This window comes from Phasianus colchicus, chromosome 2, assembly GCF_987193195.1.
Source record: "Phasianus colchicus chromosome 2, bPhaCol1.hap1.1, whole genome shotgun sequence".
NCBI lineage: Eukaryota > Metazoa > Chordata > Aves > Galliformes > Phasianidae > Phasianus > Phasianus colchicus.
The window spans coordinates 58,296,411-59,449,843 of NC_143437.1; the positions used below are offsets into that span (position 1 = coordinate 58,296,411).

The following is a 1,153,433-nucleotide window of genomic DNA, read 5'->3' on the forward strand; positions in this document are numbered from 1 at the left end:
ATAAAATCTGTTTTCTTATTCTGTGCTACACAGTGAGTTTAAAGGTAACAGGGCAGCTGAGTTAGCAGAGAATGATGGACAATTCAAATGTCATCTTTTTATAAACCAAAATGTAAAAATCAGTTATGATTATATTCAACTATAAATGAATATAATTTCTAATCATTCTCTGGGGTGATCTACTACATATTTTAAATAGCTCACCTATTTATATATATATATATTTTTTTTTTTCAAATGATGCTTTTAAGAGCATGATTCCTGTAATTGCATTTCCTTCCTTTTCTATGAGAGTATCTGTAAAGACATTTGGCATGTCATCAGCAAGAACAGCAGATGGAGAAAGGCCTTCCTACATACTCTGTCAAGGGAATTGCAAGTTTAGGTAGGGTTTTAATAGACATCAGGGATTTAGTGACATGCCAAAGATTGCATGCCTGCACCATACCTATTATTTATGCCTTTCTCTTTTAATAGAAATGAAAACAATTACTGTGCAGAAAAAATTTAGCTTTTCTTTGTGAGTACTATACCATATGGCACGGGGGATGTATAGCTGACAAAGTGAATGTAAAAAGAAGACTTCAGATGATGTTAGTTGAACTAAATATGTTTCAAATTTTAACTGAACTGATAGAAAAGTTTACAAATACAAAAATACTTCCTATGCTAATATCAGTTCAATTAAGACATAAAAATACTTGTTACTGAGCATGGCTTTATATAAAAACGGCCTTGGGGTCCAAAAAAATTCAACAGAGACAACTATGTAAAGCATTCTAATTATAAAAATAAATAAATAATAAAAAAAGAGATTTTCCTAATAACAGTCTTGTTATCACATGATAGGACATGAAACTGCAAATAGAAGGAATACTTTTCTCAGCTATTAAGAAAAGGGGTTTTCCCAATAGGACATGATTTTCGTAATAAGGCACAAAGACATCTGCACTGGTTACTCGTGGAGTAAAACATCTTTTGATGGGAGAGAAAACTTGTACCCTTCATCTTACGTATTTTTCATTAAGAAAAGTTGTATCTGATGAGTTAGAGCCTCAGCACACTTACAAAAAGACCCAAACATGTATACATGTAAACATATGTTTTATATACATATATAAAAACAAACCAAACAACAATAAAGAAGAAAAACCCATAAAACCCAGCTGCACCGAATATGCGTTCTTTTATGAATAAGTAAATGCCCTTCCAGAAATCTCCTTAGCATTCTCAAAATCCTACTGCACTTGAAAGCAGCATTGAAATTCTCCATCAGGCATATATGTGAAAAAATCAGGTTTGTGCAGATTTTAGAGCCAGATGGTAAAATTTGTAAAGAACCTTTTGATGTCCCAAACTCTTTCGGCCTTTCAGGCATGAATTTCCTTCATTTTTCAGAGGACAGAAGACAGTTGATGTCATGCTCTAGAACTCAGCACAAGGTACAGAAGTAAGAGAGCTCACAATTAGGTAGGCCTTCATCTAGACAGAGGGAATATTCACACTTCTGTGATAATTTTTGTAGGAAAGAAAAAAAAAAAAAGAAAAGAAAAAAAAAAAAGAAAAAAGAAATGAGATTTGGGAACTCCAGGATGAAAATAGCATTGAAATATTAGTTACTGTGTTATAAAGCACAGGGGATTTGTACCAAGAACACTGCAACTGCAGTAAGATCACTTGAATCAGGTTTCAGACAGCGTAGTATCTGGATGCACAGGGGAGAAACACAAGTTATTAATTGCAATATTAATCATATATTGCCACTGTAGTAGTGTCAGGTTGCACTTCACAGCATGTCTGTGAAGACCAAATGTCCTTTCAGTAATCTCCTCTACTGTTGAATTCCTTTTAACAGGCTTGTACATAACCATGTTTTGAGAAAGAAAAAGAGGCTATTTCACTTGGGCTGACTGAGCAGATCCATGACCAAAATCTATCATGGTCATGCAGTCTGTAACTCGTGTTCTTCATACTGTGGTATGGCTAAAGCTAAGTGCAAGACATAGGACATGTAGAAGGATCTTAAGGAATTTCTTTGGTCGTCTTTATCCTTCATATTTTTTCCTGTCTTTTCTTTCACTTTGATAACAAGAGCATTCCTACCTTGCTCTCATCCTCTCCCTCACCAATGCCTGATCTCCTGAGACAGCTATATACCCAGCCACTCTGTCAACCCAGCATAGAATACCTGCTAATGTTTACTTCCTTGAAACAGGGATGTGCCAAAAACCAACCAATAAATATATCTGTTAATTGACATCTCCAGTGTAGCTTTTCCCAAAATGGTACTAAAATATTTTACGACCTACAATCCTCTTAAAATGCATCTGTGAAGACCTCTTATAATGTTGTTGTGAAGGGTTGTGGAAACAACCACTCATTCACTATGTTAGTCATTGTCATGTGCTCACTCGTATTCCCTCTGAAGTCACTGAACTTTATAGCCATGCAAGAAGACTCAGAAAAAAAAACAAAAACAAAAACATCAAGGCATATCCCTACCAGCTTCAGACAGGCACCGAGGCACCGGAATGGAGGCAATCAGCCCCACGTATCATCAGGCAAGATCCCTTTTGCCGGTCCAACAAATGTAAAACATAGCTTCTCTTTATTTCCTTTCAAACAAGTGACATTGAAAGTAGCTAGAAGGCTCGGATGATTGGAAACAAGACATTAAGGCATTCATTTATAAAATGCAGTTCAAATTCAGACCAGACCAGACTGGTCTTAAATGAAAGTCACTAGCATGTGATGACTATTCAATTAAAGCTCATGTTCTCAGACATCCACATCACGGAAACAGTTATCACAGTGGTGGGCAGCTTCTGCAAAGACAAAGGATTGCACAGCCTGGATGACTACAATAACTCCTAGTGTCCTGAACGCTTTTTTGTCTCAGTAGATCAGGGCTGAAATACATTGGCAGAGTAGCTCATGGAGAGTTGCTTTTTTTGCTAGTCGTGTTGTATCCATGCTGGGGATAAACACAGGGCTTTCAGTCTCCCAGGGCTGTCAATCTGTCATCTTTCACGTACACAGAGAACAGGCTTTGCCTTTTAAAAGAAAGAACACTGTGAACAGAAACTGATCATTAATCAAGGCTTATTTCTCCACATAGAAAAAAAATTAAAAAAAAATCAGAAGTAAGTCACCATCTCCACATTTGGAACCCTATTCCACTTCACAAGCTATTAGTATATGAATATAAGTAAAAAAGCTATGAATTTAAAGTAAAATCAGAAAGTTTGTCCTTAGAGGAAGGAAAAAGAAGCACTGAGGTCTCTGTCAGGGATATAATGGCCTATGGAAGCTGAATAAGCTGGTACAGTACACAATGCTATGACTCAGTGCTGGATAGAAGATCTATGTATGCTATCCATCAAACATTCACTTCAAGACAAACCTTAAAACTTTGAACACAGGAGGATTAGAAGATCACGTCCCTTTCTGCAATCTGTGGATGCTGCCAGGCAATCTACTTGCCTTATAGCAACCATGTTTATAAAAAAAGACCTTCATATGTTAACCTGAAATAAATTAATTAAATTGCTTGTGATTTGTAACTGGATAAGTAAAGTTTTTCTTTGTTTCAATAACATGTTGGAATACAATAGCGTAATCAATAGAATAACCCAACTTCCCCAGGTGTTAGAAACACAAATTTCATTGTAAATCCTGCATGACTCATACCCCTGACAGTTTATGATTTAAAAAAAAAAAAAATACAGTAAAAATAATTTTAACTTAAGTGCTTGCTAACAACATATTTTTAATCATTTATTACTGACAACCCCCTCTGAGATCTATAGTACTTGGATAAAACGATAATTAGTGTGGGCAAAAGTAAAGACAAATTTAGAGAGACATTGTCAAGAGCAATTTTTGGAACTTAAATCCTGACACATTTTCAAAATTAAGTTGACTAGTCATTGAAAACCATTCTGAAGCATAGAGTCAGTTAAAGACAGACTCTTCAAAAATAAAAACTGAATGACTTTTCAGGCATTGGATTTAGTCAGCACTAATGTTGTCACTTAAAATGAGGTATTCTTGCATGATACTGTCTGGCCTGTGTTACACAGAAACCCAACAAACGATCCTTTTCATGGGCTTAAAAACTAAATCTTTAAAAATTGTCAGTTTTAATAGGCATTTTGTGTTTTTACCAGTTTACATGTTTTAACATACATACATTTTTCTTCCAAATGCTCTGTAAAAGGCACTCAGAATATGTTGGGAGAAGTTATAAGATATGGCCCCATCTTGCAAGCCATTATCATCAGTTAAAATGAATAAGGCCCTGATGTACCTTATGGTACTATATAAAGAAAACAATGAGGTGACTGGACCTAAAATGCTATCCAATTCATTGTATGAGTAGTGTTCTCCCTATTGAAAAATAGGAAGAACAAACTCTCTCTGATCTTTCATGTACAGTAATATCTAGATGTTACTTATAACCAGAAATGCAAAAGTGTAGGCAGAAATGAGATTTTAAGCAAACTATACTCCTTATTAAATGAAATGTTTAGCAATTTAGAATTAACAATTCTAATCATAAATGCCAGACAACCACTTCTGATCTGCTACCATAGCTAATTACTCCAGTGGGAAAGGGAACAGGGAAAGGGCACTTCAGCTATGCAAGGACAGGTTTTCTCTGAATCTATATTTTGTCCAAATAAAAACGGTAGATAGATGGACTTCAGGTGAATCTTAACCCTTCCTTTGCAGGAGCAGAAGGGTTTCTGATAACTGTTGTCGTTTTCTTCTTAAAGAATAAACTAGTGATTTCCTCTAAGACTAACATCATTTATATTTATATTTTTCTTCTTTTGTTCTATTGTTGATCTCTTTTGGGAAAATGATTTAATGATATTTTTGTTTTAGTGATGCTATCTCTAGTGCTATCATTACAGTGGTGCCACACAGCCAGCAATCATTAAGTTTCAGCACATAAGTAGGCACTGTAAAAGGTATAAACCTCTAGATGGGATGCCAAAAACAACACAAAGCTTTCAAATTATTGGGAACATGGCCTAAAAAGTAGTTCGGAACTTCTTGGAAACTAAATTCCTGCCAAGTTTGCAAGCCTCAAGATCAGATCCCCTGAAATTTACAGTAATATACTTTTGGAGTCAGATTCATTTTTAGACATCTCTTGAATGTATCTCAGCCTAGAAGAGAATCCTGCCCTTCCTCTCTGAAGAATAAGCAGCCAAGAAAGGGGAGGAATATACTGGAACATGGAGAAAGACAAGCTGAGGCCCTATAGATTGTCCTAGGTCTCCAGCAACATTTGTAGTTTACAAAGCTAATAAGCTACATGGTCCCAAGTTTGAGGTGAAAAATGGTCAGCTCTTAGTCAGGAAGACCACTTTGCAAACTGTATCAATGCTACTGTGCTATCAGCCCTACAAAAATGCAGGGTTCCTGGGTTCCTGTTTGAATTGAAAATTGCAGCTCAGGAACAGGATGGGACAGTGGAAATTACAACAGTAAGATGTATTGATGCAGTCATCGTACCAGGAGAAACTACCCTCCTGTAGGCTAAAGGAAGTTTATATGTCCATAAACACATTTCAATTTGCAAGTAAACATTGCTGAGGACCTGAGAACCATGACCTGTTTGAGGGAAGTGGCATCTGGAAGGAGTTAGGCAGAGCAAAGTTTGTATGAAGGGCTTATTTGAAGCACATAAAAGGATCGCAGTATAATATGATATATTTTTCATAGTTCATGGAGGATTGCATTGCATTTGGCGTAAGTATTAAAAGGCTGTTCTTCAGTACCCTAACCTGTTGAGATAAAACAGACAGTAATATGAATCAGCTGAGCGGATGATAGCCATGATAATGTTAGTACAGAAACAGAAAGAAAAAAAAAAGCTGCCAAGTTCATTATAAAACCGCCAGAATATTTTACATAAAATGTACTGACATCTCCCCTGGATCTGACATTAAATTGAAAAGAATTTCAGAATCCAGTGGAAATATATTTTTAAAACTGAAAAGTACAGCAATGACAGGTAAAATATTTTTTTAATACAAAAGTCTTTGTGAACTCTCTTGCCAGAAGACAATGCATTTTGTAATGAATAACAAGTTTCCAGGTAAGCCCCAAAAATTCCACTCCACAGTCTCTATTTTTCAACAGTGACTCTAGTAAAATTATTATTAAATTTATTACAGTGTTCCTTCTCTGATTGCATTGTCTTTCACAATGCTGCATTCTCCAACTTTTCTGATATATTTCCTACATTTTTTTTCTAGAGAAATAAGAAATACTCTAGGTATTGCACAATTTAAGATGGATTTAGGAAATGCAAGTTTGAAATTTAAAATGCAGGAAAGAAAAGAAAAAAAAAGGAAGATAATAACTTTAAACATGACTCCAACATCCTGACATAAAGTAATTCAGAGTAATTCAGTAATTCAGAGTCACTTGCCATACAGCAAAGACAAAGTAGAGTAATTCAACTGCCAATATACTCTTATAGTGGAAGTTAACCTACTTTGGATAAGATATATACACACTATTCTTGGAGTCAGTAGCCTTTTCCATTTTAGGAGCTTATTTTAAAAACTGGGAAATTGAAGAGAATAGTTCAGGTCTGAAATGAAGGAAAATAAAAGTGGAGACCTAGGGCTTTATGGTAGATATCTGAAAGTCACGCTGAAATCCTGGAGTTAAATTGCACAGCACTGAGGCAGTAATATTCTAGGAGCAAGCAGAAAAAAAAAGCTGTTGGACCTCAGAGACAAAGCCTTTATGAGACTGTGAGATTTATCTGATGAGACTTTCTTCTTTGGAAGAAAAGATTAGTGGAGAGTTAAAAAATGATGTTTTAAAAGAGAAAGCTTTTGTGTAATGACATGAGCAATCACTGTACAATACGTCAGTTAGGACTTGTGAGTCTTCTGAGTGTATATTAATGTGAGTTGATTAATTTCCCTTGAGGATAAAATCTGACTAAAACTGTAGATAAAATGGCACCCATGAATTTTTAGCAATTGTTTCTGCAAAAGTATCTTCAGAGCATTAAAAATTGCTTGGTTTTATTGAGGTGAAGAAAGAATTCAGTGTATCTATCTATTCCACTGCTGTTTGAGAAGCCATATATCCCAATCTCAATGGATAAATTTACAAGGTAGACTGAAGAAGAGAGGGCTGTGTTTTGTTTAGCATCTTTCCTTCCCTTGCTGCAAGTAATGCCTGAAAACTGATGCCAGGTGTGACCTTTCTTTTTCAGGTGAGCTGTCACTAGTTGGTATTACAGCTACAGGTATGAAGCAAACATACCTGGGCTGCAGTTTTGTTTTCAGCTGGTAGTCAGTGAGGTTGCAAAATAAACGTGAGCATAGTGTTGGGCTTGAAATGACTTTAATCATATTCTTGTTCTCTTGAGTATGGACTGATTGAAGATTCCAATTTTCATTCCTGGCTATCATTAAAATGAGTAAAGGTAGATTTGAATCATATACTGGGCTTCCTGAGCTCCTTTCTCATTCAAATCATAGCCATCTCTTGGTTAACAGCAAGAATTGGAATACATTCCTTTTAATGGATAAATGTGCCAGAGGAACACTTTTTTTTTTTCTTTTTCTTCTTTTTTCTTCTTTCTGTCTTTTTTTTTTTTTTAATTGTCACTTACTCCTGCTTGTTTATGTTCAAGGTTCTTTTCTTTAGATCATTTTGTATTCAGGCAGACTCCTCAGCTACCCTCAAATGTATCAATTTCCAATTAACATGAAGAGGTGGAAATGCGTAAGAATTTGGATCTCATACAAGAGTTTTGAATGCATCACTGTAACACCAACAATTATTACAGGGAGAGTAATTGCTCTCCTCTGAGCCAAGTCTAGCCTTTTTTTCATTTCAGCAACAGGTTTTAAAGTAATCTATATTGGACATTTATGCATGGGTAAGCCAAAGTCACTGACAGTCCCAGTAGACTTGCTAAGCACACCATGTTTCTTAAAAGTAATTTCTGATATATAAGCTTTATTTGTTCAATTTCAAGATTTTCTCAAACAGACCTTCCTTCAGATAAGAGTTCAGCAACATCTGGTACTGAGAATCTAATGGTAATCTCAAGAATGCTAGTTCCATTAGGGGAAGGACAACTGAATTCTCAATATATTGTACAGTTAAATAATTAATTTGCCTCCAAGACCCCTTCATAAACTGATCCCTGGATGCAGCACAACTGGACGTAACAGCATTGTAAAAGGTCTTGAGGCTACGGCCATCTTGCATGTTATTACTCTCTCTCTAGATGAATCACAGCATTTGAATGAAGTTTTCGAATTTTCAGTTGGTAATGGGACCAGAGGTTGACGACTACAAATGCATTTCTGATGTCTGTTTTGTATGAGATGTCTCCTTTGTGACCTTTGAATCACTCAAACCTTGTAAAAAAGAGCCAATGAAAGAGATTTAAGTGTTTCCAGGCCTACTACTTGACAACACTCACTAACTGTAAACTCTTTTAAGGTTCTCAAGAGGAAATTACTCAGGTCTGCTTTTCTCTTTATGTAAAAAAGTACAAAATATTGCAGTGTTGCTTGTGTAATCACAACATGCTAAGACCAGATAAAAGCTGGATAAATCACAGAATCACAGAATCACAGAATCACAGAATGGCCAGGGTTGGAAGGGACCACAAGGATCATGAATCTCCAACCCCCCTGCCACATGCAGGGCCACCAACCTCCCCATTCAATACTAGACCAGGCTGCCCAGGGCCCCATCCAATCTGGCCTTGAACACCTCCAGGGATGGGGCATCCACAACCTCTCTGGGCAGCCTGTTCCAGCACCTCACCACTCTCTCTGTAAAGAACTTAAAGTTACATTTCTTTTGCTTTAATTTTGTTTCTTTCATTCATTAACTTTTTATAAGCATGCTACTCTCTGAATATTAAATGTGAATTTTTACACAGTTAAGCACAAATGTATGCAGATTTACCTAATAAGGGAACAGAAGCAATAGGCTGTGATTTATACTACTGAACACAACCATTTAGCCTAAAAAGATGCAGCCAAAATGATCTTTCTAGATGGTCCATCTCTAAATTATCCCTTTCATTTTTTTTCTATCAGCTTCTGGATCTCATACATCAGATTAACACCTCCAAAACCTCATACAACTCAACTGTTCACTACTGTTGGATCTCTTTGCCTTTTGTATTTCAGTGGCAACGCATGCCTTAAGGCCATCTATCTATTTTTCTCCCATGTTCTTACAAATCATTGAAGGGCATATGGAGTGCCTTTTTGGAGCTCTTCCAAAGGCTGAATGACTGCCTTCAACTGAGTTCAAGCTCAGTTTTAGAATTGTGGACTTCAAAGCTCTACATGCTTTGAAATGACTGCAAGTAGCAGGTACAGATGTGCCAAGCTAAAAAATAATTGATTAATCAGTACAGAAATGTAATTTACCTCTGCAAGTCCTCAGAAGCTTCTGCAGTCTTGTTGGCATCTTATCCAGCAGCACAAAATGAATTTTTTTCCTATGATTCTGAAGAGGAATACCAGCATGAAACTGTGATGAAAGGTATGGGGGTAGAAGCCTACTAAAAGTCCTCTAAATAATATGGAAAGACGTATTTGCTTAAACCCACATACACAGGAAACATATGTGAGAGTTTGTTTGAAAGTAAGAAGTTTAAAGGAGTTTCATGCATTCATAACCACTGATGGATACTGTCCTTCACCCATTATGTTTCCCAAAGACTAGCTCTCAATGGCCCTTCCATTAACTCACTAGTGTCTTACAGAACAAGACTCTACTGCAACACAGCCTCTGACAGAACAGCACCTTTGATGTTTTGACAAACTCAGAGACCAGTTTTTTTTCTGGGCTGCACTTTGACAGAAGAAATGCACTTACAATGCAATTTTGAAGGGATAGAATTCAGTGAAACAATTTATTTCAGAACAGGGCCATGCCTCACTCCTTCTCGAGAGCTATTCTCATGCTATATTTCAGTTGTCAACTATTTTGTCTGCTCAAAGAAAAAATAAGAAAGCATTTGGTCAATAATAGGGAATGTGCTCTTTAAAAAAACCTCGCGGGCCATTTTATCAAAACTGCAGAAATGACAAGCAGAACAAGATGATATCTAGTCTTTGGGTAAAGAATGAAAAATTCTAACCCAGGAGAGCATTGCTGAGAAAGGTGGTCAAGTGAGAACAGGAGGCTTGGGATGGGAAATGTAATCACAAGAACTTGTCACTAAATCAGGAATGGGGGGCTGAAGAATGTATGCAAGAGCTGCAGGAGAGTTTCTGGCTACCAAGAGTCAAAGGACAATTCCTGTTTCATGCTCTATTCCCACCATGAATTGCAGGTAGGCAGGTGAACATGGAGTGCTCCCTGTGTAAGCCATCATTTTCATCTGTACATACATAATACACAGCAGTGAATTCCTGGCCTTATTAGGCCTTCCACATACCCCACTTCACATCCCAAAAGGAGCTTTGTGTCAGGAGGCTATTCAAAGGCATCAGTAAGACACTTAGTATTGTTTCCTTCTCTCTAGTGATGGTTTGTTATGACAAGAGTATTGGCTGCTGGAATTAGTTTGCTCTGAAAAAGCCTTCATGAGTACCAGGCAATAAAATAATATATTTAACTGGAATCTGAAGTGCATCTTACTGAGATAACTTTTTCACAAGCGGGAACAAAACAAAGACTCCAGTATTGGTATTGCTGATTAACATCAAGAAAGCTTGGGCCTGTACAACACTCATTTTTCCCAAAGACCTCCAACCTTGAAAAGCCAAATTTCCAGGAGGCCTTGGTTCTTGTTAGGGCTCATCAAGCTCCTAGGCTTCCGCAAAGGAAGCAAAAATGCAGAAGGCTGGAAAGATGGGTGGGAGCCGCAGGAGAATGAGCATCATGGTTATCTGATCATTTGGCTAGAAGAAGTTTATTTAAATGTCTCAATAGCCACTCACACTTCAGGAGAACATTTGACTGTTCCTGAGTAAGAAGAGGAAGAAAGAAATATTTTTGCTGGTTAGGAATACGTATTTTAGTATAACATATTTTACATACCATGAAAATACCATGGGAAAATTCCATGCTAGATTGTAACAGGCTGCCCAGGGAAGTAGTAGAGGCGTTTAAGAAATGTGTGGATGTGGCACTGAGGGGCATGGTCAGTGGGCACGATGAACATGGGTCAATGGTTGGACCAGACAATGTTAGTGACCTTTTCCAACCTTAATGATTCTATGATTATTACTGATAATTCATGGTGTTTTTCTGTGAGATAGTACATTATGGTAGACATTTGTCAGTCTACAATAGGAACCAAACTCAGTGACGAACTGTTTTGAGAATTATGTTGTGATGAGCCTAGCAGGACCCAAAAACTATAATGAGGAAGTTTTAACAGGGAATGCAGAGAAGATACAGGCATCTAGCAGAGTTTCTGAAACAAATTTGCTTGTTATTGAGCACTTTAATTAGAGATCATAATTGACAAGATAAAGTCTCTACCTTCCTTAATTTCCAAATCATTTTTGCACTGAAGAGAAAGGCATTTCTGTGGAGTGCCTGCATCATTTTTCTGCTGCTACATTTGGCACATGCAGTGTTAGCTTGGATCATTTTTAAAAGTCATGCAAGAGATAATATAAGAATGCTTTGCTCTTAATTGAAACTGTAAACGACAGTGAAACATTTAGAGCTCTAAAAACATAAAAGATGGGAAAAAATAAATCCATTCATGTTGTGTAAGATAAAAATAATCTCTAACCTGATATGTAAGTTAAAGTATTTGTCAGGGTGTAAAGCACATTAGAAGGATGTAAAGAGTGAATTGCAGTGCATAACATCTCAACAGAGATGTACCTGGAAGAAAAGTGGGGTCAAGTGTGCACCTTAGCTGAACCTCTCAAGCTTGAACTCTCCAGTCAAGGAAAGAATAGTAATCAAAATCCTCTTTGCTGCTTTTTAATAGGAATGTGAGCAATGGAAGAGGCCAAAATCCCAGGAGACTCCCTCTGGCAGACACGGAAGTTATCTGGTTAAAGAACAAGCAAATGTGCTTCAGTGGGGCACAGAACTGCAGGCCAGGGAAATGGAGCAGAGGTAGTGCTGCATGTCCACCCACCTCTGCTACCCTTGTCACCCTCTGGATGTGGCAACCTGCGCTGCAAGTAATTGGAGAATCACTGAATAAGTTGAGCTGGAAGAGATCTTAGAGCCCATCCAATTCTAACCCCCACTCCCTCCATGGGCTGGGCTGCCCCCACAAGCTCAGACTGCCCAGAGCCCATCCAACCTGGCCTTGAGCATCTCCAAGGAGGAAGCAACCACAGCTTTGCCACCCTCTGAGTAAACAATATCTTCCTAAATATTTATTTCACTCTACTTTCCCTCACCTTGCCCAGAACTTCCCATATTACTTGCAGTCAGCATTTGGCCCATCCTTCCTGAAACGCCGGATGTCAGGAGGTCTGCCTCGTGCAACTCCCATCTTCTCTAGGACTGAACAAAGAGCCTGTGTTCACTGAAGCATGTCATTTGTATTTTGTGGTAAGCATGCAAGTTGGGTTTTGACCACTCCACCCAAATGAAGCACAGAGGTTTCCAGTTGTACAGGTATTTCCTTTCTCTCTCTCTCTCTCTCTTTTTTTTTTTTTTTTTTTTTTATTATTATTATTATTTTTTCTGTGAAAACATGAGTCTCTGGGGTTTTGAGGCAAACCGATCAATTGCCACACATTGGCTAGAAAGGATTTTGAATCACAGCAAACCTTTGCTGACCCTGGGTTGAATTTCCAGTTTGCAATAAAATCCGTGCGTTTCCACTGGCTTCGGGTTCTGTTGTGAACATTATATAGCATCTCTAATTACAAGCTGCTGCCTCAAAACAAACGAACAAACAAACAAACAAAAAAGTAATAAAAAAATTAGTTAAAAAAAATTTGGAGGCAATTGTACTTAATCAAACAAAAAAAATCCCAGCACTGGCCCTTGTATATGTTATTCCAAATGCTTTTGAGGGTCCTAAGGTCCAAAAGCATGCAGACTCGTGCTGCTTTCACGGAATGCAGTCCTTGCTGCATGGCACATCTCAGGTCTGGGGCTACCCAGGTCCTACGCGGTGCTCGCCGTCCTGTATCTGCACACAGAGCTGGCGAAAAGGTCAGGTTTTATTACATGCAGAAATAATGGTGCAAATGACAACAATACTGTTTATTACAATTTCAATTCCGATCAATGAGACTTCACCGGCACCACGAGCTTGACGAGTGTTGCCAAAGAGAAAGGAGGGGAAAAAAAAAAATCCCGTCTCGAAGACACAGCCCGCGCGGGGCACGGCCAGAGCGCAGCGCTCGCAGCCCGATCCACGACGCGGTTTTAGAACCAGGAGCACCGAACGAAGCACAACCTGCTCTGCCGGACTTTCCCTTTGCAAACAGTGCCCGGGACCTCCCAGACACGCCGCCCCTACCCCGGTCCCCACGCCCCGCCAGCTCCTGCCTTCCCCCGAAGCTGTGCCCGCCAGGGGGGCTGCCAGAGCGGTGCCCAGAAGCGCCGTGCCGAGAGGAGCCGAGCTGAGCCGCGTCGAGCTGCTCGGAAACACGCAGAGCCAGGCAGTGCCGTACCGAGCCTGGCAGCGCCTCGCTGAGCCGTGCCGTGCTTAGTCGTGCCGAGGCGAGCCAGGCAGTGCCGTGCCGTGCCGAGGCGAGCCGGCGCTGCCTCCACGCCTGCAGCAGGAGGCGCTGCCGGGCGCCGCTACGCCCGCGCCGGGGCCGCGGGCCGGAGTCCCACATTCCCTGTGCCAAGTGCCGGGGAGCGGGGGTTGGACGCGCGCTCGGCTCCTCCCTCCCGCCCTGCTCTCCCGGCAGCAAAGTAACTCCGGAGGACGAGAGGAGCCGGTGCTGCCGCGGTGCTGCGCCCGTCGCGCCGCAGACGGCTGCCCCGGCGGGCGGGCGGCCCTGGGCGCGGGGCTTTCCCGGGCGGGAGGGCTGGGCGAGGCGAGCTCCGCCCGCCGCCGCGGGCCGGGGCAGCCCCGGCCTCTTTGGGAAACTTCTCGGCAAGTCGGCATGGGCAGGGGGGCCGGCGCCGCGGCCTCACTGCCGCTGCTGGCGGCGCTCGCCCTGCTGCTGGCCGGAGGCTCGCCCGCTCTGCCGGGAGCGGCCCGCGCTCAGCTCTCCGCAGGTGAGTGAGCGAGCGAGCGAGCGGGGCCAGGTGAGGGCGGGACGGGGCGGCGGCCGCGGACGTCTGCCGGACCCGGGGTGCGGGGTGCCCGTTTCGTCTCCTGTTCCCGGGTTCCGCGGGTTTCGCGGCGGGCGCGGGCGCCTCGCGGAGTCCCCTTCTTCCTCTCCGCCTCCCGCCGCCGCGGCCGCCTCCCTCGCTCCTTCCCTCCCTCCCAGGTGGCGTCGGTGCTCGCGGAGCGCCGCTTCCCCGCCGAAACTTTTCCCGGCGCTTCGCAGCGCCCCGCGTCGCTGCCGCCCGCTGCCCCCTTCCTATAAAAAGAAAAAAAAAAAAAAAAGAAAAGAGCAAGAAGGGGGAGGGAAGGCAGCACGCGGGGCCGGCGTCTGTTTTGTTTAAAGCCGCCAACGTTTCGCCCTTTTCTCTCATCCGCCGCGGGGCTTTGCGGGAGAAAAGCCGCCGGGAGCGGGCGGTGGGCGCTCGAGGGGGGGGCGGAGGGTCGTGCTCTGAGCAATGCTTCCTAGCTGTGCTCCGAGCCCCTCCGCTGCCGTTGGGTGGGTTCCTCGGTTCGCTCCGGATGGAGCTGTGGTGCGACCGTGGGTTTTGTTCGTGGTGCGAAGTGCGGCGGTCTGGATGAACTCCGCGTTTCGTTATTATTTTTCACAGTACTTGCACCGGGTGTATCAGTTAACCAAGTATCAGAAACCTGTTAATGCAGGACACTGAATTGAAAACTTGAGCTCGAAAGCTGCCACTAATAAAAATAAATGCGCTCCTGAGGCTTGAAGTGCAGCTTTTGTAAGGGTTTTTTTTTTTTTTTTTTTTTTTTCCCCCCCCCCGGTGCTATCAATTAATTTTTAATTGAGAAGTTTGAGATGTGTCATTGTCAATTAAGAACAGTGCTAAAGCACTAAGATAAGTGATGCTGCTGCAAACAGATTACATCCCTCCTGCGTGGCTGCCTTGGGTGCCCATAATTTAATGTCTGCGTATCAGAACTGTACGGTTACGTAAGCACCTACAGAGCCTTCTGCCACAGAAGGGAGCTTCACCGTCTGTGGGACCACTGTGTTTTAGGAACGGCTAAACTGAAAGATGTCGAGATATACAACATCTCTTCATTCAAAATACTCTGCTGTACTGTAATTTGTGACACTGGTGTTAATTCTTACATGAAGATTTTCCTACAAGCTTCTTGAGTGGCAGAAGAAGAGTGGGAAGTTCTGATAACTTACGTGCTCTTATGCAGAGAATGTAGCATGTATAGCCTTTATTGGAGCCGAGAGTACAAGAAAGCAGCTTTGTACCTTGGGGTATGCATTAAGTAAGCTGAGAGGAATGCTTGGAGTTGCTCTGACCAGAGTAGGTGAAGCTTGTCAAAGAGTTGGACAATCGTATCTAGGAAACATGAGATACAGTTTTTGTGCAGCTTGTCAGCAGCTACAGACTGGTTTCTATTGGCAAGCATCAAAAATACTGATGTGTTGTGCTGTCAGAGGGTTATTAATTCCAGACTAGGTCAGACTTCCTTGAAGGTTTGGAGAAGTGGCTTTGTCAGGAGTCGATGCTTGCACTGTGTTCAGTTGAAGTGAGGTGTGATGCTCTGACACTGATTAGATACATTCAGTGTCCTCATGTAGAGCTGTGCTCTGCTGAATGCTTACTTATGATTATTCTTTGTTTGAAGGCTCTGGATCTAATAATCACGACCAAGATAGTTTTTGTTTTATGTTTTAACCAAGTCCCTGAAGCACTTTGTTCATTTTGTTTTGTTATTTTTGACTGTTGGTTAGACATCATCACCCCCCCCCGCTGTCAGTGGATGCAGGACACAAAGGTTGGGGTTTGTGTGTCCGTTTCAGTGAGGGCCCCGCTGCAGCCTATAAAGATTCCTACACACAGAGCATAGGAGTGTCTGTTTCTCTTGTAGTGATCTGTCTTTTAGCAGGAGTGATGCACCTTCCTTCCACTGTCTCCCTGCTTTCCCACCTTAACGTAACAGCATCTGGATTTCCATGTCTGCTGACCTTGTCTCACTTTCAGCTTCCTTTGTATTAGTATTCTTACTATCCGAATTGCAACAATTTAAAATGGTGCTAATTTTTCATGTTAATTAATGAAGGTATTAATTCTGTCTGGACCTTTCACAGATTTTTCTCTCACTGTCATTTGACTTTTATTTCCATTTTATGATGCTTTGCACCACTGTTGAATGGTGAACGTCAGCCAGATCCGGAATTCCTTGTATAAATTGGTGTATTTATTCAGGGTCTGATCAAATGCCAGAGAACAAAGTTGGCCTTCAGGAGCGTGCGCATGCTGGAGGTTGGTTAGCTGCTCTCCCTCCTAACAGATTCCATGAAAGCAAAGCAGAAGGCGAGAGGAGGAGCGGTGGCAAGTTAGGAGAAGGAACAAGATGCATCTTGCAATTTTTGAGACAGCAACAAATTACACTTGTGTGCTACCTCCACCCCCTTTGCACGGAGTTGAAACACCATCTTTCCTCCCGGGGTTCAAAAGGGAAAAGCAGACAGCTTCCCTCTGCCCCTCACTCCCCCCCAGAGCCTGACCATAACCCACAGTGTTGTATTTTCCTGCTTTCTGTATATTGTTGCTTTACACTGCTTCTTTCCTGACCCCTCAACTTGGTTGTGTGCCTGTCAGAATCTAGGCCAAAATGTTTTGGCAGCGTGCACTTTGTTGAAGTCTGGCTATTCCTTATATAGCACCTTCTTTCATCTGTGACTCCTACAGTTCGATAAAGAACAAGTTCAGCTTGTTTTCACAACTTGAGAATTTTGAACTTTTTTTTTTTAATAGTATTTTTAGCTATTTGAGTGTTTTCAATTTTGGGAGGGGAAATATATTTTCAGCTTTTTTTTTTTTCTTAAATGCTGCCTGCTTGTCAGTGCATTGCATTGCTTCAGACAGTATCTGTGAAAGTGTGTGGGTTTATTTTTAATATTAAACAAAAGATCCAAGGATAGAAGTTCTAAAAAAGAGTCAGCCTACCTGGAGTTATCTAAATGTCGTGTTTCAGACCATAGGGGTAATGAAGGATAAAAAAGAGGTTTGTATGTTTTGTAAGTTCAAGCCCTTGATTTAAGTAGTTGTTCTTCATATTTCCTCATTCAGAGTACTAACAAATGAACAGACAAGTGTAAATATTTCTCAATTAGTAATACACACTTTTTTTTTCCCACTGATATTGTAGACTATTTCTCGCAAAGACAGAACATAACTAAGTTCAGAATTTGATATTATGAAGCAGAAAATATTATTTTTTATAAGGATTTTGTGGTTTAATATATTTACACACAGAAACATGCATACCAAATCACAGTAAGTGCATCTATTTTTTTATATTTGTAATCATGTAGAATAAGAAATTAAAGATGCATTATAATTGTTTAAAAATTCTTAAGTGGTTAAACTCAAATTAACCTTTTGCTGCCAGAACAACAAAAGTCACTTCAGTCATGCTTTATTTTTTGGATGTGCTACAATTTGCATATGATACACAGGACACACTCATGCAGGGGGACGTGTATGTGTAAGAGACTTCTTAGTGGCTTTTTTTCCACCAAGCTGTTGAAATGTATTGACAAATTACATAGACGATGAGTGGAATTAAAAGTGATTTTCTCACTTCCACCCCCTCCTCCCCAAATTTTTTACTTTCATTTGCGTGTTCATCTCTCTTCCATGAGGGACCACTTTCTCACCTCTATTACAAATACAAAGTGTATATTAATTTTTGAAGTTGGAACTTTCATGGGAAAATGGGCTTGAAAGCATCTAGAAGACACAGCTGTACAAGTCCTGCTTAGTCTATTTTCTCTGAGAAAATTGTGGCAAGGCATGATTAGTTAGTGTAAACAGTCAATCAAAAGTACTTAGTATTTACACTAGGTATTAAAAAGAGGTGAGGGGAAAGATGAAGCAACCTGTAGAGGTCAGCATCCAGTCTCTGATAGTGGGCACTCTGAAGAGTGATATGAGCAAGGTGAGTGGCTTTGTCTGGTTGCTGTCTGTCCACAGAGACAATGTGTTGGTATTTAATGTCATTATGTGGTTTCTCACAACCATAAATCTTCAATCTGTATCACTGAGCATTTACAATATGTGGATTACGTTCTGTGTGGAAAAAGCTGCAGTCCTTTGTTTATTTTGAACTCAGTAGTTTTGTTTAACGTCTTCAATCTCTTATATTGAAAAAGATGGTTAATAATTGCTCCCAATTTATTTTCATGCCACACAGGATTCTGTAGTGTTCTACACTCTGTCAACTATTCATTTTCTAGTGTGAAAAGTGCAGTTGTAGCTCTTTATTAAAAAGGTACTGTTCCACCTAATTTTTCATCCCTTATCAGTTTTCTGTTTCTTTTCTAGTTCTACTAAGTTCCTTACAGTATCTGAGGCACAGCTGCCCAATGGATTTATTTAGTGCTTTATAATGATTTCTGGCCTTAGCCATATCACAGTCACTCCCGGCACGTGCTTTGCCTTCTTGAAAATTTGTACTACTACTGTACTTGTGAGCTGAGAGTTTCATGCAACTATCTAGTTTGCTGCTGAATAGCTGAGATTTCGTAGTTTAATGATGGTCTGTGAGGTGGCTATGGCAGTCCCAGCAGGTGCTCTGGAAAAGGGGACAGCCTCTTTGAGGAAGAGAACTTCTAAACAAAGCTCTTGAAGGACCTCTCTTGTTGGTGTTTGGGAGAGTTAACCCCCCTAACGGTGTGGATTGTTCTCCTCTTTTTGGAATGCTTGCAATACAGATGAGATAAAAGGAGTTTATCCTCTTATGTGAAAGTGTTGGCAATATTTTGATTGAAATACAAAGATGTTGAATGGTGTTGTCTGGGTATTTTCTGTTCTGGGTGTCTGTCTATAACCTCCTTAGCTGGAAAACCTTTGGGTCATCTCATCTCTCAGGAGTTGCGTACATCACTAAGTATCAGCTCTGCCTCACATTAGCATCTGTTTGGGGGAAATCTCTACTCTTCCTTTTGCAGCATAGATTGCACTGAATGCGTAATAGGAAGCCTTCGGAACAATTACTTTAGCAGTGATAACCTAGTGAATCAGGACAGGGCTCGTGTTTTCATGTGCTAATAGGATGTTGGCTGTCATCGTTTATTATTGTCATGGAAAGAGGCCTTTGTAGTGCTGCTCCCAGAAGTGTGCACTCAGATGTGGAGCTTCATTTACCATCCTCAATCCCATTAAACCAATTTAAGTTACTGCTGCCGCAGAGAGGGGAGAATTTTCATCACTTTAATAGCTCTTGGGTCTTTGTGCTGGATCTGGCCTCAATACGCCTGCATGTGAGTTCATTTAGCTTTACGTGCAAGTTCTTGGAGGAAAGGTGAGGTTAGTTACCTTTCCATGAGTGAGTTTAGCTTACTTGCAGTCGTGCAGCCTCATAAATCTGATGCATGGGAGAATGAGGTGGGGTGGTGTGAAGCGAACCTTCATGCCTTCATTCATATTGACTCTAGGCTGTGCCTACTGTGTGACACTTCATTCACCCAAGCAAGTGGAAGGAGGAGGCAAAAGAGCATAGGCTGCCATGTACTCCTTCTGAAGTTCCAGGAGTTAGGCTGGATGAGGGCAGCTGGGACTCTGTCTCTTTCCTTGACACGTACATCTCTGACATCTTTGAATAAACAGGGTGGAATATGTACAAGACTTAGGGGAGATGACACCTAGATGATACTAACCTAGAATTAGAAAATGTTGTGACGCCCAGTTTAGTGTGCAGCAGGAACTGTTTTAAAGCCTGGTTCTGCAGTCTCACCTTTTTTCCTCTGTAATCTGTCCTTCTCTTTCCCTGTATGGGCTCTCGTATGGACCTGCTGTGGCAGCAAGGGGCAGTGCCTATCCTTTCACGAATCCTCTGACTGCATGGGGCTGTGCATCATTTGAAACAGAAGTTCACATTACACATGTAGATGTCGGTGGAAGAGGGAAAATAGTCATGATTTCTGCAGGCCGAGTGGGACTGTTAGAAGAATGATAGATGATATCAAAAGGAATTTTGTCAGAGCTTATTGCAGAACTCAGGTGCTGCAGTGTCCTGCTGCACCTGATTTTGTAAATTAGAAAATCATAGAATCACAGACTAGTTTGGAATGGAAGGGACCCTAAAGATCATTTAATTCCCTTGAATGCCTCCAAGGATGGAGCATCTACAACTTCTTTGAGCAACGCGTTCCAGCACCTCACCATCGTCCAAGTGAAGTATTTCTTCCTACTGTCTAACCTGAACCTACTTTCTGTAAGTTCAAAGCTGATATCACTTGTTCTGTCATTAGAATTCCTGACAGAGAGTCCCTCCCCATCTTTCTTTTTCCTGTAGGCTTCCTTTAACACTGGAAGACTGCTGTAAGGTCTCCCTAGAACTTTCTCTTCTCCAGGCTGAACAACACCAATTCTATTACTTTGTGCTTCTTCCTGGTGAGCGTTGACTATAGTTGACTTTAAACTCCATAGTTTAGAGCTGTGAAAAATATCTTTTTGAAGTCATCTGTAGTCTCTGCTTGTGCTTGTGGCGTGAAAAACTGTTTTTAATCTGCTTTGGCCTTCTGAATGCTAAGCTGCTCAATAGCCGTTAAAGTTATGGAAATAATCTTGCAATAATCCATTTTAAAGAATACTTGCACCTTCAAGGAGCTTCTTTTGGTTGACTGTGTATCTTATATATTCATTTGTAACAGAGCTGCATTTGCTTGTTCACAGATACGGTAGTCATGGCGTAAGAGCTAAGTAACATTCAGTGAATTCGAAACAACAGAAGTTTTTAGGTTTGCTTTCTGTACCGATGTTTCATCTCCACTAAAGTTGGAATTTTTAATTAACAATCTTTCCATGTATTTCACTCAGGAATCATTTATTCAATCTAATCGAATCTCTTTTGTGATTGCTGTCACAGCCAAATCTTAGACTGACAATGCTTGCACTGTCTTATTTTAAACAGTTTAAAAATATTGGGACTAATATATTAGCTTAATATGAAAACAATGAACTAATGGAACAGAGCTGTGGTGTGTTTTATCCGAAGAACTGTAAATAAAAAGTTCTGCAAAGTTTTTGATCAAAGTAATTTCTGTTGTTGATACATAAATTGTATAAATTGGCTGCAGAATTGAGTCTCTGAAGGTGACCTTAAAGCACTGTGTGAATGTCCAGAAATTTGAATTGCTCTATTTGTTGAAACACCTGTAAGATATAACTACATATATTCTGGAGTAAGAGCATAGCATGATGGTGGTTGGAACTAGATGGTCTTTAAGGTCCTTTCCAACCCAAAACACTCTGCAATTTGACTCCATGAGAATATAGCAGTGAGAAGTGCTATGAGGTAATAACATGACACACAAATGATGCAGTAGTCTCCAGTTAACAAAAATCTGAGTTAGTTTATATAGGAGCAATAAGTGTTGGCTACTGCTGAAGGGAAGGAGGGCCTCCCGAAATGGCAGCCAACAATGTGGTGACCTTGTACTGCTGTCAAGCAGAATAAACTATAATGGTAAACTTGTTTTCCTGCAAGCTTAAAATTTAGGACTACATTAGGATTTTTTGAGGTGTTGTTAATATGTTTGTGTGTGTTCTTCCGTAGGAAGGCACGCAAAACAAAAATAAAATCAACATCAAACCAAGAGGTATTAGGTATTTTAGGTATGGATGAAGCCTTAAGAACATTTTCTTTTCTAATAGTCCGGAAAAAAGAAAAAAAAAAAGTAGTATTTCTCCAGCAACACACATTTTAAATTGTAAAGGCATGTTTTAAGGCAGGAAGTACTGTGTGTTTGTGCATTGACATGTTGGACATTTCTTCTAAGAAAATGACACACATTTGGAATTGTTTGATGATTACAGTAATGTACAAAGTATATGCTTCAATAAGAGATTTCAAGAAAGAACTTGGGAAATTAATTTCTTGACGGTTGGTGCCATGAAGATTGAGTTCTGTATTCCATGCAATGAATAATGTGAGGTTATTTTTGTTAGCCAGTGTGTGAAAGATTGCACCCTTCAGTTTGCCAGAATGTCATTTGCTTCTGCTACCATTTACAAAAAAGATGTGATTACATACATTAATTGGGAGGCAAAGGAAGCTGTTTCTCAACTACCATGTCAGATTTTTAATTCAGCTGAGTTATGAGGCGATGTTGTATGCTTCAAAACCGAGTTTTGATGCAATTCTGGCTTGTTCATTCTAATTATTACACACTGGCTACTATATTTGTAGATGTATGTGTTCTTTTATGTATAAACATTTGTTCTGTACCAGTAAAAGCAACTGATGAATATTAACTAGAAGAAAAAAGTGTCATGAGGAACAAATGTTGATACAGTTTAAGTAAATGCTAAATAGCTCAGAATGAAAATTTTGAGTGGATAAGTAACTTCTTTAAATCTTGCTTCTTTTGTTCTATTTTCTTTTCTGTATTTCCAAATACAACGTGTCTTTGTCTTTATTTGTGAATCCTATCCTTGAGTGCTTTAGGATACCTGTTGCTAGTTAAGGAAGACTATGTTGAAAATCTGAATCTGTTTTTATCTTAGCTAAAGTGAAAAATTAAAGGCCTGTCTGAGACTTGCCCTGTAGATACTAGTTAGAATAATACTCCAACTTGCTACTTTATCTTTTCATTGTATCTGTATCGGTTCTAATTGTGTATTAGGCTGGAGTAAGATCAAAATGTGTCAATCTTGGTTCTTCTTGTGTTACCCATTTGCCTGTTCTTTGTGTGTGCGAAGGCGCTTATCAAACATGAAAACACTGAAGAAATTTAGCAGAGTTCATGGCTTCATAAAGCAGAGATAAGTTATCAGTGCTGACTGCCGTCACAGTACTTAAAATGCACAAATTGCTAAAACCTACTAATCCAAAATACTGAAGGCAGTTTTATATTTTGTTCAACTTCTCGTTCCTTTGAAGACATGTTTTTTATATTTGCGAAGAGATTTCTTCCGTTCTCTCTCAGATAAGTATGCTGAAATCCAAATGTTGTGTGTATTTTAGGTAGACAATGAGTAAACAGATCAAGTCACTGGTGTATTAACTTCTCTGCTTTTCATTTGATGTTTTACAGAGGAGATGATAATGTTGGTATAAAGAATAATAAACAAACAAAAAATCAAAACCAGTAATCCCATAACCTTTTCTCCACCTTCCTGAAAAAAAAGTATTGGATTCTTCTGTTCCCACTGCTCTTCTACCCCCTCTCCCCCCCCTTTTTTTTCTTCCCCCCCCCCCCCTTTTTTTTTTAGTATCCTTGACTTTCCTTGCTTTTTGCTGGAGACTTGTGTGTTTTTGTGCTATAATTGAAGGGAGATGAGGTGTATGCAATTCCTTACTGCAAATTGATTAACGAGTATAAATATCCTTAGATGTTTCAGCATGCTTGTATATGCTCCACCTTTTAGCTGTTTCTCTGTGTCTTTCTGTTCACATGACAGTGTATTCTTGCTTTCTGTTTTTCAGGCTTGAAAAGTCCCAGTGAGAGACTTTCTTCTTTTCATAACAAAAATGTCATAAAGTGCACTTTTCAGTCTTTGCCTTATTCAATTCAAAAAAGCCCCACAAATTTTCTTTTTGCAGTCAGTTTTTACTAGCAATCCATCCTGACCTAACTTTGAAAGTACTGAAAATTGCCAGCTTATTCCACAGGCTTGCTAGCTCTTCGGCATATGAATGCTTAGTGTGTGTGGCCTTGCTTAGTGCAAAGGTCTATTTACATTAAGTTTCTTGCATTTGTAAGTCTCTGTGGGCTGGCTCTCTTTTTCCTTAGTACCTCCTCTTTCAAATAAAATGACACGTTAGTAACATATCTCGAGCTTTAGTATCCCTGCTCCACACAGACATAAATATAAACTATGCATGCATATATAAATGTACAATAAGGACAGCCTATTTCCAGGTGAGGGTGAAACCTTCAGTATGTAATGCTGGATTTCTATATCAGTTGAAACAAAGCTAGATAATGAAAGAGAACATAATTTCTCTGGTAAACACAGGCTGAATGGGTGGATGTAATATGTAATCCAGCATTAAGATGATTTTTCTGCTTGTGAGTCAGCTGAAACCTGGCAGTGAGGAGTTGTCAAAATACTTTTTCTTTTTTTTTTTTTTTAACATTAACTTAATATTTTAAAAACAGTTCTGTCACCAGTTACTGAGTTAGAATGCTGTTTAGCCTTTGCTTTTTCTTTTGATAAAGGTAGTTTTCATTCTTTGATACGTTTTGCATGGGTAATAAGAGGTTGCATTCTTAGGTGGTGTGTTATTCTAAGTACTTTTTTTTCCCCCCCTGTTTGCATTGAAATGTTCCTTTGAAATCCCCCTGTACTGGTTTGGTTAAGTACTACAGGGTAGGCTAACAGCTCTGTCTGAGTCATGTTGATGGCATGACGTGCTTCCAGGTCTGCAGTCCTTTCCAGGGATGAGTGAGCTTGTCTCCTGCATGTATCCTCTGCCTGTGCAGCAGAAGTTGGCTGTCAGGCTCAGTTTATGGGTTGTTCTAAACATGCTGAATTTAGCTGTACTAAACAGCTTTTTGGGAGGATATAGGTTGTTCCCTTTGGCTCACTTATCTGAATTTCTTTGAGTTTATGCTTCAAATGTGCAACTCTTATGTTGATTTATTGGCGTTTCTGTCAACTGTTGAACAAGGAGTTGCGTGAAGTGATCAGCATTTGGGAAGGGCAAGATAATGTTCTCACTGAGCAAGGCTGCACAGATGTTCTTTATGAGCATCCAGAATAGAGCAGTCTGTATACTACTTTCAAATTGACAGAAACCATGTATTTGAAAGTCTTTGGCCTTTTTTTTTATGGACTACACGATGAGGCTGTGAACCTGAAAGAGTAGCATTTGTGATTAATAATGACATTTGCAGACCTTCAAAATACCGGAGTAATCTGTTGGATAGTTTTGCGTAGTGATGGTATCCAGATGCGAGCTATAAACACTTCTGTCTGCTTTCTTGAACACAGAAATGGGAATAAAAATGGGTATTAGTTTGAGTTTCATGAAACTATTTTGGCCATATATCTCTTAAAACACACATTCTTCACTTGCCACCATGTGAAATAATTCTTAATTAATCTACTATTATTATTATACAGTCTTATTTTGTGATGCTAAGAGAATTAGAAAAAAAATTATCTGTTTAATGGAAGTGAATATGTGATTAAAAATAAAAAATCTGCATTTGGATGTGAAGCATTTATACTGTTAGCCTAAGCCTGAAAACATTAGGCAACTAGGAAATGAAGTAAATGTCAAAGAAAATGCTCAAATTTAATTAGTTTGTGTATTAGTCCCTGGAGGCTACAGGAACAAGTGAATGAAGCTGGTAAATGTTTAGTTGTTTCCAAAACGAAGTCAAAATTTGATTTGCCTTTGAGGTGTGACTGCAGTGCTGGTGTTGATGCATAATGGACATTTTAAGTTTTTGCTGAATGCTGTTCTCTTGGCACTGCATGGGTAGTGCTTGTAACAGAACTGTAGTGAAAAATAAGTTTTTACAACTTCATGGCCTGAATAGCACTTTCAAAAAATCTTTGCTTTAAGGAGAAGTATAAATACATTACTTTTTTACATCAAAATGTCATAACAAAAATAATTATTTTTAGTCGGCTTCAACCTAAGGAAGAGCAACTACTCTATTTGGAGGGGAAAAAATAAAGGTTCCATCACTGCTGTTTAAAAAATAAAAAAAAAAATAAAAATCTTAAGCCATCCTCTTCTGTATTCTTCTGAATTATAGCAGTGATTACCTCGCAGTTGAGGAAGGAGTCCTGAGCTGGTAGCAGCCTTGTAACTGTGGTAGTAAAGTGAAAGGTTTGAAGAAGGAAGTGCATTCTTAAAAGTGGCAGAGAGGGCTGCAAATCTGTTGCAAAAGTCAAAGTTTTGGAGTTTCTTCAGCATTGTTATGTAGAAGGTGGACTGAGAACTAAAGGAATTCAAATCCATGTTACTCTCTCTTGTTTTTGATTCTCTAGGAATAACTCATGTTTTATCTGTAAAAGGAAAATTGCAAACCTTTCTGGTCATGCTATGTGTTGATTCTATTGCCGGGTTAAACAGAACAGAAAAACAAATCAATGTGGTTGCACGTAGGACTATACTTTTTTACCCAAGACCTCATTTTGCAGGCTTCGAGCTGCAAGTCAGGGGGCCTTTGGTAATGTTCTTGGAAATTTTCCCTGTTCTTCCTTTCTTCTGCTCAGCTTTTATTTCCTTGGTGCTTTTTTAAACTCCCAAATTTCAGTATCCTTGTCCTCCAGTTTACTGTATTAAAAAGAGCTTGTTAGGGAGGTATGCAGATAAAACTGACTCCTGTTCACTTTCTGAGTCTTTTCTGAGAATTTCTTTATCAGAGACAACTGTCCTTATCACCAGACCATAGGCATTTCTTTTCCATCTTTTCTCATCTATTTGTTTACAATGTCCCAAATACAGTAATCAAGCATCTGATTGAAGTTACATTTGTTTGTGTTTCTATTGAAGAATTAAGAAAGAAAAACAAGTGTGTGGACTGACTGTTCAAGCAAAATGGGGCCTTTTTATATAAAAGATTACTTTGGCTATGTTTAGGCCCAAGGAAGTTGATATTTTCTATTTCTTTACACTTTTGAGGTTCAGAACCTCTTTTTTTAAAAATGTTTTTAATAACAACATTAAGAATGTTAACATTGTAATGAACCAGTTGTACAAACTGAAAATTTCTGTCTAAGGTAATTAAACCTTTTGCCTTTAACAGTGTGTAAGATAAACTACAAATGATTGTATTTTCTGTGTAAATGTTTAGTAATTGATGTATGGTTCATAAATGGAACCAGTGACTGTTGGAGGAATGTGTTTATAGCTGTTAAAATATATAAATACTCTGAGCCTCCTGGGAGTACTATGGTTTCTTTTATATAAGATTGATCAGTTCATGGAAGACAGAGAGTAGTTTGTTCTCAGACACTGTTTACAGATTCTGATACAATGAAAGGCTACAACACCAGGAGATGAAGTGCAATAGGAAAAGAAGATACTGTTAACGGAGGACTTGTTTAGTGTTTGAAAACTGGCTAATGTATAACAAAAGATAGTAGCCTAGCAGATAGTCAGAAGATCAGTGTACAAGAAAGCAAGTGCATGGTATATTTAAGTGGATGTCAAAACTTGGATAAAAGTTGTGAAGTGTAATACAACTTGAGTTGCTAAAAGTTTTGAATGTAAGACTCTCAAAACCCACACATTTGGGTAAGTGGGTAAATTCCTTTTTTAAATTTAAGCTTTTAACTTGATTGCTTGTGAATAGAAACATTTTTGAAAAGGTTTTCCAAAGGCAGAACAAGGTTGTTTGAATAGGGTTGTCTGCATGCTTGTTTGCAGTGCCTTTTTTCTCTTGATCCTTTACAAGCTGCTATGGAAAGAAAATAGAAGGGTCTTGGCAGTTTTATCTGTGATAGAATTTGTCAGGGCAGTTTTGATGCTTCGTAGAAAGATGGACTGGATCTGCCCTGGCTACTAATTTGGTGCAGTAGATACTGGTTATGAAGCTGACAATGCTGGGAGACAGAAGGACCTCAGAATTGTTTTGTGTGCAAGTTATTTCAGGTTAGATAGTTTTTTTCTATGTGTGGAAGAGATCTGCTTTGCACTTGAAGTTTTGTGGGGGCAAAAATGTGTTCCTAGGGTCCTCATTGTGTATAGTTCATTAACTCCAATTGACTTTCCCCATGAAGTGTCAGTGGACTTCAGAAGCAGAGCTTTTGTCTTTCGAACGTAGGGGACTTGTTCATGTGTGCAAGAACTGCTTTGAGAAACTGATGCTTAGTAAATGAAGGCAATTCACTTTTTCCTGCTGTTTTGATCTGGATTGCTAGCATAGGTATAGCTTATTAACGATGATTAGATAGGACATTAGGAAGACTTCCTGCAAGAGAGTACATAAAAATCAGTGGGACAAAAAAGTATTGGAGAGGAACATGCTCTTAAAGAGCAGTGGCAGTTCTGAAATAATGTCTCTTGCCTTCTCTACAACCATGCATCCATATATGTTTTGATTTTAACCATTTTGCTGGTGGGTTTTTCAAGTGGTGATCAAAGGAGAGTTAGTGATGCATATGTATTAATTGGGGAAAATGGAAATGCTGATCTGTTCAAGGCTGAGGAGCAAACCTTGCAGGGAAAATTGGAAGTTCATTTAGATAGTGAAATTAAATACTTGTGCAGTGCTCTGTATTCAGTGGGAAGAATGAGGAGATAAGGTCTTAAAATGTTTGAGGCCAGACATAACTCAGCCTTCAGATCTCTGGTTCTGTTTTTCTCCCTTGTGATTCTCCTTTCACTTATGCGACTAGAGTTTGAGAGGCCTGAAATACTTCAGCCTCACACTGGCTACGTGAGGTATGCTTGTACTGCAGCCCTTGTTTTGCAGAGGTAAGACTGCATGCCCAGAGACTTCACTGTTTATGAGAAAGTGCATGATAAGGCATTATATTTTCATTTCATGTGTTCTAACTTCTGATCTGTTACCTGACTGTGTGGCTATCCTGTCCTGGAACAGGTGAGTGAAAATTTGTATGAGGAAAACTGCACAAAACGAAGGCCTGATGAGAAAACTAATCCCTAATAAGGCAAGCATTAGCAGTATGTCTGCAAATAGGTGTTACTGCCGTCAACACAATCTGTACTGCAAGAATTTTGAGGGAAATGATTGCTGAAAGGGACAAAATCAGTAGTTTTCCTGTGAAAATCTCTGCAAAGAAGTGGAGGAGGAAGAGGGACTTGTTAAGAAAAGTGAAATAGAATATATTAAACTTGAAAGAGGAATATAAATTGCAGGAAATTAGAATGAAAATAAGAATTGACCGGAAGAGGGGGAGCTGTATGCCAGGGCCAGCTGAGATGTCTGCCCCTATAGAGATTAATATCTCACTATGCATGAAGACTCTGATCTGGAAATGAGATTAAAACAAGAATTGACCAGAACTGGGAGATGAACCATTGCACCTTCACGGAGGTGTCCACCCCCATGGAGATTAATATCACACAGAATAAGGAAAATCTGATTTGGAAAGAAGATGAACAGGCATTCTCCATACAGAGTATGTGATCTTATACCACTTGCATAGTAAATAGCCTTGACTTTCAGAGTCTAATGCTCTGTTGTCAGATAGATTCTTCAGAGGTCATTTGTCCATTTCACTTCAGCAGATCTTACACGTAACTTAGCACCAGAGCTATCAAACATTTTGTTAATGTTGCAAAGCAAAATACGGCATGTTCATTCTCCTCCTATTTAATCCTGTTTCTTACAAAGTAAGTAGTAGGCATATCAGGTTTCTGCTTAAACAGAGAAAGATGGTTGTCATTATTGACATATGAAACAGTTCTTTCTGCCTTTGTCATTTTGACAGCTTCTGGAAACAGGAAGTTTGAGAAGTTAGATCTCTCTTGGGGAGGAGGCAAGTGAAAACTTTCTGTAGTCTCTGTTCTCTGATGAAAAAATGTATAATACAATTTATGCTTATTGCTAACGAGTTTTTATCATTAAAGGGAGATGTGTGCTTATATTTAGTTTTCCTTAAAACTCATTCTAATTCATTAGGAAGAACATGTTCCTTTGACACTTTGCGTGCAGAACACCTTCAGAAATTGACTTCAAGCTAGTTTTTATTCAACATTTTATTATTTTTGTTCATATATGAGAATCCGGTTAGAAAAACGTATGAACTGAAAACTGGTGCTTTTTATTTTTTTTTAATTGCCTTTTGAAGTTCTCCTGGTGGCATGTAAATTTATCATTTGCTGCTGGTATTTGTGATCTTAAAGAACAGTTGTAGGTGAGACACTTAGTTGCACTTCGGGGATATGTGAAAATAGGGACACCCCCACCCTTTCATTCTCAATGCCAGTTTTGTAATGGAGGACGACCAGTGCTGCTTTTTCTGATAGGGATTGACCATTATTGAAATGTCAGGATTCACCAAGGGAGCTGTGATGACTCTTCTTCTTAGTAGGAGGAATAACTTGTGTCTGGATATAGGCTGAATAGTCATTGACTGGCAGCCCTGACAAAAAGTGCTGTCTGAGATAGGTACCTGATAAAGATAAAGAGAGGGATGAGCTTAATGATGATTAATTAATGAGGGATGATTGACCTTAAAAAAACAACAACAAAAAAAAAAAAACTTCAAAGGGCAGTTAAGAAAATGGCAGAGGTGAACTGTTTTGATAGCAGCAACCAATACAGCAAGGGTCAGCTGCCAGAAATGTTAATTTGCAAGATCTTGTGGAGGGTGATAGTGTAGAGCATGCTTCCCCAGGGATTTCTGTGCTTGGAGAATTTCAACTTTTAGATGAAGCCAAATCACTGATGTGATGGTGACAACCCTGCTTTGGGAAAGTGTTTAGCCTGGATGGCCTCTAGAGGTGGCTTACAAACACATCCTTGATTCTGGTAGAGTTGTAGTCTGCAATTTCATGGGTGTGGGAACAGACTGACACAGGTTGAAAACTCTACACCTTGGCAAAATGGCTTATTGGTCTTTGCTCCAAGAAGAGAGATTTTTTTCATAATCTTTGTAACCTTTACTCTTCTTCTGAACAGTCAAACAGGATTTTTTTTTTTTTTTAGATAAAGAGATACAACTCTTGCTAGCATGTTGTTAAAGAGATTTCAGGAAATTTTTGCTGCAGAAGGGGAATGGATAGTCAGAACTATTTCCTTTTTTAAATTCTATTTCAATTTACTTTGTTTTTCTTAAAACTGTTAATTGGGCAGTCATTCACAAACTTGTTGCTCTGCAAGCTGAGCATGAAGACACCTGGAGTTCAAAGTCAAACTGCTTGCTTCTGTTCTTTAGCAAGCTAGGAAGAGGATATCCATTCACGAGTATTTCCATATGATTTCCACTGTTCCACAAAAAAAAAGTGTCTTTCACTTGTATTCAATAACGTTGAGGTGAAAGCTGTAACACCTGTTTAATCCTTGGTTTATTCAGGAGGTGAGAAGCTGCCTTTCCAGCAGTCTTCTTCCTGGTGCAGCAGTGTCTGAAGAGACACCCCATCTTGTCAGATCCAGCTTCTGTATTTGATGTGGCCGTTTTTCAAAGCATGGGTGAAGGTCACTTGTCTGTGTTTAACAATAAGGGTAACTAATTCAAATTAAAAAATGAATTTAAAGCAGTTTAGTTAAATCGTGTTAAACTTATGTGTGGGTTACTTTCATTCAGTATTAAAATGATGTTAAAATTCAGTTTAGTATAATTCACCTTAGGATGGATTAGCTAAATTGGATTAAAAAGTGGCTACACAAGTTTTTTCAAAGTGAAATAAATGTCTTTAGAGTTGATTCGACTAATTTTCATTGTGTCCAGTGTGTCATCCTAGGGCACACACAATACATTTTGCTGAGATGTTAATCTATGTGAAAGCACATACATCCAGCAAAGCAGGGAAGGGCTGGATCTTAAACCTCAAGTCAGTGTTTAAACTGAGCTCCTGTTTTGTCCTTGTCTGTTGGGAAGCGTCTGAAAGCACTGTTGGAACTTCCTACTCAGTTGATCACGAAGGTACAATTTTAGCATAATCTGACTACCTTACATCAGAAGAGGAATGAACTTGATGCTTTTTGCTTATTCATGTTGAGCTGTGTAGGCTGTACAGCTTTCAGAACAAGGCTGCTCTTCAGGATATCTAGGAACTGTGTATGAAGGTGCATACTCAACAAAGCAGCACTTGTTTAACTAAAGGTATGGATTCAGCTGTATCATCAGCAGTACCTCATGTGCAATTTGAGAAGTTACCATCCTTGACTGCCTGCTCTGATGAGCCGCAGCAGAGCTTGACCCTGAAGTGTGGATCTCAGAGAGGAAGCTTGTCTTCCACTTCAGTTTGAAGCCTGACTTCTGTTGCAGATGGTCCCAGGTAGTGTGCTGGGCTGTGACCTCCCCCCATCCTCATTTTTCCTGCTAAGGGGTGGAATTAACTCCTTTGGCTGCTTTAACCATTTCCAGTGGGAGTTGGAGCACTGAGTGCATTGTGTCAGCGGATTCTGGAAGAGATTAGCATGTCCCCTTGAAGCTCTGCTCTGAAGTTGTTATAGGAAACCTTCTCTCAGTAATAAATAATAAAATCAAGAAATGTATTGCTGCTTTCCAAAGAAAACGTTCCCCCTCTCTCAATCCCTTAAAAGCAAAATAGCAAGTTGTGCATTTTATTTGATGTATATTAACATGCAGAAAAAAAAAAAAAACAAACTTCATGTTGTCAAAGCTTTAGGGGTTAATATATTAAAAAACATGTAGTAATTGGAATACAAATCAACTTGTTTTTATTGGCTTTAATTTATGCTAAATTGAGTGATTTTTGCAATGTTAGAGTTAACAACAAGCAGTTCTGTTCCACAAATATGGTCTATGTATTTGGATGTACTTTTTTAATATAAAGGAAACCCCTTTCATTCTCATAACTTAACCATGGATTTGGTATATTATAGGGTAGTAATGTCTTGCTTAGCTGCCTGGTGGCTTCATTCACTAGCTCATTACCCTTTTCTAAATGGAATCATAGCTAAGACTAGTAATTATTTCACAATGCTTTTTTTTTTTTTCCTTTTTTTTTTTTCCCCAGTGGAAGCATTCAGCTTGTCTGTTCTGCGATCCTAAAAATACTGTCCCTGTAGCAAAACAGTGAGCTGTTCCTAGAGCAATTGAAACTTCAGCATTTCAGATGTGATCAGTACAGAACTTTGCACCATATAGACAATTTGCTATGGATTCAATGTAAAGTTTTAATCTGCAGATAAGTAATTTTCACTGCTTAATGTGTTGCTTGGTGCTTAACTGGAAGATGAAGCAAAGAAGTAGTCTTAATCCTTTATATAAGTGGTACAAAATTCCTTTGTGGTATTTATTAAGATGCTTTTTGAAATGGGATGCTTGGTGCATGGGAAGATCACTATTGATGTTTTGAAGACTGCAAATAATTACTGTATTTATTATATTTGCCATATTTGAAGGAATAGTTCTCCATCTAAAATGCATTCAGTCCTGGGTTGCATAGGTTTGATCTTTGAGGGCTTTGTCATTGCAGAGATTAGGAAAGAATGAGAAGCCCAAGAACAACCGAAGCACCAAAGCAAGGAGATTTCTCTTTAAAATTAATTAAATAAATAAAAACAGCATTTGTTTGCATAGAGCTTTGAATCCCATTTTCAAGTACTGGCAGTGATGCATCTTGTTGAGCATACTTGAAACTCCTACAGTTCTCTGGAATTTCTGGGAAAATGCTTCAGCTGTAGAGGGTATTCCTTGCTTATTCCTTTTTCGTGGCTTGTGTTTAGAAATGTTAAACTCTGTTCAGAGAACACTTCAGGATGACCCAAAGCAGTTAGAATAATTTCTGTGGTTTCCAGTTAAAGCTTCTCATTTTTGGTTAACTATTTTGAATGAAACAAAAATTCTCAAGCTTTGGAGACTGTGTATAATGTCTTTGAATACAGTGTATAGGCTTCCAAGTTGCTAGTGGAAACTGGTTTGTTTAGAAGAATGTCGGAACTAATTAAATTAAATTATGTGTGGTTTCGTATATTTGAGAGTGCTTTGTGCAGGAGCTGGAGCTTTTTCCTTGGATTCTGCAATGGTGATATGTGCTGCTTGAATGAGTTGATTAACACTGCTGGCGTTTCAAGTAGGAAGAAAAACCTGAGGAGAAATTATGTTCAAGTGGGTAGTTGGATGCAATATGATACCAGTCTTTAAATTCCCAGAGTCAGATTAGTATGATCTGGTTTATTCTTACAAATATGGGCCTTGGGGCTTTCTTCATTGTCAAGTGGTACGCTGTAGTCACAGTTCACTGCGGAGCCATATGTGCTATGGATATTGTGTACTCCTAACTGAAGGAGGAGGGGGAAAATGAGAAGTGTGAATATGTCTGTTTTCAGGCAAGATTGGTGCAAGGTTGGTGTAAGCTCCTAATATGGGAAATGGCAGTTTTATAGATAGTTTGCCACTGCTAGATTAAATATTAAATAAAATCCTCTTAACTTGAGGAAGAGTGGTGCTATATTTTCCCCCTTTCTGATTCTTGGAATGCCTTAATTAAATGAGAAATCTTCCAGACATTGCCTAAGTGATGCTACAAGAGGTTATTACATCCATTTTCACTGAAGCTATACTTTCCTCTTTCTTTAGAGAGTTTGTGAATTAAACGTGTCTTCTCTCTTTTACATGAGACAGGCGTTACTTTAAAAGCCAACAATAAAGTACATGTATGTATCCCCATATAAAATTTTTACTTGTTTTCTGCATATTTTATTACTTGGAAAAAAAAAACCCACATAATTTCCTAATTCTTGGGCACTTATTCTAATTACTTTTGCAAATGCAAACAAAAATGAAAGTAGAAGATAAAGCACAAGTAAACAAAGTGTTGCTTTTCATGCTAGTGAGCTGAAATCCTTTTATTCAGGGTCTACATTGCTGCATATTTCTGGGATAATCAGCTGCAAATTAGACTCTGTCACGTGGTTATAGATAATGTATAATTTGGAGCTGTTTTTATAGCACTTTTTGAGGACTCATGGAAGGGTAACTCACAGCTTGGTTGAAGCTTTCCAGCACCTGGAGATAGGTGCTTGGAGTCTTGGAAATGTGGCGGTAATGAGACTGTCCTGGGACAAGGAATTTGTGCTTTTTTTCCTGCTCTTTTGCAGTGTTTCTGTGACGTGCTTGCTCTGAGGATGGTAGCCAACTTCCTTGGGAAGATTACAAAGCATAAAGTGGGTCTTCAGACTAGCTGAAGAGTGTCTGAGCTGTGAAAGGCAGTATTACTCACAGTAGCTTTAGGCTGTCATGGGATGTAGTTTGGGCTGAACTTTACATGTAAGTTTAGTGCTCTGGAAAGTAGGTGTTTATAGTAATCGCATCTCCAAGCCTACTTTCACACTATGAATGGAATGTGGAAGTAAGGTTAGTTTTTACTTTTCTTTATGCCTTAGCAGACTCTGACGATTACCTCAGTAACTTCAAAATGTTAATAACATGTTTGGTTTGAAACAGAACACAGACTTTCTTTTCCGGGTTTTCAGTGAGGTGAGGTTAGAAGCTGGTTCCTTGCCAGCTGATCTGAATTGGCGTTTCCCTGGTCCCTCTATTCTTCTCTCCCTAGCAGGAACCTGCCTGGTCTGGATCTGCCAGTCCAGCCTGATCATCCAGTAAGGAAACTATTCCCTGAGGTGCCAGAGAGGTGAAGTGTGGGGGGAGGCTGGGCTGGCTGCTTCTGGGGTGAGGTGAGCCTGGGAAGGTGGGCTTGAGTTCAGATCTTGGTGAGCTCTAGGATCATGACTTTGGTTCAGGTGGGTGTGGGTGGTGACATGAAGGTAGGAAGCCAAAATTTGTGTGGCCACTGAGTAAGGGTGACTAATATCAAATCATACCCCTGGGATTTCTCTTCATCTTCCCTTTTATTTACTGACAGCTCTTTAATTTTTTTATTCCCATCAGATGTTACTAGGTAGCTTTGTAGGGCTGTAGTTAAAGGCCTTGTGCATCACTCTGCTGTTGGTTAGCAAAGGGTAAGGTGCCTACCTGGTGTTCCTGGACTTCCCCTCACTTGCTGCAGCTAGAAGATTGGAAATCTTCCCAAATCCTCCCTTGGCTCCTGAGGAAGGGATGCAGTTATTTCATCCTGAAATACCTGGGAGCATTCCCTGCTAGATAGATGTGCACCAAGAGTTTGTGCATATCTGTATTCAGCCGCATGCCAATTTGACCAATGCAAATGCCAGTATCCTCTGTAAGTTTGCACTTTTAAAACATCTTCAAGTTTCTGTCTTTCGTCTTCCTTCCTTTATACTGCATTAATATCTGTTTTGAACTGCACAAAAAGGCTGTAACACTACCTTAAAGGGTTTTTACATGCTTGTAGTTATGACATTATTTTTCTCCTGTGATTTCAAGTGATAAAAGGTCAGAACTGGTAATCAAATCTGTGTCACTTTCTGGATCCAACTCAAAGGCCTGCTTCCCATATTATAAATTATTTAACAGTAGTCAGGCTGTTTGTAACTTCATTTGAGTAGCATGTGGAAACATTATAAACATGAGCATGCTATACTTAGTATGCCAGCACACTGGATGCGTATTTTCTGTTGCAACTTTTCTTCTCCTAAGCAGTCCTCCTTGAGTGTTACGCAAATAGGGAGGCAATCTGTTATCGATGTTACTAATTTCATGCTGGGAGACTTGAAAAGGGCAGGTTAATGAAAGAGTTGAAGTGAAACTATATATATATATATATATATATATATATATATATATATTTATTCAGGGTAACTTTGAAAACCCTCTGAATAGTGTTAGCCCCATCTGAAGGTTGTCACAGTGATTTTGCTGCAGGAATTTGAAACCAGGAGTATATTTCTGTAAAAGCGGATCTGGAGGTTGCCACTGTAGGTTAGCACCTTCTTTTTCACGAAAGACTGAAAGTGCTACCTGTTCTAGATAATAATGATATCTTTCTGTGTAATTACATGTGTAGAATTATTGGGTGGCATTAAATATACAAATGATCAACGTCTATTGTCTGCAGGTCATTCTTTCCTTTGTGGTTCCAACGGTCTGTTTTCTGAATTACTGGTTCTGTCAGTGGTGTGTTGGAGATACAGTCTGCTTCTTCCAGCCACAGCTGAATTTTGTGAGTTCTGTGCATGTTTTGATGGAGATACAAACCAGATTGTAACTATAACACTTGGAACAGATCTGTATTTTTCTCGGAGAGATTGAGGAGGGGTAGCATTATGTGATTAAAGCCCCAGAGCTTATTAACTGCATGGCACAAAAAGTGTGACTCTAGCTGCAGAACTTGAAAGATTCTGAAGCAGACAAGAGATACTAATTATAGTTATCTTGGTAGTCCTGTTAACAGGAATACATGGTTAGGGAATGCTCTGTACTGCCTTTTTGTGTTACCAGCAGTGGTCTTATGTGTTAGCATGCTATCACATTTGTATTTACTAGAGCTATGGGTTTTCTGTATTTATATTTTATTTAAATTAAAAATCCATTTGTCAGGGACTCCTGTAACCTTTAAACTTTGCTTGGTAGAAGATTAGTCAGGAAGTAGCCTGGGTCATATTCAGCACTGACCTTGGGAAAATAAATACATTCCAATATTGGATTTTGCCAAGTCACACCTGGATTTTTGTAATTTATTTTTTGTTTCCCCTCCCTGGCTTAATTACTTGAATCTTACTATTGTATGTTTATATGCCTAAACTAAACATTGGACTTTGGGCTTCAAGGGCATCTTGAAAAGATGCTTACTTAGAAGTTAACAAATAACCTCATTGTTAATGAGGTGTGGCGAAGATACAGATTTGAATCCTTTTTTTTTTTCTTTTTTTTTTTTTAAGCTTTGGCTGTATTTAGAACAATAGAAAGGTGTTGTGATCGTTCTGTATCTGAGTGGTGTTGACTTATTCTTATGTTTTAGTCATTCACCTTCGATTTGCAGTTCTGGGAAATAAAGAGGTTCTCTAGGAGGAGGTGAGTGTAGCTTGGAGAGGTTTATATGCTTGCAAGTACAGTCTGGATTTTGGATATCTTGACTGGGAGGACAAGGAATCACACTGTTCTGTGTCTGAGAGAGGATTGGAGAGAGATTAGTTGAGTCTATTTTACCTTGTAAATAGTATATCGATATGATGCTAAATAGAGTTTTGCCCGTAGTTGTGTAAATTCACAACTTCTTGATGCTGTTCAGTGTTTATAATTCATACGGAAGACTAACTCCAAGTTACTATCAAGTCTCTCTTAACTGAAACATTCCACTCTTCTACAAGTGAGACTTCTAAAAAAAAAAAAAATAGGATCTCTGTCAAGAGACTTGATAAGTATCTTGCAAGATGTTTGCAAAAGGGCTGTGAAAAAGGTGAGGTCAGTGTCTGTGTAGACAGTGGCAAGCATTTTAAACATGATATTCTTAACTGTTGCAACAGCTAAAATTAAAGATTAAAAAAAAAATTAAATTAAATTTTAGAGCTAAAATTTTAGATTGTCCTCAACCTTGAATCTCACTGAAAGATCAAATAATTCTATATCTTCTAAGAGTTGAATTTTGCAGTAATTGTGTACTGCTATTATTACTTTATTTCTTCTGGAAGATCTTAAAATAGGTGCCTGCATATTGTCACTCTTCCTATCTGTTTTTGTTGATCATTAAATCTGTGTAGACTTTGCTTAAGTCATGGAAGGAGGAAAAGATGAGCAGCATTTATTTAAATTACTTGGAGTATTCCTGTGGCAGCCTGTGTGAATGCTTTATGAAAGCTAAGAAATTTTGTTATAACTTTCCTGTTTTTAAATGAAGTTTGAGGAATTTAATAAATTCTTTTGGAGCATATGGGCAAATCAGTAACAGTGCACATCGCGGGAAGATGGGGAAGGGGTGAGAGTCTCACTCACGAATCTGATTGTTTTGTAATCTTAGATGTTACAAACGCAAAACCTCCCTGTTGCGATAGAAGACGGGAATTCCGGGTGCTTAAAAGCTGTTGTTACAATCTTTTGGAATTTAGAGGACTAGGTGATCTTTGTTGAAATGTAGTCACTTTAAACTACTTAATTCTGATTAATGGTCTGGTACTTAGTTTCATAGCAGACAGACTTACTCTCTGGTTCTGCAGTGGGACAGTTTCTGGCTGAGACCAGTAAAGAAAATATCTACTTCTTTACTGACTGCTACAGAATCTCTGTGGAAGAAACCCAATGAAAAAAATGTTCCTTATGTTCTTTGATTTTTATATCTTATTAACTGATCTTCTGTTCTTGCAAATAATAGAGTAAAATTTTCAAGTAACCAAGATTTCTAATTTCTATGCTGTAATAGTGTGGGGTTTTCATAGTCTGCCCTACTTTGAGCAATACTGATAGAGAAGACAAAAAGTAAACATAAAGTGCATTACTAAATTTTGGAACAGATTAGAACTTTAATTATAACTTTAAAAAAATTTATAGCAGTTTGTCAGGAAACCTGCACGTGTGCTATTTGCAACTGTAAAAGACTTCTGTTGTGTAGAAAAGTCAATTTTCCTCTAAAAAGCTTATGATCTGAAACATAAAGAAGCTGTGGATCAGTAGCTCAAACCAAGGAAATAAAAGTGTGAGTAGGGAAAAAAAGTCAATCTTCATCTGAGTTGATGTAAAGTTCCAGATTTTATTTTCAGTGTTTGTTTGTTTTTTAAATTAAACTTGTCAGAAAACTTCTACCTGCTCTTTGGAAGTAGCAGTTTTTACAACAAATATAGAAGTTGCAGATAGAGCAGGTTATGAGCCCGTAATTTATGATCCAATGTGCAAGCATGGATGGATGGAATATGGTAAGTTACTAGGAGAAGATAGAGGTGCCATTTTTCACAGAGATTGGGTGTAGAGGAAAGAATTAACTTTATAAACATTTTATTGAAGGTCTGTGTTAGCCAAGCAGTCATTTATAAGAAATGGTATAATTCTTTGGTAAATGCTGGAGGTTTAACTTCCATCGAACTGGATTATTGCTTGTTTCTTCAACTCCCTCCTCTCCTCCCCCTTCCCCCCCCCCCCAAGCATTCCAAAGATAGCCCAGAAATACTCTTGGGTAAAATCAACTTGATGGCTCTGGAGCGCTTGTTGTAAGGAAGAGATTAGATTTGTTTGGACAGGATTGCAGAGTTGAGTTGCTCATAGCATGGTGTCACGCAAGTGCATGTAAGTTGTTCTAATAAACAAAGTTGGTCGCATTTTGTTTTACATGCAATGTTGTTGTAAAATCTGTTTATATAAGCCGCCTATATTGGAGATGGCAGAAAACATTGTTCATTTTTAGATGCTTAAGAGCTGTATTTATACATTCCACAACTGTTTTTTAAAAGTACCAGTTTTTTTTTTAAGAAAAAAAATATTCTATGTAATTATTATTAACTAATTATAATGCAATGTTGACTCAGAATGTAACCACAAAAACGATTTTTGCCAGATGTTTAAATGGTGTGATTTCACCTGTGTTAAACATACAAGTTATATATCCTTTTTGTGGACGTAGAGCCTTGAGTGGTAGTCTTAAGTACAGCTAGTTACAATAAAAAGAAAGGTAGCACAAAAATGCCATGTTCTTGGTTTTTGTGTATAGTGCATGCAACTTCCTGCATTAATTTTCTGACTCAGAGCTTTAATTTCTCATGGAACTCAAATAGTCAAATATGCAGTAGCTTGCTATAAAACAGTATTCACTTTGTTTACAGAAGCATATATATCCCTTTTGTCAATAATCAGTGGCCAAGTGCAAGGAAATAATATGATTAAGAAGTGTTAGAAAAGAGGCTGTAAGAGAAGGCTTTAAGCCAGTGCTTCGTTCTCCCCACCTTTTCTTCTCTAGTCAGTGGAGGGCAAACCTGAAGTGCCTTGTGGTCTTGTCTCTAGGTTGTCTTTTTCTGACAGGATGGTGGGAGGGGGTAGACTTTGCCTACTACATACTACAGCGAGATCTAATATTCCTGTCATGGGGTTAACCCATGTAGCCAAGGAATTGACTGAAAGCCATTGACTTGTCACTACGTGACCGTCATGTGTCTCCTCCTGATAACACAGCTCATGTAGGTCTTGTCTTGGGGCCCTCTTGGAGCCGTCAAGGTGAATGGCAAGAAGCCTGCAGGTGAGCTCTCCAAGGCTCTTAGTCTAGTCATGGAGCAGGATTGCTGTAGGGACTGACTGACTGACATGGATGAGAAGCTGCTTTATCCTTCACTGTTTCAATAGAAACCAATGTAGTCTAGGGGAAACCCTTGTGGTCTTCTGCTTTGTTTTCTTGCCACATCATTGGGACCTTCTGGCATCAGCTTAGCAACTTCAGCCCTCAGTCTCTGCGTCTCTGCATGGCCTCAGTGCTATGGTTTGCGTCCTGTTTTATTATAGCCTTTTTTCCCCCTTTGCAAAAGAAGCTTGAGAAATATACTAAAGCTTTACAAAAAAAAAAGATATTTTCTTCTGCTGTCAGCTTTTTCAAGACCATCTTTAATTTCCCTTCCTCTCTTCGATTTTTGCCTCCATAGTGGAAGAACTACAACAAATAAAAAACTAAACAACCAAAAAAAAAACCACAACAAACAAACAAACAAAAACCCTAAAAATTATTTCAGACGAAGGCATCGTGGACGCCGGCCCCAGCTGTGGCCAGCAGGTGGCAGTGGGAAACACGCGGAGCCGGGAGTTCTATTTAAATTCTTTTCTGAACTCTTTACCTCTCACTTGCAAAATTGGAATCTTTGGGGTTTGATTTTACCAGGCCTCGTTTCTTTCCCACAGGTTTCTAGGTATTCATGAGTTCGAGGTTTGAAGTTTGAGAAATGTTTAAAGATAGGAAAACCTTATTAGCTTTATTGTAAAGCTGGTGCAGCTGGAGCTGTTGGGAATTTGGAGGTTGAACCATTGGCAGTAACCCCATCCCTCCCACTCCTAAAGCTGTCTTAAAGTTGGCATGAAAACATATGTTTTATTTGACCAATTTACAAGCCTGTAAACTAATTTGCAGTGTGTATGAGTAATAGTTTTTGCATTCTGTCTCTACCAAGCCCACAGCAGGCTTGGCGGGGCTATCTTGCATGCAGTTGTACCTGTGAGTGTTGACATTCCTTTGTCAGTGAGCTAAAGGTGTGTCTGGCCTGTGCTTAGGGCTCCCCATTACAGTGTGCCTGCTGCAGATGGGAGGGAGCATTAAATTCCAACTTCTGCCCTTTGCAAAACTTCAAAACCTTCCAGTATCACCGTTTATCATCTCTGTTACAAAGTGCTGTGTGAACATCTGCTCACTGAGAGAATGCTTGCCCTGTGGAACTGTGATTAGCAAATTCTCCCAATCTGTGAATGGGCACGAGAAAAAAAGACTTCTGTGGTGCATGAGTGCTGCCTGTATTATTGTGATGCATCCACACTGTTTCAAATGTCCCATGCCTTACATGCATGCTACTGCACAGGGAGACCTCTCCTGTGCCTTTGGTGGATGAACTGCAGCCAGTGGCTCTGGTGGGGAAGGGTCCCTGGGAGGAAGATGTAGTTTGCAGGTTGCTGCCATATGTGGAAGATATGACGGTGAGAGGGCAAAGCTGGTTGTATGTGCTGGGACTACACACATACAGTAAAAAGTAGTTTTGTGTGTGAGGTGACAAGATTCAGCCATTTACAGTCACTTCGAGAATACTATCTACTAACACAGGCACCAGTGCTGCCTTGCATGAAAAGTTTGGTGTGTATTTTGAACAGTGTGCTGGTTTATACCCTGGGACTTGGGAAATTATTCAAGCTCATAATTAACATAAGTCATTATAAATTAATAACTTCAATATCTTAAATTAGTCTGTCATCTGTACCTAGCACTGAATCATTTATCTAGAGAAGAGCAAAGCAATTCAAGTTCTCATAGTTCCCATTTCCTGCCTCTTTCCCTCCATTTTGAAGTTCTAAATGCTCTATAAAAAGCTCTTCTGGAAAATCAATTCACTGTTTGTATTGGTTTAATACTTAACACTTGCTGTGTGTCCTTTGTCCAGGCAGCTGTGGAATGTTTCGCTCTAGCTGAAATTGTGTGTTTGCTGACATGCTAAATACAGTGAAAAACTTTATTACAAGAGGAAGGGATTTAGGTTTGTTTTCAGTATTTACGTTTCTTCTGAAAGAATAATATGTCAAGAGTAACATTTCAGTAGTTCTGTGCATGAGTACTTTGTACAATGCTTCCAAAGTTGCACTTAGCCATTTTTATATTACATTTAATAAACTCACAACCATTTCAAAAGATTTTAAAGGAGAGGTGCTACTGATTTTTAATTGCTGCTGGTTCTTGAGTTGCAGGGGAAAGCTGAGGTAGAAAGTCATTTAAGTTGTAGCATGTTAAAATTTAGGCAATATATTTTGCTTTCTTGACAGTTCTTTTTGTTGTTTGTTTTCCACACTCTATAGAACAGTGAATTATCTTCCTGAAAATATATTAATACTTTTGTAGTTAATATGGTACAGCAGGGCTGACAGCCCACTTATTGAGCTTGCTGTATGTATTTTCAGGAGAACTGGTGATGTAGGTTATGTTTCTTTGTCAGAAAGCAAAAAGGTACTTGGAATATTCCATGGTTATCTTGAGCTGTAATGATTTGAAGGGAAAAAAAAATCTGCAAATTTTTTTTGGGTGGTATTATTAATATAATTTGGCATGAAACTTGTTTCAGGAAACAAGAAAACCATTTAGCAACATTTCTTCTTCTTTTTTAATTAATTTGCATAGTTACCAGAACCTTCCAAATAGGAATCTTTCAAGTGATTTCAGGACCTGTGACTATTCTGAAGTAGTTATTGTCCTTTTTGTATTTAAGGTACATGATAGAATTGCATTGGACAGAGAGTCTCCTGAGTGTTCCTAGGACAGATAGAATTAACGTGGTAGAAGCAAAGACCATAAAGATGCAGATGTTTACCAGTAAAGTAAGTTTTTGATGAGCTAAAGGCCATCATCAGTGGCTGTTAACAATTAAAAAAAAAAAAAGAGTTCTCCAAGTGTGTATTTGAGATGTGATGGGTGGCTACTGTAGGCAAAATGAGCAATTCCTGAAGTGTGGTTTTCCTTAATGCAGGTAATGAGTGATGTTTACAAATGTTGTATTGGGAGTGGATTTCGTCCTGTGCATATGAGAGATCATATGGTATAAACAGAACAAATGCATGACACTGGTATGTGGATATGCGTGTTAATGAGGACAAGCTTGGATGCTGAAGAGCTGTTTTTCTGACTTTTGCTGTGCCTGGAGGGAGACAGAGAAGGGTTACTACTGAAGTGTTTCTGAAATAGTTGGGTCTGTGGGATGGTACCTCTTAAAGCTGGAATGAGCCTGTCAGGATGTTTCAGTTCTCAGCCTTCTTGTCAGCATTGACTAGTGAGATCTGGTGCTAGGAGGAAAGTGTGTTTTGGCTGAGAGCAATTATAATGTAGGTAATGAGGAGGGTGCAGTTTAAAATCAGCAAAGTTTGTTGGAAGAGATGAGATAAACAAATATCCTCTTGATAGAGGCATTCATGTCAGTCAACTGAATAAGGTACTTACCATGATGAACAGCTCCTTCTACAGAATGTTTTCAAAGACAAATGAAGAAGTTGAACACTGTGGTGAAGAGTAATGCTGTACTGCTGTTTAAGGGTGTGATTGTTTCCTTAAGATACTATCAACTTTCCTTGTGGAGTCAGGTGGTAGACAAAACAGTGTTTAAACCAAGGGTGGTTAGCTTAGCTTAGCAATATTCATCATATCCATACTCCTTGGAGCGTGAAGATGAGAGCTGTGTATCGACTGTGGACTGATAGCTAGCTTGTCCTGAAGGCATACTGTGTAAAATGTAAGGAGTAAATATTTAGCAGGTTTTTGTTTATTATGTTTTGGAATATGCTCAGAAACATTTTGATAACAGTAGGAGGGGAGGTAAATGCTCCTTCAGTATTTCATTATTTTTGTAAGAATTCAGTTTATCTTTCTGTATGCAATTACTACAATTTTTTTGCATTAGATGAATAATACAGCAATTTTTTTTAAGGTTTTGTGGTATAGTATGAGTTTTGCTTCACATAAAACATGAATTGCCATTGCCTGTTTTTGCTATGAGATGATTTTCAGCTTCACAGCTGAAGAAGAGAAAACTTTGTTTCCCATAAACCTGGAGTAATTCTGAAATCAACTCTGCAAAGCCTAGCAGGAAAGTGACTAATATTGAATAGAAAAGCCATGAAAGTCTTCTAACCATGGTTAGAGAAAAGTCTTTTTGGCAGTATTTATGATGCTTGTGCTAGTCTATTCATTGTAATCAGCACTATCTTCATGGCTTATGAAAACATGTCACACAAATTTTATTGAGATGATAAATTAAATGAGGCAGTTGTTACACCTGAAATCAGTTGTGGAGGCCCTGTAGACCAGTGTCTTAGCTCCTAGAAAATGAAGTTTACAGTAGTTGTAGAGCACTATTTTCCTGTGGTGCCCAGAGCCACAGAAGTCAAAAGAATCAAGTTTTAGATTTGTAAATTAATTATTATTGCAGGTCCTTTTTACTGTTAGTAATTCAGCTGTTTGGAGGAGGAAGAAAAAAGTAAGCAATTTGTGGTGGTGTCAGGTGGTGTTGATCAGGGGAGCAATGACTGAGCACTTCTGGGGAAAAGGGCACAAAGAGGGATGTTGCAGTGGAAACCTTGAGAGAAACCTTAGGATGTTCGTGTCTGTCATTTCACAGTGGGGAAAAATAAAGCCAGTGTTTATGTATTTTCAATACATCTATAAAATTATTGCCACCAGAATGACTTTAAGTTTAAGCCTTGGGTACCTAAACTGGGTTTCATTTTTGGGGTTACTAACTATTCTATTTGGTCAAGATATGGAAAACATACCTTTACACTGATGGTTCAGTTAGACAAATTACTTTGTTCTGTAACTGAGTATGTATTCATCTTTGATTGTGACAGTGACAATGTACGTCGTCCCAGCTACTTGATTCTCTTTGAAGGAAAAGGAATTACTGGAGTTAGGAGGGCATTCATAACAGCATTCAGAAAAAACTTACCATAGTCAATTTAAAATATTTTATTTTCCAAGTGCTTATTGTATGCAGTAGGGCATATAAACAGAATGGATTACCAGGATTACTTCAGTGATAGCTGGTAGCATGCCTTAGTGTAAGAATGAATTTTTGAAATTCCTCTGCTAGTCACTGTGGAAAATATGAAAAAAATATGGTGCTTAATAGCCAGGCAACATAAAGTTGACATCCTGTATTTTTTACTTTGATCTACTATATAAACAACTTGATTGTGATAGGAAATGAAATAAAGGTGATTAAGACTTAGTCCCAGGGAGACTGTATGTTCCACAGACAGTTTCTAAGAATTGTCATCAGTGTTAGTTTTCCTCAGCTTAAAGAGGAGGATGTAATGACTCAGCTGAAAATGGCACATCTTTTCTGTGATCACTTATGTCTCAGACCCTGGAGGGTCTGAGAGGTTTGGGATAGCGTTACTATCCTGACAGAAAGGAGTGAATTAGCTACTTAATTTTTTAAAGCTTAGCCTAAAGTAATTTGAACTTGAGCCAATAATAAAATGTAGTTAACAGTATAATACTTAAGAGATGACTCCGTGTGGAAATGGTTGGAAAACATGAATGACTATTTGTTTTCTGTAAATAAGAATGCAATATACTGCATAGTATGGAAAAGCCTGCTTTACAGTGGTCAAGGTGTGATTGTGAGTTACAGCATAGAGCTGCTTTTGTTAGTTTTTAGTGCTTAGGGCTTTCGAGTCATACTCATCTTTCTTGGACTTATGCAAAGCGTTTAACACTGTCCTGTGTGACATCCTTGTTGCCAAATTGGCGAAAAATGGTTTTGATGGATGGATCACTCACTGGATAAGGAATTGGCTGGATGGTAGCACGCAGAATCACAGAATGACAAGGGTTGGAAGGGACCTCAAGGATCATGAATCTCCAACCCCCCTGCCACATGCAGGGCCACCAACCTCCTCATTTAATGCTAGACCAGGCTGTCCAGGGCCCCATCCAACCTGGCCTTAAACACTTCCAGGGACGGGGCATCCACAACCTCTCTGCGCAGCCTGTTCCAGCACCTCACTACTCTCATGGTAAAGAACTTCCCCCTGACATCCAACCTAAATCTTCCCTCCCTCAACTTCAAACCTTTTCCCCTTGTCCTGCAGTTATCTACCCTTTCAAAGAGTTGATTCCCCTCCTGTTTGTAGACTCCCTTTAGATAATGAAAGGCTGCAATGAGGTCACCCTGCAGCCTTCTTTTCTCCAGGCTGAACAAGCACAGCTCCCTCAGCCTGTCTTTGAAGGGGAGGTGCTCCAGCCCCAGATCATCCTTGTGGCTCTCCTCTGGACCCTCTCCAACAGCTCTCTGTCTTTCTTGTAGTGGGGGCTCCAGACCTGGACACAGTACTCCAGATGGGGCCTCACAAGAGCAGAGTAGAAGGGGACAATCACCTCCCTGTCCCTGCTGGCCACCCCTCTTCTGATGGAAGAGAGTTGCAGTCAACAGCTTCATGTCCAAATGCATACTGGTGACAAGTGGCATTCCTCAAGTCACTTCCTCATGGATCAGTACTGGTTCTATTTAACATCTTTCTATGCGACACGGACAGTGGGATTGAGTGCCCCATCAGCAAGTTTGCAGATGTCACCAAGCTGAGTGGTGCAGTTGACACGCTAACAGGGGAAGGGTGCCATCCAGAGGAATCTGGGCCCTTGCCAACCTCATGAAGTTAAAGAAGGCCAAGTGCAAGGTCCTGCACCTGGCTTGTGGCAATCCCATGCACAAGTACAGGTTGGACAGAGAATGGCTTGAGAACAGCCCTGAGGAGAAGGGTTTGCGGGTGTCAGTTGATGAAAGACTTAACATGAGCCAGCAGCGTGCGCTGGCAGCCCAGAAGGCCATCTGTGCCCTGGGTTGCATGAAGAGAAGTGTGACCAGCAGGTCAAGGGAGGTGATTTGGCTCCTCTACTCTGCTCACATGAGGCCCCACCTGTAGTACTGCATCCAGTTCTGGGGTCCCTGACTTAAGAATGACATGAAGCTTTTGGAGCAGGTCCAGAGGACAGCCACAAAGATGATCAGAAGGTTAGAGATAAAGTTTGGGCTCTTCAGCCTGGAGAAAGGAAGCCTCTGGGGATACCTTACAGTGGCTTTTCAGTACCTGGAGGGGGGCCTACAGGAAAGCTTTTCTGCTTCTTGTATAACTTTTTGGAAGGGCGTGTAGTGACAGGATGTGGGGAAATGGCTTTAAACTGGAGAAGGGTAGATTTAGGCTAGATATTAGGAAGAAATTCTTTACTATGAGGAACTCTTCACTGGAATGGGTTGCCCAGAAAGATTGTGGATGCTCACTCCCTGGAGGTATTCAAGGTCAGACTGGACATGGCTTCAAGCAACTTGGTCTAGTAGGAGCTGTCCCTGTCTACAGCTGGGGAGTTGGAAGTAGATGATCTGAAAGGTCCCTTCCAACCCACACCATTCAATGATTCTACTCTAGTAAGCTGCATGCTTGTATCCTGTGACTGAAGAGCTGTTTTTAGAGAGCCCAGATAGCAGATGCTATTGTATTTGATAAAAGAGTCTTCCAAAAAGGAAATGAGTTGTAATTGGTAGGAAAATAAAATGATTAAATACTACTTTTTACCATTATTGTGTGTTAATATTATGCAGTCTTGCATGATCAATTTATTATTTGCATACTGCAACACAGTACATAAAGATTGCTTGTGTTGAGAGGTAAAACAAGTAATTAAATCAAAATGCAATTGGTTTGCCATTTTGTATTTTCACGGTAAAATAGGAGGGGAGATAGCTCATCGTTAAATTCAATTGGCTTTGATATAACTGGTGTCATAATTTGATTGCAGTGAAGAACAAACCTCTTCTGACCTCATTCAGTTACTTCCTTTGAAGGCTTTTTTTTTCTTATGTAGCTCTAGGTATGGATTTTCAGGGTGATATTGTAAGACCCATTAACAAGTTCATGCAGCCTTTGAAAATTGTATCTTGAGAAATAGCTTTATGCTCTTTATTTAGATTCTAGCTTTTAATTTATCATGTCCTTTTCCACCTTGAATTTATCAGTCAAATGTATTAATGTAAATTCCTTGGAACAGACTACAGCAATTTTTAACCTATATAAAGATTAAGGGCTAGCTTTGCATCTTGAATTAAATTGCATTTCTTAACAGTTTTTTATTAAGGCAAACAAGTCTTGGATAAATTGAAATGTATCAACAGTTATGCTTATCACTGTAGACTATACATCTTTACCAGCATTAAATATATAGGTGGTAGCCTTAAAATAGTGTTTCCATGGTACCTCCATGAAGAATGACACTTGTATTTTTCCTTATGATATTCCCCCCACCCCTCACTTAAAATGATTGGTCTCCTAGCCATTATGCTAATCTGTAAAAGTAATCACTGCATGCAAATCTGCAGACAGTATTCTTCCCTTGAGGAAGTAGTGGATGTTCTTCACCAATGGGCATCTGAAAAGAAACACTTTCAGATTCAAGTCAGCTTCAAACTGGGCTGAAGTATTAAACTACTTGCTCTGAGTTTTATTTATATTAATTGAGGAATGGCTGACGAATAGTTAACTTGTAAGCTATCTTAATGTCTATTCTATAATAGCTAAGGGCTAACATAACAGTTAGCTTTTTGATTTCTTTTTTTTTTTTTTTCCCCTCAAAACTGTCTCGTACTAATAAAAGATGTTATCTTTTACCTGTGCACCTTGCTTCTCTTGCGTATGGCTAGTCCCCCTGACTGGAGATGCTAACAGAGAGTAAAGTGTTTCCTACCAGTTAGTAGTGATATATTTGTTTTATGAAATGTGTTTCAAGCTATGTTTATCTTTCCTCTATTTTTGGAAGCAGTCTTTTGAATGTTTTAAATAATCCTAGAACCACTTTTCTTCCCTCCACATTGTGTAATTCAACCCTTTAAAATTAGCGGAGTATTTTCCAGAATATTTTCCAGTAAAGTTGAAATAACCACAGTGGTTGCCCTCTGTGTGTGCACATGCATGCATAGTATGCATATGCTTATTTCCCACTATCTACTAAAGATTAGTATGTAGGTTTAAAAAATAATTATAAATATATACACACATACTTCTATATAATATGCCCATGGTCAACATGCATGTTATAAAAAAGGAGAAAGCATAAAGTGATAAATGTTGTCGTGTTGAATATTTGATTTCCTTTCTGTTCCTTAGCCTTTCATTAGCTTTTTGTTTGGTAAATAAGATTCCCTTTCTCTGCTTAAGCTAAAAGCTTTGGAGCTTGAAAAATAATGTGTGTGCTATTAATGGGCTCGTCCTTTCTATGGATACTTTAAAAATGCGGTGTTAAAATTCATGGAATCTTTTAACACAGCATCTCTACTTTTCCTGGCTGCTGCTAACTGAGCAGCTCAAACTTAAAGCACTTAGTCACTGTTGCAGCTAAGCCTTTTGCTATTTGGCTTATCTCAGCAAGGAAGTTGTCTGATTCCATTTGTAAAATAGCCGTGACTAAATGTGGTCTTTTAGGGAAAGGTTAAAGTTCTTTTGCATTAGGAAGTGTTATACCTTTCCACACGTGTAATATTTGCTTAAAGGAATTAATATTTGCTTCTAGTGGAATCCTCAGTTGAGCTGAAGTCTGCTTGTTCTCATGGTGGATTAAGACAGGTAGGCTAATCATCTGCTGCCCATCACAGTTGGGTGATTACAGTCTCCAGCTGTTAGTTTTACCTTTCAGCTCTCAAATCCTCTGGTTTCACCTGGCTGCTCTTACATTAAGTCTGTGAAATACAGATTTATTAAAAAAAAAAAAAAAAAAGAAGAAGAAGAAAAAAAAGGTACTCTTTATTTTCTCTTTATTTTTAAAAGAAGGCAATCTGGCATAGAAAATGCATATATTTCTTTGTTCCTGTTGTTTAGATTAAGAAATGAGGAAATGTAAGATAAATGACTTAGTAGCAGTAGCAGTCAGGAAAGGGAAAGTGATGGGGACGGTGTGCAGATTGCTTGTGATAGTCTGCAGTTCAAGCCCAGAGCTTTCTGAAGTGTTTTCTGAAGTCCTCACTAACTCTGTGTGATGATGTTTGCCTTCTGTGATTGTCTTCTGGGTGGTTATGCTGATCTATACTAGCTTGTTTGGGACTCATGTTCTCCCCTTAATGAAGGGCATGAATGAGCTTGCATGGCCACAAAAGGAAAGATTTATGTGCTATGTAAGCAGATCCTTCCTCTTTATGACAACAACAAACCCCTTTATTTCATATAGTAGTAGGAAGTTTTATGGGAGTAGGAAATTTACTAGGGACATGGTGGTACTTGTGGAGAAGATGCCTGAATAATCTGTTCTTACTGGGCTGTAAAAACTTGTTTGCACATACTGCGTGTTGCTGCCAGAACCGGAAGTTGTTTCTGTCTTCCTCATTTGTATTTTCTTGGTGATGCTAGCGGAAGGAAGAATGGCTGAAAAGGGTACACCTTGTCAAGAATTGTTTCTGCTTGTTGGCATTAGCAGAATGGGTCTTGCATCAGTAGATGTGCCGTTAGGACAGATTTGATGGGTTAGAATGCCTGTTGGTGGTGTTTTCCTTTTATTCAAGTTCGGCAACTAATGCACTGGAAGGTATGCTGGCAGACCACTTAAATGAGAGTTATTTATTTGTGTGGTTAAAAAGATAATGATCTAGGATGTACTGGACAGATTGGAGTAGACCTCCAGTGGAGAGATGCCATTACCAGTGGTTTATATTTGTGAGAGTATATAGGCACACTTCAGATCAGTGAGGGTTTAAGCTGTGATCTCACTCAGGAACTAAAGGGAAGAGTTCTGGTATTTTCCAGAGTTCAACTAGCCTGCATTATTTCCATTAGGGAGTTTTGTCCTCAGGATGACTAACTATTGCAGACTGGGATTTGCAAGTGTCCAATGGGGGTTATAATAACGTCACTTAAAGTTTGCATGTACACAGAACCATATATAGATTTATTAGATTGCATTTCTGTTTGACATGTTCAGTGAAACTGAGGAGCTTCTTAAGGAATGAGTAATGTGTGAAAATGCTTTTGGAGGCTAAGCATTCTCTTGGTATAGACAGCAGGTATTTCGGTTTTACCATGTAGTTTGAAAGGATCCTGGTAAGAACACATTGAAAGAACGTAGGTAAATATGAAGAATTATATTGCTTCAGCTTTTGTCAGCTATTTCAGCAATTAGTTTTTATAGCAATCCTGGTTGTAGGATTACAGGTAGAGGCTGTAGGAAGTTAGCTTGTATAAATGTGTAACTTATTTTTAGTGAACAAAAAACAAGTTGAGATAAACTATTGTGTATTTCTGTGAAATTTGTTTCCTATGGCACAGCTAATGACATTTGGGTCTTTTCTTTCTGAGATCACAGCTGCTTATGTGGTTCTGGTTGAGTCCTTCAAAAGGACTTATGGAAGTAAAGTAATACAAAATGCTTGTATGATTAATCCAGATTCATGTTCAACTGTAGAGGAATGAAAGAAGAAATGCAAAGAGATTGAATTATCCTCTTGGTTTTGCACAATTTTTCTCCTCGTGGCAGCTGTAGCATCAAGATCACACACAGCTTTTTTCACCTAGTTCCCATATTGGTTTAGTCCTTTAGGAATAGAAGAACGAATCTCATTGCCAGTTTCATGACTGGAATTGTTAAATAATAATTAAAAATACTGCTCACATAAACAGAATTGGTTTAGACCTTGGTAGATAATGCTGCGTTCAACCTTAAAGTAAATTTCTAACAGAATTAAAGCAGTATTGTTCAAATCCACGTAAGTTGTTCATGTAGGATCTACCACAAACTATTAAAAACTATATTATTTTCCTCCAGATTTTCCTTTCAAGTTTGAGGAAGGATCAATTAGTGGTCATATGCTGTTTAAAAAAAATTCAAGGCAGAATGCAGTTATGAAACAGCCTTCTGTGAAGATACTCAGAGTGAAGGGGTACTAGCGTTGACTCACAGATTGCATAATTGAGTCACATATAGCATAATTTACCTTTCATTTTTTTCATTCCCCAGGGCCTCACAAAATTGTTTTCTATCTTGAAATATGTTTAATGGAGCTATTAATAAGCAGTAATCTTATGTTTAGGAGCCACACTTGTATCATGGGATACTACCAAATGAATCAAAATCACTGAGATCAGAGTCTCATTCTAAATATTTAAAAACAGTTTTCAGGAGCATCACTTTTACTCATTTTATTGAGAAGATTTAATATGCTGAAAAGCTTAATTGGGCCACAGTGTAACTTTGAGATTCCATGGATAAGTACAGGCTTTTCGAATCACAGTTGTAAGCACTGTTCCATTTTGTTTTGTTGTTTTTGTTTGTTTTTCCCAAATTTTCCAGTATTCTGGCTAGTGTCACAGCTGAAATAATACTTAGGCAGAGTTGTTACAAGAGAACAGACCTCATCAATTGCACAGGTAGGACCAGATTCAGTGTTCCTTCATTTTGATGTTGTTTTGGAATAGGAAGAAGCCAATTCAAATGGAAATTAGGAATATTTACATATTCATACTAAAAACAAACAAAAAAAACACAGAAAAAAGTTCAAGAAGTTAGTATGAAATGATTGTTTGTTGATATTGCATGTGATTGTTGAGTGTTTTTCTAGCAGTTACTGAATATGATTAGATTAGGTTGGGCCTGAGCTGTTTCCAGGTGCATGGTAATTTATGTTTTGGAGGGTTCTGATTCTGATTCTGTAATGGATGTTTTTGGTAACTCTTGTTGTGTATCAGACCAACTAGAGAAAGGAAAATGAATTGTAAATCATGGTTTGTTTGTTTTTTTTTAGTCTCTCTTTTTCTTAGTAGCACTTCTTTTCCTACAGCTTCTCTGTAGCTAAAGGTGTAGGTATTTGAACAAGTTGTCACAGGATAACATAGGGCATGAACTCCTAGCATGCCAAGGATTGTAGCAACTGTGTACTCAATGTATATTATGGTACCTGTGGAGACAACCTAGTTTATAGTAGATTATGTTGAAAGAGGATTTAATGAATAGCCAAGGAGGCAGGAACAGAACAGACAGAACAGAAGCAACCAGATTGGTCTGTGGTGGTGGTTTTTTTTTTTTTTTTTTTTTTGTTGCAATGTAGCACAGAGTTGAAGAGGATGTACTGAGAAGCAGCAGCAGAAAGAGATGAGAAGAAGGGCTGGGACTGTACTTTCTGCCTATGATCATGTGTAGGAGGTGGTAGCAATACCCCTTGTTATTTCTGCTGCAAAAACAACAGTTTAAAATAGTTCTACACTTCCAGAATCAAATTCAAAATGTCACTACCTTTGTAGTTTTCTAGTGAAGTTGTTTGAGAAGATCTATAAGACCGAAGCTAATCTTTGTAATGCAATTTTAAGTTTTGCGATGTTTTGAAAAAAATAGAGAAAAATGAGATAATGTGAGTTTATGTGTAAAATTTACAAGTGTAGGATTATGAAATGACGCTTGTAGAAAGACTTGAGGCTGTCCTCTTGAACCCAACATAGTCAGACACGGGATTTTTTTTTTTATCTTTTTAGAGTAGAAGTAGTGTTTTTTTGTTTGCATTTAGAAAGTGATCATGAACGTGATTTCTGGATACCTGTCATGTCTTTCTTGTTTATTGTGTATTGATAGCTTTACAGGAGCTCTACAAGTACTGCTTCCTCGTGTTAGAAAATGCATGGAATGAAGTAAGAGAAGAGGTGGTGACGATAATAGGAGAAGGTGTATAATAATAATAATTATATATATATATATAATATAATATATATATAATATTTATATATATATAATATAATATATATATATAATATTTATATATATATAATATATATATAATATATAATTATATAATTATATAATAATAATTTAAAAAGTCTCATGAACAACCTATAATATGTATGAAAAATTCAGTGTTAAAAGTCTTGATGCAGCTACATCTGTGATGTAAATTCAGACTTTTCCAAAGGTAATTTAAAGCAGCCTTGTATCAGGACAGTGTTCCATGTGTGAATTTGCGTTTGGAGTGCAAATTCACATGTTTTTGTTACATCTTGTCTTATTTTCCACCAGGTTACTGGAGGATGATTTCAACTGTGTTTTGCTTCTAGAAAGAGCGTATCTTCTGCTTAGCTGTTATGATTTTATCGTAGTTTATTTATTTATTTCCTACTGTCAGCTAAAACTTCCAGAGTAGTTAAAGGCAGCTTTTTCTGGGGACCTTTTTGAGCCAGGAAGCATTGCTCAGATCAGACCCAACTCTCCTCAGGTTGCCAAACTATTTTGCCAGGATGCGGAAATTTCACTTCATGATGTACTAAAGGTTTTTGTTGTGTGTTTTTTTTTCTTTTTTTTTTTTTATCCAGGAGTTCTTGTAATACTTAGGAGTTATCAGTAGGAAGAGTTTAGAGAGCTTTCTTTACATGGAGAAACCTGACCTGTGAGAAAAATAGCAAATGGGATTTCTGTCTGCATTGTCATTAATTACAGAAGTCTTTCCTGTCTCTAGCCCTCCCCACTCAATTTTATGATACCTCTGCTAAGCAACTGTCTCCTGTTCGTTTTAGCTAACTCTTTACCAAAGAGTTTACCAAAGCTGTCTCTTAGCTCACATGATTGTTAGGGTTTTCCAGACAGTTTAAGAGGATCCTGTTTCTTTAGGGTAATGGGTGTTTGAATCCTGCTAGGGGCTTCTGGAATTAAGGAAGTGTTCTCCTGTGTTTTGTCTTGAACCCCAGAATATTACTGCACCCTTGGTGAAAGGAACTTTCTCAGAAGACTCGTTGATGTGGCAGCAGACATACACAGAGTGAGAATTCACTACTGAAGTGGTCAAACTTTGACTTTACGTGGAGAATATTGGAAAACATCAAGATTTGTACTACTTAGACTGCAGTATATATTTCTCCCATTTTCTGTTTTTTGAGTTTAGAGAGAGGCTTTTAGTTTACTGTCTTAGTTTACAGCCTTCACATGCAGCTAAAATATTTCATCTGCATTTAGGAATTTTGTTTTAAATCCTTTCAAATTGTAATAGACGCTTGCTTTCAGAATTAAGCACAAGATAAAGCATAGTATCTGATACAAGGCCACTATTTGCCAAGGAGATATTGAAATTCTAAACAGTATACATGGAATGCTAAGTGCCTTACTTAATCTGACTGTATGACTGCCAAATGTTTCAAAGGAGTCATCTTTCATAAGTCTGATTCCTCTAGCAAGCTTTTGGAGAGAGTGCATCAGGCTATGCAGTTAACTTTTGGTGATATGTATTACACTTGATGTAACTTACTAAGGTAATTAAGTTATTTACAGTGCATTTTTGAGTGGCAGATGTGTGCCACCTGGAAACAAAACCCTTCTCTTTGAGCATGTGGACTGTTTCTTTGCATGCTAGCACAAGAGTGGCAATGCACAATGCTATGCTGTCTGTAGGGGCTTGGGGAAATCCTGAAGGGTGCATGCCAGTATTTTTCTACACTTGGTCAACAGGAGGTAAATAACAGTTAGAAGGAAGAGTGGTTTTATAGGCATAAAAAGCAGTGGTGGTAGTTTTCATTCTATGTGTAACAGAAGGAGTTTAATTAGATTGTGAGTTTGCACTGGGGTTTTTGGCAATTTGTTTCTCATCAAGCCATAAATCCCTTTCTTCATGCAAAACTAAAGCTTGTTTTGTTTGTACTTTAATGAGCTACAGTTTATGGGAAAACAGAGCTGCCTTCTTTCATTTATATCTGAATGACAGTGTTCTCGGGAGGGAATTGTGCTTTTTCTCTCTTTCTTTCTTTCTTTTATTTTATTTTATTTTATTTATTTATTTATTTATTTTTTATTTTTTAGAATTGCCAGTGTGGAGATTGTTAGTTTAAACTGAATATATATTGTGGTACAGGAATTCTTTGTGGACTCTTTCTTTGAACAAATTGGTGGTACATATTGCCTTTAAAGCAAGTAGGAATGTTGTTTTACTTGTAAAAATATAAATGTTTTGTTTACATTCACATGTAAAGTGTTACAGGTATATGTTATAAAGTGAGGTAAGAGACATTACTAGGCTGATTGAATGTACTTGTTTTCAGAGCAGTCATTTAGGGGTCATCTGGAAAACTTTAAAAACTTAATGTATCAAGCCAACTTTGAAAATAGAAAAATTAAGCTGAACACCTCATCAGTGTTGCTAACTGCAGATTATGTGCTTTCAGTCTTCCAGCTGAAGTTAATGGATTACCTAGTTAATAAAAGTTACCTAATGACTTACCCTGAACTTGCTGTTGACCGTGGCTGGGAAAAAGATCATGTTAGATGACAGCAGTGGCTGAGGGAGGTCCTTCTCTCAGCAAGGCTGGTGTTGGGGTTTGGTACTTTTCCATTAGCTGGAAGGCAGATACAGCTGTCATGGCACTGGATGCTTTGTCTTACATTTTTATTTCAGTGATAGGAAAGTGCCTCAGAGAATAGAAGCAAGTACAGTGCCACATGAAGTGTGACTTACACAGTGTATACCCTGACCTTACTGATGGCAAGGCCCTGAATCTGAGCCAGCCCACTCCTCCAGCAATTTCACAGAGCTGTGACTGTATTAAATGTTGTTATGCATAGGCGAGGTTTGTATAGAGCACTACTAAATCATGGGATGCACTCTAGATAGTTTTTTTTATCTAAGCATTTAACTTTTCTTTACTTGCAAATACCTGATTGAAATAATTTACTACTTTGATTTTTTTTTTAAATTCTTTTCTTGCTTCCCTTTTGAATAGTTTAATCACTGAAAAGGTCAGATACATTGATGGAAACACTCTTAACTTCTGTATACTGCATGAAAAATAGCTGCATATTTTATTTCTGGATTTGAAATAATAAGCTAAGAAAGAAGCATAATAATCTAGTAAGAAATTCATGTAATTGTTTCTATTCCCCCCTACCCCCCACATCCCATTCACCACTCATGTTGTTAACTTTCTATGGAAGTAAGGGCAGAGATGCTGAACCGAACTGAGCTCAATTCACCTTTGCCTTTTCCCCACTTTTATGTATTCAAGTGTTCATACTGGCTGTTCCCTGTATTTTCTGCTCTATAGATGAATGTTAATGTTCTCTTGAGCAATCTAAGATGAAGTATTTGCTTAGTTCTGGCTCTCCCCTTTCCAGCCTCCCCAAGCTGCTTTTTTTTCTTCTTTGAAACTGTGACACATAGCAGAAGCGGGAAGCTATAAATAACACTGAGCAATGTGATGTTAAATGTCTACAGATTTTCCTTTCACCTTTGGAATAATCTTAGAGGTTATCAGTCACAAGCAGTATAATCCAGTGAAAACAATTTCTAAACTGGAATGTGTCTCTGTAAATGGTGGTGGTGTAGTCCTGCATTACAAATGTGGGAATACTTTTGCCAGGAAATGAAAGGGAGAGAAGGATGAAGAATCCCAGTTGCCTTCAGTTAGCTACAAGTTTTCTAACTTTAGAGCTGAGGCAGAAATTCTTGCAAGTTGCAAGGATGCAAACAGGCCTTCCCTCCTTGCTGAAGCTTCTCTGCTTGAAGAGTCTGTTGCATGTGGCTGCTGCCTTGCCACAAGCCCACTTGTCTGAATTAGATGGGCTAACAGCTTCCTATGCAATTTAATCAGTGAGAAGACAGGTTAAATGGCCTTGTTCCCAGTGGATCTGCAAGGGAGTGAAGAGTGGTGGCCTCCCACCCCAAAGGGCAAACCCTTGAGCAAACTCAGGCTGCTGATGATTGAACAACAATAATGAAGGGCCTAAATGAACTGTGCTGTGGAGGGGAGGAAGGATCTTGTGAACTTCTCTCCCAGTATGTTAGCCTATGACACTTGCTGAGTGGTGCCTTTGGGAAAAATTGTGCTTTGTGGGCTCCGTCTGGCACAGGTGGATGGACCCTGATGTGCCTCAGAGAGGCAGAAGGCTGTGAGGTGTCCTTTTCTCCCAGAGTTAAAGAAATACTGCTGCTTAATGTAAGGGTGGATGCCTCTGATGTCCTGGTTGGCTTGGCCTTGAAATTCAGCACTCTCTGACCACTGAGGAAAGACAGCTTGCTTGATGTGACAAGCAGTGCAGGCTTGCCCAGGCTCTTCCTCCTCCTTTGTGTGTGTGTGTGCGAGTGATTGATGTTTTTCATTGCCAGTCGTGACAACTCGCACTATTGTACTGAGGTGAGCTAGAAAGAAACTGTCAGGTTGCTTAAATCCCTGTGAAGTCTGGCAGCAGAGCTGCAGTGGAGGAAGAAGAAATCCAAGTAACGCGAGGTTGCTTTTTCTTTTCCTCTGCTCAGCCCATGTCTTTGAGAGCATGAGGGCAGTGCCAGGCACTGCCATGTGGGAAAGTTAAGGAGTTAATGTGCTATGTCTTAGTGTTGCTGCACTGGGGCTAAACAGATGGTGTAATTAGCCTACAGCAGCGAACAGCTCTTTTTCTGATAAGATAAAAGGAAGTAGTTGTGGGTGGTAGAAGTAGTCTTTTAAATTGGCAGGGCTTGCAGTGTGTTTACACAAATGCATGAAGTGTATGGTTATAATAGTTCATTTCCAATTGCTGTCCTCTTTTCTTTATATTTTTGTTTATCAAGTAGCTCATAAGGAAAAAAAAATATTTTGTCGAATTATTCTTCAACATTTTTGCCAATCTCATCTGGGAAAATGAGGGAATCAAAAATAGAAAATGCCTTTCTTGGCAGACAGCAACTGTATCTTCTTAGAGTTATAGGGAAAGAGAGCTCTAATGTGTCCTTCCTCCTCAGAGTATGTGCTGGAAGTGGTCAGGGATTTGAGAAGTCCAGGTCATGACAGACCCCACATTTTCTAGTTTTGAAGCCCATTCTCTTCTCATTTCTGCATCTGCCCCCCTTGAGCTTATCTCAGTTGGGATATTTTAAAATGAACAGGAGTCATTACAAATAAAGTTGCAAGCAATAGATTAGTTTAGATTTTCCAAGCTACTTATATGGGTTTGGGTTGAAAAAGACAACTTGATGTGAATGAAAACTGGAGAAAAATGAATAGCAACAGAAGGGGGAGGGGGAAGGGTTGAATTGGAAGGAGACAAAACTACTATTGGATCAAGGTTCAGATTTTGTTTCTAAGTCCTTTGCGTTTCTTTTGCATACTTATGGACAGATATCTAAGTGTTCTAGCTTTTCTAGTGCAGCTATTCATGTTTTGAATCCAGGTCATTAGTTACCTGTTGTAGTAGAAATGCTAAATCATGGCTTGGAGCAGTGATTGAGCACCTGGTGGGAAGGCAGGGCCAACCCAGGGGAGCTCAGGTGTATGCAATGCCAGGATCCACACCTTCCCAGACCTCATTTAAGGGTTGGCAGTAGTGGCAAGTGTATCTTCCTGGAGATCCCTGTGTATCTGAGGCCTTCTAAAGGTGAGCAGCTTCTCTCCTTTATTTCTTTTTCCCCAGCTATTGCTCACTTGCAGATCCTCACTTGCTGTAGCCTAGGACCTTGCTACTCTGCTGTCATTGCTGTGCTTTCCATTGTGTCTGGTTTGGATTAGAAATGGCTTGTCCAGTACTTTTTTATTATAAAATTTGTAGCAGTAGTAGGTGAATACAATATGCAGTAAAAGTGCTTTTCAGATCTTTCAGTAATGGGTTTATGTTCTTTTTTCAATCAAGTATTTAGGTTTGCTACATTAGTTTTATTTTCTTATGCTCATAGAGGCTTTCTGTTGTGCTGCTATAGCTTCTTCTTGGTTTCGAAGGATTTAGTTTCTTCTGTTTTGTTGCAGGAATCTGTATCCTCCTTTATCAACTTATAACAAAATATACAGAGTCTCAATATGTTAGGTTTTATTCATGGCAACAACAACCAAAAAAAAAAAAACCCACCAACTTTCTGATCTAAATGTAAGTCTTACTTTGCAAGTCTCCTTTTTGCCCTTGTCCTGTGAGAAGAGGTGGGTGAGAAAGGCTATGGTTTGGTAGTAGCCAGTTTTAAGCCTTCAGTTCTTTTTTCTGATTGTAACCTGACTGTCTACAAAATGTTTTTAAACTCTGTCATCGGAAAAATGTAAACTATGTTTTTATTTGCATAGAAGCAACAAAGTGAGGGGATAAAAATATTAAAGGAGTTTAGAAGATTTTTATTCTAATCAAGATTTAATTGCCAATAAGATAATTGCCCTTTAGTGGCTCATTAGGGCAGCAGTTTTTTTTTTTTTCTTTGGGGGGCCGGGGGAGAGGGGTGTAGCTTTAAAAATAATAATAATAATAATTAAAAAAAAAAATAGGCTTTCCATTAAAAGTGTCTGAGTAAACATGATTTCTTCATGAAGTCAAGGTATGTTTTTGTCACCACAACTTGAATGTCAGTCAGTTTGGCAAAGCATATGTTAAATGTGCAATAGTGTATTTCTGCCAATGACCGGTGTTGCAGAACTTGTGGCTCTTCTATAATCTGGTTCACTCTTGGGAAATGGATGCACGAAAGTGTATGCAGCCAACCTCTTGGCATCGGTTCCTAAGCAATTTTCTTCTAATTTTGAGTGATCAACACGAAGCAGAGGCTCTGAAAGATGTGAGCACTAGCCAAAGTGGCCTGTGACACCTGGGCAGATGGGGCAAGTCAAAGGGCTTGAGGGTGAAAAGAGAAGATCTTAAAATTTTCTTTATCACTACTTCAGGAGGGACTGAAAATTAAATAAGAAGAAAATAAATAAAAGAAAAATAAGAAGTGGAAAAAAGAATAGGAATGCATTTTTTTTTCTTATCTGAAGTGTTTTGTTTTCAGGATATTGCATAGAATAGAAAATGTTACGGATATTTTTGAAAGTTCACTTAATTCCTACTTTGGAGAAGACTTTAACGCTGTAGTTGACATTTAGGTACCTCATTTTAATAAATGAGAAAGAAGGTTGGATTTAGGTTAAATATCATTCCAAATCAGCTCTTGTTTCAGTTGAAAGAAGTTTGTGGACATGTATTAAAAATGTATTTAATAAAAGCAGATGAGAGAAGACGTATGCTTCTTCCTAGCTTGCTTTCTTTTTTTTTTTTTTGAAGATTGAAACTTGAGAACTAGTGATGACAAACTTCTTTCAAATAAAAATGAATTGGAAGATTTCTACAGATGTTTACTGCATTTTTTTTTCTGGTATCAGGAAGAATTAAATGTTGAGGTATTGGAGTGTCCTCCTGCTACTTATCGTGTCCAAATAGTTCTCTTGGCAAGTGTTCTTGTGCTGCATGTTACAGTGAGTTTCTCTGCTGCTATCTGTGCTGTTACTGTTCAGCTCTTACTGCTGAGCCTCCAGCTCTTAAACTCCAGGACAAACTCAGAGTGGGTATTTTTTTTTCTGAGGTCTGCATAATATTATGTGAAAACTGGTGTGCTCTTGCTTCAGCTGTAGGGTTGTATTTTCTATGAGCTTAGTGTGCAATTTGTTTTTAAATGAAAACTTTCATTCACAAAAAGGTAGTGGTTTTCTCTTCTCTCTGTTGCAATTTCCATGGAAATAAATAGGAGGCATTACTTTTGGAGTAACTTGCACATTCTGATTGAAAAATCTATATTTTTTTGGTCCCAAGTACTCTTTCTAATGGACTCTATTTGTAAGAGAATTCAGTGTTTGTATTTTAGTTTTCTTCTACTAAGAAGTACTTAAGACAAGGCTAAGAAAAGCTATGTCTCCAATATCTCTCTGGAAGTGATCTAATTCCATTTTCTTCTATCTTAAAACTCTCCACGCTTAACAAAATCTCCATGAAATCATTGTCAAGAGTTAGAAAATGTAAATCTTAGATTGATATAATAAAAAGAAAGGAATAGGAAAGTTTATTGATTAAATGCATCTTTTAAACTTACCTGGAAGTAATAATGTCCCTTGATTTTAATATTATATAGCTGTTCCCCTTTCTTTCAAATTCTGTCAAATGAGTCAAATACCTGCTATGAAAGACTGAGAAATAAATAAAATAAAAATTAGTAGTACTTGTAGTCGTCTGTTGTCTGGCTTGCCACTGTGACTTGCTCCTCTTGTGCATAGGAATATGAAGCACTGTGTTGTCACTGTTTCCTGGGAGACTGGGGACAGGTAAAAGAGTTGATGCAAGAAAATTTGGAAAAGCCATCTAGCTGTGATAGTGGACAAAGGTTGAGCAGAAACTCTGTGATCCAAATGGCTTGATCCATTTGTACTGTGCTGTTTTTTTTTTAAAAAAAAAAACAAAAAACAAAAAACAAAAAAAAAACCAAAACTTGATACGTTTCAAAATATTTTTTGCCCTTTTTTGCATGTTTTATAAGTAAAACCACCCTCTCCACACTCACTTTAAGTACTCAGAAAAAAGAAGACAACATAGCTGGTCCTAAATTTGTATAATGAAAGTGTCAATTTCAAGGATGAAAGCTTTGTCATCAACATAACCTTTCAACTCAACTTCTGTCCTGTTTTTAAAAAAAAAAAAAAAAAACCATGATGGACCCGCTTTTTTATTATTATTATTTCAAAGGTTTCACTGCATGCACTGAAAGCCATTGGTAGGGAGGTCTTTATTAGGCTGGGAACTGTTCCTTTCTCCCCCTGTGGCTTTGTGATTAGTGTGTGGAGCAGCACGGTTTGGGGAGTGTGTTGAAGCAAATGGTTGTGCCAGCAGAGTACATCTTTATGTTTCAACCTTTCATTCTAATGAGACTTTGTGTCAATAAAATGAGTTGTATAAATAAAAAACTACTGATGGTGGTAGGGAGTGTCTTTAGGTAAGGGAATGAGGATGTTCTGTTTCAGCCAGAATTGCAGAACTGTGGATGTTTGAAGCAACAGAATTTTATAGGAGAGTGAGAAATAAAAAGAGGATGATTCATAGGTGAGATTGTCTGAAACAGTGAAGGAAAAAGCTGAATTGGAAGGAAAAATAAAGGTGAAAATAAGCTTCAGAATGAATGTGAATGGGATTATAAGGAAGTTCAGACTGAGAAAGAAAAGAAATATTGCAACAGAGCCAAGAAGATAGCATTGTCTTTACCAACAGAAACTAGGAAAGAATGCTGCCTTACAAGTGCTCAAGTAACACATCACCTGTCTTTGTAATACAGAAAAGTGTTCCCTTCCTCCCCAGCTCTGTACTCCTGTTGTCCTTGGGGATCATGCACCTGGCTTCTGGTCATGGCCAGGATGTCAGAATTTCCTTAGGAGCTTCAGTAGTGATTTCATAGCATCTTGTAAGTGGATATACCTATCTCTGGAAATTTTAAAACATTTCATGGCTTGTCAAAGGGAAGCTTGTCATCTTAGTTTATGTGCATTAGCTTCAGACTGAACAAACAGTAAAGTGCTTTAACCTTCTGTGTTCTCATTTGATCCTAAAAGGCTTTCTTGCACTTAATATAGACAAGTGTTTAACTAAGGGCACTTAAAACCTGTGGAAGCATCTGTATGGGTTTAATTTATGTAGGATTTATGTTTAATGGATAGATGGAGAATAGTAATCTTAGTTTGAATGGCTGTAGTTTGCAGTGATGCTCTTACTATTTTTGGCTGAAGGCAGATTTCTGTAAGACTGGCTTAAAAGCACAGCATTGCACATGTTCACATTTTGAATGCTGTTTGCGTTTTTCATATTCTTTTTATATCATGTTCTATCATGCAAAACCAAATGCTTTCTCTCTTTTTCAGAGAATACAGAAAAATTATTTTTAAAATTTCTTTTCCATCTGTTGGTTTCTCTTATTAATGAAAGCAAGACAGGGAGATAGAAAGAAAGAGAACAGTGTGTATAATACTTAATTGAACTCAATAAATAAGAGAATTTTTAATTATTTTTATTTTTTGCTTTGTTCAAAAGTTTCTTTAACAAAAGAGAAGAACCTAGATACAATGGTGGACAACAGGTTGACCATGGGGCCAGCAGTATGTCCTAGTGGCCAATGGTATCCTGAGGTGCATTAAAAAGAGTGTGGCCAGCAGGTTGAGGGAGGTGATCCTTCTTTACTATGTCCTGGTAAAGCCACGTCTGGAATACTGTGTCCAGTTCTGGGCTCCTCAATTTGAGAAAGACAGGTCTTCTAGAAAGAGTCCAGCAGAGATGAGCTGGAACAGCCCCCTTATGAGGAAAGGCTGAGCAATATAGGATTGTTCAGCCTGGAAAAGAGAAGACTGAGGAGGGAATCTTATCAATGCTTATAAATATCTGAAGTACAGATGTCAAGTGGATGTAGCCAAACTCTTTTTAGTGGTGCCCAGGACAAGTGGCAGTGTGCACAAACAAAGGTCACAGGAAGTTTTGTTCAAACATGAGAAAGAACTTATTTACTTTAAAGGTTACAGAGCACTGGAACAGGCTGTGCAGAGAGGCTGTAGCCTCCTCTGGAGATAGTAAAGACCCGCTTCGATGCTTTCCTGTGCAACCTACAGTAGAGAATTTGCTCTGGGGAGTTTTGGACTTGATGATCTCCAAAGGTCCCACCCAACCTCTATGCTGTGATTGTGAAAAAATTCCCTTCTGTTTTAGAGATAACTAACATTGACAAAGTGAGTAGTTGTATTAGTGGTTGTTAAAATAAAAGGTGAGGTGTCCCCTACTAGTGATTCTTTTTCTTCGTTCTCTAGGGGGAAAGTGGAAACGAAAGTGTTCCTAATTCTCCAGATTTCTTCTTTATTAAAAGGACTTTTAAAAGTCAATATTTCAGTATATCTTAAACTGAGTTAATAGCAAGCATGCTGAAAGTTTGCCTGTAGGTATTTTCTGGCAGAATTTTAGAACATTTAAAAAGTGGTTCTAAAAGAACCAGGGGAAGTCACTAAATCTTTCTAACTAAAATTGGCTTATATTGATTTCTCTACAACTTAAACTAGTATGTTGTATGTACACAAGGAAGAAGCAGTGTTTGTGGTTTTGCTAATTCTGCGTAGAGTTGAAATTCATTAAATGACTTGAATTTGAGTGAGTTGTCTATTAACCACTTGAGCTTTGTTTTAAATTTGAGTTAGCAATGGAAAAAGTAATTGCATGCTTGCTGATGTATGGTAGTTTTTCCAGTGGCCTGTCACAGCTTTAACTCTAGTGTTCTGATTTTGCTTGCCTAAGGGAAGAAATAAGTGGGATATCTGATCACCACAGTTATCTGGAATACCTGCAGGTTAGCGTGTTTGGGAACTTACAGTACATTCCTAAAGACACTTAAATGACGTAGAATTTTTGACTTGCATTGTGTATATGTTGTGACACTGGAAAGAGAAGTGTGTTAAATTGTGAAGATGTTACATGTCTTCCTGATCTTTTTATTTTTAACCAACCAGTTTTTGTTTATTTTTCTTACATGCTTTTGAAATATGAATCCTAAAAAAACAAAAAACAAAAAAACAAAACAAAACAAAAAAACAGAAAACCTGCAGAGTACTCATGGAATGGTAATATATAGGATATGTGCGATGACTTATTTCAGATCAGGTTGCACGAGATGGATTATAGGAGTAGAATGAAACTAAACAAGCCTGCTTTCACAAACTTTGAGTTAGCACTACATAATTATAAGTGAGCATGAGGTCAAGCCCTTCATTTAGAGTACAGCAGGTTTCTGCACGGAATCTTCTGTTAACAGGGAGAACAAGCTGAGTGAGAGATGAAGATGAAGGTTGTGAAACCTCTGTTTTTGTCTGCTTGTCCTTTTGATGCTCGTGTGGCCTGATCTTTCTTTGTTGAACACGCTAAGATAGCATTTACAGAACTTTGTCTTGCAAGCATTTACATGACGGAGACTCCCTTTTATGAGATGAGTACACCTGAAATAACACTTCATGTGATATTGATTGTAGAAGATGAGATTTATGAATATAGCTTTGTTAGATCACTTGGAACTTTTCTTGTTGCTGTTGGAATGTAGAATGGGTTCCTGTTTAAGGAAAACAAGACTTCTCTTAAATATCTTTTTTTGAATTTGTGTTCTTGGTTTGCAATTCATTATTTATGAGTTGAGCTAGATATTAAACATGAGGGGGAGAAGGAAATTAGTAGTTTCGGGGTCATGTAACATGGCTAATTTCAAGGCTTGTAATTTAGTTTAAATTGAAATCTAAATACACTTAAATAGATGGGCTGCCAGTTAATCTTGTAGCCCAGACATACCAGCCTTCTGATACTTGCTGTCTGCATGAAAGCCTTCTCAGTGCTTGAGACCAGCACAGTGCAAGGCTTTGGTTGCAAATCTTGCTACTGTGTTAAGTAGTATATTCGGTAATTTAGAAGTTGGATTCTGTAGAATTAGTAGCTAATAAATAAATTCAGGCCTGCACATGTTTAGATGATCACATTTTATGGAGGGACAGCCCTTTGTAAGTGATAAGGAAAGGTGGTGGCTGGGCAGAATGGCTGCAGAGAGGCTGAAGGCAAGTGGATGCGATAGACCTCCAGCTGTGCTCCTGGCACCAAAGGATTTAGAGGGCCTTTGGGATCTCCAGATTGCAAACTGGTGCTCTAGATACCGTTGAGATCTTATGAGCAATTCCTGGGTAGTTCGGAAGGGTGGATTCACCTGCTTGGATCAAGCCCAGTCTATTCAGACAGTGTGACTTTGTAGACCCTGCAGTTGTGACAGTGTTTCTCCTATGGTTTTTGTGGGTACAGCTTAAGCCATTGAAATCTAAATGTGGATCAGCGTTTCTCCTGCTGTGGTGTAGTTATTTATGTATGGGCGTATATATTTAAAAAGGCAAGTGGCCACTATATGTTGCTGCTTGCTGCCAGGAGAGCTTTAGACTTGATGAAAAGTCTAAAATGCTAAGGCGGATGGTGTTTATTTTCAAGAAAGTGGTGGTAATTGAAAGAAGAGGCTCATCACTATGAGAAACAGTTTTCCTAATCCCTGTTGCAGAACTGCATCTTCCCTTATGTTTACTGCATAAAGGCAAGTAGATGGCACTTTCCAAAGTGAACAAACAAAGGTGATTAAATGAAGAAATGTTTTCAGATTATTTTAGAAAAAAATAATTTTTAATGTTCCTCAAGAACATTTTCCTCTTGCAGCTTGTGAGAACTTATTTTGTCTAGTTGATTTTGGCTTAAAAATATATGTTCAAGTACATTAAAAAACAGAATGGAAAAGAATTCTGATGCCTGCTATCTGAATATTAAGTCTGCTTTGTGGTGTGAACTATCAGCATGCAGTGTCCTAACTTATAGCTCACCATAGATTTAAGTCTGTTAAAATAGTTTTAAGTGACCAAGCTTCTTCTAAAATATTTTCTGGCATGAATTTATGCTGATAATGATTGCTGTCAATGTTGTTTCTTCCCATGCAGTAATAAGGATGCCTTACCTAGATTTAGCCTGTGAGATATATTAATTTGGTTTTTGTAATTGAATGCTTTAAAGTAGTCTTGAACTAAAACCTACCCCATTATATTAACTAAAATTCTTTGTTATCTCATATATCCCATTCTTCCTTCTTTTTTCCATGTTGGCAGTATATGGCTATGTTATGTCCTTTGTGACAGAGTCTTTTTAGTACTTTGTACTCCTTGCCTGCATTTCCTCTCATTGTCTCCCAACTTGAATCATTTTTGTGCTGTACTACTTTGGCAAATTTCTGCTTCTATTTTCTAGTCCTGTACTGTTGTCACTATAGTAACTTCTAGTACTTTTTGTCTCGTTAAAAAATAGTAATAATATATACTTAACTATAGTTGTTTAAATTGAATTAAAATATTTTTTTCATATTAAGGAAAAATATTCCAGGGAGATTTCCTCTTACTGAACAGGGAATGATAATGCTCTTGTATGCACTCATTTACAGTTTATGACTCGAACCTTTTGACTTGAAAGACAGCCTTAAGTTTAGTAATAGGTATTGGCATAGGCCCTTGATTAATGAATAACACATTTTTACGCTTAGTGTGAATACAACAGATTTTAACTAGTTCACTTAGTTTGCTGTTCTGTGATCTACGTTCTGGAGTATAGAAAACTGATACATTGTTAGCCAAGTCTGGTTGGAGTTTGGAATATCAATCTACGCTTCTTTCTGATTCTTAAAGATAGGAGTCTGCTTCAGAGAAATGTGAACTTAGCTGTTTAACTGGAAAAGGTGGTCTGTTAAATTGAAGATAAGTCTTTTCTCTTTTACCAGTGAGTTAAGTGTAATGCTCTTCTACATATGCTTCTAGTTGTGCTTTGCCTTTTAGCATCAGGGAACTATCACTTTTCTTTCCTCTGCTAGTTAAAAACTTATTGTATTTAGTTGAGAATTATGTAACTTCAGTAAGCAAAGCAGCAATTATTAAGCCTTCTTTTTCCTCCAATAATGCATTCTCCCCATAATAATTTTTCTTTTTTGAATTTTTTCTTAGTTATATACTGGCTGGAGTCCTTTGACTGGGCTTTCTTTCTAGCCTGGTAAAAAGTAATGATCTAATCTTCAAGACCATGATCGTATTGAAAAAGCTGGCGATGTTTCCATGCTCTTGAGGTAGTGTGAGGTAGATTTTTGAATGACATTTTACCAGACAACAGTTAAATTGTTTATGGGCTGGTATAAATGTACCTTTGTTTACCTGGATTACCTTCCAAAGCAAAATGTAAAAGTTGAATGTGGATTATACAGCTTCAGGAACTGGCAGCACGGTCTAGTGGCTTCCAGGTGAAGTTGTCATTGTCTGGGTTACATGGGCATGTGAAGAGATGGTGCACAATAGCTTTTGAAATAGACTGTTCCATGATGCCAATATCCCAATATGGTGCTGCTGTTATTAAGATACCAAAATCCCTGCTGGATGAGGAGGCAGCAGGAATGTGTTGGGATGAGTGACACTGCAGACATAATCGCTGTGAGCCTATGCATGGCAGTGCTGTTACACATCAGTGCTTTTTGCAATTAGGTGCATAAAACGTGTTCCTCATCCACAGCCTGTGCCTTCCTTTGGGCCTGACAGAATTGCTGTGATAGTTCCATGGGATTGGAGGGGTCACCAGTTCTTGCTGTCCTTTCTCTTCTGACTCATGCTGTTATGGTGGTATTGATGTATAATCACCCCTAACATGGGAAATGATGTTAATGCTTATTGGCTTTGTTTTTACTCAATTTGTTCATGCCAATTCTCATCTGTAATACAGCAAGCATAAAGACATAAAAATGCGTAATGAATACCAAACATCTGTATGGTGTGCTTTGAGCACTTCTTTGGTAAGACTTGGAAATGCAAGTTGGCTATTTAAAATACCCGCATTGTCTGGCAGTGTTTTATAAAACTTGTCTCAAATATTTAAAGATTGCTGCAGTTTTGCAAAACAGCTTTATATTAGTGCAACTTTTAGGTTTGAAATGTCGTTTGTGCTTCTTTTATAGGTAGAAAGCATGTGTGTGAGATTAAAAAAAAAAAAAAAAGCTGAAATGATTATATACTAAAATGTATGTGATTATACCTTGAATATGTAGCATGTTAGTACATTTCCTGTTCATGATGATTTGAATTTGAATGCCTTCCATAATTTTTTTTTTCCAAATTAGCCATTAGGGTTATGGATCATTATCTAATGGATAGTGTATTAATGGACTTCCTACCCTAATTACCAAAATGAGTGCCTCACAAATGCAATAGTCAATCAATGGATGAATGGGTGTGCTGGCTCGAACTCCTCTTTGTCACTGGGCTGACCCAGCTGCTTAAACTGAGATACGCTGTGCACCTATCTTATGAATTTTAGCCACACCTCAATGATATGTAGGGATACTAGTTGTTAGTATTTTTTTTCAATTAAATCAGTATGGTTTTTCAGGTGTTACTATTGTTCTTTTAAAATTCTATTATTCATGTTAAATTGTGAGTTAGATATATGTGTGCTTGTACTAATTTTGATGGATATATATAAAGCACAGGCTTCTTTCAGTGTCCTTTGGGGTTCTTACTTTAATACGTGCAGGTTCTTGAATGCTCTTTTGGCATGCTGGCTCATTTTTGCAACTACTGGTTGTAGATGTTATATTGCGTTTGTGTAAAATCATTACTTTAAACTTGCTGAAGATTCACCTCCTTGCAGTAATGGATTGTTTATATCAATCTGCCAGCTGCAGGGTAGTTAAGATCTTTAAACTACTTTCTTAAAACCAATCAAAAGATGCATGGTAGAAGCAGTAGTGATGAGATCAGGGCTATTGTTTCAGAAATGGAATAGAATTGAAAGCCTGAGGATGTGGTTTTGCTGTCTATTGTGGTTTTGCAATCTTTTCTGTTGCTTTCATTTTAGCAAACTTAGTGGTCAGCTGCTTTTGCTTTTGATATGATCAGCTCTTGCCACTGTGGGATTGGGTCTTTTCTCCCAAAAATTATGGCTTGTAAAACCTGTTATTTTATACGTTCTTAAGAATTTTGCAGCATTGTGAGACCACAGAATAATAAATAGTAGCTTATTTACAATCCACTTGTTTGTTTTTACTGTTTTGCTGCCATTTGTAGTCAGTGAATTATGCTGAAATCTTTCATATTTTTGGATCTGGAACCAGGAAAGCAGATGTTTGCTGTGAAGGACTCAAAATTCAACATGAGTCTTACTATCATGGCTTGTAAACAGCAGAAAGCATGTTGCTCAAGCATTCTGTGCCATTTTGGATTTTGCATGCAAAATTGTTTTTTTCTATATGAATGCTTTTGGTGCATCCCAGGCTGGATCTTATGTGTTCATCGCCTGTAGAGAGCCTATTCAACTTACTAGCCTTTTGACTGGAAAATTGCAGAATTCTGAACTGAAGCAGAGGAATGGGTCTATTTTAAGTTGAAATCACTCAGTGATTATAACACTGTGAATGTAATCAACTTCTTCTTGATGATAGTATTGGAGATAGTAAAGCTTTGTTTTAATCTGAGTTCTCACAGCTGAACCAGTGGCTATACACATCGCTAAAGAGGTGTGGGGATTTTGGCAGATGTGTAAAATACTGGATACTTGTCGTCTTTTTAATTTGTTGATTGGTTTTGTTTGTTCCTCCGTAATTGCTAGGAATAGTTTGAATCATTGCCACGAGTTGCAGAAGAACAAAACCGAAAACCTACCCCCAGCAAGTTTGGGTCAAACTGACTTGAAAAAGATTGTTAGCTGTGTGAAAATCAGGATCTAAAGTGACTCAGTAAGGCGGTGTAGTCCTAGCTTTCAGAAGACATCCATTTTCTTCCTTTTTTGCATGAATGATTCTAAATGTGTTGAAGAGCTTCTTAATGTCATAGGTTGTAACCTAGCCTGTGCTGCATGTGCAGCCCTCTTTGCTCCCTTTGGCCAGTTAATCAAAGAGCTGATGTGATGTGGTTCTTTCAACATAGCTTCCAGTCAATTATTTTGAAGTCTTAGAGACAGCCAATATCAAGAGATGCAGATAAGAGTGTAGGCTTTGCAGAAAAGCTAATGGCTGATAGGATGCATCTGTAGCCCTTCAGCAACCTGTCTTCTTGAACCACTGCAGTCCCTAGCAACTAGGAAGGAAGGAACGACCTTCATCGTTTTAATAAGTGTTTGCTGAAGTTTTTACAATTGGCTTTCTAGCCAAGCTTTTGAAGTTAGAACAAATAGGCATGCTGTTGTTTAAAAAACAAGCTTCAAAGCCTGAGTTGATTTCAGAAATTGTTTCCAGTGATTGGATTTTCATGTGCTTTGAGTCTTTTTCTTGTTTGAGTCTTTTCTTTAAAATGAATATTTCTGCCATGGCTCAACTGTAGCTGTTGGACACATACATCAACAACCACTTGATTTTTTTTTAATTTTTTTTTTCCCAAAGAAGACATTAATGTCTAAATATTTGTTCTGAAGTTGACTTCAGAACATGAGTATCTACTAATAGTACTGGAGACAGTAATTGATATCTAAGAAGCTGCATCTTTGTATTCTGATAGAAACTTTGGCTTCAATAGGTTTGTGAGAAAAGATAAAATGCATGTTAAGTTTACATAACAAAGAGGATGCATATAGCTATATGCTCCTAAAAATGTGAAATAAGAGTCAATGTTTTTGTAGCTGTGTTTATGAAATGAGCATATCTGTGCTGAGGAGTGGAAACTGTTGTAAAAGCTATTCATTTGTTTGGAAATTTGTTCAGGAAAACTCATAGTAAGTCAGACTCTTGTACTTCATGTAAGTGGAAAAATAACATTCCCATGATTTGAAATATTGATATAAAGTTGTAAAACATTTATGCATATATGTAAAGCAGACAGGTTTATTGAGAGGAAAAATAAATATGGAAGAAGGTTAACTTTTGATGTGAAATATCAATGATGCCAGGATGAGGCAGTTTGGCGGGGCTGTAATAAAAATCTGTTATCACTCTAGGTGGGCATTTCCATTTGTGAGCCTTTTAGCATGGCTGATGACTTCTACAGAAATGAATGTTCCTCAGATTCTAGGCATGTGTTATAGGCAATACAGTTGTATAATCATTTAATTGTCTTCTCTATCTGCTTTTGGAAATAGTTTGTGTGAGATAAGGTAGTCTTGTATGCCAACAGCAATAGACCAGATGTTAAAAAACCCAAAGTGTGCACAGTTACATTCTAAAGACTTGGAATGCTAAGGTGATTATCATTTTAGACTGTTATTTAACCTCTGTGGGCTACCTTTTATAGTCTTTCTTTCATGACTTAATCTTAATCTTTATCTGAATCTTTCATTTACATGAAATATTTTCAGTTTACTCACAGATGGAAATGGCAGGGGAGGTCTCATTAATCCAAGAAGCTCAGAGCATCCTAGTGGAAGGAAATGTAGTTATATAGAACGTGACTAAATCTTCTCAAATACAACTATGAAGACATAGTGGAACCTTATTATAGGTTCTTAGGTGCTGTGGTTCTATGAAAAATAGCTAAGAAATACTAGAATTACTGTGGAAAGACAGGTTTTTTTTGTTTGTTTTTAAATCATGGTGAAATCTGGGAATTACACTTTTTTTTTTCCCTCTGTTTTCAGCAGGGAATTATTAATCTTTAAATCAAATTCTTTCATGTAAAGAGCTGTCAATCATGCGTAGGGCTATTCCCCTAGCCTTTGGAGAGAATAAATGGTTACTTTGATGTGTGGAAGTTATATTTCCTATTTCTTTCTTTTTTTTCCTTTTAATTATTTAATTAAAATACTTCTTTAAGGCACTTTGGTACAGTTTTATTTTTCTATGTATTCATTACAATTTCATCAGTGTTTCACTCTGTTTTTCTGAATTGTACTACTAGGGCTGGATTTGAGAATCTCTGTCTGATACAGGTAGAAGCAACTTGAACTTCACTACTTAATTTCTTCCCGGGGCATTTAAGATGGATTATTTTGCCTTTGGGGCTGTACACACTGAACATTTTCTTACCAGTCTTAAAACTGGTTGGAGCAGTACTGTCGAATCATTTGTGCTTTTTTTTTTTTTTAATTTGTATGGGTTTGTCTGACCTGCTTACTATTGAAATAGTTCAGCAAATTCCCCTAGACTATTTGGTTAATACCCTGCTTACTGCTCTCCATAAACTGTAGGAATTTCTTGTTCTTCAAAGACCATATATAACTCTACAATTAAAATCACTTTGCATTTATTTCTTCCTTTTTCAGTACAGTATGTTGTTGTCAAGCATGCTTTTTTAAAGGTCAAAATGAATTGCAGGTGTGAGCACAATTTTTCAGAAAGGGAATTTGGAAAACGTGTGTAGAAGATGTTTATTTGGTGTATTTATCTGCTACTAAATTTAGTTCTATTTGACTTCAATTGTGTACAAATTTAGGTCAGATCTGAAAAAAATGTTCTGTCAAATGTTCTGTCATAAATCTGGTGCTTAACTGATAATGAAGTATCCCGGATGGGAGGTCAGGGTTCACTTCCCTCCACTGTCGTTATCGCTAATTTAGAGATGGAGTCTGTTTTTTTTGTGTTCTGTTGGCCTTCTGCTGTGGTGAGACTCATGTCTTTGAAGTGATAGACTGCTTAAGAATGTTCTGTGACTTTGAGGAGAATGTTTTTTAGTTTTTATGCCTTTTGCTAGAAGGGAAAGAACGGTTATCCTGTCTCCATGGATTAGAAGCATCACAGTGTGGTTTTTCTTCTCAACTCTATTATAAAGAAAGCCCTCAGTATCCATGACTGAAAACTTTTTTGTCTAGGCTCTGATACAAAATGATTGTTTACTGGCTTTATGGTTTCATATTAGGCACTCAATGATGCCCAGTTTTGCAAGGAATGTTTAACATACCATGTACCAGCAGCTCTATTTTCTAGTGAGCCATTATGCCATTTTTCAGAATTGCTGACAGCACTCAGGTGCCATTTCTTCTATGTAGTCAATTCTGGGTATTCCCATACAGTATTTTGCAGCAAACCTGAAAGGGCATGCACTAAGCCTGAGGGACATCAAGTCAGCTCATTCAGGAGTTGTAGTGGAGTGAACTCCAGTGCCCAAGAGGTGCATTTGGTGGGTCTGGCAAATGGCTGTCTTGCCATAAACCACTGCACTGTTGCTGCAACACACGGCATAGCCCAGGGGGAGAGCCCTTTGCTGAAGTCAGAGGGATCAAACCATGGCCTAGACAATTCTTAAAAAGAATGTCATTCCTAAAAAACAGTTCATTTTCAGAGTATTACTGGGAATGCAGTCAGTAAAATGCTTAAGTGGCAACGGGAAGTTTATTGTGTTAGAAAATGGAATCTTTTTGGTTTATAATTGTTGGAGAAAGATTTTTCCCTGGATTTACCATTGTTCTTTGGAAAAAGATTCTAGATTTTTTGTAATTTGTGGAATTTGAACATAAATATGAAGTAGACAGCTTATAGATAATGGTGACAAACCTTCATCTGAATTTACGTTTAATTTGTAAAAGGCATAATTAGATTCATTGTTCTGTACTCCAAATTCTAGCTTCATAAACCAAAATCGCAGAGCTCCTTAAACGGTCTTTCATAAAACACTGATTGGCAAAGAGAAGATATTAGTACACAGCAAATTGCAGCTATTATTCTTGTCTTGGACTCTTATTCTTGTGGCTTTTGGATCTTTATAGATATAAATTCTAATTCTAGAATTAGAATTCTAATTTATTTTTCTGGCAAATTTTCAATCCCCAGCCCTAAAAAGCCAACCAAAAAACTTTAAAATGACACTTTCCTAAATTCCTAAAGTTTTTGAACTTTTACATTTCAAAAAGTATTAAGGTGGTGATGCTGAGGTATTGAATTTGCTTTTCATCACACAACAAAGCACAAAAATCTCTTCTGAAGTGATGAATATCTATAAACACTTTTGTAATTCACAGAAAATCTTGTGTAGGTAAGATCTCATTTGTCAAATGTGACAAATGTTTATTGCTTGTGGCTATTTAATAGCAGTAGGTCATGTATCTTTTAGTTTTTGGTTGAATCTATACTCTCCTTTTAATCAAGAGCTAATGCCAGCTGCAAATATCCTTTGGAATGAGAAATGACTTCTGGATGCATGTTTAATTTGTAGGACAAAATAAACGCACATACTCTCTTGTATGTTTGTATGTTTGTTTCTCATTCACTTTTTAAAGAGTGAATTATAAAAAGGAAATTATAATTCTTAGTAAATAGACTGATGAGATGAAAGATAATTATAAATGCTACATTTGAAAGAAAAAGTCAGACTGCAGAAATCTTTAAGAGGTAGGTGTTTGCTTTCAGAGCTCTGGTCCCTGGATGACTTGCATATAATAGAGATTCTGAAGCTGTAATTAAAAAATGATGGTTACCTCCTCTTACATCTAAATTTTTGCTTTCTTTCTCTGCTTAGTAAGAAAGAAAGATTTTGGGGAGAAAGAATGTTGGGTAAATTGAGTTTGAGTCCCTTAATGACAGGTTAATTCCTTTGATTTGCCTCCTAGGAACATGGATTGTAAAGAAGTTGATTATACTGATGTTTATATATGTAGAGGAAACTTCATGTTCTCTATTTCTTTTGAGAAGTTCTTATACTTGCACCATGATAGCTGAGCATCCCAAGCTTCTAGAATATATATTAATTTTATATGCATCTATAAAAGTAAAAATAATGAAAGCGGGCCCCATTTTTTTGGTACCAATTCAAAGCTGACTGTCTGCTGCTCTTTTCTCAGCTAACAAATTGTGAAACTGTCATAAATGACTGATGCATAGCTGAAAGCATGACAGTGACCATCAGTGGAAATTTTATGTTCTGATGCACCGGAAAACCTGATTAGTAATAGCAGTGGCCCAACAAGTATCTGCTGCAACAGTTGAAGTCAGCGAACCTTATCACATTTCATGGGTTCAGAGATGAACAGTGTGACAAGTCTCAGATTGTTTATGAATTGTTAATCTGTCCTGTCGAATAGCTTCCTTAGAAAGCAGGCTTTGCGTACCTATCTCTTGGGAGGGATTTTGAAAACAAATGAGCCTGTAAGAATAACTTTCATTTTAAGCACAGTGCTATGTTATTGAAGAGTGACAACTTATGGTGTATGTAGTACTAATAAAACTTGGGACTGTTTTAGTTTTCACTGCACTTGAATTTGATGAAAAATACAATGGAATGGAAGGAATTGAAAGGGAGTACTTCAAACAAGATGGGTGAAATTTTCCAGGCCTTTTTCAGTGAAGCCCCAAAAGGAGCATATTGCCATATCACGCTGAGGCAGTAGCTACTCCAGTCCAATCCCCAGCCCTCTGAGTAGCAGAGGCAAAGGAGTGAAGGGACAGAGCAGGGACATCTACCAAGGTTGTGGAAAGTGCCATATTGTCAGAGCTCCTGGGCATGTTGTATCTTTTTGAGTATATTAGTGTACTTTATATTACTTCTATTAATTCTAATAGTAAATATTTGGTTAACAAAAGAAATACAGACATTTCACAGCTATTTGATCCCTTATTTATATTAGCATGTTAATTTAAGTATTTTTTTCTGCAGAATATTACTTGAAGACTTTGTGTAAAGTAGTTGGCCTAAACTTGACTGAAGCTGTTTATTACTGCTGTAATTGGTATATTTTGGTACTGAATGATTTGAGAGTTGCTTCTTTAAATTGGAAGTTTGACATTGTAACTTGATAATTGATCATGAAGTCATTAGTGACAGTGACAACTGCAAAATATTTTTTTAAAAATATTTGTGTTGATTTATATAAAAATACATTCTATATTATTTTTTTTAATTTTGCTTAGAAAAAAAGCACTCAAACTAATGTAATATCTAATGCACATTTAATGGTATATTTCTCTTTCATATTAAATAATTCATTTTTCATTTTTCTTCATTTCCTTTTTTTCATTCCTTGTATTAATTTAAGATGCTTTTGATAGAGGAGAGACCTCTGCTCCTACCCATTTCCTTCTATTTTTAGCAGCTTGGGTTGTAGAAGGTTGCTGCATTAGAAACATTAGTATATATGAATAGCCCATGTACACATAACATCTCAGCTCAAAGAAAATCTCCAAAAGTTATTGAAAACTTATCATCAATCTGGACTACTCCTACTGTATTTAGTCCTGAGTAACAACTAAACTTATTTGACATCAACTTTTTTCACAGCTGCTCTGAAAGTAATGCCTCTTATTGTATTATTTTGGCCCACAAAATCAGAGGCAGATACTGCTGGTATGGCAGTAAGGCTGAACCTTCCTACCAACCATATTTTGCTGCTTTGTGACAGATGGCAGCAAAGGGGCAGTCTGACATGGAAGTGTGTAAGATGTAAAGTTGTGTCATTGAATTCCTCTATGAAGAAAAAATGGCACCCGTTCACATTCATTAAAGCTTGCTGAATGTTAATGGAGAACAAACAGTGAATGTGACCACAGTAAGGCAGTGGGTGGTGCATTTTATCAGTAGTGACAGTGGATTGCCTCTTCTGGTGATGATTTTTACGAGCGTGGCTTGCAGGTTCTTATTTATTGCTGGAAAAAATGCATAGCTAATGGTTGTGTCTATGCTGGAAAGTAGTATTTTGTAGTTGAGAATTTGCACTATCAAATAATGTTATCATGCTTTTTGTATTTCTTGTAGCTTTGCTGGAAATAAAGAGTGACCTACGTACATCTTACAACTAATGATGATGAGTGAAGTCTATGGCAGAACTCCCTCCTAAAGGAAAAAAAAATTGTATTCATCTTATTTCTCTTCTTCAACTGATGCTTTCTCCTTGAGTTCTCTGCATCAGCAGCTATGTTCAGTAGTCCCTCTGACAGGCAAAGTCAAATATTTGTCCATATTTGTGATGAACCTTTTCTTTCAGCTAGATATTACAGTGCTGATATTTGCATCTTGGAGAGATGTAGTATAATTTGTTTTTCATTATGAAATAATGTTGTGTAATGGCATCAGGTAGAAAGTTTAAAGCAAAGGTATTCTTGGGGTTACTTCAGAATGTGACCAATGACGTGTTGATTCACTGACGAGTTTTGGGACTGCGTAAGGTCAAAGTTTGGGAGCTACAAGCTCACTGTCCAAATGAAATAATTTATCTGCTAATTATGATGATTTCATCTGCAGAGCCTAAATGTTAGGCTCTTTAATAGATTTATGTTTTTAATAGATATGTCTTCCTAGATTTTGGGTATTTGTCTTTATATTATCTTTATCTAATGTTTAGAAGTACTTAAAAGTATAAACTGGCCGTAACTTTATAAACTGCGACTTGTGGCTTGAATAGAAAAAATATTTTTTTTTACCTGAAATTCAGAACACTATTAGTCTGCTGAATACCATTTTAAGACTTTAAATGAAAAAACAAGTAAGTCCTTCCATCTTCTACTCTTCAGGGCCTACAGTTGCAAATATAAATTATCTCTTCAGAGGAAAGAAAGATGCAACTGAAGCAATTAGTCTAGCATATGAATCAGTAGCAGGAGATTTAAAGGTGACCTGAAAATGTTGATTGAATAAACATAATCCTAATTCACTTACAGCTGTGTAATTTAAAACTCAAATTAGATCCTCCTGTGCTTACTTTCTTAAATTGGAATTGTGAGTTTCTGTTTTGTTAGATCTAAAGCTAGCAAAGTAAATGACTGTATCAAGGGATAAAGATGTCCAGTTGTTCCTGGGGGCAAAACTAAACTAAACCCAGAACTTTGAACCCTGATACAGTGGCATTGATAATTAAAATCAAAATTATTTGATCTAAGGAAAAAAGTACATAGCTTTGCTTGATTTTTTTTTTAATTATGTTAACTGTTTCTAATTGTCTTTCAATATTTTTATGACGTATGATTGGTTTTGGTGATGTAGAGTTAATATAAAAGTCTATATTTCCTCTGTGCTACGTCCCAATATAACAATGACAGGGATTGCCTCACACTTCTTATTTTTAATCTCTTTTTTTGTAAAACCCACTGTATCTTAGTATTGCTATTCCTACCGTGACAAAGTATTTTTGAGGATTAGATGAGATCCTAACTTTCAGCAGTTGTCTTTGTTGTTTGACTGGGTGTTAGTTAATACTAAAAAACAATGAGAATCTTATTAATTGCATAATATAGTGTGATAGAAATATTTGTCTTGCTTAACATTTTGTTTACAAAGTATCATGATGGATTGTGATTTTTCTTTTTTTTTTTTCTGAACTTTTATCTGAATGCTAGAAGAGCTAAAATATACTCTGGCAGTTCTCTCTCTCTCTTTTTTTTTTTTTTGTTCCCTGTTAATTAATTAACATATATAGGCTTTTTATATTTCTAGCAATTTTTTTTTCTTATGGAATTTTGTATTTTCTTGATTAATTCTTTAAATACAGTAATATTGAATTAATTGAAGTACATGGACTAGTGAAATATTTCTGGTAAGTAAGTTTCAAATTTCATTACTGCTGTTACTAAAACCAACTTATAGCAATTCTGGAAATTAAATTTCTTGCATTAGCTCCTGACCTCTGGTTTGAAGCCTGTCTATTGGGAGGCTGGCTGCTTGCTGGAACTGCATGCAGATGTGCCAGTTTTTCTTTACAGCTGGAATCCAGCTGGGACCAGCACTTCATCCCTGCAGCTAGGGTGCATTTTATGGTCACATAAGTGGTTAAGGGACATCTTGAGGTAGTAAGGGAGAGAAGGACCTGGTTGCTGAATGCTATTTTAATTCTCTTCAAGCATGTCCCATCATTTCTTCTAGTGAGTTATCTCTGACAAACAGCAACGTGACAAAGCTGTTGGTGAGAAAAATGTGAGGTTTGATACCAAAACAGATCTGGGTACAATAAGTCAGATGAGCTTTCAATCTTTGCAACTATTTTTGCAAATATGTATTCAAAGTGAACAAATGGCAGAGCAGTATGACTCAGCAATGGAGGCTGGAGTAGAGTTGCCATCTGTAGTCTGAAATGATGCTCACAGTAGTGTGGAGTTACATGACAGCTAACTGCGTGTAGGGTAGGTGGGTCCAGAGTGATACATGATATTCAGGCTGTGGAGTAGCAGTGCTCAAGAGCAGATGTCCAGAGAATGAGTGATCCCTGAGCAGACCCAATATTGCTAGTGTGTAGACTATTATCATGGTTTTGGGTTTTCAGGGAGGGGATTGCATCCAATTATATCAGATGGCCATGGTAAGTCAGAGTTCTACTGAGAGTGATGCTGAGAGGGAACAGATGTGGATTGTTTTGGTGGAGCTCTTTTTTTTTTTTTTGGAAGTGCTCTGCTACCGAGTCACAGAAGCGTTACTAGAGGTGGAAAGTATGCCAACTGCATTAAGAGTCTGCTGTAGCTGCTGACTTGTAACTCTTGGTTCCCTCAGGATAAGAAAAGGATTAAGATTATGTACCTAGGCAGGTGTCATCATCATAGATAACTGTATTGCAAAGGGTAGTATTGATAAGAGCTTTGAATCTTTGAAGCATTAACATTCATGCAGACTCTTCTGGTTTGTTTATTACAGCTGTTTCTATAGACACTGAAAAGGGTGGCTAGTTGCAGGGGCATTAAACAGTGGAAACAAATTGCTTGGGGTTATTCTAGATAGCCTTTTTAGTAGACTCAGCATACCTTCTAAACAGAACAACCCAGCATCAATCATCTGCATTTTCCACTGTGAGGTGGGATGTCCTACTGAGACGTTCAGTACAAAGCCAGTTCTATCTTGTTGACTAGTCCATGAGATTGATTTTTAGAGTGCCTTTCAGCAATTCTGAGCAGTGATTTAGTTCTGCAAAATATAAATGATTTCTATCTTGACTTAAGGGTGATTCTTTTTGTCACCAAATGGTGCTTATTTACCTTTGAGAAGTTTGTGGACAAGCAAAAGGCTGGGCTGATGGGACAAAAATAGTGTTGATATGGTTTAACTTTCCCTTGCCCCACAGCGAACACGTTTCTTCCTGGTTTGCAGTACCTTTGCAGATGCATTTAAAACTACTGTGTTATGGAAGAAAGCTTATAAGCAGAAGAGGAACTGATCCTATGTAGAGATTGTAATAATAGAACAAGGGGGAATGATTTAAACTAAAAGAGGGGAGATCTAGATTAGATGTTAGAAAGAAATTCTTTACTCAGAGTGGAGTGAGACAATGGCTCAGGCAGCCCAAAGAAGCTGTGGGTGCCCCATCATTTGAGGCTCTCAATGATGGGTTGGATGGGACCCTGGGCAGCCTGAGCTCGGGGGTGGCAGCCCTGCCCATGGCCTGGGTGGGCTTTCAAGTCCCTTCCAACCTAAGCCATTCCATGACTGAATAGTCTTCAAAACAGTTGTAAAATGTCTTTCAGAACTTGCATGTATAATGCTGAGTTTGCTAAATGACTATAGGGGAAATTAACTTGGCCTGGAAGATCAGGAGAGTTTTCTGTGAAACTGGATTGTGTAATGAACAGTGCACAGGTGTAACAGTGCATGGGTGTCACGTGCACAGCTAGGCAGAAGATTCCACTTGCTATCTAAAGACAAACTGATCGTTATTGTACTTTTCCTGAAATCTTATATGTGAGCATTTAACACATGTAAACATTGTGAGAACTTTTCTCATACTAAAAAAGTACTGACAATCTTTTTTTTTTTTTTTTTTATCTCCAGATGATGAAAAATACGTGTTGGCAAGCATGCTATTGTTTGCTACTGTTTGCACTGTAACTGGTAGGAGATGGAAGCAGTGCAAGACTGTTGAACAACATTGTTGGCTCTTGGTTTGGCTTTACCAGCATTGAGATTTACTCAATCCCAGAGACAGTGCAGCTGTAGTTGCTTAAAATCTCTCTTTTAAGAGCAATGATTTTGTTATTTGGCAGTACTCAGAAGGTGGTGAGGCATTGGCACAGGTTGCCCAGAGAAGTTGTGGATGCCCCATCCCTGGAGATGTTCAAAGCCAGGTTGGATGGGGCTTTGGGCAGCTGATCTAGTGGGTGGCAACCCTGCCCATGGCAGGGGGTTGGAACTGGATGATTTTTAAGGTTCCTTCCAACCCAAATTGTTCTGTGACTCTTTGTTTCTATGCTCATTTTGCCAGATGAGACAATCTGACTTAAAGTGAACGATATTGGCAACTCAGCAAGGTGAGACTCTGTGAATTGGAGACCTGTTGTAACTGTAAGCAGGAAACCTAGCCAGGCGCATGGTTTATTGCCCATACTCAACACTTGGTGTGCTCTGGCCTCCCTCTATATGCCTTATTTCTCAGTCCTAACAACAGGATTATGTCATTTCCTTTTTCTGGTACCTCATTCCCCCTCCTCCTTTGCCATCCAGTTTTGTTGTTCTTATTGTTTGTTTGTTTTTTTTAACGGATTAAAGCAGGGGAAAAATAAATCCAATAAAAAAAAATGGGAATAATTTCTTTGCAGTTGCTGCAACTAGTTCTGTTGAGATGAATTGACTGGCTTTCTGTAAGTGGGCATAAACAGTGAAAGGCTACAAAATTAAGTTTCTTTCTGTTAAAATGGAGAGAGGAAGTGAAAGTGGAATACAGCCAAGTGACAGGCTTAAAGAATCTTCAGCAGTACTGTGAATAGAATAAGAGTAGGAGAAGATGTATTTGTCAAGGATATAGAGGAGATGCTGAAGTGATTGGGTTAAGGGGAGATGAAAGCTGGAAGAGTTACAGAGAAAGTGTCTGGGAGAAGTTTTATGTACCCTTCAAAAATGAGGCATAGCTCGAGAGTACATAGGAAGAGGTTCAAATGCAGATGTGAATGATGGATGGTAGTGTCTATAACACTTGAGAGGAGAGGTGCTTACCTGAGTTCAGGGTGGGAGGAAAGGAGCAAAAGGACTGTTGTACCGATGTTGTGCTGCTCATGATAGCTAGACGTTATCAGGAATTGCCTGAGATATTGTTTAGGCAGAAGGAGAAAGCTTTGGGTCAGGGGCATATTGGAGTCAGCTGCATAGAGAAAATGTTTGCAGATCTTTTGTAAAAGAGTATAGCCAAAGAAAAATGCAGATGAGAAGACCTGGAGTCCATCTTTGTCCTTTTGAAGTGTATGCAACTCTTCAGAACTGTGCGAATCAAAAGGGGACAGAATCTCATAGTGCCAATGGGTGATACAAATTTCTGTTTGAATTTAACCCAGCAATTTCAGTAGTCTAAAAGTAGTCTAAATCTGATGCTTCTTGTTCCCTATGGAAATGTGAATGTCCTACTGTGGTGGTAAAACAAAACATTTTTTTCTATTGCTTCCTGCTTGTTGGGAGGGGTAGGGAAGGGTGTTATGGCATAAGAGAAGGGGGGGGGAAAGATATTGGTCACACCTTAAGGCTGGCTTTTTTATTTTTTTTAATGACAAATTATGTAGGTTCCTGTGGGACTGCAGTGTTGCAATTTGAAACCAGAAAATTTTTATTATGCTTGTTACTTTATTCATTGCATCTGGATTATGTGTTGGTTATTAAATATTGATTTTTATATTGTATTAAACATTTTTATGCTTTTCTTGCGTTCTACTCTTCATGAAATATTTTCTTCTGACTGTATAGCTCAGCATTATGACCTGTACTTTAACTTTAAATGATATCTTGGTAGTGCAGAGCCAACTTTTAGCTTTATTTATGTTATAGTATTGAAAAATTCAAAAAATTGTCAAAGGAATATATATTTTTTGTGGAGTGATTTCATTTATTTGCTTTTAATATATCTATTGACATGTAATGCAGGCTGCAGGACACATACGGCCCACTGAAATTATTTACAGTTATTCTGTGAGGTTTAAAAAACTCTTCAGATATTTTCTCCTTCCACAAAGATTACATTGTCAGATGACATGTAGAAATTTTAACTCATTCTTGGTCATCTGCTACTTTTTTAGAAAGTAGCTGCATCTCTTCCCATTCGCTACCAAACTGCCTCATTTTAGTCAGTGATGTACTAAGAAGTGAATATTTTGTGATGTACACATTTTTATGACTACACTACCAAGAAGTGACTGAAAAGATGTGAAATTATAGGCATGTAATATTTCTACAAATTCTTGTTGGTTTTTAAATGCCTTGTCCAGTGGGCTCTTGTGAGGCCCCATCTGGAGTACTGTGTCCAGGTCTGGAGCCCCCACTACAAGAAAGACAGAGAGCTGTTGAAGAGGGTCCAGAGGAGAGCCACAAGGATGATCTGGGGCTGGAGCACCTCCCCTACAAAGACAGGCTGAGGGAGCTGGGCTTGTTCAGCCTGGAGAAAAGAAGGCTGCAGGGTGACCTCACTGCAGCCTTTCAGTACCTAAAGGGAGCCTACAAACAGGAGGGGAATCAACTCTTTGAAAGAGTAGATAACTGCAGGACAAGGGGAAATGGTTTGAAGTTGATGGAGGGAAGATTTAGGTTGGATGTCAGGGGGAAGTTCTTTACCATGAGAGTAGTGAGGTGCTGGAACAGGCTGCGCAGAGAGGTTGTGGATGCCCCGTCCCTGGAGGTGTTCAAGGCCAGGTTGGATGGGACCCTGGACAGCCTGGTTTAGTATTAAATGGGGAGGTTGGTGACCCTGCAGTGGCAGGGAGGTAGGAGCTTAATGATCCGTGAGGTCCCTTCCAACCTGGGCCATTCTGTGATTCTGTATGAAAAACAGAAAGTAGTAAGAAGAGCTAATTTTAAGACCTCCCCCTGCTCTCCCTCCCTCCTTCCCATTATTATAAAATAGGCACTTGGAGTAAAGAACATACTTAAGTACTCTGAAGAGTGAATCATATGGAAAGCATAAAATGTAACATCCTTTCCAGAGTTTAATTAGTTCTATGACTGCAGGTTCAGTTACCAAGTTCTCAAGTAGGAAAAGAAAGCTAAAGGGCTGTGAATATACAGATACGATAACAGTTGCTGAGGAAGGTACCACGTGTATACCTTTTAACTTTATTTTGTCACACTAGGTCTACATCTACATTGTGAACCCCTTCTTAGAACTGTACCACAGAAATTTTCTTGCAGAGGCCCATATATGCTGCCCAGCATCGAAGCCTGCTGATGATTGCTTGTGGCAAGATAGAACAATAGGAAATATATATACAATATATATACAACAATAGGACCAGCAGACACCTTCAAATACTAGATAGATTTCTTATAACAATGTGCATACAAGACATGACTGCATGTGAATCCTTTACTACTTGTTGTGATTCTACTGTTACTCTGTAACATCTTCCTGCATGATGTTCTTAATACTACTTTTAAACATTGCCATTATTGGTTGTTCTCTAAGCCTTATTCATTTGCACTGTAATCTTCAGGAGCTTACAAAAACAGAGCAAGAGGTAATTTCTGAATGAGGCAGCTCTATGGGAGTTACAATGCTGGGAAGAAACATTCTGAAGACTTGTCTAATTACTTCTTACCTGCTATTTAGAATCAAACAGATATTTTCATTAAAACATCTAATTCAGCTGTAAAAGACTGAATAGTAGTTGTCTGCTCAGAGCCTGTGGTTGGCAGCCTAACAGTACTTACAAAGACAAACCAATGTTTTTGTTCTAGACTTGTGTTCAATACATAAAGTAAGTGGAGACATTTTTACTTGTGCTGAAATCATAAGATTGTATGGGTCATGTTTCTGTGTTCATTCTTCTCTAATGCTTTTGGCTTTCTGATGTGGACAGATGATTGGTTCAAAAATGCTACAACTTCATTAAACAGTCTAGCACAGGATTCATCTAACCTTTGGACTTAACCTATATGCTGTTTCACAAATTCACCCTATTGGGAATATTTCTGCATTTAAGAGGTGGAGGGATTAAATACAATTTGAGTCTGCTTCATTAATATTATAATCCGTTTAAGCATTCTTGTAGAACTTATTTCTGTTGAAACTATGATGCAGATTTGGAGATGAAATAAAGTTCCTTGCAATAAAGTTCATGGGGAGTCATAGAATAACTTTCTCTTTGGTTAAATTGCAGTAGATATACAGTTCTGATTGTAAAATTTCTACCTTATAATAGTGATTTCTTGCTAGAGTTTTATGTGCATATTGCAGTTTTTCTGGAGAGTATAATTTTTATTGCATGAATTAAGTTTGATAGCTTACTGGTAAGCTTTGCCCAAAATAGTCAGAGGTCTTGTTGAAGACTAATTGTAATGATGTTGAGTGAAGAGAGATATGTTATATGGTTACATGCAGAGTTTGTAATAAGTCAGTCTATAGCATTAGGAACTAATTTGCCTACAAATTCTGACCCAATGTAAAGGAAGAAAGTTGTTAGCATCCATTTTTTGTGTTGAGAGTGTTTTCTAGTTTTGCTACCAGAGGACTCTTTACTAATCAAATCTACCTCAGATATTATCCTGATAGTCTGTGAAATATTTTGATAAATGTTACTTTGAAGAATGAAATAACAACTAATACATAGAATAGCTTGTGAAATGAATCATCAGTTTCACATTTGTTTTATTCTGTAGTGTGCCTTTGAAGAATGACTTAAATTTGTGAGGCTAAAGAGGAAGGGTAGAAGATAAAGACAAATCTCTATTTCTTTGTGTTTACTTCTTTCAGCTGATTTAATATGAAAAGTTTTTGTTTTATCTCATTTTTTTCTCCGGTACTTGGGTGGATAGTGATAGGACAGGGGGGAATGGTTTTAAACTGAGAAAGAGGAGGTTTAGGTTAGATATTAGGAGGAAGTTTTTCACACAGAGAGGGTGATGACACACTGGAGTAAGTTATCTAAGGAAGTTGTAGATGTCCCAGTCCTAGAGGCATTCAAGGCCAAGCTGGATGTGTCTCTGGGCAGCCTCATCTAGGGGTTGGCACACTGCACACAGCAGGGGGGTTGAAACTAGGTGATCATTGTGGTCCTTTTCAACCCAGGTCATTTTATGATATGATATGATGTACTTTATAGCCTATGTTTAAGCATGGTAGTGTAGTGGACTATACTGCCAATGTGGTTGAGTAATATATGTTAAAACTAGTAAGGCTGTTCAGAGCTTCATCTTGCTGTCAGCAAAAACATGAAGTATTAGTGAGAGAAATGTAAGAGGAGATTGTGTTTTTAAGCAACAGTAGGTTGGGCAGGTAGCAAGACTGAGGGAAGTGCCAGCTGTTCAGCCTCGCTTTGATTTCTGCGAAGGTGATGGGACAACTAATCTTGAGAACCTTTTCCAGTCACAGGACGGGCAGTTCCAAAAATCTGGTCTAGCTGGAAGCCAGTAACAAGCAGTGTACCCAAGAGGTCTCTACAGGGTCTGTTGAACATTTTCATTAATCATTTAGATGATGGGGCAGAGTATACCCTCAGCAAGTCCCCTGAAGGGTTTATGCTGGGGGCTGCCTGGATGTGGTCCTGGGCCATCCTTCTTTGAGTGGCTCTGCTTGAAGGGAAGTTGAAGCAGTTGTTGAACCAGAAGTCCCTCACACGTCAGCCGTGTTCTGTAGACAGGGGATCTGTATTCCTGAAATCTGTCTAAATTTGGAGACTTAGTTATTTGCTATGGATATAGGAATCTTATCTGTGTTTTCAGAAAACATTTTACGTTTTTCTTCTTCCTGGCCTTTTTTTCATGGTAATCTTGGTGGAGGTTTGAAGTGCCAGATATTGATTAAAAAGACTGTTTTCTTATTATAAAATGGGAAACTAGAACATTAACTGTAAAAGGGACAGGCATTTGTAATGCAAGAAATATTTGACTTTTAGTAGTGCCTTTGTGCTAGAAAATGCATTGGAACTCAATATTACACTTTACCCCTCTCATTCGTTTGCCTGACTTCTGTGATTCATTGCTAGTATAATTTGTCTTGTATCTTCATGTTTTATCTTCAAAGATCTTCTCGGAGATATTCTTGTTATCCTTTCCTCCTATGACTCTGAATTTATACTGTGGCTGAATTCTTCAATCTCTCAAGCTTCTTCAGTGGCTTCAGAAATGACCTTTTGTAACAGATTGTTATTTTTAACATCAGAGCTTTTTTCCATTTTCTTGCATTTAATTTGATCTTCCTTTTTGCTTGACCACTTTTATTCACAATCTCATCTAATCAGAGGTCTTCAATGTTATTAAAAACACTACATGTCTCCTAAGATCTCAGAGCATAAATTGAGTTTTCCAGTAGCATCTTTTAATTGTCACCACTCTCCACCTCAGTTCATAGCAAAATTTTGATACCTGTATTTGCTCAAGATAGATGATTTTAGTGCAAATTTTAATTAAACTATTTTTCCTTTATCACTTTATTTTATAAGTAACCTCTCAATATTTTAAGAGAGCAACAGATGTTCATATTAGGCCTGCTTTTTTTGGTTGAACTTCTAACTTGTTCAGCAGAGTTAAAAGTTTAGCTGTAAACTTTTTCCTTCCTCCTTTCAGCTTTTTATCTTGGAGAGCAGGCTACAAAATAGCTTAGTGCTCTGAATCTATAGAAAACTTTGTGATTTAATGTAATGAATGTTAGGCTGTCTTCATTCAGCACTCCTACTGAGTTTAATCGCATTCTTATCCATTCACTTTTAGCAGCAAATTGTGAGAACACTTAGGAGAAATGTCAGAGACTGTGATATCTACATAAGATTTTCTATAAATAAGCACTAATAATGCTTTGAAAAAAGGTGTTATTTTCAGAAGTAGCATCGTAATATCATATGTCCATAAAAAGTCAAAGTTTTTATTTGGAGCTCTCAATTTTCTTTGACGTCATGCAGTTTACTTACTGGCATTTTTATGATTATTGGTGGAGTCATAAAAATATGACATGATTTTCCCTTACCCTGTCCCCAGTCATTTGTATTCAAATAGTGTAACTCCTTGTCACCAGTGCAATTGGTCCGAAGTCTGTTCAGTGCACAAGGGGAATACTAAAGCTTGTAGCCTCTGAGCGGAAATAACAAACATCTTTGGTGTTTTGTGGACGTTAACACTTCTGTGTTAATGAAGATCTTTTAATAATTTCACAAAACCATTAAAATCTCTTAATAGTTTTAGAAATACCTGAAATCACTTAAATGATCTCTAGATGTATGACCATTTGCTCTCTATTACCTTGCTTATGGCAGATAAGGATGAAAGAATCACAAGAAACAGACAACTGTCTTTCCACAGCTAGCTGTTGTTGCCTCTACAGTAAACAACAGATTAATAGAATCATAGAATGGCCTGGTTGTAAAGGACCACAGTGATCATCTAGTTTCAACCCCCCTGCCATGGGCAGGGTTGCCAGCCACTAGACCAGGCTACCCAGAGACACATCCAGCCTGGCTTTGAATGCCTCCAGGGATGGAGCATCCACAATCTCCTTGGGCAACCTGTTTCAGTGTGTCACCTCCCTCTGTGTGAAAAACTTCCTCCTTATATCTAACCTAAGCCTCTTCTGTCTCAGTTTAAAGCCATTCCCCTTTGTCCTATCACTATTCAACCTTGTAAACAGTAGTTCCCCCTCCTGTTTACACACTCCCTTCAAGTATTGTAAGGCCACAATGAGGTCTCCCTGGAGCCTTCTCTTCTCCAAGCTAAACAGCCCAGTTCCCTCAACCTTTCCTCATAGGAGAGATGCTCCAGCCCTCTGATCACCTTAGTGGCCCCTCTCTGGACCTGCTCCAAGAGCTCCACGTTCTTTCTGTACTAGGGGCCCCTGGTCTGGATGCAGTACTCCAGATGGGGCCTCACAAGAGCTGAGTAGAGGGGGACAATCATCTCCCTCTCCCTGCTTGCCACCCCTTTTTTAATAAAGCCCAGACCATAGTTGGCCTTCCAGGCTGCAAGAAAAAGCTTCTCTTCCCTGGAGAACAGAAGGAAATTTAAAGGCACTGTTGTTCAGGTTAGGTTTTGCCTAACTTAGAAACTGAAAGACAAATTGTGTAATAGACACTGATTTTCCACTTTTTGTCTCTTTCCTTTTTTTCCATTGTGTTCACTTCTGGTAAAGCATGGAAAAATTTCCTGCAGATTCTGTGTTGTATCTTTTAAAATCAGAAGCAAAGATAGCTTTTCCAGACTTGGTATAGTGGGAAATAATTTAATAGAAGGTATCTAATAAATGGCATGGACAGGTAGGCACATCTAACTGAATGTCTTCATACTCTCCTAGAATTTGAGGTTAGAATAAGTGTTGCAATTAACAGTGAAGCATTCTCCTGAAGGTGGTAGGAAAGGATATCTGCTTGAGGCTATCTGCATACTGTATTGTATCTAATACTTCTGAAATTCCTATCTTTTTGTTTCTAAAATAAGCTACTACATGTTATTAATAAGGAATATGGAAGGCAGATTTAAAATGGAAAAAAGTATAGGTGGGACCTCTTTAGGTTTATTGGTTTGCTTTTATTAGTTATGGTACTACTTTATGGCTGTTGAGGGTAGGGCTGGTTTTTAGTATCAGGGTGATTCATATAATGTGAATTTTGTGAATTTTCTGAAATATTGCAGTGATGTTTTAGATTACTTAGACTGTTGTTACAAAAAAAAAAGTCTAGTGATAAAAATAAAATAACTCTAACTGGGAATAATTGAGCATCCTATTAAGCTATTGGCATTTGTTTTCCGCTAGTGCTTCCAGATGAGACCTAGAGTTCCATGTTCAAATTAAGAGGGTGATTAAAACATACTGGTAATAGAAACAAAGCTAGAAAATCATAAAAGGTGTTTGCAGGTAATTGAGTTTCCTGGGTTGTTATTGCTCTTAAATGTAATCAGTCATGTTTTGTGTAATGAAATAAGATATTGTTGTGGAAAAGATAAATATTGTGAGTACTTGGTCTGTCTTCTTTCTGTAGTGAAGAACTTCTCATTTTCTTCAAGAGCTACTGTTTCCATTGTAATTTTTTTAAAATCAAATAACTTATCTGACATTTTATATTTTTAGATGTCATAGGTTAATTAGGGTTATTTCAGCTGTTTCAGTAGGTAATACTGAGCGTGAACATAAGTCCTTAAATGCTTATTCTGAAATTGCTTAATAGTAATTCCTAGTATATTCCTAACAGGTATATGAATACTCAGCATTTGGCATGCTCTAGAACACTTGTAATAGTAGTAAAGTATTGCCTTGAGAATATGATAACTTCCAGTGTGTTGAGGTATACCATGATAGAAACAGGTAGATGGGTGAACTTTTTTTTTTTTAAAAGCAATACCTGCTCCTGTATATATGACTGACGAGCGACCTGTTGCAGTGCATCTTTTCTCCTCAAGCACTGAATTCACCAATCAATGTGAGCAAAAAAATTAAATTTTCACAGGACTCTTATCTGACATGCCAGATAAACATAATTTTCTACTGAGTCCTTACAATGGAGCTATCTACTTCAGTAGATTCAGAGCTAGTCATTATGCTTTTACAGCAGGTGGTAGAGAAAAATAAAAGCATACTATTGAATAAAAGGAGCATTTTGTTCCAAATAGTCATTTGAACTGTATGAGAAAGAAGTATTTCATTCCTGGTATGACACCTTCATACATGAGTCTCAAAGAAACTATTGGTAACAGATCCATATGTAAAGCAAAAGCCGTGATGAAAAAATCTCGTTGTGTGCCTGTAGTACTGCTATTCTTTCATACTGTTTTTTTTTCCCCGTTTTCTCTTAGTCATCTGCTTGGTTTTGGCAGATGAACTTCTGGCATTATAGCTAGTCCTTCAAAACTGAGGAATGTGACATTTTAGATGTTACTAGTAGGTTTTGCATAACACCAGAAATAGTCACATGCATAAACAAATCTCAGAAGTAAACTGTAAACTTGGGTTCTTTCAGCTGTTCTATACACGTCATTTTGTGGCAGAAAAAATCCTTTGCAATGCTGATAGGTAGTGAAGACTAATTAAAAAAAAAAGCAAAACATAAAAATCCGTTAGCTTTAGAGACCAAATCAGGTACACTGATTTCCCATCTCTTTATCTCAATGCCACAACTAGAAGGTGCATTAGTCTTTCATGGCTTTATGACTAGTTTCAGAAACTTAGTGCCAGGTTTAGCAAGTATGTACTTGAGACTTCCAGTGCTTCAGTACTGTTACTGAAGGAGGCTTCAAAGTTCCTCTTGTTATATATAATATATCCTTTAAAAATATACATACATATATCTAAATGGGATGACTTAAGAAAAAAAAAAAAAAATTCTTTGTTGGATTAGAAATGTTAAGGCCAGACATACGCTCCCTCCTCCTACTCCCAGTTCTTAAAGGTCTTTTTTTTTAAAGATGGTATGAAGTATGGCCAGTAAATATTGTTATTCTTCATCAGCTAGTCTTATCAGTTCATATAACTTGAACATTTTGGATGGATATATATATATTTGTATGGCTTTTCTGAGTATATTTTAAAGGGTACTGGAGTTGTTAATGCCTAATTAAATACAAAAACTGGCAAACAGAATTTTAAGCTGGTATGTGGGAGTAGTTTTGTTCATCCAGAAGTCATTAGATCTCCACTATAGTAATCTTACAGTGGTGTTTCTAATAACTTTTATAAATTAACATTAAATTTCTTGGAATTTTGATGTACAGGTCATGTGCAACTGACTGTTTCTGTTCTAAACACTAGAAGTTATGTGATATCTAAGGACTGCAGTGACAACACTTGATTTGTTAAAGGCAATTATTTCAATGTCTGAATCACTTTTCTGACATCACCTGGTGACTTGGAAGGCCACAGGAGAGTTGTATCGGAGATCCATTTATTTATGGGAGTTACTGACACATTCTTGTCTTTAGTCTTTTTCCTGGTGAGGAAAAAAATGATTTGACTCATCTTTTCTGGGCTGATATGAAAAGGCATAGGAGAAATCAGAATTGGAGCAGTGCCAGCACTAAGGATTGCTTCTAAAGAAATATTTCAGTGATACTTTAAAAATGTTTTAAATTTGTCTTTAAATTCAAGTGTCTTTAAATATTTTTAAAGATGATGTTTAAACCTGAATAATATGATTTATATTAAGTTTAAGTTAATCTTAGGGATTTTAAGATTAAATTTAGGTTAATCTTAATGACCTTGTTATTTAGTGGAGCTTTACTTCTTCTAGAATTTAGCGTGAGATATGAATATCTGTTGTTTTTTTTTTTTATAATGAACATACAAGTTCGGTTATCTTTTATAAATGAAAACGGGCATGTAGTCAGGAAATTTTTATTCCTGGCTGGCATGATTTATCACTTCTGTTTTTGAAGGATGTTGGCAAGGAAAGTGTGAGAGTTCTAGGTGTGTTTAACTTGAAGTTCATGACATAGTGAAGGTTAGAGGAAAAAGTGACGGGAATGGTGAATTGTTGGCTTGCTTTGCCTCTGTGGAATGTAAACCTCCTCAACAACTTAAAAAATTAAATTAACCTAACATAATGTCATGGTTTATAGTTTTCTCATCCATAGATCCGAGTTTGACAATATAGCCACCCAGCTTTAACATTTCTTCTGTTTTCTATGCTTCTGGTCCTATCAATGCTGTTGACTGACTGTCTCTCTGCTGGACTGCTTGATTTGCTTTATGCTGAATTCATTGTTGATGCCACTGCTGTGACTGGAGATGCGGCAGGTCATGGCCTCTGCTTCTCTGGGGCCTAGTCTGCAGCTGCCCCTCAGAAAGCCTGTTTGGCCTTTCTGGACCATGCCCACAGCTAACAGGAGCATTGTTTACAGGAGGAGCTGCTACCTGCTTTCATGCCAGTCCCCAAGCCCACACCAAGCAGTTGAGATAGAACTGATCATTTGTATTGCTTTGAATACTGTGCTGCCTTTTCCTTCAGCATGATGTTAGAATTGTAAAGTAAATCTGGATTTAGGCACTGCAAGCTCCAAGGGTGTTTGAATGTCAGCGCTTTGTACTTCCTGCTGGGATATTGAGCAGGGGTGCACAAATCAATGTTTGCAGCGTGCTGCGTGTGCTGATAGGTATGCACACATTTCAGTAGCAGGGTAGTGTTGGAGATAAATTGTAGCTACGTCAGCTGTAGCTAAAAGAAGGTGGTGGTGATATGTAACTGAAAAGTGGTTGGTAGTGCAGTGTCTTTTTATTGAGTTTTAGGGGAAGTTGCAGTTGCCTGAGCTGAAGATTTCTAGCTTGTCACTGGGAGAATATCAGCAGACTGCAGAACGTTGAGATATTAGTGTATATTTGATCTCAGCTGCTGATCCTCGTTGGAAGGTACTGAACGTTCATCAAGTTGATCCGCTTTGTGGTATGAGAAGGGCTGGTACATTATTGTGAATAGTGGCTTGAGAGGTGAGTTAGGGTACTAAGAAATCCTGGTCTATGGAGTATTTCTGTCAGATGTGGTTTTAAGTTTGAGTGGTTAAAGATAGCTTTTAAACGTATGTTGTGAACAGAGTGTATATTATTACTACAGGTTTCATCTGCCCATCATTTCTTCTCCTTGTGTTTTCCATGCAACATGTTCCATGAACTTTATTGCTTAATACCAAGAGTTGCTCAAATAGCATGCAGGCAATGGGCAGTCAAGACAGAGGAGATCCAAAAGTTATTTATGTAATAAAAAACATGTGCAAATGTTTAAAATGCCTTGCCCTGTTATGCTGAATAAATAGCTACAGCAGTGGCTTTTACTTGACATTTGTAGGTAAGTGAAGTTGTTGGTAATAGGAGGAGATGTACCCCCACGAGGGGAAGCCTCTGGTTTAGGCAGTTGTTATACAGGGTGCATTTTGCAGCTGGTCAGTAATCCATCGTGATAAACTTTGTCGGTGTGTATGCAATAAATGAACACTTACTTGTTTAGTTGGTGTAGCAGTGGTATCCTGCACATGAGGAGCTTCTCATTGCTTGCTGCCTAAAAAAACAGGCTCATTGTTATTGCTAATCAGAGTCCTGATAACTGAAATTAATAGTGGGCACAAAGATGAGCAATTAAGAACATTCATCTTCCAAATGAGTCTACAAGATTCATTGGTAGTTTAAATTTATATACGGAGGGCACTTCAACCATTAAAAAGGGTAATGTGTGCCCTGAAGGCATGTGCTTCAAAGCCATATGTCATTTTGGTGCTGGGGTGGCAGACAGTGATAACTTCCCTTTAAGGGAAACTACTATTCATTTATCAATTAAATGCCAAAGGAAATGTACATTTTTTTTTTTGCTGTAAAGTGATCATAACACTGTATTGTAAGTTAAATCAAAGAACAAGATTTATATTCTAAACCTTTCTGGCTTTATCATGACAGATGTTAATTAGAAAAGTCTCTTAGTGATAATAGGGCATTAGAGTTGGAACTTTTAAAGGCATAAATGTTACTCTGATGCATAAATATTTCTTCTTTTGCACTTGGCACTGACAGTGATACTGATGTAGTAATCAACCTAGTGTGGAAAGTGACATGTGGGTTTGGTTTTTGTTGTTGTGTTTATGTTGTCACAGTGTAACATTTGAGAAAGTTTTGCTGAAATGGAGTTGAATTGTAAGCTCTAAGGTTTCACGATACAAGGTTAGCAGGAATTTTTCTACAACATGGAGATTTCTTTGCCCTCCTGGTGTCCTCAAGCAACCGTACATTGGTTAACAAGTGCGCAAAGGGGTGTCCTCGGTGATTTTGGAGGAAGGAGTAGCATTAGCTAAACCTTAGGCTGTTTTGTCATTTTGAATATATGACATGTTCTGAATGAATTTCAGAACTGTGGGAATTGAAACTCACTCTCAGTGAAGATGAAATATAATCTCATTTTGGAACATGATCAGGATTTGTTGATGAAATTTAGTATAATGCAAATTCCCTGAGACGATCACTTTGATTTTTGCAAACTCTGTGCCTCTCATGTGAAAGTTAAATACTCCTTTGTGATTAGGTAAAAATATTTTAAGCTCAATTTGATGAAATGCATGCCCAGTTCTCCTCTCCTTGTTTTCCGGCCAGTCCTTGTTCCAGGCTGTTGGTGTGTTGTACAGAAGGCAGCAATGACTATAGCTCCTAATTGCCATCCTCCCCGTTTCCCATCTGCATCATGTTTTCTTCTGGGCTGTAGTGTGGGCTGAGAGCATTTACCAGGAGTGCAGGTGCCTCATCTTACTGTGAAACTGGTATTTACCATAACGTTTTATTGTTTGTTCTTGAGAGCTATTGTATTTGTCCCATTTTGTTTTAAAGTCAAATGAGCTATGAAATAAGAAATACTCTTTTATTCTTAAGGTGTATCTTCTGGCTTAAGCCAGAAGAAGGAGCAAATTTTGTTGCAAGAATAGCTGTTAATGGGATTGATATAACCAACTACTGAGCACAGGGAGGAGAGGATGCATGAAATTTCTCCTCTGATTTCCAGGTGTTTATCCCTTGAGTTTTTAAATAACTCTTCCTGGATTTCAAAATATTGTCTAAATAAAGATAAATGCCCTTTTCTCTTTCACTGTTTCAATCTCTCCTGCTTTTTCTGCGCAGAAGTTGCGCGCTCAAGGGCTGCTTACTGTGAATGGGAATAACAGATGCTTCAAAGTTGCATGCCTGACAGGTGTACTTTTGTTTATACTCCACTTTTTCTTCAGCTGTGTTCTTTTGATTCCTTTGTTTCTTTTGTCTCAAATGTTGATCTCTTCCTCTTATCCTCACATTTTCTTCTCTCTTTTTCCCACTCAATTGCTCTCAGTAAAGAATGCAGTAAGAAAAAACTTACAGATTGAGGTAGAATGGATGTTATTCTGTTACATAAGTTTTGGGTTTTTTCCCTTCTCCACCTTTTGTATTCCTTTCCTCCTTTTTTCTTCCTGTCACTTGTCCTCATAACTTCCTATATGACTTCCTTCAGTCATTCCTCATAATTTTAGTTGTAGAGTTTTCATACTTTTTGTTAGTGTAACTCTGAATCACAGAATAGCTCAGTTTGGAAAAGACCTTAAAGATCATAAAGTCCAACCGTAACCTAAACATTCTACCCTAACTCTAACAACCCACTGCTAAGTCATGTCCCTGAGTACTACATCCAAATGGTTTTTAAACACATGCAGGGATGGTGACTCAACCACCTCCCTGGGGAGCCTGTTCCTGGGGAGCTTAACAACCCTTTCTATAAAGAAGTTTTTTCCTGATATCCAACCTAAACCTCCCCTGGTGCAACTTGAGGCAACCCCTCGTCCTGTCACCTATTGCCAGCGAGAAGAGACCAACCCCACTCTCAAGCACCTTTCAGATATTGGAAGAGAGCAATTAGTCTCCCCTCAGCCTCCTCTTCCCCAAACTGAACAGACCCAGTTCCTTCAGTCATTCCTCATTTGGCACATTCTCCAAGCCCTTGTCAAACCTTGTTGCCCTTCTTTGGACTTGCTCCAGCACTTCAATGTTCTTTCTGAGGTGCCCAAAACTGAACACAGTACTCAAGGTGAGGCCTCACCAATGCTGAGTACAGGGGCAGGATGACTTCCCTACTCGTGCTCACCACACCATTCCTGATACAAGCCAGGATGCCATTGGTGGTCTTGGCCACCTGGGCATGCTGCTCACTCATATTCAGCTGACTGTCCATCAGTACACCAAGGTCCCTCTCCATCCACCCACTCTTCCCCAAGCCTGTAGGGTTGCCTGGGGTTGTTGTGACCAGAATGCAGGACCAGACACTTGGCCCTATTGAGACTCGTATGGTTTATTTGGCCTATCAATCCAGGTCCCTCTGTAGTGCCCTTCTCCACTCAACACTCCCTCCCAGCTTGTGTTTTAAAGGCATTGAAAAAGTGCCTTTAATTTGCATTCTGTTACACTAGGTTGATTTAATAAAACAATATTACCAAATACATTCTGCAGTAGTTATTTCATTTCTAGGTAACTTTAATTGTGCTGACTGCCTTTGTTTTGAGCACAGTACTTATTTACTCGTAGTTGGTGTTTGGACTGTTTATGCTTTCAGTCCATCAAGTTTGTTGACTTGAACTGTTACTTTTCTAGCCTAATATGTTGCTTTGCTTTTGCCCTGATCTGAACAGCCTGTTGCTCTCTGTCCTGAGGACATAGCCTGTTTCACCTGGGCTCAGCCTGTGATTTCCTGTTGTGATGGGAGATGCTCTTGGGGAAAATAGTCTGCATGAATCAGAGATATCTTATAAAGAGAGGAATATTGATGGATGAGCTGCTTGCAGATTTTAGCTATGTGCAGACAACTTTGAAAGTTGTGTTACTAAATGTGTAGGCTCCTTAGTTGTGCACCCAGGGCTAATGCCTCAGCAAAAATCTTGGAGGATCTCTACTTTTAAATAAGTATAGCATTTATAATAACAACATTTTTCTTTCCTAGGGGGATGTACCTTTGATGATGGTCCAGGGCCCTGTGACTACCATCAAGATTTGTATGATGACTTCGACTGGGTACATGTCAGTGCTCAAGAGCCTCACTATTTGCCACCTGAGATGCCTCAAGGTGAGAAATCACAATGATACATGATAGAATATTTAAAACATTGGTTTTCACTGAATGTGGTCTTAAGGCTGTGCTCTGTGATCTCCACTTTAAATTTGTTCCTGGTAGTAATAACAGAAACAGAAACAACAGATATAGCAATAAATCTTGGGAACTGAGAGGCTTTCTTAGATGTAATTCCCCTTTTAAAGTGGGAGCGTGGGGTATGTAGCGTGGGGAACATAGAAAAGGGAGAAAGGAAGTTAAAACTTTTTTGTTGTTGTTGTTCTGCATGGAATTCCAGTTGACTTGCAGTGAAATTTGTCTTAAATAACAGCTAATATATTGATTGAATAATTCAGGCATGGAATAGAACAAGTGGTGGAAAAAAAAAAAAAAATGCAAAAACTCATTCTGCCCCCTCCCTTCCCCCCAATCTGATCATCATCTGAAGGTAATCAGAAAAGCTTTGATTTATGGAAATATTGCTGTTGTTAATTACTATTTAGGACAGGTAATGAATAACTGAAGAGGTACAGCCTACATGACCTTGCCTGTTCACCTTTGATGAACAGCTTAATCGGTGCTTCTCTGATAGCATGATATGCTGAGAAAATGAAAGCATTTGAAATTCAGCTACATTTTCCAATTAATAGTACATTAAGTAATTAATCATGCAGAGGAGGAAAAAAGGTCATGGCTATTTTATTTGTATCTAAAAGGTTTTGTGAAGTGGGGTATGTGTGGAGGAGGAGTGGGAAATGTTGCCACACAGGCGTGACTTAACCACTTAATCATTTCTTTCTTTCTTTTAATGCATTATTTTGGATTATTAATAGATGTTAGTGTATATAATTTTGCTTTTTAACTACTAAATATCTGGATTTCCCCTACTGTGAAGTCACTGACATAATGCCTGTTACCATGACCCACATGTTACATAAAAGGTTAATGTATTAATCAAGCTCCATTCTATACTTAATGGACTGTTTGATGGTCCATGTTGGTGCAAACTTAAGCCCTGAAGCATCAGTGATCCTGACGCTGTTAGTCCTGTATCAACAAATTCAAAATATCTCCCTTAAGAAGGGAGAAACTAGTCACTTTCCAGTTTATATTTTTCGGAGTTTATGCATTCTGTTAAGATGATGTGGGTATTTTAATTGCAGTGCATTTTGTAAAAAATATAAATCTGGTACTCTCAGACTTCAGGTATATACTGTATGGAAAGAACAGCAATTTGAGGAATTTTATTTTGAATGAATCTAAATGACAAGATAGCTTCTTCTTGCATCTCCCTAACACTATAGGCTGTCATCTTTAGACAGGCTTCAGAGTGAAGTGACACAGTGCTCTCTGAATCTGGCAACTGATTTCTGTTTAGTTCTGCTACAGAACCATTTCCTATGAATGTAGCATGCAGATTCTTCTGGTTTCTTTTACCATTGTATGTGAAATTGTGGCTACTTGATTTAAAAAAAAAAAAAAAAAAAAACAACAAAAAACAGAACAATTGGATGTTTTGGAACTGATCAAAAACAGATGCAGAAGAGGCTCTGATTTTTATTAAAATTCAACACTTCTTGGATCACTGTTTAAAAATTTTAATGCTTTGTAGTTGAGATCCAGATTACAAGTGAGTCTAATCTGATTACGTCGTGCCGAAATTCGGTCTTCGGACTGAAGAGTTCTGCTCTGTCGCTATACTGAAGTTAATTTTTGTTTGTCTGAACAATGTGCTATTCCAATCTTCAATTTTACATTAAGTCTAAGAAGGTAGCACAGTTCTAAAATGTGTTGATTTCCTTTGTTGGGCTTGCGGAAAGTGGAGCAGCAGGAGGTTAGGAAGTTCGAGCAAAGACAGAAGGGAAATAACTGCATGTAATAATTTTCCACACAGGTGTTTCTGTTTTTTGTTTTGTTTTGTTTTTTAGCATGGCTGACCTTGCCACTTACCTGATTACTGTTGAAATTGTAGGTTAGAAAACACCACTCATTAAATAGTTTTCCAAGTAAAGAATGATATGGTAATGATGGTACAGGTAAAACTGAGCTGCTGCTGCTTTCACTTCTGCAAAATGTTTTGGTTTTTTTCAATCTTTTAGTACAACCAGGAATCTCCTAGGGACCAGAGTAAGCCCACTCTTTTCCTGTGCGATCTGAGAATGAAAAAAGAGTTTCTCTGAGCAGCGGAGAAACAGAGGTGTTCAGGTAGGGACTGTTGTCCCTACATCTCTTCTAAGTTGTGTAATTCTTCTGATGGTCACAAAGCTCCTTAATACACATACTGAAGTCCTCTTCAGTACTGTGTGGAGTCCTCGTCTCTTTGATCTCTTGGGAAACCAGTACATCTTAGCTTTGTCTTTAGCAGGAGAAATATGTATTCCTTTGTCTCATAAGGAGTGCTGTTGTAATAGTGTCAGATTCACTCAGAATCATTATAGTTGTAAAACATTATATTCAATTTTCAAATGTCAATTTTTAGTTTTCAGTAGCTTCAAAATGTCTTACTTTAACCTGTCCTTTTTGTCGCTTTTTTCTTTGCTTTGTTTCTTTTTCAGTTTTTAAATGGGAAGTGGGAGAGTTTGGGGATTTAATTTTATTCTATTTCTTTTGACTTAAGGGAAAAGTTTAATTCAGTATTTTGCTTTGGAGAAGGACAAATAGGAAATTTCAGATCTAATTGTGCATGTTTTGGAAGACTTTGAAAATGTGAAAGCATTTCATAATGGAAAGCATAGTAATCATTATTGGCAAGACTAGTGTAATTATGTCTGAGTAATTAATGCAACTTCAGATTATTATTATTTTTTTTTTTTTGTAATGATCTACATTGCATTTCCCAAATTATCAGTGAAGGCAAAAGCCACTTGACTTCTGTTATGGGAAAAGTGCAGTATATGATAATTAATTTAGAAATAAAATAAATGTGTAGAGCAGGTGGTTGTGTACAGCTGCAAAGAACAACTTCTAAATTGTTAGAACTGCTGCTTAAATGCTAAAAACCTTTGGATTACCTGCTAAAGCCTTGGAAAACTCCTGTTGTCCATGATATAAAATGTGTGTGATATAAAAGTGACTGTGCTAGATTAAGCCAAAGATTGGCTGGTTTTGAGGGAGCCTGTTAGTAGATGCCTAAAAAAGGCTATAGAAGAAGGACAAGTGTGTGATAAGTCCTCAGCATGTTCTCTCTGTTTCCCACTGCTTTGCATTAAGGAATTTTTTCAAACAGAAACTCTCTGTTCCTAATGTTCTCAATGAGTTAATGTTTTTCCCTTCTCGCCTTTGCTTTACTCTCGGTGGGCTCCTATACAGCTTACAGTGGGCTCCTATAACAGTGCCAGTGTTTGCTACAGATTATGAGAAGAATAATCTCTTTTTAATTGTTTTACATGCTGTTTCTGTTTGATGTGTGTTAGTGTCTTATACTTAATAGGAAGTGAGCCAAGGTGATTTCTAATCTCCTTTTCCATGCCATTCCATTGTAGTTGTTTTTTTGCTCCTTAATGCTTTTACTATAATGCATATGCCCTTCTCCAACATCATTTTTCCTAAGTTGAATAACCCTAGTCCATTTAGTTGTTTCTTTTGTAGAAACAATCCACAACATGAAACTTGCATTTTGTGTAAGGTGAGATTGGTGTCTGAGTGCTGTTTTTTTGTAGATGCAGTGATGAAAATGAAGTTGAAATACCTCGCTAATTGTCTTTGAACCTCTTAGGGAGACAGACACATTCTGTATGTTGTAACGAGTCCTTTAGAGCAGGCCTGTGTTTTCAGATGTATGAATTTTATACATTGTACAGGGCAAGATAGAAATTACAGAATGCTATTAAGATGAAATCCAATTTTGGATATGGATTTTTTTTCCACATGTATTAGGGGACTATTCATTAAGTGAGGATAACTTCATTTTGTAGAAGAAAACACAAATAAATGCGCATTCTTATGTCACTGGAGATTTGTGAGGGGGTGGTTTTATCTGTGTTAATAATATATTTACAGATGTTTCTACCCTTAGAGGTGATAGTTTATTTACCTTGTTTGGTTTGCCTGTTAAAAGCAGAATTACTCTGAGGCTATGCAGGATCAGGGCATGAAAGCCTGTAATGGCCTGCATGATGGGGAACCATTTAATGAAGATCTTTTTTAATGTAAGGGCTATTACCCTCCTGGATACAAATGCAGTTTGAAGAATGCCTAAATTATAGCTGACAATAGCAATGTCCTGAGATGGACATTTTGTTTCTGATCTTTCAGACAGATAGATAATGTGCCTGGATTGGATATATAGTAATTTTGTGAGTCATTCTTCTATAAATCCACAGTAAGTACATTAATAGTAGTGGGAAAGGTCCCTGGTTGCACTTGTTGTCTAGCGTGACTAAAGGAAAACAGATTACATCTCTGACGATGTGCTTCAGTATTAAATCGTTTCACAAATGAAACGTTTATTTCTTTACAGTGAATAATATCGAAGGAATTAATTCTCACTTTGCAGAAATGACTTATGACCTTGGATGTTGCCCTGTATTAAAGAATAAAACTAAATTCTGTGTTCTTCAGAAAATAAATAAATAAAAACCCAGTCCTGAACAATAAAACATTGAATTCAGGCTTAGGCTGATATTTTGGGCTCCCTAGTGGAAGACTGCTTGGTTAACTCAGAATGGAGACCATAGGCTATGAAGGGCAATGCGAATGACAAGTGTGTTGACAAGTAATCTGAAGCCACACTTTCATGGTAATTGCTTTTGCATGGATTTTAGGCAGAATGTCTGTGGCTGCTGTGTCCATATCCCGTCATTCCCAGATGCATTCTCATGTTGCTGCATACTCCAAGTTGCTCTGACATGCATGTGGTTGTGCAGCAAATTGGGTCAGGGAACAAGTATGGATTTAAAATAATAACTTGTGGGGAAAAAAAACATTTGGCATTTGTCAGTTTATTGATCCAGCTTTATGTGTGGATGTAAAAAAAAAAAAAAAAAAAAAAAGTTGTTCTGGTGTAGCTGATGAAGGAGATGTGTAAGATGGCGGTGTGTATGGACATGGAGGTTAGATAAACCTCTGGGGTGCCTGAAAGAAATACAAAAATTACATGCTTAAATTTGCGTGCAACTTTAATTTTCCTGTATGAATTAGAGCTGAGATATTTGTTGTGATCTGGAAGGTTAGCTGTGTGCCACTGAAGTTCTGTCTTCTGCAGAACTGAAATAGCTTTTATGTCACCCGCATGACCCAAAATAAATTTCTGTGCAGGGACCAGCATGTTCATGATGTGTGTAAATGAGAGAGAAGAGCCAGAAGGTCATGAAATTTGTTATAATACAGATTTTTTTTTGTATGAACATGGCTTAGGAAGGAAAGCTGTAATGTGTAGGTCAGATAGCATAGATGAGACTTTTGGTCTTTTACTTCACTTTAACTTGGACTTTCTCTTGTAGAAATGAAACCACCAACCCACGAATAAATTTAAATCGTGTTTTTATGTATGTGTGCTGTAAAACAAATGTGAACTGGGTAGTAGTGCTTGATGAAGCTGGGTGCTTCTGAGGCTATTGAAGGAAGACTGCTTTTCAATTATGTATGGAATGTGGAGCCCACTCCCTACCAGCAATCCCCTGCTCTTCCTGGAAACGTTAATTAACACTTTTTATTTTGCAAGTTCAATCAGACAGAATGCTTTCCAGGTCTCCAAGTTTTAGCAGACAAACTAGTAAAGTTTACCAGCCCACAGAGAAGCTGACTACTGACTTTAAGGTTTTGCAGCTGTATGGATTGCATTGCCAGTATAAAGGTAGTAGACAAGAGAAACTATGCACAAGGGAATTTGTTTATTGATCCATGTATTGACAAAGGCAATTCGGGAAGTTAGTGGTTTGAAGTTTGGTCACTGAAAGCTTATTTGAGTCATTACATATGTGATAAATTTTAAAAGCTTGGATCTGCGTGTGGGGCTAGTAAGAATTTTTGATTGTTTCCTTTCATATTTCTTTATGTAATGAGGTAGATGAGCTTTACTTAAACTTTTTTTCTTTGTAGACTCCTTGGCCCTAAAAGTTAACTGGTATTTTTTTTTTCCATTTAACTTGTCAGTATGTTACAGAGCTGAATCAGTTTGATGTACTCACTTTATCAGAGCCTATTTGACTGCTTTTCTTACTCAGTAACCTTTATGGTTGGCTTCTTGTCTGAATTATTTTGTAAATTGCATCTTTAATGGAAAGATACCTATCTTGTTTGTGCAATGCAATTAATGTCTACCAAAAGAACACCTGTAAACATCCTGATCCTGTTTGGCTTGCTCAGTACAGTGCATTAATCAATCTATTGACCAATTCCAAGGGTTCCCTGTTGTTCTCAAGAATATTTAGCTTGGTATAAAGTGAAGAAGAGCGCAGAGAAGGCTTAACAGATAATGTACTGTGTAGCTGTGCTCTTTTACTTTTAGATAACCCAGTTTTTTAATCAGGAAATTTAGACACAGGGTTAGGGTAAGAAAAGTGTTTGCCTTTAAAGTTATAAGATTATATTTTGTTTCATCATAGTATTTCTTCCATGCAATATTGATTTCTAAAAAGCTCATAACTTTATGAGTAACTTGTTATTGCTTGTACTCCTCAAATTAATGTATTTTACTGCTCTCACTTGTTTTTAAGAACCTGTCAGATATTTTGAGCAGAGTGTAACCAAACTCCAGTGGAAGGTGTATAAAATAATAGCTTCTGAAAAACTGTTCCTTCATTTTTTCCTTCTTCTTTCTTTGTGTAATATGTTAAGTACATTAGTTCATTTCTTTCTCTGGATTAATTAATAAGTGAGCTGAAAAATAAGCTTGCTTTGGGTAGACATACAAAGAAGTAGGTTAAACTTGGCCAAATCTACCTCTATTGTGCTGGTACCAAAAGTTACACTGCCATATGCTGGTGTTGTCCCAGCATTCAAAAGTGTTCTTGTCCATTGTGCAGCTCTTTAGCTTTGTGTCTCAGCATCATGGAAATTTCAGATAGCACTGGTCATCACAGCTCCAATTGGAAATGTACTGCTCCAAGTGGAAATGTAGTATTGGCTTACATGCAGTAAGTTACTGCCTGGGGGAACTGTTGGTAAGAGGCATTACCTGAAGTTGCTATCTTGATAGCATTGCAAAGGGAGCACAAAAGGCAAAATGGTACTGTACTATCCTTTCAGTGTTAAGGGCAAAGAGCCTGAATAGATGTTGTCACTTTGGAAAATGCTGCAGTTTATTTGAGACATTTAGAGTTCAGAATGTGCAAGGCTGGAAGCCGGAAGTATAGATTCTCCCTGCTTGCCTTCATAACAAGGAGAAAGCCAGTCCACCTTTCAATTGCTATGAATACTGTGTCTGCTGGCTGTTGTGCCCTTGTACTGCCATTGATTTCTTTTTGATTCTTCTCTGAGACTGACTGATCTTTTATTATTATTATTTTTTGGTGTGGAGGGGGTAGATTGTATTTTATTTTGTATGTTTTTTTTCTTAAAAAAAAAATATATATAAGGATATATATATATATCCTTCCAAAGATAACAGTTGTCCTGTTTTCAGGATTTTTGGCTATCTTGGAGCATAGTGAGGGGCCAAGCCTGAGTTAACGTAGTTCTGTTTCTCTTACATGGCCATGCATGGCCACATTTGGCTCAGAGCATGGGCACATCTCTCTTGTTCCTGTCCACAGTACATGGCATGGTGCAAGCATATCTAGTGATTTTGTTCCTTTGGTTTGGTACTGTTTAGCTGAACTCTTTCACTGACAAGATGAGGACAAATACTGCATGTGTACTTCTTTTGTTCCTATCTCCTGCAAGTCCGGGTGGCCTTTCTACTGCTGCTCACATGTTTCTGGCTGCTCCTTTCTGCAATGTTGGCATTTCTGTAAATTGACCTGATTGGAAACCTTATTCCTCATTTTTCCCTCCCACTCACCTGTGTGTAATTTTTAATAGTCTAATGAATGCCAGATTGAAGTTGTAATGTAACTGCAGGCTGCTCAATAGGAGATGTATAAGAAACCATATTAGCTGTATGGAAAATAAATACCTTTACTATAAGAGAGAAAATAGAAACGATATGGGAACTATTTGGGAGAAGCACTGAAGTAATAACACCATCATGGATGAAGAATAATAATAACGTTAAGTCAAGATGAGGTGGAAAAAAAACTGTAGTAGAATGAGTAATTTACAGTGGTTGCTAATATAGATTATTGTTAAGGAATAATCTCCAGAAATGGGGCAGGCAGAGGGCAAGGTGTTATAGTAATTCTTTGTGGATGGGTAACTTTTCACTTGTGTCACAGGGGAGATGAAGCATCTTGGAAGCGTAAGTGAAGCTGTGGGCCGCTTTGATTTCAGTGCAATGCAAGAGTGTTCACAATCCCTCTTGTTGTAAAGGACGTTGTACAACTGTAAATACCTATATTACCTGTGTACTGATAACCAAAGCACTGGTAACACAAACAGAAAAAGAGATGATGTCTCTAGAACCAATGACAACAAAAAACTTAAGAAGAGGTAAATTTCAGGAAGCCATAAAAGAAAGAGGAGTGTTCCTCTACATTTTTCCATGCATAGTATCTGAAATCTTCCTGTCTGCTTTAATATTGATTTCTGAGTTCTGAGCATTTTGCTGTTCAGTATGTAATTTATGTTCTTTGTTGTGCTTTTGCCTCAAGTCTATGCTGATGCAGCAATCATTGGTGTTTGCTAATGGTGACTAAGGCAGTGGTAAGAATAAAAGTATATTATTCTACAGAACAGATTCTGACTGAACTGAGATTAAACTTTTTTCTTAAGTCATGGTAAACAAATGAGACAACTGCTCAGGAAACATTGAGATTTTTTTATTTGGGCGCATCACAGGGGTAGGGGCTGGAAGGGACCACAGAGATTGAGTCCAGCCTCCCTGCAAAGCAGCCCCCCTATAGCAAGCTGCACAGGTAGGTATCCAGACGGGTCTTGAATATCTCCTGAGAAGGAGAATCCACAACCTCCCTGGGCAGCCTATTCCAGTGCTCTGTCACCCTCACTGTGAAGAAGTTAAGTTCTAAGTTTCTATCAGTACTTGTACAGATACATGCTCACGTTGCTGTTCTCAGGATCATTATGTGCGGACTAAAGCTTGTTTCCCTCTTTCAGAGGCAGGGGCATCCTGGCGGGACTTTTTTTGTTTCATTTCCCAGCATTCTATGTAGATACATTGAAAAGTCAAGTCCTTTGTGTTGGGGGTAACACTAACATCACTTGCAAGTATGATCTGTGAAGAGGCAGTTACTTTAGTGGATTTATTAGAGAAGGAGCAGGTCTGTGAGCATATGTGAGGTACGAAAACAGATGCTTTGTCTTGTGAGTGGTTTGTGTTTACTTCTGAATGTTTTTTGGGTGATGTTGCTGTCTCAGATACAGTGACATGAAGTTCTCTTCTTGCTTCCAATCTCCCCCAGAACCTGAAAGTGTAATTTCATTTAAAATTGTTTTAGTATTGATTATATGGTAGTATTCAGAAATTAAATTCATGAAAAAACATGAAAGCACTACGACAAGAAAAAACTAAACAACCTTTTAAAATGCAGAGCAATTTTTGTTCAAAAATGTGTTGCTTCTGTCTAAAGATGGGTGGATTGTAGTCAGATTTAACCTTTAGTTAAACCTAGCAAGTAAGAAAACTTGAATTAAATCATGCGTTTTTACCTTCAATTTGCATTTTACATAGTGTCTATTTTCAAAAGGAAAAAAGAAGCTCACTTTTCTAGATACACTTGCAGTACACAATGCAGGGCTGTCAGAGGTATACCAGCTAACTTCATATTTCTGAGTAGCAGAGGAGGCTCAGCTTTCCACCTGTTACCAAGCTGGCCCTGGGACAGTGTGGCACATAATTGGGAGAATGTGCTTATTTTCATAAATCTAATATGTTGTGTGGAACGTGTATGCATCAAAATGCTGATTAGAAAGGGATTCTTGAGTACTTTGTCACTGCTTCATCATCTTATTGTTTAAAAAAAAAAAGCAAAACCAAATGAAAAGTTCCTCTTCTTTTGTCTTTCTGAAAGAGGTAGTTATCGGTATGTAACAGCTATTTACTGTATCTTGGATCAAACCTTTTTTTAACTCCCTTGATGAAGAGAATGTAGCCATGTATAAACACAAATCAGACACGCTGTACTATTTTAGAGAAAGTCAACAAACAATATGGACTAAGCATTTCTGTCATGCTCTTGGATTCTCTTAGCTAATTCCCATGAATGATGGATCAGCAAGCTCAACACATTCATGCAGAAGAAACTGTTCTTCTCATTAATTTTTCTTCTGTCTGCTATTCCAGCCTTTGCATTCTATCCGCTCACACCTCCCACTGTGCATGTGTTAGTGATAAACTTATGGATTACTATGATATCTCTGAACTCATGGACTTTGGTAAAAGAGAGAGAAATTACAACAGAGTGAAATCTGCAGTTCCAGAAGTGAGTGCCCTTGTGCAGGCACTAGATGGCTTTGCCTGGGCAATTTGTATCTGTTTTATGTTGTTGTTGTTTGTTTGCTTTTTTGTTTTGGTGACTTAAGAGCAGGGTACTTTGGCTTTGGGCTTTGTGGGTGGGCTCTTGTGACTTTCCTTCTTACTGGCAGTAACAGCTCTGCTTTCTAATTAGGCTACAGTTGCAGGTAGACTTAAAGCTGATATAGGCTTCCAACCAATTAGGCTGCAGCTTCACAGGTTGCAGCGAGACAGCCTAATACCTTACTATTGCTAAAAAGAGATTATTTTGCTTCTCTTTACTCCCTCTCTTCCCCACCTTCATGCTTCAGCTAGCTTCTCTAGCTAACTTTACACATCAGAGCTTACTGAGAGCTGATATAACTCATTATCCCAGAGAAAATGTTGCTGTTTTCCTGAATTCAGCTGGCTTTGTGAATTGAGTTGACTCATGAAAGGTCTAACTAGCATCAGAACCAGAAGCATTAGAGAAGGAGCTAGAAGGAGTTGCATAAAAATGAGAGGCTGGCAGAGTGTTATTAGGTCATGCCACCTGTTTGTGAGCAGCAGCTTGTCTTTCTTGATTAATGCCATCTAATTTCCACCCTGTCAGCCCCAAGTTTTTCATTGTATGGTCCTGCCAAATGCCCTTGGTTGGACCCTGTGTGAAATTAAGAGATGAGTCCATTCATGCCAGTAATCATACAATGGGTATATGGGTTCATGCTTAAGTCCCCTGACAAGATGTGGAGAAACTGTTAAGTACCTTTTTTTGTAGATTTCTGTCAGGTAGATAGTCCAAAAAGTTCTCAATTGTGTTGACAACATTTTGTTGTCATATGTTCATGTTTATTAAATGGATTTGGAACATGATGGTATCATCAGTTAGATAGTGATAGTTACCTGGAAGCAAGTGACTATACGAAGAAAACTGCTGAGTCTGGCAAATGCAGCCTACTCAATAAAAAGCCTTATATGCCATAGCTTAAAGGAATAATCATCCCATGTGTACCAGGAATTTTTTATACATAAAAGCAGATGATTCCCTCAAGAATAAATAAATTTTGTGATCCTGTCAGCTGATCTAATATGGAAAGAAAAAAAACCATTAAAATTACTATGTAAATTTGCTTACATTTATATAAAATTCGTTTTACTGATATTTATGAAATTTAATTTACATGTATAATTTATATAAATATGAATTTACATTCATTTAATGTTCATGTAGAATTTATGTAAAGGTTTTGATTAAGGAGGGTGAAAGAAGTGAAACTACGAAACAGTAGATTGCTTGTGGGTATGGATCAGAGGACAGATCAACACCAGTGATGTTATGTTTATTGGGTGTCTGCTACAGCTCATCTATCAAGAACAGAAGGTAGATAAAATTTTCTTTATGTGGCAGATGAAAGTGACGCCATCACAGACCTAGGGGGGATGCTGCCCTCACAAATGAGGAAGAGCTACTGGATGATAGTTGAGGACAGCCTGAGCTTGAACAACTGTGTGACCATGTGACTTGAGTTTACAATCTTGAGAGAAGTGACTAAGCTGAGCAGCAGAATTCATGTCTAGTGCTCTTGAAAAGCAGATTTGGACCTGTTCAGGGACCTGCTTGGCGAGGAGGTGCCTGGAAGGGCAAAGGGGCCCAGTAGAGCTTGTTGATCAAAGGGAGCCTCTCAGAGCATAAAGGATGGGTTGTTGCTGTGTGTAGAGTGCTGAACAAGCATGACAGAAAGCTGTCTTAGATGAAATTGTTGCTCCTCACTGAGTCTGAGTACAAAAAGTATACACACAAAGGGAGGTGCAGGGACTAGCTAGCTGGGGGACGATACAGAGACATTGCTTGCTTATGCAAGGATGAAGTCAGGGAAGCTAAAATTAAGATGGAGTTGAAGCTAGTAAGAGATGTGAATAGAAACAAGGAAAGTTTCCGTAGCTACATTGACAACAAGAGGAAGGCTAAGAAAAGGGTAGGCCCACTGCTCAGTGAGGTTAGGGGGACCTAGTGAAAAGTGGATATATTTGATGGGTTTTTTTTTGCTCAGTTTTAATGAGTATGACTTGTGCCCAAGGCACAGTTTACATGTAGGGCATGAGGACAGAGTTAGGGATCACTGAATCACTTAGAAATGCACAAGTCTGTAGGAGCAGCTGGGATGCATATGAGAGTTCTGGAGGAGCTGTCTGACATGATTTTGGGGCTGATCTTTGACATCTTCAGAGGGAAGCTCCTCAGAACTGGGAAAAAGTAACATCATACCCATCCTTAAGATGGGCAATAAGGAGGTTGCAGGGAACTGCAGTCTGCTCAGGGGAGGTGATGGAGCAGATCATTTTAGAAACCATTTCTGAACATGTGAATAACAAGAATGGCAGACAATATTATTTGATCTAATATAAATTTGCATAAGATTAGTCATAAGCAGAAAGCCTTAGCGCTTTAGGCCTTTGACATAGTCTCCTATAAGTATACAGCTAGTATAGTGATGTGACTAGTTTAGTGATGTCAAAGTGGATAACATTAATAGAAAATTGGCTGGAGTCAGAGCTGCGATCAGAGTACAAAATCCTTCTGGTGGTCAGGAAATACTGGGATGGATCCCTCAAGCGATACTACTGGGGAAAATACAGTTCACTAACTTCATTGTGCTGGAGTACTTGATTGTATTTGGAGGGACCTGGACAGGTGGTAGAAACAAGTTACAGAAATTGACTGACAGGAATTTCATGAAGGCCCTTCTCCTCTTTTCAATTTTGATGTGATGCATCTAGAGTTCTCTGTCCATTTCTGGGCTTCCTTATTAGAATAGAGAAGGGGTATGGACATGGAGTACTGAATCCAGCAAAAGGCTACTGAGCTGGTTGAGGACTGGGGCACAGAATGCCCAAGGGAAGCTGAGTGAACTAGGCCTGTTCAGCCTGGAGAAGAGAGATGGAGAGACCTTTTTTCTTTTCTAGAATGACCTGATCAGAGGATAAACAAGAAGAGGAGACGCTCTTCTCTCCTGATGATATAATGGGAGAAGGTAGACACAAGTTAGAATGGGGGAAATTATGATTAGATACTTTGAAAAAAAAAAAAAAAAAAAGAAAGTTATTGTGAGTGTTGTAGTGACAAACACTGGAGCAGATGCCAAAAGAGGCAAGATCTCCATCCTGTAGGTGTTAGGACCAGCTAGCCCATCTTTTGATTTCATCTTGATTTGTGGACGAGGGTGAGGTAAAATGACCGTTGATTAAATGTATTTGTGGCACTGTGACTTGAAAAGCAGTGACTTGTTAAGTTCTTGGGGGTGACAGGCAGTCTTACAGCCAAGCATGGATATGATTAGTAGTTGGATTGTAAAACTTTTGGTAGGCTGTTATAATTTTATCTGCAGTGAACATTTACCTTTGTAATCTTGTCCATTTCAAAACCAGATGCTGACAGATTGGAAAGAACAGAGGCAGGTTAGAGATTCAAATGGGTGCCTCTTAGGCTAAAGAATAATGATCTCTCCAGTCGATGTTAAAGACATTTCAGTTCTTCTGGTGATGACCAGAATGTGGCTGCACAAGGAAAGAGCTGAATTAGTGATGATAGCTCTTAAGTCCAACCAATGACAACATTGTAATATTTAGTAGTTATAAGAAGTAGTGATGTATATTCTTCTCAACCCTATTTTAATATATTTTTCCTCAATAAGCAAAATTAACATTAAAACAATGTTAGTTAGTTTAGATTGTTTGCCACTTATCGGTGATTAATCTGGCCTACCTCAGATATTGGTTTCACCTACATATTTATATTTCCACATATACAATCTGAAAGTTTTTTCCTCAGAGAGATCAGTGCAATTTGAAATGGAAAATTAATTTGGTGTGCATGAGCTGTGCAGGTACAAAATGAGTAGTGAGGTGGAATGCAAAATCCTAAGGGCAGCTAGGCCTTACCTTGTCTGTTTAGAGAAGATACAATTTCACATATATTTTCAGGAAGTTGCTTGGTGGAAAGACTTTTATTTTAGTTATTTAGAAGAGGGTAGCATTTCAAAACCTGTATTTGGGTGGCCTAAACCTTCTGATTTGAGATTTGGGAAATCATGATGTGATGTGGTTGACTTCAGCAGTATCTCCATGTCAGGATGATTCCTCAGTACTCCCTTTTGCTGTGATTATCCTCAAACTTAGCTGCTCCATCCTTCACTGAGACATATTTCCCTTCACTTCAAGCTTTGTCCAGTTCTTAGATCCCAAAAGATGAACTCACACTCTCCATTACGTGCATCAACAATCAGTCCTAAGAGTGGAGTCAAGTCCTGACACTACAGCTGTGATCATGCTTAGAACACTTTATAGCACTTCACCTCTTTCCTTTTCCTTGGTCTAGTTGGCTGTTAAAATGTGAGAGGTCACAGCAGTGCTGTAGACAGAGGCATGTGACTCCTTCAGGGATCTGCCACCCAGAATGGGACTTAATCCTGCTTTCTGTCAGGATGGATATTTCTCTGTCTTATGAAGCAGAGTTGACATCTTGAGAGGGGCTGCAATGGGCAATAAGACACAGCGCTGCTGCTCCGGGTATTATATATGAATATTTAAGCAGTACTTTTTATAAGGTTTTAATAAGGAAACAGCATATAAAGCAGCATATCAAATTGTCTGAAGTTATACTAGCATTACCACTAGCTTCCTCATTCTGGGGTTTCATGTGTGATAGTCTGTGTTAGAATACTTGGGAATTTCAACCATTTTGTGAATATCTTCTGACAATAGTCAGAGGATAATTTTTTTTTGCCATTTTGACACTGTAGCTGATGTGTACTTTGACCAGACCTTCATTGAATCGGGCATTTGAACAGAGACTGCTCAAATATCAGTTAACAGGCTACAAGAAGGCAAATGAAAATCATAGGTAATGGTTAGTGAGGGATTTTTTATTTTTTTTCCATGTATAAATCAGAAGTAGTAGGTTTGTTAGGAGAACAGATAAGCAGTACTATACAGATCTTTGCTAGGTGTTTCCTATTCACTTCTGAAAAAACAACTGGGGAAAATCTTTGCTTTTTAAGAGTTGTGTGCTGACCAGTACCAGATTGCATGGAGACATTAAATGACTTCCCTGCTGGGAGAGACTTTCAAATACATCTGACTTAAGTAGATGAACATTTATCTTCCGTGTACTTTCATAGCTTTTCTTAACATGCTTCCTGTTAACAAAAGTGTTTGCATTTAATCGTCTCTTGCATCCCGTCTGTTCCATCTCTTTGATCCCTAACTGAAATCTTAATTATAATAGCATTCGTGATTGTGTCACTTTTGTTCCTCAAGTAAACTGTGATATCACTCATCAGGATCTACTATCACTACAGAAGCACATGAAAAGATAAATTTGAAATTTTACTTAAATTTTAAATCTTAATTTGAATTTAATTTTAATTTTTCTGAGGGCTGCTTCAAAAGTAACGCCTCCTATTTTATTATTTTGGCTCACAGTATCAGAGGTGGGTGTTGGTGGTATGGCAGTAGAGACTGAACCTTCCCATCAATATTCTGTTACATGTTGACGCCATTCAATAGATGGCAGCAGAGGGACAGTCTGACAGAATGGTGTTTGAGGTGGGAGTGCACATGAAGCAAAGGTGTGCCACTTAATTCCTCCAAGGGGAAGAAATGGCACCTACTGACACTTTTCAACACTTGCTGAATTTTGTTGGACTCCAAACAATGGACGTGAACACAGTGAGGCAATGTGTGGTGCTTCTTCAGCAGCAGTGGCAGTAGGCTCTGCAGGTGCAGATTTTTACAAGCACAGTAGACAGGTTCTTATCTCTGGCACAAATGTATAGCTAATGATTGTGACTGCTGAAAAGTAGTGTTTTGCATCTGAGATCTTAGAATGGAAATGAAAAGAATTAGTTATAAAAACAGTGAAGAAACTCTTTGTTTCCTACAGAGAAAAAATCACAGAATTGTTTTGAGTTGAAAGGGGACCTTAAAGGTCATCTAGTTCAACTACCCTGCAATGAACAGGGATACCTATGGCCAGCTCTGGGTGCTCAGAGCCCCTCCAGCCTAATCTTGAATATCTCCAGGGGAGGGGCATCCACTATTTTTCTGGGGAACCTGTTCCAAGTGCTTTACTACCTTTACTGTAAAGGAAGACTTTTTTCATATATCCAATCTAAATCACTCCTCATTTTGTCCGAACCCATTTCTCTTTGTCCTATCAGAACAGACTCTCCAAAAGTGTCTGTCCCCTTCTTTCTTACAGCCCCCTTTAGATACTGAAAGGCCACTATCAGGTCTCCTCAGAGTCTTCTCTATGCTGAACAGCCCCATCTCTTTCAGCCTGTCCTCAAAGGGAGGTGTTCCATCCCTTTGATCATTTCAATAGCCCCCCCCTTTGGATGTGCTTCAACAGGTCCATATCTTTCCACTACTGAGGACTTCACAACTGGATGCTTAGAATGATGAAAATCAGAATCTTGTGGAACTAAAATTTATGATACTTTAGAATTAGCACGTTATAAGAAGTAGTCATATAGCTTTTAAATGTAATTTTCTGTACATTCTTCCATCTGTCCTTCTGTTTGACCTTCTGCTTTTGCCTTTACTTCAAATGTAAAATGTAAATTTGGGATTAAAACTTTGTGGTCTGGTGAGTAACTTCTCTAAAAATTCTGAACTAGTTGAACAGCTAAATTTAGAAAATCTACAATTAATTCAAACTGAAAAATAGAAGTGAAGGAATTCTATTGACAAAATTACAAGATCTGAAGCTGGCGGACTGGATGTTTAAATTGTTTGGCTGGTTTCATAAATATTTTATAATTCTGTTTAAAAAATTGTAATTTTATAATAAAATTTAAGACAGAAAAAAGGAATGGTCCAGTTTGAAAATAAAGGTCTTATTTTCTTTTTAATTTTTGACAATAAAGATTTTATATTTTCCATTACTGAATTGAGGTCCTGTATGTTCTGTCCTCAGATCATTTCCAAGAATATTAGAGAATACTTTATGCTAAGCATTAAACAAAAGTTAGTTTTAATTCATCAATTATCACAACAAAGCCTTTATTCTTGATGATGAGCATATTAGTAATGTCATGAGCATATTAGTTTTTCTGTAAGATCTGAAATGCTATAGATCTGAAGAAAACAAACTTTGATCAAAAAGCTGAGCTTAAGTTGTATACTAATTCTTTCCATGTTTGGAATGGATAGGAAAGGGAATATTTTTTACATGATATAAGCAAGTGAGTTTAATATTTTTTAAAAGCTTACGTTAATCTGCATGCTTTTCTAATGCCTCTGTACTTGATGGAAATTTATAATAGGAAGAAAAATTACATGTAATGATGTTTTTCTTTGACCTCCTGTGTTAATTAAAATGGTAACTATCTTTAGTTTTATTTCATCACCTAAATGATGAAAAACACTGATTTTGTATGTTGTGATTTCTTAGCAACCTCTTCTCCTTTTTTTCTCTGACTCTTTCACCCATGTCTTCCACTCTTCTGTAATATTTTAAACTGTCCTTATGCATATAGGAACAAGGTCATACAATAAAAGAGCATCCAAAGCTGCAGCAAGATGGCTTCAGTTCTTGCAATCAGTTTGTTTGCTTAAATTAATCTATATCTTAAGGATGGAACTATCTACTTCATGTTACTCCCTCCCCAGCACGTTTGTGTGCTTACAAAGTAATGCGCTAAGGAAGTCTGAAGTAACAGAAGAGGCAAGCATTTTCATATGTATTTGACTGCTAATATTAAAAACAGAACAAACAATACCAAGTTTTAATCATGAAATCATGAATCCTTAATTGATCTTTGAAATATCATAAAGGTATTCACCAAATGAATTTCATAGAAAGCAGTCCTGAAGATCAGTGTCTCCACTGAGTAGGTGGACGTGCTGGAGCACAATGTACAATGATGTGGAATTTGTACAATGATTTGTTTGCTCTTTATTTTACAGTAGGTTGACTTAACATCTTATTTTATTGCTCTATAAGCCAGAGAATAAATGGAATAAATATTACTGTCATATATGGCAGCATTTTAGGTTGATTATGTCTGATTTGGATTCTATGGCCCTATCATAAAGAGGGAGAAAAGAGACTATTCAGCTTTCTGGCCTGGATTTTGCTCTGGTAAAAAAAATAAAAAATAAAATAAAAAATGATGCAGTGATAAATATGCATAACTGAAGAAGTGAAGATCTCTTATTGTTTTGATTTTCATAATGTCGTGGCCTGTCTTTTACTTTTGAATGAAATAAAAGACTAGATCGCTAACTAAGCCATTAGATGCTTTTACCAAGAATGGGTGTTTTTAGTTTTAGAAAAGTATGTCTAGCCAAGAGGTCTTTCTTGACTTTTGGGTTAGATACAGAGTCATTACATGATACTTTACTTTCAGTCATGGTCTTTCTTTGATCTGGTAGGTTCCATGCCTATCGCTAGTACCATGTTACTTTAAATGTGCCCAAATTCTTTATGTGGTTTAGGAAGTTTTATCAGTGATTTAGGAAGTTGGGGGATCTCACCAATGTGTATAAATTCCTGAAGGGAGAGTGCAAAGAGGATGGATCCAGGCTTTTTTCACCAGTGACCAGTATCCGGACAAGAGACAAAGGGCACAAACTGGAACACAAGAGGTTCCACCTGAACATCAGGAAAAGCATTTTTCTATTTTCTATTTCTAATTGAGTGAATGACAGAACATTGGCGCAGGTTGCCCAGAGTAGCTATAGAGTTACTACCCTAAAGATCTTCAAAAGCCCCTTGGATATAGTCCTGGGCACCTTGCTCTGGATGTTCCTGCTTGAACAGAAGACCCTGCCAACGTAAGCCATTCTATGATTTTGTGAAATTTTTAAATCTATTTTTCTTATTTTCTTTAAGAATGAAATATGTCTTAAAGTTTCTTGCTTCTGAGCAGTGCTACGAAAGAGCTTTCTGGTTTGTGGTCCTAATATATGAAAGCGGGTTTGTCTTTGCCAGGATCTCACTTGAAAGTGAGACTGGGAGATCCCTCAAAAAATCATTTTCTGAAGCGTTACACAGCTGTTATGAATCTTTTGTTACTTTTCTGTTGCAGGCCCTGTTGCTCACAGTTAGTGTAACTAATGTCTGCATCTTATGCCACTTTTTTTATAATCACAATTTTAGCATGATTTTTTCTGATAAATTTCTCATGTTGGTACAGTTAATTTATATAGAGTTTCCTGGGGCAATGTAGACAGTTTTATTATTATGGCTTTTCATTATAATGAGAATTCTACAAATAAGTAGCATGCATGACAACACTGGAGATTTATGAGAGAGAGTGAGAGGAGGTAAAGAGCAACTTTGTTCAGATTTTCTTCCATCTTTGCCTATGTTTTTAATTTAAATGCAGTTGTAAAATAAATCATTTTCAGGGATTTGATGTACTCTGAGATAGTACAACTTTGTAAAATTGTAGAAAGCAGATACAATTTCATTTTAGTGTTTTTAAAGTTTGAAGTTTATGACTTGCCGTATAGTAATAAGTGTCTGCACAAATAACAGTGCATTGTGCTGTTAACTGGCATGATATAGTAATTTCACGTCTTAAAGCACTTTATTAAGGAATGAAAAATTTGGAATTTTTTTGCTTTCCAAGAGAAGAGAACATAATTAAAGGTGGTGCAAACCCACATTTATAAGATATGTGGCGCATCTGGCAGCTTCTGTGTTGATAATATGTTTGTTTAGCTGTGGTTATGCCTGCAATTGTATCTGCCAGTCTGACACAGTAGGAATTCAGTTAATGAGGTTGCCTAGCAAAAAGTGCATCAGGAGGAAGACAGGGTTAAAAATAAGCATACATATGAAGAGAGAGAAAAAGATTTATAGTGGATGCAGAACTGTTCCAAGTTGTTATGGCAACTAACATTTTAGTCCCATAATTACATAATAACAATGCTGCCAACTCTAAATAAAATTGCATTATTGTTACGGTTTTTCTTCAGAGTATGTATTTCTTTAAAGTTGAAATATTTTCCAAAATATTCAGCATTTGAAATAGTCTTTAAACGATTATGTAACATCAATATATTTTCACTTTTGTACAACTACAGTGAACAACAAGCTAAAACTTAGTCGGATAAATCTGAAAAATAAAACACAGGAAAACTATACATGATTTTGATACCGAAGCAATTTGTTCTCACTTAAACTTGTTAAACAGATGTAAAAATGGAAAGCCTAGGATATTTGTTAGCTTTGCTTTATTTCATGAATTTTCCTGACTTTGAAATCAAGCAAATCATACTGTTTCCCACAAATTGTCTCAGGAGACTAAAGCCTTTGAAAATGTACAAAAATAATAACCTGAATGCATAGTGTAGGTATTTGCTCTAATTGTCCCTAAAGGGAGAGCAAACATGTATTCTTCCAGGCGCCTCCAGAAGCCAATTTTTTGTTTGAATCTTTGTATAATAAATGCTGAGAGAGATAAAATAGATTTACAGATGCTGTTCTACCAATCCATTTTAGGATTTTGTGTATAGGTTACTACTGTTTGATCTAATCACTATAAAAGTAACACTAAAATATGGATTTAATGTTCAGAAGCCATCCTAAAGTGGTCATGATGTGACGTCAGTGTAATCTACCTCGAGCCTGTTCTTATTCTATGCTTATTTTCTTTTTGAAGAAATTATAATTCTACCTTGTTTTGCCTTATGGCATTTAGAGGTCTTTTTGCATCATCTGTGCAAGGAAAAGACAAATAAGGGACGGTAGTTCCTCTAGTTTGGAATTTACCAATTATTTAATGCAGTAGACTGAAGCTAGGTAGTACCTCAGTTATTTGAAAAGAGTATGAAGCTGTTGGAGACAAAGAAAGGAAAATAAACTTCTTCAAAGATATGCTTAGGTACAGTCCTCTGAATTTCTTCTAGGAGGAACTCTGGTAAGGCACCAGAGATTTTAGCTGAGGTGGTGTTCTGCCCATTTCAAAAATCATGAAATTGTCACTCCAGCTTAGTTAAGTATGCTTGGAGAACTGGTTCCTGGCTGACAAGTTTTTCCTGATTAATAAACAAGCAGAGCAGGTGTACTTAATTCTTCCAGCTCATGTTACTCACAATGTAGAGTCTTCAGTTCTTTAGCTCTTAGTTCTTCCCAGGTGTGCTAGAACTGTTTGCCTAGAAAATCAGTAGAACTGAAGTGATCAAGTCTTGCTTAAAATTCTTGTAGTGCTGGAGAAGACTGGGTTATGTTTTTCCATGATTTGTGAATATCATTACTGATGTCAAAATTGTTGAATTTGTATTCCTGTTATGGCAAGAATAAGCAATTGCTTGATATTCCTAAATCCAGATTTGTGTTACTTAAAATAATATAGTCGAAAACAAATCTACCCTCCCATTTTTTTCTAATAAGAGCATGTTTTAGAATAAGATAAAGATCATTACTGTTCGTAAATGTGATCTTTAATGTAAATAATGGATATATGGGAACAAAATGGTAACATTAGTTTTCTGCTGATTTGAAAAGTAGAGAGTTAAGCTGAAAGAAAGCTGAAAGCCTGACAGAGAGGGTTTGAGCTGTGAATTTGAGCTTTGTTAGCATTAATTGAAGAATGAGGTTTCTGGTGATGCTCAAGGTCATATTTTTAAAAAATATATTAGAAGTGTAAATCATGTATCAATGAGAGGAGTCTGGAAGAGGGTACAAACCCTGGAACATTAAATGTAACATTGCAATCAGGCTCTGCAAGACAGAATTTTAGTAGGAACTTGCTACAAGCATAGAAATTAATTAAAATCTCAACTTGTTGAGAGCTGTGAGGAATTGAGGGCTTGGAAGATACAAATACTGATGAATTAAAAAGAATATTCTGGATATTATTACAGGAAAGCTGGTTTTGCTGTTTGAATCTGTACGTGTGACAGAAAAAGGTTCTTCACCAGAGGGTGGTCAGGCAGTGGAACGGGCTCCCCAAGGCAGTGGTCACAGCCCCAAGTGCCAGTGTTTTAGGAAATTTGGACAGTGTTCTCAGGCATAGGGTTGGAATTCTAGGTGAATGTGTGGAATCAGGGGTTTAACTCAGTGGTCTTTGGTCACTTCCAATTCTGGATATTCTGTGATTCTTCAATAGGGGATTTTTTTTTTTTTTTTTAATTTGAGAAAATCTATGGCTATATTTATAAGAAGTGCCTATAACAAGTACTGTCAATTTCACAAAATCACTAATGGCAGCAGCAAGTGATTTTTCCAAGGATTTGAAAGACAATTTGATTTGAACCTGTGTTAGTAACAGCTGGTGTGCTGACCATTTCTGACATTGCAAGGTGACAAGTCTGGTGTCAGCCTTCAAAAAGGGCAAGAGCAGAAAGCAGGAAAAATAGTCTGTCTTCACAATGGGAAAAATTATCAGCAGAATTTCCAAAATACAATTTGTGTGACATCTGTTTTTCCACATAAGAAACGTTTTGTGAAATGGCACTAAAAATATTTCTGTGTGAACTAGAGGTAGTTAGGATGATTAAATTTGTTGTTTGCTCCAGGAAGTTGCAGAGGGCTCTCACTGAGTGGCCGAATGATTTTAAACTAAATATTGAAGTGCATAAAGGACAGAGCGCTCATTTGCTTGGGTATAAATCTTAGTTTGCTGTAAAAAGTCATTAGCAAATACTGATTCAAATATTACATTACCGTCAAAGTCAAGTGGGAAAACAAAGCGTTTGTCGTCTACAAGAAGATTATAGCCTTGCACTGTGGACCTTGCCCACTTCAGGATAGAGACAATAGAAAGAGATGGGTCTTACTAGTGTTTCTTTAACCGAATGAGAGGAAAAATGACAGTTGTTGGCACTCCCATGTCTTAGGCAATTTAGGTAACATTAACATGCATGTCAATTTGCAACAGGCTGCAGGAAGAGCCAGCTGTGATGGTTAGTTGACCCTTTCTTCAGGTGGTATAATCTTCCGGTTCAATTCAATTTTTCTAGAATTGCCTTTGTAGGTGTACAGCTTGTATGCTGCTGTTACATACCTGTTAAAATACTGCTTTTTGGAAGAACCTTAGGTTTGCAATATATTATAAACCCCTTTTCATAATGTTTACTTTTGCTTTTTTGCCCTGCTATTCTGAACACGCAAGAAATGTGTTATGTGGCTAAGGAGAGCATGGTTGGGTGATGGCAGTGAGCTTGGGTTGACAATTTTCTTTACCAAGATGTCTATATAAATCAATAGTACTTTCATCTTTTCACATGATCAGAACTGTATTATTATCTGAAAGGATACATCATGTCTGAAGAGATAACAAAGCAGAATAAAAAGTGATAACTCTGTTCCTGACTGTTGGTGATGGATTTTGAAGTGCACTGAGTACTCAAGGGCAACTTGGACAATAGAAGTGAGAGCACGTGTATTTTCTTTCATGGTTTTACAATCTCCAGCATACATAGGAATACAGAAAAATTTACTTCAATTATTGCAGAACAACTGTTCTTTGAATAGCAGAAGTAGACAAGGAAATCAAGCAGTGCATCACAATGTATGTATACATGTTTGCACATAATGTTTTGACAGATGAAAATGCAGCTGGATTAAAACTAGTGCTGGATAAACTAGTGAATGATAGGACTGTGAGCACCAGGGTTCGGTTACAAATTGTGCTTCATGAAGTTCTTGATCTGCTTGCTGAAATAATGGATCTAGGAGAAGATTGGTCCTTTTCCTCTGTTATTTCTTAAACACATCAAGTGATTAATGTCACAGTTATTGTGATATGCTTTCAAAAGTGTCCACTTCTTTCTCCAAACCTATCCAGTCACAACCAGGAGGAAGAGCTGCTGTTAGAACTAATGGTTTTGCAGTTGTGGCTGATTCTAAACTACCTTTGGGAAGTGCAGTTGTTGGCATGCTAGTTCAATACTCCGTTTTTGATTTTACCAGAAGTTGGGTATGTTGTGGAGTGCAAATAGCCCAATGGATAGTAAAAATGGATTTTAAAAGATTTGTGAAGCTGCCCTATCTAGGTAGCTTTTCTTAAGTTATGCAGTTTTCCAATCAATACGGAAATTACTCTGAGACTATAACTGTTTCTTTTGGAGACAGTAACAGGATCTGAAAAGTCACAGTTCTGTGCTGCATGGGTTAGAGGAGCTGCAGTGGGAGCTGGAAGAGGCACAGTGGGAGCTACCTTGTGGTCACTGATATTGGTTAAACAACCAACCTTCTTGTTAAGCATGGAAAAATGACTTCAGATGTGCTCCTTTAAATAATCCAACTTGGATTATTGCCAAACTACTGTTATTTGGATATATCTTCTGAACGGTGTTGGGCCTTTTTTGAATTTAGTGGCCATTAACTTACATAACTCCTTAAGCAGCTTGGATTAGGGATTCTTGAAGCTGAAGAAACTCAGAAGGGAACTGCAAGGTTGCGTTCACTTTATGGAGCAATCTGTTACTTATTTTCTGAGTTGTAAATTACATAGATCTGCGATGCCTTCACATTTGTAGAAATGTTGAGTAATCCAGTGTGAATTCCTATTTAGTTTCTTCATATAGTCAAGAGTACTGTTTTCTGTCTAAAACAGATTAAAAATATATTTTTGTTGGTAACATGATGTAATTGAAACAAAACAATTTTTAAAGTGCATTCAAGGTAATTGTCTTTTTACCATTTCTTTCGTTCCAATTTATATGTAAAAGAATAATCTCTTATGCTATTTCCTTCTCTTTATTTCTCCCACCCCTGGAAAGAAAGAAAGCAAGTCACATCCAGCATTGCTTTTCATTCATTTAAAGTGTGAATTTTGATTCAGTTAAAAATATTCTGTTAAAAAAATGCAAGCAGAAGCGTTGACAGGTTGCCTAGCTGCAAACGGACAGGCATGTTTTTACATCCCTTTCTTCTTCACAGAAGATTTGATTTGATAGTCTCACAAAGAGTTTATGGGAAAAACTCTTCTGTTTTTCTGCCAATGAGCTCTCCTCTGCCTTGTTGGGAGATTTAGGCAGCAGCAGACAGGTGCTGCTGTCAGCAGTGCTGGGGAGATATCTTCTGTCTCAGCACTGTCAGCATGAGAGGGCTAATGGGGAAAGGTCTTGGTAGCCAGCTGGCTCATCTACGTATCTTAGGCTTGTTTCCAGTAGGTTTTCAAAAGTGGTGAAGTTTTTACATATGTACCACTGTACCACTGATTTCAGTGGAAACAGCATTGGTAGCTCACTGATGTTGCTGAGTGATGGGAGCACACCTGAAACTTTATGGTGTGGCAGCAGGGGCTGGGCAGGGCCAGCACAGGTGCCTGAATTAGGCCAGGAGCTGTTTCATACCAGGTCACACCACGTGGAGGCTACAAAGCTGCAGGCAAGTGGTTGGGATGACCTATGCCTGAGGTCTGTGGGGTGCTGGTTGGTGGGGATGAGACTTTGTGGTGCTGTGGGGCATTTTGTTGTGTTGCGCTTGTGCCTCAGGTGGCAAATGACTGCAGCCATATATATTATTCAAGCATTTTTGTTTCTGGTTTCCTCTTCTGTCTTAGTAAAGAATTTCTGTCTCAACCTGTGAGTCCTACTTTGTTTCCAATTCCCTCCCTCATCCCTCCTGAGGCAGTGGGGGAATGGCTGTGTGGTACGAGCTGCTTCTGGGTTACACCACAACAACCACCCATTCCTTTGCACTGAAAAAGTAAACAAGCAGACATAAAATAGTCTATTGCCACTACTAAGTATAAAGTCTTTCCAAGGAATGTTTTTATCCCTTTGCTTTGGTGCATATTTTTTCCCATTACTATTTTTCTCTCTAAATGTATTTCCTTGTTGAGAAACAAGCCTGTGTGCAGAAGTAGGAGCTCCTTGGTTTTAGGTTATTTGCATAGGTGTTTTGAATATTCATTTTGCTATCAAAATGTATTGATTGGTCAATTGGAAGTACTAAACTGTAAGAAGTAGTAATAAGAAGTAATAAAAAGTAGAATATAGTAATGGGTTTTTGCATTCTGTGAGCACTAACCTTCCCTGGCACTAGCCTGACTCCCTGGAGCAGTCTAGAGGGTTTTTCTGCTAGTAGGCATTGTTTTTTGTAAGTATTAATGGCATAAGTTCTTAGTTTAGCTGTTTTTGCAAGAAGAAATTAACCTGTAATAAAATTAAGTTATAATCAGTTATTCAATTAGATGAAGGGTTTTTGTTTAGATTTGCTCAATGGGGAGTTTCATGAAATACATGTTGAAATTACTTTAGGTGCATTATTGACAGTCCTTGTTTATGTTGTGTTGTCCCCCTTCCCAGGAGGCAGTTACCAAAAGTACAAGCTCTTAGATATTTTTCAGCAGTTGAAATTCAATAGGGAGTCCAGGGTTGGCAAAACAGCTGGAGGTTTCATATGAGTAAGTCTTTCATGTATTATATAACTGCCATGGCATATGAACTAATATTTGTCTAATTACCTCTGAAATACATCTTTTCAGAGATATTAATAATTTGATTTATTTAAAGTTAATACATATAGGACCCGGTTCAATCCATGTGACTTCACAAGAAAAACATTGTATATTGAGCAGCCTGTATGAGGGAAGCAGTTTACATGGATAAAATCTTTTTGTAGGAGACCTCGTGTGATCTGTGTGAACCAGAAAGGAGCTGTTGCAGGCAAGCAGTGTGGCAAAACATTGCTTGGCCAAAATGGCAGCATGACTTATGGACTGAAGAGCAATAAGAAGATGGAAAATGGAAATTATATTTTGGAAGTGGCAGAAGATATCTTAACTTCATCTCACAAAAAGGGAATCTAAGAATAAGTGGAAAAGATGGCCTATTAGTTGAAGGTCTGGCACATAATAGAACTAGAGGGTCAGGGCTGTCCATTGTCCATTTCTTTAAGTGCAGATTTCCAGTCAGACTCATTGTGCTGTTCTCATAGTTGCCAACATTTCTTTCTTGGTGGAAAGCAAATGATAACATTTGGTAGTGTTTCAGGATTTTTTATTGATGCAGACTGTCTGCATTAGTCTCAGCATGAGCTTTCTTTGTCCTTTCAGTTTTCTCTTGGGGAAGATTGAGAAGGGCCCAGTGTGGGGCTTGTTTGGGTGCTTTAAGGTTATTTTCATTGCTCATGAAATGATTGAAGTTTTTCATAATCCAGAGATTTAATTATGTAGCTCTCCATAGAGGAGGACTGAAAGCTGTTCCAATGCAGGGTTCTTTGTGTTGCTTGTGCAACTACTTATGTAGAACAAAAACCCTTAAGTACTTTGTTTTTATTGCTTATTCACTTAATGGCTTCTCTACTGAAATTAAAGTAGTAGACAGCGTTTGTGTGATACAGATACTGGCCTTAAGTGTATTGAAGTCACTGAATTGATGCTATCTACCAAATGTTATATTGTCAAAGACTTAACTACTTGTTGCCACAGCTATCATGTTCTTGAATTGGAAGCCTAAAAGTGAGAAGTTTTGCTTTCTAAATAAAGAAGTTGTGTCCAAAGATGCATGTTGAGAAAGATGCTTCCTCAGACTTCTGAACAGAGTTATTTTGCACATGAGAACTATATGTTAAGAGAGCTTTAGTGTCTTGTATTTTATATTTGTTAATTTTTTTTTTAAACTCACACTTATCAGAGTATAATTGATTCACAGTCAGTTATCAAATCCTGGGCATGAATGACACTGCTGCTGTCTGTGCCTTCCTCTGCAGATGTCCTCCATCATTCTTGTAGCTGTCTGAAGGTTTCATTCAATCTTGTATGGCCCACTTGATTTCAGTGGACTCTTTGTGTCACAGAAGCTGTCCAGTAATTATAGCAGTGCTTTTAATGTGATTTCTGGAGGGAAGTCTGTGATGATTTCTTCCAAGTAGTAAACTTCAATTTGTTTATAAGCAGAAAACTATAACAGAGGACAGATCTTCTTTTTTGTAGATGGCTGTATAAACCATACATAACCTGTAATTGGACTTGCTGATGTTTTATGCTACTTAGAACTTGTCCATCTTTCTTGAACCCCTCTTTTCCTTCTTCTTCCTCTTTTGAGTTGTTGGAGTTATTTGATGCTTCTCAATTCTGGCCTTATGTTTTATAACCTGTTTCACCTGTTACTCTCTTTTGACAGCCCTTCTTTGTATATACTGCTGTAGTTTTCCATTTCTTTGAAATATCTCGAGAGCTGTATCATAAGCAATTTCACAAGATGTTACTGCTTTTTGTCTTCTGATAAGTATGGTCTATTCTGGAGCTGCTTCTGCAAAAATGTGTTGTTAACCTAATAGCCCTTTTAAAAAAAAAGCTTGTTTTTTAAATGTAACATAACTTATTATTACAGTAATTTTCATCTCTGCTATTCCATTTGGTTTTGTAGTACTTTTTTTTTTTCTCCAGTGTATCTAATGTGATTTTTGTGAAGTATTTAAGGAGGATGAAAAACATATTTATAAATTGTCTTTAATGAATTGACTATTTTTTTCCTCTTCTATTTATTCTATTCTGTACAGTAACCTTGCTGTAGAACAGTCCAAAATAGGGCTGAGACATGAAGGATTTTTTTTTTCCATACTTGTAGTGATGAATAGTGTTGAGTTGAAACTAATAAAGCTGTTAGAGAATTGTGCAATATTACATTTGTCTATTAAATTGGCTAACTTTCAGAAATAATTAAGAGCAATACTGAATTGTCTGCCGATGTAATTGTGTGTAGGTATGCATATTATTGTCTTGTTCCTACTTTGGTTTGATTATACAGTGCCCAAAACAATTCATAAAAAGTGAACATGATTTCGGTTGTATCTGAGGGTACAACTATGTCTTTGGAGGTGACTCAGGATGACCACACTCATTTCATTACTTTGGGTACATCTGGTTGGTTTGTGTTGAGTTTGAAATGAAAGAATAAGAGCATTGCTATATGACTCACTGTTAAACCAAGTGACATTTTGTCTAATTTTAAAGTGTATCTCTGCCTTTCTGGCAGTGTGGCACTTTCAGTAATGTATGGAGTCTTATCCTACCAAAGTGATGCCTTTATCAGTCTGGAGAAAATAATCAAATTTTTAAGGCTTTTACTTGGAAGGGAAATTGTAACTTCTACTGCTCTGAAAGCAGGAACAATTTTTTTAATTGCTAGAGATGATAAATAGCTTTCTGAATAATTGTACCTTATAAGAACAGTAAGACACTGATTACTCAGAGTAGCAAATGTGCTTGCTGACCTTTGAATTAAAGGAGAAAATGTGGCAGATATTAAAAATTATGGCCTGTTGGTCACTTGCATCCCTAAAAGTTGCACCTCTCCAAATTTGAACTTTGGAATAGCATGGCTTAGGTAGCATTAAAAGTTCTTTTACTATGGAAAATATTGATTGAACTTGGGTACTGTATAATATGAAAGCTTTAGTGTTCCCAGGCAAATGCTAATTTGTCAAAAATTAATACATTTTCTCTATTTAAATTACATAAATAAATTATGACAATTGATTAGTTGCTATGAGACAGAGAACTGAGTATGTTCTGGCAAAAGAGAAGCATAAAATTATGGATTGAGTTTGAAGTAATTGTTCTAGATAGTCCACAGGCATCTGGCATTAGATAGGTGTAGATATTATGTTTATTAGATACATGCTTTTATTTGCTTCTCTTGGCTTTAGCCTCCCATGTTCTTGTACTCCCACAATCTCTGAAGGTGCCTTTTGTATAAAACTCACGAGCCTTGCAGGAAAGAGGCATTTCTCTTGATAATTCTAGCAATATGCATCAATTTATATTCTGATTATATCGCATATTGTTCAAATTGGCTCATTAAAATTAAACATCACTGAATACCTCCATAACCACCTGCACTGCCCTAATTCCTATTTTGCTACATTTCTGAGCTATTAGACTTGCTGTAAATCTTGCTTCTTCCTTATGTTGCACATTACAAAAGTGCATGATTATAATAAAGAAAAAAAAAAGTATTTGCTTTGAAATTATCTCTTGCATCTCTGTTTTATTTGGATAAGTTTTCTGGTAGATTTACAAATAATATTGTAATTAGTACCTGACATTGAATGAAATGAACAGATTTTTATTAGCTGTGTAGACTTCTATAATTATTTTTAGCTTCTGAAGGTATTTAAGGTTTGTTTTGCTCTTAGTTCAGACAAAGCAGTTTTAACAGCTCAGTCTCTACAGCGTAATTGTTCCTCTGGGTCCGTGGGCTTATTTTTTTTCCTCATTTATTTATGTTTCAAGTAATGAGAACACTGGAAAAGAGGATGGAGGGAATTGAGATTGTGAAGGTATAGAGTTGAAATGGCTTTTTGTGTTTATATTCAGTGGAATCCTTTTCTGCCTCACCTCTTCTTCATCTGCAATCAGTTACTAGCCACTCCTCAAAAACACAATAATTTCTGTTGTTAATATCCAAATTTTACTTCATGAATTAACACTCAGTAAAAATACCTATGTCACAGTAAAAATTTTTATTGGGGGCCAATGTTTTCCAGAGCCGTAGATTTGTTTTATTTACATGCCATAGTTCCATAGTTTGATAAGATGTACTTGATGAAGATTGCTGACCTTATATGCTGCTGGTTCACCTACTGGACAGGTGTTATGAAACTGCTGCATCCTGGTGACAGTGGGACCAGGGAACTATGTGGGTCGTAGAACCATAGAATGACTTGAGTTGGAAAGGACCTCAGAGATCATCTTGTTCCAATTCCCCTGTGATAGGCAGTGTTGCCACCCACTGGATCAGGTGCCCAGGGCCCCATCCAGCTTGGCATTGAATGCTTCAAGAGAACATTTGGCATCTCTGGTCAACCTGCTTTAGTGCCTTACCAACTTTTCAGTGAAGTTTTCCACCTAATATCTAATGTAAATCTCCCCTCTTTTAGTTTAAAACCATTCCTTTTTGTCCTGTCACTATCAGACTGTGTAAAAAGTCATTCTTCCTCCTGTTTATAAGCTCCTTTTAGATACTGGAATGTCACAGTGAGATCTTCCTGGAGCCTTCTCTTCTCCAAGCTGAACAAGCCCAGCTCCTTCAGCCCATCTTCAGTAGGAGAGATGCTCTAGCCTTCTGGTCACCTTTGTAGCCCTCCTCTAGACCCCCTTCAAAAGCTCTGTGTCTTTCCTGAGCTGGAGGCACCAGGCCTGGTTGCAATGTTCCAGATGGGGACTAATGAGGGCAGAACAGAGGGGGACAGCTGCCTCCCTCTCTCTGCTGCCACCCCTCTTCTGATGCAGCGAAGAATGCAGTTGGCCCTCCAGGCTTCAAGTGCACACTGCTGGCTCTTGTCCAGAAGCAGGGCTTCTGTCAGTAAGTTCTCTCAGTCTGTAGATGTATCTGGGATTACCCCAACCAATTTTCCTGAGAGTCCTCCTCAGCTAAAACCAGACACAGTTCTACTTTTGGCTGGCAGAGGATGCTGGGCTTCTTCTGTTTATGGTAAACTCTGCCCACCAGTGTTTCAGTATGTCCTGTCCTCTCAGGAAGAGGAAGCATACTGCAGTAGCCTTGGCAGCGTTCTGTAAAAGCTGCTGAAAAGGAACCCTTTAGACCCCCTCTGTTTTGAACTTAAGAAGCACCAGGAAGCAAGCAGGAAGGCTGTTGTGTTAGAGCTACTAGGAAGGTCATGGGGGACAAGTGAACCAAAAGGCTCCTGTCAGGTCTGGGTAGTGAGTCCTGTGGGCTACTGCTGGCTTGATCACATAATGACAGGCATTGGAACAAGGCATCCTCTGTCCAGTGGGGGAGGTGATTGTTTTCTCTTTAAGCACCCAGTGATATATGTTAAATGCAGTAGTGAGTGAAGGTAGATGTGAGAGAGCATGGAGAAAGCTGGAAATTCTGTAATATTTGTACTAATTTACTTTTTAAAATATATAAGGAGAAGAGAGTTGAAGCAGTAGATACCACGTCTTAACCTGTGGAACTTATTCAAGCTTAGGGTATAGAAGTGCCTTGATGAAACTAAACTTTACACTAGGTGAAAATCTGCATGGAAAACTCTAGTGTCTGACCATTCTTAATGTTTTCATTTGTGCAGTGGATGATGGAATAACAAGTACTCTTTGTGATTGCTGAGTATATCCAGGTTACGAACCTGCAAGCTTATTGAAGGGTAGTTTGGTGTACAAAGTGTTCATGACAGGTTGTGGTACTCATCAAGAGGAAGTGAAAAACAGTGCAAATGAAACTATTCTGTGAAACTCAGTAGCTCCCCCACTAAGGCTGGGTGGAATAATCAGCAGAATGAATACAAGAAATAGTAAAGCTGCACAGATGGTTTTTTGTGATTGTGAATTACTGTTAAATGTGAGTCAGTGTTTTGATGCTGTTCTGGAAAAAGGTAGCCTTTGTGATTAATTTCTATAGGCTATTTTATATGAAAATATATAAAATAATCCTTATTGCTATGGTTGGAAGACTAGATACTTGCATTCAGTTAGGAGCATGCAAGAATTCCAAGGCTAGAAAAGCTCATAGGAAAGGTGCAGAAATGACAGGGTTAGACAGCATATTCCTTATGGAAAGACTGAAGGAATTAGAATTGCTTTTTCTACTGGAGAGAAAAAGGAAATAGAAATTTTCAAAAAATAAAATGTTACTGCAGAAGAGAAGGTGGTAACCTTATTTGTCAACTGTTGACATGTTAAGAAGTAATAATTTTAAATAACATTCAGGTTGGAGATTAGCTAAAATGTTAATTAAATTCTGGAATTGAGTGCTTAGTAGTTGTCTCTTATGTGAGCATTAAGTGTTCTGCTATCTACTGTTGCAGTTCTTTTTTTATTCCCTGAAATGTGTCTGTTTATTAAAAAAAAAAAAAAAAAAAACAGGAAAAGTGTCTTTACTATGCAAGAAAAAAACCTGTCAGCTAACGGTACACAGACTTTGTGGCCTATTTGTTTTATCTATTTTTGTTGGAAAGAGCCTAAATTACTTTTTCTTTCTCCATTCACTGTGTATTCCATTACATACTGGAAAGACTTTTGATAGCTCTTGATCAATCTTATGAGGACTGATAGGTATAGAGGAAGAAACTACATCATCTTTTTTTATTTAGAAATTACTTTTCTTGATAAATGGTTGTGTGGTTGTGCTTGTGTTATAAATTAATTTGATATTCACTTCATAGAATTTTTTTTTTAAGATTAATATTAAAAGGCAATATGCTTTATCTTCGTTTTCTGAGTTGTATTTTATTTAGACATCCAGAAAGTGTTAAAGCAGTGTGAGAATTTACAGTTATTAACTTTGGAGTTATTTTATGTTTTCAGCAATTCTTACTGTGAAGGAAAAGTTTTCGAGACGAAGATTGTACTCTGTTCATTGGTATGCCCTCTTAGTCCAGTAAAAATTACACATTCTCTAAGAAGTACAACTGCAAAAACTTCATTTAAAAGCTTAATTACATTGTAAGAAAGAAACAAAAAGAGGTCATTGGATGACTTGATACCTGGTATTCTGTCATTGCGGAAACCAGAATGGGAAATGATCACAAAATAAATTTGCCTGAAATTTACATTTGGATGTTTAAAGATCACAAACTGCCTGAAACTGAGACTAGGTTCTTATTTAAGTAGATTTCTCTTTTTTTTTCCCCTTCTTTTTAGAGCTTTAGGTTAGTAATACATTAGTTAGTGCCAGGTGTTAGCTGGTAGCCTTGTGCAGGTGGAACAGTGCTTTAACAGCTCAGATGAGTATGCTTAGTATATTTTGTTGACATGTGAGCTTTCAATATTCAAAATAAAGGGGGATTTAAATAGCATTAGCATACATAAAATAGCTACTTGGAAAGAAAAAACTGGTTTCAAATTTTAATTGGAAAGCCAAGTGTCAAGAGGAAAGACGTTGATCTCCATAAACTGATTTTTTTCTGAGAATAAAATCCCCAAACAATAACAAAAAAAAAAAAAGCACAAAAACCATTAATAGCTGTGAACTTGTAAGTTTTATCTATTAGTTTTTATGCCCTTTTTCTCCTTGCTATTCTTCTCATTGTTGAACACAGAGCCCAATTATTTCTTTGAAAACAGTTTCAAAAAATGCTGGTGTTTTAGCTTGAGTGATTTTTATAATAGATAGGGTTGTTTCCATCCATCTCAAAAGTATTTCCCTCTAGAAGAAAGATGGTGTGTACTAGAGTGTAAAACCAATTGAGCTACTAATATTATTTGAGAAGCAAGGGATTATAGGGGAAGTTTATTTATTTATTTTTTATATTTATTTTAAAGCAACTGATTCGGATGGAAAATATGATGATCTCTCAGGCATGCTAGCCTCTGTAACGTCAGATGGAGTTGCAACAAACATCGAACTAAGTACAGGGTATTGCTATTACTGTACATATAATGTATTAATGCTAATCGGTGAAAGTAATTGGGAAAGTAGGGTAGTTTTGTCTGTAGAAAGGGGAGCTGTTAGTAAGAGGTGAAGCATAAGGAGAGTTGTCATATACTGTAAAACTCTAGTGAGCTACAGTCATCTAGGAGTGCTAGGAATTCTGATTTTTTTTTAACTTTTTAATGTATTTTATAGGTCTCCCATGAGTATAAAGACAGATGTTTCAACTATGTTTTGGATTTTCTGTCTATTTTTATCATTTTTTCTGCCTGTATGAATTCATTCTTATACACAGTGGATGTTTAGTTTTTCAAATCTTTTTTTGTTTGTTTAAATTAATGTGATGGATTATGTATTCTCTTATACTTGGATATCATTCCTCACTGCATTTTTTTTTTAATATGTATGATCTGTGAATTTTCAGTGCTCTTTTTAGATGGCATAGAGGAATTTATTATGGTTATAATGCAGATGCATTGTAAGACTGCTTGCAATGCAAAATCAACATGGCAGTCAGTAATGGGAAAAGCAATAGAAATTGAAGGAGTAGCTTTTTGTAGACTTCTTTTCTAGCTTTTTCTCAAAGTTACAGAATGGTTGAGATTGAAATGGATGTCTGGAGGTCATTTAGTCCAATCACCAGCTCAAGCATCTGCTCTGGTACCTTTTCCATCTTTGTTAGAATTCAGAGCTTTCAGTGGGCATTCTTGTTAAATTGCTTAAGGTTTTATTTTAACAAATATATATGGCTGCATGCAGCTCATAGGCTGGAGACACTTCCTTGGAAATGAGGAACAACCCAGCTGTTCACTGACTCCCCTAGGTGAGATCGAAAGGAGAACCAGGAAGGTGTGAGAAAACTCGTGGGCTGAGATATGAATGGCTTAATTGGTGGAGCAAATGCTGCTCATGGAAGCAATGAGAAATGCTGCTCATTGGCTGACACATGTTCAGCTACCTCCAGGAGGAAAGCAGGGCTGTCAGGCCTGGAAATTAATGGGAAAGACAGATGCAATCACTCTGAGCATCGCTCCTTCCTCCTTCTTTCCCCCAGCTTTTCTTGCTGTGCTTGATGTCACATGGCAGGGAGTGTCCCTTTGGTCAGTTGGGGTCAACTGTCATGGGTATGTCACCTCCCCACTGCTCACTCACGCAGTGCAGTGAGAAGCTCTCTGTAAGCACTTCTCAGAAACAACTAAACCATCAGTATATTACCAACATTACTCTTATTACATATAAAAATCACAGCACCATAGAAATATAATGAAGAAAGCTAATCTATCTCAGCAAAACCCAAGACAACCTGTAAAAGGGAGAAGAAGAAGAAAAAAAAAAGGATGATTCTCCAGTTAGTTGTTGCATGAAGTGATTTTCTGAGGAAAATTTTTTTTGTAGGAGGAAAAATTACGATTTGGTGCCAGGAAATGATCTAAAATAAAGGAATCATTCTTTTAGTTAAAAAGGTCATATGAAGCTATTTTATAAGCCTTCCATGTTTTAAGTAAGTTCTTACACTACTGTCAAGAAATACAGAACATTTCATTTTCTCTTCTGAAAGGTCTGTTATAACATTTGAAATCTTCTGTTCCATCTGGTAATGATTAAGGCTTTTGAGCTTTTATTTAACTCTTTGAGATTTTGGGTGATTCTTGGGAGTTGTACCCTCAGCAGATTGTTGTTGTCATATGCTTATCATTCAAGGAAGGACCAGTTTAATTTCTATTTTCAGTTTCCATGCCTTAAGCTTGTAGGAATGAGTATCTTTTCATTACAATTTAAATGCTGTTTCTTCCATAAGGATGATGAATGTGAAAGGCAATCTGAATGTGAATGCTGCTTCAAAAATCATATTTTCTCATTCAGATAAAATCTAAACACCACTTATTACTACAAGGGAAAAATACATACAAAATTTGCACAATTTTTTTTTGTAATCTGTGATGAAGAGAAGATATTTCTAAAGCTACTTGTTGAGTTCTCTTTCCAGAAATGCTTTCTGACTAGTTGAACAATTTTTAACTAAATTCAAATTTTTGTCTGGAAAGAAAAAAATAATCTTACCTATATAAGTATAGGAGCTTCAGCCTCCTCTCATATCTTGAATTGGCTCTGGTGCTTGTTGGGCCATCCCAGGAGTGGCTTTGTTTCAATTGCCAGTAAAGAAACAAATCAATATTCGACATCACCTTTCCTCGGGACAGGAGATCTGAGTTGTCTCCTGCTGGATCGGGGTGTTGGTTTGGCTCATGCAAGGGTCTGATAAGCATGGATTGAGAGGAAGTATACTTGTGTATTGTTCTAGTAGCAGGGAGGTTTTGGTTTGCCTTGGCTGACTTGATGTATTCTGCATGAAAGTACATGCTGCAGCAAATGCATGGTACACCAAGGACCTACACAAATGCTCAGCACTCTTTATTTCAATATCATAGTCTATTCTGGGATACTTATAATTCTTTTATGCTTCTTTTTAATTTCTTTTCAAATAAGGAATACCAAACAGGAACTGGTTAACTTGAACTCTGTTCATAATTTTCTCAGTAAGGAAAACTGTGACTCTTTAATCTTCATGAGAATCTGAATTATCCCTGGGCCTGAGGATCTGTTTAGGTGTATAGCTTATGTTCAGTAATGGTGATTATAACTTGACGTCGTAGCACCTGAAGGTAGATGCAACATAGCTAACACCTGTCTTTCATCATTGAAACTCCATGACAGAAACACATAGAACAAAACTGTGCATTATTATTGATCGTATCCAGCCAATTAAAAACAGAACAATTGATAGTAATGGCAAAGCAAAATGCATTTCAACTTCTTTGCATGCATGTATTTCATACTAGGAAGTCATAGCAATTGTTTGTTGTCTTCATTGCATCTTCACATTACATCTTTCTTGTTATTGCGTATCTTCTTGGCTGTAGGCTAAGAAGGCATGCATGATACCTATTTACTTGACATCCCAATCAGAGGTCTTTGCACTGAATTGGAGTTGGAAGATTCTTACTGTTCACACTTAGAAAATACATTTTTTTTGCACACCAATAGCTGGGGCCAATATATTGCTTCTTGCACTCGGCTCCTAGGTGACAGAGCATCATATGGTCACTGTCCCTTGCAGAGATATTGTCATTTTCATATTCCATTCATGATTGCTGATGTTTCAAATTTATAACAAAGCACCTTGCTTAATTCCCAAATAAATATTAAAGTATTCCTTGTGCCTTTCAGTTAACTGAATGCAACTTACTGCTCAGTAACACTGTGCTTTTGTAAGTTTGCTTGATGTACTGTATCAAATTTGTTTTTCTGAATGCTTTGTTGGAAGAAGCTGTTTGGAGGAGCATGTCTTAACGTAAATGTTCTTTTGTGCAGACACTGCAAGCTTTCATCAAATTTCAGTTGCTGACATTTTTTTATCTCAGATTTTGGAGTACTGAGAGCCTGTGTATTTGCTAACGATCCATCACAAGGAAAAGCAAGGTGAAAAGACTTAAGGTATCATACTTCAAAAACTGATATTGTGTTTTCTTTCTCAGTATGAGTACAAACAAATCCACAGGCTGCTGGTTCTCATATGAGAAAACTAGGAATTTAAACACTTCAAAAGTGTTTATGTTTAATGTATATTCACATATAAATGTTAAGGGGAACAGAACTCTTGAACTGCTTATAGCCTGAGGAATGACTGTCAGTCAAAACTTGTTCAAAAACTTTCTCAAAAGAGATTCTGGTAAATACTGCTATACCTTAGAAGTAATTGTTGTTTTGGTTTTATTTTCTTTTGATAAGTGAAAATATTCTTCTTGTTATTAAGTGGGCAAGTGATGAATGATAATAGCATCATGTCACAAGTTATTAGATGTTAATAACCTTCAAGTGTTGTGACATACACGATACTAACCTTGTGATTAGCATGGTGCTGCTCTGATTTACCTTGGCTGAGTCTGTCTCACCCTGGGTGAGCATGTCTGTCTATCTTCTGGGTGCTTTCCCCCTGTGGGTGAAGAAATTAGGGGAATCCAAGTTATACGAGCTTGTTGTAAAGCTATGCTTTTTGCATGATCGTGTACTGAATGGAAGGAAAGATACCTGTTCATGTTTAAGTGAAATTGCAGTGTCTGTGCAAAATTGTTGAGCTATTAGTGTCCACTAAGCTAAGTTTTTCTTCTTAAATAAGTGAACACATAGAATCAGAATCATAGAATCATAGAATCACAAGGTTGGAAACGACCTATAAGATCTAGTCCAACCGTCTTCACACTACCTCTGCTACCACAAGCTACTAAACCATATCTCGCAGCTCCTTGTCCAGATGCCTCTTGAACACTGCCAGAGATGGCGACTCCACCACCTCCCTGGGCAGGCCATTCCAGTGCCTGACCACTCTCCGAGAGAAAAAGTTCTTCCTTAAGTCTAACCTAAACCTCCTCTGGTACAACTTTCAGACGTTTCCCCGGGTCCTGTTTGTTGCCTGGGAGAAGAGGCCAAACCCCTCTTCACCACAACCTCCCTCCAGGAAGTTGTAGAGTGCAATGAGGTCTCCCCTGAGCCTCCTCTTCTCCAGACTAAACAATCCCAGCAGCTCCCGCAGCCGCTCCTCATAAGACTTGTGCTCCAGACCCCTCACCAGTTTTTGTTGCTCTTCTCTGGACACGCTCCAGGGCCTCAATGTCTTTCCTTTAGTGAGGGGCCCAAAACTGAACACAGTACTTGAGGTGCGGCCTCACCAGTGCTGAGTACAGGGGGATAATTACCTCCTTGCTCCTGCTGGCCACACCATTTCTAATGCAGGCCAGGATGGCGCTGGCCCTTTTGGACACCTGGGCACGCTGTTGATTCATGTTCAGCCGAGCATCAACCAACACCCCCAGGTCCCTTTCCTCTTCACAATGCCTATACACTGCATAGTTTAGTGACCTCTTTCAGCTTGGTTATTTTAAAAATTCTCCCTATCTTTGGAAAATAGAAGAAAAAAAAAAAGTGTTGGATTCTCTGTCAATCTGTATTCCTTAGTGGGCTTTTTTTCCTTTGTTTTTCTGTTCTTTTTTCTTTAAATCTTTACAGTAACTTCAGTTTTGCCTTGACTTGCATATAAGCTGTGGCATGTTGGCAGTGAGCTATGCGGTAAAGCTGAAATTGGCAATCCTGACTTTTTCCCTTTCATTTTTGACAATCTTAAGCCTTCAATAACTGTGACTTATGTAGGGGGTAATACTTGCAAGCAAGTGAAGTGTGTAGATGGTGGTTTTATGGTTCAAATACACCTGGACCATAAAAATTAAAGGCATTTTAAAGACCTCTTGTGTTATTTCAATAATATTATTTTTGTGTAAACTTTATAATGATATCATCTGATTGACAGTCAAATCAAGATGTGAAGACGTAGTGTTTTGCACATGCATGTAGTAGTGTGCTCGAAGTGAGATTATATTGCTTTTACATTCTTTCTACATATGCTCCTTGAGGCATGCAAGCATGAAATTGATCATATGGGGAAGGACGTGAAAATTCAAGAATTTAATCAGTATTGTCTTAATTTTTTAATTTCCTATGTCTTGGAGTGTTAGGTATTCACTAAATATTGGGAAGTGGAAGATGAAAGGAGAAGAAGAGACTATAATTGAAACTTTTTTAAAAAACCCAAGCGGATGGGATTTACCTGGAGAACATTCTGTGTTTTTTTTGTTTGTTTTTTGTTTTTTGTTTTTTTAACTTTTTTTAATCTTTTAAAAGAAATGTTATTCCTGCAAAGAGAAAAAGTTAATAGCGTTTAAGGGTTTATATTTTTTCTTGCAAATTACAGAAGTATACGGAAGTATACGGTGTTGTTAAATAGTTACATAGATTATGCTTTGAAGAATAAAATGCATAAACAGTTATGCATGGGAAATGTACATTTTATGTGAATTTATATAAAAGATTCTGAACTTTTCCTGTTTGCAGTCTATTCTGAGTTGAAAAGCTATTTCCATATCATCTCATTGCCTAGTATTGCTCATAAAGACTGCCTGATACTTAAATGGGAGTTATAAAGTTAAGCGGTCAGTATTAAAAATAAGAGAGAGAGATCACATGGGTCCTGAGCTTTAGAATAATGCACTTAATTGCATGACTTTTCACCTTACGTCATTGATGATGATACGAAGTAAAGACAGACTCTTCTTTTGACTTTGTGGAAGATTTCAGATCTAATCTTACATAAATCTATTAAGTGTTTTCATATTACACCTTAATGCTGAGTATATACTTTCCTTCCTCCCTTCCCCCCCCCCCCCCCCCATTAACAAACTGTGAAGTTGAATGCACTTTTCTATCCATAAATCTGGCTGCATATGAAATTCAGAATTTCCTAATTGTTATGTTCACTTGGAGGTGCGTATTGGTTCTGGCAGGGATAGAGCTGTTTTTTTTTCCTAGTAGCTGATATGCTGCTATATTGTGGATTTATATGAGTGTAACATTGATAACACATTGATGTTTTAGTTGTTTAGCAGTGCTTGCTCTGAGTCAATGACATTTCAGCTCCTTGTACTGTCCTCTCAGCAAGGAGGTGGGAGGGGGAATAGAACCAGAAGAGCTGACCTAGACAAAATTGGATGTCCCATTTTGTATGGCATCATGCAGAACTATGAATCTGGGGGAGTTGGCCAGTGAGGGGGCTGTTGCGACTCAGGAATTGGCTGGGAGTTGGTCAGCAGGTGGTAAGAAATTGAGTTGTGCATCACTTATTTCATATATTTTTGTTAATATTATTATTATTTCCCCTTTTCTATTCTATTAAACAGTCTATATCTCAACTTGCAAGTTTTACTTATATCTGATTCTCTTCCTCTATTCCACTGGTGATGGATGGGTGAGTGAAGAGTCGTGGGGCTGAGCTGCCAGCCAGGTTAAACCACAACAAGGTGATGCAGTAATGTCACAAAAATTGAAGGAGCACAATAGAAGACAGAAGTTACCGCTATGTACCGTCTAAATGGAGATTGGTTAATACCTGTTTGAAGGGAAGAGGATTTATAGGAGTCAAAGACCAGACTGCTGAAAATTACAAGTTTCACGCTTCAAGTAGAAGCCCATTTTTCAGGGAGCAAGGATGTGGAAGAAAATAATTTTATTGGGAAACTCATCTGCTCCATTGTTAAATTATAGCAAATGTATTTTACTTAAGGATTCTATTTATGTGTGATTTCTTAATTTACAAATTACTAGATGCTAAGAAAGCTTTGCTTTCAGTAGGGGATAAAACTAAACTATTTCCCAAACTATTAGTTATGACATGAATTTATTCTGAATTGATCTGTCCTTGCTGCTGAGGTAGATAACCAAGTTCAGTCATTATCAAAGTAAACAAAACACAAAGCAAACTAAAATACATAGTGGATGGTATGGCTAAGAAAAGATCTCACGTCCCTGGTTACATATCTGTGTAGGTGCCTTTCAGAGAGTCTCTGTGTAAACATCAAAAACCTCCTGGAATGTAGATCTTAAAGATGAATTCTTGACATGAGGTCATAGCAACTTTGGGGAGCAGTGTTATTCAGCTGTTTCATGCTCTGTTGATGCTTCTGTTCAGTGTAGGTGGGAATTGTGTTGGCCTTGTTGTTATATCATGGATAATATTAGGAGCTATTAACTGGCAAATAAATTAGAGGGACTTCATAGGAAAAGCAAAAATGAAGAGTGGAGTTTGGGAGAAATATAAATGATGTATAAGAAGGAAAAATAGCACCTGGTATGGTGGGAGAAAGAGAATGTTGTTTATGCATTTTAAAGATTGCAAACTTGCAGTGATGGGTAAGACTTTTGGGAATTACTGAAAGGAAGATGAAGCAACATAAAAGTCAAGCTCAAGAAGAATGTAGCTCATGAGTTATGATGTGTTTTGTAACAGTCCTCCTGCCAGAGTTACTAAAGTCTTTTCACGTAGACATAGTGAAAAATGGTCAGTGAATGGAGCAGTTAAGAACAATGACTCTTTGTCCAAAAGTAAATGATGATTTTGGATACTCTTCACCTCTGACTTCTTACAGAATAACCAAAGGTGATGTTATCTTTTTCTGTCTTGTAACAAAAAAAGCTTCCTTTTCCATCTTATTAAAAAAGAAAAAAGAAAAAAAAAATTTGGTACTGTTTTGTTTTGGTTGTTAGGAGAGCAACTCACTTTCAATGACTTCTTTCTTGTAAAAACCTGTGCTCTGTTTCTAGTAGGGTACTTTTTTTCTTTTCCTTTTCTTTATTGTCTACAATGAAAATAGGTTTATATAATGTTTTACTTCTACCTACGTTTGATCTCTTAGACCAGTGTAATGGTAAAAGTCAGAGGCTTCACTGGGATTTAGTAAAATAGCTAGTTGTGCTGTATCTAACTGCCTATCTGGATGCTTTCTGCCCTCTCCTTATCAGAACAGGGAGAGATAAGAAAATGAAAAATCTTATGACTTGAGGTAAATACAGGGACCTCACTTAAAAATTACTGTCATGAGCGAAACAGACTTGACTTGAGGAAAAATTTAATTTATTACCACTTAAGTATGAATTGGATGATGAGCAAAAAACTGAAATGTGGGGTATGGAGATTGTAATCTGTACACACCACTGGATCTGTGCCCTATTCCCCTGCTCCAGCATGGGACATCTCTCTGAGTATTTGGCTCTAATAGTCTATACTCTTGACTGAAAATGTTAATTGAGGGTTTAGTTAATCTTAGGGTTTGTTAACATTTCTTTTGCTTATACTTTGCATTTCTGCCAAACTTAATAATATATTACTGTATGACTTGTGATCTCCTGTCCTACTTTCCTCTTTTAGCATTAAATATTTGGGTAATTGTTCCCTGTTACTTGAAGTGGTTTGCTGAAGTTTACTTCCCATCACTTGCTTTTGTACCCTGCCAATATTACCACTAATAATAATCCAAGACATTGATTAGCTAAGCGGTCTCTTGTCATTCCTTTATTAATGCACCTATTTAATTAAAAGTTTTTGACTTGGTAATAATGCAGTATTTTAGACTTGTTTCTCTATGTTGTTATTATTGTTATTTTATATGGAGTTATACATATCACTTATAACATTTTATACGGAGCCTACATGTAATTGTTTGTATAGCAATGTGTATGTTATCTGCCCATTTGCATAGTCAGCTGACCACCACATTTACTGTGCATGAGACTAGATAAATATTTTGCTCCCTGTCCAGGGTTTCTGTACTCTGCTATCTGAATGCATACTTGGGTGGATGTTGTCATAGAATCATAGAGTGGTTTAGGTTGGAAGGGACCTTTAAGATCATCTAATTCTAACCCCCTGCAATAGGCAGGGGCACCTCCCACTAGACCAGGTTGCTCAGAGCCCCATCCAGCCTGCCGCTGAATGCCTCCAGAGTGCAAGCATCCACAACCTCTTAGGGCAACCTGATCCAGCATCTCCTCACCCTTGCAGTAAAGATTTCTTCCTAACATTTAGTCTAAATCTACCCTCTCCCATTTTAAAGTAATTTCCCCTCTTCCTGTCATTACATAGCCTTATAAAATGTCTCTCCCTTGGCACTGAAGGTGTTTGTTTTATTTTTAATACTTGTACCTACATGATATTTATCATAAATCTTATGCTCTGTTGGATAGCTGCTGTTTAAAATATGAAGGGAAATATTGTTGTACTGATGCTATTTAACCCTTTTACTTCATTTCTAGTGATGTTTTTCAAGCACACCACTTATTTTGGAAAGTGACAGGAGACTGGTGTCGATTCTGTGAATGATTATAGGGATACATTTACACTGTGATCATTCTTCCAATGGGCATTGCTTTGTGTTTCCTTAATCCATATTTTTGAGGTTTTCAAACTTTATTAATGCTGTGCTATCTCAGTTTTTGCTGGACTTATGGTTCTAAATCTTTTGTTTGTAACAATGTTCTTTCTTTAGTTTCTAGTCACGTTTATTTGACCTTATGTATTTTATAATTCATTGCAGAGCAATATTTTTTTTACTTATATATTACTACTACACTTAACCTTTAATAACATTTTGACTTAAGGTATTGCAAGCATGTATAGAAAAGAAAATCTTTCAATCTTGCTTCCAAACATAGCTTTTTTTTAAATAAAGAATGCCTTTCTTATCAAAGATGTAAGGAAATATTTACTGAGTTTTTCAGAAATAAAAATTTGAGGTCTAGCTGACTTTGGCATTGGCTTCTAATTTTCATGGACTTAGTAGATGACAGAGGAAAGAGCAAGTCTGTATATGTTCACGGAGGTAGCCTGGTAAGAAGCTGGAAAAGGAGAGGAAAGGGGAAGTAGTTTGCAAGATGCTGAACAGATGCTTTGGCTTTGTGACAAATGGTTTTGTGAATGCTGTCTGGAGCATTTCATGAAATGTTATGGGACTAAAACGTGTGTGTGTGTGTGTGTGTGTGTGTATATATATATATATATATACACGCATGCAAAATTAGTATTTTTAAATGACAGAATATGAGGTTGAGTAAGTAGAGTACTATAAAATGTGTGTATATGCTGAAAACTGTATAGTGTTGCTTCTAAAGACCATTGTAGATTAACTTAGTATAGAAACAAGGTCTTGGACTATTTCTAGTTTGATTTTGATCTTCATTTCCACCTCATAGTTCTATCTTTATCTTTAGACAAATTGAAAAAAATATTTCAAAAATTTTGCAAACTTCATTTCTTATATTCTGTTCCTTCATTCCCTCCCTCAGATTCCCTTCAGGGGGAAAAAAAAAAATAAAAAAGTTGGAGAGCGTATCTGCTCCTTTCTTTTAGCTTTAGAAATAAAGAAAATATTTTTTAGGAGAAAAATAATTTGTTTTTTGTCTACTTAAATACATTTGCAGGATGGATGTAACAAAGGCTAAGAGGCAATGAAGAGAGTCTGTGCTTAATGCTGTGGAAAGCAGTTTTTGTAACTTTTTTCTTATCCTTTTTGCTTTTCTAACTCATGTAGGAAGAACATCCCACAATTGCTGACATAACCTTCCCCTGCCAAATGCATAGTTTTTGCTCCCAAATTTGCAAAATAATATCCTGTATTTTATCATTCATGAACAATCTGGTGCTTAGAAGACAGTATGCATTAAGACAGAGATTACAAACAGTTTTTCTCTAAATAAGTTTGTTCTAGAGACAGGAGGCATAATAACTGCCCACCGGTGATCATAGTATAGCAACACTTCTTGGAAGAGCTTGTGTGAAATTTTTTGATTGATTCTAAACCATAATCATTGGAGTTCTCTAATAGCAAACCTACGTAGTGTAATGCAATTCTTTGTGCCTGTAAAAGTGGCTATTAATGATAACAAGATAGCAATTAACTGATAGTCTGTCAATTCTCTTTTAAAAGTTAATCAACCAAAGGTTCTATGTGTAATTCTAAATACTAACTAGATGCTTATTATGTGATGTTGTTTTTATTTTGAAGAGGAGTATTTAAAAAATTCCTGAACTATGCTATAAAAAGAGCTGATTTCTGCTGTATTGCTGCCTTTTTTGTTACAAACTTTTTAGCACAAAATTGACTTATAAGGTAGTAAGTTACTATCTCACAATGATGATTTAATCAACATGCATAAGTTTTCATCATCTTCTGATGAACTGCATGCCAACAGTTTCCAGAATGGTAGGTACATTTGTTTAGAACATCTTCGAACACAGTATTTCCTGGTTGGATAAAAATCAAAAGACAAAACTTCATGTGCATAAATGTAATTGTTTACAGAAGTGTATGCTTAAGAGAAGGTTTTCAATCAATAATATTCACATACATACTCAGGACTACTCATTTTGGGCAAGTGCTTGTAATTGTAAAAATTTTTTAAATTTAGTCTAATTTTGTAAGTTTGAGTTTTATCTGAGTGTTCAGAAAGAATGGTTCTTTATAATGGTTCTCTTAAGTAAAGCAGAAGCAAAATCTATCAATATAAATGTTCTGCAACCATTAAGTAAGACTATGGCAGGGATTCAGGTTCTATACTGAGCTGGCTTTTTCCACCTCGCTGCAAAGTTTTACACACTTGAAACATGGAGTATCTCAGAAGGCTTGTTGTGTTGGATTAATTTGCTAGGTAGCGCACTGACATAGAGTCATTGCTCTTGAAGGAATGAGGATGCTGTAAGGCTGGGGTACAGTAAAATAGACTGGCAGCCATGTCTTTACTGTTCATTGTGCAGAGCACGTGGACAAACTATTTCACTATTTATGTCCTGTATCACCTTGTTAAACATCTGTTTTCTGCTTTCTGCCTCTGTAGCTAGACAGGCTCAACTTGTTCTATCTTCTGTGTACTTGTAAAATAAATTTATAGGATGGGCTCCCTTCCAGGAATAGAAGCCTTCGTGTTCATTTCAAACCCATTTGGCAAATGAGCAACAAATGTGGCTTGTCCTAAGTGATCTAGTTCTGTTGCCAGTATATCTAAAATTCAAGCCTCTTCCTGGGTGGAGGAAGATTTGGTAAAGCAGCACTAAGGAATGTGGGCCTTATTATTCCATATTTTTCATTTTCAGGAAACCAGTTGAGCAAATTGAGAGAATTTTGGCCCCAATGACTTCAAAAATAATGACGATCCTTTGTTCTTCTCGTTATTTTTGAGCACTGTGATCCTACTTCCAATTATCTGATCTTAAAGCAGGGGAGAGAAATGTTTCTAGTTGGAATCATCTACAGAGGTCTTTAGAGATATGTTATATCTTCTGTAGATGCTACTTCAGTGGCATTTCTAGGCATTTTATAGCTAGCTAGATTTCATGTGTGAATTTTGAGTTTTTGTGATATGAAAATGTATGCATTTCATTTTTTTTTTTTTTTTTACTGTGAACAATCATCTTCTTGGCATTTATCTTTACTTACTATTTTTTTTTCTTCTTATTTCCCCTTTCCCATTCCCATGTTCTTTAGGGTCATATATGATAGTGATTTCATCGGACCATGACCCTGGAGAAAAGACTCGACTTCAGCTTCCAACAATGAAAGAAAATGATACTCACTGTATCGATTTCAGTTATCTTCTGTATAGCAAGAGTGGAGCAAACCCAGGAACTCTGAACATCTTGGTTAGGGTGAACAAAGGGCCGCTGGCTAATCCCATCTGGAATGTCACTGGCTCCACTGGCAAAGACTGGCTTCGAGCAGAGCTGGCTGTCAGCACCTTCTGGCCCAATGAGTATCAGGTAGGCTTGAAACAAGTTCTCACCTCTGTATAATGTTTACAGCTAGATCCTATGTGGTTTGCATTAATTTTGATCTGTTCTTTTATTTTCTCGGTGCCCTTATTTTTCTGTTTGATTTCAAATAAATATTTGGGGATATAAGTTTTTTTAATAGGAATTGATTAGTCAAGATTATCTGTTATTGTATAATGAGAAAAAAATTAACAGGAAAGAAGCCTCTTTAAATGAAATGATGAGGTCCAAGTTCAGAGGCATCAAAAATGATAAACTCCCAGAAATAAATTGCCTGTGCAACTGTAATTTGTACCTGTCTTCCTTCCTCTTTTGGATATGCCTGTGTTACTGTGTCTAATTACATGACTGTAAATGTGTTTTTTTCCACATGACATTTGTTTCATTTGCTGTTCAGGCAGAATGGTGCTCACCTAATGAGCAGCTGCTCAGGACATGTTTTTTTCCTCTTGCTTGGGACAAAACCACCTGCAGCGTAGGCCTCTTGTTTTAAGAGAAAAATTGTCGTCTTATTACTAGATGCTGTTCTTTGATTTGTTTGATTAACCTCAGCAAGTACCTGCAGCTGTTTCACTCAGTGGGTATTTGATGTGAAGTATGAATCTTGTACAAAGGCATTTTTGTCCTGGCACAAGGAAGGGGAAGGAGTGGTACTAGGCATGCTCCTCTGAGCTGTTACCACACAGTGTAAGTTCACAATGTGTGTAGTGCTTACAGGCCATTATCTGAGGATGCTCTGGTTCACTGGTGCTCTTGCAAACAGGTTAGGTATCTGGACTAGTTATCAAATGAAGAAAAATGGCCTCTGTATTGATGGTCGTCTTGACAAGAGGTACTGTGGAAACGTTTCTTAAAAGACATTGCTATTACCCATCATTAAAATCATCTCCGTAAGAAACAAACATCAGTGCGATTGCTAGTAACTGTACTTAGAAGGTGAAACTGATGTTTATTTATTAGCATTTTTTTTTCCTTTTGTTTCCTTGGTTTTCTTATTCGTGAAATAATTTGATCTATCCATGACATTGAAATGATGTGGAATTTGATTTCAAGGTCTGAAAACTGGTTTTGTAAAGTCTGGTTTCTGAGGAGGTGTTTTATTAACTCTTTTACATTGCTAGAAAGTAGCTTTTGGTATGCTTAAAAAAACGAGGAGCCTTTTATATCAGTATAGTAGTAATCAAGTATAGCAGCACTATATGCAGTAAATCAGGTTTCTGTTGACAGATGGCCAGGCTTGACAATGAGATTGGTGGCTGGGGCTTTATCTTAGAAGCATGGCCATTTTTCACTTACGTTACAGCTTTCACATTATCTCACGTTAGACTCTGTTAAAATTCATTCTTTCCTTGCTTGGTCATCCAGCAAAATATTGAAATCATGTATGACACAGTTGATTTTTAAATTAAAAATTAATCTGGGGGAGAACTGGAAAATTGTTAATGCAGTGAGTTGTAAAGCACAATTATTTCAATTATTTTATGAACAGGAGGGGAAATGTTCACACTGCTGATGCTTGCCTGCTTGTTCACACAAATGGGCTGGTATTTTTATGAGCTTAAGTAGTCCTTTGAGGCCATAGTCATATTGCTCTTCATGGATGTGTGCGAGTTTTTGTTTTTTGTTTAGTGTCAGTTTTGAGTTGAGTTATTCATCAGCATGGAAGTCTTTTTTCATGTCTCATAGGACTTCTTTGTCGTAGAGCTCTAGCTCATGATTTTATCTAAAGGAAACTTGACTTGGAACCACAAATCTCTGTCTTGCTAAGAATTAATTATTTGGTTTCTTTTTGAATCCTTAAAACTTCATTTTGCAGTAATGGTGCTCTATAGGTTAAAAATAGACTAGCTGAGGTACCTGTTTGATAAGGGTGATGATTACACTTAGAAATGTAACTAGCAAACTAAAAATACTGAAATGTCGATATTCTTTTATCAGCTAAGAAATAATAATGATACAGAACCACTTAGAAGGAGAACTCTAGAGAGACTAATCATTTTATTTTTTTCTGACCTGTCCTAATTTGGACAATGGATGTGTTCTTTATTTTAGTTTTGATGATTTAATGATTATAAATGTTTCAGTAGCTCAAAGATCTTTAAATGTTATTTTCTCTTAAGATTGCTTCAAGATCTTGAAACAATGATAGAATTGATAGATAATGGGAGAGTGGCAGATTGACTGAAAATTAACTAATGGCACATGCATTCAGGTCATATGCTAGATAAGGTTTCTCATGAAATAGGAAAACTTGCTGTCTGTTTGGATATGAAATCAGTTTATTCTAAATAAGCAGAGATGTGAGATTGTTAGTGTACTTGTGGGGAAAAGATTAGGAAGGCAGGAAGTGAATGTTGTTGCTTCCTTTCAGCATTATCAACTAAAGCAAACAAGTGAAATGCTAGTAGAAAGTGCAATAGTACATAAAGCGTTTGTGAACTGCGTAGAACCAAGTTACAGGCCGGGTTGAGAAGAAACCCAACCCCCCTTAACTCCCACTTCCTATTTCTAAGATAAATCTTCTTAATTCTGTACAGTTGTTAACTTTGAAGTGAAAAGCAGAATCAGGAAAATTCAAAGAAGCAGTTATTGAGAAGAACAGACTGATATCAGAGGACTGGTATTTTCAAAGGATTTCATTTAAACTGGAATACAGAAAGTGACTTAAAATAATATCAGAGGTATGTTGAGTTAATAAAACTTACAAATAGTGTGATTTTGTTAACTACATAAGAATTAAATATAGGAATAGTATTTAAGCTTTTTAAGAAACACACTTATAAATAGTTATGAAGGTCATGTTAAAACCTGCTGCAAGTCTTGAATGTTGGGTTGTGAAACAGTGTGAGCTTTGTGGAAATCCCAGCATGAGGATTTAATGCCAGCAGAGCAGTGTTGTAGGCATGCAGGAGTGAAATGCTCAGAAAGCTAAGTTTCTTTTGCCTGGAAAAAGGTGCAGTCGAGTGGAGTACGATTAACAGCTGCAAAACCAGGACTGGCAAGAAGAGAAATCCTTTCTACTTCTACAATTACTAGACTTAAGGGCCTTTTCAGTCTCTTTGGTGAACCAGACTGAAAAGAAAGAAAAAGCGGTTCAGACAGCAGACTGTAGACTGTTGGAAGTCTGCGTCGGGTGGAGCTGGAGCTGTTGTAGATGTCAGATGTGAGCTTAAGGAGACGAGGCAAGTTCTGTGTAAATGGATGTGCATTTAATTTGTTTCTCTATTCCTAGGCAGATCAAATGTAAATTTTACATTCTTTGGTTAAAAGAATATGACTGGACTGATTTAGATAAAAGTTAGATAAAAATACAGGTATAGAAAACAATAAGGGAAATATCTGAGCTTTGGTGATGTAAGAGAGGAATCCTCTTAAGACACTAAGCTGAACTGGCCCCTTCTGAGCTTCCAGGAGAAGAGAAGGCCAAGGTATCTATGTGAGAAGAAAGATGCTTTATTCATAAATATACCTAATATTGTTCTGTGCATACTATGAAAAGTTTTTCCAATCTCTTAAGAATTCTCAGAAACAAAACATGAATTACAACTTCAGTTTGAGGGAATTACTAGATTTTTTTTTATAGCAGAGATTTAAGGATTGCTTAGTAAAATGTGCTAGAAAAGGCTGACTAAATCTATAATTATAGAAAAAAGCCAGTTAATTTTTCTTTAAGTTTTTTTTTTTTCTTAAAACCTTCAAGAGGCTGTGTTTGGTAGGTGCTGAAAGTTGCAATCAGATTGCCTTGACATCTAGTATTAAGTGTGGAGGTTGGCGGCCCTGCCTGCAGCAGGGGAGTTGGAGCCTGATGATTCTTGGCGTCCCTTCCAACCCAAGCCGTTCAGCGACTCCATGAAAGTTACTGAAATGCTTCTCCTGTGTAGGTTCATTGTTTTTCTCTTTGTGAAATGCCTTTGGGAATACTTAGTGGCTCCTCAGAATTTAGAATGACTGTCCGTTAGCTGTTTCATTCCTAGTTTATTAATACACAATGAAATATTTTTTGTCTGTTTCCATCTTTCTGATTTTTTTCTTTGATAAAAACACTTCTACCACTTTATCATTATCACTAATGATGAAAAATTGAGCCCGTTTGGAAATATAATTAAATATGAATAATGTTGCTTTCATGTCAGAAACACTTTGTAAACTGCTGAATGTTCTCTGCTGCTGGTAGATAGCAATTAAACAAAAGACTTTTTTGTTGTTTTTGTGGTTTTGTTGTTTTTTAAATACAGTTTGTTGAAAAGTTACTCTGAAAAATGCTTTTTGGTAATGAACTTTCTGCTTCTCAAAGGCTTGTCAATACAAATATATATTTTTAATTGTTAGGATAAACATGAAACAGGTGTAAGCATATCCATCATATCTCTACCCATTTCTTGTGAGATATTTATCAATTTGGTGAGGACAAAATAAAAATCAAGTTCTAGCAAAGTGATTACTGGCAAGACTTTAATAATTTAGTTGTGTAAATCACAATGCACTTATAGCTCTCAAAGGAATTCTCCAATTCCAGTCATCAAGCTGGGAAATTATAGCATACAAAATGAATGTTGCCTCAACAAGTCCCATCATGGCTAAAATGTTCCACCATGATTACTGGAGATTTTCCTGATTCTCTTGCACTTTTCTTACAAATGAGAGTGCTAGCTTCAACCCTTCTGTGGTGTATTTTCAGTCGTGTATGTTCTGCCATAAATGGCTAGCTGTAATTGTGGTATTTTTCTTCAATCTGGAAATTACGTGTGAGCATAGCACTGGCTGAGTGATAGGAAGATGGTGGTGGGAAAGAAAGTGAATGTTTAAGATATATATTATATGTGTGTCCCTAATTTTTTCTTTTTAGGCATAGAACTCAAGACCTACAAAACTGAAATACTTCTAAATTGTCATTTGAAAACTTATATAATTACTAGCTTGATGGATTTAATTTTGTTAGTCAATTTGGGACATAATTTTGGGGGGCATGTTAAAAGGAGAAAAAATAATAAATTAGTATCAAATTTTATAAATAAAAATAGCTGATATTATTGTTTATCAAATAAAATTTGTCAGCCTAATCTAAATTGGTGACTGCAGGGTACTTCTCCATTGCAAGCAGAGAGCACTCTGCAGAAGCTGCCTTTTTAGCAGCCAGGAGAAGGAAAGACTTTGTCCACCTTGATTTTAACAAGCTACAGGACTGGGGAGCCTGAACAGTACTTGAAGTTGCCCTCCCTTAGTCTTCTACTGAATAAAGTCACAGAATTTTGTCTCTAAAGCTTTTGTACATCTAAAAAGCAAATTTTAGCAATAAGCTAGCACTTAACAAAATAACATAATTCTTTTAGTTTGCCCCTTCCCTTTTTACTTTTCTGTTTAAATTTTTTGAAGTTTTCCACTGTTTCACCGCCTTATGTTACATTCTGTGAGCAGCTTTTTGTTTTTACTGTGCTCTGTGTTTAGCTTTACTAAGTATGCTAAGTATACAAAGTATTATGTACTTTACTAAGTATGATCTAAACTTATTAAAACTAATGTGGAAATGTACTTTTAGCAATGCATTATTACAGTGAACTGTATGTACATATAAGATGAAGAACTTTTTTTTCCCCACTGAATAACCCTATTTCTAGGAAGTTGATGAGTATTTTGACTTTTTTTATCGTTCTCTGCAAGACAGAAGCTATCTTCAGGGTAAGGTGATGAAAATTTAGCAGATGCTTGGCATTTCCAAAAGCCATGAAAGAATGTGGAGGTTAATGTGCTGTATGAGTTCATGCTATAAATTTCCTTTAATTGCATTTAAGTCTCGGGTGGAAAACTAGCTGTCTATAAATTCATGAAGACTTTCTTTGAGATAAATATATAATATTTTTCAGACAGTTCTTAATTTCTCATGAAAAGTTTCTGACTAACCTCATTGCTTTTTTTTTTTTTTGGAAACATTCTACTCATCAGCAAGGTGGTATGCAAATTTTTTATTATCCTTATTACCAAGATTATGAAAAGCTGGTAGCGTTCCCCTCCTGTCATACAGCAAGGTTTGTCATCCAGTGAAGTTTAAAACACACTATTGCTAATCAGCTACCTTAGAGTGCCTGATTCAACTTGTCAGAGTTACAAAATTGACTTAAATTGTGGTGTATAAATAAAGCTCTGGATGGTTCTTTTTGTCAAGATTTTTCTTTTTTAGGGTTTTAGTCTATACTTGGACGGCATAAGTACTCCTTACATAAGCAGCTGAAGTTTTGTCATCCTTTTAACAGTTTTTGCAAGATCCTACGAAAAGAGTCTAAGAAAAATTGTGAATATCACAGTACCAGGCAGCCAGCAATGGTACACTCTCCCACTCTGCTCATAAAAGATGTTTTTATTTTCAGGCAAAGTGAAATGAATGAAAGAGATTATGGCAAAAATCAATGATAGACACTTGAAGTAGGTCACTAGAAGAAAGTAGGAACTGGTAATACTCTGAAATTCATTATGCAGATTCTGAAAAGATTCAGAGTAATTAATTGCACAGTGCAAGGGGTTTCCAGACTACAAGTAAGTGAAAATAAAAGAAAAAGGATAATAAGGCAGCGTTGAATCAGTATCAGAACTTCACTAAAATCTCTGATATTCAAAAGCTGGAACCAAACCACTTTCTAAACAGCTTTCCCTTTAACAGTCAGGGACTTTGATTTAAAAGTCTGAACTCGTTGCTGCACTGGAAAGATGCAGTGTTGCTAGGTATTTTTGCTGGACGTTGTACACTTCCTGGATTATTATTTTTTTCCCTAATAATGCTAGTGTTGAAAAAAAAGTGCTGAGAATTATGCAGCCACCTATCTTTTTGTCCTTTTTTTGACTTCTATTATTTAGGGCATGATGAAATGCTCTAGAGGAAAGTTGTTTTGAGTTTGTAGCATGGTGTGCACAATGTGTTATAGGGGTTTTTGTTCTTTTTTTTTTTTTAAATATATTTTTGTTAATGTTTTCTTTTCTTTCTTTTTTTTTTTTTTTAATGCTAAGTGGTGAACAAGCCTGAGGCTTAGAGCGAAGTCCAAAGGTTTTCTTCATCCACAGAAGTGTCTGATAGGAATCCTTTGTTGACTGGTGATATGACCTTCTCATAGGGAAGTAAATGTCTCGTATCTTTCAAATTCTCTCCATCTGGTACATAGTTCTGTTCTTTTGTTTAGACTCTGAGGTGACATTGACAAACTAACTGAGGTGGTTGTTAGGAAGGAAAAAAATATTCATAATTCCAAAATGGGAAAGTAAAGTGTCTCAGTTTCTTTGCACTGGAATCACTCTCCAATTATTCAAGTTCTGTGTTAAACAGCACTGTTGATTCTGAACTTCTTCACGGTGAGAGTGATGGAGCACTGGAACAGGCTGCCCAGGGAGCTTGTGGATTCTCCTTCTCTGGAGATATTCAAGACGTGCCTGGACACCTACCTATGCAGCCTGCTGTAGGGGCCTGCTTTGCAGGGGGTGTTGGACTTGGTGACCTCTGGATGTCCCTTCCAACCCCTACAATTCTGTGGTTCTGTGATTTTTTTCACTTTGTCCAAAAGGTACTGTGAAGAATTTAAAGATCACTCCTTTCCCCTTCTTTCCCCATTGTCCTTGCCTCTTCCTGCCAGTGAGGTAAATAGTAGCCCTGTTCTGGCTATTCTGAAACACCAGAGAACAATTTTCTTGCTATGGGGTAGTGATGGGAAACTTGCAGACTAATCAGTGCCCTGTGGGATGTCAAACAATGGTGCCGTCAGGTGGAGAGTGCTCTGGGCTCCAAGCCAGGAGCTACTGCTATGCAGCCTTTGCTGACATTATTTCAGTCTTTGAAAGATCTCTCTCTGTCAGTCGTGCAGCTCCTTCACTATTTTCTAAATGTCTTTATGTACATCTCCCAGAAGGTTTAAAGAATTGGTACAAAACTGTTTGGAATGGATTACTTCCACAAAGCACTGTGGCTGCTGAGAAGCAGCCCTGTGCAGTCTTGTAAGCCTGTCTAGTTTTCTGCATGGCTTTGTGTATCATAATGTCATAGAATTACAGAAGGCTTAGGTTGGAAGGGACCTCAAAGCCCACCCAGCACCAACCTGGCACCATGGGCAGGGCTGCCCCCCACCAGCTCAGGCTGCCCAGGTCCACACCCAACCTGGCCTTGAGCACCTCCAGGGATGGGGCATCCACAGCTTCTTTGGATAGCCTGTGCCACTGCCTCACCACCCTCTCGGTAAAGAATTACCTCCTAACCTAATCAAAATCTTCCCTTTAGTTTTAAACTGGGACTTCAAGGTCTGCTAATGTCTTTTGCATATGGTCTACTAGACCTTTTTTATGTCCTTTGTGTACTTTTTTTTTCTTCTGGATTAGGGCTCTGTAACTGAAAATGTTTTGGGTAGACAGCTCTGTTTTTGCAGCTACCTGTGCCTGAATAGCCCCTCAACCAAATAGCAGGGTGGAAACCCAACCCATGGCTCTGCCTCCGTGTGGGGCTGCAACAACATTGGTGCATGACATCTTCAAGGCAGTGCTGGGGAGCATCAATTTGCCCCCAGGAGAGCATGAGTGGAGTGGGCACCCTGCTGTGGGGTTTTGGCTGTGTCACTTCCCTGCCCTGCTGCAGGATAGCTGTTCTTGCCTTTACTGGGGGTGATGTTATGTGGCTGTTCTGTACCCATGTAAGTTAGCTTCAGAAGTTTTCTAACATCAGATTTTTGTGTTGAGTGATTGAGCTCTTGCTTGGATAAGAAAATTAACAATTAGAGCAAAATGTAGACTTAGCATGCTGTGCCAAGCAATGAATTTATCTCTTGGACTGTGCATTCTTCTCTAGGTGTTATCTGCGAAAAGACAAAGTTTTTTGTCTATTCTCTTTTGTTGAATGGTGCAAAATACTATTTTTTTATTGTGCTATATACACAATGGTATGTTTAGGGACTAAAATTTCAACGCTGCAGGTTTTTAGCTCTTCAAATATGAGATATAAGTTTGTCACCTTGGAGGCAGTAGAATTTTTCTGCTCTTTAAAGAGCAAAATCATTTACAAGGAAGAAAAGTATATTTGTTCAATCGGAATGATTTTGAGATAAGCCTTTAAAAAAAAAATCCTTTAATGCCAGCCTTCCCAGTGTAATTTTGAAGCACTGGAAGAAAAATCAAATGTTAAGGATTTTATGGTGGCATTCTAATGGTGTTCTTGAACTATAAGACAGAACTAAAAAGTTTCGTAACGCAGCAGTTGTGTTGGTTTCTGGTGACATTCTACTGGCTTTTGCAGAAGTCAGAAGAAACAAAGATTGCACCACATTCAGTAGCAGGTGTACAAACTGCCTGCTGGAACATCTCTAGTTTGCTTTGCCAACAACAGAAGAGAAGAAATGAGTGTATTGTATCTTCCAGCTGATAAGCTACAGCAGCAAAATGCTTTATATCCAGCATATATACGTGGCAATATGTGAGGCTGCCCTTTAAGTATGTGTTATGCTCACATCCTGTAGCTTTGGTAGGTTTTAGTATTAGTAGATTTGTTAGGATCAGTTTATCTTCAAAATTTACTGATTAACTTAAATTGATTTCATCTGAAAATAAAGAAGAAAGTCTCTAACTTTGTGGACTTTAAGGCAGGAAAGGAAGCAGGTAATCTTTCCTCTGCTCTTTTTTTTCTTCTTGTGATTTTATAGGTGCACATACTCATGTATCTCACACAAAACCCCACTTCTCTCCCGTGTCATCTTGATTGTGGTTAGATGATTATAGTAAAACCTTCACAAAATGAGCAAAGAAACAATTGCAGTGTTCACAAGTATGCCTCTTTGTGGTTTTTTTTGTTTTTTTTTTTTTTGAGTTGCATTACATTTGCATCAATGAGAAGAGCACTTTTTTCTGGCTGTGCTGCAGGTTGATTTGCTAACAGGGTGGGCAGCAATATGGTGGTATTGGCTTCCCTCTTCTCCTTCACCCACAGTTTTGGACAAGGGAATCATGACACTGGTTCTTTCTGTACCACTATTCCATTCCATGTTTTCCCAATTACCGCCCTTGGAAGGGGCCTCAGAGAGATCAATGTCGGTGTTGCCTTCCTTCCCCCCCTTCTCACTACACTGTCACACGTCCCTTCCTTGCTTTATAATCACACACTTCCAGTATGATATTTGATTTTTTCTATTGGCAGAACAAATATATGCTGTCCTTCATGCTATGCTTGTACTTTTGCAGAATAAACAAACCAAAACAACAACAGATTTCTTAAAAAAAAAAAAAAAAGAAAAAAACCTGCCACACTGAATAGGAATTTGTGCTATGTGGATGGAATTGGTAAACAATTTTGTAATATGCCAAAACTTGTGATAAGCTGTCAGTGTGGTGGTGTCTGTTGTTGTTGTTGTTACAAATTAAAAATACCAAGCAACTTACAAAGCATTGTAGTCAAATTTCTATGCTACCAAAGAATATTTTCTCAATAATAGACCTTGAGAGAAGACCAATTGGTATCTGTGTCATGGAGGTGCATGTATACATGAACACGGCTATCCCAGTGCCTAGTTTTTTTCTGCTTTCATTTTTATAAGGGTAAAAATAACCTTGAAGTGAAATGTTATTTTTGGTCCTGGACTCAGTTATGGAACCACATGTATTTGAACAATGAAAGAGAACTTAACGGCGGCTGTGTAGTGTTCCATAAAGAGCTGCAACATCAGATATTCTTGGTAGTGTTGAATTTGCTTTGAATTACATTGCCCAAGCGTCGATTTATTACTAAATTGTTCAAAGGATAACATGTAGCATCATCGGTATCTTTCACAAAGCTGTGCAACTGGTTTCAGTTTTATCTCTCTCTTGATTCAGAAATTTAAGTGAAATAGAACGTGGCATGCATCTAAATATATTACTTGTTTACAGGTGTTAGATAAATATTGCATTGAAATTGAAAAATGTGCTAAGTGAGTATTTTGTCACAACAAAGCAGTTAAACTACACACGTACATTGTCTTTGGCTGCAGCTTTATGGACCTAATTTAGCTTCTGCATATTTGACTGAAGAACTGCCCCCCAAATTAGTTTTTTCCTTTTTCAAAACTGTGCAACAGTAGATATTTCCTTTTCCAGTGTGCATGAACATTGCTTGTATACGTATATACATTTTTTTCCTTTTCAAGAGTATCATGTGTGATAAAGCAACATTGTGAAAAGTGTGCTTGTTTCAGTATCTGGTTGACTGCAATCAGAGGACAGAGAAATCTGCTGAAATGCAGATAGATGTCTTCATGTTTCTACTCCTAAAGCTAGTGAGCATTTTACTTTCAGCATATATATGTTTTGCTTGCTCTCAAAATGGAGTAGCAGTATCAATACAGGCAGTAATGTTCATGTCTTTTTCTGTGAATCTGAAAAACATCAGTGTAATCCAGTTACAGATACTTTTAATAATTACATGCAAGGTTATAATGTTACTCAAAAGTGAAGTCATCCTTTTCTCCAGTTTAATTAGGTTGTTAATTAAAATGGGAAAACTGGTTTTTCATTTTAAAATCCATGCAGATTTAGCTACTGTGGGCCAACTGTGGGATTAAAACTGGTTCTAGAACTGTGCATGGCCAAGACTGCAAAGCTTTTTTTGTGCTAAGAACACTTGAAATACAAGCACATTGGTTGCTTTATTTACCAGGCACTGTTTGGCTAATGCATTTGAATTCCTTGTACTTTCACAATGACCGTTCCTGATAAGTTTGTGGAAAATAGTTAGGGTTGGGCTTGGATGGAGGCAAAGTGTACAACACAACTGTGTTTGTTGTTGTTGTTGTGCTGGTTTGCAAATACTTTTTTGGTGACGTTTCCTGCATAGGCAATTTCTGATACCATTTGCCTGTTTCTGGTTTCTTCTAACTTGGTGCTTCTCTCTACATTTTTGGCAGGGAAGGAGCTTGTGGAGTTTTGAAGTGAACAGTGAAGAATAGATCTAGTTGAGAAATAGCTTTTGTGGTGTTTGTTTGTTTGTTTGTTTTCTTTTCGTTATTTGGTTGGGTTTTCTTTGTTTTTGTTTTTTTCTTCCATTTTTCCTCTTTTCCAGTGATACCAGCTGACTGGCACAGTACACGTGTAAGGCTGTAGCCTTGCTGTGGTTCATGGCTGCCTGTGCAGGCAAAACCAGAGCTGCTTCCTTTGATTTGGATGAGTCCTGGAGGCAGTGTGTTGACCTGATATTTGCTGCTCTTCCCCTGGCTTTCTCCTTCAGCAGGTTCTTGCCATGACAGGAAAACAAAATAGCTGATAGTAATAAAATAATAAATTGCAAACTGCCAAAATAAAACCCAGCTCAACCAAGCAGAAAAAAGATGGTTGATACATGAGGTTAGTGGGTTTAGTATGTCTGCTGAGAAGTGCGATGACTCCCCAAATGTGGGGAGCAGGGCAGGGCTTTGTAGCTGGGATGGGATTGTGATGAGACAGCCTGGCCTCTGTGTAGCCAGTAGGTCAGCTCTGCTCTACCTTCAGTGCTGTGACCAGACTTGATGAAGCAGGGCTACAGGAGAGCAAGCTGGAACTCAGACCTCCCTTTGATTACACTGCAACAAAACTAGTTAAGATCTGGGAGATTATTTTCTCAGCAATGGTTGGTAGCTCTAGCTTGTTCTAGAGCTGTTCAGAGACAAGTCTGCATTATGCAGGTGCCCAGTGTTCATGCTTGGGAGTGGAATTTTCCAAACATGTAACAGATGCCATCTGCTGCAAGGTCTTTTTCTTGGAAATCTTTAGCGTGATAAATTACAGGAAAGGCTCTGTGAGTGCAAGCAGTGCACAACCTGCCCAGCTTTGTCAGGTTAACCCCAAGTTCCATAGCAGATCTCATGGTCATGGATTCCTCTCACCTGTGACAAAAGCACGCCCTGGAGAAAGTGAAACCATTGGCTATGGCAGGGGCCACTGAATCACTGAATAGATTGGTGGGGACCTCTGGGTTTCATGTGGCCCAATTCCAGCATGAGCAGAGCACTGAGAACCATGCTCAGGAGGCTTTGAAGATCCCCAGGAAGGAGACCTTACAGGCTCTGAGCAACTGTGCCATGCTTGGTTACCTGAACAGTACAGAAGTGCTTACTGATGCTCCAGTGGAACCTTTTCTGTTTGAATTTGAGCCCATGGTCTTTTGTCTGGGTGCTGCTGAAAGGAGTCTGGCTCTGTCCTCTGCACCCCCTCCCCCCTTCAGTATTTGTAGAACCTCAGCCTTTCCACATAGGAAAGATGCTCCATCATCATCTCTATGGCGTTTTGTTGGTGGTTTCTGGCTGCATTGGGACATGTGCTGAGAAGTTGGCCTGAGATACAGCTAAGCATCTGAATACTTATAAGGACTGCAAGAGGAGAGGGTTATTAGCAGGGATTCTTAGTGGCTGGAGTACTAAAAACCAGAAGGTGAAAGCAGGCAAAAAACAATGGGAAGCTGTAACTTTGGCTCCCACTTCTCAATGCTGGGACGTTAATAATGGGCAGCAAATCCTTCCAGAGGCATTATTTACTGCGTAGTTAAATTGCCTCTGGAGTGCTGATAGCTACAAGTGCATGCAGGAGTATTTCTGAGGCACGCTTTATTCTTTGCAATAATAGTTGATGACATTTGCTTTCGGAAAATAGATATCAATTGAAAATGAGAGTAAGATCTGCTTTAAGTGTAGTCAGTGTGTTCAGGATGTTTTTGTCTAAAATCTGAATTTGGGATTAATGTTAATCATTTAAAAATCGGAACAAAAAAAATCAAAAACTTTTTCATGAAAAGGAAAAAAAAGGGTCAAAGCATATAAATTGGAAAGTTTAATAACTTGAACATTTTTTTGTTAGATTCTGTGTATTCAAGAGAAAGGAGGGAGAGATACTTAACATATATGAAAGTCACATAGGGAAATTCCTGTAAGAGTTAGATGAATATCTGAAATGTTATCCAAGAAAAATTACCAGATGTTAAAGGTGGATTTACAGTTTTTGCACTGATATGTCTTGTAGTTTAAAATCATAATAGTTTATTAAAGGAAAAAACAATTTGCGTTTAAGTTAAAATACAGTTTCGTTTCACTGCTTTGCTTTTATTATTTCAATTACAGTAATTTTAAATGTAGTAAATTTTCATAGTGTGCGGAGGAGCCTTACAGGAGTTCTTAATTGCTTTTCTAAATGCTTAGACTTTGTATAAATATTTTGATTCAAGTTGATATATAATTTTTAACAATGTTATTTAATGTTGAGGGTTTTTTTGCAGGTGTTTCCTCTTGTAGTTTCACAGTGATGATATTTAAGATAAAGTGTACAATTTAGAGCTGTTGAAACTGTTTTACCTCTGTTTCAATCTAGTTACAATTGAAGCTGACTGCTTAGAGAATAAGAATAAAAATGTTTTGCAAAGCTAAAACAGATTTCCTACCTCCAGATACTATGTATTCAGGAAGAAAAGTTTTGTAGATCTATTTTTTTTTGGCACAATATTTTCAAATCATGTGGAAAAGGTGCTTAATGAGTCTCTATTGAGAAAAATATTCTTGAGTAATGTTTTTTTTCAGGAAAAGATTGGTATTTTCCTGGCATTCTCCACAGAGAATTTTTTCTCATCCTATTTAAAGTAAGGTTGAGTTCTGCAGATTTTATTAGTAAATTTGTATGTGGTTATTTGTGGGCTTTAATATGCTTTCAGTGATTGCTAGATCACGTATTCAAGCTTTGATTTTCTTTGAGTTAGGAAAACGCATCAAGTGGCTGCCACTTAATGCAAGTTCCCATGTAGCAGTGGGAATAGTGTTTCATATTCTCTTATTTTTATTCCAGTGGCAGGTAGCAGTAATTAAAGGCAACATTAAGGATAGTGTTTTGGTTTCACTTTCAAGATTTCTGTCCCAAGCCAATTAAAATGAAAAATACCCCCATCTCTTTGCCTCCTGATAGTGAGTTGTGCTATCTCTTCTCCACTGTACTTGGTAGCTCCGTGTGCAGTGTAAGACACCACCTCTGTCAATTTATGCAGAGTTCAAACTTCTGGCAGCCACATTCTGCCTTGTTTCTTTCTTTATCTTTTGCCTAATTTCCAAATTCGTCACCTGTACTAAGCTTTCAGTTTTTTAGTACTACAAATGAACCTGTGTTATTTTTCTCAGCTGAATAATTTCTTGCTTCAGACTTGTTTTCTTCCCTTCAAATGAGCTGTTCCCGTTGTGCTGTTTTAGGCTCTTTTCTAAGAATGATTGATATTGAGCTGGTACGCTGCTGCTAGTGTAGACTGAAGAGAACAATGGTCCTGAAAACAAGTAGCAACAACTCAGTCTGAGCAGCAATTGCTCTGTCTCTTCTGGTTAGCTGCAGCATCTCAGGATGTACATTTCCCAAAGTGAAATATAAACTGTTTTTAAGAACTGGTCCCAGATAGCCGATTTAGATGTTCTGTACTCTGTTAATCCTTGTCATGTCATATATACAGGTATATATGCTTCACTGAACTCAGCCTGCTAGAGCATTTGGTAATGTAGATTCTATATCTACATGCACCATTGCAGCAGCTCCGTGTTGTCAGTGTTGCAGAGAAAAGATGATAAAATCTGTTGTGTGAGGAGTGTGCTATAAAGTTGAAGATGACTGGGGGTGTGTTAAAAGTGGTCCATCAATACCTTACCAGTGAAATAAAATCAGACTTAAGTATGTAAACCCAAGTCAGGAATAAAATATAGTACGGTGTAGCTGCTGACAGCTACATCCATACATTGAAACTGCAAGTTCAGCAGGTCCCCCAAGTACACTGTGCTTTGTTTAGCCTCTGTTGTTCAATTTCGTAATGCACTGAGCAGTTCAGATTTGCTTAACATGACAAGGGAGGTGGATACATCATCCCTGCTATGTGTCTTAGTCCACTGGAGGACTCAAATACACGTATGCTAAGCTCAGTGCAGCTGGAGAATAATTATTTGTAACACTGATGCAACCTTCAGCATGGTGAAGGTATTTGATAAGAGATGTATATTACTTAGCATACATTTTCATACAGCAAACAATGAAAATAACAAAGCGCGCTTATTTTGTATGTTCAGCTGCTATATGGGACTGGAGCCCATGGAAAAAAAAAAAATAATACTGCAATACACAGTGTCAGTTAGCAGCTGTGAGACCTAGCATTTTTAGGGTTCTGCAGTGGTTACTGCTATTTCCAGAATTTGGAGTGTCAGAAGGAGATATTTGTTTATATTAATCTGCTGCTGTAATCTCACCAGTTCACAGCAGAGACAAATTTAATTCTCATTTAACAGCTATATGCTTCTAATTGCTATGTGCACTGGTACTTTTGCATGCTTTTTGAACATTACATCTGGTAAAAGTAGTTAGCCTCCTAGCCTAGGTAGTTTTTTCCTGGGCTGCTTTCAGGAAAATCTCTTCATGCATCAGGGCACCATTGGCTCTCTGTTATGACCTGGAGGCTTGCTTCTGCTTTGAATGAATTCACCCCATTTGTGTCCTGTGTGTTGTATTTATTACTTGCTGAGTAGCAAGTTCAGAATAAAACTGAAAAATTCTCACAAAGATGCAATTGACACTTTTCATCTGAAAATATTTTCCACCAGGAAAAAAAAAAATAAATCCTTATTCCAGGTGTGTATTTACAAATGGCATCCAATCGTGTCATTTTAGTTCAGATTATTTTCACTCATTCAAGAGGCCAAGCCAGGAAGGATCAAAGATGACAGTTCTACTAATCTGAGCTGCAAGAGTTTTGCAGTTTGTCTGCCAAAGAGACAGCTGAAATATAGTGAAAAAGCAATTACTTTTCTCAAGAAAATGAGACAGAGATGTGATTTTTTTTTTTTTCAGTATGTTTAAGCCAACTTCCCAAATTAATATGAAACAAAACAGTAAAAAGATCCTATTATGGCTATGCATGTCTGTCCACATAGCCACATTTGTTAGACATGTAATTTCTTTTCTCTCTGATTTCTGAAGGGCAAGGTCATACTGGCAAATTTTGCATTGTGTAGCAGGTCGTGAGTATGTATGTAAAACCTGTTACAATGAATGATGTGGGTTGATTTATATTTAGTTATTCAACAGCACCTACTATTGAATGCTTTTTCATTTTGTGTATTTTTATTCCCAAATATATTTCTATGCACTTCTAACCACTGGTTCAGTAAGAATGCCCTCAACTTGGACCTGTTTGTGATCAGCTGTACTAGATAACTACATGTAGACAAGATACTAACATTTCCTCATGAGTATAAATACATATTTATTCAAGTAGCTGAAGCTGTTAACAGATGGCAGATGGAAGTAAAAATATAATATATGTGATGCTCCTTCTTTCTGCATTCTTCCCTTTTCCTTTATTTGGGGAAAGCAGAGAGAATTAATGTGTGTTTTTGAAAAGTGGATGTAACTGCTCTGCCAATGAGCTTTCAAACAATGTACTTCCAACAAAAGTGTTTTAATGTTCTCATATGTTTGCAGGGTTGGAAGATGTTAAATAACAGTTCCGAGAAAAACGTTATAGCAACTCTTTGTCATTTATTAGAGAAGAACAGAGATGGTTGCAAGACGGAATGTCAATCAGGACGTGAAGTGAATTTTTTTATTCATTTGAATAGAGAAGTACTTCATTCTGCTTGTTACAGGGATGTTGAAATACTTAACATGCTGTAGAGAACAATGCTTGCTAAACAATTTTGAGGAACTTATGAAATCTTAACCCCCTAACTTTTTATAAGGAGTTGATGGAAAACCTTTCCTTGAAGCACATGAAGCAGTACACTTCTTCATCAGTCACTGTGCCTGAAAGGTCATTTGGTCATTGTTCTGTACACTGCAGCTACTTAATCATCTACAATTTTGATCCTTCATTTGAGGTGATTTTAATTTTAAAGTTTATTTAAGGCCATTGATCATTTGAACATGCAAATACTTCTTTTTTTTTTTTTTTAAAGGAAACATTTGAGATGGATTGAGCATGACAGTAACTTGAAAATATTTGATATGGATTGCTATCTCCTTAAGTTTGTGGGAGCTGCGGTTACTCTTAAGCAACTTGCATAGGATTAGTTGTCAGAGATGAATTTTGGGAACCCTGTGGCTTCTGCAGAGATTTAATTTTTCAGTTTCACTGGGTATTTTGTATTTTTTCTTTTCTCTGAATTTTTTTTTTTTCCTTTTGAAGGTAGAGTTAGCAATAGGTTTAGTATATGGAATTGGATAAAAGTAGTTCAGTGATTTCTTTACTTCTTGCCTGGGTCAGAGCACATCTTCTTAGAACTGAAACAATTTTCTACCATGAGAAGACTTCAGTCGTTCAGTTGCCTCATCATAAAGAACAGGAGACCTTGTGGGTAGGATTTACAGGAAGAGATCAACAGACAAGTTAAAACTGCCTGAAGACTGACATCTGGAAATTCCAGGATTTGTAGTTCAAACTGGAGATGGGAAAGAGCCTTCACTTATTGAAGGAGTAGGAGCGCTGCTGGAATACTGTCATACAAAGACACATCCAAGTGTACTGATGGCTTTTTTTGTTTTATGGACATGTTCCCTTCTATTCTCCAGGTCAGCCAGGGGCTCCTCAGCCCCAGCCAGCCTCCCAGTGTTTCATAGGGAAAACACTACCTAATCATGGGAAAGCATGAAGCTGTTTCATCTTTGATTCCAGTTTTGTTGTTGCCCTGAAAAGGCGGCCTTGCTACTGTTTGTATTTGTTTAAAGTAGTAGTTTCCTTTGTGTGTATTGTGTGAGCGTTCAAGGAAATCGGTACTGGAGGAATAGTGAGGGTAGTTTCTGCCAACCTACTACTCTTTCCCTCAATGTACAACTCCTTTCTTTGTGCTCACTTTTGCACTCTTCAGAGCAGCCTGCTGGTTTTAACTCATTTACCTAGTAAAAAAATGAAATAAAATAAAATACCTAAGCTTGTTATCCAAGTTGTCAGAGCAGGCTTCCGGAAGGATCTGGTAAGCTTCGATGCTGGCAGAAGACAGGACATGGGCTATCCAGGCAGAATCAGCCAAATTAAGAGGGAAATCGAAATCTGCCCTTGCTGATGGGAAACTGTTAGTAGCTAAGCTACTTGCTACAGGTTTGCCAAAGCCAACCAAGTTTTTGAGAAGTAATTTGTATTTTTAGTTTGTGTGCTATAATTAATTAGCCCATTTAAAACATTTATTTTTTACCTAGCTACGCATCCCAAGTGTTTCTTAACGTGTATGTTCAAAAGCTGAAAATGAGAAATTGCAATACTGAGACTTGTTAAAAAACATATATAAAGGTTCTGAAAATACTCCTGTGAAATAGTGTCTGTGTTTTCTAGTATTTCTTTATAGTGTTTTTGGGATGGGTAGATATCTCCTATTGGGTTTCCTAAAGAACACTAAATGATGTTTCATGGTCTTACATATTAAAAACAGAGCACTGTCCTATTTTTTATGATGTGTGCTGTGTCATATAGGGATTCTTTAATCAATCAGTATCAGTCATCCTAGATTCTTTAAGTGCTCTCTTTCAGAACCTCACCAACCTTTTAAATGGACTTCACAATGTAGTTTACTGCTTACTCAAGTAATTTAACAGAAGACATTTAAAACTGCTGTGTCAAAGTAACATCAAACTGTATATTTTGGTCTGGAAAAAATAAGTTTTGCTGTGTGTCATATCATTGTCTCTAAACGTAGTCTATGGTTCCCACTTTTTTAAGGCTTTAACACTCAAACTGTTATCCTTGAGTTACTATTACTCTCTATAACTACCCTAATAGTAGCTACTGCTATCCAAAGAATTATTTTTAAAAAGCCTGAAAACCTCAAAAAGCACTTAGAAAAGCACTCATTGAGTAGTAAAGATGGGAAAGCTGATAATGGAATAAACTCTAATGAAGAGCTTTTTAAATGAGTTTTCAAAAGACACTTTTAAATGTGTTTTTCATATTAGAATGTGAAGAGAGACAACTCATGACGATGAAGACAATTTGTTAAATAGGGGGAAGTTGCAGTCCTATTCTTTGAATAATACTGTAGAACTAAAAATTGGAATTTTGCATTAGAGAGGAGTTTTATCTTAGTTATGGCAGATGAGATATCAAGTCCATGGTTTTAGTTTAATTTTCAGTTGTGATTTCAAGGAATGTTATAGAATACAGTAACTAAAAAAACCTCCTGGGGACCTTTCAGAGAAGTTAATTATTATCAGCCACAGTATTGAATGACCTTTTATCATTGTGTCCTGTTACGATACCTTTTCCAATGCATAGCAGCATTTACTTGGCTTCCAACCATATTAATTACAATCATCTTTGTCATAGCAACCAAGTCTTATAATGTTTGGCTGTAAAGGGTTTTGTTAAAAAGAAGATAAAGTACACTTAATTGGAGGGTTTTTTTTTAATGAAGGTAGAGTATATTTAATTGGGGATTTTTTAATTAGTGTGACTTTACATGTGAGTTTTTCTTTTGAGTCGTCTTCTGACAAGTTCAGAATCTTTTATTCTGCTGAATCTGTAGGTTCATTTCTACTTTTTGTGTTCTTTATTAAAATTTAGATAAAGAGCAATAAATGCAGAACAAAAAAAACATTCTAAACTCCTGAAGAAATAGTAACATTATTGTCAGAAGAATCTTTTACTCCTAAATAAATATTTCATTGAAGGTATATAATTAATTAAATTAGTGCAGGGATTCTGCACTACTTTGTTCACAGGGTACTATCAGCTCTCAATCAGCCCTTTAAAAACTTTGAAATTGTGATTTTTCAGAAAAGCCCCCTCAAAACATACAAGATATTGAAACTTTTTAGGATAGGACTATACTCCTGCCTACATCAGGATGCTGCTATCAATGGCATATACTAAGCTCGTAAGACTAATAAGTGGGGTAACCATTAAGTTGCAACACGACGAGTAAAGTTTTAGTAATGAGATTTATGCCCATGAATGAGGCAATTCCTTGAAGTATTTAGGGAACCCACAAGTGAGAAAACTGTGTCAACAAAGGAAAGTAAAGAGTTATGTTTATCTTAATGGCTATTCTGCGAGAATGATCCTCTCACAAGATTTGCATTTCAGCTCATCAATATAGTAAGAGTGAGTATTTTCTGCAATTACAGGAAAAAAGCATTCATTGAAAAAAGGAGCTGAAAATTTGGAGCTATTGCAGGTAACATGAAACAACCTTTCTCTGTAAGTAGGGTCAAACAGAGAAAATGATGACCAATAATACACCAGTACCACCACCACTAAACTCAAAAAGTGTGTGATTATAAGGCCAGAGTGAAAGTGACTATTACAAGAAAGAGGGTAAGAGGACATCTTTTAAACAGCCGAAGTCATATTGTAATGAAAGTAATACTAAAAACAAGTGAGATTTGACAAATTGAATATAAAACAGCAGTAGTACCTTAGATTTGTATTAATAGATGGAAATGAAAATAATCATCATACACTTCCTTTTTTCACCATATCTATCAGAAGTGGAAAGTGCAAGGCCAACAGGGTATTTAGGTACAGTAAGAGTTCTTAGGAAAGGCAAAAAGGTTAAGGTTTTGCTTGTTATTTGTTGTAGAGTAGCTTTGCAGTGCATCCATTTTGGGCATGTTTTTCATGCAAGGAAGAAAGAAACGCTGGAATTTAAATTTAAATCTGTTAGAAAAAGTTGTAAAATGAATACTGAGTTGCTAGGGCCGAGTAGAGTTCATTGTGAGAAATTCTGGTAACACATTATTGAAATGAAGTGTTTAAAACCAACTTCAGCATCGGAGGAATTGAAAGTATCACATGTAATACTTGTCTCTCAACAGGACTTCCTTGAAGACTGAAAAATTGATAGAGCAGTTAAGAAATGAATCAAATGTACAAAACCAGAGCATACTGAAGACTTCATCCACTTTATAGAAAGATTTTATTCCTAATAGGACTTTGAGTTCCTTGAAAGGAGTCATGTGAGGAAATGTGTAAAGATGATTCAGTTTATGTTTCTGAGGATTTAATATGAGGATAAGTAATAAAATGGTGGTTCCCATCATGTAGTATCTTGTAAATAATCACACTGAAAATGAAAAAAAATGTGGATTTAATCAACTTTTATTCTTGCTCATATTTGTTGACAATATTTTCTGGCTATGAAAACATAGATCTCATTAACTACAAGACAGAAACAACTGAACTGCTACTTAAAGGGCAAACATTATTAAAAAATTAGTATCACTTGGGATCTTTCCTCCTGAATGATATGAAATAAATGAATGTCAGTCTCCCACCTTTTCTTTCCCCTTCCCTTTTTTTCCCCCTATCCATGAATAGAATTAAACTGTGACTCTCTTTAGTTTTAGTGATTGGCTTTCAGAAAGTATTTATGTATGTGGATAGACATAGATGTATAGTATACTTTCTAAAGCATGTGAAAAAAGCTGCAAGCTGAATGGATACACCTATCTAAAGTTCCTAATGTTGACCTTGAATCCACAAAGCTATATCCTTATGAGAGGTGCACAGTAAGAGGATAAGATGTAGAGCTATGAATCTCAACATGAGGAATTGACTGGTTATAGGGAAAAATAAATAGTTAAGCACCAGAGCGAGTTGCCTGAAGAGGTAGTGGAATCTCCATCCCTAGTGATTTTCCGGACTTGACTGGATAATTAGGTTGTTATTGATCTTAACATTTGAAGTTGGTTTGCTTTGAGCAGGTAGTAGAACTGGATCTCCAGAGGGTCTCTTCCACCCCAAGTTATTCACTGAATCTATAGAAAAAAAAACTTACATTGAAATAAGTTTACTTACAGTACCTTCATCTGTCTGACTTTATTTCTTAAAGGAAGAGGCAATTATGTACCCCAAATGCAATCATTAGAGCATTCTTAATTAAGGTCTTGAGTATTCAAAAGTAATTACAATTTAGATTTGCAAAGTTTCAAGAAGATGTTGCCGCAGTATTGTGCTATTGTGGATGGAATCACAACTCTTTCTATTGTCCCAGCATTCCTCAGCATTCCTCAGAGCCTCAGGCACTGCTACTGGACCAGCCAAATTTTGACAGTTCAGTTTTGGGTCAGCTGCAAAGAAGCAGCTTATGTTGTGTTTCATAGATGGAAGAAGTAGAGAAAATCTTTGTGAAACGATTATGTAAAGAAATCTATGCTATACTATACTTAAGTATACTTTTTTTCATTTTTGCATTCTGTATGTAAAGCACAGTAGCTGACTCTTGAAAGCAGTAGTTTACAACAAGCATGTTAGAATTGAACACTGTATGAGATTGCAGAGTCTAATCTGTTTATGATCTTCACGGGTGGGCTGAAAAACAGAAATAGTAGGCAGTGCTCTTTGCAGTCATTGACATGTGATTTCTCTTTGATTTGTGTTAGACAGATTTATATTTTATAGATTCATAGCAAGCATGTTGTTGTAACAGCGAGAAACTTATTTACAAAGGGAAAATATGCAATGGAAATGACAGTGAATCAGAAAGCCATTACAGAAAAGCGAGCAGTTTGGTATTTTAAGTAAAGACTGAAACAAACAAAACAATGACAGTAAAATAAACACTAATTTGTTTGCTTACAGTGTGTTCAACAGCTTATGCATTGGGCATTCTTTGATTAAAGAGGAGTAATTCTGGGTAGATGGTACTCCAGATAGATTACAAATTATTCATAAGTAATATAAATCTTTTATCTAATGCCAAGAGCATACCTAACAACTGAATAGACTTAAGTCACTTAACTGGTGGTGTAATCATTAGTATGCATAAGTATATTTATAGCACTACAAGAGCTATATTGCTTATAGCTAAATGGTACTTGAGAAGATACTTGCTCTCTTTCATAGAGGCTTTATGATACGCTGTATTTTCAGGGCCAACTGTCTGCCTCTGGTAACTGACTAGGTGTATCAGCTATTTTTTTTTTTTTTAAGAATTTTACTTGGGCTGCACTTTTGAATGACTTGGTATCAAATTGATTGCTTTTCATTACTTCATTGTTTCCAGCTATTATTTTTTTAATACCACGATAGTGGTTGTTATCAAGTTCTGTTAGACTTTTCAGACTGTACAGTTTTACTCATAAAGAGTAGTCAAAACTCATAAAGAGTAGCCAAAGTCTGTAACTCCAGCAACTTGGTTTTCGTCTTCAGTGAGACAAATTTAGCACTTCTTGAGTTCTTTGCTGATACGGTTACACCATTTGATTATTTTTATCCCTGCTTTTTTTTCATTTTATTTTCATTTTGTATGTAGAAGTCTTCAAATAACTACGTAATCGTTGTTAATATCACAGCTAAGTTCACGTTCAACTCAGGTTGGCAAAATGTTGACTGAGAAAGTAGTTTCCTTGCCTGTAATGTCATACTTATTTTTAGGCACAGACTGAAATGTGTTTTTTAAGAATTGCTCATTTGTGCTTCTAAATATAATGTTAGCAACTGATATAAATGTGAGATAATAGGTTTAATTAATACGTGTATTAAAAATGCTTTTTTTCCCTGACTTATAGGTGGAATAGTTCAGGAGATGAAAGTCTTTTCTCCTTAAAACTTTTTACTTAGATCTAGCATGAGTAAGGATTAGAAAAGGAGAAAGGAAGGCTTCACTGTACAGTATTTAATTAATCTTTTGCTTCCAAGAACAGATCATGTACATGCATGTCTGTTGCAAAACAGTGGATCTAACGTGAGCAAATCCTGTCCCATCTATCTACAACAGTGTACTGGAGTGTATTTTCAAGTCTTAGCCTGACAGAGTGCTCGCTACTCTGCTGGGAAAGTAAGAGTTCAAACCTGTTATCATTCCTGGTGAATATGAGTATAGAAAAAAAAAAAAAAAGAACAAGAGGAAAGGCTAACGGAAAACCTGTGTGTGCTCAAAGGCATGTAGTTCAGGAAGATTAGAGTAGAATCAGTGATGGGTGCAAATATTTTAAAGTCACGAGCAAAGGATACAAATATTTGACTGTAAATGATGGTATTGAATAAATACGTGAGCTGTGCTACACTGAGGCAGAGGTGCAGTGGAAAAAAGTTGGTCTTTGTGTCATGTCAGCATGTGATGCCCAATAGGCAGTGCAGAAGGGCAAATGCTATGTAAAATCTTTTGAGAGTTTGCTCAAGTTTGTTATGTTTGGCAAGGTGCTTTTACTAACAGCGCAGTGAGACCTGGTTGCCTGCTGTTCAGATATGTTGTGTGCATGTGGCTTTTTTTTTTGGTGTGGTAATTACGAAATAACTCTTTTTGCATCTTCTATGCATTTCTATTACAGTCAAATAATATTCTATATATGCTGTTATCTGTACTAACTGCCTTATAAGTTTGTTCAGATTGTATCTTTCACCAAGATCAAAAATAGCCTTTTAACATATGTTCAGCTTATCTACTTCTCTGTTTCTTTAATTCATGATAGAGGCAGAGTGCTATCTGAGGCATATTGACATATGCATATTGAGAGATGCTGATACACCTCTTTAGTTTTTTGCTGTTTGTAGAAGTTTTTTAAAGCTCTAGAACATCTTAATGACTTCTTTGGCATTAACTCTGTAACTACATAAGTCTTAGTTTCAGATGCTCATAGTAAGTTCATTTAGTTCTGCAGTGTAAAGCTTTTTTGTTTGCTGAACTAAGAAACTCAGACAATGACCAATTACTAATACATTTCACTTGAATGTTGCATACTACCTGTTGATGTTTCCTTATATTTGGAAAGTTAACTGTGATGAAAACAGTTTGCTTTCTTTTGTCCTCTGAAATTTGATATAGTGTGTAGGTGAAGTTGTTAGAATCAGTATGAAAATCTTTCTTGAGACTCTGTTAAAATGTCTTGCAGTCTTCAGTGGCCAGAAATGGTGGCATTAAACAAGTAGAAAAAATTGTGTATGCACACGTGTGTTAAGACCCGAAGACATACATAACAAATTAATGAGTTACAATGAAAACATTTTTTCTCAGAAGTTCATCCTGGATATAAAAACTGAGGCACTGAACAATTTACAGTAAAGTAGTAAATAAAAGATAAAGAGGAAGGAGGAAAAGAAGTCATGACTGTTAGTAAGGGATTGTTCTACATACCTTTCAGGCTCAAGACGAATGGTGCCTGAGTTGCCTAGATATTCTGACATCCACTAAATTTATTGTTCTGCAAATACCTTGAGTTTTTTCACATCCAAAGACTTGTTTACAGCACAGAGATGGATCACAGAGTTTTTTCTTCTTTTAGTGGTGTTGTCCTTTTTCATCACTTAGTTTTGTCAAGTGTGTGATGTTTGGCTTTGTTTTTGTGCACAAAATTGACTAAACTTAAGCCAAGGATAGCTGGATGTGCCAAAGGACAAAGTGCCTATTACTCAACATGTCATGATCACCATTATTAAACAGTAATTGCTGTAAGTGAGGGGAATAGAAATGCTTCGAGTGGCCCTATTCTGTCACGGCTTGCCATGATTAGAGTGAATGTCATCTTCTGCCAAGTTATGTTGGTTATTTCATACTTGAAGTATAGAGGAAAAACTATCCTTTGAGGTATCACTGGGTTATAGTTATCAGCAAATGCTGATCTGTTTATGTTTTGTGATATTTTGGGGTGTTAGTCTTAGCTAATAAAACATTTTCTCTTTACCACCTGTAAAGGAGACGACTGTAAAAGTTGTTGGGTCATGGTTCTCTAGGCAAGGTGTGCAAAAATAATTTTAGCAAATGTTATGAAATAAATTTAAAAAGGTTATTTGTGTGATGTTTGTTTTAAAAGAAATCTGAATAAGTACTCAAATATCAGAAATTGAGGTACAAAGCAAAGCTGGGTGAAGAGGTAAATGCGCTGCTCAGGTTTACAGTTGTAGATTGCTTTTCAGAATTAATAAAGTCTTGCTGCTTTAGCTGACAGATGACTGAGTGGATCTCTCTAGAGCATTACACCACTCTGAGACAGGAGATTTAATCACACAAGTTTTCTTAAATCTTTCAAGTGCTTCTTATTTAATACTTTATGAGAGGATGATTATTCTTCATCCTATTTGGTAAACGCTCTTAGTAAAAATATAACTTAACTGAGTAATTAAATGCAAAGTATAATGGTTGACATTTCAGGTCAGAATAACTGAGGAAAAGGTGCAGTGCATGAGCCGACATGTTTTGCACGTGTGTCTGTTCTGGTATCTTGTTTCAAAGTCTGATAATACATGGATTTTCTTGGCCTTTTGCCATGAGCATTTCTCGGGCCCTGGTTTGTGATAGGATGGGAATTGCAAGAACAGAGCTGACAGACTCCTCTGAGAGAAGATAATTGTTGCACTATAAACAGCTCGGGGAGATAAGACTTGTTGGCATCTCTGGGTTCCAAATAGCTGGGGAATGTAACTGGAAATCTGTGGAACCTTGGGCTGAGGATTGGGTGACAAGGTCTGCATATTTGGTCTCACGTGTTTGCAGTTGCAGGGAGAGAGGGTCTGAAATACATGCTGAAGTAACTGGAAGCAAAGGGAAGTCCTGTTTATCAGATGTTTATTACAGGACTCTACTCTGATGTGTGAAGTTGTTGCATTTCAGCCTGTTCCTCTGAACTGAAAGTTGAAGTTACCTTCTTTGTATACAATATGAAATGTGTATGTAAGGCTGAATTCCAATTTTGTCCGTGTGTAGAAAAGAAATGTGCAGAGCAACTTAGGAAAGTACTGATCTCAGAAAATTAGAGAAAGTATCAGAGAAGCAGCAGCAAAGAAAAGTGCAACTTTGATTTCTAAGCTAATTAGAGACAGACTAATAAAAGGAAATCAGAAGAATATGAACTGGGCAGATAACTGGTGAATTTTTTGGCTGTTGTCTTTCCAAAGCTCTCTAAGTACTGACCGCTGCATTAGTGGCTGTTTTAGGAGCTATATGAAACCTTGGACTATCTGAGGAGTTTTCTAGGGGCACTGTGTGTTGTTTTTTTTTTTCTGTCCAAAATGACAATTCCCAATTCTGTGTATGATTTTATGAGACACAGTAGACCACTTGAAGTTTGAGATTAGTGCTAATTGCATCATACTTAGGTGACTTTGTTGCCCTGTAATGTCTCAATATTGCTTACCAGCCTCATTGTTCTGTTAAATTCATCCATACCATGGCCTTTGCCTTTTGATTTCACTGATCTGCTAGAAAAGATTGCTTATTCCAAGTTTCCCTCACTATTCCAGCTTTCTACTTCAAAAATAGTATAAATCTGTTTATTTTACTGTCTGATGGTATCAGTACTATAATGGTTGCTGTGGTTGTCTCACTGACTGTTCTCAGTGGTGTGGTCTGATTTATAGAGCAGAGTGCTGCAATGAAGGACTGGCAGCTATGGAGTTCTGCACTTTGGCCTAGTTTGCCACTTTCTCCTCAGAGGATGTAGCAAATGGCTTTCAGTCAGTGTGTACTGACAAAGAGCTAATATTTTCTGTACTTATTTCTGGGACTCATTGCCATATCAGAATGGTCCATTAGAGGTAAGAAATTGAGAGAATGTTAGAAGAAGCAAGCTGTGCTGCAGCTTCCTGGGTTATATGCATCTCATGTGGGGTGCTCCATCTTCAGCTCTGCTAGTGCTGAGCTCTATCTTACAGCTACACTTAGAGGCAAGAAATATGATTTGTTCCCACTTAAATACTTTAGGAGCTTGTACTGTTTCATGTAGTAAATATAAAAATGGAAAAAAAAAGAATTGATTCCATTGTCGAGCTGGAGGAGAATGCAAAAAGAAAAAAAAAAAAAAGAAAAAACAAGAACAAAAGCAAACAAACAAGAAAAAACAGTATTATGGAAGCGAAGAGCAGGAAATTTTTAGGACAGTAAGATGACATGACAGGTGGAGATTGAAATGGATCTTAGTTTGTCTGGAAATAGGTTTAGGTGATGGTAATTTTGCTAGGATTCATGGAGTGAAAAATGAACCAGAGAAATGGAGAAAGGGAATTCTGACTTCAAAGAGAACTTCATTGCACTGTATTTAAAAGAAAGGATTAAGATAGATGGAGCTGTAGTTGGATGAAACCTTATTTTCACATGGGCACTTGTCTCTTGGGAAAGAGTGGGAAAAATGGTATGGGTGATGTAGCAAGTAAAGGGAGATGAGAAAATAGGAAAACGAAGAAGCTCTCAAGAAATACCTCTTAGAGGAGAATGTTTTGAAAAGGTAAAGAATAGTGAGAAGAAATGAAGTTTGTATTAGGAGAAGGTTACACATTAATAACACTTTAATTTCTTTTTCCTGAAGTGCTCGTATTTTTCTTTCCATGGAAGGCTATTGGGAAGTCTGACATTGAAAAAAGATACAAGGGAACTCTTAAAGAATGCATTAATATGAGGCATGCATTGAAAGTTACGTTAGGGATTTCCATGTTCATTTTGGTAGGATACTGTGTAGATTTACCTTGAGTTAAGTGAGTGTTTCTTTTGTAGAGTGTAAGAGATCACTCAGTGCTCTAAGACAGATTCAAGTATAAAAACATCAGTAGTAATTAATGTGAAGCAACAAGAAAGCATGGGTAGGAGAGCATAAAGTTAGAAAAGATGCAGAGAGAAACTGGATTTGTTGTAACTGAGGGAGAAGAGAAAGGAAACTGATACTTCCACGTAGATCAGTTGAGCAATTAAAGAAAGCTAGATTTTGACACTCCTTCACAAAAGACTTGTATGCAATTCAGGTTACTTGCTCCAACTATTTGATTGCTGAGTATGTAAGAGAATAACTGAAGTTTCTTACTAACTGAAAATAGTATCCAACAATCCCACAAATTTTCAACGTTCATTTGATAAGCATAGCTAATGTTCTCTAGGATGCAATATCCTGTTCCTTGTGCGTGATAAGTTACTAATGTTGGAGATGTTTTACCATGCTAGAATAAAATGCCTCGTTCTACTCTGTATAGATCTTGTGTGTATGTTTTTATTTATACATAAATATATAATTATGTATTATATGTCTCATTGAACTTTGCATTACAGCTAGCATTTCAACTTTCTTCCAAAGTTTTGTGTCCAGAACAAGTTCTCTAAGCAGATGAAGGCCTGTAGATTCTCATACGGAGATGAATTTTGAGAAAATTTTGTAGTTCCTCAGAATTGTGAAAATTAAGGATAATTAAATATGAATAACAAAATGTGTATTGCATAGTGATTTTTACTATTTTATTTTTACATGTGTGTTTTAATAGGAAGCAGTATAGACTTCATTGCATAGACACTAGTACTGCCTTTACTACCTGTTCTGGTGGAACAGTGTCCCAAGCTTTTCCTTGCATTTCATCTGTAGTTGTTCAGGCTGTGTTTTGATGTTGGAAATTTCAGTTTAGGCCTGCAGGGAACCTTAGTGAACTGAATGTGATAATAATTGTCCGCGACTGCAGAAACTTGAGTCTAGTGACTAAGGAATCACCATTTCAATCTAAATTCCTAATTTATTCCTGCTTAGGAATTATCTTTGTTTTATATCAAGTGAAAAGCAACTATGTTGAATGTAATGCAAGAGTCTATGAAATAAATATAATGGGATTTATTTGTGAGACCTTTATAGCAGCATTCCAGTACTGAAAGAGGAGCCTGTAGGAAAGCTGCGAAGAGGAACTCTTCAACAGGGAGGTTAGTGATAGGACAAGGGGTAATGGCTTTAAACTGAAAGAAATCTAGCAGATTTAGGGTTAGATACTATGAAGAAATCTTTACTCAGAGGGCAGTGAAGTATGGGAACAGGCTGCCCAGACAGGCGGTGGTTGCCCCATCTCTGGAGGCGTTCAGGACCAGGTTGAATGGGATCTTGGACAGCCTGATCTAATGGGTGGCAAATCTGCCCATGGCAGGGATTTGGAACTGGAAGATTTTTAAGGTTCTTCCCAACTTAAACCATCCTGAAATTTGATGACAGGGTCCCACTGCCTACCATTTGAGAAGAAGGGCAGCTTAAATACAGGAATTGACTTCTCTTTTAATTACTGATGACACATAATAACTTACAATGCCTTACAATAATGCAAGATGAACCTTGAGAGCAGAGATTGTAGCATGTTTATTTTGGGGTAGAAGTTTATCTCCAGAAGGTTGCTAGTAAGGACATCCGTCTCCCTTATCTGCTCCTTGTAGATAAAAGTTGTCATTTTATGAGGGGAAAGGTTCATATTCATCTATGCAATCTTCTTCTGCCATTTCATAATCTATTAGGAGAAGATTTCACAGGAACAATAAAAATATATCACAAACTACAGACAAAGAAGAAATCACGAACAAGAAACTAGAGTAGATTTGTTCTGTTGGCTAAAAAACTTAAGCTTCATAAAGAATAGTTATTACTTGATGCTTCATAGCTATTTTTCTGAACAGTATTTTAAAATAAATAGGTATTTTATAAAAAGAAAAGAAAAATTGATCCCTTGTCCTAAAAAGAAGTCTGAAGATGGTCTGTATGAATGGTGTTTAGTTATTTCTGTCTTTCAAGAGGCAATTCATTCTGGTTGTGAGGATTTTGCCTTCCGTTTTTTTTTTTTCCTATGGAGAAAGAGATAAATTCATGGACAGTGCTAGAGATCATGAGCATTACTCATTTTGACAGACTAAAACCACTGAAATAGTAGCTTATGAGGTATACGTATAAAGAAAGTTAAGAATGTCTACTTAGTATTAATCTTCAATGCTTTGAAAAATGAAAAGTTTTCTTTCAGAATGAAGGAGAGACCTTTTCTCTTAAATTTAGGATTCATCATTCCTTTGTTTGATTTTTCATTTTAGTTTATTTGCTCAGAGGCAAGTTGACTTAGCAAATGTCTTTGCAGATTGATTGATAGAGGAAAGATAGAAGAGAGAAGGTCTGATAAGATTTTAGTTGGTGTGTTCAAGGTAAGGATTTTATGGGATACAGAAAAGGTTCTTTTGCCCCAAGTGTCTGTCTTGTTGATAGTTATCTTCCTGTGATGTGCCTGGATTGACTTGTCAGTAAATTGTCTTCCCTGCTCTGATCCACTTCCATTTGTTCAGCTTCTTAATAACATCTAGCTTTTAATACTTCTTGCAAACAGGTATAAAACAAATAGCTGTAGCTTTCTGTTCTAAATGAGTAGAAGAAACTATGAAGATTCTGTATTTAATTCTCCTATTATTAATGATATAATGCCTAACATACCTAAAATAATTCCAGAATACATCTGAAAAATCCCTTCCAAATTAATATAGGAAGTTGCCCTTAGCCACTGGTGGGGTGAACAGCATCTGTATTATTTCTGACTAATGTCCCTCTTCCTGATTTTGCAGACCTTTCTTGACAGATTTTACAACTATCACTTTTGTTGCTTTAACATCTTTACCACAAATGTTTGATTTAAAACTACTTTGAAAAAGAATTATTTCACTGTCCCCACCTCAAATAGAAATTTCTGCTTTAACTAGTGAGTTAGGAAATTAATCCAACTTGTCTAGTTTCATTAATCAAGGCATGTTATAGTGCACATTACTGTTAAAAGTGACAGTTTAAGTGGTTTCAGTGTTACTGGTCAAATATGTTGAGAAAATGTAATTTCTAAAGAGATTTATTCCAATGAAATGTGAGCAGCTGGAGGTCTAGCACACCTGGTTTACCTAGGAGCCTTTTCAAGGTCTTTCTCTTTGATCACATTGGTAGCCTTGCTAAAGGCAAACCCTGGGAGATCTTGCTGTCCACCAGATCTCCCAGGTTCTTTCCTAGAAAGCTGCTTTCTGCAGATGGTCCTAAGGCGCTTATGCCATTCAAATGTCATTGAGAGTTGCCTTGCAAAACCATCAAAACTTGGTCCCAAGTATATAAATTTAAAATACAATAGTGGGAAACACAGAATCACAGAATGGCCAGGGTTGGAAGGGACCTCAAGGATCATGAATCTCCAACCCCCCTGCCACATGCAGGGCCACCAACCTCCTCATTTAATGCTAGACCAGGCTGCCCAGGGCCCCATCCAATCTGGCCTTGAACACTTCCAGTGACAGGGCATCCACAACCTCTCTGGGCAGCCTGTTCCAGTACCTCACCACTCTCTGTAAAGAATTTCCCCATGATGTCCAACCTAAATCTTCCCTCCCTCAACTTAAAACCATTTCCCCTCATCCTGCAGTTATCTACCCTTTCAAAGAGTTGATTGCCCTCCTGTTTGTAGGCTCCCTTTAGGTGTTGAAATGCTGCAATGAGGTCACCCTGCAGCCTTCTTTTCTCCAGGCTGAACAATCCCAGCTCCCTCAGCCTGTCTTTGTAGTGGAGGTGCTCCAGTCCCCTGATCATCTTTGTGGCCCTCCTCTGGACCCTCTCCAACAGCTCCCTGTCTTTTTTGTACTAGGGGTGTGCCACACTTGGATGCAGTACTCCAGATGGGGCCTTACAAGAGCAGGGTAGAGGGGAACAATCACCTCCGTGTCCCTGCTGGCCACCCCTCTTTTGATGGAGCCCAGGATGCCATTTGCCTTCCGAGCCTCAAGGGCACACTGCTGGGTCTTATTAAGTTTTTCATCTACCAAGACCCCCAGGTCCTTCTCCACATGGCTGCTCTCAGGGACCACTCCTTCTGGTCTGTATGGATGCCTGGGATTTCTCCCGCCCAAGTGCAAAACTCTGCACTTTGCTGTGTTGAACCTCATCAGGTTCACTCGGGCCCACCTTTCTAGGCTTTCGAGGTCCCTCTGAATGGCATCCCTTCCTTCAACTGTGTCGACCCCACTACTCAGCTTGTTGTCATCAGCAAACTTGCTGAGGGTGCACTCGATGCATATTCGTTATTAACAGGGATATTAGTTGATGTAGACAGAAATATAAGTTGGTTTATGCTCTTTCTTCTCGTTTTTTGAATACGTCACGCTCTAGAGACAGAGCAGGTTACCCAGGACCTTGTCCAGGCATGGTTTTGAAGATCTCCAGGGAGGAGACTCCACAGTCCCTCTGTGCAGCTTGTTCTAGCATTTGATCACCTGCACAGCACATAAGTATTTCCTGGTTTTCAGAGGGAACTTCCTGTGTTCTAGTTTTTCCCTGTTACCTGTTGTCCTGACAGCAGATATGAATGAATGAATGAATCCTCTTTGCACCTTCCCTTTAGTTATTTATACACATTGATTAGATCCTCCTAGGGACTTCCATAGGCTGGGCAGTTCCAGCCGTCTCAGACTTTCCTCATATGAGAGGTGTTAGAGGTGTTCCAGTCCCATCATCTTGAGTGTCCCTTGCTAAGCTCTCTCCTGTATGTCTGTATCTCTTGTACTGCACAGCCGAAAACTAGACCCAGCACTCTTGACGTGCCCTCACCAGTGCTTTCTGCAGTTGGTTTCCAGCAAATGGTCTTCAGTCACTTCTGCCATTCAAACGTAATTGAGAGTTGCCTTGCAATGATGCTATCCTCAGCACTCATGTGCATCCTGTGAATGTTCATGGGCTCATATATTTCTTTTTTTTTTTTTTTGGGGGGGGGGGAAGGGGGGCGGTATTCCATGACTTGATCCTCTTTCACCTGGGTTCTTCCTTGCTCTGTACTTTCTCTCTTGATCTCAGGGTCTTTGGATTTCTGAAGGCCAGTCTTACTATCCTTGCTCCTCGGACATCAGAGCCATTGTCACATTCAGCAGCATGCTTACATTTTCCCTAGTCTAACTTGTGCTCCTTATATACCTACAGAAGTCCATCTTCTTGCCCTTGATATCCATTGTCACATTCAGTTCAGCTTAGTGGATATTGTGCAAAACTGAGAGAAACAAAGTGCCAGTGTCATCCCTTCTGTGTCTTCAGGCATAAGCTGTTTGTACAGATGGCTGTCTTCTGTGTTTGTCCAGCATCAATTAGTGCAAATATATAGAAGATTAAATAAGATTACATACAAAATTAGGGGTTTAAATATTGTGCTTGTATCTTTAAGTATTTTTTTTGGAGAGAACATCAGTGTAATTTCTTCTCCTGAAACTAGCACTCTTTGTATTATATTATATATATTATATATATAATATATATTATATATATTATATATATTAATGTATTATAGGCTGCTGGTAATGCAATGAGTATTTCCACAGTACAGTTCAATATAAACCGTCCATTATTTTGGGTGAATTACTTTTTTTAATTGAGTTTCTTTTCTTGGTGCTATTTGTTCTACATTTATTATATATATGTTTAACTGTACCTAATAGATAGGCCTCCACTTGTGTTAGAATGCATTTTGGTGCTAGCTTTCCTGCTGTAAGGCGTTTTGTCATTATCCAACCCTCTGTTCATTATGACCCAGAGTAGCATAGGGAGTAGAATAGTCTTTCCTCTTCTTTGTTTCCATCATGTTAGCAACTGTTGTAATTTAGGACAGTTTTGCTTGCAGTTGTTCTCTCTTCTGATATCTGCAAAAACTTATGATCAAGCCTCTTTTTTTTCCTGAACATTTGTCTGTGAAATAAGCTAGATACTATTTTTATTCCATTCTTTCTGAAAAACGTTTATATTCACCTGCACTCTGCTGTGAATTGTCCTCTTGCAAGAGTGACCTCATTCTAAAACATACCTTTTCAGTGTGCATTTCTACACTTTAATTTCCTTTTGGGCAGGCTCTTCTTCAAATAGGCTGAGTATGAACACTTTTGGAGAAAGTGAAAGAGACTGATAGCTTCAGTTGTAGTTCATTTGAGTTTTATTATAGAGGAGTGGGAAAGGAAAGGAAGGTATGTACCAATCAGCACATTGATTGGTGGTTGCTGGAATTGGAAAGTAGTTTTGAACAGCATCTTTGTCCGAAGCAAGCAAATGCATGGATATGGATTTCATGCTCTGCATAGGTGCTTCAAATTGTTTTCATAGCTATTCTGAAAATAAGCAATTTTAGCTTTTTTTGTTGTTGATGTTTGATATGTAGTGGAAAAGTTTTTTTAGAAAGCAATATATGGGATGCAACACAAACCAATGAATTTTATCTGCTGATTTAATTCTGTCATGCTGTCGTCTTTTGTGTTGTTCATCAAAGAGTAACTCCAAGACGCTGTCATTTTATTTTAATTGAATAGGGAAAACATCTCATGGTTTAGAAACTGGGAATTTTAATGATCTATATGATACGCATATTGCTTCAAGGTGTAATGGTTCTCATTACTGAGTTGAGTGTATTCAAATGTATCTTTATTTTGGCTAGGGGTATGTATGATCTAAGAGCATATTAGTGATAAATGTATGTGTATGTATATGTGCATATGTACACATGTATACAAATTAACAAATATTTACATTTAAATATGTAAACAATCTGTTTTACTTTTGCCCCACATGATAGGACGTTACCACTGGTCAGTGAAATGCAAAAGGACTGATTTATCCAGTCTCAGCAAAGAACAGTGGCATTATGCTGGACTTGTACTACTGCATTTCTGTTGTAGTAAGGATTGCTGCTGTCCTGATGGAAAGTGTTTTCTTAAAGTTTAGGTTTATCATAATAATAAATATTCAATAATTCATATCAGTTCTTAACTAGTGTCTGTTACTGTGGCTGTCACAATTTTAGCATGTAAATGTTATGATTTGCAGTACTATCACAGGTTTTGTTTCCTATGGCTAAACAGTCAAAATGTTCTGCATCATTATCAGTGTGTTTAAACCTAATCATTAAGAACTTGACAGCTTACCTGTGGTTCTCACTTATGTATAAAGAGACCTTTTCAGGGCTGTTTCTAGGATTGAGTATAGTAGCTAGCTCATTTATGATTAACAAATTCTGAAGGATTACCCAGTGACACTCCTGACAGTGGGTTTCTCACCAGATGGAATTTTGAAAGTGTAGGCTTCTCAGTGTTTCCTGGACCTTAAATATGTGATTGGGGATTAGAGGAGTTGGCTGTCCCTGTGGATGACTCTGAGATGGCTGAAGAATCCGTAAGCATGCTGGTAAGGTTGCTAGGGAGAAGATAGCCTTAACTTCTTCTTCCTTTGATTTTAGAAGGTTTGATATTGAGAACAAAAAAACAAAAATAACAACCAAAAAAATCCAACCAACAATAGGATGCTAGCTGACTTATCACAATTTAGATCCCAAGATTTTCACTTGTTTGAGTTACAGTGCTGGAAATTCTCCTGGGCCCTGTCAGCAGCCAAGGCTGCCTCACAGCATTACTTAAGCATTCAAATGGAAGTAATTATGTTTTCATGATTTCTAAATTAGTTCAGCAAAATTATCTATAACTTTCACAAGGGAAATGCTTTTTATTATGTCAACATAATTTTGGTTATGTCAAGTAAAAAATTATTTTGCTGTCTTCTTATTTTCAGCTGGCCTTCATTACGTATTTCTTTTGCAATGTGATACTATTTTTTTTTTTTAAGTGAAGTCCCCACTTTAGCTTTTTAATGTCTTTTGAATTGCAAATCATTAGAATCTTTTAAACAAATAGGGTTTGTTGTTTTTTTTTTTTATCATTTTGTGTATATATTTTCTTTCTCTTCACAGTTTTCATCTGTGGAAAGCTATTTTAGTATAAAACAAAATAGTATTGTTTAATCTTAACCAGTTATAATATAAATATTAAGTTACATTATAGTTGAAGTCACTTTTGTGCTTGTTCAAAAATTAAGATTAAACAAAGAAGAAGAGTATATACAAGAAAAATTGTTGAATTTTCTGCATTTGATATGCTTATGAGAGACTGACTTTATAATTCTACTGTTCAATTTCATTCTAACTCATTTCTTCATTTGTTTTACTCAAACTTCAATAGAAAAGATGTGAGAGGTTCCAAAAATATGTCAACATGAATACTATCAGGATTGTGCATGCTGGAGTATTGTGGAAAAAGCACAAATATTCAAGTCGTGTACTATATTTGAAGATCACTGGCTCATTATTTTTGTTGTTGGTTGATTTGTTTTGTACTGCTATCACAGACAATACCTCTCTAATGCGGCTTGCTACCAAGCATTGGAATTAATCTATTTACAAGTGTAATTTCAGGTAATTTACTTAATAGAAAGGCTTTCTATGGCTGAATTAAAAATGTATTGCAAACTGAATGCACTTTGGAAATTGCAAGATCTAAATTTTTTTGTCTATTTCAATCTTAAATTATTCTTAAGATCATTTTAAGGGGCTAAGGAGGAAAAAATAGCCAATGAATGGCTGACTTTCTATTTTAACTTAGATGTTTTTAAGGCTGACTTTATCTAATTGATGTGTGATGTTTGTTCCTTTTTTATGATAAGATTGCCTTAAATCCTTTGAGACATTCAAGCATTCATCAGTATCAGAAGTACGGAATAAGTATAGTATATCGTATAGTGTAAGTGATCAGAAATAGTCATGGAGAAGGGACAAGGCAAGTCTCAAACTGCAGAAGTACTCTGAAGATGTTTCTGGTTTACATCAAGAAAACAGCTTTTACAAAACCTAGTTGTTTTATCTGATGACTATCTTTAGAATACAAAAAAATGGAATATTAAAATGCTGAACCCAAGTATTGGAAAATTAGTTCTGAATGTTTTCTGATATATAAGTATGTAAGCCAAGAAGTAGAGAGAGAATGGCTACTTAGTTATTTTTACATATTTGTTTGTTTATTTGTTTGTTCATTTATTTACTATTACAAAATAGCCCAAGAGGCAATGGGCTTTCTAGGGAATGGAACAAGTATTTTCTGCTTTCCTGGTAGATGGAAATGGGCTGAGCTACACATGCAAATAGGAGCACATTCCAACTGAGCTGTGTGCAAGTGTCAGATTTTTTTTTTAATGGAAATCTTTCGTTCCATCCTGTTTTTCTCACAAATATGTTTGATGTAAACATGCACTGGAGAGAAACTTTCCTATATTCTTTTTAAGCTTTGGTCTATGGAGTTCTTCCTATTTCCTGGCTACCTTTTGTACATAGTTCACTAGATATACTTTGAGAACGTGTATTTGTATCAGTGCATTAAATGAGCTAATAGTGAGGATACCTAAATTAATCATGCTAAGAGTTAAAAATCTGGCAAGTCCATTCCTTATAACACTTAGTGTATTCCAGCAAATGCAAGCTTATAGCATGCAGTGTTAGGGCCGTGTAGGAGTGCAGTATTTGTATAGTCCTTAGGCATTCAACTTCAGCAACTAGATTCCACCCCCTCCCCCCACCTTTGGGAGTCACAGCTACAGAAGTTACTGCTTCCTGCATTGTGTTCAAATACTGCTGACCATTTAAGTCTTTCTGAAATGTGTGTTTCTGGATTAAAACTAGATGAAGGGTGGTTGCCAAATCAGTGTTTTAGAACTGGGATGTGAAAGTGAACTATGTGATATTTTGTAGTACCTGACATGAAACAACTAGAATCTATCTAAAAGCTATTCTATGAAAGTAAAGATAATTTCATAAATAGACAATTGTGTAAAAGAGAAAAAAATACATAAATTGTCCATGTCCTCAGAAGAAGCTACTGCAGGGGAATCCTACAGAGATTTGTTTCTTTCAATGCATTTATAAGTGACCAGGATAGAGAGACAACAGAGACAAGACAGAAGTTTGCATATGAAAGCTTCTTTGGAATAGCAAGTACAATGTCTAATTGTGAGGGCCTGCAGGATGACCATCTCAAAATCACCAGCTGTGAGTAACTGGGAAATTAAATGGCAGGCACATTTTAATGTAGATTAAGAGAGAGAAAATAATGCACGCTGCATAAAATCTGAATTTCATGAATGGAATGATAGATTCTATGTTTATCATTAGCAATCTGCAGCAAGATCCTGATGTTCACAGTAACATCAACTTTAAGCCCAGTGATGCTCAAAGGCGGCAGATGAAGTTTTAGGAATGGTTAAGAAAGAAGTTCATTATAAATTAGGTAATTCTGTTATGGATGATTCATGGATTTATACGTCTTGATTACTGTGTGCAATCTCTGTTCTCATTATCTTCAAAGACTATAGTACTATTAGAAAGAGGTTCAAAGAAGGATGACAAGGGCTATCAAAGAAAAGGTAATGGTTTCTATACAGGATTGACTGAATAATCTGGGACTCATCAAAGTTAAAACAAAATTTACTAGGAGCATATAATAGAGGTCTTTAAAGTTGTGCATAATATAGCAGGATGTTTGGGTTCAATTTGTCACTGATTTGGTCATTAAAGGAAGTCAAGTACGAAACAGGCTAGTCGATTTTTTTTTTTCTTAATGCTGTCAGTAGTAAACTTATAGATTTTCCTAGATTATACTGTGTATGTTGAAAGTTTGTGATTTTAGGAGCAGAATGGACAAATATATGGACAAAAAGTGCATTGGGGATGGTTAAAGACATAGGAACGTGCCCAGTTCAGGGAATTTTGACATTTCATTTGTTTAATTCATTTTTATCTAAATTCAAGTACTTTGTAACCAAGAGTGTGCAATTTTATTTGGAGAAGTAACCATTTGAGCACTACATAGGAACTATACAAAAGAATCTAAGATGAAATGTAATTCCCCTGAGCATTTGAATTACCTGAGCTATTCAGGATTTCCTGTTGTTTTTCATTGCATTCACTCCTGTAAAAACGAGACAGGATAACTGTCTCCAGAACGATTTTGTGCAAGCCTGATTCATCCCCCAGGAAACTCTGTCCTCTCCATTAAGGGAAGCAAGTGTGTCTCAGAAATGCAGTAGATGAACGTGCAATTAAACTGTGGTAAGTGAAAGGACATCTGTAGTTGTGCAGTCAACTAAGGATTTTTGGCTAGATTGATAGTCTGAATTACTTTTCAGCTAACTACAGGTGTTTAAGACATTCCTTCTAGGATTATAAACTAAAAAGTCATTGAAGTAAAATGCAGGATTCACTCTGAATGCAACGGTGTTTTATTAGGATAAACTTTATCTGGTGAAAGGAATAGCTGAGCAGTCGGTTTTTTCTCATGTATTGTGTGTATGTGAGAGAAAAGCTCTGTTTCTGGTCCAGTTTCTCAGTGTTTTAAAGACTTGCTGTCTTTATCTATATAATCAATTCTTTTTTCATTTCCCTTTTCAAATGTGAACAGATGTTATCAAATTAAAGCTCAGTGAGACTTTTATAACTGTCCTGCACCTTTTACTATATATAGCTACAGAAAAAAAAAAAAGCAAAAGAAAGAAAAAAACAAACGTAAATTCCCACCTGTATCCCAAGTAAGGAAAATTCTTTCTCTCTGGCCCCCAAGAAGCTATCAATTTACAGAGGAGGGATGCACATGAGGGCAAGCTTCTCTGGTAGCTGAGTCAAAACTGTTTTCAAATGAATAACAGCCTGGTTTGAAGTTCTATGTAAATTTAGGCCACTGGATTTAACACCAGTTGTCAAAGTTCTCAACTTAAATTTGGGAAACAAGTTTGTTTACGTATGTGATAGAATTGTATTGCAATGTAAAAAAAAAAAATTGGTCATTTGGAAGGGCTTTAAATATAACATTATTTCTTACTGAGATGTCTGATTGTCTTCACACCACATAACCTTTTAAAACAACAGCAAAAAGACAAATTGATCAAGATGTAAGGATTTTTTTCATTCCCTAACAACTACAAATGACAAGTGCCAGCTCCCTGAAGAAAGCCAGAGGAGCTGCAAGGTGCTGTCAAATAGAGCTCTAATTGAAATCTTTAAGAAAGGTCCTTGATGGGTCTTGTATTCCCCCCCCCCCCCACCTACCTGGGACGTATGGTTGTCAGTCTTTCTCCCTTGCATTGTCTCAGAGAACAAGGGATGGAATTCACTGACACTTCTTGAATGTTTATGTGAATGTGAACACAGTGAGGCAGTAGGTGGCACATTTGAGCAGTAAAGAAAGCAATGCGAGAGACAAATGACGTTCTGGATGGCCATGCACAACTGTCACACCATGAACTGGAAGGCATCTAAATCAACTCATCTTCAGATAACAACCAGGGTACTGTGTATGGAGCTGAATACTGACTGCAATGCATTGGAATCAATGATGGCAACATTGGAATATTGCAGAGTTTGTGCCAGGTGGGTTCCATAAATGCTCACACAGGAACAGAAAGAACCCTGTATACGAGTTTGTAAGGATCTACTGAACCAATACAAGACTGAAAGTGACATTTTCTTGGATTGCATCATTACCAGTGATGGGACCACATGTCATCACTATGAGCCAGAGTCAAAATGGCAGTTCGTGGAGCAGTGACGTGAATTCCCTATCAGAGAAAAAGGTCAAGATGCAGCTCTCTGTGGGTAAAGGAGTGTGTACTGTCTTTTGGGATAAGATAGTGGTGATCCTTCTGGATTTTCTGGAACAGGGATAAACCATCAACTCTGGACGCTGCATTGCTGACAGTGACTAAGCTGAAGACTCAAACTTTCAGTGCAGAGGTGAAGACAGCCTTTCTCTTGCAGTACAGTAATGGCAGGTCCCATACTGGTTTGAAGACCATGAAGCACATTGCCAATCTTGACTAGACTGTCCTACCGTACCCACTGTATAGTCTGGATTTCTGACTTCCATCTGTTCTGGCCAATGAAAGATGGACTTCATGAGCAACATTTTTCTAGCAATGACACCATAATAGCAGCTGTGAAACAGTTGTTCACCTCTACTGGTGCAGATTTCTACGAGTGCAGCATGCAGGCTCTTGTTCATTGGTGGTGAAAATGCAAAGTTAGTAGGTGGTAACTATGTCGAAAAATAGTGTTTGGTAGCTGAAAATTTGCTTGATCAGACAGTGTGTTTGTGCTCCTTGTAGCTCTTGTTGTTTCCATGGAAATAAATAGAAGGCATTACTTTTGGAACAACGCACCTAGTTTAGGCATTCTTGCTTCATACTTATTTTTCATTTCTATATTCTTTCCTTTTCATTATCCTCTACTTTTCTGCCAGTTTGTTAGTTTATTCTGGACTGTGTGATGTTATGTTGGTACATCTGTAGGAGACAGCTCTCTCCTCAAATGTTCTGAGAACAATTTTTCCTTGTTACTTCATGTTTGAAGTGGGACAAGAAGTTGGATGTGAAGACATTGTTGCATTTTTGTTTCGTGCCCAGCAATTTCTCAATTGTCTTGAAAAAAATAAAGAATGTAGTGACTACTGCATAAATCTCCTACAGCTGTTCTTTTCATTGCCACTGGGCAGTGCCACTTTATTTCTGTGCTGCTGCTGCATATTTTCCGGTACAATTACACTACACGCTACACGTTGCATGAGAATGTGGGCTACAGCAAGACCACTGATGGGAATACAAATGTTAAAATTCTTATTCAATTGTATGCTGTGATGTTGAACCTGTCTGAAAGTAATAGTGTTTTTTTCAGGATTGAATCATGTTTATGCATTTAGTGAATTGAAAACAGTATGCCGCTAATTGAGATAATAAACTTGCTTTTCTGTTGTGCTATAAGCAGCGAATCCAAAGCAAGTGATGTATATGAAAAGAATGGAACTGCAATCCATTAGGTAATAAATATTCCATTCAGTCATCAAGCCTTGTAGGAACCTCAGCTAAATGAAAAAGGCAATGTGTCTTATATCAACACGCCTGCTACTGTGGGAATTCTGCAGAAATGAATGTTGTAAACATTTTTTCTTTCATTTTGACAGGTAATATTTGAAGCCGAAGTCTCAGATGGGAGAAATGGCTACATTGCCATTGATGACATCCAGGTTCTGAGTTACCCTTGTGGTAAGTAATGATTAAGAGCTGCATTTTTCTCTGTCTTTTCAGGACATATTTGATATTGCTGTGGCCTGCTGAGTTTTCATCACTTCATCACTGATGTTCTTTGTTCTTTCAATAGCATTTGTGTTGTAGCTTCCAGGGCAAAATGTAGTGTTGCAAGTGATTTACCTGGGTGAAATCTTTGTCTACCAGAAGTATTGCATGAATATAAAAGCAGAAATGCTTCAGTGTCTTAAGCTGTCTTTTGTTAATATGTATGTTCACTATATCCACTACAGATACAGATTACAGAATTATGGCTTTCCAGATTTCGTGCCCTTTTTTTGTTGTTGTTTTTTGTTTTTATAAATGGCTTCTAGCTATTGAACTATTGAAGGGAGGTCCCTTGCTATGGTTTATTTTGTGAACAGAATTCAGGCATTTATATTTGCCTCTTTCTGCCTAACTCTGGGTAAAACTGTACACTTCAAACACAAATTGTGTTAATTCAGGTGTCGTACAAGTAAACATTGTGAGGAAGAAATTATTACTGTGCATTTCTGACACCACTCTTAGTTGTGTTTTTTTTGTTGTTGTTGTTACTTCTATTTCATTTTTCTGATCTTCCTCTAGACGCTCCCTTTCTCAAAATTAAATTCACTGTAGTGCACCTCATGGCTGTTAATTTAATTACTTTTTGAAAAGACCACATCACAACAATCTTCCTCCAAAATTTTTAAAAGATGGTTGCAGTGGCAACCTCACATCTTGTTTTCTTCCACCCACAACTCTGTTATGACTCTTATAGGTTACCAAGCATAAAGGGGTATTTGTGTAATATACCTCTTTATATTTCTGCCAGCCAGGCTGTCTGATCTCAGTAGTCAGCAAAACTCTCTGCGGCTCCAGTATCTGGCTTTGTATTGTCCCTTGCTTCTTTCTTTTTCTTCTTTTTCTTTTTTCTTTTTATTTATTTTCTAATTGCTAAAAGGCACTTTGGTGCAGCCATGACAGAAGATAATCAAAATCTTATACTTTTCAGATAAGCTGTTTTCTGTACCGATCTTTAAACATTTTTTCATTCTGATTTGCTGGCCTTTTTTCCTGAGAGGTTTTCCGGTGTTTTTTAGTTCTTTTTTTAACTAAGCACAAAGAAATTACAGCTCAGCTATTGTTGTAATTGGTGGCTCTTGAGAAAGGAATGGGTGAGAGCTGTGTAATATACCCATTCCTCAAATACGTCTGTCAGATTTCTTATGTCTAATAAATCCTTCAGGTGGTTGTGCCACAGAGCTGTCCTAGGGGCTTTGTCAGAGAAGGAAATAATTTGCCTGAATATTGAAATATTATGCTGAACAGCAAAAATGATTTCATTTAGTAAAAGTATGGAGCTCAAAGTTATGTTGCAAATTATCTAGATAATACCTATTTTTTTTCACTTGAGCAGTATCCTTTTAATTGGCTTTTTCCCAGTATGACAGACTTCATACAATTTAAATTGGCACGGATAATTTTTGTAATGTGCTACTGACATTCTAGCATTTGATCTTCTTTTCTGGGCTTTGATTCTTAAAATACTTTATTAGAACTCATGTAGAATAAAAAGGAGAGAAGGGAAAGGACTGAAAACGTTCTTCTGGAGCTGAGATGAAACAAATCATTTTCTTTGTTTGTGTTTTCCAGCAGAAGGTTTTTGTAATATGCGTCTTTGCAGAGATGATGCAATGGCACCTTTTGTAGCAATAAGCATTATTTGTAATTTTTTTTTTCCAAATCTGCAGATAAATCTCCACATTTCTTGAGGCTGGGGGATGTAGAGGTCAATGCAGGGCAGAATGCTACATTTCAGTGCATTGCTACAGGGAGAGATGCAGTGAATAACAAGTTATGGCTCCAGGTAAGGCCAACTCATCTAAGTCTATTTGCCTAGAGAACAAAATGCTTTCTGGAAGGGAAATATTTAAATTCTTAAGTCTTTTTTCTTTTGCATGTGAAACATTTAATTTAAAGAAGATGCTATATTGTTTAAATGGTGAAACTGTAATCAATTTTGTAGTGTTAAAAAGCTTGGATTGGGACCTTTTTTTTTTTTTAATGGCCAGTAGAGGAAGGTTGTTCTTTAAGGCATTTTGATCTTCTGTACTTTTAAATCAGCTCCATTTATTACCATGAAGTACATATAAGTACATATTCTCAATTTTAAAATGAAAACTTTTCTCTGTGGTTTGTGTGAATGGTCTTGAAAGACTTAAAATTAAGACCGCCAAGTAGAAAGATTGCAAAGGTTCACACTTATTTCTTTAAAAACTGAATTTTGCCACATAATACCCGTATGTGTATGCTTAAACCTTAAGCACTGACATTACTTTAGAATCATTTCTTAATATGTGTTTTACAACTCATTTTCTTAAAAATAGGGAATTTTTATACACTTTCAGAACTTCAAAGTTTTTGGCAATGATTGGACTTTGAAATTAACTATAATCAGAACTTTAATGTATGTATTTTTTTTTGTAAAGTGTTGTGCTCTTGAAATGAACTGTAATCAGTTACTTCAATCTGTTTGATTTTCTTTTAATAGAGTGTAGGATGACAACCCCTCAGTAGCAGTTGCATATAGGCATGTGTTAAACTTCAAATGTAAAAGAGAATATTTTTAATAGAAATATGAGATTATAAAAATCTGATACACTGAATGTATTGCCAGACTAATATGCTGCAACATTTTAAAATGTGACACAAATCTAGCAGTAAGTGTGTTACATTTATCGAATTGCTATCTTATCAGTCGGAATGATGTGGTATTCCATGTCTTTGGATAGTAACTTGTTTAAACTGAGCACATATAAAATTTCTTCACTGGGGAAGTGGAGTACAGTTTCAGAGGCTTGCCAGATAGATTGCATAAAGCACACAAACTGAAATTGAGCTTGGTTACTATACCAAAGACAGGAATATAACAAAAGGTGCAAGCAAGAACAAATGTGAGGCACTGTCTTCAGTGGGTAATTGGTCAGAAAGGGCTGACAGGGACTGCCAGCTGGTAAGCTTCCTCATCACTTGGTCCTCTGGGTCAGATAACTGACAGATTATACTTGCTAACTTGCACTCCCTTGAGAAGGCCAGTTATCCGCCAGACAACTCAGAAAACATGTATTTTGTCCCTTCAAGTACTTTATGGGTGGTTTTTTGTGGGGGATCACAGATGTGCTATTTTTCTCGCAGTGTAAAAGATAAGGTGTCTTTGACATTCAAATAACTCTGCTTGTGTTTGTGAAGTGCTTTGATATTCTTCAAGACACTTTGCTACTAAATTCATATGCTGGGTCTTACATTTCCCTTCTTGTTTTCCCTTAAGTAATCCCAATTTTTCACTAGCTTAAAGGTGACCCATATTTTCTTCCTCCTCTCTCATTATTCCAACACTTCATCTTACCTTCCTGACATAAGTGCAAGTCATGAACTTTCCTACCTCTGAATTTATCCTTAAACAGATGTTACAGCTGTTTTGCTCAGCTAATAGTGAATTGACTCCTCATCCTTAAAACACTAGGTGAATATATATGGGGGCCTCATAAGACTAAAGTGTATGACTTGAAAGAGGCTAAAACATTAGCCTTTGACCAAACCAGAGATTCATAAAGGGTGAATAGCAAGCAAGGAAGAGCAAGCAGATCAAATCAAATGCCTAAGTAATTGTTTTTGAGAGCCCTGAGCTGAAACATTCCAAGAATGTATTTTTCTCGTAAGAACAAAAACTGATGTGGGGAGGAAGAAAAAAAGAAAGAAAGAAAGAAAAGAAAAAAAGACCACTGCGGGGGAGAAGAAAAAAACACTTCTCATGTACGCTCTATTGGAAAAAATAGCTTTTGGTCATGTCCTTATTGAAAGAGAAAAGATATTTCCTTAGTAAAGGGAAAAACAAACAAACAAAACCAAGAAAAAGTAGCATACAGGTTGCTATTAAAACAATCTTTGATAAGTAAAGATCTAAGGTACAATCTGGGACTTTTTGTATCTGAAATGATCTAAGATAACATTTGCTTGCATTGAAGTAATAAAGTTGTACAGGCACAAATTCCATTACAGAATCTTACTACTGCTCTCTGGCTTTCCCAGCCCTCTGCAGCCAAGGGCTGAAGGAAATTCAGGAGTGAGACAGAGCTGGGGGAAGCAGCCACCCTGCTTTCTTTTCTGTAGTGCTGCCTCTGAGTGCAATCCAGCTGCACTGAGCTGCAGCAATCTCAGCTTCTCCCTCCTAAACTCTTCTGTAGTATGGAGCTTTTACTCACCTTTCCATTGAATTAGTTGAGGAAACTGATCTGGCAGAAAAAAAATTTTGTCCCCAGATGTAAATTATTGCTACTGTTATTGAGAGCAAGAGGGATTTTTGGTTTTGGTTTGTAAGGGTGATGGTGCTGTGTGCACGTTTTGTTTTGGTTCATTTTTAGCTTGATTCATGTCTGAATTACCTAAGTATATAAACTGTGCCAGCAGATGGGATGTTTGGCTGGGAGCAAGGAAGAGAGAAGGATTCTAACAACAGAGTAGATCTCATTGTAGATTGTCTCATTGTTAATGACCTGTATAAACTTTAATATTCCAGTGGGGAAAAACCACTGATGTTACACAAATTATTTGTGCGCATGCACATTTCCTTGTTTTTCTTTGTAACTATAAATGAAGTGCACATATCTTTATGTGACTGAAAATAAAAATAGATTAAAATAGACATGTTTCAATGCATTGTTTTTTGAGTGTTTATAACTGTCTTTTCATCATCTTCATTTTCTATAAGAGCGTAACTGTAAGAATTTCAGATGAATATGAATTAACATTGAAATTTTTTTGTGACTTTCACTAATGTAGATTTTGCTGGTTTGTTTATTTTTAGATTATATCTTGTCTCCTGACCTCTTTCACAACCCTATCCACCAACCCCTACATTTTGCAGCCCCACTGGACCAAAGCTGGGGACAGGCAGGGCTCTGGCATTGAAAGATAGACCGTAAAGATAACACAAGTCTTTAAAAATTTCAACTTTGTTAATGTAAAACAAATATTTGAGCAGGTAAAGAGATTTAACTGGTTGAACAAGATGATCTAAAACATACCTTTCCTGACAAAGTAAATACTGGGTGTGAGAGCAGGACAGAAGTGTAGTGCTTAGTGTTTTTCACCTTTTCATCTAGTATCCAGTCTGTTATGGCTACGAGCTGAAGTATTTTCTTTAAAACCTACAATTATTGACAAATTCTGAAAGAATTTCAAAGTCCTTTCTTTTTTTCTTTTTTTTCTTTTTTTTCTTTTTTTTCTTTTTTTTATTTTTTTTATTTTCTTTTTTTTTTTAATTTTCTTTCTGGAATGCATTTGGTCTTAGTGTGTTATGTTTTTGCTTACTATCAACTTCTGAATGTAGTACTGTGTTTTGTTTTTTTTTTTTTCTCGATTTGTTTATTTATTTTACCTTCTCTTACAATTTCCAGTGTAGTAAGTCATGCACAAACAACTTCAGGATGGTACCACTGAAAACACTGAAGCATTTGGATTGTCGGATGAATCCCCAAACCCAGCGCAGTAACATGGCATTCCTGCCTGTTACGCTTTGGTGTGCTTTGTTATATAAGGAGTTAGCAGTAGTACTTGTTGAAAATTTCCTGCGAGAAGAGAACATAAATATGTGTGCGTGTGTCAGCTGAAAAGATGCAATAGAACAAGTAATAGACTGATCAGTTGTTGCGTGCTTCTGCTGATCTTCTATTTTTTTAAGTATATGAATTGTCTTTTATGAGAAAGACTCTTGAAGAATGATTGTTTCTTTTGCTAACTTTGGATGCACTTTGCTGCTTTATCCATATTCATTTGTTGAATTTGTATCAATATTGCTATAAATATGGCTGCTTTATTTTTTTTTTTTTTGGTGTATGTTAAATGCCATGCATTCCAGTGGAGCTAGGTTGGAAAACAAGAGTCATTTTTACACATGGATACTGTTTTTAGGATGGATACGTGTTAAGCATTAAATATATGTGAAAGCGGCACACAGAGAACAATACAAACATTAAAATAGAGACATTGAAGAGGGTCTTCTTACCCATATGATTTTTTAATATGAGGAAAGCTTCCATGATTTTAAGCCTTGTTCTTTTACTGAGAAAGTACAGAAATAGAATTGTCAAATTGTCTGAACAGTGTAAATAACGCTTTGGGACACAAAAAATAGAAAGCAGCATACATATTGTTCAGCATTTGCTGTGTGGATCTGATTGGGATATCAGAGCAATAGGGTTTTTTGCATAATCAAGCTGTATTTAACTGCTTCCTGAGCTGGGAACAATTGTGATTCTCATAAGCCCAGTATGATTTTCAGTGTCTTATCGATGTCCAGTTTAACTGGACACTTGCACAGTACAGAGATTTGAGCTTTTTGCTTGAACATCTGTTAAACCATATGTCTTGGCACCTGGTTCAGATGGTGATAACAGCGGCACTAATGAGTCCATCCATCATCGCTGAGCTCTGCATTAACATAGCATTGGATTAGGGAAAGCGGATTCTTCTGGCTTTGCAGACGGATGTATTTTGCCACGGTCTTCAGTGATACCATTTGCTCTGGTGAATCTGAAATTCAGAGGGGTAGTGCACATGTTTAAAAGTTTAATGTGTGCCCGATAATCCTGTGCAGATTGTCATTGGAGCCGTGGCGAGTGGGCCAATCTGTCAGCAGGGGCTGTGGGTGCTGGCAAGAGGCCACCCCACTTGGGCTGCCAGGGCTGGCAAGGCAATCCTGCTTTTGCCCCTGAAGAGACTCGTCAGCATGAACGGATCTGATCCAGACCCTCTCACCACCAGAGAAGTATGTCGTTCCTTGAGGAATAACAGATAATTAAAGCAATTGCCTGAAAGTAATAACTGAAAATGTGAAATTAGGAAGCATTATGGAAAATAAAATGCAAATTGCTGGAACAACAATGGCATGGGGCTGACCTCCCAGCAATACCAACTGTTACTGGATGATGAAAGACCATCTGCATGGCTGTTCAGCACTGCCGCATCATGGTCCTGTTCTTGAGGAAGCTGCCATAGCCTATAATGCCATTTTTGCTGGGTTCTTGGGTTGCGGTGCTCATTGCCACAGAGTATGATTTGATGTTTAGCGTTTGTCTGTCTTTCAGGCATTTTCACTGTTAGATAATGTATGTGTGGGCACTTAAAAGCAAATTTGGACTGAGCACGTGCAGATGGTATCCTCTGATGATGCCTTAAGGCCATTCATTCTGTAGAACCAATGCAGCACGGCAGGATTTTAAACTGGATAGTGTATGTGCAAACCTGTGTCTTTAGCAGAGGGCTGAGGGGATGCAGCATTGATGACTATTGTGTTTTATGAAAGGACAGTAATTCCTGTCAGGAAGGGATCTGTGCTATGTAGTTCCTTTAATCTCGTGGTGTCCAGAAATTGAAGGCATGGTTCATTACCCAGCGGTAGGGTTTTGAGAGTGGGCCTTGGTCCTTGGGCATAAAACATTTAGCTGTAGTTGAGTGTTTGGGGGCTTTGCTCCCTGTTTTTATGATGTTGGAAGAATGCTTTTTGTTGGTTCTCACAAATTTTACAACCCCTGAAAGTTAAGGGAAGCTGAGTAAGCTCTAAATGATCAAGAAACTTTGTTTTGCTTTTTCTTTGACGTGGCCTAAGGGAAACTGGGAAAAAGTGTTTTCTGGATGCTTTTTTAGTACCATAGGGTTTCAGCTATGGAACTGTGATGGAGACTTTTGGTCTCACTTTTGTTCTTAGTCAACTGTCATGTTTGACAATTCTGCTGTTGAACTTAAGTCTGTGGGTCAGGCCTGCTGGCCCTGCAGAGCAGCTGAAGCCAGGGTGTCTTGCTGGGACCACAGGAGGGGCAGAGGCTTGCTGGGATACTGCTGTGAGGCTGCCCCAGCCTCTGGCCTGCGGGGAAGCAACTGACTTCAGAGCATCAGCATCTGCCTGCAACACAGGTGAATTTGTGACAGTAAATATTACTGATTCTGTTCTTCTCAGCTAGTAAAATGCTAGTAAAATTTGTCATCTTTCCTGTGTCTTGATTACTAACATCAGCCAGATAGCATACAAGTTCCTTTTGTCTTGCACAGAAATTTCATTTTACTCATTATTGGTTGCTTTTACTTACAGAAAAGATGATTTTGACAGCGAGCAATGGAAGAAGGAAACACAGAAGACAGGCTTCACCTTTCACAGGGGCTTGTCTATTTTACCTATACGTTTGCTTTAGTGTGTTTAAGTTTTCTTATGATCCTAGTTTTCCAAACATTTTTCAAGGAAATATGAAAAGCTGCCTTAAAGTGATAACATCAAGGTACTTCCAGATGACTTGACTAGTAATGTAACCTGTCCTGCACTTTGCTGAGTCTGACATGATTATAAAGAATAATAACAAATGAAAATTACAGTATTAATAACTTATTTTATATTCTCTTTCAAATTTGTTTCAGAAAAGTATTTTAGGGTCATTTAACCCTGGATGAAATGTTTTTCGTCTCTTCATCGGGTTTGTTAGCCTCTTGGCTAAATATGGCAGTAGAGTCTACCCTAGTCATCTTAATTTTCAGCAACACCAAATCCTGTAATCCTCCTGGTTTTAATTTAATTTTGCCCCCAGTTAACTAATTCCTCCAGCCTGCACAGCTATAAGTCATATTATTTACACTGCAGCCTTTGAGACTGCTGTCCCTGTAGGTCCTCACTAAGGATGCCACTGCTTTCATCAAGGCCAGAGCACCAGGTGCTTGGGAGCTGTGCTGCTTTTGCATCCCTATGGTGGAACTGGTGGGCATTTCTAGGAAGGAATTTACTGACATTTCCTTGACCTGGTCCTGTGAGCTTTGTTCCTTAATCCATGCATTTAGATCCTCTCCTCTGAGGTGCGAAGTGCAATAGGTACCTTTGTGCTCCAAGCAACAGTTTGCTCAAATAGCTATGAGATTTATAGAACGATAAACTTGTCCTTTCATAAAATGCTGATGAATGTGTGAATATATATATACACACACTTTTATATACAACATTTTTATGTATGTATGCGAGTGTGCATGTATATATATATATAAATACTGGTATACTTATTTCCTTTTGGAAAAGGGTAAAATCATCTGCTAAGAAGCATGTGAGGAGGTAGCCTGTCTTATTTTGGTCTTGGTAGTGTGTGGTTTTTCTTTTCCTTTTTAATTTTGCAAAATCAGGTTGTTTTTTTTTTTTTTTAGATCTGCAGGTTGAACGCTGCAGTTAGGTGTGCTCTGCTCAAGATGCTATTGATCTTTAGTCATTGTGCCCAGATTTGGTGTTTTTGTGATTAAAAAAAAAAAAAAAAGTACTGTAGTTCTGCAACTAGAGTACTGTAGCTTTCTGAAAAGCATTGTTTTTAAAATGTATTTTTTTGTGGCATGTGTTAGATAAATTCAAAATAAGGGGTGTTAAAAGCAGGTATGGTTTTCATTTCTATATTTGGATGGCCGGGTTCACTGTAGAATGTATTTTGCTTGTTCCTTCTCTGGTAGATTTTATTAAAGGCTAGGATTCCCACTTCTGAAGATACCAGATGGTTCTCATTTAGACTATTTCTTGCTAACAGTTGGTTTCTTCCATAGGAGTTTCAGTGCAGTGGGAGGGAAGTTAAGCTACCTCTAAGTGGACAAGTTTGCTTAACAGAAGTATATGCAACTAAAATATGTGAAGTAATTTTGTATTCTTCTAAGTGGCACTGCAATGTAGAATTCGACTCTGCACTTTCCTCAAAATTGTTAGAATATATGTGCATGGGAAAAGATTTTGAAATGCATGTGTAGTGCATGGGAAGCTCTTTTAGTCTGTTTTATCATACATTTGGGGAGACCAGCCAGCTTAAAGTTTGTTACGTTCGTTTCCTACTTAAAGGGGAAGAAAAAGAAACAACCCGTAACCGCTTGCTTTCTTTGAAAAGCAAACTGACAGAAAAGAAAAAGCTGCTGCCTGACAAACTGCACATAAGTAAATTTTTAAAGTATGGTAATTTAGGTTAGTTTTTTCCCCCCTTATGTTATTTAATTTTTACCAAAATGTTTTTTGACATCATCTGTTCTTGCTACATTGAAGCTATTTTCATTCAACCTTTTTTTCCTCTTGCAAAACAAACAAAAAAACCCACTGCAAGATATTTTTGCCTGTACACAGTGGGTAAAAGCACACAAGAAAAGAGAAGTGTAATGACACTACGTACTTTACAAATTCCCTTTTTCTCTAGGCATCTCAGTGTAACTCCCCTGGTATAACTCCCCTGGTGCTGGGGGAATTCTTCTCTGGTGAAGTTCTAATTTCTCATTTGGGGACAGAGTTGCTTGAGCTCTCCTCTTGCACCCTGACAGATCCTGCCTGCTCCCCATGGCCACACAGTGAATTAGATCATGGATTCCTTGATGATGATAAGATGGGAGACGATGTATTTTCAAGGATGGATTTTTATTTTTATTTTTTTTCCATGAAGTTAGGAGTACTGGCAAGGAAGGGTGAGTGAGTGTGCTGTGGTAGGCACTGCTGCTGAAGCAATGTGTGTGTCACTGCAGCCGTGGTGTTGACATCTTCTGATCTCTGGAGGCATACCAGGGTCCATCCGAAAGCCTGAGAAAGCAAACAGGATTGACTGTAGATGTTAGCAGTGTAGTGGACTTATGTTAAGATATTTACACTGAGAAAGGGACCGAGATGTGTAAGGTCGAGCTGTCCAGGCTGATAAAAATCAGTGTTATGAAAAACAGAGTTCAAGAGAATTCAGAGGAAACTTCAGCACAGAAATGTATGATATCTTCTCAGTGTTTAAAAGCAAAACACACACACAACCCCCCCCCCCCAAAAAAAAAAAAAGAACAAGAAGACTTAATCTTATCTCTCAAGTTAAAAAGTGAAGTAAGTTTTAAGTCTGTATTAGAAAATTTAGTGATGTACTCAATAGGTACAATTCAGGTATGATGTTAAGGTTAGGATGTTTCTCGTCCCATTCTGGAAGACTCAATAGAATATCATTTCATATTAATTAAACACTTACATTCTTTCATGAGGAAGAAGTGAGAAATTTTAAGGTCTCTCCTAATTGTTGTTTTGCCCTCGACTGTTTTTAAGCTGCATACCCTTCATTGTTAATTTTTTTTTTAAATAAATATATGCTCTCATTTCATTACTTGAGAATAATTTAAAAAAAAATGTTACTATCAAATTAAAAATAAGTGTGAAGTTATAGGGTCTAATTTAACATAATAGATTTAAAAGTCTGGAATGCTGGAGGGAAGGAGACTTTTTCACCTGCTTATGTTTCATTTTATTCAAGTGTTTGTAGACTGTAGTTCTTGGTGAGGCCCAGAGTTATTTCCAGCAAAGGAGAAGAGCTGACTGCTGCTGACCTCTCCTAAATGAACAATTCAGGGTTATCAAATCAGACAGCAAGGGGCTGGAGGAACGGAGAATCACACAGGGTACAGCCATTACCTATTAGTATAACTCCACATTAATTTTAAATTGAATTTTTAAAACCTAATTGAGCAGTGTTTTCAAGCTCTGTGCAGTATGAGCAGGACATAAATTGAAACAGTATGTACCAGAAGCCCTCTAATAAGCGGAGAGTGCTGCTGCCTTTCTTTCCTCTCCTTTAAAATCAGTGATATTGCTCTGACATTAAAAAGAAGAATTTAATTAAGAGATCGTGGCAGTGCATCTGAACTCTGACTGGTTAATGGTTTGCTGGTGTAAGGGACACGCACGGGAAATAAATGCAAGTATTTTCTTTAACATTTGTTTTCAAGTGAGAACTCTCTACTGTTTGAACTTCTCATGGTTTTAATGACTGAAAAACATTTTAATGGGTAAGCTGTACATGAAAATTGACTTTGAAGATGTAATTGTACCATTGAATTCCCAAGAAACAAATCCTAATACAGAGCAATTTGAGCAAGTACTCTGAGTCTTGTAAGATTAAGTAGTCAGAAATCACTGATGTAAATGAAAAAAATAAATCCTAGGTTCTGTTGTTGGAGCAGAACTGCAAAGCTCATTAAATATCATTTTGATTAATTGCTCTAAAATTAACTTTAAATAGTAGCCCTGTTCACTTTTACTTCTTTAACATGAAGCATGCAGGGCTAGCTGAAGTAAGCAAGTTTGGAGCTTTGGAGGGTAGATAATTTTATGCATTAACCTTTGTGATGGGCTTCTCTGCTGCAGGCTGCGTGTGGCATTGAAATTGAAAGCACTGGACTTATTGCAGGGAGTCCTTAATTTTAGAAAACTGTCTCTGATGTTCATTTATCCCTTTACAAGAGAACAAGAATTATTGCATTACATGGGTTACTGTCAACTCTACTATCACATCATATTTAACAATAAGATAAGCCTTCTGTTCATTATATCCTGCTTGATCATTTTAACAATTGCATGGCTGGTCTGTGTTTTCCAGGATAGCCTGGTATCCCCTGGCTTGCTGCCCACATGCTGCACTGGGGAAAGCATGCACTGTGGGGGGCACAGCTGAGCATGAGAGGAAACAGTGCTATGAGTTTGCTTATTATAGTTGTTTCAACTATAACATTTCATAACAGATCAACATTTGCAGAGAGTTTGAGTTGTGGCTTCTTTAAGCCTCTACTCAAAACTGAGGGAGAAAAATTAGAAGAAAATCTTGCTTTACAGTATGGCTTTCCTACTGGAAAATGCCAGCTCCACGGAGTGAGAAGTGCATCTCCTGCAAAATGGTTTTGCTGTAGCTTAAGTAGAGCTCAAATCAAGCCTTTAACGTTACCCTTTGTTTGCTTGATATTGGAATTTAATAACTTCTTTGATTCTTGAGGTTCAGCAAGGCCTTTCTGACAGGAAGACAGGAGTCCTTGTGAGCCTCAGCAGACTTCCTTCATCCTTCTCACAGGAAGCAGATGCCTTGTGAACAGTCCTTCTGGCAGCATCCATGTATTAATCAGAGTCTGGAAGGTTACAGGACAAGGGACTTTGACTAAGGCAGGAGCTGTGTGAGAGCCGTTCAGGAGCATCTCATGCTCCATCTCCCTGTGGAGATCAGTGTGCACGTTTTGTGTCTTGCTGAGCCTGGTCCTGCCCCACTGGCTTACCATGACCCGGACTGGGCCAAACGCTGTGGTGGCTGCTGGCCCCTTCTGGCCTAACAGAAGAGAGAGTGGTGTGGTGAGCTGGCAGGGGTTCCTCTCCTGATGAACTGAGGAAGAGTCACCCCAATAAACCTGCTGTTGATGCAGGTGACAGCACAGTTGCTTCTGGCAGAATACCAGTGACTAAACTATTCATGTAAACGTTTTAATACAAGGCCTGCATTGAAGCAGGGGATGGATCCTTTGTGTCTGCTACAAGAAAGGTGACAGAGCCTAATGAGGATCTTTTTGAAATATACTACTACTGAAAGTAAATACTTGTTAGCTGGTTTGATGCAGTGCTGAACCTCTGGCTAATCTGCAGCAAAGCTATGTAGGGAGTGACTAACTCATGCTAAGATCACAAGTGGTAGATGTGAAATGAAGTGTCCAAGAGTTACAAAGAACTCCTGTCTGTGACAGAGGCGGGTGTGTATACATGAGCAGTATTAGCTTGTTTCCTATTTTTCCCTTTTGCATTTTGCCACGGGCTGTTGGGTTATTAAACTCTGTTGCTCAGCAGTCTTGCTTCTTGCATTAGACAGCAAGCTCAGAGTTTAAGACCACACTGAAGATTCTCATTCCAGGAGTCAATTAGAGCTAAAAACATGAGCAGAGGTCTCATTTTGTTGTGCATTGGACAAAGCAGGCCGTGTAGCTACAAAGGGAATTACGATGTCTTTCTGGTGACTGAGCAAAGCTGTGCCTTCAGAAAATGCGTCCTGAGCTGGAAATCCATTCAGTTGATCCATGGTAGAGTGAAGGGATGTTGTTTATTTGGTTGGTGTGAGTTTCTGTTAGTGTTTTCCTTTTTTTTTTTCCTTTTTTTTTTTTTTTTCAAATGCTTGCTTTTCATAGAGGATCTGTTTTTTGATTAAAATAGTATTTTGTGTGAGTGGAGATAAGAGCAACTGTTCACGAGCTGAAACTAATTCTACTTTCTGACTTGTCCTTCCCACAGCTCCAGACAGATTAATTTTTTTCAGTGACTTGTGGTAGCTATAATTTTTTTCTTAATAACTGCTTTTAAAATAGATATACATCTTCCCATTTAAGAGTTTGCTTCTCTTCTCTTTTTATTTCAACTAGTTCTAGGTAGGTAGGTGGTGCTTAGTGTAACAGAAGTACAATTTTAGAAGGTATTGAATTTGGGCAGATAAAAGCTAGCATTAGAAAGGAAATGTTGGCTACTTGTTGAAAAATAGCTATTGAAAACCAGTAAAAATCCTTAATGCTGGATGTTGTTTAAATTATTATTATTTACAATAAATCCAGCATATCTATTATAATTTCTTTTTAAGTTGAATGATTTTTATTGGGAATGCAGCTGCTCCTGGACTGTCCTTTGGGGATCCCACCTATGAAGTAGTGGCAGTTGTGTATGGCACAGTCAGTCTTGTGTCACTGCAAAACCTGACCGTGTTTTTAACCCCCAAATTTGATTCTGAGTTCTTGTATCACAAAAATCATGCATAGGGTGAACACATTTCTTATTGTGGGTTTTTTTAATGTACTTATTGTATGATGACAATGATAAATGCTTATTATATTCTTACAATATCTTTCTGCTTTGGTTTCTCTTTTTTTATTTCAGAGAAGAAATGGGGAAGATATACCAGTTGCTCAGACTAAAAATATAAATCACAGAAGATTTGCTGCTACCTTTAAGTTGCAAGAGGTGACAAAAACTGACCAGGATTTATACCGTTGTGTAACTCAATCAGAGAGAGGTTCTGGAGTGTCAAATTTCGCTCAACTTATTGTTCGAGGTAAGGTTTGGGTCATTTTATCTGCTTAAATGCTTTGAGTACCAGTGTTTTCTGCTTACATCTTTTATTTAGTCTACAGATGCCTTGATCTGAAGTGCTTATACAAACGTAGCCCTCCTGTGAGGCTTCTGGAATTGTCATAAAGCAAAAATTCTTGTACTTTCTATTGAACACATCTGTGTAAAGTCCCTGATTTTGCAACGTGTGCAGTATCCTGTATGCTTTTTCTGTAGATTGTTGGATTTAAGGTGAAAAACTGCCTAACGTTTCATAAATGTTTTCCAAGAAATGAGAAAGTCCACTCTACTTAGTTAACTCTGCCTTTCTAATCTGCTGTCTTGAACAGGCTGACAGTTCAGTAAAATAATACATTTCTCTTCTGGGAGACAGGTGTAGAAAATCAGTTTTAAACTTTACGTATCCAGGGACTGAAAATATTATGGAGATGTTCTACAGTGATTTCCAACTTGTGGAGTAGGAAGAAATGCTTTTCTGTTGCAGTTCATTCAGAAGTCTATTGGAACAAAACCATAAATTAAGTGTAGGAATGCTGAGTTGGTGCTTTATTACTTCTTTTTGTGTTCTGGTATTATGTCATCCTACTGGTAAAAGACACGATTGAATATAGAATTTCAGGTTCTGATTCTCAAATTCACTTGCTGCTTGTCCTGGAGTAAATTATCAAAATTCTCCTTGCCTGCCTGTGCCACCTGTGCAATTGCCTGTTTTGCCTGACTCTTACATTTGCTCTGAGACTTAGCATTTTGAAGTGTGGACTAAGTTATATGGGCATACAAAAGCCTGTCTGTGATGCCTAGTGTGGGGGTGATTTGGGCCAGGTATGCTAGAGTTGGGCACAAGAAGGACTCCTGCTTGACTCATTGCTTCAGCCATAGGAGGTTTGGTCAGTTGTCATCTGAGATCAACCATTGGGTCTGGAACTAGGGCAAGGAAAGCCAGTTCATTCTCAGCTTATAGAAATAAAGATAGCCAAGTAAATGCTCTAAGATATTTGATATCTGGCATTTTCTGGCAGAGGTCTTGTTCCTGGGAGACCAGGAGATTGAGGTCAGCTAGGTTTTATTATCTTCTATATAACATCAATAAAAACAGACTCCATGGAACATATGAGGATTTAGACAATATGTTAACAGCTTTTTTTTGTTCTATTGATGTACCCTTTCTTCTACCAAAGTGCAAAAGTCTTCATCCTAATACAATGTTATCAGGAAAACAGGACAAATAGCTATATTTATGTAGTAAATGAAGTTTTCCTTTTTTTCTCCTGTTATAACAGAGCAATAAAATAGTGTTTAAACCTCTATTTCCCTCTGAAAAAATATGAGGTAACAGTATCAAACTTCATATTATTTTTGTTTTAAATGCAGTATGTTGTCCTGAATAGCTTGGGTCATTTGATTGAGAATGTGATCGTTATGCCTTGAAACAAAACTTGATAGCTATGTACACGACATCTATAAAGTCTTGATATTTTAAGATGAACATTATATGTATATATTATGTTTAACAATAATAATTGTTAACAAGATAAACAATATATATATGATATACATATTATATACGTAATTTTAAAAATTGAGAAAATTATCTAAAACATTTTTATTTCTTTGACATCATGATAAAGAACAGGGATTTATATTTTATAGTAGGATTTATTGCTTGCTGTTGTATTTGAAAAGCAATATACAGTAATATATTTTCTTGTTTGTCTAGATAACCACTAAATAAATCTTGTTAGCCAAAAAGCATACCCTAAGGGATTGGCTACCCTGGTGTTAAAACTGTACTGAAAATTAACCAAAATGACAGGTCCTATATCTCAGTGGCACTTTAAAGCTGACATCCTGCTACATGGATACAAAAGATGATAATTTTAAAGGAAATTTTTGGGCCACTGATACGAATTGCCTTTAATAAGAGCTGGCATAGTATTGCCCATTGTCAAAGATGACCCAGGGGTAAGAGTTTATTAGTGCATTTCCTTCTAAACTGAAAGTGACAGGGCATGCTTGGGGCCTTTTTGTTGCTGTTTGTAACAAATGAAAATTTCACTGCAGAATTCTCATGCTGAAGTGTATTGATCTGTGTGTTCTCACAGCCAGAGGAGGAAAAAAAAAAATAATAATACAATGAAACACAATTTACTTTGTCATGGCTTTAGTATTGCTTCCAGATCATTTTGGGTAATGGTAAGGTCTTTGGTCTACCGAAGCCAAACTTCATTGACGGCACTGGTTACTCAAAATTGAGAAATGAGGAACAGCCCTTGCTGCTCTGCAGCTCAGAATCTGGGAGTTACATGACTGAAATCTTTTCGAGTTCCATGTCTGTGCAGATGTGTGGCACTGCAATATAGAAGCATCTGATACTTTTCTGATGAGCCTTTCATAAGCCAGTCTTGGTAATAAAAGTGTCCAGTTATATAGCATCCATCATAGTGAAACATCTTTATTTCATGGTGAGCTTTATCAGTAGAATAGCTTTCAGTTGAGTTCTAAAAATTTCTTTAAAATGAAGTTACCTGAGAGGGATGGCATATGTTTAAAGATTCTGAAAAGGACAACTCAATTACTCTGAATCATTTTTTTGGAAGAAAAATCAGACTAGCATAGGATTTGTAATTCAATTGCATCATTTTACCAAGCTAAGTTCCAGTCAGTAATTAAATGTCTCACCTTTGTTTAGAGCTGGTCTTCAGCTTCCAGCTCAGTGACTGTCTTGTATAGATATATTTATTATTATTATTATTATTTTAGATAGCATCTATGGCATTGCTGTTGTTCTCAGATATGTGTGGAATAAACTCTCCCCTTCCTTTTACGGGAAGCTTGGCATTATCAATACAGTTAGCTGACTTGTATTCTTGAACGGGCTCATGAGATTTTCTATTTATATTTTCCTTGGATAACTGGTAAATTGGCAATTTCTGGAAAGGTAATTTCTTGAGGTCTTCAGGACTGGGAGTAGCAGTAAGATGTGATGTGTAAGTAGGAGTGAAGAAGAAGAAACTAGGTTTTTCTTTTTATTTACTTCAGAGAGAACTGCACTGTGCTCTCAGTCTTTCTCCTTTTAATACTCAGTATACAACTGAAGAAGTGGCATCATTGTTCAGAACTGTTATAAAACAAAACAAAGCAAACTACTGGAGTATTTGTTAAAGTTGGTGGTATTTATCAGAAAAAAAGGGTCTTCTACATCAAGACGAAAGCCAGTTTTCATTGTGGTAGTTATGATATAGTTCTTAGTGGTTGATGTGTGTTAAAAGTGGCTATCAGTCAGGAGGAGATGAAACTAATGCTCTGTTCATACATGGTTTGTTAGCAGACTTGCTAGAATAATCCCAATTTAATTTGTCAGACATTCCTGGAGGGACCATGTGAATGAAACCACTGGTTTATTTGGCTACAGTGTGCCTAAAAGATCCAGATGGGTATGATCTTTGCTTCTGTCTGTTTTGCTTTCACGATACAGCTGCGTGTTTCTATGACTGTCAAGAAGAGCAACAACAAAACCCCTAAAAACTGTCCCTTCCCCCCCCCCCCAATGGTAGAATAATGAATTGAATTTTTTGTAGTGTTTGTACTTTTTCCTGAGCGTATTTCCTTTGAAATAGCTTCATACTGTTAGCAGACTAATTGTACTTATATACTATTATACTATTAAATACTGCAAAATCAGCAGGAAATATACTGCACATTATTTTGTGTAGTGTATCTTTATTAGTTTCTATTAGTTTCTTCTGTAATATCTATTGGAAGAAACTGTAGACTAATATTAAATTAAAAAAAAAAGACAAAAAACTATTGATATGCATCAACTGTAATGTTTTTTAATTATCTGTGAATATCTTCACTGTATGTCTGGTTCTACTTGCTATATTTGTAACTTTTATTGAAGTTATAACAAATATTGATGTTTTCACTGGGTAAATGTAGGTTTTCTATTAATCATTTCTTCCAAATCAAACAACAGTTCTGTGGTGGAGTCAAAGCAAGGAGGCCTGTGTGTTGATTTATAGCGTTTCAGTTGGGAATTGTCTTCATGTCTCTAGAGAATCCAAAATAACAGTAGGAAAAAAAAGAGATGGTTTCCTCTACTGCCTTCTGAATGTTGTTCTAGAAGCCACAAGCTGTGATACACTTGACTACATGCATGATTTTTTTTTTATATATATATGAAAATTTGTGCATTTGTTTCTTGTTCTTGCCTGACTTCACATATATGGTTTGCAAGTGGTTTCTCTTCTAAGTCCTTTGGTTTGAGTATTGGTGGGGGGTTTGTGATGATAATTGTCTTTGTTCCCTTTGCTGGAATTGTTTGCCATCAGGAGCAGTTCTTGTGGAAATAATTCTGGCACTGATACATCTGCCTTTCTCATCTGAAATCCCTTTAGGGATATTACATAAGAAAACCAGCAATTTGGCTGATGCCAGAATGCTTCAAAGATGGAGTTTGCCCCTGGCAAATATTTCTCATGAGAACATTGTTTATTATTATTATTTATTTATTTACAGGGAAAACTGAGGTCTTTGCAGTTGAGAAAATTGAAATTCACTTTCCAGATTTCAGTGTTGCTGAAATTTCAGCATGAAAGAACATGTTGCTGATGTGTGTCCTGAATTTTGCTACCTGGTTTACTTATTCAGTATGTTAGGTGGACATAAAACTCCTGTTTGATGACAGGAGAGCGCTAGGTGTCAGATTAAGGAAAATAATGTTGTCTGAATGTTCATAGACTGCCTGCTTGCAAACAGGTTAACTCTTCTTGTACCAGTTTTGCAAAATGATCCTTATCTCTGTCCTCCAGTATTAAGATGTCTGGCTGAATGATAGATTTTACTTCCCCTCTGGTTGTATCTCCCACCATCAGCTCCATAAATGCAAGAAAAATCAGATTTTTAGTGATATATTGCAATATGTTGAGATACAATCTCCATGAGACAGTGGTGATATGTAACAGGGCTTTGGGTGTATGCTTGTCTGCATTCACTCCATTTCAGAGCAGAGGAGAAAATAGAGAGTGAGATTCTACATTGCATTGCTGGCCATTGTTATATTGGCTTAATGTTCCTTTGGAGCATTGCCAAGCTTCTGGAGGAGTATGCAGACTTTCTAGTGGTTGTGAGTTGGAAAAAACTGTGTAGCTGCTACAAGGTACATTCCTGGAATACATATATTAATATTGTTGCTGTTTTGGACCCTTAACCCTTCTTCAAAGCTACTTTATATCCCAAGCTTTACTTAGTATACCAAGCTTAATTCTCTTTCAGCTGTATCCTTACAGGAGAAGCAGAGGATAATGTTCAGATGACTTTACAGCAGTAGAAAAAATAATGCAATGATTTTGTCAAGTTCTTCCAAACTTCACTAATAAAACACAAAGTGTATTTTGGGGTGTATATTTAGGTTGTAGGAAAAGATACAATTAACTTGCTCATTTTGTGACAGCTTCTGCTTTTAAGTTCTCTGCCGTGTTAAGATTTTTTACCCTCTTTAAACAGAGAAATTTCTTACTGTCAGTCCTGTTTCTGGTAGCAGATGTGCTGTCACTGTGAAGGCGAATACCTTCTTTAGATATGAAGAATGCAGCAAATACATAGGAAAATACCTCAGTAATTCCTCTAAGTGTTCATAATTAATAGACTGAGCCAGAAAGGTGTCATAATCTTTTCATATGTAGATCAACCATACCAGAAAGGGTTACAGCCTCACTTTCTCATGAAGCAAGTTTTATGGGCAGCAGGCTCTGCTCATCTCCTCCTCTAAGGCAACATTTCTCTCCAGTTATGTAATTATTAAGTGTATTGCCCACCTTCTTTAGAAAGTTGCAGGGAAATCACTTTTTGTGAAGAAACAAAAGAAAATCGTTTTAACTGGATTTAAAAAACAAGCTAAAGAGGTGTAGATTTTCAGGAGCTGGCAGAAATGCACAGTATATGGAACAGGCTCAAGTTCTGTGTTGATCCTGGCTGTGCAGGGCTATATTTGAAATATAAAAGTGCTTTACAGCAGTCAGTTTTGTAGCAGCAAGTCTTGCTTTTTTTTTTTTCTTTCTTTTTTTTTTTTTTTTTTTGAGGCATATGTTCTTGTTCTGAAGTCTTTCCATGTGTGTATTTTTTTTTTTTAAAGTTTCTTTTGCACGATCAGAAAAAGCACAACCTTGCATTTTTTGACTAAGATTTGTTTGTAATGTTTGCTGTCCTGGACACTGCCCATCTAATTGCTTCATCGCAGTGTTTGACTTAGTTTGGGTGGAGAGTGCTTCTGTCTCTTCATAATCCTCCTGAAATTCTTTTAATGTGCATTGTTGCTTTATTGTAGTTCTCTGATTTGGTCTTTGTAGATCTGAAACATATAAGATACAATACAGGTTTTGCTTTTATCTCAAGAGACAAATTTTATACTACTTGACATAGAATAACATTCTTGTTAGGCCTCTTTTGGGCTGTTACATGTCGTCTTATTGCGTTCTGTGAACTTTAAGGTGACCAATCTGGCTCAGAGCCCTGTAGTCCCATGTCCTGCCCATTGCTGGGAGCAGTGTCAGACAAAAGCAGATGTAGAGACATGACTTGCTGTCATAGGATTTTCCTTTCAGGATTCTCTGGTTCAGATGTCTTCTGTTTCAGCAAGGGATGGTGCCCTCTCAGCTTGGTTATGAGTGTCATGCCTTAGTTTCTCACTTATGGGGAAATTGATGGGGATAAAGGACAGAGGCAGGGGGAGAACACACAAAATACCAAATGAATGGCTGAATCAAATAGCAGTGCCTATACAAATTGATTAAACTGATACTATTTTTTATCATTGTTTTTACTAGATCATCTCCTAACCAAACTCAAAACAAATTTGAAACAAATCTGTTGCATTTTTGCTGTGCTCACCTTGTGCATTCTGTAAACTATTTGATTTATTGTTTCCAACTGCAGTCAGTCAGTTTCTCTCCTGTTGGACAATCTTTCTACTGCAAACAGAATATAAAGAGAATGCAAAAGTGTAACAAAAAAATATCCCAAGCCCCCACAAATCTCATTTTCCTCCCAGACAAGCTCTCACAAGGAGAAAACATTCCTGGGAGATTAAATCTACTTAATTAGCTTTGTACAAGGGATATTGTCTATATGGTTTTCATTGCCTGCTTTTTCTCAGTCTCTGTGGTGGGCACTAATGCTGTGTGGCACTTACTTTTGCCAGTCCAAGGAGCTAGCAGTTGTTCTCCCTTTTCATACATTCTTCGCCCAGTCTCTACGAAGAGCACATGGGTATCCAACCCTGTGGAAGTCCTTTCATATTTTCTCTCTTCCACACACTCCTCAGTGGTAACTGTGATGAGAACTCTTCTCCCACATATCTCTGAACAGAAACCAGCAGGGCAAAGTGAGAAAGAGAAGGAAGACTAGGGATGCTGATTGTGAGCCAAATTGATGTTTACCAGTCATGGTTGTTTTTCCTGATTTATTGAGTCTTATACAAATTTGAAGCAAATGCATTTCTAGCTGTCTAGTCTCTTTTATAACTAAAAATAGTTGTTTGGGTTTCTTTTTTTCTGTACGTTTATTAGGTATAAAACTTCTTTGTGCTATTAAGTCACATCTTGCTTTCATAATGAATCATGTAGTGTGCCTGATTGGTTTCCAAAGGTCGTCTTTGGCTATGTACATAAACACTTAAACAACAATGTATTTACAAAGTGAATCTCTGAATTGTCCATGAGCTTCCTTCTACAGTTCACAGAATCAGGCAGCAGGTTCTTACAGTACTGTTGATGCCATTGATGTCTTTCTTATGTATCGCAGAATAACTGAGGTGGGAAGGTACCTCTGGAGGTCATGCAGTCCAGCACTCAGGCAGGGTAGCTTGACCAAGTTGCCCTTGAATGTGACTAGCTGTGTTCTGAATATCTTGGAGGACAGACTCCACAGCCTCTCTAGGCAGCCTGTTTCTGTGTTCAACAACTCTCATGGTGGGGAATAAATAAATTAAAAATAAGTCTTGTGTTCAGACAGGATTATTATTTTTTATTATTTTGATTTGTGTCAGCATATTATAAATAACTTGTAAGAAATAGGGGAATGCTAAGGGGAATTGCCAACGTGAAACAGGGCAACTGGAACTTGACTGTGATATTTCTGATTCCAATTTTATTTTATAAGCTCTGAACTGAATTGAATTACATGTCTGGTTTTTAAAAAAATATTTCATGCTGATTTCATAAAACTATGATGCAATTTGTGAATTCTCATCTGTTTTAGTTTAGATTCCAGCCTGCTAGGCAGGGGAATCATTTCAAGAATATATCTTAAACATGTAATAACAGTTCACCAGGCATTTCTTGAAAAAATTCTCAGATACCAGACATAGATTTACATTAAAGTGTTCTGCTGCTGCTGAAAGAAACACTTCCATCTGTTCCTCCCCTCTGCCCTTGTTTTGTGCGCCAGTGCAGAGAGGCATTTCTGAAGCAGTGAAGTGAGTTGGGCAGCCGGGCTAAGACTTGCCCAGAGGAAGCACTTTTAAAGTTAGGTTTGTAGTTCTGCATAGGCTGGTTCAATGAGAAAACAAGCAAGAAACTGCTGGCTGTGCTACCTCTCTGTGCTATGAGTGAGTTGTACTGGCACACAGAGGTGTCTGAGCAATGGTGGTTGTGAATGGCGGGCACTGAGCTGTTACTCCTGTTGGATCTTGTGGAAACCTTACTATAATTTGGCAGTCAAATAAACACAGCTTTACGGGTCCGTACTGCTCAGTAAAAATTGCTGAAGGCCAATAATGTGAAATACTGAGCTGAGAGCTTGGCCAGCAGACCACAGTTGCAGAAAAGTGAGCTCTGTGCCAGTAGGCTTAGTGCTGGCTGCAGGTAGTGTTCAGCTGGGGCTTTCTGCCTGTGTGACAGATCAGGTACTATCAGTTCTCTTATAGGCAGCATCAGCTGTGCATTGCATGCTCTGCATAATCCATCAAAAGCAAGATAGGATGTGGTCTTGTTCAGCCCATGTGAAAACTGTGTTGCCAGTGATAACAGAGAGGTGATTTTAATGGTTCCTAAGAGTTGTCTTGCTTTGTGGATGTTATCCTATCCATCTGTGATTTTGTCATATGCCTCCTTACTGAAGAAGCAGGTGAATCCAAGCAGCTAAGAAAATATTTGAAAAGTTAAAAATTTGCAGGGGTGAGAACCCTAGTTATCTTTGGACTGTGGAGGAGCCAGTGTGAAAGAAAGAAGGAGATGAGGAAAAAGCTGTCAGCCAGTGTGGCTTCAGGGAGGAAATGAGAGGTTTGGGTTTTTTCTTCATATCTGCAATTGTATTCAAGTGCAATGATGAAGATCATCTGCAGGTAATGTGATTTTTTCTCAACTTAATTAAAATGACTCCAGACTGCCCTACACATCAGTGCTGTATTTCACTTTGTTAATTCTACTTCCAGCAGCTGCCCTGTCTGTCCATTTATTTAAATCAAAACTTTCATCTGAATGCTGCAGCTCAGGTTGGTCTGTCTCAGTTTAAATGCCACTGATGTTAACGGGAGGTTAAGAAAATATTTACTTAATGGAAGACAAAGTTCCCTTACCTGCCATCTTTTTGCAGTCTGGGGAAAGGGAAAGCCCCTCTAGGTTTGACATCTCTGTGTTTTTTGCAGGGCTGTTAAACAGTGTGCCGATGAGTAGATGCATGGTAATGATGAAAAGGAGTACATTTGGAATTCAACATAGATGGCAGAAAATGCAGGATGTCAGAGAAGCCATATATTAAAGGGAATTTGAATTGGAAACTGAATCCCAACCTGCCACCGGGGGCATTTTGATCATTTTGATTTATTAAACTTTTATAACAGCATTCAGATGAAGCTGAATTAAAACGCTTAGTCTTGGGTGGTTTATGGTACACAAGTCGTCATGCTAGTGATGTCTTGCCATGATCAATGTAGAATTAATCTAAGTTCCTTTTTGAAGGCAGCCACACCTGTGTGCTTTAGTACATATTTAAAAATCTAATAGTGTTCTTATATGGAATCAGTTAACAAAAATAAAAAGTGAAGCCGCCACTGACATTAATTTTCATCTGTATTTGAGGCAATCTTGCTATTAAATTTCAGCTGAACTGTGGGAACACAAATTGCATACATATCCGTATACCAATTTTATATATTGGTAAATTTATATGCAGTATAAAATAGCTGCCTATGAAATTATAGCAATACTTCATTGAAAATAGGTCATATTGCTGAAAGACAGAGAATGCCTGTAGTGCACTGCTGTTCTGACCATCTTCTGGCTTCTGCTACCGTCTGTGGTCTCACTCAGCACTGTCTCTGCAATAAAAGGAAATCAATTACTATTAGAGTGGCACTGCAGGTTAAAGGCATTACAGGTTCACACTCAGTTTTGCAGCAGGGAGATGATACTCGGACACAAATGGGGAATGATGCAAAAGATGGATGAGACTGAGTCCAAGGAGAGGTAATGTGAGGGTCCAGTGCTATCATTCCAAGCTGTCTCACAGACATGATGGATGGCTCGGTGGCAAGAAGCAGTAATGCCATATGATGAAAGATCCTGAGCCTGCTGCATGCTCTCTACCTGTTGATGTTCTAGCGGCGTAATGATTCCTGATGTGTTATGAGGAGCTAAATTACTGTACTTAAGCAACTAAACTGGTATGTTGAATTTAGTAACCTGTATTTTTTGGCAGTTACTAGAAAGACAAGTAACATATCAGATGCTCCTGCACATTGTAAATTTAATTACCTCATATTTATGCATAGTACTTGTTGACAGAACCTTGTAAGCTATGCTAATATGGTAGATAATTTGTTACCTACAGAAATCGCTTTCCATGTGCCTTCAGATCATTATCATGAAACATGATAAATGATCTAGCCCATGAGGTGTAAATGAAAATGAAATGGATAATTGGATCCTATGTCTAAATTGTGGCTGGAATCATTTTTGCAATTATAATGGAATTTATCTCATAAAAATGTGCTTTGCAATGTACTAGTGACCTTTGATCATCTTGGTGGGAGAGCTATTGGAGGGTAATTTTGAAGAGATTACAAAAAGTTTACTCAGAATAGTTAGATAGGAGTTTATTTCTTTCCTAAATAGTTTCAAATATCTGTCTCCTTAATAATTCATAGCTGGAATTGGAACAGGGTTATCCTGCACTGTTAAGTGCTAGAAGGCATGTTTGCAGAATTATATAGAAAATGGTGGGAAATCTATTCGCCTTTCCTGATGAAGAGGGATGTGTTGATACATGCAGAAAGACAGATTTCTTCCTACTGAGATATCGAATTGAATTTGGAGGTGCTGGTTTGCTAGAGAGCTTGTCATTGAGAGTTCTCATTGTCCTCTGTAGTACACAGTTCTTAAAGAAGTTTTACGGAGTGCTCCAAGGAAAATACATGTGTTTCTCTCCCCTCCTCACCAGGTGTGTGCGTGTTCTTGTGTATATGTTTGTGTCATTGTTCTTGGCAGAGTGCGTGTTCTTCCCACCTCTCCCTACAGGAGGGGTGGCACTGTGTGAAAACTAAAGTTTGAATTTTCAGCTTTTCCCTTATCGTTCTGCAGTAATTTTTGGAAAACTGTTTTTTATCTTGGACCATATCTGTAACATTTACTGTATTTGTTCCTGTCCTCATTTACTTGTGTATTTGTACTGCCAAACGCTTTGAATTTTTCATTCCAGTTGATGCCATTACTTAGTAGTAATTGACTTTTTTTTTTTTTTCTGGATTCTTTACTAGCAGGGTAAAGAGAAAATTCCCTATAATGGGCTTGTGAACTAAACTGAGACAAATTTCCATGAATCAAGTTAAAGTGAAAGTACATTTTTTCAATTCAAAATTGCTTAGAAGTGCCTAAGAGTGTAGTAAAAATGATGAAGAGTGATGTAGAGTAGAAATCTCTCAAAAATCAACTTTATACATTACCTTTATCATTTGAAAAAGCAGGACTCAAATACAGAATAAGCTCCTAACCAATATCCTCTCATAGGCTTAGACTTTGATTCAAGGCTCATAAAATAGGAGCTATGTCCAATGGGGGGGCATAATGTTGACTGATCATGCTAACTTTGTTTGAATTACTTAAAATAAATGAATAACACAAAAAATATTTTTAATTCTCACAGGTTGTTTTTTTTTAATTTTTCCCCAAATAAGTGGATTACAACATAATCAAATTTAAATCTTAAATGAAATTACCAAGCATATTAGAAATTTTGTAATGTAGCAGGATGTATCATTTAAATGTTTGAGTGTTGTATTATCTTTTTGTTCCTTTTGTTGTGGTAGTTCCCACGAACCATATGGAGCTGTGTTTGATTGTGTACACAAAGAAGGGTACTGCAAAGTGTCAATGCTATGCATGTTTTTTGTAAAGCTGTCTATAGACCAGATTACTTATTTCCTGAGTAAGTCAGGGCTGGTGTACTATATTGATTATCTGCTCTATTTTATTAGCTAATGTGAATTAACTCTTAAATGTGTTGGGTTTTTTCCCCACAATGCATGTGAAAATCTCAGTTTTATTTTTACATTGATATCCTCATGGTAATATAAATTGTTTGTTTGCGGTGTTGTTTTTTAAAATGTATTTGAAAAGGCAGCTGCTTTTGAAGGGAGATATGAATAAACCAAGAACTTTCCTTTGACTTAAAAATTAAGGCTGCAGTCTCGTCATCTTTAATGCTTTCTTTGAACTTCACTCTGACTCTGTGTTGACAGCAGGTAGAAATGTCTTGACTAGCAATTTATTCCTTGGCTTTCCACTTATCTTGGACTAGTTGCTTTGCTTGTCTTATATAAAAGAAGACATGCTAACTGATCAAGCTGGCAATAACTTAGTTGCACCACCAGGACATGATGATATTTTTCCCTTTATTGTGGATAGAAAGGAGCAGCTGTTTGGCAGTGTGTAGAGCAGTAATTCATGATGGCCACCAGGTACTGTCAGAGAAGTGGGTACAGTAGCAGTGGGTTTTGCTTTGTTAGTTTTTTTTTCTGTAGATGGAGTGGTGGCACAGTCCTTCCTTTGAATATATGCAACTTCTGTCTGCATTAAGTCACAGAGGAGGAGAAATCTCACGTGTTATTTCATTTGAAGGTTTGCATCTTTCTACAGTATATGGTATTCCTCTTGAAAACCAGCCAGGAACCTCTCCTGTATTTTTATGTCTTTTTGACACTTTCTAGATAACTTTCCTTCCCTCAGTCAGGGAAAGCAAGAGAGGGGTGTACAGGGAGAAGAGAAGCAAGTCATCTTCCAGTGTTCTCAAACTAACTCTTGTGATTTCTGCTGTGTGTAAATATAAAGATTCTAGAAAATAAGCACAGTTCTTGAATCCAGGTAACTTGGATGACATTTATGGAACTCTGCATTTTAACATAAGCCAGAGTCCTTGTCTATGATGTTTATCTCTATTTTGCTTTTTCTTAGGTGAAACCTTGCGTGTACTCTAAGAAGCTGATAAAGTAGACAATTCTGGAAAAGAAAATGAAATTAAAAAATAAAAAAGCAACAAAAAATCTTGTGCACAAACTTCCTTCAGTGTTTCTGCAAAGATATTTTTCTTCTAGTTGTTCCAATAGCAGCATTAACCTATTATTAGAAGTAAGGTGATCAAACCTCAGTTCTTGAGCTCCTTAACTGCTGCCTGTGAAGTCCCATCATTCATGCTCTGAAAGCATGCCATTTGACTTGTGTTCCAGAAAATATGACTGAGTCAGCATTGCTTTGCAGTAAGGCAGTACTGAAGATGTGCATCTCTCAGGCTGTGCAGGGGAGAGTCTCACAAGCTTTTCCACGTCTCTCAACTCTACTGGCTATCTAAAAGCAATGTAACTCACGCGCCTTGCAGTTAACTCATTTCTCTGACTGCTGCAGTCCTCAGTTTATTTATTTATTTATTTATTTATTTTGCTTTGTTTTGCACCAAAGGTACCTATTAGAATTTCTGCAGTGTGATTTAACTTACCTAACTTTTGTTTACTACCTGCTGGTTGTTACTTTTGTCCGTGAAGCAGAGAAAAAGCTGTCAGGTTGCACGTGTCAATAAAGCTGGTAAAAAAGTCTATTTTCTTAGAAACAATGGCTCTTTTTTTCTGAAGGATTTGATAAAGGAAATATAATTGGACTCTTCAAGTAAAAGGTTGGGCAGTGTCAACTTTTTGGCTGACTGTAGACATGGTTAAGATATTTGGATTTTAGATTTACAGACTTTTCATTCTTTCCTGAGGTTTTTCTTTGCTCTATGTGAGAACCTGCTCACACCTTTTCCACTTTCTTTTTACTGTTTGCTTTCATTCGCTTCAAATATTTCTTAATGCCATTCCAGGAATGTCTTTGACCTTTCTCTCATATTTTCATCCAACGTGGTTGCCTAAAGTAATATATCACAAGTTTTGTTTTTCCTAGGAATACCTCAAATACTTTACCTCTAAGTATGTGAACTTTGCAACAGAAAGAATTATACCCTGGTGACGCCTTTTATTTCTTTATTACCCTTGTTATCAGTGACACTTTTACAATAAAAAAAACAGAGTGATCTACTGACATTGAAAGAGTTGATTGAGGAAGCACAGGTTGGTTTCATTCTGGCCATTCAGGCTATTCTGAGAAGTTCACCAAATATCATTTTGGAGTAACAGATGAGAGAGGCTTACGTCATGTTTAGGTTTGGTCATATTCTGGTGCAATTGTACTAAAGATAAATGAATAAGTAGAAATGTAATAGCATATTGATATCCTCTTCTCCAGAATAAACAATCCCAGCAGCTCCCTCAGCTGTTCCTCATAAGACTTGTGCTCCAGACCCCTCACCAGTTTTGTTGCCCTTCTCTGTACACGCTCCAGGGTCTCAATGTCTTTCCTTTAGTGAGGGGCCCAAAACTGAACACAGTACTCGAGGTGCGGCCTCACCAGTGCTGAGTACAGGGGGATAATTACCTCCTTGCTCCTGCTGGCTACACTATTTCTAATGCAGGCCAGGATGCTGTTGGCCCTCTTGGCCACCTGGGCACACTGTTGATTCATGTTCAGCTGAGCATCAACCAACATCCCCAGGTCCCTTTTCTCTTAACAAATCGTCCAGCCACTCGTCAATAAGCCTATAGTGCTGCATGGGATTGTTGTGGCCAAAGTACAGGACCCGGCACTTGGCCTTGTTGAACCTCATCCCAGCAATCCAGCTTATCTAAATCCCTCTGAAGGGCCTCCCTACCCTCAGGCAGATCCACACCACCTCCCAACTTGATGTCATCTGCAAACTTACTGAGGGTACACTCTATCCCCTTGTCTAGGTCATCAATAAAGATATTAAACAAGATGGGCCCCAGTACCGACCCCTGGGGGACACCACTTGAAACAGGTCGCCAGCTGGACTTTACTCCATTAACCACTACCCGTTGGGCATGGCCCTCTAGTCAGTTTCTTCCTCAAAGGAGTGTGTACCTGTCCAGGCTACAGGCAGCCAGTTTTCCCCAGAAGAAGCAGGTGAGAGACCGTGTCAAAGGCTTTGCTGAAGTCTAGGTAGACTACATCAACAGCCCTTCCCTCATCTACCAGTCTGGTCACCTAGTCATAGAAGGAGATGAGGTTGGTCAAGCATGATCTCCTTTAATGAATCCGTGCTGGCTGGGCCTGATCCCCTGCACACCACGCACATGCCGTGAGATCGCACCCAAGATGATTTGCTCCATTACTTTCCCCAGTTCCGAAGTCAGGCTAACAGGCTTATAGTTCCACAGATCCTCCTTACGGCCCTTCTTGAAGATGGGAGTCACATCAGCAAGCCTCCAATCCTCTGGGACCTCTCCAGTTAATCAGGAGTGCTGATAGATGGCCAAGAGTGACTCGGCAATCACCCCCGCCAGCTCCCTCAGCACCCGAGGGTGTAGGCCATCTGGTCCCATGGACCGGTGTTAAAACATGCTTCATGAAAGGAGGAGTGTTTGTTCCTTAAGGTGAACACTTTGTACAGCTACTATTGCTGTAGAAGAAAAAAAAAGAGGAAACAGTGCATGTGCAAAACAATATGTGGTAGGTGCAGACTGTCACCTTATTGAAGAAACTCTGCTCCCTAAGACATTTGCACCATTAGGACTTCTAATAATCAAGATGAACTATTTTTCAGAAAAAAAGACAGCTTTCTAGTCAACTGACTAAGCAGATGCCCAGTGAAAGCAAGCGATGAAGCTCAGCTGAGCTCTCAGGCAATTAACAAAAATTAATGGACCAGGTACCTATAATCTGTTTCCTGCACGTGTCAATTTGGTGTCTTTGTACTTCCTGCGCTTCCAGCTCTCCAAACTTTCAGGGCTTTGGCAACTGAGGTTTATTTACTGAAAGTTGGTAGGATTCATCACATGCCTAGAAGAACTCATGGAATTACTCTGAAGCATTAAAAATTCAAAGAATTATGGAATTCCAAGCACTCGAGGGAATCATTGATGTGGTCCTCTAATGGCAAGAAGTTGGACTCCAACTTTGCAGTGCAGAGGAGGCCTAATGCACATGTGTCAGTAATCTGATGTTGCAGCAGGAACACCAAGAGACATGATCATACTTCTCTTTTCCCTCTCCCATTCCCAGTGTGCTATTCCTGGAAAAGATGGAAGGATCAGGAAAGATATGGTTCATTCCCCTGATGATGGTTTTTTTTTTGTTTTGTTTTGTTTTTTTGCGTATCTATAATGTGAAAGAATGACTATAGTCTGTTTTGCAAATGGATTACACTAAGCCACAAGTATCTTTGTGCCTATTGAGAATGGTTCTTGAGATAATTGCTGTTGTCTTGGTATTTTTGTTTTCTTACATTTTTTTTCTCCAACAGAGAGGGGCTGACAGGGTAAACTAATATGTTCCATCAAGCTGACATTATCTTCTGGAAGAGGAGATAACCAAGTACCAGAATGGATCAGCCTTAAAGTAAAAATTCTGAATAGAAAAACACACTCATGTGAAGTAGGAAGGAATCTATCAGAAAAGAAGCACAAAAACAGTGAAATCAAAGTTCAAGGAAAGGAAGTAGTAATGTTTTCTTTAAACTGAATGTTCGATTCAAGTTCCAAACGACAATCAGTAAAATTGAAGTGTGCAAAAGCAAGCATACTGAGTAGTTGTTAAGCCACACTTTTAATTATCTGTGTAACAAGATAGCTGTGGGCACATCATTGCACTTCTGTAAAGTGTACTTGAAATTTTCATCTGCAGTAAACCTGAAAAAAGAAGATAAGATGGGGAGAAATTGCATTCTTCTTGATTGATTTGTTGAATCTGAAATAAAATATCCTCCTATTGAAGAAAAAGTGACTGTGATATTAGAAGTGGTACAAGTTGCTTGAGAAGGCTGAAATTCAAAAGGGGGAAGGCAACCAGAGAGCATTTTTAAAGTGTTCATAATTCAGAAAGGAAGAGAGAAGGCAGTACAAAGGCAAAAGTATTATATTGAAGAGCAAAGGATTATGAACCTGGATGAGATGACAGCAAGACTAATGACAATTAAGTAGAATTGGTTTGATTTTGTTTTTCAGTGAGTTAATGTATGGTATAAATTACATAGGGCATGAACAGGAATGCTCTATTAAATAACTTAAGAAAAACTAGATGACATGTCAAAGACGAAATCTCCAGGTTGGTTTAATGTTTTCAAGGGGTACTTTGAGCTTCAATGATGTTACTGGCCCCTTTGCATTACACATTTTTACTTTTATGTGTTGCAGAGAAAGGAATGATAAATAATTCAAGCCAATGAAAATCTGAACACCACAGGGTTAGAATACTTACCAGTGGGGGAACTGTTTATACTGACTGTGAAACAAAGGATGACAGCAGGACAAAACATTTTGCCTTGGCAGGAGAGACTGTGTAGACAAGTGGTAATTTTATCTTCTTTTCAAGTACTTAACAATTCTGAGCTTCAACAGTAGTTACGGATCGGTCTGCAGTGGGAAGAAAAGTTAGGTTCATGCAAGCTATTTTATGTACTGACTTTGTTTACCTTTGCTGATTATTTTTACTCCAATTCTAAAGAGATTATAGGATAAGGGAAGTTTTTTGTATTTATTATGTATGTGGTATGACTTAGTGTAGGTGCAATCTCTGTATTAACCATTCAGGGATGTAAATTGGCAGAAAATCAATTTCTCTTTTTTCTTATATGTTTGTCTTATAGTTCTTTAGCTCTGCAAAAAAAGCTTTTCTTTTAAACTAAAGCTTTCAATTCAAGTGTTAGAGGAAAGGAAACTTCATCATTTGTAATAAAATGGGAGGAAAATGTATCCATGTAGCAATGCACCGTTCACACTCTAAAAGGAGAGGAGAAATTGGAACATTTGTAGTTTTATAGAGGGAACAAGTTACCAAACATTGGTGTGCTGAAGTCCATGCTCATATGTCATTGTCCAGAGTTTAATTTGTTGCTTAACCATTACTCTTCACCCCCCCCCCATAAGAATAGCATAACAAGAAAATACTAGTAGTGGGCCTCAAAATATACTTTAGTAGATTAGCACAGGGGAAGATGCAAGAATGGGAGAGGCACACAGTGAGTGATACACAGTGAGTGATCAGATGCTATAACAGGCTGTCCAGGAGGTGATTGAGTTACCTGGTGGTGTTCAAGAAATGTTTAGATGTTGTACTAAGGAACATAGTTAACTGGGGAAATATTGCTAGTAGGTGGATGGTTGGACTAGATGATCATGGAGGTGATTCTATAATTCTATGATACACTCCTCTGTTTGTATGTTGTCAAGGCATTTAGCAAACTACAACTTAACACTTCTTAAGGTAGAGTATTTGTGCGGTAGTATCTTTGATGATCCTTCTAGGAATTTGTCAAATGATTTTTTTAAATTGTTGTGTTGCCTGTTGTCTTGCAGAAATATGAATTCCCACAGTTAACTTAAGTTTTAGATGGAAGAAAGTGTTTTCCTTTCATGAGAAAGCTACAGGCCGCTCTTTTGTTAAATTGTTGTACACCATCATTTTTCACTGCAAAATAGCAAGTCATTCCATATTCTTTTTTTTTTTTTAATGACATTTATTTCGTAAACCTTTAGCATGTATTCCTTCAATCACCATTCTTCCATCTCGAATAATCCAAATTTATTTACTATTTCTTCACTTTTACTGTTCCTGTAGTTGTCCTAGGATTCTTAGTACTTCTCTTTGACCTCTTCTGTCTCATCTTCTGTCTTCTAGGAGATAGAAAGACCAGATTTGTGTCTTTTGTTAAAGACGTGGAAACAGCAAGAGTTCATGCAGTGGTATAAGCTGTTAGGCTTTCTATTGTGTGCTTTTCCTAATAATCACTGGTATTTTACCTGACTTGTTGTCCAGCATGGAGAATTGAGATGATATGGTTATGAAATTCCCAATACGGATGTTATTCTTGTCTGTTTTATTCCTGTTTGTTTATACTGATATAGAGTGTATGAGAGATTCTTCTCATCGCATGTTCTCCTTTGTATTTGTCAACTTTAGCTTCATTTGCCATTTTATTTCCTAATTCTTTAGTATTTTAAGGAGAAATATGTATCTAGTCACAAATTATTGCAACTATGATGAAGTAATTGCTGAAGTAATTGGAGCCATGATTAAAAACCTGACCTTCCAGGAAGACACGTAGCTTCATGAGTGTTGCAGGAAATGGTTCAACTTCAGAAAGGAGAGATGTAGAGTCTCTTCCAAAAATCATTGAGCACATAGGTTAAGACACAGTCCTGGGAAATAGGAAGAACTTGCTCAAGTTCTTGCTCCAATTCAGTCAAGAGGAATGGATGTGGAACTTCCTTATTCTGTTTTGTTTGTTGTTAATTATTTTTTTAAAAAGGTTCTTCTCTAGAGACAGAATTTAGAGTTGTGAATTACCTTCTGAGTGCTCACGTTGTCTAATGTCTCACATGAAACTGAACTAAAAAGCAAAAACAAAAATCGTTGTTTGAAAATGCAGATGTAAATATTTTTATTTCTGTTATTTGCTGAATTTTGATGCATTTTCCAATTTCTTTTCTTGTTAATTTTTTGAGTATTTTGCTTCATTCCTACTCCGTCCCATCCACTCCCTAACAAATAATCCAGCACAAATCTCAGCCTATCTAGCCCATTTTGATTCCCGAAGAGAAGGAAGATTTTTGTATGTGGAATTATTCTGTTGTCAATTTCTAAGCCTCTGCACTTAAGAAGATAGAAAATAAGTGTGAGATTGGTTTGTGGAGCTTCTATAATCTTGACTGTAACCAAAGTGAACTATGAAATGGGTTTCCTCACTTGCGCAGCCTAGAGAAAAGTACTTGGAGATTATTTGAGGAACAGAGAAAAAGCCAGAACCGGCTTTGTGCTTGGGGTTATTTAGCCTCTGGATTTTGACAGGCTGGATGTGAGTATCAAACAGAAGTATGTGCACTGTGAGGATGTGCCTCACAAGTCAGGAAAAGAGGCTGTGGCAGTGTGCCAGCACAAAAGGCTCAGAGATGTACATCTGTCTGAGGGATGGCTTTTCAGTTCAGCAGCCAAACCGTTTAACTTCTTGAGTCAAGATGAAGCAAACTTTGGAAGTTAATGCTATTTTAAATAAGAAGGGAAAAGTTTAGGGGATCTTTTTAAGTGTCAAAATGCTGTGTTGTGGCTTGTTACAATTGAAAAAAGAAATTGTGTGCATGTGTTCAAAATGTTTTTGTAAACCTCATTTGGCTTTCCTGTGACATGGTTAGGAGTGTGAATACTACACAGAGGCTTTCTTGAAGCAGGCGAGCCTTACTAGCTCTAGTCCTCAGGCTGAGTTCACAGAACTACTTTTTCTGAAACAATACTTATAAGAAGGGTAGAAAGTCATATGAGAGAAGTTTTCTGGTGCTTTCAGTTACTAAACAAACAAACCTGAGAAGAACACTCAAGCACCCTTGCACCAAGGTAAGTTTAGGTTGGATATCAGGAAAAGCTTCTTTAGGAAAGGGTTGATAAGCACTGGAATAGGCTCCCCAGGGAGGTGGTTGAGTTACCATCCCTGGATGTGATTAAAAACCATTTGTATGTGGTGCTCAGAGACACGATTTAGCAAAGGGTTGCTAGAATTAAGGTAGTATGGTTAGGTTGTGGTTGGACTCAATGATTTTTAAGGTCTTTTCCAACCTGAGCGATTCTATGATTCTATCAGAAGCTTGAAACAGGATTTTGGTCTCTGTCAGGAATAGTTATGACTACCTTGTCTTCATGAAAAAGAAGTACTTTAAAATACCTGAAAAAGTAGCTAGCTTTGTGTAATGTGACCAAACAGAGCTCACTGATAAAAATTTTGCAACATCTTTTCCTATGACTACATGCATTCATTTCTAAAACTTAGGTAAAATTAAGGGCTTTTCAAAGGTACTGTTTCCATTTGTCTAGCTGGTAATACTGTGGTATCCGATTTGTTTTTGTCTCCAAGTACTACTATAATGTGTTCTTAGCAGCTTGGTTCAACATGCAGAACCAACTGTATGCAATCTTAGACAAAATGTCTATATGCACAGGCAATCTGAATTTAATAAATAATATAGTTTAGTTATGCAATCTTTGAAGGTAGCAATCTCCCTAATAGTGTATATTATTACAAACTACATTATTAACAGCAGATGTTTTGTTTGAAGGGGAAAACTATACCATCCAATTTCTGCTCTAGTAAATTTTTTCCTCCCCATTATTTTTGTAGTGTGGTTGATTTTGTTTGTATTTGAATACAGCAGCCCAGTTACTGAACTTTTGATGTGCTGGCTCAGGCTGAATGAAGGTATGTTGATTAGCGTCATATTCAAGAATTAAAAGATGTGACAGAAGAAGAAGAAGCTGTTAGGTTTCTCAGGTTTACCTTTAAAATAAGATAATGTGGAGTGATAAAAATATGATAGCAGAATTTCTTTTGATTAGACCATTAGGTATATTTTATTTCAGGTGTTAAAGCTGTGATTCATACTCTGTTGTGTGAATTAGAGCAGCATATAGAAAAGATTGTTTTCTCTCCCTGTATTTTATAACCTTCTCTTCAGTTTAGTCATTCAATATCAAAATTCTGTCCTGACAAACTCTGGATTTAAACGAATTTAAATAACAGAACGTGGGAACACAACAAGGCATAGTCTTAATGGGTCCATCTAAGGACCCAAGTAAATTGGATTTCCTTCTCAAGAAATGGCCAGAAGAGGACTTCTAGGGAGAACAATCTGCATAATGATACATTGTGGTACCCTTGAGATGCTCTCAGCATCTGATTCCTTTCAGCAGTGATGAGTTCCTCAGTATGTTCTGCTTTGTCTAGTCGGGAAGGGGTAACTTTAGGTTATTTGCAGAGCTGTTTGGAAATGGGGCTGCTAGGCTAAGACTAGCGATCCAGGTAATTACAGGCCAGTCAGCCTCACCTCTGTCCCTGGAAAGGTAATGGAACAGCTTGTGCTGGATGCCAGCCATCTCCAGACAACTGGAAGAAAAGGTTATCAGGATCAGTCAGCATGGGTTCACCAGGGGGAGGTCATGCTTGACCAACCTGGTAGCCTTCCACGATGTTGTCACTGGCTAAGGGGATGGGGGGAGGTCAGTGGATGTAGTCTACCTTGATTTCATCAAGGCCTTTGATACTGTCTCCCACAACATCCTTATAACAAAGCTGGGGAAGTGTGGGATAGATGAGTGGACAGTGAGGTGGGTTGAGAACTGGCTGGCTGGCAGAGCACAGAGGGTCGTCATTGGCGGTGTAGAGTCTGGTTGGAGACCTGTAACCAGCGGTGTTCCTCAGAGGTTGGTGGTGGGTCCGGTCTTGTTCAGCATCTTCATCAATGATCTTGATGAGGGGATAGTGGCCACCCTTAGCAAGTTTGCTGATGATACGAAGTTGGGAGGATCACATGCCTGAAACCTGTGTTGCCATTCAGCGAGACCTGGACAGGCTGGAGAGCTGGGCAGTAAGAAACCAGATGAGGTTTAACAAAAGCAAGTGTAGAGTCTTGCATCTAGGGAGGAATAATTGCATGCACCGGTACAGGTTGGGGGATGACCTTATGGAGAGGAGCTCTGCAGAGAGGGACCTGGGTGTCCTGGTGGACAACAAGTTGGCCATGAGCCAGCAGTGTGCCCTTGTGGCCAAAAAGGCCAATGGCATTCTGGGGTGCATTAAAAAGAGCGTGGCCAGCAGGTCGATGGAGGTGATCCTCTCCCTCTACTCTGCCCCATCTGGAGTACTGTGTTCAGTTCTGGGCTCCCCAATATGAAAAAGACAGGGATCTCTTAGAAAGAGTCCAGTGAAGGGCCACAAAGATGGTGAAGGGCCTGGAGCATCTCCCCTATGAAGAAAGGCTGAGTGAACTGGATCTGTTTAGCCTTGAGAAGAGAAGACTGAGAGGGGACCTGATCCAGGTCTATAAATATCTAAGGTGTGGGGGGCAGAGTGGCGAGGCCAGACTCTTTTCAGCAGTGTGTGGAGACAGGACAAGGGGAAACAGCCAGAAACTGCAGCATAGGAAGATCTGCACAAATGTGCGCAAGAACTTCTTTACAGTGAGGGTGACGGAGCACTGGAACAGGCTGCCCAGGGAGGTTGTGGAGTCTCCTTCTCTGGAGACATTCAAGACCTGCCTGGACAAGTAGGTACTTGTGCGACCTGGTGTAGGGAACCTGCTTTGGTATGGGGGTTGGACTCAATGATCTCTGGAGGTCCCTTCCAACCCCTATGATTCTGTGATTCTGTGACTCTTCTCTTTATTATTGAGTTTGTCTGAACTCCAGGGCCAAGCTTACTCCATGCTCTGCTGTCATGTTACTCATTTGTTCAGAGGAAGTAGTTCTGCAGACTCTTATGCTAAAGGTTACACCTCTCATTTAAGAGGTGTCTAGATGGTATTTAAAACCACTTCCCATGCAGTGCTGTTGGAAGGCAGTCTTGCTGAGGTATGAGTGCAGTGGCATGGCAGTGCTGTAGTGGAGCCATGATGTGATGTTCTGCAACATTTTTATTCCTAAAGCATCTCCAACTTTATATGAAATGCTACAAGGAGGTGACAAAAACAGGCATAGTTTTTTCCTAAGACCTTCATGTAAACAGCTATTACCTGGGCATTTGGGATCTCATATTATTATCTAACTGTATTATAATTTTGTTACAGAAATGAAATGCTCTCCCTTCTCCATTAAATCTTACAAAATCTTGCAAATTGTTAAGTGCAACTTCACAGCTACTTTTGTTCAGTTTCTCTATAATCTTTTGTGACAGTTAGATATAAAATATAAGCAATGTGTGTGTATATGCACATAAGTTGTTTGCAAATCATATCTTAAGGTACAGGCATCTCTTAGTTGTTTATGAATGTACATCTAGTATTATGAATTAGTTGTGTTGTAGATTTACAGGCATTTGAGCTGACTCTTATTCAGTGTCCAATTATGCTGAGATTGAGTGAATTATTTCACAAAAAGAAGGAAGGTGTATAGTGATTTTCTAGTCATTTTTTTTCCCAACTATTAGTCCATACAAATAAGGTGCAAAATATAGATTCTGTTACTATATTCTCAAAGAGTTGTTCTTCCAGAGTAAACGGTTGTTAATGTTTTGCTATATTGCTTATCTGCATTGTTGTTGCAGCAAGATGAAGATAAACAAGATTTTTTCAACCAAGGAAAGCTTTGAAAAGGCAATACTTTAAACATGTCTTCATAATCCAAATCATCTAATGCACATGCTCACTTTAAAGCTTGTGCTTTCTTGGAGTGAATTTGGTGTTCTGCTCAATGAGTATCAGTTTAATTAGAAGGATGTCCTCTTCACAGGAACACTGGCACACGTGGCAGTATATACTTTTTCAAACTTCATTGCTGGAACAGCACAGTCTGAAAAGTAGATTATGAAAATGCCCCAGTACAACCAATCTAAATACTTTCCAGGTCAAAAGACTGCTATTTTGGTTAATCTAGTATGTTACTTTCTTTTACAAAGGCAAATATTCACTGTTTTTGTTGCATCAGCAAGAAAAGATCCCACAGCCTTGCTTAACCTCTCAGGAGTGAAGTTGTTCTCATGAAATAAGTAGGATGCTCACCTCTTTCTCTTAATTCTAAATAAGAGTTTTATCACAAACTTAATTCTTCCTTCTTTACAACACCACATTATCAAAACTCTTAATAAATCAGTACACTACTTTCATTCCTTTAATGAAACATATATCACAATGTGTTTCTTGTTAGCATGCAGAAACGGCAAGGATTTTAATTCTGTTCTGTTTCTCTAGGAATCTCTTCCAAGCTTTTAATCACAGTCAAAATTCATTTGGCAAAGGGGATATGTGCAGCTGTGTTCTTATCTATACCCTTTGTTTTGTAGGTATTTCTTCCCATCTGTCTAAGTACTGCAGAAAGGATGGTTCCGTTTGCCTGTCCCTTCCCCCCTTTCTGAAGGAGGCTTTCATGATTAAGCAGAGCAGATCTAATGGCTAGCACCTGCTGAAAATGTGGTCTATATCTGCACTGTCCTTTTCCTCCCTTCCAAGCACCTGGACTTGTGCTGCAGCTGCTGCTTCTTTGCTGTCTGGCTCTTGTGTGGATCCACTGGAAGCTTCTGCAGGGACTTAAAAAGGCAGGATATCTCTCTGTACCCTCCCTGCCCACAGAATATCAGCTTTAAATGTAAACTGCTGTAAAATAGGTGAATGGCACTGCAAGTGATGCTGGTGGTGGGAAGCAGAGGAGTATGGTTGCCCTTTCTTGTAGGCTTCAAATAGTATGCAATTTGCATCTACATAAGGCTCACCTTTGGTTTCTACTGGCTTGTTTCAAAGATTGAGGTAGGGGTCTCAGTGCCTCCTATTACTATCTCCCTTCTCTGTCATTCTGATGCCTTCTGGCATTTTTGGTGATAAATATTTGGACATGCTGGAATAAGAAATGTGAATACATTGTGGTGGGAACATCTAAATGTGTCTTGGAAAAAGTTATGAATAGAAGTAGAGGAATTTGAGCAAGGATACAGTCCTTAAAAAATGTTTTTTTCAGAACTGATGGGCTCTTTTTTTTTCTTTTGACTTGAATAGTCTGAGCACAGAAAGTCTCTAGGTCATTAATGTGTATCCCATATACTAAACTCTATTAATTTTCACTTTGATGATAGTACAGAAGTGCTGTCGTAAAGCTTTTAAGGCCTAAGAAATGGGATCCCTGAGGAAGAACTTTGGAGAAGGGAGATGCTGTTTATCTCGTTTTGTAGATATAGGTGCCCTACTAGTCTGAAGTGGCAGTTCTCAAGTTCATCTTTGTCACCTGAACACTTTTAAGGGTCTTAGTGTACCTTGCTTTCATATTATGGTTAATGTGCTGCTTTTCTTACTTCCTCCTCCTATCTCCACATGTCAAGGTCCAAGTTGGAGTTAATGCTTATGATAAAATTGTTCCACAAAGCGCATTTGGTGGGTGAAATAGCCAGCAGTAGAAAGATTTAAAGACAGTGATGTAGGAAATGGGGCTGTGTGGGTGGCCTCAAAGTGTTGCTAGGCATGTGGGGTCAGGTGCCTGCAGGCAGTTCAATGCCATATATAAATCCTGAACAAAGTGGCACTGAACAATTCTAAGGATACTCCTGGTATTTCAGGTGCCAGGTGAGCTGTTCTATTACAGAAGATGGAGAGGATTAGAAAGATCAGAAGTGCATGGCTCATCTTTTATGTGATTGAAGGTTCTGTAATCACTATTAAATAAAACTATAAATGCTTGGAAGCCTCACCCATGTCAGCTATTCCTCTCAACTGCAGGCTTTTTGTATTTCAGTTTACTTCTGGTGCAATGATGTATACAGCTCATTACACTTAAAGGCCATGATACAGTTTTGAATTCTGCCTGACCGTCGTGTTACTCCAACATGTGAAATGTTTTTCTCTGTCATTTAAAAGGCACACAGGAAAGCTGATAAAAATTTGGATTAGCTCTGCCCAGATGTAATGTATCTTCCAAAGTGAAATGCACTGGACTCTTTAATGGCAAGCAAACATGCACTATGAAGGATGAGTGAGTGATTAGGGCAGGGCATGTCCTTGGGGGTTGATTTGTGTCACCAGCTGTGCCCAGAGTGCTCACCATTAGAAAGGGAAGTGCTGCCTCATATCAGAAGTACAGCTAGGCTGCATGTGGGTGATTTCTATTAGTGAGCATTAATCTCATGCTGTTGAGTGGATAGCTTTCACTGAGTTCCAGGAATTCTAGGTGGTGGCTTTTTTTTTATTATTATTTTAGATTTGCTAAAAGCATAGAGCTATTAAGTTGCAACTCCCTGATAGTTTGTTGGTTTTTGTGTTGTTGTGGGGTTTTTGTTTGTTTGTTTTTGTTTTACCACTGAATTTGACTGAAATGCTCCACTTTGTTCACAGCACGTGATTGTGCATGCAGAATGCAGTATTGACAAATATCCTGTTCTAAAGCTTTCTAGAGCTGAAAACAGTTCTTGCTTGGGAGGTACCAATTTTTGAAGAAGTTCTTCAATTTTGTTCTTAACCTCCTGGTTCTTGACAATGAAGTAGATAAAATATTTCTTTCCAACAATAATGACAATGCTGAGATCTCAAGGGAATTAGTGGTACTTGTGGATATGTGATCAGAGATTTGCTATAGCTGACTTACAGAGTGAATTATTTATTTACTTATTTTAGATTCTAATGTCTTCTTGCAGGCACTACTTTTTTTTTTTTTTTCTTACATGTATTCATTTTTCTTGCAGTGTATTTTATGAATATCTTCAGTGCAATGCAGTCTCTTTGACAAAATATGTCACACTGTTCTAATTGATTCCTAGAGTATCATAGCCTACTGTCCTTCAATAAATAGGCACGTGTTCTGTACAAAAGTTGTGTAGAGGGATGACATGCTCCAGTTTTTAGAAGGACTTTTTTTATGTGTAAGCTGAGCATGACTTAACCTTGTTTACAGTTTCTGCTGACAGTGCTAAAGCTGCAACTGTTCCTTTTATTTAAAGGAGGATAATAAAATGAATGCAGTGGTGTTTCAAATCAAGGTGAATAAAATGGCACAGTGATGCATGGGATATGAAATCACTATGCAGAAGTTAGCAGTTTTCACTGTTGAAATAATTCTTGTTTCAGCACTTCAGGTGGTCAGTAACTGCTGCATTAAATACATTTCAGCCATATGAAGTTGCAGACTTTGTGGTACTTAATACATAAACATGATATATTAGGCAGGTGCTCAAAGATAAATCAGCAGTTTGAGGCAAACACATGACGTAGTATCCCCATTTGCAGACTCAAAATTAGAAATGATGTTGCAGTGAAATATGTCAATATCCTCACTAACCTAGAGCTTGCTACTTAGTTTTCTGTTTGTGGTTGTTTCTTTCTGACTGATTCTTTATGTAACAGCCAAAACCTACAGTGTTATAGATATTTATTTTGAATGTTTGTTTAGAATGGATTCTTCTCAGTTTTTCTACTCCAAGTAATAAGATACAATTAAAATGGTCATACAAGACTCTCATAGGTGAGTTGGATAAATCACTTGATACAGCCTTGTCACTAAGCTATTGCTTAGAATGAGTTCTTTTGTTCCTGACAAATAACTTTTAATTAAATACCAACTTTCTTTAGCTATTGTGTATCAACCTTGGGGCAAGCAACAGGTGCTAGGTACTGAACAGTTGTGATAAATTGAGTTTTAAAGTTACATAGGGAATATTTCTGGAGTCATAGACATTGCATCTATGTAAGTATCATTCAGAAAAAAAAAACTGAAAAAAGGCCTTTCTTGCAGAATTGTAAACTATTTGTCTTCACATTGTTAGCAACACTTACAGTCACAGGATAGTTAACTGTTAGGTTAGATGGGGCCCCAGGCAATGTTACCTAGTACTTGATCTAGCAGCTGGCAACCCTACCTGTGGCAGGGAGTTGGAGCTTGATGATGCTTGAGGTCCCTTCCAACCCAAGCCATTCTACGATTCTACATTCATGACAGCAGCGAACTTTGAATGAGCTTTTGATTATTTTTCAGAAAAATGTAAAGGGGGACGTGGATGTTTGGGATACTTCTCTGTAAGAATCTAAACATTTCTACAAAATTTTATTGTATTGCTGTTGTTGCAGTATGTTAAAGCCCCTTATCTGCCATCAAGGTTTTTTTTTTCTGGCTCTTCTTCAGTGTGCTTTGCGAGAGATGTTGCTAACCTGCATAAACAGCAGGAACCCACCGTAACTGCTTTCTCCAAGTTGTCTGCAGAACACCAAGATTATGCAATAGAAACTATTTGATAAGGGAGGAGAAAAATGCAAAGGAAAAAAAAAAAAAAAAGTAGTAGAAGAAGAAAAACCGGCTGATAAAATTAGCTAACCTTGATATAGAAGGAAGTTTATGACCACTGGAAAAACGCAGTTGCAAAGGCAAAATAACACCTGAATGTGTTATTCTGATAGTTTGAGGTGGTTGCACCTGCAGCCTGTACAGTGTGCTGCCTACCTCTCACTTGCAGCTGACCTCTTGCTTCTAGAGCTGCCTGTGTGCCTGGAAAGGTGAGGCAATATGGCTGTGGTGGAAGCTGGTGCCACTGTAGCTGGGCATCCTTTGGGATGAGGCAGGACCAAAGCACAGGCCGGGCAGTGGCAGGGTGCACTGCCCAGGGCACCTGATTTACAGTTTAAGCCAGAAACATAGCCCCTGAGGGAAAGAAAGTGTGACAGCTGCCTTTCACTTCAACTCCTCCAAAATCCAGGAAGAGCACTAGAGCAGCTGAAGACTTAATTGTGCACCTGCTCAGTTATTCTGACATTTTTCAGACATGTCATATCTCAGCTCACTAGAGTACTTAGCTTCCATTAATGAGCTGTCCTCATTGTGCTGGGCAGTCTCACTCTTAGGTAGGTTTTTGAGCCTTTTTGTGTCTTCTGTGTGAGATAACAATACCAGTAAGGACCTAACTACTTACAGCTAAGTGTAAGTACAAAATAATTTTTTCTTACATTCTGACATTTTTTTTAGCAGAGCTGTACTTCCTAACCATTTTGGAAAGTTGAATGAAAATATTTCTCTTTCATATTAAATAAATATATGCCAAACATAGAATGATTTTTATAAAAAGAAATGCAATGAAACATTGCAGAGATTTTCCATGGTTGTTTCTTTTTTTCTCGTAGCTTGTTTTGTGACTCCTTAACAAGCACATAATTTCATTCAATTGCATGTCTTTGGAGCCTTATGTATTGTTATTGTCTTCTGTTTTTTCTTCTAGCATGTGCTTTATTAGAAGGCATCCAGCCTCCACTGAAAACACTTATAGACTGCAGCATTTCCTACAATATTACTGGTTATTATTACTAGTTATGGGTTGCTATTCTCACTGTTAAATTTAGGGTTTAATACCATATTTGAATTTAAGTGTTCTGTTACTGCTTACTGTTAAAAGGCTGTATTGTTGATTTTTCTTTGCTGTTTTTTTTTTTTTTTTTTTCCTGTTAGATTAACCAGCTTTTAAGATGGATAATTTTATTTCCCTGCAAACATTTGACTGCCTTAATGCTTTCTGCTAAATCATACATTTTCTCCAAAGTTTAAACAAATGTTCCTGGCACTTCATTTTTCCAGTATTATTTAAAATGTTCAAATCCTAAAACCATGTGTAAGTTTTCAGTACAGGAAGAGTATCAGAACAGTGTTGCCATTGTAGGGAGATGGCAGCCTGTTTCCACACTCTCTTGACTGGTTCTGGGTCTCCTGGTCCAGCTTTGTTGCAGCACCCAGAGCTGTTGCAAAGAATGGCTCCTGCCAGGCAGGGATCTCCACTGGGCCCAAGTTCTGCCTCTTTTAGGAAACCTTGGAGTGACTTGGACTGTGCTCCTTGGGGTCCCTGGGTCTCTTGGAGTTTGTGTACAGTGTCATGTTCTGAATATATGTAGTCAGTATAAGTAAAAAACTGAACCAGTACAAAAAATAATAATAATTGGTGTACTTCCAAAAGTATGCATCCATATTCAACTAGCTTTGTGAGAAATTCCCCTAGAAGACGGTCAGAAGTGTTTGATATAGGTAGTAGCTGAGTTACTCTGGAGTCATTTGTGGAAGTATCTCCACTGTACTCCCTTGTGAGTTCAGTTTTAACTGTATTTCTGTAGGTTTTCTGAATTTGATTTATTTGTTAATTTCTCTGAATTGTGACAAATTTTGAAAGAAATTTTGGTTCTTGGCAGTTTATTATATACTAAGATATACTGATTTTAATTTCAGGAGAGATGATGAATGGTAAAAGAATGGTTTGTTCTAACAGTAAAAATCAAGCTTTTTATGTTTATAATCCCTGTTATGTATTGGGTTAAGTGTTGATATCCGTAGTCTTGAAACTGCATAGCTTTGTGTAAGGTATTTGTCAAAGAAGACTGGACATGCCGTCATCAGAGCATAGGCACACTCATCACATAGAATGATAGAATCAGGTTGGAAAAGACTTCAGAGATCATCTAGACCAACCATCCACTTATCACCAATTCTACCCACTAAATCATGTCCATTAGTACCACAATTATACTTTCCTTCATCACCTCTAGGGATGGTGACTACACCACCTCCCTGGGCAGCCTTTCTCAATGCCCAGCCACTCTGAGAAGAAATTCTTCCTAGTATCTAATGTGAGATCCAACATGAGCAAGGGAAGCTTGCAGGATATTCATGTGTGGGGGTGAAGGGGATGTAGAGTTGCAGTAACAAAATCAGCAACATGAATGGGCTGCATGATTCTCAGCCTATCTCCAAAACCTGCTGCTATGAATAAGGAAACGGTCTCCTGTGACTGAAGCATAACCTCATATAAATAAAAAACATTTTATCAAACATGCATCCAGTGCAGTTTTTTTTTCTTTTTTTTTCTTTTTTTTTTTTTTCCTAAAGTGAAATAACAGTAGGATTTTGCTTGGACTCTTTTTTTTTTTTTTTTTTTTTTTTTCCTGCTGTGAACTGATTATTAACAGTATATATTCTAACTCAAATGCTAATGAAACTCCCTTTGATTTCAATTTAGGAGATATTTGGTCTTGAAAGGCTAGTTAGTAAGGCTATTGTTCCCTACACTGGGTAAATAATATTAAACAAAGTAGTATGCACATGTTATTTGTATATTGGTTAATACACTAACAACACTAGTGATTTTGGGGGTTATTTTTTCTGTCAATAATTATGTAATTACTTGCATACTTTTTTTTTTTTTTTATTAAGAATATGACACAACTGTTTAACTGTAGGAGGACTTAAAGCTGGAGTTGATGCTGCATGCTCATTCTAGTCATTGGTGCCTAAATATCACAGTACGCTTAATATATAATGTCATACATACTGATGTGAGCATAATGTACTGCTAGTAGCTCAGCAGAATGGGAACTTCGTACTGATGAAATGTCAGTCTTAATTTCTGATTAACTTCGCTGTGGGCATTTCATGTCAAAACCAGAACTGTCCAAATACTGCAAAATGCTGTGCATATAAATCCTTTCATTTCTTTCACATGTTGTAGATGCACAAGTGTTCTTTCTTTATAGTCTTTCAGAGATGTTAGGGGGCAGACATTGTGAAAGGGATTTCACCATTTTTACTCCCTTTAAGCAGTGGCTAAAAATATTGTCATTAAGTAAGACTGTAGTTAAACTGGTCACACTGGAAAAGGGATTCTGAAGTTGGGGTTTAGCAAAGGGAGAAATGAAACACGCTGGTTGGGGTCATTGTTAAACTATTCAGCATTTGCCTTTTAAATACATATTGAAACAGTGATTCTACTGACACCTCACCATCTTTGTTACCCTTCTCTGAACATGCTCCAGACTCTCAATGTCTTTCTTGTAGTGAGGGGCCCCAAACTGAACACAGTACTCAAAGTGTAGCCTCATCAGAGCTGAGAGGGACGATCACCTTCCTAGCTCTGCTGGCTACACTATTTGTGATACAAGCCAGGATGCCATTGGCCTTCTTTGGCCACCTGGGCACACTGCTGGCTCATGGTTAGCCAAGTGTTGATCAACACTCTCAGGTCCATTTCTTTCACACAGTCTTCCAGCCACTTTGCCCCCAAGCCCATAGTGTTGCCTGGGGTTGTTGTGACCAGAGGACCTGGCACTTCGTTATGGCAGTTGGATGCTGCTTTCTGTCCCATCACTTCCCATCTCTATATGAGTTCTGACACCTGCACACAGCTGGGAGAACTGCAGGAGTTTTCTTACCCCTGTAATACACCATATTTTAGGGGCTGAAGGGGCAGTGAGCCTGGGCAGGACTTCAGAGTTATGATTAGTGGGCAGTATTGGTCATAGGTAGATGGATGGACTGGGTCATCTTGGAGGTCTTTTCCAGCCTTGGTGATTCTATGATTCTGTAAGTTAATAAGTCATCCATGGGTTAAATTGTGGTTTTGGATAAGGTTGTTTAGAAACTTTAAAACTGCTCAGAGAAAGTTTATGGCCAGAAAAAGCAGAACTGTATTTAGTGGAAACTGCTTATAAGAAATTCTCTGTGCCTTACATGTCAAGATAACTTGAAAGTCTGCTCAAAATAACTGGAAGAGTTGTGTGTTTTTTTTTTTTTGACAGAAATAAAGAGTCTTATTCTCTGGTTTGATTGCCTTGGCCAGGGCAGAGAGAGCCCACCAGGATGCCTGAACTTGCTGCCAGGATGGGTGGCTGAAAGCCACCAAATGCATTTTCCATGTGGCCATCTGTTGCCTGCCAGCTTAGAGCAAGGCAGGGCAGACTCTGGCACAGTGGTGAGCTGTTAGTTCTTAGATTCCTGCAACATTACGAGTGATCCAAACTTTTCACTTGTTATGGCTGAAGCTAAGATTGTAGGTTGTTTGGAAACCAGACCAAAGTTCTGAGAGTGTGATTTTTCTTGGGGTTCTCTCTCATGCATCTCTTCTTTTTTTTTCTTTTTCTTTCATTCCTCATATAAAAGATTTTTCATTTTTGACAGGATGTCTTCTTAAGACACTCTGAAACTGTGTTGTATATTCCTAGATGGACCTAAATTGTTTGAGTGAAAAGCCTGCAACATTACTTGGATGCGAGGATGTGTGTTGTATTTAAAATCCCATGAATAGAGTAACATTGTATATATGTGATGGTTGCTTTGGAAATGGTAACCAAAATGTTAATAATAGCTTTGTTCATTCTTTTAGTTGTTAATGATAATTTTCTAAGCCATAAAAGTTTCAGGTTACTGTATATTAGAAAGGAAATTATATAATTTGAAATTATAATTGGGAAACGTTTGATGGATCTGGTTATAGAATAACAAATGAGAACAATTAATAGAAAGTTAATTGGGTAACATCAGAAAAGTTTATCTACTATATTGGGATTGCATGCTTCAGTTGATACTTAGTGTACTTTTGGGATTTCTGGTTGCACCACACCTCTGGTTCTGATAGTATATTGTATTATGAAGAATATTAATAATGCTGCAGAACAATTACTTGTTCATTTGCTAACTGATTAAAGTTCATGCATAATTTATTGGAACAGGGAGAGACTTTATAAATAAGTCTCCTTGTCCTCAAGAGCTTAAAAACAAAATGCATATGCTAATATAAGAATACACTTTACCTCTTAACATAAAAATTTAATATGCAATGGTATATTAGTTTCATTAATATGAGGTTTTATTTGTAATAATCATGCTCTTAATCAAAATATATACTTCTAAGCATAGCTTTATGTTTTAGAGGTTTATAACTTGGAGCTGGTAGTGTTTCATGCTCATCAACATTTATGTTTTCTACTGTAATATACTCTGACCTTAGAATTCATTAGTTTGACATTTAATGTGTTAGTTTCACAGCAAATAAACTGCCCTCATTAAGCCCAGTTGCATTTCTGAGCCTTGATGCAGTTAGGGATTTGAATTAGTTCATATGCACTCTTCTTGCCAAAACAGAGTAAAACATATAAATAATTAATTGTGATACTTACTAGGGTTTTGTATATCCTGAAGCTGGAATTTAGATACCTTGGAAGATGCACCTTTTCACTCTGAGAGGATAAAAGGATCTCTGCTTGTGACCATTATAGTGTATTCACAGGTTCCCTGTCTCCAAAATGTGGCAAAATGTGGTGAAGCCAGTTAATTGCAGAGTTAGTAAATACACTGTCATGTCTTGAAGGAAATCTTCAGTACTGGACCTAGAGAACTTGGGAGTTCCAGCTTGACCTTCACCATACAGTGAGGGTGGGATGGAAAAGGAAGGCTTGGAGACCTTCTGCAAGTTCTTCTCAATCATCACTCTTCACATGCTCTCTAAGTGACATTGGTAAGGTTGTTCCTGGGAGGCAGAATATATGCAATACTTCCACATTAACCTCTCTTGTTTGGAGAGGTGAGGGACAATGATAGTGAGAAGGGCCAAGACCTAGGAAAAGGTCTTAACTTTGGTCCAAAACTTTGGATCTGGGGCTCTTTTTTCTAATATACGGCCATGAGATCCTTTACCTGCTCAGAGTTGCTTCTGCGTCGCTGCTGTGTGAAACCCCTGTGTGCATTAAATTCAGTATTGTTGCCTAATTAACTGAAACAAATTAGTTAAAATATGAGCCATCTGGATGAAGATGAACCTTCCATGTTTATCAGTGGATTCATTTTAATAGAGAAATAGATGTTGCGGGTGACTGTTTTTTTTTTTAAATCATTCTTAGGCAATGTCCTACTTTACGTATACATTTCTCAGGGTAAGGGAGATTTCACTCTCCATTTGGTCTGTTGCTATCTTCTCACATAGCAGCTGTCTAAATTTTGGGGTGGAAAGTGCTTCAATGAGAGGAAAACAAAAGCCAGTGTACGTTTTATTGTTTGAATTCCTAAATCAGCAATAAGTTATCTTGGAGTAAAATAATGAAATAACGTGGTTGCAGTTTTGCTCAGCTCTGAACATTCTGAAAGCCAGTAATAGGTAGTTGTATCTTTCACCATAACTGCATCTGGCAGACTTTAGATAAATTGCAGTGATGGTGAGTTAGTGTATGTATTATAACCGTTTCTTTAACGGAAGTATGCATGTGGTTTCTGCTAATAAAAGAATAGCAGTTATTTTTTAAAAAACTCAAATTATTGCTGTAGGAAACAATATGAATAATCTGAGACTTCTAACTGGAAAACATAATGTTGGTCAGATACTGGTGGTGTGCCACTAGCCTCTAAGAGCTGAAATCCTCTTCAGCTCTTCTTCACTTGATGTTGGCTTGATTTTGCTTTCAGCTTTTAAATCTTTGCAGACCAAGACCCGGAAGCTTTTCAGTGGAAGGAGACCTCCTCTTAATGTTTCATCGCTGATTTTTTTTTTTTTTTTTTTAATTGTCTCCCACACAGAGCCTCCTCGACCAATAGCACCTCCACAGTTGCTGGGCGTTGGACCAACTTATTTGCTAATTCAGCTCAATGCAAATTCAATTATTGGTGATGGACCCATTATTCTGAAAGAAGTGGAATATCGAATGACATCTGGGACCTGGACTGAAACCCATGCCGTCAATGCCCCAACCTACAAACTCTGGCACTTGGATCCGGACACTGAATATGAGATTCGGGTGTTGCTTACCAGACCAGGTGAAGGTGGCACCGGGCAGCCAGGACCACCGCTCATCACCAGAACCAAGTGTGCAGGTGAGTGCTGCTCAGAAAAAAATAAACCAAAAATCTCTGTTTAATTGTTTTACGGGTCTGTTAGTTTCTAATTAACTTGTAGCAGAAATTAAGGATTCTTTAGCATGGAGAGGATCCTAAACTTTCCAGGAATCCAAATTTTGTCTGAATATGGGCGTGCTGCATCCACTGCTTTACTTGGCCGCTGTCTCTCTTGATGAGCGCTAACTGTGGGAGGCAGGTTAGCAGGTGGGATGATAGAAAGCTAAGAAAACTTCTCTTCATGGAAGAAAAGAGACCTCATCATTTCTGGAAAGGACAATCAACCTCCTTTTTCACCCTTCACTTGCGTTGTAAATCAACTTTAACATAAAGGAACTTGCATAAAAATATTATCTGTTAAACAAATAGGATTTTACAAAAAAGGTAGTGTCCTGCACTATCCTTTTTCCAAACAGATATGCAAGGTCTGCCAGAATCTCTAACAGTTTCTAAAGTACACGTGCAAATATCACTAGGAATGCCTTCTCCATTTTTTACCTACTACCACCAAAAACATGTGTTGCTGTCTTTCAGTCTGCTTCTGTGTTTTTTTCTGAGTGCCTCTGTATGGCCAGCGCCAAGAAGATTAAGCACTGCCAACTTGTGTTATATGCTCTTCCTTACAAAGCTACTTAGAGTTATTTTAATCTCAATTTTCATAAAAAAAAGATAATGCCTACCTCTCATAGTTGCAGAGGAGAAAAATTAGAGGTTTGAACATCAGACTGGGAAGTAAATAAAAGGAAACTTAAATTGTGGGGTTTTTCTTCTAATCTTAAGATTTATAGGGTCTGACTTACAGATTTTAAAAATTTACACTTTAGTAGCTTTAGTGAAGGTGCTGATAACCATCTATTCAAAACTGTTAAAATAGCAAGAAATAGGAGCTTCGGTGGCAGATTTCCAACTGTCATATATACATAGGCATATGTAAGATAAAATGTTTTTTTCATAGTTTGCTCACAGACCTCAGATGGACAGCTATTCAAATTCGCATTTAATCACTTATGACCATTCATTTATCTTATTTGAAGAAGAGAGTCAATGTCTAGATCACAAGCTAATACTTCAAGTCAACTAGGTCAGTAAGTATGAATCCCTTGAAAATTAGACAGTCTGTTTTGAAACTGGGCAAAATCTTGTCAGAAGCTGAGGCACACTGTTCATTTAACCCTAACCAATAAGCTTGCAGCTGGAGCAAGATGAAACTGAAGGCGTTTTTGAATTTTTTTGATCTTATTTATAATTTAATCTCTCTTTCCTGTGAAGTGAAAAGATATTTTTGTCTATCCCAGTTAAGATGACAGTTGTTGAGATCTAAGTAAAGTTAGGCATTGATTTATGGTACTGAATTGTTTTAGACAGTCTTCTGAAACAGTAGAAATTTGAAAACATCTTCTATTTTAAAGAGTTTGAGCCAAAATGAACAAATCCCAAATGTTTGGATTCCTTTTTCCCAGCACTTGAAAAATATTTCATTTACCCGGTGAGTGACAGACAAGAGCTTTTAAATGAGAAAGGAAAAGAAAGGAGATCATGATTTGCATGAGACTTGACATATTTTTAGAAGCAACTAAGGGGAAACTTTATTGTGGAGTCTGTAAATTAAAAACCTGCATGTAAGACACCAACATCTAGTCTGACTTGAGACAAATTTTCAACTCAATTTAATCCTCTCTGAAATGTATCACATTAAGAAAAAAAAAAAAAAAAAAAAAGCCACCATTAAAAAGTGTGAACTTTCATGGTAACATTGTTTTAGTAACAGTAAGATTTTGCACTGTTTACCTTGAAGTAAGATGGGTTCTTCTTATTCCAGGAAAGCAAAAATGAATAAATATCACTATTAACTAGTTTCATTTAGAGGGTGAGTCAGCAGGGATTTGTGGAGGCAGGAGCACTGAGCCCAGCACCACAGGACAACTCACACAAGGCATCAGGTTGGACATTGGGTCACCCTGCTGCCTTCTCTCCTGGCTGGAATACGCGGGCAGGCGTTCCTTTTCCACAGTGCTCTCCCAAGACTTTTGTAGATAATTGCAAACCCAAACTGATATAAATTTTATTTTTAAGAGTTTGTTCTTAAAAGGCAAATGGTAAAAGTCTTTTCTGAAGAGAAGATTTTTAAGAAAAGATAAAGCTAAGAATTGAATAACTAACACTGCAATCTCTTCTGATTTTGTACTTGTGACTGGCAGGTGATTTACTGTAATATATTAGATGACATTCTCTGTGGCAATGTCTTCTTTCTGGAGATTCTTCAATTATTCCTAATCCTTGTTTCTGACAAGATCATTTATTTTTCAAACAAATACTTTTTTTCTCTGTGTTCTTTGTCAGTTTTGTATTTCTACAAGTTGTGTAGGTATTAGTTCAAATTCTGAAACAAATTATAATTGATTATCTGATCAGTGTCAAGTGAGGTAGAGAGAAATAAATGAATTTTCAACATGAAGTTTGACTGCTCTCTATGCAGATTAAAAGGCACACATTAGTGAACATTGATCTGATGAGTTGTTAGTGTTCATGTTCCAAGTACCGGTAACAGCTAACTCACTGACACATCAATAGGAATAGGTTAGTATTCTGCTTCTGTTTATTTAATACCTAAGTAAATATTAGCGTTATTTTTGAATGAAGATTGAAAATGATTTTCCACAGAATTCATTTAGTTTTTATAATTTCGGGACATTTGGTAACAACATATTATTGATTAGTTAGCTTGTGGTTTGCTGGAGATGTATCCTACTTCTAAACAATTTAAGCAATGACTGTTTGTATCCTTGTATCAGACATGCACGTTTATTATTAAGTATTTTCATCACTCTCCATCTTCCTCATGGCAAGAACAGTGTCTAGTGACTTAGTGAACGTTTCCAGTAATACCAAACAAAATGGTTTTCTAATGAAGGGATAATTCTTTCAATAGTTAAGTCTTCCAGAAGCCTATTAATCTAACTGCAATTTCCGAAGTAATATTTCTTTATGCTGAAGCTACATGGCTGTGTTTTGCTAGATAACTTGCACGCTGTTTTGTCAGTTTGCAGTCCTATATCCACAATTAAAGATAGTGCTGAGCAATGAAATGTACAAAACAATAGAGTGTCCTTAAAGGATTGAAGTGAGCTTAAAACATGTTAAACAAACCATCATTCTCCTCCTTAAGAGCCAGGTATAGTCTTTGTTCTTCCATATTTTTGAGCACAGACAAAATTTGTGCTGAGCACAGCATTGTGTGCCCGCGTGTGCTGTTTAAAAATAATCAGGAGCTGCTGATGCTGGAGTCTACATCCTTCCAGTTGCATCTCGTGGTGCACCCAAGCTGGCAACGATGCCTGCACCTCTTGCCTGCTGTTGTTCCTGTAATTATTCACTTCTTAAGCATTCTAAAACCAAAGGCAAGGGTAGCATTTTCTTTGCAAGTAATTCTAAGGTAGTTTTCTGTGGCTACTTTGTTTTGAGAGTGGTTGGATTTTTTGTTATTTATTTATTTATTGAGTAGTATGTCTGAGTTGTGATTGCATACCCTGCCTTTCCTTTGGGGAGCTGTAGAAAATATGTTGTAATCTAAAATTGTCCGCTTAGGCTGCTTTATCAACTGTAAGTTATAAGTTATTCTGTTACATTTGCTACTGCTTCTGAGTAACAGCTAACAGCTTTATGATTAACCGATGTTTTAGTAGCAAAGGAGGTCAATAGTTCAGCCTGTCCAGAGCTTAATATATGTACACAGCAGAATTACTCGCTCTTGCTCTACAGAAGTTTAGTGCAAGGCTGTGATTTTCAGTAAAATGTGAAGAATTGTAGAGCCGTTGGGGGAAAGTCCTGTTTTTGTTGTGCTGCTTTTTTTTTTTTTTTTTCTCTCCCAAATGGTTTGTTTATAATAAACTGTTACATGTATTAGTTTTAAATAATAATAGATGGACAGGAAGCTTTACACTCAAGATGATTACAGCTTAATCAGAGCTGCAAATGGAATAGATATTGATGCTTATTATTATTATACTATTGTTCACAGTAGCTAGCAGTCACATAGCCCTGGCTATCATTAGCAGTCAGCCCACAGACACAGGGGCACAATATATGTTCCTGAGACCCATCTGCAGGTAAATGCTGGGGAGCTGGGCTGCGCTCTGTCCCCCTGCTTCAAGTGCAAACGGCTCATCTGCAAATGTGGGCAAACACTGAAAAACAAAAGTAAGCTTAAGGGGTTGCTTTTTATTTTCTTAGGTTGTTGGGGTTTTTTGTTGTTTGTTTTGGTTTTTTTTTCCCCAACAGTAAGACCCCTGCAATGTTGACACTGATAAACTGACTTTTCATGGCCATCTGGAGAATTAAAATGTTGTTCTGGTTCCATGCAAATTCAGTATGATTTTTGGAATGAGGGGAGTGAAAGGTGCGTGGCAGAATAAAATTCACTTGTGCTGATATGGGATGTATGCAGTGCTGCTTAGGTTTGGGCTGTTTGCCTTCTGCACTTTTAGAATGAAGGTGGAGAGTTCAAGGCAGGAAACTTGATTTATAGCCTTTGCTGTGTGCTGTGCTTGAGAGCTCAGTGTAGTGGTATGGGAGGCAGTGGACTTGGGAAACCAGATACAGTCAGCATCAGAGATGGGTTCTGAGCATGTAAGATGGGCTGTTCATTTGTGTCTTGAAGCAGTTCATCTTAAATTCTTATTTTAGTCTTTCAAAGCTAATAAAAGTACAGAAAGATGTGTAATTCCCAATAATTTATTTAAAAACTAAGAAATTAAGTGAACAGAGAGAATATTTACCTTTACAGCAGAACAGTTATCTTAAGGTTTCAGACAAAACCTTACTTTTTTAACCTCACAATTGATATTATTAGAGATTTACAATACAGCTGAGAGTAGAGTCTAAATACAGAGTGCTTAAGTTATATATTTTTATTATTCATATTTCTGTTGTTTACAAGCTGAACATTCTTCTAAAATGTGATACTTTAAAAAAATATATTTTTCATTTGTCACTGCAGAAGTGACCACATTACACCAATATTTATAAGTTGCTGTTGTTTTTAAAAATGTATTTGGCACTTATGACTGTTTCTGGGCTTTTGGCCAACTAGTAATTGGAAACACTGAAGATCTCACTAGCAGATTCCAAATGCACCAGTCTCCTGCTCTTTAAAGGTTTACCAGTTTCCTATGATGTAGGATGGAATAATTAAAAAAAAAAAAAAAAAAAAAAGTATTTAAAGTTTGGAGTAAAGAAACTAAATCTTATTCCTTTTGGAATTGAAATGAAGAATTGCATGCTTGTTGTTCAGAGAGCATCCTGTAGAACAGCTATCTGATTTGGGCCATCAGCTGGCATGTTCAACCTGTACTCTGTTTATTGTGCTGATTGCCACATATAGAATTCTAATGATGCTTATATCCATAAGAAAGGGCTATTGCACAGCTGAGTTACCTAGCAGGAGACTAGGCAGAGTGCCTAGCCAAGCTCCTGTCAGATTGTGCGAATTAAGCATGGTATCCGCTTTTTCAAAGGATTGCAATGCTGATGACTCAGTTGAATTGGCATTAAACTGAAAGTTCAGACACTGACCTCTACTAAATTAGTTTTCAGCTTTTTGTGTTTGCTATATTCAGTGTTGCTTAGTATCTCTTTTTTGGTATTTGCAGCTGCAAGCTCTCTGTACTAAGGGAAAGATTTCTTCCAGGATTGTGCAATGAGATGCCGTTTTGTTGAATTCTCCCCAAATTTCTTCTGGGGGGTGACTTTTGTTCATGGCTGGTTCTTTATAGGATGTATTCAGCAGTAGATCACTTTATATCTCTTTACCTGTGATTAGAGGTAGCAGACCTCAGTTGGGGGGCTCTTGTAACTTGGCCACCCAGTTCTCAAAGCCACTGTTTGGTGCAGCGCCCTCTCTTGCCTGCTTTCTGAGGTTCCCACCAGCAGGCAGTACCAGTCAAGGGCCTGCTGCAAGAGGTGATGCTGGTCCTGGGCAAGTCACAGCCTGTGCATTCTGGTATTGATAACCAATCTCATTCACTGACTGAAGCCCATCAACCATATGATGAAGCAGACTGCTTCCCCTTGGCTGAGCAGGAAGGGATCAATTATCGCCTCTGCCAGAGCTGCCTTCTCTTACCTGTGTTTATGCCATCCCTGGTTTCACCTCAGGCTGTTCAGCTCTTTATGGAGCAGAGTGCTGCGACATGGAGGCTAGCAATTTATCCAAAGTGCAAGTAACAAGTCAATAGATCACGCTTTGTAGAGGAGCACTGTCTGTGGCAAGAAAATGTATTGCAGTGCATTAATCCATGGCATCAATTGCAGCTGTAAAAGAGTGGATGTGGATAATAATTCATATTGCAGCACTTGAAAATGCTATGGGTGCACCCAGACTAGATAACCATTAAAACTTCTCTGAACTTTGGGGATTAATGTTCACAGATTTTTGGTCTGTGCTCATTCCCAAAGAGCATGACTGCAGGTTAATTTAATCTTCCCCAGTAAGTTTCTATTAACTGTAGAACTGTAACTGAAACTTCTGTTTTTAATTTCAACGGGAAAAAAAATTAGCATCTTTTTGGAATATGATTAATTAATGTGCTTGATACTTTAGTTTGCTTTCATAATTAGGGTCTTTACATTTTTAAAGTGTAGTATTAATTTTATGATGCTTGAGAATTTTCAAGTACCCTAATATAATACATTTTTTTTTTTATGCTCAGTTTTATAGGACCACCTTTTTTTTTTTTTTTTTTTTTTTTGTGCTTTCATTTATCAATCTATTAAAAATTAAGCAGAAAAAAATTACTGAATTCTCAGGAGTTACTCTGGTCAGTGCAGTACTTAAATGTGCTGTTTTGGAAGCCTACTATTTCTCAGTGCTATTTTGATACTATTTTAGCAGAATAATTTGAAGTATGTAGGAAGGGCTGTGAGTAACAAGGGTTGTAGCTTGGAAGGGCTGAAAAGTAGTACCAGCAGTCTGTGTTGGGGGAAGGGATGCTGATGAGATTTCCCAGATGCATAGATTGTTCTTTCCCTCTCCCCATAGGTCTTTCTTTTTGAAAATTATGGGGCAATATCATGTTATTCATGCTACTGTGAGATCTGGATCAAGTTCAGGTTAGCATCCTCCTTAAGGCTAGAACAGACTTCCCAAAAGCCCTTCCTAATGCCATTGATTTTTTGAGCTTTATTTGCTAGATGAATCTTTATTTTGCATTTAATTCCTGTTAAGTCTTTGGGGTTTCTTTTTTCTTTCTTTTTTTTTTTTTTTTGGAATTTTGTTTCACTAAGTGTAGGCAGCATAATTGTTTCCTCCTAATTGGAGGCTAGGTTATGTGAGGTAGAATTGAGTGAATTTCATTTTCTTAATTTTATTTCTCAGTTAATCTTCCTGCTGGCACTGTGAGGGAGACTGGACCAGGTGATGCTTTTGTATAAAATGATAATGAAATAGCTTTCATTTTAATAATCAGTTGAGAGCACATTATGCAGTAGATGATGTCAAGTTGCACTTCAGATGATCAGTAGGTCCAGAATCCTAAAATGGCTTGTCAGGGCTCTACCTGACAACTACCTGGTTTTGCTTGGTGTTTAAAACAATAAATAAATGTGGAGCAGTCCTGGAAAGTTCCCCATGACTTGAAAAGTAACACTAAACAAACTGACATAAAGGATCAGGATCACCCAATTAATTAAAACCTTGTCATCCTTAATTCTAAACAGAATAATGGAACTGCCAATACAAGGGCTGATTAATGAAGAATTAAGAATGTAATATAGTTAGAGATAGTCAACAGGTTTATGGAATACTGATCTTGTCAGCATAACTTGATTTGTTTTAAAATTAGATTACAGATTTGGTTAATAAAGGCAATATTGTTCTTCTGTAATTTGATAAAAAACATTTTGATTAAGAAATCAAAACAAAATCAACTCAAATGGAGAAGAACTAGCTGTTGTATCTAAAACCATTTTTATGGATTAATTGAATAAGCATTTCTATTCATATCAGGAACAGTTCTACATAACTTACAAAGATAAGCTGGCAAATGGAAAGAAAGACTGTATAAGTGGTTAAAAACAAAGAAAGAACACAATATTAGGTTACTGATTTGAAGTGCTGTTATTCTATATTTCAGGTAGGTGAGTTGTAATATATCAAGAATATAGTGGACCATAATGTCAGAGTAGGAGAAGTAGAGCTCAGTCACTGCATAGCAGATGATGTGATTTGGGAATCACTGAGCATTGGGCTCTTGCCTGGGCATGGATAATGAAAGAGTTCATCCAGTCCTCGGCTGTGCAAACCAGAGGAAAAAATCTCACCCTTTCCATAATATTGGAAAATATTTTAAAGTTTTTGAAGTTACACATCTAAAATTACTTTCAAATTTACTACTTCACTAGTTTCCTTTTAACCCATATTTTCCATGTCTATCCCCCCCAATCTGTGCAATGCCCTGTTTTATAGAATCAGATTACAGTGTTACACAAGAGCTTATTGTTAGGAGAACTGGGAAACCAAAAGAAAACAATTCTGGCAGAAAATTGGATTCCTGAAAGAAAATCTTGTTGTTAAAGAGGTGTGATGTGACCAGAATTAATACTTTTTTTTTTTTTTTAATTTTTAATTAATATTATCATTAGAATTAATATGGTCAGTCTTGAGGTTGAAATCTGTACTCAAGTTTTCTCTGTTTGATATCTCCAACCCCAGTGAATAAACTGCATACAATTTCATTTGTATATTAGTGTGTTTCATCTCTTTATCTTTTCAAACTATTTCATTTTATACCTTTTGTTTTTCTGGTCAATATTAATTGCTGAAAACTATTTAATTTCTCTTGGAAATGGCAAAATGTATTCAGATAATTAAACATTTCAAATACTCAGTAAAACAGTATCTTCAGTTTATTACCTTCATTTTATAGAATTATGTTCAACATGAGGGATTGGTAGAAATACACCTGACATAATGCGCTTTTTTGTGTATCAAATGAATTCTACCAATTAGGCTGAAATGTCAGAATATGAGCACCCACTGAAAATACGATATGCTGCATTCCCCGTTTACAACTTGTAGCACTTCAAATGATTACAAACAAGTAAACTATTTCAGTTGCAGCACATTTCCTTAAAAGTAACAACCTTAGAAGATAGCTCTGGACTGTAATTCTAGAAATGTGCTTTCTGTTTGTGGCTATTTTGTCACTTTTGACATTGTGTCTCAGTGCTGTTTGGAAAGTGGGCTCAATAGGAATGTTTCACCAGCAATTTCTGTTAAGTTCATTTACCTAGTTCATTACCCGTTAAGTTCATTTTTTCAGAGCAAATACTTCTCTTAATTTTATTGTGTTTGTTGTAGTGACACCTAGGCTTTCCACAGATAAGTAATGTAATCAGATTTTAGTATAACAGAGGTTAATAATATGGAGAATAAATACTTGTTCATTCAGTGAAATTTTTTCTTACTGATGCAATTTTCTGGTCTTGTGGAGGGAGAGAACTTCCATGACAATAAAGAGCTCTACATTTTGTTCTTAATGTAACCAACATTTCTGTGTCTGTCCATGCCCAATCCACTCTTGATTTTCACTGAATACATTATGGGGTGCAGTGGGGAGTGGGAAAAGTGGAACAATAATATTGTATAGAAATAAGTAGAGATCAATTTATTCCTGAAATATATATATATATATATATATTTGGCAGTTATATCATTTCCATGTTACTCTCTGAATGGCTGTAATTAAGCATCCTGCTAGCTGAGAATGTTCCTTATGTTTATGTGTGTGTGTGCCTTTTCACCTCTAAGACATCCTAGCTTACCATTGCCATGTTTTCTTTCTGTATCTCTCAACTTTTGGAAACCCTCCCAGGCCTTCTCTTCAGCTTTGAAGCAGATTTTAAAGTTGGAAGTAAAATCACCAATGCTTCTGTCTTAAGGAATGGATGAGAGAATGAATAATATGTCCTAGAAGTTTTTTCCCATAGTGTTATGTGCTTGTAAGAAAGCTTATAGATCATCCAGTGTGTAAGAATCTATGCAGAAAAGAAATGAGAAAAAAGATTTTCAGATATAACAAATAGTGTGTAGGGAAAGATAGCCTGTGTATTTGAAAGACAAGTTCAGATGGTAGACATTTTTCATTGTCACTTCACTGCTGGGCATATTCAGAGCAGATACCCGTTGTTTATAGAATGAGGGAAAAAAATGTTCACAACAGTAATACTATAGAGAAATCAACAAACATACATACCCATGATCTTTATGTGTTACTGTGAATTATTTAGTCCTGAATTTACTAGTTATAGCATACTTTAAATAAAGTCACTTCTCTAACTTACTGTTTTTCCCCTGTGATAATTTGATCTGGTTCCCACAGCAGGCACAGAAGTGCTACCACGCTTCAATATTGCCCTCACAAATCAGCTTACTGCCTCAGTGTTTAAGAAGGGATTTGCAAGTTTAAGGTGAGAGTTCCAAGTCTCACTCTGAGTGATTTAAAGATGTCTTGAAAATACATTTGCTTTTGATTCCAAGGTGTGGAGTTCCAGCTAAGCTACTGCAGCACACACCAATCAGGTGCTGTGATGGAAGCCGTTCACTCTGTTGGATTCAGTCTGAAAATCTGCCTTATGGACAGGAATAAATCAGAAAATGTCAGGAGCTCCCGTTACATGCTTCATTCACCTGCATTAATCTATTGTAGATTCCATCTGTTCTCTCAGTGTAAATACGTGTACCCATGTGTATGCTTTTTCAGCCTCTGAAAAGCAGCCATCCTGCACTTGTAGCCCTGTTGAACAGCTCTCAGGTACTGGGCATGCTTCCTTTGGCCTGTGCTAGATCATTACCCAGGGTTAGAAACAAATTTGCACCGTTGTAATAAGGAACAACTATGAAAACAAGCAAACAACAGAAAGCACTTACTGCCTTTACAATATTGTGTTTCAAGCTTGGATACAGAAAATATGTTTTTGAATCACTCCTGTTACCCCCGCCATCCTTCTTTCGGTGTTTCATGCTTTGCCTTACTCAGTCTTATATGGGCTTGTAGTGAGGTTATGTATAGCTCTGCTAGCTCCTGGAAGAAACTCTTTTGTCTCTGGTGTTGAAGGTCTGCAATTTGCTGAGTTGTCTTCTGCACAGAATAACTGTTGGTGAGAAAAAATGAGATACTCAAAGCAGAGCATCTTCTGTAATATTAAGTTCCTCATGGTCAAAATGATGATATTTAAAAGTCTGTGAAGGTTATTAGATATTCTTCTGCTTGTTTGTTTAAAATTTTAATATATTAACCCACCCTTTTGAATTTAACCTTTCCAGGCGTAGTCTTTATGAGGAATAAAAGCATGAAGTAGGCCACAAAGAAGGGCTGCTAGGTGAGAGACTCTTGGATGGAGCATTCCTGTGCAGGTGGCAGTGTGAGGAAGCACAGCACTAGCACAGTGCTTGCCCTGTAATGTTTTAATTTCTGCAAGAAAAGTGTAACTTTCTGTGCTTTGTAAAGTGAGTGTCTAGCTATTTAGCAAGGGACAAAGCATAATGTCATCGTTTGAGAGATGTATTGTCAACTTGGACAGGTGATATTTAAGGAGCCTGAAGAGAGAAATGACCTGGCAGTGTAACAAGACATATCACAAGTGACTGTCTCAGAAAGAATGAGAACAAGACAGACAATTTCCATTACTTTTCAATGCTAAGGTGCTAGCATTATCCCCTAAACAACCACATGCTCCAAGCAATAATCATGCACTGTCTTCTTCTGTACTAATATGAAAGTGGAATTCAATCTCTTTGACACATATTGCTTCAGCTTCTGACTTGTCAAGTTGTTTCTCTGTTGGAGCTCAGCTAATATATACTGAATGGGCTTTGTATACTGACTGAAAAGGGTGAAGTACTTATCCATTTTTCTTTGAAGCTGGCTGCAGAGGTGTCTAGAATATGCTAGGGAAGAGAAGCTTTGTTTTTGGTAACGTTATTGTAGAACAGGAAAAAGTCGAGCCCTTCTTCAAGCTGGCTGCTCTTTCAAAGTCTGCTCTTCAACCTGAACTGAGGAGCCCAATAGCTACTTGGTAATTCCCAGAATCATTTGGAGAGAAGCAGTCCTTGTTCTTATCATCCCAGCGGTGCCTGTGTGCTCTGGTTTTTATGGCAGAATTTCATGTTTTTTCTTTTTTAAACTTCTCAGTGGGAACATTTTTGCAATACCTGATAGAGTCTCAACATTTTCTGTATCAGTCAAATCCTACCCTTCAGCTGCAGTATTCGCTGTTGTTACGATATTCTGCCTGCTGATGAAGTGCATTTTATAGTAAACTTGCATTAATTATGAAGTATTAAATGTTATGGTTGCAACCATTAGATTTCTCTATATGTAAGGAGAAATAAAATTAGTAATCAAGATAATCTGTGAAAAATGAGGAATTACTTTTCTTTGCAGTATATAAAAGAGAAAAAAAACCACAAACTAACAATGGCCCTCCAGTGATAATGCCCTACAGCAGCTTGTTGCTTTTTCTTAACCTACAGCCTAGTAGAACAAACTATATTTGAAGGATCTGAAAATTCAAAATACTTGGTCTGAGACAAATGTAAGCAAAATTTTAAAACATCGGATTCTTATCCTGAAACACTTTTGTCTTTGGAGTATGCATGTTTCTGTGTTTTTGTTCTCTTCATTTTAAATCAGCAATATAATATCTTAGTACAATTAAATGATCACTTTATTAAAGATAACTGTTTATTAAGGATAACTGTAGCGGTTTTTTCTTTGGTGACTGCTTTTCTTTTTCTTTTTTTTTTTTTTTTCTTTCTTTTATGCTTTTTTTTTCCTCTAGACCTGCAGCAGCTTAGGTATACTTCCTCTGTACTATGACCGCAGTAGTACAGAAAATGGGTAGATAAGCTACCCTAGCAAGTACTGAATTGAACAAAGTTCTGAAGCTGCTGTTGTGACAAACGTCAGTAGCTTCCTGCCCAGGCAAACCTTTCAGGACTGTTTTCTGATAAATGTCTTGTGTATCATGGTATTCTCTGTACAAAATGTGTGTGAGGACTCATGCAGTAAGACACTTTTTTTTTTTTTTTTTTTCCTGTAGCTATCAGTAATGTGTGTTTCCTGATAGGTCTTCGCCACCTAGTTTGAATATTAAAAAGCTGTGCAAAAGGATCGCAGGAAAGACTCATATAGAGTTGTATTTCTTGTTTTATTCAGCCTGTGCTGCATAGATTTTCCGTGCTCTCTTATGGAAAGTCATGTGTTTAAACATACTGCAAAGCGTATGCGTAAGGAAATTGAATTAAGCTTGTTTCTTTTATCTCAAAAGTGACTTTTTTCAACTTTAGAATAAACATTCAAAGGTTTTGCTCTTTTACTATAACGTAGCATTTGTGCATATAATTTGCTAAAAGCAACAATAATAGATGAGAAACTCCTTGAAATTCTTTGTCTTGAAAGTTTCTGCTGTCAGATAGAGAAAAAGAAAATTAATCAAAAATGCATTTTGACATTTAAAAGAGAATTATTTGTCTTAAAACGCATCAAACATGCAAAAACGAAAATTGGTTGAGTTTGCATATTTTAGAGCATTACTCTGTGACTGATGCTTATTAGATAAGCTAAAGCATGTGTAGTGTGCTTTGTGTGTAGCAGCCTTCACCTTTGTTTAGTAAGCTAAATCGCTTTAGGACAAGTAGCCTTTCCAACTCTGAAGAGGCTGTGGAAATTTTCTTATCAATGACGCTTCTTTCCTGTCTCTTCGTAGGTCTTGCATGTAAAGGCAGACATTATTGAGGTTGTTTCCTGTGAATTCTTGTCTTTTGAGTTTGCATAGATAATTCCCACCTTGTCAGTCCCTACCACTTTTGTTGTTGCTGTTTTTGTGATATTCTTGGAGTGATATTCTTAAAGTCACTTTATTTCTAGCAATTAGCAGCATCTGCATTTGTGTTGATAACAGTGTTGTGTATGTACTAGTTTACAGAATGCATCCTCTGTGGCTGCTGGCCTTTTGCTTTGTCTGCTCCCTTGACAGTTACATAGTGACAGAAGTTGTCTCAGAAGTGGTGAGGCCAGCAGTTGCTTACTAAAACCCTTCCTCCACATCCTTTTTTATATTCACATCTTTTATACTCACATCATCTGAAGTCCTTATGCAAGAGGATACTGTTCTTCTGTTAAAAATAGAAATACAGAGAAAGTGCAAGCAGTCTTCAAATGCTCACCAATGTCTTCTAGGTTTTCTTCGGAATGAGCTAGTTGATAGATTGTAAACTCGCGTAACTCCTAAAGCTCCCCTCTACTAGCTGCTTCTAGCTGCTTCCAGACAGCTCATGTTGTCTGGCACAGTGATGGACTCTGCTACTTTCTGTATGAGGTCATTGATGTGGAGAGGCAGGTCCTTCACGATGTGCAAGGTAAAGACTTGTAGGCTGAAAGGAACAGAGGAGATAAAGGTGGGGAGACCCAGATACAGTGGCTAACATTATATTGGAAAGCTGGGGAAGAGGCAGGGAGTGAAGGCACTGCAGGATGTGAGAATCAGCCTTCAAGTTGTTGTTATAGCGCAGCTGGAGGTCTGACAGGCACTGCTGTAACTGAGTAGAGCAGGCATAGCCAGGAAGCAGTTTGCCTTTGAAGTCTTGGTGAGGAAACTACAGAGTGGCAGAATATCTTCTCATCTGCTTTCTGTGTGGAAGTTGTTGTCTGAGGCATAAATGGAAGGACCAACAGGAACACTTCCTGTAGGAGTCTTAGTGAAATACATGTTTCAAAATCGATTATTTTTGCCTAATTCCTTTTTAAAATCAATCAATAAATAAAAAGCAGGCAGGCCACTATCCTCTGATGTCTTCAAGGGCAGGAGATGATCTAACTTTGGACTTGAACACTGAATTGAAATCTTGCAGTCCCTGATAGCTTTCAGCATTTGCTTGTACATGTCCATTCATGCCATATGGAGTTGTTACTGGGAAAGTTTTCTGCAAAAAGATGTGAAAGAGAGGAATTTTTGTTTTGATATTGAAACCTGTGTATATGTACAGAAATGCCTAGGTTTGGGTGTGTTTATAAAGAAATTTGTATCAATTTCAATAAAAATATTCTGATAGCATTATAAAAATCAAATAAAATTTGTTTCAACTCACTGGAACATTTTCTGTTAATAATATGATTAGTAACCAGAGAGGTGGTTAGAACCATTTTCTCTCCCCAGTGTATTACAATAGATATGACAGAAAAAAAATATCCATATCTGCAGTATTGTTGAAGTTGGAAGAACAGTTTTGTCTTTGTTATTGCCAAGTATAATTTGCAAGGATGCAGCAATTTATATTCCATGCATTTTCCAAATGATCATTTGTGTATATTGGTCTTAATCAATCCTGAGTGTATAGTACATAAATACTTAAGGCAGCCTGAATTTACCCTAGTATTTAGAACCATTGCATCATAAGGTTACATTGTAGTGAGAGAAAAAGTGATAAATTTTAACAATTGTTTCAAGAGAATTACATGACAAGCAAGTCATGTTAAATATAAAAATAGTTTTTGTGTTGATTAAAATCTAGTTTAGAAGTTAGAAAGTAGTTTTTAAGAGTCAGAGAAGAAAAATTTGAGATTTGTTTTCCATTTAAAGATTGGGAAGAAAGAAACCTACTACTTTTGTCTTTTAAAAGGTCTTATAAAAGTTTATGGGGGGATTTTGGAGAAAACTTGAGAGAATTGCTAGAAATGGGAAAATATGCTTGTGATATGAGTGTTAGGCTATCCCAGTTGCTGATATTGAAGAGATCAGATTTCCTTGTGTTATACGCATGCTGTATAATCCTTCGTGTCAGTATTTCTGCTGATCTCTACTGGGGCCAAGAGTGACTGCCATTTCTCCTCCATCTCATCAGCCTCATTTCGCTTTTAGGTGCTTTGGTCTTATGTACGTGATGTCAGTTTTCTGTTCCCATCTGGCATCTTTGGGATCGAACCAATGCCCAGATGTATGGTCAGAAGGTCAAACTTATATTATGAGGAAACTTCTATATTCCATAGGCATATCTGGTAGCTTGTGAACACTTACAGAATGGTATTTGCTTCTGTCTAGAGGGTAAATGAGTCGAGGCAGGCTAGCTGAGTTTTTCAGTTATTGATATTGCAAGTAATTTCAGTTTTCCAAGTACGTGTTTAATGATGTTTCCCTTGTGAGCAGTGTTTAGCGATCTCCTTGAAACCAAGCTCCCTCTGAGGCATGGCCAGTGAAACCTGACCTTGAAATGATAGTGCAAGCCATGCTGAAAATTAATTGCTGGTAACATTCTCTCTGCTATTTGATTTTTAATGAATAAAGAGTTCTTGCACGTTCCAAAGTTTTATAGACAGGATACAATTTTATTTTTTTTTATAAGTTGATGGTTTAGTTGTTCTTGATGCAAGTTATTGAGAACATCTTTTAAAAAATAATTTCATGTTTATTTTAACTAAAAAATAGGAAAGTATGATAGTTTAATATCATTCAGACACACTGATGTACTTCATCAGTTAAGTGTTATACTTGCAAAGCACATTAACACAATACTGTTTTTGCATTATGTTAAATTTAACTAAAAAATAATTTTTAAAACAATTGTTCTAGTCCAATTTATGTTGACAAAGACACTACAAAAATATTTTGTAATAAGCTAGGCACTAATCTGGCACACAATTTCATGTTGTATTTTGTATAATTAAGTAAAGTGCTAACTTTGAGCTATTTCTTATGACAGCTCATAAAGCTGTGTTTTTTGCATTCTTGCAGTTAGTGCTTAAGTTGAAGAACACATTTAATTTTAAAAGGTTTGCTACTAAGTATGCTAATATAATTGGTACTGAAGTAATTTAGCTTTATATACTAGGCATTTTATTATTAATAGAAGTAATTCTGTTGTTTTAATTTCAATATTGGGAATATTCCATATGTGAAATGTAGCTTAACTTTCACTGGTCCAAACTGAGGACATACAAGATAAAAACCTGTACTCTTTCATCCTATATTCCACAAGCATTTGCATTACCACGTGGCCTTTTTCTTCTATGCAGTACTGCTTTCTTTCAGATACCTTCCCTTTTCTTTTAAAAAGTATATTTTCACTTTAAAAATTCAGCTTACAGTTTTAGAAGAGTTATGGGAAAAATGTCTTTGGAATGTTCTTATACTGAGCTCCCAGTCCTTTATCCCTTTTTTTTTTCTCTGGAAAAGTGAAAGTTTTTTTATTAGGTGCTTGGTTATTTGTGGATTTCTGGTATTTTCATTTTGTTTGTGGATGTTTTTCATGTGTTTGGTGTGGTATTTGTTTGGGTTTTTTTGGGAGGGGGTAGTAGGAGTGGGGAGGTTGGTGCTTGTTTCAAAAATGTAGAGGAAGACAGAGAATGCAAAGCTATTGTACTTTTTCTTCTTTTCAACCATTTTCCTTTAACACTGATGACAATGAATTGTATATTCTTTAGCACTTCACATTTCTCTCATCTACCTATCCAACCCTTCGTTATTTACTTTTCACCTTTCTGTTGTATCTGGATTTCAATTTCCAGTTAAGTATCTGATCTTGAATGTGAAAATGGAATTGCATCTTTGGATGTGGGCTACTTTGAATTAAAGGAAGTTTGTGGTTCTATCCTACCAGTATCAGTATTTGCTCTTACATCTCTTGTATTTATTCTTCTTTGTTACTGCTGTCCCAAAATGACTTAGCAATTCATGCAATTTTTAAGTTGTGTTTTTCTTTGTTTTATGTAGTTTTATCCTCTGATAACATAGCAGGAGAAACACTGCTATTAAAGGGAGGTGGTGGTATAGGATAAGGGAGGTGGGGACATTACTCCTCCTTGTCTTGTGGATCAACTTCTGATGCAAAAGAAGCAACAAAATTAATGTACTCAAAATAAACCCACTTAAAATAGCACCTATCGATTGACTGCATCAGTTTGACTCAATTAGACAATTTAAGTTGTGTATGGTTTTTAAAGGATGTGTTCAATACTTTTTGAAAATAAGAAGAAGAGACTTCCAAGTAATAACTTCCGTGTTTTTGGTAATGTGATTTTTATGATTCTTATTCTTTGATTTAAGCTAGGCATAAACAGAATGCCAACATATGGTTGGCTTAAAATCTGACATAAGCCTTGTGCTTTTCAGTGGCCATAGAATCCTAGGAGTAGCCAAACCTTCAGCTTGTAGGGTGTGACATCAGTGAGTAGCACCAGGTCTGATCCATTTGTTTTGAAATTTTATTTGAAAATATTGTCTTACTATAGAGAAAACTATAGTATTTGGAGAATGTTACATTTCTTTGGCAGAATTTTCAGTTGATGCTGAAAATTGCTAACTATTATTAATATTCAAAAGTGTTTGACAATTCATCTTTCACATGCAAACCTTGGGTCATGAATTCTTCAGGAAATTACATGCATTCTCAAAGTAGAGACTGCATTACTGTCATTGTTCTTTAGAGGGTGTTATACTTTGATTCCTTTTAGGAAAAATATAATGGTTTGAACTTCTGCTTTGTTTGTACGTGTACATAACAAAGAACTTTGCTTCAGCATACTTCTGAAAAACCATTGGTTTTGCTAGTTATGATAGTAAAATCTTTGTGTCAAGTTGATAAGTTCCAAAAAGCCATTTCTTGCCTTTCTGAATAGCTCAGTTCAGGCAGCTGAAGGAAAATCATAAAGATAACCAGTTTGTTTTTCCGAAAATTCCTATTGCTGCAGTGTATTTTGCAGAGGAAAAAAAAAAAACAAACAAACTGGAACAAAGTTATAGAAGAACATTTATGTTCAGTTATCTCAAGGAACTAACTATGTGGGTTGATTGAAAAAGAGTAGATTGAATTACTGCAATGTGACACAGGTAATAAATGAGTGCAGTGATTTCTGTATGAGATGCTTGCATTTTGAAAGATGGAGTTCGATCATAATACTGAAATGTGAGAATATAAAAAATAAAGTAACACCTGAGATTTATTGCCTTTTTTAAAACATGAAGTTTTATCCAGTGTCATAATAAGTTGGAAAAAATAAAATGTAGTTGGAATAATCATCTTCCAAGTTATTACTGCTATGAAGCAACAAGTAATGTTAGTGTTTGATGCCTGGAAAATCAGCAGTAATGTACTATATGATATGAAAAAATGTTGCACTAACATGTCTGATATCTGAGAATTTCAAATGCTCTTATATTTTGAATTTCTATGAAAAAGAATTTTTATATTGTTTGTTTCGGTGCTAGAGTGCTTAGAAAACTTTCTGACAGCAGTGTGATCTATGTCACCTAAAAAGGTCCCTGAGTTTTGTAATGCGGGAAGTAATGTGGGATTAGCCACCTGAGCACTTGAGATAGCCTAACTCAGAAAAGCAAGGAAATAAAATCAATCAAGGTGCCTCCTGGGTTTTATTTTTCAGAAGTGCAGAGAACATCCGTTGTATGGATATAATTAGAATCACATTTCTTAAGGCTTCCAAAAATACCATTGTGTTCCTGTATGCATTTTTATGTTGTAATATTTTTCCTTGAGTACTGGTGAGTTCTTTCCTTGAAAGCAAACAAAGTTTAAATTATTTCTAGCAGTTTTACCTTACTTTATTGCTATGTATTGACTACAAACTTTACTTTAAATATAGTTGGCTTGGAGGATTCATGTTTTTCATCTTTATTTTGCATATCCCTGGAATAGTATTCCCTCACCTTCCTGAACCTTCCCTTTAACAGGGAGAGCAGAAAAGATCACGAGGCCTCTTTGCCAATTGTGAAGCAAAGTCATCCATACACACTAACTTGAATCCCCCTTGTTTGCTGACTTAATCATAGTTGCATGACTGTACTGTAGAAAATGAGACCTGCTCATTGCACTGACTGAGATTTTGGGGCAGGGAATCGCCCGTTGATAGGCTTAACTAGCTTCCAAAGTGCTAATACTTTCAGGGGCAGTATCAGGGTTTTGATTAGCTCTCTCTCCTTATCTTCAAGATCTATCTCTAAAAGTATATTCTGCATAGAAGCTCAAATGTGCCTATTTTTAAATTATGTAACAAAAGATGGCATATGGAATGATACTAAAATTACTTGTGATGAAACTGCCTAGAGCGAGCAATACAGGCCAACTGCCGTGAACAGTACAACTGGAACTGTACATCAGGTTTCTAGTTTTCAGCTTCATGCTGAACCCACCAGTAAATACAGTGGAATTATTTTTCATATAAAGCAATAGGTAAAATTCTTTCATAGCCATTAACTGTTATGTTGGGAGTTGAATATATTCTAAATGTTGTGATGATGCCAACTCTCCTATCTTAAGGTGAAAGAGAAGGTTCCCAAGGGAGATAGCATATTTTGATGTGCGCTGCAAAAAGCAGAAAATAGTCGGGCTGGGTAAAGAAATGTCATGATTGTTTAATAGGATTGGTTGTCTGAGCTGCAGACATTAAGCTCTTACCAGCCCATCTGATTTAGTCTGTAAGCCAACCATTGCCCTCAAACTGTTCTAAGTTGATTATTGTTTGTAATTGTTTTACTGCTAGTTTAAAAATGAGCATGCACTGCTTAGAAACATTTAGCTGTTTGATACCAAGCTTTATTACTTTCATTTCTATAGCATGTAGGATATGATTTGGCTTTTTCTTGAGCTGAATTATGTCATGTCATAAAGGACTATAGCAGTACTAATTTGCTTGAAATGTGGTTGGATTTATCACAGCCAGCACAGTGTGTATGTTTTCTCTTTCTAATTTCACAAACTCAGAAGACAATAAAAATTACTTTCTCCCTCTGTTCTCACCACTGCTCCGAAACCTATATGAAAAGAAGTCTTGCAGAATACAGTCAAAATATACATTAGTAATATAACTTAATCTGCATATTTATTCTTACATACACTATGCCAAAAAAGTGAAGGTGTGTGGGTGTCTTTTTTTATTTTATTTACCTGCAAGAGAAGCTGTAAAAGCTTTCTCTCAGATCTTCCACATTTTATACAAAGTATTATACAAAGAGTATAGATGAAAGGGAGCCTCCTCAATGTCTATTTGAGCAGTCTGACAGCTACTGTTGTTCAGCCATCTAAACCACTTCCCCTTCTCACTGCAGACATTAACCTTATAAACCCTAAGTATTTAGAAGTTAATGGCCTGTTATACAAATCTAAGTGTTCACAGTGATGGGATATTAAGTTATTAAATGTACTTTGCTGTGTAACTAAACCTCAAGTTGTGCTCATAAATAACTGCACAATTTGTTAGCTTAAATTGAGTGCATCTATTTTTCTGCCTCTGCAGTCCTTGTTATATTGGGAATAGTATTGAAATGTGAATCTGGTAAACATCAGCATAAATCTCTTACCTTCACCAAGGAACAGTAAGAAGCGTGTATCATCAGTTTTCTCTCCTGAAAACAGGAATTTCAAAATTAACAGATTAAAGAAGGTAAATTCAATAACAGTGTATTTTGTCATGACCCTTGCACATCCTTGTCAAGCCTCAGTGAATTTCATTCTATGTTTTGAAATTTTTAAAGAGTTAAATGTGAATTGAAGCTAATGTTACTGACAAGAGGAAAATAGAAGCAATTGGTTTGCACTAAACAAGTTTAAATGGTTGTTAATGTGAATGACTTTCAGGCAGTGAATGTCAGAGAACAGTAGATTACTTTCTTTACCTCGGGCATTTTAAACCATCTCCTGTGGTAGGCCTGACATTATTTTTTTCTCTTGAACACGGGAAGCAAAGTAATTGGAGTCTGGTAATTTCAGCCCATGGCTGATGAAGATAAATCATAACGAGCTACTGGAATACACACTGACAATCCACATAGGGCTACTAGCACATGAACTCTCACTAATGCATTATTCAAATTTTGTATCCTTCTGATTCATATTCTAGAAGGTCTTTTAAACTGTTAATTATGAAGCCAACCAATATTTGTTATTCTGAAGAAATTTCATACCGTAAACCAAATGCTTCAAAATGCCTCAGCTTTGTTTTCCAAACTCCAGCACACAAATGCAATATTTATTGACTGTGCCCTGGCACAGGTGAGGTTCAATTGTCTTGAGGGAAAGAACAATGGCTCATTTTGTTGCTTCTGAGTGAGGTGCCCTCTCTATGAAATAGGTAACTGCTCCTCTTGGCAGACACTCAGATTGTTCCATTCCTGAGTTCCTTTTCATTAAGGTGGGGCTGAATGCCTGTGGAAATGCATGCCAACTGGTGTCACTGGCAGTGGTTCAGTTGAAAGCCAGCCTTGAAGCCCCATGAGCTTCTAGCTGGCTCCTTGTCTTTCCTTTCTTTGAACTATAGATGATAGCTCTGTGTCCTCTGGGAGTGACAAGCAGATAGATCCCAAACAGCTTTTGCATAAAACAATCTGGGGCCTCTTTCAGCTTATAAAAGGAGATACCTGTAGTGACACTGCATCATCAGGTGGAGGGGAGACGGAGACCATGGGAAGCGTCATTTTCTCTTTGGCTACACCATCTCTTGTCCTTGAATTTAAGCAACAATGTTGTTTTCATCCCACATCAAATTACCTAGCGGGCAGATTGACTCATTTCTGTGGTCTCAATTGCACTCATAGTAGTGCTTGATGAACTTGTTTATGCAAATAGTGTATTAACTGAAAGGCACAGTGTTGTATTGATCAAAGCTATTTTCTTGTTTTGATGCAATTCATCCAGTAGTTTCAGCTGAGAAAAAATATTGAGAACCTAAATATTTAATTTCAATGGTTTCAAAATGAAATAGCTCCACTTCTTTGATTTTGAAACAATGTTTTGTTTTGAAATTGAGCTAAGTTTGTTGTTGTTGTTGTTGTTTTTTTAAGTCTAAAAACTACCTGGCAATAAACATGTTGTGTGACATATGGAGCAAAACTTCTGGTTTTTTTGAAACTAGTTTTCTTTTTTTTCTTTCCCCAACCTACTCCCTCTTTTTTTTCCCGTTTTTGGTGGGGTTTTTTTGTTTTCTTTTTTTTTTACATTTGAAGTGAAAACACTTCGAAGCCCTGTTTATGAGCATTCCTTGGGGTTGTGCACAGAACTGTTTCATTATACATCTCAGTACCATGTTACTTTCCAATTTGTTTCACAGACAGGAAGTAGCTCACTGCCATTCATAATTTTCAGGGGACCTGAAAACAGAGAATGAGTGCTTTTGTCCAGGGGAAAGCCTTCTCTGATTGAGGACCAAGCCTTTCTGTGTATCTGATTGAATATTTCCACTGCCACCTGCTATCAAAAGCCCTAAATATATTCATAGAGAATGTTTGTGTGAACAAATCCTTGACAATGAAACCTTTTCTTTTGAAAGGAAAGGGAGAAATCACCTATCATGTTTTGCAAAAATACAAGAGAAAAGATTCACAAGTCTGCAGGCTTCTCCAGCCTGCACCACAACATTCAGTGTTTCACTGGTGCCTAGTTAATTTTGTTGTAAGACCTGTGGGGTTTATACTCCCTAAGGAAACATGCTGAGGAGGAAGAACATCTCTCCTGGTTTGTTGACACTCTCTAACACCCCTGTTTTATGATGAGGAAGTCGTAGTTTGGCTTTGAACTCTTGAACTTGTCTGAAAAAAATGATACAAAAATAATAAGTATTTGCTGCTTCTGTGGCTGTTAGATTCAGAGGACTGTTTGCATGTGCACAAACCTGGATGTTGAGGCTCGTTGTTCTAAGAAGCAGTAGTTAATGTAGCAGCAAGGGAATTTTTAAGGTTCTAATGTTTAACAGGCCATTCTGTGCCAGAGGTTGTCATGTCCCCGGGGAAAAGTGCATGCAGACTTAAGCATCCAGGGAAATCACCTGGAAAATGGGCTTATTTTTCTCACAGCTCTACATATGAAAGCCTTATTTCAGTTCTAGAGATGGTATGCAGGCTAGCTCAGTGAAGGTGATCCAGCAGTCATTTCTGACAACCAAAACAGTGTTTTTCTGATAGTATAAAGTTGGTGCTAGCAGTATGGTTAGTATCGTTTTATGACTGGCAATGAACTGGCAGCTTTATCTGATATACCTCTGAGGATATTTTATTATTCCAGAATGTACAGCCTGGCCAGTTTGATAAGAGACTTGTCGAAGTCAAACATTTTAATGCTTAAGAACAATATGACAGTGAAAACAACAACAAACAAACAGTGAAACAAGAAAAGAAAACAGCATTTAATAAGCAAGTCATGTCTCCTGTCAATTCAATAAGTAATGGGTCAACTTTTTAATGGTTGATACTAACCTAAATATAATACATCCCAGTAAACAATTAGGATATGTTATCATTTCAAAGAAACATTGAAATAGAATATTTTAAATTGCTTCCTGCTATTATCATAAAACATTTAATATCTAGTAGTTAAATTTTGAAAAGTGGTGTTACTGAAAATCGAATAATTGTTTGCACTTGTGTACAAACTGGGGATGCTACAAGCTAGTACTTCTTATACCAATTGTCAGTCTTCAAAAGACACTATTACTCTAAGACCTACTGTTCACATGCAAAAGGAATCTCAGTTTGATTAGATTTCTGTAATCTTTGATTTCTATCCTGTTATTCCAAAATATTATATCTGAATAAGGGAACTGCATAAGGGAGTTCTTTCTTTTTGTTTTGAGTAACCTGCTCTCCTTTACTGTATAAATTTAGCAGTGAAGTGAAAATCTTTGTTTGATCTCTCAATCTATTGCCATGGAAATGAAGGGTATTCCAGAAATTCTTGCTTTCTGCATTTGTTGACTGATTCAGAAGGGAGAAAAGGTGAAAAATAAACACTTTGCTTCTTGCTCTGTCTTTGATAAAGCAGAGGAAAAAGAAAAGAGACTGCTGGAAGCATTATATTTGAATAACTACTTTATAGGCTTAAAAGCATTACTGCATTTAAATTACACAACTATGTTTAGTATATGAAATGCCAATTCTAACAATTTGAATTATGTTTTAATGTGATCAAATAGTATAATTTCATTGCTAATTGTGCATTCATTTGCTACTTTAATACGTGATTAACCACTCTGCTAGTGCGTAAGTCAACATTTGTTTTACCAAAAATATTAATGATTTATAGTAATGCTTGTCTTTTAAGATAACTAGTTACAGCTAGTCATGTTGTATGATATCTTACATTAGATAGGGATTCAATTAAACTTCGGCATTAAAGAAAATGTATTTCTCCCCAGTTCTCTGACTCTGAGAAATTTCTGAATAGAATGGTAAATCATTAAGTCATTCATTCAACATTAGGAATAGAAGGATTCAGATCTTAAAAGCCCAGCACACAGGAAAGCAAATAGAAATGGGGATAACTAAGAGAGGATTCAAGGCACTTCATTCTAACTGTAGCAAAGAGCAACTGTAAGAGAGCAATTGTTAAGGAAGCTATGGAATTATGGTTGGAAACCACATTATAGAAATGTGAAGTAACTGTACTCACACAGGACGTGATCTCCAAAGAAGAATTCGATACTTATGGTAAAAGAATGGAGAATTTGACTATACTCGCCTGTCTACATGATTTTTTTTCTTGAGTATAGAGGACTGTTACAGGATGGAGAAGAGTTCTGACTAGAGACCACAGACCGTGGTCAAAATTAATCTAAATTACTGAGGTGAATTGTTAGCTCCGAATAAAGCATCAAGCATATCAAATAAAATATCATACTGCAAGCAGACCAAAACTTATGAAGAATAAACTCATTGTGAGTAAAAGAGAAAATCTGAATCTGAAAATTCTTTATAAAGCCAGATAAAACCCGTAAATACAGTGCCCAGAAATAGCAAGGATGGTGGTGTATGAAATGCATTACCTGCAAATGCAATAATAAACTGTTGTTTCAAAACCATTCTGAAACATTTGTCCAATGTATCTTCAGAGCACTGGTAGAATACTTCACAGAGTCCTCTAGATATTAAAAATAAAACAAAAGAATGAGAGAAATGAGAGAGAAATGAGGCCATACATACATGTTTGCTGCCTTGTGCATGGGCTAGGAAACAAGAAAATAAAAGTAAAGGAGAGTAATAAAAGTAGCATAGGTTAGTCTATTTTGCATTTGGGAATAAGCAGGAATCTCAGCAGCACCAATATGCAAAGCACTCTGTCCTCTATCTCCTCCCTATAAGAGTTTAAGGATTCTTCAGGTAATTTAATTGAAATCCTCTGTTCTTAGTCTCAAGCATTTGATGAATAAAATTGAAGCTTGAATCTAAATGAAATAAAGAAAAACAGCTGCTATCGAAATAAATTTTGAAAGTGGTAGGCAAAGCTCCATTTCCCTAAAATACTTGCCAATCGTTCACTCAAGCCATGTCACCATTTAGGAATTTCCAGGGTAATCCATTGTGGTAACCTGCTCATGGAGTAATGGCTTCACAAGATTTCTCTTGGAACTAAATTCTACTATATGAATGGATAAATACTGCATAGTTACCTTCACTGTGACATTAACAGTATGTGGAAGAAATCTGGGAGATGATTTCCTGGCAGCACCTGTTCTTGAGCAAGCGGTCTCTGGCATTCCCAAGCAGACTTCCTTCAGTAAGCAGCTTCATTCCTAAGTAATGCCTGACTTACACTGTTTATGCAGTTTCTTTCTCTTCCTTTTCTTTTTGTCACAGTATGTATCTTTTGCTAATCCAGCCAGGGAATTGCTGAGAATAAAGGGTCATAAGAGAAGAGAACCTGTGTGCTCTGCCCACAAGAGATGCTCAGTCTAAATAAAGAGAGATAATGGAAAACTACCATCTGTCCGGAGAAGTTAATATGAATGACTCATGAGTGAAAGCACAACTGGTACTGAAAAGAAAATTTTGTGACAGTGACTAATCTTCTTTTCTTTGTAGAAAGGCATAGATGCTATAACAGAATACTGAGGCACTCTCAGGTTCTTTTTTTCTCATTTAGATCTAAAAGTGAGGAGGACTGGAGCATAATCCTTCTGTAAACTGTCATTATTATACTCTAAGAACTATTTTTGATGATGTTATCACTTCTGTCTGACAGTGAACACATTGTGTTTCAGAGCCCTACCCTTTCTGTCTGCTCTGAGAAATCAGAAATACATGGGGAACTTGCAAGGTCAAGGGTTGTACAGTATGGAAGTCTGCTTGTTTTGTTTCTTAATCCCTTGTATGTATTTCCTGACCCTTTCCTTATTCAGTGAAGATATGCAAAGGCTAAATGCAGTGGGAACTGAGCTTAGAGCAGGTTTCTGGAAGAAAAAAAAAGGTGTTTATAATAGAATTTAGCAAGAGAACATTATCTTTCATCCAGAGATCACAATCTGCTCTGTGTGCTTCTAAGACTACAACTGAGCCTGTCTGGACTGTGGGATTCATAGCTCTTGTCTGTCTTCTCTCTTCGTGAAAGAGTTCTCATCATTTGGATTACTTTTGACTAACATAGACATGTCCAAACTTTCACTTTCTTACAGGAAAAAGATCACTCAGATGAAGGTTAATGACTACATTACTTGTATTTTAGCAAGGGGGGGAAAAAAAAAAGGAAGGAAATGAATTTCATTTGCTGCAATGCCCATAAATCAGCTAGACATAGAATCCACTTTGTTTTCCTAGTCCTGTCAACATGAGGCACCTTGTATGCTTCATGTGAAGCATGTGCGTTCACAGGTGAAAATTTTTTTTTTTCGTGCAGTAATAGAAAACTGCAGTTTTTACACCATTTAAAAATGAAATACCACTGTTAGAACTGCTTGAGAGCTAGCAGGACATTGCATTGTCTGCAAAACATCAGTTATATCGATCTGTGTAAGTCACATTGAAGAACGGGGAGCTTTCTTTTTTCTAGCTTTACATTGTTGGTTCTGAGGTTCGCTTGTGAAATTGAGAAGTTTATTAATAAGTAGCACAGCATATGCGGCATGTATCTTTCTGTTTTAAAGACTATCAATTGAATTGAGCAAAGAAGTACTTGTGGTGAGTTTCTGGCTCACATATAACATTTTCCGAAGAGGTGTATCTCTAGATAGAGATTTTCTGTGTATGGTCTGTAAGGCTTCCCCTTCCTCTGTAGGTGCTCCAGAAATCTTTATCGTTAAGCATGGAGGAGGAAAAGAACAACTTGGCCTGTGACCAGATCAAAGGCAGGGCAGCAACTCAAGGCCATGCGCACCTGTCCAAGCAGAACTGCCCTGCTTTTGAGATCTGCCAGATCTTGTCCCTACTTGGAGGGAGAGCAGGGACTGCCTGTGCTATGTTTTTTTTTTTTTTTTTTCTGGCAGATAGTTACTTTGGTGAAACTGCATTGTGTTTGTTAGCATGTAATGGGACTAAGTATAGTAGGGCTAAGAATTAATTTTTTCAAGTTGTTATTGTTATATTCTCAATAGAGAACTTTGTGGTACTCACGGCTATATATTTTATAGGAATGCTGTTCCTGGTAACGGAGGTCAGACTTCAGAGATACCCGTACACACTGTATATTGCTGTAAATTGCTGAAAAAATCACCAGAAGAAAATTACATCTGTTATGATATATTGCAGTTACATCTTAAATTATTGTTCCCTGGCACAGTGATCCAGACGTTTTCTGATGCGTCTGCAAAATTTTGATGACATTGTGTTTTTCATGAGGAAACATTTCTCAGACTAAGAATTTAGGGGCCAACCCATGATTGAAATACCAGCTGGCAACCTATGTAAGTGCTGTTTATTCCTAGAGTCTTTTCAGCCCATGTTGTGCAATACTGGTAACGCAGGCTGTGACATGATTGAGTGCCACGGTAATTCCTGCATGTGTAGTCCATGAGGCACACTAGTATGGAGCCTTTTTGCAAAATCTGTTAGAATTGTGAGCCATTATTTCTCTTAGACAATGGCCATGAAGCATTTCTTTAAGTCTGCAACCTATTCTGGAAACAGTAGGTAAATTCTGCTGAGGATGGTGTTGTGGTGAAGAGTAAAACACCAGGAATAGAACAACTAGGAAGGAAGCAAAATTGGTGTTGCTTTCAGACCCTGACAGTATTAATGCAAATTTCTGCCCATGAGCACTGAAGCCCTGAGTCCATTCTCATAACTCTACATTCCAAGACCAAATTAAGCCCTGGGATTTCCCTGTAGTATATGCAAAGTTTTGAGGAGCTGTAAGTCAATAGAGAGGTCTTTTTAGTGAAAAAATAGCCAGGCGGTTTTTCAGATGCTGATTTCTCTGTTTGTGTTGGCTGCTGTATTTTAAGAAGACTATCACCTAGTGCAGGAGCAGCAGGGGAAAGAATGCTTTGATGCTTTTGACTGAACTGTGATGAAATGTAACCTCCACACATGATTGCTTTAGCAGGGAGAGATAGAAGTGAAGATCTACCAGATTGGATAGGTATTGTGCTGGATTGTTGAGGGATTTGAACAGGACATACGTTGCTCTCTTCGGAATCTTATCTTGGATGCTCATAAATTGGAAAGCACAAAAATCATCTTTGTGTTTAGTAGTTGCACACATGAACAAAAGTTAATTGAAGGACCAGTGCACAGAAAGCTGCCTGGCAGTGGAGCTTCATAGCAAAGTGTTTGGTGTCGATTCCATTTAAGGCATTACTGAAGCTTTGCTTCTCTGTGTACATGAGTTTCACTTTCCACAGTTCAGCATAACTAGAAGTGATACTCCACAACTCACATCCTGGGATATTCTGGTGTAAATACATGAAATCTGTGCTTGCTGCACTTTGAAAGCTGTATGAGTTCCTTGACCAGGTTTGTATACATGGTCATGTTGGTACCCCTGCACAGCGATTCCTGAAATGCAGGAGCCTTTGTGGTTGGTGGCAATGGGCAGGTGGGATCTCCTCAGTCTTGTGTCAGGTTGAGGGCCCTGGCAGCATTTTCCCCTCAGTGTGGAGAAACGGAACATTTGCATTTTCTGTTTCATTTTGTTCAGAGTTCCCTTATTCTGAGAAGAATGTAAGAATATATGTTCAAATGTTATTGCAGTATTACTGGTACTTGATCTTGATCTGCTTGGAAATTACTTTGCTTCAGGAGCATACCAGGGCTGTGGAAGCTTACAACTAAATTGTAAAATACAGAGAAATAACTTGCAGTGGAATATAAATTGGTTGAGTTATAATAAACAATTGATGCTCACTTGTAACAAATGAAACTCCGGGGCATATTCCAGAACACATTCTGAAAAGAAAATGTCTTGCTGTTGTTTTCATTGTTTCTGCTGTACCTGTGGAGAAAACATTGTCTTTTTTTCCTGTGCACAGCATGGTAGGCTGGCCGTCTGCTGGTAGGCGAATCACAAAACAGTTACAGGATGGGACAGAGTGCTTCTCGACCATAAAAACACGTCAGTACGTGTTTAGTGAATGCTAAGGTTTACTTTCATCGTAATAATACCTAGCTTTAGCATAAAGATTACTGGAATCTCAGCAGAGAAGGATTTGCCTTTTGGATACTCTTCAAAATTACCCTTGACTTATGCAACAGAAGTAATTAAGGGTTTATAGGATATGATTGGACATAGCTTTATACAACCCTACAGCAGAGTGAATGGATATTATGCAAGCTTCATGTAGCAGTTAGAAAGCTGTACAAACTGTGATAAGTAACAAGTAAACCATGGGTGTTTTGGCTTTTTTTGTTGTTGTTTTTACTGAAATCCACAGTGTTTTCTGATTGCTCAGGAACTAATACCCAGTATGTGTTATTGCTTAATTGTGTCCTCTTGGGTGCCATGCAGTACACGCAATCTGATCCTGGGAACAATGAACTTTGAAAATTATAACATGTTCCTAATCCTTATTAAATTGTTGAATTTATTGGAATGTAAGCCTGGACGGCTTTCACTCTCCAGTTTACCCTTGTAAAAATGAAAAATTTATTTGAAGTTTTAGTGGAAGATCTTCAGGTTTTCATGAAACCCTAAAAATCTCTGAACAAATTTATTTGCAAATCTTTCTTGTAACTGTTCATTTCCAATATGCTTGTGTTGCATTTCCATCTGTAACTTTATTTAGGTGACTGCCATGTCATTTCTTGGTTTTAGCCCCCTCTCTCATTGAGCAGTCAAACTCTCAGAGGTGCAAAACACCGTAACCCCTTCTCTGCTAAATCTTCTGAGGAGACTGCAAAAGTAAAATATGTAACATTAAAGCCAAATACCCAAAACAGGTCCTGGTTAAAAAAAAAAAATTAAAGAAAATAATAATAATGGAGTATATCAGGCTTTAGTAGGATTTTTAGTAGGAATTAATAGCTTTGTAGTCATTTATTTGGACCTTGTACAGTACTTCCAATACTGCCAAAAGTGTGGTTTGACTGTTCCCTAATGGTAGAAAAACATAATTAGGCTAACTCATGCATTCCACCGGCTATTTTCCTTAATGATTCTTGCTTATGAGCAGTTACCTTGAGTGGGCTGTGTTTTTGACAACCTTCTGAAAAATATTGCAAAGAAGTCATTCAAAAACCTCTATATGACTGTGGTGCAGACTACAGGGATGTGACATCTCTTTTGTGTTATTTATTATGAATATCTCAGCTTTCACTAACTTATTCTGTTTTTCATGGCACAGGCAATTTTGATGTGGTCTTTGTCATCTAAAACAAAAGTATAGAATTGAATACAAAAGCTGTAGGGTTACTGTCTCTGAAGCTCCAAGTATCTGAACTGGTTTTGAAACTTCCTTCACACATTTGTCAGAATTTCTCTAGTGTTGTCTGTGATCATTCTAAAAATTCAGGTGGTGTTATCCTTAGAAATCAGCCCTGCAAATGAAAATGTCTGTAACTATTCGTTTGAGTAGTCCCATCAGAATTACAGCAATTCAGCTGAACTCTGTTTGTATGCAAGGTGAAGACCAAACATTGCTAGCTTTGTTGAATGGTTGGGATATTTTACAGACCTGGAAATGAACTCCAAAAGACTAGACCTTTGTTCATGATCCTGTCAGATCTGCCTGGATGGCAGCATGGACGAAGAAAGAAACATGGTTAACAAAAAAGAGCATGCTTAACAAAGCAAGGCTAAAGAAGAAAAAGTAGATACCATTTATTTTAACTTCCACTGGGTCCTTTCCAACATGAGTAGAGAGACAATGATAAAAGGATAAACTCCTACAATAAAATAGCAAGGAATGTCTATGGCTAAAGGGCTAGTTATTAGTATGGAGGTATGGACATCTCCACATATCAGAATCTGAATGTGTATGTTTAGTTCATTACAGAAATGGTAAGAAATGATAATGCATATAATTTGCGTGTTCTGCTTTTAAAAGCAACTCTTTCAGCTGAAATCTTCACAATGAGGACTGCTTTGTATTTAGCATTAAGTAATCACTATGAAACAGAGTGCAATTCATGCTTATTTTCTTCAGTGGGCAGAATAGTTGAAAGGAGTCCTGCTTTCTAAGTTGTGCTGATTCACTTCCTTGGCCATTCTACCATGTGAGTTAGTTTTGCTTTGTGCTTGAAACAGTGACTAAAGTTATCTAAAATGGTGACTAATCAGTAACTTCTTGCATAGGAACAAGTCTATATTTTGTTACATGACTTTCTTAAAATATTCCACCAGCCTTTATTTCTTAAAGGCAATGGTTGGCATCTAAAAGACCAGAAAGAACATGCACAGTCTTCTGTGCATCAGGAAGCCCACAGAATTTTCTCATTCCTTTCCCTCCTGTACCATGGAAGACAAAATCTATATTGAGATTTTCATGGTAAAAGGAGGTGGGTGGTCTTCAGTGGATATGCCAATATTTTCATGGTTTGTTTTTCATTTCATTTTCATGGTATTTCTGCATTTTCTGTAAACCCTCAAAGGAGCAAAACAGTTGTGAAGAAAGTTGTGAAGAAAAAATAGGAAAATGAGAATTAAAACAGTAATATGCTAGTCGTCAGAATTGAACACCTGGACTATACTTACCTCTCTCCCTTTTGTCCACCACTTCAAGTTGCTTTAAATCACTGTTGTTTTAAATGTCTTTTGAACTATTGTTCCTGACTTGATTTCAGTAGCCCGGGTAGACTCTGTGACCCTTTGGGTCTACCATGGAAACCCAGCATCCCTTACACAGCATCCATTGTCCTCTCTGCTGAATGTTGGAAAAAGCCATGCTGCAGGGCTGCTGCTAGCACCATGAAGCATGCATTGCTGCTTCATAGTGCCCTTGGCTTTTTTCATATTTTTGAAGCCTGCTTTTCAGATCCAGCTGGTTAATAGGCTAATGAGCATGTGAAGTGAAAGAATAATGAGAACAAGCAAGCTGCTTCTGCTGTGGCAAGAAAGAAGGAAATAAGACCCAAAGGAAGGCTGAGCTTCCTGTGCTGGATTCATGCCTGACTTGGATTACATGTTTTACTTTAACAGTCCTGTAGATCGGGCTTAATGTTTAGCAGGCTTGGTAGTTTCTGGTCCAGTAGAGTTCAAAAACAGAATGAAATTTTTTGTTACAGAGGTTGAGTGATCCATAGATGAGAGAATTATAGTTTTCCATACATAAATACTTAACAACCTCGTTAATAAATACAGTTGTTACTGAGTATGGTATATGAGTAAATGAGTATGGTATATAAGTAAATTCAAATACCACTGAGCACAGAAAAAAAGGCATGTATAGGTTTTTAAGATTGATTTGCATTGAGTGTTCCAATTGGTTTGCTTAAAGAGTAAAAAGAATGAAAAAAGAAAAAAATAATATCAATATATATTTAGGCTATTTAACCTATTTTGTTGGTTGACTACTGAGAATTTTCTGTTGTAACCATATCTGTAATATGGCCTCTCCTTTCCTACACTTATTTTGGAATACGGATTATGGTCATGCTTTGGACTGTCTACTTGGAAAGAGGTCTTCAGAGGGAAATCGTGCATAGTCTCTGTTCAGAAGTGCTGACAGATTTCATGATGATCACTGCAACTCCAGAAGGGTCTGACAGAGGATTGGTTTTCTTTTTTCCCTCATTATTCACTGCAAAATTTACTGTTTACACTTCAGGCTTTGCCAACTCCCTCTTCTATTTTGTTAAATTTTTAGCATTTGAGGATCCACTGAATTGTTTCATGTTGCTTAGCACTCTTCCTTTTTACATGTTCTAAGTAACAGCTTTCTAAATTATCATATAGAATGGCTTGAGTTGGAAGGAACCTTAAAGATCATGTAGTTCCCTGCTGTGGGCAGGGTTGCCACCCACTAGATCAGGCTGCCCAGGGCCCCATCCAACCTGACCTTGATCACCTTCAGGGATGGGGCATCCACAACTTCTCTGGGCAACCTATGCCAGTGCCACAACATCCTCTAAGTAAAAATATTTCCTCCCGAGGTTGTTTTACTGTATAGCTGTACATAACTAACCCTGGCCAGTTATGCTTTGCAGTTCAGGCCAGCATCTAGACCTACTTTGACCATGCCTCCGTGGTCTGAAGCTATTGGCAGTCTGTAGTTGTTGGCCAACACAGGTTTCTACTCTTGTTTATCTCTGAATTACCGATGTCTTATTTAATCAGCACAGCCAGAGTTGGTACTTAAATTTTCAGTTTTTGTGAATTGCTTCAGGTTATCAGCACCATCTCTGTGTCATTTTGAATACAGGTACCTGACAAGGTACAGAATTACAGGTACCAGGCAAGTAATTTTCTTTGCTAAAGGGAATGCTCTTAATGATTGAGCTGCAGAGGCTGTACTCACCATGGCTAGAGCTGTTAGCAATACCAAAGTTCTGTGTGAAAAACTATATCAGAACATCTATATCATTGGGAGAAAAAGAGAAAAAAGTAGCTGGGTTTTAGATATTAGTATATGCTACCACCAAACACACCATATTTCAAAGTAACTTAAGAAAGCTTAAAGGCTTGACAGTGCTTGGAACTATTGGCATTTAAGAAAAGAGAAGTTTTTAACTTTTGTATTGAATGGACTGTAACATTCAAAAATGATTGTTTTACTTTGCTTTGGTTAAGTAATATGTATTTCATATGATAGCCAGGGGATTTCTCTCCAATTTCCTGTGGGGCTACGTCTGTCTGACAGAAATACGCAGACTTACTGAAACTTGCAAAAAGCTGGGCAGGCTTTAAAATAGTCTCTGAGTGCACTGCTTGGCATGTTGGTAAAGAAGTAGTAAGGTTTGCTGAAGAACCTGCATAGGTACTGGGACAAACTCAAAGGCTCCCTGCCTGCAATTGAGCTCAGGACTGCCTCATTTCTGTTCCTGCACAAGTACCTGCACTGCTAGTGTAAAAATAGGATATAGTCCAACAACATTACATGTTTTATGGTGGCGTGGACATCACCTGACATTTCAAATAAAAATATGGGGTTATAAATGATTTATGTGAAAAGAAATGAGATAGTTTGGGGCCCTAGAAGAAGTTTCAGATCTTAATCTGTCATCCACTATTTCAAATCCTGAAAATGTCTTTCCTATCATACTCATGAACATCTGTCTTCCAGCCTAAGAACTACCTTGGAGTTTTTTACTCCAGTTATTTTTATATATTTGCAACTGCTTGGCCATTCTGAATTTCAAAATCAGCATACCACTGTCCTTTAAGTTTTTTTTAATGTTAAAACAGGTATTTTTAGATATTGCCAATACCTTTCTCATAAATTATGTCTTAGTTGGAGTGAGAAAGGTTAACTGATTAGGGGAATGATCCTTGTGAGTATATGCTAAAGTAGAATTCCTTCAGAGCTGAGAATCTGAAAGCCAAATCTGCTCTTTCAGTGAACTTCTGGCATGTTTGCTCATTTGTATGCAAGAGTTAAAATTCAGCTTAGATTGAAGAATATAGAAGCTATATCTCAAAAGACAACAATGGTACTAAGCTAAAGTAAATGATTTGCTAATTATAACAAAACAGAATGTTTCCATTTTACCCCTCTGGTGGTTGTTTTCTAGGTTGGTTATTTGTATTGAAAAATATTCACAGTTGAAACAATTGTGTACTGCTTGTAGATTTTGCAAACAAGATATGAAACTAGTTTCACTGCTAAAGAAAGAATATTAAAGTATTAATTCTACAACTTGTCATTGCTCTTGTGCACATTTGCAAATACAGCAGGAAGAAAACACTAGCTTTCTGAGAATTTGCTCATATGTAGTAATCCCAAGAAAACAATTTTTATGGAATAGAATTATAGTCAATATTAACTTACATTCCAGCTCACTTATATATAACTTTTTCTGAAATGCTAGTCCTATGCTTTAGAGTATTTGCTAATATCCTGTGAATTGTTGCTTTGAACAACATTCATATTTATTTCAGCTAATTATGCCAGTGTGGGACTGGTCTTCATTTTTAGCTCCACTTCCAATGTTCAGAGATGCAGATGTTCATTCACGTTGCAGAAAATCATCAGTTGTCCTCTGAAATTGGATAGGACTCCTCTCTGCTGTACCCAATAGAAATGTGAGGAAAGAAATTCAGCTATTGCTGTAAATAATTTGGAAGCTAAAATTAAAACAAGAGACTGACATAGGTAGAAGTGAAATGTATAATGTTATTGGCTTATCTACTTTAGCTTGATGGTTGTCTTTTTATTTTTTTTATTTTTTTTGACTCTGTGATCAAGAAATACTTTGAGTAAAGAGGCTTGTATTTCTTCATGGGGTACTGGACCAAAACCAGCAGGGGAAAGCACACTGGAACTTGGAATACTTTTATTACCGACTTCACAGCTGTGGTTGTGCTGGAAATGGAATGTTACGTGAAATATAGTGTGTGATAACCTTGAATGTGCACATAAGTTGCAATAAATAAACATTTAATCAAACAGAACAAGCTGGAGTATCTTATTTAAAGTTAATTTTTGTCCTTGAAGAGGAGGTACAGACCATCGAGTGCCAAGATCAGGCTTCTGCTGTGACAGTGCAACTGTCACGGCAGCATTCTCCAGCTTTCTTGACCCCCTCCAACCTTCAGCAACAGTGACAGCAGCTTCACTACTTTCATTGGTCCTCAAATACCTTTCTCCCTACTGTTGTATACTTCCTAGTCCCCATCAGACATGGTGGCGCATTTGAAGGGGGTGGCGGTAGCTGGTTACATGTACGGTGTAGGCTGCTATTAGCTACATGGTAGGTATGAGCCAGCTGCCTTTGAGCTGAAGGGTGAGATGAGAAAAATAGGAGAGATGTGAAGGCAAATATGCTTTCATAAAACACTCATCTGACAGCAAGTCCAAAGCTCTTGCAGTTTGGCTTTGGTATAATCAATGTTCAGCGCACAATGCAGCACCATTACGTGGTGTAACTTTTGTGAACTCACCTCAGTTTTGTGGCAGAGGAGAGGTTTTGGATTTTCTGTTTTCTTTTCTGTTTGATGGCATGTAAGTATGCATTCATTGATTCCACTGCATTTCAGTCTGTTAACAGCTTGCTGTAGTACGTTTCCCTTCGATGCTGATCTGATTAAAGACAACTGCAGCAAGTATTGCAAAATATATATAGGATAGTTCTCATGCTAGAGAAATTTGGATTTGTTAATATGTAATCTTTTTGCTACAACAAATGAAAAAAGAAAAAAAAGTTTATTACCATATCTGGTGACTCAATGTAAGAAGTTCTTCATTAAAGCTATCATTTTTGTCTTGAAAAATAGCATGCAAGATGGCATTCTTTGGTTAGGCTTTGATAGTGCTGGTAACAACCTGTAATATGCTCTTAACATTACTTTATGAATAAGAATTCCTCCAGAAATCATTTTTCAGGTAAATATGAACATCAACAATTCTAGAGGAATCCACTGCTTTAAAATAAATAAGGACTTATCTTGGGGACAGGAAAGTTAAATGCTGTGCAGAAGCATGTTATATATGAGTGCTTAGTATTACATTTGGTCAGCTAACAGATATTTTGTTTAATATATATATATCACCTTTTATCCTTTTATTTTTTTCTTTAAATTTTTTTTTTTGAGAATTGTAACAGTTCATGTTCCTCAGTTTACCTCCTTTTGAAATGTTCTTTTTTTTTTTTTTTTTTTTTTCTTTTTTTTGCTCCTGGTTACTGTTTGTTAACTCAACAGAACAAACAGAAAGAAAAAATCTTCCTTTCTGCTTAATATTCTTTCTCTTAAAAATATAATGTGTAACATAGAGCTATGTTTTGCTCAGAAATCTAAGGCACATTCTTGTAAATGTAATGTTTATATACTTGAGATATTTATATTCACAACTCTGGCTGCTTTTTTGTGCTTTGTTTTGCTTGCATGAATAAGAGTTGTGATGGATTCATTCACCCTAGATGATATTTATTCCTTTTACTTCATTACACATAATCCACCTGTGCTCGATCTTAAGGTTGGTGTATACTTTATACTCTATTAGAGGGCTTATCAGTGTCTCTGCAGGCAGCTCAATTTGAATTTTGAAACTGAAAATGAATGAATTTGTGCTGCTTTTTGAGCTTGTGCACTGAACTACTGTTGCACCTTCCTATTGGTGTGATAACTGAAGGATATCATATTTTCAGGTTGTTGCTGATTTTGACTGAAGGGTTTATGATTTCATTTTGATCAGAAACTACTTTAGTATTGTTTTTTCTGCCCACCTCCACCTCTTTTTCTTTTGGAGAAAGTCTGAGATCTGTTGGCTAGAATGAAGACATTGGGAAGAAGAAAAGTAATTGGTAATTCTAATTAGAATTATTATATAATATAATTATAAATAGATATAAATATAAATACAATTATAAATAATAATAACAGTAGAGTCATGGGCCAGGCCCAACTGTCTGAGTTATAAACAATGTTCATGTAAACCCATCATTTCGTTGTCCTCTAAGATAAATGTTAACATACATGTAAGCTCTTGGCTTACAAGTCAAGTAGATAGTTAAGAAGCTGCTGAACAGTATTGGAATGTATTATTAGTACTCTTGAATTTCTTCACCTTCTTTGTGAGGTATGTCCGAGATCACAAGAACAGCGGGTTATGAATAGAAAGTCAAATTCAACCTGTGAATGCATTTAATTTCTAACTTTATCAGTATACCATGGTATACTAAAGATAATCAGCAGGTTTCAGGGACTAAGAGACTCTTAGAAAGTGATGGGTAGATAGTAAAATAATAATAATAATAATAAATAAATAAATAAATAAATAAATAAAAGAGGACAGTGTGAGAGTGAATGTCAATAGTTAGCATCCATGTAAATTGGCTGTGACATGGGCTGCAGGGAAGGTGTCTCAGAGTTTCAGGGTTTTTTTTCTAGGCTGAAGTGGAATATTAAGTGCTGGCAGCATTTAAGTGAAATCCTGAGAAAAATTTTTGGGCATACAAAATGATTAGAGAGAGCAATGACCAATAGTCCTACGTTGGATTAACTAGTGATACATGGCAGTTGCTAGCAGATATATATCATCAGCACTGCCATGACATCTAAGAACCCTGATCATAAGTTGTTTACCTTTCTGCTTCCTGTACAAGCATGAGTACAATGCCATGCATATTCTTGGAAAGTAAAGAGTCTGAGTTTGACTTCTGCTCCTCCAATTGCATGTACATTTATTCTATAAGTGTGTTACACATTTTTACTGAAGAAAGAAAATGTCCTTACTTGGTAGATACTTGAATGAAAGGGATTCTTTTTGGTAGCTGCTAAGGATTAATGAGATGTTGATATGATGGCTCTGGAAATGGACCAATGGCATTAGTTTTTTTCCAAATCCTAGAAGTTATCTAGATTTTGGAGTTGACCTTGTGATGAGCCAATTTTACATCAAAAGAGTTCTTTCTGTTTTGTGAGTAGTGGAAAGAGGCAAGATAGTAATGTATTGCTTTTTCTTTGTATTATGTTTTTGTAAATAAATAAATAAATGTATTTGTACCATTTTCTAAAATGATCTTTGAAAGTATCATTTCTCTTTCTCAATATGTAGTAAAGCTATATAGTCTATTGATGGTTTTTTGTCTACAAGAAAAGCTGCACAGGTACTTCAAATGTCACATGCTACACTTGCCTCTTAAAAGGTAGGCTAAGGAAGGAGAGTCACATCTTAACCATCTTAACTTTTATTCACAGACCTTTGTTTAATGTCACTGTTTCCTCACTGTTACTGTAGCAGTGAGGTAATTTTTTATCTGATTGGTGGGATTCCAAGATGGAAAATCAAATTGTTCTTTTCAAAACTGCTTTTTTTCTTTCTTTTTTCTTTTTTTTTTTCCTTCTTCTTCTTCTTAAGAACATTAAGATAATGAAGTAAAAGAAAGTCTGCTTTGGTCAGAATTACAAATTTGTATACATTTGTATATATCTGTCAACCTAAGCTCATTGTACTTATGCTGGAAATATCAGTAAAGACCTTTTCAGTTATTTCTTTTTGTACTCATTTGACTGTGACTGCAGCTGGTTATAGAATTGTTTTTTCTCTATTAGTCATGCAATGACACTGAAAATAAATCTAAAACTTAAAACTTAGAGCGGTCCGGTGTCAAACATTAACTTTCAGGAAAACAGTTTAAACTTTATGTGAGATAAAATATTAACCAGCAATCTACTCTGTTGTTTTTGTCGTTTTTTTTTTTTTTTTTTCCATTTATTCTTTCTTTTTTTTTTCATTTGTTTTTTTACCTCTACTTGAAATTATACAGTTTGAATTCATTTTTCCTCCATTTTTCAAGTTCTATAGAAAAACATAGAACTATTAAAAATACAACTTAATACCATAGGATTTTGAATGGAATATTCCTGCAACTGTGTGCAATTTGTTGTGTCTTTTTGTTTTGTCTTAAATTAGTTTGTAAATTACAATAACAGAAGTGCTTTATCATTTTTGAATGAGGAAAAACCCTGTTTTTAATCTTTTATGCTTATGCATTTTCTTTAATGAGCCTCATTTATTTAAATGTTTTCCATGCATAGGGTAACTCTATACTTTAGGGGAAAGTATGATTGAATGAAAAGGAAGAACTAATACCACCACTTACAACTTCTGAATCCTATTAGGAGATGTTGCTGCATTAGTTACCCCCTAATTTGACATGGGTAGGTATGTGGGCTGATCTGAAAGTAATGCCTCCTATTTTATTTTGTTGGCCCACAGTGTCAGAGGCAGATGTTCGTGATATGGAGTACAAGTTCAACCTTCCTACCAATATTTCATTGCATTTTATTACCATACAACAGATGGCAGCAGAGGGCCAGTCTGACAAAATGGAATCTGGCATGGAAATGCGTGTGAGGCAAAGATGTGTCATTGAATTCCTCCATGCAGAAAAAAAATGGTCCCCCTGACATTTGTCAATGCATGCTGAGCTTCTATGGAGACCAACCACTGTAGCTAAGAATTTGTTCTATCAAATAATGTTATTGTACTCTTTCTATCTTTTGTCATTTCCATGGAAATAAATAGGAAACATTAATTTCAGAGCAAACTATGTAAATGTTATATGTGTTTAAATGGTTAAGTATGCTTTGTTTGTAAAACAAGAGAAAGGAAATGATCTCCTTCTTACAAAACTCAGTTACTTTTATATATATTGCTTGTGTGGAGATTTTTATCACAAAATTGTGCTGTAGCACCTGAGGGATGACCACTTTTCCTCTCCTAAATAACTGCAAGCTCTTCAACTAAAACTTCAATGTGATAAGAGTGCTGTCATCTACTACAGAGGTTAATGCTGAGGTAGTCTGTCAGGAGAAAAGCAGAGTTTCAGAAATGACACCAATTAATTATTTGCATCCATCTTTTACACAGGCAGAGTGTAGCACATATACAAACAGCCAAATTTTCTCATTGATCTTTGTTAGGTCAGCTTTCCCTTCAAACCCCCACTGTTAATAAATAGTTCATGTTTAGTCACCAAGGAAAGAAGTTATTCCTGTCAGACACGTCTCCTATTTGGAAAACTGCCATAATTACAAACACTTGCTTGTCTTCTAATGCTTGAAATAAAGCCAGAGTTAGAACTGCTTTTAATTAGACAAAGGCTGCTGTGATTACTTGATCTTTTGCATAACATGCCCACTGTAGATTTCTTCTTTAAAATAGTAGAATTCTCCTTTAAAATAGTAGATTTCTCCATTAGAGAGAAAGGAGAACTTACTGATCACTGTATTTTATAATTTATCTATGTAACAATCTGTCATTAACTTTACGCATTTAATTTAGGATTGTATTTGGTTCTGCCTATGATTGATCAGTATTATAGATCTTGACTGAACTTTAAAATAAATAAAACCCTACTAAAGAAACTTGTTTCTTTAGTAAGGGTAGGACTGAAGAAGCATGCTGGAACTATTAGGTAGATTTGGCTGTGTATGCCAAGATGAATGGCACTTCCCTTAGTTACAGAAGTGTTTATTGTTTGTCCTGCTCTTAGTCCTTAGTCACATATAACATTGGATTGAAATTTTCAGTGTTAGATGTTCCTTTTTTTTTTTTTTTTTTTTTAATACTGTATTTCCCAGTGGAAAAGTCAGCAAAAAGATTATAGAAATTTGTCAAGAAAGATAAATAAGGAATATGTGTTTTGTCTGGACCAGAAATACGAAAGTAATATGATGTCCTTGGGCTTTCAAGAGAAGTCTTGGCTCATAGCAGGGAATTTCCATCAAGGGAATGACTTTTTCTATTCCTGTGAGAATCCTGTCTGCAAAGACTTACTGAGAACTCATGTCTGATTTCTTGTATATTCTGCCTATGGTAGCACAATGCTGACCAGTACTGCGGGGAGTCAAGAAGATCTTTCTTATTGTCATTCTGGACTGCTAACAGCAGTTTGCATCTAGACAGTGAAACAGAGTAGGACACATATGTCCCTATGTTCTTCATAGTCTGGCAGTTTCCTGGCATCGTGAGAAAGGAGTCAAAAGAAAAAAGAGATGAACCTGCAAAACTGGGGGGAAAAATAAAAAGGGGGAGTGAGGGGCGGGGTGAGGGGAAGAAGCTGTAGGTCTGTAAGAGAAACTGAAGAACTGAGACTGAAGGTCAGTTAAATAGAGCATAAGGTGAATGAGATTGACCAGTAAAGAGGAACTAAAGACAGGGAATGGAAATATCTGTGCAAGACACAAGGAAAGTGGATTCTGAGAGAGCAAAAATGTTAGAAGCTGGGACAGACAACAAATATGGGACTAGAAAGGGGAAGCCAGCGGGATGACTGGACATGAGGACTCAAGCGTCTGTCATATGAGGAGAAGCTGAGAGAGTTGTAGTGTTCTGCTTGTACAAGAGAAAGTTTCTCCATGTGTATGAGTTGAATTAGATTCTCTTTGATGATATGCAGTCAAAGCAGAAGTGGCAGTGGGCGCAAATTGCAACACAATTTACAGTTAGAGTTAAAATCAGAAATTTTTACTGTGAATGTGATTGAACACTGGATTGAGTTACCCAGAGAGACTATGATCTGCACTTTTGGAGATGCCCAACACCTGATTGGACAGAGCCTTGAGCAGCCTGCACTGGTTGACCACACTTGGAGCCAGAAGGTAGGTCTTGACAATCTCGAGTTGCCATTCTGCAATTCTGTGACTGGAGCAGACTGGAAAACAAGCACTGTGATGACAAGCCTGGAGTCAAAACAAAAGAGTCTATGTGAGAGAACTAAAACTGGAAACAGGAGTGAAGTCAGGTTAAAATTAAATGTGGGTCATGGACAGCCTAGAGGATAGAGAAGAAAGGATTAGATTTAGAGAAAAGTGAGAAGTGAGCCCAAAACATAGTCCAAGATCATTGTGTGTTTTAAATGGCAACATAACGCTACAGAACTTGTGACAGCCAAGTGTGTCATCACATCAAGGTGATGATTCATGCATCTACACAAGATCATCAGTCTCTATTACCCCTTCACCTCAAAGACTCACATGTCTCTGCCTCAAGAGAACTGATGGCTCAAAGCTATTGATGATTCTGGAGGATATTTCTTCACTGCACAAATTGTAATGGTAAAAATGTTGCACACGGGTGTCGAAGTTAAGCTTTTCTATTTGTTAGACAATGCCTGATTTTAACAATCTCATATGTGTTTATCTTCAGGATTATTTTAAGTTTACGTGGCAAGGTTTAGACAGAGAGGGTCTCTGGCCTCTGTGAGTAGAGCTCAACACTGCCCCATGTCAGATCAGAGCCATCTCCAGCTGCCCCAAAAGGGACCTGCCACTGCCAGAGTTGAGCTATAAGAGATGCTGGGTGTGCTCCTGAGAGAGGAGATTGAAGAAACGGAAAAACTGCTGCACAACGGGAGCTGAGAGAGGGGAGTGAAAAATGTGAGAGAAAGCGCTGCAGCCAAGGTCAGTGTACAAGGAGGGCAGGAGGTGCTCCAGGCTGGAGCAGTGGTTCTTTGCAGCTGAAGAGAGGCCCCTGGTGGAGCAGACTGTCTCTCTGTAGCCCATGGGCACCATGCTGAGCAGATCTCCACATGCGAATCTCCACATGCAGCTGTGAAGGAGCACAGTAGTGGATGAGACTTGAAGGATGCACAGCCCATGGAGAGCCCCCAGAGGAGCAGAGCCTGGGCCAGAGCTGCAGCCCATGGAGAGCAGCTGTTGGTGGGGCAGGAGATGTGGGGGATCTGCTGTCCATGGGGACCTGTGCTGGAGCAGTCCTCTTCTGAAGGATGCTGGTATGGAGCTGTGTTATAGCAGTGTTTGAAGAGCTGCAGCCTGTGGGAAGCCCACATGAGATCAGTTTAGGAAGGACAGCATCCCATGGAAGGGACCCCACACTGGAGTAGAGGCAGAGAGTGACCAGGAAGGAGCAGGAGAGAGTTATGGAGCATTAAGCATTATGGACTGACTGCAGTCCCCATTTCCCTATGCTGCTCAGAGAGAGAAGACAGAAGAGGGTGAATGAAGGGGTCTTTTTATTTTTGCTTTTTAGTTCTCACTGTGCTAGTCTGTTGTCTGTAGGCAGTAAATTACATTAATCTCCCAAGCTCTGTCTGTTTTACCCATGACAGTAATTGTTGAGTGATCTCCCTGTCTTTATCTCAGCCATTTTATCATATTTTCTCCTCATTTTTGTGAGTGAGAGAGCAGCATGGTGGTGCTTAGCTGCCCTTCTGTGTGAAAGCACCACAAGGGTGTGCTCCAAGATAATTGTCTTGTTAGCAGTAATCTTTAGCTCATTCATGGAAGAAGATGGTGCTCTAGGGTGTCTAGCAAAGAGTCAGTTGTTTAATTAAGGGGTCTCATGGTAGTAGGACACTTACTGTATTTGTCAACAAACAAGGCATAAGTCTCGAGGAAGAGAAATACTGCCTTTTTTCATAAATGAAATGGAGCTCTGCTGTCAAAAAATAAAAAATAAAATAAAAAATAAAAAGGATTCTCCACGGATTTTCATGGCCAGGTTGGATGGGGCCCTGGGCAACCATATTGAGTGCCTGACTTAGTGGTTGGCAACCCTGCCCATGGCAGGGGGTCAGAACTTGATGATCATTAAGGTCTCTTCCAGCCCAAGCTATTCTATGATATGATTTTATGAGTCTTTGGAAATTTTGGAGTCATTCTAAATAGGCCTTTCTTAAACCAGATATTTCAAAAGAGGTCACTGATAGATTTTAATCTGGGCTCCTGCACAGAGTTCTGGGGAGTGTCCTACAGGAGTGCTCATTTTTCTCCACCACAACTGTTCTCAGTGGAAACTTTACACTGCCTGTATGGAAAACTGTGAAATATTTAGTAGTGGCACTGTTGTATTTGTGATGGCCAGTGGTATAGGGAGATAGCTTTATGGGGAAAAATGATAAAATTTATTAGGCCCAGTGGTCTACCTGAAGAAAAGCAAACAAGGCTTACAGCATGCAAGACCTTCTTCAGAATGAAGGGCTGCCTGCAGAACTGCCCAGGCAGATCTGCGGGCCCTGAGGGAGAGAACCTGAAATACTTGTGCATACAGAGACTCATGCAGCAGGGCTGAGGAATGGAAGAGGCATGTTCTGGGGGAAAAACAGCTCTCGACTTAGAAAATTAATAATGTTGCTGTAGCATTTTAAATACACTTGATATGGTTAGTTACATACCTGCATGGCATGCAAATGTGAAAATAATGCATAGTTATCTGCTTTGGCATATGGAAGGAAATAATAGGAACTAAGTAGTTTAGCATCACAGTCTTCCACTAATTACCAAGATGTCTAAGAGAGAATGTGATTCAGTTCTAAGCCTGATAACTTAAGCCTGAATTCATCTACACTTTTATTGTCTTTAACGATGCGAAAAATTCCTGTGGTGATGGGCAATGAAAACTTGTCTGCTTTTCCTTGAGCTACTTCAGTGTATTGTAAGTGCATTTAAAAGGATTCTTTGACTGTCCATTGGCACACTGAGTTTTCCCAATTTCTCTAGTGAATCTCTAGTTTCAGGCTAGTTTTCTCTTTTTCAGACTGTTGCCTTTTTCTCTCTCAGCTGCCTCTGAGCATTCAGTTCTTGGCAGAGTGCCCATCAGTGCTTGTTCTCACCAAATTCAATTCACATGCTTTTAAAGTGACACTTGCTTGAGAAAAAAGGAAAAACTAGTATCAAAATAAATGGTAAGATCAATACAGGCATAGCTGGAATGTTAGATTTTGAGCTCACAGCTCTTTGTGATGTATTTGTGATACCCAATGAAATCCTCTTAATTTTTTAAATCCTTGCTGAAAAATCACAGTGTGTGGCTTCAATTTATTTCTCTTCATTTCTTCAGAGAAGGTTTGATGTTAGAGCAAATTGTAATCTGAGCAATGGGGAGAGACAGTTTTGGTCTAGGGCTTTGTCTGTGTAGTTAGGCATCTTTTAACCATATTTTAAGCTACTTGCTGACCTCTTTCCTAATTGCATCATTAGAGTTTATCGTAATTGTTTAAAATAAAATGTGCTTAATCTTTTCCCAGTTTGTGTGGAGACATTACTTGCATATCTAAGGATGTTTCTGAGGGTATCTGAAGTCCGTGTGGTGGGCACAGAAAGAGTGGATCTGTGTATGTGGAGAGTGCTGAGCCCTGCCCAACTGCCTGCAGGAGCCCCCACAACATGCTGCAATGACCACTGCTGGCATTTTCATGACTTTTTTCAGTGATAGACACCTCTCGCCCTGTTTTTTTCTAGTCCCTAGATGGGCACTTTTTATAGACATGTGGCTCCAAACTTGTATGCTCCCTTTCTGTCTTCTGCTTAGCTGCGTTTGGGATATAGCTTGCACTGGAATATAACCACTACACTGGGTTGAAAATGTCCCAGCTATTTGGATGTGATCAGTAACAGGGTTCAACTGTGAGCTCTGGTTTAATATCCAAGCAGCAGTGGAAATTTTTAGGTAAGTTTAGGAAAGATCAGCAGATTTAAGCAGTGTGGAATTTAACCAGCTGTGAGGGTGGAAACACAAAATGGGACCCACTTATTGTACCAGTTTATCAAGTGTTTCTCTGAGTTAACAGCTATTCTCATGCTCATGAACTTGAATTTATGTTTTTTACCTACCTTTAGTTTCAATGATGTACTGATACAAAAGGTTTTGTTTTGTTTTTTTTTTTTTAAGTTTCCCTTAATTCAAGTTCATTTTTTTCCTTAAAAATAGAATGAAATGGGAATCTGTTAAAATAGTGATTTAAATGTGCAAGTGATAAGAATCTGAACTAAACTTTACTTTTCAATTTTTTCCTTCTCTTTCATTTTTAACTTGGGCACCCTTTTTCCCGCAGTGCTGTGGTTTGTATTGTAATAGCTCTGCATTTGTAGTAGAAAGTCAGAGAGCTAATCTTAGAGATGCTGAAATTTGCATCAGAAGTTTCAGGGTAATTTAGGTTGTATACCTCTAAAATATGTAAGCACAGTACCATTTCTTCCTGTCCTGTTAGTAAAGCAATTTTCAGAAAGACTGTACTACATGTTCTAGTAAATTCTTTAATTTTCCCCATTTCACTTTTCCTAGGCTGAATATAGTTGAACACACTTTTCTAGCAACATGGTGGCTGCAGTTAGTGTCAGAGTAGGAAGCCATGTAAGATGTCTGGAAAACAGTGTGATTATGGATTTTACTGTCTTCTTGCCCGTCTCTGCTTCTGTTGTGACCCAACGCTGAGAGCATGAGTTGTGTCCGTGAGGGGAACGCTGACTTATCTCCAGCCCCCTCCTTCTTAGCCAAGGGGAGACAAGTCGTGGTCTGCTTTTCCTTTCTACCACCTTCTTAATGCATTCAGTGCCACAGGGATGCGGCAAAAGTTAGAAGGGACTTAGTTTGAGCTGGGATGCATCTGTCAAGTCAAAATAGTATAGAAGACGTAGAGGGTAGAGTTCAGATCTCATATCCATGATCCCTTCCACTACTTTATCCCTTACTGAAATATTAAAGGGTCTTCTCAGTGTGACTCAGTGTCACATCCTGAGAACTTGTCCTGTCACTGCCTCATAACTGAATTTTGCTGTCACCAACAGTGAGGGCAACGCAAGTTGTGTCCTCTCTTATCCTTGGAGAAGCGTAGAATTCAATTTGTGCCAGCAGTTCTGCAAGATATTAAAGTAACCTCAGCTGAGCAACACTGGAGAGGATAAAAAGAGCTCAGTAGCAAAGCTGCAGTATGATTAGTAATCTACAGATGTACCATGGAACTTTCTGCATGGATTCCTTCATTGTTCTGAAAAAGAAACCGTTTACCTGAAACACACATGAGCAGTCTTCTTAATTCTGATTTTCCCTCCTCATCCCAACCCATCAGCATCCTCCCTTCTCCTCTGTGTTTCCACACAAGCTTTCCCATTGCTGTGGAGCTGTGCCCATGCCACTGCTGGCAACTCCCTGCCTGCCCCTGGCTGGCTCCCAGCACATGCAGGCAGGTGGTAAGCGCTAAGTGCCATCTTGTCTCAGTGAGCCACTGCGCAGCCCGGCCTCGTAAGGAGCCACAGTGTTTCTGGGGGCATATGGCAGTGCCTTTGTTCTGCCTCACTGCCAGGACAGCGTTTGTGGAAGCTATTAAAAAGTTTGTGGATGTCAAGTAAATGTATATGATTAAATAAGTGATTCAACTAGTGTAATTAACAGATGGCAGGAACAATTATATATTCATATTTCAGGCCAACAACATTTGGTAGATATAATTACTTTACAGGTGCTAACTGCCCTTGTATCATGAAATGAGATGTCCCCAAGCACTAGAGGGAATCTGCAAAGTGACTCGTGGTTATAAACTTACAAGGAGGTTAACAGCTCTCCCTTTGCATGTGGTGTTGGAAAACTAAATACAGCTCCTTGCTCAGTCTGATACCAAATCCAAGAAAGTCAAGTGAAAGAGATGAGCAGGTGTTATATAATCTCTATAGTGATTTTTGGAAAAAGCCACCGAACATTACAACGTGTTTAAAATTCGCTTTGACGTTTGAGAGATGCAAAGTCCAAATAGGCAGCCACTCAGGGAGAAAGAGACAGCTGGTATGAAGAATTCCTTTGATTTTTTTTTTTTTTAAAATTAATTTTTTTTCATATGTATAAGAATAAATTGAATGTAATTTGGATTGGATTCCAGTACAGATTGTGATGATTTGTGGCCAGAAGAGAAAAAATGAATAAACAAATTGTAAGTTTATGCTCATTTTGTAACTACTTTTTTTTTTTAATAGAACCAACCAATATTAAATCACTGTGAGTTTTATGTAATAAAGTTTGCAACAGATAAGTTGCTTATAGGGAACACTCACAGAAGCAACAAACTCTTTTTTTGAAGGTTCTTTGTTTTATGTCTTACATTTAGTGTTTGCCTTCAACAAAAAGAACTGAGAGAAAACATGAAAAATCTAATACTTTTCTTTGGCATGTAAATAAGAAGTAAAATTTTGCTATTTCCATAGCTGGAGGAGACAGGATATAGGATCGAGAGCAAGGGTTGATCTTTAACGGAGCGTAAGAACTTCTGATATAAACTGAAGTAGATGAGAATGGGAAATCATAATGTCTGTAGACACCACTACTGAACACTGTAGCAGAGGTTGTATGTATTTGTGTGGTACAAAAGGTTGTTCTGCTACTGACAAGAGTTGGCAGGCCTGGGTGGTGTGCAGCATTTCATACAGTTGGTTCACTCTCTGTGCTGGGAACAAGAGTGCGTTGCATGACCGGAGTCTCTCGTGTCCATCTCAATGGGCACTTGAATCCCAAGAGTTGGAGGCTAAAGAAGCCTTCCTGGTCATTGAAATGTTTATCTTTTTCGTAAGTTTTCCTGTAGTAAAATTGTCACATGCATTATTCTTATTATGCAAAATCATAGGAAGTGGCAAAAGGTCAACAATAGCTGTCAAGATTATCAGCAAATAATAGTAGCAGTTTCCTGGCATTTTGAACGTAAAGGCTTCTATTTAGTAGCAGTTACTATGGATGGCTGGGAAATAAATACCAAATGCAAAACACATGCTATGTGCAAGGAATGTACCAGGCTGTAGTTTATTTTTTTCGTTCTGTGGGTTTGTTGCTCTTGTTAACTCAATCATTTTGAATCTCTCTATTGCCACAACAGATGTTTCATCTCTTCTATCTCTGATTATCTCTGGCAGTTTTGAAATATCTGAACATGTGAGAGGATTATATCTTAATTTCTTTCTTTTATACCCTGAAATATATATTTTTTTAATTTATTTTTATTCTGGCTAGCAAAAAGAAAAAAAAAATTAGCATTTCAGCAAAAAAAGTGAAGTGGCTTTATAATGTGACATGCTCCAAAAGTGAAAGGCTATCCTGAGCATACAGAATTGGATCTCTTTTAAACAGTTTTGACAAATAGTGTTTGACTCACCAGTCGTGCGTTAGAGGCAGAGTTGTTGATGGTGCACTGTTATCTTGCAAGAGCACCATAATAAAATAAAATAATGCTGAGGATTTGATCCATTATGATTGAGAGAAGGGAAAGAATTATTTCTGTACTATAAAGCCTGAAAGCGTAGAGCAATAGGAAATAGAAGGAAAGAATTAAATATACTAAATGCATTCCACATTCCAAGAAGAAACAAAAACATGCAAGTTTTTCTGTTTAGTATGAAACTAAATGTTTGCATTGCTTCTTTTTAATTATTTGTTCGTTTGTTCTTCATGAATGATAACGCAATTGTTGAGGTTGGCTACTTTATTATGCAGTGGGTACACAGTAAAACTAATTAAAGCTTGGTTTAAGCAACTCACATTACTTTCTGAATTAGTGCTAAGGGAAAATTGTTTCCTACTTTTATAGCATTAAGTAGGTCTACTGAACCCATTTTCGGGGTTAGGAAGTGCTTACTGTGTATCTTGAACTGGAATATTTGTCTTATATGGTTTGTAGTTTTACTTCTTAAGTAATTCCACCAGTTATTAAAAAACGACGACAAAAACCTAAGAACTCCAGCTTGCACTGCCCGTAGGACTACAATATAGACTTCTGACATGGTTTTCTTAGCTTTTTTAGTAAAATCATTGCAATGTTTCATAGGGAATAAATGTAGAGTATGCCGCTGTGAATGTGTGTTGGGACTCTGTTCACGAACAGAATGTATATCATCTGAAAAGATGTCAGCTATTGTCTCCGTAAAGATTATTTTCAGTCCAAAGTATCATTTTTCCTTCTGCTGCTTTGTGGTTATTGGGCTGGCATTCAGACACAGAAATGGCTCACACGATATAATCTGCTTTAGAAACACAGTATCAGGACTTTAGTAGTGATTTATTAGTTCTGGCTCTATTCCAGGGAATTAATGAATAGTCTGTGTAGATTATTTAATGTGAGTTAATACATCTATGCTGTATTCTGTACTCTTACCAAATTTTTTAGCCAGCTTTCACAAGCAAAAAAAGCCCTCTTTTTCCTATTAAGATTCCTATGAAATATTATTTTACTTCTACTCCTACCCCAACATTTTGCAAAGTATTATTTTGTTCTGCATGTTTGGGGTAAAAAAAATGAAGTGATTTCAATGTTTTCCTTCTATTCACAGTTACCCTGTGGGTAGTACACCTGTGAAGGAAGCTAACAGCAATATTTGTACACAAAACTGGTGTTTGATATTGCTAATGACACATACAAGAATGTGTCAGAGGAGGCTTTCCAGGAAATTCAGTTACTATGACATGAGACATGATATCTGTTAAGCAGCTGAAAGATGCAGATGGAAATGCAGACCTTCAAATGGCAATAAGTTGATTCTGAAATGTGATAATTAATAAGTGTTCAGTACACATACTGACTGCTGGAGGAGGTGAATAAGCAGGTTGGCTGAATTTACAGCTGGAATAATTGCTTCATTTAGTAGAGTAAAAACACTCAGAGGAATTCTAAAAGCCGCTTTTTAAAGGTTAGTTGGTTATCAAAGCATCAACAAATGAAGTTCAGTGAGGAGCGTTGAGACATAAAACACAAAGAATAGTTAGAAGTATTTTGTATACTATCTTATAAATTAGCCATAAATATATATATTTCCATGAAAGAAAGTTTGTAATGTGCCATTACTACATATTTAGTCATGCCTTATCTGGACTTCAACTCCCAGTGTAGAAGAGAGTGAAAACTTGGAGAATTTCTTCACTGTATTAATTCAGACTTTGGCATTTCCTCTGATGGAATCCTGTTTTGTTTAAGGCTTACTTAGTTCAGCATCTAAAATCTCGATTAAATATATACAAACATATTTAAATTGAAGAGGTTGTTTATTGATATACTCATTTTTAAGATTAAAGTAGAATGGATGAGGAAACAATTCACTGGTTTGTACAACTTAAGCCAAAGGCAGCCAGTACCTCAGCTGTTTCCTCTCTGCTGCTATGTCTCATTTTGGTAGGGAAAGTAGGTGGGCAGAGGTGCATGGAACAATACAATTCCAGTCTCAAAAATGGGTAGTGTTATGTCCCATCTTGTTTTGTTCATCTGAGACAAGAACTCTTCTGAGATGCCCTTTTTGGGCTGAACTCTATAAACACGGGGTAGGCAGGAGAGGCCCAGGCACCAAAGAAAAGAAGGTAGTGGAAAGTTTCGTGTTTGTTAATCCTAACTTTTAAGATGCTTTTCTGGTTGTTCTGAAGAATATAAACGTATGTTTATGTCCATAGTGAGTGCTTCAGTTCTGTAACTTTTGTTTGTGAGTAATAAAATGCAAAATACTTCAGATTTTTTTGCATTGATCTGTCAGCCAAGTGTCTGAAATTGCTATATCTGTGTCTGGCATTTCTGACAATTTTCTTAGATCAAGCTCTTAAAGCTGGATTATTATTTTTTTTTTCCAGCAGCTGTGTCAGTAGAGTCCAACACACCTGAGCCTTTAACATGTTTCTGGGATATGTGGATTAAGGGAGCCAGGTGGGATAAGGGGAGAGGTGTGTTTAAGGAGAAAATGAAGAGAGAGCGTGTGTAGGGTCTGCCCAAGACCACTACGAGTTATAGGATACTTCCAGAAAGACTAGGCAGTTTTTGTCTTGTGACATGCAAAGAATGGAGAAAGGGTACTCTGAATGAAAACCTGCTGGTTTTACCCAGGTTACTTTTAAATGCTTGCCTACCTCTAATTACTTCCTGCTTTAATTTTTCTGTAGAGCTAATTTCTGAACAATGTTGTCTGGTTCTCATTGGGAAGTGGAGTTAATAGAGGTGCACTTTGAGGCTCAGCCTTTATCTGGAAAGGCACAGTACATGTTCTTAAGGTAACTCCATGCCTGGACAGTAGTTAGTGGTTCATCTCAGGAATATGGTGGAAAAACAAGCAAATAGGATTAAAATCTCCCTTTTGTATAAACTCACAGCAGTAACATTTAAATTTTAATTGATTTTTTCTCTTCTAAATGCTGTTGCTGTTATGGCATTAGCCAGAAGAGATTGTATTTTGGAAGGGAAAAAAATCTAAGCTAGTGTGGAGTAGCAAAAGGGGAAGATTAACTGAACCCATCTGTTTTTATTTTAGTTGTGTTGATACTTGTTCGGATATTTGAGTTATTTGGCTTTGAAAACACTAAAGAAAAACAAGCAAAACTGCCAGTGGAATCCCAGTGGTGTGTTTTCCTGATCAGAAACTGCAGGAGTATTTTAAATGGACAAGGGGATTAGGTTTCAGAGAGGTGTCTTTATGTTTGGCCTCTGATTCTAATTCAAGTTGTCCTTGGGGAAGCTTCAGTGACTTTCAGTGAGACACTAGTCTTTTAAGAAAAAAATTGTATGATTGTTTTTTGCAGTCAGGCATGACTTCTTTTTTGTGGTGTTTATGTAGGGAGACAGCGTGACCCACTTTCCTGCTGCATTGGTATTCTTTTCTCTTCTTGTTTTGTTTTTCTCTGCAGTTGATAATATGACATAATTGTGGTGTTCAAAATCACACAGACCTGTATATGCATATTCTTACTTTTGAGCGATGAGCAAAATATACTTGTGAAAATATTTGCAGATTAGATTTTCTGCCCTTCCCTTTAGCCTGTTGTTTTTAACTGAAACTTTTAACATCATAATACTGTGGTTGCATTTTGAGCTACAAAGTGAGAATCTGCAAAGACAAGATAGCTCACTACTTAAGTTTAGGATGTTACAGTTGCCAGAATTTTGTTACTTGTTAATATGACTTGAGAGTTAAGTTTGTTTACTGATTGTTGCCTTTTTTTTCCATTCCAATAGTTCAAGGTAGAGATACTAGATACTGGGGCTTACTATCTACATACAAATATAAATAAATGTATTTGGAAGAAGTAGTACAGAAACCTGAAAAGAATTTTAGGTGGACGCAGATAAGCAGTTAACAATAGTTCTTAGTATAGTGCTATGACAAAAGGTGAGAAAGAAAACTGACTTTGTGGGTATGATCAATAGTGATACGCTCTCTGCATGTACATCCTGTATCCATTCTTTCAGTGGGGAGATGAATATTTGGGAGGAATGGAGAAGAGTGCCAGAACAGAAGTTAGTGCTTAGCATGTAGTCTTAGAGTAACTGACGTAAAGATGATAATTTTAGTCCATCAGAGTGAAGGTGAGGCCTGCAGCATATACCTATATCTTGAATAATGTATGGGGGGGAAATAATACCAGGTTATAATACAAAAGGCTTATTTACTGTAAAGGAGGAAAAGCATCTAATGGCTGCATGCTGACGCCAGACTTGTTCAAATTAGAATGAAGGCACACTTATTTATCTTTAACAGTGAGGCTATTAATCATTGGAACAAATTACTGAGAAAAGTGGTGGAAACAGACTATTGCCATAAATTATAACTCCCAAAGGAATTATCACTGGATTCAGTTATTGGTTTCACCATAGAGGCATATTATGGAATCCAAATGCATTATCTGAAGGAAATTGAACTGAAGCAGTAGCACAAACCACATAATGCTAGATTATCATCTGTGCAGTACCAAAGTGCAGTCCTAATTATGAGCATAGCTACAGTTCAGCCATTTGTTTTTACTTGTTAACAGCATTGCTGAAAAGATTTATCCTCTTTTTTCAAGGAGTGTCGGGGAAATGAAACTTTCATGATTTTCATGCTCACGTGGAGGTGACAGTCAAGCAAGCTTTACAACTTTACATACCTTTCCAAATAATCTGTGTTATTCTGTTCTCAACATACTTTGGCATCTTTTGGCTTTACTACTTGACCTTCTCAACTACCAAATTCTGGTTGTTACAGTGTGGCTTTTTAACTGCTGCGTAAACAGCAGGCAGTGTAAAACTGTTCCCATCAGTTTTGTTAAAGCCAAGCTACTATTTTGTAGACTACTTAATTGAAATTATTTCTTAAGTCTATGGATAGCTTCTTCTTCAGATATTTTATATTTACATAAATTTGAATTGGTGTAGGAGCTATTAACCCTAATAAAAATAATTATACATGAAAATAATTAATACCAACTCTGCATTTTGGACACTTTATATGGTAGATGGCATTTTTCCTGGCACTTTCCTCAGTCCTGGACTGTTCAAGATAGCTATGCAAGTGTTCAGAGCCAGCAGCAACAAAGACAGCAACCAGAAATTTCAAATAAATTTCCCTAAGGATTTTTCTCTCTAGAAAAAACACATATGAATTTAAATGGAGAGTAGTTTTAAGAGCCTCAACAAATGCAGGAGACGTCTTGAAGGACACTTATTCCTTGGGGGAAAAAAAAAATCCTACAAGAAGAGCATGGATTACAGTCTTTGCTGTTGTGACCTTTTTTCTGGGAGTTAGGCTTGAAATACAACCTGTGCTCTCTCCTTTCAGAGTACATACCTCCCATTCTTGCAGACTGTCTGTCACGTGGATAACCCAGTCTTGAAGCCCTATTGTAGCCTGGCAGAAATATCTGATGATAGACCTAATTATTAAATAAGCTAGTTCTTCCTGTCAGTTACTGGCTTCATTTAAATACTTAGATGTGAAACTCACATATTGTATCAGCCTCTTCAACCTTTGCTCACAAGCAGTTAACACAGATTGCTTATTTTTTGCAGAATAGAGCACTGCGCTGCTGTGGTAGTATACCAGTTAAAAGCAGACTAGAAGCATAAATTCTAATAATTGCAGTGGCAGAAAAGATCAGAAAAGTGTAAGAATATTAGCTAGACTCTGACATGAATGATGGTGTCAAGATACTTGACCAAGCACTTAGTTTGCTCTTTTTCATCACTGAACACTTGTGATGATCGAGTTCTGTTCTTAAATTCTGTTACAAAGTCCATTAGAAGTTAAAAACATCCCAGCTGATTTTGTTTCAATAGTTACCCCTTGTCAAACTTCTCTAAATTATGATGGAAAGTATGCAGACTAGATCACAGGGAGTTCATCAGTTCTGTTCTCAACCATCAGGCAGTATAGAAAGATGAGAGCTAAATTCTTCTGTTCAGCATTTAACTTAAATACTGCAATAAAAATAAAAATAAAAAAAAAAAAAAAAACAGCAAAGTTGTATGTCAGACAAAGTAAAATGCTTGCAGTCTTGCAAGAGACTATCAGAGGCTAATGCTGGAATGAAGGGAGATTCAAAAAAATGTCAGGTTTTGTAGGGAACTGTGCAATTCTTTGCTCCTTTGGAGTCTTGTTCCTGAACAACACTAAGTAATTAGAAATCAGCTCAAGCTTTGAGGTTGCTTCTGGAACTTCTGTATCTTCCATGCATGTAGTCCTGGGAAGATGTAGAACATGAGTGTCCAAACTTTTGGCTTGCCTGGGCTGTGCTGAGTGAAGAGCAATCATCTTGGGCAGCTTATATATATAGAGAGAGAGAGAGATAGGCTGCTCTGAAAGTAATGCCTCCTATTTATTTTCATGAAAATTTTTACAGATCCAATGAGCACAGTAACTGTTTCATAGAACAAATTCTCAGCTACACAATGCTGTTTTTCAGTATAGTCACCAACATTACCCGTGCATTTTCACCATCAATGAACAAGAACCTGAATGTGCTGTGCTTGTCAAAACCCGCACAAGCAGAGGTGACCCGCTGTTGACACTGCTGAAATGCACCACCCAAAACTCACATCCTCTGTTTGTGTTTGTGCTCACATCCTCTGTTTGGTCTCCATAAATGTTCAGCAAACATTGATAAAGTTCAGTGACTGCAATCTTTTCTGCTTGGAATTTTGTTCCACACTTTGTTTCACAGACACTTGCATATCAGATGCCATGTTGTCAGAGAGCCCCTCTGCTGCCATCTGTCAGATGGCAACAAAGAGTAATGGAAAAATACCAATGTATTGGTGAGTATGGGCTGCCATACCACCAACACCCGCCTCTGGTGTCATGGGCCAACTTCATAAAAGGAGGCATTACATTCAGATCAACTCTCATTAAATATATAAGTAACAAAACTTGTTTTAACTGTTAATATTTATATTAGAATATTTAAAAAAAAAAAAAAAATCAGGAGAGAGCAACAAAACCATAAAACAAGTGGAATATTTGACCTTGTTTTTGTGAAATTAACCTACCAGTCTGATTTGATGGCAGTGGTTACCATTCTTATTGAGTTCTCAAGCTGCTTGTCAGAGATTTTTGATGAAATTTTACTATTCCCGTGTTTCATTCTTCAAAATAGTTGTTCATAAATGTACATACTGCAAACTGGCATGAAAAAGTCATGACTGTGAAGCAAGGGACATTTCTCTCTGGTAAGATGGGTCTTAGAAAAGTCTAGTAAAGAGACATGATCATATTTTTGTTTGAGTAAAGTACATGATTGCAGCTCAGTACATACAGTTTGAAAATTTGCAGGTAATGTATTAATGTCAACTGAAAACAAAAACACAAATATACCAAAAAATTGATAATATTTTCAGCAATCTTGAAACCTATTTTCAAATTAATTTATCCGAATAGAAAGCACAACTGTTTATTTTTTGTTGTTGTTGTTCACAGAACCGTGTTTGGCCAGTGTATCAAAGTGCATACCATTATTTGCCATCACTTGAGCTGGCACTGCACTACATCCTCCTCATGCTCTGGTTTCAGCCCAAATGGGGTTAATAGTGCCAATGAGCACTGGATGCACTCCTGGGTGTTTGGTAAGCAGAGCTGCTACTGCCTTTATAGCGAGGGGTGAGGGGTGGCCATATTGCAAGCTATGCCAGGTCATGGCTTGGACATGCCTAATAAAGAATCTTCCTCCTTGTTGATATTCATAAATAGGCTGGACAAGCTCTTGAGTGACCTGATATACTTTCTTAGAGCAGAAGCTTAGGTTATACAACCATCAGAGGTCCTTTCCAAATAGAATTTTTCTATCATACTATGATTCAGTCTCTCTTCTAAATATGTGAGTCAACAGGAACAGGTGAAGGGACAGGTGAAGGTAAACAACCATTTGGTGGTTGTTATTGTTTTCTTATTATCACTCATATTCACTGAAATTATGGCATCTCAAGTTACTATGTATTATAATTTTGCCTTAATGAATGTGGGGAGTCAGCAGTTGCCGTAACTGCAAGGGTCAATTCAAGGAGAAAATGAGAAGATAGTTATGGAGAACTTAGCCAGTAGCAGAAGATTAAGATGAGTAATTGCTAGATAGTCTTAATAGGTATTAATATGAACATGCTACAGAAGGGTGTGCAAAAGCTATCATGAATCAGATATATTTGAAGTGGGAAGCAGAAAAATTTTTGAAAAATCTTAAGTCTTCAAACTATTTCTGAGGAATTTTGTATTCGTGTATTGGAGACATTGTACAACAGATTTTTAATCTAGCAGATTATCATGGTTCTCAGTTATGAGCTGGTGGGTTGATTTTAGCAACAAGAGGTAACAGTAGTAGATTGCATGTGTGCTTATTATGGCAAGTCCCCTAAAGCTTAAGAGTTATAAGAGATTAAAAAAAAAATTACAGCAGAGAGAAGCTAGCTCTAAAATTACTAAGAGACACTCAGCAGAATTTTTAAGCATTTTAGTAATACATTGGAATGGTGAAGATTGTTCTTTTTATTCTTAAGCATTTACTGCATTCATCAATAAATCTGTTTTGTGACATTATAGTGGTGTCCAGCAATTAGCCCACACTTCCAAATTATAGTCTGTCTGCCTGTGTGGCCTTGACTTGACTAATTGGCTGCTTTTCTTTTTTGTATTCTGTTGTGATTTTATGATGACAGTGATTCAGCATGTACAACACAGGCATAAAAAAATAATTTAATGCTCCACTTACTCAGCAAGCATGATTGACACTCTCTTGGGTGACTGTTAGAGTAGTGCTGGTCTCACTATCACATCAGCAGTTGCTCTGCTGTAACTATGCAGCCAAGACAACTGTGCTACTACAATATCTTTTTGAAAGTCAAAATGTTGTAAAATTATTTAATAGGATTGACAGTTGGACTAGATAGATACCTAGAATAAGAAAAGACATAGTACAGAGTGGTGACTTCTTTTGCAAGTGAGGAACTAATCCTTTACATTTTCATGTGAATGAAAACTAGGTTTGTTGGTTTTACATCTAACAACACCATCTGTTCTGTATAAAGCAAGATCAATCGCTCATTAAATAATCACATTCTATACAAAACATCTAATTTCAAAAGGATTATAAATTACTATCAACAGCATCTAAAATATTTTCCTTTTGCTGCATCCAGTAAATGTCTGGTTTTGCCACTTTTCTTGTACTATCACCTACCCAGTTTTATTGTTGTCTGCAAACATTCTTAAACCATTTTTCAGTAGCATTTTCATGTCCTGGAACCATGGAATAAAACAGAAGTGCTCACAGGAAGTATGCAGAAAAATTGTTTCTAAAACAAATTATCTTAGTTTATTGTAGTTATCTGTTCCAAGTTTCCAAGTGTCTGTTTAGCCAGAAAACAATAGCTCAGAGAAACACTAGCTGGTGAATGAGAAGCAGTAGGGCAAGTTTCTTTCAGAGTCTTCAATACAGTTAAATATTAAATGGAAATATATTATTTAGATTACACAGCATATTTTAGAAAGCACTTTTACAGCTTGCCTGTGCTTCCTTCTGTGAGTGAGTCTTTTTCTTTACTTTTACATTCTTTGTCACAAGGCCTCTGTTCCATTACATGGAAAAAATAGCTCAAGAGCTCTTCTCTGCAGACTTGGATTTATTCTCAGTATTAATGTCCAAAGGAACTAAGCTTCTGCAGTACCTGGTCTGGGTCCAGGCTCCCAAAATGGCCTTACAAACCTTGGGGTAGCCAGATAGTTGTAGGAAAGAGAATGGGTACCATATTGAATCAGCTTCGATCATCAAGCAATAATTTAAGAAGCTTTTTAGTTGCATTATTCAAGTTTTTACAGGTTGGTAATTCACTTATGTCCCAGTGTTTCATCAGAATTCAAGGGTGATGAGTTTCATGATAGTTGGGTACCCAGATATAAAAAGAATTTTCCTGTTTGGCACTTTTCCAGCATTTCAGAGTTCTAGGCATCTTTGAAACTTGTTTCTGTTTTCTTCAAGACTTCAGTGTTAGAGGAATTCTTTTTTGCCCACCTATTTTATTTTTGTCTGCATTTATGAAAAAAAGCAATCATTCTTCTCTTTTCAAAATATAATCCTGGCTTTGACTGAATCTATGAGAAAAATGAAGTCAATTTACTAAATAAATGTCCAAGTACTTGAGGAATACTTTTCTCTCCAGCAGAAGCCAAGTTTTGCCATTTGGAGTGAAAAAAGGATTAATGCCAGTATTTTTTCATGGGCAAGACAGAAAGTAGACAACAGGCATTATATAATACAGTGATATATATAATACATAGATTTATGAACATTCTTTTGACGTTAAATGTTCTAATTTTCATTGATCCTGTATATATTTTAATATAATCTTCCTGATTTAATTCATAAAACATTTACAGGGAGCTCACTGGTATTTTTTTTATTTTAACCATTTGAATCTCTAACAGCAAGTTTATACCTTAATGTAGTTTTACAGTCCTTCAGTAATTTATCTCAAGCATATACACTTTTTTACAGAAAAATAATTTTTAAAATGCAACTTTCTGCCTGAATTTTTTAAATCTGGTTTTTATTCATTCTCCCCTGCAGTAAAGCTTAAGTAGATCAGAATCTCAGTCTCATAACTTTATAGTGGTGTGGTACCAGCCACTGCTGAACATATGCTGTTCATCTAAAATTTAAATGAGAGCCATAACAGCAACAAATGAGTTGTATTCCAGGAGGAAAAGACTGAGATTTGCTGTAGACAGGTTATCATTTACAGGTGGTAAAGGACATTCATACATCCTTTCTTATTCTGATTTACTGTGAAATAGACAGATATGATGTACACACAGTAGAAACTCAGTAATGATTTAACAAGTGATATTACTGATAATGCTGTGTTTCATTTATGGTATATGTTTTAAGCCACTTGATGAATTTTTGTTTCACCTAGGTTTCATCATACATTAGATGACAGATATATACTCCAAATATTTGTAATTCTGTATATCATAGAATGACTTTACTTGGAAGGAACATCAAGGATCATCCAGTTTCAACCCCCCTGCTATGAGCAGGATTGCCAGCCAGTAAATCAAGTATTAGATCAGATGGTATATATAATGATAAATAGAGATATAATGGAATATGTTGGTTTGGTGAAAGTAAAAGACACAGAGCATGCCGTGATAGCTGTTGCTAGGTGTTACCCTATAAGCACAGCATCGGAAGGACAAAGTTGCAGGCAATTTGCAATTCTTAGTCATCAGAGGTGAATGTGACAATAGTTTGATTCCTGAATCTTTCTTCTGTGTTTTCTATTTATTTACTATTGACTGCATTCCACATTTGGCCATTTTATTTCATATGGTAGTATTTACATTTCCTGACTTGGAAAACTGAAGCTTTTATACTCCAGAGGAAGGAACTGAAACTTTTATGATATCCGTAGAAAACTCTTGTATTGCTTATTTACATTCCTCCAACTTAGGTATTTTGCATCAATACTTATAACATCTTAAGCATCCAAATAGGCTGGCTGTAAACAAAGCCATAAAGTAATGTTTATGATCAGAGAGAAGTGAAAAATGTATCATCTTAGCGAACTGGTGATTTGCATTCAAGTAAGTGTTTGTAAACGCTTTCTTCATAGCGTTAAGTGGTTAGGTTCACTGAGTTGGTAAGTTAAGTGTTTGTGTACGTGCATAAATGTCTATTCTTTTTTGTTGTTGTTTAGATGATGATTTAACATAGCCCTTCCTGTAATTTGTTTTTTTACTAAGTAAAAAGTTTATTTATTTCCATCACTGTTAATTTTGTAATTGACTTGTGACAATCTCCACCATTGCAGTCCTGGACAGTTTTCCTAGGAATTTTAAAATGTCTGGCTTCACTGTGTTTTCTCTTGCAGCTTGATGCTTGCTGACACTCTGATTCATGTTTTACAACACTTGATAAGTTTTGTACATCTGGAAAAATGAGTTTAAAGAGGTCATGTCAGCTTTTCCTCTCTCCTCCTAGACTATATATCTCCTTTTAATTTAAACTCACAGAATAAATAAATAATAAAAAAAAAAAATTAAAGTGGGATTCCTGCAGCTAAACTAAACTGGAGCAATCAATGGAATTTATTATCAGGGGATGTTTAATCTCTAAAGCTAATACAAAGCTTCACCGATATTGATTACACATGAAGGATACACAAACAGTTAATCATGCATGGAGGGAAAAGAATAAACATCCTATCAAGAGGGAATGGGCAAATAGTTGTCAGTCGTGAAGTTATATTTCATTGTTTACTATATCTCTGAAGGAGGGACAGCTGTATTTTTGCATCCAAAAAGATATCTCCTTAACTATATTGAATATCACCTTGTTGTTACTGGAACTAGTGTATTACAGTAATCAGCTATACAGTAATATAGCTGATTATCTATGTAATAATTTAGATGTTTTCTTCAGCTCCCTGAGGTATGTGGTCAATAAGAAATTTCTAAACTGGCTTAATAAGTCAGTTGCTGACTGAAATGAAAGGGGAAAAATCTCATAGATTTTCATGCAATAGTGTTATAACCTTCACTAGCAACAAAATAAATCTGTATTGCTAGTACAGTATAAATGCTATTGCTTTATTTATTCTGGGTGCATATTTCGCGTAAGAAATAAGTGAACATGCTGAAGTACACGAAGTGAGTTCCTTTTGTGTTTGTATCCATATTTATGTTGTATTCTGTATATGTTGTGCATCTGAAAAAGGGGATGTTCAATAAGTCTGTTTTTGTTGTGAGAATACATACCTGTTAATTTTTCATTTTGTGTCTGACTGCTGAAATTACCTCAAATTGTATGATTTCTTTCAACTTCATTTGAATTACCTTTCTTTGATGTTCACTATTTCTTTATGCTTCTAAATTTAAAAAGATTAAAGGCCCAAGTTTTCAGATTTGGTTGACAAAACTCACTGAACAAGATTTGAGGAAATAGGAGAAAAGAATAATACTTTAGTTAGACTTTCCTACCTGTATTTATGTACGTGACTGATGTCCTGCTTATGTGTGCTTTGAAAATGAGTGATTGCACATACTTTAAAAGTGGAGTACCTGAGTTATGAAGCTATTATTCCAGTAATATATGAAAAGTCTGTTTTGGTCCAATTAGTAATATAATTTGGTGTGGTTTTGGCTAGGGATGCACAGAAGTTGGCAGTCCGTGACTCTAGATAAACAATTAATGAACTATCATTAAATAGTTATTAAAAGATGAAGCCAGTGCTGTTAATTGATTTTGCATTTAGTCAAAAATCTGCCAGAGAGGAAAAGGAAACAAGAACTATTCTTTCATTTAAAAAAGAAAAAAAAAAAACAAAAAACACCAGAACTGTTCAAGGAAATTAGACTGAAATGCATGACATTCTTGTGATGTCTGAATAAATTGGATCTTCCTCTATTATCATATTGTTGTTTAACATATATTCTTATATCAATTTAGTTTTAAGATCTGTTTTCCCTAGGCGATCCTAAAGAAATATGCGTTGCTCTTAGATATTTCATAGCTGTTACATTTCTCCAGCACTAGAGCCATATTTAGACAGATTAAACTCTGCCAAGAGCAATATCCAATTCCAGATTACATTTGTAGGTAATCTTCTGGCAAGCATGACCCTTAGGCATCCACAGTCATAACTCAGTAGGATCCAGGTTTTCCATGCAATACTTGCAGTGTAATTTAACCATTTAGAGTATAATTTGTGTTCTTTAGGGGCTTCATATACCTCAGTTCTTTTTGATTTGTAGATCCTTGAAACACTGGGCTTTCATTATGTATATTCTAGAACATATAACCTTAGCTAGGATTTTCTTTGTTCGTAACATAATTTATTTATAGGATCCTCTAGTTCAAGTAAGTTGGCCTGGATTTTTCTAATGGAGACTGAGAGACAATCTGTTAGTGATTTAGCTTTGGTAAAGGAACGCACTCCTGATGGAAATTTCATGACTGTCCCCAACACATACACTTTCTTTTTTATCATGGAGTTGTCACAGAATGTGCAAACCAGATTTCTTTGAAATTGAACTGGAAAATAGGTTTCTGTGATGCATGTCCAGCCACTGAAGGACAGCTGATTCAAGAGTCCAAAATACAGTTAGTAAAACCATGCAACATGTTTACAGTGTGGATGTCAAATCTCAAGCCCCAGTGCTTTTGTTCTACGCACAGTGCATGTTGCTGATGTAGACGCAGCCTTTAGGAAAGTCATCAGACCTGCTCTAGATATCTGTAGATATCCACTACTGTCATGGGTTGCGTTCTTAATGAGAGAATGATCAAGTACTTTTGAGGCACAATTTCTCTCCTCCTAAATTTCTTCAGCTGGTCATTTCTCTCCTCCTAAATTTCTTCAACTGGTCATGTTGTATGTATGCTTGGTTTTTAATCCTTCTAACCTAATAATAAATGGAATTTAGATAACTAACTTAAAAGCACATGCTTACATACTAGAAGCTTAAAGTTAAGCAACCAAAAAGGCAAATAGGATGCTGACAGATAGCAGATCACTCAGAGAAATGCAGAAGTGATCAGAGTTTATGTTCTCTTGTGCTCAGACTTTGGTTGTCTGTTGAAAATTGTGAAAAATCCAGTACAGTCCTGTTCAGTCAGTGATACGCTTTTCATATACATCAATCTGAACTGAGTTTAGGATGAGAGGGAACTTAGTGTCTATATAAAATATTTCTCTAAAATTCATTGTTCACTAATAATGGAAGTAATAATTGACAGTAAAGCAGCTGAAATAAGCAAATGAGAAAGATTGTTTTCTTACTACACATTTCACAGCTGTTCTGGTTTTGGTTGTTCCTCCAGTTTTGTTTTGTTTTGTTTTTTTTTTTGCTCATGCCATTCCAATGTGCTCTTTTTAGTGGTCTTTTTAGAGAAATTCTTTACAGCAGTCTGACAGTAATATTTTTGTGAGTTTGGGGAACATTTTGTTTTTGTAGGACCTTGCATGAACCGAGGAAGCAGCAGGATCCACAGTGACATCTAAGAATAATTCCTTTTTATTTCCCACATGCCAAGGAGAGACCCTTCCTGGAAAGGTCAGGAGAAGCCACAGGACAGAGAGGCTCATGTTCTCATAAAGAAAAGTCTGGGGAATTCCAGTGGGTGTTCAGACTGAGAATATTAGCAGAAAAAATTGTCTTTTTTATTTTTAAATGTCAGGGCAGGATAATTAAAGGAGGCTCGGCCATAAACAATGCATTTCAAATTACAGGGTAGCTGTCTTAAATCCACTAATCCTTTAGTAATTGTCATACATTTACTTCTGTATGTAGGAGCTTTTATTGGATATAAGCACCACATTGCTCAAAACTTACAGAATCATAGAATCACCAAGGTTGGAAAAGACCTCCAAGATCATCTAGTTGAACCATCCACATACCACCAATATTCCCCCAGTAAACTATGCCCTTTAGTACAACATCTAAACATTTCTTGAACACCTCCAGGCACAGTCTGTTCCAGTGCCTGACCACTCTTTTGGAGAAGACATTTTTCCTGATACCCAGTCTGAGTCTCCCTTTTTGCAACTTGAGGCCATTCCCTCTAGTCCTATCATTAGTCACCTGGGAGAAAAGACTGATCTCCACCTCGTTTCAACCTCCTTTCAGACAGTTGTAGTGAGGGATAAGGTCTCCTCTGAGCCTCCTCTTCTCCAGACTAAACAATCCCAGTCCCTTCAGCTGCCTCATAAGATTTGTGCTCCAGACTCATTACCAGCTTTGTTGCCCTTCTCTTGACACACTCCAGAGCCTTGATGTCTTTCTTGTAGTGAGTGGCATTGTGGATTTATGCACAATTTTGCATAATGCAAAAGCTTAAGATTCCTTTTTTTTTTTTTTCTGTATCATTAATGGGAGTGAATGGATACTCTTAAACTTGGTAAGAATTTCAGTCAGTGCAGGTAAAGTAGAGATTTGAAGTCAGCCCCGCAGTCTTTTACCGTACCAGAAAGAGTACGAGGAGGCAAGGAGGGCAAAAAAATGTATAAATCAGAAAGCCAACTCCAATTAAAAATTGCGTGTTCTGGCAGGATGCATTGGATGACAGCATATGGTGTTATTCAAGAAGCACTATATTTATCTTAACTGTCTGTGCTTTAAAATTTGGTAATTTTCCACTTCATACAAACAAAAGAATGTTTTACCTGTTGGTCAGAAAATCTAATCCTCTTTCCCTTGCATGTAACTGTGTATTGCAAACAAAGTTTAGTATTTCGATGAAAGGCAGGAAACCAAAAAGAATTATCATGCTTCATTAATCTTATTTGATGGGATAGTTTTAATTTAGGTAATAAGTTTTATCATTAAAAATTGGTTCTGAGGAAATGCATGATATCACCTTGTTCCTTCTGTAACTGAAGTCTTTTCTTTTCACTGCCATTTCTGTATAAGTGAAGATAATCTCTACAAAGAGGCTCTGATATTGACCTGTCATATCACGTGTTGCTTATCAAGTACTAAAGAAATTGAATTTCATTTTATCTGTTATCTGGAGCTTCTTATTAAATCATCCTGCAGTTCAGAGATGGTATGAGGTCAGCAGGTTCTGTCTCTTTTGCCAGCTATCCCTGGATTATTAACCTTTGGAGAATTTCTGAAGCTGTTCTTTATTTTATCCCATAACATTGAGTTAAATCTTTTTGATCCATAAATTGTTGCAAGTGAATACCATGTGCATGTAATTCTCTTACTTAATGCTGTTTCTGAATAAGGAATGAGGACTTAGTAGTCTGCATAAATGTAGAATTCTCTTTTACTATACAGGTTGGTTTTTTTGTTGTTGTTGTTGTTTTTTTCCTGTTCTTTTTATATTCTTTCAGTGCTTCTGTTTTTAATTGGTAAGTGTAACAGCAGTCAGACTGGGTGATGGATCTGAATCTGAGAGCGAATAGTAGTATTTGTTAGACAAGACATGCAATTAGGGTGAGGAAGAAGATAGTGGAGTTCAGGTGCAGCAAAAGGCAGGCAGTAAATAGCAGTAAGAAATGCATGGAGGTAATAGCAGTGGCTGTGGACAAGGTGGGTCTGGTAGAGGGAAGCATGTTCCCTGGAGAGGGGCTTGGGAGGATACGTCAGTAGATTTAGTGGAGGAAACGATGCAGACTGAAGGGCATTCTGAGGCAAAATAGTACAAATTGTGCCCTGCAGTCCTCAGTTAACATTCAGATTGAACCAATCCTTTCCTCAGCTTCTCATAGGAAGAACAAATTACATATTTTCACTGATTTAAAAATTTGCACTGCAACACCATCACCAAACCCTCCATATGTCTCATGGCTGTGTTTCTTTTGGAGGATGTGACTCTGCCAGTCAGGATGTTCATGCTTAAGAGCTTGAGACAGTCTTAGGATATTGAATTTCTCACAACAACAGGAGGCCAAAGTGTTTTATGCCATCACCACAAGGAACCGTCTTCTGTTTTAAATGTGTTTTCCACTGTAGAGAAAGTCGTGAAAAATATTTTAATTTTAATTTTGTTTTTATTTTAGTTTTGAAAACAGAATTAGTTATAAAACAAAGGAAGTATTGCTTCACTCAATTTCTAAACTCAAAAAAATCTTTCAAAATCCTCCCCCTCACTGAAACTAGGTGATAGGTCTAGAATATTATCTTGGAAATGAGTAAGCTACTGTTACGCTTTCAAATTTGTTCTGGAAAAAATGGCATGAACCCTTCTAAAAAGGAGCTACAGATTAGGAGTGTGCAGTGAATTTTGTATTTCTGTGTTGGCAGTGGAAGGTTGAGTGTAAATGAGGTCTCTGAAGGGCTGCCACTGTGAGCCACTGCTACCTGGAAGCTGGAGCACAGGTGAACTGGAAGCTGAGGACTGCTCAGTTTTCTTCTGCAGGCACTTAAATGACCTTGGAGTTTTGAACAAGTTATTAACCTTTTAGTGTCTTTTTCTCCTTGCAGAATTAGCATAAACACTTATTTGTCTCACAAGGCTAATTGGTAAATTAATGTTTGGAAAATAGTAAAGACTTTCTGCTGTCATTAAATATTATTGAAAGTCCAGCTGATAGGTAAAGAATTGAATAGATTTTGAGACTCATATTTCTTCCCTCTTCAGCAGAGTATGCCATTTTGAGATTACTAAGTCATCAAAGAAGCAAGACATTATGGACTTGAATACCCAGGCATTTCGAATAAAAGTTCTAGATATGGCTGAAAAGGAAAAGGTGGGGAAACAACAACCTTCCCCACAAAGGTGGGGAAGTCAGGGTAAAAGTGAATTCACTAGGTTTGGTGGTACAGAAACAATATCCTGAGATCCGAAGAGAATGCATAAATTCAAATTAAACCACGGTAGGATAAAGAAAATATTTCAGTAAACTCAAGTCCTCTTAAGATAGGGAAAGGGAAAAGTGGCAGATGAGCAGTCTCTTTTGCTCCTATCTAGAATAGAATTATTCTTAATGAGATGCTGGGATTTTGGGGAAGCCTGCTCAAAAATTCAGTAATGTTTTATCTGAGAAAAATAATTATTGGGAGATTGCTTTCTAGTGAGGTGTTACAGATGGAGGCTTTGTGATGTGGTCGTATAAAACAATTGGTCTTTACCTCTAGAGATCCTTGAGATAAATGTTGCCTGGAGGCAGGAGTAAAATTGTTGTTTCAGAGCATCGTTTTAGAAGCAGTGGGACTGTTGGCAGAGTTTACCAAAGCTGTTGAGAGACTCGGCAGATTTTAATTACCATCTCAATATTGCAGAAGTTGTTTAATTTCTGACAAAGAAGGGAATAGTTGTGAGAAAGTGAGATCACACTCTGTCTTTCATTCTTTCCTGTTTGACTGTGGAATAAAGGATTCTTTTCAATATCTCTTCTGATGCTGTGACACATTTGTAAAATTTGCATAAATTGTAATTTTTTTTTTTAAGATTAACAAAACTTTTTTTTTCTTCTCTTTTTCAAGTTCTATATTGCACAGTATGAATGCATTGTACGGCTTGTCAAGAAAGAAGCAAGATGAAAATATAGTGCTTTTTTTTGCTACTGATTAGTCTGCTTCAAACAGTACTGTTCTCAGTCTTCATGGCCAAATGGCTTGTACCATGTTATAATTCTTTTAGCAGTTCTAATAAACTTTAAATTCAGGTTCTTCTGGTGTGGTGGATGGAAGCATTGCCCGGATTAGTAGAATAAAGACAGAATTACTAATAGGAGAAGAACCAATCCATTTTAAAAGGAAAAATAAGCCTACAGTTCAAAACAATATTTACTCTTTTAGACCTCAAAATATATCAGAGAATGTGTAACTTTTTTGTCATTTGTGTGTGTAAAAAGGTTAACAATTATTACTTCCATTTTAGAGATACTTTTTTTTTTTTTTTTTTTTTTTTCCCTAAGCAATGCCTGAATATGTGTTGGTTTTTTTCTGAGTACTTAGAGTAGCCAAAGAAATACTTGTTTTTTGAAGACTCTTACCAGGTCCTTCAGTAGATTGCTGTGTTGCTTCTTTGTTTACAACTGCCTCTCACCTGTTGGTACTTGGTGAAGAGCCATTGTTTATTCTATAAAAAACTTTTTTTCCTCCTTCTCTTCATGTCTCTTATCTTTCGAGGACCTTTTCAGTGGTATCTTTCAGCTTCACATCTCTATTGTGGCATTATACAATATGTTGAGAAGGCTACTGCCCAGCACGTCTATTTTTGCACTTGTATTTTTTCCCATATATGTGATAAATTGGTACCTAAAAGCAAAAGGAACACATTTTTTCAAAACCCAGAAGGAGAGAGATCATAGAAGCAAGTAGGAACAATTTTTGTTCCTTCAGACTAAAAGATTTGTAGAATATCCTGAGCTGGAAAGGACTCACAAGGATCATTGATTCATAGGGGTTGGAAGTGACACCCAAGGATCAACTCCAACCACTGGCTCCACAAAAGATCGTCCAAAATCCAAATCCTATCTCTGAGAGCATTGTTCAGACACTTGAACTCCAGCAGCTCAGTGCCATGATGACTGCCCTGGCAGGCCTGTTCCATGCCCCCCAGGTCTCAGGTGAAGAACGGCCAACCTAACCCTTCCCTGACGCAGCTCAGCTCCATGACATTCCCTTGCGTCCTGTTGCTGTGACCAGAGAGCAAAGCTCACTGCTCCCCACCTGTTGCCCTTGTGAGGAGCTCTGGGCTGCCATGAGGCTTCCCCTCAGCGTCTTCTGCTCTGGGATGAACAGACCGAAGGACCTCAGCTACCCTTCATACATCTTGCCCTCCAGACCCTTCATCATCTTTATAGCCCTCCCTTGGATGCTCTCTAATAGTTTTCTATCCTTCTTATGTTGTGGCAACCAAACTGCACCCAGTGCTTGAGCTGAGATTGCACAGTGCAGAGCAGAGTGGGACAATCCCTCCCCTTGCTCAGTGGCAGTGCTGGGCCTGATATTCCCCAGGGTACTGGTGTCCTTTTGGGCTGCCAGGGCACACTGCTGGCTCAGAATCAACTTGCTGTCAAACCAGAACCCTCAGATCCCTTTCCACAGGGCTGCTCTCCTGCCTCTCCCCCAGTCTGTACATATACCCAGGGCTGCCTCATCCCAGGTCCAGAATCCAGCACTTGCTCTTGTTAAACTTCTTGCGCCTGATAATTGTTCAGTCAAGATTTCTCTACCCTCGACAAAGTCAACAGCTCCTCCCATTTTATTGTCATCTTTCTTAAGAAATTGCTTTATGTTACATTTAGAATTCGTTTGTTCTGGTGTTTGAAACTAAAATTCTGTGGTTTGCCCTGAAAACTTTGTCTAAATAGATTATACTGATTGATATTTCCTTATTTCAATATACCATCCATGCTTTTGGCTTACTGTTACCATGGTTGGAATTCTCATTTCATAAGTGCAAATTACACAGGATACTTAAGTCCAGAAAGAGAAGTGCTGTGTTTCAATTTCTTGGATGATTTCAATGGTTTTGACCTTACACCAACAAGGACACAAGGCTGCAGCTGTACCTACAGCAGGCTCTATTTTCTGTAGTGAAGAAGTATGTGTTAGCAAGATATAAAAATCCCCTTGGTATATTTCTAGAAACCCTAGTGTATATGTAGTCATGGCCATGATTTTCATTGTGTAATCATTTTAATTAAGTTCAACAATAAAAGTTAGTCTTGCATGAGGAATGAATGCGTTAGAGAGATGATGAAGGATTGATGACAGCTTGGGGAGTGTCACGTCCTCTGCTGTTGAATTTGCTTGGTGGGGGGAGAGCAAGTGAACTTAGGTCATAGATCAGAGATTACCAGTTCAGAGCAGTGGCCAAAGTTTTAGGGATCTGAAAGAAGAGGGATAAAATAGGAATATCCAAAAGGTTTTTTTACAGTATTTCTCAGGAGTTTTGTTTGAATGGATAGCCTCATTATTAAAATTAATAAACATCAGTTAATTTCTGCATCATTTTTTGTAATTGCTGGCTTAGTAAGGTGATTAGCTAATTAGCATACAGCATTGCTTTGTGGCATGATAAATCATAGTACAGTGAATGTTGACTCTTCATCACTATGATATATTATCTAATTTTTCCAGGTAAAAATAAAAATGGGAGGAAAGGGTGAAAATTAAGGAGGAAAGCCAGTGGTGACAACTGGGTGGCATTTTGGACAGTTTTACATCTGCTGTCTGTATTCTCAGTTGCTTTGAATCGTTACACTATTAATAACAATTCTTCACTGTTAATATGTCTTAATCACTGAATGAAAGTTGCAAAGAGACCCTGAAGAGGAAATAAAAACATGGAAACTGTGGCAGTTTTTTGCATTCAGGCACCTGCACAAAGGATGGTACTTCTTCCAATAATACATCTGTGTGCATCTCCTTTGTTTTCACATTCCTGTAGTAAGATTCCAGAATCTTACTATTCTGTGCAAGAGTGAACATCGTTAACATTTTTCTTTTATTTACTCTGTTTTCTAGAACCTATGAGAACACCTAAAACTTTGAAGATTGCTGAGATTCAGGCCAGACACATTGCAGTGGATTGGGAATCTCTGGGTTACAATATCACTCGTTGCCACACTTTCAATGTCACAATATGCTACCATTACTTCTGTGGACGCAACGAGAGCAAAGCAGACTGCTTGGACATGGACCCCAAAGCACCCCAGCATGTTGTGGATCATCTGCCTCCGTACACAAATGTCAGCCTCAAAATGATCTTAACCAACCCAGAAGGGAGGAAGGAAAGCGAGGAGACCATTATCCAGACAGACGAAGATGGTATGCACAAATGTTATTACAGAAATTATGTCCAAGTCTGGTCTAGACAGGTGGAAGGAATTGACTTTTTGTGCTACAGTATATAGCCTGAAAGACCAAGGTTCCTTTCTTTAAATGTATTAATTAGCCCTAAAAAAAACAGCTTTAAAAATACTATAGAGGTCAACTTGCATACATAGCCAGAACTGTCCCTGCAGCTTAAGTGAAACTGAATTTCTGTCTTGCAAGAAAAAAAAGGGTTGTTTCCCAATCATTGCAAAAATGTGTTAATGCAGGTGACAAGAAACACATGGTGGTAAAGGCTTCTTCATTGTCATTTTAGGCATGCTATTTGAAAAAGAATGTAATCTGTACATGGTATTTAAATATGCAGTTTGATGGTTTAAGACTATTGAAGATTTGCAGAAGACGAGTCTTCTATTTGAGCAATAATTTATTTATGTTCTAGGTTACAGTGTAGTGTATTTAACAGTTTTAAAACACCTACCAGATTAAAGTAATATTTCAGCAACTCCTTTTTAAAATGCTCTGGATGAAATTTCATTGACACAAGGCAGTTTAACTTACCACAGTCAGGGAGAAATAAAGAATAGACGTAGACAGTGATGCTGACATTCAGTGATTCTTCTAAGAATACTGGCATTAAAGAAATTAAAATAGATACTTTCTCTAATAAGGTTACAACTGTGGAGACAACGAGCAATTTGAGTTTCCTTCTGTTTAGATTTTATTGAAATATTGTCAACAACAAAACGAAAATAGATATTTCTGTAGGAGTTAAAAAAAAGTAAAATGATTATTTGGGGTAATGTATGAGCATAGCTACATAAAAAGAGAAAATTTTGAGCATGATTTCTTGCCTATAAAATAAACGAGAACAATGTATGACTGTATTTATGGATAGCAAGGTTAGAATCTGGTAGCACTTTTTTGCGATATATTTTTAGTTTTACAAGAAATGGAAGAAGAATATGTTTACTGTTGCAATAAAGAAAGAAAAACAGCTGATTAAAATTGTCAGAGTATGAGGATCTGTAGAAAACTATGGTGATAGAAATGCATCACATGAAGATTTATTGACAAGTTCAAAATTAAAATGTTTCATGCAATTCAAATTTTAATATTACTTTATTTAAAATTAATTATAAATATAAATCATGATGAATTATTTCTTTATCTGGACTTACGATGTAAGTATTTATGGTTGCTATTTTCCTTGAGGTTAAAAAAAATGAAAAAAGTAGTAGCAATATTGCAATGTCCATGGAAAAATGGCTTTCTTTTTCTTTTTAATTAAATTTTCAAGAAGGGTTATGATTTCTGATGGTCTTTATGTAGTTGGGTATACAGTGATGGTAGTTGCTCATCACAGAAGTGATTGTGAAGAGCAGAGTCAGTTGCATATATTTTGTCTTCTGTCTTCTGTTTTTGTTGTGGGATACTCATCAAAAATTATACACATCAGGCAGTCTTTTGGACTAGCATGCAGGCAGGGAACAGAGTTTGCTAAAGTACACTACTTCAAGCAAGTGCTATTTTCAGAGAAGAATTAATGCACTTTGAAGGGTATATTCAGACACAGTGGTGATGGTTATGCTTGTAACCTGGAAATATCCTCTTGTGAGGCCAAGTCAGTGATTCTGTTGGGAGTAAAATGCACATTTTTTATTATGCACTATTGATTAACTTGGAAGTGTGTGTCCACTTAGTCATATATTTCAAAATACGTGACATGTAAGCAAGATGCAATCCTAAGGGCTGTTAGCCATCATAGAGGATCAGAGATATTCACACCTGCATGGTTCTTTGAGATCTTACAGCAGTAATAAACTAATTTCTGTAGTTAACTGTATTTGTGTAGGGTGTGAGTTCAGTCTAATATCTGAGTGATCAAGTTTCCATCTAAACTGTGTGAAAAGACAGTTTGCTGCCTAAAGCAGGATTCAAACTAAAAGCATGAGAGCTACAGTGAAATGCATAGTTCTGTGCCCCACATATTTCATATACGGTCAGAAGTAGCCTCATTGTAATCATGCTTTTTGTAGGTTTTGTAGAATTACGTGATTTTCATTACAATCTGGGGCCATGACCACTTTCTGGAATCTGTAAATTCTTGAAATTGAAGATACCTGACCCAATGGTTTCCTCTCTTCCTCTTTCCCATTTTGACCTCATCTTCTGTTGCTCTACTCATTTTCCCCATGCTTCCATGTCTTTTTCCCTTCTTTTTTTTTTTTTTTTTCATCTCTTCTTCTGTCACTCTGCCAGAAACTTTATACATTTTTGAAAATCTAGGATTCTTTAAATTCAGAGGATGTTGGACTTATATGGATCTTTGGTATCACAAAAGCCAGAGCACTGAGTGATAACTGAGCAGCATATCATGCCAGGAGCAAAATTAATTCAGAAAATGCTTAGTAGAAGGGTAGGGTAGTTTCAGAAGCTCTTCAGACCTTTTGAGCCATGACTGACGAGTGAAGAAGCTGTTAGTAGCTTATTATTCAAAACCTGGATGAAAGCAAAGCCAAGAGTATCAGACAGCCCCAAAATAGCCCTTTTTCTGACTAGAGCTGGATCTGAATACTTGTTGACTTCAGTATTTCAGTTTAACTGGAGTTGGTAAAAATTAATTTTTAATGTAGTAATTTGTGCAGAGCTGAATTCCATAGAAATATGAAGTACCAGCAATATACTGTTAGTCTGTACAAAAAGAATAAGAAAACAAGGAAATATTTGACTAGTTTACAGCTGAATAACCATCTTTCACTGGGAGAGACCACTAAGATTTTGAACAAATCATGAAGATTTGGAACAAGCTCTTGCTGTGTAGCTGGGAATGGAATGTGTTTGAAAGACTCAATACAGGGAAGAAAAAAAAAAAAAAAAGAGGTTTACCCGTGCAGCCTACTGTAGGAAGCCTTCTTTGCAGGGGAGTTGGACTCGATGATCTTTAGAGGTCCCTTTCAACACCTACAATTCTGTGATTCTTTGAAATTTGGGGATGCATGCATGCAGGACAAAGACATTTTGAACAAAGTACAAAAACTATCCGTGACTTTATCACTTTACATAAATCAGCAATCTATGCACATTTGGAGTTGCATGACATAGGTGCTGCAAACTCAAAGTAGCCCTTTTTAAAAGCAATGTATGGTGGATGGGATTAATGAATATAGAAGTTCCCTTAATTTTTAGTTGGAAACAGATGCAGAAGATGGTGAATTAGCAGTAGTAGTGACAGTCATTTGGAGAGAACAACTATAGAAAAAGTAAATCATGAAACTCAAAGTATTTGATGATTTTGTACTTAGTGAAGGAATGTCAACTAATACCAAAGAACAACTAGTTGAAAAAGGTCATATGTCATAGGATAATTACCCTTTTAGGAGTTTAAAGTGTATGAAAGTTTTGGTCTTGGCCAAAGGGCACACTCATTGGAAACAAGTGAGGCGCCCTGATCTTTTGGAGGGTATAATTCATTAAGCTCAGAGATGCATAGCACTTCAGCACAGGGTTATGACACCCAGTATCCAACTCTACCACTATTCTCTCTTCTTGGAAAATTTCATCTGGCTCACCATTTGGAGAAACAGCTGTCTAAGAGGGAAATGTTATAGAGACAGGAGCAAAAAAAGGAAAAAAAAGAAAAGAAAAAATAAAATATTTTGTATATTATCATAATACAAAATATGAAATACATTCCTCCAACTGCAAGAGAGAGGAATTTATAGTTGACATCTAGTATTTTTCCATTTTTGTTAGTAGACTGAAAGTTGCCTTTAGAAATACATATATATACTTCTGTCTTTTTTTTTTTCCCCACGTTCAGCATTTGTTATAAGAGGGATTGTTTCCTTTGTGCTTTTTCAAGCTGTTCTGGCACCCCAGGAAAATATTGGGAGAAAAAAAAAAAAAGAGGAGATATGTGTCTCGATCAAAGGAAACAAAAAATGCTTCAAGGAGCTTTGGAAGAACATAGATATAAAACCCTGCTTGTAACATAGTTCAAGTAACAAAAATAGCACACCTGGGAGAAAAGTTAATGCAGCAAGATGAACAGGCAAGATGAGTAAGCCTGATGCAGCAAAGGAAGGTTGCAAAGACTACTTGAAATAGCAAACTATCTTGAAAAAAAGTGTAACTTAGCTGAGTGACACACACAGATATCAAGTGAACACCAAATACTAATCTTACTGCAAATTGGCAAGTAGTTACAGTTAATAAAGCAAAACTCATGATGAAATGATAAAGAATTTGATGTAAAGTTATCCATGTATGCCCTCACTAAAGGCATTGACTTCAGTCCTTGACCAAAAAGGGAGATAAATGCACTACATGTCTTGTGTCGTGGCAAAACTTAGTGTTGATATAATCAAATAGGAAGGAAGTTTTACATCTTGAGCAGCAGCAAACGGAAACTGGTTATAAATGCTCCACTGCCCTTCATAAAAGGAGCCTGGAATGACCTGTTTGTCCTTCAGCTCCTGAAAATAACCCCAATCATTTTTTCAGATGATAGGTAGGATTTGCTAACAGCATGTAATTGAGAGAGAGAAAAGTGATGGTAGAAAGGCATGTGAGCACTTTTTATTTAAAACATCAGAAAACTTGATTTGTGAGAAAGAAAGAAAAATATTGAAATTATTGACTATTTAGGTCAGATTTATTTTAGGCTTACAGTGAATGAACAGCAAGTGAAATAAGTTGTTTAAAGCTATTGCAGGGAGTAGAAATACAAGCTAGGTTTTATATTAATACCTCAGGAAAAATTGGCGCTGGAACACAGAATTATTTACACTGGCTGAAACAACTTTCTACTTTCATTTCCTTTAGTTACCTATATTAGAAGCTTTATAGCTGAAAAAGTGATATGCAATATGAGGTGCTTTTTGGCAATGGTGTGTTTGACATAATTACACCTGAAAGCAGGCCAGGATTAACAGTTATTGAAGCTGTCTGCAATGGGGCGAGGAATGATGTGTAGGCCTTATAATTGCCTTCATTGACAGCCCATGTGCTACTTGAATCTGGCATCAAAGTACTGATTTGCATGGTTTTAGTAAGTTGTGCAGTTGCCATTTTGTCAGTATGTAAGGTTATTTTTACCCTAAAACGGACAAATGTTTCCAAATCCCAGAGCTGAGAAGTGCTGAAGTCCATATTTGAGACAAAAGGGCTTTAGACAGCAAAACGCGCTGGATGCCTGCGCCCAATGCCCGTAGCTCAGCAGGTTCAGCCCTGCGTGACATTTGTGTCCATATCTATGGCAAATGCTGCCACTGCTGAGACTGAAGAGCCACTGCCAGTTGGCATAGCAAATAGCTTGATCATAAGCATTTATATTTGTTGTGTTTGTATTTTTATATCATGGGGAAGTTACGTGGGCCTGGAGGTGGCAACTGCAGGTGTGAGCCATTTGGAAGCATAAAGCTAATATGATAAATCCTAGCTTTTTTCCCTCAGAGCAAATGTAAAGGTTGGCCATTTTAATTGCTTATAACATGTAAATGGTAGAAGAGATTCTCTTTCACCATCTCCTGGAAACAGAATGTCTGCCTTCTGAGAATGGCTATAAGCTTTGTTGCTGGTATACTTTACTTCAAAGTAAACCCTTTATTACAAAGGAATTTTTCCTATACCTGTGCATATATCTACACACAGCTTTTACTGTATTGCATAATAATACTCTGCATGACTTTCACAGAGCATGGTAATAAAAATACTCTGTTTACGTGCACTTTCCTTATTATGTAGCAGGAAAACAGAAGCAATATAAATTCAATTTTATAGAGGCTGGTGTCAGTTAGTACATTGTTCTTCCAGTAATAAAGTATTATAAATTTCCTGTTAAGTTAGTGTACAACAAGGTTTAAGTGACACTATTTGTGAACAAAAATTTATTTGTGTCTGTGACATAGTTTAATGCAAATATATTGCTCAAAAATGAATTGGTTTTATGTCAGATTGACAGCTTGTAATTTTATTCTGCATAGTTTTTACAGAAGTCCACCACATTGTATTTGTAGAACAAAAAATTATCAGCTGTGCACTATACAAATACACACAGTACACATTCTGGAGGTTCGTAAAAGGGCTCTGGAAATGCATCTAAATCCTGAAAGATGAACTTGTAACATTTCCCCTATACAAACATCGCTAAAATTTAAATTTGTTTTATGTTCCTTTTTTTTTTTTTTTTTTTTTGTACATGTCATATTTTTTACATTTGTATCCTTTTTTTTTTTTTTTTTAAATAGAAAAATAGTTTAAGGTTTTGTTTTGTGAGGACTTTTTTGTTTGTTTTTGCTTAAGATCATAATCTTTTAGAGTCATAGAATCATAGAATCGTCTTAGTTGGAAGGGACCCTTAAAGGTCATTTAGTCCAACTCCCCTGAAATGAACAGGAACATGCACAGCTAGATCAGGGTGAGTGTTCAGTGTCCCATCCAGCCTGGCCTTGAATGTCTCCAGGGACGGGGATTCCACCACCTCTCTGGGCAACCTGTTCCAGTGCTCACCACCCTTATTGTAAAAGGTTTTTCTGTAAACCATATGGTTTAACCCTCCTAAATAATTTATTTTCCTCTGCTTACTGTAAATCTGGACCTGCTGGAAGCTTGACCTAGAATAATGTATATAAGAGTGTTTGCTATTGTCACTCAGAGATGGTGGGTTCACACTTCACAAGGTCAGCAAATGGAAAGAAAATCAATGGGACCAGAATCTTTTTAAAGAGAGGGTGCAGAGGCTAAAATGTTAGAGCACAACTCCTTTGATAGCTACATACACTATTTGAATTATTCAGATACTTGGCCATTGACATGGAATCTTAAGTAATGTACTTCTCTTAAATATACACTTGTAGTAGTCATGGGTGATTTGATTTAGGGCAGGCTATCTATAAAGACAAGAAGAAGAGCTTGCTTAAAAAGGAGATGGGAGCTGACAAGTAGCCTCGATGCCCAAAAGTGAGCTATGGAACTTTTAGAGATGCACACACATGCCCATAGGGAGTCTATCTTTTGGGCTCCTTGTGTGGTGGCTTCTGAAAGATGCTGCCAACAGAAAGATGATGTTTACCTGAATGTTTTTCACTTGAGTGCTTCTTAAAGATTGTATAAAAGAGTGGGAGGCTCTGAATACTGCTTTTCAAAAGGCAAAGCTTGAGGTGTTTCTTAAGACCTTTGCAGTCCTTTTGGAAGTTGGAGGGAATAGATAGTAATGGCTACCCAAATGGAAGAGTGCAGTTTGGGTCTTCACTGTAGTGTTATCATCTGGTCATATTGCTGTTGGTCTTTTGTTGTTGATGGCAAGTTTTTGTTTGTGGTGTTCAGGGCTTTTTTTTATGACTTTCTCCTTTTTTTTTTTTTTTTTCTTTCTTTTTTTAATTTTTGTGTGTAACTAATACTAGCCTGAGGACAAAGACATGACAATACAAACATGGAAGATAAGATATTATTTTGACTAATGAGATGAATGGAATATGTGTGCTTGCTCAGAGCGTGTTTTTTAAGCAAATACTTTTCTTCTGCTTCACATCTTCCTCACTTTCCTTTAGTAAACCTATGCAAATAATATGTTTTTACAGTGGTTTAACTGAAAAAATGGAAGGGAAGAAGCAGCTTCAAACCCACCAAAATGTGTCCTTCAAACTAAAACTAATTTTCTGTTCCTTTTTCTAAGCATTTCAACTTATATTTCTTTCTTTGCTTTAACTCTAGCTGAGCTCTCAAATAATTGAAGTTGTTCACAAGCTTCATTTTTGGTGAATTTATGGGATGGCTGAGGTACATGGGAATTATTGCTCTCTTTCTCTAGATACTTTCTCTCCTTTGCTTTCTGACCTTGTTTTTACTGAGATTCTCAGCAAGCTGCTCATCATTATCCTAGCTTCTGTTCTCCTGGACTTCTCTTGCCAGTAGGAAGAGAAGCATGCAAATAACTGGGATGATGATATTCCTGTCAGTTTAACACTGCTGCTGCCACAAGCAAATAATTTTATAGTGCAGAAGAGGAAAACAGGGCCATACAATGTAATGAGCTCAGAGGTTTCTCCCACTTGGCAGGAGTCTTTATGCAAGCCTGAAACTTGGAGGTCTGTACCCAGATTCAATTAAATGTGAAGCATATTCTTTAAAAGCACCACAGAAAAAAAGTATTTTACAGGGTTTTGAGTAATTATGTCTGTTATTTTTTAATGTTGTATGCTTTATTGTCAAATTTCATATTTTGTGTGTATGCCCTGGTGCATTTGTATGGTCTGTCTTAAACACAGACGTGTGCATATAGACACACATGCGCATCTTCTAGGAAAAATCAGAGTATATTCATACCTCATTTCAGATGTAGAGACAAAAAAGTGAAGCATTCCTGTGCAAAACAAAGCATTGCCTACAGCAAATCTGTGAATGCCACAAACAGCGCAAAGGGGCTGTCATGGCATATCAGCCTTTATTCAGTCCCCAGTCCATATCAGTACACTGAAGCAAAACAGCAGTGTGTGATTTTAGTTAACTTCTCCCAAGTCTTAGCTTGACAGATGGGTAAACAGTTTCTGTGAAGCTCTCCTCTGTTTACTGCTGGCTTCTCTGACTCCATGAATTTATTATTAATGTAGTAAACGATGTTGCTTGTACCAAGGGTCAGATTACCATTTACAACTTCCTTGCAGACTGAAATGAAACATGTTACTGGGACACACCACACACACCATGGTAATGCTAGCATAGTGCCTTGCACCTCCTTTGATCCAGTGATTATTAATTTATTTTTACTCTTCGTAAAATGTGAATATGCTTTGCTTTGAAAATTAATACTCAGGAAATGTCATGCATTAGGCACACTGGATGTTGCACCGAAAAGGACAAGCTAATTAAGAAGGGGGGGAGGGGGGGAATATATGTCAACATACTGGTAGCTTGAAAGACTGAAGATTTTGACAATTTGGCTTTTTTTTTTTTTTTTTTTTTTTTTTTTTTTGAGGGAGCAGGGTGTTTCTTTGGTTTTAGGGTTTCTTCAGGTAGTCTTATCCTTATTCCTTCAGCATGTATGCCTGCAAACATAGGTGAGCTGCTGTGGTTAAAAAGGAACCATGTGTATGAGCAAAAATATTTTGTGAGCTGGAAGGGGAGATAACTAAGCACTCCCACCTGGCATTGATAGGATTACCAAGCACTGCGAATCACTCAGGCAAAGAGGCCTGAGATGGCACTTCAGACTTTTTATTACAGCAAGGATATTGGTTCCATTTAAAATAAGAAAGTAGGGTCATCTTAGTGCGGTTCAGTTCAAAGCTTTGAAAATATCTTTTATTTGACAGATTTGAAGTAAGCGGTTTTGATCTTTCTGCAGTGGGAGCACTGTAGCTGTTGAAAGCAGTGGCAGCTGAACTGCTGTTTTCTTATGCCCAGCCCCCTTTTAAGACAACAAATCACAAGAAGGGGTGACTGAAAATTATTTTGTAAGCATTTCTCTCATTTGAAGCATGTTATATATATAGGCTTTCTTTCCTTTGATTTTTTCTTTTTAAAAGGATTTTAAAACCATGTAGTCCTTGTCCTGTGATATGCATATTACAGAGTTCCCTGAACACCTGAAGTAATAATCTAACCTGAACCACTTCCCCTGGCTATATTACAAGAGAATTTGACTTTGCATTAAGTTTTGAAAACCGTATGTGGGGATAACATTTCAACTTCATGCTCTCTCTTCATTGTGAATGACAAAATATGCTTTGAAGTGCTTTTCGTACTCTCTACCACTATCTTTTGCATGTGAATGAATGCTAATAAAAATAGACCTGTGCTGACTTTCAATTTTAATAGGATGTTCTGCCATCTCTTTCATTTGTCTGTCTCCTGAATTTAAGTTTTATTTTGTTTGTAGTTCCAGGACCTATACCTGCCAAGTCAGTGAAAGGAACTCCTTTTGAAGATAAAATCTTCCTCAACTGGAAGGAACCTGTGGACCCAAATGGCATCATCACTCAGTATGAGGTAATCATCAAACAGCTGACAAGCATACAGGATGGGACTAGGAAAATGTTGGAGAGAGGTGGTTGGTGGTGGTTTTTTCTTCTCTGAAGGCAGGCTGTTCAATTAGACACTGCCTTCCCTTAAAGAATACTGGAATAGATGCTCAAAATTTGTATGTGGTGTATGCATTGTTGCCTGAGTGGCCCTGTCCAATATCTTCAGCAAGTGAATGTAACAGTGTTAGAAACCCCATGGCAAGTGCTAATTTTAAAAATCTTGTATCGTTACTATTCATCCTTCCAAGGCCGTGATAAACATGACCTGTGAAATCTTATTTGTTGGAAGAGAAGGTTACTTGAAAGGTAAGAAGATTATTAAATTTGGAAGCACCTTTTTTAACTTTGTGAGATCTTTGGATATCACCCTTCAGAGAAACCTGCATATATATTCAATTTAGAATGTGTTTAATACATGAGCCCTCTTCCGCAGAAGACTGGTAGGAAACTTTTCTAAAAATGAACCATCCTCTCCATCAGCCTTTATAAGGAACAAAGGTTACAATTTTGCATAGTAATAATTTTTAGGAGCCAGAGAAACCAAAAACAAACCCCCCTTGAATAAGTGTTGTGGTTTGACACTGGTGGGCAGCCAAGCACCATCCAACCTCTCGCTCACTCTTCCCAATGGGAATGGAAGGGAAAATTGGAAAGGCAAAAGTGAGAAAAAGCATAGGTTGAGATAAAGACAGTTTACTAAGTAAAGTAAAGCTGCATAGACAAGCAAAGCAAAACAAAGAGCTCGTTCACTTTGTCTCATAGACAGGCAAATGTTCAGCCATTTCCAAGAAATCAAGGCTTTATCACATCTATATAGGAAGACAGACGTTGCCACTGTGAGAAATGCAGCACATACATATGCTCTTTCAAATGAAGCAGACTGGACAACAATACACATCAAGTACACATGGTATCTCTGAGAAAACTGAGTAGTTAGATGAATATATGATTTTTGTTTCATTTCTATCCAAGCTAGCTTAATCCCCTTGTAATGAAACTGCAACAAAATTTTGGAAATAATCTTTTTTTCCAGGTGAGCTACAGCAGTATACGGTCATTTGATCCTGCTGTTCCAGTGGCAGGACCTCCACAAACTGTGTCAAAACTGTGGAACAGCACACACCACGTCTTTTCACATTTACATCCTGGGACTACTTACCAGTTCTTTTTACGTGCAAGCACTATCAAGGGGTTTGGGCCAGCAACCACAATCAATGTAACAACCAACATTTCAGGTAAAAAATAATAATAATAATAATAAAAATTAAAAATTGAGTGGGGCAAGAGTGGGCAGTGTTCACTGTTTTTAAAAGTTGGGTGTTTTGTTTTGTTTTGTTTTTTTTCTGGGACTTGAATAATCAGGAAATCAAAAACAAAACATTCCTATCATATTCTGAAAGAAGCTTTAATATTAATGAAAATGCTTTTGACTGTACTTCCTGAGCAATAGCACAAGTTCAGGGAAATTTTACAACTGTAGTTATGAAATGTTTAATTTTGTTTAATATTTTACTTTCATCTATAGATTTTTTAAGTGCTTTACAAACTTCAACTAATTAAGCCTTGCATCACTCGATAAGTTACTATGTACAATTTAGTTGTTTTGAAGATTAGTAAAGTCAGATTCAGAAAATTAACTGACTTACTCAAGGTGCCACATTTACCAACATACAACTGTAACAGAACTGGGGAAGTTAACACTAAGTGTGCATTTCTTCTGCCAGCTTCAAATAGTTCTGCTTTTAATTTGTGCCTTTTTTCACTTACTGCAATGTGCTAAGAATGACTGTTCATCTTAATAATGCACTGAAAACTCTAGAATAAAAGCAGTGTCAAATTGAATGCTTTAATATTTTGATTTCCTTAAATTTTAATATAATTCTCAAAACATAAGATAGCTTATGCAGTTGACAAGCAGAAAATGAGTCAATGCTATATCCATAGAGACTGTTGATTTTAAGGTATGATAACTTCACAGCTTAGCAGGTTGCAAAAAAGTCAGTCACTTAAAAATGTAAGCAGCACAAAGCAAGCTATTTCCCTTATTATCTGCCAAAATGAAACTTAAATCCTTCTGTAAAGGGGTGTTAATAATGTATTGAAATGCACGTACCATTTCTTTGGAAAACTATTTACCAACTCTTCTCACCCAGTTTCCTAAAACATGCACGTGAATTAAAATGTGAGAAAATTCAAGGCAGAACTCCTTGAAATCTGTAGTAAGTTAAATGCTGTATTTGTAGTTAACTTTAACAATTTGTTGAATTCCATCCCAGAACATAAGTACTCGCATTCATTATTCTCCAGCCCCTTCCAAAAGCAAAACAGACAAAAACAAATGCTATGTTCTGTTCATCTAGCCTATGAGGTTGTTTTGCGGTCTGATGTTTTACTCCGATTCTTTGAAGTCTTTGTGTTACTTTACAACAAATTCCAGGTCATAAACATTCAGAGATGATGGACATGTGGCAAGTACATACCTCTCTTCTAATTGTGAAAATTAGGGGAAAAAAAGTTATAACAGCATGCCTGTGTCCCAGCCATTTTGCCATTTTAAGAAGCATCTCAAAACGTCTGAGTAATTTAGGACTATGATGTATTCAGACTTCTTCAGATTTATCTTCTTTCCATTCAAAAATATTGAGAATTTTGTCCAGAATCCACTGAGCCACAACTAATTGGACACAGTATGGATATGTGTTAGTTAATACTTGGAAAATACTTGTTTAATACTAGAAAAGCTTAGAAGTAAACTGTGACACCCTTTTATCTGAATTTCAGAGTTGTTTACACCTACTGAATATGGTGTAAAGAGTAATTCCTAGATGAACCTTCAACAAACATTATTTCTTTGAAACAATAATATTTTCTGAAATGAACAACATTTTAATGTGCATTTAGGATCTGAGACTAATGAAGTATAGCTTTTAGTCTTTCTTTGCTCTTCCATCTATTGATGTATTATCTTAAAATTATTAATTAAATTTAATTAAAATTATTGTGATTTAAATGATTTACGTCCTGCTAGAAAACAACTTTTTGTGACAATTAATTTTGAAACACAAAGGCATCATTAAAAATTTTATAAAGGTAAACCTACATGCTAAAAAAAAAAAGGAGATCAACAGGAAAAATCACACAAATATGAAGATAGTTTTCAAGTTGTTAGAGTTTACTATCTAATGGATATGCATTTTTTTCTGAAACACAGAAGATCCTGTATCTTTCCTTGCACTAGAGCTGTTGAGAACAACAGTATAATTAGTCAGTGCTATGACAGGTTTGTGACGGCAGACCAAAGTAGCATAGCTAAACTGGATGACTGAATTGTTGGAGAAGGTAGAGAGGTCGTGGATGTAGGTCTTCAAGATTGCAAATATACTTTTTTGAAAGAAAGGGAGAATAGATTTTGTGTTCTTGGGGTTTCTTAGCAGTCAAATCCTCCCTCACTTGAGGGAGGGAGACCCAATGGGGAGCAGGATTATCAGTTGTTGCTCTAATAAAAAGTAGTGCTTGACTCAAATAATTAAAAAAGGGTCACGTAGCTGATGAATATCATGCCTTTTTATTGTATTATGAACAGCCACGAAACTCAAAACCTTTTCGCTGATTTGTTTCTTATTGTTTTCCTTCCCACTGAACATTAATCAGCTCCCACTTTACCGGACTATGAAGGAGTTGATGCGTCTCTCAATGAAACTGCTACTACAATAACTGTGCTCTTGAGACCAGCACAGGCCAAAGGTGCTCCTATCAGGTAAAAAAAATAAAAATAAAAATAATAAAAAAAAAATACACACCAAAAAAACACAAAAAGTGAAGAAATCAAAAGAGGTTCTTTAGCTGATCTTTAACTGATTATATGCTGTCTTGAAGCTGATAAAGCTATTCATTTTTAAGTGATATTCATTTGACGTTACTGTTGTGTTTCTTAGTGAAATTGTGTTTGCCAATAGACCTGTAATTAATGAGTGATATTTTTTTTTGTCCCAAAAGATAGTCATGACCTTAATCATCCAGCTGTCCATCTTGTTTGATTTAGGGTCCTTAGGACTATCTCCTATCCATTATCATTTCATTTCACTTCCTCTCGGTGTCTGCGAAATATGAGGTTGAAAGGTGTTTGTCAGAAAATGGATTTGAAAATAACACTTCCTCTCCAGTGCTTCAAATCATCAGTTCTGTAGCACATATGTATGATTGGAAAATTGAAAGCTCAGAGGAAATGGGAGAAAAATACTGATGAATACAAACTATTTGACCTTTTTTTTTCCCTCAGAGTGCTTCATAGTAGAAATCATGTAGCAAGCTGTTAAATTTTATTTGGCATGTCCCATAATCATATTAAAATATGTCATTTATGTTAATTTCAGGGGTCTTTCCCTTTCTGCTCTCTATTGAGAGATAATTCAATTCTGGTTGCAAAGATAGTCCACATCCCACTTTTTTCTTTTGCTTGTTAGTGCAAAATTTTTGGTTTTTGTATTTATTTTTTTTTGTTTTTGTATTATTTGGTTCCATTTGTGTTTTGCTGATACGACTGCATCAGGAAGATTCAGGGACAGAGCCGAGTAATTGCGGGTTAATTAGCTACTGAGCATCAAAACCTTTTCACGCTCTTACCCTTGTGACATCTGAAGAAATATGGGCTGATGCATTTTGTTCTGTGTTGCATTGTCAATTACTGTGGTTCAGCTGGTGTCCAGCAATGTGCCTGAGCCCTATGAATCTGTTTCTATTAAGAGGAATGTTTGTTTTACTTGGATATTGTGTGGGTGAGTCACATGCCTACAAGCATTTTTATATCCTTATCACACAGTCATCCTTATGATCAATATAATTCAGTTATTTATTTGTGTCATAGAAGATCATCCAAATTAGTTTCCTCTGAAGGAGATATTGATGTAAATAAAATTGTAACCTTATGCATCTGGAGTTTCTGAAAGATTGCCCTGAAGCAAACCTAGGATTTTTGTGCAGAGTGGAGAATGATAAGATGTACAGGACATAGTTGCTAAGGCAGGGTTTGTGTCAAATTGATACAGTGGAAACCAGACCTGAGATCTGAAAACACTCCCAAGATACACAAGTGCTTAAACTCACTATGCACCTCTGTATGTGCTTTTTAAAACCTTCCTGGTTTCTTGCTGCTGACCATGTGCAAAGCTTTCCCTCTTTAGAAACATGATAGCTCTCTCTATGCAGTACCAAATCTTTCCAGTCTTGCACCCGGTTCCTAGAGGAACCAATGAGTAGTTTTGCCCAGAGCATATCTAACAGCACAACTGGGAGCCGCTGATTGTGATGATGCCCATCTTTTCTACACAGACTGTTCTGCATCTGTGCACACAGCAGGGGGCTCCCACATTTAGTCCCATTGCTTACACTCAGGAAGGTCAGTATTTCATCCCAGGGTTCTCTCTTGGAGATTTTCTTTCATAACCTGGTAGCATGATGGGATGTGGCTAGAGGATTATATGCACTCAGAGTGCTCTGCCTCTCTGTACTGTACTTGCAGGCAAGTAAGTCACTGTCAAGGAAACCTTCACCACAATGCCTCTGACTTGTTCTGTCAATTTACCTTACAGCATCCTCAGTCCATTGGCTTGAGGTTGTCATTCTGGCCTATGAGAGGGATGCAAAGGATCTGTGTATTAAAAGTTAATCAAAAGTTTGATAGAGATGGCTGAATAGAGTATTAGTAATTATTATTTGAGTATATTCTCAAAAAAGAGTGTGTCTTTCTTCCAGTCTCCCATCTTCACTCTCAACTTTAATTGATTTTGAATACCTAGGAAATTACATTGAATTTCTAATATCAGGAAACACAAAATAAATCCTCCTCTGTAACCAGGAAGCTGAGCTTTATTCTTAAAATAGGTGTTTTATTTTTTGTTCTGAATGAGGAATGTTCTCCAGGAAAATGCATAAGACATTGTTCCTTCCCTGTATATTGCAATCAGTTTTTTTCATCAGCTTCTTAAAAGGAGAGAGAAATGTAATACACAAATTCAGAACTGATTTCACTCAAGATTTTGACCAGTTTTACTGAAGCTTCGTTCCATCCACACTGCAGTTGCTTTTCTACTATAAGCCTGTCTTGCTATCATAATGAGTGTTACCAGGTAGATGGCAAAAATGTATCACCATGCCTGAAGCTGTGATTGAGTAGAGCAGGGACTGTAATGCTGCTCTTCAGCCTGACACTGAAGAATACGACTGGTTTTTTTTAAAGGTTTTGTTTGCACCCAGCTCTCTAATCCCTGGAGCTGCAGGCTGTCAAATGATCAATTTATTTAATAGCAGTAGGCCCATGTTAAATAATAATAATAAATGCATGAATGAATAAAATTATAGAGAAAGAAAAGCTTACAGTCTGGTACTCTTTTACCAAATGAATTATACTATGTTCATGTTCTGTTGTACCTCTGCTTCTCTATCAGCACAGCCCCCATGAAACATGTTCCTTAACCCAATTGAAATTTCCAGGTGGCTGTCAGTCATTTTTTTAAGATACTACGTGCCATAGTCATTGCAATTGTAAATGTGACTCTAATCATATCTTCCTCTTCAAGTGTTATCATTTAATCTATTCTAACTTGTTTTATGATCTTCTGAAGTTTTAAATCAAATTGCAAACTAGAAATCCAAAAGTAAAAGGACTTTTTGGGCTTGTGCTCTCTGTGAAGAATACTGTTTTGCCATCAGTCTGGTGGATTAGATCCCAGTCAGTAGCATCAGCAGTGCTTCAGTAATTCATTTGAAGACATGATTTACCACTGTAGTTTTTCTAAAGGATCATTCTGACTGACCATCAGCAAAACAATCTCCTGTACATCCTTCTTTCAAATCCTGCTTCAAATGAGGTTTAGAGAGAGCATAGATCAGAATCAGTGTAGACAACTTTTTAATGATGAGATTTATTTTCTGTGATTTGGGAGCATGTTCCCAATACCTCTATATGCAGAATTAGGTTGTTTTCATTACGCAACAAAATTGAGCAAGTGGGCCACTACAGGAAACAGCTAAAACATAGCTGTCAATCAAACTAGGCACAGGTTGTAACTTGGGCTATTGTTCAGTCTGGCACTTGTCTAAGCAAAGGATGCTGTGTCTCCACTAGAGGCACAGAAAGAATTTTCTAGCTGATACTAATGCCTATGAAATACAGACAGCACGTCTACCACTGCAATATCTATTTGAGCCGGGGTTTTAAGGGAGAGGTAAAAAGAAAGGTCTGTTGGCAGGGGCAATTTAATTTGCACTTTATCAGGTTGGTTGATAGAGAGGGACTGCACAGGTTTTCTTTAGTAAATAAAAAGGTTTTTGATCTGAAAAGTAATCTCTTCATGCAAAATGTCGGCTGGGGGGCTCCTCACCTATTTAGGACTAGTAATATATGTAAAAAACAAAAAACAAAAAACAAAAAACAAAACAAAACAAAACAAAAAAAAAAAAAAAAACAGGGACAAGCAAACTGCATTACCTTTAAACTGTCATTTAAACCTTGATCCCTTGCAGTCTTTGCAGCCAGCACACACTTCACTTTTCATTATGCAAATTTAGCTCTGGCTTCTTTCTTTGCATCTTACAGTGGAGTGTCCTTTCTGTTATGAGTATGCAGAGTAACATATCATACATAGAATGTTGCTTTGGAACCACCAGAGTGTTAGTAAATGGGTTTTAACAGATGGCATCACCAAGGGCCCAGAGGTAAATGGTTATATTCCTGTGTGTCTTGTTAGCCTACAATGTTGCAGGAAAATACTGCCAGAAACTCTTTCCAAAGAGGATAGCTCTTTGGACTAGTTTCTTATTTTTTCTCTCTCATTTATTCCATTCTCCAGTATCACACTTCATCTCTGCCACTACAGTTATTAGGTTTTCTGGGCACTGGTAGCAGAGAAAATTGACAAAATAATTTAATGTTGCCCCATAAGTTCTGAAAAAATGAGGATTGTCTTGCCTTTGTCTTTGCCTTTTGGAGTCCCTGCAGCAATGCAGCAAAGTTTCCAGAACTCTCCTTGATTTCAGTTTTTCTGTTTTGAAATCTTAAAAACAAAACCAAATCAGAAAATTATATTCATTTAGCTGAAATGCTTCAGTCTTATCTGTGTTCTTAGACATATTTATTTTATTAATCTTGATAACGAGGTGAGTGTTTGTAAGAAGGTCTTTCATGTATCCTCTCATGTATCTACATGCAGATGAGAGTTTAACTGTGTCTATATATATGTATTTTATACATACATATATACTTGTTCATACAGTTCTTAGAATGCAAACAGCTAGGTTTTTTTCTTTCTTATAAACTGAAGAATTGCTTCCTGTTCTCAGTACACAACTTCTGTGTACCAACCTCTGCTTCTGCAGAGCAGGGAGAGATGATAATGACTTGGTAGCATACTGCAGTTAGGTAGTTCCCCTGAAGGAGAGAGAAGAATTATCATTACCTGTTCTATTTTGAGAAGGTGATTTTGAAAAGTGACCAACCCACAGACCATTTCAAGATAGGTACTGGGGGGCTGGGATGGTGATTTAATAGGCCGAATGCCATCTGCTTCAGCAGTTTCTAACATTTTATCATTGACAACTGTAGAGGAATGAGGCAGTCTATCTTGGTGGAATGGACAGATTTCTGTCCATCTGTGCCTGCATTATGGCATGTCACTTGTACTTTAGATCTGCATAGCTCTGAGCCAAGATAGAAGCCACAGCAAGGTCAAGAGGTGGAGAAGCCTGTCAGCACATTCTGTCTCTAATGATATGACAACTGCAAATTGGTGTTTCAAGCACAGCCTGGAGGCAGTCATTATGTTGGGCCTTGAAGCTGAGCTTTCTCTAATATCATTGCAAAGGAAAATGCTAACTTCAGATGTTTCTGATTATCAGATAAAGAGTTTAATCTAGTTTAAAGTCAGATTAATTCCTGTGTTTATTGTTTATTCAACAGTTAAAAAAACAAAAACAAAAAACAAAAAAAAAAACATTGTTAGGGAATTGCATAGATATATTTGTATTGTTGTTGTTCCTGGAAGGATAGATGCTGCTTCTTTTCAGTGGCTGAATTAGACAGCTTTGCAATCTAATCTTTGTATCTTTGTGTCTTCTCTGTATCCATGCATCCACTGTCTTTTTTTCTTTTTTTTCTAGTGCCTACCAGATCGTTGTTGAGGAGCTGCACCCGCACCGAACGAAACGAGAGACAGGTGCCATGGAATGCTACCAAATCCCCATCACCTACCAGACGGCTCTCAGTGGGGGATCGCCATATTACTTTGCTGCTGAGCTGCCCCCTGGAAACCTGCCGGAGCCTGCCCCTTTCACTGTGGGTGACAACAGGACCTACCAGGGTTTCTGGAATCCACCACTGGCTCCTCGGAAAGGCTACAACATCTATTTCCAGGCCATGAGCAGCGTTGAGAAGGTGAGTGCCAACCACACCTTGCTCCTGGAAGAGTCAAAGATGTCCCCCTGTGACCATGAGAGCATCCAAGCTGGGCTTGTTGGAAGTAGCACCCTTCGTTTCCATGCTATGACAGTATGGCAGCCTGCCATTCACATTTCACGCTATCCTTGTGTCACAGTAAATGTTACTAGTTGCAAGTTTAATACCTCTCATATTATAATACAAGTTATTATAAAAATTAATATTTATACCAAGTATATTAGTATAATATAATAAAATAAATATTACTAACTTGTATATTAGTAACATATATTTTATATGTAACATAATGATATACTAATAGTATATAGTATATATTGTATGCTATATATTTATGTACTTTATATAATATAGTAGATATAATAATATAAGCAGCAATATTACTAATATGCATATTTGTAATATGTAATATATATTTTATTTATAACATATATACTACTATATAGTATATATACTATAAATTTATATACTGGCATCCCCTGATGTTTCCCCAACTCTCCCAACTGGGACTCTTATTACTGCAGGATAAACAGAATCAGGCTGCTCAGCAGGCTAACGAAAACTTGTAAACTTATGGAGAGTCTCACCCGAACCTCAAAAAGTAAAAAAATTGGCTTGAGCTAAAGTAACTCCATGCCCATGGTGTGTTTCTGAGAGCCTTTATAGCAAAGTCTGCTTCAGGATTGTTCAACTGCTGTGCAGCATTCAAAGTGTGGCTGTCACTCACCTTCATTACCTCCCCAGTGCTTCCTTTTTAGCCCTGTTGCTGAGCACTGTGGCTGGCTCTGTGCATATGAAAGAGAAAAAAGCGGCAGGAAGTTAAACATCACAGTGCACTCCAGGTGGGAGGAACACCATGGCTCTGCAGGCCCCATGCTCTTGCTCCTGAATTGTTTTTCTCTTGCAAAGGAAAGTAAGGGTAAAGGTGGTAGGCACAGAAACTTCAAATAATTAAAAATTTAGATTTTCAGTCTTTAGTTTAGAAAACTGGAGGACATTGCTGTAAGACTCTCCACAAGAGGTATCCAGGCAACCCAGGAAGGAGCTGCCTGATAGCAAGATTGACAGCAGCTGGTGCTCACCAGGACCAGGAAGGGAGAGGAGTCATGTGTGTTCTTTTGGGGTCTCTGCTGTGATCAAATAAACCATCGTTAGAAAAGGGGCATTGCTTTGGTGCCTTTTGAAGACAATCTCGCTTTCTACCTCTGGTTATGAAAACCACTTGCATCAAATCAGGATGAGGAAAAAGCAGAAACTGTTTATTAGAGCTGTTTGCAAACTGAAAGCTTTTTCTGATGGAAGCGCCTGTTCTGTCTGATTTTCATCTGTAAAACTCTAGGAAGCAAACAATGCAAAATGAAGAGCAACTGCTAGTTACACGTTTCTATGTCCCTTACTTTCTATGTGTAATTCCCTTTGTTGTTGTTGGCTTCCAGCAGACTAAATCATGGGGAAATTCATTTAATTTCCCCTAGAAATAACTGCAAGAAAGAACAAAAAATATTAAATATATAAATAAGACTTTGTGTTTACAATTTGACAGACAGTGGAAGATAAGGGAAAAACAAATTACATTTTACTTGAAAATCAAACTTCAGTTTGTGAGAGGGTTTAATACTAAAATGGTTTTCTCTGGTATGATTTAAGACTTAGGATCAGATTTCTGTTTCTAGAGAGATTTGAAGAGGTGTTTTAGAAGCTGGGGCTGCACTGCATTCTTCCTGGACGCAGATCTAGTGGTTGAAACACAACCTCTGGGCTACAGAATATTTAAATATTTAAACAGATGTTTTACTGTAAACCAGGAGGATCACCAAAATAGTCAACAGAAAGTATAGTGTGCTCTGAAATAAACTGTGGGAGTGGGATGAGGGTGATGTTATTAGATGTTTTAAACAAGGGTAAGCCAGTAAATCCAGTCATTGGGAACAATACTGATTAGGTAAAATTTGTTGATAACCTTCTTGGAGCTTTCATTTAGATTGAAAAGTTGTTTTTGTGGAGCACCCTCACCTCATGACTTGGCTCATTCTTTACATACTGTTTTCAAAAGTTACTCTTGGATCTTCAGGAGAAAGAGCCCAGAGGATCCACTGAGGAGGCAGTGCTGGTGGTGGCAGGACTACATGGAGCGCATGTCATAAAATGAAGTTGTCATTAAGATATTTTCTAATTATATAATAATACCATTTAGGATGATATAACATAGCAACAGCTGCATCCTGTCACTCAACCTTACGCTATTTCAGTGTCTTTGCCTTTAAAATTACTACACATTTTGCAAAAGGATCAGAAAACATCTTTATGGATGACTCTTATTTGTTCAAGTTGTCTGAAGTGTGCTTTCCTAAGTCATGTTTAATTGTTTCAGTTGCTGACCAAATTTCTGAAGGAAAAAATGTAATAATCAAACTACATAAAAATTATCTTTGCATATCCCTGTCAAATCACTGTCTTTTCTGGACAGAACATATAGGTTGTAGTTCAAGTATGTCATATGTGAACAGATATCTGGGCTGCCTCCCTGCTAATTCCACCCTCAGAAGCATGAAGGATATGACAGTATGGTTCAGGTGTCTCTGAGCATGCCTGTATGCAGCAAGACAATTTAGTTTGGGCACAGTGCTGAACAAATGTACCTTATTGCTGTATTTCTGTGCCATGAAATAATTACGAGCAACAATTCTCTCCTTTTTTCCACTATAATCTCACACTGGATTCTCATGGCGTGATTTCAATTTTATTTAAATAATTTTGCTACATCTTCTCTCCCCATCGTTATCATGGACAGTGCAGTTCAGTGCCTAGGCAGGTTTTATCCATCTTGCTCCTTCTGTAAAGGCAAAATGACTCAGCCTTCTCCCCTGCTAAGACCAAAGCCCTGAGCTTCCTGATTCAGTGTCCTCAGCTGATCGGCAGGTCTAGGACTAATTTATGGAATGGGGAAGGCAAGAAAAAGAAACCTGTTCTGACTTTTTTCTTTAATTTTCCCTTCTCAACAGGAAACCAAAACTCAGTGTGTTCGAATAGCTACCAAAGGTAAGAAGTTTGTCCCCCCAAGCAAAATAACTTTTTAATGAAATGTGGAGTTTTTGTTAAATGATTGAACCAAAGCCAGTACCATCCCTGTATTTTGAACCACTTGCCTTTCTTAAAATGTAATAGGTTACCGCTTTCTGTTCTTTGGTATTGCATCAAGAGGGTGCTGTTCTAGCAATACTCAGAAGTTAGACAAATTCAGGGCACCTTTTTTTTTTTCTTTCTTTTTTTTTTTTCCTCCTTCCATCTGTGGTTTTCAAGATCTACTTTTAGGCAGCTGGAGCATTGCAGGCAGCAGATAGGTGGGCTGGGCAGAAGAATAGTAAGAACACTTAGTTAAACCATCCATTATGCTAACAATTATTTCCAACCAGTGGCAATGGAGATTTTTTCCTTCATTTAAATGAAGGACACAGTAGTTAATTTTCATAAGGAAATCACAGCGTTAGATAGGCTTAGGGGAGGCTGATTTGAGGAAAGCTTGTATGCTTAATAACAAGAGTGGCCCAAGGCTTGAACTGACTGCATAGCTCTTAGAATAAATCTTATTGACCTCAAATACAGCAGGTTAATCACATACTACTCACTCAAAAATACAGTTTCATCTTCAAACGAGGACTTAGTCGTTCTGCTTATTGTTATCTTTTGCTTTGACTGTATTTATGTAGCTATCTATTGTGGTTGCTTGATTGAAACAACATGAGAGTTGTTTGAAAGACTCCAGTAGCATGAACAAGAGAGGACCTAACAAATGCTGTAGTGCACTACTCTGCAAAGGCCCAGCAATGCTTGCACTGTCTCTTAATAATTGCATATTGATAATCACTGTAAAAGCACATTTAAATGTAAGCAGGCAGGCATTTAAAGTACTGCTGTTGCACGTCAGTACCATCTTTTCTATTGCTTCTTTCAATTTAATACTTCTTCCAATTAAAAGCTTATGGCTCTAATGAGTTGGTTGTAACAAAGTGTTTTTCTGAGAAACTGAAAATTAAAATGTACCTCTCAAAAATTTGTTCAAACCTTTTTAATGCATAAAAGGTTTTGCACATATCATTCCCAAGATTTACCTTCTACTTCTGTGGACTGATTAAATAGTTTATTTACTGGTGTCAAACTGATGAAAGTCAGCACATTTAAACTGAAGTTCTCATGCTTTTTCAATCTGTGTATTGCAGGTGCGTTGCTCTTATACATTTCTGATAACAAAATGTACTAAAGTGTGAGCTTGTCTAAAAGATGTTGCCAAATCATTACTAAAATATTTTGCTGCTTTTGGCATGTCTTGAAAAAATATTTTTAGAATAAGTTGAAAGGCTTACTAGTGTCTGGAGTATTAAAACACTGAGTTAATTTTTTTTTGGAAGAAAATATTGAAACAGCAACAGTTTGAAAAGTTTTCTCCAGAGCATTTCCTAATTTAGTATTATATGGGATTTCCTGGGCAACTGTTTTCACAAAGCTTCTAAGAATTTGATGATTTTGTGACTTTTACCCTTTTGCAGATTGGACTGAACTGACGAAGAGAATCTTAAGTTAATAGATGTGGTGAGAGGGAATGAAAGCTTTGATTCTTAAGGAAATCATGTTAAAAACCACTCCTTGTGGTGCAGATGTTGGGTGTAACATATTTAAATCTCCATTTCCATTACAAGGATGGCCCAGAAAATGAACTTGGATACTTTTAGCAAATAGAGATTAAGGTAGCAAATAATAGAGATTAAGGTAATAGGTCAGATGTTTATTAAGAGATGAGGAATGTTGCATTGCTCAGCTAAAAGGTAATGCATTTAATTTCCAATATAAAGTTCTCAAACTTAATGAAACTAATTTGGTTAGACAGAGTTCAACTTGTATGCTCATGCCTCAATAAATGAATATATGGTAACCGGACCTGTCTGACCAAACTGCTGCTGTAGGAATGAATGCAAGATGCACCATTTGCATGACAGGCACTTGAGAGTAACACATCATGTTGAAGACTGATCAGTATTATTTTAGAGCTGAGTTTAGACATGTAAAAATTTGAATAGGTTTCCACCAGCACATTACATTGGATTTTACAATCTAAAATTTTATCAACTGCTAACAGAATGAAACTAGACTAACATGGTCATAGAACAGTGACACTTCAAATTATTTAGCATGTAAATAGACATTTAAATGGACAGAGGGTCAGCAGAACTGTTATTAAGCAGAGGAAATATGAAGTCAACATTTCTGACAGCTTTTAGGCTGCCAAGTTTGAGGCTAACACTGATTTACATGTATTAGTTTGTTTTGAAGACTAGAGAAAAGAAAATAATTAGAAGAAATCTACCGTAGTAGAAGTGGTGGAATTGGCAGCTGTATTCCAAAGTATTTAGGAGTGATAAATGTAGACCAAGTTTTATTGCTCTGCATTTAAAACATGAACTTCATCACCTCCAAAATTCTTTTCCCTTTTGGTTTTCATTTGTATTACTAGTTCAGGCAGCATAGAAACTCTCCATCTCTCAGCACATTTGGTTCATACAGATGGATGAAAATGCTATTTGAGATGATGCGCATCTGGAAGTAATTGTGAAATAGCAGAAAATTACTTTTTAATCTGATTTGAGAAATAAAAAGGTCTGGGTGGTAACATTTCGACTACAAGTGTGCATTTAGTTCACCCTCATTATTGCTCTGAATTAATTTCCATAGCAGTTGGGGATTGATCCAAAGACCACTGATGTCAATGGGAGTCTTTTGCTGACATTAATGTGCTTTGGATTAGGTCTTCAGAAGTCATAAGTCTGTCTAGACCATAATTATTTTCTTGAAATTGTTCCTGATGATGTTTCTGCTCGCAGGGAAATTTGTGAAAGTCAAATCACCTCCTGTAGTGAAATGTTTGTATATGTATGTTTTACTGATTAATGCTCAAATGAGGGTGATCAGATGTTAAATGTATATGAAATGAAGCTCCTGTCTGTGCTGTTTGTATATTTGGATCAATGCCTGTAAAATGACTTTTGGCTGTACCATCTTAATAAGTTCTAAGACATTAGTGACAATATAAATCTAGGAAATAATGCAGATGTTGCCAAAGTCACATCCTTCCTTTCACTCATTCATAGTAGAAACATCAATGTGATTAAACTTTGGTGATCCTTTCCATAATTTTTGTCTCACAAAGAGATTTTTACTTGCTTGCTGAATTTTTCAAAGATGAAATCAGTTTTAGCAGTCAACTGAGGAGCACCTCCAGGTTTCCAGACACAAAACCTATAATACGATTATATTTGTGTACAATCAACTTCATTAGTTTGTCCCTGAACTAAAGCTAAGCCATATATTCTACCTCTGGGAGTAATTATGAACAGAAGTAATATTTAGTTTCTGTCCTGTTTCCTAAGTATTCAAGACTTTGGTTTTATTCCTATGTTTTGAAAGACCTGTTGACAGCTTTTGGTGAGAAAAAAGTAGAATAAATATAATGAATAAATCTAACAGCTTTCCTAGATACCATTTTTGTTTTTTTAAGATACATTGCATAGGGAACCTGTTTATTGCATACAAAGATTCCTGTATTCATTTAATTAGTCTTTGAACATTTTGGTTTTTAATTAGTAACTTTGTAAGAGGAAATAGACTATTGTGGTACGTTAAAAATCATAATCAGCATGAGAGAATTTTAAGCCCAAAGATATAATAAATTCCATGATTTCAAGATGTTACATTATTGTTTTTGTCAGATGCTTAACAAATTGCTTTGTGTGGTTACTATAAGCAGATTGAATCTTAAAAACCTTGAAGGAACCAAAGTATAAGCATTTCAAATGTAAGACCTCAGATGTTTCTAGTTAACATTCAAATATTAGAAAATGGTTGATATATCATTTGCTGCTCTAAGTGAAAGAGGAGCATCTAAGCGTATATGCTTTTTAGTGATTTCCTGGTTTCTTTGGTCTCTTTAGCTATAATGAATATTGCTTCATTATTAATCATATTGGGAGCAGTCGATGTTTTGCATCCATTGTTGAAGAATATGTAGAAATTTACTGTTCCTACAAAAATTATTAAAATCCTAACTTCAATAGAAAATCTTTAATTTCTCTTATAATGCATATACCATTAAAATGACCCTTTAAAATAACTATTTGCCAGGGCTGCAGTGTTTTTTATCTTCCCTTTTTTCTGTTCTTTCATCATTTCTTACTTGTCTCTTCTTATGTCTCTATCTTTGTGTCATGCTTAAGGTGAATTTGGACGTAATTTTGCAAGTGTTTAGAGAGGGCGAACTATCATCTTTTGATAGGACTTGTTTCATTGTCCCCATTTTGCCTGTACACCTGTACAAGACGAAATACTTTTGAGCAGTGAAACTGCTTACAGTGCATCTGGACAGGAAGTACAAGCAGGTCTTTTCCTTACAAAAGAGGATAGAACTCCAGCAACATCTAGATTAGAAGTGTGTCACTGATATTTGTGAAAGCCGTTTATGGGCCTAAAATCAGTTATCACTATGTTTCTCTTTATCTATTCAAACACCTTTAACTAAATGAAATGTAATTCCACGTTGTTGACAGGAGCATTACAACAGTTTATTAAACTATTTGCTTGTCATCTCTGACAGAGTGCTAAATGAAGATCCACAGTCAGCCACCTAGAAACAAGGAGCAGCATTGCCAAGAGTAGTAGCACTTCCTGAACACTGTCAAATGTGTTGCAGAGCAGCTTGGTATGGTTGATTGGAACTTCTGCCAAATTACTCAAATACGGAGATTGAGGCTTTGTCAGCTGTGTAAGAAGATGATTGCTCTTGAGTTCAGGAGCATGAGCTGCTTTCCTCTCTGATGGGCAGCTGTATGATAACCAGGCTATTTCTAGAAAAATCCTGACCAGAAGGATATGCAGATGGACTTTGCAGGAGGGAATATCTTTCTAGAAACAGTTTGCTTCCTGCCCATCAGAGCAGAGAGCAGCTACAGGCATTGTGTTTTTTTGTAGCCAGGTAAATACAAAGTGTAAGTGGTTTGGAAGCACCTAGGGGTTTTGGACTTCCATAACCCTTCACTGTCAAAGTCACAAAACAGATTGCATCCTTCACCACTTCTGATTAACATTTGTTGAGTCAACAGGAAAGGTATCCACATTCAATATCATATAGATGACAGAATATTTAACCTGAACATTAAATCAAAGGTCACATATCTGCTGACATTTGTTACTTGCTCTTTGCTGGTGACTGAATATTGGTTATTCACATATATGTAAGTGGACAACATATTATTGACTATTCCACCCCTTCTGCCAAGTGATTTGGTCAGGCCATTAGCATAGAGAAAAAAAAGATCCTGCTCTAACCTTGCTGTGGTGGAAAATATCCTTAGGCAATAGTCTACACTGACAATACACTACAGAAATTTGTGCGAACAGCTCTGCTACTTCAGCAGCGTACTTTTAAAAACAGCACAGTTGAGAGCAAAGTCATGCAGGGAGTAGCAAAAGCCTGTGAAGTATTTAAGACATTAAAGCAGAGTGTCTGAAATGGGAGACATTTGGCTTCAAACAAAACTAAACATCTATTAGGTGCTAGTTGTTGCCACTCTTTATATGGCTACAAAGCTCAGACCAGTTATAGTCTCCACATCAAGCATCCAGACCATTTCAGTGCACTGCTTTCAGGTCCTTGCTACCATAAAACTTCAGTATGTTACCTCGGATGCTGTGCTCTTAAACTGCTTTCAAACTGTTGATGCTGAAGCTAGATTATGGTAGGTCTAGTTATTCCAGACCCAGCTAGTTCTCATGTTGGGCAACAACTTGCCCAAAGCCATTTTCTATGGGCAGTTAAAATGAAGGGAAACCTCAGAGGTAGCATAACGAAGTGGTAAATGGGTAAGTTTAAGGCAAATGCGCACTTATTTGTCGGCAGTATCGTAGTGTGGGAGATTACATCTGAACATTTTCTGCTCTGACAGAGAATAGATACCTACACCATCATATCATGCAAGTAAAATCAAAATGGTGCTGTGTGGCATAAGTGAATATGGTGAGAAAGAGATTACATCTGTACACTCTGCAGTATCATGAAAGCGAGTCTCTTTCTGTGATAATAAAGCCAAATCCTTATGTTTTGATGGGAAACAAGCGTCGTAATCACAGCCTTTGCATCGCTAGTGCTATTGTATTTCTGACTCTGTCATTTAAAAGGAACACATACAGAAGATGTAAATTATATATTTTTTTAAATCTGATATGAAGATGCATTTTTTAAATGTTTTCTGTTTGTACATTTTAGTGTTTGAACCATTAGGCAATGACAGGACAAGCAGATCATTGAGGGCCTGGAGGAACTGTTGAAGGAGCTTTTACTACTATGAGTATGTTCTTAACAAAAGTTAAAGGATGATTTTTTCTATGTGAGAGGAGGAAAATGAATTCTACAGTTAGCATAATTGACACTAAAATTGCCTCAACATATGGAAGGCAGTTATTTGCACAAGTGCAGGCATTGTTTTAACATGATCCCTAATTTTTATTTATACCATCAAGATTATCTAAAATATTTTCCTGTTTCATTGACTTTTTGTAGTAGAAAACACACAGTCGAGCAAACCTCAGATTAATCCTTAATATGTTTTTGCAGATTGTGCTAAATTAGGACTGTCTTACCTGTTTTGAATCTACACTGCTGCATTCCCTAGAGTTTTCTAACAAATTTTATCAGGACTGGTAATTTAACATGCTGTCGTAATTTTCTGGAGGTACAAAGGTGTTTACTCACAGTTGTTCAGCGTTACTCACTTGTGGTAGTTTTTAAAGATTTAATCCTGAATGTCTTACTATTTGATGTTATTTCAAAATTTAGAAAGGCTGTCAGCTAGTTTTCATTCTACTTGAAGTCAATGAACCTCAGTGTTTATGTAGGTACTTATGTTTATGTGTTCATCTCCCTTAATTCTCCCTTTTATACATCCAAAGGAAAGGGTTACCATTCCTTATCCTGGTGTAAAACTTGCTAAAACACTGGACCACGAATCCTAGACACTGGTGGCTTCATCATCTGCTCAGTGGCATATGTGCAAGGAGTCTCTCTCCTCTATATCTTGCACGTGATCAAGGATGATTTCTACTCACATTTTTACAGAAAATTGTGTTATAGATTTCAGATAGGAAAGCTGATTTTTCAGATTACTCTTTTGAGGAATTTATTAATTAGTAGCCATCAGATATTAACTGTCAGTGTTAGATCACATTTTTGGTTTGTCACTTGACCTGTGAAACAGATATGTAAAAAGTGGATGATTCCAATGCTGCTACCAGCCATTTATGTTTTTCAGCCTAGATCATGCCACACACTAAGATGGGAATGTATAGTGGCTATCTGCAGCAGGCACAACCTATTTAAAAATCAATGAATTTTCTTTAGCTTTTTGACGAGATTTAGGAATACTCATTCAACATAAGTAGCTGACAGTTTAGGGACTGAGAGGGCAAATTGAATCTCATTATATGCTTGTCCAAATATGAAAGCTGGTAATCTGGTTGCCTTTGTATAAAAAAAAATATTGCTTGCTCTGTATAAGCTCTGAACCATGATGCTGTTTAGCTAAATCAAATAGTTTTGCTAGCTAATACAAATTGAATTCAAACTGAACATTTTTCTCAGACTCAGAAAGTGAAATCAATTTGTGTATGCAGAGAATAAAGCTACACAAATTGCTGTTTCCTCCATGTCCCTTTTTGAGTAGTAGGGGTGAAATATAGACAATGAAATTTTATAGGAGAGATGGGAGTACAAATCTTTTATACTTTTTTTTTTTTAGTAACTCATTCAATGGATGTTTTCAGGCAAATACAAGAAATACAAGCAATTGTTTACATAAAATGATTTGGTTTGCTGGAGGAGGAAGTCTGCGGTGCTTGGGTGGATCCTTAATCTAATGTCTTAGGCACACAGTGCTGCAATGTTTGGAGCACCTTTGGCTGACCTGTTGAAGTTCAGCTGCAGGAAGGCTGATTCAATTTTTACACCAGACTTTCCAGACCATCTTCCATCAGGACTAGAAAAGCTCAGTAGAGCCCTCAGTCTTTAGAGAAACCATAGTTGGATGGCACTTTGAGTACAGTGTGAGAGCGTTGATCTTGTAGATTTGATGACTGACTGCTGACCCAGCTATTAGAACCTATTAGGCTAATCTGAATCATAGAATGACTCAAGATGAAAAAGACCTTAAACACCATCAAGTCCAACTGCAAGCTAACCATAGTACCATAACTCTAACAACCCACCACTAACTCATGTCCCTGAGCACCACATCTGGATGGTTTTAAATACATTCAGGAAAACAGGAACAGCAGTAGCAATAAGCATTTGAATTACTTGTTTTCTCAACAGTATTTTGGTAAGATAAATCGGGTCTGTGTCCACACTCCAATTCCAAATGGTTCATAGACATTAACTTTAGAGATATCAGCTAATGGAAATGATACTGATCCAATTTTTCTGCAAACCCTACTTAATAGTCGTTGAGTGTGTAATTTCCTATGAAATGTATGTGGAGTTAAGAAGGTAACACACTTGTCATTGCCCATTTGTTAGGCTAAAAAGCAAATTAAAAAATGCAGGATAATTTTTCTATTGCTTCTCGCAGTGTAGCTGTTCCCCCTTTGGATGTAGTTGGAACCAATTTATGCTATAGCATGAGTGTTTTAAGACAAGAATGTACATGAAAATTCCCTAAACCAGACATTACATACAGATTTAAGATAATTTATTTTTTCCACTTTGAAACTGACTGCTGTCTTAGATTGTAATTTTTTTTTTAATGAGAAGAGGTATACTTTTAGCCATTTTTCTACTTGTCTTTGTGTATCATTAATTTTTAGAACTATGTGGTCTGTCTCCTGAATAAAAATCTAACCAGATGTTCTACAACAAAGTGAGAAAACATACCATCATCATAAACACACATACACAAAAAAGCTGTATCTTGTAAGCATGAGGCGGCTAACTTGTGATATTTACAGTTCTGCAATGTGTTTTTTATCCACGGATGATAACTTTCTGGTTCAAGTATTGGACAAGAGGTGAAGTGCTGCTGGATCTTGTACACACCAGTGCAGAAGAGATCATTAAAGACATTAAGGTTAGAGGTAGTCTAGGCTGCAGCAACCATGCCCTGGTTGAGTTTGCGATCTCGAGGAATGTGGGCCTAGAAAAGGAGTGGGTCAGAACCCTGAACTTTGGGAGAATGAGCTTTGGGCTGTTTAAGGAATTGTTTGATGAGATATCCTGGGAAGCTGTCCTTAGAGACAAAGAAGTGTAAGAAAGCTGGCTAGTCTTTAAGGATGCCTTTCTGAGAGCACAGGAGCTCTCCATCCGTTAGAATAAGAAAGTGGACAGGGGAGGCAGGAAACCAGTATGACTTGGCAAGGACCTACTAGTCAGACTGAGGGAAAAGAAGGGATTTGTGCAGTAGAAACAAAGACATGTCACATGGGAACATTACAGGGATGCTGTACAAGGCAGAGAGGGCATTAGGAAAGCAAGGGCACAGGTGGAAATGAAGTTGGCGGGGGATGTTAAAAAGAGGAAGAAGGGATTCTATAGGTACATTGTGTAGAAGAGATGGCTAAAGAGAGTGTACCTCCTTTGGTAAATGAGAAAGGAAAACAGGCTATGACAGATATGGAGAAGGCCGAGGTACTAAAAGAGTTTATTGACTTGCTCTTCACTGGCAGTCAGGATTCTCATCTTTCTCATGTCCTTGAAGCTCACATCCTTGAGCCTCTAGACGGGAACTAGGGGAGTAAAATTCCCCACCGCTGTAGGATCAGAGCAAGTCCAGGACCACCTCATAAGGCTGAATGCATACAAGTCTATGGGGCCAGATGACATGCATCCCAGGGTCCTAAAGGAGCTGGCTGATGTGGTTGCTGAGCCACACTCCATCATATTTGAAAAGTCTTGTCTGTCAGGAGAAGTCCCCAGGGACTGGAAAAAGGAAACGTCACTCCCATTTACAAGAAAGGGAGGAAGGATGATCCAGGAATATACAGGCTTGTGAGCCTCACTTTGTGCCTGAGAAGATGATGGAACTGATGCTCTCGGAAGACGTTTTAAGGCACTTGAGGGATGAGCAGGTGATCCGAGACAGACAGCATGGCTTTACCAAGGAAATGTTGTGCCTGACAAACTGATGACCTTTGATAATGGAGTGGCAATATCAGTGGACAAAGGGAAGGAGACTGCTGTCATCTGCCTGGATTTGTGCAAGGTTTTTAACGTGGTCCCCCACCACATCCTTTTCTCTAAATTGGATGGGTGGACTATTCAATAGATAAGGAACTGATTGGAATGCCATAGATAGAGTTGTAGTGAATGGACCTATGTCCAGGTGGAGGCTGGTGACAAGTGGTGTTCCACAGAGGTCTGTCTTGGGACCGACACTCTTCAACATCTTTATCAGTTATATCGATAATGGGCTCTAGTGCACCTTCAGCAAGTTTGCCAATGACACCAAGCTGAGTGTTGCAGTTGACACGTTAGAAGGAAGGAATACTATCCAGAAGGACCTCAACAAACTTTAAAGATGGGCCCTATGTGAAAATAATGAGGTTCAACATAGCAAAGTGCAAGATTTTGCACCTGGGTCAGAGTAACCCCAGATACATATACAGATTGGGAGAAGAACTCCTGGAGAGTAGCCCTGTGGAAAAGGATCTGGGGGTCCTGGTAAATAAAAAATTGAACGTAAGCCAACAATGTGTTCTTGCAGCTCAAAAGAGGGACAGCCAGCAGGGACAGGGAAGTGATTGTCACTCTCTACTCTGTCCTTGTGAGGTCCCATCTGGAGTACTGTGTCCAGGTCGTGGGTCCCCTATACAGGAAGATGTGGAGCAGTTCGAGAGGGTCCAGAGGAGGGACATGACGGTGGTCAGAGATCTGGAGCACCTTCCTTGTGAAGACAGGCTGAGGGAGCTGGGCTTGTTCAGCCTGGAGAAGAGAAGGCTATAAGGAGATTGCAGCCTTCCAGTATTTAAAAGGAGATTATAAAAAGGAGGGGAATCAACTTTTTACAAGGGTAGACAGTGATAGGACAATGGGGATTGGTTTTAAGCTCAAGGAAGGAAGGTTTAGATCGGATGTCAGGGGGAAATTCTTTACCAAGAGAATGGTGAAGTGCTGAAACAGGCTGCCCATAGAGTATGTGGATGCTCCATTTCTGGAGGTGTTCAAGATGAGGTTGGATGGGACCCTGGGCAGCCTGGTCTAGTATCAGATTTGGAGGTTGTTGGCCCTGCCTGTGGCAGTAAGGTTGGAACTTGATGATTCTTGGTGTCCCTTCCAACCCAAGCAATTCTGCGATTCTATGATTTTTTTAACTTGGTTAAACATCCTTGAAAACTTGTCTCTATTTTGGATTAAGGCAGGTGAAATATGAATCTATGCTCTCATGTTTGTGCTGAGGCTTTTTCACTGTGTCTTCCAAAATGACTGTGTTCTTTGTGAACATATTTTGTTATTATTAGTGTTTCATTTAATAGGATATATTTCGACTTTTTTATTGGGAGTTACGTATTAAACAGAAACGTTCTGTTTCCATTGACACACAGCATTGCTCTTCTTAACTGCGTCTGTGTTCTCTGCACACTGTGTCAGATATCCTCTTCTGTAAGCAAAATTTCTTTTAACAGCATGCTCCTATAGAAATTAGTATTCTAACTTAATTTTCAGCAATAGCAAATTAAAAAGCATTGGAAGCAAAAGAGAATGTATGCTCCTGTATCTGAATGATTCAGTCTGTTTCTTGAGATATGTTTGAATTTGAGGCTGAACAGTTGGGACTACTTCAGCTCACTGTCTAGCTGTAGATTTCTCCCTTGGACCTGGACATCTCACTAGGATCAGAGTGTGAGACCGTTGTTGGAGAGTTACTCCCTTCTGTTTTTTTCTGTTTTGTTTTGTCTTGTCTCGTTTTGTTTTGTTTTAAATTAAGAGGAAAGGGAGAAAAATGCCAATACGTTGTCCTTGTGTAAGTAAGCATAGTTATTGCAGTTGTTGAATATGTTGAACAGGAATTTGCAAATAACCAAATGTTCTTTTTATGCTCTGAGGACTTTATTTCTTTTTAATGTCTGTCTTTTATTCCACATACCTAGTTTGTCCTGTTTTTACCAATGTGATTATTAGTAAATTCCCATGGGTGGTATTTTAAAAAGATGCTGTCTTAGGGATATTCTAAGTTTTTCCAAGACAAAAAGGAATTATTATTGATTTGCAGTCACCATAAAGTACATACACATCACAATAAAGGTTAAGTGCCTAAGAGAATGCAAAAGAGCAGAGTATTCAAGTTTAAGTAAAAAATATCCAGATTAAAAAGAAATCAGACTAAAGTAAATACAGTGATTTACTTTCCAATGAGTAAGTCTGGAACAGTTACTTGATTTCATCACAGCCAATGGGATGCTTATTTTTTGTTTTTCTTCTTAATGCAAATATGACATGTCAACGTTCATCTTGACCACAAGTAGTACTGAATTTAACCCCAACTGTATTTCAGACTTTATATGTTTTTATCATGATTATACAAATTTATAAATCCTTAAAGCCCTTAATGCCACCCATATGTTGTGCTGAAATCCTCACATATCTGTAGAAATAACAATTGAGAAGATAGTTATGGGCTCCGAAAGCTGAAAACAGACCTAAGCCAGTCTAACAGCTAAAGATTTGTCAACTGGATCCTAATACTCCTAAACCTTTGGCATAACAAATGTTGCCTTTGAGAACTTAGCCCATTCTGTCTGGGCATCTTAAATCATTTTAAAGAAATAATATAAAATAAATGAAATTTTCTACTTCTAAATAGGAGGCATGTTCCTGACATCTGTGCTTCTCCCCCAAGTGCTATCCTTCTGTGCCACAATCAGCATGAGCTTTTCTTAGATTCATGCTTGTGGGCATATGGACAAATGGAAGTCACTTGGAGATGCCAGTTGTCCTCTTTTTTTTTTTTTCATATGTCCTTATCAACTGCCAGTTGCTAAGGATGGTACTAGTTTTACTGCTAAGCAGTATGTAGTCAGATTGCACCATGCACGTTTTAGAACTGCAGAAGCAGAAGGCAAGAGAAGCCCTTGCAAGAATTAGGATGTGTGCATATTCAGGTATTTTCCCCCAACAGAAGTTGTTCCTATCTGATTCCTCAGTCTGTTCTAATGCTTTGTCTCAGATTTGTATACATGCTTGCCAAGTACCTGGAAAAGGCTAGTCAACTGGAAGCAATCTGATGCTCCTATCTTTCTGTGCCCATTTGAAACCCAAGGCCTTTAAAAGATACAGATCATTATTAGTTTGGAGGCTACTGTGCCAGTGGGACTAAGAATTTCTGCTAGTGATTCTGTCTTTTGTTGCTAGTCTTTTGTTAGGCAACAATAGCTTTCTTCCTTTCACACCAACTATTCATATTGCTGGGTTTTATTTTCCCATCCAGTCAGAGTAAACTGATGCACAAGCTCAGCATTATAATGAATTTCTATTTGGTTAGGCAGAAGTTGGATTGTCATGAGTAATCGAATTACTCCTCTGGAGACAGGTTTTCTAAGTAAAGTGATGAGGTGAAGCGATTACAACTGTAACCCTTACAAGCATAAAAAGATGTGTTATGCTAATCCTTTGTGAATGGATTGAATTGAAAGCAAGGGGAATAAAAAAGCATGCTCTTGGAAAAAGAAGGGGTATGAAAAGGACTACTGTGTCATTTATTCCCTTTTCATTCATCCTCTGTTGCTCTAGAAAAAAAAGTAGTGGCACACTGGAGTGCTTTACCTTTCAAGTCTGTCATTCAAGTCATTTAATCTTAAGCTGATTGAAATACTGCATTAAAAAAAAAAAAAAAATCAAGGGAGAAAAGGAGGTGGAAGATTGGGTGTAGCAAAAAGAAAAGTGTGAAGAACTGCCAATAAATCTAGGTTGCTTTTTTTAGGTTGGTAGCCTGGTAAGAACTTACATTACCTTGGTGTAAAGTGGCAGAGTATGGATGTGTTGGTCTAGAGTGGAAACAGTGGGCATATTGGAAAAGTGTAGGTTAAACTAAACACTACCTTTATTTGCTAATATTTTTAGCCCAAGAGTGAGAACCTTGTTACCTCAGGCTTGTTTATTTCTGTTCCAGTTTTTTTCAGCTGTTAAATAGGAGTGCTCTGTCTCAATTTAATACCTGAAAAGTCTTTTAAAGATTCAGCAAGAAGCTGGCATGTGAATTATAGTGTAGTAACCGGCTGAATAGAGCAGTATAAATAGCTTTTTGTTAATTAGAGAAGAGATAACTTCTTATTTTTAGATGACCAACCTGACTATGAATGGCCAGTGGCATAAATTGTATTTCTTTGATGCTTTTCAAAAATTTGAAACTATTTTCATAGTTCTTCATTCCTGTCATCTGTCTGCTTTTCTGTGGTGAGTTGACCCTAGCCAGCAACAGAGCTGCTCGCTCATTCCCCTGCCAGCAGAATTGAGGCGGTTACTTGAGGAAGATGAAACTCCTAGGTTTTGTTGCCAGGCTCTACTTCATATAACATGTGATATCCCTTTGGTCAGTTTAGGTCAGCTGTCCTGGCTTGTCTCCTCCCCACCTCTGGCCTATTCCCAGTGTCCTTGCTGGGAGCAGGCTTGATCCTGTGCAAGCACTGCTCAGCCATGACTAAAACATTGGTGTGCTATCAACATTGCTTTAGTCACACATCCAAAACACAGCATCTTACAGTGCTTGTTTTAATCTTGGCAGTGATTTCAAAACCATTTCTGTGCATTACATCTTGGCTGGAATGACCCCTTGTGTACAAGGAGCCCTGTCTTCAAAGGAGGGGATAGCCCTTGTCTGAACCTAATTCACTCCCAGCTCATCTGGAATTTTCTTTCATCTAATCTTAAAAACAGCAGTGAAATTCAAGCTGCTTTCTGTTTCATTTATAGAGCATTTGATGGGTCAAACACAGGAGAGATCTGTGCTTGGCACTGAGCGTGAGCCTCTGGTCAGTTGTTAGTGGTGGCATTACTTGGGGAAAAGGACATTTGCTTTTAATGATGTAGTATCAAGTACAAGTGTATCATAGGATTACAGCAGATAACAGCTTTTTCAGGGTACAGCTTACAGGGAAGGCTGCTCAGCCCTAGGGCAGCTTATGAAGGCCTGCTTTGCTCCTGGCAGGCCTCTTCTCACATCTCACATGTAGAGACTTGGAAAAACACATTAAACTGTTTTAGTCATTCTTACACCAGTCTTGACTTCCAATGGAAATTTTTTGAGGATACACGCCTCTATTAAAAAAAAAAAAAAAAAAAAAAACTAGGAAAATTTGGCTCCTGAAAAATAGGGTTTGTGTTTGGCTGTTGCTGTCACTGAATTTTCAGTCAGCGACTGTAATTAAAGTTTCTTAAAAATCACTGGTGCTTTTAACTTTGCCAGAATTTAAGACTGGCATAAGACAGTTCAGTGGAATGAATCCTATTTTGAACTCAGGTTCCCAAAGTAAATGTTAAGTCATTGAGCTGAGTAAGAGTGAAATTTAGTTAGCGTGTTGCAATGCAGTAAAACATTTCATATATTTTACTTTCTTGAAAAAGGTTTTACAAGCTCTCAGTTAACAGGTAGAAAATTGAAACATAAAAATCTTCTGGTGATCAAACAGATTAAATAATTACTTGCAATGTCTGTGAAATTTTAATACAGTATTTTTTATTACTATAAGTACATTCTGCTGTAAATAAATGAAAATAAGATATTTTTTTCTGCATGATTCTGCTAAGAGCATATAGCCAATATATCTAACAAATTATTAAGCAGTTTTGCAGTAGGTATTGCTTTTATGTGAACTGAAAGCATTTAAGTTGGCATCTTTATTTACTACATGTGATGAAGCAGAATACAAAGATATAAAGTATTCCTTTTATTAGTTTGATTTCTTTTAAGAGTGGTTGAACCACTACTCTTTTTTTCCACGCTGGCATAACCTCACAGATTTCACTTGAAGGACGGCTCTTAGAATGTAATATGTATGTGTAATTGTTTGATTTCCCAGATCTCAAGAGAGTAGACAAATGCAGAAGATAACTAAGGTGAATTGGAACACTTCGAATTTAAAAAACTGTTTATACTTACAGCAAATGAACAAACTTTTCTGTGCTTAGAATGCATGCAACAAAAAAAAAATCAGACAGTTCAATTTGGTCAGTGATTAATATTTTGAGAAATAATTTCTTTATGCTTAGGAAAAAACGCAGGTTTAAAAAGCACTATGAAAAGCAGTAAAGGTAAAAGCAGTTTTGTTCTGAACTGCTAAGAAAGAGAAAGGAGTATACTTCAAAAAAACTGAAGTTGAGGAATTAGTAGCTGTGACCACAGGTAATAAATACCAGACAGAGGTTGGTCTGTAAATCACTACACACAGATCTTACAGTGCATTTCAACCATGGTTTGAAATGCTATTTATGTTCTTGTTCTGCCTATCTCAAAAAAATACAATTTATGTGGAATTACGTGGTGACTTTGTGTTGTGGGAGCATATATGGTATCATCTTGAGTTCTCACTGCTAACCAGCACAGAGAATAACTGCTTCGGAGTCCACAAATTTAGCATTTCTAACAGGTCTGGGATTGTAACTTTTGACAGCAGGAAAGAAAGAAGTCTGCTCTTTTCCTCACTGAGATCTCACAATTAGTTTTGCTTCTGTTTTCATTGGCATCTCCACCGTACTACTTTCTCTCAGATTCATGTAGTAACAGAATACAAATAAGTACAATTTAAATTGACATACACAATTAAAAATCATTGATTTAGTCAAAAAACCAGTTATTTTTATCACTCCAAAGAATTTGTAATATTTTCTAACTAATTTTTTTTTCATCTTCTTTTCCTCATTCCACATATCTGTTTTTCAGACATTTTTTCTTTTTGTTTCTGATTTCCTTTGCCATTAAATGTATCATGTCTCTGCATTTTAACTCTCTTGTCAGACCTAGGGCAGCTCCTTTAACCACAAGCTGTCTTTCTCCTGTTAAACCCTGAATCACCACTCTTTTATCTCCCTACTCTTTCTTAAGGCAGGGTTTTTCCATCCCTGGGAAGCCCCTAAGGAGAGGTCCACAAGGAAATGAGGACAGCATTCCAGGGAGGAAAGTAATCAAGTGCTGCAGGCAGTAAATTTTTTTGGCTGATATGTGGCCGTATTATCAGCAGCCTAAAAGGATGCTTTTTATCCTGTTCTCCAGTTAATGAAACCTCAGCTGATCAAGATGTTCTGGAAAGCAAAAACTAATTCAGCCATTTTCTCTTCTCCATTGGCTTTCTGCACTTCTTTGAATGTAAAGCTAGGACATGAGAGAGCAGTATTCATCCCTGTAGGCCATCAGTGGCCACTGAGAATCTTTTACAAAGCCCGAACAGGAGTGTTTTGTTAAGTACTTGGGGCCAGATGCTTAAAGCTGCAGTCAACTTTAAGAAGTGTGTGCTCTCATTGAACCTTAGATGACTACTTTTTAAATTGTGAGAACACTGAAAAGCCTCAAATGTGAATCTAAGTGAAATAATGAAACTGGGAGAAATACAAAGATAAAGCTGCCATCTGTGCATTTCAGGGAAATACTGCTTTGCATATTTATTTATGAAAACAAATTAATAATGACTGCTTAGACAATAAGAGAAACAGTCTCAGTTTGTGTATTCATGTATAAGTTAGGAGTCTTGAAATAATTCAGATTGGAGGTCTTCCAATCCAATCTCTGCTGAAAGCAGATTCAGTTTGTGAATCCAACTTTTAAGTTATCAATCTAACTTTTAAGTTTCATCAAGTTGCTTGGGGCCTTGTCAATTTGAGCTTTGAATGTCTGCTAAGAACAGGGATTCCACAGCCTCTGTGGTTCCCTCTCACTGTGTTTGACCATCCTCACTGTGTCATGTTGGCTTCTTTTTTATGCTGTCTGCTTGGGATTTTTCCTTGTTAAGTCTGTTGCCTCTAATGCTTTTCCAGTGCATCTATCAAAGCACCTGCAAGTCTCTCATTGTTAAGTCTGTGTTCATCCTCTTATGAGGCAGCTGAAGATATACAACAGGATCCATTCCCTCCTTTCTCTGGGCCTCCCTCAAAGCAGTTTTTGCCCAAGTCTTTGTCGGTGAAAGAAGTTAGAATTATTTTCCCCTAGAAGGTCACTTGTAGCTAAGTGCAAATATAAGTGTTCTGGTTCAAGTTTAGGAGCGCTGAATGTCACATTTATCTTTATCAGATACACTGAGTGAAATTTTTATCTGAATCTACAGAAATGAAAGGTTACTATTTCTTTTCTCGGTGCTGTAATGATAAATGTATTTACTTCTAAATAAGTCAACTTTGCTTAAATACTATAGATTTTCTACTATTTGAACTTTTTTTTTGCAGTAAAAATAATGTAGCATTACATAATAATTTAGATCAAAACTTACATTTTCATTTCTTCCTTTTTCTTCTCATCATTTTGTCCTGTTGAAAATAACTGTTCTTTAAATACTTCCAAAGTGCTCCAGTGATCAAAAACTGTTTTTTTTATTTTTCTTGTTAGGAAATTTGATGTAGTTCCACCAAGTTGTTTAGTGTTGGATTCTTAAACATTTTATTACTTCTTATTTCTTGAATACTTGAGGTACGCTAACATTGTTATATTTAATTTTACTTTTCAGATATTTTGTAAATAGAGACATAATCATAGAGAATAGCAGTGTATTTTAATGTAATACTTATTAGTCTAGTTATTACAACATAGACAGGAAGTGTTGTTTGTAGATAGTATCATTGCAGTGTTGTTGGCTAATGTTTCCCCAGGCGTATGTTTCTCTGTTAATTTTTGAATGTGGGTATTTCAAACATGACTATAGAGTTGATTCTTTAGACTTTCTCAAGCTGTTTGAAAACATCTCTTGTGTTGGCCTGAGTGTGACAAGGTGACTTCCTCTATACAAGCTTGAAAATTTTGGCCAGTTGTCTCTAAGAAAACTGATAGATAACACTGCTTAGTATTTAGGGAAAAACTGCTGTAGTGAGTCATTCATTATAGTAATATCAAGTCAGTCACTGAATAAAGCCATTTTTCACTTCTTTCAAGAAAAGAAGGCTGTATCTACCATGGATGGTCAGGAATGCCTGCTTATAAATAGGAGCTCACGCTGGAGTGGGCTGTGTTTTGAATTGCAAGTCACATTATGCCTAAGGGGCAATTTAAATGAGCTACATATAGGTGTGTCTTAGCCTCTGTCTCTGAATACTAGAGCACATTGTTTTCATGCCAATCCTAGTTTAATTCAATTTCAACAATTATTTTAAAATACAGATTTATTTTTGCTCATTTTTCTCAAAACTCAGTGCCTCAATGTAGATATTTTTTGCTACCTCATCTGTGAGAGTTCTTGGCACTCCTTTAGTTTAAGGTGATTTTCTCCTCCAAATCAGTCACATTTTAATCAGATCACAACTGTCTGAAAACCCCTAAAACCAGATTTAAAACATAAATACCAGTAATCTTCTTTGCCAGCAACCCATTACATAAATCATAATACAATATTTGTGTGTTATAGTTGGCTTCATTTATTTTGACTTCCTTGTGGATTTGAAGCTTTTGCGAGATATATTCTTTTTTCTTTGTTACGGTTGTATTTTCCCAGAGAAGCTAGCTGGGAAAGCAACAGCCCAAGGCATATCCGATACAGAGCAGCTAATTTCATCCTCTGGATAAAAACAACTAAATGCTCCACTACCCACCAAACATGCAGCCAAGGGAACCACAAATCCACTTTCAAACTGATATCTTTTAGTTCTGCATACTGCACAATATAGTACGATTTTTCATACAGCCTGACTGCCTCCTGCCAGAGTAAGCTTTGTGCAATTAAAAACTGACTCTGTACTTTTTATGAAGCAGTGTAGTACTAGATATGAAAAATTTGTCTGACTTCAATCATCAAGGCTTTTTATTACATCTGGTTCTCCCATCTCAGTGTTGTGTATTTTCTTGAATAATGGAAATGACAAAATGTCTCATTTCTTTCAGAAAAGAGAAATTGATTGGAGTTTAAGGTTTGAAGGCAACTAGACTTATGTGTAAAAAGGAAAAATGTGAAAAAATAAAGCCAGAGATTCAGAAAGTGGCAACACACATGAACAGTCTATGTTCTTTCAAGAGCATGTGTTCTGTCCTCTAGTCTGTCCAACTGCCACCTCTTCTTCCAGCTTGAAAGTTTCTTTGAAATGTTAGTGATATAGGGAGATGCTACTGTGAAAAGAGAGACAATGGCACAGTACAAAATGCTTTTAATGTCATTACAGGCCCTGATCTGAACTCGCTACTCAATGGCAATCAACCTACATCTAGGAACATCAGTGTTTTTTCATAGTCATCATTGCATTAGCTGAATGCTTTCACTGTGCTTATGGCTCCATTTCTAGATGTCAAATGCAGTAAACAAGCCTATAAACAGGCTTGTGACTCCTTACACAGGGTTTAAAGGCTTGGGTTCATGTTTGTTTTGCAAATGGTTGATGTAGCTGAAAAAGTCAAAGCTTTCAATCTGCTAAATGTTGCCCCCACGTCAGAGCTGGTAGACAAGCGTGTATAAGCACTGCCTCTTGAATATTTTGGTGCAAAATCAGGTGGCTCAGCTTAAACTGCTGGCAAATGAGCTTTCAGATGCATTTGGATAAGTAGATTTGGGGACAACTGCATAATTAGAGTAATGGTTGAGACAGTACTTGCATCCCACTGCACCATGATGTGCAGCAGCATAACATCCTGTTGGTTTGGAAAAGGATATTTGCCTTTCCCTTGCTTTTGTAGGCCTCCAGTTGTTTTAACACCTATTAGTGGTAAAGAGTTCAGAAGAACCTCTCTAATGTTTTTAGCAGTGTGACTTTCTGAGAATGAGCGCTCTTCAAATGGGAAGATTTTAAAGAGAAGTAAGGCATTGCATTCCATAGCATCCTGTGATGTTCGTAGTTATCCTAGTGAACTCCTATGGACACTGAGTCATGTGAGGAAAGTGTTGTATAACTAAAAAAGCTGCAAACAAATTTTCTAGGTAGAAGAATAGAATGAATGTGAACGAAAGTGTCATTATTATTATTTCAGGGTGCATATAATTACCTTTAATGTTCTTTGGAAAATGTACCACATTTTACAGGAAAAAAAATCCTGAAGGTTGGCAGTTGTGACAATAAAAATCTGGAATATTAATGGATAGTGGCTATTAAATAGTAATATAGCATGGTATCAACTTTATGTTGTTTTGGAAAAGAAGGGGGACACCCACAAAGGAAAAATTTGTTTTCTTGGAGAGGACTTTTTTCTCTCCTTGCACCATTTATGTTGGTCAGGAGTCAGATGCTTTTTTTTTGAAAGGATGAAGGAACCATCCTAATTCTGTTCCTCCTTATTAGCTGTCACAGTTAGGCTTGGTTTCCATGATGAGAAGGTGAAAGGACCCATGGATACACACCCCAGGAAGGGGTGGGGGGAAGGGAAAAGGAAGGAAGATGGGCCTAGACAAGGGAAACAGCAGCAACAAGCTAATGGAAAAAAAAAACTTTACTCAATATAATAGTGCAGTGTGAGATAATACAATATAATACAATATGATTGAAATTGAAGCTACTAAATAAAATGCAAGAGAGTTTCTGAAACTGAAGTCCTAACTATTGCTGTAGAAGAAGTGGCCAGGGAGCAAAAAGAGAAGTCTCATGACTCCCAGTCTGTTTTATCTTTCCCTCCAAACGGAAAACGGAAATGGAAAAATGATGCCTTCTGGGAGTTGTAGTTCATTCTTCTCTTCTGAGACCAAGAGACTAGAACTCATGAAGTATATAGACAATCTGCAGAACTGCAGCATTAGCTCTTTATCTCCCAGTGCACTGCACGATGTTATGATTTGGAATGCTGATGAAAAGCCATGAAACCGTGACATTGCCTTAATTGTTCACAGGAAGTAGTCGCATTGACGTGACGTAATGGTAGCAGTCCATCCAAGTGATTATTAAGTGGCTGCAAACAAGTGGATCAGTGTCAAAGGACTTTCTTTATCAACATCTTTTTCCAGGCAATCAGGGGAAAATGCCATTTTAGACTCCATTGTGTCATTTTGATATTTTACAGCATTCATGTCAGTCTTTAGCTCTCTTCAGTATGGTCTACTGAAAGAATTACATCAACTGACTCAAGGAAGTCTTGTTCTAAAAACTGATTTTGTATTCCAAGACAGAAAATTAACCTGAATTTGATATAAGAGAAGTACCTAATACATTTTTCTTTGAATTTCTCCAGCATTTCTTGCATCTGTTATGGAATGAGACCTGCTGCTTTGAAGCAAGCATTTACTATTCCCAAGGAAACCCTATGGCTGCATTCTGGCACAAATTAATATTTTTTTGGTGTTGGTTGCAATTTTGAATTTAAAATCAGAGTGGACTCCAAAGACTGAAAAAATAATATCAGAGTCGCAAAATATGTTCTGGTTCTTATTGATCTTCAGATTTCTCCTAAAGATTTATTCTCATTTGTTTAGAAGGTAAGGTAGGATAGAATAGGAGGGAAGAGGTGAAAATTGTCTGTCTCCTGGATTCTAAGATGTCAGACAGACTAATAAATAGACTCTGATTCCTTCACAGAAGAATCAGATTTCCATTGCAGAGACCCAGCTGCAGTTTAGTATCGCTTGTGTACGTTTTGGAAATGATGTGCTTCCAAACAAAAATGCATCTCTGCCAGGACTTAGTGGTGTGCCACAATCAGGAGGAGTCTCCCATCTCTTTGGTAGTGCTACAACACACCAAGAACTTATGCTCATCTGCCTTGTTCCAGCATGCTTTTGAAAGGGGGCATTTCAGAAGCCTTAGCTCACTTCTTTTGCCTGTTGTCTTGTCCTGGTTAAAACAACAGAGTGTAATTCTACTTTATAGCCCTGTGTAAATTACGTTGTCATGGTTGACATTTGCTTTCACCCAGAGGTTTTTGTGTCCTGAGAATATTGCTGCATTTGTTAACCAGCTCATTTAAAGCTAGCTTAGTTGTGTCTGCACAAACTGCTGTCTCTTGCGTTAGAGTAACAGCTTACAAACCAAAAACTGTACAACCTGTAAATTTCAAGATGCACCACATATCTTCGTTTGATATACCTAAATCCTGCCTTTGCAGTATTATGAAAGATAATAAAGTGTCTACAAAGCACATGCACAAGTAGGATGTCTTAGTGGCAGATGTAGCAGAAATATTGAAGGCACGAATCTGTTCTTTAATGTGACCTATGGACAGCAGGGCGTAGAGTGTGTTGCTGAAACATTGTCTTCTCAGCATTGTTCCTACTTAGGCTCTATTCATCTGCAGGTGTCCAGGGTTTCACGGTTAGCATGGCAAACAGATTCAGCACTTTTTCACTTGATCCTTCTGAATCTTTTAAGGTCAACTCTTTCATAACTGGTTATAAATTCATAGACATTGCTGTTTTCAAAGTAGTCACTGTGAACTTTAAGTTCCTCAATCTCTTTGGGTACCTTCCAATCCCTGCAATTCCATGATTCTGTGATTAATTTTAGTATCACTCCCTAGTAGCAGAAAACAGTTCATCGAACTCTGTTTTCCTTGTAGATTCCTAACAAAGTTCTAGTTATCAGTGGACTGATTTGAAAGTCCCAGAGAGTGGAAAAGGAAAGATTGTTGTTTGTTTGTTTGTTTGTTTTCATTATGTGTGATTCATCAAAATAATGTATGTCTTTTATATATAACTCTATATAATATATTGTAATTTCCAACTAGCATTCTCACTATTATATGGCAAGATATGATGTGCTGGTTTGCTTAATTGATTAAAAATGCATATAAGTATTTATGAGTTGCATAATTTAAAAAAAACATTTAGTAACATGAGTTCAAGCTATTTTTCTGCGTTATCTGGAAGCAGACTGTGTAAGCAGATGTTCACCTGTTTACATGATACTGCATTTACATGCAGAGCCACCTGTGACAATTTTTGTGCTTAACTTCTATGACATTTTATACCATTCCAGATCTGACTAGAGGCTAGCTTGAAGCTGTAATTCTTTCCACCTTTTAAGAGGGATCACAAAGCTCTTTCAGTATAGGTCGATGAAATTTCTGCAGCAATGACTTTTACATGGAGAATGGTGGCATCTAATTTTTTTTTTTTGTCCATACAAGGGCTAAAATTACAGTATCACAAAGCTTTAAGTTCTGGAAGCCCCCTCTGCTAGACCCAACTTGTAGCTTCTGTAGCTGTAGCAAGGGATGCATAGGAGGGGAAGAACAGGTGCTGGATTTGTAGAACAAAGTGAGGTGGTGGCAGCAGATTTCATCTCAGCATCACCTTATTCCCATCTTCCTTGAGTATGAGCGTGATCCAGGAGGCTGGTGGTGCAGGCCATCTCCCTTTCCACAAGCAGAGCTTGTTAAACTCTTCTCCTTGGGACAAATGTAGTCCCTTGTTACCTTGGTGATGTCTGACACTTCACAGCATAACTGAGGGAATCATATTTCCAGTTCTTTATCAAATACAATTTTTCTTTTTAGTAGTTTTACTCTAAAAAGCTGTAATTTAGAGTTCTGAAAACAGCAGCTTAGATGTATTCAAACTCTGATGAATTCTTGGCATGACTTTATCTCCCAGAAGCGAGACTCTGAAAAAGAAGCTCTTTGGAAGAAGTAGAGAGGGGAGAATTGTAGGGGTTTGCTTCCATCAGTATCTTCGATTTATGGCTTGGAGAAAAGCCTTTCCCAAAAGAAGCCAGCAGTATGCTAAACTGTGTGTGATGGTTGCTGGAACAAGGTGTATAGCTCATCTCCCTGATCCCTACAAAAGCATGTCGTAAGGTTTTCAACACATAAAATCAGCTGAGACTTTTTTTTTTTTTCTTTTTTTAAAGTAATTAAGCTAACAGGGGTTATGAATCTCCTCTCTCTGAACTTGAATTTATTAATTAACTTTCAGACTTCTAAAAATTTTCTTAATTAGACAGTGATTATCATTTTAGCAGAGCAACAGCAGAACACAACTGATAGAGACAGAATGGTCTTTCTGGGCTGATGATTATAATGCAAGGCAGACCAATCTAAAAGAAAATATTTATCAGAAAATCTCACATAGTTTCTCGAAAACCACTTTTCTCAGGTGGTAGACTGACATTTTGCCAGAGCTGGATGGAGCACCAATTTCATTCGATGTTATTTGATGTTATCCTGATGTTACCTTATTGAACTCATTCAGACGTCATTCCCATTTTTAATTAAAAGTTTTTGAGTGCTACATAACAAAGATGCAGACCAGATTATCTTGAACAGTTACTTTGAATATCAAACTATGCAGCAATAACACTAGTTGTGAGAATTCAAAGACCTGCCACAAACAGAAATTAACATTCAAAGAAAATACAGTATATTCAAATAGAAGGTTTAACCATGCATAAAACAGAGTTTTTTCTCTAACTCACAGAAAAGAAACACAGTATAAAATGCTGTGAATGTTAAGAGAGTCAAACAGTACATTAAGAAGGTTACATATAAAATCGTGTTCAAAACCTCTGATTTAAAAGCTGTCTTTTCGAAGGCTGGCTATTCTCCAAGTGGGACCATACAAGCAGCCCTGTGAAATTCTACCAGAGTTTTCTGCCTGAATAATTTCATTTGGATGATGGAGTAGAATAGCATTATATTTATTCCAACACCATCTCCTTAGGAAGGTGTAGGTGAATAGATTTTGTGCTGAGTCTCATAAATTTTCTGACAATTTTCCAAGGCTGTTTGTAAATTCTGAGCCACAGAAGGAAGGAGAAGACGGGAAAGCAATATGTGCCATGACTTAATTCCTCATGCCACACTTTAAGAGTTAGATATGAATATTAGCCAGTTTTAGAAGTAAGTGTTGGAATTTCACTGTAAGAAATTTTAGAGGAATTGAATAAACAGAAATTTATGAGAATGGGATGGACTCTATCTAACCAATTTTACTGTATTTGAGAATGTTACCAGTCCTAATCTCCATTTACAATTTAGATTCATGTTATTGTTCTTGGAAGTCACCTGATTGCCCAGTCTTTGAGTATCTATAAAAAAATGAGGAAAGCTACTACTTATTTGGTGACAATTATTAGTAATGTACAGAGCCAAAATCACTTGATGAAATATTTTACAAATTTTGTGAATAGGTCCGTGGAATATGATTACTGTTACTGTTCATTAGGTCATATGAAAGTCAAACTGGTAAGAGGAAAAATCAAGTGCTCCCCTCTCAATTCTGCTGGTAAATCTGTGTAGCTAGCTGTTCTTGTGGGGGAGAATATAGTTACTCCCTATGTCAAATCAAAAAATCTTCCTGCAAATTTTATGTGAGATGGGTAAAGACTTGTAGGGTCAAATTGTATAAAAGACAGTAATACACAAATGTGAGATGATACTGTAAAATGTAATACTTATTTAAATGCCTTTTAGAGTAAGATTGGCCAAAGGAATTAAAAGCTGAGCCCATTTTCCTATGATCACTGTTACTATTGTGTTGTTATGCTCGAGTTTTGTTTTTTTTTAACTAATAAATTGTCTTTTAATCCAGTCTGCTGTTCAAGGTATCAGAAGGGACTGTAGGACTAGATTGCTAAAAAAGAAGAACACTAAGAATTAGTACAGCAAGATTTTTTATAACTTTAATAATTTTTACAGTTCTTGCCCTACTTAGAAATATATAGTAATTGAAAATTTTATTATTTTTATGTTCACAATTCACCAGAAGAAAAACTGTGAAATAATGTTATCTAGTCTTATGCAGAAAATATGTTAACAGTAACGTAGGGAAGTCCTTTTCTAGGAAGAAATGGATAAAAGTAGAAAAATGAAAAAAATAATGGTTAGTGTTAGATGAAAAAGAAATAGAAAATCGTAAAGAATATGGCTAAGATGACTGTCTCGATAACTTGTCTTCCCAACATATACTTAGAAACCTACTACAGTCATCTACTGCACTGCAGTATCAGAAATGGGAAGAAAAAACGTTAGATTTTAAACTGAACGCACTAAGAATAACATGTACTCAGGTGGGAACTAATGCATAAAAAGTTAGCCCAAAAGCTGCTGTGTTCCTGCTGTAGTTGAGTTGTTTCATTTAGCAAAAACAACTGAGCCTGTATAACAGCTGCTTAAGAGAAAGAGAATTCCTTGCAGTCCTGTAGTCTAGAAGGCTTAGAGAGCAAATTCTGAGTAAATGTCAGGAGTTTCTCTTCCCACGTTGTTCTTGAGCAATTAAAAACCAGAAGGCACAATCTTGTAGTGGGGGGTTAAACAGGCACAAGGTTTCTGTGTTTTCTTCCTTTGTGTTTATGTGTGTAAGTTCACAGAAGTCACTGCAATTTTGCAGTGCACTCATATGGTTCTTTGTCTCTGGCAAGGCTGCATTGTTATGGCAAGTCTGTGTATGCTCTTAGTTCATCAAAATGTGCAGGCTTACCGCAGTTACAGGAACATTGCTGCTTCAGCATCTCCTAATTAACACAGTTATATGTACAGAATTTTTAAAATTCCCTGTGTATTTTTATTTCCTTTCGTATTCCTCTTACATATGTCTGACTGCTCATACAATTGCTTTCTTATAGCAGAGGCAATGGAAGGCATAAATCAATAAAATATCAAAATTAAAAATAACATGTAAAACTTTCAAATTTCTGAATGTCATTAAAGGATACTATGCTACATTCAATGGCTTTCTCAGGGTACTAAAAAAATGTGCACACAGTGCAAATACATGTAATATATTGCAGAAATTTATATCTGTAATTGCTTTCATATAACCTCTAAACTTATCATTAGTTAGAGAATGTATATACTATCTGTGGCTAGAAACTTACATGTAATAATCCTGGCTTCATTTACATCAAAAGGAATTTCACTGTTGATGCAAGAGAGAAGGATAGCATTTTGCCAGTGAATTTCAATGTTTTGGGTATATGGCACTCAACCATTGTGTATGCATGTCTAGCCTAGGACTATTCAGTATAATTTTTCTCCCCTAATTTAGGACTCTTTGGTATGTTTCCAGCAGGCAGCAGCTTTGTCTTCTAAACAGTATTAAAGTTAACAGAATGAGTTAATGTCTCTTATTTCAAACCCATTCATGTAAAGAAACCAGAATAAGTGGACAAGCAGTTGATATCCTCCTGATTCTCTGTCATTATTCCAAATACATGGACAGAAAACTATGTTTGGAACAGTTACTGACTATCCAGATTCAACTGTCATATCTTTCTACAGAGAAACTGAGATAGGTCTCTTAATTTCTTCCCTTTACTCTCTCATCTCTCATTAATACTGCTGTGGAAATATCACTATCCTCATGTGGTTCAAAGTGTGCTTTGGATAGATCTTTGAGTCTTTGGCTTTCAAAGTGCACGTTCAGGTCACATCCAGTTCTTGTGATTTGTGTTTTGAAATGTCTCAGAGATGGAGCCTCAAATCTCCATCCATCCACACAATGAAATCTCTTGTGCAGGCTATTCTTGTTCTGCAACTTGAGCAGCATTTCTCATTGTGTGCTCAGTGCTTCTCAGCTGTACTCCTTTGGTACTCATGGTGACTCCAAACCTCACAGCTACTGCTGTGCTCCAGTATTCTCACTGTCCACCCTTCCCATGTCCTTGTTTCTCAGAATTCCATACATCGAACAAAGTTTTTTTCCATTCCTAAATAAAGCCATTTATAGTTCAGCTTTCACTGATGTTTTGACCCTACTGATTCATTATTTGACTCTGCTGCTTACCAAATGTTCATTCGTGTTCACTGTATCCAACTCAGTAGATCACAAGTTGGTGGGTTATAAGTCTTCAGAATTTTGGACACCTTCTTTCAATTCCATACTAAAAATTATCTCTAGCATGTTCTTTTAGATGGCATCTTATGGTTATATGGCACTAGTTCTAGCCTGTGTGTGTGTGTTGTGTGTATGCAGCTACACACATCACTTTCCTTACCCTGATACTTCAACAACATTTAATACAAACAAAATAGCCAGTAGTGAGTCCACTGGGAATATGGACATCTATTTATGACATGTATTTATGCCAAGGGGAAGGGTCACAACAACCCTATGCATCACTACAGGCTTGAGTCAGAGTAGCAGGAAAACTGCAGAGAGGGAAGACGTCTGTATGTGTTGATAGATGCTTAGCAGAAATTAAGCCAGCAGTGAGTGTACCCAGGGGGCCAAGAAAGCCAATGGCATCCTAGTTTGTATCAGAAACAGTGCAATCAGCAAGAACAGAGAAGTGATTGTCCCCATGTACTCAGTTGTAATGAGGATGCACCTTGAGTGCTGTGTTGAGTTTTGGGCCCATCACTACAAGAAAGACACAGGCCCTGGAGCTTGTTCAGAGAAGGGCAACAAAGTTGATGAGGGTCTGGAGCACAAGCTTTATGAGGAACAACTGAGGGAAATGGGATTGTTTAGTTTGGAGAAGAGAAGGCTTAGTGGAGACCTTATCACTCTCTACAACTACCTGAAAGGAAATTGTGGTGAGGTGGGGATCAGCCACTTCTCCCAGGTAACAGTGATAGAACAAGAGGGAATGGCTTCAAATTGCACCAAGAGGGGTTCAGATTGGATGTGAGGATGAATCCCTTTTCAGAAAGATTGGTTGGACATTGGAGCATGTTTTCTGGGGAACTGGTGGAGTCATCATCCCTGCAGGTGTTTAAGGAAAAGGAAATACTCAGGTCTAGTGGGCAGTATTGGTGGTAAGTGGATGTTTGGACTAGATGATCTTAGAGGTCTTTTCCAACCTTAATGATTCTATGATGTATTTCATATGTCTCAGTGGACAGAGTTCAAGCTGTACGAGAGAAAGATTATTATGGTGATGGAATCTTAAGCTCTATGATTAAAGCACTACCAGGTTTCTCGCTGTCTGCCCAGCTTCTGCAGGGGTGTCTGGAAGTCAGCATGTGCCTATCTGAGAATAAGGTGTTAGTGAGTGATTCAGATACTTCTGAGATGCAGGTACATAAGCAAGTAATAAAGAATGATTTTTTTTTTAATACTACCCTATCCTTCCTTCTCCTCCTAAAATGTCTTCCTGCACAGGAAATCCAAATCGAAGTGTTGTGAGTAATGTGGCTAAAATCAGAAAGTATTGCGTGTTATCCCAGATTTCAACTCCAGAGATTTTCTGAGAGAAACTTGGGGCCAGTTCTCGAGAGAATGATAGTCTTTCTCTGGTGGGGCTTTACCTAGTTTATCATTCTTTTTGGTTTTGTTCATTTCCTGAGAAGCATTTCAGTTCCAACATAAAGGGTATTTTGTGTGTAACGATGTACACATGATGTTACCAGTGACTTGTAAATGCCTCACATGCAACTGCTGTGAGAGGGGAGAGGTTAAGTGGCATCTCCTGCGCGTGTGCCATTTGGAGAAGGAGAGGGAACTGATCAGAGGGAGAGAGAGCGAGCTCACATTCACTCTGGGAGCAGGGAAAAGACAAAGCATTAACCCCACAGAGTTAGAAAGAAGGAACCAGGAAACTGAGGAGCTATTTGCTGTTTTACGAATAAACACCTCATGGGATTTTACCCCCAGCTGAAACTTATTTATGCTTTTTGATATTTCCACCAAGCTGAAAAATCCCATGTTCCTGATCCTTTGTACACTAGACTGCAGTGCAGAAAGGTGTAGACCGAATAGCTGTGCACATTGAAATATTCTGCTTTCCTCTCTGCTGTAACCTGTGGCCTCAGCCTGCTCAGCTGAATTGCAGAATGGCTTCATCTCTGTGTGTAGAACAGTGATTTTTTTTTCTTTATACACAGAAATAAAACTGCTGCTGAATCTAGGCTTGGATTTGTGGATGGCTTTATGAGGAGAATCAAAACTTCAAGTCACACTTACAATAAAATGGATTTATGGTATAGAATGCAGATCTCAGACTAGGTGCTCCTTGGAGAATTATTCAGCAAAGGTGAACTGAAACTGTGTGTAAGAGAAAAGGACTATACTGTGTAGGGTTCTGGCAGCAGGTTGATTTACTCTTTGGAAGTTGCATAATCTTGCTATTTCGTGTTAAATATTCCATATTTAGTATCTGTAAAACTAACAGTGAAGGTGATAAGTGTGATTCAGTTGATAGATTGTCTCTGTAAAAATGTACTTCTGCTTTGTAAACCCAGATGTGTACAACACTTCTGCACATGCAAAATTACATATACACACCTGTATACAAACATATAGTCACATATAGACTTACAGATTTGTATGGCATATAGATTAAAGTACATAAATCTCTATATATGTATATGTAGGTGTATAAACACAATACATGTGTCTGTATTTTGGTTTCTATATGAGCACACATTTGGAGATTATAATAAACATTAATTTTCATGTCTCTAGTACTTACCAATTTAAGCAACTTATTTTTTTATTAATTTAGCAGCAGCAACAGAAGAACCTGAGGTGATTCCAGATCCAGCAAAGCAGACAGATCGGGTGGTGAAAATAGCAGGAATAAGTGCTGGAATTCTGGTATTCATCCTGCTTCTCCTTGTTGTCGTATTAATCGTAAAAAAAAGGTAAGAAAATGATTTGTGACAATGTGCTTTTTCCTCTATATCAAACAACAATAACTAAAAGGAATTTTTTTACAGGTCTTTAGATAAATAAATAAATAAGTAGTCTAGGGTTCTGTAGCTTTTGGATGAGTTCATTGTATTTCCCATTGGATTATTTGGTTTTTGTTTTTGTTTTTGTTTTTCCTGTGGTTCTTGTGATGGATTTAAAGAGTGTTTTATTTGATACTTGGGATCTGATAACTGCACATTTTCTCAAACCTACTCATTTCTGTGTAGTTTTAAGTTGCACTTGGATGAATGTACAGAATATTAGAATGGGTGGAATTGAAATTAATGGGTCTTATTTATGAAGAAGAAAAATAAAAAGAGTAACTTAGAGCACTTTTTATGTTGTAATCACCTAATGAATTTGTTTTGCCATATGCAGCTCTAATGAGTTGTTTGTATCCTCATATTATCCAACTTGCAAAATAATGTAATTTTATACCTCTGTTTATGCTCTTGTAAACCTAGTTTTTTCTTAAAAGTCATACCACATCACTGTAAAATTATCTAGTGACTCCTTAGTGCATGAAATTGTTTAAAAGTGTATTAATCTGAATGAATTTTAATTTTTTAGTGCTTTCTTAGACAATAAGCAATAGCGCCATCTGCGGGAACTTACTGCTGCTGAGTGTGAGCTGCTGCTCCGGCGCTGCTCGGGCGCTTTTAAAGAGTGTTCGCTCCCCAGTAGTTGCAACTCTTTTAACCTGACATAAAAGTTCATAATGTGGCTCTGTAAATCTGTAGTCGTAGCACCGTAGCTCCCAATAGAAATTCCTCCTCTCTGTTTGCCCTTTCCCCAGCCTGTCCCCTTCCCGGTGCGCAGATCGCTCCTGCATAGAATGAGACCTTTGTCTTCCAGGTGTTTGTGCGCTGCCTTCCCTTTCCCTCGTTAGAATCCTTGATGAAGGGTATATTTGTGAATGCTTGAAATGTTCCTCTGAAATACAGCTTTCTATTATTTTTAAAGAGTAAGAAAAAATTACAATTGTGCCTAAGATCATTCTATATGTTGTAATCACTGGTTTCCATTAGATTTTTTTAATTTATTGCCTCTTTACAATTATCCCTGGAGATATATAACTTGGAGAAGAAACGTCTGCATTAGAAACATTAGGTATGCTTACAGTGTTCTGTGTTAGTTAGCTACATACGTGATTTTTCCCAAAAGTGCTTTTACTTTTCTCTGTTGTTTACTCTGTGGTTGAGAATTAACACATATGCAAAAGATCCAACTCATCACTACCAAAAAAGAAGACACACAGTCAGGCAATTTCCTTTATTTACACAACTTTTGAAGAACAAAACCAACAAGAAGTTGTTTTTCAGCTTTCAGGAATAAATCTCTTATCTTTTATCATCATTGTGAGAGATGTGCTGGGGAATATCAGCTCCTGGCTGTGTGCTGCAGTGCTTCCCTTGTGTTTAATAGGTGCCTGTGTGTGTGCGTGTGTGAGACTGTCTGTTACTCTGTACTGTCAGTCACTTCCACATGGGTTTGGCTAGTTTTACAGGTAACAAAAGAAATAGCTCCTGTACTATTCTGTACTGTATTAAAAATAGGTGAGAAATAAGCTTGTTTAATAAATCTTTAGTGTATGGTAATTTTTCTTCATGATAGTTTAATTGGTTGCCTGTCATATATTTTGTAGGAGTGTCAGTCCCCCATCTCCCCCCTTTAGGAAAAGTGGACCACTGTTTTAATCTCAGCTTTAGCCAAGGTCTCAGGCTGCATACCTGAGTGAATTCAGTCCACCTAGTGAGCCAGGGCCATCCGTATAACAAAGCCAGGAGCAGCGGTACCAACACTGACACGTTCACACATACATAAGCACATATCAGTTAGAGTGTGGGACTGAAAACTGATCAGTTTTATTCATCTGCTGTAGTGTACATATTCGCTGATCCATTATGTAGTATCCCTTTTGGTACCTGAATTGACCTCAACTTATTTCACAGAAACATCGATAAAACAATGGTTTCTGCATTTTCATTGCTTTATTAAGCCTCGTGCCCTGCCATAGCTATCTAAATCGGATTAAATGCAGCATTACATTTTATAGAAAAATAGAGTACTAAGCAGTTTTGTTCATGGGCTTCGCCTGATCATTTTGTACAAATTGGTTTGAAGTTTTACTGAATTAAGCTCTTAAGAGCTCGTACAGAGTTTTACTGGAGTCATCAAACCAACTAAGAAAAGGGATACTGCATCTTTAACAAGCAATGCCATTTTTTTGTTTTTTTGTTTTTTTGTTTTTTGTTTTTTGTTTTTTTTTTCAAATCACTGTTGGACTATCTCCAAACGTTCTTCATTTCCTTCCATTTGTTTCCCTTCCATATTCTTAATGCTTAGCATGAATACATCAGCATTTTCAATTATAAGATATTAAAATAAGACACATGTTTGCATCCAGGAAATGTGTGGTATATATGTCAGTACACACATATCACATATCTGTACATTCTCTATTATGTGTGTACTCATATAGCTACATATAATATGTATGCAAACATATATATCTACACCTGTGTACCAATAACGATGTCAAATTGAATGACATGAAACTTGTTTTCTGCTTAAATGTATTTATTAATGCCATCTTTATTTTTGTAACTGAAAAGTAAAACACATACTTCCTGCACAAGATTTGTACACAGCTGTTCATTTGTCATGACATTTAGGTGGTAATCATTATATTATGCTGAACTGCATGTTGAAAGTACACAATCCATTTAATTTTCAAATTTTTTGGCAATAAATGAAACCTCAGCATGTAATTTTCTCAAGTGATCTTTCTAAAAAAACAATCATTTTTATATGCTAGTGTATTTTTTTTTTTAATTGCATGGCAAAGTAAGGCTAATTTGTGCATGAGCAAGTTGAAATGCTAACCAAAGAAACATGAATTTTTCGATTTTTTTTTAAACGCACATTTCTCTGCTTTATTGAATGTGACAGAGTCACGCTTTTCATTCACCATTGCTTCTCTTTTTCCACTGTCTGTGATTTGCTTGCCAGGAGGAGCTACTATTCTTACTCCTACTATCTGTAAGTAGAATACGGGTGACTTACTATTTTACATGTTTTAATGATGCAGTATCCCTTTTTAAAAAAAGAAAAAGTCTTTATAATTTTCCTAAACTTTTATTGATAGTGATTTCACCTTATTCTCAGGCTTGAAAATGTGCTTTCTTTGTTTCTGTTACTCCCTGTTTTTGTTTTTTTTTAAAGGGATATTGTATTTCTAACTGTATATTGACACATTGGTTTTTGCTAGTTTTTCCCATGAGTGTCATTTTAGTTTATTGTAATCATAATTTAATTTGCATTATGATTCACAGTGATGGATCACACTAAGAAAAAAAATCTCCTTTCCCATTTCCTAGATAGAGTCCTGTGCTTGTAGATCACAAATTGTTCTTTCGTAACATACCAGGTCAGAAGTGGTCCTATGCACTTCTCAGTCATATATGCATGGATGCCAGCCCTTTATAAACAAGTCAGTGCCCTACCCTTGGGAGAGCAGCACCTCTGTCCCAATGCTATGAACACTGGAGATTTTTATTAATCTTTTTTACAGAAATATGTTTTTGTGATGAAGCCTGTGCCTGTTGGCTTATCAAGAGCTTTACAGGCAGATTTTAAAGTGTGGATCTTACTGTATGACAAAGGTTTGAATGAGATTTTGCTTCATTGAAGCAAAATTGACATTTTTCTATGTGGAGTTGACCTAGCGAGTTTTTCTGAGGGCTGCAACGGTTTTGACTGTGACCAAGAAAATGCATTCTTATTTTTGAAGTTATGCAGAAAGCCCTTGATTTCAGAGAAGGATCAAAGAGTGCACTTCAGTCCTCTGATGACTGCGGTGTCCGATAGTGATGCTCTTCCATATTTTTAAGCAGATTAGTTGACTTCTTTTAAACAAACTTGATATTTAAAAGCTAAGCTTGCTTTAGCTAACTGCCATTCTCTGGTATATTGTGATGAATTCTAATTTCCCTGTTAAATAACAATTGCTTCAGCTAGAGATAATTAACTGTGCTGTTCCACACCAGGATTGAGCACTTTTCCCTTCAAGCTTCCATTCACCAACACCTGCACAGGTTCAGGCCGTGGGATCTCCAGCATGTAATGAGAATCACTTGCAGTTCTGCCAGCCTCCAGTGCTGCATAGAGATTTGCTTAACTATCATCAAGCATAGATTGCATATGGAAGAGGGGGAAAAAAAAATCAAGCCACAGGGAATTAGGAGCTGTTAAACAATAAAACTGTCCTACATTGAGCAGCAATACTAGAACACAATAGGCCTTTTTAGAAGTCAAAGCAGAGCATAAGAATTATAAACCTTGCTTCTGTAATAAGCTAATAACTTGAAAGCTTAATAGCTGTTGATTTGTTTAGCATAGCTAGCAAGTTTTGTTACAAAGTGATTCTTCAAAGGAGAGCTTAATGCAGTCAACAGACAAGACGTAATAGTCTTTTTGTTCCATTCCTGAGGTAGCTTTAGAAAAATGTGATCTTCAGTGTATGGAGAATATCTGAAAGGCTTTGAAACTTTAAAAATAAATAAATAAATAAGTAAAAAGTCTGATCTAGAAATGCCAGTTTTGCAAAAGCTTTGATAGCATTGGGAACCAGTTATAGAGCTCAAATAGTTTCACACCTGGAAGTTCTGATGCGCTTAAAACATTTGTTCAACCAGAGTATTGTTTAAACCAGCTTTTTTTAAGTAAACATGAATGTCTGGAGAAAAGATAAAATAAGGTGTCTAGCTGTCACTGTTTCAGTTTTCTGGGTTTTTTTTTTTTGCTTGTTTGTTTTGGTTTGTTTTTGGTTTTTTGTTTTTTTTTTTTACTTTTCACCGAACAACTAAAATAAACAGAACTCTCATGTACACCACAAGGTGAAAAATGATATATTTAGAGCCCATCTTTGGGATTCTGATAGTAATTAACCAACTAGACAAATAGTGAAGGAGGGGGAAAAAAAGAAAAAAGGAAAAAGATCTAAGATAAGTCTGATTAATGAAGGAACTTGGTTACTCTGAGGTGTGCTTTGTCTGTGTGTAGTCTACTTTGTGTAGCCCCTTACCTGCAAACTAAGACTATTAGCTTGGAAAGCAGTCTTCTGACACTGAGGAAGAAAGTATATGAGACATGAAGTGCTCCTTTCCCTAGAGAATGGTGTAGGACATTTCTGGTGGGTTTTCCCAGGGCTTAAGATGTACATGAATTGATAATTTCCACTGATGTCCTCTTATTTAGAGAAATATAAAATAAGCATTGTACAAACACTTACCAGGATATCTCATATTATTGTTTGTAGAAAAAAAAAACTCAGGAAATTATGCTGTGCTTTAAATATATATTCCTTTGAGAGTGTGATATTTTCACTGATGATTGTGTTTCTCCCATGTAGCATCAGATTCATGCAAAGAAGCAGGTTGGCTTTCTGTTATATTGCTATGACAGCTTCGGTTGAAAACAGGAAGAAAATATTAAGATTATAGAACAGTTCAATGTATGTTACAGATTCCTAAAGATCCAATGTACACTTCATGCTGTTTCACAGACTTTGTGCTGCTCTATTAAGAGTAGTCTTAAAGTGATAATTAAAATGTAGCATCTATTTCCATCTGTCTCGGAGGACTTCTGAGTGGATATTCCTTTCAGGTCTTCATCCAAAGGAGAAAATGTCACTTTACAGATACTACCTGTTAATTTTGGAGGGTTAGTTTTACAGGTTAGGTTGCTAACAGCTTTGCTGTGGTACAGGGTAAGGCTGTTAATATAAAATGTGAGATACTCCCAAACTTCATGTAGAATGATGAGACTGGAGGACTTTTTGTTTTTTAAAGAACAAAATTTTGGTGTCAAGAGCAAAGATGGTGGTATCATGTTGTGTCTTATATACTGAATGAGAGGAACAACTTCTAGCATAAAAGGTAATATGAATTGATCTTGAATAATTGTGTTTTTCTTTTTATTTCTTAGTGTGGTTTTTTGACTAACAGAGTCTTTTAAAATGATAAATGATTTCTTCCTAACATGGAAAGCAAGAGGAATTAATTATCCATTTATAAAATCAAAACACAGATTTAAATGGAGATGGTTGATAAAACTGCATGCACAGATGCTTCTTATTTATCATTTCAGTTAAAATGTAATTATATTCTCTAATTTGTTTATATTAGTGTAATTACTCTGCAGGAAAAAAATATGATCAGGGTACAGAAGTTAGAACTTTAATTACAGCATTTGTGTGTGTATCTAAAACATGCCATCATAACTCTTTTATAGCAAGGTACGTAGTTTTATCAATTTCATGCTGGCAAAGGTTTATATAGGAAAACCAGTCAAACTCCTCTGTCATTGGATTATAGATAATTATTGTTGTAGATATCAGTATTCATCAAATATTAAGGTGGCATGGGTGTTTTTTTTTGGCTGGGCAGCAAACTTGCAAAGAAGCGCAAGGATGCCATGGGAACCACCCGTCAGGAGATGACACACATGGTGAATGCGATGGATAGAAGTTACGCTGACCAGAGCACCTTGCATGCAGAGGATCCCCTTTCAATCACATTTATGGACTCTCATAACTTCAGCCCCAGATGTAAGTAATTTGATTTTCTTCTATGGATATTCTATTTTTTTTTTAGGAAAATTATTCTAAGCTCTAGGATTTCTAGGAGGACCAGTAAATGCAAAGGGATGTTGAGTAGGGGCATTCACATGTTATCCTTAGGTGATGTATGGCCAATTGTTTAAATATTTACATGCAATTTCAGATACTGATTCTGGGGAAAAATTACATTCCTGAAATGTCTCAATTAAATTCAGAAATAGTTTTCCTTTGTGAGGATATTTTATACTAAGATGTTAAATATTAGTGCGTAACACCATGTCTATAATGAATAATAACACTAGGTCCAAAAAATATTCTTTCTTTTGGCAGTAAGGACATTATAACAGAAGGAAACATTGACAAATTTCATGGCTGTTTGTGAAGTTTAGGAACAAGCATGTTAATATACCAGCAGATTTGCTCTATATTTGTATTTCTTTGTTGTAGACTTGCCAGATGCTTTATTTTGACAAAATTTGGCAGTTTCGGCTTCTGACTGTTTAAACATCTGGGTTGTAGTTACCACTGAAAGTCCAGCCTTGCCTGCCTTCCAGCATCTGCAGCATGGCACGCACAAAAGCAAGACACTCCACTAACTTTGTCTCTAAACTAGTTCTGCCTTGGAGCTGGCAGGAATCGGACTCCATAGCACCATGAATTTGGCTTTAAACAGACCTGAAGTTTGAGCTGCTTCTGAATTTTCTGTCATTTGGGCATAGCACCCCTTCTCCCACCTCCCATACTGCTTTTCATGCTTCAGCAAAATGCTCCCTTAAGGCTGTTAATTTTTTTCCTGATTGTTTTAAGGGAAATGGAGTTTGGAAAAGGATCATTGCTTAGTTTATTGAGGCTTACCAAACTACAAAACTGCAGAGTGCTAACATTTAAGGTGTCTCATAACCAATTATAATAGTATCAGCCTGTGAGGTTTTGTGCTGTTTTGGCTAGAACTGTTTGAAAATACTCCAAAGTTTGATGTCCTAATGGCATTGAAATTCGTGTAGACAGCTTTACGAAGACAGTTCAATTTGGTCTGTTATTGTAGATCCTAGACAAAGTATCCACCAGGTACCTATGTGGTTCATATTGAGCCAGGGCTGCCAGGCACTTGGGCAGCCTTCTGGATAGGCTGACCTGAAGCCATGAGTCCACAAGGCCCAGCCACAATAGCTGTCCTAGTTGTCTGGCATAGGAGTCTGAGATAACACTTTTGCAGCATCCTAGATTTTGGGGATGTTGGAGGATTCCGTTCTCCTAATCATTATATGTTCTGAGGTTAAAAATACAAACAAATAAAAAAGCAACCTTTCAGGTTTCTGGGCTTTCAGTTATAGGACACACTGTTAGGCAATTTGCTTCAGAATTGGAGCTCCATTTTGTTACAGAGCTATGGATGCTTTAATTTTTTGTTCCAGACTGGAACAAAATCAATTCTGGATTCTGCCATTCCCACCCAAAACAGTGTATTTGTCTCTGCACAGTTCTAGTTGTAAGAATGAATGGTAAAATTCTGTGAATTTTGTACAAGCAGTTAAATCTGTGTATCTGGTTTAAACTCATTAAAAGCAGTATCTTTATTATTTTGCATTAAAAAAAGCTAGTAGCTTGTAAATATGCATGTAATTCTTTTAAATTACTTCTAAGATTTTTGAAGGAATACCATTTTATTTTGAGACAAGCTATTCAAGTATTACATGAGAGAATGAATTTAAAAGGAAAAGACCTGGGTATATGAATATGAACCTTTATTGTGAAGAAAAAGAACAATAGTGAAAGAGGAGACCTTTCAAAAACTAAATTGCACGTAATACCTTCTTTATTTCATATCAGTAAGAATCTCTTTGTCATTACATTTCTGAAACCAAAATCACCACCTTTCACTTCTCTTTTATTCAGGATGCATTCTGTAACTGTGTATTCATTCTTTTTTCCTGTTGTAAAAAATTAATAGGATTTAGTTACCACTTGGACATTTTATTCTTAAAGTATATTGTTTTTATTCTTAAAAATACACAATTTGAAGGTAATGTATTTCTTCATGAGCTTTGTTTTTCTGCAGTGCCCAATGATCCACTTGTGCCGACAGCTGTGTTAGGTGAGGACCCTAGTCCTTCATTATCCATTCTTGCATGAGTTTCATCTCCTTGCATGGTTGAACGTTGAAACAGCTTGTTTTATGTAAAAGATAGCTATGCTGTTATCACAAAATTACTCCTAGTCAGTGCTATCTGAAGAATAAATAAATAGGTAAATTGAAAGTTCTAAAACATTTTTTCCCAAAGCATTCAAATTGAGTTGAGATGAACTAATGTGTGAGAGTAAAATTCTCTAAAAAGACACGTAAAAAAATCAGATCCGTATCAGTGTTACTTGGCACCTAAAGCTGAGTTTTCTAACTGAGTAACAAGAAGGAAAAGAAAAATATTAAAGGGAAAAGTTTCTGTAGTATCCAAGCAGAAAGCTTTGTTTGTTCATTCTATACAAATATCCCCATAAATGTCTCAGTTAACCTTAATTAGTAAGCTTCTCAACTTCATAATTGCCTTAAAAAGAACAACAGATGCTGGGAGTGGCCAACCCGTTTATTTCTACCATTTCCAATGCTGAAAGCTCTTCTTTTAAGAGTTAGATTTAAATCTAAAATGCAAAGACAATTTAATCCCTCTTCTATCTTGAGATGGATTTGTGTACTTTCTAGACTGATCTAGATTGTTTCTGGCTATAGATTGTCTTACTTTTTCTAAAAATTTTCAACCAAAGCTCAGTTTTCTCACCAAATACTACTTACGTCCTAACTGGTCATTAGGAAATACTACTTCTCTGAAAGAGTGGTCAGGCACTGGAATGGGCTGCCCTGGGAGATGGTGGAGTCACTGACCCTGTAGGTGTTCAAGGAACATTTAGATATTGTTTTGAGGGATACAGTTTAGTGAGAGCTATTGGTGATAGGTGGACGGTTGGACTGGGTGATCCTGTGGGTCTTTTCCAACCTTGGAGATTCTATGATTCTATGATTATTAACAGACTGTTACAACTGAGTGTCATTACTACTCACTCCAAGTTTTCCTAACTAGACTTGTCTAGACTGAATCTTCATTGCTGGAGATTGAATAATTTCCTTTTGAGAGACTCGTAGAAAATATGGAGAACTGGCACACTCTTGTCCTTGTAAAACAGTCATTTACACAATACATTGTTCCTATGTTCTCTATTGTCTCTCTTCCAGTTGGACTAAACCCAGTTCTTTCACTCATTATTTCATAGTTAATGTTTTCTAAAGTTTTTCTCTCTTCTTCTCTGAACACTTTCCAACTGATAGATCAAATTTTTGAATTGTGGTGCCCAAAATCAGTTAAAAGTTTTTAGGGGCTGTCTCAATGTGGAGTTGGCTAGAATAGGTACCCACATGCCCTACTCACAGTGGTCCTGCTACCTGAACCATATTTTGTCCTTTTTTTCTGTGCTCGTGTTGCTGACTTGTACTCAATTATCTGCTAAAATCTCAACTATCATTACCCAATCCACGAGTCCATTTTGTAGCGATATATTTTACTTCTTTTTCCTAGCTGTTACATTCTTTGTTTAATTCACTGTGTTAATTTATGCATGTCCCAAATAATCAAAATAACTTTGACATCAAATCCAATATAATCAAGGTATTTTTTATCCCACTATGCAAGTTGTACATAAAAATATTGATAGAGCGTTTGCAGATCTTCATTTAAATTGTCTTCTGAGACTGACAGCAAATCGTTATCTGCTACTTTGTGAGAGCTCTCTCATCTTTGTCAAGAAGGTGTCTACTCACAATGTAGAAGATTTACAAGCCATATTCTGCTTCCTTTTGAAAATGTTGCAAATGACATTTTCATAACTATAATAACAATCAAGCATGATAATGCCTAGGAAGATTTATAATCATCAGGGCCATAATATGCTTTCCGTTTTAGACCTAAGGAAATGTAACCACGTGATTTAAGATGTTTGTGAGGAGAGGTGAAATATCACAGTTTCCTGAGAGACCGAGGGGTTAGACATAGTGATTCTAAATACTTAAAATTCATTTAATAATGAGCCTTTTCTTGAACTTCTTGTATGACTTTTCATATTCTTCAGCTTTATGTCAGGCTCACACTATTTACATAGGTATTCTTCAGTGATACAAGGCAAACTATCCCTAATAGCTTATTTGGGCTGTGAGCACATTGCAATAGTCAGTCCACTGTCACTGCCTTGGGGCAGACACAGACACAGCAAGGACAAGGCATGAACAGAAGAACATTTTAACAGTTCCTGTTCAAATTTCTATCTCCTGGTAATGGTGTTTGGGGCATGATAGTCTCCTAGCACAAGCACAACAGTGCTAGTTGGAAGTGTTAATATTTTCCATTACTGAGACTGACGGTGAAGAGAGATAGGCAACCTTCTGGGCACACCGTGTGGAAGGGGTTGGATAGCTGAGATGATCTGGCCTGCTCCTTCTCCATATAACCTTTCCTTGGCTTGACAAAACAGCGTCACAATTACATCTGCTTTATTTAGAGATGAACAAAATTGTATGGGTTCTGAATTAGAGGCAGATTTATTTTGTGTGAAGCTGTTATTAGTAGCTGTACTAGATTTCTTTTTCTTCGCCTATGACTTATTAACACCACACTCCATTCTGTGTACATTAGCCCAAACTTAGTATGACAATTTCGCTTTTTTTTCAAATCCCTATCATTACATTGATTGCATAATGTAGCCCTTATATTTTTAAAACTGCTTTCATTTGTGAAGGTTTAACAACTTTTAATGTCATTTTATTCTAGTCATTTTCTAATATAATCCTGAAATACATTTCTTATGTTCTGTTCACTTGTTGTTTTTTGCTGCTTCAATGGGTTAAAGTGCCTATTACTGGTAAGTATATAGCATGGAATGGGAAAAACTGAAAATTCTGAATTGTTTTGAATTGTATATAATTTAATATGATTGACTGCTGCATGTCACTCACATTATTAAGCAATGTAGTGAGGCATTAATGCACTGAAATTAGCAACTCGTGTGACAGTTCAAGGGAATCAGGTTTCTTACTAGGATATCTCATTCTAGAAGGCATTAACAGGTTTTGCATTTTGGCAGAATTGAAGTAAATCCAACCCTTGGAGTGTCTGTTTTTTTTTTCCTGATTTTTACTTCTTAATCTGGATTCTTTGCAAGGAAACTTGTAGACTGATTGCAAAGAAATAAATGAATGTAGGATCAGGTCAGCTATTCCCTGCTCATTTCCATAGTTACTTTCCAAAAAGATTTCAATTGGAACCTTCGTTCCTCTGTATTGCCAATTTACAATATTTCACAGAAGAAATTGGCTAAATGTGATCATTTCACCCAGTTTTAATGTTTGGTTTTGATAAAAGGATTAGTGTGATATAGGGCATTGAAGGAGATTTCTATATTTGTGCAGAGTAAAAATGGCAGCTAAAATCAACGTACTCAGCAGTTTTATTTTTCTACTAAAGATTTGACTTAAAATAAGCACTCTGAACTCTTGATTCTTCTCCTCAGACAGAGCTGGTCTTCTGAAGCTATGGCAGAATTTCTTCAGTGTTTTAGTTGGTTTTCTCAGTTTGCTGTTTGTTGGCTTTAGAAAAATGATGTGCTGATAACTCTACATGGCTATTAAAATTTATTGTTTAAGGTGTAAAATTACTGATGATACATATTAACCATTAAAAAGTTACTTTGGATTATAGAGGCTGGAATTCACAAGTACGTTAATGTCATAAAGTTTTGTAGCTTCAAATAGAATGCCCTTCAGACTTCTGTAGGGTTGCAAACTTTTGAATGTGTTTGAAGTTAAATTATTTTATGTCCTTCCCAAGATCTATATGTTGGAGAGTAAGTACTTTACATTCACATAAATTAGACATATTTTTGAAGGAAGAGGCTGAAAAATAGATACTGATACGTCTGACAGCAAATATTGCTCCATGGGTACCTAATGTGTTGATTTCTTTTGATCACAGATGAAAATCACAGCGCAACAGCAGAGTCCAGTCGCCTCCTGGATGTCCCCCGTTACCTATGTGAAGGCACAGAGTCCCCCTACCAGACCGGGCAGCTGCACCCTGCCATCAGAGTGGCTGATCTACTGCAGCACATTAACCTGATGAAGACTTCTGACAGCTATGGATTTAAAGAGGAGTATGAGGTGAGATCTTTAGTGGTTTAACTTGCAAAATATTTTCCTAGCAAAAAAATTATTTTTGAAAGCTGCAGCCCTTAGTTTGCACTCCATTACAAAAGGATGCAGCTAAATGTCATTGGACTACGTGAAAATAAAATAAAAATAAGCAGGCAGAAGATTCCTTGGTATGTAACCCAAAAGTGAAATAGTGATTGGAGAGCAGTGGTTTGAGCTGTTACAAGTGCCTGGAAAAAACACTGTGTGTTTTCTTGTGGGTATGAGAAAACATGCCCTGCTGAATGTTTTTGATATATTGTAAGAATTTGCCACCTCTTCTCTGCTTCTTAATTGAAATTCTGTAATCAGTTATGTGAGTTTTCCTAGCCATCTTCAATTCAGATCTAGATTAGGTTAAAGTGATGATTTAACCTGGCTGGTTTTGCCAGAAGCACAGACTGGAAGCACTACTTTGATTTATTTAGACATCTCAGTAGGGCAGTACTGGGGCTAAACTCCATCTGAGAAGCAGTAAAGAAGTTCTGAGGGTTGTGACTTCGTGAGGTCCTTATTAGATCTGCCTGAGCATGTCCACTTGCAACTTTAATTTAAAAAGGAAAACCCAAAATTTTCAGCACTGGGGGCAGAAGATGAGTACAGATTCGTTTCATTTCCGATTGCTAAACCTTTTTTGTGATTCTTTGGGATTAGAACATCAGGCACAAGGTAAAGATGGGAATGATACTGCCAAGGTCGCATGCAATACAGCTAGGTTTAAAATGACTTTTCTCTGAGTAAGCAATCTCTTCTGACTCAGTTTTCAACCTTCTCTCCTTTCTGCAGCTGTCTCTACTGTAACATAAGAACTGGACTAAATAAATGTGTGGTTTTTAAAAGAATATTATTCTCTTTTCCTCTCTTTTACTTAAATACACTTCGTTACACTCTGCCTACCTTCAGTGTCAAGGACTGCTTGGGGAGGGTTGTCCCTGATCCCGTATCAGGTGTTGTCCTGCTTACTACTTTCTCTACTGCCATACGTGACATCTTTGCCCTGGCTTGTGCTTCTGCATGTGCATTAAAGTTTTGTTTCCGTGGCTGCTGTGTACTTTCTGGAGCTAACTTGTCCAGCTCAGGATAAGAGAACATCTGGAAGGAGGCAGTAGTATAGACCTGCAACAGCTGTAAAATATCTACAGGCTATGAAGAAAAATCCCAGGAGGAGCAAAGTCTACATCTATCACTACTGAGAGATCAGACTCTTAAGAAGAGATCAAAAATTCTAAATAATTTTGCTATTGGCTAGAGGGAGGGACATGAGTAAAAACAGCATGAACAATAAACACTGACAGAGGAGGCTTTCTGATGGCTCTGTAGAAAGAAAAGCCATTGCACAAAACTGTATGAGGAAAGCAATGTAATGTAAACAGGTTACGTATTACGACATTCTGTAAGAAGGGTGATCTATCTACCTGTGTTTTCTCAACTTGCAGTGGTTCATCTGTAATAAGGGTGTGTGTGCATGTTTAGCCTTCCAGCAGAATTTGAGATTTGGATTCCCTCAGTGACTTACTCATTGACCCATATCAGTCACAGGGAGGAAGAGCCTTCCTCCCTCTTTAGACTGCAGTGCCGTCTGGCTGACCAGAGCAGACAAGCAGAGCCAACTTACTTTATGGTAGGGAAGTTCTTTTAAATGGTTATTTTTGGAGGTAAATTAATGGTCGGAATGTTTTCTTTCGGAACATTTTTATTTATAGAGTTTCTTTGAGGGGCAGTCAGCTTCTTGGGATGTCGCTAAGAAGGATCAAAACAGAGCAAAGAATCGCTATGGAAACATTATAGCATGTGAGTATCAGTGTGCATGGTTTTAGTGATAGACATATTCCTGTAGTACTTGTTTCATGTTCTCTCCTTAAAAAGTCCCTGGTGGCATATCTACTAATTATCCCAATCAGGGAAGGATGGCAGTGCCTTTTTTGGGACTTTTTTTTGTCCTTCACAGTTCCACTTACTTTTTCTTTGCCTCTCTGTTGTACAAGCTGTGGTAAGCATATAACAGTGACAAGCTAACACTCATTGGGGTGGTAATTCTGAAGTAATTTTCTACAGTCATAATTTATTTCAGGTAATGCTAACAGCTTCGAAACTTATCTGGTTTATGTTATTTGTCGTTGGTACATCTGAATTGCAGTTGTTTAAAGCTGATTATTAAAAATAACATGATTAAAATCAGAGAGTTCTGTCTCTTGTCTTTAGGCATAAAGTTTCAATAGTTTAGATTCATCATCTGGGATAATGCAATTTGTTATTGTTTTACAAAAGCGATTGAATGTACAGGAAAGAAGCTACTGGAGAGGCCCCTGAACTGGTAGGGTTATCTTCATCAAATCCAAAGTGTGTTGCTCATGGCTACTTTGTGACTTTCTTATTTTCTTTGAAATGTCAGTATGAACTTGAAACAGACTGGGGCTGGAAATAAGGGAACAGTAATCGTTATTTCTGGATTTCTAGATGCCCATCAGTGGATCTGGTTTTGAAAGGGATTTTGAGCAAGTAACCTGGGTTCTTTGTGTCCTTTTACTGCATGTAACACTGTGATGCATTTCAGCTACACTTAATTAAATTTAATGGATGTTTTTCAAGTAATTGGAGATCACAGACAAAATGACTCTTAGTAGTTCTTTGTAAACACTTATATTTAAGGGCTAAAAATTGTATTGTGCTTGTGTCAGCAGATTTTGGTTTTCTAGTGGACTTACCATAATATTTTAGTTTAAAATCACACTTCAAAAAGGCACCATAACCACTTGGTTTTTACAGATGACCACTCCAGGGTGATTTTGCAACCTGTTGAAGATGATCCATCTTCAGATTACATTAATGCCAACTACATAGATGTGAGTGGATTGCACAGCTTTCTCTCTCTCAATCTAATACCTTCTCTATGTGAAAATATTGCATGTTATGCCTACAAATTTATTGAAAGCTTTCTTTTATTAAGAACAAAATGTACACTTTCCTTGTTCTACGTCCTAGTACTCACTGACATTGTTGTGCTTTCTTTCACATCTGACTTTGGTTTGGGCTGTAGATTTGGCTGTACAGGGATGTAAGTACCACTATATGTGAATAACGACATCCTATTGTAAATATTTAATATAGATATTGTTATTAATTAGTTTGCTCTTCTATTTTTGTCGTAAGATTACTGTGCATGCCTCATCTAATTTATATCATCTCTTTCTTTAAAAAATTTCCTTTGGTGTGAATATGTTTTGTACATGTTTTGAAAAGTTAATTTAGACTTGTAATGTAGCACTGAATATTGTTTGATAATTCGGGTGAATCTGTCTGTTAAAGAAAACTTAGTGTACGCTTCTTTCTTTTCTTTTTTTTCCTTTTTTTTCGTTTTTCTTTTTTTTTTCTTTTTTTTTTCTTTTTTCAATGATGATGATAATAATTTCACCCACTAGCTTTTATTTTCTCCTTCCCATTTATATGTGAGAAACTGGATAGTATACTGTTCTGTAGTCATTTGAATATGTGCCTGTGAAGTAGTTGTAATATCTGTTTGGCAAACAGGAAGTGATGATGGCCTTTGTGGGTTTTGTTAGCTTCTTTGTTTTCAACAACAATATAGACAAAATGAATATTTAGCTGATATTTTTTGTAAGGTACTAATTTAGATATTATAAAGTATATACACAAACATACATATAGATACATACATTTAATGTAGTAGAAATTTCTTCACCTGCAGAAAAAAAGTCCTAAGATTGAAATTCAATACTTTGATTAAAATATAAATTAAAAAAAGCTGTTATGAATAGGAAATTTGAACTATTTCTGCCATGTGTTCTGGTTAATAAAATAAAACTTTAACACATGAGGAACAAAAGACTTGTGGCATTCATAGCAATTCAAATGAATATGAAATGGCTATTAAGAGTGTTTTTAAAATACATGGGTTTGATTTCTTTGTAATTGCATATTACTCATTTTTCTTGTCCACTGTTAGTCGATGAATTGTTTAAAACTGTCTGAGCTTCCATGGATAAAAAGATTTAGCTCCAGGTATACCGCTGTCTTTTTATTTTCGTACGTTATATGGCAATCTCTCTGAAGTGTTAGGCCTTTGATATTTTGCCTGGGGCTTTAAACAACAAAATTCTCCCAATTCTGTAGTAATTCCAGTTCCCTTAGGACATTGTTTTTCTTATTTAGAAGTAAATAGGATCTCATTATAACCAAACAGGAAGGCTACAAGTTAAAACTAGCATTCTGTAATTTTAAAGTGACACTTTTACCTTCTGGAAAGAATCACCAAATGTTAAAGAGGGTAGCACTTGTTGCAATTTAATAATTTGAAGTTGGGGTTCGATCTTATGGACTCCAGGAGAATATTTTTTTCAATATTTTGATGTAGTCTTGTCCTCATGTGAAGTCAAGAGTAGGATGCTCAAAAGTCATTTCATAAGCCCTAAAGGAAAGTGTTTTCCATCTAGACAAAATAATGAAGCAGTCCATAGGAAAGGATATAAACTCCTTGGGTACACTGAAATCCTTCAGTTTAGTAGCTAGAATTGTGTATTGGGAATCCAAGGACTCCTGAAGCCCTATAATACAATACTTGATTCAAGTCACTTAATAAATCCATAACTTAGGAAATAATTGGAGTTACTCCTTTCCTTGCATGTAGTGAAATTTTGTATTGTCTTCTTACCAATAATGCATATTTCCTTCATCTTTGTATATCATCTTTATATATAATGTTGCTGGCACTGATCAAAATAGTCTCATTGGCTTCCTCAAGAGCAGAATCTGTTTGTCCTGTAGTTTTTATACAAACAATTGCTGTTTAATGCCATACAATATAGTTAGTATTGGCATATAGTATATATTGGCAGTATAGTTAGCGTTGACCCAGCTAATTGGAAAAGCTTGATTATTGTGCAAAGTTGTATATCTGTATTCGTATGTAAATATAAATATGTATGTGTATATACTCATGCATATCATGTCTAGTTCAGTACATGCACACTTTGTGCAGTAGTGTAAAATTCTGCAGCTAATTCCCCAGCAGTATGACCTTGATTCTGTGTGCACGCAGCACACTGTCCAGCTCTGCCATGGGAAATATTTTATTTATAGATTGAGTATAAACCTCTTTGTGCCTTATAGTAACTCTATGAGAAGGCAAAATTATGTTTTTATGATTTTTGGTTTTTATTTGTTTTGTCTTTTTGTAATGTTGAAAGAGTTGAGTACACTGACCAACTATTGAGATAATCTGATGACAAAGACAGTTTTTACTAAATTTTAAATAAAAGCCTCATTGTATTCGGCTGGAAAGATAATGTCAAGAGAGGACTAGTTTTTAGGTCCAGTGTCTATTTAAGTCAGATGTTATTTCCATTTTATTTGTTGTCATTCAAACCTTTTCAGGATTAACAGCTTTTTTAGGGTTTGAGCTTCATGCTGTTCTTAAATATTGGTTTATTCTGAAAAGGTTGTCTAGACACAAGAATTCTGTAGTACATCATGCTTTATTTTCTCCTCCCCAATAGTAATATGATACTCAAACCTACCCGTATTATTCTTTTAGGGATATCAGAGACCAAGTCACTACATTGCAACCCAAGGTAAGAATCTGTCAGTATTAATCCAACCTAATATGTGCTCTTTGCAATATCCAGGGACATTTTTCTAAAATGAAAGTAGATTAAATTAAAGTGTATCCAATATTGAGTGTTGTTATCTTGTGTTATGGTAAATTAACATAGCATGTTTAGGAGGAATGTGAATAAATGCAAAAAATGCTCTTATTTGTCATGTTAATTATATATTGAGCAATTCTTTCAGTGATAAATTCAGCTGATAAAGTCACTACCTACTACCGTGATTTCCAATTATGAAGATGAATAGAGAGCGGAAGTATGTGGACAGGGAATGGTTTCAACCTGTCTTAAGGCATTTTTTTTCCCACACTGCAATGTTTTATTTTACTGTTATGGATTTAGTCCAGGATGGAGATGGAAAGATAAGTTTAGCACTATCTCAGCAAATCTGGGTAATGCAAGCCCCAAGATGGACAAAGCATCTCTGTAGAAGGAAAGGAGGAAAATTGTTATAGTATAACATACTGCTAAATAAAAAGGGGAGTAAGAGGAAAAAATTGAATTTCTATGGAGATTATTCATTTTGTATTTCTGATAAAACTCCTCACAGTGAGGAAAAATGAATAGATTAGACTAAAATTGCAATGAAATGCCAGGAGCTATGAATTAAAATAAAAATAATTAGATTTAGAAGTGTCATTATTTCATCTGGGAGTATAATCAGATAGCTGGCTGGAAATATCTTCTTATTAGTGCCCTTGGTTGATTGTAAGTCTACACAAAAAGGGGCAAACTAGATGCTTGTTTTAAAGCAGGATGTGTATATTTCTGTCCACACTTTTTTATTTATGTGCAAGTGCTATTTAAGCTGGTATCTCTATGGTTAAGTCTACATTTGCATTTTATTTTTGTTTTACTGTGTAAATTGTAGCACACTGTATTGTGTACAGGTACAAAAATTGGTTGCTGCTTTAGTGTGCACATTGTTTTAGTTTCAGCTGGGATGGAATTGGTTTTCTTCAAGGTGCCTGGTATGATGCTATGTTTTGGTTTTAGGAGAAGAACAATGTTAATAACACACTGATGTTTCTAGTTGCTGCAAAGCAGTGTGGTACAGAGCCAAGGCCATTCCAGCTTCTCAACTCCTGCTAGCAAAGGGCTGGGGGGAGCCCAGGAAGCTGGGAGGGGACAGAATCAGGACAACTGACTTAAACTGGCCAAAGTGGTATTTCATATTATGTTCCATATTGTATGACATTGTTTGGAAAGAGAGCACTGAAAGGAGTGGGCATTCATTTCCCTCCCTTCTGCTGTCTGGGGGGCTGGGTGGGCATCAGTCAGGGGTTGGAGAGCAATTGCTTGTGCAATTTGTCACAATTTGTATACATTGATATATACATATATAGTCACAGATATTATACTTTTCTTTATCTTAGTAAGTAATTTTATCTCAACCTTCAAGTTCTACTTCATTGTGTTAGTTTTTTTTTAATTTTCTTCCCATCCCACTGGGAAGGGGGAGAGTGAGCGAACAACTGCGTAGTCCTGAGCCACCTGCTGGGTTAAACCACAACATACATGAAGGATCAAGTTTGGTGCATGTCATGCGCAGCAGTGCTACAGTACTGCTATACTGTGGTAGAGTGCTGTTTCTGAGATAGGTGTAACGTGGCAAAAGCCACTGTCACTCAATCAAATGCATCTGATCCCTGCAGCAGAGCAGGAGGCAAAACTTAAACAAGTGTTCCTTGTTTTCTTTTTAGAAGTATACTTAAATAAGTTTAAATGCCTTTGTGCTTCAGCATCTGTTGATGGCTGCTCTCTTTGCTGGCATTGAGATGGCAGTGAATGCAGTCTATGGCCTCTCCCACTGCCGGTATTACTACCAGTTGTTGAACATCCAAAGAAATTCATACTCAACATGTTATTTAAAAAATGTAAAGCAAACATAGTATAGATTTAGTTACGTGTTGTTATATCCTTGTAGTTTTCAAGCCACTTCCAGTGATTCATTTATTTCATGTGGTAATTCAGTTAAACTGAGAAAACTGAGCACTAGTTAGCAATAACAATGTAGGCCGGAAACTGCTGTGAAGGTGTGATAATGTGGTTTCATGAAGCTTTCATCTTTGAGCAAGTGCATTCATGCATGCCATCTCTGTAAAGAAATGGATTTTATTTTTAGCATTCACTTTGTCTGTTATTTTGCTGCATGTGTCACCTGGCATTTTTCTTACAGGTCCAGTTCATGAGACTGTGTATGATTTTTGGAGAATGATATGGCAGGAGCAATCGGCTTGTGTTGTGATGGTCACAAACTTAGTGGAAGTTGGAAGAGTAAGTTTTTGTTTCTTCTGATACTGCAGGCCTAAAGAAAAACCTGCTGACAAAACGTGTCACTAGCAGAATGTAGGCAAGTCTTGTGAAGGAGAGGAGAGAAGAGAAAAGGGGAGAATTGACAGTCCACACATCAGTGCAGATTACAGTATTGTGTGAGAACAAAGCTAACTGCCGCTATGTTGGTTTTGTTGAGTGAAAAATCATCTGAAGACAAAATTCATTTCTGCATATTAGGTAACTGAAATGAGTACAGTAAGTGGAGTACTGATTAAATGTACTTCTATATCAGTGAATAGAAATCAGCAAATTGTTTACAGTATATCAGTAACTATCCCTCAGGGAATAATATATCTGAGATTACTTGCAATGGTTTGATTACTGATATGAAATGCATCCCAGTTTAACATAAGTGGAAATGTATCCCATAGTTTGACTCTAAAATTTTTAAAAAGCTAATTTAGAAATGAATTTGGTATGTTACTGCAGCTATATAAAGCAGCATAAACTCTCTGTAACTAGTACTTGACCTGACAGAAAAACGATTAGCTGTGACAAGTCACATGAGTTTGTGGTCATTTTGGAAAAGTATGGTGTAACGTAGTACGTGCAGTAACATATCTTCAAGGTTTTATTTTTCTTGGATGTAAAGTGGTTCCTCATTTTATATTTAGGTCAAGTGTTACAAATATTGGCCTGACGACACAGAAGTTTATGGTGACTTCAAGGTGACTTGTGTAGAGATGGAGCCCCTGGCAGAGTACGTGGTCAGGACCTTCACTCTTGGAAGGGTGAGCACATTTTGAAAGGGTTCAGAAAAATACTATTCCCTGATGGCAAGAAGTAAGTTGGGGACTGTGCTTCCATGTGTTCAGGTGGGATACCAAATCCCTCTGTTTGGTTAAGTCCACAGCATAGGCAGCCATGGAACCAGGTCTTTCCACTCATGTCACTCTGGATTTCAGTTTCCCCAGAAATGTTGACTGCTACCATCCCCTTTCTTACATTCACCTTTTCTCTGTAGCCAGACTTCTGAGCTGAGCTCAAGTACTCTGTTAGGAATCATGCCATTCATTTCCTTTCGCTCTGCCCTGAATGCAGCTGAGTCAATCTCAGTTAATCAAAGAACAAACTCTGTGAATGCAAGATATATGATACAGCTGTGGTCCTCTGATACATTATTATACTTGCCTGTGGATGTTGAGAACTTACTGTCAATGAGCAGAAGTTCTGAAAATTGATGCAAATTACATCTAAGTATAGAAAAACTATCTAATGAGGCAAAACTAGCATACTATAATAGCAAAAGAATGATGAACTTCAAAATGGAAATTAAAATACAATAATGTCTTTACACTTTATATGTTCTTTGCTTTAAATAATTGGGGAAATGATGAAAATAGCATGTAGGTTCTATCACTGATGCCATTATTTGAGTCAAAGGATATCTTATCTGTGAAATACTTTGAAATTCATAACCTTTTTTTTGCCTTTTACAGAGAGGCTACAATGAAATCCGTGAAGTCAAACAGTTTCATTTCACTGGCTGGCCAGATCATGGAGTTCCTTACAATGCTACAGGCCTGCTTTCATTTATACGAAGAGTCAAATTATCTAATCCTCCTAGTGCAGGACCTATTGTCGTCCACTGCAGGTGTGTGCAGATGTGGTACACTGATTTTTTCCACAGCTGTGTATGTGAGAATTTGTAATAGTTTCTTGTGAAGCATTCATCATTTTGAAGTGTTTTGGGTTTTGTTTTTTTCATTTTGAATTACCTGATTCAAACTGCAGTAGGATTTAGTTGTCTACAGCAACATTTGAAAATAGCTGAATTCTAATACTGCTTTCCTAACTGGTATGGCCAAAGATTTGCTTTTTCCTGCAGGAACTGAACCAGCTAAAGTAATTTTATATTCCTGGCTACCATTAGGTAACCTACTGTCTGATTTTGTGACAGGATTCAAGAAGTGTAGATAAAGCTGTGTGATAATCTAGCATTATATATAATGTTGGAACAGATTATTAATTAAATCTATGTAAACAAGTAGATGAACGAAGATAGAATGAGGTTAGTGGCAACAGGTACAGGCTGTTGTTTCCTGTGCAAGTTTTGCAAGGGTTGTATTGTTAAGACACAGTCTTTTGATGATTTCCTTTCAGCTTGTCAAATGTTCAATTACATACTACAGATAAAGTTACTAACTCTTTACAGATTTTAAAATGTTAAGATTCTCTATGCAAAAATTGTCATTAGCTTTATATAAAATTGAAATAAATCAAGCAAGAATCTGTGGGACACTGCAGCCTAAACCAGTTTAGTGCTTGGCTGATAAAATGAACACTTTAATTTCTGACTGTAAGATATCACTTAGAAATCATCCCTAATCTTTTATTAAATAAAGACAAGATCTGTCATATTTTGAAGTGCATGAGCTTAATAATCTTCCAAATTTAATTTCAAGTAACTTCTTTTTTACTCTATGCATTGATTTAGGTGATAAAAAGAGAAAAACAGATGCTTTTTGCTATTACTCAGTTAATCAAATCTGATTAAAAAAGGTTGTTTGGGGCACACCAAAAGTTTTTAAAAAGACATTATGAAGGAGAGAAAATTAATATTTGGTAGTGGTTGTGATGAAAAAAGAACTGAATGGTTTTACAAATAATGCTCACAGCAGCGAGTTTATAAATTTTATAGGTGTTTTCATGGGGCTATTTCTAACAGTGTTTACTGCTCCTCTTCAGTGCTGGTGCTGGACGCACAGGTTGCTATATTGTGATTGATATCATGCTAGACATGGCAGAAAGAGAAGGCGTTGTGGATATCTACAACTGTGTCAAAGCATTACGGTCCCGTCGCATCAACATGGTACAGACAGAGGTAAAGTAGTTTTCCTTCAAAGCACCTGATGCTTTCTGAAATATGCCTGATTAGAATTTCAGTGTTACTAGCCAAAGAGCAGACAGTGGACAAGAGCTGGGGGATAGTTGCCTCCATTGGGAGGCACTGCTGTGTGCCAAGGTCATGCAACAAACCTGTCAGCTCTTTCTGTCATCATACAAGTGAGTACTTGCCTGACTTTGTAACAAAGGGAAAGCCAGAAAAATAATGGGAAGAAATGCTTCCTATAGAGACACACTTGATTTTACAATCAACCTAGCTACTAGGTAATTGGTGTACTAGCTCGCATACACACACACAAGGAGAACACAGCATGCCAAATAATTGCTAATCACAGGTAGTGCTTGAAGCAATTTACACTTTCTGCTAGTACTGTAAGAAAAACTGTTTTTGAAAAATAAAATGAAAAAAGACAGCAAGTCCCTGGCATATATACAGAAACCCACAAGCACCACTAGAAAAATGAGCCCCTCAAATAATTTGCTGTGTCTGTGCTTTTAAGTTTTACTAACTTAAAATTGGTTCCCGATTATGACAAGAGTGTTTGTACTAAAGCAGTATTTAATGGATTGATGGACAGTACCTTGTTTGAGTTTTACAGTGTGCAGATCTATTTTTCTGAAAAGAAGGAAAGATTGGTTGTTTTTAAATGACAATAATTCTTGTTTCTTTGTGTAATTTGGTAGGAGCAGTACATCTTTATTCATGATGCCATTCTAGAAGCTTGCCTGTGTGGGGAAACTGCCATTCCTGTCTGTGAATTCAAAGCTGCTTATTTTGATATGATTAGAATAGACTCTCAGACAAACTCTTCACATCTCAAAGATGAGTTTCAGGTATTCACAGCTTTTACTAACTCTTCACCTGTCAACTTTTTTTTTTTTTTTTTTTTTTTTTGCCTGTAGATACATTTAATTTATTTTAAGGGAAAGAATTTTCATATCATATTTATAGCATTTTATCTCTTACTTGTATTCCACAAAATAAAGTATCCATGTTTACATGCTTTGCAGAGTTACTTTAAATATGAAATACCACTCTTTGAATAACATTTCAGTAAGTATCTGTCTGGAATAAAGAGCACTGGCTGAGAACCAGAGAGAGTTTCGGCTTGTGTGGAAAGGATCCTCTTTGCTTTATTCCTTTCAAAGGGGATGGTGTCTGGTGGAAGCCATTCAGTGATACTTGGAGCATCTTTAATGCCCTCAAAAAGCCTTAGTGTCCTTATCATACAGATTGGAGCTCTTATTTGAAATGTATTTTTATTCTCATCAAAACATATAAGATTTTTTTGCTAATGCTTTATGTTTTCTCACATTGCAATATTTTAAATTAATAACTTAGTGAATCTTGAGAATGTTGTCTGTAATGCTGGTGTATTAAAGTAAGTCTCCTCTTTTTCTTAGACCCTGAATTCTGTTACCCCTCGCCTGCAAGCCGAGGACTGCAGCATAGCTTGCTTGCCAAGGAACCATGACAAGAACCGCTTCATGGATATGCTGCCACCTGACAGATGTCTGCCCTTCTTAATTACTATTGATGGGGAGAGCAGCAACTACATCAATGCAGCTCTTATGGATGTAAGAGACTGTCTTCTTTGTCTACATACTGTGCCATGGAAAGCTGTGTAATATGAGAGAAGACAATTACTAGTATAAGAAAGAGTAGTTCTTTCTTAGCATAGTGCCCAGTCTTAAGAAAGAAAGGTGGTGAATGGGAAGGAAAGCCCACCAGCTTGTGTTGCTGGTTCAGAAGGTTTGGTATCTTCAGTCTTTTGCATATTTATGTGACCCACTGGAAAGCTCTCCATTTCAACACCGTTACATAAAGGTTTAGTTTCCAGACCTGAAAATCACAGCAGGATCTCAAAAATCTTATGCTTATCTGGAAGTAAATATTACCAACCTAAGGATGAGGTTACTATCTGTTTTAGGAAAAAAATCTATGTATGTTGAAGTAGAAGAGATAGGGGGAGAGGAAGCAAAATGTTTCTTTGGTATGCTTTGGGGATAGCGTGGGGTTTTTCTGTTGTTTGTATTTTGACTTGTAGCTCTCATATAAAGATTTTTAATCTTTGATGTTTGAGTGGCAGAAGTACTCTCGGGGGAAAAAAGTGAAGTAATGGAAAGAATGGAGGTGAACCTACTTATAAATGTCTTGTTGATAAAGAGGCTCATCAGACATGCTGTCAGATACCTGCCTGTGCCTTCCATTAACACTGCCAAAGTTAGGCCTCTAAAGCCTCTTTTTACTGTAAATACTTCAATAAGTGGCCTGATTTTCAGAACATCTCACTTTCCTCAAAAATGTATTTCTGTCAGAAACTGCAGTGTCAAGAAGAGATTCTGGAATAAAATGGTAAATAGCATCAAAAGTCATCAGGACTGAATGGTATTTGTCCCAGAGCTCTGCGTGAGCTAGTGCAGGAAACGTTTGAACTGCTAGCAAAATACAGTTCCTAATCTCACAATTAGCTATTGTGCCAGAAAAATAGAGTAGCATGTGTGAGACTAATCCATTACAGAGTCATAGAGGCTGAATGGATGAATTAGAGTAGTGAGTAGAATTTTGGTAGCAACCAAAATTGTTTAGAATTGCAGCTAAAATTACATGAAGCACCTGGATAAAATTGATGTGACAGAGACCAACCAGCACATCTATGTGAAGGAGTGTTTGGGGAAAAAGGAAAACAATAGAAACTAAAGGTGGTATGGCAGAAGCAATCTGAGGCAGCAGGCAGAGAGAGAAAGCAAGCAGTGTGTTAATGGAGGCAAGTTTGTACAGACTGAAATGATAGTAATAATGGGAAAGAAAGCAGCAGAAAGCATTATATTATAAAGAAGACATATAACAAAGCTGTCTGTACAGAGTTAAAAATTTGGTTAATGAAAGGGGGGGTTTTTTTGCTCTTTTTTTTTGTGTGATTTTTTTAGTACTGATTTAGTCAGAGAAGAGAATCTCATTGCCGGGAAAAGAGAGTTTCAGTAGCAAAACAGAAATAGAAACTTTCCTATTTCCACAGTGTATTTGTTCCTGTGTTCCCACAAAAAGGTGTCTGCTTCCCAGTGTGACAGCAGATACCCTGCCTGCTCTTTTTGAAGGTCTGATCATCTTAATCTCAGTATGAGTTTTTGTCTCAGGAGAAACCAGAAATGATGGGAAAAGGGCTAGGAAAGCATCAGCTAGTACATGTTTCATTTCTTAAAAATATAAGGGAAGAATTGACAGCTGATGTTCCTCTTTGCTGCTGAGTAGATGGAGGAAGCAGGACACAGGCTGCACCTCAGTATACTTCACACAATGGGGAAAGATAGCAAACTATAGGATAAAAACTATCCTCTTCCTTATTTTATTTTCAAATAGATGCTAAAGGTATTAGTTTGCTATCTTCACAATTTACAGTCAGTAGAAAGGGAAAAAGTATTTTTTCCTTCCTGGACTCAAACTGTGCTCTCTGAGGACATATTAATATATTGCATGTGAAGTTCCCTCATGCCAATCTGCAAGCAAAGTGTTAGAGCTGCCCTGCCAGGTCCCTCTTCTAGGCTAATGTAATCTACTTATTTCAATAAAAAGCATCTAAAATGCTTTTGTATCAGTAGAAGTGCTAAGTACTTAGTGTGGGGGTTCCTGCATTGTGAACAGAAGTCCCAGAATTTTGACTTCAAACTCAACACTTAGGTTCCCATAAGCCTAACAAGGGTATCACCTCCTTACTCTTTTTCTCAGATGAAGCTGTCAGTGCTTTCTTGCCAGTTCCCTTGTTGCAGAATTCTGCCATGCGTAATTGCAGATTGTCTGCATAAAACTTCCATTCTTTTTTCTTCTGATTGCTGCTAGCAAGTCACATCCTAAAGAGACTTAACCCCTCTGCTATTAGTTGTATCTGAGGCAACTTATGCTGGGCTGAAAAACCCTTTGTATTTGTGCATAACTCAGCAACAGAATCTTCTGTCCTGACAGAAAATAGTATTTTGCTGTTTATCCTCTGCTTGTCATGGAAATCAGTTCAGTAATTCTAATGACCAGGACTGAAGTCTAGTAAAAACTGACATCAGCTTGGGATTGCACCTCAGTATACTGTCAGGGATGAGCTTTGTTTGCATCTTAGTTACAGAACTTGTATGTGTCCTGGTGTGTGCAGGGTGACTAGCTGAGACTTTTACACTTCTCTGTGCAGAATAGAAACAGGTTGTCTGCTGAGTCTCCCTGGCACAGTGCCTGAAATGGTACGGCCCTGAGCCTCAGCTTCTGAGCAGAGCCCTTCAGAGCCACTGCTGTGCCATCTGTGCATTTGAACTGTGGTACACAGCCCATCACTGGAGGTCACAGACCTGAGCACAGCAGCGTCCTTGTTCTTACTTGATGCAGTGATGTATTTTTAACATCAGCTTCAGTGAAATCTGCTGTAATTGATGTTACAGCTTTGTTCTATTTATAGTTTATTTTTGTTGTGGAGTTTGAGTGGAAGTTAAGAAGTACTTCCTCTACCAATTGCTAATAAATTTGTTTGCCTTTGCAGAGCTACAGGCAGCCGGCAGCTTTTATTGTCACGCAACATCCTTTACCAAACACTGTGAAAGATTTCTGGAGATTAGTGTATGACTATGGCTGTACTTCTCTTGTGATGTTAAATGAGGTCGACTTAGCACAGGTTAGTTTGGGGCTTGAGTTTTCCATTTACTGTCACCTGTTTTAATATCTCTGCACCCACTATGTGATCAGAATGTTGGGCAGTGCAGCTGTTTTACAGTTATTTTGTTGCTCTTCTTTACAGCAACTAATTAATACAAGTAAAGGCCAGGTGTGGTGTCTACAGTGTTGCAACACAATGCTCCCATTGTAACTTAACATTTATTTATACCCATTTTGCTCTGGCCCAGGGCTGCCCACAATACTGGCCAGAAGAAGGAATACTGCGTTACGGTCCCATTCAAGTGGAATGCGTGTCTTGTTCAATGGACTGTGATGTGATAAACCGAATTTTCAGGATATGCAATCTAACAAGAGTAAGCATTATCATAACAACATGTAACAGTTTTTAACACTCTCTTGGCTATTCTGGTTTTTAATTTTGAATAGTAGTAAATGTTCTTAAGACAGAAAAATTAAAATACCAAAATCTAATGCTAGCTTCCAGGGCTTTACTAGACCTGCCCATTAGGTAGAGAGAACAGTGAGATGAGTGACTGTTCTATAGTATTCTCTATGATAAGCAAAAGTTGTATGAGAAGGATTCTGTTTAGTCAGTGTATGCAGAAAGGAATATCCACGTAAAGAGCATGTGGTGACAGGCATTTTGTTTGCAGCTTCCATGAGGTGTTTCCCATCCTACATCGGGAACTGCAGAACTCAAAGTAGTTGTGCAACCAGCACCTTCTCAGTTTTAGCTCCAAGAACTACACATCCTATAAAGTGGGGTGTGAAAAAACTCTGGAAGTTCCTCTGAAAGACTCTGCACCACTGTGCCTTAACCTACTTTTGTCTCCTTTTCTTGACTTCAGAACCAATGCCAGTCTTGCAGTCTTGTCAGTTCTTTCGCACGTTGCATTGTCTTGTCTCTTTGCTGTTCCAAACTGTTTCACATTGTCACAGCATCTTATCAAACCCTGTTTGCAACACAGTGTCTCTTCTTCTTGCTCACCTCTATAAATCACTTATTTATGTTGCCTACAGGTAAAAAGATACAGATGCATCTGTGTAGTTAACCAGCCAACCTGGTTGACGTACTGTATCATTCAGCTAATACTGATCAGGCCACCATCTAATATTAGATATTGGCCACCAACTGTGGTTTGTAGTATAATTGTAACTTTCTTAATGTTGAACAATTGTTGTGACAAACTTCAAAAGCAATGCCTCCTATGTTATTATGTTGACTCACAACATCAGAGGCAGATGTTGGTGGTATGGCAGTAGAGTTTGAACCTTCCTGCCAATATTCTATTACATTTTGTTGCTGTATGACAGATGGCAGCAGAGGGGAAGTCTGATAGAATGGTGTCTGACATGGAAGTGCACATGAAGCACAAGGGTGTCATTGAATTTCTCCATGCAGAAAAAATTGTACCCACTGACATTCATTGATGCTTGCTGAACATTGATGGAGACCAAACAGTGGATGTGAGCACAGTGAGGCAGTGGCTGGTGTGTTTCAACAGTGGTGACAGTGACATGAAAGACAAGACATGTTGAGGATGGCCATTCACAGCTGTCACACTGCAAAAAGAAGAGTGTTTCAATGACCTCACTGACGCAAATTGGCTAATAGGGGTGTCTGAGTCTAAAAACACTGTTTTGTAGCTGAGAATTTGCTCCATCAAACAGTATTATTACGCTCTTTGTATCTGTTGTAGTGCCCATGGAAATAAATAGGAGGTATTACTTTTGGAGCAACCAAAGTATATACAAAGCGTTTTCTTTTTTAACTAATATTTTGGTCACACTTTGATTTTTTCCAAGTATAAAGAGCAGTCTGTGTGTGACTAGCTTCTTCTGTAAATTGTACTTTGCTTACATTCAGAGTTGAGGGGAAAAAAAAAAAATCATCTCTTCATGCCCTGTTTGGAAACTACAGGAAGCAGAGGAGTGGGGACAGTGGTAAATATTATGCTACAACACTTTTTTGTTGGTGTATGTTTAATTTCCTTTTCTTTTTTTTTTCTTTTTTTTTTTTTTTCCAGTTCATTTCTTATTCACTTTTTCCTGTTTTGATTTTCTAATTCTCTATTTCTCTTCATTTTCTGTGCATTTTTCCTTAACGTCTTTTTTTTCTAAATATTTCTGTGCACTGTTCTCCCTATTACAAAATGCATATTTCTTTTACTTTTCACCTGCCTCCACTCCAAGAAGCTGAACAGGCTTTTTCCCAGTAGCTGAGACTTCTCTTGTCATCTTAATTCAATTCTAAAGGATCTACCATGTGGAAAGCTCAAACTGGCAACAAGGCCCTCGTGATGTAATACTCTGACAGAAAGGGAAGACATTATTTAAGGAAAAAGATCCCTGAGTATTACTTGCTTATTTGTAATGGGGTCAGTTCATGCATGGGAAGGTTTAAAATGAAGCTAAAGGCGTGTCTCTGCATTTCTCTAGGTCTGGGAATTCAACAGTGATGGTTCTGAAGCTAAGAATGAAACTCCTTAATACACTGACTCCTGAGAATTTTGCCTTTTAGAAGTCAGGATAGGTTGCAATACTGACTGATAAGCATTGACTTTGTCTTGAAAATATTTACAATTTTTTTCCTTTTTATATCTGTTTTGAGCCCAAGAAGTATTAACTAAGTAGAGACCTATGGTATGCAAAGTATACATGTTGTAATCTGTCAATAATATAAACACTTCTGTACCATATTAGTTTTATATATGGGTTTTCTCAACCTAGATGTAAGGATGCCATATTGACCTAAGCCTCTTTGATTTCCTTCAGCCACAAGAGGGCTATCTAATGGTGCAGCAGTTCCAGTATTTGGGATGGGCTTCTCACAGAGATGTACCAGCTTCCAAGAGATCCTTCTTGAAATTAATCCTCCAAGTTGAAAAATGGCAGGAGGAATGTGAAGAAGGGGAGGGCCGGACCATTATTCATTGTCTGTGAGTGAATTTGAAAACTCAGTAATGGCTCTTCAAACAAATACATATAAATTACTCCTTTTTTTTTTTTTTCATGTTCAAGTGGTATTCTTATGGCTATAATCTTATGCATATCTTTGTCACTTAAAAAAAAAAAAAAAAAAAGAAAAGAAAAAAAGAAAAAGAAAGAAAATGTACCCCTGGTACTGCAGGCCAACCTTTGGTCAACTTTCAGGTTTGTTTCAGATCAAAGTACCCTAGGTTTTTTTTTTTTTTTTTTTTTTTTAATGATCCTACAGTGATACTGTGTGTCGTCTTCTGTACCCAATAGCATGTTTTTCAAGTGCAAAATACGTACAGATGAATTTCTGCAGTTTGGTCTAAGTTTTGACAATAACATAGTATTTTATACTGAGTGACAAAGATCATGTTTTTTGTGTACCTGTGGCTTGTCTTGTGTTTTTTTTATTCCAGAAGGCCTACATCTAGAAAAAATTCTACAGTATGATCCTAAAAATGTTGTTAATACTGACATCATCTCTGACATAAAAAAAAAAAAAAAAAAAAAAAAAAACTTGCTCTGCTCATTAAAAGTATTAGCAATAAAAATTCCTGTAAGAAAGAATCTAGTTTGGACATTTAAAAAACACAGTATCTTTTTTCTTTTCTCCCAATCTCTTTCCTTTATATGTATCTTTAAGTAAAAAGTTTAAACCTTAAAAGTAAATCACAGATTTCTCCTTTACAAGGAAAAAAAACATTCTGCATAAATGTTTGGAATTACCTTGTGGCCACTTTCCACCCACTCATTTTTGTATCCATGGAACATTGTGGCTTATTTATACTTGGCAAGAAAAAGACCTATCTGACTTTCTTTAAACTGAAGATTAACATAGTTCAGAAGTATCCACAAAGGTCAACAAAATACCGAATCAGTGGTGCCTTGGCATTGCTCTAGCTGGATAATCCTCATATTCTAAAATAATTCAAATGAGAAATTTTCCAGAACAAAACAGAAAGTATTGTACTTGCCATTGAATTTGCTTTTTAATTTGTAATGCCTATGCAAACTGAGCTATAACATAGCTGGATGGTATGGTGGTCTGCAAAGGGAGAGTTCAAAAGAAGTTATTGAGAGCAAGGTCAGAAACACAGAATGTCTCAGACCAAACCAAAGTCATTGGAGCTGCAAGATGCAAAACCTTGTCTCTTTGCGGGAGTCACAAGTCACTCATGCTTACAGGAGTATGCACTGGGTGCCCTGTTACGCTATAGTGACATTTAATCAGCTCTTTTCCTTATGTACAGAAACGGTGGTGGCCGGAGTGGGATGTTCTGTGCCATCGGCATTGTGGTTGAGATGGTAAAAAGGCAGAATGTGGTTGATGTTTTCCATGCTGTGAAGACTTTGAGGAACAGTAAGCCCAACATGGTAGAAACTCCGGTAAGCAAAAAAAAAAAAAAAAAACCATCAGAATTACTACAGATGGCCAGGGAGACTTGTCTTCTGTGAGCTGCATGCAGTATTGTGTCCATAAATCAAAGCAACCTATGTGGGACTTCAGCTAAGAGAAGAAGGTGTCCTGTCTTTACACCCCCTTATTGTAGTACATTTGAGCAGAGACTGATCTGATTCTTAGTGTGAGCATAAAGTTCAGAAACATTATAACTTATGGTGGAAATTTATTGTGTGTACACATTAGTCAGCATCACGAGAGGCCAGGCTAAGTTTTTGTGCTACTTGTCTTGTAGTGATACTGTTACTTTCACAGGACATTCTCATTTAACAGCTGATCTTTAATTTCTCAAAAGAACCTGGACTATTAGAGTAGGAGTTGTGGCACATTGTGCTCACAGAAGCCATCCTGAAATTTCACAGAGCAAGGCATTTCTTCTTGGTAGGAAGAAGCTGTAAAGGAGATCCGTATATTTTACCTCTTTATAATAACTGCTGTTTTGGAAGCTATCTTGAATAATGCTAGTGTTTGTTACTCTACCCTTAGTAGTCAAAAATGATACCTCAGCACTTAAAAATCAAAGACTATTGGATCTAGTATGAAAATACATAAACAACATAAGCCTGAATTAGCAAAGCCACAAGATGAAACAAAGTATTTGTATGTACATTGGCAGAACTCAAAATGACCTTCACTCTTCTGGTGAATGTGTGTGTATACATGAATGCATATCTGTCTGTCTAATCACTTCAGTCACCAAAACTGAACGTCATGGAAAGTGCTTAAAAATTCCTCTGTCTCCCAAATGCATTTTTTTTTCCTCCTTGTAGCTGAATGTGAAAGCAGGTTAGACAGTGCTTTGGTGCTTCTGCCATTTGACTCTCACACTGCCAGAAGCCAGTGTCACTTTCCAGCCAGATGGCTGCCTACAGCATAAAATTCAGGGATGCCAATTGGAATTAAAAATGTTTTGCAGTTTATACATCCTGAAAATTGCTTCTGACCTTGTGAACTTGCATATTGAGCAAAATGGCTGTAGCTGTCTTTTCCTACACTGCCCTTTTTCCAGGTGTCAGTGCTTGTTTAGTATCAAGTAGCTTCTGTGGCACGTTTTGCTTAATTAATGTGTATCACTTCCATCCATTGCTCCTGCATAAATTAAAAAATGGTTAACATGTTAACAACTAGAACATATTGCAGCAGCAGTAACATTGGTCTAGGTATTGCTTGTTTTGCTGCAAATACTTTACAATCTGCTGTGCTATAGACTTCTGAGATGCAACATATTGAATTGCTGCCTGGATTTCAGTTCACTGCTGTGAGGAAAACTGGTCTGATCACATGGAAAATTACTTGTGTCACTGTAAAGAGAGGCCAAGGTAGATTGTCTGTGTTTCTGATAAATGGTCTGAAAACTTATATTTAATTTCAAAATAGTCATGAATTCCAGTGCAGTTTTCATTTGCAGATATTGAATTTCTGTAGTTATGTATTTCTGTGCTTTGTGGGTTTTTGTTCAGAACTCTTGAACAGCAGCAGCTGTTGAGTCATTAGTTAGAAAACAAACCAGGAAAACCAATATACAACATTGTCATGTGCCCTAAATTCAGCAACATGATCAGATAACACAAAAGAGCAGCACAATAAAACCTTTAAGATATCCCTACCATTTCCTGCTAATTGATCACAGTGGCTTACTTTGAAACAAAAAATGAATCACAAAAGCAGGTTTGTTTTGTTTAGTGGTAAGGACAATAGGGATTGAGTTCATTTCTTGTTTTGTCTTCTTGCTGCTTTCTCCTCTCTCCTCCCTCTCCCCAAGTACCAGTTCTGAACAGCAGGATTGTTATAGGAAATACTAAGTATGTTGAACTTTTAAGCTCTAACTTCTGTTTTAAATGTGCATTCTTATATCCTGGGCATTACATCAGAGCTATTGAAAAAATGCAGACCCAGGGCAGCATGGTGCCATAGTTCAGTATTCCTTAGCTGTCCAAGCAGTAGTTACCTGCTGAATATCAGCTAACTTGCATGTAAGTGGTGTTTCAGAGTTGAGCAGCTTCACTGCAAGAATGTTCTGGCTGATAGGAGGGATTCTCATGTTTGATAACTGGTTCAAAAGCTGAAAAAATTGGAGAAGTAAATCATTGCATTTCATGGTCAGGTTTATTTCTTTATATTTCGTTGGTTATGGTTTGTTTATAAGTCAGAGCTGGTAATACACTTGTGTAATAGAGGGGTGAAAGAAGAAAAGTGAAAAGTGGAAAAAAAAGGAACCCAACCCAAGTGTGTCAGTCTTGAATTTAAAATTGTTTAGTAGTCAGAAAAGGCTATTCTTGTTTGTAGTCATTGCCGCTCTTTAATGATTTAGAACATCAATTTAACTTTTTCTCTATTACTTTTTTCCCTTTCTCCCTTAAAGGAGCAGTATCGCTTCTGCTATGATGTTGCACTGGAGTATCTGGAATCCTCTTAGTTGGAATGGATGTGACAAAGTTCACCAAATATCTGAATCTCATTACGCTGTTTTGACAACAGTTCTTGATCCTGTGAAGAAAGATTTTAAGGGAAGAGGGGGGAGGGGGGATTTTAAATTTTAAATGCAAAGTATTTTTCTTATGAAGTTGTGTATCTTAATAAAAGAATTCAATCTGTTTCTATGCTTGTATACAGTATCAACATTTAGTGCCACATAAATACTATTTAATGAAAACCAGAGTCAGAAGAGATTTGCGCAAATTAGGACTTTTCAGTGTTTGTATATGCAGCCGTCTCTCAATTACAGTAGAGCGACCATCTGTTGCATGTATCAATATTTCCTATATGGTATTAATTTTCTTTTTTTTTTTTTCTTTTGATACATTGTTAAAGTACAATAACAGTGCAGATTGATAGTAAGGTTCATTCTTTATACGTTTCAAGTGTTGCATATATATATTATATATAGTTTAAAAAAAAAAAACTGGCGTATTTTGTTTTAATGTGCAATGATGGCTGGATCACATAAAGATCTTTATAAAGAAACTTAAACATAAGCCAAAGACTCAAGTGTAAATATGTCTATATGGAGAAAGCACATGTATTTATTGTTTACTCGCATTCCTTTTTTGATGGCTGAAAAAAAGAAGAATCATTTTTCTTGAAGAAAGCTTTTTTTGCTGAAATCAAGTGTAAACAATTTTTGTAGTTTATTTTTTGTATGTTTAGTGTAAGTAGAAGACATACTTTTTATGCATAGACCAAGAAACATTGGTATGGTGGTTTTGTTGTGTACATGCCTGTGAATCAGATCCATGTAAACAATTATAGAAGGTCTTTAACCACAGGACCAAAATCAAAACATTTTGCTGAAAATGTATAGTTTTTCACATTTGCATTAGTTAAATACTGATTAAAATCTGTGGAAGGAAGGGTGCTCATCAAATCGACCTTGCCTGTGACTTGCACATCATTGGAAGAAATTTTTAAGCACCGTTAGAGTTCTAAGGGATCCAATTGTTTAGAAAGATACTGAAGCACAGATCAACAGGAGAACTGTCAAGCAAATAGGTGGTGGCTCTACAAATGCCCTTTAGTGCAAAAAGCATTTGTTTAACAAATTGTAAAAATAAGCAATGTTTATTTTGATGTTTACGAACATGTACGCTTTGCTTCCAAGAAAGCAAAATTTGAATAAACCAAATCCAGATTCTCATTATACTTGTGGTGTACAAAATATTACTGTGCTTTTGCTTAGCATGTATCTATTTGTTCAAAAGCTTTCCTACATCTCATCAGCTAAAATCATTTCAGTCTCTTGTTGGTCTTTTTTAGAACTGACAGTAAAATGATAAGGTGCTTATAAATATTCTGTAAAGTAAGAGCGAATTAAACTTTTATTTAAAGATTATTTTTTTATTATTTCCTATTTTAGCAAGCTCTCACTGTCCTTGTTAAGGAGTTGTACTTGTGTGAAGATAGATATATTTGGATAAAGAAGATCTCAAAAAGAAATTGTATTATTTTTCACTTCAGCATTTCAGGGAGTTTTTGAAAAGACTCTATATCATATGCATGAAAACCAGTGCATTAAAGTTTGTTTCTTTACTTGAGGAACATGGAATTACCCTTCTAAAACTGTGGCAGAGAAATGTTTACAGGAATTTTTTTTCTCATATTTTTTCAAAGCTCCTGTCTGTATTGTTTACATCTCTACCTGTTCCAGATCTTTAAAAAAATCATTTTCTTTTGTGCAATGGTAGTTCCTGCCTATGAAAGTAAACAAATTGGGTTTGAAAAAGTTCACTGAGTCTCGGTACTCAAAATTACTCTATTTTTTGCCATATTGGAAAGGAAATTTTAGTCTTCATGGAATGGAATGATAATGTTCTCAACTTTATCTGTAAGGCCATGGCACATGGCTCTCAAAAAGCTTCATCAAGCTCTCTGCTCTCCCTCTTCTTTGGAGACAACACAGCATGTCCACAAACAGATTCATCCTGCATGTTTTAGGTATTTAATGGGGTTAAGTGAACTGGGTTCTGGAAGAACCTTCCTCCTTACCCTTAAAGATTGCTGAGAAAACTATATTACTCTAGAAGTCTAGACTAATGTTTTGACAGATGAGATGAGCTGCTCTTAGGGCTGTGGAATGCAGAAACTAAATTCCATACTGATGGCAGTGATTTTCTTTATTTTTTCTCTCCGGACCAAAAATGTAGCATTAGGCTGAATGAATAGTTAACTTTCATAGAGAGCTCCTACATGAGGGATCATAGGGTCAGTCCTCACTAGAAGTTCAAACTCCTCGCTAAGCAATTTGTGTCCTATTTCCAAGGTGCACCAAGCAAGAGTGGTGCGTGCACAAACATGAAGCTGGGCTTTGCAGCATACTTGAGCAGAATGGTGCCTGCATGGGAGACCTCAGTCTCCATCAACTACAAGGTATTTCAGGTGATTGTTCTGCAAACTCTGTCTATGTTGTTTAAGTATTATGGAAGTGAGTGTAATTTCTGACTAACTACATACCTGACCTGAGGAGCTTTGCAATAGCTCATGAAAAACCTGCAGGAAGTTCTTGCTTGTAAGATTAGGGAAAAGTAACCAGAGGGAATGCAGAGTGTGAAAAGCACCTCAGAAAAACCATTCACCAGTAGGTGTGTATGTATCTTGGGGCTTCTTAAGCAGAATGCAACATTACGTAGAATCACCCATTTCACACAGGTTCAGAGAGAATTGGTGCTATTTTTACATCGAAAGTAAACATGAAGTTTGAATCATAGTATGCTCAGTATATGCAAGCAGTTACCTCAATTTATTTCATTCAAGAGGTCACTCAGAAAACAGTTGTGTAGTCTAAATAAGTCCTTGCCTCACCCAAGGTGCCAGATTAAGAAACATCACAGAAATATGAAAGTAAACGCTGCTGCGGGAGTTTGGCATTTCAATTTTCAAAATCTGAGATCTAAAAATGCCAACAAAGGGAGCAATGGTAGGCAAGAGTTATGCCACTGAGCCTACAAAGTGAATTGATATGTTGAAGGACAAGAAAAGGGCAGTCTGAGAAAAATTGTTGCAGACTCATTGCGCGGCCAGGCCACCTGGACCGACAAATGACCACATAAAGGGCCTTTTTTAAGGTTCATTCTGCTGCTTTGTCAGAGGAAACCCAGAGATCTCACAATAAATGTAAAAGCTGCTTTTATAGTGCTCTGCTCTGTGCTGAAAACTAACTCATTTTCTGCTGTACTTTCCTGTGTCACATAGAGGTCTGAACTGAGTTAAGTGATCCTAATCTCACAAAGGAGCTTTTATGGTGTTTTATTGCTGGTGCTCTTCCTTTGTTAAACAGACAAAGGTCTCTAACCTCTGTAGATCCAGGATTGTCGAGGATAGCTGTGAATATTCACTTACGTCTTTACCTCTGGACTTGTATATCTGTTAGCAACAGCTCTGTATACAGAGGATGGCTTTTATAATATGCAAAGGTTTCATGTCTTAAATTTGCCTTCAGATAAATGCAGCAAAAACATTGTATTTATGATTTCTTTTAATTAGAACATCCTTTCAAACAGAAAGAATGGCAATGTAGTAGTGTTTTTGAATTATTTTAAACTTGTGTAAAAGTTGGTGATAGCTGACAGGCGTGTTAGTTTGCCCCACTTTTCTCAGAAATTAGTCTGTTTCTATGCTACTGGGTTTAGATTCCTAATTCTGCAAAGATTGACATGTATGATGACAGGCACAATAGGATCCTTACCTAATAGTAATGTTTATTAACTGTGTCTTGGCCAGCAAAGAACAGGTGCTTTTGTGCCACACTGAGTTGCAAAAGCTGATTTCTGTTGACGTTCATAACCCTTTCTGGCTTCCATCTGGGTCAGAAAACAGTTCTGTGTTGACGAATTATATCAAGATAAATTTGAAAACCCCATATGCTCAGAGATTTTTCACATCTCCACTAAATAAGCAGGAGAAAGAAGAAAAAGAAAAAAAGAAAAAGGAAAAAAAGAAAAAAGAAAAACAAAACAAAACAAAAAACAGTGACAAAGCCCATCTTCTGAACCTGGAGCCAAAACATGATATTTTCCTGCAGGCATTGGAATATCCTGGAGTTCTTTGGTAATGAGCATGAAATGGTATCTGGCAAAACTCAGTAACTCCAGATTTTGATGTGTGTACTTTTGTGCCGGGTGCAAAGCAGTGTGAGGTCTTCGCATTTCATGGTGGAAAACTTTGATCTTTCATTTTTGAGCCTGACCATTTGTAGAGCAGGAACTGAAGTGACACAGTATTTTTCCAAGTCCTGAAACTTTAAGGAAAGTTATTGTCTGTTTGCACTCCAATAGCGAATGTGGAACTGGAGATTATAGTTGTAGTAGTTATATAGTTAGATATATAAGATTCTCTCCTGAGGTAAGCAGATTGAGTTGTTTTCTGTAGCGACTGTGAGAAATGCACTCAAGATCAAAAATTTCTTATCAGGCAAAGATCTCTGTGAAAAGCAGTTTATCATTATTGCAATAATGGGCGCCCACCCCCTACTGACAAAGGAGAAATTGCGCAACTAGTCAGTGAAATCCATTCTGTTATATACCCTGGGTCCGACGCAGGTAGAATCTCTCCTGGCACTCATTGGTTGAGTGTCTCAGGCTTACAGTCTTCCAACGCTGTTGCTACATTACACTTCCATAGCTATGCTACACTTCCTTTGCTACATTATGCTTCCATAGCTACGTTACCCTTCCATAGTTACATTAAACTTCCATACAATGTCTGTTACCAATCCATTGTCTTTGGGTATGTTCTGTACTTTTTATGGCGATAGGAGGACAATATTTTAAACAATCTGCACACTAGTTCTATTCTGTACTGGACTCTCCCCTACACTATGTAATTACCTTACCTAGTGCCTGTGCCAGTTTTACCTAGGTCGGAACGCCCCAGTCTCAACTTTACTCTGTTCAGTACCTTCCTTTGTGAAAGGTAACTTATCCTATGCTACATACAGAAATACTGGAAATTTCCACTGCAAAAACACAATCTACCTCTCACACAACCACAAAGCCTAATTAAGATAAGCTTCAGAAAAGTTTTGAAAGATGCTTATTGTGCTAAAAATTGTTCTTGTGGACCTCAGTCCCAACAGGTGAAATCCAGTTCATTTGCAGACAAGGACATACGGGTAAAGGTCTCGTTAGCCAGGTTTCATTAGCATTTCTGATCCACTTGCTGTATCAGTGAGTAGACACAATATGCATCCAGACCGACACTCTGAATGATCTGTAGCACAGACTCTGGTGCTGTAGCTCTTTTCTGCAGTTTCAGGATGGAGTTGTTATGAAACTTGCTGATGGTACAGAATAGCAACACAAAATTGCCTCCATTTACTGAAAGTGCTTGAAACCACCTGCTGAAATGGTACATGCATTCATTTTGAGTTAGGTAGAAATCACAGGCTTAGGAAGCTGTGGCACTGCTGCAACCTTTTCTGTTGCACAAAATTGTATCATTGAAGCTTCAGTTGATGCAGTTTAAACTGTTAAACAGGTTAGTGCTTAGCTTCATCTTCTGAAATGATCAAGGTTTCCAGCTTACCTTGCATTAAGAAATACGGCAGTGTTTCAGCAGCACTTCCACAGGTCAGACAACTTCAGGGATGAGGATAAAAGTGGAGCATAAAAGCACTAGGCACTGTATAGGTTCATCTAATATTTCTCCTCCAGCAAGATGAGATGGTTCAGCTAGTGTGACAGTGAGCTGTAATTACAGCTGTGAGAAAATAGCTGTGTGGTTTTGTCTGTGGCAAAGACTATATATAATATATATATATATATATAATCGTGGTGTTTTTTTTTTTTTTTTTTTTTTTTTAAGAGCAGTGTAGAAGTGCAGGCTTTGTTTCTACTTCAGCATGCCTTCCTTTCAGGTACTTGTTTGCTTCAAATAATAGTCTCACTTAAAAACCCTTTTTAAGATGATAGTCCTTTAAGTAGTCAGTCACAGCCCATAGCACTCTCTGTGCTCAAAACACAAGTAAGCCGCACAGATATGATAGATAGATGCTATATTGCTTTCAAGGAGGAACTGCAATGCCTTTTCATAAGGGGAGTTGTAGTCTTTGTGGAAGAGAAAGAGGTAACCTGTGAACTGGCTGGGGCTAGCAAGAGGATAGGAACCTCATTCTCCAGTTGTTTGAGCAGCAGCATAGGTTTTGGATGTAGCATAGACAGGATGAAGAGTATAAGAACTGAGAGAAAATGGGGACTTCCCCAAAGGCTACAGATAGGAAATGGAAGAATAAAAGTTCTGAACTCCTCAGTCAGTGAAAAATTTTCAGAGTGTGTGCTGTGGCTGTGATCAAGCAAGGTTGAACATATGATATGTGTCGCTGTGGATTAATAATACTGAGTAAGGAACAAAGCCAAGAAAAGGAAAGTGCAGTTTTTGTGAGCAGCTCCTACAGTAAAGGAGAGATCAATGTGTCATGAAAGAAAAAAAAATTCCCCCAGATGGGCTTAGAAGAGGCAAGAGGCTTGAGGAGCAGTTCATACAGATCATTTCATGGCCAATGACATCCACTTGGTATTAGGACTCAGGCAGTTAACAGCCTTGAAACCCACAAGGTGCAATGTTTGTGCTACTATAGTTCTCATTGCTCATCAAGAAAATGAGCAGAAAACAGTGTTATGATGCTGTAATCATTCAGATAATCTATATCTTAGTTTTCAGGACAAGGAACAAATGAAATGTAAAGTAAATTTGACAGTAAGTTACAGCTCAGCCATGATTCCACAGGACGATCAGCTCCTAGTCTACTCTTATTCAAGACCCAAATGTGGCCAAACAGTGGATGTGAGCAGAGTGAAGCAATGTGTACTGTGTTTCAGTAGTGGCACCAGCGATGTGAAAGATAAACCATGTTCTGGATGGCCAATCTGGATGGCAGATTTTTAAGAGTATAGCATGCAGGTTCTTGTTCATGGTTGGCAAAAATGCATAGCTATCAGTGGTGATCATGTTAAAAATATTGTTTTGTAGCTAAGTTTTCTCTATCTAATAGCATTGTTACGCTCTTTGTATCTGCTGTATTTTCCAGGGGAATAAATTGGAGGCATTACTTTCAGAGCAACCTACGTGGTTTTAGTTCTGTTTTGTTCTCCCTTTCTTCGAAAAAGAAAATGTAAACTCTGAGAAAATCAAACAGAACTCAAGACTGTGGGTGAGAGAGGAAGCATTTGGGGAGAGCCTGCTGAGGCACAGCTGCTTGACCACGGCCTCAGAGGAGCCATCATAAAGGAAGGTTTCAGAGAGACGAGGAATTCTGAGTGTCTTGAAAACAGTTTGGTAAATGGAATATCTTCAGAGTCCTACATCACTCAGTGTCTGGGGAAAGTGACAGAGTTCAGGTGGGGGAGGAGCACATGCTCCTGCAAGTTATTTATTTGCATTTACAGTCCAGCGCACCAAAATAAAAGTTGAACAAACAGGTGGCCCTGAAGAGGATAAAACATGAGAATTTATTGATGATAGAAATATACATTTTCTGTTTCTCTACTTTTAGGTCTTCAAGACCTACTTGATCATACAACAACTCATTGCAGTATCATGAGCTGTGCTTGCTCTGCTCGTTACCATGAGTTTCTCAAGGAGGTATCTTTTCTAGAGTTGTCAAAGGCCACAAAAATATTTAAGAAGGACAACTGTTAATCTTTTGCATTCCCAGAATAACATAACTTCTCATATGTACTTGGTTTTGCTCTTCTTCCAGTGGCTTTAGTACATGACTGGGATCCAGCAAGTGGATACTGCCCTTTCAAATTATGGTTTATGCTGTTTAATTTTAGTTTTCCAATTCATGTTTTCTCTACTGTTTTTAACTCCTCTGCTCTTTATCTTCTACATCTTCACACAAGCCAAAGCTAGCAGCAGGGATGGGACATAATGTTATTTCCACCATGCATTCTGACCTTTTGTTAGAAAAGATTTCAAGGAATATTTTAAAAATTTGCAGTAAATGGCTGAACACAATGCAGCCCAATAACTTACATTATGTAAGATCAATTAGTGCCCTGAAATCAAGCTTCCTACTGTTTGTAATTCAAATCTGGTGAGTGTGTTGAACTGAAACAAAAACTTAATTGCAAAGTGATACAACTGCAACTTTACTTTTGTTCCTCTGAGTGCTTTTCAAGTCAGGGAGGAGGTGGAAAATCCTGATGCTTTCCAGTTCTTGAAAGGTCTGTGGGCTTTAAAAGCAGTATGCAGAAGCTGTGCAGAGAAAGGTTTGGTTGGTGATGAGCTGAAGTATGTTTCATTTGAAGAAAATGATTTACTTAGATATGTATGGGAAGGATCAGTTAACTCAGTAGAAGATTTTAGGTTAAGGGACAGGAAATTCAGATTCTGGTCATATGTATTCTGGTGTGTAAGGTATAACCAGCTTTGTACCCATGGCAGTTGCTGGATAATGTCACAATTAAGCAGTTTTGAAATAAAACTTTTAACTAATGAAGGAATTGTGGCAATAATAATAATAATAATAATTTTCACACCTGCAGCTTCCAATAATGTTACTTTAACTGGTATACACAAGGAAGCTGAGAGAGGGTCTCTCATCTCTGCTGTGGTGCTGGGTTAAATCACATTGCTCCTGGACAGAATTCAGACATGCAGTGGTCTAGGAAAACCATAACTGTCCAATGTAAGTTGAGACACCCCAACTTACAAGCATCTCTTGAGCTGATTGGTCTTTTCACTACTGTCCAAGCAAGAAAAGAGGTTGATCCGAGGATATGGGCATACTGAGGAGTGCCCATCATAGGGAAGGTTGGATGAACAAAGGGATCTGCTTACCTGCTGGTTTCAACAAGCTGTGCAGAATGCTCAACTGTGTGTTAAAGACAGAAATCAACAAATTTTCTCTGGAATAATTGTTCAACCTTGGGCTGATTTTTGGTGAAACTCTGCTTGCTTTGATTTTTTTTTAATTCTCCTATGAAGAGTTCAAGTGTTTGGATTGGATGCTTTTTTACCATCTTTCTCTCATGTAATATATTATATCTTCCTTGAAAATCTTGTCTTTGACCACACTGGTCTTTGTAGATGAGCAGAGAATGGATTGCAGAAAAGAAATGAGAAGAATATGTTATTCTGTTGTTGTAAGATGGACTTTGGTGTACATGACAGCTTTCCAGATTTCATCCTTTAGATGTGGGAAGTCTGTTTGGATTAATTTGTTGACATAAAGCTACAAGCACATTTATAAATACATTCTTCAGAGAGATGTGAAGGGAGATGTAGCCTTTCATTTTTCAAAATGAATCTGTTTATTTGTGCTGGCTGTTACTTAGAACTCATAATGTGGTCAGAACCAGAAGGTCTGGGATGCTGTAAGGCCCCACGGGCTCTCTGCACCCTCTGGCTCAGGGTCCCCAGCATTATGGTGAGGAGGAGGATCCAACTGTTGTGCTGTATGCTTTACCCAGGAGAACATGTGCTAGGAACACATTGAAGGAGATGCCCAAGGCTCAGAAATGCTCTTGGATGCCAAACAAATGTAGATGTAACAAAATGAAAGGAAGATGAAAGGCTGGCAGAAAGACTTAAAGTCCAAAGTGAGAGCCCCAGGATGTTTCCTTACGGACCGTTTGAAATCTTAGATAATTTAAAGGTAATTTGTGGAGAAGTATAATGCAAGAGGGCTTTGGTAGGGTTATAACACATGTTCATATTGCAGTTCTGCCTATAACAAGAAATGGATGTAGTATATGCTCTTCAGTAAGTTACCACTATAGATAAGAAGCAGAGAGATTTGTTTAATTTTGGAAAGCAGAAAAGACGGGTGAGAAACTGACGAAGAATCCGGAGTGATTATTTTATTAGGAAAAGAGAGGAGTTAGAGAAGCATTAGAGAAGTTAGAGAAGTTCTTCAGAGAAGCTACAGTAAATATGGCCTAAGGATCTTCAAGAAAAAATAAATACATTTTACAGTCTTTTTGTACCATGTCCTGGTAAAGAGCCCTTTCCTCCTCCATAGCTGGAAAGTCAGTCTCACTGAACAATTCAGGAAATACATTTATTTTGCAGCTCTAAAAGCTTAATTTTTTTTGCAGTGGGAAGCATGCTGTGTTAGTACTCTCCCTGTTTGTTGTTATCTGCCACAAATATGAGGGTTTAGGGAGTGATGCTGGCTAGCAGCCATCAAGAGCATTCCCCTCTTGTGTGAGGTAGAGAACTGAATGTGTGCCATCACTGAGGAATTTAGGGTGCTTTTGGCGATGGCTGTGATTATGTTAATGGTACCAGGCAGGCAGGAGAAGACAACATTCTGATCTTGGGAAGGGAGAAATAGGTCTGGAAGAGGAAAAGAGGGGAGAACTTTTTTCTGCTTGGTGTGAAGCAAATATATGTTGTTTATGCTGGACCCAGATTTTTTTTTTAATGGCTTTTTGTGAGTGTGTGTGTGTACTTTACTCTCTCTCTCTTTTTTTTCTTTAAGAACTAGTACGCATTTAACTGCACTCTTACCTGAAAGCAGAAAACTTTGTGATTGACAAGTAAAAAAAGCAAACATATGACACAAACAACAGAATTATTGTATTTGTGTCTATGCCAAAATACAGACATGTCCTGGCCTCCAACCCTACTGCCCAGGGGATGAGGAGTGGTGAGAGGAGACGAGAACTCCCTGGGTGCTCTCTTCTCCCAAGGGCTAAAACTCTGGCAGGTGCCAGCCTGAGAGCCTGGCTGCCTCTTCCAATAAAATCACCCTCTGGCCTTTCTTTATTAAAAATCTTAGTTTTCCCACAGTACTTTTGGACTTCTTAAAATGCCTTTGCCTACGTTCCATTCTCCTATATATTTCAAAATAATAATAATAATAATAAATTAAGGAAAGAAAAAAAAAAGATGTCTACCAATTACCGAACCTTTATACTGCTTCTTCCTAAGGAGGAACAAAGGACACCTGGAAGAGGGCCATTGGTGCAGAACAGTTAAGCAGCAAATGCAACTAACCTTTCACATGTTAAAATAATAATGACAGCCAAAATGCCTTGCGGCAGGGTAATATAAGTGCCTTGAAAAAAAAGTAGAAAATTAGAATCAATTTAACTGATATGTTGGCAAGTGTTAACTGCATTTTATATGGAGTCTTGATTCTTTGATGAACACCCAGTTTTGCTGCAGAAACAATTTGCTCTTAGACTCAACTTCATAAACAGAGCGGAAGTAATTGCAATTAAGATTGTTCTCCAACTTTCTGAAGCTGTTTCCAAAATCAGGCCAATAAAATTGTGTGCTTGGCAGACTGTGTCTGCGTACCTTTTTCAGAAGTGTTCCTATTAGTGGTAAAAAAAAAAAAAAAAGAAAAAAAAGAAAGAAAGAAAGAAAGAGAGAGAGAGAGAAATGCTTGTTGTTGTAGGTATTTTAGAGTGGCAGCTGATATTTCTATTCCAGTAAAAATGGGCAAACACATTCAATGCCATCACTTTATCATTAATTTCAAAGTAACACAACAAGCATGTAATTTAAGATAAATATTAAGGAAGATAAAAAGTGCAAGGTAACCATTATTAAAATAGATGTTTTTCTGCTTTCTTTCCATATGTATTTAGACTAAACTCTGGATTCTAAAGCTCGCATAAAAAGGAGTTGTTAGCGCTCTTTCTTCCTGTAATGTAGACATTAGAGAGGCAAGGAGGGTGAGGTGCCAGTTTACATTCTAGCTCTGTTAAGCTCTCTGCTGTCAGAGAAAGTCAAACTGTTTTCTTTTTCATCTTTAAAAAAATTGTCAGTTACAGAATCACAGAATCACAGAATCGTAGGGGTTGGAAGGGACCTCCAGAGATCATCGAGTCCAACCCCCCTGCCAAAGCAGGATCCCTACACCAGGTCGCACAGGTAGGCGTCCAGGCGGGTCTTGAATATCTCCAGAGAAGGAGACTCCACAACCTCCCTGGGCAGCCTGTTCCAGTGCTCCGTCACCCTCACTGTAAAGAAGTTCTTGCGCACATTGGTGCGGAACTTCCTATGCTCCAGCTTCTGGCCATTTCCCCTTGTCCTGTCTCCGCACACTGCTGAAAAGAGTCTGGCCTCGACTGCTGAAAAGAGTCTGGCCTCGACAGTTGATAGGTGAAACTTCAGGAATAATTAGTGAAAGGAGACGTGTAAATTCCATTGGGTGAATCAATCTTTCACAAATGTATTTAAATGAATTCAATGTCCTTTTCTTTGAACAGTGGCAGGGTGCAAAAATTATACTTTGGATTCCTTTACCAGCATCTAGAAACCTACAATGCCTCTTTAAAAATAAATTACAACACACCTCACTCAAGGAATCACAAAGGGAGAGAGTGATATTTAAAATTAATTCAAAAAATTTCTCCAACATGTCTCCAGCTGTCAAAAATGCATTGAAGATATGCCAAACATATTTCAAAACACTTTTTGTAATTTGAAGATATCTCGAGTAATTTTTCCTCCTAAAGTAAATCTTCAATGGAACTATACTTTTCCCCAAAACTTGTCTTTTTTTTTTTTTTTTTTTTTTTTTCCTTTTTAGGCACCTTCCTTTCTTTTTCTCCACAGAAATCAGCAATCTGCAGAAACCACATATTTAATGGAGTTTGCTGAGCTATGTGGATCCGATGGTTTGGGACCCTAGCTCTCTGGTGACTGTGCTCAAGTTGGGCTTTGGACACAATCCATGGCTTTTTCCTATACGTTCCATGTAGCCTTGGGTAAGTCATGATTTCTCTGGTTTGGGTCTTTTTCTTTTCTTTGAGGCAAAACGATGCCTCAAACTGAGTATGGAAGACGGAGGCCAAAGTGCTTAACATTTGCTTAGCCACTGGAAAACTGAGTTGGATTTTTTAATAGATCTTATACTGTGATGCCATATATAGACATCTTAATATTCCCAAGAGGATATCAATCTTATGTACTGCACTGATAAATAAAAAGTAGCACTGCTAATTGGAGATAATCTGTATGGCCCATTTTGTGTAAAAATTATAGTTTTCACAGGTAACTCTTGTACTGGAAGGACCCAGAATTCCTACTGTACCTTTGCATTTTACTTCATCTTCAGTGTACTCCTCTTAAAGTATTTAAAAAAGGAAGTAGCATTAATTAATAACTCTCTGTAGATGAGGGAATCATTAGCTTTATATTTTGAGTGCAGAGGTTACAGATCTCAGATCACATCCTCCTTTATGTGGTTGCACAATGCGTTTGTGAAGCTGCGTGCCTGTGCAACGCATGATTGTTTCAGGGTTATGAGTGTCAAATTCATACACACTGCTACAACCAACTGAAAGCCAAAACTCCTCCTTATCACAAACATCTGTTAACTCATATTAAAATAGTGAAAAACCTTTCTGACTCCAGTAGATTCAGAATTGTTCAATAAAATGCAGAAAATACCCACAGGTTATTATTGTTCAGTCCATAAGCACGGTCAGCCAAAAACTTACAGTTTTTCCAAATGTAATATGTGTACATGTGCTTCAGTACTTTTAAAAGCACTAGGGGATCCTAGATCTTCAATAGACCGTTCACTGAAGTCAAATATTGGCAAACAACCCTCTGGGCTTGTGAGCTTTTACTAACAGACTTTTGTTCACACCTGCTAAGCCATTTAAATTTCATATGAAGAGCACGTCTAAGATCTCTCTGCCAAGCTGCAAAGAAAAGTCAAAGAACCCAAAATGTAGTCCTTGAAAACATAAAGGAAAGTTCACAATGCAATCACAGGACATTAAAATTTCCCAGGATTTTAAAGGCAGGAGCTGTCATAATCCACTGGGGTGACTGCCTGCTTTGTGAAGGCTTTAGGATTTTTCACTCAATCATTTTGTACCAAATCCAACAACTTGGAGTGGAGCAAGATAATGTCTTTAGAAGGGTAGATTTTATTTTTGTCTATGGATTTCAGTTGATAGTGAAATACTATACATTTCTGGGCTTAATCATCTTTGATTTTTAACACAGAACCTTATTTCAGTTTTCAGCAGGATCTTGCTATGACTTTGTCTGGAGAATTAAAAAGTCCTCTACCCAAACTGACTCATCGCAAGGGGAGTATGAACAGAGACTGCATGTGGAAGTAGGAATGTTGAAGTATATATGTATGTGTATTTTTTATCATTGAAATACACTGTGCAATAAATGCTTTAAATTTTAAAGTGAAATTAGAAGTGATTGTTACAGGTGTGGGAGGATTTTACATAAATGTGAGGCTAAGAGAACTGGAAGGAAGATTTCAGTGTTCCAGGGACAATAATTTTGGCTTTACTGGGCAATGTATGCATACAGAAGCAGTAGAATAACTTTTACACAGAGGTGCATCTATCATGTTGTAATGCACTGTTGGCAATTAGATCTTCAGTCTGTTCGATCCCTGTCTCTCCAGGATATCCCAGGGTATCACTGTAGGGGATGGATTTTTTTTGCGCATATAATGACAGAGGTAATGAAGAAGCTGCTGAGAACACCAGTTTATGTCACAAGGGCCATTGAAAGGACCTGGCTGTCAGCTGTGCGTCAGGTGCAGCTCAGATGGGCTCTATAAAATCTTAATGGTCCTATAAAACTGCTGACTGGGAGAGAAAGATCCCAGCTCCTGAAATCTCTGTGGCTTCTTCTCATGCTGGATTCAGGCCTGTGGATGAGTTTCAGTGTAATGCTGTTCTGTCCACTTAGCTGCAGAGCCAGTAGACCCTTATAAGCACAGCACGATTCTGCAGCTGCTATGTTACCTATAGTAACAGATGACTTATTTCCCTTCATTTATCAGAACTATTCTTAACCTTCTTGTAGTCTTGTATTTAGTTGAGGCCTAGACATCCAAGTGTCCATTTGTTCCCTTGGGAGATTATTTCACAGCTCAGTGCACTTGTGTCAGGGAAAATTCCCTAAAGTTTAGTCTGACTTTATTTTTAATGACAGGTAGAATTTCTACCTTGCACTGGAGTAAACACATAAACATACCGAACTGCTGCCATACCTAGAGTTTGATTCAAAAAGCAGCAAAACCATTCAATACAAACCTTACTCACAGCTGCCTTCCAGGTCTTGGCTGTTCCCAGTTTCCCTAGAGCATCCTCCTCTTTGGAATTATAGTTCTGCCAGCTCAAATATCAAATACATTTCCCATGTGTTTATAAACTCTGTAAGTGGGGCATATCTTCCTGCAGATATAATGCCTGGTTTCATATTTACTGAACCATTTCAAAATTTCTCTTCAAGCAGCTCGACTAATGGCTACATTTATCAGGAGATAGGTCTGAGCTTAGAAAACAAAAACAGCCACAAACTTTTACAGATTTGGAACTGATTTTATTTGCAAACCTCAAACATTGCATTGGCTTCCTGGAAATCAGGAAGTAAAACAGATATATATTCACCAGTAAAAATATCCCACTGGGGAACTGTGGGGATGGAATGGCCAAACGAAATGCTGCCTACAGACTGCTGGAGTACATAGGGAACACAGAGGTCTTAATGCAGATAGCTCAGAGAAATAGTTGTGGTAAGAATAGGTTAGAGACCTATTGGTTCTTTTGGCGTGAGAAGAATGGTCTCATATTTTGGCTCTTCTCAGTACAGTCTATATGTATTTTTATCCAGCTTGTCTTTATTTTCAGTATTGAAGCAGAATAAAATCCTCCAATTCCAGATCCTCCTGAGGATTTAATCTTCAATAGCTCACCTCCATTTTTACCAGCAGTCCATGATGATGATGTGGCAATCTTTCTTTCTGGGATGAAGAATATATTGGAGGTGGTGAATGACTTTTTTTCAGCGCTTTTCATCACCTATCAATCTGGAAAAAGCTCCTGCAAAGTATTTGGGCAAACTGCTCTTGGTGCTAACGTTAAGATTCCTCAGGTAACACCTGAGCAATGGGTAGTATTCCTGAATTTTGTTAGGCTGTGTGACAAAGAGCTGCTCTCCGCACACACAAAGAAGCACAAGGTACCACAGCTGGGCATTCCCAGGTGTGCTACAGCAGGGCCATCAGTCCATTGAGGGCTCATCTGCCCACAGGAGGATGCAGAGAGGCACAAAAGCAGCTAAGAAGTGAAATGACATCTTAGAGAAAAGAGATCCTGCTCAAAGCACACTAGAGCATCATAGGGAGCGTTGGGGTGATCCCACTATAGGAGATAAGAGTGAGGCAGTTGGTGCTTGTGTTTCTGAGTTGAGCTCTGTGGCCAACATTGTATTTGTGTTTAGGTCTATGTGCCTGCTGGGAACACAGGCAGCTGTACTGGGGACATGGAGCTGTGGCAGCCTCACAGTTGTGCTGCTGGATTCATCGACCTACAGCAGATTTTGTCTTACACAAAACCTTTACATGTTAGTATTATTGCTTTGTTGGTTTTGAATGATTTCAATAACAGTTATTAATTTGTATGTGCCTTTGCAGCCCATGTTTCTGGCAGTCTTAACAAACTGAAAAGCCAAATCCAAGTGAATTCAGGAACAGTAAAAATGGCTCCAAGGGCTCTTTATCCATAGACCAAAACAATGTGAAGAGGTAAAGCCAAGTTCCTGGCACTGACACACTCCCTAACAACCTCAGGTGCATGTATATGCAGAAAATTGGTTTTGATTCACTAGAGTTATGCACATAATTTTTCAACATATGAAAATGTTACATTGAAATTGTGCAGTTTCAGCTATTTCAGTAGGACATCTTTATGTACCTAAAAATTATGCATGCAATCCTAGTTGGACCTTGGAATTGTCAGCTTTTTACAGTTGATCTTTTGATTACCACTGAACCTGTATGATTTCCCCAACTCTCTCCCAGATCAGAGCTATTTGCTTAATTTCACATGTGCTGTTGGAAGCAAAGAGGGGAGGAGTTCTGGGTATTACAATAGTGCATGAGTCATTTGATCTGCATATTCTTTACCTTGCCTCTTACTAATAAACCTAAAGTCCTGTTATTTGTTTTGCCTGCAGCACCTGCAGCATTAACTGACGATAGCAAGCTCTGCACCTGCAGTCTCTCTGTTTATAAACCTTCTTTCACATGCTCTGAAGCAACATTTGTTAAGACTAAGTGAATTCTCCAAGTAGCACAGTTAAAATGGCACCTCAAAAGCATTCTCTTTTAGCATTTGGGTTTTAAACATATGCAGAAGCTGCTCTGGTTTCAGCTAGGGCAGAGTCGATTTTCTTCATAGTGTCTGGTATGTGTTTTGGCTTTTGGTGAAAAACAATACTGATAACACACGGATGTTTCAGTTGTTGCTGAGCAGTGCTGTACAAAGCCAAAGATGCTCCAGTTTTTCAGCTTCTTGTGCTTCCCTGCCAGCTAAGGGGTGGTGGGCAGAAGGAGATGAGTGGGGACAGAACTAGGACAGCTGACCCAGACTGGCCAAAGGGTCATTCCATACTGTATGACATCATGTGAAAAAACTGTAAACTAAGGGGAATTGGCTAGGAGGGGACAGCCACTGCTCAGGAATGTCTGGGCATTGGTCAGCAGATGGTTAGCAGTTGTGTTGTGCATCACTTGTTTTTTAAATATATATATATGTGTGTGTGTATAATGATTATTACTATTATTTCTCTCTCCATTTTCTGTTTTGGTAAATAGTTTTTATCTCAAACTATGAGCTCTACCTTTTTGTTCTGATTCTTTTCTGCTATCCTACTGGGAGGGCTGGGAGTAAGCAAAAGGCTGTGTGCTGCTTGCCAAGGTAAACCACAACATAAAGCTCATATTGTTTCCTCTGAATTTTAACATGAAATACGGCCTCAGAGGTTCATGAAAATAAACAGTTGGTTATTGTCACGCTTACCAGTTTGTCTAACATCCTTCCTGCTTTCTGACACCTCAGGGCAGCATGAGAGTGGTGCAAGGGGAACATGAGAGCACACGCTTCAGCTTTCCTAGTGATCTGATGGTTTGCTGCATATCTCACTCTTCCAAGGAATGTTGCTTCAACAGCAGCACTCATTAAGGTTCTGAACGGCAGCATCAAAACAAGTGCTGGGATTTTTCCTTTAATACAGTGTGAAAATCTGACTGCATTGGAAAGCAGCCTCTTAAAATTCATTCCTGGTTTCAGTATCTCAAATTGGAATCCCCACGACTCACTGGTGACAAAAAACTTCCTGGTCATTTTGCATAGCAATGTTATGTTCTAACGTCCATTTACATGGCAAACTCAGGTACTTCATTTTTATAACTCAAATCCAGCTACAGTGCTTAAGGAAGAAAAAGTATCAGAACAAAATGGTTTCATTTTTTCTCTTCAAAAGATCTTTGTGGTTTTGAAGATAACAAACACTGAGTTATTTTGCCACGCTTCTAGGGGGAAAAAAAAAAGCAACTTCAACCCACCTTCAACCCACCAAGATGTGACACCTTTTTCCCATTTTAGGTAGGGCAGGTGTTAAATGCCTTCCCCCACCCCCCCAAAAGAATTGATATTTCCAAGCATCAAACCAGTAGCCACAACCAATGAGATGGAGCTCTGTGGTGGATGCCCCTGCCTGCTCCTAAGACCAGTACCCACACTGATACCCACACCACTTGGTGGAGCCCATCTCGGCATACACATCACAGCACTCCACCTGCGACTGTGGGAGGAAGAAGCCTGCAGGTCAAAGAAGCAGAAGTACCTCCCTGCACCACTCCTCCCCACCCCACACCCCTAACACTCACCAGGCACAGCATACACCAGGCTGTAAGCCTTGCAGCTTCTAAAGCCTCTCTGGCCTTCAAGCACCAAAACCACATGCTGCCTTGTAGCCAACCATGGCATCTACCCTGGAGAAATTCATTCATTCTCTGGACCCCAGAACCCTTCCAAGGGTCCTCCAAATTCAGTCAGGCATCTATTTTGAAGGTGAGTGATGGGTACTTTCTGGCACATCTTTCCGAGTTCGTCTTGGACATTGGATTCTCCGTTGGGTGACTGTGAGAGAGGCAGAGGGAGAATGCTGACAACCCTGTTTCCTGGCAGTTTCCCTCTAGTTTTCCCTCTCCTTTGAAGAAAATAATATAAGCATCAATGGCTTTGGAAGTATCTTTTGTATGGTGTACATCTGCTCTTCTCCGGAGCTATGAGGAAAGCGATGTAGTTAGAACTCATCATATTCTGGAAAGAGTGCTGGAATGAGTCATGAATTTGCTTTGGATGGGCACAGAGCCATCAATCCAGCAATGGCAAATCACAATGCCGGGGTTAATTCATTAGCACTAGCTCTGCTCTCCTGGGATTGGCATGGAGAAGCAATCTCTGTTTCTAAAGTAAAGAAATACAGAGACTGGAAAGCAAATATGGGAAACGGTAAGGAAAAACAGTTTTCTGACATTTCGCCTTATGTTTGAGGGTACATCAGGTGTGTGCCATTATGAATGGATGGCTATGAGCATGACAGGGGCAATATTTAATAGGTATTTTTGCTGCATCAGGTGTTTCTATGCTGTTTTTATACTGGACTATGTTTGTGCACAAAACAAAGGGGTAAAGAGGTTGGTGCTGCTGAGAGGTTCTATGCATGGTCGAGGCACGGACTGCATGTAATGAAAACACCAAGTCAAGCCCATGTATCAGCCTGGGAAAAGAAGGTTACCTACCTGTCACTGCAGATCAATAGTTTTCAGAGGGATTAAGCAAGGCCCCGATGTGAATAAACTCCCTGTTAGGACTATGCATGGTGTTACAAATTCCAGCCTGCCAAAGAAGAAAGAAGGAAAAGTTGGGCTTACGCTAGATAAAAGAGACTTTATGAAATGAGCTTAAGCTTCAGAATCTATTATATCTACCTTTATGTAGATGCAAAAATCCAAAGGCGAAGGAAGAAGGACACAGTTGCCCTTTTCTGCAGCCGTGGAAAGTCTGAGCCAGGGCTGTCAGGGCCTATCCACTCCTGAGGATGTGCAGAATGGGAAGGGCACTCTTCATCTGCAGGCACAGCATGCCTGGGATGCATAGGACCGGCATGCAAAAAGGCACTGAGAGATTTATGTGGCCAAAATTACCAGAAACTTTTGAAAATATGGTTTTCTGGCCTTCCCTCGCTTTTACTCATGTCTTGTTCAAATTGCATTTTTAAAAATGGCCTGAGAACTTGTTTTCAGCTTGAACTAAATGAAAATCTTGGTGATAAGGCTGCTACCTAAGTGATGAATAGTGGAATTTAAAGTAGAACTAGAAGATCACTTCCTTGAATTTGAGTAGCTATAAATACAATATGTGCATGTATCTGGAGGTTCTCAAGACACATGTAGATGTGGCACTGTGGGACATGGATAATGGGCATGGTGATGGTGGGCTGATGGTTGGACTAGATGATCTTAGTTGTCTTTTCCAACCTTAATGACTCCATGATTCTATGCTGTGAGTATACACACACAAATTACTGTGAGATACATGTATATAGATACAAACACTACAATAATACTGCAGCATCCCCACTGTCAGCAGATTTCTGAGTCCCTACAGTTTGCATCCGGCTGCTCGTGGGTGGCAAAACTCCACACCATTAGAGAATGGAGTATTTCAGCACAGGTTTCCATTTGCTGTGTAGGCTCTGGTTCACGAGGAGAAGGAAAACTGTAGAGGGACAGCCCCCTGGCCATGCTGCAGCAGTGCACTGTGAGGCAGCTGTCTCTCAGAAAAGAGCTACCTGACCTGGGGAGTGCGTGGCACATGCCACAGTGACCCATGAACATCTTCACTGGCAGGGTGAGGCCTTGAGCTGCTCTTCTGCTTCTTCAGCCCTGGCAGCGCTGCCTTTTCCAGTTCTCTGCTCTTAGTGCTTTCTTCTCCACTCCACAGCCAGTGTATCTTGCATGTACAACAAGCTAGACTGATGCACAAGTGCAGCTCAACTCCTTCCTTCATGCATGGCATGGGGCCCCAACATTTTAAAGTACTTGACTACTCTGATGCCTACTAATAATAGGCTTGCAGTGTTTCTTCTCTCTCCTTCCTTGTTTCAGGAGAGGCTTTAAGACACTCAAAACACTCTTTGTCTAAGAGGTCTGTGAGATCTACAAAAAGTCTTCTTGCCCCAGTGCTCCCTCCCTCCCTCAGCTGCTGTCCACACGGCATCTTTCCTGAGCACTTTACTTCCATCTATGCCTTGCAGCAGGGGGGAACATGCTGTTCTGTGATTGCATTCTGATTTATATTGCATTTTCTGAAGCAAGAGTAGTGCTTCGGAGAGAGACTGAAGTAATTCCTGTTATACTGCCAAACAGGAGAGTGGGCCACTTTGTGCACTTTGAATTTCCATTAGGACAACCCAGCCCAAGTCCTTTCTTGGCCAGACTGCCACTCACCTCCATCAGCCCCTTTTGATTTCTTGTACTGCAGGCAGTACAGCTGTAATCATGGTGTGGGCAATGCCACATCTCCTGACAGGAACGGATTTATTGCTATGGTTGCAGGGACAAAATCAGAGCATTTGTACAAGAAGATATACTTTGAAAGCATCACACTTCTGGGTTTGTCTGAAACTGATCAATTGCAAAAGATGGCTAATTTATGGCATGAGAATTTTAAATGGTGTGAACTTATACAGAGATACGTTATGCTTTACCCCACCCTCCCCCCTCCCCCACCCCACCCCCAAAAAAAAAAAACAACCAAAACCCACAAGGGTTTTTTAAAACCACTGAATGATAAGTAAAATAAATAATGATCCAACAAATCCATTAGAACTGTCAAATCAAAGCTGCAGCTATGACCAATAAAGGTCATAGCCACATAGCTGATAAGGAGATGGTTAAGCTTAATTCATGCTCTGTTTTTCTGTGGTGCACTGATGTGCCATGATGGTGAAACTCTTCATTTACTCAATCTGGAAGCAACATTTTGCAGAAAACGAATCTATGTCTAAACAATTCTACAACTATATGACTTGCAAATTAGACTTGCTGCTCTTGAGAGTTTTGGTACTTCTACAAGCATAAGAAAAGTATGTTACAGGTCTATGTAAATATGAGAGGCTTTTTTTTTTTTTTTTTCCATGGTGGGAATTGTTTTTAGTAGAAGCTGCAAAGTCAGGTTCCAGAGTAAGAGTAGGAATTTGGTTGCCTCTAGGCAAGAGAAAAGCTCTAACGATGATAATTAAAATATCCCATTCTATCTTCATACTCGTGTAGCGCCAAATACAGTTCAAGTTCCTCTTTGGCGCAAGTCTACCTGCTACAGTTCTGAGTGGAGAATGTTGGAGACATGCTTTGTGTACTCATTCCACCATTAGTTTATCTTTCAGCCTATAAAAACTCTGCTGCTGTTAATAAAATTGTGATTTATTTAACCATGTCTCTCAAAACTGTGTGTGGACACTGTGCAAGTGGACAGGACCATGTAGATCCTGTTTCATTTTGGAATACTTCATACTAGAACAGTTGAAGACAATCGAAATGCTGCCTTTTGTGGTGTGCTACACCCCAGATACCTCTCTTAGGAACAGTTCTCTTTTTTGTTCCCGGTTTTGAAGCAAAGGGTTGGGTTTCCTGTAATGCTTTACATAATTGAGATGATACCAGAAGCAAAATTACACTCTTTTTCATGCCACACTTGGACTTAGGGGTGAGTTGAAGACCTACCCTTTTTTCCTTGCGAAGGATGGCCAAGGTTTGAGGAGCTGGCTCAAGTTCCCACCTTCTTTATGCCCTTTCCCTCTTCCAGAGTGTGGCTGTAGGATCAGTGCATCTGTCTGCAGTTACTCTCTATGACTGACACTGTGCAGAGTCAGGAAGATGGGTTTTTAGGAATAACTCTAACTTTTTCTAAAGTGCTTTTCATTCATCACACTCAATGGGCCATACAGAAGAAGGGAAATTATTGTCATCCCTGAAAACAGAAACACTGATGAAGGAAGAGAGTGGTTCTGCTGGCCCCAGGGATATTTCTCAGAGCAGCTGTTTAGGACTCTGCTGTTCACTGTTCCTTTCATAATATCACCACTGCAGAAATCGAATTGCTAAACTACTGGAGGAATTAGAAAGGATGATTATAAGTTGAAAGCAAATTTGTCAGATACAAATATCTTAGTAATCAGCACTGATTAGAAAGCAACTGTAGAGCAGTCTGAAGTACATGACAGTTTAATGGCTTCTTAAAATATGTTATTAACAAATTAAACTACTGAAACTCCATTGGAAAATGATTTGATTGACTGAATGTCTTTCTTTGAACATTTCAGTAAATATTGATGCTTAGTGAGCTAAGTATTGTATGGCCACTGATTTTTACAGACAGCATGCAGTATGAGCTTTCATCTTTATGTTGCAAAAAATTATGTCTGTTTTAATACTGATATAATTATTTTATGGGTAATTTAATTTAATATTCTGCAGGCTTAAGTTAACCACTGGCAGGATAGTAAAATGTGTCAAATTTTAATTGTGAAAAATGTAGAACTGTTCAAGGCATCTATTCTGTTGGTGTTTCTTTCCACTAATGGTGTTTTCTACCCACAACCTTCCCAGCTTTTGCTCCATCTAAAAAGAAATCTCACATAGTATTTTTTTATTCCCTTAAAGCTAAATATTCACACTAGTGATGGGATTAGGATACCGGGAGCACTTCACAGTACAGGGAGACTTGATAGATCCTCATCTCTTTTCAACTTTTCCAAAGCAGTATATGTTTCACAAATTGCAGTGCCAGGTCACCTCCTCTTTATGATGGAACCATGAAACTCGGGAAAAAATTTATGTTGTGTGTTCTTTCTAAGGGGAGAAGGGATCTTTAAGCCACCAGCCCCCAGCTCCACAGGCCTGAAGTTCAGCAAGGCAGAAAAAGTTCAGCAATTGCAGTTCTGTGCTCTGCTCCTTCTCCTGAGGTCTGAAAAGTACTTCAGGGACAAAGTGGTGAGAAGAGATATCACTGCAGCCTCATGCACACCCAAGGTTAATGCCTTTGTATATCTAAGAGGTGCCCAATATTGCTGGGTGTGGGTTTCCCCCGTTCCCCCCCCGCAGGCTGTTTGGTGCTCCCTGACAGCTGCAAGAGGCAATGCCTAGCAGAACTCACAGGGACATGCTCCTTTGTTGGTTAATGTGAACTGCTCCATTTTAAAACTTTCCTGCAAACCTTGAAGAACATGAACATGGTCAGATTCATGGTTTCACTTGGCTCTCTTTTGCTGACCTCATATCCACATCTGCTTGCCTTCTCTGCAGTTTCAGTTTCACCCTTTCTACTTCTGTTACTGGAAAGAAGCTTCTTTCCAGAGTGAACTTCTACAGGCCTTGAGTAGAGCCACAGGTTCTGCTGGCCATTAGCAGAGCACTGCAATTAATTACAAACACCCTGTTAACTCCTAAACTGCAAACTGACTAAATGAGGATCATATATCATCTCAGCTGGACAGTTTCAAAACATTTTGATGAAGATGATCAGGGCTTGGAGATGGAAGATCAATGAAAATGACCTGTGCATCTGTTAGGTAGAGTCCCATATGAGTGAATCGCAAGGGGAGAACTGGGTGAGAAATTGTAGAACTTTGTGGTGTAGTGTTTTTTCTTGCTGATTTCTCTCATTTTTTCAGAGAGAGAATCCAAATCTGTCCATAAAAATTGGAGGGTTTCTTCCCTTGAAGATAGTTATTTTCTTTCCTCTTGATTCAGCATTTAAGAAAGTGATCCCTGGGTAGAACAAGAAGAACAGATTGTTTGAATTCTCTTTTGTGGTCAGTAGTCAGAGATGTTAGTAAATTTTCTCTATTAATATGTACCACCGAAACTCTGCTGTACTTGCTCAGACTGCTTCAAAAACATCTTTTATTCTGAACAAGAAGGAAAGTGCCTTTCAATGAATGCAATATGAGAATGAAACCTGACTTTTATGGGTCAAATATTGCTCATTTTATTCATGCTGCTGCCCCCAGTAGGATGACTCATCCACATACAGTGCAAAAAACCTGACCCTCAGTAGCTGTCTCTGAGGGCAAAGCTGTTTTGAGAATTCCTATGCGCATTTTTTTTCCTTGACATTCAGCTCCAGGCCTCTCTATTGAAGGCACAAGGGATAGGAAGGATATCCAAATTGCTTATTTTTCAGTACAGGGATCAACCCTTCTCCCATGTGCTGATTTTATGCAGAGGGTTGGAGACCTCTAAGAGTGGGAGGAGGAGGTCTGTGGTGTGAGGAGCCATGTTCCAATGTGTGCCAACCTGCCATCTTATAAAAATACCATCACAGCTTTCACAAACACAGGCTCTGGGAAGACAGCTGTATGACTACAGCAAATAAGTGGAGATGAAATGTCCTGGCACATGCTTCCCATCGTATGCAAGTCTCAGGCCATGTTCTGTTGCTCGGTTGCTGGGGGATACTTTTTCTTTCAGTAACTTTTCTTCCCATCATGATTTATGCATGAGGGAATGTGGCATTTGTTCTGGTTCATCATTTCTAGTCAGCTCCCTTGGGCAGACCGTAATGGGCAGAGGGGCAGTGTGCAGTGTTCTCAGTGGGTAAGGTGGTTAAAGAAGTTGCCAGTTTGGGGTTTTATCTGTAATGCTCAACACTCTGGCCTGACCCTGCAACATGATTCAAGAAACCTTCTTAAACCCAGTCTATCAAAACGTACATTTTTAAACATCTACCTCAATAAGCACACCTTCAGTCAAATTAATGCCGCAAAGCAAATGAATAAGACTAAATAAATCACAAACAGTTAAAACAGCAGTGACTCACACAGTTCAAAAGCAGTTTTGGGCATTGTTTTTGCTACTACAGTAATTCTGACTTACAGGGGTAAAACCAACAAAAGGTCAAAGATGTTGTATTTGGAACTGTGGTTTCACTTGCTCTTTCCATTATAGTAGGTGCTGCACACACAAAAGCTGTGCTGCCATATACACGAGCATGAGCCCTCAGGATAGATGAGAATCAGAAAAAGGGGAAAAAAAAAAAAAAACACATAAACCTATCAGGAGAGAAATAAATCAGAAACTGCAGAAGTAATTTTTAAAAAATTCCATTATGATTGAAATGGCTTAAAGCACTTGACATTTAAAGTTTGACTTTATATGATGAAAGATAAATCTCACAGCTTTTGTTTTTTGATGGTTTTGTGTTGGTAAAACCAGACCCTCTGCAGTCTAGGTAGATGAGATCAAGATAAGATGCTTAGAAAAGAGCATTTTGAAGGGACCTCCACGGTAATTTAATTACTGAGCTCCTTGGAGAGTTTTTATCTAAGATTGACCAAATATGCAGATTTTTGTTGCTTAGCACACATTAGAAAGAGAAGACCTGTTACATAGCCCAGTAAGTCGTTCTGTCATTTGGTGGGGTGCTACACACAGTGCTGCTCTGTGACCACTGCAAGCATGGGGACACGGGAGCATGATGTGGGCCTGGGGATGCTGGGGATTCCCCACTTTCAGTGAGTACGGAGTTAGAAAGGAAACTTTTAGGATAAAAGCATACAGGTGCTTCATAATGTTTGCATCCACAGCCAGAGACTGGAGAGAGAAACTGGGGCATGCTTAATTCTTGGCCTGCCACTGATTGCATATAACATTTTCAGCCTCTGTATTTTTCCCACAAGGTATTTAGTTTATGGGGTTTAGTGAGGTAAGTCCAGAATGCTGATTGCCCTCTTCAGTTCTTGGGAGGTATTTGACTGAAAAAAGACAAGTAACTTCTCACTGTCAGAAGCTGGTTATTTTTCCTTACTGCTTGATCAGGGTTTAATACCATTAATGTTATTAAGCAAAACTCTCCAACCTGCAACTTCGAAACAGATCTCTCCTTTTACTAAAGAGCATGAACTCTGAACAATTGGCTGACCCCCACATAACACTCATAAAGAATGATATCTTTTTTATTGACACTAATTACAGATACATTATGCTCTTCATATTACCTTAGGTGCCTGTAGCAGCCATAATAAAAAAAATTGTAGTTAATAAAACTGCAATTTCAGCCCAGCTACGTCCTAGCCAAAAGCAGACTATTGTAGTTCTGGCTGAATGGCTACACCAAAGGGTTATGCCTTTCTGGGAAAGCAGAATCATGTCACCAGTCACTGAAACACAGGCACCTCTGATCTGGAAAGATAGCATCCATATGGGCAACCGATGACAGCATAATAGTGGAGAAAGGAACATTTGGAGAAGGACACTGGGACAAAGTTCTCCTCTTTCAAGACATGTCAGGAGATCTTTCATCTCCTAGCAAAGCAGCCAGACTCCTGGTTCTTTGGATCTTCTTTCAAAGACCTCCGAGTCTGCCAGCTGCAATGAATTCAGTGGGTGCCACTGAGAGATGAAAAGGAAGAATTTTTTCCTTCAGGGATTCTAATTCATGGGGATGGGGAGTAGATGCTTCGTGTTTGGCCCAGAAAGTCATTTGGTTGTATTAGAGAAAAGTTTGAGTTTTGTTAAAGGAAGAATAGGGGATATTTGGAAGTGCTTTACAGAGCACTCAAGCAGACAGACTGCTGGACTGGGAGTCGGCCAGCCTGAGCTTGAGTTCCAGCCCTGCTGAATGGTCCTCTGTGCAATCTTGGTCACATTTTTTTTGTCTGGCTGCATTGCTCTCACTGGTCCTCCTCCTTTCTGCAGTGCCCAGACCTTTGTGACTGAATGGAGTTAAGTAAAAGTGATATATTATCAGTGTTTAGTCATGGACCTGATTTTGAGCAACACTCCCTACTGGGGTCACTGAATTGTTCACTCCTAGAGCAGTCAACAAATAGATGCTAAGCTACTGGGAGAGAATGGGAACTATTACTGAGATATTTGCTGTGTTGTTCTAACTTGTTTTATAAAATATTTATCTCAGTGGTGCTGTCACTAGCCCTGATATGAAGAGCGACTTGATCCACCTCATGCATTAGCTGTCTCTGTATTTTTTATTGTAGCTTTTAATGTGAAAACACTCTTTGTTTACACTTAATGAGAAATAATTCAAATGAAGGGTTCATGATAGGGAGGATGCTGGTGTGCTGCTTAACATTTTGGGAAAGATGGAGGAGAAAGATATTGAACCAATTGTTATGGTTGCTTTGATGTGATCACAGCAGTTGCTAATATAGTTTGTCAAACTAGAGATGAGCTTATGAAAGGATAGAAATGTGTTTTTTGCTGAACAAAGTAGCAATCTAGAAAAGGTGGTTTCAAAGACAACAAGCCCTTTAATTACAACATTCAGAGGCATTGTTTGATCACTGCAAATAAGCTGCTTTATTCGGTGTTCTGCTAATATGTATTTTGCATTATATTGTATACATCTTTCTCAAATAAAAAAGATTCAGTTCTCAAGTTTACATTTTCAACTCTTTCTTTGCCACTCAAATGGAAAAGACATAGTGACTTTATGTTTCACAGCAAATGAACATATTGAAAGGTCTGCTCTAATTTTAATTTTAATTTTCCATATATTTTGGGAGTGTCCATTTCATGTAGACTGCAGAAAACTCTTTCAGGGTCATGTTGTCACACAGTGGGCATTTTCACAGAATTTTAAGACTAATTATTGTTGCTTTTAAAAGAAGAAGTATTTTTCTTGTTGTTTTTGAAAACCATGCTGTTTCCCTCCCTCCCTTTATCAGCACAAATATTTGCTACAAATGCCTAGATGACAAATCATATAAATAACATTTTTCTTGTCTGAACAAAATCTTCATTTTACTATTCCAGGCAAATAGCCAAGCAAGGGCTAAAATCAAGGCTAAAGCAATTCACTTGCAGACAAATATGTAATTACAATCAATACTATACACGCAACTGCACCCCCAAAAGTTAATCTGTTCTTGTATGGCTGGCAGAGTTTCATTTTTTAATGATTTTTTATATCGGTATTTTTAAAAATAAAGCTTCTGCAATCATAGTCTTGGTCTGTTAGCTATTCTCCTCCCAGCCTTTGGTCTACTTCAAATGAATCTGGTAAAGAAAGAGGTAATTAAAGTCCTACAAGATGCCCATGAAAATGGTCATTTAGGTAGATGCCTATCCCCATGCTTATCTACATATCTAGCTGTCAATCCACTCATATGCATGAATATTACTGCTGATTTAAGCTGTCGAAAGTTTTTCTCTGAATTCCTTAATTGATGGAAAATGCTGTGATGCACCTGAGATGGTGGTTTACAAACAATCTATCTGGCCTCTCTTCTGGGCTGCAGAGTGCTGTCCTGCAGCTACAAGACTTGTGATACTTGGGTGCTTTTTACGTTCAGTCCACTAAACTTCTCTCTTTTCTTGAAGACTTAAATTATTCTTCTTAAAACTGCTTAATACCCTTCTTGATCGTGCCAAAAATATGTCTTTCCTTTCTTCCTTTTTTTCTTTAACATAAGAATGAGTTCATTTTCCTTGGTATTATTTATTACGAAGCATTATGTTTGCCAGTTAATTATATACTCAGGTAACCGTTTATTTCTTTAATGGTAGGATAACCAGCTTCTTTTCTTTCTTTCTTGCATTCTTTTGTTAGTTCTTTTGTTCTTCCTTTTTTTTTTTTTTTTTCTCCTTTGGACTTTTGTTCTTCTGCTCTTTTGTTTCTTTCTCTCTCTCTTTTTCTTTTTCTCTCTTAATTAGAACTGTAACTTCTTTTAAGTTTTAATTTTAATATAACTTTTTCCTGGAACTGATGCTTTTGTATGAACAATCCATTTGTTTTCCTCGACACGTTTTTGTTCTAATTAAAGACCGTGGGAGTTAAGGTGCCGTGACAGCCCCGTGTGTTTTCTGTGCACATTCCTTGGTGGTTTGCAGTCTGGTGTTTATAATCCATCTTTTTCTGAATGCATTATCTTGGCCCTTGATGTTTCAAACTGAGCCTGCAGCTCCATGTAATGCTTTTTGTATACTCCAGCTTGAACTCCATATGCTTGTCTGCCTCAGGTATTTTGTCTCTTTTACAAGTGTGGATTTTCTTTTCTTGTGTATTTTACCCTTTTCTTGCAGTGTTTTAGATTCCCTGCTATCTCTAAAGAGCTGGGCTTCTGTTTATCCCACTGTATGGGAACTGCTGAATCAAGGCCTGAACCTCTGATTGATCACCTGAGGCGAGCAATGAGTCAGCCACAGGAGCACAGGTGAAGGCAATTCACCTGTGCTGCTGGAAGGAGTGGAGCCTGGCTGCACCTCTCCTAGACCCATTTAAGAGCTCACTCCAGCAGGGAAGGATCTTTTCTGGAGATCCCTCCTTTGGAGTTTTGCAGCAAACCCAGGATATGGCTAAGCATTCTCTCTCTTCTCTTTTGAGATAATAACTGCTTAGCCAAACTCTCTGGTATATTTCATAATTGTAATATCTGTCCATTCATTGATTATACATCCATGTAGGTTGTTCACTGCATTTCTCATGCTTTGAAAACTTTGATTGCTTTGTCAAAAGTGTATTTTTGAGCCATCTAGTCATCTATTTTTGAGTGTTTGGCAGCTCTAGGCTCTTTTTACAGGTGCTGCCAGACTGGTTCTTCAGTCTCTTTAGCATACGAATAACTGATCAGTGTTAACACTTTTTTTAAAGTTCTGTTTATATTTTATATTCTATATGGAGGGCAGAGCTTCTCAAATTCTTTCCAGTATAATCTGTAGCAAAACTATTGTGTTCAAGGAAGAGCAAATCTGATAAAAGTAGTAGTGCCTCCAAAACCAGCCATAATCAGAGACAACCTCTGCATTCCCTCCTCAATTCCCAAGGGCAGCACTCTGCTGCAGATACAGGCTGAAGCAGTGGTTAAATCCTCTTCAATTACACCTTTTTTTTTTTTGAGAAGTTTAGCTCTTTACTGCTCCATTCTTCGCCTCAGGATTGGTGCTTGATTTGCCTTACTATCGCTACTGTGTTATTTGGAAATCACCTCAAGCCAGCTAGGCCACTGAACCTTCATTGTTCAATGCCTGTGTTTTCATGGAGCAATGTTGCCTTGTCTGGGTGTGTTGTGGGTCTTAGATGGACTGAAGGGGGCTTGCGAAGGCTGTCTGACAGAGATGAAAGTAGACGTGCCTGAAGCCCATAGTTACTCAGTGGAGTTACTTTCAATACATTAAATGGTTTCTAGGGGTCTCTTTTCAAGTGAAGTAAACTGGAGAAGCTAGATCTAAAGCTGCACCGAATAAAAAAAGCCTCTGGAAGTCACGAGCTCACATTTCTAGTATGTTTTTGCAAATATTTATTCAAGAGTGAGAATATTGGAATTCTTTTCTCATCTTTCCACGTTTCTATAATGCAGAGCTCAATTGGTCCTGTGGGATTCCCTCTATCTAATAATATCATGGCTGCTTGTGAAATCTACTGTCTGATGTGAGGAGTGAAGTGATTCAGCACAAAAGGGATATTATCCTCTTCATGGCTGCTCGATTTTCTCTCCCTCCCGTTTTAATGTGTAATAAGTATTGCACACACAGTTTTCTGACTGTCATAAAATACCCAATGGAACTCAACTGAAGCAATGAGAGCTATGATAATTCCTCATGCGTTTATTAGAGCAGTGACTACTGCAAGTGTAGCAATATCTGGTGGGAGAAGTTGGGTTAGTCAGTGTTGAATTTCTAAGAGGCTGAAAGTATCTTTACAGTAAGAAAACCAAATTGTTTTTTTTTTATATCATTAGAGGGCAACAGCTTTCTTGGTCTTCTGCTTGGCATCAGATTGACTGAAAGGATGCATAAACAGAATGCTCTTCCTCTTGACTGTGGTTAGTATTTGTATGGCCCTATAATCCAGAAGAACTCTGCACTGACCATTGTACTAATGTGCAACAGAAAGTCATCAGTCTTCTGGGAATTTTAGAGTCTAAGGACAATAGTCCTCTTCATCCCGTGTAGTACTACAGGAAGGGAAAACAGACAACAAAAATCAATTGTCATAAAATTTTTGTTTGGACTGTTTGTTTAGTTTTTTAATAATTTATTAGATTCCTTCTGCATAAAGTTAAAACCTATGCTCATATGTCTTTTCCAGTGGAGCAGGTGAGGATTCCCTGGAGTCCATCTTATCTGTGAGAGGACCACATAACAAACAGAAAATTTACCTGTACATATCTTCAAGACAGAATAAAATCAATCAGTTTTTCCATGTTGCTTTTGTTCATTCTCCTGTTCTGACACAAATATATTGGTTAGCCTGAGTTTAAGCTAAAACTTGAGTGATTTTTTGCTCAGACCAGTCTCTAAGTGACTTCCAGTGAGGCTGAGGTGGTGGCCGAGTGCTTATTACCTGCAAGTGCTGCAGCAAAGATGATAAATATATCCCATACTCAGTGTGATTGAAATTGATCTTGACTAAGCCTTAGGAAAATCACTGGACTAACAGCTGCATTTTCTATATGACGTTTGATTAAAAAAAAAAGTGAATTGTTTTGGTTTGTTTCTTTTTTTTTTTTTTCTTCTCCAACTACAAGGAAAGCTGTGGAGTAGAGTTTACTACTTTCTGTGTGAAGGGAGTTCTGCAGGCAATGGCAATATTTCAGTACAGACCATCTAAATTATTGATTGCTGTATATAGCCAGAGGTCAGGTTTTAAATATCCCTCACTGCTTGAGACCATTCTGGCAACCTATGTTAAAAAGAAGAGAAAAATACAAGAGTTTAAATTGAACAAGATGCAAGAAAGAGTTATTAGAATGATTCTGGAAAGGAAAATCTATCTTCTTAGAGAAGATAAAGAAAACTTGGTTTTTCAATATTTTTGTCAATAAAGAAACCAGAGAAGGGGCAAAATCAACCTTGCAAGTACTCTCGGAATGGGGAAAAATGGAAATGAGTAAAAAAGAAACATTTTAAATAATGGAGCAATGTCAGTAACAGGAAGGAACAACAGTCACAAAAAAAATGAATGGAAATGAGAATAAGGTTTCTCACCATGAGAGAAATGAAACTCTGAGGAAGGATTCTAAGCACGGCACTTCCATATCAATTCAGGATAGAGCTTGATAAAATCATGGTAGGAACTACACTGCATCAGAAGAATGGAAGCTAGTGTTAAATTCAACATTTCTGACAAGAGGATTTTTGTGTTCAAAGTAATACTATCTACAAATGGAACTCAAAGAAGACTTAATCACTATGTGTTTGCTGCACTGTATATATAATTAATTAATTCCATGCCTCAAAGCTTCTGCTAATCTCCTGCAAGGACAAGGAAAAAAAAAATCCTTCTTCTGCATAACTTGGCTTTTGTTACTCATTTGCTTTATTATTCCACTCTGACATGTACACACTTACGAAACACCAGAGATGGACATAGCTTGAATGGAAAAGGAAGGTCAAGCTGCACTTCCAGTTTGTGCCAGGGAAGTTCTGAAATGCTTGGTTGGATTGCTCTGTTCCAGCACTCAAACTTCTGAACATCGTAGACAAAAAAGTGATTTCTTTTTTCTTTCAGGTCAGAAACAGTAGTTGTTTTTTTTCACTGTGCGGCGATGATTACCATTGTTAGCATATCAGACTTCAAATTTTCTAAGTTCTTTCTTCAGATTTCTTGTAGCTGTAGGAATATCATTTGTAGATTGTGCTTTACTGTCTCCCAGTCTCTCCCTGGACACCCTGTAGGGTCTGTAGTATTTGTATTTTGTTGTAAACTATTATTTTCTATGGGTTGTGCTATGCCCTGTGCTGTGCAGAGGCACATTGTCTGCCCGAGATCCACCACCTGCTGATTTTGTGTGGCAGCTCCTGATGACCCAGGTGATCCTGTGCTCAGCTTCATTACATTTCAGTTTTACAACTTTGAAACAGGGGATCTTTGAAGTCTTTTCTCTCATCTAAGGACACTGCATACACAGGGCTGACCTAGAAAGACTGAAGTCTCAAGATGAATTTTCTTATGAACCTAAGAAAGAAAGTAAAGATTAGATTAGTTATTGCAGGATAAGTATATTTCATATAATTACAGTATTTTTTTTCTTTTATATGAAGATATAAAGATACTTGAAAAAGTGGGAAAAAGCTGAACCTTTTTCTTTTATTTTTCTTTTCAGGTTCCATCTATGAAATGTTTGGAAATGAATGCTGCCTGTCAACAGGAGAAGTGATTAAAGTTATTGGCTTCAAAATTAATAAGCTCATAGCAAGTGTTTGTGAGAATAATGAAGACAGCCAGTTTTCTGCCAAAGTGGAATTACCACTAAATTTTCCTGGTATAGTATTTCATGAATACATGTTTTTGAGGAATTATAATCACATTTTTAAAAAAATTTATTTACTGTCTTCACTGATATTTGTTTGAGCTTTCGTCTCAGCTGTCAATGATACAAGTTTATCAGATGGCACAAAACATGGCCCATTCGTTTTTAAATTTCAATTCCTATAGTTCTCTTTTAAATCTGGATAGAAATTATTCATGTTATAATGTTCAGAAATGATCTCTATACTTGAGGTCGCTCAGTGTAAGAATTCTTATAAAGACGTCCATTCAGTTTTTTGTGACTGTTGAATTTTGAGCTTTTTTTTTGCCATATATGCAGAACATAATATATATATATCATTACCATTCTGAGCAGAAAAGACTTCAAATATTTTCTTATGTTTTGTTTTAATTTAATCATTTATTTTAATTCCTGTGGCCAAAGTGGCTGCTTTGTGCCTGGAAACTAGAACAGAGGAAACCAGACAGTTCTATGGGGATATCACAAAATACCCACCTGTTTGAACTTGGACTTGACACTTTGCATCTGATGCTGGCTTAATATTTTAGTTAAAAATATCATCCTCTGACCATGTAGTCTTGTTAGGGAGAGGTGGCTACGTACCACATCTCATTTTCATCTGCTTTTTAGGGCCTGGCTGTGCTAAGTAGAGGAGTGACTGAAATGCAGAGGAGGAAACACTGTGAGTTTATGCATGTGGGAAGTGGAGGAGGCAAACCAGGTTGAGAAACTGACTGAAAAATGGTGAACCTAGGAGCAGTAGATTGAGTTCTTGACTTGGTAACACCACTGGTGTTTTTCTATGCATCACAGTGCATGTAAGAACGTGTGCAGGCACAAATGTTCAGGTTATACCAGCCCCCGGAATGGAGTGTGCTTTTTCTTCAGAGGGAGACAAGGCACGTTTCCTTAGCAAATAAAAATGCAAAAGCACATAGAAAAGCAATGTTTCATCTGAATTATATGGGAAAATATCTTCTTCCATGCCTTCATTTTCCATCTCTGAAATACAGATTTCTCTCTGAAGTAGTCCTACATATAATGTTCTTTTCCCTAGTGGATTCTCAATGTGCTTTCATGTTTTGTTTTGTTTTTTTTTTTTGGTGAATGAGAACCATTTGTATGACCACTTATTAAAAGACTTTTTTGAAATGTCATTTTCAAGCACTGATAGGGCCCAAAAGTAGTGATCAAAGACATTTTAATTATTTGTGGCTATCTAGAGATATTGAAGTACTGTGAACTCTCAAGATACTAGTATTTTTCTTGAATTCCAATCTTCTTAGCTATTATTAAAATTTCTTCTATTATCTCTAAAATATACCTACATGTAGTAAGCTGTAGTCTGTATCTTGATTGACAGATGGGGTTGAACATCTGAATCCTAAAACATCCAGCACAACTAAGCATTAAAAGTAATCCTACATTTATTAACGTTGAATCTCGTGATTTTTAGAACAGAATTACTTATGATTTCGAGTAATTGAATTTGGTGAGTCTGGATTTGCTTGCACTCAAGTGATCAGTTTTACAACCTGGCATTTGGATATTGTAGCCCTGTTGAGAACATTTTTAAATTTAGTCAAATACCTACCTACAATTTATATTTATATCTCCTGACTAATTTTCTGGGAAATGTACACATTTTATTATGTATACACATTATGTTCTCAGTGAAACAGTTGGACTTGATAATTTGGGTCTGAAAACCTAAATCTTGATCCAAACAGATGAAACTAGTCTAACAATTTTGCTGGCTTGTCACGTCTCTACAATGAAGAACAGAACCAAATTGCTGATGATATTTTTCACACTGCTGTTGATTTTCTTCTGTGAAAATATCTACAAGTCTCTAGACTGTCACTGTATTCCCATTGCCCTTGCAGGGCTTTCTTGCTAGTACTGATGAAAAGAAAACTTTTTTGATGTTATTTTCCACTTCTGTTAAAAGTTGTCATTTGCACGTGATGATCCCATCTACGCTTTCACTGTATGCGTGCTGACATAAGCAAGCCACTTGTCTGTTTAGGTGACTCTGGGGATGATCTCTCTGAGAGAAATACTGGGCTCATTCACTCGAAGTGAGCCTTCCTCTTTGTCTTTCTGAATGTGGTTGCAACCTATAGAAATCTTTTTTTCTGCTCTGGCAAATCGGATTCTTGATAAAGGCCTTATCTGGCCTTTGCATTAGCGAGACCACTGCAACTGCGAGTTCACTATCCGTGTTATTTCATTTTATCCTCATTCTAATTTGTTCATCTTCATGCCTCAGAGGGCCAGGCTGTTCTTTCTGTGTTCATACATTGGACCAAAAAGAAATCTGCTGCTACTCTAGGCATTTTGATGGCTATATATACCAGCATTTTGAACTACAATTTTCACTGCTAACAAGTTAGCAGAGACAGGTAATTTACACAACATCTGAACAGTGTGCCAGCACAAATGATTTCATTCTGTTCTGTTAAATTTCCTTTTCTGCAAAAATATTATTTGTCTGTCCCTGTTCTCAAGATGTCTCTGACAGCTGTCGCTGCTCATTCCTACAGGACCTGACAGATGTAGCTGAGCACAACCATCCCTTTGAGCTCTCAGCCTTTGCTAACCATGAGGCAGGAGACTTGCCTGTGGCCATACATGCATGCAAGAGCTGGGACTGGGCACAGTAAGGCTCACCTTGGTAGGAGTTAAAGAGCTGTCAGTCTGAAAGACTTCCATGTATCAGAGTGAACACCCTGCAAAACAGAAGTGATCAGAAAATCAGTCCTTGAGCTTCCATGCCAAGGAGGTCACAGACACATGGCTCTCCAGTGGCGATGCCAAGCTTGAGCTCTGGTGATCTGATGAAAATATTATTGTGACCATCAGTGGCACAGACTGGGAAAATGATACAGAGGAAAATCCCGTCAGCTTCAGAAGTGAAATAAGCAGCAGGAGATGAGGGATGGTAGTAGAGAGTTTGACTTTGAGACACAATGAGAAAAAGATGCTGCAGCACATGGAACAAAGGAGGAAGAATTGTGGGTGGTGGAAGAATGGCAATCAAATCAGCTCCAGAGGAGTCAGGAACTAAGTTGATTTCATTCTTCTACATTACTTTGGGGAATGGAAACTACTACAAGCAGTGGGGTGCGGTTGGCATACAAGAGGGACAGAATGCCAACCAGAGCAAGCTAGATAGGCTGAGCAGTGGGCCCAGGTGAACCTCATGATGTTCAACAAATCCAAATGTAAGATCTTGCACTGGGATTGAGACAATCCTCAATACAAGTTGGGTAATGAAAGGATTGAGCGCAGCCCTGCACAAAAAGATCTGGACATACTGGTAGATGGGAAGCTGGACATGAGCCAGCAATTTGCCCTCACAGCTCATCATGGGCTGCATCTAAAGAAGTGTGGCAAGCAGATTGAGGGTGGTGATGCTGCCCCTCTGCTCTGTGCTGGTGAGGCTTCACCTGAGGTACTGCATCCAGGTGTGGAGTTCTCAGTATAGGAGGGACACAGATCTGTTGGAAAACATCCAGAGGATGGCTGCAAAAATGATCCAAGGGTTGAACACCTGTCCTATGAGGATAGGCTAAGGGAGCTGGGGCTGTTCAGCCTGGAGAAGAGAAGGCTGCTAGATGACCCAGTAACAACCTTTCTGTATCTAAAGGGGGTGCTACAAGAAAGAAGGGGACAGACTCTTTAGCAGGGTCTGTGGTGACAGAACAAGGGGAAGTGGTTTCAAGCTTAAAGAGAATAGGTTAAGGTTGGATACAAGGAAAAGTGAAGGTGCTGAGGCACTGAAACACGTTGCCTAGAGATGTGGTCGATGCCCTGTCCCTGGAGACTTTCAAAGTGAGGCTGAATCAGACCCTGGGAGCCCTGATCTACTTGTGCATGGCCCTGTTCATTGTAGGGGCATTGGACCAGACGGCCTTTAAATGTCCCTTCCAACCATAAGAATTCTATGATTCTAGTCTAGGACAGAAGGTCCTTCTGTTATTTTTAACTTGAAGACTATTTGCTGCTCTAGTAGGTGAGACTGATTACCTCAGTAATCTGTTGGACAAAGAAGAAAAAGAGAATAGAATGGATGCTCCTTTTCTTCAGAACTCTTATTAAGGCTGGAAACAGAGTGTGTAAAACTTCACAGAGGTACACTGTATTACTAGTAAAAGGGAGCTGAGTATATTGTTCCATGGAAATGTGGAAAAACATCCTTCTGTAAAACATGCTTTTCCACAGGATGAAATGAATGATCCATGGGCCTTCTTTTCTCTCCCATACCAGTAAAAATTATTTTCTCTGACTCTAAAACCCTCTTCTTCTATCAACGTGTACGCCATTACCTAAAACATTTCTTTTAAGTTACAGGGTGTACAGATTTAGGGCTTAATTCTGAAATGATAACTAGGCAGTCATTTCACTAGCTGATATGGATTGTTGAAGAGTAACAATGCCTATAAATTCCACTAATTACTATGAATGAGGGCTGCTCCAAAAGTAATGCCTCCTATTTTATTATGTAGGCCCATACTGTCAGAGGAGGATGTCAGTGGTATGGCAGTAGAGGTTGAACCTTCCCACCAATATTCTGTTGCATCTATTTTTGCCATGTGACAGAAGGCAGCAGACAGGTAAATTTACAAAATGACATCTGACCTGGACATGCATGTGAAGTAAATATGTGGACTTGAATTCCTTCATGTAGAAAAATGATACCCATTGACATTCATTGACACTTGCAGAATGTTGATGTAGACCAGTAGATCTGTGTGTTTGATCATAGCCCAAATTATTTAAAAAATAGATCAATATGAGCAAGAATGTCAGCTCTCAGTAAACCTGCTGGATTTTTTTTCCTGACTGACTCTGCTATTCCCCCTAAAATTCCACCAAGTACTCTCGTGAAAGTCCAAGGTCCAAGTCCAAATGATTCAGTCATTTTATGATTTATGAAAGAATAATTTATTTATTTTTATCTCAAAATGTCCAAACTTTAGTATTTCAAATTTGCCATATGTCTCTTTACTCTGCAGAATTCCTTGCTATCTAGTGTTAGGAGAACAGTTGTTTTTGTAATTTGACTCATAATGATTTTAATGAGATTCTGAATAGTTCCAGATAGCATTTTTAAAAACACATTTCCACATGAAGAACAAATAAACACGCCATGGCTAGGAGAGCATTTATGAGAAAGCACCGTGGCAAATTATGGCAATTAATTAGGAGTTGCAGTTGTTTTCCCCCATCATACTAGAGTAAATTTTTATTTATCCACCTCCTCTCTACAGAGAGAAAAACATATGGAACTTTACATACTTATAAACATAAACAGGTGGCTATTAGGGGCCTATAATTCAAGGGTCTCATCAATACAAAAACTAAGAATGCAAGTCCACATGGTCCTTTAGTTTTCTATGCAAACATTCTGTTATTGAAATTAAGAAAACAAGCAGAATGGAATATGAATATTTTTCTGCTTCCAGCCCTGACAAATTCAGTCTGCCTGGGCTCGAGGGGATAATCTGTTGTCTGGTTTTGTGTGAGAGTTGACAATTATGCTTCTATACAAAACCTGCTTTCCAACCCATGATGGTCACCAGTTTGTTGCTGAAAAAAAACTGGCTTCCAAATAGCTCTGCAATCCCAGGGAAATTCCTAGATCCCAAGGGTGTCAACTTCATAGAGGAGAAGTAAGTTTCTTGTGACTGTGCACTGCCATATATTATCAATTGGAAATGTTTTTTAACATAGTTTATGGATCCTTCTAAATGTGATTCTGGAGGTTTTTTAGGGGCATTTCATGTGCACCTATATTACAAATTTGTAAACATAGTTATTGCCTTTGGGATACATCACATGTTGTTTGAATACATTTTTAATGAAGAATATTCCTATTTCTTTTCTCCAAGCATTGCCAAGAGATGATGTCCTTCCTTTCTGTGCTTGCAGTGCATGACACGGGAACAGTGTTTGGGGATGCTGTCTTGTCCACAGTTTCAGACTGTCATTGGTGCCTTGTCACTGTGATATTTTCTAAATGCTGATGAACCAGTTTGTCTTGATCTACACTGACAGCTCCAGTAGTGATTATGTTTGCAGTGGCTAACTTGCTTGCTAATAACTGTTAAAATCATCTGTTGGAAGCACTAAAAATAGTAGTGAGAAAAATAGTGTGTGCTGCAGTTTTACCTGTGCAGTTACATTCATGGATGTGGCTTCCTTGCAGCTTGGAAAAAAAGTCATGAGACTTTCCCACAGTGCTGCAGTGAGGACAGACACAGAAGATGTATGTGCATTAATGTACTGATTTCACACAGAAAAAGCTGACTGTCACATAGGCAAGTGTGAAGGCACAGAATCGCAGACAGCATGGGCAGAATTAGTGACTTATTTCTGCAGTAAATCAAACAGGCTGCTGCTGTTTCGGCTGCTGACAAGTGCTCAGAGCTGTTAGTTGCCACAGCTACTAGTGATCTCATGGAGTACCTAGAACTGAACACGCCCAATCTGGTGATAAAACCTGTGAAAACAGACAGAAACTTTGTGTCCTTAAAGTACCTAAAAAGAAGTGCACTAAAGCTATGAAATGAATGTAGCAGTTCTTGTTAGAGTGAGACAAGAATCTCAGAGTTTCTGTGGGAAAAACGTAGAAAAAAAAGAAAGAAAGAAAGAAAAAGATTATCTAGGGAATGATTTGATAAATCCTTTCTAAAGACTGAAATCCTGAGGATCCCCTGCTTTGCTCCAGGCCCCTGAATTGTGTTGATTGCATATTCAGGGTGAAGCTCAGTAATGGAAAAGGTGTGGGAGGAAAAGAACAATTTTTAACCAAAGCAAATCCCTTGAGAGGGGTTTAGTGATGATGTGAATGAGTATCTTCTCAGCAGCTAGTAGGAACTGAGTCCTACAGCATCACACCTGACTGAGATTTGGGCACCTGCTGTGGCATCCTGCCCATCTTCTCGCTCTGATCACCAGCAGAAAGGGAGTCGTAGCCAGCAAATAGAACACTTAAAACTTTTTAGATATAGCGTGAACCACTCATGAGATGTAGAACTGGTGAGAAAGTGCCTCCAGTTGTGCCAAGCAACATTCCTTGAGTCTGCATCCCATTCCTCCTTCATAACTGCAAAGATGGGAGAATTCCTTTACTCAAAGGGCATGATACCCTTTGTATGGTCTGGAGGATGCAAAAGAAGTTAATAACAAGACCATGGAATTTCTTTGTAGGGATGTAGGGAAAATGTGCTGCATTGACCTGGGAGGTTGGCTTCACTGTCAGTGTAGCTGTGGCTAGAACATAAAAAATGTAATGCGATTCTATGAGGCAGTATTCACACTGCTGCATCTTGGGAAGAGGATAGCTTAATCACATAGCTCAGCTAAACCCTACTGTTTAGTCCTTTAAACTGTCTACTTCATCTTCCTCTGTGAAAACTCTCACACAAATATAGAAATGTACACATTTTTCTTGTGATGTGAACTCCTAATGAGACAGCTCCAAGGGCCATGACTAACATGAAATAATAATGGCCCCAGGGGCTAGGGAGGCTCAGATGCAGCTTCTGCCTTACAGTACAGTATTTCAGCACCTTAATTGCATTGCTATGGCCACAGTATCCAAACTGTGAAGCACTCCATCTGATGGTCTGGTCTATCAGAGATGCTAAGATCAAGTTCTTTTTCTCATTCTTATCTTCAAACATGCTCATTCTTGGAATTCCCAGTCTGCATGTAGAAAGATGTGTTGTACTGATGTTTAGGGAGAAAATTCACCCTTTGTCTCACTGATCACATTACTGTCACTCTTTCTCATATCATGTCTGCATTTGTTTCTTAAGGTCTGGTTTCCTGAGGAAAGAGATAAGACTTTAAGAGAACATGAGGGTTTTTTTTGTTTGTTTGTTTGGGTTTTTTTGTATGTTTGTTTTTTGTTTGTGTTGTTTTTCTGTAGCAAAAACTATTCTTTTTTTTTTAATCACAGACATAAAAACGCTGGATGTCAGAAGTGTAGCTGTAGAGTAGAACGGGTTAATTCCATCTATCTATTCTTTGTATCACGTGGTTGATATTATCTTTATGCAATTACATTTCTAGCAACTGAAGTGTCTGCTTGTTGTGGTTTAACCTAGCAGCAGCTCAGCCCCTCACAGCGTCTCGCTCACTCCTCTGCAGTGACATGGGGTACAGAAGCAGAAAAAAATGTATGACTCATGAATTGAGACAAAGAATGTTTAATATGACAAAAAGGAAAGAAAATAATAATAATAATAATAATAATAATAATAATAATAATAATAATAATAATAATAATAATAATAATAAAAGAATACATGAAACAAGTGAAGAACAATGTGATTGATCACCACCCACCTACTGATACCAAGCCAGTCCGTAAGAAGAAGCTACCACACCCGACCAACTTCTCTGAGTTTTAAAGTTTTTACACAAGATGCCATATGGCATGGAATATGCCCTTGGCCAGGCTAGGTCAGCTGTTCTTTTTCTGTCCTCACTCAGCTCCTTCTGCCCCCCTAGCACCCTCTTTGGCAGAACAGCACAAGAAGCTGAAAAATTGAAACATTCTTTGCTCTGTATAGCACTGCTCAGCAACAACTAAAAACATTGGTGTGTTATCATCATTATTCTCATTATAAATCAAAAACATGGCACCATAATGGCCATAATGAAGAAAACAATCATCATGGCTGAAATCATGACACAGATATGATCAGGGATCTTATCAATCCTTAAAAATATCTAATGAGTGAGAGTCAAGTGGATGGGGCCAGGCTTTTCTTGGCTGTGTCCAACAACAGAACAAGGAGCACAAACTAGAGTGTAGGAATTTCTATATGAATATGAGAAAAAAAACAATCTTTACTTTGAGGGTGACATTGCACTGGAACAAGCTGCCCACAGAAGCTGTAGTGTTTCCTATGGAGGTATTCAAAACAGCTTGCATGCTTTTCTGTGTAACCTATTTTAGGGAGCATGTTTTAGCAGGCAGTTGGATTAGATGATCTCTAGAGGTCCTTTCCAAACTGTGTGGGTTTTGATTCTATGATTTGTCTCGTCTTGCTTTGTACATTTTCCTTCTTATAATGCATCTTTTCTGTTCTTAGGTCTTTATAAGATTGTGGCAGACAAAACACCATATGTCAGCGTTGAAGAAATTACAAGAAAAGTTGCTATTGGGCCAACGAGATTTGGCCATCCGTGTTTCTACAGCCCTGAGGATATAAAACTGGCAAACCTCACTATCAAACAGGGTGAGCAGATCACCTTCAATTCTGTGGAAGAGATCAATGGAACAATGGCTGTGAGCTGTGTTATGGTCAGAAACAACCGGTCTCATACCTTTATTTTGCCCCTATCACAAAAAGGAAAATTCTACGAGTGTGAAGATGACCAGATATACACCCTAAAAGAAATTGCAGAATGGAAAATCCCTAAGTGCAGAAGCCGGATTGTCAAACTTTCCAACACTTTACATATGTGGAACTCCTCTAATCCACTTCCTGAGAATTTTGGTGGCTACTTGGTTCTCATGCCTGTCTATGAAGTGCAGGCAGTAATGAAATGTAAGTAGGAATTAAGGTCAAATAATTATTTACTCTGTATGATGTGGCACCCTTAAATTCATACAAGTTGCTCAGGAAAGAATTATGTTTGGTCAAGAATTCCTGGGGCATCTTTACCAGTGATGCTTATTCCAAATTGCAGAAAGATAAACATAGTATTGCCATCTGTATTTCCCTGTCAGATATTAATACAGATAGTTTCCTAGTATTACTTTCTGTTGTCATTTTACTTATCACTAAAATTAAATAATCTTTCAAAAGGAGATATACTACATAATGAAAAAGCAAAGCTTAAGAGTTCAGTTCAGTTCTGAGATCCTCTTTCTTTGTATCTCTTTGGCCATGGAGAAGTCACCAGATCTCTGTAGGCATTCAAGGCCAGCCTGGATGGGAAGGGAAGGGAAGGGAAGGGAAGGGAAGGGAAGGGAAGGGAAGGGAAGGGAAGGGAAGGGAAGGGAAGGGAAGGGAAGGGAAGGGAAGGGAAGGGAAGGGAAGGGAAGGGAAGGGAAGGGAAGGGAAGGGAAGGGAAGGGAAGGGAAGGGAAGGGAAGGGAAGGGAAGGGAAGGGAAGGGAAGGGAAGGGAAGGGAAGGGAAGGGTTGTTTTTTTCACTTTGTAATTATATACTGTTCTAGTTCTAACAAAAAGCTGAAACTAGTTGTTTCTGTTCTTACTAATGTTTATACCTATGCATTACTTTGAACTGAAGATAGAAGTTGTGCAAGGGCATAAGTACACAGTGAAATATTCCTATTTTATGGTGAATTGAATAGCTGAGCTGCAGCAACGACTTGTGTTCTTATACAATGAACTGACTAAAGTTCCTTCCTAATTAAAAAACAAACAAACAAACAAACAAACAAAACAGAAAAAATCAAAAGCAGCAGCTTATGCAAAAATACTTGATTTTGCTTGAGGACAGCAAAGGTAATAGGTGCAGACTGGCTGCAGTTCATCTTGATGATTCATCCACAGTGTTAAAGTTTGCAGGATAGTAGCTTAGCTTTTGGGAAGCTTTGCTGTCTGTTGCTTTTACTGGAAGCACATCAGAAAGCACTTTGTAGAAATGAAATCCTGAGAGAAATATGTCATTCAGGAAGAAAATAAGGAAGAGATTTTTACTATGGAAATTCCTCTGGGTGATGGTATAAGTTAGGAGATAAAATACACAAGAGAAATAAAAGCAAGCAGAGACTTTTAGCACAATATACCATAGCTGCTTAATGCTTTTCATGAGATATTCCACTCTTCTTGCTATGTGATTTAAAATGTGAGTTTGGAAAGTATATCTTCACTAGATAATATGAAAAGACAAAAAGTTTTCTACAGATCCAACTATATTCAGAGATCTAATCCTAGTCCTGCATCTGGATTCACTTCAGTATATTCTTATGACCATATAGATGGATAAGAAGTGTTAGTAAAAAAGTTATGTTTCTAAACAACTTTTAGAAGATTCAGAAGTATGTAGTATCCACTCATTTTCCAAACAGATATTTCTAGTGAGGGTTTTTTTTTTTTGTTGATTTTGTTTACTTATTTATGTTTCATAGTGTTCTCTACATTTAAGAAGCATTAAATGAGCCCTAAATAACAATTTAGTACAACTTGAAAATTAGGTTTTATGGTGCATTATTAACTACTTTTTTGTAGACAATGAAAAATGAATTTTCACCAATTTTAGAATAACTATAGAGAGATGCAAGATGAAGTATGAGAAATACTAATCACAGTTAAATAAAAAGGACCCCTGATAAGAGAGGTATCTGATTAGATTTTCACAGGCTATGGTCAGGAATCCCCTGTACTTCTCAGTCTCAATAACAAAATGTTGTGTCTGGACCTCTCTTAGTTGTTCATAGAGAATGTTCATTTTCACTAATTTTTTCACATTTCTTGATTTTCACATGATGTGGTTAGGATTGTTTCACCTGAAGGTGTTAATGTGACAAAAGCAGAGTGGGAGTAGGCAGATCCTGAATTACTTTCATAGAAGTAATTACGTAAAATATATGTCTGATACCATTTTTAAGGCATGAAATATTGACACTCCATATTAGAAGGAGGTATGTGTATAGTATACCTGTGTGAAAGTCTCTGCAGAGTGAATTTTAATAAAGAGTCATTAAATAATATTTACGTGTTAAATTTTACTGCTTTTGTTAGTGACCTCTGGTATCACTGACCTGGAGATAAATTCTTAACAAATCTTAGTTGCACAGTCATCCTATATAGTTTGAAATTTTACATCCAAAATTTTGCAAGTTTGGTTAGAATTGCTGTTGCTCCTTGTCAGATTGCTAAAGGCAATAGCTCAGTTCTAACTGTGAACATAACCAGGCACCTTAAGAAAAGATTCCACAAGTGGACCTCTATAGTTGAAACTTCCTCTTTCTCTAGTAATAATGAATAAATTTCATTATACAAAGATCTTGCCTTTTTAGGGAAAGTTACATTAATTTTTAATAATTATCAGTGCTTTCCTTATTAAAAATATGTAAGTATGTTTAATTTGTCTCAGAAATACCTTATTCTCATTTCCTTTGTGAGGTCTTCTGCATATCTGCTAACCATATATCTCAAATTAAAACAGTAAGACTATGACTAGCCTACCAGTTGTACAGTCGCACATCTCAGGAAAGGTACATTTCATATTTGGCCAACAGGGCATGAATATTTTAGTTTTATATCAATTTGAAGACAAAACCAAATATTTTTCTTTTTCTTTTCAGTTCGTAAGGACATAGTTCATATCCTCTCTGATCTAGATGTCGAGGTCAAGGATATAACAGACTGTTACGATGCTTCCTCTTTCCTTCAGCCACTGTCTTTGGAAGATGTATTCGAGAGAACAAGCAAGGAATTTCCCATGATTGCTGAGATAATGGACGGACTTTTAGGAAGCCAGAAACCTTATAACTTATTGCATACAGGGAAAGAGATTGTCATCTATAAAAAGTACCAGGCTACAAGAATTATAGCCTCTGAGATCAGAAGTGATTCCTCCAAAAGACATTTTTTAATTCCTATGACCTATAAAGGAAAGTTCAAGAGAAGACCTCGGGAGTTTCCAACTGCCTATGACTTAGAGATAGCGAGAAGTGAAAGGGAACAGCTTCATGTTGTAGCAACTAAAGCCTTTGATTCTCCTCATACAGAGCTTTTTTCAGTTTCAGTTGGAGATCAGTTTCTAGTTCGGCAGTGTCAGACTAGTGAAGTTCTTTATGAAGGAAGAAAGAAAGTCATAGATGTTTTAGCTTGTGAACAAATACTAAGTAATGCATACAAGAAAGTTCTTCTCCCTATGTACATGGAAGGTGGCTTTGTGGAAGTGATTCATGACAAGAAGCAGTACCAGCTTTCTGAGATTTGCGAAGAATTTCGTTTGCCGTTTAATGTCAAAGTGTCTGTGAGGGATCTTTCCATGAAAGAGGATGTCTTGGCTGCTGTGCCTGGTCTGCAGCTTGAAGAAGAAATCACAGACTCTTATTTGCTGATCAGTAGTGCCAGCAGTCCAATAGAGAGCTGGGAAATTCCTGTGTATCGCTTAAACATGTTGGTTCATTTACTCAGCAAAGATGTCCAGACAGTTGTACCTCCCATGACTAGGACAACAGTGGAAGAGATCAGTGAAGAGCAATACTATATGGTACGAAGATACGAAAACCAAACTGTACTTCCACCCCCTCGACCTCCCAAAAAGCCAGCAACACTTGTGCAACAACCTGTTTTTGCAGTTTCTGAGCAAGATGTATCTGATGTACTACAGGCTCCAAAGGTAAAATATTGTGCCATGTCTGTGTCTTTGAATCTCTTACAAACATAGGTCATTTATAGTCTCCACTACACACCATCCTTGTGGTGTTGTACACAGATGGCTCTCCGTTCCTTATAATAGGCAAATTAGCCATTATAGACAACAATGTTTAAAATCTCCACTGTGTGTTAACTGATCCATGAAAAACAACAGAACCATGCTGACTCACAGCAGAAAGCTTGGCCTTATAATTTTAGACAGACAATCCTTAATTGCAGCAATGCAAAAGTGAATGGAGAGACATAAAGTGGTTATATTCATACATTTATTAAGGGGTAACATATGTTTTCATTATATATATCAAGAGAATTTTGCTCAGCTGGAAACAGCAGAATCAAATTCACAGAAAGTCAGGCTGTATGGATCTTTTTAACTGCATATTTTTGCACTTACCCAAGTGGCAAATAGATCTGGAATAAAAAGGGCAACACTTTCAGAAAAGCCCTCGACGTTAAGAAAGTTAAGTACCCCTTCTAGGACAATTTTCTTAGTGATTAACCTAAGCCAATGCATTTGGTCATTAATTTTTGTGCTGAGTCTGGCTGAGATGGAAATTATTTTCTTCATAGCAGCCTGTGAGATGCTGTGTTTTGAACTTGTGACTAAAATAGTGTTGGTAACTCATCGGTGTTTAGGCTGTTGCTGAGTAGTATATGCATAGCAACTGGGCTTTCTCTTTTTTCTACTCTGTCCTCCAAGCAAGAAGGCCAAGAGGTGGCCTAGAGGCTGGGACGGATGACATGAAGTGACCAAAAGAATATTCTGTGTCATGCTCAGCCATAAAAAAGATAGGAGTGACTGGTCTGAGAGAGTGGCCATAGAACAGAAAGTGGGAAGCCATCTTTCTTCTTGTGGAAAGTGGTGAGCAACATCACTTTTTTTTCTTCCTTTTTCCTTTACTATTTAAATTGTTTTTTTGTCTACCCAAGAATTTTCTCTCTTTTTCTCTTCCTTATCCTAACATCAGAATGGGAGTGAATGAACAGGTAGATGGGTGTTCAGCTGCTTGCCAACCCATCAGTTTTCTTGAATATTGAAAGAATTAAGGAAAGACAGGTTGATGGATTTCAACAAGGGACTGTCCAGTAGATATGTAATGTCTATCAGTTTCTCTCTTCCATATGTAAATGCAAATTCCCTACAGGGAAAGAAGACTGTACTCTAGAAATCCTTTCAGAACTCTGATGAGGCCTCAGTATGAGACTGCAGAGTAATTGTGCTGCACTTTAAATGCAATAGAACTCATGGCATTGCATTTGGGGTGGGCTCAGGGAAAGTTATTTTTTGTATTGCTACCAAACTAAGGCCCAGCTGTAGCCACCATGGAAGCAGATCTTAAGTGAGTTCTCATCCTTCCTTGCTGGAAGTGTCCCTCTCCTTAGTGTCAATTCCAGGACCACATACAGGTCACCAGCTCCACAGAAGTTCTGGGAGCTAGTTGCAACAGAGCATAGAAGAAATGAAGAATGAGAATGAGTCCCTTGGATAAGAGTAATACAGGAAAAAAATGGTGTGCACCGACACTTGCAGCAGCTTAAATAAACCATTCTACTATGCTAGGGAGGACAGATAGGATGAACCCTGGAATTAACAGAGAAGTCTTCAGCCTGGCACTGGTTTGGGATGCTGAACAGAGGAAGAATTCCATAAATACAATGTGTCTGGTTGACCTGTATGGTAACGAGGATTCCTGCTGTGACTGGTGGCTTGGCTTGGTTGTTGAACCAGGCCTGTGCAGTAAAAGTATTTTTTCTGAAGTGAGGAGAGAGCATTAAGGACAGGAGAGGGATGAGCTGAGGTTCCTTTGCACATTCATGAATGAGAGTGACCTTATACTGCTGCTGATCTGGCAAAGAGGCACGTGTAAGCAGACTGCGCCAGAGGACATCTTTTTTGTCACATGCTAGTTATAAATAAATAATAAATTGCAGTTAGAATTATTTGAATTATGCAGATTCATAAATCTCCTTCCCTGCAAAGACAAAACAAGTAGAGTTCCCTTATTCATAAGATTAAACATCGTGAAAGTTAATGCAATAGGTTTAAAGTCTCACAGAATACGTTATCTGTTCTATCCCAAGCACAGCAAGTCCTCTGAGAGGATGTGGATTGTAGCTGATAGGCTTTGCCTTGGCCTCTCTGCCAGAAACAGCAGTACAGAGACTTCATTTTCTTCTAAATCTAGCAGGGATGTCTGAGGTCTCAGAAAGTTAGAGATTGTGCCAAACTGATAAATAGCTCACTTTGCATATTTTGTGACTCTGCATAGGCTTATTTGCATAAATAACAGGCAAATGTTTTAATGAGCTGAACTTAACCCTGACAAGGTGACAGCCTAGAATAAGCTTTAATGCTACATGAATTGCCACTCTTCTACAAGCATGTCCCTGCCCGGCTGCATGCTGGAGGGTGGTGGTCAGTTCCTTACCAAGTTGCTGGGAGCCTGGTGCTCCAGGATTAAATGCTGCTGCAGCACGAGTCCAAAGAAGTCTAAGATATGGCTGTTCTATGCCAGTAGTGGAGGATGCTCTGCCAGAGCAGGTTACCTCTAGTTATGGCTTATGCTTTGAACACCGATTAGCTATTCCAGCAAGATTGTGAGGGCAGAGAGGCTCCAACTGTCTCTGCCTGCTGCTCCCTGACCTTGGTAAAGAGAATACTAGGGCCAGAAACCGAACTGTGTTTCCCTGTGTTCTTTTTGCCATTTTAGTCACTGAATTGTATGAAATCAGCAGCCAGTATGGACTGGAACCTCCGATGAGTGCAAGAACAGCCTATGTGTGCAAGGTGCAGTACTACAGAGACAGGTTTGCACAGTTCAGCAAAGTCCAGAGACAAAAATAACGTAGCTGCATTAACCAAGCCCTATGCCTAGGCTCCTCACAAGGCTAATTAATTTGGCTCAGCTCCTGCTGACACAGCTTTCTCTTCCAGAGCCTGGGGATCCCTTCTCTCACCTCCACAAGGCCATGCAGACTTTGGCTTTTCCTCTCACCTTATCATTCTATTTGGTTAAAAAAACATTCAACACACATATGTTTGAAGTTTTGTATTAGTTTTTAATTGAATGAAGAAAGAAGCTTGTGCCACACCCTCCCTCCCTCCCCTCCTCCCCCCAACCCCCAAATCCATGCAAACCAAATAAATGAAATACAATGATAGGCATCTGGAATGAATCTGACATTTCAGAATAATTAAACTATATCTCACGAACAATATCATCTCTATCCACCTCTTCAAACTGTATTAGTTCTGTACCCCCAGCTGAGGACAGCACTGACAAAACAATGGTACCCTTTGTTGAATGGAAAATACTGGGATACAAGCACTCAAAGAAAATCCACGTTTCTTCACTTGAGCCATTGGAATGAAGTCCTCAGGGGGTTCTAAATGCCATTTTGAATTAAATAGTTAAAGTCAGTCAGATTCTGAATGGTGAGCTTAGCTAGAGAATGAGAATAACCTGATAAAATCCTAGTAGTTAATGCTAGTGATTTGAAATGTGGGGCACTCGCTCACTTGCCTGGAGAGAAATCTTCAGGGAGGAACCAGACAGGACATCACCTTTCTGAAATTAGGATTCATTTAAAAGAACAAACCAGATGTGCAAACCAAAAGTTCCTCAGTTAGAACCACTGCTGTGAATATAAGAAACTTAGTTTTTTGCTTAGTATCTCCAGGTGGGCAGAAGAAATTCAAAAAGTGTTTCCTAAAATTTCCTCAGGCTTTCTATCTGATGCCTGCAGTTTCCTCCCCCTGAAAAGATGCAAGGCAGCAAATGCTTTCTAAATTTCTTTTTGCTTATAAGAATTACCCATTCAGCTGAAATATTGACAAGGTACTGTGTGATCAACAGATTGAAAGAAATTATAGTTTACACAGTTTGAGTTTCAAGTAGTAAATAACAGATTTAGGAAGCTTTATGTATATCTCTCCACAGTTTTGGCGTTTTGTCTTTTTAAAACTATTTTTAATTGAACAGTCGAAGACTTCTCGCCAAATATTTCTAAGTGAATGTTAATAATAGGAAAACAGTAATCAATGCATGGAAGGCCACAGTTTAGTGTTTATACTCCCTGGGGGCACTAAATGTGCTTCTTAATGAATTAAAAAAGAAAAGGAAAAGAAAAAAAAAAAGAAAAAAAAAAAAGAGAAAAAAAAAGGACTCTCCCCCAGCATCTTGCTCCAGAAAAACAGTAAGAGAGGATAGCTCCATCCAGCGCTATTTTCAGTAGCCTGCTTAAGCATGTATCTAGCCAGAGGAACATTAGTATCAGTAAAATACTCACAAGCTTCAAGTAAGGATTGATGCTAAATGCCTCTATGAACGTGGAACTGGAAAAGTCAGTCACAGGCAGTAATCTGCTCAGCTTAACAAGAAAGCTGAGAAAATTCTGGCTGGGCAAACTGGAATTTAATAAAAAGTAAGGATCAGGACACGATAGTTAATCGTCATCCTGTGCTGAAGTCCATTATCCTTCAAAAAGTCATTACAGTGTTACGATATCAGGAAATTTCCTGCCTTCTTGCTTTTTATTTCAAAATTAAAATGAAAGAAAAATTATCGCTTCCATCTAGCTTTGCAGTTTTACAAACTGAACTACTGAAATCTGCCATTAACATATTTATCGCATCTGTCTTCACAGAAAATGAAGACTTATCTGGAATTAAATTGATAAGACATAAGCTGCATTTTTCAGCAAATGAGTTTTCCTGCAGTGCCTCCTTTCCTTCCTCCCAACTACTTCTTTTCTGCTTCCAGAGCATTTATCATGGGTTTGGGGCCTTTATGCAGCCTGTTCAAAACAAATATTTTTACTGTGTGGCAAGTAACTTAACATCCTAAATAAATAAATATTAGAAAATACATGTAGGACAGCCAGCAAGGAAGAGATAAGAATAGACTGCAATCTTTTGGCACTATGAATAAGGAAGGAAAGTCTGGTTTATTAGTAGATGTATACATACATGTGCAAACTTAAGAAGGGTTTCTTTCTACAAGTGCACCACTGTGACTCTTAATGCTGCAGCTATGCTTCCTCTCCCTTTTTCTGTCTCCACGGAAGAGAAAGCTCCTCTCTTCCTAGAGTTGTATCTTCCACCGTCTCTCCCCACTTCTCACATAATTTCTTCATGTTGCTTTCCAATTGCTTTGTGAGTCCTTGCAAATAGTATGGGAAAACTGGAATTCCTATCCATGGAATGAAATACCTGTTCTATGAGGACAGGCTGAGAGAGCAGGGGCTGCTCATCCTGGAGAAGAGAAGGCCTCAAGGTGACCTGATAGCAGCCTTTTGGTATCTAAAGGGGAGCTACAGGAAAGAAGGGGACTGCCTCTTTGGCAGGCGGTGATAGAACAAGGAGAAATGTTTTCAAGTTCAAGGACAGCTGATTTAGGTTAAATATAAGGAAAAAATCTTTTACAATATGGGTGGTGAGACATTGGAACACATTGCCTAGAGATGTGGTTGATAACCCGTCCCTGGAGACTATCAAGGTGAGGCTGGATCAGGCCCTGAGCAACCTGATCTCACTGTGGTATCCCTGTTTGTTGCAGGGGAGTTGGACTAGATGACCTTTAAATGTCCCTTTCAACCCTAAGGAGTCTATGATACTATGAAGTGCAGTCTTTACAGTCTTATGAAACCTTGTCTTATCATGGTGGCCAAGTTCTTGAAGTGTGTCAAAACCCAATCCCCACCACAGCCTGATCTGGTGAGTCAAGCTCCCAGTTTCCTGCAATCCTGTGTGCTACCACTTCTTATTCCTCCAGGTACTATATGCACAATGGGCTTCAGGGTCCCTCTCCCCTTTGTCCACACCTGTGTCACATGAGGATCTGACTTCCCCTAGACTCACACGTCTTGAGCATCCCCAGACTATACTTGCCAGTGCCCTTCAGACTCCAGAGTTTTGTAACTTTGATTTCTCACTGTTCTCCACTGCTTTCAAAAAAGCGTGGCTTTTCCTCTTCCTTTTATCTTTCCAACACATTTCCTCCTCCCTGCAGTCAGGCAGTGAGCTGAAGCCAAGGCCACATCCATTTTCAGACAGGAGCCAAAACGACAAATGGATTTTCATTTTCTTCCCCAGCAGCATCTGTTCCAAACAGGAGAGCATCTGTCTTCAGCTAGGTTTCTAGGGGTAAAACTGGAGAGAGCAATAGGTACTGTTTGGTCTGAAGCCACTTTGTGCTCTCTTGTAGGCTTGAAAGCCTCAGCTGAAGGACTTTGTATTGGTGCCATTGCAATGATTGTTATAACTGTGTCTGTACCTGGGGGCCCATGACCATTTCCCAGGAACATTTTATGCATCTTGATGCCGTGCTGGGCTGATGCCTGCCTATGTGCCATCCCCTCTTGTGTCCCAGATTTCTATGCAAAATAAACCAAACAATGCTGGCTGTGATTTGGATGGTAAGGGATCAGGTCTGCTGATAAACTCTGGATGAACCAAGAGGAAGGAGTTAAAGAAACAGGGAGCTCTAAAGCCCCAGCAAATAAATGACGGGAGTTTTCCTGATTTTCTCAGTATGAAGTGCTGGTATTAAGGCATTTTTCTATTTTAAACAATATGAAACACTTAAAATTTCCACAGAGAAGCATCAAGTCTGTAGTAGGCACTTACTGTGGATTGATGTTACTCTCAAAACCAAAATAAAATGGGGAAGATAGCAATGTGCCTGCCAGAAGGACAGGCAGTAGATAATTGCCTGAAAAACTAGCAGGGCAATCTGAGGTGTAAGTCACATTGCAGAAAGCCATTACTGCTGCAGGAATTGCTGATATAGTACATGAAATTAAGGAAGTACAGACGAACATTTGTGTATGCTGACTGATGTAAATGCCAACTGGCTAAAAGAAAACTGCATAATTTAGGATGAAAAGTGAATGACTTAGAGAACAAAGAGATAAGAAATATAAAAATGAAAGGGATGCCTAGAAGAAATAATAATAATAAAAAAATTAAGCACAGAAAAAAATATGGCACCCCTGATAAGAAGAGGGAAAATACTGCATAGGGTGCTTAAGCCAACGGCCATTGATGTCAGTAGGAGAAGAATTGACTGGCACTTTTTTTTTCCCCTCAGAAAAAAAAAAAATATATATATATATATATGTATATATATATATAATGTAATATCATATATTTGTATAATTACAAATCTGGGGAAAAAAAAAAAAAAAAAGTTAAAAAAATCAAAATTCTGCTGTAGTGCAGCAGAATAACTCCCCAAAAACATAACAGAGGAGGAATCTGGTTCTTTGCAGCCTGACTTCCCATGTCACTGTTCTCTGGCTGCACTGCCGCTTTTGCCCTACTATTCGTAGCAAGAAGGTCAGAAAATCAAGCCCAGGGACAGCTGGCAGCTTGTCACATGCCTGCTTAAACATGTTTGGGGGCTTTTCTGTGCCCTGATGACCAACTGGCATGAGGTGCCTGATGTCACTGCTAGTAACTCTCCCAGTCTCCAAATTTGTGTGGCTGCCCATGAACTGCATTCTGGAGTGAGCCTGGAGGTGCTTGAGTACTCAGATTGTGAGCAGGAACAGTTTGGGAAAATGCTTGTTTCCCCAACAATATTTGCAAGAGCTGTACAGTCTAGCAGTGTTGCTGTAGGCCCTGTTGATGGCTGGGCTGTGCACAAGCTTCAGCTCTGAGCCTGGGAGGGTGACAGACAAGATTTGAAGCAGTAGGAGCAGAGTCCAGTTCCTGAAAACTTCATTTTCTACTCTGTAAGCACAGACATTTACCATGGAGTAGCACAGTTCAAACAGCATTGAGCAGTTTGACATCCAGCTGTGGGATCTTCTGTTAAGAGAGTAATTCTCTGTCTGCTTTACTTGAAGACAAGGATAACTTAATAAGAGATTAAAATGTCCTAGTGAGATGCAAGAGCAAATATGCAAATTCCCAATCTGTTAGCAAAAAAAGGATGCACATCGGAGTCACTGAAGTGTTGAATATGGTCGATGTAAAAGATAGTACTGATGTTTTCCATTTACATTATGCCTTCCCTCATGAAATTCAAGTTTTTGCACTACTGTCACAGCCAGGCATCCCAGAACTGAAAGTATCTAAGAAGGCTGAGATTACACTTTGAAATATACTGCCCTACGAAACAAAATGAGAAACTTGCTGCCAGTGTGACAGTACATCCAAATCCTGAAGGACCCAATGGCACAACTCTCATTTTCTAGAGTCCTTACAGTGAGGAACTGAATGATTATCAGTAAACAAAGAATGCTATGGAGAAAAATAACCTAAGTTCTTTAAAGCTTGGAAAGACACTGTGAGTCGTGGGCTTTCCTTCTCTGCTTTTTGAATGTATTAGTACATAGACGTGACATGAGAAGTATGGTGATAATATAAATAGTAATGAAATTTATCTGTTATTTTGTGAGGGAGCTTGTAAAAGCTAAAAAACTATGTTTTTAATGCTTGTTCTTAGAAAATGTATTTCCCTTCTCCATGAATATTTTACATGGAACTTTGTCAAGGTATTTGACAGCATTATTTAGGACACTTAATAATTATACTGGGAAATATTTTTAATGACAGTATGTTGTGGTACAATGGTTCAGATTATCCTCCCTTTGATTCCACTTTTTTTTTTTTTTTTCCTTTTGATGGCAACAAGAAGTTTGAGGAGGCATAGTCTATTCCGTAGCTATAGCTATTTTAATTCCAGTAGTGCCTCTGAAAAATCAGAACAGGGGTTTTATAAAGGCTGTAGGCATTAGTTTGTATCACTTGAAACAGTGTGATGGAGTCTTATCAGACAATCAGTTGGTAGGAGTCAGTGCAGGAAAAAAAAAAAAAAAAAAAAGATAAGGAAATAAGCCTCTTTGCTTGCTTGTGGTATGTTATGAACTACCCTGGTGGAGAGTACTGGGGCAAAAGAATGCTCAGACTACAGGAAAATAGAGTCCAGACTGCTTCTAAGGGAAAAACTGGGAATGGCAGTGCCTGCTCTGATGAGATTGAAACCTGAAGCATAAAGCAGAATCAGACTCTTCTCAAAGCATCCTCTTGTTTATTTGTTTATATATTTATTTTACTTCAGATATCATACTTTAGTATTTATGAGTCTTTGGAAAAGTAAATTATATTTTAAGACATATATGTAAAGTGAACAAACTATTTGGAATCTACTTTTACCTATCCATTTTGTATATGCGGTATCTGCATGTTCTGCAGTATTAATGAGGGGGAAAAAATGGCTGAGTTTGCTTGTGAAGTGATCCCATTTGAAGGAGGGTATACTAAGTAGATGAACTGCAACCCTACAAGAATTTTCTGGCCATGCAAGGAATGGGGTTTGCAGGAGATCTTTAAGTCTGGGTTATGTTCCCTTGCCTGTCCCATGACGCGAGACAAATCACATAATTATCATTGCCTCAAGATACGTGAAGAAACTGCCGTGTGAGAAGTGAGAGTGTAGATTTCCAGCTCATTAGTTACTCTATATGGATTCTTAAATCTCAGGTAAATGCAAGATACATTACTGCACTTCCATAAGGGTCAGAGCTGCCTCACATTTACTCTGGAGCCATAACCACCCAGACAGTTGCCATGGAGTAGTTAATGAGCTGGAAATCCACACTCATTTACTTTGTAGCAACTTGTTCATGTAGCTGTCTCCTTTATGAAATGGGACATAATGCTTCATTTTCCCATTTTCTGGGGTATTTATAGAGGCAGGCATCAATTTTGCTTGTATACAGCATTCTGTGCACTGGCTACCACAATAGGAATCGCAGGAACAACATCAAAATAATAGCACCAAAATTCCCAGACGCTACTACATTTTAACCTCACTTAAAAGTTTTCATCTGAAAATGAATTTACTGAAGAGGTGTAAAATGAAACCGACTGTTGCCTAGGACAGCTTATTCTGAAGTGTTGTTATTTGAAAGCAGAAGAAACAAGAAAGAGAAGTGGTGCAAACTCATCCCTTATAGCATTGCAAGGTGGTAACCTTGAGGCCCACTAACATATTTTTAAGCTTGATCTGTCGTTAACCACTTCATGCTATATTCTCATAGTAGGCAAGTGCTTTTGTGCCTTCTATCTGCATCTGCTGCTGTTTATCTAGCTAGTGTCTTAAGCTGTCTTCATCTGGCAGCTTGCAGAATGTAGCAGCGAGTTTCAGTAGACGGGGGGTTACAGTTAGAAATTCAGATGTTTCTCAGAATGCCTCCATAAATTTCCCTAGTCTGTGGGACTTTGACAAATGCTAACATTAAACCAAAAGTTGCATTTTAAAGGTTAGTTTGTGCAAGCATGCAAGGTGTCAGCGAAGGAGGAAAATGAGGAAATGAGCCTGCTACAGTATGGGTTATATATGTATTTTTTATTGATAGATCATATTTGGATAAAAAGTAGTGGGATGTAACTGATGATGTATAAATGAAGGCTGACCTGACCATTTTTCCAAGTCAACCTCGCACAAAGCTTATACAACCAAATCACTTATACTGCCTGCAGTGATGGAGCAGCACCACCAGTCGGATGGAAGAGAGGACTAAGAAGGTAGGCTAGAAAGGTGAAACTGAGAAGCAATGAAACAGAAAAATGGGATATCCAGTTCGATCAAATTGTGAAATGTTATAGGAAAGCAGAATTTATGTAGCATGGAGGAATTTGCATTTTTGTTACAAGAAAGCTTTTCCGATTAGAGGAACTTTTCTTTGTAAATATGACATTTTCCCCCTGTGAATATGCTAATTTGTAACGATCCTGCCTTTACTGCCTCTCACACAAAAAGAAAAAGTAGTGTACAGAAAAAAAATCTTGAACCGCAAAAAATTATTATAAACCGAATTGTGGTTATCAAGAAATGTCAGCTCTTTATCTGCTGATTTGTGCCTCACTAATCAGAGAGTGATTTTTGTTTGTCTCTTACTCTATATAGTCCATCAGTATATGACTATATGGACACCTAAGCCACAAACCTCCAACACTACAGATGTTCCCAATCTGCTCTTGCAGTTCAGGCAGTAAGAAGGTGGATGCAAAAATGCAGAAGCTAGGAGGAAAACGGAAGCTAACTCCTCAAACAGCAGGCTTAAATTGTGCAAAAGGCTTTTATTGTTAGTTTGCACCTTCAGAAAACAGAGATAAAATCATCTTCTGAAATATTGAACTAGTTCTGCCCCACATGAACATCCAAATGTGAGATATTGCCTTCTACTCTCCAAAACGAAAATTAAAACTTCTTAAAAATGCTTTATGTTATTGAATAATTATATGCCTGTAGTCTGATGCTCCTATTGTTGAACCTAAATGAAGAACCTTATTAATCATAGATTTGACACCTCATTCAGTTATAATAATGTTTTCTGTCAATCCAAGCTCTCGTTATAATTGGATCTTACTTAAAAAAGGAGATGCTCCATTTACTGCTCAGATGCAGGAAAATGCAGGTTTGAAAATGAAAATATTGGTCTGAATTCTATTTCCAGGGAGTCTGCTTATGCATGTACAAGCTGGATAACACATTTATCCTTGCTGTGTGTCACATTTGGATGTTACTGTAATAAGCTTCTCTCACTGACTGGGCTCCAGCTTTATAATCATGACAATGAAAGTGAAAGCAAGATGAATAAATAAAACTTTTTTTTTATGGATGCTAGTACATTGCTACTACAATCCAGTTGCAACAGTTGCAAAGAATTAACTAAAATAGATGGCTTGTCTACATAAAGAAATGTGTTAAGCTGAGAATTTGCAGTTAATTTGGTTTTCTGCAAGGGTTTTTTTTGTTGTTGTTCTCCCCCTTCCCCCCTCCCCCCCCCCTCCCCCATCCGCAGTGCTCCCTCCCCCCCCCATGGACACTCAGTATGTAAACAGCATTAGATATATTCTTTGCTATTAGTTGAGGATTAAGTTGCCTCAAACCAAGGCAATTTAATGTACTGTATAACTGTTTACAAAGAGTCAGTGGCAGGGAACTATACACTCCTACCCTCACTATCTTTATAAGCACTATCATTATAAACAAGGACAGATACAGGACAAACAGCTGAGAGATTTGTAAAGGCAAACAAAAATCCAGGCTGAGGCTGAAAGGACGTGGAGAGGCATCTCAAAAAAAAAAAAAAAAAAAAAAGGTGCCATTTAGAAAATGCTCAGTAAAATTTACAAATTGAATATTGAAGTGCTCCAGCTCCACAGGCGCAGCAGAGGGAGGTGGCTTATTTCCATGGAGGATCATAAAGGATGCAGGAGCCATGGGGTAAGCATAACTTAGGCTGAAGTTAAAAAATAAAGCCTGTACAGAAAACGCTTTTCCTATAAGAACTGAAATGATAATTCCCTGAAAGTGTTCTTGTCTACTAATGAACCATTACAATAGATGGGAACTTATAGTAGCTTTCCAATGCGTCATTTAAAGCCAGCAAACAAGTAGAGGCCAAGCAGTTTGCACTGATTTGCAGGACAAGCTACAAACCATATTCTGGTGCCATCAGGCCTGAGTACAGATTAGGAAATTGCTGTGAATTAGGAAAGAAATCTCTGGGTTATAGAAATGTATAGGAAGGTCTCATTAGAAGAAGTCAAAGGGAGTCCTGTAACAAGTTTTGAAGAAGTCAGAAACAATCATCAATCTGCTTCAACAGAAAGTAAAGAGGGACAAAGTAGCTGATGGGAAGCTGTCAGAGCTTGTGTAAAGACCATGTTTTCTAGAGCTGCAACTCATAGGGCTCATGTAAGTTTAATTTAATGGAATTCAATATGGTGTAAGGACTTAAAATTTGTGTGTTTGATCCTATGCTAGATACACACACTGAGAAAAATAATGTAAGCAACCTTTTCCCCCTTAGTGGCTCAACCAGACAAGGCACAGAAGAGAAAATATGCTGTTACCTACACCAGAGTTTTGTAGCCTTACTGAGGATATACATGTTCTTCTATTATTTGTCTTCAGTCAGTACAGCTCAGCATTGTCTTTTACTTTACTTTGTGCCATGCAAATAAAACTTAGTCTTTGTGGAGACTACAGTGCCTGAGAGAAGAAAGAACAAGGCTAAGACTGAGAGTGCTACAAATGTGAACAGGAGACTCCAAGAGAATGTGGAAAGTGCTTTTATTGTTATGGTGGTGGTTGTGCATTTCTTTTCAAAGTTTTGTGCAGGAGTAGCTGACTGATACTTAATCTTTAATAGAATAAATAAAAGTCAAGGTTTTCTTTGGGTGAAGTGTTAGTTAAGATCAGGAGATTTCTTGTTGCTAAAGCACAAAGTCATCCAGTCATAGACCAGGAGAACTCATATGCCTCCACAGCCACTCCTGTATTATAAATCTGTGGAGGTTGCCCAGTGGTTTCTAAAGTGTCTGTTAACATACCATAAACAAACAAAACAACAATAAAATTTGCAGTGGAACTACGTAATTCATTTGGTGAAATAGGATTTGAAATAATACCATTCACAATATATAACTCGACCAGCAGCTCTTGAATGCATAGAGTTAATATTCATGTTCTTGGGCTATCTGTGAAAAGGTCAAGCAGGAGACATTTTAATCTATATTTTCAATTTGTGGCTATGGAGTTATAGTAATAAATCACAGCAGCCTTCAAAAAAATCAAGACTAACAGTACTGTGTAACGCTGAAATTCCAAAGGACAACAGTTTTGACTAGTTAGTTTTTCTTGAACAATTGAACACATTTTCTTTATTTTTTGTTGTGATATCTTATGTAATTCTAACAACAGTATCTAACAACATAAAATGGATGTGCTAACAACTTCAAATTAATGGAAGCTTTAAGCTTATTTCAAAAGACACATTGCCAAACACTGCCCCGCCATCAAATTTTTCATTGATTTTTCAAATGCAAATGAAAATTTGCACCTAAGGGCAGGCACAGGATGGCTCTAAAGACACAAGAACACTCTGAAACACTCTTTCACGCATTTCAAGAATCCTTCAGGAGTGTTTTGTGTATTCAGATGGGCTTATATGTTGTATACACCCCTAACCAAAATGTCCTGCTTAGGATTTTTTCAACATGTATCATTGTTAAGCTGTAACTACAAAGAAATCTCCACACCAGTTTGAAGGTGCCTATCAGAAGGTCTGTTTTTTTCTAGTTGACACAGTGCCAAATTGTTTCCTTTCTGAAACCCCAACTACCAGCATGCTTTTGACTGCTTTGGTTACTCTAGCTGCTCAGCTGTGACTGTATCTTGATGTCCATGCTCTGTCTTAAGCTGTCTGTGCTCGGATAGATGGACTTCCTAGGACCTGCCGACAATTTAAGAAAATTCAGGTCCTTTCAGTTTAATGGAACTGAAATTTCTTCCAAGAATTGTGATTGGGAAGATTTGTTTTGAGAAAGGAAAGAGAGGAATATAGCATCATACTTCTTCAGTGCTCAGGAGTCCATATGTCCTCCTGGAAGCTACAACACACCCATCTACTGTGGGGAAAACCACATTCTCAGATGATTACTTTCATCCCAATCCTATGAGTTGCTCTAGTGCCTTGTCTTGTCCACTGTCTCAAGTATGTGGCATGTGTCTTAGAGTCTTATGGGATCTGGAAGTTTCCATACCAAGGATGAAGTTCATTTCTGCACAGAATCAGGCAAAACCACTGTTTAATTTGCATATAGGTCATCAAAACAATGGTTTGAGGATTCATGCTCTTCTGCTGTGCATACATTATTCCTACTGAAGTGAAAAGATCAGCAAAAGTGTAGATATAAGCATGTAGCAGAATTCCATAGTAGGGCTGGGAAAATGTTGTGTTTCTCAGATTTGTTTTTCTTAAATAAAAGTAAATATTGACATGCTAATTCTCTCTAGACAAAGAGAGAAAGTAAGAATACAAATGTAAGAAAAACCTCCTGTTTTTACATATCTTGCAACACTACTAACATTGAACTGTACATTGAACTGTAGGATATCAAAAAGAACCTTGTCTTTATCCATTCCTTTGCTTTTCAATCTCTTTTAATAATAGGAATTATGGGCACAGATGAAAATATTTATGCACATCCCTCAAAAGAGATAAATGTAGCTGGTTTGTTTGTTTATTTGTTTGTTTTCCAGATTCTAGTCTAAGCTGTGTTTACTTACTGGTTGAATCTTTGTTTCAAGTGTTGAAATTCTTGAAGAGTGCTCTTTTCTTTTTCCCTGCAAATGTGCACACACAATTAATTAGAATAATTGAAAGGTGTTTATTTTGACAGATTAGCCACACAGCATGTCCTGTACTTTTCTTGCAACAAGATGTATACGTAATCTGCACTCCTGGTGAAGAGGTAGAGTAGCAGTTTGAATTAAAATAAACAATTCCAGTAAGCTTCTAATACAGTTTTTGTGACCAAGGGGTGGGGGGGAGGTGGAAGAAAAAAAAAAAAAGTATAGCATTTAAAGAAATATTTATGGTTTGTACTCCTGTCATGAATTTGACTACTGTATACTGAAACTTTGTGCGTATTCCTCTCCTCTCCTCTCCTCTCCTCTCCTCTCCTCTCCTCTCCTCTCCTCTCCTCTCCTCTCCTCTCCTCTCCTCTCCTCTCCTCTCCTCTCCTCTCCTCTCCTCTCCTCTCCTCTCCTCTCCTCTCCTCTCCTCTCCTCTCCTCTCCTCTCCTCTCCTCTCCTCTCCTCTCCTCTCCTCTCCTCTCCTCTCCTCTCCTCTCCTCTCCTCTCCTCTCCTCTCCTCTCCTCTCCTCTCCTCTCCTCTCCTCTGGAATGGTTTCCAGTCTGAGATAACTTTGGATAAGAATTTTGAAAAGAGAGGATTATTTACTGGTATTCCACCAGAAAGAACACATTTGTACACTTAACATTGCATTTCATTTGAAAGCCTGTTCAATTAAGACTCTATCTCTGCTGTTTTAAACAGCACTTATGTAGAGAAAGACATCAAACCCCCCAAAAGTATGCTTTTTCATATTAGATTTTGATTCATTTCTGCCTTGTCAAATAAGAAATGCAATATTCGCCTGTCAAAAAGTTTTTTAGCCACTTAGCCACTTTAGTATACTTTACAATAATAAAAGGTGATAGATAACCTCCATTAGTGAGTTGATCAGTCTGTGAAAACATCCCTGTCATTCAACTTGCAGAACAAGACTGACAAGTAAAATGCTCCTTGTAAAGCAGATTCAGTACCACTCCAGAGGATGAAGCATTTGGCAGTACCTATGTCCAGAGCACCACTGCGGTTACTGCAATTATAGCACTACTGTTTCTTACTACTGCAAATCTATTTATCTTCAAATAACTAAATATAATTAAGTGAAGTATTCTTCACATGCTTCTTGCTTTTACAATTTGCTTTTTGTGAGTCCATTTGTATGCACTTTTTGGGAAGAAAGAACACATTGGTAGTATTTTAAAATAAATGAATTTATGGTGGGTAAGTTGGAGTTTTAGGCTTCCCAGCATTCACTAGGAACATTTCACAAGTGAACTGTCTTGATGATCATCAGCAGGTGAAAGTACCATTATTGAACATATCCTGAAAAGAAAAACAATAAATAACTGTATTTCATCACCTTTGAAAGGCCATCAGTGTTTCACTGAGAGATGAATTGACCAGCTGTAGTCTCTCTGATGGAATCACAACCGGTTGCACTAAAGTACATATGCTTTGGCTCCAAGGCAATCCTGAATGCAGCCATTTCTTTGAGTCCTGTGATCCTGATGGATAGCATCTTGGATTCTTTTCTTTAAGAGTTTAAAGGCATGATTCCACATGGCTGCAATTTGTATAACTTTGTATAACTTTTTCTTCTTTTAATAATTAATTTATTTAGGACAACATTTTACATTCTATCAAAGCAAAAATTAACTCTTTTCCCACTGTCTTGTGACTGACACCCATTCAGGCAGTTTACATGTGGATGTGAACAGCACAGGTCAATGATGTGTGATGTGTGTTCATGCCCACTGTATTGCTTGTTAATTCTCCTTAGAATGATATATTATTTTCTCCATCAAGGTTTCTGACAGCTCAAAAAATACACTGGACAAGATTTTAAAATTTGTTTTAAATGTAAGCATACCTAATTTTTATGACCATTTACCCTTACCATTTGTTGATGTTTGTGGTTTTTAATGCAAAAAATTCAAGAGTTTCACATAAGCAGATGAGAAACCTTGACTATTGAAACCTTTTGTTCTACACGACTCATCCTTGTTTTACCTCTTTTTGAGAGCTGCAAGGTGCATTCAATGACTTAATGAATCTGCTTATTTCATCTCTGCAAATCTACAAATGCTCGGATCTACAAATGCTGCAAAATCACAGACTTATTGTAGATGCCTGCAGTATTAATAATGTAAATATAGACCATCAAAACTGGATTGGTATTTTACAGGCAAGAAATACATTTTTCCCATGCAATTTATAGTCAAAAAAATGTCTTTTCCCAATATCTTTCCCCTTCTGGTGCATGCTGGCATAAATAATTCCTCCACTGTTAGTGGAGCTATGCTAATTTATACCCACAGAGGACTTGGTCTCAAAAGTCTAATTTAGATGACAATGCTGAAGTGCAGGGACTTGCCATTTTTATTTGTATGTAAAGTACCAGGCACTCAAGTAGTGGTGTGTCATTAAATTATTTCTAGGAAATAAATTGCCGTTTGCAAGGCTTGCTCTTGGGTAAAATTATATCTTTTTGTATGACTTAAGACAGATGCAATGAGTTAATTTAAACAGCTCCTCTTCACTTCCCTAATTTTGTTCTCTCTCCTATTTCCTGACTTTCCTCTGCTGAGCATGCTTTCTTCTTATATCTCACTGAAATAAATACATCCTTGCATGGTAGCTCAAGTACTTCATTGCAATGTTCCCTCAGTCCTGAAGTGCCTTGATTAAAAGTGAGGTAGTAGGGCATAAAAGTGGTCAAAGTCATTTATAGCTCCTGAGAAAGCTAAAAGTTGGATGTGGATGATAGGAAGACTTTTTAAAGCCATTGGAGCTCCCTCTTTCTTAGCTGTAAGGTTTTTTGCTGCACAGCACTGAATTTTACCCTAGGGTTGTTGACTGAGTAGCAACAGATTTGACAACAGTCTCACCTGCACACTGGACTTGTAACCATTAATGGGGCACTTCATTTCAGAGGAGTCATGCAATTACACCAAGTGATGTGCCTCTGCTTTTCAGGTCTCTTGCTAGTAATTTTATACAGGCTGTGTTCTGTTTTCAACAGTCTGTTCTCCTCAGCATTAATTGCTATTCTATTTATCTTTGCTGTATCTGAGTCTTATTCCCATGTAACCCTGGTCCAGCAATTCTTGTACATTAGCCTCTATTTCTGTCAAAATTAATTTGAAGTCAGCAGAACAGACATGTAGGCATGTAACTACTGCTAAACTTGAGACAAGGCTGCCTAGGTCACAAACACTGAAGAATGATCCTTCCCATCTGAAAAAAAGAATCTGCAGAAAGGAATGCATCAAGGTTAAGGTTGTTTTAAAGTTTATGTAAATGAAAGGAAAACTCATGTGTCCTATGAAGATGTTACAGGCACTGGAGGAAGCTGTGAACTGATCCTACTGCTTTACTAGTATTTGGTTCTGTACTGTCATTTAATCTCGATATTCATCCATACTGACCTGCTGTACATTGGAATGCAATGTATTGCATTCTGTTTTCTATTTTGTGGAAGGCAGGTTCCTGTGGTGTTCAGATAGCACTGTGAGAGGCTTGGTGATTATTGTCATGGTGACCGGCATATACAGTGAACCCTCAAGAAAGATAACTCTTTGTCTTGAGAAATCAGTTTTGATTTTTCTCAGAGTTGTTAATATGTTGGGATTCAGGTAAACCGTATCTCAGCAGAGTCACTGTTTTTTTTGATGATAGCCATGTACATTGCTGGAGACAGGATTTGTTCAATGGTACGTAAAGAGATTTAAATAGTTTTCTTTACTGGTAGGCTATATTTAAATAAACTAATTTTTCAGTCCTTAAGACTGAAACTTGGTGGAAGTTTTCTGACTTCAAACCTCTGCTTCACTTAGAAGCATTCCATACACAATATATATCAATATATGTTTTGTAAAAATATAAATGTGTGTTTGCATCTGTCTATTTATCAAGATAAATGAATTAAGGCAAAGAATTTTGTTGTTATGGGCTTTGTTCTGTTTGGTTTTTAACATTTATTTTGCATCAGCTACGAAGAAAACATAAGAGTAGTACAAAAAGAGAATACAAGACTAGTGCTAGCTATAAGGATCCTGGGGAGGTATTTATTACTATTGCAGCTGTCTTATTGCTTCAGCGGTTAAGCAGCTGGAGGGCTACTCATATCTGGAGAGCTGATTTGACCAATAACTGGAGAATAAAATTGGGATATTTGAGTGAAAATTCCACTGGGAAGTACTGTAACAGTAAAAACCCCTTACATGGATATTTATTGTCATTGTATCATCAGCTACAGGCTCATATGGAGCAAGAGTCTTGGGGTATCAGAGCCCTGCAGAAAGATGCAGTGAGCAGTAGTCCCAGCAGATACCCTCATAGGCAGAGAATGTGTGGCACAGGGAACAAACAGCAGATGACTTGCCTGCAGACACCCAGCAGGTTAGTGGCTAGATATCTTGGCAGTCCTGTATTGTCCTGAACTAACTCTCTGGACATGATTTTTTTTCTGAAGTTTTTGGGGAAGATAATAGACTCAGATCCCGGATATAATATTTGTCGAGACATTATCCTACAGAGTCTACAACAACTGTTGTATTTTTTAAACAAGAGTTTGTCATATGCGTTGAATTAATGCTGCCCTTGAAAGAATGCACTTGTCACATTGATGTAATGTGTCTCTACAAAGATATATCAAAGCTTAGTGAATTCTGTGTTAGAATAACCTTGTGAAATATTATAAGGTATTATTATTGGAAAATTAGTTTTAAGTAGATAAAGATCATCAGCAGACAGCACTTTCTTGAATGACCCTCATTTTTTGTCCTGAAAGCAGGAATAAATTTTGCCACCTTGCTCTTCCGGAAACTCCTTGTTCTCTCCCTCTGTTCATGATGGAATGATAAAATACAGGCAAGAAAGAGTTCTCGAGCAAGTGACTATCATACACAGTTTTCCTGAAGTAAGGTTCTCTTGTGACAGTGTACATTACAACTGTTTCCCTTGCCTAAAACATTAACTTCCATCTTTTCCATGAGAGCACTGAAGTCTGAGGATTGCCTGCAGTGAAGGATTTTGACCAGAAATTAAGTAAATATTTAAAATAGGATAATGTTAATAGGATTCAGATGGGCAAAAGCCATTTATTTTAGCAAAGGGTAAACTCCAGCATCACTGCTTCCAATCTGAATCTGGCCAGTTTTTCACTGTACTGAAGTAGTGTTAAGCTTGACTGTATGGCAAAATCTGGAAAGAGAATGGCTGGATGTTGATGGCATGATATCAAGTGTAGAAATTATGCGAGGAAAGTTTCTCTGGCTGAAGTGTCATTCACAGAAAACCTAAATATATGGCCCACATAAACATTTTACAGATGGGGTAACAAAAGGTCTTGAATGCATAGGGAGGGTTGTACAGAGTTTGCAGGGAGCATGGGGGGAAAAACCATGCAAACCAACCCCATCATCCTGTCTGCTGGCTCCCTGGTTCTCTGCGATAAGTGCAAATCAGCCTCTTCTTGTCCTCCTCACTGGCAGATTTTTAAATAACTTTGCAGATGTTGATAATGAGCAGCAGTGACAAAAAACATGGCTCTGTTCCTGTGTCTGTGTAGTATCTGTTAAAATGAGATGAGTTGTTGAGGAACAACACTGGGGATTGATGAGCCTCTTGATTTTATGGCTCTGTGATACTACCAGATTCAGTAACCTGCCTAAATTGGAAATCTACAAAAGGGGCTTTGTTTTTTTTATCTTTCGCTTAGGGCAGAGGCCTACTAATTACCAAATGAAAGCATATACTAACATATTGTGTAGGTAAATAAACCTTTTCATCTATAAGAAGAAAAACTTCACTTATCCTGATATTTACCGTACTGCTTGAACCTGAGTTGAGTTCCTCTCTTTTATCACTGGCAAGACAAAAGTAGCCATCAGGAACAAGAGATGTGCAAGACTCTGGAAGAAAACAGAGTATATTAACAAAATGTACAGAGCAGAGACCCTATTATAGTATCTATCCTCTCTCCTGTGCCACTGCAGAGCTAAAAGTGATTGATAATAACCTTGTAGTTACTGTACAATTTGCCTACAATTTTATAGTTTCAGTCATGGCATTGATCTACAGTTAAAGGAGATAATTCCTGTGTGCTATCTTGCCAGTCTGCCAAGAGCAAAGTACCAATTGTATCTGTAGTCACTGAAAATGAATACCTGCTTGAATCCAGGGTTTAATAGGGAAGTTTTAGAGAGTTATATTATGAAATTGTTATAAAGAACATTCTTAAGTTTGTAAGAGAAATATGATGAGGACAATCTAAACCTAGAAATTTCTATCAGTAATACTGCTTTTGTCAGCAGGGTGTTTTATAGCCTCTGCTTTCTGCCTTTCACTATATGAATGCTGCAAACCATTTCTGCTTAAAATAAACATTGCAGACTTACAGTTCTAAGACACTGAGAAGTATTTTTATAATTTTGACTTTATTAATTTGCAAAACTGGTGGATAACTGGAAATATTGAATGCAAATAGTTTAAAACACGTCATCTTTTCTTTCTGCTTCTTTTTTAATTTCAAACATATGCATAATGAATTAAAATACAAGCTTTTTTTTTCCAGGAAAATTTCTGTTTTGGACTAGAAACTGGGCAGTTCAGCAAAGATTCAGTAAAGCTATAATAGACGTATGTGAATCTTTCACACAGTACCTTCCCAATTTTATTCTTCCAACCAACCCTCAAGCTTACAATGAAACAAATAGGTCACAAAACCACACAGACCACTTCCTCTAAGGAAGTGCTAAAACTGGAGTGTGATGAAACACATGGGCTTCAAAGAGCTCTACACTGCAAGCACAGCTTCTTACTTTTTTTCTCATTCTTATTTGCACTGAAGTCTGGTTTTACTATGCCAATGTAAAAAGGGGCCTCAAAACGGTTACTGTCAAAAAGGGGTATGCTTTCCTCCTGCTATCATGCTGGTTATAGAAATGACCACATGGACTAGGAAGAGCCAGGAGTTGCTGGCCCAATACATTCTGGCTTGGAAGGAGCCATTGGAGGTACCCTCGGGTTGTCTATGTCACAGTTTTTTGATTTTCAAGATTTTCCTCTCATTATTTCAGTCAACTCTGTTGTACTTAGGACTGCATACCTTAGAAAATAAATGCTGAAGGGACGACTTCTGCCAGCAAGCTCTCTTTTGTTATCCAGAAACTGTCTCTATCTCACAGATGCTCTTTTATGATCCGTGTGAAATGAATAAGAGATTTTAGTTCATCTCCAGGTAGATTAGAGATTTATTTTTTTTTTCTCAAAAGCCTGTCACATGTAGTGCTGACTGCTGTCAAGCTTATTAGCTATCCGACAGCTGCAATAAGTATTGGAGGTTGAGGCTAACCTGAGATGTGCATTGTTTATATATTCCTTCGAACATCACCAGGCACCCAGGTATCATAGGTGGATTTGTTAGTTTTGAAGCTTTCTATACAGAAGTAAATAAATGTCTATTAAGCCACAGAATTAATGATGAAAGGCGGTACATTCTTCTTTTATTCTTGTCATCTTTCTCATAAGTCCACAAAGAAGGAAATAAATAAATGGTGCCAAGTTATTTATTTATTATCTGAATTTTGGTAGCACCCACAATATGTTAAACATTGACTTTATCTCTGGAAAGTATAGGTCGTTCCCTGAGTACTTTCAGATTAGGACTTACAGGATTTGAGTATCTGACTATCAGCTATAATGTATCTAGGGCCAAAAATACGTGTGTTTTTCCTGTAGAAAACAGAGTCCAAGTTCCTGATCTTCCCAGCTCTCAGGATTGTCCAGCACCACAGCGAGACTTCCAGTTGCCAAATAGGATTAGTCACTGTAGTAAACTTAAGTATGTGTGAAAGTGTTGGCAGGGTCAAAGTCTCTAAGGCTCTGGTTCTGTAGGCACTTATGCACATGCATAACTTTACTCACTGGGGCAAGAAGTACACAATGACCCAAATCAGCCAAATGCTTTTAAGAATGTGTGTTACTTTCATTAAACTCACAGCAAGCCATTTTTCAACCAGCTTGAAAAAAATATCAGGCATCAGGATCTCTGTTACTTGGTGTTGATCATTTCAGATTTGCCATTTTGTTTCCTCTAAGGCAGTTTCAACTCTGTCCCACCCATCTTTGTGTGCATTGCCTTAGGACTTAGTCAAGCACAGAAACTGCTATGAAAACTCCATGGTATGAAAAGTTGGAGTCAGCCGGAGGGAGCAGGCTGGAGGCAGATAGCTCCCCACACAGGTCTGTCTCCATTGCCTCTGCTGTCAAGAGGATGACATCTTGGTGTGGCCTTGGCCCTGTTCTGTGGAGGATGTGGGGTTAGTCGCAGCCCCTGGATGTGTGGGGAGTCCTTGCCTTTGTCTTGGCTTCAGCACTCAAGATGGGAAACTGATAACAACGGGCAGGGAGTGTTCCTACTTGACATTTTACTTGATAGCTGTCATTGCCAGTTGCAGCCTCAAAGTTCTACCTACTAAAGACATGCACTCCTATTTCCACTTGAAATAATTTGTATTTGATTCTAGGAATATTTGATTGCTCAGTAGTTATGGACTCCAGAGCAAGACTTTAACAAGACAAAACAGAAGAGCTACAGTCACAAGCATGCTGGGGCAAGAGAAGAGTAAGCAAAGTCTGACTGTAGGTGGAGTCCTCTCCCAATAATCATAATGTTCGCTGAAATTTAATTGGCTTGGTTAGTAAGCATAGGTCAGTGTACTCCCCCAGAATCTGGATGAAATTCAGAGTTGGCTGAAATAGTATGCGAACACCCTCTGGCTGTGACATTGGCCTCAATTTGTACAGGTCGTTGCCTATTCCAATTTTCTCCCTTGCAAAAGGCAAGGGCTTAAGAAGTCATCTGGTTTGCTGCCACTGAAGTTGCACTAGGAAGATAAATTTCTGTGCTGCACTGGGGATTACAGTAGAATATCCCTAGCTAATGTGACAGAAGAAAGAGGCCTTCACATCCCCAACCAGCCCTTTCTTGTTAGGAAGAATAAGATCAAGAAGCACACCCCTCCTTGTCAGCTCCTCTATCATTTGCATCAAAAAGTTATCTTCAGCGCATTGTAGGAACAGCTTGAATTGTGTATAGCTGGCTGGCACACACCAACCTGTGTAAACCATTAATTTCCCTCCTATTCATAATCTTCCTTTAAATTTGGAAAGCCATAATGAACTCTCCCCACAGCCTTCTCTTCTCCAGACTGAATAAGCCCAGCTCCCTCAGCCTATCTATCTTCATAGGAGAGGTACTCTAGACCTCTGAACATTTTTCTCGCCCTCTTCTGGACGCTCTCCAAAAACTTGACATCTTTCTTGTGTTGGGGACCCGAGACCTGGACACAGTGCTCCAAAAGGGGCCTCAAAAGGGCAGAGTAGAGAGGGACAATCACCTCCCTTGCCCTGCTGGCCACCACTCTTCTGATGCAGCTCACGGTACCATTGGTTATCTGGGATACCAATGACTATTTGGGGTGGAAGCTCACAGTGCTGGCTCATGTTAAGTTTTTCATCTACCAGGACTCCAAAGTTCTTCTCAGTAGTGCTGCTCTCAAGGAGTTTTTCTCCCAGTCTGTGTATGTATTTGGCATTAACACAACCCAAGTGCAAAATCTTGTGCTTTGCTCTGATGAACCTCATTAGGTTCACATGGGACCACCTTTTGAGTTTATCAAGGTCCCTCTAGATGGCTTCCCTTCTTTCTGCCATATCAACTGCACCAGTAAGCTTAGTGACATCAGCAAACTTGCTGAGGTTGCACTCAATCCCATCATATATGTCACTGACAAAGATGTTAAAGAGTACTGGTCCCAAGACAGACCCCACAGGAATGCTACTTGTCACTGGCCTGCATCTGGACATAGGGACATTGAACATACCCCTCTGTTTTTGACCTTCTAATCAATTCCTAATCTGCCAAATAGTCTTCCTTTCAAATCCATCTCTCTCCAATTTAGAGATAAGGATGTGGCAGGGGACCATGTCAAAAGCCTTGCAGATGTCCAGGTAGATGACATCAGTTACTTTCCCTTTTTCCACCGATGCCATCAAAGAAGTCCACTAGGTTGGTCAGGCATGAACTTCCCTTGGTGAAGCCATGCTGACTGTCTGGATCACCTGCTCATTTCTCGTGTGCTTTAATATGTCTTCCAAGGGGATCTGTTCCATGATCTTCCCAGGCACAGAGGTGAGGCTTCCTGGCTTGTAATTCCCCAGGTACACCTTCCTCCCTTTCTTGTAAATAAGTGTGATGTTTCCCTTTTTCCAAACACCATGGACTTGGCCTCATAGTCACGACTTTTCAAATATGATGGAGAGTATCTTGGCAACCACATCAACCAGTTCCTTCAGACCCTGGGATGCATGTCATCTGGTCCCATAGATTTGTATGTATTCAGCCTCATGAGGTGGACTTGGCCTTGCTGTGCACTTACAGTGGGGGGAGTTTTTTCCCCCAGTTCCCACCAAAAGGTCTGGGGAGGTAAGGTTCAGAGATGTGAAAAATGAGAATCCTGGCTGCAAGTGAAGATGGAGGCAAATAACTCATTTAGTACCTCAGTTTTCTCTGTGTCTGTTGTAGTTAGTTCTTCTTTCTCAATTATCAGAAAGTACACATTTTGGCCTGTCTCCTCTGACCAATGTATCCATAGAAATCCTTTTCGTTGTTTTTAACATCTCTCGCCAAGTTCAGTTTCATCTGTCCTTTGCCTTTCCTAATCCTATCTCTTCATGTCTGGTCAGCATCACTGTATTCTTTCCAGGTGATGTTTCTGTTTCCACTGCCTGTACGTGCCGTTCTTTTCCCTCAGTTTGACCAGTAGGTCCTTGCCAAGCCATGCCAGTTTCCTGCCTCCCCTGTCTGCTTTCTTATTCTAGGGGATGGGGAGCTCTTGTAATCACAGAAAGACATCCTTAAAGAGTAGCCAGATTTGCTCCACTCCTTTGTCTTTAAAAAAGGCTTCCCAGGAAATCTCATTCAACAATTCCTTAATCAGCCCAAAGATCATTCTTCTGAAGTTCAGTGTCCTGATTCCACTCTGCCAGGGTCACACTGATCAGATTTGTTGAAGGTGCAGATGAAACATACAATAATCTGCAAATAATCTGACATATGACACAGAGTATTTAGGGGAGGTCAGGTCTACACATTTGAACTACTTGCTGTTATTAAGACTGAGAAACTTGTCCTACTTGTGCAAGCAATGAGGCTACAACTATTACTTCTCGAAACTGACGTGATTGATGACATAATAATCTCTTTCATAAAATTCTGTGAGCTTGCTTAGGGTTATTTCATTTTCCATCTCCTGACGTAAAAGTGTCTCTATCAGAAAAAAAAAAAATATCTGTCTGACCATCTGAATGTTGAGAATGAAGTCTCAGGAGAAAATTGCATTTCATTATTTTGAAAGGCTGGTGGCTGAATTGAAACGCAAACGAATGATTAAACTCATTCAAAGATTGAATGAGACCAAATTTTATGCTGCAGAAATAAAAGCTTTTCTATATTCCCAAGGTAATTTAGCGGACTGAGGAAACCAAAACAGTTGTATGTGAACTTATAAGAGATGAACAACTCTGCTCTCAGAAAAAACTGAATAGTTCTTCCTTGTTAAGAAACATTTCTAAGCATTGTCCTCTGAATGATTATGAATCCAATCAGAGAATCTTTCGTCTGATATATATCTGTTGTCACTTTGGCAAAGTCTTCTGAAGTCATGTGTAGTTGTCTTGGCAGCTCAGAGTTTCATAGCAGTGTTCATAACAACTTCAAGAGTACTAAAAAATTATGCTGTCTTCTTAGACATTGTTAAAATGGGATTTCATTATTTTGGTCAAGACATGAATATACTTACCATTTAGACTATCCTCTTCACATAGGAGCATCCAGAAAAATGATGAACAAGCTGTCTGAAAAGCCTGCTGTAGCACACTGAGGCTATGTGCAAAATTCAGACAATGTTTCAAGAAGTTGGACATATACTGAACATAATTGAATGTGAAATGGGGAGAAACAGCATCTTTCTCCCCAGTTCTGACTAGGCAGCAACTTTCAGGGCTGCCTAGTCGCAAGTATCATCTGTGGAATGGCAGAAGTATCAACTCAGGCATTATTGGGGTATGATTAGTTTTTAAGAAAAATGCATGCTTTACATGGGTAAAGTTTCACGCTCCCCTTTTGAGAAGATATGAGAATAAGCTATTGAGTGACATTAATGAAATCCTGATTATCCTACTTTTAACCCAAACTTTATTATAGAGGAAGTATCATTTCATAATGAACTGTCCTGTACCATAAAGAGAGAAGCAATGAAAGGAAACCTATTTGTCAAGCATACTGTCTGACTGAGAAAAAAATCTGCCCCAAAGTTCTATAAATATTTAAACACCTTAGGAGATTAAATCATAGACCTTTCTGCGTCCATCAAGAACCCCCACAGATATTGACTCCTGGAAAAGCATGATTCTCTTAATTACTCTTGCAATACATCAATATTTGCTTAATGGACTGCCCATATCCAATCTACCATAGCTATGGTAAGAATACTTTCATCAATAAGTGTGCAACAGAGAAATTAGCTGCTAAGAACACTTGTCTGGGAGTATAACTACCATGTAAAACAGGTTGTCCCAATCAGCTGGTCAAAATCTATTTGATTTGAACATGGTTTTGTCAATTTTGTGATTAGTGCTGGAAAGGCACACCGGGATACAGGGTGAAACCTGATGATGCCACACACTGAGAGCATAAGCAATAGACTGCCCAAGGAACTGAGAATGAAATAAAGATCTTTTGGTGCTTCCTGTAAACTTGAAGACTAACATTCCACAAAAGCTAAGTGAAGATGTTACCAAGATTATCAAATACAGACTTCACATTCACCTTTACATGATTAACCCAGGCCATTTGTGTCAACTAGAAATACTTTCATGTTCTGTGTGTTACATCTACAAGATGAATTGCTTATACCTCCAAATTTTTCTTTACATCACTGGTGGTGTGTAGGAGTTGACCTATATCGTCTGACTGCTGTGGGGTCTCTCTCATCTCACCACTGTATTATGTTCCAAGCAGTCTTTAAAAATGAAGTGATCTAGGCTGAAAACTGGCTGCAACTCAAAATTCCTCAGAGGTCTTTTTCCCTGCTTGCAAAAGACTGTGCCATGACTGATCCACTGCAGACTTCTACAGGTTGTGTGGAAGTTCAGCAGTACCATGAAGGCCCAAGATTGAAGTGTTCTACATTTATAAGCCGATATTTCCATGACCCAGTTCTGATAGTTCCTCTAAGTTTAAGCCACAGGTTTACGATACTCATTAATACAATAATACAATGGTCTGGATTACAGGAAAAATAAATGACAGTAAAGCACACAACTCTAGCAGTGCACTTGCAATGCTGGAGTGTCTCCTTATAGACCGCTTGAAGAGATCTTTGCTCTGGAACCCTGCATGGGCAGTCCCTAGCCTTCCCCACAGCCTGAGGGAGCATATATGGTTTGTCTAACAGGATTCCACATTGTTTCCTTGATAGACACGCTGTTTACTCAGAACACAATAAAAAATGTTCACAAAAGAAAAAAGAAGGAGGAGGGAAACTATTTAGAGTTCACATCTCTGCTCTTTCTCTTAAATGTTCAAGACAAAATAAGGCATAGCATGTGCATTTACTTGGTTTACACAAGAGTGTTCACGTTGACAAAAATAATATGCTGCTTATCTCCATTCGTGAATAACTTTGAGAAGTTGTGTTATAAAAAAAACCTACAACTACAGAACTTCTCTCTCTTAATTGGCTTCCTTCTTTCCCATACAGTTTTTTTACATTGTTTAGATTTAGATTGTACTTAGTCCTTTCTCATCTGATTTAGATCCAGTTGCTGTGTGAAAGCCAGTATAATTTTAAGAGGCAATATTTGGAGAATTTTAGTTCACCTGAGCTGAAGCCATAAGTTAAGCCATAGTATCACAGTACAGGCACAGGCTACATTTTTATGTTCATTTTTTAATAGTATCCTAAATAAACAGAACATGGTGAAAAAGTGTAACTACCATCTCCAGAATAGTTCCTTTAGGAGCATCAAAAATATGTTAAAGACACTGTCACAGTCACCACAAAGTATGAGAACATATAATTGCCACATAACTGAGAAGATGAGCCAGGAGACCTCTCAGACCCCTGTACATTCAGCAGCTGCTGTGCCCAGAAGGAGGATGTTCTGTGGAGGAATGCAGGAAGAAGAAGTGGGCATTTTGTAGTGCACACATTTTATTTTGGTACCAGAAATCGCATTCGCTTGCAAGCCTACTCTCCCCTTATCTTTTGTTCCCCACAGAGAAATGAAGAAATTCAAAATCCGAGCTGCTAATAGCTCACTTTGTCAAAACAGTCTGAAATGTCCCTCGTAATGGCTTTTGTAAATACTTGTACTATCAGGATTCAAACTTTCTTCCTTTTGAGAAGGAATGCAGCTCCTCCGTGCTGTTTTCTTCAACTTTGATAATAAGCCAGAACACCAGTGACCTGGTCAGGTTTGGTAGCCACCAATGTGCAGTTTAACACAGCTGTAAACAAATTCTGTGCCGTATTTTGAAATTATGTTAGATGATAAAGAATAAGCAAGAAAGAAAAAAAAAAGAGGGGGGCAAAATAGTTTCTTTCTGTCAAAACATATTAGTTTCTAGTGGGCAAGCTGAAATACTTATATACTCGTACTTCTATGTACATTTATACATATATATATGTATGTGAGGAGATAAATTCTTGGAGAGGTTCAAATCTTACAAAAATACCTTTTAGAATAAGAATGCATTTTACTAATAAAATAACCCATTTCTCCTTCACTCCTGCTGTTACATTCCCCACTGTGGCCTGGAAACCAGATGATTTTCAAAAACAAGAAGCCTGATTCTGCACTCACATAGTACGGAGTAAAGTCGGGGTAATGCTTATGAACTACATGGAGTGGGTCCAGGTTTACACCCAGTTTCTAAGATCAGAATCCTCTCTGAAGTATTTAATTCCTACCAACGCGATGCCCCGCTGCTTCACTGAGGCTGCTGTCTGCCACGCACAGCATTTTCTGTCATTCGGTAAGAGGAAGCACAGTGTGAGCCCTGCAGCTGGACCTGCAGACTAATGCTAGGAAGGGAAGCACAACAGCCAGAACTTGAAAATGATTTATTTTAAAACTCTTGCTCTCCCTACCCAACCCTCTCTGCAGGGCCACAATTACAGGAAATGGGGCAGGATACATTCAGACCAAGGGGAGCCAGAACAAAGCTGGAAGTGGATCAGGAGTTCAAGGGGAGACCGGACAAATGCTTGGACCCGTTGAGGGTTACAAATAGACAAACCGCATCAAACTCAGGAAATTCCCTGAGCTGAAAATAGAGATGAGAGAGCATTTGGAAGAAGCAGGTAGTCAGGCTATGTCCTGACTTTTGCACAGTGACTGTTTAGGATAATGGTGAAGAGATCTTGAGACATATCTTGATCTGGACCAGGGTGGCTAATATTTCTTTCTTTTTTTTTTTTTTTTTTTTTTTTGGCAGAGAAGACCTGAGGTTTGAGGGAGAGGCAGTCAGGAGAACGGTGCAGTGAGGGATTCCTTATTTGAGATTCTCTATCAGGAGTTACAGGAAATTTTCTTCTTTTCATTTGGTTTCAGTTCAAATATTCCCACATTAAATTGAACTTGACTTCAGTATTCAGATTTCACTCTGTTGAGTAGATTACATCTGCAGTTTGGCAGACCTGCAGATAATTAGTTCTCCTTGTAATTAAATTTCCAGTTAATGTCCCATTAAGATAAATGAGAAGAATTTGCATCTTCTTTTTAAGTGGTGATTTCACAAAATGCAACATTTCATAGACTTTGAGCAAACAAGCACTTCCACTTGCCAAGGTCAGATGCAATTGTAGTATTGTAGCAGATCTTAATAATTCACATCTTCAAATTTTTTTTTTTCCAAGAGCCATCCTGGGGAAGAGCAGAGCCTGCCTCATAGTTAAGAATCCTGAGCAATAGGGTCCAGTTCTTGCTTCAGTTCACAGTCACTTTCTCATGCAATGAGTGTCATGGAAACCAGAATTTTCACAGGTGGCTGCTAAATGCCTTTCCTTGTGCAACCTGAGGCAGCTGGGGCCTGGTTTCTGCAGCTGAGCACTCACCAGCATGGCTGAGAGCAGCAGGCCAGGCAAGCAGGCAGGCAGGGAGTGGCTAGGAGTGGCACGTACAGGAGGGGGACAGCAGGGAAACCAAGCCAGTACCCACTAATTTTCTGAAGATATGAGGACAAGAACATGCCAGCATGTAAAATGTGGAAAAAAAATACATTCCTCTGCACGAGGCATTGAACAAAGGAAGTGCAGCCACAGTCTAAGTACTCAGGAAAAAGCACGCTTTGAGGTGCAGGTGTATCTGAAAAACAAACAGAATACAAATATCATATACACTAGCTAAAGAGGAAAAAACTCACTTCTCTGCTGTGAGGCCCTGGGAAACAAGCACTTGCCCCTTCGTGTATTTTATGAGGTAGGAGGAGGGGAGAATGAAGAGATGGAGCTGAGACAATGTGCAGTTCTATATCTAGCATTTGAACTATTACTAAACATTTTAAAATACTCTTTAGATTTGCATCACTAATATCGGAAGGTCTATGCCCAGTGATTTTGTACTGTAAAATATTGCATTGTTTCAACCCAGAACACTCGAAGATGTCTTATGTTGTTTTCTGCTCTTTTGCTTGAATACAAACAGAGCAGGAAAAGAATGCCTGAGAAAGTAGAACAACAGTTTTAGTTACCCACAGACATAATAGATCCTTTGGTAGCAAATCTCTTGAGACATACTCTGTACCATTCTTGGACAGATTTTTGGAAAAGAAAAAAGATCTTATTCAACAATAAGTGGTTAGATGAATACTGTGAGCTCTGAATGAATGCATGAAAGTTGTTGGATAAAAACAGAAAGCTTCAGGCTCTGAAATTCTGGAGCAAGCAAAGAATTTTAGCAGAATGTAATAAAGACACACACTTGCATGTTTTTATTTATAACATGATACAAATCATCTGTAGCTTAATCAGCTGTAGATTTCTGTAGATTATTTATCTGAAACGTGGGAACTACCCTTACAGAGCAGCAGTTTTTAGTTACCTTCTTAAAGCCATATGAGATTTCCTTGAAAAGCTGTAATATGCACACAGAGCAGCCCTTCTCAAAGGTTATGCTGCTGGCTGGACACTTCTTTTTTCCCCATTTGCTGCTGCTTCTCCTCCTAAATCACAGAATTGCAGGGGTTGGAAGGGACCTCAAGAGATCATCAGTTCCAACTCCCCTGCTAAACAGGTAAACGATCAAACCTCAGTCTGTTTTGGTAACAGGTTTTAGCGTTTCACTGCATAACACTACCCCAAGAAATGATCAACTTTGATGAGTATTTTCCTTCTGCCTAGCCTTGATACAACTGTGAAATTTGTATCGCATGTGGTTGCAAGTGCGGGGAAAGGGGTGGACCAGAGGGAGATATCTTTGTCAGGTGAGAGGTGAGGCGCTAAGTGTTTAGCTATTTTTTATATTGCTGAATTGTACACCCTTGCGAATAACTTTAAGGTGCTCAGGCTGGGCATAAGGCAGAGAACACAGCCATCTAGCGGCTGCCGCAAGAACCCTCGTCGCGTGCAGGAAAAAGATCCCCAAAACAGAAGAGTTTGTTCTGTTCTTGCAGAAATGCCATTTCCTTCGCTGTTTATTCACTGTTAGTCACTATGCCATCGGAATATTCGTTCAAGCTCACAAATAGGATGCGTGTTGGGAAAAGCTCAGTGTGTTCTGCATGCTTTGGTTTTTTGAAGACCATTCAGTCTGATATGCTATCTGTTTTTATTCCTTTAAACAAGGATGTAACTGTAGTGTGACTTTCTGCTTAGTTTTGAGTTTGAAATCCTTATTCAAGCTTTGGGCAAAGATAAGCTAAACCTCTCTCAACTTCTACGAAAATGTTTATTTTTAAATATGCATTTTGAACTCTGTGCTTACAGTGGCATCTGCCTACAGTATATCATGACTTTATTATATAGCATCTCCATTGTAATCTTCAGAAAAACCTGACAACATAAAATTAACTGTGATGTTGTAAGCACATACAAAGAGTACCTTGTACAGGAGAAACCTGTTAAGAATTTGAACCCTGATTTAAAAAAAAAAAATAAAAATAAAAAAAAAAAATTATTTACTCAGAGTTCCATGTCCCTTCCAGGCAAAAAAGAACTCATTAACTAATGTGATTTTGTTCTTGCCTTTGAAATAATATAATCTTGACCCTTTTTGGGGCAAAAACAGTTCATCTGTAGTTTATAGTACCTCATGAGTTCTGCAGGCAAATAATTTTCTGATGTGTTTCTGTCCTGTATGTTAATGAGGTTAAATGAGGATCTTCTTTATTGCTCATGGCCTTTCTCAAGCATCTTTTAACTAGCTCTTCTTTTCCACAGTCCACTGGACTGTGGAAAATGAAGGCTTGATATCATGTACTGGAATCAGTGCAACGGGGAAGGCTGTTAAAATTTTTCAGTATAAAACTGCAGACCCTTCTCAGTACCCTTAGGCACAGGTACACTCTGCCCTTGCAAAAAGTACATTGATCTGCAAGATAAGTTGCCTTGCCAATGGATCATGCAAGAAGGCTACCTTGGGATACAAATGAGTAATAATCCAAAGGCAATAATTTCCTTTCAAGTCCTAACTGACTGCCATAATAATGCAAATTTCTTGAAACATGTCAGCAGTTTCCGTTTTTGTATTTCTGTCATTTGAATTTGCACTGCACATCTGTTACATGGAAGTAACCCCTTCCTTCTATTCATATAGTGGATGAAATTCTATTTTGAATAACATTGCTGTAATTCTGGATTGGATAAGTTTAAAGAAATGTAATTACTCCAGCTTAGATACTGAAGAACCAGGAAAGAATTTGGATTTATGTTTCAGGAGGGCCTGTGGCTTTGAGATAGCTCTTACCCTGGTTCTGTATTGATACCACATGGGAGTCAAGTTCTGAGTTTTTTTCTCTGATTTGCTACAGCTCTTATATTTTCCTATAGACAGTCATACAGATATATAACGAAGTTTGGAGCCAAATGATTCCTATTGATCTAGGTAGCTTGTCAATATGCAGGATGCTCTGAAACTCGTGAAATTATATATCAGCAACTGTGACTACCTTGTCAGACTGCTGTGCCCTTCTATATTTTTCTCTCATCACGTCTTTAAAACACACTTCAAGATATTAAAAGCTAAATTTTCAGCCTAGTTTGGGCCTCTCCATGAACACTCTGTTGTAAGACTCTCTTGCAGAATAATAGTTAGCAGCACTGATAAATGGCCTTTTTTGTTTGAAAGGAGTGCAACATGTTTGGACTGAAAAGCCATTTATCACACTTCCACTCTTTTTTTCTTTCCTGCTGGCAAGGTGCATGTAGCAATTAAGCATTTTACAAGTAAATATACCAGTGTAGTATATGCCAAAGCAAAGATATCTGTCTAGAGCTTTGGCTTGATTTTCTGAAGGCAGTAAAGCGTGCCTCTCCAAATTGTCTTTAAAGAATGTAGTAAAAGGTTTATGATCTGTATCTGCTAGCATGGGTGACTCATAATAAATGTACTCCAAAGGTGTAGTGCCATGTCCAGCACTGATTGCTCCAGAAAATGAGCACTCCTCTTCACTGGAGTCATTCGTAATCATACAACAGCTTGACTTTCTGTCTGGAAAGGCACAGTTTTGTCAAACTGGTTTATACCACTACATCTCTCACAGCATTTTCAGAGACTATGACAGCTGTTGGTTTCATATTTACTCCCACACTTTTCTGCACTTTAAACAAATGCTGTTTCTCATTCCTTACTCTGAATGTTCTAGATACTGTTGAAGCTTTCATTTTTTTGGTTTTTGTTTTGAAACAAGAAAAGCAACCAAAACAGTAATGCATATTATGGACACGTATTATTTTCTTTCTTTATATACAGATTTAACAGCTTTTACTTCTTGTGTGCTTTAAGACCTCCTCCATCTGCTATTCTGCCTCAGAGGTTATACTCGTTTTGCTGGGCCACTCTTCCAATTAGTTTTCCTTCTCTTACCAAGAAGTTGTGACCAAATAGTGATGTTGGCTGTATGTATGGTATACAGATTGCCTCCAGTAGTTTTTAGCAGACAATTCTGCTTGCAAAGAAGCAGAAATGTCAGGATCTTGTGCACCATGGATTATAATTCTGAACCTCGAAGAGGAAAGCTGCAACAGTCTATAGAGCTCCTCAGCCTCAGGAAATGACTCAGGAGAGAGATTATATATGTAAAAACCTGAATGCAGGAAGAAAGTGAATAGAGAGTGAACACAAAAGCTGCATGAAATTATTTGGTAGGATGGTTTAAAGAAAAAAGAAAAATTACACAATGCAGAAGTAAGCTCTGGAACTCATTGGCACATGATGTTGATATCAGAATTGTAAATGAATTCAAAAAGCAATCGCACATATTAATGGAAGAAATATTCTCAGGGACTATTAATAGCCTGAATTTCTAAAGGCAGATAAGAATTCAGCTTGGAGCTATGAGAAGCAGCAGCTAATAATTGCAAGGGCAATTGGCATGTTTGGAAAAGCTTCTCTGCTTCTAGTGCTGTAGAAGGGCAAAGTATTTTTGTACGTGCAGATGTCACTGCTTCTGGGGTGTGCAAGGGGAGAGCTGCCTGTTGAGGTGAACTTACACACACACACACACACGCACACATACACGCACACGCAAGTGTAACGCATTATGCTTTTTAAGCAATCAAGGGAAATTAATTCCAACTGCTCTCTTTGAAACTCAGTTTGCTACTTCAATCCATACATCTTGGATAAATTCTGCACTCATTTTTAGCTTCTGCAGAATGTTGCAAGTTTTGTCTTACCAAAATGATGCATCTCTGATCTTTTAGTTCTCACATGAGCCTCACACTCATCCTGTTTGATTTAACGCCTCTTATTTCCTGAGAGAGACTTTGCTACGCTACCTTACCTTTACAACCTTGTTTGCCCTCTGAGTTATTTATGGACAGTGAGTGAACCTCCACATAGACTGTGCTGTTAAACCTGCCTAGTATGTGGAAGATTACCGTAAGACTTTGTAATTTCTGTGCAGTTTAAAAAAGCTTCTTATCTCTGCTTGTCTCTGGTTTAACTGCTATCTGTAGCTCCATTAAGGATGTTAAAGTGATATCAGATCTCAGCAGATAATGAAGTGACAGTCCAATTCCTATTATCCTGTTGGTTCTTATGTGTTTGAGTTCTACATATTTTAATTTATTTACAGTGAGCCCCAGGCAACTATTGTATCACAATGTTTGTCTTTGTTGTGGACTGATAAGATCAGTACAAACTCCAGTTACACTATTCCTAATGAGAGAGGATTTCTGTTTTGACACCAAGACTTGTTTCTGAGTAATTTAAGGCAACATAAAAATAAATAATCTGAATATATTAATTCATTATTTTGATTGCAAGGATTAATGTGCTAAATAAGGATCTGAACAGAAAATAAGAGAATGTCAGTGTTGTTGGTTTTTTAATTTAATTTATTTTTTACTATTATTTCTGTAGTTTAAAGTTATTTAGTTTCCTGAAAACTGACTTTTGAGTGAAAGCATTGTGTGTGCCAATTATCCCCAATAACTCGAACAATCTGCCAGCAATACTTCCCTGTCTTTCCCAAAATCTTTCAATTGTGATAAACAGACATGAATGGTACTGAGGATAGGACAAGTTTGGTGACAGCCTTGAAAATTATTATTTAAGCATGTATTTTCTTCACTCAGAAGGTATTCAGTAAGTGCCCGTAGAGTGTGCTCATATTACCAGGGACAGGCTGGAAACAAATCTGTAGGCGTATTTGGGTGCAGATGATCAAGAAAAGAACTGGAGATCAAAGAAAGGCCACACTCTGCTGGTGAAAGAAAGTGAAAGGTCCTGCAACTCCAGTAAAGCCATTCCATATTTCACCAGATAAGCACTGTTTTAGTTCTGACCATATCATTTCCATTGGGTTATTCTTCTTTGTTGTCATTAAGGGCTTTTTACGATGTTTCCATTCTCTTTGAAAAATTTTCCTCAGCTTGTATTTCTTCCGTGAGTTACATCACTGCTTCAAGCTTTGCTTGGTATCAGAGGCTCTTTTGCAATCAAGGAGAGTGCTAGCCAGCACTGTACAGACGGTACCACAGACTTGCATCAAACAGTGTAACTCAGTCAACCCCTGCAGTTCAAGCTTTCAGTGTTAATTCAGAAAAGGGAGAACTACTCTGGGTTCTTCTAAATGAAAAAAATAGTATTTTCAACTTATATCATGTCATGACCTGAGGAAAATTGTCCATGTATTTTACAGATTTTATCCTCAACTGTTCTGCTTAATATGCTCTCTCAAATATTTCTGTTACTGGTGACTTTCTTGTTGCTAGCTGGTGTCTTCTGTAGAAGGGGCAGATTATTGTTTAAAAACTGAGTTCGTGTTCTACTTTCATAAATTGTGGGTTGATCCTGAAAAGATCAGACACTATTGTTCTGTAACTACTGTCAATTTTACCAAAGTGACCTTCTGTCTCTGAATAGAATCATTTTATCTTTGCTAAGGAAAATCTATGTTAGATTTTGAATGGAAAACCTGTACAAATTATCTAAAAAAAAAAAAAGGACTTTCTGGTATAGTGATTGAAACTGAACTGTAAGCTACTACAGCTACTCCATAGTCGCAGTAAACTTTTTTGACACTTTAAATTGACAATTACTTACACAGCTAAAAAACATTTATTTGACTGAATATTTATAATATAAATAGATCATAGTTTAAAAAAATAGTTACGAAAATGTGTGTATCAAGCATGAAATTCAAAGGGTGAAACTTATTTTCTGCCATGTTATAGCATTATAATTAATTACACCATAATTGTCTATTCCTATCATCTTACTATCTCTCCATGCTATGCATGCTACTGAATAAATGTAATTGAAATGTCAGACTTCACACAGATTTGTGATATAATGTATATCAGAACTCATTTTATAACTCGCTATATCAATCATCAATACAGTAGAAGTACTTATTCAAAAAGAACTCTGCGTCAGCCAAAAGAGATGGATAAGCTTCCTCCTTGTGTTTGAGTCTACACAGCCAATTAAAGAGAAGGGAGGTATGTTTTAGAGATTATTTGTTTACCTAGAGCACCTTCTAATCATCTTATTTTGTGAAGTACTTGTCTCAAATATAAGAATTACGGTGACTGATGATTTGCTTTGTCAAACAGAAGATTTGTGGTTAAATTTCAGAGAAGTGACCCAAAGAATGTTGCTCTTATCTGTCACATCTCTAAAAGTACTCAGTCTGGAGTAAAGATTTACATGTGAAGTCAATGTTTTCTTCTATATAATTTCAGAATTTCTATGTAGACACCAAGAAGAAATTGTGCTCAAATCAAGATGCTGATGTTTTGGTTAATTGCCAAAATGATTTGGTGCATCGTGACAATGAGAAGGACATGACTGGGAAAGCTACATTAGTGGAAAACCATGTGATTAAAGGTTAGTTAAGACTTATGATTTGAGTTATATTATAACAAAGCTTAACTCCAGCTTTGATAAATAACTTATATGCAGCATTATCTTGTGTGATTTTGCTTGGAATCTGTGTTTCAGTCAAAAGTGATGAACATTTCTGCTCCTCCTCCATAAATGCCATAAGGCAAATTCATCCAAACTCTTAACAGCAGCATGGTATTAAACTCTGTTTGACACTGAAACATGAATATTCAGTAGTTTTTAGAAACAGACTTGTGTGGAAATATGCACTTTGTTTTTCCTTAGGAATCTATACATCTTCTGTTACAAAAAAAAATTCCAACAGATATTAAGGATAAGCAAGCCATTTATATTAAACATATGAAGATGTCTTCAACTTTTTTATTTATTTTGAAGAAAAAAATAGCACTGAGCAAATTACTTGGCTAGTAATTGTTTTTAAGGACACCATTTTCTTGGATTTCACAAGTGTATTTGGGAACTGGTTAGGCTTTCTACTTCTCTTTCAACTTTTCAATTTGTCAGAACGTATTGAAGTTGAGAAGCCAGATGATGTGAGGACAAATCCTTAAGACTTTGAAGTAAAAATAAAAAACTCAGTTGATTTCATTAATCTGTCTGTCTTGAGTTATATTTAAAAAATGAACACATGACATTAATTATAACACTGGCACATTTGAAATTTGGAATTTGTAAGACTAAGGCACAAATACTCATCCTCACAGTATTTCTTTACTGATAATTGATATCAGTATAAGAAATTCCCATAAAATTTCCTCTTTACTGTCTTCTCATTCAGTGTGACAATCTCCTAAAAAAGACTGCTTATCTGAAACTATGCAAATGCAACATAAACAACCTTTATATTTAAAAATTACTGTAGTGTATTGAATATTCACTAATCTGTACTGCTGTGGATGGTGATTGTTTGGGAACAGTTTTTCTAACAGTATTTAGGTTTGCAACAGGCTTCTTAGAAAGATAATCTCATATTTGTTATTTGGTGGCTTTGAAAAATCTCCCTGTGGGTTCCATTTTGTTACAACTTAACGATCTGATGATATTTTATAGTGGTAAATGTTGAAGCTTCCAGGCTGGCAGCTTTAGAGAACAGCATTCTCTGTTTAAACCCCAGGACAGCATTGTTACGAAGATGAGTTAACGATACACTCTCTTGTGCCAAGGGAACTATCTGCACATAACTGGGGCTTGACTTTGACAACTGATGTCTGTACTACAGGGAGCAATTGTATCACCACCATGGGTGATCCAGTTCCTGTGGGGTAAGGCAAGTGTGAGCAAGGTGTTCATGGTTAACACGGGACCTTCTATTCTACTCCATTGCAACAAGGAGATTTCCCAGCCCATTTCTAAATCACAGTTAGGGGTACACGTTCTATAAATGTAGTGCTCAGGTGTTCAATATTTTCAATCATAAAGACAAACTTGGACTATTTGTAGCTGTTCCTGTTTTGGAGCTTTTACTTACTGTGATTCAGAAGCACTGCAAAACAAGGCATCACTGCTAAGTGCCATCTGCCCTGAGTAGAGTCTGCCTGCTTTCTCACTCTTTATTCATTCTGAGTTAGTAGAATTACTCTTTTGTCCATCCTACTAAGTCTTATTTGTCCTCGATAAACTTCTAGAATCTCCAGAACTTCACCATTTTTAACTTGATGCAATTCTATTTTTCTTTGCCATTTGAGAGCAAGATGTGAGGAGTGGCTGAGGTTCCTTGGCTTGTTCAGCCCAAAGAAGACGACGAGGGGAGGCCTCATGGTGGCATACAGCTCCTCAAAGGGAGCTGAGGAGCAGCATTGAGCTCTGCTCTCTGATGACTGTGACAGGACCAAAAAAACAGCATGGAGCTGTGTCAGGTGAGGGTCTGGCTGGGGATTAGGGAAAGGTTCTGCACCAGAGGGCAATGGCCATGGAACGGGCTGCCCAGGCAGTAGTCACAGCTCCAATGCTGGAGTTCAAGGAGCTTTTGGACACCACTCTCAGGCACAGGATTTGAATTTTGGGTGGTCCTGTGTGGAGCCAGGAGTTGGAGCTGATGACACATGCGGGTCCCTTCCAACTGCAGATTCTCTATGACAGGAAAGTTTTCTAGTGACTTTTTTCTAGTTCTATTTTTTTTTTTAATCTTCTTTTCAGTGTTCTCCCATTAAGATCTTTTGTTTTGTTGTCCCTTCTCTGAAATCCGAGTTTTCACATCTTACTCTTAATTTTTTTAGTTCTTCCTAATTCCAGAGGTAATATTTCCTTCAAATTTCAGATATCCGTCAGGCTCTTTTTCTTCTCCTGCCCATTTCCCATCTCAGTTTTTATTCCTATCCATTTCCACAAGACTATGGCTAGAGACACATGCTTTGTAAATAGTTCTAGTTGTATGCCCAAGTAAGTACACTAAAGAAAAAAATTGAAGTCAGAGCTGCTGAAGACTTTGTTGCTCATGGTCCTGTAAAGATTTGCAGTACTAATTTCTTCCACCTTGTCCAGTTCTAAGACGTTTCTGATTTCAAGCCTCATAGATCATATCTCTCTTGCCTTATTCCTCATGAATGCTGCAGTTAATTAAATCTGAGCTCATTGTACATAGACTGTTAGGTGAGACCTAAATTCAGGTAAAGAACACAAGCAGGGCCACCAACCTCTAGATCCGGGGCCTAGGGCCCCATCCAGCCTGGTCTTGAACACCTCCAGGGATGGAGCATCCATAGCCTCTCTGGACAGTCTGTTCCAGCACCTTACAACGTGCTCTATGAAGAACTTCTCCCTGACATCCAATTTAAATCTTTCTTCTCTGAGCTTAAGATCATTCTCCACTGTTCTATCAAATCCTTAGTAGCTCTGTTTAGCACACACAGAAAATCAAGAGACAATATCATGAAGCTTTTTCTGCAAGACTACAAAACCTCTTCTTGTTTAACTGCCTTGGAGTATATCCCTGAATAATTTTTGCCTAGCTTTGAGTATACTGTGAGTTAAAAGTTGGAGACAGGTAAATTTAATTACATAGAACAAAGAGTGATGATAGATGGTACACTGGCACACCCAGATCAAAGCTAAAGGTTTTTCTCAAACCTGTGTGTTAGTGAAGCCCAAATTATTGAGCTTAATTCAAAGTTAACTGCAAAATTATACAAGAGATTTGATTAGAAGATAAAGCAGTTCTTCCTGGCCAGTCAAGGGATACCCAGGAGTCCACTGCTGCATGCAGCAAGCTTGCCTGTTCCAGAGTGTATTCTGCTCTGTTAATTCAGAGGATAATGGATTAGAAAATATGTCAAGACTAACAACACAGACACACTCCTGTGGGTTTTGAGTGGGAGGAAATGTACCATTCACTGACTAATCTTTAAACTTCTACTTGTGAATGTTAAGCCAACCTCCAAAGCACCAACCCATTTCAAATTCCTAATACGGATATTGAATCCATGCTGTCTCTCTCTCTCAGAAAAAAAATAAAATAAAAAAAAAAACCAGTTACAGACAAAACTGCCATTTCTTATCAAAACCTAGGTAGTTCTGAAAACAAAGGCAACATGGTTCTCTTTCAGTGTTAACACCACTATTGTTTCCTTGCAGAGTTCATATTAATAAAGGTAGTATTTATTATGTTTGTTTCTAAGAAATTCATCCTTATTCTACTGTTTCAACAAAACCTGATTTGGCCTCTAAAGATATAATCTTATTTTCTTAGATTTGGCTGAATTTGAATTCCTTAAAAATAGTAGTAATTCTGCAAAGTTGTAACTCTTCATCTGAAACTTGCTATATTGGTTTGTTTTACTTTAATTTTGAAATTTCTTCTGACTGGAATTTCTGAAACATTATCTAATGCTGTTTTGTTTTAGGGTTTTTTTGTTTTGTTTTGTTTTTTTTAATTGTTGTCTGGACACTTTAGAAAAGATATTTGAAGGTGGTGTGCAGAACAGCAGATGGGATTGGCTAGGGGGCGTGATGCCACACAGGCCTCTATACTTCTCTATGCCCTCCTACAATGATGTATGATGGGACCTGGAATATGCAACTCCTTAAAGTCTGACAAATGTTTTCTGTGAGAGTTATTGATATATGAAGTGTTTGATTTGTAATTAAAAAAATATTTATCAACAGTAGTGAAACAGCAGAAAGTAATGACTGTAAGGATTGAATAAAACCAGCAAAATAGACTAGAAAAAAGTGGTAAAGAAGAAAAGTTAGAAATAAAAGAACAGTGAAATAAGTCAGCAGTTGTTTGTATCTTTCAGGAAATTCATATATATTTTTTTAAATTAAATTTAAGATTAAACTGTTCCAAACAATGTGCTAGTACATTCCCTACAGAGATAAATGTTAACCGTACATGAATTTTAACCCTACAGTACATATGAAATATTTTGATTGTTACTTTTAACAGTTTTTAAAGACATTATAAACCATCACTAAAAGGAATGATTGATGGATATCAGCCCAGGGAATAGTCCATTCATTTTATTGGCTCTTATTCTGCTCATTGGCTTCCAGTAGCACTCCCTAAGGAATTAACTCTCACTAGGATTGAGGAGAATCAGAACCAGGCTCACAACAAATAAAACACTACTGTTAATAAAAACACTTTGACTAATGCATACACTCTTCTGTTCTGTGCCTTTTCACTGAAGTGATGCTCAGACACAAGGATGTTATTCTACCTTGTTTGGTTCACAATATTATTGTGCATAATAATTCACAACTACTGTTTTCAAGTTAGTCATATCAAATGCTAAATGTGATTAATGTGGCTGAATGTTAGTTTATGCAGCATAAATCCTGAACTGAGATATTTACCACAGCTATAAAACTCTATTATGATCATGGCCAGGAGTAGTTACTTGTGCAACCTTTTATATACATGAACTGGGGTTTCTAGCACTGGTTGCCTTCCAGCAGTGATGATGATGGGTTACTTTTGTGCCTGCATTTTGGATGAGTGCAGAATTGAGAGTTACGGCAACTGTTAGTGACCTTGAAGTCTGTGAAAGAAAAGCTAGCATATTCAGAAAAAAAAAAAATCCTACCCACTTGAGGATGTGAGTGAGACAAATGGAAATTTTTAGTCTTCAGAACATTCTCTTTCCACTATAAAGGCAAACATAATTATACAAATTGTTCCAGGAAGAGCGGAGTTAATGAAATTTGGTTTAATAAGGATTCAGATCTGTTGTCCCCTGCTGCTCCTTTCCCTCCTTCCCTGATAATAACCAAAACTCTCCTTATGGTACTCCTATTATATGAAAAAGAGCAGGTTTGGAGCTATGTGTGTGTTGAGTGGCCAACCAATACACACATGCTGATTTATCCTTCTGTTTGCTGCCAAATAGAGAGTGTAACAGCTGTGTTCTGCATGCCTTTCTTTCAACAGAGGAACTAATTCAACTTTCTCTTTTATAACCACACTATGACTTCTTCCACCTTTTCAAATTTGACTGAAATTGGCAAGGAAAAACTTTAAAAAGTACTGTAGAGGTTGGTGGATGGGTGGATAGACAGCATGATGACACAAGCCTTGTTTTCTTAGCAGTGTAAGATGGTATATCTGATTCAGTAATTCAGTGTTGAGGCTAATGGATTTTTTTCAAGTAGGAAAAAAATTGCATTGATTTCACTGTTCAAAATACCCTTGGGATCATTCAGCTTGTCCCATTCATTGCTTAATGCTTTACTGAAGTGTAAATATATATATTTCAGAAGGCATCCTACATTTGTTTTAGACTGGAGACAACTGTGATTTACTCTAGCCTGATGACATTAATTTCCTTTTCTCCTTGAGTTGTCTTGCTTAGAAGCATATCATTTTGTTTTTCTGTGTTTGGGAAAGAATAAAGTCTAACTATGCCATCCATGTGCAACCTGTACTTTATATTTGTATTAGCAAGTCTAACTGCACAAACAGTATTTTCCTTGCTGAATCACAAGGATTAGCTTATTCGTTCAGTGCACATTTTATTCATTAATTTACTGATGACAAACACAGCCAACTTGGAAATGAACCACAGACCTGGAAATGTTTGTTAAGAAGATAGTGGCTACTTGTGTGAATGCTGTGAGTGAGATCTCCGTTGAATTTCTAATCATAGGGTGGATTTCTTTCCCTTCTGATGTCTAGATCTGGAAATATATTGCTAGTTTAGTCATTCCTGTAAAGAAGCTGGGGTACTTGAAGGCAAATCTGTCCATGATAAGTTGTGTCCTGGTTCAGATAGAAAGCTCCTTGATGAATGTGATGGTTATTCCTGGCCTTAAAATTTCTATAAAGGAGTGAATCAGAACTTCAGAAAAAAATGAGTCCTGTCCATTTCTCAGGAAGTGGCACCTCAGCCGTGGAGAGTCTTAGAACAAATTGATAACAACTACACATCTGGTTTCTTGGAAAAGGGACAGTAGTCCCAAGAATAAGCTTGGGAGAATTTTTGTTTGAGAAGCTCAGTGCCATAAGGAAGGATGTATTCGATAAGCATGGCCTTGCAAAGAGATCAAATAGGCTGTGAGGGTTTGTACATATTTGCAAGTTGTTTCTGGTTACGTTGTAGTAAATTAACCAAACAGAAACAGCTGTTCCCAAAGCAGTATTTCACATTGTTTTACCATTTCATATGAGATCTGCTTTTGAAACACAATGCCCTCTCAGTTCCATTAAACATGGGGCACTGTGACAAACCTGAGCTGTTCCTGTCTTGCTGCTGTACATCTCTTTCCGACTCCTGCTGTTCCTGTCTTGCTGCTGTACATTTCTTTCCCACTCTTGCAAGTGCCAAAAAACATGGTGTCTCCAGAGGGAAAATGTGGGGCACTATTCCTTGAAGGGGGGCAATAAGCATACATGAGCAAGGCAGGAGACCACAGGGCCTTTTGGCAGCAGGTGATGGCTCACACATGAGAAGAGTAACATCAAGCTCTTCCCATGCAAGGAATTAGAGCAGAGCCCACCCCACTCTGGAGCTGATAAGAGGCCTCATGTGAGGGTCTTTGCTCTAGTGGGAAAAGGCCACCACTTTTTGAAAAGTCAGTATGGCTGAAGGTTGATCTACGTGGACACAAAAAAATGAACTTCAAGGCTTTTCACTTAAACTTAATATCATTCTCAAGCTTTCATCTCTATTTATTGTATTACATTCTGAATAAGAGAAAGCTGGGGATTTTGGCTTCAGGAAGTCCTGAAAAGCTATTTTCCTAGCTACATATTCATATTTTCAGGCAAAGAACATAGGAGCAAATCTGCAACAGGGATTGTAGGTATTGCATGATGCACATGGATTCCTCATCTCTTAACAGTTTTATTAAATATTTGAATGGTCTGTGGACAACTGTCAGGGAGTAGACAACAGATTAAGTAATGTTTAGATGTTATACTGAGGATCATAGTTTAGCGGGAAATACTGTTGGTAGGTAGATGGTTGAACTAGATGATCTTGGAGACCTTTTCCAACATTGGTGATTCAATGATTCTTTGACTATCTGGTTCATCCATAGACTGCGAGGTACAACCATTGCTCAAAAACTGAGAGAGGAATTCTTAAAAAATGAAGACCATTTTATACAACGCTCAGCTGGATTTCATTCTTGATCTGCTACAAATGTTGTTCAGGAATGTGTGCAAGTGACTTAAGATGTCTGTGAATATCAGAAAAGATAAGAGAACATTTTTTCCTTTGTTTTTGACTTTTGTGGTTGTCTGTATGAATTGTACATTTTTTTCTGGGCAAGTGCAGAGCCTTGAGTTTCCTTACAATTACAATTTGTTGATTTCTCAGGTCTAACAAATAAGCCACTTGGAAAGTGTGAAGCTGAAAAGGAACAGAAAGAAGAGCACAACTATGAATATGTGGATGAAAACATAGTTGAATACATAAGGAAAGCATTTCAAGGTGGCACATTCTGCCAGTTGTATTCTGGGCTGCATCAGAAGAAGCATGGTCAGCAGGATGAGGGAGGTGATCCTGCCTCTCTGCTCTGCTCTGATGAGACCTCGCCTGGAGTACTGCATCCAGATGTGGAATCCTCAGTACAGAAGAGACACAGATCGGTTGGAGTGCATCCAGAGGAGGGCCACAAAAATGATCCAAGGGATGGAACAACTCTCCTACGAGGACAGGCTGAGAGAGCTGGGGCTGTTCGGCCAGGAGAAGAAAAGGCTCTGAAAAGACCTGAAAATAGCCTTTCAGGATCAAAAGGGGGGCTGTAAAAAAGAAGGGGTCAGACTCTTTAGCAGGGTCTGTTGTTATAGGACAAGGGGAAATGGTTTCAAACTAAAAGAGGGGATATTTATACTGAATATAAGTTAAAAATTATATATGCAGTAAGGTAATAACACACTGAAACAGGTTGCCCAGGGATGTGGTGGATGCTCTGTCCCTTAAGCCAGATTGGACTGGGCTCTGAGCACCTTGATCTTGCTGTAGGTGTCCCTGTACTTTGCAGGGGGATCTTTAAATGTCACTTCCAAGTCAAATGATTCTACAATTCCAAATAAGGATAGCCTCTGAAGAAAGAGTGTGGTTGTATTCTATCATCACATTGATGAAAACAAACGCTGTCAAAGTGATTTTCATGTTTTCCAGTAACAGCTATCCTTCAAAATGAGAAAAAGTTTTCCCTGGGAACTACCATCATTGATAGTCTCATATGTTCTGTGAAGAAAGTGGGAAAAGCACACCTGAATTAGACACAACTACTTGTGACCCACTGTTGCTCTTAGCGATGCCATCTTTGTCAAAGTGGTACCTCTAGTTGTTCTGGTAATGTAAGTGCATAGGTGGAGCTAAAACCTTAATTAGACCAACAATGCAAAAATACAAAGCTTTTCTCTCTGTGTTTTCATGTATATGAAAGCTTGTCTAATTTTTCTGACTTGTACTAGTTTGGTGTAACTGCAATCTTTGTCCCCTTTTCAGAAGTGCGCACCTTCCAGCCAATAATTAAGATCTGTCTCTTAAAAAGCTTTGAGAAAATTATTTGTGTTTCTACTAATTTATTGTATTTCTGCTTTGGCAGCCTTTGGAAGACTTAAAGCACCAGTGAAAAGGACCTTTGCTTCTAAAAACTTTAAGTATCATTTCCAACCAAACACAGATCAAATTAGTTTGTGGTCTCTCCAATCCCTATAAGTCCAACAGTTCAAACCAGAGAACCAAAAGCACTCGTAACTGTTGTCCCCCATAAACAGGAAGAAAAAAAATGTACAAAAGCCAGAACATTTAACAAAGACAGAAGCTCACAAGATAAGACGAAGGTGGAGAAGGGCCATTACTAAAATGGGAGGAGAACAAAGAGAAAGTGTTCATTAACTTAAGTGAACCATGAGATGTGCGAAAAGATTACAGCTGTTGGCCAGCTGAGCACCATATGGAATGGTGGAAGCAACCGCCGTGTGGATAGAAACAAGCTCCATGCATATTGCTACAGCCCTAAGTACTATCTTGGGCCCTGAAAAGCAAGCCTTCTGGTGACACTGAAGAGTGTCAGACAACAGAACTCATTTCTGAAACAACCTCATAATCATCTGGGCAAAAAAACACAACACTGAGTCGGTATATCACATCCCCTAACACAAACAGCATCTGGAAAAATCAGATGATACACTGGCCTATTAGAGACTACCTTAGGAGCGAGCCATGGATGCATTTGATTCAAACACTGCAGCACATATTTAGCAAAAGCCATCTGGTTAGTCAACACTTGGGGATCTGCCAGCCAGGCTGGTACTGTCCAATGAAACATTACGTGTACCAGAGAAAAAGGGTGAAGACCCAGTGGTGCAAGTAAAGAACATGCTAAGCAACACAGACTGGATTATTCCTGCCTTAAGCAAAGACAAGCCTATCTGTGGGATCGCTTTTCCTAAAGGACCTGCAGGCAAGTGCTGGGTAAAGCAGAATGGCTGGTGTCTGTTGTGTACCTCAAAGGGAGTGGACGCTGTGTAAGAATTAACAGTTGCTACACAATACTGTGTGCCATCATCGCTACAGTTGTTACAGACCTTGATACACTATTACAACAAGAACCACCCCAACTAAAGAGGAATGAATTCTGCTGAAGTCAGAACTAGTTTGGCAAGCAGTAATCCGACAATGGAGTCTCTCGCTTGTACTGAAGGACTGCTATAAAAGACAGAGCCCAAAATCATGAACTAAGTGAACATCATGGACAGACCATTTACACGGATGGACCACAGGATGTGGAAATTAGAAGTGTGTAAACATCAAGAAAGACAGGAAATTGTAAATAGCTAGGATATATAAGATTAAGACAAGACCACAGCATAAAATGAATGGGACAGGACAAGGGGTGGAGACTGCCTTAATTTCAGCAGGGACAGAGTACCGTTTCCTCAACACGGATGGTACATAGCTGTTCTGGAGAAAGACAATACTGATACCACTCCAATGCTTTCAGTTGTTATGGAGCAGCTCTGAACAGAGTGAACAATGTTTGTTTTCTTGGTTTCTCCGAGCACACAGGAAAAGGGTCTGGAACAGCACAGGGAGCTGGGACAGAAACAGGAGAGCTGACCTAAACCAGGCCAAGCCAATATTCCAAACCCTATGCCATGATACTTAAGGAAACACTGGAAAGAAACCACAACACCCCAAAGAAAGGCCACCAAAAAACACAGCACAGAAAAAAGATGTTCCTTACGGGTGAAAGAAAGAAACAAAAGCCGGGCTGGCAATTCAACAAGAACACTTATGCTAACAAAAGCATAATATAACACCAAAATTCAGTGCAGGCAAGAGATCAGAAACAAATAGCATTGCAACAAAAACAGGCTAATTTTATTCTCAAAAAATAAAAGAGGCAACATAGAGCAAACAAGAGCAATACACACGTTTCTACTGCGGTATAAAAACACAAGGTAATTCCACAAGATAGACAACAAAAAGAATGCGCATGCATGCTCCGGCCTCCCGCACCCCCACGCCGCTTCTTCTTCTTTCTTCTGCAGCCGCTCCTGAAACATCAGCAGGGACACCGTCAGACCTGCCGAGCGGCAAGCCCCCACCCCTCTCCCCCACCCGAAGAAAAAGGGAAACCCAACATTGCAAAGGAACTCGGCACACCACCACCCAGCCAAGGAAGGCCTTGCATCCCCCCTCCCCAGTTCAGCCCAGAAAAATAAACAAACTTGGAGCAGCTCGTCTCTCCTCACTGACGCACGACGCGCGTCCAGCCGGTGCTGCGGGGGATCACAGAGGCGGGCAGACTGGGCAAATGGAGCTGGGCACGCACACAGCAGCGGCCAAAGAGTCAGCTTCCCTGATTACAGGGGACCCCCAGCCACTGCGTCCATTGCAAAGGGCCGGGGACTCCGGGGCACTGTTGCTCCCTGGCTTACAGGGCAGCCCCCATCCCTAGCGGCCGAGGGAGGCTCCTCTCCCAGTCAGGGGCACCTTGACCCGCACCCCGCTAACGGGGCGGTCACCCCACACAGGCTGCCAACTGAGCACAAACGCTCGCGCACCCAGACCCTGATTACAGGTGGGTGGACAACACCCCTGGAGCCACAGAGCTCGGTTTCCCCCCCAGCGGCGGGAGCGACTCTCAGCCGCCAGGCAGCGGGGCGACACGGCCAAATGCCGCGGTCGGGATCCCAGCCCCGATTCCAGGGAGGGCGCAAGCCCAACCCCGCATCTCGCGGCCCCGTGCCTCTGAAAGGCCAGGGCCACATTCCCGCCTGAGTACAGGGGGTCTCTCAGAACCCAGCTCATCAAGCACACACGGGGGGCACGCACAGCCCTGCCTACAGGACGGTACCCCCACACCCCACCCTCACCAAGAAGCCCCGCGGAGCACGAGGCTCCCGCCAACGCCTGAGCTACAGGCTGGCCCGCCCGGCAGCAGCAGAACATCACCAAACTCTCGTCTTTGGGAACCCAGGGAGCAACCTCGACCCACCGAGCGGGGAGGTCACCCCACACACAAAAGGAGCACCTCAACCTGCACCCTCTGACGGGACAGGGAGGGGTCATTCCCACCAGCTGGATGACTAAAGCAGCCGGCTGCAATGCTGCAGCCTCCCCACACCTGATTACAGGGCGGGCGGGCCGCTCGGGGGACAGAGGGCTCCGCAGCTTGGGACACACGCCCCGAGTACGGGGCTGTCACGCCGCCAGCGGAACAGGCGCCCACGCAAGGACAGGCCCAAGCCCTGGCTACAGGGCGGCCTCAGCCACAGAACTACCACGTGGCTCTGATCAACACTAAATAATATGGAGGAAGACAGGACACTCGCTGCGCTCGCGGGACTAAGAGGGAACACCCCTTTTGCGGCGTGCACCAAAGTCCTCCGTTCCCCCCAGGGAAGTCAAAGCTAAGCTGCAGCCATCTTTTTGGGGCCTAAAGGGAAAGCTCAGTCGCTCCGTCACTCCACAAACACAAACAAGGAAAGGAAGGGGAACGCGCACACACAGGCGCGACTTTCCAGAAGGGAAGGACAACGCAGCGCAGCCAAACCCTGGGAATAAACCCACCACCGCGAGCAACAGACAAGAGCCTGTGACCTGTCCCTAGCCTGCACGGAGGCCACAGACCTCAACGTGCCAAGGGGGCTTCGCAGCTAAAGCCAAAGGTCAGATGCCATGACGCACACCCCGAGTACGGGGCCGTCGCATCGACAGGCCACCACCAGGCAACGATGCCGAGGGGCCGGAGGAGGAAGAGGGGCGGGGAAACAGCACTACCCTGCTTACAGGGTGGCCTCGGGGTCCGGCGAGCTCCATTTCCCACTCAGGTGCGGAGAGGTGGCTCTCGCCCTCCGTTACAGGGGGCCACGCTCCCCAGGCAGCCAAAGGAGCAGCAAGGCAAAAGGCCAACTACAGCAAAAGCAAAGACCCGAGCCCTGCTTACAGGGAGGTCGCCCAGCACAAAGCCGGCCTGGTCACCCAAGGCACCGGCAACGCTCAAACTCTAACAAGACTGGGGCTTTGCCCAGGGTGCCTCTCTCCTTCCCCCCCGCATCTGCACGCTTCAGCATCCTCTTCCAGCTTGCTCCTGCCTCCCGCGTTCCCACACCGCTTCTTCTTTCTTCTGCAGCAGCTCCTGAAACATCAGCGGGGACACCATTAGACCTGCGGAGCGGCAAGGCCCCCACCTGAACAAAAAGGGAAACCCAACATCACAAAGGAACTCGGCACACCACCACCCAGCCAAGGAAGGCCTTGCATCCCCCCTCCCCAGTTCAGCCCAGAAAAATAAACAAACTTAGAGCAGCTCGTCTCACCTCACTGACGCACGACGCGCGTCCAGCCGGTGCTGCGGGGGATCACAGAGGCGGGCAGACTGGGCAAATGGAGCTGGGCACGCACACAGCAGCGGCCAAAGAGTCAGCTTCCCTGATTACAGGGGACCCCCAGCCACTGCGTCCATGGCAAAGGGCCGGGGACTCCGGGGCACTGTTGCTCCCTGGCTTACAGGGCAGCCCCCATCCCTAGCGGCCGAGGGAGGCTCCTTCTCTCCCAGTCAGGGGCACCTTGACCCGCACCCCGCTAACGGGGCGGTCACCCCACACAGGCTGCCAACTGAGCACAAACGCTCGCGCACCCAGACCCTGATTACAGGCGGGTGGACAACACCCCTGGAGCCACAGAGCTCGGTTTCCCCCCCAGCGGCGGGAGCGACTCTCAGCCACCAGGCAGCGGGGCGACATGGCCAAATGCCGCGGTCGGGATCCCAGCCCCGATTCCAGGGAGGGCGCAAGCCCAACCCCGCATCTCGCGGCCCCGTGCCTCTGAAAGGCCAGGGCCACATTCCCGCCTGAGTACAGGGGGTCTCTCAGAACCCAGCTCACCAAGCACACACGGGGGGCACGCACAGCCCTGCCTACAGGACGGTACCCCCACACCCCACCCTCACCAAGAAGCCCCGCGGAGCACGAGGCTCCCGCCAACGCCTGAGCTACAGGCTGGCCCGCCCGGCAGCAGCAGAACATCACCAAACTCTCGTCTTTGGGAACCCAGGGAGCAACCTCGACCCACCGAGCGGGGAGGTCACCCCACACACAAAAGGAGCACCTCAACCTGCACCCTCTGACGGGACAGGGAGGGGTCATTCCCACCAGCTGGATGACTAAAGCAGCCGGCTGCAATGCTGCAGCCTCCCCACACCTGATTACAGGGCGGGCGGGCCGCTCGGGGGACAGAGGGCTCCGCAGCTTGGGACACACGCCCCGAGTACGGGGCTGTCACGCCGCCAGCGGAACAGGCGCCCACGCAAGGACAGGCCCAAGCCCTGGCTACAGGGCGGCCTCAGCCACAGAACTACCACGTGGCTCTGATCAACACTAAATAATATGGAGGAAGACAGGACACTCGCTGCGCTCGCGGGACTAAGAGGGAACACCCCTTTTGCGGCGTGCACCAAAGTCCTCCGTTCCCCCCAGGGAAGTCAAAGCTAAGCTGCAGCCATCTTTTTGGGGCCTAAAGGGAAAGCTCAGTCGCTCCGTCACTCCACAAACACAAACAAGGAAAGGAAGGGGAACGCGCACACACAGGCGCGACTTTCCAGAAGGGAAGGACAACGCAGCGCAGCCAAACCCTGGGAATAAACCCACCACCGCGAGCAACAGACAAGAGCCTGTGACCTGTCCCTAGCCTGCACGGAGGCCACAGACCTCAACGTGCCAAGGGGGCTTCGCAGCTAAAGCCAAAGGTCAGATGCCATGACGCACACCCCGAGTACGGGGCCGTCGCATCGACAGGCCACCACCAGGCAACGATGCCGAGGGGCCGGAGGAGGAAGAGGGGCGGGGAAACAGCACTACCCTGCTTACAGGGTGGCCTCGGGGTCCGGCGAGCTCCATTTCCCACTCAGGTGCGGAGAGGTGGCTCTCGCCCTCCGTTACAGGGGGCCACGCTCCCCAGGCAGCCAAAGGAGCAGCAAGGCAAAAGGCCAACTACAGCAAAAGCAAAGACCCGAGCCCTGCTTACAGGGAGGTCGCCCAGCACAAAGCCGGCCTGGTCACCCAAGGCACCGGCAACGCTCAAACTCTAACAAGACTGGGGCTTTGCCCAGGGTGCCTCTCTCCTTCCCCCCCGCATCTGCACGCTTCAGCATCCTCTTCCAGCTTGCTCCTGCCTCCCGCGTTCCCACACCGCTTCTTCTTTCTTCTGCAGCAGCTCCTGAAACATCAGCGGGGACACCATTAGACCTGCGGAGCGGCAAGGCCCCCAACTGAACAAAAAGGGAAACCCAACATCACAAAGGAACTCGGCACACCACCACCCAGCCAAGGAAGGCCTTGCATCCCCCCTCCCCAGTTCAGCCCAGAAAAATAAACAAACTTGGAGCAGCTCGTCTCACCTCACTGACGCACGACGCGCGTCCAGCCGGTGCTGCGGGGGATCACAGAGGCGGGCAGACTGGGCAAATGGAGCTGGGCACGCACACAGCAGCGGCCAAAGAGTCAGCTTCCCTGATTACAGGGGACCCCCAGCCACTGCGTCCATGGCAAAGGGCCGGGGACTCCGGGGCACTGTTGCTCCCTGGCTTACAGGGCAGCCCCCATCCCTAGCGGCCGAGGGAGGCTCCTTCTCTCCCAGTCAGGGGCACCTTGACCCGCACCCCGCTAACGGGGCGGTCACCCCACACAGGCTGCCAACTGAGCACAAACGCTCGCGCACCCAGACCCTGATTACAGGCGGGTGGACAACACCCCTGGAGCCACAGAGCTCGGTTTCCCCCCCAGCGGCGGGAGCGACTCTCAGCCGCCAGGCAGCGGGGCGACATGGCCAAATGCCGCGGTCGGGATCCCAGCCCCGATTCCAGGGAGGGCGCAAGCCCAACCCCGCATCTCGCGGCCCCGTGCCTCTGAAAGGCCAGGGCCACATTCCCGCCTGAGTACAGGGGGTCTCTCAGAACCCAGCTCACCAAGCACACACGGGGGGCACGCACAGCCCTGCCTACAGGACGGTACCCCCACACCCCACCCTCACCAAGAAGCCCCGCGGAGCACGAGGCTCCCGCCAACGCCTGAGCTACAGGCTGGCCCGCCCGGCAGCAGCAGAACATCACCAAACTCTCGTCTTTGGGAACCCAGGGAGCAACCTCGACCCACCGAGCGGGGAGGTCACCCCACACACAAAAGGAGCACCTCAACCTGCACCCTCTGACGGGACAGGGAGGGGTCATTCCCACCAGCTGGATGACTAAAGCAGCCGGCTGCAATGCTGCAGCCTCCCCACACCTGATTACAGGGCGGGCGGGCCGCTCGGGGGACAGAGGGCTCCGCAGCTTGGGACACACGCCCCGAGTACGGGGCTGTCACGCCGCCAGCGGAACAGGCGCCCACGCAAGGACAGGCCCAAGCCCTGGCTACAGGGCGGCCTCAGCCACAGAACTACCACGTGGCTCTGATCAACACTAAATAATATGGAGGAAGACAGGACACTCGCTGCGCTCGCGGGACTAAGAGGGAACACCCCTTTTGCGGCGTGCACCAAAGTCCTCCGTTCCCCCCAGGGAAGTCAAAGCTAAGCTGCAGCCATCTTTTTGGGGCCTAAAGGGAAAGCTCAGTCGCTCCGTCACTCCACAAACACAAACAAGGAAAGGAAGGGGAACGCGCACACACAGGCGCGACTTTCCAGAAGGGAAGGACAACGCAGCGCAGCCAAACCCTGGGAATAAACCCACCACCGCGAGCAACAGACAAGAGCCTGTGACCTGTCCCTAGCCTGCACGGAGGCCACAGACCTCAACGTGCCAAGGGGGCTTCGCAGCTAAAGCCAAAGGTCAGATGCCATGACGCACACCCCGAGTACGGGGCCGTCGCATCGACAGGCCACCACCAGGCAACGATGCCGAGGGGCCGGAGGAGGAAGAGGGGCGGGGAAACAGCACTACCCTGCTTACAGGGTGGCCTCGGGGTCCGGCGAGCTCCATTTCCCACTCAGGTGCGGAGAGGTGGCTCTCGCCCTCCGTTACAGGGGGCCACGCTCCCCAGGCAGCCAAAGGAGCAGCAAGGCAAAAGGCCAACTACAGCAAAAGCAAAGACCCGAGCCCTGCTTACAGGGAGGTCGCCCAGCACAAAGCCGGCCTGGTCACCCAAGGCACCGGCAACGCTCAAACTCTAACAAGACTGGGGCTTAGCCCAGGGTGCCTCTCTCCTTCCCCCCCGCATCTGCACGCTTCAGCATCCTCTTCCAGCTTGCTCCTGCCTCCCGCGTTCCCACACCGCTTCTTCTTTCTTCTGCAGCAGCTCCTGAAACATCAGCGGGGACACCATTAGACCTGCGGAGCGGCAAGGCCCCCAACTGAACAAAAAGGGAAACCCAACATCACAAAGGAACTCGGCACACCACCACCCAGCCAAGGAAGGCCTTGCATCCCCCCTCCCCAGTTCAGCCCAGAAAAATAAACAAACTTAGAGCAGCTCGTCTCACCTCACTGACGCACGACGCGCGTCCAGCCGGTGCTGCGGGGGATCACAGAGGCGGGCAGACTGGGCAAATGGAGCTGGGCACGCACACAGCAGCGGCCAAAGAGTCAGCTTCCCTGATTACAGGGGACCCCCAGCCACTGCGTCCATTGCAAAGGGCCGGGGACTCCGGGGCACTGTTGCTCCCTGGCTTACAGGGCAGCCCCCATCCCTAGCGGCCGAGGGAGGCTCCTTCTCTCCCAGTCAGGGGCACCTTGACCCGCACCCCGCTAACGGGGCGGTCACCCCACACAGGCTGCCAACTGAGCACAAACGCTCGCGCACCCAGACCCTGATTACAGGCGGGTGGACAACACCCCTGGAGCCACAGAGCTCGGTTTCCCCCCCAGCGGCGGGAGCGACTCTCAGCCGCCAGGCAGCGGGGCGACACGGCCAAATGCCGCGGTCGGGATCCCAGCCCCGATTCCAGGGAGGGCGCAAGCCCAACCCCGCATCTCGCGGCCCCGTGCCTCTGAAAGGCCAGGGCCACATTCCCACCTGAGTACAGGGGGTCTCTCAGAACCCAGCTCACCAAGCACACACGGGGGGCACGCACAGCCCTGCCTACAGGACGGTACCCCCACACCCCACCCTCACCAAGAAGCCCCGCGGAGCACGAGGCTCCCGCCAACGCCTGAGCTACAGGCTGGCCCGCCCGGCAGCAGCAGAACATCACCAAACTCTCGTCTTTGGGAACCCAGGGAGCAACCTCGACCCACCGAGCGGGGAGGTCACTCCACACACAAAAGGAGCACCTCAACCTGCACCCTCTGACGGGACAGGGAGGGGTCATTCCCACCAGCTGGATGACTAAAGCAGCCGGCTGCAATGCTGCAGCCTCCCCACACCTGATTACAGGGCGGGCGGGCCGCTCGGGGGACAGAGGGCTCCGCAGCTTGGGACACACGCCCCGAGTACGGGGCTGTCATGCTGCCAGCGGAACAGGCGCCCACGTAAGGACAGGCCCAAGCCCCGGCTACAGGGTGGCCTTGGCCACAGAACTACCCTGCCTACAGGGTGGCCTCGGGGTCCGGCGAGCTCCATTTCCCACTCAGGTGCGGAGAGGTGGCTCTCGCCCTCCGTTACAGGGGGCCACGCTCCCCAGGCAGCCAAAGGAGCAGCAAGGCAAAAGGCCAACTACAGCAAAAGCAAAGACCCGAGCCCTGCTTACAGGGAGGACGCCCAGCACAAAGCCGGCCTGGTCACCCAAGGCACCGGCAACGCTCAAACTCTAACAAGACTGGGGCTTTGCCCAGGGTGCCTCTCTCCTTCCCCCCCGCATCTGCACGCTTCAGCATCCTCTTCCAGCTTGCTCCTGCCTCCCGCGTTCCCACACCGCTTCTTCTTTCTTCTGCAGCAGCTCCTGAAACATCAGCGGGGACACCATTAGACCTGCGGAGCGGCAAGGCCCCCACCTGAACAAAAAGGGAAACCCGACATCACAAAGGAACTCGGCACACCACCACCCAGCCAAGGAAGGCCTTGCATCCCCCCTCCCCAGTTCAGCCCAGAAAAATAAACAAACTTAGAGCAGCTCGTCTCACCTCACTGTCGCACGACGCGCGTCCAGCCGGTGCTGCGGGGGATCACAGAGGCGGGCAGACTGGGCAAATGGAGCTGGGCACGCACACAGCAGCGGCCAAAGAGTCAGCTTCCCTGATTACAGGGGACCCCCAGCCACTGCGTCCATTGCAAAGGGCCGGGGACTCCGGGGCACTGTTGCTCCCTGGCTTACAGGGCAGCCCCCATCCCTAGCGGCCGAGGGAGGCTCCTTCTCTCCCAGTCAGGGGCACCTTGACCCGCACCCCGCTAACGGGGCGGTCACCCCACACAGGCTGCCAACTGAGCACAAACGCTCGCGCACCCAGACCCTGATTACAGGCGGGTGGACAACACCCCTGGAGCCACAGAGCTCGGTTTCCCCCCCAGCGGCGGGAGCGACTCTCAGCCGCCAGGCAGCGGGGCGACACGGCCAAATGCCGCGGTCGGGATCCCAGCCCCGATTCCAGGGAGGGCGCAAGCCCAACCCCGCATCTCGCGGCCCCGTGCCTCTGAAAGGCCAGGGCCACATTCCCGCCTGAGTACAGGGGGTCTCTCAGAACCCAGCTCACCAAGCACACACGGGGGGCACGCACAGCCCTGCCTACAGGACGGTACCCCCACACCCCACCCTCACCAAGAAGCCCCGCGGAGCACGAGGCTCCCGCCAACGCCTGAGCTACAGGCTGGCCCGCCCGGCAGCAGCAGAACATCACCAAACTCTCGTCTTTGGGAACCCAGGGAGCAACCTCGACCCACCGAGCGGGGAGGTCACCCCACACACAAAAGGAGCACCTCAACCTGCACCCTCTGACGGGACAGGGAGGGGTCATTCCCACCAGCTGGATGACTAAAGCAGCCGGCTGCAATGCTGCAGCCTCCCCACACCTGATTACAGGGCGGGCGGGCCGCTCGGGGGACAGAGGGCTCCGCAGCTTGGGACACACGCCCCGAGTACGGGGCTGTCACGCCGCCAGCGGAACAGGCGCCCACGCAAGGACAGGCCCAAGCCCTGGCTACAGGGCGGCCTCAGCCACAGAACTACCACGTGGCTCTGATCAACACTAAATAATATGGAGGAAGACAGGACACTCGCTGCGCTCGCGGGACTAAGAGGGAACACCCCTTTTGCGGCGTGCACCAAAGTCCTCCGTTCCCCCCAGGGAAGTCAAAGCTAAGCTGCAGCCATCTTTTTGGGGCCTAAAGGGAAAGCTCAGTCGCTCCGTCACTCCACAAACACAAACAAGGAAAGGAAGGGGAACGCGCACACACAGGCGCGACTTTCCAGAAGGGAAGGACAACGCAGCGCAGCCAAACCCTGGGAATAAACCCACCACCGCGAGCAACAGACAAGAGCCTGTGACCTGTCCCTAGCCTGCACGGAGGCCACAGACCTCAACGTGCCAAGGGGGCTTCGCAGCTAAAGCCAAAGGTCAGATGCCATGACGCACACCCCGAGTACGGGGCCGTCGCATCGACAGGCCACCACCAGGCAACGATGCCGAGGGGCCGGAGGAGGAAGAGGGGCGGGGAAACAGCACTACCCTGCTTACAGGGTGGCCTCGGGGTCCGGCGAGCTCCATTTCCCACTCAGGTGCGGAGAGGTGGCTCTCGCCCTCCGTTACAGGGGGCCACGCTCCCCAGGCAGCCAAAGGAGCAGCAAGGCAAAAGGCCAACTACAGCAAAAGCAAAGACCCGAGCCCTGCTTACAGGGAGGTCGCCCAGCACAAAGCCGGCCTGGTCACCCAAGGCACCGGCAACGCTCAAACTCTAACAAGACTGGGGCTTTGCCCAGGGTGCCTCTCTCCTTCCCCCCCGCATCTGCACGCTTCAGCATCCTCTTCCAGCTTGCTCCTGCCTCCCGCGTTCCCACACCGCTTCTTCTTTCTTCTGCAGCAGCTCCTGAAACATCAGCGGGGACACCATTAGACCTGCGGAGCGGCAAGGCCCCCACCTGAACAAAAAGGGAAACCCAACATCACAAAGGAACTCGGCACACCACCACCCAGCCAAGGAAGGCCTTGCATCCCCCCTCCCCAGTTCAGCCCAGAAAAATAAACAAACTTAGAGCAGCTCGTCTCACCTCACTGACGCACGACGCGCGTCCAGCCGGTGCTGCGGGGGATCACAGAGGCGGGCAGACTGGGCAAATGGAGCTGGGCACGCACACAGCAGCGGCCAAAGAGTCAGCTTCCCTGATTACAGGGGACCCCCAGCCACTGCGTCCATTGCAAAGGGCCGGGGACTCCGGGGCACTGTTGCTCCCTGGCTTACAGGGCAGCCCCCATCCCTAGCGGCCGAGGGAGGCTCCTTCTCTCCCAGTCAGGGGCACCTTGACCCGCACCCCGCTAACGGGGCGGTCACCCCACACAGGCTGCCAACTGAGCACAAACGCTCGCGCACCCAGACCCTGATTACAGGCGGGTGGACAACACCCCTGGAGCCACAGAGCTCGGTTTCCCCCCCAGCGGCGGGAGCGACTCTCAGCCGCCAGGCAGCGGGGCGACACGGCCAAATGCCGCGGTCGGGATCCCAGCCCCGATTCCAGGGAGGGCGCAAGCCCAACCCCGCATCTCGCGGCCCCGTGCCTCTGAAAGGCCAGGGCCACATTCCCACCTGAGTACAGGGGGTCTCTCAGAACCCAGCTCACCAAGCACACACGGGGGGCACGCACAGCCCTGCCTACAGGACGGTACCCCCACACCCCACCCTCACCAAGAAGCCCCGCGGAGCACGAGGCTCCCGCCAACGCCTGAGCTACAGGCTGGCCCGCCCGGCAGCAGCAGAACATCACCAAACTCTCGTCTTTGGGAACCCAGGGAGCAACCTCGACCCACCGAGCGGGGAGGTCACTCCACACACAAAAGGAGCACCTCAACCTGCACCCTCTGACGGGACAGGGAGGGGTCATTCCCACCAGCTGGATGACTAAAGCAGCCGGCTGCAATGCTGCAGCCTCCCCACACCTGATTACAGGGCGGGCGGGCCGCTCGGGGGACAGAGGGCTCCGCAGCTTGGGACACACGCCCCGAGTACGGGGCTGTCATGCTGCCAGCGGAACAGGCGCCCACGTAAGGACAGGCCCAAGCCCTGGCTACAGGGTGGCCTCAGCCACAGAACTACCACGTGGCTCTGATCAACACTAAATAATATGGAGGAAGACAGGACACTCGCTGCGCTCGCGGGACTAAGAGGGAACACCCCTTTTGCGGCGTGCACCAAAGTCCTCCGTTCCCCCCAGGGAAGTCAAAGCTAAGCTGCAGCCATCTTTTTGGGGCCTAAAGGGAAAGCTCAGTCGCTCCGTCACTCCACAAACACAAACAAGGAAAGGAAGGGGAACGCGCACACACAGGCGCGACTTTCCAGAAGGGAAGGACAACGCAGCGCAGCCAAACCCTGGGAATAAACCCACCACCGCGAGCAACAGACAAGAGCCTGTGACCTGTCCCTAGCCTGCACGGAGGCCACAGACCTCAACGTGCCAAGGGGGCTTCGCAGCTAAAGCCAAAGGTCAGATGCCATGACGCACACCCCGAGTACGGGGCCGTCGCATCGACAGGCCACCACCAGGCAACGATGCCGAGGGGCCGGAGGAGGAAGAGGGGCGGGGAAACAGCACTACCCTGCTTACAGGGTGGCCTCGGGGTCCGGCGAGCTCCATTTCCCACTCAGGTGCGGAGAGGTGGCTCTCGCCCTCCGTTACAGGGGGCCACGCTCCCCAGGCAGCCAAAGGAGCAGCAAGGCAAAAGGCCAACTACAGCAAAAGCAAAGACCCGAGCCCTGCTTACAGGGAGGTCGCCCAGCACAAAGCCGGCCTGGTCACCCAAGGCACCGGCAACGCTCAAACTCTAACAAGACTGGGGCTTTGCCCAGGGTGCCTCTCTCCTTCCCCCCCGCATCTGCACGCTTCAGCATCCTCTTCCAGCTTGCTCCTGCCTCCCGCGTTCCCACACCGCTTCTTCTTTCTTCTGCAGCAGCTCCTGAAACATCAGCGGGGACACCATTAGACCTGCGGAGCGGCAAGGCCCCCACCTGAACAAAAAGGGAAACCCAACATCACAAAGGAACTCGGCACACCACCACCCAGCCAAGGAAGGCCTTGCATCCCCCCTCCCCAGTTCAGCCCAGAAAAATAAACAAACTTAGAGCAGCTCGTCTCACCTCACTGACGCACGACGCGCGTCCAGCCGGTGCTGCGGGGGATCACAGAGGCGGGCAGACTGGGCAAATGGAGCTGGGCACGCACACAGCAGCGGCCAAAGAGTCAGCTTCCCTGATTACAGGGGACCCCCAGCCACTGCGTCCATTGCAAAGGGCCGGGGACTCCGGGGCACTGTTGCTCCCTGGCTTACAGGGCAGCCCCCATCCCTAGCAGCCGAGGGAGGCTCCTTCTCTCCCAGTCAGGGGCACCTTGACCCGCACCCCGCTAACGGGGCGGTCACCCCACACAGGCTGCCAACTGAGCACAAACGCTCGCGCACCCAGACCCTGATTACAGGCGGGTGGACAACACCCCTGGAGCCACAGAGCTCGGTTTCCACCCCAGCGGCGGGAGCGACTCTCAGCCGCCAGGCAGCGGGGCGACACGGCCAAATGCCGCGGTCGGGATCCCAGCCCCGATTCCAGGGAGGGCGCAAGCCCAACCCCGCATCTCGCGGCCCCGTGCCTCTGAAAGGCCAGGGCCACATTCCCACCTGAGTACAGGGGGTCTCTCAGAACCCAGCTCACCAAGCACACACGGGGGGCACGCACAGCCCTGCCTACAGGACGGTACCCCCACACCCCACCCTCACCAAGAAGCCCCGCGGAGCACGAGGCTCCCGCCAACGCCTGAGCTACAGGCTGGCCCGCCCGGCAGCAGCAGAACATCACCAAACTCTCGTCTTTGGGAACCCAGGGAGCAACCTCGACCCACCGAGCGGGGAGGTCACTCCACACACAAAAGGAGCACCTCAACCTGCACCCTCTGACGGGACAGGGAGGGGTCATTCCCACCAGCTGGATGACTAAAGCAGCCGGCTGCAATGCTGCAGCCTCCCCACACCTGATTACAGGGCGGGCGGGCCGCTCGGGGGACAGAGGGCTCCGCAGCTTGGGACACACGCCCCGAGTACGGGGCTGTCATGCTGCCAGCGGAACAGGCGCCCACGTAAGGACAGGCCCAAGCCCCGGCTACAGGGTGGCCTTGGCCACAGAACTACCCTGCCTACAGGGTGGCCTCGGGGTCCGGCGAGCTCCATTTCCCACTCAGGTGCGGAGAGGTGGCTCTCGCCCTCCGTTACAGGGGGCCACGCTCCCCAGGCAGCCAAAGGAGCAGCAAGGCAAAAGGCCAACTACAGCAAAAGCAAAGACCCGAGCCCTGCTTACAGGGAGGTCGCCCAGCACAAAGCCGGCCTGGTCACCCAAGGCACCAGCAACGCTCAAACTCTAACAAGACTGGGGCTTAGCCCAGGGTGCCTCTCTCCTTCCCCCCCGCATCTGCACACTTCGGCATCCTCTTCCAGCTTGCTCCTGCCTCCCGCGTTCCCACGCCGCTTCTTCTTCTTTCTTCTGCAGCAGCTCCTGAAACATCAGCGGGGACACCATTAGACCTGCGGAGCGGCAAGCCCCCCACCTGAACAAAAAGGGAAACCCGACATCACAAAGGAACTCGGCACACCACCACCCAGCCAAGGAAGGCCTTGCATCCCCCCTCCCCAGTTCAGCCCAGAAAAATAAACAAACTTGGAGCAGCTCGTCTCACCTCACTGACGCACGACGCGCGTCCAGCCGGTGCTGCGGGGGATCACAGAGGCGGGCAGACTGGGCAAATGGAGCTGGGCACGCACACAGCAGCGGCCAAAGAGTCAGCTTCCCTGATTACAGGGGACCCCCAGCCACTGCGTCCATTGCAAAGGGCCGGGGACTCCGGGGCACTGTTGCTCCCTGGCTTACAGGGCAGCCCCCATCCCTAGCGGCCGAGGGAGGCTCCTTCTCTCCCAGTCAGGGGCACCTTGACCCGCACCCCGCTAACGGGGCGGTCACCCCACACAGGCTGCCAACTGAGCACAAACGCTCGCGCACCCAGACCCTGATTACAGGCGGGTGGACAACACCCCTGGAGCCACAGAGCTCGGTTTCCCCCCCAGCGGCGGGAGCGACTCTCAGCCGCCAGGAAGGGGGCGACACGGCCAAATGCCGCGGTCGGGATCCCAGCCCCGATTCCAGGGAGGGCGCAAGCCCAACCCCGCATCTCGCGGCCCCGTGCCTCTGAAAGGCCAGGGCCACATTCCCGCCTGAGTACAGGGGGTCTCTCAGAACCCAGCTCACCAAGCACACACGGGGGGCACGCACAGCCCTGCCTACAGGACAGTACCCCCACACCCCACCCTCACCAAGAAGCCCCGCGGAGCACGAGGCTCCCGCCAACGCCTGAGCTACAGGCTGGCCCGCCCGGCAGCAGCAGAACATCACCAAACTCTCGTCTTTGGGAACCCAGGGAGCAACCTCGACCCACCGAGCGGGGAGGTCACCCCACACACAAAAGGAGCACCTCAACCTGCACCCTCTGACGGGACAGGGAGGGGTCATTCCCACCAGCTGGATGACTAAAGCAGCCGGCTGCAATGCTGCAGCCTCCCCACACCTGATTACAGGGCGGGCGGGCCGCTCGGGGGACAGAGGGCTCCGCAGCTTGGGACACACGCCCCGAGTACGGGGCTGTCACGCCGCCAGCGGAACAGGCGCCCACGCAAGGACAGGCCCAAGCCCTGGCTACAGGGCGGCCTCAGCCACAGAACTTCCACGTGGCTCTGATCAACACTAAATAATATGGAGGAAGACAGGACACTCGCTGCGCTCGCGGGACTAAGAGGGAACACCCCTTTTGCGGCGTGCACCAAAGTCCTCCGTTCCCCCCAGGGAAGTCAAAGCTAAGCTGCAGCCATCTTTTTGGGGCCTAAAGGGAAAGCTCAGTCGCTCCGTCACTCCACAAACACAAACAAGGAAAGGAAGGGGAACGCGCACACACAGGCGCGACTTTCCAGAAGGGAAGGACAACGCAGCGCAGCCAAACCCTGGGAATAAACCCACCACCGCGAGCAACAGACAAGAGCCTGTGACCTGTCCCTAGCCTGCACGGAGGCCACAGACCTCAACGTGCCAAGGGGGCTTCGCAGCTAAAGCCAAAGGTCAGATGCCATGACGCACACCCCGAGTACGGGGCCGTCGCATCGACAGGCCACCACCAGGCAACGATGCCGAGGGGCCGGAGGAGGAAGAGGGGCGGGGAAACAGCACTACCCTGCTTACAGGGTGGCCTCGGGGTCCGGCGAGCTCCATTTCCCACTCAGGTGCGGAGAGGTGGCTCTCGCCCTCCGTTACAGGGGGCCACGCTCCCCAGGCAGCCAAAGGAGCAGCAAGGCAAAAGGCCAACTACAGCAAAAGCAAAGACCCGAGCCCTGCTTACAGGGAGGTCGCCCAGCACAAAGCCGGCCTGGTCACCCAAGGCACCGGCAACGCTCAAACTCTAACAAGACTGGGGCTTAGCCCAGGGTGCCTCTCTCCTTCCCCCCCGCATCTGCACGCTTCAGCATCCTCTTCCAGCTTGCTCCTGCCTCCCGCGTTCCCACACCGCTTCTTCTTTCTTCTGCAGCAGCTCCTGAAACATCAGCGGGGACACCATTAGACCTGCGGAGCGGCAAGGCCCCCACCTGAACAAAAAGGGAAACCCAACATCACAAAGGAACTCGGCACACCACCACCCAGCCAAGGAAGGCCTTGCATCCCCCCTCCCCAGTTCAGCCCAGAAAAATAAACAAACTTAGAGCAGCTCGTCTCACCTCACTGACGCACGACGCGCGTCCAGCCGGTGCTGCGGGGGATCACAGAGGCGGGCAGACTGGGCAAACGGAGCTGGGCACGCACACAGCAGCGGCCAAAGAGTCAGCTTCCCTGATTACAGGGGACCCCCAGCCACTGCGTCCATTGCAAAGGGCCGGGGACTCCGGGGCACTGTTGCTCCCTGGCTTACAGGGCAGCCCCCATCCCTAGCGGCCGAGGGAGGCTCCTTCTCTCCCAGTCAGGGGCACCTTGACCCGCACCCCGCTAACGGGGCGGTCACCCCACACAGGCTGCCAACTGAGCACAAACGCTCGCGCACCCAGACCCTGATTACAGGCGGGTGGACAACACCCCTGGAGCCACAGAGCTCGGTTTCCCCCCCAGCGGCGGGAGCAACTCTCAGCCGCCAGGCAGCGGGGCGACACGGCCAAATGCCGCGGTCGGGATCCCAGCCCCGATTCCAGGGAGGGCGCAAGCCCAACCCCGCATCTCGCGGCCCCGTGCCTCTGAAAGGCCAGGGCCACATTCCCACCTGAGTACAGGGGGTCTCTCAGAACCCAGCTCACCAAGCACACACGGGGGGCACGCACAGCCCTGCCTACAGGACGGTACCCCCACACCCCACCCTCACCAAGAAGCCCCGCGGAGCACGAGGCTCCCGCCAACGCCTGAGCTACAGGCTGGCCCGCCCGGCAGCAGCAGAACATCACCAAACTCTCGTCTTTGGGAACCCAGGGAGCAACCTCGACCCACCGAGCGGGGAGGTCACTCCACACACAAAAGGAGCACCTCAACCTGCACCCTCTGACGGGACAGGGAGGGGTCATTCCCACCAGCTGGATGACTAAAGCAGCCGGCTGCAATGCTGCAGCCTCCCCACACCTGATTACAGGGCGGGCGGGCCGCTCGGGGGACAGAGGGCTCCGCAGCTTGGGACACACGCCCCGAGTACGGGGCTGTCATGCTGCCAGCGGAACAGGCGGCCACGTAAGGACAGGCCCAAGCCCCGGCTACAGGGTGGCCTTGGCCACAGAACTACCCTGCCTACAGGGTGGCCTCGGGGTCCGGCGAGCTCCATTTCCCACTCAGGTGCGGAGAGGTGGCTCTCGCCCTCCGTTACAGGGGGCCACGCTCCCCAGGCAGCCAAAGGAGCAGCAAGGCAAAAGGCCAACTACAGCAAAAGCAAAGACCCGAGCCCTGCTTACAGGGAGGTCGCCCAGCACAAAGCCGGCCTGGTCACCCAAGGCACCGGCAACGCTCAAACTCTAACAAGACTGGGGCTTTGCCCAGGGTGCCTCTCTCCTTCCCCCCCGCATCTGCACGCTTCAGCATCCTCTTCCAGCTTGCTCCTGCCTCCTGCGTTCCCACACCGCTTCTTCTTTCTTCTGCAGCAGCTCCTGAAACATCAGCGGGGACACCATTAGACCTGCGGAGCGGCAAGGCCCCCACCTGAACAAAAAGGGAAACCCGACATCACAAAGGAACTCGGCACACCACCACCCAGCCAAGGAAGGCCTTGCATCCCCCCTCCCCAGTTCAGCCCAGAAAAATAAACAAACTTAGAGCAGCTCGTCTCACCTCACTGTCGCACGACGCGCGTCCAGCCGGTGCTGCGGGGGATCACAGAGGCGGGCAGACTGGGCAAATGGAGCTGGGCACGCACACAGCAGCGGCCAAAGAGTCAGCTTCCCTGATTACAGGGGACCCCCAGCCACTGCGTCCATTGCAAAGGGCCGGGGACTCCGGGGCACTGTTGCTCCCTGGCTTACAGGGCAGCCCCCATCCCTAGCGGCCGAGGGAGGCTCCTTCTCTCCCAGTCAGGGGCACCTTGACCCGCACCCCGCTAACGGGGCGGTCACCCCACACAGGCTGCCAACTGAGCACAAACGCTCGCGCACCCAGACCCTGATTACAGGCGGGTGGACAACACCCCTGGAGCCACAGAGCTCGGTTTCCCCCCCAGCGGCGGGAGCGACTCTCAGCCGCCAGGCAGCGGGGCGACACGGCCAAATGCCGCGGTCGGGATCCCAGCCCCGATTCCAGGGAGGGCGCAAGCCCAACCCCGCATCTCGCGGCCCCGTGCCTCTGAAAGGCCAGGGCCACATTCCCACCTGAGTACAGGGGGTCTCTCAGAACCCAGCTCACCAAGCACACACGGGGGGCACGCACAGCCCTGCCTACAGGACGGTACCCCCACACCCCACCCTCACCAAGAAGCCCCGCGGAGCACGAGGCTCCCGCCAACGCCTGAGCTACAGGCTGGCCCGCCCGGCAGCAGCAGAACATCACCAAACTCTCGTCTTTGGGAACCCAGGGAGCAACCTCGACCCACCGAGCGGGGAGGTCACTCCACACACAAAAGGAGCACCTCAACCTGCACCCTCTGACGGGACAGGGAGGGGTCATTCCCACCAGCTGGATGACTAAAGCAGCCGGCTGCAATGCTGCAGCCTCCCCACACCTGATTACAGGGCGGGCGGGCCGCTCGGGGGACAGAGGGCTCCGCAGCTTGGGACACACGCCCCAAGTACGGGGCTGTCATGCTGCCAGCGGAACAGGCGCCCACGTAAGGACAGGCCCAAGCCCTGGCTACAGGGTGGCCTCAGCCACAGAACTACCACGTGGCTCTGATCAACACTAAATAATATGGAGGAAGACAGGACACTCGCTGCGCTCGCGGGACTAAGAGGGAACACCCCTTTTGCGGCGTGCACCAAAGTCCTCCGTTCCCCCCAGGGAAGTCAAAGCTAAGCTGCAGCCATCTTTTTGGGGCCTAAAGGGAAAGCTCAGTCGCTCCGTCACTCCACAAACACAAACAAGGAAAGGAAGGGGAACGCGCACACACAGGCGCGACTTTCCAGAAGGGAAGGACAACGCAGCGCAGCCAAACCCTGGGAATAAACCCACCACCGCGAGCAACAGACAAGAGCCTGTGACCTGTCCCTAGCCTGCACGGAGGCCACAGACCTCAACGTGCCAAGGGGGCTTCGCAGCTAAAGCCAAAGGTCAGATGCCATGACGCACACCCCGAGTACGGGGCCGTCGCATCGACAGGCCACCACCAGGCAACGATGCCGAGGGGCCGGAGGAGGAAGAGGGGCGGGGAAACAGCACTACCCTGCTTACAGGGTGGCCTCGGGGTCCGGCGAGCTCCATTTCCCACTCAGGTGCGGAGAGGTGGCTCTCGCCCTCCGTTACAGGGGGCCACGCTCCCCAGGCAGCCAAAGGAGCAGCAAGGCAAAAGGCCAACTACAGCAAAAGCAAAGACCCGAGCCCTGCTTACAGGGAGGTCGCCCAGCACAAAGCCGGCCTGGTCACCCAAGGCACCGGCAACGCTCAAACTCTAACAAGACTGGGGCTTTGCCCAGGGTGCCTCTCTCCTTCCCCCCCGCATCTGCACGCTTCAGCATCCTCTTCCAGCTTGCTCCTGCCTCCCGCGTTCCCACACCGCTTCTTCTTTCTTCTGCAGCAGCTCCTGAAACATCAGCGGGGACACCATTAGACCTGCGGAGCGGCAAGGCCCCCACCTGAACAAAAAGGGAAACCCAACATCACAAAGGAACTCGGCACACCACCACCCAGCCAAGGAAGGCCTTGCATCCCCCCTCCCCAGTTCAGCCCAGAAAAATAAACAAACTTAGAGCAGCTCGTCTCACCTCACTGACGCACGACGCGCGTCCAGCCGGTGCTGCGGGGGATCACAGAGGCGGGCAGACTGGGCAAATGGAGCTGGGCACGCACACAGCAGCGGCCAAAGAGTCAGCTTCCCTGATTACAGGGGACCCCCAGCCACTGCGTCCATTGCAAAGGGCCGGGGACTCCGGGGCACTGTTGCTCCCTGGCTTACAGGGCAGCCCCCATCCCTAGCGGCCGAGGGAGGCTCCTTCTCTCCCAGTCAGGGGCACCTTGACCCGCACCCCGCTAACGGGGCGGTCACCCCACACAGGCTGCCAACTGAGCACAAACGCTCGCGCACCCAGACCCTGATTACAGGCGGGTGGACAACACCCCTGGAGCCACAGAGCTCGGTTTCCACCCCAGCGGCGGGAGCGACTCTCAGCCGCCAGGCAGCGGGGCGACACGGCCAAATGCCGCGGTCGGGATCCCAGCCCCGATTCCAGGGAGGGCGCAAGCCCAACCCCGCATCTCGCGGCCCCGTGCCTCTGAAAGGCCAGGGCCACATTCCCACCTGAGTACAGGGGGTCTCTCAGAACCCAGCTCACCAAGCACACACGGGGGGCACGCACAGCCCTGCCTACAGGACGGTACCCCCACACCCCACCCTCACCAAGAAGCCCCGCGGAGCACGAGGCTCCCGCCAACGCCTGAGCTACAGGCTGGCCCGCCCGGCAGCAGCAGAACATCACCAAACTCTCGTCTTTGGGAACCCAGGGAGCAACCTCGACCCACCGAGCGGGGAGGTCACTCCACACACAAAAGGAGCACCTCAACCTGCACCCTCTGACGGGACAGGGAGGGGTCATTCCCACCAGCTGGATGACTAAAGCAGCCGGCTGCAATGCTGCAGCCTCCCCACACCTGATTACAGGGCGGGCGGGCCGCTCGGGGGACAGAGGGCTCCGCAGCTTGGGACACACGCCCCGAGTACGGGGCTGTCATGCTGCCAGCGGAACAGGCGCCCACGTAAGGACAGGCCCAAGCCCCGGCTACAGGGTGGCCTTGGCCACAGAACTACCCTGCCTACAGGGTGGCCTCGGGGTCCGGCGAGCTCCATTTCCCACTCAGGTGCGGAGAGGTGGCTCTCGCCCTCCGTTACAGGGGGCCACGCTCCCCAGGCAGCCAAAGGAGCAGCAAGGCAAAAGGCCAACTACAGCAAAAGCAAAGACCCGAGCCCTGCTTACAGGGAGGTCGCCCAGCACAAAGCCGGCCTGGTCACCCAAGGCACCGGCAACGTTCAACTCACATCTGACTGCGTCCCCGCTAACGGGACACGTGCTTTGCTCAGGGTGCCTCTCTCCTTCCCCCCCGCATCTGCACGCTTCTGCGTCCTCTTCTTCCTCGCTCCTGCCTCCCACGTCCCGCCACTTCTTCTTCTTTCTTCTGCAGCCGCTCCTGAAACGTCAGCGGGGACACCGTCAGACCTGCGGAGCGGCAAGCCCCCATCCCTCCCCCCCCACCCGAAGGAAAAGGGAAACCCAACATCGCAAAGGAACTCGGCACGTGACCACCCAGCCAATGAAGGCCTTGCATCCCCCCTCCCCAACCCATCCCAGCAAAAACTCCTTGGAGCAGCTTTTCTCACCTCACGGCGCACTTCCAGCCGGTGCTGCAGGGGGATCACAGAGGCGGGCAGACTGGGCTAATTTATCTGTTGATACAATTAGCAGCAACCAAAGATTCAGGTGCCCTGCTTATAGCAGATGCCAGCCACTCCCTTCATTAGAAAGACAATAGCCCTCTTTGTGGTCATTGTTCTGCATAATGTCAACTAGTGTGCCATCTTGGCACTTGGAAATTGTCTATGTAGCACTTCTGATAGAGAGGTTCTTTTTTTGAGATTCCGTCTCCTATAAATTCATGTCATTTCTCATTCTCCAGTTGATAGCAGTAAACTAGCGTGAAGTTATAAGTATTCCAACTTGTAGCATCTACTGCCATGGATTGCCTTGAAGTAGAATACAAACCTTGACACTGAAGCCTAAATTTTCTCTGAGCATCCACCCTTTACTTCCTATACTGCTTCTTTAACACATTTATTTTCTCAAACACTACAACGCTACTTTACTTCTTCCCCCCTTTCATCAGCATTACAGCTCTCATGTTTTCCCCCATCCCTACTACTCTGTTCGTGCGATTTGAAAAATAACCGTGTGGTTCAACACTGCGATAGCAGTTACTATTGCTTTATTTTTGCTGCTCACTGTCGCCTCGGAGCGTCTTCCTCCACGCGTCAACTTGCCGCGCTAGTCGCGCCTCTGCCCCTCCTCTCGGAGCGCGCTCAGAGGTCCTGCTCTCGGAGCCCAACAGGCGGCTCCAGCCCCGGCTCCGTCCACCCGCCCGCCATCGGCGCCCGCGCGGCGGCCCCAGCTTCGGCCGCCATTCGTCGGAGCCCGCGCGGCAGCAGCGGCGGCGGCCCCAACCCACGTCAATCCGGCCCCCGCCCCGCCGCACCCCTCCACCGGCCCCGCTACGCCTCGCCCCGGATCCGCCACACCCCGGCCCCGCTACGCCTCGCCCCGGATCCGCCACAGCCCGGCCCGGATCCGCCACAGCCCGGCCCGGATCCGCCACAGCCCGGCCCCGCTACGCCTCGCCCCGGATCCGCCACACCCCGGCCCCACCGCACCTCGGCTCTAGAGATCGCCTGCCGTCGCCTATTCCCTCACAGCGCGCCCCCCACTTCTTCTCACACACTGTGGAAAACGCCTCGCTCACCTGCCCGCGCGCGCACCTTTTATACCTGCCTGCAGCGCGCCAGCCAATAGGAGCCCTGAACGCCGCTGCCGCTTCCCGCGCTTTTCTTCCCGCCGCTTTCTCTCCATCCCCCTCAGCGTTCCCGCCCTTTCTTCCTACGGGAGGCCGGGCTGGGGTCACCCGTCGGTCACGGCCCAGCTCACAGCTGCTGCCGTCCCTTCCCTCAGTGCAGAGCCGCCCCAGAGGTGATCTCACCTCACAGCCCCAGAACCTGGCAGAGCTGGCTGTGGGGAACTTATTCTTTTTGGTTTCTTTTAATAGTCATATACGTATTAGGTGTTCCTTCCTGAGCAGTAGATGTCCACAAACATAATTAATATATTTATATTAATATTTTTTTTAAAGGAATTCTTCACAGGACACCTCCCGCCTCTACAGCAAAACTCCCCTCTGAGCTCAGAAATATCATTACCAAGGGAAAAGGGTGAAACAAGCTACAGGTGATGTATGAAGGATATCATTTATTTGTCAGCTCAGGATGCTCTTGTTTTGTAGAGCTGCTTCTATTTTACAACTCATTTACACACCGTGCTTGGAATTACTCACCTAATTGCTATGCACTGCAGTGTGTTTGCTCGCTTCATTTCCTTCTGCCCTCAGCTACGTTCTCACTGTAGCAATGGTACAAAATATGGAAGAGACAAAATGGTGGATACAGAATAAATGCTGCTCCCACCACTGCCGAGATGGGATGTAGCAGCAATGACTCAGCTGCGAGTAAGAGGTCTCCTCCAGGGAATCTTCTCCTGGCATGTAACCCAGGCTAATGGAATACCCTGAAGGAGAAAGGCACCCAGGACCTGAGGAAACTGGCTGTGATACAGACAGTGTATAGCACCAGTGTCCAACCTGTTGGTTTGCCTAGGCTGCACTGAGTGAAGACAAATTGTCCCGGGCCACGTATACTTGCTCCAAAAGTAATGCCTCCTATTTATTTTCATGGAAACTACAACAGGTAAAATGAGCACGGTAATTCTGTTTGATAGAGCAAATCCTCAGCTGCAATCACTGTTCTCCAACATAGCCACCACTGTTAGCTATGCATTTTTGCCTGCAATAAACATGAGACTGCGTGCTGAGCTCATCAAAATCTGTGTCAGCACAGGTGACCCGCAATCGCTGACACCACTGCTGAGTGCACTGCACACTGCCCCTCTATGCTCACACCCACAAGCATTCAGCAAGCACCTAGTGGGTGCCACTTTCTCCACACTGAGGAATTCAGTGACACACCTTTGCTTCATACAGACTTCCTGGATGTCAGGTGCCATTTTGTCAGTGCTTTTCTGCTGCCATCTGTCACACAGCAACAACATGTAATATATACAGTACTCAGACAGACTCTTACTGGTGGCATTAAATCAATTTGATCAATGTGAAGATGGTGTGTTTTTCCTCATCTACTTAAAGGCTCATACAAAAAGATATCCAGTTGAAAATATTCACAAAAATTCTGCATAACTTGAGACAAGAGTCTCAACTTCCTTGACAATTTATCCTGTAGCTTACCTGTTTACAGAAAAAAAAAAAAAATACATTTTGTAAGTGCCATTTAAAAGCATAAGCTGTATAGAAGGCTCCCTGCCCTATGCAAACTGTTTTTCTTCCTTTATGCAGAGTGTGCCTTCGTAGCACAGAGCATGATTTCAGAAGTGATAATTATTATCAGAAACAAAACCACTAGAATCTGGTGCAAAAGCAATGTACAAATCTGTACAAACAAACCAACGTTGGAAAGTAGCAGGCGTTTCCTAAATGGTAGCACAATTATTTCCCCTAAGAGAAAGAAAAACATGCAGAAACATCTCCGGATTTGATGCCTACAACACTTTAAACAGGTTTTGTTAAACTATGTTATGCAACTGAAGATAAAGGATGTTGTGTATTTCTAAAGATTAGCATATGGCAATTCTTATATTATTTTCAAAACAATATTGTGTGAATACATCAGCATCCTTTATGCTCAATGAATATCACCCACCTGTCATTTTATCTGCAAACTGCAAAATTGAACAGGTTTTCACTGACTGTATCAATTCTCCCAAGAGGATATAATAATCCCAAAATCATGAATTGTCCATGCCATTACTATGTGGAATCCACATAAATGAATACTTTTTTTAAAAAAAGAAAAATAAGAATTGTTACAACAAATATGCTGACCTTCTCTGCTCAAAAGCAATTACAAACCGAAGTAAAACAAGAGGCCAGCAAAATCACGGTACTCTACAGTCTTAATTTGATTAAAAAAAAAAAAAAAAAAAAGAAAAAAAAAGAGAGAGAGAAAGAGAGACAGAGAGAATCCACTGGAGTAGCATGAAATTCAAAAGCTTTTCGTTGGACTGGAACATGATGGCTGGCACAGGTTGGGAAAGATACTAAAATGTATCTCTTATTGTCCACAGAATCTTGTTCAACTCTTTCAAGAAACAAAGTGACAGCCAGGTAGATGAATAGGAAAGTGTATGTAAACACCCGGAACTAACAGATCCAGGCCAGCACAGCTGGGCTTGGATTAGGCACTGAGAGAAAGTTCAGACAACGTTTATGCATACTTTTAGTATTCAAATTAATTGCCATTGCTAGTTTGAGGCAAGCACTCCAAAGTGCAGATACAGCGGACTGTATTCAAGTACAGTATGCATGAAAAGTTTATTTTAATATTTTAGTACAGTTTTTTACGTTAAGAAGAAATATAGATGATTCTGTTCTTAAAATGGATCTTGATGGTAGCAGGTTATCCAACAAGGTCCATTTCCACTCTGCATGAATATACAATACTCAAGACCATTCAAATCTTTAACTGTCATGTAGATTAGATCAGCTTCTGCCCACAAAACTTTTAGAATATGGTGCTACCTTAACCATCAATGTGGGAAAATGCCATATAAAATTTGTTAGATAAAGTGATTTATGGAGCTTAAAAGTAAGTTTTTGAGCATGTATGCTACATCACTGCTTAAAGGAGGTATTAAAAATAACCAAATAAGTTCTAAGTTTACTTACAAGAAAATAATGCATATCTTGCATCTCTGTCAAATGGCTAACATCTGAGATTGTCAGTTCTGCTTAAGGAACTCTGCAGTCAACATTTCCAACCCCGATCCCACCCTTTTACAGGGCATTTATGCTGTATGAAATCCATTGATATCAAATTGTTGAAGAAAATAGGTATTAGGAAAAAGAGTTTTAAAGAAATACAAAAGCAATCCTCAGTAGTCTGGCATGCTATGAGAAAACCAGTATTCATTATTTGTAGTTTTTCATCAATGCCAGAAAACAATCCTTGTACAGTATAGGCCAAAGTGTGCTAGAATGGCTCTAGTAATAGCTAGTCCTCACTCAAAGCAAGAGGGAGTAGGAAAGAAGGAGATTTGCCTCGGGTCATTGCTATGTTAATTTTGATAGAATAAATGTGCTCAGGGGGTCAATGATTTAACATGACCTCATCACTCCAGAATGGTAAGCAATCAAGCAAGGGACTTGACTACACATGCCTTAGCTTGCTATAGCAACAACAACCATTAACTGTTTCAGGATATTGCTTTCTGGATTTGAACTTCACATGAGTGCTGCTAAAGCAATGACTGCACTTAACCAAGTCTGGGCATTTATTCAAAGGAGAACAAAAAGTAGAAAAGAGAAGTAAAATGCTGCAGAGGATAAACAATCTACAGATCTTTGTTTTCTTCCTGCCATAAACTAAGTGGCTTTGTTTGAACAAATTTATTACTGTTATTATTACTATAATTATTATTATTGTTTTAAATTTGTGCTTTTTTAATAAGAAATTGTATGAGAAAAACCGAAGTTGAATGTTTTACTTTGGTTATACTGAGTAGGTTCTTGCACGAAGAAGACAAGTTGAAGACAGTGCTACAAATGAAAACCAACATTCCTGATCCCACCTCCATTAATCCTGTACTTATTAAATACATATTATGTAACTAAATTCTGTTTTCCTAAGACATTTCTCTGGGCCTTTCACACCGCTGTCCTGCCAAGCTACCTGTTCCTGCTTCTAGTATCCCTGGGTTGAGGCAAACTTTCCAGACTTGGGGATGTTGAAGACAGGAAGACAAATCTGTAACTGTAGTTGTATGTTCTCAATACTTCTGAAAGTCTCCCCGTTTTTAAGTAGTTTTCGATACTGATTTGGGGGCATACTCTGTCAATTTTCATTGTTTGGTAATTTGTGTACTGTCTAGTGCTTTCACTTTTCCTTAATGTGCAAGGTAAAGCTTTTTATCCAGGGAATAATCAATTGTGATTACTGGAGGAAGGGTTGGCAGATAGCAAACAGGGTGTTGACCTGACACCTGTTCATCCAGTGTGCACAGGCACTGCTTGCCACTTTCTGGGCCCATTGTCATATTGTTGTTAAATGTTAACAGCAGGGTGGTGAGACACTGGAACAGGTTGCCCAGATAAGTCGTGGATGCCCCATCCATGGAAGTGTTCAAGAACAGGTTGGATGTGACTTTGGTCAACTTGGTCATGTGGAAGATGTCCCTGCCTGTGGTAGGAGACTTAAGAATTCCTTCCAGTTCTGATCACTCTTTGATTCTATGATTCTATGATTAATTAAGTACTAAATAACTTCCCTTCAGGCTTTCAACTCTGTTATCCCACACTAGAGCACAGCTTCTGGGAGCATCACTATGAGAATGATGTGTCTTCTCAATTTCTCAGACCAGCAACATCATATAGGCTTCATGGGTGCAGTAATGATGGAGACACACTAGGAGAACTCTTTGGTGGAGTCACACCTTATACGTACTAAATGAGCTCTTTTGCCTGTACAGGTCAAGTATTTCCCTAAATTGATAAGCTGTACTGGTAAAAGAAAAGTTTACTGGTTTGAGTTTCACATACTTAGACAAAGTTGCTGGAATAGATGTATCAGAGTGCCGTGGTTTAAAGAGTTAATCATGCAACACCCCTCCCACTCCTCAGGATAACAGGGTTGGAAAAGAAGAGGGGAAAAAAAGATTGAGATAGGAGAAACTAATTTATTAACAGGAAAGTGAGATAATACAGAATAATAAAGAGTAATAAATCAAAATGAGCCAAAAATAAAACCAGTTGAGAGAGAGGGTCAGTCTGAGTCTTTTATCAGCAGGCCTTTTATGGTTCACCTCCTCAAAAAGACCAGAGAGCTCTTCCCCCATCACCCAGAATCAGAAATCATCTAGAGGCTCCTGGAAAATGCAGTGCATCCCAGTGCATCTTTGCCTTGGAGAATCAAAATTCACATGAGACTGCTAGAGATAAACAGTAAACACAGTTCCACAGTGCACTGTCTCTCCTCACCCAACAGTCTGTTGCATGATGTTATGATACAGAATACTAATAAAACCAGGACTCAGAGTCATACATTAGCTTTAATTTTGTGTAGTCTTGGGATTACTGGTGTAATTGTGCTGACAAACCATTTTATGGCACAAGCAAGCCCTAATTCACAGTCATTAATTTGACTCAAGAGCTCATTCACCTGCATTCCTCGTATAATTTTTAAAGCTCAGAAAAATGGTTTCCTGTTTCAGTCTGATATTTTGTTGTTTTTCAGAGACATCTGAAGCAAAATAATTATGAAATTAACTGGAAAAAGATATAAGCTACATCATTCACATGAACCTAATATTAAAATCAACTGCAACAGTAAGAAAATCTGCATATAAAAGTGCTGTCCTTGTCTCACGAAGAGCATTTGAGGCTGCAATTTAACTGTAAGAATCCCCTGAGAAATTAAACTGCTTACTCATCCTAAGTAAGAAGTCAAGCCAGCTAATGTCTCATGACCCATTGAAGGGACAATGTTCTTCCTGTATGTGTTTATTCATAAATTCACATAGTCATATAATGATGTCAAGTCCAATCCCTCATTCCTATTGCACCTGAAATGCCAGTTTATTTTCTCAACCACTGTAGGGCATATGCAAAATGAAAATCCCTTTTATTTTTATTTATTTATTTATTTATTTTAGTTTGGTTTGGTTAGATTCTCTTTGAGAAATGAGTAGTAGAGAGGGGAATAAAGGGTTATGTAAGATGAACTCCCATTTCTTCACCCAGACACATATGCTACAGCTTAAGGCCCAGAGCTACAACCAGCAGAACTCTGCCACTGTTTCTGATGATGAGCAATGCTTTGTTGCATGGGTCATGCTGTTATCCCACAACTAATTCACCATGGAAATCAATGTCATTCCTCCCAGGGGGAAGTGTTTCTCAGACTGAGGAACTGAGGGTGCCTAAATTAGGTAGTACTGCCATTTCCACAGCCCCTTGCACAGCTTTAGTTAGTCTCATAGAATCATGGAATCACCAAAAGACCTTCAAGATCACCCAGTCCAACCATCCACCTATCACTGATATTTCCCACCCAAACATGTGCCTCAGCACAGTATCTCAATGTTTCTTACAACACCTCCAGATTTATCTAGAATCATACTAGAGCTGTAGATTTTGACCATGTTTTCATCAGTTTGCTGAAAACACAGCTAGTAAGAAAGGACAGAAGTTGGTGCTGAAGGAGCAAGGTGTCTCTCTGCTTCAAATATTGATGGTCAGTACTGCTCCAATGGAAAGAGGGCACAGGAAGCGATGCAGAACATTTTATTTGGATTTATTCTTTAAAAAAAAATAAATAAATAGCAAAACAGCATAACGGTTCACTTTGAAAGATTTCTCTTTAATTTACATTTCTGAAGACAAATATTAAGAGCCAAATACTTATATACTATCTGAGATGAAAAAAACCTTGGCCTAGAAGGAGGTACCATTCTTTACACCCTCTGAGTGCAAAGCAGCAGCAGTGAGGGCTTCTGATAACGTGGATGAGCATCCCAGTGCACTTGGCAGAGAGCATGTAACCAGGCCTAGTGTTGAAGTAGCTGTATCCTGCCTGGGATCCCAATGCACAGTCATATATGAACTGTATGGGTACAGTGTTCTTAACATCCTTGGTTGGCACTGAACCTAATCCTCATGTTCTGGCAGAGAACAGAATTGTGGATGTCTGCAGCCTGAGTCTGACACCCACTATTTCTGGGCAGTGTGTGTATAGTGAGTGCTGTGTATCCAGTCTTGGTAGATCACAGGAAAGTGCATATCCCTCTGGCAGTGCTTTAGCTCTCATGGAAAATTACTAAGAACTGATGTGTAAACATGCATCTGATGTGCCAAGAGTTTCCAGACTCACAGCAGCTTGATTCGACTGGCATATCCAGAAATGCTTGACAGCTGTGCACAATAGTCAATCTTCCCAGACAGTTTTAGGGTGGAGACAGGGAACATGTTCAGAAAGCCTGCACATACCATATTTTTAGTTCTACTGATGAGTTAAAAAGCAAACACTCACCAGAAAATGCCTTGATACACTTTAAAGAAGACTTTTCAAGCAGACAGCATAGCATCTTCGGACTTTCCTATTAAAATTCCACTGCATAATTAATTTTCACTAATGCAAATTAATCTAGAATTGCTCAATATTGTCTACATTAATTTATTCAAAATAAATGTTCATCCTCATTAAAGTCAGTTACAATTTAAGTATTAACTGTATAGCTCAGAGTGCTTTGATTCCATGCATATGTAGCATACAGCATTTAGCATGCCACTTGTTAACGTGGGAGATTGCAGGTGCATACAAATCTTGTAACTGGATGGCAAATCACTTGTGGGTGTTTGAAATACATTTCAAGTGTTTTGCACAAAAATTTGTGTTTCTCTTTGTAGCAGTTCAAAACAGCCCAGTTTGTTATGCCAGCAAACGCAGACTGGCGTGGGAATAAAAGGTATTTGTTGCATATTTTACTGACTATTTTATTTCTCTGCTTAATGTGATATTGTCCTCTGTTAAATGTCTGAAAGATATGAGATGTTTCTATCATGATTCTGTTTCCTTGAATAGTACAAAGCCTGAATTATGTAGCTGTAAGGGAAAAGATGAAAGCCAACATCCTGGACTGCACTGTGTCAGCAGCAGGTTGAGGGAGGTGATCCTTCCCCTCTGCTCAGCTCTGACAGGACACTTGGAGTGCTGGGTCCTGTTCTGAGTTTCCCAGTGCAAGAGAGATACAGGCATACTGGAGAGAGTCCAGCAAAGAATCGTGTGGATGATTAGTAGGTGAGGCTGAAGTATCTGATATGCAACAAGAAGCTGAAAGAATCTAGAATAAAAAAAGCTCAGACTAGTTGCCCTAGGTGATAGCATAGTTATGAAAACTGTGAGATGCAGCTATTTTAATGACAAGCCTTAGCACCTTTTAAACATTCTGTAAAAGCATTTGGACCTAGTCTGCAAGGAAGGAAAGAGAGAAGCAAAGGTAACAAAGAAAAAAAAAAGTAAAAATAAAAATATGCCTACCAAAACATATCAGCACTGTTTTCAGCTTCTTCCTTTTAAAACTATTCCGGAGAAATTTCTCTTCTTTGTGTAGATTCTGTTACATAAGGAATCTCATCCTGTCACCTCTGTCATGTGCAAGAATCCTGTCCTGTATATTCAACCTCTTTGAGCTCAGTGAGTTTTGTTCATGCAAGTAAAGGTGGCAGATTTTATGAACTTTGCAGTTACAACAGTAGCAGAGATGCCTCCAGTTTCCTTTCCTCAAACACATCAGTTAACACCATATCCTATTACAGGTAAGAGAACTGGCCTGCCCTTTCAGTTGCCATAACGTAGAGGCACAGTTGCATTTGCATGAAGTTACTGGAGTGGGAGAAATGACACACAATCTCGCTAGGGAAAATGGAGAGGAGGTAGTAGGCCTGAAGAAAGATATTATAAAAAAAGGTTTGTGTTCAGTGCTGCCGTTTTCTTACGTTGTACAGATGACCACATGCTTTCTAATACATGGCTGACAGCACTGAAATGTCGCTGTGACCCTCGAGGGACCTGTTTCTTATTCCCAGATACTGATGCTCAGGAAGACTGCACTGAAGAGGAGAAAGCCATTTTCAGGTGAAAACAGACCGCATTCGCTATGCCTGAAGAAAATACAAGTGTATTTAAATAATAAGATATTTGCTTTTCAAAAGATTGGCATAAGCTTTTGCACAGACCTGTTAGCTTAAGGGCTTATCTCTTTTAATGCTAAGGAGTATTTCCACTGTGCTCTCACGACAGGCCTGCTCAGGAGCAGCTGCTTCCGCAGCACTCCATGTGTGCCTAAGCCCTTAGTGAGATGGCATTTTATGTTTGGATGATCAACATGCACATTTTTATACATCCAGCCTTTGTGTCTGCTTAGATAAGAAGAATCTTCCCTCAGCATTCTTCTTTAAATGCCAAAAGCCCTTTTGTTTAACTACAACGTGTCAAACAAATGCTTATCTATTACACTCTTCCCAATAAGAAGCCAGTGTTTATTCTTGCTGTCTCTTCACTTAATGCATCTGATACTCTTATACCTTTCCCAAGTCTACTCAAGTGTTTTCCTAACATTTTTCACTTTGATGCCCCTGTACCTTGTTAACTTACAACTCCTTGATGCCAAGTTAAAGCTGGTAGATGCAGACGTGAAAAGAGTTTTCCAGTTTTTACTTCACATATTAGTGGCAGGTTGCTTTTTTTTCCCTGCTCCCTCCTTTTTCAAAAGCACTTGTGTGCTAGGAGTGTTCTTGTGCTCGGCAGTATTACATCTCATTGACAAGCTTCCTCTATCTTTCTTTGGGTTTCTGTGTGTCCTAGGACACCCTGTATGACTCTCAAGCTGAGGAAGCTGGAGGGGCTGATGCCAGTGGGGAATTATTTGGGATCTTCTTCTCTACTTCTGCTCTTCTCCTGATCCATCATCACCACATAGGACAGGTCTTAGGTCTGCTAGCATTTCTAGGCCTAACATTGCACAAAAGGAGAGGTGAAAAAAATCTTTATTTCTAAAATGAAGCTGTTCCCAAGGATGGTTTATATGACCTTGATCTCTTCAGCTGTACCTGCTGCAGTCTGTTCCTGCAAACATCACACAAATAGTTTGTAAAAGGAAGGAAGAGACAGCAAAGATTTACTTTCACTACAATTTCATCCTGGATATTTTTGCTAAGATTGAATCAGTAAAAAAAAAGCACCATAAGAATATGTTTTTTGTAGAATATTCTACAGAAATTGAATCATATTTTAAGTAGGTATAAATACCTTGCAACAAGTCCTGATGTCATTCTGCCTCCACTTCTCGCCCTCTGAACACCATCTGGAAAGACCACCTGTGCTCCCACATGAAGCACATCCCCTTTCTTAGGGGGCAAGTGGGCAGATCTGCAGGCCCTGGGCTCTGCCAGGCTCCTTGCCATGCTGAAAGCCATTCTCAAAACACCTCGCAGCCCATCTCATCTGTTCTGCAGTACAGGAATTTCGTGAGTTCAGGCTCAACCCAGAAGCACATTCACATTCTTCAATCACATTGAAAACATTCTCTTGGGCATTAGCAGCCAACACACCTTTGTGGTATGTGCTGTAAACACTGCAAATGTCAACAAGACAAAGCCTGACAAAGTTCTGCTACTCAGCGCTACTGCTGAAATGAAATAGCAGTGGAAGATGCAGAATTTTCATTTTGAAATTCATCTGAAGTAAATTTCAGACCTTTTTCAGATGCCTGCTCCTTGCATTCTGTGTATGAAAGCTCAATATTAGATCTAACATAAGAAACATGTTGTTCCTGGAGCCAGTGGAGTTGGGGTAAGGGAAATATTGTAATAACGAGTTTTCATCTTCAATGTCTCCCCCTTCAGCATCATGATGGATGTCCAAGAATGCTCCGGGAAGAGAAGGAGATAACATAAACTGGTCTGAAAATGTAAGAAAGTGAACAGTTTGTTCTGGTGAAAGGTGGATCTTCATGTTGTGCACCAGCTATCAAAGGAGTATGCTAGGTTTTGTGTCTTGCAGGCTGCAAATCAACCTCTTCTACCTTCCAGCAGAGCTCACTAACTGCTGGGTTAAAGGCTGCTGGGCAAGAACATCTTTGCTCTCCTTCTGTACCTAATAGGAAAGATTTTTTCCCACTACAGAAGAGCACTTAATTATGTATTAGAGAGCATGGGCTGGAAAGTAAAGGAGCCCAAACAGATTTGGGATCACAGGGAAAGGGAAATTCTAGAATCCATCTTGGAAGAAAAATACTTTTCTACATTTTTTCTAACAACTTTGCATGAGAGCCCTGCAAGCTCCATGCCTCATTCCTAAAAAAAAAAAAAAAAAAAAAAAAAAAAAAAAAAAAAAAAGTGGCTTCCCTTTTATCAAACAAGAAGGGAGATTGCTTCATTGCTTCACCCCTAATGTATGTCCATTATGTGACAGTTTGGGATAGTATTTGTTAATGCACACATCCAGTTTTTGGCTAGGTTAAATGCAACAGCTGTGTTCCCAATTACAACCACCTAGGCAAGGGAAATAGCCTCACCTCTGACTTTGATTTTTTCCAGCCTTTGCCAGCTTTATCAAGCACAGACCTTTTCAATGCTCTCCCATCCTCCTTCCTTTTCACTGCTTTCTCCTATTGTCCATTTTCCCTAAATTCTGACATGCAGACATTTTCTTACTAGGAGGCATCTGTTTTGTTTTTGGATTATCTGCATCTGCTCTACTTTTGGGAAAGCAAACTATGCTTTGTCCAAACTTTTATATATGCCTCAGACCCCAAGGTTCAATTGCTGTCCAGTTCCTAGAGTCTATACCTGACTGATCGGTGTGCTGTATTAAGAAACAGTGTTTGAAATGCATTAATGCCTTCAGGTTTATTAAGAGAGAGAGTAATTTTTCAAAATAATAAAGTAATTCTTAATGTTGTCATGAACTCAGTTAAGAAAATATTAGTCTTTTAAAAAAATATCTGTTAGAAATATCCCCTCAAGTGCAGCAATTTGCAAGCTTGTAAGAAGTTTGTTTCTTCTATTTGCTTTAGTGGTTGGATTTTTGTTGTTGTTCCTTATTGTTTGTGGGTTTTTTTTTTGCTTGTTTGTTTTCTTAAAGCCCACCTGAGATTAAAACCTAAGTTAACCACAGAAAAGACTGAAAATTATTTTCAAACTTTCTTGAGCACAATTAATCTAATGCTTTAACAGCTGGCAGCTGCAGTAATTACTTTTAGATTATACCTAAAGTCTGTTGAAATCTAATTACTCTGATCTATGAACCAGGTAATTAAGGTAAAAACTCCGGCATTTTCTTAGACCTCATTAACTTATTTCCTTTGAAAATCATTAGCTAATGATGGTACATTAAGAGTTTATCCATAAAATGACAATGAATAATTGAAACCTTTGTCCTAGGACATCAGAGGACAAAATAGTGTTTAACTGCTCAATGTCTCGATGGCTATTTCTTGATTTACAGTGTAAATGTCATGCCAGTTTGGGGAGAAAGAACCAATTGAACTGGGAAAGTGGCCAGGAAAGACAAATATTTTCCTTTTCATTTATTTAGTATCCATAAAATAACTCAGGACTTCCACTGAGATATGCAGACCCCTGAGAAGCATCTCTACCTGTTAATGCTCAGGCTGTCTGGAGCTCGACTTCAAGAGTAAAGAGACACCTGGGCCCTGGACCCGACTGGTGTGTGGCAGCAAGCCTTTGAAATGCTGTGATTTTAGCCTTGTTGCAGGCTGCCTGTCCTGATTCCCTGTCTCAGAGCTCAGAGTTTGCAAGCTCTGAGATGCCGTGTGCTGTGGCTCCACCTGCAGCATCCTCCTCTCTCCCCAGTGCAAAGGTTGTGCACAGCCAGAGGATGAGCTTTTCACTGATACACACTGAAAATTTTGGATCCCTGTGCTTTGTGATTACGTCAGGAAAAAAAGACAGAAAGTTATATGCATCTCTCATCCCAAATGAGGGTGTACTGAGATGCCTATGGGACACGTTTACCAACCAAGATGCTAGGAATGATTGAAAGAGGTAGGGTAGCCCTTAAGTTGTGGCTGAGCTAAGCTGCTTACCTTTATTTTGACATGAGTCTAAAGCTTGTGTTATTTTGAACTATGCTATTCATTATATGGTGCAAGCTGTAACCCTACAAGATGCGGCAGACAGTGGCTGTGTTGCCATCCTCTGTTCTCCATCTTGGGAAGGCAGCTCCAGCCATTCCCATTCTCCAGGTAGAGTTTTTATAAGGATGGAAGACCCAAGTCAGCAGACTTCCTGAAAAACTTCTGCCTTCAGGCCCCCTGTCCCAGTTTTCCTCAACTTCTGATGCTAAGTTTTTTTGATTAATTCTCCTTACTGTGTTGTCATCTGGAAGAGTGTGATCAGCATCTGGACCTGACTCTGCTAGACATTGTGATAATGCAAAATGCAAATTCAATTCTTTCTTAATAATCATATCTAATGTACAAAAGGAAAACTAACTCTACAACTATATGGACTACCTAATCACAGAAATTGATGGATAAACCAATGCTTTATTGAAATCTGTGTAACAAACCAATAACAGAAATTCTGTTAGTCACTTAAGAGCTGTGCAGAATAAGCACATTGGGCTCAGGATCTCTCGGGGCTGCCTCCTGAGCATCAGGTGCAGCACTTACCTGTTACATAGCATTTTAGAGAAGGAATTCATCTGTACTGAAGCATGTAATCTTAAAAGCCTAAAATCTTTAATTGCAGCTGCTCTGTAAAACAGCAACTTTAGTAGGAAATTGTCAAAGCACTGGCTTTGAATCATAACTCAAAGAAAAGTTTTGGGACATCATCAATTAGACCATCAAGGACCTGAGTACATATCTGCTGGGATCACTGTATACAGGGGGAAGGAAACAGTCTGAAACTGAATGTAAGTTGCCTTCAATTTTCTCTCCAGTAATGATACATCATTTATGAAGTCAAAAAAGTAATAAACTCAGATTTTCAGTAAGGCATTTTATTAATAAGGAAATGAATTGAACAAATGAGCTAATTAAAAAAAAAAAAAATTAAGGATAGAAGTATTGATTCAATATAAGAGAGATGCCCACATGGCTATTCAGGAAATCCTGCTGTAAAGAAATTACCAAGACCAGTTTACCAGATACATAACTGCTAAAAGATTAAATCATTCAGTGCTGGAACTGCTTTTTCTCAGGAAAGAGGATGCTGTGAAATCAGCTCCTTCCAAATTACTGTATATTCCCATGGGTCAAAACTTGGACTGGAAGCCAAGTCCTCAATCAGTTTTCGGCCAATTTTCCTTGCTGCTTCAGTAGACATTGCCTTTTGCCAGAGCTTCAGCAACAGTCCTCCTTGGAAAGAAACACAATGTGACACTGTCAGATTAACATGGAGTACATGCAGCTCGAGGTACACAAGGGATGAAGCACACATTTGGCTGCAAACACCTAACCACTCTCTTGTGGATAGTGAAATGTAGACAAGACTAAAGCATGACAATGGTGTAGTAATTGCCTACAGCTATGTAGGAAGACACAGGCTACTCATTCAGCTCAGGTTCCTTTGTATTGATAGACAACTTGACTTGTTCCCTTGTCACCAGTGTGGCAAATCAAAATGATTGAAGACACATGTCAGGGCCTTGTTCTGGAGTTGCACAGAGCTTATGAAGTAATGGCCTGATGGTTACAGTCATGCATATCTCTGTTTTCACTCTAAATTAGCAACAAATTTACTCTTCCACCCCTCTGAGGCCTCAAGCTAAAGAAGTGAATGACCCCTATACTTTCATCAAGGCAATTAGCAGTCATTCTCCATGAAGCATTCCTGACCAGACCTGTTTTAGCACCAGTCTGTACAATGTTCATTGCCTGCTCCCCTCTGCTCATCTCCATGATGTATACAGAAGCCACAAAGAAAATCTGAGGTGAAAGAAGAATCTACAGGAAAACCAAGAGTTTAATTATTCTCCTGTGAAACATGATTTAGTTTATAGGAGACAACATGTAAGAACTAAATTTCCACTATATTTTAACAGGGAGATGAGGAGTTAAGAGAAGGCAGCAGTCTGGCAGCCTGGGAGACCTTGTGGTACTCCTGGCAATCCAGTGAGGGCTGTGGGAGAGGCCTCATCCCACATATTGCTGCCATTTTGCCTTCATATATCTGTGAGGAGCAGAGCACTCAGTGAGTAAAGCTTCTCACTGTCCACCAGTGGAGAACTTTTAGAGGCAGTTGAATTGTGTTTATATGGCAAAATTTTGGTAGTAGGGCTATGCAAGGTGGCCTCTGAGAGCAGAACTCAAGGCTACTCCATGTCAGTTCAGAACTGGCTCCAGCTGCCCAAAAGGGGCCCACCATTGCCAGAGATGAGCCATGCAGATGTTGGTTGTGCTTCTGGGAGCAGATTTAAGGATGGGTAAAATCTGCTGCACAGCAGCAGCTGGGAGAGTGAAATGTGAGAAAAAGCTCTGCAGGAACCAAGGTGAGTGCAGAGGGAGGGCAGGAGGTGCTCCAGGCTGGAGCAGGAGTTCCCTGCAGCTCAGGAGGAGCTTGGTGGTGAAGGCCAACCTCCTGCAGCCCATGAGCACCATGGGGAGAAGATCTCCACACACAGCCTTGGAGGAACCCACAGGAAAGCAGTGGATGAGTCCTGAAGGAGGCACAGCCCATGGAGAGCCCTCACAGGAGCAGCCCCAGGCTGGAGCTGCAGCCCTGGAGAGGAGTCCACGATAGACCAGGAGAAGAAGGAAACAGAATGTCGTGGATTGATCATAGTCCTCATTCCCCATTCCCCTGCTCTGCTTGGGAGGAATAGGTAGAAGAGGAAGGCATTTTCAGTTTGTGTTTAGTCCTCACTCCTCTAGCCTATTATCAATAGGCAGTAAATTACATCATCATCCCTTAAGCTGAGTTTGTTTTGCCCATGATGGTAATTGGTGAGCAATCTCCCTGGCCTTGTCTCAGTTTATGAGCTATTTTAGTCATATTTTCACCTCCTGTTCTTTTGACGTAGGAGGATGAGAGAGCAGTGCAGTGGTGCTGAACTGCTCACCACTGTGAAACCACCAAGGCAATATATATAGCACTGTCTTCATATAGCTCCCTGCTAGAGGCAGCTTTAAGGAAATGAAGGGTAAGCAGATTGAATCAAGAAATCAGATCTCCTTCTAGGCCAACCAGGAACCCATCCTATGAAGTACTGAAATTCACACTCCACTACTGTTGTTTGCTACACAAGAAGAGGACTCCATTTCTCACAGAATATATTTAAAAGTTTGAAGAATCTGGCTCAACAAAACAGTATGGCTCACCTCATTTTGTCACAAGTGCTGTAACAACAAGGTCTAGCTTTTCAGATCCATTCTGAGGCTGTCAGTCCAGAGCCAAATATAGTTGAATATAATTCAAAGTTCCATTTCTGATCTGCAAAGCTATCAGTAGGTTGAGCTAGCTTGCATATAACCCTCAACTGAAAGAAAAGCTCAACCCTTCAAAGCAGAGTCAGGGAAATCTCCAGCCTGCAGAGCCAAGGATTTCAGATAGAGACCACACTGTTTATGGTTACACCCATATAGAACATCTTCAGCATCCGTGCCTCTTCTTTCTCCCTTCAGTCTGACATTCATCTGCTCTGCTGCCCTGGTGCTCTGCTCCCTGATTTCTTCCCTGCAAGTCCTGCTTTTCCTTGCTGTCCCACAGTGGCGAGATGAATTCTAGATTGGTAAAGAAACCTATGTTTCTATGATCCATTGCATAGGTTACCATGCAGCTCTTAAAAGAAACCCTGAGCTCTTAAAAGAAACCCTGAACTGTGACATAGGTTACCAGTCATATGACAAAGCTGTTATGATCCTTATTCAAATTATGAAGCAGTGTTCACCATTATGTGTGAGGAAAACAATCTGTGGTGTGAGGATGCTCTTTTGTAACACATAATATCTTCATTTAACAGCCTCTTCCAACAATAAATACAGTTACTGAAAGAATTTTCACTGAAGTATATAGACAGGAGATCACACACAAAAAAGACCAAAATGAAACAATAGCAACAACAACAACAACAACAAAAAACTATAGCTCTGGATACTAGCTTTGTAGTGTAACTTTACATTGTGCTTTCATTTAAATAGCTCCCTTCCATAAAGAACTAATAAATAAATAGTATCAGCCCCTCAGAATACTGTAATTCTATGTCTCACCACTGGATGGTGATGCAGAACTTGTTTTAGTTAAAGCTGTCTAAAGGATAGTGCTCTGCTGGGAGAGAAGAATTCTGTGATTCTGCTTAATGTTTTCCATAAAAACAAAGATTGAGATGGAAAACAAAAACACAAAACAACAACCAAGCAGAATACTTGTGGACATACAAACCATTGTTTTTGATCCTTTGCTCTTTTTTTTTTTTTTTTTTTTTTTTTTTTTTAATAATGACCTCAACTGATCCAGTAAATTGATTTCCAGCCTTGATGGTTTCAGATTTAACTTGTGAAATGCAAGCTGGTGCTCATTTTTAAAGTTCCTGGGTAAACTGGAGAAAAAAAAAGAGTAAAAGCATATGCTCCCACAAACATAACCTTTGTCTCATGTGAAATCCTGTCAGCGTTACCTCACTGCTGTACTTTCTTTCTGGTGCATTGTTCACTTGTAGTTGTACTTTTAGACATACTGTTTTACTGTTCATCTCTATGAAGTGATTTTACTTTTGCATATTGAAAATCACTGCATTCATGTGGAGAGAGGTATAGAAACAGAAGACAAAAGATATCTATGGACTACTGGCTTCTTCAGGTGGGGCTCATACCTGTTAATTGATTTGCTCTGTTAAGAGCTCTCAGTGATACAAGAACTCTGTTTTGCTGTGAACTGAAGCCACTGATGGATGGGAGGACATCCCCTTCAACAAGCATCCTCTGGGGCAGGAAAGCCTGGAAGTGGTTTGTGGTGTGCAAATCTGTAGAGAAATGTGTGGCTGCAATGAAATCTACACCATTAGCCCAGTCTTCGCCAAAATTTGCTTCTGGAACAGCAAGATATTTTAAACTGTAAGAAATAAAAGTGAAAAATGATCAGATAATTGAAATCCACAGTAGAACACAGTAATCTATCTTTTATACCAAATGAGTTTTGACCAGTGTAAAATCCTGAGCAATCTCAATTCAGTAGTGACTTAAAGCCTCCTGCAGCACTTTACGTATAATTTCTCCTGGCATAACCATCTCTGGACAGGTTAGATAGAGCTTCTGGCTGGGGGCCCTGGCTTTCAGATAGGAATCAGCATCTTGTGTAAGCCCATAACCTGCCTGCCTATCACAACCTGTTGTGTGGACGCTTCATCTCTTGCTGGATATCTCATGCTTCTAGAGAGGGAAAGCCTAGAGCCTCACACAGGCATTGTTCAGGCACTATCCTAACAAACAGGCATGGAGGTGAGAAGGTCCCCCTGGCCACCTCTCTCATTCCCGTACCTGTCCTGGAATTTGGGCAGCGCGTAAGCAATGGAGGCAACGTGCGCCTTCCACGTGTGGTGGAGAGCATCATCCAGCACAAAGGAGGAGGACTTCACCGAGTTCATGGTTTTTTGCTCTGCAGACTGTAGATACTGCAGCAATAGGGAGAAAAAGGCAGAGAAATAAGTGGATGTTTTGAAATCAATACGTTTTTCACAGTTACATACATACTTCACAGTAGAATAAGCTTTCACGCTGAAGAAAATTGCTTATGAGTAGTTACAATGTGTTACTTGCACTTTGTAAATAACTGTACTATCTGACATAGGGAGAAATTATTAATATAGATTTCTAGACTGAATTTCTATTCCAACTGAAATTAATGAGATTTGCCATTCTTTAGCTTCAACAGAGTGAATGTTTTTCCCACATAATATAGTATTCTGTCACAATAATTTGGACTCTTGTTTCTGAGTGCAGTGAAAGTTTCTATGCAAAAATGCTGAATTTCTTGAAAAACAGTTACTTTTTCAGCTGCAAATGCTAAAAATTTTCAAAAAATAAGAAAATGAGCCTTAATGGTTGTGATTATGTGATCATTTATAATAACTTCCTGAATATACTGTTTAGTATAAAGAATCTGAAGAAAACAAATCCAGCCTTGTTCTTAAAACCTATTCCTCGACTTACAATCGCCAAGTTGCTTGTGTTTTTAATTTGCTGATCATTATCTATTACCTGACTGTGAACAAAAATGTTGAATAAAGAAGGTTATCTATAAAAACTATTATTGAACCTATGAAGTAAGAAATACAGTCATCTTTGTGACTGGAGAGCAACTGAATGATGTGGAAACAGAGTACGTAGATGTATTAAAAATATCCTCCTGAATTTCAGTGTTTTTTTATGTTCAAAGGAATAAAAAGGCCCTATAAAACCATCTCAAGAGTAATATCTATCTCACCTGCATAATTTGGAATTGCTAACATTAGGAAAACAAGTGTAACTATTAACATTCTTTAGGGACTGATGCTAAAATACAAAATTAGCTTGAAAGGAATGCAAAGAATCAATAACCTGCAAAAATCCCGACCTTCTCATCTCTCATTCATTTTATGTCATGCTCTCCTTTTTTCCACTTCTTACCTTTTTTATCAAGTTGTTATTGAAAGTAAATCAAGCCACCAAAATACAACAAATAAGAGTTTTAAAAAGAAATATTCTAGTATAATCTCCTACAAAATATTTAAAAAATGTAAAATTGTTTACTTCAAAGTAAGCCTTCCACTCATCTAAGAGCTTGGGAATGCGAGAACGGCAGTCAGCAACACTATAACAGAAATCATCTCTTCGGTCCTCTGGCGGCAGCATTTCTACCTCATACTTCACCTCTCCAAAGAGGCCAGCTTCCACTGCACCCAAAAAGGGTATGACAGCCAGGTAGTAATTCATACCTGCAGTAAGAATCAGAAAGGAGGAGGCTTTAACTGCCAAGAAACAAACAATTCCTACATGGAGAAATGAAACCTCTACAACAGCAAATGGAGGCATTTCAAAATGCCACCAACACAATTATGTCCAGCAGTGGGACGTGTGTACTGAAATTCCCTAGTAGTAATAATTGTATTGATTCACATACAACTTTCAATATTAATTTATATGTTGGCCATAAGCATGTAGGAAAGCCAAGTTCAGCTCCTGCCTGCGCTGGACCACATCTTCTATGAAAGTGTTTGTATGACTTTTGATGTTCTTCCTGTTGGAAGAACAATTTTAGATTCTCCTCTTGATTGTGTCCTTCTTTGTAGAAATAAATTTTAATGACTTCCAGCAAAGAACAGCCTAAAGCTCAGATTTGTTGGGTAGGAAGCTTTGAGCCATAAAGTTAAGAGGTCATTTGCTCATGCTTAATCTCAGTGCCATAGATTGCCCAGATATTTGCACATGGTTCCAGCAATGAGGACCAAAATCACCGAAGTATTATAACCTATCATGTATCCCTATCCTAATAATTATTCCAGCTTCTGTATGTATGTGGGCCTGGCTAGGGATTCTAGAGGAGATGTATAGCCAGTGACAAGAGCCAAACAGAGGCCCCAAGTGATGAGAAGACAGTGTCTCATTGGGAGTCATTACTGAGCTGAGTCTTTCTTTTCATTCAGAGAAGCTGAAATTTGGATTTCACACAAAAATACACTTAAATTCTTTTAAATATACTTGCATGTATTAGTTACTTATACCTGCTTGGGGAACTCAGACAACAGAACAGTGCAACAAAGGAATACACTGAATATTATTCTAGGTCAAAAGGACAGGACTTCTTCAGCAGCAGTCTTTCAAGCAGAGTTTCTTATACCTTGGGACATGTTAAAAGTGAGTTTCTGGCTTCAGCTTATTCCCAGCTTGGTATGACTATGTATGCCAGGAAGGGTTGCCCTGGAGACCAGACCAAGCCGCTTACATCCTCAGAACAATAAGGCATTTATCTGCAGTCTGAAATACTTTTTTGTGTATTCCTGGTACAATAGGGGTACAATCAAGAGATTATACATTTCCTGGAGGCAACAAAAGGGCTATCGTGCAGACTTACAGTGTTCAAAAGTAAGTGAAGAGCAGCAATGTATATACTGAATACAAATCTGATTTCTGTTCCAGGAACGTACTTTACCTGTTCCAGCACAGGTCTATGCAGTGACCCCTCTTACTTGTCACTGCATGGGACACCTTCTTCTGACCACCTGGTGCTATTTATTCTCACAGACACAAATTGAACTTGGATTGAGTATCACAGAGAAATTTGGTTTAGCACTACATTTACATTTTAATTTACTCTGTGCTCACAGTTTTGGTCACATGAGGATATATGAATTCAGTTGCTATTTCACTGTCAGAAGCCTCCACAACAAAGCACTGGTATGATGGGGAGAGAGAGCAATTCACTGCAGCCAAGCAGCAGGTCTTGAGGAAAGGTACACTCAAGGCAGAACAGCAGGGAGTGAGGGACAAAAGTGATGGAGTGAAAATGTACTGGAGGAAAAGGAGGGAGAGGTTTTCCCTTTTCAATGGAGGAAAGTGCATTAAAAAAAAAAAAAAAGAAAAGAAAAAAAAGAAGAGAGAGATTTTCATGGTTTTATTGACTTTAGATGTAAGTACTGACTGTAAGTCAAGCTTGTCTTTGTTTCTCTCTCCTCCTATCTGTCAGTTCCATTTTTTGAAAACAATGGAAGCTAATCTTTCCAGAAGAGACAGACTTCCAGTTTCATTTAAAAAAAAAAAAAAAGAAAGAGCTTAAAAATTCTGACTTTGACTCAAATTGGATACAAGGAAAATTTTAGTAGTTTTGTTTGTTTGCTTTTAATAATGTGTTCATTCAGCTTTTTGGATAATGGAAACAAAAGATCCTTCTACTTATACTGGTCATGTTTATGTTACTCAGTTTTCCTCGATGTAGGAAAATTATTAAAATATTTTTGATTTATCAAATGAGAAAATTTAACTGTTATTTTTGTTTTACTTGCTGTAATATGACTCAGAAAAAAAAAAAATTGTCTTTTAAGATCAACTCTGTGAACAATCTATCCATACATTGTCCTTTAAGAAGTCCATTTCCACATAGACACAGGCTGTAAAAATTACCAGAGGGAAAGAAGCTACATGTGTGCACTAGCAATTGAGACAAAGATCATTGTAGTACTGGTGTTTTTTTTGATTTATGCTGGAAGTGCTATTTGGTGGATTGCCCTGTAGAGCAATAGGTACCCTTGACTTGCATGCGGCATACTACATTGCATCCTTTACTCTTTGCACAGTTCTGAGCTAAAGGACAAAATATTCCCTACTGTTTAAAAAGTTACTACTTGCTGTCTCACATTCTGTAATTTCTCCCATGATTCATGCAGAAAATCTTGCAGTGGACCTTATGTACCACAGAAAGATGGGGTACTCTACCACACCTACCAAGAGTGATATCAACAACATGGCTGAGTTAGGTCATGGTTGGCCCTTCACTAAAATTTGTCACTTTATTTTTTATTGGCACTGCCTAATGCAAAGGTGGTTCCAAACTATTGCCTTCTAGGACACAAATCATATTTTGAAGAACATTGTAATAGAGTATACTTACAGGACCACCAACTTCTTACAGATATACACAGGTTTCTGTGGCCACAGGAAGTCCCATTGGTAGGATCTGCTAATCTGCCTAAATAAAACAAAAGAATGCACCAATTATTTCTGAATTTTTTTTTTTAACACAAGAAATCAAATTGAGATGAATATATATCTACATACATCAGTAAATTATTGAGAATTTTGCTAAGAGAAATAGAACAGTTGCTGTTGTCCTGCTTCATAAATTACAGTAGTTGAATTTCTCAGTCAATATTTCATGCAGCACGTAGTAATATGACCTTGTTTTACAATTAAATTTATTGCTTACTGTAAATGTGTTCTCAGAGTTTAGGGAACTGCCTGAAAGTGGGATACCACTGTGATATTTTTATAGATACATAAATATACATGCACATACAGCCATAAACCTGTGCATAGCTGATGCATAATTTTCTGTAGATGCAGGTCTACAGAAAGAGAAAAGCTGTTCAGTGACCAGAATAGTACAAATTAAGTGAGCTAGTAATTGTATCACCTAATTGGGCTGTGTGATACAGAATCCCTCTCAGTTTAATGATGCATACAAACACTGCCTTCTTGTTAAGCTAAGCATGCAAATGTTGTTGTATCTGATTAGCAGAGTTTTCAAACATCTGTTCTGTAACAAACGTGCAAGACATTTCACAATTATTTGTGACAGCATGTAAGACATATTTCACTTTAAGCACATGACATGGAGGAGTAGCCTAACTCCTTAAAGCACTCAGTTATGTACATTGCGTGGTAAATAGTCATGTAGGGAGTCAGGAAATCTGTTGTAAGTACATGACATGAAAGTACCATAGTCAGGTTCAATGACATAAGATGTTCCAGAAGCTCTCAATCCCTGCCCTTAAGAGCACATACCCTCTAATGAGTCAGCTGAATACAGATATTGTAAATCCTGTCAGAATCACAGAATCACAGAATGGCCAGGGTTGGAAGGGACCTCAAGGATCATGAATCTCTAACCCCCCTGCCACATGCAGGGCCACCAACCTCCACATTTAATAGTAGACCAGGCTGCCCAGGGCCCCATCCAATGTGGCCTTGAACACCTCCAAGGACAGGGCATCCACAACCTCTATGGGCAGCCTGTAACTGCACCTCACCGCTTTCTCTGTAAAGAACTTCCCCCTGACATCCATCTTAAATCTTCCCTCCCTTTCCCCTTGTCCTGCAGTTATTCACCCTTTCAAAGAGTTGATTCCCCTCCTGTTTGTAGGCTCCCTTTAGGTACTGAAAGACTGCAATGAGGTCACCCCACAGCCTTCTTTTCTCCAGGCTGAACAAGCCCCTCAGCCTGCCTTCACAGGGGAGGTGCTCCAGTCCCCTGATCATCTTCATGGCTCTTCTCTGGACCCTCTCCAACAGCTCCCTGTTTTTCTTGTACTGGGGACTCAAGACCTGGACACAGTACTCCAGATGGGATCTCATGAGGACAGAGTAGAGAGGGACAATCACCTGCCTGTCCCTGCTGGCTACTGCTCTTCTGATGGAGCCTAGGACACCATTTGCTTTCTGTGCTGCAAGAGCACACTGCTGGCTCACGTTAAGTTTTTCATCCATCAGGACTCCCAGGTCCTTCTCTGCAGGGTTGCTCTCAAGGACACTCCTTCCACTCTGTATAGATGCCTGGGATTCCTCCTGCCCAAGTGCAAAACTCTGCACTTTGCCGTGTTGAACCTCGTTATGTTCACCTGGGCCCACTTTTCAGGCCTGTTGAGGTCCCTCTGAATGGCATCCCTTCCTTCCACATATCAGATCAGAACTTCATTACGTTCTTTAAAAACCCAAACAAATTTTCTGTTAAGACTCTTAATACTTTTTACTCAAGTTCATGAACCATGTGCATACAGATTATCCAAATCATCCTCTCCAGCTGACTGGACAGAGGATGCATGCTCTAGCTGCTCAAGCCCATGCCTTTGCAAAGCAGAGCACCAAAAGAAAGAACTGGCAATGGAGAAGAATGCAAATCTACAGAATTTTCTACTTTGCTCCACGTCTTTACGTATTCTTTTCTTTACACTTATTCTAAAGTCTCAACTACTATTGAGGTAAGAGTAAGAATATTTTTGTGTCATTATTCCCTTTTTTCCTTCTTTATAAGTATAGATACTACTTTTCCTAGTCTTCAGGCATGTTATGCCAGCTGAAACTTTCTTAAAATCCTTGCTCCTGGATTTGTACTTCCATATGCAAATGTGGGGGTAGAGACTATGCAGTTCCCTCAGTTTGTGTAGTCAGATTCGTCTGGCTTAGCTCCATCTCTAAAGTTACAATTTCTATTTCCATAGTCACATTCTGATCAGCTATTCTGTTTTGTCCATGAAGATATCCTGTCCTGCCAACACTGGCTCTACTGTAAATGTAGGCAAAATAATGATTTATATTTATGTCCATGAGTTGCTCATTACAAATATTTGTGCCACTCTTATTAAACTAGCAGTTTCACTTGTTCTTTGTAGTTTGTATAGAACTATACTCATAAAAATATTTTCTTGGCAATATAACCCTCACAGCAGACAGGATGGCAACACATTTCAGTGGTTCTTTCAGGAATCTGCTGTCCAGTACCATTTCCTCCTTTAAACTGTCCAAGATCATTCTACTCAAATATAGCTTCTGCATGAAGGCATCTTTGTTTCAGCCACTCACTGAATCAGCTCTCCTGCGCCATCCATCCCCTTTATCTTCTCTTTGTTTCCTTACATATAAAGAAGGAAAAGAGGAAAAAGCCTGCTTAAACTCCAACCAAATCTTCTTGCTGTTGTTTGCCAGCTAGTGGCCTTCATGGATTTTGCTACTTGTTCTACCTCCTTTTCTTTATTTTGACTTAGTATTTAATTTTCTGTTAGTTGTGATTATATGTTGGCAGCCTTCCTTTACCACCAGCTGCAATGTCTATATCTTCTTCCAGGCAAATGTGCATCTTCAAAAAATCCTATGACCTCAAAAAGCTACAAATTGCAACCAGTGAACAAATGCAAAAACAACAACAGAAGTCAGACAGATGCATTTGCTTAAATCAGGCAAGAAGGATTTACTGCCAGGTACAAGTTCATACATGTCATGCTGCACATGAGGCAGAGTGTAGGAGAACACATTGCCCAACAAAGCCCTGGATACGATATTGCAGCCTTAGCTCCAAAGGACCTTTGGCATACATTTCTGTGCCTTCTTCCCTAGCATGGGCTAACCAGCAAATAAGAATGACTGCTCAGAAAACCACTTGCTTTAAACTAAGAGAGAGAAAAAGGAAGGGGAAAAAAAGAGAGAAAAAGAATGAGAAAAAGAAAGAGAAAAAAAAAAAAAAGAACCATTTTTGTAAAAAAAATACGTATTTAAAAATAGTGAAGGTACTTCTAAAATAATCAGATAAGGCAAAGAGGAGAAAAAGTCTTAGTGGGAGTGGTAAACGTAATTATGAGAATGAAACTCTACATGACATTATCAGCCAAAAGAAGCCTATCAGTTAAAAAATTAAGAACAGTACTGCAGTGTGCGAACCCTCATATCTACCTGCAATAAACTGGGAAGACTGGGAATGCGTTCTCAAAGATTTTCAGGTAACTGAAGTGTTGCCTTCCTCATTTGATCTGTTAGTGCTTCTAATCCACAGTCCCTCTGGATTCTGATCAGTTCTATGTCTAGTAATATTTTTTCTATTAGAAAGTCAAATAGTTATATCTCAAGAAAGTAAGATATTTCCTTCAATGACAATTTCTCTTTCAAATTGGCAGCGTAGCATAGTATGACAAAATTTACAATCTGTGTCTGTAGCAGTCTTGCAAGGCAGAAGCCTTGTGAAACAGTGACTCAAAGCTGGTTTGGTAAACACTTATCTGTTCTAGTAGCTGAAGGATATAATTCATACCTGTACGAAATTGCCACCCATGCTGCAGTGGTAATCCCCAAAGAATGTTGCCAGAATTTTGGGATCCAAAGGCCATAAAATATTTGGCTGAAGCCTTTAGCATGCTCTTATACACTCCCAGTCGTTCTCGATAGTTCCAAGGATTGATGACAATTTTGTTGTCCTTAACTGGGAAATCCAGAAGGTTTTCAGGGGCGAGTTCCCACAGTGGGGGATAGATATCTTCTCCATTGGCATCTGTGTCACTCTGTGCTGTGACAGCTGCTGGATTCAAGGCAACAAATACTATGAGAAGAGCCTTTATGAAACAGTAGGGCCACATCGTGGAGGTTTGTGACCAAGATCTTCATTGTTGCAGGGCTTTTATCATGAAAGGTGAGGGCTGGGCAAAAAGGGTGACTCAAACTGCAGAGGTCTCTGTCTCACTTCCTTCTTTTCAGCGACCACGACCTGGCACTGCCAGATGAACAAGCTGTGACTAATGCTCCTCCCTCTATCCTTCAAGAGCAATAGCAGATATTCAAGGGGGATCGATATGACAGGAAAACATTCAAATCTGTGCTGCCCACAAAATATATCCACATTTTCCAAAACCCCACCGTGCTGCAGTACTGCTTGTACAGTAGCAATATGAACCTTTCTGTCCCTGTCTAGTTGTCATGTTTTCCTTTCCCTACCTATTTCTTCCTTGTAAAGAGCAGACAGCAATGTCATAGACCTCATCTCTAAAATAGATGCAGGTAGGTGAGATTAGGACTCAGTGGTTCCAAACAAAGTGATTTGAGTAGAATCTGGGTGCCCCCAAGGAGCAACAGTAGCATAAGCTTTAGATATCTTTCTAATTTGGCTCTAGGACAACTTCCTATAGCCCTCAAACTGTTCGTGTGTTGGAAGGAAAAAAATAAGCCTTGTTCTAGACAGTACAGTACTGGGCTAGCTGTATTTTTACCATCTGTTTTGTTTGGAAAGGGTAATTATGAAGTTCTAAAGTCTCCTACTCGATCTCTATGATCTTGTGGACTCAAAATGCAATACAAAGGCAATACAAACACTGATAAAATTGGTGTTTGAGTTAGTTACACTTCAACATAAATGAAATTGTCAAGCTACCTTCACCTCACCTACTTGCAGGATTGTATAATCTTCAGCTGCTTGTTCTCAGATAAGGAACAGTTGCAAAACTGTAGTCAGCAAACATACTTATCTCTGTAGTCACGCTTTCACATGAGAAAAACTGCAAATGCTTATTTTCTTTGAAGTAATTTTGTGAATTTTGTTCAGGCTTTGTGCGCTTAAAATAGCTTAAACCAACATGTTGGATGAGAGCAAGTCAAAACTGGCTGCAAGCTTTTAATCACAGACCTACAGAAATGTAACAGTTCAGTTGAAATTATTTTCCATCTTTTCTGTGTACTAGGGAGATTCTCTAGTAAATAACATCATTTTTTTTTTTAGTGATCAGTTTTCATTTGTGTCTCCACTAAGGAGATAAAAAAAGCTATTGAAAAACAATCAGAGATCAACAAAGTAGAGATTAACATAGACTCATAGACTCGAGACTGGACTTGAGCACAATTTTCCTAGTTACGGTGCCTTAAAGAAGTTGAAAATAATTGAATTTTCCACTTTTTAAATTTGAATGAATGGAATTTATCTCATCAAAGTGTGAACCTTTAACGATTAATCTAGCTATGCAGAGAATCAGGCATGTCCAGAATGTAAATCATTTAAAATACATCACTGAGAGATGTATTGCTCTTGGCTGACTGCAGAGGGAGTTGAAATTACAGGCTTAGATGTAGACATAAATAAGTATTAAATAAAATTAATACTGTCGTTCCTTATTTTTACATAATAATTTCAGAAATGTTCTAAAATTTAGTTATTTACTTGAAGCATAAATATAAAACAATCTTGAAGGTAAATGCCAAGAACTGTGCTGTTTATATTTATGCATAAATGGCTCTATGTAAAGTAATGAATAGTGAGCCTCATCTGAAAAGCAAATGTGCTGAAAGGTATTTGCTAAAGTGCAAGTTATATAGAGGAAATATGATTTATGAAATAAAGAGTACAAAGGTCATAATCATGCTAGGAAATAAATTTTGGTTTGGGGACATGAAGAACTAATTAGTGATGGGGATTATTTTCACCATCACTAAAAAAAGTGCCTAATTTAGGAGTCTGAGCTCTTTACTATTGTAGTAGTATTGTAGTAGTATATACTATGTATATACTATATACATGCCTTCATTTAATTGTAGAAGAGATTATGTCTTCTCCTGGTGAAAAGTACTCATCACTGTACATGAATACGTAAGTGATTTCATTTTCATTGCTTAAGGTCAAGATATGTGAATAAATACCTTCAGTCTTCACAGGGATACCATATACAAAAGTTGTTTTGAAAGTAATGCCTCCTATTAATTAGAAACTACAACGAGGAGTACAGCAGCACTGTTCAATAGAGCACATTCTCAGCTGCAAAACACTATTTTTCAACATAGTCACCACCATTAGCCAGTATGTAACGCTAGTAGAAATCTACACCATTGAAGGTGACTCACTGTCACTGTCACTACTGCTGAAACACATACCACCTCATTGTGCCCACATCCATTTTTTGGTCTCCATCAACATTCAGCAAGTGTCAATGAAGGTTAACAGGTGTCATTTTTTCTGCACAGAGGAATTCAGTGATGTCCCTTTGATTCATAGACATTTCCATGTCAGAAGACATTTAGTCAGACAATGCCAATCAATGACTTAATGCCTGCCTTATGCCAATTTTTGAGCTGGTGGATAAGCATTTGTGCTATAATCTAAATGATAAATATAATATATGTATATGCCTAGAAATTAATACACCTTTGGCTCTGCCAAATTTCTTCATCTGTTAAAGTTTGAGCCTTTCGCCATGTGCTAACAAAAAAACTTCAACAATTCTATTCATCATTGAAGCATCCATTTCTTAAAAATTAATACAATTAAAATATTCCTGCAAAATATTACAATTCATTTTATAGGTCTTACACTATCTTCCTGCTTTCCTTTGTAGGCAAATAAGTTGGTACAGTTTTTTAAAGACTTTAAGGACAACAACTTGCCTTTGACAAGTCATTACACACACATTTCAAGCTTGGAGTCCAGTCATGTTTCTTTGTCACCTTGAGCAGAGGTGAGGATTCACGTGATGTCAGCAGGACACAAGTGGTGCAGGTGGCAGGTCCTGAGTCATAACCAGCACTTCAGGAATGTCGGCATTGTAAATAAGTCTATTAGCAGTGTCAGTATCACTGTTTTCTTCACCACTGTTTTAATATGTCCTCCAGAGCTTACTAAATATGGCTGTGTCCTTGCAGACTGTGTAACAGAAGGAAGTCCTGGAAAACCTTGTGTGTAGTGTTGCACTGCACTGAACCTGTAGCTGTTACCATGTTCCTAGAGAAAATGCTGCAGTTTTCAACTGGGTTGCAGACTATGTTTCAAGATAACTGCAGAACTGCTGATAAGCACAACACTAAATTAGATTTGCTGAGATTATGTATTAACAGTACTATTCCTGTGTCAATAGAGAAACACACGCTGTTGAAAAGAAGCTTATACAACAAGATACCATCATTTATGTTGAACCTCGTTCTAGTGTTAATCATGAAACAGCTAAGCATCTTGTCTAACTTACATAGGTGCATTGTATGGTCAGCACAAAAAAAAAAGCATTTCCAGTATGTGATGCATTCTTTTTTTGTTTAAGGTTCCTGAGGTGCTACCAGGAATCTTTTTCTAGACATGCCAATCTTTGTCCATTTACTGTAGATGATGTTTGAACAGTTATACTTTATTTTTCAAACAGTTCAATTGGCTCTTATTTTTCAAGAGTATACTATTTGGAATATAACAATACCTGAGGTCTATAAGGCAGGAAAAAACTTGCATATGAAGGCTATAAAATATCAAAGTATCTTCAATGAGTGTAAAGGAAGAGAGGCATCACCAGGACTTTGTCCACTGGTTTTACAGTGTTAAAGACATGCTCCAATGAAGTGCACTGTAAGAAGAAACAGTGGCCCATGTTTGGTCTTAATACTATAAAAACATTAAGATTCTTTGGCATGATGGGATGCTGGAGAAGGAGCCATCACATGGAGAAGGAGCTCCAAAAATCCTTGGACTTGTTTTTTGCTTCTTTGGAAAGCATTATTCTTGTGTTATATGTTAATACTGTTCTACCCTCTGCAAAAGTATTTTCACGATATGCACTGATCCTGCCTCAACGGAAAGAATAACCTGCGCTGCAGATCCTGACAATTTGGGCTTTCAGTTGTGGAAATTATCTCTGTGGATGAAGGACTGCCATAATATTTATTTATTTATTTACTTACTTACTTACTTGTTTTATTTATTTATTTATTTATTTTTAACACAAGGCAGCTACTGAATTCAACACAGTAATGCACATGCACAAATCAAATAAAAAATAAACTGATAATGAAAAATGCAATCAAAGACAAACACTTCAGTTCTAGAAAAGATCCAATTCATAGCTGTGGTGGGATGTGTACCATATACTTATTCTTCCCTGAAGTCACATTTTTCCATGAGACTAAATGGATGAGTGGTTGGCTGGATAAATGCTTACAAAGACAGCTGTAAAACAGATATTTCAAGAGTTTTGATTGCCAATATAAAAAGAATATGAAGTGCCAGCAAGCTGAAAATAATGATTTCAGATCAAGCCTACAAGCAACTCTTTCTTGCAGGATCAATATTAAGGTATATATACATTTAAAATAAATATTCAATCAAAAATGTATGAAAAACACAGACCTGAAACAGAAGAATTTTAATTTATCTGTGCTTTTAGATTGTTAATTCCTGGGTGAGCTTAAATGGCATTTTATCTTAATAATGATACTAGCAACTGCATTTATTTGATAGATTACTTCAAATAGTACCATAGCCTTCATGTAACTTAGGTATCTTCAGCTCATCTTGTGAAGACTGAACTGACCATGGAGTTAGATATTTGTAGTAATTAGTACCTATAAATTTGGTAATATGGGGAAAAGAAAACAGATATATTCTTGAGAGCAGCAGGGTTGTGATCAAAAGCAGGGAAGATGGTAGTTGCAATATAATATATCGTTTTTCTCAGAGGGAGTTATTCAAATACAGAACTAAATCTGCTTGTACATTCAAGGAAATCTTTTGGCTGTTTGTTTGTGTATCACTAGGGAAAATGCAAACTGCAGAGAAAGTATTAGAATCATATTGAGTTGGCTTTATTTCAATCTTTTATTAATTATACATCCATTTATAGGACAAATTAACTGAATCTTCACTTATATTTTTAGCATGGCATTTTAATTAGATGAAAATGAGAATAAGTGGGAATAACTAATTAGAAAAAATCAGCATAGTGGCAAAGATTCACTAAAAGAATGTCACAAACATCCAAAGCAGTAAATCTATAGCTAGATGTTAGAGCCCAGATTATCTGATGTGAAATATGCAAAATGACAGAATCGATTAGAAACTTGGGCCAAAGCTGTTTCTTAATTTTTTTGCCAGCTGGAGGGAGTAAACAATTTATTCATAAATTTAAATCAGGAGACATTTTCATCTTTTGAAATTCAGAAACCATGGAGAAAATATTCATAGGATTGTGATCCATCTTCTTCCAGCTGCAGCCATTTTCCTCAGAGAAGAAATAAGGTGGGAGGGAGAAAGGGTGGAGAAGGTTTATAGAAAGAGAAGAAGGTAGAGCTAGCAAAAATAATCTTTAAAGAGAGAAAATTTTTTACGCTGTAAGCAGAGATAATACATTTTGATACAAATCAACTTTAAATAAATGTAGTGAAGTAGAACACAGGAGGTATAAATCATTCTTACATTTATTACCTAATTCCACTTCTTATTGGAAAGAATAACACTCTTGTTGTTTCTAATTGACATTCTGTGTTGGTACAGAACAACATAATTTGGCTCTGCTTTTTCATTTGTAATGACAGATGAAAGAAGGGTGATTTTCAAGAAAAATAGATTTCAGACTTTCCTAGAAGACTGCAAATAACCCAGTAAAAATATAAATCTAAACCTATTTGGTTTAATTAATATGTATATTTAATAAATACTTCCTACATATTGTTGGTCAATTCTTAAATATTATCATGGGATTATATACCTAGGAAAGTCACATAAGCAACAAGCATATACCTGGACAGACATGGGGGAGGTGGGGGGGCGGAACAAATAGGTGTTGAAAGGCAAGTGAAAAACAAGGCTAGCATTATCTTGAAATGAGAGCTGATAATAGTATATGGAGAGATGTTACAAGTTGAAAGATGACAGAACACAATTTTAAAACAAACGCTTCTTCTGAAAAACATTATAATTGAAATAATTATAATGTTTATTTTCTTCACGCTTTTGTTTCACATAATTCACCTTCACTTCTTAAGTCACTTCTAATACTCCAATAATTGCATGCTTCCAAGGACTCCATTTCTGAGATTTTCACATGCCATGTTTTCATCTATATCAATACCAACTCCAAAATGCAAATGTGCTGTGCATAAAGACTCCTGAGAAATACAGGTGTTACACTGATGTCTATACATTGTACCCAATTATGGTCTGATTATGTACCTGATTATGATCTGATTTCTGCATGGTCCTGTGTGGAGCAAGAATCTGAGCTCGATGGTCTTTATGGGCTCCTTCCAACTCAGGATACCCTATGATTTTATGATTCTATACTTCCCCACAAATAACAGCATGTGAGAACTAGTGTCATGGTAATTCCTGTATCCGGCAGCTGTCTCCTTACATTACACAGGAAACAGAACCGTAAGTGCCATACAAACCCTCAAGTTTGAATTGTAACAAAAATCTTTCTGAACAAAGGAGGGAAAATGTTGTAGGACAGGGCTTTCTAATACACTGGCACATATCAACAAAAAATTAGGTCCTGGACTTTCAGATAGGTGATAGAGACACAGATACTTTGTTTTAAATGGGTTTGAAGTTGTATGGAAACTGTTGAGTCACGGCCTGAACAACTGATTGATCACCTGAGGAAAGGACTGAATCAGCCGTGGGAACACAGGTGAAGGTGATTCAGCTGTGTGACCAGAAGAACCCATTTAAGGGCTGACTGCCATTAGGGAAGTATCTCCTTCTGAAAATAACTCCTTTTTGGAGTTTTCCACTGTGAGCCTGTATCCTTGGATATGTGTAAGCTTTTCTTTCTTGATTGTTACTTTTTCACCACAATAATCTTTCCAACTATAACACCTATAAAGTATCATCCTAACCGCTACTCTTCTAACCGTACAGAAGTGAATTCATTTTATTCTCCAGGAATTCCTATCAAACTAGGATCTCTGTGGACTTAGTAATTTCATGAGGAAAAAATCCAGGCTTCCTGGATATTCCTGGCCTATTGTAGAGCCATTTCTTCTGATGAATATGACATACAACTTGCTCAGCTTAAGTCATATTTAATATGTTTAACTATCACAATCTTTATTATGAAAAAAATAAAATAAATACAAAGGTCTCTCATTTTTCCATACAGTGGTCTGTCATGTAGCTGCTATGATTTCCAGCACCAGCTGAGTTAGCCCTCTCCCAGCCTGTACGACAGTGACAGTTTTTTTGCCTAAATATACAGACCTCACTACAAGCTAATTATGCACTCATTAATGTAGCATGCAGTTAATCACAATCTGGTAAACCCTTTTTCTTTGAAGTATGTGGAAGCCAGATCCAGAGCAGTAAACACAGACAAGTTTTGGGCTGGTTTCTGAAGTCTGTGACTCCCCCCTGGATTTATGTGGCATTTCCATCTAATCCAATTACAAAAGCTCAGTGAAGGAGCCAGAAAACTTGGATTCTTGTCCTCATTCTGGGCCATTGAATAAATCTTTCTAAAATCTTCTAGCTTATTTTGTCAAGCCAAGTGAGTACATCAGAATGAGAAATAAGCCCTGAACCTGGGCTTTTACTGCCCTTATACTAAAACCCCACACCAAAATGCTTTAGCTTAAGCTCATCTGCAAAATAACAAAACCAAAAAACACCTTAGGTATTTGATTTGTTCAACAATTGTAAATTATAACAGTGTGGATGTGACATAACTTCTAAACTAATCCTTACTTTTTTTTTTTTTCTTACAGTCTACAGGCTGACAGCTGAAAATAATGAATCTAGCTCCCAATATCTTTTGGAATCAAGGCAGGTGTTGTGTAATTTGAGCGAAAGAGGATGGTGGAATTGAAAGCTCCTGTAGATTTGTATCTGGCCGCTAGATGATGCTATATAGCTTTTCAATCTCTCCATTACTTTCACAAGTAACTGAAAAAAAAATAAAAAATAAAAAAAAAATCAGAAGACTAAATTAAAACTTATTTTTTACACATAGATAAATAAGCACATAATCTAAATCTTTGCATTTAAGTAAAAAAAAAAAAAAAAAAATCCAGTTAGCATTTGTAAACAGATGGGTGCAATTAAAGAGTGCATCTGATTTTAGATCTTCTTGTGTTGGATCAGAACAATTGTAGCAACATGGTACTGAATAAGTCTGAACAAACCTTTGCCAGCAAAAGAAGTTCCAAAGATGTTTTTTTAAAGTAACTTTGTTCAGCAGTTTTTTATACTGTATCAGGTATCAAGTCTTCCTGCAGCCAGGATAAAACCTTAAGCTGGCTTAAACATCATATACCATGCTTTTACTGAGTCAGCTTGCTTTTGATTTTATGAGACTGAATGCGTGCAAGTCTATTGGGCCAAATGGCATGCATCCCAGAGTTCTGAAGGAGCTGGCTGAGGTGTTTGCTGAGCCATTCTCTGTCATATTTGAAAAGTCATGGCTGTCAAGTGAGGTCACAGATGACTGGAAGAAGGGTCACATCACTCTTATTTACAAGAAAGGGAGCAAGGAGGACCCAGGTAACTACAGGCTGGTGAGTCTCACCTCTGTGCCTGGATGCTAGAATAGGCTGCCCATAGAGGTTGTGGATGTCCCGTCCCTGGAAATTTTCAAGGCCAGATTGGATGGGGCCCTGGGCAGCCTGGTCTAGTATTAAATGAGGAGGTTGGTGGCCCTGCATGTGGCGGGGGGTTGGAGATTCATGATCCTTGAGGTCCCTTCCAACCCTGGCCATTTTGTGATTCTTTTTTTTTTTCCCCAGATGTCCTTTGACTGTCTGGAGAGTAGACTAGCAACTGTTTCTGCCTCTGGCAGGTATTGATCGTTGTGATATCCAGAACTCCCTGCTCAGGGGACATAATTGTCCACACACTATTACACTTATCAGACAGACACAGAAATCACTCTGCCTTCAAAAATGTGGTCATTTCACATCACTGGTGAAGGTCTCTGTTATCTTAATGCTCTGAATCAGACTAATTGGAAGGGTAATTGATGATGGCATATGGACTGAAATTATCATTTAGATTTGCCTGAGAAAATAATGTCATTATTTTCCAAAGCTTTGGTAGTGATTACAAGGCTTAGCTTTAAAAGGCTCTTCACCAAGATATGCAAAACACTCCCAAAAAATTTGTTTTCTGTTGTCTGATCAAACCTAAACATTTCTCTTTCTTTTCTTCTGGAGGAAGGGGGTATTCTTTTTTGTTTGTTTTTGTGCTGAAGAATAGCAGTCTTATTCATCTTCTGTACTTTATAATACACGAGTCAAATTCTGTGCACTGGATGGATGACAATAAATTCCTAGTTTTCAGGAATATGACTGAGCCAGGATGTATAAAGCAGATTGAATATTAGAGGTCTTTGTGGGTAAAATTACTTCTTCCCTCATGCATAAATGTAGTTAGGCAGTCTGCTCATTTGCTTGAGATTGTAAAGTACTAAGGCACTTGGATTGCAGTTGTTTTGTTTGGCATAATTCATCATTACGTGCTCTTAGATGGCACCAAACAGCATGTGTAAGTTAGCAACATCCTTACTCCCTGTTTGTCACATGCAGTTTTCAAAATGACCTTCTCTATCTGCCTTCTTGCTCCTTGCAGACCCTTCCTCAATGGAAAGATGAAGGAGCCTGCTCCTGCCCAGACCCCTCTACGTGCTCTCAGTCCTCTCAGTAACACTTCTTGATTCCCTTGCTGTTTCTGCTCCAGTCAGGAGCAGGAGGTTGAGAAAGAATTCAGATTCTAAATTCCACCCAAAGACTTGAAGAAAATACACTTGGAGCAGGAAAGAGCTGTACTGGGCTTTGCATGCTCTCACAAGTCCTGTGTTTCATCTTCAGAGTTATGGCAGACTTTGGTTCACGACCACTACTCTATCTTTGTTGTGTAAAATTTGTCCATGCTTGGGAGCTGAGTGACCATCCTTATGTCTTGATTGGCAGAACAAGGCTGGATGGTGCTAAACGACATTCAAGAGCCCTCTATTTCTAAAAAGCACTGTCATCTGACAGATATCTTGAATACTATGTTGCTATGAAAAGAAATTAAAAAGACATCTAATTAAAATAATGTTAATAAAAGCCTTCATTAACAACATGATATTTTACAGAAATGACAAAGTGTTTCCACTGTCACGTTATTAAGACAGAAATATTTATGTGCATTCTTCTGTTTCTTTACATATGGGAAAACAGTTGTGCCTGTACAAGAAATATTTTGCATATGATGAAAATCTTATGGCATTTCACTGGTTCAAAACTTAGTAATCACAGTGTTTTTAATCCCATTGTTTGTCAGATCTGCTGTGAGGAAACCAAAGTATTCAACATTTTTAACACTATTTTTTAAAAAGACTCCTGCACTCTGTTGTGTCATGTAAGCACCAGCCCACAGTGACCAGTTGCTGCTGTGCTTTCATTAGAAGAACCCACAGAATTTCTTTTATTATCTTAGTACAAAGACTGTGCTTGTTCTTTCAGAACACCCAGAGAGAAGGGAGCAATTGTATGAGCTGCTAACTTCTTTGGAAGTGGATTTAATATTGATTTCAGACAGCTTGATCCTATACCAGAGAGAACCTCATGTAGGCACTGCTGCTGTCAAATTTTTCAGTTGAGCCTGATCAGAAGTATGATGATAGGAGTGTAACTGGGGAACAGAAACTGCTACCTCTTTCATGAGCTGGAGTTCTGATTTATCATGCTCACACTCTCAACAAGACTTTTTTATCTGTGATATATTAAACTCACACTCATATCACTAATATTTTAATATGCAAATGAATTTTTGCACTTAATCCTTGTATAAAACTTCTGATTCCCATGATAGGAAATAAAGTTTGTCTGCACTTGGGGATACCATTTTCTCTTCCATGAGTATTACTGAAACAGCAGTACACATCAAACACCTACCTTAGACTTTCCTTTGTATGTATTAAAATGCTTTATGGAGAGATCAGTGTCCTCTTTTGTGCTTGTGGGAAAACTATCAGATTTTGCTGGTATGCTAAGAATGATACTAGCAAGAACTTTCCTTACTCTGTTAAGTCATAAAATGAAACTGCTTCAGAGCTCCTCAATTTCACTTCGCAAAAGCGTGACATTGTTTTGGTATGTCTCTCTTGCATTATACAAGCTGTACCCAATGTGCAATCCAATAAAGCTGTTTTATTATAGATATGAAATTCTCGCAGCCTAGAAAATTGCAGCTGAAAGTCTAGAAAATAAACATAATCAAATCAGATTCATGCTTCACTGCTCAGACTCCCAGTGGTTCACAAAACGTCCTGCAATGATCATCACTGCAGCAGCAGCTGAAGAGGCCAATTTTTCTTTCTGAAAGAGAGATCCTGAACTTGAAAGAATTATTCACAGGTCTTCCTGTGGGCTTTAATGACAATGAAGTTTTCAGCAAAGGAGTTTTCAGTATTTCAAGCTATTAGAAGTATGCTAATCTAAATGATAGAATGGATCTTTGTCTCATGGTTTTTCAATCATTAGAGATGAATGCGAAGTGTGTGCAAATGAAAATTGGGTAAACATGATTATTAAAAGCAAACAAACAAAAAAAAAAACAAGAAGAAAAACAAAAAAACAAAAACAAAAAAAAAAAAACAACAAGAAAAGCACACAAACAAAAAAAAGTTCCTCAATCTTATATGAGAGTGACTTAACTTACATGACTTAACTTCTCAGAGTTAATCTGTTTTTTATAACTTTTTCCAGAAATAGATCTCGAGAGTAGGAGGGGAATAGATGCTAGCTAACATTGTTACGCGATTACGAAATTGTAACACTGAAAGTCATCTGCTGCACCCAGCATCAAACAGGAGAGCAGAAGGAATTTCTGTGCTCTGTGCATGAGACTTGGCAGTCCCCAGGGAGTACAGAGACCCTTCATTTCCAGAAGCTGTAGTAATTTCTCTCAAAATAAAAGCTTCATTATAAAATTTAGAACATCTGTGCTACGTTAAATGAGTTTTATTGTGATTATACTTTTTAAATATTTTTTCTTTCAAAAGTTTATTACACAGAGCCATAGAATCATTGAGGTTGGAAAAGACCTCTAAGATCCGATCACCAAACCATCACAACTGTGCCCACTAACCATGTCTCAACTACAAATATAGCAAGGACAGTTGCTACCTTAATAAAGTTCATTTGTAAAGACATTTTAAGAATTTGTAGCATAATTCAATAATGTGATTCACAACATTTCTCAGATTATATAAAGAACTTCAAGTGAACTGAACATTATTTCTTTATGATCTTGGCAGAAATAATCAGTGATTTGAAAAGATGCATTGCCTTTATAGAAGTTTATTTAGTAAAAATTCTAAATTAAATCTGTCAGTATTCAAATTACGTGAACAATCCTATGCCAACTATCCTGTGACTTTCAGTAAAATGTCCAATGAAACTTAACATTTGGGACTGGCCATTTCAGTAACAGTGTGACATTTGCAATCAACCTCAGTAAACTCAAAGTTTAATTCCAGAGGATTTCAAGGGAACCGTGAAGATCCCTGCAATATCATATATGGTTGCTTCCTGCACTTGCCTCTTTCACAATCACAACGCAGTCTTGAGCAGGGGACTAGAGAGCATGTTTAGAAAGACTGGATTTATAGGCTCTGAACAGGCATGAGTTTGACATAAGGTAAGTTTGTGTGCTTCCTTTTACCTCGGGAATGAGCAGAACCTGTGGGGCATCCTCTCATGTATACATATTTCATTAATAACTAATTAGTTAGACAGTTAGAAGCACTTAGAGTTACTACTGCCTTTGCTAAGATGAATACCAAGCTAACTCCACAGCTCAGGCTCAAAGAAGGAGAGAGAAACCTTCAGTCAATGCCTTTTCCAACTCAAAGGCTCTGCTTTAAGTTTAAGGGTACTCTTCAGTCACAGCCTCCAGTAAAGTGTTATCTTGGACCTGTTCCACAGAGTTCTGGCTCTCTGTGGGCAGTAGTGCTGCTGTGACAGTGGGATACAGGCTCTCAGAGCCTGGCGCCCATCTTGCCTGCCCTACCCCTTTACCACAAACCCAAATGCTATTTCACCTCTAGTAAAACTGCAATAGATAAATGTGTTGCCTCGAGTAATGTTATTTCACTGGGACTCGGAATGGCACGTATCAGGCTACAGGTACTTATCTCTCTATGCTTTTGCTAGATGCCAAGCATTCACAAGAGAGGAAGGTGGTAAAACAAAGCAGTCCTCCAGAGATCACCCTACAGGAATGAGGTTTCTCCTATTCCCTTTTCCAGACCACCTGAGACTATGGAAGCAGCTACAAAGGCAACATACCACTTCTGATTTCCCTCATTGCTCCTTGGAAACAATTCTCCCTCACTGGTACTTCCACCAAGGCATAATAACATGCACAGCTCACTGAGGCCTGTGGAGAGGGGCTGCTGGTGGGTTACATGCAGTTGAAGTCACCATAGAAACAGCCGCAAATCTGGCCTTGCTTGCACAAAACTGCTCTCTAGAAGCCTGGGGAGAAAACAGAAGCCAGTGTAAGCATAATCTGTCTGCAACTCAGAGCCTTACAAAGCAGTACTGGCATACAAAAGGAAGTATAATTGAGCTAAATTATTTTCTCATTGCCGTTCTCACATGCAGTCCCTGAATCTGAAGCCATGCATCAAACGCCTAATCTGTAATTCTGGAAACAGACTTTATTCCATGCAGGAATGTTTACATGTACTAGGTGGAAAGCCTGATACCCTAGTTTTACTGTTTTGTTGTGTGCCAGAAGCTCTCTTATTTCCCAACAAGCATTATGTAAGAAGCTTGGATATGATCCAAGATGCAGATAATATCATAATACAGATGCTAGAAAGTTCAACAAGCTGGTAAACAAAGGAACCAATTCACTATTGATTTATAAATTTTTAGCTTGTGTAAGTACAATGATTTTTTTGATAGTCTTTGCAAGTATAAATTGGCAAATAAAATGTCAAGCTCTACTCTCATATTTAATAGCCATTAAGACATAGGAATGGAAAAATTATTTTCAAAATGACGTATGCTGAGCTCTTACAGACATTCAGGAGCATAAAGAACAAAGACAAAATTGTCAACAATTTCAAAAATTCTAGTCCAAGAGTTATCTCCAAAAAATAGCATTACACTCAAAAATGGCTAACGTGTGGACAAAGTTCCATAGATTCTGGTAACGTGATACCACATGGAAGTCACAGCAATGAGATATGGTCCCAGCCTGAACAATTATACACATCCATATGTAATCAAACCAACATCCCAAATTAACAAAAAGGAAATAAAAATCAATTAATTGGAGTATAAATAAATGAATCAAAACTAATTAAATATCACAGAATCACAGAATCACCGAGGTTGGAAAAGACCTTAAAGATCATGCAGTCCTACCATCCACCTATCACCAATAGTACTCACTAAGCCATGTCCCTCATCACAAATATAGGCTGTTTCTTGACCTGTTCACTCAGAGGGAACTGGGCACCAGAGCAGCTCTACGGTTTTGTAGCTTCATTTTACACTTACCTGACAGACAAAATGGCCAATTGCTGGAGTGAGGCAGAATAATCAAGAAACACCACCAGTCTACAGCATGACCTTGTTTCTCCCAGCCTTTCTTCAGACACAGAAGAAGGAGCCTGTAAATGCCCATGGGTGCCGTAACCACTACAACCACTTACTTTAAGATGTGGAGTGCAATGTGATACGAATATCTGCAGCCTGATTGGACAAGTCATGATGAGGACTTCAGACATTACAATGAGTAACAACTCCTGTGTATTGAACACAGGTCACTGCTTGATATGGTGCAGTGATGCTGGCTGGTAATACACAAGCAGGAAGAGTGGTCCACAGTACTTCCTCAGGGAGAAAGAAGGCAAATCCCAGAACACAGCCTGCTTAACGAGTAACTTCTCTTAAGAACATCCTTTAAGTAGGAAAGAGCTCTGAGGTTGCCTTCAATCATTTTCCTTTGTATTTGAAACCTCTCTCTGGAACTGGGTAATTGAGCCTGCAGGTAACGTGCTAGTGTTCAAACAGGAATGTTGTTTTTCTTTAGCAGTCTCTGGGCATGCTATATAAATTGCAACAATACAAAGGACAGGGCTGCTTAATCCAAAGATATTCTATATTTTGGCTTTTGTTCCTACATTCTTAGCCATTAGATTTTCTGTAGAGTTCCTCTTCTGTCAGTCTCATTGAATAACCAGTGAGCTTTAGGTACAAATGTAATTATAGCCTATGCAGATGTATAATGCATGGTAGGATTTATGCAAGTTTGGTGCAATTCTAGCTTCTGAATAAGAAAAAAGAAGAGATTCAAAGGAATGTTACAGGAAACAGTAATACAGAAAGGCTGTTGGTTATTTTTTGTTTTTTTTTTCTTGTAAATAATAACTGAAGTTGTAAATTTATGAATTATTAAAAATAAAAATCAAATGATTCTGATAGCAGAAGGTATAATATGTCCAGGAGAGGCAGAGAGATGCTTCTATGAACTGTTTTTTTCATCAGGAATTGTTGAGAGGTACCGGTCTGCTTCAGGGCATGCTCATTTCTGAACATTAAGTACAATTGATTTCTCTAGGAACAAAAGGCAGGAACATAAAATTTCAGCCTTCAGAGAGCCAGAATGAAATACTGGACAGCAAAAATAGAAGAAAGCCTTTATTTTATCACTACAATAAATTGAGTCCTAATAATCAACAGACCTAACTTCATCTAGTTTTATTCTCTACCATCAGAGCCAAAGATTCCTCTAATATTAATTTCAATTTTTGTATCATGTAATCCATCATGATACTAAGAATTCACCCAGCTGTTGGAATTTCATGAGCTGGGCAGAAAAAGACCTCTGTGACACAGCACATGGCAAGCAGCCTTCCTGAGCTGGGATATGAGAGATCCATTATGAATATAGAGACTGATACCAGTGGGTCATATCTAATAGTTTCCTCTTCATAGTGGCAGAAAGTGGCACTACCTCCTTCTCTTACTGGTATGAATTTCAGGATGGGTGCAGATAGCATCTCTGTGCCCTTGGTAGCGTTTGTGCGTATGAGGATGCAGATGAACAGAAGGTGCAACCTCAATGTGCTGTGCTATAGCAGCCTCTGGCTGAGGAGCAGCTGCTACAGAGCATGAGGAGGAGGAAGAAGGAGAGAGATGTGACAACCAGGATCACTGTTATATAATGATCTGGTCAAATGCATACGCCAAAATAAGCATGCTTGAAAGAACTATTTTCTGCTGCTTATTTTATTATTTTTCAATTATCTCAATTTGGTGCTGCACATGCAGTATATCTAAAAAGCTTTTCCATTTCCAGATAAATAGGAAAGAAGGACCATGATAAAGTATTAATTGTTTATCCCCAAATTACTGCTTGGTACAATAGACATTAGTGCCATTTAGTGAACATATTAGAAATCGGTGAATTGAAATCTCAGACTTTCAATTTTCCAAGGACAGAATAAAAGGACCGTGGCCTGATGTATAATTAGTGGTGTCCAGCACATCTCCTTGAGCAGGGAGATAAGATGGAGCCTGCGCCAACTGGGGTGGTGCCAGCACCCTGCAGTTAGCACAGCATGCTCCAGTGCCTCCTCTTTCTGCCCCAGCATAACCCAGTGTATTCCCAAGAGGGCAGGAGAGGTGAGTAAGCAATGTGGCCAAAGTACAGCAACCAGAGCTCTTCCTGGAAAAGCATCCTGTTTGAAAAGCTTCTGAAATCTGCTGGTAAAGTATTTTTTTACTGCAGGCTAGGAGGCCATGCTTGGAGCATACTTTTAGGGTGTTATATAAGCAGTTCTCAACTTCACCTTAGAAAAAAAACTTACATGATTTAAACCAAAACTCTGCTTGGAGGAGAAATTCCCCATCTCCTTTCTCTTTCTGCCCCTCTTTGAGTCGAGTGCCTTCTGAACTACTACATACCACTAAATGTAATTGCAAGCTGGATGAAAAAAATATCTTTGTGAACAAGCACTAATGAAGACAAGAAAATATGGCATTAACAATTTTAATTTGGGTCAAAATATTTTTATCTATTAAAGAAAAAGTGCTAAACATTCACGTACACATTCAATCAGGGTGCAGCAGGTTATCAATGCTGTGCATGACAAGAAATCTAAGGAGGAAGAGCAAGAAAGAAATGGCAAAACGGATGAAAAGAAAGAAGCAAAGTTAGTGAAAGAGCATACGAATTTTCATTCAGAAACAGATTAAAGACTTGTTTAGCTCAGTGATAGGTGTCTGACTCTGAACAATAGTGGATGCTAGAAGATAACACAAAGTCACATAATAATATCTCTCCCCAGCTATTTTCCAGATGAAAAACTTGGTAGTGCAGAGGGCTAGGTTTTTTGTTGTTGTTGTTTTGTTTTAAAGTTATGTGGTTTGTCTTTATTGCCTTCAGTTTATTTTCCTTCCATGAATTTTTCAACCACTTTTTAAAATCATGTGGGCCCTTAAATTCAGAGCACCTCATGGCAGAGAACTGTAGAGCTTAACCATAAGAACTGTCTTCCTTGCTATTTTTCAGAACGCATCACTTACTTGTTATTTTCATTCATATTTACATGTTTGCCTTTCATGGAAGGAGACTGTGAATAACCATAAACAACACAATACAAACAATTTTATTTACTTTACTAAAGTCTGCAAGGATCTGTTTCATATTTCTTCTCAGTCATCCCTCTCCCAGCCCAAAGTCTCCTCTTCCAGCCTGAAACCATTCCTTGCACAGACCACATCATAACCTGGCTTCCCCTCACCACTTTTCATCAACTGTTATGAGATGGAGGACCAGAGCTTCACTAGGAATTCAAAATCTATCTGTATCATGGAATTGTTCTGAAGTAGTGTAGGGGAAATGTTGAGTCATGGCCTGAATCACTGATTGATCACCTGAGGAAAGGACTGAGTCAGCCCTGGAAGCACAGGTGAAGGCAATTCACCTGTGTGATCAGAAGGGGTGGAGCCGGGCTGCACTCCTCTTAGACCCCATTTAAGGGCTGACTGTCAGTAGGGAAGGCTCTCTTTTTGGAGATCCCTCCTCTGTGAAGTCTTTCCTATGAACCTAGATCTTCTGATGCAGGTGAATATTCCTTCCCTGTTTCTTTTTCTGTTTTCACCGTGATTGTTTTCTGTGTATGTTAAGATCTTTCTTTCTGTGTATTCATTGAATCATGGACTCGCAGAGTGGCTTGGGTTGGAAGAGACCACAAGGATCATCAGGTTCCAACCCTGCTGCCGCAGGTAGGGCCACCGGCATCCATGTTTAATACTAGCCCAGATATTATTTCCACCAACAGGTGTTTAAAGAACCTGCAGGAAAAAAAAAAAAAAACTAAGTATGTATCAAACTTTCACTATACTGACATCTCTGTGTCAGTCTCTTCACGTTGCATTTATTCTAGAAAATCAGTCTGCTGCTTGTATAGAACACCTACGGAGATTTAGGAATCAACTTCCTATTGGAAATGCAGCCTTTATCAGCAAAAGGTGTGTTGTGTAGACCTGTGTACATTTATGCCCTTCCAAAACATGAATGATATGAGAAGAAGTATGTCTCTACCCATGTAAATTTTTACTGAGTTAGCAGTGAGGTTTCAGCCAAAATAGAAATGTTGAGAATAAAGACAACAATCCCGAATATAATCTAGAAATGGGCATGTTTTTCTTCCACAAATAGTAGTACTATGTATTTAAAAGTAGACAACACAGAACAGGGAGATTATCTGATTACTTGCTTTCAGTATGGACTCTTATATAAGACAACTAGGATACTTAGGATCTGCATTTTTCCAACTGTGCAGTAAAACTTACTGTAAGCATCATGGGAGCTATTGCATCCCATTTTTATTTAAGCACAGAGAAGTCTATCCAGACAATATGGAGATGGCAGAAAGGATGTTATCTGCTGCTCTGTGCATAATGGTAGGAACTGCTGTGCACTTCCTTAGGGCAGTTGTTGTATAGATAAAGTGTTGTGTTGTTTGATGCCTTCATCACCATTATTCTGTATATTTATGGAGACAAGGAGTCCAGACTTTCATAGAATCATACAATCATGAAGGTTGAAAAGGACCACTGAGATTATCTAGTCTAACTACCAACCCATCAATGCCATGCCTACTCATATCATGAAGGTTGGAAAAGACCACTGAGAGCAGCTAGCTCAACCATCTATCTGTCACGTGTGTGCCCACTAAGCCATGTCAGGTGCAATGCTATGAAATTTTGGGAGTAACAGACCAATAAAATACAGTGGGGCCACCTACTATTTATATTGCTTTACTGCATGTAATCCCAGTTCTTTCAGGATATATCAGAAAATTTATCTGGAAAACTACAACATGTTGCATTTCTCAGCTCTGATTAGAGAACTGTTCTGTACTTTTCCTCGTGTTTTAACCAATTATGTTGGTTGCTTAGTGCATATAATTGCAATCAATATTCATGATGGGTTTCAAAGGAGACATATTCTTCAGCACAGATCTTTCACATCTAATTTTTTATTGCCCTCAGCTCATCACATCTATGTGAGTCCACATCATGTGGTCCTTAGGCTCAAGACTGGACGCCATGAAGATAGGGAGAACATCTTTCCACATCTCAGGATGTGATGTTTCAGATGTGGTTGATCTTTTTTTTTTTTTTAGAAGAGGTGGGGCAGAGACAGCTAGAAAGAATGCAGCTGTCTCCCTTCAGATTGCACTCCCCCAGCTCCAGAATACAGACCTTACAGTTAAGTACACAGATATATATACAAATAGTATATACAAATGTACATACCATGTATAAGTATATATACAGATACTTCTTTGTGTGCTGTACATGTGTATATGCATATACAAGTGTGTATACATAGACTTACATGTTATATATATATAATATTTTTGTATATATACTGTGTGTATAGACTTATGCATGTATTTATATGCATATCTACATCTATAGGTTGGAAATCCTCATTTAAAGGGGAGGAACTTACAGCTCAGAGACCAGCCAAGAATGCTACTCAGGGCTGGGACTGGGCACTCCCACACGAGGCAGTCGGACGGGGAAAACCCTCGGCCACCAATGTTACCCTCCTCCAGCGAAAAGGCGAGGAGAGGAAGGAAAGCTTTTTTTTTTTTTTTTGGCTTCTCTTTGTAATGGGGAGAGGCTGTAGGTGCGAAGTGTGTCGGGCCATCTAAAGCAAATTCACCTGGTGGCAAGACGAACAGGTGTAGCTCCTTTAGGTGAAACAGATGTACGTGGTTGAGTTTTGCCCGCAGCGTGCGGCCAGCGGTGCGTTAGTACTACAGTCATGCGAATAGACAGCACCGGGAGATTATCTTCAATAGACCACCGCGGTTTGCTTTTGTTTCTCCCTTTCCCAGCTTTCCCCAGGCTTTTGTCAACAGGACGCGAGGAGAGATCGCTGCCCTCCAAGCGCAAATACAGGAAGCGAACAAAGGGAAATCCTATTACCCCGGTGCAGGAGGCGCCTGGCATCCCCGGCTGCTCCAAGCCAGCTCCCCGTCGGTGACACTAAATAATAAATCGGAATCGATTACCGGGATGGACTGGGAAGAGAAAGCGGTCACATCTCCCGCAAGCAGCCTGCTCCTTCCCCCATTTGCGCTGTAATCCAGTTCCACCATGTGCAGACAGATAAGGAGACGCAACTCGTCTCCAGGCCTGGGCGGGGTTCTCGCCGTTTAATCTTTTCTTTTCTCTTCTCTTTACCGCTCTCCTCCCTCCCCCCGTTCCGTCTCCCAGGCCCGGTGAGGTCAGCTCATGAATATTGCTTCATTTTCCTGAGAGGCTCTAGCAGCGCCGGGTGCCCCGGGTGCGGTGCCCGCCTCTCCGTGCACGCGTTTCACCAGCCGGGCAGCGGACAGAGCGACGGTGAGTAATGCGGCTGCCGGAGGCTCGAGTCTCTCTTTCTTTCTTTTCTTTGAAAAAGAAAAAAAATATTAAAAAAAAAAAAAGATAATGGAGAAAGGGATGGGGGATGTTACTCAAGGTTCTGGTCCAACAAAACCTCCGAGTAGAAGTGGGGAGCTGAGAAAAGCCTCCCCCGCCCCTAGAATCGGGACAAAAGGCGGGCGGGGTCCGGAGCCCCGCGGAGTAGAGGGCAGAGGGATGCCCTCCGCCGCATCCCGACGCTGCGGGTGGAGCCTTTTGTTGCTGCCTTTGGTCGGGCATTTTTCTTGTTCCCGACGGGGAAACCTATGGAGATGCAGTGTCGTATCGCCACGTGGATTTGCCTTGGAGGGAAGATTATATGGAGGGGCTTTTCTTTGGGATACGATATTTGAACTTGGGCTCAAACGGGGTCTTCACTGTGCTATTAACAAAGAAAAAAAAAGAAAAAATCCCATAAAAACAGAAAAACCCCAAGCCACAGCCAAGCAAACTGTAAGCAGTAGCCAGCCCTGAAACTGGAGGCATGAAGATGGTAAGGTAGAGTCAGAGTGCTCAGGAGAATAGGGGATCTAAGCCAAGTACTGTCCCAACTTCTTTCAGCTTCTGAAGGGGTGTCTGGTTTTCAAGAGTGATATTTGGTACCTGTACAGCTCTGAACAGCAGCAATTATGATGAATAATAGAGAAACAAAGTAAACCTTTTGTACGGCATTGGGCATGCATGACTGTTGGTAGGTTTACACTCCCATTCTATCTCTTTACTATTTAATGCCTGTGAAGATTCTGCCAATTTTTATCTTTTAAAAGATATTTATTATTATTATTATTATTATTATTATTATTATTATTATTATTATTATTATTATTATTATTATTATTATTATTATTATTTTGTGTGTGTGTGAGAGAGTTAGTTTTAAGCATGCTGGTGAAAATGAGAGAGATAATGACAGTGCACTTGGCAGAAATCTCTGAGCCCCTGCCCCAGAGCACAGAGTAGAGTTGGTGCCTGGTGTGTTCCAGAGAGCAAAGGAATTGTCAGGGTGTAGCATAAGGTCTATTCTGACTTTGCCTGGTTTGATTTCTTTGTACCTTACCCTGCAGTGGTCTAGGTGGGATCATTAGGCTGTGTTAGGAATGCTGTCACTTCTACTTTGGCCTGTGTTTTCCCTTTAAGGGCAGTTGAACAAAGGCTATGTAAAAACAGTTGATGTATCACAGCTAATATTTTCAGAGTGCATTAAGGAATGTCTTTGCAGCCTATTTTGATCATCTGTTGTGATCATGAAAACCCTGGTTCAGTTGCTGTGTGGCAAAACTGCCATCCTTGCACATTCATGTGAATGCTGTGTAATGACTGCTATTGGGCTGCTTTGAAAATCTGCTGGAGTGATTATGCCTCACTCCTGTTTCGGTATAACCAGTATCAAACTCAGATGGGCATAAAAGTTGTTTCAGGGACTCTTTTCCTCCAGGAGTCTTGGTTGGTGTGCTCTGGAGGTCTGGCCTTGTCCTGGCAGAGCTCCTGCCAAGGCCAAAGAACAGTGAGCTGCCACTATCACCTGCAGCCGTTTGTGAAGCAACCTGGCCCACTGACAGGTGCCTGCAGGAGACTTCAGGCAGGCAGGCGTGTGCAGCAGCAACCTGGGCTGGTACCACGATAGGCAGTGAAGATGAGGATGAGGAAAGGGCTGTGTGTGGATTGAAATACAGCTGTGTTATTGGCAGAACTATAGGGATAGGTTTGGCATCAGGGGAGGAAAACAGCAATTGGTGAAAGAGGAGTGGGAACAGCTCTCAGTCCCAGCCCTTTGGAGCTCCTCGGACCCACGTTGCGGCCTTCAGCCTCAGTCCCCGCTACGCCCGTGGGGCCGACTGGCAGCACGCCGGACGAGGCGGGCTGGTTGCTGGGCAGCTTCTGCTCGCCGCCACCGCGTCCCCACTCGCCCGATCGTCTTCTCCGCTTCTCCTCCCCAGCCGGCAGCGCGGAGGACGCCTCGAGGGATGGCCACCTTCCGTCGATAGCCGCCGCCATGAGCCAACCGCCCGCAGGGGGCGCCGCCGCCGAGCCTCGCCTCCATCCCGAGGGCAGCAGCGGCAGGAAGCAGCAGCGAGCCTCCTCCCCGGCCAGAGCCCGCGACGCCGCCGCGCGGCCGCCGCCCCCCGCAGCCGCCGCCGCCGCCACCTCCCGCGCCCCGCCCGCCGCCGCCGCCTCCGCCCTGAAGACCGGGGCCGCGCGGCCGCCGCCGGGCCAGTCCGCCAGGGCCGCCCGCGGCCGCGCCGCCGAGAAACAGCCGCGGAGTGCGGCGTCGCCGGGAGCTGTCCATCCCGGCGCCGGTGCTGAAGCGCCGCTCGCCGCCGGCGGGAGGGCCGCGGCCGAAGAGCCCGCCGAGGAGGCGCCCCCTGCGGGAAGCGGCGCGGGGGAGCGCGAGGGGGCGGTGGCGCCGCCGCCCAGGCAGTGGCGGGGGAAAGCGGGGCGGGCTCCGCCGAAGGGCGCGGGGGAGGCGGCCCCCGCGCCTCCATCTTCCGCGGTCGCGGGGAAGGGCCGCGGGGCGACGGGCGGCGGCGGCGGCGGGTACTGGAAAGAGGGATGCCTGCAGAGTGAGCTCATCCAGTTCCACCTCAGGAAGGGGCTGGCGGCGGCCGCTCAGATGCAAACCAAGGGCAACAACCACAGCGCCGGTGCTGCTGCCGCCGCCGTCGCCTCCTCCGCGGCCGCCGCCTCGGCCGAGCCTCCCTCGGCAGCCCCCGCCTCCTCGCCCTCTGCCATGGCGGCGGCCGGGGCCGAGGGGCTGCGGCAGGGCGAGGCGAGCTGCAGGAGCGGCACACCCGAGGGTTCACTGAGCCCGCAGCCGCAGGACGAGATGCAGGAGGAGATGGAGAAGCTACGGGAGGAGAACGAGAGCCTCAAGGTGAGGGGACGCGGTGGGGAGCCCGAGATGGGGCTGGGGGTGTCGGGAGGGGTTCTCTGCCGCCCGGGAGGCCCTTGGGGCGGAGGGAAAATGGCCTCGGCGCGGCGTGCGCGGGCAGCATCGCTTCCTTCTCTTGTTGCGGTGCTTTTAATGAGCTAGGCGGATCCCCGTGGGGAGAAGGGCCGTCTCTGAGCTCCGTCTGGGTGCCTTCCCCCTCCCTTGTTGACCTCTGTTTCTGACCCACCTGTTGGTGTCCCCACCCCCTCTCGGCCCGGTGTCAGAACGAGATAGATGAGCTGAGGACTGAGATGGATGAAATGAGGGACAGCTTCTTCGAGGAGGACGCTTGTCAGCTTCAAGAAATGCGCCACGAGCTGGAGAGAGCCAACAAGAACTGCCGGATCCTCCAGTACCGGCTGCGCAAGGCTGAGCGCAAGAGGCTCCGCTATGCGCAGACTGGTGAGATCGACGGTGAGCTGCTGCGCAGCATGGAGCAGGACCTCAAGGTACGGGTGTCAGAGGCACTGGGGAGACAGAGCGATGGAGGTAGAGGCACGCGTTGCCCTTCAGGCCTGATGACTCCCATGTTATCATCCGTTCTGTCATACACTGTGCATTCAGTGCTGCACGTAGGGTTGCAGCTTAACTAGTAATGGGAGATCTCCAGCAAGCAGCTCTGCAGTGAGGCCTCACAGACAGACTGTTTGCAGCTTTAGTCCAGCCGTGTTTTGTGAAGTTACTGTGCAAAAAGTGACTTAAATCCCAGTTGGAGTCCAGAGGTTTGGGTCTTTTATGTCAAACACAGGCCATATTCTCCCACTGCAAAATTAAACCAACCTCACTGAACAGCCCCACTGGATTTTAGGAGATCAATGTCCTCTTTGGGGAAGATCACAGAGGGCGGTTAACCGAATGCTTGCAGTTGCAACCTCAAACCTGATTCTGCTGGCATCAGTGGGCCTTCAGCAAAGCCAGGATTTGCCACATCCATGTGGAACAGTAGACGCAGCCCATCAAATTTCCATGTCTAATCACCTGTATTTAGTCCATGACATTTGAATGAACCACAGCCCATTGCTGAGAAGTTTCAGCATTTGTTTAAATACTAACATCAGTAAATAATATCATCTCTGTTCTAGATTGCTCCAATTAGAGGGAAACAGTTGCACTAGTTGGAAGCTGTTTAATTTTTCTTCCACACTCTAGATTTTGTTAAGGCTGTTCCCAAGTCAACACTTCAGAACCTTTTCCAATTGAAGGATCTCCCAACCATTTCTCAAGGAACCACAGATCTCTGGGTAGCAAACTGCAGTTCACTGACCATCCTCCTCCTGAGTACTAGTTACCCATGTTGGATTCTGTAGACTGCAGCTAGAAATGCTAATTTAATACATGACACGAATAGACAATTGCTGAACTAATTTCTGATAAGTGTGAAGGATTGAGAGTCTGTTGTTCCCAGCCCTGTTATTCAGACTTGGATCATCTTTTCTGAAAAATTTCCAGCTTATCATCATTCTTACTAAAACATAGACACCAGACCTAAACACATTCCAGTAATTTTCTTACCGATACCATTTAAAATAATAATAATTTCCTTTTTGGTGTGTATTGATATTCTTTTTCTGTGCAGATTCAAAAGCTACGTTTGCTGTTTTGGCCACAACAGTTCCGTAACTAGCTGTTACATGACTCTTGGACAAGCCAGTGTCTTCCTGGTCAGGAACAAAACTGGTGGAAATCTTTATTTTTTTTAATGCCTCTTTCTCAGGAGTCAAGTGGAAATTCTGATCAAAGCAAAGGACATTTTGCACAGTCAAAATAGTGTTCAGGGGAATGGCTGAGACACTTTGGTAGGCAAAATTTAAACATGAATCCTTACAAATTGAATGGGTGATCCCAGCTTCCTGTGTTGGCTAAAGAAACAAAGAGTTGGCTCAATGCTACTTTGTATACAGAGGGAAAGCAGCCTGAGGGGAGGGAAGTTGACCCTGTAGTTTGGTGCTCACCTGACATTGCAGGAGATCCAAAGGCCACATTTTAAGCTGAATGAAGGACTCGTTTCAATTAGGACTTCTCCCATGTCTTTCCTAATGATTACACAACGAACTGCTTAGAAAGGAACAATGTTTTCACTAAGCCTTCACACAGGTCATGATTGTATTCTACTTTGGGTAGGGATGGTTGTCAAATGCCTTATATCTGCCAAACTGAAATCTTGGTCCTGAGAGCCATGCTTGTAACTCATGCACCATTCTTTGTAGTCTTCTCAAGTCTCCTTCTGAAGAATTTCTATCTAAAATATTCTCCATTTTACAAGTACATTACATTAGGGGACTTAGTTCTTCAGAGGTACAGTCTTTCATGTAGCTGTATTAAAATGCATCTTGCATAAGTGAATTCAAATTTCCAGGTGATCTAGAGTGCTGTGTGTTATCTATCTGCTTTAACTGCCACTCCACCTAATTTTGTGATGTAAAATCACTTTTAGTAATGATTTTGTTATATTTGCTGATATGGAGTATAGCTGCAGACTGTGGTAGGATGCCGTTAAGAATGTCCCCAGTGATTTTCTGTTTACTTTGGTCAACCAGATGAGCAGCTTGATACTGACTGTGGGAAAAAGACGTCAAGATGCAGCCTTAGGATGTGATTCTCAGCTCACCCTGCTTATCATTGAAATTCCTTTCCATTCCCTCCTAATGCTGGGCATTATGTGTCTTGAGTATGTGTGCAGTGGGGGAGGTTACTGAATGGTCTTGAGCTACACTGCAGTGTTGTATCAGTAATGCACTCACACAGTTTCTTGTCGGGGGAGGCTGACTCACTGGCTGCTGCTGTATTCTGATAGATCGGATTCTTCTAGACTGCTTGCTTGCAATTTTTTTTTTCCAATGTTTTAGTATGTCAAAAAGAGTTCTTCGACATGTAAGCGTAAGGACTGTTGCAGTGAAAGCCCTCCAAGTTTCCCTAAGAAATGCTAAGAAGGATTAATTTTACTTCCTCCTGTTCTTAAAAAAAAAAAAAATCAAATTAGCCTGTTCAAATTATAAGTCTAAGTCATCACTACAGCAGTGATTAGTGTATATTTAAATACTTTAATGTGTGATTATAGTTTCTACTGGTTTCACAAAATACAATGCAAATGGCTTAAATAGCAAAATTTTTATTGTCTTACACAAAGAAAGGGAATTAGATCTTGTTGCGTTCTTTCTAACTCTATTCCTGTAAAAATACAATTAAAAAAGAAAACACCAAACCCCCTAATTTAGCTTGTGTTCATTTAAATTTAAAAATATCACACATAATTTAGATAAGTATGAGGTCAATAAAAATCTTTGTTCATACTTTACTCTTTAAATTAACCAGTAGCAAATTAACTAAATGGCATATATTTTGATTAGCTGTCCATGAAGGTTAGAGAAATCAGAAGGGTTGGAAAATAAAGTTTTTTCCCATTTGTGGTTCTTTACAATGCCCAGGTACAGTAGGCCTGGAGAAATTGGGTTGTGCTTTTAACCTGGGACTTCCATGTGTCAAGTATTTGAGGGACATATCCTTTACTGCATTGAAAAGAATAAACTGGTAGTGGCTGCACTGTATCCAGGAATAATGAAGATATTCTTTCATTGCTGATTTAACAGAACATAAGAAAGTGTTGGTTTCCAGTGCTTTCCAGTAAATTCCATAGAAAGAATATTCAATTTTTTGTAGGGTTGTCTTGAATTTTGAATAATTTGTAATTCTATTTGTATATGTCATTGTCTACATGTTTCTTTACATATCACTTCAATAAAAGCATCCAGAATTAACTTGTAAATTGTTGCTTAGACACTAAGCACTTCAGCAGTGATTCTTTTGTAATTGTGGTTTTTTTTTTCCATTTCTTTTGAAATATCTCTACATTTAGGTTGCAAAAGATGTATCAGTGAGACTTCATCATGAGTTAGAGAATGTGGAAGAAAAGCGTACTGTAACAGAAGATGAAAACGAAAAATTAAGACAGCAGCTTATAGAAGTTGAAACTGCAAAACAGGCACTGCAGAATGAACTGGAAAAAATGAAAGAGGTTGGTATTGCCATTTATTTCTATGTAAAATATTTGAAGTTATCAAATTCTTATTCCTGGCTATTTTTCTTCCAACAACTTGTTTGGATAGCATAAAATACGACAGATAAAAGTTGAAAGTAGCAAAGAGTGCTGAAATACATCTGGGTGACTGAGAAGTTAAGAGCAAATGAAAAGATTCATTTGTTTCTAGGAGAAACAGAAAGAAAATAGTGGCTTAGTTTTTTCCTGTACTAGAAATGAAAGGTAGTAACAGAGTTAAGAAGCCTTGAGACCTTGTGCTTATGCTGGAATATGTATAGAAAGAATTCCTCACGTTTTTACAAAGAACAATATTTTTCCCTTTGCTAACTACTGTTAGGGACTAGCAGGCACACTGAGACAGGGCAACTCAGGCATGTTCTTCTGGAGTATTGGGGAGTGAAGGACTCTACCTAGACTTTCAGTCTTAGCATAATTTAATATTCTATCGAAGTCATCTTCGAAATTACTCAGTTTGTCATTATATAGATGTAACTTAAGTTAGCAGAAAATTGTTTTAAAACATAATAGCCTGGACAGCAGAGATAAAGCATGCAATGAAAAGAGAATATGTTGACTAAGAGTGAATTCTTAGAATAGATTTTAGGAACAACTCTCATGTTCAGTGTTTAAAATTCAATGCATGACAATGATTTTCACATTCAGTAACATTCCCTAGCAGAAATGCCAATGTCTACTTTCTTCTTGTATCAAACGGAAGGGATGTATTTCAGTTTTTAAAAAGCCAGGAGAATTTCAGTTGTATTCTTGCAAGCATCTAAGGTTTGGAAGATATTCCAGCCAACTGTATTTTCCATCAGTTAAGTATTTTTAAGAGTTGCAAATGCTTACTCTAAGCGAGGTAGCATTAAAAATATTCATATGTTTTCTTTATAGGAACTAAATTTCAAACATGTTAGTAGAGCATAAATAGGTCTGTTTTCACCACCTTCTGCTGCTTTTCTAGATAACTGTAGATTTTAAAAGGGCACAGTGACATCTGAGCCTTTTTGGCTTCTTTTTCTTATGACTGAGATTTTCTGTTTTCACTTTGGCCCCTGCCTTCAAATACCACTAAATTTCTGAGACCATCTTCTTTATGAGAGCATGATCTTCCTGTAATTATGCTTACAACTTTTTGTTAAAACTTGGAGTAAAGTCAAGCTTCAGTTTTTCTTGTCTCAAAATCTACTTTTTTGTAGTTTCCTATGCTTATCTCCTACCCTAATTGATTATAACAAAGGTATTTTCTTTTTGTTTTCTTTTATTTTCTTTTGCCTTGCTTTTTCTTATAACCATAAGAAGTCTGGATTACAGCAAAGTGTAGTGGCAGTTTAATATTTTGCTTTTTTGGGGAGCTTTGTACCTGTAGGAAATTAACCCGATAAATAGGCTTCTTGCCACCAGTGGTTTCTTTCTCCTTACCCTGGCTCTTCTGCACAGCCCACTAGGCGGAACTGTGGTTCTGCTGTTCTCATAGAATCATCGAATTGTAGAATGACTTGGAAGGAACCTCAAGGATCATCAGGTTCCAACCCCTCTGTCACAGGCAGGATCGCTCATATTCCTCTTCTTTCAATAGCTTAGGTGTTACCCTCTTTCTATTGTTGTTACTGATATCAGTGGAAAGATATTTGATACACTAGGAAGACAGAAAAAAAAATTGTATTTGAGCCAGCAGCTCTTCTGCATGATGCTGTTTTCCTGAAGCTGAAACACATGAATGATTTCTTTTGACAAAGAATGGGAGCACTGAGCCAGAATGGAAAAAATGCATTATGATTCTACGTATCAGAGTAGAGATGGAGTGGATAAAGGGTCAGAAATGCATCCTTATATGGAGCTGGAGAGAATGGCCATCACCATTCATTATGTGTTTTAGCATGATTAGGCAGGAGTTTTCATTTTTGCATTTCACAGAGATTGTTGTGTCTCAGTTAGTAGGAGAAGGCTATTTCTCTGTCTAGGACTTCTAGCATAGGATAGGGAATGCAGGAAGGTGGTTGCAGTGATAACAGTTGAAGAAAAGCAAGTTTGAAGCAAAGCCAATTTTGTCATGCACTTTGCAAGCGTGCCATGACTTGGGAAACCAATGAAACAATGCTGGTGAAGGATATTGATGCTTACAAATTTGAAATTTAGAATCCATGAAGAAACTATGAAATTGTTAACTTGAAACAACCATGAAAAAACCCAAAGCAATCTAAAGTGAATTAGAATTTTTCTGTGAAAAATACTTTTTCTTATTCATTATTGAATGGAGGTTTCACATGTTTTAAATATAATTGTCAGATAGCTACAATGTTAATCTTCTATTTATTTGAGTTGTTTCCTCTGGTTTTGTGGTTTTACAACCCTTTCTCATGTCAGTTCACCCATTACAACCAATGGAACTTCCTGCTTAAGTAATTTCTGCTTAACATAAATAGGAATGAAGAGTCAAGACCTTTTGTCTGGATTCTTCAATTAATTGAGCTTTGAATTAATGACAGACTTAATCTCCAAAGTCAATGAACTTTCTTTATTTTACAGCACTATGGCAGTGCTTAGAGTATGCATAACTGAATTCTGTGTTTTTTTTATTATCAAGCGTGGTGGTGGGAAAACACCTAATTTTATGCACTGGCTGGTAAAATCTCTCTTTCTTCTTAAAATTTATTTATTTATAATTGCCATGGGAATTTTTTTCTCTTATGATGAAAAATGTGAGATAGCAGAAAATGTTTAAAAGACTTTTTAAAATGTTGGAAGCAGAAGCAGCATTTTTTATCTGGTAGTCTCTAGAGCATGATGAGAGCCAGAGTTTTCTCTGTATAGACTCTATATTGTTTTAATAAATGTGTCATTGCAAACACATACGAAAGATAAATGCTAGCAGATATGTTTGTTAGAGACAAAGTTAGATTCATCTGCTGAACATTTGAGTAAATGTAGACTTGTATTTGTCCATTAGTCCAGAGATATATCTGCAATTTCCTTTCTTGTTTTGAAGCTTTTGGAGGAAAAAAAAATAGATTGCACTGTATGACAAATGGAAGTAGTTGTTGATGACAGAAGAAGCTTGCAAGTATCCAAGGTGTTGGAAGGTGTTTCAGTAAACTCTGTTTTCTATTGGTACCTCTTACTTGGAGTCCTCCAACCTGCAACTATTTCATTTAGTATTGTTATTCTTGCATATGTAATTTCTGAGATATAAGAATTTGCTAATGACTTGCATTTCTTTACATATTCATTAATTTGTTTTTAGTTCTTATACTTATTTTAGATGTGCATTAAGCAAAGGTAGTATTCAAACTGGAAACAATATTCCATCTGACAAAATTTTAATAATTCAAAATATAGCAAGCATTTGTGGAAGCCTAATTAACTCTTGTAGAGTTTTTACTTGAATAAATATGGGGAAGAAAAATCATTCCTTTACTGTAGCTATATAGGAAATGCCCAGTTAACCATGTTTTAGACTGCATGCAGCGAGATAAATAAAATAGCTGGAGAGTATGACAGATTTACTGGGCCCTGGGCTTTACAAATCCTCATTGCAATGCAGAAGTGCAGTGTTTTTCAGATATCTATGTCTCTATTAGTAGTTATAGATCACTCTGCTATTGTTCCAAGTGGGGCAGATGCAAGATAGTTCATTTCTTCAGCAAGATTACTGTGGTGTTGGCAAGCTGGCGATTTCTTCTTGTAAGCTTAGGTTATTAGCTCAGATAGAGGGCTTTTGATAACCAAGGCTTTATGGTTTGAGCCAGAGACTTCTTGTGCCTATTCAATTCATAATGTAGGCAGAAGAGTTTGTCTTTCTTCATGTGTCTGTTTTCTTGGAGTGGAGCCTGCCTGTCAGTCAGATTGTTCTGTACTTTGTGTGAAAATGGAAGAAGGCAACATGATCTAGGAAGCTCGGCACAGGACTTACAAGGAGAAATCTAAATTCTCTCTCTGATTTTGATACTAGCGTGCTGTGGGACTGCAGGAAAGTAATTATACATTTCTGCTTACTCTTGCAATGTTTGTTTGCTCTGTTTATGTAATCTGTGGGCACAACTTAGATCTCCATATATCTCTGAGTGCTCTGAGATCTCTGAGCAGAAATCAAGAGAATAACTGGAGATTTCACAACAAAATCAACCAACAAAACACACAAACACACATGCACACAAAAACAATACTGGAGATCTTTGAAAAGAACTGGCAAGGGATTATCTTGTCCCAGTATCAGCCTCTATGTCTCTGATAAAAATCTCTTTTGAAGTCAACGCATTGCACAAATCATGTGGCTTCTTATAGTTGCCTGAAAAAGGCTTCATCTATTTCCTCTTATTTATCAGATGGTCTGTAGAAGATGCCCAAAATAGCGTTACCTATACTTCTCTGTCCTCTGATTCTTACTCATAGCTCACAACTTGCCCATCACCGATAACAAGGCTATGCACAATGCATTTGAACTTTACATAGAGCAGAACCCTACTTCCTCACCTTCAGAGATTTGTGGCTGCACTCTGGGCATGTGAGGTATCTTGTCATGTCTCCCATGTGATCCCAGCAAGGTCATAGCTCTGTATTTGAACATAAATTTCTAGCCTGTGTTTGTTTCCTGTGCCGTGTGCATATATGTTACTGGAGATAGAATCAAAATTACTCAGGTTGGAAGGGACCTCAAGGATTATCAAGTCCAACCGCAGCCTAACCACAGTACCTAACTCTAACAACCCTCTGCTAAATCATATCTCCAAGCACCACATCCTCTTAAACACATCCAGGGTTGGTGACTCAACCACCTCCCTGGGGAGCCTATTCCAATGTTTAACCACCCTTTCTGTAAAGAAGTGTTTCCTAATATCCAACCTAAACTTACCTTGGCGCAACTTGAGGACATTTCCCCTTGTCTTGTCACCTGTCACCAGTGAGAAGAGACCTACCCCACTCTCACTGTAAGCACCTTTCAGGTACTGGAAGAGAGTAATAAGGTCTCCCCTCAGCTGCCTCTTCCCCAGACTAAACAGCCCCAGCTCCCTCAGCCTCTCCTCATAGGGCTGATTTTCCAAGCCCTTCACAAGCCTCAGTGCTCTTCTCTGGACCTGCTCCAGTACCTCCACATCCTTTTTGTAGTGAGGTGCCCAAAACTGAACACAATACTCAAGGTGAGGCCTCACCAGTGCTGAGTACAGGGGAAGGATGACTTCCCTAGTCCTGCTCACCACACCATTCCTGATACAAGCCAAGATGCCATTGGCCTTCTTGGTCACCAGGGCACACTGCACATGCTGTCCTCTAATAACTTCCTAATTGTACCCGATGCTTCTGTTTCTGCTTTAGCCTCATTTGAAACCCTAGTAAGAGAGAGGGAGTAGGAATGAGGTAAAGAGCAAGAGATGAGATGCCAATATGCCTGTTAATGTAGCTGATCATCTTCACAGGGTCAGTATGGGAAGCTGGGACTCTTTGAAGAGTTGCAGTAATTTACTTACTTTTGGCACCATATTGCAGTAGGGTAGGATTTAATAATTTTAATAAGCCCTGGGACTGTTGGAGGACCCAACTGTATCAGTGACTACACTTGGACTAGGAATACATTTAGGCAGAATGCTTTAGTGATCTGGAATCTGTTGCTTCGTGAAAGCTCAGGTTACTTTGGTGAAAGAACAACAATGTGATAACAAGACTTCTTTCTAATAAGATTAGAAACTCTGTGTGTTAGTATAGGAAAAGGCAAAAAGCCCAAGCCCAGCTCAGTGATTTTCTAAGCTCCACATCCTGCAGACGTGGAATCTCCATTTACTTCAGAATTGCCTATGCTAAGTCCTATTGCATTTGGTATCTTGCATAAATATTTTGTTCCTTTAAAAACAGTACTCAGCAGGGATGATATTCATAATTAATCTATGGATTTGTGATTTTGACTTCACTGCTCAGAGCATGCTGTGATCAACTTCACTGATTCCACAGTGAGCATAAGAAGATTTTACTTGAGTTTAGAATATGTGAAAAAAATAATGGAGAACTAAGTTGATTTATGTTATAAAATTTAATAGTTCTCTGAAAATATCATGCCATAAGGAGGAAAAAATGATGTACACTTGCAAATCAGTTTGTGCTTAAACCTCACATTTTAATTATGTATTAGCCATCAGCAATTCATGAGCTGTTTGCTTCGAAGAGAGTTTATCAAAACTGAAAATAATGGCCTAGTGGTCAATCATAATAAGCTCCAAAACGTATATAAAATACATTGAAAGATTTCAAAAGAATGAAGTTCCAAAGATATCTTACTGTGAAGAAAGATGTCTGGAAAGGATTTTTTTGAGGAGTCCTTAGAGCTGATGTGCTAATTCATGAATTCTTATTAAATTGTCATAAAACTTGCAAGGACATGCAAAAGGAGTGACTGGTTTGCTTTTTAATGGGCGACTAATAATAAAAGTAACTAGTGACAAAGAGTATATCTGGCTTAAGTTTAAAACAGAAGAGAATTTAGACATAGAATGAAGTTGATTTGGAGCAACTCTTTGAATCTGTAAACATACTACTATTGCTTTAGCTTGATGGAGGCAAGGCAGTTCCTTCCTTTTGGTAGGATGTTACTTTGTTTGCCTTTTTCCTGTGATGGAAACAAGCAGCCTTAAATAAGCAAATTCAGATGTAAAGGTTATTAATGATAAAGTCTCCAGGTAAAACCAGAATCCCTTTGTATTGAACTAAATACAATAAAAGAAAGGGGAAATGTCTCTCTCAGAGCTAGCTCTCAAAGCTGATCAGAACAGAAATGTAGAATAATAGATGTGCTTCCAAATCACAGAGAATCCAAGCATTAGAGAAAGGATAGGAATCTCTATGTCCTGGTCTCACTTCAACACCTGAGACCATTTTATTGCTTGGAGCATGCTTCTCAAAGTTGTTTTTGCTGTAGATTTGCTTCCATTATACAACTATATTGGTAAAATAAACTGGGCTGAGGAATGGGTCCACACGCTGACATGACGTTGCCTTGGCTGATTTTGGTGTAGGTCAGCTACCACTGCTTCAGAGTTTGTTCATGATTTGGAGTCTAGCCTGGGGCAGAGCTCATTCTTGATTGACAATTTGGATGCAGTCATGCTTGTTTGGTAGGAAGCTGTAGGAAGGTTTAGCTGTATTGTCATTTTTAGCCGAATATAGTCTTAACTGTGGAGTGTCAGTCGGCATCAGACCCTTAGAACATTTCCTGACTATTTCATTTACTGGTGTGAAAACTAGGCAAAGGGAAACATAGAACATCAAATCCAATCCAAGGCTGTCATGTGAATTCACTGCAGCTGAGATTTACTGGAAAGGGGCAATTAACAGCAGTTACAGTGCCAACAGAACTGGTATGCCCACTTGTCTAAGCAAGTAATGAACAATGTGGTAATGTGGGTCAGGTTGATGAATGGTAACTGGTTACCAGAGAACATGGTTTCTGAGCGTGAGCTCACAGATGGGCAGGCTGGAAAATGCTCATCTCTGTTACTTCAGACCTTAGCGTATGATTTTCTAAATTAGAGAGAAGGCCTTCTATCTCATTACCTACATAGGCAGCGTTGCTAATGACTTCAGTAACATCTTAAAATACCATAACACAGTAATAAATGGAGGAAAGTTTGGGAATACCAGTGTCACTTGGTTTACATTCAGCCATTTGTAATCTTGTGTTGGTGCTTCTTATAAGCTTGAATTTATGTATTTTTTAGGAAAAGACATTAAGTTTCATACAACTCTGTAATGGAGCAGCATTACAACAGGCAAGTTTTTAGTTTTGCATTTCCTTGTTTCACAGTATTTTATTTTATTTTTTACTTAAGTGGACATTCAAGTATCAAATGTAGAAGTTAAGGTACCGACTTGTTTGCTCAATTGACGGAAAAAGATACCAGGTAATTTAAAAGTCTGAGTGTAAAAAAAAAAAAAAAAAAAAACAAAACAAACAAAAAACAAAAAACACAGCATTATCTGATATTTCAATAGCTATCATGCTATCTTTCATGCTTGTATCCATAGTTGTAGAAGACAGCACTTAATCCACATTGATTCTTTCATCGTTATCCTGCTTATTTTTTAAATAATAAATTATGCTTTTTAAATTCCAACCGTAGTTTTATTTTTGCTTATTTTTTCACTTTTTGACAGGTCACTGGATATGTGGGCTTTTTTCATCAGACACTATGTATGATTTTCTTAGTTTCTTAAAGAAAGAAATTGGAACATAGGCCAAATTCAACCTCTTTGCACTACAACAGGAACATAAAGGGGAATATAGGATTCTCTAGATAGATTTAGAGAAACCCAGATGACTTTGCAAAATTGCTTTCTATCTCTTGGAATATAGACATTTTCTGAGTGCTGAATGAGAAGTCAAGATATATGCTGTAATACAGAATATAAACCAAATGTTGTAATCTTACTGGAAGTCCTACTAAGGCTTTGAATAAGAATAATAAATGATTTCTGCCTCTGTTTTCAATGTACTGAAAAAGGTCAAAGCTGAGCTTGTTTCAGACTGAGGGGAAAATTACCATGGCTGTTTTTATTCAGTGCACATGCTCACTGTTGTCTTCAAGGTTGTTTTGTTTTGTTTTTCTCATCGACTTATCTTGAGCTCTTAGCAAATCCACATGAAATAATTTTAGAGTTTATTTTTATGTTAGCAATAGCAAGTCTACAGTTAAAAAAAAAAAAAAAAGAAAGAAAGAAAAAAGAAAGAAACCTGGGCATTCTGTCATCAAGTAGATTTATTAGTTAGTCTGCACATAGACGGTGCTTCTTTCAAGTATCAGTGTTCCTGGTGGCTCTTTTGTAGAGCTTCATGGCCCTGTATGTTTTGTCCCAGTGTTAGGAGAGTAAGAAGACTGAATCTAGCACCATGGAGGTAAGCATTGCTTTTGTGTTTTGGCTGAACTCAGCTGCCAGCAAGAGAAATAATAACCTTGTCATGTCATAATACAGATGGTTGTGGTGAAGCATGTCGTGGGCCCTCAGGGAGTGATGTCAATGTAGTTTCCAGTGTAAAAACAGGTGAAAGAGACTGGCAAGACCTCAAATGGGAAAACAGACTGCAGAGCCGTATGCAATAAAACTCTCACAGAAATTGCTGCATTTATTATTCGATATACTACCCATTATTTTTTCATAGAAGATGAAGTTCATTAAACTGGACTTTCTCTTCATAAGTATGTGTTGGCTCTGAACAATGACTGCATTGTCTTCCAGGCGTTTTCAGTAACTCACAGAACATCTTGGTCCTTCTCTTCCAGTATTCTTGTCTTTAATTTCTTGAAGATATTCATAACCCTCCAAGGTGTGGCACAAGGAAGCTTCCTTTAATTAACTCTACTCTGACCAGGAGGATTGGGTTCGATGTCCAGCAGTTGCTTTCAGCCTCAACTATTTTTTTATTCTTTGATATTTTTCTCTTCTGTAATTATCAATAACAAGCAGAATCTAATTTCTCACTTTGCTGCAGAGCACACATGCATAGGAAAGACAACATTCTGGGAGAAAAGAAATTGTTTCCAGATTGTGTTTTTTTTTTAATCAGGGAGACTTTGGAGTCTGTGAAACTGTTTTCTTAGGCAAAATGTGGCCAGTGAATAGGAGGTCAGACCTAGGTATATGCTGGGCATTTTCCATGCTGCACTGATAGTGTTTCATGCAACTGGTGTTCCATGCAGCATAGCTCTGTTTGTGAGCAGAGTGCAGAATGGCCTGTCTTGAGCCACCTTCTTTTAAACTCTTATATTTGAATATGTTTATAGTTATATTCTGTGGTGGGTGCACATTAAATAGGGATGAGTCACTGGACAGAGAGAATATTCAGTTATAGGGTGTGCTGAGTGCTGGGATCAACCAAACACTGGGGAATTGATACTAGACATGAAGAAGAACACCAGGCTTCTGATCTTTACTCACTTACTGCACTATTTGTAACATAAAAAAAAAAAAAAAAGCAGCCTGCTGGCTTGATGACATTACATGGTTATGAATTCTGAAGAGTGCATTTACTATTCTGAAGTAAAGGGCAGTGGGTTAATCATTTAGATGTGCAGGTAAATTTTTCTGAAGTGTTTGTTTCTGCTGAGGTGCTTTGACATATTGTGTGATTTTTTTTTTTTTCCATTGTTAGTATAAATAGTAACACATTGAGATATGTGGATACCAATTTTGTTTTGCTCTGTGTGATCCTAGATGTATGATTATGTTAATTGAATTTGATTTTCTCAGCAAATCAGGTTAGGATAATAACCAAGCTCTTTGCTTAGGTCACAGTTGAGTACTTGTACTTAGAATGTATTTGCCAGGCATCTGTTCCATCAGTGTTGTGTGTAATGAGAGGTTTCTGTGTCTCCGTAAAGCATGACTGATGATGACATCGAAGTGGCCTAATTACCAAGAGTGTTTTATAATACAGGCTTGGCTGAATTATTTTAATTTTTACAGATGCTTGCAATTTAGATCTTTGATTAAGTGACTCATTAGAAGCACCAGTAACAGTGCCCCAGAAAGAGTTCTGAACTGGAACATTGCCTTGATGATACACAGACATAAATACACTTCAAAGGCTCTTTTTCCTTATGGTGTGCTTTTCTTAGTAGTGTTGTCCAGTTCCCAGAACTTGGTAGAGTTTCAAAGTTTCATTCCTACTAGTGTGTTAAACTGAAAAGTCCAGCATCGATGCTTCATTTGTTGTGCCTGTTTTTTTTTGTTTTTTCTTTTTTTTTTTTTTTAATCTGCATGCTTAGGGTTGTCATCATTTAGCTGTTTAAAAAATTAAGATGTTAGTCTAAGTCAGGAAGTTGTCCTTCCTCAAAGGGGAAAGATGAGCAGTACTTGGAAGTGGTTCACTACCTGCGAAGGTGAATTGACTGTGGAGAATCAATCAGTCATTTCTAGAGACTGCACAGGGAACCTTAGTTTTGATATCTACACTGTAGAACTAAATTAAGCTGTTTGGTTACTGTGGTGGTTTCAGCACTACCACACTGCTCTCTCTGAAAAGTACAGGAGGATATAATATGATGAAAAAAAGCTCATGGGCTAAGATGAAGACAAGAGAGATCACCCACCAGTAATGATCACCAGCACAGTATTTTGTCTCTGCCATTCCTTCATGCTCTCCTTCTCATCGTGGACTCCTCTCCAGGGCTGCAGCTCCAGCCTGAGGTTGTTCCTGCAATAGCTGTGCCTCTCTCAGGCCTCATCTGCTACTGCACTGTGAGCTCCTTCAAGGCTGCACATAGAGATCTGTTCCACGTGGTGCCCGTGGGCTGCAGGGGAGGGGCAACCTACTCTACCATAAGGCTTTCCTGGGCTGCAGGAAAACACTGCTTCAGCCTGGAAGCACCTCTTACCCTCCAGCACTGACCTTGGTACCTGCAGGGCTGTTTCTCTCATGTTTCTCTCACATTTCTCACTCCTCTCCCCAAGCTGCTATTGTGCAGCAATTTTTCCATTTCTTCAGTCTGCTCTCCTACATGGGCAGCCAGCACTGCTGGCAGCAGTGGGTCCCTTTTGGAGCAGCTAGGGCTGGCTCTGATCTGATACGGGGTAGTGGTGGCTCTGCTTGCCAGGCTGCTCCTGCAGCCCCCTGCTATAAAAACCTTACTGTGTAAGTCTAATACAGTCAAAAATTTACATTGGTACATCATTTCAACTGGTTATCCTTTAAAACAGATGCTGTTTCACTTCATGTGGTTTTACGTGAGTGATAGTTCTTTTCACTGTTTATAATTTCTCCAACCTTGACTCTATCTGCAGATTTTATCCATGATTCAATTTTTTCCAGGCAGCAGTGAAAAATTAGTGTAGGACAAAGAATTGATTCTTCTGAGGCCCCATAAGGAGTCACTGCTGTGTTGTTAATTTGCAGGTGATCCACTGGTTCAGTGACATTTATGATAAATGATGAATGGTCAGATATTTGCTCATGAAGGCTAGTTAAAAAATGCATCCCAGTGATCAAATATTTATAATGAGCTGAAGATTGTCAAATTTCATTTCAGAATGAGATTTTCAGTCACAGCAAAGAGAAATATTAAATAAGAGTGTTAAGGCAACTGCAGACATAAAGATTTCAAGTCAGCCTAAGATCCACAGCCCCTCCCCTTGCAAGGAATTAACATCTCCCTTAAAAAGCTGAGCATGTTTCACCTAGGAGGAAATGGCATAGGGGCCAGTCACAGGTCTTCTGAGCCTTTTGTAGTCAATGGAGTTGCTGGACCCCTGCTCCAGCAAGTGTTGCCATATTCTGCTACCTTTGCATGGTAGAAATAGTGGGAAAAGCACTGTGTGCATCCTTATGAGCATAAGACATGGGATAGAGCGAAAAATGTGGGCATGGGGATGTCTAAACTGCTAAAATATCTTCCTTACAGTTTAGCTTCCAGCCCCTTGCATTTTCCCTAAATTAATTCATCTCAAACTTTTGCATACTCTCAAATGACTCTAAAATATGATTGTTATATGAGATGTTCCTGTACCAGAAGTGCTGTCTGAGGTGCACAGTCTTGAAGGGTGACCTACCGAGCCCCTTTTCCTGTTGAGTGCTTACAAACCTAATGCGCATATTCTTGAAGTAACCCTTCCCTCTGAATCCAATAAGAACTGTCTGTGCATATGACACAGCTCTTCAGTTTGAAATAAGCTTGAGTGCAACTATACAAACATGACTAGCTTAACTTTGCAGAACTGTTTTCTGTATACTGCTCCAGTGAGCAGCGTGAAAGTGCACATTATATGTGTAGAATCATTCCTTTTTTCCATTTCATTACTTACCATTTTCACAGTAGCCTTTTTGTTGAGAGATATAACTCGCCTTTGGTTGATATACATGAATTTTTGTAACTAAGATCATGAACCTTATCTGGTTGTTGACACTTTTGTGTTCTTGTGACAATTTATTTGTAATTCTCTCTAAGACATTCTTCTGATAAGACTGAAAAAATCCACTTGTGATAATAGGTATGAGAAAAAAAACTCTATTTAACTTAAGTAAAATCTGTAATATATTTAATTGGTAACTGCTGTGTCCATGAGTGTGGTTTGTGATAATTGCTGTTGTTGTTGTGTTGACATACTCTCTGTCACAGTAACAAGCCAAGATAATAGCTGGTGTGCATTGTACTAGGTGCTGTGCAAACCCTAACAAAAAGACCTACTCTTTTCTCCCACAAATAATACAAATAACTGAGCTCACAGATAAACGGCAACTTAGACAAGTCCTGGACAATAGGTTTAACTGGCATCACTGTGCAGCAAGGTACCTTATTCCAGTATTTTCACTCAATAGTATTTGTGGTGTTCTGAGATTCACTCTTGCATTTCAGTATTAGAGAAACGAGAGTAAGCTGCCTGTGATTTCTGCATCCATAACGAGGCCCAGATGGTTCAAATGGCAGAGGACAGCTTCTTCTTCAGAGAACTTGCTTTCACTGCTTTCAGGTATCCTGGTAGATGAAGAAGTGTGCAGTCACAGAAAATGAAGTGTCAGATTTTGCTGGCTATTTGATCTGATTATATAAAGAGCTTTTAAAAGGCAGCTTTCATCTTTTTACCTGACTGTACTCACACAGTTCTCATTATTTGCTTCATCAGTTTGTTTTTCCTTCAAAATATAAGGGCTTTCTCTAGATAAAGTGCAAATGTATATTTTTCCCTCTTCTTATTTTTTTTTCTTAAAACTGACAAATGGATAACAGCAAAGGATCTGAAAGTGATACCTGTAGTGATTCATAAATAAATGCAAATAAAATAATACAAATATGGCAGGGTGGCTACTCTTTTCTAAAATATGAAGACATTCGAAGACCAGGTAAAACCTGTTATTCTCTCTTTGATTGCCTTCATTTCATGTTGTTCTTCAGAAATGTTTTCGGTTATACCAGTTTTAATATGAGGAGAGTGTTTCTAGAGCAGGTGGGGATATGCTTAGACCTATAGCTTTGTGTTTGGTTCTTGAATTTGGGTGCCATGCTTTTTTGCATTTCCCTCATCCTCTGAATTTTCTTGCAGCCCTTGGAAGCAAGTCAAATACTGGAATACTTGTGGTAACTGCTCTTCAAGAAGAGTGGAAAGAAAAGCGTTTGTGTGGTTCTATGTAGTTATGCCAATGACAAAGCCAGTGCCTGGAGTTTGTTGCTGGCAAGCAACCACCAAAGTTGCTGATAGTTTAAGTAATCTGTATCTGAAAAAGATTGGTAGAGTTACAGAGTAAGGGGGACATTTTAAATACAAAGATTGTTTTGAGAAGAAAGTGTATTTCAGTTTACCAACATGGAGAGTATCCATTTAGTTTTAACTATATGTGCTAATACATTGAATTAGAGTCAATGGCAGTAAACTGAAAAGTCTGTCTTGTGTCTGCTTTGATCCAGATCCACAAGATAACTGACTATACTTGAGTGAAGAGAAAGAACAGAGAAAATCTGAGGGCACATTTCTATTTCCTGATCGTGATCACTCTGTGCTAGACAGAGGCAAGTTTGTGGAGTCCCAAAGTTGTTCAGTATTCAGTGACTCTTAAAAGACTGTAAAGATGGCACTGGTTTTGCTCTGATTTTTGAAAGCTCTGTAGATTAGTCACAGTGTTTAAGAGGTAGCTAACTACAAGTGTGTGCAGTGCAACCTTGGTGACTTGCACTTGTAGAGATTCGGAAACTGCACATCCTTTGCCTTGGCTGTTCTGTGAGCAGGGATGAGGGCTGGCAGGGAAACCTTGTGCACTCATAAATCCCTTTATATTTTGACAATTCCTCTTGTGTTTGCTTACATTGTTTTTTTAGATCATTTGCCCTCAGATCAGACTTGAAATAACCTAGAAGTCTTGAAAAACTGTGGTATATTCTATTCAGCTTCTTTATTAATTGTGCAAGAGATTTCCTGTAGTACAGAGTCAAGTAGTGAGAAATGAGTTCATTTTAAAGCTTTGATATTCAGTGCAGCATGATTCTGTCATTTCATTCAGCTGTGGTTTTTATAAATTAGACTTCAGGTCTTTTTGTACTCCGATGCACTCAGCATCATAGGTGGTTGGAACTGCACATTTGGATTGCATTTTGAGGCTGGCAAGAGAAGAATTTTGCCATCTGGTCTTGAGAAATGCTTAGCATCTCGAGCAAGACATTGGATAAAGTCCAGTGAAGGTCACTGGAGAATTGATGCTCCTGAAAATCACAACAGGATTGTCCCTTTCATGTGGTCAGGTGTGCATAAAGTGCAAACATTGTCTATGGCCTTATCTGTACTGTGGAAATTTCTCAGCATTGCCAGAACATTAATGTAACCTTATGTGCACTCAAAACAGTGAATGCTAGAAGAGACAGGGCAGACTCAGTTGTACTTCCTAGGCATTCAGAGCTAAGCAGAGCTTATACAACACAATAATACATACCCCAGCTGCTGGTCCTATTATTCTAGCACTTTTGGAATATTTCATTATTACTTGAGCAGTGTAGCAAAATCTCCATTGTAGAAACACTATGATGTGCATTTTTGGCTTATTCATTTTTTTTTTTCCTGAAGATGGATGACTTGGTTTAAGATTATTACAACCATAAAGCTCTCTAGAAAGCATTGCAGATTAGATAGTGCAAATGCAGTCTTTTTTTTTTTAATTTAAGAATCATAATAATTAAATAGACTAAACTGAATATAATTTAAATTACTCTCTGTTACAAACTTTCAAAACAATTCTAAAATTTGATGGGCAGACTTTTTTGGCTACACTTGAAAAACAGCAGAGGCAGCCTTCAGTGGCACTGCAGTATTCCTTGCTGTACACTGTGACATGAAAAAAGGAGAATTATCCAAACAAGTGGAGAAATATATGAAAAGACAATAAAACATGAAGCTTTTTGAACAGACAACGTTTGTACATGAAGTTAGCTAAACTGGCTTTATGTAACATTATTTAGTATGTCAAAATAAGCAGCATGCAGTTTCAGTAGTATCCAGTAGGAGAATGGGAACGTTCTCTTGCAAGGGCATGGACTGCTGTTTTTGGTCTTGCAGTATGTTTATTTGAATTCTTTTTTTTTATTTTTTTCTCTTTCTGTTTTGCTTTGAAGCATTTTTTTAATTACTGACAATTGAATTGGAAGACAGCGGTAGTACAGGACTTGAGAGAAATGGAAGAAAGAGCAGCCACCCTAAATTGTGAACTGTGCCCCAGAAAAATCTCTTAAGAATTATTTATATAGGAACACGCTGATTAAGATGTAGCATTTTTCATTCAGCATGTCTAATTCCTCAGTGTCCTGAGATAATTTTTATGGGGCACTGTGATTTTGAAGGTGTCATCTGTCAGCTGAGGTGTGTGAGTGGAATCTTAACCTCTATTGATCAGAAATCACCTCCTGGTGTTATTCACAGGAAAAGAGATTATGCCAATACCAGCGGGGTCTAATCTACTTACACAAATCATCCAGCTCACTGACTTGTGTATGTTCTTCACTGTTTACTGCTTTAAAATTGCATTGTTACACACCATCACTTCACTGATGAACATAAGCTTTCTGAGTATAGGATGCTTTAATTCAAATACAGCAGAATAGAAAGTAGTGTCTTGTCATTAGTCACGACTATCACTGAAGTTAAAAATTTGTTATGCTGACAACAAAAGAAGGACTTTAAAATAAAAAAAAAACATTGAGAGAAAGGGGAAAAACAAGTGTTTTAGTTTTACATCAAACTCAGAAAAATAATTTTTGCTCTCTGAACTTTCTCTTTTTTAATGGTTTTGTCACTGAAAACTTTTTCATACATCTCATATCCTAAAATGTTGTAGGGTACACAGGAAGTTGTGTCTCAGCATTTTAGAAGCTCATTTTGTTTGAAGAGATGCTGGGCTTGGCAGGAAGGAATTTAGGTAATCAAACATATATAGTTTAATTATCTTCTAATTACTTTATTAGTGGATGGCATTAGCAAGAACTTGGTGCAAGCAAAAGTTTGCAGTAATAACTGATTTGAAAATGAGCTTTTTATAGTGGAACGATTAACGGTGACATATAGCAGGAATCTGCACTTCTGAAAGTTTATAAATTTGCCAATTCAAAAAGAAAAGCAATAAAAAAAACTTTCCATATGCACATACCAATTCTGCAGTAGGGTAATTAATGGGTGACCCTGGAGAAAAATAATTTTGTTTGCAGACTGAGTGTCTATATTGTTGGCTTTATTTTAAAAGGAAGAATCAATTTAACTATTTTTTGTGTCTTTTCTGGATTCTTCTGGAATCCTCTCATTGATATCTGGCTGAGATTCTAATGATCTTTGGTTTTATTGTTTTATCTATTGAGAGCACTGCGTATTTTCAAGAGACATAAAAGTTTCATTTCTGGTTCTTGGTGACTATACCTGTGAATTCTGATTCAGAATCTGAGGTTATTTTAATTCTGGTACAACTCTATAGTGAATTTGATCAAGAAGCCTCATCTCTTATGTTTTCTTAGATCTAGTGCTAATCACTTCTGTGCTATCAAGTTTTCCTTTGGGGGGAGGAGTCCTTGGGGTGTAGTATTTGTATTGAGGCTGATCTGCAGAAGAAGGAGAACAACTGGTACCAGCAGCAGTGTACAGTATACGTGCCCATTGTGCTTTGTTCCTTGAGGATTGTGAATAGATTTTAATTCCCACTAGGTGGAACTGCGTGACTTTTGGATATACCACTGGATTTTTCCTGGCTGGCACAGAGAAATGCATGTTTCTCAGTACTCAGTGGCACAAAGGCTGCTCATACCAGAGAATAGTCTCAGAGGGACGTAGTTATATCACTGCCTGCTGCAAGGGCTACATTTCACCTGGGAACAGCTGCAAGTGGGTTGTTATGTATTAACATTTTCTCACTCACTTTCCTCTTCCTTGCTGTTTTCTTGATGATCTATATTGAGTGTTGACAGCGGGATTGCTGCAGTTGTTTTCCACTGCTACCATTTGCCTACTAATGAACTTTTCATTGTTAGCAGTTACAAGATTTTTTTCTAATAAGTTTTGAACCCAGTGCATCCTGCTCTGAAAGCAGGAATTTCTTCTCACCAATTTCTTTTCACCTTGGCTGCATAAAAAGTACCTCACTTGTATGGTGTGGATAGGTTTGTTTGTCTTGTGCTTGTCGCAAGTAAATCTGCTTTGCCTTTCACTAGGAATCTATAGTCCAAGCAACTTAAAACAGGTACTGAATATGTTTGGAGAACAGAACAAATCTAGTGACTGGATGTATGCATCTTTCTGCATGCTTTGTCTGCAGTGTATTCCTAGTAGAGCTGTATACTGCAAGCTTGAGGCCTGTGGGTGGGATGCAGAGAAAGATGTCCTTGTCCTCAGCTTTGCTGGGAAAAGTCACTGGCAATGCTTTGTGTGGCTTACCTATGGCACTGGTTTTACTGCTTGCCTCAGTTTTCCATTTTTGGGGGGTTACCATTGAATATATTTCCTATCTTACCTCTCATGTGATGATAAGGGTGCTAAGCATTTGTTATGTGTTTGTTTTAAAATGTGTTGAATAAAAAAATGTTGCAGACTGATTAAACCAATACTTTACTAAAGCAGTACTTCTGCTGTGTCATTTTTAAACAGCAGTGTCTTTCCTCTGTATTTGACATCACAGGAGCTGCAAGAGGCTACTACCTTTGTATTTGCATTTGTCTCACTACGTTTAAACAGAATGACTAAATTATGTTGCTCTTCAGTGAAATATGCAGTGTCTCTCACTTTGTTCTTGTTTCAGCAGTCATTGAAAAGAAGAGGGAGCAAAGACCTACAAAAATCAGAAAAAAAGTCACAGCAAACACCAACAGAGGTATGTTGAATCAACAGTAATCTGGATCCTTTTGTGGAGATTTTAGCGACACTCTGGAAATGTAATTTTCAGATTTACACTTGTTTTGTTTTTCTACATGCTGCGAAATGAAGACCTCTTACCCCAAATCTGTAGTGAAATGACATGATGTCAAGATCTACCTAAATGTACTACTTGCGCCGCAACAAAAACCTACCAGCTTTCATGTACTCCAAATATTTTTGGCAAAATAAGTAAATGGAGCACCAGTGAAATAAAATTATAGGCCCTTTATGTACAGATTTCAAGGTTTTTTAACACTGTGATATCTACTACAGTGTTGCAAGTTATTTTTACAAGATACCCACAAAAGGTGTTTTCTGAGGGCTGCGTAGGGTTTAATGGCGAGTAAAATAGTCTTTCTCTTTTCAAATTTAAATATTTATTTCCCCTTATTTGATTTACTGATTAATGAACAAATGGCCACAGGCAAGTCTTTGTGTATCTAAAGCCACATACCTTTAATTGTTGATCTTGTAATTTAAGACCATCCACTGGAACTCTCCTGTTTCACATCAACTTTCTTCAAATTCTTCTCTTTGCTTTTTTTTCTAAGGAGGACAACGAAGACTTGAAATGCCAGCTGCAGTTTGTCAAAGAAGAAGCAGCTTTGATGAGGAAGAAAATGGCTAAGATCGATAAGGAGAAGGACAGATTTGAACATGAGCTTCAAAAATATAGATCATTTTATGGTGATTTGGACAGCCCTTTGCCAAAAGGTGAAGCAGGCGGTCCACCTACCACAAGGGAAGCTGAACTCAAGCTTCGGTTGAGACTAGTGGAAGAGGAAGCTAACATTCTTGGGAGAAAAATAGTGGAGCTAGAAGTAGAAAATAGAGGATTAAAAGCAGAGCTAGATGACTTAAGAGGAGATGATTTCTCAGGGGCCACTAATCCACTCCTGGGAGAACAGAGTGAATCCTTGTCAGAATTAAGACAGCATTTGCAGCTAGTAGAAGATGAGACAGAATTGCTGAGGAGAAATGTAGCTGACTTGGAAGAACAAAACAAACGCATAACAGCTGAGCTGAACAAATACAAATACAAGTCCGGAGCCCACGAGAGCTCTAGGCACCACGATAATGCCAAGACTGAAGCACTGCAGGAGGAGCTAAAAGCTGCACGAATGCAGATCAATGAGCTGAGTGGCAAAGTCATGCAACTCCAGTATGAGAATAGAGTGCTTATGTCCAACATGCAACGCTATGATTTAGCCTCTCATCTTGGGATCCGTGGCAGCCCCAGAGACAGTGATGCAGAAAGTGATGCAGGAAAAAAGGAGAGCGATGATGATTCCCGTCCCCCTCACCGCAAAAGGGAAGGGCCCATTGGCGGGGAAAGTGACTCAGAAGAGGTGAGAAATATCCGGTGCCTGACACCCACGAGATCTTTTTATCCAACACCATCTGGGTGGCAGAAAAGCTTCACTGACAGGCAGCAGATGAAGGACATTCGCTGTGAAGCTGAGCGACTGGGCAAGACAATAGATCGCTTGATTTCCGACACAAGCACCATCATAACAGAGGCAAGAATTTATGTAGCTAATGGGGACCTTTTTGGACTGATGGATGAGGAAGACGATGGCAGCAGGATACGCGAGCATGAGCTTCTTTACAGGATCAACGCACAGATGAAGGCGTTCAGGAAAGAACTCCAGACTTTCATCGACAGACTCGAAGTTCCAAAGTCTTCGGATGATCGGAGTGCGGACGAACCTTTGTCAGTGAGTCAGGTAGACTTTTACTTATTATGGCCTACAGGTAAAAAACCTCGGCCAAAAGAGTTAAGACTAAAATTCGATGTATGGCACCTTAAAATTCCTAAACTAGAATGTGGACAAAAATTTCTATTAAATTATTTTAAATCCTCATTTGGCTATATGCAAATTTGTTCTACCATGGGGCCTATTTGTGAATGGTGAATAAATGGTCTCTGTGAAAGTGAAAGAATTATAGCCTAGGTACAAGTCTTGTAGGAGGTGGAAGACCTTCCTCCTTCTGGCTTTGCAACTGTACTTGCCAGAGTTAATGGTAATCAAGCTGCAGTGATTACCAGTAAAGACAATGCAGATAGCATTTTTGGCACGTTAATGAACATGGTTTTTTTCTTAGTGGTTGAGTTCTTGTTAAATGAATAAAAACAAATCTTATTAATTTTAAATTATAGAAAACATTTGATTTCCAAAATTACAAAGAATATAACAAACCACAAAAAAAAAAACCATGAAAAATCTACATGGACTGCATGGTGATGAATACTGGTATTACTGGAATTGTTGTAACTGGTTGTATCTTTCATTGAAAGGTTATGGGTCACTGCTTATATGCGACAGTGACTAGCATCTTTTCTGCAGTTCTTTTTTATTCTTCTCTTATCCCCTAAGGAAAGAGCCAACAAGCATCCTGCATGTGACGTGCAGAGTTGTCCCAGAGAGGTTTTGGGGAGCAAATTCCTTGCTGACTCAAGATCTTCTGCCATGAAAAATGAAAATTACCTCCCATTATCTTATTATGCAGTCCTATAGTTGGCAAATGCTGTTATTGGTCACGGTATTATCCTGATGTTTTAGTAAGTCTCTTGCTATGTTAATTTACGTGTGCTGTCCTGCTAGTTTGCAATTTTAAATTAGTTGCCAGGTGAAGCTGAAAGCTATTATTTCTTGTCCCTATGCTGACTAATTAGTCTTTTGTTTCCTTGTATCAGAAAGTCACAGACGCAGTGAGTTTAAAGTTAATCAATTACTATACATGTACTGCATGAAATCAAACAGAAAAGACATTTGGCATGCTCACTTTCTGATCTAGCAATAGTTCTGAGCTTGTTAGAGTTCCCATTAACTCAGAGGCAGAGCACTGCATGGGCTCATACAAATTTAAAGCAATCCAATTGGTATTTTCTCTAAACAAATAACATCAATAGTTAAATTGGCATTTCAGGGCTTAACCATGCAGAACTCCTACTGAAGTCAATGGGAGACGGGCACTTGGTCCCTCTACAAGCATAATCTGAATCACTACTTATTTTTTTAAAACTTTGGACTTGGTATTCCATTAATTGACTGTTCTCTTTGTCTTTGTATTTACTTTCCCAGATGTTCCAGCCTATCATTTTACTTATTCTCATCCTTGTATTATTTTCATCCCTTTCATACACAACAATATTTAAACTTGTCTTCCTTTTTACACTGTTTTTTGTACTGTAACCCATTCATCTTTTACTGTTCATTGTAGTATTATTTTCAGTTTGTTTATTTTGTCCACCCTCCAAGATAAGACGTGCAAGAGACATAATTTCTGTAATAGCCACTGCTATAAAAACACTGAAGACTACTTGTTTGCCAAAACCAAAACAAGCACCCAAAAATGTGAAAAATACAAAAAAAAAAGTAATCATCCAGTTGAATAGGAAGCCTGCTCACCATAGTGTTCCAGGTAAGCAAACAGAATATTTTTCACTTTCTCTGCTTTTTATCATTTTTGAATGAAATATTCCCGAGTGGCTGGAACCAATGTAATATTCATTAATTTGCACCAAATCAGAAGAAAAATGGAAACATGCGGAGTGGGTATGAGGAGTCTGTTCTTTTCCTCTTCCCACTCCCAGAAAGAGAACTTGCATTCTAGCCAATGAAAAGTAAAACCATATGCATTCTGTAATTATATTTCACAGTTTGTATACATTTTGTATGGTTTTGATGGTATTTTTCAGCACTGCATTATATAGATTAGGCACCATGGAGGGGACAGAATAAGAATGGCTGATACAGAATACTTGTATGTGGAAATGTGGTGAGGAGCTGGGGCCTTTGAGAATTAGATACACAAGGAAGGGGAGGCTAGAAGAGCAAGCAAGGAGTCTGCTGAGAGATGTAGGTTGGCTGCAATCTCTATGTGCTCTAGAAAAGTGGCCACACTGCAGTCTTGAACTGTCGATGGTGATGCTATTTGCCTTGTCTGATGCCAAAACAATAAATAAAGTAATAAATAAGTGATAATAAATAAAGCAGCTGCTTTACTAGCTGGCAATATGGATTCCTTTTCACACTGTTCACTTAACCAGCTCCCATATGAGAAGAGTTCATCTTCGTGCCTCTCTCCATTTGATCAGAATCCTGCTGAGAGCTGTAGCCCACTATATGAAATAGCAGAGACAATGTTTTGAGAGAAACCACTTATAGGTAAGCAGAGGTTGGACAACAGAATTTTTTTTTTATGAGAATGAAAAAGATAGTGAACTCACAGCATTCAGCATTGAACAAAACTTTTATTTTTTCCTCATTTGTCTAGCTCTCCTTCCATGTATTCTCTGCAAGTATAGTAGCCTTGATCAGTTAAATCACTGAACCTTCATTTAATCCAAATAGTTATTCCTATCAGGGAATTTTGTCTTATTTACTTTGTGGTTATTGAGATGCAGGTAAAGAAAACAATGATCAATATATAAGTAAAGAGATAATTTGTTACCTTCATCTGGTGACCTGGTTAAAGAGGAAGTCAGGCACAACAGAATTCTGATGAGCTTCTTGTGCTCAGTTGCCTTAAAGTTGAGTTGTACATATTAGAAACTATTATGGTGAGATACGGTCAGTTGTAACTTCCTTTCACTGTGAAATTCTGTGATCTTAAAGATAGCACTGAAATCACTGAGGGGACTGAGCCTTTGTGCTGCTTTTCTCTCAGTCAGATTTTTTCAGTAATTGAGATTTATTTTTTTTCCAAAGGCTTTGCAATTTGGACATTAAAATATGATAATTCTAGGCTTCGACTTGATGAATCAAATCTTAGCAAAACACTGGCTTTTTAAATTTCTTTCGTTTTACTGCTGCCACTGGGGGAAGCAAATATGATTTTTTTTCTTAAATGTTACTGTCTCAGTCCCAAAGAGTATAACAAATCATGCTCAAACCTGATCTGAAGTTATGGGCTTTCAGATTTTAACCCACACATTTATACCTTTTTCAGCTTGTTTGTAATAAAGATGATGAGAAAGGGTTTGCTACACTGAGTGTATCAGTAACAGTGCTACTGTGAAATCATCAAAAAAGCTTAAAGCACAGTATTCATACATCAAGTGTATTTTGGAAGTGCACAGGACTGGCAATTATAACCCCACTGATTAGTCACAATGATTTTTCTTGCATATAGTTCAAGTTTACTTTATGTGAACCAAACCTTCCTCATCCTAGTTCTATCAGGCATCAAGAAAACAAGTCAGAGCTGAGACTTATAGAGATGTTTAAGGAGCTGTTGCACAGCCTACAACCTGAAATGAGGGGATCCTGAAGCATCCAAAATCATGTTAGCAGATCCCCAGTTTTTAAATCTGTGATGAGCAAAACAGGAACCCTGCAAACCTCGATACAGAAAAATCCCAATGAGAAATGAAAGTTATTTTTCGTGCCCTGCATTCAGCTTTAAGGGACAGACTGGATTTGCTTATTTGTTTCACATCAAATATTGCAGAGAAGTGCACAGCCCTTCATTTTTCTCAATTTTAACAGTTGCTGAGAAAGCTAATAAAATCAGTACAGAATCTGTCAATAGCCAGAAGATAACATTTAGCTAAATAAGTCTTCTGTGTTGTGCTGAATTGAAGTCACAGATGTGACAATTCTACTTGTTAAGAAAGGCTGCAGATTCTCCCCATTTATAGGGGTGGTGGACAAAGTCTACTTCAGAGATGAGCGGTTAAATTCAGCTGAACACATCCGCATCCTCTAGCGGGAGTGCGTGGGAGTCAGGCAGAGAAAGGCCAAACTGAAGACTGCTGATTCATTAACTTATCTGCTGCATAGTGTGTAATTCAGAAGAGCAGTAAGAAAAACGGGAGATTTTGCTCTCATATGGCAACAAGCCAGATATGGCACATTAGCTGGCAGCCTACCAGTATCAGTTATACCAATAGTGGATTTGCAAATCCCATTTTTGAAACAAATAAGAACTTCTTGAACTGTGCTGCAACAGCAGAACACGGTGGTATTGTAGAATAAAGAAATGTTTGTTATCCTAATGAGAGGAGGCTGAGTAAACCAGATACATGTATTTTTTTCACAAGTGAAGGGAAAGTGCTTCAACAACAAATCATAGGTTCTTTTTAATCAAAGTAGGATTAATATTTTGAAGTATGCTTTTATAGCAAAAAGCTCAGATGTTAAGCAAGAATATGTATGTAGCCAGCTGACTTTTATAAAGTACTCGTGCTCTCACAGATCACTGCAGCTTACCTGTACAAGTCAGCTGAAGGCATTTCACTGATGAAATCCAGTTCCTCTGAAGCACATTCAGGGACTTGCATAAGCCCTATATAAAAAAACCAAAGAGATGTAATATTTACTGCTGCTAGTAGGGCTATTAAAATAAATGTGGTAACACATTACATTATGGAGTAAGTGTTAAAATCTTACTTAAAAGTGCACAAAAAAAGCTGCAGAACCTATTAATGAAGGGAACTTTAAATAAGCAAAATCTGTTTGAAGTGGATGCCGAATTTTGTTCTGTGAAGTAGAATAAAATCTGAATTTGGGTTGGATACTGGGATTAATGTTCTATCCTTGCAAAAAAAAGGTTACTAAATTTCAGGCTCAAGATTACCTTAGTTTCTCTGAAAGATTAAATTTCTGATTCCTGGGTTCTTAGGGAATGCATTCCGTGTCCTTGCAAATATAGATGTAATTCTGATACTTCTGTATTTGTATATATTGGAAATAAGTCAGACGAATTTAGAATATAGATGCTTTCTTTTTCCTTTAATGCAACCAGAGAAATATTTTCTTTCCTATTTAGAAAAATTTCTGAGCACTCAGGGAAAGTAGCTCTTTATATATTTTTACTTTTACTGAAAAATTCCCTGATATTAGAAAGATCAACTTCTCCAGGATCCAGTGATCTTTCTTTCAACCACAAATATCCATGCCTGAAGCTCCGGTTAGAGAGAGGATAAGTGTCTGCTGACACATGTCACCACTGCTTCAGTATCAAAACCAGAAAAGAGAGCAGGTGCTACAGTGCAGAAATGTGCCCACAGTCAGAAAATGAAAAATGACCGAAACTGTGGCTGTCTAAATATGTGTTATAAAAAGAGATGAACTGCACATGAACTTTCAGAGTTGTTTACAAAAACAAGCAGAGCTTTAGGATATTACATGCCCTTCCCCTTAATCACCTCAGAATTTGATAGGCGAGTAGGAGACTTTAAAGGCGTCAGTACCAGGTGCCTAACTCCCATTGGCTTACATTTCTGTCTCTGATATAATGTTGGGAGTAGTGATATTCAAACTCAACTTTTGCCATTACACATGCAGTTGCCTATGGGGAAAATTACAGTGGCTCTATTTAAAGTAAACATCTAAAGTATCTGCCACAGATTTCCAGTGTACCCTTGGAGAAGTGACATGACATAACACTTTGTTGGCTCTATTTCTCTGCTACAGTATATGTGATTGCAGAAGTGCGTGATGGTTAGACAAGGCAGAATTTGTATTCCTGTCTGCCAGTTTCCTGACCTATATCCACTGCTGAGATATATTTGCCCAAAATATTGATGTGTAAAATGTACTTCACAGGGATCTGATGTAACATTTGGGTTGACTACGATGGCAGCTGTGCTGTTCTCTCTTCTTATGTGGTTCGTGCTGACAGAACAAAATGGGTCGCTGTCCTTGAGCAAGTACAGCAAGACCAAAGATGCTCTGAAATGATCTTGAGTGCAAACTGCTAACCAGATCAGACACTGCTGAGTACATAATCAGGTTATAGTCCGTGCTGAAACTCACACTTCTTTGTTTTCAGTCTTGCACAATGAAGACAAATTTAGCTGAGGAGTTGTTTAAAATGCCCTTGCACTTGTTCTGTTGAAGTGCTGACTTCTAGCACAAGCAGAACTGATAACAGGTATGGACAAAGAATGCTTTGCCTACGGAAGCAGAATGTCAGATGTAATTAACCTACAATGGCCTTCCTACTTAATTTGCCTCTGCCAGAGCCCAGAAAGCCACTCTTACTTCATTTTCTGGTGTCACTGCAGGGTGAGCTGTTTCTGTTGGATGACTTACTTTCCTCCAAAGAGGAAGCCATTATTACTGCACTTAGGAGTATCGGGTTCAATTAAGCCAGGTTTTAATAGCTTGTTTTGTGTTCTGTTAGGTTTTGGGGTTTTTTTGTCTTTTTTTTCCTCCAAGTTTGCTTTCCTTTCCTTTATTAGAAAGAGTCCCTTTGACCTATGCACAGCACTGTTTAGTTTTGCTTACCCAGACTAGAGTTATCTCTGAAATGTCCTTCCAGTGCTGTGGATAGGTCAAGAAATTTCCTTCCTCCGTGCATTGTCCTACAAAACAGTGTGAATGAAACAGAGCCTGTGGCCATGCAGAACAGTAGCTCTGCCTGGCCTCCATCAGGTAAGAAGGAGGAAAAGTCTTTCCTAGTGTCTTTGAAGTTACCAGAAGGTATGAGGAGCATAGAGGGATGTTGTTGTCAATTAAGGGAATGCTTACTACAAGCTACTGTTTTACAAAGCCTCATGCATTTTTAATTACTCACACCAACAGAAATGTAGGATTTTGCCTGAGAAAGAACTTGAGTCTGAGATTTAGTCCATTGCTTCCTTTAGTTTCAGTTTGTTGTGTTTCAAAGTCTTCACATAGCATGATGAGAGACATTGAGTTAGCAATATTAAATACCCAAGTTGCTCTTTACATCTTTATCAATGACATCAATAATGGAATTGAGTGCACCCTCAGCAAGTTTGCTGACGACACCAAGCTGAGTAGTGTGGTTGACATGGTGTTGACATGGTTGAAGGAAGAGATGCCATTCAGAGGGACCTTGAGAGGCTAGAAAGGTGGGCCTGGGTTCAACATGGCAAAGTGCAGAGTTTTGCACTTGGGCAGGAGGAATCCCAGGCATCCATACAGACTGGAAAGAGCGATCCTTGAGAGCAGCCCTGTGGAAAAGGACCTGGGGGTCTTGATAGATGAAAAACTTAATATGAGCCAGCAGTGTGCCGTTGCGGCTCGGAAGGCAAATGGTATCCTGGGCTCCATCAAAAGAGGGGTGGCCAGCAGGGACAGGGAGGTGATTGTCCCCCTCTACTCTGCTCTTGTGAGGCCCCATCTGGAGTACTGTGTCCAGGACTGGAGCCCCCAGCACAAGAAAGACAGAGAGATGTTGGAGAGGGTCCAGAGGAGGGCCACAAAGATGATCAGGGGACTGGAGCACCTCCCCTATGAGGACAGGCTGAAGGAGCTGGGCTTGTTCAGCCTGGAGAAAAGGCTGCGGGGTGACCTCATTGCAGCCTTTCAGTACCTAAAGGGAGCCTACAAAGAGGAGGGGAATCAACTCTCTGAAAGGGTGGATAACTTCAGGAACAAGGGGAAACGGTTTTAAGTTGAGGGAGGGAAAATTTAGGTTGGATGTCAGGGGGAAGGTCTTTACAGAGAGAGTGGTGAGGTGCTGGAACAGGCTGCCCAGAGAGGTTGTGGATGCCCCGTCCCTGGAGGTGTTCAAGGCCAGACTGGATGGGGTGCTGGGCAGCCTGGTCTAGCATTAAATGTTGGTTGGTAGCCCTGCATGTGGCAGGGAGCTTGGAGACCTTGAGGTCCCTTCCAACCCTGACCATTCTGTGATTCTGAGAATAATAGCCAGTGCTGATGGGAAATCTAGGGGGAAAAAAAAGACTTTGTCCCATCTCCATTTGTGTGGTGCAGCTGTGCTTGGGAGGAGCAGCCGTGGCACCCAGGCTCCAGCTGTGCCTCCAGGCTGCCCCTGGGTACTTGGCTCTGTTGCCAGCCATGCCAGCTGGCCTGCTGGGAAGCAGCCTCCCAGGAGTGTCACACTTCTGTTTTATGAACGGGAAATTGTAATTCCCTTATGGTTAGAAGCCGAATTTTTTCTTCAGGGGCTCATGCACTTTGGCATCTTAGTTCACTTTGAGATTGTCTTTGAAATTTTCACTAGCCCAAGTGCCATTATTTATGTCACATAGGGGCAGAATAAGCACCCAAGTAATATAAATACAACCAGACCATATAAGGAGAAAAAATGTGTTGTCCCTGAAACATGCTTTGCTATTTCCTATAAAATGCACCCGGAATTACAGTCTTTATGCTGAGTATGGATCTCATGTATTATTCTAAGGAGCAGAGTGCTGACTCAGTAAGAAGGTGTGAAACCTCATGTTGTGTGCTCCATCTCAAAGATCCTCTTGTCATCAGCTGCTCTGCCTACAAAAAAAGATGTCACTTCTGCCTAGTGTATTTGAAGACAGATACAGATGTTAGATGGAAGAATTTGTCCAGAATTTTATACTGCCTCAGTCAAGTACTTTGTGGCTCTTCTCCAGGTACACACAGGGATGAACACTCCCTGAAGTGAGTTTTTGTGGCTGTGGTGTGTCTTAAGGAATGCCCACAGGTACAAGTACCGGACAGGGCAGCAGGATACATGTGCAGCTATGGCTGGGGTCCCCCTCTTTTGCTGTGCCACAGCATAGAAGTCTAATGATCCAGCAATGCCTCTCTGCTGCACGAGATGTAGGTTCAGCAGAGATGTAAGGATTTGGGGCTCCTTCTGCCTGTGGATCAACTTCAGGATCTCCTGTGGATGTTCACTGGGTGGGTCTTTTTTGTCATGTTTCATGCCAGCACTTGCTGTGGGCACTCCCAATCATCTACATCCAGGCTGAGGTGCTTTTGGAGCTTCCTTGCTAGCCTTACACCAGGGGTGAGTTTCCCTGTGCAAAGGAGATTCTTTATCCAATTTCAAGCACTCAGCTTTGCTGAGACACAAAGTATCATAACAGACCAGAGAATCTAATCCAGAATCCTTATAAAGTAGCAGGAATATTTGAGTATATCCCAAAGAAACCATTATCACCATTTCCAGAATGCAGGACAGTAGGATTACACAATGCTGGTAATTCTGCTCTTTCTAAGTGCTAGTGCGTGAATGCAGAAATCAAGATTTTAGGGAGGCGTGGTTTGCTTTTAGCTCTTGCAGATAGATATTAACCAACAAAACTGCTGCTTTAAACACACTCCCCTTACAAAGCAGTTTACGAGGATCAAGTTGCAAAGCTCTGAATGGTCATACCAAAAAGTATAACCCTGGAAGCTGGAGCTGGGAGGCAGAAAAGAATCTTCCTTCACAACATGGACTCTAATAAAAGCAACCTAAAATTGCCTATTGTCACAGCTGTAATGTTAACACTGGCTGCTTTGGCAAGCTTTGAAGATTGGACTGCACTATAAAGCCTAAAAATGTCCTGGACTTGGAGTTGTTTACACAAAATATGAGCAGATATAAAGTTACAGAGCTGGGGGTTGGAAGAGATGGCTTTAAAGCCATCCTCCATGCACTGACGTCACGTGGAAGCCAGCTGCTGGGATGATGCTGAGCGGAACTGTTTTTCAGTTTGCAAAAGTTGTGGAGTTATTCACAGACAGTTGCAAATGCTGCCCAACTGAAAGGTTGCATATTGCTTAGCTTTCTTATTTCTTTTAAAGATCAAGATTTGCAGAACTGGATCTCAGCTAGCTATGCATTTCCTTGCTTTCACTGCTGTTTAGAAATGGACTGAAAAACTTCTCAAGGATTTTTTATTCCATGAAAGGTATGGTTATGGCTTATTTGAAATATTTGAGCAATTAAAATTTAAAAAACCCTGCAATTTACTAATTACTATTTAAATATCTCTTTGATGTTGCTATTCATATGTTATGTGGTGTTTTATGCATCTTGTGCATATTCATTATTCTTAGAGAAAGACTTGGCATTAGTTCGGTTTTTTTTAGCACAGACAGATATATCAACAGAACAGGGACAACAGGTATCATTTCGAGAACTTTTTTTTTCCTTCTTTTTCCTCTTTCCACTTTTTTTCTCTTCTCTTCACTCCCTTTTTTCTCTTTCACTCTTTCTCTTTCATTCTCAGTCAAATGCAGTTTCTTTCTAGTAATAAAATGCTCAGTATTGTGACACCTGGCTTTCTTTTACAATTGAACAAATGAATTACTCTATGATTGTCTTAGTCATTGAAAAGACAGCAATTTGTTGGAAATATAGTTTAATTGCCAATTGCCTTTTTTTGTTTGTTTTTTTGTAAATTCGGTGGAAGATTTTTTTGTCCAAATGGTGCACAACCCGTCTAATTAATCTCTGTTGAAAACTCATGTCTCCTCAGATGATGTCACTGCAGACTATTTTGAGAAGTCAGTAGCAGTTGATTTCAAACTGCTCTGCATAGTTAGATAGAAAGGACGCAGGTAAGATGTAGGGAAATAGTAATATCAAATAGCAGCTTAAGTCATCTTTTTTCTTGAGAGCAGGTAGAGCTAAAAGCAAAGTTAAGAGAAAATGCAGCTAATGTAGACAAAATTGATTATTTGCTTGAAGTTGATTGCTGTAATGAGCTTCTGACCTTGTCTAGGACATGCAGAATATGCCAATACTGCAAGAGCACAGATCCACACGGCTGATTAAAATGTGGCATTTGACATCTTTTTGTGTTGCGTAAGCCATATGCAATACCCATGGGTGCACCAGACAGACAGGGTATACTGTCTGAACTACAAATAAGAACTACTAAAAAAAGTAAGCAAGCAAATAAAAAATATATCAACAAATAAATGATAAAGACCAAGAAAAAAGCAATCAGAACCACAGAAACGAGACAAACTGTCTGAGAAAATTACCCGTTCTACAATAGCAGCAGTTTTCAGAATTTATATCCAGAGGAAATCAGAGAACAAGAAGCAGCGCTAGTTCTTTGTGGACCTTAGTGTTACAAGAAAATACCTGTAACTTCTAACTAACCTCTTCACAACATCCAAGGCCTGATTGCATTTTTATTATCTTCAGTTCTCTTTATAATTACAACCTCACATGAAACATCTTGGAAATTGTTAAGCAGCAGTAGCTCCCAGCACAAAGAAACCACCAGGGACCTCTTTGATGTTACATGCATGCTTGAAAGAAGTAAATATCTGTTCTTGTACATATATATATATATATATATGATTTATAGTCTTGAGTTTCTGTCAAGTAACGTGTTGCTGATTGAATCGCAGACATTATTACCAATGGAGCACTGGTAAAATCACCATTTCCTAATGTTACAGACAGATTATGCCAGCCTCTCTAGTTCGTGATTTTGCAGTGCTTACGTATTTGTTATTGTTGTTGTTTCTTTCTGACACATGTTTGAAGATTTCAGTGGAGCAGAGTAAGTAGAGAAGTTACTTGTTTATAAAAATTACAACCTTTGAACTAAGAAAGTGGGATAGTATTGAAACAGTTGTAAAATTATTTTGCAATAGATGCTTAGATTGCAACAGATCTCAAGTGCAGTGGAATTCTTTTGTAAGTTGTTTTCGGTTAACGCTGAAGTCTGGCCCAAAGTTTTGGCTTGGAAAGGTGCAGTCTCTGTAGCCTGGCCATCTTCCCTAGGAAGCTGTGAGTAAACTAGTGCTTGACTTCTTTTATAATGAGAATGCTGTGTTGTCTTTGAGCAGATCTTAATTTCAGAGAGTTTAAGTTGTTTGTAAAGCTGCCCCATGCATTTTTATGCAAGTAGAAGAAGAGCAGATGATCGTTTCAGAGCTCCCAGACAGGTGTGAATAAGAGACTAAAAGAGTAAGCTCCAAAAACAAGTTACGTGGTGACAGGACTATGCTGCTATGAAACAGGTTAACAGAGATGTTTGGTGACTGCTTCCTCACTCCCCAGGTGCTTGGGGTCAATGATTTTACAGTCTGGCCCCAAGGACTGGCCCCAAGATGCCTGCCAGGTGAGATGCTGCAGCAAGATTTCCTGTGGCACTAAGACCTGAGTACCCTCTGCACTCAGCTGAGCTTTACTCACTTGCTCATGAAAGAAGCTGACTCTAGGATTAGCATCAATTTAGCAGTCAGCTGAAATAATGCAGACACTGGTAAGTGCTGATTACATAGTAGCCACAGCTGAATCAACAAGTCTCACCCAACAAAATATGGGATGAGCGTGAAGCTCAAGTGTGAATATGTACTACATCAAAGAAGATGTGGATGGTCAAATGGCAGTTCCTGTGAGCTGACAGTCACTGTCTATCAGTCAGGGAAGTAAATAAATTCCAAGAAGGTAAACCAGAACTCACCCCTTGATCACTCTCTGGTAGTTTTGCCTGCCTATACACTGGGCTTCTGGAAAGAGACCAAAGCAGTAGAGAGGCATTTTGTGGCTAGAACTAGATTCCAAACTGACCTAAGTAACGCAACAGCATGCTTGGAGAGACAAGTTAATGACTTAATTGGTCAATGGGCATCAATGGGTATGTACCAGCTGTTATACTGCAGAAGTCACTGTAACTGAATGAGCGTAGTTTTGGCCTTGCTGGCATGGTGAATGTGCTGGCAGTACTGGAACTTCTGTTGTGAGCCTAACATAGCAGGAAGGGTATTAGGCCCATAAAATCTGTAACTGTTTTGTTCCAAAGTCAAATGAGCAGATCCAAAGTACTTAAAACATTTAGTAGTTATATTAATAATTTTTCATCAACACTTAATAAGAAACTGAAGACTTCTGAAAAGGATCAAGAAACTGAGGCACAAATGAGTTAAATGTTCTGAGTGAGGTTTTGAAATAAGTTTGAGTTAGTGCTATCAGATAACTGTTTCCAGTTTTCCCTATGCTGGTCCTGTCTTTTTCCGTATGCTGTGTGTTTGTGAATCCAAAGTACATAAACTCTTAATAGAGGCCTGTAGTCAGAATGATGCTTTCTACTGCGTGTATGTGCTTGTTACCTGTTTCTAGCTTTTCTCTCCATTTTTTTTTAATGTATTCTAAAATATCTATACAGCCATGAGAAATTTCTTCTCATGTATCAAGTCTACGGTCTTCAATTGCCAAAAGATTTTCAGTCTCTCTCATGCTAAATGCCTGTGTGAAAGGAGTGTATCAGCAAACATGATACTTTTACACTTGTGGTTGTCTTTTGAACAAACGTAAATATAGCTTTCACCCTCAAGGGCAGACCTTACAGGATCCCAAGGTCCTGATGTGCCACTCAGTATCACTCAGAGTCAGATTTCAAGGAAAGCAGGTTTACAGCGAGGCATAACAGCAAAGATGTGAAGAGGCCATGGTGCACAGCCTGATGTGGAAGACACTGGTGAATCCTGTGATGCTGGTTGTGCATCCGACCTCTCATTTTCAGATTAGATCTGTTTGCTTCTGGGGTTTTGTCCTACAACACTTAGTTCTTCCATATTCCTGTCACACTGCAGATATATGTTGTGCAGTCTTGTGCTGTTGTCTTCTTCAAACACGTTTAAATTAATTATTTTAGGGTTTGTTTGCTTGTTTGTTTTTGCCTGGAAGCTAGAATGAAAGATGAGACTAATTCTGATAATCTTTCAGGAAACATTCAGGGAAGAAAGAGAAAGGCAGAGCTGTCTTGTTGCTGTTACACAGACTATAACCATGGACCTGCGTAAACAACTGGAGAACACCGAGAGGAACTGGAATAAAGAGAAGATGGAACTGCTGGAAAAATTTGACAATGAGAGGAAAGAATGGGAATGTCAATGGAAAGTTATGCAGAAGAAAATTGAAGAGGTACTTCAAAACAAAGCTCTGAACACTAACATTTTTACTTAAGTATTTTCAGTGACTACAGATAACTTTATTTTTCTCTGAGTTATATCCTATTTTCTATCAGTCACTGGGATTTTGTAGGATGCAGAGCCTGGGATTAATCAGTATTTGCTATTACTCATTTAATACTCAGAAATATGAAGCAGGAGGTTAAACATAACTGCATCAAGTTTGCTGTATTGTTGGCTGTATATCCTTGTGCCAGTTCTTCTGGCACTGAGCCATGGTGCTCATTTTATACATGCTTTTTGCAAGTACAGACAGGCTAAATAGATCTGAATGTATGAGGCATAGGAAAATGCATATTTAGTGACAAAAAAATGAGGTATCAATTCTCTAGCAAAAAAAAAAAAAAAAAAAAAGGCATTACTTGGCACAAGTCCAGTAGGATAAACAATAATGTTAAAAAGAATGCAATACATCAATCTCTGTATGATGCAATTGTTCTGTCGACAACCTGTTCCATGTATGGACAACATTAGGAGAGAAGATGGCTACAGTAAATAGCATGAAAGCCCTCACACCACTTGTGTTTACACATATTAACAAACATTCATTTTCTGCCATTTCTATGGCATCTCCTCCCAGAAATAATTTAGGTAATTATTTATTACTTCTTTATCCTCAAATTGTCACTTGAGTAGAACCCTCTGGCATCCTGAAAACATAAATTGAATCTGCCTTGGCAGTACATAGAGACAAGCTTTTTCATCACCGAGTTTTCCACATTTTTCATGCTAATATACACATGGAGTAGCTTTGCTTACTCTCTGCCAACACCTCCCTGTGGCTGAGCAACACAGGAATGTGTGGCAGAGGCTGCTCACATGGAAGTATGAGATGGAAAAAGAACTGCAGCCATAGTGTCCAAAGCATGCAGTATTACTTCATGTCAGCTCTCCTATCTTTTCCCTGAAGTTTTTACAAACTTTGGTGTGACAATCCCCACTACATTCTGTCTTTTGTGTTAGGATGCTTCTGTGCTGTCTTACCTAATCTCATGATCAAGGTAAAGGTGTTCAAAAGTTTTTAATGTGACCTGTGTATGTAGATGAATGTAAGATTGTTAGGTTTATGAGCTATTTTGGAATGATGGTAATGTGTTGTGAAAAGGTGTTCAGATTATTAGCAGTTGTGACAATGGACATGAAGACCATGTTTGTTCAAACTTTTTTATTAGCATATGGATTAGGAAAATGTGGCAAACAGGAAAAGAGATGAAGAATGGAATGGATCTGAGGGGACATACAGGACCAGACAATACTAGAGGTGATACCCCAAGGTTATTGACGTCCTAAGGTCCTTTTTAACCTATGACTGTAGCAGCCCTTGATTTCAGTTTCCTGGCAGTTCTTCACTAAAAGCCACATGTCTGGAGAAAAGGGGAAATCCCTTTTTAAATGCTATCATCTGCAAAGGGTTTTCCTAAACAAGGCTTGTGCTACCTTACCAGCTTGTAATTTTGTTTGGTAATTTTTTTCAGCCCACCAAATCTGAACTTCATTGAAGAATCTCTCCAGAAAGGCCTATGATGGTTTAAGAGATGATATTGCTGAGTTAGTATCCTGTTAGTATCTGTGCTGAATCCAAATGAGGCCCTCTTTTACTGGATATTACAAAGTTTGGCCCTCAGGTCTCCTGAATAGTTGGGCTTTGAGAGTGAATTTTGAAAGCCTAGAGGAGGTCAAGTGTCAAGTCTTTGAATATGAGAGTACTTCTGATTCACAGCACTACTCATGAAATGGCCTTGTGTTCTTCACATTGTCATTCTTTTTCATTGTCCTTCCAAAAGGACAGTTCACAACAGGAGAGCAGGCCGATGGTTATTTGGAGGTGCTTACTCTGTTCTTTCTTCATAAGAGAAAGTTAAGAATGAATGTTTATAAGGAGCCATGGTATTCTTGGCACTAGAAATAATAATGTAAGCACGAGAGGTTTTTATGATGCTGCTATTTTTTCAGCTTTATAGTTTATCACAGTACTCTGGTTTGTATATACTGAATGACAGGAATTAGCACCTTTTCATTTACTAGTAAAGCCACTGGTTCTCAGCAGATAGAAAGAAAATAGGACAGTGACGATATGTTGCCAAATAGTACCATTTCAGAGTACTAATTTGTCATTGAAGTCATAGAGAAGAATTCCATTTGTCTGAGAACCAGAAGAGTCTGCCTTAGTGCAAATGGCACTGTATGTGATGAGAACTCACTTCCCCTTCTTAAACTAATATACTTTACCAGGCTGTGATGTAGAGCCCTCTCTCCCCTTCACATCAGTTCTCATTCCCCATGCAGCACATCAGATTCTGTGATTCACAACATAATGCACTGATATTACTTGAAAGGCAATCATACAGCTTCTGGCTGGACATTGGCCTCATGAGATCTCTTGGAATCCCATCCTGCGTGTGCCAGCCATTTATTAAAACCATGTCAAAGGGTTTTGAATAATAACCTCCCGTTCCACATCCTGTGACAATAACATCCTCTGGACTATCATGCTGTGTGACTCAACACTTTTCTACTAACACATGTATCAAATTTTTCTACTTAGTGCTACTAAGTGAAACATCATTCAGAATAGAAAAGTAATATGTGGTGGTTGTTTTTTTTTTCAAAAGTTGATCAAAGTACTGTGATTTAATAGAAGGTTCTGTTGTTTTTTTTAGCTTTACCAGGAGGTAAAACTTAGAAGGGAGAACAATATGAATGTCCATGACAATAAGGCTATTCAGAGCAAGATGCTGCAGCTGTCCATGCATTCTCCTACTTCAGAAAAGAGTGACACCGTGGAACTGAACTATCAGCACAGTGTGGTAAATGATGGGATGGAAAGAGGGAGTTTGCTGAGTAAAAGAGGACCTGAATGCAAAGAAATCAGAGCCAAGAGAAAAAACGATACCGTGTTAATGGACAATCTGGCCTTTGAGAACCATGAGGAACTTGAAGACAGCTTCAGCATCAGAAATTCCAAGAAAAATACCAAGAGCTATATTGGTGATCTCAATGTGGTAAGTAAAGTATTAGCATGTTTCAGTTAAAAGGATGAAGAAAATACCCTAGCTGTGGCCTGCTAAGGTTAACCTGATTTTATTCTCCCAGCAAGGTGCTGTCTCTACTTACTCCTCAGTTTGCTCATGATGTGCGTCTTCTCACTGTTTGAATGTGTTTATAGCGTGCACTTTACCTCAGTTCATAACCATTTTTATATCTTTCCCTATACTGCTTTCCTGCGCTGTAACTATTAAATGAAAATCACAACAATTTTCAAAATAATTCTGGAGATGCTATTTAAAAGGCTTATGTTAAAAAACTATTCTTATATTTACAAAGGCTCTTAAAGAACTTGCCAGAGTTAGTGAAGAATTATGCAGCTATCAAGAGGAAATTCGGAAGAAGTCTAACCACAGAAGGTAAAGGCATATTTGGAGTCTTTATCTTAGAGGAAGAAAACAGATAAAAGTCTATGTTTCTGTTCACTTTGAAGGGAGGTTTGCTCTTGAATTTATCAGTAGGTGATAAGCTTCTGTCCTCTCAGTCTTTTGGTACAAAGCATAAATCATTCAAATGAAATGTTCTGAAATATGATACAGGACACATTTTACTAGTAAAATGAAGTTTATAGAACTTACAAAATGAGGTAAGTATTCATATGAGATTAAATTGTACCTGTTTATAATATTGATATAGAGGCTTGGGAAAGGGAACAGATATTTTTGTCTGCCCTGATTGCTGTGTGGTGCTGTAGAATATTTTATATTAGGCTGGGAAGTTTCTTACATTAATACCAGACTTAGCCTTAAATATTGGAGATGTGTCAGGGAATGCCTGACAAGGAATCCCCGCTATAGAATATTTAAGAAAAAAAAGCAAATAGTTTTAGTTGCAAGGGAAATGAACACAAAATTCCCTGCATTGAGTTTTCTTCAAATTCATCATGTTTGTTCTGAATAAACTGTATCAGCTGTAGCAAAACAGCTCCCAAAGCGTTTTAAACAGCCAGTGTTAAAATACCTGCTCATGGAGAGAGTGAGTCCATGCTGAAGTCCTGAAGTCCCCTTAGGGAATATCCTTTTTGCTCACCCCTGAAACATCTCTCCTTTTATGTCCAGAATGAAATCAGTTCCTTTCCTGGGGGAGTTTGAAGAAACCCAAAACACGGTTATTCTGCCTGAGATGAACCATCTGTCCAACAGTGAATCACAGTCTTCAGTTGCATTTGAAACAGAGGAGCAAAATAATAGGAAGAATCTGATGAGCTCCACCAAGGTTTTGAAGGATACGTCTTACAGCAGTCTTACCGGCAACAGAGGAGAGGTTTTCAGACCTTGGCAACAGAAAGAAGCTCCACCAGTTCCTCCACGAAGCACTTCTCGGCACTTAACAAACTCACTTTCTGCAGTTGTACAGCTTTCTGAAGCACCAACGAGAGATTCAAGTATCAAAAGCAATTGCAAGGTTCAGGACAGTAGGAGTGGAAGGAAATTGACAAATCCTTCATCTATTAAACAAAATGAAACTGCAATGGCCTATGCAAATGAGGAGCAGGCTGGGAAAGGTCCTGTGGTGGTAACTGCTGCAATACCTGTAACCAAAAATGAGTGCATTGTACCAAGTTTCTGCCACAACACATGGGCATACGATGTTGGTAAAGACAGTAAAAGTGAACCTTCCCCACTGTCAGCCCAGAAGAGTTGTTCAGACGGAAATATGGCCCATAGTAACAGAATGCACCAGAAACAAAATTCCAAGTCTCACTGCAGTCCTTATTACAGCAACGACTTTTATGCCCCTGCTGCCCTGCACAATGATCTTTTGGGAGACTCCAGTTGTAATTTGGGAAAGACTCAGAGAAATGAAACTTTAGCAGCAAAGATTGATGAGTTTAACCGGACAGTATTTCACACAGATAAACGTAACAATACTTTACAAGAAAACCAGGTGATTCGGGCAGCATTAGATCACAAACCCTGCAGCCCACAGTGTGACTCTGCTATTAGCAGGACAGAAACTGTAGATACATCTTGTGTTTCAAATCCCAAATTCTCTGCAGCAAAAGAACAAGAAACTAGCAACCCTGGCAAAGTTGTCAGAACAGTAGGACAACAAAAGCAAATAAATGAACCTTCAAGTACTAGTGGTTACAGGCACATGCTTCATGAGCATGACTGGAGACCGAGTAATTTATCCGGTCGCCCGCGTTCAGCTGACTCAAGGTCAAACTATGGTGTTGTTGAAAAGCTTTTGAAAAACTATGAAAAATCTGCAGTGATTTCTCCATGTAATGTGAAAAACTGCAAAGATAAGTGGACACGGGCAAACTCTGAATCCACTGATGGAGGTTGTGAGACACTGAATCACTATTTAGAGATGCTTCCGACTGAGCAAGGAAAGCAAGAATTTCTGAGGAATTCAGCCAGGCATATTGGGCAGCAGCTGAAGCAAGGAAAGGAGAGACAGAAGTTACCAGAGGTAAGGTTCAGAAGAATAGCAAGAACAAAATCCATTTTATACTTAGCTTCATGTTTTAAGGTGAGGCAGACTATCATGATCCTGTAAAAAATTACATGAAAATTGGTAAGTCAGGCCAGGATCTAGGTGAATCAGAAGGATTTCCTTTAAAAATAACAGAGTTGTGAGAGGGCAGAAGTATGTAAGTAGGCATGACTAATGAAGTTATGTGCCATATTGTAGCCTTTGCTGCTGCTATGTAAAACTGGATGTTAACGGCAATTTGGGGTTAGAACTAGTGAAAATCAGATATTAATTCCCTCCCTTCTTCCTTTAGCTGGATACTTGTTTTATAAGCCTTCTCAAATTACTTAAGACCACTCTGCCATGTCAGAATTCTAGAAGGCTGAGGCAGCATCCTTCAGAGTCCTGGGTGCTGCTTGATTCAGTATTTCCTTGGAACTGCCCATGAAAATGGGTGCTGTATTTTTCTTAGACCTCCCAGGAATGAAGTGACATCCACTTACTCACATCTCCAGGCTTGTTCTATAAATTCAACTATACTCATAAGAGTAGAAGAGTATGGCATAACTAATTAATTTATATTTGGCTGAATTGTATTTGCAAAAGTTTAGAAGTGCTGCCTTTGCCAACATACTTTCTTAATGAAAATAGAAACAGATGTTTGTTTTTTTTTAAATATACTGTAAGTTACAGATTTTGTAAGAGGCCTCAGAGAAGGAAAAATCTGTTTTCCTGAAGAGCTCCTTGGCCTAAACACAAACGAATGTGTCCTCACTGTCTCAGAAACGAGAAGGCAAATATGTTTAGAGCTGAAAAACTTAGACGGATTCAGACTGTCATCTGGTATGCCTTACGCTGTCACAAATTCACAGACTTCATTGGAGGTATGTGGATTTAAACAGCTGAGAATGTGAGCATGTAGATTTTATTCTGCGTGTTTTTATGTCAGCCTTGCAGTGATGCAACATCTTGCTTAGCAGAAGCATCTTTGTTACAGCATAGAGGAAAATACATGAAGCCTTTGATTTCTTTCTCATTCAGCGAAAGTTTGATAGGTAAAATGGAATTTTATCAATAAATATGTAAGGAAGAAATAATGAGAGAATGACTGAGTTTGCATTGATGCGAGCCCAGAATAACTTTACTAAACCAGTTGGATTATTTTCTCCATAGACTCACACTTTATGATGTCATTTATGTAGTATAAAGTAAGAGTAGAATACTGCCTGGTTAGGGGGTTCCATTCAGCAGCTTTCATGTCACAAAGATGTGAAAAACTACACCTGGCATGAAGCATGGAGTTTTATCTTTATTATTTCAGATTTATATTTCTGTAGCTAAGATCAAGGTCTGTTGTTTCTCCTGTACATATAAGGCTTGGCATGCAGGCACGGCACTGTATTAATAAATAATCATTCTGAATTATTTACCAACAGTAAACAGCTTTGTGCTGTGCTAATAGAAAGAGAACTCTTAGCAAAATTGTCTGCTGAAATGGAAGCTATCAAAAATTACCAAAGAAGTGTGTAGATCATACTCTCACATGCTGAGAGTTCATTCACAAGACTTCCAAAAATGAAGGGAAATGAAAAATGAGCGTTCAGTTTTAACTTGCATTAACATTTTGTCCCTTTCCTTGTGTCGGACACTTGTCTCTGCATATTTTAAACTGCAGCTGAAGCGAGAATCCCTATACATAGAAATGCCTGTTCTTTTGCATTCTGTGCATTACTTTGTTCCTTTTAATAGCTTCAGACCACCTGCTCTGTGGTCACCCTGAATGTCTTCCTACATTCCCGGTGCATTCCCTGAAGGACTTTCCTGCTGTAACTCATTAAATCAAGGATGGTTGCTTTTGTGTTCTAGATATCTGTGCCAGCTAAATGTTCAAATGGGAAGGGTTTCTCACGGCCAGCCCGACCAGCAAATAGACGCCTACCTTCCAGATGGGCATCCAGATCACCGTCAGCACCTCCAGCTGTGAGAAGGACAGCATACAACTGCTCTGTCTCCTTTCGGTCGGAGACCTCAGTAGTTTGAACCCAGAAATGGGTTGGATGGTGTTGTGAAAGCTCTGCACCTCATTATAACTGTGTTCAGTATGTGTTGTAGCAACCAGATCTACACTGTCCTATCTTGTTCAAGAATGACTCCATCACATGCTGGACAAAACGTTTTGAATCTTAGATCATCATCATGGTCTTCAGTGTTTTTATTGAGAGGAAACAATGATACCCCTGGTTTTCTCCTTTTTTTTTTTTTTTTTTTGAATACTAGCTCACAGAGAATTTCTTTTGAGTGGCATCTTCCTTAATTCGCCAATCAATTTTGAGTTGAAACAATGTATAGTGCTGTATATTCTGACTCTTCTGCAAACAGCAGAACATAAAGCTGTATGCATGATCACGTGTTTGTAGGTGCATGTGTTGGACTAAGAAGTATACAGGTCTGTACTTAGAAGAGACAAACTGTGCTAGTGTTGACATTGAAATTACAACCTATATGCCAACATATATATATATACTTTGTGTTTATTATAAAAGTTTGAAATATACAGTCCTGATGACATTTATATTTTGTATATCTTTTACATAGGTTCACAGGTGTAGTATTTAATGTACAAAAACTAAATATGCATTTTTGTGACTCTAATTGCAGCGATAATGCCTTGCACAATATGTATCTGAAGCAGACTAGCTCGACTGATTTGTCAGTCATGCTTCATGGCATCCTTGTTCAGTTTCCTAACCCTTATAATACTAGGTCAAAATACCCAAACATATTTTTTCTGAATTAAAATATTATATGATTTGTAATACATTAGCCTTTTTCAACACCAGAGACATTCCTAAAATGTTCTGATCTCTTTAAAAACGTTTAAGCGTGCCATTATATATATAGCATATTGTAAACAGTTCAGCAGTTCCAACTAGTGTAACATACAATTTATGAAGGGAAGAAAAGGGTTGTATGTGCTCAATTCTGTAAAACTTATTTTTCCTTCTAGCATTATACTTTGAGGTTTGGCAAAGTCAGAAAACAATGGACTTGTTTACTTTCACTCAAGGCAGGAGAACGAGGACTGTTGTTCCCAGTGCTGCAGACACACTCCTTTTTTATTCTCCTCCTAGACTAGAGTGCCTGAGCCGCTTGCTAGCAGCGTGCTGCTCCCTGACTTCTGACAGTCAGTAATGAAGTTTACTTGCATTCTAGCAACATTGCATCTAGTATGGAAGTACTGCATCGAGATCTCATCGCAGTAGTGCCAGAAATCCTCAACAAATGGCATCGGAAGTGCTATTGCCTTCACCTGACTTGGTATTGTGGACCATCACAATGATCTGTACAGAGCCTGGCTTGTTCCTTCCCACAGTGTGAAAGAAGTGCAGATGCTGCCCAGACTCTTGCTGAAAAGATGGTGTCCTTCATCCTGGAATTTTTTGCACCCTTTTCTAGGTTGTTGCTGGATGCACAGGGTAGTAACGATGACAAATGGTACCTTTCAACAGCATGTCTAGGTTAAAAGGAGTAAAGAGGCCCTTCTTCAACATCAGCCTAATCTTGTCTTGCAAATTTTCTTCTTCTGGAGAAACATAGTGTGTTTGAAGGAGTTTCAAAAATCATCCCAAGCTCCATTAATATGTGTGTCTTCGTATGTGAATGTAAAAAGGATTTCAGAGAGAGCGTAGGCTTTTGTCCTAGTGAATTGTATGTTTGGCAGTATATGGAAAATTAGCTGTGCTTAATCTGATAGTGATATGTTGTCTTATCCCAGTCATGCTGAGAACCCTCACCTTTTTACTTCTTTTTAGGGCCTTATTCTTCTTTTCTGTACGCAACTGCCTTTTTGCAGAGTAAGAAAGCAGACAGCTATGTGTTCTGAACAATGTACCCTCTATTGTAGTATCAATAACTTTTCAGGCATGCCAGAGTTGGATTGAGCAGGCGTTACAGCCATAAATCCAAAATTGCATGCAGAATCATGGCTGCCTACATGGCAAAAACGTGCTCAGACTGATTTGTCCCATCTAAACTTTCTGGCACTTTATGTGTGAGTATATATATGAAGGCTTCAAACAGATCAACAATAAATCAAAGACAGTTCGCATTTTATTGCAAAGTTATTACTAGAAAAGACAGACGACTGAAGACCTTGAAAAAAATTCATACAACTTGGACAGAGATAAAAATCTGTGTTTGAGTGAAAAAAATGAAGAGTAATATAAATTTTTCTCTTTGCCCTAATTTAGAAATTGCACTCCATTGAAGTCCTTAGAACTAGAAAGATTACAGATGTTTTACAGTGAATTTGGAACATTAAGATTCTTGTAACTATGAAAACTAGCATACCAAAATACCTGGCAAATTGACCTTTTAAATGCCAAAGTAGTCAGGCAACTTTAAATGTCTGTAGCTGAGGAAAAGGTAATATGAGAGAATGGTAAAATTATGGTTTTTAATTTCAGTCTGTACTGACTACAATCAGACTTCTCTCAATTACCTTCATGGTAATGTTATGCAGCTTTGTTCTGAAAAATTGTGGTGCACTTTTCTTTTGAGAACATAATACTACAGAGCAATTTCCATCAATAAGTCAATGGATGTGTTTCTTTTGCATACTTAACTTTCTTTGATCACTTTTGACATAATCACATTTTTGAATAACAGAGAAAGGATCAAATATCTACAACATTCCCTTATGTATGTAAGTTTAATGAACAGAAGATTTTTGAAATAAACTAATAGGTCAAGGACAAGTTCATTTTGTCAACATTTTCTGTGTCCATCTAATTACAGACATTGGTTCTGATGCCTGAAAGTATGAAAACTGGTGATTTTCATCTGGAGGAGGTTTGCTGGATATAGTGATTTTAGAAACTTGCCACTGAGGCTGTTGAAATATTCTCTTCAACCATACCCATAGGTGTAGGGTCCATGTACTGTGGTGAGTTTTTTGCTCCCAGAGCACTGATTACTGAACCATAGCACTGGCTTTATTGCACATGTTTGCTGTAGGAAGAGCTCCAAGTTCTCCCATATGGTCTTTGAAAGGAAAATGCATTTATCTTGGAAGCTCTCAGGCAAGGGTAGCTCTATATGCCTGCACACAGGCATACTCGTAGAACAACTAATGACCTAAACATTGACCTTCCTTTGATACTGGTGTCACCTATGGAAGCTGATAGTTTTCCAAGTTATTTATTAAAATAAGATTTTATTATTCTTCAATATGCCATCTGTATGCCATCTGCCTGGGGAAATGATGGAGTCACTGCCCCTGGAGGTGTTCCAGAAATGTGTGTATGTGGCACTGAAAGACATGGTTAGTGGGTATGGTGGGATTGACTGATGGTTGGACTAGTGATCTTTTCCAACTTCAATAACTCTATGATTCTATGATGAAGTCTTAATGCAGATACAGATTGTTCTTACCTGTGCTCTGAATGAGTCTATGATCTTGTTACGGCATGGTTAGGGACATTAATACTGAAACGCAGCAGGAAATTTTCAAAGTGTAAAAACCTTAAATGGAATTACAGAGAGGACGCTTGAATCAACGCCCTCTCACACACAAAAAGACAGCTGCCCATTAACGCATTTACAAGATGTCAGACCTAGGGGATACCATTGGGAATCAGCTGGCTGGTGCTTAGCTGATGGATTGTTCTCTATTGTGCTTGGAGATAGAGCCATTATCTTTTCTTCAAACTCTTATGGAGGAGCATGGAGGGGCAGAGACACTGACTTAATCAGACCATGCCTGCAAATACAGCATAGCAGGCAATCCCAGTTCTCAAAAACTGGGCTGGCTCATGGCCAGAGGCAGAAAGAGTAGAGGAAAAAATGTACTTTTAAGCTTATGGACATCATTCCTCAAAGTCAGAGTATATTCCCACTGAATGTTTCATCTTTACAGTGTTAATGATAGACTTTTATGTATTTTAAGATGTTGCTGAGGGATGAATTTTGCATGTTCTCCATCAACAATACAACTATCTTTGACTATAATACATACTGTAAAGGAGTTAGCTGTTAGATATAGAGAAGAATCAGCGATCAGCGTAATGTGATTTACCAGAGCATTCAGAGCACCAGTTTATTTCTGCAGTTTTTTTTTTGTTGTTGTTTTTCTTTTTTTTTTTAAGAATTTGTTTCTGTAAATAGGGATTTTGAATCCAATGGCTCAACAGCAGCTCAGCAAGCTCTACAGCAGCTCAGCAGGCAGGCCATTTCCCTAGGAGTTTTGTTATTTCTGGACCAAGCCTAAATTTCCTAGCATGCGAGAACTTATGCAATTCTCACACTGTTGCTATGCAAAGAATTCCTTTAGCTTTGAGATCTGTAATATACAGCTCTAGCTGTTACACTGTTGATATTCTCTATTGAACAAATCTGTTGCAGTCTCTTTGATTGCTTAAATGCTCTTTAAACTGGAGGGCAGAATGCATTTGCTCTCAGTGCACTAAGTCAGTGCCCCTTTGGCCTTTCCATCCCTCCTTGATCCCAGTGAATGTATATTTTAAGGTTGTTTACTGACATTGCTCTTTATGTATATGCCATACCATAAGACTTTCTACTTGTATTGATGTCAAAATATTTTGGGTCAGCCTATTCTTAAAAATGCTGGTATTATTATTGCCATTCAAAAACATATTACACCTTAATCTATTGTTTTGCATCACTGAAAATGCAATTTTTTCATCAACTGTTAATGGCATATGTTATATAGAACTTGTTGTTCTCGCTTTTTGAAATGAGGATTGATGTGCTTTGCCTCTAACCCTTGCCCACACACCTTTTCTGTTTTGCATAGTACTTGTGTCAGCAGAGGTATGTTTCTGATGTATGTAGTTCATCCTGTTATTGTGTGGCTGTGGGAGCTCATACCTAAGGGTGCCTTGCTAGTTGTGTTACCCTAAAATCAGCTGTATCAGATTTTCCCTTGGGGAGGAGAGCTCGAACCCTCAATGAGGTCAAAGTGAAAGTGTGCAAATAAAAGTCAGAAGGAAAACAGATCCGAATAGGAGAGTGTAACACTTGTTAATGCTGTGGCTAGTTCTTTGCTTCTAACGGAAGATCCATGTGTTCTGCCTATTTCATCTCCTGAAACCTCCAGTAATGTACTCTCTTTTCTCAATCAGCATCTTTGTATGTATCCTTTTCCCATGTGAACTCATAGTAGCGAGAAATATTGAAACGTATGTTAGATTAACACCAATCCTTCCTCTTTCCATATTTGATGGTATGATGATTATTGAAGTATTTTAAAGTTTCATTTGTTAATCCTTTCATTGACAGCAGTTGGTTTTACCAGCAGGTACATGATAGTGCTCATAGCATGAACGTTCCTGAATGCATAACAGATTGGAGCTTCCACCCACACAGGATTCCCAGCGCTGAGCAAGGGGACACTCTGTCATGCTGCTAAAACATGGAGATTCCTGGAAGATGAATGTAAACCAACATTTTGCTTGAGTACAACCAGAGCCATACTGTACTTCATTTCCACGGGTTGTGCCAGGAAGCATGATGAGAATACAAAGTCAGTTCCTCAGTACAGGATATTTTTCACCAGCGTGGTACAAAATTTACTGTTGTATGACCTTTTCTGGGTGGATGCCCTTCTCAAAGGACATCTGGGGGGAAAAAAAGGAATCACAGAATCACAGAATGGCCCGGGTTGGAAGGGACCTCAAGGATCATGAATCTCCAACCCCCCTGCCACATGCAGGGCCACCAAGCTCCACATTTAATACTAGACCAGCCTGCCCAGGGCCCCATCCAATCTGGCTTTGAACACCTCCAGGGGCATCCACAACCTCTCTGGGCAGCCTGTTCCAGCACCTCACCACTCTCTCTGTAAAGACCTTCCCCCTGACATCCAACCTAAATCTTCCCTCCCTCAACTTAAAACCATTTCCCCTTGTCCTGCAGTTATCCACCCTTTCAAAGAGTTGATTCCCCTCCTGTTTGTAGGCTCCCTTTAGGTACTGAACAGCTGTAATGAGGTCGGTCCCCCCACAGCCTTCTTTTCTCCAGGCTGAACAAGCCCAGCTCCCTCAGCCTGCCTTCACAGGGGAGGTGCTCCAGACCCCTGATCATCTCTGTGGCTCTCCTCTGGACCCTCTCCAACAGCTCACTGTCTTTCTTGTGCTGGGGGCTCCAGTCCTGGACACAGTACTCCAGATGGAGCCTCACAAGAGCAGAGGGAGACAATCTCCTCCCTGTCCCTGCTGGCCACCCCTCTTTTGATGGAGAGCACATGTAGCACATGTTCTAAAACTGCGCATCTCATGAATTTGAATCAGGTCCATTTGATGTAGTCTCACATCCCTTACTATCTAGGGAAAAGCTGGAAAAAAAATCCAACTACTGGTTGCACTAACAAGTTAGTGTTTGTTTTTAGAAGTGCTAGGAAGCACTCCTATCCAGGGGCTGCTGCTTTATGCCTTTACTTCAGTAACCATAATGTTTCTGTGGAAAGGTCCAGAATCTGATTCCTCCTAGTGATGCACTTTTGTGTGGCCAAAAAATCACCGTGGCCACTGAAAAATGACACTGTAGGGAAAAATCCCTACATCTTACTTTTAAGTCTCAAACATTTGACGGTATTGCATGAGAGGTTTCCCTGTACTGGAGAGTAGGTGGGATCCCAATACAAAATAGAAGGGAGAGAGAGCAAACACTGCACAGATGCATAATACAGTTAAGCAGTCTGTACTGGTTAATACCAATTAGTGAGCTAAAATCCCTTGACCAGTCACTTCAGTAAAGCAAAATGTTATTTAATATTTGGTCTCAGTGGATTTCTACTTAGTAGCATGTTCCATCAGATTTTCCTAAGTAGTTGACAGAAGCTGAAAGAATTTGTAGTTTCGCCAAATTTTATTCATAACAGAAAATGACTTTTATTAAAGAAAATTACACTCACATATGCACTGTGTGAACATGATACTGCTAGTTGGCATAGTGACACAGAAAATTATGCTGAGTTTTACATCTGCATCATGAGATACTTACAGCAGGTCATTTCTGCTGATATATATAGAGCTGCTTAGAATATTGTTGATGGAAGTGTACCACAGACAAATATATGTGTGCGTATGGACTGTATGTTCCTTTGCAGAATCCTTGTTTTCACAAAGATATTCTGACTGTTCCGGAAATTTGAGTTTGGTTTTTCAAAATCACCTGGAGGCAGATGAACTACCTAAGCTACTCCTGACAAGAAGTTACGCGGAGAATTCTGAAACAAAAAGTAGCTTGCTACCAAAAGAGGTAACATTCACACGCTGGTTCTTATGCTGTCATATCTCCTGTACATATATATATATATGCAAAGGCATTGGATCTTCTGGATTGAATGATAACATCTCAAGTGACACATTAGCAGCTTTCCTCAAGGAAGCCCCACAGTGTTCAGTGTAGCTGGTTTTACTCTAAGATACCATACAATTTGTAGATGAGTACCAGTCAGACGTATTGCAAACAAATAAATTGTTTCCAATATTGTGTGTAAACACTCTTCACGCTACAAATGGTACTGAAATGCTTTACACATTAAAAACAGCGTGTGGATTAATGAAACCCAGAAGTTTCTGAGGGCTCATTTTCTTTTAAGTAAGTAAATGTAATCAAAGCTTTTACTGACAAAAAAGTTCTTATAGATGCCACCTTTTCCTTCCAAATGTAAGTCTACTGTACAGCTCTGATTCCAATTTAGCCTCTTGTTCTGCAAGAAAGAAAAAACAATGTGGAAATCTGAGATAGTTAGAAAAATCCAAAAATCCTTTCTTAGGTACTGCAAGATGATGGGTATTGGTCTCCCTGTGCATGGGTCTGAGATTTAAGTAGTACTTTGACATCTTAAGGTTAAACAAACAAAACTGCACCCTTGTCTATGCTGAGAAGCCGAACCTGCATTTCTCCCCACTGTAGTTTTACTCCTTCACCACCACTCCTTGCATGAGGAGGTAAAGATTCAAACACCCAAGCTAAAGGGAAATGGGTCTTGGGAAAGCAGCTGCCTGGAAGCTTCTCTTCACTTTCCAGCTTTTCTGCAGGTCAGCAGAGCTGTAAGGCATGAGAAGTTTCCATGACCATGCTCTGAGCAGCCAGAGAAAAGTCTATTTGTGTTTTCCTGGCAAGAGGTGTTATTTTGGGGCCAAATAATTTTACGAGTTTTTTGCTTTTGTTCTGTGCAGAAAGCTTTTGCCTCTTCTGTGCAGGAGAACCCTCATGAGTGGGTTTTTGCCATTTTAATTCTTTTTGCAGCAATTACAGCAGCTTGGACAGAAAGTGAAGAATTCCTCATTCACTATTGAAAGGTAGCCAAAAGCTGAACTAGAGGTATAAAGGGCCAAGAAGAATTTAGAACTGTTTAAAAATCTCCAGCCAGTGATCTGCCATCAACCCAAAGTTTTTAGAACTGACTGATCTCTTGAAGCTTGGCTCTGGGAAATAGACCAGCTTGTTTCTGTGATAGTGAGTGGAAAGCAATGATGGAGTAATCTGCAAAATTCAGAAAAACAGATCTGGTGATTTAAAGATCACTGTACTCTTGTACAACCTCCTATGAGCAGTTAAATCTTAGACGTTTGGTTTTTCCAAGGAGATGCCATTCAGCACTTGTTCATATGTCTTTTGGTCTAGACTGCTGTGTTTCGTAGAAGGTATGCATTGATGTATGTCTGGGAGAACCAGGATGATGTAGTGCTGGAGACACCATCTCTGTGGCTCTGTAACATTTGAGAAAAATCAAAGCTCACTAGTTCACAGTGCTTGCTTTGCCTTTGTGCACCCAACACATGCATATATGCACTCATCTATTTTTTACTGCTTCCTTCTTGCTTTTGCTTTTAGTTCACTCCGTGGAAACATTACAATGGGGCACATATACTGAATCAATCTGAGCTAAACTGAAACAAACAGTGGTATTACACTGGCCTTGGATCTCAACCAACATCTGATGAAAGGAAATGTTGAGACATTTCAGGATAGGGAGTTGGACCATGTCATTTATTATTCATTTCAGCTAAAGCAGCCCTACTCCTTTCTTGTGACATTCTGTTCAAACACAGTAGGTTTGCTGCTATATCTATCAGGCCAGTTTGAGTACGTTCATATTTTTCCCTGCCTACATTATTTTATTATTTGGAGAAACATAGGCCATATGAAGAAGACTTGGAATAAAATTGAAGGTTTCCCCAATTCAAGATGATTAGAGTCAGTCAATTCATTTCGTGCAGAGAAGTCAAAAGTAAACTGTCTCTTTACTAAATTTATCCAAAGTTGAAGAGGAACATAGTTTTCAGATTCAGACCTCTGCTTTAGTCTAATTTGTTCAGATTGCTTTTTTTTTTTTTTTTAAGTTTTTTCCTCAATGTTGAATTTTCTCAGATTAGTCTAATTTGCACAGTCTAGCAATGCAAATTTTGTCTGGCTTATTCTAGCTCGGAAATGTGTAACAGTGGGTAAGTAATTCTGTAATTCTGTATTCACAACTTGAAGAGATCATTTTTCAAATGGAACATCCAGAGAGATTCACTCATGTACTTATATTTTGGGCCCAACCACTGCACTCGCTGTCAGTTTCCTGTTCTTGTTTGTCTTAAGCCAAAGAACAGAAACTGCAGCACGATGGAGCATGGGACTTAGACTGTGAAGATCTCTGCTCAGTTTTTTTGGGGAACCAAGAGGCAAATGAGCTTGAATCAGTGGGTCAGCTTATCAAAGGGGTTTAATGCTTGTTTATTTCTGCAGGAGTGAGTGAAGCACTTGCATAGTTTTGAAGGTCTGGACTTTCATTACCCTTCTACAAAATAGTGGTTACAATAATGCTTTCTTTGGCTGACGTGTCTGTTTAGATTGTGTTAGTCACTGTAGACATATTAGAGAGACAATGGGAACTCCCTTTCAGGGCAGAAAGTATTGCAACAAATCCAAAATCCTCTGAAGTCATTAGAAGTCTTTTCTAGCTTGGATCATGCCCTGTGTGTTTAAGATCAATTTTCACCTAATATTTCCTATCATTGAATTTGGGAGAACAATAAAGAAAGGAGCATAGAGAAATGGCCTGAACAGATGCAAAGAGAATTCTTCAATTAACAAATGTTTCCAAATTAACTCTGGCAATATTTGCTGAGTGTTAGTTCTAGTTCTGGAAAAATGTTGTGGACATGCAAAAAGCTGACTAAGCATCTCACAGGATGTCATCAGAGAAGCTTTTTATTATCAAGCTAGTGGATAAAGGTATTAAAATATTGCTGAATTTACCATATAAGGCACACTGAGCTGGTCTCTGACTGACTGCACTAACCGATTACAGGCAGTAGATTCCAAATCTGTGATTCTTTATTCTTCTGCCTCTGATTAAGGTCTTGGATCCATGCGACTCACATTTAGTTGCACTCTTGTCAGTTGAAAGCACATTTTTAATCAAGCAGTGGCAGCTACAGCTTGCACAATCAAATGTTCTAATGAAAGAAAGAAGTGGTAGGTGCTGCCAGCAGAGCTCACACAAAGCACGCTGAAAAGGAAGGCAAGATGTTGGCTGGAAAGTTTCTGTCTTTTTCCTTCTCTTTAGTAACCCTTTCCCTCTCCTGCTGACATTTTCTAACTCTGTAGAAGCTGCCAAACTGCAGATGGTTGCAGGGCTTGTGTGAACCAGAATAAAACAAGGAAGCTATTATCTGTAGGAGAGATTGGAACAGTAACAAATATAACTGACCTGATTATTCAGGCATGGTCAGATATGATGCCAGAGTCCATTTTCTGATATTTGCTGAGTGCTTTATATACCAGCTCTGTGCAGAAGGCAGTCAGAAATCACTGCATCCCCTTTTGTCTCCTCTGGTGGGGCTCCAGGGGCTGCCAGGTGCTTTGGACTTGCTGGTCTTCAAACTTTGCTGTATTAGATACTTCAAACACAGCTTCCTGTGTTTGATCCGACCCGATTGTTAATCGGGCAGCAATACCAAATCTGAAAACATTTGCACACACAGTTATAAGTATAGATATCTTGTTACCAAGTTGTTCAATTCCTATGCAGCCTCTATTCTGTTTAGAGGAAGATGTGATGTTGCTGAAACTACACCTGTAGTATATCTGTAGTGTATGGAAAACAAGCAAAGGGTAACAGTGTTGCCAACAGCTGGTTCCAAGATTCATGCTGACTTCACATTTATTATCTTTTCTGATGCTTTTTCATTGAAAGTCTGTACTGGAGAAGATGTTGGATATCACTAAACATCTAAAGAACACAGAAAGGGGAGAGGAATGCTGAGTCACTGAAAAGACACAGTGAGTTCTCCTACCTTTATGACACTAAAATAATCCCCATCCAGGAGCAAGACCACTGTAGTGTGAGCCCTGCCTGCCTTGCTGGTTGTCAGCAGTAATGTATAATCTGGGGCAAGGAAAAAAGTGAACAAGCAAAAGTAGGAACTTGAGTTAATTGTGAAGTAATGTTTCTAATTTTCCTGGTCCCGTGAATATATATCTGTGCACTTCCTAAACATTGATGAATTGGCCCTTATGTATTTTTTGGATGGAGAGCAATGCCATTGTTCCCACTTAGTAGCTGGAAAGCAGAGGCACAGAGAGACCCATGTTTTAGAGGCACTGAATATGTAATTCCAAAGACTCCTCGTGGGAGTTTGGTTTCCAAACCAAGTTTCAGCATCTGGCTCTCTATTGTCTTTCCTCCCTCCCTACTCAAACTGAAATTGCAGGGTGGAGAAGGAAATTGAACCCATATCTCTCACATCCACCATTACAGACACATCCAGCCATCCCCACCAACAAAGACTGGGACTTGGAACCTGTCTACTCCCCTTGAAATTGTTTTCAGCTTTAAGCACAGCTAACCAGCACTTCTTTCTCAGGGGTGCTTACTTTAAGGACAACATATATTGTTCATGCACATGTTGAAAATGTGAATATTTTTAAACTATTTTCCTTTCATTTTTCTCTCTTGTAAGAGAGAGAATAAATGTGAATTTCTGATCCACTTTCTTGATCTGGATTGTTTCATGTTCTTCTAGTCTTGTCCCTTTTTGGTCAACCTTTTTTATTCAGTTTACAAGAACTGCCTTCAAATTTTCATGCACTCTTTATGGTGAATTCTGCCATGTTTGATTATGCTTTGAGTTGCCTCTAATACCATCCAGTCCTCCCAAAATAAGCAGAATGCTTTGGATAAGAAAGTCTCCATGGATCATCAAATGACCCAGAGCATATTTCATACTGTTCTCTATCCTCCACTTTTTGTATTTTGGTATACATCAGCTATTTTCAGCACTTCTGCAAAGAGATCAGAGGTCAGAGGTGTTCTGTAGCTCTCTATGCCAACACCAAGTTACTTCCTAACAGGGATGCTCTAGGCCATGTCCGCACAATGGAGTGGAGCTTGAGCAAGCACTGACCTGAGCTACTCTAAGCCACCAAATGTCACTCTGTAGTCATCTCTGAGAAACTCAGCAGTGTTTAGTTACGAATTAGCACCAGCAGCTAATGAGCCTTGCAGGTTCACTTGGTGGCTCTGAAAGATGATTCTTCTAGAAGCTCTAGACATTCACATAGAGGCAATTAAATTGCTGTGTCTATTTATTCTCCTGTACACACATAAAGAAGAATCAACTTTCCTTTTAGAAACTTTTGTTTTGTATAGCAGTGGTCATTTTGTTTTGTATAGCAGTGGGCAGCAAATGCTAATGAGAGACTAAAAGCCATCACACAGCCTAAATGACATGTCTCTTTCTGTGGACAAATATAACTTGCATTGAAGTCCATGGGAGTTTTGCCAATGACTAGTAGAAACACTAGACGTTCCTCAGGGACAGACAAGCAGTAAAACTATATAGGGAAAAGCCCAGCTGAAAGCTACACGTCTTATAAGAAATTCACTGTCTGGGCTTGCACAGCTGCTCAGGAGCAGCCCCCAGACTAACCCTAGAGCTGAACTCCCCCTTCCTGGGACACAGTGTCAGATGATGCTCCTCAGTGGGTTCCCTGAGCTACAACAGCTCCCATGGCCCAGCTCCCTTCTGCATAGAGTATCCCTAGCCCTGGCTCCTCTGGTAGTGGCAGGTGGAGAGGGAGTCAGTCCCTTGTCATGCCAAGGAAAAACATATTTAACTTTTCCTAAAAAAACTATTTGCCATGGGGCACATTAAACTTATGAGCCTGAGTTCAGGCTGTCTGAAAGAGCAGGGATGCTGCAAGTTCAGCCTGTACAGGTACAAAGCAGAATGGTCTTTGTGATACAATCCCATTCAAAGCTGCTAGTAAAGCAGAATCCTCTCCCCCTTTAAAAAGATAACAGCCAAAATACACAAATGCAGTGCACAGAATCCTGCTGCTTAGCAAAGACCAGTGCTGTGATTCCTGATTTGATTAAAAAGCGTTTAAGTAGGTAATTTTGTTTCAGTAAAGATCTTAGATAACAAGAGATTACTTAGTGTTCAGCCAAATGTAAGATTTGGAAAAAGATATTCTTTAAAACAGGATAGACAAAAGGAAGAGGGTGGGATGCTGGGAAATTGATTAGAAACATCACAATACTAATAGACATGCATTTAACATGGAAACACAAATCTATGGAGCCAACAAGTCTGGATAGTGCCAGCTCCATACAAACACATGCTGATCAGAACTTGTGGGCATGAATAATATACAACATTAAATGGGAAAAACAGGGCAATTAAAAAGCTGTCCTTGTGCTGAAAGTTGCTGCTGTAGGCAGAATCAGAGAGAAAATGTCTCTGGAACTGTTATAATTAAAATAAGTATAGTTACTGCATTTCCAAATACCCTAGTGTAATTTTCCACACCAAGAAGCATCTTGCATTTCTTATAACTGTGCAGAAAATATTAAGAGACACTTAACTGCAAAATGACATAAATCTTCTTTCAAACGATCTCATAGACTCCACAAGTTTATGAGATCAGCAGTAACTCATTTCTGAGTGAGTATGTCACAGCAGTGGTACTAACTATAGTCATATTGAAAATATTGTGTGTGACCTCTTCCTAACATCATGTGTTTACATATTTACCCTGGTGATGACATATACATAGCTGTGGTTATTTGATGTCTATGGGCCTCAGTACTGCCTGTGAAACTGGATAGTATAACCAGAAATTGAAGAGGGGGAGGATCTCACCCACTGACCATGAGATCCTAGCACACCTGATGCCTATTTGGCGTGTTAAAGATACAGAGCTTTAAGAAACAATGATTTGGTAATGTGAATTCATGTTTGATGTCAGGATAACCATTGGACATCCCTAAGTAGACATAAGACATGGTATCTGTCCTTGTTGTGGGTGAGTACTACCAGGACTTTCCATAGCGAGGGGAAAATGAATTTTGGCTTCTGAAGAATGGCAGCATCCAAATGTCCATCCCAGTAATATACAGTTTCTCTGGAAATGAGGATGCAGATATTAGGAACTCTTGTCAGAAAGTATTAAGTGCTCTGGAGAAACTAGGGATGTAATTGCTGCTATGTAACATAGATATAGGAAATGATGATAATTGCCATTGTGCTTACCATCATAATGCAGTACATGATTGAAGGTTTTCCTTAAAGCTTTTAGATCTGGGCATACCCTGCTCTTCTCTCACAGAGGCAAACACAGAATGAAAGATAAAACTTGCACTTTTCTCACTGTTAAGTACTTCCAGTACTTCATTTTTGAAAAGGGAAAATTACTGAAAGTTGAAATTATGTGCTTGTTGTAAGTCCAATTCTCATTGTGTTAACACACCATATTTGGATTTAATTTATTTTTGTTCTGAACATTTGAAGCCTTCAGGTTGATCACGTTCAGTTAGTTTTCCTGACCTGTCATCTTCCTTCTTTCCTCTGTACTTTTTTCTCTCTCCTGTTTACTGTAGTTAAGAAATCTTGAAGAGTCATATGCACTTGCAGTCTCTTAACTTCCCCATACAAAGAGTTATTATCTTTGTTGAGGTTTGCGTGCAGCTAGGATATGAATATTTTCATTCAATGAGCTTAGAGAGTGCTCTCATGAAGACAACTGGTCATGTGGGCAGTATGAGCTCAGAGAAGGACCCTACATGTGGACTGCAACAAGCCCTGTGAATGAGATGTGACCTGAATGCAGGAAACAACAGCCATTATTCTGGAATATTCCTAATTGAATGTGACTCCTAACAAAACCACTGCTGTGAGTCACACCAGTGCTGCAGCCTAAGTACTTCTCTCAATCAGACACAATAAAATATAATTGGAGTCAGGCTGTTGTTATTGATTAGATCATAATGCATTAGAGAACATCCTTTTTAATACATTCTATTTATAGTGTCTGCATCATGGAACAGTCGTTACAGCTTTTCCATCCTTAGTGCTCAATCATGAGCAAAGCATTACACACGCAATCCTGATAGCACACTAACTCATGCCTGTCAAAAATGACAGGGACTAAAGCCAACCCAAGACTTTAGTTTTTAAGGAGGAAGCACTTCTGTCAGGATCTATCCAAGTAGAGTGAAATGTAGGGAAGGAGGGGAGGGACTTATCAAGGGATGTTAATTTTTGATGTGGGAAGTGCTACATGTTGAAGACACAGTATGCACTTGCACTGCCAAAACATTTACAGGAAGATGGTATTCTATGAGCCTTCTCTCTCTGCCAAAAGCATCTCCAAGCCCATCTCCAGCTTTCCCTTCAGTCACTCCATGGACCTGCAGCCCCAGGAGAAGCCTTTCTCAAATTGGCTTAAAGAAGAAAACAAGGCTTGTGTTCCGCCAGATTCATTTTGCCTTAAGTATAGTGCAAAAAAAAACCCCAGAAGAACATATGTCAATTGAACGAGGGATCTATTAATGGGCACACAAGCAGGAAAGTACCTTTAGGCTAATGCAGTGCAAGTGTGTGCACAATCAGAGAGAAACTCGTGTGCTGATGTGTTCTTCCTACCCCTTGCTGTGAATGCCACAGAGGGTTCCACTTGGCTACCACTATCCCCAGTGCTGTGGGTGCTGGTGGTGACAGCACAGTGTCACCTGAAACCTCTGATACAGAGGCTGCTTTCTGCAGAGGACGCACAAAGTTGCCCTCTCAAGAATGAGGTGTACATTGGCCCAGATGGATGGTGAGTCAGCACGATGGGTTCCAGGGGAAAGAACAGCATGCAGTGCTCCTGAACTAGTCCTTTTGGGTTAACGTGTGCAGTCACCTCACAGAGCCCCAAGGGCAAGTCTGCAGCAGCTCACTGTCATACAGGTAGCCAGAAGCAGGGCCACCATTCTGCAGAGCAGATAAGCACATGATTAACTGCTTGAAGTCAAACACTTAGTCAAGAATTTCACTAAGCTGGAGCTGAAGGTGGCAGTGAAGAAACAACTAACTGTTATTTACTAAACATGAGCAAATACAGCTTGTTCCAGATTGCACGTCCACCAGCTGCAGCAGATCCCAGACCCCAGAGCAGCATGGAGCAATGTGCACCTGTTATAAATAGTCACCAAGGGCCGTTTGAGAGTGTTCTGTAGATACCAAGTATTTTTTGCAGGATTAGTCCCTTCATTTATCCTTCATGGTATGACCCAATATGAAATTATATTGGTATGATACATTAAATGGGATATTTTGAGGGGTCTGCCTCTAATTAATACCAAAATAGGCAGCAAAAGCACCAATGGAGCCCATACAGAGTTTGTACTTTCTTGGCTGTATAAAAGGCTCACAGTGGCTGTGAACACCAATCCTCTGGCACCAAAGGCAACCACGTCTCTCAGTGACATGCAAAAATCTCTATTCAAGGGGAAGAAAGCATATAATTCCCTTTGCTCAGATAAAAGTATAAGAGGTGTGACAGAGGGAATAGAGCCCAGCTGGATAATCTCATCAGAGTCCTGTGGGTCCCACTCCTCACTGCATGTGGTCTATGAGGTTTTGCTGAGCAGTATGCAGATCCACGTGAAATCATAGAATCATAGAATCATAGAATTATAGAATCAAAGAATGGCCTAGGTTGAAAAGGACCACAGTGATCATCTAGTTTCAACCACCCCCTTGCTATGTGCAGAGTCACCAACCATAGACCAGGCTGCCCAGAGCCACATCCAGCCTGGCCTTGAATGCCTCCAGGGATGGGGCATCCACAACCTCCTCACCAGGGAAAGATTTGATGATAGCAGTAGCCTGTGGTCAGTGAAAAAGTAAGTGCTATTCTTTGGTCCATGACGTGAGGGGTACTGGTTTTATCTTGAGCACTGTGTAGTGTAAAAAGGTGCCTTATAGCCTCCTAGGAGAGTGCTAGAGAGAGCACCCAAGTTGCTGCATAGTGAGGACAGAATCTGTGCAGGAACACAAACTTTCACACAGCCACAAGCCAAAAGGCATACATAATCTCCAAAGGATTACAAGAGATCTCTGTTTTTTATGGGATGGAGCTAGAATGACTATGGCTTTTAACTGAGGAGAGCCAAACCCAGGAGCTTTTCCTGGCCCACTGCTGGACAGAGAGAACAATGAATGGCCTCCTGCTCCTCTTGAGCCTGTTTGTAGTGCCCAAACTTCCGTGGGAAGGGCAGATTTGTTCTTGGAGGATTTCTGTCCCACTGCTGCCCTGACAGACTGACAGGCATCAGAGCATGCAGCACTCAAATGGAAGAGAAGGTCACTACAGAAGGAAGCCAGGAGATCAGGCACTGTTCCAGGCTCTGCTTCTGATATATAAAATATAATCCAATTGGCATGTGAGCCCCTATATCTGCCAAACATTTCCCAAGAAGAGCTCAGGGTGGTCTCCAGGGCTGGACCACTGGAAGGAAAAAATGCACTAATGGCAGCAAGATGGGGAAGCTTTGCCAAGTCCAGACAAAAATCATATGTGTACCACTTTTCATGCCTCTGCAGAAAGCTCTGTTCTGTCTGTGAGAAAGGATCTACACATGGACACAGTCATGCACAGAACCACTCATGCTCAGCTCAGGCACACAGCCCCAGACAGCTCACAACTGCATCACTGTGCCCCCAAAGGCATGCAGGACCTGGGGAGATGTCCAGCTGCATGCTGGCTGAGGGGACAATAAATACTGATGTCCAGTCTGAGATATTTTCCAATGTGTTTTGCCTTGTGTTCCTGCCTCAGCTGGTGGCCGTTTAAGGGAGCTTTGGGAATGTGCAGTGGGGCCAGTCACATCCCTTTGGATGTCAGTATGAAATCAGATCTGTTTAACTGCACACAAAACCCCAGTCTGGTTCAGAGGGGTCAGATCTGGAGGAGAATTCAAAAGTTTGTTTCAAGGAGTCTGTTTGTTCATCTGGACTATCCTTTGGACTAAAATAGAAGTGAACATTAGCCATGAAGAATGTTACCCCCTAGGTACACACATGAATTTAGGCTGCTTGAGAGACCAATTGCTGGCTGTCCCAGCATCCCTGCCCATTTCCCTTCACTTGCCCCTTCCCAGCTATGTCTGTCTTCTTGCTGCAATGGATCTGGAGTCAGCTGAAGACCATGCAGAGCATGTTAAAGCCTCAGCAAATTAACCTACCAACTGAAAACAAATTCTTCGTAGAACAGGGAACTGACATGCCTTTTGTGCAGGATCTGATAGTCATCGGAAAGTGGTGGAGGCAAGTATCTAAGAGTAGCAACTATGGCAGTCTGCAGTTAAATTCATGTGGGCTCTCACCCTGCGGCAACAGCCCCAGATGACAACAGCCACCTTTTGGTCTGAAACAGTGCATTTCCTGACCTGATTTGTGACAGGTGAAAAAAGTCAGAGAAAAGTTTAATTCTAGTCCTAGATCTTACTAGTGTTGTGTGGTTAGTTTTCATTGAAATAATCTCCATCTAAAAATACTATGGATTTGCATCCTTGGTTTTTTATCCATTGGTAGCCAGCAGGCAGAAGGTGTTGAAATAAGAAATATCTTGTCCAGTTGGAGCAGTCCATTTATGTTCAGGATCACTTCGACCAGGAAAAACAAGCAATTAACATGAATCAAGTGTCCCTCAGTGTAATCTTATTTATTGTACGAATATAACCCTTGACATCCTACGGGCAATTGGAAGGAATGGGTACTTCCCATAGTCATCACCCACAGCCTGCCATGCCAATGATCTCTGTGCCCATGAAGCCTGGTTTCTGCTTCTCCCCAGAAATCCCACAATGGACTTTCTTTGGTTTTGGCTGTCAACACATTAGCACATGTGCTTATCCTGGGCAGGTGACTTGTTAGATTTCAGTGCCACAAAATGCTGTGCAGCCTGCACTAGCTGCTCCTCTTGTTTTCATGCATTTTTGCTTACAGCAGCTGGTAGTTATTCCCACTGAGTTGAGCACACCTCTGTTTTTGCAGTCATGCCATAATACCAATTTTATAGCAACAATCATGTTGTAGGACAGACAAAATTGTAAGGAGATGGTCAGGACTAGTGCACTCTAGAAGACAGGCCTTCAGGGAATGTGTAGAGTAACACAGAGGCCCTGAGCAGCCCTATCTTTCTCTCACACATAGTGTGAACACTCCCACTAATGCAATAAACTCATGGTCTACACATGACTTGGTTCTGCAGCATCACAGGATGATGCTGAAATGAGTGCCATGTACTTGGTTTTGCTCTACAGTGTATATGTTCTGATTTTCTTATCTATTCATGTCTGCTACAATTCTGTTCCCTTCGACTACATTTTTTGTTTTCTTGTTTCTTCCTCTATGTTTTTGTCTATCATCAAAGTGCCATTTCTAACTGCCACCTCCCTAAGCCCTCATACAGCTCTGCATGCCTTTCTTCCTGTACACCCATTGGCTTGCCTCTGTCTCAAAGAGGGCTGCTTGCCTGGTTCCTGGGAGTGCTTTTGAATTGCAGCAAAACACTTTGCACTGGCCTGAAACATTATGTGTATGTGTGAGGGCTGAGAACTGCCAGTATTGTACATTCAGTGGCCAAAAAACATCCCTGCAACTCACAAAGACAAAAATTATTTGGCAAAGAAGTTATATAACAAAACAAAATAAGACTGGATACCAAGTTGCACACCAGCCCACTGGACTATTTTTCTTGTACCAGATAGATGTGAGAATGAAGATGACAAGTGGCACTGGAAACACTATGTCACCACCCTGTGCCTGGTCTGGATCCTTGTGTTTGAGGGAAAAAGAACAATATTTGTCCTCTCACAGTGCTCTGACAACTCATTAATTACTATTTGTGTCACATTCCAAAACTCTCTGCTGGGACACGGGATTGTGTGGTTAGCACAGGAGTGGTTTCAGTCATGAAAGCAGGACTGTTCCAGTGTCTGGACACAATACTGTGCCCTCTGCCGTCGTGCCAGAAACTCAAAAGTTCAAAGGTATTTCACGGGTCATGTTACTTTGGCCACTTCTCCACATCTAATATTGAAATCCAATGTGTTTTTTGGAAGAAGCAGTTTCCCCTTATCCAGCAGGATTGTTTTCATTATAAACAAGTCTCTTGGAGACAGAGCAGCACAGAGCCTGCAGTCACCCGCCCCTGCTCCAGCACTGCTGCAGCCACAGTGCATCTCGAGCCCCAGTGGAGCCAGTGTGACCACAGCTTGAGCTGGTGTGGGAGCATGGAGGGGTGGGAACATGGCTCCTTGGTGACCAAGTGAGAGAGGGGAGGCCTGGGGTGGAGGGAGTCAGTGGAGTGGGCAGAGGAATGGGGAGAAGACAGTGATTCAGGAAATCATGAAACACAGAAGAGGACAAATAAGGAGAGAGGGTGACTTCAGGTTCCTGGCAGGGAAATGAGATGCTGGGAAATGGAAGAAAATGTAGGATGGCAGCAGAGGGACACATGGAGCAAAGCACTACCAGGAATAGCATGAGAACTGGTGGGAAAGCTATGGGCAGAAGTGGGATGGGACCAGAGAAATACAAGTGGGAGAGTGTGAAAGGAGACTGGGCTTGGGGAGAAAAGTTGGGAGAAGAAAAAAGGAATAAAAACACAAAAGGTTAAAATAATGGAGAGTAATAAAGAATTAACATGGAGAGGCAAGGAATAGTCTATGACTGTTGGGGATTTCAGCTCACTCAGGCTTGTTCCAGCCAAGTTCTTAAAGGCAACTCCCAGGATGGGCTAAGGAACCCATGTTAAAAAAATTCTGCATTTTGAAAATTTACTTCCAATAATAATGAAGCAAGTCATTTGAAAAATGTTATGCTTTCTGTAGCATAGCAGAGATGTAAGGAAAGAAAAATAATAGACCTGTCCATAACGAAAGTAATTACAACCATATGTTCACATAGTAGAACTATTTTTAAAGTGTTGTTCTTTTTTGTTGTTGTTGTTGTTGTTAACTGTCACCGGAGATGAAAGGGACCACAGAACAATAAGGAATTGATTAACCTGTGTTTGCAGCACTGCCTGCTGCTGGATACTCATGCTTGTATGCTGTAGGATATATGCCTACACCACACATCCTTTGGCACTAAGTAAGGAGCTGAGGTGCAGTCTCACCATGGGCTTTAGCCATATTGTCATTGCAGAGCTGCCTCTGCTGAACTGCAGGCCTCTGGGCTGCTCAAAAACCTCTCGGGGTGCCTCACTGTGGAGTTGACCCCAGTCTCTGCACAACCTTGTTCTCATCAGCTAAAAACAGAACCACTTACCATGTGGCCCCACCAAGCAGTCCCACAGCCCATGCAAGTCAGACACCACCCATGCTGAGGTTGTTTGCTGCTGGGTTGCCTGGAGCTGAGGTAAATCACCTTGTGCTGAAACAACTGCAAAGTCTCACATGACCTCACCTGACAGCATGCTTGCAACTGTACGACCAGTTGCATGCCTTTGATGCTGCTACATATGCTGAAGCAGTGAGGAATGGAAAGCTATAATACTGTGTTCCACGTCTTGCCACGTTTAAGTCACGACTGCAATCCAGCCCTGTCAAGGCTTCTCTGGCATCAGCTGAGGCAGTCTCCCCTTGTACATGCAGCTCACAGGCTTCTGGACAGAGCCTCCACCATTCTTCTCACGAGGATGAGGAGGATGGGCTGTGCTGCCAAACCAGGAGACTGAGATGAGGAGCAACGCCCCACTTGTGCCTGGGCATCAGCCTGGAGGAAAGGGAGTGCTTTCCAGAGAAATTCCACTAGCATGGTTCTGTCCATCTCCCAGGATGAGCAAAAGCAAAGAAATTTATTGCAAAAAGCAGCCAGCTCTCCACATCCTCCAGTAATGACAAAGCATCAGAACAGAGGCTTTAATCATGGACAAGCAGTGCTATGAAAGCAAGGCTGGGACTACAGAGGAATCTTTCCACCAGTTGTCCTGCTTTTGTGAGCTTAAAATGTGCCTGCCTGGGATTATTATATACTTCATCTTGTGCAAAGCATTTGACACAGTTCTGCACAACATCTTGTCTCTAAGTTGGAAGGACAAGGATTTGATGGAAGGACCACTCAGTAGATTAGGAGTTGGCTGAACGATTGCACTCAAAGAGTTGCAGTCTTAGTGGTTCATTGTCCAAGTGGAGACCAGTCACCAACGGTGTTCCTCAAGGATTTATACTGGGACCAGTACAACTTAATATCTTTGCCAGTGGCATGTACAGTGGGATTGAGTGCACCCTCAGCAAGTTCATGGACAGCACAAGCTGAGTGGCATGGTCAACATATTGGGTGGAAGGGATGCGTCCAAAGGGACCTGGATAGGCTTGAGAGGTGGGACAGTGCATGAAATTCAACAAGGACAAGTGCAAAGCCCTGTGCCTTGGCTGGAGTAATCCCAAGCAGATACAGGGTAGGCAATGAGTGGATAGAGAGAAGCTCTGCAGAGAAGGACTTTGCAGTTCTGGTATGCAAAAAACTAGAAGAGAGCCAGCAGTGTGCTCTTGCAGAGAAGGCCAACTGTATCCTGGGCTGCATCAGAAGAAGGATGACCAGCAGAGAGAGGGATGTGATTGTCTCCCTCTACTTTTCCCTTGTGAGGCCCCATTTGGAGGACTGCACACAGGCCAGGAGTCCCCAGCACAAGGAAGACATGGAGTGGGTCCAGAGGAGGGCATCAAGATTATCAGAGGGCTGGAGCACCTCTCCTATAAAGACAGGCTGAGGGATTTGAGCTTGTTCAGCCTGGAGAAGAGAGGTATCTGGGGAGATATCATTTCAGCCTTTCAGTACTTGAAGGGAGCCTACAGGAAAGCCGGGTAGGGACTCTATCAAGGAGTGTAGTGATAGGACAAGAGGGAACCATTTTAAACTGAAAGAGGGGAAACTTAGAGCTAGAATGAAATTTTTTACTCAGAGGATGGTGAAGCAGTGATATAGGCTGCCCAGAGAAGCTGGAAGTGCCCATCCCTGGAGGAGTTCAAGGCCGGGTTGGATCGGGCCCTGGGCAGCCTGAGTAGGTGGGTGGCAGCCCTGCCTATGGCAGGAGGGTTGGAAAGAAATGGTCTTTAAGATTCTTAACAACCCAAGCCATTCTATGACTTTATGATTCTATACATATAGTGAGAACAGAGGGCAGGCAAGGCTGATGACCGTGGCAAAAGCCCTCCCTACTTGGTTCCACTGACTCAATTCAGTGTTATTCTTCCTAGATGTGCCACTGCTTCTTTCCTAATGGTTTTGAGGATGTTCTCTGCTAACAAATCAACTGTGTGCTGCATTTGGGCTCCAGGTGGTATGGATGCCCAAGGCTAAGGAGCAAGGCTGAAAACTGAAGTGAGTACCATACACTGCAACTATCCTGCTCAGGAATTTATCTGTGCTGAATTGTGTTGAAAGCTTTAAATAAGCAATAGCATATTGAGCAGTTAAGTACTCAACAGCATTTTAAATATCTTGTTTACCATGTGTTACATTAGAGAGCCACTTTTTAATGCCACATTCAAAGAGGTGTGTAAGTCAGCATGCACTGAGATAATTGCTGCCCATTAGCACTGCAAACATACTAGAGGTGTGCTGAGAAGTCTGCCTGCAATGCTAAGTGGGGAGGCATTGCCAATAGCAGCAGCTCAATTAAAGATAAAGCTAAAACAGAATTCTGTGTAAGTCAGACTTGCCTGAGCAGCAAGCTCTTCTGAAAATCTAGCTGGAAGAAAAGGCTTTTATTTCATGATAGTATAATGAGATCACTTAACAGCATAAAAAACAGAACACATGTTAGTTTAACTCTATAGAACACAAAAAAATAATAGTATGAATACCTGGCATTAAGAACAGAAATTCTTCTCTTCTGGGTAACCAGTGTATCTGACTTCAGAATCTCTGCATACAAACAACTTTGTTTACTTCAAAGCTGTCAAGATCATAATGTCTTAACAAAAAATCTTTGGAGATCATCATCTAATTTTATAGGTTATTCCTTGAGTGTTCTTAGGAAATGGCCTGGCTTATGGCATGGAATCTCATTAGAAACAGAATTCTATTGACTGAAACAGATTGTAAGTGAACTTGAGCACCAGCAAGCTGTTTCTTGTCACAGCTCACATGTACTTACTGGAACCTTATTTTGCAGAGATGCTGACGCTTGCAGTTCCTGCTCATGTCAGGAACACTTTTTGGTGCACAAACATTTTGAAAATCAGGTCAAATGGAGTTTTCAGTATTGTTGGCCCCATTTCAAGAGCACCATGTTGGAGTGGTATGGCCATAGGGAGCCTGCTCCCTATGCATCTGTTCTGTGCTCCATTACAACAAATTGCTACTTGTCACTGTCATCATATGGATTGCTTATTTTTAATTGGGTAGTGAATTCCCATAAAAATTGCCAAGTTTCCAGTATCCCACCAGTTCATTTTTTCCCCTTCTGCATCCTTGCTATTTCCAACTTGCTTATAAATTTATTCTGAGCTAGCTGTATCCTAGAGCTGTACCTGTGGCCCACAGTATCAATGGACTTCTTCTTAAGGGGCTTTTGAAGAAAAAGCAAGCCAAGAAAAGTGAGAAAAAAGATCTGCTCCTCCTCACAGAAATGTTTGGTGCACTGAAAACAAGGAGAGCAGTGGACAATCTTAGCTTCTCTTTAGCAGGCTGCCTGTGAACTTACAGCCTAATGGCTTTGCCAGAAGGTTACTGCTGCTGTTTCTCATTCCCCCTTTCTGCTTGTTTGTTTTTGTGTTCTGTGATTTGTTTGTTCGATTTTGTTTTCCTTTATGTTGACTAAATGGCCACATATAGATGTTATTTCTTTCAGTGACATTACTTACGGACTTTCTTTCATTGGCTGATGCAGGACTAACCATTAAGGTAGGAATACCCAGGGAATTACAGGCATTTCTGAACATAAGCAAATTGCTCTGAAACCATTGGCATCTGTAAAGTTATATTTTTGTGATGAAAGGCCTGAAAGAGAGGAAAACTCCACTGATCAGCTAGTTTAATCCCAGGAAAAGGTAGTTGCTTTCTGGATTAACTCCAAAAAATAATGAGAAATAGGGATGAAAGCAACTTCAGGAGGAGTCTCAAATATCAAGGCAAGATCAGCCAGACTTGAAGCCCCTGAGAGCTCCCTTTCTATGCCTTGCTATCCCAGACATCGGGGATCTTTCTCCAGAAGACAAACGGGACTTCCAGTACTGCACACTTAATCTGAAACCCTTCCTTCTTGTTTTACTCACTGTAGTCTTGGAAAATTGGTTTCCCCTTTATTCTTGCAGTATTTGCTGTCTCCAAATCTTTGTATCAAGGATCCTGCTCCAGGGCAGTGCTGTCTGTGTCACTGTTCCCTCTGCAGCTGAACAGTGCCAAAAGTCTCCCTGCTGCAGCTTTTGATGAGCTCCCTGCAGAAGATTTAGGAAGACCTTTGTTTCAGGCCTGCATGCTGCATCTAAGCTATCAGACACAAACAGTGTCAGATAGATATAGAAAACTGCACACACCCCTCAATACACTTCAGCTCCTCTACCAAATCAACATGTGTTTTCATTGGCTTCTGGCTTCTTTGCATAAAAACTGTAAGTTTTGTGGGCAAGGGAAATGGAAAGAGGGAGCACATAGAGCCAAATATAGTGGCAGCTTATTATCTTGGGTTATCACAAAACTGTGCTTTTAAGTATTTTAACCATGGTAAACGTATATCTGAAACAGATGGCAATCATTTAAAATTTAACTCAGTCTCAGCCAGTTTGCAACACACATATTGTTTCTTGTTGTCAAATTGTGATTTGGTGCCTTATTTTATTTGTGCAAAAGGGCTGAGTATGCATCCTGAATGGATTAATTTCACTTTGTATGTAAAGCTAGAAAATTGTCCACCAGAGCTAATCTGTATGAAAATGAACTTGTTCTCTTAGTAATAGTTCTTTCTCCTAAATTCTATATTTTCTTTCATTATTATTATTTTTTAAATTCTAAGAATCTATCTTTAAACTACACCTGAGTTACGTGGATCTGCATTCTTGTTTTTTGTTTCAACTACAACTAGGTTTTTGGGACTCAGAAAGCAGCACTGTGTGTGAACCCTCCTTCACAATATTTGATTAACAGTCCTAGAGCAGTGCTGCCATCATAGAAGAAAAAACGCTTCATTAATGCACAAATTAACAAGCTTCCAAACAGCAGAGTCTCCCAAGGGGCAATGTACTTGAGAGTTTGATCTGTTGAGATGCCCATCTCTCACCTGAAGCCAATCTGATATTAACAGACTCTACCACTTCCCACGTATTCAACAAATACCAGTAGTCTCTGCTTTTATCAACCTCCTGTCACTGTTTTAACTTCATCCCACACCAGGTATCATCTGTTCTCCGGATGCTCACAGACAGTTTTGGGCTGCCACAGGCAGCTGCTGTGGACTTGAGTTAAACTGGGAAGAATGGGGTTGATTGATCTCACCTGTCCTGATGGGGCAGGCATTGCTCAGGTGCACAGCAAATGACTGAAGAGCAGGATCATTAAAGAGAGAGGGTAAAAGAGAGATAGGGGAAAAAAAAACTTAAGCTCTAGGAAATAAGTAAAAGACAAACAATAATAAGCTCCAAATGAAATGATTTGAAGATAATTAGCCAAAGCTAGTATGGTATGGGGAAAGGATAAGGTGTTTTTCAGTGAAGCCTTTATCCAAAGCGCTTCCTAATCATTGTGAAAAAGAGGCAGTGTATGAGATATCCTGTCCTCCCACTTTGCAGGCAGGGTGTGAGGGTGTGGGGAAGTGAGTGGTGGGTGGTGGGTTTGCCTGCAGGAAACCTCTGCCCCTGGTGAATGAGCCCATAGCAGCTGTGCTGAATCCTAACAGCAAGGGAAGGCATCATTGCTAGGGTGAGCATAGCTGAGTTTCTACTTTTTTCTTCTCCTTTGTAAGCACAACTTAGAGCAAGGCTTCCTAGTGCTCCCAGGTACTGTCAGTAGAAGATAAGACTGAGAACAGGATGGGCTAGGAGCAGAACAAGCCACTGAGCACAACAATAAAGTAAAAAATAAATAATAGTCCTGAGGGAGGCAAGACCCTGGATTCATGCAGTTAGGCTCATGCAGCTGTCAGCTCAGGAAACTGGGAGAAGGCTGGATAGATGTGCTCTTCCTATGCTGCTTTATTGCATCCCGCTGGGGCAAGATCCCATCTCTTCAACAACATGGGTCTGGTGAAGGAGACAGAACAGTAAGTATTTGTGTGGGGAGAAATACTAAATTCTGCTCCCTTTCATTTTCTTGAGATATTATGTAGCAGCAATGGTGAGGCAAAGATCAGAGTTTTCTCATTTTTTGTGAATCAGTTGCAGCCAAAAACTAAAAGGTGATCATAGTAGTCTGAAACCCAAAACCCTTTAAACTACTCTAGAGCAGTTCTGGGGTGGGATGCTTGGGAGAGCACCTCCTGATGTCAAGAGGGTGTATATGGCCTTGAAATGGGATTTGCATTTACTCCTTTAATCCTTCCCTGTTAGTGAAGCTTTTGTAGAGTTGCATCTTTAGGTGGTGAGAGGTCAGGCAATTTTCTTCTGCTTCTTCTACATAATAGGACATTTAGATATTTTATTTCTTTGGGAATGAGGCATCTAAGTATTTGGGGGCAAACATTTGTAAAGATAAATCTTTCTTGCATTTACAAAATTTCTGGTCAATCTATCCATAGCTAAGTGCTATCATTTGCCCTGAATCTTGCTGTTCTCAGCAATACGTCCTGTAGTACTCTGCTGAGTCTGCAAGCTCAGAATCTCCCCTTTATGTAAGAACTACCTGCTGTGTAGCTTAGAAAGTAATGTGCTAGTGTGTGGGCAGCAGGGCCTTCCCCTGCTGCCATCTGCACAGCAGGGTGGAGAAAGTCAGGTACTTGCAGCCCTAAAGGGAGAAATGTGCTCAGATGTGCTGTCACCTAACTTACATTTACACAGAAGGTTAAGAAAAGTAATCCCCCCAGTGATCCAATACAATTGGTTGTATTCAGTAGGGTGAGCTCTGTCTATCCTCCAGTTGCTTTGGGCTCTTGCACCACAAGTAGTTGGAAACACAGTATTTTGGCAAAAGAACAAAATCATAGCATCACAGAATGGCTTAGTTTGGAAGGGACCTTAAAGATTACCCAGTTCCAATCCCCTGCATGGGCAATGCTGCTACCCACCAGCTCAGGCTGCCCAGGGCTCCATCCAACCTGGCCTTGACCACCTCCAGGGATGGGGCACCACATCTCCTTAGCAGCAGTGCCAGAGCCTCACCACACTCAGAGTAAAGAATTTTCTCCTAACATGGATCTGCTCACTTCTCAGTGACATCCAATGATATGACAAGGGGCAACAGGTACAAACTGGAACATAGGAGGTCCTACATAAATATGAGAAAAAACTTCTTCACAGTAAGGGTAATAGAACCCTAGAACTGGATGCATTCCTGTGTGACCTAATCTAGGTGTTCCTGCTCCAGCAGAAGGATTGGACTAGGTGATCTTTCAAGGTCCCTTCCTATGCCTGACATTCTGTGATAATATCCAACCTAAATCACCCTTCTTACTTTTCGAACCATTCCTCTTGTCCTGTTACTGTCAGGCTGTAAACTTTCAGTACTACACTTTAAAACCCGTGCTCACTTGCACCGCTTCTGAAGAGTGGGTTTTGGCAGTAGGTTCAGCTTTTGTAGCACATCCTTCTTAAGGACTGAGCTGACAGGGCAGAGGTGAGCTGCCTGTGTTGTGTCCCCCTGCTCCCTGACAACTCCAAACACTCTGTAACATTTGCAACTGGCAGCTAACCTGACACAGTCTGAGGAAAATGATTTCAAAAAAAACAGACCCCTGTATGTGTGAAGGTGGAAAACAACTGTGAATTCATGTTCTTTGGGGAGTAAAGTGTAAAAATAGTCAGGACCTATTAAGGTGGAAGAGACCAAGAATACTTTGACAGTTTTACTACATATCTGTGTTTTCTCACACTCCAAATTGCTGTTTTCTCACTTTAATGGCCAGATCTGTTTCTTCACAATTTCACCAGTCAGGAAAACGAAGGCGCACAAAATCATGCTCTGAATTTGCTCCATCTGCTGGCTTCTTTGCCTCTGCACTCCAACTTCGACTCTGGACTTTCACCATTCAGTCATTTCCTACTCTGATAAACTCTTTATTCAAAAGCCAGTACCCTGCACAGTATATTCCCATTAAGCCTCTAGTATGGCCGAATCTAAAACAGTGATATGCCCAGTTAAAGACACTCAGGTATTGGAGTGGCTTGGATTTCTAGATGATGCCAACTTCTGCACTTGTAATCATAATACTTATGTGAATAAAGGCTCTAGTCTTTTTCTGCACAGAGGATTTTCCTAGCACCTCTTTGGGCTGCTACCTCTGTGCACCCCACTTTGGAATGCAGTCCTAACCTTCTGCTAACAGAGCTGCAAATTAATATTTAGAAATATTTCCCACTTGCAACTGGTTATAGTTCTTGGAGCAAGAGCTCTGTTGAATTGAGGTAAGCTCCTTGATTACAATAGTCACGAATCCTTCTGGTGCTCCTACTGTGCCATCAATGACATTACATATTGCATAGATAAGTTACCTAGTCCTAACTACTCAATATGCTCTCATACAATCTTGAGCAGTAGGTTTTTGCCTTGGGTTCATAGTGTACTTCTAAAAGGTTTGTGAGAAGAAACAAAGGAACCCCTTGTCACTGACAGAAAAGGCCTACTGCCAAGAGGCTGGAAGTTCTCTGGGTTAATTCCTGGCTGGTTACAGAGGAGCCAAACGCCTCTCAACACATGGCTATGGTTTCCCATATCATGCTGTACTCAGAGCATAATCTTTGGGGCATCACTGCAACAAGTGCAAAACATGGGTGCTTGTGGTGAGTGTTTTTCTTAAGACTGACTTTTTGAATAATTGTTGCTAACACTTTTGTTAATAGGCCTGAGATCTATCTTGTTGAGTAGTGATTTACAGGAACGATTAGATCATCCAATCTGTCTTCCTGCAAAACAGCAGACCATTACACTTCATCCAGCTTTTCCTGTACTGAGTTCAGTGATTTATTCTGACCTAAAACTGATGTGTTTAGCTAATGTGTCTGGTAAGAGGCTAAAGATGAGAGAGATTGAAGCTCTGCCATGCCATTCAGTACGTTCTGGATTGTTTGGTTTATGTATGTATGAATGCAGCCTTACACATACACAGTGCAGGTACAGGTATGTCTCTAACTTCTAGCACAGGTTAGTTTGGCTTCATTTTCCAGCCACTGATTTTGTAACATCATGTCTATAGTCATCTTAAATCCCACGTATTTCTTCATGAAATGCGTTGTAGCCATGTCACCTTTTTTTATTACCTAACTCTTGCGGTCACTTTGTTAGCTTGTTTCCTAGGATGGTGTTTTTCAGTCTGCTGGTCTGGCTTATATCTCTTCTTCCTTCACGTGAAAATCCGCTATTTTGTGTGGAAGCCATTTTCACTGAGTAAGTCCAGTTCACCAACTGAGTGAAATCATTCTGGTTGTCAGTTTTAGTTTGATCTCTATCTAGTATTTTGTTTTGTCTTAGCCACAAGTTTTAGCAGTAGTGATTTTATATTTATTTCTTGGTCCATTACAAAAATGGTGGCTATTGCTGGACTTGACCTGAGGTCTGCAGAAGCGCTCAAGATAAATCACTATTCAGTGATGATTCCTCACTAAAAAATTTCGAAATATGTGGTCATATAGACTTTTCTACAGGAGTGCCAGAGATTTTAAAACCAGAATGTTGTGTTTCAAAACTGATTGCATTACACGATTGGATGAAGCTTAAGGTCATATCTGTTATTAGAATTTCCAAAATCATGAAAGGTTACATATGTGCACGCTATTTTTTTAGCAGCTGAGCTCCTCAATGGGTGAAATCAGCATTTCATAATCATTTTTGTTTAGGATCCCTTGAATGAACTCTGGGTAGAAGGACATTTCAGCAGTTCCACATATTACTGCCTGCCCTGAAAATTTATTGTTTTCACATGGTTTAAGAGAAGACGACAAAACAAAGATTTAACTGCAACTTGTCCCTTGCCTTCTCTTTCCTGTTAACACGGGAAAATTATTTAAACTCCTGAGTTATTTTTTCAGTTTTATGGATAATTGCTTGTGAGAAATGATTCTGACCTTTATTTGCCTGCAGAACAGGTGGATTTTTTTCCAGTGTGGTTTTTTTTGCTTAAATTCACTCGTGCTGGCATTATTAGAGCTCATGAAGGGAACACAAGAGCGAGTCACTCTGATGCTGCTTCTTGCTCTACTTACTGCCAGACTTCACATGATTGATTCTGATGGCACATTGGCTAGCTCTGATTTAGATGAATGCAGGCTTAGAAATATCACTACAACTATTTATTTATTTATTTATTTTCCTGGGGAACGCAGTAGTGAGGAACTCCAGAAACTGAAATAATTTATTTTCCACCCAAACAGGCTTTATATGGGACATGTTTCCAACAGGAAAGAGGATTCTGTCAGATTTATTGCCTGGATGCATAGTTTACATTCAATTTCCTCTCCTCATCATCACACAGGTTTATTTCCATAGAAATGAGGAATAATCTATGACTAAAGCAGAAACTAGAGATTCAGACTCTTAGCATGCCTTCTGTCACCAAGGTAACTCCTCCTGCTTAAAGTGGAGGCAAGGCATACAGACAGAAGATTTCTCAAATGATAAGAGAAAGCAAAACTGGACAGGAAGACAAAGAAGACCAAGTGCCATATGATTCATGTGTTCTGGTTTGTGAGATACCTCCTTGGGCAGATAATGCAATGATTTGCTAGAGACACTCTAAGTCTAGCTTGGTTTCTGCCAGAAGTTAGGAAATACTACTTTTCCGACAGAGTGGTCAGGTGCTGGATTGGGCTGCCCAGGGAGGTGGTGGAGTCACCAACCCTGAAGGTGTTCAAGGAATGTTTGGATTTTGTGTTGAGGGACATGGTTTAGTGAGAACTGTTGGTGATAGGTGGACGGTTGGACTGGATGATCTTGAAGGTCTTTTCCAACCTTGGTGATTCTATGAAGTTGAGTTGTCTCTAGGATGCTTTGGCATAATGGGTTGGTAATGGAAAATGCTCCTTGGCAAGGCAGCAGATGACGTTTGGAACAGGGGCTGAACCTCTAGTCAAAAGAATAGGCAAGTTGCATTCTACTCATCTTCCATTTGTAGAAGTTGAGGTAAAATCCTCATTTTGAGATATCATTTTTTACTTTTAATGGGGCATCAGAGGGCCTCTCCGATAGCTTGTAAACTTATGTCACATACAATCTGACTTCAAGAGCTGTCACTGGGGATGAAATCTCTTCTGGAATGTTCCTGCAGAAATAAATATTTTATCTTCGAATATAAACCATCCAGGACAAAGAGAACAGCTGGAGTTCATTGTTTTTTAACTTATGACAAACACTCCTCATTATATTTTGCAGTATTAGCTTAACTTTCCTTACTTCCTGAGGAGAGAAAATGTTACATCTGTCTTTCTGATCAGGTTGCAACAATTTATTCATTTCCTAGGAATGCTAATTCTGTGCCTTTCTTCTTTCAGTTTTTATAGTGAAATCACTTGTGAAAAAGTTTGGGAACAACCCATAATATTTTAAAGCAATTCATACTTTGTATTTCATTGCTCAGCTACCTAAGAGAATCCAGATGATGACGTTACAAAAGCATGTCTTTATTATGAACATAATGACACTTGTGTATGTATATAAATATTTGTAGCACTTACGTACATCTCATAGGCTGTAAAGCTGATGTGCTAATCTGAAGCAGCAGGTATTTTTTGCCTCTGCTTCTTTTCTGTGAAGCTTTATCATCGTATGGACGTGCTCAGTGTTAGCACAACATGCAGCAGCTCTTCTTGCTAAGCAAGCAATACTACTTTGAAACGAACCTGAAATGTGACTGGGATTTTCATTTTTCCACCAGGGTGCTTAGACATTGGCAGAATTATGGGGGGGGGAAAAAACTTTTTAAGATGAAAACTGTATCCAGTGAGCCTACAGGCAATTTCACTAACTGTGCTGCCATGTAGTGCCTCTCTCAACCTTATTAGGACTGCCTCCTTTGATATATTATTACAACCAGAGGAATTAGTTGCTGAGCTAGACATTCTGTTAAACTGAGCCCTTATAATCTTTCTTTGAACTAATTAATGAAAAATTTAAGCAAAACCAATTTGTCTGTTGGAAAAGCTATAACCAATTTTGAAAGAGGTCAATTTTGCATGGCCCAGGTTTTTGTCTGTCTGTCTATATATCTGTCTATCTATTTTGCCTCAATATGATGCAAAATCTGTCAATTTACCTAAAGTGGATACAGAACCAGACTTGTTTGAAGAGTTTAACTGAGATTCCCTTGGGTCTTAGAGATTTGTTTGACTCTACTCTTCCTCCTCATTCCCTCCCTGCCTCACACAAGAAAGTGTATTTAGAGCGATCTTAGTCTTGCTTGTACAAACAAAATGTTTATGAGAATGCCACCCTGTAAATAATATGATTCTTCCGCCTTGTGCAATTTCTAGCAAAATAACAACTGGTGATATTTTCAGTAAATATTTTGCAAATCCAACAGACACATGGCCAGTTGTTTGCATATTGCTGAGGGGCAAACTGAGCTGTCTGCAGCTGCTGGCAGGGAGAACGAGGAAAGCAGAGGTCTGAAGCAGTGATTGAAAATGACTCCTGTCACTTTTGGCATGAATTCAGGGTACAGTAGTGCTGCACTTGGGATGTGACATTGCCTGTTTTCTCGGTCTTGAGGTCTTCCATTTCACCTCACACTGCCTCAGCAATCATGAGTCAGCCACTGTAGCTTGCTGCAGTAGCAAAGAGGCACTGCTCAGCACTATCTGTTTAACACCCTGTTCTTTGCCCCAGTCCCCTGTTATTTGTTTAAAGAGATGCTCTGAAGTTCACTTGGGGGCTTAAGGCTTTTGGAACACTGTCACTGATTTGAAAGCATGGTTCCTTACAGGAGATTGTTCATCTCTCTGACTTTGATTGGTAATAGCAGAGGATGCATTATTCATGTGCATTACAGAGCACAGAATAAGGTGAGTGAAGCTTGGAGGAACTGTGAGGGACTTTCAGACTGCAATACCATGCCATTAATTTTAGGAAGTTATCAAAGTATAGCTCAGGGGAAGGCTTTTCTTGCCATTGCTCTTCATGTAGTGACAATAGAATGGAATAGTTGGAAAAGACCTTCAAAGACCTCAGTCTCAATTCCTGACCATTTCAATGCTAACAAAAAGGTAAATCTCATTATTGAGGGCATTGTACAAATGCTTCTTGAACACTGACAAGCACGGGGCATCAACCACCTCTCTAGGAAGCCTGTTTCAAGATCTGACCATCCTCATAGTAAATAAATGTTTCCCAATGCCCATCTGACCCTCCCAAGTGCAGATTAGTGTTGTTCCTATCCTGCCATTGGTGACCAAGAGCAGCTCCCTCAGTTTCCCCTCCTCAGATAGTTGCATAAATAAATAATTTGTATAGAAAATGACTGCTTCTGCACATTCATCCCCACTGTTAATGCCGGATCTTTGCATCAGTACACACTTACGCTGTCTTATGTTCATGGTGAAAAACAAAGCAGTCTGCCTGGTGAAGAGAAGAGGAAATGCTGTTGTGCTGTGCCACAAAAATTCCTGTGTGGAGCTCTGATAGCTATTTCAGCCCCAGCATCTCTTTGAGCCTTGTGGGCAGCACTCAGCCACTCTTGGTGACCTCCTTATATTTGTGTGCAGCTGTCAGATCAATGACCAGGATTATACACAAGGCACAGCAGTAGCTTAAAAAAAAAAAAAAAGCTCTTCCCATTGAGGTCTTTGCAACACCTTTAACTGAGGTGGAGCTGTGCTTCAGTGAACAGCATCTGCACATCTAACTTCTGCCACAGCACTGCAAGCAAGGTAAGAGGTGCTTGCCACACTGCAGTTCTTCCTGCTTGGACAATCAGAGTGTTGGTCTGCTTTTGAAAAGAAAAATAAAGACCTGTGGGCACATTTTAGTCTGGTTCAGCAGCCAGGCCCAAAGACTCCCTGCAAATTTACTCACCACAGCAAACCAGCTCTTTTATTTTTCATTCTGAGCCCTGAAATAGTAGCAACCTCTTATTTAATTTCCCTGGCAACTGTATGGAAGGGAATACAGTATTCCCTGGCATAGATATGTAGAGCAGTAACTGAACCTCATAATGAGCAATTTCAAAATATCATCAGCCTTTCCCACTGCAGGATATTTTTTCCTCACTTCTCCCACAAAATCCTGCCCACAGTCAACTGTTTTAACACTCTTCCCATTTGTTCCCACATAGGTTCCCGAACATTTGATTACCACTCTGGTCAGACCCATTTGGTCTGCTCTAGCTGTTTTGTGACACCACCAACACATTGCATCCATGAACCTGAAACTTGCTTTATAGCTATGTGCATTAGCAGGAGGCTCAGGCCATAAGCTGAGCCCAGCCCTGATATGGCAGCTTGAAAAATCTCCACCAGTGACTTTTAGGCTATATCATAATACATGCTTTGCCTGCTCTCATATTTTTAAAAATACTTGTTTTTATCTCCAGGGAGCATTCAGTCTGCTGTAACTGCACTCAGCATGGCACTTGATGATACTTGACACTGATTTATGAGATCTGAGGTTAGGAAAGCCTGACTATTTGAACAAAATGGACTATTGTGTTCCACCCATTTGTTCCTACATTGAACACAGTTATTGGGGAATGTGACTCAGAAACATTTGAGTCAAAAGCACACAGAGCTTTACTCTCTCTCTTGGCATTTGTTGCTGTGAGAGTAGGTCTCTTCTCCCAGGTAACTAGTGATAGGATGGGAAGTAATGGCCTTAAGTTGCACCAGGGTAAGTTCAGGTTGGATATTAGAAAAATTTATTCTCAGAAAGAATTTTAAATCATTGGAACAGGCTGCTCAGGAAAGTGATGAAGTGACTGGCTCTAGAGGTTTTCAAGAAAAGGGTTGAACTTGGGGTCATTGTTTAGTGGGCATGGTGGCGATGGGAGAACAGTTGGAGTAGATGATCTTAGAGGTCTTTTCCAACCTTAATGTTTCTATGATTCTATAATTCCTCCACTTTACCCATGTGCTTAAAATAAATGTATCTATTTTCTCACCTGAGGGCATGAAAGATTACTCACTTGACGTTGACTCTCAGTCATTTGTTCCCGCTGTGATATTTCTCTACCAGCATGAAGCATCCCATGGAAGTTAGTAGTTTTTCCTTTTGAGGGAACCTGGTCGTGAAATCCCATCACATTGTGTTCACAGCGGTTCATGAGGAGTTGTAGTATTCTCCTATGAAGAAACTGTAACTCCTGAAGTCTGAGGTAAGCCCAAGATGCAAGGCTTTGGTATCTTCTTGAAGTCAAGATTGCCTCATGAACACCAGCCAAACCAAAATGTATGTTGGTTGCTGCACTGCCTTCCCTGGAGTTAAATCATTAACAACACCCAGTGTTAGCTATTATGTTATTTGTTCCTCCTCCCCACTGTGGATGTGGGTTTTTCTCACTTGTCTCAGCCTGCAGGGAAATTGAATTCACTTATTATTGTAGGAAAAATATATTTCCACTACAATTTGTTAATATACTCCTCAGTTACTTCAGAAATGTATACAACTCCTCTTGCTGATTAACAATAATTGTTTAATCTGCAAGAAATTCTGAGACACCCTGCAGCTCCTACACTGTTTGCCTTAAGGCACAGCTCTCAGCTGTTGTCCCAGACCAAAAGCAGCAGCACAGTAGCTCTGAAAGTTCTGTCCACTTGACAATGCATGCAGAAATTCAAGCCCTGGGCTGGGACAAAAAGAGGCTGAAACCAGGCAGTACTGTGCATGTTGCTGAGAATGGTTTTTCTATAGTCTTCCAGTCCCTGGGACTAACCTTAGCCCTTCTGGAAACTCAGTGCAGCCCCTGCTGAAGGATGGTCTCAGACAATAATTTGTATCTGCTCTCTGCATCTATTCTTACCTCAGAAGAGGGATCTGAGACCAGTGTGGTCCTGCTACTAAAACTGACATTTTTGTTTTATGCCAGCGCAAGGCTATGTAGAACAAATTGCTCAGGATAATCAAACAGCATGGTGAATTGAAACCAGACCAATACAATTGTATGCCACACAACACTTATCCATCTGTATAAATACAGAGTGCTTTTTCAGACAGGTCACTATTAAGAAACACTAGAGTAATTCATCTTTTCTCACAGATGCCTAAGTAAATGAGTTCTGACCAGTGTCATGCACCCACCCAACAAAAGGCACATGGGCATTTGTATGCCACGTGGACAGTGCTCACCTATCAGCACAAAACAGTCAAAAGGCACAGCCACAGAAAGAATTCCTGATCAATATCAAAAATACTGACTTGCCAATACCATCTTTGCAAACAGATCTGACTGCCTTCTGTCTTGGTGAGACCAAGTCAGTTATCTGCACACAACGCTTCACCAGTCTTCTTCTCTCCTGTTTTCTTGTTGCTCTTCTGACACTTACCTTCTGTCTTCACTGTATAAACTTGCCATTATTATTAATGTCTTGCTCCTTGTTCCTTCCTGGCTTTACTTTATATGGAAAGAACAGAGGAGCTGCCCCCCTGAAAAGAAATAAATGTTATTGCAACGAGGGGAAGAAAGCTCCATGGCTCCTGGGCTGCAATCCATGCAGAGGAGCTGCACTCTTCTTGGAGAGTCAGACAAGGCAGCCAGAGTCCTCAGGCTACCCACACTGCACGAGCTGCAAAACCTGGGAAATTGTGTCAAGAATCTCCCAGTACACAAGGCAGATGACTGTGTTACAACAATAAAATCCTTCTCTGGGCTCATTCTTCTTGTAGGTGACAGGTACAGACAGATACAGCCTTATGATTTAGTGCATATGTGTCTAAGTGCAGTGCCAGAGAAATGCTCTATGCAACAGAAGTTGTGCCAAAAGCTGGTGTATCTGATTGCCTGTGAAATTAAAAACAGAGGTTTCCCTGGGTTGGACTGCTGTGAGATACGCACAGCTCCACATATTGGATGGACTGAGTCCAGAAAAGAATCTCAGAGCATAGGGCAATGCGGATGAAATGCCAGAAGGATATTAATATATTGGGAAACTGAGAAAGCAGGAAGGTTTATATTTATTCTGTTGAAAAAGCTGTTATGATAGCTCAGATATATGTCCAGGCTATGTTGTGTGATTGTAAAAGACACAGCTTTATTGTTGAGACTGAAAATCAGCCAAGAAAGTCTCATTTCTATATATCTTACCAAAGCAGGTTATAACAATTGGTGCACGAATCATCAGAAATGCTAATCTCTGCTGAAGCAACAAAAGTTATGACTCCATGGACCTTTATTCTGCTGCAATGGTTGCTGAAGTGCCCCCTTCTTTCTTTTCACGTTGGTGTCTCTCTCCTACACTGCACTTCCCTCCTCTGTTGGGTTTGGCACAACTGATTGTACAGTCATGCAATGGACTAGACCAGAGAGCTTATCTGTCTGAAAGCCAACTTGTTTTTTACCTGGCCACATTTCTTTTCTTCCAAACCAAAACACTGACTTGGTGTCTGATCTGGGTACACAAACCCTCACACTAATACAATGGAAGAGCCATTAAGTTGGGAAGGAGCCCCCATAGGAATGTAGGGTGTAGTGTAAACCTTAGCAGCACTGCTCTCAAAAGCAAGGAAATTATTTGCGCAACATCTCTAGTCTCTGAAACCATGACTAATGGTAACACTGTCCCAGCACATGATCATGTCTGTAGAACCAATCAATATGTACTGAGAGATGCTGATGGTCCCTGCTCCAGAGCCTTGCTTCTCTTGCTAATATTGGTAATTATCTCTGAAGTTATTATGGCATAAATAAGTAATGTATGCAAATTTGTGTATGTTCAGAGGGTGATGTAATCTGTCAATTTGTATTCACTTGCTGAAGCTTTAAGACCAGCAGCAACCATCTGGCCAGGTGGGGTCTTACGAAAGCATCATTATGTTTCCAAATCAGAGCAAAAATAGATGAACATCCCTTACTGCAGGAGCCTGGAGAAAAACTGGTGTCATAATCAAATTAAGAAGAGAAGGGATAGAAGTAAGAGAAAGAGGCATAAAATAACTTATTATTTCAGATGACCCGGCTTTCTCTCTTTATTAAGGGCTGCCAAGTTCATCCTTGCTACCAACCTCCTCCTACAGCACCAGCCACAGTGAGTGTTTGTTCCTCTGTCAGGCTGCAGGGGCTGTCAATGCGGACACCAGTTCAAAGTAAAGCTTTCCTAGTGAAAACCCTTCCCTTCAAAGATGGGGAAGAATGTGCTTGATCACCAAGATTTCCCTGAACCCACAGCACCACAGAAGTAGGTAAGCACTTGTGCACTTGCCTGCATCTATTCACTGACTTGATTTCCAAGGAGTTTTGCCACAGCTGTAAAAGATATCCTACAGTCTTGTATTGTTCTGTGCCTCAGCCCACTTTTTCTACCTTCATCTCAAAGACCTCCGTCAGATGCATTTAGAGCAGTACTTTGGCTGCTCCTCTACTTTGTAAGGCTGTGTTAGTTGTAGCCCTTTGGCAAAATGCTCGTCTGTACCACTGGACAATAGAGGAAGAAACAGAAATGCTGTAGTATTTGCAGTACATGTAGTATATGTGACACTGTAAGTAGCATCCTCCTTAGTCTTCTTAGGAAGTGTCTGTTCCCACAGGTAATCCAGTGATTTTGTACCCCTGGTACTTCAGGCCAGCTGTCAATCATGCATCTATACAAAACAAATAAAATATGGATGGACAGCACTGCTAATGAAAACATGGCAAAAATTACGAGGTAACTCGAAGATACTCACATTCCTGTGTTATTCAAGTTAGCTGTTATTTTGTTATTATCTACTTCTAAAAATACAGTTTTTTGAGATTTTGTATGTTGTTTTTCCAGTTGTTATTTGTCAATAGAGAGAAATGGTCAGCACAGGAAATGTCAGTGACGTAACACATCTATTCTGCATCCAGATCTCTCTGTCGGTACTAGCTTCAAATTAAGCACAAAAACAGTAAATTTTAACACCATATAGTGTGATGGTCTAGAATAATACACACGTACAGGATTATGCTTTCAAAGGAGAAGAAATGCAGGTGCTGTTTGTTCCTTAAAGAATGACCCAGTGATACTGCAGCCATGGGAGCAGGCAGGCTGCTGTGCTTCTGTCCAGCTGAGAACCTCGTTACCCATCTTTTGAAATATTTCAGCTGCAGAAGCAACACACGTAACACTCACTTCAGATAAATAAAACAACTCTACTTTTAAAGAGAAGTGCTCTGTAGCTCCTCCTGCTGCTTAAGCTTCATTCTTACAACATGCTCTTTACCTATGAAGTATGAACCATAGTAATATTAAAAGCAAAAAAGAATGTTGGTCCTGCAAGGCCTCCTCTGGAGTGGGCAGGTTTCAGATCAGTCCAGAGCCAAGAGCTTGCCTTTGCTCTAGTTGCTGTATGAGATAAAGCTATGAGACTTGGCTGCTACATGGATAAAACTGTTGTCAGAAATGAGACTGTTATTTTTATGTCTCCAGCAAAGTGCCTAAATGTGCTTCATGCAATACCGTGGCACTGCTGCAGAAGATTGAAATCTTTAATCAGGTCACAATACGGTTTCTGGTGGATGGACCACCAGCATGGGCATCAAGGCATGAAACTGCCAGCACCTCCTGTGATCTCATGTTGCAGTTAAGATAACTACAGTAACTGCTCTTTGGGAATCTTTAATGCACCACAAGGAATGAAAGCATGAGGTCTGGCAGGCAGGATGGGCCTGATTCAGCAAAGTGCTTGTGTGTTGCTGACATCAAGAGGACTGCTTAGGGTCTTAATTGCCTTCCTGAATCTGAGCCAAAGAGGAAAAAAAGTGAGATGGTAAGCTGCAAGACTATTCAGACTGAGACATTTGGATCCTTTGTTGATAGGATGATTCTCCCCAACAATTCAGGGCAGTTTAGGGAGCATGTGCCTCGCTTTCTGGCCCCAATTTAGCACACGTTTTGTTGCCTGTGTGACATTATTTGTGTGGATTTGTTTAGGAAAAGAAAGACACAAGTGGAGTGCCGCACAGGGCTGTTTGTAGGTCAGGGCTACCTTTTAATATCTACAGTGTTCCTGCTAAGGTTTTACAACTGCTAGAGACATCCGGACTAACAGTGACATATTCTCTACCACAGCCCCTGTACCTGTGCTTGTTCTTGTGCCAGAGTACTTATTCTGAACCTCATTAAAAGAAAGAACAATATGTTCAGCAAGTTATAAAATATTTTTAATAGTACATAAACATTAGACAAGTAAAAGTTAACTATTCCAATATCAATGTTGAAATATATATATATATATTTTCTCACCGGTTAGTCAGAACCCATAGAGAATTGCTGCATTTGCCCTAATTAATGGCCTATTTGCAGAGAGGCTTTTAATTAACAGCTGACATTTAAGCAGCACTACAATATGCTGTGCAATTATCACCTGGCCTACTTCTGTGTGATTCAGATGCTCTTGCAGAACAAGGTACAATGCCTGTTTTAATGAAATTTCATAGAACACAGTGGTGAGAGACAACTGAGAAAAAGAGGAAATAGAGTTGCATTGTCAGAGGGTCTTAGGGTGGCCTTTCCCAGTACAATTTACCTGGTCCACTGGACTGGTTGCCCCTCAGAGATGCTCACACATCTCCCAACTTGGCCCCAGGGCACATATTTCTAATCCACTCCAACTCCTCAAATTCTCTGTGTCATGTCCACCACAGAGTAAAGCAACACAACTGAGCCCATTTGATAGCTTGGTGCTGCTAAGGCAGGACAGACTTCTGCCTGAAATTTCCTCTGTCTTTGCTCCCTTTGTTGGCATTCCTGAGGCTTGCTTTCCAGCAACTCAGTCTGGTTCAATTCATTAGCCATGGGAACAAAACAAAAACTAGAGCACTTTACTGCTTGTGGGTGAGCTCAGCTGGCTGTGCAGGCACCCTCACTCCAAGGAAGGAGAAAGAAGCATGGAACCACCACCGCTGTGAAGGGAAAAGGTGCTCATTTAAGCTGTACTGTAAATTGAGCTATGTTGTGAAATAAGAGCTTGTGCAGGAAGGTAGAACATACATGAGCATATTTTTGTATTGTATACACTTTGTGCCAGAACACAAATGTCCAACGAAATGATGGGGTGGTAGCAGGGAAAGGTGTGACCAGGTAGCAGTAGCCTCCTGGCCCTATGGCAGCAGCCACACCAAACCCACTCCTGCAGCACTGAGCTGTAATCAGAGGACTCTGGGGAGCAATCACTTGCTTCATCCTGCCTCTTTAAACTGCTCTACATTGCATGCAAGAACTTAAAGGAAGCATTAAGGTTTAAATACATCAATATTTGCTGGGTCACTGAGAGACTGAGCAAACACTGAGCTATGGCCATGCTGAACCTCTCCCCTACTCTCTGGCCTGATGAATATTTAATTATGCTACAGCAAAAGAAATAGCTTTTGCACGGATGCCTGGCTAACCCAGAGTACATTGTGCCCCGTTAATGAGAGAAATGAGCTTGTTTTCCTGGGTAGAAGAGGGCCTTTGACACAGAATCAACACATAGTGGGTGGTAGGGAGTTACCCAAGGAAGAGCTGATTCCTTTGTATACATGTCCAGTGGCAGCAACTTTGTTGGGAAACAACCCCAGCCGTGAGTGTTCATGGCTTTGGTTCATGGCAGGGACAGGCTGACACACAAGTGACTGATAAGGTTACAGTCCTGAGGTATGCACAGTGACTGTGCTGCCTCCAACCAGCCCTGATCCAACAAAATCAAACCAAATTTAACTTGGCATGCAGAGCTGCATTTAGAAAGCTACGACAGCTCAGGGGTATTTCAGAGATCTGCGGTGGGGACAGGAGAGACAGCTGGGGTGGCAATCTCGTTAGTCAGCCTGATATAAACTCTCAATGTGAACTGAGGCAGTCAGGCACCAATGGGATTTGGGAGCCTCCAGGGTTGGGCAGCTGATCAGCAAGGAGAAACAGAGTATCATGATTTCGGACTTAGAAATTCAAATTTGAGAAAGCTTTGCAAAATACAATGCACGTACCCAAGCTATTTTTGTTGATCTACTTTTTGAAGTGCGTGCTAGGCCATCAGCCTTTTATTCTACCAAACAAAGTTGATGATGTTTTCATCCCAAACGTTACAGGCAAGGGACTATTTAAGAATTGACCATGGGGTCCTGTGTTGGTTAGTATCTAATAATTCCTGAGATGTCATTGGTTTGTTCAATGACTCTGAAAGGAGCCTGTAAAAATAGTTCCATGGAGCTCTGCATATATCGGAATTCAATATTTCAGTCTGACAGCCTTGAGTCTAAGAGCGAGGCTTTGTTCTTTCAGCCAGTACACAGCCATCAGCTATAATGCAGTCGTGTCGGGGTCAGTGATGGGAAACAAGAACACACTCAATAATTCAGATGATGACCTGACTTTCCTACAGTTTAGCAATACAAGGAGACAGCGTCTCCAAAATTAGTGGGATTTTTTGAGTAAGAATGAGAAACTGTTTGCAGGATTGTTTTTCTTTCTTTCCTCTCTCTTCTTTTGTTTGTTTGTTTGTTTTTTTTCTTATTGCACAACAAAGCATGCAGGAACAAGTGTCACTGTCCTGCTGGTGGAATTTTCAACATGTAAGCGATCAAAAGAGAATCTTTTGTCCGTGTTTCTACAGTCTTCATTCCACAGTCGTAACATATCCTTTTCCAATCACGACAATATACAAGAATGAGACAAACTATGAAAATTAAGGTCAGGCTTGCGCTCCTCTCTTCTGCTAGGTGGCAATATGTTCCCTAGAAAACCAGCTTCCTTCCAGGCACTGCTCTGCCTTCCTCAGGACAGCCTGGGCATTGCTTCACCCAGGGGGAGAAGGCTTTGTAGGAGGGTATGCTGAGGGCTGCTTTCTTCCCACAGATGTCTAATTTGAGACTGAGGATTATCAGAAAGAAATGCAGTACCGAATCCTGCTGGAAAAATCTTCACGAATAGGAGAGGAAAAAATCTTTACACTGAATGAAGAGACAAGCTTGCCTGGGGCATTATTTGCGTACTGGGAATGCTGTAACAAGGAAATGAATCCCTCTGTTTTATGAAGATATTGCCACTCAGGACTGGAGTATTTCATATTCCTACAGGATTCTCTTAACAATGGAAAATTAAAAGTATCTATCTGTTTAGATTGCAAAGATTTTGTTTCTTCTAAATGTATGACTAACTGAAATACTTTGCATGTTTAATCATAATATTTAATCAACTAGACCAACTACAGGACATTTGTATTGACAGTTCGGTTGAAAAACAGCTTTAATAAAGGTGGAGAAGCATTTCCCAGCGTATTTTTTTCATCCACGCTACAAACAAGTGAGTCATCTCACACATGCATATTAGCAATAAAGGCCGGCTGGCATCTGCATATCGCTTTGAACGCACCCCATCTGTGCTGGAACCTCCATTTACGTTCCTGGGTTTGCTTCCCCCAGAGGGGAGCTCACTGCGCTTCTCCCATTACAGGAGCTCCGCGGGCTGACTCCACCGAGCCGGGGCCGCCCTTCAGCGGTGTCACCCAGAGCCCGGCACACAACCTGCCCTGCCCATTGCCCGTCCGCCGCCATTATCTCCCGCAGGGGGCTGCCCTGATACCCGCCGCAGCGCAGCAGCTCGCGGTTCTGCGTTGCGGGCTCTTAGGGCGCGGCGCCGGTTCCCGGCGGGGCCGCATTCACCGCAGCACCACCCGCCCGTCCGGCAGAGGGAGGGGAGCGGTGGGGCCGTATCGTGCCGTGCCGCGGGCAGGTCAGTGCCCGCCTCTTCTCGGGCAGCCCGGGGTTGTGGGGCGAGCGGTGCTCCGCGGGGTGCCGGGCTCGGGGCCGCTGCTGGGGCCGGCCGTGCGGGAGGAGCAGCTCCCAGCGGCGCCGCAGCCGAGCGGCGGGCCGGGCGGAAGGGGGCTGGGCGCAGGCCGGGTGCGCTCCTCGTTAGTGGGCCGGTCCGCGCGGCGGGCGGCGTCTGCCTGATCTCTCTGTGCTGGTCGGGGCTGGGGATCCCGCCGCTTGCTCAGCTTCACTGGAGATCTCTAGTGTTATTCTGCAAGGAGCTGCCGCTCCTCCGGCTCTGCTCGGCATGGAGCTGGGGTGCAGGGCTTCCTTCCCTCCCTTTGCTGTTTTATGGAAGAAAAGCATCTGCACCAAAAATGCTTGCTTTGACCAGCTGAAGTGCTGCAGTGGTTTGCAGTTAGAATTAATTCACCTTCATGCTTTTTATGGTTTAGGGTTTGGTGACTGAAAACCTGCATGCAGTAGTTTCTGTTCATCTAGTGGTGTCCAGAGCTCGCCAGTGGACTTTGAGCTTTGTGTGAACTTGAAACCTGGGTTCTGACAGTGCTATGTGGGGTCCTTTGCTAACAGAGGCAAATAGAACCTCTTCACATCAAGACATTAGAAATATAGCATCTGCAGAAGGTGAGGGGTTCTTGCTCTCACTCTCTACTATGAAATTCAGTCCATGTACTTATCTTGTGAACAAACCCGAGTGCTATCATGTAGTAGCATGTACTTTATTGAAGGGCTTCTTTTACCAGCTGTTTCCTATCCTTGAAGGCCATTATTTTTCACTGAACCTCAGATAAGTGTGATTGGTTTACTAAATCTTAAAAGTAATTGAAACCTGATTAAAAGAGAAATTGCTTAGGAACGGAGAGACAATTCAAGTCTAAACCTTAGCCTGCAGGGACCATTAAAAATATAATGCTAAGCAGAGAACAGATAACTTGAAAATCACATAACTTGTCATACCCAAAATTGTTCAGTAATAAGGGAAAAACAAGGGGAAAAAGAGGCAGAAGGAAAAAATAATAAGAGATCATGTAAAAGAAAACGGGTATAAAGGGTAAGCCAGACTAAAACTGAAACCATAGACAATTTAACTTGTGATGTTAAGAGGCTTTTTCCAAAATGTATTTTGTGTACATGATTTGAAGTAACTTCAGTTAGTTTGGTCATCTCACTTGTTCTCCCAGCTTCTGGAAATATAAACATTGTTTTTATGGCTGACATGGGGAAACTGGGAGACCTAAATCCACTGTTTTTTTTCTCAGTGGTATTATAATGGCTAAAAAAGCCCATCTTTTGTAGACTATTTCTAAACTCCATTCTTATAGGAATTGCAAAGCTCCTTAAGGATCTTCAGCTTGCCTCAGCTGCTAGTTATTGGAATGGGAAGAACCTGTCAGGTGAGGTGTCCAAGTAAACCTGACCACCCACTGCTGAAGAAGCGTGGTGTATGTGCAGATGAGGTAGACAGGGACTCAGGTGAGGGGTTGTGACAACAGTTGGAATAGTGGCCTGTTCAGCCAGTGCTGGCCTGATACATTCCACCTTCACCTCTCTTGCATCTAAAGCCAGGGTTCTCTGACCTCTCTTCACTATCAGGCCCATGCCCTTGTTTTGATTTTTATCTATGCTGACGGTCTTGAATCTAGCAGTTTCTGAATTCCAGCATTGGATGCTTCCCCCTTTTTTTTCCCCCCAACACTCACCAACCACTATCCCTGATTTCAGATGGCTGATGTTTATGATTATCACTCTTTTTGTACAAGTGAACTACTGTCTCGCTTTGGTTATATTTTTCCTTTACTCTTGCTCTTTTGCCTGCTTTCATGCTGTAGAGGCCATCATGCTGGTCCTCAGCACTGGGTCACCACTTATTTTCATTTGTTACCCAGTCACTGTGGGGAGCTGGTGGAGCATCCAGCAGTCACACTCACTGCACCCTGGTACAGATAGATACCTTCCACACTGTCTGGTGACACATGTGCATGTTGAGCCATGAGTCATCTCACAATCATCTTCAGTTTACCTCTTCTATCTCTTTCTACATGCCCTTTCTTTACAATTCTGTGCTTGTCACTGAAATTACAGCTCTTGGAGGTCTTTGTCAAGGTCTGTGCTTCTTGAACTGTCAGCTGCCTTTCAAGTGTTTGGCAGTGTCACATAAGTGCCAAGTGCTCTTTTGTTATGCTGTTTAAATATTTTCTTTCTCTTTAGATTTCTTTTGTGGACTTTGTACGTTATATCCCTTTCTTTTCTGCTATACTTTATCTCAGGATACCTTTATCCAAGACAAAAAATTCAGCTGATGTCCTTTTGCAGATGACACATGGGTCTGTGTCTGCATTTCATACCTATCATCTCCTGCCCCCAAGAATGGATGTCTTTATTTCTCTGGTCTCCCACAGGTAAATTCTGCATGGTGAAAACACATCTCCACATACTTTCTCCCCGTTTTCTTTTTTCCTTATTTGTGTCAGTAATTCAGGCACTATTTTTGAGTGTTTAGGAGTTTCCCCTGCTTGAATATTTTAATTTGCCTATTATTTTTGTGTAGCTGCTCTATGATGCATGCAGCTCAAGTTTTCATCTGGGCTCCCCACATCCAGTTCTCTGGTTTGTCTTAGTTCACAGGATCGTAGGGGTTGGAAGGGGACCTCCAGAAATCATCTGATCCAACTCTTTTAAAGCAGGTTCCCTACAGCAGGTTACATAGGAAACCATCCAGGTGATTTTGAATATCAGCAAAAAACACTCCACAGCCTCTGTCGCCCTCACAGGGGAGCCTGTACCAGTCCAGTGCTCTGTCACAGTCCCAGGAAAGTTATGCCTTGTATTCTTCCTGTGTGCCAGTTTGTGCCCATTGCCCCTTGTTCTGTTGCTGGGTACCACCGAAAAGAGCCTGGCCCCATCCACATGACTCCCATCCTTAGATGTTTACAAGCAATGATACGATTCCCCCTTAGTCTTCTCTCCAGGCTGAACAGTCCCAGGTCTCTCAGCCTCTCCTCATAAGAGAAGTGCTCCAGGCCCCTCATCATCTGTGTGGCCCTCTGCTGGACTCTCTGAAGTTCCCTGTCTTGAATTGGGGAACCCAGAACTGGACACAGTACTCCAGATGTGGCCTCACCAGGGCAGAGTAGAGGGGGATGGATCACCTCCCTTGGCTGTCTGGCCACGCTCTGCCTAATGCACTTCAGGAAACCATTGGCTTCATGGCCACAAGGGCACACTGCTGGTTCATGGCCAACGTGTTGTCCACAAGGACACCCAGGTCCTTCTCTGCAGAGCTTCTTTCCAGCAGGCCAGCCCCTCACCCGTACTGATGCATGTAGTTATTCCTTTCCAGGTGTAAGACTCTGCACTACCCCTGTTGAACCTCATCAGGTTTTTTTCCTCCCATCCCTCCAATCTGTCCACGTCTCGCTGTATGACAGCACAGTCTTCTGGTGTATCAGCTACTCCTTCCAGCTTTGTACCCTCAGCAAAATTGATGAGGGTGCATTCTATCTCTTAATCAGGTCACTGATGAAGATGTTATGCCCATCTAAACCTGCTGCTTGGCCAGCCAAGTTTATACTCTCTGGAAATTGCAGCTGGCAGTGCTGACTGAGGTTGCTATTTGAGGTAGTGTGTTTTTAGAGAAAAACTGGCTATTGGAAGAGATTAATGGCATTTTGTAGGGCAAAAATACTTGCTTGAATCTTGAGGTTTATTATTTTCTCAGTGAATCTAATCAATTAGGGAATGTTTATGGTTTACTTATGGTAATATTTTTTTACTTATGGTAATATTTTTTTTAATTAACATAATGAGAGCTGTATTTTAACTAAGCAGTTACCAGAGGTTTTCAAAAGGCCTCTGAGAGAGATATATATATATATATATATATAATATATTTATATAAAATATATATTTACATATATATATATATATATATAAAATAAATACTGCACAAAAAATAGAAAGTGCATGTCTCTGTATGCATGTATTGCTCCTGTACTTGTGTATCATTTCTACAGTGCTGAGTTGTTGACTTTCAGCATGTGTTTGTATTAATCCATGCTCTTCCAGTCCATGGATAAGTGCATTAAAAATGATTCAAGTACTATCTGGGATTTAAGCTGTTGCATTATGTGACAGATACAACAACTGGTTACTGATGTAGTTGCAGGTTGTGGAACGTATAACTCTTGATATCCACTCTGGTGGCTTGTCTGTTCATTGTTACTGTTGATATGTTAAAACTCTAGCAGTTTTTACAAACAGAAAATCGATAATTGTCCGTATTATCAAAAAGTTGATCGTTATAAAATCATGCATAAATTGTGTGTGTTGCAGATGTTAATGGATATAGCATGCCTGTCTTTCTAAAATAAGACAAAGACTTCATATCTGTAAATGTATCTAAATACACAATTATATTAAACTGAAAACTTCAGTCTAATAAATATATCTTGTCACGTCCCGTGGCTTTGTGCTGGTTAGTATGATTTGCCCTCGCGCTCCTTCATTTGCACTACAGAAAGTCCATTTGAGTCACGTTGTGGATTGCGAGCATGTCCTACTTAGTGCAATTTTGAATGTTGTTTATCAGAGATCAGCAGAAATTCCTTTAGTTTGAGAGCATTGAAGCATAAATATCACGCTTTTCCTGGGTGATTAGCTTTCTCAGACTGAGCAGTTAAAATAATCCAGTATTTATTAGAAAAGTAGTGGGTACTGCCCAGTGCTGTAAGAGATGGATTTAAAAAGAATAATTCAGTGATAATACCTTGCATGAGTCATTAATCATGAGTCATGATCAGCACGCAGTGATGTTTAATTTGTTTTTTAATCTGGCACTTGCTGATGCTCTTTATTACCATAGTGATAATATTAAAGAGCTGTTAATGCATATAACCACACAGTTAAAAATGACAGACTTGTTATTTTTTTGGTGGAATAAAATTTCCATATCTTAAGTCTGCTTTGCTTTGTACCTTTTTTGACATGTAAAGTCTAGGTAGTATAAAAGTGATCAAACAATTGTGAATTGCCAGCGACTTATGTTAAGTACTGATTTTTTTCACCTTTTTAATTTTTTTTTCTATTTTTGTTGTTGTTTTAAGCCAATCATAGTGGTTTCCCAAATAATTAATTCTAGTCTTTGCTCTTTAGAGGGTTGGGGAAGATTTGTGTTCATTAAAATTGGAAACTAATTGCTTTGTGTTGAGTCAAGCATATAGTACAAACTACAGTTTGCAGCAGGAGCCTGCGCCCATCCCTGTTCTTAGTGTTTGTTCTCTCTGGTGCAAAAACTAGTAGCTGAGTGGGAGTTTTATTGTATGAATGCATATGCTGAAGAATGAAGTTTTACAGAAACGCTTTATTTTCAGTGCTTTATGAGGATTGCCATAAATCAAAGCTGAGGGAATTAATGGAGCTTGTCACGTTATTCCCTTACGTACTTTATTTATTTATTTATTTACTGTTCTAGCACCTTGCTATGTAAAATAAATGAGAACATGGAAGGCTGTTTCTCTCCTGAGAGCCTGAACATAAAAAGAAAAATGTGGCTCAGAAATTGGCTTTGGTAACCTGTTTTTACTCTTAAATAAAAATTTTAAAGAAGCAATTTTAGAAGCTGTGTAAGTGATGGCTGAGGTGTTGGAGATATTTTGAATGTGCGTGGATATAGAGCAGGAGGTTGATCTTATTTGTGGAATAATTCATCTTGTATTCAATCAGATTTTTATTACATTTTAATTAGCTTTATATACATTTTTATTAGCTTATACATGAGTATGCAGAAGTTGATCATGACAAATTAAAACCCTGAATTTCATAAGGAACTTAGTTGAGACTTCAGAGTGTCTTATCAGATGTTAAGCAATGATTCCTTTACCTACTCCCATGTATATGATGTTATAATATATGGCTTTGTATAGGCCTTACCAGCATGTTTGTGAGACGGCAATATGGCAGAACCAGTATGAATCTGTTGGCATAGGTGACTCTCTTTGAATGTTCCCCATATGACATATGCTGTTTTGCATTCTGTTACGTGGCTGTTGTGCAGACTCCTGCTCTGTTTAAATGGGGATTATATTTGCCCCAACAGAAGCATTTTCCCATTTTAGTATCCAGTGATACAAGCTAGTTGTGCACCTAACTGGATTGTTTTCTTCTTTCATTGTAAAATATTAAATTAAATGTGTGTATTTAGCATGTATTTGCTCTTACATATATATAATAATGTTCTCAACAATTTTAGTCTATTATTAGCTATGAAGTGACCTGGGCACAGAATAGAATATATCTTTCACCAAATTTCATCTCTATTTTTGCTTTGGTTCACCTTAAAATTGACAGGGGCCACTTGCCATTTCTGGAAGAATCTTGTTTCTGCCAAATATGACTGTCAGAGGAGGTCTTTTCCTTGTTCTCCAAAAATTGAACATTCACCACATTTTGTGAACAGTTGTATGAATTAAAAAGGGACCAGAAATAAAGATGGGGCTAGTCTAGCAATACATCAAGCCTTTTCTATGTGTCCTGTTCTTTTACTTCCTGCTCTGAGTGGTTTCTAAGACCACGCTTTCTTTTTCAGACCAACTCTTCAATTCAGAACTTACCCAGCTTTTTTCAAATCGCTTGTAAATCACTTTTTCCAACATCAAGAATAATGCTTTATGACTTCCTTTTTATTTCCTGCTGTACATGTTCATGAATGGTAGATCCTGTCTGACAGATCTGATTTCATTCTGTGTCAAGGTGACCCGCTTAGTGGATGAAGGTGAGGCTGTTGATGTGGTCTACCTGGACTTCAGTAAGGCCTTTGACACTTTCCCCCATAACATTCTAGTGGAGAAGCTGGCTGCCCATGGTTTGGATGGGCGTATGCTCCTCTGGTTGAAACACTGGCTGGATGTTTGGATGGCTGGGCCCAAACAGTTGTGGTCAGTGCAGTTAAATGCAGTTGGTGGCTGGTCACAAGAGGTTTCCCCCAGGGCTCAGTACTGGGATCGCTTCTATTTAACATCTTTCTTAATGATCTTGATGAAGGGATTGAGTGCACCCTCAGTAAGTTTGCAGATAGCACCAAGTTGGGAGGGGGTGTTGATCTGCAAGAGGGCAGAAAGGCACTACAGAGAGACCTGGATAGACTGGATCGATGGGCCAAGGTAAACTATGAGTTTCAATAGGGCTAAGTGTCAGGACCAAACTTGTCTGTTTGGTCACAACAACCCCAGGCAACCCTACAGGCTTGGGGAGGAGTGGCTGGAAAACTGCCTGACGGAAAGGTACCTTGGTGTACTGATGGACAGTCAGCTGAATATGAGCCAGCAGTGTGCCCAGGTGGCCAAGAAAGCAAATGGCATCCTGGCTTGTATCAGGAATGGTGTGGTGAGGAGGACTAGGGAAGCAATCCTGCCCCTGTACTCAGCATTGGTGAGGCCTCACCTTGAGTACTGTGTTCAGTTTTGAGCATTTCAGTACAGAAAGGACATTAAGGTGCTGGAGCAGGTCCAGAGGAGGACAACAAGGCTTGTGAAGGGCTTGGAGAATGTGCCCTGTGAGGAGCAACTGAAGGAGCTGGGGCTGTTTAGTCTGGGGAAAAGGAGGCTGAGGGGAGACCTTATCGCTTTCTTCTAATAACTGAAAGGTGCTCACAGTGAGAGCGCGGTTGGTCTCTTCTCACTGGTGACAGGATGAGGGGACCAGGAGAGGTTTAGGTTGGATATCAGGAATAACTTTACAGAAAGGGTTGTTAAGCACTGGAATAGGCTCCCCAGGGAGGTGGTTGAGTCACCATGCCTGAATGTGTTTAAAAACCATTTGGATGTGGTGCTTGGAGATAAGATTTAGCAGTGAGTTGTTATTGTTAAGGCAGTTGCTGGTTAACTTGCTGTTGGGCTTGATGATCTATATGGTCTTTTCCAACCTGAGCTATTCTGTGATTCTGTGTGGTTTCTTACTAGAGTGGAGATAATGGAGAAATATGCCATTGATGTGCTGGTACATACAAACAGACTACCAATGTTATGTAGCTGTGTAGGAAGCAAGAGCTATGCTCAGTTCATAATGCTGTTGTACAGTTCCTCCTTTGGGATACTCCTTTGATTCTGGTGCTCAGTGTTGAAGTGAGATCAATTCAAAGAGGAACAACCTACTGTAATGACTATGGAAAAACTTAAGGCTACCAGGGCCTCGGCAGTATTACAAGTTGGGTGGAACATGACAAATGTATTAATGGAATTAGGCTACAGGGAACTGAATTCAAGGAAAAGTTTTCAGTTTTTAATTTTTGTGTTCTGCAAGTAATTAACCTGGGAAAGTACTGCAGTAATCGTTGCTTGTAGACAAACTGGAGATGCACCTCCTGAAAACTAGAGGATTTGGTAGGATTTCTCCTCCAACGCAGATGTGTTTTTTTCATTTTGTTTTAGTTGGCTGGTTTGTTTTGGCAACGGAAGGAGCTGAAACATTGCTGTAGAGTAAGCTGGTCTAATGGAATATACAAGTATTTTACTGCATTTCTTGAGCCTCTTCCATGTTCTGCATTGAAACGTGTTTTGGATAATTTTTATAAGAAGAGATTTTAAAAGATGCTAATTTCTGTCTTAACTGCTGAAATCACTGCATAACGTTCAACTGTTAACTTTGTGGGAGTAGATTCCAGTTAAGAATTTTGTGAGTGCTGTCTTTCAGTCAATTTCTGTAGACCCCTGTGATGGCATCACTTTGATATTAGGTTCTGCTGTGTTACTTCTCCTTCTGTAGAGGACTGAATTGGATCTCAAAGGAAGATTATTATTATTTTTTTAATGTTTCTTTCCAGAAATGGCAGTTTTCCTATGGAAAAACTTATTTCAGACTACAAAGGGAAAGATACTACAGCAGAGAAGGGCACTGCTGTATAATGGTGCACATGAGTATGACGAAGAATTGATAAAGAAGAAACTTCAGCAGTTTGCTGGTGGATCTGTGAACCTTTCCAAAGAACACAGTGGCATTGGAATACTTACCTTGAACAACTCCCGGCTAATGAATGCCTTCACAGGTATTAATCAATTGATGAGGATGCTGGTATTTGCATAAACAAGGTGAAAAGCTGTATCTTACCATTCTTTAGGTAAAAGAAGAAATGTTTGATTTTTTTTTAACCAGAGGTATAGTAAACATCCATGGTTCTGTGTGGAAGCTTTGTCCTGTGCATCATAAATATAAGAAGTTCCCAGTGACACAAGAAATGTCTGACAGAATCTACTTCTCTTTTTTTTCAATGGAGATGATTCTGTTGCTGTGCTCTTTCTTATTTCTCATTTCATTTTGCCTCTGCTGCTTTAGAAACATAAGGTATTTTTACAGAGAAAGGAAGAAATGATGTAGATTTATTTGTAGATGATGTAGAAAGGACAAGATTGGACTGTTGTTTTTTACCTAAAATTTTATCTCTCACTTAGGCTTCTGCAGTCTGTGGTAATTCACCTAGATATCTCTGCAGTTACTCTTTTGTTTCTTCTTAAAAGCTCTTCTATAAAATCATTGTCTAATTTGAGAAAATGCAGCTAAAAGAACTAGTATGGAGATTGTCCCTCTGAATAACTCCCTGTCAGCATGCATGTTATTATACAATCACAATTACACTGTTTGCTCTTTTTCTACAGGTTTTTTTCTTATTTTTGACTTAAAATAGATCTGTGCAAGGCACAGACTGTGGGCTGTGTGTTCATAGCTTACTTGTTGTGGTAGCTGAAAGGGGCCTGAGAAATAAGTGGCAATCGAAAGAGACAAAAATTCCAGCGCTGTGGAGATCAGGTGTGATATAAGGCATGTTGCTTAGACTAAACTTAACTTAAAACTGTGTTCTTTGTTTTCTGCTTGCTTGACATGAGAGTCTCAGAAGTGATATGTAGAAATCTCAGTTAGTGTTCTGTAATGTAATCTCTCTTCATATGATTGCCATGAAAATAAATTATTAGTATACATCAATAGCTTATATATATGGTCTAGTGGCTATCAAGAAGTTATAAAAACCCAGGAGGAAATAAATAGTTTAGAAAACGAACCTGGGACCAGGCAGTACTGTTTTTATCATAGTATGTAAAACCTTTTAGAGAGCAGTACTTCATCTTGCTAGGTAATAGCCACAGAAATTTGCTCTGGGAGATCTCAACTCTGGTGGTTTAGGAGATTACTGCTTCTTTCGACTGTGCATCTCTGCCAGAGATTTTTGCTGTTACAGCTGAGAGTGTAGAAGCAAAGTCATACTGGCCCCTTGGACACTGCAAATGATGATATGGCCTACTAACGTACACTGCTCTTCATTTCATTTAAACATTACTGTCTGTAAGCTGTAGATACTGAGGAACTACTAAGCAATTTATCATTTTCAGTTTGCTGTATACTGAGTAATACTCTTCAGGAGAAGTATGAAAAGGAATAGGATGAGCAAACCTTAAATTGCCCCAATAAGACCTAGCTGTCTTCATTTGCCAGCCTGCAAAATACAGTACCTAAATGAAATACTGTTGATGCTGTGTCTCAGAGCTTCTTGAAAATGGCAGATGTGAATTCATGATACATGTATGCTTCCTTTAGAAAGATGCAAAACATCGTTAAACTCTTGAGAGAAATCCTATTTGCCAGGCATTTATTTTACACAGCAGCTTTTTATCTCAAAGGAGAATTATGTTTATTTCAAGCTTGAGCAACACATTGAACTGAAAATAGAACAAAATTATGGCAAATTGCTAATGGGCAGTGTGGAGGTTGTTATGCCTTTTTTCTCTTCTTAATTAGAATCTGATAGCTACCTGTTTGAAATGGAACTAGTGTTCCTTTGGAACAAGTGTTGGAAACAAGTGTTAATACTGTCAGTTAAAGCCTAGTGGAACCAATTTCAGCAGTGGAACCAACTTCTTTCTGAACTGAAGTTGAACTTTATTTAAGATAGAAGGAAGGTAGTCTGCATGAATTAGATAGTAATGGTGATGAAATCAATTCTAGAAAATAAATTCAAAGTATTTATTGTTAGATTATAATTAAAATGCAAACAAGTGATTTATTCTAATTAGATTTAGTGCTGTGAGGAGGATAAACTTACTAGTATCACATAATGAAGGACTAAGACTGGCAGAATGAATATTTTCTTTGGTATTGTGTCCTCACACATTGAATCAAATAAACTTGGCAGTGTCTGTTGGTGAAGTAATAGAAATAATAGTAGTTGTCAGTGTACACAGTAATGGAAGAGGTCATCTCCCTGGAGGGGAAGCAGTTGCTGACCTTCTTCTTTAGTCTCCCCTGCTATTGGATGCACCTGCCTGATACAATTCTTTTTTTGTATATTCAATTTTTCCGTGTTAACTGAAAAAACTAGATGTTTGACTCATAATACTCTGTGGAAAGACTCAGTAGCTTACTGCTCTGATTATTAAGAGCATCAGAAACAATGATTGTGCTGTATCTTGACTTTGGCAAAGAATTTATGTCAGTCAAAATAACTTTATTGTAAGAAAGCTTGAGTTATATGCAAAAAGATAAATCCAGGGGATTGATACACACCTATTTAAAGAATATTTAATGTCCACTTAAATGTTTTCAAAAAGTAGCAAGACTAAGGTGGATGTCCCTTACGGAGTATTCTTGCCCTGGTGCTAATGTGCTTCCTTTGTAAGGAGCTGCAAGGAAAACAAGCAGGAAGAAAGAATCTTCCACATGAGGATGGATGCTATCAGGCCATTTTAGGGCAAGAAAAGATCAATACGTGCAAACATTGGGTCAAAAAACCCAAGAGTTCTAGAAGAAAGGGAAAGATTACTTGAGATATTAATGTTAGGCATGTTTATATCTGAAAAAGATAGTCCTGTCCACTTACATCTTTGTCTAAGAAGAGTGGTGCTTAGAGTATCATCAGCCTGTATGTATGTAGTCTGTTTTTTGAAATTAGTTTCTGTAAGTATTTTTGCCTTGAGTGTGGATGAGATTCACACATGTTCAAAGAGAAAAATCTTGTAGCTTCTTGTAAATTCCGTTGGTACGGAGGATAGGAAATGGGGTTATGGTTTTAAAGTAAAAGAGGGTGATTTAGATTTAACATTAGGAAGAAGTTTTCTAATATGAGAGTGGTGAGTCTCTGGAACAGGTTGCCCAGAGAAACTGTGGTGCCCCATCCCTGGAGGTGTTCAAGGCCAGGCTGGATGAGGTCCTTGGCAACCTGGTTTGATGGGTGGCAGCCCTGCCCATGGCAGGGGGCTTTAAGGTCTCTTCCAACCTGAACGATTCTGTGCTTCTGTGATTCCAAGATGCTGCTGTCTGGGACTAGCTCTAGAAACGTGAGTATAGAAATCTGTGTCAGGAAGAACTGTGGCCTGTAGAGAACCCTTTTGGGTTCTAGACAGGAAAGCTGGTGAGGGAGTAATAATTTAATTAGCTGTGTGATAGAGATTGGGAAAGTTGTCCTCACTAGTTGGTCAGTCAGCAACAACCGAACAGGTTTTAATCATATGTTTATGTGAAGCAGATTAAAAACAGAGATCTGTAACTGGAAGAGAAAGCTTTTCTTGCTGAAGAATGAATTCTTTTAGATATGAAATATTAATTCACACTTCAGTGTTATGCAGGAGAAGGTGAAAAGAATTACAGACATGGAATGTTGCAGTAATTGATCAAATTATGTATATAGTTGATGAAGACTATAGGTGTGGTCAGAAGTCTTTGGAAGTAGAGCCTGCCAATGCAAGTTCAGGCAATTGCATTTTCAACTGAATATGTAGAGTAAAATGGCACTGGTGCTAAAATGAAGAGCTGTTCCGAATAAACACAAAGAAGTTCAGATGTCCTGAATTCATGCAATTACAAACAAAAATAAATCAAGTACAATTTGTGTTTACTTCCTTGCACTTCTTTGTTTTGCTTTGATGAGTGTAATGCAAATTGCAGAATACTCTTCAGAATTCCAAGTGCATCGCTGAGTAAAAATAATCAGTGCTTGTGTGAGGGGAGACAGGATTTTAAGATGATGCTTTCCTTTGTGTTTTTAATCCTTTCTTGTATTAATGTTAACTTGATGTAGATATTGAAAAATGTAATGTGAAATGTGCTGGTCATAATCATTTTGTTTTAAAAGTGTTGCTTTTCCCCTCTTGTAACAGGCACTATGATGCTAGAACTCCAGGAGAGAGTTACTGAACTGGAAAACTGGAAGGATGGCAAAGGCCTTATCATCTGTGGTGCAGGAAACACTTTTTGTTCAGGATCTGATTTGAATGCTGTCAAAGCAATATCCAATTCCCAGGCAAGTAGTGGTAGAAAGATTTTGGAGAAAAATAAGCTTTCTAGTTTTCTGAGGTCTCTTTCAAATGGAGGTGTTACACAGTGGTTATGCTGCAATTGTACATGCAAGTCACAGGATGGAGCTTTTCATGGTTGAAAAAATGCTGGCAGCCCGTTTAATCCACAACTTAAGTATTATGGTAATGGATTCATAACCCTGAATTTCTGTATTAACATCTTCTTAGCTTTTTCTTAAAAAAAAAAAAAAAAAAGTCTTTTCAGTTTCTCAGAACATTAGATGGATTAGACGGTAAAGGGACTCATAAAAAAGTGTCCTTCAGTAGCTTCACCTTCAAAAGCAGGGAGAAGTAATAATTTCTCATATATTCTCAGGCCAAAAACAAATTTGAATAGCATGGCTGCTATTGCAAGAACATTTCAATTTTGTCAGCAGAATGTCTCGACCTGGATAGAAAGAGAGATGCAGTTCTTGTCCAGTTGAGCCCTAGCGTTGATTGTGACCAGTTAGAGGAGTTGGGAGTAAGTCAGGAGTTGAAGAGGTAAGGGTTGGATGGCAGGTTTTCACTCATGCTGCCTTATCTTGACAACTTTCACATGTGCAGTTGTTTTTTTTTTATGGGTTAATATATGGCTATTGGCATGGTTTGACTTCATCGGCAGCAAGGGAAGTGAGCCTTCCTGTAATACTCTCACATCCTGATTTGAAATTATGCTAACTGATAGGCCAGTGCTTTTCTATGCCTGTTTCCAGTTACAGGATTTGACCACACAAATTAGCTTTTATTGAATGGTTTAGTAAAAAACTAGTTTACCTAGTATTTTTCTTTAGTAATTGCTTCTGTTGATGAAATTAGGCATCTTAAAAAACCGTGAAGTATTTCTGGGCTGGTAACATAAGTAGGATGGTCCAGCTTTCAAATAGTACAGTAGACTTTGTTTCATCTGCGGAACACCCTGAGAGGTGTACTTTTTCCTGATATGGGGGGCACCTACCTTATAAGTACTTTTTTTTTGAGGAATTTTCATTTTCTGTGTTTATTAGCACTGGTCATTTTAAAAATAGAAATATATTGGTGATTTATTATTATTATTATTGATCTTTTTTAATCTGAGTTTTTGATTTTTTTATAGCATTGGAGAAACAGAAAAGGAGAGAAAACCAAGCATGGGCTTTCTTTTATCCATATTTGCAGTCTAAGCTTTCTTTCAGACTTCTACGTTTAGGAATTTTCGGTGATTCTGCTTCCATCCTTTTTTTGATGTTTAATATTCTGTCTGTATGTTTATGTAAGTTACTTGGAGCCACTGCAATGGGAGATAAGGCTCCTAATCTTTATATGAGACCTAGCAGAGATACTGGGCATAAGGAAATATGTTGGTATTAGTTATAACTGTGTTGAAAACTTTCTCTGAGAATGTAGATCTCACACTGGGACTTAAATAGAAACGCAAGTCATCAGAAATAATATAAGAATAGTTGAACCTGATTGCTGTATGTTTCTTTTGGGGAGTTCAAATTATTTATTCTGAAGTGAGAGTTCCTTCACAGTAGCCTAGTCCTAAACCATCTCTTGGGATTTAAGTCTTTATTAAATAAAAGAATAGGGAATAGCATTTGCTGCTCTCTAGTCTTGCTGAACTCTGCTTTCTAACTTGCTGCAAATCAGAGTTTTGTTTACTTTCATGTTAAAAGAAGATTGTTTTCTATCCACAAGTGTCTCTAAGGTGCTTTTTTTTTTTTTTTCTGTTTTGTGAGGCAGCCCATAACTTTTAGCAGTAACAGGTGATGCACTTGAGTGAGGGCAATTCCAGACATGTATACAGACTGAGAAGAGAACTCCTTGAGAGCAGCCCTGCCGAGAAGGGCTTAGGACTACTGGTAGATGAAAAACTTAATGTATGCTTGCAGCCCAGAAGGCCAGCAGTATTCTGAGCAGCATCAAAAGTGGGGCAGCCAGCAGGGCGAGGGAGGGGATTGTCCCTCTCTACTCTGCCCTTATGAGGCCCCATCTGAAGTACTGTGTCCAGGCCTGCCCCAGCACAAGAAAGATGTGGAGCTTTTGGAGAGGCTGCAAAGAGAAGCCGTGAGGATGACCAGATGTTGGAATACCTGTCCTATAAAGGCAGACAGAAGGAGCGGGGCTTGTTCAGTCTGGAGAAGAGGAGGCCATGGGGAGACCTCAGTGTAGCGTTCCAGTATTGAAAAGGAGATTATAGACAGGAGGGAAATGAACTTTTTATATAGGTATTTAGCAATAGAGCAAGGGGGAATGGTTTTAAATTAAAGGAAGAGAGACTTAGATTAGAAGTCAGGGGGAAGTTTTTCCCAGTAACCTTATTTTATTTTAATCAGGAAGTTTTTCAAATTATGTTGTCTGAGACTCAAGTTAGCTGATTTTGTTTTTTTTTTTCAGTGTGTTTTGTGTTTAGACGTTTTTCCATATGATACACAGCAATCAGTCTACTAGTTGATTACAAGAAGACCTTTATTTTTCTCAGCTTAGTCATAACTGCATTCATCAAGCTGGCCTGTTCTGGCATTAATCTTTATATACATCTTGGATTTTGGTATTAACTGAAGTGGCCATCTTGAATACAAAAACTCAGCTGTGATGAATTGAAACTGCCTTTGTCTACAGAGCTGCTTTTTCAGCTGCATCCTTGTGGTTATGGTATGGGAACTGTTCAAGTACATGTTTGAGAACTGATACCATGGATAATTGTGTGAGTTTTGAACTTCCTGATGAGAAATGTTAAGGCAGCTATCATGTAAGATTTTATTATCTTTAATTTGGTGTGGAAATATTGCTACTGATCTTACTGGGCATAGGAGGTGGCTGTAGTGAATAACAAAAGCCACTGTTTTTAAACCAAAATATTGAATTGAAACAGTATCAAATTCTCAGCCATCCGTGGTCCTATATAGACCTTTAAATCTCTCTATGGATGTTTGCCTGGGAGAAGTGAGAAGAGGAAAAGCTGTAAAATTTCACATCGCAGAAACTTGCAATTGTTTTAATAGTGTCTTAATTCTAACTGAAATTCTAATAAGTGATTGAGAGTTTTGTTTGTTTTTAACTCAATCCATACTAGGTTTTCTGTTGCTTAGTGAGTTTGAGCTGGAATTTGACCAAGATTAACCAAATTCAAACCCTGTTAGAGTGAATATAATGAATACTCATATCTACTCTTTTTAATTGTGACACGTTAGAATTCTTATCATTTTTAAATTTTCTGTTCTTTGTAGGATGGGATGAATATGTGCATGTTTATGCAAAATACCTTAACCAGACTCATGAGGTAATATATTTTTTTTACTTTTTTAAGTAATTATAATGATTGACATTTGTTTTGGCTAACTCTTTAATGAGATCTTTAAGCATGTAATTTTGAATCCCAGAGCTTGTATTTGTGTATCTTATTCAGGTAAGTATTTGTGGATTTAAATTAAACTTTGACAATTTGCATTGTTAGCCTTTCCAGAGATTGGAACAGAAAAAAAAAAAAAAAAAAACCACACCTGTAAGTATGTGGAGGGGCCGGGAGGTAACTAGAGTTAAGGAAATCAAGATCTTGGAAGTATCTGACTCACTAGAAATCAGTTGTTCTTAACAAACAAGCAGGGCCAGCTTATACAGCCTACGCAGGTAGCATTTATCTAATGTATTTATTTAATCTTCCCACTTCATAAGAAGAACATATTCAGTTGTACCATCTGGTACTTCTGTTGTTTTTGTTTCTTTTTCTTTCCTTTAGATTTAGCTGCTTTTAAGAAATCACATTCCTATTGCATGCACGTGTGGTAGGTTCAATTTTTTTTTGTCTGTTCGGGGCCCTAGAAAGATAATTATTTTTTGTTTTCAAGTAGTATATATAAGAAAATATTGTGAGCTAACTTTATTCTGTAAAACTGCCCTGGAGATTGGCGACTTATTAATACTAATACTGTATTGTAAGGAATCCTCAGGATCAGAATTAGCATCCATTTGTATAAGCTGGCCTAGGTATAATAAAGATTGATGTGGCAAAGCGAAGAAGATGTATAAAGATTAAGACCTCACCTCAAGGGCTTTGACTTAGGGTATATTGCACTGTATTATTCCATTTGTGGTTCAGGTGGAGCATTAAATTGCTGTCTGGCCAAATCTATCTTAGGGGATCAATTTCTATCAGAGAGAGCTGAGGCAAACTGTGATCCTGAAGGAATTGCCTCAAACAGATGACTGTGGATGTAGGATAGTTGGACCATATCATCTGGTTCCCCATAGACTATAGGAATAATGAGCCTTCTCCTAATGGGCTCCCCTGTGTGATTTATTGTGTAAAGTGTACTCCAATAAATGGACTTAGGCTGTAAGAAATTGTTGGTGGTTCTGTTAAAGTAGAAATAAAACCAAATACATGATTGTGGTTGGGAAGGCTGACTTCTGATTGTATTTTTAACACTGAACTATGAGTTAAATGTTTCTTCATAGTAAAAATGAAACAGCTTTACCAGCATGAAAAGTTTAGGACTAGTTATCTTCATTTCTTAGGTTACTTAGCTTATCCTAAGTCAGTCCCTGTTTATTAGTATTAATTTCACAATTAGAGAATAGGAAGGGTTTGTCCCTATGTACTCTTCCTTCCTTCTGTCCTTTAAATTACCTTGAATGTGATTAAATACAGCATCATCAAAGGTAGCAGCAGATTGTTGCTATCCTCAAAGGACAGTTTTGTCCTCTAAGAAGTTTTGTTGGTTGAGATGGTAGCACTGCTGTTTGAAGAAGCTGCTGAGGTTGTTACACTGAATCTCATTATTTTTAGATAACCCAGCTGTGCAGTCCTTATCTATTGCTCAATATAATATACTGACTTAGCGTTTAGTCTTGTGTCACTGTTCTTCTTGCAGATAATCTTTTCAGGTATAATCTGTGGCATGTATTTTTCTATAACATAATACGTGATCTGTTTTACTATGATTCTGTTCACTATTTCAGTCTTGCTGCTTCATCATGAGATCCTGAATTAATTGTGGAATAATTGTTTCTGTGTAAGTGGAGTTGGTATTGTGCTGATTTTCTGCAAAAGATGTAGTTATTTGAATAAGAGCACTATGTTTTTCTGAGCTTCTACTATAGTTTGTCTGAATCCTTATCTAGAACTTCACGTGTGAATTTTGCTCACAAAACTCTCTTGCTTAGGTTGCCATTGATCAGCGTTGCACTAGTCCAAGGAAAAGCTCTTGGAGGAGGAGCAGAACTTACCACAGCATGTGATTTCAGGTAAGATTAACAGTTTGAGTAGTCACCACATTGCTCTGACAATTTAATGACTGTACTTATGAAATGTAGGAAGCGCTAGGTACTACTTTTTCTTGGAGTCTTGTCCGTGGATTCCAAGTCATTAGGAATTAGGCCTGTTTGGTTGGTCATAAACTTCAGGAAGCTCTATCTTTTCCTGTGATAGTACAAAGGAAAGATGTTTTACTGCTGAGTTATATAGTTAGAATCGGTGTGTAAAAATGAAAGCAGTGAGGAACTTTAAGAACTATCACTCTTGCTACAGCCTCTGTATTGCAGCATTATAAATACTTGGTAAAAGGTGTCTTGTTTGACAGCTGTAGTGTTGGCTGGAATGCAGCTCATAGTCTTTCCCAAGTCCACTGACAGAAAGTAGATTGTGTTATCCCTAAAGAGGAGTTTAAGGAATATGAGCATAATGAAATGGAATCTTTTGGCTTTCTAAAATATATACTCTACTCTTACTCCAGCTATGTTGTTTGACATAGTCTACAATTATAATCATTGTCAAGTAGCTCTTATTTGCATAAGTGAGCAGCTGCAGTTCCTCTGATGCACTGCCATAATTTTCGCAATAACTACAGTTGTTGATCAATTTTCCACTGCTTTCTAACACACTCATCCAGTGCAACTAAATAATAGCAATTCAGAAGCAGCAAATGGGACTTAATTAATAGTAGAAACAAGCTAGAGAAAAATACCGTGTGCTGTTATTGCTCCTAAATTTGAGGATTTCAGTACTTGGCAACAAAATCGCAGTTCTTTTGAGGACTGTGAGCAGATATTACTGGAACAGAAATTCTGTCTTGAATCAGGAGATGCCAAAAGAGAAACCTGAGAATAAATCAGAGAAGTTTGTTTTTTATTTTGAATAAGCTGGTCAGAGAGTTGTGGCTGCTTTTGATTCTCAGTTTTTGACTTGGCTATTTTTCACTGTTAAGCTACCAAAATGCTTGGTCCTGGCCTGAAAAACTTTGTTTATCTATACCAGTCTGTTCTGCATTAATTATGTTGATGTTGTTGAAGTGATTCACTTGAATGAAAATGGCCTATATTCCTTCTTAGAAACGTGTTCTGGTGGCGTGATACAATCTGTACTGAAGTAGAAATGTGGACAAATTCAATTTTAAAATAGCTGATGTGGTTTAAGATATTACTGGTGTTAATAGATGGTTCTTCCAGTGGCAGTTCTTGTGGTTGTCACTTATTCTATTTTCCACCAGCTCATTTAAAACTGGATTAGGGAGGTCTTGCATGAACTTTGGCAATTTATTGCTGACATAAGGGCAATGACGAGAAGAGAAAGTATCTTAGGTTATTCCATCTTTTATCTGGAAGAGGATGTTTTCTCAAGGTGTGTTCGGTCTTAACTTACTTATGGACTGTTGCAGTGTGTCTCTCCATAAGAAGCAAGATCCTTTTAAGGTCATAAACACACAATTTGTTTTTTAAATTGTTCTCTAGACAAGCATAAGGTAAATAAAATCCATTTAGACTTTTTTTTCTGATATGAAAATTAAGAAGATGAAGCTTCTGTCACTATGATTATCTCACTTGTCTATTCCTGTAAATCTGAGCAGTGTAAAACCGTGCGTGTATAAAACTTGTTTGGGTAGCAGAGCTTTTTAGTGGTTTCAAGAAATCTGGACTTTTTTCAGTGTGCCACTGCTGAACATTTTCTCTTCTGAATCTGTGAAGGCACCTGGGGGATTCTGCTGCCTACCATTGGTGTATGTGGCGGTTCTGCTCAACACTGCAGCCATTTCAGTGAAGTACACAAATGACTGTGATGTTGAAGCTTTCACCTGATTCAGTGATGCAATTTTACAAAAAAAAGTTAAATGAATTCTATGTGTGGAAACCTGAAGTATGTCAGATATTTGCACAGTGTGTGAAGTTTAAGGAGCGTGGAGTTTGCAGATTGGCTAAGGAATTTGAGCAAGACTTGCTTACAGTGGGTTGCTGGGCAATAAATTAATGATTAATGATAAATTAATGATTAGGTATGGGGCAGAAAGTTTGATTTGTCTGTACAATTAGCAGAACATGGTAATCTCTGAGCATATTTGTATCAATAGGCTAGCAGCCAGTAGCCAGGAAAGCTAATTTTGCGTTTTGAACTGTCCTATTTCACACTGTTGCCTTTGAGAAATCTCTCTGCTGCAATCTCACTGGGACAGTCTGTGTAGGTCTTTTTGTTACTTGTACAGCTGTAAAAATCCAGCTGTACCTCTCTTGGTGAATGGACTTCACTGTACCTGAGTGTGTTTGAAAAATACATTTCCCTGGCACCATCCTTTAACCAGGATAGAGACATTGCAGTTCCATGTGAGTCCAGTGTAAAAGGGAGTATCTCCAGGCAGAGAGCAAGAGTAAAAAAGATGAAAAGCCGCCCACATCTTGTACCATTAATGTCAAAATGGTTCATTGATAGAAGCCTTTTTTAGAAAATAAGTTAATCAACTGTAATTTCTTGAGGTGGAACAAGTGTGATGTGTGTGATGTGGCACAGCTGAATCACAAGGGGCCAATTTCATTGTTCTTGTTTGTGCTTAGCAGTATTTTACCTCATAAAAAGCACCAATGATTTAAAGAGGCATTTGCTTCTTTAAGCAGTCTCTTGCTGTTTTTAGGAATGGCAGAATCAAGATTTTAAGAAGGAAAGGGGCTTATACTGGTAGGAACGCATTGATACCATATTGGCCTTGCTGCATTTCAATGAGATGTTTTCTGTATTTTTGTGAAACATGTTAGCATGCTCCTTAGTATTTTAAGGTGATAGTGTGTTCCATTAGACACATAAGTAATGCACTGAAATACACTATTATTGGATAGCTTTCATTGTGTTCTTGTAATGATTAGTTTATGTACTTTTACAAACATGAATTAAACGTAATTTACTCAAAATGACAGGAGCAGAAGAGTACAGACACTATATAAATGTAGGCCCACTATGACTGACTTCTCAGTTGTAGGCACTCATCCTTTTATTAGTTTACAGTTCATTTGTTGCTCCTTTAAAACAGCAACAAAAAAAACCCATCAAAACAAAAAAAGAGTGCCTCAGTACTGAAGAGAACATGATATGAATGGTACAGTGTTACAGGAGGGAATTCACACATTCATGAGTTTTTGCAAAATCCAGGCTGACTTCACTGTGCGTGACTCCATAAATAACATTGCTGCACATTGTCAGGAACAGAATCGATGGCTAAATCTAAGAATGTGTTCTCACAACTTTAGGTGCTTACTGGATGCCACCGATCACTTGTTTAGCTATATTTAAGTTCCCTCACATTTATATGTGTGAGTGCGTGTATATCTCCACGCATAAAATGCCCTTCAAATCAGTTGGCAATTTTAGAATTTCATTGCAGTCATGCACCACTTCACGTTTTTAGAACCTTGGGAGGTCTCTTAGTACAATTTTCTGATGAATTTTCAGAGCAATGTTGTAGAAGCGGGCTGTGAAACATTTAAAACTAAGAATGCTGTTCTTATTTTTGATCTTAAATGTTTGGCATCTCATTGAGTAACCACAGTACTACTAAAAAGGGACACAAAAACCTGTACATCTATGGATTTGTATTGTATTTTCTTTATTACCATTTTTAATTGGATTTTGAATCTCACGCATTTACAGTCTTCCACACAAAGGATTTTTTAAGGGATTGTTGTTTTTTTGTGTTTTTTTTTTTCATGTCTGCAGTTCAAATTGACCACTGATTTAACTGGAAATATAAGTAACAGCAACATAATGTGAATTAGAGTTGAAGCTTTCTTTTTGAAGTCATCTTTTTGTAGAGATTTACTTCATTCAATTTTTTTTTTTTCTGTAGGAAGCCAAACCATCTTATTGTGATTGAATGAGATTTTTGTTTTCAGCATCTATTTACCTTTACATTACCTCTAACACTAGGCAACCTCATGTCCTTTATTTGTACAGCTAATTCTCTGCCGTACAGGAATAATAGAGATAGCCCAGACAGACAGTGGAAAACAAGATAAAACAGATTTTAGGGAATGCAGAGTTGGATCCATGCTAACTCCTGCTGAGACACCAGGCTGTCATTTCGCTGTGGGGAAGCATTCTAGGTTCAAGAAGAATTAGTTTAGGATAAGTAGAAATGCAAGGAAATCATCTGTTACAACTGCAACTGTGAAGTGATTCATCCCCAGTGTAGATAAAACAGCCTCCAGGTATTTGACACTCCACTGCTGATTTTCACTACCAAAATAATCTTCCTTTCCTTATTTTTTTAATATCAGATACCTCCACAAGTTGATTAATGTAAAGTCTGAGAGACACGTATTCAAGTCTACTGACTATGAGATGGAGTTATACTGAACTATGATTTCAAAAAAAGGGTAAACTGAACAGTTCACCTTGATGTAGGAGGAGTGTCCCTGCTGCTCTTCTGTGCTCACTGCTTACTCATGTGCCAAGTACCACTGAAAATGCCTGTATGAGTCAATTATCAAACCTAAAAGTAACGGAAAGGCTAGATGTTTTTTGTTTCAGGAGTGAGTGATTTGCAGAAATCTAGAAATGACTAGAACCAATGTAAAGGTGGAACTAGGCATCTAGGAGAGGATGACAGTCAGGAGAGGATGGGAACACAATCTTTTGGCTTTAGGGAGCTCTTAGATTTGCCTCAGTTTTGCCTTGTTGCTTCCTGACTTATCTAAAATTGTGTAACTGTGTAATAAAGAATGCAGACTCTTTGGACTTGTAAACATAGATTCAACTTCTTCCTTTTTGGATTCTGTGGTTTGTAAGAAATGAGTTGCTACTGCTGTAACTCATCAGTTATAGTAAGGAATAAATAAAATTTTAAATTCATACATTAAATTCCTGTTTTCCTTAAATTGTTGCGTGTTTAAGCTATGGTTGAACATACCACCAGTTAGTAATCTGAAGCTGTCTGCACTTCATCATCAATGTAGCTGATCTGTCATACTAAAAAGTTAAAAGTTGGAGAAGCTAGGTTACTGTTGAATGTTAATGTTAACATTGTCTTTCTATTTAAGACTTATTGATATGTCCTTGTGACACCACTCCCCCAATTCTAAAAAAAAATTAAGAGATAAGCTCTGAAATCGTATTGTATCTGTATCTGGAAAACTTGAAATAGCCACTGTGATCATTTAAAAAAAAAAAAAAAAAAAAAGGCTTCAGTTCATTAGTGTGGTATCCTGACAAAATGGCAACATGTTACAATTTAATCACCAGTGATATCAAATGATCTTGTTGCTGTAGTCAGAAATTGCTGTGTAGGATGTGCAAATTCAGCATCAGTAACACTGCACTCAGAGCTGAATTTCAGCGTGCCTTGTTCCCTTCGAACTTGCAAAGGTTTGTTAGTGTGATGTCATGACAGTTTTTAAATCCCTCAATGCTGAGTGTTGCAGAAATGTGATATATCAGACATATGCTAAGGTTCAGACCTTGCAACTCTTAGGGTCAATATTGAGAAACTTTGTTACTTTCCAATCATCTGAGCTTAGTAGACCAAAGTGAATTTTGCCTGTTTGACATTTCAGATGCCAGTCTCTGATTTTTGAAGAACTCCCCCTTCCCCTTTTATATATCAGAAACAAAAGCTTGCGAGTTTGTTCCAGGAATATTTTGTTTGGCTTTCTTTGGTCTTGATAAACATATATGAAAGAAATAACGAACTGAGGTTATTAATACAGGTTATTAATGTGCTGCAAAAAAAAAAAAAAGTTACGAATGGCTGTTTTTCATCAAAAAAATCTTGTAAAATATTACTGTGGATCTTTTCTAATGGAATTTTTTCTCCAGTCTAAAAAGCATATCTGCTGTTGAAAGCCTTTATTTGAATGAAATCCAAACAGCTCTAGTTCCTTTTTCAGAAGAAAAGACATGTAATATTTTAGATTTCTAGCATGAGTAATTTTTATGTGAGCCTTATTTTGGCTTTCAGTCACTTGTGTTTTTAGGTTTTGACAGCCTGTAAAGAGTAGCTGAAACCTGCTTCATGGGCAAGACCAAAGTCCTATGTGAAGATGGAAACTACTCAAAATAATTGTGTGATAATGGAGGTTGCAGTGTAAACTGTGTCTGGGACCCACTGAACTGACACTAGTGCAACAAAAATAAGTCATAGCTGGGAATTAGGAGAGGAAGAGAGTCTTAGTAGGAGAGGCATCAGTACTTAAAGCAAGGGAGGGAAAATGTGGTGGAACCCATGGTATGTACGATACAGCTATATTACAGATGGAGGGAGGGGAAATTATGAATAATGGGCCTTCATTCCCACATTGTTGTTCTGGTGATTTGTGGTAGGTTATCAGAGTTCATACTGCACACCTCAGTGAAGTTACAGTCCCTGGAATGGCTATCTGTTTTGTTTTCTCTTTTCCATATGTTTTTATAACATGCTGTAAGCCTTGCACGCTTTCATAAACCTTTTCAAAGTCTCCTGCTGCTTTCTTGGTCTTCCAGGCTACCTTGAGTGCTCAGGCATGAGAGCAAGGATGAGGGACCAGCTCCACGTCTTGTATAACCCTTCCATCATATTGCAACCTGTAACAGGGCCACATGGTGTCTGAATGTAGCATGTGGTGATAGGCAGCATGACCTGCTGCCTCAGAGCTGAGCAGCTTGGCCAGCCCTCTGCTTGTGCCCCAGCACTTCTGGGGTGTGCAAACCACATCTGAGCCTGGGAAATGGATTGGTTCCTTTGAAGTTAGGCCAAATAATTTTCCTTCCTGTCAGCTTTCTGAAAAATGACAGGAGAAGAAGAAGAAAAAAACCCTCTTTTTTTCTTCCTTTAATACTGCTTTTGGAGTTTTAATCAGTCATGCTTTTTGGGTGCCTATTTCTTGCCCTGTGATCTGTCATCTAATTCGATTTTTCATTCCTGTTACAGAAAAAAAGACTGTAATTTCCAATACTGAACTTCATTTATACCTTTTAGAACAAATATAATTTTTTATAGTATGCTCTTCTCTGTGAAGCCGCAGGCAAGAAAATGTCAGCCTGAGGTAAAAAATAAAAAATAAAAATAGATCTAAAACCCTTAATTCACTGCTACTGGCTGAACCTTCATCCTTAACTGACTTTTGGGAGATTCTGTTTCAGAAGGTGATTAGAAGAGCCATCAGCATGGATTGCAGCAAATATTACAAAGAACATCACCTGCAGAAGACTTTTGGGTGGCCCTATCTACCTTTCCTCGATGAGGCTGATTCCTTGGGGAGTATCCGCAACAACTTCTCTCCTTGTATTTTTTTTTTTTTCCTTCCATAATCTCTTTCTAATTAACAGTTCTTCTGGCTCTGTTTTACCCTCTCACCTCTGATCGGGGAGCTGTTTGAAAAATAAAACTTTTTACCATGCTCCAGTCATTCTTATACAGACATGTTCTAGACTGGTTTTGGTCTGCTTTAAATCCTGTTATCCAGTAGACTTTTTTTCTTGTAACAGTATTGCTTTTGTGCTTCTTCCTTCTGAAATCTCTTTGAGTTGGCTCTGTACCTTTTGGAGGCTCACCTTCCATTGTGTGCCTCAAAGTTTGGGCAGTAGATGGTGGAATTTCCTGCACTGTTTTGCTTGACTCTGAGTTGATGTGAAAAAGCATGATAGGATTGTGGTTAAAAACAGTCAAGTTTCCCCATAAATGTGCTTCTCATTGTTAAGGTCTATCAGCTCTGGGAAGTGGACTCAGGTTCCTTAGCCAACCCAGAAGCGTTAGCTCTTGCTCAAGATAACGCATCTGTAACTAGGAGTCTATTTCTGGGTCCAGGTTTTGACCTTAATTCTTAGAATTCTGGAAGATACGTTGGAAAAATCTGACTGGAGGGCAGCAACAAAGATAAAGGCAATGCATGCTGGCAAAATGTGAGATATTTTCTCTTAGGCTACTTTATGTGAACATTGAGCAGGGGGAAGCGGATGCACTAAGTGTGTTACAAAATAATTCAGTAACTATAAATAACGTTCTGTATAATCTGTAAGGCAGTTTGAAAAGAGCTGTAAGAAAAGCGAGCTCTCTTGCTGGTGAGATTTGTTATGCTGTCCTTAAGCCTACTTCTTTGACACTGAGTTTTAGAAAGTACATAGAACTCTCTGTGCTTGGGAGAATCTTTTTTATTTTGGTTCTTGAATATAATTTTAATGTATTTAAATCTCAAGTAAAGAAGATGTGTTTGTGATTTTTTTTAATTTTTTTTTTAATCCCTGCAAGGATTTGAGAGAGCTGACTGGATCTACATCTTTCCATTGCATTCTTGCTGTGAAGAGTACAGATTAATGTTTATGAGCAGGAGAGATGATTAATATGCACAATGTCTTCTGACCCTGGTGAAATTGGGGATGGCGGAGCAGTATTGAGCCATAATACGTGCACAAGGGACGTGGTTCTCCAAACTCTTAAACTATCTGCTCTTTACACTCTCTACTGGTTACCATTTAGGTATCTGTCATGAGTATATCTATGACGAAAGGATTTTCAGAAAGAGCAAAGATTTGAGGGTTTGTTTTTATGATGTCAGTCTGCATGGACTGTCGTGGTCAATTCCTTTGTTTTATCAGTTTTACAGCATTTTCATTTTGGAAGTCTTTCTTGGTGTTATCACTGCTTTGAAGCAGCTATTGCTGTGATGCTTATTTCTTTTATTCTTTCTTTGTGTTGGGCAGAAACATGAGAGGCTCTCCATGAGACAGAAGATATGAGAGAGGAGCAGAGGGAATTAATACTAGTAAGTTGTGCTGGAAGAGCACTGAGCAATTATGGCTGATCGATACTTACTGCACTGTTAGTTTGAAATATCTGCTAAATATAATTAGCAAGGAGTCATTCATTAAGTTTATAATGAGGGCTTTTTGATCCCTTTAAAGCCTGTGAGATTGAAGGACAGGTGAAATTATGACTAATTATTTTCAGGATTAATCAATTTGTTAGTCTTTTCAGAAAACTGAGATGTTTTCTTGATGACAGTGTATGTAGTAAAATAGCTGAATTTCAGAAAAATCTTTAGCTGTTTTATGTAGATTATCCCTTGATGGAGTACCTGGATAATTATTTGGTGGTGTGGTGGTAAAGAGACCTTGCACTATATAGTTAGTGATGGATTAATTACTCCCAGCTTGCTTTTTGGAGGAGACAGTCTCATTTTAACAGCATCTGCCAGGAAAGCTGAAACAAGGACAGGAAACTGTTCTTCATCAGCTTTGCTGACTGCCTAAATTATTTTGGTGTTATACTGCATATTTCTTCTATACTGCAGAATATTCTTCCTGCAGTACCTTCCTACTTCAGCATACATTTATGATTGCAAAAATAACTGGTTAATTTGACTGTTGTTTTAGTTGGACTTACATAGAATTGTGGAATAGTTCAATTCGAAAAAGTCCGGCCGTTGCTATAATAACCATGGAAAGCTTGTGTGTTAGCATATGGAACAAACCATATGAAACTTGGTGGTTTTTTTTCTTTTTTCATTAAAAATGAAATAGATAACAGTATTCCTAGCCTTTCTACTAAGATTTATAGTCCTGAGAATATTTTGAGAGACTAAATACTTATTCAAGACTTAAAGTTGTCACTAATAGAACACAATACTATTATTTAATTGCAGAGTATTAAATTTCCAAGTAAGGTCTCCATTGGCATGAACTGAGCCTTCACTTTAGTTACATCAGGCTTTGTGTGGCTTTGTGAAGATGTCAAGGTAGTAGTGGTTCATATTCAAGTCTTATTTTCAAATTATATTCAGAAATTGCTTTTGTTGTTAAAAGATTCTGGAGGAGGTAGGCATGAGTTTTATTGCAAACTGCCACAGAACGTTTGTATACAAAGCCTTTAGAATTTGTCTTTGTATTTTGCCAAGAACATTCTGTAGTTCCTTGCATTCGTTAACATCTGTACATGTGGGCAGGGTTTAGATACATTGACTGGGAAGGTATGTGGTATCTGGAGTATTGTTCTGACTGAGATTTGTTGTGCAGATATCAGAGGTTGATTGAGCATGAGATCACTTGCAGGACCATACCCCTACTAAAGAAAATGGGGGAGAAGTCAGCTAATATCCAAACTGCAGTTATCTGCTGCTATGTGAACCATTCAGTGTAGCATGTAGTGGCAGCAGTGTTTGACTGCTTCTGTGATGGCCTTGCCCAAGCTTCAGGATGACTGCCCTGATTGTAGGTTTGCTTGGCCCTTTTGTGGCTATAGGAAGAGCTTTAATCTGTTGTTGGCTGAAGGCTCTTTTGCACACTTGCATCTCCTCAGGCACAGATGGATTCTGATTTCATGTACCAAGATGGACAGTATGGGAGATTCCATCTACTCAGATGCTATAGTTCATACTGCACTTCAGAGACCTGTGGCAGTGCTTTTTCGTCCTGTGAAAGAAACATATGGCTTCTTTCTTTTAAGGAAATACTCTTGCATCCAACTGCCCGTGTTTACCTCATCTAAAGTTTGTTTTTCAGCCATCTACTTTAAAGCTATTTTCTTTGCAAAGCCAAAGATGTAGTATGCGGTCTGGAAGATAATACTTTATCTATGTGGTGTGAGAGACCAAGCTGAAGTAAAAGACTTTTGATCCTAAATCAGGGCTTTTGTTACACAGATAAAGGAACTGGTCGTTTGTTTATTACTCTGATGCTATAAGTTCAATAGACACAATTCTCCCTTACTTTATTTTAACATATTGCTCTAAAAAACACCTTAGTTGGCTAAAAACGCCCAATCTATTGCACATCTTTGGCAGCATTTTGTGCATTAAGAACAGTGCTCTTTTCTTCTTCTTTTCTTTTCTTTTTTTTTTTTTTTTTTTTTTGTGGGTTTTGCAAGCATCAGGAGGAAAAGGGAAGTCAGAGTATGGATATTACCTGTGTAAATCTGTCTGCTGCCTGAGTCACAAACACTGGCTGCAAGGACCCACCATCAATACTGGGATCTTCTGTGCCACTTGGGATGATGGAAAAGTGTAAGGAAGGTGGAGTGAGACTGAGGTACAGTGTGCAGGTGAGATGTTGGGGTGGGGATTGTATTTTGAGGAAGTTGCAGTACAATAAGGGAAGAAGTGGCCAATGGACTCAGGACTTTCAAGCTCACTTATAGTTTAATGTGGATTTAAGAGCTAATGCAACTTCTGTTGGTCCTGTTAGTACTTACCAAGCAAAGATACAAAATTCTAAGCTACTTACTTGTGAGCTTTTATCACTTGCAATCAAACTCCTCAAATTTTAATGTCCACGTGGTGAAACAGTTTCTGTTTGCACGATTAATGCCATCCACAGTCAATGTAATGTCTGACCTCTAACAAATTCTAGAATGTAAGCTTTCCAGCAGCATTTAGTTTAAAAAGCTGCTTTGGCCACCTGTCAGCATTGTACCGCTGTTGCTTAATTTAACAAGAGTTAATTAAGCTGATGGCATATTGATAAATGTGTTAGAAAAACATATACATTGGCAAAATTTTACTGAATTGCGTATTAACTTTGTGCTTCTGTTGTTTGTTGGTTAAAACAAATGTTCAGCCCTTAGTTACCTTCTTTCTGTTACCATTTTCCTGTTGTTTTTTTTTTTTTCTTTAATATGTTTCTGTGCTTAGAATACTTGTGTATGTGGTTTGGATTGTTGTCTGAAAGCTTTTGATGTCAGTACTGCATTCTTGCTGGTTTCACAGAGTACTGAGTATCCTAAGACCTTTGACTGTTTTTAGAGTCATCACTTTGTAAAAAAAAATCACCTTATAGATTTACCAAAATGTATAGATTTATTTCATAGAGTTACCAAAATGTATGGAAAAAGTTAGCTAGCACATTTTGTCAGAGAACTTGTAAGACCCAAAGGCCTGTTATTTTTCTTGACTGGAGATTTGAGAGGAAGTGGTAGGAGGCCAAAGTATTTGTGGGAGAGATGAAAGTCAGCTCCTGCAGTTCTGGCTGCCTTCTCTAGGACAACTTGAGCTGAGAACCAGGTGCTGCAGCCCTGTGTGATACTGGCTGCCTCCCTTCTTGATGTGTCAGTGTCAGGCCAGATCATAGGAGAAGACTGGAAGTAAGGATCTGTGTCCTCATATGACACTGGGAATCAAACAGGGTTGGGAATGAAATCCAGGTTGCTGACAGCATGTTTAACGTTTTGGGCATCCTTTTTTCTATCATGGCATTCAGAAGCATAGCGGCAGAAAAATTTAAAATGCATAATGTGATATTTGTCATTAGTGCCTTTGCTTTGTCAGAATGCTAAATTTAATTCAAACCCCAGAAGTTCAGTAGATGTGGAAGTTGGGGCCAGCACAGACTGTAAAACAGTTTGTATTCTACCCAAGGAGCTGATTATACCTATTGGAACAGTTCAGTAAAAGGAGTGCTATAAAAAGCAGTTTTGAAAAACTGAGAGAATACATTTCAGTTTGCATAACATTTCCAGCCTTCATTGTGTATGCTCTATCTTCAAGTAGCTGGAAGGTGTATTAGTGCAGGAAGCATCACTCTTAGCTCAAAAGGAGCACTGCCTTTAAGGAAGCGAGTGTGCCTGCTCAAGGATGGGACACATTTGGCTGCCTTGGTAATGGCAAACATGGTGTTCTTCTCACGTGCAGTTAGTGATGTGATGTGACAGTCAGTTTGTGGCCACAACAAGTTGTCAGTAAAGGAGTCCTATCAAAGGTGGGGAGGGTTTGTAACATTTAGTGGATCTGAGAATACTTTAAGATGCAGAGCAGGAATATTTGCTGCAGCTCATTTGCTTCAGATGACAAACCCAAAATTGGATGTGGCCCCTGGTAGCTGTGCTCTCTTTCTAGAGGTGTTGTAGTGTTTGTAATGTGGAATTATAATGTTCTTAGAGAAAGTTTGTGCTGCTCTTTAGTGCTTCTATTACATTAACTTTTCTTCTGTGTTTTAAGATACAAGGATTTCACTGCTCTTCACTGTTCTGAAGGATATTTCTCTGCTTCTGAAGTCCCTCAGTTACATTGTATATGAATTATGTTTGATAATGTTTTTTTAGCATCGTCATGCAAAGATTTTCATTTTTCTTAGGACAGAGAAGGCATGTGTCCAGGAGCCTCGTATGACCTTCCCCTGGGATGTAGGAGACCCAGATTTTAATTCTTTTGACCTAGAAGACAAATACAGACATACTAAGTCACATCAGAGACTCATTTTGTATTCATCTCCTGTTGTGTTTCAGACAGGCCAGTAATAGATGAACAAGCTATAAAGAGCTCAAGAATAGAATGGTGCTTCTGTCTTCCGTTTTTTGATGTCTGCATCTTTGTGTTTAGTAGTGTTTGATATACTTTTTGTTACATAAATTCATCTAACGTTAGATCAGATCTGTCATGTCTCAGAAGACAGACTCAACTCCTTTCATAAAACAAAGAGGGAAATACTTATGCAAGGCTGCAGCTGGTGATGTTTCAAGGCTCGTTCCAGGCAGCTTAGCAGCAACCTTTGCCTTTTGGAATGTGCAAAATCTGAGCTCAAGTCTCCTTCACTTCCCTGAGCAGAAGGATTGGAATTGTGCAGAGTAACTAAATGGAGAGTGTGATGGGTGGTTTCTAAAAGAAGTGACATAACTTAGGAGAGGATTCAAGCTGAAAAGCCTGAAAAACCACAGACACCTTTCTTAAGTTTGAAGACAGGCAAAAACTATGTTTACACCTTCTCCTGACCACTTAGTTTTCTCTGAGCAGCTTGTTCAAAGGTACATTATATGGAGAAGTGAATCCCTATGAGAGCCTAGAACTTGCAGCCAGACATTAATTCAGCTCATTTGGTTTCATTTTCTCTGAAGAGGGTGACAATTGAGCAGGTTCACATATTCTTTCCCACACAGTAAATTCTTTTTTTCTTGATGGTACTGAGGGATTGGCCATGCTTCTAACATAAAATTCAGCTTCACATGTGAACTTCCAACTGCATTGACAGAGCTTACCAGATGAATCCATGCACTTTCCCATAGTGTGTTCATGGACATGTCCCTATGGCCTGAACCCAAGTGCCTACACAATCTCAGATTCAACAAACACGGTACCACCTTACTCATCCATTGTGGCTGTGTTATGAGGCTGCCTACAGATCATGTAGCATTGTGTGACTCACTGTGTGTGACCACTTTTTTTTTTTTAATGCTTTGTTTTAATGCTCAGCACAGCTAGAATTAAGCCCTTAATAATGTTTTCATTATTGCTTTCCCAGTAGGACATAGGGTGTCAGCAAATTGCAAAGTAAGCTGCACCAAGAAAGGAATTTTGGAATACTTGCAGAATTTGAAGAGGAGAGACTTGAACCCCTTGGGATTTGCTGCATTTGGGAAGGACTTGCTCATGTTAGCTAAAAGCCTTTCTTCCCCTGCAACACCATTCTCTTCTTTTTGTCACATTAACCTTCCTCCACCATCTCCACAAAATGGCTTTCATGCAATCTGGCATGTCAGCTGTTGCCTTTGTGCATTGTATTGGGGGTGGGATAAAGTGTTGTAAGCTCTTCAGCCCTGGTGCTTTGTAATACATCATGAATGCTGATAGTGCTCTCATTAAGAAAAGAAAAAAAAAAAAGCAACCAAACAAACTCATAATTAACAATAACTAAGCAGATTTGGGAACAGTGAGTTTCCAGAAGCAGTTCCACTTTTAAAGAAAATTTTCTTTCCCTTTTTAAAGCTGTTCAACTTAGTATTTTCATTATAGAAAACTGGATTGTTAGGAAACAGACTTGTGTAGATATTAGTATTACATGTTTTATCTTCAAAAAGCCAGTTAGTGTTTGGAGGGAAGTTAATCTGCCTCACAAGTATAATTCACAAGCCTTGTGTTAGAAGTAGCAGCAAGCAACCACACCACAGAACCGTATCTTAAGAATGAGAAGTACTGGCCTGCTTCTGTACATCTGTCCTTCATGTTTCTATTTTGAGAGGCTTTTTCCACTAACCCAGTGTGTCAGTATGAATGCCGTGCAGAGAGTACCATCCACTGCAGCAGAGCTCCTTCAGGGAGAGAGCTTAATCAACCCTGAGGTGATTTTTTAAACAGGGAAAGTGACAGACTATGGAAATGAAATAAAGATGTGAAATATTTGAAAACAGGAATGTGAGACCATCTCCTGGAGAGGAGCAGTTCTATTACACACCATAAGGCATAAACAGAATTCTGCTTCACATTGTGTGGCATAAATAGAACATCCATCCTGACCTCCCTTACTGCAGTGAGTACTTGGAAAATCAAACTCGGGTGGACTCTCTAAATTAGAACAACAACAGAAAGCATAATGAAGCACCAGTGATGTAAAAATTAACATTTTACAGCTCTGGCTGTAATTAGCAAACTGTCATACTGCATTATCGTTTAGAAGCAGAAGGGAGGAAATAGAGAAGAGAATGCCAGAGAGCTGAAAACTGAAGTTACCTCTGAATGTCTGTTTTTCATTGACAGGTTGATGACGCCGGGCAGTGAGATTCGATTTGTCCATAAGCACATGGGCCTGGTGCCAGGCTGGGGAGGAGCTGCCAGGCTGGTGCGAATCGTTGGCAGTAGAGCTGCCCTCCAGCTGCTGAGTGGGGCTCATGGGGTGGACCCTGAGAGAGCACTGCATCTTGGGCTGTCAGAGGGGACCTTGTCTTCTTCAGATGAAACTGGATCACTAGAAGAAGCTCGAGCCTGGCTGAGTCAGTATACAGAGAGTCCAGCTAGTGTGATTCGAGCTGTGAAAAAGGTGGTCACAGCTGGAAGAGAACTGCCGCTGGAAGCTGCCTTAAGGACAGAGAAGGATGTTTTTGGAACTGTGTGGGGTGGGCCTGCCAATTTGGAGGCATTGGCTAGAAGACAAAAGCATAAATGATGGTCAATATATAATAAATATTCTTGATATTTTACACATGAATCTTTCACCAAAGCAGATAATAGATTGAATTGTTTAGTGCCAGTTTAAAGGAACAAGCTCTTAACATTCCTATCATTCATGTCTGGCAGACATACTTGGTGTGCAACCACACAGTAATCCCCAGAAGATCCCTTACTGTTTTAATCACTCGCTGAATGGAGATTAGTGAAATTTGTATGTAAAGGTAAATACTGTGCTTAGAATAGAATCTAATTATTTTGGAATGAGGCTGAAGATTATTTTCTTTGGAGTAATTTTGTTTTTTCTAACTGGTATAGAAATGAATTGTGTGAGAGATGAGAGGGTTTCTTTATTTACAGAACAGGTGTGCCCAAAGCTCTAAAAGCTGAAGTCCCCAAAACGTGGCCAGCGCCTTAAAGCAACTTTGAAGCTTTGATAACTGGTGAGAGTATCGTTTTTTCATCTTCAGTCAGTTCTTGGTGTAATTGTTCAGAAAGTATACAAGATCTTCAGTTAGTTTTTGGTATAATAGTTCAGAAAGTATACAAGGATTGTTACTTTTTAGTTTGTTTTTTTTTTTAGAGAAATAGTTCTAACTCACTGAAGACTCGTAGACTTTATTTGCTGTTGTGGAACCAGATCTTTAAGTGCATGTAGGTATCTACTCAAAGCTTTGGAAACCAGCTACCAACATCTGCATCTGTGCATTCCCACAGCCTTGGGTCTGTGATGCTGGGCCCATGCAAAGCTGCTGACATCATTTTTCACTTTGAATCTTCTTGAAATTTTAGAAGATTATGGTGTGTAATGCTCCCAAATAAGATTTCTTTTTAGCGAGATGCTCTCAGTACTTCAGCATTCATGAGAAACGTGTCTGGAAAGACTTGTTTTCCTTTTACTAGTAGTACATATTTGGGTTGTGAGAGACCGCATCACCTGGAACTCAATAACCATGTGTATGGGAACTGTTTAGATCACAGCCTGAACCAGTGATTGAGCACCTGGTGAAGGGACATAGCCAGCTTCCTGGCTATGGTGGAAGCAATTCACTAATGCAACCAGAAGGAGTGAACCCAGGGTGTGCCACTCCCTAAGCCCATTTAAGGGCTCGCATCAAAAGGGGAGCATCTCTACTTGAAGATCATCTCCTTTGGGAGTTTCTGGGGAACCCTGATCTTTGGAAGAGGGGTAAGCTATTCCTTCTTTATTACGGATTGTGACCATTACCTTTCTTAGGTGCTTTAAAACTGGTGAAAGGCAACTATATCAACTTCACCTTTCTTACACCATTGTAGTGACTGTGTGCATTATTAGATAACTCAGCAGAGAGAGTTTTTCCTTTAGGAATTAGAAACTGAGACAGAGTTCCTGCTTTGGCTGATGATTCTGAATTTAGAGTGCAACATCTGTGAGAGCAGAAATGTACAGGCATATCCATAACTGAGAACTTCCTGTACAGCTGATTACCTTGTCTCTCAATCCAGCAATGATGAGGGCTGGACCTGGGACCCATGTACCCCAGGAGGTTAAGGAGGAAACTCTAGGCTATTTGGCATGGATGTGCATAATTGCTCTCACTAAGCATAACTAACTAGGTGCATGGTCCAAAGTTTCTTAGGAAAAGGAAGTGATTCCTTGTATGAAAATCCATGTTATGATTTTCACAGTGTGGCAGGATTACCATTTTTGAGATGATGAGGTAACTGTATGTAGGTTCAGAGATTTGGGGACAGATCAGTGACAGGAATCAGACTAGGTGGCCTGCTAAGATTCTGTAGCTTTTGAGTATATGCTACGTTCTGCTGAGTATTTTATTATATGGCTTGGGTGTGTGTGTGTAGCCTAAAGCAACCAAAAGAAAAGATATGCTGAAGAAAGGATCTGTTTTGAGCTGGCACCTTGCAGAAGATAAGCAACTTTGCCCTCTTGATCCTTCCTTTTTGCCTTTGCATGTTGTACTACTTTCGGAGGAAGATCTCACATCTCTCTGTCCTAAAAATAATGTTTGTAATTTTTACTTCCGAGTTAGAGATGGGAATAGGAACACAGGGAGAGGGTATTGTCTATTGTGTTTTCCCTCTTCCCCTTTTTTCATCTAGCTGCTCACTGTTTGATAGCCCTGTGCTGCTGAGTGTTATACTCTAAAGGGTTTCAACCCCATGACTTAAGAAATAAGGATGCTTTAATATAGTAAAGGAATACTTGATTCATTTGTAATGAAGTTGATGTGCTTTTCATGAAGTTTCTCAATCCCTGAGGGATTCCACATTGCCCATGTGTCTGTACCTTCAAAGCATGCTCCAGTCCATGTTCCCCCAAGCCCAACTCAACTTTGTGAAGCAATAGCACCTCACATTGTCAGTCAAAAAAATGTGATTTCTATGGCAAGTTAGTAGGCCTCTGCTAGCAACAATTTGCCGAATTTGCTGTTGCTAATATTGTGTGTTTTTTTTTAATGGCTGTGAATATTTGAACCTAAGAAAGGCCACTGGTATCTTTTTTTTAATCCAAGTGCTATAAGGCCCAGTATATATTCTGTGAGCTGAGTGATACAATTAGGTAGGAAAGTGCAGCGGAAATGCTGCATCTGTTTTATGTGTACAGTTTGAACTAGACCTGTGCTGTCAGTAAGTGAAACTAGGTATGTATGTGCATCCTGTATGTACAAGAGTCCTCTTTCCAGTTTGATTTGTAGGCATGGACCTTCTTGTTTCGGCACATGCCTTTCTCCAGCAATCCCCAGTGTTTGTTTCTAAGAATAGGACAAGTAATTAACTGGTGCTAGAACAGCCAAGACACCTTCAGAAGAGGTTACAGGAAACTCATTTTTGCCCTCTCAGTTGGAATCGCAAATAGACCAAACACTACTGTAAGAGATTCTCATAATTATAGGTGTTTGCTTTGATCAAAGACTTGGTGCACAGTCTAATACTGTATTATTCTTCTTCATTTTAAAAATAAGTACAGTCCTTACTATGAAAACCAGCCTAACTAAATTACTGTGAGTGCTATCATGAGGGCAACAGACTGAGATGAAATGGAATCCCATTTTAGAAATTTCAAACCTAAGTGGTCAATTTCAGAGCATTTGCCTGTCATCCTGAAGTGCCAAATACCTGTAACCAGCAGCTAATAGGCATTTATATCTTCTTTAATTTTATTAAAGACTACATGCTGCTTTTCCTTTAGAAATGATCTAAAACTGAACAAGCACCAAATGCACAAAATGAATTAAAAACCCAATTCAGAATTGATCCTCCCTGGTCTCCTAATTAAAAGGAGTACTAGCTTTTGTATTTGCTAGGGGCTGATTTGCTACCTCTCTCCTCGGCAAACAAGGTTTTCTATTCCATTGTGAAATGCCTGTCTTATTTCTTGCCTCTGTGTATTGGGACACTCTTGAGTACTTAAACTGCATGGATTCGTAGCTGAGAGCCTGAATGCTGTCACACTGCGAATCACTTCCCCATATTTGCTGCTACGCAACCTTTGGCAGGAATATACTTACCAAATCAACAGCCCAGGTAAGCCAGGTGTTCCCCTTGCTTATAAAGAAAAATATATGCAGTGTAGCTGTAGCTTCCTACTGAAGGTAACAGTTTAAATATAACGTGGGAATTACTGGTTGCTACTTCTTCCTAGCGTGATCTGGGAGAGGGTTTGCCACTCTGATGATTAGCTGTTAAGCTCCCATCAATCTTACTTAAATTTTAGTAATTCACAGCTGCAGTCAACCCTGGGAAGCCAAAAGCAGTATTGATGGGTGTTTGGCCTGAACAGAAGTTTGTTTCTGCTTTGGCCAAAAACCTTAGTGGATAATCACTGATAAAATTCACTGTGTTTGTATACTTTTTTTTTGTACTGAAATTCCTCAAATAAAGTATATAGCAGGTCCTGTACTTTGCATCTTGCTTTAACAGGGCATGACCTTGCCCTAAGTGAAATGCATGCAAATACTGGAAGCATTCTTACTGTTTTACAGCACAAAGTTAGACTCTGATTAGAGCTAGTGTATGGTAACTCAAAACAAAAAGGTGACAGCTAACAAATGAAAGTAAAAAGCACTCCAAATTCTTTCCTTCCAAAGGTCACATTCCTGGCTTAGCCCTTTATGGAACTGGAAAGTGGAAATCTGTGACCAAGACTATCCCTTCCTAGCTGAGAAAGCAAGAAATACTCTTTCATCTGTCTCAGTCTCCTGTGCAGTTTCCTTCGTTCACTGACCCACGGTCTCACCTGTGGGCAGAGAAATCAGAAATGGATACAGTTTTGCCCAAGAAAATGCATATCAGCCTTTGCTACTTTAAGAAGGCTTTAGAAATTTAAATCTACCATTCTTAAAAACCAGCCCGTTTAATTCTCTTCAAGTGATTGTATACCTACAGCACCTTTTTGTTTGATGGATGGAAATACTTAAAAATCAGCTATCAGCCCTTTCTATTCAGGGCTACATGCACCAAGAACTAGAGTTTAAATTGCTTTATCTTAAAGGCAATGAACAAATGTTTTTGAAAAAATGAGAAACAACTGCTATAATAACAAGTTGTACTTAAGATCTGGATTGTAGACTTTTCTAATAGTCACTCTGTAGTAACAGGGGCCAATTTGTGAGTGCATTTCAAATACAAGTCCCAAATTATCTGATTCCTGCAGTTATGAGCTTTGCTATGAAGAACAGATAATAGCAATCTAGTCCTTAACATTTCTTCTGTACTTTAGGGTCAAGTATGATTATTTTTGCTCTTTTATTTCAACACTTGTGCTGCTAATAAGACTGTGTGATACTTTTTCCCACAACAACAGTGAAGTGAGTTGGTCAGCACTTGAGAAGTGTGAAGCCTGTGTTAGCAGTAAGCCTGTTACTTGTGATTTTTTTTCATAAGAAAGATGTACTCCTCCTAGATCAGTGTTCTGGTTGAAATAGTCAGGAGCATAAGATGCCACTCTAAACCAATCCTTGCTTTTGGTGAATACAGGAAGCTGTTTTATGATAGTTTTTTTTTTAAAGTTCCTCCACTTAAGTTCAATTAAATTGGAGACATATCTAAGATGGTTACTGATAAAATGTAGTTTTTATTAAATTATAAATTCCGTAACAAAAATGAGACAGATCAAGAAAGACCTCAAAAACAGAACTACAAGGACTAGATGGCAAAGCCGATGAAAATGCCATGAAGTGTATAGGTAAGAATTTGCAACAAAAGTTAACAGCATTTTTATATTTCCACTGACGGAAGGTAAATGCTTGCGCTTTGTCTAGTAAAAACACATTTTAACTCCAAACTCACATCTATTTTTCTCACATTAAATTAAGCATCCCGTTCACACCCAACGCCTTGTCTGCTGCCACGTTGCTTTAGTGTTCTTTTCATACATCGATCCATGCAGAAAGTAGTAAGACACTTAATGCAACAATCAGATAATGAAGACAATTCAAGTTGTACAGTAGATATACATTGGCCAAAAAGGGATAGAGTATCTTCAAGGGCAAAATGCTACAAAATAAACACAAGACATTTTCAAGAAAACCGGGTATTGCTAAGCAGCTTTCAAACCATTAACAGGACAACCCAGTTTCTTACAGTTAGTCTTCCAGCTAAGACATGTTAAAAGACTTAAGTTAGGCCAAATCTGCTTCTTCCCTTCACCCCACCCTCCCACCAAACACACTGCTAGGTTTGAGTGCAATGCCAATGTGGACAGAAAATTTACAGATAGGAGACTGAGTTTTTAAATTGCATGGCTCCGGATTTACACTTCAGTGACTGTGCACTGTCCATCTGGCCTCCTAGATCTTACGCTTGCATTTGTCACCCCTCCCCCTGCCACTGTTCTATCTGCTCCAGACTGGTTTGCGTTTGCATTCAAGTGTCTCTGCTGGGCAGAGGATGGGTGTTGCTGGAGGGGAGCCGACACATCCTCGCTATCGCTGCTAGCATCCGATTCAGTCTCCTCCACAGAGGTGTCAGGGGCTGGCACCCTGCCAGAAGATGATGATTCGTGGTCCTCCTCTCCCTCTCCCCTATGACTCCTTTCAGCCATACTGTCTCCATTTATTTGTAAGTGGGCAAAAGAGTTCTCCAGAGAAGTGCTTGCATCAGGAGAGGGTGTCGAAGGACTCATAAGCTGACCATCCAGTGATGGCAGGGGCCTAGCAGAAACAGGCACCAGAGGCTGTACAGCTGCAGCCCCCCCAGTCAGTGTGCTGTCTGCACCATCAGCAGAGCTCTCTCGTGCCAGGTTGACACTGTTAGTGTCACAGTCCAACCTAAGCCCAGCCACTCCCTTCTTTGGTATATCTATTATGTCCCGTTTTATTTTTCTGCGCCGTCCATGCTCATTTCTCCTATACTGAACCATGTTTTCCAGATCTGCTATGTACAAAAACCCAGCAATTAGCATTTCAGTGCTCTTTTTACCCTTGGAAAAGGCATCTTCCAGCTCCCTGCTGGTACGTTCATCATACTGCCACCAACCATTTCTCCCCTCATAGTACCAAGCGTATTCTCCATTGCCTCTGCTCGCTGCTTTGAGTTCTTCTGGTGATAATAGGGTTGGCTTGTCAAGAAAATCCTCTGGGATCTCCTGCCGGCAGAGCGCACAACGTTTCCCAAGCCAAGAAGCTCCCTTGACACACAGATAGCAGAACACGTGTTTACAAGGCAGACTTACTGGATGGACACACGTTTGCAGACAGATAGCACATTCAGGGACTGTCAGGGAAGGTGCAGCATTAGCACACGACTCATTTGTCTTCCTGTTTGTGGGAAGCATGTTGATTGAATGATCTATTTCACCACAGCCAGCCATCCTGCAGAAGATCAAAGAGAGGTTTAAGTCAGTTTATTGTGTCAACCTAAACTAGTACCTTTACTTAGTCCACATAATGAGATGTTTGCCTTAGATTAAGGTAAGATATCATTTATGAAGCTCAACTTCTGCAGAAACTGACAGGTTAACATTCTGTTTCCTCAGTCAACAGACTAAGCTGAATTTAGGGAGAATTTCTTTTGTAATTACTAAGCTTTAATTCTGTTTCATTTTTAGTAAAATACCATGCCAAGCTTTGAAATTTCCTTGGTCCTGTTCTTGAAGCAGTACTGATTGATGAACTTCATGCAGCCTAAAGGTACTACAAAATGTCCAGCTGTTTTGGAACATCCTCAGAAAATTTAGAGAAGCTATAATTCTTTTCCCAAGGGAGTAACCTAACCACAGAACCATCTATTTTCACAGTACTGGTGTTCATCAGTTTGATTTGTAGATTGTTGGAACAGTCCTTCAGAGTAGGGTCCCATAGTACAAAACGCACTTGGCAGAAGCACCACTGTATTCCCACTCTGTTGGTTAGTCACCATACACCCCAGTGTACCATTCGTCAGACTGGCTTGCAACAGCCACAGAGCAACAGAAAGAACTGGATTTGAAAACTGAAGTGACTTTTTCAAAAGGTATCTTGGATTTCTTATTCCCAAAGAGCAGGTGAACTCACTGATTTACCTCAAAAGGAATTGTTCCAGCCCAGCGGAAGGGGTAGTTCATCACAGGAGATGAAACACACAGCCAGAATCTGATCAGTTTGTGAACTTCCTTCTCTGGTCATGCCTTATTTCTGTCATTAAAGATGATTTTTCTAACCAATTGTATGAAAAGTGAGGATAAGACCAAAGAATGCATAACTGTGCTGCTCTGTCATTTTATAGCAGTTCAGTAGGTGAAATACTCTAGCCTTAACATGCAAAAAACTGCTTAGAGATGTTTTAGCCAGGCCCATCTTTTTACACATTGTTTCATGATAATTTTCCCTTTCTATTCTTAAATATTAGCAATCAAAACAAAACAGCAAATATCAAATGAGGGAGGAGAATAGACTTTGGGAAATGGGGCCTGAAAAGGTACCTTTTCCATATTAAATCTCCAAGGAATTTGGTAGAATAGGGCTCATATTTGGCAAAATAGCCTTCCGGTAAAACTAGTCTTTGCTGTACAAACAATTGAGAATGGTTAAACCAAAATGATCACAGAATCACAGAAAGGTGGGGTCGGAAGAGACCATCAGAGGTGATGCACTCCCATCTCCTGCTACACATAATCCAACCAACAGTTCTAGATCTGGTCAGTCATAGCTTTTTCTAGATAAGTTTTTTGAAACCTGCAAAGATAGTTGTATCACAGTCTTCCTGGGCAGCCTGTTCCAATGTTAGACACATTTCTAGCAAGACACACTACCCCAGGAGAAAATCTCCAGTGTTAACTGTAAAAGCCTTGTTGCTTTACACAAATATATGCTAGGCTATTAAAAAAATACATTATTATAAATATAAATACAGAAGCACATATAAGTGCTTTTTACTTAAAATGTCTCTCTCTATACTGTTTCCTTCTATCACTGTAATTTCCTTTTGAAAGTCCAATGCTTTTTCCTAATCCAATTATTTTAATCAATTTTAAAAGCTCTACAGCTCATATTTTTCCTGAAGTAGTACATAATTGTGTCCATCTATGTTTCCGTTTTGTATTTAAATTTTTCTCTGAGATTAAACCCTAATCCATGTACTAGTTCTTCACTCAGCATGCCAGCTGCAGACATGGCTCTACCACCTGTTAATTGTCTTTATTGTACAGTACATATTTGGGTGCAAGATCCATGCTAGCACTGTTGAGAATGAGTTGCTTTCTGACAGCATCACACATTTCAAACAAAACTTTACACCAAAACTAGTTTTTTGTTTTGTTTTGTTTTTGCAATGAGAAACTTATTAGAAAAAGGAAGGAAGAGAAGCTATTCAGATTTCAGAGTACCCATGGAAACAATTCGATCAGTATCTCACAACAAAAGAGCTGAAAGAGAAATCCATGTATCGATTGGTTTCTGTCAACCACGGCTGAGGAATAAAGATCTGAATTTTCAAATGTTCCCGTAATGACATATTACTGTGAGAAAAGGCACAGCAGCTGAGATTTGTTTCCACGCTGCAGTTTTACAAAAGGCTTTCTTCCCCTAAATACATTTTACAAGCTTATCCTCTTCAATTAAAAGAGAAACAACCAGAAGATTAGTAACCACCATATAAACTGTGTATCATAATTAAGAATTCGCAAACTGCTGAGATTAAAAATTAGTTCATAAGTTAACTCAAATAAACTAAAAGCAGAGAGGGTTCTCACCTGTTCACTGCACAATTCTTTAACACCTGAACTGTGTTCAACTGGTCACCTATTAATCTGGGAGTTCTCTGATTCTTTAACAGATCAAAACCTTAACACAACACAGCACATGAATGTAAAGAAAAGATAAATGTCTTATCTTTAAAGTCCTTAGTGATTTTTAATGACTTGGAAGAAAACGCTGTGTGTAAAATTAATACAGCTAAGGAATAACCCTTTATCTCTAAGCAAGCACTACCCAGCAACGTAAACTCTTAATAAGAGATAAGCACAACTGCAGTTGCATGTGCTCAGAATGCAGGACAATTATGCATCTAAAGATTTAGATCAACTAAACTGAGGCTGTCTCCTTTTTGTTTCTAAAGAAGGATCCTAATTAATCCTTTATTGTTAATCTATTTAAGTATCAGACCTAGTTCACAGTTGGTTTATAAGCAAGCGTGATGACACATATGTAGATTTCTAACGAACAAGTACCCCTTTAGAAAGGAGGAAAAACATCTAGGGCTGCTATTCTGCTAAGCTATGACTATGGAAGCACTTTCTTCCAGCTTTGTGATATTAGTAACTAAATACAACTGAGTACAGACTACTTTCCCTGAAATTAACTTCAGAACAAGACTTAACCAAAAAAAGGCTTCCTATTAAAATGGTTTTCAAATGCTAAAGTTCTGCCTTTTTGAAAGTTGAGTTCCTTTAATCATTTTGGGAAGCAGGGAAAATTACATCATTGAATAAATTAAATCAAACTCATCAACACTTTCTAAAAATAAGTATTTTGATAAGCAGTTCAGGTATAAAAAAAGTGAGCAACAAGCACTTGAACACTACATTTTAACATAAATACAGCCCAAAGCAAACTGAGAAGAAACTGGTTTACAGTCTTGCCAGATCTCGCATCCTCTCCCTCTTGCCTCTATTATCTTTTTCTTTCAAATGAATATTTAAAACTACGTTTCACTGGGTAAGCTTAGGGTGCCTTCAGCAACACACAAAGTATGCTGCTGTGGACCAGGTAATGTATAGGGGATGTATGAGAATTCCACTGGCCTACTGGGACTCTGTCAGAAAAAAAAGTAAATTCCCATAAAACCACTCAAATACAGAGTAATTTTTCAGATTCCAGGTCAAATTCTAACTGCAAGCAGGCAGTCTGTCAAGGAGCTGGCACATTTAAGTCCATTCATAAAAAGCAGCTTACTTCTTCTGAGTAATTTCTACTGGAGCATGCCACAGGACTAAGATGTCCTCTCTTCAGATGTCTCCACCTAGGATGGCAGGTCCTCCTTCCAAAGGCTGGCTCATTCCTGACTTGTTCTGCCCAATGGTACACTACTATTTCAGCTTCTTTGCACACTACTGGAAAGCAAAAGTATCACCGTTACAACAGTGTTGTACAGAGGTATGAGCAAGCAAAATACACCACCACTGTCCTGTTACAGGAATGGAATTACTATCCTTTCATTTACCTGACAAAGCCTATTTTCAATGTACAGAAATATCACCATCAGACTTAGTTGTATTTTTTGCAATTATCAATTTTGGCCCACAGTTTGACGTCAATTATTTTGACGTTTTAATTTACGCAAGTTATCATTTCCTAAAGTATTACAAAAGGCAATTATCTTTAGCTATATTAAGTCAGTGCCTCGTTTCCATAAAGTAACTATGTACACAAAAGGAGAAATGAGATCAAAGATAGGAGTATGTTATGTTAATGCAAATTTAATTTCTAGTATATGACTTCTTCCATTCTGGAAGTTTAGAATGTAACAACAGCTACCCAAATCCATATGCAGAAAAAACACTTCATACCACATTATCCCAAAGGACCATCTATCTAGTCTTGTATCTTGTCTCTAAAAAGGCAGGTGTTTGAGGAGAAAACAGTGCATGTGAACATGGGACATTCCCTAGGCACTCTCCACAGTTCAAGCAGTCTGTTGACTAAGGCCTTCCTTATAACATTTGCTCAAGGAAAGAATCATTTCAGCATAAATGCAGTGCATATCAGACTTACGTACAGACCAGGGAGAATGGAGGAGCAATAACTCCCTGACAGAACATGGAACATTTTGCATTATAGTCTTCTGTGTCACAGTCTATCCAACGATTGAACACTTATCATTAATAACATTGGAATGAAATGTTCAGATGACTTCTAAGACACATTACTCAAACATTATTTTCTTTACAGCTGAGCTTCACGTGGCATTCAGTGCAGCTATTTTTAGAGACCGTTCCTAAGGAAAAAAATGCAAAAATTAACGTGCCTATCCATTTGTCCTAGCACCTTTTCAAAAGACAGATCTCCCCTCACCATTTCTTTACACATCAATCTGGAGAGCTGCAATCACATTAAAATTCTGGCTCTACTAATCCGCTCAGACGAGATATGGTGTTTGCTATGATCAAAGAGACAGCTGCAACAAGCTCAGTGCTGTGAATGTGGCGTTCAGTCCTTCATCTTAGGGCTGGCTTTCTATGGTACATCTGTGGGCTTCACTCGAAGTCTTTTATCTCTTACCTCTTGCAATCCGCTATCAGAGGTAGCGCATTGTGAGACCAAATATTATGTGGAGATGGGAGAAGGAGGTTGGGTCATTTCTGACAGATTTCTCAGGGAAAAAATGTGTGCACATATTTAATGTATGTAATTATACCTAGAAGAATCCAATTAGGGCATAATTATAGGATTATGGCACAGCAACTTCATAATTGCTGCACAGCTATTAGAAAGAACTAGTCCACATACTGACTTCAGGTAACCTCCATGCTTCATTACATTGTTATTTAATAAGCCAGTCCTGGAAATTTTACTAAACGGGATAAAAGATGCTTGTGGTTATACACACACCCCTTCCTGGACTCCTGCTCCTTTGAAGTAAAGTGGCTGAGAGCTGTGTTCTATACATAGCAATTAACTTCCTACGCCAGAAGAGCATCTCATACAAGGAGTTACACTATCTGTGGCAACCAGCGAGCGTCCCTTCCTCCTGTGCAGTCACCAATCCCATGAAGCCTATTGCACACTGACTCTGAAACACAGCCCACAACAGATGAAGGACAATTCCACTCACTTGGAATAGGAATTTAAACTTGGCATCACCAGCTGGGCAACAACTGGTCCCACACTGCGGCTCAGCCAGCGTTAACCGCCCCTTGTTTCCTTGGAAGGCTGTCAGGACGCCTGCTGGGGGACCTTGTGCCAGTTTCTTCCACACCATGTTAGGATGCTGAAGCGATGTTCCTCCTAGCAGACCTGTCATCCAAAAATGGCTTCTTTGATAAAAGCATCAAGCTTTTACTAAGCCAAGGTGGAGTGAAACCATCTCTTGTCAGATCAGTCGGCTGCTGCCTATCAAATTCCCAGTAGCCTATCATAGCCAGGACAATTTTTTCCACTTTTCTACTATTTCGGAGACATGACTGACATGAGTGGAGGAAAAATAGCAACAACAAACATATTTCCAGAAACTTACGTAAGAAGCCAGATCCTAAATGTAAGTGCAGTGTTTGTTACTGACAGCCCTAGGAAATCTTTGTAAATAAAGTTTAGCTTTTTAGAAATAAAAAACAAAAATACCGCTGGTAAATTCAACTAAAGCCAGCTTCTCACTTGCTGAAGGCTACCACTTAAACCTTGCCTCAAATGAAAGGTGATCTCACAAGTTCTGCAACACCAGACAGACCACTTTACAACAGTTACCACAAACTCATCTTTTGTCTGCCAGAGGCTGAAAATTGAACAGGTGCAGCACTACAAAAGAAATGATAATGGGTAGATATTCTTCTGTGATTCAATGCTTGACTGTTACCATCAGGCTCCCTAACATATATCTCAGTTACTGAGGAGGTGGGGTGGGGGAAGGTAGAAGCAGGGAAAAAAGGACTCTCCCTATGGGACAGCATGAGCTAAATACTGGGAAAGCAAGGAAGGATGGTGGTGGTTGCTTTTTGCTGATGGTGTTCTGTTTAATAAGGGAGAAAAAAATAATAATTAAAAAAAATTGCTCTCCCACCTGTAGGCCTATTATCATCAATACTGTATCAGCTAAAGGTATGGAACCTATCTGGTGTTTTTGTAACTTCCAGCAAGTATTGGACCGCACAGCGGGTAAATAACCTCACTGCCTTCTCTCTCTCTCTCTTAAACTTAGAATACTTTCAGAAATCACTGATGTGATAAGGCTTCAAATTCCCCGTCATTCCTTATACAGCATTACTACACTTTAATTTAAAAAAGCTTGTATATTAATTCTGATCTGAGTTACAGAAAAACAGTCAAATGCAGAACAGTCAACCATTTTGGTACTGAACTGCTGCTACACAGTTATTCAAAATGAGTTTCTTCTGCTGTGCTATAACTGGGAGCCCGTGTCCTATTTCATTTTACTTAAGTGAGGAAAACCTCAGCTTCGTACTCAAATAAGAGGACAGTGACAAAATTCCTGTGGGAAAACAAAGCAAAAACGGGCACATCTGAAGCTACCAATATTTCTGAGAGGGAAATAAAGCACAGGAACACTGAACATGCACAGAAGGAGAAAAAAACTCATCGATTCCAAGAAAGATTTTTCCCCAGCAACTCCAAGAGCCTTCCAAACCTTATTCAACTCCAAAAGTCCTGCAGCTCCATCGCTCTGGGCAAATGACAATTCCGTTACATCTACACCAATGCCGTGGATTTGAAAAGAAACAAAAAGAACAAAACTTTCCCTCAGCCATTTAAACAACTGGTACTTTGGTTCGCTTGGAAAAAAGCCACAACATTAACCGCGCAGGGCTATAAAGCAAGCCTGCACAAACATCAAATATTTAAGATTTACTCCAAGTGACCGAATCAATATTCAGATTTTAACGTGCCTTCGGTACAACCACAAGTGATCGCTTTTGGCTGTGCGTTTTCAGAGGCACTTTAAGGCCTATTTTTAAGCAACCCACTGCCCAGAGGCAGCAGCTAACAACGCCGCAGCGCCGTACCTTCAGCACTACCGATGTGACGGAACGCTTTAAAGCTCTGCTCCCTTTTCTTCCTTGTCATTACCCCTGCACACTGCACGCTGCGCTCCCAGCAACAAGCTCTACCCTATTTCTCCTTCATACCGCAGGAAAGTTATGCGAAGACGGAAATAAGACGCTTTGATCGGGGTTTCTTCAAGCGCGGAAAGCGGACATCCACAGCATGAAACACCTCGTATTTACCGAGTACTTCGCAATAATTTCTCAGCGGTGACGATACGCACAGCACCGAGCGCAGGACCTATTTTTTTTCGTCCCACTTTACCACTCCCGAAGGATGCAATTAAAAACCTCGAGCCCGGACCGTCAGCCACAAGGAAACAAAAGCACCTGGCGGCACCGCTCGCAGCTCCTCACGCGCTTCCTGTTGCGCTCGCCGACATCCCTCGCTCCCCCTCCGGCTGCGAGGCTCCGGCGCTGACAGCGGACGGACGGCAGCCGAAAGCCGGCCCGCTGCCCGCCCGCCGGCCCAAGGCCGCGGCCCTGCGCGACCGCGCACGGCCGCCTCCTACCTCGGCGGCGAACGGCGCCGTGGGCCCCAGCGCGGACCCGAGGGCGGCACCCACCGGCCCTCCTCCGCCGCAGGGCGCAGGGCCGCGGCAGGCCCGCTCCGCCCGCCGGCCTTTTGTTTAGGGCCGGCGCCTACCGCCCGGCCAGATCTCGGCTCCCGCCCCGGCCCCGATCCCGCTGTCAGCGCGGACGCTGGCCGTCCCCCCCGCCCCCCTTCAGGGACTCACCCGCCGGGCCGGGCCGGCTCGCGCCGCTCCGCCGCCACCTGCCGCCGCCTCCGCGGGACGCGCCAACGTCACGCGCGGAACAGAGCGGGGGAGGCCGCACCACCGTGACGCCGCGGATCGGGAGGAGCCACAACCGGCTCCGCCGCTGAGGGGGGCGCGCTCGGGTGACGCCATGGCGCCGCGCCGCCACACCCCGCCCTCGCCGTGCTGCCATGGCGACGGGGCCTGCAGCGCACCCTCACCGCAGCTTGTGGGGGTTCGGCTTCCCCATCGAGTGCAGATTATAGGAAAATAAAGCGCCCTGGATAAGGGGTTCTTAGTAATACATAAATCCGCGCCTGTGTTTCAGAATCTGACAGTTTAGTTCGACTGAGAAAGTGCAGTAGTGAACGCACGGTTTCTTTTTACTCTCCGTGAAGAGATGGTTAAAGGCAGGTTGTGCTGTAGCTGGTAACCTAAGATACCTACAATAACATCAGCCCTCATTGCCAGCTTTCATTTCAGCCCGAACACATGTTGTGTGCACGTCTCTTTCTGTACTAGCTCCTGTGCCACCAGCACGTTTACCCTGGTCCAGCACTGGTTTCTGTAACATGCGTTAGCTCTACCTGTCTATTGTAACTGAAAGCACCTCCATTCTGTCTTTCTGCCTCTGCTTCCTTCACAGCTCTGTGCTCTCCTTTGTTTCTCTTTGTTACTGTTGCCTACAGTGTCGTCAATCTGGAATTCGTGTCTGATGCTTGCCACTACATTATTAATGCACACAGTGGCTTGAAAAGTAAAGATTCACCAGACAAGAGGACACCTCCTCCCTTAGCGAGAGTCTGCACCCCCACCATTAATATTTTGCTGATGCTTTGGCAATTGAGAGCTATTAATCATGTTTCAGTCTTTCTATTTATGAAGAGTTTTTTTTCTGCTTCTTTAGATGTGTGCAATACTATGTAAACCTTTGCAAATATGCAGGTATCCTATGAGCTCAACTGTTGATGCAAGTGACAGCTGGGGAAAGATGGGAAAAAACAAGTCTCCTGCTGTGGTTTGAGTCTGTATCAAAACAGATTTTGGGGAAGCTCCAAGCTTCTCCAAGTCACAATAACAGCAAAAGAGTGGGTGATATGTAAATCACAGAATCACACAATGGCTTGGGTTGGAAGAGACTTCAAAGCCCACACAGTCCCAGCCCCTTGCCCCTTGCCACCTACCAGATCAGGCTGCCCAAGGCCCCATCCAACCTGGCCTTGAGCACCTCTGGGGGTGGAGCAGGGACAGGGTATGGAATCATTACCACTTTTCCTCACACCTACAACTTCAGCAACCCTTCTGCACAGAACAAGAAGCTGTGAAGGCACCAACATGGCACTAGACTTACAGCTGTGCCCCTGGCTCCTCCGTGCAGGCAGCCAGTGGAGAGACTGGGGAGTTTCAAACTGAAAACATATTGAAAAGCAAAAATCCTGACAGTGTTTTGATGACACATTTGTTCCATGAAACCCTGTTGCTTATAGCTCACTGTGTTCCTATCCTCTAAGCTGTTGCAGAGCTTCCCCCACGCACCTCTAACATTTTCATTAAAGTGATATGTTGTTACCATCACAGAGGGCTGGCTTAGATATGGAAAATCTCCAAAATTCTTTCTTTTTAGAAATTAGATATGTTGTTTCTACAGGGCTCTACACAAGCTTGTCCCTGATGCTGCAGGTGTTTGAAGTACCAAGTGGCCTGGCATCTGGTCCTATGCTGTGCAGCTAGTGTCAGGCCATTGGTCCCTGTCCCTGGCAGCACTGGCTCTCAGGAGCAGTCACTGGTGAGCACTGTCACAGCAGTATGATGGACCAGCATGATGATCACTGAGACAAATGTAACTCTGCATCAAGTCCCCACAACTGCAGTTGTTTAGGTGAAGTGCGAGGCCTGGCTGGCTGTGAGGTGATCAATGGCCCTCCAAAGCCTAGGCATGGGCTTACAACTTGGTTTTCATTTTGACCAGTTGGAAACTATTGAAGTGTGTCAGCAGTTTCCACTTACTGGTCTTGCTGTACTGTAGCTAAGCTGATTTCTAGTCACTATTTGTAGATTCTGAATAAAATGCTAAGGCTTGAATTGACGTATCAAATTCTGTACCTTGTATAATTTCTGTATTTTTCTTACATAATTTAGATATGTAGCAATGTCTGCCAAATAGACTGTTATTTAACAGTTTTGGAAGGATTGTGCTGTTTAGTCATGGGAACAATCCCATTTTGCTTTAAAAACAGAAAGTTGAATGATGCTGAGGAGGAGAAGTGTGAGAAGAGGAGGTGAGGGTGAGTTCTTTTTCTCATTTCTCCTAACCTGTGACTCTCACTGGACCTGTATCCATTCTGTTTGTGAACTCACAGGGAGAGGTCTGTATTGTTTTGCTTTCATTTAGAGACAGTAAAAAATTCCGCACAGCACACACAGAGACTTACTTTATTACCCCAGTTGGCAGGAAAGGTAAAATGTTCTTCCACCAGTAAGTAAACGTTGACTTTTCCTATAACCCCATCTGTCAGAACCATATCACAGTGTATGTTGCTGCTGAATTGAAGTCATCCATATGGCAAAGCAGACAAGCAGAAGGAAAAAAAAAAGAAAAACAACAAAAAGTCCCAACTACTGCCTTATAATATAGTGTACTTAAATCCTTTATTTTCCTTACAGCAGTTTTCCAGGATTAAAACCTACTTCAACAGCTTTATCACTGACCTGAATGGACAAATTCAGTAAGTTTCTTGACAATATGTGCTGCCATTCAGTGAGGCCTGGACAGTCTGGAGAGTTGAGCAGAGAGGAACCTGATGAGGTTTGACAGGGACAAGTGCAGAGTCCTACACCTGGGGAGGAATAACTGCATGCATCAGTAAAGGTTAGGGACTGGCCTGCTGGAAAGTAGCACTGCAGAGAAAAACCTGGGTGTCCTACAGATCGTCCTACAGACAAAAGGTTGGCCATGAGCCAGCTGTGTGCCCTTGTGGCCAAGAAGGCCAAGGTTTTCCTGGAGTGCATTAAAAAGGGTGTGGCCAGCATGTCATCAGAGGTGCTCCTTTCACTCTGCTCTGCCCTGGTGAGGCCACATCCGGAGTACTGTGTCCAGTTCTGGGCTCCCTATTTCAAGAAAGACAGGGATCTCCTAGAGGGCATCCAGGAGAGGGCCACAAAGATGATGGGGATCCTGGAGCATCTCTCTTATGAGGAGAGGCTGAGAGACCCAGGACTGTTCAGTCTGGGGAGTAGAAGACTGAGGGGGAGTCTTATCAACACTTATAAAAATCTAAAGGATGGGAGTCAAGTGGATGGTGCCAAGGTCTTTTTGTTGGTGCCCAGCAACAGAATAAGGACATAAACTGGAACATGGGAATTTCCCATATGAACATGAGGAAAAGCTTTCCTGTGAGGGTAACAGAGCACTGGAACAGGCTGCCCAATGAAGCAGTGAAGTCTCCTTCTCCAGAGATAGGCAAAACCCTCAATCAGTTCTGTGATTCTGTGATTTTTCCAATAGTGAATCTTGTGTCCTAGACTCTAGACCTCTAAAATCTCTTTCTTCTTAACTTCCTTCCCACTAAAAAAGAATATAGTATTAAAAAAACATGATCTTCATAATAATGAAGTTTTGAAAAAATGAGCAGGTTTAGGTTCTAGATTTTTTAATTTTGTCCCCTGTGTTTTACATCGTTTTAATGAATATTTATTTAGCTATAAGGCAGACTGTATTTTAACTGTAGTTGAAGTTGAGTTTGTGCTTTGATAACACATTTTCAGAAATCACATCTTCTTGCAAACTGGATGGAGTCACAAGATTTTGATGAAAAACTATTGGAGCTAGCACTGTTATGCCTACATTTTATTTTAATGGAAAGAAAGCAAAATATCACAAATGTGCTGTAGTGATCATCATCTTTCATTTAAGGAATAATGAAATAGAAATTGCAGTTTCCTTTTGTATCACTAGATGGTATATGGTAACTGTAGGGAAACTGTGCTCTTCAAAACAGTGTTGATTGAATACAGGTATTTCTCTCCCAGTCCAGCTAATGCACTGAGCAGACTCTTGGATTGCAGTGTAAATGCATACAAAACCATTCCTTTCTTAGTGGCATGAACTCTGAGCTGACAGGATTTAATTGAGAATTTGAGGCATCCTTAGTACTTACGGGATGCAAAAACACTATTTTAATATTAAAAAAGAATAAAGTTAAAGGCTCATCATGATACCCACGCAGTTCCAACACAGTACTTACACTAGCCTCTTATTTATGCTTGTAAGTAGCCTCTTTCAATCCAGCAGGGTAGATTGCCCAGTGGATGTCTGTGTGCTTCACTGCTGCTGCCTTGCAATCCCCTTACACTGGTCCAGGCCACATACACAGATTTCTATGTCCTCTCCTTCCTACAAAAGAGGACAAGAGATGATCTGAAAGCAAGAGAGTGTTTTTAAATCTTACATGGATCTTCCCCAGGGGAGGAGAAGGACAAAATGACATTCTGGTTGAATTCTCTGACGAATTAGTTTAAAAATATCATGAGCAGGCTCCCCCACTAGCACCATTTATCAGGAAGAGGTACTTCAGCAGAAGATAAATGATTTGCAATCTCAGTGAAGGAATGCATTTTCTGCAGCCCAGAGTGCAATGCCCTTTCACGCTGTCTGCTTAGTGCCTCAATGTCAGCCACTTCCTGCTCATCATGTTAGTTCTAGTGGTCCTAATTGTTCTGATAGCGTCTGAGTCAATTTTGTGGGTTTCAAAGAATGACAAAAATTAGCTACAACAATGCCATACTGCTCTCTGGACCCAAAGGAAGACGGTAAGCAGAAAGCAGAATGCTGAGAGGAAAAGTTTACGAAAACATTACTGTGCCTTTGGGACTCAGACTTCAGAGGGTACAGCTTTCTAATCTCTGCTCTGGCATGAGCTTTCCCAAATCATAAGTAAATCTGTAAGATGGATTTTAACATTTACCTGTCTCATGGGGGCCACATTTGGGTTTGTTAGTTAGAATCCTTTGAAGATGGAAAGAACAAAATGGTAGTATTCTGCTGACATCATCATCCTCTCCAGGCTCCAAAGCATCATCAGGGAATGCTCTGAGGAAAGCTGTTGTTCCTCAGCTGTGGTTACTTACATTTATACTTTACTATGTATGCTTGAGCTTGTAACTGCTTGGATTTCCTTAACAGCATTTTTTCTCTTCAGTTTGGTTGATATAATATCAAGAAAAAATTCATTTGTTCAATTTGTGGCCCTGGAAGTTGCTACACCTGGGAGCTGGATTTCTTCCCATCAGTTCATAATTACTGGTTATTATTGGAAGTAAAGGGAGATAAAGAGTCCCATGGGAGGGCTTCGTGATGTGTGAATTAGATTTATTTGGTGCATCTGGAATATTAGATTGGAGGTTTTAGATCTGATTTCTTAATCCTGAAAAGCTTTTGATGTTTTCATGCATCATTAATATGGGAGAATATATATTCTTTCAAAATGTTCAGGTAAGCAGATTAGGTATTGTGTTATTTTATTCTAAGTTCTCACATAAACAGCATATTAAAAAGAGTTCTAATTATGTGGAGCGTTAAATGCTGGGGTAAAGAGCAATGAAATAAGGTTGTTCCTGTTTCTCAACTTACAGCAGTGCCATCAAAGGCCATGAGGGGCTGATATTGCAAACAGATGAGGAGCCTCAGTTCACCATTCCACCAGGTTTAGAATAAGATGTTATTATGAGCTCAGTTCTGGCCTCTGTTCCTCTGGGTAGCACTCTCCTCTGGAATTTGTTTTTCTGCTGTCAGTTAATTCTTTCAGATGTATGATGGTCACTTCGGCCACTGCTGTCATTCTCTGTCCAAGGAAGCTGTGATGGGGTTCTTTAAATTCAGACAAAGGCTACAAGTTTTCCAATAACTTTGAAACAATCTCTGACAAATCTGATTTTGCATGTCTCATTTTTGTGTCACCATTTGGCACTGCTGACTTAGCTGCATATTGGATAGTGCCATAGGGACACATTCACAGCTAACTCAGCTGAGTGCAGTTTCATGGAGTGCAGCAGACTTTTGGGTGCTTACATCAGCGATGAATAATGCATAGTCTTTAAAATACAGAGCAGGTGAACAACAAGATGACTTTGGTGCCTCCTTCCCCGTATAAATTCCTAGATTTATACCAAGGCTAAATTTATGACATCGATTTACTTGAGCACTCAAAGCCATCCTCATAATTCATGTCAAGCAGTACGCTGCAGCTATGTTGTTCTAGTGTATATGAATTGTATTCATTGCTGTAAGAATATAGCTCCTTGCGTGAAGCAACATTGGTTGTACAAATTGTTTCCTATGATTTCATCCAAGACTCAATTAGAGCTAAGACAATGGGATAGTGAAAGAAAGTGGAATAGGACTGTAATGTCATAAGGCTTGAAGAGCTTTATTGTGTGAATTAGTAGGTTAATTTATTTCTGATTCATCTTACACACTCTGCAAGTCTATAGATTTCAAAGATTAAGCAGTACATTTTTAAGGAGGCATAGTACTTTGGTTTGATAGAACACCATTTACACCTTTACTTGCATTTCCATAGCATGAAAGCTACCCATATGTTTTTAAGCAGTGTGCACAGTTTTGTGCATCCTCATATATAGAGTCATGGATGCATCTTGCTCTGTGTTCTGTGGCAAAATGACTGTGATGCTCTAGCTCAGCATTCTGATTTTATATTCTGTAAAGGCTGAGGTAAATTAGCATTGGTGAGTTTGGTTCAGATTGATTTTACATTGACTAATTGTGTTAATTGAGCAATTGTTTGCATTACTTAGCTTATTATAACTCATTACTCTTATTTCAGATACTAGTAAAATAATAGTATGAGGAATAAATTGCAGACTTCTGCAAAAGAGGAAAGATTTGCCAACTCTGCAGAGGAATAGAATCACAGAATCACAGAATCAGAATAACAGAACAGAACACAGAATCACAGAATAGTTGGGACTTGGGATATCTGGACAAATGGGGTGGGCAGTTTGGGATTACTGACAGTGTGAAAGCTGGATATTTCTGCTGAAAAGTTTGGCAAAGGTATGATTTCTCTTTACATAGTTTACTTGATATCATCAGGTCACATCCTTCAGTACAGGGACTGTTATCTATCTTTGTTCCTCTTTGATTCATTGAAGAGTTACTGAATCTTTAGTAGCCCAAATTCTATGGTGGTGTATTTTGAATAATATTGTTGCCAGCGATGGGGTAGAAAGTTGTCTAAAACAAGGCTATGAGAGAGCCAGCTTTATGAAGAGCAAGACATTTATACAGGAACATTCTTTAGCTGATCACACAGTTAAAATGCAGTAGCAGTCAAAAATCTGTACGGAAAACATTTAAGCTCATATTGGAGAGGAGCCTGGGATGATGGTTAGACTGAGAAGTGTAGATAGGGTGTAACTTTTATTTTAAATGCATTTAAAATTGTCACCTCACTTTAGACTAATTCATACAGGTAGTTCAGTTATGGCAGCTTAAGAGCTGATGGTCTCAGCTGACTACCCATAACTGTCTTTGTATAATCTCTTAAACCAGAAGGAAGTAAATCAAAGCTAGGTCACACTGAGTAAGATTCAATCTGAGTCTCAGAAACAATTCAGCCTTTATATGATGGTTTCTATAGATTTCTAATTACCCACTTAAGTCTGTGGAGATGTAAGTAGTCTTCGGATTCACATGAACAGGTGTCTCATGCCCCTTGAGATGCTGTGGAGTTTCTGAGACATAAACTTGGGGCTGTCAGATATGACACAGGGCCTTTGAGATACCCACATCCCTGTGCAGTAACTAGACATCAGACATGCACCTCAGAGCATCTCAAATGGCACTCCATGCTTCAGGCAGCTGCCCTCAGTTCTTAGTCAGGATAGTCAGAAGAGTCTCTGGGTCAAATCAGCTTACTCTAAGGTGGACACCAAAGATTAGAAGCAATTACTGTGATATCTAATGATGTTTCAGAGATAAAGTAGGAGATATGCATTGCCACTAGTATGACATGGGCCTTACAGGAGATCCATGCCCTCTCTGGAAGTTGCATTGAGTATGACAGGCAATGTAAAATATCCCTGGTCATCTCTATTTGGACACTTGAGTCATTCTTCAGGTTCCACTGTCTGTACTGTCTGTACTCACCTGACAACAGTAACAGGAGTTTAGACACCTAGCCTGTGTGGACACTGAGAAATGGGCAAGTTCATCTCAGACCAAACCTCATCCTTTATCTCAGAACTAGAACAGTCATGGTGAGAGGCTCATGGGCCACAGCCTGGTAAGCTCAGGTAAGCACCTGAGACTGGTGTTTCTTAGCAGGAATCGTGCTTGCCTGTGCCCATTAGGCATGTGCTGAGAGAAGCCAAAGGTCTTCAGGGTGGCTGTGAACAAAAGAGAGGCCGTTGCTAGCAGGGCTGTCAGCTGCCAAAGTATTCAAAGCTGCAAAAGCATTTTTATTGTGATGGCAGTTGTTGAAGAATTGCATCAGGTTAGCTTACCCTTGTGACCTTTTTTCATGTATAATGAGCTATGTATAGAAATTCCTGCTGTGCAATGGCAATGAGGGGACTGTACAACATAAATAAGGAATGCCAAAGCTGTCATCTTTCCACTGTCTGTCTGTGGGTAGTGCTGTGGAATAACACCGTAATAGAATTATTACCATAATATTACTTAACAATGGCACTCTTACTGATAATTGAGCATGTTTTAATTAGGAAATAGCATTTCTCACGATGCAGTGAAAGACGGTATTGTTCACAACTGGTAGCCATAACTTAACAGGTAATTGCATCTATATATGAACCATGCTCTTGTTTGATTAAATTGGTTCGCTCAATAATTGAAGGCTTTTGTAATATAATGATAGTTGTAATATACTGTGTTATTTCAGAACAAAAGCAGAATAAAGGCTGAAGGGTATTCAGTGGAACAAACCACGTCCTGCATGCAAATAAATTATCCAGTCACTGTTGTAAACAAGAAGCATTGTTTTCTGCCGGACTTGTAACAGAGAAATCATTATTTGTCTACCCCTTGCACTGAAGAACAATAATCTATATATTTTGAGAATTAAAACCATAATTAAGCTATTATCATGAGCCCACAAAACAAGAATGAGGAAAATGATAGTGTTAGGCCTCTCTGAATGTCAGATCTTCAATTAGCAACCCCTGAATCAATGGTTCACAGTTTTCCCACATAAGGATAGCTTTGCGTGGCTCTCTGTTGGTTATGGAAGCATCATGCTGTGAGCCAGCCAAGTCACTGCAATGCTTCTTGTTACCCAGCTGCCAAGCAAGATACTGCCAGGTTAGACAAAGTCTCACTGGGATGTCCTTCAAACAACTTGGGAGAGGATGAAGGCCCAACTTGGAACTGGAACCCAGAAAACTGTACAGACAACTGTACAGCGGCACTCTGACTGACAAACAGCAGTCACAGGCTTTTCTAGAGCCAATGAAAATAGGTAGAAATCATTGCTAGTGACCTTTGGGGCTGCATTTGACTCTCCTTTGGGTGCAGCTGGAAATAATGTTCTTGATCATTGTGTCTGTGTAGAATCTTGGAAAATAGAGTGAAAAAGACAAAAGTGATCTTTCAAAGTTTCTGCCACAAAGCAGGCCCTCTAAATTACAGCTGAGGATATACAGATTTGAAATACGTATTTGTTCCGTATTATTTTTAATTGTCAGATCAGGCATTGATCTTCATAAGTTGTATGTTTCGTATGTGTTATTAATATGTCATTGAATTTAAAAAGAAAATATTGTTCAGATCATCTCAACACTGCAACAAACATGTTAGTAAGAAGTCTCCTCATTGGTTGTTAATATCTCTCAAGCTTCCATAGAAAATATGAGTGAAAACAGTATATCTAAAGCATTTACTACATTACCTATATTACGGTAGAGGGTGTGAAAAGCTTCAGATTTGGAAATTCAAATCTGCAGTGTGTCAGAATATATGGAGAGCAGTCCTCATTTCACATGACTCACTTGCATCCTAGCTCTGAATTTCAGGCTGAAGTTGATTGTCAGAAGAATCTGAAATATACTGGAAGTGTAGGGCCAAAACAAAAGCAAGAAGACTTTTTTTTTCCTTCCTGAAATAGAAACTTGCAGGGAAAAACATGATCCAGTGCAAGGAGCAATTAAGTTCCAGGTAAAGTATGTTTTACTAACATACAGTCCTCACCAAATTTTCTATTCCATCTGTTTTTTTATGTAGCTTCATTCTTCCTTTATGGTTCTTCCAGCTGGAAAGCTGGTAAGTATTGATCTGGGATGCTGGGTCTCTCCTGTAGTTCATATTCTTCAGTCATGATGTAAAGAAATGTCTTTTGGCAGGAGGTGTATTACTGGGAAGTTTGTTGTGCTAGAGAGGTTGTAATCTATTCAGTGTGTGAGAAGTCAGCAATTGCTCAGATGCATTAACACGTCCATCCCTCAGCTCCATTGCCTCAGACTCACACTGTATATTGCCAACACCTGTCAGCCTTCGCAGTGAGTTGAGAGAAGCACAGCCTTGAAGCCTGTAACTAGGCTCTTGTTTTGCTGCCTTTGAGTCCTTTAATCAGTGATTCCTCAGTGCTGCTATTTTACTTGTGCTGCTTATGCTGAGTAAATAAATAATTCTGGCATTGGGAAGAGCCACCTGTGACCAGGAGGAAGGAGTTGGGCTTCTAACTTATGCCTAAGACTTTTGAGAAATCCAGAAGAATCCTTCTTTTTCATTAATTGTAGACATAATGTATGTGTGTACCTTAAGATGCCAGAATCAACAGTTCTTAACATTTCATTTGTCTGCCTAGAGAACAACTAGTGAGGCTGCCTCTACATTGCTGTCCCTCTGCCAAGTGCTGGGCACAGGAGTGGATTTCCGCGGGAGTCAGTAGGGCAGTGATGACTGTGCTCCCTCTGCTGCTTTCTCTTCACACTTACTGGAGCAAGCAGCAGTGCTTGAGCTGTTGTGTTGAAGTCTGTGCTAGAGAAGATTTGCCTTAGCTGGACTGAATTCTGGTATGTGTGTGGCTGACATGGTCATTAAGAGGGTCCTACAAATCTGTCCTGTCTCTGTCTGTGGGAGTGACCATATGGATAATATCAGAGAGGGCTCTGCTCTTCCAGGCTGCATCTTTCAGGTGCAGTGCAAAGCTGCAACTTTGGCTGCTAACAGGTATCACTGATCCCTTTAAAAATTACAAATTTTAAGTTTGGAAGGTAGAACTATTCTCTCCATGAGCAGCCAAAATAAGGAGGCCTGATTTCCTTTGAATTCAGGTCTTCTGGCCCCAGCCCTTCTCTTCCACCTCTTGCAGATAGCTTTGGAGCTCTGTGTGTGCTGGCTGACAAGCCAAGACCTCTCTATCAAGTGTATATCTTGAATAAACCTAATTTTCTAGGATATTTTTTTTAAGTCAGGATTAAACTGGCCAGTAAACTGGAAAGTTGCTGGCACAGCTGGCTGACAGGTGGATAACATGACAGTACAAGTTATTTTCCTGTAAAAAAGGAGATTATGGAGTTTATGTTTTGTATTTTTCTTCTGAATTTGGAGGTTTTGCTGTTCATTTGAGTCACTGAGAAACAGAGAGACTTAAGTTTTGTTTGGAAAAGAATAAGAAAAACTGTGGGTATTTTTGTCTGAATGCATGAAAACGGGAGCTAGGAGTGCAAGCATTGCACATTCTGAGAAAAGGTAAAATTATAAACTGGCTACGGGTGGGATAGAAGTGATATTTTAGTTTTATCTATCTAGATTTTTCAGGGTGTTCGTCATGTGTTGCAGTTTTCTTTTCTCTCTGCCCTCACTGGGTGTTATTTTTTAGTATATACAGAAAATAGAGAAGTGAGATTTAGACATGTAAAGAACTCCATAGCTCTGTTTCCTCCAGATATCCTCCAAGTGAGTCCCATTCATGGTCATATCCATCTCAGCCTCATTGGCATTGCTGTATGTATCTGTAATGTGCTTCATAGATATAGTTAGATGCAGGAAAATCATAACAAAAGATGGCAAGAGAAAGTTCTAGGAGATTAACATAGTCCATCCCTCTCTTCTAATGCTGGACTATCATATACCTCTGGTGTTTAACAGCTATTTTTCTAACTTGTGTTTGCTGAAGTTCATTGTCAGAGGCTCCACCGTTTCCTTATGGTATTGCTTCCACTGACTCCTTCCTTTTGTCATAAAGTATTGTTTTTAATATCTCATCCAGATATCGCTTTCTGTAGTTGAAAAGTATAACATCTCTTTAGCTTGTGCTTGCTGAAAGACCACTGTTACATACCTGAAGGATGTAATCCTTCCTTCTGACCATCTGCTCAGGGACATGATTTAGCGGAGGGTTGTTAGGGTAGTATGGTTAGGTCATGGTTGGACTTGATGATCTTTAAAGTCTTTTCCAACCTAAGTGATTCTATGATTCTCTGGCCTAGCAGAATTTCCTCTTGCTGCTTCGTAAATACCCACGGGAATCTTCTCAGTCTTTGCTGAAGACTTGTCAGAGATTCCTTCTTGTGCTTCACTGAGCAAAGAGACTGTCTGTGCATCAGACCTGCCAAATGCCAAGGAACCGTCCCAAGCACTTTTTCATGGCCTGGCAGCAGATCTCACACAAGGCAGCACAAGTTGTGCTGACAGCTTTATATAGATAAGTCATTGTTATTGTTTACATAAAAATAACATGCAGTGAAACCTTAACTGCGGATCTGTGTCACTGAGTTAAAAAAATATCAAGTTAAAAGCTATTAAAGAAATCATGCAGTGCTGTCAGTGTATACTCTAAATAAGCCACTGCCTAGATGCTTGTTTATAGCTTGCGAAGAACATCCAATTTTCAAATTAATATTGAAATTCCCCATGATACTGTTGATCATTTTTGAAACCATGGCAGTTATTGCTTTCCCACGAAGGGAGATAGCTGAAGGATGATGAAGATGCTTCTGCAGCTCTAGCTTTTAGTAATACACAATACAATATGTGGTGCTATTAGTGTGATTTTTTATGAAGTAATGTTTCAGTAAAAGCTGGTTACAAAACACATTAAGCAGGATTTATAGCTCTGAAATTATGACTGTCCAGCATTCCTGACCAATGACTTACTTATTCTTGTAGTCAGAAGACAAAGCTTTCTGTATTGAAAAATAGTTGATACCACTTTAATTACAGCTTAGGTACAATGCAGGCATTGTGCTTTTTAACCACCCACTGATAGTAACTGAACTGCAGTGGACCTGCATTTCCTAATGTATGAAATTGCTCCTAGGATTCTGCAGGACCCATGAGAAAATTGCAAAGAATTCTTACTTATCCCTGAGCAAGTGTTCCTCGCCTGAATAAAACTCCTAAGTCCTTCTAAAAGCTTCATTCTTAAGATCTTATATTAAGGTGGCCCCCTAATGGCGTATGAGAATCTCAGCTTAAGGTGCCCAGCTGACTTTCAAATACTTACTTTTAATTACCAGGCTTTTCTTTCCTCAGGGATTAATCTTGAAAATGCAAGTCTCAGGATTAATGTGCTTAAGAAATTATCTTATATTGACATTTCTATCTTGTATAACAAAGCAAAACAAATCAAAAGAAAATGATCTCTCAAGGGAATTTCCACTAACTTGGGAATACTTGATTGTTCTTCTCCATCCCTCTAAGGAGCAAGCAAACTATGTGTAGACTTCAGTAATGCATTAGACACTTCAAATGTAGGGTCATAGAAAACAGAATGTGAAAAAAACTACAGATGAGAGATGGTAATTACATAATTTGATGCACTACTGAAGCTCAGAAAATGCCAGTAAGGCAAAGGAACCCCTATAGAGTAGGATATGTGCTTGTACTTCAGATCATCTGGAGAGCTATCACCAAAAGCTGCTCCAAAAAGGTTTTGTCTGCATAGAGAATGGAGAGTGGCTCAATCCTCACTATTCATTAACAATAATGCAAGCTACTTCATTAACATTGAAGAAGAATGTAAGTTACTACAGATCCCATTAGAAAATGAGCTGAGCATCAATGGGGAGAAGATGATATAGAAATAATGTGGTATATTACAAACATATAGAAATGGGCCATGCCTGCAGTCCAAGAGATCAGGCTGGGCTCTTGGGATTCATTTCAGGGATGACTAGGGGAGATTAATACATGTGAATGTTCCCTCTCAGACTGTAAAGATATCTAAAACTGTAATGGCATCTCATCTTTTTTTTTAGAGTGTGATTGAAAACCCAATCCTTCCCCAGTCCTTCCATTTCTGATCCTAATACACATACATGTGCACATGGGTCTTCCAAGCATATAGTCAGCAGCATGAATTAACTATCCTACATATGGTCCATCTACTAGACAGAAAGTGTCTGGGATAGGGGCTGATGGGTAGGAATGTGATTTAAAACGTGTAAACATCTCATTGAAAAATGAGATGTTTATTGCACACTTAGAACTGCCAAGGTCACTCTCCAGTGGAAGGGAGAGGCTGAGAAAGCAGTAATATCTCAGGTACTGTTAATGAATAGTGTAGCAGCAAGACTTAAACATCTGACATGGAACCTGACACAAAAAGTGGCAGAACTGTGCACATCTGCCACTGTTCAAGAAATCTGCTTTAAAAGCAGGGTGACTGAATGCTCCTTGCTCAGGACCATTGAAAAACCTGATGTTCTTCCACCAGCTAGTAGAATAGTAACAGTGGGGATGAATAGAAACAGATGGTAAGATGACCACTGCTTAGGACATTGCTTTTCCAATAAGTAGCAGTCATGCGGTGATGTTCATCAGTGTCATGTAGAGGCAGTTTACCCATTTTTAGTCCTCTCCAGCTGTATGAGACTATAAGCCCTGTTCCAAAGGATAGAATTATTAGTAGCTGCATGACAGATTTGCTGTTATTTACTCACTGAAGGCTTCTTTTACGAACAAAATGTCACTGATGTAAACTTCTCTTTATCATTTTGAATTACACTTTTGCTGTAAGATGTTTTTCAAAGTTTGCACCGTTGTTCAACTTTGACATCAGAATAAAACAATAATAGAGTTATCATAAGAAAAGAAATACCCTTGAATAGGCTGTGTTACCTGTGAAATTTCATTCATCTTTCCTTTTTCCTAGAAGCTTATTTTAGGGAAGTATGAAGTACATTGATAATATTTATAAGGAACGAATTACCCAAAAAAACATGTATTTTGTGCTGTAGTATGGGGTAGAAAGAGGAACTGCCCTCCTGTTCTTTAGAAATACACACACACACACACACACTCAAATTACAAAAGCATTTATTTCATCTCTTTCTCTGGAAGAATACCTGTCTCACTAGTGCAAGGTGGTGGTTGCTATACAGGTTGCCCCAAACATCTGTAGAACTTTATTAACCAGCTCAGCAATAGGTATGCTGGCTACGAATCTGTAGAGATTATTTTATGCATATATTAAATAATGACAGTATGTTTTACAGCCTCTTACTCATCCTCCTGTTCCCATATCTGCCTTAATTTGTCTTTTCTCTAGTTCCCTCTTACAGATACATCAAAAATTAAATAAATAGAAATCTGGCAGTTTCATTCTGGGATCATTTTTCCTTGTCCTATATTCTCATTACACAATGGGGAAACGAGAAAAAAAATAGCTATGGCTAAATGAATGTTGTTCACATCACTCTTTTGAAGTTGACAGACCAGCTCACAACTCTTCTCCCTCCCTTTCCTGTTTTATTGTGTCCTATTTTTGTGGTGCCTGCAAATGTTCTTCTGCTTCCACAGTACTTATTACTGAGAAAGTTGTGGTGGAAATTTCATCCAAAAGAGGATTTTTAGTCTACTCCCCTGTTCCCAGACTCAGACTCCTTCATTAAAAGGGAGTCTGGTATTGAAACTGTTTTAACTTTACTTCCCAGCCTTCATAAGATGAAACAGCTGAAGTAAAGTAAGTATGTGAGAGATGTGAAGAGAGTGAAAAAGTCTGAAGAGCACCGGAGATCAAATACAAAGAGAGCACTGCCATTTGACCAGCAGATTTGCCTGTGACATTAACCAAGAGAGAAGAAGGAAGGGACTGGGGGTAGTGTAGAAGAAGAACAGGGAAGAAGAAAGGGGCACTTAGTAGGAAAGTGGAGAGGACACAAGGAAGAGATAAGACTAGAGGTGAATGTGATACCACTCTGTGTAACTCCAATGACTTGAGCTTCCAAAATTCAGTTGGAGAAGGGAACCCTGAAGGTGTGTGCATGTAGCTGAAGGAAAGCCAGTCAGAAAGGAGAACGGTTAAAGACTGTCAGTGATTCAATGTGAGCCAGAAGTGTGTGCTTGCAGCCCAAAAGGCCAATCATATCCTGGGTTGCATCAAGACAAGTGTGACCAGCAGGTTGAGGGAGGTGATTCTGCCAGTCTATTCCGCTCTCATGAGACCCCACCTGGAGTAATGTGTTCAGTTCTGGCGCTCCCAAAATAAGAAGGACATGAAGTTGCTGGAGCAGGTGCAGAGGAGGACCATGATGATCAGGGGGCTGGAGCACCTCCTTTATGAGGATAGGCTGAGATACCTTTGACTCTTCAGCCTGAAGAAGAGAAGGCCCTGAGAAGACCTTATAGTGGCCTTCCAGTACCTGAAGGGGGCCTGCAGGAAAGCTGGAGAGTGACTTTTTTTAAGGGCAGGTAGTAACAGGATGAGGGGAGATGGTTTTAAACTGGAGGAGGGTAGATTTAGACTAGATATTGGGAAGAAATTCTTTTCTATGAGGGCGGTGAGATATGGGAACAGGTTGCCCAATGAAGTTGTAAATGCCCCCTCCCTGGAAGCATTGAAGGCCAACACGGATGGGACTCTGAGCAACCTGATCTAGTGGATGGTGTCCCTGCCTATAGCAGGGGGTTGGAACTACATGATCGTAAAGGTCTCTTCCAACCCAAACCATTCTATGATTCTATGGTTCTGTAGGGTGTATTGAGTTAAATGTAATTTAGCTCACAGCTATGTGCACAGTGCAATTGCAGGCTTGTGAGTGTATCAGGAGAACAAGGCAGAAAGTTCTGTACTTGTTATTAACCTTCCCTTGAACAGACCAGATTGGGCATGGTAATGCTGATTTGGAAATTGGAGCCACAAGACATTGAAATACATTTTAGGCATTTCCTAGGAAATACTTAGAACATTTTAAAAAGGAGTACCAAATGGCCAATTTTGAAAAACTTTAAAGGTCTGTTTTCTTGCGCATCATCATTCTCAGACAGGTTTATATCAAAAAAGATGGTTAGTAAATGTTACTCAATCAAGATGCTCTTCCAACTAGACTTCTAAAGACAGCTTTCTTTTAAGAAATTGAATGACCATTTTGATTGTGAGGGATTGATATGGATGTTATTAATATATTGAGATACTGTATAGAACAGTATCAACAAACATTTAAAACCAGAAATTTATATGCCAAACAAATCAGTGTGTACTCTTGCTTCTTACTGGCAAATGTAATTAGCATTCTGGAGCAGAAAGATCAAACCTAAATCCACCAGGAATATTGCAGCTAAGGTAGGAAAGAAGGATGTAAGTGACAGATAGGTTATTGCAATGGTGAACGAACAAGCTTACTTAACATCAATTTAGATAATAACAATTTATCACGAAATTATAGGAAAGATCTAATCCACCTTTAACAAGAGGTTGAGTGAGAGAATAAATTGGGACTGTGTAACTGCTAAGTACACTTAAATCATAGAGTCATAGAATGGCTTAAATTGGAAGGGACATTAAAGACCACCTAGTTCCTACCTCCTTGCCATGGACAGGGTTGACATCCACTAGATCAGGCTACCCAAGGACCCATCCAACCCAGCTTTGATCAACTCCAGAAATGGGATATCCACAGCTTCTCTATTTAATTGCCTCACCACCCTCCGAGTAAAAAACCCTAACATCTAAGCTAAATCTCCAATTTTTTAGTTTGAAGCCATTCCCCCTCGTTCTGTCACTATCAGACTATGTAAAAAGTTAGTCTCCCTTATAAGCTCCCCTCAAGTATTGGAAGGCCACATAGATTCATAGATCATATATTTATTAAGGCTGGAAAGGACCTCGAAGATCATCTAGTCCAACCATCTAGTCCACAATGAGGACTCCCCAGCGCTTCGTCTTCTCCTAGTTGAACAAGATCAACTCTCTCAACCTTTCTTCATAGGAAAGGTGCTCCAGCCCTTTGATCTCTGTAGCTCTCCTCTGGACCTGTGCCAGCAGCTCCACATCTTTCTTGTGCTAGAGACTGCAGGCCTGGATGCAGTACCCCAGATGTGTCCTTATAAGGGCAGAGTAGATGGGGATGATGATCTCCTTCTCTCTGCTGGCTACTCTTCTTTTGATGCAGCCCAGGATACAGTTGGCACACTGCTGGCTTATTGCCTACCAGCTCCCTCCTGGGCGTTGCTCTCAATGAGTTCTTCTCTCAGTCTGTACACATATCTGGGATTTCCCAGAGCAACAGCTTGCACTTGGCCTTGTAGAACTTTGTTAGGTTCTCATAGGCCCACTTTTTGAGCACATCCATGTGCTTCTGGATGGCATCCCTTCCTTCTATTGTGTCAACTGCACCACTCAGCTTGGTATTATCAGCAGACTTGCTGAGGATACACTCAGTCCCACTGCCTATATCACTGAACAAGAATGTTGAAGTGCACCAGTCCCAAGATGGGCCCCTGGGAAACACAACTTGTGACCAGCCTCCACCTGGACATAGAGTCGTTGACAACAACCCTCTAGCTACAACTATCCAACCAATTCTTTATCCATCTATGTATGGGATCTGTTGAGTCACAGCCTGAACCACTGATTGATCATCTGAGGCAAGCACTGAGTCAGCCCTGGGAGCACAGGTGAAGGCAATTCACCTGTGTGACCAGAAGGGGTGGAGCCTGGCTTCACCTCTCTTAGACCCCATTTAAGGGCTGACTGGCACTGGCAACCTCTCTTTTTGGAGGTCCCTCCTCTGTGGAGACTTCTTGTGAACCTAGATCTTTGGATACAGGTGAGTATTTCTTCCCTGTTTGTTTCTTTTCCCATTTTCACCATGATAATCTTTTCATCTGTAACACCAACTGTAACAACCTAATAGTCCAGCCTTCAAATCCATATCTCTCCAATTTAGAGATAACAATGTGTGGGACCATTTCAAAGTCCTGCACAAGTCCAGGTAGACTCCTTTGTCCACAGATGTTTTCTATGTCATCACTGTCATAGAAGGCTACCAGATTGGTCAGGAATGTTCTGCCCTAAGTGAAGCCATCTGGGCTATCTTGGATCACCTCTTCATCTTGCATGTGCCTCAACATCTCTTCCAGGAGGGTCTACTCCATGATCTTTCCAGGCATAGAGGTGAGGCTCACCAGCCTGTAGTTCCCTGGGTCTTTCTTTCTTCCTTTCTTGAATATGAGAGGGATGTTTTCCTTTTCCCAGTCACCAGACTTCACCTAACAGCCACAATATTTCAAATATGACGGAGAGCAGCTTGGTTATCACATCAGCAAGTTTCTTCTGAATGCTGGGATGTGTGTCATCTGGCCCCATAGACTTGTATGCATTTGGAGGTGATGTTGGACTTGTCCTGAGTTTACAGGGGGAGAGATATTGATCTCCTGACCAATAGGGGTCAGAAATTCAGGGATGTGAGAGGCACAGGAAGCCTGACTGCTAATGAAGACTGGAGCAAAGAATTCATTGAACTCAGCCTTCCCCTTGTTTGTTGAAGTCAGTTCTCCCTTCTCATTTATCAGAGGGGGTACACTTGCTGTGTAAGAGTGTGAGATCTTTAATGTATGAGCACTGTGCTAGGACAATAAAGTAGTAGATCTGAGCTGAAAATCTGATACTTCCACCCAAGCCCTTCCTGTTGGATCTAAGCTAGTCTGAAACTGCAGCTTTAACAACTACTTGCGAAATTTTACTGTAGAAAGTAATTCCTGTAATAATCTATTATGTCATGCTAAGCAGATTTATTGCTAGAATTGATGTAAATTCACACAAACCATAAAAACCAGTGCTGACCCTGAAAATAACAATGCATAGCAATTGAATACAAAAGACATTGTACATTCATGCTGCATCATAAAGTTGAGCCTTCAATAAGTTTCAGAGCCTAAAACCACGGAAACAAAAAAAGGAAATGACAGTGACTCATGAGGTCAATAGAGGAATACTCCTGAATTAATAACAATATTCATGTGCTGCTTTCCCATCAGCATTACAACCACAAATATCCAGAGTCAGATGGTAGAGGATATGACACAAGACTTTCATTGTGAGGGCTGGTTGGTCCCATTCTGCTGATAGGTCCTTCTGCTACTGCATGCAGCAAAACCCAGCTAAGTGGAGGATCTCTCATTCAGCATGTTGATTAGCCTGATAGTTCTGCTGTGGAGGTGGCTCAGAATAAAGCTGCTGCAACAATTCCATTGAGGGGTTCAACAGTACAGAGCTCAAATTGTTTCTCATATCTTACCACTAGACTGCCTTATTCAGGACTATACTAACACGCAGCCAGTTGAGAGAACTAGGTATAGCTTGCTGAGATCTGGAGCCTGGAGTGTAACTCTTGTTTTTTTGATTTTTTTTTTCTGTCTTTTTGCTACAGTTTATAATACCCTGAATTGCTTTAATGACATAATAGCACATTAATTTATGTTTTTTGTTTTGTTTTGTTTTCCTATTGATTGTAACTGATATTAGGTATTTTATTCCAGAACTGTTCTTTAAAAATTAGCATACCGTGAATTTGGCCAACAGTTTGGCCAACTGAGAAAGTTGTTTTCAATCTATTCACCATCCTTCTGTGGGAATTACTTAAAGTTGGAAATGTTAAGTAATCAAAATCTTAAGATTTTGAGCACTCTTCAACCAGGAAACAATTGTCTGTTTCACACAAATTTAGTCACAGCTATTTCTAGTACTTATTTAGCCCTTCTCCAGTGGCTACCAATGACTCTCCTCCCCCTTATCTCTTACTCAGTTTGCATGTAAGCTCATTGACTGCTGATTTTATGTACTTATTGCTTGATGGACAATAAGCATCACTGTGATATATTTGGCCTATAAAGGTTTGTATTATTCCTCAGTTTCTTGGAAGCAGTTCACATACAATCAGTGTAGTCTTCATTAGGTGCCAGGACTGGAGAAATTTTTAGTTGCCCAGATGAGTTGGACATACTTTTTAGTGTTTCACCATGGCTACAGGAAATATTATCATACACTATCCTGTGTGGGAGTGAACAACATGACAGCAGCTTCCTTAATCATTTCCAGGAAAAGTTGTATCATGTTTTTTCAGGTACTCTTGCTATAAATTATTACAAGCACAAGCCAGATTCCTTTCACACTTTTATCCTGGCTGAAATGTTATAGTATTCCAAGCCTTGTTCTTGGTAAGACAAACCATCTTTGTCACTACCACTTGTGTAAGAAGGGAGAGACACACCAGAGTTTGTAATAAAGGTTTAAATGGCAGTATATGACAAAGCTCACATTTGTCTTAACTACTTTTCCTTTCACTCTCTTTTTTCCTTCAATCTATTGCTCTTAATACTGCTTTTCCAGTCTTCCATCTGTCTTTGCCAGATAAATGGCATTTTTTCATCGACTCCAAATGATGTAACAGAGAGTAACTGAGATCAGTGACATTCTTGGTTAGCTCCCTTATTTTGCTTTTTCCTCTACTTAGCTCTCCTCTGAATTATTTGTATAGGTTTTGCTCATACCTTTATCGAAAACCATTCTTCCATCTGAAGTCCCCATGTCATCTAACTCCCATATTTAATTACGGCAGGAAAAAGACATCATCCTGCTGAACATTTTTAAGAGTTGCAGACAAAGCTTTATTGGGTTCAAGTTATCCATGTTGTCCGGCAGGTGGTCTTGTTTGATGGATCCAGCTACGGTTAGTTTACCTGGCCATCAGCCTCTCCCTGGAAGAAGTAAATTGAGTAGTAAATTCTTCCTGAGCAACTTAATATTCCACCAGCACCCCAGGCAGATTGGTTATTGTAGCTGCCCAAGAGGGTTTGAAACACTGAATGCTTCTTTCTGCTGTGATGTCAATCCCTCTCAGCACAAAACTGCTGCCTGCAACTCAGCCTTCCGTGACAATATCTGAGCCTGGCTGAAGCAGGATTTGCCCTTTCCTCTCTGCCTCCTTTCAGCATTCTCTGGTTACTCAGTGCTGAGTACAGCTCCTGTGCTGAGTACAGCTCCTGTCCCCTCTGCTTCTCTGACACCAATTTCTCAGCTGATGCTACTGAGAGAAGGGGAAGATGCAAGTGCAGGAAGATTGCTACTGTTAGGGTCAGCAGTATGAGATGGAGACTAGCTCACTGTGAAAGAGGATGTAGATAAGTTACTTGATGGAGCTGGGAACCTGCAGGGAGCCACCTCCACTCAGGTTTCCCACTGTTAGGTGCCTCTCACAGGCATTCAACGTGCCCCACTTTTCTCTTATCCTTACAGACATAATTGTATGTTGTGCACTGTCAGCCTTTAGATTCAGCCAGCAAATACATAACATGAAAACAGTCTGGGTCCAGTCACAAAGTTTTGACTAGTTCTCATGAAAGATACAGCCAAGCTGTGAGAGCCTTCAACACCTTTGTTGTCAAACTATTACAATCTATACATGTATATTTAAGAGACAAAGTTCTTATAAAACAAAATGTAAGAAACAATACTGCATCACTGGCTGAATAATTAGTATCTTCCTCCAAAAGTCACTGAAGAGTCATTGATTGGGTCTTTTTTGAAGTCCAAAATAGACTGTCTAGTCAAAATCATTGGTGAACTGGCAAGGAAGGCTTGCCTGCTGCATTTTCTAGACCACAGGGCACACTAGGCAGGCTATTACTCCTGTGAAAACTACCCTTGGGGAAAGCATGGCAACTAAGCAAATGTGATCAGTTGGTTCCTTGGTGTTTTTCTGTAAAGAGTAAATCCATTTCTAAGCAGAGAGACAACATGTAGCACAGCCTGCACCTTGTTTGAGTGTCACCCTAGCAGGAATATTACCAAGGGGTTTTGCTTGCCCTGTGAGCAATGAACATTTTCACTACTTCTGTGTCAGACAGAAGAACTGGGACAAGAATTTAAGTAAAATTAGACAAAAGTTGACAAATTCTATTCATCAATATGCTTAAAGTTGTGGTTATACTGGGCACGTTGTGGCTGAAGTGTTCTTTTTCTCTCTGTGAAGCTATTAAATTCTTCCCTCCCCCAGCAGAAAAGGAGACAGCATCGCTGTGAGAAACACAGTTACGTGGTCTATTTCTCTGTTTTTTATTAACTCAACATTGTCTCCTACAAATACGATTTGTCATTCACCAGAAGATTTGAAATGTAGACTTAAGTTACACATAGGTATAAAAAGCATAAAACAGCACACACTGTACCACTGTTTAGACCAGAAAACATTCTGTTGTCCCACAGATAAGAGTGCTATTCAAGCTCAGCACCGTCACTTTCTGCCTCAGGGATTCAGTCTTCAAAGCTGCAGACATTTCTGCTTCTCTTCCCTCAGCTTTTGAAGCCCTGCAGGCTCTCCCCTGTGGTCTCTCATCCACATCTGGAGCACGGACCAGGGAACCACAGGCAATACCACTCTGCTCCACCAGAGGTTATAAAACCCTTGGTTCCTCCTGGCTCTTCAGAAATGTTTTCCTCCTTCTCGTAATAGTTATGTACAATATATGAAGGGATACGATTTGCGTCTTTGATTTAGACATATCTCTTGCCTCATACTTAAACAATAACTTGAAAAATATTTTACAAAGAAAAAGAACATTGTTCATCTGAATGTCATTCATTATTATATTGCTATATTTTATACCCTATTATTAATATATACAAAATTTCTTAATTGCCTTTTACAGATGCACGGAAGCATATAATATAACAGTTCTAAAGTATCCCATTATTAGACTTTTTCTTGGCTCATCTCAATCTCTTTAATAAACTATGTTTGCTTGGAGAATATAGGAAGTATTTGGAATGTTGTTTAAAGTTTAATAGTAACTGGTAGCATTGTCCATTTGCGGCCTGAATGGTTGGAACACCTATCAGGGCGATCTGGTAGAGATAGCAGCATCATAAGACTTAAACAATCATGGAAGGCTGTTAATGTGCAGTGTCGACAGGTGCCAGGTTCTGTTCTTTACTGGGAGCTTTTCGTTTCTTCGGCTGCGTTTTGTTGTTGTTTTCCCTCTGCTCTCGGTTTTGTCTTCGGGCTGCTCGCCCTTTGCTTTCCTGTTTTGACTCCTTACTTTCGTCTTTGTTGGACTTTTTTCTTTTTTCCTCCCTATTTTTTTTCCCTGAAATAAAAATGATGACACATTAGAAGACTTGCTCAGGCTGCAATTTCTGACTCCCCTGCTTTGCCACAGCCTGTAAAACTTGCCCTGGATTAGCACCTCCCATTAGGAGCTGGATACCAGTACCAGTGCCTGGGAGTGTCCAACTCTTCATCAACCTACTAAATTAGTACACTGGACTAGTACCTCCCATCAGCCTGGCTCTAAACAAAGAGCTGGAAGTTCCCTGGAGACAATCAGTATTTTAGAGCCAATATAAATGTACTTCTCTCTCCCCCAGCCTGGGGCACAGCTCCATGTACTCCACCAAAACACAAATAGGAACTTCTGTGGGCTTTCTGTGAGGTGCTGGAGTGGGTTGCCCAGAACAATTGTGGATGTCTCATTCCTGGAGGTGTTTAAGGCCAGGCTGGATGGAGCCCTGGGCAGTCTTACTTGGTAGCTGATATAGCAGCTGACAACCCTGCCTGTGGCAGGGGAGCTGGAATTTGATCCTTGGGTCCCTTCCAACCCAAGCCATTCTATGATTCATTCTATGCTTCTAAGCCAGGTAACACTAACTATTGACTGATATAACTTTATAGACCTTATAAACTACAATACTACTGCAAATAATCTATCATTTTATTCTATGTCAAAAACACTTCTTGTTTTTAAATATCAGCAGATACAACCCAGACTTTCCTACACAGATATTGGGGGAGCTACAAAAACTTGACAGTAGCTCCTGTGGTTGAAAATGTTGAATACTCAGAACTTTGCCCATGCTGAATATTGAGAACTATTCCCATTCCAAAATCAGAGCTGGGATTTTTTGGCATTTCTGCGGTCTCTGCAGGAGTAAGACATAGTGGGGAAGTAGGTGCAGTACAGTGGCTTCACTGAAACCTGATGACCATCCAAGGTCAGGCAGAGTGTAGAGGCACTCAACCGTCCAAGATAGGTTGGATAAAGAGAAAGAGGTTCAGAGGTGGTGAAGAAAAGGCAGAAAGCAAAGAGCAAGGCTGAGATGTGAGGATATGCTGTATCCTCTTCTTACTGTATAGCTATATAGTCTAATTTTACAGCTTCACTGTTCCTGATCAACACTGAGATAGGAGAGCAAGGGAAATTCTAGTTAACACTTATTGAGTCAAGTACAGACAAACATCTGAATTGTTCATCTGTTGCTTTATATGCAAAATGGCCCCCCAGTTTTTTAGTAACTAATCAGAGATGGCCCCACATACATGCAGAATCCCTCTCTGAATTTGACAGTGCCACCTAAGATATGATGGGGCGAGCATGGCAGACCTGCAGAATGGGTATGCCAGGCTCAGTGAGTGCTAACCACCCCTAGGAGAGTTTCAGTCAGAATGAGCGTGCATCATACCCAGCTGTAACACTGTCTCTTAGTAATGAATAAATTACAGTATGGCATTTCATTCCAGTGGTTTGTAAATATAGTTGGCCCAAGTTGAAATGTTTTTTTGAATGGAAACTGTCCAGGCATTCAGCGTTTGACATTGTTCACTAAGTGACTGGCCAAAGCAGCTTCAGCTGTGAGTTCTTAGCCACAATTTAAGCATGTTGGAAAAATATTTAATGACTTCCCTTTCTGTCATGGATCAAAATGTATGTATTTTTATATACATGTGTGAATATACTAAGAATGCACATTGCTACACATCTGCAAGTTGCGAGGAAGACCTAACATGAAGCTAGAGACTCATCTAGGCATGATTTCACTGTTTCTGTTTTAATCATACTGATATTTTATTATATGATTCATGTAAAGTATTTAAAATTCAGTGCTACTTCTCTTCAGCTTAGAGTCCACTGTGCAATTTTTATTTTTATTTTTTGCATGGTTTCATACCAACATCTCCATATTGCTGCCGTTTGTGAATGCAACTGTTTTCTAGATCTGATCTGTTCTGGTAATGCAATCAAGTACTAAAAGGTCACCTTTGCCCAAGCTGGTTGTTTAGCTCCTTTCACTAGTATTTTTAGAAGTGGGAGTTTTCATGTCAGTATAATATTACTTCATTTTATCCTGCTCAGTTTGGACCCAAAGGAAGATTCTACAAGCAGATTAATTTTGTTATGCCATCTGCTGGCACTGGGGTGTAGCTAGAGACAAATTCCTGTGTGCATTTCTCTCCTTGCTCACATACACGTTATCTTCTTCCAAGAGATTTGTTCCTGATCCTTTTCTACAGCACGCTGAACTGGACTCCTGAAATGGTAGAGATTGTTAGGAAATCTGGGCATTTGGCTAAATGAAAAGTGCAAAAATGATACGAGCTATTCAATTTACAAGTTTGTCCATATAATTCTTTACATTTAGAGAAGGCAAGGCAAAGGCAGGAATAAAGCCGAAACTCGCCAATGAAACAGACACAATGCAAGAATACAAACTAGGCAAAAAATATTCTGGGAAAAAGTCACAGCCTCCCCGCGAGGAAACTGCAGGGCCGGAGGCGGTCGCGAGGGGGCGCTGTGGTGCCGCGCACGGCGCCTCCGCCGGCGGACTCGGAAGCCGGGCCCGGGTCGGTCCTTCTCACCCTCCGGGTGCTTGGGGAAGTCAGCAACCCGTCCTTTCCCTCCCGCCTCTTTTATTTCCTATTGGAACCCCCCCCCTTTTTTTTTTTTTTTTTTCTTTTCTTTTCTTTTCTTTTTTTTCTTTTCAGTATGCCAGGAAGAGGATGTAAAAAAAAGGCTGTGTGTTGGAATTATTGCCATTTCCCGTGGGTTACAGAATTCTTTCATAGTGATGCACTGACACTGCATCATTTCTTTCTTTTTATGTATTCAGTAAGCCCTTCTGAAATATAATTAAAAAAAAAAAAAAAAAAGAAAAAAAAAGAAAGAAAAGAAAAGAAGACAAGTCTACTGAAACAGGAGGTAGTCAAACATTTCCAAGCAAATGTTTTGCTTATGAGAAAGTGAATTCATGAGAGTCAAACAGCTCCGTGAAACAACTGGCATAAAAACAGCTCTTCTTCCAAACAGAAAGTTTACATAGTCAACTGTACAGGAGTAAATAGTCTGTTCTGTTAGTTTTCCTGAAGATAGGAGATGCTTTGCTACTTCTAATAGTGACAGCTTTGTATATTGAAATAAGCCTACAGACATGCTGTAATGCTGAGAAGTGCAGTAGTTCAAATTAAACACAGATGGTGAAATTAATTCAGAGAACGATATAATTACATGTCAAATCAGTTTAAAGGTGCTGACTTCTTGTTAATCTAATTTATAGCCTACAGTCTCAGAAATCCCCCCATCTGCATTTATATGCTCCATGCTGGAATACATCTATAAATGTGCAAACTAGGTTGTTTCAGAGAAGTCCTTGCATTGTCACACCAAATGTAGATTCTCCACTAGATCTATAGCCGCATCTTATGGTGTAAAAAGAGCAAGAGTTGATCACGGGTTAGGAAAACTCAGGATTCAGAAGATACTAAATCATTGCTGATATGGAATAACCACTGCAGGTTCCAAATTTTGTCTTCTTTAGTCTTATGCTTAGTCTTACCCTATTATATTTTGTTGCAATTACCACAGGGAACTCAGAGCAGGGTATTTGTTCACTTCTTTCCGTAGGCAGACAAACCTCAAACCACCATAGGAATAAGTGCAAGCTGATTGTGCAAACAGCGTTGCTCCAGTGGGGGCTGTCACAGGAGAGGTATCATGGAAATCCCAGAGGGGTGAGGATATTATCCACTGGGGATGATTGTATTTCTTTGGGAGACATCACTCCTCTGAAGAAATTCATCCTGAGAGAGCAGAATGGGCAAGACAAGAAACAGAACTGTGTCTGCTGGGATTGCAGGCACACACATAATGAGCTCCTGTCTGGAAGGGTTCTGGTACTTCCACTGTGCATGTCACCACGGACCACAAATCCTCCCCACTACACTGTAATCAGCTGAAGAGCTATAATAAGAGACCACAAGCCACAGCTGCAACGTGCCACAATGTTCTTTCACACTCCTCACAGCCTCAGCTGACCCCTCGGTGCTCCCGTGTAGAGGCAAAATCTGAGGACTTAGTGCCCCCACTCCACGACCATGCTCCTTCCCAACTATTCTCATCTTTCTCAGGGACATTTGTTAGCCTTGTTAGGGGTGTTACTCCTTCCTCACTGCTCACCTGGACAACAACATGACAACCTGGAAGAAGCTGTGCCAAGTGAACATACCAGTAAGAGAAGCATTCGCCAGGCTCTTACATCACTTTGTACAGCTCTGTAATCCCATCATGTCATATTGTGCAAATGGATCACTCTCATTTCCGTGAAGAGTGACACATTTTTTTCTGGAACACAAACCATGGCATGTACTCACACTACTTGCTGAGATAACAAGCCTCCAAAGCCACAACTGCCCAGTGAGGCAGAGGACATTGTCCTTTCATTCACAAGCCATTAGTGACTGATTCATCTGGTAAGACTCTATGAAGTTTAAACAGCATAACTTTCTTATCAGTGATCATTTCTTTCCTAGTTATATTGGCCCAGTTTTATAGTCACCGGATCTGCAGGTGACCAGAACAGTGAGGATCACCTATGTCAGAATTAGCTACTTACTACTAGGCTCAGTGCATTTCACCTCCTTAGTTGTTCCTCTTGAAGATGAAACAATTGCTGAAGCAAAGTTGGGTAAAAAATTAATAGGAGCTAAGGTCCAAAGGCATTTAAGAAACAATTCATTTGGCCATATATACATTATCCTGCTGCTGAGCTGTATAAGAACAGCCTACTGGGCATTCACGTATCACTCTAGATAAGTACAGATCTTCAGGTATCCACCTTTCTGTGTGATAGTCTTAGATACATCAAGATACCTCAAATGATATTGACATATGGTTGAACAGCTGCACAAGTGGACCTGTGGCTAACTTATTTCCTTGTCTCCTCTAGAAAATAGAAATACTTCTTTAGTTGCAGATGGAAGGTGATGTTAGAGCCTGAGACCTACAGTAGTCTTTCAGGAGATATAGGATCCTTGATCTTCACCTAAATCTGAAAATAGGATCTGGGCTACGAAACTGCATTCACTTGAAAACTATTCTTACTAATCTCATGTGTACTTGCCTGTCCTTGCAAGGAAAGGACAACACTGAGTCAGGCACGTTAGTAGGAATGAGAACATTGTGACTAAATACAGGAATAGGTCAGACCTGCTTGACACCAGTTTCAAAAAGCAGGCAGTCAGGAAAGAAAGGATTCTGAGCATGTGAATGATGCTGAGGCAGAAGAATTTGCTACTGTAACAGTTGAAGAGTGAATTATATCCCATTTAAGTATATGGGAAGTAGTTTCTTCCATGGGTTGCTTGAGAAATGACACTGCTACACTCACAAGCTCACAAGCAAGGCTTATGGAAAGTCCCTCACATAATTGGCTCTTAGCAATAGAAATTGGATTGGAGCTCTTTCTTGTGCCGTAGAAAAGACATTGCCAGTGCCTGAAAATCCAAGAATATCCTCCAGTTAAAGAAGCAACCAGAGGAGGAAGATTTCTGTAATGAGTTCTGTTTGCTGTTTATGGAAGCATTTATTGCAGTCTGTTCAAAACAGAGCCTGTAGGCATCTATTTCCTTTGCACTTGCCTGTTGGGACTCAGGGAATTCGTTAGCAGCCTTGTTTTAATCAACACTAATGTTGTGCTAACAACAGCAATTTTATAATTACATAACAGTTTTCATCTTATAAGATCCCACAGCTTATAAAAGTTCAACACTGTTTCCAAAGAATGGAAACTCGTGGCTATTTAGTTGAGCAAAAAACACTCCAATTGTTTAGGATGAGAAGTGACCTACACCATGCTGGTATTTAGGAATGCAGTGTTCTCCCTCCGACCTTCATGCTGAGCTGGCATTGAGAGTTTTAAGAGTTACTTCTGAATGGAATTAAGTTTTTACAGCTCTTTAAAATGGTAGATGAGTGTCCAAATCCTCTGTATAATTCTCTTTCAAGACTAATGCAATCAGATGACAATGGAAAGCTGGAGATAGTTGTGATTGGTACCAGAAAACCCTACCCTATGGTAGCTGTAGGATACTGAAAGAAATCTATAGTAGCTTGTACTCCTTAAAGATACCAACAAGCCATGCCCTCCCACTAGCCCACATTGAGGTAATAAATATAGTCCTTTTTAGAGACTTATTTCAGCTGGTGAAGGCTTTTGAGCAAACCAGAAATAAAAATGTGATGCTGCATTATGTCAGAGTCGCATGTTTAGTCTGCCTCTCTAGAAATAATCAAGAAAAGTTATACATGATAAGAGACAGATGCTTGTGCCTCAGCAGACATTTGAACTCTTTCTAGTACAATAGTAAAAAGGAGAAAATATCCAAAGAAATTTTTTTCTTCAGTATTCAAATTTCTACTTGGAGTTTTTTGAAGAGAGTAATTAACAAGAGAGGCCTTTTTCTTTGGCTTTCCTTAAACCATTTGCATTAGTGTAACCTGTTAGTTCAGGAGACAGTCATATAATCCAATATTTGGATGCATCCATACACAGTCAACACAGAATGCTTTTTTCCCTACATGAACACAGTTTGATATTGGGCTATGCTGGTGATCCCAAGGTGGATTTGCTAATACTGTTTCTGATACCAGGACCTCCTCACTCAGTACTGGACCTTCATTCAGTGTCATCATTGTGTGTATGCATGCAAACACAAATGTGTGTGAACAATATGTGTCTTTAGAGATATAAAAATGTAACTCCATCACTTTGAAGCTTGGGTAAAGCACAACAGTGCCAGATAGGTAGACCTCAAAGGGCAGTTTTCCTTCTCAGGGCTGGTGGCTTTCCATCACCTGTCCTGTGCCAGATGTCGTTTTGGAGCAGTATCTGAGTGCAGTTCTTTAATTATCTAATGTCCCAGGAAGGTGAAAGAAGATGGAGAGTCAACAGGATGTAACATTGGCCCTGCTTTGCATGGTTCACTTGTCCCGTCTCCTCCCTACTCCATTTGTTTGCTTTCCCACCTGTGGTGATGCCTGTGCTGACAGGTGGATGGGAACCTGTGCACACTTCGCAGTAATCCTGGCCAGCATGACTGATTGATCAGCCAGTGAGCAGTAGCTCACCTACACATGAGAGGCAGCTCCTGATGGATCCACTCAGCACAGTCATCAGCCCAGAGCCAGGATGCCATTACTTGAATATGCCAGAGGCTTGGTTTTGCCCTCTGTTGTACTTGCTTAAACACACAGAGGTCACCAAGATTGTTTTCTGGTATAAATGAACAAATAATTTGCTGTCAAGGGTACTTTTCACAAACAAGGCGTTGAAAAATGGCCATTTCTTTCTGTTTCATGTCTCCAGTATCTGTGTACTATTTCTGTTGGCCAAAACATTGATCTTCCCCTCTCTAGGAAGTCCCAGTATTTCCAAACACATTTTCATCCCAATTAAAATGGCAGGTCAGGTTTCTAAATTTCACTTGTATCAGTGAATCCAAAAGTCCCCTTTCAACAACAGTTACGTGACATTTCACTTTGGCCATTTCCATTTGTTTCTATGAGGTTTTCTCACCTAATCGAAGAATGGCATTTCAGCAAGCAAAAAGCAGCTTGAGGAGAAGGAGATTGGGAACAACAAGATTCCTGAGCTGCCTCTGAAAAAGGCTCAGGAAATTTTTTTTGACAAAGGGATTCAGAGTTGAGGTCTATGAAGCTTGAAGAGCTCAGATGACCAAGATGCTCTCATCAAAGGGATCTCAAGTTCTCAGGCTCTTGAGTCCTTGTCAGCCTGCTGGGTGGGCTGCCAAGGGCCAGCCCAGCAGACAAGCTGAGAGAATATGGGGCAGAAACCTAACACAAAGGCAGAGTTGTTTCAGAACCTGCCTGCTTTCTCCTGGGTCCTCACTGAAATCAATATTTTTCTGGGAAATATGAGTTCCATAATTTGGCATTTTCTGTTCCTTTGGAAAATTCAAATGCATTAAAAACAAAACCCAGAGATTTCTGAGGGGGTCATGGAGGACATGCATGAAAAAAAAACAAAAACTGAATGCAGTTATTTTAATATTTCCCGTAAATCCTCAGTTTGAAACGTGTCACAGATAGAAGAAATTGTCCATGTAAATTTTATCCAGGCTCTCTAGTCTTTTCTTGTTTTTTCCAAGAATGTGATAAGTTTATTCTTTTTAAATCCTTCTGAGAATGAATGCTGGATCTAAAGCTGTTTGTAGTAACACAGGCTTTGCACACTGAAGTTAGCAGCCGGTTTTATGAGTAGCTTCAAGTGGAATGCGAAGAATGAGTATTGCATGTGATGATGCATCAGTGGACTTCATTTTATTTAGTATACTTTATAAACTGACCACCATCCCATTTAGATGGGGAACAAATGAGGTTAGATGGCTCAAAGGTTAGAGGAGATGAAGCCCCCAGTGGGAAGAGAAAGCAGCCTCTCATGGCACAGAGCACCAGGCTGTGCTAAGGAATGTCTGCAACCCCTTAGCCACCTCCCCAGGAGATCTGCCCCAAGTTCCTGCCAGCAGGAGATAATGGCAGCCCAGCAGAACTTGCTGCAAGCATGTGTTATTTTTTTCTCTTTTGTGCTCAGGGGATGAATTAGGAGTGCTACAGCACTGCTGGTAAAATTGTAATAATCTTAGGCACTGCGCTTGTGAGTGTGCCTGTGGGGTGTGTGCAGCCTGTAAATAGGGCCAGTTATAAGAGCCATATTGCAGGGCTGTGAAAAGGTTCAAGGGAACCAGAAGTGAAAGCAGCACGAGTGACATTTCTTCTAGTACGATGTATGGCAAGAAGTCAGGACCTTCTCTGTACTCTGAAAACAGAGACTGTGGGGACCAGCAAAAGTCTCTTCTTCTAACCACCTCTTGCCTCCATCTGAGGAAGATCTTATACACACATCAACTATTATGCCCATGTCTGTCTTTAAAAACAATTAATTAAACACTTTCCTGCCTTCTTTAAGAGTTTTCAGATTAGTGAAAAATGAAATAATTCACTGTTTCTAAAATCTGACTGTCTCCTCCTTTTGCTAGAAACTTCTTAAGCACTCTTCTTATAATACTGAAGACCAACTCTGTAGCCACTAAAATAAAAAATATTTTGCAAGGCTCTGGTATGGCATAATCTGAAACACTTTACAGACTGTCATACAGATGTGTAAAATTTTCAGGGGCAAGGAAACAGTAAACATTTGGTGCCCACATACAGTACAGTGAGATAGTAATGAAGTAGAACACACTGCACAAAGAATCCAGAGCTCCCACTCCAACCTTAGCCATAAATTCTCAGAAATTACTTACAGCTTTTCATGTAATTTTGAAAATGTTACCCCGGATTCTTGTGTGTCACAGGAAGTTATTTTTTGTACTCTGAAAGAGTGCATTGCTTTCAGCTAGAAAACAGAAGGTCCATCAACCTTAAACCTGAATAAGCCCTTCAGTATTCAGAGGAATTCACAGAGATTCTTCCATTTCCATATTGCATCTTCCACAATGTCAGATTTAAACTTCAGTAATTTATCCATTGCAGCTTTAATTTGCTTTAAAAGCACTGGGGGAAAAAAAAAATCTAACAAATAAAATAGGCTGTGGCTGAGATTGCGATCCTTCACCTTCATGGTGGACTTTTATCTATATAATGGAGTCTTTATGACATCCTCATGTTCCACAACTATAGAACGGAGATAATGGTTCCTTAATTATGGTTAATGCTTTGACAGCTACAGATGAAAGCCATTACTAGTGCAAGTTAAAGCCAAAGAAATGGATGAAAAGACTCATCCTTGCTTTTAAAGTTAACATTTTAAGGAACTGAACAACAGACTTCAATCAAACAGAGAGCTCGGGTCCTTGATGGAGTATTGTTTCCTTGCTCATGCTTAAAGGTAGCAGGGTCCAGATCACCTACTGGCATTCCCTCCCACAACCCACATCCACACAAGAAATAAAGTCAGTTCCTCTGGATTTAAACAAAATCCTTCTGGTTTAGCAATGCACATTTCTACTTAAGCAATAAACATCTGTCGTCTGCCATTCATTAATATTAATTATAAATGGTCACTAGCTCATGGGATCCAAGTCCACCAGCTGAGATTTTTCCAACTGTGACCTTGCAAGGGTTTGTATAAAAAGTGTTCAGAAGGGTCCTTCCAAGCCTGAAGCCAACAGTTAGTGCAGTTTGCAGAGTATAGCATTTATATCATGCACTTAGAACAAGAGCAGTCGGAAAGGGATATGGAGAGTGGGGGAGGGAGGAAAGGAGAGAATACAGGGGCTAAAACAGGGCTCCTTTAAACACTTAAGTGTTTTAGACCTTTCTGTAGGCTAATGACAGGGAGAGGCATCGTTCATAATGAGACTGGGCCATCCACTAAACATTACTGTAAATGAAAGGTTGCGTGAATTAAAGGTTGTTCATCTCATGTTTCAGGAATGTAGTTGTGTTTCATGTCTGAAGTCTGTTTTCCTTTTAAACGGAGTTCTTCAGATGACAAATGAGAGAGGGAATTTCAGAAAGCAAATGGGCAGAAGTAAATACATGCTTAAGAACAAAGCAGAGACATAACGGTAGTTGTAAATCTTTATGCTGTGGCTACTGTTTGCTATTGATATTGGGGAGGATTAGATTAGATTCAAAATTCAAAAAATTTCATCACTGGGTCATTTTGCTTGTAAACCCCAGAAAAATCCCCAGTTAAACATTACATACTAGCCTGCAGATGTTTAGCTTGTGGACCCCTGGTTAATTCTTTTTACAGCCATCTCTTGTTTCAAGGAACTAAACATTGAAAATTTTGGAAATGGTTTCCTTTTTTTTTCATTAAAAACATAGCCACCAATATTTTAAATGACAAATGACAAATGTCTTTCTTTCTTCTCATTAATTTCTTGCCACTTAAAAATTACTTTAACAAACACAAGTGAAAAATATTTGTTTGCATCTGTCCTTAATATTAACTTTTTTTTTTTTTTTTAATCTAAACATACAGTAATATTCCCCTGATGGGCCACATCTTTGTCTACTATCAAATTTTACATAGCTTCATTGGCAGAGTGGTGGTAGCTTTCATCTCTAGTGAATTAGTGTGACAAGAGAGTGGTGAGGTGCTGGAACAGGCCGCCCAGAGAAGCTGTGGATGCTATATCCCTAGAGGTGTTCAAGGCCAGGTTGGATGGGCCCCTGGGCAGCCTGCTATAGTATTAGATATGGAGGTTAGCAGCCCTGCCTGTGGCAGGGGGGTTGGAGTTTGATTATCTTTGAGGACCCTTCCAACCCAAGTCATTCTATGATTCTTTGATTCTAAGTCGACTGAGCCATATACACGGGAATATGCTGGTGAGTGCAAAGAGGAGCATGGCAGATACACTAGCAATAGAGGACACCTCAATTAAACAAAATGGAAGAAAATTGGTTTCGATGCCTTCATTCAGTCCCAAATGAAAATCTGAGCTTGGTAAAGACAGAAGGACACTTTATATTGAATGTGTCAATAGACAGTGATACTTGAAATAGTGCTGTGCAAATGTGCAGTATGTCTTCTGTCTGGAAGTCTTACAGAAGGCAATAGGCATGAAAAAATTTTATGGAAATGTTGTGGTAATTTCAGAAATGTAGGGAAGCTTATCAAAGCATTATCTAGTTCTTTACTGGACTCTGGGGCTGGATTGCTATACTTAGACTGTTTCTGATGGATGTTTGTCTAACCTCCTTAAAAATCTTCCATGATGGAGATTCCCACAACCTCTTTCCTGATCTTTACAGTCTCTGATAACAACACTGGATGTTATCTCATTGGGAACAATGCAAAGCTCCTTTGGCTCTTTATAATGAAAAGCTATGGCAGCAAATGTTTTCTTTGTCAAAGTTAAGGGGCTGGAAGAGAGCTGGGAAGTGGCAGCCTAAACAGACCAAAGGCTACAACAGGTGTCAGAGCTAGGAGGGAGCCTGTGCTGAGAGGGACAAAGAGGTTGGAGATGCAGAGACCTGGGTGGGGAAAAGCAAACAGAGCTGCTTCGGTGGGAAGAACAGACAAATATTCAGTAAGATGAGGAGAAGCAGCAGCCAAAAACGTGCTTGTTTTCACTTTGTTACAAGGGAATGTTGAAAAATCTTTTCTTTACAGCTAGATCCAAAGCACCCTGAAGTCAATGGGATTTCAATGGGTCTTGGACAATGCTCTTTAAAAGAATTAGGCAGCTAATACACTAGTGAATGAGTGCCATTGGTCTCCACAATTTGCTGTGCTATAACAGCATTGCTATACATGGAAGTGTTCCACAGCTCAGGATTTAGCTGATTTAACAGTGCTCTGTGTGTCACCATTAAAACACCCACTGCCAGATTTACTCTGTAGCTCACATACACCAAATATTTTGCATTCTTGGACTAAATTTGATGGATGTACTACCAAACTGCTTTCTTGCATTTGTTCTTCTTTCCAGGTCATACAGGCAAAAATTGAGTTTTAGATCTCCAGATGACAAAGGCCAAGTGGGCCCTGCTATCAGTAGCCACTTCCCTTCATCTTTACTCTGTGGTAATGTTGCCCAAGGACAAGAAAACAGCTTGCTCTGGTCTGCTGGGGAGTAGAGAAAAGAAAGTTATCAAGATATTTGGCCATGGCACACAACCTGCAAGAGGCTGATTTCCTCTTCCAGCTGTGACAAATAAGTCCCACTGCTCCTTACAATGCTAGAAGTTAGGGCAAGGACTTTGGAAGTACCAGCTGTGAGAAGTGGAGAAAAAGGATAAATGAGGACACGCAGGCAGACTAAGGAAATGATGTAGAGTAAGAGAAAAAGAGATGATTTCTATCCCTTATTTGGTTTAGTGTTCTAGGGAGAAGTGCTCCCGTGTCATCCACATTTTATTATAAGAATGAAGTCAGCTTTGTTTTTGGATTTACTTACTGCACAGGAGGAGCTGACCATCCACTCCTTTCTCTGTTTTGAGATGACTGCCACACTGTATAGCACTGTATGTGCAAAGACTTCAGCAAGTTTGTGTTGCCTGCTTGCACAGTGTGTATATCTGTCAGAACTGGGAGGTACAGTGAGAATTTGATGTTCACCCTAACACAAAGTAAGCATACTTGTAGCAAAATGCTACATTACTGTTAATTAGTTTGGATTTTAAGGTCTTACTTTGCAGGTAGTAACATAATAGGACATTCAAAAATGCCTAGCTTCAATTATATTTTGAAAGTGCTTTGACTAAAGTTTAAAATGGGTTTTTCCTGCCTTTTCAGCCCTTGAATTCTCGAGCTGTACATACTTGCTTACTAGCGATTTTGGGTTCGCAAATCTCTCTGACTCCTATTTTTCCCTTCTTAACCATTCTCCCCCAAGATCTCTTTTCTAAATGGTGACCATTTGTGCAGGCCAGCAGTGGTGGGCAGCCTTGTGCTGTCCGTGTCCTGCCTTTGTCAAGGTATTTCCAGAAAGCTATTTCCCTTGATGTTGCAACTAAGGAATTCCCAGTCGCAACAGCCCTGGTGTTGGGGGCTGGAAATGTGTTAAAGTTAAAGAGTCAAAACCCCTGCGAGGAAAGGAAATGAGAGGTCCTCTTGGCAGAAACAAACAGAAAATAAACAATCAAACTCAATTCCTCAATTATAGTAAGTCAGGCTCGCAAAGGCCAGAGTTATGACCCACTGGCGTATGCAGAATGTAAACACAGGGATGCAGTAATTAGCTTTGTGTTCATCTTGAAGCTTCAGAAGTCCTGTGACCCACCATGGAGTAAGGTCATTAACCACAACCACACGAGTGACCTTCACACAGGACACCCCATCTCTCACAGTTAGTCTAGAGAACAGTGCACTTCTGATGGCTCTCTAAACACATGCGCCAATCCTTTTGTTTTAAATACCACCAAGCTATACATAGGGGAGAGGATCTGTCTTTCAGGATGAGCTGTGGTTAAAATATCTTATTTTCCCATGTAGTTATGTTTAAGAAGTTAGCAGGTAAGATCCACATCATTCACCCTGGACTGTCCTTAGCAGTCATTGTGAAAAGGGAACTCTCTCTAGAGAAAAAAAGTATTTTGCCCTTTTTAGAATCCATTTAATGGCACATGAATCCCCTTCCCCAAGAGCAGTATCCCAGTATCCCACCTTTAATATGATACATCAAGGACATTCTTAGACATAGGCAACTAATTTTTAGCAGAGACTTAGTGATGACTCCCATCTTGTCATGCCCTTTATGAATTATCAGAAGGCAAAATCCTTGTTGTAAAAATCAAGTGCACATCAACTTCAAATTGTCCAGTATGAAAAAAAAAAAAAATTCTTCAAAATGAGTAAGCAACTACTCCAGACTCCAAAATTTTCAGGAAGAAATTGATATTACTACACAAACAAACACATTGCTGTGGCACATATTAATGTAAGTGGGTACAAAGGGGTTTCTTTGTATTGTAGAGATTACAAAACCTTGATTTTATGGGCCATGGTTCAAAACTTGTGAAAAGTGTGAAACTCTACTAATGGCTTCCTTCCCTACTCTACTCCCATGTACACCTTAAAATTGTAATACGACTTACTTACAAACTTTCTCTTAGTTTAATAGAGGCTCTCTTTCTCTGTGCTGCCAGGGACACCTTATCTGGCCATTAATGAAACTGATGCACCTTGAGAGGACATTAAATGAAGATTTTGTTGCTATTGATAGAGATACTAAAGCAGCCTTCTGTGCTCCTTTGTTACATGAATCCATGTGGCATCAGAGTGTATACATTAGGGTGGGTAACTCAATGAGTTTAAATTAACTGAATACAAGTAATTTATTGTGTAATACCAGGGTTGCTCCAAAAGTAATGCCTCCTATGTTACTATGTTGGTCCACTACATCCGAAGCAGATGCTGGTGCTATGACAGTAAAAGCTGAACCTTCCCACCAATATTCTGTTACATTTTGTTGCTGTGTGACAGATGGCAGCAGAAGGGCAATCTGACAGAATGGTGTGTGTCCTGGAAATGTGTATGAAGCAAAGGTGTGGAATTGAATTCCTCTGTGCACCCACTGACATTTACTGATGCTTGCTGAATGTTTCTGGAGACCAAATGGTGGATGTGAACCCAGTGAGGCAGTGGGTGATGTGTTTCAGCAGTGGCAACAGTGACAGTGAAAACAAGCCATGTTCTGGATGGTCATGCACAGCTGTCAGACCATGAAATGAAGGATGTCTTTATCCACAAATTGTTGGTTTACAACAGGAAACTGCATACAGAGTTGAAGATCAGCAACTTTGTGTTGGAAATGATGGTGGCAATGCTGGAATATCACAAAGTTTGCACAAGGTGGATCCCTTGAATTCTCACACAGGAACAGAAAGAACAGCATAAGCAAGTTTGTCAGGATCTATTGAGTCAGTATAAGGCTGATCCAGTTTCTTGAATCACATCATTACCATTTATGAGATGTGGTATCACCACCGTAATCTGGAGTCAAAATGACTGTACATGAAGTGACGACACATGAATTCCCCATTAAAGAAAAAGATCAAGATGCAGCCCTAAATGGGAAAAGTGATGAACACTGTCTTATAGGATAGGAAAGTAGTGACCCTTCCAGATTTCCTAGAAACTGGATAAGCCATCAACTCTGACCACTGCATTGCAACACTAAGTTGAAGACTTGAACTTTGAGTCAGACCAGAGGAGACAACCTTCCTCTTGCAAAAATGCCTCTTGCCAGGCCCCAAGCCAGTTTGCAGTCAATCTTGGTTGGACTGTCCTATCACACCAACAGTATAGTCCAGATTTGGCACCTTCTGAATTCCATCTGCTGGGACCAATGAAAGATGGGTAGCATTTTCCTAGCAATGACACCATCACAGCATCTGTGAAACAGTGGGTCACCTCCACTGGTGCAGATTTTTACAAGTGCAGCGTGCAGGCTCTTGTTCATCTCTGCAAAAATGCATAGCTAATGGTGGTAATAATGCTGAAAATTAGCTTTTTGTAGCTGTCATGGTTTTATGACAGAATTTGATAATATTAATAATACTTAGAGAATTTGTTCTATCAAGGAGTGTTATTGTGTTCTTTGTATTGGTTGCAATTATCATAGAAATTAATAGGAAGCATTACTTTCACAGTTAGTATGAAGTTACGTTGTTTTCAGCTAAAATCTTGACAAATGCCTTGGGGTTTTTAGCTAACAGGCAGTTTTGCATATTTAATGGCTGCCTGATAGAACTCCTTCTGCATACCATAGTCATCTGAAGACATGCACTCAAAACTCTAGCATCTTCTCCCAGTAAAACTCAATTCACTAGACAGAGAGAGGAAAAAAAAAAAAAAAAGTTATACTGGATCACACCAGCTTTAATGGCATACTAACAGATGGAAACAAAAAGCCATCTTCATTTGTCTTATCTTGTTCTGTGTAACTGTTCCAGAAACATGCACTTGCCTCTCTGAGATAGCAGCAGCTGAAATGACTAACATCCTGTCTTTGATTTCAACTTCTTGAGTAAAGTCACTGAAGGATCTGTGACGAGCATACCCCGTCATGATGTGGTCTTTGCCCTTACTCCCTCGGCCACAGACATATAGTCAACATGGAAATGGCAAAGACTGACTGAAATAACTTTGTCTTCTAACTTGTCTGATTGCAGATGACAGATAGCAGCACTGTTGGGTCCTGCTAGGTCTGCCGCTAGACTTAGTTGATGCTGTGGAAGCTAGCCTCCAAAGCAATCCCCAAGTGGCAGTGTGGAGTTGTACAATGCAAAATAGCATTTTCAGTATTTCTTAACAGTAAGTCCAAATGTATTTACTTTGCCTTTCCTGTCCAAAAGAGTTTTTGTTGTTAACTCCCTCTCATCTGGACTAGCTGGCCATAAGAACAGAGCTTGCTTTGGCTTTTGGTACAAGCACTCTCTTGTTTGAAGGGGATCAGAAATTTCTCTTGGAGTAATAAGGGACAGTGGCAGCAAGGAAGATAAGTGGCCTGGAGATTAAGTTGGAAAGCCTCATTTCCCTATCCCAGTAGGAACATAAGGAAACTCTGAGCCTAATTCATCCCTTCAAGCTATTTTAACCTAATGTTTCATGTGTGAATTTCCTCAGTTTTATTAAGGATTACCTTTTATTTCATTTTAAATAAACTCATCTCTCTTTGAAAGTGTACAAAAATGAATTGGACAGACATTTGTGGGTAATATTACAGAGGATTGTACAGCAGTGTCTTTCAGAACATTAAAAAAGTACTCTCAGCCATACACATGCAAATCCCAAAGGCATAAGCAGTATTGGAACATAGTTGTTGGAATGTAGGTTACATCTGACTGCAGAAAGTTCAAAAGAGTTGTCTACTGAGTGTGAAACAGACTAGAATATACTCTGTGACTTGCTCAAAAGAGAATAATGGTTTTATGCGCACTGCAGGAAAAATAAAGATTTTAAAGGAATTCTTGTAGCGTGCAGTATTTTTCAGATACAGCTTGGCTCAGATCCTGTTAAATAAGGATTGACAGTAAAACAGGTAAGGAGTTTCTTTTAAAGTACTTACTACATATGAAATACAGACAATTCTCAAAGAGAAAATATCCAATCTGAGAATGTTGCCAAATTACCATAAACAAATACATGACATCATTATCACCTTAAAGAAAACTGACAGAAGTTTTTGGAGAGGGTCCAGAAGAGGGCCACAAGAATGATCCAAGGGCTGGAGCACCTCTCCTATGAAGACAGGATGAAGAAACTGGGCTTGTTCAGCTTGGAGAAGAGAAGACTGTGGGGAGATCTCATTGAAGCCTCCCAATATTTAGAGAGAGTTTATAAACATGAGGGAAATCAAGTTTTTACAAGGGCGGATAATGATAAGACAAGGGGGAATGGTTTTAAACTAAAGGAGGGGACATTATGATTAGATGTCAGGGTAAAGTTTTTTACTGAGAGAGTAGTGAGGTGCTGGAGCAGGCTGCCCAGAGAGGTTGTGGATGCTTTGTCCCTGGAGGTGTTAAGTGGAGTTTCCCTCGCTTGCCACAGAGTGTTGTGGTCTTTCTCCTACACTGGGACTCTGCAAGTAGAGGGCAAGATCATGCCACATTTTTCAACCAGAGCTAGTACAAAGAGGTCAGGGTGTGAGAGAGGTCACAGCGCTGCAATAGTAGGAGTTACAGGCTTACCTGTATAGGAGCATGACATAGGAACCAGTTCAGAAGAATCTTAGAGTAGAACCATGAAATTTGACTGCTTGATATTCAAGAAAAAACTGTCACCATGCCATGTTTTGTAATGGACCTTTTTGCTGCAAGTGCAACACCTCATTTTGGCAGTTCTTTCAGCAGAACCTACAGAGAGTGCATCTTCCCATCCTACCCACCCTGTGTACTCTGGATCACACAAAGTGCATTTTTTTTCAGCAGCATTAGGACTTTATTTACACCAGGGAAGTGCACAGTTCCCTCCAGCTCAATGAATGTCACATCACTGGGAGCTTTGGGGAAGCCAGCAATTTAGGCTTGAGAATTCAGATGTGAATATTTAAACAAGTACAATACAAAACTCAAATTATGATGATGATAACGTGGTACCTTTTCCTTCCTTCTGACATCTCTTTCTTTGTACCATACATTTTCTGCTCTCGCTTGTAGCTGGGCAAGGATTGCCCCTTGCTGACGGATGTTGTACGATCTCTCTGACCCTTACTTCATTTCCTCTTTTGAAACCACATGTTTTTCCTTTCTTTGTGCAAGGGCTCCATGGACTCCACTCACTAGCTTCACAGTGCACTGCAACAAACATAGGACAAGCTGAGCCTGGCCAGTATATTTTTGTATACATTATGCATATGGTACATTTATCTTATTCTGCATCAGCTAAAAGCTAGCAAACAAAAATGAAATGAATCAGGATTTAAAGCAGTGAATTGAGTAAATTTGTACTACTGAAGGTATACTGCATACAATAATGTCAAATAATTATGTCAGATGCTATTTTGTACCTGCTGTTTTGTAATTCTGTCCCTGAAACGTGGAGATAGAGCTCCTTTTGGTTTTAGTGGAATTAAACAGGAGGGAGGAGAAGGAAAATCATTGTGTCAAGCTGCTGCAGCTGGTCCTTGAGGTATTGAATTTGGAAATCAATAGTTATAATGAAATAACTGTTATAGAAAAATTACATTAGGAACCAAGCATCTTTGGTTATCTCTTACTTGGCATTCAACTTAAATAGTGGTAGATCTGGATCTGGATCTGTAAGCTGTAAGTTAGCAAAGCAGAGGAAATTTAGTGGTAATGAGGGATATAGCCTTTTAGAAAAGTGTAAATTGCAGTTTCTAAACTACAGTGGTCTAAATGCATATCCCATACTATTGGGAACTCAAAGGTATGCCACGGAACACTTGCCCAGAGAGTATAGACAAAAAGTGGTCTTACTAGCTGTGCTACTTTCATGCCACCTCCTCAGTATCCTACTCTTAATAAAAGGTAGTAATTATTTGCTTTCTCATGTGTTACTAAAGAATCTAAACCTCCACTAAAGAAGAAAAAACTTCTTGCCTCTCTATAGGGAGGATTTCATAAGTCAACATTTTTCCAGATACAGAATTTAATTTAAAATTTTTCAAAACTTACAAATGTAACTGATTTCAGGCAATCTCTGAGCCTCCCTCCAGTAAACTGTCATGTGGGTAATTTTGTTTTTAACATTACACTGGAGCTCTCCTGTTAAAATAATTGGCCTTCACGTGCAAAGAAAGGTTCTGTTTTTCCTCCATAACTTTAAATGGCTTTTCTGAGTTAAGACTGACTCATTGTTAAAGCAGCTAAGTCTACAGCACTTGGAAACAGCCACCAAGAAACAAAAATTATCCCTTGAATTGCTTCCAAAGATGAAAGTCTTTGCTAGAAAATAAAACCGTAAATACCGTCACTACCACCTGAACTAATAGCTACTTAAGAAAGAAAACACTGAACCAGTGCACATTATTTTTACTCCTGACTTGCTTGCCCTGCCAAATGGGCTATGCCAGGGAGAGTTATGTGCACGATGCTGTGGAGGAGATTTCCAGTATGGCTAGGCTGTGCTTAAGCACACCCTGGTTGCAGGTGGCTGAAGAAGTTACTGCTCCCACTGTGGCTCACAGCCCGCAGCCACCACAGTTCACAGCCGGTGCACCAAAATAAGCTGAGCCCTGCTGCAGCCTCAGCGTGTTCATGGCAGGGGACATGGATAGCAGCAGCCCACAGGCAAATACATCACTCTTCCTGCATTCAGCTGCAGGGGTGGCAGAGGGATGAAGCAGACAGCTAGGTGTGTTGACCTCCAAAATCGCCCTGGCCTGAAGAATTGGAGCTTGTGAGTCAGAGGCTGAAGAGATATAAAAGCAGCTCTCGTTTTTGCAGCCATGAGTCACCAGAGCAGTGCCGCCAATCTCACTCCTTCACAGAGAGCGCCATGCTGTTCACCATCTGATTTTAATCCTCACTTTCTAGAGTCAGGTGATTATGCACAAATGCCATTTTAATTTCTAGCCCTCCTCTCTGGGAATATAAGCTTCAAAATGCTGGTGCACACATGCTGTGAAGGCACAGATAGCACAAAGGACTGAAAACAGAGCAGTTAGTATTTAAAACTTTAAGACAATGTAAGGCCTTCATTGACATTTTTATGCTTTTGATGGTAGTGGCTCAGCCAACACTTGTAGTAGTTCAAGCTAAAGGTGGATGTCATTCTATCTCAGCACAGGCCAAGTCACAGGATGAAATGGGCTTTTTTTTCCTGAGGCAGAACTGCCCTTAGCATCAGGGTTGTATTTTGGGGCACAACTGAGCTTGATTTTTATGAAGTGATGTAAGTTTGTTGTAACTTGTGATGCAGAACATTCCCTGGGTGGATTTAGGCTGTCCTTCCCCAGAGCTCTAACTGATCTTGTAGCTCGTGCCCTTCACAGATCTCCCATCCCCATGAGGAAACCAGTTAGGTCTGGGCCTTTATGTGGGGCTAGACTTACCAATACTAGTGCACTCCATTGTGTGGTTGTTGGCTTCCAGCCCATCAGGGCACTTTTCAAGGCACTTTCCACTGTATAAGTAAAACCCACTTTTACACTTTGTGCAGAAGTTTCTGGTGAAGCAGGTATCACAATCAGCTTTACACTCTGAAATGCAAAGAGGACACAACACTGATGCTCTTTGTTGTGAATCACCACAGACTCAAATACAATAGAATTTAAGGTAAAATCACTTTAGAAGGCTCTAGCAATGTTAAAGTCTTCAAAGGAAGCAAATTATTTTTAGGTCTCCCTTATGACGTGTACATACATTGAGGACCACAACAAGTGAATTTAGTATGAGTCAGAAATTAATAAGGTGCTGGATGGTCACATGCTTTGTGTATTCTTGCAGACCTATACAAACTGAAGACAAAGCACAGCCCATCAGAATAACAACACACTAGTTGTAGTGCATATAGCTACAGGTCCTGGCCCAGTTCCACACTATCTATCTCCATCCATCCAAGAGAAATAAAATATTTAGAGTTTGCTTCAAATCAGCATAAACAATATATTTCCCAGTTCTCAGGTGCTTTTAAAATAAGTAAGCAAAAGTTTGTGTATGGCACAGCTCATGTTTGATATGCAAGGCCACACACCGCTAAAAACTGAGCAAGTACTTTGCAGTGTTATGTTACTCTGCAAGATTTTGCTCTAGGTTTGTTCATTAAATAACTTTTAGTACCAGGCAAAATCTGAAGAGCGTCTTGGCTGTCACACTTATGTTTTTATATCACCTGTGGGGTTAAAAACTGAAGTCTACAACAAAAATCACAGGAGGGAGGGGAAAGAAAGAGAATGGTAAGGATATTGCAAAACCAGTAAATTTATGGTTCAAAATACATAATGCGGTCAAAATGTTGCCCAAATGGTAAATAAGAGAATTCTTTAGAATACAATAGTTCTCTGCTTCCCAGCCTGCAGGCAACACAAATCAGGTAACATCCCCAAACCAGGCTGAGACCTTGCATTTTGGTACAGGCATTTACAGGACTACATTGCATGCATGATGATCTATAAGCAGACCAGAGCAAAACACATCTCCACAGAGAGCCACCAGCCACCATTTCCCCTGTCTCAAGGGGAAGGCCAATGAGCTAAACTGACCTAGGCTCCATGTTCTGTGGCCCTCAGCTTTCCCTAAGCCCCACTGCCACTCCAACTTGCTGAGCAGCCTCTGGAAGGCAGAGCCTGTGGCCTGTTGATGCTTCACTTCTGTGTGAGAGTGTAGAGGAGGCCATCTCTCAGCACCCAGGCAGGTCATTCATGCTGAGCTGGAAGCCCTGAGCTTTAGGCAGTTTTGTGGGTTTTCACCTTAACTCCCTGCTCAGGTTAATATCTATTGTGCTACTATAAAAGAACTGAACAGAAAAAGATTCAGCCTGTTCGTCTGCTTCTCTGTTGTCTCCTAAGGAGACAGCATTCAAAAGGGAACAAACAAAGCTGTGTGCTTCCCCTTATCCAGCACTTACTTGCACACTTGTTAATGTCAGGATACCGTGTCCCATAGTATCCACTTGGACATGAGGAAAGACATACTCCGATCTGTTTCATGCCGATCCTCTCCAGAACAAAAAAGAGTCTGGGCTTACATGACAGGCATCCATTGTAGTCCGAACATGTAGCACACCCTCCTTGGCAACCCTGGCTCACGTTAGGATGCACTGAGGAGACAAGCATTAAAAAATAGGGAAGGGAGGGAAGAGAATAATAAGTTAGACAATTTCTTTCAAAATAACCATGGTATAATGGTTCCTCTGTGCTCAGAAGGGTGGACCGTCCTCCTCTCTGACAGCTCTTACAGACTGCTTCATTTTTAGCTGTCTTTTATGACCTAACATTTCATTCCAGTGATTATTTCATCTCTATAAAACTGAGAATCTCAGCTGATGTGCTCTTAGTCATTGCAGAAATGACTAAGAGCAAACTGTATTTGAAATAGATATTATGGAACAGTAGCATTCTAGAGATCATTTATTTTTCAAGTTATTTTCAGTGGCTTTTCTGCTGCTTGTATACATACAGCTCAGCAGATGAATACATGTTCATTTGTGTTTGCTTTTATTAGCTGGATGACTGAAAAACAATTTAGTTTATCATTTCCTTTACTGACTAAGTGACATTTTATTGAGTTCTGCTGTGCAGGAATATGCCCTTGTTAGATTTGATGCTAATTCATGTCAATAAAAAGACGTAGGAGGGCCATCCTTCTCACCCTCCTTCTTTCCCTGGAATGTTCTCTCCATCATCTCTAACAATCACAACCTGATGATCAGACATAACTATGGCATTTACTCTGCTCTAATCCCAGCACAAAGCATAGGTAGAATTACATTTTTATTTTAATTGGATTGTTCTAAATCTTCAGACATCGAAAGGAAAACTTATTACCCTCACTGCTTAAGACTGTTCTGTTCTTATTTGAGGGCTTAGAAGCAGCAGAGAAGGGAGAAATATTGCAGACTCTCTTTTCAGTAGCAGACGTTCATCAGTGAATTACTTCTCAGTGGTAGAGAATAATGTTTTGAATATTTCAGTACTGTACAAATTCTTTCTTCTAATTACTTCATGATTTCATTTTTAAATAAGAGTTTGATAATTAAACATCAAGTAGCTTCAAGTCTGTGGTTTTTTTTACCTCTTTTTGTAAGAAAAACCCAGACACTTCTCTGAGTGTAAGCTTTCATCTTTCAACTTGAGACATCTGGTTTTACGTATATTTCATGTGTAAGAGAAATCCAGACCTCATCTACATTTGTAAATGTTATGTGTAAATATTGTTGTCTTCTTGTTCCGCCTTGTCCTCAGGCCTGTAATACTTCTGTAAATATATATGTGCCATACTTTCATCACCTATTTCAGTGTTTTGAATTTATTTTTATCAGCAGACACTGAAAAATAATTCATACAAACGATGAGCTTGCTTTTGTTGGCTCCCTTCTGTGGATCCCTTGGAGGCAGACCAGAAGCCCATATGAATCTATGGTTTACAGGCTGAAAACTGCAAGCCACCCTGACTGCTAGCCTAGAGGAGTTTGCCTGGTGTCAGGGAAGTTTGGAAATACCTCTATGTTTTGTTCAGTTTTGGCAAAAAGACATAGTCCAGGAATGGGAAAAGCACTTCTCTATGCTCTAAGATCTCACTGACCAGTCCTACAATCTGATAAATTAGAGTTCAAATTTACCTTTTTCATTGATAGAATACAGAATGAGGGATATTTCCCTCAGTAGAGCTGAACAGATAGGAAAAGAACAAACTTTGGCCCTGCTAGGGCAAACAATTTCAATAAGAATACAGGAACCTAATTCTCTCTACCTCTGAGTCATTTACTTTGTTGAACAACCTCAAGAGAAGTGTTTTTAGCACCAGGACACACTAAATATGCTCACTAAGCATAGAACATTTTTTTCCAAGAAGACTCCAAAGGTATACAGTATATTGATTTTGAAATTAAGACCTAAAAAACCTGACTTTTTAAAGTTAACTATAGGAAAATGTCTTTCTCTCTCTCACTCTTATGTTGTAATTCTTGCAGAAGGCTACTCTCAAAGGCAGACATGGTAATGTGATATAAGAAGCTGACATTATTTGAAAACTATCCGTGATTTTCCTTCATTAAGCCTGACAGTAAGAAGAAAAAGCAGCAGAAGTACAAAATATCTGCCATCAAATCTGTTATATAAAATATGGATTATCACTTTTGACAGGAAAGATATAATGTGTGAGTACCTGTGACAGATCATTATGCATCAATTTGCTTGATAGAGAAGACACTACACGCAACTGCTCAAAGGTCAAGATTTGTATGTGAGCCCTTGAGCCAGGCAGTACCTTATTGCCAAAAGAAGATAATTTTCTATAGCTAAGATCCATTACATGAACAATTTCCATCTCCAATTTACTTCCAGCATTAAATATGAAATAAAATGTACTCTATCATTTTCATACTTTCTTCCTTCTTCTGTTCCTCACAGATACATCTCATACAAATAGGTCAGCAAAAATGAAAGCACACAGTTCTAAATGGAGAATCATATAATCATAGAATCTTTTGAGTTAGAAGGGACTCTTAAAGACCATCTAGTCCAACTCCTACAGCTAGATCAGGGTGCTCAGAGCCCTGTCCAGCCTGACCCCAAATGTCTCCAGAGACATCCACCGCATTTCTGGGCAACCTGTTCCATTGCTTCACCACCCTTATTGTAAAAAACTTCTTCCTTATATCCAATCTAAATCTCCTCTCTCTTTTGGTTCGTAGCCATTTCCCCTTGCCCTATCACAACAGACCCTGCTAAAGATTCTGTGCTCTTCTTTCTTATAGTCCCCCTTTAGATACTGGAAGGTGGTTATCAGGTCTCTGCGAAGTCTTCTCATCTCCAGGCTGAATAGCCACAGCTCTCCTCAAAGGGGAGCTCTTCCATCCCTTAGACCGTTGAATCACATTGTTAGTGTTACGGAACATGGAATAGGTTAAAACATGTAAGTCAAGCTCCATTTAAAGGCTGATTTCATGCCATGTTATACCTCAATGTGTGAAACAAAGAAAGCTTCTGTTCTTGGAAATGCAAAGAGCAAAATTCTCATGCCAGAATTGGCATTTTAAATTAAGACTTTGTTTTTTGTTTTTTGTTTTTTGTTTTTTTGTTTGTTTGTTTGCTTTTTGTTGTTGTTTTTGTTTGTTTTGTTTTGTTTTATCTTAAAAGCCATTTAAAAGATCTTTTTTTTTTATAGTCTCCTGTTGTTCCTGACATTTTTTTTGAGCCCAGTTATCTGTGTAATGAAACTGTTTCATTATACTTCCTTGTAATGCAATGTAGACTCCTGGACTGGCTCAGACAAGAAGAAAAGCAGCGGCAGTGAAGTGCCCAGAAACTGGTACTGTATGAAAACCCAGTACTGGGTTTTGCCATTGAACTTTGGAAAAATAAATGGTGGAGGGAAAACATTCATGTCCAGAAAATGAGGGAGAGCATTGGACAAAACGCATCTCCATGCTCTAGCTGAGAAGCTTGTTCTCTTCACCCCTTAGTTTCCTCCATTTCAGGCTCCGAGCCAGACATGTGCCTAAGCTCTGCAACACAGATCAGTGATGGCCAGGGCTGCTTCCTGCACTCCTGAAAAGTCCAAGTCAAATGGATTTCAGATAGAAATGAAGAAAATCAAAACACCTTTTTGTCACAGGGAGAGAACTTATTGTTGCACAGTACAGAACTCTCCTGGAGCAGCAAGTGGTAAGTACCTGCAGATCTCAGGCACTACATCAGTTACGCACTGTAACCAAGAGGAAGCAACTAGACATGGTGAAATCTGACCATGTTACACCCGGTACAAGCATTGTTTCAAATTTCTATACTTACCATAGAATCATAGAATGGCTTAGGTGAGAAGGAACCAGCCCCAAGACGGACCCCTGGGGAACATCACTTGTGACCAGCCTCCACCTGTACATAGAGCCCTTGGCAACAACCCTCTGGCTACAAACATCTGATCTATTCTTTATCCACCTAATAGTCCAACATTCAAATTCTTATCTCTTCAATTTAGAGATAAGGATATGGTGTGGGACCATGTGAAAGGCCTTGCACAAGTCCAGGTAGATGACATCAGTTGCCCTTCCTTTGTCCACCGATGTCACAACTATCACAGAAGGATCACAGAAGGCCACCAGATTAGTCAGGAATGATTTGCCCTTGGCGAAGCCATGCTGGCTGTCTCGGAACACCTCCTCATCTTTCATGTGCTTTAACATCTCTTCCAGGAGGATCCACTCCATGACATTCCCTGGCACAGAGGTGAGGCTCACCAGCCTGTAGTTCCCTGGTTCTTTCTTTCTTCCTTTCTTGAAAATGGGAGGGATGTTTTTCTCACCAGAGACTTCACCTAACAGCCACAATGTTTCAAATATGATGGAGAGCAGCTTGGCAACCACATCAGCCAGCTCCTTCAGAACCCAAGAATGTATGTAATCTAGCCATATAGACTTGTACACATTCAACCTCATGAGGTGGTCTTGAGCTTGCTCCACTCTTACACCAGGAGGAATTTTGCTCCCCCAAACCCTGCTTAGAATTTCAGGAACATAGGAGGTGTGAGAAGCCTGAACGGAATGAAGACAGAGTCAACAAACCCATTGAGTACCTCAGCCTTTTCCATGTCTGAGGAGGCCATCTCTCTCTTCATTTATCAGACCTTATCAGACCTTCTTCTGCCCAATGCAGCTAAAGACACCCTTCATGTTATCACATCTCTGACATTCAATTCCATTTGCAGTCTGGCTTTCCCTGCAGATCCAGACAATATCCTTATATTCTTCTCCAGCTACTCATCCATCCATCCATGCTTCCACTCTTCCACTGCTTATACTTTTCCTTTTCCTTTTTTTTTTTTTTTTTAATGCATATCCACCCTAAGAAATGCTTTGAAGTCTATAGATGAAAAATTGCTTGGAGAGCACAGACCACTCCTGTTAGCCACAACTTCTAGATGTGGTAGCCAGGCAGAGAGTTATCTACTGCCTTGGCAAAGCGGGAGGCACAGTGGCTGCGTGGACTAGACACTAACTGCAGAACAAGATCAGGGTTCTGGCACTGCAAAAAGGTCCAAGGAACACTCTCTTACACTTGTAACCATTTAGCCTTTGGTGCAAACTGCTTCATTATAAAGACAAAATAAAATAAAATGCAATATAAAAATTCCTGCACAACCGTCAGAACTAATTTTCGTAAGCTAGACTGAAGATACTCTGTGAGTGGGCTGCTAGGAGCAATGTCGGTGCACAGAGGTGGTCTTACCAGCAGTCAAGCAATCAGGTTTCTAGTATTCAAGCACTCCTTGAACACTGTGAAATCTCTCAAAGATGGAAAATACAGCAAAGCAATGGTCGCAGTACATGGTGGAAGCACAGAGACCCACATGGAAGTTCTTACCCACCTCTTATACAAGCATCAGCCAGAGCTGCTGACTCTCAACAAATACAGAAGTTTGTAAGTAGTCTTGTGCCTGGTTTTAAGTCCAGAATCCATCTTTCCTTCTATAAAGTCTAACTACTAGAGATGAGAGAAGATTACTAAAGTAATCTTGAACTATTCTTTTTCCCTACCTGGGCCTTTTTGTTTGTTTTGTTTGTCTGTTTTTGTTCAAGCTGTTTGTCTAGATAATTAGTTTTCAGACTCATTAGGAAATGAAATCACTGGGGATTTTCCTTTCTCAAAATATATTCCAAAGTTTTACTCTAGCCTACTCTGGAAACAATGATCTGCAATTTCCAAGTCAAAAATAGAAAGTTATGGACAAGAACCTGAATTTGAAACAGGAATTTAAATAGTGGGATGATAAGTCATTTTAACAGCATGCAGCAAAGAAATTCTAAAACTCTTGGCAGTGAAATTTTGCACTCAGTTTTACTGTACATATATATTAAAATTAATAGGATTAATAAAAAAAAATAGATACATAAGGAATTCAGGCAGGAGTATATTGTGACAGCCAGGGGACAAGCTCGGTGTAAAGGAATATTATTCTTCCACTTGCTGCAGCTGAGATGCACTGTCTCACCATTAATCTTCAACTGCCAGAATTCAATTTAGAAGCTCATTCTTGAAATGGATGTTCTAGACATATGAAATCCATCCCTGCTAAAGAGCTGTTGTTACTCCTGGTTTCCCAGGCTTGTGAATACGCACAGGAAATATTTTCATAGCAGTTACCCTGGAATTAAGCCTCTCCTGGGTGGACCTCTCTGCAAGACCTGAGCCCTGCCCAGGTTCACCTACCAAACAGGATGCCCATATTTACCAGCTCTGGTGATGGGGGGATTTGGAATAGGATAACCCTTGAGTTCTTGTGTCATTTTATCACTCCATGAGTTCATTGGCATTTGTTTTTCTCTCTCTTGCTTAGTGTGAAGCAGCTGTCTGTGGCAGTGGCCTGAAAACACTATTTCGTGTAAAGCAGAATTACTCTTAATCACGTGGACCGTCCTTCAGGCAAAAGCAAACAGCATTTGGCAGTGAGCTCTTCTAATGAGAAAGTCATTAAGGAATTCAGTTTGCAAACCACAGCGTATTTCCTCATACTCTTTCTTGGACAGCATTTATCTGTGTGGCAATGGCAATGCATTAGAAATAGAACAGACAATTGTAGGGTAAAAATACTGAACTAACATGTAGGTAATGTACAGTGCAGAACATTGGAAAAGTCCAGGAGTGGTAGAACAGCACTGGGAGAGTAAGTACACGTGAGTTTGATTAGTTTGTATTATCACAACTAAAGAGATTGCCAGCCTGGCTGAGATCCTCAAACATCTGTCTGGCCTGACAGAATGTTGGCTTCCTCAAGAAGCACTTCCTATCTGAGGGAAAGGAAATCAACCTCTTTTGTTCATGAATGGTCAACAGTTCTAAAGGGCCACAGTTACATGAATATGGGACTATTTCCCAGCCTAAGATTGTATCTGTAACCATTTTGTTTTGGTATCTACAAGCAAGGAGTACCTCATTAAATATGGCTGCAATCTCACTGGGGGATGCATCGTTATTATTAAACACACGTCAGGCAAAGTGATCTTGAAAATTAAGTGCACTAGCTGCCAGAACACATTTCCCTCAAATTTAGTTAGAAAGAGCATCAATAGGCTGAAAAATCTCACCAGGGATACAGAGTTTTGTGCAGTCTCCTAGCATCTTCAGCTCAAGAGAAATCAGCCACAGCAACCACAAATGGATCCTTCTCATTCCAGAGAGTTTTGTAAATAAACTGAAAGATTCTTTTCATGGTGAGAGAGGGAAATTGACTTTTTTTCCCACGTACTATGGATCACCACCAAAATTTAGGAATCCAGTGAGATTAACCAGTATAGGAACCCGACAGGCTTCCTGAGGCAAGTTGCTTTAAGTAATCTTGTGATTACGAAAAAAGTAAGACCAGGTCGTGTAATACCTTCTGACATCGAGTTCTAAATCCTATAAGCAATTACAGATTTATCTAGTAGAGTCAGCTGTAGTTGTTCCCAAATAAAAAACTTTCAAGTCTATGTTATGAATCTACTCTAAGAATGTGAAACTGAATTACATTACCACATCCTTACTGTCTAGATATAGTGTCTATAAAGAGTATGTCCATGGAAACTACAGCAGACACAAAGACCACACTAAGACTACTTGATAGAGTAGATTCTCAGCTACAGAACAATAGTTTTCAACATAGACACCACCATTAGCTCTGCATCTTCACCAGCAATGAAAAAGAGCCTACACGTCATGCTCGTAACAATCTGCACCAGCAGAGGTGACCCACTGTCAGTAATGAAATGCACCACCCACTGCCTCACTGTGTTCACATTCGCTGTTGGGTCTCCAGAAACATTCAGCAAGCACTGGTGAATGCCAATGGGTGGCATTTTTCCTGCATAGAGGAGTTCAGTTCCCCTCCTTTGCTCCATAGGCACTTCCATGTCAGATTTGTCAGCCTGCCCTTCTGCTGCCACCTGTCACAAAGCAACAAAATGTAACTGAATATTGGTGGGAAGGTTTAGCCTTTACTGCCATACCATGAACATTTACTTCTGGAGTCATGGACCAACATAATAAAATAGGAGGTATTACTTTTGGGGCATCCCTCATAATGAGACTCCTAATAGTTGTATCAGCGATGTCTCATGATGCTTGCTAGACTCAGAAGGCATCTGTGTCAAGGTGAAAAAAACATGAGTTCTGGAAAGAGATTTTACTTGCTGTCTAAATACTTTAGACAGGATTTTAACAGTCTAATCCTTCAAGATGACATCATGAAAATCACCAGTTGATTTCACCTTGTTTGTAGGTGAACAGAACTCTAAAACCAAAGTTGCCAAATGTAATTGTGACGCTCATGACTCTCAGATCCCTTCCCTACAACAGGCACAGTTTTTTATCGGGTAAAAAATCATACCCTTATATTGTACATGCACATTCTCTGAAATATGCAGGCACATTTTGTACTCAATACCAGACTTCTGCCTATCATTGGTGTGTTTCTAACAAAGCTCGCTGGTGGCCAAGTTGTCCTGGCAGCAGCAGAGCCTGTGCCCCCAGATTATTTTGCTTGTTTTTCTACTTCAGCATCCTGGAGACTTTTATTGTTGGGTATTACACATATACTTGTGTACTTCAAAGCTGTTTAAGGATCACTCAGCTCATACTGTCAATGTTACACAACTACAGTAGCATTTGCAATTTTCCCGTTTCCCACAGGGTCTTTTGAGACCAAAGCTTTTCTCTCAAAATTTTGTTTCAGAAACCACAGAAAGAACAGCAGGATGTAACCGATTTTACTTTCCATGCTCAGGACTAGGGAGAAGGATTTAGACAGCAAAAGCCTGTAATCCCATGTCAAAGTTATGGCTTTTCTACTACCATGTTTACAGTGCTAAAAAATTAATAAGCCAAACAGAAAGCCAGCCCACTACCTTGGCATTGCTCAGATGTGTCTTCGGGCAATTACTTAATATCCTCTCAACCTTGTATATTTTCCTAAGTGGTATTGATCAAAATTTTGTACTGAATGAACTAATATTTTTTTTTCTGAATGACAATTAAATTCATACCATACTGAAACGAAATGGAAGCCCCAAATTATGTTGTTTACAGTGGAACTATTCTGGATCGCTGCCTGCAACCACTGAATCAGAACCTGTCTCTTTAAATTCAAGCCTCACATCAAGAATTGGATCCAGAATATAGATACTAAGAAATACCACGCTGATGGAAGGTCTCTAAACATTCGTTTCCATTATTTGTAACAAGGATAATCACCAATCTCTAATTTTCCTAGAGGAAAAAAAGGTTAAATTCTCCAGGCCGACACAACCACTCATCTTGTGTCAGTAATGCAAGATACTGCCCGAAATTCAAGTTTAATTTAATGGTAAAAATACTTGGTCTAGTGACTGCTTCTTCACTGTAGCACTGGGTGGTGATGCATATGCTATCAACCCATGAAATGATCCAACTATCTTCACCTTTCTCTTATGTCACTGGGAACACCGACAGTTTAAAAAAATGCCAAAGGTTTCTGTATGCAAAAAATGGATGGTACAATAAGAAAACAGACAAAAGACTTCATTATCAGCCAGCTCAGGATTCCTGCCTGCAGTCCTAACCAATCAAAGTCAATGGCAAAACTCCTAATGAGAAGGAGTAAGGATCTCACTCATTAGTCAACAACTTTAGAGTAGCCCATGGTTTGGAGCACCAATATCTGATTTTTAAAGGTCAGTGTGATTAGATGGCCTGCTTTGAGTGGGATTAAGTTAGAGGTTGTGTGGAATTTATGTAGGTGTCTGATTCCTGTCAAACAGACCCAGTTCAACAGCTCTGTGTGCCTGGCCCTCCCTGTGAAGTAAATATGAATAGCACGTAGTTAGGGCTTATTTCATCACCCTGTGTGCCTTTGCCCTCTCTTTGAAGTTGGTGCCTTCCCCTCACTACCAGCTTTGCTGCCTCACACTGGCCCACGTGAAAGAAATTTTGCACACACCAAGCATCCTTCTCTCCCTTAAAACTGTAACGCATCTACCATCACTGCACCAACATGCAGCAGGCAGCCCACCACCAGTCTACAGCCATGCTGGGAAGTATTTCAGCTGAATTACTGGGGAGCTGGTGAGGAAAGCAGGGCTATCACCCGTTTTATTTCTAGGCAGGGACAAAATGCATGTCACACCGTGTGCCCCACCACTTCTCAAGTCTTTGCAGAACAATCTACTCAGCTGAGCACAAGAGAAAATGAATCTAAACTGTTCTTTTTTATTACCTAAATGTAACATCTGCAGAAATATGTTCTTCGTTCTAAAATCAATTAGCAGTAAAATGATGATGCATCAAACTTTCAGTTAAATTAATCTGCTTATGCAGAGGCTGCATTCAAGAAGAGAAAAAGCAAATGGCAGCAGTCGCTGGTGGCAGCAGCAGCTTGATCTGGCACAGGGCAGGCATAGGCCCATCATGACCTCAGAACAAGTCCATCAGTCATCGCTTTCCCTTGCAGCTAACTTGCATGCAGCGATTTTGATGGCTGCTATGGTGGCAAGAGTCTCAGGCAGAGGGCAAGGCACCAGGCTGCCCATGCTGGAGACTCCTGCTGGGTGAGAATGGCCTGGAGAGGATGGCCATCACTGGGAGCTTGGCTCAGTTGGCCAAAGGATGTGTGCACTACTTGCTGAGATGTCTGCCCCTCTGGACTGGAGGCTGGAAAAGCTGTTGCACAACGATTTTTGAAAGTGGGATTCATGCAAAATTGACATAAGAAGAAAAGATGATGAAATATTCTGTTTAAAAAAATATATATCTATTTTAATTTGTTGGAAATACTGGATTTCAATTTCACTTTTTATGGCCTTCATATCCGATCAAATAAATCAAAATGAAACAGGATGAAAAAATAATTCAGAATTTGATATAGTAATAATAACTTAAATGTGATATGGAATGGTAAAACATATGGTAAATTTAAAAGGAAAAGGAAATCCTAAAGAAAAAATAATTAAATGGAGAATACCTACTGACAAAGGTAAAGAAAAACAAAATAAACCAAATATATATATATATAATATAAAACCTATAATTAAACATCAAGAAAGCTTAGAGTCACTGTTACTAGTTTTATTAAGTATTTTGAAGAACTATAAAGTCAATGTTTTTGAAACTGTTTCAATGTTGCTTTTTTTTTTTTTTTCTCTTTAAAATCAGTTTAACATAAACTGAACATAAAAACATTTGAGAAGATTAATAGTTAGTTAGTTAGTCTAGGAATTATAACTTTCATGTGTAGCTAGTTTTTATTTGTCTGGTATATTATTTAATACTGCTGATGAACAATAAATGTACTCTCCAACACTTTTTATGTACAGTTGGTCTTAAAAATACAGTTTTGCTAAAGTATTTCACCAACAGAACTAGTATGTATCATATAATTCAGGCTGAATCAGTGCCCAGAGGGCTCATGTTAACCTTACACTGCACAGGTAAGAACAAATTAGTGAAGCAGCTCTTCCTACCCAACTTGCTTCATAATTAAATGATCCGTTTGCTGAAATGGCTGCTTTTCCAGGTGTCAGATGCCTTAGCCAGCTTGCAAAATATTTTTGGCACTTTGCAGCAGTGCTCTGTTGAATAACATTTTTCTAAAAACTACAGTAATGAACAAGAAAGGACTGTTCTGTCATACTGTAAAATAATTAAGATGACGCAGAATAAATGATAGAAATAGAAGCTATTGCTGCAAATAGAACTGTCTAACATAAGTTATACCAACAATTAGTTAGGCTTCAGTGAAAACCCAACATCCTCCAGATATTAGAAAAACATGAAATCACAGCAGTTATTTTGAAAGCATCCAATACGATGAATGTTTGGCAGCTCGACTGGTGGCTAGTGGCTTGCGGCATCATGTTGGGCTGCCATGAGACAGGCCTCGGATATGAAATGACCGCAACAACACCACTCCAAATGCTGGGCTGCTGCAGCGACATTATGATAAAAAATGACACATGTGGATGCCAAAAAGAAAGAAGTAAAAGGAAAGGTTGAATTGTGCCCTACTATGAAAACGTCCGTCTTAACCAACTCCGTGACTTCATGGAGTGGCATGAAGCAAGTCAAGTAGTTTGCTGTCAAAATGAGATATCAGCTCCCCATAAGTACACACCGCTGGCGACCGAATTCAAGTGACACTGTGTATAGGAGTGATCTCCTGTATAGGAGTGATGGACCAAGGCATCAAACTGTATTCTGTAGACCAACAGAGATCTTCATCATTTTAGAAAGTGAGAAAAATTATTGCACATACATGAGGTCCAATGCCAAAGCAAACTTACACACATTCCAGTACAGAAAAGAAATAAAGCAAACATGGCAGAAGAAATAAAAGCAGTAGGCAAACTTTCAATATCTAGTTATTTTGTATTTGCCTGTTTCCGAAGACCCTCTAACAGCACCACCATTCTGTACTTTTTGGAGAAAGCTAGCATTTTCAGGGCTGACGAAGTCACTAGCATGCAGTCCTTTCAGAAATACACTCTATCTTCAAGCATTGTGAATTTGGAAGTAATAACATCAACATTTTCAAATGTAGGGCCTCAAGTGAGATAATCAATCTCCTGCATCATTCCCAAATACATGACCTGAACTTCAGCATGCCAGTGGAAGATGCAAATGGTAGACCGTCTGAAAATGCAACTGTTTATGTAGGAGACTAATCAAAGAGTAGTTGCTTCACTCCTAGAGCCAAACATAAAAGTTTTGGCCCTGTCAACTATGGGCTTCAGTTTCTTCAGCTGCAAAGGAGAAATGATACCTATCTCTTCGGAGTGTTGAGGTGTTTAATTCATGGATGTTTACAATATGTTCTCAAGTTTGGCTGAAATTTCTGGCTTCTTACTTTGCCCACACAAACCTTCATGTATAACTGTTCTTGGCACTGTGTTCAGCCTTGCTTCATATGGGATTCTCTCATATACATCAGACTGAAAGCAACTACTGACTCATGGGTGCAAGTGTGGCAACCATTTACTCTAGTCAATCATATGACATTTCCAAGTACAGATTTCAAAGACAGATTGAGGCGAGTTGGGAAGTCAATTCTTTTAACATTCTGATTTCTGTTCTGTGACTGAAGAGATTAGATTATTGGAAAGCATGCTATTAGTGGTGGCTTGTGGCCAAATAGTCTGCTCTGCATTCTGCAAGGGGTGCTGTACTTGCTGTAAGCAAAGGAAAAGAGTAGGTTAAGTTACTCTAGCAAGAAATGTTCCCTTTGGGAATTGTCCACAGCAAACTAGAACTGTGGTTGGTGAGAAAAGAGCAGCAGGGAGAAGAAAAATAACAAAAAAAGTCAGAAATTTTAGGGAAATAAAACGCCCTTTTTCTTCTATATACTGAGCACCAAGATAACGTTTAATGTTTGTTGATCCATTCTATGCTACTTTCTGCTTATCCAGACCCAAATGTATGAAAACCCAAACAATTACTAAGTAAGCCTGTGCTTAAATTTCACCCCATTCCAAAAAGCACATCAGCATATATTTACCTTCACATATGTGACACAGACCCCTTGACTTCTATTAGACTTAAACGCCTGATTAAAATTAAGGACACATCCTTGAATAGAGGCTCTCATGCTTGTAGCTGGCACATATCTTCCTGAAGCAGACAAAAGCATGACTCTTAACACACTAACCCAAAAACTAAAAATAATGTCTTGAACTTCTCATCCCTTCAATAATTAGAAGACTAAATCATTTTTCATTTTTAATTTTTTTTTCAGTATTTTTAGATTTCATAGTAAAGAACAAAAAGCTTCAAATGTTTGCAACAGGATTATGTTTTCAATGTGCCTCAGAGGAACAAAAACATAGCTTTTAAAAGAGTTTTTTTAAGAAAATCTCCTTCCTAATTCTACAGAGAAAAGCTTTGTGAACTCAAAATGCTTATGAGAAGAGTTTGGTATTATTTTAATTTATTAACTCTTAAAAATTAATGGTTTTGCTTTTTAAATCACTGTCATAATATGTGGGAGTAAGATTCCTCAATGCTTAGAGTTAGCAGCTCTGTTTCTTTGCTGCAGAAGGCTCAATAAAGATGCTTTTTTAACAGAAAGATTTTCAAATTTGAGATTACCTATTGATTTTATCAATAAACTCCTAAACTATATTCTGGTTATGAATAAAATCAGATTTCTTTGATTTCAATAAGAAAAAAATGGTGTTCTGGAAAGAGAGACTCAAATCCTGTTCCTTAATCTCTTAAGTATCCTTTTCAGCTCAAATCCACTGTTTACTCTGTAATATTTTCCATACCAACATCATATGTAACACTCCATATGGAAACAAGAAAGCACAACAAAGGTATTCTCACAGAAAACTGGAAAGAGGTCTTTGAAGGGAAACCAAGGGAAAACAAGGCCAAATGATCGGGGAAAATGATTACAGTGTTTTTCACTGATGTGAAAGAGAGAAAAATATGATTATCACAAAACATGTTGTGATTTCAACCATCCTTAAAAAGCCCTGGGAACATGATTTAATCTAATCTCAACAGTAGCTGTAGCAATAATGATCCAAATATAAGTGCAAGTCTGTAAGACTTCTTACCCTGAGGTCCTCAAGCAATTGAGTAACACCCAGCTCCGTCATGTGAGAGCATTTAGGGATGACATTACCTTTCCCTTCCTTCAATGAAGCAACTCTTCAGCAGCATATGTTTGGAAAAGGAATACACTGCCTGTCTGAGAACTAACCAGTCATAGCTGATAAATCTGGAAAACCTGTAGAGATGCTGGACTCTTACCAAAACCCAACGTGATTGCTGTTGGCCTTGTTCTGCTCTATACTACGTGAGAGATGTGGCCATCCCAATGCTTAGGATGAAGCAAGAGTTCAGTACTGGGCATTCGGAAGAGCCAGTGAATTATTTCACTGCTGTTTTCCTCCTCTGAAGATTTCTAAGCTTTGAAGTATCGTGATGGTACATAATTTCCGAGAGCTGCTGGAGGCAGGGTACAGCCATTAGGCAGTTTGCACTGGGATATCTGCTTTCAGCCCACAGCTTTGTGGTATTCACTTACATCAGAAACACAGTTGTTTGGTCACAACACAGGAAAAATGCTTTGGTAAACCCAATCCTTCTCCAGTTCTTTCTTCTATTATGAGTTTATAAGCAAGGAACAGTTCTCTGAAAGTTTAATACCAGAAGAATTATACTGGCATAAAACAGGCATGAGAACAGATACATTAAAGCTTCAGTCAGGCCTGCTTTAGAGATAAAAACATACAATAAAATCTGTATCTAGATCAATGGAGTGTTTTCTACAAAACCAGCCTCACCTGAAGTGTGCTCTCAAAAAGCCCATCTTTCTCTAAGTGGAAAAAAACAATCAGTCTGCAATTAGGAGCTGCCTCTAAAATATCTGATGCTATAAAACCATTTGCTATTGGAAGTAAGATACAGCACATCAGTGGTTGGAAATGGGAATCAGTGAATCTTGATCACAAAATCCAAACAAGTTCAGGACACCTTCACAGTTAATAACTGCAGTTGCCTCAGGGGAGGCCATATGATCTCAATCACATGTGTGCTTCAAATAAGAGGCCAGACATCCTTCTGAAAGTATGCTGCAGCTCAACCATAAATTATTTCGCCTGAGAAAGGAACCATTGACCAGGTCCTAGTGCTTTTGCTAGGCAGACGGTCATGTTACCCCTCTCCCAGCAGGCTCTCTAATCCTAAAACCCCCAGCATCTCTCAGATAACACAGTCTGCAAGGCACTGCAGACTGTGCAAGTGACAGAATCATGGTAGTGCTGTCAGGTGTGTAATTCTGCCCATCTGAAGAGCACTTTCGAGCAGTCAGAGCCCTGGCTGTGGGCTGAATACTCCGAGGGCTCAGCAGTGTGTTAGCATTTTGTCTTCAGATAGTATCAGCAATATCATCGTTTTGTTACTCATAGTGAGTCATGTTATGCTCATCAATCTGATTTTGATGACACAGAAAAAAGAGAGTGAAATAATTGTGGATAAAAGCAAATAAAAATGCCATATTTTTAATATAGAGTGATGACCCAATATTTTCTTTGTGATTTGAGAACTACTTGCTTCACAGGAGTTTTCAGAAATAAAATAAACTTCAGTTTCCTTAAAACAAACTCCACATTGTTGCCTTATGAACAAAATTGGATTTTTATGTCTCATAAGGTTTCAATGTAGCATATCTGCTGGATGAAGCATCAGTGTAAGCAAACAGACGGTAGGAGACTTGTTGATTTTACCACAATATATTTGTGCAGGATAGAGAAGGAAAGAAATCAAGAAAGTATCTTTTTAATTTCACATAATCTTAGCCACTTGTCTAATGTAGTTTAACTTTTCATATTAATTCATATGAAATTACTGAGAAAGCAAAAGAAAATTAACAGTACCTTTTCATTTTTCAAAACCTAAACATTTATTTAAAATTCTTCAACAGTATGGTCTCTTCCTCAGTTTGTTTATTCTCTGTATCTGAGAAATTTAAGAAAGCACTGATAAATTAGTATTTTAAAGGGGATATAAAAATGGAATGTTGTTTCATGTGTTAATGGAATGAAATGATGGAATACTCCTTCCTCAAAAAGCAGAAGGAATAACAAGCCAAGTTATTCACTGCTCCTGTCTTGTCTGAACTACAGCATGCATTTCACTTGGCTTCTTCAAACTAGCATCTCTGAAATGTGTTTAAGGTGCTGTCTTATATACAGCTTGGATTAACTGTTGCCTTAAACAGCATGTCCACTCAGTGAGCATGGCTCTTAGAAAAAAAAAAAAAGAAAAATGAACTTACTATTATAGTCTCTCTTTTTGCACTTCTTTTTCTTCCCCAGCAAACTGGGCTTCAGTTCTGGAAATATAAAACTGAACACCTCAGCTCTTAGAGAGTTGCAGAGTAGTCATTCACAATTAGGCTAAGTGTCTGTAATGCCCTCCTATCCTCAGTCATGTGTTTCACACTCATGTTGCATATGTTTATGATATAACCAACCATGTTGCAGTGTGGAGCAAATTTTGAGAATCACTTTCATCATTGTCATAACACTGTGAGATAAGCAGGAATAGCCCTTCACATCAAAAGGGAGATGATATACCAGCAATTCCCCTGAAGTGATGGAGAATTAAAATGTATGCTGCACTTGAACATTCAAATATGACACTAAAGCGTTTTCCACAGTAGAAACTAGGAGTCCTAGGCGTTCTGCTCTCTTTCAACTGCTTTTTACCATTTCTGCAAGGTTTCTACCCAACTTTGAAAATCAAAGTGCCTGCACTTAGGGATCCATATAGGGATTCACCTTCCCTTTTTGTAGGCAACCAGCATTCCTGTCTCCTTGGGAATCTTTTTGGGTCTTGTTCGGTTTAACACTCTGTAGATGGAGAGTGGGAGCATCAGGCACTTGTAGTCACAGAGGCAACAGGCATTTCTAGGCCTCACTCCATCTGAATTATCTTAAACCTCTACCTAGGGATTAAATTGTGCAAGAACTGCCATTTTATGTCCAATGATTAGCTTGGTTGTTGGTATTTATGCTTTCAGTCCCTGCAGCCAAAGGAATTGATCAAATTCTTTATTTATTAGGGTCAGTCAAATACAAACATCAACAAAGACCTGCCAAATTATCCAATGGAAGATTTGTTCCTTGATAACCAAAACAAACAAAAGAGGAATGACCTTCTGGACTTCAGCAAGAATTGTAAGTGACTTGTAGGTCTTAAAATGAGATCATTACTGTTGACTAGACTTAGAAAATACTTTCTCTGCCTCTTTTATGCTTTTCATAAACTGATGGCAATGGTCTACTGAAAAACTTTCAAGAGGATAGATATGAAAAATGGACTGATATTTGTATGGGTTTTGAAAGGTGCATTCTTACTTCTGTTTCTTAATGCTATTATTATAAGGAGAATGTTAACAGAACTGCTGGCACTAGTGAGGATGTTTGTGTTACTAAACTCAACTCTTAAATTAATCTGACTATGCTATTAAAAATCTTGCTGTCTGTAATTGTAAAAAAAGATTCTGGACCATCTTGATTCTACAATATCAACATGTGTCAGAAAATAAGCTTTTTCTCCTGACAGAAATTCAAAAATTGGCCCCAATTTCAGATCCACATTTGCTTAGAGGAGCTCTGTGTAGAACAACTCCATTTGCTTTCAGCTATCCAAGCCCACCAGCTTAGAAACACTCCTTACTCATGTACCTCTTCCTTGAAGAGACCATCTAGTTTGCCCTTCCAGAGCTTTTCCAGAGCATAAGCTTTAATATCCTGAAGCTTCATATGCATGCATGGAAGTTGTTTCCCCATACCTGCTGCTTGACATTCATCATCCTTGCCACTGTCAAGAAACTCTAAATACTCTTGTTCTCTCCTCCTAATGGCTTTAGGGAAGGAAGTGTCAGCACCTGAAAGCCCAGACAGACCAAGGACCAAATGCAGCCTTTTGTCTGCTGCTTTTGGACATGAATGATGTCCAGTGATAGCAAAAGGCCAGAGATCCATCCAAGACCTACTCAATAGCGGTCATTCTCTGAGAGATTGCTACTGTTTTCAGCCAAATGTCAGAGATGGCCTTGCCTCAGCAACACTTGGGAAAATGCACTGCATTCACCGGAGTCAAACACATCTCCACTTGTGTACTTCACGTGCATCTTATGCTTGTGAACATACACAAACAACACACTGCTTAATTTGTTCTGGGTACTAGTCAACTGCGCAGAGGAAAAGCTGGAGCAAACATCACCTTCATCTGTCTAGACACCAGTCCAATATCCTCTGCAAAGGGGATGTTAATTACTTATTATTTTTTGATGCATCCCCTTCTGTTTAACTTGCAGAGGCTTACTTCAGGTCAACACAAGCACTGTACCTTCTCCTTTTCACTCTCTAGGCAACCTGTAGGATGCATCTTTACTTTAACAAGTTTCACCCTTCTTCTCTGCTGTGATGTTGAAGCCCGTGACTTCATAAGTGACTGAAATAAGTGATGGGAACATCCAATGAGCCAGCATGCTCTTGCTCAGCAGCTCTCACCTAACTCTCCCAGTTACCCAGCTCACTTTTACTACCTTTTCAGTAAAGTTCTGAACTTTTATACTGAGAATGATGACTGAAAGTCTGAAAATTCAGATGTAACTATGAAACTTAAGATGAAATGATGAACACCACAAATAACTCCCAGGGAATATCTAGACATTTTCTTTAAGATAGAGAGGGAAAATGAAAGGAAGCTGCCAACTTCAAAAATTATATATAATTCCAAGAGAGCTATCTTGCATGCCAGATATTTCTGAGTATCAGATATTACCATTATAGGAAAACATCACAAGTGGCCTGGATGAGCTGCAGGCCTTTTTTTCTTGCAGGACCAACAAGGAGGAAACTGGAGTCAAACTCTGTAATTCATTTTTGCCCCTTCTGTTTTGGAACCAGCACACACTTCTCACTGCAAAATGCCAATATATATGTATATATATAATATAATTAAAATGAGGAAAAAAATTAACAGTAACACCAGCCTTTCTTGGAACACAAAATCTTGCAGTGCTATGCACATCACAGAAATATACTTGCTGTTAACTGTGTTCCAGCATGTCATATATTTTTTCAGCAAAAAAAACAAAACAAAACAAAACAAAACAAAACAAAAACTGGCTAGACTTTAGGTGCAACAATGCATCTTCATTCATCTCAGAAAGCTGTAAATGTGGCCATTTTAATTCTCAATTCTGAGTCCACTGGAAAGTTATTTCTGCCAGCATTACTTCTTAAGAATCTTATTATCAGCCCATGAACACCCTTACCTGCTTCCAGTATCACACTGAACAGTGAACACTTCAGACACTGTACAGAGGAATTTTAGATAATGAAAGTTACATATTCTACCAGAGAAGTGCTCATCTTTTCCCCTTTATCATATGATAATAGTGCAAAGGCTGTTCCTGATGAAAGCAGGCTTGGGAGAGGGTTTGGAATTGTGTATTTTTGTTAGTGATGGGATGTTGGGAGGAGGGATGTTTTGTTGTGTATTTTTGTTTGTTTTGAGGGGGCAGAAAACAGAAAGGCAAAAAAGTCCGAACTAGGACTTTGAGTACTTTTGCAGCCTGATACAGATCAGTTAAAACACATCAGTTAGGACACTTCCTTAGCATACTCTGCCCATTGCTGTCCTGAAGATTTGTGAGTAGGGTGCACACATTACAGAATGCTGTCTCTGCACTGATTATTTATAATGATAACATACTGATGCTCAAATTACACTGTGTTCTGCCTGCTGCCTTCTATCTTGTCCTTCCCTACAAGTAACCCAGAGGTAAGGATGTTCACATAAGTTAGTAAAGTGCCTATTGCTGCAAACAATAATAAGAGCTATCAATTAGGAGCAGTTACTTACACTTTGTTTAATCTCTAACGGATTCTTCTAAATATTTACAGTAGAAGAGTTGTCAGACCAAATGCTGGAAATTACTGGCATCTTCCCAGAAGCCAGAAAGGAAAAAGAAAAGAAACCCACTCGTTGTGTTCTTCTGTGGGGTTTTAGCAGTCAGGATCTGCCTTCTATAACATAGTGGTACCGAGCACCTCACAGTGTGGGAGGCACACATGGGCCTCAAGAACCAGAGCTGTTCATGTGAAGGAGGTGTGAAGGAGGAGCAGGAGTACTGGGAAGCAAGGAGAGCGTGTGGCCCCAGGGAACGACACACGTGCCAGACAAATGCTCAGTGCATGGGGCCCTGGCAGCAGGAGAAGGGGATGAAAACTTTACTGCCTGCCCTATCTCTGGTAGAACCTGAGGCAAGAGGCACTTGTGCAGCTTGTTATCCCTCACTGTCACACAGCAGGTCACAGAAAAGCTCAGAGGGTTGTTGTCTTACTTTGGAAAAAAAAATACACTGATTTTAAAATGAGAGCTTAGCCTGAATAAGGATCTGTGAATTTGTCCAGATCTAATAGTTTTCTGTAGTATTTGCCATTGTAAGGCCCTGCCCTGATTTTGAGATGTGTGTGTGTGTGTGTGTGTGTGTGTGAATATGTGTGTGTATGAATGCAAGTGCGAGAGAGAGAGAAATCTCACTGCTTAAAACTGTTCTGCCAAAATAAACTTTGGAGCATTTTATAAATTAACTCTGCTCTGTGTGTTTATTTTTCTTGTGGAGATTCTAAAAAGAGACTGTTCAACTCATCTTATTAGGGGCAGCATACTTTTTTTAAAGAGAAAAATAAGTTCCTACTCTGCACTGGAAAGTATTTGCTATTTTCAGCTAAAAGTATTCTTTCCTTCTGACCTGGCATATTAGATAAGATTTATATTTCTGACCTGACATTAGGTAGTTAAGATTTATTCTTTTATATTAACTTTACTGAGCTTGCAAGCTATTCATTTACAGCACAGGGAATGTATTTATGGCAGAAGCAAAGAAAGTTCACTACAAAGTAGTAAAATATGTTATTAGGAGTGTCCCGTAGACTGATGAAAATTGTGAGTACCCTTGCAGCTGGCTCCCTTCTGGCTCTTTTTTCCTTCTTTGTTATTTCAACGTTAAAATCTGAATTTGAAGTCAGTTTCAATGGTGAATAACTTAAAAGAGTCCAGATGATTCTAATATATCCACATATATATGTATGCATACGCTGTGTGAGAGGTGCAGGGGAAGGGATAACAAGTGACTTGAATTCTCTCCATGTTCTGCTGGCAACGACCCAGGCATAAGGAACATTGGACCTCACTCTCCTGCCAGTATAAATCAGGAGTAACTCTACTGAGGTATGAAACTGGTCTGTGAGTGAGAGCTGAATCAGATCTATAGCTCTCCTTTATCCAAAGGTGTGGGCCCAGGCAATCTGTTAATTTCCAATTGACTTAAAGAGGAGAACCGCAGACTGTGATGGAAATCTGGAATCACTTCAAGCCTCTGTGGACAGAATACTGGAAAGTTAAAGGCCTCCTATTGAAATCAGTGATAAAACCTCCCATTAACTTCAATAAGAGCAGAATCAGGCCCTAAAAATGGCTGGAAGCCAAAGAACTGGATGGCTCATGCAGTAGGTAATAGGAGATTATGACTTTCACCAATAAATCACCGATGCAAACCTGGCTGCACTTGGTTTAGACTCAAAATTGCTTTCATCTGATGTTTGTTTGAAACTGTCCATGTTGTAAAACCTTCAAGAAGAACTGGCAGACATGATAGCTGTCTCAGCAAGAGGCCGACGGCTGGATGGGGTGTGGTATCTCTTCCATTCCCACGTCATCAGAGGGAGTCCATCTTAACGAGAAGCAAGAAACACTGGCCCGCCCATATGGAGAGCAGTGCTTGGGTTCTGTCACTAACCAGAGGTTTTCTGTTTCAGAAACTGTCAGGCTAACTCTGTAAATTCACTTAGACTGAGTGTACTGGGGGAGGGGGTTACTGTTCTGTAGCAAGCCAAGAGGAGGAGATATTTCCATTTGTAGACATTATTCAACTGCTGTCACAAGAGAGAATAGAGATGTGCAGAGCTTTGAGGAATTCAGTGTGTCGAAGAAAGGGCTTGGCATACAGAAAGCTAGGATGATCAGGCATTACGAAAGTTGGGAATTGCTCAAGGAGTGCAACATATTGCAGTTTGGCTGTCAAACTCCACTGCCAATCCATTCTGCATCTGAGAAGGAGAATTTCCTGCTAAACTGAGAGCAGTTATTCTGGTATCTGAGCATTTAGTAGCACTCTCTGACAATGTTTCGGGGAAACATTATTGAGAACATTAAGGGGAGGACCTTCCTTTCCTCTTCCCCTAGATATTTTTACAATTGGTAAACTTTTTCTTCTGGTCTCCGAAGGTCCTGCCCTGCTTCTTGGAGATCAGTAGACAAACTGGATGAATGTTTTGGTACTTGTGCTTGATCAAACAGTCCCAGCTATGTTTGATGTCAATTAGTACATTCACCACTTTCCAAACAGGACCTTTCATGCTCTTGCATTTGATAGCCCTCAGGGCTATGTATGTCATTAAAGCACACAAACTTTTCCAGCTCACTTATTATTTTTCTACCAGGCTATGTTTGACAACTGCTCCATGGATTTGCATCTTTGTGTACATGCAGAGATTCATAGCTTATTTTTACAGTGTGGCTTTGTAAATCAAAGGAGTCATTCACTACTTCTTTTTTGTGTTTTTTTTTTTTCTCACCCAGGAATCCACTGCTAGCATCAACACCACCATACCATGGCTCAGTGGGATTTGTTCCCTTTTCACCATTTTTCCTCAAAACCATGTGCTCAGAATCACAAAGTGCAATAAACTGTGGCTTTATATCAAAAGGGAATGGTGAGAGGGAGACTTGCTTATAGTTACTAACAGTATACTAACACTAAGAGAATGTTCCCTCTCTTTTAGCTATCCAATGTCCATGCTAGCCTGGCATGGTGGATGTTTTCATTCTGTGAATTACTTCAGTCACTACTTTGAGAAATAGTAACCAAATTCATAGATAGAGTAGGAGAAGAAAGTAGGAAGCCTGGCAATTGTAGCTGAGAAGATAACAGAGTAAGAGAAAGCTCATGAGTGCTGAACAAAGTGAAAAAGTACAGTATGGAGAAAAGAGTGAAAGGATCCCTCCCACACCGCTAAATGGCAAACTGCAGCTGTACTTTGACAAAAAAGGGTGGAGTAGCCTCATGACTTTTACCAATACCTCATGAAGAAAAGTACAGATTGTATTGCTGCTGCTTTCCTCGCTGAGTGAGAACAAAAATCCTCCACCATCATGGTTGGTTTTTTTTGTTTATTTGTTTGTTTGTTTTTTAATAGCCTATATAAATATCTAAGCTGTAGTCTGACAATATGCAAATTTTATGTTGGTAGTGCTCTTCGATCTGTTTGCTTCTTGACAATAGTTGCAACTAGAAACAGAATCAATCCCTTAATCTTTATGAGATGTTTATTCTGCTTAAACTAACTCCCAATAAAAACAAGGCCAAGACTCTAACTGAAAACCCTAGGTTAACCTGCCATGTAACTTATGATCATCACACTTCTCTCATAAATGACACAAAAAGTGCTACTCACTGATGTTCCCTCAGCACATACACAGACACATATATTCACGGACATCCCCAAATAATGTTAGCAACAGTGCTGTTCAGTTGCTATGTAGAACACGAAGATCCTTCTCCAGCACTACCCATCTCCCCTGCTCAAAGCCCATCTCAAGAAACATTGTTTTTCTCCTCGCTGGCTAAAATTCCCAACCAGCTCATAGATTTTTGTAAAGCCAGATAGCTTTCACCCATATACCACAAAAGAAGGAAGGCTCCATTTAAATTTCTGGTGTAGTTTTATGCACACCAGGCTAAACAAAAAGAGAAGAGGCTCCCATACCAAACTTCCAATGCAATTATTTTTGTTTTAGTTGAGTGTTTGATTTAAAATACTTTTTTTTTCTGTGACCAAACAGACCATAAAAAGAGTAGAAGACAAGTTTTCAGACAGATCAAAAGGATTTTAAAACTACCTTTTGTGCCTGGGGTGACTGACCCTTTTTATTATATTTTAAAATAATTTCAAAGTGAAAATACCTTAAGAATGTGTCAAGTCCTTTAATTCCTCTTGAGAACTTTATGTGAGTTTGTACGCATATATGTAGATTAAAATATGAATGTACAGCAGAGAAGGGAAGAAGAGTTGGCTAAATGTATGAGCCTGTACAAATACAGTTTCAATCAAAATCATGAATTTTCCTAACATTCTGCAAACAGTTTTAAACACCATCCTGCTTTTTCTGGTAAGTATATAGTTGTTTTTTTCTTTTTTTTTTTTTTTGACATTTCTGTTGAGTGCTATGTATGCTAATGGTCGAAAAGATCTTTTTAGCAGATCATAGGCAAACAGTGTGTTAAGGGTTTTTCCAGCTCAAGGATGACAGCTGTAGGTCTGTGTGATTCTAGGGAATAAAATACATAAAACAGAGAACTGGGAGCCAGCAAGCATGAAATGGAAGATTCTTCTGAATAAGCTCTCTCATATGTGATACTGCAATTTTTGTGGCTGATCTATTTTGGATGAGATGTGTCAAAGCTCTCTGCATTCCTCAGATAAAAAACTCAGGCCCTTTTTGATGCTCATAACAGTAGCCACAGGCAGTTGGGGAACCAGAAGGAAAGGCTCAACCAAGTAGTTCCATAAATGAATAACTGATTTTCAACATGTTATGCAAAGTTTCAGAGAGGATTATGGATTGACTTTTGTAATGCTCAGTGGTCTTTTAGTGGTAGTAATGATTTGTATCCTACTTTTTTTACATAATCAATGAAGCTGGGCAATGCAAGAGAAGACAATTCATTTGATTAATCTATTTTATCTGGACTCAGCTGTAATTTACAATGAGGAAGAAGTGGACTTTCCTGCTAGCTATGAAGTGTTTCTTCAGAAAGAGGAGAACAGCAGCCTGTTCTCATCTTGGACAGGTACAGTTCTCATTCCGTTTTGTGCAGAGCCAGATCCCAGAAAATTGGAATAAGACTCACAAGCCATGCTTCTAACCTCTGTGAAGATTGGGAAGACTTGTGTTCATCAGCATCCAGACGCAGCACATAGTAACATTGCAAAGGAAAGCCTATGTGAAATCTCTTCCATAATTTTCATGTTAGTGGAGTGATCGGGCCCACTTGGACCTTTGAGAGACCACATAACTTTAACATACTTTACCATTTGTTACACTACTTCTTAAAATATATTTAATTCAGGGATACAAATGTAACAGCTTACTTGTCCTGAGACATTTGAAAGAAGATGTTTTTTTAAAGCACGATTAACATCTAAGTGAGTTATTGAGAAGAAAGCTCGTGGTATCCATTTGTGGAAGAAAATCAGCATTCTCAAATCATGTGAATTTTGTAGGTTGTTGGCAGGAATAAGTGATACCGAAAGAGAAAGGGAAATACTTTTGTCCACTATCTGTCCAGGGGAATTTGTTTTTATATTTAACTGTAACTCAGAATAACTTTGGTCTTTTCTTAGAAAAAAATATGTGACCTCTGCAGCCATATGGATGTCTCTTGCTGATATTAACTGGAATCCTACTGATAAATTCTTACACCACTGAAGCTTTCCCTCAGTGGATATGTTACACAGCACATTTAAGATGTTTTAGCCCTAAAAGCCAGGCCTTGGGCTTAAAGATGCCCATCCAGGTTGCAGCACAAGTTACAAAATTCTATGCTCTCATACAAAATTCCAAGTTCAGTTTTAATACACACTCAACTCTGAAACTCATTAACTGTTCAATTCTTGATAAAGCAGAAACCTAAACCACAAATGTGTTATCTCATTTTGGACCACAAAATTGAGCATCTTTGCAGATTACCAAGTTGTGTAATTTGTTTACCTTTCTTGCCTTTACACTCCTGTCTATTATATTTTAAAACATCTGCGGATGCTATGCCCACTGCAAGAAGGTCTTATCTTAGTTGATTATTTTTAATTCTGTGTTTTACTAAAACTTTCTGTAATCTTCAGATTTGCTTAATACATGCACTTAACATTTCCTGACTCACGTGTCAAAAAAATATCTCTCTGTCCCAGTTAGTTCTATTTTGAGAGAATAATTCTTCATTCAGCAGTGTAACATAAAGCAAAATAAAAAAAGTAACCTCTTATTCAGCAGCAAAGAAAAAGTGCAGTGAAATTAATTAGGAATATTCTAGGAAACAAGGTTATGAAACACTTGCCGACACTGATATTTGTAATCTTCATGAATAAGCGATCAAATAATGCAGGGCAAGTGTGTGTGGGAGGCAAACTCTGAAGAAACTGGCTGTTTTCCTCTCTGACCAGTTGAGCTGTTATGAATAAAAAATGTTGTTGCTAAAGGAACCTGTAATAAATCCTGTTAGGATTATTACATGTGCTGATAACACATATAAACTCTGTAAACATATTAAAGTGTCAGGTTTTAGTAGCTCTGGTTCATGTGGATGTTTGTAAATGTTAGCAAGAAACGCAATGGAAATCTTGTTCCACCAGCTGGTTGCTCCTGCATTTGTAGTTCACAGAAGAACCTTCTCCCCTTCCCTTCTCCAAGGAATATCATTCCTTGCTTCACATGAAAGACAAGGGAAAGACATTAAAAGCCTACCTCTGCTGTAACTTCCCACCAAAACGCTGTCACTAGGGAAGCTGCTCTGATGAGTTACGTGGAGAGAAGCAGGGCAGATGAGCTGGTGATCAGTAAGGGATTTATGCCGTTCTGAGTATCACTGCTTTGAGCAGCCATGCCCTCAGTCAATGCTTTGGTGTCAATAGCAGCTCCGAACAAGGCATCCAAGTTACCTTCCAGTGCACGGAAAGCATAGGGGGGCTCCAAAAGGGGGAACAGAAATGACCACACTGAGCAAGGAATTCGTAACTGGGGCCAGAAACTGTCTCACATCTTGGCTATCTTTGGTGTTTGGTACCCTGGCACTGGTACCCAGACCTGCAAGCCTACGTGTGTGCCTACATTCTTTAAAGTATGAAGGAGGCCCCACTCTTTTCTTTGAAAAAAAGGAAGGAGCAGCCTTATTACCGTTAATGTATCCAAAACCTTAGCAGCAAAAATATTCACCTGGAATTGGAAAACGAGGCTATGTCACATGCTGTTAGCTCAAGTTGATCTGGCCACATAAACTGACTCTTATTTGCAGGTCATCTCAGGTGGTTTGGCTGCAGCCAGAAGCACAGGAGAGGAAAGAGTCAGTGAGCTGCTTACAGGGACAACCGTATTTCCATGTACAGAAGCAGTTGCCAGCAGGATGATTGAAACCCGTGTTATCTTTGGAAGAAATCTGTTTCATTATTTTTATTATTCGGTATTATTTATTTATTGCCTTTTTAACCTACGGTTTCTTTAAAAGAAAATGTCAGAAGAGCGCTGAGCTCAGAAGTCTCCTGTGCCAGGTGAATGCTCAGTCTGGACAAGCTGACATGTCACGTAGAAACAACAAACCACATGAGAACTGTCCACTTTAGGGCTGAGGTGCCAATTCAGCAGGACTTTGAAAGTAAGGAACTCAGGTGTTCCGATCCTGCACCAGACACACCTAAGGCATCTGTGCCCCACTCTTGGATCTCAGCCTTGCTGTTTCTCCCCTAGCACATTACAGGAAGCCACAGAATTCATACATCACTGCCATTCCAATACCCATCAATGAGTTCCTGTTTTATTTTACAGCGCCCCAAAATCTGCTTTACCCAACATCCAACATCTGAAATCCCACATCTTGAACCTTTCATATTTCAATGGAAAATGTGTCAGGACACGAAGCTGACACACAACAAGAAACCTGAAAGAATGATGTCTGTATCAGGACGCTACTATAGCTTCATGTAGAACCTGTGGTTCAGGGTTTTACTTTTGCTTAACAGTATCACCATAAGCATCCCCGTAAGTTCTTCCCCGTACTGCCTTTGCTGTGGGGAGCAAAAGTACTGCACAGTGTGAGGAGCACAGTGCCACCCCAGCCAGAAGTCAGGGCCCCCGTGGCTCCAACCCCTGCAGCTAGCCCTTGTGTGAATAAGTTTTGCGGCTCCTTTTCTTGTCTGGGAGTTGTTTTTAATGATGCGAGTGAATAGTAACATTTTAAAGCGCATGATCTAGAGCTCATAAGCTAGAAATCAAAACACAAGGATGTTTATTCAACAACTATTCTATAGCCATAGCGCAGTCATTCTTTTTGTTCTTTAAGTAACGTTGCTCATTTCACTGCTAACAACAAAAATATGTCCAAAGCAATTGCTAATAAATCCCATTGGATTTCATTATGATAAAGTGTCCAGTAAGTCATTGTTTTGCCATTGTCAGAAGCCCAGTTATTCAGTTATTTATAAAAAAAAAAAGTTGTAGATCTTCTTTTTTTGAGGGCCAGAGCATGTTTTGCATGAACAAACACTGCTGCATTGTTTGTGGTAATAGCAGACAGATTTTTGTTTAAAAACACGTATGCTTTCAGCTGCTTTTTCTCATCTGATAAGATTGCTTTGTTCTGAAATATTTTGGTAAAGAAATTGGCAAAGCATTTTTGAATTGTTCAGAATCCAAAATTAGAAATGAGACAAAAATATTATTCCTTCTTAGTTTTACATCTCTTTCAGCAGACTTTCGCAACTTCTAAATTAATTTCAAGAGCAAATGGGACAATTTATTGTAGGGGAAGAAGGTTCTCAGGAACCCCCATGGTTTTAGTGGAGAGTTTTCCCATTAGTCACTGCCTATAAATGATTGAATATGAAGCGATAGGCAGCTTATTAGTGTTAGTGGGTAAGAGCCATAGTCCAGACAGCATGCTTGCTTTATTAACTGGAAGGGAAAACGAACGGGCTAAGCAACAGATAATGATTAAGTCCCATTTCTAAGTCCTAGCTCAATTTCTGTTATTAGAATTTCCATTGTCTCCAGAAAAAGAAAAGACTAAGAACAAAAAAGCTGAACAAGAAGGAATGTACCAGGGATTTGCAAAGGCTTGATACACTGAAAACAAGCTTAAAAGAAAAAATTCATTTCAGCATTTGCTGCACTGGCTTCAGTTGGCTCAGTAAGTGAAAGTAGTAAAATAGCTGTCATTTCCATATGCTTAAGAAAGAGGTTAGCTCCCAAGCAGATGATATGTCAGAGTTGTAAAAGACACAGGGCATTGTTTTTTTCCTATATAGGTATCTTACATATTTGGATAATGATATTTTGCAAGTATTCTGGCACAGGAATCCTTCAAAACTCAAAATCTTTCCTGAGGTCCTTCGGAAAAAGAGCCCTCTGCGGCTCAGGGAAGACCACGGAACTTTCTCCACTGAAAACTATGGAGGCAGGTTCAAGCTCTAAAGTCATCACATTAATAATAGCAATGTTTTGTTCCGTCTGCAAAGAGAAGTATGACTTTTTATATATCTGCTGATACACTGTCAATGGCTTTAAGAAGCGGCGGCACTACGTGTATTTACAGTTCAGCAGAACTTTTAAATAGATTAAGAAATGCCTTCAGGAGCTGGAAGGAAAAGAAATGAAAATTATCACCATTTCAGATGTCAGGTATGAAATGGGAACTGGTCTGTGGTGTTCTTTAGTCTCACACGCCGATGCTCTTGGGATACGCGCTGCTCCACCAGCAGCTGGTATGTTTCAAGCCCGGGTCTACACGCACACACAGCTATAAAAAAAACAACCCAAGCAAGCTACCCTATAACTCTTCTAATGCTTTCAGCAAGGGGTAGGGCTCTTTCCCTATTTGATTATTTAAGATATCACTGCTATGAAATCTGTTCGCAGTTTCTGAAAGTACGATGAGACTGTTCTACGGCTGCTTTTGCTTCTTATGACTGTCATAAGAATTTCACAGTATTTCGAAACAGGCGGGCTCATCCACAAATGCGAAATGTAGTTTCACTACTACAAAAAAGGACGCACTTGTCACCAGCAAAGTATTTACTCTGACTATTCAAAGATCACCAAAAATAAAATGCATCGGCGGCACATAAATACTCTGAAAGAGAGCTAACAGTGAACAGTTTAATCTCACCCAAGGTCAGATTCAGCTCATTGATGGCTACTGCTCAGCTAACTTCTGCCCTCAGTTACTGCACTCAGATGTTAAATGATTTCTAAAAAATAAAAATCAGTAATAACACCTATATTATGCTTAGAATATACTGTATCACTGTCTATGCCATGCCGACCCCAAGCATACATATAAGTGCTAGAAATATGCATACTGATGGTGAACTCCTAAAAAAAATTACTTCCCAAAACACAATGTTATTTTAACTAGTAATGTAATTTCTCCTTTTTCTCTCGGGACAAAGGCGGGAGGTAATGCCAACACTGGGCATCATGGGCCACCAGCAGTGTGCATCGTGGCAGCTCTGCACCCAAACTGCAGCTCCATAAGTCACGCTGACAGCCGTACTCCCAGATGTAGAACTGATACAAGCGCAGGACTTTCTATCTGTCTGCTGTCACTTTGCTTACTCTGGTGATACCCAAATTTAGCCCTTGGCTCGTTTGCAGTCCATGGGGGTCACGCAAACGCTCTGGAGGTCACTGGCAGAGCCACATCAAACACTGCTCCATTTCCGGCAGTTAAAAGGTCAATGAGAAAGGTGCACGACTGTCGGTGCTGAGCGTGGAAGGCCGACGGTGGTCTGCAGAGCCAAAACACTTTGGAACTGTGGACTTAATCCTACTTCTTTTCTAAGAAAACTACTCACGGGCAGATACACAGAGTTTACGAGGTGGTATGCTAGTCTCTACTTGCTGCGTATTAATCTCTCTTGTAGGACCCCAACAAGCAACTCAATTTGTTAATCTTAAGTGCTCTTATCAGAATGAACACACACATCTCTTGGCTAATGGCATGTTTGCTTTTGAACTCTTATTGATCACATCCGACGCACCTATTTATGGACGCAAGCCCCGTCCGCACCCCACTGTTGACTTCAGATGAGATCCACCTCTATTTCTACTCCACCAGCAGCACATTTACAATTTGTAGTGAGACAGAAATTTTGGATACTCCAACTTGTAACTTCAATGGGCGTTTGGTCCACAGGTACAAAATAAGTAATGCCTCAGCACCAGGCCCTTCTGATGGGGGAAATAAAGAAAGAAATTTCAATTTATACGAGCTGAGCTTGGTGCTGCATGTTGCAAATTAGTCAGTTTGGGCTTTGTTATTCTTTTCTCTTAAAATGTGGTGGTATTAATACACGGGATAGGGCCTCGGATATTTAATGAAGTGAAGTAACAGAAGTGCACCGGTTCATGACTCGATTAAAATAGTTTAAACTGCATTTGAAATACATAGGTGGGATGGAAAATTGGAAGCACTTCCCAAGCAATGGGTCTGGGACTTATGTTTAAAGGAGACTGACTGGGAAAAAGAGACAAGAGATCCAGAAAGTCTTCATGCAATAGAGCATCGGACAGGTGTCTTTTCTACCACACACTGTCACTTTTTCAAGTGGCAGCATCCACTAACAAAGATCCGCAGATATTTACAGCTGAAGTAATCTGTGCAAATAGTGTCCCTAGCCTCTCTTATAAAAGCTTCCATAAACACTCACGCTCTAATTCTTGCTTCACACCCAATAAGTAGTAGTGATACCTCAGTGTGTTTTACAGCCATCCTGATCTAAGGACCTCAACCAGACCTCAACCACATCCCGGTAAGACATTCTGATGGATATGGCCCTTCACTTACAAAGCCAAGGGCCAACTTTCCATCTCTAGCTGCAATTCTTTCCATCAATTGCTCACCAGTGAGTTTAGCTTAACTCTTGCCTTTTAAACAGAAAACTTTGAGCAAGTTCTCGGTACCTTCTCCGCGCCATCCAGGTGTTTTGTCTTCCTTTTTTTTTTTTTTTGCAGCCAACACCTCCAGCTCTACCTTCCTAAAATCACTCAGCTCAGCGAGTGGGGCTAAGACCCAGGTAGGACCGCACGAGCAGTGCTGAGCCGAGCCGAGCACCTGCCGCCGGCTGCCCGCCGCGGCTCAGGACAGCAGAGGTCGCCGCTGGCCCGGCTCTGGACCCGGCACGGCGCGGCTCGCACAAGGTGCTCCCGGGGCTGCCCCCCGCTGCGTGGCCCCGACGGCGGAGAACGGTGTGCGGAACGACCACGGGGAGGGTGGAGAGGGGGGCGACTCCCGCCCCCCTGGGGCTGCTGTGTCCCTCGGCCGAGCTCCGTCGGGGAGCCCCTGGAGCGGAGGGGCCGCGGCTGCCAGGGCTTAAGGGAGCAAGCGGTTAGCGCGTGAGACCGCGGAGCCATCCCGTGCCAAAGGCAATATCCGAGCCCCCGAGCGCTCGCTCGTTCCGCTGCCGCGGGGAAGGGGTACTGCGGCCCCTCTCCGCTTCGGGGCACGCCGGGTGAATCGGAGCCTGTGTGCAGAGCGGACAAAAGAGCCTTTCAAACGCTACTCATGCCGAAGAGGGGAGGGGAGCAAAAAATAATAACATCAGCCCCCGCGTCCTCTCCCTGAGGAAGTAATTCTATGTATTCCTCGCTGAATAAACGCAAGCTACCGCGCTTTATGGCATTTCCCCGCTGTCCGCAGCTGTCAGGGGAAGAGGACATAAGAGCGGTAGGTGTGCAAAAGGTGCCTCCCCTGCGCGATCGGCGGCGGCCGCTGCCCTCGGGGGCCGGAGAGGAGCACGGCGAGGGCACAGCGCGGCGGCGCTCGGAGCCCTGCGCGGGGCGAGCCGTGCCGGGGCTTCGCTCCGTTCGCTTCAGCTCCGTCCCGAAGCAGTCTCCCGATTCCCCACCTCGGGGAGCTGCAGCCGTACAGCTCGAGGGCTGCTCCTTCACGGCTGCCCGCGACGTGCATCGGGGCGGCCGAGTCGAGAGGGAAGGATGCATTCATCTCACTCAGAATCACCCGGAGAGTGAGGCAACGCTGCTGCCCCGGGGGCTGCCAGAACGGCCACACCGCGGTAGACTCCGCTCGCTATGAGGCGGCGATCCGTCCCGGCGGGTCCCGGCGCTGCCCTCTGCGGCCTCCCCCGATCACCGCAATGTGATCGAGGGGGGACGAAGGCTCTCGGGACATCGCGGCAAAAAGTTACCTGCACCGTATTCTCTCATTGGGAAGAGCTAAGAAAACAAGGTTCCCCTTTAGCAGACGGAGAGGATCACCCGCAGCTCATCCCGGAGCCGGCGCTGCTCATCCCAGTGAGGAGACATGGAAAAGAGGAAAGAACCGAACCTCGCTCCGTCCCATCCGAACTCCGCGGAACGCGCGCAGGTCCGCTCGGCGCGGGGCTCGGGAACACCGCGGCAGCTCCCGGGCAGGTGGGCGGCACGGCGCGGGGAAAGGGGACGGCAAAGCAGAAAGCCCTTCGCACTTACTTCTTCCCTGTCGCCGTACCCTGGAGGCGTGCTGGCTGCCAATGTATTCCATAAAGTTCAAAGCGATAAAAAACCAAGAAATCAGTCGCAATTGCATAGTAACCCTTTGAGAGTTCCGCTTCTCCTTTCCGTTCCTTTTTTTTTTTCCTTTCCTTTCGAAAAAAAAAACCGAGGCGGCGCGGGATGAGCACAGCGCCACAGATACCTGCGCCGATGTCCAAAGACAGGCTTGGCTGGGCTGGTGGCCTTTTTTTTTTTTTCTTTCTTTCTTTTTTATTTTTTTTTCTTTTGCTTTTTGCGCTTTTTTTCCCCCTTTTCTTTCCGTTTTCTTTTTTTTTTTTTTTCTTTTTCTTTTTTTCCCTCCTATTTTATTTATTTATTAATTTTCCTCGCCCCTCTGCTCTTCCTATACCACTTCAGCGCCGCCCGCCCCGCTGCTACCTGCGGCGGACCTCAGAGGGCACTCAGCAGCCGAGAGGAGCCGTGCAGCCGCCGCCGGGGTCCATGCCGGCAGCATGGTGGGGGGGTGCCGGTGGGCGTGCGGCAGAGCGGCCGTGCGTGCGGCGGGCGGGCGAGGTGCCGACAAGGCCGGGCGGGCCGACGGCGGTGCGAGAGGAGTGTGCGAGGGCGGGAGCGCCGGGGGGGCAGGAGGAGGACCCAGCCCCGCCGCCGCCGCTCCGGAGCAACCGCCGGGCGCAGGTGGGCCGGACCCCCCCGCCCGTCGACGGGCAGCCCCCGCCGGGCCGCGTTGCGGCAGCCGCTCCGGAGCGGGGCCCCGGGGGAGCGGCCCCGGGGCGGGGCGGGACGAGGCGGGACGAGGCGAGCCCGCGGCGCCCGGCACGGCGTGGGGAGCTCCCTCGGGGCGTCCTCCTCCGGCAGCGGGGCCGGGCGGGGGGCGCGGAGCCCGCGATCGTACTGCCTCCCGCGGCGGGGCGGGCCGGGACCGGGCTCCTCTCGCCTCCCCTCCGCCGTCAGCCTTCCAGGGATCCCGTACCCTCCGAGTTGCCCCCCTGGCTGGGGTCGGGTAGATGCGCCGTGCCTTTTTGTAGTGCGGCGGACACCGTGCGGAGGACACAGTGCGGCACCCCTTTGGCAGTTGTCCGCCCGCATCCCTACTCTAAATGGAGATGGATGGGGAGGCCGGTGGTGGGGTCTACAGCCTGACCGGAGTGACCGGAGTGAGGCCTTCTGCCTAGATACTCCTCTGCCTTTTGCCCCTGAACGGGGCAGTCCGGGACAGCCCCTTCGGCAGGACACAAGGCACAGCAGAGCAGCGGTCCCGGTAGTGGGGGCGCGGGGCTGGGCCGAGTCGCTGTGCCCCGGGGCGTCCGCAGCCGCCGCCGGGATCCCGTCAGAGAGCGCAGCGGGGACACAGCCGCTGTCGGACAGAGGGGTATCGCGTTTCCTCTCTGCGGCGGGGACCGCTGTTTTGAGAAAAGGGGGAGGTTGCAAAGAGGGGCGTGAGGCTGATGCAGGGAGAAAGTGTCGACTTCACCGAATCCTTTCTCGCTCCGCTCCTTATCTCCGCGGCTATCGCCGGGAGTAGAGAGGGCGGCGGATAAAGCGGCGCCGATGGCATCGGGAGCCCCGAGCGCTGCGACCAGTGGCTGCTGCCTAACTCCTTTCCTCGGTCTCTCCCCTCGCTGCCCCGCTCGGAACTGTGAAATACTCGTACCATAAAATGTAGGGGATTTAAAGGGCGGTGGGAAGGACCCTTTGAAAAGGGCTCTAGGGAAAGTCTTTCTAATCCAGGATACTTGAGCCGGATGGAGTGGGATTGCCGGAGAGGCATAACATAAAAGTAACGCGGCGGGCGAGCTGAGGGGCTGCGCGGGCACGGGGAGAGCGCGTTCTCCTCGGGTCGGGTTCGGGTTTGTTGGAGATTGAGCCATCCCGCCTGCCGGTGCGCATGGGGACAGTTCTGATATTACTGAAATGTGTGGAAGGAGCTCGTTCCAGAGCAACGCTCTGGAGTGCAGTGCCGTGTTTATGTCGCTCATCCCGAGGAGATATTGGTGGCAAAGTTCAGGCCGACATCAGCCCGGCCGAGCGGAGCCGCGCAGCTGCGGGGCAGAGGGACCGGGAGCGGGGCCGGGACAGCCGCAGCGCCGGGACCGGGACCGGTGGGTCGGAACGGCTCCTGGGAGTCTCCGTGCGCCCCTCCGAGGGCATGGGTCTGTGGAATGGGCAAGAGAAACTGATGATCCTCATCGGCTCTGGAAGTCAAGAGATTTCTTAGCCCTCCATTTGACCGAACTGCATTCAGTTCAGTAAATCTGCGACTGTAAGATCAGCCCGGAGCTGTTTTTAAACTGAAGCTGATAAATAAATAAATAAATAAAGCCTATTCATCAAAGAGGAATGGTGTGTGGTGTTTTGCTGCTGCAGCTCTTGCCCAGGGGTTTCTCTGAGCAACTCTGTGTAGCCAGAAAATTTTCACTCTCAGAATAGTAAATAAATGAGGGAAAGGGGAGGTAAGCTCATGCTGTGCAGTCCATATCCAAACTAAGACTTTAAGATAACAGTATTCAATAAATAGCTGATATGATGCTTGCTTACAGTGGCACTCTGGTCACAGAAGTAGCCATGTGAACAGGACAGCTGAATGCTACCCCCTTTGTTGTTCTTCTCTAGACTGGAAATAGTTTGTGTAAGTGAACAAAAGGCTCATTGCCTTCCCAACTTGGGAAGCGTAGTAGAGAAACAAAGGCCACGGATTACTTCTGAGACATAATTTGGAAATGAAATTCAGTATCAAACATGAGATCCTTATTTTTCAGGTGCTCCTCAGGGTGTGCATCACACAGATGAGACTTCTGCTGTTGAGGCATCTGTGGAAGCAACGCCTTTCCAAATGGGGAGGGCTGGCGGGCTGCAGCACTCACCCTGAACAGAACTTGCACAATCCTACACATTACTGTTTGTTAATCACTAACAATATTCTTGGCACTGCTCAGGACCCCAAATCGTGACAGTCTTTGTCCCACACTTTTTTTCTGTATGAACTAAGAGGGGAGCATGCAGTAGGCAAGACGTGCAGAGGCACACATGTAGAAGCAATAAACCAAATCACACGTACATACACATATATATGTGTAAGTATGTGTGTGTGTGTCTGTGTTACTGCTCTTTTCCACACTTCCAAATCTGACAGTTGTTCCATTCCTGTGTAATGTTTCCTAACATAACCCATTTGTTCTTCAGTCAAATTCAGTTTGGGAGGTTAATCTTCTGTTAAATCGCAAGCATTCTCAAAAGCTGTTAATATCACAAACAGAGGATTATAATTGTGTAGTCTAAATAAACCAAAAGAAGGGAGTGATGAGAAATGCTTTACTCACGGTAGGTTAAAACTATGAGAAAGTGCATGCTTTTTAAAAGTAAACTAGCTCCTGAAGTTCCAATCCCAATATTTTTAATGTCTTTATGCTTTAAATATTTAAAAGACGTAATGGCATAACATTAATAAAATGCACAATAGGGGACAATCCTACATTGGCAGAGAACAGACTGGATGACCTAATTGATTTTTCCCATCTCTGACTTGTGCAATGACTTCTGTCATTGTAATGAAATCTCAGTGTAATCAAAGCCTGTAAGATCAGGCCCTAAATTAGCATGTCGGTCTGGACGATCCCTCCGCCCGGGCCAGCTCCAAAGCCCGCTGCCGTCAGCTTGACCCCTCATGAGTTCAAAAGAGGTTTGGATCTGGTCTTCAGGATAGCTCTGGAAGAGAGCTGAATTGTTGTTTTATTATATGTAGGGGAAAAAAAGAGTATTTGTGGGAAAAATGCATGGGTGGATTCCGCAGTACAGACCTTCCAGATGCAGTTCAGTTAAGAAAGTCCAACAGGAAGGCGTCAAAATGAAATGGAGAACTTTTTGGCACAGAGAAAGCTGTAGCAGTTAATGCGAGGATGTTCAAAACCTTGCTAACTCACTATTTCTCTCAGTTCATCTGTCAGATGGCCATCTCTTGGACTTGCCATCAGATTGTAAAGCCTTTGGGATGGAGACCAACTTTTTGTTCTGTCTCTGCAGAATCTGTGCCTAGAGCAACAGTGATTTACTAGTAAAAAGCTCAGCATTGCCATGGAAGTCTCAGTGTAGTTTGGGTGTAAATGGCCTGGAATGGAGGTGATTAACACAAATACTTTCATGATCTATGCTAAGTTTAAAAGAATGCTTTCAGTCTGGGGGGGGGGGGGGGGGGGGGTAGCACCAGAATCGCTACACTGGTGATGCATCACTTTACACAAGTGTACTTTTTGTGTGGTAACAGCCCACGAGGTAAAGCTGTGACTGAGTAAAACTGGAGGATGTGAGTAACCAACAACGAAAGTTTCAAGGGGCTGTCTGACACATTCATTTTTCTGACTGTTGAATTCTCTGTGATTCCAGCATTTGGGAGAACGACTCACAGCACCCAAATCATAAGCCTGGGTGTTTTCTCACTGTGGTTGTGCTCCCAGTGAATTTGCTTAGTGGTTATGTTCCCCTAAACAAATCCCACTGACTTGCTGGAATGACTTGCTCATTCCCACTTCCTGGGTGGTGCTGACCCAACGATTAACAGTAGCACATTGGACTGGGGAAATAGCTGCCTCAAAAAAACGTGAAATCCTGAGGGGATAATAATAATAATAATAATAATAATAATAATAATAATAATAATAATAATAATAATAATAATAATAATAATAATAAAAAGAAAATTCACTTCAGCACATTTGCTTCCCTAATCTAGTACAGCATGAAGAGCAAGGAATAACAAGCCTGACATGGAAAGTAGACTGTAAAGGACAGGAAGGTCTTGAAAGTGTTGATTTAGCAAGGACACTATTGATGAAATTATTGATGTAGAATCCTTCAGGAATGCAGGGAGTAGAGAAATCTGTTTCTTCACCTGAGTGCTCACACTGTAGTGTGGGTGATGTGCATATTGCCCTGCATGCACGCAAGTCAACGGGTAGGCATGAAGAAGGACAATGGTGCATGGCATGGAGTTTCTGTGCTGCCATTGCAGCTGTCCTCAGCAGCCACCTCCACTTGCTAGGAAGTCTTGGTGCAGTTCAGCTCTGGTGACCTGAAGAATCCTCCTCTGTGCTTCTAAGATTGCATATGCCCATGCACAGCCTTTCTGTCTGCCTCAGGCCCAGGCATGGACAGTTCCATCCCAGTTCCATCACAGGGAAAGCTTAGAAACACACCGATAAAACTACTCCATCTTCTAAACATCATCTCATTTTCCTTTAAAAAACAGAATATTCACCCAGGAGGAAGGGGGTAGGCTCTGTAGCTGTGGGGTTCTCAAATCTAAGATTTGTTGGACCAGAGAGAGAACAAGAGAGTTGAGGCTCCACCTTCATACTTCAAACAGAATGAGCAGATCAAAACTCTTGTCATAAATTATCTGTTATCACGATATTGATATTGACGATATTGACAATCTTTTCTCTTTTGAAAGGAGAATAAAGCCTGCTTATTTCTTGGAATGGAAGACCACTGGAGCTTCCTTTAGTCAATTCAGTGAAGTTATGTGTGGTGGATTAGTCACACCTTGATGTCTTCTACAGTGTAGCAATAGCTAGGGGGTTGCCTGATGGTAGTAGGTGGCTTCTGGTGGCTTCAGGCTTAAAGGTGTAAGGCAGTTTTATATTAAGCCTTTGGTCCCAGCATTGTCAGATACTATTGGCACTGCCTTTGTACTAATACCAGCACTTTTGCACCTTGCATGGAGGTGTTTGGGGAGCTAAATTACAAGAAAGCTACACCGCAAGAAAAGCACAGGATAGTGTGGAAAGGAACAGGGGCATCTATAACCTCTCTGGGCTGCCTGTTCCAGCACCTCAACATCCTCTCAGTGAAAAATTTCCCCCGACATCTTAGCTAAATCTCCCCTCTTTTAGTTTAAACAGTTCCCCTTTACTAAGTTACAAAGAACTTATTGCACAGTGCTTGTTCAGAGTTTGGACTGGCAGCCAGGTCTGGCTCCTCAGAGCATTTACGCTTTGCTCTGCTTGGGTTTGGCCCTCAGACTGCTCTCCCAGAAGCCCTGCTCAGGTTGGTTCCAGGTCTCCATAGGGCTGAATCCCGAGAGCATTCACCTCAAAGAGGGAAGGATGTGGATTTAATGGCATGCTTCCAGGCTGAGCTGCTGCTGCTGCTGATTCTTAGATCACAGCTTTCTGCACAGCCATCAAAGTCCCTGTTTGGATCTGGCTTCTCGTACCAACCTGCTTTAATGTGCTTGTAGTTACATACAGCAATAACATGTAGCACATAGCAGGGAAGTTTATCTACTCCTTACATGATAGCACCCCATCAACCTCTCTTCTAAAAGTGAAATAAAATCTCCAACTGCTCGGTTTGTTAGTTATTCATCTTTATTAACTAACTATTTGAGAGTATTTTAGTATCCACAGATTCATTAAATGGCATCTGGAGTTGAGTTTTATACCAGGACTTTTAAAATTTATTAAGAAATCGTGCCTTTCTGGCTAAAACGTATGTAATGTAGGGATCTGAGTAGTTTTTTGTTCTTGCTCTTTATCGATACCAGTAGCTTCTACAAGTGTGACCGCCCGGATGTGGGGTACGGATATAAAGAACACCTGTATACGGATTTCAAGAACTAGAAAGCTAATTTTGTAAGAGGGAGTCAAGCAGGGAATATGGTAGATAACAGTCCCCTTTCACATTCTAACACAGGATTGAGATTTCTTAACAAAGGCAATAGAGTTGCAAAACAGCATGACTTAGTTGCAGTTAGTAATTAATGAGGTGCTAAAAGTGCCTAAACAGAGGATCCCAGACAGAGAATGCATGACTCAAGAGGATAAGAAACCCCCATCCTTTCAAACAACAGTGTCATTTAAATAAACAAGAGGCGAGTCCCCCGGTCCGGTGTGGTGGGAAGGATGCGGCCATCACAGAGCCCTCCGTCGCAGCAGCATGCGGAATGCCTGCCCTCAGGAACCGGGTGTGCTCTCCTCCGGGTGAAGGCAGAGCCTTCAGGTGCGAAACATTTGTTTAACCCGCTATCGGAGGAGAGAGGGGGAAGGAAATAAAACACAGGCTCGTCTCTGCTGCTGCTTTTCCAGTGGGATGTTAATCAATTCGATTTATAATCAAACGACGGTGGTTGCCCTTAAGGCTGCTAACAGCTAAATACCAAGCAGGATGCAGTCTACCTGGCAGGCCTTTTTTTTTTTTTTTTTCCCCCGCTCGTAAAATAAATCATTTCTGTGTTTGTAGATGTGGTATAAACTCTTTGGTTTATGCTTTTTCATTTTTTCCTTCTTGCATTTTAATAAGCTTGGGAGATTTTGTGTCATTCTGTACAGCAGTCCAGGATTATTATTATTTTAAACAAAACCAATTCCAGTTTGAGTATTATATGAAAATAGCTAAGGTTTATAAAGTGTTTGTCCCAGAATGTTTACTTTCTTTCCAACAAAACATTTATAAATAGATTGAGAGAAATGTGGCAAAGCACCAAAGCCATCCACTAAAATATTGCATAAGAAACTATAATGTGAAAGGGGAATAAAGAAGCACTTTTGGAAGTGATGTTTGTTAGTGAATTCCTTTTCGTGTAGGGGGATATGATGCAATATGTCATGTTGACCCTTTGGAGTCTACGGCGTACTGATCCAAATTTATTCCTGAAGGAACTGAGTGCAGTACACGAGCTGTAGTCAGATTGAGTTTATCTACACATTTCTACAGCTAAAAAGATGCTGGTTGCTTTGTTTTGGTTGTTTTCCTTTGTGTTTTTGCAAAACTAGCAACTGAGAATTCATCACAGGCTGAGAAATTAGTGAAAAATATATTTAATGTGTTTTCATATCAGGCAGCTGCAGTATATTTAAGCATTTATTTCCTCTAGGTATTTTTGCATCTTAGTGCCTGGCAAAGAAGAAAAATCATTCATGTCCTTTATTCTCTCTTCTTTGTTACATATGAAACTTACAGAATGTATTGGATGTTCTGTTTTCATTAGACACACAAACACTTTGGAAAGACTATATGTGGTGTCTTGAAATTGAGTGTTTTATTTTATGTGCTACCTTTTCTTCTTTTGAATATCTGACTACTACTTAATCCTTTGCAGCTCCCTCAGAGTGAGCAGCAGTGGGGTTGGCAGAGGATACAAGTGCATGGCCATGCGATGTTATGGACGACATAGATGAGGGTGTTCAGCTAAGCAGTTGTGTAGAATTCATTAGCTACAGTGATACTGTTAATTTTGAATGAGGTGATCTTCCTTCTAGGAAAAATAGACTCTTGGGATATGCAGATGTTGTAGTATTGCACTGAGTTTGTTTGAAACTCCAACTCAGGAGATTCTTGACCCCAAGGGTCAAAGTGAAGAAGATCTTGTCCTACTACAGTTCCCTGTAGACAGGGTCCACTATGGTCGAACTCAGCAGGACAGACCAAAGGTTGACAAAGATGGACAGGACTTGATCTCCTGTCCTGAAAATGTCAATATGCACTACTACAGCTATTTCAGTACTTATTAAAAATGAAGGTCTTCCTTGCTTTTCTCTCCTCAGTGACATACGCTGCTCTGAGCCGTGCAGGGCCCAGCTTCAGTGACACCAGGAGAGTGCTATGCCACAAAGAAGCACAAAGGGATTGCACTTAGAAAGGAATACATTTCTTCAGGACAGCCAGGAGGGAGTTTCTGTAACCAAAAAAGAAACCTCCTCTATCAAGCTTTTCCTTAAAATTACTCTAGAGGGAGTCAAATCTAAAAGTTTATTTATCTTTAAAGTATTTCAAATACAGTTCCTTCTTTTAAGATGTTCGTTTTGCTTCCTGTTTATTTATTTTAGGCCTGACTTTTAATACAGCATTTTTGTTTGAATGTGTTTGTGTGTTTTCAGATCAGATACATGCTAATAGTACTTAAGAGGCATTACTCAGAGTGATGTGTCACTGTCACATCAACAAATAGCCCTTGAAACCAGCAAATACCAGTTTAGTTTTGAGGGAAACTGAGCCCTAAGAAACAAAAGAAAAAAAAAAAAAGTATAAGAGTTTCACATCCCAAAGAAATGGAGATATTGCTTGTATTGAAGATCATTTTCTACAGTGCTTTGTATGACCTCAGTATCTGGTGACACACTATGTCTGTTGCATGACAACTCTGCATTTGAAATGTGCCTTTGAATTGGATGTTGCATCCCATCAGCTACACACTACTAACTTATTTATTATCTGAATATCCTACCTACTATCCTTGCATTGCAAGGATCACTGAACTCTTTTTAAGAATTAAACATATTCTGAAATAGACGAGAGGGAATACTGTTCTACCTCAAAAATTATTCTGAGGGACAGGGCAGAGCTACCTCTCTTTAACCTCACTTTGCATACGTAACCAGTGCAGCAGCAGACTGGAAACTTTTCTGCTCTTATTAAGCTTCCAGTGTTCACAGCTGCTGAATGTCTTCTGGCTTTCTGACATCAGCAGAAAATAAGCGTTTGTCAGACAACCTATGAACTTAGAAGAGAGAGAGCAATACTCACGAGGTTCCCATCTAGGGATTCCTCCACAATCGTTGAAGGAATTACACCCGCTGTCTCACAGAAAAGACTATCTGGTATCTGGCAACCCAGAAACTCCACAAATTCCCTGAGATCTAAACACCAAGCAGAGATAATGAGTGGGAGGCCAGAGCTAGCAGTTGAATTTCAACCTGGTTTTACTCATCAATGAACACAGCCTTGTTTGTGCTGAGCCTTGTGCTTTCAGAGCATCTGCATTTTTTGATGGGGGAAGTGGGGAGGATGTGGGGGCAGTAGTTAGCAGTGGACAGAACTGATCTGATCGCATATCTGCATATGAACTTGTCACTTAGACTGCCTTTGCAGTCATCGGAAAGACAGGGATTTCTATAACTTGTAGAAATTATTTCTATTTCTATTCTGTTCCTATTTCTATAATTAATTTGTCTTAGGATAGATGTCTAAAAGAGCTGAGCTGAGCCCTAAGACATGTAGGTGTCTGAAATTAGCTGAAATAGTTTCCCTTCTGTGCTGCTGCATATAAAGGAAAGCACAGAAGGAAGCTCAGGCCACTGGTAGAGCACAGGAAATAGCATCTTAGTTGACTGATATTTCTGATTTCCAAAATGATTCTTTTTACCTTTGTTTCACATAGGCCTGAGACATTTTGAAGAAGCCCCCGGAAGGCACTACTCAGTCTCTGTAATCTGCCTCAGCCTGCTGGGTGATGGGAGCACATCTGTTCTGTGGGAAGTCCATGCTTGCGTCCCTCTTTGTCATCACAATTGCTACTGACCTGGCAGAGAGAAATTGAATAGGACATCTTACCTGATAAGCTCATCCATGTTGGTGCAGGATTTTGCTGCTTGATCTTCTGCAATTTACCATCAATACTCTCCTGGGTGCTGAGCTCCAGAGCAGAGCTCTGTGCAGCCAGCTCAGATTGCTTTTGCTGTCTGTGATCAGCCCCAGGGATGGATAACCAACAAGCCTATTACTGCAGGCTGGGAGATCTCTCTTCCTCTGTAACTATCTCCTTTCTGGAAAATTCCCACTTGATTTGAGAAAGATGAAGTCGTTGATCAGCAATCACTGGCTATGGTAGGGGAGAGTCACACTGGCATTCTTTTTTGAAGCCAGGCGGGACATGAGTTTGACTTCCAGCCCTCTATACCCTCAGAAAGTGCCATGGTCAAGCATAACTCAACTCAACACAATGCAGTCCAATGATTTCTATCTAGGCCTGGCTGAAAATTTTCCAGTCTTTCCTGATAGTCTAAACGAAACGAAACTAACTAACAAATAAATAAATTAATGAGATTGCAATGAGAAACTTCATCTTCAATGCATCTCCTTTTTTTACAAAGATACTAGATTGAAAAACATATGTTCAAATTTCTGAGCAACATTTTTCCTCTTGCTCTTTCTAACCATAACAATGAGTTTCCCTGAGGAAAAATGCAGGCCATAGGACTGGTGGATCAACTATAGCTGTGTTTTTCGAAGAAATCAGCTGGATGAAAAGGAAACCAGGGTTAATATGAAACATTGCCCTACACCTTACTCTGGCTCAAAGAATGTATTTTCCTTTTCTGTCTCTCTCTTGCTTTTTCTTGCTTTTTATCTTTCTCCCGTCCCTTTTTTTTTTTTTTTTTTTTTTTTAATTATGATGAGATGAATCAGATTTTCCGAAGTTCATGAAGAGAAAGTTCATCTCTCAGTGTCATGTCTATGTACAGCAATTGACTGCTCTCTCTCACAGTCTAAGCCCAGCACCTATAGAACTTTGTAAAAGTACACTTCACTTAAATTAGAAGGAAGGCTACTATCTTTGCTGCATCTAACCTTTTATAACTGGATAGAATATTAAAAATTCTTCATCTTCAAATAACTTTATATGCATTCATTTGTTAGCCTTCATAGTAACCTTGAGAAACTCTATTACTGTTATCATTGTGTTTGTGAAGAAAGCTGAGATAGAGTTGATGTGTTCACAATTTTCCTTATAAGCTGCCCATCAGAAAAATTTACATTGTACTACTGATGCTGGGAGATCTGGATGGGCAAGCCAGCAGCAACTACTAGCAAGGACTGCCAGCACAGCAGCCTGCCCTGGGCTACAATTAGACAATATTATCATTGAATTAGCTGTGGTCACTTGCATCAGTGCTACAGTTGTTCCTACCTACCGGTAGAACTGCAGCAGTGGGAATGTTCTTTGGATCAAAGTCAGTAGAGATGCAGCAAAACAGATTTGCCCACAACCAAGCCTATTAGCTGTTGCAACATAATTATTGTGTAAATACCATCATTAAGTTTAGCTGGAATTATGAACTCTTAACTTGGGATGTTCTGCAAGTCATAGCTAGGTTGTGGAGAGGTGAAAACAGTAGTGCCAGTAATTCAGTTCAAATAGCTTTTCCTGGTTGTATTTATTTTATCTTTTCTTCCCAAAGAGATTGTTGATCTTGAAAGCAAATGCATCCCTCCTGGAGGAGGGTGTTGCAAGCATTTCTACATGGCAGTGAGGCCTGCCTCCCACATTGCCTCTGAGAGGGAAAAGAGCAGAGAGCATGTGTCAAAAATTGAGAATCTTGGTCAGTTCCTGAAGGACACTGAGTAGCATTAGCCACACAAGGTGGTACCTAACCATAGAAATGCATTGCTGTCATCAGAAGTACGGTGGCCCAGATTTGTGCTCTCAGGTGATGCAGTCTGCAGAGTCTTTCCAGTTGTCTGCCTCAGGACAAAAATATCCACAGATATGTAAAACTATTTAGAGATAGCTAATTAACTTGAACTTTATAACTGTTCTTCATCCAGATTATTTTGCAATAATCATCAGTCCTCAACATTTTGGCTTCACCTAATTTAGTTAAATAGGTGAAGACAAACCCATCCAATTCCCTATACAAATATTTTGATTTCATTTCTTAAAACTAGCTCACTTTAGCTCACTTAGCAGCTCTTCTTGATAATTAAAAAGACTCTTGAAAAGTTATGGAACTACCTCATCATTCAGAATTTATGCCATCTATTAAAACCATGGAGAATACTGCACTGGGGCAGATTGTGTTGTATCTGCTCTCCCAGGGATTCTTGTTCCTGCTTCTGCAATGCCTTTTCCAAATTATTGCCAAAGACAAACACTGAATATTTGCAGATTCAAGATGGTTACACCTCTGCTACACCAGAAATCCCTGGTACAGCTAAACTACTTACATGTAGAAGAGGTATCTCTTTCATGCTCAATATTTTTTTTTTTTTTTTTTTTTTTGTCCTTGCTTTTCTAACTAATTACTGAAAACTGAAAACACTGCAGAGCAGTGCTTTTGTCCTTCGCAGCTTGTTCAGCTTGTTCACCGGGACAGAACAGAACTAGGCTCATTTTTTTTTTTTTCAGAAGATGATTCGAAGGAAAAGAAAAAAAGCTTATAGAGACAGATTTTTTGCAAACTCTCTCCTTACTTGTGGCATTGACTTCTCACAGTGCATTTTGATGGAACTGAGTCCTGAATGATCATAAGATGGGCAGTAGATGTGGCTCTGCAATCTCATGTGGAGTTATTGTTAATATCTGCTCACTTATGTCACTGCTATGCAGTTTGTCTGTGTAGTAGAGTAACTGTACCGTGTATAAACATACACAAAAGCAAGCACCACATGGAAGATTTACAACTCAGAGGTGATTACAAGAGAATAGGGCTTCACTGCTCTAGTGCCTGCTGGAATCCAGAACCAAAGAAGTTGCTTTATTGAGTGTGAACCCTAAGCTAGGAGCCCTGCTGGGCCTGGGCTGGAATTGTGGAGCCAAATGGAAGAGCCTTGCACTGTCCCAGAATGCTGGAGGATGTGGTGCAACAGGGATATGGTCACACAAATGCAGATGTTTATCTGAAGTGTAAAAGCCCTTGTTTATTCTTGTCATTCGTATTCTAGGACTCCATTTCATAGAGCTGGCCCCTGTGGCTCTGCAGGACTGGGGCTGACTCCATGTTGCACGTCTCCCCCCACTTCAACTTCCTCCATTTCCTCAGCTTCACTCGGGGCCTCATGCCCCTGCCCTCCATGGCCCTGGCTCCTTGTGCCAGACCACATAGGGTTAACCAGGTCTGTTGGAGCAATAGAGCCTACATCTGGGTTTTCTCACGCCAAAAAACAGCTGTAAAAAGGCTTTGGTGCCTATCAGTCCTGATATGAAAAGAGATGTCCACTGGAAAATAAAAAGTTCCTCCCTAAGATGAAAATACCAGAAAAGACGAGAAAATGAGCAAAAGCTCTGCTTTGCTGTGCTTAAGACAGTCTAGGTGGCAGCAAGCACAGCAGGTTAATGGAGTCACCTCTCACCCCTGGAAACTAGTTTAAATCTTGCCTTAGGGTAATAAAGGAAAATTGCATCTGATGGTGTCAAATTAGTCCCTTAGCGGACTTTTCTCCACATCACAAATTCACTGCAAATTTTGCACAATTTGTCATGATTGGCAGGATCTGCTGGGAAGAAGCTGGAGATGGGAATAGCTGGAGTTTGTAGGCCAGAAGTCAGGGGCTGTTTGCAGATGGCTTCCGTACTATCGGTACTTTGCTGTCAGAACAAAGCCTCACGTTCATTCCCGCCCATCAAGTCAGGGGAAACAAACAGAGAAGCACTATCTCATGGCAAAGTGCTATTCACTTCTACAGCCAAGGCGGTTGGCCGGAGCAAGATCCCACCTATTGGTATGCACCAACAGCCCACTGAGTAGAGTTATTTAGGGTTTTTAAGAGTAAAAAATATAGTCACGTCTTACTGGAGTTTAAAACATTCAGGTATTTTAAAAAATGGTAATCTTGGCATAAGGAAAACTGAACATTATGGTGAAATTGGGCCATTTCATGTCGACTATGATGTGTGAAATGCCAACTTGAGAGAGTGTTGCTGTCTGAGTCAGCAGATGTACCTCTGCTTCACTCACTGGCACACATCTGCATCTCACACTTGTGCTGTTAACACAGAGTTAGAGTATAAATGTCTTAAAGAGCAATTCTTGCGCATTAAAGACAATGGGATATCAGATTCTATCTCCTTTTGGTTTTGGTACCTCAGCAAAACCAGCATGGATGCAGCTGGGAGCTTGCTAATAAACAGGCTGGAGAACTAACCCAAAGTTACTGTGTTCAATTGTGCCATTTTAGAAATAGCAGATACCATCAGCGTAAGGCAGCGTACCATAATTCTGACACTGGTCCATTTGGGTATTGGTCAGCTTATTCAGGTTGCTGTTATCATACCCTGCCTGTGAAAGCACCATCGCTCCTTTCTGTGTTGTTGTTGGATGTCCTTGTTTCAGGTCAGAGGACTTTGTCAGCCACTTTCTAGATTTATTGACTTTGTTCATATCCTGTTGAAAATTCTTAATAATGGTGCTGAGTTGGATATAAACACGTTTAATGTTTTTGACAGTGAAACCTGAGTACTTTGCAAAGATTTGTCAAAATAAGTGGCAACAGTACATGCATTTTCTTTCAAACAACAGGCACCATCTCTGTGCCTATTTCTGATGCATAGGCTCCCTTGACAAAACACTCCTTAGAACAGAAACATAGAATCATAGAATCATTCACCACATCTCTGGGCACCCTGTTCCAATGCCTCACCACTCTTACTGTAATAAATTTCTTCCTTATATCTGATCTAATTCTCCCTTCTTATACTTTGAATCCATTTCCCCCTGTCCTATCCCAAAGAGTTTGTCCCAAAACTTCAGGCTATTTCATCCTGCTGGTCGTTGTTGCTGCTCCCTGCTGATCTCTGTGCTGATTAAGGAGGCAGATGACAGCATGCCTGCAAGCCTAGTGCTTCTCTATGCCTCTTGCAAGGCTCAGTGGTGCCACTAGATCCAGGAGTGGAGACAGGGGAGAATAAGCCTCGTTGCATCCTTGGGAAAAGCTTAAAGCCTGTAAGTGGAAGAAGGCTGAAAGCTGCACTCTGGAAGGTAGGGCTGGATCAGGCCTGGCACTGTCTGTCCTGATTCTGTAGAGAAATTTTGCCTGCCACAAGAGCAGCCACTGCACAGTGGGGGGTGTAGCAAGCAACTGAAATTAAAACTCTTTTCAATGTAAGTATGTTTGTTACATAGATAAAGTATTTTTTTTTTTTAAATTCAGATAAAGCTCAGAAGTTCTGACTGAAAAGTAAAGTTCTTACATCTATTTCCCACCTATTAGCACACTTAGCAACTCCCTTTGAGTGACTCATAGCACATACTTGCGTTTATTTAACAGTCTGCTGTCTGGATCTCTAGTATGAGTAAGTGCTAACATTTAAGGAAAAATAAATCTATTTTCTGGTGGAAGCAGACAATGACAAGAAGGAGCAATTAGGTGGATCATGCTTTAGAAGAAGTGAGCTTTTGTATCTCTAAAGGCCAACTACAGAGCTGAGCTAAACGCATCAAAGTGATGGATACAGGCTCAAGCTTTCCCTCAGCACTGCAAAGGTGAGGAATGGAGAAAGGATTCAGAACTGAAATATATTCAACTTTTTCTAAACTTCTGTCTCATTTCCTGTTTTCCTAAGTAATAATAATAATAACAATAATTATAATTCCCAGCATGTACCATATTAACTTCTGGTTTGTCCCTAGATAGGAGTAAAAATGACTTGAAATTCAGCTTCATATTCTATATTCCAAATTCTACTTTCATGTTCCATATAAGTGAAAGAGCAATCTCAATAACTCAGTGCATACACAAATGAATACAGACGTGTCCACCCTCCCTGCACATAGCCTCCTCTGTCCTAACCTGTGCAAATAATGCTTTCATTAAAAAAATAAATAAATAAAATCAAAACAAAAAAGGCCATGGACTGTGATGCGCAATGGGTAGCTGAGGATAAACAGAGACCATGTCATAGGCAAGGTCTGACAGTGGAGGAAGGATACTGATCTATACTTACATTAGTCACGGTTTCTGTACAAATCTGTAGATTATTTTTCCTTCAAGAAAATACAGCCCTGAACTATTTTAATCTAAACCAGCACTCTGTTAGCTGGTAAAAACAGTGAGGTCTCATCTTTTTGCTGGCTGCTCACTAGCAGCATAAATTAGACTTAGAAAATTCCTTCTGTCGTGGATGTCTGATGCATAAATAACACCATATGTTCAGCAGCAGTTTAAATAAAATATCATTCTTACCTTGACAATGACAGTCTAATTTAGGAGCTTTGTCTGTAATCAAAATTCAAACACTGAGGTGTTTTGCTTAATCTTTGTAAAATACCACAGTACTTCTCTGCTGCCCTTAAATTGTAGAAAGCATGACGTTATATGTGAGGAGAAATAAATCCCTATCATCTTTTAGCTTTGTGCTGCCAATATATACCAATCAGAAAATCTAAATGTCATCAGGAATGACCCACAGAGTGAAAAATTTGTTCCTAGGAGCATATGGACCCCCCTGGCCTCAGGAAATATTTGAAGAGTATATACACATTTCGTCAAGATTTTTGAAATCCCAGGGGGAAAGGAAGGAATAAAAACATGACAGAGTAATTTAAAATGGCAGGTATTGCACTTTTCTTGCTCAGCACTGGAAATCAGATACCTAATATTAACAGCAGCCATTATTTTTATTAATCCCATTAAAAAGGCTAGCACCTGCCATCTCCCAGATTTCTGAGACTGATTTAATTTTTCCTTTTCCTTTGAGGTAGTGATTATGCGTAGATTGCTCTGAAAGTAATGTCTCCTATTTATTTCCGTAAAACAGCTACAAAGAGCAACACAATATTATTTGACAGAGCAAATTCTCTGCTAGAAAGCACTGTTTTTCAACATAGTCACACCATTAGCCAATTTGAGCAGATGAGGTATTGAGATGCTCTTCGTTTCATAGCGTGGCAGCTGTGCATGGCCTCCTGGAGCAGGCTGTGCTGAGCTCAGGGAGAAACAAACCCTTGCTGCAGGCAGCAGCAGCGGGTCCCAGGAGGACCAAGCAGCTGGTGAGTGCTTTCCTGAGGAAGGATGTGGCCCTGTGCCCTGCCCCAGGGACAAGCTGCCTGGCTGCTGCCCTGCTGTGGGATGGAGGTGGCAGAGACACATCCCAGCACTGTGCCATGGAGACCTGGTTCTTTTCTGCTCTCCTGGTGCCCTGTAGTTCTTGGAGGCCAGGCATTCATTCACCTCCTGTGTGACTCTTCAGTCTTCGTGGGGGTTATTCAGATGGCAGGAGATGAGCTCCTTTTCTTATTTGGGGTTGAGCAGAGTATTTTAACAGTATGGGATTATTTTAATCCACTCCAATGAATAAAAATGGAAAACAATTTACAACGGATGACAGCTAGCTTAATTTCCCCTTTTCCTGAGAGCATCATGCTGCCTGCCCCAGTCACTGCTCATCTGTCCTTCTCAGGGCCCCGATGCAGAAGAATTTGCTTTACTGATGCTGGTTTCACATGAGTTCTTCAGTAACCTCAGAGCTTGCTTTGCTCTCCTCTTAGGAATTTGAACAGGACTTTTCCAAAGTCCTGGAATAACACTTTCAAACACTTCATCCCTGCAATTACAGTATCCTTCTTTTCAAGACTAGTTAAAATCATCTCTCCCTCTCTCTTTTTTAAATACAGACTTTATTAACACAGGTAAACTTTGTAGCCTTCTGACTGTACGCAAGGCTGATGTGGGAAGTCTGACACAAGCCCTGACACCAGGCAGTGTTTGCTGTGGCAGCAGCCACAGCAGTCTCTCGGCACAGGCAGGTAGCCACAGAGAACTTCGGTGAGAAATGTTCCACCAACCCTCAACCGCAAGATTTTCAAAGGCATTGCACATATTTTTCAGGCTACTGCACAAAGCATTCCCTGGAGAGCACAGTGGGTTGGATTTACTGCTGCTGGCACAGGGTGTGTGTTGCACTCATCTAGTGAGAGTTTTCCCCATAAATCACATACAAGTTACCTACTTTTGCCTCTGCAGCAAAGGAATGAGAGGCTTCCCCTGGTGATGGATGGTTTAATGGTACATGCTTTCTAGGAGTGTGTAGCTGAAGCACCATGATGTTGGAACATAACACAGAGATGAGTTTGTTCTGTGGCATTCAGTGCCACAACACACTGCCTCTGCTTCTGAATTTCTCAGGGGTTTTCACAGCTTATTTGCCCCCAGGTTCAAGAACATGAGTTATGCTACCATCAACAGCAGAAAGCAAGCTCTGGTGATAGGATCCACATGCGGACTGCTGCTTCATCTGGTGGTTCTTGTGTGACCAAACTGTGTTGCAAATGCCATGACTAAATACATGTGACTATATGCCTACATAAAAAGAGTGGCTATAAGTGGCTATGAGCGTGGCTCCATTGCTCTTCCTTTGTAAGGTGCCATGATGTGCTATGTAATATGAGGCAATGTAGAGAAGTAAGATCTCAATGGGTGCGTCCTTTCCTATGCAGAACTGCAGAGGAAACAACCTTCATTGCTGCTGGTGCAAAATCAGCAGGTGACTCCATACAAACTTTGCTATACTCTCTGTAATTATTCAAGTCCCAAATCTCTGTTTAGCAAGTTTTGATTTTCAATGCTGTTCTAACACAGATGGTGCCCAGTGAGAGGCATGCAGGCAGAATCTGGCCTACAGGTCTGATCTTGCCCCCTAGAAGAGAAAAGACCACGCCATCACAGCATGTACCACAGTGATCCCTTCCTTTTTCTCAGGGAAGATGCATGCCTGGAGAGGAAGCATGTGCTACCTGGTTATCTTTCATCTCTCAGCCTGTTCTCTCACATGTCAAAAGCAATGCGCTGCATGCTGCAAATCTTTGTGTTAGCAGTGCAGGGACTGGGGAGAGGGTGGATGAAATGCCAGGAAAATGATGAGCTCTAGTATTATTGTGGTCCAGTGGCTGGATGCAGAGAGAACTTGTAGAGAAATGGACAAGTTAAACGTCAGAGCAGGAGCCAGCAACATTTTCCACGAGACTCTGGTCAGCACCTGCCCGCCTCACGCAGGCAGAGCTTTTACATTAGTCAGGGAAATCCCAGCCTCACAGTCATCCTGTGACATCCCTCATGAAGATAAATAAATAAATAAATAAATAAAGCTAAAGAATAATAAAAATAGCTGCTTCAGTTTTGATAGTTCTCCCATAATTGAAGCCCACTGCTTAGATGTTGGATTCCCAACAAAACAGTAACAGCCATCAGTAGCTGAGAATTAGTTAAGAAGGTGGGAAGGAGACTCCAGAGATACAAAGCTCTTCATATCAAAGAGGGCTTCTTGCTTGCTCAGAAATCTGATCCAGAAACTTCTGAAGCTTTTGACTGTTTCTTCTGCACATTCAACATGAGAAAGCATGTTGAATGAGGATGGTTTACACTCTTTCCACAGCGGTAGCATGCATAAATTCTGCTTTATGATAGCACGGTAGAACTGGTCTGTATGAACATGATTTTAGGACGTGGGTGGCAAGAATGTCCAGCACACATGCACTGCTTCTATACAGGTGATAAAGTACTCTGGTGATGACAGCACTGGATTTTCTTTCTGCTGGCTTAAAATTTATTTCACATATGGTTTGCTTTCTTTTGTAACTAGACAATGATTTCATTGATCTGATTATTATCTTATGAACCTTATATTGTCTTATATCACCACGACTGTCTACAATGAAACATCTCTCCCATGTGATAAAAAGAATGCCTGGTCAATTTGTGCGCATGCTGATGATAGTGATATGTGCAGAAGAAAAGAAAGCAGCGTGAGCAAGATAACAAATCTTAAAGAGACTTCCAAGGGCCAGACAACAATGTTCCAAAAGAGTCATAGCTTATTCTCCTCAATAGACTTCATGAGCATGACTCTAAATAAAATTTTTGTTAAAGTTTCACAGTGGCACATACCTGGGCTAGATGTTGTGCCTATGAAAAGCTAAAATCTGTTGAGATCAGACCTTCGTATTATATTTGTGCCAGAAAACTAACAGTGCTCTTTTCTATGTGGGAGTTTTGTATTTAATTTATTGTGAAGCTTTCTTCAGCTTTTTATTCTTGTGTGATTTTAAACCAGATCTTTTTAAGCTCTGTAAATGTATGTATTCCAGTTGAGCCTTCGCTATACAGAACTGTCTGTCTAGTAAAATATCACTGACAATGGTACTGTTACATCTGTTTACTCAAGAGCTGAGATTTACTTTTGTTCTTCAGGGGGAGAGATGTCAGTCTACAGATGTGGAACAGTGGGTTTGAAGCTCCCCTTGGTGATTTGCTCATCTCAGTAAGCTATGTGTCAGGAGAACAGGTATGTCTTTTGCCTTCATGGCCAATTACTATTAGTGTCTGCCGAAAAACTAGGATGACTGGAGCTATTCCCCAGGGCACCATATCCCCGTTTCAGCTGGCTAAGGTAATGCAGAGGGTTCTTTCCTTATTAGCTTAGTCCTGCTGAAGCAGGCATACACCAGGGAAAGATCACAAAGACAAAGGGAATTGATATTTCGGCAGGTACCACACTTGATAATAGGTCTGGAAAGAGTACCTTCAAAATTAGCATATGTAAGGCTAAATTTTGCCTCTTATTTAGCATAGACATCAGTATTAAATCTGATGGGAACTGACTGCTCTCCCAGAAGAGCGCAGAAGAGAAGAAAGAGAGAAGAGAAAGAGCAGAGAAGCTCCATTGTTTCTTTGGCCTGGATGAAGCAAGCAAGGCAGACACAAGCAAGGGAATTCACAAGAAACAGCTTTTGCTGAAAAATGCCAATTCATACTACGAAACACTTAACTGGCTTTCAGATAACAGAAGTCACACTCTTTTTAGTGTTGCCCAATAAGAAAACAAGAGGTAACGAGCACAAACTGGAATACAGGAAGTTCCATATGAATATGAGGAAAACTTCGAGGTTTACAGAGCACTGGCATAGGTTGCTCAGAGAGGCCATGGAGTCTCCTTTTCTGGAGATATTTAAAATCTGCCTGCATACCTTCTTGTGTAACCTGCTCTAGGGAACCTTTTTTAGCAGAAGGTTGGACTAGATGATGCCCAGAGGTCCCCTCCAACATCTATTACTCCGTGATTCTGTGATCCTCTGCCTTGACTACAGTTTCTGATCTACATTTTGCCCTTTCCTGTGACTGGCAGACAGCATGACTTTATATTTCTGAAGCTGCAAGAAAGGAGTTGATTTGGCCACAACTGTAGTCCATGCTAATTTTTTCAGTAGCTGTGAGCAATGGGTAAACACACAGCACACATCTAGGATCATTATCTAATAATAAATATCTAATAAATATCTAATAAATATCTAATAAATCTAATCTGTTGCTGAAAGTGGTGGTCTCATCTCGTCCTGTGGGCTCACTCCTTCACTCTCACAGCCTTCCCTAGTGCTATCACTAGCACATGTATATGTGGCTCTGTGGTGAGCTGGATCAAAGAGAGCATCCCATTGCAAAACCATCTCTCACCCACTCCTTTGACCATGAAAGGCTTCATACCGACATGAACAACTGCTTCCTCAGAAGTGCTCTGTTTGCCTCTGCTAGGAGTTTGCTTCCTAAAAATGGCTCAGGAAAGGAAAGATGGAAATTAAATTAGCAGGGAAAAATTTGTTGCTGTCCAGCTTTCCTGGCTTTTGTGATAGACTTTTTGAAGACTCTCCCCAAATGCCAAAATGGGATAAAACAGATCAAACCCAACTTGGAATAACTCGAAACAGTTGTGAATTCACAACACCTCTGAGCGCAGTCCATGAAAATTGCACCTGCTTACTCCATACTGCATTATTTTGTTTCATCTTGTACTTAAATGTTCCCTGCTATTTGAAAAACTATACTTAAAGTGCCAGGAAACCTGACTGAAAATGTGTTCCACAAACTCCCTAGGGCAGTTTGTGAAAAAGACAGTGTAGTTCAAGTAGCATCACACATGTTTAAAATTGCAACAGACACTTTGAAACCATGTGTTGTGTAATGATCAGGGTGCTAAATTTTGTCAGAGCTGAGGGATCTGGTTTCTCTGAAAAGTGCTAATGTTTTCTGATGCTGAGTAGAAGCTGTGTTTAAAAGAAATGATCAGAAAGCACAAGCCAGTTTATAAGAGCATTAGTGCTTCAGATGTGGTTTATCTACTTAGCAGCAAACACAGCCTGCAGCAAACATTTTGGATGTAGGAAACACACCATCCTATCTGCACACAAACCTCTCTGATAGTAGAAGTAACCAATGATTAAAGTGCTGTAACAGTAAGGTTGGTAAAAAGTGATGTGTCAGAAAGAATGCATTATTTAATGGTAGGCACCTTTCTGTTGAAATTGAAGGCTCAATTCTGCCTCTTGGCCAAATCTGAAACACATTATTAATTCAAATGATTTGAATCTCATCCAAGACTTTCTCAGAGCTGTTCCTAATAATCTCTCTTCACTGTCTTGCACTTGGATTTGCCCCAATAACAGTACTGCAAATCTGTTGCATCTGACATTCTTAGTGTACGTAAGCCCTGTCAGTGCCTTTGCCTGCTGACTCACCTGTCAGCAGAACCTGTCTGTAATATGATGGACCAGAACAATTACTTACAATCTGCCTAAGAAGGAAATCCATTTCCATTTTGAAAAATGGGAGCTCATCTAGGAGAAAATAGATGAGAAGAGCTGGAACAGTCACTGGCAGTCTGGGACCAGAGCAAGACTTTTCAGCCTTTGTAACCCCAAACTATCATTCTTTGATCTCCATATAGAGAAAAAGGAAGCTCTTTTTGAAAGCTCAGTGTGCAACTTCAGTCTCCTGGTTGACTTGACTTCAAAATCCAAGAAACAGCAGAACTGCACAGATCCCAAAGCAGGATGCAACAATCAGGGCTCCCACAACTTCACTTAGCATCTTGTTCCTGTAAACACTAATTTCAATGCCTGCCTGTACAGTGATGCAGGGTAATTTCCTTTGTAGAAGAAATGACAGACTGTCAGAAGAAAGGGCAGACTGTCAGAGAATGAACTTCTAGCATTCTCTCAGTCTTCTTTGTGCTATGTCACCAAATCTCAGGTAAGCTTCACAGACAAGGTAGATATGCTTCTGCCAGCTAAGTTCAGCAATTCCAGTTCTACCTCATACTCAAAATATGCCAGCACTGTGGGCTAGTATGGGATTCCTTATCTCTTGCTTCACAAAGTCCAATGAACTAGATGAAAACCCTGATATTTTATTTGTTTCAATATTCCGGGAATTGTAGAAGTAGCTTGTGGTAGCAGTGGTAGTGTGAAGACGGTTGGACTAGATGTTCTTATAGGTCGTTTCCAACCTTGTGATTCTATGATCCTATGATTCTATAAGTCTTCAACAGTACCACTAGCACAGCAGTAGCTCACCTGAAAAATATCTTCTGATACAATCACTATAAATTGTCAGCTGTTGTGAAACACAAACCTCTAGCCATTTAAAGGTCATTTATGTTATGTTTAATAACAACTCATTTCAAGCATGACAGAGTCTTTCTGACTTGAATGTCCTTATCTGAGTGGGAGCATGTCCCTTTTATAGTTTTCTGAATGTTTCTTACCAGAAAGCACAGTGATACAGTCTTGGTACTTCATTCCAGTATCGACCATCAGCACAAGGAAATGCTGTAGTTACTAAAGCCTGCTGTATCCACTTGCAATCTGTGTGATCTTCTTAACAAGGCCATGATGCCTTCTTCAGATGCCAGGCTGCTCTACTGCACATACCCCACATCATGAAATCTGCTCTGGGGCTATAGAATGAAAGCTGGATTAATGTCAGCAGCCAGAACAGGTCTGCACCCTTTGTAGAGTCTGTGTCTTGCCATCTGTTGGAGTAAGAATCCTGGGCAGGAATATGGAGCGTAAGAAATAGGAAGGAAATGTAGAGCTGGTGGGCTGTGAGTGTTTCAGTGTAGGCATCTGGAAATGAACGGGATCTCTCCTAACACGTAATGAAAACAGTTCAGAGTAGTGCCAATTCATGCAGTACTATGAGTCACAGAATATGTCCTTATGAGTCCTAGCACCTCATATGAGAGGTGTGCACATCTGGAGGCAGTGATTAGAGGATGCTTTCTGCTGTAGCTGTTCACATCCAGATGCAGCTAACCCAGATGCTAGGGAGCATCTGAATGACATTCACAGGAGTGGCATATTCTGAAGAACTCACAGAGACTGTTAAGATTTACTCTCTACGCTTGGTAAACATATCACATGACCTTTGCTTCAGCAGTAGGATAGACATGGTGCAAGTCAGCACTTAGGTTGAAGATTCAGGGACCAAACAAAGCCAATAGCTACAAGATAAGCTGAAGGTTAGGGGAAGGGCGAACAATAACAGCCTTCAGTTGTCAGCCAGCCCAGGAGCAACTGCAAGTTCTGCCTGCTCCCACCAGTCAGTCACACAGGGTTACTTCAGCATGACCCAAAGCAATTGCTTATTCAGTCATTCCTGCCAGGCCTCACTGGCAGGGAGGTCTGGTCCAAACCTAGGACCCAGAAACAAGCACTTGGTTTTTATATGAGAAAATAAACAGAGCTAGGGTTTCAAACTGTGGGTATTAAACACCCATGAAGAACTTGCACGGTACAGGTCATTCTCTCTCCTTGGCTTGAGAGATTCCACATGAAAATCTGGCAGACCATATCTAAGCAACAAACACATTTGTCCCACTGTGGGATCTATTTTGAGACAATTCTTGACCAAAGGAGGGCTCAGCCTGAATAAAACATTTTCCCCAGTCAGTAGTAACTTGCAGAGGCAATTTTCAAATGTGCTTAATGTTGGACAGTCTGTTATTAAAGTCTGAATTCATGAGCATCAACAGAAGCCAGTTTGTACCAGACAGAAAACAGTTTTGACAGTTTCCCCACATAATTCCTGGTGTTGGGAACACTGAAGGAAGATTAATATCCAATTAAGCTAATACGAAGAAATAAAGAAAGTGATCACCCTTTCAGCTTCTTGCATTTGTGTAACTCTACTCTTGCAAATGGTAATTCTGTCAAATGTCACAGCTATTTTGTAATTTTGTTTCTTAACTGACAGGATCCTTGAATGGCCATTACTAATATATCTTGGTATGCAAAGCATGGCTATGATACAATGCAGGAAAACTTTACTATTCAGAAAGCAAAGTGATTGAATGTTTCAAAAGTCTTCTCATGTACAGATTTTTACAGAGATTTTTGGAAGTGAGTGATAGATTGTGGGCAATATTCTTATATTCCACAGGACTGAAAATTGAATGATGTCAACTGCATCACAGTGCAGCTTTCTGGGGGAAGCTAAAGTAATTTCGTTGATTTTAACTGAAATAATTCCAGCTTTGTGTTATTGTATCTGAGAGCACAGCTCAGTATTTGATCTTTCCAGTAAAATAGCTTTCATCCTGATAGGAAGACTCACTGAAGCTGATGATGTATCTATTTGTCTTGTATCAGACAAACAGTTTACTAGGGTTACACAAATTACAGCTGCCACTGAGCTTTGTCACGTGTTGCCTAAGAGCAAGTTTTAGTAAAGACTGAATAAGTGGAGGAATCTTGCACTTCTGATGGCATCTTGCCAAGCTGACAAAGTAAGTATCACATCATTTTAGAAAAGCTGCATTTCATATGAAGTTAAAAATGTATTGGTTGCTATTCTAAATTAAAACAAGTAACAGAAGTTCTACATTTCATATAAAGCAATAATTCCAAATTTATTTGGGGTTTATTTACTAGAGGGGAGAATTGGAATATTTGAGAATAGCAAATTTCAAGTTTTCTGAGCTTAGTGGATTTACTTGCAGCCCTGAAAATCCCCAAAATACTGGAAATAAAAATCACAATGCAAACAACAACCTCTTCAGATTTATGTGGATCTCTGAAATGAATAGTTAGGACAGTTACATGAAGAACAGCTTTGATGGCAAATCCAGTGTACCTAGTGGGGATTGAGAAAGAATCATATGATGAGAAAAATGTTTTACCATTTAAGTTTCTGGCTCTTTTGCTGCAGAAGATAACAATTTTGTATTGACCAAGGTGGGAAATTGCAGGGAAGGGATAATCTCACAGCAGAGAAAGATAAATGTCCTCCCAGGCAACCTTGATATCATTACAGCACGATTTCTTGCACAGAGATTTACAAAGTTCATCCAGGTCATAATTCATTGCATACAAAGATGATGCGTTAGCTTGTAATCTATCCAGTCTTTGAGGCTTCTTATGGGAATGGAGTTTGAACAATAATTTACAGAAGAGGGAAATTAGAGTCTTTCATATATATCTTTCTATATTTTTTCTTCTGAGGGATTGAGGGAGGGGGGAGTATAACAAGATCTTATTTCCTCAAAGCTTTTTTTCCATGTCTATAGTTTAGAACTATTTAGAAAGCCACAATTGAGCTGACAAATACACAATATATTTCCAAGGTACTCTCTGCTGTTTAGCTACTAAATCTACCATAGTAGCTTTAACTCTGCTTAATAGTGTGAGCCAGTTCTCTTTAGCAAATACAATTCCAGAAAGCACAGACAGGCATTTTGACTTGTTCTAATGATTTCCTATGCAAGCTGCTAAGGCATTGCAAATTGGTAGCAATGGAAAATCTCTCACTTATTAAGGCCCACTGTGTTTTTTTTTTTTAAACATACAAATATAAACACAGAATTTACTTCCACTTTGTGAGAATACAACTTAATTTATTAAGCTCTGTTTATTTATTTATTTATTTACTTATTTACAATTACTATCATTCTTCAGTTATTTCTTATTGCTAGTTTGTTAGATGGCAAAAAAACTTCTTCAGTACGCCTGCTTTCTGTTACACACAAGTATCACAAGTATCATAGAATCATAGAATGGCTTGGGTTGGAAGGGACCCCAAGGATCATCAAGTTCCAACCCCCCTGCCACAGGCAGGGCCACCGACCTCCAGATCTGGTACTACTTTGGTTCTTTTCTTGCTGATTTTTCTGGTCAAAAATATGTCTTTTTTCTCATGCTATTTTACCGTCAGGAACCTCAAAGATACTCTACTAGAACACTCAGTCTGTAAGTATTTGTGCAAAGAGCCATTTGTTTCCATAATTTTTTTTCTTTGCTGTTTTCAATATAAGCAGTTAATTACTTATTCTTAGAATATGGATAGAGCTGACGCCAAGGAATTTCCCAGAGCAGGGAGTTTTCAATTGTTTGGCAGCAAAAAGTTGATACAAATTCATTCAAGAAAATGACACATTCCTAATTTATATGGTGATAATCTAAACCATTTTTGCTGAATTCACATGTGGAAGGTTGGTGTGCATGTATCACTTTGATCAATTCTATATATCACATTAATCAGAAACCAGGAATAGATTTAGAGATGTCAAAATCCATAGTCTTATGTTAGTTTATCTTGGGAATGAAGATAGAAGTCTGGTTGCCACACAAGATTCTTTTCTGTATAGCAGTGCTACTCCTACTTCAACTTCAACAGGTATTTGCTTTGCTTTATGGTTGCCTTGATGTTTGGAAAAAAACAGGTGATAATGGTAATTTTATACAAAGTGGAAAAGTAAAGAAAAAAGCTCCCAACCTTTTGATAGAAAGAGCATTAATATTATTCATATAATCTGTTATTCATATTGCTGTGCACATGGTTATGATCAAACCCACTTTTTTTCTTACCGCTTTACACATCAGATGAAAAAAATGTAATATTAAATTGCCATTTGCAGGACAAAACAATTGCCATCAGGATGTTCTGGAGGCAGCTTTGTTCTTTTCATAATCCTTTTCTAGTTTTGTTGGTAGAGAAAGAAACCTCAACAAATTTGAACACAATTTTGCCGTCTATCTGCTGTGGACCACTCCAGTGTGTAGAGCTGCATGTCTCATTTAGGAAGCATGGATTTGCTAAAAGCAATTATAAGCATGTGGGAAAATTTGAGGCAGTCAAGGAAGAGAAAACACTAGAAGTGAAAGAACGCGGAGAAACATCTTGCAAAGAAGCAATGCCAAGCACCATTGGTATTTAAGATGAACAAAACTATGTAGATATTGTCCTAACTGCCACATAGGGAAAGTGTGGTAAAGTAACATTGACTACCATACAGATGATGTGCAATGAAGCCCAGCCAAATTAAGGCTCCTGGATAAAGCCAAAAATAACAACCATGTTAGGCTGGACTGTGACAGCCTCTCATCTCAGTTATACCTATATTGTTAGTTCTCTTTGGTTACAAACTAGGATGCTTTGGATTCACTTCAGGCTTTTGGTGCTTTCTGGAAGCTGAGACCCACTGAAGTCTCAGGCTGCCCAGGTGGCATGAGGAAAGCAGAAGCACATAAGGGAACAAAGGCCTGCCCTCCTGCTTTGACTGGCATTGATACACTGAAGAGACACACACGACTCATTGATCTATCCAGGATTCCAAGCTGAAGCATTTCCAGCATTAGAAGGTGGGCTGGAAATACTGCAGAGCCTGATACCATCAAGAGAAGGGAAATACCACGAGAAGGACGCTCCTTCCCATCATCCAGGGAGAGGCACTAAATCTCAGAGGTGTGCCTTCACACTGCATTCTTTTTTCTGTGCTAAAGTATTTAAAGAGCCACGGTTAAAGTGAAAAGGTTTGTTGCATTCTCCTCACTATGTCTGCTCCTCAAAAATGAAACAACTGCACAAACATGGTGTGACCCCTCCTCAAGCAAGGAAGGAGAACATATCCAAAAGGTTACTTGTGGAGTGTTCATACTGAGGACAGTCTAGCATGGAGAGAGAAAAATCATTTAAATGCTTCCACGTTTTGTATTAGTTGCAATGGATAGATCTAGTGAGAAACAAGCTGGGATCTCCAAGTTCCCTTCTGATCCCTGTTATTCTCTCCTATCTATAGATCTGTGAAGCCTGAGAGCTTCACTTCAGGCTATCAGCTGTGACTAATAGGAGGTGTCAGCATAAAAAGAAGCTGATAGGCTGCATATAGGCCACGGAGATTTCTAGGGCCAGACTTGATCTTACCAAGATTTACATCCCATCTGTAGGTTAACATCTTTACCTCTTTACTGGTTAGTGGAAATGTCTCCTGTTAAAGACAGTGAGAAAGAGGAAGGGAGATTTACAATTATAATACTTGTATTTCTGCTGATCACTTTTCAACTGGAATTACTCTTGTGGCACTAGGAAGCCAACAGTGGCTTTAATGACAATGGGGAAATTCCTAGAATAGCACTTAGGACTATTAGAATTAGCAAAGGATCTTCTCAATCACTGAAGATAAAAGCCTGGCTCCTGGAATTCAGTGGGAGTTTCATCCTTAGTTTCAATGGAGTGTGGATTTCAACATACCAGTATGAAGTCATAGAAATTAGAGATGGAAAAAGCTGCTTAATCCTTCAAACCAGAGGCTATCAACCCCATTTTATTTTAATTTTTCCCCTAAGGACTTCTTCAGCATCTGAGAACATTTCAAAGGCATTTTTGTTCTAAGATGCTCTTTTCCTTCCTTCCTAAGAATCTCAGATCCCTTATTTAGCTGAGGAGCCAGGGAATAGGGCAGCAGTTTGGACCTCCTGGTGCTCCCAAGCCACTGGTCCATCTGCCTTCTCCCTCCCATTATTCTCCAGTAATATTCTCGCATGCTTCCAGAAGGAAGTGAAGGAACTTCTGTCCCCAAGATGGATGCCAAGAAGGAGGCTTCGTGCAATGAGGCAAGCACAGGAGGTGGCTGTGGCTCCTACAGGGCCCCAGGGCTCCATTACAGAGTGGCTGGGATACTGTTACCCTCTGATGTGCTTCCTCTCAGTCAGAGATTGGGTCAGCCATCAATCCACAGGCAAACTCAGTGGTATTGCCAGTCAGCTGAAGTAGACAAGGCTGGGCAGTCCCAGCATATCAGGAAAGCTTCCTCTTCTTTCCTCGTATATGTGTTGCTGAAGAACATGAAAGAGAATTTTTGTCTCAGCTTAACCAGGCTGAATTCATATGCCAGCTTTTTCTGTCTTTCCTCATAGATAATCCATCTTGCTTCCAGTTTTTAAATGTGGTTGTGTTTTATTTGCCTAGTGGGTTAGTACTTAAGATGTTAGTACTTATGATGTCCACAACACAGATATCTACAGGAGGGCCAATTCCCTATCTTTTCTTTATTGTCAACATCAATAAAGGACCTTTTTTTTTTAAGATGTGGTTAAAAGATTTACTCTAGAAATCTACTTCAGGAAGAGAAGAGCCTTATAAGGTGCCACATTCTCTAACTATCTAAAAGAAGAGCTTAGATGACCAGCTCAGATGAGACATTTACATTGCTGACACATACATGAAGTAAGCTAAAGCCCAACTAGGTACCTATTAAGACATCTATATGTATAAATGACATTTTAATTTGGAGGTGCTGAAATTAAGTCTTACAAACCTAAAATATATTAAAAGATATAAATCTGGGCCTTTGAAGTTTGCAGTGAAGAAATATTTTCATCTTTTCACCACCTTTTATTTGTCTAAAATGAAGTCCTATTATTCCATCCCTATAAGGTTCCATCCTATATCCAAAGAGCAAAGCTTAAGGATCTGGTGATCTACACAGCTGTGAATTCTCAGACGGGATCTAGAGTATGCAAACAATGTGTTTGTCATGTCCATCAAATACTGGAACTAGATTGATCCGTAGATTATTTCATCCACTACCATTTGGGAGGAGTATGTTGTACAGATCATAGATGAACATAGAGGTCTAAATAGAGGTACCTAGGAAGAATAACCAGTAAGATCAATTTGTATTGGAGAAGGAACATGTTAGTGAACATACTGCTTGCTCTTTATAGTATATTTTACATGCACTTATCTAAGGGTTTGAGCTGCAGGCCTCAGTTTTCCTATCTTCTTATGAAGACCTGAGTTCTGCAGAGAATTATAGTTTAATGTGTGATTGTTTGGGAGGCAGAAGATCACATTCTTTGAAGTTTTGTACATGTGAAAAAATATGATAGCATTTAATTTTAAAAACTACTTGTCAAGAACTGCATAGCAAATCAAACATAAACTCTCACCTCTTCCAAGAAAAATCCCTCCTTTACGAAATGTGGTAATAAGCAGAGTCACATGGGATGTTTGGCAGCCTGCCCAAAAATCCCTGTGCCCAGTGAATAATGATTACACTGCAGAGCATCTGCCATCCAGAAATAGACTGTGTTGTCTCTTGAACCCATTACTGTGCCTTTGTGCAGAACGTGGTGGAGGTAAAAGCATGTTTTTCTCCTGGTTGCAGTGATGACATGTTTTATTTATTTATTTAAATTAGAAGTGTAATTAAACAAGGTTGAACAATACAAAATGTTAGTAAAATATTAAAATGCGTCATACATTCTTCTTCAGATTTCTCCCTACAAAACCTAATCATTTAGTCATTTGTTATTTAAACTTTGATCAGTTGTAATAGAAAGTTGTTTTCCCTTAGTCTCCTACTAAAAGTTTCAGCTGATTAGGATGAATAGCTGACATCCCAAAATAAGTGTTTCAGACAACACACTAAATAGATGGCTGTCAGGTCAGGTCAAGCCATTGAAACCACTCCTTCTCCACTCATAATAGGAAATTAATTTTCATTCTCACCAGAGACTCAACTGATCAATCAAAAGTAATTCCACTTCCTTCTTTACAGATAGAGGCATCCAGGGAAAAACATGGATGCCTCCAAAAGGTTGGATAGAAAGAACAGGCCATAAATAGCTGAAACAGTTATGAACTGGAGAGAATGAAGAGAATGTTTTTGTTTTGTTTTGTTTTGTTTTGTTTGTTTTTCTTTGAGGCACAATGCATTTCTGTTAGAAATTAATGGGTGCTTTACTGCTATAGACAATAGTATCACTATTCCAACAAATCAGACATACTTGCATCAGTCTGAGCAGAATTCTACTCTGACTTGAATAGAATTCACAGGGATTTACTTTGACTGCAGAACAGAGAAAATAGTAATTATTCTCAATTCTTAGGGCTTTGAAAAGAATAGGATGTTAACAACAATTTAGGAGGATTATGAACAGGCTCTTCCAACATTTGCTTAGGTTAGGCAACCAAGAAAATTTAAAAAGCAAAAGATTACATGTGAGGCACTTGTCTGTACTAGAGTAACGTCAACAGAAACGCCAGCTCAACTCTCCCATATGCTTCTAAGGGGTTTATTTGATACTTATGGGTTTAGGATGTAAAACACTGCATAGCACATAAAATATATATATATATATATATATATATTATGAAAAGGTTTCAGATATTTGGGAATCAGAGGATTCAGTTTTCCCCAAGAATTCTCAAGGACACCAAATAATTACATATATATAAGCAAGACTTCATTTTGTTTGCTTTCTGATGACTTAGAAATTAAGTTAATTTTAGCCAAATTATTCCAACTTGAAAAGATGTATGAAAGTGGAAAGAATTATCTCTGCTGTGCCATGATACTGACTGCATGTTCTGAGATACAAGCTTAGGAAGTGAATCTGCAATTGCTAATGAATTAGCTGCAAAATCTTTGTCATTGGTTGCATAGAGTTCAATATATGTAAAATTATGCATAACTGTAGACACTGGCTGGATCAAAGTCACAGATGAAGTAACCAGACATCTCGGGAATCATGGATCCAAAATCATACTTGGATAGTTATATATACATTATCTTCTTTTTCTTCTCTTTTCTAAAAGTCTGTAAAGAAAGTTGTGTACTTCTTTATTTGTTACAAATATCAAATAAGGTAAAATGATAATGTGATTTATCCCCTAACATGGAAATTACTGCTAAAGCGATACAGAATTTTAGATGTATAACTTATAGTTTCCTGATTCTTTACCTTATAAGGGAAGTTACTTACTGCAATTGTTTCCCCTCAACATCATTCTCTTATTATATATCAACCTTGGTTCAAGCATCTTGATACTATTGTCACATGTCAAACTACACATTACTTGGCAACAGGGAAGGGCAAACAGATAGGCTTACAGTTTGCTCTTATAATTAGCTACTGTGTCAGTGTGAAAGCTAGGAAAAAGTCTTAGGATATGTGGCCAAAGTACGTGATCACATACTGCTGTACAAGTCTACCTACTAGACTCATTTGTAGCATTGACTAATGTGAACAAATCAGTATGCAGCAATGTGAAATCTTTGGCAGGATAAGGGAGTTTGAATGACTGAAGTGTCATACTATTGAAGATGCATTTTGAAATTCAAGTGGAGAGGGACTATGGCAGGTCATCAAAATGACCTATAATCATTCCATCTAATTTCAGGACCTTTATAGGTGTACTTCAGTTAGAGGCAGACTTGCTACATTTCTTTTCTTGTCATTGGAGAGAGAAACAGTGCCTGTGATAGAAAAACTTTAGAATTGATGGTGTACAAGAAAACAAAATCCTTAAAATACTTATAGAATCCATAGAAGCATACCATAGAATCATTAAGACTGGAAAGGACCCCTAAGATCATCCAGTCCAACAATCAACACATCATCACCATTTGTAGGCTGAAAATAATACTACAGTGCATTCTTTGTACATTATAAAATAGTGAAAGGAAGTGTCAGGGCATAGAGAGAAGATGCATAGACATGACAGTGTTCAGTGCTGTGATGGTGGGAGCAAGTAACCTAATCAGTGGCCTTGTTGCATCCCTAGGGAAGTCCTATTATGGTGCTGGTGTAAGAGGGACATTAAGACCATCTTAAGTCCCCATCAGTCCTCACCACTAATTAATGCATTTTCTTACATGGTGTGAAGCTGTACTGCACCGTTTACTTATACTCTGCTTGATAGGGACAAGTGCTATAGTGAGTTAGTTGATTGTGTTCTCTTCTTATGCCTTGCAGCAGTTTAGAAAATCATGCAAACTCTGTATGCGTAGATGAGTTTGGACATATACATACACATAAAATCTGTTTTCTAAACTTGATATATTTCTGTGGATGGAAATTACATGTTAAGTGCAACTGCTGTCATGTGAAGGGGGTTTTGTGCTTATTCTCTTGGTCTATGTAGTTGATACAGCAGGGCATGCAAGAAAACCATTGTCCATCTTTATTTCTAGAACAACAAGTTAGCTTAGTATTTTGGATATACTTCAAGAAAGTAATTACAGAGATGCCTGACTCTGAACACACACTTCAATATGTTTGAATACTTGTCTTTGTCAGTCTTATTTATCTTTATGCCTTTGTTCTTTGCTGTGAATACATCCTGCCAACATTTTCCTGATGGCAGAATGCTCTCTGTGTGATATGTGTATTTGTTTTCCTGAAAATATAATGAATTTGAGAAACTTTCGGCAAAGCAAAGGCATGTTCTGCAAATTCTCTTCATTCTTGGCAGCTCTGCTCGAAGGGCAGGATCAGTGGGTCCCCAGCCTTGGGCAGTCAGTCTTGTTTGAGAACAGTGAAGCATCAGAAGCTCCTGTTACTGCTCAGGAAAAGTGTTGATTTCTCCAAAGAATTGCAAGATAGAGGAAAAAATGATTTGGGATTAATCATGTATTTTGATCCAGTATGGACTAAACACCAAAGGAATTCTTTTCCCCATCCACTCATCACATGTAGTAAATCTGTTTCCTTGCTGACTCTATCTGCAGACATATTCTGGAACAACTTCAGACTAGCAGTTTAAAGTTTCAGAAGATTTGGTTGCTCATTTTGATCCACAACTTCATGGAAGTGAGCGTTTAGGAGCGTAAATACCTTAGTGATAACAGGCAGTGCATAGTATCCAGATCTATTTAACTGAGTGCAACGGAAAAAAGAACATTTTTCTGGAGCCCAGAGAAGATCTATAAACATTTTGCTAAATTTTGCTCTAAAGATTTTGCAAAATAGACACCTCTGCATTGCCACTTGATTCAGGTTACTCAGATGTTTCTCAAACCAGACACTTGCTCTGTGTAACTTTTCTTTTTTTGCTCCTATACAGTTATAACTTGCAAGTGTGGATATACTGCAGAGGGGAAAGGAGAGAGTTTTAGCTCTCTGAGTTGCTAGCCAGGCCAACATGTGCTTCTGTATTGCATGATGTTTGTGGCCATTAGGTGTGCACCCCTCCATCTAGACCACAGTTTCAGTTGCCACTGTTCTCAGCCCCTGGTACATCACTGTTCTTTAATCAGCGTCCCCCCAAGAGCCATGTCCCAGCTGTCTCAGTTGCTAAGATTCAATTAACTGAATAAGGGCAATTGCCAGCTAGTTTTGTCCACTCTCCTACACCACCCACCTGAAGAGTTTGGTCATACAGTGTCTTATAAGAAAAGCCTCCATTGTAAATATTCTTTTTTCTTCCAAGTGGCTATAATGGAAAACAAGGACAAGCAGTTAATGAGTTGGTATCTATGATCAAATGACTTTGGAGTTTCATGACACTAAGAAACTTCTAATGATGGTACTAATAGTGTAATGTGAGTTGACTGAATATAGAACACTGAAAATCTGACCTCAAAAATGTGAGGGCAAATTGCTGTGAAGAAACATACCTCTTCCGATATCTTCCTGTTGTACAGAAGCACTGACACAGGTATCAATAGTTTTTCCTTAATACGTATCAGATTGGGAAATGGCGTAATTTCAATGTATGTTTGAAGAACCAAGGATATCGGATGGATGAATTCTTACTTAACTTGCCAGACTAGTGTGTCATTTGCCTGCGCTGTTAGCCTGTTGCCACAAGCCCACCAGAAATTGCCACATCTCTTTCTGGGAGGACAGGACTACCTATATGAGTTCTCTAGGTTTGCCTCAGCCTGCTCAGCGCCGTCAGCTTAGACTCTCTTTGCAGTGTTCTAAACACTGACTTCGTCTTTTAAATAGAGAAGCCAGGAGGGTTCTGCCCATATAATGCCAAGTGGAGGACAATGTAATGAAAGAGAGAAGGGCACCACTCTCTGTTATCCTGATCTCAGCTCAGGTGGTGAGCTCCAGGCTACACAAAGGGGCACTGGGGGTAACTCCAGATTTCCTGAGATCTGGTTTGACAGCTTAAAATTTCAATAACTCAAGCAAAAATAATGGAAAAAAAGCAACATACTTGCAGAGAAGTTCATTGGTAAAAGGTGCTTTGTTGGATACTAAAAAGTACAATATTTCCTTTTAAAATCTCAGCAAGGAAAGAGGAAAGAGTATTAAACAGACTGCCTAGAAAAAGTTTTAGTCCAGGGTATACGTTGAATGTAATCTCTGCAATGCCTGGGATAAATTTATCATTCAGTGTTCATTTTCCTTTAAATAATTTCACTGTATTCATGGCATATGTGATAAAGTAACAGAAATGTGTCAAAATAAAGGGGGGTTTTACCAGATAAGATGCTGCCTTGAATGTTTATTTGAACAGGATTCATCTAAAAGGCCTTTTTCAGTTGTGACAGTCATGGACTTTTCTAAACTGACTAGAATTATTTATGATATTTCATTTCCTGTCTTTTGCCAAAATTAATAAAAGCATCAAAACTCACTGTTGCATAAAATGGCAAATAGATACAGTGGAAGAGGAAAATTAAAAAAAAAAAAAAAAAGCTATAAATGCTGAACAAAGTAATTGAAATTCTTAAGAACAGATGCTATTTAAAATTCACAAGCATAGATCAACATTTCAGAGAATAAGGAAGTTTATCCTTAAAAGACTGAGATGGAATTCAGGAGTCAAGCAAGAGCAAGAAGAAGAAATGCTTTATTAGGATTTGGTGAGGCTATATGACTGGATTCAGAGATAGCAATTTCAATATAGTCATTAAATGTTCTTTAAAAAGTTGCAGACTCTATAGGACATCCAAACTCATTTTCTGTGGTCATGGGCAAACAGCACAACTAGTTTGCTGGCATTTCAGATTTTCTGCTTCTTGTTTTAAATTCTTTAGATTCACTGTACTACATAAAAATGTGACAGTTTGCATACAGGGAGTTGTGGTTTTGCTCAGATCTGCGGTTTTTGCATCCTGGAAGTCTTGTTTTGAGAGCAAATCTGGTCATTCCAAATTGATTACACAAAAGCTATACAGTAGGTTATAATTTCCATGGTGTGTGTAATGTGTGGTGTAGCTGATTGGGCCCTCAGAAATTGTGGTAGACCCTCCAGCTTGCTAACTTCCTAACTCAGCAGATCACAAGCCTTTAGATATATATGTCTTTTAACAAGGACAGTGATGTTATTACTGTAGGTCTAATTAGATACCTTTTAATGTTGCCTTCACTCAAAAATCCTGTAGATACATCTCATTTGGATTTGATTCTTTTCCAGAGTCGCTTAAAAAAAAAAGAGAGAGGAGAGGAGAGGAGAGGAGAGGAGAGGAGAGGAGAGGAGAGGAGAGGAGAGGAGAGGAGAGGAGAGGAGAGGAGAGGAGAGGAGAGGAGAGGAGAGGAGAGGAGAGGAGAGGAGAGGAGAGGAGAGGAGAGAAGAGAAGAGAAGAGAAGAGAAGAGAAGAGAAGAGAAGAGAAGAGAAGAGAAGAGAAGAGAAGAGAAGAGAAGAGAAGAGAAGAGAAGAGAAGAGAAGAGAAGAGAAGAGAAGAGAAGAGAAGAGAAAAAAGAAAAAAAGTTGTTTATTTTGTCATTGCCACAGTTTAAAAAATATCACCAAATACTTGCAGGATATTGCAAACTGAACGAAATTAAAATAAAACCTCCCCGGAAAAAGGAAACTTACTCCAGGTTAGAAAAAAAATACTCTCTGCATGAGTAATTGGATCCCTAAGTGTAATGAAATGTTGGCAGAACGTTGTGCTGCATACCGAATACTCCCTTTAACAAGCTGAAATCTGAAAACGATGGAAACATAGGTCAGAGTTTCTGCTCAGAAATGATAGTGCAAGAACAAGGAGCTGCATTAGAAATGGGTTTCCCATTCATAAACATATGATAAGCATTGTTTGGAAGAGGCTTCTTTTTCATGTACAGCTAGAGTCAGAAGGGAACAAAAGCTTCAAATAAAAACCTACCAGGGCTTAAGGAGATTGACACATTCCATTAGGAGAATGACATTTTTCTTCCTAAGATAGTATATTGTCACTTGACAGAAATTAAGAGAAGAAGAAATAAAAAATACAGTATAAAACTTTATATACTGAGGCAATACATTTGTACTGGTGAATTTTAGTGGAAATATCATCTCTCACAAAAATAAAACACAATAACAGGTGAAATCTTTCCAGGCTGTCTCTTTAAGAGCTGCAGATTATCATCCTTCCACTGAAGTGAACAGATCTCCAAATTTTTTTGGACTACATGGCATCCATGCTTCCTTTCCACAAGGAAGAATAAAGTAACTCCTTCCCCTCAATTAATTTAATTTAATTTTGTTTTGTTTTATTTTATTTGCCAAGTTAGTAAACCTCTTCCTGCACATTGAATGTATACTTTCTTTATCAGGAATTGCCCTTAGTTTGATAATTTCAAACTCAAACTTGCTGTGGCCAACAGAGGTCAGATCTACAGACATCATCTGACAACCAGAGCTAAGTTTTCCTAAATGTGGAGAATATGCTGCATCCTCACCTCCCCCCCCCGACTTTTATCATAAAAATATTCATGCTATTTGTCCAGAAATCTAGGAACTTCCATGAGGTCCTATTGATATCTACCAGTCCTATATAGCAGATACCCTCTCTCAGATACTACAAGGTCTGTGTACAAGCAACTGAATCAAAGCAATTGAGATGTTTGTCATAGGATTTTCAAAAACATTTGTCACTATTCTCTCACTGAAAATCACTGGAGCTGCATTTTAATAATCACCAACTGATCTGAAACATTCTAACCTATCACCTTGTGTCTTCTGACTGTCTTGTGTATAGCTAGTACATAACTGTCAGATAATTTGCAAGACACCAGGAAAGGTGTGGAAGTGTATCTATGGACAGGATAAACCATGAGACTTCAAAGTCAGCACATATCAGACAGTTTAGAAGATTTTATACTGATGTATAAAAGCATTTTAAATATTTATTATAGCAATGTGTAATCACAGAATTTTAGTATTATATATAAACATACTTGTATTTCAAGTAAAAAAGTATATGTACCTAAAAGTTTTAAGCAGTATATTTGAACTATAAGCCATATATTCTCTGCTTTTCATCAGTCTACATTGGGATTAAGCATATTTTTACATAACTGGGACAGAATTATCTTATTTTTTTCCAGTTACAGAATAGTAATGTAGGTATATAGTCTACGTCAATGTCATATATATTCCCTTGTAGTGTCACAGTTCATAATTTTGTCTTTCAAAAGGTGATACTGACACAAGGGAAGAAGTAAAGCTCCTGTTTTGATCCATTGCAGTCCTGGAAATGGTCTGTTCAAGGAGAGTAGTCAGTATCTCAAGTAGCTTCAAGTAGCAGGTCAGGCAGTGCAGTTTTTCACATCCCGATCTCTACTTCCAAGCTAGCTTATTCCCTAGATGTGTTTGATAAAATAAAAAGAGAGGAAGAATAAATTTTCAATGTAACATCACTTTGTGGTGGTTAGCAATGAACAGAACCAGAAGATCATAATCTCTTCAGTCTCTGTGCCTTCTCCCTTTGAATTTCTCTCCATTCAGAAGCAGGAAGGGGTTGTTCCCTTGATGCAGTAGGAAACCCTCCCGCGGGATCAAAGCAATGATGTGTTCAGGCTTCTTAAGGAGCAGCGGCATCAGGATAGAGAATCAAGGGGTCCCTCCTGCTGTCTTATCTTCCCCCTTTGCACATGTTCCACAAACCTGTGAGCTTGTGCCCTGCACTCCTGCAGGCAAGAATGCATCCTATGCTCAACACCCAACTCCTTACAGAAGAGTGAAACAGGTGGAATAAAAACTGCATTCCTTGGTCCTGCCCCTGATTTCTGCTACCTTACTCTGCCCTGCCTTGCCCTACTCAGCCAGGCTGCCAAGCATCAACTCCTCAGAGTTGCTCAAGAATGGTTGTAGATATAGAAGAATAAAGAGCACTTCACTGAAACACAGAAGCAAACCTTCACTTTTGTCCTAACCAGGTATTTTTCCCTTGGAATAGTGACAGTAGGGGAATAATATCACAGTACAGGAATGATGTGAAAAGGACAAAATCAACCATTCCAGTAATCTGCATGTGAAGAAAAGACGTCGCCCTGCTTCACCTTGGCCTCTGGCTAGGATTTCACCTCACGTTGTGGCTGGCAGGTTGCACAGCATGCTGAAAAGCAAGCACCAACCAAGGTAATATCTATACCATCAGCAGCCGTTAAATCAGTTTCCTCTGGATGAGGATACCAGAGCAGGACAGAAAATCTGGGAGTTTTCTCCTCTTTGCTGGGCAGAGGACTTTCTCACTGACGTATAACAAGGCTCCTGGCTGTCCTAAAGTCACTAACTTTGTTGGGGATCCACCAGTTTAACAAAGCTGAAAAGCCAGGCCAAAACAGTGTCATGCATTCACATGAACAAACAGTGAAAAATGTTTGTACCTGGGGGGAGAAAATGAGGGGAGAGAGGGCTGGCTGTGCTCAAAGCCTTGAATGTTTCTCTAAGCAAGAGTCACTATTATTCATCCATACCTCTGGGGCTGTGAACAAGGTCTCCTTCACCTCTGGATTTTATTCTCCTCTCTCTTCTCCTCTCCCCCACCCCAACATGTTTGGCATTTGGAAGTTTTGAAGTAATTTCCTCCCTTGGCCTCACCTGGGATCTCTGCTGTCCCAGAACCTCCTTCTGACCTCAGTGTTGTGTTTTCATTTAAAGTAGGGGATGTCTATAAATGTCAGCAGTACAGGGCAATTAGAAGTTTGAAAAGGGTTGTAACATAAACCAGCATTATAGTGAAATGGATACTGCCTTAAGCTGCCTGAAATTCACTTGCTGTTGGAAAGACAATATCCTGCCATTCTCCCATGGTGGCCTTCAATTGAACACATTTGGCTGAGGGTTGACCCGTTATTAGGATAAGTCTCTGCATGGCTTGAAACAATGAAGAAACACAGGGAGAGAGAAGCCAGCAAATTGGGCTGGTCGTTAGCCAGCACTGAGCAGAAATGTGACACTGGATTAGACCTTAATAGCTGTCTGTGGTGCTATCTGTGAAATCCAATGCTCTCCTTGTTTCCTTGCATTGCAGGGCATAAGCATGTGGTTAGATGTTTAGCGAAATCCCCCACATGCTTTTTTTTTTCTTTTTTTTTCTTCACTAATAGCCTCTAAAATATACCTCCTGTAACTCTAAAAATAAACATTCATTGCAATAACAATTTGGTTCATTACCCAGGTCTCTTTTTTTCATATGTCATCACAGTATGTTAATTTATGATGTTTCTGAGTAGCTCTGTCCTTGCCCCTCCTGTGCACAAATGCTGCCCTTTGTCCATGTTCTAAGTTGCTATATATAAACTAATTCTGCCTTCAGACCAGCTTCATTAGAAGACATTAAAATATACTCAAAATCCAACACGTTCCCTCAATATGAAGGGGAAGAAGAAGAATTTTTGTACATAATGCAGTCTAGTATTAACAACACCACCTTCTCTTTTTCTGTGATGTAATTCAGTGTGAAAGCAAAATGATAATACACACTGAGCATCTTGGAGTAGGTGCTAAAGCCAAGCAAGACAAAAAGGAAAAAGCTCCAAAGTTATCTACTCTATGGTTTTCTAGGCAAATATATGTATTTCTGTAGGGAAGTTCCAAAGGATGTCTCTCTCTGTTGCTAAGATAAGATTTAATCTTATTACAATCAGCTATATAAAAAAATCCATACGTGCAGAATTTGTCAATTTCTGAAGGGAATTTTGAAAAGATAAAGAATCATAGAATCCTTAGAGTTGGAAAGGACCTTAAAAGTCATCTAGTCCAACTCCCCGGCAATGAACAGAGACATGCATAGCTAGATCAGGTTGCTCAGAGCCCCTCTTGGTCTTGAATGTCATCAGGGACGGGGCTTCCACCACATCTCTGGGCAACCTGTTCCAGTGAATTTTTATTCCTATGAACCTATTTTATAGAAACAGAGAGCTTCATAGCTTGAAAGTTGCATGTGAAATAATCATGCTTTACTGTGCTTCCTCAAAGTCCAGTTCACTCATCTTGTCTACTGCCAAACTGATACAGACATTCTTTTGCAGTATTTTGGCTTTTCTTAAAGACCCCTCCCATACTGCACATCCACCTAAGCACATTTAATTCACAGCCAGACCAAGATGCCCTTATGTAAAACCCTGAAAAGATTCCCACTGCTTTAAGAAGATTTCAGGTTATGCTGTGAAGGTTTCTGAAAGGATGCTCTAGAAAGGGGGAAGATTTTAGCACAGTTTCAGCACCCCATCAGGGATTGTTCTGGGGCTGATTGCTGCAAGCAGTGCTGTGCTGCCCATGAGTGTCCTTGGTGTCCTGCTGTGATGTGCATGCTGAAAAATGGGTATGGACCTATGTTACAAATGTTGATTTCAGAGCTTGTGTCAAAACTTCCCAGTCAGTATGATGCCATTTTAACACCTGTAACAAAACTAGTCTTCAAAATGAGATACACAATCAGGTCATGGCCCATAAAAATATCAGAGGTGTCAAGGGAAACTGACACTGGGGAAAAAACCTGGAATTTACTGCACAGTGATCAGTGCATGATATTGTTTTCAGCAGCACTCACTTCCCTGAAGAAAAACTGTGGCTCCATAGGATGTAATATGGCAGATCCAACATTTCTAGATGCCCTGAAATGTTTTGAAGCAGTTTCATCTCTGACCTTAGCAGTTCTGTTATGAAACTAAAAGCATACATAGTCTCAAGTAACTACGCTGCTTGCACAACAAATGTGTCTGCACGGCAATATAGTTCTGTGCTCCTCACCTACTCAAGGGTCAAGTCCTCCTTTGTGAAGGAGTTGGGGATGCCAAAAGAATATTAAATTTATCTAAAAATTTCAGTATGTTGCCTACTGAAGAGAGAGGTATATGAGGTCTGGAACAGGATAATTGCAGAATAATTGCAAAGAAGAAAAGAGTGGAGCCCCTTTTTTTTCTTTCTTTTTTCCTTTTTTTTTTTTTTTTTCTGTTAGCAGGTATAGGTAGGCACTTCATTTAACTTTACAGCCTCTTGGAAGTTGAATAACCCACCCACTCCAATCTCTGGTCTCCATAATACCTAAGTTACATTCTCCACTATCTCACATCCATGGTTCACAGATCTTTTTATCGGTGTGTTTCAGAGGTTGGGTACTGGAAGGAACGGTACTGGAAGGAATTTTGGTCTGGTGGTTGGCAACCCTGCCCATGGCAGGGGGGTTGAAACTAGATGATCTTTGAGGTCTTTTTCAACCCATGCCATTCTATGATTCTGTGATTCTATGAATTTATGACTCTACGATTCTATGAGTGGTCCTTCTCACTCAGTGAGTTAGAGTCTGCAGGGAACAAAATATTACCAAAATCCTACTCTGATTCTAATTCTGGATGCAACTCCTTTCTGAATACACTTTTCCAGGATGCTTCAAGGGAAGAATTTCTTCTGCATACAACAAGTGAAAGTGTAGAAGAAGGAATAACTCTTTTTAACATGAGTTTGGGAAAATATTGTCCCAGCTGTGTATCAAGGCAAGGGTCCATGAATATTCAAGTCTGGACATCCAGTTTAATATAACTCACAGCTTTCATACACCAGTGTAAGAGCTGACAAATATCCTTTGCAATACAATTTTCCATATTACAGGGTCAAATACCACGCCCTATATGAAAACAAAACAAAACAAAACAAAAAAACAAAAGGAGAGACATATAGCTCGCTCTATGTTTTCACAGCAACACCTTTTCCAACCGTCCAGACAATGGGATCTTGGAAAAGGTCTGCAGAAGATAAAAAACTTTCTAAGAGGCCAGAGCCGTGCAGTGCTGAATGTATCATGAGCCTGCCTAAATCACCCCCAGTTACAGATATGGGGCAAAAGTCAACCATGCCAATGCCCTGCCTACAGCCACTACGGTCTCCATTGACCCTGTCATGCTTGGAGGCTTGTCTGGTTCACACTAACATGCAATCCCTTTGGCCCTTGAGGCTGCTTTGCAGGAGTGAAGGACAGTCAGAGAACCAACACATTCACCTAATTTCTATTGCTTGGCAGCATAGTAGAAGCTCTTCAAAAGTCTTCATGACCAGCACTACATCTCAGAGATATCAGTGTGAAATTCAATATGCATTTAACTGCTTTGCTGCCTTCAGCTGATGTAAAATAAGTGCACATCCAAATACTTTCAAGAACAATAACTGAGTAGGATCATTTTAGTTGATGTAAATGAGCGCACCTCCAAGGAGGGCTCATTGGCTGCTTTGATTTCACTGTGTTTAGTCCCTTCGCTGAGACAGACATTTAACCACCGGGGCAAATTCTGCCCTTGGTTTCATTAGCGTAAAACTGCATGATTCCTTTGCAAAAAGTAGTTATTTCAGCCTTACATGGGCATCGCTGAGAACATGATTCAGCCACAACTTTCATCATTTCTCACAATACCAGCTATACTTTAGCCACAAAAGCATCTTGGAGATGTTCGGGTTTGGTTCAGTGGTAAATGAAAACAGGTAATCCCTTCTTTAGAGTTGGTTGTGTGGGAGATTTTTTTTCCCCTTTCACAAGAAAACCTCCATAGGGTTCTAAACCATCTTAACTCGAGAGTCCGCTTCTGATCCTTCCTACATGACTTTATACCACAGTGAGCACAAGCCAAGCCCAAATCTGTATATAGCAAGCCACAAAATTGTACAGCAGAACACCACCAGTTTACAGGCCAAACACAGAACAAAATGTGGAATGCCCATAGACCACCTGATTACCTCCTGTGACAACCAACATGACAGGCAGCAGAAGGGGCTGCAGCACATGGGGCTGTCAGTTACAGGAAAATGCTGAGACTATTTTAACCTTCTAGGGGAATATATATGAATGATCTTAAGGAAAAGTGGGATGTATTTTTGGGGAGTTCAAATTAATTTCAGCTCTGATGGCACTCAGCACTGAGGATCTTCCAGAATATATCAAAATAAAATACAGGTCACTTACCCAGAAATGCATACAAACCTACCACTGTCATGTGGTTAAAAGTGGTAGGAGGGAATCATATGGGTGAAAAAGGAAAAAATGAAGAATAAAGAGGGAGGAAAAAGAAAAAAAGTTGGCAAAAAATCTGTTGATTTGTGTTCTTAGGGAGTGTCTATCTTTCAAGTAGGATGCAAACCAGATGGAAGATAGACACATCTATCTTCTTAACAACATGAGTGTTAGCTATATATTGCAATTGGACTTCTGAGCGGAAAGGCAGATACTTAAAAAAAAAAAATAAGCAAAACACAAAAAAAGGAAAATAACATCAATTTCAGTTATGATCTTGTTTCTCTAAATGCTCTTGATCACGTTCTCTATTTGTAGCAGCTGTCTGTGAATACAAGAGAAACATAAGCATTATCACTTGGTTTACAGCCATTGTTGTCACATAGATAAAGTATCTGTGAGACCTACATCTGTTTTACTGGACCAGATTGCCCAAGACATGGACAATGAGTTCACAGGAAAGTGCATAAACAGTGAAACAAATCTCAAATACTTTTATTAAAAAAAACTGAGATGTTATGTTTGAATGCCATGTGGAAACTAAATAAAAAAATAATGACATTTACATGATTCAGTTCCATATTTTTTCTTGTCCACTGTATTCTTAAACTTCATTAACCAACTTGTACCTGTGGTCTCTGGTATAACTTAAAGAGTCAAATAATAAGGGGAGGTGGTATGTACATATACACATATCTATTCTCTCAGGACTCTCAAGCATGCAAGTTAAATGAATGAAAGTCTTCCCTGAGAACCTTGAGTAAATTCCTTGCACACCACACTGGCACTTCATTGCATAATTAAATTTACTGCAAAGCTACTTTATCTTCATTACACATGACAATCTCACTTTTTGCCCTGCAGTCGTGTCTTTAAGTATTTAAATTGAGAAATCCTTGCTTTTCCAGATCCACATGCACACACAGTTTAATGAATTACACAAATAAATTAACTGGGAAGAGTCAGAGAATATTTTTGATTTACATCTCAATTAGAATTGTCAGAGTTGTATTGTAGCCTGGCTCATTACATATCTGTGTGTCATACTATTTCCCTCTGTGTGATTACTTGACTACATTGATTACATCATGACAAAACAAGATAAAAATCAGTTGTAATAGACTAGTCTTTAGGTAGCACATATCAAAACAAATGGATGATTTTATAGCTAAACTTCTCTTTAAAATCCTTGATATAGCATACCAGTACTACGCAGAAGGCACCCAAGCTTGTACCTTGATTTATAAGACTTTGGAGAATTTACAGGTCAGCAACTCAGGGTGAATGGGGAACTTAAACCAGGGTGAATAATGGGGAAGTAGGTAAGGAAATGACTCTGGGATCTCATTTGAGTCTTTAGCGGGAGGGGAGGGGAGGCGAGGGGAGGCGAGGGGAGGCGAGGGGAGGCGAGGGGAGGGGAGAGGAGAGGAGAGGAGAGGAGAGGAGAGGAGAGGAGAGGAGAGGAGAGGAGAGGAGAGGAGAGGAGAGGAGAGGAGAGGAGAGGAGAGGAGAGGAGAGGAGAGGAGAGGAGAGGAGAGGAGAGGAGAGGAGAGGAGAGGAGAGGAGAGGAGAGGAGAGGAGAGGCAGCTGGGTTTGACAAAGGAGCCCATGAAATGAGGTCTGCAATTGTGCTAGGGAAAGAGAGAAAGAGATTTGATTGAGAACGGGCTGATGGGCTGATGATAGCTGTGATGAGCCTGGGGGAAGGGTGATGGCAGTAGCAGACTGAGGGGTGAGGATTTTACATGGCTGACAGTCAAGATGGAACAAGTAAATGGTGAAGTTATTTGAAAAAACAGAACGTGAAAATATGATGATTTTTTACAGAAGGACCATATCTTGCTGTGCCACTCTGTGAGAAAGGGGAGGGACGGTTGCCCAGATCTGGCACAGGAAAAACACAGAACTGCCTCTTTCTTGTGATCCCTTGCTGAGCTATTGAAGTATCTTCATTTCATTGTTTTTCAGCATGCAGAATATGTAAAGCTACATACTAGCCTGGCTTTCCCTAACAAGTGTTCTAATTTCAAGCTTCAGCAAATAGGTATGGCAAAGCCCAAAGCTGATGATTTTTTTTTTCCGGGATTTTTAATAATTTTGGCCCAATATCTTGCAGTCAAATAAAAGACATGTTCTGTGGTCTGGAGGACTTATCACATAGGTGGGATTTGAGTGGGATTTGCAGCTTAGGAGAGTCCTACCAGAAGCTGCAGAGGCATTCCTCCCAACCATCACACCACATTTTTCACAGTCTGCATTTATGTACCGGGTTTTAATTTTTATCCCTGGTTGTGAATTTCTGGGTTTGGACCAGACATGGGACACTCTTAGATCAGCTTGACAGGCTGTTCTGTTGCTCTCTTTTGTCAAAACAAGCAGAGGGGACCACGATGAACAAACCTCCTACGTCTGTGCTGAAGCACAGCCCTGTGACTGTGTATTTCACACCATGCAGAAACACTAAAAGCAGTTACAGAAGTATCAACGAAAAAGGTCATGATCCCATTGCTGCTGATAGTGCTCTGGAAGTGACAGAACGTCCATAGACTGAAAACAAAACCTCCAGAAGTGTGCAAGCTGCTGAGACTGGATTCCTCTGCCCCTGTGTGTCTCCCTTTCTGCCACATGATGGTGTTCAGGGAGATCGTGGCAGTGATGGGGGTAGCTGCAAACAGCAAGAGCATCCCATTCCTTCTTCCACTGCCTCCAAACAGTAGTAAAATGCACTAATGACTTATGCAACAGACTCTGGAGAAAAGATTGTAAATTAATGCATGGTTAGAGTTGTTATACTTGAGATGCTAATAGCTTCTGTTACAAAGCATATTAAAACCCACAGTACTGATGTCCATGGCAGGCTGGATATCAATAAGCTCATATTACATTTATAACAACAGCCTTTCTTTTGTTTCCTTTTTTGTCTGGAATATTTTTGACGCTTTATTTTTGTATTGTGGTTCAGGGAGTCTTTCAGTGAAGCCTCATGGCTAATTTTGGGGGACTGAAGACATTCAAACATTACAAGCCTGATCATGCCAGCCACCTGCTGCATCTACATGACAGAAACAGGGAGGTGGTAACAGTCTGTATTTTCCACTTTCCTTTTGTGACTTGTGTGTGAGACTCAGAAGAAACATCCATATGGCTCATATGTGCATGACATATCAGCATCCTCTCCTGGGATTAAATGTCAGCTCTGTTTATGAATGTAGGTTCAAATGTTGGTTATAAAAGCACGATTGGTACTGCTACCTCAAGGATGAACTTTGATAAAACCTTTTGTGGTTTCTAATTGCAGCTGGTTTATGTTCCCTTCTCCTTTCAAACTCTTGTGAGAGAACAGGTGTGGCACTTTCTAAAATGCTCAACAGTTATAATAATATTTATGAGTGAGAGAGGACATTTACTGACATGCCCCTATGTAAACAGCAATCCAGGATGCCAGTCACTGTACAAGTGCCTGACAGCAGTGCTGGTCCTTAGGGAGCTCACAGCTCTGTCAGAAAAACAAAAGTGGAAGAGGGAAGAACAGTCAGTTCCTGAGTACTCGTAGTGGCAGAGCAGGTCACTGGGACAGCCAGGATTTCAAGAAGGCAACTCTGGTTCCCCTGTACTCAATCTATACCACACACACAGTATGCAGTGCAAGGGATATAGTAACTGTCCCAAACCAACCATCACCAAATAACTCAAAGAAATGACCCCGTATGAGCCCAATATAAAACATCTGTCATTCAAGCAATTGAACTCTTATCTCATTTACTTGAAATTGTAACTGAGCTTCAAAATCAAACTGGTATCTTAAAAAGACAAATTGAATTTTTTGTCCTGAGACCACTAAAAGAAGACATTTGGTCCTTAGGAATGCCTGCATTTTCTCTTCATCGCTTTGACTGAAGCAAGTCATTCATAGCTACACATTGAGGAAGACATAAATAATTTTGTACTTGCAAAAATGCCTTCACTCACATCTACACATAGCTTTCCTGCTTCTGGAGTGAAATAAATGAAATGAGTATTTATTAACAGTTACAGAGATATCTACAGCACTGTGTGAATTTCTTGAACCATGTCAACACGCAAGCCAAAATAACCAGTGCATCTCAGTTTCTATTCAGACATCACAGAGAATCCTCCCTAACAAGCTTACAGCTTATATTCCATGCTCCCATCAATAAGGATATGATTCACAAGTTCACAAATTTTCTTTCAGTAACCCTGTAGTTCTGTATCAGAACAGAATAATGCAATAAGCAGTATTTTCTTTGGGGCAAGAAATGTAACTCTCTTCTGTGATTGTAATGAAATGAGAACAGGGCTTTCTTGGTGCTAGCATGAGCATGGGGAGCTACAGTGAGGCAAATAAACAGCCCAAACCCTTTGTGTTGTACATACACCATACTGTGATGTTAATAGGGCTCACACTATTAAAAAGCAAAAATGTAGAGAGGCACATGATGAGTAACAGCAACCAGACTGCTAGTAGACATTATGTGTGGTCATGGTAGGGTCTGAAGAGACCAAATGGCTTAGGCAAGGAGAGTCTTAAGTGTAGATTGAGGGGAACTCCCACAGGTAGACAGTATAACCATGTTACCCTGGATTTGATGAGTGTCCTGAGTCAGTATGGGAGGAGAGTTGCCAAGGGGTACGAGCCTGGCATCTTCATCATATCATCTTCCTCCATACCAGATGCTCTAGACTGGTGAAAATGAACCCAAATGCCCCTGCTTGCTCTTTCTTAAAGCATTCCCCTCATGATGCCAGTAGTGTAGTCAGGCTGTCCCAAAAACGAGCCTTGCATAAGGCAGATTGAAGCCTCTACACAAGCTGCCCAATGAGGGTGCAGAGTGTGGGCAGCAGAGCAGCTCCTCCAGCATGTAGCCTGAGCTCCTCTGCGGGAGTGGAGGAGCTGGATCCCATTCACCTCCTCTGCAAATAAAGGAATCCAAGCAGTTTGCCTCTGATCCTTCCAGTGACACCAAGTCATGTAAACACACTCGCTGCCGTTAACAGCTTGCCATTTTTACTGTTTGAAACATAATCAGTTTGTATAAGGAAACGGACCAACTTGGGTCGCCAGCCCAGCACACCCTGCCTGCTGGCTAAACATTTTATTGTTGCTAATTTATGGGGACTGTGCTGGCCCCTTTGAAAGACCTTTCAGAATTGCAGCTGTTTATAACGATACCGCAATGCAATTCAGCATTTCCAAGAATTACTTTTGCTTTCTTTAGAACAGAAATATATTTTTTTTCTGTTTCTGACCAAACAGAATTATTTCTATTTTTTTTTCTTTTAAAAAGAATTCCCAGTTCCTTCCTTCCTTCCTTCCTTCCTTCCTTCCTTCCTTCCTTCCTTCCTTCCTTCCTTCCTTCCTTCCTTCCTTCCTTCCTTCCTTCCTTCCTTCCTTCCTTCCTTCCTTCCTTCCTTCCTTCCTTCCTTCCTTCCTTCCTTCCTTCCTTCCTTCCTTCCTCAATCTCCTTCCCTTCCCTTCCCTTCCCTTCCCTTCCCTTCCCTTCCCTTCCCTTCCCTTCCCTTCCCTTCCCTTCCCTTCCCTTCCCTTCCCTTCCCTTCCCTTCCCTTCCCTTCCCTTCCCTTCCCTTCCCTTCCCTTCCCTTCCCTTCCCTTCCCTTCCCTTCCCTTCCCTTCCCTTCCCTTCCCTTCCCTTCCCTTCCCTTCCCTTCCCTTCCCTTCCCTTCCCTTCCCTTCCCTTCCCTTCCCTTCCCTTCCCTTCCCTTCCCTCTTTCCTTTCCTCTTTCCTTTCCTTCTTTTTCCCCTCTTTTTTTTTTTTGCCCAGCAGTTGGTCTGATCCTTTGAGATCAGTGCAAGATGGGAGATGGCCTGCCAAGGGAGGTGGTGGAGTCACTGTCCCTGGCAGTGTTCAAGAGGAGCCTGGATGAGGAGCTACAAGATCTGGTTTAGTCTGTGGTAGCAATGGTAATGAGAAGATGGTTGGACTAGATGATCTTACAGGTCGTTTCCAACCTTGTGATTCTGTGATTCTATGATTCTATGGAAAGGTGTGCATTTATACCTTGTCATAAAGCTTGTCCATATCCTGGATGGAGGTGAGAATCCCCAGCCCTGCCACTGGACCCTGTGCATGCACTGGGGACAGATTGTGGACACTTGGGACCACATAGCTTGGCAAACTTGTGCACAGAGGAAATGATCAAACATTCACAGCAATTGTTGACAATTTCCAGCCACAACTAATTGTTTGGAGCTTTCTTGGACCTCAGCCACATCTATACATTTGTGTCCTTAATCACTAGGCACCCTTTGGATAATATGTCACACCTGGGACAGAAGATAATTTATGGCTTGCAGATGGATTATCATCGCAGCTCACTTAGATAAATTTTACTTTAGCCTCAGTCCCAGAGGCCCTTCTTTTATAGCACAGTTTTATCCATTAAAATTATGACTTCCAGAATTCTGTTGTATTTTATAGCTTCCATGAGATATTTATGACCCTTACTGCTTAAGTGGACATTTTAGAGATTTACTGCAGAAATAATTCAGGCAAATAGCTCAGAAGAGGTACTGCCAACAGCTTACAGTTTAGTTTTGGTGTTGTTAACAGACACAGAAAATAGTGTGTATTTATAAGTACAGATTCTTAATGTATAATAATGAAATCACACTGAATATATATACAAAACATCTAACCTTATGGATTAGTTCTACAGAAAATCTAAACACTAAGTATTAATCTTCCAAATTCCCTCCTCTGCAAAACTGTTCATATACTTTGTTTTGTGCAAATCATTTTTCACCAGTGAACTTTGATGTATGAGAAAATTCTGAAAGGAAGTGACTTGAGATGTGACAGAATAGATCATAGCCCAAATATAAAATAGGTAAAACCCTGGCTGCACTGCAGTCGGGCCCTGATGAGCACGTTTGTGGTTATTGTCCATTAGTCTCAACGGGCTCTTGAGACCCCAGCAGGACTCACAGTTGTCTGGAAGAAATGCACTTCCACAGGCACTACGTCGGGGGCAGAAATGAGAGGTGTTTCTGTTTTCCTATCTGCTTAGTTTTGTCCTAATTGCACTAATGGTATGGGTGGCCGGGGCCCCAGAAGGCAGAGCTCAGGTTGCAGTTTGTCAGAGCCACTGAAGGCTTAACCCACTGCAGGAGGAAAGTCATACTCTGCCTGTTTGGTCCTTTTAGGACTAGACCTGGTAATCTGCTTTATTCTATAGGGAGTCTGGGGATTAGTCAGGTAGCCTCCATTGCTTATGGTGTGTCTCTGTGAGAAGTGATTGGTGCTAATGGACAATTCTGCAGTATATTCCTGAGGTTTTTTTTTCTCCTTGGAGTAAATATGGAGTGTTTCATAGCACTGAAGTGCAGAAACAGAAAGCACTCTTGTTAGCTCGCCAGTTTCCACTCTTCCAGGATCCACCTATTTTATGGCCTTCAGCATCCCAATCCCCTACTGAAGGTTGGCTGTTCAGCTGACACCTTGAAAAGTCTCCAGATGCCTCTGGGAATGGCACTAGGCTCTAAGGGTTCTGTGCTCAAAGGGCCAAGGAGTAGCAAGAGGAACTATAGGAGCGAGAGTGCCTTAAGCACATAGGCTCTCAGTGAAATTTAAAAGGTAGTCTCATCCAGATATTTATGCTTGCTACACATATTTTGTATTAGGAATCAGATTCCTAAGTTCTTCTGAAATCTAACATAGACAAACATGGAAACCACCACAGTGTCAATAATTTTTTCACGTTAAATTAATGTAATTCAAGCCAGAAGATCAAATCCCTCCTCACAGCTGATTCTTCTATAGGTTTTCCATTATGACAATATTTCCTGACAAAACCAGCTTGAGCCTGCTAAAGTTATGAATATGGCTCTCACAAATGCTTCAAGGACTGATTTCAGTGAGGGTTTACCTGTTTGTGGGAACAAATTTGTGAGAGGTGTTGGGAAGAAGAATGCCAAGTTTAACTACTAGGTAAAGGCAGCCTGTTTTCATCTGTCTGAGAGAGAGATAAATGCATCAGTGGGCAGATATCCTGATTGCTTGTTGCATCAGCTCCAGCTACTAAATGGCTCACTTTGGTCCCAGCATTTCTGTCTCTGTCAGGGAGCCATAGTCAATAGCAAAACTGCTGTAGAAAGAGAAGGGGTTTAAATTAAAATAAGGTGATTTATACTAACTCAGGTCTTGCATTGACCTTTACACATAGCAATTCTTATCCTTCAAGTTTCTTTTTTTTTTCCCCTCAGAAATATGCTCCTTTTCCCTTCATGGCTCGCCCCTACTGAATTTAGTCTACAGAGTTTTGTAACAGAACTGAAAAAACAAGAAACAGACACACTATTGTACCTTCAAGCTCATACAAGACTCTAAAACTAATCTTTGTTCTGGCAAATCTCATGCAGCATTGACTGCTTTGCTGGCTACTTCATTCATCATGTGGAAAATGCATCTTACTGACTACCAATTACGAGAGCCAAACAGTGGCTTTGTCAGTATTACATGGTTACCATTACCTTTGTAATTGCATAGTGACTGATGTACAGTATGATGTAATGACAGGTTAAATAAATGCATACTAATTTCTTCTGCTAAAAGAAAGGAATGCCATCACGTTAACACAACTGCAAGTTATTTTATATGATTATACATGAAGCAAAGGTATACATTTAAAGTAAAACTCATGAGTAGTTGCTATGTTTCAACTTTCAAAAATTCCACCTTTAAAATGTTAAGAGATGTATAATCACTCTACAACCTTGTTAATAGTGTTTACAAAAGAAATATTTCAGAATATGCTAGAAATATTGATGTTCCCTTGTTATAAGACATGAAATGAGTTCATTTTTAATTTTTTCATGAGATTGTAGAATAGAATCATAGAATGACTAAGGTTGGAAAATTCCTCCAAGATCATCTGGTCCAACCATCCACCTACCACCAGTATTTCCCATTAAACCATGTCCTTCAGTACAACATCTAAATGTGTTTTGGAAATCTTCAGGGCCAGTGACTCCACCACACCTCTGATCAGCCCACTCCAGCACCTGACCACTCTCTCAGAGAAGTATTTACTAACAACCAACTTGAATCTCCCCCAGCACAACATGAGGCCATTCCCTCCAGTCCAAACAAAAAAACCCAACCCAAAATATTGTCATAGTGGGAGCAAAACCCAGAAACTTTTGAGTTTCTGTGCCAAGAGCACTATTACCTCAGGAACACAAATTGAGAATGTGAAAAGCTGCTGCCTAGGCCAGAAAGACCCTGTGGTCACAAAATAGGTTTCCTCTACACCCACATTTCAATTTGGATTCTCAGGTTAGGTTTCCCTCCAGGCCATCAAAAGCCCAGCTTTCCCAGTTCACAACTTGTAACTAGGACTGCCTCTAACACAGTGCCAAAAAGGCAGAAAAGGACAGGGTTATGGTTGTCTTGCTTTGGATTTGGCAAGTCCAGAGGAAAAGAAGGAAACTGAGTAATTTGGAAAGCTGTGTGTCAGGAAAATCCATATCTAAATTTTTTTAGAATCTTTTCCCCATCCATTTTCTTATCTCTTCCTCACATCTAAATTAGCTTTCCAAAAACCCATTTTCCTCTCTGAAATTGTTTTGTCCTTCCTACAGAGGACATGTTCTCCAGAGTATGTCTCTCCTCAATACTTTAACATTTTGTTATAACATTCTCTGCATTTACTATAGCGTGTTTTCTCTTTCCCTGAAATAATCCGCTCTGGCTCTGCAATTCACAGACCCTTTATGCTCCCAACAAACTCTGGAGCCAATAAGAGTTTATGGAGGAAATGGATTAGCTTTTCCCTGTACGTGACAATTCACAGGAACCTAAAGCTGTTATTTAGTTTTTATACGTTTGCTATTCAAAGCTGCTCTTTCCTCTGTTAGTGCTAATAGTTCCAATAGCAACTTTCTGCAGCAAAACATTTATGAAGCAGAGGGAAAGAGATTGATAACATGAATCTAAAACCTGGATTCTAGTTTTAAGGTAAGGTTTTCACCACATACTATTCTTACATGAGACAGGGAAAGACTCGGGTCTTGAGAATACTTTTCTTTTCTGTTTGGAAGTCAGAAATATCCCCTCTTTGGTGGAAATGGTGCCCATATTCAGAAATGATAGGTAGCCTTTTCTTCTCATTAGTCACAGAAGTAGGCTTCTTTTCAGACTGCCTATGTAAAAGTGAGGAGGCTAAACAGGACTTTATGCCAAATTAAGGAACAGGAGTCAAAGAAGAAATGCAGAAGCATTCTGGCTCTGTTTCTACTCTGCATGGCAAGATGCCAAACATGATGAAGCCAAATGCTTTGGAAGGTGCCAAAATGCTCTTGTTGAACAGAGAGGCTGGTGGTACAGGGGCATGTAAGTAGATTTGCAGGAACAGCTGGGTGAAGGGAGCATCCATAATGCTGGTCTACAAAGGGAGCTCTGGTCAGGCTTCACACTCAGGAGTGAGCCTGGATAAGCCCTGACTGATAGAAAAGGACATGTTGAGAAGGGACAAGGGGACAGAGTCCAGGAACTAGACAACCAAGAAAGAGAAGTTGGTCAAAAAGTAGATGGGTGACATATCACTTGCTGTGGTTTCTAATCTTAATTTCTAATTCTAAGTACTGAAAATCCTGACCCATCACATTCAGTACAGTTGCATTTTTTTGTACATCTTCATGGAGACATCTGAGCCTTGGGAATCTTGTTAGTTATAGTCATCCTTTCTGCTTTGTTGGACTAAAATGTAATTGAAGCAGTGAAATTTTGGAATGACATCTGGAGGAAACAGTCTCTTTTGATTCAGAATACAAAACAAGGTTATGTTCTTATGCAAAAGGAACCCATTCCTCCTTTCCAAGTATGCAACAGATGTTAGAACTGGTGAGAAACTTAAAGAATCTATGTTTAAGTTAAAGAACAGTGGTATGATGTGAGCAATCTTCAAATTATCATGTATGGTAAGTATTTAGAATTGATTGCACAGTACCTTCCATACAGTTGCTGGATGTGGTAATTATTACTGTATCATTGCAACATAAATACATGATCAGTCTGTCTTTTAAACTAGGAGTTCAGCATACTGAAATTATATGGTTACTGCGGAGAAGCAGAAGAAGACTGACAGATAATTTTAGCAAATCCTAGTAACCAGGATTTGCATAATTACATCCAGTTATTCAGCAATATTTTTCTCTAATTTCTGCTTACCACCATGCAATTATGTTATAATTACACCTTATAAAAGAAAGTTATTTCACCTTATAAAAGAAAGTAAACCATAAATTTTCAGACCTTGCTTCACAAGTCCTGCTTAGCTTTAAGCAGAAGAATAATCCTAAACAAAGCTGATGTGGCTTTCCACAGACTTGATGCTAAGCAGGATTAGAGTACTACAACATGAAACATGCCATATTCCTAAACTGCTTTTGCATTTGAGCAGGGAAAGTCAACCTCAGTTTGGTATTTTACCTTAATTAAATATATTGATCTACATACACAATTTAGTCCACTTCCACTTTGAAACAACCAGGGGAGAAAAGGTGAGAAAAAAATGAACAGCAGAAAACACACTGTTTAAACTATTCTTTCCACATGTAAATATGTGCGTTCCTAACTCCAGCTAGACTTTTACTTACACTGATTTATCTTTGAAATAAAAGGTGTTTAAATAACAGAGGGAAAGCACTTACAAATGCAGCACCCCTCTGGTGAATGCTGCAAGCGCCACTGACCTGGTGGCTCCCAGTTCATCAAGGTGCTTGGAATGCCAGCTTTCCTGGTGCTGCAGGGTGCCTGCAGCTTTTGTAAAGAGCATTTGCATTATGCTTTTGTAACATCCAGTACTACCTTTATTTTGTCTGCAAGGAATTGTAACCAGTGGAATTTGAAGCCCTTGTCCCTGGACTAGATAAGGCGCAGGCAGCTGCATGCCAGGCCTCCTGTTGTCTGCCAGTGATGGGAGGGCTTCTCCTCCACCAGCAAGGGAGGTAATTCAATCTCCATCCTGGATCAGGCCTGGGCCACGTCTGAGCTGAGGCAGCATGTTGTGTTAAATTACACTTGCTTTTTTTTGTTGTTCTTTTACTGTATGAACTACTGTTTGGGGAGACTGGAGCAAGACCACCCAGCAGTCTGTGCTCTGGCACACTGGGGCAGGCAGGAGATGTTTTGGTCAGAGGGTAAACCGTATTCTCCATGGTCTCTATGGCTCTTAACTGTCTTACCCCTTCCATATGCAACAGTTGCCTGAAACACAGCTGAGTCCTGAACAACATTCTAACCTCTTCCCAGACTGTTTTTGCTCTTGCTACTTCAACCTTCTGGGTTGGAAGAGCTAAGGCTATCAAAAGTTATTTTCCAAGCGCTGTACATTTAGTTCTGAAAAACTCTGAGTACACTGAAATGCTTTAGAGTTTACATGTGGATTTTGCAGTAACTAAGAGCACCAACTTCTTGTGACATAAGTAAGAGTGATCTGGCATAAATAAATAATGAATGTAGTACAAGAAGGCAAAGCTAGTCTGAGCTCTGATGATAAATAACTAACAGTAGGAAAAAAATGCTAAAAAAAAAAAAAGGAAATTAAAATTGTTTATGGAAAAAAAAAAACAACACCCCACATTGTCTCAAGATGACTGTGGTTTACAAAAAGAATTTAATTTCACCCTCTTGACACTACTGTCTGGCTACAGACTCCAGAGATTGAATGTGTAGGCAGATGCATCCATGTCAACGGATCAAAAAGGACTAACTCTTGACTGCTCTAGAGAAGCAGCTTATGAAAGGACAATAACTGTTAGTGGAATGTGAACCCATCCCACTGTATTCTTTTGCTGCTTGTTCATAACGTTTTTTCATACCCATAGTTCCAACTGGAAGGTTTGAAACAAATAAGGCGTGCTCCTTCCCAGGAAGTATGGGTGAGCGGTGGCATTCCCAGCTGCAAGATGTTATGGATGGTAACAGTTTATGTGGGACTAAGGACAAAACAATGGAGGAGGAGCTCACACAATGTCATTAAGAGCGAAGATATCACTTCTGTCTCAAGAGGTCGCTAAAGGAACTCTTGAAGGCCAAGAGAACATCCTGAAAAAGAATTTCCAGAATCTTGACCTATTATGTTTTAACATCACTCTTGATGATTCAGGAAAAATTCTGAAATATCAGCTTGATTGGAATGTATATTAGTCTGATTTCTGTTTTTAAACTGAATGCAGCTACAGTGTTCCTCAAATAAATTTGTTTAACAAGAACCAAAAGAAAGAACCAAAATAGACCAGAGAGATAAAAAATGGCTAGTATTAGGAATAGTGAAGTTAAGACTCTGTACTTTCTTTTGTGTATCAGAAAAATTATTTCGCATTATTCCACAGCTTTTTTTTTTCTTTTTCTTCATTTCATTACTATTTCCTCAGATATTGCTGAAAGTCACTGGAAAAGAATGGCTCTGCCATCACCACACCTTCTCTCTCTGCCTCAGTCTACATTTAACCAAAGTACATAAAACACTATAGCAATTTTCTCCCAGTACTGTAATCTTCAGTATTGCCTTGAAGTGTAGATGAGTTGAGCGTGATGGCTGGAAGGAGAGAGTATGAGGTGGGATAAAGTCAAAAGCTGCATAGGAGCCCAGTAGGAGCTGTAAAAATGTGGTCACTTAAAAGTGCAAATCTGGTTTATTTTTCAAGTATTAAAAACAGACATTCCCTTTGGCAGCAGTTTGGAGAAATGTGTCTTAGCAGATTTCCTGACTGAACCAAAGAAGTATTCAACATTACTTAAAGACTTGAAGCTATGGCCTAAACAGTAATTAGCATACTTGTTATTGGCATTGATTTTTCTCTCTGCAGGAAGCAGATGTAAAAGAAAATATGAAATTGATAAAAAGTTTGATTTTTCACCAGTCCTGAAAGCCATTTTGGGATATTGCTTTATTTTCTTTTTTACCATCATGTTATTCACTGTTTGCACAGTTCTACTAATATTATTTATCCAAATATAGAGGGATGAAACTAGCCAGAGATCTAGGAATATTTCGGGGCTGTTGACATGGCAAATAGCCACTGAGATTTAATGGAGATCCATAAAGGATGCTCTGTAATCCCAAAGAGATATGAGTCAATGGAAGTGATGAACTATCTTGACATTTCTCACTGATGGTGATGGCTAACTCTCAGAGTATTTAGCATGTGGCACTGATGAACCAAGGCACCAGTGAAATTTGGAGCTGCCCAAGATTCCCTCCAAGATAACAATTTCTGTTTCATTACTATGAAATTTACAACCTGGTATTCATAGGTTGCTTGGTGATCAGCTGCTTCAAGGAGGGAAATAAATCAGCGTCTTTCTATGAGACAATGTTTTCTTATATTACATATGGTTTGTCCAGTGGTTACTTATTTTAAGAGGAGGTATCTCATGCCTTGGCCTGACGTTCATCTTCTCCAACCCATATGACAGCTGAGATAGGTATCTAAGGAGCCTCATCCTGAATTGCTGAAAGAAAAAAAAAGAACAAAAATCTTGTTTTGTGGAAAGAATATTCTGATTCTTATTGTTCTCCTTTTTAGAAGGTCTAAGATAAGGAAATCATATATAATTTCAATTTTTAAAGAAGTAAAAACGTGGTTTTAAAAAAAATATATTATATTAAGTACTAAAGAAAGGACATTATATTAAAGACTAATGAAATTCATTAAGGAAGACGGTTAGAATAATTAAATTGTACTGAATTTTGGGAAAATCAATGATCATGAGAGTTGACCAGGATATATGATGGCCAGTCCTTTGGAGGTTTCTGAAGTAATTTTTATTTTATCCTAAATCTCCTAGAAAGTGAGCTATACATCTTCTTTCAAAGCAAAAGTGGTTTACTTATCTATTCATCTTTGGTATACAAAACCATTTTCTAGATTTTCCAGTGCATAATTCAGAGTAGATACCTTCAGGTCAAATACATCTCAGAACAGACAGGAATTCTCTCTTCCATCCTGTTACCAAAGTCTGAAAAATGTAGCGAATTATAGATAGACCAAGTGGGATTTATTTAATCTACTTTGAAACCCTACAATACACGACCTAATGGCCCCCTTTAAAATCACAATTATTTTTAGATAGAAATATAGATGCTTCTGGGATGCAATTCACTTGCTCTAATTATATATATCTATGTTAAGATGTTTTGCCTTAGGATCCATAACCACTCTTCATAAAATCATATAAGCACCAGTGTTGGGAAAGACCTCCATGATCATCTAGCCCAACTGTTCACCTACCACCAATATTTCCCCACTAAATCATGTCCCTTACTACAACATCTAAATGTTTCTTGAACACTTCCAGGGATGGTGACTCCACCACCTTTCTGGGCAGCCTGTTCAAGTAGCTAACTTCTCTTTCAGAGAAGTAATTTTCCTAACATTTAACCTGAACCTCCTCTGGTGCAAGTTGAGGCCATTCCCTCTAGTCCTGTTGCTAGGTACATGGGAAAGGAGACCAACCCCCCACCTCGCCACAGGCTCTGTTCAGATAGTTGTAGAGAGCAATAACGCTTCCCCTAAGCCTCCTCTTCTTCAGACTGAACAATCCTGGTTCCCTCAGCTGCTCCTTGTGCTCTAGACCCCTCACCAGCTTCATTGCCCTTCTCTGGACACGCTCCAGTTCCTCAATGTCTTTCTTGTAGTGAGGGGCCCGAAACTCAACACAGTACTTGAGTGGCAGCCTCACCAGAGCTGAATACAGGGGGATGATCATCTCACTGCTCCTGCTGGCAATGCTATATCTGATTCAAGTCAGGATGCCATTGGCCTCTTTGGCCACCTGGTCACACTGCTGGCTCATGTTCAGCTGAGCATTGACTAATACCTCCAGGTCCATTTCTTTCTCACAGTCTTCCAGACATACTGCCCCAAGCCTGTAGAGTTGTCAGGTTGTCATGGCCAAAGTACAGGTTACCTGGCACTTGGTCTTGTTGAACTTCATCCCATTGGCCTCAGAGCAGTGAAGCAGTTTGTCCACATCCCTCTATTGGGCCTTCCTACACCCAGGCAGATGAACACTTCTTCCCAACTTGGTGTCATCTGCAAACTTACCAAGGGTGCACTCAATCCCCTTGTCAGGGTCATCAGTAAAGATACTAAAAAGGACAGTCCCCAGAACCGACCCCTGGGGAACACCACTCATGACCAGTCACCAGCTGGATACATTCACCACCACTATCTGGGCCTGGCCATCCAGCCAGCTCTTTATCCAGCAAAGAGTGTATCTGTCCAAGCCACAAGCTGCCAGTTTCTCCAGGAGGATACTGTGGGAGACACGTCAAAGGCTTTGCTGAAGTCTCAGTATACTATGTCCTTCTAAAGTAGACTGAGGCTAAGAAACTAGTGTTCATTTTTAATATGTGGTTCTGTATCTGAAACCTGGATTTATTCCTTAAACTAATTCTTGCACAAAATGACTAGAATCCAAGATCTGCATCAGATCAGTCTTCATTCCCCACCAGGCAGAAAGAAGTTCACTTCAGTTTCACTTTTTTCCTCAGTGTGTGAGTGCACATGAATGACTAACTTGGATGGAAACATTTGCTAAATGAGCATCTAGATTTTAGTCAGGTTTTCAGTATCCACATATTTTCCTTCAAAAGTCAATAAGAAAAAAATTACTTCCAGTGAACATTTTATTGAAGCCAATACTACACCAAACAAGGCACAAATGCAAGAGCAAGATTTCATCAAAAGCTTCAGCTTGCGATCATTTTCCAACAGGATTACTCTGAAGAGATATAATTCTATGAGATGAAAAAATTCAGCTGTGTCCTTCCCTTCACGCAAATAAAACTGCTATCAGTCAAAATATAAAGTAGTACATTCTGTCACTGTGAGGAAGTTTTACATGTAGTGGCTGTGGGAAGAAAGAAGCTGTGCTGCTTACTGCAGCATTTTACCCATCCTCAGGGACGCACCTTTACAATGGCTGCTTGGCTCCAGCATGAGGGAAACAGATAAAGGCAGTGCAAACAGTGGTCAGAAAAAAATGTACCACACAGTCTCACAGAAAGTGTATGCCCTCAAACCCCAACTTTGCTACTGCTTACCTACTTCCTCCTCTTTGGTCATGAAGAACAAGAGACAATGTATTACACCCACTATTTTATTGCCTTTGTGAGTGGTATTTTTTATGTTTGGTAAAAATGTGTGTTATTGTTTATTTTTTAATTCCTCTGCCAGACTGACATCATGCTGTGCACATTATGAGAAAAAAATACTTCAGGGAGTTTTCTGTTTTTTTCTTACTTTCCAGAGAATGTAGTGTTGCAACTACTGGCAAGTTGCATACATAAACAGCAAATGGATGCTACCACGTTTAACTCCTCGTTGTACTCCTTATTTCTACAGAGTAGGATTTTTATTTTTCTTTCCTTTTTTTTTTTTTTTCTTTCTTTCTTATAAGATACTGCTGGTGAAAGATGCCAAGTAGCCATCAGTGGGATCTCTGTTCTGAATCTCAACTCCTAGAACACTATCTTTTCACGTTTACTACTAAGCCTCCAAGTTTCTCAGTGAAGGACTAAAATTTGAAGTCTTTAGCTCTTAATTCATTATTCTGCCTAGCTACTCCATTCAGCTGTTCTAGCATGTTCCCTGTAGTCCAAGCACTTCCTCCTGCTCTTGGCTCCTTATAGTCCTTTCTTGCTTTTTCTCTTGCCCCTCAGAGTGCCTTATCATCTTTCTTTCCTTCCAAAACTGACACCAAACTTACTATGCTGGGAGCTGCTTCTTCTAATGTGAATTTCAAAACAGTCTGACTTTTGCTCTGAATGGCTTTTATTCATATGTACTCAAGGAATGTGAAGGAATTAGGAATGAAAGATTGGATATATTTAGTTATTTCTGTAATATGTTGCAATACAGTTTCCGAGCACCATAAATTCTTCTTCAAGTTGGTCCCCATCGATAATTTAGGAAGGGCTTGACACTTTAGATACTGGCATTCCCTGTTTTGTTTACCTAGGTCAATCTGTAATCTCCTGGGACTATTCTGAGATTATAATAGAGTATTTGCTCCATCTCATACAGCATGTGATACCCCTGTATGTAAACAAAAGTGTCAAATCCCTGAGGCACCTGAAGGGAAAAAACTCTGATGGAGAAAGGGGTAATAATAAAAACAGTGTCTTGTCCTTTATGGTTTTCATCCTGTATGAATAGAGGAAGTGAACTAAAACACAGTACTATGAGCACATAACTTATGTTTCTTATGTGTTCTACCAGAGTTTGTTTGTAATATTAGAAAAATAAGACAGTTACTTCCTTTTATGGTTGTATGATTTCACTGTTGAGAAAATGTTGACGGTACAACATCCTTCCTCCTCACTACAAGATCAGCTGCCCTCTACCATCTTTCAGAGAAATGACTGTAATACACACAGACCAAAGGGAAAAAGAAAAAGATCCTCCCAATTTCAAAGCCTGTACTTTATCACTTTAAGAATGGCATTAAAAAAAAACCTAATAGGTTGGAACAAGCGACAAGTTATTGCAATCAGCTCCACAGTCAGTAAGACCCTGTGCAGGCCCAATAGGGAAGGAAACTCTAATAACCTGGATGCAGACCAAGATCAAAAGATATTTACCTTTTAATTACATGTGACATAAAGCTAATACAATGTTTTAGAGATGGTGTTGAACCAAAACATTGGCTCTAAGCCACATTTGAGCATATAAAGCTTCAGAATCTAAACTCAGAAATAAGCTCTGAAATTTATGGCTGTTTTTTTACTGGTATGCTGGAGAGAACAAAAATCCCAGCTATAAACCACTGAGAACTGGAGGAGAGTTATCTACCAGATCAGGACCTTGACTCTGCATCTTTTGTGTACCTCCAAGTTTACTTGCTCACTTCCCGCACAAGAATCATCTTGGCTCTGTCTATATTGGTAAATTAAAGGTGCCTGGGATAGGTCTCTGGCACTGATCCCAGGACACATGTAAGAGTGTGTCCACATCATTAAATACTCTTTCCCTCCAAAACAGTATGGCTGCGTCCCAAACTGTCCATTTGAAATGATCCTTAGCCCTCTGCGGGGGTGCTTGGACAGCTCACCCTTGGAAAAGGGCCTGGATAGCCCCACCTGCTAAGATAAGCATGTGGCTGTAAACAGCATGACAGATCAAATATGCAGAACTGCCCTGAAACTCATAGTGTTAAAGAGGAAGATGACCATAAACCAGAATAAACAGTAACCAAGCAACTACAAAGAGATTTTGAAATATAGTAGGAATTAGCCTGAAAGAGAGGAATATCACTTTTTAAGGGAAGGGCAGAGATTTTGAGGTGGAAACAACAGCAGTCAAAACCTCGTGTCACACCTCAAAAGATGTCCCATGACAACTTGTGCTGACCTCTGAACTGTGTGTGGGTATTGTCCAGGGGAGTGATGGGCTGTAAAGCAGGAACTAATATAACACTTCCAATATCATGGACAACCAAGCTGCAGTGCCCAGGAACAGTTTTGATCTTATTTAATTTACCAGGATAGACAGAACATGTATTTCTCTCAGGAGAGAGCTAGCATCCTATGCATAATATATACTTCATTTGCTCCTTTGGAGATATTCTCCTATGCAGCTGGGAAACAATTTGTGTCTGTGAGAGCAATGCAAAAACTCAAAGAGACAAGAAAACCAGGAACATCTTTTTGTTTCAGGGAAATATAGCAACTGCTGTGGGAATGAGTGAGCTGGTGAGCAGTTCGAGAGATTTGTTTACACTGATCTTTCACTTTCCCACCCTCACGAGTTCTGTCATGTTTCTTTGTTTACTTGTTTTTACTTTAAAATTACAAAGTGCCAGTTGGGCCCTGCACTGGTACAGTGGTGGAGAAGTTCAGGCCCTCAGAGATTTTTTCCTTCTACTCAGTGTTTCCTGGTGCTGACTTTGGGAAGTGGACCCGAATAGATGCCTGAAATCTCCCTACAAGTCAGTTGCAGACAGACTGAAGAGTCCTGTAGGCCTGGTCTAACAACTAGTAAAGAAATGGGAAATTATCTTCCTTGTTCCACTCAGTTTCACAGGTTCTTAAACAAACAAACAAACAAACAAACAAATCTACTTTTCTTCTCTCTTGTGATTAGTATAAAGTGAAGTAGTACAAGCATTCTCACACAGAGATCAGGGTTTTGCTTTTGTTTTTGTTTTTTTCTGTTGTTTTTTTTTTTTTTTTTTTCAGGGGAGAGGAAGACAACGAGGTGTCTTTTCGAATGGCTCCAGTAGCAATTGTTGCTCTTCAGCCCCATCAGTGGAGTACAAGGCTGTGCAGAAACTCCCAGGCTGGCTGTGAAGGAAAGTGTTCTGCCTGGCCTAATATTTGTGGCTGCTTTAATTGCATGTGATGTGGTGCATTAGAGTAACAGTCATAAAGCGCAGAACAACAGTCATAAAGTGCAGTGCAATATTTTAGATCTGGATATTCTCAGCAGAGATTCAATGCAGTCTAAGAGAAGCAGGAAGAATAAAACCATACCTTGCATACAAGTTATTGCCCTTCTATGGCACATGAAACTACATCAAGATTCTCTTATTCAGGAAAATTAAGAAATGAAGTCCTCAAAATTATGACATTTTAACTAATGTTAAAAATAAAAGTGCTGAAGTGAAATCACTTCACCTGCTATCACTGATTGTATTGTGAAGTCTGCTTTGCCCTATAGTCTGACCTAAATTCTTTCCATTCACTCTCTTTATAGATTTAAGGCTAGCTCTACTAGGGAATTTGGGCATGACATCACCACACCCAACTGGCTGCCTGTATCCAGATCCTCCAACTAACTACTCACCTAATGGCCACTGAGGAGCACAGCTCTCATTTAAATTAATGGGAGAGGTAGGCTCGTAATAGCTTTCTAATACACACATTTAAGTGCCATTAGTGAGCTTGGTGTAACTTATGGACAGAAAGAATGCAAGTAAGGCGATACATCATGACAGTAAAGTCACAGCTAATGACATCATCTAAAAACAGTAACAGTTAGCAAATGCTTGGGGCTGTGTCAGGAAAGTAATTGGACACTTCCTCATATGGCAAATGAGGGAGAGCTGGAGCCTGGTCTGGGATTCACAACAGGCCACTAACTGAGTGGGGACATACCTATACCATTCACTTGGAAATACAGACATTTCTCCTAGTCAGCAGGCTGAGCGCTTATCTTCAGTCTATGCAGCGCTGAATTTAATAACTCAAGTCTTCTTTTTAAACTAAGGCCTCAAAAATCACCTCATTTAGCAAAAAGTGATCATCCAACCATCGTGTTCTTTTGAACCTGAATAACAATCCTCACTCTATGAACAATTTTGTTATTTTAGCAAATGATTGCCTACTGAAAAATGCCTCAAAAGTCCAGACCTCAATGATAACAGCAAGTTTGTCTGTTTTGCTGCATGTTTTTACACTAGGTGGATAGAGCCAGACGTTAATTTTAGTACTGCATTACAAACAAGATAAAAACTATAATCTTGAACTCAGGAAGCTTAAGGAAAGAAGCTAGAAGGGAGGCTTCCCTTTTGTGGGTGAGTACTACAACCAGTAGACTGATAAACAGAAGGTTTCACCAGTTTCTTTTTAAGAGGAAGGCTGATAGTAAGTAAAAATAGAGTTATCCTGGTCTAGAGGGAGGTATTCTCCCCCTACTTCCCTATAGCAGGTGGGTTGGAATTAGATGATCTTAAAGGTTCCTTCCAACCCAACACAACCATTCTATGATTCTGTATTTAGCTCATGGGTAAACAGTGAGGCTTTGGAAAGCTGCAAGTACCAGACATTTTTAAACAGTATTTAAAATTTCTGGATCTTTCTTTTTCAGACTTTACATCCTTTTATGAACATGTTTAGAATCTTAGATGTATGAACTAATGTTATTAGGAACATATACTCATCTTCAAGGCATTTATTTCAGTGTGTATGTTTGGAATTTACTCATCTTGCCTTTTAAGTTTCACAGAAAGATCAATGGAAAAGCTGGGAGCTGAATTTGGAGCTACACAGGTCCTGCAGAGTTACTATCTTCTTTCTTAGCTGAAGTGAAGGAGAGCTTGCATGTTTATTACAATTTAAAATTCTGTAGTATTTTCTTTCTTGGATTCCTGGATTTGTGGGTTGATGGCACAGTAACCATATACTAATATCTATTAATTATATTTTCAGAAAAAGAAACAGTAGGTGTCTGGAAAATTTTATCTGATTTTATCTTATTTGAGTTCAGAGATCCATCTGCTAGATGTTTGCCTTGGCAAAGCTAAGCAAGTACTGCCATCTCCAGCTTAGAACTGCAGTTTTCCTCCTCAAAATCTTGGAAAGTTGTATGGCACAGTCTCATCAAAACAGGACTTTTCTTCTCTCCTCCCCCTCTCCTTCTAGGAGTTCAGCTGTCTGTGATCCCAGGCTTAGATTTGATATAGCCCAGCTGTGTAACCTTAGCTCAAACTTTAGAGAAAATGCTAAGTTATGAAAAAGAACTGTGACAAAGTACATAGAATACTATCAACGAAATTAAAATGTAAAACTGGAGACAGAGGTAAGATCATTGAGACGGGCATAGGTAACAGCTAAAGGATTCAAGAGTAGCAAGGTGTGTGATGCTTTCCATCTGACACATGACATCCTGGCCAGCAGCATCCTACTGGGTGTCTTACTGGGGATGGTGAGCATGCTAAGGCTTAGCCCTGTACCAAATGTTAATGATTAGCTCCTTACAGTCTAGCTATCTTTTTTTACACACTAGCCAATTCATAATTGTTTTGCTTTTCTTTGGTCGTTTATACTCTCTTTGGAGAGCCTGTCTCTTTGTACATGGTAAAAGTTGCCTGGAAAAAAGAGAGTTGAGAGATAAAGAAACAACCTGTAAAAACATAGCTCTGTACTGCTGAGTACTAACACAGAGTTATATAGTATTACACAGAGTACATTTAAATCATTAGGGGTATTTTTATATTTCACATTTCCTTCCCAGGAGCTATTACACTTAAGATGTGCTGCTTATAATGGGTTAAAAATCTGTGGTTGCCTAACTGGAGACACATGCCAGTCTAACTCCGTAATACAAAGAGCAGGAAGTATTCCGGACGAGTTCAGTGCTTGAAAAGAAAAATACTGAGACCAACACCACTCTCTCACAAGCAAAACCTACACAGACATAGGAGAGAAAGGAGGTTATTGAGACACGTTCTTGCTTTAGTTTTGCTAGTATGAGTAGGGAAGTGTATAAGAAACAACCCTGCTTGTGCAGTGTGGGACTGCAAAATACTCCTAACATTGGCAACTGAAATATCTCTTACACTGTTTAAACATCATCTACATTACTACCTGTAGAAGAATGATGGTATATAAGGTGTGCATGAGGTACCTCGGCATTTCTCAAATCTGGGCATGCAACATAGGAGGCAAAAATCCTGAAATACTAAGAATTATTGGCAGATGAAAGGCAAACTTTTCAAATCTGCAAATGCCTAACATTAAAAATAAAAACTTTTTTGTCATTATTGTGAAGTTTTATTTTGTTTTGCTGTATTGGCTAAGAAACAGCATAAAGCAATATTATTAGTCTCAATGTATAAAAAGGTGTCTTGTGATTACTGGCTGGTATAAAACTATCAGACTGTTCCTTCTCTTGATGGTAGTGACAGTAGCTTTTCAATCGTTGTAAATATTATGCCTTCCTCAGCTGTTTGTTCTTGTACTTTTTTTTTTTTTATATTACCACCTTTGAGTATAACTCCAAGTATCTGAAGTAGAAAACGTTGAATACTTTAGAAGCTGCGTATTAATGTATCAGGCCTTTTATTTATAAGCTCCAGGCTTCTTCAGATTTTACTTTTACTCCTGTATAAATGTGAACTTTTCAACTTGGATAGTTTTGCAAAGCATTAAAAAAAAAAAAAAAAAGATAAAATTTGCCAGAAGAAACATATATCTTAAAGTCATTCATGTTCTGGCACATAAGTCCCTCAGTATAATGGTTATTTTATATTGTTCCCTTCATTTTCTTCTTCTTTTTGTTTCTACATTCGACTGATTATGTCCATGGAAACTAGCCCTAATTGTAGCTTTACAGGCAGGCCATGTTTTCCATCATAGGCACATACTGATGTAACTCACTGGGGAGTAGCACAGGACCAAGCTGCTGTTTTCTGTTATGCTGCAAATCAGAACAAGATTGGTAATTCTGATGAATCATTTTTGCAAGTGGCCTACCAATTCCCTGCCAGATTATCATATAATAAATAAAAGCATCACCAAAAATAGTAGGCTCAGCAGTAACCAAAAGACGGAAAAAAAAAAAAAGTAAAGTCTAACAGTAAAGTCTTTCAAAGAAGGTGCTTCTAAGTTTGCATTTTAGTGGTCTTCATGACTGTGGATCCTTTTAACAATAAAAAGCTTGAGTATTCTGCCTATAGGTGCAGTTCATATATATACCATCCCTCCTTTCATTCCTGACCCAGGGGTGTGAGTTGCGGCCTATAACAAAACTGGGCAGAGTGCTGCAGAGGTACATAGACCATCCTGGTGTTGCAGGGATGCCTCAAAACCACCCTTCACTGGATGATCGAGTGAGGTGTATGAGATCTGGGAAAGCTAGGACAAAAGACCTGGCTTGGGGTGGTGTCAGAGAGGATTCTGAGCAAGCTCCTCACTTAGACCTCAGCCACACAGTTACTTACCATAGAGATATTTAGGAGCAGAGAAGGTGAGCCACGCTGCCTGCTCGGGAACCAGAACATGCTCCACAGCGACTGTGGTTGGGGAGGCTGTGGCCCCCCAAGCAGCCACCTGCTGTACCTAGTGAGAGGGCAAGGGATGTTTCATTTGCAGGAGTGATGAACACCACGCTGGTGATATGCTACAGCATGGACTTGCTAGTGGTTGGGTTTCACCACTTGTTTCTGCACCGCAGGGCTGGAAGATCTCATGTGTGTGCTGGTGCCAGTGTTGGTCTCTAGTTATTGGCATTGCCCCTTTACACGTTAGGCTGTGATTTGACTGTGAAAACCTACCTGTAGCCATCTTTGACACCTCCCCTGTTACTCTGTTTTCTAGGTGAATCTGCAAAGGTGTCAAGCACAGCCTGGGTAGGACCTTATTTGGTGCCTTCATGCCCCAGCAGCAGGTCATCTGCGGTACCTGCCACCACAGTAATATCCTGGGCATATTTTTTTCAGCTCTTTAGCCAGAAGCTTTGAAAACTGTCAGCATTTTGCTAGGATCTGCCACTGCAAGCTGCATGGTGCTTCCTCAGAAGTCTTTGTGATAGAACAGTCCCATTGCTAAGACAAACAAATCAATTTTTTGTTACTCAAAATGCCACTGATAACAAGCTTTGCTGTCTCCTGGCTGGCAACCATCTGGAGAAACAACTATCATAATCTTTTTAACTTCTTGTTGACTATTGCTTTGGTTAAGCACTGTTCATTTCTCTAAAGCCAAGGGCCAACAAGACAATAAATATTTCTTAAGGTGAACGGGAAATTCCAGCTCTTGTTGGATAGGGCAAGAGCTAAATTAGCTAGAGCATTAACATTTCAGATCCTTCACTGTTGAGTGCGCTGTGCATAGATAGGCAGGATGAGCTTTCTATCAGCATGATTTTGATTACTGGCCTTTTCAAATCAGCTCTCTTCTGAAACATATTTTAGAGAGGTAAACTGAAGTTTAAAGATTCTGTTGTGAAACTCACTATTGTATTTTTCTGCACCAATTGTGCTGTCGAAAGAGATACTGTCTTGATTATTACTGTATATAATCTCTTTCCTATTAATTTGACATCCATATGTAATTAGATGTAGTTTTTGCTGACTTTAAGAAAAACTGACTTTAAAATATCTGAAAGTGGAAAAAAAAAGATTTTTTTTTTCATTTTTTTGATTTTTTTATTGAATTTTTGAGGCTTCTCTATGTATTTTACAGCAATTAATCAATTACAAATATCAAAATGTAAAAAAAAACCCACTAAAATATGTTCACATTTCTATTTTCTTTATTTTTATACATTAGATGATGTTAACCTGACAGCCTGGAAATATAATCATAATGTCCCAAAACTGAGCACTGGATATTAGCTGTTGGAAGCCATCAGAGCTCAGGCACATGTGCTTTCCTAATGACACCACTCATTCAATCACATTTTAGCAGTCTCCCAACAGGAAACAGTGATTTGTTTAACTCTATTAAACTTAGATAAGAAAGGTAAATAATATGTCTACCCAATATAAGACAACTGCTCCAAAATAAGTTTGACATGGGCCAATAATCACTCGAACATTTTTGTGGCTTTAGCAGCTTTGGAGCCTGTTGCATGGCACAATGGGAAAAAAAAAGAGAGGAAAGAACGCCCGCTTGTTGCTTTAGCCTATTCAAGATGAATTATTAGGAAGGACAGCCAACACTCTGGCTAAATGCTAACAGATGTGTAGCTGAGCATGCCATTTAGATACTGGTGGTTTGCTGCAGAGCATAAGGAAGTGGCCACAGTGGGTGGCAATGGGAGCTGGTGCCAGTGGTGGTGGATGATGGAGGGAGGAGAGCTGTGCAGGCTTTCCCCAGAAGTCCTCTACTGTGGCTGGGCAGGGCCCAGGCTGCACTCACTGTAGTCTTTTTACCTGACTTTTCTGATTTCCGCCTGGAAATCTCTTGCTCCTGACAGCTCCTCCCGGTATGAGGTAGGAGAGTTAGGTCCAGGCCTTCTGAGGAATATGGGCAGCTCCAAAACTGCGCTGCTAGGTGGGAGCTAGTGCAGACCATCCATCGAAGCCAAAGAGGCTGCAGAGGGGGTCCTCACTCAGCTCACCGGACTCACCTGGGATGTGCTGAAGCAAGAACTTTGTCACTGACATATTTAGGAGGGGTTTTCAAAGAGTCAGTGTCTCATTTTAGTGTAAGATGAGTCTGGCATCCATTAAGTGCTAGCCTGGGATGTTCTGGGCAGTTGTGTAGTGTGACAAAACAGGCTGGTGGCTTCACCTTGCAGACATCTGCCAGTCATTTTCCAGGGACTGTTTTTCAACTGCTCAGCATGGAAATATAATGACTTAGATGTGTGTTGAAATCTGACAAGTCCATAGCAAACTGGTTTAATGCCACGTGGTGTTCAAAGCTTCACTGACAAAAAGATTTTTGACACAAAAAGGAATATTGCACAGTGATGCAGGAGGTCGAGGATTGCAAAAAACAATAGCAAAGACCCACAATGGGAAAAGATGTGATTAATATTTGAGCAGACCACAAGAAAAATTTGCTCAGAAAAAAACATCACTGAACACATTTGGTGAACAAAATGAAAATATTCTTATCACAAACAGGTTGTAACAAAGAGCGGAGGATAGGCTATCAGCCAAGATCTTCTACTTCCTCCTGCACCTGCCTGCTTTTTTAAAGGCTGCTCTGTGAATCCTAAGAAATGGAAAGTAAGGAAAGATGTCAACCAGTGGGTGAAGTTTTTTACCAGAACTACATTCAGGGAATTTATCTTCCTGTGTGTACCAAATGAAAACAGTTTCTGCCACAATTTATTGCTAGGTTGGCTTTTTTTTTTTTTATGGACAATTCAGTTTGATATGGAAAAAAATGTATCCCCCCAAAGATAGATTGTAATGGCTTCTTCACATTCTGAACCCTATTTTAGCATTGGTTATATTCTGCCCTGTATTCTTCCTTGGATGAAAAGTCTTCATCAGCTGGATTAATATTAAGTTAGAGAATCATAAAATTGTTTAGGTTGGAATAAATGTTCAAGATCCTGAAGTCTAGCCATTAACCTAACCTACTGAGTCCCATGGCTAAACCATGGCTGTTAGTGTCACATATCTCTTAAATATCCCTCCGTGCCAACTCAATAGAGGAGGGGTGTACACTGTTTTTCTTCCTTTATGTCATCTCACCTACATTTTTTGAGTCTCAATATCCAGAGCATTGCGTGTTTTCTTCTTGTAACCTGTTTTGACTCACCAAATCCATTTTCATAGGGATAAACAATTAATCAATTAAAGCTGGATTTCTCATCTATCACTTTGGTTCCTTGCCTGCCAAATGGGACAGAACAGCACTGTGGCCAGAAGTCTTCTAGAGACCATTCAAGATTTAAAAATGATTGCTCGCAGTCTGATGAATTTTATAGCTATTAAAAAATCCCATAACTTTCCAGCGAAGTGGTGGGACTAGCCTTGGACTAGCTTGCCTGGGGAAGAGGTGAACAGTTCACCAGCAGTGGCCTATAGGGGCAAGTTAGACAAATGTCTGTCAGGAACAATACAGGCTCAGTGTTACCAAGGGTTTGAGGGTGATCAGGAGGCCTTCCATGGTTCCCATAGCTGTCTCTCTCTCTGTCTCTCTGTCTCTCTGTCTAATGGAATATCAGGACCTGCCTCATCTTATAGGGAAGAGGTTACATACTACCATGGCCATAATTTCATTAGCTTGATGCTCTGCTCATTCACAGGTGAATTTACGAACTGTTCATTTTATGAATATCTTAACAGACCTGAATAGAAGTGTGTTGGTGTTCCTTACAGTGCGATAGCTTTTGCTAAAGAGATGACAATAATTGGATAGGTAGTCTCTATTTGAAATCTAAACTGCTGTGAAAACATCTGTTTTCACTTGACTCTTGCAGGTGGGAATGTTATTCCTAGTAGTTTCATGAAACTGCTAACATTGATTTTGAAATCATTAGAATGCTAGAAATGCAAATGAGCAAGTCATAGGAAATAATGCAGTATAAGGCACTCTAGTGCCTCTCATCTAGGTTAGTTTGTCAAGGGCTGAAGATTTTGAGAGCCATTCCCAGACTGTACTGCATCATGGCAGAAAATACAATTTTAAATTCCACCTTTAAAGGGACAAAGGCATCAGATTTGAAACCATGTCTTAGGGCTGTTACTTATGTAGCAATAATGACTGTAGGGCTCCCAAACTTCTACTTTCCAAACACTGTTCCAGAGCATTCTGCCCTCAGCATTGTTGCTTTCACCAAGTCAGTTGGATTTTCAGGGTCCTTGTTCTTTCTTGTGGATATTTTCTCCCATGATTCAGTTTATGTTCATCTAGATCTGAATGTGGGTCCCAGTATGCATGCTTCAACCCTTTTCTTTCACTCTCCCAAAATTTCTTTAGCATTTTAGAATGTGTTCGTTATTATATTGTCTGCATCACCATTAACCTCTGTAAAGTGATAGTGAAGCACCACAGTGGTGACTAGAAAGACCACAGTGAAAAGTCATTTAGAATTACAAATGAGTTGGACAGGGAAGAGCTTTCCATTTAACTGTTTTATCTAACTTTTCCCCCTCATGCTATGAAGTAAATGTGTAGAAACCCAAGTTGCAGAATTGGCTCCGAATGACATCTCCGAAAGTCAGCTAGCTGGAAGCAAGGCTTTTGTCTCAGTTTTGAACTAAGCAGCTATAAATCAGCAGACATCCACTAATTTCAAAACTTCTACTCCTGATTTATGCCAGCTGAACTCTGGCCCATTTTGAGACTTGCCATCCTTCATCACAGTAGGCAGCAAGCGCACAGGGTACATTCTTTTCTATCATATCCACCACCTCCAAAATGGGGCCAGATAATTTAGGAACAAGTTTTGGAATAAAAAATGATTTGGGAGAGGGAAATTGTTCAGGAAAAACTGTAGTGCATGGATAACACTTCTCTCTGTTAGAGAGGAAGGTCTTCATTACCCTGGCTCTGCCTAGTGGTGAGTGCCCTGCCACTTATTCCATAAAAGCTGCCTAAATATTTTTGACTCTTGCTCAAAATGGTCACATTAAGGATTATGCAAAATTAAAGAGCTCTTTTTATTCTTGTTTTTAAATGACATGGAAAAGATAATTAAATTTTCTTACAATGGCAATAGACTAACTAAACATGATTCATTCTTCCCAAGGCATTAAGGAGTATTAACTGCTATAGTCACTTACTCAGCAAGGATACCCTGTTACTTGAAAATACATTCTGCAGAGTTGTACTGCATGCTCAGTAGTCTGCAGTTCTGAGAAATTGATTAGTTAAACAACTTTTTCTTTTTTTTCATCATGAGAGCTATTGCCTTGTAACTTGCTCTATTCTGTTTTGTCTGTGTTTTCCTATTGGCAACTTTGGTTGCAGTTTCCGGCTTCTTACCAATTGGCTGAAATGTTTCCAACAAAATGTATACTCGATGCCTACTCTTGCATCTGTGATCTTCCATCCTATTTCTAGGATTATCCAGCCTAGACGTCTTAGTTTCAAAACTAATGCCACTCTTGTTTTTCCCCAGTTCTTTAAAGATTCAAGTCAACTTTCCACAGTGACGTGTTGGATGTTCCAGCCATTTAACTCAGACACTGATTTGGACTGTTTGAACAAATCACGGCTATGCAGGAACATGTTCGTTGAATACATATTCGAAGCATTTGCTGTGAAGATGAAGGATCTGTCATTCATTCATGAGACAGCTGTTTTTAGACTCTATTTCCTTCACTTGTATTCATGTTATAAGTTCATCTCTTCTGTTGGATGTACTTCTTTTTTTTCATACCCTACATTTATACATAAATATTCACTTTCTATTTTCACTGATAGAAGGCCTGTAGGGAAACTTGAACAGGTGATCGAGCACCTAGTTGAAGTGGCATAGCTGGCTCAGGGAGCATGGGCAAATAGTTTGCACCTGTGCTGCCTATGTGACCAGAAGGAATGGACCCAGGGTGGAACCACCTTGGGCTCATATAAGGACCAGCCACAGAAATGAGGTCATCTTTTTGACCTAGGCTGCTTCTTGAGAAGGAGTGCTGCATAGCTAGAGAGCCCCTTCATCAGTTGTGTGAGCTTCTTTCTGTATGTGACTGTTAACTTACCTGCAAGTTGTTTGCCTGGTATTGCCAAGAACCTGTCAGAAACAGTTTTACTTCACTGTATTCTCTGACCAGAATAAGCCTGCTACTGAAAGGTATCCTGCATTTTCTCTAGGCTCATAAGAATTTTATTGCGTGGTTGTATTATCCCATACAAATAGAGAGAATAATAAAATTATCTCCCTGGATTGTAACAAAAAAAGCTTAACTGAATAGAGCAATTTCTGCTAAAAATCACATCTAACCCCCATACCTGGCTGCAGATGTGTAGTTTCATAAGTCATCTGTTTTTCTAGTAATTTAAGAATCCAGCTTGGGGGGAGTTTCTCCCGTAGATGAATGCTCTGAGGTAAATGTGATGTGAAAAGCATAAATAAAGTAGATTAAGTTTTTACAGAGCTATTGCCTTGATTTTGTTGAGCTCTTGTAGAAGAACCTCTGCAGTGCAAAAAGAAGATTGTGGTCCCTCTTGGAAGTAGCTGCACTTGTTTCAACAGGGCTGGCCCAGGGATCTGTTTGGCCTGACAGATATCTTTTCCATGCAGATAGCGTGAACTCTGTGGTTATTTTTGTTATAAGTTCAATTCTTAGTAGTAAAACACTTCAGCCACATGGGAGGAAAGTAAAAGTTCTTGCTGAGAGACTTCTCAAAAAGATATGGTTAGAGCATGTAGGTATGTTACTTTCAGGCAAAATAGGATCCTCTTGGGAAACAAGAGGCTAGGCCTACAAATGCATTTTTTTTTTCCTTTCAAAAGTCATTATTCTCTTAGCTAATTGCACTAAAATCAAGTTTGATGGAGGCTTTCACCTTCAAGTTCAAATTCTACCTCTGCCTCCTGCAGAAGATGTGTAACCAAACCCAGTGAGATCATTTGAAAGGCTCAGTGTGCATCTCTGTTTCATACATGTAAGGGATCCACTGCAGGGACTGATTGAACAACCTTTTAAAATGTTTATCTAAATTATCAAAATTAAATGAATTTTAGTTTTCTTACTGCCTACTGGTTACCATTACCAGCTGCACTTACCATCCTTTACTGAAAGATATAGCCAACAGTGGAGGATCGCCAAAGCAGCTAGTGATAAATGTAAAGGAGAGATATATGCTCAGCCCATAGCCCAGATACAAGCAAGGATGAAAAAAACCATGGCTAATTCCAAGTGTTTCTCTTTTGTGGAGTCAGCTTTCTAGAACTGAAGAAACAGTGGAGGACAGACGAAGTTCTGGAAGGCTAGAAAATGTGATACTAGTTTTTAATTTTGATATTCTGGAAATGATGAACAGATATCTTCAGGAGGAATTATGAATTATGTAATAAACAGTACAGACTCATGAGGAGCAGAACCACTATCAGGGTGATAAGACCCTGGAACACGTTGTCCAAAGAATTTGTGGATGCTCCATTGCTGAAAGCGTTCAAGACTTCTGGAAGTGTTCAGGGGCTTTGTGCAACCTGATTTAAGGAACGATTTCTTGCCAGTGACATAGGGATTGAACTGATGATCTTTAAAGGTCCCTTCAGATCCAAACCATGAATGATGATCCTCTGAATAATCTAATTTCCCTCCACAGGAGGGTAATATATATTCTGGACTTGTAACATCAAGCATGACATAGAAAAGCCATAACCATGAGAGTAAGTGGTTTAGAGATTTATAATTTTTCTCTCTCCCATAGAAAGAGTGTATGAAAAGGATTTGCATAGATTGTGACCTTACCAGGTTCTATTCAGTGCTGTTGTAAGTATGGTCAATGCTGGATAAGACAGTTACTACATTTGTAGATAACATGATCTTTAGAAGGTTCACAGATATGCTGAAGCCAGGAATAAGATTCGAAAGTATACAGAGGAACTAGAGAAATGGTCTAAAATGGGACTACTCTATACTACAAAAACTTGTACACGTTTCTGCACTTTGGTGGAAACACATTTATGAAGTACACAAATCCATCAGACAGAACCTGGATTATAAAAGTACTTGCAGCTCAGGGTAAGTGATAAGACATGCACCTGACTGGAGGGAACAAGGGAGGGAAGCACCCACAGGAGAATGGATTTTTTACATTAGCAATTTAACTATAGTGGGGAGAACAATTAGAAGAAATAACTAGTCTTTCAGAATATCGTAACTGAGGTGCTGTTTTTAAACTGTTATCCCTGTGTAAAATCCAACAACATGCTTGACTGGAGAAATACAATCTTTATTTGAAGGTATCAAGAGATGGAAAATCCACCACTTCTTTTGTAATTTTCTCTAATGGTTTAACATTCTCAAGTCAGAAAAAAAAAAGCAAGACAACAAACCAAAACACAACAAAACCACTAGCCTTCCTCCTATTCTTCATCATTTCCAGTCTAATTTTGTGTGGATATAATTTTCATCTCTTCTTTTTTTTTTTTCACAGTAGTTTAAAGAGCCCTTGAGTGACTTTTTTTTTTTTTTCTCAGAAGTGTGGGGTAAAATCTTGTTTCTCTCTTTGATATGTAAACAGAAGAATTGTTCCCAGTAAAATTTAATCCCTGTCTTTCTGGTGGGTCTTTTTTTGCTTTCTTTCCAAGTTCTTGACATCCTCTTAAGAGTACAGTTACCAGAAGTGGATATAATATTCTAGTATCTTCCTTCCAGTGGTGAAATACAAAAGTTAATTTGCCTCTCAACTCCTGCTCACTGATTGCCTATTTATTCAGCCATGAATTGCAGAGAGAGGAAGTGAGGTCTTGCATCATGAGTCTGGCTCCCTGCTGTTTTAATTGCCTAACAATTTATAAGAACTAAAAAGGCTGTACTGAGTCCAACCGAAAGTCCATGAAGGCCACTATCCTATCTCTGACAGTAGCTAGCCACAGAGATTAAAGAAAACCAGAACAAACTTGCAATGATTGTTTCCCAATATATTTTTCAGTTTTCAGCAGTTTCCATTTTAAAGACCTTGTAAATCAAAAGCTATATCTTTGTGCTTAATAACCTTCGACAGACTTTTTTTTTGGTCCCATTAATTTGTGTAATTTCATACCTGCTAGTCCTTTTGACTGTGAAAAATAATGAATAATCATCCTTCTTCTCCATACAGTTAATAACATTCTTCTGTCTTCTGGATTTCTCTTTTCCAACATGGAAACTCCTAGTCTGTTTCACTTCGTAGAAGTCATTGCCTAATTTTGCTCATTATTGTCATTTTTTGCATAATTTTCTGCTTTCACTCTTTCATTTTGGAAATAGGTAATCAGAACTGCACATAGGTTTCAAAACATAAGTGTTATTTTCAACTTACTTGACCAGGTAAAAAAGCCCTGCAAAAGGGCTTGGCACCAGGGCTTAGGTTCCTAAATTAGGCATTTAAATTTACTGGCCAAATTTCCAGGACTGTTGAGTACCCATTGCCTTTCACTGAGGTAGAGAGTGGAAACTGTGGGTTGCTCTTCTGAATATCTGAATTCCCCTGTGGACATTGAGCACTTTGGAACTAACTTTTATTATACGAATATGCATAGGTTGTTCCAAAAGTAATGCCTCCTACTTATTTCCATGGAAACTACAACAGATAGGAAGAACACAATAACACTATTTGATTGAGAAAATTCTCAGCTACAAAATACTATTTTTCAACATAGTCACTATTAGCTGATTTGTGCAGATGAGCTGATGGTGACACTTTTTATTTCGTGGTGTGACATCTGTGCATCACCATCCAGAACATGCCTTGTCTTTAATGCCACTGTCACTAATGCTGAAATGCATCACCCACTGCCTCACTGTGCTCACATCCACTGTTCAGTTTCCATACATGCTCAGCGTCTGTGAATATCAATAGGTGCCATTTTTTCTGCATTGAGGAATTCATGGCACACCTTTTCTTCATGTGCACTTACATGTCAGGCATGAATAAAACATAATAGAATATTGGTGGGAAGGTTCAACCTCTACTGTCATAGCACCACCATCTGCCTCTGATGTCATGGGCCTATATAACAAAATAAGAGACATTACTTTCAGAGTAGCCCTCTTATCTTGGAAAAGGTATTTTTGCCTGAACAGCAACAGAATGAAGAAAATTCCTGTAACTGTCTTGCATTTTTTTTATTGTTGAGATTAGATATGCAGTCACAGGCAGGAAGAGAATGTACAAATACTCTGTAACTGTATCATTTATCATTTTTATGAGATGTGAGGATTATTTTTGTGCAAAGAACACTTTGCATTATAAGTACATCTGAATTGAAGCATACTTCCTGGTATCTTAGACTTCAGTAATATTTTTCTTCTATTTTCTAATTAGAGTTAATCATGAAAGACATCTTGGGAAAACTGTGACTATATCTATATCTAACTTAATCTACGTTTATATTGATCTATTTTTAAAAATGTTACTTTTCCCAATAACAGTGAGAATGATGGACTGCTTTTCTAATAGTGATGTATTCAATTGGAACAGATAGGGACATAATCTCATTTCTTTTTAAACAGAAGGCTTTTATTGGTACAACCCTTTCTCTTTGCCACGGATTGTAACTTCACTGAAAGGCCCAAATGAAAAAAGGGACAAATAATGAAACAAAATTCATGAATTTGAGTACACCTGCCTCTTGTACCAAACTTAGTCTCTTGGAAAAGTAATGGTATTGTTCTCCTCTATCATCAACCTGTCCTCTTTCATAAGCACAGCACTTTTTTCTCAACATAATTAAAAAGGGAGAGGTAGTGTCCTGGGAATTTGTATGCTTCATTTACTAGCACCTGTTATACCTCTTCCCGTCTCTTGCTTTGTCTTCCAGAAAATATATGTGGAAGATTATATAGCGTAGAAAAGGCAGGAGAACCCACATGACTGCTTCTTTCCAAAGAAGCTTGGCAATACATTTTTACTGTATTAAGAAATACACAAGCCTCCCTTGTCCTACATGTGAGTACTTCAAATATAAAATAAGAATAACAAATACTGAATCTCTTTGGTGAGCTCTACCTGTGTAATTTTTTTGCAAGAAAACCCCTCATCCTAAGGACTCAAAGTGAAAGATATTCAGGACTGTTTTGAGCAAGTTTTGTCTGTTTTGCTTTCTGGAGCATAAATCATAATTGCCAACATTAGCAGTGCTCTGTGGCCAAAAGGATTTCACCAAAGAGGATCTGCTTCAGTAATAAGCTACTTAAATTATGCCTATGTATTTGTTATAAGAAGCAGAGCATTGCATAGTGTCAGCTGAAGAAATGTTACTTGTCTACTTGCTTTTTAAAACCTGCAACACTTATCGCCGAAGAACAAGTGTATATTATGCTGTAGACATCTTTAATTGCATTTTGTCCCTGCTTCTGTAAAACATTTGTCTGAATTGAGGTTTTAGGTAATCAAGGTAATAATTTAATCATTTAATAATTTTTAAAGAATACTATAAACTAATTTAGATGATGATCGTATTGTGTAGACTTGAATTTCCCTTCATAGATAATGATATTTAAATAAGAGAATTATCATATCAGAACATAAGATATGGCATCTCGTAGGTGCTGCCCAGAAAATTGAGTACTGCCTCTGAAATCAAGAGAAGAAAATTTTGGCCTCATCTGTGCTTTTGGGTTGCTTACAAACCTGGAGAAGTGATTACACTGACATGTTTCTTTTTTAAATAAGAAAAATTATTTGTACCTAGAGCTGTAAATTGGGACCAATGTCCCAATTTCTATCTCAATGTCCACTGTTAACTTTAATGGCTACTGTTGTCCTTATCTTTGTGCTGGCCTGTCATACATCTCTTTGAGCAGCAGCACTGCTACAGGATATTCCTGTGGCCTTAGACAGGACAGCCTTCACCTGGCATCACCTGAGAGTACTGATGGCGTGCATCCTTCTCATCCTGTGCCTGCTTTGGCCTTGCTTATTCCTCTTTCATCTGCCTTAAAATCTACGTTTTACCGTAAAAGAGGTAGGTCTATATTCTATATTGTTATTAGAGTTGGCAGCACCTTTGTTAAAGAAGATATCTGAACACTGCCTCTCAGAGCAAGCAACAAAGATGTTTTTGGGAGAAGATGGCAGATGAAAGCTAGCAGCTGCTTCTTCTGAAGGCACTGGCAAAGCTCCTGGGAGCCCAGAGGACAAGTGGTGACCAGAAGCCTTCTAGGAGATAGCTGCTGGCAGTGGTGAGATCCCCCAGGGTTTGGATCAGCCCCAGCTGAATTGTCTTTGTTTTTGCTGAATCTCAGGAAGCATGAGATCTGTCATTGAGAGGGTATTAGGAAGACAGAATTTTTATACAAGATTTGTATATCTTCAAATAGGTTGAACAAGTGCAGTAAAATAAGAATATAACTGTACACTTTGGGTCTGTTCTATTTTGTTGTGCTGGGGAAGAACATTGGGAGAAAATTATCTGCTTAGGGATTTGCCTTACAAAATCTCAGCATTCTTCTCTTCTGACACACTGTTCAATGGAGTGGTGTGGAGTGAGAATGGATGGTAGAGAGATTAAGCAGAAATGTGCAGTATCCCACTTAGATGAAGTTAAGTACTCTGTGTTTATTAGGAAGATATTATTAGATTCACAGTTTCTGTTTACACAAATCCAAGGTTCCAGTCTTGCATCATGTGTCATCTACCATCCCTTCCTCAAAGGAAGATTGAAATCTCCTTTCACTGTCTCTGTGAAGGTCAATTGGGGAAAATTGTAGAAGTTGTAGAGTGAAAACTAGAGTCAAAACATTCAGAAAAAATAGAAGATGCCCTACTAATCTTCTGGTGCTGTGTTGCTTCCTGACTTGAACTTTCTGATGCTATAACGATAGCTTAATACTTTTTTTTTTATTCCATTGTTACTCATTTGTCCAATTGATTTTTGGAAAAAATAGAACATACCAAAAACATGCTAGCAGATTTTTCCAAATGTTTTGTTTAGATGAAGGCTGTGTTTCTTGACCAGCAAATTTACTGGCAACAGCAGCATATTTTATTAAATTACTAATTGTTTCATGTCCTGTACTAAACAGCTGTGTGATAGTTTGTTTCTTTGAACAGTCAACATTACTTTTGGAGTGGAGTGGAGTGATACTGGGCCTTTGATTTATTTTTTGTGCCAGGGCAATTTTAAGATGTTTAAGATCCTGAAGAAGAGTCCCTTAATAAAGACGTACCAGATGGAGTTGTTAGTTCTAACATCTGAAGTCTAACTCAAGTATTGCTATGTTAGAAACCTGAGGAGATCTAATTGACCTGTGAGGAGAGGGAAATGAAGGTGGAAGAGAACTAGCAAGTTCATAGAACTGTAGAATATCATGAGGTTGGAAGGCACCCACGAAGACCACGGAGTTCAACCTCTGGCTCCACACAGGACTACCCAAAATTCAGTAATTTACAGTGGTTAAAACTAGTGGTAACTGAGCAACCAATTTTTGTTGTTGTTGTTGTTTGGACATTCCTGATTTCACTCCTCATTTCTACCTCCTACTGAGATAGGCATCTTTTTGTTTCTTAATCAGAAGAAACTATATGAAAACAGGAGAGCCTCTTGAGGCTGGTGATGTAGGTGCCTGTGAGAAGAGCTGTTTATTCTTACAAAGCTGTTTCCATTCTCCTTCTTAATGACATTTTTGATTTTTCTTTTAGGGACTTAAAGTCAAATGTTCTACCTTAGGGAAGTCACAATTTTTTACTCCAAGCTTCACCACTGCTGCAACCTCACCCTCAGATCTTTTCTAGACTAGGGTCATGTGCCTTGGGCTCACACTCACTGCTCTGGCCTCTAATGAGGAGTTATAACTGAATAAGCATCATATCATGTTCAGTAAATTGTTTGAACCACTGAAACCAACCTGGTTGTGGTCAGAATTGTCCGTTGTCCCCTTGAACAAAATCAGTTCTGTTATTTCATGCAGGGTTTATGTCACTTTTTATATTTTGCAGAATCTAGCTTTGTGTAGTACAAATGAATCAGCAGTGGTGCCTTATCTGATGCTAGTGCAACTCACTTTCAAATGAATGTTGCAAAACAGCCTGGCTGGACTGTGACAGTTTGCTTTTCTCAGGCCGCCTGACTCAAGAAAATATGGAAACAAGTTTGCAGATTACTTAGAAATGAATAATACTCCAGATGTTGTTAACCCCATTTTCTGTTGGACATAGCTGAGGCATTTGGTGGGTGCAACTATAATATATGTTAAATGGATGGAAAAAAAAAAACACCAAAAAAACTGGCTCTGGTTCAAAAAGAGAAAAAAGGAGCCATAGGAGTGATTTGTTTTATTAAAAGAGCTTCACAACATGTCCATGTTCAAATTAATCTTACTGAAATCTTAAAAATTAGAGGGGTGCCACAGGGTGTTAGGTTAACAAGCCAGAAGCATTTGCTGTGAACTTCAACTCCACTTGCCACAACTCATGCCAAAAAAACATCTCCAAGTAAGCAGATTCGTATTCTAAAGTGGTTTATTACATGAGTGAAATGGTTATGTGTAACCTTTTCAATTAAAAAAAAAAAAAAGAAGAAGGAAAAAAAAAAAGAAGGATTGCACTTGAGAGCAACTCGGAGACCCTGAAAAAAACAAAATGGAGTGAGAGCTGTAAGAAATAAGAATTCAGTGAAAGTCAGAACGTGCTGCTGGAAAATGCCTGCTGAAGGTACGTACCGCATTACACAGAAAAATTGCTTATTGAGACCTGCTACCTCCTCCAGCTAAATGCTTGCTCCTATTTTAAAGGATTATTATTTATTCATTTAATAAACTACTGAAATGCCTTGCCCTACTGAATAGTCATGAAAAAAATATTTCACACACAATGATAGCTCAACAGTGCAAATCGTGGACTAGATAATCAACCAAAACTGAGATGCTATCCATATAGTAATAAGGGACAAAGAAATAACTCATCTACCTGCTGTTTACTTCTCAGGATGCCTAGGGAATTTGATGGATTTGGTCAGCATTGCAGATTATGAATTCCAAAAGCAACCTCAAAAAACATATCCTGACATTGAGAATGTCCCATGAGTAGTTCCTTTGTTTCTCCCTTCTTGAAGGGTTGGAGAGGAGCAGAAGCTGGAAAAAAGAAAGACACAAGAATCCAGATGAAAATTCCTAACCTAAAAGAAAATTATTGTACTGAAGGATAAAACTGAAAAACAGGTTATAGTCGAATTAAATGTAGGAAAAATCTCAACCATATCGGACCACCCAGCATGTACCAAGCTCAAAACTTTCACTCAAATGCTTTCTGGCTTCTTTCCTGGACAGACATGCCACAGGCAGCAGCCTGAGACTGAGGAAACCTCTACACTCTGCCTTCACGGTCAGCAGCTGATATCCAGCCAGACTCAACCAGCCACAGGGAAGCATCTCATCCTACAGAGCAGGCATTTCCAGATGAAAGGAAATCTTTAACACTTAGAAGCAAATGTTAATTTATTCAACCATGCCCAGAAGCAGAATTTTTGATATGATTGTACCTCTCTTCACTTTCTTCTGTGCTCTGAGCAAGGTGTGTATCCCATGGATAGCATAAGACAGCTATGGCCTTCCACAGAAGGATGAACACCACCCAATGGCTGGATTTTTTCAGAAGTGTTGGCTTCTTTCTGCTCTTCCTGAAGGGCATCATTGCCTTTCATCAGAGGAAAGCTGGACAGAGTAGCAAAAGCACCTGAAAAATCATTTAGAACCATCCTCTTGTCTAGATGTGCACAACATTTTAAACACATCATTCCATATCTGTTGCTGAGATAGGCATGCTCTTCAGGTTCTTCTTCTCTTCCTCATATTTTCTTTACTTTTCTTGGCTATTGTCTGTATTGTGTAAACAAAATGACAAATATTTTTGAATCATTTATTCTGCTTCCGCTTTTCATTAATTTGAACACAAGGAAACAGGATTATGATGAATTTTATTGGAAGAATGGAGATTGGTAATGTGACTCTCCATACATGGACTTCATGCATAAGGATAGCACTTGACTGCAGATTGGATGCATCAGGCTTCCTCCCTTCTGAACACCTTTGCTCATCCAGCCCACAGCAGATTCACTGCAGAGTGCAGGTGTAAGTGTTGAGAGACAGCATGGGAATGTTGGGCTTTCTGTAGGTGAAACACACATTTCTCTCTGGGAAATCCCAGGAGAAATAAAAGAACCCCTGTTACAATTAGTGTTATTGGAAAATATTAACAAGAGTATTTTTCAAACTGATTTTGAAGTGTGCAAAGTCTCACTAGATAAAGTAAAACTGCAGAGAGCATGCTGTGGATGTGGATCGTGAATGCATTACTGATTTTGCAAATATGTAACTAAGTGAAAGTCCATCAGGAAATTGGTATAAACCTGGGGACAAAATGGTGAAGCTTGCAGAAGTACTGAGATTGCGCAAAAATTATTGTTTTCAGTACAAAAATTACAACCAGACACGGCTTACTCTCCACTGAATCTTCAGAGAAGTTATGAAAGCAAAAGTTCTGAGGTAATTTGCTTTTACGTCTTGAAATACAGTATTTACATTCCTAAATCTGGAGTGTAGCTAAATTTGAAAGTGTTTGCTAGAGCTCTTATGATGGTGATGCAAAATCTTTATATTCTCAATAAAGACAGGGTTTCTCAGAACGATAAACAAGCTTAGCCAACCCATGCTGAACCTATAGAGGTACACTAGCAGCTGCTGTGGCCAGCAGTATTGTAGGGTGGCAGCCTCTCCTGGTAGCCACATTCTCAGCTGCCACTGACTGTGGTCCCCTCATGGATGAGAAGCAGTAAGCTCAGGTCTTGAGGGGTCTTCCCTGCCTCCTCACCATATTGGACTTTCTTCCCTACCTCACTTTGCTCTCCCTAACAGAAGTTTCTTGTGTTTTTGTCCCTGTCAAAGGGAAGCTCTGTTCTTGCTGTGCTTGTTGAGGAACTGGCACAAACTTTACACAGAAATATCTATGCAAAAATTGCCAGTTTTGAGGTTTGTTCAGTTCCTGTTCAGTCACTGTGCAATGAACTTCAATATATTTTAGTTCACCTTAGGTGGGAGAAGAGTATTCAGTGAAGGTGGTGGCTAAATGCAAATTTTTCTCAATTCCCTCCAAAGCACACATGGAATAACTGCAGACATGCATAATGCTATATTTGTTAAAGGTAGGAAAATAGAAGAATAGGTATAACCATGTCTAATACTTTGGTCAAGCTCTATTCATTCTATACACAGTTATTTTTCTATGCATGAATTAAAACAGTTTTTTTCCTCACTATCAATAAAGGACAGTGTCTTATTTATGCAGGTGCAAAGTGCTCTGTGTGTGTGTACCCTGGTCTAGGTGAATGCTGACTTACTTGGAAGCCATTTGAAAAACACCACTGATTTGTTTTTATTTTTTTTTCTGGCAAGGATTGGTCACAGGGTCAACATATGGGACTGATTTAGGGCATTATTCAAATGAGCACCCTCTGCCACTGCTTTCTTTCTGTCTCCCAAACCAGCACGAAAACATTTCAGCCCTCAAAGCACCAGTCATTTTGGTAGGGGATACATCCACATTCTGTGTTATGCTTTGATGATTTATCCAGACTAGCTGATTTTCTATTCCCTGAAATCGTGTCGCTATTTAAAAATATATGCAAGTACGTATAGCAAACAAAAATGTGCGTGTGCATTTGTCTGCATGCATTTGTGTGCTTGTGTTTGTGGTGGAAAGTTTAGTTTTACAGATGACTTCACACTGCAAAATTCATCTCTGCATATATGTTTTGCTAATGCAAATCAGCATTCTGGCAGGGTCAGTGACTGCGATTAAAATGTTCTAAGTTGTTAAAATGGATGTGAGTTAAAAATACCTCCTCTCCTCTCACAGTTTGTAAAGTATTCTCAAACGCTGGGGAAGAGGTAGAAGCAGGAATGTAAATGTTCAGCTATTATATAACCTGTTGTTCACTACAGCTACAGCAAATGTTTCCTCCCTAATACCAAGCTCTTTAGCAGAAATGCTCTCTGGATGGAATCTGCCATTTCTGGAGATCTCATGCTGCTTTGTGCTTAGGCAGAGGAAAAAATGATTTGAGAAACCACAAGTCATAGAAGAATCTATGGAACATTAATTCAGGTAGTTCCTTCGTAAAACTATTACTTAAGCAATAAAAACATGCTCCTGGAAAGTGATGATGAGTAGTAACTAGAAACCAAACAAGAAAATGAAATCTGCTTATGTCCATTTGAGGAGAAGATGATTCCCATCCAGAATGACTTTGTTTTATCAGTAAATGTTCATAAATCCATCATACTGGTTCTTCTTAATTATAAGTAATGTTCTATGCTTCTACAGGTGGTGTGTTTCTATATTTTCTTTGTTCTTGAAAGTAAGAAGACTCCTTTTTAAATGGTAGCCTTTGAAATACATTTGTGTAGATGAGATGTAAAGTCAGACATAAACAGTACCAGAATACCATGCATTGTCAAGGAGATGAACTGTTTCCACAGCTTTATAGATGCTTAAAAAGAGATCTACAAATCTTAGCTGAAAGTGAGGAGCTGCATATTTTGTTGCTCAGATTCCTCTACAGAAAAATAAATAATGTGCACAGAAAAAAACCCCCGCATCGTTTAGTTTATAAACTTTCATCATGAGATGGAGCAGCTATGGGCATGCAGTTAATTTATGTCATCCCCTACAATGACTGACTACACAGGGGACAGGAAACTCAGCACTGGTTGATGTGAAAGCTTACAACACATAAAAAAAAAAAAAGCTGAAAAACTCTCTTCCCCTAAATCAGCTAAAGTGAGACTTTCTCAAGAGTGCAAGATAGCAATCAGCTCCTTAATAACTTGATTTGAGTTGTGAGACAAAAAAATAGATGATTATTGCCCAGAGAAGTTTTTTATTCCCCATCCCTGAAAGTGTTCGAGTCCAAGTTGCATAGGACTTTTGGCAATCTGGTATAGCGGGGGGTTTGGAACTAAATGGTCTTTAAGTATCCTTCTAATTCAAAGCATTCTATGAGTATTTACATTGCTTTATGTATGTGGTACCCAATGCGATGCTTCATCCTAGCCCTCAGATCACTGGTAATACAGTTACTTTAGCTTTTTCTCATAAAATTATTTGCTCATTAGTACCTCTTTCTCATCCTTTTTTTTTCTTTTTTCTTTTTTCTTCTTCTTCTTTCAACATTACATGTAACCCTCCTGTTTAATGCTTTATCACTACTTGATTATTTTCAGAGATACTGGCATCATACAAGCATAGAATCGTCTGAGTTGGAAGGGACCCTTAAAAGTCATCTAGTCCAACTCCCCTGCAATGAACAAGGACACCTACAGCTAGATCAGGTTGCTCAGAGTGCCATCATCCTGACCCTGAATGTCTCCAGGGATGGGGCATCCACCATATCTCTGGGCAACATGTTCCAGTGCTTTATTAACCTTACTGTAAAAAACTTCTTCCTTATATCCAGTCTAAATCTCCCCTTTTTTAGTTTGAAAACTTTCCCCTTGTCCTATCACAATACACATTGCTAAAGAGCCTGTCCTCATAGGAGAGGTGTTCCATCCCTTTGGATCATTTCTGTGGCTCTCCTCCAGGTATGCTCCAGTAGATCTATATCTCTCCTGTACTGAGAGCTCCACATTTGGACACAGTACTCCAGATGAGGTCTCACCAGCACAAAGTAGAATCATTTCCCTTGACCAGTTGATCATGCTTCTTTTGATACAGCCAAGGATACAGTTGCCCTTCTGGGCTGCAAGCACACACTGCTGTGTCATGTCAGGCTTGTCATCCACCAGTGCTCCCAAATCCTTTTTGTCAGAGCTGTTCTCAATCCTTTCATCCCCCAGCTTGTACTAATTACAGAGGTTGCTGTGACACAGATGCAAAACCTCGCACTTGGTTTTGCATTTGGAATCTTATGAGGTTCTCCTGAGCTCACTACTTGAGCCTGTATAGGTCTCTTTGGAAGGCATCCCAACCTTCACATGTGTTAATCACACACAGAGCTTGGTTTAATCTGCAAACTTGCTAAGGGTGCACTCAATCCCACTGTCAGAGGGAGAGGAGAAATACAGGTGGAAGGACAAGGTGGTTACCCATGAAGTCAAGGCTAGGAAATTTTCTTGATGATTCCTGAATGAGGCATCAGTGAAGAAGCTTTTGCTCCTGTGCAGGTAAGTCCAAGATCTCTTAGATATCATCTGTAGTGAATAATGGCATGCCAGGTCATTTCTTTCCAGAGGCTTCCTTTCCTGCTTTCAGAGGTTCTTGAGGAGGAAGATTTTCTCCAGCTAATCCTGGAAAATAATATAATAATTTCATGATAGAAAAATTTTGGAGGGCATCTTGAGGATGGATTTTTTTGACAATACTCAGGATTTGTGCATGAATAGGTTGCTAAAGGTTAATGCCCCTGGACTGGTCTTTCCTCAGTGATAATACTGCACAAGAGGGTTCTCTCTGACATCAAATGCCAGGTTCAAAATCCATCTGCTTTTCTACCATAATGAAATAGAACATCATAAGTTTAAAAGAACAACCAAAATTTCCAAATACTTCCTACAAAAATATCTTGTGCAGATCAAGTTTAACCATTAGTGAGACCTGCATTATGATTTAAAAAAAGAAAATCAACAAGCAAGGCGCTCCTGTTTAATGGTGACATCAAATATCTGGGAGGGTAAGATTTGTATATGTAGCTATATTGATGGGATCTAGGAGTATGTCCCAGATCCAAATTTGGAGCATCTTCATGAGACCATTTCCTTCTTCTCCTCCCCCCTCTCCTGTCAAGCTGGGAATACAAGTGCTGCAAAGGCCCTCACTGTCTAGATACAGTCACTGAGTACTGTTCTGAGAAATACTGAATGACAACTGTGTTGAATTTGGGACATCATATTTTCCTCTATGATAAAAATGATTATAGAGTTAGATGTTTGGTCTTATTCATGTAGATATTTCATTAAGAGTAACTCTTTTATCACTGGTAAGGTAGCTCCAAAGTAAAACTGTAATTGAGAGTAGAATTTAGGATCAGGGCTCAACATGCAGAAGCAGCAAGTCTTTACCTTACTATATTTATGGATCTAATTCCCTCAGACCACATTTATTCCTTTATAACTCTGTTCAAATCAATAGAATTACACTGGGGATTAATTTCATCCTTACATTTAACCGCATTGAAAATAATTATAATGGCCTATAACATTTTCGTTTTCCAAGGGGAAAAATTTGCCAATATGTAATATGGTCTCATGCACCTGATTGCACATTACCTTTACATCTGTGAGAGCCCGTGATAATGGTAAAGCTGAGTAGGTCACGCTGTTTAGGTTGGAAGAGGGCCAGCTGCATCACTGACTGAACATCTAGGCTGCCTCAGAGATAAATGCACCAAAATGATGTTGAAATGGTACGACATATGTCGATTACTAAATCTCAAAACTCCTTTGTTGTTGTTCCACCAAAATTCTTTGTATGAAGAAAAGAGGGCCCAGTCCTAGGACGGCCACAGCAGCTGCAGTTCCTGCTGACCTCACTAGGAGCTTGAAGAGCAGTGCTGGATTTTGAAGGATTTGTTCTGGTCTCATTTGTCTGGTACATACTCAGAGAATTTTCAGTAAAATTATGGACATATAAAACTCATATCAGCTTGGTCCTAACTAAGGTCTTTGAGATGGTGTGCTGTGAATTCTTAGTCTCTGTATTATCTAGAATGATAAGTAATTCTCTGAAAGTTAAAAGTAGAAAATTTCTTTGGAAAAGAATAGACTCAAATCCCTTCATTTACACTGACAAGAATTTCACAAGTGTTTTTACTGGAATGTAACTGGACAAACAAATGTTTTGAAGAAGTGGAAAAAATCTCAAACTTTCTTATAATATTGCATTTTGGTTTTCAACAACAGCTTTAAGATCATAATTCCTTATTCCAAACAATTGTTTTAAGAAAGTGAAATTTCCCAAGATTTTCAGTAAAAAGTTTTGTAGATTTTGATATCCTGCTCTTCCTCAGTGATATTTTACAAAAAACGTGGGATGCTGAATCCTGAATTTATTTCAAGTAATTGAGAGGAAAATAAGGTATATTGAAATGAAAACATTTTTATGACATTGCAAACAGATTTTTAAATTATTTTTTTAATTTTAAAATCAGTTTTGCAGGAGCCAGTGTGGCTGCTCAGGCAATAAGCAGTATTGAAAAATGGGGATTCTGTTAAAATAGGTGACTTTAAGCTAGTCTTCAAAGAATGATGGATATTTTAAATTCCTAGTACTCAGTGCTAAAAATCTCAGAAGTTTTTTTGCTGGCTCTTAGGATCTCTCTTCCTCAAGTACTGCTCATATGCTATCTCTTCATTTCATGGGTTTGCTCTATGACCATACCTAGTTTAAGAAAGATTTGACTTGGTAGTACAAATAAATACCGTTTGGAGCATGTAGACCTAAATGTCATCATCTTGCAACATTTTAGTAAAGGGTGACAGTATTCTGTTTTGACACAATGTCATCATGCTGCATCCCAGTAGGAAGACGTTATGACACACGGTGCTGGCAAAACATCAAAATGTTAACAATTGCTCTTTAATATTCATGTGTTCTGTGATGCCTGGAGCATACTGATAACAGCAAGTCACAGAACCAGCCAAGATTGCTGTTAAGTGTATTTATTAAATTTTTATACAAACAAGTTCCCAGTGAATATTCTTACCCAGGTGAAGGTGAACACGTGTCCTCCATACAGATTACCAAACAGAATTCTACCAACCTACCATCTTAATCTACAAGGAAAAAAAATGCCAACTCCCCCTTCTTTTTAATGTTTTTCTTCTCTATTTGCAGTGCATAAAGAAAAATAAATGAATGGTCAGAAATAACTGCATGGAGAAAGTATGACCTTAATATGAGAGATTGGAAATAACATTTGGTAGAATCTATTTTAACTATATTTGAAACTATTTTATCAGGCCTGTATAAGAAAATGATTATCTTCTAAAAATGATCTGGGGATTTTGGAGAGTGTGACTTGGTGGGATAAGATTACAAATTGAGCAGCTAGCAAGATATCAGCCTGTTGGCTGTCCCAGTTAGTTGGTCTGCACTGAAACCCACAGCTGAGCATCCTTGACAAGCAAATAGTCAAGCAGGCAGATTCTTGGAAGCCTGCTGTAGGTGTCTCTGCTTGAGCTGTGGGTTGGACTACATGACCACCAGAGATCCCTTCCAACCTCAACTATTCTGTGATTATGTGAAAACTGAAAAGGCTAGAAGAAGAAACTTGTATAAATTATCTCACCCAAGGCAAAGGCCCTCACATGAGTTCACGCTCATAGAAGATGAGACATGCTTCATAGAAGGATGGGTAAAGAAACATGGGCAGCAGACCCAAAATATGTAATGGTCTTGTGCAATGCACCAACAGAAGCTGGAGTAGAGAGGCTGCAGATGGAGGTTGTCCAGCAGGCAGGTGGAGAGGAACATAGTCTGACACTGGATTGAAGGCAGACTTTGTACAGTCAGACATTTTTCCCACTGCCATGTTGCTCCCACACAGCATCATAACAGAAAGCTGCATAAGGGAGCTTATAATGGGAGGGAGACTGACTTTTTACACTGGCAGATAGTGATAGGACAAGGGGGAATGGCTTTAAACTAAAAGAGTGGAGATTAAATTAGATAGTAGGAGGATGGTAGGCTCTGGAATAGGCTACCCAGAGACGATGTGGATGCCCCATCTCTGGAGACATTCAAGGCCAGGTTGGGTGGGGCCTGGGCAGCTTGAGCTGGCAGGTGGCAGCCCTGCCCACAGCAGGGGATTGGAGGTCCTTTCCAATCCAAGACATTCTATATTGTATGAATGACAGCTCTATTACTCATATTTTATGTTTCATTTATTTTCATCAATCAACTAAAGTGCATCAATTTTTTTAGCCACTGGAAAACATTTCTTTCAAGGCAATGCTAATAAACCAGTGAATGAATCATTTGACTGTGCAGAATGATTGATACAAAAGTTATCTGGCATTTTTAAGATGAACATCTTCTGGAAACATTGACAGTTTTGACAGTTTAAGATCTGTCATTTTCCAGTCTTGAGCTACACTTCTTTTTATGACTTTGTGATTAAAGAGCATTCCAGAAAAAAACTAACATATTCAGAAACATCAAATGATTCTAGAGAAATTTTCAAGCCACAGGTATGCCTTAGTACTACAGGTCAGTATAAACATAAAAGTATGCTTCATCTTCTGCAAACACATAACATTATGCATGCAAATTGATTCTTTGTGAATAAAGCTATTGATTTCTTTGGATCTACCAAATGATTAAAAGTTAGTTACTTGCACAAGTGTGTATACAGAATCAAACCCTTATTAAAAAATATCTAGACATATTGTTCTTTCCTCATGAATTTTCATTAGCTATTAACATTATAGATTCATTATTGTTTTAGCATTTGGTTACTTGCATTAATTTTCTTAAAACTTAAATTTCATCTCTTTCTTTAGTAAGTGAGAGCCAAAGAAAGACTTGCATATTCTCATGGTTTGAACCAAACAATATTTTATTTTAAAGGATTACCATTAATATAAAAATTTGGTCTGGAGCCCATTTCTCCAAGGATTAGTCTCTCCAAAGTTTCCGGCATGTTTAAGTTATACTTGAATATAATGAATGACTGTCATGAAGAATGGCCACAATCAGCAGCTGTGCTATGTGCTCTGCATTGCTATAGGCTGAATCCTGTAATAGCTCAACAACTTCATTTCTTATTGATTTCACTAGGACTCAAGGTGCTTGAAACAAAAGCTGACAAGATGATGACAATTCCACTTTATGCAGCTTCCAAATTTTAACATTTGTTTTGATTTCACACTGAATTGTCTATTATTGTACTGAAAAAAAATGAACCTGAGAACCTTTGCCCAAGTAACTCATAGGCTTTAACCTCAGCTTTCCCTCAGCTGTATGCTCCAGGCAGTGTGAGCACAAGTGTGCACCACCATCATCTTGCCTGCTTGGGCAACAGATGGGTTCACACTCCAGTTTGTCCCACTGAGAACATAGCTGCACTCTTAATACAATTTCAAGTAATTTCTGGAATGCATTAATTTAAAGATGTATAGGAGAATTGCAGCCCCCTCCCCCCCCTCCCCACTCCCTCATGCCTCCTGATGAAGCCAAGTATTCAGACCTGCCTTTGCTTGCTGTACAGAGCTATCTGCATGTGCCCAGCAAGCCTGATGCACCCTGACATACCACACATGTGCTGGCCATCTGCACGGTGCACAGGCAAGAGGTTCACTGAGGCACATATTTCTGCCTGTGATTTTCTGGACAAAGAAATGGGAGCCGTGTCCACTTGCACTCACATCATGCTAACTTGGAGTGACCACACACTTGGTCAGTGTGCCAGAGCTGTGGGTCCGCTTGCTCGCTATGAGCTGTGGGGTTTTCTCCTTTCATCTCTAGTTATTCTGTTAGAGCCTGCACTGATCTCCATTTGACTCACCTTTCAGAGTCCAGACAGGCTGAGGAAGTGGTTACCCTTTACAACTGCAACCATGTGAAAGTTCTCTGAGCAGAGCCTCTCACGTACTCAATTATCCCTTCACTGAAGTGATTTGCACTGCTGTGGGCGGGTAGACCCGAACTCCCAGTGCACCACACTCATTTATCAGGTGAAATGAGGCAAAGAAAGCAAGGTCAGCAAGTGTCCATGCTGCTTACAAGCTGCAGAACCCTCAGGCCTGTCATTGCCCAGATTACTTAAAAACTCATTCCCTTCCCACTGTATGATCCCCCTTATCAGCAGCTGCTCTCCACTCACTAGTGAAAGGAAGCATATTCGTTTATGTTGCACTGTCCAAGAGAGCAATTGGCACTGAAGACAAAAGCCACAACAGTGCTATCCATGCTAGTGAAATAGGCTTCCTTCAGTCTTAGAATGTCTGCTGAGAAATGCTCATCCTCCTGGTAAGTTTTGGTGGAGATCACTGCTGGCAGATGGACAAATCTGGACTAGGCAGATGGAAAGTGATTTCTTAAATATTAATTGGCTTTTTGGTTCTTGGACAAGAAATGCCAATAAACTACACTGTTTGTCTTAGCAACTGTTAGTAAACACTTTAAACCTGTTTTCTTGGAGAAGGGAACTTCCTACGGTTATGTTTTCTATCTCTTTTCATCTCTTGTTCCTAGTAATGCAAAGTTCTACACAGATTCAAAGAAAAGTAGAAGTGTTTAAGAAAAAAATTCATTACTGTAAGTTTTGTGAAAATGTCTCAAGAAAGAAAATAATTCCTATATGTGTCTCAGCTAAAGCCTAGGAAGAAGTCTGTAGGACAATACACTTCAATACTTTTCATGTCATACCAATAACTTGTCACTCTTACAGTCAGTTTTAACCATCAAACTAGGTCTAGTCCAAATTTGAAAGGCCTCTGAAGACAGCAAGTTAGTGAGCACAAGCATCCAACAGGAAAATTTGATGAAGAAATTTTGACAATCTGGATATGTGTTTTTCAAGTCTAACTTCCAAATTTGATCATTACTCTAATTAAACCTAGTATTAATGTGATTTTCCAGATTTTCATGTCTACAGAAGATATATTACACCATTAAACAGAAAAGATGGTTCTGGAATCATAAGCTATCCAATAGAACTCAGTTTACAGATCTTTGGAGGAAAATCCACTGTGCTGTATATATTATACCAGTTAAGATATGGATAAACATAGATATATGCATACACACACAAACACACAGCATCACACCAAATGCTTACATACAAATCTGAATAGTCACCATTTCTGATTACATTTTGTCAGAAAACTATGTACTTTTAGTTCTACCCTGCAGCAGAGCTGTGAAATTGTTACCTGAGACCTGAAATGTTGTAACAAATTAACAGCTCAGTCTATGCCATTAATATTTCTATTACTACCAAAAGACAAGTTACGTGATTAGTTTGTCTAATCCTTCTGCTATACAGATAGCAAACAGCCAACTAAGAGATATAATGAAATTTTGAACTGAGTTTTCCATACTTTGAAATTTGATGGAAGAACATGTAGTGAAAAATAATTACATGAAATTTCAGGATCACAAAAAAAAAAAAAAAAAAAAAAAACCAACTGATTATAAAAATATAAACTAAGTTTAGCTATTCCTCTTCTCCTGTACTTTAAAGGGACACCAGTAGGCCTGCTTGTCCTGACATCATACTTGCTAGTTTTCTTTTGAAACACAAATGCTATTTTCTGCTTCTTATCCATCCTTATCAACAATTAGGATACTCTGGCCTTATTCTACTGCTCTTATTATATGTTTACATCTATATCTACAAGGTGAGCAAGAAACAGGAATGACTGAATTCATATATACTTCTTTCTCAACAAATCTTGAGCCAGTGACAGTCGCGTTCCCCAACCAAGAAGAGGAGGGAGACATGAAGGATAAGGGAAGTGTATCGCTACAGTGTAATGATGGGAACCCTGTCTTTTTTTAAAAATTTTTCTTTTTTTTTTTTCTTTTTTCTTTTTTTTTTAACACAAAACAGATATTTACTTAGAAATTTTGGGCTTTGTAAATTTAATCTATTTTTTTTTAACATGGTTCTTTCAATTTCACTAAGTATCATTTTCTTCTCTCTTAACTAATCTACTCAGTGCAGGACTGACTTAAAAGCACTAACTATACTTACGTGAGCTCTTCCATGGAGAGCCTAGCATTGCCAAAGGCACATCTAAGAACATTTCTTGCAAATACTCTTGGAGCCACTTTTCCATCCTTCCTGCTGGAACAATGCAAATACTGTTAATTATTGTGAATTTCTTTGATTTCTTGTATGTATACACAGTGTGAACTGCACAGTTTAAAGTTCCTGTATTATTTATATAGCAGTCCTGGGGACAGACTTTGATAGATGCATTATGGGTTGGCAAAGTGACCAAAGCTCTGACCTTTGCTGATGGTCCTCAAAATCACGTTAGGTTTGGCTGCAGCTCTGTGGAGGCACATGTCTGTTTTGCAGTGTACACATCTCACTATTGGCTAATGAGGAAAGAGACAGTGTCATCAGGCTTGAAATTTCCACTTAGGATACATCCGCTTGTCTTGGGCAGTAACAGATGAGAAAAAATGGAAGGGAGACTATAGGGTGCTTGCCTTCTAGATAGCATCCTCCAGTAATTGACATCAGTGGGATTTCAGATCAGCTTTTCTCTTGTTGGAATAGTAATGTTTAACCAGCATGTAAGGAACTGAAAAAGAAAGCAGGGAAAACATGTACAGTGCCTCACTCCATGACCCTGCGGTTTTCATTTTTTATCTGTCTCATCCTTTTTCTCTTCTATTTAGTGGTAAGTACTTTGCAGCTGGGATTACCTCCCACATTCAGTGCATGGTGGGGCCCCGATCTCAGAAACTGTCTAATGGCACAGGTAAAATGATCCAGAGCAAAAGTTACAGTTCCTTTCTGTTTTGAAGCTGATGAAAATATGCCAAAGGCTAAAACTGCACACAGAGTCACACTGAAACCAAAGAAAATATTCAAAGAAAGACCAAAGATCTTTCCCTGGCTGCACAACTGCTGAATTCTCTTTTCATATGCAGAGAGTTTTTAGGGGGCTTTCGTTAACAGCTGAGTTTTTTTTTTTTTTTCTCATTTTCCGTATGCTTGGTCTGATTGTCCCTGTTCTGAAAGCTGTTAGTAAGGATGAAACAAGGAAGCAATCTAAAAAGGAAAGCTGCATTTGCTGAACTGGCAGGCTCTGAGGAAAACGTATTTTTCATGCATGAGACAAATGCGGGGTCTTGCTTTAAGAAAGGATGGAGCTTTGATAGAAATCTTAGGGTCCAAAAGTACTCGCCCTGTTGAGAGCTAAATATCTTTGATGAATATGGAGTGCAATGTGAGCACTTTCTAAGCAGGCGCTTAGAAAGTACAAAACAAAACAAAAAAATCCTAACCCTTGGACAGTGAGATTAAGCAGATAGGATGATACTGCACAGAACTCTGAAGACACTACATGAGCGGACACACACTAAATCACAGCCTTTTATAAAGTCATGCAGGCTGCCATTTCAGATCTATCATCAGCTCTGGTGAAAATGATGGAGTATCTGATGAGTGGGTGCAGTGCCATGCTAGTCAACGGGTATGAATGTAAACAGGTAAGAGATTACACAGGAGCTTCAGGATTGGCCTGCTGGGGTCACAGATCAGATTTAGGAACATGGAAACTTTCTTCTTTTTTTCTGTGATTTCTACATCTTTGTCATAATCAGTGATTTGCCTGCCTATCTGGGTCTGGACTACTACTGAAGAGTTATAAAACAGCTCTTGTGGGAGCAGAAGGTGAGATTGTTAAACTCCAACTTCTTTCAAGGATTCAGGAAAGAAAGTTGATTGGGTGGAGAGATAAAAGCATGCATGAAATCTCTTCTTTTCTTGTTCAATCAACACAGGCCTCCTCTGGTCAGCAGAGGTCTGGATGCTGTCAGCCTTCGCAGTGCTATCTGCACTGAACAAGTATGGAAGATGCTTCTGCCATGAAGTCGTTCATCTTGCATGCAGAGTCTGCTGACGAACAGTGCCTTCTGTGTGATCACAGTGTGACCAAGCAAATTTCTTTTAGTGGGTAGAGATTATTCTAGTGGCTTTGGCTTCTCAAATTGAAAGCAACTTGTTTGAGCAGCAATCTGTTTATTTAATCATTTGCCATACAGTATGCATAGCTATCAGGTGACAAAAATCCACCTTACTCCGTCAGACGAAACTAACATTTTGTAAATAATTTTTTCTTATCTCACTTCATCTTTGAGGAATTAAATCCCCCCTGATATCAGATCTTTTTCTCTCAAGGTTCCTCAGATGAAAACATGCTGCAGCTCTATAGTTTTCAAACTTGTGCTTGTCTATCAATTATATTGTTTTTGTTTCAAGGCACCAAGTCAAAGTCTGTCCTCGCTTACACTCATGCAACCACAGAGACTTCAGTGTGGCTGCAATCGAGGATAGAATCTGACCGATCATGTTTGCTTTTAATGGGAATATACATAATTTAATGTTGCCTTATCCTTTATTTTAATCTCCCAGAGTAGTCTTAAGAATCAGATGTTGAATCTCAAGAGAATTCTCCCTTGTGAAATATTCTAAGTATGTCAGAAAAAAATGTTTTGTCAATTCCAGCTTGTTGTTTCACCCCAGCTAGCTGGCTGGGCAGGCTCAGCCACTCTACACTGCCATCCAGTCTGGGAGGTTGGAGAAGGGATCATGTGGGCAGGATAGTGGGGTCATGTGCTAGAACAGATTGGATGGACTCCATGTATTGTAGAAGACAGTGCATTTGGTCATCTGAAGGAAGAGAAGGATGCATGCCATTTGACACTCAGGTCTTCATTTAACTAATTTAATAGAAGTTGGTGTTAAGGCCTATACTCACCATCCTTGACTAGTCTCTGCCCTGTCATTGTAGCAAAGGCATCAGAGTAAAAGGCTGAGAGACTTGGAACTGTTGAGCCTGGAAAAGGCTGAGAGGGGATCTTACCAGTTCTTATAAATGTCTACTGGGTGGGAGTCATGTTGATGAGGCCAGGTTCTTTTCAGTGGTGCCCAGCAACTGAACAAAGGGAAATAGGCACAAACTGGAACAAAGGAAGTTCCATCTGAACAGAAGAAATAACTTTTTTACTTTGAGGGTGACAGAGAACAGGAACAGGCTGTACAGAGGGGCTGAGGAGCCTCCTCTGGAGGTATTCAAGATCCACTTGGATACTTTCCTGTGCAACTTACTCTGGGGAATCCATTTTTTCCAAGGGTTGGACAAGATAATCTTTAGAGAACTCTTCCAGCCTCTACAATTCGGTGATTCTGTAAGTCGTGGTGAACCTGTGAAGTTAAAGGAGCAGGCAGTTTTGTCTTGCCAATCTCCAGATCTAGTCATGCCTGCTGAAGAGTTCCACACTGACAAAAAAATCCTCCATCAACATAGGCCCATCTAATATATTGGTTAAGCATTCTTGAAAATAAAAAGAATTAGTTAATATACATTTTGCTTTGCTTATCATTAAATTTAAAGAGCAATTGGGCTTTCTGTATCCTTTCACAAAACTGACCCAGAACCTGCAGATAGTCTGGAAAGCTGTCATGTATTTCCACTGTACCAAGAGATTTCACAAGAAAAGTGGAGCTTTGGTTTGTAGATTATACGTATTACAACAGCAAAGAGAAGACTTCTAGCCATAGTCACAACATTTAAGAACATTCCTTGGTTAGAGATGGCTTAGAGTCATGCAGTTTGAGAAAAAATCAGGTTTTTGTTCACATGCTGCTGTGAGGAAGAGGACTGGCATACTCCCAGCACTACATGAATCCACGGAGGTGCTTAATGAGAGTGTGTCAAATCAACTAAAACAACTGCTTTGGGGATAGACAAACTCTTCCCTTAGAAATCATGAAGTTGTGAGCAGAAACTCTGTGTGCTAATGAATATTTTAAACTTGTCTTTGATACGAAAGTGTGATTGTTGCACTGAGGTTATATTTCATAGCACTTCAAATGGTCAGATCTGCATATTGCCCTTGTCTTGGGACTTAGCCCTAGAGACCAAAATAATACGATAGATGCCTTAGCTGAAAATGAGCAGGGGAAACAACCAAAGCAAAGAAGCAGACAGAGAAAGCAATAGACAAAGAGACAAACGATAGAAAGCAGAACCAGACGTAGACATGAGAGGTCAGCACACAAAATATTGTGAGGGGTGAGCATGAAAAAAGAAAATTCTTCCAAAGGAAGTCGTTACCTAAATGGTTTCTGAGAAAGCTGCAGGGCTCCCTCATATGGGCTCCTCCTGCAATATATACTCTTGCTCATTTGATTTTGGCTTTGGTACACAAGGACATGCATTAACAAAGCAGTCATGAACCACAATGTTTGTCGAGATATAATTATCTGTAGAAATTTTTATTCAACTATAATTTTAATGAAGGTTTGCCATGGAAATTATGAGGGTTTATTATAATTGAAAGCAGGTGTAGCAAACATAAATGAGCACAACTTTATTTTGACCTTACTTCACTGACTGTTGCTTCACTTAACAACAGATATACTCAAATGTCTTACAGAATTACAATGTACAAGAACACATAGTCACAATAACAGAAAAAGAGAGGGAGGGATATATTAAACTATGAATGCTATCAAAAGTAAAGCCATGATGTTGTAACAGAGGAAAATAAATAATAAGTAATTTCAGTCAATATTCATTGACATTTTGATGTTTTCTTTTAAAATGCAAACCCTGTATTGTAGATTATTAAAAGAAAAAAAGTTTTACAAAAAAAAGCACCTGTTCTGGGCCACTGGAATAAATGTTATATTTTGCGTATGTTTCTAAAAATTACAGTGCAATATTATTACTATTAATTTCAGTGGCCTGAAAAATTCAATATCTACCTTTTCGCTAGGGAACTGTTTCAGATTTTCTACTGTCCTCAGGTGGTCTCTCCTGACTTACCCTCAGAGTTGTTACCATCAGTGTGGATGTCACCATCAGACCAAGAAAAAAAGAATGCTTCATTTTCTCATAGGAAATACTAGTGAGCAAGCTGGTTGTTTAATTTAGGGATATTAATAAATGTGTTTGGATATTCAAAAATAAGAAGGGTCCTCACTTTTTCAGTCAAAGTAATGATGTCTCATCCTTACTGTAAATGAAACAGACCTCTTTCAGCTCTTCTCTTTCACATCCATAAGATGATTTTTATATGGCTCTAGACATTTCCAGTCAATTTCCAGTTCAATCAAATGTAAGAATGTTATGTCTTGGTATGTACTTTTAGGACGAGATTTATACTAGTCTCAACTGAGTCTTAGCAGCCAAAGTTAGCTCCAAATCTAGGAGAAGACTGGAAGAAAGGATGTGAATGGTGAATGTCCTCTGTGTGCCTGGGTCTCAAAGCAGGTCTCACAGGCAAACCCTGCCATCGGTCACTTCTTGCTGGCTGGCCTTTATTCAGGAAAGCTTCAGCCCTCATGACTGAAACAAAACATCCTCGAGGAACTTATGAATAAGTCCATTTGCTTCCTGCCTCAAACACTTCTAAAACATTAACCTGAAGCATAAACGTTTCTGCCTTTCATTTCCTTGGGGATGACAGGAGAGAGAGACTGAGACTGATTGCAAAAGCTGTAGTGCTTGTCTGAAGTTTTTAGCCTGACTCTGGTCAGGCCCCAGGTGACCAGCTAATGAAAATAATTCAAACTTTACCAAAACAAAAGCCATTTATAATGTGGAAATTCTAGACAGACAGCTCCACAAAACCCTGGGAACAAACAGGGAGATAAATCTTTGCAAGAAAAAACACCCCTACCTTACGACTCACAAGGTCAATTCTAATTAGCATCACAGGGCACAGCCCCCACATGTGGCAGAAAATTAGTCAGTGTTAGCTTTTTTTTTTTTTAAATACATCCATACCTGCTTGCTTTTTCCTCTGGAGTGATATGGTATGAGGAAACATTTGGATTGGGAAATATTAGAGAGGCTTTTCAAATCCATGTCTTTTACATAAGAAAACTTTGGGATAATTCGTAAAAACAGTTTCTATAACCATAAATGAAAGAGGAAGAAAGAAACCCTGGAAAATGGGTAAAAAAATTCCTAATTTGAAATAAGCACAACAATGACATGAAGCAAGACACTAACAGTGCAAGGAACATGCATGAAGGAGTAAATGGACTGAAGCTCTCCACTAACAAAACAGAAAGTTTTCAGATGCCATAAATGTCCCAGAATCAGGAAAGGGAAGAGGGTTTTTATACCAGTGCACACAGGCCTGGCCAGTACCTCTGAAGCACAGCCTGAGGTAGGCAGTGACTGGGTGCCATGGCACATAGAAGTTATCTACTTGGGCTGGTGTCCCCAGAATGGGAATTCAGCAGCCATTTACTAAGATATCTGTGAAGACGCTAATTACATTTCTGCTTTTTCTTGACATACAGTGATTGGGAAAGTCGCTTCTTAGTAATTCCTGCTTTCTGATATGTTTTAAACATGTTCTAATTAAAAAGCTTGTAAAACTTATTAAATGTGTGACATCAAGCCATATCACAGAATCATAGAATGGCCTGGGTTGAAAAGGACCACACTGATCATCTAGTTTCAACCCCCTGCTATGTGCAGGGTCGCCAACCAGCAGACCAGGCTGCCCAGAGCCACATCCAGCCTGGCCTTGAATGCCTCCAGGGATGGGGCATCCATAACCTCCTTGGGCAACCTGTATCACTGCTTCACCACCCTCTGTGTGAAAAACCTCCTCCCTGTCTCAGTTTAAAACTATTCCTCCTTGTCCTATCACTATCCACCCTCATAAACAGCCATTCCCCCTCCTGTCCATATGCTCTCTTCAAGTATTGGAAGGCCACAATGAGATCTCTCTGGACCCTTCTCTATCCTGATCCCATGTATTACAGACAACAATTCTGTATTTTTATCTCAGTTTTCAGTCCCAGTGAAAGGTAGTACTTCTCAAATTTGCTTTTCTAGGGTCAACACTTGAGCAAAAGTCTTGCCTTGCTATGTATATGCTATCTAACTGAACAACGCATGCAGAGGATACTATATTAATGTTATGGAGGGGAACATTTTAAAGGCATTTTTTTATTTACAAAATAAGTGAAAGAGAAAAATATTATATGTAATCTAAAAATAGCTCCATATTAAAAAAAAATCTCAGCATATGGTTGCTCCCTTGAAGTTCTTACTGCTGGAAGAGAATTACCTACGAGAGTGATGTAGGCTTCTCACTATGCATAAAATTCCTAAATGCTGATTGCTGTATCATGTTGCACAGTGTGCAAGAGTAGCATGATACATTAATGCCTGCACTATCTCTTGAAAACAGTTTTCAAAACATCTGTGAAATTACTGATCGAAGTCAGGTCTGGGCTTTTGTGTCCAGGTGTTCATTATTTTGACAGGTCTCATTTCATTGCGTTGTTAAAACTGCCATGAATTAGCAAAATGAAATGAAAATAGAAGTAAACCCTTTGGGAGTGTCCAATAGTGTGATTCTGCTGCTTTCTAGTTTCTCTTAGCACAGCTGTCAAGAAGACATCACAAGCACAGGAATTTAGGAAAAATACACCCAAAGTCTTTTGGTGTCTGTGCTATGTTAAACTTAAAAAAAATAATAATAACATTAAACTGGTCAAAAGAGTCTGGGGGAAATTTTGACAGTCTGTTACTTTTTCAGTATGAGATCTCTTATTTTTAAATGACAAGATAACACATTATATGTTTGTTTGTTAAATAGTACCGATTATCTCAGGCCACAGGTGTTCTTTATGGGATGAGAATTCATATGAAATAATAAAAAAGGGAAAAAAAAAAAGGATCTATGAAGATCGATAGTTCAATATATACTAGTCTATTCTATATACTATACTATTCTATCACCAATAGTCAAGAAGTGGTGATAGAAACGGCATCATTATCTGTGCCTACTAACCAGCTTTCAAGTTTCAGATATAAGTTCTCATGACCCCAACTTTGTATCAGTGAAACTGGTATCATTGCCAGGACTTTCCTGCAGAGAAAGATGCCGGTGCTGCCGTGATTATAGATGGGCTACATCTCTCTCTACTAGAAGTGCTCATGTCCACCAGCTGAAAACTTCTGGGATGCTAGTGAGAGCAGTTGCTTTCCCAAGGGAAGCCCTGGCCTGGGCACCAGCAGTGACCATGTCCCCCTCCTGCCTGGCTGAGTGATTATACAGCTTCCCTAATGAAATGTGTCAGCAGTTTTCATGGCTGGAATGGAGCAAAGTGAAGGGCTATGTCCCTTTACTGCTCATCTACAAGCGCTTTGTTTTACCCAAAATGCATCATTTCCAGGGTTGTTTGGGAGTAGCTTCAGCCCTTCCCTACCTGTTCCTGACAGTTACTATAGATACCTTCAGGATATCACATATATAAGCTTATCAAGTCCTTTTGATGACTAGATTGTTATCTTTGCAGTGATGGACTGAAACAAACAAATTAATGGAATCATTATTTCACTGTTATTGGTTAAGACTGGCCTGTGTTTGCTGAGATGCTTTCTGAAAACGTAACACTTGTTATTTTCTGAGAACAGTGCTTCAGAAGGAAATCAATACAGGTATAGGGTGAGTCTTCCACTAGCTCAGCAGTCTGGTAACCAGCTCAATCATATAAAGAATAAACATTCCTTTAAAGAGTGACTCTATGCCCATGAGACCCTTTAGCCTGGTATCTGAGTTACAAGAAGATCACATAATAGCAAGAGAAGGGAAAACTTGTGTCTATTTATCTATTCTGTTTATATCTTTTTCCTAATAAATCCTTTGAGAAAGAGGAAACATTTGCTTGGAAATTTTTATGGATAAGCTAAACGCTACCAATTTCCAGAAAACTGGCCTTTTCGCAGACAAATTTTTGAAAGAAGGGGGACAGATAGGAACTGCAAAGAGCATTTGATTCCTTATGACCAAGTCACTCTGTTGTGGTTTGAAGATCAAATTAAGGTACAAAAAGATATATTTAAATAACATCTAAAGTTTGGCTTTCTTTCAGATAAGCAAGTATGTTGCAGTTGAGTAAAGCTAAAAGATTTCCCTGTTCCCATGCACTGCAGGTTTTAAAGAATGAGTGCCTTGGCACTTTGTATAGGTCAAGCTAAGTGGTATCATAGGTTAAGTTCTGGCATTCAATCTAAATGTCCTTATGTTTGTGCTTTACAGCCAGGTTTTGGCTGTACTTGAAAAATTGCCTGCACCCGAACAAAGAGTAATCACTGCACAGCCTCATCTGAGAGATTTCCCCAATTTTCTCTGCTTTCCCAAGTCAGAAAAATGCCATTTCAAAGTGGTACACAAACCATAAGGCATTTGGAAAGAATACTGACTTTAGGGCTGAAATGCTGCATGTCATGAAACATTTTTGTTAAAAAAACTAGTTACTGGTTTAGGAGCTAGTGGCATGTGCAGGCTAACTGGAAAATAATGATACTCGGTTGCTCCTTACAAAATCTGTCTTGTAAGGTTAGTGGTTTTTTGTTGGTGGTGGTTTTGTTTTTAATCACTATAAGAAAGGTTCATCATTCTTATTAACTTTGAGTGACTCAGGGCTTTCATTAATCACCTCCTAGGAAAACTCTTGGCTGCATGGGTTATGTGTCAGCTTTCTCTGCTTAATGTGCTAGAATAGTCTTGAGCATTGTTTATGTTCGCCTCAGTGTAATCACTTAGCAGATCTCCAGTAATGATATTGTTCAGACCCAGATGACCCAGTGTAATCAGCTAAACATCCATATAGGGTTCTTGATCTTGGAATTTAGTACAGGCTCTAAATGAATCAGTGTAAGAAAAATTCTCCAAGAGAAAGTTAAGAACCAGAACACAAACTGAACTGAGTCAGATTTTGCAAGTAACATTAGATGTAGTGGGTGTGCTCAAAAACTTTCTCTTGGCTTTCTAGATTTCAAAGAATTTCAAGATTTCCCCTATTTTTACAAGAAGCAATTCTGCTACTTGCCAATTCTCCCTCTCAGCTCTGAAGGGAACAGTTTGTGTGCACTCGGTGCTGGAGCAAACAAAACAATTCCATAGCTTATCCACTCTAAGAGCTCTGGTGTTAACATTTTTAATCCCTCAGTTGTTTTTCATCTTGGGTAGGGAACCTGCTCTAATCAGTGCTGTCAGCAGATTTATCTCATGTGTACCACAAAGCACACAGCTTCCATTTTGTAAATTTGCGTTTGTTTTCCAGAGACCAATTTTCTATAGGACAAGGGAGAATGATTTTAAACTAAAAGAGGAGGAGGAAATTTTTCACTTGGGTTGGTGAGCCACTGCAACAAGTTGCCCGGAGAAGCAATGGATACCACATCTCTAGAAGCATTCAAGACCAGGTTAGATGAGGCCCTGGGCAACCTAATCTTGCATGATTTAGTGGCAGGGACTGTGCCCATAATGGAGAGTTGGTACTAGATGATCTTTGAGATTCCTTCCAACCCAAGCCATTCTATATTCTATGATGCATTGTCCTTGCATCTCCCATAGGAGATGCAAGATTAACTCATTAAATGGAATGAGCTAGATGTGACATGCCCAACACTAAAGTTCAGGTTTTCAGAAGAGCATCTGTATGCACCCTCATGTCTCACCTGGACAGAAGATAGTTCTGCACAATGCCATTTCACATGCAGTTCTGTGGAAGACTGCTTTGGGTTATATATGCCACCAAGAAAATTTTTAAGTGGGCCTAAATATTTCAATCTGCCTTATACATATCTTAACATTGCTGATGTTAGTTTCTTGATTATTTTGCTAAGTGTTTTTGTGATGTTGAAAGTGGCTCTTTGAGTGTTTTCAAATCTGTTATGAGAGCATTTGATGGGAAATACTCAGGCATATAGAGACCTCATTTAAATGTAACCCAGTCCTCGGAGAGAGGAAGATGTGGCCTGCATTGAGGTTAATGAACTGACTGGCAGAGAAGTGTATTTTAACCCATGTGAACTCAGGGAAAATTATGCCCCTGAAGGCTGACTCTGAAGAAATTCCCATATCTCCCATTGAAAATGTTCCCACCTTCTGCTTTTCAACAGAAAGAATGCCAGAAAGGCCTTTTATGCTAAAGAGTTAAGTCATGTTATTTCTACTATCCTAGCTAAAAATGCCTCATTGCACTATTTCAGCTAGTAATATTGCCACATTATTTGTTTTTGAGTTTCTTCCAATAGAAATACCACAAAAATGCCATTTCTTTGGGGTATTTAAAATATGAAATTCTTACAAATTGTATATATCAACATAGTTCAAATTAGTAGCAAGGATTTTTTTTTCTAAAACATTACCAAAGATTTGTAGATGTCTTTCCTTTCCATTTTGAGACAGCACCATCAGGTTAGAGCTTCTGTTGGAAATACTGTTAACAGAAGAGGTGAAGAAAAATTAATTACTGAAAAAAAGGTATAAAACATAGTATTTGCCCAAAAAGAAAATAAAAATCCTATCTTTCCTAGAGAGCAAGATGGGCTAATGTATTTAAGCTTGACAGACAGTTAAATAGATATCTTTCTGGATGATTTATTTGTATTCATAATTATAACTCCTGCAAACTCTGTTACTCTGGTACCTCTGTTCCTACCAGTGGGTACTGGTAGCAAAATCTGTTAGGATATCTTCTGATTTAGAAATATTTTGTTACATGAATAAAGAAATATTTCCTTCATGTCTTTGTTAGTCTTTTCATTTTACTTCTTTGAGAGATCCAAAGACTGTCTGCAAAGCATTACTGTGGCGACTCCAAAATTCAGAAGGAATCTAGCTAAGGTGAGAAATTTTACAAACAAATATATGGAGAGTCACTCTCTGAGAATTCAAGACCATGACACTTTCCTTAGGCAAGATGCGTATCACAGTTGTGTTATGTTATCAGCATTCTCAGTGTGCAGTCTCAGAGATTCACTGGGTGGTGAAGATGGCCAAAAGTAGGTTTGGGGAGCAGTAATGATGGTTTGTGAGGAAGCTAAATGATTTTGAAAGAAGTTGGTTGGTGTGTGTGAAATTGGAGGAGAGAAGGATGGATCAGATGGTGTGTAATGCCAAGCTTTTTTCCTGTTAGGTATTTGCTCTGATGCTCCTAAGATGTGTTGAAAAAATCTGGAATATAAATTTCCTCCATTTTATGAAAATCAAATGTGAAGCTGAGAACCAGATTCTGTTCTTCCGATTTGAAAAAATTTGAGTTAAATGGGGAAGACCTACCTCACACTGCTTACTGCAAGTGTTCATACTGGACCATGAGGCTGAACAGGCTCCCCATTCTTCCCATGCTGCTTTTCAATCTAACTTCTGCTACCTCTAAGTAGTAAAAGTAATAATTGTCTTTGCATATAGATTAAGAAGATATTTTTATACTTGAGTTTATTAAACACATTTCCATTTTGCATCCAACACTTCAATAACTCAGCACTACCACTGTCTTTGATTTTCCTTCAGTTGCCTTGTGTTGCTCATTTAAAGAACATGGTTCTACAGCATCTCGGGGGAGCAGTCTGTTCTGGCAAAGGCTGAGAAAGTCTGAGAAGTGCACCAAAGCGAGGATGGCTGAAACCTAACAGTCTCGGAGTTTGAAAGCAATTCCCAATCTAAGAGCCAGGATGTGCCCCAGTTTAGTACTGCAAAACACAGATATCAAGCAGAGGCTCACTCTCCTCTTACTCAGATTGCCTCTCAATTCCTGTGGCTCCACGGAGCAGTCACCACATTACACACAGATGCGCAGGATGTTAGAAACGGACCTGCCAAATGACCACAGAAACAAGCAATATGTAGGTAGGCCTTTTCACTCCAGCAAAAAAAAAGACTTTTTCAGTTCTATTTGGCACACTTCTGAGTTGTTGAGTAACTGGGTTAGAATTTTTTGTTTGTTTGCTTTAAACAAAATGGGATTGTTATTGTGCAATTGCATTGTTCTGGGTTGCAGACAGCTTTTGCAGGCTGTCTGCAGCTTTGTATTTATAAAGTATTTGTGTTTTTAAAACAAAGGTCAGCGATCATGCTATCAGGTCATTACTGTATCTGTGTCACTGTGGGATCAGAGCCTGCTGATAACTGGGTCACCAACTCCTCTTTTCTTACACCAGCAGCTCTAGTGCAGCCATCTGCAGGGCTGAGGCCTTACTGCAGGTGAGCTGAGGCCTCCTCCATGCCCCAGCCACTGCGCAGATCAAGGTTTCCTTCCCCAGGTGTTCCCTGTTCAGACAGGCAATGGAGCTTGATTTAGTGCTGCTAGTAATCAGTGCCTGCAGATGAATTAAAAACAGGACTGTAAATCTTGACATGCTCTTTCATCCGCGACATTTTGGTTCTTAACATCAAAATAGATTGACATTCCTCTACCACATGGCAGGGTTGGGTCTTGTTTTCTGTTGAAATTGAAGACTCCAGCCACAGCTTCATTTTGTAACAGTATAGCATGTGGGAAGAGGCTGAGTGACGTGTTGAATAGAGTACTGGCTTTGTTCCTCTGGGATCCAGGTTTTCAGTTGAATCTCAAGTCCTGTGTTAAATGAGTAGTCTCTGCTTCGTTCCTGGGGGAACAGCAGTCTGCTTTAGAAAACCACGGTGAATAATCCAGCAGTCAGTAGCTGAAAGCCAGGAATTAGATTCTCAAAGCAAGTTAAATGTCTTCCTCCAGACAGAGGATCCCTCCTGCTTCTCCAGGCTCAAGTCAAAAGCCTCCTGATGGGCATCTTGTCCACAGTGAAGCCAAGGACACTTCTGAGAGAGCTAGTCTCAACAGCAACAACAACAAAAAAAGTGGTCAAGCCTCTGATTGGTGCTTTCTTGTAGCAGGAACATAATTCTCCTGCTTGAGTTTGCTAACGCTCCTTCCAGATGTCACTAATATTATTCACAAATGAACTAAAAAACCCTTTGGTCCAAAAAAGCCTTTACAGAGCACCTCCTTCTTCAAAAGCCATTGGACATATAAACCCTGGAATGTCTTGCACTCTTGGGTTTAGTTCAAAAAATCCCAAACAGATCCAGCTGTAACGCTCTGTGAATATTAGACAGAGCTTGTTTTTATGAAGGGAAATTGGCCCACAACTGATACCAGAATCTGATGATCAATTTGTCTAATCACTTTAAATGAACAGAATTATAGGAACAAGACTGTGGAGCCATAAATGTGCCTTGGACTCTGATACAAGTTCAAGCACTCTCGAGAGACTGCAAGAATACAGTCATGTAGAAGAGAGGAGCCCAAGATTGGGTGCTGGAGCTAAGCTCTGCAGAAGAGCAACCATATTCAATGCTGTGTGCTGTTTGTTAGCTAGCTAGCCCAGAATACCATCACTTTAAGGTACAAACACAATGTATAGTATGGAAATTACAGAATGGAATAGTAAACACTGGGGGAAGTATGATAAGACAACAGTTTTCATTAGCATGAGATGAATACTAAAAAGGCTACTCGGATCATATAAGCTTTATTGCATGCTCACTCACTGACCATTTTTCATTGTTCTAAGAACAGCTAAGAAATGGCCCATGTCCCAGTCTTGCTGTTTAACTATGAAATATTCCACCAATGCCAATAGACTTACTCAGCCTTCATGAAAATCTGTGTGTAGCCCAGTGTTGTCCAAATGTTGTCAACTCAGCACATAGTTCTTAACAGTAAGTTGGATCCCACAACATGCAGTATCTGTTGAACATTGACCAGCCAGGCTGTATTGCTTCTGGAAAAAGGCTAGAAGAAAAAAGAGGTACCTAATTCAAGGCTGCAATAGGATTGCAGGTGTCCAGGTACATTACACAAAGCAGTGATATGCAGAGGGCTTTATCCATCCTAATGGGATGGATAAAGAGTGGCAAGATGAAATTGCCCAAGGACATAGAAACACATCTTCCACGTCCAAGTTTGCATCTCTTCATTTGGTTATATATATATGCATGTTTTTCTGGAGGCTCCTTACACAAGAATCTTTACACAGCTCTGTGCTACATCACACTAATGTACCCAAAAAGGCTCTATTTCTGTGAAGGGAAGTAAAAACGAAATGAGTTCTTTCATTTAAACTACTGTTTCAACTTTTGAATAGGTCTGAGTGATTTGATAAATGCTGCTTGTAGACAAATACATACAAAGCAGTTGTATGAAATGTTGTGGTGTACCAGAGAGGGTAACAGTCTCTTCTTTCCTTATAATCAATGAAATTTAGTTCATCTTTCATGTAACAACTCTTACACCATCATATCTGTTCTCTTCTTTCCTTCAGCTCCTCCTTTCCTCCCTCCCTTCCTGATGACCTTTCTCAAAGCTTAATGCAGTCTTCCAGGTCTTACCACTCAGCAACACCAGCACCCCAGTCACCTGAAATATCTGTGTAAAAGCTTCAATTCCCTATTATTCTTCATTGTATACACTAGAAAGAACCGTCCCAATTAATAATGCTTCAGATTAAAACTTACCTAGGCTTTCAGCCACTTAAGAGTTGTCAAGTGTTGTACTTACAGTTGTAAAAAAGGCCAGATTGGAGTGTTAACAATTGCTTTTTTTTTCTTCTTTTCTTTTTTTCTCCAGAACACTCATTTGTTATTAACCTCTCAGCTAAAAGTGTGATGACTGGAGTGTTACTTCAGGGAGATTGATAAGAGTGCTATGTCTCAGCAAAGGGGAGGGGTCAGTAACTTAGAGCTATTTGTTTTAGATAAGCAATTAGGCCAATGTTATCAAGTTTGTGTTGGGGAGAAAAGAAAAGGCATTTAATTCAGACACTTCATTAGGTACTTGAGTGGATTATCAGAAACATGCCGAGTAATTTAGCTGCAGTCTCTCCTGTGTACATGTCCAGGTTTGAAAATCTTTGACTTCATTTTCCATAACAGAAACCAAATGGACAAATTACCTAATACTAAATACATAAGAAAGAAGAAAGGCTGTTTAAGAAAAAGGGAGATGTAACAGCAACATACTTATCAGCTACTGCTAATGGATGTGCACACCTGTAGCATCCTTGAAATCATATCAAGCAGCAATGCTTGAACAAAAGACCAGAGAGTCCTGTGTTTAAGGTAATAATTACAGGGAAAACTGGATGGACAGCATGTTGTGGTCCTAGCTGTATCTAAATACAAAGCCAGGTGTTTTAAAGCCACTCTTTAAATCAAAGCATATTCCCCTTTCATTACTGGACCTTCAAAGCAGAGCGAATTCATAGAAAATTTTAGGACTTTAAAGTCCTTTCCTATACATTAAATCATCAAAGAGTTTTCTGCATATATCTTGGACTGGCTGATGGCCAGTCAGAAGAGACAGGACTAATTCATGGTATCTGCTTAGTGTTCCCATGGCAAAAGAAAGCATGGTGGATAGGAACCAATCTACATAGGTTGCTCTGAAAGTAATTCTTCCTATTTATTTATATGGAAAATACAACAGATACAAAGAACACAATAATACTATTTGATATAGAGAATTCTCTATATCAATGCTGGTTTTCAACATAGTCACCACCATTTGCCAATTTGTGCAGATGAGTCAATTAAGACACTCTTCATTTCATGGTGTGACAGCTGTGCATGGCCATCTGGAACATGGCTCACCTTTCATATTGCTGTCATTGCTGCTGAAATGCACCACTCACCACCTCACTGTGCTCACATCCACTGTTTGGTTTCCATACATGCTCAGCAAACTTTGATGAATACCAATAGATTCCATTTTTTTCCACACAGAAGAATTCAGTGACACATTTTTGCTTCAAATGTCATTTTGTCAGGCTGCCCCTCTGCTGCCATCTGTCTCATGACAACAAAATGTAATGGAATATTGGCAGGAAGGTTCAACCTCCACTGCCATACCACCAACATACACCTCTGACTTTGTGGGCCAACATAATAAAATGGGAAGTGTTACTTTCAGAGCAGCCCTTGTACAACTGCTATCTGTGTTTGTCTGAGCACTGGAGAACACAAGTGCCCATTGTCTGAGGACTGAGATTCCTTTTAAAACCCAAGTCACCACAGTTCTTGCACTTAATATTCTTGCTTAGGCCAAAACTGCTAGAATATCCATTCCTTGTAAAAAAAAATCTTTACTTAAATAAGTCTATGCCTCTCTCTCTCAAAGGAAAAACACCTTCAAGCTTTGCTTTGCATCTTCATAGATCTCTCAGTATGGCAAAATATAGGGGGAATTACAGAGCTGACAATCTCTTCAAGGAGATGGATCACCATGAAGGTGGCTTACTAACTTCCCTCTGGCAGATGTTGCAGCTATGGTGATACCAAGCTCTTGCCTCAAGCTGATGGAGCTCAAGGCCACTCTTTCATTTATATGTGAGAAGACAAAGCCAACATCCTTCAGATTCTCCCAGATGTGCACAGTGAAGGGAAAAGCCCTTATAATATGCCAACCAGTGAGGTTCACTTATTCCTGTGGGTGATGCACTCATTAGATATGTACTGCTCTGTTGAGCTGCTTTACAGTATCATTTTTCTGGCACTGCTTGCCATGCAAAAAGCCACCATGCAGGTGGATAGTCTTTAAATGAATGGGAAAAGCTGCTAGTCAGAAAAAGGAACAAGCTCTGCAAAAGAAAATAAAAAGCAGCTACTTAAAAAACAAGTGCAAAGAAATTTTTAATACTGATACTTTGTATCAGTAGCAGTTTCATATAAAGTTCAAGTTTAGCTCCTACACAGAGTTCGCAGCAGAAGTTTTTGCAGTGTAATGAGCAAACTTGTGCCTGGCTCATTGCATAAAATTTTGCAGCCCACCATTGTGTTCCACCTGTCTGAGTATAAGTGCAGAGCAATTATTTCTATTAGCAGTAGGCTGGGGAAGAAAAGAGAAATCCATCTCATTGCTGAACCAAAGCTAGAGTAACAGAAGGCAGACACTCCAACTGAGGAAGAGAATTGTTTCTTCCTACCTTCCATGACAGAATGGGTTCGTAAGTGAATTTTTCCCTACCAGTTCTGTGCTTAGAATCCAATAGGGCACTCAGTGGCAAAAACAATATTAATTCTAGCTGCTTTAACCCAGATAGTCATTGTGCTCATAGCTGAAAAAAAAAAATAGACCATACCCATCCTCCCAACAAGAGTATAGCACGTATGGAGTGAGAAGGGAAAGCAAAAGGGAAAGTACCATGTGCCTGCTGGCCTCCCCCTCCTCCCACTGGGCCTCTTGTGCATCCCACAAGGTCAGGCACAATCTGTCCCTTTGTATCCCTGAAAGAAATGGGACGCAAAGTGTTAGGAATTTCCTAAAACTATCTCAAATCATGTGCTGTTTAAGTAACTGTCACTTTGCTGCCTGGTTCATTGACATTTGGGTCTTAAATGGTGCTTGTGGAGGAGTAATATTTTCAGCTCTGAAGGGGTAAAGAAAACAGTCTTACAAAAGCAAAGCCTTTGAACAGCAATATGCTGCAGAGGAATATGTTGATATGCTCATTTCATGTAAAGCCTACATTCTCTTTTTATGAAGTCAACATAAAGTTAGAATAAGTATTTCACAAAAGTGTAGCATGCGGGAGAATTCTATATCCTTAGAAGGAAAAAAAAAAAAAAAGAGCTAGCACAGATGGCTGAAGGAAAAATTAGTATAAAGACATCAGAAACAGCTGAATAAACTTTCAGTAGTCCAAGAGAAAAAAGAGGCTCAATCTTCTGGTTTATTCTCATTTTCCTATTTGCATTCTTTAAATGCACTGGAAATGGCATTCAACATTTCTAGTACTTTGGCCTTTTTCATTTGGTAAAGTTTTTTGGTATGAAATACAGCATTTAAGGTCAGGGGAAGAACACTATTAAAACAGCATTCAGTCTAGTGCTACTCTTCCTGTATTATTTTGAGTCATAACTCATAGGCTCACAAGACTTCAGAGCTGTTATTAGTTCACACCTCATGTACATGCCATGGTAAACACAGGATTAAAAATCAAATTCTATTCAAAAAGAAAGAAAAAATTCACTCATGAATTTCCTTTGATAGATTTTGTTGTATGATGCAGTGTGCAAACGTATGGCTGTGTAAGAGCTCATCACCAGCTTCACTCTATATGTCCAGTGAAAGTGGAAGATTTTCTCAGGGATATGAAACACCTGATGAAATAGAAATGGTCAATTGCTTTTCTGGTGCAACATATCTTTTAGTCCTAAATGGTGAAGAAGGAGAGCTCTGGATATAACATCTCTTACATGTTAAATTATAATTTCTGCTTTCAGGGGAGAGATATTAGAATAGCAGCCTTTTCCATGGTACTAGGTCTCTAATCTGTTTCAGTCTTGAAAAGGAATTCTGGAATAAGATGTGATCTAAAAAGTAATTAAAAGTTAGGTTGACCTAACATTAGATATTCTTGTTAAATTGTTATTATTTTTCTTCTCTGGGGAGATTTTTTTTTTTTTTTTTTTTAAATAATTCCCTTAAGAATTCTTAACAAAGCATATGTATGCTGACTGTATTTTTAGTCTTTAAGTTTTAGACCAGCATGGGACTTTTTCTGTTCATAACAGAATTGTGACAAAATGCTATTTATAATCAGTATTTATTAAGAGAGACAGCAATTATTTTATGACAAATTTGTTTCATGTTCCACTGGTTGAATGAGATTCTTAGTCACATCCTTCAGTGAGAACTGATAGCACAAGACCCCAGTGGAAGCTAAGTTTAGTTTACTGGTTGAGAGGTACAAGGAGAGTTGAAAGACTAGAGAGAAAACTGATGGCAGAACATGATCTAAAGAGTCCTCTTTGCAGAAGACTATGAAAATAAGATTCTTATTAGAAAGATTTGAATTCTTATGGATGAGTTGAACAAGTTTGTTGTGAACACACAAGAAAAAGCATAACGTAACACTGGAAATTTTTGTGAAATTTGGGTGAGACTGAAGTCACTGCGTGTGTACATCTCTGTGCCATCTCTTCTGATTTATCATTATGCATGCATGCTGTGTGAACAATCTGAACCAGGTCTATCTTGCATGTGTAACATCCAAACCACTTGTGCATTGGTACTATAAAGTAGTAATGAAACAACCAGTAGGCCACATTTATGTCTTCATCATACTGACATTTTTAAAGACGTAGGTTTTCAGCTTCTTCTGATGACTATATCAAACAAGCATGTCCAACCCAGGGCTTGCAGGCTGCATGCCCTTGCCCCACGCTATCATGGCAGAGGCTCTTCCCCATCAAGAGGCCCATTCCAGTCCTGGATGCACCCCCATTGCTCAGCAACCAGCAAATATCATTGTGTGATTGTCACCATCTGGGCTGAAACCATGGCATGGCAAAGGCACAGTGCAATGCTAACTTCTCCTCTTGCACCTGCCACACACACTCAGTCAGATTGAAACACGTGTCTTAGATATTATGTGTGCTTGTGCCAATTGGTGAGTAAAACACAATAAATACCAATAATAATAATCCAGCCTACCTAATGTCATCTTAAAAGAAAACAATCCAGATGAGAAAAATTGTGGATGAAGGAAGCATTCAATGAAAACTGGACAGATGAGTACTTTTTTGTTGGGATAAATACTATGGCTTAATTTGTAAGGAAATCATGTTTTGTAAAGACAAATAGCAGAACTGAAAAAGTATGTCATCTCAACAAAATCTTGTTTAAAAAATTACAACTCAAGTTAGTTAAGTGGTAGCAAATCTGATTGCAAAACAAACAAATAAAAAAAAAACCAACAGATGGTGAGTTTATTAAGCAATGTTTAGTAAGAGTGATAAGGTATAATTTTCCCTGACAAAAAATGGAATTTTCTAAAATTTGTTTGTCTCACCAGACTATAGCCAGGCAGAATGTAGAAAAATGAAAATCTGTCAAAAGAAATTTTGAGAGTAAAGCTGTGCACTTTGGCCACAACAACCCTAGGCAATGCTACAAGCTTGGGGCAGAGAGGCTAGAATACTGTATGGAAGAAACAGACCTGAGGGGTGTTGGTCAGTGCTCGGCTGAACATGAGCCAGCAGTGTGCCCAGGTGGCCAACAAGGCCAATGGCATCCTGGCTTGTATCAGAAATAGTCTGGATGATCATAGAATCATAGAACGGCCTCAGTTGAAAAGAGCCTCAAAGATCACCTAGTTTCAACCTCCCTGCCATGGGCTTTTCCAACCTTGGTGATTCTATAATTCTATAAGATAGAGAATTAGCTGTAGTGCCTCGATGTGCGGTAAACTCTTTCAGAAGTTCCTCAATCTTACTGAGTGTACAGGTGGACTCCTCACATAACAGGGGAATGTATCCAGTCAGCAGGGAAGAACTAAATCTGGACTTCAAAGAGAGACACTTAAGATTTTGTTAAACCAGATGTTACAAGTTTCCTACAATATTAATCGAAACTGGGGATGATCTCTGCTTGATTTCCAAAGAGATATTGACTGAACTGAGCATTGAATCTATGTTCACCTAAGCCACTCTTCTGGTTGTAGTTAATGTCTTAAGATTTGATTTTATGCTATTGATAAAAGACAGATTTAATAAGCAGCAGATACAGAAAGCAATGTTCCTTTTTGGTATTTGTGATACAAAAGGGAAAGAAACAATTTTCACAAGCAGTTTGTTCTAAAAAAAAAAAAAAAAAGATCGGGAACTGCAGTGAACATTTAACTGTAAGAAAGAAAAGGAAAAATGAATATCACCTAAAGGATTATGTGACTATTCTGTGTACTTAAAAGTTAGCAGTTTCTTTAGCTCATGGGTTTCCAACCTTTTGACTTGCCTGAGTTGCACTGAGTGAAGAGGAATTGCCTTGGATCTCACTTAAAGTGTAAAATGTATTTACTGTATATGACTAACAAAATTTGTTTTATTTCTTTATATAAATATTATTAAAATGTAAAAAGAAAAAAAAAAAAAGAGTGAGAACAACAAAAACATAAAACCATTGGGATATTTGACTCTGATTTGGTGAAACTAATGCATCCGTTTGGTTCAATAGAAGTAGCTGAAATTCTTGGTGAATTCTCGAAGTGTTCATGAGAGATTTTTAATGAAATTTTACTCTGTCTGTGCTTCGTCCTTCAAAATAGTTTTTTACAAATATATTTACTCCCAAAAAAGATAAGATGAATACAGCATGGTTATACTGTGAGGAATACTTTTTTGGTAAGATAGGTCTTACAAAGTGTATTAAGGAGATATAATGAAATTCTTGAGTTGAATATCTGATTACAACTCTATTCCATTTGAATATTTGCAGGCAATGTATTCATGTCAACTGAAAATGAAGTCTCAAACATGCCAAAGAATTGATTTTTTTTTTGCAATTTTGAAACCTATTCTCAAATTGTTTTATCAAAATGGAAAGCACAGACACGTGTTTTCTGTTAACTGAACTGTGTTTTGTCAGCATATCAAAATGCATAAAATTATTTGCTATAGCTTAAGCTTGCCATAATTTAAGTTTCTTTTTTAACGCTGTTATGTTTTGAAACATAGAAAAGATAAGTTAGTTTTCACCTTGAAGAAGCATGTTTAATTCATTTAAATGAGTGGTCAAATCCAACAAAAATGCTAAATCTGTGACCATTTTTAATCTTTAAGTTCTGGCACAGATTTTCCTTTTGATTCTGTAAATGAGTTGACTTCATTTCTCAAATCATAAAACCTTTTTAGCATTTTACCCCAACTTAGCCACCAAGTAAATGGTGTCCTCATAATCAGAATCTATACTTTAAGGATCTCCTGGAATTGACAATGATGTAATCCCTTGGACTTTAAGAAGATCACAACTTTGATGATGATTACCATGACAGTATCCATTTTTACAGCTTTCACACATAAATTTTCTTGATTTACTATGCAGTATTTTTCATAAAAAATGAATTGCTGGGGGAAATTACATCATCTTATATTAATTTTAAAAGTCCTTCTTCACCAACCATCACTGAGGTGTCATCAGTAGCTACAACAATTCTATGATTCTATGTTGTATATGTTGACAAAGGTTAAAGAAAATTGCTTTAGTGTAATTTTTTCTGCAAATCAGGAGATTTTGGTGTGCTTCTTAATGGGACCAAAGAAACCATTTATTCAATGATGTTATATTTGTTATCAGTACCTCTAAAAAAAATAGCACACTGACCCGTAGCATCCGTAGTATTGTAGCATCAGTACTTTCATCTGTCTCCAAAGCGTAAAATTTAAAATTAGAGTCATAGAATCATAGACTAACCGAGGTTTGAAAAGACCTCCAAGATCATCTAGTCCAACTGTCCACCTACAACCAAGATTTTCCCACTAAACCATGTCCCTTACTACAACATCTAAATGTTTCTTGAACACTTCCAGGGATGGTAACTCCACCAACCTCCCTGGGCAGCCTGTTCCAGAAACTAACCTCTCTTTCAGGGAAAAAAATGTCCTAACATTTAACTTGAACCTCCCCTGGTGCAAGTTGAGGCCATTCCCTCTAGTCCTGTTGCTAGTTACATGGGAGAGGAGACTGACCCCTCCACCTTGCCACAGGCACCTTTCAGGTAGTTGTACAGAGTGATAAGGTGTCCCCTCAGCCTCCTCTTCTCCAGACTGAACAATCCCAGTTCCCTTAACTGCTCCCCATAAGACTTGTGCTCCAGACCCCTCACCAGCTCCATTGCCCTTCTCTAGACATGTTCCAGGGCCTCAACGTCTTTCTTGTAGTGAGGGGCCCAAAACTGATCACAAAACACAAGAGGCAGCCTCACCAGAGCTGAGTACAGAGGGATGATCATCTCCCTGCTCCTGCTGGCAATGCTATTCCTAGTACAAACCAGGGTGCCATTTCTGAATGAAATGGTCCTTCTTTCTGGACCACCATTGGACATTCAGCTTCATTTTGACTATCTGGAGAAGCCAAGTAAATCCCTCCCTGCTTAATCTCAAGGTGTGGTGCATAAAATATTCAAGGCTTTGCAGTTTATGAAACAATACAGTCCCTAAAAACCAACAAATGAACAAGCTGAATGCAAATCCTTTCTTCTGTTATTCATTCTTTCACTGAAGACCTATATGTGTAGAACACCAGGGACAGGAAAGCAGGGTGCCTCTGACTCCGGCAGTCTTCATCCTTAGTAGGGAGCTGCTCTCCATAAACATCCCTCATTTGTCATCAAACCTCTTAAATCAGCCCCTGAAGGTGTTGTGGACAACTATCAGGTGTACCACTGACAGATAATTCACTCTCCAATGCAATTTTTCACTTGAGTGAATTACTCTCTTTTTTGAAGTAAATTAATTATGAAGGCAAAGTGTGTAAGTCTTGCTAGAATTTTTAGTCTTTCACTAGTGAGAGGAATTTTACCCCAGACACAGGTTAGATTGAGTAGACAAAAACAAACAAACAAACAAACAAACAAACAAAACAAACACATCTCAGAAAGGTGTTCCTGTATGAAATTCACATACAGAGCTATTTCATAATTTCCAACACGACTTATGAATTGTTATAAATGGATTCTTCATTTCAACACAGCATTTGCAAATGTATTGTTGAACTGGAGTACATGGAAGACTGGTGAGCAGCAGGGACTGATTCTTCCATAAATTTTAATGATGACTGTGAAGCAAAATTTTCTTTCTGAAAAGCAAAGTCAGCTATGCTTTGATATTGTGCTGTGAGACCCTACTACAAAATTAAGTGGTCAAAGTCAGGAACAAAGTTGCCAACACTTCTGATTTTATTAGGAGAGAGCAAGCTTTTTTCTGAAACCCAAGGCTTCTGAAATCATACTATTACAGGAAACTGTCATGTTCCATTCCCCTGGAAGATATAGTTTCTACCTTTTGTGGTTGCAAAGAAAAGCTGAAAATATAAATCCTATTGACAGGGCCACCAGAAGACAAAAAGACGCTGAGTTTATTGGTATTTTAAGGAACGTGATGGTTTATGAACGCCTGAAGTTGGGAACATTGAAATAATGTTGTTCAAACAAAGAAAGCAGTGAATAATGATGTGAAAGTAAAATCCAGAGTCAGAGTGCTTTCCCTATCATACTACAGAGAGGAAATAGCATGTATAGTGAAACTCCCCAGCTTCAAAGCTCATTCACATTTTTATCCTAGAGTAGTTGTTTAAAATATATATCTTTATTCTCAAAGACTGGAGCACGTACTATGTCAGATGAGAACTAATAATACACTAACAGAAAGATAAAGCAATGCTTTAGGTCTACATGTTGGAACTTTACTTTTCCTGTTTCTCCAGATAAAAACAAGAGAGATATGTTAAATAATATGAAGCCAAGCTATTGCAGAATGTGCAGAAACTGCTTCCTGTGAAGAATTAAGGTTTAATTAGCTAAAAAGGAAGTGTACAGAGGGATGATAACTGAGAGTTGGTCACCCTGTCTCTCTGATGAGATTATCCTCTGTACCTCTGAACTTTATTATCCAAACAACAAGTCCATGGCGTGATTTGGTGCCTCCAATAATCTTGTGCTAATTTTTACTCATGCTGTCTGTCAGGAGGCCCTGAGTTATTTGTAGAACAGCTCTGGATATGGCAAACGATTGACTGCATAAACTGTGTGTTCAGAAGTATTAGTATAGACATAAAAAATAGACACTGTTTCAGTGTCCAAAGTCCATGTAAAATTAAAAAAAAAAAAAAATGGTGTTTTGAATGAAGACCTTTGGTTCCTTTTGCTTTACTTTTTTTTTTTTATTCCTTTATTTTAGAATTGGTTTACCGATTATACCAGGAATTTCAATCCTATATTCTCCAAAAATAGATGACTGTCCAAAGACAAGACCAGCTATAATGACCACCAAAACACCAGAAGTTAGTTGCAGCGTCTGATGCACAGACTCAGATGTGAATGATCCAAATCGTTTATTACAAGCTCTCACATCACTTATATACCTTTACAAGTTTTCTTTTTCTAGCTTTCCCATCCATCCCTACAACTTTCCCATCCACCTTTACATGTCAACAAAGCATTCTACAGAACACTCTTCAACCGTTCATGCAGGCACTTATCCAATCAGATCCGTCAGATGTTCTTTGTTCTTCTAGAGGTGTCCTTGGTTCTCATGCTGTTTATCTTGCTCCACAGCTGCTGCTCCGAACAGTTTTTCTTGTATTCCCACAGTTAGTGACATACTTTTTCAGGTAAAACCATCACTAAGATACAGACAGAGTTAAGGATGGGCAACAGCTTACCGACCGGAACACATAGCTAAAATCTTTGCTTCTTTATGGCCTCATGTACCTTCTGGCTGTGACCTAGCTTTACTCTCAGCCAGAGGAAGACAACACCAACGCAACCTCCTGTAGGTTTTCAAACACTAGCCCACCTGCCAGCAGATCTGCTCTGTTGACTGTGATGAGACAGATTATACCCCACTTATTTCTTGGTCGACTTGTTTGCCATTCAAGTTAGAGTGGTGAGTGTCATCATTAAGGTCTCAGTTGCTCCACAACCAGTGTTCCTGGCTGCCAACAGAAAGCAACCCTGCATGAAGCAAAGCTGCAGAAAAATCTTACTATAAAAAATGGAAAATAAAAGAAGCCAAGTGTTAGCCTTCTTCACTTCTATACTTCTGGTATAGGCAGGTGCTTGTCTGGGCTCCCATTACAGTGACACTGCAGTTTTTAAGGGAAGCTTTTTAGTGTGAGAATATGTCAATGTTGGCTCAGGGATTCAGAGCTGTGGGGAAGGAAAGCATATTAAAACCTCCATAAGCTGGTGTGCACAAAAGGAAACAACAAAAATGAGAAGATAAAGGGATTAAAGGATGATATGGGATGAGATGGAAGAGTCATTGAGAGATGTGGATCAAAAGCAGCTGTAGGGATCTTACTCTTGTTTGTCCTTTAGCAATAGTTTAAGGCCATCACTGACTGAGGAACCCCACTGTGCTAAAAGTATTGCACAAACTCATTGTAATTTTTACAGACATGCTTTTCCTTGAACCGTTTCTAATCTCAGTTGGTGACCAAGGGCACAAAGGCACAGAGAAAGGAAGCAGCTTGCCCAAAGTAGGTTAGTAGCAGAAAAAATGAGAGGATCCAGATCTCCAACAGCCAGCTGGATGCATCCCATGGAGAAAAGTGTAATCTCCCTCCCAGGCCCACAAGGAAGCTTCCAGGCAGAAAAATCTGTTCAAGTAAAAAAAAAGAGAGGAAAAGGAGAAAGTGTGGGCTTGAAGATTCTAATTGGCATGTGTAGGAATATGTCGACTGTGCAACTTTCTCCCAGTGAAAAGCTTCAAGGAAACAAACAAGTAGAGATGATTTAAACAAATAAAACAAGTCTTACTAGCTGCAGCATTCACCTTTTCTATATGCTATAGCCCTTTCTCTGTACAGAGAAAGAAAAGCATGGCAAAGACAGCATAGACTTCTCACCAGTATATCATATAGTAGAGACAAAAAAAAAAAAAAAAAAAAAAAAAAAAAAAAGCATAAGTATGTTATTCTAAGCGTTAGTGGTTTAGGGAAAATTCTGAACTAGAACATTTCCTTCGAGTTAAAAAAGCACAGATCCATTTCTTCAGATATTCAAGTCTGGGTTTCTTGCTATTTTACTTCAGCTTCTGTTCCAAGTTATTCCTGATCCTCATCTTTTGCATGTTTAGAGATATGTGTGATTGAAAAATAAATAGCTGCTGGCTATTTCACTGAAATTTCAATATGGTTGTGATAGGTCAATGACCATGAATTTAGAAAAGTGTCTAATTAGCAGAAAGCCAAGGTACAATATGAATAAGCAAGTCACATAATTCCATCGTGTTGACATCATGTATAGTGTCATTAAGAGGACCATGGCATTTTACTTTAACTTCCACCTTGAAATTTTTATCAAAAACGTGAATGCCAGCCCAAATTGCAAATAAGCTGAAGAAGAGAAATTTTGGCTGATTCCTGTATCTGTGATCTGAGTTAAAGGAAATAGTCATACTCATCATATTTGGAAACTGCATTCTATGAGGTTTGAGAAAAAATACCACAAGTAATGGAAACTACAAGAAGTAGAAAGAGGTACAAGCTTAGCTTCCTCAGCCTCTCTTCTTAGGAGAGGTGCTCCAGCCCTCTGATTGTCTTGTGACCCTCCTCTGGATTTGCTCTAGCAGCTCCATATCTTTCTTGTGCTAGGCATCCTTTGCTTATGGAAGTGTGGAGAACAGCATTCTGTATACTCAGCCTACCTGAAGGAAAATATATAAGATAATTTTTATTATTATTGTGGTTTCAGTTTCTTGCACTTCACAATACTGTCTCTGTAGGGATCTAACACTTAAGTGCTTAAGCGTGAAGTCCTGTTGATGAGTCTTCTATTTGAAAATGTACATTCAAAAGCATTATCCTTTGTTTTGCTGAATGCATTTAGCTGTAAGACACCACTGACATTTATCTGCATGGATTTTATCTCCTCTCTTGCTGCCTAGTTGTCTCGAGAAAGCAGAGAGGAGGCTGCCCGCTGATAAGATCACATATTTTTTACATTAGGACCTATGTGTCTGGGGTAGGGTTTCTGCATTTCACAGGTCAGCCTCCCTCTGAGGTTGACCTGAAAATACTCTCCTGGCCCATCCCCTGAAAATGCTGGTAGGACATGAATGGAGCAGATGTTTTAATGGATGCATGATTAGACTTTCATTAATAAAGTTCAAAGATCAATTAATTCAGGGAGCGTCCCTGCCACTTTCCCTACATTTTATTTTTTTTTAATTGTACTGAAAGGCCTTAAAAAAGATATAATTAGTGGCAAGAAACATGAGAGCACAGGGAGACAAAGGGGCTCTGAGGGCAGGTATCATTTCCCTAGCTGTGTTGGGACTGGGACCAAATTTCCTCTCTTTGGTCTCCAATGTTGTTTGGTTACACTTGCTGCATCTTCTGGGAAGAAGGCTATAGCAGTGCTTGCTAGAAGAGCCTTACACCTGCTGAGTCCTTCCGTGGGGCACACAGAATGAGGGCGAGAGGATCACAGTATAATGGGGAAGGGAAGCAGCCACACCAAGCTGCTGCTGGTAGCTGTCTGCAGTGCACATCTCCACAGATAAACTGGTATGCATTAGTGCCAGAAGCACAGCATCTTGAATGCCTGAGATGTGGAGTTTCTGGACTAAAATTCCGGCTTGTTTCAGTGGCATAAGCAGTGAATCCATTTATAAGGGGCCTGTAGAGATTGCCTGGCCCTTCTATCACCCTATCACCAGATTGCTTCCAAAGAATAGATCTAAAAGTTTCCTGCACAGAAGGATTTACTTATTGCTATTTTTCACATTGAAGGGCACAGTAAAAGAACTGTCGCTGTGCCAGATCATAAAACATGCCAGAGAAGGTAAGGCCTCCCTGTAGGTGGATGCTGTACTAGCTCCTGCAGAAAGGTTTCTGCCAGCACTGTTGTAACTCTCCCCTAGTGGTATGCCAGAAAATATCTCCTCAGCATGCTCTGGGGTAGAGTTCTGAAACCCATTTATTTGCCTCTGTCAGTGAAACACATCCACACTATATCTCAGGAGCAGCAGGGTCACCACTAGGGCCATTCTGTCCTTCTGTTACACTCCTGCTGCAGCTGTCACCAGCCCTATGGGCCCAACTACAGGGGAATTTAGAAAAGAACTATATTTCTCTTCTCCTCAAATAGTTTTCCTCATTTGTTGGTCTGAGTGAAGCAGATCCAGAACCTAGCAACTCAAGAGCTCAGTCACATTTTTAAACTCTCACAGAAGTGTTCACAATTATCTTTGCTGGGCTATTCTATTAGCTAACATGAGTGACACTTAAGAGACCAACATGGAAGTCTCAATTAATCTAGGATGTGGGTTAAACCCTGTGGGATAACATTTGTGAATATTTTAGATATTAACTTTTATTTCTATTTAATTTAAGACCACAGTGGCCCATCTTCATTGCTGTGAAATAGAGTTAGCTAGACTGGGAGAGCTCCTAAGGAGTTCACCCCTTAGAAGATAGTATTTTTATTCCCAACAGTATGGACAAATATTACACGTGAGTAAAGGAACCAGCTTCCCTCACTACCTTTTGGACTGGAAATGGCAGCAGAGAGTGCTCTGGGCTCCTCACAAGCACCTTTGCTAAAATACCACACAGAGTACTGAAGCACAGGGAGTGATGGAGAACTGAGGTCACAGGCTCATATGAAGTAAAGTGACACCTCTGGATATGTGGCTCGTCTCTCACCCTGAGTACATAACGAAGCTGTATGTGAGCTGTCTACAAACCTCAAAGCACAGGAATGTTCACATGAACAAAGCCACAGAGCAAAAGCCATGTTTGAAGCTGGCATTGCTTCCTCCATGATATAGTTATCCAGTATGTCAAATCTCTTGGCATGCAAATGAGACATAAGTCACTCATAATAGAACTGTTTTGCACATCTTAGTACCGGGAGTAGCATGCTCTCTGCCAGAGATGAGGGTGCAGCAAAACTGTCTCATTACCAGCCACTGTTGTACATGCAAGAGGCGTGAAGATTGACAAGTGACAAGCGGCACACGATGCGCGCTAAGTGCCAGCTCTGGGCCCCCAGCCAAGGTGGCTTTTCTTTAGGAAAAGTACAGCACATTCAGTATCACCTCGCTGGCTACGCTTGTTCACTTCTCCTTTGAATAATTCGGTGATCTTCAGGGCCGCAGCTGTGGAGAAGTCTTGCCTTTTTGGCAAACACACAGGATGGCTGAGCATATCAAATGAGATTTCTAAGCTTAATTGATAATGGCAACAAGTCTAAGGCAATCACGTATAAAATTCTCTCTTCTCTCAGATGTTGCTGGACAAGTGCTGGCACAGCCGCCTTCCTTCGCAAACATTTCAGATACTGTTTCTTACTTTTTGGCTAGAGCTTTCAGTAAGACTTGGAAAAAGACCAAGATTTATCATGAGCCTGAGTTACTTTTTTTTCCTGTTTTTTTTTTTTCTTCTTGTGCTCCACAGACAAAACACTGCTTGATTCACTTAAAAAAAAATCATCCTCTAACCCTGTTCTCACTTTCAGCTGTCACTGAGGGTTTGGGGTGAGGTCAGGAATGCTCTGAAGTGGCACCTTTGCAGACAGCATGTTAATGACACAGAGGTCAGATTCATTTCACTTACACCTTGGCTAATGGACTTTTTACAGAGTACATACTCATACACACACCACTCTCTGTGTCTCCATAAATAAAATCTCCTCCAAGCACAAGATTGTACCTTTATGGGACTTTTATTAAGTGGCATTGCTCAGTTAACTTCACCAAAGTACATGTCAAGATTATGTCTGTGCCGGTGTGTTAAAGCTAGGAGATGGAAATGAAGGCTTGCAAACATCAGAAGTGTTTGTCAGTGAGGTTTTGAGGCAGGCACTTTGCTGACAGTGAAAGAGCATGTGGTGAGGGAACTGGGAGGGAGACTCTCTGTACCCAGACCTGAATACTTTTAAGTCTGAATGGATATTTGAATCCAAAGTTCTGGTATACCACGTTATTGAGGCAGAAAAGCTATCCATGGAAGAGAGAACTAATGATGAACTTTCCTTGCACTTCTGGGATGTCTGAGACTGTGGCTTGGCTCAGCTCCATGCCTAGGTGGAACATCTCCGCTTCACAGTAATTTTCATTTTGTGGTCTGAACAATTATTCCTTGCAGCCTCTTTCCATTGTGGCTTTGAACTAGTGAAATCTGTGCTCCTTCTGTACCCATCATACCAGTGTACTTAAGAATGCCAACAAACATCCCCTTTGCATCCCACTCTGCTCCCAGTAAATCTCGGATGAAGGCTCAGGTGGGAGGTGATGTTATACCTACCAAGTATTACCACCTTTGAACAAGCAGACACTAACTGCAGCCCAGCCAGCCCACCCATCACTAGTGAGGACCCTGTGGTCATAAGCCTGGGCTATGCAACAACCAGAACCCTCAGAAGATGTTTGTCTGTTAAAACACGTATAAGTAATTAATGAGTCTGAGTAATGCAGAGGAAAATAAAGAAAGTAATTTTTGTATGGTCATGGATTGATGTTCAGATTTCCAGCTATTTAAAGGCTGTTCTGCTACTTATTCCACTGCACCTTTCACAAAGTAATAAACATACTCACCACTTAAAGGGAAAAACAGAAGCGAGATCATGTTATTCATTTGCAAAGAACTGGAAACCTAACCTCAACTCTCTCTCCCAGGTATGAGTAATTTATCTGCAAGAGCAGTTTGTTGAAAGCCTCTATGTATCATCCATGCTGGTGTCTTTTCTATTCAGAAATAAGTAAGAATAAAATGTTGATGACCCCCTCAATTGCATAGTTGGTCTGTCAGAACAAGCAGCTACGGCTGAGACGCCATCCCAAAGTCATCAACACTTCAGCTCAGCTGAACACTGTCCATAGCTTTCCACTGTGACATATCACTTACTGGCTTACTAAAAATAGGTTGTATTTTTGCTCCACTGAAACCTGTACAAAAGAGCCAAAACCTTGACAAATCTGCAGCAGAAGAGCTATGGCTTTTTATGACTGTGACCTTAAGTGATCATGTTCTTTACTCTTCTTTCTTTCTCCATGCCAAATCCCACTTGCATGATCCACACGAGTCTAAGTTGTCCAAAGCAGACCAGAGGCATTTCAGTTTGCTGCTGTGTCATTAGGCTCAGAAAATGACTCTTCAGCATTAAATCTAGAGCTATTCATGCTGAAGGAGTTATGGAAAGAGGAGAGAAAAGGAAAAGAAATAAGGAAGGACACATAAAAAGTGCCTCCCTAGCAGCAGAACTTTTGCCTCCTGGACTGAAAGCAACAAGCAGAGTGGGGACATCTGATCAGCATTTCTCTTGGGAGGACCTCTACCTTTTCCATTTCTTTTGTGGCTGATATTTTTCAGTGTGTGAGCACTGCTGGCTCACAGCTGGCTGCAGGCCAGGAGCAGATCCTGGGTGGCCTTGGTTCTTGTCACAGCCATAGAGGTTGGGAAGCAGGGCTTGGTGGGCCTATGAAAGCACAGGGCAGCTAGGCAGTGTGGCTGACCCTATAGGAAGACAAAAGCATTGCATGACAGATTAGAATAACCTACTCCTGCAGTGTCCTGGGCCAAAGATGAATTTCCTCTCTCTCACAGATTTATATTCACCAGACAGCTCCAAGGCATGCAGTAGGTGCAATCCCTTCCTAACAGTAGCTGGGAGGGTTTGTGTTCTACGCGTTGTTGCACTCTTGACAAATCTTTGGAAAGGAGAAATACAAGCTAGCCATGCGTTTTAAGTACAGTCGCCTGGAGGTCATGCAATGAATTGTAAAGGGACATGAATGACACAAGGGACTACCCACACTTATTTCTGGTAATTTGCGTGGAGCATGAGCAGCGTACAGCACCCAATTTCTAGCTAGTTATCAAGAAGAAGGGACAAGTCTGAGGTGGATTAGGTTTCAGAGAAAACACTTTGGTCTGATCTGCCTACTTGGAATGACAAGAAAGCATTAAAAAAAAAAAAAAAAGGAAAACCTAGAAGTATTTAAAAAGACTGCTATCCAAATATGTAAATATTGCAATTTCTTTTACATTTTTAAATGAAAGTAATTTGTAATAAATTGACCACATGTTCTAGATCCTATGGAATGAGCAGGAAGCAATCTTTTTTGGCCATAAAATGGCAAGCAGAAGATCGTAATCCTGTGTAGTTCCTTTTTGTAGTTAGTAAGTTGTGGAAACCATTATTTCCTTTACACACTAGATTTTCCCTCTAACTTCTTCTTTTCTGCTTTTTTGCCTCTCTACATAACACCTGTTCTGTAAAAAATTTGTTCTGTTATCCACAGCTCCAAAAAGAACTATTTAATCAAAATATTGCAAAAATTGTTAATATAAACAGGAAGAAAAGCTTTTAATTAGACATAGGAGAAAAAGCAGATTAGCCCCAGGATCTCTTTTGTGGAGATCATTGGGTCATTACGGCAGCTATTTTCCTGATGTCTGTGTGGACTGAAGCCAGCTACTTTTTGCTCCTGCTGAAGAATCAGGTTAATCAAAATGATGACAGCCAAATGGACAGAGAGCAGGATTCATCCAGGCCTCTTTGTCTAAACTCCAGATGGAATTAAAAAGTTAAAGCACAGACAGCACATCCAGGATGGCCAGGCCCTCATGTGACAAGCCCTTTCTCAAAATCGTTCCCATTAATTTGCAACTGTCAATCACCTAAGCATTCTGCTCTGAAACAATGGCTGGCCTCCGATCACAGCTTCTCCCCATCTCCTCACACCAACACAACAGAGAATTAGAGATTTTTCTGTTGATTAGTAAAGACTTTTTGGTGCAGTGCAACTGGCCTGGTGCAATAAAACAAACTGCTTGAAAGCCAGGGAATACTTTACCCAATCCCTATGAAAGAACTAGAACAATTTAATGGATTACATTTAGTGGCTTCATTTGGTTTGTGTGAATAACACATTTTTTCAGATTGGCAACCAAAGCAAAAAAAAAAAAGGGGTGGGGGGGGGGTGGAGAAGATTGGTTTGAAGTGAAGTTAAAAGCAAGGGGAACAAAAAGCAAGATTTGCCACCCCACTGGAGAGGAGGCACAACATCTCTGTTTTACTCAACAGCTCATGGGTTATTGCTGTCGCCCTGGATGACCTTATACATGGAATGGCTGAACATGGGTCCAGTTGCTTTTTATAAGTAGAAGCATCACTAGGAGAAATTAAGTACTTTTTTTTTTCTTTAGTTGTGTGTAACCTACTGCTTTCTGCACATTTTTTGGAGGGGAGAGAGGGTTGCTGAGTTCAAAGGCAAGCAAGTAAAGAAGGGAATGAAGCAGGGTGCTCTGTTTGTGGAGAGTGTCATGACTATGAAGATAGAGGCAGAGAGGAGATTACAAGAAATTTTGCCATTTTTTGGCCTGATCATCCTTATTTCCTGGAACAAAACAATATGGACAAATTTATCTAAATCCCTGAATACATTACAGATAACTGAAATTACATATCTGAAGGCAGAACATTTAATATTTTTGACAAAAACAATCTCTTGTTCTATTGTTCATGTAATTTCTCTAACAATTTAATTTATATTAGATTTCCCATTCAGAGAATTCACTTTTTTTACATATGTTACCAGTATATTGAATTTAATTCAACACTCAAATGCAGTTGTCAAATCATATCACATCCATTTAAGATACGCAAAAAACAAGCAAAAAATTTAAAAAAGGGGAGACAGAAGGAATTTTGTGAAGTCAAAGAAGATATTTTTTGAAATGTCCGTTTTATTTTTTACTTTTTAAAATACTTACAGTAGTATTTTAAAAGAAAATAAGGTGAAAGAAAGCATTTCAAAGCATTTCATGTTGACTTCAAAGGAGGTTTTCAAAAAGTTGTAAGAGTTTCTTTCTATTCCAGCTCCACCTAAACTCAGGATCTTTTTTCCAATTGTTCAGTCCAGCAACTAAACGGAGAACTCTTGATCTTCATGAGTCTTAATATAACACAAAATAATCTGTAGTCTGAGATTGCTTTTCTTGGTACATTACTATCCTACCTGGTTGACCATGCCTGCAGAAATGAAGTCGGAGCCTGTAGCCGTTTCTTTTCCCAGACTTAGTTATTGAGTCATTGCCCTGTACATGCTTGGCTTTTTCTGTTTGCTTGTCTAAAGATGCACATACAGTGTCTAATATGTTTGGTAAAAGGATGACATGGCGTGCTAATTTACAACATCATCAATAAAGATAATCTATTCTATATCCCATACCAAATAAAACATGTAATTGTAGATCCACATTTTCCTATTGTTTAGACAGTTGAGATCTGTTGTCACAGAAAGGGGGAGAACTGTTAGCAACTTACATTTCCGTGAGAGTTAATGAAAAATGACACTCTCTCACAATCAATCTTTTGCTACGAGTGTGACAGAAAAGAGGAGAAATAAACTAGATGAAAATGAAAGACTAAGGTGTTGAAAAATAACATTACTTTGTTCCTGGGGAATAGTGCTTTTGAAAACGAATGCAGTCATTAACCATCTGGCTTACTAAATAGTTAGCAAAAAGTTCTTCTGAAAGGACTGGCTTTACATTCATAACTACAGTTTATTGGTCCACTGGCACTAGCATGCCTAAACACAAGGGAAAGTCAATACTGTATCATAGCATTGCCTAGCTAACACCTGGAATATATTCTCTGGAGTGAAAACAGCAGGGAACTGACCAGAAATAACCTCTCTCATATTATTCCTTCAATTAGATCAAAACAAGTTTCCCTTTGAAAACTTAATAATAAACACTGCAGGTCATTCACTAGTTTGGAACCCCTTTGGGAAAGCTGAGCAGATGGGTCCCCTTATCTAGCCCCCTCGCTGTCACAGAGACAACAGCCGCAAATCAGGACAGATATTGATTTTAATTGGAACCAACAGCATCTACATGCCATCTGAATATCCACATCTTCATGGAAAAAATACATCTCTTTAAAAGATTGGTTTGTTTTGTCCTGTCAGGTTGTTTAGACAGAATGAGGTAATCCCTTGCAAGATGAACAATTATGCCTTTTTTTCAGGTTCACTGCTTAAGTGGATACACACAGCAAATCCCCAGGCAAAACCAAGGTCTATTTCAAAGCCTTTGTACATAGAAGAAGTACAGATTAAACATTGTTCATTCGAACTGAGGCAGTTATATTCTCATTATCAGACAGATTTGAGGTGTTGTCAGGGTCTCTTCAGTGGTTTTCACTGAGGCATAAGTATTCCTTAGCCGTGGAGAAAACTAACAGAAAGCGAACATCTACTTAAAATCAAATTATCTAGGACATTCTCACCACCCCCAGGGTAAAAGCAGTTCTCCTCAAAAATCCTGTAAATTCATCAAGTTTCCTTCTCCCTGAAGAACCTCATTGCTTTTTGCCTTTAACAGACACAAATCTCTTTCCCATACGGCATGTTAATTCCCACGAGGGAGGTGAGATGAACAGGTGCCATGGTTCTTGACTTAATTGCTGCGAAAAGTAGAGCACTAATAACGAGCTGTTCACTGCAGGCAGTTCTCATCCTGGCAAAGGAGCCCTGCCAATGCAGGGGGTGGCAGCCCACCCGTGGAACTGTCAGCCAGCCGGCTGCTAGGGCTGCAGGGCTGGGCAGATTGTGGGCTCAGCAGCCAGCCAGCCCCTGTAGACCTTACAGGGCTGTCGCTGTCATCAGCATTAGCACCATCCTTCTAGAGCAGCAAGCAGCATCACCCTCCCTCCCCCTGGGAAACATAAGAAACAGCCTTATCACTAAGCGAGTGATCTCAGGGGACTTCTGCAGACCCTGTGATAACACACAGAGTAGCGCCAAGAGAAGCAGATCCTTGCCCACAGATGGAGGCTGTACTGCAAAATAAACTGGTTCTTCCTTGCAGGAGGCAGCTGGGTTGTAAATGGGGGATCACGTGTAGCTTTTATTGACTGCTTCACTGTGGTCCCCGGGGCAAGAATCTGCACAACATGGGTTTAAGGCAATGCAAACTCCATCTCCACAAAATCCATGTATTGATAGCCACATCTGGGCCTTTTTTGATACTTGCTCCAGGGAAAGGTGTTCTCAAGGTTCTCCAGTGCAGTCACCTATATTCTCTGTATTCTCCAGCTCATAGAGTAGCACAACAGAAGCAGGTGGGCACATGCTGCATCTCCCCAGGGGATAGTGCTCCCTCACATGTACCTAATGGCTCCAAGAGAAATTCACCCTCCATAAGAAGCGTCTTTAATTGGCAGCAGATGGCCTTCTGAGGGAAATGGCATAACCAGCATCTTTGATCATTTACATCTAGACTGTATCAAGTGCCAGCAGGTGTAGTGGAGATAACAGTCAAGGAAAGGGTAGGGAAAGGAGTACTATCCATCTCTGACATTTGTGCCTCTAATGTTGATGAGGTCTCCAGCAATGATTGCCCTTTTGCCCAAGACTCAACAAATCCAAGGGTTATTAGAGACTTTTGCGGGGTTCAAGAGGAATGCAGAGTTCCAGTGGTGCTCTCATATCTTGAAGATTGTATAGCACACTCAGATCACTTCTGACCTTTACTACCTAGTATGCCTTTTAATATCCCTCTGTGGCACTCACCTCCAGTCTCCCTGCCAGACTGCCCCGTGAACTTGGCAAGCTTTGTTTCTTCAAATGTATGCCTATCCTTCACGCAGGTTTTCCCATGCTCTCACTGCTTCTGTTAAAAGCTCCCCTGGAGATCAGCTACAAGACTAATACTAATTATCATAATAATTTGTTTGAGAATTGCTTTGATCTTTTCTCACCTACCAAGTCAATCTTGTTCCACTCCATCTCCAAAAGTGTTGGATGTGATTACTAATAACTAATAACTAATTAACACAAGAGATTGAATTTTAAAGAATATATGACAGTAATTTAGAGAAAAGTTTTGATCTCTTGATAAACAAGGAAATAGGCAAACTTATCACTTCCTGGGAGATGCATAGCAGGCCAGTTATTGCCAGAAATTTAATGTCTAATGAGAATGGCTTAGAGCTACACAGCTGAGCCAGTAAGACTTACTGGTCCCCAGCAGTTTCCACAGAAAACACAACTACTTTCAAAAAGTAGCAAATTCAGAACAATTATATTCTATTCTTATATGTGAAGCATGAATTCTCTTTGATCAGAAAAAAAACCCCAGCCTTTCAGATGTTCTATCTCCCCTCAAGATCAATTTTAGTTTGATTTCCGATAAGAGTTTTCAGATTCCTTGGTTTGTCACTGCTATTTCGTTTTGTAGGATGCTTGGCAAGTTATAGAGATGAGCTCTGGCTGTACTTCTTTAAATGAATAAGAAGGAAAAGAGATGAAGAAAGACCACATATTACATCTTACATCTAGATCTAACTTACACCACTCTTTCTGAAACATTTTAACTAGGATTCAGAGCCCACTGGATTTATGCACTGGCTTTAAAGATTTTGACATGAAATCATGATAGGTAGAAGCAGAACAGGAAACCAGACAAGTGTCTGGGAGTGTAAGAAACTACATATCTGGTGTTATTAAGGCAGTAAGAATCTCTGCATGACTGCTTCATGTTGTCACCTGCCATATCTTGGATGTTAGAAGCTTTTGTTAGGTATTAGCAGCCTGTGAGAGGCTATTGATTGAGCATAATTAAAGGACTGTGCTATTACTCAAATTGGTTTTTTTTTTAGATCTTGGACACCTTGTTTTTTTTTCACTCATGTTCCTACCAGGCTAATGAGAATTTTTCAGGGTAGATACAGCTGGTATTCGGTGGTTAGGAAAACAGTATTAACAAAAGAGTTATGACTGCTACATTCAACACACTGCAATATACTGCAATACTTGAAGTGTAACATTAAAATATTGCTTCAGGAATTAAGTGGTTCCTGACACAGCAGTATATTCCATACAGTGAGAGATATCTGAGTATGACTGTACAAAGGGTGTACCATATAGGCCTGCTTTCCTGTTCATTCCAACACATTTTCCACATTGCTTAGTGTAAAAGTGTGGTCTGAGTTTCTGTGGTTAATGGCAAGGTATACTTCTCCTCCGGGTTTAAAACATTCAATAAGGATTTGGCATGGTTCACATGCCCAGCTGAGACATGCATAGGATCAATTTTCAGTAGGAACTAGAGCTTACAAATGTTGCTGAGGGGAGGAAGGGTGGCTGTGGATTAAGGGGATTAGAAAACACATGTCTGCAGGAAATGTTTGCAGTTGTATTCTTTTTTTATTTCCTGCCCTCTCCTTCTATCTTCTCCTCCTCCTCTTCTCTCCCCTTCTTTTCCCTCTCTTCCCAAAAGGCAGTGAAGTGCCCGTGCATGTGTGTGTGTTCAAGCCAAACTGATTGAATTTGATGATGACCCTGGACTCAGAAATGAAGGAATTCACATAGAAATGTGCCAGATAGATTTCAAATATGTTTGCCACAATCTTTTTAACAAATAAAAGGAAAAAAAAGCTTTTTGACAGAGGTAGTATTTCATGTTTCTTTCATCAGAAATACATAATTGAGACTTGAAAATATTTACAAGATTCTTTCCCCAGTCATGGTGCCAGCCTTAGCACAGCATCCTACTACAGAAGCAAGCTTCTTGCATGACAAATTACATTAGAGCACAGCAATATATCATCAGATCTGAATCATGACTACTACATTCATCCAAATGGCTGTGTCTACAGATCGTTTCAGGGCTCAGTAATGTTAGAGCATTCAGTGTGCAGAGTGTGATTTATTAATTTGAGGTTTGTTTAAACAAATACACTTTGCAAACTGCCATGTGCAGACAGATGTAATCACATATGGACTCTACTGTATGGAAATGTGCACAGTTGAGAAATAATTCTTACCCCTTTGGCAAACTAGCTAACACATTTTTTCCCTTCGCTCCTTTACCAATTAAAAATATCAGTATAAAACTATTGCTTTTTTAAGTCACACAAATGTACATTTCAACAGAAGTGGCATAATATTTCTTATATACATATTTGCAGTTGGATGGCCAGGTTATTTTCCAGTACTTCAATTTGGTTTAGCTACTAGAGAAAAATATAGTTCAACAGCATTGGTATAAAGAAGCTTTTACCTCTGATTGACCATGTACCTGAGTTTAGATAGAGCTTTGAGACAAAGAATGGACAGCTCATGTATGGGCAACTTCATTACCTCTGCTTGTACCAAATTTGAATTTGACCTTCTGGTCTTTGCAGGGCTATAATGCAATTTAATACAGACACTTCAGGTTTCATTTAAGGTACCTTTCACTAAGAAATGAATTTAGTTTCCTGTGTGCTTGAGTTAAAGCTGCTGAGAGAAAGTCAGTGTTCCTCTAATTTATCCCTGTTCAGCTTTAACACAATCTATAGGAATAAGTAGGAGGAGAGTTTCGTTCATTTTTTCCTCATACAACTGTGTGTATCTTGTATTTAATGGCTGGAATCAGAAGGAAACTGAGCAAAAGCACAGAAAATTGATCCCTTGGGTCAATTTTAATGATCCACAAAAATAAAGGCTCTGTTAGCTCTTTTTCAATTCTAACCTGATTGATTGTTGATGCTTTTAGAGGTAGAAAGGTGAACCTAATCTTTGTACATACTCTGAAGTGAACAGAGAGATAAAAATGATACACAAGAAACTTGCTCCCAGTTAAAGTGGCCTTTTTCTCAGTAATGTTTTTTCTTACTGGATCCATTGCAACTGCCAAAACATGGCTATCGTGTGAGAAGAGAATGAAAAATGTCCTCCTTGTCCTACAGACTTACTTCTCCCTTCTCTGGCTACTTTGGGAACTAAGGAGTCAATTTACAGGCAAAGCCAAACACCATTTTTTTGTGAAGGAGAAGACTGAAATGGGTTGTATGAGTTTTGTATGAGTAATGACTGCAGATTTGATCTTGAAAATCCTGCAGAATTACAGAACAAAATCAATGCATCAATATCTTATCAGCTGACTCAAAAGTTTAGTGTAGAATGCTGGACCCAGTACGAGCCAGTCTACTTGACCTTGTGTTTATCACTCTTCCTTCAAAGTACTGAAGGCTACTCTAGACTCTCTGAATGATCAAGGGAGAGAAACAAATGGAGGCTTAAAACCCTCTCTGAATAGATAGGACAAGGGGAAATGGTTTTAAACTGAGAGAAGGGGAGGTTTAGGTTAGATGTTAGGCAGAAGTTTTTCACACAGAGGGTTGTGACACACTGGAACAGGTTGCCCAAGGAGGTTGTGGATGCCCCAATCCCAGGAGGCATTCGAGGCCAGGCTGGATGTGGCTCTGGGCAGCCTGGTCTAGTGGTTGGAGACCCTGCACATAGCAGGGGGTTTGAAACTCGATGATCATTATGGTCCTTTTCAACCCAGGCCGTTCTATGATTCTATGATTCTATGACACAGGCTTTCTCTGTTGCAGATGATACTTCAGGGTATCCATGCCTTCATCCACCCTCTGGAAGCAGTTACTCCCAGTTGCTGTATGATGAAGAAACAGACATTTATTGGCCTGCCAAGATAAGACATCTCACTCATATGCCTGAAGGGGTGTAAGAATACTTGCAAGTCTACAAGGCAGGTTACCTGATAGCATGAAGAGTCCTGATTTCAGGCCTGTCTTCACTGTGTAGTGTGACACAAATAACTTCAAGTCTTCCATATACTTTCTGCTCTGTAAGTCATGCTCTCTTGTTCTTCTTTGGAGAGCCTAAAGATACTTCCAAAATGATTTTGTCCTGTTCCTCACCTTTAAAAATTTGTGCTGTATTCTATCTCTGATGGTAAGTGCAATTTCAGAGGGAAATGCAAAATCCTCCCCTATATGTTCTGATGTGTTTCTGAATGCATGGACCAGAGTCTTTCAGACTCTGAAGCTTGTAATTTAATTAATAATCTAATTCATGATCAGGATGAATAAAAATGTCACGAGTGTTTATTTAGCTATGTTACCTTCTGGCATATTTCTTTTTCTACCATTCTTCCATCCTTTTGAATGAAATAGGAATGCAGAAAAATAGTACTCCACATTTTATTACAGAAAATTATTATAATCATGTTATTGTTCTGAAGGAGAAATATATATATGAAAGTAGAATATCATATAGATCTCTGAATGTATGTGATTTGAGTAATTCATTAAAAATACATTCATCCTTCCTGCTTCTGAAAATGTGAAAGGTTAGAATTGCCACCTGTGAGTTGAGGGATAACTAATTCTCTCTTCCTTCCAAGAACCCACATTGCTCATTCTGGCTGTAATGAAAAAGTTGATTGATGGATGTCACCCTCCATGTTATTGACATTCTTATCTACCCTTTCTTTATGCAATGGGCATGACCTCCTCCAGTCAGATGGTTTGAGTGCTGCACCCACTATTAACTTCCACCACCCCCTCAGCATGCTCACTTCAGCACACATGCCTGTTGGCAGCAACCTATATGTCTGTCTGTCAGTGGCTCTGTAATGAGACCAATTTATTGGGTTACATAATCCTACCGCTTTAGGGAAAGGGAGAAAAATTGCAGAGCACACTAGAAGAAATCTGTACTGGCTTCTAATTCTCAGGACTGAGAGAATTAATTTCTTTCCTTAATCTTAAAAATAGGTAGACTGTTTGAAATTTGCTCACTCCAGGATATTCTTGCGGTACTTTCAGACTGTTATGTCTTGCTGTTTTACTACATTCAGGAAGGGTGAGTCAAAATGCCAGTTACAGGCATCTTGGGGCTTTGTAGTTCAAACCCAATTCAATCATATCGTTGTTTTCCTTTTCTGATTGTATTGTAGTTCAATTTATCAGCAACTGATGTTCTCTTTTAAAAGTACACCATTTTGTTTCATCGAAGAACTGTTGCTTCCTTTCAGATTTCATTACTGCAGACACTTGAACAAAGAAGAACATAGATAAATTTTCAGCACAATGCTTATTTTACAAACAGGTTTGCAGCCTTTGAATTGTAGTGAGAGGGCAGAGATAGAGGCTTTACTGTGATATATGAATAGAGGATAAGGACAACAGGCCAGACTCTCCATTGTCTAGACTCTTTATATATGATAATCACCCTGTACCAACTCCAACTCTATAGACTTGCAATGTTTAGTACACAGGTTAAAAACAAAAAAGGGCAACAGGGAATATTAAATATTTCACAAAAATTATTATTATCAACTTGTGTGGCAGGAAATGCCATGCATTCCAGCTAATTTCAAGATCGTGTTGTTCTAGCTGTTCCAGTGAAAAGCAACAACAAAACTACACTCAGATTCAGACTGTGTAATGGCAGCAGAAGCTTGGAGAATTGTTCCACTGAAACCTCCCTAGCTTAGAGGGGAAAGCACATATAGGGGATAATTCAGAGGCTGGAGAGGTTGAAATGCCTTTCAGAAGTGCCTGATAATAAGGTGAATGAACCTAGATATAAAGAAGCATTATTCTTGTACAGGAAAAACAAAAACAAAGTAACAGGATGTGATAAAATATCATAGGAAAGGTTAATGCCTATATATACTTAAAAACAAAATTCCTGAAGATTTGACCTCAGAAGAGAAACCTCTCTTGCCATGGTTACTTGAAAACTCTTGGAGGAAGGAAGGAAGGAAGGAAGGAAGGAAGGAAGGAAGGAAGGAAGGAAGGAAGGAAGGAAGGAAGGAAGGAAGGAAGGAAGGAAGGAAGGAAGGAAGGAAGGAAGGAAGGAAGGAAGGAAGGAAGGAAGGAAGGAAGGAAGGAAGGAAGGAAGGAAGGAAGGAAGGAAGGAAGGAAGTGTTTTATGTAGTAGATAACTAGTGTCCAATACTCTTCTCAAGGACTACGTCTTGCTTTTCAGTAAAATGTCCTAGGGACCATTCTCTACCAAGCTGGTAGAACAAAGTGCTTTGCATCCAAACTTCCTATCAGTCTTTTGTTCACTCCTATTGACTCCTGAACTGTGTCTGGAAACTGGAAGGGTGCCTTTTGACATAGGCCAAAACTGGACTAAAACATGTCACAAGTTAACAGTGGAAGTAATCCAGTATTCTGGCACTGTTTAATCTACTAGTACAGAGGTAGGCAAAGTGGCTACAAACGATTTATCTACTTCTGGCTCAAGATTTAAACTTTTAATCACGTCATCCAGTTATAAGGCTGGGATATGAGAGTATGGTAAACAGGCCCTAAGTTCCCACTCTATGTCTTACTGTAGAGCACCAAAGTTTAGATTTGGAGAATAGTTTTCCTGATATAGCAGCTAAGCAATCTTGCCTCTACTGAAGTCCAAAGTTCCTGTATATACATAATCAGAAGTAAAACAGTAAATGAATTCATCTCGTGTGATCTCTCTTATGAGTTTGGGCCAAATTCTGGAATACAATGCAACAAGTCTGAATGCAACAGGAAAAATGTCAAGAAAAGCAAAATGCAGCTCCTGGTATCACTGCTGAAACCCAGGCTACCAGCTCCCCTAGTGGAAAGTTCTCTGCATTGAACTTGAGTGAAAACTGCTTCTACAGTAGTGCCTGGGTTATGAGTTTGCAGAAAGACGCAAAAATAACCAGAGCACTCACTAACCCCAGAGGGCATTGATACTGCGTTACCATCCATTCCTTGTCAGACTTAACATATCTATTACACAGAACATCTTTAGGAAAAGAGCAGACATCATAGTGATTGGTGAACAAAAGCGGAAAAGAATAAACACAGTACAATGGATATCACTCATGCAAAGTCATTCATCTAACAGACAGAAACAAGGGAAATATCCCCAATCAAAACTATCTGCTCCTTAAGCCTAAACATTCAATAACTTCCCAGCTTTGGAATGTAGGTGCATGTCCTCTCTGGGTTTTCTGTGGTTTATATTATATTTGCAAGGTATATTATGACAAGTTATTTACTTTTGGCCATAGCCCTGAGGCATTTGTGTGCCCTTCCTTTCAAAGAATTTCATTAAAAAAAAAAAAAAAAGAAAAAGAATAATCTGTATAAAGGGAGATGGCTTTATCTTATAGCAAATTGGAAGAGCAGGCTATGCTCCTCCTTTTGTCTGTCCACAAAGACCGTACACTACATTTTTGAGTGCCTGTTAAATAAACTAACATTTCCTATTACATGATACAGCATGGCGTTAACTTTTGAACAGTGAGTCACTCATTTAAGTGAGATAGCTTCTACCAACAAATGTTACTATTCTATTGTTAATAGAATACATTTTTTCCTATGTTACACTAGCAGACAAATAATTGTGCAAGCAGTAAGCAAACAATTCTGTTTAAAACCAGTAGCACCTGTCAAACAACAGCTCTTCACCACTACTCTACAATATCCCCTTATATTACCTCAAGAGGTTAGAGTACGGGGTCAAGGAAGTCTTTTAGGTTAAAGAACAGAGACTCACCCAGCTCCCAAAATAGCAGGGAGAAAGGCAAAAATAGTTAGACATGCTGATTGCATTGTTATAACTTAAATTGTATTCAGATGCGATCCCTGACGTGCCAAAAACAGTAAGGGCTGAGCATGAGAGATCAGAAAAGTGACATCTGGTATTGGATGCCCCGCCAGACATGACTAATACCATTGGTATTGTGTAGCCTTTGCCCTTCCTAATTTAATAGTCAAATATAAAGATTAGGCCCCCATAGCTTCTTACAGCGTATTGAAGTCTGGTTTACTGTGTGTCTATACAGAATTCTCCGCTATCCTTCTCCACAGATCTCCACAGATGGGATGAGTCTGAATAGGCGTGTATAACTTTCATATTGTTATGGACAGCTCATCTCATTACTTCCAGCTGGTGGATTTACAACTGAACCATATGACTCCAGCCATTACTAGTGGGAAACAAGGGAAATTTGATCACTAAATATTGATTTTATGCAAAAGCAACTTTTTACTGTGCAGTATGTGATGAATATATGCAGCCAGGCCCACGTTTCATTTTCATTAAAGCTAGAGGTATGGCAGTAGATTTACAATGCAATACTCAAACATTTTTAAATCTTTGACTTTACTTTCATGAGTATCATAAAACAGCCTGTATTAAGATTCTAAAACTTTTTTCCCCTCCTCTGAAGTTGGTCTCTGAAGTCAGAAACCCGGATATAATTTTCTCAAATCAGTCTGATTCTTTCACTGTAGGTTTAAATACTTGTTGCTGCCACACCAGATTAGTTTTTTTTTTTTTTTTATTGTTCATATAATAAAACTAATAAAACAGAATATTAATACGCAGCTTTCCTAGAGCCCTTTACAGACATAGGTTTCAAAATATCTTGAGCTAGGAACTGTTATTTCTTGGCCTTCAAAGATGAAGAAATTGTGCCACATTAAACCAACAGATCTTTTTCCAAGTCATAAAGCAAACTGAGGCAAAGCTAGCAGCAGAGTAGCATCCTGCTGTACATGCTACTCTCTGTGTGAGCTGTACCAACAGAGATGCAGATAATAAGGTCTTTGAAGCAGTTAAACATGTTTTTGTTACATGTCAATGTATGCAGTGAGGTTCCTGAAGGGATGACAGAGATGACATAGATGACAACTTTGAAGGACCACAGGAAGGCTGATCCACAGGAGAAGTAACATGAAAAAATTTGGTAGTGAAACAACCACCCATGGGCAGTACTTCACAAGGGCTGGAAATTTGAGGGACCAAATAGCATTCCATGGGAGCAAGACTTTATCTGTTTTAAAATTACTTTTGAATTTATTTATGCTCTTTATATTTACTCTATTATTTTTATAACAAAAAAATGTGAATGCAGCTACTCAGACAACCTTGGGCATGAAACTAGATTGAGATGAAATATAATGATAATTCTCTACCAACTCTTCAGTAAGTGGATGAAAGCTTAAAACAAAATCCACAACAAAAACCAAGCAAACAAAAAAAAATCTCAGGCTCAAAAGCCATTAGTGTGGAATAATATATCGACTCAAACATAGAAGGTACAACTCATGATTCTTGCTGAATTTTTTTTTTCCTGTAACAGAAAAGTGTTCTTATTCTTTCTGGTACCTGTTGAAGAAATTATTCACATCCACTTGGATATCAGCCAGGTCTGTATACATCTGTAAGCTGCTGAATTTCACACCAAATATTTTAAAAGTGGTGCCTGAAAGTCCACTTGCAAACCATAAAAAGTCTACACAAAGGGCTCAAAACGTAACCTGGGCATCAAATGGAAACTCCAGATTGAATAAGGCAGGCTTGACCTGAATATTACCAATACCAAAGGATGGAAGAGAGTACAAACCTTACATACAATTCAGAGATTCACTTTGGTTTGACTAAGAATCCAATATTTGAACATTCATTTCAGTTTCAGACTGCCTGACCATCTTTGATCTACTAAACTAGCCTGGTAGTCTTGCATAAACAGGGTATTCTTGTGAAACTTCCAGTAATTTCTCTTTCTGGTTGGGCCTGAAATACCGTAAAAGTAGTCTTCTTTGTGGTATTTCACTGGATTAACTCTGAGCCCAGTGTCAGTGCTCAATAAATAATGTGTAAGTATAGTCTTTCAACACTTCAATTTCCAGTCCTGATCAGACACAGGAATTGGAGTGTGAAAAACCAAAAGAAACCTTCAAATCTAGTCTCAAAATCTCTTTAACATTTGGGCTTTTGTGGTTTTGAAGCTAGAAAAGGAAGCTTATATGAAGCTCAACAGCTGCTGTGGAATACCACAGTCACCACCATCACTGGTGAAAAAAATGATGAATTTGTTAGCCATGATCAGAGATGAGAAGATGGTTTTGTGCCACACAGGTATATAACCTTCCAAAATCAGGGCTGAAGGTTTAATCTATTTTGTATTTTAAATGACAAAATTTATCCCTTGTCATTTAGAATCCAAGAGTTATCAAAAGTCAAACAGTGTCCTTTAGGTTCTCAATGTTTTCTCCTTTATTGTTGATGCCTTCTATCACACTTTTTAAATCTCAACATAAATATCCTTGGAAACAAAAAGGTTGTTAACACTTTTTCCTTCTTGCTTATGGGGGGTAGGAGAAGAGGGGTTATCTGGATAACAGCTGGCCACCACAGACAACCTGATTTCTTAAGAAAAAATGTCTCAATGTCTTGGAAAATAGACATCATATTCAGGGAGATAGGGGTACAAACTGCCCAGGGAAATTTCAGTGATTTACATAAAATCCACATGAGAATTGCTTCAGCCATTATTACAGCACTGACATGTAATGACTGCATAAAGCAAGCTGGTAGTTCTCTAATTTTGTATTTTTATGTTTATCCTTGTCTGAGGTTCGAAACAAGAAATGTATCCATTTTTCCTTTGGCACAGAAGAAGCTGAGACTAATAATGATTATTTCTTTTTTCTAATACAGTCTCAAATTGCCAAGAAAGATATATAAAAAAATGAATTTTTGAACTTATTCAAGTTATTTAACATTTTTTTTTTTGTCTCTTAAAAAATCTCTACATCCAAGGAAAATGAAACACATATATTTCAAAATACTGAAGGCATGAGTATGAGTCAATGCTACTAAATTTTATAATACATTCCATCTAACTAACTGTGATAGAATATGCTGAGGGTATATACTTTCATTATGGTACACAAAGAGACTAAATCATTCCAAAAAGTTAATACATGTGTATGCATGTATTGCACTGAAAGCAAAAATGCATTTTTACACAGTGTCTGTAGAAAAAGAGTAAATGAAGGTACATATTCATAGTAATACTTATTTAATATTTCCCTTTAAAAGGGAAAATTTTGGACAATCTGACTCAATGTATTACAATAATAAGATCTGTTGGTGAGATATATATCTGTATATTTATAACTTGATTGTCTAGTTTGGATTATATGATGCAGCATGTTTCTATCTGTAGCTGGTCACTGGCATAACTAAGCACCCTGGAAGGAACTTTGATAATTAAAACTCTATATCATGGTAGACTATCTATTGTCATGTGAATAAGGCAGAATGTTCATTACATTTAAATAACGTCATGTGCCACAAAAGGAATGTCTCAATTCTAAATGTACACAAGAAAGAGGGTTCACATTTAAACACAATCATCCCTTATGGAATAATCATTTAAAGAATGATCATCAGAGACTTCACAGTACCTGACCATTTCTCTTAGGTTTTTCCATCACAACCTTTTGAGAGTATGTAATACCGCCATATTATATTATCTCATTTCTATGCAGAAGAGTTCAAACTTTTTATTATTCATCATATTACCCACCTTTGTACCTTCCCCAGGTTTCTTGCATCCCCTTTAATTGGAAGGAGCAGGGCTGCACACACTGTTTTGGAGGGGATGGGGGTACACCAATTTTTTTTTTTATACACTAAAAGAATAATAGTGCTTGTTTCCTCTCCGAGAATAAGCACTGAACTAGCACTTTTATTTCTCTCAAGCATTTTTCAGGAATGGGAATAGAGAGAAAAATGCTTGAGAGAAACGAAAGTATTCCTGAATGGAAATAGTCACCTCAAAGTTTATCACTCTATAAATAAAATTAGGATTATTACTTTTCTGTCATTTCATACTTATCTACTTTGAATTTTTTTCTGCCATTTATTTCTCCATCTGTCTGTATCATGTTTTTCACAGACTGCTTTACTACCTACCTTAAATAAGTCTGCATCATCAACAAACTTTGTAATCTCACTGTTCACTTCTTCTATGAACTATTTATGAAATCCATACCTTGGCCTGTGCAATCCAAACTTGGCCTGTAGTATTTTATGCATAGCCTTCTTCAGAATGAAAAGTGTCCTTTTTTTTCTTGACCATTTCTTCCTATTTTTAAACAAGATATTTATCTGTGTGAAGATTTTATTTCTTATCTTATAATAGATTAGTTTCATTAGAAGCTTTTGGCAAAAGATACTGTTAGAACCATAATATTTCAATTAAAAAATCCACTCTAAAAACAAAAACAAAAACAAAAAACCAAAAACTTATATTAACCAAACTAAATAGAACTTCAGGAAAGCCTTATTTTATTTTCCTGTCCTTGTGTGAAGAATTTGACACCGCCCCACGGACTATTGTCTCTAAGTTGGAGAGATACGGTTTTGTCAGATGGACCACTCGGTGGATAAGGAATTGGCTGAATGGTAGGACTCAAAGAATTACAGTTTATAGCTCAATGTCCAAGTGGAGATCAGTGATACGTGGTGCTCCTTAGGGGTCCATACTGTGACTGATATTACTTAGTATCTTTGTCAGTGACATGAACAGTGGGATTGGATGCACTCTCAGCAGGTATACCAAGGACACCAAGCTGAGTTATGTGGCCAGCACTCTGGAGGGAAGGGATGCCATCAAGATTTAAAGGCCTGTGCAAACCTCATGAAGCTCAAGAAGGCCAAATACAAGGTCCTGTGCCTGGAATGGGGCAATTCCAAGCACAAAGGCAGTCTGGGCAGAATGCAGATTCAGAGCAGCTTTGAGGTGAAGGAATTTGGGGTGTTGGTTTATGAGAAGATCAACACTTCAGAAGCCTGAAGTATGCATTTGTAGCCCAGAAAGAAAATCATATCCTGGGTTGAATCAGAAGAATTGTTGCCAGCAGATTGAGGGAAATTATTCTGCCCCACTACTCCATTCTTTTGAGACTCCATCTGCAGTAGTACAGTAGCTCAGGGGCTCCCAACAATAAAAAAGACATGAACCTACTGGAGCAGGTACAGAGGAGGACACAAAGATGATGAGAGAGCTGGAGCACCTCTCTTATGAAGACAGGCTAAGAGAGCAGGAGCCTACAGGAAAGATGGCAAGAGACTATAAGGGATAGTAGTGACAGGACAAGGGGTAACAGTTTTAAACTAAAAGACTATAGATTTAGATCAGATATAAGTAAGAAATTCTTCAGTACAGCAGAGATGAGGTACTCGAACATGCTCAGAGAAGCTCTGGACATGCCACCCTGGAAGTGTCTAAGGCCAGGTTGGATGGGGCCCTGGGCTACCTTGTGGGTAGCATCCCTGCAAATGGCAAGGCAATTGGAATAGGATGATTGTTAAGGTCCCTCCAGCCAAATCTTTCTGTGATTTTATGATTATTAGCAAAATCATAGTGCCCTACATGCAGATGTTTAGAGCATATTAACACATAATGACTAATGCATGCAAACAGCAGTTTTTTCATCAAGACTAGACAAAACATTATTTGGCAATGTCATGCTAGAATGCTGATCACTGCTACCTCGATGTTAAATTGGGATATGATCCATAAACAGGCATGTCTTCATCTTAAACACTTACACTTTAGCCATTTCCAGTGGAAAAAAAAAGATGACAACTTTCTAGTTCAGAGTTTTGTGATTGGTAGACTGGCTAGTGAGTGATGCAGGCTTGAACCTTTGCATCACCAGCTTATTATATAATAGGAAACATATGAAGCAATTTCACTTTATTATTTCTTCACTTGCCAACATGACTTCGGTGCAGCTCATAAAATAGAGAATATTTCTCTGTGTTCTTTATTATGAAACTAAAAATTTAAAAAACAGTTTTTAATATAAAATGAAAAAGTTATTATTCATTGCTGAAGTTGGCATAAAGCAACTTGTCTTCCCACTTCTGGTTTTAATAGAAAGGAAAAGGGACATATTACTTTTAAAATAACTTGATTACCTTATGGGCTAGGCCCTTCCTCCAATTTGTGTAGTTACTGCCTTGTAAATGGCTTAGCCAAATGCAGTTAGGTTATTGTGCCTTACATTAGTAATCATACCAAATCAATCTGCTAATGAAAATCCGTTCCTGCGACATGATAAAGATTGTGGGGGGAAAAAAAAAACAACAACAAAAGAAAACAAAACCACTGTTGAATGTAAAAAAGTGCTAATCTGAGGAACATCATATTTATGTCTTTTTAGTAATACTGTCAAGGAGAAAAAATAGCATGAGTTCTTTAGCTCTAGAAAAAATAAATTGCTTTTACTAAGCCTCTATTCAGTCAGTGTTAGTGAAACTTCAGAGGACTTAGTTATAACTCTCTTCCTATAAAACCAACAATCTGTAAATTTTCATGTTTTCTAGCAATTTAATTTCTGTGACTAAATACAAAGTAGCTTATGAGTTTTGTGTTGCATTGCTAGTGTTTTCAACAACTTGTGATTGACTTGCTGTGGTGCTCGGTTCAGTTTTGTTCTGAATTTGCCCTGAGTAGAATACAGCAACAGAATGATCCACAGCAAAGATCACAGATTTCTACTGAAAAATCATGGGTTCTGATAGCCTAGTAAAGTAAAGTCCTATATTATTTAATACTATGCATAGGATATTTAAATAACGTAGAGTGACTGAATCTGCATGTCTGCGGGACCCATGTTCAAATGCTTCTGACGCAAGTGAGCTAATGTTTCTGTTTTTATTGCAATCTGAAATGATATATTGGTTCTGCTACGTTGGGTGAAGATCACTGTATCACTTATATCAAACTTTCACTTTAGACAAATGTTTCTGGTCCTTTTCTGTGGTTGGAAATATACGATGTTGGATGTCCAGTGGGCCATGCGGCCACAAAAACCTCAGAGATAGAAAGTAAGTCTAGTCCTTTCACTGCAACAGTTATGATTTGATGAAAGAATTATACAGCTTTTCACATGAACTGGGATAGAATTATTTTTAAAAAGGAGCTTCAGCAGTATTATAGTGGCCTTCAAACTCTCTATAGACCACTGGCATTCCACACAGAGTCAGCTGTTATTCTCATTTCCAGCTAAGAGAAGCAAAATAGATGGGAGGAGATGAAAAACAAAAGCAGACAATGCAAGTGTTTTGTTTTTCAGAAAGTGAAAAACATTTATCACACTCAATACAGTACAAATGCATAAATACTTTCCTAGTATTATTTTTCTGTGTAAGCAACCACTGCAATTGCCGTAGGGGTATTATTTGAGTGTGCGTAAAAGAGAAGGCAGCCCAAACAGTTCTGAAGGAAAGGGGAGCTAGTATTGGATACCAGTTCTTTTACAGAGAGATTACCCACTTTAATAAGTGTTTTTGCACCCCTCCCAGTGGAAGATTTGAAGAGAATTTTTAATATTAGTAATTTTTCAAACATAACCCTCATGGCTTTCTATGCCCAGTTTGAGGTAGTAAAAATTTAATTTCCTTAAATTTTTCCATGTCCAATTTTCCTTCCTCCATACTGAGAAAAAAAAATTAAATAATACCTATGTAAAAGCATTCTATCTCATTAGCTGTAAGAGTTGAAATGATTAAACAACACAAATGCTATTTAGCAATGGGAAACCAGTCTAAACAAGTTCAAAGAACCTTTTTTTTCAGTCTCTGACAGAATGATCAGTGGTGAGGATGTGGCACATAAAACTATTTGTTAAAAAAATGTATCTTGCTGGGTTCTGTGTGGGATTGCATAAGCTGCAAATATCAAGTGTGATCTCTTGTCTTAGGCTACAGGTGACACATCCCATTGGGACTTCTGTATTCAGCTGCCAACCACTCAGACTTTCATATTAGAATGTCATCTTGTATCTAAGACACAGTCCAATTAGGAGTCTCTAACATTCTTCAGTTTCTTGCAGTTGAATTCAGTGTACAAAGTCACTGCAGCACAAACCAAAAAGAAAAGCACAGATCCCACAAAGCATAAAAACTAGTGTCTTCTGCCTCAGAGTTTAAAAAACACTGATAATTCTGAGTCAGTTTGTTTCTAGGAGATCAAGACACTGGAAAATCAAGATCAGAAGAGCCTATGTTTGGACACTCTGAAGTGGAAGTAGTCTAGGTCATCAGACTCTTCTGAATTTCATTTGAAACATATTTTACTGTGAGCATCATTAGCAAAATTGCTAATTTGATTTTACAAGAGTTTTACAACAATTGTGATTTTTGGTAGCTTATGGAACTTTTGATGTCAGTGGTTCTAAGGCTATCATTTTTTCCTTCTCCATTTTGGAAACAGAGGTTCAGAATGTTCAAAAAGTGAAATACATCACGACTACTGGCAGATGTCAACCAAAGTTATCTCTTGTCTGCATCAATGAGGTGCTGCTGCTGGACTCTATAGTCTTTTGTTATGGGGTGCAGCTAGCTCACAGATCTGTTCACTGTTTGAGGAATCATGAAACCACAGACCCTGGTGGCTTAAATCTCCGGAAATACTTCAACTGTCATCTGCTCTAATTAACCAAACTGTGCCAGGAATTGTTCCTGGGCACTGAAACATGATTGCCCACAGAAAAGCAGTGCAACCCCCCCAAAAAATTTGCCAGAGACAACTGTCTTTCCCCCTCCTCCAAATCTGTGTATGGTCTGGAAACTAGCATGCCCTACATAATGCTCCTAACAGGTAAACAGGCTGTAGCTACCCTGCAGTGGAGAGTAATAGATCATAATAATATGGATAAGAGATTTTTCATGCCAGTTGTCTTTAATGCCAGAGAATGGTCTTACAAACCCTGAACTTAGCAGAACAAACTTAGTCAGAGAAACCACTATTCCTGGTCTGCTGGAATCATGTCCATGCTTCAATTATAATTCCTCAAACCTGGGATATTTTTGCAAAAGATTTTAGCCTCAATAAATCATTATTTCTCATCAAACTATTTCATCAAAAGACTTCCAAACCACTGCAGCCATTTGTATTTTCTTAACACAACCCAGGAAGAGTCTTGAATCATTTAACTCCAGGAACTCACATGCAGATGTAGCTATAGGAAGCAGACAGTGAGAGGTAGATTTTTTGTTGGATTTCAGTTGATACTCAGCCACTTAATCTTGTAATATACATTTTCATGATAAGAAACTTACCTTTTCCCAGTATTAATGGACTGTGAGAAAACTACCATCAGGCATAAATAAACAAAAATGAGTTGAATTTCTTAGATTTATTGTGTTAACAAGTTTCTGCAGTTTTTGTTATTCCTGTTGCCCCCTTTGACATGTATGCTTCCTTTTGGAATTACCATGATAAATCCTGAGCACAACAGTTAAAAATTAATTTAATTAATATGGGTCCCATGGATAATACAATTTCTTATTTGGAGTATTCTCTGCTCAGTATGTGTAGAGATAATTAACTATTAGAGGGAGCTTACTTTAGCATGGGATTGGACTAGATGATTTCCAGAAGTCCCTTCCAACCCCTATGATTCTGTGATTCTGTGGTTCTGTAATGTCCTTTGCCATTGTAATGTTGATTTCTGATCAACTGGTTAGTCAAGCTCTTTTATCTATTTCTTTCTGGAATTAGGCCCCTCTTTTTACAGGATTTTCATTACGCCTAAAAAAAGCTGTCTGTTCAACTGTGTAGTCTGGAGTTTAAATGAATAGACTACCATCAGAAGTTGAAGATTGCTGCTTTTCACAGCATTGCTAATTTTTGTGTTACTGGATAATATCACTTGATTCAACTCATTACAGTCATAACTAAAGCAGGATGGTATCTACTAGAAACATCTTTGTAGCAATTAGGAGCATTATCCATAGCATATGCACAGAACATTACAGTACTCAGTGCAATAACCAATAGTCAACTGCTTCTCATATTGAAAGGAAACAGTGAATTATAGGTTTCATTTGAGGTAACATGGCTTCACTTGATCCAGTCAGTGCATTTATACTTAGAAGTAATTAAACTGAATTCACATTCTGATCTTGAACATATTAAGAGGGCCCTTGAAATGGACTCTGAAGGAATACAGGATGTCACTTGCATGTTAATGGAGCAGATACAATAATCTGAATGGAGGATTCTGAACCTGTAGCTCAGCTCTCCTTCTTTACAAAATTCAAGAGAACAAAAGCCATGTGCATCCCCACTGCAAATCTTCTAGAAGTATTTTTAAGTTCTTTTGTTATTCCTCAGTGACATCTAACTATGAGAGAAAACTCAGTCATCTTGGATAGAATATGGCTATTAGCAAGAAGCAAAAGATTAAAAGGAAAATTTTCAACCACAGCTATGAGGAGAAAATCCTTCCTTCAAGCAGGAAAGTTTCTAGAGATGTTTCCAGCTTATATTTGCCAATTCAGACTCAATCTTTTCTCAGTTTAACTTCATTATGATCTCAAACTGTTGTCTCAACTAAAGGCATTCTCCAAATGATATTACTAAGTCTATTCCCCCACCCACTTCTGTATTTTTATGACATCTACAGATGATTTTTCTCTTTTGTCCATAGTGTCACTGGTATAAAGCAGGTCCCAGGAACAGTCCAAACCTTGTCTATTCAATAAAAATGAAATATTTGCCCCTAACAACCTACTCCCTGGCACACAAAACCGTACCCATGCTGAAGAAGACTTTACTGATGGCAGTCTTCCAAGTATTAACAACATAGCCAGTCACAAAACAAGCAGTTTTGTTTATTACTAATTGTATTAGTAATAATGCAATTACTAACCTTTCCACCACTCTAACATTTTTGGCATCCCCATGTACCTGGCACTGAGGTTCCATAACTGCCTGATCAAAATGCAATTTTTGTCTTCCTTGCTTTGTTTTTTTTTTTTTTTTTTTGGCATTAACCCAAATGAATGTGAGTCCTGAAACTCCTTTGCTGTTTTTTAAGTAGTTCCAGAAAGTAATAACATTTCTAATTATATTTTCATATCAGCAAAAGCTACAAGATGAAAACAGTAAAAAGTAGTAGATGGCTATGTTTGCTTCCAAAGCTTATTTTTGGTGTTCCAACTCTCCCCTTCACTGGAGGGATAAAAACATTTCTACACACAAAAAGAGAACATGGATAATGATAAAGGTCCAGCATAGCTTTAGTGTACTGGAGCATAATAAAAAATATACAGGCAATTTTCAGAAAGTGATGAAAAGAAGATTAGTACTACAGGAGAGTAGAAGGTCTGAATTGTTTGTCGTGTCTCCACAAGAGAAGCAGAGTTTTTTTATATATCATCATTCAAATAAGCAGACTTCCACTGAAGTCACTGATTCATCTTTTTCTTCTCAACTAGGTAACTCTACAAAATTTAGAGTTCTTTCGCTGCTTGCTGAAACAAAGGGATGTTAATGTAAAGCTCCTGTGTCAATCTTAAAGCTTTATAACTAGCCCACTTGTCATGACTACAGCATCTCTCATATTCAAAGGGAAAGCATGATTTGTGATTAGAACTTCAGAAGCCATCATTTAATCTTCCCTGTTTCCACCCTTCATCATACTACCTAAAGGACTGCTATACACATGCTTCTTTTGCCAGACCATCTTTGGGCTGTAATATATCACAGAGTTTGAAGTACAGCAACTTCAATCTTTCAGGCATTCCTCATGCTGTCCATGTGGTTCATTTTAGATGGGTTTGGAAGCACTGACAGTCTGCACGGCTGGAATGTAAACAAGGAGGTCTTGTCAGGCAAGGCAGAAGAAGGTGAAGAAGCAAACTCCAACGATTGTGCTGGATGATATGGAACAGCCCCAGTATGATTTTAATTAGAGTACATGCCACAGGATCCTTTACTCACAAAAAATATTCAAGGAACTGTGGGCTGAAAACCTCTGCTTGGAGGAAATTCTCTACCTCTGGCTACTTCAAGATGTCACTATATTAACTAAATTTAAATATCTGTGATTCATTGGAGATTCAGTGTGCTGAGTCTTTCTGACATGACAGCCACTTTCTACTCAATTTCTATTACTAATCAACAAGGATGCTGCTGCAGAGCAGAGTTTAGGGGGTATTTGGGTAGGACAGATTAAATAAAATGGAAGCAGAGCAGCTTGTTTCCAAATTCAATCTCTCTCTTTTGCTTTTGATGCTACAGATTACTGCCTACTTCTGATCTTCTAAGAGCAAGTGCCTTCTGTAAATGAGGTTAACTGCTTAATTCATAAGTGTATTAAACTGAGAAGCTGTGACATTAAGTAACCTTTCAGAAGGGATATGGGAGGAATTCAAGTTTCAGACCTCCTTTCATAAATTATTATTTGTATCACATACAGAAGTCAAGAGTCGCCCCGTTAATTCTGGCACACCAGAAACACGTAATAGGCAATTATTTATCTGAAGAGCTTACCTAGATGGAAAAAGTGACCAGCAGGCTTATGTAACTAACTCGGAATCAAGCGACTTGACCAAAATCGCACAAGAATCCTGTGGCATTCCTAATAACTGGGACATCTTTCCACCTTCTCCAGCACCATCTCAGAATCACTTTGCTTCTCTAAGACTGCAGCAAATGAGCTTAGTGAGAATGAGCAATGATGTAATGGGAATGATCCCACTATTCTGTTAGGGTTTCAGTTTTCTTTTCCGTGTTCCACAAATGAAGGTCTGTATTACTGGGAGGTAAAGCACATCTGGTGGAAGAGGTTGTTACAGAGACCTTATGAAGAGAAGCAACTAAGAAGAAGCATAGAGAACTTGTGGAGAAGATCTCATCTTTCAGCTACACAAATTAGAAGATTCTTCAGAAGGCAGGTTAGTATGCAATCTTTAAAACAACTACTTAACAAGGCCTTCCAGTTATTAGGGTTGCAACTTCTGCAAAGTACTATCAGAGGATTTAAGAAACAGAAAGAACTGATGATACACAGCTATTGTCCCGAGTCTCTCCCATACCCATACAAACAATAAGCAGCTCTTTGGAGTTCATTGAAGCCATGTTGAGGTGAAACTTGTGAAAGTGGAGTACGTACAGACTACTGCTCTCTCTGTACATAACAGAGAGGAATATTTCAAAACAAGAAGAGTAAAGTGACAAATAGGGCCATCAAACATTCTGCTGTTAAAAGATACATGTCTATGGTGAAATGTATTCTCTAGCTCAGGCCTAAGTGTAACAGCATTGCTCTTTGAAAAAAAATGGAACTGGAAGAAACTGAAAAAGTGACACATGCTACTCGCCTCACTGAATGTTATTTTAATACTAATGTGGAAATTTTGCTTTGTGCACAAACACTTTTCTTTAGGGTAGATAAAAAAAACTTGAAGAATTCTGTATCTATTTCACTGGTGATGACAAGTATGTTAATTGCTTGCAGATAACATCTGTTCTCGTGAAATCAAGATGCAGGCTTTCCCTGCACTGCTAGTACTACACTTTTCACTCTGTCTAGGAGATCTACTGCTCTTTGCTGAAGTTTCAAGTAAGCTGAAGTGCCTTTGAATTTTTTGAGAATCTTGCAGTAACTGAAACCAAATCTGCTGGGAGTCCTGGGTCATTGCAATGTCTTTCTTTGAGCACAGGGCTTACCTTTGAAGCTCAGAGACTTTCACTGACCATGACGTCGAAGTGTGCTCTGGCTGAAACAAGTTCACGGTGATCTGCCAACAGCCCTGCGTGAGAGAGCCTCTGATTTCGTTATGTTTACAGTAGAAGGTGAAGGGCCTCTCCCGCTCGAAAAGCATGAGCCTGGCAAATATAATGTCAGATCTAAGGAGCCCTTATCCTCTACAGACTACGTTTACAATTTTACAGCGTGTCTGTAGACCCTGCCATCAAGTTACTCACCAGATGTGTCTATTGAGTCTGTCAATCACGGTGCTGAAGATACAGCTCCAGACTGTTATCATTCCCTTCCTCCCACCATGGATTTGCATATGTGTTGTTTAGTAAACTTGGAGCTCCCCTAATATATTTTAAATACTAATTAGCTTTCCAACATGAGGAAAAAATCCTGGCAATCTGTTACTGCAATATCATTTATGAGGGAGCAAGGGACAAATAACTCCCACTCATCCTTAAGAGCAGATCATTACTAAAATCCTAGAGACACAATGAATAGCAAGTAGGGGTCAATATGCAATTGTACACTTAATAGAGCTTGTTCTATGCCAGCCAAGCTCCCATCAGGGATATAGTTGAGCTGTATAATGACAGCTGCTGCCAAGAGCTGTGCTGCCAGGAAAAAAAGAAATAAAATTACTTCTTGTTTTACTTGTTTTCGAAGCTAGTCTCCTGTATAGGGGTAATCCACTGTGTAAATACTGGATGGATAAAAAAACTGTGCTGAGTTGTAGAACAACCTATAATAGTATTCTATCTACTCTGTATATACCTATGAAATAAATCAGTACCTGATCTATCATAGATCATAATGTGAACACAAGTTGACAGCACATCCCCTTTGTGGCAAAAGGAAACTGCACTGGGCTGTATAAAGAAGGGCAATGCCTGTAAATCACAGGCAGTGGTTCTGCTTCATGCACTGCTGGCAAGGCTGCAACTGAAGTAAACACATTCAGCTTGTGGAGCCTAATTCAAGAAGGTCCTGAATTGATTAGAGAGTGCCCTGAGAGCAGCAGCAAGAATGGTCAGAGATTTTTAAACAGAGAAATACCAAAAGGACTGGAGTTATATACTCAAAGAAAAATGTCTAAGGCAAACATTATGATTATTCAAATACATGTAGAATACTTATGAAGTCAGATGTAATACGCCGTCCTCTATGTCCAGTAAGGATAAAACATGGGGCTGCAAACTAAATTCACAGCAAAGGGCATTTCAGTCACAAACCAGGGGAAATTTTCTAATGCAAACAACTGTGCAGTCTTAGAACAAATTGATTTGAAAGACTGTGGAATTTTTATTTTTAAGAAGTAGAGCAAACTTTTTCTGGTGATGTAGCTGCTCCTGCAGTGAGCTAAAGAGGTTCTCTAAGGTATTTGCAGGCTTTAGTAGTATAACCTGACTAAACAAGAGACATGCAAGGTAAATGGACTTTATTTTCTACAAGGTAACTCTAAAAATTCTGAATAGCATCAGTCTCATGAGAAGCTGAGCAGCAGTGTTCCCTCTTGTTAAATTGCTGTAGAAACAGCAAAGCCATTCTACTTTTTACCGTGTGTAAGCCAAAGTTTTGAGTAGGTTCTGGCTATACCTTTTCCTCAAAACAAGCATGCCAGGGGGATTTTTAAACTCTGAAGCTTGATTTTATTTAGTTACATAATGAAGCAAAGTTACTTTTTAGACAGCCAAAATTTCACTTCTCTGGAAATGACAGTATAAAGCAAAATAAAATTCCACCTGTCCCTTCACCTACCGGTGGGAGGAGATACTTTCCCCCAGTCTTCTCCCAGCTCAGGAATGTTTAGTGGCTTCCTGGGATGCAGTAAGTAAGTTATCCATATTCCTTCTATGTCCCTTGATAAAATCCATCTCTGGCTCCTATGGCTGAGGCAAAGCTGTGTTCATCTGCCCTCTGCTACTCTGAGGACCAGCCAGTGCCAGTTCCAATCATTCTTGACTCTCCTCCCTTTGGCCCCACACATCCAGCCTAATCCCTGGTATGGAGTGGGATGACACGTCCCTAGGAATGTATGTTCCCATCCAACACCCAAGGGCTCCCATTTGTAATAATATCATAACATAGTCTGGAATAACATTTCCAGTCTTTACACTGAGGAATGAAAGGTTTCATTTTGTTTTGTTCATTATAATGCAGAATAGTTTAATTTCATTTCATATATTTTAATGTGGTTTCCTAAAATGAACGTGTAAAATTGGACATTTTGGTAAATAGAAAAGAATTTCTTGCAGAACTGTGTAACAGTAGCAGTATCTACTGGGGGCATTCAGCATCTGTTGGATGCAAATAACTTTCCTAAACTTCTGGTCACTTAGAGCCTAAATTGAAGCATCCTCTTCCAATAATCTTGTACAAGCTCTTACAGGCTCATCAAAGTTATTTTTCTGGTTCAATCTGTGTATTGTTTTTTTCAGCTGTCCTGGCAATATGAATGCGACTAGCTGCAATCAGATGTTGAAATCCAATATTAACTTTCATGTATGTAATTTCAATCAACTATTTATTCTTTAGGTTATAAAAATGAATGTGTTCTTGTTAAAGCTTTTAGTATTCTGAGTCCCTTTCTCCTTTTATGAATTTTAAAAATAAAAAAAGTTCTGTAACCCAGTTGATTTGCCTACATACAGAAAAGCTACTGGCATCTACTATCTACTCCTCAGTATTGGAATGTTAACACATTTCTTAATAGTTAACTATATGGGGTTTTTTTGGTTTTTTGTTTTGTTTTGTTTTGTTTGTTTGTTTGTTTGTTTGTTTGTTTTTTAACATTGAATGTTTACGTTATTTTGAAACAGAGATGCACAACTGTATGGAATCATCATAGCATCACAGAATGGTAGAATGGCCTGGGTTGAAAAGGACTATAATGATCATCTAGTTTCAACCCCAATGCTATGGGCAGTGTTGCCAACCGGTTGACCAGGCTGCCTAGAGCCACATCCAGCCTGGCCTTGAATGCCTCCAGGGAGGGCACATCCACAACCTCCTTGGGCAACCTGTTCCAGTGTGTCACTACCCTCTGTGTGAAAAACTTTCTCCTAATATCTAACCCTATAATTGACATCTGTGTTATTTTAAACTGATGCTCACACACATGACATGATGCCAGTGTTATCATGCTAATGTGATAACTAATGTCAAAAGGAAGAGAGAAGAATGACCTCTGTGTTGCAATTAGAACATAAAAGGGCAATATATTTAGTAAAGTTTTACTTTAAATGAAATTCTGTTTCACACTGAAATACTGGAAATCCTAAAAATACTCAATCATTTTCAATTATCCTTCCAATTGCTTTGCATCAGTCTTAAGAGTGACCAAAGTGTCTTTTCAATTGTTTGATTTAGGACTTGGGTTTGTTTTTTATTTTCCCACCTAGAAGATGTAGGAATCTCTCACATACATGACTGAGTACCATGACTCTAGACTCTTAATTTGGAAACAGCAAAGTCTGCATTTAAGCAGCACAATTTTGTGAATTATTGTGCTGTAAGATGACTGTTACTATAGACAAAAATAAATGTAATAATATCCATAGGCGAAGAGTCTTCAGTTTGGATAAGTTCCATAATACACCCAACAATTATGTTATATTTTTAATGAGTAAGCAGACATGGTTTGTTTGTGAAGCTGTCTTGCTCTGACATCTTTCCCACAGAAATAAACTTAAAAGGGTTTTTCAGCAATGCTTTTGCCAATGCTACCTATTTACACTTAGTAGAACTCAAAACAAAACAACTGAGGGCAAATTACATTTAGAATAGACTGGAAAGTTCATACCAGAAGCCAGAAATGGCAAAAGAGAGGGAAGAAGAGAAATAAGGAGCAAACATTCTTTTGGGAAAACTCCTGCAGACTTAGGTTCATGAACAAAGTATTGTGGTATTTGCTTGCAAATACCCTAGCAAACTTGCCTAAAAGGCTACTTCAAGAACAATTTGAAAGGCAGTGAATGCAGTGGAGTGGTACTCCCCTTTTCTTGATTACCTGACAACATGCTTCCTGTTCAAGCAATTGAATATTTCAATTGTCACTTGTTTACTGACATCACGGATTGTGATGAAACTACTTGGTAATTTCTCTGAACCACTCAAGAAAATAAAATTGTACTATTCTCAGCTGCATTATACTTTCAACAATCCCTGCTCAGTAGAAACAACAGCTCTAACCACAGGAGGAAGAGGCAACATTAATTTGAGAGAGAACAAAAGGTTAGATAAGGACATTACAAGAAACTGGAAGGTGCCACAGAGCAGAGGAGATAAAACTGATGCCACCTGAAATGATCAAAGAATAAAAAGGAAACACCAGAAAGAAAAGGGAAACTTCTGCCCTATAGCTGTTGTCAGGAAGGGGAAAGCAGGCACACTAACTCTTTTCCTATTGGTATTCTGATTTCCCCCATGAGAAGGTGTTGAAGACTTAGAATCCAGTGTTTCTTTGAGCAGAAGTGGAGAATCTATTCCCTGTTACAAGTCTCCATCATCAGAAAAGGGCAAATACAAATGGAAAAGCTCTTGACCAGACTGAAAAAAGTAGAACCTTCAGAGATTTGAGGAATAAGCAGAGAGCTAAAAAAAATGGTAAAGGGAAACAATTCAACCAAATCAAGATCTTAGAACTCAGAAAAAAAAAAGAACAAAGTAAGAATTATCAAAGTTAAAATTATTAACATAGCTCCTCAGTGAAAGTGTTTGGGATAACCTTAAGTAATACTTGAATTTATGACCATTCCACAAAAAGTGTGGAGTGCGACAATGGAACGTGCTGATGAAAAATGGAAAGCAATCTCTGTTCACAAGCTGGCTATAATTTATAACAGAACAACTAAGCAATCCAAGATGAGAGGTAGAAGTTTCCAGCATTTTCAAGAAAGATTTTTATTCCCTGCAATTCTTTTTCATGGCAGTGTGGTGATGTGACACCACATGCCATAGAAGCTTCAGTTGCTTATATGATGCCCATTGAGAAATAAGTAGATAAACAAAAAATGGTCAGGTTGCCCTCCAGATCTGCAAACTGTGTGCTTATGGGCAAAGAAGTACTAAGACCACAGTTATAAACCAAAATCAGTTCACAGAGCCTACTTCTGAAAAGCAAGTTTCTTGCAGCTATGCTCATACTTTCTCCATCTAACATTAACATTTTTGGTAACTAATTATCTTGAGGAGCTGCTGAACTACAAGACAGACAAAGTAGGAGCTCAAAATAAAACATAATAGCAAATGATGTCAGTGCAATACTAATAAGCCATAAACTTATCATGTGGATAGCTGAGAGAATATTTAAGAACGTATTCTGACATAAGTTATTAGTAGAAATCCTATAGCAGGTACTCAGTCATTGGAGTCATGTATGCATAAAAAATGGAGAATCAATGTGCACCAGTATTTTTCTCATTCCAGTTAACAGCTGGTGAATTCAGCTATACATTTTGGATCGAAGATCCTTCTATCTTGAATATTCTTTGCTTAAGACACCTCAGACTAATTTATTGTCCAGGGGGTAGCATTTTTCAGTTGTACAAATGTATGTGTGGATTTTAGGTAGCTGTGTCAATGAACTGCTCCCAAAGATAATGCATGCAGAGAGCACCTAGTAATAATATTTCATAGTATTGTGCACACAGGGACTGTGTTGGAGTTGTAGTCCAAGACTTGCAGATTGTCACACCATGATCAGCACGTTGGAACGTCTAGCCTCTTTCCTGAATACATTTGGAACTGAGACATTCCTTTCACTGCACATGAAATAATTTTAAGTTAATGAACGTTTTCCGATATTCACATGCCAGTAGACATTCCACCATGATATAGAGTTTTAATCGTAAAGTTCCTTGCAGGGTTTTCAGTTATGTCAGTGCCCATCTATAGATACAAACTCTGCATCATAAAACCCAAACTAGACAATCAAGTTATAAATATAAGATATATATCTCACTAACAGATCTTATTATTGTAATACATTGAGTCCGATTGTCAAAAGTTTTCCCTTTGTGAAGGGAAATATTAAATAAGTATTTCTATTTGAAATGAAGTACCTTTATTTACTCTTATTCTACAGACACTGTGTAACAATACATTTTTGCTTTCAGTGCAATACATGCATACACATATATTAACTTTCTGGAGTGATTTAGTCTCTTTGTATACCATATTGAAAGTTTATACCCTCAGCATAGTCTATCACAATTAGCTAAATGGAATGTATAATACATTGACTCATATTCATGGCTTCAACATTTAAAACATATGTGTTTATTTTTTCTTAGACATAGAATTTTTTTTTGAGAGAAAAAAATCAACATCTTTTAGTTCACCCTTGTCCTATTACTATCAGGCTATGTAAAAAGTTGCTCTCCATCTTGTTTACAGGCTTCCTTTAAGTACTGGAAGGCTTCAATGAGATCTTCCCGGGCTAGCATCCTTCCTGGATAAATTCTTTGGTACAGCATATGATCCTCCCCTCCAGTGCTTTCATCATAGGAACTCAAAGTTCCCATGTAGCTTTAATCAGAAGCCACTTCAATTCCTTTTTTGTTTTCATTTTCAATGCTACTAGCATTTACTGGAGCATGTTTTGGAAGGCCTCTGCCACAATGGTTCAGGTAAGAATTTGCAGAGCCGTAGTGAAAGACAGGCTTCCAAACTGCAATTGAAAGTTCATAGCATCAACCACTACCATATTCATTAGGCTTGCACACCAAGATAACTGAGCACCAAAAGCTGATAAAGATCCTAATTTTTTGAGTTTTGTGTTCCATTAATGCTAAATCTTTTGCATGTTCTTCCTTTTTGTGTGTTTCTTAGATTTCAATTCCTCATATTTTAACTAAAGATACTTCTTCACAATATAAGGAATGTAACGAAACGTATCACAATATTGATCATCAGTCACCTGCCACAAATAATATGTGGATAACAATCAGGAATGAAATGGAATACAGCTACAACTGACCCTTGTAAGAAGAAGGTTACACATGAATTTCTCAGTGAATACAAATTATGAAGCTCTTTTTAAAAACTATCTTAAATTCAAGAAAGCTTTGTGAACAGGAAGAAAAAAGGCTTAGTTCTGATACTTTATTCACGACAAGTAATTTAACCACATCTACTTCAAAGAGAGTGGTTTGGAGCTGCTATTCATACAGTGTGGAATCTGTCGCCAAAACCTCATTCAGCTTAAGTGCTGCAAGCTCATAAACAGTTTTTTTAAGGAACGCAAATGAGCACACCATGCTCTTATAGTGTTATTGCATGTGGCTGACAGTAATAGAGACTTTTGCTACAATCTTCTTTAAAAAAACAACAAACACAACACAGAGTCTCTGAAAGGCCTGAATTTTGCACTTATTCTTAGAGAACAAGAACATTAAGACTTACTGTAAATTTTATCTCAAGTGTCTACATTACCAAGATGAGAAGCTACAATTCTATGTTAATGCTGTGCCATTCACAAAATGACATCCAAGTCTGCAGATCAGAATAATTTAACTTGTCAGCTTATTGTCTAACCATGCAATTTCTCAAAATGTCTGTGTCCTGGTGGCAAAGCATTTGACTCAACAACTGGCAGCAAAATTGTTCACATAATTAGGGGAATGTCCCTAATGATGGCTTAGGGATCCCAAAACATTAAAAATAAAGACAAGAAGAGCCTTGAAAGATGCTACAGGAACCACACTGCTACAGCAATAATTATGATAATGTCCGTAAATGCTGAATGTGATACAGTACTGTAGTAAAAGTATATATAAGGATGTTCTTTTTAAAAATGGTTTAACAGCATTGCCCGATAATATTTGTGTCATCTTTTGGGCAAAACTCATCTACATAGGAAAATGACTAGATATGCCAAATTGCTTGAAAAATAAATGCTTGATGGGACCAGTTAAACTGAAAATTGTAACTCATGAGCACTGCATTGTTCAAGAAACAACAATCTCTGCTCTGTGTGTTTGCAGTTGGTGGTATATGTGCTGGGCTACTGCTACAGTCCAGGACAAGGCAGAGGTAAGATATGAAGGGAGGAGCTCTCCTCTGCTTCCTGTGTTCACTGAAGCATAGAGGAAGAAGAAGCATGTTTTGGAATTGGCTCAGAAAGCCACATCTGCCACAGCCCCTATACTCTAGTAATTGACACCCTTATGATAGATTGTTGTGGTCTTCTCAGACATCTTAAACCACTTCAGATGTTCTCCTTAATCCATTCCTCATCCACAAGCAGAACTATACTGTTTGTACAACCAGTGTGAGGAAGCCAAGCTGCAGGAGCAAGCGAAGGTTTTAGACAGGAGCTGTAATTTCTACTAGAATGCAAATACAGAATACTTCTGTTGTTACATTTGGTGTTATATGAAAGCTAGTAGTCATTTTTCATTGCACATTTACCCGAATATAAGACCATTCTGAGCTGTTCTAGACTCCACTTATATATAAAACTAAACTGTCTAAAAAATAATCCAGTTCTTTAAGTTTAAGATTTGATTTTTAATTTTCTTCCTTCAGTACTATTTCAGATTCAGTCTGTAACAGGTAGGAATCTGTTCTGAACCACTTATTTTTTCCACATCAAATGTCTAATAATCTGACAAGATTTTTGTTAGTCCAGCAGAAACAGACAAGTGAAAACTCCACTTCTAGCTAGTGATGTCATATTGCATTGCACCCAGAGGGTTCTATGAACACTCACACAGCATTAAAAACTTGTTTTGAGAGTAATGAAATGTGAAACTGCACAAAACTTTTTGAAAACTCGAATCCATTCCTGACATGAGTTTTAAAGCAAAGTTTTAAAATTCACTTGGCTTATACATCCTACATGCTAGAATATTCTAGGAGTCTGTAAAGCTTTGATTTGCACTCTTTGGGAAAGTCTGGGTGTTTGTTTGATATGTTGCCTCTCATCTGTGCTTCTAGCTTATAAAAGACCAGATGAGGTGACCTCATGTTACACGGTAAAGGTTCTTACATGGCTTCAGGAATCCTCAGTTTGATGGAAATTGCCACTTCTGGAGAAATGCTGCTCTGTTTCAATTTGGGAATTTTTGTGTGTGTTTGTTTAGGTCTCTGAGAACAGTTTTCAGAAGAAAATCTGAAGTGCAAGCATTTGAAAATTGTAAAGATGAAATTGGATGTTAAATGAATACCTGAGGAAGATAAACAACAAAGTTATTCATTCAACAAGAACTGCATTCATTACCATCTCACAGGCATACAGTAGATCTGGAACAGATGGTCTAGGTCATTGTTTTGTCAAGAAATCAAAACATACAATCTGATTCATAAAGTCCAAATACTTCTCAGCAATTGGTTAGTAAGTTGGCACCTTCCACATCATCAAAAAGAACAATGTGAGAAAATAAAGTGTGCATACTTCGATAAAACATGAGCCACGTGGGAAATGATTTCCTAAAATTAAGCTCAGGATTAGAAGTGCTGAGTAAAAAGATGAACATTTTGAAGACAGAAAAGACCAGGAAAGCCCTTAAAATATCGAAGAACTGAAGAGCACTAGGATACATTACCATCTCTGGTTTTGGTATCAAAGAAGCAGTTTTTATGCAAACTGTCCTCAGTGCCATGTTCTGAATCTAGTGAAACTGCAAATTCATGTAGATGCAAAAAGTGCTTGGGAATAATCCCTACTGCAGTTATTAAGTTCTCAACTGTGATAGACAGTGAACTTTTTACAGCTTTTTGCTATGATATGCATAGCTACTACTAATTCTTTGCTGTTCAAAATAGTGGGAGGACAGAATCAATGTAATAATGGAGAATAATGAAGAAACCTTAGAACTACTTCTTTTGGACAGAACAAGAGAAGCACAAGAGTTCTCTGACCCAGTGGACCATAAGAGCAAAACACCTATGATACATATAGGAAGGAAAGATCAACAAATGCAGTTATCTACCTCTAAGGCCATTATTGCTCTGGGTGCACTTTGAAGGATTTCTGAAGGATCTGCCCTTCTCTGCTGAAGACAGTCAGAACTTCATAACTTCATAAAGCCAGGCTTGGGCACTGTGGTATGAATAATAAAGAATGCATTAGTTTCTTTTCATATCTCTTGAATAATTTCACAACAAGTAAGAGTAGCATTGCCCTCCTGGTGAAATAGGTGAAAATCAAGACCAAACTGAACTAATTTAGGGCTACCTAATCCCCAGCAACAATGCTAGAAACCACGCTGTTCTTTGCTCATTACTTTGAGCCATTTTTTCCCATTAAAATTCTCCTTTTTAATAAAGGGCTCAGTAACCTGCAGATGAATGCTTTTCAGAACTGAATTTTTATGAATACAATACTCTTTTGTGATATTTCAAAGATCCAAGAATAGGTTGCATGACCATGTAGAAAACAGTGAGCTATTTCTGAAGGAGAAATCTACATGGAGCCAAAATATTAGAGTCTGAAGAGACTTAAGAGATTTCCAGGGCCACCCAGAAGTGGAATTAATGAGTTTTCAGTACACCATCTTATGTGTACCTACAGCAATGGCTCTTCCATGAATGAACAGAAAATAAATCTCAAGAGATTTCTATGTGAAAGTGCATTTTACATGAAAAGATTAATTACATATATATTTTGAAATATACTATTTAAAAAGGGATTATCTTAACTTTAAACAGTTTAGACGTCAAAGGCTGAGGTACTCATTCTGGAGGACAACTGTCACAATGCAAATCCCATTTCATTCATTTAAACAATAATAAATGGCTACAGACTATAAATAAATAACGTTTAACAAGCAGCTACTGTCCTTTTATGGTGTTTTCTACCTGACGAAAACTATCATAACGTTTTGACAGTAATTTTTAGGCAATTGTTGCTGTGTAGTACTATTTTCTCTTTGCACTTCTTTTCTTATTGTTATTTTTGACAATTTTTCTTGTACTGTACTCAGCAGTACATATGAGAACATGTATTTTTGTTCTAATTTTCATGTGTGCTAACCATTGTATAACAAGATCCTACTTCACATAGCACTGAGCAACTTCCCCGAGTAGAGGCCATGGCAAGAGGTATGGGCTGACAGACTCGTCTCTGTGTCTCCCGATATTATTCATTATGGAATCCTGGGCCAACTCTAGTCTCCATGGTCTTTTCAGTTTACATTCCTTGTTCTGGAAGATGCCAAGAAACAGCAAGAAAGCATTTATTAAATAAGACAGGGAGACATTACAAAACAGGAAGGGAGCTGGATGGATGAGTATTTATCTTCAGAAGATCTCAACTAAAAGATTCATTCAAATTGCTGGAGATCATTCTGTTTGGTAAGCTATAGTCTTCTACCACACTTCAGTTGGCTAAGTTCTTCTTTTTAAATTGGCTGTGTACTTGTGACCTTTATGGAGGCAAAAGCGAAGTAATAGGTTACTTTACAGTTGACAATACAAATGTCACGGGGTGAACTTATTATGCATTTGTCATCTGTGGGAGAAAGTTCACAATAAAATGAAACTCACAGAGAAGGTGACAGATTCGATGTCACTTAAGATCTTCCTTTTTTAAAGCAGTTGAAAGATGCAAAGTGTAAAACTAAAATTTTCAGTTCAGCTGAAATGAAATATCTGTTGCATTCTAAATTCAGAGTGAAAGATTACTTTCTGTGGGCTCTGTTCAGCAAAAAGTCCAATTTTTGTGGGTTTGGCAGCAGTTTCTTTGAGGGCTTCAATGGTTTAACTTTCACTGAGCTGAAGTTCTCAATCAAGAGCCAGAAGTTTCTCCACACCTCTCCTCTGAGAATCAGCCTGGAGGTTCTGGCAGCTTTTCTTTACAGTACTGAAAAGATGTCATGGTCATGAAGCACGTAGTTTTGCTTTATATTTGCTCATCTCTTCAGTCTACCTTAACTCCATCTTGACAGTGTTCATGCCTTTCTGTTAGCACATATCTACTTAAACAAGAATTAATAATCATTTACTTTCTTTCTGAGGATGAAGGTTATAAGAAAACATAGATTTAATTTAAAAAAGCAATAGTTATTCTAAAGGTATTGCAATTATCTGCAAACTACCTTTCTAACTACAGAAAAACCTCATTCTTATTCTTATGGTTATTCTTATGGTATTCTTATGGTTAAGGTTAAACTCAGGAACCCCAAATACTGTAACATATGGAAACATAGTAGAAATACCAAAAAATGTATTTATCTTACAGAATTCTACTATAGCTATTTGGTTATTCCTTTTCTTCAGACTGATTATCTGTATGCTCTATAATATAAAAAATGATTGTAACAAAGGTAATCCATTGCATGTGGTACCAGCTTAAAAATAAAAAGGAAGAAGCTACTGAAACTTGTTTGTTTTTACTAGAATTGCTTACTGGAAATTAGAGAAAAAGTATGTAGGTCACACAGAATGTAATGCCTCCCTCCTACTTATTTCCCTGGAAACTACAATAGATACAAAGAGCACAATAACACTATTTGATAGAGTGAATATTTAGCTACAAAACAGTATTTTTCAACACAGTAACCACCATTAGCTATGCATTTTCATCAGCAATGAACCTGCATGTTGTGCTCATGTAAATCCTTACCACTGGAGGTGACCCACTGTCACTGTGACCACTGCTGAAATACACAACCCACTGCCTCACTGTGCTCACCCACTGTTTTTTCTCCATTAATGTTCAACAAGTGTCACAGAATGTTAACGGGTGCCATTTTTTTCTGCATGGAGGAATTCAATTCCACACCTTTCTTCTATATGCATTTCCATGTCAGACATTGTTTTGTTAGACTGCTCCCCCACTGCAATCTGTCACACAGCAACAACATATAATGGAATATTGATGGGAAGGTTCAGGCTCTACTGCCGTATCACCAACATCTCCCTCTGATGTTGAGAGTCAACATAATGATATAGGAGGCATTACTTTTGGAGCAGCCCATATATCCTCTTTCTCTCTTTGTATCCTAATCTGATAATATTTCTTCTAATTCATCTTAGTTTGAGAGCTTTTGTGGTGATAAGAACTGCAGAATATCCAGGAGCTATTTTATTCAGCATAAGATATGCAGGTCTTCAACAAATCTCAGCAATTTTCTGAAGCCATTCACTGTACAGCAGAGATACAACTGATTACACTTATTACTTGTACTTGTGACTGCAATCTGAAAAAAAAAAAAAGCTCACAAAGCAGTCTAGATTTTATTATAAAGTACATAAACATATATTATACAGATCTATGCATTTTAATTCAGGTGGAATATTAGGTGAGTGTGTATTTTTTAATATGCAGTAGGAAAGAATTGGTAACAGATATATGCATACACAGTGATCCTAGTCCAGTAATGTGATGCTGATTCAAAAGCATATACTTGCGGTGTGGGGGATAAATATGTATGTAGGAAATCTAAAATGTCTTTGTGCATGCAGAGCATTTGTGTGCACCTTTAAACACCCAAATGACTTTTTAAAAGTCACATATAGCTGTAAAAACTGGATCCTGATGTGAGATATACACTGAGGGAGAAAGCAGCAAAAGATCTTCTCCGAGGCAGTAGGCCTCTGCTCTCCCTCTGTTCGTTAGCAATGAACAAATGTGCTAAAATATACCTCATTCTTTGCATATTTTGAAATAGACAATAACTTCTAAAAAAAAATATGCATTTCTCCTTATATTCCTAACTTCATTCTCACGGGCAGACAGGTCAGCCACAAACCAGTTCCTTGTACAAGTCTGAGTTAAGATCTTTTGGAAACATTTTTAATACTGCTTCATCATGTTTGTCTTCTACAATGGTTTCTATTAAAGAAACAACTTCAATGCCTGAAACAACAAAATATTTTTCCATTTTTACATCTAGAAAGTATCAGTGGTATTTTTAGACGCAGGAGCACAGACAAATCACCGTGAAAGTAGCTCAGATCAGGTGCCTAGCAGTAGCTGCCCACAGGAATGCACATCCCACATTTATTGCAGTGTACAATAAATTGTTACATAATGCACATAAATCGTTACTGAGAAGAGTAACTTTTGCAATGCAAATTTGCATCTAACTCTGCTATATTCATTGGTCACAGAATCATATAATTATTAAGGTTGGAAAATATCTCAAAGATCACTTAGTCCAGCCATCCACCACCAATATTGCTCTCCAGTGCTAGAAAGCAAAGTAATGAAACAAGCAACACTTAATAGGAGTTTATTGCCATACTGAATGATAAATTCTGATAGCTAGGAGATGACAAGTCACTTTAAGTATAGAATACTAACATAAAGGTATCTGAGAATTGTTGCCCTTCCCCTCCCCTCCCCTCCCCTCCCCTCCCCTCCCCTCCCCTCCCCTCCCCTCCCCTCCCCTCCCCTCCCCTCCCCTCCCCTCCCCTCCCCTCCCCTCCCCTCCCCTCCCCTCCCCTCCCCTCCCCTCCCCTCCCCTCCCCTCCCCTCCCCTCCCCTCCCCTCCCCTCCCCTCCCCTCCCCTCCCCTCCCCTCCCCTCCCCTCCCCTCCCCTCCCCTCCCCTCCCCTCCCTTCCCTTCCCTTCCCTTCTCTTCCCTTCCCTTCCCTTCCCTTCCCTTCCCTTCCCTTCCCTTCCCTTCCCTTCCCTTCCCTTCCCTTCCCTTCCCTTCCCTTCCCTTCCCTTCCCTTCCCTTCCCTTCCCTTCCCTTCCCTTCCCTTCCCTTCCCTTCCCTTCCCTTCCCTTCCCTTCCCTTCCCTTCCCTTCCCTTCCCTTCCCTTCCCTTCCCTTCCCTTCCCTTCCCTTCCCTTTCTTTCTCTTCTGCGTCTCAGTATTTTTGAAATATGGGTTTGGAATTGAAAGCTGCAGACATGGCTGGACTCCATTACACTGAGCAGTTCGTGACAGCCTGGGTATTTTCAGGTTCAGGAGTGGGCACAAGTCTCCATTACCTGGCTCAGCCGAACAGGATGGGAGGGAACCTGTTCGCAGGCACACTGGGAGTGTAATAGTTTGTCTGAACAAAACCATATAACTAAAATCCTGTCTCATTGTGGTTGGAAACTTTGTTCTATATCAAGAGAAATCCAGACAAGGGGGCAGTTCCAAGAGAGACACTACAATGGCAGCCTAATGCAGTGTGACAGACAGAATGAAATATAATCTACCACCGGTTCAAGTAATAATTTGCTGTGTTACCGGAATCCTGCCAGGTAGCTGATGGTTCTATTAGAAATGAGCAATTTGAAGATACTCACAAACAGTATGTCAGACAGCATCAGTTAACACCTGCTCATCTTTAGTTTTTATAGGATGATTTCCACAGTTTAAGGAAGGTTCTCTTTTTACTTCTAGTTGCTAGTTAATGAAACAGGTGCTTTGTGCATTTGAAAACAAATATTTCACTCTATTGACTCAAGAACAGCAACGTCCATCCATCCCAAGAATCTTCTCTTCTTTTGAGTTTTTACAGGAGTAGTAAAAAAGTCATTACCGCTTATAGCATAAAAATATTTTCCCATTAAAACAGTGGCCTGCTTTTAATAAATCCCAAAGTTATTGTTGGCTCTGTATTGCCAACATGTAATCAAACGAATATTTTTTTTGTGTGCAAGTCATGAAACTTAATATACTCTGTAAAACTGTTCAAATCCTTCAACAACTCATTTAGTCTATGCAGATGTCAAGAGACTTGAAGCTATATTTTAAACAATTATACAGCAATGACCTCCCTTTCATTGCTGTTATCTCCATAAGTAGGAAAGGTTGTATTTGCAATGTTTCCATTGGGTTTCTGTGGAAAGGGAAATTTGCCTTCTCTGCTATGAAGAGGATAACCCACTTCAGAACTTCACCTTTCTTGTAAATGTAGTATACATTATTGAAAAAAAGAAGGAATATTTAGACAAACAATTTTCATTTGTCTTGAAGCTTAAGTCAGGTAAGTTGCTGGAAATCTGACAAATTTCCTTGAGTTAACATTTGATCCACTACAGTCAAAGGAAACATAGTCATTGTATTTGATACAGCTGTGTTTTCATCTTGTGTTTTTGAAGCACAAAGACAGTCTAAAATGTCTGTTTCAATCAGTCAGTTCTTCTCCTGAAGGAGGAACAGGTTTGCCTATTCCCACAGCTTCATTCCTTTCACTGAACCATGGTAAAATATTTCATTGATGTTTTCTTTCATGACCTACATATTTCTACTTACACTGAAATTTCTTTCATGCAATTTTATTACGATTCCCATTCAAGAAAGCGCCCTTTTTCAAAACAATACACAAACCACAGCCACCATGTGCTGCATCTCCTACCATTTCTGAGTACTTCAACAACTGACTGGTATTCACCCCTTATCTGGGAAACCAGACTGTGGTGGATTAAATCAGAATTAAGTGAGCAATTACAGTAAGGGGTTTAACTATGCCTAAACAGCATAAATCCAACATAGGTGCTACAATGATTCAGCATCCTGAGATACAACTACCACCATCGCTTTCTTTAATTCCTTTTTTTTTTTTTCTTTTTTTTAAATAAAAATAACTATGTCTGCTTTTGACGTTGGACTTAGCTCCATCCCAGGTATAGTAGGCATGCCAAGTACATCATACCTCTCTAGGCAGTCAAATGAAAGCTAGGCTCATCTTGCGATGCACCTCTAGATCCAGTTTAGAGAGGTCCCTCACAGAGGGGAACTTCTCTTCATTCAGATGTACCAAGTTTACAGCACAGAGGAAACATGCAGGCTGGCAGAGATATACAACCAAGCTTTGATGGCATCTGGGTTGAGACTTTCATACAGTTACAGGATGTTCAAATGACTTTCCTGGGGAAAAGCACCTGAAATTTATACAGGTCCAATTTTAGATGCCAAGGGCAGGTGACATCTTTCCTGAGAAGTGTGAGAAGTCAGCAAAACAACATTAGGCATATACATTCTATTGGCTATGCTGATAACACTGTTTCAGAAACTGTAAGGTCTAAAGGGATTATCATGATTGTAAGATCTTATTTACCAGATAACAATGTTAAAGAAACTGACTGATTAATCCTCAAACTAAAGTATGTATTTTATAAAAGTATCCAGTCCTGATTTAAAGGTTCTTGGATAATACAGAGTATACCAGAAGTCAGAGAAAGTCTCAAAAAATAAGCCATGCCAAGAGTAATTCTCATTACTGTGTGGAGAGAGAAGCTTCTTGAGAGGGTGATTTATAGCACAAAGCTACTTGCAAGTTTACACTACATATAGAAACCTCTGCAGTAATGTCCATCTATAATGTTGAATATGTAATCTTGTGTCTGTTGTCTTGAGTACATCTCCTCTACCTGACATGTCCACTCAATATAGTTCAATCACCTGATAACCACATGGACAAATCTGTTCCTGGATTTGAAAAGAAGGGCGCAATTATTGATCAGATAAGTTAAAATTCCAGTTTGAAAATCAGTTTTCCATTTTTAATAATTCAAAGAATCATTCTCCTTGAGAGCAATGCTTCTTACTACACATAATCATCAGTCAGATAGAGGTGGGCTGAGGGCACTCCATTCCCAGGCCCAGCTGTGCAATGGCCCATAGCTCAGTGTTCAGTTTTTTCAAGTGGAAAAGTGCATCATCCTCCTGTGCCACTTGAAGCCTTTCAAAACAGGGGAAACCAAGGGCAGGTGGCCTCATAGACAGGACACAGCCCTTGCCATGAGGCTGAAAATGCCCTGATTTTCACGGGAAAATAAGTGTTGCTATACGTGGTTTTGTTTCAATTTCATATTCATAATATTTTCTGGTCTTATAGCATTTGTTTTAGGAATACCATGGCAACCTCATGAAAAGATTTCATGCTTACCATCACTACTGTGTATGTACTCTCAACTTCATTGTAGATTTTATCTGGAAATATGCATGTACATTCAGTAACTTTATGCAGAACAGCTAAAAAACGATCAAGGAACTTATGTTCAGTATTAAAGAATTATGATCTTGTCTCCTAAATAGATGCAACTGGAGAACCCTGTCACTGCAAGAAGCATTGGTACCTGCATTAAGTCAATGTCTGCCCCTGCAATTATCTTGGCAGGTGAAATGAATGCTCAAATAACAAGATAATTCAGCTGAAGGAAAATGTTTTCTCAGAGTTTTCTTCTATTTTAATTGATTTCAGTGTAATTGGTAGAGCCATACACATAAACATTTTGTACTTGTTGCATCATCCCTTAATTTCTAATTTGTTATTAAGAAACTTTGCCTATTTTCCATTTTAAAGCAAAGCCATTGCCATTTTTTTATTTGTTTCTGTTTTTAGAATATACAATTTTCTACAACGATCACCCTGCCAAAAATAAAAATGACTTTCTCAGCTGACTAATCTCAGTACCTTTGCAATAAATTTCTCCTTCAGAACATCATAACTCAGATGACTGTGATGAGTTCAAAACAGCTTTATAAATGATGTACAACTAGACAAAAGTATTCATCAGCATAATTTCACATCTCTGTCATCTCCTCTGGACATAGACAGGAGATTTATTTTCCAGCAGCATCTGAAGCAGTGGCCTTCACTCTGTGTATACCATTATTTGTGTCAAAGCAATTTTGCATGCTTTTCATCTATCTCGTTCAAGGGTGGCTGAGATCTGTGATATTTTGCAGTTGCGTGCTGGGAGAAGTAGTCCCCCATGTGGCATACTTCCCATATTAAAGGGATTACAATCTCCCTATTTTATGCATATCTGATTTAGACCTTCAGTTCTGTGCCAGTTGCCAGTGCACTCAGCTGGGCAACATTTGGATGTTTCTCTCTTAGACTTTCCAGCCCGCTTTAGTATATAATATTTGTTCTGTTCAGATCTTGGCTGTGTTGAGCCTTCTTTTCTGGAACTGTGAAATATCATAAGTTTGGCTGCCTAGCACCACTGTCTAATGTAATACTCCCTAACCCGTCTTTAAAAAGCCTGCCAAAGTCAGATTACTGCAAACATGAAGATCAGATATGTCTAATATAAGTTTAGAAAAACCATGTGCTGCTTCCGCATCACTATTATTGTTCTGGAAAGAAAAGCAGCAAAGATGACTTGACATCTACTGTCTGCTCTGGTAGTTGCGGTGGCTACTTGGAAGAAAAATGTGTAACGCATAGGGCAGTCCATGAGAACATACAAACTGTTTTTAAAGCAAATTCTACTAAGGCTGCAAGTCTCGTTTACAGCCCTATATAACTTACTACACTTAAAAAATAAAATAAAATCCAATACACACACACAGAACCTCTTTCAGAATGGATTCTCATTCTTATATGGAAATTGTTCATACCTGACACGACCAAAGTGCTTACCCTCACAGCTAAAGAAAATGCCTCCTTCTGTTTCTCCGTTAACCTAACATTAAAATAGTCACAGCAGTGACTCAGAAAACGTGTATGCTTTTCAGATGTTAGGAAGATATTTTAAAAGATAAAAGTAAAAACAGTTGAAAATACGTGCTGTGCATCCTCAAATAGAATCCTACTGACTTCAAGAATATTTCTCAGGTTAACTAAGATAAGGGACATAAATATGCTTGACTGAATAAGGCCCTTCTTTTTCAGACATGTAAAAATGCACTACGTTCCCTGCAGCTCTGAAAAAAAAAACAAAACAGCATGATCATATTGTGATAGTTCATTTTAATGGCCTCAAAGAAGAGAAAGTAACTCTGGAAGTCCATTGTGCTGCAGATAAATATTTTTATCCTACTATTAAAGTAAATATTAAGATAAATCTTCCAGTCTTTAGGCCAAGCTATGCAAAATGTCTGCAGCCACTGTAGTAATTCTCAAATAGCAGAGGGGGCACCTGAAATTCATTTCCAGGTTCTACTTCAGGTGTGCAGTTTCTAGTGAAAAGATGAGCATAAGTGAAGTTAACATAGAGGTGCTGAAGCCACCAGAGGAACGGTTGGTTACATTGAAGCATCTCAGTTTGAAAAATTATCACTGTGAAGTCCTTCCTTGTGTCCTCTTTGGAGATGCACTGTCAGCCAAGTCTGTCACAGACCCTGGCGTCCCTTTGTATGGGACATGAAAATCAGTCACATATGCTCATACATTTGTCAGATGGGCTCCCACTAGTGAGGAGGCAACCATCTCTGTGTTGGGAGAATAGCAGCTGTCTGGCTGCAAACAGGCGGCTCAGCTGGGTGTGCTCAGGAAAGGAGTCCGAACATCATCTCAAGCTACCCTGCACATGCTGCCTATGGAATGATGTTTGGTGGAGTCCATACTTTCAACTACAAGAATAAGGTCTAACTAAGCACCAGTAATTATGTCCCTTGGGATGCATTTGTATAATCCTTGGAAACGGGACTGCTGAATTATCTGTGCTCTAGCACTAGCCCTATAATCTCTAGATAAATTCTGCCTCTGCTGGCAAGCTCTCATCAATTAAAACAATATGTTCAAAATTACTTGATGGTTTAGCTCCTTAAAATTAAATAAATAAATGCCCAAGCTATTTCTGTTATTTCAGGGGATGTATGAATCTTCTTAACATGGCATTCACAGTATAAAACAGACATGTACTTTTCCACATTAAGGTCTTAAGATAGGATATCCCATCAGTCTGCTCCTCAGAAAATTAGCATATTAGTGAAATTTGCTGACAGGCATTCTGTATGAGATTTATATCTCCTCTCAGTCCAAGTGAAATATTTGTCTTTCTGCAGTGTTTTCCAAGAACATACAGCATGTTTGAGAGCTTTACTGTCCTATTTTGATAACTAAGTCCAAAACTAAGCTTAAAATGAATTGCCCAGCCCAGCTCTCATGAAATGTCAAACTGAAGCTGGCAAAGGAAGATAACAGATCACAAAGGTGGCATTCTCAGGGAGCTAACTGGTGCCATTATGCTTTAGGCTCTTTCCTTTGCTACATTGCATACTCATACTTGGAGGGGTTTATAACTTGGCTGCAAAAATGTTTTCTGGTTAAGACTTGGCAGAGAAATCTTTAACTTGAGAGCAAATGCATTTTAAAGCACATTTCCACAAAAACAAACAAAAAAAAAAAAAGAAAGAAAAGAAAAAAAAGAGAGAGAGAGAGAGAAGTCTGCCTACAGTGAAGATTTGAACAAAACATAGTCAAACTGATTAGACCTGGTAATAAGCTACAACACACCCAGTACAGTCCTGGTGCTTGCCCTACGGGCTTGCCCTGGGCCAGCATGACACCTTTCCAACAGAGAAATCCATACATTTTCCAATTTCACCCTGGAAAACACAGGTCTCTCTCACCAGCTCAGCTCAATGAAATATGGACCTCTGGGAGCAGCCACTGTGATTACAGGAGGAAACAGATCTGCAAGAACTTGTCCTCTTTGAAATGGCAGCAGGCACGTGGGTAAGAGCTCAGAGTTACTGCCTTGCCTCTGCTCATGCGAGTCTGTGCCAGGATTGGAACTCAACCCTCCAATGGAAAAGCTTTTTTAGTTCCTCATTTAGAGGGCTTATCCATACACCGTTGTAGCACTCTTATCCTCTCTTTGTTCATAGAATGAGTAGAAACTGTCATAGCAGCATCTTTTTCTTCTGTGGTGTTCTTCCTGAAGGACTGTCAAAGCAGGTCAGGTACTTCTTAAGCCATTGTTTTTCATAAATAGAGAATCTACCTTTAAAAAGGGAATGGATGGATTAGGCCCCAAAGGCTATTCCAGAGAGACTGCAAAGCAAAAAAGCTACTAATCTTGCCTGAATATCCGCAAGAATCTTTTCTCTTTGCCTGGGCAGAGCTACATACTACTTATTTGTAGTCAAGCAGCAATGCTGCATGGTATAGCTGTATGGTATGGATGGACCACCTGTATCGAAGACAAAGGTTCTTGTGTGCACCAATACTGGTTTAATCATGATAAAAAAGGTAACTCTGTTTGGTCTAAAGCTGTTGTTTTTTTGTTTTTTTGTTTTTTTTTTTTTTGATGTTGATGATGTCATTTATTTTGTTGTATTGTTTTGCTTTATTTTATTATTATTTAATTAGAGCTAAATTCAAGGGAAAAGACATTTATGATTAATAAGAAAGAAATGCAGAAATTTCAAAACAGTTCATTTCGGCATTTCGAAAATTAAATGTTTTGCTTATCTGGTTTAGATTCAAAAGGCACATTAAAGATTATTTCATAAAAACAAACAAAGTAAAACAACCAGAGAAGAAAATGATGGCATATAGCCCGTAGCTTGGCCAGTCTAATTGAGTATGAAGAGCTTTTTGAACATCCTGTTTTCCTGGAGAGGGCACTCACTCGCCTTTGAACAAGAAAGTCATTCTATTTGTCTATTCTGTCCCTCTGAAACCTTATTTATTTCAAACTACCCTGGAATTCTCAATATTTGGGTGGTTAGGAGGTGCACAACCTTGGTTTAACACACACACTTTGAGGCTATTGACCTGAAAAATCAAGTCATGGACAGAATAAATTCGTGTAGACCAAATGAATGTTTTAATAAATCCTGTACACTTCCACAAGAATATATATATTTGGCTTTAGTTCATCAACATTTTCCAATGAAATACAACTATGCTAAGTCTCAATGAGAAAAGTTATTAAACAATAACTTTCACAGAAGCTTTAGAGACAGCGATGTTGTTTTAGAAGAATTGCTCCTAGGCTCCAGAAAAAAAGACATATGTGAAGTTTTTGGAAGGTAAAAACTACACGATAATGATGAGCCTGAACTTTCAGTTTGGAATTTGAACTTGAATTAAGCACTGAGACTATGTTTGATTCTTATTTTGTCTTTCCTGTGAGTCTAGGGACAGAATAAGGAGAAAGGTTTATTGTTTTGAAATATTTATGCAAACGATAGACCATTTCTTTGAAACATATACTTTGATTCACATTTCCAGTAACAAGCAGTTTAATAAGCCCTTGTGTATTCAAGTAGACATCTAACTTTGCTGTTGTGAAATGAAGTATATTTAGGAACAGCATACAAATGCAAACAAGAGGCACTAGAGTCGATGCCTGATTTTACAGCAGGTAGGTAAATGAAGGGCTGCTGCTATGAATTCAGACATTTCTAATCTACAACCAGCTCTTGGCTCATGCGCGTTTTTACATGTAGTTTTTGACAGCATTTGGCTAGGCCATTGTATGCAATATATCTTTTGACCCCATCAGATATCCAGTATCGCTGGTAATAGGAACTGCCAAATCTTATGTCTTTTAGTGCAAGAGGTCTCAGAGATTGTTTTCTTATTAACGCACAACTCTTCCAGCCAGCTCCCAGGCAGAGAATCCTGTCATTAGAATTTGCTTAGATTAACCTGTTCATTCTCCTGCACATATTGAAAGTGTTATTTCATATATTAAACCACGAGCTTTCAATGTTATTGTATTGCTGTACTAAGGAATTTCAAATTTTGATAGATAATCTCTATGAAATAAGAACCACCTAGGGGTTAGGTAAAGTTGCAAATTTTTCTTGCAGAAGACATACAAATGATAAAAAAAAGAAGAGCCACCTTTACTTTTTAGAATCACAGTAGGAATTAGTTTCAGCCATTGATAAAATTAAATTAACTGTATGATTTTAAAGAATTGAATAAAGAAAATTGTTATTTTTATCTAAGGATTTTCATGAATGCTACCCATAAAAATAACTGTACTACAAAGAAGTGCTGAGGTTAAAATTTGAACTTATTATACTGGAAAAAAACAACACACAAATAAAAAACAACACAATAATTGATGTGTGTAATCTTATATAAACTTTGTTAATTTTTTGTTTTTCTTGGTTCTCTCATGCTCATTCTCTCTACAAGCCACTTGGTGTTCATTCCTCAGTAAACCAATTACTTCAGCACTATATTAGATTTACATTCACAGCTCTCTTTTATTTCCATGAAATCTTATTCATGATACTCAAGAAAAAGGCCACAGGAAATTGAGATCCAGGGAATTGGCAAAGTTTGACAGAAACTCCTGCTACAATACTTCTCTGCAAGAATACAGGGAAATTCTTCACAGGCACTCCGAGACTAATTTGCAGTGACTGCAGTGACAGTATTCAAATGTGTCGGACAAGATGGAGATCCTTAGATCTCCTCTTTCTCACCTTTTTAGGTCCTGATTCTAGTATACCATCAGTCAGCTCAGATGTTTCACAAGGATACATCTCAAGGCATAGCAGAGATCTTAATGGAGGATTGGGACATAACAAGCGACTGCAAAATCCTCCTGAACTATGAAGATCATTGAATGCTCAGTGCATCCTTAGAAAGTGCAAAAATTCATTCCAGCTCCTTTGTAAAGATGCTGTGATACATTTTTGCCATGTGATTACAAATGAGTTATTTAAAATTGTTTAAAATTATCAAATTTGAAAGCTTTTGAGATGGTAGCCATTTTGTCTTTACTAAACTGAAATAGGACTGCACTGCTTTTGTATTTATCTCTTCAGCTTCTCTTCTCTCACTTTCTCTCTCAATGTAATATTTTCAAGTTTTGTTACAAACCCTGCTATAATTTCTCAGTAATCTGAGAGTATAACCACAGCTGCAGTTTTGAGGTTGCCAGCAATTCCTGCTACTGGCAATTTTCCGTCAGTCTTGTTAAGAAAGTTGCCACAATTTTACCACAAATAGTAAGTCTGTGGCATGCTCCAGAATTTGCATACAATTGCCATTAACTTACCAAAGTGATCATTTCTGTTAACAATAGCTCTCTAAACTGCTTGAAAATTGGGCTTCAGCCAAGCCAATCTGTTTTACATTATGCAAAGTATTTTAATGTGAAACCTTTTAATAAAAAATCATCACTAAAACCTTTTTAAGATCATGCCTGCTATCAGCAGGACCCAAAAAACAAATTGTATATTTGCTTTCTGGATTATTTATACTGCTTTTTTTTTCCACACACACGCACAAAATAATTTGAAGTATATTTAGCCAAAATTTAAGTACAAGTTATTTTGTTAATGTTATTAAAATGCATATTCAGCAAATTCATTTGGCTGCATTAGCTCATACATTCATGAAGCTTCTGAGTACTCACAGTGTTTCTAGTTCAGGATAAAATTTATATCAAACTGTGTTCATGTTGCCTTTCAGTTTTATAGGATAAGTAAATGGTATGGCTAAGGATTTTAGTGAAATATGATCAATCTTCACCCAAATTATTAATTTGGACAAAATTGCAGTTGTAATGACTTTTTTTTTTTTCTTTTTTTTTTGGCCTAAAACCTCTGGAACTCCATGCATTTTCTATGGTTTCCATTATATTATTTATTATGGTATGCATGTAATAGTATAAAATCAGTTCTCCCAAACAAATTACATTTTAAATAATGATTTTGAGTTGGAACATTCTTTCTGTAATGCAAGACTCTTACTTTCCTTTGAGTTACATGCTCAAAAAGACTAAACAATTAAAAAGTGAAATTTGTTACCAGAACTGTTATTATAGTCAGAATTCTTCAGGATTTTGAACCAATTTAATTCCAGCCATTCCGCGTATTATTTCTCCACAGCACATGAAAATCATGTGTGCCATTACATGTGCATCTTGCTTATATTCACGCTTCATTTTCTTTCACTGGTTGGTGTATCTCTGAGAAGAATGGAACAGTTTAAATACACTGAAGGGTAGTGGTTCTGATCTAAGAAAACATTGTGGCTGGTCATATAGGAAAAGTCTTTCTTAAATTGCTAAGGAAATCAGTTTTTAATAATAAAAATCCATCTATTCAGCAGGTTTTAATTCTTTTAGAGAAGCTTTAACAGTATATCAAATTGTTAAATCATTAAATACTGACAGTGTAATGAAGTCGCCTTCTCTCATGATTATATCATTTTCTCCATTACTGAGAAGATTTTTGCCCAACCATTCACTTAATGGTATTTTCTTTGTTAAAAATGTAATATGTTTTGTTGATAAAAATGGAAGCCGGCTGTTCTTCAATGTGGAAATTAATTTTTCAAGCCTCTGCTGTTTTGAAGGCTGGCACAGAGGTAAATCTACAAATCAAAGTGAGTTTCACTAGTGTTGGCTGTCTTTGAAAGAAAACAGATGCTGGCATTTTAGTTCTGTGCTGAGAAGGCCCTATCCAATGTGACTTTTTTGATTCTCGAAGCCAATTAAAAGTAATAGGACAATAATTGGCCATTTTTGTACATATAACCTTTCGGAATTTAGCTAGTATTAGACTTCTTAATTTTGGAAGGAGATAGCACAGCTAGGTCCCTGTGTTCAAGATCCTCATTCTTCATTCTCATCCATCTGACAGTGGAAATTTAATAAAGCAGAAGTGTTGTAAACATGTGGACAAACACTGAGCTGAAATTCCATTAAAATTCACATTCAAAATCATTACCTTTGAACTCATCTCAATTTAATATCAAGATTTATAGTACTGGTGTTATTCTCACGTGTATTTCATCTTTTGACACACCGCTTGGGCATGTTGATAGAAAATATTTCTTTCATAAATCATAAGACTTAACTAATTGATCATCAGGTAATGAAGATTAGGCTACCAGTAAAATATTTCCTGAGAATGACTCATCTTCATAACGTGTTATTCCTTCTTAATTTGGTGGCAAGTTAAGTTTGTCACACAGCTCAGTAGATTTAGTCTTAATTAGCACTCTTAGGATGCTCGTTGTCTGTGGGAATGATAATAAATTGTCTGATTAATGTTTCTGATATATTACTGCTATATTGCTTGTAGTGTGTGATTCTACTCACTGTACTACATATATAAATATGCCAAAACAGAATTTCTTAGCAGTTTTACTGCTCTACTCAAGCTAGACAACATATTTCAATATCTCCTGCAGGTTCCTCTAGACAGAATGTAATGGTCCTGTTGAAACAAACAATATCCCAAACTCCTGTTTATTTTCTTCTGTTTGTTATAGAAACTCAGGAGCTTGACTCTATACATCACATTGTATGTGATCTACTAACGAAATACAAAGATCAACCGAAAACAAAGTCATATAGCCAACATCATATGAGACAAACTTTCTTCTGCTTATTCATTCTTATTTCATATTCCTCAGCTCAGAAGATTTATCTGTGAGCTTTTTAAAGAGAAATTTGCCTCACAGTCTGCTCACAGTAACTAAGAACCGTTCACTCACTTGGTCAGAGCTCTACACATTCATTGCCAGTTTTCAACAAAGGAGTGCACTCAGGACAGCATCCTGCTTTTCCTCCAATTCATGCCATCATTAGGATACTTATAACTATATAACTATTCCAGATGAACAGTAGAAATCTTAGCCTGAAAAATATCAAAGAGATCACAGAAAAGAAGGTGAGAATTAAAGGTAGAATATAACAGGTAAAGTCTGCAAACTAGTCTCTGCTGAATTCTCATACATAACCACTGTTTGCTGTGACTGTAGATTAAACCATTGTGCAATTGTTTTCAACTGCAATGCCTCCTCATATTAACCCTCAAAGGAAACACTTTGTAAGACTGGCTGATACATGAAAAAGACTGCACAAGATTAAAGAAAGAGAAATGCTTCTGCATGTGATCCTGTCTGGTTGGACTTTTGAGTGAAAAGATGCAAATGAATGGACTTCTTCCAATCCCATCATTCAGAAAGGATCACATTTTGAACTTTCTTTCCTTTATGCTACCTCTCTTTATGTTCATATAATACCTGCACAAAGGTTGTCTACAAATAGATTCCCCAAATATTTATATTTGCATCTGGTAAACAAGTCCACCTCAGAGTGTCACTGGGCTGTATGCACCTCTGAAGTGTTCAGGTGAGATTGAAACTCAATCTCTGAATTTACTTCAGATAGCTCTTTGCTAAATACTGTACCTCCTGAAACTTAATCACATTAGAAAAAAGTCCAGAGTAAACTGTTCCTTGTTGTCATCAGCAGAAACTGTGGATGGAATATGCCCAGTCACAGCAGCTTGCCAGAATCAACAGACCACAGTTTCCTGTTCCAGAGGAAGGAAACAATTGGTTTTTCCCACAAGTGCATAAAAGAAGCTGCCGCTTTGTAGGTAAACATAAGGAAAAGTGTCTAAACCATGTATGTCCCTTTGCAGCCAGTTCAATCCTAAAAAACTGAGATTACTCTGCGTGTATTCAAAGTAAGTTTATGCTCAAGTAACCCAACATGAAATTTATACTCAACAGCTAACAAACTATAGTTCTTGAAACACACACCATGCCTCTATTTTGAGCAATGCAAAACTCTCTTGTCTGTAGCACAAATTCTGATGACATTAACAAATTGAGATTACAACAATATTTAATCCTTCTGTATCATACAATCATAGAATGGTTTGGGTTGGAAGGGACCTTTATGATCATCTAGTTCCAAACTGTCTACTATAGACAGGGATAACTCCCATTAGACCAGGTTACTTAAAGCCCCATCCAGCCTGACCTTGAACATCTCCAGAGTGGGAGCATCCACAACCTCTCTGGGCAAAATCTGTAGAAAAACCTGTAGAAAAACTTAAAAGTTTTTCTTCAAACTACCAGTACAATATTTGTTCATTTAATACACATGTACAAATCTTTACTTGGGGTCAACAGAATCAGCTCTTATAATTGTGGTGTTAGTTAGCAGTTTGGTTCTTAGCAGCTAATGCTACTGTCTGAGTGTGTTGATGGTCTTTTGAATGCACTGCTTCTGAGATCTATGCAGTAGTATTCAGCTAGCAATGCAACAGAAACAATATCAGGGCTGTGGAGGAAGCACTCACCAGTTTTGAACAAGATCTACTTTATTTCTTAGCATTAAAGTTTCTTTACAAAAATAGGCAATTATTTTTATGTTGCATCTCCAAAAAAATTAAATCGTCTTCAATTTAAGATTAAAATTCCAGCCAAGGACATATCCAAGAAGAAAATCCATGGTTTAGTTTCTTTAAATAGCTCACACTATCATAAGAGATGAGTAACAGTGTATGCTGTTGTGTCCCAACTTTTGATACTCATCTGTTGAGCAGCAAGTACTTAAAAGATGGTTTTCTCATTGGTATTTTAGTAACTTAGGAGAAAATAAACCGCCAATCTATGCTGTCAGCTTTAAATATCCCTCTTTAATGTGGGTTGCTTAATATTGTTGACTGTTTCTCATTCTACATTGTTTATCAATCTTTGAATATTCAGAATCACATGAAAAGAAAACAATGTTTGGACTACACCTCATCAAAACTCATGCAGACTGCTTTACTTCTAGGGAAAAGAGGAAAAAATGAATCTGCACCTGATTTCATTTTGTTACAGATCAAATCTAGGCTTTCTTGCATTTTAGGGCAACAGAAGCATCTCTGGGTTTCTGTGATCTATAGCCTGCAATTGGAATTTCTATTGACATTTCCTGACCTAATTTATAGGAGTTTATACATTATTCTAGTTTGCATGTAGTTTGAAAAATGAATACAACTTTTACAGACACTAAATTTCTAGAAGAGTAGATGAAGCAGAGCAATTGAAGCAATCCGAAGTCTCACCAGATCTACTTTACTTTAAACAGCGTTATGTCTCTGTACCCTTAGTACCCTATGAATTTTTCCTTAGTAATCTCCAAAAGGTAATTTATCTTTTCTGAATGTATTATTTTTGACTGATCCAAAACCAAAACACTGGACCCTCACTTGCTTTTATAATTTCCTTTTCTCATGCTATCCCTTTATGATGATCAGGGACTGCAAAGGACCTTGAGCTCTAATGAAACTTTATAGATAAGCCTCTTAGTACAGCAGCATCCAACAGGGCATATTTCCTTCACACAGAGCATAACCTTGCCTCCCCACTCAAGTCTCCAGCGGCTTAGCCACTGAGGTCAGTGGAAGTAGGATGAGGTCCTTATTCTTTACCATTTACCTTGTTGCTCAACTGTTGTCGAGTTTGTAGAGCAGCAGCAGGAGTTCAGATGACGTAGGAGACCTCAGTTTTATACAGTCTTGCAATACCCTCAGCTTCAGAAGAGAGCATGATAATCCTCAAATGATACTGTTGGCTTCTTGCACTGTTGCTTGGTAATGAAAATAGAGAAATGCTTCCAGCAGTGAGCCATCACCCGTCAGTCCTTAAGGGAAAACACACATGTAAAGAGAAGCACATAAGTATGCATCCATGTGCATGCACAAACACATATGGCTCACATATATACCAGAATGACTGTCCAGAGCCATGACTAGTCAATGGAAAATCTTATCTTGTTTAGATTAAGATATACCTCACCTCTTAAGCCTTTTCCACTCCTGAAAATAGTCATCTTGTTACCTCAGTGAACCACATTTTGTCCAATCCCTTGTATGTTTGAAAAATTATATGGTTAAGCAAGACATTTCATAATCATTAATCTATAGTTAACTTAGCCTGCTGTATTATGCAATACTATGAGGAACAGCTGGGGCCCACTAACCAGAAAGCACTTTTATGGTTTCTCTTAAGGGCCATTAAATCAATGTGATGAGAGCACAGCTGGAAAAAATCCTGCAAAAATTTATCAGATCCCACACAATATGTAAAGGGAGCACTTGGTGCAATTGCAGACTCAGCATCAAGTTCTCTTGGTTGAAATTGCAGGTGGAGGAAAGCTTACAGCACAGCTCATATACAGTCCTGAAAATGTCTGCTGTCTCTTGCTTTTCCCTTGTCTGTAGGATTTTCCATTTGGGCCTCACTAACTGCTATAGTTGCTGTGGGTCCCTTAGGAGTAGATTAATTGGATCATGAGAGCAGCGTTTTCAGCAATTGCCATATTGCTTAAGCCTGTCAAGGTGGAACTTACTGATGTGAATGCCTGAGAAATCGGCAGTGCTGCCTCCCTTTCTTTTAGCACTTTCTGACAGTGGTCTGAAAATCTCATGCTTTCCTACTGCACATTTTGAAACAGAAGATGGAAAGGAGGAAGAAGCTATTAATCTCCAAAACCCACATGATTCATGACTGTTCACACATCATTGTTAATGCAAAACAATTAAGAAGGAATGCTGTTACAGACATGCAATGTCCTGCAGAATTAACCTCTGATGAAAAAAAGCAGACTGGGAAGCGAAGTGCATATTAATCCTAGTAGGGCAGACAAAAAATCATCATACCTGTTTTATGGATATCTAATGGACTTCAAGCCCTGGAGCAATTTCTTCAATGCCTTTATTAAATGCCTATTAAGGACCTGATCCTAGGAGTCGCTTGAAGCCAGTGCTGTGGACTTCAACAGCATTTGGATCAGATCCATAAATGACTAAAATATACAGTAGAAAGAGAAAACTGGAATATTAAATAAATCCAGAAGCAGGGACAAAAGAGAAGAAACAGGGTCAAAAGGGGATGTTGCAAAAAAAGAACAAGTAAGTTGGTCATGGAATCCAACACCTTGGGTATTTTTGCATACTTGTCCAAATGACTTGTGGAACATGTCTGACAGTTGCAAGTACTGTGTTGTGATCTAAATGCACATTTGAAAAACTTAACACTAAAGGCTTGAACTTACCAAAACTTAAATTCACATCTAGTCAAAGCACTAGGCAGGTGCCTTCCTACTGCTTGACACAAGTGACTGGTACAATGCCAGATGAGTTTCCACATCTAGGCTCATCATGAGTGTTTTCATTTACAGTTTCCTTCCTGTTTTCTTCAAAAAGCAATCCACATAAAGTCTGCTTCCCTTCTTTGTTCCTCTTTATTTGTGAGACTGCTCTCTTTAAGGTTCATGAAACAGCTGCTGTGTTCAACACTGCAATATTACAAAATAGCTAGAGAAGGAACTGAAATGAAACAAACAAAGAAAAAGAAACAGAGTGGAAATGTGTATGTGTGGGAGGGAGTTTTGAAGTAGAAAACAAGACCTCTGCCAAATTAGAACTTAGCTATACACACCATAGCTAACAGCTTTATGCTTGCAAAGATTTAAGGTCTTTAAGGATCATGTTTGCAGACTGCACTTGGACAGTAATAACAGAACAGCATGCAGTCAGTATCATGCACGTATGAAACACATTTATGAATGTGTAATCTATATGCATGTATATATGTGTATGTGTATATAAAAATGCTATGTTCCTGATTTATGCAAAAAAATTCTATACCTTATTTCATATACCCAGGATTCTTATACACACACTGCAGAAATGATCCAAGAGATGGAACACTTTCCCTATTAGGACAGGCTGAGAGAGCTGGGGCTTTTCAGCCTGGGGAAGGAAAGGCTCCAGGGAGACCTGATAGTGAACTTTCAGTATTTAAAGGGCAGCTCTAAGAAAGGGGAAAGACTCTTTAGCAGGGTCTGTTCTGATAGGTCAGTGGGAAGTGGTTTCAGAGTAAAAGAGGGGAGATTTAGATTGGATGTAAAAAAAAGTTTTTTTAAAATGAGGAGGTGAAGCACTGGAACAGGTTGTCCAGGAAGGTGGTGAAAGCCCTGTCCTTGCAGAGATTTGAGATCAGGCTGGATGAGGCTCAGAGCAGTCTGGTCTACCTGTAGGTGTCTCTTTTCATTGCAGGGAATTTGGACTAGATGACCTTCAGTGGTCTTTTCCTACTGGAATGATTCTATGACTCTGTGTAGTTCATAATATCACACTGCATGTTGTTTAAAATAGAAGAAAAATCATCTCTGAATGAAATGTCTTTTTCTGTATTAGTCTTAGTCAAGAACTTGGTGAATTTGGTTCTGTAGCATTGAATGACTGAAGGACTCCCAGACAAAATAGGAACAAAGCACCTTTTCTCAATCACAGAAGTCTATTGAAGATTTGTCAGAGTCTACAGAAGGTGTTGGATCAGGTCCTTCTAGGACTAAATAGGAAGACCACAATCAGATATCCATGCAGAAGTCTGTACTTGAGTAGGGAATGTAGCTTTTTTGTTTACTGTGACTTCTTTCTAGGATAGCATACAGCAGGAACCACATGAAAGAAGAGTTTGAAGTGAGGAGAAGACAGAGAAAAGTGGGTGACATAAAAAATATCTGCCACTAGGCAATGAACTCAAAAAAATAGTTCTGCTTTACACTGTGCACACTTCTGCTCTTTGCCCTTGCATCTTCTGGAACTGCATTGAAAAACGTCAGTGTCTTTACAGGAAAACTCTGTTACAGACATAATCCTTGAATGCTAAAAGCATAACGTATACAAAAGGATGAAGGCATGGCTGAGGAGAGGGGCAGCAGGTGCTAATATTCAGTAATTCTTTAAAACATCTCCCCAGTGATATTTTGTGTGTGTGTGTGCATGTGTAGAAGGTCCCACATTCTCTGCAGAAAAAAGATTCTTTCAAAAAAGCCTTTTATTTTCAAAAATGCTATTGGTTCTTGAACATATTTTGACAGGATTGCCACTGCTGAAATATCCTGACATAACCCAAGCAGAAGTACCCACTGCAGTAGTTCATGGTTCTTTTACTGAGGAAGTCTGAAATGAGTTTCCAAATCCAAAGCATGGAAAGTACAGAACATTTGAATTTTACAAACACAGAAAGCCCAGACTCCCTAAGGTATACTGAAATGTAGAGGGAGAAATTCTATCTTCCCAAGGTTTGCCAAATGAAATGGGGAAGAGAGGGAATTAATTCTTTTCAGAAACAAAAGGGAAAACTGGAGAAAGGTTTTGGTCATGAGCACTAAATAAATGGGTAACAGAATGACTAGATGCAGCATACATTCTCTCCACTGAAGATGTAGTCTAGCACAAGGATGCTCTTGTCCCGTTAGAGCAGTGTACCTTTAGATCGAAGTACAACACACAGGTATGAGGTGTGACATAACTAGTTCTATGTGAGGTTTATCAATCTGTCAGCAATTCCAGTAAATACCTGAAGAGTTTCAAATTCAGAATCATATTTTGCTATTAGTGACATCTAATGAAAAAGAAGGCAGGACTTATCAATCTTGTTACTTCCGCCCCCAAATGGATGTCTTGCTGTGTTAATACTTATTAATATCCAGGCAACCAAAAAAGTAGAAAGTACTCATATCTGCTTCATTATATATCAAGATAATATGTGGATAATGTGGCTCACTCACATTCATTAAACATGAGCGGTGCTCAACAAAATTTCTCTGAAGATTTCTCTAAATATTTCATCATCTCTTAGATCAAAGTTTGCTTCTTTCAAGTTTTGATCCCATCTGTTTAGTTTTGTTCAAATTCTAACAACTTAAGAATATTTTTCAATAAGAAGAAATACTTTCTTTTTCTCCTTTAGAACCTTTCTCATCCTCCACTCCAGTTCAATATTCCCTGACATTTTTTTGCCAGATGAAAGATGGCAGCAGAGGGGCACTCTGACATGGAAATGCATTTTGAAGCAAGATGTGGAATTGAATTCCTCCCTGAACCCACTGACATTCATTAACGCTTGCTGAACTTTTGTGGAAGTCAAACAATATGTGCGAGCACACCGAGGTGGTGGGTGGTGCATTTAAACAGTGGTGAAAGCAATGTGAAAGACAAACCACATTCGGGGTGGTCATGTGCAGCTGTCACAGCATGAAATGAAGAGTCTTGTCTCAATCAGTTCATCCTCACAAATTAGCTAAAGGTGGTGTCAATGTTGAAAAATACTGTTTTGTAGCTGAGAATTTGTTCTATCAAATAGTGTTATTGTGCTCTTTGTATCTCTTGTAGTTTCCATGGAAATAAATAGGAAGCGAGAGTTTCAGAGAGACCTACATATAACATATTACTAGGTACTGCTAGGACGCTGTGAACTAGGTATTTTACTTTGAAAACAGAGTAGTGGCACAGTGATTTTTCCATTCTGTCTTCCATGTTAGAGAAACGCAGAGCAGTCCTACACAAGCAAAAAAACACTTTGTTTTCATTACATCTGACTTAACTAGAACGCTGTGGCCATAAAAAAACCCCACATAAATATTTTCAATGTCTGTTTGATGGTAATATCTATATCCCTAAGTAGAAGAGTGCTTATTTCTTGACAGTACTGTTGCCAGGTTTATAGGCTGGTTCGGTCTTATTCTGTGACTAGCAGGGCAGAGGGGTATGTAGTGTGTAGTTGTTCTCTTCTGGGACAGGTACCCAGAACTGGAGCATTAAGTTTTTAACTCCCAGTGCACTACATGACGTTATGATGTGGAATACCGATAACCAAAAAATCATAAAACTATGACAATTGTACAGTTACAGTGACTTAATCTTCTGCTTGTTGACTTCTAACCCACTTAAGGCCTAGCCTAGTGGGAGAAATGTGTAAGGTCACTACTCAGTAAACTAGATTAATTGGGCAGCTGCAACCAAAGTATGAGGTCTTTTGATTGTCATGGATTGTATGCACATTACAGTTCAATGAGACAATTGCCATACTGTCTGTCTGATGTCACATCAAACCCTGAAATTTGCTGTCAGTGATGATCCCATGGCATTCAGTTATGTGTTCCTGGACATTCCCAAAAACAAATAAACAAAACTCCATTCCCTTTCTTTACTAACTTTGATTCCCCTCCCCCCCCCAAAAAACCCTAAAAAACCAAAACACACAATGCTAGAATACATAATTCTGTTTATCTGTCTTTTTTTCCCTTTTATTGTCCTCCTTTCTTATTGCACACTCTCAAAACTGATAAGTCATTGAACACTGCAGTCAGTCATGATCTAGAGGATCTATATTTAGATGCTGGTTCTTCTTGGACAGCAAAAAACTACCCATCTATTAGGCCATGGTATGTTCCATTTTTGTATGCTCTACAATGAAATTGTTTCGTACCAAGTTACAAAGGAACAATTGATTAGTCTTTGAGCAAAGACGTGAGGGAGAGCTTGTAACACTGCCACTAAAGCATTATGGTGAAGGAGGCAGAGATAACAGTCATCATCAGATGAACCCTGGTAATAAAATAAGATGATAGATCTCAGGTGAATTCCTTCATTACTGTATGATAGCCTTTATTTGTGTTTTCTTTTTTTCCCATAGTTGGAAAATTGCGTGCTTCATAAATCTACCTGGAAGCCAATTGAAGAGAGTGGGTACCACCATCTCCTCTTGTGACTTACAAAAGCTAAATTAAGAGAGAATTTAGAGATGTATTCTAAATTATTGTCCTTCAACTTTAGCTTATCTATACTGACTACATTTCTCACTGATTAATACACTACAGCATGCTGTTTTCCATGGATCTCTTTCCCTGTCCACTGTGCGAAGAGCTGACTTGGCTGGCTGACTTGGCCATAGTGGGCAACTATCCCCCTAAGGAAGTAGGTACCATGACTTAGACCACTAGGGTGTAAAAATATCATTGTGATGCAAAAGATCAGATTGACAGTCCTTTGAAAATATCTCCTTAGTCCAAGAATCTGTACTACCACCAGGAAACAAGCATTCCTGATGACATGCTGTTAACACACAATGGAAAACTTAATTAACCGCCTTCTTTTGCACCACTTTGCAAATGACTTTCTGTTTGGGAAAGCACTGTGTAAGCAGTATTTCTTTCCTGATGCATGGAACATTATTCAAAATGAAATTCCAGTCCTCTTTTGAAAGACATCTGTGTATGATATTTCCTTTTAAAAACCAAGAGTACTGTATGCTGACAGATTCTCATAACTGAACTTTGCAAAAATGGGTGGAATTGCTATAAATTATACTGTTATTAAGATGTAGACAATTAACTTATAAAATGTTGGTATGATGTGCTGATCTTGAATTTACCATGAGATCATACCAGCAGAGGAGCTGATGGAAAAACAACTGTCACATGTATCCACAATTTCCCTCTTTCTACTAATGTCTTATCTGAATTTTAGTTGTATTTCAGTATCTGATAATAAAGTGAGAGTTCCTTGGTATCAGTGCCACAAAAGATGAATAACATTACCCATTAGTATCTGTGAGCACATACCTTTGGGGGTCTTTCAAGCTTAAAGAGAGTAGATTTAGGTTACAAATAAGGAAAAAGTCTTTGACAGTGGGGGTGGTGAAGCACTAGAACAGGTTGCCTACTGATGTTGTTGATGCCCCGTCCTTGGAGACTTACAAGGCGAGGCTGGATCAGGCCCTGGGCAACCTGATCTATCTGTGGTGCCCCTGTTCATTGCAGGGGAGTTGGACTAAATAATCTTCAGAAATCCCTTCCAATTCTAAGGATTCTATGATTCTTAGAAGTAGTACTACTAAATAAGGCCAGAGGATTTAAAGCAGGAGCATCCTTCATCAGAAAGACAGAAAACATAATTATCATTAATTGATATTAAACATCTTGTCCACAAAAGTGACCTACCTCTACAAATGGAGCCCTATGCACCTTTTGCTTAAGAGAAGAATAAATGAGAAGAAATACAGCTGAAATAAACAACAACAACAACAACAAACCTAACAAAAATAAACATTTTTTCCTAATTTCAGTAGCTTTGGATCAACTTTCCTTAAGGTAAGCCCAAGTAGAAGAGATGTCAAGTTAATTCAAGATTTTACGATCACAGGTGTGTCTAGCCTTATACATTTGCTTCTGAGTAACCTACATACAACAGGATTTGTAAAGGATGTTTATACATCCTTAGTTTCTTGCACACTGAAACAGAAACTTTCCCAAACAAAATGGAAATTGCATTAACTCTCTGAGCAGCTTTTAAAACTTTGAGTTATAATACGATGCATGCATGTGTGTGTATGAGTGTTTCCTTTTCTGAAAGATTATCAAAGGGCAACCATAGATAGTTTAAGGTATAGGATCTATTCAGCTCAGACTGTCAATCATATCGTAGCTTCCATTCATCTTGAGCCTTCATTTAGAAGGAAAGATTTCTTGTCAGCTTTTTAAACTTTGTCTAAATAACTTCTTTTACCCAAAACTAAGAAGCATAGAAAAAGAAAAAGCAGACAGCTCACTAATCCACTGGTGTCAATTACACCGCACAATACAGCCATGATCAGGAAAGGAGATTCAAATTGACATCAAAAATGTCACCTCTCTACAAGCTCCACTTAGAACAAATCATTCAGGCAACATTCTGGTCTACCTTCCTAGCAAATAGGAGAGGGATTTATTTTCTGGGAACTTGAAAAAAAACAGATTCAGAAACCAGACTGTACTGCTAACAATCATAGAAGTAACATTTTTAATATGATTTTGTAGCAAAGTATGGTGATTATGGTTTTGGCCATTAGAATCAATCTGTTTTGATTGGTTATTAATAACAGATTAACAGAATTTCAGTGTTGGATTGTCAAAAGTCATTGATATTGAATGGAGAAATACAAAACGACAGTGGACTTAGCTCTGAGTTTCTTTATGATTCTGCTTATAGTTACTTTTTAGATTTTATGTCAGAAAATGATGTTATATCTAAAAAAACACCTATTTAGTGAAACTGTCTTGAAGGAGGAAAAACTTCTAAAAATTTCCCCAAAAAGGTGCTTGTTTTGCTATTTAGGGAAGAGGATATTCATATTTCTTTTACAAATAACTTTTTATGTTGAGGTACATGCTTTTAAAAGTCAACATGAAAAAAAAAAAAAAAACATTAAAAGAATCTTTCAGCTTTTTTATTGACACTCTGGCACTAGAATTTAGAGTAACTTTATAAAGTTCTCCACAAAACAGATTTTTTTGCTCTCCATACTTCCAGCCTACACTTATGTATAATGGTTATAGCAGGTGAAGCAAGTTTAGCTTATGAAAATTTTCCAATTACACAATAACAGCAAAACTCATCTTAGGAATACTGTAGGATAGTTAGAAAACTCAAGAAAACATCCATTACAACATCATTCACATCTAATAAGAACTGATAATATCCAAAGAGATTACAGATGTTTAATTATTTATAACCACACATGATTTCAGAAAATTATTAGGAAGCTAGCTCAAAAACTTATTTTGTTACGTTAGATTATATTGCCCCTTATCTTATCAATAAGAATGATAGTATCATGCCAGAACAAAATCTCTTCAGTCCAGTATCATGTATGTAACATCGGTCAGTAATGGATGTAGGGAGGGAAAAGTGATGAGAAGATAGCTTTTCTAAAACAGCCTTTCCTCTCAATACACCATAACTTAGGGACATGCTGAACCAGAGGGTGAAGCCTGGCAGCTGGTTGTAATAGTCACAGATAGATCTATTGACCCTAAATATATGCATTGTTTTTAAACTCGTTTATACTGTTGATCACTGTGGCAATGAATGCAAATATTTGATAATCCATTTTAATTAACTAGAATGATTCTTTCATTCCTGTTATAGATTCATTTAATCTCTACCCAAAATGCTTCAGCTGAGGAGGAGGGAGGGTTAGACTTGGGGGTTGATTTTTGCTCTTTAAGAGGTTATTAGAACAAATATTTGAGCTAGGATTTTATTTGGAGTTGTTTTCAGTTGTGGGCCCAAAAGGCTTTGTTGAAAACATCTAATGTAAGGTTACTTTTAATGAAAACCAGAAGAACAGGAAAGTCCTGATTTCAGTTGTATTTCACATCTCACCATGTGGAAGCAGTCATTGGATCACTGGATCTTTACAATTTTATAGGTAATGGACTTCAAATATATTCACTTTGGCTTAGCCTAAAATCTTGATAGGCTCCAGACATTATTATGATTATTCCAATACAGTTTTGTTTAATCCAAACACAGCTACATAACAAAGAGAAAAAGGACCAAAAAAAGAGAATGATCTTAGTTTTTGTTCAGACAGAAAAAGAAGGAAATTTGACTGACTGCATGGACACCTATATGGTTTCAGAAAACTAGAAAATGTCCACTTGTAGTATTTTCATTGTTCTAGAGAGGAAAGAAAGAAGCATGAGGGATCCTGTAGATATTCTCTCTCTTACTAGCTCAAAAAAAAAAAAAAATTGTCTTTGGTCCCAATGTGGGTAGATATTTTTTCTTTTTTTCATTTTAAATTTTTACAGTATGTAAGCTTTTTATATGCAGCCAGGAGTGACTGCAACTATACTTTCTCCATTTTTATTTTGCTTTTTTCCTACATAATTAATGCTTGTCAAATTATATCCTACTATAAGAGGCCTGACTTTCACACAGTACTACAAAACATAAAAATTAAACATGCTGCCAATTCCCTCATGGAAACTGTCATAACAAAAGCTGCTTAGTGAAACAGTGTCAAGGAAATTCTATGATGGGAATTGGTGTCCCAGAGGCTGAGGCTAAGAGATCAAGGTTGAGAATAATGACAAGATGTAAGCAGGCAAAAGCAGTGTTGAGCTTTACAGTCTGCAGGTAAGCTTTTTCTAGCTGAAGGGACAAATAATGCAAGGAACTAAGCTGTGATGCAGCTGTTTACCTCTCAAACTAGTGCAGGATATGGTTGCAGTATCCAAGACTTTATGTGGAAATAGTGGCAAGCTTTAACACACCAGTCTTTATCTTACAAGGTAAGTAGTTGTCTACATAAATATTTTTAAATAGGAGATTTAAATAAATATTTTTAAATAAACGAAGTCCTATTGCCAACATTATTTAGTCTTAATTGCAGATCTGTAAACAGGAAGCATTAAAAACCATCATCAATCTGAGAAAACTGAATATAAGGAGATGTGCTACTGCCAAAAGTCTTTGGAGGATTGGTGGGCAAATGAGACAGACTCAAGGAGAGAGAATACCCAATGATCTATTGTCTAACACCTTTGAAAGAATTTGGCACAGCATTTGGTCTGCATCTGTTCTCCCTGCCTCTCTCTGGCCAAGGTATATAACCTCTGAATACAAAAGCGTATGGTCGGAAAAAGTAATTCAAACTAAATCCACTCCGGAGTCAAAGGTCACTATGCAGCAGAAAGGACATTGAGACACTTTAATTTCCTATTATCCTAGCAAATTTGAGAAAGAGGCTTATGTGGTCAAACATACCACCCAAATAACACTGGAATGTGATAGTTCATTTCAAACAAACATCGTGAGGGGACAGAAATCCTCAACCCACAAAGTGCACTTAAGTCTGTAACTGCACCAATGAAAAATATTAACATTTGTGTCCAGCTGGGAGCGGCTTCTGTATAAGTTCATTCAGTCAGTTTGGAAACATAGAAGATGTAAAGGAAGCCAGATTAAAGGGTGTGGGAGAAGGACGAGTGAAAGTTTTGCAAGGGTGGAAGTGATGGGGACTGTAGGAAAGATCTAAGAATAATAACTAATGGAGTACAGGTGAGTGGAAGAATGTGAAGCACTGCAAGTGGAAAAGACTGAGGGTTTCAGGGAGAATAAAGATTGCTGTGGTACAAAGGGAGGGAGATGCACATACAGAGCAAAATAGGCTTTATTTTTTCAGCTATTCGTGGAATAACTTGTCACATTTGTGGTGGTTTGGAGAGGAGATGGAGCATTTGTTCCAAGTTTGAAATGGATGTGTGAACCGAGAGCAAATGGAGTTTACAATCCGGAGAAGGAATATCCTCAGAGCATCCCCAGAAATTTTATTGCAGACATTTTTCAAGGAGGAGGGTGGGGAAAATTGTCAGCTTGGCTCCTGCCATCTCAAGATATATTCTTGTACTTTCCATTTAGCTCATCAGTTTCACAGAAATAACATTCAGCTAAATTGAGCCCTTGAATTTACCGTTTCCAGTTCCCTCTATTCAGAATGCAATTGCAAGAGAAGCACAATGCAATTAAAGTTAACACCTTTTAAATATTTAATTTCTTTTTTATAGGTCTAATATGCAATAATTGGCAGAGCAACTCATTTGGAAACACATAGTGCCAAAGGAAAACATTCAAAATCTTTCCATTCAATGCCCTGAGCCTTTTCTCACTCCGGGGTGTAAAAACATTTGTTCTTGATTCACACAACCACTCCAAATCCTTGGCAAATTATGCAAAGGGCTGTCAGATTTAATGATGCCAGCATCTTGTTCCTTATTATGGGACTTGGACAAATAAAATCTATGCACTGTAAAAACAGGTAATGAAGCAAAGAAACTACTGCCTAAAATCATCACAAAAAGATGTCTTTAATAGCATTCTGTCCAGTCAGTGCTTCTCCCAGATATCAACTGCTTTTAGGGTCTGAGTCTAAGCTGCAGAGCATGTGTAATTTACTGCTAGTAAATGCAATACTTATTTTATAGATATGTAGATACTCCTCTTCTAGAGACTGCAGCCCCAATTCAGTAATGCAGTGAGCCAGTTGTTCGATTTTAAGCGTACAACAGACCCCCAAAATAATATTTAAGGTGTTAGGTAGATAAACTTATCATTTGGTTCAGCAGAGAAATTGAGAACAAAACAACAACACCAATAAAACTGTAGTTAAATTCAACTATTCTAGGTGGTTTTCCTTTCCTCCCAAAGCAACCAGAAAGAAAAAAAATAGTAATAAAAAAATCCATTGCAGTATTGTGTCCCTGCTACTAAAACTACTCACTGCTCTGGTACATGGCCCAAGCAGCTGCCTGTCAGGTGGGAAGTTTTAATCTGTTTCTTCAGGAAAAAAAAAAAAAAAAAAAAAAAAAATCCACTTATTTCCACACATTTCAACATGCTAAATGATTTATTTGTTTAACACTATGGACAAGAACCTTTGACTCTCCAGCCTGCATGAGCAGGTAATCATTTACAGCTGGATCATCTTGAAACTGGTCTCATCATGAAATCAGAGTGAGATATGAGCTATTGCTGAGCACAGAACATGCCCAATAGACTGTCATCAAGTCCTTCACCGTTATTTTGTTTTACATGCTTTTATTGCTGTGTCTTGACTCTACAGAGTGATAGTTGAGGGCCACAAAAAGGAAAGCAGACTATTTAACTTCGTGGAAGTAAATAACAGACAAAATCCCTCCCTGAATCTGAAGAAACAATTCATAATTCAGCTTTTCTCCCAAACAACTCTAAATGATCACAAATATGTAGATCTGTACTGAAAGTGTTAATTCAAGCCATGAAAATTCTTACTTATACCCTTTCTTTTTTTTTTTTCCTTCCCTTCCCTTCCCTTCCCTTCCCTTCCCTTCCCTTCCCTTCCCTTCCCTTCCCTTCCCTTCCCTTCCCTTCCCTTCCCTTCCCTTCCCTTCCCTTCCCTTCCCTTCCCTTCCCTTCCCTTCCCTTCCCTTCCCTTCCCTTCCCTTCCCTTCCCTTTTTCCCTTCCCACCCTAACCCTAACCCTAACCCTAACCCTAACCCTAACCCTAACCCTAACCCTAACCCTAACCCTAAACCTAACCCAACTCTACCATTTTCTCTGAACAGGCTTAAAGTATGTAATTTGAATTTTGCCATCAGAACAGCTTTTCAGAGCAGCACTGTACTGCTCATTAAGTGAATATCACCAGCTTTCAACCATTTCACATTTCTTGCTTCCCAACCTGTAGTCATTTGTGTTGGCAGAGAAACCTCTACAAAATCTGATATGCAATAAAAGTTAAAATAAGGATATTTTTCTGTTTCCACTTGAGTGCATTAGGAAACTGGGACTGAAAGATTTATAGTTTTGAGTACAAAACTAGTTAAGACTTAAGCAAGAAGGCAATCTTTCTCATTGGGGAAAGAAAAAAAAGAAAAAAAAAAAATACCAAAAAGCCCCAAAACTCTAGTATTACCATCAATAGGATTTTTTTCCATGTGCTTCTATGAGAAGACGATGATCACATTTCAAGATGTAAATAGAAAGAGGAAAAACACAGAGATCTGACTAACTTACCGCTTTTAATGAGATGGGATGTACATCCCAAAGTTATAGCAATTTATTTGCCTTGATTAAGGGAGATGCAATACCTTTGTAAGGCATCAGCACAATTGCACAACATGCATCTTTTCTTCAAATAACTTCTCCATGCAAGAACATCTGAAAAGGCTGCTGAGTGTTTTATTACTAGTGACACCCAATATTATTTATTCTGCTAAAAGAGAAAGACCTCCACAGGTAAACACTTTCTGCTTCTCCTTTCATGGGGGACCATTAACAGTTATTTTTTACATTGCAAGTTATCCTAGCATTTTTCCTTTTGACCTTCTTAATACAGAGCATCCTTTTTCTTATTTACAAGTGCTAAGAGCACTATTGATTACATTACTAAGGTTTTGTCTATCCATCTGCCTTACCATTTAATGGTTTTCTATCCTGTCCTGATCTCCAGTGCTATAGTATGATACTGGCTCTCCTCAAAAAGAGAGAAAAAGAGAGGAAAGTATTTTTCACTAGAATAATAGCTCCCCTTTTGGCAACAAACAAAGGAGAGAAAAAATACATCCAGAGAAAATGAATTCTTAAAAAGTGCTTTTTTTTTTACTCTTTGATGACGCAGGCATAAAGCCAAAATTCACCCACTGTACTTCGTGTTCAGAATTTCATCACGCAGCTTTAAATTGCTGACAGATCTTTAGCTACAGCCATGCTACCGGGTGCCATTATAATAGTTCACCATACCATTATGATGTGTCAATGTTTATGACCTGTATCCCCAAACTGGAAGACACTCAAATCTGTTGACTGCCTCTAAATCACTTTTTTTTTTTTGGAAAAGACTTAAAGCAATGAGATTGCGGCTAGAATTGCTATTGCTCAACTGGCCTCATCTAATCTTTTTTTCATTGAAAACACAAAAAGGTTAGAGAATCATAAAGCCCATGTGGAACAAAACACAGGAAAATACTTATTGTTCTCGTATAGAGGAACACATATAATACCCGCAGCTGTATGAAGGCCCAGAGGGCTTTTTTATTGGTGCATGGATGAATTTTTTATTGCTACTGAATAAAGTGTTCTTGACATAAGTATTTGACCTCTGACACTAGCAAGATTCCCTCTTGGTGGCCATTAGAATATAAATCCTATTTCAGGTCTTCTGACTTTACGTGATGCTCTATCTGCAGGGTTTGTTTTTTTTTTTTAGTGGGAATAAAATCATAGAAACAAGAGTAATAGGATGTCTTATTGCCTGGAGATGGGCCAAAGTGTGTTGTGGTGATTCCACAGAGTAAACTGCCTCACAAGTAGGCAAAGGAAGTGAGCAAAAGGGAGAAAACAGAAAAAGCAGAGCGGGGTTGCTCACTGTCTGCTTTTAGATGTTCAGTAAGCATGGCTGTCTAATGCCAGTTTCTACAGTAAGGCACCTAAGAGAATAATATTCTTAGTCTCGGATGACCACCCAAGCAAAAACCTTCTTGTTTGTATACAACTAAACACAACTAGTAGTCCATTTTGAAGGAAGGATCACTTGTTCTTATTTTTGGAGTAGATTTCAATGTTCACATTAAACTTCAGTTGACTGATAAATAGGAAAACTAAGGTTCTTTTTATCCTAGAAAAAGCCTTTATTGATTTGGTCTCTTTATTAATTTTTTACAAATATTCTATCTCAGTTCAGGTCAAGTTAGCTTCTAGTGTCCTTTAATTAACTGAGTAGGTTAAGATATTTTAAGATATTTTATTAAGGTACTGGAACAGGCTGCCCAGGGAGGTTGTGGATGCCCCGTCCCTGGAGGTGTTCAAGGCCAGATTGGATGGGGCCCTGGGCAGTCTGGTCTAGCATTAGGTGGAATGGTTGGTGGCCCTGCATGTGGCAGGGGGGTTGGAGATTCATGATCCTTGAGGTCCCTTCCAACCCTGGCAATTCTGTGATTCTGTGATTCTGTGATATTTGCACCAGTTCACTTGCACATTTTTCAAGAGGCTTTCCTATGGGTACTGACTTAGCAGAGAATAAAATTCAATCTTCTGGAATTTTTTCAGTCCTTCTCCTATCTTCTCCAATGAATTACCAGTTCTCTGACACTTTCCATGTTTAGACCTGATCATATCTAAGACATTCTTCATTCTCCTCCACCTTCCCATGGATGACCTGTAACCAATAAAGTAGAAAATAACAAAAAATAATACATTACTGGCAATGAAATGTTATCACAACTTGAATCCAAGCAGTTCTAGCAAATTCTGTGCCTTTGGTTCCCATTTTTCAATTATAGCAGTTATTAAGTCACACCCCTCTGAGTTATTCTGGTAATAAATAATTTCGTCCATCTGGAATGTCCCCACTCCCTTCTGGGAAGTACTTCCAGTGGCTGTCAGGAGCCCGCACCCTGTTTATGAGAAAGTCCCTCTGGACAGCAGAAAACACACATAGAGCATCAAGCCCCCAATTATGACTCCTCCTTTAGTGAATTCACACAATTTTTACAAGCAAGTTATGCAAAAAGCCTGCAGGAAAAGCCAGGAAAGAGGCAGAATGTTCATCTTTCTGCTGTTCTGTTGTACAACAGATAGGAGCACCCTAAGCATCTGCAACCAGGTGGTACCTAGGATTTCTTTGAAAGGGAAAGCCACTCACCCTCAGCCACAATATTTATGCTCAGTATTTGTCAGACTATTCAAGATAGTGTTACCTGGTACAAAAAAAAAAAAAAACCAACAAGGATCTCCTGGACAGAGTCCAGCAGAGGACGGGACAAAGATGATAGAGGGCCTGGAGCATCTTACCTATGAGGAAAGGCTGAAAGAACTGGGTCTGTTCAGCCTTGAGAGATGTCAGTGCAGGAAATACAAATAGATATCTGTGATAGCACAGTGTGACACTCACATCAGAAAGATTTTACATATAGGGAATCTAACTTTCCATATAAGGATATAGCTATCTTATTCAGGTGGATTTAAGTCCCAGCTTTAATTCAATTAATTTCAAAGAAATTTGGGTTGTGGGTTTTGGTTTGTTTTTTTTTTTTTTTTGGTGGTGGTGGTTTATAAACACTATATTTGTATCTGACCTACAAATACAAGGCAAGTGATTTGGAAAACAGACAAATGCCAGCTATCTGTTCATCTAAAACAAGGAAACAGAAAAAAGAATCTGTGCAAGTTTGACCTGGTCCAAAACAAACAGCCATTTTCAGGAGGTTTCTAACTTTAGCAGAGAACAACAGGTTTCTAAAATAGTTACAGGGACATATATGAAGAACAATACACCGTATCATGGCTGGCTGGTGAGAACAAGACAGGAGAGGTCTTGCAATGGAGCAACTGACGAAGATTGATTGATTTGAGTGATGTTTAAATTTGGTTCATTATGGAGCTGTGGTTGACAGTGTTGCAAGCTGCTCACCTCCCAGAGAGATAGGCATGTGGGCCATTCTTTGATTTCATAAATCATCCAGGGAACATACCCAGAGTACTGACCTTTTATGGGGAGGGAGCCCAGGGCATTCAGCATAATTTAATACCGGCATGTCGGATGGTGTCCAGTGCAGTTTAACACTCCTTAACCTCTGCCTCATTAGACATCTGTCCTGTCATTTATCTTTCTGTTTATTTTCCAAGTGATATATTATTGGTAATAACTAAGGAATGGGCACTGATGTTACCCTGCATGGAGCTGCCATTAGTCAGTTGGAAGTCAGGCCAATGTCACTCTGAAACTGGTACACAAAACAGCTTTTAAAGGATTTCATATATTTTCTTTGCCAAGTAATTTCCTCCTGGCATGGGCAGCTAGCACCCTTATTATATGCTCTGTTGTTTATTTTTACTCTTTCCAGACCAGATTTTAGGAGTTTTTAATACCACCAAGTATTATTACGGATGGTAATAAGATCTGAATTATATTTTTTTGCAGCAGAAACTTCATCCTGTCTGTGATGACCGCAGCTAAATAAGGAGTCAGCAGGGAAATGGCAAGGTCTTCCATTCCAACCACATATATATACATGTGCATATATACAGAGACAGATACACACACACTCCTCTCTCCCACCTGGGTCATCACCATAATGGCAGATATTAAAACTCCTTTTAATATATAAATATTTTAGCATGTCTACAATTGATCAAATTCTGGAATTTTCATTTATGCTGCCTTCCTCTATCAAGCAGCAAGTACTTCTCAAATATTTGCTATATAGAGTTACTTTTTGGAAGGAGGAAAAAGGCAGAGAAAGTGTGGGGCCACAGCAAGGGGAAAAAGAAATATAACACATTTTTTCTATGTTGTATAACATGTATTGTGATACTGGATGGGAAGTAAATTCCAACTAAGATTCCACTATGGTACATATGGTACTAAACATGAATTTGGATTTCTATTAGATTATAAAGAAACTACAAGCCCAGAAGGATCCATAAATTAAAAACAGCATTTCAGATTTGTTTATATCATGGATATTTGTGAGTCAACTCTATAATAGATGTAACACCCTGAAAAAATATTGATCATGGTTTCTCTAATTAAATAGTAATACTTTGCTTTTAAATCCATCATCACATGAAATATATTGAAACTCTGAACAAAACCAAACAGTTTTATACCAGCAATATTACCATCGAGATATGGATTGAAGTAGTTAGGGAGACCACTGGCTGACCTGAAATGTCCTCTGTTTAAACACATGCACACAAATGCTGTAAAATAAATCCTAAACAGTACATAACACTCATAAACTGCAGAAGAGAGGTATCTCTGAACTTGGATTACAGCGATGAGGAAGCACGAAGTGATGGGAAGCAAGCCTGCTGATGGCTTACACTGGTTGAAGTAGGCAAGTGCGGCCAAGAAAGAATTCAGTGGGTGGAAGGGGTTCACCGGGATACCAGAAGCTTTACCTTTAGCTTTTTACCTACATCTCACACAGATTTGACTTTGACTGCTTTATTTCTAAATGAATACCATTATTTCAGGGTTTGTCTAACATCAGTTAGAAAAAAAAGAATACACCTCTGAACATGGAAATACTGCCAGTCTAACACGACACTTTGGAAACTGTTTTATTACCATTAATGCAGCATCTACATTTTCATTGCTTTGGTTTCATCATTTGCAACTGAATGTAGCTAGATGTAGCTTTTGCAAGTGAGAAACACAGAACCGAAGTTTTAAAGCTAGAAGCTTACTAAGAACTTCTAGATGCTACAGTTGACTCTTTGGCTACTTCAGCAGTAGAAGGTCAGGATACACCCGTCAGCTAAAAGCTGACTATGAACCACAGGTTGCACTTAAGAGAAAGGCTGTGTGATTTAAGAATAAATCCAGCAAGGTACTCCTAGGAGCATTAAAGACATCATTGTCTTTAATGCTCCACAAGAACCTTGTGATACCTCAAGTACTGTTTGCCTCTTGGATCACCCGCACTGAACTGGATTCTTACCAGAACAGGTGCAGAAATAGCTGCTGGGATGATCCAGGTATTGGAGAGTTTATTTTACAAGACAAAAATGAAAATAGAATAGCTTATTTAGCCAAACAGATTGAAGTCCGAGAGGGGATATGATCACTCTTGGCAAATACAGCTGGAGGATAAACACCAGAAAAGGAAAAGAGCTTTTTAAGCTTAAAGACAATGAGCTGGCACAAGAACAAACAGATATAAGCCAACCATTAAGAAATTCAGGCTGTAAATTAGGTGTAGGTTTACAGCACTCAGGTGAATTTATGGAGCTACCTTCCTTTAGGAGAAGTGAGAAATATGCCACTTACTTATGGTGGATTATGAAGAATATTGTGTGATGGTGTGACATGCTAAGAGCAAGCTGTGTAGGTACATTCCTCTGTTCTTACCAGCCTACTCCTGATCATGTAGGTCATGAATCAGACTGTAGCACATTTCCAACCCACATACCCACATTTCTTCCTTCGGAAATAAAGCTGTGAAAGACACCACGAAGACATTCTTCGTGTGTTGCTCATACATCAGAGCTTCCCCACGTGGGAGTGGGGAAGCATCCCTGGACATCTAGATACAGGACTAAATGATTTTGTGAAAGTCTTTGAACTCTGCAAAAAAAGTTCTCTGAAGTGAAAGTCTCTTGACAACAAAGCAACCTTTGGCACACATCCTGCTTCATCTCCATCTTGCAAAGAGGATAAAGATTCAGGTTGCCCTGCCTGTGCTATGAGAGCACTCTGCATTTTCAAAGCACATCTGAGACTCGGGATGATGTCCAGCACGCAGCCACTCTGGTGATCCATGACCTCGTGAGCTGGGGAGGGTGTGTGGGGTTACTGAGGAAATCCTCCCATCGGGCAGATCTCCAGGGCTTGGTCAACTGGTAAGCCCTGTAAGAGGAGCCTCACAGTCAGTGTTTGTCTAGTACACAGGCTGAACTCTGTACTCACTGCCTAATCCTGCTTAAGAGCAGCATTTAAATCTTTGTGTGCTGCTCCTAATTAACTGCCAAAAGTTTAGAGCTTTCTGCTCAGTGAGGGCAGATTTAGCCCAACTCAACCTTGACATAAATCTGATGACTTAAGTGCTTCAGCCACACTACACAACTCAAATTTGTCCCAGTTTTCCCCCATTATTAATAAGACACAAATCTTTACTTTGAAAGTACATATTTGATAACTTTGTCAACAAAATTCATCACTTCTCCAGCAACACTCTATAATGAAAAACAACTATGTTAATAGAACACGGGCCATAAACAAAACATTGTGTAGCTCTGTGTTTCCAGTTAAATTCCAAGGCTTTTTATTTTTGTATATTGAAATAGAAAATTGAGTATACAAAAATATTCTAAATCTATAAATGCATCTAATGAGTTGAAAAAAGATTTTTTATTTTTTTTACTTTTTATAGTCTTCTGTTATTATTTAAAATCTCAGACTGGGTTACTTAAACATACACAAAATAGATTATGTTTACCAAGAAATTTAAAGATCAGAATTCCTATAAACACCACCATAACATTTGGGCACAATAAACTTGGCTTCCCTTTCTGTGTTAATGATACTCTGGGTAAATGCCCACAGATCATTTTCTTCGGAAAAATTTGTCAGAAAAAATATGAGGTTTTGCTCGAATGCTTTCTAGATAGAAAAGTATTTGCTAATATAAAGGCATCCCCACCACACATGTGCTCCACACAACCACAAACCCGTGGAAAGCCCTGGCCTGCACTTCCTCTGGGTAGTGGTGGTACTGCTTTGAAATGTAAGTTGTATCATGGCTCATTGCACTGCAGGGTAAGGAAAGAGGGTCCCACCTCGTCAAGTAATATTGAGCTTATCTTCCATCTAACTCAGATAAGGAATTTGGGGTGGGTGGAAGGTTTGCTCTCCTTCAGGAGATTAAAGATCTCAGCCTGGATCTGCTTGGACATGGTGCTCCAGGGATAGACTTCAACTTGTAGAACAGATACTTACACTAAGAGCCTGAAAAATGCTACATTGCATTCATGATGGAAAAAAAAAAAATGCCAGGAATGGGTCTCAGAAACTCAGAATTATTTTAGCCCTAACAGTAGACACACAACATGAGGATGAAGAAATAGCTCTGGCTTGGCAAGGCCTATGGCGCACTAGATGAGGAAGGGACCGAGCTGTGGCCCAGCAAGCTTGCTCTGCCCATGGCATCATGGCCCTCCCTGGCCCAGCACGCTGACATCGGGGTATGATTTCTCAACACAGTATCATGTCAAAAGCCACAACTGATCCATTGAGGGGCTTTAGTACCTCAAACACTGTTTTACAGGAGCTACCATTTCATGTCTCAATCAAACTCCAAAGAAATCTTTGAACAAACAAATCAATTATGTGTGGAAACAACTATGAAACTGCATTTCTCAATGAAAAATACCAAAGCCTGAATTATACCCTGTAAACATTGCAATATTTTTCTTTTTTAAAAAAAGTATTCTTTTCAAATAATTCACATTGTCATTTTTTCTGTACTATGGCAGCACAAACAACTGACTATGGAAACGCTCCTGTTCACATGCAGAAAGATAAGGTATAGACTTACTCACCATGGTGCCACCTGGACCTGCTCCAAACTAAGGAGAAAGGGCAGTGTGATGAGGGTCAACATCAGCATCAACATCACAAAGGATCCTGCTGTTAATGTCAGTGGGAAAGACTTTCCAAAACAGAGATACAGACTGGATCCGATATATTTCTCCAAACTCACCTCCAAAATTTGTTCATCACCCTGGATTCATCCTAAATGACATTACTTGCACAGCAGTTTTTGTCTTTCATCATCTCACACAATTTTCTCTCTTTCAAATACAACATTTTAGCCTTAAGAGACTGCTGCAGAAAGGCTGCAAACAGTTTTCATATTCTTGTAAATTGATGAATACCGGGCTGTGAAATTTCTATGATTCATAACTAGTTAATTTAGTCTTTGGTTGTTTTTGAGCTTCTTTTTTCAGACCACCATGAAACATCCTTAGGTGTATCATCTAAGTTATTGAAGTTTCCCTGACTTTAATTCTGTTGGAATTCATTTCAATATTGATGGGACAGAAATTTGGAAATTATGCACATTTCCATGAATGATAGAATCATAGAATGGTTTGGGTTGGAAGAGACCCTTAAGATCATCTAATTCCAATCTCCCTGTTATAGGCAAGGATACTTCCCACCTGACCAGGTTGCTTACATCCAGCCTTGAATGCTTCCAGGGAGAAGGCACCCACAACCTCACTGAACAACCTATTCCAGTGTCTCACCACCCTCACAGTAAAGAATTTCTGCCTGATATCTAGTCTAAACATAGAACCTATCAATTCCCAATCATATTTAGGTTCCCAGATGCCCAAAAAAAAAAAAAAAAAAAAAAAATTAAAATGGATTTCTAAATCAAATTTTGTTTCTAGTTGGAAAAGTTATTTTCCCTAATTTTAGTGTTAAGGGACATCACCTGATGCTACCCTGAGTTGTCTTTTACCTAAATCATCATCACTGTTACTATGCACAACCTTCAAAACTTTGCACTCTGAAGAAGTTTCCACTTTTTTTGTGTGCAACACTGTGTTCCTTCATGTAAGTTATTCTACGAATCTCCCCCCATATTTAAACAAAATACATACATAATTCCCAACAAGGAGTTTTGTACAATAGCATTTAGCATTAAAGCATTAAGGATATGAGCCTAGATACATGCTCTGTATCATATTCTTTGTCATCCTACTATCATCCATATCATATAGCTGGATAATTTCACCACGGCACCAGGAGGCTATGCTTCTGGCTCTGCAATAGTCAGAAATACTGTTGCCTTTTCTCCTGCACAAGATATGCTTCAGCTCTTTCTGAAATCTTCAGACTTGCTGACAGAGCAAAAAAAGCAAGGAACCAGATAACCCTGTTTCTCCCTCTGAAAGAAAGGCAGTTGCACATACCTAACAGCCCACAGCTTGCCAATTTTTTCGTCTTAGCACAACATATCTAACAAATACACAATTAAAAAAAAATGTTTAAAAAAAAAAAAGCCAAGTGCTACATGTTCAAACAGCTTTTCAGTTGTAGAAAAAACCATCTTCATTTAAGTTTGCAAGGTGGTGGTTTACAATAAGTAGGACTGTATGTTGAAGATATTAAAACACTGTATTATGGGTCAGTGTCTGAGGGAACTGATACTAATATAGCCAAAAAAGTAAACTGCGTGTACAGCTGATGTTTGGAACAACAGTGAAGCAGAGATACAAGAAGGATATTTTGGATGGCAGAAGCTTAAGAGAAGGTCCAGTGGTGGTTGAAAGGAATTGAGGAGTCAAGAGAAGCCAACCTAAAAGAGTGAGAACAATGGTGGGGTTAAAAAGATAGGAAGTGCTTTCTGAGAAAAAATGGGAGAAACTCCAAAAGAGTATAGAAATCCATACTAACATAAACATATTAAAGGACTTTGAAAATTAAAACATATTCATGTGCCAGTTGTCCCCTTACTGACATTTGCAGTAACAAAGGTTGCAAAATCACTTTTTCCAATATAGGACATTGTTTCACACTATAATGTATGTCCATTTTCTGGAATACTAAAAAAAGATTATTTTTGAAAACATAAGCTGGGAAATCATTGAGGTCTCTTCTGTATGCTGATTTACCAGCTTTTCCAAAGAGCAATATAAGGAGCATTTATGAGTTCCTATCAAATATGGGTTCATTTATTTGTCAAAAAGTTCACAGAGAGTACAGGAAGTGGGAGACTTTATTGCTTACATCAAGAGGGGGGGTGGGAGAGAAGTATGTCCCCAGATCCTTCTGCAATAGCTGTGCTGTCTGGAGAGAGAACATGACAGAGGGTAGGAGGAGAGAGGTAGATTGAGGGGAGAAAAAGAGAGAAAAAAGACAGAGAAAAAAGAGAAGGGAAGGGGGAAAGGGAGGGGAAAGGGGAAGAGAAGATGAATAAAGGAAAAGAAAGGAAGGGGAGAGGATGAGAGGGGGAAGGGGGAAGGAGGAAGGGGGAAGGGAGGGTAAGGGAGAAGGGAGGGTAAAGGGAAAGGGGAGGGGAAGGGGGAAGGGAGGGGAAGGGGCAATGGACAGAAGGGGAGGGGAGGGGAGGGGAGGGGAGGGGAGGGGAGGGGAGGGGAGGGGAGGGGAGGGGAGGGGAGGGGAGGGGAGGGGAGGGGAGGGGAGGGGAGGGGAGGGGAGGGGAGGGGAGGGGAGGGGAGGGGAGGGGAGGGGAGGGGAGGGGAGGGGAGGGGAGGGGAGGGGAAGGGAAGGGGAGGGGAGGGAAGGGAAGGGAAGGGAAGGGAAGGGAAGGGAAGGGAAGGGAAGGGAAGGGAAGGGAAGGGAAGGGAAGGGAAGGGAAGGGAAGGGAAGGGAAGGGAAGGGAAGGGAAGGGAAGGGAAGGGAAGGGAAGGGAAGGGAAGGGAAGGGAAGGGAAGGGAAGGGAAGGGAAGGGAAGGGAAGGGAAGGGAAGGGAAGGGAAGGGAAGGGAAGGGAAGGGAAGGGAAGGGAAGGGAAGGGAAGGGAAGGGAAGGGAAGGGAAGGGAAGGGAAGGGAAGGGAAGGGAAAAAAAAGAAAATGAAGAGAAGAGAAGAGAAGAGAAGAGAAGAGAAGAGAAGAGAAGAGAAGAGAAGAGAAGAGAAGAGAAGAGAAGAGAAGAGAAGAGAAGAGAAGAGAAGAGAAGAGAAAAAAGGAAAGGAAAGGAAAGGAAAGGAAAGGAAAGGAAAGGAAAGGAAAGGAAAGGAAAGGAAAGGAAAGGAAAGGAAAGGAAAGGAAAGGAAAGGAAAGGAAAGGAAAGGAAAGGAAAGGAAAGGAAAAAAGAAAAGAAAAGAAAAGAAAAGAAAAGAAAAGAAAAGAAAAGAAAAGAAAAGAAAAGAAAAGAAAAGAAAAGAAAAGAAAAGAAAAGAAAAGAAAAGAAAAGAAAAGAAAAGAAAAGAAAAACAAATTGGCACTGCTGAGTAAACACATTGCACTTGGAAAAGACTTCCTCATTAGCTTTCAGACATTAAAAGAATCTGTGTTCCTTGTTAAAAGAATAAACCTTGGCAAACTACCATTTTGACAAAATGGGATATATCTGTGTCAAATTATGAACTCTCTGTTGTATTAAGAGTGCAAACAAGCCAGGACATGCCTAATTACAACCCAATTCACTGAATTCATATGGCTGTCGGACCCAGAAAGGCATTTTACACCTCACTTACAGGCCAGTGCCCACAGAACCTGCATTCCCTCGATCCTGCTGTTCTTATGAGAGCGGGCACGATGGGACACAGTTGAGCTCTGCCCATGTCTGATACTAAGTGGAGAGGATCCAGCCCTCGTACAGGAGCCACGTAGAATGTGTCTACAGCAGTGACTGCAGGCAGATGTGAGCTCACATCTTCAGCACCCTAAACCAGGAGGCTATGGCACGGAGTCACTTCTGAAAGAAAACAGAAAAACTGCAGCTCTTCAGGATTCTGATCCTCCCTTCCCCAAAAAGCTCTGGGTTTGGGCCTCTCTGTTTCTATACAATTTGCATTGTACTGCCAGACGGAGCTTATTAATTCAGGCTCGGTGCTTTCCTAACAGAATTTTCACCATCTCCAGCCCATATGTGAAACAAACATCACTTGCCCTGAAAAAGACACGCACGTGTACAGCAGTGCAGAACCAACCTCAGTTAGTTAAGCTGTAGCTTCCAAAACCAAATGAACTCAGCTGGCAGAAGAAAGCAGACTTCTGCAACTCTGCAGGCTTGCCCAGAAATGCCCAGAAATGCCTTTAGCTCTTGTCACTGTTCTGCTCTCAAGGAGGGAGAAACCCTGCAGAAAAGCAGGATTGTGCTCATTCACAGGATGCTGCTGCCATCAGCCTTAAGGATTTGTAAAGGAGAGGGATGAAATGCCTTACAGGCTTTCCGGTCAGGAAAATACTGCTGTTTACAGCAGTGCTTCACACCGGATTCTTGCTTGGAGACAGGAATCCCATTGCATCCAGCACTGTGCTATATCCTACCAGAAAGATTACAAACTAATTAAAGCAGACAAGGGAGTGCTGGGAGGCTAGAAACAATTTTCATCAGTAGTGCAGGCAGTGGCCTGGGTGCTCATGTTTGGTCCTGAGGGAATGCACTAGCTCTGGGGAGGGCTACCTCAAAAAGGAGGCTAGAAATACCAAATGCAAACCATGTCATAATACTGGGAAGATGGAACATTCTTAAGTGGGAACTCCAGTAAAAGCACAGCTCCTTGTTCACCTATTCCCTTTAGCAAAAATACAGCATGCAGCCAGAGTCTTCTTATGGTCTTGCTGTTCCTCAGAAGTAGCACTTCAAATTTTTTCCCATCTTGACAACAAAAAATACATAGAAGTCAGAGATGATAAATGTCAAGTAATATCCAAAGAAGATAAAAATCATGTTATCCATGAATAGGCAGCCAATGGAAGTATCTTATCTTCTGTCTGGGACAGTAAAATTATTGAGTTACGTGTGCATGCTACAAAGTTTATTTAATGAAGCTCTATACGCATGCATTTGCTTATATAATCATAGCAATGAAAGATAGTATAGAAATTATGACAGAAATGTACAAAGATATGAATAACTGCCCATAACATTAATATCCAGAATAATTTTCTTTAGCTCTGGCCAATTAATACCAGAATAACTGAGTAAAAACAGAGAAGGCTGCTAGCTATTATTAAACATGCAGAATAATTCTCATTCAGTGAAGCAATAAAAAAGAAAAAAGAGAGAGACTGAAAGCAAGGGTGAAGAGAATAAACAATGTGAACAATGCATACTAGCATTTTTCTTTACATCTAAGCAGATTTGTAGCTGGAGGTAAGATCTCCATTTCAGGATGCCTCATTTAGTATTGTAAAACTGTTCTGAGTAACAGTATGAAGTGAACATTTCTGAGTTGATTACAAATGGACATTCTGAAAATACAATTTGATTCAGGCACATCAGAGTATTTCAACTGACAATCTAGGAACATAATAATACAAAATCAAATAATGTTGAAATGAAACATGATTTCAAAGTGAAATGTAAGATGGGATTTTTTTGTGCTTCTGGAATGTTTTTTCCAATTTTCTTTTGTAATAAAGTTATAGTGAATTTGACAGTTTCATAAAGCAATATTAATTCCAGCAAAAATACATTCTTTACTTGAAGTTGGTTTTATTAATAGAGTTCTGGCCAACTATATTCCTACTACTCATTCATTTGGAAAAAAAAAAAAAAAAAAAACCAACAAGTAGGATATCCAACAAAATTATCAGACAAAATATTTAGCACCAATAAAAGCAAGTACAGCCATAGGAAGCAATTGAATCCAGAATCTTCACGGGAATCAAATCCAGATGAGATATTTAAAATAGGCAGTGAGCATAGGCAAAGCTGTTAAACAAAACATTTACAACGGGAGAAATACCATCTACCATGTAAGTATTAACTGATTAGGGGGAAACTTTTTGCACAAAAAAAAAAAAAAAAGTAAAGCAATTTATGATTGTCTGCTATGATATTATATGCACTATATATGAAGTTTTCAGTGCCACAAAGAAAAAAGTGGTACATGAATAGCTGCTGGCCAGCTGCTGTTTGACCTTATCTCTGTTACTGTGCACCCTAAAATAAATGTGGGGGATGCTTTGTTGGTTTTACTGCTAGAAGACTCCTTCAACCCACACCATCTCCCCCCAAACAGCATCTGCTGTTCCAGAATCATTTGAAATTTTGCTCACAGTCCAGCAACATATTCATCTGTAATCAGGCTGCCTGGAAAGACCTCTTTTGGAAATATTTTTCACTAAACTGTTTCCAGAGGTCCCCGGTTTCCTTTGCTAACACAGGTCTAGCCATTTCTTTGTAGTTTCTTTATGGTGTTTACTTATTCAGACGACTTTTATGTCGTGGCTTGCAAGTCTGCTCATTCCTTTCAGCAACATTTCCTCCCCTTGTTTAAAACTTGTTGAGTGCCTTCTTACATTTATGAGGGAGCCCATCTACAGTTCAACCAGAACACTGAATATGTTATATGCTCTGTTTATTACACACCCTGGAGAACTGTATTTAATAGTGTAGATAAAAAAAATTGAAAAGCTCTCATTATTTAAATGAAAGAATTAAGGAGGAAGCACACAAAAGTGCAATTCTTGCAGCCACTCAGACAGACACACTTATCTGTTTCTTCAGCGCTACCTCACAGACAGTAAGACACTTAGCTGTAAAATTTATCATCCATGAGGTCATTAATAAAGCTGGTCAGTCTCAGTAGTCACTTTAAAGACGATAATGCTCAGCGATAAGCTAAAATGCTAGAAGATAGTCTTGTTTTTTGTTAGTAGCTGAGTTATGATTTTGTAGTTAAAAGATTTTGACAATGTTGTCTTTGAAATTTCTGGCCTAGATTCTGAGCCAGTGAGCCATTTCGGCTCTTTCCATCAAGCTGGCTTTAAGAATCAAGGAACACGGGTGAGTCCTCGCCAAAGAATATACAAGAAAATGCAGGAGTTTAGATTTATAGTAGAGCTGGTACAGTCAAACTTGGAGAATGCTCCCTAGGCGAGCAGGCACTTTTCCTAACAAGAAAGCTCTTTAGGCTTGTAAGCTATGGAATTTAATTGACATCCAGGAAAAATTGTGATATGAATGCAGCAAAATTTAAAAGTCTAACTGTAAGTTCTTCTGTCAGTGCTCTTATGCAAAGTCCTTAGATTGTACACACTTCAACATTGTCCAAATTCACACTGGAACGAGCCAAGAGGGAAGCACCCCTGCAAACAGTTACTCTACATAACGCAGCAAAAACATGAACCTGTCTCTGTCACTGGTGGGGAGTTCTGTGAATCACAACCTCCAGCTTAGCTTACCCACAAGGAGAGCTAAATTAAATGTGTCAGTCTCCAAGCAGTTCAGCAGTCGGTGGGGAAGCTTCAGTGAACTGGCTGTGCCTGCAAGGGCTGGAAACAGCCCCATTTTCAGGAATGTAAGACATAAAAAACTCCCTGTGATCACAACTGCAATGATCACACACCTTGAAATTCTCAGGCTCTTAAATAGAAGCGTTCTGGTGGATATTTCTCTGGATGCAAATAATACATATATGGCTTGCATGAACAAGCAGAGGACAAGTGGGGGCTGCCTCTTCTGATCTCCCCCGCACCTCCTGCCCATCTTCCTACACTTTCTCCAGCAATGTACTTTGACTCGGTGCACAGAAGCTACTTTTTATCAGAGCCTTAAATACACATATCCTAGAGCTACAGGAAAATTGCAATCCAAAATGTGCAAATTGAGAGCTGCTTCTTCCATAAGTCAGGCAGAAAACTGCCAAATGCTTGAAGGTATATTTTCACAGTTAACACACACAACAGATTAGTTTCAAATCAGCTGCTTAATCAGGGTTCCCTGGAAGGCTGCAGGCATAGTTTTCGAAGATGAAGAGAAAGGCTTTCCTGCCACTCTGACTAAAGACGCTATGAAATCCCAGAGTGCATGGCTGGCAAGATGCAGGGTGAGTTTCTCCCCAAATACTTCTGCATTCCAGGCTGCCTCCTTTCTCCCAAGGAACGCTATATACAACACATCTCTTTTTACTGCAGCTTTTTTTTTTTTTTTCCTTTCTCTCATTTCCATGAAATAAAATTGACTTCTTCAAATACTGTGCCACACAGGAGCCAGCATTGATATTTTCAGACGTTATTTATAGGAAGTATCCAACTGAACAAGGGAAGATGAAAAAACCTCTCTGACGCATTTTAAATGCAATTATACTATTTTGCACAGCTCCTAATTGATCTTTTTATGGAGATATCAGGCCACAGAAAGACTCACTGTGTAAGTAATTCATATTTCAGCTTATTAAAATTTCTTCTTCAAGTTTAAAACTCAGGCATACCTGACTCTTCACCATGAGAATCCTGTGTAAGACAGCACACTGTAAAGAACCATCTCTGAAACACATTTCTTCAAATTCACAAGTAGCCCCTGCAGACTTAACAAATGCCTCTTCCCAGACACAGAGCTCTCTCTGGTGTATTTATCTACAAGCTCTGGTCTGCCTGGAAGTGGCCATAGACCCTTTGCAGCTGGTGCAGAGCAAACTGCCTGGGATGGTGTGCAGCCTGGGTCTGCAGGGTGCACCCAGTGCCAGAGGTCTCACTCAGGGCAAGGACACAGAATGAGGACAGCATTCTGATTCACAGCCATAGCCCTTACACTGCCTACAAAGAACTTCCATGAGGCTGTGGCTCTCTGAACCTACCTGAAGACTTGACAGACAGCTTTACCATCTTTTAGGGTCTGGTCTAATTTGTTTCCTTTTCCTCTGCCCTATGTAGCCAGAGAAGGTGCACGACTCATACATTCCACTGAGATGAAAGCAAACCTCTGTTCCTTTGCCGTTCCCTTTGACCAGTGCTGTGTTGCATCTCTGGTCAGAGACCCTTTCTCTTTGCAGACTACTGTGGGGTTATTTAATCTGCCTTCTGGGGAATCATCATTACTCAGTAAATAAAATAATGAGTTTGCTATAAAGCTCACACTGGTCTAACCTGCAGAAACACAATTAATATTAATGCCATGCATGACTTTTGCCAAATCCTCGCCTTGTGTCATCACTATGATTGGCATGTTTGCAGCACACATTGCAGGAGCTTGATTTGGTTCACAGCTCTCAGTCATTTTTATGTTCAGACATATAATCTAATGAGGTGAAAATGGAAAGCAGCCCCTGAGCATTTGGCTATTGCTGGGAAAGAATGCAAATTAAAGATCTGAAAGAGAGAGCGGGGCACGGGGTGGTGTGTCACGGAGCTTCGGAGTTCCATCAGGTGCCTCGCCAGCTTGCACAGCCTTTGTGTCCACATTGTCTGCCTGTTGGACAGAGCTAAGAGACAGAAGAATGACAGTCTGGGGAAAAGAAAGAAAGACAGTAATTATGGGACGTATGTGATTAGAATGGTAGCCAGAGAAATTAAACCACTAGTTTAGGAATCTTCCCTTCTATAAGGTACCTGTGGTGGAAGAGAAAAGCTCCTCACCACAGAGTTCAGCTGGAATCCACTCCCTGCTAGTTTAGCTTGATTGCTTTTTTGGATACCTACTGTGGGAGTTCAGTTCCTTGACCTTCCTTTCTATAGGACTACATTGTCCTGCCACGAAGAAAGGCAGATTAAGAATTTACAGGGATCCTTCCATCACTGGACTCTGACAGGAGAGCTCAAGGAGTTCATTTTTCATGGCTTAAATTGCTCCAGGCCAGCATTCTTATCAAAAAGGTTTGGTTTAATGTAAAACACAGACTTCTTTCTCTTTCTTTTTAATTTTAGCTCTGCACAAAACAGCACTACAAATTTCCCTTTGAACAGCAAGTTCCTGAGTAGCTTTCCTTTGAATAACATATAAATTTCAGCTCAGCTTTATTGTTCCTGAGTAAATCAGTCAAGTTAAGAAGTTTATAATTATTATTAGGGCAGAAAAATATTTTGCATAACAGCTGAAAAGTCTGGAAAATTCCTGGAGATAATTAGACCACGGATCCATTGTTTGTTTGCACTTTAAAGGTACCAGCTTACAGGGTAGTTTCCAAATGTAGTCTTTGGGGTGCCTTAAGATCTCAACAAGGCTGGAAACAGAAAGAATTGAAAGTCTGGTAAGCATTAGCTGGCATCCGGATGTCCCTTCCAGCAGGATTTTCCCGCACACCTCCCAGCACACAGATCTGTTTCTCTGCAACCCCATTCCCTCCATAATTCCCAAGTTCTCACTACATTGCTGCTGTTCTTCAGGTTGTGCCCACCACTGAAGGCAGTGAGGGGATATGGAAAAGTGCCTGGAGCCCAGCAGCAGCACAAGGGGTCCTCCAGGCACCCCGGAGCACGGTGGGAGCTGCTCTCCCCAGCATCACCGCCAGCAGTTAGATGGGGAGGCAAAAGTTTATTCCTCTTCCAACCCTTAAGCACTTTGAACCCACACTTTGTTTGCAAAAATGCTTAAATTATTAATTGCCAAGCTTCTGGGTACTTGGAGACAGGAAGCTGTTTTACTTTACAGGGAATAATTAAATATAAATTTGGCAAGAGATACAGAGCTGGTGTTAGTATAATTCTGGAGCCTAGCAAGCACTTGTCAGAGAATCAGACCAAGCTTTCTGTCCCCTCTCCAAGCACAGTGTACATTGTCTTACACTAAACCTCCCTGAATAAAGCACATACAGCAGTTAAGGGTGTCCTTTCAGCACAACACTTAGAATTACTCTTCCTCTGTTTCTCCGTCCTCTCTCCACTCAGCCCACACAAAATCATGCTCTTACAACACCTAAGCTTGTGCTAGAATGTAAGAGAAACGGCAACAGGGAACTAGAGCTGCATTTGAGGGAAGGACCTTTACCCTCATATGCGTAGACCAGTCTATCAGATTTCAGCTGTTCCCTGAAGCTGCTACCAGACTGAGCACATTGGGTAAGAGAGTATGGATAATGCTTATATGCAGTTCTTTTGAGGAGCAGGACTAAAATAAGAACCAAATAGCTTAGTACTCTCATGGTGTAGGTAATATCCAGCTGGAGAATTTTATAGTCAGATGGAGAATTTTAACAACTGAAATGTAGGTGCCTAGAGAATTTAGTCACAAGCTGAGCAGAGATTCTGAGGATCTAAATTTTGGACCTAGAGTCAGATCCCCTTTGGGGATTCAGTCTTAACTTCCTAGGGTGAAAAAAAGGCCAACTGAAGTCTGTGGGAATTTCACCAAAGCCAATTTATTTTTCTTTGCTGAATTTCTTCAGCAAAGGAGCCAAAAACTCCTTTTTAGAATAGTAACGCTCATAAAGTAAAAAGAATAGTCCACTTCTTCACAAATAACATACCATTTTCTCTAGCCCTGACCAATATTTAGTAGAGCAATTATAGTTTCCAAAGAATAAAGTCCAAAAACATCTATTTTTGAAAATACTGATAATGTTTTCTACCTTCTGCCTGCAAATTTACCTAAACTCTCAGTCAAATATACTAAAAGTCCAGGGAATCAGAATCACAGTCAAACACTGTAGATGGATTGTTTTGTAATTTGTGGGAAAGACTTGCTTTTCAAATAAAAAGTTTTAAAACTTCTGAGATATTGATGCATTTTCAGCTAACCAGATGCTGTATACTAACTCTGTGCCAGTATTCTCTCAGTGCTGGAAGAAAAATAGTTGAGACAACATATTTGATGAATTTGTTTAGGGATTCTGTATTCATATGGAAATCATTTGTTTCTTTACTGTGAAGCATGTTTAATGGTTCAGTATCAATATTTAACTAGAAAAAGTAGCTGCAGTGCTCCCAGTTGTGTAAAGCACAAACTAAACCAAACAAAAATCTGAAAAGCGGTTTCAGCATATCTCACGCTCATTAGGAGAATAAATGATGAAAAAATTAACTGATGATGGGTGTGCAGGTTTCTGCAATTCAACAGTCTAATATGAAAGTCTTGCTTGGTTTAGTTACCCAAAAGGAAATCCTAAAAGACTGATGAGAACTCACCTGCAAAAAAAAGTGGATTGGTGCATATCAAGTTACGAAGAAAAGTTTCAGAGAAGTCTTAGCCCCCAGGTTAGTTCACATGTATGGATCAGTTCTGCCTTCTGCCTTCTGCATGTTCAGCCTCTCCAGAGAAATGGCCAATTTCTTTGTTCTTCACACAAACTCCATTTCCAAACAGTTTGGATTTCCTTGCATGTGTCATCTGATAGCCCTCTTTTATTCTATTCACAATCAGAAGACAGCAGAGAGATTCTTAGTTTATAGAGCACGTTGATCATACCAAAGCATGATTTTACCATTCATTTCACCTTAACTGAAGTTGAAAGTTTCAATTATCTCATGATGTGCTTTCTTCCTCTGGATGGTTTGTGTGTAAATACTTTTCTGATGTAAATTTCATAGAAGGGAAATTCAAAATTTATTTTGAATTTACGCTGTTGCTACTCCAGCAACAAATCTGCTTTCCTGAAAACATTTTCAACGACAAAATTCAAAATTAAGAGTTTGATAACTGCCCAAAACTATATATTTTCTGGGTAACTTGTTTTTCTTTATTCAAATGTAGGCAATCATTTGCAATCAGAGTATGTAATAACATTATTTCCTGATAGTTCTTAAGGCTTGATTTTTGTGAACCAAAATATATGTAGTTAACTGCTTTACAAAACATCAGATGTATGTAAAATTTTTGCAGATACGGGGATATAGCCAACATAGAAAGAAACCACTACATTTTGATATATAGTATAAACCAGGCTGTTTAGCTTTGTACATCAGAAACAAGCAGAACTGGGGTCAGATTAAAATCTCATCACTCAAATTCTGATTTACTAACCACAAAAAAACATTTTTAGGATTTAGGACACAGATTCAGGACTACTCCTACAATTGCTTCCCTCTTGTTAAGAAAATATATATATATATATATGTACCAGGTTCAAACTTTTCAATACTTCCATTAAAAATAATCAGCTTCCTAAAATCAGTCTCTACCTCAGAGGAACCTGGATAACAGGAAAAAAAAGATACCTGCCTATGCACCCATTTTTGCAAGTAAATGCTTCTTCATCTACAAAGCTCTGAATCTGTATATGGAAAGGCCCACAAAAACTGGATGGGGAAAAAAGCATGGCATCATGTTGGAAAAGCACAGTGTATCAATAAATATTTTCTATCACTTCTAGTAAATAAAACAGCCATCCCACCTTAGCTGTAGTCTTAATTCAGTACCTGGACCCTCGGTTGAGTACTCAGCCCATCCCAGCTGTTGTTACTGCCCCTCTCCCTTCCCCTCCTGTTTCAGTTGCACTGACAAGGAGAGTGAGGGCCACGTTCAGTGAAATAAGAGATGCTGCTCAGTCCACCTCCATGGCTTTCAAGCTTATATACTAGCAGTGCTTTCTGGGTACCTAATGCTGAATAAAGAGAACTTCTGCCTCAATGCTGCCTTCAGCTCTAGGTCCATAGGGTCTCCACAGAGACTTTCCCATGAGCCATATAGCAATGAAGAACAGTCCTGCCACCACATGGCACCTCATTTTCTCTCTCTGTTTACAACCACTTTTCACCACCTAGATAAGCAAAGACAAATTGTTAGTGATGGTGGCACCACTCCCATGAACATACCCAAATTAGCATTTTAGTTCTTCTTTCCCATCTTAAGAATTCTAAGAGTTCTGTTTGCCAACACACAGGACACAAACTAACTTTCATCGTATTGATCAAAATGTCCATGACATAGGGTATTATAATGCCCTATGCATTATATGCAGCTGAGATGTTTTTGCCTTGGCTTCTTTCCCCTGCCCTTCGGTTGATATTGGCAGTAGATCTTTGCCCTCGCAGGTTTGATCCCTGTGGATTTAAGGAGTAGCTTTAGATTTTCATGATGACTAAATGCTGGAGAGCTGTAAACTTCCTGACAGCTTTTCCCTAAAGAGCTTACTCAGTAATACTATTATGTTTCTATAGTACCTTCACATAGAGGACTGTGAGGCCCTCTACAACCACAGTTAAACATAGCTTCAAAATAAATGATCAAACAACGTGTTGGGCAATTATCTGTCTTTATGGTTGGGAAACTGAGACTCCAAAATAGTTAAGGCCACATTTAAAAATGTTGCATCCAAACAGAAGAACTCCAGCTTTCATCTTGAGAAAAGCTGAGCTATTAGCTCAGCACCAACTCAGCTGAAGTGAATACAGGCTGCAGTTCCAGCTGCACCTGAAGAGACACAAAATTTCTCAAGCTGCCCATGAAAAGTGGATTTGCCTAGCATAAACGGACACATCAAAATCTGGACAAATTTTGACTTTTCCAAGTCTGTGGCAGATACTTTTACATCTTTCAATTAAAATAAATCCAGAAAGAACAGTTCTATCCCCAGGAATGAACTCTTAACAAAATACCAGCTTTTATAAATGCATACCCAAAACTGTGCCTGAGTGTTTTACCATCTGGATGTGCTCTTCTCATCCTGTGAAGCACGCAGCAGTCATAAAGCTTACTGACAATCAGAGGTGGCTCAAATTAGGTATTACACCACTGTGGAATTCAGAGAAAACATCAGTACTCTTTCCCAGGAATCTGTTACTAAAAGGGAGACAATGGATGGGAGGAGAGCAGTGGTGTCTGGACGATGCCCTTCAAATTACTGTGTTCTGACGTAACATACTGAGTATCATATCTCATGGAGAGGAAACTTGTGACAATAAATAGACAAATGTAACTCATTGCTTGTGACCATTTCCAGGAATTGAAGTTTTCTGATGAACTTTTCTCTTTTCTCAAATCTAAATGTGGGAATTGTGTTTGAACTTTCCTACCTGGTTATAGAAGACACCCATAGCCTCCCTTTCCTCTGCACTCACATCCAGAAATGCTGGGGAGAGGAGTCCAGGGACACAAATCATTGAGGTGCTGAATTTCTAAAAGACACAACAGCCTGCGCAGAGGAAAGCTTCATCTAGTTCAGGCAATTATTCAGACTTTTATCATCAATGTAAAATAGGTTAGGACTGTCCCAGATAGCCTCAGAGAGCAGCTAGATGAGATGGTGTACAGACAGATAGTTTGTCTTTCTGTTTCTACATTTTCCATCTGATATTATTTTCAAAGCTTTTTGGTTGAAAAGGAAATTTTATTATGTGTTCTGTATACACGTACACTTCTATTGGTTGCAATCATGTCTCACTAGCAACATAGAAAATATGCTCTTAAGCATGGGAAAAAAAAATCTGCCTTTCAGCAAACTTCTGTTTTCTGAAACAAAATCTGTTCAAAGTCCAGTATTGTTTTTATCCACTTTGGCCACTTCTGAGAAGGGAAAATCAAAGAACTCCCATAAGTTGCCAAGGGTTAATTTAAACCTATCCTTTTTCATATATTAAGCTAAATGTAGGCTATGCCTATACAGAGGTACATACCAAAAAAAGCTGTTTGGCCCACATGGATCCAACTGGATCAGATACATAGTGACTTCAAAACAGAAGTGATTTAGTGGCATTTCACTGTGCTATCCTCAAACTCTTATTAGCATGTTTGATATCCTGGGATCCCAGAACATCCAGGCCCGGCTGGGTGCTCAGGATGCCCACAGCGCAGTGTTGCCAGCAGGCTCAGTGCTGAGGCCAGGCCAGGCTGCTCATGACTGAGTATGGCTGAGACTGGAAACCCCAAGGATGCAGCCAGAACAGCCTCCTTGGGCAGTCTGTACCACAGAGGGGAATTTTCTCCCTGTATCTTGGCTGAACCTCTCATTTTAACTTATGCTCATGGTCCCTAATTCTCCTAACGTGCAGCACTGTGAGTGGCCTGGCTCTGTCTTCATGACGTACAAATATGCTGTTTGCTGTCTCAAAGCACAATAAATATACCATTCTCACTGGCAGGTTGGCTAAATTACTTTGGAAGGTTGCATCACAAGCTGGCAGCTTCTTTAGGCTATGACAGCTTTCCTAGCCACCGTGCAAGCTGTCTGTGTGCAGGTCTCTGAAATTCCTTACCTCTGCCTATAAACGTCATTCCCACCATATCAACAAAACTCTGCTCAGTGTGTTAAGTGAAACATGTATGAAAACATTTGTATGATGAGGCTGAGATAGTGCAGAAGGACCTTGTGAGACTGAGCAAGCAATAAAGCAGCAGAAGAAATTCAATAGAGATACATAAAAGTGATATTGGGAAAATAATCTCAACCTCATGTATAAAATATTGAGGCTTGAGCTAACAGTTACCATTTGGAAGAAAAATCCTAGGATTATGTTTTATGAAAACAAATTCTTCATAGCAATCAGAAAAGCAAATTGAATGTCAGGAACTATTAGGAAAGACCTAGAGAACAAACATAGCTACACATCTGTATAAAGTCCTGGTGTGGCTACAGCTTAAAAACTGCCTGTGTTTCTAAGTGTATTGCTTTGGGAGCATGGTAGAAATGGCAAACATTTAGAGCTGATCCACAGAGGTAACCATGGCTCCCGCAAAGGGGATGGCATAGCAGTCAAATGTAACATAGAAGGGTATTAAGACCGTGGTCTGCCAAAGTCATGAGTGGAGCAGGACCTGCTGGGCACCAACAGAGGTCCATCTAGAGAAGCTAATGGGAGTCAAGTTCAAATTCAACAAAAGATGGTGACTTTTGAAATTAAAAGGAGTAGATCTACAGAGCTTATTTTTCAAAGGTGAATCAGGGTAGAACTCAGAGAAAGATCTATTGAGAATAAAGAGAGAAACAAGAGGCTCAGAAAATCTCCTGACTTGAAACTAGTTCAATCTGCGACAATAGGCAGTTAAAGTAGCAAATACAATTGCCCCATTCTTATTCTTTTGTGAGCATTTGCTTACGGTCACTTTTGAAAGGAAGACATTGGGTGAGATCTGTTTGTGTTCTAACACAGTATGCTCTTCTCTATGTTCTTTTCAGGGTCATACCATGTTTGTACTGTGGTTTTGATGCTATTATAAATCCACTTTCTGTAAACATAACAAGGAAATAAATCTTCAAAAGAAAAAAAAAAAAGAACAATAAAATTTATATAGCTCACAAATCAGGGCTAAAAAATTAAGAAGAATACTATAGCTCAAAGACTTTCTTTGTGAGCTAGTAAAGACAGGTTTAACAAGAAGCAGTGATGGCAGCTGAAACCAGATTAGATGCACTCAATACAGGAGCAGTTAGGTAACATACAATGGCCTGTGATACACAGAAGGTCAGGCTAGATGATCTAATGTCCCTTCTGGCTTAAATATCTCTGAGTACAGTACTCTGGCAGCCACACAAATGTTGAAAGCAAACTCCAACTCAGCATGTTTTCTGTCAGCCACACTGTATCTACATAGATTTTCATGCCAGGTTTTTAAAAACTTGTCCTGTTGATTCTGTAACTGTACTTTACTTCTCTGCTTAAAGAAGATAACACTGAAATTCTAGGACAACTTAGAGAGATGAAAACCTGCAATCTTCAGTTTGCATTTATTTATGTAAATATTTGTTCCAGTTTCGTGTAATGTTTTCATTTCTGTCAGCTTCCTGATATTTTGCTTTTTGAATGTACAAAATATACTTTTCCTTCCCTGTGAAATTTTGATTTCCACATTTTTTCCATTTTTAACAGAACCTTAAGATCTGAATTTCTTGATCAAGTAAAGTATTGTACATTTTCACAGACTGAAAAAAGTTAAAAGCCTGGAAAGTGATCCCTGACATAGCATGCAGTGTTAAGATGAAGATGTAGGCTGGTTTTAAATATGAGAAAAACAGAAAAAATAATAGGAGAAAGCAAAGAAATTTTTAAACCAAATCAGAAAGAATTCTCTGATAATTTCCTGTTCTTACTTGATTTAATACAAGGGATACTAGAAAGTGCTATGAAGTTACAGGTTTTAGCCACCCTTCTGTATGCCATTTCCACAGAAGTCCAGAAATCTCTCCCTTCCTCTGCCCTTTGCTTTTTCTCTCTCTGAACCTAGTATTTCAAATTTAAATCACATGTAAGAAGACCTTCTAGTTTCAAGTTTCTTTTGGAGAAGCTTTTTAACTCTGATCACCTCTGATTCATAATTTTGGTGGCATTTAGAAATTTCTACAACTATACACAAAATCTATTGAAGATTTTATTAGTCCTGTCTAATAAAAACACATACTTGAAATAAAACTGCTACTTTATCTATCCCATAAACGGTTTGTCTACTGAGAAGACAGATTGTTAGTAGAAGTCAGTGAAAGCAAAGTTTATATCTGAATAACTGGTACATCTCAAAAAGCTCATAATTTCATCACGAAGCATGTAAAAGGGCAAAGGTTAGCAGCAATATCCTACTCTTTATACCATGTGGATTTGTTTTCAAAGCGGTTCTCTGAGATTAAATATTTATAGGCATCAGTCTGTGGCATCAGATTAATACTTGCAGTTACAGGTAGCTGGACGCAATTAATAATCTAGCAGGATTTTTTCATTCCTAGTTACTGGGAACCTGTTAAAGAACTAATGAATAATAGCTTTACAAAAACATCAATCTATGTCCACCGATCAGTCTTTCTTGCTGACTTAAGGAATTTACCATTTTCTCAAAATGCTTACTCCTCAACTTCTGTAGAAAAGAAGGGCTCCAAATTCATACAACAGCACCTGTGAAATTTAAGAATGAAATAGCTGAGAGATTTCAAAACATGGCTCCCAATAGAGTGTCACAATTCCATCAAGTTGTTCTTAGTGATACTCCAGGGGACTGATATTATTTCAGGTGATATTCAATAAATTCATCAGACGTAAATAAAAACATCTGTACATTTTAATATTTGTAACAGGAAAACTTAGCTAAAACCAGTAGCCTTAAGTCAGACCCAGAAGTGGCAGACAGGATCCCTGAAACAAGTGGCTGGGAAGAACTGATGAGTCAGCAGGTGGAGAGCTGAATCTGAACACCGTATGAGATCTGTAGCAAAAGGGCTAATGCAATCCTTACCTGTTTAAAGGGGCAACCTGTCCAGGACTCTGGAGATGAATTTATCCATTGTACACACCCTTTTAGAGTGCATTCTGTAATGCATGTTTTAGAAACAATGGCAAAACAGCAGAAAAGGTGCAGAAAAAGAACAACAAATGTTCAAAGATGGGAGAAAATGCTTTCATATACAAATGGTAAGGGAATAAGAAGTGAAGCTAACTCTATAGCTTAGTTAAGATATACACATGGCAGAGGAAAGATACAGACCTGAAGCCATAAAGGAATGACTATTGAACAAGAAATTGGAAAGAGACCAGACTCTTCCTCCAAATTAATAATTATTTCAGTGACCTGTTTAATCATGCTCATAGTATCTAACTGACAGAGAGTACAAATATAGGTGGTTCCCTGTTCCACATCACACTGTGAGAGAAGAGTGTTAGACATCCTAGTTACAGAATGAATAACCTCTAGTGTATACAGCATGTAGCTTTGATACTGTTAGAACTAACTGAGCCACAAGAGTGGAGAAAGTGGTAATAGCATACACAAGACATACGCCATACTAGGTGTCTTCCAGCAGACATGGTCAGACAGTAAGCACTGTAATGTGTTCTGTAATGAGGATATAATATAATATATATGTAATATATACTCCAGATTGGTTTTGTCCTGTCTTCAGGCACTCAGGGCAGATTCAAGGCCAGCATGTCAGAAGTCTGCATCATCACAACTGCCTGCTTTTATCTAGTGACTGTGCAGTCACTGCAGAGGATTGAAGGCCTTTCTGAATTGAACCTGACTCAAATCCTTCAGGTGACACAGCAACACAACTGGTGCTAACAAAGGCAACAGCATCTCTCATGACCTCTCTCATGAATCTCTCAAGCATCTCTCATGAAATAAATGGCATCAGCATGGGCAAGCAGAATTTAAAGGACAAAACTAAGAATTAGGTGGGCTGTAAGCACCGGGGGGTGTATATCTAGCATGCACTTCCAGTTCTTTCTGACTAAATTCAGATATGCCCGGACACTATTGCACTATGCCAGCTGTGGTCCTGCTTCTCATGGTCTTGCTTTCTGTTCTTCCTCCGTTCTGTGCAAAAAGATTGCAAGAGGAAGCCACATAGAAACACTTGTCTTGCTTACTGGAAGCTGCAGAAGAAGAACCAATGCAATGAACAAAGAATAGTCTCCAATTTAATTTCAGTATCTCAAGTTAAAATACACAGGCGTCACACAGCCAGCTTAAATTCCTAGTGAACGTATAGAAAAATACAAGTAACTTCAGCATTTTTTAAATATTTAGAAAATTATTTTTTTTTTTTTTTTGGTTTAATGTGAAATATTGAGTCCAGTAAGCTGACATCATAATAGCTGTGCCCATGAAGGAACTGCATAAATCAAACATAAATCAAAGAGCTCAGTCTATTACCTACAGTTTGCAGTCACTGATTATTTTACTTCTTCCTAGTTCAAGCCCAACAGGTAAATGAACACCTACCAACAACCATTAAACTTAACAGCTGGACACTGCTTTCACTACAATTCCTCTTTTCCACATTTTAGACTGCAGGGGTATTTAGTATAAAATATTCTGGCCTAGAAACAAATTATGCTAACAATTTCAAAGGAAATTGTTTGGTTGTTCTTAAGTTACAGAACCTAAAGGAACACATAGTTAACATTTAAGAAGTTTTTCTTGGTATTATTGATACAACTCATGCACGGATGGAAATACTGTAGAATGTATATTAGCATATTTGTTGACAGACCTAAGAATCCCTCTATTTTGACAGAGCACCTGTGTGTGTTTTATAAGTGATGTAGACACATCAGTGAGGGGCCCAACCAGCAAAGACTGAGTCTGGATTCGATCATTCAGAGAGCTGAGTGGTTTTGAATCGAGGGATTTAATCTGAGCCCATTTCTTGTAATGTATTTTAAAGGTGAAAGGGCTTTTCTTCTGCCAAGATGAGAGTATAGGGCTGCAGGGATTTACATTTCTCTTGCAGCTGTAGACATCACTAACAAACATGGCCTCGATTCTGGACACAGCTTAGCTCAAGTAGGTCTCTACCGTGATATAGTGCTCCATTACAGTTGGCCTTCAGAGGCAGAGTGAGCCTTGCCAGCAGCAGCATGAGGTCAGAGGGGACCAGGAGGATGTGCTGCTGTAATGCTTCCGCATCACCCTCCTGAACATCCCTGCAGCCCAAGCCTTTGGTATTGGTGTCCTGTGTCCCAGGAAGAGATTCAGCCTCTAGAGAACTTACTGAAATGTAAAGTTTTCACTCTGCACTTACGATTCTTTAAAACTAGGTTTTCAATAGGTGAGACAATAACATGAGCTTCCATGGCCCTCAGCACTGACAGCAGGTGTGCTCTGCACCCAATATGGCACAGGAGTGGGGCAGAGGTGGTCAGAAGGAGACAAGGGACAGAAGCACTCAGTTAAAATTCATATGAAGATGAACTTTAACTCATTGAAAATAATTTATCTATAGGCTATTGCCCGTTTCAGCTCCTGAAACTCCTTTGATCCAGGGATTGCTCCAGCAAATGAACCCCTTAAGTTTTCACTAGAATTCTCCGATTTCCCCTGCACGGATACCTATTTCCTGAGCCTTTCCATAGCAGAATGCAGCTTTGACCAAGGTTTGCACCTGACCTGAAGCTGGCAAGCCCATTGCCTCTTAATGTCACAACGCTAAGGAAAGCATGTCTGCGCAGGAAGCTGAGATGGCAAAGCCCACATTCTCACATTTTCTTGCAAAAGCTTCAGAATGAAACGTGATGGCAAATCACCAACTTTCTGTTGTGAGGTAGCCACTGGTTCCATACGATTTCCTGTTCATTATTGAATTCCAAATATTTTTTTTTTAGTATATTTTTCCCAATAAAATGAGAAATCACTTTTAGATGATGCTATACAGTTAATTGAATAACTGTTGCAGAAAAGGTGGGGTTGGTATTAATTTGTTATAATTTATGAGGTTGGGAATGGGTTTCACGAAAGAAAAGCTTCTTAGGAACATTCTTATTGCAATAAACAAGATATTTCAACTCCAAGACTACATTATCAGCAAATATATATATTCATATAAATCTATATATACCTGTCTACAGACATACACATTTACACACATGCATGTACATGCGCCTCAAAAACTGTACTTACTCACATTTGTTCTTGAAAAAAAAAGATACTCTATAAAGGTAAGTTCATACAAAATGTTGATTGAAGTTTGCTCTCACTGGAGTTAAAATGCAGGAGGCATATGATACAGCATCTTACTGCTTCTAGTTCTTACTTGCTCATATTAAATACAAGCTCTGTTAAGTTGAAAGGATTTCTGGTTTGTTTCAACTTGAAAGTGATTTAATATGAGGCCCAGAGAGAAAATCTGTCTCAGTAATCAAATTATAACAAGTAAGGATTAAAAGTATTAAGAAGTTTAAGCAATCTTTTAGCTGCCCTGTGTTCTTGAGGTCATTTGAAGCTGGCTGTGGGAATAAGTAAAATAAAATAACAAGAGGGAAAAAACCAAAGTATTATAGAAGGGAATCAAAGAGTGTCCTTCAGGATTAGATTATGGTACAAGAAAGGGACTGAAACATTTTCCAGGATCCTTTATTAATTTTCCTTTGGGAAACATAATTTTAAAAGGTTATTTTAATAGCAATCTTTCTTTTCTTTCCTTCTAAACTAGATGTACTAACACTGGAAAAAAAGTTTTTATCTAAAAAAAACCACCATAAATACTGATAATATCCACTAAATCACAAAATAAACAGTGCTCCTCAAATAAACAAAGCTAAGGACTGAGAATATGGTATTGTTTATAATTTAGCAAATTCATATATATATAAAATATATGAGAGCATATTCAGCCTAAACTGATACTGGCAAATGAACTGGCTTCAAACAGCTTCATAGCACTTCCTGTAAGCATGCCAGTTGTGCCTTGGTGCAAAAAGTAGCCATGTCTGTTTTTGTAGGTCTGTTTTTAACAACCTTAACAAAGAGACAAACTGAAGGTAGTAGAGGGATCTCTAGCTTGATTCAGGAAAGGGCTGTGGTGACAACAGTAGGACATAGGTTTAATTATTTCTTACCTCCTTCTGATCCTGATTTCCTTTCAGTGACTAGTGCCTTTCCTAAGAGCTAAAACCTCTTGAAGTCCTCACAAAGATCTGGTGAATCTGATGAGATGGATCTCACTAACTTGTCCTGCACCAGTGAAGCTGATTACGAGGTGGAAAAGGTGTGGACTTGCAACCACAATTAATTTCCTCAAATTAGTTTTATCAGAAAAAAAGAAGAAACATTCAAACTTACTTTACTTTATCTTCATATCCTGTACTCAAGAAAATTCTTTGAACAACTCATCCTGAGTACTTATCTATACAGTAAGTGCTCTCAAATGATATGTATGGAAAGCTTATGCATGCCTGAGGTTTACTTTACAGCAATGGCTCAGGTGTAAACAATTCTCACAAAGTGCTGCGGCCCTCACATCTGCCACTGCCCACCTCGCCACCCTGTCAGCTGCTCTTGGGAAACACGATCCCTGAGGGACTATCACTGCACCAGAAAGTACATGTTGCTTCATTGCTGTGCAGAGGACAGGGAGTATCAAGGCACTGTTAGATTGCCTAGAGAGGCTGTGGAATTTCTGTCCTTAGATCGCCAAAAGCTAATGGCATATAGTCCTGAACACTCCATTCTGAGTGATCCTACCTGAGTTGGACCAGATGGTCTCAGAGGTCCATTCCCACCTCTGCTATTCTGGGATTCTGTATTTATGAACTGGAAGTTCACTTCCTAGAGAAAACAATGAATACATTCAGCACTATGCAGGTATGTGGCTGGAGGACAGCTCTTAAAACAAGAGTAGGTGAACCAGCATTTGACTGTGCGGAATCCTCCTGACACAGCTAAAGTCTCAGCAGAACTAGCTGCACTGGCAGGCTGGCTGAAAAGTATAGAGAATCATTTCCATAGGTTGCAAGTCATGCTTTCTTGCTTTCCAGCCCTATTTTTTTTCTCCCTATAAATTGAGTCCATAACTGATTTATTTTTTTACTTGTAAATCCAGCCAGATGTTTTCTTCTGTGGGGGCTTTAATTCTGTTATTCATTTATTTTAAAGCAAGTTGCTACTGCCTAGACAAATTCCCTAAGAAAGTCTCCAAAGGACTGAGTCTAATTGATGTGGTGCTGCTTTTTTTGTTGTTGTTGTCCTAAAATCCGAAAATATCAACTTGCTGCAGGCAGACCATCACAAGTCATTTTTTCATGGAAACTTTGGCCCGTATATTGCTCTGACTTACAGAGATAAAGGTGATTTATTTCTCTACTGAATGTGCAGTGTTGACAGTATCTCTTTAAATACATGATGTTTAATGATGAAAGTACTATTACTCAACAAAAATGATATTGTTTCTTACCAAAGCATTTTACTTTTAGTAGCTGTGACATTGCTATGTTTGCAGTGTGAAAAATAAAGCTTGGTATAGGATGCTGTTAATTTTTGCATAAATGCATACACAAAATCTTATGCAAATGTGTTCCACCAGAATCTCCAGTTTAGGTTGTACCTGAGTTTCACCACGTTTTCTCATTGCTACTAGCCTGGATTCCCTTTTGGAAAGTCTTTGGATGTGGAAGGGCTTGGATCTGTGCCTGCTGAATGGAAGATGAAGTTGTTAGTGTGAGACAGTTGATAAGAGATGAATGCAGATCTTTAATAGGCAATAATTGCAGAGTTTTCCATAGGCTAAAAGATCCAATTCTTAAAAGCTCCTGAGTAGCTACAGACCCCCTGATTGTAGGGGGAAAACACTGAGATGAAAGCTTATGATTAGATCTCTTGAATGTAAAGTAGGGGAAACTATCTCACTCTTCAAACATACTTGGGAAGTACTCTACATATACTCTTAATTCAGGCTTTGCTAGTGATTTCAGGGAAACTGCTTTGGACAGCCTGGGGCATGGTTTGCTCTAGTTACCTAATGCACATCTGCCATAGGAGAGAGCAGATCAGACTCTTCCACTCTCTCATTGTTGCCTGATTGCTAAGGCTTCAGATGGAAGAGGAAAATTGACCAGACAGGATAGGAGAGACATCCAAGAAAACATAGGTAAAGGGGTGCAGTAAAGGAAGTGTGCTTACACAGAGCAATAATATGCCTCTAAATCAAGGAGAGTATCCCAAAAGTGACTTGGATCTAGTCAGAGATGGAGTAGGTCCAGAAAGCGAGTATCTGTGTCATCCACTAATGAGTAGATCTGAGGCATTTGCAGGAGGAGAGCAGACAACAGAGGGAGCCTGGATCACTAAGCAGTACTTCAGCTATTGATTTGTGGTCAGGACGCAGCTATGACTGGACCTACTAGTCACCTAGCAAGGATGGTGACCCACTTAGCCCCACCCACGGATTTTGGTTTAAAAAGTAATTAAGGGAAGCTCTAAAACCAGCAGTCTATTTGGCCACCACCAATTTCCTTGCTTTCTACTTGTTCAAGGCTAGCACATGTGAAGTCACATCTACAAAACATTACAAGTTAGTACACAACTGAAATCCAAAGAAATTCAGTCTCCAGAAGAGAGCATTTTCAAGTGCTCTATGGACTACTATCTTAAAAAAAAAAAAAAGAAAGAAAAAGAAAAAGAAAAAACACTCAATAGATGTCTCCTAGAGACATTCGTTTTCTTTTTATCGCAATAGCTGTCACATCCTCTGCATTCCATCTGATCGGAGTAAGGTATAAACTGCATACCCACATATTTTCACACTCTTGTCACCACCTGCAATATGACTCCAACTGCAGATGTGTGAAGTACTGCCTTTTAAACCAAGGCACTTCTCTCAGTAGAGAAATCCTTTCCCAGCCGATCACTGACACACAAAGTTGAATTATGACCAGAACAAAATCTGGGAGGATAACTTAAAATGAGAATCAAAAGGTTATAAAGCTAAATACTTTTTTAGAGCCAGTGGTTGTCATAGTAGCCTCTTGTACAACTTTTTTTTCTTGGAAACATAGAGTAAACACTTACTAAATTGGGCCTTGATGAAATAGTAAATACATGAATTTATTACTATTCTTGGTCATTTCTGGGTGAAAAAATCCAGGAGATGCTATTTCAGAATATGTTTTCCTTCTCAAACCAAATGTCCAATGATACAAAAATCATTCAAGTGACCAGGGAGCCAGAAATTCATGTTTATTGTCTGTTTCAGCCCATCTTTGGGCTCTTGCAGCTGCAGCAAAGAAGCCAGCTTAACCTGGGTCAAACTCAAAGACATGGATAGGACACATTAAGCTATCACGTTGTGAGGAGTGTTACATGGTGTACATTTAGCAACAAGAATTTTATTTAAAAGAACAGTTTCATATCAGTCTCATTTTTCTGTACTTATTGGGTTATGTTTTTAATGTTCACACGCTGTATGAGTTAAAACTCTACTGGAAAGAATAACACATGCAAGCTGCTGTGTTTCCATCCAGGTTTTAGCTATATGGGACAAATCAGAATCCTGCTAAAAATCAGTGTTGAAATTAAACAAAGTATTCCAAAGTGAATGGTTTGGATCTGTTAATGCTGCCATGGACATCTACCATTTGAGATTTCAACTTATTAGGTGCTTTGGATCAATCAAAAAAAGTAGTGGTGCATAGTATATTCTCAGCATCTAACCTTAGACCAACAAATAAAGAAAACAAAGTCAACTCTGAGTAAAATGAGTTGTAAATACAAGGTCAGGTGTTGAACTCCCAGATGTAAATATGAGGAAAGCATTGCTGATGCAAACTATATGCAGGTGACATCAGAACTACAAGACACATATCCTTATTGCAAATAACACAGTGCAAATAATGCAAGGCAGAACAAATCTGCCCTGAAACAGATGTAGTGCTGGCTTTCACTAGGAGGTTTTTGACATTTGACCTCGTACCGCTCTCCTCTTTCTATATGCTTCCCAAGGAGCATTTTCTTCAACAAAATAGAGATGGACATGGCTGCAAGTAAAACTCAGAACCAGACCTACAAGGTTACTCTGGATAATAGAAACTCCCACATGTTCAAATTTTGAGTTAGGAGTATGAAGATCTGAGCATCTGCCCTACTTCACAGTAAAAATACAGATTTGGAAGCAAGGCTTGGAGCCCCAGTCTTCCCACCACAAAGCAATTTTTTTTCTTTGTCACAGTAAATGTCAGATTTGTGCCTATGTGTCTTTATGTTCTCACTTGGAACAAATTCTTCTCTACATTGTGATGCAGCTCCAAAACTGTTGATTAAGACTATCTCAGCCTCAGCCTTCCAATGCCTTCCTCTGAAGGCTGATTTGAGGGTTGTCCTGTATAGTAACAGGTTGGGAATGCAGACTTGCATTCTCTCAGGTACTCAGTCAGGAGGTAGCCCTAGTGGGAATATTTTTTATGGGAAAATGGAAAATGAAAACTGAGTTGTTGATGACACTTTATTTATACAACGTTCCTAAAGATCCCAACTTTGGGAAGTGTTTAGTTTTCTCAACAACACCTACTAAACTAAGCTCCAGGACACATCAAAAAACATGCTGGCTAAATCTATACTACTAAATCAAATGAGCATGGAACTGTTTTCTGTCGCTGAGTCCAACTGGCATGTAGCAGTCTGCTTCCATACTGCTGAGTTCTCTTCTTCCAAAACATGCTGGCTGCAGACAAGTTGTCTATGATCTTTGAATGACTGTCAGCCTCTGAAAATCCTCACTGTACTCAGTACTTGTTTAGGATGGTGCCAGCCAGTCCAGGTCAAAACCATTCTAGGGACCTTTTTAACAATTTCATAGATAACTGAGTTATGTCCAGGAACATTCTCAACATAGGCTAATTTACTAATACAAATGCCATGATTTTAACTTTTCCCTAAACAAGCATGAATTAGGACTTAAGAAGTCTGTCAGAACTGGGGGAGTTTTGGAAATATTGACAATTAAATTCAACAAAATTTTCAGTTATCTGTGCAGAAACTTGTGTCTCGACATCCAAACTTCACTAAAGACCTACCTAGGTGCTAAAATGTCTTGCTCTGACTCTACAATTTTAATGTAGAAATGTTTTCAGAATTATGAAGTGCAAGCTTCTAGGCTCACTTTCCTTCATAAATAGCACAGTTGCCATTTCATGAAGTAATCATCTCAACTGATGCTTCTCAGCAGCATGAAGCACAATATAAAATTTCTGTGGGAAACCAGAATTTATTCTGGCTTTTCACTCTGCATAAGTATTCCTACATGGAAATATTTAGGACAAAATTTTAGCTTAAAATATCAATTTCACATGTATTGTTGGTTTGTGATATAATCATCTATAGTTCTTTGCACTATTGCTTTTTTTTTATTTATCCGGCTTTAGATGTCCAAAAAAGAAAACTTGCATTGAACTTGAGTTTGAATCACAATCTGTGAAAAAGAACTCCCAATAAATTTTACCTCATTTCTGATGGACATGGAAATCTACTGTTGAAAACCCCGCTAAGAATTCAGAAGTACAGACCCTTAGTTTAGATGGCGAGCATGTTATAAAAACATATGGATCTTTTCAAAAGTAGCTGAAGCATGAACATGTGGTATCAATTCTTCAGTCTTGGGTTGAACAGCACAAGGAGTCCTTCATATCATGAGGAAGGGAGAAAAACCTTATACCTTCCTTTGAAGAACTACAGCTGAGAGAAGCTAGTCCCTTCTTATCGCAGCTTTTCTTCAGAATGTGCCTGGTTCCTCTGCTGATGGATATAGAAACTCTCTGGCTCAGTTCACTAATAGCTTTACTGTCTGTGTAATTTGTAACACTTACTATGCTGTTGGACTTTACAACCCCTGGGGTGAAAAATACTTATTTTCATTCATTGCCAGGGCTATGTACACCCTAAAATGCATGTTGTACACAGAAATCAAAGCGCTGTGGGATTTTAAAGCAGGTAACAAAGTACTGGACTGAATGGGGCAAGTTCTTGTTTCACACAAGAAGGGAACAAAAGATAATTTGTTCCTGTTTGAGGCATCAAGGTAAGCCCAATAGACTCCACCAACACACTGGAAAGTGGCAGGAAAGGCAGAAGGGAGATGAGTCACCTTGAAAAGAAGGAAAGAGTTGAGATTAGAAAAATCTTTCTTTCGGTATATGTTATCTAAACAAAAAGCAGAAACTTCTGAAGTTTCCTCCTCCCTCTATTTCCAGCACTGCAAGCAGCACTAGATTTTGTTCTTTCTTAATTTAAAGGATAAACTTGATTCCTTCACCATTTGTCGCAATATTTAAAGAACTACTGACTTTTCTCTGAGAAATGCCGGTATCTGTACACACTTTTGTACAGATGAAATAAAATCATTTTGTAGGAAACCTAGGATAAATTACTTAGAAAAAAACCCAGATCTTCAAATAAGAGCTAATAAGGCATTTTCTGTGACAATTTTTCTGCACACGCATTGAAACGTATTACTTTCGTTAAATCAAATTTTTTATAAACAATAAAGTTCAAACTTTTTTTAGTGAATAAAGAAAGATTCTCACTTGTAGGACAGTTTTCCAGGTATGGAGAAGGAAAGAGAGATACAGCTGATTTCAGAATAGCCAAAGAATATGTGTGGCAGATCTAATTCAAGTTCCTGGCCAAAGACAAACAAAAACCTCATCTCATTTGGGTGTCATAATTCCTGGGGCAGTCTGCACATTCTGTCCTCTTACTAATCATCAACTTTTTTAGTTTGTTCTCAGACTAGAAAATAGCTTTTTTATCTATATACCTTTTGCAAGACCAAAAAATTTTTCCCCACCTCGCTCCACTTTTGACCCCTAAATTTGCACTTACATTATAGAACAGCTACAACTGTCTGGAATGCAATTCCTGCACCCACTGAGGCAAATCACTACTGTAGTCAAGAGTTAGTGGGTACAGGACAGAAAGTAGTCAGGACGATCTGGTTATGACTCTCTGATTCTCCACCAGCTCTGTCTACAGATTCAGTACACACTGGAGCAGCACTCAGGCTGTCCTAACCTACACCAGATGACAGTGATTTTAAGGTGGCAGTCTGCTAGCTGGAGTCATTTGGAGCACGGTAGCCACCCAAACTCATCCCTTCCAGCCTTTGGCATTATTTTTGTATAGATTGGGATTGGTAAGACTCAGAGTTATGCCATTTTAATAACTACTAAGAGCTCCTTTCTGCTGGGAAATTTTCATTTGGCCAGATACAGCTGAATTTGTGAGGCACAAAGAGGCCAGCATATGGAACTAAATCTGTCCCAGTGTATTTTTGGTCTATCATCTTGTTAACTCATCAGTTAAGAAAATATCAGTTTTGAGAGAGCCGCACTTTGGTGTCACATTATGACAATCCCACAACTTTATAGTACTCTTTGCACTAGAACTCAATGTCAGTGACGCATCTCGAAGTGAGAGGTCACATCAAGAAGAGAATCAGCCAGGAAATTTGACAAGATACAGCTTTCTTGGAGCTGATGGAGCCAAGATTTGCTGAAAAGGCTGTTTCTGAAAACTAAAAGATGGCAACACTACTGGTGATAGCCACCACCTCTTACACAATTGCTGCCATGGTTACAAGAAATCTGGTTCAGAGGAGAACACGGCAGAAGAAAACAGGAACTTAAATTAAACTTTTATAAATACATGCACATGTCTGTTTACTTACAGAATGATACAGTAAAGGTCTTTCACTTAAGTGAAACCCACAAAAAAGCCTATTAGAAGAATACATTTCAAAAAACAGAAGCAAAAAAAAAAACTCAACATACTTATTTCTAGTCAGTGTAAATAGGCAGCCAGGCAGAGGCTTTTTTTCCCCACACCAGCGTATAAAATACATGCCCTTCTGTAGCAAATGGACATATCAATACAACAGGAAAGGCATTACAACAAAGGTGTGGTGACAAAAGCACTGGCACAATAGAGAGGTGCTATAAAGACAGAGAAGAAGATTGTTCACCAGCATCAAAAAAGTCTAGGTTTGTAGGGGAAAGCTTCACCAAGAAAGGATCTCCATGAAGAGATCCTTCCCCAGTGGCAGTCACCCCTTAAATGAGGTCTAAGAGAGGTGCAGCCAGGCTCCACCCCTTCTGGTCGCACAGGTGAATTACTGTCACCTGTGCTCCCAGGGCTGACTAGGTCCTTTTCCCAGGTGCTCAATCAGGCTGTAACTCAACAGTTTCCATACACTTTCCCTGGGCAAGCTACTCTCCATGCTACTGTTTGCAAACACTTGCATAATTTGCTAGACCAAAACCTTCATTTCAAAATCTAATTCTGGATTGTCAGCAGTACCAAAGCATTCAACTATCACAGAAGTTTCAGAAGACCACAACTGAAGTAATTAAGATAGTCAAAGGCAAAATAATTTTTGTGTTCCTGCAAATTAATTGCAAAGGACTATTAGGCTACAATTTTTGGCAGGATAGGAATAATAAAATCCTGAGCAGATGTCAGTTTAGGATAATTTTAAGGTGACCTGCAATTTACTTTATTTCCAAGTGCCTTTGCATTCAGAGAAAACAAAAAAGTACCCAAAACAATATTTCAGTCTTTCAGGAGAAGAGTTGGTAAATGGAAGTTACATCTTAGCTTCTTCAGTGCTTGCACTTATTTCTTACCGCACTTCTCAAAAACATTTGCTGATTGATCAGGTTTTCTAAAATTCAGCCAGATAAAGGAAAAAGATAAGCTCTTTCATGGAAAGGTGAATGGATTTCTATGTACAGTTAGAGGATAGTGGCTTTTAAGACAAGATAAGCTATGTTATTCTTTGTATGCAACAGGCATTTATTGTTAGACACCAAATTTGAAAGTCTACTCTTATTTGTCATGAGGTATTCTATGGTACCGATATCTATGGTATCTGCTCCCTTTCATGCAACTGAGTCTGAGAAACAATGAAAACAACCCATTAGTTTTTGGTGCCAAAATTAAGGTGTTTTTTTGATTTTTTGAAAGCACAGGTATCAGTGATTCCAAAGACACGTATGAGAACTCAATTTTTTCTTCTTATTTTCTAACTTATTTTTATTTTTATTTTTCTGGATTCTTTAAATTGTCTGCAAAGCCTGGGTCTCTTAGATAGTCCCTGCTCAAGCCTGTTTCATTTCCAGAGCAGCTCCACTCAATGTACTGAACTGACTAAGCTTCTGAAAACAGTACTGTTTACTCAGGTAAGCCACACAGAAGAGTAATGGATTGGAGATGCACAGGAAGATACTTGTATGTCATTATTTTATAATAGTTCACCTTTACAATTTTATACACTGTTTTTGGGGGGGAAGGAGGGAGATGTCGGTTGGTTGATGTCTTGGCACAAATTTTTGCCAACTGAACTGGAAATGAATGGATTAACTTGGAGAAATAAAAGGTTGTTAATAATATAGGGTGTTCATCAGCTCCTAGACATGAAGGAGAAGCATGCTTTACATTCAGCAAATATGCTTCAAATTTAATGACAGAAAAGAATCTAAGTGCTAGACCTACCTGCATTCATATCACTTGGCTTTGAACAGCTAACCCAGTCAGCAGGTTGCTCTCTAGTCAGTGAAGAAATTTAGGTCCAAAGACTGATTCAAAAACCTAGATTATTCCAAGCCTTATGACAAGATCAACTTTTACTTGTGTCTTCCTGACAGAAAGTCTGACCAGTCCCATAAATCTTCTAATTCCATGAAAGCTTCACAACCTCCCAAGACAACCCAACAGTTCTTAATTCTTAGGGTTGCAGTGTTTTCCTAATCCTTACATGTATTGTCACCATTGCAATTCAAGCATCTTTTTTAATCATCATTTTGATGCTATCCGCATTGAACATTTATTTTTAAACATCCTTATTCCCCTTTGGGATAAAGCTTTTGCTTGTCATGGCAGGAATGAGGATAAACTGTTTTTTTCATGTCTGAATATATAAAACTCATGGCCAACTGAAAAGTAAAGGGCAGAAGGAAGTGGGAAATGAAAGTTAAGCCATGGAACACAATGTTTTAATTAATAATAGATTTCTGGAACGGGGAAATCATGAGAAAAGTCAATATCCTCTACATCATAATAAAAGTTGTTTTAAAGCATTTTAATATTATTAAACTAAACTTTTTAAACCCTTTAAAATTCTATTCCCTACCAGGCTGGAGATGTGAAAGTTCACAGACGACTGTCTTTCAATTAGTAGACTGGCTGATGTGACAAACAGCATGACTTCACTTTTATAATTCAAGTTATATTTTCTGTTGTTTTTTTTTTCTTAATGGAATTAATGGATAATGAGACACATATAGCTTTGGAGAGAATTTACTCACTCACTTCAATAAAAGCACTTTCTCAATTCATACCACAAAAAATGCAAATGTTTCACTAATAATGGCATTCTAGGACCACTTCCTCACTGGGCTTCAAGAAAAATCTTGGTTGTTTTCTCCCTTTGGCAAAGGAGATTCAAGGCCACATCTTTGGTGGGGCAGAGCCCTATAAAACACAAAGTCCAGGAAAAGACCAAAAGGAATTACCATCTAATCATGCTAGAAATGTAAAAAACAAGTGTCTCTAGGCTTTCTGTACTACATCAATAAATTACGATTCTATCTTTAATATTCATATTTTTAAAAGTAATAAAAGAGATGTTTTGACTTCTCAAAGTACTTGCAGTAACTGCTTTCTGAGTATTCATATCTCACTCTTGTCATCAGCTCTCCCTACACAGAAAAGTTAACAGTATGCTTATTTTGATGCTTCATAATGCCAATTTTTCCTTCATTTACATTTTCTTGTGGAAAAAAAGAAAAAGATATTGTATCTCTAGAGGCAGCATTCAGTAAGCTTAAGACTTACTCTGATCTCACTCTTTCACACTACTGTCCTATATGATATATAGACTGTTAAGCAGTCTGAATACTGCTGAAATGCATGAAGTTCGTCCACTTATATTATGAAGAGAGACAAAGACCTTTATTTCTGTATTCCAAAAGTCCCTTTTTCTACTCATAAAGCAATACTGATTTCTCAGAGATTACCATTTCCTTTGGTTATCATTAGGAATAAAAAAAGGAGCATTTTACTAAATGAAGAATGAAAGCATACATTTAAATAACAGCTGATGAATATATAGGTAAAAATGTGTACTTTTTTTTTTAAGTTCAGAATACTTTCATGATATAAAAATGTTTTTTGACATTTTCTCACCATTGAGCATTTATCGACAACCAATTAGTCCTTCCAGAAAATCTCCAGTGTTCTCAGTAATATTTCTGTGCCATTTAATTTTTTAGCTATTTAGTTTTATGTTCCCATAGAGTTGTCGTACTTAATTATTGACAGTTATTTGCTTACTTTTTTTGATCTTGCAGGTCTGTGTAACTTTCTTCCTTATTTTATGGTTAGAAAGCTTTGTTCAGGCTCTTTTTAAGCATCCCAAGGATGAGTATTCTACCACTTTTCTCATAAAACTTTATACAGATTTATAAACTTAGTTAGTAGAAAATATATATATATATGCATATACATGTACACACACACACACATATATATATTCTGTAAATCAGTTCAATTTTCCCATGCTACAATTAAATCTGTTATTTAAAGTGTCCTTGGGCATTCTGCACAATTCAACATCCTGTCTTTCTTTTTAAGGACCTTTCAGAAATCTTGGCTTAATTTTCTGCCCCCAGTATCTGGTGTTGACATGTTCCTTGAGTGCAAACACTTTTTTTTTTGTGGCAGCTGACACCCAGGTAATGCTGGGTACATCATGTTCGTAGCCATCCATCAACTTTTAACAACAGAGATAATTTTATTTATTTATTTGTTTTAAATCTAGATAACATAATCTGATTGTAGGAATTTAATAGAGGGAGACCAATAAATTCAGGTTTGCAGAATGCATACCTGGCAGAATGTACTTTATCTATTTATTTGTTGTTAGTATGCCTGTGCTTGTTCAGCTACACTGCAAAAACTCTAGTAATAAAGCTGAGAGGTGCTGCTTTTCTCTATTCTTCCCCCAAGGATTTTTCTCTCTGAAACAAAACTGAGCACCATGAAAAGGACAGCTAAGCAAAATTTTGCATCTTTTAATAATGTGTTTTTGTATAAAATCATCATCAGTGATGCCTCTGAGCAGCCAGACAAATGGGAAAAGCAGGCAGGACCAGGAAGACTTCATTTTTCTTCTCCTCCTCTTTCTTTCTATGCAATAAAAAAGCAGACTTAAACTATCCTCTCATCCTTAGAGTTGAACATAGCATGATAAATGTGAGAACAGAAAAAATCAGCTTTCATGGCATCTCTACTCTTCTATGTAAACCACAAGACCAGCACAATCTCATTCCTGACTACTTACCCTAGGTCAGTGTCAGTAGAAAATGTAGCTATAAAAACAAGGATTGATAAATTTCAAACAATAATTTATCTGTTTGAGACAGTAAACAAGAAGTTGTCAGAGCTCCCCAGAATGACAGGATCATAGAATGGCTTGGGTTGGAAGGGACCCCAAGGATCATCAAGTTCCAACCCCTTGCCAGAGGCAGGGCCACCGATCTCCAAATTTGGTTCTAGACCAGGTTTCCCGGGGCCCCATCCAACCTGGTCTTGAACACCTCCAGAAATGGAGCATCCGCAGCCTCTCTGGGCAGCCTGCACCTTACCAATTCTCTCTGTAAAGAATTTCTCGACATCCAATTTAACCTTCCCTACTTGAGCTTAAAACAATTCTCCCTTGTCCTATCACTATCTACCCTTGTAAAAAAGTTGATACACTCATTTTTATAATCCCTTTTTAAATATTGGAAGGCTGCAATGAGGTCTCCTCACAGCCTTCTTTTCTCCAGGCTGAACAAGCCCAGCTCCCTCATCCTGTCTTCAAAGGGGAGGTGCTCCAGCCCTCTGATCATCTTAGTGGCCCTCCTCTGGACCCAGCTCCATATCTTTCCTGTACTGGGGGTCCCGGATCTGGAGGCAGTACTCTAGATGGGGCCTCACAAGGGCAGAGTAGAGAGAAAATCACCTCCCTGTTCCTTCTGACCACCTTTCTTCTGATGGAAAGATAGGTCAGAACAAGCAGCTGGAAAGCTGTTAAAGTGAGACACTTCCTGAGGGAATGTGAAATGGCTTTGCTGGTGAACCTTCTCATCTTTTTACTGTTGGCCATCCCATTGTGCCAGATGTCCAGTGAACATTCTAGTGCAATTTTTTTATAAGAAAGGACTTGAAAGCCTCTAGTAGAGAAAGGGAGAGTAACAATCAGTTGGGATTAAGAATGTTCTGAAATTATAATAAAAATCTTCAACTTACTATTTTTCGTGGAACAGACAATTGGTTAAAAGAGAAAAGCATCGCTGTCAAGGATAATGAACTGCACAAAAAGTTGTCCATCTTCTAAAAGTTAATTCCCTTCATTGTATGCATGCCTGTGGAAAGGAAAGATGTAGGAGGCAAGAGTATAACAACCAAATACACTCACTGGCTAATTAGAGCAAATAAGTTTGAACAGATCTCTTGTGAGTTGGCAAAATTTTATTAGGGAGTGGGAAAAGATGAACTCAAAAGTTCATGTGGTATAAAAAACTTCTGAAATAATCAAATTTTTAATATGGACTTCTTCTGTCTCATTCCTCAAATTTTAAAAGGTTTAGCCATGTTCTCTGAGAAAATTTTACCTTTTGTTTTTCTTTTTCTAAGGTCAAAGTTATCTTTCCTGTCTTCTTGAGCTTTAAACAATCTCCAAGACAAATGACGATATCAGCTTTTTTGTCTTGCAAATACTATTTGAGCAAATGAGATGAATCTGCCACCTATAAGCATAACTGGGGGGAAAGTCTTGCAATAACACTCCATAGATTATTCCATTTTCATAAAACTCAGACTTTACCCAATATTTATCATGATGTTTTTTTAATAAATCTCCAAATCCTCCTGAGGATCATGACTGTATATATACTATATTTGTATGGAAAAACGGAACAAGAAAGTACTAACTATAACAAGCTGGAAACAATTCCTCAATTTGCTGATTCTTCCAATAACATTACTTGTCCACAGTGCATTGTGGCAAAGATTGGAGATTATGATTCCATTAAATATTTGGCTTATTGTATAGTTTTAAAACAAGTAATTTGCTGGGATCATAAAATAGCAGTACAAAATGGAGACAATAATGGACAAACAAAAAGTTTCACTTGATTAATCAAGTACTTGTACAGGGTGGCAAACATTCATTTATGAATTTATCCAAGTGTTGCTGCAGAGTTTGCAGTGCCTTTCTGCTGAGGAGATTAAGCACTCAGCAAGTTCAAGTGTTGAGGTTTAGATCCTCCAGGATCTAAAGTATGTGTCTGCACTCTCACACATTTTCAGTGCTACTCAGGTATTCCATTTAATACAGGCAGGATCTAAATTTCTGCAGGTCTGTATACATGAAGATGAGACACAGCTGGTGATCTTTTTGAAGCCTCTGCCATTCTCCAACTGGGACACAAACTTGGTCCTAGATTGCCTTGGACCTTGCTGGTTGACTTAACTGGTTGATTAGCAGCCACTGAAGAGTGGATTTTTCTCAGTCCTCCTTGATGGTTTTTTTCCACTTGACCTCTTTTCACTGGGGAAGCAAACTGAATTCTGATTCCATACTACTAAGACATTCATTTCTCAGAAATGGGAAAATTACCTTTCAGCTTGTCCAGAAAAAGAGAAGATAAAAATTTCCTGAAGGAAGATTCCTACCTCTATCATCCCATGGCATCTTAAGAAACTCATTATTTGTTTTCCAGTCCACTTCCTTGGGTGCCCAATTGCATCAGTTATTGAAAAGCCTGGACATATAACCTGAAACTAAAACTTCCACAACATGCAAAGTGTTAGGCAGTTTCACTAAGCACTGCATCACCTAGGTATTATAAAGACTGGTAATAATCTCCAAAACTCATTACATTCAAAGAAAAAGCCTTTTCAATGTACTTGAGAGCTCCAGTATCTGTGAAAGAGAGAGGAGCACTTAAATATTTAGTTTGAAATTAAGCCTGTAAAAATACTGCATCCAGAGGTGGAGTCCTCAGTACAGGAGAGACAGGGATTTGTTGGAGTGCATCCAGAGGAGGGCCACAAAAATAATCCAAGAGATGAAACACCTCCCCTATGAGAACAGGCTGAAAGAGCTGGGGCTGCTCAGCCTGGAAAAGGGTCCGAGGTGACCTGATAGCGGCCTTTCAGTATCTAAAGGGGAGCTACAGGAAAGAACAGAGTCTTTAGCAGGATCTGTAGTCATAGGATGAGGAAAAATGGTTTCAAACTAAAAGAAGGGAGATTTAGATTGGATATAAGGAAAAAGTCTTTTACAGTAAACGTGGTCAGGCACTGGAACATATTGTCAGAGAGGTGGTGGATGTCCCATTCTTGGAGACATTCAAGATCAGGCTGGACAGGGCTCTGAGCACCCTGATCTAGCTGTTGGTGTCCCTGTTCACTGCAGAGGAGTTGGAATAGATGACCTTTAAGGGTCGCTTACAACTCAAAAGATTCTATGATTCTAAGAAAGATCAGTGCAAAGATCCTTCATGGCTCACTGTGCAGATCTCAGGACTGCCTGACTTTTAGCATCAGACATATACTCACAAGATCCTTCGGTAAAAGGAGTGGTGGTGTCTACACTTTTCACTTTTTACTGCTTTTGCCAGAATTCTTTGGTCAAATCCCTTACTGTCAAGGGCAAATTTTGATTCTGTTAAAATTACTGGCTGAAGAGCTCTAGAGTAGTGGACAAAACATTGTTGGCTCAGGGTCAGTAGTGCTGAACAAGCAAGTATGCAGCCAAAGGCAGCACCATGCTTTCCTCTCCCTCCAGAATCATGACTGCAAGAAAGTTTTTCGTCACAAATCATAAAGTAGTGGCATGGGTTTAACTCATGCATGGAATACATGAATTCTGGTAGCACTGGGCAGCAGTGGTAGCTAAAGCAGCTATTTTCCAGTTTCTTCTCTAGCCCTGCAAGTCTGATCTTTGTGTCGTATAGATTTGTGCAGATTAGTTGGGATATTCTACCGTTCTTTCTCATTTGTGGGGCAGCAGGGTTTATTTTGGTCACAGATATAATTGAACTACTAGCTTTGGTTAGAAGAAACCAAATATTCTTTTTTATTAGTAGTATTATAATTATTTTTTTCACATAACCTGAAGATTAGTAGAAATACTAATTAAAGTAACCAGGTGCAGTGTAATTTCCAGTGAATCACCGAAGAGAGATCTTGATTATTTCAAACAGAAAGCTGTGCAACATTTTAAAAGCTTATTCTGTGTGTTTGTGTGGGTTTTGTGTGTGTGTGTGTGTATTATTATTTTTTTCTTTGACTGAAAAATGATTCATTGACTATTCTTTACTGCACAGAAAACTGGAGCTTATTTGGATCAGTTTCTCTTCTGTTATTTTACTTGTCTGAAGAAAGCTGTAACTAGATGAGTAAAAAGTGAAGAGAATAAAAAGCAATTTAAATACTAGCATGACAATGAAATGGTATCATCAGGCTGAAAAGATTATATGGTCTCATTGACTAGGTGTGCATCCAGCTACTATGACTCTTGCCATTTCCTTAAATTGACCCAAAAGGCTCACACTGTTATGTCTGTGCTAATTGCCATGATCCTCTCTTGCATGCCGACTTTGCAAGGGCAGCTAAATTTCTGCAATCAGGTCAGTGCTTCTTTTGAAAACATGGATATTCAATACATGTTTTTTAATAAGGGTTGTAGTGTGCAGTCCCTCAAAAGGTAAACTCACTCCAGACGAAAAGGATCAACTGCCTTTAAATGGTTGAAGTTAATATTTTTTCCTGATTTACTTTCAGCTAAGTATAACGGGAGATAAGATACTAATACTTGTAAAACAAGGCCTGAATCTGCAATCTACTCCATCTGATTTAAAGGGTTACATTTAGCTGAAAAAAATATGTATTCATGAACTGTGATCAAAATTCCAGAAAGGTAGACAGAAAATTAGTACACAAATGTTTGGAGACTCCTCAACCAGTGAAGTCCCTACAAATCTTGGTGTTGATTAACACCATATTTATCAAACTCTGTAAAATTTGAAAAATTAGAATGAAAATTTTAAAGGAAAGAAATTTCTGCTCAAAACCACCAAATGAAGTAATCCCCATCATAGTAGAGTTATGATGTGCTTGCTTTTCTTATGAAACAGAGCTCAGAATTTCAATCAAAAGAAAATAAGGGGAAAAAACTCTCCTGTAGAATCTGTTTCACGGGAAAGAATCACAGGGTGGTTGAGGTTGGCAGAGACCTCTGAGGGCTGTCTGGTCCAATTCCAGCTCAACCAAGGACACCCAGAGCAGGTTGCTCAGCACTGTGTCCTGGGGAAATCCCCTGGGAGAATCAACAATATTTTTTAAATTTTGGACAAAATTGCAGCAGAGCTGTTCCTCCCTTCCCTGAACTTACAGAAAACCTCTGTCCTTAACAAACACTTGCTTCCTTTTTTGTACTTTTTTGCTCCTAAACTCCTCTCAGAAAGACTCATAGAATCATAGAATCCTTAGAATTGGAAAGGACCTCTAAGGGCCATCTAGTCCAACTTCCATGCAATCCCTTCCAGTGTATGTTTCTTCATCTTATATCAAAAGTACTGTATGTGAATCAAACAATATATGTCATCTTTCCTTCTGGTTCCCATACCAACAGTCCCTGGGATATGTTTTTGAACCTTAACTATTTCTTTGACCATTCTCTCACTACAAAACATCTGCATACTTCTACAGAGAGAAGATTTATCTATCATAAAGACCCAATTATTTTCTTACACCTGCTTGGCACAAAGGGTTTGCATTGTATTTGAAAGATAATGATTTGTGTATTACCCAAAACTTTCCCATGTCTCTGAAAGAACATACAACACTGCATTGGAAAGATAGAGCCTGGTTTTCTTATTTCAGGAAAACTGTTTTCAGTTTGAATATGGAAGCTTTTTCAGAGATGAGAAAGTCCGTATTACCCAATATTTTGTAATCCGTTATTTTTGTATGCCCACTGAAAAGAAATGCAGATGTACAAAAGTTCTTTAGAAAAAGGACATTACAGCATGTTCTACTTGTCCCCAGCAATGTTTTTAATTTAGCTATTCTTTCTATATCTAGTATGTTTAGTTACAGTAATAATGAAAACCTCAAAACGGGTACAAGGTTTTGCAGATTCAGTAGATGACAAGTCTAGCAGACTCTGGAAATGATGAGCTATAGCTAAGCCATCTACACAAAGCTGCTGAAGTCTAACATCAGAATATCCTTTTGCCAGGTCAAATGTTAGTACTTTTAGTGATATTTTTAACCCAAATAATCTGTTTTAAGAATGCTAAATGGTGGAATATACTGCTTTGCCTGAATACCTGTGATCACAATCTGTGTCACCTAATGGGGCTTTTGCCTAAGTAAGTCTGACCAGATTCAGAACTTTTTTTTAAATTATTTCTTGTACTTACCAGGAGTCAAAGCAGACCCAGAAGTTTAAGTAAAGAAAAAAAAGAAAACTTTTAACAAGGTTTATACGTTAAACTAATCTCTTCTGTCTTAATATCCATCTCAATACCCAGCTCTGATTAAAAGCTTTTAGGAATTCTAGCAAAGCCCTAAAATTGAGATTTTTGAATAAAGCAAGATCCAGAGCTTGGTCTCACTGCTAAGAATATCCTGCTACCCAATCATTTGAATATCTTAAGGAAAAAGAAGAGAAACAAAAGGAAAGAAACTATATGTGAAAATGTATGCTTTTAAAGTTTAATTTCATCAGAATACTTTTGCAAAGCATTTGTTTTGTGATTATCTTCTTCCTCTATCTTTACAGATAAAAAAGACTTCAAATGAACAGAATATGTGAAGAAAGTCCAACAATTTTATGGCTTTGCAGCATTTGCTCTTTTTTACGAAAAACCACATTTACCTACCTTCATTGGGCTGTTAATTAAAATTTGAAAAATCTGGGTAAACAAATATATTAGTCCACTTAGAATAAAATGGAAAACAAATGAGCATAAATAAATGAGCATAACTCAGGTCAACGCAGTGAAAACCTTCCTTTATATATCTTAAGAACAATGTATCCTAAGAAAATTTATGTTTGGCAATACAGGATTGTATGATTTTTTTAAAGAGAGATTTAAACTGATCAATACAAATTAGATCAAAATTGGTGACAATATATGAAAGCTTCAAAACTGACTTCATTCTATATGAGCTTCAGCGTGAATGCAGAAGAAAGGCAAATTGTCTCAAATTTATAGTAAGCTGAAAGAAATTCTTACACCATTAAAAAAAGAAGAACTTACACTATTGCAGTTAATGTTCTGCTGTGTCTAGATCCATACTTCCACCATTTCTTTTCTGTATACCATGCATATTTTATTTAAACAGAGTCTAGACCCATCTTTAAAATGCTGCATTAAGGAAAATCCCACTTAACATATCCAAATCTGACTTAGGCACTTCTGTTTTAGGAGTTAAGACTTCAAAGCACTGACTGTTTAAATCAGTCTCTTAATGTTTGTAGACAAGCTCATCATATTCCTTCACACAATGTTCTTAGCACTTGTTGTTTCTAGAAAGTGGGAAAAAAAAAACACCTAAATTATTTTTAACATACACATTTAGATAAGCAGGTGTTAATATAAATATTTAACAGCAAGATCCTTCAAATACATTTTGAAAATGTAATTCCTAATAATCTAACCAACTTAAAATTTAACATGATCCTTAAACCTTATGTGTTCAGTACAATAATTTGCTAAAAATGGGTCTAGAGGGAAACAAAGAAGCATTTCTTTATTCAGTCCATCCTTTCAGAATCACAAGACTTCTCCAAATATTCCAGATATATAATGAAATAGAACCAGGACAGCATGGAATTATATTTAAGAAAGGGGCCTCAAAATAAAATTCAGCTGTATGTAACTGAGCACAAGACAGCTTCCAGCACCTCTTATTGAAACCAAATTAGCTTTTCCTTTCTTGGCTTCAAAATAAAAAGTTTGCATCCCAGCAGTTAGCATGATTAGGTCCTGTTCCTCAGAGGAAGGATCAGAGACAGATTTCAATGGGACTCACCTCCCCTCTAGACAGTATCTTGCTTTAATTATGATCCAATTCAAAAGCATATCTGAGTAACATATTCTGGCAAAACAAAGATGTTTTACTCACTATGAAGAACTGTAAAACCTTCTGGCATTCGAAAAATTAACTTGTATCAGGAGATGAAAGGTTTGAAGTGAGGGAGTTGGGGTAAAGTCAGTCATCCTTTCCACTGAGTTTGTAATGATTCTCGCTAGGACATGTTCCAGATTTCCTTAATAATATGGAATAATAGTATGGAATAGCACTGCTCTGCTCACAAATGGACAGTCTGTAATTTAGAAAAGCCAAAAAAACATGGTTCAGTCTAGACTTTCTGAAGTAGGTTAGAGCAGCCTTGAATGTGATCTGCCGCATTATGGATATCATTCGGACTCAAAATGCCATTCAGCAGATAACAGTAAGTACAATAGCAGCAGTTTGTACCTCTCTCTGTGCTAGGACACTTGGTGTAGAAAAGTTAGAAGAGATGGCACAGATGTGGTTATATCCCATGATGAAAATTTGAATCTTTTTGGCTGATGGACTGATTGTGTGAGTGCCAGAGTGAACTAGAGAGACAGACTAAATACTTTTCATGTTGTGGCACGTAGCAATACCTGGCCATTGGGACTCAAGAGCCCACATTTGAACACCTCTTTTGCTCTTCCTTCCGTTCAGAAAGATCTTTCAGCTCTCAGTTCTAAGAATTAAAATACAGGACTGGAATCTGAAGCTGCATCTTGCCAGGACTGACAGGCTGGATACATATATCTTCTGACGTATATACATTGAGAAGCATGGATATGAATATGCATTCTTCTGTAGGTACATGTGAAAGAAAAATCCATCCCTTCTCTTCCACATAAGTTACAATATTTATAGATTTTAAAACTATGTTCTAGAAGAACTCTCTAGTGCTGTTTTTTGGTAGTAGCAGTTCTCTAAATATCTTGCTCTTGAGAATTTATTGAGATCTATCATTCTAACACACACTGAGATCAAACTGTTTTGAAAGGTTATGCAATAAATCCTTATCAGATTATAGATGCAATCTACTGCAGGCTGAGCCATATACAACATCAGACAATTCAAAAAAACAGCCTTTTTCCCCTTGACATTAACTCAAGTAAATATATATTCTACCTAGCTCACGCTGCACACAGTGAATAATCTAAAAATGCATTGATTTTCCTCTATATAAAAGAAGTGTGAAGTTGGAAAAAATAATTGTTATAAAAATATTTAATAGTACTTAAATTTCTGATGATTTATGCTTCTTGAGGAAATTAGCTGAAAAAAGACAGCACCCAAGTGTATGTTTGTAGACTATATGTTATTTTCAATTTATTAACAAGCAGGAAACAAGAGAAGAATTGTAAGTTCTCCTTCCCCCGGCTTCTTTCAGGAAGGCAAACAACCAAAAAGTCTGGAAAAATTCCAGAAGAGGAGTTGGATTTTATGTCTCTCTGAATTTGGGAGAAAGCAACTGGCAGGGCACTGTGCCAACAAGGCGTTGGCTGCCATCATGGCTGTACCCAATGTGGGTTTAACAGGACAGGAAAGTGTTTCTGTTTATTTTTAGTTGTTTTGTTACTCCTTCTTCTTTTGAAGAAATTCTTATAAAAACGTTTATCTTGTCATCGTGTGTAAATTATGTAGTATATTTTCAGTATTAGAGGGTTATGTCCACCCTACTGTGGGTTATATATCAAGATTCCTGCAGCTGTTCTGAAAAGTATTTTACTCTGAAGACACTCCAAAGTTCTGGTTGACTTGAATTTGGAATAAGGACTTTGCCATTATATGCTTTATGAGAGGGAGACTGGTAAATGTCTGGACTTTGGAACGGACTTTGTGATATTTGGACTGTGCATACACATCATGTGGTGAATTAGCATGTGGTGTTCTTAAAACAAAACAAAGAAAGAATTAAAAGTGCATTTAAGAAAATGAGTTTCAGCATATGACTAAAACAATCCCATAATAGCAACAACTTTGTGGTAAAGGTGCATACTTGCCAAAAATATCTGCTAGCGTAGAGTCTAGTATTCAAAACCCTCAGTTTAGTGCGGATGCCATTACTTAGTTAATATCCAGTATCATAGAAAAAAATCAATGCAGTCTACAGATTGTGCTTCAGAGTAAATGCAGAAGGCAAATATAGTGGGGTAAAATCTTGCTCCCACTTTTTAGCAGCATACTTTGTTTCAGACAACTTCATATTTACATCAGTCTAAATAGGGAGAAGTTGGACCAGAATGTCCCTAGAGAGAAAAAAAGATGTTATCAAATTTAAAATAAAAATGATGGATATTATGAAAAGTTCACCTAAGCAGTTCCTTATCTCATCCAGTCTATAATTTGCCTTCAGTAACTCCAAAGCCCAGTCAGCTGAGACGCTAAGAAAATATAATGCTTAAAGACAGTGACAAGAATAGTTCTTATTACTGGAGACAAGATACACTACTCTACATTTTTTCATACTGATGTCTTAAATGTTAATAACTTCTGTTATTAACCTCAGCTGAACTGAGATTTGGATCTTTCTGCAAGGCAGATAAACAGAGAAAGTAGCTAGCCTGTCCAAATCCTGACAGAGGGCATAGTATGGTGAACTTATTGTCTGCAAATTTTTAGTACTTGGCTCCTTTTCAGATCAAAGGGATTCAATTCTTAGAACCATTTACTCTGGAGACTACAGTTGTTCCTCCTGGACTTTTCCTAAGGGGAGAGGTTTTCCCCAATGCACTTGGTCAAATCTACTACTTATGATCTGTACAAGTATGGATTTTCACTCCAACAACAACAAAAAATCGAACTTCAGTAAAGCTGTATTATTTATAACACTTCTATAGTTCTGCAGCTAGAACTGATCAACTAAAAATATTTCTTGGATTTTTTTTTTAAAGTGCAATTCAGCTTTTCCCCCGGAGTTAAGGAAACAAAGTTTATCATCAGGAATATGGACATAAGTAATCTAAGTACACTTGAGAAAACGTTACATCCATCTTTTGCAATCTCCCAGCTAAGAATTATTACACACATACATTCAGTCAGTCAGGACAAAGAAACATGACACACAAGCTAACTGGTTGATTACAGGCTGTTACATTTCAAATGCCAATCAGCAAAAACAGGAAGCTCATCAGTCAGCTCAAAAGCAAAACTCACTAAGAACATTCAACAAAAGATTCTGACTGGCAAACTTGAAGGAACTAAATTAATCACCAACAATCCATGGAGGAGAGATTTTATTAATTATCTGCTTAAAGAAGTTGTATAACACTGCAGGCAGTAAGAAATTTTTTAGGAAAGACACACCTGGATTTTAAAAGAAATATAAATAAAAGAGATGGTTAATGATACCAGAGATACTACAGAATTTGGTCAAGACATGGCTTGCCTTTCATGTCGCAGTCACCACTGCTGAAACACACCACCCACTACCTCACTGTGCTCATATCCTCTGTTTGCCTCCAGAAATGTTCAGCAAGTGTAGATGAATGTCAGTAGGTGCAGTTTTTTTTCCACATGGAGGAATTCTATTCCACGCCTTTGCTTCATACACACTTCCATGTCAGACACTGTTCTGTCTGACAGCTCCTCTGTTGCAATCTGTCATATGGCAACAAAATCTAATGGGATATTGGTGGGAAGGTTCAACTCTACTACAATAGTACCAACATCAGCCTCTGCCATTGTAGGCTAACATATTGAAATAGGCATTACTTTTGGAGCAACTCTCCTATGTGAGCCAATAATTCTAGCATGTTTTTGAATAATAGATTACTATGACCTAATAAGTATAATAGAAACTGTCTTTACCAATTGCCCACAGATCTATTGTTGGATTCTTTTCTCCTCAATAATAAGGAATACTTTCAAACAAAGGCAAACAAAAAAAAAATTACAAGAGAGTTCTTAAACCAAAAGATTTAAAAACATGTTATTTGCAAGTTTTAAACAAGGCTAATAAAACTTGAGTTCACTCATTCACATGAGTTCATTACATCTGGCATTTGGAGGTTTGGGGTAATATTTCAAATCTATCCAAAAACAATTGTTTTAGAAAAAAAAGAACCTACATAAAAAAGCATATATTAAGTAAAAACATATGCTGTAAGTTATGGAAGTCTACCATAGCAGCAATTATGTAATTGTGTGCAGTGGATAAGTAGAGTTGGATCTTATTTGCCTGGAACATGAATCTTCATAATTAGTTTCTCTTCTGGCTTCGCACATGCTCAGGTAAGACTAGAGAAAAAATAATAATAGAGGTACAACTTCAAGCAGATATAGAAATTTGAGGAATGGAAAAAAAAATGCTTCCTTCCAATCTGTTACCATCCACAATGCTTTCGTTACTGGACTTTTATGGTTAAAAAGGCAAGGAGAGTCTTGCTTATCATAAGGAAAATATGAGGAAGATCCTCCACCCCAATTCAGTTTTCCATAAGAAGTACAGTTCGATTGTGTCTTTCATGAGGCCTTAGCCTTGAAATAATTAGTGGGGAGGAGAAAATGAATGAAAAACACTGGAAACAGACAACAAATATGACACAGAAGTTCAGAAAAAATTCACATGCTGACTGTTCCACTTACGTGCTGAACAACTCTCATAAAAACATGTGATGTGCTTCTTCACATTCTTAAGAATGTCCCCCTCCAACTGTTCACATGTCTCTGGTGTAGATTAGTTATGGACCTTTCATGCTGATGAGGTAATTACCTTAACGTACTATACACCATAGGATATCCTCCTTCTCTGTTTCATGTTCTGACATTGCTAAAAAGGTCAGCAAAGTGCTTCATACGGCGCTAGACTCTGGTTAAATCAGAAATCACAAAAGCAGGTTTTTTTGGTTTTTTTTTTGGTTTTTTTTTGGAAAGGGAGGGGATGAAGACACAGAATGGTACAAGAAACCTAGGTGAAGAAGGACTCAGAGTATATCTTAAAAATAAAAGTGCAGTTACAGTTTTGCTCAAAATTAAATATGAATCCCTGAAGGTTTATTTCCTGTATAAGGACTGGTAACACATTGGTACTGATACACTAAGATGAGACTCATAGTATAACTACTAAGATATTTATTCACAGAAAAAGTAGGGTTCACATCAAACAGCTAGAATATGTTGAATGCAAAAATTACTGCTCCAAACACATGACTTTTATTAAAAGTATACTTCCTGTGTAACAGAGGCATGTAAAAATTAAATTAACTCAGAAATAAAGATATTTTGTTACACAAATTATGTCTCAAACAGTCCACATTTCTTTTCAAGAGGGATGCAGACAGGAACTTAACTTACAAAGGATTTTAAAATATTATATGTAAGCTTCTAAACAACATAATAATTTTACATGGACATTGCAAGAGAAAACTTGAAAGAACTTCGTATTTCAAAAGTGTTCCTCTACTATTAAGAATATTTTGCCTGTTTGTACAATAATTTCATGTCTTTTTTTTTTTATTTAACAAAATATTGTTAGAGTTTTAAAATCCCAGTTGTGGCATAGCTTTACTTACTCAGTTTTTATTTTAAACAGCTTCTTCTCAAAAATTATATGTTCCTCAGAGAAAAATATAAAGAATAATGAATGTTTTCGTTTTCATTCAATATTTAACATAGTAAAGAAATAAAACCAAATTGTTTTGGCTCTTGTTTAAGTTATAGCTGTTGCTTCCTTAATTTTAGCTAGCAAAGAGTTTTATCTTTTTTTAAGAGAAAACCAAAACAACAACTTTCATAACTACTTATCAAAAGCGACAGCATTGCTAACAAAGGTTCATCTTGTAAGCTGTTTTCCTAAACGGCCATCCAAGTTTACTAACAAACATGAAGCATTTGCTTTATTTACTATTTTCATTACCAAAGCAGAGCACCCACTGGTATTATTACTTAGGTATCAGTGTTAATGCTCTGATTTTAATGCAGTTTTAACGCATCTGTTAAAAATCTGCATTAAAAACAACCAGCACATGATGCCATTTAAATTGCATCCTCAGCCGTGCTCTCCTCTCTACCTCCCTCTTGCCCTTCCCTTTTTCTCCTTTTAGTATTTAAATCAGAGGGCTGAGAAGGGAGGAACAGTTTTATCCCAGAACACTGCGATAAAACTCTGCTTGGCCTTAAAAATTAAAATAGAACAAAAAAGTATAAAATCCACTAGGTCTATAATTAGAAAACTGAGAATGATTTAATTAAAAAAAAAATCTAACAAAAAATCATCTCTGTTCTCAACTGAAGAATACTTTAATGTTTTAAATTGATGGCTTCTTCAGAGAGTAAAACATACTCACAAGTAGTCTAAGTCTCTCCTGGAGCTTTTTACTGTGGATAAGATCTGAAGTTTCTTAATTTAAATAAAAAAAATAAATCTAAATTTCTTACAAGCTATATAGATAAAGTGCAATACGTGCAGAAAAACTCCTCAGAGATCAGAACATCAAGTCTTTTAAACCAAAGGTAGAGAGACATTCTTGGTAAGTTACCAATTATCTAATACATCATTTTAAAGATATACAGCCTCCTGTTTCATCAGGAAGTTCACATAAAAAAGAATCAGTAGGAGAGTTTTCCATAGAATAATGGGCTATCCAGCACATCCCCATCCTCTTCCCTTGTGAACGAAAGTGAGCAAACAAGAAGTAGGAAAAAAAAACATTAGCAGAGGTATCCAAGGCACAATCCAGGTCAATAAGTGAATGTTTGTTTTGGAGAAGTTAAGTGTAATTATGCACCCATTCTACCCAAATAAAGATGATTTGGAAAGGTGTTTTCTTTCTATTTCCAGGAAAGCCTTGCATAATATGGGACGTTCATGAAAATAACATGCCAAAATAAAACTGCTGTGCTTGCAGTCATCCTCTGTTATTAGTATTGTCTATTCTTCCAACTCTTGGCTACAGCTGCATTGCCAGCTAGCTGTTTAGCAAATAAGAAAAGTACAACATAAGGCATGGTAGTGTGAGTTATAACAGTAACAATAAAATTACAATACAACAACAAAATCACGGTGCAAGCAATGCTTTCTTAAGTCAGTAAGCAGTTCCATATATTGCTGAGACTTATCTTACAAGTTGCAGTCAACAGTGCCATTATACACTTGGTCCTATATTCACAACCTAACAGTATTTTTGTCTATGCTACATATGCAGAGAAATATTAAAGTGAAAAGGGAAACATAAATGATGATATTTCAGAAAGTTTGTGCTAGGACAACTGGTTCTTATGTTTGGTTTTTACTCATGGCTTAAGAAACTAAATCACCAAGTTCCAATCATTGATCCTTGGATCCCCTTCAACCCAAGCCATTCTATGATCCTATGAAATAAAATATTCTATATTAATGTCCACTAAAGAAAAATAAAACACAGGATTAGTTGAGAAAAGAAATGGAAAATGCTCTAGGATAGACCTGTTATAAAATCACATGGAAAAGCACCATGGCCATTCCAGTGCTGATGTCCAAAGAATTTCCCCCAGGATGCTATGGAGACAGCAGTGCTTCTGCTAAGACCTGGATATTTGCCCAAGGCAGCTCCTTACACAGTATACAGTATTTAGCAGGAGAGCATACGCCTCAGAACTATGACAGTTGCAACAAGGCAAAGTGTCATACTCTGGCTTAACAGAGATTGAAGATTTCTCCTGCACAGGTGTCTTCTGGATCCAAACTAGTTTGGGATCATTCATCTATAAGGCATTATGTATTTTCCAAACAATACTTGTGATAGGGTTAGACTATTCTTTTCTGTACTTGGAAGCACTCCTAGCAAATTGTTCCATTCTCCCCATTTTATAAACTTCAGTCAGAGTGAAAAAGAACGTTTCACCTGGTTGTTGATGGCTCCTTTGAAGTTCTTTACTTAAATTCTCTTGAAATCGTACACATTTCAAAGCCAACAGACTGCTGAAGGCTTTGTATTAACAGCTGTGCTTGTTCATTAAGCTAAGCTTTCTTCAAAAGGAAAAGCAAGTAAACAATCAAAACCAAACACACAACAAAAAACAGCAGAACAAAAAGCACCCACAAGCAGTCATGAACAGAAATTCTCATTCTTAATTTCCAGAGCCACTTATATATACACTATCTATGACAAACATCTAAGGGGTATTAAGCAATAAGCGCATTATTGTCCATACCCAGATAAATAATATAAATGTGCTTTCAAGTAAAATTGATAATTAATTTATTCTTTTGGAAAAAGTGTATTTTCAAAAGTTGTTGCTGCCCTAAAATAAAACATCATTATGTTCTCCAGTCTTATCAAGAAAAGGAAAGGGAAAGAAAGAAAACAAAATCAAGGTGAATTTCTGAAAAGCAAGTTGATTTTTAGTTATCTCATGTATTTTGTAGAATTTTACTGATTATGGAAGAGTTTCCTATAGAGCTCTTACAACAAGCAAAATGAAGTCCTTTTGTCCACTTTTGACTGAATTTTCAACTTTTATTTAAATGAGTTTTTGGAAAAATCTTGCAGAGAAGGCAACAGGAAAAGCATTGTCAAAATTTATTACCTTGAGGAATTCTGATGTCAATTTAGGAAGGTATCCCATATACCAGAAAAGCTTAGTTAAACTGAAGTTAAGGTTGAACAGGCATAGAAAGTTTTAAAAGAATACCGTTAGTTAGACTATATGCAAACTACTGCCTTTCTTCCCCAAACCCTTTGTATTCAGAAAATGTGGGAATTCACAGTTGAATTTCAACTTGAAAAAGAAACTAGGAAAAAAGAGATATTGGAAGCAACAAAGCACAGTTAAAGTCAGCCAGGCAATCACTATGCCATGTGCCACCTTTTCCTTTTGCTTACTGCTCTCTTTTCTTTTTTTAAATTAGTCTTCTTTCAATTGCTATCCAACTTTAGAAATTAATAAGATTTAAACAGCTCACATATTTTAGAAATAGCATTGTGCACACAGTTTTCTCAGAAGAGTAAAAACTAAGGAATAAAGAATGTAGGTGTGTTTAAAGAATCTATCATCAGAATGTTAACTTCAGCTTTTACTCTGAGTATCCTCAAACATCTGGGACCAGAGGCTTCTGTGTACTAAGGTTTCAGCTTAGCTTATGCAATAGAATTTTAAAAACTGGCTTCGCATTATGTAAATGTTTTCCTTGATCTGGTTTATTTATAAAACTTGCTGAAATCTCATTAAAATTGATTTCAGTTATATAACCTAATATCTGCATGTACTTACCTGATGAAGTTAAACAAATGAAAAAATACACATTAGGCTGTCAATTTTAGAGATTAGTACAGTTAAAGACAGTTAGACTAATTTAAATCTGATATAAGGAATTAAATCTGGATAATTCAACCCTATTCCTCATTACATTCATTTGGAAGCGCTCACCCCTTATGATTTTTTTATTCAGGATATGTTCAATTGCCAAAATATATATCCTTCTGTGCCTACTAGACACTTAGGAAAGAAAACAGGAGTCTGTTTCTGCAGCAGTAGTTGAAAGAGCTTGACCTACGTAAATGCTAGGAGGCTAACAGCAAGCCAGTCCTGTAGAAAGTGCTCTTCGTTCTCTTGAGCCACTGCAATCACAGCAGCAGTTACCTAATAGTAAGTCTGTCGTCTACGTTTCTTTTGTAAAACAGAAGGAATTTTAAGGCTGTCTTGGTGGTCTCACCTGTTTTTCTATGCTTTGCCCATTTTCCACCCACTGAAATTGTTCTCACAGAAAAGACTCTCTCAATAAGAAATCTGATCTTATAAATATCTAGTTACCTAAAAAAGTCTTTCAGCAGTTTGGTCGGCATAATATTAACATCCCAGTCCACAGGAGAATACTACGTACCAAAGCCTGTGTGAATTTGATGAGTGGAGACTGCAAAGATGGTGTACCCTCACCATGGATAACCAAACAACAAATGAATCGATTTCAACTGACAAACTCTACAGAATCAAGAGCTTACAGCATGCATCTTCAAAGTTAGGATTTATCTTTAATACAGTACAAATGCTGTCAGCATCTTCTTGCCCTAGATCTGAAACTACTTAAACATAGAAATAGTTAGAAATTTGTTCAGTTACACTTTGCCTTATCTACATAGGCCAGCACAGCACCTTATCAGAAGAACAGTACCATTAATTCATATCAAAGAAACTATACTACAATACATACATTTATAATACATTAAAATGAACAACTGCAGGCAGTTCTCTGAAATAATCTGAAGAACTTAAACTGGACACAGTTCACAACAGTGAAAAAGGGAATTTTGTCTTATTGTAATCAGCACTTTTATTTGAGTTACCAGTCAGATCATCTAAACATAATGGTAAATCATATAAAAAAAAAAAAAACAAAGCATTTACGATATGATGCCCTATCAACATTGTTGCTCTAAGCTGATAAAAGAGTAATGGAATGCCAGCTGAATTTGCAATTCAACCATTATTAGCTATATGTCTGCATATAAGGTTGCTTGTGCATTATCTTATAAATATATCCTATGTTAAACAGCTGACACTATATGCCAGTTTCTAAATATGAAGCTTTGTTGCACAAATAACTATAGATCTGTAGCTAAGTAAAAAAATAACCTAATGCTGCAACATTGAGCTTACAAAAAAGAATGATGTTCAAAATCCATTAAAGCCTTGTGAATATCATACTTTCTGAGCATGAATGAACAGCATGCTATTTTTTGAAGAGAAAGAATTTTTTATTTTATTATTAATTGTAATGGCTCTGCATGTGTCAGCAATACAGGCTTTCTAATCTTTAAAAAATAAATCTGGAAGCATCATAAGTATATTTTTTAATAAGAATAAACAATGTTTTCACATAATAGGAAGTTACTGTAGGGAAGAAAAGTTGGCAGTTTTTGCTCTATCTCCACCTTATGGCTAGAAAAAGTATTTTCTTCACACATATTTCTGTGTTGAGTTTTTATCCCCTTTATTGTATCCTTATAGCCAGAGAATATTTATTACTTGTACTTTAGAATTTAATATTCTAATAATCATACATTTTCTCCACTTGAAAGAACAAAGCTGCAAGACATAAATGTCCTCTCTAGTACCTGCATTAATTTGCTGAATCAAAACAGCTAAGTTCCAGTCTAAGTTTGGATTCACGTAGAAAGGTGATTATTTGAGCCCTGCCTCAAAAGTGTAGAGGCTCACATATTGCTGCTGTATTCTGTTAAGAGTTGAACAGCTAGACCTCTCCACTATTCACTAATACACCATTCATAATATTCACACCTATATTTTGTAGTTTTAAGTACAATAATCAGGTGACTTGTATATAGTGCCTTATTGACTTGCATCCACTGGGTAAGAGACTAACATTAGCTACTCTATAATACGAAATACAAGACAAGGGCCACTAGAAGTACTTTTGTCAAATTCTTCCATTTCATTATTGCTTCTTCTCCCTTATGTTGACAGTCACAGTAGAGGTGTGGAAAAGTATGTGAAACAGAACAACACCTGCAAAAACTGTAAAGAGAATGAGAGAATGGGAAGACCGAGTAACTGCTCAGTATACCTTTAACTTTTAAGTCTTCTGTGCTGCTTTCCTGAGGAAATGAAGACTCACAATCGTTGTCTGAATACCCATTATTTCTCCTTCCCCAAACCTCTTGAATCCTACCTTTGCAACCGAAGAAAATTCAATAGAGAAATCTCAATCTACATTTCTGAAGGTTTTATCAAAACCATTAAGTAGAAGAGGCCCTATTCATGCATCAGCATAGCTCTTCCCTCAGTAATCCTTCTCTTCTTCCTCCTAGAGAAACCACACAGGAACTCAAATTACAAAACCCAACATCATTAAGCTTGTACTGCAAATCTAGTTTTAAAACAATGTTTTCTAAAGCTACATCTTTTTATACTTTGTCCTTAGCCATCTGTCTTTATTATAGACTCACTGACTGAGGAAATTACCTTAGTACATCCACCAATGCTATAATAATTGAAGTGTTGTGGGTATTTATGCAATACTGCTGTGATGAGTTTATACTCAAAAATGAAGAGATTATGCGTGTACAAAGGGGCACACAAGAGCTGCCAAGTATGAATATAAGTAATTATAAGTAACCTTATAGTGAATATTCACAGAATGGCCAGGGTTGGAAGGGACCTCAAGGATCATGAATCGCATATCAACCACCTTAATTTTCAATAAACATTTAAGAGAGGAAGCTGAATAACTGCCTGTTTCAGCTATGACAAAACGTTCACAAAATAGTGGCAATCTAGTTTTGACACACTCTAACATGCACTTCTCAGGGCTTATAAGAAAACATCCCTTTCCTCTAAAAAGAAAAAAAATAAACAAACACAACATCTTCTAAGCTATGAATACAGCCCAAAAAATCCTGTAAGATATTCAAACAAACAAACAAAAAAACAACAAATGAATGCCTGGTTTCAATCCTTGCCTCCCTTCACCAATGGTAGCTGACCATCCATTTACTACTTGGGAATGAGAATGCATTAAGCCCTCACTGAATCTTTATTAGCTGCAAATCAAAAAAGAATGTTAAGCAGTCTATCCAAACAAGATTCAAAAAAAGCAGGACATAGAACTCAGACCTCTCCAGTGAGTAAATGTATATAGTTGTACAAGATATGCAACTAAAATACTTATGAAAAAATAAGAGAAAAACAAGGATCTAGCATCCTTTCTTTCTGCACATTGTAAAAGGACATTTTGCAGATTGTGCAGGATTACCAAATTCATGGACAATACAAAATCTGAAGATCTGACATCACTACAGGTTCCTTAGATTACAAAAAAACCCTTACAAAATACAATCCTTTTTTGCTGGTTTTCTAGAATATATTCCATAATGTGTCAAACAAATGACTCAACGCATACTGGTACAAAAATAATCTTTATTTTGAAAATATCTCACTGTGCCTATTATCTATAGATTCCATAAAACAGTAATATCAACTCAAATAGCTAGATCCAACGATAACTTTATTAAAAGATAAACTAAAAGTATTTAAAGGACAGATTTGAATTCAAGATTTTATGTAACATACATTTCCAGAGTTCTGACAAGTTAGAATGACATTCCAAAAGTGGTAAAAGAAGTAGTTCAAGCATGAGGCCAACTTAGACCCTGTACAAAAGTGAAGATGACTTCAAAACATCAGCTGTGCCTGATATTCCTCCCTGCTTCCAACATGTGTCTGTTCACAGCAACTGAATTAGAGGCCACAAACTTGTTTCATACACCACATCAAAAAACAGATCAGATTAACAGTTCAGAGCGTGATTTCTAAACATAAAATATGCATTCTTACTCCACAACATGGAAGTGTTAATCTACTTTTCAGTCATTTAAAACCATTCAGACATTTATAAACAGATCAAAGCCAAAGTATTTAGCATACTAGCTTCTACAACACTTATTTTGAAAGCCAAGATTTCGCCTATCTAGTAAATCTACTCTGAATTTGCATAATGGAATTAGTGAAATCTCTATCCTTACTGCTGTTCTTCTTAAAAAGTTTCACACTTTTAATGATAAATTACACGTACTTAAAGAATGAGAACAGTAGGGATCCTTCCATTATTACGGGAGAAATGAAGTGTAGCAAATCTTAAATTACACTATCACTAATCGTTATTGTCTGTAAGTGATACATTCTAAAAATTTTTATCAAGTGTATGAAAACGTTAGTGTGTGTGTGCATGCATGTATTTTTCAAAAGCAGAAGTAAGATACTTGGAGTCAGGAGATGGACATAAATAAGACTAAATGCTTTCACAGGTGCAAAGTTGGCTCACAGGATCTTAAGTTAGTAAGAAAACACAGAAAAATGATTGGAAATTCCATTGCTGTTTACTAGTCTCTGCTTTTTTTTTTTTTCTCCTCTAGCCTCTGCTTTTCTTTAAAATAACCTGCAAAAAGAGAAAGGTATATTTATAATTGCTTGTATCTACATTATAATCCATGCAGCAATAAGCTCCAAAACAATACTAAGATATTCAGATCAGTGGTTTTTCTAGCCAAGCAATCTGTTTCCAAGAGTACAATGACTAAGGGTAGAAGTCTATGGAAAATAATAGGAATAAAGGAAAAACATATATAAATATGCCATATCAGAAAATATTAAAACTCATAACCAAGAACTGTAAAAAATAAATGGCTTTTTTTTTTTTTTAATAAATTCAATGCCAAGAAGTATCAATAGCACTCTCAAGTCCTCGGCATATTCCTTGACGCTCTTATCCCATTAGACCTACACAAAAAGAAAAAACTAGAATTTGAAATTATACAGCTATTACGCTCAGTTTTTGTTTGCAGTGCCTTACTTCTTCCTATATTAAGGGCGCCCAGACCCTTGGAAGGACATTTTTTGGTTTGGAGTTTAAGTTGAAAAATGAACTTCAAAGCCCAAGTGGGACCATTTAAGTGTTAACATTATTAAAATACAGGCAGTTTTTCCTTTCTTCTCATCTTAAAAAAACATATATAAATGGAGCAAGAAATGTTCAAATAACATTAAGATTGCAGTTAAAAAGAAATTACAAATGCATAAGATTCCAACTGCAACATTAACTTGGCTACCCTATACATTCTGTATATATTTTTGTTACTATAGTAACAGAAACTATCAAACTAAACATTTTGCTAGAGGAAAGAAAGACTGAAGATAAACAGAAGCCACAGGACCAAGATATCAGATGCCACTGAGTGTTACTCTTCTAGTTTGCACAGCAGCAGAAGGCGGCTGAACAAATAACTCAGTACATTAGACCACGTTCCTTCAGAAAACCCAGACAAAGAAGATTTAGGTTAGATTTTAGGAAGAAATTTTTTATTCAAAGTGGTGAAACAGTGGCACAGGTTGCCCAGAGAAGCTGTGGGTGCCCCGTCCCTGGAGGCATTCAAGGAAAGGCTGGATGGGGCCATGGGCAGCCTGATCTGTGGTTGGAGTACTGTCCATGACAGGGAGTTGGAATTGGGTGGTCTTTAAGGTCCACTGAATCACAGAATGGCCAGGGTTGGAAGGGACCTTAAGGATCATGAATCTCCAACCCCCCTGCCACATGCAGGGCCACCAACCTCCTTATTTAATGCTAGACCAGGCTGCCCAGGGCACCATACAATCCCCAGGTCCTTCTCCAGGTCCGTTCCAAAGAAAGCCATTCTATAATTTTAAAGCAGACATATCTCTCCAAGTGAAGTGAGCTGCAAAATACAACTGGATTTCAGGCATGCTTTGACATTAATTCTTTCTAGGGAGAGAAGACTTTGCCTTATTCTACACGTACATAGAACTGTTCTGTAACATAGATAGTTCCTCCTTCATGCACATTCACACAGCAGTATTTATGCTGAACCCACATATTAATTCATATCCTAATCTTCTCATAGTTCTTCCCTTGTAGGGTACAACATCACACAAACTTTGTTTGCTCAAACAACATCAGCACAGGGCTACAAGAACCCACTTAAAATCTCTTTCAGACTAAGGTAAAAATTGAAGATGCAGATTTGAACTCTTCTCCGCTTGCTCCATGAAGCTTAATTTACCTAATTTCAGTTAAGATATTAATTTGAAATTCATCTGAAATAAAGACCCTCCAACTTTGGAACTTGTTCCAGTTCCATAAAGTTCAGACTCATCTCACACCACCCAAAAGCTATGACATCAAGTAGCAACAAGTTTTACTTGTGTTAGTCACAGCAGTTCATAGGCAGATGCGAACTCTTACCACCCATCCAGAATAAAGGTGTTTACTGTCAAAGTGGCAGGGACTATAGGACTAAACAGTCTTATAACACAAAGCATTTGCCAGTGCTCTGCCAGCCACAACCACGTAGCTTTCAGCCCACAAATGTGTCAGTAGACTTCAGCAAGGACATACTCTCATATTGCAATATGAGTTTAAACATAGAATAATTTCATTAAAATAAGACTATATGTATTGGCAAGTTCATTTGATGTCTTGGTGACATTTTTACAAGCTTTGGATTATAGTTAAAAACATTAACACTCAGAAAACTTATGCATATGCTGTTGTAATATATTTTACATTGAACAGAAAATGAAAATACTCGAAATGCCTTATTACCTTTGCTGCAGCTATAGTATGCTCAGGTTTAATTACTTTACTTTTGTTCTCAAAAGCATTTGTCCTGGCTTCTTCTGCTAACCGATGGAGAAACAACAAGAAGCTCAGATGTACCTTTAAAAGAAGAGAAAAAAAAAATCAGGAAGGATTCAAACTGCTCATAGACATTGTTTTGTTAGAGGTTCACTGTTTGAGTCAGAATTCCTATATTCAATTGCTTCCAAGTTCTTGAAGAGTCCTCTCAGGAAAACAAAGTTTCACTCTATTCAATCTATCATCTTAATAGATGCTCATGAAATTCCTTAATACAAGACTTGTTAAATTCTAAAGAGTGCTTTAGAGGAGGTCACAGAGACATCTAACAGAAATAAGATTTGGTTTATATTAGCAGGGCTTTTTTTTTTTTTTTTTTTTTTTTTAGATTGTAAACCAATAGATCAGTTGCAGAATCAGAAGCCTTTTTGTGCACTAGTAGCTCTAATCAGCTTCCAGTGACTAAACCAGCCAGACTGTTAATGAACAGCAAATCCATTCCGGCCTCATCACCAGCCACCCCACAGACAAGTTCAAGAACTTCTGCCTTTTTCCAGTGTAAGGGAGCACTGACATGAATTTCTCTAGCACACTAACACGTCATTGTCAGGAGGCTCCATCCATTTATTCCCAGCTCATCATTTAACCTTTCTACGTGATTCCAGTTTGATACATAATCCTGCTCTGTTTCAGGATGAGAATTCCAGCAGCCAAAAAAAACCACAAAGTTATTATTAAAAACACCTTTGCGTAGCCTATAATACAAACACCTAGCATTATACAGGCCTTAAATGAAGCATTTTAACAGTCCAACATTGAAAACAGGAAATAGCACCTATTGTCAATGAAACCTTCAAACGTTAACATTGTTTTGTACAGCACACAAAGTATTTCTTCAATCAAGAGCTCAAAAACGTTACTGGAACATAGCAATTATGTATATGAATTTGAGTGACATCCTTGCTCTGCCATCATATCTTTCTAGACCAAACAACAAGCTACAATTTGGAGTTCATAGGAAATAGTTTGGCAGTGTGTGTTCGGAGCAGAAAATCTGTTGTAAGAGGTGTTTTAATACTCAGATGACAAACAATTCTTTTCTAAGTCTACTGAACTAAAAGAATGACATTTTGCAATAGATATATTTATAGTTTTGTATTTGGAAGCAACTACTACACAAAGCAGATGGCCAGGCAGGTTCACTTTGCAAAATATCAAAGCAGCTTTAAACTTATGAATAAGTTCCTCATGAAAAAGTTAGCTCAGGGGAAAAAAATATATATATATCTGCAGTGACACTAAGTATCAAACATTATAAATCTCATTATTAGACTCATTTACATAGAGGTCAGATTCCAAGGAACAGCCCAGGGGAGAAGGGGGAACAAAATCTTTCCATACTTCTTTTCTTCATGCTGAGACACTGTTTGCCAGGACTAACAAACTACTGATGAGGGCAAGCTCCCTCATTTTCTGTTGACGATACAACTTGCGAACAATTTCTTAGAAAATATTTTGCCTTCAATACTCATCAGACTCCACGCCGATCACAAAGACAAAAGTGGTCACTCAGTGCTATAGCTCAAGCTCTTCTGCAATGTAAGTACAAACCTGCATTTGTAGCAAAAAGCAAGCAGTTGAGTTTCTGCTTTTCTTCTATTATTTCAAGCTAGAACAAAGTTTGCACAGCTTATCTGCAACAGCTGGGTAGGAGTAGGTAACATTCGAATCTGAGCCTTTACCTATTAATTTCAAAAAGGGAAGTAACTGATTTCTAAACATGTTGGAGAAACCTCAACATTATTTTTATCACTTCAAATATACTGTCATATTCCTTCAGTAAAACAGAGGAAGATGTTGTTACTTAGAAAATAGGTTCTGGTGAAGCTTCAGAATTCAAAAAGAGCTCTGAAAGGGGAAAGAAGAGACTCAATTTAGAAATGTAACAAAAACATTTGTATTATGATTGCTCCTAACGAGTTTGAAAGACTAATCATTGAAGATTCCACTAGTTAACTGAAGACAAATAATCACGTAAGAGTCAGAAAAAAAATAATCAATTATTACATAATCAATTATGTAGGAAAAACATAGACTGGTTTAGTACCACAATGGATTCAAACAAAGCTGGCATCATTCAGGAAAACAGTCCTGGAAATGAAATAGCCAAGTCTCTCTGCTCTCTCTGTTTTCCTGCAGAAGACACAAAAAGCTTGCTCAGAGCTTCATCTCATTAAAACAACTAGTACATGAAACGTGCAGTCAGATCAATCTTACAAGATTTGTAGAGAACAGAGAAAAGCTTAAAAAAAACACCTGCACTCAAAACCTGTTACTTCTCTAAATACAGAAGCTAAACTGTTTTTTTGTTTTGTTTTAATAAAAAAAAGCTAGATCAACACCGCTGGAGTTTTGTTTATTTATTCATAGGGAAGAAAAAAAAAAAAAGAATGAAATGTTAGCCATGTGCCTGGTTGACTACCATGCTCAATCAGCACCTCTGAAAATCCCTGTTCAGGAAAGGGTAAAATAAAAAAGACAAGCCTCATATTTACTTCAACATCACCAGAAGACATGTTCTAAACTTCCACCATACCATGAAAACTTGTTCTAATCTCATCCTTTGTGTAGGAAAGAGTATTCACACAGTCATATTTTAAGCTAGGTCGCATTGTTGTTGGTCATTAGTTTCAGTCAATTCAGTTCACTGACTGCATTTGTAGCCCAAAAAATACTACTGCCAGTAGAGGCAAAGATAGGAATCAATGGCTGAAATTTGTGAGGGATGCCCACTTACCCCTTTTCAGTCAGCCTTGCTTCCTTGAAGCCAAGGAAACACGTGACGATGGAAACACAGACCAAGTATTAACAATGACTGCCAAGAATTTATTAATGATTGTGCAAGTTTGTTTAGTTTTTACTGCATCCCACTGAATAAGCTTTAAATGGTTCTGAGCATGAGTAGAGAGAGCTGAGGTCCTTAGTCCACAAAATACCATACAGATAGCAACAGCAATAGGAAGATACATTCTGTTAATATGCAAATTAGAAAAATAGGTACTGTTTACATTCATATGTAAATGCTGTCATGTCAGCACCATATTAATCTAATTATATGCATAGAGATATGTTATTTGGTATATCTCCTTCGAGCTTCACATAGCCAGCCACCAATCTTCAGGATTCTGCAAGACAGCTTTTATTCATATGAAATATGTAGTTCAGATAAGTCATAATTCAAATCATACAAACGTACAATATGCATTACTGCCTTGAGAACCTCACACGGCTAAAAACAATAAACACATTACAGTCAAACTGAGTCAGGCAATTAAATCGCTTCAAAAAAATATTTTTATGGAGAGAGTTCTTTCCCCCTGCAGCTACCACAGCTACCTTTGGCTCTCCAAAGGTCAGGTTCTTTTGTACAGTTGGGCATTATTCCAGCAACACAAACCCTGTGACAAATCTGTCACTGCAGGTCAGAACGTTGTGGGTCAGCTTTTTTTGAGCTGCTCCTTAAGGCTCTGTTACCCCCTACACCTTTTCAGGGGATACTTTTAGCCCACGGGTAGGATCCCAACACTTGTTCTCATTAGATGATGAAAAAGACATTCCTCTCCTTAGTTTTACATTGGAGATGGCCTCCCAAATAAACACTGTTTCAAGATGTGCTGACGAGCTTAGCAACTCATTAATGACACTTCTGCCGAATACTACCTGCTCACCAAAACCACTCCGCATCAACAAACTTCTGCATGTTACTTACAGCAGACTCCTATTTCCCAATCTATATACGGCAAACTCTGGGAACAGCAGTGCATACTTGTGGAGTGACACAGCCGTTCACACATAACCCTGTCCCCGAGTCCCTAAGCTCCTCGTCCCACCAAACCTGCTTCCTCTCAGCTCGTAGCTCTCGCCTGTCATCCCATCACTCTCCACAGCTCCCACCGTTCGAGCACGCACACCCCACCAGCCCAGGCCGCTCTGCTTCGGGATCGCCCTTCCCACAGGACTCCAACCAGGAACAGACGCAGCCAGAAGCACCACCGATCCCCGCCGCAACGACGACCCCCGGGGCTGCCGTTACGGAGCGGGCGGATCCTACCTCCGACCCCCCCGCAACAGCCGGACGCCCGCCTCACCAGCAAGTCGGTGTTGGCCGCCAGGCGTAAGTGAGGCTTGTGCTTCTTTATAATCTTCCGCAAAGTGCTGCGGGGCGCCGTGCGCCTCATCCTCTTTTCCTCCCCGTTCTCCTTCTCCTTGTGCTGCCGTGACAGGGCTCAGCGCCGCCCGCCGCCGTTCGAATCCGCCGCCCTGGCGCAGGCGCGCTCCCGCCGTGACGCACTTCCCAACGGCCGAGCTCTGCGCCGCGCCCGGGGCGGGGCTGCCCTGCGCCGCTCGCGCGTTGCCCCGGCAACCGCTCCGCCGTCGGAATTAGGGGGAGGCGGAAGGCGCTTCTGTCCTGAGCGGCACCGCGCCGTCGCTGTGTGCTCTGTCCCTTCCCCAGCCACGGCTGGAGACGTAGGCTCTCGGGTCCCGAAGCCGGTAGTTGTCGGCTTGCACGTCGCCGTCCGGATCGTGCGAGAAGAATCCGGACCCCGCGATGGGGTCACACGGGTCGGCTGGGCGTTGTGGCGGTCCTTTGCTACTCAAGAAGCTGCAGTGCAAGCTGCTTCCCTTGTAAGCTGGTTGAAAGCTTAGTTGCGAAAGCACTGATTGAACACCTTACCAAAATCTCCACCCTGGCCTTTCTAAGCAGTGAGAAAGAAAGGAACGCGGCCATCTCTTGACCGCCTTTACCTGGCCTTGAAAGCTGGCTGCCACCATGTGCAGAAGGTCCCCAGAACAGAGGAAATGTGCCACAGGTGCCAGCATCAGGCCTCCTAACAAAGCCTTGGGCCCACACCCGTGGGTTTTAAGCAAGCATTTTACACCTGCAATTGAGTTTATTTGCTGCAGAAGTGGAGGGAGCTGTACAACACCTGTGTTCCCTACACCATTGCCCTGCGTCACATTGCTGGGGGATGTGACGCCAGAGAGTGCAGCCTGTGTATGCTGCAAGTCCTGGGGCTGAGTTAGCACTGTAAGCCTGCACAGAACTGAGCCCAGTGAGGTGGTCCTGCTCTGTACAAACACCTGGCCAAAATGCCGTACCCAAATCTAACCCTACAAACATAGACACACTCATTCTCGAAGCAGCCACCACTTTAAAGTGACACCCCTCTCTCACATCCGTCCCCGCACGTCTCTTTCGGCGGACGGATGCTGCTGACTGAATACAGGTTTCCCCACCGAGGGGCCCCTGTAGCTTGGCATTCTCACTGCATTTGGACTCTGTGTACTTAGTTGGAGAAAGGGTCAGGATTTCATACTGAGGTATGGAGCTTTTCAGCATATTTATTAGTTTTTTTTGTTTTGTTTTCTTTGGCCTATGAGATGTTTGCAAATTTAAACGTTAAATCAATGAAATAAATGTATTACCTTCATTTTAATATATCAAAATTATCAGCGCCTAGAGACGAGCTGGTTTCATTAAAGTATACTATTAGATCTGCATGATTCTGTATTTTAGTTAATTTTGCACAAAATGTGGTCCAAGTAAAAGTATGATATCTGACAGCAGGAGGGAATTTAAGATCTGCCAGTTCTTCATACTGTGTTGGGTATTTGAAAATCATGCTTTGTTCTTTCAGCTCTGACTGTCACTGGTCATTAATCATCAACAACACAGAGCCTAAAATGGGGGTCTCATATTTTTTCTGTAAATGGATAAGCACTAAAACATAGCTTTTTTCTTTCTTTCTTTCCTGCAGTTTAATAATAATCACAGTTACTGGCTCAGCAGCACTGACAGAAGTAAACATTTGTTTTGCCACTTAACTAAATGCATATGACTCAGAGCTCCATAGGGCCGTACACTGTGTTTCATACATTCTACACATAGAAACTTGCATCAGGATCGACAATAATTCAGCACGTCAACAAATTCAAATTTACAGTAGTTCACGAGACCTTACTGAGCTGAGAATTGGGCCTTGCAGTCTTGTACTGTCAGTAGGAAACTGGTGCGGGCAATCATTTTACAAACTGTATGAGTTGCAGAACTCCACTGTAAGTATAAAGCTATTAAAATATGCTATACAGATTTGAAACTCGGAAGTGACTTGCGTAAAATAACACTGAGAATCAACAATTGTAACTGCATCTCCAGTCATGTGTTTGCTGTTTGGATAATATTGACTGAATAATGACTGAATATTGACTAAATAATGAAATCTCTTATTAAGTCTAATAGACCTGTGTTGGTTCTGACAATTTTCTATTTCTAATGACCATTCTTTGGTTTTATCTATAGAAAATAATAATTTAGAGTGCTGCCTCAAATCTACCCATGTACTGAATTTTCTTTCTTTTCACAGTTTGAAAAATTTATGATATTAATTACTGCAAGCAATTGAGAACAGAGGTCCAGTGGAAAAATAACACATTATAGGTTCTGGTCTACTGAGTGAACATGAATTCCTATAGCTAAAATTTCTCTTTCAATATGTATTTTACTTTATTTCATTTTTCCATAAATATTTTTGTAAATATGATTTTTTAATAGATAAATACAGGAAAAATGTAGTATAAGAAAACATTACATATTCATTGCTATGAACAAAATGATTTTACAAATTAAACTACATTCCATAAAAATCACAATTTTCAAAATATTTTATTTGTACTAACATATGGATTAATAATGCATTACAGTGAATCACAGAGCAACCATAAATTCACATTATATTCTGATTTTGCACAACTGTTTTCCTTTTTCACCTTTCTGGTAGAATCTTTAATGTTCCGATGTAATGCTGTAATGAAAAAAAATACCTAAATAGCTAAAAGAACCTTGCAAAATGTATTTCAAATTAATTCTTGAAACATTGAAATTGTTAATTTTGTCATGCTCTTACAGCCTTCTCATAAAAGGCAATTGTGTGCAGTATAGATACACTTGAATGTATTTCTATTTCAAAATTATAGCAGTTTTCCAACCATTTTCTACATGCAGCAAAGTTATTTTCAAATAAATATTTCAGAGAATTTCAACAAACAATATTTCAAGAATTTTAGAGATTTCACTTTTCAAAAATCGTAATTTTTAAACACAGAGTAGCTCATTTTGTGAGCTGGATGTGTTTTGTGTTTCAGCTGCAGCACAGGATCGTCCGAGTTTTCCAGGAATATTTAACTGTGTTTTAGAACTAAAAACACCATCTAATACTGATGATGAGAACTGGAAAATTTAGTAGTTAAAACTCCACCATCCAGCTCTGACTTCCTCAAGTAAACAAACAGCCTTTGCAGTGTTTGAATCAAAGCAATTTCAGTAACATAGTTTTGTCAGCTTTGCTTCCAGATTATGTGCATTTCTTGAAAACAGCCCAGTACATACTAAGAAGAGGCCTAGCGTGCATCCATCACTACTGAACTACATAGCAGTAAACATTTTATTTTCAATTTCTGTAATGGAATGGAGAATTTTAAAGACTAATTTTACCCACTCCTCTAATACATTGTAAATTGAAGCAAGTGTAGTGTTTGGAAATTAAATTGAAAATCAGGGTTTCGTTTCTGTTCTGAAGTTTTTATGAGTCCATCTCTGTTGTTAAGTGAGTTATTGTATTTGTGGATTCTGACATTCTCTTCAGGCAGGCTCTTCATCAGCTCTTCATCAGTTCATTATTTTAGTTATAAAGAATGCTGAAGAGCTCTATTTTAAATGTGTGATACCTTGAAATTAATAATCACATTTTATAGATTCTTTGTAAGCCAAAGGTCTCTTGGTCTCTTCTCTGCACATACAGTGTGTGTTAAAAATTTTTTGGTGCTAATCCAGTTTCAGTGGCTGATGAAAGACTGTGAAACATATCCTGGATAAGAATGTCAAAGCCTAAAATCTTTTGATGTGTTCTTCAGTGATGAAAAGATACCTCTAAAACAGAACATAACAATTCAGCAAAAGTAAACTCTTCTATAATGTAGTTGATAGGCTTGATCTTAGTTGTTGGAGGCATGCATGCTGAGTCTCCTATTACAGCTGTGTATTCTTTCTTGTGAGTGTAGGATAATTCGGGTGTGGTTGAAGTCTGTAGAGAAACAGAAAAAGAGAATTCAGAGGAGTAAATTGTGTTTTTCTCTCCTCCATGGAACTTATGCACATCTCCTACTAGTAAAAGAAGGTGGAAATGGCAACTTTGACAAGAAACTTTTCTCTTGTGGCTATTACAATCAATAATATGTCAGTAATTTGATTGCAATGGTAAGTACTAATAGTTCAAAGAGAAAGCTCTCTTTTTTGTTCTGCCTTATTTCATCTATTTTCAGGACTGGTGTTAAGAGTGAAAAGTCAGAAAGGCACAATGCTATAAATTGTATTTGAAATTCACGCTATTTGCTGATTTTAGGTTTTACAATTTAAGCTTCAATTTTTCAGGATATTGTGTATATCAGATCTCTGAAGGCTGTGCTGAGCCTGCCTGCCTAACATCAGTTGACTTCTGTACAGGCAAGAGACTGTCCCTCAGCCTGTCATAACAGTTGGAACTGCATTCATAAAATCAGTAAGGGCATATATATGGCAGCTCAGTAGTCACTCACTTGTAGAGATATTACATACTTGCTATTAAAAAAAAATGTATAACATTTACACAATTTTAAAGTAATTTAATGTAGGATCACATTGATGCACATATAGGTTTATATAGGTGTATACAACAATGCTTATTTCCATTTAATTCTGTAAGAGAAAGTTGTTTACTTCTGATTTTTTCCAGTGGAATTCATAACACTGAGTAAATAATATAAATAAATAAATTTTGTCAGGTACTCACTTTGCATTCCTGTAACTTTTGTTGTGTCATTTTTAGATTTTTGGATTATTTATGTTATGGTCCTATATTTACTGAGGCAGACCCATTCAATTCCATGTCAGTCATTCAAATTCTAGGAGTGATATTACCATCTTCCAAGGCTACATGCAGTCCAGAGGGATCTTCAGCCACCTCTAATTGGATCAGCTAATCCAGACTTGCTAAGAAAAAGAACGCCTCGTCTGAGAAACTTTCACAGACCTAAACAACATTCCACAAAATACCTGTTATCTGCCTCCAAAAAAATTATTTTATACACACACATGATAAACAGAGGAGAGCAGAAAAAGTTAATGACATATCCTGATTTGTCACTTTACTGAAAGCAGATCAAATTAACATAATATGATGAATGGTAATGTGTAGTATCAATGTAGAATTGAAAGAAAGATTAATATACAGATACATACTATTCAACTGCCAACTTTATCAGGAAGGATAGATTGGAAGTGTTGATCATGAGAAGGTATTTTTTTCTTCACACTGTTTTTCTCATGAAGGATAACTATGTATTTCAGCCTCCCTAGAAAATATGTTAACATTCACCTCCCACAAGGACCATGTTTTTCTCCATTGAGATTTTTTTTTCAGTCTGAAAGAAACCTCTCAAAGTCTGATACACAATAGGTTTTTCCTACTTTTTTCTTGATTTCCTTCAGGTTATTTACTCTCTCAGAGTACATGCGGAATGATATACTACAGAAAGGCCTGCTTTGCTGTACATCTTTCTATCAATTATCTTGCCTTGAATTTAGAGGAAAACACGTGATCCCAATTTGAGATGTCAATTCCTGCACCAAATAAAATAGCTGTTCATTTGTGTTTCTAATTGCCACTCATCCTCTCCTCATAAACCCTTAAGTAATTCAGGAACAGATCATGAAGACTGTGAAATGAAAAATGCCCATTTCTGGCTTGGGACTGCATGCTTGTCTTGTGAATGCCGTAACACAAAGGTATATACATGTCACACAAAGGTATATACATAACACAAGGGTATATACATATTAACACAAAGGTATACACATATTTGTCAACATTAAAGCCAGTTAGCAACTCATCACAACGTATATCTAAACAAAGACATAAATACAGTTAAATATTTTTTTAAATCTATAGACAGTCAGTGATAACCAGTGGGATGCCTACCTGCCAGTTGATTTGCCCCAATGCCCCTAATGATGGATTACAGCAAACTAACTTCAAAGAGGACTGATGGAGTGACAGATCAGTTAGGTTTCACATAAGGTGAGTTGATTGCTAATTATTTAAATCCTACTTTGTGTGCCAGAAGCAAATTTACAGCAGTATCATTGTATGTGAACATGGTAGAAGAAAGACTAGTGATGACAGCAAAGCAAAAATTTGACTATTGACTTCCAAGCACATGAAATAACTTTAAAAAACAATAGAAGTGGTCATTAGTGCACAAAATAGTTATGTACTATGCAGTCAATGAGAGTGGTGGGAATCATTTTTTTTTTTCCTACCTTTTATCATCATTAACAATAAAGGAGTTTAAAAAAGAAAGTTTCAAATAAAATATGAATAATTCAAAGTAGATTGAAATCTGAATATACGTTTTCAATGCAGATTTTGGAATTGAAGAGGTTTTGTTTACTGCGTAGAGGAAAGCCAACTGAGAATGAAGCTGTATAAGACGTCAAACCAGTCTATCACAAAAAAGTTCATCCATCAGTGATCTACCTTCTTTAACAAGCAGACATAAAATCATCAGCCTTCTAAATTATGTTAATAAATTAGTAATCAAATATGATGTATCAAAGATGGGATGGGTAGAACACAACTATTTTTTTATTTTTGGGGAAATAAGGGATTGAAAATTTCAATACCAATTCTGGAATACTAAAGAATAAACTCCCTGGAGAAAGACAGAATTACTCTTTAGTTTCTTTTGTTATAGAAACACTCATGTTATCTTTGAGTGCCCTGAAATCTTCCTGAATAAAATTCTGTACCATCCCTTTTTCAAATGCACAATCTCATTTCTAAACAGCAATAAGCATAAAATATACCCTCCCCCCGAAAAAAAAAAAAAGAAAAACTCACCAGCTATTCCAGATTAGTATTAAGAATCAGTTCTTTTTTAAAAAATCTAAATGAAAAAGATAAATTTTGAAAGTTTACTGCTCCTATAAGCATACCCGAGGAAGAGAAAATACATCATCAGATAATATGTTGAATTATAGGAATTACTAAATCATTTTCTCTTTCAGCTAGTTAGCTGCAATTTCTGGTCTTGGGAATGCAGTGTTTGTGTTTTTCTATATATCCTGCTATAAGGTGTATAGAAAGAGCCTTCAATCATAAATTATCTTTTGAGCAAAAAAATCTTCTATTAGCTTAGAATCATTTGATAACATTTGCAAATTCAAATTTGATTAATTGGAGTGAAAGATATTGTATATACTTCATGTAACACCAGTAAACAATGCTTAAATAAATGTAACTGACCACAGTTTTGTAAATAATCCACTGCTGATGCAGGCTTTTTCTTCTCTTACAGAACAAGTATACCTTCTTCAAACAGTGCTTGACACAAAAGAAAACAGTGAAGTGTAATGCTGCAGGTTAATAAAATTAAAAGACAGCAGCTGTAGCTGCTACCTCGCAGAGAGGCAAGACACTGCTCCCTGCTGAAAAAAACTGCACTGGAGCCTTAGCATAAGAATAACCATATTGTCTGAAGAGAAAAGAAGCCATATTGAGTTTTCTTCATCTACTCATACTGGTGCGTGAGCATATTGTTACAACACAAATGTACACTGAAGCACAGCAGGCTATCTACCTGAGTAGATACATAGCCTAACTTAACTACCACAAAGCTAAGAAAGGTCTTTTTCATGCAGAAATTCACACCTCTTGCATCATCACAGATACAATTATAACAAAACTAATGCACAGAATGAGTCATAATGCAAATACAAGAGAAAAGTGTCCTGGAAGAGAACCGTAAGGAGAAAGAGAAAAAAATTAGACTTGTACAAGAATATGGGAAGCTTGGACTAGATGCTGTTTTTTTGAAATTTTTCTAATGTAAATGTCATTCAGATGAAGGCCCTTACTCACTGGAATGTTCAGCTGTTTTGCACTTCTTCAAATAAGTAAAATAGCTGTAAACCTAGCTTAACTCTCCAATTAAGCTGAATTTACGGCATCTTTACAATACCAGTGCAGAACAAAGCAGCTGGAAACAACAAGTAATTCTGATCCTAGCAATCCCTTTTTAGGGCTTTTTTTTGGCATTCTTTAGACAGGCGAAACTTTGCCAGTTTGCCTAAGATTAAATTTAGAGGCCTCTGAGAGGCCTCTGAAGATTAAACAAAATTATACCACAGAACACATGTTCATAAATGCATAGACATTAGATATTTCAGTGCAACATATTTTGAGAAGATTAATCTAATTTAGTAGCCTAGTGAACTCAGAAATCTCATCAATTTCTGTAATTGCCAGGATTACATCTTAATTTTACCTTTTTTTTTTTTTTTTAACAACAAAGTAAATTGACCTTTCTTTTCAAACTAAATTAATAATTACATTCTGTCACAATTCTTACACTTGTGAGTTTTATGTGTGGGTGACAAATCTCCTTTTACCCTTAGCTACAGGAGTCCTGAGGCATGGTCCTGCAATACTTGTGTTTTATAAAAGAGGTCACTGACATCAGTATGTTGATGTACAGTTCAATTCTATACAGTTTTCCTTTATGATTGTAAGTATAGAGGATAATTTGAAATAGCTTTTACTATTTTATTTTATTTTATTTTATTTTATTTTATTTTATTTTATTTTATTTTATTTCATTTTATTTTATTTTATTTTATTTTGCATCTGTTCTGGATTTATCAGTCAGCTGCCTTTAGCAGACCCAAACAACAGAGGCTTCTTGTTTATTCCAAGGTGTGACTCCCCTTTTTGATCTGATTGGCTAGACCTGTGCTAAGGAATGTAATATTGGGCCTGGTTGCCAGTTTTGAGAGCAACTGTGTCAGCTATGGCTAACCTCTCTTCCACCTGAAAAAAAACAGATGACCTAGTCAGTCCTGACTGTTGGGGTCCAGCCATTCTCTGGATCGTGTCCAGAAGCTGACTGACAGAGTACTTGTTGCCTCATGCCACAGCTGAGTATTTACTGCTATTGCATGGCAGTGTTGGTGCACATGCAGCCATGAAACAATGCAGTAGTGATTGCATGGATGCAGTAACATTTGTCAGGAGGCTAAAATTCCTAAATAAGAAGTTGCATGTCTAAAATAAACAGGCTTAACTGTCCGAGTTTATTTCTTGCTCCAATGGGCCAGGACAGAGTCTAGCAGAGAGGTCTCCTCTGTGCTTGGGAATTATCGATATCACTGACCTACAAGATCTACTTCTTGTACCTTTTCTTGCTTGTCCTGAATCTTGCTCTGTTTGCTACAGCAGCATCATTTCACCAGGAAGAGTTGAAAGTCAGTATCCGCATGCTGAACAGCCTGATGTCTGCAACAGGCTTCTGGGAGCTGGGGAATGCAGTCTTCAGTCCCAGAATGTAAGAAGGAAATGATAAAAATCTTTATCCTGGAGCAAATGTTCACTATACACAAAGGTATCATACAGAAGAGAAAATAGTAGTTGCATGGAGATACAGTCTAGTCCACTAAATGATGGACAGTTAGTTTGGTTAACAGTGTGGTACTAAACTGTGCTTATCCATTGATAACAGTTTTTTTGTTGTTGGTTTGTTTTTTTTTTTCCATTTGTTATTATGCCATGGTTTGCTTTAGATGGGGTCAACCGTGGAACTAAATTGTTCACAGTTTTTAAGCAGAGTCCTACTGTCCTTCACTTAGAATTGTTTGATGTCACTGGGCATGCACAGGATAGAAATGTATTAAATCTTCCATGAAACAGTTTCATTTCCAAGTCTGACAATGTCTAACTCTTACAGGAAATGAGAGTGCAATAGTTTAGTAACAAAATTGAAGCTTCAAGTAAATACCTTACAATCTGAGCATAAATTCATGGGAGAATATGTTGTATGCATATAAATACATGTGCAAAAGGTCTGAATTTCTCTACCAGCAGTGTCTGGATCCAGAGTTTTGATTTCAATTCTATTCCTCTGTTCCATATATAAAGCTGAATTTAGCAATTACATGAGTACTTCTGCATTCTGGGCCCATGAGCACTTCTTCATACAAGTAAAAAACCAGGTTTGGAAGTTCTCCTCTCTGGGAATATTTGATCCTAGAATTCCAGTTCTAGCATTTCTCTGATGGTCTGAAGTCTGCAAAACATGAGTGTCCTATATTACACAAAGAAAAAGGCTCAGTCAGATTCATCTCCCATAGAGGATATGAATTGCTATGTACATAAGTAGATGATTAATGCGGTTTTATGCAGCTTTACCTTTATTCTGGCATATCATAAATCTGTGGTACCATATACATGCACTAATACCACAAGTACTGTGCACCAAAACACAAGGTCTAATTTGATGTCTCACAGACAGGAACATTTCAGGTGATACAGTTCTATAAGGCAATATCCTCAAAAGTTACTGAGGTATTAGTTTAATAAGTTTAATATGCATTCCTATCTTGCATTTCTTTTTAACAGAATTAGTGTTTGAAATAAACCCAGTCTTTTCTGCTACTTAAATAAAAGCTGCAACCTGCAAAAGAATCAAAATCTTTTTCTGAATTGTGTAGGATCAGTTGGAGCCTCAGCATTATCTTTGTAAACCAATACCTTAGCTGTGTAATATGTTCAGTAAATGCAGCCTGTCTTTTACAAGGTGTCTCCTTCCACTGACTGTCAAATAAAGCACAAAAATGTTAAAAAAAGGACTCCCCGATAGCTTCATGAGTAGTTGTCCACTTATTTCAGAGATCAGTAAGATGTCTGGCAAGAAAAGCATGGACTGAATACGAGCAATCATCCACATGTCAAAGCCAAAATTGAAAACACAGTTCACTGGAGTTCAAGAACAAGAGTACAGGAAAGGCATTGTTGTAAATAAGTGCAACAAAACTGAACCATTCTCCACCTTCTGAATTGATATCGTGTACAGCCCAGCTACATTTCTGTAAAACAGCGTGCCTGAGTGCATCTCAGGAATGTGAATGTCTTCTCCTGCAAACAGGAGCCAAACACTAACCTCTGTATCAATACATGGAAGAACAATTGCAGCTATGAAGAAAAAACATGTTTTCCTACCACCCAGCTTGTCTAAAATGTTGAATTGTAGTGTGAAGGTGTGTTTTAAACATGATTTTGACCAGGTTGAATTTTGCAAACTAAATTAAAAAGTGGATTTATTGTGGAGCTTAAGCTCTCTGGAGTATTAACTGAATGGCATACTTTATCAGTCAAACATAGATGATTAGTTCAAAACAAAAATTTGTGAAGTTCTGTAAATTTAAGTTAGTGCCTGACACTTGGGTGCCCACACCTTCAAAATAAGCAGTGTGGGGACCCCAGAGTTATAAGCACAGCTGTTAAGACCATATCTGGTGTTAAGAGCACATCAAGAGTGTCCTTCTTCATATGGCTGGATAGTTTTTCCATCACTCGTACTTCAGTATTTCTGAAACCAGGTGTTAATTTTCAGGGGGATAGGAGGTTTCCAAGCAGCTGCCAGGATTAATATAGCAGCCAGCAGTAAACGCTGAATAAGCTTAGGTACAAAATGTGTACCATCTGGTTTCAGGAGTCTCTAGCCAAAAATGTGAGGCCAGTTCCTTTCATGTCCAGAAATCTTCCCTTCACTGGGAGTTGTGAAATGGATCTTACCTTTGCATTACCTTTAATTCACAGCTCAGAGGAAGATTTGAATAATGGTCTTAAGAAAATGTTGTCTAATTGTAAAATGGGAAACTAAAATAATGTGTTCAGTTTGCAAAAGATGAACGCTATTTGACAAGCTGAGATCAAAGTGCTTGCTCAGTCTCACAGTAGTCCGGTTTTCCAAGATGCTGTTTCTCTATCAGTAATATCTACCCATGCTCATCGCAAACAAACTCTCCCTCAGAGTTGTCTCCCTGGACTAGTAAGGCAGTAAGAAACTACAAAATGACGTCCATAAGGATTGATTTAAGACTGGGGAAGTGAGGAATTTGGTCTCTCTTGTCTCTCGTTGAGGCGGTCCTTCTGGGTTCCTTAGGTGTCTTGAGAGATCAACTGTTCCACATAAAAAATAAGTTTACTGAATTATCTGATAAAAGAGTAACCTAAGACTGGCCTTGTTTTCACAGACATGAGGTCAGAGGGATGTGTACAGTTTGGGCCAATGTAGACACATCTGAAGAGATCCAAGCAACAGAAATTCTACTGAAGAAGTGTGGGAAAGGAGTGTTTTCTGCAAAGGTCCAAATCATTCTGTCCCTTCTCTCTCAGGCAGTCATAAGTAATTGATAATATACCTTTCTTATGAAAGCCCTGAAGACATCAACCTATTGTCCCACTCAGAGAATTATTCATCTCTCTTAGCTTTTTTATTTCTGAGTTATACATATATATAAAATGCCTATGATAAGAAACCACACAATCCTATTTTTCCCTTACTATCATCACTGCTTTCAACACACTGATTAACTCAGTGCTTTAACTGGGTGATTAAACCCTTTTGAGAAGGGATTGTCATGTTATTCTATTTGGCTAGACCAGACTATAATGATTTCTCAGTCTGTAGGCATTATCACAACACAAATAAAACAGCTATGATAGCCCTGTTACATTCCTGGTAATTGTGGGGTTTTCTACACTGTGGTGTATAGATAAAGACAAGTGAGATTTCCCTGGGCTCTGTACTGCAAGTTAGAATAGCTCTACTATATGATGTAGCTGCAGATTTAACAGAGATGTATTTAAAGATGGGCATATGAATAAAGAAGAGTCTAAACTAAGGCAGAAAAAATACAGTTTTGAAAGCCTGATGTTTTTATTTGGTACCAATATCCAGAAGACTTAATATTCTGTGGGTTTGTTCTAACCCCTTCTGTGGTTAGCAGTCAAAACACTTTTCTGTATGTGTGTGTTGTAATAGTAAAGTGATAACCCTTCTGATAGGCATCTCAAGAGTGTCTGATAATAGATTCCAGCCACAGAGCATTCTGAATTAACAATTCCATCTAATCATACTATTTTATAATGCACTGTAAATAACCATTTCAGCAAAGTCAGTGATTTTTCAGCATTCAGGCACTGAAACATTAGTGGTAGTATAAATCCCAAGATAACACTCAATGTACTTTAAGAGAGAAATTTAGTCAGCTTGAAAAATTTTCAAAGGCTGTGGTCCTCATTTCCACTTATCTCTGAATGTATGATAAATTGTTGATCCACAGATAGAGGAGAGTCTTCTGTATTGTATTCATGTAGCATGACGCATCTGTAAGTAATAACTTAGGTAACTGTGGTGCACTGATATTTTTCAAAATGTTAACAAAATACACATCCAAATACCGGTGTGTTTAGTCACTGGTGAACTGACTGCTATATTACAGAACAGTTGTCTCACTCTGAAGCTGTAGGCTCCACATTCAAAAGTAGGACTATACCACAAACTGCAAAACCACTTAAATAACAGACATGCCACAAAGTCCAACTAGATCCAGAAGGCTTTCCTGTTACTAATTTTCATCTATTTTATTATTTAATATATTTACTAGAATCTGTGTGACTATTTCTAATGTTATGAAAGACACAGAGAGAAAATGATACCAAAAAAATACGGATCTTTATTTCACATTATCTGGTATAGTTCCCAAAACTCACAAAACAATTTTAATACCAGAGAGAAAACATTTCAGTGAAAGCAAGTACATGCACAGCCTCTATCCAAGATGAAGAAGCAAAAATTTTATTACTCACTCTTCTTCAGTGTTAACAGCCAGAGGGAATACACTTTGGAAATCAATTTTCTCTTACGGGAACTCAATGTGGGTAGCTGCTTGATGTGTTCAGCTTCTGTATGGCCCAGATTCAGCAAGACACTTAAAAGTGTGTCTGACTGTTCATGTGGGTATTTAGGTATGCACTTAAGTACCTTGCTGAACCGGGGCTTGTGTTATGTCATATGTATTCACAAGGTCAGGCATGCAGGCTAATAATTTTTCTGTTTTTTCTAGGTAGACCACAGATAAGTACAGACACACTATACATTTGGAAGCACCTGCAGTTAATTTATCAGATGATGTTACCCTAGGCAATGGAGAATACCCAAGGCCACAGAAAATGTTCTGTTGGAGAAACATATTAATTTGCTCCTTAGTACAGAATCTGTAGGCTGCTGAGAGGATCTGCATGGTCCAAACTTCAAATGTACAGGATAACAAAGTACCATTTTATTGAAATATGTTACCTCAGTATGCAGCAGTTGCAGCCAGTCTCATGCCCTGTTCTATTAGACACCATAAATGTGCGTTCCCTGCTCCAAGTGATTCACATTCTTAAGAAATACTGCATGCCAGGGTTAAGGAATTGGAGAGCATACGTTTGCCACAATGAAATGCTTACCAAGATAAATCAAAAAGCAGATAATTTAGGAAGGAAAAATTAAGTGCATGACTGCTTTTTCCCTCTTTAAACTCTGGCTATTAGCCCAGGCATTAGCCTCTCTAACTCACAAGTGAATAAGTTGTTTAGGAAACACAGTGATTCCAAGCAAAGTTCTGAGCAAAATTTTTATATATTCCCTGGAAGACAACATGATTAAGATTGCTTTCTAGTCTGCTCGTCTGCTCTCTCTTACTCGCATATAAATTGTGGCACAGGAATAACTGTGCCAAGGATATGATGTCCCCAGTTATTCATTGAAATCCAGTGCCTGAAGAGGAACCTTGCAGCTGCTAGCTGTTACAAGCCCCATTGATGAGGCACAGGGTCTGACTGGAAAATCTGGTACCTGTATTTGTGACAATGCTAGAAACTCATATCTACTTCAAATTATTCAGGTTCTTTCCCTGTTCTACCACTACCTACATTTTTGCTGAATAAACTGCAATATCCCACTCTGCACTTCACTGTCCTAGCAAAGATGCTTACAAAACCTTGATTTAATGCTGTCTCTGAAGAAAAGACTGTTGCAGCTCAACCAAGAAGATTCATCCATCCGATCAGTAAGTGCCAGTCAGTGCATGCATGGAGATAACAGAACTTGAGTACATGGGGAATAAAAATAGGAGAATATGGGAAGGAGCTGCAGATCCCAGTGGGCATTAAAACAGTTTGAGGTTTCAGTTCTTCCACTGCTTATTTGTTTCATAATCATCTTCCTTGACTTTCAGTCGGCTGTAACTAACAAAAGTAATTCCCATTATCTCCATATTGCTTCAATATCTATGCTTCAGTCACTTTTTCAGTGCTTTGTGAACTGTCACCCTTTTGATTTTTATTCAAACTTTCTCTAAAGTTTGATTAAGAGTGCCAGTTTATATTATAAGGTTGATTCACATCTCAGTGGTATGAAAATTCTTTGCTATTTGCAAAAGATGACACATATGTTGTTGTGGATTTTAATAGTCGAAATGTACTGTTCATGCTGACTAAATAATTTCAAATAAGGTGTTTGAGCCATACTATGTTTTTAGTGTAAACTGGATACAACGCTGATGAAATTTAGTTGCATTAGAATGAATAGGAAATCATCAGAACTGCCTTGCATCTCACCCATCTGCACTAATTTTTATTCAGGTGATGAGATCTCTATGTATTTTGAACATTAGGACTGATATATAAACTGTGAGTTGAGGATAGGAGAACACAAAGCAATGAAAAGAAAAAGAATGAAGCTGAAAATTAGGCCAGAAGACTTAAATCAGGTTGGATTTATATCATTTGTTGCTGTTTTATTCATCTTGGTTGTCTGATAAACTACTAAGCAGGACGAAGTTCAGGAGACTTGATATACTGCATGTTAATTCTTTGTTGTTACAAGGTGAACTCCCTTACTCCAGCTCACTCTCCTCCTCTCCCACACTTGTTTTAATACAGAGGAAAGTTCAACTCCCCCTGCTTAGCTCCAGTACCTCTTAATGAGAGAGCTGTAACACTATGCAGTCGTCTCACCACACAGCAATCAGAATTTCATTGCTTCACACAGCTTGACTTGTGTCAAAAAGGATGGTTAAAATTCACCCACATCCTGGAAACCCCCGTTGAGTTAAGCAGAACACTTCTTAACTATAGGAGGAATTTTTGTTGGTTTTGATTTCTAAATGGCCAAAGGGCACAAAGTATTATTTCTGAAATTTCTTTCACAGACATGGTTCTTAGGATACTGGCATGAGCAAGATGATTTGCATATCATATAGTTACAGAGGCAAAAGTAAGAGAGCTACACATGCCAATAAAAAAAACATCATTTACAGTATGCAGTCTGATCATACAAAATGGATCCTCTAGCCTGTTGTGGTTAAGAAAAGCTCTTAGACCAACTTTACAGATTGTCTTTAACAGTGTAGCCCTACGTTTACAAAAATCAGAAGCAGAAGGTTCAAGGACTATAAATCAGAATCTCGGGAGGTAATGTTATTTATGTGCTGTAGCACTTGAACCAGCATTCCTGAAGCCTTCAGGATGAGCTTCCTTGAATGCATACACATACATCACATGGTTACTGCAATTCCTGCAAGAGGAAAAACACAAGCAAGCATTTGCAGGCAGTATACTTACATTTACTGTAGCTCATCATATCTTCCAAGAGTTTTCAGACATGCTTTCATTTTTAGTGTGTTTCTTCAATTAAACTTAAAACCAGGCACAAGAGAATGCTCTATTCGACTGTGAAAATATTGTATTGCATTACAGGAAGCCTCCAAGTTTATAAAAATATGAATGTCTTTGTGGTACAGAGGTTAAAGATTCCTATTACCCCAGTTACAAGAAAGTTCAAAGGATATCATAAACAATTGCCACTGAAATGACAATGTTATGGATATGTTTCTGCATATGTGGTGTCAAAAGAAGGAAGTGTCTCTACATCCATGAAAAATTAATTATCCACAGAAAGCCTGAATTGCCTGTAAACAGTAACCTTGAAACGAGCATGCTAAATTATATTTTTAAATGTCCAGTTGCTTAAAGATCATTTAAAGATATGAGGAATGACTGAGTAAGCCAGTATCCTTTATTCTGGAGAAGAACCGACAAGTTGAAATACAAAGAATTGTTAGTGGTATGGAGGTAGATCATAGAATCATAGAATGGTTTGGGTTGGAAGGGACCTTTAAGACCACCTAGTTCCAACTCCCTTGCTATAGGCAGGGACACCTCCCTCTAGACCAGGTTGCTCAAAGCCCCATCCAGCCTGGCCTTGAGTGCTTTCAGGGAGGAAGCATCCATAACCTCTCTGAACAACCTGTTCCAGTGTCTCACCACCCTCACAGAAAAGAAAGAATTTCTTCCTAATATCTAGTCAAAATCTACCCTCTTCCAGTTTAAAGTCATTTCCCCTTGTCCTGTTGCTACATGCCCTTACAAAAAGACCCTCCCCTAGCTTTCCTGCAGGCCCCCTTCAGGTACTGGAAGGTCACTATGAGGTCTCCTCATAGCCTCCTCTGGGCTGAAAAACCCCAGTTCTCTCAGCCTTTCCTTGTAGGGCAGGTTCTCCAGCCACCTGATCATCTTCATGGCCCTTCTCTGGACATGCTCCAACAACTCCATGTCCTTCTTACATTGGGGACAGTGATCAGTCATTCACTATTTTCTCCAGTGAAAAAACAGGAGGGCATCAAGTGAAGAATGTAAATCCTGATCCAAACAAATTTGATAATCTGGTTCTTCATACAATGGTCTGTAGCGGATGTTGTACTCACATGAGGGTGAGGGGAAATTAGATAAGGTAATGAAAGAAAAATCCATTACAGCTAACTATATACATAGAAATTACAACTAATTCATTCTCTGTTTTAGTATTTACCAACAATTCTTTCAGCTGAGAAATATAAGCACGGTCTGGGAACAGACTATTCTAGGGTACAGGCCTTATGGACAGGCTGCCCACCACTCACCCCAATTCTAATCTCTCATTTCTCTCTCCGCATCTCTTATGAGGCAGGGCTCCAGGCTTCTGAAATGAGTGAAGTCTGTGGTCTTCATTAGCATGGTCAGTGGTATCTGTATACAGCAGCAGAAGAGGCTGCATTAGTACTGCAATGCACAACTCTGATATTTAGCAAGGAGAAAAAAAGCCCAAAGACTTCAACAGTACAACCACAAGCCAAGAAATCCTGTTTGTCAGGAGGCACTCTTTGGTGTGAAAATCAGCAGCAAAACCAATGTAGCCTATGCACAACAAAAACACGCAACGTTGTCCCAGCACTTCAGAGTTCACAACTCAGCATTTGACAGTGTAGTCAGAATAAACGAGTAACCCAAGTGAGTTCAAACAGTACTTCCAAACATTTTATCATTTACCACAAATGCAAGTTCTTCAACATCGTTACTATGATTCAGTGTGATAAGGAAGAAAAATATAGTATTTGTGCTATATATCTGAGAAAATTTGGACTTCTGGGTGCTTTTAGGAGAAAGAATTATGAATTGCTCTGAGAGGAATCCAGCTGCATGTAGCAAATACTAAAAATATTTGTTGGTCTTTGGATGTGGTCTGTGCTATACAAATTTATGACTCACAAAACACAATGGTCTTAAACCAGGCCCAAATGTGCTTTTCAAAAATGGTGATGTAAGATAAGAAATTTCAGCATATATATGCTGTGCTGAATTTTCCAAGTACAGTGCAAATGTTGGCAAACCTGTTTTCAAGAACGGAAGAGCTGTACTGTACAATAGCTTAAATCCAGCTATCTCTAAGAGCGAGGCTATGTGGCTTGTCAGGGCCATAGTTAGGCCCACAAAGCAAACTCTGTCTGCTCTGCCTTTTCACCAATGTCTTGCTGCCTGGTCTTAGGGCCAGCTTTTGATGCACCTTTGTGGCCTTCTGTCACAGAACTGTGAGTAAAGAGCTGTGAGAACTAGGTTTCTACTCTTTATTCCTTGGGAGCTACTTTTAAGCTCAGACCTCACTCTTGATTTCTGCCTGATAAACATTTGCAGCTCTGCATATGACTTATCAGCGGCAGCTGAATTGAATTTTTATCTTGACCCTGAACCTGTCTCCTCAGTATGGACATTTCTGGTGTTCTGGACTCTTGGATGACCCTGGTTATCATCACCAGAGCTCACTGCTCCCGGCATGGCTTGCAGAAACATCCCATGACTGATCTCAGCACCAGCTTCACAGCCCCTGCGGAGAGCCAGACAATCTGCTGGGTTGGCCCCAGGTGGTGGTGGAGATATCTCAACAGGTGGCATCCCACAACCTTGATCTTGCCACCTAGTTTGCCCCAGCAGACTGTCTTTGAGCCACCTGGGAGGCTTCTGTGTTAGAGAGCAATGCCAAGATCATGGTTTTGTGTCAAAGGTTGTATAGACATAGGCAAAGCAATTTACAAAGCTAAGTGAAAAGAGAGCTAAATCTGTTCAAATATCAGATACTATAATTCGTCTTGATTAGCATGGGATACTTCAACAGCTGTAACCATTTAGGCTTACAATTCCAAAAGTCAAATACTTTAATCTATGCTAGAGTGTGCCAAGGAAAGGGAGGAACTGAAAAGAAAATATATCAAAATTTCAAACTTCATGCTAAAAACAATATTCCAAAACATCATTAAAATGCTTATGCTGAAAGTATCAAAATATAACTTGGTTAAATTCTGAAGCAAATATTTTGCTCCAGATTTGTTTAGGAGGATATAGAGTAACCAAAATACAGTGCAGACAGAACTTAGGTTTGCATCACAAAAAGCGATGAAATCTACCATGCCATTGTGCCTTATCATGAAGTCAGCTAAAATTTAGTGGGCACCTCTTTTCATGGCCCTTAAGATCTCCAAGTGCCTCCAAGTCCACAATAGGGCCTAGGCTGTGAAACATATTCTCATTTATGCTTCAGCACGATCTGGAGATAAGGACATCTGTCAAAAACTGCAGTCCATTACAAGCTTCTTATAACATCAATAGAGTACAAAGGCTGGCACGTTGCTCACAGCATGACTGCTTTCTCCCAGAATCCTGGCTAGCACTGGCAGTGTCCCTTCCTCAAGCAGCCCTGCTAAGGGACAGAAAGATGAACATGGCCTGGAGGAACCTGGCTCTTCAAGAGGGGTAGGAGACCCCTCTTGCTTGGGCTTGCTTTTAGAAGTGTACGGCCTATTCAATAAAATGTCTCAATCCTCTGTGTGCCAACACTCAGCACTCAGTCCTGAGTTGTTGCTCATTGCTCACCCTCTCAAGTCACACTGCAGGTAGGAGACACAGCCTGACTTTCACTGTCTAACCAGTGTCCAGGAAACAGTGTCTCCTAGTGTAGCCCCATACAAGTCACAGTTATTGACACTGTGCAGAACTAGTCCTTTGGTGGGAGGAGGGGAAGGGTGTGGGGCCTTGCAATAAGCTCCATAAATCTCAACTTGAGTATGTAGCACGCTATACTTATTACTTTCATCCAGCATGGACATGCTTTGAAATAATATTCATTTATCACTACATGAGTGCCAGTATAATGCAAGTGAGTCATTGAAATATTGACTAAAGCCTTCAACGCCCTTTTGAGCTATCAGCACTATAAAAAAAAGTGGTTAGGTGGTGTCTTCCTCCTCTTTCAGCTCACAAGATTAATTACTTACAAAAGAAGAGGCTCACGTATCTTTGGATTACAGCTAGGATGGAGACTTCCCAGTGTGGCAAAGACATCAGTAACTGCAAGACAGTGCTAAAAGACACCACTGCTAAGCAAGTATACACAAAAACAGTGACTATGCGATTTGATATATACTACCTTTACACTAAGAAAAAGTTTTTTTCTGTGATTTTTTTTTAATTACGGTTTTTACTCACTGCCTGTTGTCCTTTCACTGGGCTCTACTGAGAAATGTCTGGTGCCTGTAACATACTACCTAGTTCTCATACTCCACTCTCATAGTCAAAAACTCAGATGTAATTTGTACCATAAAATGTGACCACTGACCCTTCTTATATACTTTGCCACAAATAGAGAAGAGCTCGGTTATGCCATCTTTGTAACTCTGCTTCTACTGCTATTAGATTATCCTTTAGACTCCTCTTTGCTAGAATGAACAAGTCCAGCTCCTTCAGCCTCTCCTCAGACGTCTCCCAAAGGGCATGGCACACTCTCCTGTTTCTCTCCCTTTTCTCAGCTTGAGCTATACTTTGTGTTCCTTGTGTGGCCTTAAAAGCACCTCCATGCATAGGGGAATTAGAAAAAAAATATAACTCCCCTTAACCTAATATAGTCTGATATGCAGTCTGCCTTATTCACTCATTTATTCTTCTGTCACACCCTAAGTCCTTCCTCTGAAACATAAATATGTAGTCATTGTTTGAAATGAAGCAGTAGATATAATGACATTGTTAAAACAAACTATGCTACTCTTGAAATATATACCCCAAAGATCTTGATTTCGTGTTCCAGTGACAAGCCTATTCACCACAAGAAATTAACATTGCAGAAAATCATATAATTGTTCAGCCAAACTGAGCATTGCTGAACCAGTCTAACACTTTTGAGTTTGAAGAATTGTTTTTCTGCTGGTGCTCATGTAAGAAAGGATGTTGCTGGAAGAATGGAATCCATCTGAAAATCAAAGCTTTCTTAATCAAGGGGGGCAGGCAGCATCAGAAATTCCAGAATCAGTACATGGTATATGCTGAATCTGTTTCTCTCTAGAAAATTACTTTGAAGTCAGAACATGGCACTCAGAAATACTGATATGCACCTCCACCCATTCCTTGAAAAACTGTCACTCAAAACCCAGAACTTCCACTCTGGTCTAGATAAGAAATCTTGGCTGAAGGCCTAGCAGACCTTGCAGTCCACCAGAATCAGGATTGGGTGGACCCTGAAATGAGATATCATCTCTCTGTTCGTTATAGAGGCAGTGGCATTGAAAGAAAAGGAAAATGTCGAGAACAGTATTCAAGCTGACGGTTAGGAAATTTAAGAAAAGGTTAAGGCTTGGGAAATGAAGAAATGAACATTGCTTTTTCAAAAAATGAAGAAGCAGTAGGCTGAGAAAATTATTTTTTTTATTATATAAATATATCGTGCAAGGCATTTATTGGCTTCCACTCCCAGTAGCTTCAGTGGGAGAGGCTGTACTTTGTCAGCTGCTTCCCCTCCTTTAGCAAACCTTGAGCCGTCTGAAACACTTAGCTCAAGCTAAATGATCATATGCAGTGTTGTGATGATGACTGATCTTTCTCCCTAAGTGGAATTGCACAATGAGCGAGAGTGGAAATAAGCAGGTATTTAAAAGCACCGGTGATCTTAAGGACATGGCTGTGTGAGTCCCTGACTCCTTGAGCTACATAACTGTCCTAAAAAATGCTGTTGCTTAGTGACACCTCTCCCCTTGGCTGCCACAACAACCATCAAACTAGGAGATTCACAAGCTGCTGCTATCCTAGAACTTTAGTCAATGCACAGTGAGGGAGCATGCTCTCAATGAAGGGGCAACTACCAATTCCATGGTTACAGCCAGAGAGCAGCAAGAACAAGTTTGTCCCATGAAGGGGGACAAACCAGCAGGCATGGATGACCCCAGCATAGGCTGTGCCTTCACCAACAATGTATTGTTCCACCGAGGCTGAATGCAGCAAGCAGAGCCAGGGTCTATAGCAGGGATCATCAACAGCCCCCAACACAGAAAGTGATGATCCAAGGCCCAGACAAGGGCTACAATGAGAAGTGAGAGAAGATGGCATCAGGTGCAGGGCTGGAGACAAGCTGCAACATATGACCAAGGGATCCATCCAGGATACAAGCTATCTACAGTGTAAATCCACAGTCCATCTAGGGGGAAGGGCTGAAAACAGGCATGCATACAGTATAGTTCAGAACAAGACCAGTTGTCCAGTACTGATTTTAAATTGAGACTGATCTGAAGGTATGTGGCTGGATTCCAAGTAAGGCTAGTTGCAGCCATTAAGACCTACCAGTGTACTTGGGGCAGTGCTTTTACCTCATCTAGTCATATAGACCTTATGCTAATATGAAGCATTTCATTCCATTGTAGAAAAATGTGACATCAGAGAGCAAGAACAAGGTGGAAAGACAGCAGCTTAAGCAGGAAACACAAGCAATCAACCTGGATCTCTTCATTCAAAGGAACTAAACATGTGTGCCCAGAGAGACCAAATCCCATTTGCAAGAAATCATTAAATGCTGTACTGGGACCAGCTGATACTAGTAAGGCCACACAATCCCTGTTGTCGACAGCTTATTCACATAATTCATGGCTGCCTCCAATTATCTGTGGGAGATTTGCAAGCCGGACTCTCAGCCTGCAAAGGAGGTTCCACATGGGCAGGCAGTTAATGAACAGATTGGATTATAAACACTAGCTAATCTTTCCCACATGTACACCTGAAGAATATCACAAGTGACAGCTGTTTAAATTTCCAAGGAAATTAATGATTCCTAAAGAGGCAAGGCTTATCATGACTTTGACTGGGCCTGATAACAGACAACCACCAAGGGGCAAATTGTTTATAATAGTCTATAAGTGCCTCATTCTATGGGTTCATCTTGGAAACTTTTATTGACATGGCTCTTTTATTAATGTTTGTGCTAGCAAAGAGTAGAACAGCTTTGTTCAATCTGCTGATGATATTAGGCTACTAAGGCCTCTAATGAGCATCTCGTATCTTCAGGTCACAGTCAGTTTAAAATGATTGGTACTGAGTCCAACATACCGTGTACTCAACTAACCCTAATGGATTGCTGTACTGTGCTTGCCCCATTCAGAGCTCACATCCTTGCATGGCCCATTGTTGAGATGGCTGAAACATTAACTAGCATGTGGTGGGTCATTTCCTGCATTCACTGTCTAGAGAACTGGGAGCAGTGAGAAGAGAGCAATCTAGGTTCACCATGAGACTTTAACCAACCACTTCCAATAGGACATGTGAAGAAAAAGAAAGCCACTTCCTCTGTCCTCATCTGCAGAAAACCTGTGTTGCCCTATCATTCCCCCTTCCCGTTGGAGAACATGGTCTAATTCCCATGGAGACTTTTCAGAGTTCCACTCTATTTTAAAGAATGTATTGTGAAGAAAGGACACCCACATTGGCCTGTAAAACTGCTCAAGTGGAAAGAGCTTTGTTGAACCTAAGGATCAGTAAAAAGGTATGACAGATACAGCAAGCCATTCTTCAGCTACAAGCATTGAAATTCCCTTGCAGGATTGTGCAGCTAAGGAATACCTTTTCCTCATGAGCAATGAATGTTTCACAGAGGAGCATGGAATTAAATTAAATTCAAGACTACAGACAAATCAAATGTCTCACAAACAATTTCAGCTTTTTCTTGCATAACTTCTGTGATCCATCACCCATTCCAGTACTGAAATATTTGGCCACAGCAATGGACTTATTCCTCCTGCCACACTGACGTAAGCCAGAATTGATTGAAGTGAAAAAAAAAAAAAATGCATGAAGGTGATGGTTAAAGTCAGGCTAAAACCAATGGAACAGGAAAGAGTCTGGCATAAGTTTTATCTGAATCTATGCTGGTATTACTTTGTGATCCACTGCATTCAATTAGGCTAATTTTGGACCTATGTCATATATTCAGAATCAGTTATTTCCCGGTTCATATTCATTTAATTACACTGATGAATCTCTGCTTGGTGAAGGTTTTGCCTTGTATTTGCTACTTAAATGTCTCTGTCATTTATCATCAAAATTACCTGTGGGACTTCATTCAAAGAATATCACGGCCTCCAGCAACTGGATAAAATATTTTTGCATGGGTTTCTTCTTGTGCTTTCTCCAGCTAAGATGGTGTTTTTCCCAAGAATAAGTAGAAAAAAGTAGAAGATCAGTGATCTTGCAATTGAGTTAAAAAATAGTGGACATTATAAAACACAGCTTACAGTAGAAGATGGTCTATGACCTCCTAGCATGCAGACAGACACATGCACACACACAAACGTGCACACACATAATTTCCTGTTTTATTTTAGGATCTTGCATGATCAGGCTTTTTCTTCAGATGTTGAATATCTGCCACAGAGAATGTTTTCTTATAGCCGTAACAATATGTTACTATATTAGGAAAGGAATTCAATTTGCAGGACACTTGGAATCTTTGTTAGTTATGATTCGAGTCTGTTTGCTGTCATAAGGCTAAGGAACTGAGAACAGCTAGTCTAAGCAGGAGATACTGATAGCAGGTAACAGGGCTGCTTTGGTCAAATTAACTGTTCACTAACTTCCTATTGAATTTCTAACACAATCAAATTCTTAAACAATGTGGGCAAGAACATGACTATTTTTGCTTCTCTGTATATTTTGTGAATTTCTGCTGTAGCACATCCATCCTTCAGTAGTTAATGGAGCGCTATTTAGTTAACATTTAATGCCTCTTCTTAAGTAGCAAAGAAAATGTAAAGAACATGTTCAGAATTAATGTATGCATGGTTCCAGTTGGTGCAAGGCAGGCAAGGGCAGTGCTTAAACTCTGTAGAACAAATCAGGCAAGTAATTTCCTGATGTCTACTTTTTCTTTATCCTGCCAAGTGTCTTTGTTTCTCTTCATCTTCTATGCCTATACTGCTATGAAATCCCTGACCCACCATCCCTGGATTAGATCCTCAAAAAGCTGGAGAGAACAAGCTGAGGGGTGGAAAAAGTATGACAGTACACAGCAAGGAAAAAGGGAAGAAGAGGGATAAAAGAAATTGACTTTCCTTTTCTCCATGGTTCTACAGCCTTGCCATTGTTAGCACTGTTTACCACTACCATCTTAATGCAACTAACTTTATAATACACCCACATACTACTCCAAGAATTTTTCTCTGGCCAACACAAAACATAGGTCTGTGAGAAGAGAGTGAAAAAAAAGACAACAAAACTCTTTTCTTATATGACTAAAAATTTGCTCACGTACGCTGAGAGAATTTAGAAGACAACATGCAACAGTGCCATCTGATGGGCTTATTCAAAAGGGGAAACGAGGTGACAGTAATCTGCAAGCCTAGCAAACTGTTTTTATCACTCCTATGCAAAATGCCATTATCATTACTGGATCTGATTAAAAGTAGGTTCTGGCCAATTAATTCATATTAACATAGCTTCTTCCCATGAACATGTGTCAAACTACTTTTTAAAATAAGATTTTGTTTGTTTGTTTTATAAAGGTAGTAGGGTTAAGATTGTTTCATTGCTAGGATATTTTATTTAGCATTGCAGAACATTCTGATTGAGAGTTTACAACAAATCAAACATACAACCATTTTAAATGAATTAATTATTGGGTAATAAGCCTTCAAGTGAAATGTCAAGGCAGAAAGCAATAATGAGGGTCCAATAGTCTCTCAGGAAGACAACATAGAAAGCTTTCTAGAATGAAGGAATGAGAAAGAAAGTATTAAATAAGTGATGAGGTTTTATGTATTTTTTTGCTATATCTTTGGCAATGTAAACAACTAAGGATTTTATCATTGGACAACACATTGCCCTTAAACAAGTTTTAGAAATCTGTAGCACCAGAGTCAATGTAGCTTCTTCTTAAAACCTACTTCAGTCTTCTCTAGGACTCCAGCCAAGTGCCTTTATATTAAAGAATGAAGCACGTTCATGTGATGTTTTAATTGAATTACATCTTAATTACTATATTACACCCTACATAAAGCAAACAAATTTATCCAGTTCTGAATTCCTGTGAACATTCAGTGTTGGACAGCAAAATTTATTTCATTTTCCAGAATGAAACAGTGGCTTCAGAAATTGGTTCATGTCCCTTAAAAGTAAATAACTTTTATCAATAAGCCAAGAGGAAACCTTAAATAGCTATTTATACAATCTCTAAATAACACAAATATTGAAAAAATATATAAATAATGTGAAGAAAATACTTTTGAAACAGACCTAGACCATTTGGCAGAACAGTTCAGATCAGTGTTACATTGTTCAATACAAAATCTTACAGAAAACATACATATGTTGCAGTACGTATGTACTGCACAACAGTACATATTTTGGAGACTCACTTATCTTCAGATAAAGTGACTTCAGCAGACTTCAGAAGTCTGCTAAAGAAAGTTATGGTTGATAACTGCTTCAATAATAGCTGGCTGCTTTGTGTTCATTTTCAACTTTCTTCCTAACTCATAACTTCTATGAACAAAAAATCCTATTTTTTTCAATTAATTGATTAGTCTTGGAAAGTAAAAGTAACGTTGGACCACTGTCAAACAAAATTAGTTTTTACAGACTAAAAATAATAGAAAAAAATATTCTTTACAGCTCTTGATTTTCTTCAGGGTTACAAATCCTGTCTAAGGGATGCTTATAAAGGAAATCTCTGTTCAAAGGTCTGTCCTAAAGGAAGATAAGGTGGGTGGGATAAGAAGGGCTAGGATACAAATACGTTTGTGTTGATTCAGGAAAGCACTGTTTAATTTATGGCTGTTTGGAAGGAGAGAAGGAAACACAGAATTGTGTGTTGGATGTGTCTGTTGGGGGAGAGGGATTGACGAGAAATAGGAATCTCACACATACAGAAGGCATCATTGCTGCTTTTGAAAAAAACGAAATTAAGTATGCAAACATTAAGGATGAAACATTTTATTGTTCTTGACATTTGTTGGATCTACTCAAAACAGTCTTTGAGAAGAACAAGCAGCTTGGGACAAAAGCTGTTAACAACCCTGATTCATAGCAAAGCTCACTTCGTAGCAATACCCACAGATAACTCTTTATCTTAAAAGCAAAGCAACAATATCTAAAGCCATAGAAGAAAAGAGTATGTCCATCTATTGAGTACTCCGACTGTATAATTTATATGTAGACCCTTGCTAAATATAGGAGCTATTTTTCAGCAAAGGCATAATCAAAAAACTGAGGTTACCAGGCTTTTCTTTTGTGTGTGTGTGTGTGTGTGTGTGTGTGTGTGTACGTGTGTGATTCAATTATGCAGCTAAAAAGAAACAAATGCAGATGTCCTTTGCTGATGCAGTAATGCGTGTGTCTAAGTAGCACCAGCTTTCTGGGAGCAGCACCACATTGCTGTAAGAAGATGCATAAGTAAAGTTCTCAAGTATCTGCTTTCAGCTTCACTACCTTGGAAAAGATAGGAAACAAATATGCAGCCCAATATCTATACTCTTATCCACTTTTGTGATTGATCTCAAAATCCTCAGGGAGCTATTCTAGAAGAAGGAAGGATATTTAAGTTGATATTTGACAGTTTATCTCCTTCTGCTTGTTATCTTCCTCGTCACTGAATCTAAGACTGACTATGGGCCACAGGCATGCATGACGGAAATGCGTGCTTCAACTACTAACATTTTCAGAGCGACTCCGCACTTTCTAAATCAATAAAAAATGAGGTGAAGTCACATAAATCTTCACGTGAGTGTGTGTGTGCATAGCTGCCATGACCCAGCTCCTGGGAGCTTGCATGTGGCTTTCAAATAGAGTTTCTGGAAAGTTCATCTTTCTTGTCTGGAGGTATTTCTGTGACAAAGGAGAAAGAATGGGAAGACCTTGCTGTGCTTGATGTATTTTTTTTCTCTCTCACCAAAAGACTATCATTCAGGTTTTCTGCTGTCTTAGTCAGATACATTTCCCATAACAGCACTCACCCATTACAATTCCCCCCATTTTATTTCATGGTAAATTGAGCTTCATGAACTAGAACACTTGATTTTTGAGCTGACTACAGTGGATGTTGAAAGATCCTCAAGAAGTTGCATGTGGGAAGGGACAAAGCTGTATATTTACATTCTACCTTTCTTCTTCCACATTTAAGAGTATGTCATCTACAGAGCATGAACCAGTTTGGCATCTGTAATCCTCTTTTTTTTTTTCAGCCAAGAGGAAAACAAAAATCAAGTTTTTGCTTATTAAGGGATGCTTCCACATCATCTCCTCTTTAAAGAAGGCTGTTTCAAACTGTAAAGTCAGGAAAGATTTTTGAATCAAAGATATAAGATGAGAAGAATTGAATCACAAGGACCAGATGGCTTTCACTCATGCATTCTGAAGGAACACACTTAATCAGTGTGAAAATGTAATGTGTAATCTGTTGCTTAAAATCAACGTCATTCCTAGAGAAACAGAAAGCAGCAAGTGTGACACCATTTTTAACTAGTCAAGAAAGATTTGGGAAACTACAGGTCAAAAACTCTTCCCTCCATACAGGGAAAACTATGAAGACTACAATAAAATCTAGAATAAATAACCACATGGAAAGTTTTGATATAGTAAGAAAGAGTCAAAACTGCTTCTCTGAAAGGAAGTCGGCTCATACATTAAAAATTTCTTCAAAGTATTTGTGAGAATACTGATAAGGTATTTTGGTTGATAAAACACAAGAAGCTTCCAACTATTTCCTTCAGTAAGTCTTTTCAAGAAGCTATCATGATGGAGTAAGAAGGGCAGATGCTTTGCACCTGGCTGACTTTACCAGTGGAGCATCATATGAATCTATACAAGGTCATAAAAATGGCAAAAAAAAAAGTATCAAAGTTCTCTGAGAACACAGAATTATTCATAGTTACTAAAGATAATCCTTTCTGCAGAGATTTTTAAACAGGAATTTGTATAATTTTAGTAGTAAAACAGCATTAGATGTTAATAAATGTAAGTCTAACCCTCAAACATAGAAGTATATAGTAACCTCAAAAATACATGGAAAAGAAGTCATATTAGCACTGCAAAACTGCTAAGAAAGGACACATCTTCTGATACCATAACAACATTGAGAATAAAGCAGACTCATGTTATTTGGAAAAGAAAAAAACAAACCAGTAATTTCTGATTACTAAAGTTGGGAAAAAAGATCCTTTAAAGGATTATCCCTTAAAGGATTACTTTTAAGTTCTTATAAAAATCATAGTATTCTTTAGGTTTGAAAAGACCTTCAAGATCATAAAGTGCAACTATATTATACCCCAGGTTTACATATGCAATGATTTTTATCCCTAGAGGTATGTGTGACACTATTTAAGATTCTGAGCATTTTTCATTAACAAAACAACCACTGTATTAGGATTTGTCCAGAAGCCATCAGTCTGGACCTTGATTTACAGCCTTCACGACTTTAATTCTATTAGTTGATTCTGGATTGTGCTTTGTTTGTTTTGGTTGATCAGTGTTTTTTGGCATATGGATGCGGGGAGACAGGAAGATGTACTTCTGCCAAATTTGGGGATTTGCTTTGAACATACATACAAAACTCAGATATAAATAACCAGTTGTTTGAATCTTTTCATATTTGTATTTACATTAGAAGCATCCAAATAAAAAAATCTCTCCAGGATCTCTTGAGCAATGAAAGATTCCTGTGCAGAGCAGAAGGGCTACTGTTCAGCTGAGCTTGAATACAGTTACTGAACTCCTATTGTGGAGAGAAAAGACAACTTCCTCCAAAATGAAAGGAAATAAAAGCCTGAAGTAAGGCTCAGAAGTTGGGAAATTCCAGTGAAAATGGGTGGTTTAACCAAAGCTTTTATTCTATGCTACTCTTAGCACTTGTTTCTAATATTTTCCCTCTTTCAAAAATATCTTCTGTAAAATACAGTTCTTGTAGCAACAAGGATTTGCCTGTGAGGATTCTGGGGGAGGTGCTAAGCTGGAGAAGGAATGGGAGTGAGTGAATCCTTGTGAGTGCAATGGAGTGGATCAATTCCTCATGTGGAAGAAATAGTTGTCTGCATTGCAGACCATTATCAGGGCAAACCCAGAATTCTTAGGCCTGTTTCCCCAAGTATTGCAGATCTGTAACACTCTCAGTCATATTTTGTGAGATGCTAAAAACCCTGTGATCAGTTTTTGTGGAACTGAAAAATGGTCAAGGGAATAGAATTAGAGTACTTGCATTACTAACAGGAATTACATTTGCAGTAGTGCAAGGTATGTTCATTCTTTATTTTAGTCTTTATTAAGATTTATGTGTATGGATAAGAATCTATCAGTATTGTCAAGGGGACTATGTTTTAAAAATGGTATTATAACTAATATTAATAAATAATACTGTAAGGCAATTTTAGTCCTCCCCTTCCAGCTTTGACATGTAATTATTTAATGTATCCCAAGGCTAATGAATATGACAGTCACTTGAATAAGGACTTCACACACATATAGAAAAACACTGATAACACCACAAGTAATCTTGCAGTAAGAACTTATTTCCCTGTTCTGTGGGCACTGGAAAACACCTCTTTGTATGTATGCCATTCTCCCTGACATCAAAGCAGTTAAGCACACAAGAGGTGGGTGTCCCGATAATTTTTCCAAATCAATTCACTGAGTGACTGAGCACTTACTTAGCAAAAAGCAGAGCAAGTAGTCTCTGTTCTTATTAAACTTCCCTGACTTCTGGAATCTTCTACTAAGTTATATTTGCCATACAGGAAGGTACAGGAGGGAGGAGAAGAATTGAAAAACTCAAAGCTTGTCTCAATTATCAAGTGTTTTTAAATATAAAGACTTTCCCATCAACTAGAAACTAAATCCACTGATTTACTGCCAGGGAAAATAGGTGAAAATGCCATTTCTAAAACATGTAAAGACATCACAGTCCAATAATATTTTTTGAACTACTGTGGCATGCTTTTAGAGGAAACAAGATGGGGCTGCGTTAGTAATGATTTGCTAAATAGTACATCCTAATCCTAGTGTTTGTTAATCTGTGCCTTGCCTTTGGATTTACAGTCTTAGTTCACGGAAAGTAAAAGAGAATCTGAGCAGATGGAGGAATTCAGCCTTCCACTTCTCTGCTTGGATATTTCTTTCAGGATGATTTGGTTCACTTCTAACAGAAACCCAGATGCACAGGGAATAGAAAAAGAGGTCTTTCAAGACCTGCAAGATCAAGCTCTGTGCACAGGAAGACCCGGAAGTCTTGAGCTGCCTAACAATGCAGCACAGCACACTTGTAAGAGCACATCATGCTGCTGCCTTTCACAGTCAAGTCTCGTCAGGTAGCTACCATCTGATGCAGATAACCCTGGGCACTCTCCTCTCCAGGCACCCTGACCTCTACTTCATCCCCTCTAGACTCCACTAAACAGTGACACATTGAGAAGCTGACCATAGAGGACAGAACAGCAGCAGAAAGGAGGAAACAAGCTATGCTCGAAATGTTCCCACTAGCTCTCTCCTGCCTTGTTAGGTGGTTTCAAAGCTTGCTTTCATCCTCCATCTCCAGACCAAACCAATAAAGGAGCTCTTCTTGGGTTTTCTCACTTGCTCCGAAACAGGATCTGTTTGCTGGGAGAGGCTCTTTTGTCAGAAAGGGTTCTCTTTTTTGTGTGGTTTTGTTTCTTCCTGATTCTCATTGGCAGTGACCTTGGCAGAGCAGAAAGATGACCTCACTGATCACAGAGCACCCTTCAGCTGTCTGAGGAGCAGGCATGGAGGGTGGTGAGCCCAGGAGCAAGTATGATGAAATCCTGCCTGTACTTTTCTGGCCCAGGTGATCTTCCCAGTGACAGATCTGTTCTGAACTTCTGCCACAGCTGAGGAGGGTGGGTTCAGAGGAAAACCAAAGCCTGTGATGTATAATGAAGTCCTTATGAACTGAAAATGAACAATTGATATGCTCAGGGCAGAGATGCTGACAGCAATGACTACAGCTTTGCAAGAGAAGGTTTCAAAGATAACTCCTATTAGAAAACTAAGGAAGAAATAGTTTGATTTTATTTTACTTCAGCGTGTTCCTCAGCTGCCTAATGTGTCTAGCAAGGGCCACAGCATTCAGGAAGACTGGATTTCTGTTTCTTGACCTATCAAGATTTCTAGGGATGAATTTATGCAGATCTGCTCTGTTCCAGGTACTTCATTTCTTTTCATCTCATGTCTTCACATCTCTTCAGCTGAGTATCAAATATTGTTATTATTTAAAAGACTTTAATTCTCAAGAAAAGTCAGTTTTTACAAACCCAGTAAAAATATATTTACCTACACAATGTGAAAATAATAGGATGTGATGCCACAAACAGGATGAATGTGTTCTGCAGCTGCTACATGACAGAAAAGATTCCAGCTACTTCTTCCTGGGCCACTTCCAGGTGGTTGGGATAAATTTTTTTTCCCCCCAAATTAAACAAGATCCAGGATGAAGAAGAACATAATTTCATACTTAGGAGTGAGGAACAAATTTGAATTCTACTTTCATTAGAACTTAAAGTTTTCATTTGGAGAAAAAGCAAAGAGTGGCCAAGCTGCAAAGAGGGACAGAACAGAGTAACAAAATAGGTTTTTATTGTCTTTTTCTGGCAGCACCTCTACCACCCAGTCAATTCTGGTAACACATCTTTGTTCAGGGGATGTATGTCATTGCAGAGTCCCATCACCTACGCTGAGTAGCAACAAGAAAAAAAACCAAGCCACAACACCATTTACTCAGCTCAGCAACACCCTATTTACAGGAGAAAAGCTTTAATTTCAGCACTTTCAACTTGGAGTGCTATTTGGAAACATTTAGCTCATAAAAAGTCTTTCAGTTCATGCTTTGACCTCATCATGACCTGAACATTTTGTTAACAAAGTACCCTGTTAATGTTTTGACCAAAAGAACTAATGTACTTGGAGCTGATTATGTTGCCAAAGTGGTGCTTGCTCCTAAAAAGGGAAAGTTTTAATTTTATTTTCAAAACCAAAGCCTTACTCCTAACTATATATGGAAATGTCATCAATCAGTCCTGGAAACTGCGTGCACTGCAATGCAGTATTATAGCCAGTGTTTCGGCATTGTGTAATAAATTTCATTGTACCATTGCTTGTGGCGGAAGTCTTTTGCTGTGTCAATTTTCTCTCTACTAGCTTGAAGAGATGTTAATATATTAATAATTTAAAAAAATCACATTATGAGAGTCCTCTTTCACAATCTAACTATTGTATATAAAGTAACAAAGTAATCACAAGAGGAAATAGTAAAACTCATAGCCACTGCCACCTATCCTTACAACAGAATTATTGACTAGGTTTTTTCCCTTGTTTATCATTATAATTATATGGTAGATACCTGAACCCTTAATCAAATTACATCCTAAGTTATCCTCCTACCATCACATTGTCTTTCAGGTAACCATCCACATTTACTCCTTTGTGGAACTTAACCAGGCACCCTGTATTAAAGAAAAAAAGGAAAACAGCACACACAGACATGCTGTTTCATCTCCAAGTGCCTGGATATCAGTAAATCTTACTGGTAGGGAATTAGAACAAATTCTTATATATTACTGTGTTTCATAAGATGTATACAAAGCTTTGAGTTTGGAAGAATTACTGGTCTAGTATTAAACGTGGAGGTTGACAGCCCTGCCTGCAGCAGGGGGATTGGAGCTTGTTGATTCTTAAGGTTCCTTCCAACCCAAGTCATTCTATGATTCTATGAAAGATAACTGCCTTCTTACAGTAGTTAAGGACTCAGAGTCTGCAAGCTATCTGCCTACATGTCTTAGACTTACAGGTACTCTCATAGTTCTACACCTTACAAGAATAATGTGTTCTGACAGAAAAGCAAGTATTTTCAAGCTAATCAGGAAACTGCTCCTAGATTTCATTGGTACACTTGACTGTTGGTTCTTTTTTAACATAAGTAACTCACTAAAAATGGATTCTATACATTTTTATCATTGTCTTATTAATATCTACTAAATGATTTCAGCAACAGAAGCATCTGATATCCTTAAAGTATTTTATTAGTAGTTCTACCAAGAATGTCTAAAAAGATATTTCTGAAAAAGAGAATCAGGATAGACCATTTGGTCTTCATCTCTATAAACCAAGTCTGACAAAATACCTTACTGATAAATTCATCAACCAAACTTATACACAAATGGAAAAATTACAGTAATACAGGAGGATAGTAATAAAGAAAGGTTATATGCCACATATCGTAATTGTCTTAAAAAAATACAGTGCAAGGGAAAGTACTGTGCATGCAGCTATTATTTACTAGCCATTTAACTGTATTTAATCTGTGTATTTTGATTTTTTATTAAGTCTTGGTCAAGGTTAAAAAATGTCCTGTGTATATTTTAGAATAAACATGACTCGCTTTCTTATTTGTATGTTTTTGTATGGAGCACTTCAAACATTTTGTACTCATTTTTACTCTGTTGGTCATTTAAGTTACTGCCTTCTTATGGGAATAATACACATTTCTAGACTCTTTCAAACATATGTTTTAGGAATTTGGAAAAATGTCATAGTTGATTGGGTTAATATACAAAAGGGGATTCTCCTGAATGAAAACATTGGTTAAATGAACAGGATTTAGAAAAGAGTGGAAAAGAATAATAAATGGGAGTTCCTGTGGCTTCTTAGACTATTGGAAACTAAATGTAGAACAGCAGAGGTCTTCTCTACAATAGCAGTCAACATGATGTAAGTGTGTAGGATAAAATCTATTTTACTGCTAAGGAAAAGATGACTATTAGCTGCAGGATATTGCTACTGACAGATCATCATATTCTTGTTAGTACGGAGGCTGAGCATTATTTGTGTGAAAACTGTCATTCAGAAACCTTGCTTCCCAGCACACTTCAGCTGCTCAGTAATCTTCAAACTTATACAGCTATTTTTGGTTTGGGGGGTTTGAACTCTGTTTGATGCTAAAGTTAAAGTGGCAGCAAACAGAAAGAGACAGCCACAGAGCTCAAACTATTGAGCAGAAAATCCCAAATCTAGAATATTTTAGATAGGGAAGACTGATGATCTATGAGGGTTTAATGAATAAAGCCAAGGCTTCAACTTGCTGATTACATGTCCCCAATTGAGTTTCAGTGACATGCAGAAGAGAGACTGTTCTTGTTGAGAAGTGCCTTCATGTTTTGAGAATGCCCCAATCTCTTCCATGGTTTGTTTTCTGTAAGTCATACCAGTCTGTCCACACTCCATCAGAAAACAGATGCATATTTACAAGGACTTTGAAAAAAAAATCTATATATTCCCTTTTTTTTTTTAATCATACCACATTTCTTGGAAAGACTATACTATGTATTTCATGAATCTCAGCTAACTAAGATACTTACATTAACTACAGAAAACAATCCAAAGTTTAGTAAGATATAAAGCTTTAGGAGAACAATTAAATCTGGTTTAGATTTAGGATCTCTGTTAATCAGGGTTTGGGGGAAATCTCCTTCAGTGAGTGCGTTTTCATGAATAATCTACATGATGGAAAACAGAAAATCCTTATTAAATTTTCAGACAATAGGAAGGGTGGAGCTTTAGACATGCCAAAGAGCTCAGAAGAATCCTGAAAACTGAAGTTACATAAAAAAAACATGGTGATATTCACCAAGGAAAAATGCAAAGTGCTACACGTAGCTAGAAAGAAAGAGCTTCTCAGATACTGGATGGAGAACAGTGAGTTAGGTAGACAAGTACAGAAAAAGATTTGAGGGTCATTAAATGCTGCTGTCTGCCTACAAATCAGCAATGCCATCTACTTCAAAAGGCCAAACAGTAAGCTACAACTTAGAAATGGGAGAAAAGGTATGCAGCATCTTCTAGTCTATTGGAAGCACAAAATCTTGTGTTCTATTTTAACCAGTTTGCAGCTCTCCACTCCTCAGTCCACTCAAACACTATTCTCTAAGATTACTTCTGCTTTAGGCTTTACAATGCCATTTTCAGGGGATGCATATCCAGCCATCTTGGTGTTAGTGTGGTGGGTGAGGGGCTACAGCAGTGTCTGTCCTCCAGAACTAAGCTGCACACAAGACCCCACACTGAGGATGGTACTGTTCATTTTGCACTGCTATTTACTTCCATTTTCTTTTGAGGAGATAGGCCCAAACCCCTAGATCTGCCAACAGCTCTGAGATGTTTCAGTTTTTAACTTATCTCAAACTCCAAGTCCTTCAGATGAGAAAAAGTTGCATCACGTTTGTATTATCTTTACCTCAGCTGCTGTGCAGCACTACCAAGCCAAACATTCATGGGATGGAAGGGGAAACAGAAGCTGAAAGGTCAGGCCTCTATTAGGCAAAACTCATACAGAGGGCTAAAGAACTTCTACATTCATAATTTTACTTTAGTTCAAGCCAGTCAGTAAACATCCTTATTTTGACAAATATATTTCACAAATATTGAAATCCTGCATTTTGTCCTGTCATCTCTTAGAAGTCTTAGATTTTACTTTTTCTTTCATTTCTGATGAAAATAAAAGACATTTACATGGGCAAGCTTTTTTTCTTTGTTCTGTGAACACTATGCCCTTCAGAGAGCAGAAATCAGTCAGGCATGAGTGAACTAACACAGAGGGCAAGGGGAGGAAAAACAACCACTGCTAAGTCCTGTATTCTCTCTGCCTACAAAAGTTTTAAAACTTTGATATTTCTGTTGCAAGCCACTGAGGACAATGGTTTCAGCTCCAGCACCCAGACAACACACCACCTCCCTCAAGTGGTCAGTGAGATTACAATTTGATGTTAGGTTTGTTGGTTTGTTTTTGTTTTGCTTCAAAGGCTGGTTTTTGGCACTGCCCAAGGGGCTTATTGAAGAACACACTTTTAAAAAACATTAATAGAGAATGTTTGTATCATTTTAACAAAATGTATATTTTGAATGCTACATGAAGATAACACTCCCCCAGAAACAACTCCATAGCTGGCATCTCTTGAACACTGTAGACTTTTGATGAGAAGTTAACTGAAATAGCTGCCTTCTTGTGGATGGGCTCTAATAGCTGTCTGCCTACAATTACAGACATTCAGTTGCAGTTCCTGCCACGGCAGGGACTGTGTAAACACATATGCTAATCAAAACAGTGGTCCATTTGGAAAAGCAGCACTGTTAATTCTGATGGCTTCTTGCTCAAATCCTCATTGGAATGATTACAATTTTCTTTTGTTCAAAATGTTCCCCATTTAGAAACAGTACTTTTGTAATTTTCTGTCTAATATGTGCTTGTGGAACAAACAAAGAGCTATGAGGAAGAGCTCACAGGAATTCAGAACAGAATTACATAAGTTACAAAACAGCAGTAACAATAGTAAGATAACACAAAGGAAAGAAAACTTCAGACTTAGGGAAGCAACCCAGGCACTCACGGCCAATGTTTAGAATAAAATTTTCTCATGAAATTGTGCACTACATGAGTCTATAGCAAAGTGTTGTACACCAAACACATGAAGGAGGAATGCTTTCATATTTATGCCAACAGTGTCTGTCACAGCAATGGCTAAAGAAACCTCCCAGACCTTGTATTCAGATGTACATCACTGTACATCTGAGACGTTCTGTTTTAGAATACTCATAATGAAACAAAATTCACACTGTCCTTTACCCTGTCAGAGCTCAAATACTTATTTTTATTATTTCATAAGAGCAAAGACATATAAAAAGAAAGCAGTTTAGATAGAACTAACAAATGAAAATCAGGCCTGTTACAAAAAAATGTCTTACCTTGAAGACCAACAACACACACCTAATAAATCTAAGAGAAAGCCACCACGCAGGGCTACAGTGGGAGACAAGAAAACAGTGGTGCCAAGGCACAAAGCAGGTAAATTATTTAATACAGGAAATGCAATCCTCACATTTTGAGGCTCAAGTCAATCCCCAATAGGAGTCAAGAATAAAACTGTGAAGTGTGGCCAAAACCGTGAATGTATAGCCAAATGTATTATAAGCACTGGTCTTGCTAGAGGCAACGTTCTGTTCCAGGATGTAATTTTTGTGTTTCTTTAGCTCGATAAAACTGCATCAGGTATTTCCAATGACTTTTTTTTTCTTTAACAAAAACCTGCTAATTAAAGCAACACTGCTCAGCTTCCTTCTTGGTATTAATGAAGTGTCAGAGGAAGCAAGATTTTAGCATTTATTTTCCTTTCAGAGCATCTAATATCCCACACTACAGCCAGTGGAAAAATGGTAATACATCTCCTGACCAAAAAATAACAACAGTAAGGAAAGAACATATTTATCAAATAAATTTTAACTACAAAGTTTCCTTCACAGGTTTCTTTGAAAGCTGATGAAAGGATAATGACCCTAACATATTAGAAACAAACATAAATAGTGTGCAAAAGGTACCTCTAACACAGCACTAGGGTGGTTAAGCTTGGCTGTTGAAGACCTTAAAAATACAGCAAAGACAAACTGTCTGCAGCTTGCAGATGTTGAAATAGAAGCATGGCTAAGGACAACAGCCCTTGACTTGTAAAGTTGTGAAGAGGTGCAGAGCAGCAAGATAGCTTCAAATAACTTGCAAGGTCATCATTGATAATTTTTGATTAATCTACAGATATAATCTCCACACAGTTCTTTGCTGTCTTCCTTTATCCTACAGCTCGCACCTAACAGCTGTGTTTGTTTTGTTCCAGCATCTTTAGAAAGAAAAGCAATTTCTTGAAACCAGATACAAGCCAAACCAAAATCGCATCTCTAAATACCCTCCAAATTTTAGAACTGCTTGAAATTTGAGCTCATATCTAGATACAAATTTGTCTGAGGTCATGTTTACATATTTTTGTTTAAAAAACAGCATTGTCCGACTCCCCCAACTTTTTCTGCTTCAGCCTTTCGGGTCATGATCTGATCATCTTAACTTGGTCTGATTGACTACCATACACATCCCATTCCCTTCCCACTCCGTTATCTTTCACAGATGAAACTCAAGATTGCCTGCTATTTGTAACAGGACAGTTTCTCAGACAGATGACTTTCCAAGTAACCTTCTCATTCCACTCATATTCGGGGAATGAAAAAGTATGCCAAAGTGTTATGTGATGACAAATAAGGGCCAACATTACAATTTATGTTTGCAACCTGGCACACAGATAGAAACACAGTATGATTCAGTGGTTTTTGTAGTTCTAATCCCTACTGAAGAGTGGTGTTGCCAAGGTAAACCTGACATTTTAAATGAAACTGCTTTGCATACACTGCAGGGAACCTGAGATCCCACTCTGTGCTGTGGTTTCCTTCTAAAATGTAGCTACTACCTAACAAGACAGTAATTGTGCAGGCTGGGCTCTCTTGTGCTAACACTACTTGGTCTACTTGAGCAAACGGTAGTGGTTCACAGGCTGTGCAAATGGAATCAGACAACTTATTTGAACATGCATATTCCCAACACTGAGAAGAGGAGCAAAAATAACTAGATCTCACTTTCCTTCCTCATCCAGGCCAACTCCCAAGAAACAAGATCTAAATTATGTGCCACATTTGTAATAACATAACATTTCCTGATAAATCAATCAGGAATCTACAGAATGAGAAAAGGCAATACATCTCATTACATCTACAATTCAAAACAAGATTTAACACTGGGAGTGGTTTCTTCTTCCCCTCACCGTTGCTTCTTTTGTGCCCTTTCTAAAAATAAAATTTTTAATTTTAAATGAGGAGGAAGAGAATGAAATCAAGTACTTAATGCTTGTTATTGTTAACACCAATCCAGCCCAGCACCAAAAGATAGCCTCTTAATAGTAGTCCAAATCAATAAGGTCTACCCAAGAGTTTTAAAGTACTACACCGAAGGCTGAATGACTCCAAATGAGCCTTTCTGCACTCCTGTAGAGGAGTACCGTTGGTTTCCCATCAAGACATATCAAATGCAGAGGACTACACCACAAATACAGCTCATATATATCACATAAATATAGTTCATCTTTCACACTACTCTGCTCTGTAAAGGTGGTGTAGCAGGCGTGCAGTGAGTAGAATAATGTAGACTGTGAGCAGGTTGTCTCACCTGAATACCCCATGATCATCACATTTCAACAGTCTGTGATAAGACATTCCCCAAACACTGCGAAAGTCTGGGTAATGAAGAGCATGAAGAAAACTGCGAACAGACAGCTAATACAAGCTTCTCTAACCTGCTCATCTCTGCTCTGAGAAAAAAAAAAAGCATGTAAGCATCCCCATCTTACCTCTTCTCCACCCTGGCCACTTTCTACATCTTTTCATAAAGACATAGTTTACATGTAAAGAGGGAAGATACAAAGCCTCAAAGTATAACAGCACCTCAGGACAGAGAAGTACAAAATGCCATTTGAAACACTGCAGGCAATGCTGACCCAGGATTACTCCTCTGGGGACCTTTTTGGGCTCCTGGCCAGCAGCTCCTCTGTGCCTCATCTCTCCCAGAAAAAAAGATGTTTCCATTTGTCTATGAACACATTGCTGTCCTATAGGGACTTGCTGAGACTCAAAAGATCAGTTGACTTTGAAACCAACTTATTCTTAGAATCCACCAACTATCTACCAGTATGGCTGAAGTAACTGCAGAGGTAATCTCTTCATTTCTTTGGTCAGCTATAAGCATAACGAGAGTATTTCTGATCATCTATTTGATCTAAACCTACAAGTGGAAGTACTACCACCCAACCTGCTCAACATCTTAATACCGCATTACATGAAAGAAGCATTGAGAATTTCCAGAACCTAACAATGGAGAAATGGCAAATCACTTAAAGAAATAAAAAGAAACATTTGAAATAAATGATTTTCCACCTAGCTCTCCTGAAGTTTAAAGGTTAAAAAGAATAATCCTATGGATTTTCTACAGAGATCAAACAGATGTGAAATGGGGCCTTCCTAGCCTCCCACAGGTGCCAGAAAGGTTAGGAAGCTGACTTCATCATCCTGAATGTTTTAGTTTAGCCACTGCTTATATCACCATTATTTGACTCCACCAGCTTCCAGTACATCTGTCCCTGACCAGCTGTTTGCCACTACCACATAACCAGTACAGCAGATTTCCAGTTGTTCCATTAGGGTCAGTTTGGACTTTAACCACATTTCTAAGCAACTAGATACAGCCTTTCCCATGTTGGTAGAAGTTTTTTTTTTTTTTCCCCTAATGCAGTGGAATCTTCTAGTGTTTAAATAATTTTTTCCAAAGTATAATTTAAATAGGATTGGCCATAATTATATATGTTTTGGAAATTGGAAAAAAGACATGATAGGAAATGTTTCTTGCTTTCCATTGCTGATGTCAAGGCTCTCCAAACAATGCTCAAAAGCTTTGAAAACTCTTATTCTGCTTTCCCTGATCACTTTTTTTTTTTTAAATTAACAGTTAAACTGCAGCAGTTTACAAGTCAACAAATCTAACACATTTTCCTCACTATGAAACAGCATAGTATTGCACTGCAGGAGTACTTGTACTTCAAGCAGAAGTACAGATGAAAAATGAGATGCAGTGCAACTCTTAACAAAGAGAAGCGGGTACTGAGGGATAGATCAGAAAACCAAGGAAACTCAGGGGGTATAGAAGCATATGCTTCATTTCTTTCTCTAATTACCAGCAGATCATTTCATCTTAATGTCCCACACTGGAAGGTTGGAAAAATTAAAACCAGCTTTACAATATTATTAGCTACAAAGGATATACAACTGTAAAGATTAATAACTGAATCAGGACACCCTCCATTACTCCCTAAGCATTTTTGCAAGGACAGCATAAATTAAAATGCATTGTAACATAGGAAGGTGATTTAAGCTGGCTAAGATGTGTATAAACTTTCTAAACACTATGATGGAAGATGTTAAAAACCTCTGGACAGTACATTAACACTTCTTTCATCTAACAAGTGAAATGGTAACTACAGAAACATATATCAAAATATTTTGGTTTTTTTTTTTACTGAAATAACATATAACATTCAATTTTGCGTAACATGCAATTTTTCCCTCCAAGACAACAAAAACTTTCTAAGAAAGCTCTGCCAACAGTCAAACAAGAACTGTAACGAAATAACTGGAAGTCAGAAATCACAAGAAAACACATGCCTAGTCCTGTGAGGGTGCTAGTGTACAGAACCTGGCCTCCAAAGGATGTTCTGCCTCCTTTTAAATCAAAAATATTCTTGCATGGATTCCTCAAGGACCCAAACATTGTCAGCTGTTCCCAGGCACTAGAGCACAGCATAATATCCTGAGCAACACTGTGGGTGACCAAGGCTCTTCTAGGTGGTGATCGATACACACTAAACATTACCTACAAGCACGGGTAGGTTTGCACAAATAATTATCTAAACCTTCTTCCTCTATTTAACCCAGATTAATTTACTTTTCCAATGTCAATATTCCTTGGATGTTTCCATCTTTATTTGCTTTTTGTCTGCAAGTGCATGTTCTGCAGAGACGGACAGATGAAGCTCTGTTGTAGAGACATTTTGGTCCATGAATATATTACCTAAACACTACACAAGTCTCTAGGAAAGACATGTTAAAGACAACCAGAATTGTTCTTGGTTTCTGTTTTCTGGATAGTAAAGGATTAAAGCAGAAAGCAAAAGGGACTGATCAACCTAACAGGGATTAAGCCCACTCACTCCCTAAAAGTGCTCTAACCACCAGATTATAGGGTATGCTGGGCAAAAGCATTCCTCATTCTCCCTCTTGAAACTGAACCACAATGCAACCAGACATACAAGAGCTATGGAAATAGAGAAAAAGCAACAAAGAATGGAACTGTAGGCTAGTGCTTAGGGCACACATTGTGGAAGGAAGGGTTGAAAGGCCCAGACCCTTCTCCCAGATCTGCTCAGAATTTTCTTTAATTCACAATACAATGACAAAGTGAAATGCATGCCTGTACCAAGGTTCTAACCCTCAGCCTGTTCCCTCCCACTTGAGCATCTAGTTAATCACAGGAAGTCAACATATCTTTCTGCTTTATCCTGAGGTTCACCAGGAATTTTCCAAGGGTCTTCTATAGTCTTGAGAGAAAAGGTTGACACTTTAATTAAATGAGCTTTTTGATCATAAGAGACAGCATCGCTCACACTACTGGCAATGACCAGGATGAGGAGGCTAAACAAATAAAGAACACATTTAATGCCAGTTCGTGTACACACGTAGGTGTGGCTGGAGTATCTTCCAGTTTAGTTACCTTTCAGGTAATATCAGAAGACATATATGCACAGATACCATGTAGGGATCCAGTCAGATTCCCATATGCTTTTAAATTTTACTGATGCAAACCAGGTGTTGGCAAGATCTGAATTTGAGTTTACTTCACTTCTTGGAGCATCATTTTAGATGAAACGAGATATTCCTCACATCTCTCACAACTCTTCTCTTTCTCATCAAACCTACCTCAGCTGAACAGATTTACTGTCTAGTGAGAAATGTCAATTACATAGTATCATTCAAAAAATTTGGAAGAAGGAAAGAAATTCACTATGAAGTTTCCCAGGCAAAACTGTATTTTACCCATCACTTGATCTAATACAATGCTTTGCTACTGTCAACTATAGATCTATAGTACGTTTAAGCATACCAGAGACAAAGCTCATACCCAGCGTAGTAAGACAAATGTAAATTTAATGTACAGCTGATTGAAAATCGATTTAGCATTTTTGTCGAAGAAAAACAACATTTTCCTCTCTCTCTAGATTTACTTACTGCATGAAGAGCAGATGCTTGTGGAAATACTGGTTTCAGAGCATGCCTGAGTGAAAGAGATCAATGCCTATCCCATTCTACTTGTATAAGTTAGTACATGACAAAAATCCAGAATTCCATCACCATCTAGAGCAACTCCATGTAGTTTCACAACCAGTATAAAGTGCCAGCACAAATATAGCACTACTGACCTTACAGTGACATATGGGAAGTGGCTGGTTATGAAAAGGAAGTCCCCAAACTGTAGCTCACTGCCTTGTTTTCACGTGGCAAAGCTATCTCCACGAGCCTACTAGCTCTCAAGAGCCAACAGGGAGGAGGAAACGTGGCCCTGGCCCTATTGTACTGTCCAGTGAGAACAAACTTTTCCTATCCCCTCTGACTCTCTACCACAGAGAGGCATGAATGAACATGAATCTCTATATACAGCTGCACAATGCTTCCCGCTACTCCTTATACATCAAGGTCTCTAAAGTAGTGGGAGGAGTGAAGACTGGAGAGACCCACTTTACTGAAAGCAAAAGAAAGAACTGGGAGAAGGAAGATCTGCACGCTGTAAGTGAAGATCAGGTTTGAGACCATGTAAAGAATCTGAAGATGCACAAGTCCACAGGACCTGATGAGATTTATACATGGGTTCTGAGGGAACCAGCAAATGAAGTTACCAAGCCACTATCCATCATGTTTGAAAGGTTGTGACAGCCTGGTGAAGTTCCCACTGACTGGAAAAGGGGAAACATAACCCTCATTTTCAAGAAAGAAAAAATGAAGATCCAGGAAACTGCAGGCCAATTAGTCTCACCTTTGTTCCTGGCAAGAACATGGAGCAGATCCTCTAAAAGGCCCTAAGACACATGGAAAATAAAGAAGTGATTGGTGGTTACCAGCATTTCTTCACCAAGGGCAAGTCATGCCTGACAAACTCGGAGGCCTTTTATGATGGAGTTACAGCATCAGTGGATAAAGGAAGAGCAACTGGTGTCATCTACTTGGACTTATGCAAAGCCATTGACACTGTCCCACATGACATCCCAGTCATCAAACTGGAGAAAAAAGGATTTGATGGGTGGACCACTTGCTGGATAAGGAATTGGCTGGATGGTTACACTCAGAGTTGCAGCCAACAGCTCAACATTCAAGTGGAGACCAGTGACAAATGATATCCCACAGGGATTGGTGCTGGGACCCATGATATTTAAAATCTTTATAGTAGACAGCACGGACAGTGGAATGGAGTGAAGCTTTAGCAAGTTTACAGATGACACCAAGCTGAGTGGTGCAGTTGACACACCAAAGGATGCCATCCAAGGGGACTTCAACAGGCTTGAGAAGTGACAACTTCATGAAATTCAACAAGGCCAAATGCAAGGTCCTGCATCTGAGTCAGGGCAATCCCAAGCTCAAATACAGATTAGGCAGAGAGTGGCTTAAGTGCAGCCCTGAGGAGAAGGATCTGAGGGTATCAGTTGATGAAAGACTCAACGTGAGCCAGCAGTATGCACTGGCAGCCCAGAACACTCACCATGTTGTGGGTTGCATCAAGAGAAGCGTGACCAGCAGGTCAAGGAGGAGTGATTGCACCCCTCTACTCTGCTCTAGCGAGATCCCACCTGGAATATTGCATCCAGTTCTGGGGTTCCCAATACAAGAAGGACAATGAGCTGTCAGAGGAGAGCCATGAAGATGATCAGAGGACTGGAGCACCTGCCTTGCAGAGACAGGCTGAGAGAGCTGAGGCTTTTCAGCCTGGAGAAGAGAAGGCTCTGAGGAGACCTTAGAGCAGCCTTCCAGTAACTGAAGGGGGCCCTACAGGAAAGCTGGGGAGGGACTTTGATAAGGGCACATATCAGTAGGACAAGGGAAAATGGCATTAAACTGGATGATGATAGATTTAGACTAAATATTAGGAAGAAACTGTTTACTGTAAGGGTGGTAAGACACTGGAGGTGTTCAAGGCCAGGCTTGAACAAACTTACTAGTGGGTGCTGTCTCTGCCTATAGCAGGGGGGTTGGAACTAATTGTTCTTAAAGGTCCCTTCCAATCCAAAACATTCTACAATTCTATGACCTCTCCTGTGCCAAACTCTTCCACTTCAGAGTAGTTGCCCCAGTTGTGCCCTGCCTCCCACATGTCCACAATCTGTGGCTATGGCAGGGAAAGTCCCCTTCTTTCCTGAAGGAAAATTTCTTCAAACACGGAAATTGTGGGAAGAGGCAGCAAACCAGACTACATGGAATGGCAAAGGCTCTGACCAAAATAGCCTAAATTGCACTTATAAAATGGACAAAAATAGCAAAAAATGCATTTATAAAATGAACTAATTTCAGGGAAAAAGAACATATGGTCGACCTACAGCAGACTTTTCATCTAGGAGACAGAGTATTCTTTTTGCAGTTCACACATTAATGAGGATGTCTGCCACTCTGCAATGCATCTACATTGCAAATGCACTCAGATATTTAGTGCAGTGAGCTGCAACAGCACATCGCCGCCCAGTTAACCAGAAGTACATGGACTGCGGATTTGGCAGTCCTAGCTTCATTATTTTCACTTGAACTGATCAGTAGCAACAATATTTATAGGAATTACAACATTCTACATTTCAAGGATTTCTTATGTAAAATTTATGTGCAGTTAGCTGTTCATGAAAAACAAATTAATTTTATGATCAGACAACCCATTTTCATAAACATCACAAAACATCTGATTTTTTTTTATTATTATTTTTTTTTAATATGAACCAGCTCTCCTCTCTCACTCCAAACAGCATGGGCAATCCCCATATTCCAGAGAGAAGATAAGATTTTGAAGTAGCATAGTATAAAGCTAAATAGTTGGAGAGGTCACTTTCAAATTGGGAGGTGCGAAAGTGTACAGCAAGGCAGATCTATAGATTGGTTTTAAGGCCACAGAGAACTCCAGTATAAGTGGACATGAAAGAGATGATGTTTGCAGTGCTGCAGATGTTTAATCCATTCAGTGGGTAAATAATAGTAAAATCAGTCTACTAGATGTGATGAGCCTGCAGGGATGCACACACGTGCAAAAAATACCCTTCTTTTATTAGGATTAGAGAAGAGGAATCTTGAAACTCTCTATTTTCATGACTTGGGGTCACAATCTGGAAGAGATTGAGAACCACTGTGGTTGAGAGCCTCAGTCTCTGACACTAATCAATCCAACAACTTTCAAAAGTGGCAGAAGTGCAAACCCATCTACACTGCTCATATTGATCACCGATAGCTCAAGCAAGCTCAGTGATCAGCCAGGCATTTGAATACACAAAATAATTAACTCCAGCTATGTTTTAAACATACATCTATGCATATCTCTAAAAAAAATATCCTCCTTGTGTCAGCATTGCAAAGGCTTTGTTAGACAGGCCTGGTTGTCCTGGTCTCCATGTGTCTGACAGCCTGGTACTGCCAGCTACATTCCCATTTATTAGCTGGAGGTTGACAAGTCTATTGAATTCCTCCCAGTAATAAAGCATGTAAGGAGTGACACTGTCTTCTGCTTCTGGCATTACTCATTTTATTTCTGAGGCAGTGCTTAAGTGCTTTGCTGGACCAAACCAAGCAACTCAGCACCACCCAGGATCTGGCACTGTAGCCCTAGTTGTATATCCAGTGCTCTACATAGCAGTGCATTTAGGGTAGGAAAACCTGCTATGTATTCACAGAAGGGTACATAGATCATAGAGGATTTAAATGAAGCTGATCAGAAGCACTACACTGTGTGTTATCTTTAAAGCAAACAACAGAAACCTTCAAATAAAATATTTGAAGAGATCTTACTCCACACAAAATTGGGGAAATAAAGAGAAATACTCCTAATTTGAGAAGGTACAGAACATGCTGGAACAACCCAACACAATGAAACAAAAAAATTAGGCTAAACATTGAAAATTAACTATAAGATCAGTTGGGCCAGAGGAGCACTCTCAAAAGAGGCATATGAAGCCTCAAGATCAGCAGCTATGTAAGGTAAGCCAGTAAGGTAAGACACCACAGGATATGAACACAAAGCATGGTCCCACAAATGTAAGTGACCCTTCTGCAGATCACCCACGCTGATGTTGTATTTTTCCCTACCCATTGATAAACCAAGCCTGCTTCTGCTGAAGTCAATGGGAATTTTGCCACCAACTTCCAAGGGAGTAGCAGCCCCTGGATTTGGCTGTGTACAATTTCAGTTAAAAAGTCTATGAATCACATCATTCTGCTCTTGGCAGCTGAAAGACAAAGACAGTGGGATAGGAAAAGAAACAGCTGAAGCAAATGGAAATATTTTTATATTGGACTCTTTCTTAAAGGAAGATACAGAGTATAACTTTTTCCCTCCTGTTCTGTTGCTAATAACTGCTTGGTCTGATTAAAGTGCATTGGTAACATCTTGACTACTTTTCACCATCAATGAGTTTGATTCCCAGAGATTTATCCAGCATGAATAAAACTCATTCCTATACAAAAAATGTTTTCTGGTTCAGGAATCATTCAAGTCCCCACTTTGCTTAATTATGACAGTTAATTTAGGTTCAGAGTGATGGCATATCCTTGTAAACAGGGCACTGGAAAACCTCTCAGAAGTACCCCTGTGAGCTCCATTGTAGCATTGGAGCCAACTAATTGTTCAGAATCAAAAATGACCTCTGCTTGCTGCACTCATACTTCCTCAGTGTCACCATCACCCAGCTGGGTCAAAACATACCTAAGTAGGTGCATGATTGCTTTATAGGTACATATTAAAACAAAGCCATCCTATTAATGCAACTGCAATTACATAAAGAACATACACATGAAATATTTTCTGAAAGAGAGGACAGACAGTGCCAGCAGATAAAGACTGTTATTCAGACAGCCTCTGCTCATCTTCAGATTTCCTAAATACCCACAGACCAGACATTAGGAAGGTGTCAAGAGAAGGTAGTAAGCGGTACATTCCTTTTTTCATTCACACAAAAAGCAACAAAAAATACCACTTAGTTGTCCTGTATCCCAAACCAGATTCTCAAGGCACTCTGGTGCTCAGCTTGTACACATTTCAGTGGCATTTAAGTGCACAAAGTAGGAAGCATTTTCAAGAATCTTGATTTCAGTTCCCTCTCTGTAGAACATTTTCCATGTTTTGCACTGTCTGTTTCAACCTCTGAGACTATTAGACTACTTTCATCATTTGAGCATAAGCACTGCCTGGCACAGCAAGCCTTTTGCTCCTGCAAATGCTTTGTAAACATTTTAAAATATATAACTTTTTACTAAAAACAGAAAACATTCTTACTGTAAACCAACATCGACTTTGAAATAAAACTTCCCTATGCCTTCAGATGCATTAACTCACTAGCTTCAGATAAGTACCACTGAATTACTCCCAGCGTAGTCAGGATTATTGTCAGAGTTGCCTCAAACATATGGCAAAGATCATTTTCAGAACTGTTTTTCTGGAGACAAAATATCATTTTTTCTGCCTTTCCCCCAGTAGCATCTGTATTACATAGTACTGCAACATCATCATTGCATAGTAAATTAGTACTTACTATGGTAACTCTTCCTCTACTAAGAACAAAAGCATCAGAGCCACACCAAGTTTCAATCCAAGTGAAACCCACCGATCCAAAGCTGAATGAAGAGAAAGTTAAATAAAACATGAAATGCAGCAACAATAAACAACCTGCTTTGGAAAAATGTTTTTTTTTTTTTCTCCTTTTATGAAGGCATCAAGTCATAAAAGGTAAACAAAAAATCCACTCTGCAAACTCTGTCTACAAGGGCATCTTCATGTGTGCACACACCATGTGTCCCCTGTTAATCTTCCTATTTAATAATCACAATTAACAATCTGTTTCCGTAATACCCATAATTCTTCAATACTGCATGGAGCAGGGTGCAGAAGCATTGCAAGCCAAGACATTTTTGTAGTGATTCATACAGTGAAGTAGAATTTCCTTAGCTCACCTGCAAAAGCTGAAGCATTTTTGTGATTATAGTTCATTTTCAAAAGTTTCCATTCATGTAAGGATTTTTTATTAGAAAAAGAAGCACATTAAAGGGATCCATGTATGTGTGTCTGCTACATATATCTTTGACAGGTCTGACGGTATGCCACTTGGAAGAACAAATTTGATTTTATTTGAAACAGACTGCTTGCTACATGCAACTGTTTTGACTGTAAAATGTGTTGTTTCACTATGAACAGAATATAGGAAAGGAAAATATTGATTACACAGGCAGAGTTTTTCCTCTAATACCATTACCACACACATTTGTTTTTATTGTAGAACGCAATAGCAGTCTGCTCACTTTCATTAGCAATGCCACATTCTAACAGCTATTAAAATCACTTTTGAGGATCAAAATAGAACAAACAAATGCATAAATAAATTAATAAACTCAACAACCCATGTAAATCCTTCTCATACAGTTACATTCTATTAACTTCCTTAGTCCAAACACACTAAAATAGGAGTGACAAAGATTTTCACATCCCATTAGCCACTCCCTGAGTCATGCTGTTCCTTGTTAACAGAAAAGAGCTTCAAACTAATCAAGACAACACATATCAGAATATTTCATTTAGAATAAAAAGAGAAATAGTTAGCAGTGTCAAGAAATTGCAACTGCTAACAAAAGCATCCACAATCTGCAGACAAAAAGCAGACAAAAGAGCAACACAAGTTTGTAAATCAAAAACAAAAGAAAAGGTTCCAACATTGTGCAGAGTTAAGTACCTCTCCATTTAAAATAAAATGTATAGAATGGGAGGAAGAAACTATCAGAAGCAGCAACCAGGGAAGAAAAATTACTACAGCACACGTAAAACACCAGTTAGATGAATAGCATGGCCTTCTTCCATCTTGGAAGGCTGTTTTGCTACTAAAAGGCAGCAGTAAAAGATCAGAGCATTGTTAATCAGCATGAAAGGAGAAGATCAGCCAAGAACAGCAAAAAGTAAATATATTTTTAATGGCTATTAAAAAATCACAGGTTTTCTGGCCAAGCAGGGAGTCTGAGATGTCTGGTTACCTCACTTTAGCAGGAGACACAAATTAAATTTACTTTTTGGTGCTTACACCAAAGCAGCCACCTTCAGCAGCACCTGAAATGCACAAAAGCAGAAGGTGGCTTTGTCTGCTCTCCTGGAGTTGACTTTAGTCAACAGCTTTGTCTGTGCATACAGGGCAGCAGCATAACTCCTGAGAAGCTGTGGCATTGAATCACTGTTAAGACCACAAAGCCTAAATTCCACCTCATTTTAATATATTAAGTAGTATTTCTCACAATATATGGAATTTCCTTCTTAATCCTCATGAAGAAAATACCATGCCTTTACGTTTCCAGCTGGGGAAGGGCCTTTGGATAGTCTAAGGCAGTAGAAAACACTGGAAACATTAACTGTAGGGACATTTTCTCAGGATGTTATTTCAGTATGTTCCAGACACAGCCTCACAGGAAGGACAAGGAAAATACTTGTTATACCACAAGCAGCTTGAATGAACTTGAGCAGCAAAGAACAGGGCCTTGTAGAAAGGTCCACAAAGGTTAAGTTCAGTCTACAGCAGGGGCCCCTTTATCCAAAGAAACAAATATGCTCTAGACTGGTCTCAGAATCATAGAATCATAGAATATCCTAAGCTGGAAGTGTGAAGGGTAGTCAAGCCCAACTCCCAGCTCCACAGGACTACCAAAATTAACCACTATGTCTAAGAGCATTGTCTAAATGCTTCTAGAACTCCAGCAGCTCAGGGCCATAATCACTACACTGAGAATTTCCTTCCAGTGTCTGACCACACTCTGGTGAAGAACGTTTTCTTAAGACTGTCTATAGTTCATTAGATAAACAACAAGAAAAGCAGTGTATCAATTCTTCAGTGACTGCCCACCTCTCAGAACAATGATGTACCACCTGAGAAGCAGGACAGTCATCCCTCCAACAGAGCATGAAATGTATTACCTAAATCTTGCCCTTGTAGAGGAAGATCTCACGGCTGGAGCTCTGACACCCTCTGTGGTCTTTCAGAACCTTCAAGCCTCTCTCCAGTGAGCCTTCAATCGAGGCTCAGACCCAAACACAATCTCCCTAAATGTTTTTGGCAGAAGGGCATTCAAAGAGGTGAGACTTTTAGCTCAAAGCTATTGAGAATTGCTTACATAGTAAAGAGCATTGTTCTGCATATTGGGACTTTCCTCACTCAATTCCTAATGCAAAACATATCAATCTTTCACAGGAGATTTTATTTATCTGAAGAAGCAGAGATAAAGGGCTTATTTCAAAGGAATAGTCAGAAAAATAATGAAGCACATTACACCATGTGTCTACTATTACTACTATGGAACTTACTGCTGTACATATGACACTATTCCCAGGACTCTGAACAGAAGTGATTGTGCCATACTCTGGGAAAACCAATAACTGAAGAATAAAAGGCTTCTAAAGCATGATGCTCCTAGCGAATCACATGTCAACAAACTATCTCACCCTCAAATCATTTAATATGCAATTTCAAATCCAATATGTATTTCCTAATCACAGAATGCCAGGGACTAGAAGTAATGCTATTTATATATATCTCAAACTGCAAACACAATTCTTTTATTGCTTGATTTTTTTCTAGCTGAAATATAAAATAACACTCAGATTGGTATTTATGTTAAAAACACCCCTAATCTTTTTACTTTTATCTTCTACTATTTATTAATGTTTCTTTGGCTCCTATTTAAACAACTGTGGAAAATACACATGAATTTACCTTTCAACAAGATGACTTTTTCCCCACTGAATGAAATCCTCCCTCTTAGTCTCATGTTTTCTTGTAAGGAACTACAGTTTTCTTCCTTTTTTTTTTTTTTTTTTTAAAGTACTGAGACCTTTAAGTTACTTTCTATTCCTTAAATAGTGGAGAGAAAGGAAGACGTATCTCTGTAAGCATCTTATGTTTTGCCTATTCGGTCTTCAAAAGATTATATAATTCTATGATCTTCTTAAGTAATATATAAGATGTTTTTACTCACACTAATTGCTGAGACCACTCTGGATTTTAGAAGTAAAAGAAAACACTAAGCCCTGAATAGTCCCAGGCTACAGCAAAAGAGAATAAACCCAAATAAAGCAGCCATATACACAGAAGCAAAGGAAGAAAAATTGCTCACCTCCAGGAGCTTACCTCCAGGAGGCCTCAGGGAGGCAGGGATCTCCAGCAAGAAACTTGTGCCTCTACTGCTAAACCTTAAATGAGGTCTGGGAAGGGGTGGATCTGTCTCCACACCTTCTGGTCACTCAGGTACATTGCATGCACCTGAGCTTCCCTAGGTTGGCCCTGCCTTCCCACCAGGTGCTCAATCACTTGCATTTCCACTACACTATGCCATGTTCAAATCAGAATAACTTTTCTGACTCAGGGCATTTCAATAATTTTTGTTAGATGTAATGAAGCCTACAAGGACCTGATACTTTTAATATCACTTAAATTCACAGAACCAGCAACAGGCTACTATTCAGATTCAGCTTTGTTTAATTCTCAAAGCTAGTCCTATCTGAGCTACCGTATTCACTGCATGAGATTACAAATCTTTGGGAAGTGGCTTTTACCGCCTGTTTTCTGAGAATTCATGCAGACCAGGATTCTTAATAGCATCACAGGACCTGTGTTTTTACTCCTGATCACAATCAAAACAGCAAAGAATTTGCAGAGGTGCTCAGGCATCATTCTGCCATATTCAGTTTCAACTCTGTAAACAACCTGTATCTTGCAGACAAAAGCATGTAAGTTACTGTAAATTAATTCATCTAACCATGGCTTCTATCACCAGAGTCCAGTGCATAATAAAAGCAGATAGCTTATCTGAATTGTTAAAGATGACATAATGCAAAATCTTACCACTTTATGTCTGCTCGGAGCCCCCTCATCCATCCTCTGCAGGATGATGGCAAAGATTTCACATCCTCCTTCACTCCGTGGTCACCTGCAATTTTGAAAAGCTATTGTATTAAAAAATATTCCTTCAGTGAGTAGTGGAGAAGTGACAGAAAGATTAGATATTGTAACTCTTCTCTAGGGTTTTTGGTGGGTTTTTTTTGTAATAGCAAAAAGCTATAAAGGGGACTAACAGCACACAGAGAAATGCACACAACCAAGCTGAACCTATAAACTCAAAAAGAAAACAAACTTCTGGATAATTGGAGACAGGAGAAAATAGGAGCTCCAATCTGTCACTGATGGGAGCATTTTCTCTGCTTTTTCAGTTTTCCATATTTGCCATCTAAAAACTGAGACAAGACTTCAAAGCTTTTACTTCAGGTGAAAAAGTATGGAACATTTTTAAAAATATGGTACATCCTATGAGAAGAGTTTACAGTCTTACTGTTCTGCTGATTTAAAGACTTTCACTCAAATTGTTCTAGTTATTTGACTCAAAAAATTATAGTCACAACACCATTAGTAAAGGGGATAGTCAGGATCACTTACAGTAGTTCAGACCCGAATCCTCTGTTGTCTCTGGGTATGTCTTCTGCAGTAAACAATTTCCCAATCTTTTTAATAACTTGAAAGTGTTAGGATATTTTTCTCTCTATAAATGAAATTAGCTTTGTTAGATGTATCTTAAGTTTCAAAAGATAATACTATTTTGAATTACTAAAGCAATAAAATCAAGAAGGTTTTTTTTTAAAAAAAAAAATCTTAATGTTTGCCAGAACTGTAAAGTTACAAAGAAGTAGTCAGAAATAGCATAATAATAATAATAATAATAATAATAATAATAATAATAATAATAAATAGCTGAGGCAGGTTATTACTGGGAAATATGGAAAATTATTTTTCCAACTGCACAATGACTTAATAAAAATATGTATTTTACGCCATGTAAGCTACCATGCCACCGTTTTTACTTGTAAAAGCAATCTCCTTTTATCTCTCCAGGTTGTGGAACATCTGGTAAGCAGCTTCCACTCTGCATTCTTTGTTGCCACTAAAACTTGAAGACTTGAGAAAAACCTATTACCCAACTTGCCCCTAAAAAATAAATATTTTAAGAGATCCACCAGAAAGTTTGATGATAATTCATTTATTTATGGACATGCTATTAACTTTATAGCTCAAGCCAGTTCTGCCTCAAATGTTCTACATGTGATTTTGGGAAACCTGTTTTTCATGGCAGAAAGGAAGGCTATAACCCTTCTCAGAAGGAACACTTAAACATCTTTTGGGACCGCAGCTCTACAGTGCAACTCAATCAAATGCAGTAAGCAGACCTGAAGACTGGATTTCTTAAAAATACTTCCAAAGCTGCTGTCTTCAGAGGGGAGTTTTCTCACAAGTATCTTCTTACCTCCTTTTTTTTAACCCTCTCTCACTGGAAAAAATCAACATCCAAACTCTAAAGTTACTCCTCTCTGGACCTTCAGGACAGTTGTCCTCTTCCCCATGCCCTTGGAAGTGATGCTTCATTTCTCTCTTCACTGATCATATCTACATGCAACACCTTGAGAGGTGGGTGTACGGAGGGCATGCAGCCCTTCCTGCAGGTCACGTTCACAGGGTCTCCTTTGGAGCTTAGTTTGATATTGATAAGAAACGGAGGCCACTGGAGTGGAAAAATATTCCCCTGTTATAAATCAACCCAACCAAAGGGGACTTGTAAAGGCCCTACAAGGGTTTTTCTGCCTCCATAAGCTTTTAGGGCTGTGTCTGGCTCTGCACCAGGGCAAATTTTTAGCAACATCCTGACAAAAACCTGTACAATGGTAGTTGTTCTGTTTGGGAAATATCTGAATTGCTAACCATAGTTTTGTTTTGGGAGCCTGAATAGGATAGGCCAGGTAATAGCACTGTCCTAAGGATGAAAAGCAATGGAGTTATATAATTTCTAGACAAGGCAAAAGATCACTGAAGTATGAGTTTGAAAAGGTTTGCTTCAAATTAGCTTTGAAAACACATGCACAGGACTTAAGCTGAGCTCTTATGGCTCATGTGATTTGTTATACTGGAACTTCCCGCCCGAGCTTTGTTTAATATTACCCAGATGTGCAGTACTGCAGAGACCCAGACATAAGGCATGCACATTTACTCTTCCACCCCAGCTCTGCAAACTGTCCAACAGGTGAGAGCACTGCAGAGCAATGTATTTTGGTTATACTAAAGAAAGTCTGGGACAGTGATGGTCTGGGTCAATTGGAAGATACAAGGCAAAGGAAAGAAATTTTATCTGTTTTAACAACTAAGTGGTGAGATTTCCTGAAGGGAGTCCATAATGACAAAGGGAAGGCACAACTCTCTCTTATCATCTCCCTCCATTCCCCTATTCCTATCTTGACTGCCTCTTCCTTCCTAACTTTGAAGAGTAGAAATAAGAAGATCCTTTCTTCTCATGAAACAAAACTCTCCTTTTTTCTCCTGTCCTGAGCTGTGGATGAGAAGAGAGAACAAACCCACAACATCTCTTCTCTGGAGCTCACAGGCAGTGCAAGGAGGCACTGCTGGCTTGGGTTTTATTGTTTAACTTTAGGAGTACTTTTTTGTCTTTTGCTTTTAGCCTGTTTCTTTTTAAGAGAACATACTGGATAAAAGTCATTGCTCAAGGCAAAAAAGACACTGGGCTTTGAGTTTCATTTAATGTCTTAGTCTAAGCCGACTTGTGGTATAACTGTAATTGTGCCAGCTATCTGGTTAAGTGTGCAGCTTGCTCCAGTTCTGGGGCTGTTTCTCCTCCAAGCAACTTGTAGCTGCACAGAAATGATACAGGTCTTAGCACTTGGAGTAAACGGGGAAAACTATTATTGATAGGTCACAGGCTTTAGTATGTAAAGAGTGGAGTTTATTAGTCTGTGAATGTTGTTTTCAAAAAGCTTTCCTCTGCATTATGCCTTCAGAATGGCCTACTGAAATCTATACGTGAATAAAAACAAAAAATCAGCAGAGGTTGCTGGCAGCAGAAAAACAGAAGTATCAACAGTTTATCTGTAGCAAACAAGAAAAACATCAGAAAATGGGATGCAGCTAAATAAATGAAATGAAGCATTAGATTAAATTTAGCGTGCAAGCATCCCACAAACCTAACAAAAGGATTACTAGTCTGTTAGCATAGCTACTGGGAAAACAGCAGGTCCTCAGGCTGGAGAGAGCTGACTCCATAGGGAGCCAGGGTGGAGCTCGCTTCTCAGAGGCACTGATCTCCCTTCCCAGATCTCCAGGAGAGCTGTCTGTGAATGCTGATGGTGGTTTTCAGGCATGTCTCTATTTGCAAGCCCCCTAAAACATTATGCTGGAGAGGCAAAGTGCATGATACTGCCTTAAATCCTACTGCCAGCAGAATTGTTTTTCATTTCAAAGTAGTCTACAGACAGTTGAGAGGTCAGAAAGTGCTGCGTTTGGACCCTGTTTGTGGCAGCAAAGGAGGGAGGAACTGTGCCAAAGCTAAGAAAGCATGCATCCATCACAAGCAGAAATCTAGTGTATATCAAGGTTTGCAGAAACTCCTTGAAAGAAAACTTGCTATACCCCTGCACAAGAAGGTTTGATAGATTACTCTAGGAATTGTATCAGACGCTTTTATGCAGGGAGTCACCCTCTTAAGAAAAGCAAGAACGTGGTAGAGTCTATCAGACATGCCAGAAAATGCCATACAAGGAGCCCTGTTTTTATAGAACCAGACTTCTTGATGTTTGAGGGCTGAAAAATACTGAAGAAAAAAACAAACAAACAGCCTGACTACTTCTGTTAAAAGTGTCATGGACAATTCTGCACTTCTTCAGCTCCTCTTGCAATAGGAGACATCTGATAACCTGTAAGTACATGGAATAACAAAGTACCCAGAAAACACAAGTGAGAAATGGTACATTTGGATTCAATGAACCTCCATGAAAGTTCCCATATTTTAAATGAAAGCAACAACAGCCCTCTTCAAAGCAGAAGTCTGTCTTCAAATGCCCACAAGTATGGTCTAATGAGGAGAGAAGGTTTTGTGATTTCAGGATCAGACCCTTTGGGAATGAATAAAATAAAAGGTTGTGTTATGCTGATAATATTCGTCTGTACATTTTGGTCTCCATAATGCTCTGGACAAAAAGTATTTAATTTAATTAGGGATGGAACAAGAAGGCCATGTTATGGTTTTGGTTTTGAAGAACTACATTAGTCAAGTTATGATTTGCACAACCCAAATCAGGAATGGTTTAAATCTAGGTTCCATTTTTAGCCAAACCACCAAAGTCCAGAGGGGATAAAGAGCCCAGATAAAAGTTTCTGAGTTTAGTCTCATGTCTATAATGGACAAACTGGAGTGGTTTGGGTTTGAATTTTGCAAAACCTCATCACTCAGGTTTTGGTTTTGCAGAAACAAAAACAAGTTGGGGGTGGTTTGGATGTTGTTTCATTTTATATGAATCATTAAATTTGAGGGAGAGGGTGGGATTGGATAAAAGCTTTATTTATGTCCCATCTTCAGATGTAACAGCATTTTAGTGATTTATTCTGTGATTTTTCAGGAGTCAAAGAAAACCAGCCAAAAAAGTAGATTATAAAGTCAGTTGAAAACTCGTTCTTCCCAGTTACTAAACCATTCTGTAAGGTATTAAGGTAACACAGCTGACAGTGACTTTGAGAGAATTTGTAAGTCACTGGGACTGTATGGGTCAGATCCATGACTGGCAGAGCTGTCACCACACTTCCAAAGCTATACCAGTTAAGGATCATCTTGACTGAAGAAAATTTCACTGTTGTAATCGAGCATGTAAGTCTCATTTATGTAGTCCAGTAGGACAGAAGTAACTGGAACCCTGAAAAGTTAGAAAATTAGGAATTCAGTGACATTTGAAACAGAGAATTAGTATTCTCTGAACTGAAAGGTTAACATTGTCCAGGATAAGACTTGTGTTGGGAATAATTAGAATAACATCTGATTCACAGTTGGGAAACAAGAATTCTTCAAGAACTAGGAGCAGAGAAATGGGACACACTGTCCTTTTCCATTTAATCAATGCTATTCATAGTGTAATTCAATCAGAATTTATTATTCTCTCTTTTTCTTACTTAGACTGTGTTGATTTTTCTCAAATGCAGATTTATATATAAAGCAAGTTGCTGACATTTTCAGAAACCAGTCCTGGTTACATAACCTAGAGCAATCATCCCTCTCCCTTTTTGATCACTCTATTTTCAGCAAATGAAAAAGTAAAATATATATGAAGATGTATATTTAAATAAACAGAGACATTGTCAGTGATATTAAGAATTAGTCCTAGGCTGTTAAATTTAAGTAATCTTTTAATTGGAAGTAGAACAAATGTAAACTGAATATGTGTTCTTTACTTAAATCAACTTAAGATTGGTTTTGTAGTCAACAATTACATCTCTGTACAGTGCTATGGGATATATGAGTAGGAAGATGATGATGAAAGATAAGATATTTCCATCATATTTTTACCCACATTTGACCATCTCTTCTTTCTTCGTAGACTGCTCCATCCAAACCCTTCATTCACACACATGCCCTGCCTCTTCTTTCTCTCAAAACCATATTATTTCCAAGATTGGTGATTAATGCACATACTTTGGGGTAGACAGACCTGGAGTGGTGGAGATACCTGTTATCTACAGTTCCATCCAATCTCTTCAACACATTCAGGGTTCTGAAATGCCAGGATCCATAAAGGAGTACAGATTGGAGACTCCTGTGCTCAATATCATCCATTTTTAGTCATTGATAATGGCCATGCAATTCATTAATCAATTTTATTATAAGTTGTCTTATCCATTATTCTGAATCTCTGCTGTTTATACTTTCTTTTCTTCTTTGATTGTTTTGTCTTTTCCTGTTTTCATCTGTTTCACTTCCCCAGCTAACTTCAGACTATGCCATTTTCCCTCCATCTCTTATCAATCCTCAAATATTTTCTGTCTTTTTCTATTCATATGCCTATATCTTGAATGACAAGTGCCCATCTCACCTCTTCACATGCACTTTGTATTACAGTGACCTGGCCTGACTGCAGTCTTAATAGACTGGAAAGCAGTAGTGTGATTATGCATTTTGTACATGCAATCTAGAAATGTGTCTGAAGCAGGAACACAACCTTTTGTTCTTTCTGAGTGCAAAATAACATTTTTTGTCATGATTGCAAGCTCTACAAATACCTTGGTTTTGCTGCAAATGCACTCCTGCCATATGTGTACCTAGCCTTTTACATACAGTTTATTAGGCACCCTTTAACCTACAGTTCCTATTGAGGTTGCTTTCAAATACGGAGAGATCCTCAAAGTGCCTTTCTAAATGGGACATTGCCTGCAGTCAAGTCCTTTATTTCATCTGCTCTGTGGAAGGAGGTCCAGAGGGAAAGCAGACTAACTTGAAAAAGCTACCTTGGTTATACTGTGGTCATTTTCTGCTACAGCAACTATTCCCTTGTTAAGGAAAAACTGAACTATTTTCTTGGAGATATGTGGCTGCCTTCAGGTCTTCCAACCCTGTACCTTATTCCTTTCCTGACAAACAGAGATTAATAATGGAAATTAAGAGCTAATTTTAATTGAGGAGAGAAGATCTGAACTGAAAGTATCAGCAACTTTCCAAAAATCTTCTCTAAAGGAAGATTTCTCAGAGAAACAAAACAACATTGGGATGTGATAACAATAAATTTCCCTCCCATTTACATTTACTATGTTACAAGTATTGAAGAAAAACTCTAAGATATTGCTCAATCTCAGTGCACAGATAACAGCACAAAACCTTTTACTGATGTACATGCTGGGGATATAATATTGGGCTGTCCCATTGAACTAGAGGAGGATGCTGATGAATGCATCAGACAATGTACACTGGTAGAAAAGAAGAAGGGGACATAAGCTGGGGGAACCAGCACTTTAAAACATAAGATTGTGATACCTTCCTAGGGGAAAAAAATCTTTTTTGTAATTCCCCAAACAGACTTGACAGAAAAAACACTAACCTGGAGTTTTGTAATTCCTACCTCAACTTCATCCAGGTTTCCAATAGAACTCTAGACTCCTTACTGAGTAAACCTGGGGGTGGGGGGGAGAGGAATGTATAGACAGCAAAAGTTTACTTTTGACAGACTGTCAAATCAAAACAAACAAACAAAAGAAACAACACCAAAACCACACAGATCAGGGGAACTGCTCAAGGCTGTCTGAGACCAGAAATAAATCCCAGGTTTCAGGACTCTCCCTCTGTACCCTAAACACAATTTTACATTTCCAGGACACATGTTGAAAGAATGGGAAGATAACAGTGGCAGGAAAGGCACTGCACTTCCCCAGACCTACTCAAAATCATTTTGCTATCATTGTAGGAAAGAATTATATATGAGATATATGTTGGGGAAAAAAAGTCAAGCAGATCTTTAACATGAAGGGGTGTTAGTTTGGCAAATTTTGCCACAAAAGGTTGTGGGAATTATTTTTCTGTGTTTAACTAAGGAAATGAAATGCAAACAAGCCTCCTTTATAACTCAGTTGAGATTTTTGAGCACTGAGAACTCAAAAATTTCATTACTAACATTCCCACAGCAACTGTAACTTGTCCATACCACAAATGCATATGGCACCATAAAAAACCAACACTCCAGACAGTAATAGCATAAAACTCTGAACAATGCTTTCACACTGTGGTGTTTATTGAAGAAAGTAAAATGCTGATTTCCATCATACATGTTGTAGCAAAATATCAGCCAAAAGGCTGAACTAACTTTGGATGTGTTTTGCTTAATTGCTAAGGCATTCTCTTAACTTCTTGGGAGAAGTTCCTTTAATCTCTGCATTGTCCTGGAGTCCTCCCCACCTTCATCCATGATGGACAGATGGACACACTGTCCCTTGTCTCTTGGTACCATAGCCCATGAGATAAGAACAGGTGCATGTCTGTTTGCGTGCATGGGAGGATGTAAAATGCTAGTAGTTCAACCCCAGGGGTTTGTCACTGACTGGATTTCACAGGAACACATCAGTGTAGCACAAAAAACAAGCCAAAAGAGCTGCCATCAGACATGTTGTCCAACTCTTCTGTCATACCAGCAGGTAACAGAATCAGTGAATCACAGAATGGCCAGGGTTGGAAAGGACCTCAAGGATCATGAATCTCCAACCCCCCTGCCACATGCAGGGCCACCAACCTCCCCATTCAATACTAGACCAGGCTGTCCAGGGTCCCATCCAATCTGGCCTTGAATACCTCCAGCCTGTCCTCTCTGGGCAGCCTGTTCCAGCACCTCACTACTCTTTCTGAGACCTGAGGTATGTGAGGAAAAGTTTATTCATGTGGCCACAAAGTTATACTTAGCCATCAAGTCTGTGCATCTCCATTAAATTGTACTAATAAAGCTTCTGTGAAACATGTAGTACGAAATGAATGAGTTGTTGTGATATCACCTTCCTGCTTCTGTGATAGCAGCTGAGCTGGTGGAAGCCTGCTGAGCCAACAAAGAGTTGACTTTGTTTTTGTTCAAGAAGCATCATTTGGCATTCACAGCCGGAGAGCTGCTGCAAAGTTCGTCTTGGTATCACCATCTGCCATCAGCCACAAAAGGTGTTCTGGTGGCTATCTTCTTTGAGTCAAGCCTGGAAAGCTGCAGGTCTGAGAAGTATGAGCAAAGCAGATGTACTGACTAGCTTTAGAGGAAGGCTCCTACTGGAGCAGGATAGCACATAACTCACAGTAATTGGGAGTCTTGGTCTTCCTGCATTTGTGTTCTGAACTTTTTTTACCTCATCCATTCCAAAACATCTCTGCTCCCTCTTGTTCTTCTGCTCCTTCCAGCACTGCTTCCACAATGGGTGCACTGACCATATGGCTGTCCCTTCTCCTCCACAAGTGGTTCCCACCATTTAAAAGAGTGGATTGTAAATAACCTCACAAAGCAAATTGGAAAGCCCTATCCTACTTATGGGGCATGCTGCTGGGGAAGGGGCCATGGACAGGCAGCAGGGCACTGCATAGGCCCAAGCACATCATGGGGGCAAGGGATTCAAAGGGAAGCTGAGGATGTTGGCTGGGGAGCAAGTGGAAAGACCAAAAACATGGGAGACTTCAGCTTGAACTGCATTTTTGGCAGTTCTGGGACTGTTGTTGGCTCCGAGTGCAGTACATGGCTGGCACAAATAGCTATTTGGAGGAATGAGAGAAAAGGAACATTGTATATTTCACGTACAATTTGACCTACCATAATCGAATTTGTTAATAATAACCAACAAATAGTTGAGCAGTAATGAGATGATACAGAACATGTTCTATGGAAATTTCTAGACAGCATCAAAACTCTCATGCTGAGTTCTGTAAAACACCATCCTTTTAAGGAGGAAAGGAGTCATTTGAAACACAACCTTCTCATCCTCCATCAGTCAGATGCAGATGATGGATTTAGTTATGGCAAAATAAATAGAAGTAAGAAAGGAATTAACAATAAACGGGTAGAAGACCATGAATACATCGAAGCAGTAGAGTCAAGGCAGCAAAGGAGGATGTATCACCAGTAAAGGGGACCTGAACAGGGAAAATGTTGCGGGCAAAGATAAACAAGAAGAGGAAGAGAAACAGAAAAGCAGAGCTGTAGACAGGCTCCAAGTCTAGGAGTTTCCTCAAGAAACAGGTGTAGCTCTGTCCAGTTTTTGCATTGCAGAGCCACAGTACAGCTGCTCATATTGAGGAAGTTTAGTTAGCTTTGGCCATGAAGCACCATTATGCAGATCCACATGACAGAGTCTGTCATACATGGTATGGGGTGGGCAGAAGACTTTGGGTCCAAAAGTGCATCTATACACAGAGACCTAGCAGGAATATAGGGAAAGTTTAAGACAAGTCCATAGCAGCCAAACGAGGATTTTAAGTGAGATGGAGACGCGCTGTGTCTCTATTTGCACTTCAGTAATGAGCTGAGTGGGAGTCACTCATGGAAACTAACTATAAACCACCAGGCAGGGGACCTGTCATAATCACTTTTTATGCTACTTTTTAGGGAAAATCTTAAATCTTACACAAAGTATTTTCCATACATGAAGAAAATAGATGCAAGACACAAGGCTCAGCATGGCAACCAGCACGCAGCCCTACCCAGAGAGATGCCATCCTGCAACTGGTCCCACAGCTACCATGTGTGTCTGTTAGCACAGCACTGCTCCCTGAGCATCCATATTTCATGGATCTCACTGCTGTCAGTGCATCACGAGGACTTTGTTTATATACACCCCCACACATGTGATGCAGAGCTCACTAGAGCTGCGTGCAGCACTGTCTATGCTTTAGCCATTTCCTGTCACTGGCTTTGATCGTAACACAGGATTTTTGTTGAAGTTTTGCTGCATACAAAGCTTTTGGGGAGGTTTGGTAAGGAGGAAGCAGTCAGATGCTAGCTGAACAAACAAACAAACAAGCAAACAGTACACAATCATGTGGTTCTATTCTGGCTTCTGTATGCAGCATTTAATGATAACCACACTGAGGCTGACCTTGAAGTGTTTAGCTGCAGATTCCCTTCTCTCTAGCTGTTCTGTGCTCCTCCAAATCAGTCCCCTGGCTCTCTTTTTCCTCCTTCACATTCTTCTACAACAATCCCCACACTGGCAATTCAGCATTTGAAATATCAGCTCTGCCTTTTTTGTCTGCTATGTTGCAGCATAAAGTGCCTCTACTACAGAGGAGTTTCAAGCAGGACTGGTGCCCTGCTGCACATGTCCTGGCTAGTTAGACTCATCTGTTCCCGCTGGTTGTTTTTAAAGAAAACCAAGGAGATGCTGATCCTGCAAATGGTGTCTCTGGGCATGTCTGGGTCTGCTCAGGGTGCATGGGAAGTGCATAGCTGGCCACAGATGTGTCTCAGCACCAACCTGACAGGAAAAGCCCTGGCAAGGGAGGGAAGCTGAGGTCTATCTCTCTGAGTTCATGTGCTCATAGTATTAGCTTTGGCATGTATCTTTGTTGCATTCAAGAGTCATGGTCAGAAGTCAGTTGGCTTATTACACAGGGAGATGTGCAGGTAAAGGGGAAGGTCCTGCCCAATGTCTGCCTCTGCTGATTGTCTGTGAGGTGCACAGGCCTGCCAACATTCTGTCTCCTCTCCGAGGCTGGTTTTTTTACAATAATGCTCTTAAAAGCCTCTAAAGCTCCACTTGTACAGAAACAGCAAATTAGATCTATTTAAATCTACTCAGCTGTCTTTATGCCTTCAAATAATTTTGCAGTTAGAACCTGCAAAGTTAACAGAGAAATTCTGTTACCTTTGCATTTGACATTACATATATGAAAAAAAAAAAAAAAAGCACTGGATTCACAGCTCTCTACAAATTACTGTCTTGAGTTCAGTTCTCAAAATGCCACACTTTGGAAACGAAGAAAGGAGGTGAGAGGATATTAATGAGAAGGTGGAGGTTAGGATGGCCTAAACAGGCAGGAGGTGATGCTCTGAGGTGACACACTATCTGCCAAGAGAGCTAGCCTCCTGCTGTAGGTTCCTGCCTGCACAGAGCTGTATCTCCAACAGAGATGTTGCTTCTGGGTAAAAATCTCGGCAGAAAAGGTCCTTCAGATTACCCATAAAAACTGTAGCTCTGTGAAGGGCAGGTCACAGAGAGCATGCTTTCTTTATTCCCCATTTTATTCCTAGCCTTTTTCTGTCTTTCTCAAGCCTGATTGATTTAGATCAGAATAGTTATTTGGTTTTCAAAAAGAGTTATTGTTCCCATGTGCAGCGATTTTTATACAACCAGCAAAGCTTTGTGATGTTTCCAGCATATGGCTTGAGTGCCTTTCCTTGACAGCTCACTTTGTATGTTGTCCAGAAGTTTGGGCTAGAAGTGGGGAAACACAAGCAGTAATTAGAAACTCCTTTGCTCTCACCTGGCTCTTCTCATTGGCTCCCTGTGTGGCGTATGGCACAGGACTAGAACAATTCTTAGCACCAGCATCTGAGCAGGACTGTATAGATTCTTGATAGCAGGATACGCTGTAGGCCATTAAAGTGCTCACTCAACAACCTAAACACCTTAAATTTACTGAACATTAATGTCAGTTGCCCTGTTTCTAAATTTGGTATGTTAGTACTAATCTGCTTAATCCACATCAACTGAGAATCAGTTATTTAAAATTGACGCAAAACTTTGATGTTCATGTTGAATCAGTTCACATTCAGTCTCTTTCATTTCAATACAGAATTACATTCAGGATGATTCAGGATGTTTATGTGCTTTACAGCATAATCAGGTCTTCCTTACACAGTGCAGAATGGCCTAACTTCATTCCAGTTGGGATAGCAATTGATTGAAGCATTTACTACAAGCCCAACAACATCCAGGTGGAAGACTCCTTGTGCAGATGTGCAGAATGGCTGTACACTGCAAGCTTTATAGAACCTGCCACTTTCTTGCAATATGGCAGGTACCTTCATACAGCATTTCTGGGTAGCTGGCAGACCATGAGCACAATATGCAGCCAAACAATGTGACAAGGAAGGAAGGAATTGCTAAAATCTGATCTATCACCAAAGCTTGTACTGCCAGCAGGACTATAGTAACCTCCGTGAAAGGAAATTCTTCCAGGATGAACTGTCTCTGAGTAAAGTGATTTCTTCTGATGACTTTTACTCACTCAACTGAGAGGCACTCACTTTTTTTCAACTACTGCTGTTCTGTTGATGCTAGAGAAAATGGCAATGTTATGAAAGGTCTGGTCCATTTTCTTACACAAAAAATTTAAATGCTCAGTTTCAGAAAAATATGTTATAAAAGCAACCAACAACTCACAGATTGGCTGCTCTAAAATATCTCAGGTGCTCCTCAAGGTCTTGTTCCTTGGTTCCTTGTCTTGTGCCTGGGCAGATTCAGGTCAGAAATGAGGAAGAATTTCCCCTCAGAAAGAGTGGTCAGGCACTGGCACAGGCTGCCCAGGGAGGTGGTGGAGTCACTGACCTTGGCGGTGTTCAAGAACCGTGTAGGTGTGACACTTAGGGACATGGCTTGATGGTTTGGCTTGATGACCTCAGAGGTCTTTTCCAGCCTTAACAATTCTATGATTCATGGTATAATGTGATGTAAAGACCATTGCCAGACTGATTATCTGAAGACAAGCAGGTCCTTTAGCTCGTGTGACCCTTTTACAGGCTGCCTACTGTAGTATTCCTAAAATTGCTAGGTTCTCCTTAAATCAATCAGACATGCTTCACACACAACTGCCAGTTTCTGAGTAAAACTTTCAGAAGTGCCTTTGTTACTAAGCCAGGTTGACTTTGAGTGGTACTTAGAGATCAAACACATGATCAGATTTCTAGAACTTCTCCAGCCTGGAGTTACCGGAGGTTGTACAAAAGCTGAATGGCAGTAAATATCTGTATACGAATGCAGTGTAATTCGACCTAATTCAAACCTCTCTTGTTATGAGGTAGGTTCACAGCTGTCACAGACTGAAAGCAGACACACAGAAAGGTATTGCTGTTTAGCTGACACATGGTAACCTGTTATGTGGCATTAGCTGCGTAGTCGATCAGGACTCTTAGGTTTTTAAAGCCCTTCCAAAAGTTGAGTTTAGGCACTTTAAAAAATTGCACAGTTCTCTCTTGCATGTTGACTGCACAAACTCAGCATTGTAGCTTTGGAGCGCTATTTAGAGAAGATTGCTTCTAATAATGATAGTGCTCTGGACAAAATAAACAAATAGAGAGAGAGATAAATAAAGCTTTCAAGAATAAAAAGCAACTCTGACAAAGCTCCTCCTCCCCCTAGTTGAAGGGACTACAAGACTTTGAAACTAACAGTGATTTCTGATTACTATGCAGAACACAATTATTCTCAATTAGCAACAGTGAGTAGTTGGTAATGGAAAAGTGAATTACCATGTACTCAGATTTATTTTCATGGAGGCTTCTAATAAACTTATCATGTATAATTTCCATAACAGAGTGTGTAATTATTTTTCATTTTTTATTGTGGAGATTTAATATTGAGTAGTTGCCTCAGGTCTACTGCTAAACCACACAGTACAATAAAGCTGTTGTTTTGTTTGATTTTAATTCTTAGGCCTAAGAAAAGGACACCCTAGCAGGAGTTGTTTAAAAAGTGGAAAATTGGCTACATTCCTTTAAGCTCAAAGAAAACATAATTTATAAAACAGGCTTCCCAATGTCTTCATAAACTTTGTCCATTTTCTGGAAAATCATGTCAATAGGTCAGCTGCTAATTATTGTTTGAAGGTCAAGCTAAAGGATTTGTTTTTCTTGCCATTGACTTCTATAGGTAAAGAAACACTTGGCTTTACGGCTAGGCTTTCCTGAAACTAATTTTCCACCAGTTCTTGTGCTACTGAATGTCATATATCTCTATCCTTGAAACTCTTGAAACTCTGTCACATCATTCTGAGCAGCTAAATCTAATTGCCACCTCTTTGAAATATTTCTTTGAGCATTTATGTGGCTTTTAAATTTTTTGCCTGTATTCTTTCATTTACTGCCTTTGGCACTTTTTTTTTTTTTTTTCCCTCAATTCAAAGACCCTTCCGAATCTAAGTGCCTTGTTAGGAACCAGGCTAAAAACAAAAATTGCAATTGAAGTTTCACGGCTCTGTGCTGACTTCTTCAGTGTTCTAGAAAAGGATTTCACCCACCCCATTGGGCTAAGAGAGGGATAGTGAGTGGCTGTGGAGAGGCAGCCAGTGGAATTTGCTTCTCAGATGCAATAGTCTGCACAGGAATAGATGCAGCAGATGACTGGAGAGAGAAAATAGTATCCTGGGCTTCGTCAGAAGAGAGGTGGCCAGCAGGGACAGGGTGGTGACTGTCCCCCTCTACTCTGCTCTTGTGAGGCCCCATCTGGAGTACTGTGTCCAGGTCTGGAGCCCCCAGTACAAGAAAGACAGGGAGCTGTTGGAGAGGGTCCAGAGGAGGGCCACAAAGATGATCAGGGGACTGGAGCACCTCCCCTATGAAGACAGGCTGAGGGAGCTGGGCATGTTCACCTGGAGAAAAGAAGGCTGTGGGGTGACCTCATTGCAGCCTTTCAGTACCTAAAGGGAGCCTACAAACAGGAGAGAACTCTTAGAAAGGGTAGATAATGGCAGGACAAGGGGAAATGGTTTTAAGTTGAGGGAGGGAAGAATTAGGTTGGATGTCAGGGGGAAGGTCTTTACAGAGAGAATGGTGAGGTACTGGGACAGGCTGCCCAGAGAGGTTGTGGATGCCTCATCCCTGGAGGTGTTCAAGGCCAGGTTGGATGGGGCCCCGGGCAGCCTGGTCTAGTAATAAATGTGGAGGTCGGTGGCCCTGCATGTGGCAGGGGGGTTGGAGATTCATGATCCTTGAGGTCCCTTCCAACCCTGGCCCTTCTGTGATTCTGTGATTCTGTGAGAACATGGAAAGCTGAGGTTTCTGCAGTGGGAAGGACTGTCAAGAAAGACGAGAGGCCACCATGAGATTCCTGCTAGACCAGATGACATGGAGTCTGGATGCCTTGTATAGGAGCAAGTGTAATTACAAGTATGCAACTCTTCTCCAGTTTCATCTCGCAAAACTAAACTGCACCATCCCAAGAAGCTGCTAGAGTGAGCTACTGTATGTAAGATGGAGCATCTTTCCCATCATGTGTTTTGAACTATTGTATACCACTTGGCACCAGTACCAGGGGACTGCTGTACTGGTGCAGGTAAAGCTCTAGCTGTGAAAACCATTGTCCTTTCTCTCCACAGTGAGTCATGGTGGAAGGCTGCCATGTTGCTCTCAGCACGGAGTGCAATGCAGCATCTGTTCTGCTACACCTGGACTAATTTTGTAAACTCTCTGTGTAGTTAACAGGGAGAAATAGTCACTTCAATTGTATTGTTCACCTTTTCCTAAGGCAGACATCTCAGAGCAGATTAAGTGCTCTCCTAACATACCTAATTATTTTCTCTCACAGTAATAGAGTCTGTAAGTCTCCGAAGTTAGCTTTGACGAATGCATTCTGCACATCTGTGAGAATTACTTCACGTTTTATAAAGTCCTTGAGTGCAATATTTCTTAGATATTTGCTTCTTTCCATTATTTGTTATTTTCCTCACCACTAACCTTTTTCATATTTTAATCTCTTTGCCTTTATTGCATGCATGATGCACAACTTCTGTGGTGTCCATTGATTCTCTTTTGCTTTGCTATTAGCAACAAGGTTTGATGCCAGTTACATCACAAAACATCCACTCTGACTGAAAAAAAGTTTCTCTTTGGTGTAGATGGTGGTGACCTTTGTACCAACGAATCTTATTCTATGTGAGAATTCTTATTTGCAGAGCTTGGCTGAAGCGTGGTGCTTCAGAAACAGACAGCAACTCTGCATCTTTTCCTGAAGAATTAGTCTTCTAGCTGAGGCAATCAAAACAGCAGCAGATTGGCAACAGATGATTTGGTAACAAAACTGAATTTTGGGCAAGAGTGTTTGATGGTGTGGAATGGAAAAGAAAATCTGAGTCCATTTTTCTAAGAAAGGAAATCAAATTGTTGAATGTAATCTGGAGAAAACACTAGAATGAGAGAAAGAAAGAGGACTGAAACCGCAAAGAATGAGTGAAGGCACCCTCCTTCCTCGTGCCATCTCTGCACACAGGCACTCTGAGCGTCCCTTCCCACAGCTCTGAGGAGAGAGCCTGGCCTCCACCAGCAGCCAATGTGAACGGCTGGGAGGAAACTGTGCTACTCTGTTCAGCTGGGAGGGGTTTGCACCCTACTGAGATCTAGAAAAACAAGTGGAAATTGTAGCCATAAGTTTTGAATAAATAAAATAAGAAATAAAACAGTTCTGCAGTTCTAAGGAGAAAATAATATTTGATTAAAAGACAAAACATGTATGGGGTAACTTTTTCATTTCCTGTTCATGATGAAGGTATTACTGACATTATTTAAGCTGTGTTGAAGACATATAACGAGAGTCTAAGCAGATATAAATGTTCTTCTGGAATGTTATTTATAGTTCCTTGGTACCCGATGCCAAACGTTAATAAGGTTTATGAGAAACCAGTGGAGACTGTAAATTGTTAGGCTTCTAATTTAAATCATGTTGCTGACTCCATTTGTTTCCTACACATTGATCTGACAGTCAGAGATAAATCTGATAAAATTTTCAGTGCTGCAGAGAGATTTGTTTTCTGTCAGTGAGTATCTAACTATTAGAAAGACAAAGAATGGGGTTACTGGGAGCAAAAACAGAGGCAGCAATACAAAACACTTGAATACTTATTTTTTATTTATTTAAATGTTATGGTATTTGATAAATTGCTTATGCAGCCATTTAACTGACTCTTCTGGAAAGTGTTTATTTGCAGTCACCTCAATGTCAGCACTGAAATGAGCTGGGACTGAAATTTCATTAAGAAAGCCATATTTCATTATTATGGCCCCAGCATTCATCACCGTGTACATTAAGTACAAAACCCATAGAATGTTTAAGCAGTACTACAGCTATGGCAAAAAAATGGGCATGCATGAGCAGACAGGATATTCATTGTTAACATACTGGCCATACCAACAGTTTGGGATCTTGTGGGACAAATGGCAGGAAGAGTATATGGGTCTTAATCTTTGAATTTCCTTTGATTTGACCATTTGAAATTGCAGCCCTAATTTCCTTTAGAGCAAAGAAAACCTCAGAGTACCTGCTCTGTGCCAAACTGAGTTCTTCTGCTGTAAAATCTGAAGGAGGAGGCCAAAAAGGGAGAAAAAAAGTTACGAGGATCTTTCTTAGGATGTCTGCGCTGAACAATTCCCTCAGGACAGAAGGGGGTTTTACTCCAGTTGTGGGTGAAGGGATAGGTGGGTCTACCATCTTATGGACAGCCTGATGGACACAGAAGTCCAGGACAGGGAGTTGTTCCCCTTGCTCGGATCTTGACATCCCCAGCCTCATGGACTCCTGCTAGGGCTTCCTGCCTTCCCCATTGTGCTTATTGCAGCACTTCTGTTGCTTGGACATGGGGTCTGCTCAGTAGTACATGTGCTTTTCAAACTCCTATCATATTATTTCCATTTCAGAGCAGCTACATTTAACCTTTTTCCAAACAACACTCTACAAACCTGTTTGCTTCAGTTTAACTAAATCAGCTTAAGCATTTCTTCACCTAGACATTACTCACTATGAGTCTTACTGCAAGCTCCATCATAAGAGTTTATTAGTGGTATGAAGAGGGCATGATTCTGATCCTGTGAAGTCAACAGACAAAGGGACAGATGCAGGGCTACAAATTAGCAGCAACAGCACAAAGTTTTGCTAGCAGGGACATATTGCTCAGGTACAGCCTTGCACTTTAATTTTCCTTCCCACCACGTACCCTGTCACATGCTGGTCCAGTGCACACCCAGTTGTCATGCTCTAACTTAGAAGAAAGATGCAGGATTTGCATCTAACTGTTATGAGGGAAATGGACTTAGAAGTTTGATTTTGTGGAAACAATATTAGAAAAAAGTTCTGTTCTCTATGTGTGTTAAGAGACCATCAAGAAGCCCAGTCAAGAACTGGGATATGAAGGACTTTATGGCACTTTAAGCTTTAAAAAGATAGATGATACATTGCATTTTATTCCTCTTTTCTGTCAGTTGGAAAAATCCTCAAGGAAAACAACCATACAGAAATGAATGTTATTTAGATAAAGCAAATAAATCATAGAAAGTAGCATTACACTAGGCTTTTTGTTTGTGTCTTTGAATATATTAAACTGAACCAAATGAAAATAAAAAATATCACAAGAAAATTGAAAGAAAGTGGACCTTGAAACACAAGCCACTTTCAGACAGCCTATCTTCACCTTCCCTCCCAACAATGTGATTCAGACCCTGCAGAAGTTGATGCATGTCATAGGCTTCAGTGGCTTTAACTCAGTTCCTCAGTGTTTTACAATTCCTTTGGAGCAAGAGCTAGCTCGCCTCCTCCCATACACCAAATAAAGCTTCCAAAGTGGCACCTCTGCCTTGCTGACTGCACTCTTTTCTATTTTAATTGTACACGTGTATCCCTAAGAAACCTCTTTCCAAGTTCAGGATAAACTTATGTTTCCTCTGCTTGCCAGAAGAAAATGAAAAGTAAAGCCCCATCAATTTTATTGCTCATAATTGTGGATAAAATGCAATATATTTGGCTCCTATAAATTTGCTAGCAAATTATATTCAATAAAACCCTGGTGAGCAATTTAAAAGCATAAATCCCCCCATGCTGAAAAAAAGCTCATAAATTATACAAGAAAAAGGAGTGATTTCATCAAAGAGCCAAACTCTGCCCATGGAATGCTTCAATAGTTCTGGATTTATAGTTTTCTGAGAGACGATTTATGATCCCTAATTTTCTGCAATAAAAATCTCAGCAGGGATTCTCTGAATGAAATATCTTTTAACAAAGAAATAAATAAAAAAAATTCATCCAAGAGTGAATGCAGACAATGCCATTCTTGGAGATCTGCCCCTTTCATGTTCCTGTTCCAAAATTATTCATGGAAGGCCATAATAAAGATTGCATAGTGAGAAAGGAAATAAGACCATTAGACTGAAATAAATGCATTGCACTCTTCGAGAGGACATTTTTAGTAATAAATTCACCTGTGACACTTCAGAGTCATTGTTTTTAAGTATGAATAAATTGATCAGAATGGTTTAAAGGAAAGGTTAAATATTTCCAAAACATAGGGTATTACATTGTGTATACAACCTAGAGGGTGAGGATGTGCATGAAGCCTATGCACATACAGGAAGTGTAATTACAGCTTGGTGAACTGAGAGGTTCGTGCATTTTCCCTACTTTTGGGGCTCTGATTCACAGTCTTTGCTAAATGTAGCTGCAGAGGCTAAAGAGGTGACTATTTCCATGGGTCATCAGTCACTAGGAAGCAGGGACCATGAATTAGAACATACATCTGTCACAGGTCACAGACTGGGGCAGTAAGGTGAAGTGAAAATGACAAGTTTTGAGTTAATGTGCCAGGCTGTGAATAAAGACAGCTCAGAGGAGACTTAATGTCTCTTTGACTGCTATAGGGATGGGATAGAAAGTAGTCCTAAATCATTTTTTAAAACCCATGCACACAGAGGTTATGACCAAGAACTCCTGTATTGAGGATCTGCTACTGGGTGTTATCAGAGAGAAGATAATGGTCTGAGTGGGTATTAGTAGTACACTGCTTTTTTTCTCAAGATAAAATGTTATTATTCACACTTAATCGATAAGAAGCTGAGATCTGCAGGCCACTCTCTTTAATGTACCCTAAGAAACAGCCTTCTGGCTGCCACAAGGGCAGACTACTGGCTCATGGCCAATCTGCTGTCCACGAGGCAATAAAATGCAATCTGCAACTCCACTCCAGCAGGTCAGGCCCCAACCAGTACTGATGCATGTGGTTATTCCTTCCCAGGTGTAGGTAGGAGTCTACACTTGCTGTTGTTGAACCTCATCAGGTTCCTTTCTGTCCAATTCTCCAACCTGTCCAGGTCTTGCAGTACAGTCTTGTTGTGCCAGCCAATCCTCCCAGCTTTGTATTATCAGCAAACTTGCTGGGGGTAGACTCGGTCCCTTTATCCAGATCACTGACAAAGATATTGAACAAGACCAGAAAGATTTGTACCTGGCTGAGGCAATCCCAAACACAAATACAGGTTAGATGGAGAATGGTTTGAGAGCAGCCCTGAGAAGGATTTGAGGATGCTGGTTGATGAAAGACACAACATGAATTGGCAATGTGTGCTTGCAGCCTAGAAGGCCAACTGTATCAGGAGATACAGTTGGGTTGCATCAGGAAAGTGAGACCAACAGATCAACAGAGGTGATTCTGTCACTGTACTATGTTCTTGTGAGGTTCCACCTGGAATACTGTGTCCAGTTCTGGGGTCCCTAACACAAGAAGGACATTGAACTGTTGGAGCAGATTCAGAGTAGGGCCATGAAGATGATCTGAGTGCTGTAGAACCTACAGAGACAGACTGAGAGAGCTGCGTCTCTTCAGCCTGGAGAAGAGAAGGCTCCAGGGGAACCATAAAGTAGCCTTCCAGTAACTGAAGAGGGCCTACAGGAAAGCTGAAACAGGTTGCCCAGTGAGGTTGTGGATGCCCCCTCCCTGGAGGTGTTCAAGGCCAGGCTGGATGGGGCTTTGAGCAACCTGGTCTAGTGGGTGCTGTCCCTGCCTATAGCAGGGGGGTTGGAACTAAATGATCTTAAAAGTCCCTTCCAGCACAAAACATTCTATGCTTTCATGATTCTATGATACTGAGCAAGTAGCTCTCCCTTTTCCTATTCATTGTATTTTTCTCTGTGTGAGGGCTCCAACTTAGGCTCCTGAGCCCTCAAATTCCGTGACAAGAAATATACAGGAACAAGCCTATAGTTGAAAATACTCTATTTCCTTTGCTAAGCATTGGATCAAGCTTACCTAAACTCACATAACACAAAGGAAAATGCTCAAAACTATTCTGTTTTGACAGCAAACAATAGGCAAAAAAGGTTGGTGAAGATATTTGATTAATCAGACTTGCTCTTAATTTGTATTATGAAATAAAACAAGCATTGCTTGGGGTGATAATCCTTGGGGTCTCTTCCAACACAAGCCATTCTATGATTCTATGATTGCTGAAAACAACCCAGGTTCAGCAAACTCATATGTAGCACAGCAGACTCAGTAAACAGAGACTCATGAAAGAAGGGTAAGACAACTTTAGCTAGGAGAAAAAAAATTAAGAAATTAATTTAAACTCACGTTGCAGCTCTGGAAGACTACCAGCAAAGAGTGCTGAGGCAGAACAACTGGCTGAAAGGAAGGAAGTTTGTCTCTGAAAAGGTAATTTGTAAGTATTAAGCATTCATGATTCGCTATCTGTCATCTATGCCTACACCAAAACACTTTACAAAAACTGGGCATTTTGCCCATATTTGTCCAGCAGGACCTGGAGTACTTCCTATCTCCTCTGCCAACAATATCCTATGCTATTGTTGGGAGCAGACCCAATTACCAATGGGTTCCTTCCATACCACACAGTGGAAACCCAGAAGGGAACTGCAGTGTGCCCCTGATATGAACAGAGAGTATGTGCGTGGAGACACTTGCTATATGCTCTGCATACATTTGTGGCTGAAGGAGACCAAAAGAAGGCATTCATCAACACCTCATTCATTTTTCCCTTAAAAAAAAAAAAAAAAAAAAAAAAAGCTGCAGCTTGATTGTTAATTGCTATTACAGATTTGTAATTTGTTTCATTTTGTTTTCTGAGAATCCACTGTTTTTCAGTTTTCTTGCATATCAAGAATGCAAATTAAGAATTTGTTTGCAGATATAAGACATTGGAGTAAAGACATCTGTAGTCTTCTCATACTGTATTAATACCAGAGGAGACTTCAGGAAATATGTGCATGAAGCCACGTATTAACATATCTTCTTGGCATTACAGTGTACCAAAAAAGTAGCATTTTCTTCTGCAGACAGTGGTATCTGGCTTCCATACTAAATAGCAATAACATTTGACATAACTAGAAACATCCCTCCAAAACAACATCTCCCCACAAAATAAAGGCATTCTAAACTAAACCTCTGTGATCCGTTCAGTCAGCTGGATAAATTGAAGTTCAGAGACAAAAACAAGATGAAATGTCTTTTTAACACATCTTGGAGATAATTCTAACATTTCAGTAAATGTTTCAGTCAGAAACTCATCACTGACGGCGCAGTGTCCTGGTGTGTCTCATGAAGTACATCAACTAGTGGGATGTACTATCTCTGCTGGGGTGAAGCTGTTCCTGTAGGGGCCTTTTGAAAATTGCTTCTGTGGATTTCTCTAGGCTTTTTGCATAAACAAAAAGAAAAAAGAAAAAAAACAGCCACCTTTTCTCTTACTTTTTTTTTTTTTTTTTTTTTTTTTTTTTTTATCCATAGAATAAACCTGAACCAACATTCCAGACTTTTATTTAATTCCATATGGAAAGTCAGCTCAATAAGGATAGTAATTATCGATGGCATTGTTAAGCCTTACTGCATTAGCACCAGCTTTCAATGATCCATAACAATAAAAACAAGATTTTTAAACATTCACCCAGTATTAGTGCCTAAAACAAGAGGGCTGGCTCTCCGGAATTGGTTATGTTCAGAAAAGTGAAGGAACCTTCCTCAAAAGATTTTTATCTTTGTTCAGCACAATCTAACTGGCCTGCAGTAGATATCTTGCAGCTAGTAAAAGAGCAACTAAGCAAATAAGTCAGTTCCTCAAATCAAATTATATAAAGGACATCTGAAAGGAAATTAATAATGAAAAGCAAAATTTATAGTAGGCACAACAGAAGCATCCTGAGTTGCAGAAGTGTCAGTGTCTATAGCCAAAGAAATACCACTGAGGAAGAGGTATAAACAGCCTCACAGATGACATACATAAAATGCAGGGTAACATTGCTGCACAGTAAGTTCATTCTAGCGAAGTGAGAATCATAAACACCCTAGAAACAGGTCTGGAAGGGATCTCAAGAAGTCATTTTCTCCATCCTTTTGACGTGAGACAGGCTTAATACAGCTGAGAATGAAATGTCCAATCTGTTCATAAGAAGTACTAGTAAGATTCAAACAAAATGCATACATGGAGAATAAAAGAAGAAATCAAAATCCAAGCACATTGCATGACTTCCAAAGAGCCAGATTCCCAAAGCTGACTTTTGTGTTAACTGCAGAGTCATTTTATTGAAGCAGTAAGCTATATTATTGCTGGCAATTCCAAAGAGAGGTACAGGCTGCTGGGATCAAATCTCCAGTGCAAATGATGAGTGCCTGTATTTTCTCTAGAAGAGTTGGAAGAGGATAAGGAAGAAGGATAAGAAATAAGATCAACCCCTTAAAAGGGAAAAATAATGCCATTAACACAAAAAAACTGAAATATCTTGGTACAAGAATGGGTTGGCAGCATCTGGATCCTGATGGCTCTTCATTGTATTTAGGAACTCCTTAGTGTTACAGTCCATGGCACTGGCCAGCCACAAATACTAAATTATGATCCCGAGGTCAACTCCAACATGGCCAAGATGTCCCCACATTGTTCAGTTGGTCTTCAAGCAAAAGTTTATTTCTTTGCTTGCTTGTTACTAAAGACATAGTAGGTTTTTCTGAAATCTTGTGAAGCTATGGTCCAAGCTTCAAATGACATACCATTTGGTCCAACTCAGAATTCAGCTGCATCCAGTCATGAGGGCTTAGGAGAGGAAAAGATTAAAAGCAGAGGAAAAGAAAGAAGCGTTCAACATTACAAACAAGTGCTTATATGTAAGCCATGAATGAGCCAAGGGATCTCTAGCCTGAATATCACAGTGTAGTTATTTCTTTCTCTACTTAATTTTTGATGGAAGAAAATGTCTCAAGAAGAAGATCAAGTAAAAGAAGATTGTGTGCTTTACTGAGGACCAGCCCTAGAATGCCTATGGAATTGAATCAATAGAAAAAATAAAGGAGAAAAAAATACCCAGAAGGAGTGCATTAACCTATCTACATGCCTACTGTGGTGATCAGATACTTCATGGTGATTCTGGTTTACAGTGAGACAAATCAGTGCTGATGCTCATGCCAAGCCACAGATACCACAGTCAATTTGTTAGGGAATAACCCTGTGTCTTTCCAGCAGAATATTCTCTCCTTCCATATCCTGTCAGTAAACAATGCAGAAAAACTGCCCTTTAATGGATGAGTACTGTGTCCTAAAGCAAGACTGGGAAATCATAGCTTGTATTTCATGCATGAAAGTACTGGAGAACTGGAAGCTCAGTTGAACTACTGGGGCTGCCTGGTGATGAGGGTAGAAGCTTGTTAAAAAAACTGTAGAGGAATTTATTCTTTGTAGTTTACAGCTGTTACCATTTCAATCACAAGGCCAAACTTGCATCCATGACAGCTTTAAAACACATGCAGAACCTAGTTTACAAATTACGTGAACACTTTCCACCTGTCTGTGGGAGGCTTTTGTTTCCTTCTACTTCAATTGCTTTATCAAGGTAAACATCTCTGCCCTGAAAAAGTAGTAGCCCAGGAAAATGAAGACTCTTGTGTCGCAAGGTGGTTTAGCTGGGACAGGAGAGGGTCTCAGAGCAGCTCCTATTCCATTTTGGTGGAGGTCAGACCGTTTTCAATAAGAGTGGGATTTTTAATCTCTCCTCTGCATGATGCCTTCCTGCCTCCATACTCCCCATAGAACTGCCTATACCAAAAACTCTCCTATAGAGGAAATCACATAATACTCAACAAGAGATGGAAGAACGCATTAGCATCCATGCTTATTTTCTTGTGGGCTTGCCAGTTAAGATCCAGAGAGGCTCTGAGGACGTGCTTTTCTTGTTATCTGCATTAAAAGCTTTTGTTCTCTAGCTACTGGAATGAGAACCTATCGCAATGTATTTTGTGTAATCAATTGAACAAGTGAGAACAACCTTCCCCAACCTTGATTTTTTAATCCATGGTTGAACTGAGTTGCCTGTTTGTACTTCACCTCAGAAATGAATGATCTCTTCCAAAACTGGTGAAACAAGATGAAAATCATCCAAGAATAAACCTTAATATTGCTACATGTGCCCAGTTCAAACTTACTGTACAAGATCTTTTCGTAAACATTCCTGAACCTGTAGGTTGCTTAGTCTAATCATAGGAAAGCAGGTGTCAGGGTAGGCATTCCTCCACATAAATCATGCTGCGCAACTCTAAAGTTGATGTTCTAGAGACAAATGATGGGCAAGGAGCAGTCTATTATGTATTTGGCTAGATAGTATATGGTGTGGGACACAGGGCTACTCAGCAATAATCTTAACAGTATGTGTTGGCCTAATTGTTTCACAAATTGCACAAATATTTTTATTAACACAGACTGTAAGGAAAACAATCAGAAAGGATGAAAAATGGCTTGAACTCAGCCAGCCCTGCAGTTAACACAGGACAATGGAAAAGTCATGGGCTTGCAGGAGTCTGGTTCAGCTTCCTGCAGGGCCTACTGAACTGGTTGGGAAAATCAGAGCCAAAAGTCCAACAATCAAGAAGCACAAATGAACTCTGGCTGCATCAGTAGGACTGTCTTTTCAGTGCCAGGGAGATCTTGGGGAGCTGTTCAGGGGCACCAGACCGAGACCCATATTCTTACTGCAGTGTCTGCAGAAGGAAGACCTACCTTAGTTGCCAAAAGGGCAGAGCTTGGGATAACTTGGAGGATGGGGAAGAATTGCTCATTTTATAAATGGTGTTTGGAAAAGGAAACAATACTATGATTTTGAGAATCGGGTTTGTCTATTTATGGTCATATTTTTCACTTTATCCGTGAGGGAAAGTCCACAGGCATTCAAACATGGCCGGACTTCTTGGTGAAACCTTTCCTACTTGTACTGGAGCCCCTGGCAACTCAGGTAGAGAAGAGACCCATACTCCTGAAATCACTCCCAGCTGGGTAAGGCTCACTGCCCAGGGTGATATCAAAATCCAGCTCCCAGCAACAACCTCTGATAGGATTGTCGACATAAGAGGCCACCCTCCAAACTCCACAGCCCAGCTGGTCCCGAATTGCCCTGTTCCAACATGCAGCTGGCTCATCCATATCTTTCCAGTCAGGAAGAATATTAGATAGATAGCTCCTGATGTCTGAGACAAACTGTTTTCTTTTTAGGCTTTGCAGCCCAGAGTCCCAGTATTTGAAGGACTGGTAGCTCAAACAGATGCATGGGGCAAGCATATACCACAAGGAGAAAGCATTGTCAATTTGTGCTGCAAAAATTGCCACCTCCTGTAGGACGTAGTATCCTTTGTTTCCCAATAAATAAGTAAACCAGGCTCATTTTAGTTACCTGGAGTTCCATTTATCCTATTGTCATATTAACCATATTGCATTGCAATGGAGTAGGCACAGGCTAGCCCAGGTCCTTCCTTCCAATTCCAGGGCTGTAACAAGATGTGCTAACTTATGTCCTCCTTATGACTGTTTGAATGTCTCCTGACAGCATAGCTTTTCTGTACTGCATTTCAGGACTAGCAGTTCTTCTCTTCCAAAACCAAACTGCTTATTGAGGTGAAATTTCACTGAGATTTCTTTAGGCATTACACATCAGTAGGCAAGGGCACAGACTTTTCTGGACAAGAGGGAGCAGTCACTGGCTCATGTATATGAGGACACGTGACTGCTAGGTTACATTTCATTGGCCATAATTCTGTTTAACCAGAAAAAAAAAAAAATGCATGATAGTGAAAACAGGCAGACCTCAAGCTAAGGATACACCAAAAAATCCAGTACAGCATGTTGAGTAAGCAAATGCCACTGGGAAGAAAGTACAGTACTGTAAGGTATTGGGAAGTGTCAACTAACATTTGCATTTTATTATTTCTGTCTGCTTCAACAACTGGCTTCATGATCTCATTTTCATTTTCAGATGTAAAATACTGGGAGTTTACATCTGAGATTCTTCAAATGACATTTTTCTCCCTCTCAGAAACTCAGTTAAATTCTCGTTACAGGTGACTTTATGTTTGCCTAATAGGTGATTCCTGACCAGCACTGGCTGGTTACTTGAGAAAAGATCAAGTATCATGCATAGAAAGACAGCACTTAGCTGTTTTCATCCATAAACAAAAGGTTTGTCAATGAGCAGTAAAAAAAAATAAAATAAGATTGTCATCAGATAACCTAAGCAGCACCTTTATCTCTTAGCAGAAAGCAAGTCTTTAAAAGCAGTGCTAACTGGGGATGAACTGGCCCACAAGTGCAGCAATGTCTTCCCTTCTGTCTACAGTTCCTCAAAGAAAGTGGAACTTAAAAAGCTCAGCAGGGACTTGGATGCCAAATACTTCATGCTTTGGATGCACATCTTGGGAAATATGAAAGGAGCCCAATTTTAGGGAGTTCTCTCAAAAGTCAGGCTTTGTTTTGGACATCATAAGCTACTCAGTATCACCAGACAGTTGTTGAGATTTTGGCTAGAAAGCACATCCTCCCATAAGCAGTATACACATCTTCTCAACAGGAACCCAGTCTGCTGTTTGTAATGCTTGGCATTCTAACCTCAAGTAACTGCACCAAATAATCTGCAGGACATGTCTCTGAGAATGCTTACATGGTAATAATGATGTTAAAGTAGAACATCCGTATGATTTATTATGCCTTGTGAAATAAAGCAAAGCCAATCTCTTCCCACCATGGGAAGTACCATCAGAATAGAAAATGGAAAGAAAAAAAAGGAAATACCACCCAGGTCCAGTTCAAACATGCAAACTTTCTAATAAAATATCAGAACCAGATGCCACTAAAGATGAGTGATAATTAAAAAAGATAAATTGAAGAAATGTTTTTCCAGGGAATGACTCTACTGCACACAAATTGTTTCAGCATGGGGAAAAAAAATATATAATAAAATTACTGCTGCTGCTGTCTGTTTTCAAAAGTTTCCATTAATGAGTCAAGGCAGGTTCTCCCTGCTAAATTCCCTCATATCCAGGCTCCCTCTTTGCCTCTGTTGGTTTAATCTCAGTGTGGTTTAGCAGAGTGAACAGAGCACCGAGCGCCAGGAGCTCAGTTCCAGCACTGACTCACTGTGTGGGCTCTGTTATGTCACTCTCAGGGCAGGTCAGCCCTGGAAAGCATAGCTGTAAAAATGGTGTTGGGGGGTCCTGTGCCTGATGGTCACTCCACTTTCCTCAGCCAATGCAAGCAGTTCTCCAGAGGTTTTCCCCTGACTGCCAGCCCAGCAAAATGATCATGGCTAAGCTGTTGTCAGGCAACTTTTCCAGTCTGGTGTCTTCTTGGAAGAAATGAGTACTGTCAAAGCCAAAGTGTGCAGACACCTGTGCAAACTCAGAGTAGGAAACATGGCCAGAGCACTGCAGATGAAGGGTAGATACAACAGACCTCCAAGACCACCCTGGAGATTCATGCTTCTGTGTATAAACCCATCTAAGACAAGGCTGTTGTTAAGCCTCATCTTAGCTAAACACAGAATGATGCTTAAGCCCCCGAAAGACTTTTAATTTCTTTAGATTTCTTGCACATATAAAAGTGCTGCGCCAATTGCCATAGGCATTTTCATAGCAATGAAAATAACGTACTACACAGGGGAAAAAAAAAAAAAAAAAAGAAAGTGAAACCATATAAATACATGGCCTACTTCCCTTTTAACCACATGTTCCCCAGGCTTGTAACCTCTGTAAATGCCTATGAGGAATAATGTGGTTTGCAGCGTGCCTCTCAGGTCAACAAACCTGCCCTAAGTCAGACTGAACAAGGGCTCAGACACATGATCAGGTTCCCCTTGATTAATGAGTTTCTGTGTGGGGAGCATCTGTGTGAGCGTGCTTCACAGATGCCAAATGCAAGGTGAAGCGCAGCCTCTCTAACAGGGACTCATCTGTCTGCAGGGCCCAGAGCTCGAGCACAGCCAGGCTGGAGTTAGGCTGCAGTGCTCCAGCTCACCCAGCCAAAGTGATCCAACCATGTCTCTGGGATTTCAAACGTCAAAGTCAGGAGAGCTTCATGAAGGACACTAGGCTCACAGCTGTTTTTCCTAGACGTCAGAGTCAAGCTGAATGGATTTATGTTACAGTTGGTAAGATTATCATGGTGAAAATGGGAAAAGAAACAAACAGGGAACGAATGCTCCCCCTGTATCCAAAGATCTAGGTTTGCAGGAAAGACTCCACAAAGAAGGGATCTCCAGAAAGAGATCCTTCCCCAGTGGCAGTCAGCACTTAAATGGGTCTCCTGGTCACACAGCTGAATCGCCTTCACCTGTGCTCCCACGGCTGACTCAGTCCTTTCCTCAGGTGATCAATCAGTGGTTCAGGCTGTGACTCAACAGTTCCCATACAGTGTACATGTACACACAAAGTCAAGAGCAGGAACAGGCCTCTCCAGCATCTAAGCTCCATGCTACTGCAGATGTTTTTGCTAAAACTGAGAATTTATACTACAGTTGAGACTGCAAGCTAAATCTGTCCAAAGGCCACTCATCTATCAGTTTTCCAGGTGGTAATGCCAGCTGTTCTCTGCACCGTTTACTCCCCAGCATCTCCCAGCTGCTTCATCCTGTGAGTATTCCTCAGCAATTTGGTGAGAGGAGAACAAAGGCATGGATGACAGTAGCTAGGGCTGCTTCCAAACCCATAAAAGCCATGATCTGCTAGCCAGACTCAGAGAGAAAAGGGCAGTGCTCTCATCTTGTTCTCTTAAAAATACTTTTCTTAAGACCCTCTAACCCCTGTGGAACCTTGAACTTGAAAAGGGAAGTATTGGCTACACATCTCACTGGGAGTCTGGTAGTCCTTCCCATCTGTGCTCCACTCCTGTGCCCAAAGTCATGCTTATCCAAGACAGGCTTCCCCAGAGACATCAGGTGTAGGAGCCCATGGAAGGGAGAAAAAAGGGATATGGAAAAGGCAGGTGGAGGAAAAGGGAAAGGAAAATAAAGAAAAAAAAAAAAAAGAAAAAAAGAAGAAGAAAAACAAGTGAAGGGAAAAGAAAAGAAAAAAAGAGGAGACACAAATATGGGCATGTAATTTATATATGAGGTAAAGTTTAAA

General features: G+C 39.2%; 9 protein-coding genes, 4 long non-coding RNA genes and 1 pseudogene across 31 annotated transcripts; 6 read left to right on the plus strand and 8 right to left on the minus strand.

The window, feature by feature from the left end:
• The first annotated feature begins 13,067 nt into the window (after positions 1-13,067).
• Positions 13,068-408,108, plus strand: PTPRK (protein tyrosine phosphatase receptor type K). The gene is made up of 34 exons (XM_090136137.1): positions 13,068-13,164; positions 13,443-13,624; positions 13,668-14,184; positions 99,312-99,434; positions 147,132-147,403; positions 190,882-190,963; positions 192,721-192,836; positions 205,713-205,887; positions 242,252-242,545; positions 315,276-315,578; positions 325,465-325,574; positions 326,643-326,844; positions 329,261-329,366; positions 334,763-335,036; positions 338,060-338,096; positions 369,559-369,697; positions 376,196-376,356; positions 378,428-378,463; positions 381,259-381,270; positions 382,380-382,564; positions 384,298-384,385; positions 385,361-385,437; positions 388,146-388,182; positions 390,398-390,495; positions 391,170-391,286; positions 391,995-392,149; positions 393,244-393,379; positions 394,087-394,236; positions 394,807-394,980; positions 397,923-398,054; positions 398,284-398,409; positions 400,832-400,995; positions 402,283-402,418; positions 404,854-408,108. The coding sequence occupies exons 1-34, from the start codon at positions 13,068-13,070 to the stop codon at positions 404,905-404,907; spliced, it is 5,067 nt and encodes a 1,688-aa protein (XP_089992263.1). The 3' UTR covers positions 404,908-408,108.
• Positions 286,598-293,693, minus strand: LOC149919052 (uncharacterized; annotated as a pseudogene).
• Positions 408,109-423,415: 15,307 nt separating the features above from the next.
• On the plus strand, positions 423,416-502,352 carry THEMIS (thymocyte selection associated). Its single transcript, XM_031610381.2, has 6 exons — positions 423,416-423,784; positions 438,846-439,004; positions 448,127-448,585; positions 451,316-452,361; positions 491,039-491,183; positions 498,959-502,352. The coding sequence occupies exons 1-6, from the start codon at positions 423,694-423,696 to the stop codon at positions 499,387-499,389; spliced, it is 2,331 nt and encodes a 776-aa protein (XP_031466241.2). The 5' UTR covers positions 423,416-423,693; the 3' UTR covers positions 499,390-502,352.
• Positions 502,353-538,441: 36,089 nt separating this feature from the next.
• C2H6orf58 (chromosome 2 C6orf58 homolog) lies at positions 538,442-551,077 on the minus strand. The gene is given in 7 exon segments (XM_031611168.2): positions 538,442-538,521; positions 538,524-538,628; positions 542,081-542,319; positions 542,745-542,878; positions 543,996-544,180; positions 546,850-546,927; positions 550,756-551,077. Coding segments are annotated over 7 exon segments (1,143 nt in total).
• Positions 551,078-569,245: 18,168 nt separating this feature from the next.
• On the plus strand, positions 569,246-601,170 carry MTCL3 (MTCL family member 3). 3 transcript variants are annotated; one of them, XM_031611083.2, is made up of 9 exons: positions 569,246-569,298; positions 569,402-569,459; positions 571,971-572,099; positions 574,097-575,031; positions 575,313-575,537; positions 578,942-579,100; positions 597,855-597,926; positions 598,522-599,697; positions 601,057-601,170. In XM_031611083.2, the coding sequence occupies exons 1-9, from the start codon at positions 569,275-569,277 to the stop codon at positions 601,165-601,167; spliced, it is 2,889 nt and encodes a 962-aa protein (XP_031466943.2). In that variant the 5' UTR covers positions 569,246-569,274; the 3' UTR covers positions 601,168-601,170. The 3 variants fall into 3 exon arrangements, with proteins under 3 accessions (XP_031466943.2, XP_089991936.1, XP_089991935.1); XM_090135810.1 differs by lacking the exon at positions 601,057-601,170 and adding an exon at positions 600,349-600,859; XM_090135809.1 differs by lacking the exon at positions 601,057-601,170 and having other exon boundaries at positions 598,522-600,020.
• A 124-nt stretch (positions 601,171-601,294) lies between these two features.
• On the plus strand, positions 601,295-625,133 carry KIAA0408 (KIAA0408 ortholog). 4 transcript variants are annotated; one of them, XM_090135812.1, is made up of 6 exons: positions 601,295-601,396; positions 613,352-613,549; positions 616,257-616,598; positions 616,921-617,000; positions 617,700-619,059; positions 620,929-625,133. In XM_090135812.1, the coding sequence occupies exons 2-6, from the start codon at positions 613,415-613,417 to the stop codon at positions 621,100-621,102; spliced, it is 2,091 nt and encodes a 696-aa protein (XP_089991938.1). In that variant the 5' UTR covers positions 601,295-601,396; positions 613,352-613,414; the 3' UTR covers positions 621,103-625,133. The 4 variants fall into 4 exon arrangements, with proteins under 4 accessions (XP_089991938.1, XP_089991937.1, XP_089991940.1 ...); XM_090135811.1 differs by lacking the exon at positions 601,295-601,396 and adding an exon at positions 609,469-609,569; XM_090135814.1 differs by lacking the exon at positions 601,295-601,396 and adding an exon at positions 611,372-611,410.
• A 39,986-nt stretch (positions 625,134-665,119) lies between these two features.
• Positions 665,120-705,711, plus strand: ECHDC1 (ethylmalonyl-CoA decarboxylase 1). Of its 3 annotated transcripts, XM_031611334.2 has the most exons (6): positions 665,120-666,313; positions 675,167-675,388; positions 679,485-679,627; positions 682,874-682,926; positions 684,810-684,890; positions 700,329-705,711. In XM_031611334.2, exons 2-6 carry the CDS (start codon positions 675,169-675,171, stop codon positions 700,732-700,734), a joined length of 903 nt encoding a protein of 300 aa, XP_031467194.2. In that variant the 5' UTR covers positions 665,120-666,313; positions 675,167-675,168; the 3' UTR covers positions 700,735-705,711. The 3 variants fall into 3 exon arrangements, with proteins under 3 accessions (XP_031467194.2, XP_089991945.1, XP_089991946.1); XM_090135819.1 differs by lacking the exon at positions 675,167-675,388; XM_090135820.1 differs by lacking the exons at positions 675,167-675,388; positions 679,485-679,627 and having other exon boundaries at positions 665,687-666,313.
• Positions 705,712-705,786: 75 nt separating this feature from the next.
• On the minus strand, positions 705,787-715,937 carry RNF146 (ring finger protein 146). Of its 7 annotated transcripts, none has more exons than XM_090135817.1 (3): positions 715,665-715,935; positions 711,107-711,261; positions 705,787-707,548 (listed from the first exon to the last, which is right to left on the minus strand). In XM_090135817.1, exon 3 carries the CDS (start codon positions 707,545-707,547, stop codon positions 706,489-706,491), a length of 1,059 nt encoding a protein of 352 aa, XP_089991943.1. In that variant the 5' UTR covers position 707,548; positions 711,107-711,261; positions 715,665-715,935; the 3' UTR covers positions 705,787-706,488. The 7 variants fall into 7 exon arrangements, with proteins under 7 accessions (XP_089991943.1, XP_031467190.1, XP_031467191.1 ...); XM_031611330.2 differs by having other exon boundaries at positions 711,107-711,264; XM_031611331.2 differs by lacking the exon at positions 715,665-715,935 and adding an exon at positions 715,258-715,409 and having other exon boundaries at positions 711,107-711,264.
• Positions 715,938-720,016: 4,079 nt separating this feature from the next.
• On the minus strand, positions 720,017-797,134 carry RSPO3 (R-spondin 3). Of its 3 annotated transcripts, none has more exons than XM_090135822.1 (5): positions 796,443-797,134; positions 762,500-762,691; positions 760,986-761,132; positions 758,566-758,763; positions 720,017-720,078 (listed from the first exon to the last, which is right to left on the minus strand). In XM_090135822.1, the coding sequence occupies exons 1-5, from the start codon at positions 796,537-796,539 to the stop codon at positions 720,032-720,034; spliced, it is 681 nt and encodes a 226-aa protein (XP_089991948.1). In that variant the 5' UTR covers positions 796,540-797,134; the 3' UTR covers positions 720,017-720,031. The 3 variants fall into 3 exon arrangements, with proteins under 3 accessions (XP_089991948.1, XP_031467097.1, XP_089991947.1); XM_031611237.2 differs by lacking the exon at positions 720,017-720,078 and adding an exon at positions 738,974-740,028 and having other exon boundaries at positions 796,443-797,133; XM_090135821.1 differs by lacking the exons at positions 720,017-720,078; positions 796,443-797,134 and adding exons at positions 738,974-740,028; positions 796,160-796,299.
• Positions 797,135-906,210: 109,076 nt separating this feature from the next.
• LOC149919053 (uncharacterized) lies at positions 906,211-909,967 on the minus strand. Its single transcript, XR_016464742.1, has 3 exons — positions 909,787-909,967; positions 908,919-909,064; positions 906,211-908,097 (listed from the first exon to the last, which is right to left on the minus strand). It is a non-coding gene; the product is annotated as an uncharacterized LOC149919053 (long non-coding RNA).
• Positions 909,968-1,007,640: 97,673 nt separating this feature from the next.
• LOC149919054 (uncharacterized) lies at positions 1,007,641-1,010,042 on the minus strand. Its single transcript, XR_016464743.1, has 4 exons — positions 1,009,784-1,010,042; positions 1,009,549-1,009,695; positions 1,009,093-1,009,313; positions 1,007,641-1,007,719 (listed from the first exon to the last, which is right to left on the minus strand). It is a non-coding gene; the product is annotated as an uncharacterized LOC149919054 (long non-coding RNA).
• Positions 1,010,043-1,033,901: 23,859 nt separating this feature from the next.
• Positions 1,033,902-1,036,438, minus strand: LOC149919055 (uncharacterized). Its single transcript, XR_016464744.1, has 3 exons — positions 1,036,178-1,036,438; positions 1,034,933-1,035,027; positions 1,033,902-1,034,493 (listed from the first exon to the last, which is right to left on the minus strand). It is a non-coding gene; the product is annotated as an uncharacterized LOC149919055 (long non-coding RNA).
• A 23,762-nt stretch (positions 1,036,439-1,060,200) lies between these two features.
• CENPW (centromere protein W) lies at positions 1,060,201-1,068,954 on the minus strand. Of its 2 annotated transcripts, none has more exons than XM_031610917.2 (3): positions 1,068,756-1,068,954; positions 1,064,575-1,064,688; positions 1,060,201-1,060,263 (listed from the first exon to the last, which is right to left on the minus strand). In XM_031610917.2, the coding sequence occupies exons 1-3, from the start codon at positions 1,068,843-1,068,845 to the stop codon at positions 1,060,240-1,060,242; spliced, it is 228 nt and encodes a 75-aa protein (XP_031466777.1). In that variant the 5' UTR covers positions 1,068,846-1,068,954; the 3' UTR covers positions 1,060,201-1,060,239. The 2 variants fall into 2 exon arrangements, with proteins under 2 accessions (XP_031466777.1, XP_031466776.1); XM_031610916.2 differs by lacking the exon at positions 1,060,201-1,060,263 and adding an exon at positions 1,061,355-1,062,393.
• Positions 1,068,955-1,069,002: 48 nt separating this feature from the next.
• On the plus strand, positions 1,069,003-1,081,729 carry LOC149919056 (uncharacterized). 3 transcript variants are annotated; one of them, XR_016464377.1, is made up of 4 exons: positions 1,069,003-1,069,293; positions 1,074,651-1,074,779; positions 1,076,059-1,076,283; positions 1,077,975-1,081,729. It is a non-coding gene; the product is annotated as an uncharacterized LOC149919056 (long non-coding RNA). The 3 variants fall into 3 exon arrangements; XR_016464378.1 differs by lacking the exon at positions 1,077,975-1,081,729 and adding an exon at positions 1,077,158-1,077,305; XR_016464376.1 differs by lacking the exon at positions 1,077,975-1,081,729 and having other exon boundaries at positions 1,069,019-1,069,293; positions 1,076,059-1,077,305.
• The last annotated feature ends 71,704 nt before the right edge of the window (positions 1,081,730-1,153,433 follow it).

Coding starts and splice junctions, on each gene's coding strand:
- RSPO3 (XM_031611237.2), bottom strand. CDS start 796,539: ATGCAATTGCGACTGATTTCTTGGTTTTTTATCGCTTTGAACTTTATG. Junction 761,133..762,499: donor TGACATTAACAAGTGTGCAA/GTAAGTGCTGGA, acceptor TTTGCATTTCAG/AGTGTAAAGCTGATTGTGAT. Junction 740,029..758,565: donor ATGTCAGAAGGAAGGAAAAG/GTACCACGTTAT, acceptor TTTTTATTTCAG/GGAAAAAAAATAGGGAGGAA.
- KIAA0408 (XM_090135812.1), top strand. CDS start 613,415: ATGGACCTGCGTAAACAACTGGAGAACACCGAGAGGAACTGGAATAAA. Junction 616,599..616,920: donor ATATTGGTGATCTCAATGTG/GTAAGTAAAGTA, acceptor ATATTTACAAAG/GCTCTTAAAGAACTTGCCAG. Junction 617,001..617,699: donor AAGAAGTCTAACCACAGAAG/GTAAAGGCATAT, acceptor TTTTATGTCCAG/AATGAAATCAGTTCCTTTCC.
- PTPRK (XM_090136137.1), top strand. CDS start 13,068: ATGCAGTCCTTGCTGCATGGCACATCTCAGGTCTGGGGCTACCCAGGT. Junction 325,575..326,642: donor GCATCATCACTCAGTATGAG/GTAATCATCAAA, acceptor CTTTTTTTCCAG/GTGAGCTACAGCAGTATACG. Junction 392,150..393,243: donor CCTATTGTCGTCCACTGCAG/GTGTGTGCAGAT, acceptor GCTCCTCTTCAG/TGCTGGTGCTGGACGCACAG.
- MTCL3 (XM_090135809.1), top strand. CDS start 569,275: ATGAACCTAGATCTTCTGATGCAG. Junction 569,299..569,401: donor ACCTAGATCTTCTGATGCAG/GTGAATATTCCT, acceptor ATGGACTCGCAG/AGTGGCTTGGGTTGGAAGAG. Junction 569,460..571,970: donor TTCCAACCCTGCTGCCGCAG/GTAGGGCCACCG, acceptor TCCGTCTCCCAG/GCCCGGTGAGGTCAGCTCAT.
- CENPW (XM_031610916.2), bottom strand. CDS start 1,068,845: ATGAGGCGCACGGCGCCCCGCAGCACTTTGCGGAAGATTATAAAGAAG. Junction 1,064,689..1,068,755: donor CGGCCAACACCGACTTGCTG/GTGAGGCGGGCG, acceptor CTTCTTTTAAAG/GTACATCTGAGCTTCTTGTT. Junction 1,062,394..1,064,574: donor ATACTATAGCTGCAGCAAAG/GTAATAAGGCAT, acceptor CTCTTTTTGCAG/GTTATTTTAAAGAAAAGCAG.
- THEMIS (XM_031610381.2), top strand. CDS start 423,694: ATGGCATCTACCCTGGAGAAATTCATTCATTCTCTGGACCCCAGAACC. Junction 423,785..438,845: donor GTCAGGCATCTATTTTGAAG/GTGAGTGATGGG, acceptor TTTTCTTTTCAG/GTTCCATCTATGAAATGTTT. Junction 491,184..498,958: donor GGAAAACCATGTGATTAAAG/GTTAGTTAAGAC, acceptor TTGATTTCTCAG/GTCTAACAAATAAGCCACTT.
- ECHDC1 (XM_031611334.2), top strand. CDS start 675,169: ATGGCAGTTTTCCTATGGAAAAACTTATTTCAGACTACAAAGGGAAAG. Junction 679,628..682,873: donor AAGCAATATCCAATTCCCAG/GCAAGTAGTGGT, acceptor TGTTCTTTGTAG/GATGGGATGAATATGTGCAT. Junction 682,927..684,809: donor ACCTTAACCAGACTCATGAG/GTAATATATTTT, acceptor TCTCTTGCTTAG/GTTGCCATTGATCAGCGTTG.
- RNF146 (XM_031611333.2), bottom strand. CDS start 707,547: ATGGCTGGCTGTGGTGAAATAGATCATTCAATCAACATGCTTCCCACA.